A 1,153,433-nucleotide genomic window follows, 5' to 3' on the forward strand; every position below is an offset into this window, starting at 1 on the left:
AGTGACAGTGCCTGAATGAAGAGAATCACTTAGTATCACCTCCCCTCACCACTTACCACGCTTGCCAGATCGTTCTAGCAAGTGCCCAACATGGAAGAATCCTGTTTCTGAGAACGTTATAGCCAGAGTTTAGGTGAAGGGCACAGGGAGGGAGACAGAGAGAAAAAAAATAAACGGAAGCCCATTGGAAAACCACAAAAATGACAAGTCTGGACTTCTGATTGGGGTCTGAGGGTTGAGCATCTGTCTCTTCACTGGGCTACTTCCAGAGTCTTTGGTCTGGTAGAGAGAAGTGTGGGTTTCAGCGTTCTGTTCCTGGACCAGATTGCCAACATTATGGATTTTAATTTAATTTTTCAGAGGTATCCTAAAGGAGAAGCTAATTTACTTCCTGAGGGTCCTCAGATGGGCTTCTGCAAAAGCCCACTGGAGAAAAGGCCTGATTTCCTGCAGTAGGGTAGAGGTCTGGTGAGTTTGGTTCAGAGCCCTCAGGACTCAATTTTTAATCCTCTAGGGGGCAGCACTCAATAAATAATGGTAATAACTACCTGTGGTAGCACTTCTGGTGGTGCTTTTACTTCTAGGCGCTCGAAGTCCTTTATCAGACCAGTGGAGATTCAGAGTGAGACCAGTTCTCCCCCAGCCCGCTCTGAACAAGACCCCGCAGGCCCAGGAAGGACTTAGAATTGCTTTAATCCAGGACTTCCAAGGACTCTTGGGAACTAGACACAAATCCCACGTGTGCCCAATGGAAAATGAACCTTTAGGGAAATTCTCCAGACTGGGGCTGGCTCAGACCTGCCAAACCCCAGCTTTTGTCTCGACTGGAATCTCAGGGCTTTGGCTGCAGTTGGTTTGGTTACCACCAGAGGCGCAGGGCCGAGGAGCCAGGGACCTTACTTTTCATTATTTTGTGAGTTTACATCGTTTAGTAGGCATGGAGAAGCCTGCCTACTGAAAGGCCAGTAGCACCAACAGAAACAACGGGCTTGTGAACAGAAATACAGAACTAGAAAACAGCTAACCAGTGAAGCTGAGATTCCTGGCAGCATCACTGACTCACCTAGGACGTTTCGCCTCATTATCTTTAATTGTGAAATAATAACAGATAATCCCACCCTACATTCCATTCCTTTGACAGGAAGGGATGTGGGGAACATAAAACGGATTCATAAAAGATGCAAAGGGAAGCCGTAACCTAGCCACACCCCAGTGGAAAGATGGGCTTTCCCAGCTGGGCAGTCCCAAAGCAGAGGGCGCACAGAATCACCCAGGGCAGCGATTCTCAGCCGGTGGGCCGCAAGAATTTTTAAAACATGCAACACCTGGCTATTTAGTCAGGGGCACTGGCCTCTTTTTCCTTAGATTGTCAACTAAAAAAATGACAACAGCCAACACATTAGCCATCCAGTGTGAATGAATCAAAATTATACCTATTTTTTTTTTTTTTAATCATCAGATGAGCAAAAACTATATTATTTGGTGTGCCACAAGAACTTTAGTAATTAGTTAATGTGTGCCATGAGATGAAAAAGGTTGAAAACTGCTGATCCAGGGTGAGTGTTAAAAATTCAGGTCCCTGGGTGCCATCCTCCTGCAGGTTGGATTCCTTGAATCTGGGGTGGTCTAAAAATCTGTATTTTAACACACATTTTAGTTGATTCTGATGCAGATGCTTAACAGGCCAAGCAATTGGGAACCTCCGTCCTGAGGTTTTATATTTACACACAGCCTTCATCGATATTGGCACATTCACTGAAGGACACCTGGATAGGTATTTTTTCACATTTCTTTTCCAGGCACTTTTCAAATGCATGTCTCAAGATTCTGGGAAAAGGCACCAAAAACGTGGCCCTTAAAATGCCAGAGGAGGGTGGGGGGATCCCAGGTCTAACTCATGACCTTTATTTAGCAGTAACAGCAAAGAGCCTATTTGAATATAGGAAAAGCTCAGCTCACGGGGCAGGAGGATTGCAGGAACAAGTTCAAAGAGCCAGCTGATGGGGTTTATGGAGCTGGATCCAGGCCTTTCACCACCAACCCACTCAAGCATTGGTTGTTACTAGAGGTTTGTTTCAGGTATGGTTCTCCATCTGTGTTCATCACATTGTACTTATTAAATGCTCATGGAAGCATGACTATGCAGGAGGAATGCAAGCAAGTAAGACATTTGGGTCTTGCCTCCTGGGAACACAGGATTTAAAAGCTCCTGAAGCTTCATGCTTCCACAATAGATACCACCTGTCACAGGGTGCCTCCCCTTATCTCAGCCCTAACATCGACAAGCTCTCACCCTGAAAGGGGGAGATATGAAGCATAATTGCATCTTAATCTGTAATTTACTACACTGCTTTAGTTAATATTTAGCTGCCTCTGTCTGAGAAGCAAAGCTTCAGTTAAAATGTAATAGCTCCTCATTTTTTATTCTTTTGTTTGAAGCTAAAGTCCAGGTTTCTGGTCAATAGGGGTTTTCCCCACTCACCTCTTAAACAGTCAACATTTTTCCTATACATTTGGACACTGCTTAGTAGTTTCTATCTGATATTACCTTTGGTGGGTTCCCAGAATTATTCTTACAGTATTGAAGTCTCCTTCACTCTAAACTGTGTGTGTCTCTCATCTTTTTCTTAGACACAGACACTGGATCAGGTAGGAGGGAACCTTATGAATGAAAAAAAAGAATGAAATGTGCAAAATTCTTTCAAACATTCCTGGAATCCTTACAAAGGAAACTAAAGTCGTGTTGCTCTCCTTGCTTTGCTTGTCTTAAGCATGAAGCTCATCTCCCTCTGCTACACTAACTTTTACACATTTGCAGCATCAGTGCTTCAGAAAGGACCCAGTCGACATCTCCCTAGAGAGAAGCATTCTCCAGTGCAACTTGCCAAGTTGGAGATATCTGCTCTCTTCAAATAGCTATTGGGCATTTGAAATGTGCCTGGTGTGACTGAGTAACTGACTATCATTTTATTAAATACGATTTCCTAGCACCTTAAAAATATACAGATTCTACATGTGTTTAATGGCTACATATTGGGCAACTCAGCTTTAGATACTCATAAGACCAGAGAATGGCATTTCCCATAGAAGCCCAGAGAAATTCAGATCCTTATAAGTCTCTGAGGCTACCTCATCTGTTCACCAAAGAGTGAACCACAATATCAGCAGAGGCATCATTTGAAAATGTTTGGTGTTTATTTGGTGAGGAAGAAAAGGGCTGGCTCATATTACTGCCCATCATCCTGGGCCTCATCGTGTGCCCTTGGATGACTTTCCGGAGCACCCACCAGGAATCAGGGACTTCACAGTGCGTCCCAGGCGTTTGACCGTAGCTTTAGTCCTCAGTAGAGAGAAGCAGGTTGGGTCAGCAGAAAGCTGAGGTCGGGGCAGATGGACCTTAGGTCTCCACTGCGCTTGGGTATCCCTGAAAAGTCTGTTAACCAATTTGGGACCATCTTCCTCACCTGTGGAAGGAAGAGGTTGGTTTGAATGACTACTAGTCCTTTCCAATTTTGAATTTTGGCTGGGCTCCTTTCTCACTCCACCCTCATTCATAAATTTACAACTGGATTTAGTCCTAATTACACGGTTACCCTAAGTAATTGAAATTAATAATCATGTATGTTAATGCATAGATTGGGCTTAATACAATATTCCATTATCACAGTATTTATATTGGGCACCTTTTCTCAAAAAGTATGTCAGGCATCTTGGCAGGGCTTTCAGAGGCATTATCTTCAGACAAAGGCCTTTCCTAGTCCCTCAAAAAAAATATTACCATTCCACTTCACAATCACAAACAAAGGCCAAGAACTTATTTGTAATCTCACAGCATTTATAGATGATATGATTGGAAATTTTAGAATTACAGTCTGACATTTTTCACTATTCAGGAAAATCTTATTTTGAACTGAAAATTCCCATCCTCTTACTAAATTCATAGACGGGTTTTCTTGGAAACTCGAATCTCCCACCCATGAGTGCCCATTGCTTTTCCTTCGTTTGCATGCATACAAACCCAGCAAGCCCCACAGATTTATAAGGGACTTTTTTTTTTTGGTGGTGGTTATTGCTATTTTCAGATTTGTAACTTATGTCTTATGGTACCTTAATTAGACATCTACATGTCAAGTGATTGTTACATTATGATGGCAATAGATGCTAATTTGAACATGAAAGTCGTGATGGAAAGGCAAGAGTCAAGGAGCTGACCTTTTGCTATTGAGGATACTCCAGGGTGGGTTAATTCACACCCACCGTAGTCATTAGTCCCCACACTCTCCCTTCATATTTACTCCTACGCAGTTTACTGAGCTGCCAATCAACCCGCACGATCTGGATGAGAGCCCTGATGGGAAGGGGCTCCAAAGGATGCTTGCTTCCTGCAGCGATCAAGAAATCATCTGTAGAGGCAGTCTCCATTTGCAACTCCAGACTTGGATTATATTTGTTTTTTAAAGTTAAAAAAGAGAGAGAATGAGTGGTATATGGACATTGTTGAAAAAATTCAAAAACACAAAAAAGGTATTCAATGAAAACTTAAGCTTCCCTCCCATCCTGTCCCCCAGTTTTGCAGTTCACCTCCCCAGTTCACATCCCCATTGGTACAGGATGTGGGGTATCCTCCCAGAGGTATTGAGACTATGTTGAAGGTAGAAGCAAAAACACATTTTATGTTTATCCCCAGCTTCCTTTCTCCAGCTCTCTTTCCCTCCTTTCCCCTCTCTCCTCCGGCCCTAAGCAGTAATGATCTTGAAAACCATTAGGGGGCAGCTGGGACCAGAAATGGAAACAACAGGGGAAAATGCAGAACTAAAATCCACGAGGAAGAGATGTGACAGGAGATCAAAAGGATGCTAGGAGGAAGATCAGGAAAAAAGGAAAAACAGAAAAGAAAGCAGAAGAAAACAGATGCAAAGCATTACAAAACAAAAGGAAACGGAGAATGAAGTGACAATATTAAAAAGCTAAAGGAAGTGTATGTGTTAAGAAAGGGGGGGATTTACCAAGGAAGGCCGGAGATTGCTTTTGTTTTTTTGCTTTGTTTCAGGCAAACCTGTAGAACCCCAACTGGCTCAATGTCAGCAGACAGTGGGAGGTTATCTTTTTCTGAACTGGAAGGCATTTGTCATGCTGGACTTTACTCTTTGGACCTGCCCCAAGTGAAGAGTCCAGAGTGCCCTCTGTCTGTGGGGTTCGACGTGGGGGTGGGGGCCGGGGTGGAGGGGAGCCGCTCCCACTCCCTGCATCTTCAGGCTGCTGAAGAACGCTTTCGGCCCTCAGCAAGGCAGGGAAATCAGCCTGGATATAAAGGTGCAGCTCTGGTTCTCAATGCAGCAGAGCTCAGAAACGAGGGGACGGGTTTCTTTTGAAGCTGAGGCCCTAATCAGAGCGCTTTCAGGTGTAGTTCAGGCGAACGCCCCCTGGTTTCAGCAGGTTAACTTCATTAAAGCTCCCGGCTACTGCTTTAATGTTTCCTAGCCTCCCTCCCCGGTACATCAGGCAGAAACGAGCCCTCATGGGAGTCCCGTACCTGATGTTTGGCACTGTGAACGCAACACAAGGGCAATATTTATGCCGGGGTCATAGGAAACGGAAAATTGCTTCTAGAGCACGATAAATACGATCGCTTTTCATTTAGTCTTCTTTTCTCTGTCTCATTCAAATGTCCCCTCCCCAACTTTAAAAAAGACCACAAAAGCTTGGGGAACCCGTGGTCTAGGGTAACCAGGTAAAGCATGGAATGCCTAGGCGCCCTGTATTTATTAGTCGCAAATCTGATTCAGAAGACAGAATATTCCCAGGCTGTCCCAAACTCTGGACCCAAGGTCATTCACCAAAACCCAGCAAAAACTTTCATTTTAGGGTCAAAGGCACTTTGTCTTAACCACCCATCATGGTTGCTACACTCATGTTACTCATCGAAGACCCAGGATGGACAGGGGACACTTTGGGCACCTGGGGTTATTAAACAAAGGTTGAGGTGCACTTGCTGTAGGGTGCCCCTAAACCCGGCGTCAGATGCAGCTGGGCTTTCTCAAACGGGCAGCTGAGTTTAGAGGAATTGGGGTAAGTTGCAACATGAGCTATTTCAAACAAGGGTCATTTTGCAGAATTTGGGGTCTCCCTTGTAGCTCGAAGTCAAAAGTTCTCTTCAGTCCCCCCTCTCATTCTTTCTGTTTGACATGGAGTCCCGGAATTCAGTTTCTAAGAAGTTTTGAAAGTCATACTGGAAACTTGACTAAACAAAAACCTCTCTGACCAGAAGCAATTTGCTTCCCTAGAGGTAAACGACAAAGCATGTTTTTAGGATTTGTCTAGGATCTACGATGTAAAAACACTTCCCATTTGATTAGGTCATAATTTAGATGAAGCAAGTGTAATTTTTGACCTTTCAACACATCTGGAAGTGTCCTTCCCTGTTGCCACTGAGTGCTCATCACACGGACTGTGGCTGCCTCAGCCCTGAGGTCCTCTAGCACTTAGAAGACGGACAAGTGCACTGTAGGGGTGAGGAGCGGTCTGGGGTAAGTCAGCCTAATAACATTAATCATTAGGTTAACAATGGAAGACGACAGACATGTCAGAGGGAACTCGAGGCCCTGGACCGGGGTCGGGAGACCCAGTTTCTGGTTCCAGCTTTCTCACCGATGCTGTGTGCCTTGTGTCAAGTCTTTTCATCTCTCTGTGATTCTGTTTCCTCGCTCATAAAAGGCATGTTGTGATTCCAAAGCAATGGCTCTATCAAACTAGTCAGGTACCTCTACACTTGATATAAAGTAAGGTCCACTTAGAGCCCTTATTGATTCAAAAAATATTTATTGAGCACCTAGTAGATGCCGAGCTCTGCATGGTGGAATAACAGTTCCCACATCAGTGAAAATGGCTGTTCTCAGAGCTTTACTTCCTAGGGGGAGGGGTAGATAACACCCAAGGCAACAATGAACAGGATCTAAGAAGAAAACATAATGTGATAGAGATCAGTCAACTAGGAGGTAGGGAATCTGGGTTAGCCTTCCCATTAGCTAAGGCTCTGCTGAGCAAGTAAACTAGCTCAGGCTCAGTCTCTCATCTTTAAGATAAGGGGTTGTGCTGCACTGGTGTTTTTCAAAGTTCAGCTTGAGACCCATTAGTAGGTTATTAGATCAATTTGGAAGTTTGTGACCAATATTTTAAAAAATGCAATAGATCAGAATAAAATGAGTGCACATTGTTTCATGAAATTTGTTTTCACTTAAGTATATGTATTTTATATACACAGAAACACACAAAAATATTCTGGATCATATATAAAATATAGTTCTGTGGGTTGCAGTGGATCAGATGATCTTCAAAATATTTTTAAGCTCTCAAATTCTATGATTCTATTAAATTTTTATAGCAGGGGCCCAACAGAGTATAGTTCTTGCTTGATTTTACTTATTATTGAATAAATGGTAGCATTGCTTTTCAGAAAATCCCAGCATTTAACTCAGTGTCAGGCACACAACTGATGCTTGATAAATGTTTTTTGAATTAATGGAAACATGAGACTGATGCACTAAGTCTTAAAATAAATAAAGCCACCTAATATAAATTGCCAAGTAACTTACCAAAGTATCAAAATAATTTATTATATTTTCCCAAATGCCAGCCTTACGCACCAAATTCAAAATTATATTGCCCTTGTGATGCTAGGAACTGACTTTTTTAGAATTCTCAGAAAATCTGTATAGCCCTGACCAGTTTGGCTCAGTGGTTAGAGCGTCGGTCTGTAGACTGAAGGGTTGCAGGTTTGATTCCTGGTCAAGGGCACATCCCTCCATTGCAGGTTCCCCTGGTCTGGGCAAGTGCAGGAAGCAACCAATTGATCTCTCTCTCTCTCTCTCTCCCTTCCCTTCCACTCTCTCTAGAAGTCAATGGAAAAAAATATCCTTCGGTGAGCATTAAAAATAAAGATATTTATAAAGAGAGAGCGAGCTTAACATGTTCTTTTCCCAAGTACGGCAAACTGCCTTCTTTCCACTTATAACTATAATTCAGTAAACCAACAAGATGTTTTTAAAAAGAAAAAAATTAGTGGGGTAATTCTTCTATTTCTTGTCCTTGGGGATCCAGATAATTCTGCCTTCTTAAAGCTGGCCTTGTGAGCTTTCACTGTTAAGTCATCTTCTTCAAAGCAGCAGTAATCTTACTTTAACAAAGATGATTTTTCCTCAGTTATGGCTTCAGAAAGTAGGCTTTTCAGTCTCAGAATCATTTTTTTAAATTATGCATTTGATTAGAAATAGATGACCCAAGTCTTCCAACCTTTCTTGCCTGGAACCCTTGTTGACTTCCACTGGGATGGGGGTACCAGACCGAGGCCATCTCATTGAGGAATCAATGATACATCGTCCTTAAGAAAGGCAAGAGTCAATGGACCCTGCTCAGGGCCCAACGCACATGCCCATGAGTTAATTTTCAAGTCCATTTCCTTAATTGCCAGAAAACCCATGGCCAGGCAAATTGACTCAGAGTTTAGGATGGCTACACCCAACCTTCTGTATGCATCCCCTCCCACCTTCCCCAAAGCAGAGCAGACACACATATAGGCACCAAGAAGAAACATCAGCATCCTGGCGCGCCAGTCACATTGCCACTGCTTACCCAGTGCGGGCCGACGCAATGGCCACAGGCATGTTTTTGTTATGGGGCACCTTGGTTCATTCAAAAATGTGCTCTTGAACTATAACATAGGAATCACAGTCTTGTGAATCAAAGTATATTATAAATAATCTAAAAGGGTGCACTGTTTTAAGGAAGCCCATATTTTTAAAGCAAAGAAGGATCTCAGAATTGATCAGCCCGATAACTTTAGGTTGACTTGGAACTACCTAAAGCATATTTGCTTGGAATTAGTTCTGAAACTCCTGCTTAGACCAAAATGTGTAAAAATCATGAAAAGCTTTTGCATCACTTTATGGTCTTTATTTGTATTGCTATTGTTGTTATTATTACTGCCTTTATTACTGATGAATTTGCCCAGGTCAGGGAAATTCAATATATTCACTTTTCTCTCTTTTCTTTTTGATATAAGGCATATCAAATGCAAACCCATCCCATGTATTTCTCTAAGTAATTCCAGTCTTTGTGGATTTTCTCCTCGCAAGATCTCGCATAGACTCATTCTGACATTGACACTGGTGAAAATATGCTAAGACTCCTAATTTTTTTCTGGTAGAGGAAGTTAACTGTGCTCATCATTTTGAGACGTGACACCCAACCGTCACCAAAATGGCAGCTTTCAGTTAAACAAATGCAAAGCTGTATTTAGGCTCTTTTGCAACATTGTGACTGGAAGAAATAAAAGCCTTTTTTGTTGCTATTTTTAAAATGCTCACCAGGGCAATTCCATCAGAAATATTGTTACGATAGCTTTTGTATTTGGATTTTTTTTCTGTTCAAGAGTAACGTATCAGAGAAACCCCAGATCCAGTGAAAACTATGTAAAAAAGTCAATTTGAACAAGCACGGCTGCAATATTTATGAGTTAATAAAAAAAATTTCTCAGACTCTGTGGTGGTGAAGGGCTGTTTAAATAGGAGGGAAGCGCATGTAGTTAGTGGAAGGAGTGTCAGGTCTGGGATGCTCACTAAATGTTTCAGGGGACACCCTTTAGTTTTTGCTAATGGCAAAATAAGCAGATCTCCCTGCTCTAGAGTCCTGGGCATAGGACGTGAGTTTATTTCTCACATGAGAGTTGTTGGCTGAGCAGGAAATTAAACTCTAAACTTCTGACACCAAGTTCTGAAATTTCACCACAGGGCCATGTTCGGACTCCAAACTCAGGCCCTCCCCATCTCTCTCCACATGGCCTGTTTACTCACACGCCTTCAAAAGAACTTGGTAAGAGATTCCAAAAGAAATCTTGCAACATACCGAAAATCAGCATCAGCTGGCCAAACTGGGCTCTGTCACCAAGATGTTGATTGTTAAAAAAAACAATTATCACCATCTTAGTAAAAACATGTCACCCTACAATAGCATTTACCAAGCACCTAATTGCTCCCAGGGAGTGGTTGGGGCCACACAGAGAGAGAGTTCCTCCTTCAGCAGATCCCAGAGTTAGACGGTCTGTGAGCAAGAGGGAGAAAGACTCAGGCATGCCATGCATGGATAGCAAGATACACACTCCCGAGTGATGACCTGTCTAGTGTTGGTGTGTTAGACAGCTCCAGGGACACACAAATAGGGTGGGGAGAACCACTGAATATTATTTCTACTAGTTCCAATGGGAACTAAGTGAAATAAACCAACTCCTATCTACGTGGGGACAAGTTGCCATTACTTATTATGTAACAGTCTCAGAAACAGAAATATCTCAGATATCTTCTTGTTGGTTTGTTGTTGCTGAAAAAATTACTGTGCTTAGCCCAAGGAGGGGGGAATGGTGAAGCAGAAAGGGTGTTGCTTTAAGAGACAAGAAGTCTACTTTCTGTCATTTCCAGCCTTGCAAGCAAGTGATCCTCAACAGTCTAGGTTTCTGTTTCTTCCTCTGTAAAATGAGGGGGTTGGAATAGGTTGGTATCCCTACAAGATGAGTTTTCGTTTTACCCCATGGGTCTATGAAGCGGGAGCTCACTGGGTGTTTTTATTAACAGCCCTCTCTCAATGTGTGTTCTTTCATGAGGTGTTCAGCTTTACATGATTTCAAATGGTCATCATACTTGAAAAGAAAGAGCCTGGCAATTTCTAGGTTAGCACCCTTTGTCCCAAAGCAGTGGGATTAGGTTCAGGGGTGGAATGCAAACACCATGAGGGTCAAAGGTCATGACCTTTCTGGGTGGAAACCAAGGCAACCACATACCTGAGTGATCTGGGCCAGTCTCAAGGTCCCTGTCCCCTGGAGTAGCCTGTGAGCCACAGGACCCGGTAGAGGGGCCCTTCATCAGAGCAGATCAGAGGGTGCAAGCAGAGTTCAGGCTGCAATTGTTCAGGTGATAAGAGAAAAACAAACCGGAAAGTGAAAGTCCCGGTGCACATAAGTGTTGTTTTGGAGATGATTTAGAAGTGTCAGTGTGCGGATGCAAAGTCAGGTTATTTCCCTGACATATGTGGGAGCTTAAGCACTGGTAGGAGATCATGGGCCCATGATGGGGACAGTGGAACACACGTGGAACACACATGGTGGTGGAGGGTGATGTAGTTCCACGGATCAGTGGGCTCCCACCTGATCGAGTGGCAGAACTGATTTCACTCACCACTGAAGACAAATGAACAAAACAACAACAGAAAAAATGGAACATGTGCACGCGTGCACACACTGAGAAGCATTAAAAGTGTGAGCACTGGGTACGTCTCTCAAGGACAGGTTGACAGAAACATCATTTGTACTGTGAGTCACTGAGACCTTGAGGGTACAACATATAATCTCGTGAACGTGGAATATGCACTGTACGTTGTGTGGGTGCTCCCTGTGATCCTGGAACAGCGTGACAGGTGGGATGAAACTTACTACAGTTCTGAGGGAGGGTGTGTCCTTGCCGGAAAGAGGTGTGCTTGGCCCCCCCAGGATGGGAAGGGAGGTCAGGAGAAGTCTCTGGTAACCAGCTGACCAGCTAAACTGTCAGATCAGTGTTACTGCCCACATTTCCCAGCTCCAAAGGAGAGCGACAGTCCCCCAGTGAGGGGCCAAGAGAAAGACCTAGTGCCTTATTCATAAATACAAAGCAGAAATGAATGGAGGAACTGATCCAGAAAAGGGGAAGTTTAGGGCAGGGAGATTCTGTGGACAGAGCCCAGGAAAGTCCACTGAATCAGAGAACGAGTGACGGTGAGATAAGCAGTTTTCATCTGGAAGTGGGGGCAGGAGATGGTAGAACTGGGGTTCAGAGCGCAAAGACTCTTGCTGTCCCAGGGACCTTAATGACAGAAACTGAAAGAAGCTAGAAATGCCCAGGTCCTGCTGATTGAGAGAAAACATTCTGTCAGCCGATAGTGGCAGCAGGAAACGACCTGGGTTACGGTGACACAGTCTTCCCGGAGAGACTCAGACTTCCCTCACTCCCTGGGACACTCACCAAACTTCATATCATGAATACGGGCTTCTCAGGGACCGCGTCGGAGAAGGGTTTTGTGCAGTTCTTAGGAATCTGTTACAGAGCCGAGGGAGAAATATCTCTAACGTCACCGGACAGGAGATGGTAGAAGCTCTACTGGGTGGGAGGTGGGACGAGATGACCTGTCAAACTCTTTCAACTCAAGTAGATTAATATTTATATTTTAAGGCTATCATTTATGACATTAAAATGTCAAAATGGACTTAATTAGGGAGGGCAAGGAGAAGTAAATCTGCAATGCAAACTCACCGTTTTATCACGTTCCCTGTAAGCCACATCAAGTTATTTACAGGAACAAAGCGGGGTGTAAATAAGTGGATGGGTGACGAAAATGCGATGTTGCAGTTTAATGCCATGCTCAGGCCACCGGAGTGAGCTGCGGCGAGTTTGAGAGGTGCAGGAACACGGAGAGGGAGCCTCGGGCCGCGGGGAATTCTAACAAGCTGGGCGGGAGGGAACGGGGCTGCGCGGGAGGCTCGGGAGCCGCAAGCGGTCTGCAAAACGCTGGAAATGACCCAGAGGGAAAGTGAACCACGAGGTGGTTCCCAGCAGGCCCTGGCACAGGCCAACGGGCCACGGGCCATTGCCATGGCTTTACGTTAATTTCTTTTTCATCCCAAATGTTCATTTGAGTCTCCTGAGAGGATTTTCCTCCCATGGTGTGACAAATTTTCCAATTTTGTACTGGAAGCCAAGAGAAAATGGAATTCTCTTTATAGAAATCCATTTTGTAGCCAACTTTCTGGAGATGCATATATCCCTGAAAGCAATTTCCCTCAGCCAGTGGAGGCAGCTGAGGTGTTTAGGGCCGGCTAAGTGGATGGCTGACAATTTGCTCCCAGAGCTTGCGGGAGATTGAAGGGCAAGGCGTTGGGGGGCAGTGGGGAGGGGGCCTCTCCGGGCCTGCGCTAGCTGCACTGAGGTCTGCTTTCAGAGCAGCGGTTTGGCCAGGGAGCAGGCAGGATGCGGGGCAGCGGAGCCGGGAGTCGCTTTAGCACCCGAAAGGACCAGCTCCCTTGTACTCTGTATGTCTCCAGCGTGCTCTAGAATCTGGCTGGGCAGCCCACACCCTCGGCAGCGAGACAAATCACAGATAACGGTGGCGTGAAGGTAAGTCCCTGTCCCAGATCGGAATGGCCACCGAGGACCCGCAGGAGAGTGGCAGGAGTTTTCCAACAAGCACGAGAACTCGCGTCTGGCTGGCTCCTTGCCCTGGCTTACATTCCGACGCGGCCTCTTCGGGGGCACATTCGCGATTATGTAATGGCAAAACAAAGCGTTTGGTAGTAAATTAAATCAGTTTTATACTATGTGGGTGACTCGCAGGCAGCGCGTACCGCCAGGCTTTGATGCGTCCCGGTGTGGGAAATGTACTTGAAGCATGACAACTGGCTCTTCTCCATCTGTTCATGTTCCCCATTTGACTCATCCCGCTCTGCAAGCACTCTCCGACTTGTTAGCAAGTTGAACAAATTTCAAAGCTCTGTGAGCGGAGTGCATGTAGGTCAGAAGTTACCTTGTGGGAGGCCTCGGAGGACTCATGAGCTCGCCTTCGCATGGGGATCGTTTCATCTGCCTGACACTCGTGGACGTCTGCGCTTCTCACGCAAGCCCGGAGATGCAGATGCGGATCAGATGGGGCGGGCGGGCGGGGAGGGAGATGGGGGGAAAGTAAAAGTTTATGCCGCAAAACAGACAGTGGAGACCTACCACTGGGATGTGAGAAAGAAAAATAAATGTTTGCGAGGGTAACAAGTCGGAAAAAACAGTGACGAGCACAGAAAGGAGATTCTTAATTGAATTAAATGATTTTTAACTAAAGCTTGATGGGAACCCTCAGCCCCCCTCACTGGCTTCTCAGGACACCGTCTGTGCCTTGCCATGGTGGTGACACGCCATCGAAGGATTTCACGCACACGCCACCTGCTGCCCAGTGATTCTGTGTGGAGGAACAAGCACCCAATTTCACAGGCAAAACAATCAGAGGAACTAGAAAGTGCCCTGTGTAGTAGAGAGAAGCTGGCGATTCCCAGGTGAATGAGTGCGACAGGCCGGGTTTCACTCTTCATAATACTAGCTTACATTTATTATTAGCTATGATCCGGGCAATGTTCTAACTGATCTACTGGTGCAAATCAACTTAATTTTCACAGTAATAAGATAGGTTTATTTTTTGCCCCCTTTACAGAGAAGGAGAATGAGACACAGAGATGTAATAATTAACCCAAAGTCACCCATGTGTCCGGATTTAACTAAGGCTACCTGGAACCAGAGATGGAACTTGTAACCATAAACCCTAGGATAAATATACAATCCAGTCAAAAAGCCTATGAGTGAGTTGAAACACACACACACATTCACACACACAGGCTTAAATGTTTGATTGGCCTAACCAATGAAACTGATCTCAGAATAAGAAACTCGTTCTTTTGTGCCTTAGCTTTCCCTTAAATCTAGTGAGCAGTATGCCACAGTCAATATCACTTTAGAAAATGCAAGTTCCCACTCCGTACCAGGCAGGATGCTCAACTTTCAGGGGCTCCAAACTTTGTCCCCAAGGAGCTTTCAATTTACTCACAGGAAAGCATCTAACCTATTGAGAATAATATGATAAAAATGGCAGAGCAGTGGGATGAAAATGAAGACTTCTGATGGAGTAGGAGCAGAAGAGAGAGGGAAGCCTTGATAGAGGGATGAATATCAGGAGAATATTTGCGATTGACCATATGGATTAAATTATAAGGAATTGGCAGAGAGAACGGACTCCAAACTTCTAATGATACCCAACCGACTTGTGGGGAGGCTGACTATATTCTTTTAAAAATCAGGGTTATTTCAAATCATCTTTGCTATCTACCTTATAGGTACTGTGAAAAGATTCACAATGCAACTGCTTCATCCAGTCGTGGACATTGGACTTATGTGGCTCACTTTCCCCCAAGGGTGAACTACTCGGTCTTGTCAATTCTCCATTGGTAAGTTCATGCCTGAATTAATCAAACCTTTTACCATAACAAGGAACAGATATTCAACCCAAATTAGCTCAAGCAAAATGGGATTCACTGGCTCACATACGCGGGAAATCAGGGATCTAGACACAGCCAGATCCAGGAACCCAAATAATGTCAAATATTCAGGTCATTGTCCCATAGTGCACATGTGCCCCAAGTAATGGATCTCTCTCTTGCTCAGCTTGTCTCTGATTGGTGACATTCACAAGCAGGCTTTGTTCAAGGGGCAGGGAGCTCTCATCCTCCCAGTTTTAGCAACTTCAATGGAAATTGGACTTCTCTCTCCCAACATCTGAACATCAATCATTGAGAAGACTCCAACCGACCACGGTTAAGTTGATGCCCATCTCTGAGGCCAGAGGATGGTGTCAACCTGGGTCATGTGACCACTCTCACAGGGGGCTGTGGATGACACTCCATACATGAAAGCCCCACGGCAACCGCAGTGTTGAGGAGGAATCCTAGGAGACTAGGAGGGGGGTGTTGGGTGTTGGGTGGGGGAGTGGGAAAGAAGCTAGAGAACAGAACCATAACTGCTACAATCCATCTGATTAGGCCTAAGAATTTCAAAGCCTTAGAGCTCTTTAATTTCCCTTATCAGTGCTACTTAGCATGGATAATACCTATAGATGGCTACCTCAGCGTGATTTCTGACTTTGAACAAGTTTGTCTTCCTATAGCTGCAGGGTTCTTGCCTCCTGCCATAAGCAGCCACTTCCACTTGTGTAGGTCTCATGGTTTACCAAGCACTCCCACACAGAAGCGATCTTATCCCAGCTACACAGCAACATGAAAAGTACGTCGGGCAGCCATCGTTATATCACTGTTCCCACTTTACAGATGAGGAAGTGGGCTCAGGGAGATTAGTGCCTTATCTGGGGTAATGTGACTGGTAAGTGGTCAGCCCAACCAGGAACCCGGCCCTTCTGTCTCCAAGATGAGCACAAGAGAAATTGGAAGCTTTATGTGAGCTTAGGGAATATTTCTGAGGTCACACAGTGACTTAACCCCTGAGATAGGATTAAAGCTGGAAATCATGATTTTCCTTCCAGATTTTCATGACTAGAATGCTGGCCTCCTAAGGAAATTCCTGTCTTAAAACCTGTTCAGAACTGATGCCAAAAAGTTCTGTTTCAAAATGCATTTGGTGAGGACTCCGCGGGGCCAATCTGTCTCCAGCTCACACTGGAATGCTACACATGCTCACTTGATCTCCAGGTTCCTTTTAAATGGAGCCAAGACAAGAGATTTGTGCTTATGAATTACTGAACTTGTAATGAAGAAAGAATTACAATCCACGCTTGAGATGCTCAGATGTTAGACGGACGTGTGGTGTCTAGATCGCTAACACGGCATCTAACTGCTCAGCCTGTTAATAACCCCATTAAAATGTTTACGAATGACAGGTAAGTCAGCTTCTTCTGCGGTGTGCGCGCCGGCAGAGGGATGCGGCCTGTTTCTGGAATTACGGGAGCAGAGGCATTGGATTAGAAGGCGGAGCCAGGACACTAACTCCTTACAGTGGCTAATTGGACTGTTATCTGACAAGCGCATTATTACTTTACCGGGGAGAGAGCAAAATAAAACAAGCAGCCCAGGCAATCAGGGACCAAGCAAAATTAAACAAGTCCTTATGGCCATAGGTATCGGGCACAGTGCTTTGCCTGCATTGTTAGCAACTCATGCATTAGGAAGCACTTAGGGATGCTCGCTAATGGGGTCTCTCTGCCTCCTGGAGGGTGACTGGAACATTAGGCTGTGACTCAGGTGTGGAAACTCTGCTGTGTTAGCGAGGGCGGAAGGATGCTTTCCTTCCTCACAGGGGTGCAGTGAGGCTTAATTAATTGTTGGGGAAGCACTCGGAGAGTCCGGGATGAAAGGCACTATATAGAATGATAATAATTTGCATCGACAAGGTACATTTCTTCAGTGGAATTCCAAGCCCTTCACAAACATTAATTAATCCTCATAACACCCTGGCGAGGCAGGTAAGTTCTCCCAGGATGCATTACACAAACCCACCGCGTTATGAGTAGGAGGGAGGCTACTGCTATGAGCTCACTTTATTATTTATTCTCGGTGGGAACTTCCAGACCCTGCTTCCCATTAGTCCCAACCATTTGCCATTCGCTTTTGATTACCCACGAATATCATATTCTGCCGGAGCACTAATCATTCTGCTGGGGGGACACGTGTCCTGAGCAAAGCGAGTCATAAACAGCTGTCATTCCAAAGGATATTAATGCCTATTGTCTCTCATTCTGGAGCTCCGAGCCTCCCTGGTGCAAAGAGGATGGCGGAGGAACGGTGACATCTGTTTTAAAGACAGTCTGCCCCCATACTGGAGAGCACGCACCTGGCTTCCACTCCCAGTCCCATGTAACCAGTGGCTTCCTGGCCTTCTCTGTCACTAGCACATTTTATGTGGCACATTATGGTTTTTCATCTCCGAGCAGCATGGGGAAACTGAACTGCCAGGCTGGGTGGGGGAGGGAGTTGAGTTGCACGTAAACAGGGCAACCAGTGTTTCCAGAATCAAGGGTCTGGTATAAATCAGCAGCGCAGAAGCAGCTCAAGTGTTGGGACCCAAACAGCTCCCCCAAACCCCAACCATTCTGCAACTGAAATAAACCGAAAGGGGGAAATGATCCTCCAGCCAGGCAAATGACTTCAACATGCTGAGTGGTTGACTTAGTCTTGAGTGGCTCCCTGATTATGCCTCTGTTCCCCTGCTCCTGGCTTCAAGTCTGCACATAGTCACTGACTGTCGGGTTTCCCGCTGAGCAGGAGAGGAACAGAAGCGAGGAGACTTGCTCGCTGGCATCCTGCACAGGCACTGGCCCTTGAAGACAGTTGTCTCTTAGCCAGCCTCTGGGCTGCCAGAAGAGGGTGGGGCTGATGAGTCAGGATGTCAGCCGGGGATAGAGCGAGATGCCCAGACAAGAGGCATCTGATCAAAGGGGAGTAAGCTCCTCTGGACGGGTATCTGATTTTGTCCAAAGGCAACCCTCGTACCGACCTGGCACACTGAGTGAGTCACCCCACCTCTACAGAGTCAGTTTTCTCCTCTGTGAAATGAAGGAATTAGAACAGACCATTTTTCTAAGATTCCCTCTTTACCTCTAATAACCTATGGTGCGGTGACTTGGTAACCCCCCCCCCCCCCGCACTCTTCCCATAAGGCCCCCCAGCAAGTGTGCCTTGGAAAGGACACAGTGTGTGTAGGTGCTGATCCCCTCAGCCCCTGGGATGGTCGAAGCAGAAATCACCTCCTCTTATTTGTTTACTCTGGGATGCTTGACAAATATTTTCATTTTTTCTGTGTTCCATGACATTAAAAAATTGGGGAGGGCTGCTCTATCTGTTGGTCCACAGATGAATAAATGGAGTCAAGGAATTCCCAAGTGACTCGCCCATCTTACACAATTAGTGAGGAATAAGGAGGGCCCGTCTGATTCCAAAGACTGAGCTCTTAACCCCTACACCAAGAGTTCCTGGTTCTGGCGGCCCATTAATACCGGAGGAGGGGCTTTTAAAAATACCTATGCCTGGCCCTGGAGATTCTGACTTCACTAGTCAGGGTGGGATCAAGGCTTGTTATTTACCTTGGCCCCCCCAAGTGATTCTCAGGTGCAGCCTGCCCTGAGAAACACTGGGCCAGACATATCATTTCTGCCGTGGCAGTGATAACCCAGGGCGTGTAGTCTGCCCTTGAAAAGTCAGTGAGGAGCTGAGAATCACTGACGTGATGTAGGAGAGGCAATCTTCTATTCTCATTCCCATAAAATGAGAACTGAAAATTTGTCTAAAAGTAAACTGTCCAAAAAAGCCATAGACTTTCAGATTATAATGTCCAGAGAGCTAAACCAGCTGAAGTCCTGAATTATGTTCTAAATAATTTGGTAATTGGCTGAGCAGCTTTCTTGCATCCTGGAGTGGGGGCTGAAGGTTGCTCTGGGAGGCCCCCTTCTCCTTTCTTTGAGTTGGGGAAGTAGCAGAACCCGGTGGTACACCCATTTCCCAGGCACTGGGCCGCTCTCTCTATCACATCAAACGAGAAGGTGCCCTAGGCCTTTGGTCTTCAGATTTCCTTCAGTTCTGGGTAGGTGTGTGGAACCATGGTGAAGGAAAGGGCCAGGCACAGTCTTGGTACCTGCCCCCATTCCCGCATGGCAGTGAAGCTGGTCGCTCTAGGCTGCTAATGCCTTGGCAAGGAGACGCTGGCTGGGCGGCGGAGGGAAGGGAAACAGTGCTGAGGGGAGCTGGGGCAAGTGACTCAATGCTGCTCCCAGCGAGGAAGTAAACTCCCACCCCTCCAATGGGTAGTGGCTCTTCTTGGAAAAGTCAAGGAGGGAGGACCAGAGCTGTGCTTGGAGAGAAGGTAGAGTGTCCTCCAGAGCTCTGCTCCCACAGTCAGCCTTGGGCACCTGCTGCTGTTTTGGGGGAAGCCAGTGGTCTTCCAGCCATGGTGCTCCACCAATCCCAGCCAGCAGGAGTAGGTTTATGGCCTCCATTTTATTTATTTTATTTATTTTATTTATTTTATTCTTTTCTTCTTTTCTTCTTTTCTTCTTTTCTTCTTTTCTTCTTTTCTTCTTTCTTTCTTTCTTTCTTTCTTTCTTTCTTTCTTTCTTTCTTTCTTTCTTTCTTTCTTTCTTTCTTTTTTTCTTCCCTCCCTCCCTCCCTCCCTCCCTCCCTCCCTCCCTCCCTCCTTTCTTTCCTCACCCGAGGATATTTTTTCAGAGAGAGTGGAAGAGGGAGAGAGAGACACACACATTGATTGGTTGCCTCCCGCTCCTGGGTCTACTGGGGCCAGGGAATGAGCCTACAACCAAGGTACGTGCCCTTGGCGGGAATTGAACCTGGGACCCTCAGTACACAGGCCAACACCCTAACCACCGAGCAAACCAGTTATCACCTCCATTTTAGAGGTGAAGTAACAGAGGCCCAAATGGTGAAGAGATTGGTGCAAGTTGCACAGCTGGTAATAAGTGGAGCTAAGGCTTTCATAGGGCCTTTTGGCTCCAACTCCAGTGCTCCAGTAATTCAGCACTGTGGTTTGGAAAGGGTGTGGGGTTTGGATTCCTCCACTTTAAATTTGAATGACCTTGGACAAGACACTTGAGGCTACAGTAGAGATTGCATGAAGTAATATATATGGAAGTAGCTACCATAGCCCTACAATAACAGGTACTCAATGAATGTTCTAGGCACAGTGGGGTAGGAGTGGGGAGAAATAAAAACACGAATAAACTGAATTTTGGCCCTTAGCAAGTTCATTGTTATGAGGGACAAGATAGCATAGCAATTAGGCTCACGGATTTGGGAGCCACACCTCCTGAGTTTGAAGGCTGGCTTGTCTTCTTCCTAGCTGTGTCACATTGGGAAAATGACTTATCCTCTCAGTGCCTCAGTTTCTCATCTATAAAATGGGAATCATGGTAGTATATACTTCAGAAGTTTATTGTGAAGTTTAGATGAACGAATTGTGTAAATGCTTTGGATAGCGCCTGTTAGTTGTCAGTGCTCTTACATATGTAAAAATGCAAATAAAAGATTTGGGTAACAGTTAACAAAAACAATGCAAGAAATGGCACAAAGGCAAAAATGAAAACTTTTCAAATATGTTCTAAGGAATAAATTTCCTGCTTTGTCTGGAAACATCTGCAGGTACAATTCGTGACCAGACAGCAAGTGATCTCATTCTTAGTTGCTCATGAAACACAGTCCAGAGGATGATGCAAATCTTTTTTATTTATTTTTTAAAATAGTCTTCTTGTGCTTTTTCTCGGCTCGTGCTATGATTCTCTCTGGGCACCTTGCTGCAAGGTCAAGACCTCTGAACTTCCATGTTCCATAAGGAGAAAGTCTTTGTTGTCGAGCATTGTATCTGTATCACTTTCCAGTTGCTATGAAAACAAAGCAGCATACAGTTGCTGGCTTAAAGCAACACAAATATATTATCCTACAGTTCTGGAGGTCAGAAGTCTAAAATGAAGGTGTAGCATTCCTTTTGGAGGTTTTAGGGGAGACTCTGTTCCCAGCCTCCTTCCTTGGTTTGTGGTTCCTTCCTCCATTGTCAAAGCCAGCAATGCAGCATCTTCCCCTCTTTCTGATCCCCTGCCTCCCGCTTATAAAGATCCCTATGATCACTCTGGCCCACCAGGATAATCCAGGATAATCTCTCCATCTCAAATTCCTTACTGTAATCCCATCTGCCATATTAGGTAACATATGCAAGGTTCTGGGGATTGGAATGTGGACATTTTTAGGAGGCCACTATTCAGCTGATCTCAGGTATCTAGAAGTCAAACATCTTTCTCTTGCTAATATGGGCAGCCTTGCTTAGAATAACTAACATGAGCTATTATGCAAATTTGCCACCCAACCATGGATAGGAAGGGGGAAAATGCCCATGGTAACGAGGAGTGAGGACCCCGTCCTACCACTGATCCATATAATAATTGCTATGAAAATTCTGGTGGGGCCAACAAGGAAGGGAAGGTTTTTGCTGGAACTAATAAATTTAAAATATCTTGAGAAAGGAGCAGGTCCAAAATGTAATTTATTTACTCATCAAGAAACACTTTTCTATAACTTGGTGTATGCCAGGCACTGCTCTAAACACTTCATAAGTAGTCATTCAATCCTTCTAACAACCCCACGAGGTACATTCTAAGGAAACGGAGACACATCCAAGGTTAAGTTAGTGCCCAAGGTCACATAACTAGAAGTGGTGGCTCCTTGTGAGGTGGTATCTGATGATCTTGAACAGCAGAACCCCTGGTTCCTGCCCCCCATGAGCATTCTCCACCCAGGGCTTCATGTGTCCTCAAATTCACAATTCTCACAGTGTCCCCTCAGGGTGGCTTTTTGTTTAGATGGTCCAACATGAACATGGGGAGAAGTAGTTTTTACCTCTGGTATGAATGAGGACCCCAGGAAAGCAAGGAGGAGGTACTTTTGAATCCAAGAGTTCTAACAGACCTTCATGATCATTCTGATTGGCAAGGTTTCCCAAACTTCTATCCCTGTGAGCAAAGCAAAGTGGCTGAGCTGGCCTGGGGATCCGAGTACTTTGCCTGAATCTCTTGCCTAAAGCAAGAAAATGCCTTTTCAATCTCCAGTTCTAGCTTAAAATTTCTCAAAGCATTTTGCATTCTAAACTTGTAATGTCTGTTAATGAACTGTTTCTCCATAAGATAAATCTTTGAATAAAATGAACAGAACATTGTGCAATGTGTATCTGGTGATTTTGAGTTTCCCCAGACCCATCTCTGAGCTGAACGCTCAATTCCCACACCTATTTAGGAAATTAGACTCTAGCCCCACCCATTCATAAGTCTAGGCACCAAACTTATCCAATGATGGTTTAGACTGGCTTGGGCGCATTCCACTGAGAAGCAGACAGGGACCTAAAGCCAGCTCATGAAATGCACAAGGTGATGTTGTCAATCTAAGTCTCGGAGCTAAGGGTGAGTTCTTACTCTTGCTTCCCGAGTCCCCTCATGTCAGATCATCGAAGCTGGTGTAAGGGAAGAGGCAATTGCAGTAGAAGGGGACATGGAGACCCTCCCTTTACCTTAGGCCTGGCTGGGCTCCTGGGGACAGAATGGCTGCCTTTAATGGGGAAGCAGCAATGGTTGATGAAACGGGCAGAGAGCCGTAGTGCTGAGACCCCACAGGACTTGAGGCATTTATTTATTATTATTATTTTTTAGTTTGTGTTAGAAGCAAATAGCCACTGTTGTAAGGCAAGGGAAAGCCACATCATTCAGTTCAAGTTCAGTGGGTTTTCCCAAGCAGATACTGAAAAGGCTAGATTGGGGGGGGGGGGGGATACTCCAAATAAGGCAAGAGTCTAGCTTCCCATCTTTGGTTGGCCCATGAGGCAAATGGTAAGTCTCAGTTTACCAAACAGGTCAGAAATCCGTTGCTTGAGGTTCCAGCAGGCCTAAGGTCATTCAGTGGACAGCTTGTGTGCACCATTCTCAAAGCTTCACAGGACTTCTCATTCACGCTCGGTCTAGGCGGAGGGCAGGCAACGAACGTGTTCCTGCCTAGTGACAGCATCTCACTCAGGAAAACAAGACGGTGAGGGGAGGAAGGGAGAAACCCTGGCTCATATGCGGTTCTTATGTGGTTCTGATAGGTCTACACCACAAATGTTCAAAGATCCATAACTATGAAAGTTTATCCCAATCTCAACTTAAAACCAGATTTTTTTTATAAAAAAGCACCAGGTGGCTTTAGTCTGATTCTCAAGATCAGGGTGGGGGAAACGGCTACTTTGCCATTCCTCTTGCTGCTCAGAGGCTCATTTTAAATCTTTTAGAAATATGGTTCTGATCAGGAATGAAATCATAGGAGGAAGAGGGTTGGAGGGAGAAATCCAGGAGCCGTGCCAGGGGCCTCTCGGTTTGCAGCGGAGCCCAGGGGAGCTCTGAGGCAGAGCATTCCAGCCTGGCTGCGATCGGGGTCCTCCCCGAGCAGGGGCGGCTCCGAGCTGCGGGCGCCCTGCCTTTGAAGCCTTTGTTTCCCGAGTAGACACAATAATGGAAGGATCCAAAAAGGGCAGGCTCTCCGCAGGCTGGGCGTTCCTCGCACAGATGAGGACTGGGCCGCAGAGGTAGGACCTGAGCGCAGGGAGCTCCCTTTCCTTCCTGCCTCCCTTGCCGAGCTGCCGGGGACTGGAAATCAGACTCGGCTGTGGCACTTTGAAGTCCCTTCCCGACTGAGGTTTTGGTGGAGGGCTAATGAGTGGATGAAAGGCCTCTTTAGCTGGGGCTGTGAACAGCCAGCTCCAGATGAATGGGCACCAGCAACACAGGGCGGCCTGTGGGGCCTGTTTGAGAGGGAGACGGGAACAGAGCAGGCCTTTGGCTGGTGCCTGCCCCCAGCGCTAGCCCTGGAAATAATCAGTAAGGGGGGGAGAGCAGAAGGGAAGCAAGGACGGAAGGGCAGCCGGTGCAGACTGGGTGACTCACTCAGCTTCTGGCCTTGCCTCTCTTCAGGCATTTGAATGGACTGAGGACAGTAGAGGGTGTGAGTTTGTAGAACAAGGCAGATTCTGGCAGAAACGTCTTCTTTTCTACATGGGAGCCTTTTCATCTCCTATATTTATGGATCAAGGGCTACAATATCCCCATTTGGGGCCACAAAGCAATCTCCCAGATGCTCTGGCCTTGGAGCCCCTGGAAGACCCTGTCTCCTGGTTCCGGGGCCCTGGGTTCCTCTTCTTATTGTTGAGGAAATCTCCCTCTCTTTCCTCTGCCCTTACCTGAGGGAACCAATGCCTTTGGGCTTGGTTTTCCATTATCTCTGAAATTCATCCCTCCCAGGCCATTACATGGTTTCTGTAAAATAGGCCACAAGCCCAGCAGCCCGCAGATGAGCTGTGTGAGGCTGAATTCTGTGTCATCAGCTAACAATCAGGACATTTCCCTGCTCAAAAACAATCCTAATTCAGAAGCTCGGCCAGCACATGGCCCTACAATGGCCTGGAGCTGAATGGGGGCTGCTGTCTTTGGAAGGGGGTGGGTGTTCCTGCTCCCTAGGCACAACCTCAGCCCCCACCCCATCTTCTCCCAGACCCTGCACCTGCCTGCTGCTGTTCTTGACCTTCCTACATGCTTGTGTGCTTCACATACCCACACTGTCATAAACATTTGAGTTTGTGATCCCAGATGAGGTTGGTGGGGGAGAATCTCATCTTTCCCCTTTTGTGTTTCTATGTAGAGAAAGTTTTGAGTAACACTCCTGGTCCCTCTCCTTCCCCTGACTTGGTAAGTTTGGAAGAAGGAACCAGGCATTCCCAGCTCAGACTTGCCTGCCTACAGGAACATATTTAACAGCTCTGTTCTCCCCCAGAGATGGGGGCTCTCTCTGTACAAGACCACCGAGGTTGTCCAGCACTGCCTGCTTGCCCCCAGCAGGTCGCATTGGACTAATTTGGGGGTTAAATGTTAGCAAGCCAACTTAGCTGCAGTTTTAAGCCACATTCTTCAGTTGGCTCTGTCAGTGATTGGTTGACCTTTCTATCAGGTATCCTGAGATTTTGTTCAGAACAGGTGAGACCTGTGGTTCAGATGGGGAAGGCTACAGTTAGTACCAGCTTATGTGCTGCTGTGCATTTAGCTTGGGATCAGCAGACTTCTTATCCTGAAGTACTACCTGAGATTCCCCAGGTCTCATGGAAGTGAATATACCCTTGTGTTCTGAATATATCCTGGGTGACAGGATTTAGTCACCCAGTTTTACTGACCCAGGCTCCCTTACCTGCATGGTGAGGACTTTAGCCCTGTGCAAAATTCCTCTGAAAGTCAGAGACCCCAAGGGGCATCTCTCTAGCTCTCACCCGTGGGCCATGTATGCACAGCTTCTGCCCACCTGATGATGTCCCTGCTGGCATAGTTTCTCAGTGCCACCCATGGGGTTGGAAGTCCTCCCTGGGACAGCTGATATATGTCCTGGTGGTACTCTCTCAGGGTGCCCCTCAAGTTCCCATCCTTGTGATGTCCAACCTTGGTTGGGCTCTCTTCAGGCCTCACTGCACAAGAGCAATTTTGTGTTCTGTACTGAACTGTCAGGAAGACTCTTCTCATTCTGGGTCATGCTTTGTCTAGCCCCAAAGTAGCTGTGTGTGTCTTCACAGTCCACACCGCTGGTGCATCCTCTCTTCCCACGGGCTTCCTTGGAGTTGACCAAGGGGCTGTAATATGGACACTTGGCTGTCCTCCTGGTTCCCAGGTCCTCTTCCCATCCACCCCAGGCTCCCTCAAACCTCCTCTCTCCACCAAAATTTCTCATGAACTCTCTACTCATGCAAATTGGCTTCTCAATGACCAATCCAACAGTCCTGTCCAGACGAAAGACAACATATATCGAGCCAGACGCTGTTCTAACCACTTTATGTAAACTAAGCCACGGAAGCCTCCCAACAGCTCTGTGAGTGAATGTTGCTGCTATCATTCCGTTTTCCAGACATGGACACTGCTTCAAAGGGCCTCCCACACCTGGTCAGGCAGAGAGCCACTCCTCACATACGGGTGGCCTAGATTCAAAGCCAACTCTCCTAGCCCTCGTGGGACCGAATCTGCGACATAGGTCAGGGAGGAGGCAAAAAGGAGAGAAAAATTTAAGAAAAATTGGAGATGGGCAGAGAAGTAAAATAGAGAGAAAAAAGAAAAATCAGCAGGTGCCCCAGCTCCCAATGTCTGCATGAGAAACTACTCCACCAAACTATTATAGAGCATGGAGGGACCTCAGAGAACCCGCCCCTCATTTCATCAGAGACCGCCAAGCCCAGAGCAGCGGGAGGCTTGCCCAAGATGAAAATTCGTGCATTTTGAGAGGCTGGGGAAAAGCAAAAGAAAAACTTAAAGGGCTTCTAAATGGAGATGGTGCAAATCTTTGTTTTGCTTTATAAACAGAAAACGAAGGCCCAGAGGGATGAAATGGCTTGCCCAATATTAAAATACGTGCATTTCAAAGAGGGTAAGGAAAAGTGAACCAATAAGGAAAGAAATAAATACAAGGTGAAGAACTAGCCTGGATAAACTTCTAAAATGGAGATTATTCCATTTTTGTGTGTTATAAATGGAAAGAAAAATTACTTCCTATTAAATAAGAGGAGTATATTAAACACACTCTTTATATTGCTATTGAGCGGTGGTGGAAATGAAAGGTATGCCTATTGATCCCTTCGTGCATCATGTAAAATCAAGTCATTTGCTAGCTGGAATATACTAGAATTTGGGGCCAGACGCTCTCACAACTCATTGATTAAAAAGGCTTTTTTTTGGGGTATCTCGCATGTGGTCGAGGGGAGGCACATAAATTCAGGGCGGTTTGAGAGGCATGAAGACAAAGGTGTGCATGGCGTTGGGCTTGTGAAAGGCTCATCTCTGTTTAGGCATCAGGATAGATCAATGACGAGGAAGCACTAAGCATTGCAAACATTAGGCGCATGTTTAAACATGAATCACTGCAGAAAGGCTGAGGTTAATGTGAGCGCCTTTCCATTCCCTAATAGAAAATCGAGCCAACCCACGCCTCTACCCACAGACTCAGCAATGCCTGTGCGGTTTCCGTGTGGTCAGAAGCATTAGTCAGGGTCTTGTCCATATCTATTAGGAGGGAGGAAGCCCATTTAGCAAATTAAAATTGTTTTTATTTCCCTAGCTAATTGTTTTCTAATTGTTTAAGTAAAAGGTTTTGGTCTTGATTAGAGGCTTTTAGTAAATTAAATGTGTTCAGATTTTACAAGTCTAATATTTAGATCATAGGGTGGCAGTAATGGCTAGCGAGGTTTGCTATGGCAGAGGTTTCAAAATATAAATGTTGATGCTGAGTAGGCCTCAGAGATTATTTGCTTCAACACTCATCCTACTAGTGAAGGGAGGCCCAGAGAGGCTAATGGATTTGTCAAAGGTCACACAGCTTGAGAGTGGGAGAATCTAGGCCAGGGTTGCTACGGGCTGTATCCCAGGCCAAGCAAACATTTTGAAAATGAACACCTCTGATTAGTACAGAGGTTTTAATTAAATATTAACCTCGAAAATAACCTATAAATAGAATAAATAGGGCATGAAGAAACACCAGTTCATGTGTTTTATACCTGAATGTAAGTTTTGTGTTTCACATTGTAATGTAAACTGGTCAGTTGATATTTAATTGAGCAGTTGCTATAGAAAAATTTAACACACTGTTGCAAGAATTTGAGCTAAGTAACCTAAAGGTAGACACATAAGCGTGTGCATGCTTTTAAAAATAAAATCGATATATTTCCTTATAATTTTTAGAACAAATGTGAAAAAAAATCTTAATATGATACAGGATTTTCCCAAAGTGTGTTCCTTGGAACCCCACACGATTCCATGCAATGATAACAGATCTTATGGATGTGGAGGGACATGATTCTGTGGTCTAATCAAGTTGGAAAACACCAGGTCATACAAGGTTAAACAGATTTTTTCTCTGGATTTTCCTCCTCTGTTTCTCTTTCTTTCTCTTTCCTTCCCTCTTTTCCTTGTTTCTTTCGTTTGTCCTCTGTTCTTTCTTGCCCTCTGTTTAACTGACATCAGGCCATTGGGAGACTAGAGCATTGGGGATCACTGGGGTCGGGGGGTGTGACTCAGCCTGGGGCAGGCCCTCTTGGTTTCCAGACGGGATCTGGGGAAGGCTGGCTTGAGTCACACCAGACATTCCTCTCTGTCCAGAGGTCTGGCCTGGCTCACCTGGGCTCACTCACCACTCAAGCCAAGGAGCCTCAGCCTTTCCCTCAGATTCGAACATCTCCACTCCCTGCTTGTCTCCCGTTCAGTGCTCTAGCCTGGTTGTCCTCTCCTCTCTCCTTTCTCTAGCTTCCACCCTAAGCTCCCTTGGTTGTCAGACTGCCAGGATTCCCAGGGTGGCTTTAAAACAGGAGGGCCATCCAGCCTCTGCTAGAAAACAGAGAGGCACCTCCTGCTTGCCTTCTGACAGTTCACAAGAACCTATTTCCACGGACATGCTGATGGAGCACAGCCCCACACCAGCTGTGAATCCCATGAAAACAAGCCCTCTCCTGTCTTCAGGACGGATCTGCGAGGGGCCAACGGTAGACAACTTTCCTCTTACTTATCCAGTCACTTTGGTTATTAACAGCCTTGTAGAAATAAGCTTCTCTGTCTTGAAATATGGAATGACTGGGAATACAGCTCCAGGATTTATTGCTCCACACGGCATGTAGATATAATTTTTACTTTGCTGCTGTGATGACAAGATTCAGTAAGGCATTAGGCAAGCAAGTCCGAATTACTTGGCTAAAATATGGGCCATCCCTGGACACTCGGCCCCTCCGAGAAGATACCTGCTTAGCCTTGGGCCCTCTGGGGGAGGGGGGAGGGGGGAGGGAAATGCTTGGAATCTAAATTCCATTTGGCTGACTTGGAAAGGTGGGGACCATTTTGGCTAAGCCTTTCTCTTGGGATTTTTGGAGGAAGGTGTAAAAAACAAGATGGGCCACAGAGCTGCCACTCAGTGTCAGTCACTCAGATTTTAGATAAGCTCTTTTTTATTGTCCCCCTCACTTAACCTCTGCCTCTTTTCTTTTCTGTCCCCTCTGGGGCTAGAGGAAGGAAGGGGAGAGGGGGAAGAAGGGAAAGAGTCCTTTCTTTTGAAGCCCGTAACCATTTTGGTTCAAGTCTGTAAATAAAGGTTAAACGGAGAGGGAGCCCGAGTTAGCACAATAAATGCCCACTTGAGCCCTTCAGGAACTCTCTCCCCCACTGGCCAGTCTCCTGGAGCCTCCCTTGAAGACGCAGCTGCAAAGATCAAACCCTTTGGCTATTTGGTCTTCTGAATCCAATTTGATTTGGCCCCACTATCACCCACTGACATTTGAAATGTGTCTATTTAAAAAGGAAAAGAGAAAAGAGCACAAATAGGAGGGGAAAAACATGCCAGAGATGTCATATCCTGCTAGGCAAGAAAAAGAAATATCCGGCTTTGCAGCGACCTAAGTCTGTGTGTGTGTGGCATTGGGTTTTGTTTTTTTCTTTTTGTCTTGATCTTTTCCTGTGTTTCTGCCCTCACACTGTCACATTTATTAAGATGAAGATAACGATGACTTAGTTTTTCTAGGAGGAGGGGGCTTAGGAAATAAATGGTCTGAACCTCCCTCCTGATTAGTCACAGGGCCATGCTTTGAAGGGTGTCCTTATATTCTGGGTCCCTGGCTGGCTGGGTGAGGGAGGCCACTGGAGGAAGCTGGCTGGCCTGAGACAAAGACAACACACGCAGGAAGGGTGTCTTAGACCTATCCTCCAAATCCAAGACCAAGGGACAGGGGCCAGCAGGCTTGCCCTTTGGTGCTCAAGCAGCATTAGATGTGCCCTCTGAGAATCTGTCCACAGGAGATTCTGAGAAGGGGGCTGCCTGTCTGGGGAGTTTCTAACTGGGGGTCGGGTCACTCAGTTTTGGCACCTGTAGGTGTTCTGGTCCAGTGCTTCCGAATCCTGTTAAGATGTAGGTCCTGAGCCAGTCGGTCTGGGTGGGATTGAGATGCCTTTCTAACAAGCTTCCAGGTAGCAATGGTGCTGCTGGTCGTGGACCACACTTGGGAGAGCACATGTGCTTGGCACAAAGGCAGAGGTGAGGAAGCGAGGGGAGGTTGGGGCCTAGGGCTCTGGCAGTGAGGACAGGTTTTGTTCAGAAGTGTTAAAAATGCTTTTAGTTATTTGAAGGCAGACCAAGGCGCTTGGTTTTCCCACATTTACCCATATTTAACACCTTAGGCATTTTGTAACCTTCGAAGAGATTTCTTCTCAACAAGGAATAATGCAGAGCAGAGTGTTGTCCCTGGATTTGTTGTCATAGAGTCACCTTGAGAGCCTGAGAGAACTGGAGGTTCTGAGGCTTTCCCAAGATCTCTTCAATCAGAAGCCCAGGGGGAGGGGGGGGAGGGAGTCTGGGAATTGGCATTTATCAAGCTCACCGGCTGCTTCTTGGGCACACTGAAGTAATAGGTCCCCATGTCCAACTGTTCTTTATTTGACTCTCAGTAGAGTAATAAGCATCACAAGAAAATAGAACATTTGTTCAACAAATCTTTAAGAAATACAAGTAACACATATTCAGTAGAGAAACTGAGAAACAATAGAGAAGCAAAACCAAAGTGAAATCCACCTATAATTTATTCTTAAGAATTTGGTGTATGCTCTTTCAGATGTGTTTCCTTACGCATTTTAGAAATAAAAATGGAAGCATATTTGCAATAAGATGTTAACTTTTTTTAAAAAAACCTCTACAACATATTGGAAACTTCTCTTCAGGCTAATGCATTTCTCCAGTGTGCATTTTAATGATATCCTATCAGACTTCTCTCTTTAAAATCCATTGTCTACAAGTGGTCTTTTTTCCAACATTGCTTCCCTGAACAATTTCCCAGATTCTGCTGGGTCTCACCTGATGACTTGCTGAGTCACCCAGAGAAAGGCTGTCCGTTCTCTGTGCTCTAGTTTCTTTGTCCCTAAGCTGAGACTAATAATGCCTGTCTTTAACCCACGCATGGAGATATTTCCAGAGTTACATTAGGATAAAATATGTAAATCTTTTTGGAATACTGAGCAAGAGAGTGATAAAAAAAAAATCTAAGGCACTGCTGTTATTTCTTTACTACTTATCACAGAATTCTTAGCTGCTGTCCTATAAAACCATTTAAAAAATAAACAATTTTAAAGGTAAAGACAGAGTATCCTTTGGTCTTTACTTCTGCAAAAGACACAGTTCTCATTTTTCCTGTTAGTCATTAGCATGACACTAGCTGCAAAGGGGCAGGAGACAGAGGGGGCCTATTTATAAGTCATTTAATTTAATTCTACTTTGCATTCAGTTTCTATAACATGGGCCAGGTAAAGAATTGTATCAGTCAGGTATAACCAGATAAGCAGAGCCAGTAGGGATGACAGGTAGGTAGTAGTTTGATTTGTGTGTGTGTGTGTGTGTGTGTAGATAGATAGATAGATAGAGAGGTAGAGAGGTAGATATGGATTGATTTGGATATATGGAATATATATGTATGTATATTTATGTGTGCATGTATAAATACACATATACGTATGCATATAGATGTATGTATTGTAGCTATTGGCTTATAGAACAGGGGGTGACTAAGCAAGTGCAAAGTCTACAGGGCAGACTGTCAGGAAGGGAAGATCACAGGTAAGCCAGAGCTCCAGAGGCACTGGCTGAAGCTGTTATCCATAGGCAGGAGTCTCTTCTTTTTGTAAAGAAGTCCTCAGCCCGCTTTTAAGGCCTTCCCACTGATTAGTTCAGGCCCACCAGGGCAAACTCTTTAATTTAAGATCAACTGATTAGGGACTTTATATTTGCCGAATCCCTTCACAGAGACACTTAGATCTGTTTGACTAAATAAGTGGGGGTTGTAGCCTAGCCAGGCTGACACATTAAAAAGCAACCATAGTCCTCTTGTCAACTTGACATCCATACACATCTCCTTAAACCACATTTAATCTCCAAATGAAGACAATAACTAAGTCATACTCTTACTTAACACAATACAACTGTCCAGCATATAACTGGAAACAGCTGTGAAATCTGTGCACGCCCACTTGCACCACCTCTTTTCCATTCTACCACCTTTTCACATTCTCTTACTATCTTTCCTCCACAACTTGTTTACCTTCGCTTCCTCAAATCCCTACCACTGGTCCTTCCAAGGCCAATATTTCTCTTGCTTTATTTCCATTGCTTTTGTGATAAAAAACAACAATAATAAAACAGCAGTCAACTCTTTTTTAAAAATCCTCACCCAAGAATATGTTTTTATTGATTTTTTTAGAGAGAGAGAGAGAGAAACATTGATTGGTTGCCTCCTGTATGTGCCCAGCTTGGGGACTGACCCCACAACTCAGGTATGTGCCCTGGCAGGGAACTGAACCTGCAAACTTTTGGTGCATGGGATGACAATCTAACCAGCTGAGACACCTGGCCAGGGCAGCAGCTAACTCTTTGATGGCTCTGCTTTAAACTTTTTCCTTAGGAACAGCTGTCTCTCTATGAAATGTCTATAATTAGCAGGCCCAGTGCTTGACATTGTTTATACAGTATTTCACTTAATCCCCACAATAACCCTATGACATAGATATCTTTATTCTCTAGGTGAGGACACTGAGCCTTACAGTGGATAAATTGCCCAAGATCCTATGGTTAGTAAATGGCAAACCGGGATTTGTACCTAGTGTGCTTTTATTCCAAAGACAATGCTCTTAAACACAACTGAGTATTTTGAAGATCCCAGTAAGGGCAATGTTTCTTCAGTGGTGGTCTGTAGACCATCTATATCAAAGTTATCTTTTGTACATGTTAAAAATGCAGATCCTTGGGCCCAACCCCAAACCTAGTGAAACTGCTTCTTTAGAGACAGGTCTAGGATCCATCAGTTTAAACAAGTTTCTTAGCTATTTTTTAAAAAAATTAATATTCTTTAGTTGGAGCAACCCTAAAGTAAAAAGTAAAGGAAAGTATTTTCAAAGATGGACCTTCCTGGCTGGTGGTAGGTTTCATGATTCATATTGTTGACAAGAAGCATTGTCAAATACTGAGAATAGCCTCCTAGATGGGTTGGGCTTAGCGAGTTGAGAGGCTTTCCACTGCTTGGAGAATAAGTTATGCCAAGTGGGGAAATTTGTTCTTCATGCAGGAGAATTCCCCACTTTCCCTAGAGGTTTGAGGTATGGGTCCCTGCCAATGCCACATATCACACGCTAGGAGGACCAATCTCATCACATATATCAGTTGTCCCAACAGATTCACACACAATCATGAAATGCTGTTATTACCATTCCCAGTGCAATAGAGTCGGCACTGGATGGATGGACAACTCATATTACAATGCAATTTTTGGTAACAAATACATACACCAGAGATTTATAAGACCTTTTCATTACCCTAGTTTTGCAGATAAAGGCAAGGGTGGGAAGGAAAGGAGGCCAGGGGGATCTGAAAGGCATATGATTAAAAAAGAGAAGGGGAGGGGAAGCTTATTCTCATTCCCAAGCCAGATCAATCATTATTCCAAAGTGATCTCTAATCAAAATCCAGCATATGGTTTTTATTAATTTGGGGGCAATTCCCCTACCATCTAGTGCAATAAAAAAGGATGTTGATCTCATAAAAGATTATAGCATCCCTTATCAAGCTAGCAAACAAGAAGTGTAAAATCCAAGATAATGAAATAAGTTGAATTGCTTCACCCTTCCCTCCCTGGTTTTATTATTATTATTTTTTTATTGCTGAAAGTTCTGAGGGGAAGAGATTTAGCGCTGGGTTATGAATAGATTATAAATCAGGTTCATTTCCAGTGTGAAGTTGGTGCCAAGGGCCCAAACTTCTCCTCAACAGCCTCAGTGGGGAGAAAGCTAAGTTCTATCTTTAAGCTCTGATTTGCAGGAATGATTCACCCGTATTTGACCTTCTGTTTTCTGAAGATAGGTAAAAGACCTGAGCTTCTGAGATTTTTCTTGCTTTTGTTGGTGGTGGTGGTTGGTTTGAGCAACTCTTGTTCCCTGTGGTATAGTATAGGTTCATGCCACTTTCTCCCCAGGTCAATAGGGGCTATTAGTTTCCTATGAAAGCCCCACTACGCACATCAGGTTCTTCCTCAGGGGATGCTCTCTACCATGAACTTCTGAAAAGTAGCCTCCAGCTCTGACTCAGGCAGATACAGCCTGGGAAAGAGTCAGGGTTTGAGACAGGAGATGACATTCCCCTCTGAGAGCTGCTAACCCATTTTGAGAGAGGCCAGGAGGGAGGGGCAGTGGGCTGGGCGCTGTTTACAGGTCTCTCATTCATCTTCAACATCCCATGAGGCTGCAATTATGACCACCGCCTCAAAAACAAAGACACTGTGTCTCCCAGAGGTTAGACAACTCACTCAAGGTCACACAGTTCATTGGTGGTGGAACAGGGATTCCAGCCCAGGCCTCTGTTAGTGGGAAAAGCACAGCCTTTTCCCACCCACTGGTGTCCACTAGGGTGATTCCCTCCAGCCATCAGGTGAGGGGAGAAGCCAGGGGACCAGGGGGAGGAGATGAAAGGAGTTGAAAGGGGGAGGAGATGAAAAGAGTTATTCTGCTCCATTTCTGTGCACCTGGCTCTTGGTGCAGCCAGGTTTGGGGAACACTGGAGGTGCTCCGGTCACCTGTCTCTCTTGGGGCAGCTTAAAAATGGCTTTTCCAGGTTAGTGTAGAGCTGGCCAAGCTGGATGATGCCTCTTTGAGAGCCAGCTCTGTGCTTGGGAGACAAGTTCTAACCTACGGAATTGTTTTCTTACCAAACTGCACTGCGGATCTGACAATCACTATACAAGTATTCAAAGAAGTTACCAGAGGTAGTTATCAAAGGAGAAATGATTATGCCACTTTGAGGATGAGGGGTGTCCTGGTCAGCTCGGGCTGCTATAACAAAGTGCCATAGACTGAGTGGCTTAAACAACAGAGACTTATTTCTCACAGTTCTGGAGCCTGGAAGTCCACAGTCAAGGTGCTGGCAGATTAGGTTCCCAATGAGGTCCCTCCTCTGGGCTTGCAAGTGTCCTCACATGGCAGAGAGAGCAAGTGAGAGCAAGCAAGCTCTGGTCTGTCTTCCCTTTCTTATAAGGACATTAATGCCATCAAGAGGGTCATCTAAACCTAATTACCTCCCACAGGCCTGACCTCCAAATACCACCACATTGGGTGTTTGGGTTCCAACACATGAATTTGGGGGGTGGGCACAAGCATTCAGTCTGCACCAGGGGGCCACTGCATCAATGAGATGGGGTCTGGCCACTTTCTGTTCTCTGGTGTGGTCCGTGGAGGCATGGCAGGTGGGGAGGGGTCTGACTGCGAGGGAGAAGCGCTGGGGAGCAGGCAGGCAGGTAGGGGCGAAGCTCCCCCCCTGCTGCTCTGAATTGCTCTGAAGCCAGTGAGGCCTGGCAGACGGCTCTTCAGTGGGCTCTTAGGGAGGCTCACAGGGATATTTTTCAGCTGAATGAATTGCTGTTTCGGGCTTTAGTAACTGGGCACATAAAATCTTTTCCTGTCATCCTAAAGTAATTTTTCCAACCTTGATGCCTGGAATAGAAGACTTTCCTTTCCTTGCAACCTCAGCACTCTGTTTCTAAAAGCTGAGAAGCATCTCAGGATAGTGTATGGAATGCCCTGTGTGATGTGTGGGGCATGAAAGAAATTTAACACTGAAGGAGAATTCCTCAGATTAAACTGCAAGAGAACTGCTTAGAGAGATGCTGAGACCATAGATGGAGTTTGGCAGACAAGAGGTTTCTCACTATTAGGGCCAACGATTTAGAGGAGAATGTCATCAATTGCAATATAAGTTTACTTTTCATCTAATGAATTTTAATGGCAGCTTTCAGCATTACCTCCAGGAATCCATAAGAAACAGAAAAACCTGCCTGGCAACGTATTTGACAGTTGCTAAAGCAAAGTCTCTGGCATTATCTCGGCTCCTTTTCTAAAACACATTATTTTCTCACAAAACATTTTAAATATAGCACAAGAAATATTCATCGCATTGCACGTACTCACGGTAACCTGCATGCAGACTTGCTTTGAGCAGTCTTATTTTTCTTGCATATCTTATTTTGTTATTCAAATGATGAAGCACATTTTGCATGAAGTTACACCTTTTCAGAGGCAGATTTTGTTCTGGAAAATTGGTGCAGCATTTCCATTTCTCACATCTTTACATAGCTGGCTTCTTGTCAGCAGATGTAACTGTGTTTGACAAGAGAGCCCTGTAATCTGTGCCCTGCAGGGAGTGGGCTTCCCTGCCTTTCTAAATCTCTAATTAGGAGGCTATACCTTCCCCAGGAAGCAGGTGAAAACGGACAGGTGTTTCTCGTGCTCTTAAGTAGCTCATTCACCAAATTTTTATTCAAAATACAGACCCTTGTAACCTGAGAGTCAACTTTGTCCTCAGCTTAACCCTCAGGTTTCAACCTGGCTGGCTTCCTCACAAGGTGTGCTCCTCATTAGCAGTGACAGGGAGCCACTGGGCCACACAAGCCCGCTCTGACCCAGCTCACTGGCTGTGGAGGCTGAGCAGAGGGGAGGGAATCCCGAAGCGTTCCTTTTTGCTCTTTTTAAATGGAGTTTTTGACATTACAAGGTGGCATTTTGCACTCATTATCAAATACCAAAATCGCTGGACTGCAAGCAGGTGCTTTTCAGACTGGCTGGCTATACAATATCTCGGACAGACATCGCCCGGTCTATCCCTGGCTCACTAAGCTCAGCCCCTATTCTCACTGCGATCCCACGTGGCACCTCGCACTAGCAGGTCACTGCACTGCACAGCTCAGGAGGCGCTGTTTACATTATACGCCGTATGAAAGGCACCCCCAGAGCTATCGGAGTGGTACCCCCTGAGTTGTATATCAGGGTAACCCCATGCTGCATTAAAACAAAGTCAGTCACACCACCGGCCAGAAGACTTCATACCCCGAGTCTTTGTGATTCCATACCATGGCAGGATTCTCCCTGGCCTGGGCAAGCAGCTCATCAGCTTCTTTTTTAAAGCCTTTAAGCTAACCCTCTGGATGTTGCCCGAAATTCCATTATATTTTGTATTAGTTTTCTATTGCTGCTATAACAAATTATCACAAATTTAATGGCTTAATGCAAATTTATCCTACAGTCTTGTAGGTCAGAAATCCACTAGGAGACTTACCGGGGCAAAAATCTAGATGCTGGCAGGCTTTGCTCCTTTCCGTTGGCTCCAGGGGAGAATCCATTTCCTTGCTCACTCAGGTGTTGGCAGAATTCAATTCCATGGTGTTACAGGACTGAGACCTCGGATTCCTCGCTGGCTGTCCACTCCTAGAGGCCTCTCTCTGTCCTTGGATGTAGACTCTCACACTTCCGAGCAGCAGCATAGGATCGAATCCTCACGCTGCCAACTCTCTGGCCTTCCAGCAGAACCTTCCTCACCTCAGTCGGGAAAGGGTCTCTGCTTTAAGGACTCATGTGATTGGGTTGAACCCACCTGGATAATCCAAAATAGCCTCCCCATCTGAAGGTACTTCACTTTAATCACATCTGCAAAGTCCCCTTTGCCAAGCACCATAACACATTCACCGGTTCCTGGATTGGGATGAGGGTGTCTTCGGGAGGCCATTCTTCTGCCTATGACATTATTGTTCAATTATTGTACCTCTTTGAATGGTTAAACGTCAAAATGAATTACTTATTGAGAACCTTTATTGAGAATTGTGTTTCAGGGAACATTAATTCATCGGCATTGTTTTCTCCATCCACAGATATATATTTTCTCATTTAATCCCTCCGCCGACACTATGAGGTGGTATCAGTGGCAGCCAAGAATGCAATCAGCTAGCTGCAAGTAACATAAACTGCAACCAACTCTGGTTTGTTATTTTAAAATAAAAGGGAACTATATAGCAGCTCATTGATGCCACCAGGACCTCCAGACTCTATCATTTCTGAGAGGGAGGCTACCATAGTAGTTAATAGCATGGACCCTGTAGCCCATTGTGTGGGTTGTACAAGTTCCATCCTTGTAATATAGATACTCAGCCAACGGGGTTGATGGAGTGAGTCAATATATTTAATGCACCCAGGACCATGCCTGGTGCATAGTAAATGCTCAATAACTGTTGGCTATTTTAAATGTTATTCCTGCATCACCATCCTTAGCATGTTGGGTTTTTACTTTATATCTTCATGCTTATCACCTCGTGGTTACAAGATGGCTGTTGGGTTTCTAGCTATCACATCTAGGTCCCAGGCAGGAAAGAGAAGGGACAAGTAAGGGAGAGGGAGACAGGTTTGCTGTTTGTATCAGGAAATCAAACACTTCCCAGAAATTCCCAGCCACTTCCACTCACTTTTTGTTGGCAGAACAGTGACCTTCTCTATGTTGAAGGAGAGTGAGAAAGTAAGTTTTTTGATTGTTTTTCATATAATGAGGAATCTGGATGGGTGGACACACATCATCCCTATCTCTTACTGACTTTTCTCCAGTCCTAAGAAAATGGTGACCTTTCAGTAGAGAAAGGGAGAACATGAAACATTGGGAGGCACTAACAGGACATGCACAGTCAGTCACTGGTACTTGAGTGTGTATGAGTTTTAGCCACGCACTGGGCAAAGATTTTGATGGGAGAATGTTGGGAGGTGCAGAGCTGGGGGAGAGTCTCTGGACATTGGGTAGTGTTTCGGGTTGAATTGTGCCTTACCCCAAAATATGTTCAAGTCATAAATTCCTCTATCTGTTAATGGTACCTTATTTGGAAATAGGGTCTTTGCAGATATAATCAAGTTAAAATGAGATCATTCTGGATTGGGGTGAGCCCTAATCCAATGCTTGGCATCTTCATAAGAGAGAAATTTGGATATAAAGACACACAGGTCGGATGCCACATGACAGAAGCCGAGATTGAGGCCTGCTGTAATAAAGATGCAGTTCCAAAGTTTGAGGAAAAGAAGAGCTTCTATTCCATGCTTTTAATACTTGGGTGCAGTCTGGTTTCTCTCTGGCTCTAGCAAGAGAATCAGCCAAATGCTCCTGTAGTCATCACTGCTGGAGGGGCAGGGTGAGAGCGAGAAAAAGGCCCATGGGCAGGAGGCAGAACTCCCATGGGCAGGAGCCAGGAGCCAGGAGAGGCTGGAGGTTAGTTGAGGTCGCCCTTGGCGGAAACCAACCTGGTCAGCACAATCTCTGACTCAGAATGTTCTGACCTCATTTCATTCCTCTATAGCTTACCCTGGAGCCTAGAACACAGCCAGTTTGCATCCTCCAGAAGTTACCCTACTTTCTGGAAGGCTCAGCGGCCCCTGGAGCACCTCTCCAACTGCCTTCGTACAGTGTTTCTACCCTTCAACTTTTTACCATGCTGTGATTGTTACTGAATCTATTTGTACCATTACTTACTTGATATTTGCATAAATGTTTTTATCTTTAATGATAACTTACTTCACGACCATTATGGAAAACCCAGGATCATTCTGTATTAAACGGAAGACAATTACACAAGAATGCAACGGAAACGAAGCAGAGTCCTCACATTTAAGCCAGAGCTGCTGACCTCTGAGGCCTGCCCTCTGCTAGTAAAATATGAGCAAGTTGTAGGGGGTGCTGAGGACACACTAGCCCCTGACCGATGCTTTCTCCTTGCAGGAAGCAGAGAATTGGAAAGGAAATGCTTCCTTATGCTGATTGCGTGCTATCCAAGTGCCACCTAAAGTCAGATACTTTGTGAACATCAGGCCTAATAATAGCCAATAACATTGAGCTTCCATCGGCTGATATAACAAATGCTTCAGGTACATTGTTTTATGTAACCTTCCCACCACTTTATGAGATCAGCATGATCATTACCACTTTAGAGGCAGGTAGCTGAGGCTAAGAGGTGGTCACTAACCAGATGAGTCACCCAGCTTGTCGGTGCAACAGCCACTTGTAACCCATCCACCCAGCTCTTGACTCTAGGATGGCCTGTCCTCTCCGGAGGCCTGGGGGAGGGAGCGGGGTGCATCTGCCAGTCGTCACACCTCAGCCTTGGCCCAACATGACTCTATTTATCAAAGCTGCTCCAATGAGTTTGCTTGAGCAGGGTGATGGTGTAGGGTCCTGGTGGCAGAGAGCGGCAATTCAGAGCGAAAGTCCCAGAGGAAGCTGGGGACACCCCCAGGGAAGAATGGAGGTGTCCTAATGTCAGGTCCCTGGGAGCGACCTCACTGCTTCTCAACAGCATGCTGGCGCTTACAGACGAGAGTCCTCCAGTTTGCCCACCCCCAGCCTTACATGGCACAGGCCTGGTTTGTGTGTTGGGGGAGCAGGCGATCCATCAGTAGAGGCAAAGTTCCATGTTCTGGGACAAAGCTGGGTTTCACACGCCCGACACCTGTAAGACGGCTCACCTGCAGATCCTCAAATGCCCATCACTCTGCTGCATTCTCTGCCGGGGGCCTGCATCCTGTCGCTTGATTTTGCAGGACACAGCCCAGAGAGCAGGGGCCTTTGAAAACGGGTCCCAGAGCAGTGTGGCCTCACCTCTCTGAGGCATTCCCTTTAAAGCCATAGTGGAAAAAGTCACTGTGAAGAGGCACAGCCCCAGGCCAAACATGTCACACTGCAAAGGTCAAGAGAGGGTCAGGAGACAAACGGATATTGAAAGGCCACCTGGAGAGCAGGGCTCTGCCTGGGTCTCCACCATCCCCTTCCCCACCCTGCATCTCATCTGGGGGGTCTGGAGGCAGGATGGTGGGTGGGAGGGTACAAGGCAAAGGCCCCACTTTCTAATCACCCTGAATGCTGCTTATCAATGGGATTTTGACTCCTAGGTGGTGGAGCTATTGGGAGCTGGGAACTGAGAAAGTATAATATGACTAAAAGCTGCTTTAATAAAGCACTGGGCTGGGCTTAAGCTGCACTCTCCGTAAATCAAAGGGCAACACCAGCATTCTCTCTGAAGATCAGCAAGACAGCGTTGTGGGGCTGGGGCAGCTCTTAAATCTAATCGACAGCTCTTTGAGCGCAAATACAGCCGTGACTGGAGGACAGAGGCGGCTGCAGGCTGCAAAATATCCCGGGAGCACGCACATTTCCCCGGTGATAAGGATGCCGAATGGTCTGAGTGGAGAAACCTTGGAAAACAATTAGCCAGAGAAGCAAGATAACCTGTTGAAATTATGGCCCTGCACTTCAGCGCTCTTAATAAATTTTCCAGCAGCCTCTCTCCAACTCAGGGGCCTGGTCTGCTTCTACCTTTAAGAGTTGAGGGAATTAAGTCATCAAAGTTTCATCTACCTGTCTGACTTCAGCCAGAAGGACAACTTATTTGCCTGGATACCTTTCAAAACTGCTGTCTACATAGATTATAATTTAATATATGGTGGAACTAACACAAGGCTGCCTGTTTCTTGCGTCTAAAATGTCAAAATCTGCATTTACACGTTCTAAATTTTCTTCAACATTGCCCTCACTCTAAATAGTAATCACATTGTAAGCTATGAAGAATTAAAAGAAATTGCACTGAGATTTCCTTTCAGTCTCCCGTATGCATTGCTATAGCAAAGAGCACTGTGGACTCAGAGCGGGACCTGAGATCAGAGCTGCCCCGTACTAGCTATAGCTGGTTCTTATTCTCTTAGAGCCTCAGTTTTCTCACCTGAAAAATGGGGATAATGTCCACTTTAACATGAAGAAAAAAATGAGATGAATGCAGGGGAAGCAACTAGTATTGCTCCTGTACACTCAATGAGTATTAGCCCTCCCCTCTTTAGTGAAGGCTCACGATTTGATGGATTTTTTTAGTACAACTCGCACAGTGCTTTCATCTGGGCCAGCTTGATTTACTTAAACACCCATCTGTGTGAGTGATTCTCCCGAGTACCTAAGTCCCTGGAGTTCCTAAATAACTTTTGTTCTTGTTGGGTCTGAAATTCCAAGGGCAAGTTACTTCATATAAGGCTCTGTTTCCTCATAATTAGAAGATTCAATGGGATAAATTATGAAGAATATTTAGGCCAGTATCTGGCACCTACTAAGCACTTAATAATGTTAGCTATTATTATTAAGCTACAATTCTCCCTCCCCACCATATATCCTGTCCCCCCTCCCCCATCATACGTATTTGGAGGTTTTCTGTGCAGATGTTTGTGCTCTGCTCTTTCTCTGGAAAGAGCCCTTCTCTGCGTGGCCTGTTTCCATTCTCCCCGTTCTCCAGGGGTATTTCGGATGCCACATCTTCCATAAGACCTACCCTGATCCTGTCTGTACCCAAAGTCAAAAGTCAGGCTTCTGGCAATTCCCACCTTCCTTAGGTGTTCACTATGGTCAGCACTGAGTTCTGGTTCTTTGTACACTTGTTTTTCATTCCTACTTGACTCTTGAGTGTTTGAGGACAGAATCCAAGGCTCTTCCATGTTTGGGATCCTTTGTAGCACTTAACAGTGTCTGACAGGGAGTATCTGTTGGGCTATAACTGAATCTCACTTTATTTTTGTACTTATTAGCTGGACTAGGCAGAAGAAGTACAAAGTGAAGGGTTGTTAGGGCCCAGATACACTATTTTTTATGCAGCAAACTTAGGATTCTGTGGGGAGAGACAGGAACAACCAGCCAAATGAAGGTTCAAGTCAGAGGAATGATGGTGGAGTGTTAAATGTTGACAGCTGAAGCATCTCCCCTCCTCGTCCAGGGGACATGGCCATCTCTAACCTGACAGATGACCTCTGAGAGTCCGGTGACTAGGCAGGCACAGGGACGATGCCCATTGGCCACACGCCGAGGGTCGCACTTCTAGTGTGAGCTGGCGAGGTGCCCACCCACACCACCGAGAACCCTCTCAGCAGCTAGCACAGTGTGCCAGGAATGTAGTAGATTCTCAAAACATATATAATGAATAAAGGAAGTTCAGCCTTTTCTTCCCCAATGTGGCCCAGGGTCACCAGGTTGGCTTCTTCGTGCCTCAGTTTCTTCGGCTGTTAAAGAAGTATGACCCTGATATTCTTTGACTATATGAGAATCAAACATTACTGTGATCTTGAAATAGTCAGCATGTATTGTAAACAATAATTAGTGAGGATAAACAGGGCCGCAGAAAAAGAAATCTTGGTTGTCAAGACACTTACGAAGTAATCTCTAGTTCCTCTAGATTTGCCTAAAGAGCGTTCATTAAATCTTTATCCCAGTACCATCGTGTGCAGGACTCAGTTTCCTTACAGAAAGTCAGGGAGCCATCCATCCACCTCACCACCTACAGCTGTTGAAAGGAACAAGTAATGCAAGTGATTGCAAAGCACTAGCCCCAAATCCAGGGAATTATACAATAATAATAGTAATCATCTGTCACTAGAAGTATTTCCATCTTAGTAGATTGTAAGTAATACATTTTCTCTCTGCTTAAGTCTCTCTTTACTCTCTAAATAATGCATTACCCATTGCATTTACGAGCTCCCAGCCTGCTTCGTGTTTTAAATTGAAATTTGGCCTGCCCACATGAGCTAGCTAACACCATTCACCTCGAGAATAATACCTGGCGATCTTTAACAACAGGGCTTTGAGATTTATGGTTTGAGCCGTGAGATGGAACGTCAGCAGTGCAGCAATTCAGAAAAAGAATCCTCACACCTCATTTCTTCATTCAAATGAATTCAACAAATATGTCTTGAGCAGAGAGTCAGAGCCAGGCAATGTGTTGCAAATCCGATACTCCTTCGAAGGCCACACAGACGTGGAAACTAATCACTGTAATCGAGGTAATAAAAGTTTTATTGAGGACCTGCAGAAAGTATCTTGGTAACATATAGGATGGAATTACCAAGTCGGCCTCAGGAGGAGGGCTGTGCAAGGTGTCTTGGTGGGTTTAGTTGCAGATAACCGAGCCCCTTCCAGCTAGTTTAAACCGAAAGGGATTTAACGTGGGGAATTAGGTGTTTTGCAAAATTGTTGGAAGGGTTGGAGGAGCAGGCTTTGGCAGGGCTTCCAGCAATAAATCTCAGAACATTACAGAGCTGGCTCACTGAGGGAGTTGGTATCCTTCGAAGATCGGAAAGTCAGGGCCTCAAAAAGCCAACGGCCCAACTATCGGCAACAGAATCACTTTTCCTCAGCTGTGAACCATGCTGACACTCAGCCTCTGGATCCCCAGGAGGCTAGAGTGGACACTCCTGCAGTAAAACCAAAAGCCTCTGCTACCAAGTTTGCCAGCAGAAGACGGCCTAGGTTCTGTCTTCCAGGGTGTTTCATCTGATTGGTAGAAGCTGGGCCTGGTGGAACTCAAACTGCAAGGAACTGTGGTCTCCAGCTTTAGTTCTCTGGTCTGTAGGAAATTTTGCTGTAAGAAGGTGGGATGGATACGAGGGAGCCAGTCTCCAATTTCTGCCTTTAAGTCTTCATGGGGAAAGAGCCCGCTTTATCCGGGTCCTGCAGGATGACTGAGGAGCCACAGGACACAGGGCATTGGAACAGGGATGGCTGTGCTTACTGCACGCTGTCATGGTATGGAGCTGTGAAATACATTGCCTCACCCAAAGCAAAGAACACTGCCTCGGCCTGGGTCTCACCTCCTCCCAGGGGTAGCCCATATCCACTGACCAACACAGGGGGATAAAGGCCTAGATCCCTAGATCAACTTGGGACAACTCTGCAGGGCCACAGCTCCTCCCTCTCTCGCTTCCTGCTCCCTTCCCCTGCCTTCTGTAGGTGCTGAACCCAAGTGCACTTCCAAATAGACATCCTGCTGGTTCAGCATCTGTTTCTTGGGGAGTCCAGCACGTGACAGATACTTACTCCTCTGTCCTCTACCCTGTGACACTCTGTTCAAGGGTAAGCAGGACCAGACCAACCCATTCATTCATCAATTCCTAAAACAAACTGATGGTGGGTGAAAACCAAGACTCTGACGCCCTACTGACTGAATAAAGCTTTATTTTAATGCAAAATAAAACAAGAAAAATTTGTATATTCATATATAACAACATCCAAAACATTTTCTGTGGTACAAATGGAATCATCTTAAAAAGTCTGTGAAGAACTTATTCTCCACCCCCATATGCCAAAATATGATTCATATATTCTTATATTCAGAACAGACTTGGTATCACATAAGCACAGGGAAACACTAGAAAAAGTGACTGTCTCCACAGCAGGTTTTGTTTCTATGTTCCAGTAGTAAACAGCACTCTCTCGAAGGGCTGCGCCAGGGCAGTGGGTTAGTTCGCTCTCCACTCGCTAGGTAGTTAAGCCCATCTTTGCAAGTCAGGCGGTGTGTGATTCTATGACTATTTAAGGACAGGAGGGAGAAAGAGTTTCACTTAGAAGTCGTAGCTGCATGTGAGAGTCTAGGCTTATTTTAGCTATCTAACTTTTATTCTTTTTATCAGAGAGGTGACTTTGTAGGGGTATCTTATGGAGAATCCTCTTTGTGGTCTCATTGTGGCATCATTTCCACCTAAGTCAGTGCGAACTGGGAGTGCAGAGAAATACTCCTGTAGCATGTTCGGGAAGATGACTCCCTCCTGCCTAATTGTACTAAATCTGGACTTTCTGTTGCTCATGGACTCAGAAAGCAGTAGGGTGTCTATGCGATTTAGCACCAGTTTGAAGGCCGTTCATTGTGGATTTCAGAGTTTAATGCTGACGGGGATCTGACAGACACACCTTCCTCTCCACACCAAACTCTCCAGATCTCTCTCTCCCTGTGAAATGCTAGGATGTTCCTCCAATGAAAAGAAATGTGGTGGTTACAGGCTAGGAGGAGAAGCACTCTTAAAGGCTTGATCTCTGTGCATACCAGCTTCAGGCCTGACAACTCCAAAAGTTGCCAGGTAGATTTCCTTCAGAAAATAAGAAGTTCACAAATCTTTGGAAGAAATAATGGACCATGTTTTAATTTTATTGAGTTGGTGGCAAAAATAAAGCTACAGTGAAGTCTCGAATCTCCTCTACCAGGCGTTGCAAATTTCCTCCATGGAGTGACCGTGGGACGGTGGATCTCACCACGCTCTTGATTATACAATCTTTGCTCGGTGTTGCCTATGGGGGTCAATGCACACAGACCTAAACACCTAAGAATAATGAGCTGCACAGGAATTTTCTTCTAATTTTTGTTCGTTACTCAACTGTGATTTAAGTCAATGCTCTTGTCTCTGAGCTTGCCTTTATTCACAGATTTATAGTGGGGGAGCAATTATTGCACCAAGAGTGCTACAGCCACAGCCCAGGGACACAACAGGCTAATGAGATGTTGTGTGCCCTGGCAGACTAAATTTTCCTTCATCTGAAAGTTTGCTGTGGTTTTCTCCCTTTCATCTCTCTACTCCTGTAAAAAGGGACAAAAACAGCCCTCTAAAATTTTCAGTGACTTGAGGCCAAAACATCACTTCAAGGCTTAAATGACCCAGTGGTCAGATCACGAGCCAGGTGGGTATGGGTCGATGGGTTTGCGCTCCCTGTGCCATCTACTCCTGGGGGCGGTGGATGGTAAGGGTGATGGTGGTATTAGCCTCCTGAGCTACAAGGAGACACCTGATGGAGTTCTTCCAAAGCCCTAAATAAACTGGGAACTATTTCTTGCTACTCTGGGTACCTACTGATTAGAGCCTGGTCTTCTAAATACTCTAAACAACCTGTTCTCTTAAATGGTGGAAAGACTCCTGTAACCTCTGGTGACAATTGGAGGGTTGGGACAAAGGTATTTATAAGGCTTACATTCAAGCTGCTCTTAATTGTTGCTTGGCTTGAGGGGACCCCTGTCATACACATAATGCTGGGTTCTTCCAGGCAGGGTCGATGGGGCATGTGTTATGCTTCAAGCAAGAAAGGAAAACTGCTATAATCATTTTGTGGTCCACCTTAATAGTGCCTTCCCATCATAGGCTGCCCCTCAGGATTAGCACCTGTTTTACTGTGTATACAACACAAAACCATGCTTGGAGCAACCTACCCTGAGCCTGCCTGCAGGAGGTGTGCTCACAAGGTGGAAACGTGGTGAAAATATGGGCATTCTTCCTACAAAGGTCATTTCTCCAATGCACATAGAATTTCTCACTTTATACTACTCCCCCAGGCCACCTCTTGTGAGCCTTGGCCTTAGTCCAGAAGCAGCCTTCTGGTTGGGTTATGTCCAGTCGTCCACAGACATTTGGTTAAACTATGGAACATACTGAAGAGCTGATTTTCAATGCTTTAAACTGAGTTGCAGTACTCTCACAGTCTCACTTTCTTCTTCAAGGTTTATTTAGATTGAAGGAAAGGCAGTGTTCGGCATGTTGGCAGGGAAACCCTACAGCTCACCTGCACCCCACCTCTGGGTGAGCAGGGCCCGAGATCCTCTACCTCTCTGCACAAACTGCAAACGATCTAAAGGTGCCTGGCTTGAGAGAGATGAGAGGGCCAAAAAGAACTTGACAGCCCATTCTCAAGACCATAGTAATTGTAGTTGAGAAAATGATACCTCTTAAAGTCCAGTAAATGACATGATTTAAATCTAAAACCAGCAGTTGTATCATTCTTGGTAACAGAATTCTATTTTAAATTAAAAACAGTAAGACTAAACTGGGCTGGATGGGTACTCTCTATATTCAGTAATACTATAATTTATTAAATCCTATTAGTCAGAGGTATTTTAATGTTGACCAAAATACCTCTAAATTGAACTCAAGACATTTTTATTTTTGGGAGGGAATAAAGAAAGAATGTGAAAGGGCCGAAAGTATGGCGAGAGTCACTGGACAATTGGATCTGCTGCTCCCATGTTTTACTGTGTCTCAGTCTTTTGTTTGTACTCTCATTTGGGCCAGGTTGTAAGTTTTAGAAGTTCTGTTGAAATAAACAGAAAAATAGCTGCAAAGCTCAAAAGAGATTGAGATGGGTTTTGGAGGGTGAGGTTCAGCTTCCTGAAACCATAGACCTTCATTTCCCAATTGGACACCCTGGCCTTGGTCTTGCCCCGACTTTCGTTAATGAAATATAGCAGATACAGAATGATCTCGTTTGTGTGCCTCCTCCCTTCCTATCCCTTCTTTCTTTTTTTCCTTTATTATTCCCTTACTCATCACACTTTCCAGAAAGCATTTTTATCTTTCATTATTCATACTGGTCACACACACACACACACACACACACACACACACACACACACACAAGGTCAGCCACCACCATCTACTACCTGCTGGTTATCAGTCTCTAAAGGCCACAATCAGCCCCTCCCTGTCCCTGGGGTACAGATGGTGATGTTTGGCACTGAGTCTGGAATTGGCACCTCCAGGGCATTGTTTCCTGTGTGGTCTAGTCAGTGGGCCCTGTTTTTCTCAAGTACATTTAGCCCTCAGGTGGGAAGCTTAAAGCAGAGGCCCCAGTAATAATAATTATGAGCAGGAGATCTGGGGGGGCCTCTAGGACTCCTCCCCATGCTATTGTGCCTGGCACATGGGGGGAAGGAAGGTGAGGGCCATGGGAGTTTCAATCCTCTCAACCTGGCCACCGTGGTCCCTGGAATAATGTTCCTTCTAGAAGTTCTGCCTAGCTTCGCACACTCTCCCAGAACTCTAATACTGCATTCGCATCTTACTTTTATATAAAAGTGAGGGAACGTGAAACACTTATACCAAACGAATGGTACCAGGAACCTGAGAAATTAATTCTACAGATAAAGAAATGCAGTCTTCCTCTGGGTGTAAAACGTTTCAAGGAGCTCACAAGTCATGCTTGCTGGTTGTTTCTCATGGAAAAAATTACTCACTTAAGATACCCAAGTTTGCAGCCGCTCTTCAGACTTAATACGGGGTGGAAGCTTAGCTTCTGAAGGGAGACGATCCAGGGCCCTGTGCCTGCAGGGTGTCAGACCAGGGAGGCGCCCGGGCGCCCCTCCTCTGTCATGTGCTCCTTCAAAGGCCCTCTCATTGCCTTCAACCGCCCTAAACGTGTCAGATGTCAAGCAGTATTGTTTCCGTGGCCCCATCCTTCCTCTTGCTCCTGATTTACCCTCCAAACGCCTGTCCCTTCCTCTTCCCTCTAATCAGCAGTCGGGTGTCACGATCTCGGCTAAACCAACCCCTAATGCGTCCCAAGGACAGTCTTCACGGGAAGGGGGCCTGAAGGCAGGGTGGCTTCGCTGGCTTCCTCCCCGGGCCTCGCTGGCTGGCGGTGCTCAGCTACACGGCCGCAGTCATGGGGTTCTTCTGCCGGGGGTCCTGGCTTCGGTAGGGGTACTGGTCTGGGCTGCCCGCGCGGGGCCCAGGCCTGCCCACTTCCTGATAGGCTGGCGCCCTGTGGTGCCGAGGGGGCGAGGGCGGCACGTCTTGGCGAAAGGGTCCCTTGTGCTGTGGCGCCGGCGGGGGAGGGTAGTACTGGGGGTAGCGGAGATCTGCCACCCTCAGGTCCGGGGCGCGCGGGTAGCCCCCTTTGGGCGGGTGCGCGGGATGAGCCGCCGGGTAGTAGGGCAGCTCCCTCTCCTTGTAGAGCCCTCGGGGTGCTGCCGTGAGATAGTCTGCGGGATCCGGTCCGCCCCTGGGGAGAGAAGAGACTTGTGTCAGCAGCTGCCGGGCCGGCTGCCCCGCTGCAGACCGCACTCCCCAGTCTCCCTTAGTGTACCACAGGGGTCCCCGCGGGCCAAGCAGCACCTAAGAACTGCTTGAAGGTAAGCTTAATAAATGCGTGTGCCGACCCTCCCACTGTGCCCACCCGGAGGCTACAGGGCTTTGCCCCATGTTTAGGAGGACAGGTGGGCATGGCCCCTGGGTTGTGAGCAGAAGTGACCTGTGCCCCTGAAAAGAAGACAGGGAACCTTCTTTGCTCACCCTCTCTTCGTGCTGGCCACTGGAATGGCCATTTCAGACCAGAGGGGAAAGCCGCACGCTGAGGAAGGCAGAGCCACACACGGCAAGAGCCTGGGTCCTTGCCACCGTGGAGCCACCATGTCAGCCAGGGCTGCTTACGCTCGGATTAGTGCCTGAGAGAATGTGCTTCTCTCTGGTTTATACCCTCTTCTGCTGGCCTTTATCATAGTGGCCCAACGAGTTTCCTAAACAAGGCGGAGTTGAGCTCCCTTAGGGCTGTGATATCCCACCCCTTCCCTCTGCCTCCCTGAAGGGGGCCTGTATGGGATGGGAGAAGCTACAGGCTACTCAGAGCCATCCGGTGCCCCTGGATGACACTCGCTTCTCTCCGAGGTCCGTGGGTGCTCTTTACATGGGCCATAGTCTTGGTGTACCTTTTTGTCTTCTGTCACATCCCTGTGTGGACTAGTGTGCCCACCCTTCTCTACAGTTCCTAGAAAAAGTCCTAACCCGGAGCTGGGAACTAGTCCCCTAGAGCTTCTAAAAGCAATTCCCCTGCAGTCAAGAAGCACGGCCAGGCCAGTGGCAGATGGGAAAAGCCAAGCCAGCTGCACGTCACACAGCGTCACCGGTGGGCACGCAGTGCCCAGAAAGGTCCAGGGCAAGAATAAACACTCACAGAAAGTGACCCTGCTAGATCTTTCTGCTAAGACAACAAGCATCTTCTGATCCACTTGCCATAACAGAAGCAATACGTCTCTAAACAGATGACTGCCTCTTATCTAGCCTGGGGTTAAACAGATGAGTTCTGTTTGTGGCTCTTAAAATCCCATAAACCTCCTGTGCGCATATACACCACCATCTCCCCCAGATCCTTCCCACTTTTTTACCCCTCCTCCCTTTTATTATATTTTAAAAGGAAAACAGCAACAATCATAATTAATGAAAAGCTCTCCAATGTCAGAGTACAGCCTGGTTGAACACTTGAAAGAAATGACAGGGCTGTGAGAGCAGACTGTCTGTGGTTAATCAGACACCATCAACGAGGGTCAAAATCAGCCTGTAATCTGCAGTGTGATGTTAAAACAGCTCTGTAAGTTCTTCAAATCAGTGGAGGTTTGACAGGCTCCAAGCTCTGAGCATGTGGAAAGCAGCATGCGAGCACATTTACCAAGATGAACAGCAGAACTCCCTCTCTACTTCTTTATATCTTAATTTAGCTATGTATAATAATGAAAGATAGATCCTTGCGCTTGGGGTAATTTAGTTAGCGAGAGTTTTCAGATAAAAAAATTAAATTGTTTACGTACAAGTTATTATAGCGTCAACTGCTATGATTCAGTGCAGTGTGCTTCGCTCTATTTTAAATCGCCCGTGACAAATCGGGCACAAATGTGTATCTGTCACTCCAGCCAGGAGAAATTAAGGATCAGGATTTCATCTTCTCTCTCCCTGAGAATTTTATTTTTGATTTAGGAAACTTCCAGCGTTCATTATATCTTTTATCATAAAATATTTGGAGCCCCCCCCATGCTCATTTCTATTTCCTTTGGTTCATGTTAGAGATTTCTGAAACGCTTAAAAAAAATCCTTAACCTGTGCTTTCTCTCAAAATCTACTGAAGATATTTCCCTGCATGAAGTGAAACATGTGGTTTTTCTGCACTCATTTTAAGCCCTGGGGATAAATCACTGACATTTGCAACACACAAACATTATCTGCTTTAAAATGAACACACAGCCGGTGCTCCCTGCGGACCCTCTTAGCCTGGATGTTTCCTGTTTAAAATGGAAAGAGAGAAAGGAGGAATTCCAGGCCTTGGACTTTTAGGGTCCTGTTCTCTCCCTGGAGGTTTCTCTCTTTTAAAACAGAACATTATAAAAGACAGGCACACCTTGTTTTTATTTTTTATTTTTGGAGAGAAAACCCAGATCAAGTGGTGACGGGGCAGAAGCCACCCTGAGAGCCACCAGGCCAGTGCACATGGGGACAGTTGCTATCTCTTCCCCCACACCTCGCCCCAGCCACTCCTCCACCTCTCAGGGCAGGTGGAGCAGATAGTTTGGGGCCCCATGTTGCTTCCTCTGAGGGGAGGTTCCATGCCTGAGAGTTTGCTTACATGTGGCAGAGACCAAGTAAGGTAGCTGTTCTTTGTCAAGAAATGAAATCATGGAAATCGTCTTTACTCTGTAGAACTCATCAGAAACAGTTATCATTTTTAATTTTTCAGAGAGAAGGAAAACAATGAGCTGGCCTATAAAAACACTGTTAAAGGTTCAAAGAGTGCTAGAAGAATTTTCCTTTTCTTGATGATGGTGGTGGTGGTGGGGGGAGTTGCTGTTGTTTGTAATAACTTTTTGCTCAAAATTAAGAATTTTCTACAGACTTTTCCCAGAACAACATCTAAGTGCTTTTCAATATTGTATTATCTCTCTCTCTCTTAAAGCAATGATTTTTAAACAGAAAAAAAAAAAGCCCTTCTCATTAACTAACAAACTTGATAGGCAAAAGGAAGAAGAGGGAGTGAGCTGAAATTTTAGCTTTGTTAATCTTGAGTTTCTCTTTATATAGTTTCTTTATTTGGATGAAATTTCGTATTTGTAGCACAGAAACCAGTCCATTCTGGGGTCTAAGAAATGCTTAATCACAGTGACCGATGCTGCCTGAGTCGATCCTGAGCAACACAGTGGCAGCTTCCTCTGGAGATTCTGATGCAAACAGGGATCCAAATAGAAACTGTATCACAACTTCCAGACCCCTCATTTTCCATGTGACCTCGTGAGCTTCATTTGTATGTGTTATTGTTTTTCTTAAAATCAGTTTCCCATTGAAAATCTCACCCAGGAACCATATTTACTTAAGGAAAGAGAAACAAGCTTATATTTGCTTTCTTTATAATATAATTCTTTAAGGAAGCTGTCATGAAAATATCTCTATTTTTAAAATTTCACTTAAATTTTTTCACTATTTACTTTTTTATTTTAGTTTTGATTAGGTTCATATTTGAGGACAAAAGGAGTCAGATTTTGCTTGGAAAACGTACAGGAACTATCTCAGATATGCAGTTTCCAATCACACAGACACATGCAATAACAAATGTTGACCTTTAAGTCTAAACATGAGAAAGACATATGATATTGACATGTGAAGAAACAATAAGGATCACTTTCTTTATATGAGGTTTTATTCCTTTTGCCATTTTGGTATGCCACTATTTTTCATTAAACAAAAAAAGGGCTGAAAATCAGAGGCTAAGCAGGTCAGAGAGCCAGCCCCTGGGTACCAACAGTCTTCATTTTATGGAAAGATGGAAGGCATGCTCCTATGCTCGCTAAGCCCATCCTATATGGGGAAAGGGCTCAGTGTTGGGTGAACTGAGTCCTTGTGATTCGTTTATCTATTGCACTGGAGCACAAGCATCCTGAAGGAAGAAACTGAGCCTCATATATCTAGTGATCTCCCTCCCTCAGATCTTAGCACTGGGCTTTGCACACCATAGGTGCTCCATAAATGCATGCTGAATTTGTTCATGGGAGTTTAAAGAGAAAACCTAATAACACACCCAGTAACCACAGAGGGTCAGATGTGTGTAGGGGCTGGACGTAGGTAGGTGGGTGGAGGAATAAAAAGAGAAAGTGGACTCCCATTGAGATTCAGAGGCTACAATGGTTGAAGTAAGACTACTCTCTAATTTTTCAAAAAGGAGGGATGGAAGGGGGTGGCAGTGGGCTGAAGAAAAGTGTTGGGTTGAGTCCAACACAAAATGACTGTAAACTTTATCGGGGCACAGATTATTATATTTGTCTTGTTTTCCAAGAACGAAAGTATACTCTCTTATCTCGGTTGTCTTGCATAGTACTTGAACCACAGTAGGTGCTTAATAAATCTTGGAATCAAATTTAATGGCCTTGACTTACTAGTGAGGTTAACATGACTAACTGGTGCAGGTTGAATGTATTTATTCAAGAATCATTTAAGGACTGTTTTTCTTATAGTCCAGCAAAGAAATTTTCTTTATTTCTGTTAGAACACAACAATCGAGGAAGATCCTTACATATGTGCCTAAGAATATAGTACATATGATCTCAAATGAAAGGTCTTAGGGAGGCGACGTCAGAGGTGAAACCAGCAGCAGCCACCACAGTTTCAAGTACCTGAGCTTAAGGGCTGATAAACACCAATCGGAGGTAGAGGCCATGTCCAGCTCCCCTCTGTCACAGGGCCTCCCAACCTTTTCTCCACCAGAACACACATGGCGGGGAACTCATATAAACCACACGTGTGCAAGAGAAGCAGAGGCTACGATTATGCAAACTTCTCTACCTCCTGCTGGAATTGAATGCCCTCCCCTCCCACTCAGCAAAACAAAACAAAACACAAGGAGATTCAAGTGAGTGGGGGTGACATTATCGAGGGAGAAACTTCAGTCTGCTCTAATTTATCAAAAGAAATTATTTGTAACCTTTTGTTCTTCAAGGGTCAGTGACAAATCTTTGCAATAAATAGCTGATCACGAGTTGCCTATGTGTCTGAAGCCCGAGTACAGAACCACTGCTTCACCCATCCAATGGCCCCCTTCAGGAGGAAGGACAGGTGAGGTGGAAGAGTGACAGGGGGAAACAGCTAGGGTTGAGCCACAGTTTAGCAGGTGTAAAAATAAGACACACAGTAAAAAGTGTGAAAGGCACAAGGAAAAGCTTCCACAGGGCAGAATCTTGTTCCTCTTAATTTCTGTAAAATACTAGGCATGCGAATAGCTGCCAAAACAGAGACAATTTCTTAACTTCCAAGGTAGTCTTTATGGGTTTCCTTTTTGGGTACTAATTGACTGTGACCAAATTTGGGGTTCAAATAAAAGGAAGTAACATGATGTAAAACTGCTGGTGTTAAGAGAGGGCCCCATATCCCTTGGCAGAAAGTCAACATCTGGCGAAGCTATATTACTCTCAAGTGTGCCACATGTAGATCCCTTAGTAGGGAGCTGATGTTGGTGCCTTCTTCTCTGATTCTTCAACAAACACACAAAGCTAAAAAAAAGATCGGCGCAGACGAATAGACTTGTAGGCGCTGGAGTCCCCGTGCTATGTGGCCAGAGATGCTTTCAGTCTGTGTTTGGAAATTCCTTCAGGGTCAGATTTCCAGTCACCAGGCCTTCTGCCTCCATCCAGGCCTGGATGTGGCTGGCCAGGAGTAGCAGAGCCCTACGCACTGTATACTACACAGCTATGACTTCTGCATATTTTACAGAATTGTAAACTATAATAATCATTTGATGGCCTATGTTACAGAGACAGTTTTCAGAAAGAAATGTCACTCTCATCACTTGCATTTCCCACAGCGTTATGAGGACTGGACTCTCGCTCTTTGCTAAGAACTGGAGTGGAAAGAGATTTATCAGCAGATGCCTTTTGTCCTTGTGAACACCAAGGAAATATTTACAAAGAAAATGAAAGAGGAATGAGAACAGCTGAGTCCTCAGAAGACATTTCTGAACAGTTTAAGATAGTTTTAGAATTTTGATTGCCCACATTTAATTTCTTTTGTCATGTTTTACAGTAATTGACCACAAACAAGAATTCAGTTATTCACAGACTTCATGTGCAATTACTATGGGGTCCTAGATAACCTGTTAGCAGATGTTATCTGGAAAATGGCCCTTAAGAATGTTTCATCCTATTAGGTGGTAGGAGGTATTCCCTAAAAATGGTCTTGCTAAAATAATTTTCTTTATGAGGGGAAGCGAGATATTAAAGTGGGTGCTGAGGACAACGAAAAAGGGTAACATGTATAGGGAAGGAATCTTGGAAGCCAAAACTGCTGTGAGTGGCTGCAAAGGAGTGAAATCTACCGAGTGACACCTGCATATGCTTACTCCATGGTATTTTTAACCCCAGAAGAGACTTTATTTAAAGAGAATGGCAACCAAAGGAACAAATCATTATAACTTGTTAGGCTACTAAAATAATTTCTCTCTCTCTCTCAACAGTAGCCCTGGAATTTCAATATCTAAACACTAAAGATTATATCAAATTGTCATGCAAGAGACAATGGTTCCGTTTCAAGGTTAGACTTGGAGGGCCAACAGGTTCAAGAGCGTAGGGTCTTGAATTCCAAAGACGGTTTTGCCTGCCCCTTAGGAGCAGCGCTGCACAGTTGTCTGCCCCAGGTCACTGCCTGCAGACAGGACATTCGAGGAGAAAAACACACCATTCATGAGGGCTGTTTTACCCTGATCCATTTAGATTATATTTATTTTCAGAGTAATACACATAATTTTTGGAGAAGATACTCAGACGTCATATAGCTGCCACATCTTTACCTGCCCCCATTTTTCTGCCATTAATTTCTATGCCTGGGCAATAGGAGGATTCGGATGTAAACTACCTATGGTATTAGATCAGCAGAATCCCTCTTCACTAAGGGCCAGGACCGCAGAGAACAAGTCTCAACTATGTCCACCTTTGTGTGTGTGTCGGGAAGGGCTTTCATACCATAATTTCATTAAGACCGCAGTGACACCTGCCACCGCAGTTCTCTTACTCTGAAATTCAGAAGCAGAAATACAAGTGTTGAGAACAGTGCTACTACTCTGCTCGATGAGCTCGGGAACAAACCTCGAAAGCCGAGTTTAGAATTACAAAGGTTCGACGGCTGCCAAGCGCAGCAGCTCTGCCCCCAGCGCCTACAGCAGGCCACGCTCCATCCGAAGCATTTTCTCCACATTAACCTGCTTGTCCAGCACAACAGCGCTGCGAGGTAGGTGCTGCCATCCCTGGTTTGCAGGTGAGGAAACGGAAAAGCGGAGAGACTCAGTTACTTGACCAAGGTCACACAGGAAGTAGGAGGCCCAGATTCAAGCCATGTAGCCTCTGATCTCCCTTGCTTGTCCCCTACTGGCCACAAGCGAGGGGAGAATTAAGGAGTGTGACTTTTATCCAGTATGACCTGGAGCAGGAGAGTGACCTGAACTACCTATGGGATGGCTCCGCGTGGAGGTTCCGCGAGCACTCAACCCTCACAGGTACGAAGGTAAACAATGACCCCTCCCCGCGTCTCCTGCTCCTCCAGGGTCCCTTTGGAGAATGGCATCCTCTACAGTCAGCCATGCGGGCAATCTAGACTCCCTCTGCCATCCCCACTCCGGCCAGACATTAGGTTCTAGAAAATGCTCTTAAATATTCTCTGCTGTCCACCCTCACTGCACGGCCTTACTTCACTCAAATCCCTTTCAACTGGACTAGCAATAGTTGATCAGGGCTAGCAGACAGGCAGGCAGAGCTGCGGGCAGCTTCCCGAGAGAGCAGTTCAACCACCTAGAGCAGGTGCACACGAATCTGAAGGACAGCTGAATTCTGTAGCCTCCAAGCCAGTTGCCACCAACTCCGAAGCAATTTCGAGCACATTGCACTTTCTCTCAAATGAAAACGTGGCAGAGTTTGTAAAGACAGAGGAACTCAGTTTTCTTTGGGGGACTGTGTGAGCATTTACATTTTTTTGGATATGATACTCTTGAATTTAAAACCTGACAATTGGTTAAGTGTTTTGCTTGGGCCTGAATACGAGATCTGCCATAAAACTTTTTTTTTTTTTAAACATCAGATAATATTTTCTCTCAAATTTATAAGACTAAGTGAGGTTTATATAATGTACTTCACAAACCTCTGGGTTTCCTTTCTGCCTTAAGAAATGAGCATGCTAGTGTTAGTATTTAACTTATAAGGTAGTTGAAAGACAAATGGACTGGGACCAATGTAAAAATAAGTGCTGGGCTCCTAGGCTTTTGGGTAGGAAGGGTTTTCACATTAGCACCTCAAATACTGACTGGATTTCATCCCCATGCAGGTATCCTGTGGAAAGAACTTTCCTCATCCTTCTCTTAGTAGTAGCATGAGCTTCTTGGTCCCACCCTCAACTGGAGGAGGAGGCCACCGAAGGAGGCACAGTCTGGCCCCAAAGCTCCATGTGGGGTTAGTTTGGATGTTAAAAATGGATTCAGCCACACTCATGCTTGGGTGTATTTTGGAGGTTTCTATTCGAACAGTCTCCCCAATATCCAGCACCACAGCAATGGGGCCGTTCTCCAGTTTCCACTACATAATACATGGAAGCACCAGGGGCCTCTCTGTACCACTTTTGATGTGGAACTGAAGCACCTCATGATAATGTTCACTGAAGTCTGGAGGGTCATTCCGGGACTTCATCTGTCCGTGCTAAACAGGCCCCAAAGCCCCAGGCCGGCCCTGGTGGCCGCACAAGGCTCAGCTGTTGGCTCCACTCAGCCCTCCTCTCCAGATCCCTCTCATTATTTGGCCGAACACTTTGGAGACAGCATCAGCATGACAGATTCTACGTAACGTCACATTCTATTCATCTTTCATTTTTGCACATGAAATGGATTTACAGCACAAAGGTTACTGAACTATATTGTCAAAATGATTTTCAACAAATAATAAAGGTTATTAAGAGCATCTTTGGTTCTGATGACGAGCCCTGAGCGCCCCAGTCCCGCCTTGGCCTCTTCATCCTGTGCTGATCATTACATGGCTGGTGAAGACCTGTTATTAGCATCATTACCAACCTGTTACTTTCAAATCTCCTTTTACTGAAACTAGAGCATTCTTCGTCCCTTCTCTTTCTGTTGGAACATAGTCTGACTGCCAGCCCAGCTTCTTCGGGTGCCATCCTCGCCTTTGATGCTGGTAAAATGGAGCAGCTAGCAAATCAAGGCTTATCATAGCTCCAGCTGATTGGGGCTGTGAAACCTCTCTCGTCATTACTTCTTTTTGTGTCCAGTGCTCTTGTACAGTTACTGTCCTGAGCCTTTCCACAACCCCCTCCTACGCTCCCACCTCTACTCCCTTCAGCAAACTAATATGTAGGTGCAGAGCCATTGATAAGTGCTTTTTAAAAAGACAGAGCAATACAAGCTTTTACTGTGAGTGAGCTCCTTCAGATATTATTTCATCCCACATCTGTTCTCTAATTCCCTGATTTATTGATTTACTCCTTGAACAATTCGAAGAAAACGGAAAATCCACCCTCGCTTCTGTTTTTTTGAGTGCTGTATTGGGGGCTGGAGTGTGTACCCATAAGGAGGCGATTTCCCCATTTTATCCATGCAGTCTATTATCAGCAGGGCGGCAATCTTGATTCTTAAAATCAGTCACAAAGCTGTAGCTTTAATAATTTAAATGAAAGCTTATCATAGGAAAGCAAATATTTATAAGTAGAAGGCATCTAATTTAAAGAAATTAATTAAAAGTAAATGCTGAAGTGACTTAAAACGAAGGGGCCATTACCAAATAAAACATATTTATCATTTGCCCCCTGCCAGCTTGTTCTTGAACTTCTGGAGAGATGCGGTTCTAGGCTTGCCCTTAGGACCTCAAGGTGCTCTCAGTTTTCAGTTCTGAGGGATCTTGGGATGCACCTCTGCATAGTGAGTGGGGAGAGTGTGGGACTCAGAGGCACTACACTGGGCTGGAACTGAGCAAGGAGCTTTGTAGACATGTGATCCAGGTGACTTAACTTTTTCTGAAACTCAATGACCTCATCTGTAAAATGGGTATATTACTCCTGCCTTTCCTCTGCTGTGGGGTTGTGACGGGAACTGACTGAGAAAGAGCAAATGAACAAACAAAAAGACCAATTACACAGAAGTCCTCAATACTTGTTGAATTTGAAGTCACAATCATTTTTAAAAGAAATAAAACTGGATCTTTAATACAGAGTTTAAGGTGATTGTCCAAAGACCTAGAATGAGCGAGTAAACGATTTGTAAACAATTCTAAAATTTATGACTGAGAGCTATGGACCCTGTGTGTCCCACTCCACATCAATGCGTGTCAGTGTAGGAAATCCTGAGAGGTTGCAACTTGTAGGCATGTGTGTGTGTGTGTGTGTGTGTGTGTACACACACACACACACACAGTTACAGTATATCTAGGCTTACATGGTATTTACATTTTTTTTCAGCTAGTTGCTGACATTTAAACATTGACGGCTTTCACATAAAAATTCAGCTTTCCTGTTTTTGTTTAAATTCAGGCCTCCAGGCCTTACATCCAAGGTCATAATCAGCTGGAGCCGCCCCCCGAGGCAGGGACATAGCCCCCCTCAGGCTGTGCTCCTGCCTGCTTCTCTCCTTGACAGTTCCCACCTGCCCCTATAGCCACTTAGGTTTGCAGCCCCTGCCCCGTGGGAATGAATGTCACCTTCTAGATTTCTGCACCGTTGTACTCAGTTTACATCCTCTGCTTATAGGTGTACGCTGGCTATCCAAACTGCCCACTGGGAAGTGGGCTAAAATTCCTATCTCCACACCTGATCACCTTTAAATCTTTAAAAATAAAGTCCCCGTCAAAGGGTCTGTGCTAGGGAGATCTGAAGAGTGGAGAAGGGACCCCTTCCCGGGGGGTTTCAGACAAGTCATTTCACTTTCTCGGGCCTTATCTTCAACTCTGTAAAATGAACAGGTTGCCCCAGTGAGTCAACAGGTGGGGGTTACGGTTTCATGACCCGTCCAGGAAACCACACAGGCTCCAGTCCACACTGACCTCAGGTCACAGTGCTGCTTTTCAGCCTGACCTCTGCCAGGGTGACCTGGCTGGACTTCTTTACTTATCTGTGCCTTGGTTTCTCCATCTGTAACGTAATACTTGCTTTTCTTCTCATAAGCGAGAAGGCAATGATATGGGTGAAAGTTCATTGCAGGAGAATTGGGGTAAAAGGAATGTAAGATCTTATATTACTCCTGGGGCTCAAAGGTTGCAATTCTGAAGGGAACCTGCCTTGCTAATGGGATTTCTGGATCAGACCTGGCACTCCCCTCTGAGAGGCATTATGCAGATATTTTCCTGACCAGAGGCCATACTGTGCCAGTTTAATCCAGCCCTGGGCAGGGTAATGCCAGACCTCGGTTCAAGGGTAGCCTGTCCCACTTCAGAGAAGCTGGATTCTAATTTGCCTCCTTGCCCCATGCATTTTATGAGGAATGTACGTAGTTAACTGTTATCAGGTGGTTAAGCAATTTGATGAGGTGTGAACTAGCCCTTTAATTGTTTTATTTACAACATACTTATCCTATCCTAACATCCCACTGGGGAATTCTCTACTTAGTTGATTAAGTGAGGTTTAGTGAACTACAATTTGGTAAAACCAGAAGCTGAAAACTATACTCCTTGAAGTTTTACAGTCTTACAGTCATTTGTGCAATGCACGGAGTTGAGGTTAAAAAAAAAAAAGTATCAACAACAACAACAAATGGATTAAATTGTTAATTACCTTTATCTCCACCATTTAGAAAAATAATAACAGAGTCAAGATGGGAAAGATAACCAAGTTCAAATGTACTTGTTCTCCTCTAGGTACTGTTTCCAGTCCAAAGAAATGGCTTCAGAGAACCTTTCATTTGTGGGACAGGTAATCAAACTGCTTTTAGAAGCCAAATGCTTACTTGAAAAACAATCCTCTTACCTTTCCTCTGTATTGTAGTTCTAAATCTGGATGGGTTAAACTCCTCATGTTAACCTAGCCTAGAGGGCCACCTTACTCCTTGGTTGGTGGCAGTGCTAAATGAACCCCCAAACCATCAAGCACCTACAAAAAGGTATGTGCCCCAATGTCTAAACTGAAGATCTTACCACTTAGCCTGGGAAACAAAAAAAGCGATGAAAGACAAGACAGGGCACATATGTTCAATGCCAAGTGCCATGAGATTCCTGCTAGAGGTAAGGGTTCTGAGGAGAGTGCCTTAGGGACCTCCTGAGGGAAGAGCTGGATACCAGCAAGCAGAGAGAAGGGAACGGCGAGGGACGATGACCCTCTAAATGAGCCAGTTGAAAACCTGCAGGATACTGGATAGAAAAGCTCAGAGGCCAAGAAAGTATTCTTAAGTGTCAAAACTTACTTGTCCTAGATGTCATTTCTTTCTGATCTCTTATTTCTGAATCAGATGCTCCTGTTATGAACTTATTGAGCAATGTCAGTAATGTTCAAAAATTAAGTCATGATTGGTTTAAATTTATATTGTAAAATTCTATAAAATAATAGGAAATCTTTAATAGAATGCAGACTTTCTACACGCATAGGGACAAGCGCCTCTACTTTCTACTCGCATAGGGACAAGTGCCTCTGTGGACTGCTAACTGCTGTTTTTACTTACCTGTTTTCTCATGTGTTTCCAATAAACTATGAGCTTCATAATGTAAGGACTATTCCTGAGTTCACTGTTGGCTTCCCAGTGCTTGGCACATGGTAGGCACTTGAAATAATACTTGTTAAATGAATGCTATCTGGAGATTCCTGCTGGAAAAAGTTCTCTTTTCTTTAAACTGAGTGGGACTTAGACTTGCGAACTGAGAAAAAAAATCTCATTCGAGTTTCAGTCACATATCTTTCTCCCCCAGCAACTGGCATCTTTCTTGTTGCCTCGTGACCAAGCTCCCATCTCGGACACCAGCTCTAGTAAATGAGTTTCTGTTGTGATGGTTGGCTTAGTCACACTATAGTAAACAAGAGCCCTAAGTTTGGGGTCAAAATTCCTGGGTTCAGGTTCTGGCTCTGCCTCCGGCTTTGAGTGAGAAATTTCCAATGTTCCTTTTCTCCACTCAAAATTAGGGATTATAATGACAAGGTTGTTGGGAGAAGATCAAATTTAGAGACGTATGGAAAAGCACTGTGGAACTGACAAAGCCCTCCTCGATTGTAAGATAGTATTAGCACTGCCCCTCCGCTTTCTCCAGGCCTCAGGTTCTGCCCTACCCATTAAAATCCTTCAAGGACATGAAGTCCTAGCCCTGAATCTTAATGTCCAAGGCTGGGTACCTTCATTTACTGCTGTACCTTCCTGATGCCTATAGAACCTCTTATCTTTAGTCTTTTCTAAGCTTCCTTCTGAGGTTGTGTTCCTCTTTGCCTGCTGGGATCTCTGGTTTTTGTTCAAACTGTATTGACTTCTTTGTCTCTCAAGGCCTCAACACCAGACCTCCTCTCTTATCTTCTGCTGGGGCCTCTCCTGCTCCCTTTTTCTATGTCCAGGTATGTGTGTGTTTAGGTCTCACCAGCTTTGAGCTGAGCAATCTTGACCATCAATATAGACCCTGCTGCAAACATTAGGAAGTGAGATGAAACAGAAGGGGAGTTAGGCACAAATAGTTCTTGGTTTCCATTTAATGGACCCATGCCTCTGGAAAGCTGCTATCCTCTATAATTAATAGTCCCAGTTTCCTCATCTGTAAAATTGGGATAGTAATGGCTACTTGCATCACTGAGTAGTTAGAAGGGTTAAATCAGAATATCTGTAAAGCGCTTAGCCCAGTGCCTGGGCATGATAAGTGACCGATAGAGATCAGCTATCATTATTATTACTACTTTTCTCCCTGCTGCAAGCTTTTAATTGCTTATTCCTGATTCCATAATGTCTTACATGCTTTTCTCAGTCTTACAAATATTCAAATATGTCCAGAGGCCCTTTTCTTCTCTAAAAATCTGCTTCCTCCAGATGAATATAAGGCAAGTTATCACCACTTTCCCCAAACTTATAGACTATGTTCATTAGAAAAAAACAACTGTACAAAATACACTAGAATGTACACTCTCTTTTTGTGTGCAGACTTAGTTACATTCTTTAGGACTAACTGCTGTTTATTTGTGTGTCCACAATGATGGTACCTCTTGGGGAATTGCTGGAGGACTTGCTGGAGGGTTGTTCATGTTCCCAGAGAAAGACAAACACAACTGTGTGTGTAGCTCTAAAGGGAGCAGTGGATGCTACATCCAAACCAAAGGAAGTTGGGCAGCAGCCAAAAGGCCATGAAGCATGATCTCCAAAGAGACACATTAGCTCCCATCTCTAGTCTTTTTCTTTTATGTCCAACTATCTGGATGAATCAAGCACTGGATTGTATTTACTTGAGGAAGCATTCCTGAAGCTTGTGGGTCAGATGACAATCAGACCCAGAAATAGAAAACAGTGTTGGAGCAATCATCTGATGGATCATTTTTTTAGGGGGTTGGCTGCATTCGTCTGACGGATCATTTTTTAGGGGTTTGGCACTCATTCTGCTTTCCATGAGTGTGTTACAAGAGCTTCACTTTCCCCCTTCATCCTTGATCCTATCTTTCCCCTTCTTGCCTTGTCATCAGAGTTGGGACAGGGGAAAGGTGCTGTTTTTCTGCCTACCATCTGTCCCATCTTACCCCGGTGGTAGTGTCCTATTCTTTGGGGAATCATTTCATGTCCACTCTCAGTTCCTGTTGTTCAGGTGGAGCGACTCTACCCGTGACTCCAGAGGTGGAATGTGATCCCGACCTGGCCATCAGAACATTCCACCCCCCTGAGCACAGTGATGGTTTACGGTTAAGTATAAAATCCAACCACAGCAACCTGAGACCATTCTAGGACTTTTGTTGGACATGTTGAAATGACAGAATCCCTCTTTTGCTCAAGTGACTGAAAAGATAGGAGAAAAGCCTGGTGCTATGGGCACCCATCTCAACCCCAGGATGGGTAAGTGTGCCAGAGAATGGAGCCAATACAGCAGTAAGCAGAGTCAAGAAGATGGGCCAAGGAAACCAACTCCTGATGACATTCTCTGAGTTCCTAGGTAGCTGAACCTGAAGAGAAGTGTACCCTTGGACTTTTTTCAGTTATATTTGTCAGGAGATTTTTGTTCTGTACTGGATATAATGAAATATCTGAATAATGTAGAGGGGGACCAATTACGCTTACCTATTGTTTGTGTGTGGAGGAGCGAACCCAATGGCATAAACACAAGTTCAATAGGATGACATTCTTAGAGAGGACAGATGGCCATTTGCTTTAGAGACCACCTGGGGAAAGAAGCTTCACTGAAGCTCACGTTGCCTCGGCTGGGCACAGTTTCCAATATCTCCAGGGTGGAGAAGGTGAAAAGCAGAAGGCCAAGAATAATTCCCTCTTTAAACTGTGATAAAGAGGGTGTTTGGGGAGAAAGAGAAGAGGCTTGGAGTATGGGAGGGTTTTGATGGGCTTTTAGTCCTTGAGAAACTTCCTTTAGGCTTAGATGCCTGCACCCATAACTTTCATAATTACATATGCAATTATGTTAGTCTATTTCCGAAAAAGTGAGTAACTCCAAACCCTTGTCCTCTAGCAATTATCCATCAGGTGACAACAATGAGAGTTTGCAAATAATTAGTAATTAGTTGCATAAGTATAAGAAATGCCAGGAAAATTCCTGCCTGCTTAGACTCAAGGGCATTAATAAAAAAGAACAGGACTTCCCATCTCTTTCAACCTGCTCCTCTCCCAGCCACAGCCACACGCAGCCTTTGTTAGCTCATCTCTGCCTGTGTCTCTGTTCACACACCCCGCTGGAGATGGGGCTGGGTCTGGAGTGGCTCTGAGAAAGGGGGTCTGGAGAGCCTGCCTTTTATGAGACTGTAACCTCATCCTACGGCACACTGATTTTATAAAAAGAGTAATGAGGCTCATGTTTATTTGAATGGCAAACAGACTATTCCATTGCCTAACCACAGAGAAACCTGTTTCTTCAGGAGCAGCACAAGGCAGCCAGACTTGCTTGGGTTCTCTCCTGTGCTTCTGAAAGTGTGTTAAGTAGGAGCCAGAGCTTCTGAGGGGGTCTCAGGAATTTGGGGTTTGCCAGGGACCAGAAGGGGCACAGTGATTGAAGATTTCTCAAAAGCTCAAGCTCTGCCATGACATGACCTGGAAGTAAAGCCCAGATAAAAATGGGCCTCTCCTTTCTTCTATTATTCAAAATTTACTAAGGTATAATTTACATTCAAGAAATGTGTCCACTTGAAGTACTTAGTTCCATGAGGTTTTACAAATGTCTACATCTGAGCCACCACCAGAATCAAGGTCGTGGGTGACTCCTTTTTGCTTTGTTCCACTCTCCTTTTTCCTTACCAGCTCTTAAACCGAGCATTCCACAGAAGACACGGAAGAAAACCCCACACTTAAAAAAATGCAGTACTTGTTTGGAAAAACTCCAATCACTCATGTTTGAAAAAAATTGCTGAATGCATTAAAAAAAAATTAAGGTCTGGATGGATAACAAAAATGAAAAATTTGAATTTTGGAAATAATTCTCTGGGAGAGATACACAAACTACTCAAAATTGAAACTTGGAAAAACATGCCAAGTCATCTCAGCGATTATGCACTGAGAAATGCTTTATGCATTTCTGTTAGCAGAAATCTTTTTTTCAAATGGCAGAAATACAACTTGAAAGACTAGAACCCAAAAAGAATTTGTTTTCAATGAAAGGATTCTCATGACTCAATTAGAAAGCCAACACAATTTAATACAAACAGAACTTCCACTCAAACTCCATCGGATTGAAAGTAGAAAACTGTCCTTCCTGACTCCTGCACAGTGAAATGTCTGCGCTTTCCGTCCCCTCCCCACCCCCAGCTGCACACTCCTTCCTGTGTTTTTGCCTTCCTTTCTTTTTCTGCCTTAAAACTTAGTTGAACACCTACTCTGTGCCAGGTACTACGTAAGGCTAGGATACAGTGGTGACAAGGCAGGGCCCTGCCCTAAAGGAGCCTGTGGCCTTTGCTTTCTATCTCACAAGTCCACTCCCATTCTCATCCCACTTCTAGTGGGTCTGCTGCTCTTTGCGAAGCACAGCTCTAAGTGGGAAACTGGGAAAAGAGAGGGGAGCAGATAAAGGGAAAAGTAGCACAGTAAATATTTTTCATTTGATGAAAACCAGAAATTCTATTTATTTTCCCACCATTTGTCCTGGCCTGGGTTCATGGTAGAAAAAGATTCTAACAATCCAAATCAATGAAAAAAAAAAAAAAAAGACTAGCCTAGTACTTGAGTGCCCACCAGAAACAGAACTCTCCCGCAACAGCTCTATCTACAGTCAGGCGCCGTACGACAGCTGGGTCAGTGACAGACCGCATGCACTACAGTGGTCCCATAAGATTATAATGGAGCTGAAAATCTCTATTGCCTAGTGACATTGCAGCCATTGCAGTGTCGCCGCGCCGTGCATTACTAACGGGTCTGCGGTGATGTGGTGCAAACAAACCTACTGTGCTGCCAGTCTTATAAAGCACAGCACATACAACTATGTCCAGTACATAATACTTGATAATGATAATAAATGACCATGCTACTGGTTTGTGCATTTACTATATACTAGTCTTTTCATTGAAATGTCAAAGTATGTTCTGTCTACTTATAAAAAGAATGTTTGCTATAAAATAGCATGCTGTGCCCCTGGCAGCAGACTCACGCATCTCCGGATTGCATGGCTTCTTCTTGGGCTTCACTGAATCTTGCGTTGTTTTGTGCAGTAACACGCTGCCCAAGCCTACAGCCTGGGAGCAACAGCTTCTACCCTGTGGCCTGGGTGTAGAGCAGGCTACACCGTCCGGGGGTGTGTAAGTGCACTCCATGATGTTCGCAGTGACAGAATTCCTACTTGCCTAGAATGTATCCCTGTCGTTGAGGGGCACTTGACAGTACATTAGAAAATGAGAACTCCTCAGAGAGAGATTAAAGTCAGTGCCAATACAAGGCGGTGCCAGGAGCTTCCAATAATTAAAGCATTTCTTACATGGCAAAAATATGGAGAACAGGATAAACTATTACTATTCAGAACATTAGGCTAAATATAGACAGCATGATAGTCAACCACCAAATAGGAATCCCATCTATTCTAGTGCTGATGGTGAATTCTTTTCAATTAAGTACCTTCTTCGTGAAAACACGAAGTAAAACAAAATCTATACTCTAATGAAGACAATTTAGAAGAATAAACATTTACTTCTTCACAGTGACTTCTATGATTTTTCATGATGCAATGGCTCATTCAAATACCACCACCGACTCTTGGAGACCTCTGATTTCTGTCTCAGCATCTTAGACTCCACAAGATACTAATGTGAATCTTCTGCTCAACTGTGGTTGTGAATGTGGGACTTTCTTTCTGAGAGCAAAGGGTGGAAGTAGATGTGTTGGTATAGGAGCTCACAGCTCTTGGCTTCTTGGAAGAAAGCTTAGGAAATTTACAATGCAGATCATTCTCAGAAATTTGAAATAGACAAAGGGCACGGCCTTACAACTGCCACCATATACTTGGTTCTTACTTAGGATTTCCATCTCTCTGCTTACACTGCCCATCTGTTCCTGTGTACTCTCTGCTTTATCCACTAAAGCCCTTAGCATATTATCATAGTTGTTTTAAATTCCTGGTCTGATAATTCCAACATCCCTGCCTGTTCTGATGTTTGCTCTTTTTTTTTTTTTTTTGGCCTTTTAGTGTGGTTTATTGTTTTTTCCTTGATAGCTGGACATAATGTACTGGGTAAAGAATTGCTATAAATAGGCTTTTAGTAATGGGGAGGGGGGAGGGGGAGGGGAAACATTGCACAGTCCTATGATTAGATCTCAATCTTGTACTGAGTCTGTCTGTCTGAACTGTGAACTGCACAAGTGTTTCTCAGTTTTATCTCCCTACTTAGGCGGGACAGGGTGGCCAGAGTGGGCAGGAGTTTGGTACTTCTCTTTTCCCATGTGGAAGGCCAGAGCCAGCTAGAGTTGAGTATTTCCCTTCTGACAGGTCATTTAGGCCCTGATAACACCCCCAGCAGGCTGGGCTCTGTTAACAGTTCCCCTGAGGGCAGGCCTTGATAAGACCTGAGTGCTCTGGCATATTTCAGAATGGGTCCCTCTTCCCCTCCCCCTGCTGCAAGCACAAGGGCATGTTTTCTAATATTTACTGCGAGAATCTGGTTGAGCTCCTGGAGGTAAATCTCACACTATTGTAGGGCCCCTCCATGACTGGGTCCCCTGGAGTTTTTAACTCTCAGAGTTGTCCCCCCTGAGTCCCCAGCAATCTGTGGGCTACAGATCCGGTTCTCCTCCCCGGCACTGGTTCCCACAGTGACTCTGCTCGAGCCTCTGCTGTGAGCCAGGACGGTCTGGCCAATCTTGGGGACAGCAATTGGCCCTGTGTCCTCTCCTCTCTTACGGGTCCAAGAAGAGTTGCTGATTTTCAGTCTGTTCAGCTTTTTTCTTGTTAGGATAAAGTGGTGATTCCAAGCTCCTTACATGGAAAACGGGAAACTGGAAATCACCATGTATTTGGTGTCAAAATTTACAACTTGTGAAACACATTAAAAAAAAAAAAAAATAGAGTACAGGAACACTTGGCCCAGACTGAGAGCTTGCAAATTCCTTAGTACAACAGAAAACTCCCACTCTAGGTTAGGCCTCTCCACTGCTACACCGTCTCCCATAACTGGGTAGCAAATAATGGAAAATGAGTCTAAGTGGAGGAAGATTTTGCCTGAAAATTTATAAAATTGTAAAATCTAAATCATTTTTTATCCTTACACCAAACTCCTTAAATTATATATTTTCACATATATCTCAGGACTATGAGTAAAGGTTAATAATAGGAAACAGAATATTTTCCACTGTGCCTTTAAAGAAAAAAAGAAAGAAAGAAAAATCAGATGTGTTGAAATATCATAGGTGAAGGAAATTCTTCAGTAATCGCTTATCAACCCTCTTTGGATATTAGGCAACAAGACAGAAACTCATAATGGAATAAGAGCCTTCTGCACAAAAGAACTACAGTAAGTTGACATTAGGTTGAGCCGCAGTCCAGTCAAAATGAAAGCAGCTCTGAGCTGAGCCTGTCATGGAGTTTATAAGAGAGGACAATCACTGTGTGTTTTTAAACTGTCTTCCTCATATTCAGCTGCAGTAACTTGAGCTGAGAATTGGCTTTTTATGGAGATTTATTACAATAGCATTGCCATTTAAGAATATGAAGCTATTGTCGTAAATAAAGAGCAGACACAAAGGGCTGGGAAGATTTGAGAGAGAGGATTTGTCAAGGTGGGTAAATCACGAGCTTACTTATATTACAAATAAATACACAGCACTAAAGCAATCACTCATTAGGAGAGAATCTTTTTTTGCCCTGGAAAAATTGAGTCAAGCTTCCGTGGTTTGAATTTCCCCACCTCGGAGGAGTCTTTTCCTAGAGCTCAGAAACCAATGCTGGGTCCCTCTGTTTTTCTCTCTGCTGAAGAAGGTGTGGATTTCCTGGAGCACGGAATCTACTGTGGACCAAGGGTTGATACTTACGATCAACTGCGCTGATTAGGCTGCTCTCTGCAGAGGCCACAAAGCTACTGAAATCTAGTACAAAGCCCTTCCTGAAGTATCAGGGGAGAACACCACAGACTTCTTATTCCCTGTACTTGCCCTAAAGGTTGCAGAGGCAGGGCCTCAGTGTCTCCCCACATTTCTTTTGGACATTGAAATCTGTGTAAGGGAACGTGTTTCCATGTCCAGCTTTGTTGTTTCAGCTGCTACCAGAGCTGGGGATATCAATTACTCCCTGCCTGGAGATGCTGACCTGCACAACAGCTCCGGGCTCCCAGGCTGGCCTCCCTCCTCCCTAACTGCCCCACATTTCAATAAATGCCTGTGGAGTCTTCCTGAGGCTGCCACTCTGGCCTTGGCATCCCCACTAAATGATTCATTAGGTTGGATTAACCCTTTAAACACTACTATTTACCAAAGAGTCCCTAGGGATTCTCACACACTCCATCATTTTTAGCCATTACAAACAGTGGGTCCCAGCAGGGCGGAATCCACTTTAAGGCTACTCAGGTTGACAATGTGGGTTTTGTTAGCCCCAATTTACTTAAAAGCTCAGGACAGCATTGACTCTGTGCACTGGGGCACACACATTTTCATCTCCCAGCCTGTGCGTTCCAACTATGCCTCTCACCATAAACACCTAAGTGGGCATTCCGCAAAAAAGACTGAGCCAGAAAGGAGTGATCACACCAAGGCGGTGGGTTACATGGGCTCTGTTTTCATGCCTCTGTTCTCCAGGCCTCCTTTTTGGTTGGTGCCATTTTCTGCCTATAATCAGCTGTGTGCACAATGAGTGGAGCCTGCCAAATGGCCATTTGTGGGTGCAATTAGACACCTGTGCCTTCAAACAAGTTGCAAGCACCTAATTGTGCCTGCATGCAGCCACTTGTGGGTGCAATTATCCAGAAATCCAGGTGTGCCTGGTATTATGCACAATTTGAGGGGCAAAAAATGAGTGTTTTCCAAAAAAGAAGGTTCAAGTTGAACAGGAGCCCTTCAGACTTTAACCAGGGTGGTTCAGTGAAGCTACCACCACTCTGTATATGTGGAGCCTCTTTGTTTTAGAAAACAATGCAAGCCACCTATATAATTAAAATCTTCCTAGGAGCCACAAAAGTAAAATGGGATAGGTGAAACTGAATTTAATAATTTATATTATTTAATCTAATCTATCTAAAATATTAGTTCAACATGTTATCAATATAAAAATAATTAATGAGATATTTTACATTTTTGGAAGTGATTGTACTAAACCTTTGAAGCCTGGTGTGTATTTTATACTTAGAATACATATTAATTCAGGCTAGTCACATTTTAAGTGATTGATGATACCATATGGTAGGAGACACCATATTGGAAAGTGCAGGTCTACAAAGAATTGTTTTCCACTGTGATTCAATTGAAATTTTTAACCTTTAAGCACTTCCCTGAATATTTGCAAAATCAGATTTCAAAGAAAGAACATATGAAAATGCCACTTAGCGTAGGGTTGTCATGGGTTAACATGATTCTTCATAATAAGAATTGCCAGTTAAATAAAGTAGAATGTTGGAAATCTGCCCCTAACTCTCTGTTATGGTTTATGAGTAGTGTGTTGGGACGAGATTTGGAAGCAACAGGCCCAAGGTGTGTAGACAGAGTTAGAAGAGGGGTAGCTAGAATTGGAAGGGAGGTGGAAATAGGGCACCCCTAAAAGGGAACAGACCCAAGACTGTGGCAGACCTCTGCACTTATTCCAATTTATCCGGATGACTATGGCTTTAGGATAATTTTAACAGAAAGTATAATTCATCTTGGCTGCATATGGGAATCACGGAGTCAAAATTTGGTAAGATATTCAAGAAGTTATTTTTATTTAACTATAAAGTAGAGAAATAATAGTACCTATGAGATACACCTATGGACAGGATTAAATGATTAGTATATGTGAAACACTTACAACAGTGCCTGGCACATAATAAAGCAGTCAGTGAATGTCAGTTGCAATTCTCCTCTTCACTCCCACCCTCAACATGATTTTTATTATGATATTGATTTTCAATTCATTCTAGAGTCATATGCATCTATCATATACATACACACGTGTGTATTTATGCATGTACATATATGCATACACATATACACATACAGTGCTTTGGAGGAGGGAGATGACTAACTTTGCATATGGTCTCCAATGTCTCCTAGTTCCTGCAGTCATCATTGCTACGCACTCAGAGAAGTTCTCATGTGCAAAAATCACATGTGACTCCCTCTGATTCTCCCATCATTCCTAGTAGACGTCAAGCTCACGACACAGGCATTACCTAAGAATTGGTTAAACAAGGCTCAAAGCCAGCTGCAGTGCCCTAACTTTCATTTCACAGAAAGCAGCCATGGGGAACATGGGGAGTGCTCTTTTTCTGAATCTAGAACAACCAATCTCACACACTTAGGTAACAAGTATATTTTCATACAATTAGGTTATATATTTACACACCTACACTCACACACCAACCCCCTGACCCCCATAAACAACGACCCATTTGGAATTCCTCTCCTGACTACCTTGAGAACAGCAGTTCAACAACCAGCTGTCCGGGGTTCTGTGCCTTCTGCACCAGCTGTCACAAGAAACTGCTGGCTGCAATATTTCTTCCTCGGGCCTCCTTTTTTGTTCTCGCCTGCGTCAGTAGGCAAGAGAACTGGGCATGCTCAGTTTTCTTCTGGGCGTCAATAATAAACACCCCGGTTAATTCCATCAGAGGCAACCCCACGGCCACTTTCCCGAATAGATCCCTACCCTTCTTCCTCCCTCCCACTCCTCCCCAGACACCTCAAGAAAAACAGACTGTGTTTCTTTTAGCTCCGTTCGCTCTTTGTTCCACTGCCAAAAATATTCGAGGAAAAGGCAATAATCTAGACTACTCTACGGAACTTTTTAGGAAAATAATATACCAAAGGAAGCAAAGCCACCAACCTGGAGAGTGGCCAGATGGCCTCTTTCAGAAGCTCAACAACAGCTCCCAGCTACTTCCTCGTCTTTCTCTGATCGAACCTGCTTTTTCTCAAGCGCAGTTATTAAAATAGATAAAACAGGGCTTCTTATTCAATTTATATGTCTCTGCTTTAATTACCAGGGCTGTAATGGTATCCTCAAAGCAATGTTTCTTCATTCGGTTCTCTCATGACTTCTCATTTTCGTGTTCTGACTCCAGTGTGCTAGCTGCCGCAGAAGCAACGTGGGGTGAGTTAGCAGAGCGTGCCCACTCTGGGGCAGGTGTGACAAATGTCCCACGGCAACAATCGTTTAAAAACGACTTTCACGTGGTGGCACTTCAGTTGGGTAATGGGCTAAGTAGGTTTCTGCGCTCGCTTAGCCTGGCAGCCTGCTCGCTGGACAGAACATCCTTTCTATGGGAAACGCACTCCCAGTTTCAGGACACTGGGTATACACTCGGGCTAGAGAGACACAGCTCATTTGAGATTGGGGACTGACTGCGTGAGGGATGGATTTGGGCCAGCTTGCCTATGTCTTCCTCTCTAGCTATTTCCAGGTGGCAACCTGAAATGACAGCAGGACTAGCTCCTATGTCTGGGGGCCGGGACACAGCCAGGCTATGTAGATGAGCTCAAAGCCCATCCACAGGACGTAACTTTTATGTGCCTGAAAACTGGAGTTATGACTTCTTCCACCATCTTTTCACTTGAAGAAAATGAAATAAGATTTTTTAGACTGTTCAGGTGTCTTTAATTGAAAGTATTAGTTAATTATCAACCCTATTCAAATGCTTGAAATGTGAGCAGTTTCTCAATTTAACATAGATATTTCCAAAAGTATCCAGGAATTTTATACTCAGTTTGCAGTCAGTTACTTATAAGTAACTTTCAGTATGAAATAGAATAATTTAGAGTTAAACTTATCATAATCCTCAAGAAGGCTACTATAATTATTGTTGCATCAAAGAGAGTAGTTTTTTTTCTAAGAGATTTTACTGCCTCTGCCTTCCAATGATTCAACAAATGAAGAATGAAACAGTTATCTGTGGGATGGTTGAAAAATAGGAAGGTTTTAAATCTTTCTTATATGACTATCATTAGTAGATCCATTTATGCTTCAAAGTTCCATTCTTTGTGATTAATTCTTTTACCAACTCCGATCATGTAGAGTGAGACAGTTAAAATCCCCTTTTTTCAGACACTGAAACATATTCCTTGAATTTATGGATAATTAAAATATAGGCATTAGCATAGCTTTTGGTACCAAATCTGAGACGGAAGTCATCGACGCGTGTTCTCGGCCCACCTCCTGGTCACGGACCTGAAGTCCTACCAGGAACAAATATCAGCATGCCCTCTGTGACAGTGTCACCACTCACGCGTCACTCCCATTATTACAGATGTCAAGAAAAAGACAGGAGCAGCCTGTTTTATTACGGCCATGAGTGATAGAGAGACACTGAACCTTCCAGGGGCACTCTGACAAAATGGGTGATTCAGAGATGCTGTGCCTCCTACTTGGAAAAAAGATCTAAATTTATTACGTTTAATGTTTAAGATAAATCATCAAACCCAGCTGTGTTATAAAAATGAGCTAAAATGCTGCTTAACAGACATTATTAAAGAGGCTTAAGTGTGGAGCCATTTCTAATTGGTAAAAGTTCACAGATGAACACTTCTTGCAAGTATTCATTTTTAAGAACTATTTCTTCCAGTAAGAAGGCCTTTATTTCAGTGTGAGATATCATCTAGGGGACAGATCTCTTTACGGACGCATCATCTTCAAGTTCACAGAAGGCATCTCAGTGGAATTTACAATTTAAATCTCATTCTTCACTTATTTTACTATGAAACAAAATCAAGGTTAAAAACAATTAAGGATACAATTGGTAAATAGTCTAAGTTTTACTCTGAGTAAAACTTCTGCTATGAGAGGCAGCAAATGTCAAGAACCAACCAGCCAAAAAACAAACAAACCACCACACCAAAAGAACAGTGCAGAAAATGATCTGTGCTGTTTTTATCATCTTGATTAAGGGATATAAACAAGGGTAATTTAAAATTAATCTGTGAAGAATATGCTGTCGCTTCAATTACAGGAGAAAGAATCATTCTTGAGTTGTTTCACCTTCGCAAAGGCACCGACCTAAACCAGGGGAGTTTGGCTTCCAAAAGGGGCTGGGCGCAGGAAACCAATTTTCAGCCATAGAATGTGATTTGCAAAATTGGTTTGAATTGGTGCTGGCTAGGTACCATCTCTGCTGGGTGGTGAAAGCCAAACTGTGATCCATTCGCACACAGTCCCCGACAGCCTGGCAGCCGCTGGTGTGTGCTGCTTCACAACCACAGCTACCTTCCCTGTTGGCACCAAGACACCCCTTAGGGGACTCTGCTCCTTCTGCTCCAACTGCTAACGGAAGGTACTCTGGGTCCCAAGGGAGGCTTCATCTCAGAGGAGGAGGGCAAGAGAGGCCAGGAAAAACCGACCGGTCACCGTGGCTTTTTTCTCCCTTGTATGGGTCACTCAGTTTTTTCAGATTCCTTGACATCAACATTTTTCTCTGCCTCCCCACCCCCCTGCCACATTCTACCCCCCACCTCCAAATGTAGGCTCTGAACAACTGGATGTAAGAATAACAACTTCCGTTTCTGTTTTGAAAAGAGAATTCAGGCCCTGGCTGGTGTGGTTCAGTGGTTGGAGCATCAGCCCTTGGACTGAAGGGTGATGGGTTCATACTCGGCCCGAGCCAACCAACCAACCAATGAGTCTCTCTTGCATTGGTGTTTCTCTCTCTCTCCCCTTTCCTCCCTCCCTTCGGCTCTAAAAATCAATGGAAAAAATATCCTCAAGTGAGGATTAACCAAAAAAAAAAAAAAAAAAAAAGAGAGAGGACTCCCCAAAATAAACAATTAGAATGCTAAGAAGAGAATATATTTTCTTATAGCTTCAAAAACCTGATTTTTTGGGGGGAAATATTTACAGTTTCACATTTTACTGATTATTTAGTTGTTCATTATGTCTGATACTCTTACAGCAGATAAACATTACTATAACACAGCTCATTTTAATCAATTTGAAAAAACAAGTATGGGGGCAAAAGTAGGTTTAGTTGTGAGTACATGAAACAGTTTATTCTTGTATTATTTATAATTACTGTATTATTTTCCATATGAACAAGTATAAACCTACTTTTTCCCACCCTGTATTTACCAAGCACCGACCATCTAGCTGGGTGCTGCAGAGGATACAGAAAAGTTTAAGACATAGTCCTTACCTTCAAAAAGCTTATGCTTCCTAGCTGGGGAGATGAGACAAAAATGAGCCCCCCCCCCAAAAAAAATTGTACAGGCTACGTCAATGCAAGAATCCATATAAGAATGACATAGATTTGGACTCACTACAAAGTTAAATCACTTAATTGTGCTATAACAATAAAATCTGGATGTTACCGCGGTTACCTTGAAAGGTGGACCCGGGCCCCTCCCTTTGCCATCACAATGTCAGCACTGCTTTTTCCTATGATTCTATTCTTGTTATCCATTCTCATGATTCTGGCTCATATTCTTCCATCTGTCTTGTAAGGGTGTATGCTTTATGTTTTAGAGCAGACATGTCTTCATCACTCACGTACTTCGCCGATAATTTCATGGCAGCTTTCTGTGCAGGTGCCAAGGTGAGTGAGGACTGTAGATGTGCTTGTACTCATTTTTTAAATGTCAAACTCATGCAAGAGAATGGCCTTGCTTTTGGGGGGATCTTGTTCTTTGAATGCACATGGTTATAGAGTCCACAGAGGGTTAAGGCTCTTGCTTTGAATGAGTGTAGTGAAACTCTAACATACTACCTGGCATTTATGTACAGTCAGTCGACATACAGAGTTTATTTTGTCTAATGCACTGGGCATACCTATCGAGGGAAGGAGAGGAAAGGGAGGGGAACTGAGTCTGCAGGAAACCCACTCCAGGGCGGCTGCTGGGGATCATCAGTGGAAGAGCAGTCGCTCCATGACCAATGGTGCAGACTCTTGTGAATATCCCTGGCGAGACACTGGTTGGAAGTCACTACTGAGCACATGGTCACTGAGGCAGAGAACAGTCCAGGGAGGTGGCCCCCGAATTTGCACCACCAAAGCTGAAAGGTTAAGGTTCTGCCTGCAGCCTGAGTTGCTTCCTATCAGCATTGTTCTAATCAATGTTCAGGAATAAATGTCAAAGAAGAGCCTACAAAATAAAGAATCTTTTTGGAAAGCAATGGGTGGCTCTGAACCAATCCACAAGGTAGGTCAGATACCCAGCAAGTTACTGAGGTATCTGCAAAAACCAACCACATTAAACCATCTGCCCCGAGCAGGGAAACCTGAGCACTCTTGGAGACATTGTTAACATGTTAAAGATCCTAGTAAAAGAAATACTAATTTCCATTATATTTCTGGTGTCAGGGGAACAAAACCACTTTACAAACATTACTTTTAAGCCATCCTTGTCAAATATTCAAATGTATGTTACCTGCTTTACTTTTATTCTTTGCCCCCCCCCCCCCAATTCGGCCCTGATGGGACTTAAATATAAAATCCATGTACATTTGCTTTCTCCTTAAAAAATTTACCTATCGTCCACCATGCATCGAATCCTTTGAATTAGTACCTATTCACAATCTTTTCCCATTTCCCTGACCCATCTCAAGCCTAAAGATCAGAAAAACATTTTCTTCAAACATTCATTTTTCTTGCCTTTGACTGACATTTGCAAACAGGATGCTCAAAAACAGATCCTGATGGAGAACGCGCCTCACTCTCGCTAGAGCCAGCAAACAGTTAAAGAGACAGCCTGCGGCTTTCCCCTCTCCCTCAATATGGGCCACTGACAAAAGACAGACGGGCCCTTCTTTGTAGGACAGATGAAGCCACAGGCTCTATTTTTGAGTCTGTAAATGCTAACTTCGGTACGCCACCTCTGTTTTTTACTCCTCAGTGGCTTCTGCCCCCTTACAGCTCCTACAGGTCCCAATGCTTTTCTAGATTCTAGCTCCCCCTCCTTATCAACACAGAAAAGAATAAGATATTACCACATACATTTTAGCCCAGGAACGCCCATTTTTAAACTCATTAATGTAACTGTGAAGGGGAAGGCTTTGTCTCCTGTTCAAGTTTCCAGCAACATGTTGAAATGATGTGAAGTGGCCCCAAGTAAGAGCATTAAGTCAATGAGTCTGTATTGATTCCGGTATATACTAGAAAATGGGGTCTTCACTGCCAGGAATGACCAGTTGGTCTCTTTGAGAAGAACAGATGACTGTTGGTATAGATGTTTTTGGAATTATTCTAGAGGAGCAGTTGTCTACTACAGATGTTTTAGACTTATTCTCGAGAAGCAACTGTCTACTATAGATGTTTTTGACTTATTTTAGAGCAGCAGCTTTCTACTACAGCTGGAGCATGTGACTGACAATAAAAAACAAGACTCACATGGAACGTTGGGATAGTTCACGGCCATCCACCTGGAAGCCTCTTCCTGGAACCGTAACACAGCTGGCACCACAATGACACCTTGACTTGCAAAATCCCTGAGTGGCGTGTTGAGTCCTGTTTGTCGTCTGCCTCTGCTAAGTTCTCTTCAGGCAATCCATGGACTCTCTCCACCCTTTTAATTTGATGCTTTTCACATTCCTGAAGAATGTGGCTCTCATCATGCTTCTGCCACAAGGGTTACTGGTTTAGTAAACTTTGATGTCAACTTTCCTTCTAAAAATGACTTTTGTGCACATAGTATAGCATTATAACTGTGGTTTCTGAAATTCTGAAGTAATAAGTGTTTTATCTTTAAGGACATTTTTGCTATTCTGTGGTGAAGTTGTCAACACCTTCTAATATATAAGAATTTCTCCTTTCCCCCCAATATATAATTTCTTCCATATTTTCAGATACTTACATCATCTAAGCCAATTTGTTGGCACATTTCACCCCACACTATAGAGAGAAACCACGGTATAGATTTTAAGTGCTGACAGAGAAAGAACTGTTAATTTGCCTAGTCTGCAACCTGGGCAATTTTCTACTTCTTACATAGAGTATAAATTTCCTGATAGTCATATTGATGTTTTATTAACTGTTGATGTGCTGGGTATAAAAAGAAGGTGGCTTTTCTAGGAATGGTTTTTTCCGATTTGTTACTTTCCCATCACCTGAATACTCAATAGCGAGCAATGAGATAGCCTCAGTTTGGAGACATCTGTATCTTTGCAATCCCCTCCTCGGGCATAGAAACTAAGCAAAACAAAATACTGTTTAGGGATTCAATTTGTACGTGCGGAATTAGGCAGCTTTGCAAATCTCAGTTTTCTTTCAGTATATGCCTATCAGCTCTCGTTAGGTGATTCACGTGGATGACAGCTAGTTCTCTACGTGCCCTCTCATCATCGTTCTCAGGCCCAGAACTGTCACAACACGACCCTTCCATCAAACCTTGGGTCCCATCCTTCATCACCCACCGAGGAGAATGGCACTTCCATCCACCCAGTTGCCCAAGCTCTGGACTCCAGAGTTCTTGTCGCCAGCCTCTCCCTCAATGATCACACATTTGATCAGCCATCAAGACATGTCAAGGCGAATCTTCTTCACAGTGCACACCTTTCTTCTCTTTCCGGAATCCCTACTGTTACAGCCTCGTGTCAGGCCCTCGGACTCTTTCACAGGAATTATATCAACAGCTTCATAGTCTTTTCCGATTCCAGTCTTGTCCTTCCACTGCATTCTCCATGAAGTTATCAAGGGTTTTTTCTTCTAAAATGCAAATCTGATCAAACCATCCCCTTGCTTTAAAAGCCTTCAGTGGTTGAGGGCTTTTGAGTAGTCAAACTTCTTAGCATGCGGTACCAGGTGCTTCACAACTACATGTCTTGCCACTTTCTCACCTCAAATTCATGTCTGCATATAAAAATTTTAGCACTTAATATACTGTATTGCAATCTCTATTGATTCGTCTCTCTTCCACTCCTTACCTATGCCCCCAGACTAGACTGTAAAGCTCTAGGGACAAAGATGGTGTTTCAGAAAGGACTATTTTCTCAGTGCCTAGCTCAGTGACAGCTACACAGTATTGTCCAACTACAAGTTTACCGAATGGGAGAATGAATGAATGAACCAATCAATGAAGTGTCAACTCTCTCTACCCTCACGATCTTATCCAGCTATAGAACACGAGATTCAATGTCCCTCACAATCCATCTTCTCAAATTTCCTATGCTCATCTCAGCTGTCGCATTAACACATGCCATAGGTTTACTTCCTTCTATCAAATGCCATCTTGTCTCTATCTTTTCTTTGCTCAGTTTCTGCAAGATTCCCCACAACTTTCCTCCTACACATAAAGTGTGCTAAACCGAAATCTCATCTTCTTAAAGAGTTAATGTGCCTCCCTGAATGACTAATTTACTACTAGAGAGTGACTTGGGCACTGGGGAGAATCTGGCTCATTATTTAATAGCCAATAAGGCCAGCTGTTTCATTTCAAGAAATTAATGGTCTTTAAAACCTTTCCATATTGTACCAACTGTGCTTTTCAATGAAGAGCCAAGTGACTTTTATTAGTAAGGTTGATAAAATCCAAACCCTGTTAGTCTACGCTCGCCTTCTTCATAATACCAAGAGAGTCTTTGGGGACATCTGGTTATTTTTGCTTTACTCTCCCTGTTGATTCTTTGAGATATTTTCTTTGCTGAATTTTCTTTGGTTGGTCCCTTGGAGACTGCAAAAGGTGGTCCGACAGCTGCACTCCATGGCCTGATGGCTTGACCCCCGGCCTTCCTGACATCTTAAGGAATGCCTTTCAGCAGTTAGCCTAATTCGGCTGAGACAGTGAGCAGCTTGCTAGTTTCAGGTTAGCTCATTCCTTTAGTCACCTGAAATTACTCTCATGGAAAAAAACCCACATTCACATTCAGAGGATGTTTTATGAAACCATCTTTCCTTATTAATATCCCGCCATTAGGCAAAAAGGTCAAGAGAAGGCTAGATTAAGCTACAAATCCATATTATGAGACAAAGATATAGCGGCCCCTAAATTTTTAGCCCTTGATCAGTATTTGGGGACATTTGGTTTTCAGAACAAGACTGAGTTAAACACATCTGCCATCTACCAGCAGCTAATATCTCTATTCTTTTTAAACATCACCTGCTTCCAGTGGCATGTGAACAACTATATTACCATACCCTACATATATTAAATGGATTATTCATCTATGTTATACGTGGCAGGCGCAGCTATAGCTTAATGTTAATATTTTACTTTCGTTGGGTTTCCTGTGGCTTCACGCTGCTATAATTTAAAGTGGGATGGACACAGCACTATTTGTTCTGAAGAAGGCTGCTATGTACTGATTCTCCTGAGAGCTTCCCCTCCCTCTTTACTTTCTGGTGAGAACAGAATGTTAGTTTCAGAGCAGGGCAGGTGGCATCGGTGAACCCACAAGCGTGGCCTCCGACTCGCAAGCAGGCCCGTGTTTCACGGTGCTGGTGGGTGTGATGAGGGGAGGGACTGAGGGCACAGCAGGAGCTCCATGCCGTGCAACCTGCTCTCTGGGATTTATATGCTGGGAAGGCTTTGTTCTCTCTAGAAGCAGATAAGAAGGCAGCGTGTGGAACCGAAGGACACACGCACACCCTGGGGCGTGGGACTGAGGGCTAGGAGGCCACAGGGAGGTTTCTCGCTAACGCTGTTGCATTCACTCTGATATTGAAGATACTCTTCAGCGCAGTAAGTTAGTGTTTGGGTATTGCCTGCTCATAAATTTTATAAATGAAATCTTCCCTGTGAAGGCATTCTCATTTTATTGAAAAAAACTCGAAAAACTGCTAGCCGCCTAGGACTCATAATATGAGGATTTTTACAAATGACCCCTTTAAGAGTTACAGAAGTCCTGCTAATTCTGTAGAGCTTACTTACTGAGTCGCAAAACTCTCTCACTCACTCCTTCCCTCAGAAATGTGTACGAAATAATATTCATAAAAGAACTTGGCATGTGATTTAGGGGATTTTGAGGATCCCCTGAAACCAGAGGACAGTTTATATATGCCAGAGTAAGACCCCAGATTAAGACCCTCTCCTCTCACAGTTCCTCTGGGAACTGGACACATGTATGAGCCAAATAGACATGCAGACTATCTCTCCCAGATAAGTCTCCTTCCAGTAAAACTGCATCTTTTGTCATTGGAATTAAAAGAGCAACTTCCAGTAATACACTGTCTTTGAGAAGCACACTTGGAGCTCTTCTCCAGCAGCTCTGAGGGGCACAGGGTACATGTTTAGGAGACTCGGGGCACACGCATCAGTTCAACGGGAGCCCAGTGCTCAGGCTGCAGAGGGTCACAGCGGCCGGCAGAGGCCCAGGGGAGGAGCACGTTTTGCAGGAGGAAGTGCAGCCTTAAGAAAAAAGCCCATTTGCGTGATCCTAGTTCCTCCCAGGACACTGCAGACCTGGAGTCAGGTTCTGAGGGTCCATGTCACATGCTTCAGGACCCTCTTGTGTCCTGACACGGCCTAGTGGCCACAAGAGCAAGATATAAATGGACTCTGGTCAATGTGCGAGGACAAACTGCACAGACACCTTCCACAGTGTACAAAGCCATCTGACACGCGGGTCTAAACCGCCACATACTTTTTATGACTCAACAGTGTCACAGAGGCTACTGCCTGGAACTGTGTGATGAAAGTACATTGCTGCTTTGGATGACATGTGTGTTCAAAGATTTCCTGCAGTAGAATAAATAAATGAAAAATAAGTAAAATAATAAACAACTGGAAGGAAATATGGGAAAATACCTGGTCTCATGATGCGAGACAACGTTTTGTATATAAAAGCAAAGAATAAACCATAAACCAAAAGGTCAAAGATTTAACTTATAAAAATGACAAATTCCTATTTACTGTAAATATAACTTAAAGTTAAGATAATGTCAACATATGACAAGATATTAATGTCCTTAATACTATATGAAGAGATCTAGTAAGTCGAGAAGAAAAAGATGAACACAAATGATATGCAAAAGATATGCTACAACAAACTGGGAAAAAAAAAAGCAAATTCCAATAAACATAAGAGAAAAGTTCAACCTTACTAAGAGTAAAGGGATTACAAATTAAAATAGTTTGTGTTCATGACTGTTATTTTTTAATCTATTAAACTGATAGTGCTGGTGAGGGTACAAGTTGGTACAGCATTTTTAGAGGTTGGTCAGGCAATATATATCAAAAATTTTAAAAATATTCACAGTTAGGAATTTATCCTGTTGTCTGTGTGGCTTATGATATATACTTTTGGTTCTCAGGAAGATGAGCTTAAGCATCTTTATTGGACTGGATGTGACTAATCCAGGCTTACAGGTTTCTTACATACAACTTTGGTATCTTAGCATAAAGTCTAATGCTAAGGTGAGATTGTGGAGACCACCAGTGCGGCATGACCAGGGCTATAAGACTGGTCCCTGCATTTGGACAAATTTCTGCTATTCTTAATTTGAGCAAAGGCAGTATGTTGAAATCCATGCAAAACTTGACCTGGTATGCGTTTTCAGGAACAATCATAAGTCATGTCATTACCATCATTCATTGCATGCATGAGTTAGGCACCTTAGTACCAAGTTTCATTTGCTGAGGCTTTCCATAATCCAAGGGGTATTCCCAGAGGTGCTGCTATATTTCAGTGATGTTCTAAGCATGGGCTCAACAGAAAATAGACTTGTCAAAGACATTGCATCATTTTGATGAATCGTATATTTGAGGGAAACAAAGAGAAACCAGAAATACATTTTTCTGGGGTGATGTTCTTGGGCATCTGTCAATGCTACAGTTGTTCGTTGAGTACCATATGGGACATAACTAATTCATAGAACACCTCCTCCAAAAGTAAATGCAGGCATCAAGACTGTCTGGGACTACTTAATAATTATTTATTTTTCTCTCATCAAAGGCAACTAGGACTGATCCACTCTGGCCCCGGGGACTTCACACACTCACACTCACTAGTGTAGCAGGGCTGCTGTGCCTCACCCATATCTTGACATCACTTCTGGTCCACTACAGGACTTACTCCAAGTATTTGTTTTTTTAATATATGTTTTATTTTATTTTAAAGAGAGGAAGGGAGTGGAAGAGACAGGTAGAAACATCAGTGATGAGAGAGAATCATCAATAGGCTGCCTCCAGCACGCCCCCTACTGGAGACTGAGCCCAAAACCCGGGCATGTGCCCTGACTGGGAATCGAACCATGACTTCCAGGTTCGTGGGTCGAGCTCAACCACTGAGCCATACCAGCCAGGCTACTACAAGTATTTGTGCTTCTTGGCTGAGGCTTCCTCTCACCAGTGCACTGGATAGGCAGAAGTGCTGGGGAGTTAGCTCCTTTAGGAGCTACTCTTAGCCAATGTGGAGCAGGACTTGAAAGATACACAGCGCAATATCCTTGCCCTCCGTGGGGAGGGTGTGAGTGCATCCACACTATTTCCAGAGGGCCTGGCAGAACTGATCCCACTGCGCGCAGCACTGACCTGCTGAGCAATGCGCTCCATGCTGGCATTCTCGCCTTCCCTTCGGCACTCCCCTTCTGCACTCCCTTCCAACGCTTCCTGCGGTCACTTCCCAAATAAAACCACTTGCTCCAAAGTCTTTATCTCAGAGTCTGATTTGGGGGCAAACCCAGCCCAAGACTCCAGAATGAGGGCATTTTTAACTTTTGAGTTTGTACTAGAAAATTATGAGAACTTCCACTGGGCCTTGTTTGCTGTTGTTGATATTGCCCATGCAGATTCACCAAATCCTTACACTTTGCCCCATTTACTTTATTATTGATTCTCTTTCAGATTTCTTCCCTTCCCCACCCCCTTTCTCTCGACATACAAGATGCACACACATACACATATTAGTATACAGCCATATTATTATTTCCTGAACTATTTGAGAATTCCTTGGGGACTGTGCCTCTTCACCTCTAACTATTTCAGGGCATATTTCTGGAGAACAAGAATATTCTGTTTTATAAGCACAGCACCGTTCCCCAGATGATTTCCTCTCACCCTCAACCTTACGCTTCATGGGGTCAGAGCTATGCTTAGTCACAGACTGCCCAGTAGCATTAAGTCACCAATTCTTCCTATATGAGAAAAATGTAATTTCCAGAATGAAATTACACAGTGACAGATATGACTGCTGTCCAGGTAAGCAGTGAGGACCTGTCACAACCACAGACTGGCAGCCAGGCCCGTGCAACTTGCACCGATCACCTGCCTCTTCTTGTACTTTCAGAGTAGGAGACCCCGTGGGCTATCACATCATCACCCCTGATGTGCCCTGGGGTCTTCTGCTCAGTGTCAACAGATGCACGCTCGTATCACATCCTGGAGCAGCCACTGCGGTTCCCATGCACCTTACGCCATCTCTATGCACATTTCAGGGGCTCCTTCCGGAAGTCTGAAAGGCACCTCCAATCTAGCACCTCCCAAACCATGCTCATGGCCCTCTCTCCAAACCCCGTCCTCTGCAGCCCTTCCGTTCCTGGGGGATGGTTCCACCGCCCACGCTGCTGTGCACTGAATTCGCTCTTGACACCTGGCCGTACTCACCCCCCACACATGCAGCCCATCACCGAGGTCCGTCAGTTCTCCCCACCATCTTTTCCATCTCCACTATCATCACGACCCCCCTCGTACACACCTGAACCACAGCAACAGTCTTTGCGCCCACTCCAGCCTCCCTCCAATCTATTCTCCACCCTGCAGCTAGAAAAAAATAACTGGAACACAAATCTGAACATGTCATTATTCTGCTTAAAAGCCATTAATGGTTTCTAATTAGCGTTTGAACATATACAAACGGCTTGACTTAGCCACCCATAGTCTGACTTTCACCCACCTCTCCTGCTCTGCCCTCGCAGTCTCTGTCCCAGCACATAGCCTTCTTTCAGTCTCTCTGCTCACCGTGCTCTCTCCACCACAGGGCCTCTGCACATGTTCTCTCTGCTTGGAATATTAAACGTTTCTTCTCTGTAACCTCCTCTAGACCATAGCTCAAGTCTCACTCCCTGCCTTGATTTGGTCCAATTTCCCATGAATGAGATAGCTCTCCTTTTTCACAATGGGCGGAGTTGCAATTTTATGTTTATTTTGTGACTGTACAACACTATCTCTTCCACTGCATTATAAGATCCACAGTACAGGGCTGTGTCTTGTGGGCTTATTATTGTGTCTTTGAAGCCTACAGAGCATATTGAACTTGGTAAGTAGTTGGTAAGGAGTTGCTGAATGAAGAAAGAAGAAAGGATAGATGACTTTTCTAGTCCATCTGTTCAGGCTAATAAAACTGCACAATTTACTCTGAACCATTCAGGACTGATCTGTAATTTTTAAAAATCAGATATGAAAGGATTAACCAGAAAAAGGAGAAACTGAGGAATTCAAGCCGTTGACAAGGTGAAAGCATAAATGACCTGTCTATAACCGACCCACAGAAGGCAGTCATCGTATTATCTTGGCCACATTACCTGCAGCACATCTGGAAATTACTCACATAAAACATTGGCTAGAAGCTCTGTCTTGTATAGGGACCTGATTTTGATGTTGAAAAAAACTGTAAAGGGTATTGCACAGTCTAGACCATTCAGTATAAACTGTCAAAGGCACCAGCAGAGTAGTAGAAAGTGACCAACCACAAATTCCAACCCTGATTTTAATGGGACTATTTCCAGCAGAAAAAGTTCACTGTGGCGAACTCCTTCTCAAAATAGCTCAACGTGCTTATTTGCCACCTTAAGGCTCTGCTGCAACAATTACAGCTCTCTCCAGTCCCCTGCACACACCAGGCTGTCAGACACTATCATTTCTGAAAATGGGTCTACATTTGCCTCAGCTACGTGCAAGCAATTTGTGGGCAGAAACCTTATCTGAGCAGTCAACACCCTGTCTTCACTCTCAAGCCATGGCCAAGTTTAAAGGCTACTAATGATGCCTGGAGTGTGCTGTTGGCGGAGAGTGGCCAGTGAGAATTGCCAGGTTCCTACCTAACATGTCATTCCATGTCCGGCCATAAGGGTCAGCCTTGCTGATTGTGGAGTGGGACAGCCCTCTGTTGGGACGAGCCCCAACCACTTCTATCTGGGCTTAATTGAAGACTTGGAATATAAGCGGGAACACATTCTGGATGCTGCTCTATTTGTACCACCCCTTCCCGCATTTGTACCACAAATGTTTGCCTTCGCTAGAAATAATGGAGCTGGACCAAGGTGTTTCCTGGCAGAATGACTGAGGTCATGGGGCCCGTGTCACATGAAATCCAGGGCACAGATGGGCTCACGTGGCACCTCCACAGTAATTGACTGCCAAAGCTCTCTTCTCTGGACTTGAAGCGACAGAGTCAATAAAAGCCATCCCTCCGCAGTTTTCTGGCATGCACATCTCAGCCATGTCCCCTGAGGATCTGCCAGGACTTACATGGTGAAAGAAGCAACAATACTTTCCTGGCTACAAAAATTGCTGAAGTGGAACCAACTGCTATATATTTTTTAAACACTAGTATAACAAAGAGGCAGTCTTTAAAAAAGAGCCCTGTTTAAAAGATATTTCAGCTGGAAGGAAGTGAGTGTTTATATGTTTAGGGGAGCTCTGTGGTTCTTAGTAATTTTGAATGCCTATCACAGGTTTTTGCATTTTAATGTTCTGCAGTTATATACTGCAGAGATTTGGGGGTGTTCTGTGGGGGGAGGTCAGCACAGCGAGAGCTCCTCAGTACAGGATGGTCACTGAATACTTCTGTTTACAGCCAACCTAGCACAAGACAACCCGATTCATGGAAGATCTAGAGGTTTCAGAAGTAGGAAGAGCTGGACTGAATTCAAAGCAGCCCCTTATCACTCTGTGTGTGATCTTGGCCATGCCACTTTGCATCATTCAGCCTCAGTTTCTTCATCCATAAAATAGGGATAATACTATTTCAGGATCGTTACTAGAAATAAATGAGGAGACATATTTTAAGTACCCACTAGAGTTCTTGAGCATAATTAGATACTCAGCACGTGTTGGTTGCTACCTGCCATGGCCCATTCCAAGTGTTTCTGTGGAAGGGTAGTGCGGAGCACAGTCTGGGGGCTGGAACCCGGGCCATGCACTTGGGGGTATATAACTATTGTGCCTGCAAAGCCCTAGGCAGAGCCATGGATGTCCTTCTGGATGCTCCCTAAAGGAACAGAGCAGTTGTCATTATGGAAAATGTGGTCATCGTGCTTTTACTTGGGGAACGCTGATCATAGTGATGTGAGAATAAAAATGGCATACTTCAAAAGTATTTTTCTTTTCCCCATAAATTCCCTACTATTTGTCTCACTGTATTTTATTACTCTTTCGCCACCTCTAGGTTTCAACATTTTCTATGTTCTTTGAGGACAGTCCTAAAGGACCATGAACGTGGATGTGTTTTAATGTGGTCCAGGCTCTCTTCCTTTCCAGGAACTCATGTTACTCAAGAACAAAGCTGATGCATTCCAGCCTCTCCCTAAATTGTCTGTGTTCATGGCACCGCACAGTGAAATAAAACTCATAAAAAAAAGAGTTTGAATCCTCATCTGATGCCACTTCGAGGATGGATTGTTTTCTTCTATGAAATGAGCAGCAATCATAAGGACTCCTACCCAGCTAGACAGTGAGGGCAAACAGGGCAATGCATGTAAAACACCCAGCCCACGGCAGGTACTCAGAACTTTTACAATACTCCTCTTAATTCCTTTGCCTTAATTGTTCTTAGTTTGATTTTCTTTTCAACTATAATTGGCCAGTTTAGGAGTAAATATGACACCTTTGAAACAATCTGCATGCAGATTTTAGTACATAAAAATGGAAACTCAATCCAGTGATTTTACTCTTAATTATTCCTGTTGAATAATCTCATGTGCTCATGCATTTGGGGTGCACTCGCTTTTCATCCAAGATGACTGTGCGTTTTAGTGATGAAATGTCATTTAAAATATGCATAAAGCACAGGCCTCATAAGCACACACAAACCAGAGAGTGTAATGAATTAATACATTCGGTTTATTCAGTGTCTCTGCCTGCGGCAGGCTGACATTAGGACGAGACCTGTGTACAGCAAACCCAGGAACTTGGGCCAAGGGACAGCTGCAAATGGCTGGAGAGATGGAGAAGACAGAGGGAGGCGGGTGCAGTGCGAGTGGTGTATCGAGCAAAACAGCTCAGCCGGGTCAAGGGACTCACCGCAACAACGCCAGCGCATGAGCTTCTGGAGGCAGATGGCAGAAGGAGAGTATAACAGGAAAACATGCAGAACCACCAAAGAATGTGAGAAATCAGGCGCAGGGCAACGCTCAAACCTGCGCAGTCGCCTGGGCACAAAGTAACCTTTCCTTCTGGCTGGCGGGGTGGGCAGTAAATGCTAAAACGACTAAAATATGTGCAGGAGGGAAAACATGGACGTCAGCCTACCAAGTTTAACGTGTTTCAAGTTCAAGGCAATGCCAGATCTGGCACTCTTAAAACAGCAGGCACACACTCTTCCTCCAAAAAGAGTCCTTACCGAGCAAACATGTAGTAGTTTAGAATTTTCTATGGAAAATGAGGGAAAAAGGAAGAATCTGCGGAATTTAACATATATGGTCCATCAGAGTTCAGTTAAAACTCTTTTGGGGGCGTCAGTACTGTAATGGGTCTTACGATGTTTTAAATCACCAATATTCTAACTAAACTCATAACGGAGGCCTTCGATTGAATAATTAATATCAAATATTCTAAGTGGCACCAAGGATATATTGCCTAAGAGGAAATGATGAAAAGTTTTATTAAAATGGACTTTTATCAGAGGAACTAAGTGACATAAAAATGATATGGCAGCATTAACCCCCGATCTCAGCTGTTCGGCATCTTAAGGCAGTGTTACAGGCGAGGGCTTTTTGCATTTTTCAGGAAGTTTGAGTTGACAATGGAGACATCTTAATCTCCCAAAGAATTAAATCGCTGCTAATTCATCATTTTGTCTTCTGCATTAGAGGGAGGCGGTGTCAGAGGGGCCAAACAGGCAGCCGGCTCTCCAGGGCAGGGACGTAGAGACTAGATTTCCAATTCAGGGAGCCTGAGGAGCAAGGAGGAGAAGCTGAATCTGGTGGGGGAAAGAGCTTCCCTGGTCTTCAAAAGGCATTAAAATGTCAAACGCGGATATGCAGAAGATACAATCTAGACAAGTTCTTCGGCTCATCTTAGCATTCCTGCAAAGTCAGAGCAGCGGCCACAGCCATGAGCTCTGAAAGCTGCTTTTTCACAGCAAGAAAGGGCAGTGTAGATAAAGCTGTGCCACCAGGAAGGTGTCAGAGAGACTGGCCATGATTCACCGTATCAGATGAAGTGTGACAGGCCCCTGTGTGGAGACTTGTGGACAAGGACTGCTTTTAGCTGAAAGGACCTCAAATCCTGCCGTGACTGCAGGGAGCAGTACATATATTCTCATAAAGCATCTTATTGGACACACTGGCCTTGTGGCAGAGAGAAGTACTCAATTAGGCAGTGTGGGGACTTTGTCAACTTCAATAGGCGCAGATGGCCAAACCCTCGGCCACACCACGCACACATATACACCCAGTGTGATGACTGCTCAGGTTCTCGTTGAACTCATTTTATCGCTGTCTAGATTAGCTTCAGTGAAGACCAGTACTGTGGCACTGGTGGAAATCTTTGCAGAATCCGAATGTCACTGCCACCTGCTTAGCAAGTGTCCTACAACAATGCAAGGCTGGCAATGGAAACTTCAGTAGCTGTGAGCAGAGCAGAGACTAAATGCAGAAAAGAATCAGAGAGATGAGAGAGGGCGAGTGTCTTTCAGCAGTGAGGTAAATGACAGTCAAGGACGCAGCCGATGCCCAGACAAAATGCTCTCAAGTAGGAGGTGCTGTGCACGTTGCACATTTCCACGGGCAAAAGCATATGTAGAAAAGAAAGCTGAAACTGGCAAAATGAACCAACTGAAATGTTAAAGCAGAAGTATGTTCTTATGGCGCGTTCCTCTGATCTGAAACCATCCAACCCAGGACCAAAACACTGGGAACGCACTTCGGAAGCAAGTGTATTTTAGGTTCTTAGGCAGCAAGCATACGCTGTTTGCTGCTTCTGAAGTTGCTCTTTCTACCAGGACTCAGTTCTAGGATGCTGCTTCTCATTAAGTTAAAGCTGCTTCAGGTTCAGAGAGACACTTTTCCCTTCTCACATAACTTACGTAACACGGGTGAGAGCGACGTGGGGACGGGAAGCCACAGGGCCTGCGCGGGCCTTTGTCTCACACCAGTCTCGGGAGAGAGGGTCTCTCGCCCTGGGAGTGTCATGAAAGTTTCCACCCGAAAATGTATCGTCATTTTGTTTCTTCTGGGTAGAGATTATTCTTAATCTTAAAGAACCAAAGCACCAATTTTCAGACACTGCTTTTCTAACTCTCAGGAGTGTTCTAACAGAACAGGATTCTCTTTTGAGTAGGTGAAGTATATTGCTTAATGCTCATCTGGCAATTACACATTAAACTGTTCATATTTCAAGGGAAGGACTCGAGGGAGTGGGAGAGAATTGATTTTATGACAGCATTACGAAGACGGTGGAAAGGCATTACCTAACCTGTGTATTAGTAATGTTCTGTGTCATATGCAAAGATGAGTAAGGCACAGTCCCTGTCCTCAAAAGCACTTACAGTTTAGTGAGACAGACAGACCGGGAGCAAATAATGCAAGGGGGTGTGATAATCGCAGAATGTGGATATGACTCTGAGCTGGATAACCTGAGTCTCAGAGGTTAAATGGACAAACCTGCAGCCAGGGTTAAAATCCCAGCTCTGCCACTTTTAGCTGTTGAACTTGGGCAATTTTATGTACTCTCTCTATGCCTGTGTCCTTGCCTATGACCTGGGGACAATAATAGGCTTGTTATTAAGTCATAGCGTTACTGTGAGCATTAAGTCAGTGAGCAGATGTAAAGCATTTAGAACAGTGCTTGGTACATAGTAAGTGCTCACCAAAACTTTGATTGATTCTAAGAAAAAGAGATGTTCTTATGAAAAATCAATATGTATATTGGAAAACAGTGCCCAGAAATAGTCAAGAAAGCTTGGGAGGAATTCTTCCCACAACTTACTTATATAAAAACCAATCTATTCTCATCTGTATATCAATGTATGAGAAACCTATTATATCCATGGTCCTATGTTAGGTCCTGGTGATGGGTGTAAAAATGATGGATGTAAAACAGAATACTCATTTCTAGGGATTTATAATCCAATGGGGGTGGAAAGGGACAACGAAGAATCTTAATCTAATTCAGGGTATTTTCGGTGGCACTGGAAAGGTGCCAAACAAGTACTGTATCATAGAAGTTAAAGAGAGAAGAGCTAAAGGAGGCTTGGCTTTTGGCCTGGGGACTTTGAAGTGTCTTGGAGGTGAAGGGATGGATGTGTCAAGCAGACAGTTGGAACTGGGTCACGAGAAGAGTGAGATGGAAGGTCAGCCAGTTCACTTTGAAATCAACATCACAGTGATGAGAACTGAATCCGCAGGCTGCTCAGACAGAATCTATACAGAGGAAAGGGCTGGAGGCAGGATCAGCTGGAAATATCAATGGCAGGGTCAGAAGCCTGGGCAAGAGGCTAGAGTGTCAGTGGGTGGGGTGGAAATAGAGCCGACAGGTATAGGCCAGTTTTTCCTAAAGTAGGAAATGCGGGAATTGAAAGGAGGAAGGAAGGTTGAGGGAAGGCCTTTGTTTTCTCTGAGGGACTAGAGTCAAGTTCATGGGGTAAGCCCTGCCACCTGAACCCTGCTCGGCTATGAGTCATTATAGCTGCATGCTCAGCACTGCCCGGTCCTGAGCCAACAGGAGGATCTTGGCAATATCTCAGGATTTCCTCCCACCGGTAAATAGAGTGCTGCGCCCACACCCTCTCTGTCCTGGGAACGAGCGCATCATGTTCAGCATTCCTGGCCACCTCACATTGGATATGGTCTCCACCACTGGAGAGATTCTAAGCCTGAGCCTAAGTCTCGTTGGATAGACCATGGCTTCCTGCTTACACCTGAGTCAGCCTCCTGCATCCCTTATATAAACTTCCATCTATATGAGTTGCTGTCTCTTAGCACGTCCATAGCATAGCTTGTTCAGATCATCTCAGCTTGCTATGTCCTCTTGCCCTTGACCATCTGGACCACTGGTCCTTTCTCAGAGTTGGCTAATCCTTCAGCCTCACTTATACCCACAGCCTCCCGCACGCAGCTATTAGCTCTCTCCTTCTCCATGCTGTGGGATTCTCAGCGAACTGTGCAGCCGAGCCTCTGCATTTTACTGTAGTAGGCAGGGGAAGCAAAGCAATTGCCAAGGGGCTTAAAGATGTAGCCTAGAGAGGGCCAGTTGTTGGCACAGGGTCTCTGAGAAGCCAGTGAGAGTGAGCTCTGCTGTACGAGTTTGACTCGTTAAAGAAAGGAACACATCTTCCCCCAGAGATAAAATTAAAGGACTTAACGATATTAAAACAAGTCTTTAAAATATGTTAGGTGGGCTCTTCACTAAGGGTTTTGCTTGTATTATTGTATTTAATACTCATACCAGTACTACACAGAGGCCCTAATGTCATCCCCAATTTGCAGATGAAAAAACTGAGCCTGGAGCAGTTAGATCCTGGGCCCAAGGTCACGCAGGTGAGAAGCAATGGCTGGGGTTGTACTTATGGCCTGACTCCAAGGCCTCGTCTCCGCCTTTCCTCAGGACGTGCGAGTTTAAGACGACAGAGGGAATCTGCAGACTAGGGAGCAGCAGCTGAGAAGCTGATGTTGACTATCTCAGGGTCATAAAGGAAAGGAAGTGAGGTCATCTCTGGAGATCGGGCTTGGGGGCTTAGTCATCTTCACAGAAGTTAACGGGAGTAGAAAAGGGTTGGAATGGCCACTGTGGGACAGTCAGGGGAGTCGACAGCGCGACTAAAAGGCTCTGGACAGCAGCGGGGGCCCAGCTGGGGCTGGGTCATGTGAATTTTGTAGTGAAACCCGTGAAAGCAGTTTTATGAGTTTCTCCAGCAACCTCTCGCCGCCCACGTACGTGGGATCACAGAAGAGATGTGGAGGGTTTCTGCTTGCTCCTTGGGACTCAACACTTGATTCGGAGCCCGGAAGAGCAGTGTCATGTGCTGATGCATGGAGCCATCTGCAGAGAAGGGACAATGGGATCCCACAGGGCCAGGGATGGGCCAGGTGGGGATGATGGAGGCTTGAGATAGGAGGGTGAGAGTTCACTGCTGAGGGACTGGCCAGGAGGAAGCCTGTGGAATCCTAACGGAGCCGGGGAGAATTGAAATGGGGCTGGGAGGCTGCGGTGAAAAAGAAGCCGTTAGCAAAAGTGCCTACACTGATGTCCCCTTGTTACAGCCCCTTCCCTACTCACCCAGGGTGAGTAACAATTTGTGTCAGGCGAGGATAAGGGAATGCTGATTTCATTCTGTTTACTACCAAACAAAATCAGGGGCTGGACAGGATGGTAAAACATGGGCCTTGGTAAAAGCCTGGTGTTTGCTAACGAGGCTGTATTACAACCGTGGCTGTATTACAACCACGCTCTGCTTTCCAAAACAACACCCCCAGGAGAAAAGAAAGAAAGCCATTTTTCTTCCGAGACTTAACATTGCTTAACAATAACACTTAACATCGCTTAGCCCTTAGCCTCAGGCAGCCTCATAACTACTAAGTGCTGGGAATTGTCTTTCCTGGACTAGCTAGGGCGCTGGCTTAATGTTGTGAAGTGCCATTTAGCCTGGAAGCGCTGCATGGGCCTGCTCTAAAGATGACAGAGCTCCGGGAGAGCACGGCAGGGTGCCCCTCGACCTGGGCTACCTACCATCTCCCTGCCCACTGGGAAGCAACTTCTCTCTGGGTCAATGGCTCCAAATCTGGCCTATAAATCCACATTACTGAGTTTATCTTGAAAACTATCCACCAACAACACAGGAACCAAACCAGTCAGTAGCATATTAAGTCCCTTATAAGGTTGGCCATCGACTTCCTAGAGATAGAACTATTCTTACTTTTATTTAAAGGAGAGAGCAGTGGAGCTGGTGTGATTCAGGTAAGTGGACAGTAAAATCTCCAGGCCTGGAAGACCAGGATACCAGGGTAACTGTCGCGGGCGCTCAGAGCGGAATCCACACACCTTCTCAGAAGCCAGCAGGGTATCCACTGCCTCCGCATTCTGCAGCTTGTTGGGTAAATAAGGAGGCCCTCCCAGCCCCTCAAGGACTGGAGCACACGGCTGAGGCTCCTTTGCACCTTCCTTTTAGATATTGAGATGGAAACTCGAGTTTGAGCCCCCCCCCCATTTAAAAACCAGTGCCAGGGACCTCTCGGGCATGTGTCAGAGCCCTCTTCTTTCTCCAGCATGGCAACCAGGCTGCCAGGTAGCTACAAAGGTCTGTTTGCATGTGCAGCTAACCACTCCTGCCCTTGTGTTTGTGTTTGAGTGGACTGTTTGTCAAATTTGTTTTCCGCCTAAGATGTTTCCGTTCAGCTACAGGGATATTCTCGGGGCTGGCAGGATTTTATCAGTTCATACATTGTGATGGTAGCTCCAGGGCCACAAACAGCATAAATGTATAGCCTTTGTCAGAAAACACCCTCCACAGTATTCAATCCTAGGTTAGACTTGTTTAGATTCAGCCATGATAGAGTATTTCAGGGCTTATTAGTAAAAATAAATAGAAGTTGGAAAGTCAGAGGACTTTATGTTAAGAATGACGGATCTAAGCGTTTGTAGGGCCGTCATAAAAGGTTGATTTGCTGCCTCCTGTTCTAGACTGCAGGGTCCTGAGGACGGACTCCCTGTGTCTCCGGTCTCCACATTCTCGGGGCCTGATACAGAATAGATGAGCAACAGACATATGGGGAATGAATGAATGATGGAAACTTATAGAATTTTCAATGTTCTGTCTGTGCTTTTGATTTGTACCAAAAAATCCATTTCCTCAGTCTGAGTTCAGGTTGGCCAGGAAGACGTTAAACTGCTTCCAGTTTTCCTTTTTTTTTCTCCCCTCTCACAAGAACATACTACTTTCCATCTGCCTTAACCACAATTTCCATACACTTTAACATTGAAAGCCAGTAATTTTATATTTAAAACAAATTTTGGAGACGACTTCCATCTTTTTAAAATGAAAACAAAGTACTAGGCCAGGGAAATGCAGAGAGAGGGCGGAAATCAAGGATGGGGAAAACTGTGAGGCAAAATATAAAAAAAATAAAAGAGGGAGTAAAAAAATATAGTGGTACAGAAGCTTTAAAAATATTGTATTTTGGGTATCCTGCCCAGTCTGTGTTAAAAATCGGTTCTCTGCTTGACTTGAGATTTTATTACATTTGACAATCAACATACTATGTATCAGAGCAGATGGTCACTTAGGCTTTTCCTATTATAATCTTCAGGATGTTACTTTTGTTATAATTTGTTATGAATTTACACACAGAACTATAACCAACACACAACAAAGAAACGGTAACTCCAGTTCTGAGTTAGCACTTTCACACCCAGCTTTGATGATGGGTTCAATTTAGGGTCCTCCTCTCCTTTTGAAAGGAGATACTTTGTAACATTTCAGTTTTCTGGCTGTCACTGACCTTTCTTTGTCCCACCCCCAAACCTCACTAATTCTCACACTCTCAACACATTGAACTCCCATAGTGGCTGCAATGAATGTACGTTTGGAAAGGTTTCCTCTTTGTCATGTGCTACTGAGAGAAGGCTGAAATTATTCTTCATCTCGCAGATAAGAGCACTGACCTTTGAGAACCGAGTCTCATTTTCAGGGGTGTCTAGTTACCGCAGTTACAGCATCGGCGGATCACGTTAGGCCAGAGTCGCCAGACGAACTTTTCCCACGCAGTTCTCCCTTTCCCGCACTGCGCCCCTGCCTCTCCTAAATATCTGCTTATTGCCTAAAGAACACGGTCAGTTTCCAAATCAAGCAAAGGACACCTTCCCAGGTTCACATTTCTCTCCTGCTTTTTACCACCCATATGGAGCTCCCAGGGTTAAGGTTGGCTTGCCCTTCCTCGTGGGTACCTCCTAGCACAGAGGATTTACTATTTTATTGTCTCCGAGCTTGGTGCAGGGTGTTCAATACCATTTTTATAGCAATGGCTCAGGATTTCCATTCAGTATCCAATATTCTTGCTGACATGTTCAATTGCAATGATATACTATTTTCTTCCCTTAAAAATAACCCACAAGTGTTTCAATTATTAGCACAGTTGTGAAGATGGCCCTGTGGCTGCAGCAGACAGCAGCGAGGCAAAATTATACCATATTCCCTATTTCAGAGCCGGATCTGCTCTCGCGTAGACTGCAGTGAGGGCTTTATGTGCAGGGGAGCGGGCGGGCCGTACCTGGGTAAGGAGGCGTATTGCCTCTCCATGCCCTCGAAGCGGACGCCGTGCGCGCTCCCATCCGGACCCTTTCCAGCCACCTGTGGAGAGAGGGGTAATTAGAGATGAAGATCCATTAGACACCCCGGTTACTGACAATGCGTCTCCAAATGATCATCAGGGCACAAATGCCGCTGTCGCCTGCCAAAAATCAAGCATGGGAAAGCGGGCGAGAACGCCATCGCTGTACCCATCGACGGCGAAGCCACAAACACGGCACTTAACAACAAAGTCACTTCTTTCAAAAACGGGTCATTGTTGAACCGACTCCTTCCTGTCACCGTGCCAGGGATAACCTGTAGGCTGCGAGACCGCTTAAAAAAAAAACAGCTTTAATTTTTATAACAGCTTTAGACTTACAGAAAAACTGAGTCGTGCAGAGAGTTCCCCTACACCCAGTCTCCCTGTTACTAACATCGCACGTTAATATACAACTGATGAGTCCATAATGATACATTGTTGTTAACTAGAGCCCACAGCTTATTCAGATTTTTACCTAATGTCTTTTTCTGCTCCAGGATCCCATCTTACAGTTAGTCATCACATCTCCGTAGGCTCTTACTGGCTGTGACAAGGACTGTATTTTGAAAAGCACCTTTTCAGTGACACCGTTCTATACGAGTCGTGTTGGTGACAGCCAGCTAGGTACTCCACAGCTTCCACGAAGCCCTTCCTCCCCCGGACCTCACTTAGTCCCCTCGCTTATGAACAACCAAAGAGAAGTGATTGCCTATTTTCTACCTAGTGCTGGTCTTTGTTGTTTTCCCCTTTCCCATGTTTGCTTCTCTTCTGGTCTATCAGCCTCTGAAATTCTGATGGGCAGTGACTGTCCCAGTAGTTTCTCAATAAAGTGTGTTAGTTCCATGAACCTAAAAGACTTTATAGTCCTTCTGTATCTATCATGCTAACTAAGAAAGGATAAATGCTTACAGGTATTTAAAAGTACTTGTTGCCCTGGCTGGTGTGGCTCAGGTGGCTGGGCATCGAAAGGTTGCGACTCTGTTCCTGGCCAGGGCACATGCCCAGGTTGTGGGCTTGATTCCCAGTGGGGGTGGGAGGTAGCTGATTGATGTTTCGCTCTCACACGGATGTTTCTCTCTCTCACTCTCCTTTCCTCTCTCTCTAAAAAAAAAAAAAAAAATCAATAAAAAAAAATCTAAAAGTACTTATTGACTGACCGATTCCTCACCTGTTCATGTCACCACGTGTGGCTCTGTGGACCACTCATGTACCTGCTCTTGCACTGGGGTAGCCCTTGCCTAATGGGCCTGAAAGGGGTAAACAGAAAACCTGGACTGTTATTTTGGGAGAAAGGGAGAGTTTACCAGGAAACACAGGAAGTAGGAAAACATTTTCTAGGTATTACTCCATGTGGAACTTATTTTCTTCCTACCCAAAGTCCTAGCTCTCTATAAAATCGCCATCCCAGCCTGGGCGGTGCTTGTAGGGAGGGTTTGTTGGGGAGGTGTTGCAAAGCACATGAACACACTTATTTAGAGTAGGAAAGACTATTCCTGGTGTTGACTGATTACAGGAGGCCCTTCAGAGTGGATCCTACAAAACCTCTTCATATTTCACCAGTACCTGGAACAGTGGCTGGAGTTATCTGAGAGGACAGCCGCCCAGTGAGCTACCTGGGTAGGCTGGAGACTGCACGTACAAATTACAAGCAGCTCAGAGACAGGGCTTAACACTGACCTTTCTAACAAAGGCCAGGGGCAAGGATGGCGTCTGACAGACAGGGGACCAATAAATGGTGCAGAAAAAGCAGGACAGAAGTAGTGTCGCCAGCCACTCCCATCTAAGGTTTCTTTTGTTTTCAACCTATTTTTCTAACGGAGGAAGAATGAACAAATACAAGAACTGTGCTCAAGATTATTAATTGTGGTTGTTGGAAAAGATGATGCTTATGTATCCCCAGTATGGCTGTAGACATTTACAACTAATCTTTTTCTTGGGGCCACAGAACTCCAAGTTGATGCTTTCAGGGTGGACATCTAGAGCTGCCTGGCCCAATAGTCAACATCCTGATGTCTCCAGGAGGCGCCACCCAGCCCGGCATCTGGTGAGCTGGCCGCATGCTAGATTCTGTGAAGTACAGGGCCATCGGTATCCATCAGGAGCTTTCAGTCTTGTTGGGAAAACAAGCATCAGAAATGAAATAATTAAAGGACGCTGCAGGACAATGTATGACCTGGGGCCGTTCACAGATGACACCTGAAGGTGTTAGGAAGAAATTCATGCCCGTAGCAGAACACAGGCCAGGCTTCAAAAGATGGATGACATTCTTTTACGCCAAAAATTATTCTTCTTTGCCGATTGCGTAGGTATTTAAATGGCTTCTCTACTAATATCACAGCATCTTGAAGGCAATCATGCGATGAGTGATCCCTGAGGACCTGGTGCACCCTAACGCCATGTAGGAACTACATTCAAAGCGAGGGGCAGGGGCCGGATTTCTCCGTTGCTTTGAATACAGAGGAGACAGGCCTGCGAACAGTTACGGTGCAATGAGATCACTGCTAGCGTGCCAGGCGGGGAAGGAGGCAGCGGGGGTCCCAAGGAACAGCCCCCCGAGTCCCCTGGGAGAGCGAGCGGAAGACAGCTTCCCACGGGTGCTGAGGCCTCCGCTAAAGCTTGAATGTGCATGAGGAGATGTTAGGGGCAGAAGGGCAGGAAAAGGCATCCTAAGTAGCGGGAGCAAAAGCGAAACAACACGGAGGCTTAAGAAAAAGCGCTGTTTTTTTCTGGGAACGCCGAGATTTTGGTTGAGGAGGAAACAGAGGCTATGAGGAAAAGGGCATCAGTGACAGTCAGCAATACGACGGGCGCTCTACCATGGCCACCACCATCACTGCCACCACGGCGAGTGCTTTCTCATGTTCAAACCGACTTTATTCTTTAGAGCAGTTTTATGTTCACAGCAATCCTAAAGAAGGCACAGCGGATTCCCATCTGCCTCCTGCCTCCAGTCACGCACAGCCGCCCCCGCCATCAGCGCCCCCAGAGCGGGACCTGCTAAGGGACGAGTCAACGCCGCACATCACCGCCGTGCAAGGCCCATGGTTTCTGTCGGGGCTCATTTTCGGTGTGGTGCACTCTGTGGATCTGCGCAAATGTGTTCCATGTTTCCACCACAGCATCACACAGGATATTTTCACTGCCCTGGAGATTCTCTGCTCTGCCGACTCATCACTCCCCCTTCCCCCGCTGCAATCCCTGGCCACGACTGATCCTTTTACATATTTTTGACTTTTACAGAATGCCATTTAGTTAGTATCAGAGAGTATGTAGCCTTTTTATATTGGCTTTTATTTTTTTTAAATATAACTTTATTGATTTCAGAGAGAGGAAGGGAGAGAGAGAGAAACATCAATGATGAGAAAGGCGTCATTGATCCGCTGCCTCCTGCATGCCCCCGACTGGGGATCGAGCCCGCAACCCGGGTACGTGCCCTGACTGGGAATCGAACTGCGATCTCCTGGATCCTACGTGATGCTCAACCGCTGAGCCATGCCCGGCCGGGCTCTATTGGCCTCTTTTACCTTGTAATATGCATTTAAGTTTCCTCCATGTCTTTTCACAGCTTGATAGCTCATTTCTTTTTAGTGCTGAATAATATACTATTGTCTGGATGAACCGCGGTTTATTTATCCGTTCACCTACCGAACGACGTCTGAGTGGCTTCCACGTTTGGGAGCTAATGAATAAAGCTGCTGTAAACATCCATGCGCAGGTTTTTGTGTGGACCTAAGTTTTCAACTCCTTTGGGTAAATACCAAGGAGCATGATGGCTGTGTCATATGGTAAAAGTATGTTCCGTTTGGCGAGACACTGACAAAACAATCTTCCAAAGCGGGTGTACCATTTTGCGTTCCTTCCAGCAATGAATGAGAGTTCTCATGGCTCCACATCCTCGCCAGCATTTGTTGTCGTCGGTGCTCCAGATTATGGCCGTTCTAATGGGTGTGTAGTGGTGTCTTATTGTTGTTTTAACTTGCATTTCCCTGATAACAAATGGAGAATAGTTTTTCATATGCTTATTTACCATCTGAATATCTTTTCTGGTGAGGTGTCCATGAAAGCCTTTGGCCCATATTTTAATTGGGTTGTTTTCTTTTTGTGGGGTTTTAAGAGTTCTTTGTATATTCTGGTTAACAGTCCTTATCAAATACGTCTTTTACAAATATTTTCTCCCAGTCTGTGGCTTTTTTTTTTTATTCTCTAGACAGTGTCTTTTGCAGAGAAGAAACTTTTTATTTTGATGAAGGCCAGCTTATCAATTCTTCCTTTAATGGATCACACCTTTGGTGTCATATCTAAAAAGTCATTGCCAAACCCAAGGTCATTTAGATTTTGTTACCAATGTTATATTGTAGAAATTGTAAGTCTGTATGTTAATTTTTTTTTTTTTTTACATGTGGATATCCAGCTGTTCCAGCAGCATTCATTGAAAAGACTGTCCTTGCTCTATTGTGTGGCCTTTGGTCCCTTGTCAAAGATCAGTTGATTATGTGGGTCTATTTCTGGCCTCTCTATTCTGTTTCATTGATCTACGTGTCTGTTCCTTCACCAATACCACACTGTCCTGATTAGTGTAGCTTAATAGTAAGTGTTGAGTTGGGTAGTGTCAGTCCTCCAACGTGGTTCTTCTCTATCAATACTGTGTTGGTTATTCTGGGTCTTTTTCCTCTTCACATGAACTTTAGAGTTAGCTTGGAGATCCACTAAACAACCTGCTGGGATTCTGACTGGGATTGCATTGACTCTGTAGAAAAAGTTGGGACTAACTGACATCTTGACAATAATGAGTCGTCTTATCCAAGAACATGGACTATTTCTCCATTTATTTAGTTCATCATCGATTATTACAATTTAACATTTATTTGGCACTTATTGAATGTCAACTATAAGACTAAATTTTCTTTTTTGCATTAGCCCATTCAATCCTCTGAATAACTGCAATGGTTGCCCCATTTTGCAGATGAGAAAACTGAGCAGTTGCCTAAGGTCATAGAGCTAGTACATAGAATACCTGAGGTAAGGATCAGGTCCTTCTGCCCCCAGGATCCATGCTCTGGAGATGCAGACCTAAACCAGATCTTAAAGGAGCTCACAAGCCATGCCAAGGGACTTGATTTTTTCTTTAGGTGATAGTAAAACCTGAGACATGATAACGGATAGGACATATTTATAGGCTGGAGAGATTATTCTCGCCATAGTGTGGAGTTCCAGTGCAGTCTGAGCCAGAGATGATAAAGGCCTAAACCAGGGCGTACTCAAAAGGGTGGAGAAAAGGGAGTGACATAAGGATGCTAAGGAGGTAGTTTTGATAGGACCGCCTGAAGATTAATGGGAAGGATGTGTGTAGAATGATGCCCAACTAGATGGGTTTGGTAACTGTCACTAAGATGGACTAAAGGAAGAACAAATCTAAGGGTATGAATAAGAGCCGGTAATACTTAGATATATTAAGCTTGAGTTGGGACATCTGATGGAGCTGTCTGATAGATAACTGAGTATAAAGTTTGTGACTCAGAAGAGAAGTCTAGAATAGAGACGTAGAATTGGAAAATAGTTAGCCCCTAGATGGTCCCTAAAACCTTGGAAAAGAATTGGAGTGCCCAGAAAGAGTCTGTAGAGACATACTAGAAGAAAATACATGCAACGAAAATAGGAAATATAATTCTCTTAGAAACACTATCGCGTAAGGGGCAGGCAAACAAAATAGAACCCAGGAGGGAGGTTGCTAAAAAGGAGGGAGTTGGTCTAGGAAAGAGTGTTAGCAGGAGAAAAGAATCCCCTGAAGGAGGGAACAGCCAGCTGCGTGAAAAGCAGTCGAGAGCTTCTTCGGTAAGACAAGGTCCGCGGTCTGCCGGGCGCGTTGGCGCGCTGTACCAAATCCCCCAGCCTCGTAGGGTGCAATCTGAACTAGGGAGCCCCGAAAGCTAAACACCGCCTTTCCCGGAATTCCCGTGCAGTCAGTGTGCTGGGTGTAACTTTAGGCCACACCCTCTGAGGAACGGAATCGAGGCAGTGGCCACGCTTCCCGTGTATTCCGCGGGAACGACTAAAGGGGTGCTTGGTCTTCCTGTAGCAGTTTTGGCAGATGTGCCGAACACGGCTCGTTTCTAGGGCGGAGGGCTAGCTTTGGGGTTGACGGCGCTAGAGGTGGCTTCCTGATTGTGGCACCTTCCTAATTACGGTGGCTCCTGATACGGGCACTGTTGTGTGGCTGCGGAGCCAAGGCGCCCTGTGTGGAGCAGCAGCGGCTCCCTCTGTAGCCTGGTTATGTAACGTGGCCGGGGAGATTATTCCTGAAAGCTTATCCAAGAATTTGTTTCTTTAGCCTTCCTTATGATTCTGTAAGCCCATTAATATGGTGCAATAAATTTGTTTCTACTTCAACTAGCTCATGTGGATTTTGTTCTCTGCAACTGAACAGTGACTAATAACGTCTGCAACCGCGTACGCTGGAATTGGCAATGAGATGGTGACCGGTGCTTTACCGAGAGTGATTTCCGTGTATTGATGGGGACGGAAGGCCAGATTCGACGGTGTTGAAAATCTTTACAGTTTTCTAATAAATAAACAACCACTGGTTGTACTGTCTTATGCTCTCACGCTTAGAAAATGAGATTAATATTTTCAAGTAAATAAACATTTGTTAGTGTCTCCTAAGTAGAGTCACATGCTAAGTACTCTAAGACACAGGGATGAGAGAAAGTCCTCTCCCTCAGGGACACAGTTAGCTAATGGAAAGGATGGGAATAAATTTGTGATCCATTATTTAAAAAAACAGATTTAACTGCTTTTTCTCCCTAAATAAGTATTGTGGAAAACCACCCAAAGATGACTTCTGTTAACTTTTATAAATATATACATATTTTAATGTTATGTAGAGTTCCCCCCCAACCATTTATTATTGGCATTTTCCTGTGCTATTAGATGTATTTCACAAACGTGAATAATCACGGCTCTCTAATATCCCATTGGTGGATAAGTCATAATGAATCTAATCCCCTCCTGTAATCTGATCACCCACCGTTTAATATCCTAATCAGAAATGGTGCCAATGAAGATTATTGTGTTGGGTACAAAGATTCTTGCAAATAGCTGGGAATTGGGGGTAAGAAAGTGCAGGTAGAGGCTGCCTAAGAGAAACTAATTACAAGTTATATTTAGGTCCCTAGGAAGCCAGGCCACTTCAGGGGTGTGTGAGAGGACAGAATAGGCCCAGGCATTCATAAGCTCATTTCTCATTTTGCTCTGTGTGCAAGAAGACTCAGAAATGCTCCTGCTCGGAGACCTCCTTATTAGGTAATTTCCCTCATCACAAAAAAATAAGGTCAGTGGCTTTGATCCAATTAACTTTTTTTTTTTTTTTTTAAAGAAGCCCTTTATCTCACTTGGTATCATATAGGGCTTTGTGGTTTTTTGTGTGTGTTTTTTTTAAGTTAATGACCTAAGTATGCATCTGATAGAAATAATCTTGACTTAAGCCATAACAGAAACCTTGTCTTTCCACAACACTGTGATGTAAGGACTTAGGCTTGGATCGGTGGCCCATTTGTCTTCCTCTACCAGTAAACCCCAGGGAGTGAAACTTCAGAGAGCTTATTCAAAACACTTGAAAAGCTCATACCTTGGTGTGCCTTGCACATGGCAGGAGATCTTCTTTGGCTGGATTAGGAAGCCTCTGACAGCCTATCAGGTGGGTTTGGTGTTGGGAGGAATGTGGAATTAAGATGCTTTTGGTCCATGGGAGTTCTCCCAATTCCATTCCCCCAATGCCTGCTGCTGGCTGGGGTGTTAAGAGCCTTATTAAAATAAAGCTATTAGCCTTTTTTCTACAAAAGCAAGGAGCTTACAGTCAGGGTTCCTTAAATTAGTATGTATATCTCACCCAGCATTGTTAGAATCAGCAGTTTCACAGAGCAATGTACTACAGAGGCCCTTTAAACCCCTACCTCCCCCATTTTCAGACTAATGGCAGAGGGGGAAATTTAATACCCTTTCAAACATTTTTTTTTTTTTTTATCAATTCACTAAAAAATAAAAGAATAAATCATACAACATTTTCTGCAAATGTGTGATGATAAAAAGTGCAAAGAATTCAAAATTAACCTGTTTCCCAGTTCCTATGGGTTAGGACACATTTTTGCCAGTGTTGTAATTTATGTCCCATAAGTCAGTTTTCCCGAGGAAACGTAAAAGGTGCTGTGATGGGAAGGCTGTGTGAAGTCGCACTGCAGCTACTCACTTCTATAAAACATCCTCATTTACAAAAATGTCTACTCAGAGCCATTACAAAGTATGAGTTTCATGCTGCCAGACACATCATAAGATTAAGATGCGAAGTATAAAAATTTAGATGCCGTTTTAGGAAATAGGCCTTTCATTTCAAGTTGGTATCCTGACAGATACTTTTGATCAGTTTCCAGAAGCTTTCTTTTAATTACTCTGCTCTTACCTCGCTATAGGTCTGGTCGGGAGAGTTTTGAAGGAATCAACATGATGGGAAAAAAGTTAGGAACATGGATTTGAGCATCTTCTAGCATTAAGACATTCTGCTAAAATGCTATGTATTTGGAGGGAAAGTATCCTCCATTTGAACAAAAAAAAATTAATCAAAATGGGTTCAATTATTTCTCTTTGTTAATGTGAAGTGCATTATTCCTGAGATGCATTTTCAGAGATGCTGTCTAGAGGGGCAAAAGTACATACACTCGTTCAAGCCATTATTTCTGAAGTGTTTATTTTCTCTAATTTAATTTCAGTAATTTTGTCAAATAACTGGGTATTCAGCTTATAGACAAGCTTAGAACATCTGCTAGTTTGGAAAAGACAGCAAATAAAAATATTTTAAAAATAACTCTTGCTTAAGCCTTTTAACCACTCTGTGCCTACATTTTGCTCCCTTGTAAAATGTTAGAGTTAAAATATTGTAATTGAAATAAATCCTTGAAGTCCCTTCTGACTTATGCACATTTATTAAAGCTATCTTGTATACAGTTTCCACATTATGTTCACCACTTACACCTCATTAATATAATAACTAGATGTAGGTACACAACAATTATTTTAAAGCTGAGTGACAAAGGTAGCAAAGTAATCTGCAACATTGTAAAATTATAAAGTATTTATTGGAATTTAAGCATTAAATATTCTGCTAGCACCAAGTACTAGCCATATGTACACCAAGCCACGTCACATCTTGATAACCTGAACTATGTTTCTTCTGATTGTCTTTGGAGAAAATAAAATCAGACATCTCCTGCCCAGCTCTGTTTATGTCTGGGCCTAAGATACAGTTACCATAGAAACTATGATTGTGGATACGATTTTACAAATTTGGCTTCATCTATCAGATGCGCTTGTGTGTGTGTGTGTGAGTGTGTGTGTGTGTATACGTGTGCATACATGTGTTGCCAATAAGCTTGAAGAGCAAACAGGCTCTACATCTTTAATTAAAGAGCCAGACACTATTCCTTATTTCCTTCCCTCAATCTGTCTACCTACAAATAGAGATATTGCAACACTGGCTGACATAACAACTCTTTCTTAATATGAGACAAAGGTCTGATGAAAAGATAAATGAAAGGTATCAGGAACAGCACTCCCCAAGAAATCCATCTGTTTTCCTCTCATGTGTTTTCCAGAAAAAGAGTAAGCAGGAATTTTGTGGATTCTGGGTTAGTCACATTAATCACTATAGATACTAGTATCCAGTACTGGATGAATTGGTTTCTAATTGTTTCTTGGCTGTAATATGTGAGTTATTCATTCCTCTGCTGTTCTTTTGTATTGGTTCTGTGACAGTGTTCCTCACTTATCCTAAAAGAAACAAAACTGACTCTCAAAATATGTCCAAATCTTAAAATGACATAAAAGTTTGCTCATATTATTTCATATGAGTTCATACTATCCTTTTTAACTAATAAGCTTCCTAAACAACACTCACTGACTAAAGCTCTCTAGTATACTTGAATATATTTGCATTTATAAAGATTAGAATGTAAATAAACACAAAATTGTAAGCTGTTCAGAATGTTTCTTTTTGTAGTTTAGTCAGTGGCAAGTTCTAGTTACTGCCATTTCTAGTGACTAGAAGGAAATGACTCTCTGGACACTCCAACGTCAGAATCGTTACAATCAGTGCTACCATTCCCATCTCTGCCTCATTTTACACACAAGGAAAACAGAGTCCAGAGAAAGTTAAAGCAACCTGCCAAACAGTCACACCGTGGCAAAGCCGAGATCTGAACTGGAATCTGTCTGACCTCAAAATAATGCTTTTCTCACTCTCAGTGCTGCCTCAGATGTTGGCAGTGATCATTAGAGTCACTGATGCTGTTTCCTAAACAAAGAACTGAGCCACAAGACCTGAAAGTTCGAATGAACCTCTGGTGGCAATGAGGTGGAATACGTGAAATTATGACTGTCTGCAAGCCTTCTGAATGTGTTTATGGTCATCATGGCCATCCCACTGAAATAAAATTGCCTAGCAAATTCATTTCACATAGCTAGAGGCATTAATATATGTCTATATGTTAATTTTTGGTATAGTAAAAGTAATTTTTAATAAAGAGCTATGTTTTATAAAAATAGCCTGTTTATGTACAATATTTTTTTTAGTATTCAGGCATGGTGTCAGTCTGTAAATTCGGTTTACACAAGACATCAGATTTTAAGCTTCATTAGGGTTGGGACAACGCCTCTTTGTGAGCCCTTGCATTTTCAGGGCCTGGCATGTCACCTCGGTGATTAATATTTATTGAGTCACTGAAATAGAAGCCTCAAATATCTATTTGGTGCCAGTTAACAGAAAGATTCAGCTTATTTTCATTCCACAGTTCACTTTCCATATGTGATATCACAACATATATCATTAAAATGTTTGTAAGGAAGTTTTATGACATCTGTCCTATGATTAAGTCTTTTTGTTAATCTTCACCCGAGGATATTTTTTCCATTGCTTTTCAGAGAGTGGAAGGGGGAGAGAGAGGAAGGAGAGAGAGAGAGAGATAGGGAAAGAGAGAGATGTGAGGGAGACACATCTACTGGTTGCCTCCCTTGGGGGCTGGGAATGGAGCCTGCAACTGAGGTACATGCCCTCGGGAGTCGAACCCGAGACCCCTATAGGCCGACGCTCTGACACTGAGCCAAACTGGCTAGGGCATGATTAAGTCTTAATGCGACTGCCACTTTCAAGCTCTTTTGTTTATGTGCTCCTAAGTTTTTCATTTTCCACAAAAATTTTTTAAAAATCTACAAACATTCTTACAACTTAGATTTAAACTTGAATATGGAATATGACTCAAAACTATTAGGAACCTTAATTATCCAATTGCTTAGAGTGAGGGAAGATCCTATAAGCTGAAAATAATAGCAGAGTAGAAGGGGAACCTTATCTGGTGGGTAAATTACTGGCCCCACCAGGCAGAACGACTGCTGACCTGCACAGTTACCTCGGCGTGTGGCACCTATTTGATTCCAATGCCAGCAGAGCCATGCTACCGTTAATGCTGGAATCAGGCACACATTAGCCCTAAATTTATTTTAACCAAGTTATTTTTCAACTCACGACTGTATCAGCAGAGCTCAAGTTCTGGAAAGATGAATGATGACATTATGAAAACCAATGCTATTGTGTCAAAACCTGGTCTGAGAAACCAAACTAAACACACTCACTCATCAATGGTTTTCTATTAACTAGTGAATCAAGGCTTTCAGTAACCTACAGCAGCCTCACTTTCCAGCCCTGTCTCACCCCCTCACATATGCCCAGTGCTTCAGGCCCATCGGGTACTTTATGGGCCCTGTTTTGTGCCTATGGCAGAGAGCCCGCTTCCTGTGGCTAGGTGAGCGCCTTGACCATGGCAAAGGCTTAAGAAATGCTTACTGTCTGAGTGAATGAAGCACTAAATGTCGCTCTGATTTGTCGTATTTACTACTGTAAAGGGACAAGAACAGGCGAAGGCGGTGGTGGGTGAGCAGAACATTCTGCAAGAGGCGGTGAGGACACTGAAACGGCGACCCACGGAGAAGGGAGCCTCGGAAAGGGCTGAGTCAGCGAAGGGGAAACAGAAAAACAGAAAGGCTGCAAACGAGACAGGGAACTATGGAACGGAAATAAGCTTGGTTATTGCAATCCTAGTCTAAGTCTTCGCATACACCTAATTCCTGCCCCAAGTTTCTCCCCATTAATCAAACTCTCGGATGAATCTGAACCCTCCATTCCTGCACCAGGCTGGGTCATATGACTCTGCTCTTCTGGGCAATAATACACTAGTTAATAAATAATAATACAAGAATAAACTGTGTTTTCCATGCTCGCAACTGTAAACCAACTTTTTCCCACCCCGTGTGTGTGCGTGTGCGTGTGTGTGTGTGTGATGGCATCTTACTTTCAACATCTTTACAATGTGATTATTTTAAGTCAACATTTAAAGTTGAATTTGATACAATCATTTAATTGGGCATTGATTCATCTACACAGAACTCATTACCGACTTCTTCAATTTCACCAACACAATTTCCTTCCAAATTATCTTTTATCTAGATGCTGGAAGTCCAAGAGCTATGAAAACTTTGCCAAAATAAAAAGCTTTTAGATTTCTAACGCTGGCCGAGCACAAACCCATGGAAGAGCGTTGAAGAATACTGCCTGCTTGCCAACTGCCAGACGATTGCTTTTCGCATAATTAATGTCATTCTTGCTGTTCGAGTACCGTTTCCATCCTTTAATAATTTCCATTAATAGAGGAAGTTTCTGCAATAATTTTTGCATCCTGAAAAACCACCGTGGCTTCTATAGACCTTTTAATCAAAATAATGACAACGAGCGAAAGGGGGATGGTTAAAGATATTACTGTAACCTCGGGATGCATTTCCTTTGTCATTGCTTTCAATCTCCAAAAACTACCTAAAGGTCTCATGTTGACTGTTACTATGTCAATCAGACCTTGGTGCTTTGAGTTCAATAGCAATGAACCATATGAATTTCTAACAAGAAGAGGGAAGTGTATACAATGAGTGTATTGGGCGATTTATCTACAAAATTATAAACGTGAAAAGAGAGTACCTTTTAAAAAGCAACAACAAAAGATGAGCAGATGCAAATATAAGCTTGGGCCCTGTAAAATATGGTAATTGTATAATACTTTAAGCTGAAGCTTCCAGTAAGAGGAAGTGATAGACCAGCTGCAAATCATACCCCCAAACCTGCCAATTCACACTGTTTTTTATTATGCTCTTGCAAAATCACAAACTCTGCTTGGGATATAAAATTATGCAAATATACAAAGAGCAACAGCAACCACAAAAATCAGCTCAAATTTCTTATGGGAGCCAATACATGGATACCGCGTGACCGCGTAGCAGCAGTCACCTTGCCGGGGAGGATGCATGGGGTTCATGGTTCACCGGGGCTCTGGGAACCCTCTCCTGACTTCCCCCAGAAGCCGTGCTGATGGAGGATGGGGAAAGTTTGGATACAAGGAGCCCAGCGCTGAGAGTGTTGCCCATCTCTTCCTGAGTTGCTTGGGAAACAGTGAAAGTCTACATCAAAGTCTCATTTTTCTTTGCCCAAGATGGCTTTGAAAAAAGCCACCTGAGTCACATCTAACCTGGCACGGCCTCCTCTGTGAAGTCCACCCAGCGCAGGTCTGATGCTACCACTTGAGCAGGAAGCAGTTGCTCCGGGCAGTGACCTGGAGGAGGGGCTGGGGTTCGGGCCTGAACACTGTGTTCAGTGACCTGATTAAAGCTTGAGAACCAGGCACCTAAGTTACTGGGGAACAGTACAGAAAGAATATCCGTGTATGGGTTTTATAGCCATTGTTAAAATAAAAAACAGCTGGTTATCCACTGTGACAACTGTGTTTGCTCTACGTGAAAAATCTGGTGGGTACTTAGGGGAAACAGAGCGATGCACAAGGGCTGGCTTCAGGGCTTGGATGCTGATGGGCACCTGACCATGGGCTTGGCGGGACTGTGCACACGTTTACTCTAGAGGCTGAGCCCTAGGGGGTCAAGACTAATATTCACAATTGGTCCTTCCCTGACCCCATGCCCTCTCACACTTCCTTACCCTGCCTCAGCCTTTTCCTTTCCCCATCTCGTCTCTTCTACCACCAGGTCCTTTGAGAAGCTCTTCAGACAAAACTATTTACTTCTTATTTTCTGAGAGTTTAGAGACTATCTTAAAATTATTCCCTAGAATGGTATAATGATCGTTGTTAACACTTATTGTTCAGCACATATTTCAAGCTCAATAAATGCTGAATGATTACAAGAATACATCATTTAAATGTAAATGTAATATTGAAGGTGAGATGTAACACAGGCAAGCAGAGAAACACATAATCCTAAACTACCCACAGAAAACAGACTTGGATTAACCCAGCTGGCTCACCTCAAGAGGCTATTAACAACTGAGTACAATGCCCCAATTCATGTGGAAACGTTAATTCCACTCCATGAAGTGAAGTCAAGAAACAGTGTTCTTTGTGATTTAGGCATTTAACAGTACAGATGTGAAGTGTGTATTTTATTACAACATTATCGAGCTGTTTGGGATGAAACATAACTGCCCAGACTGTGCATGTACTCCTACTGGTTACTGGGTTTCAAGAGGATGACAGCTGGGTCCCATCCCAGGGCAGAATGGGCTCTGTGCACAGGGAGTGAGTCCGTCCACCCCCAACTGCTGACCACAACCACTGCATCAGAGGTCCTACCACAGTCCGTTGGTGGGTTTCCTAAATGAATGTCACCCAGATTTAGTGCTGCGTTGTGGTGGGAGGCCCCATTACTGTTTTCAAAGTCTCAGAGCGTCCTTTGCTTCTGTGTCCAGGGAGAGGCCCAGTCGGGCACAGCTCCTTCCAGAGAAGCAAAGATTCGAAGTCTGAAGGGAAGTGTATGTCACGAGAGGTCAGCAGACAGGAGAGACAAAAAGAAAAAAAGAAACCAACATTCAACATGATTCTGTCTAAGCAAAGAAACAAAATCCCAACGTTGGCAGCTAAGAGCTGAAATGCTGGTTGAGTGGCATTTAGACGCTTCCCCTTATTTAAGGAGAAAAATGTTCACCTGCTTACATCAGGGGGTATCCATTGTCCCCTCGCGTGGTGGGAATGCCGAGCAGACGCCAGCACCTACTTACTATCTGCTACTGCTTTTTACTATTCCAGTAGGCTCGTTGCACAACTGTGAGGTGATTTACAAACTTTAGCCCAACACTCCTAACATCACTAAGATACAGACAAAAGATACACGGGCATCTCTACTCATCAATGTAATGAAATTCAGGAAAGTGAAATTTTGGGATGAATGTTGCAAAGAACTTCCGATGGTGCAATCCATTAGGGTGAGGGGTAATTTCCCAGGGGGAGCTGATCTGTGTGTTAGAAAATGAACAACGCCCATTCATAATGTATTTGTGACAGATGCAATGCCATGTCCATCTATAAATCAGATTTACCTTCAGTACGAAGCCCCAGGGTCCTTCCTTACAGAAGTCTATCCTCATGGGCTCTGACCTGAGAGGGTTTAAAATCCAAAGGGCCCAATTACTAAAAAATCCTCCATCATGTAACTGGGCTTCTGTATGGAAAATAACCCCAGTATCAATCCAAGTCACTTGGAAGGACAGAGAGAGAGCCGCTTCTCCTGATTCTGTCAATTGGTCCAACGCAATCCAGGGGATGGGTCGCTCTAAGGATCTTTCCCTAGGGCCATGAGAAACTCACTTTTACTTTGCAGACAGCGAAACTACATAAATTACACTAGCAATCCCCAAATGACTTGCTAACGATGTGAAACACACTGAATTGAAACTTAGAAAGTTCACAGGGGAAACATCATTTTCAATCTGCAGGCCATCCACTGGGAGCAACCCATCTAAACAAAGAATGGGTAGAATCATCTGTCCTTAGGAACAGAGACCAAACCCCATAATTCAAAGAGCAGCAAAACTCGAGTGAGTGGGAGCACGAGGACGCAATGCTTTGAAAAGAACAGGCACAGAGCCCCTTCCACTCCATTCCTGGGAACAAAGGAGCATGTGATCCAAAAGTTAATGGAGTCATTTAAAAAAAAAATCAAAATTCAATTCAGACTACAACATTTTCAATGGCACACAGATCAGTTCACAGCCACCATAGAGTTGCTCTGCCTTGGATTCTCACTCAATGAGAATTCAAATACCTGCCCGTAGTAAATACCTTTAAAGGTCCCCATTGCCTGGATATTCATGAAAACCAAACTGCAAGAACTTATGGAAAGAGAAAAAGGTTATTAAGTGTTTTCAGGTCCACTCCAACTTTCATTAGGCCCGCTGCCTGTTTGACTCGCCCCGACTGCTCCTCAGCCTACCCTTGTGAGTTGACACAGTGCAGCGCTATTGGGCTTGTTCATAATCAGGAAGCACAATGCACCAAGAAATGCAATTTGGGAATAATTCTCTACTTGTAAGGGCTTGAAAGAGAAATGACTGCAATGTGTTTCTATCTGCTAATTTCTATGAGAGTCATGGAAATTGGGGGTCCTTAAAATGGGGGAGCCAAGCAGCAGGGGTCCAGCATGACCTTGTACAAAAGAGGAAATGATAGAGGTTGTGGCGTGAACTCACCTAACGCCTGGGGTGGGAAACCTTTAACTGGAGAATGTCTTCACATGCCCTGTGGTTTCAAATACTGTGAATTAAAGAACCCCAGTAAATCAGGCCCTGTATCAGTATTTTCAGGCATTTCTGAAGCAAATATATATTTTTTGTTACAAATATCCCAATTATGGTAGTAATATTGTGTGACTAGAATGGCAGTATTCAGTTTCACCAGAATGAATCTTCACTTACAAATTACAATAAACCACACCGGCCATGCTGTTTTTGGTATCCCATCACAGAGCTGCAAACTGTTTAGTTTTGAAAGGTCCTATGACATCTTTAGAGATGGAGAAAGTCCCACAGTGAGGAGTCTTAGGACCACGACTCTGCCCCTTTCTCTACCTGTTGGTGGAGGACAACTCCAAGGGACAGTTACACGAGGACAGAGCACATGACAAACAAAGGGAACTGTCTGTGATCAGTGACTGTTGCTACTTCCTTTTTCCATTACCTGTAGAATTCATAGGTTGGTACAGTCATGGTGCTGCCAATATCAAAAGGAAGGAGAGAAGATTTGATTATGTGGGCAATATGTCTGCATGGCACACATGGGGCTAAGAGACATATTCAGGACAGAAGCCCATTCTCATCTGCACACACCCCTCTGTAGAGTGGAAAACTCACAGGTCGAAATTATGAACAAATTTGGAGTATAATGGCCAGATTTCACTCAGTCTGGAGTGAAATCATAAGGTTACCCTGAAAATTATTCACTAGAGTTGGGCTGTAAAAGAACATAGCAAGCTATACCCAATGTCTACCCGTTTTACTATTTTCTAAGCAGGAGTGTTATACATTGTATATGCATCTTGGAAAATTGAAATAACCATCAGAGAGAACAGTTAAGTAGAGTGAACTTAATAATCTTGCTGCAAACGACTCCCACAGTTTTCACTTAGCGACCTCTCTGGCTTGTTCCCCGCACTATCTTGCTTGCTCTATTGCTCCACCCAAGCTGGTCTCCTCACTGCTCCTCTGACTTGCCAAGCAAGTTGCTACCACAGGGCTTTTGCATGGAATGCCTTCTCTTCCAGATGTCCACATGCTTTCTTTCCTCACTTTGCCCATGTCTCTGCTTAAAAGTCTTTCCAGAGACGCTTTCTCTGACCACCTTGTATAAAATGGCCCAGCATCATGCTCTAGCCCCGTAGCCTGGCTTTATTTCTTCATGGAAACGATCGTGGCCCAATAGCTGATCTTCAGTTGCTTATGGTCTCTCTCCCTGAGAGCAAGGCCTTGGTTCTCTCTCCCCATCACCTAGACCAGTGCCTGGAAGATATTCAGTAAATCAACATTTAAGTGAAAATGTTATAAATCACTTTTCTAAACATCCATTTCCCTTTGTTACTTTCCTTTTCCTTTCTTTTCATTTTTTCTTTCTTCTCTTTCCAAAATCAACAACAAGCTCACGTAGTGACCCAGCATAAGATGTCTTCGTAAATGCCTTTACTAGAGCCTCCTAGAAGTAGCTGGCTGTCTAGTGATTCCTTTTTTCATCTCTTAGAGCATTCAACATTGAAATCTTAGTCTTTTTATAATTTAGTATAGTTTAGAATTTAGTATTTATTCTCTGAAATTTGAGAATGATTTTGGTCACATGGGAGTGATTTTATTATGTTTTCAGTTATTGATTTTTAAATTGGGTGATGACAGATTTTTAAAAAAATGTATATTTAAAAATTTACCTGAAAAAAGAGATGTCTCTTGGCCACAAGCTTAATGCTTATTTAGGATAAAAGGTGGCAGGGGTTAAGTAGTGAGAGAAGTAAGGAAAGTGATGAAATTGAGCTTTGATTTCCAACATTTATTATTTTGAATTTAACTACGAAAACTTTCATACACAAACATCTAGTTATGGTAAGATGGTAAAATAAGCCACTTAAAGACAGAAGGCAAATAAATGAAGTCTATACTCCATTTATTTGTCTTCTGTCATCAAGGTATAAAATGACATATCCCCACCCTGGCATGTTCCTCGCACTGTGGTCCCAATGCTGAACTGTTTTATTTATGTTCATTATTTCCCCCCCGCCTTCCTTCAGGAGAATGCAAAAGTTAAAATTTATAAATTCAGAATATCTACATCTTAAAGAGAATATATCTAATATTTTCCTTGAGTGAAAAAGGAGGGATGGACATATTTTGCTTTCCTTTCTTTGCAGTGGAAGTTGAAACAGTGATTTTGTGTTATTATAACGCTCGTCATTTCTCCTAATCTGGATGGTTTTTAATAAAGCTCCATTGATTCCACTGAAAGGAATTCCTCCTGGCGAAAGCAGAACACACACACTGATTGCTAAACACGCAGCAATTATCACATTCAGCAGCACACTTTAATATCTTATTTATAGATGTATCTATCTGTAATTTGCTTTAATTAAGTTGCGTTGATTTTAATGACGGGCGCTCTCCTCAGACAGCGGGCTGGTGTCACATGCTCCTGTGGGGCCTGGTCTCCCCCTCGCTCTTTCAGACATGCTCCTGGCCCTTGGGTCCCTGCAAGCCCTCACCGACGTAGCGAAGTGTCAGAGACACTCGGTGTTGGCGCCTCGGGCTTCATCCTACCAGCAGCAGGATGGTATGAACTGGACGGTTGCTCGGTGGAATGGAAGTGGCAACCGAATGGAAAAGCGGCATCCCCTGCCCTGAGCCAGATCATTTCGACAGCTACTCTCGCAGGTGCGGCTGGCAGCACTGTTTTGCCACCCAAGTAACTTTACAACCCCCCCCGCCCCGGCCACATTGCCAAAAACACCACCCGGGTCTCAGAAGGAGCTTGGGACCTGAGGTATGTTTTGAATTCTCGATTATTTCTCACACCGCCCTATTTGGTGAAAGTTCTAAGAAAACTAAGAGACAAGAAAATAACAGTTTTGTCTTTCACAGGCCCCGTGTTCAAAAGCGAAGGCTGGCTAAACATAACACAAAGAAACATGAGGATAGCAAGTATATTTTTAAAGGCTCTAAAATATTACTCATCATGACCAGAAACGATTTCTCTTTCTTTGCTAAAGGATGAAGAAATAAACGCTGCTTCTATAAATCTTTGCACCTCGGGGGTGCCAGCATTCGTTCTGTATAAATTACCCGCGTGCGAATGCCGAGGCATGATCACGAAGGAGAGAAAACTCAGACAGCTCTGCCGGCGCGTTCACGGATTCTGGTCACCGTTTTCCACTTACTGCTTATTGCTGCAAGTGTTGATTAATAGTGGTGCTCACGCTGCTAGAATGCATTTCCCTGGAGGTAAAGAAAACATTCAAGGGGGGAAAAAAAAGAGAAAGAAATGAAAGAAAATAATCAGCCCATCCTTCCGCCTCTCTGTAATAACCCTGCGGAGGGCGAGCAAATCATGGCTCCTGATGATCTCCGTTAGCGGCTCCCGAGCCATTACACTAAAGAGATCATCCATATGCATCAGATCACCAATTTGTCAATCAGTTTATAAGGCAATTAAGCGTTCCCTAATCTCCTCCTTCCCCCCTTCGGGAAAGTGTGAAATGATACAAGCAGCAGGGCTCCGAGCGTGGCGCTGGGACATCTCGCATCCAGGCGCTCGCCTGCGTCTTTGTGCCCGGTCTCAACGCCGGGGCAAAGCTTCCATAAAAATAACGTGCGAGACTGGAATTCACTGAGGCTGATTAGCTTAGTACTTATTTTTCTCTCATCAGTGATGCCATACCTCTTATCCATGGAGAGAAACTAATGAATTGAATTTAGAGAGCGAGAACATTTCTTAATAAATGCAATAGGACAGGAGATATGACAAGCACAGATGAGAATACAGCGGGGAGGGGACCACGGCCAGGCCATTCTGCTTGAGACCCTGCTTAGGCTCAGCTGGAAGAGGGGCTGACCCTGAAGGCTAGCTGTTTCCTTTGTCCAGCGCAGGAAGACCATTGCCTGCTTTATGTCTCCCTCTCTGGGTGGCTTTTTATCATTAATCCTATGATGTGTTTTCGTCCTTCTAACTCTTAATTGTCTCTAATGAGGAACAGACCAGGGACGGCTACATTTTGCAGTTCCCCTCTTGATTTAAGTGGAAAGACTAATTAGTATAAATTATGGCAAAAGAACTTGAGTCCCATAAGTTGGAAGAATAAAAGCAAGTAGATTTACAATATTATATTTTCTGGCGCAGAGCATGCAATTTAGTTCTTCCTCACGGAATCGGGCTTCAGTTCCCTCGGCTTTGCCACGGATTTTTCTGCACGGGTCAAAGTCCACGGCGAAACTTCTGGATCATAAGCCCTCCCCTCTGACATCTCATCCTTCACTCCCCTCCATCCCCGCACTTTGCTAGTGATCCCGCGGTACCCAGTGACTGTGACTGCGGGTGCAGGTGGTTCGTGTCCTAAATGACCACCTGCCTCCTCCCCCGCTGCCTCCTCTTGCCCCGTTTAGCTCGGGCCTCCGCGTGACCAGTCCCGCAAGACACGGCTCTTTGCTTTATCGCTCAGGGGAAGCAGGTGAAACATTTTGTAGGAGATTATGAAAGAGAGGAAATCAATTTAGCTCTCACCTCCCCAACCATCCACAGGGCAGGACATGTCGTTCCACGACCAGTTTCCCCCGCTGTCTCTGTGTCATTCTATGGGAAACGGCAAGGGTCCTTAAGTAGTTAAATATTCCCTCTCGTAAGGCGGGAACAGAAGTTCAGAGACATGCAAAAGCGAGAAGAGTTGCAGACTTGGGTCCTGCGATCTGGGTTCAAAGCTAACGATGTGATTGGCAGCAATCGAGTGACTTTTCTGAGCCTCAGTTTTTTTTTCTGTAAAGATGGGTTCCTGTCCTCACTGAGTTGCTTAGAGGTAATGAGCGTGATAATGTCTTTCAAAATACATGCCCGTCTCTAAATTACCATCTGTACACACGCAAGGTGTTATTCTAAAGACAGCCCTTCCAACGCACAGAAGTGGCCACATGAGAGTGTGCTGTTGCTTCGGTGACCGCAGCGTCACTGAATTCGCACTCTAGCGCCTCACTTCATTTGGTCACGGAGACAAAAAGCAGGGCAGGGACCAACAGCGCGGAGCAAACGGAGGAAATAAACAGGAAAGGCTGCCGGCGAGCAGCCGTCGCAAGCACGGCCTTGCTCCGGAGCCGGCGCTGGCCCTGTGGCTGCGGGGAGGGAAGGGCACCCCCTGGGGACGGCAGGCCCTGCCGCCGTGTCAGCCCACCCTCAGCCACTAGCTGCCCTACGAGCCAGCGCGCACTCCATTCCTGAAGGAAGCAAATCGGAAAAGGGCGACATAAAGCCAAGGAGAAAGTAATGAGTCGATAAATGTCTAAGTCATTTTACAGCAACCGCAAAGTCCTTACTTTTGCTAGAACTGAACTGACTCCTGCGAAGTGGTGTCGGGGGACGTCTGACCCATGCCCCTATGACGCTGGTGCCCAAGCCTCACCCCGAAGTCCTCAAGGCCTGTTAGCAGTGCGGGCCGGCTGCGGCACCAAAGGTCTCAGGCACGGTGGGGTGATACTTTTCCCCAGACTCCGCCGGCAAGCGCACGGCGCAGAGGACGGGTCCACACGGAGCGAGCCGCGCGGCGAGGGTGGGCGCCGCCTCCTTTCCACCGGCCCCTCGCACGCCGTCCTTTGCCTCCCGCGGTGAAGTGTGCGTACCCTGCGGACATGCCTTACTCTCCGCAGCGCTGCTGGGTGGCACCCTTCTCTGCCTGCTTATCCCACGTTGGCAGCTGGTGCAGTTTCTCTGCGATCCGGTGTTATCTTTCACTCGTGCTACCAGATGGACACCAGATGGGTAATTGCAGCCAGCGCCTCCGGCCCGTCTCAGCCCGCACCAGAGCCCATGGGCATGGACCTGTCAGTGCGCCGACTACAATGGCGCTTCAAAGAAATACTCCCTGAAACTATATGCATCTGTTCCCTCCTCTAATAACCTGGGGGGAATGAAAAAAAGAAAGAAAAAAACCTTAGACACAAGCTTTTTTTGTTTTTGGTTAATCCTCACCAGAGGATACTTTTTTCCATTGACTTTTAGAGAGAGTGGAAGGGGGGGGGGAGAGAAACATCGGTGTGAGAGAGACACATCGATTGGTTGCCTCCCGCACGCACCCTGACTGGGGCGGGGATTGAACCTGCAACCCAGGTATGTGCCCTTGGCCGGGAATCAAATCTGTGACCCTTTGGTACATGGGCTGGTGCTCTAACTACTGAGCCGCACTGGCCAAGGCGACACAAGCTTTTCTTTAACTAGATGCTACATCTGTAAGAAGAGGGGAAAATAACCATGTAGTGGCTTGTGGATGTCAAACTCATTTCTAGCTAATGGCACCTCCAAAAGGCCACCAACTCAAACAGGCAGGCCAGTAGAGAAAGTGAAGTATAATCAATATATTCCTTTTTGGTGATATCCTCATAATACTGGCTCTCAATTCCAGAAGCAGAGCGTCTATATAACATTTTCTGAGGTAAAAAATGAGAGAGAGAAAGAAAAAAACCAGAAATCTCAGAGCTTTGAAAGGCCTCAGTGATTCCCAGGGAAGACCGCAGTCTAGATAAAAAGGACTGAACAGAATGGGAAAGACTGTGGGGACAACGCGGCCCTGATCTGTTTCCCGTAAACCGATGTCTCTGTTGTCACATACGACAGATCACATTTAAAAAATATCCTGATGGATCATCTGCTTGTTTCAAGTGTGTGTTTCAGCAGTTCATTGTGAAAGTTTATTTTCTAAATTAACCACAAATAAAGTGAAATCTTCTAAACATTCACTCACCCAATGCTGTCAGCTATTTATTTATATTTTTCAACAGACATCAAAGCATATCCCCAACCCATGCCTGGCTCTCCTCATGGAGAAGCTATCACAAACAGGTATGTGTTCCCTCAAGTTACCATGGAAACTCCTTTCCGGTCATCCACTTACAAAGGTAACATTTGCATTAAAATATGTTGGAAGTTAATTTTTTTAATACTCAAGTGGGGTCATGCCACCATAGCCATATCTATTATTTCAAAATCCATGAACATACATTGATTTAATCTGTAAAAAGACTTGAATGAGGTGCTCACCCCATAGGTGTAATTGCCTGCATGTCAGGTAGCTATTTGGAACATTGTAAAAGACACTGACCAAATTACCTTCCCTTGCCATATCTATCTATCTATCTATCTATCTATCTATCTATCTATCTATCTATCTATCTACCTATCTATCTATCTATCTATCATCTATCATCTATCTATCATCTATCTATCACCTAAAATAATCTCAGCAGTGACCCTCTAGCTGGCATTCCTCATCATGCTAATTTGTTGAATATTTAAGTTTGTATCATCTGATATGGAGAGAAGTGGCTGAAGATGAGAACAGAGAGCAGGTGTCAAAAGTATGTACCTTGTTCTCAGAGATTACTAGATGGCTCTCACTCAGTTTACCCATGTGGGCCACCAAGAATTCAATTTGGCAAGCATCTGTCTAGGGGCAGCAAAGCAGTCAGCATGAGGCTGAACATAGTGTTGGGCTGAAACATGCACAAGATCTTGCCTAAGTTCTGTGAGGGCACCGGGTAGGATACGATGGCCAATGGGACCACTATCTCACCCATCTTCTGGATCCCTCGGGTAGACCACTGGCTGGTGACCATAGTGATTGGATGCTTGTGAGGGACTCTGACCAAGTAAGAATCACTGTGCACCACAGACCATGAGGGATTTCTCCTCCACAGCCCCCAACCCATCTGTGATTGCATCATGCAGTCATCAGCTCCTTGAAAAAGGTAGTGAGGCGAGGCCTATGCATTATAGGAGAAGGACCTTCATATGTGTTATTCCTAAAATGATTATGGAAGTGTCTCAACCCTCCTCCTTTTCATGAGAGAAACCTAGAAATAATGGTGCATGATTAAAACAAGCGCTTATCAACTGTGGACTCTCCACAAGAATAGCATCATGGGATGAAGAGTGGAGGCTCAGATAGAGTGTGATCGGGTATGTTCTGCACCTGCCTTTATACATTGAAACAGAGGCAGAAGGGGTTCTCATGGCTGACCTCCAGAAAGTTTATGGGGCAGAAGAGTCCCCAGTGGCCCCATCTTTCACTGTCCTGGTCAGTTACCGTCACAGAGGAGCCTTGGTATGCTGTGGCCAACTGAAACGGAAGCACTAATGACTCTCCCCACGCTCTCCTCTCCTTTGCTGATGTTGGTCACGTACCACAGAATCAACACCCTTACTGAAGTCAGAAATGACTTGTCTATTTCTTTTCCCCTGTCAGAGGCCACATGCTCTTCTACAGAAGGTCGTTAGGTTGTTTTGACAAGATTTGTGCTAACCAGTGTTCCTTGTTTCCCTGCCGTGTGTGCATATGAGCGTGTGTGTTTATGTTTCCAAGTAGATTGTTTAATGATCTCCTCCATTATCTTTCCAGAAGCTGCACTTCACTGTATCAAGCATATTTATGAATGAGAGATGGCCGCCATCCTGGGAACTGACTTGTTCAAGGTAACTTTCATTACAGTTCCACTCGCATGTCTGATCGTGCCTCTGTGCGTGGGCTGTTTTACTTATAGCTGCAAGGCCCTCATTTGGCTTCTTCAGCCCCCTTAAAGCCAAATGGAGTCTCAGTGGACACTTGTGCTTCTGAATAGAATTTACCTGGAAAAGGGTTGTGGACATATAAATATTAAAGTCATTTAAAATTATTTTACAATCACTATTCATTACTGATGAAGAGTGGTCTTCCCCATTCCATGCTACCCCCAGATACCACTTTTAAGCATTAGGAAATAAAAGCAGCAACGTTGCGCTTTGGCTGTTGCATACCTCAGGAATTTTAAACTCTACAAAAAGGCAATCATCATGAAAGACGAAGGACTAGGCAGAAGTTCAGTGGTAATCCTGTAAGTTAAAATATTTTCCTCGTCCATTAATTGAGCATCTTACATTATTTTCCTCACTAGAACTAAAAAAAGGTAGGGATATGGAATGTGGCATCTGTCATGTTTGTTTCCGAGTTAAAAATGGAAATATGGCTAGGCAGTAAGTGCCATAAACAGAAGATGCGCAATTTGACATCAAAGTTGAGCTTGCTATCAAGTTGGAGAATCATACTTCTGGTACTGAAGCTTGTGAGCTCCTGCAGGCTTTCTGACTAGCATATTTCTGGGTGCACACACTTAGTAACATTTTAGGAAAACAGGCCATGAAAGTCAACCACTCTACCTTGCAATATTGGAATCAGCTTTAAAGTTAAGGTTTTGTCACTACCAAATAGAAAGGCAGCAATTGCATCGGCCAGGCCAATGATAGCTGCACAAAGGTGGGTAGAAACAAACACCACGACCCCACAACCAACACAGGGTAGCTATGACTACAAGTAGGGGAGGAGAGAAAAGGAGAGATTAGACCTAACCGTGAAACAGAATCTGTTCAAGATGGTCTGTGACAGGTTGGCAAGCAGTTGAGTCAAGTTCAAATGGGAGACCAATCCAGGTTAAGGAATTCCAATAGGAACTGTAACCCTAGGGTTCTGGGGTTACCTGAGATATCAGCCTCAGTGGAAAATCTGATACTCATGAGGAGGCGGAGCCCCAAACCCTGACTGACAGGAGGAGGCCATAACAATCACAGCAGGACTGGCTTGATTCTAAGAGAACTTTTGACAAAGGATCCTGCAGATTTTGCTGTACTTTCCCAGAACGAAGCACAACTCCTGGACCCTTAGGAACCCAAGTTCCTGCAGGGGAGATGGGACTAGGGGGCAGGGAGTCAACCAGGCCCTTTTTGAAATTCTCATAGAGATAGAGCTGTCACCAGAAATGAAGGGTGAATATTAGTGCAGTGTGAGAAAGGACAAGCCTTCAATAATGCTGGGAATTATGTGCACTGTTCTAAACACACAGTGAGGATTTCCTACTGTTTTATAAACATAATTCTGTTATTAGATTAGCATCTGCACTGCAGACCTCAGCCTAGGAGTTAATCAAGTCTTGCAACCACTATCTCTAAGTGTGTGGTAGGTATTTTCTCATTTTAAACAATTATAACAATGCTGCTTGGCAGAGAAAATAAAACTTGTTTTTATTGATAAGTAATTACATATATGCAGCACATTGCATTACATTCTAATTATTTTTCACCTCTTCAATGCAAACAAGAAAACCCACAGCAACTTAACCCTCTGGATGTCTGTGGTCTTCTCAGCTTAGCCCTAATGGGGTTACACTGATGTGCAATCAGGAAACCAGCTTTGTTGCCACACTTTGCAGAGGTCCTTTTCTTGAAATGGCAAGGAAGCCAATGTGGAAGTTTTACCCATGTCTCACTTTTGCAGGACCATTTTTTTTTTTTAAAAAAGAGGAGGTAACAGTGTAGGAGGGGGAAAAAAGCCGTCACATTTTCCAGTCATACCACTAGCTGTGCATTGTCTCACTGTGTGCAGATGAGAACAAGCTGCAGCTCGGAAAATGGTCTTTGTGAAGCAATAAAACTGTCCTGGATCACGCTGATTCATCGAGAAAGCCCTTCATAAAGAAAGTTTAGAGTTACAATGGGTATCGAGTTCTGGATTCAATGGCAACGTGGGCACAGGCAATTTACTACAGAGCTCCCAGATTCTGGCCGAAACGACCGACAGCATATAAAACAGGTAAAAACGGCACCCGTGCTGGGCACCGAGGAGTATCTGCTAGAAACGGTGCCCTGGGCCAAGCTGAAAGGGCACCATGCCAGCTCACAACCAACCTTCCTGGGCGTGGGCAGAGGGTAAACCACTCCATCTGAGGGTGAGGTTACGGGCTGATGAGCTAATGCGGATTTTCTCTTTTCTCTGGACTACAGGGTTCTTGAGGTGGTTACTGCAGTGGGGAAAAAAAATCTAAGAGCTGGAAAGTGCGCTCTCCTGATTTGCTGGGCAATAGTATGAAGTTGAAGTGTGGACACAGCCACAGCTAATGCAGCATGAGAGGGCTGGGCCATCAGAATCAGGGCCCAGAAAGCTGGCCCTGCTCACAGATTTCAGGGAAACCATCTGAGAGACTAAGGGAAGCCAAGTCCCCCAGGCATGGATCAGATTTTGGTTCCTGTCTTCTGAAGCTGCACGCAGGAGGCATGCATGTCCGCCGGCCCGCCAGCCACCCCAGGCCCCACCCGAGCCTGGGCTCCTCTCTGGTCAGGTGCAAGGTGATGAGAATCCAGAGGCTTCAACCACCTTTTCTCAAGAACACAATCCGTGCGTTCAAATAAGGAAACAGAAAGAAAGGAACATAGAGCTGTTAACAGAGAGAATTCAATAAAAATCGGGCAAAAATGAATGAAAAGAGACCGACACTAACCAAGACTAACCTGGGTGAAGCTTTCGAATATCATGAATAAAGAAGGAATCTGTAAGATCTGGGTAGAGAAAACGGGTTACTTACAAAGAAGACAAATCAGATCAGCTTTAGATTTCTCCCTCACCAACATTAAAAACCAAAATACCATTGAATTTCTAAGAAAAAAACCCTTGGGAAGCAGGTATGTCATTCATTCAACACATATTTATTATAAACCTCAAAGCACCAGGCATTGTTATGAGTTGAGATTTATATATAAAGGATATTATCAGATTTCAAGGATTTAGAAATATACTATCTGTATATCCTTCCTGAAGTAAAGTTACTCAGACAGGTAAGCAGATTAACCTAGAGAGGGATCAAGATAAAGAACTCGAGATGTCATAGCAAAGGACTGGCATTCGACACGGAAGGCCATCCTCACAGGATAGGGGACATACCCCATGAAGAACATGCAAAGAGCATGCTCTCCCTCCAGGAGCACACCTGCGCCTGTCCCTTCCCACTCTCCTTTCCCCCACAGGCGTGCATCTCCCAGACCCTAAGGGACCCCACTACACTTGCAACCAGGCAGCAGCCGCTCGTCCCAGCAACCCCCCTGAACCTGTCCGCACGGCCCCCTTCTGTCTGACTTTCTCAGTGAGCAGCCCAGCCCAGGCTCATTGCCCCACCGACTCCCCTGTTGCTTCTTCTGTCCTAGGCCCTTCTTTGTTTCACTGTCCCTGGCTTTAATAAACGTCCTCTTAAAAAAAAAAAAAAAAAAAAGAATATGAAAAGAGAGACTACACATTTTTCCTTAAAACTGATGGGACCTAAACTACAACAGGTTAAAAGCGCGAGGGGAAGTCGTGACAACACACAGCCCTGTCGCTTTGTTTCTTTCACGCGGAAGGAACTCAATGGAGGTTACGTCATTTTTGAATTTGATAGAGAAAATGAGATAAAGAATGTTTTCATAAAGTCAGTATGATTAAAGTTACTAAATAAAATGATCACAGAAAATACAGCACATGGGGTAAAAATAGCAAACAGAAAAAGGTGTACAAAAGAGAAACCCTAAAGCAAAAGGACAGAAAGAATAATGCCAGTTGTGATAATAGATATAAACGAGTTAAACATTTCTTTGGGAGAAAAAGCCCCAGAATGAATCAAATGTCATAATTCAACCTTTTACAAGAGATAGAACTGGAAAAAAAAAAGATGCTGAAAGGCCTCAGGACAAAAAGAGTAGATGGGGACTTTAACCTAATGTTTATCTGTCTTTGACAGGTGGTGATAAATAAATATATACAATATTGGAAACAATATAATTTATAAGATTATTTTACCAGTTGCAGGACATACATTTATCATGCTTAAACCTGTGTGAAACGGTGATGGCTCTTAATATAAAAGCTTACATTTAATGTGGTGGTCTCTTTTTTTGTTCTTTTCCTGGGAAGTTGTTAATAAATTTATTGCGTGCATAACAACTATGCTGACTTATATTTTAAAAAATATAGGGATACAATATGTTATACACTACAATGCAACTGGCACAGGCAGAGATTTTTGTCTGTTTTGCTCTCTGCTATATCCGCAGAACCTTAACAGTGCTTGGAATACAAGAGGCACTCAATACATCTAAATTAAATAATTAACATTTATAGAAAGAAATCATTAGTTTTAATTTAACTAGTTTAAATATTTAAATGGCAAAAATTATGTATGTCAACTTTTATTAAGTGCCAAAATTGCAGAAGTCACTGTCCTTGACTACAAAGCATTAAAATTATATATCAATAATAAAATTTTAGATAGACCTAAATTCTTAAAAATAATGATCATGTAAGTCATTCGCAGTCAAAGAAGAAGTAAAATCTTTAATTTGAGAATACCAAGAAAAAATAAGAACATTAAGATAGTAACACTTCTGGAAGTACACTGAACTAAATTTAAAAGCAAACTCATTGATTAAAATTATAGTTATTAAACAGACTTAAAAAGTATTGGCAGTAAACAAGATAATGATTTAAATAAAAAATAATTTTAAAAGTTTGCTTTATCTCTTCATAAGGAAAGAAAAATAAGTTAATAAAGTAAAAATAAATGTATCAGAATAGAAAAATAGGATTATTAAATATATTAAATGGTGAAAAACAAAATATACTGAAAGGTTGACAGTCTCAATATAATAAGTAGTTTTATAGGAAAATATAGCAAATTTCCAAAATTCAGTAAAGGAGGAAATGTCTCCTTTTCCAAAATCTCTATCTATTGCAAAAGTTGAAAAGAATGTTGAAGAATTACAACAAAAGCATTAGGATAGGTGGTTTTGCGGGTGAGTTGTTTCAAATCTTGACCCTGAGGTAACTTTTAGACTGGAAACTGTTACAGAGCCTAGAAACAGGTGGCCCCTTCTAGGCACAGCTCCTAGAGTTCAAAGAGAAGCTCAGGTGCCAACTGCATTTACAAATATAGATACAAAATCACAAATCAAATGGCAGCAACCCGTGCCCAGCTCTATCTTAATTTAAAAGGAAAACAGACAGCATGTGAGTATAGATGTATCTTTTTAGGAGTGTAAGGCTTTTCAGTATTAGGAACTCTGTTAATATAAATCATCACATTAATAGGAAAATTAAAAAAACATATGATCATCTTGATAGATGTTTAAATGCTATTTGAAAAAAACCACTAATCAAAACCTCTGGTTTGTTTACAAAAAATAAAAGCTTCTTTCTCTCTATAGTATCATCAAGTTAGGAGAGTACTGACAAAGTTGGAAAAACCTGAATGATACTTACTGTGAAGGTTTACTATTTCTTTTATATCGAGAATGTTTACCACTCGGGAGAGAAAAAGGCAAGCACTGTCATACAAAAATGGAAAATTGATAGAAAGAAGGCATATCCATGGCCAATAAAAACGTAAAATGCTCAATCTCAATGGTAAGTTAATGAAAGTACAATAAGTGATATTTTCTATCAAATTGGTAAAAACTAAGAAAAATAAAAACACTCAGTTTTAATAGGGCTGCTAAGAAACCAGCATAGAACAGACCATTACTCTTTGTTGACTGTATTAATGAATATGCTGCTGGGGAAAATATAAACTTACTGACTTTTCTCGAGGCAAGTTGGGTAATTTGTATTAATTTGTTTTTTCATATTCTTATATTAAATAGTGTCTTATATTAATTTATGATAAAGAAGTAATAACATATGAGTGCCAAGATTTATTTATAATGCTAATTATTACATCATCACTTATGATAAGAAATGATGAAAATAACTTAAAAATGCAACAATGATAAAGTGATTAATCAATTATCAAGTATCATTTCTATAAAATACTGTGCAATAAACATTCAATTCACATTAAAAAATTATTTTATGGCATAAGAAATACTCACAATATAACAGAAAGTGGAAAAAGTAGCTTAAGTAACAGCATATCCAGCAGGATCCCATTTAATTATTACATGTGACATGCATGTATGTGCATGTATTTATAGGAAAGAAAATACTCCAAAACATAAAGAGTGTTTATTTCTTGTATGGTCAGATAATCATCTATTATAGACCATTTATAGACCAAATTTTTGTTTTAACACTTTTAACAATTACCTAAAATTTTTTACAGTGACCATGTGTTACATTTATGATAAAAAATTTAAATATAAAAGGAAAAAATAGTCATTTCAGGAAAACAAAAAAGGCTAGTGTATGCCAACTATATCTACCTAGTCTTTAAAATACTTCTGGTTCTATAATTGTAACCTCCTTTAATATGTTTATTTAATGGGTACATAAACCACTGACTGCTACACTAAAATTTATTAAAATATGTGCAAATTGTGTACATATCTATCTTTATATATCAATATATATGCATTGATGTATGGATATAATAAAAAAAACAAACTCTGTGCCAGTCATTACGTGTTTCAAATAGGATGTATTCAACAACATTCATTCATAAAAAATTGGAGCGCCCGGAAACAAATATCATGTGAGTTCTTGCAAATGAAATGGTACACCAATCAGATATGGAACTTAAAGTCTAGACTAGAGTTTCCAGCCTTTTAAAATCCTAACACATAAGGAGAAATATAGTTCACATATAAACTAGTCTGTGTGTGTGTGTGTGTGTGTGTGTGTGTGCATGCATTGGATATGAAACAAAAATGTCACTGACCAATACTCACATTTACTACTTGTCATGCCTCCTATTATTCTATTCTATTCTATTCTATTCTATTCTATTCTATTCTATTCTATTCTATTCTATTCTATTCTATTCTATTCTATTCTATTCTATTATTTTTCTTCTTCTAATCTTGCAAAATGTCCATTGTGACCAACTAACTGATCTTATGATCATCTAATAAGTTGTGACACACAGATTGAAAAACTAACCTCTAGGGCAAGTCTCAGTCAGTGATTGGGACAGACGGGATGCACAAATGTTCAAAACCTCAAAACAAGAGTTTGAGCCTAAAGACAAGTGTCACCGCAAAACATATGTGAAAAGCCACCTTATATTTGCTTAAAAGTTGCAAAGGGCAATGGAGTAGCAGAGTGCCCTAAATGCAGACAAAGGAAAGGCTGAACACACCAGGGGAAACTTGACAGGGATAAAAGCAAACCTAGCTCATTAATTCTTGGCTAGTTTCTCTTTCCTATGTGTTCGCTTATCATTTTTTTTCCTGAACAATTATTTCTAACTATCTCATTATATTTTAAATTATGTTTCCTGTCTGCCTTTCCCACCAGACATGAACTCTTTATTCACTTTTGGATTCTCAGAGTCGAGTAACTTTCTGGTACAAAGTTGCCAACACATAAAGGTCTAAGGAATTAATTAATAAATGAATAAAACATATGCTTTGAAATTTTGTTCTTCAATCCTGGGGCCAAAGTGACACAACATAAATGAAAATGGGTTTCTTCTTCTTAATTGATCATAAGACATGAACAGATTTTCTTCTAAAGAGATGAAAATCTTCAAGAAAGTTAGAAAAGTAGCAAGAGCTTCTAATTGGGAAGGTAATCCAATTTCTGATAAATTTATGAATCAATGAAGTAGAAATATTGAGTGCTTGAAACAAAATGTCAGCTTTTTCCTATTTGCTTGTCATTTTTCATTCCCCCTTCACCATGTATTTAAGGATTAGATTTTTTAAAGCTTACATATATGCACCTATATGTAGAGAAAGGAGAACATTATCCACTTTCAAGAATTGGAAAACTGTAAAATAGTTCTAGAACCACAAGTAAGCCACAAGGTCATAAATCCCATAGCATTTTTTCCCAATCACCAATCTGAGTACAATGTTAACAGATTTCTTCCTGCCATCACTCACATTAATTGGGAGACCATGAGCCCCTCTTCTGGAATGTGAGCCTCTGATTCCCGCATAACCACATACACACAGAGCGCATTGCTGCTGAAGGGCCGCCTGACCACTTAAACCTGGAAATTACCATAAAGGGGATTGCACAGAAAACAGGAAGCCTGGTCATACTAAATACATGAAGGAAGGAAAAGTGGCTGAGATATATGAAAATTACAATTAAAACAGACTTGCTTTTGGAAACAATCTGTGACCCTTGACAACGGTGATGGTGTAAAAATAAAACTGAGAAATGGAGGTATCTCCACATGGTTTGGGGGTATCCGTTACCATAGAGTGAGCCCAAAGGTTCATTAGACAAAAGACATCAGATCTAGACAGGGAATGTCTTTCCCATACAACATTTCTTACTGTTTCTCTAAAGGAGTAACTGCAAAACATTAATATCTTACACACACACACACCCCCCCACACACACCCCAATGAGGTTTTCCTTCTTGTTGGTAAGTGTTGGGCTTGATGAACACACACGGATAAACCGTCAAGTGTTCAGGGACTGGATAAACCAGCGAAGGAATGAAGGATTGAGGAAAATCTGTTTCCCTCGCATGTGGCCTTGGCTTTGGGACTAGGGAAGGGAGCTATGTCTGGGAACAGGCTGCATGAAAGATGACACAGAATGAGCTAAATCATCTGAAGAAAGCTTCATAAAGATAAAACCCGAGAACGCCATTACTCTATGAAAGCCTTATCTCGAAAATAGAGAAGAAACAATTTCTCAGTTGTTTATAATAACAATGCGCTACCCTTTCTTCTTAGATCATTTACTTGACTAAATGGAAAGTTTTCCTGTCAGCCGAGCTGAAATTAGTGGCATCACCTTTTGCACTTTCTCATAAACGCTCTGAAAATTAGCACTGTGATTTCAAGGTTCAGAATCAGACACAGAGAAATTAATGAGATTCAGAGGAGGCCTGTAAAGTCACAGGCTCTAGTATGTGTCATGACAATTATATTCAAAAATGGTCATTCTTCTTGTAGAGAATATTCCAGGGCCCCTGCAGTGATTATTATTATTTTAGGGTTTTTCTTTGGTTCAAGTATTCTTCCTGTTTCAGAGAGAGCTTTCTGTGTGTTTTCTGTTTCCCATCATAACACCAGACTAGTTACTAGTTAACAAAAAGCAAAAGATGTTAAATTTCAGAATGACTTTGAGTCAACAATTTCCTTAAATTGAAAGAGCGAGACGGTCACTGTGGTGCCCCGATGGGCTGGTTCCGCTCGGGAGGCCGTGGAAGGGATGCTCCGGGCCGGGGAACCTGAACACAGGTACGGCTCACGTAGAGTTTTAATCACTCTCATGGCTAAGCGGTGTGTGTGCTATAAATGCCAGTGACGTGGATTTTCATACCTTCTACTCTAAACATCTTCATTAAAAAAATTTAGTACCCGAGGTTTATTTCAGGACTTTGGGGCTCGGCTAAAATAAAACGTGTCCAACTGATTTTAAACAGCTTTGAGAATAGTTTAGGGAATCTGGAATTCATAGGAGTCTCTGCTATGGGTTTTCCTATATTACATAAAATGGTCATTTCCCCCATTGCAGCTGAAGAAAAGAATGTGATTATTGTAGAAGTTGTAATTTTGTGTTTCATGATCCAACACAAACGGTTGTGGTTTGGGGGAAGTTAACCTATTCTAAACTCGACATCCTGAGCTGGAATTAATTGCTCATTAGAAGCAGAAAGAGGTCTCTTTTTACTCGAATGTAAGTACAGTATAGGGTTTTTGGGTTTTTTTTTTTTGACATATTATGGAAAAATAATGTGGTTCTGAACTTTCTCTTTTTGCTTTTCGGTATTTTGGTTTGGGTTTGAGCCAGAGATAGGCTAACTTATTTGATTACAGCATAAAAACAATGATTTCGTTTAGACTTTTACAGAGAACTGATGAAATGATACCAAAATCTGGTTTGGGTTCAACACTATTGGGTTAAAGAAACAAATTAAGGGCGATAATTAAAGAGTAGCTCAGCAGAGGTAGAAAACAGTTTTTATAGTATTTGTAAATGAATAATCAGAGAGTCCCTTCCTTTCAAACTTCTCCTGTAAAATAAAGTATCTAACCAGCTGCCATCCTCCTTTCCTTCTATTTCCACCTGGAGTTAGCACAGATGAGAAAGTCAGCTCTGCAACGATCAGGTGACTGCTGAGCAAAGTCTTAGGACCTCAGTTTTCTTCTCTGTAAATAGGATTAAAGCTACAACTAGCTCATGGCATTGTTGTCCCGGTCAACTGAGATAAGGTATTTACACAGTATCTGGCAGAGTCAGCACTGAGTAAAGGATGCCACTGGTGCTATTCATCTGGCTGTAGTATAATTTATTGAGTAATTTGCAAATATTCTTTTTGTATTTCCTTCTCCCTCCTATTTTAAGACCTGAACTAGACCCTATTATTTCTTTGCTTTAGAGTTTTTGCAGAACTGAAAGCAGAAGCTTCCAACTTTCTTCTGGTCCTTGGTCTTTGATTTTAGCATAAGGTAATTAAAAAGATTGGGGGTGCCCCTTGGTTGAAGGAAAAGTTTGTGTGCAGGAAAAAGGGAAATAGATAATGACCTTCTGACCAAGGGACTTTGCCAGAAGTGCCTTACAACCAGGCCTGGTAGTCACTATGTGAAGGGACTGTGGCCACCTCAGTGGTAGCCAGAGTGAGCTCGACTGGAAGGCCTCCCAAATGCCTTGTGTTGTATAATGTCCCAGGACATTGTAATTAAGCTCCAATAATGGCTACGGTAGAATGGTGTTCTGACTAATGGAACATATTATTTCTAAACACCTCAGTATGAGTACTACTTAAATTCCTCCCATTTATTGAACATGTGCTACATGTCAGAAAATATTCTAAGTGCTTTACATGTAGTAATCACCTAATTGTCACAATACTATTATACCAGTTTTAAAGGAGACTGAGAGGTTATATAAGTCGACCAAATTCCCAGTTAGCACGTGGTGTAGCCTGGATGTGAATGCAGGCAGCCGAACCTCAGAGTCCATGCTCTCACACCTTACACTTCCCATACCTGCCATATTATTATATGTAAAACTCAGGTCATCTGTGGGTTAAGGAAGACCAGGGGGGAAGACAGGAGCAATTTAGAGTAGCTGCCTTCAGGGCAGGTTTTCGGACAGCGCTGACTGAGGAGTCCTGGTCCATGTCAGTTATAACAGCTGGCCACGGGCCACAGAGGACAGCTTGGAAACAAAAGCCTTCCACTGGGGGACATGAGGACCAGTCTGCAGGAGAAATCAGTACCACTCTTAAGGTCAGATCACTGGCCAGCCCATCAGCCTGGGAGCTCTGGGGACTCGGGCTCTGTATGTGAAGGAGAAATGCTGGAGGAACTTCAGGCTGTGCAGTGGCAACGAGACATCAGGAACATGACATAATGGCCATGGGCCTTTCCTCTGTTTCCTAAAGGGACAGTTCCTGGGGGTAGATTCCACTAGCTCCTCTCCTCCTCCCTTCTCATAGACTTCCCCTAAGAGCCCAATTTCGCACTTAATCGTGTTAATCAAATGTCTTCTTTAAACAGAGAAGTCTCTCTGGGAGTGGTGAGGGCCCTCGGCGGCTGATGCGCCCCGCCCAAGGTGAACTGCACCGGAGAAGGTAACTTCCACGGGGCATGGAGCAGGGAGGGGACTTTGGACTCCTGAGCACTTTGGGGAATCAGGGTGTTTGTGCGGCATGGTGCGCCGCGATGGGGGGGTGGGGTGGGTCAGGGTCGCAAAACCTGGGAGACCCTCCTAAGGCCTGGCGCGTGGGAAGAGGCTCGGGAGCACCTCAAGGGCGCCCCGCATCCTCCTGTCTCCGGCGGCCCCTGCTCGGCTCCTCGGTTAGTGTGATTAGCGGGAGGGTTTGGGCTTCAGCGGGCTTTCCGGGAGCCGCTCCGGCACCCAACCACCAATAACCTTTCTCCCGTGGGAAGCCATTCCCAGTTCCTAATCGGCAACTTCTGGTCGGGTTTCTGAAACACAGCTTATATCTATGCCGGGGATGGCCTGTAAACATGCAGCCTCCTTTCAAATGCTTCCCGCTATGTTGAAAGGCTAGAAATCCACCCCTGTGATCGCCCATGCAGCTAACATGTGAACGTGCTCCCGGGAAATCCGCATCGGAACAGAAGCGGACTAAAACGACCAACCCCCAACGTTTCAGTTCAGGTCTGTCTTCTCCTTTCTTCACATTTCCACTACTTCCTGAAGTCTAGGTGAGTCCCAATTCTTTAAGTGGCATTTAATGGTCTACCAATGCCACGTTCTGTCAAGCCTCAAAATCCGCATACTCGATGGACACAGTGTGTCTTATTTTTCCCCCCTGTCTCAGAACCTCTTCTGCTCCTTAGTTCGGTTATTTTAGGAAATGTGGGGCAATATTAATCTGTGGATGGAGGGACACACCGGGAAGGGACTGCTTAGGGAGCTCCAGAGGGCCCATCAACAGAGAAGGGGCTGGTTATTTCGTGGTGGGAGCCAAGCTACAGCAGTTTCAAGATGCATGCCTTTGATAACTCCCATTCTTTATTTCATTCTATATTTTAAAGATTTTAATAACAGATGTGTCTAATTGAGATATATCTGACATATAAGAATCCATTAGTTTTAGGTGTACAACATGATTTTGATATGTGCATATAGAATATGACCTTGTCACAAAAAATAATCCAAGAGGATACAGGTAGAGCAATTCTACCCAAAGAACGAGGGTCCCTTTTGGTCCTTTCAAAGAATTCTGTTGCCTTCTGCTGGAGCAAATTCCCAGCTCTGGAGTGAATACAAATTTCACTTGCCTATCTAAATAAGTAGCCTGAAGTAATTTCTCCTGGATAACTCAGTGAATCCACATGGGTTCCTGGGATAGCTCAAAGACACCAGACTAGTAGACAAAAATACCTTTTCTTTTTACCCAGGCAACAATGGCAGCAAGTTTACAATAACAGATCTGTTTTTTCTGGTGATAAACAGGAAAATACCTTTTTTTTAAAACTTAAGGTGATGGAGAAAGTTTGTATTGTTATTAGAACTAGACATTATGGTAGACAAGTCCTAATAGTGCCTGACATAGATTTTCCCTTCCCTGGCTGATAGCACCTTTTTCCTTTAGGAACTACCTCTTTACCTATACTCGTTCACAGAACTTATATAGGTCTGATTCTACTTTCTGGTCCCAGGGGTAGCTTTTTGATCTAGTTCTAGTCAGCAAGAGCACTACATCTTCCTGGCCATAGGAGTACAGAAGTAGACATGCGACCCATGCTGAGTCAATGAGGTACTGAGTATTGCATTGAACATCAGTTCTAGGGCTTCCTGGATGTACTGGGGGTGAGTCAACCTCTTTCTATAGAGGGGGGTTGAAGCTGCTGATGGCTGTCTTGTCACCATATGCAGGGAGCCCCTTGAGAATGGTGCCCACTGAGAGAATAACAAAGCTGAGAGATGGAGAGAGATTCCTAATTGGTCTGTTTGGAGAAGCTGGATCCAGCTTTGCCTGAAGTCACATATGCTGATGGACTTAAAGTCATATAAGCCAACGAAATTTCCTTTTTTGCTTATGCCAGTTTGCATTAAGTTTCTACTCTTTGCAGCTTAAGAGCCATCGACTAATCAAAGGTTGTTTATCAATGTCCTAAGTTTTAATCAGATGCCATTAAGAAGCAGAGAAGAAAAACGCAGTCTAGTCTCCATTCTTGTGTTGGCCCACTGACAGCAGGAGCTCATTTCTCTTCTTTCTCATTTTTAGGAAATAACATGCTGATGGTTTGTATACTTGTGGCTCTTACACATTCCATCCTAGATCCCTTTCTCAAGATGGTTAGCATGATATCAGCATATTGTTTCTCCCCTTCCTCTGATGCAGAATTCACCGGACACATCTTTCATCGTCCCTACGGCTGCCAAGAATGTTCCCTTAGGTTGGTTCCTAGACTGTCTTCATAACAGGGTGAGCAAATCTTTCAGAATGTTTTCATTTACTCACCCAACCATCACCTTCTTGAATCAATCCCCTTTCCCGGAAAGATAAATCACCATGTCTTTTATGTCAGTGGAAAGTAGCAACCTCCTTCCCATCCATGTGTCTACAAACCCCTTCTTTAGATAAACATTCTTCTAAACTAGTCAGAGTTAAAAAAAAGCTGGGAGGAGGTATATATTCCATGCAGCTTTTTAAAAAAGTCAGTATTAAAGGTACTAATATTTTTAGAAAACTCTAGAGCCATCTCATCTCTGAAATTACTTAAGGGATATTCAGGTTACTGTTAAATAAGCAGATAATCTTTATCCACTAATAAAAAAAACCCCAGTTTACTGCCAGAGGACTGTGACAGTCTTAACAAGTTTTACAGAAAATAAAATACCAGCAGATAACAGGTATTATGTTTTCTTTTGGCAAATATTAACACTTCACAGCTAGCATAACTTGCCTACTTAATTGGCCCTATAAAAACTCACCAGGCCTTTTCACTTGCAGCCATTGAAATTCTCTTTCAGTTTGTTCTTTACAGCTTTTCAGAGCCTAGATGGGAAAATAGCTACAAAACAGACTGGCTGAAAAGATTTTTAAGGTCTCATGTCCATATTTACAAATCCTGCGATCTGTGTGTATCCATTGATTTTAACACAAATAAAGGGAACAAATAAGGAGCTCCTTTGGGGAAAAAAACACACCAAATTTGAGAGAAAAAGAACACAGTGTGTCTGCCGAGGGAACGCTTGAATAGCCTCTGTAACTTTCCCAGCACCCTTACCTGCACACCCTGCCTCCGCCAGAATTCCTTGCTGTTTCTCTGAGCTCATTTAGAAGCTAACACCTCTCTATACGATAGCATTTCTCACATAATTATTGTCTGGTTTTTTTGGTTTGGGCTTAGATGTCTGTATTCATGGCTACATTGTGAGCGCTTCCAAGGTAGAGATAATATTGTATTCTTGTTACCAACGCCTGACCTACACTGAGCCTGAGTAAGTATTTGTTAAAATTGCCTAAGAGGCACAGAGAGAAGAGAGGGCAGAGACTGATGTGAGAGCAAGGGAGAGCCCAAGAGCACAGTGGGAGGCCTTGGGCTGCGGGCCCCTGGGCGGGTGATAATGGAGGGAGCAACCAGAAGGGTGGCGAGGGCAGACCCAGAAAGCCCAGCGCCGGCCAAAGAAAGATTATTAGTCACATCGACAAAAATATATTTTCTTTTAAAAAATAACCATAGATCGTAATCAAGTGATTGCTTTCATCATTTTGGCTTTGAAGACTTTCGTGAGCGTATTTATATTCTTTCTGGCCTATTTTAAAACTAGTTTAAATGTACTTATTAGGTAACTTGTCTTCCTAATTTCCTTCTCGACAGTTCAGAAGTTCCCCAGTATCATGTGACTCTGGGGAATATTTGCTAGGCCTCTCAATGAGGTGCTGGACTTGGGGAGTTCTGAGTCCATGAAAGCGTTTTTAATGACACTGGTCCATGTAATGATCTTGGTAGAGAAGCTGACCTACTTTGGTGCTTACTGAAGTGGTTGGAATTAATGCTATAATTTTAGAATGTGGATCAGAAACCTTGACGACCACCTGGAGAAGCACCTGGGGGCCTCTCTTGGGCCCACTTCTCCCCCTCATGGACTGTTGACCAGACTTTAACAAGTGATGCTGAAGACCAGCTCGATCCAGGAGCCACAGTTTCATTTATAAAAGCTGCCTTGTTGGGTCTGGCGGACTAACAGGAATGAAATGTTAACTTTCTAAACTTGCTTTCCTAGGTCTCTCCAAAAGTAGTAAGACAACAGTGTGATTTCTCAGGCCTACGCTGGACAAAAGATACTAGTGTTTTTCCTTGGCTTGGAGAGAGGACAGGAAAGGACGCTGAGATTCTAATCCCTAGTTTGGAGTATCTCAGGCCATGACAAAGAGCCCTCGTCTTTTATGACAGAGCATTTCCCAAGCATCCCTTTGGGAAGCCTAGCTCCCAATTGTCTGGGAAGCATAAAATCAGTCACTTTTGGCAAAGCTCAACACACTCGAGCATGGGAAACACAAATTAAAATAGAGATACTTCTCTACTCACTAGATGGTTGATCTAGTTACACTTTTGCTTGGCATAAAGGGAGAATCATTAAGATAGGAAGGACCCAAGTGTGCATTTATCTAGCTCAGGTTTGGTGAAGGTCAGAGAAAACTTGAAGTCTCATGAAGGTTAAGCCTTTTCATTCTTTCAGCTCGATATAAAGTGATCACATAAAATAAAGCTTAAAAAAGCAGGGCGGCTTACTCTAAAATTACTTATCTTATTTTGCCCAGAGTGGTTTTGAGATGGAAGAACTTTTCAAGCATTGGACATGGTGTCTCGTTTTGGTTATGGGGGAAACGACTTCCCTTTGTTTTACTGCTTGTTTGTTTGATGGAAGGAGCAGAGCTTCTCATCAGAGTCAATAAGTAGATCTGAACTAACTTTGAAATCAAGTGAATTGTTACCTACATTGTTATTCTGCAGAATTGTTTTCTTCTGCTACCAAGAATTTAAGTGCCCAGTTGCCTCATCACTGCTAATGTCATTCTGTTTAATTCAAACGTCTGTAATAAAACCAATAAATAGCTCTTTGCTCTGACCTATACTCATAGGATGCCTATCTCTAGAAGAGGCTGAAGCCATTTGGTTGGAGGCTGCCAATCCTTACCATGCATTTCTGATGAGTGTCTTTAGAATCTATCATACGTGGAAGAACCTACTGGGCCAGGGAGTTTCAGTTGCTCTGCACAGCAGTGGTGAATGCTGAAACCGACTTTAAACAGCAGTGTAAAAGTGCTGAGTGTCACACATGGGAAGCCACAGCACTGAAGTGAAAACTAGAGGGACTCAGTTCAGTCACTGGACTCTCCTCTCTTAATCCTGACCTTGTGAACATAAATATGAGTGTGAAAATCAGAAAAGAGAACTTTCTTTTAATAGATTTGCCCTTCAAAAGAGTTGATGTCTTTTGTGGCCACCAGGGATAAGAGAGTTCCTTACATGGGTCTCAGGAAAACACTAAAAACTGTAGTAGAGGGCAGTAATCATCAAAGGGGGGCGAGTGGGAGCTGACTCACAAAAGGACGTTACTTTTACCACACACAACTCTGCTCCAACAGTAACGTTAGCAATGAGAGCTAATGTTTATTGAACACCAAAACTCCATGTCTGGCACTATTCTAAGTATGTGACATGTACTTTTTTTAAAAAATAGGTTTTTATAGAGAGAGGAAGGGAGAGGGGAAGAGAGAGAAACATCAATGTGAGAGCAAAACATTGATCGGTTGCCTCCTGCACATCCCATACCAGGGATCAAGGCTGCAACTTGGGGCATGTGCCCTGACTGCAATTGAACCCCCAACCTTTCGGTGCACAGTGGGGCGACACCCAACCAACTGAGCCACAGTGGCCAGGGCAACATGTACTTTTAATCACACTCTAAGCACCCTCCTCTGGGGCACTTTTGTGGCTGCTCAAGAGTCAAATGTACTTTGTAAGTACAGCTTCGCATCCTTGAAAAAGACAGGAAAGTGAATCACTATCCTGAAAAACACACAAAGATTATCTCTTTAAGGTCACAATATTCTTTTTCATTCCCAAATGTTGAAGGATTGGCAAGGAGACTCCTCTAATACAAAAATTGCCCTTGTCTCCAAATAAAATGATTTTAGTGTCTGGTAAGATCAGCAAAATCTGAATTGTTCAAATGCAATATACGAACAATTGATATCTCTGAAGATAACCCTTCTGAAATGTATTTCTAATAACCAGTTTTCAAAGGCGAGATGACTTATGTTGCATGCTCTATTAATGCTTGCCCAGATGTCTGAGACCCAAGAAATGGAGGGCAAGGATTAAGGCTCAGTAGATGCTGACAAAGATTCCTTGCCCTCTTTAAAACAGCAAACTTCTGTTCCACTCCAAGTTGGTATACAAGTCCATCAAGAAGTAAATATGAGAGCAATTAAAATGAACTACTGTGCGTTAGTGTGGTTTGATTTATGGGAACAACTTCTGTGGGAGGGGACTGCTGTGGTTGGGGTAACCCAAACATAACTCGATATATGTAGAGCATCCTTGACCATGTTCTTCTGCTATGAACTATCTCAGTGAAGATAAATTCAACGATTAGAATCAGGCCTGGGCTTACCCAGTGAAGGTCATAATCAGATGGCCTTGCTCTTCCTTCGTCGTCTTCATATAATGTGAAGCCTTCCCTCCGAGCTTGATAATATTCCTTCCTCAACTTCTGGATGCGGTCAGCACTTCCACTCATGGGATAGCCACTACAGAACATAAACAAACACGGTCACACAGTGCACATCATCCTGGAAACTCACTTTTTGATCTTCTTGTTAAAGGAGCTGACATCTACATTTGGAAGATTCAATAATGTCATCTAAATATGCTAGGAAAACTGTGAAATCATTAATAACAATGAACAAAAACCAGTCCTGCTGTGCATCCCTTTAACTTCAAGGGTTAGGACATCTGACTTGAGGTTAATAAATGCCTTTAGAGTGACAAGGTAAGATAAGACCCTGACCTTTAGAACAATGAAAAGAGCCATCACATTTTTCTTATGGTCCTGCCCACAAAGTTTGGTAACATTTTCATGTGGGTATCTCATTTTCTCAACTAATTGTTGCTATTTGAGACCAGTTGCTTGACCTGAAGGTTGGATGTGACACAGAGGTGGCATGTGCCAGTGTTCAATTCAATGAGACTCAAGCATTTTTGGAGTGGGGGGTGAGGTACATATACGTGTCAATATATGGGGACAGGCTTGGGCATAGGGAAAGGAAAGAAGGTGGAAGTCATGCCAAGAAGTAAAAATAAAAATAAAAAGCTGGAGATAGTAGAACGTGCCAATTTGGTTACTGGTCCACGGTTTTCTCTCTACTTTAGCCACTTCTTCCTCTCAGGAGTTATAGCTTCTCCAGTGACCTATCCACTCAATCCCAAACTGGTCAGCCAGTGGCTCCCTTTTAGCTAGTATTTGTCCCCATCACTTGAACCAGCATCATTGATGTAATTCAGGGCTAGGAAACGAGAAAAATGATAGGCAGAACTCAATGGTTGTTCAACTTCTTTGGTTCATCTGAGGTATAACTGAGAGTCTATTGTGTCAGACCTTAAGTTAAGACCTGGGAAAGCACAAATGAACAATTCACAGTCCTTGTCTGCAAAAAGCACACAGTCTGGGAGTTAGGTGACTAATAGTGATAAAGACTACAATCCACTGTGACAGGTGCTATAACAGGTCTGCACAGGCACTGAGGAAACATAGACTGCTTTGACTTTGACAAGGTGAGAGCAGGGCCACAGAAGAAGATCATGGAAAGCTACGTAAAGGAGGTGACACCTGGGCTGAGTCTTGAAGGATATATAGGTACTCAACAGTTGGATCAATGAGATGAGGAAATTCTGGGTAGAGGAAAGGGCAATACAAAGGACAGAAATGAGAAAGCACCTTGCTTTAGGGGAATGCAAGTAAGTCATCCGGGGCAAGCAGAGGTCATCAGCTTCATTTGCCCTGCCTTACACACATATCAGGTGGTATATGCTATCTTCCCTCTCTCACTTAGGAAACAAATTAGAATAAAAGTGAGTGCTGGTGACTTCGGATATTTTGAATTTACTCTAGTGACAAACATCTATCACTTGAAAATTTTGGTAATTTAACTCAATTTGTAACAACTTATCAACCATAATGACACTCATGTTTCATGAGTATGTGAGAATCACTGCTCTAGTATACAGGGAGGAAGCAGGGAAGAGAGACAGGTGTAACTGAGAAAGGTAAGTAGGGACCCCACTGTGAAGTACTTTACATGCCCAAGAGATCCCCCAAATATTACAGTTGAGTTTTAAGTTTAAATAAGATATATTATAAAATAAGATCTATGAAAACAATAGAAAAAGGTTAACTATTTTGTTAAGACACTTAAAAATTATACTTGTAAACTATAACAAGAAAATGGTGAGTAAACATCTTTTGGAGGAAAAGCATTCTTTCCAGACTAGATTGAAAGTTAAATGAGAGCAGGACCATGTGTCAGTAACTTATAACCTCTCTACAAAGTTATTACTGGGTTCTGGGCTTCCTATATGCCTTATAGTAATCAAAGTAGCTGATTAAGAAAAGACAAACCTTTACAGATCACATGCCTTTATTTTTTTTCCAATATGTATTTTAAAACTCTCAAATAATTCTGTTTCTACACCATGCTTTTTTGTTTTTAAGTAGAAGTTTTTCTTGAGCACTTGAAAAAGATAAAAAATAAATGGAAGGCCTGATATGCTTCTCTGGACAATGGGAAGCTATCTGGAACAGCTTCCCTCGCTCTCGAGTACTATGAGCTGACAATGTTACCTGTATCCAATGTGCAGGCTTCTCCTGATTATGTGAATACATGAGCCGCACTCAAACTCACCAGATAAGTTTAATCAACACAGTGCAAACATCACATACATAATCTATTAGTTTACCCAAAGAAACTGAAGCACTGAATTCAAGCAGAATGAAGTCATCAGTAATAAAAAAAAAAAAATAAAAGAAACTGATAAGGCACTGTTTAAAAAAACACACCCACCATGTTCCTACATTTGTGGCGGAGAAAAAAAACATACTCAGACTGTAAACTACTCTTCTATATGTCTATAAATACATAAATTTCAAAATATGGGTTTGATCAGATTTCAGTTCTCAGATAGAGGGATTGGGGCAGGAATACAAAATCAGCTGTTTAGGATTCAGAAAATCTCTGATAGCTGACAGGAACATGACTATTTACCCAGAAAAGAAATCTGGCCTCAGAGGAAAAACGGGAAAAAAGTCTAGGGAGTCATGGACTATCTAAGTGCAAGACATGCTGCCCCTTCTCCCTTGTGTGACTATTTTAAAGAAGATATGGGAAACTGTGCAAACCTGTCATAACCTGGGACTACATCTCAACGTTGTCTCTTATTTTTTCTCCCCTCTCCGACCCCCATTCTACTGTTAGTGCCCGTATCTTTTTTCAAGTGGGCTTGTTATATAATAAAATTAGGAACAGCAAATTCTGATTTCATTTTTCAGCTCTTCTCTGAAGATAATGTACACAAGTTCACCATCACATCATAAAAATAAGATACACAGCTATTGCAACCAAAGCAGTTAATTGATTCCATTTTGTGTTGAGGATTCAGAAACTTGAAAATAAACGTAAAAATACCACTGTCGTAATAGCAGCAATAATCATAATAGTTTTAATTCATAGAAACTTATATAGCAAATATACTGATACAGACTTTCATCGACTCCACCTTCTGCCCACAGCAGACATCACTAATCCATTGCAGCACCCTCTCCCAGGGACCCCAGACACGGTCTTAGAATCCTTCTCAGCTGAGAACTTCGGAAAGCCACTACCAATCCGCAAGAGCTGGTGCTTGAGTTTATTTTTAATTCTTGTGTAACAGGTGCTGTAAATATCTCAAAATATCAAACAAAATTGAAAGTAGGTTTTTATTGTTTTGCTCCATAGAGATGAGAAAACATGGCTAATACAAGATGCTCAAGGTCTATCTGACTTCAAAGACTAGTCTTTCTACTCCTGTGCACTATCTTCAACTGGGCCTTTTCCTTCATCTTATTTATATCTTAGAGACTGAGTCCGCTAGCAACTTACTGGACCAGAACGAAAGTTAAGGCTAGTCTTAACAACTTACTTTCTGAGGACTCCTACTTTCCTTCTATTACATGCTACCTGTTCTATTTTTCTGGCTTGATGGAACTTAGCAGTAGTGATTCTAAGAAATCTTTTGCCCAATAGCTTCAGAATTGATGCCAGATTATGATGGACCTCAAACACTCTCGCAACCATATAAATTCAGGCAAAGCATCAGTAACCCCATCTCCAAGTGGCCAGTTAGAAAATTAGCCTTTCTGTATTAGCTGTTCACTGGATAAAGTTAGCTATTCTTATTTTTTTTAAAAAAGGTTCCTATTATAGCTGTATCTATATGTAGGTGATCAATGCCACTCCTATACTTTCAATGTGCTAAAATTTTACATTAAATGAATTTAAACAGTATAACAAAACAGATTTATTTTGTAGCGATTTCTTGTGGATTATACTAGCTATGCCTTTAAAGAAAGATATGCAGTTAAATAGGCTCTTAGAACACTTGAGAGCTGGACAGAGTTTAAGTTGTAATGGAGATCAGAAGCAGTGTCTTTTTGTTCGTAGCCACCTATTGTAATATATGCCCAGATGCAATAAATATCACAGTAAGGCATCACGTGCTCCTTCGAAATCTGATCTTATTATTGCCAGGTCACGACTAACGCCATTGAAGTGCACTTTGAAATGAGCGCCCATTTGGGCACGCCACAGTCTCCTCCCATTACGGCTGCAGGCCGCAGAAAGGAAACCAATGTTTATTACGCTCCTATACAATATTTATGCTTTACACACGTCATTCGTCTCATTTAACCCTCAGTGAAATTTATGAGGATGACACTGTTACTGACATTTCACAGAGGAGAACACCGAGGCTCCCGAGAAGTTGAGCAGCACCGTGTTGGACGGTGGACCAGGAGTTGTGCGACTCCAAAGCCAGAGTTACTGCTCCCATATCATGTTGCCCTTGGAGAAAGGCATTAAAATGCAGCAGGCATTCCGCAGCAGCAGTTCACAGGCATGTCAAAGCTGAGGGAATTTAGCAGAGCACATTTATAGCCTTACCTTCTGATACATTTTTATTTGCACAGATCTGTGCAATAAAAATAGAAATAAAAGTAGCTAAAGTGATAGAAATACACGCAATGAAGTCTGTATTCATTAAAGAATGATGTTGGAGCAATTGCAGGCTGAGATTTCTGGATAATTAATATTATATCTCTAACAGGCTTATGTGGGAAATGGGTATAAAACTGAATGGGGTGTAAAAGAGAATCATCGTAAGACAAAGATCCTGCACGAAGAGAAAAGAGATGCTGGGTCAGGACCAGGACTGACTGGCAGCCAGGGCTGCACCTGGTCAGGTTCACCCCTGACTGCGTAAGAGGGAGCTGATCACTGCCAATGAACCGCTGTTGGACCCATGAATTAATTTGGGATGACTCTGCATGTGTGCCTAAGTGGGCACGTATGTAAATACATGTAACCTGTAAAGGGCACGCGGCTAATTCCAAAGAGCTGTGTCACTTTCAGACAGCCTCAAGACATGCGGCTCTTCTGAGGGAGAGGTGTCTGCCTTGGTGAATACAGCCCTCATTTGTAGGCAACAGCCTGGGGTCCAGAGCAGGTGAGGTGGGTAAGAAACAGTCCTTATAAAACGGAACCGTAACGGGATTCATTCCTACCTGGATGCCGTAATCCTTACAGTCACTGAATAAAACTATTTAAATCAGATGAATGCATGCCAGCAATAACCAGAATAGGGAGCGTTTACAAGTCTGGGGTTGGACGGATTCTTTAATTTTTATGAAGTTACTGCAAAATGTTATTTTGATATTTATCATTAAATTTTTAATTATATAAATATGGTGCTAATCTTTCTGCACTTACAAAAGGGTGGAACTTTAAAGGTTTTCCCAAAAAGGGTTAGCCTCTTGAAAGATATGGGCCGAAGAGAAACATCTTTGTACCCTTTTAATATCAAGGTGCTGCTCTTTTCCTGTTTTCTCCTGGGCTGTTTATTTCTGTGCATTCAAGGACCTAAAAATTATCATAGTTTTATACTTCAAATTTAGTGGTACTGTAGTTCTGCCTTAGAAAACAGGGCATTTTTTTTTTTTTTCAAACTGCGAACAGAGCTGTGAAAGTACCTGAGCTTCTATGGCATTCACGCTCTTGATAAAAATGGGTAAGATAAAATAAAATCTATATGCAATCTTATTTGACTAATTTTACTTTAAATCCTAAACTAGTTTCTGGAAAATAAAAGTTAGCTGAAGGCAGACATTCATGGACACAACTGTTAGTTATTTTCTGTTGGTGGTAAAGATTCCTGTCAAATAAAAATTCTCAGAGATTCTTATAAATGCACTCAGAAACATTAATTCAAAAGCCTTTTGAAGATTTACAGAAACTGTAGCCCAACAGCACTTACATTAATACTCTACACATTTGCCATTCATAATAAAAATACATTTATATAGTGTGCCCGTATACACTAAAGGAGGTTAAATAATAAATAATGGCTTTTAATGGGGCTTCATTCTATAGTATTCTTCAAGTGATATTTTAGTCCAGAAAAACTCTCAAAATTATCCCGTGTAAATATTCAGTAAATGTTATGATTATGTAAATTATCTTCCCCTGCTCGCTCCCAATTTCTTATAAAGAATACCTATTTTTCAAAAGGTACATTGACAAGAAAGATTTTTTTTCACACTTTAGTCTAGTGAAAATTTGGGACCCACAGCTTAGTACCCATGAACAACATTTGGGAGATTTTTCCTAATTTTTCCCCCCAATTCACCATCTTTTTATGATGGCGGCCCCATTTTCAGTTATTTTTGCTAAAAGGTTTCCCCAAATACTAAGAATATGCCTTTCCTCATAGGGACATTTTACATCTATCCAATTTAAGTTACCTTGTTGATTAAATAATTCATTGAAATTAAGAACCCTTTGCTTAGTATCACTGCCTAAAGATTCCTATATTAAGAGTCTGCCTAAAGATTCCTGTTAAGGGTAATGAACTTAGAGAAAGGCTGAATAACAGACAAAACAACTTGTTCACATCTAGGATCTCCCCTTATTTCCAGGACTGCATTTGTCCGTTACCTCCGACCTTTACTTCTTGGAAGGTGAAGAAACAGTGCTTAGACATTTGAAGAGAAAATTTACTATAGAAATTTCCTACAGTAAATAGAAAACGGGTAGGAGAATATGAGAAAAAACTGTGCTCTGTGCTAATACGTAACTTTGAAAAGTATGTATTTGTATAAATTACTAAGGGTTCAACAAAATTATTTCTTATGTCAGGATCCTGTGGGGAAGCTGAAAACACCGGTGCAGAGAGGTTGATATGCAAAGTAGGGTCGCAAAGGGGAAGAAAACCCAGTAAGCACAGGATGCACCGCCTCGGCCTGCAGTCCCGACCACGGTGCTTCCCGGGCCTTCCGCCGCCCCTGGGCATTCGGACCCCAGCTACAGTCTCACAGCCGCCCTTGGCTTACCTGGGCGCCTGACTTTGCCATGGCAACCGGAGTCTGACCTTTTCGTCTTCCTCAACATGCCGCCTGCTCTTAGCATCTGCTCTCTTTGAGGTCCTTGTTTTGGCTTTCCAATCCCTAACTTGGTGAGCTGAGCTTGGACTCCTACAGCTTGAAACTTTGTCCTGGAAATCTTAACCCTGGATGGGACCTTGACCTCCAATGAATCAAACCTTAGTGGAAATAAAGGCCCCCTTCCCTGGCGCTTTTGATCGCTTAACGGCAAGCATTTCTACTCCCACTAGGACCCACGGCCACCATTTATCGCTGAGAGCAATCTCATTGATGCTTGACGGACAGCTCTCTCCCAGGTGATTGATCGTCGGGACTTCGAATCGCACCAGATCAATGTCATCTCCTCTTCTGATAAAAGGCATTGCTCTGCTTTTGCTCTTTATCACATGAGACAATGCGAGGTCCATCTCTACGCAGATCATCTCTAATCAGGACATTCTGCTTCCCTGTCTCCCTTTCTAGCAAAGGCAGACATTTCTTAGGAGCGATACTGACAGTGTTTTCACAATTCAACAACGCACACATTATTCATCGTTTCAACGCACCATTATGAGCCTGTAATGCATAATTGCATGATTCTGATACTGTGCGATGACCTCCTGGCTGTGTTCAAATTTCAGAAGCCAGTTTTGCCGTTAGTCAGAAAATGCCCACGTGAGTTCCTCATATTTTGAACAGTATTCTGACATATTCCCTCCAACCCAGTGCAGCATTCCCTTCCTGAGCCTTAAGTAATTTACACAAATACTGGACACATTCAGAGCTATGTATAAGCATATGCTACATATTGTCTTGAGACATTTTTGCCAATTTTATGAACAATACAAAGTATGTGGAGGTCACAAAAAGAATTTATCAAGTATTTCGTGTGGTAATTTTTGTTGCTTAAGATTTTAAAAGATAGCTGAAAACTTTACACTGGATGGTTGCAAATTAGCCCTTCATTTCTACTCTACATCTTTGTAAAACAAGCATACATAGATACAAAGAAAAATAGATTCGGATCAGTTTGGAACTGTGCATCCACTGTGTCATTTATTAAAGATGATAAACAAACCATGCTCTCAATTATAATTCATGTAGTTACAGCTGTTCTTACATGGCTGAAGTACACTGACATTGCATCCCAACTGCATTTAACCGATGCACCAAATATCTGAGCTTAGAGAAAAATGGGGACCTAGAGGGAAATAGCAATTTAAGTAGTGTTCCAGCTGCCATTCCAGGTAATGAGCCTGTGCTCCTGGATATGAGCTGAGTTGGTTTCTCTCGGTTGGTGTCAGTTCCTAAGCACCTCTGAGAATGTAAGCTTGACATTGTGCTGAACATAATTCCAGTGTTTCAGGACACGCGTTACTTGTACAACATGGCCCCTGATATCCAAGCCGACTCCTTTGGCTGGGAGTAGCCACCTGATGCAGGGCTAAAGGAAAGAGTGTGGGGTGCCTTTAGTGAGAGAGTCTAAGTAGGGTACAAAACCTCAAGAAATTTCCAAGGTATATTCTGACTAGACACAATTTTTGTCTCACGTAATGGCTTTAGAAACTAACCCTAAGACCTGATTTCACATGAAACATTATGAGTTTTCTCGAAGAGTTTTATGGGCCAAAATAAAATTAGCAAAATACTGATAAAAATGTAAATGGCAGAAACCTATACAACTTGTATTATTTTAACTCTTATCCACATTGTTGAGCCGAACAAAATGTAGTTTAAGGAGAAATAAACTTTGGTTGCTTATATAGTAATTGAGCAAATTAATGATTTTACAATACACATACACACACTTGTCAAAGAAACTCTCACCAACACTGCAGGACTTGCGAGATGAAATTATTATCTTCTAGGCTTAAATCAAACACAGCTTGAGTTTTAGAAATACATATCTGACATTTAGATGGGAATTAAACTTTCAGAGTCAATTCTGGGAAAGATAAGCATTTGTGGGCAGCAGGCCAGAAACCTCGGGAATTTCCTTGGCTCCATGAAACCCTCCTTTCCTCAGAGGAAAAGACATAGAAGGCCGTCTTTTCCCAGGGATCACAGAAGCCACCAAAGGCCACTGATCCCCAGCTGGACACCTAGGCTTTTTCTTTCAGACAATAAGAAAATAAGGCCTAATTGACTACAGAATTTTAAGGGCAAGTAAGCAAGTTCTAAATGATTTAGTGCATGCATGCCGTTTTTTAAAAAATTTTATTTATTTAGAGAATGATATCAGTATAGGCTATTGTAAGCTGTGGTAACCAAATGCCAGTAGATTATAACAGTAATTTCCCACTCACATGACAAGGCTTTTTCCCTCCCGTCCAATGGAGGAATTGGGAAAAATAACAAAAGTGACAAAGAAAAAAAAAAAATAAAAAGAACAAGGTTTTCAACTGAAAGAAGCTAAAAATTGTGATTAGGAGGTCAACACTAAATGTTAGGGGACAAAGCCTCCTAAATGCGTAAGATACGTAAACCAGTCCTTACCCACCCGTTAAAGGGATGTATAATAATAAATTGTCCAAACACCCAGAAATGATGCATGGGTCACACAGGTATGTGGGTGTGGGTCTGATCTCAATTATCATATATGTGTTGTTAAATCATATTATCTCCTAAGCACAGAATTCTACATGCATTATTCTGATATGATTAGCATAAAAGCAATTAAGTCCAAGAATCTAGTAAGAACATTTTTGATATTACCCAATTCCTTTCAATCCTTTTACACCTATATGCACGAACACTGAGCTCTAGACACTTTAAATAAGGTTATAATAATTAGCCAACCCAAACAGATTCTCAACTTCAAAGAACCATCTAAAAAGTATACTTAGGTCCCAAAGGATGCCAAATCCAAGAACATCCCACAGCTCTCATTTGCCTGGGTGTAAGGTGAGCTTTGGTCCCCTATAACCTCTTGCTGACCTTCTGACATCAAGGATTTACGAGATAGAGACAACTTATAGTATCATCTCTTATGGGTCGTTTCAGTTGTTTTGAAAAGATGTCCAGATTCCTACAAATCCTGTCTAGGAGCCCGGTGACGTTCTTTTCAGAACAGAATAGAAACTAATAAACTGGTATCAAACTTAGATCAACTGCTTTTATAAAAGTTTTCCAATAATCCTCTGAATGTATTCAGATATGCACATTTATTATTTATTATTAAACATTGCGTGTCACAGGTCCTAATGATGCAAAGGGTCTTAAGACCCAGGACCCAACCCTCAGAGATTTCGTAGTCGTGTGAGGACTGTGGAGACACAGATACAGAATTACAGTGCAGTGTGGCAATTAGGATGACATCTCATGGAACAATGAAGTCCTGCAGTGGCTCAGAGGGCAGGGTGATTAGCTGTGTTTGGAGGCCAGGGAAGGCCTGGAGGGGAAAAGAAGAGCAAGCAGAAGGAGTGGGGGACGGGGCAGGCCCAGGCGGGCAACACCTGGAAGGCGTGGCAGCGTGAAAGGACACGTGGTCAGGCAGAGAGAGGTGTGAGAGTGGGTGGAGGAATCCTGGGAAACGAAGCCGGTAGGACTGAACAGCTCCGTGTGCCAGTGTCTCCCAAAGGGACAATGTGTGGGATCACTGGAGGGTTCAAATAGGGTTCTTCTTTACAGCAGGCTAACCCGGGGAGGCCCTGACTTTCTTTGATCCCACATATCATAACCCATGAAATGAACCTCTATGGGATGTTCCTCGCATTGACATTCAATGATTTCTTGAGTGTGTCTAGAGTTCAAGGGACAAGGCTGACCATGTCGCTGGCAAAGGCCATCCTCTATTTCCATTTCCCCACTTGTTGGATGCTGTGCCTGGAGGGCCACTCGAGTTCAAGGCGATAGGACATTGAGATTTTCTTTCAGCTTGAAAATGGAACGCTTTCTATAACCAGCCAGAGCTCTTGTTTAACCAGTAACATCAACTGGTGATGAAGCATGACGCGTCGTTAATACAGTGATAAATTTCCCATTAGGAACAGGGCACTGGCTGCCAAATCAGAGGGCAAAAAGTTAAAAAAACAAAACAAAGCAAATGAAACCAACCCATTATGGGTTGACAAAGACTTTTATTTCCACTGGCACTTTAAGGGAAAGTAGTCACAGAACCCTAATTAATAAATAGCCATTGCTCCATTCAGGCGAGGTAATGGCAGAGCCCGAGTATCTGCCACGGAGCAATTTGTAGCTGTCTTTGTGCTCTGAAAAGTGAATGACTCGTTGACTATCAAAGAAGAGGGAAATTAGGCGCTATGCTGTCGACAATTGAACTCTATAAATAACCCGCGGTGAAAATGAATAAAAAACATGCCTCCCTCCAGCTTTCGGTAGCCTCTCGACAGTGTGACAGTTGCTAGTTTCTTCAATAAACATGATGTCAATTATGCCTTTGATCCGTCATGGCAAAGTCACGTGTGGGGAATAATTGAGAAAACGGAGCATTCTTTTCTCTGACACTTCCTATAACAATGCTTCTCTGTTTTATTTACCTCATACTGAGGCGAAACAGCTGTCTGATCTGTAATCTATAGTAGTCGGGACAACCTTCTCTTGTCTTTCTTCCCCAGTTCCAACGGCTTTATTAGCAACGGCGCTACAGTCGGCTCTCCATTACATGTAGAAACAGGAGGCTTGGAAGAGCATGGAAAACAGACGCTCCAGGTGATTCTGAAAACTCTCATTTAAACCAACAACTTTAGTTTCTTTCCCAACAACTGTTTTCCGAGAGCTGTAAACAATCCCCCAATTAACTGACTTACGTCTCACATTCCTTTCCTTGCCCAGCCCCTTGTTTGGTTAAGATACTAATGAGCAGAAAACAGGCCAAAAGGCAGGCCGGGCTTAGAAAAATCGAGGAGCTACAAAGACTCAAATGGGGGAAAAACAGAATTTGGATGGTTGAGAGTTAATGACCCAGGAAACATTGCCCCTAAAGGATTTACTGTGTTCCTAGAGAAATGTAACTTTTCAGATTAAAAAGTAACAGGTATTAGTTTTCTCGGTGGATAACCTGAAAGCCAGTGTTAGAGGGGCACAGAGAATTAATGAGTACTAGAGTAGCCAGCTTAGGGGCGACTGTGTTTGCTTCCAGGATTCGGCTTTGTCAGGAACTTAATTACTATCCTTCCCACTAACAATTATTATTTCTTCTATCTATTTGCAGATATATTAAGTACAGTCATTCGGATGTCATCGGTGCATCGTTTGTAGAGAAACTGGTTCTCGGGAAGGAAGAGGGAGGGCCGCACTGAATGGCACTGCGTTATTCGTGAATTCCACATTAAGATGAAAGGAGGAGGTATTTTGTTTCCTTCCGGATAGTTTTTATCCTACAAAATCATCTTTTAGCCAAGTGTAAACAAGCTCACTAGCTAGAAGCCTTTTCCCCTCCCAAGTTCTATGTAAAATGTAAGCCACAAAGCTTAAATTAAATCACTATATTATTTCTTTATATATTACTTTTACATTTTTTAACGGAATGTGTATTGTATATCTAAGAAAGCTTCTAAATTTATAACCTATCCCCTCAAAGGTTGGGGGGGGGGATTATTTCCTCTTCTTCAAAGAAGCTTTTTAATACTGTATCCAAAATATCTGGGGAATTGGAGGGAGAAAAAGGAGAGTGGGGAGTGAGGAGGAGCCAAAGAAAAGAGCTAATGGTCAAAATGCATCTTTATAATAAAATGAGCTTCTTAATGGATGCTCACTACAGGAATAACATTAATTCAGTATTAGGACTTTCACTAGAAAAATATGAATGTAATTTATCTTTTTAACTGTCAGCTGCATTTCTAAAGCTCTGAAGTCTGTAGCTTCCAGGGGCCTTTTGTCTTTCTGCCATGGCGGGGATATCTTGGACAGCTGTAAGAGCTTTCTAAGCGATCTTTCTCAAAATCCATTAGCTAATTCAAGGAACCTAATTAGAGCTGCCATTTTGATGGAGCATAGTGAATGCTCAGTACAAACTAGTAACACCATCAATGTTTATTAGAAATCGCAAACCCCAAAGTGCTCCGTTCCCTATGAATATTAATGGAAATACGGCAAACAAAATATTTATTAAAACATATGCGTAATAACATCAAGGTTTGCAGACAGATATTGAAAGGGAGAGAGAGAGGCGGCCACTTGAATTTGGAGGCATATGCCCACGGACACACAATAAACCAAGATTGATATTTAAGCAGCGTGTAATCATTATTTGTATGGCCCTCCCATTTGTCGCCCTTGGTTTTGCACCCTGGAATTCAGCAGCTCACAGCTGGGAAGACAGATGTAAGTCCAGAGAAGTCGGAAGAAGGGGGTGGAGGTAGACTTTTTTTTTTTTTAAACAGCTGCCGAGTGCCACGAATTCTCGTCAGTCCAGAAGTCAGTCTTGCTTCTCTGTAAAGTCAGCAGCATGGTGATGTCAGTACTTTCTACCGTCCTCTAAACGAGGGTGTCACTAAATTAATCCAAAGAGCTATTACGCCATGTACCCACCTTGGCAGAGCTTCTGCCAGGGCACGGCCCTGACTCAGGTGGTGCTGAGGCTTGATGCAGCCCTGCTGTTAGGCTGACCGGCCCCACGGCCCGTGCCAGTGCAGGTGCAGACTCACACAGGCCTGCGGACGCCCAGAAGACTGCTCCTCACTGTCTCCTCACTGTCTCCTCAGGAGCAATAAAAGGACCTCCGCGAACTGACACTGTCCAGCAGCACTTACTATTCGATTAAGGTTAAGCTGTTCCTCTTGTCTCTCTCCTTCCCCCTTTCTACCAGCTTTTTTAAAAAAGAGTCATCTGCTGTCTCCTTTCGTCACCTGCCATCCTCTCTGGAGCTGATGGCGATCTGGTTTGTGCCCTCAGCACTGCAGGGACTGCGCTCTCGAGGCCCACCCAGACCCTCGCCTCTGCAGGACTGGACACCCACAGCAACTTCCCCGCAAGTCCCTCTTCTTGGCTTCCTTCTTACGTCTTCAATTCCACTGTCTGTTTCCCTCAGCGTCCCTCCCACTGCTCTCTAAACTCAGGCCTTCTCTAACGCTCTAACTGCTTCTTGCCCTATGTTCAGTCTTGGGAACACGGTTTACTCCAAGGCTCTGTCGTCACACTCCTTCTCAAGCTCTCATTTACTCCTCCATCCACTCAGCGGCTCGTCACTGGAGTGCCTCGTATGGGGCGAGTTCTCAGCACAGCCTGTCTACATGAAGACATCCGTCTCTACCTGTGACGCCTCGAGGGAGCTTCAAGGACCATGCCCAGCCCTTGCTCCTCATTTGCATCTGAAATGTACCAACATCTTACACTCGACTTGTCTACAATCTGCTCCCCTCTCCCCCAAAATCTACCTTTCCCCCTCTTCGGGGCTTTTTTATTGCTTCTCCATGCTCATCAAGGCTTGAAACAATGATTGGCATTCAGAGCATAGACACCGGAGCCAGACTACCTGGGGTCAAATCCTGGTTCTGCCATTTCCCTTTTCCCTGCCCCAGGGAGGTTATAAACCTCTCTATCTATGAAGTGGGGGTAACATAGTAAGACCTTAGAGGGTTGTTTTGAGGATTAAATGAGATATTACATTGAAAGGAGTTAGAATAGTGCCTAGTAAGATTCAATAAACAAGCTGCAACTATTGTCAATATTACCCTATTTTATGTCACTGTTGACTTCTTTCCCCCTTGTAGTCTACATCCAGTTGGTTGTAATCAATTGCCTCTAGCAATGTCCCCTCCCATGTATTCCTTCTTGCATGAACCAAGTTCACCACTCATTGCGTGGATCATAACAGTTTGGCAACTAATCTTTCTACCCTGATTCCATTCTAATTTGTTGCCAGATTAGCCAAAACTCTGCCCACACATAATTCTCCTGCTCAGAACACCTCTCTGCTCCCTTCCCATTGCCTCCACCTCCAGCCCCACTTGTAGGATAGTCTCCAGTGACCTTTTTATTGTTCCCCAAACTTACCCTCAGTTTTCACTCACCCCCCCTTCCTCCAAGCCCTTGTCCATACTACCTCTTCTACCTATAATTCTTTCCCATCATTTTAAAACAATATAATTAAGATGATATCAATCTTTACTTTAAAAACATCTACTGCCATGTCATTACACGCAGATGAATTCTCAAACCACTGCCCATGGTCCATGTGGTCTCTGTTCACCGCCTTGGCCCCTGCCTCCCTCTCCGTCTCATCAGGGACCATTCTCTACTGTGCTTAGCAGCTTCTTTCTTGCTTTTCCCTCATTCCTTGGACAGCCCAAGCTTGTCACAGCCCCAGGAGTCTGTAATTGTTATTCCTTCCCCCTAAAACACTTTGCCTCAAGTGTTTCCAGGCATGCTCTCCCTTGTTAGGGAGCCTCCTCTAGCCTCCTCATCTGAAGAAGTCACACTCTATCCCGTCAGTCTGCTTGTTTCCTTTGTAGCACTGATCACTCAATGAACACATCTTAATTATTTTTTCACTTATTTCCATCTGCCTACTTCCACAGGAATAGATGTGTGAGAGCAGGGGCCTTTTATGTCCTGTTCACAGCTGTCTTTCCAGTGTCAGTGCCTGGCACATTACCTAAAGAAATGACTCTCTACCTGTGAAATCTTTCAAGGGTCTTATTTTCATTCAGCAAGTATTTATTGGTTGGGCAACTACTATTCACTAGAACTCTTCTAGGCCTTGAGATTTTAGGGGGAGTAGAAGACACACAACCTAGTGGCCTTATGTTATAGTGGGGGAGTGAAACAATACACAAACCAATGGAAAAAGATATTAAGCAGTGGTAAATGCCACCCGATTCTTAAAATATAATGTAGTGATAAAATAGTGACCGGGTAGCTACTTTAGATTGAGCAGTCAAGAAAGGCCTCTCTCTTTTAAGCTAAGGTCTAAATTATAAGAAGAAGCCATCCAGAGGCATCTTTATGAAGAGCATTCTAGAAAGAGAAAATATTTAAAGCCAAAACCCAGAGGAGGGAACGGGTGTGATGAGTTAAAGGAACAGAAAGAAAGCGCTGTGGCTGGAGCTAAGTGTTCATGGATAAAGTGGTAAGTGACCAGGTCAAGTCAACAGGCAAGGCTGAGATCCCACGTGCTTTGTAGGACTTGGTAAGATCTTTGGGTTTTACTCCAGGTGAAATGAGATGATGTTGGAAGATTTCAAGCCAGGAAAAAAACATGATCTAATTTAAATATTTAGAAGACAACTCCAGCTTTTCTGGGGAAGACAGAATAGCGTATACCCCTAATGGTTTATACAAGCTACTTTGCCATTCCTAGGTGTTGCACAGATACCTCACTATTTAAAGACATTTCTACAAGTTTTTGACATTCTCTCCATTGCATCATGGCCTTCTGTTTTCAGCCAGCAATTGCTATAACACCTTGGTGCCATCCACTCCTATAAGGATTGTCTAGCCAAGCAGCAATGCACTTGGCTTATTAATGTTCACGGAGTAGATGGGTGCTGAAATGGTGTTATTACGAACCTTTTCTATGCTATTTCATACTAAATATAGCAAGCACACTTCCAGGTGAAACTGTCCGGAAACTGAGCTAACACTTTAGAGAAGGTAGGCTGGCATCATTTGCTGACCTTTAGCTTTGAATTAAATTTAGTTCCCCATCCTCATTAGAATCTAACTGCCAAATAGCACTCTACTCTGATTAATAAAGTTTTCTAATACGCATATCACTTTCCAGCGCTCTGCCGAAGTAGAAATCTTGAGCAGGGCTAAAAGGAAGGCTGCAGATGGAAACAGTACATTCCAGGTCTGGTGAAATCAAAAGCATTGTCCTTGTAAGTCGAGACCAGCTCTGGTTGAAAGAGAGGGGACTGAGGTTAGAAAGGGGGTGCAGCCACTGCTTCTGACGCCAGTCCAGCAGAGGACTTAGAAAACCATGGGGACCCACTCAACCCAGTGCTCTAGGGCCGCGATTTTCAACCAGTGTACCATGAGCATTTTAAAACATGCCATAACTGACTATTTAGTCAGGGGCACTGACCTCTCCTTTCCCTTGGATTGGCAAACAAAAAAATGACTACAGCCAACACAATAGCCATCTGGTCTGAATGAGTCAAAATTATACCTATTTTTTTGGTCAGGTTGGCAAAAATTAATACATTTTTTGGTGTGCTGCAGAATTTTTAGTAATTAGTTTTTGTGGGCCATGAGATGCAAAAGGTTGAAAATCGCTGCTCTAGGTTAATGTGAAATGCTCCAATTCATATTTTCAGGAGGAACTGGTTGGACCTAGTAAAGGGACTTAGGGATCAGGAAAAAGGACATGAAGAGAGACTGGGTTATTTTTATTGTTTTGGGGGGTAATTGGGAAGCCCTTAGCATCTACCCATTGCCTCCAGGCTTATGCTAGAAACTCAACCTTAGTTTTACTCCAAGGCTTTGATCTCCATTAAAATACAGGTGGTATTGGACGTTGGTCTCTGTAAGACGTCATTCACCTGTGTGTGACTTAATGCTTTGTGGACAAGTTTTGACACCAGGAAGGAAGGGTGCAGAACCTGAGGGCCTCGGGGACCTGGTGAGTGTCGGGAGGTGGAGTGGGGCTTCCCAAAGGAGACCTCTCTTTGCGCTACATTCCTCTCCAAGCTCGTCCCGGGCCGGGATATTTATGGTGCGGAAGACCAGGCGGGGATGGACAACAGGAATTTACTGAGTGCCTCCTGCACCGAGAGTGCTGCCCTTTGTGTGGGGATTCAAGAAGAAAATCATGAAATTTCCTTCGAGGAAACCAAAAGAGCTTTTCTCATGTGTATAATTTCCCTTTTCAGCTGTTGCACGAACTCTCCCCTCCTTGCAAATGCTCTCATAGGTCAACAACGGCAACTCGGGGTGATAGGTGGATATTGTTTCCCATACTATAGTGCTCTATACTGAAATCTTAGGGACCATAAAAACTGAGTTCCTTCCTCTGACCTCCCTAGACACAGGAGCAAGAAAGAGAGTCTCAAATCTTGTGCTTTAAAGAGTGTTTTTACTGAGTGAGAGTCGGACAAGGGCAGAAGTCTGTCTACCTCTAGCCTGCCTTTCAGCTCTAGCCGTCTGATTGCTTTTGTTAAAACCAGTGCCTCCGGTCTCTTCCAAGAGACAGTGAGACGTGTCCCACCGCTGCACCCTTCGGGGCACGTGGGCTTTAGGAGAGGATTCATACAGCTGAGGTATGACTCAAATTTTGTGGGCGACAGCAGCTCCGTGGCAAAGGGAGTGAACCAATAAAAAATTCAGGACTAGTGTTTCCATATACATCCTCTCCTCTGTACCAAAGAGAATATTCACAGAGTTGCTGTAAAAATATACAAGCCAGACCCAGAGTCGGGGTGCTTATCCGCTCATAAAATATCTCAGACAACTAATTACGTAATAACCTGAAGCATATTTCTTACTGTATAAAGGGGGAAATGTAGTTCAAGAGCAAAAGCAAATGTCTGCAGAGCTCAGGACGAAGTCTTACATCAGGCTGGAAACCCTGCAATTTGACAAACAAAAGGCCAGACATGGAGTTACTGAATTTTGTTTGATGTGCGTCTTTATATAACCAACTTGGAGTCTGCCCACAAGTAAAAAGAAATGTGAAAGCACTATTGCCACGAACAAGCCACAGATGTTTTCATGAAGCCACTGGAAAACAGAGGCAAAGGTTAATGTTTTTGAGGGGGAAGAAACTGTTAATGCTCTAACCACAAAATAAGCATGAACTAAAGGGCATGATTTAGAGATGAACTCTTCAGCTAATAAGTTTGATAAATGACGCCTAAGTCTTATAAAAATGGTTCACGTGGGACCCAAAATCAAAACTTCACTTTCAAAGTCTTTTGCACACTCTAACTCTAATAAGAGGATAATGCCAAATTCATTCTTAATAAAAAAAAAAAAGACCACAGGCAGACAATCTAGCCCAGGAACAACCACGCTGTGCAGATAAAACATTTTCCAACCCAACAGACGTCCAGTAGATGTGGCATCAGAACTTTCCATTGCACACGCACTGCTGTAGTTCGGTGCTTGGAAGAGTTACAGGCTACTCAGAAATTCATGTATTAAGGGTAGTGATTGAAAACAAATGGAGCGAGAAGCCTACTTAACAGGGTTTTTCACTGGTGATTCTTTTAAGGAAAAAAATTAAAAAGGAAACTTCACCATTCTACCTAATGCATTTGTTAGAAAAATGTTAAATTAAGTCATTTGTAGTCAAAATGGACAAATTGGAGGTCGGCCTCGGTGCACCGGAGGCTCACCCTACACACATTCCAACAACGTGTAGTCTGGCTGAAGAGATAGCTAATTGACGATTGTTCCTCCTGCCGCTTGTCCATTAGGATAAATCCAGCTTGTGGATGCCGAACCTTTCAAAGACAAAGAGCTGCATTAATTTTGTACTTCTAGAGCGCTTAATAAATCTGACACTGTCTGGTGGTTTTCTTCCTCTTAGCCCACTCGACAGCCACTGTGATCACAAGTTTCAGAGAATCTATTTTCCTGTGTAAAATTAACAGCAATAAAACAAGCTAAATGGAATATGACCAAGTCACAGAGCTCGTCAGATCGTGGAACTGCAAAACAAATCCTGAAAGCATATTAGAGAGGCTTCGTATTATACACATAAATTCACAACACGGCTCTGAATCAGAGGCTTTCATTTAACATCAAAACAACTATGATGCCAGTTCATTTGCAGAGGCAAACAGTATGCCTCTCACCAAGGAGCAGCCTTGTGTGGTCGGGGCTTCTCACAGCAAATGCTCAGGACTTGTTCTTTCTTAGGCTGACATTTGTATCAAATGAAGTAAGTTCTTCATAATTTTTCTTTTCTAATGGGTTCCCCTCACCCCCGCCCCATATATGTTTGCAAGGGGGACGAAAAGCAAAGGGCAGCAAAACCAGCCTTAAGTGCTTGGCAAATGATCTTCCTGAATCTGGACCTCATAAATCCTACAAAATGTGATATTTCAACAATAGGCTGGAAAAGCTTTTCTCTCTGCAATGATGAAGCCCAGCTTCAGAATTTATAGTTTCATCTCAGAAATGGACTATAAAAAGAGACTGACTTAGCTGTCTATCAACTAAGCCTGACAATAGCAAATAAGGTGGGAGCTTTCAATGTCAAATATATATTTAATATTAAAATTCTCAGATTAAACATTGCAGAGGGGCTTCCTCTGCAACACATGCTGACGGGAGTGGTGATAGATGGAGCCTGGGTTGTCATAGCAATGTCCAGACCCTGATGTGACATGTCTTTCATTAGCTACTATGAGGGTCTTGGTTTTCTAATACTGCCTATTAAAAAGGAGGCTGTTCTGTTAGGGGTAAGGGTGAGTCGATTATAATAAGATCCAAATAGACGTGGCTTAGTTCAGTGAGTAAAACAGCCAGGTCATCATTCATTTTTGTCAAGACGGGTATGAAAACCTGCATCCAAATACATCTTGATAAATACAAGTAGAATTTTTGTGAGGGAGGAAACAGAGGTTGATTCAAATAACTATTCCTCCTGGTAATGGAACGAGGCTGAGGCAAAATGAAAACTTTTGATGGTAATTTGGAACAAGCATGAGCTTCCATAAAAATGGAACCTTACTCGTAAGCTAAGAAGTTTAAAGTAAAATGACAAGGTACTATTTTTCACCAACAAAATTAGTAAAGATTAAAGGGAGAAAAAGAGATAATAGTCAATGCTGTCAGGTATGGAGTGAAATGAGTTCTCTCCTACATTGTGGGGGGAAAATTGTTTCAGTTTTTCTGGGAAATTGTTGTCAGTATGTTTCAGTCCCAATCTCTTAATGCAGCATTCACCTTCTAGAAATTTTAAGAAAATAATTTATGCTGTATAGCACGAATAATAAACAAAGGTACTTGTCAGAGAGTAATTTACAACAGTGAAAACTTTGAAATACCCTAAATGTCTACCATTAAGGAAAGGTTACATAAATTAATGCATAGTTATACAATCATGTTTTATGTAACCATTAAATGTGAGGGTTTTAAAATGATTAATCGGTACAGAAAAAGATCACAATATAAAGGTAAAAATGAAAGATGCCAAAATTTATATATGCATATAAATATTATATATGTATATAAATGAGTGAGCACTATTTACACACAAATTTTCTATACAGTGATAGGCACAAATAAAACTGGAAGAAATACTCTAAAATGTTAAGGATGGTCAACTCTGGATTGTGGGAAATCGGTGATTTTATTTATTTTGCTTTAGCTTTTTGGTTACTAAATTTAACATAAAGCAGTTATCATAGAAAATTTAGAAAAGCAACATATCCTCACCACCAAGTCTAGCTGCCACCTGCTGGGTGCTCACACACCCTTCCATCTATGTCAACAAACAAGTGCTGGCGAGGCTGCGGAGAAAAGGGGACCCTCGCACACTGGTGGGAGTGCAGACTGGTGCAGACACTGTGGAAAGCAGTAGGGAGTTACCCTGAAAAATTAAAAACGGAACTGCCTATGACCCAATGATTCCACTTCAGGGAATATATCCAAAGAAACCTGAAACACTAGTTTGAAAGAATATATGCACCTCTATGTTCACTGCGACATTATTTGCAACAGCCAAGATTTGGAAACAGCCCAAGTGCCCATCACTAGATGAGTGGATAAAAAAGCTGTGGGACACTTACACCATGGAATACTACTCAGCCATAAAAAAGAAGGAAGCCTTACCCTTTGTGACAACTTGGATGGACCTGGAGATTATTATGCCAAGTGAAATAAGCCAATCAGAGCAAGACAAGTACCATAGGATTTCACTCTAATGAACAAAATAAACTAACAAACAAAATAGAAACAGACTCACAGAGAGAGAACAGACTGACAGCTGTCAGACGGGATGGGGGTTGGGTGGCTGGGTGAAAAAGGTGAAAGGATTAAGCAAAATAACCAAAACCAACTCATAAACAGACAACAGTAAGGTGATTACCAGAGGGAAACGGCCGTGGGGGGAGGTAGAAGAGGGTATGGGGGGGGTAAATGGTGATGGAAGGAGACTTGACTTGGGGTGCTGTGCACACAGTACAATATACAGTTAATGTATTATAGAATTATACACTTGAAACCTATATAACTTTATTAACCAATGTCACCCCAATAAATCCAATAAAAAAGGAAACATACATCTTTAAATAACAAAAATATAAAAAGAAGATATATAACACTGGAGCCAGAACTAACCAGACTAGCGTAGAAATTTGGTGTTAATTTGGTAGTCTGGGATTTCTCTTTTATCAGATTTAGCATCTTTATCTTCCTTATGAGGAAGAAAGGCTGTGGTGAAGAAGAAAGGAGACTCTGCACCCAATAAGGAAAGCTACGAATATCAGTTACTTCAAATTTCACACAGAGAGAGGAAGAGAGCATTTCATGGGGGACATACGAGGTTGAAGATTAAGTTTATAAAACTGTAAGTTGGTAGTGAAGGGGTCATTTGAATTTAAAATAGAAAAGGACATTTCGCCACTCATACGATGGCAGACTGAATTGCAAATTTACAAATATAGACACAAAACGGTGTATTGGGAAGCGCGGAGGAAAGCAGCTTTGCAGTTAGCGCGCCTTCCCGCCAGGCTCGCCCGCGCCTCGGGACAGTGCGGGGCTCCCCGGGAATGAGTGAAGCGCGCCCCACCGGCAGGCCGCAGAGGGTTGTGAAATACTCTAATGGGGCCTAATAAGAGAGCCAGCATCAGACACTACAGGGCTGAGACAAGATGTGACAGCTACCATAACACAGAATCTCATTACTTCGTCGGTCGTCTGAATCACAAACAGAATTTTAAGTTTGTTTGTATTTCTCCTAACTGAGCCATGAAAAATTAACTGGTGATTTGAAAGGTGGACTACTGCAATGCGTGATATGCTAAATTTATGGAAGCAGTCTTCTTTGTATGAATGGGAAAAGGTGTTTAGAGGTCTGACAGTTGAGAATTATCATGGGAGAAGATTACAGTGGGAGACTCTAGGGGATGGTTTGGGAGAAAACAACCCCGGGACACTTCCTAACCCAGAGCTCTCTTTTATGAGCTTCTTAAGGAGGTGCTAGAATTTGCAAAAAAGTTCTGGCTCTAATGGGCCACTTCAGGTTTCATTTTGGGTCATTCTCTTTCTTTTTTTATCTTATGTTTTGGTCACCAGCTGCTATGCCCTCTAATCCAGGTGACTACCCGTTTCTGTCCTGGCTTTTTCCTGCCTGCAACTTCCCATATTCTCATTTGCCTCCCTTCTGCCTTCTGAGCAGCACAGAATCCTAGGACTGGAAGGGACGTCTGGAACTCTCAACACTGATGACCATTCAAGGTTTCAAATGGCGTTTGACAGAACCTGAGAGCAGTGAGGACCATTTTGCAGCATCTTGTTTTGCCCTACCTGGCTTCTGCTTCTGGGAATTAAGCATCAAGTTAAGTTTTAAGAATAGAGAATTATTATTCCTTAGGAATCTAACAGGTGAAGTCTTGACATAAATTATTAAGTGATAACATAAATTATTATATCATCACATATTATATGTGGTCCAAAACATTTATTTTATAAACTCAAAATAATGGCCCCTATGTACTCTAAAACCAAAACTTCATTGTTTTAACAATGGACAAAATTTAACCTATATTACTTTACTGATTCTTGAAAACATGTACATCTTGGCTCTAATCTTACTAAAACCAGGACAATTTTAAAAGGCACTAAAGAGGAAATGTGTGTGTGTAAATACAGAGAAGGTTTAGTTATTTTTGTTAACTTTTCATGGCTTCATGACTTGAGTAGACAACTGAAATCACACAGTTTACATATCCTGCGTTACCTTCAGAGAATAATAATATGCTTTAATCTATTTACACCTTTCAAAACAACAGCACAGGAAAAAAATCAGATTTGAAGATGATAAAAGCTTTGGTGGCTGAAGGGAAGCCAGCTAAACAAAAGAGCCTCAGACACACTGAGCACAGGCGGAGACCAACGTTGCTCTTTTTGTTCCAACTGGGCCGAGTGACGATCCACTCTTCTCTACGAATGTGTATCACTGGGTTAGTGATGCTTCTGTAAAGAAGGTTTGACAACAATGGAGAGTCTCCTGCCGGCTAAACAAAAAGTGACAACTCCATTTGAAAGCCATCCCCAGATATATTTTATGTGCAGAAATTACCTGTGACAGTTCCCATCAAAATAGAGTTTCATTTCACTTGGAACATAAATGGACAATACAATAGGTTACCCTGAATGTTGTCGTTTTGTTCAATTAATGGTTAAGGTATTTTCTAGTGAGTTTCTCATAGGTTACTATTTTTAAATGAAAGTAGGCTTTTACTGATAATTTTTTTTTTTTTTTTTAAGCCAATGCCTTTAAGAAAACCATGTATGTAGAAAAAGAGATACGGATATATCAATTTGAAAACCTAGCTCTGGTTACATAAAACTGAATGTACAATGATAAATCATGTTTCTATTGATGGGTCCACAGATGTATCTGGGCAACTTTAACCCAAGACTTTTCAGGTCACTCTTAATATTCGGAACCCACCTGTATGACAAACATCAACATGGATGCACCTACAAAGACAAAACTGTGAACAACACTCGCAGCCTCTAAATTAAAGGGTATGAGCAAGGACACAAACTTGTAATTTGTCAAATGTCAGACTGCAAGGATCAATTCTCCCTTCTGATGTCTGACACGCATCATTTCTGGGCTTGAAAAATCACAATGGACTTTGCTTAAAGAATACGTTTTATGCCTGTCTATCATAGGCCAGGGGGCTAAGAAATCTATTGAAGAGATTCCCAGGGTTCTGTTTTAAATTCCATACAATTTTTCATGGTATTTAATATTGACCTAAACATTACTTTCTCTGCCTTGCCCCACAAAAGATACTATAGACTCCTAGAAGGGAGGGGCTACACCTGCCTGAAACTTCATCAGCTTTATAGGTAGGTCTTTAGCAGATTCTGGGCCAGAGAACCTATGTGAGAAAGGGGATTGTCCTGAAAACATTGAGTGACTCGCCTGGATTTCTTTACTCCATAGTCCTTGCCCCTCCTTTAAAGATTTTGATATTATTATTGAATGATAGAGATTCTCTTTTATCTTTTAAAAGAATATTTCTGCAAAAACAAAGTTTTTAATAGCATAATTATAAATTTTGATATTAAATTGGAATAAAAAAAATTACAAAGTATGTATGTATTTGTGTGTATGTGTGTGTGTAAAATTCTACTGCCAAAAGCTACTTACAAAGCTCATAACCCAAGTTCTCATTATTCAAGGACAGGACCACCTGGACGATGGACAAAAGATTTCCAATGTAAGAGTTTAAGGAAATTCAGACTAATGTTCCCATTCCTGAAATCTGGGGTCAGGGCGAAGCATTCCTGCAGGGGTGAGCAGAGGGAATTCGCAAGTGGCTCATGGGCACTCTGGTTAACAAAGAAGGTAGCAAAGAGGTATGAAACGGGAGAAGGAAAGCTCAAAGTGGAACAGATGATGACATTAAAGATTTATTTTTTTTACTTAATTGTTTAAAGCCACTTTAAACAGGAATAAGAAAGGATAGTCCAGTGCTGGGAGGAGATGCTCTGACATGATAACAGCACCGGACAAAAGGCAGAGCAACCTGAACTCCTATTTTCCTTTCATTAAAGCATCGCAGAACATATAATTTTGGAGCTGGAAAGAAATGCTGAGACCACTTAGTCCCACCCTCCTGTCTTTATAGATGAAGAAAGATGCACAGAGACATTAAGTGACTCATCTGACATTCCTGTCAAGGGAAGGCAGAAGAGAGGTGGAAAAGAAAGGACCATGGGAGGGAGAGAGAACATGCAGGATCCAGGGTGCTTTCAAGGCATTCTGGTTCCTGGTACTTACGAATTACACCTGGGGTCCTGAGAGAGCTGAGAGGTGTGCCCCTGGAAGCAGAGCTAGATCCTGAATGATACATAGGGCTGAACCTAGACAATAACAGGCAAGGGGGGGAATGGTGCTGTGGTCAGCTGGAGCAATGGTCTCGGGTCATGCAGCTAAGGTTGGGGTGCTTAGAACACTGGGAGGACGGGGTGGGCTTGAGCAAGAAGAAAGCTGACTAGAGTTGTATTTTGAGAGGGATTTGTGAAAGGCCATGCGTGTAGGGAACACAGGGCAATGTTCTCTAACACGGCCCCGCCCCACTGTCCCTCATCCAGATTAATGCAGCGTGCCAAGGGGAACGCGCCATGGACCAAAGGAAGTCGCTGAGGGACATTGGACCCAACAACATTTCCTCGCTGGGGAAGTGCAGGGCCCATACACGAGAACCAAAGCTGCCCATTCCTCTGGATCTTCCTGGCAGAGTGTCAGTGTGAGACTAAGGCAGGTGGAGGCCTCCTGAAGGACTCCCAGGTTTCTGGCTTGAGCAACTAAGTGAATAATGGGGCTCTACACTGGGGTGTCATAGGCACAAAATAGCAGCAATAGTAGGCAGGAAAGGCTTGTAACCAAGAATGGATATTAACAAAGTGAGGACCAAGTCTGCTGGTATGCAAACTTCTAGAGACATGACATCTGGAGAGAACAAGGGAAAGAGAGGTTCTGGTCTAAGGCCCTGCCTTTCACTCTTCCTGGCTAGAATGAACACCTACTGGTAAGGAAGGAAGGATTTGTAGTTAAGTGAGAATCACACTGATGTCGTAGTTTTGTAATTAGTCACACACATGCCTGAGTTAGTTGTTGACGAAACGCTGCATGGGAGGACTGCGCACGCTCCCCAGCTGAGGGCCAGGCTTCGGCCTCCTGCCTAAGGTGGAAGCTTACGAAGGCAAGCTGGGCGCAGCAAGGACGGATCCGGGATGCCATCAGGACGGATCCGGGATGCCATCAGGACGGACCCGGGATGCCATCAGGCCTGCCGGGGTTACCTCGGCACTGCTCTGGTTACCTGGTCTAGCTCAGCCCGTGCTGAGGCTGCCTCACCATGCAGAAGCTGGCACCATGCTGGGGCGCATCTCGCTAGAGATGGGAAAGGGGGGCTGCCGGATCTGTCTGCACCCCAGGAAAAGGAATGGGTTGCTTACGGGTCTTTTTCTCACCCTGGCCTGTAAATTCTGGGAGAGAAGAGCATTGGTGCTTGTCTAGCAGCAGTTTGGGGGTTAAAATAAAGACAAGTTTCCTGCCATCGGAGCTACCTTAAAACAAGAGGGTTCTCCCATTACCCTAAACTCTAGTATCTAGAAAACTTCACAACGAAGCATGAGCCACCATTGAGAGTATGTTGAAAGGCTTCCAGTGCTGTCCCATGTGGTGGCCAATAGCCACATGAGGCTATTGAACACTAGATACGCTGCTGGTCCAAACTGCGATGTGCTGGAAAGCGTGAATACACACCGGATCTGGAAGAAAAGCTCTACAATAACTCTTTGAATGCATGTTGAAATTATATGTTGCATATATTAAGTTAGATAAAAATATTATACAATGAATTTTACCTTTTAAAATGAGACTCATAAAAAATTAAAAATTACATATGTGGTTCACGTATTTCTTTCGGACGGAGCTGCTCTACACTGAAGTCAAACAGCCCCACTGTCCTGACACCAAGCTGGGCCTGATGGCTCTGTTCTTGATTTTGATGATTTCGCACATAGAGAAGAAAGTCTTGTCAATTGAGAACATCTTCCCATTTATTGTTATTCGTGGCATCCCGCATAATTCATAAATACACTGATATGCAGCTCAGCCCCCACAGAAACATTCTTTTCTCTCTTTTCATTAAGTTACACATGGTTCTAGTGTTGTCAACTTTTTGTTGTGCAAAAAGAGAAACAAATAATTTAACCTAAAATATTGACATTCCAACAAAAATATATAAAAAAAGACATACTCTAGAACCCTTTGTGTTTGTTTAGTATGCAGATCAATGAGGATAGTATCCTTTATCAGAGAAGCTAGTATTTAGTTAAGACGGGTCTTATTCAGTTAAAATAATACCAAGCCACAAATATTAGGTAAGTTTAATACAATTGGCTTTGAATGAAATGATGGAATAAACAGAACCATTGATCTCTTAATTGAATGGGATGTGGTGGAAAAATGGATCCCTTATTTGTAATGCTAAAACGTCTCTTGGCAAGTTTGTAATAGTGCTTGAGAAAAGAAATTTAAATTTATGCCTATTCGACTGTGGAGACAGAGCATGTTGCTAAGGTGCAAGAGATTTCTGCGAGTGCAGCAAGAGGTCAAAGCAGGGACACTGAAGCAGACGCAGCATCTACAATACAAATAAGACAAAAAGAAAGCCAAGCTCTCTCCCTTCCAGAAAACACAACCAGAGCAGCACCGAGAGTATCCCGGCCTGTATGGGCATGAGCTTTCTCGCCCTCTCACTGATGGGAGTGAATGGCAGCTGAAACTTCAGAAGGTTATGAAAAAGACTTGCTACATATTTATTTAAAATGATTTTTATAATCAGTAACCATCAAGCGCTGCCTTACTCTAGTCTACACCCTTCTAATCACAGTGTGGTCCCTGGACCAGCTGTGGGAGTGTCACCAGGGAGCTCATTAGAAATGCAGAGTCTCAGGCCCCACCTTGGCCCTCTCCAATCAAAATCTGCATTTTAACGAGATCCCCAGGTGATCTGAATGCAGGGGTTTGAAAAGCTAAGCTGTTCCTTTGTAGAAATACTCTGTCACAGCGGCTTACTCTCTGTATGTAGAACCCCATGGAAGGTGACCTCCTGCCTCTTGCTTTGCTTATGAAAAGAGCACCTGAATGTTAGGGATCCTGGTTGGAGGCAGCTTTCAACCCATCACTGGTCAATTAATGCAGCTTTTAGCTGCAATTATTGGACATCACTGCTCCCCACGTGCTTCTGGCATCTGCACACAGGTTTTTACCCCATTCCTTCAATGCGGCAGGTGGCAGGTTTTCTCCCAGAAATACCTCTTTTCTTTCCTTTTGCATCATTCGATTTTCACCAGAATGGAAAAGCTTTGAATGATCAGTTTTTCTAAAGTAAGCTGAGCTGCGACTGCCTTTCTTAAAGTAGAATGCACTTGCCACTCAACCGCCCCTAATCGCAGGAGAGCGGCTGCTGACCTGGGGACCGCTGCTACTTTCCACAAGGAAAGTTTATAGATTGAGACTTTATACACACGAGGGAGAAAAAGAGTCCAGATAATGAAATGGAATTTTAGAGAAAGAGAAATAATTTTTAGAAAAGAATACAATAGACAACATAGTAGAGTGCTTAAGTGTCTGGGCTCTGGATCCAGGCTCACTAGGTAGAAACCCTGGCCCACCCCTGATGACATTGGCCAGTCTTTACAACTCAGGTTCCTCATTTGTACCTTGGGAATAGTAATAGTGCTACCTGGCCAGGTGGCTAGGAGCATTAAGTGATACATGCAAAGCAGTTAGCACAGTGCCCAGCTATGGTAAATTCTCAACAATGGTTAGTGTTGGCTATCATTATTATCAATCCTGAATTTTATTTCTCATCAAAACACTGCCATTTGGTTTCTTAGTTGTATGACATTAGGGCAAACTTCAGTCATATTTAACTAAATATGTATATAAAAATGTAATAAAACAACTTCTACAAAACATGCTAAAATATCAAATTTCTTTCCTTCTCTTTAGACTGGGGAGAAAACAATTTTGACCTCGTAGAGATGTAACAAAATCCTACTATTACCACAGTGCAGGCACAGAGCCTGACCATGACCAGGCACGGTGTGGAACCCAGAGCAGCCCGGTGTTGACTAATTAACTTCTCAAGGCTTCCAAGGGGTCCCATGGGTATTTTACAGGTTCCACCAACCCATAGGAGGCCCAAGGAGAGGAAATAGGATTAACTTCTTGATGAGAAGGGTGATTAAACACTGGAACAGGATACCAAGGGAGGCTGCAGGATTTCCATCTCTAGGGAACTTTTAAACAAGAGACACAATGGGTCTTCTGCCTGGAAGAAGGAGATTGAACTGAATGAACTCATATATATATATATAATTATATATATATATATGAGTTCATATATATATATATATATATGAATGAACTCATATATATATAATTATATATATATATAATTTTTTAATTGGCAGAATTAATTTTCTTGCAATTTATAGGAGACTACACTCCTGACTGGCCTCAGCCTCGCCTTAAGATTCCTAGCTCCCCTCCTTGGCCACTCTAACTGTACTCAGCATGCCTGTGATTTACCTGTTGACATATCTGTGTCTCTTCCACTAGACTATGTGGTCCCCAAGGCTGAGACACGGTTATTTCATTGCCACACATTAATACCTGGTGCAGGAGAGGAACAGGATGGCCATTTAGTTGGATAGGTTGAAAGGCATTTAAAAGAGCCACTGATATTCTATTACCCAACTTTTAGGTAGGTCATTCATTTATTTATTTACTCAATATGTATTGAGTTGAGCTATGACATATGGCTTTAAAAATATTTTTACAGCACCTCCTTTGTACAAGGCAAACCCTTCCCCAAGGAACCAATGGTAGAGGCAGGTGCACAAAATCCATGTTTCTATCACCAAGAGGGCTTAGCAATTTCGGCCTGAAGGGAGTGTCCACTACTGGTTGAAACAACACAACGTAATTCCTTGTGTCTCTTACAGAATTACCTAGTAGCTTCTTAAGCACCCCATGGGCTCTGCTCACTCTAACTCAGAACTGTGCAGCATGCAGGAAGGAAATAAAATATGCCCGGTTGCCTAGGATGAAGGCGTTAGTGACGATCCCTTCAATAAAAAGCTTTTCTAGCCCATTTTCCTACTTGCCAGCTTTTACTCCAAGGAAAGGTCCCTGAGGCTACTTTCACGCACGGCTGCAGGGCGTGCGAGAGGGCGGGCTTCCTCCTGGAGGAGGCTTGCTTCCTTCAAATGCTCTCAGTGAGCTGAAAGGCCACCGTCTATCAGGATTCACTTTCAGCATTCAAGTGACTGGCCTGTGCACATAATTTTTAACAGCTTTTCTTCAGCAACTCTGACTGTTTAATTAATCTTCAGCCATTAACCATTCATTTAAAATGCCACTTATGAAATCTTAATTTTGTACATTATCAGCTGGTTCACAAATAGCTAACCATGAGCAGAAGCGTAATGATCGCTCTCTCCCTGTTCTTAGAGCTCACCAAGCTTAGAGCCAATTTTGGCTTCTTAATTAACCATATGCATATTAGCATTTAAAATTAAATGACTTTTTTTTTTTTTTTTAAAGAATTAATGCGCAGCGAAATGTCAACACTAACATCATTCTGCTGCCTTTGGAAGGGCCTGAAGGCAGCGGCTGGCCGGCCACTGCTACTCTGGATGCCAAAAGGTGATGCACGTGTGGGAACGTGCCTCACCTCAGCCGAGTTCCCATAACTGAGTGCACATTTGCAATGGTAGTTTGGGTCCACTGTTCAAATTCTCCAACTTTTATGTTTAAAGGACAATAAAAAATGTCATCCCCAAGATATTCCACCCTTTTTTGGTGGTTGACCCTAATAGGTGAGTTAGTTCAAACCAAATAATTGGTCAGGGAAGGATATTTAGGGCTAAAAAAAAAATAAAAAAATTGTCAACTGATCCTGAAATGATTTTTTCTCTAACTAGGACTCTGGTTATTAGAGACTTCATGGAAGTCACTTGAATTTTACAGGTGTCAGCTAGGGTCAAGGTCCAAGCTCAAAACTGGGCACAGAATTGTTCAGGTTGGTTTATAAGAGTGCATGGAAGGCTTCGACCCATGAGCCAGAGCCTGGGTCACATCTGAGATTGGACAGATGGCTCACATGAAAACCAGCTGCAAAGTTCCGGGACCAGACTATAAGTCCCTACTCAACATGATTGGTGGCAGTAATATACTTCTAGATTACACACATTATATTTTGGAGAATTATGGTAATCCTGGGTACTTTTTCTTTTATTCAAATACAGAGATTCGAAAGACAACCATAAATGAAGAATCATGAGTGAAAATGATGTTGCATCATCTACTAAAACTCCATACTCTTGGAATGAGAAAAATTGTTAAGACTGTTCATTAAAAATGTTTTACAACACTGTGGGAATGAACATGGGAAAAATAGCAGACCGCTTCCTGAATCACAAAGTGAATTGAGGGAAAGCACCTCAGAATTCATCAGACATGCGGCGTAGGTGACACAGTGGTGGGTATGCGCCTTGTTTCGGTTATTCAGTACCTGTGCAAATTACTCCAGCTGCTTCTGACTGAGAATCCCTGTGCAGGTGTCAAACACACACACACAACAACGACTGAAACACTGAGACTGTAATTAAAACAGATATGTACTGATTGAAGAAAGAACTTACAACCAAACATGCGCATAAACAATTTGAGTCTCAGTAAACTTGGCATTTTGTAATCCTGTTAGTGATTTGGTTTTTAATCCAAGTAAGTACTTAAAATACAAGCATATCTTGAGTCTGCAATTTCTGAGACTGTGTTCCAAGAGAATGACAGTAATTTGTTCCCTTAGAAGGCCTTTCAGATTGAAAGGGATCATGAGAACTTTCCAAAAAATAATGTATGAAATCCACTGAGCTAGATCTATTCTGTTCCCTTCACTGATTCAATTCATTTAAGAAACATGCATTGGGTACCTACTATGTGCTAAACACTGGGATGCAGATATTTAAGGTACAGAAGTATACAGTTCCATTAGGCAAATGTGACAGTTACTTTCGAAGTTTAGTTTTGATTTTAGTAGTTTACCTTTGGAGAATGCTCCTTGAGCATTTTTTCTTTGAGTTAAGGAATGAATGGTAATTGTTAAGCTGCTAAAAGAAGAAAGACACCTTAAAGTCCTGATGCACCTAGTCCCTGCCAGCAATGTAAGTATCACCAGGCAGTTTCTTAGAAATGCAAATTTTGGGGTCCCATACTAGACCTACAAAGTCAGAAACTGTGGGTGGAGCCCAGATCTGTAATTTAAAAAGCCCTCCCGGTGATTCTGACTCAAGTTCAAGTTTGAGAACCATTTCCTTAGACAATTAAAGGATGACCTTTTCCTGCAGAAGCATACATTCGTTATATTCATAAGGAATCGCATAGCCCTGAGAGTGAGTGAAGGGGTGGGAAATGGATTAGATCTCTGGAAGCCAGAAGGTACATGTCCCTGGGTGGGCTGAGAATGTGGGTATCTTGAGATGTGATGATGAAGAAAACAGCGGACCTTTCATATATCTGTATCTTTGTGGTAGGGCATATCTTTTGGTTCAAGGGAAGAAATGGACATAAGGTGCCACGCAGACTGATAAACTCACCCAATTACTAAACTATGGCCTGGTGTAAAGCAGGTTCATGAAACATCATCTGTGGTTCCTGTAATCCCCTCTTTTTATACTTTGAGATATTTCTATTTGCTCCATTCTTCACCTGACTGGTCCACTGAAGGGCCTCTTGACCAATAGTGGTAGGAAAGTGAAAAACAGAAACCGTCAAGGTTGCTGAACACTTTGTCTGAGCCAGGCACTGTGCTACTGGTTTAACACATCAACTCTTCAAGTCTCCTAGAATCTTACGGGTCATGGGATCATCTTCCCCCTGGAAGTGAAGAAAGAGGCTCGAAGATATTATATACTATGTCCAAAGACTGCAGAGTGACAGAGTTAGGATTTATACCTGGGATTCACACCCAACTTCAAATTCCATCTGCTAAGAGAAAGACAATAATCTAAAGCAAGTAATAAATAGATAGTTAAATACTGCTCAAGAGGTGATGCAATTTATTTATTTTTTAATTAATTAATTAAGTTTTAAATATAGCTTTATTGATTTCAGAGAGAGGAAGGGAGAGAAAGATAGAAACATCAATGATGAGTCATCACTGATCAGCTGTCTCCTGCACGCTCCCTGCTGGGGATCGAGCCTGCAACCCGGGCATGTGCCCTGACCCGGAATTGAACCTTGATCTCCTGGATCCTAGCTTGATGTTCAATCTCTGAGCCATGCCTGGCTAGGCGAGGTGATGCAATTTAAAATGTCTCAATTCTGGGCAAATGTTAGTTGTCCAATGAATACTATTATTAGCTATCACATTTTGATATTCTCCACCCAACTTCAATTCACTCCCAAGGGATTAGTAGTAATCTTAACAGCAGAATGGTGCAAATGCCCAGATATTAGCAAATACTATAATATTAAAGTTAAATGGTGCTTATTAACTGCCAAATGCTGTTTGTTTGTTTGTTTACACATATAAACTCAGTTAAATTCTCTTAATAGTCTTTTGTAGATACTATGATTATGGTCATTTTATACATGAGGAAACTAAGCCAGAGAAAAGATAATCAGTAGAGGGAGTGATATAAAGATATCCAGTCAGGCTTTGCTCTAAGTATGGCTTGGGCCCAGGCCACCTACTGACCTTGACATACAAAATCCACTTTTTCTGCATTGAAGAGAATATCCATCCTAGTCTTTTGATCAGAAATCTTGGCAATTTGGAAAGTCAGAGGCAAGGTAATGGCCAAGTCTGAGGGGATTCAGAGTGTTTTCTCAGGATTGACTGGCAGTCTGTGTAAAAACAGTGGCTACTGAATTCTATTTCTATAAGGGTTCATAAAATCCTCAGTCAGCTCTCCAGAGGGGAGGGGAGTCCATAGCACATAAATATTAAAACATTGCTTTAAGATGTTGTAGATTTATGAGTACTAACATCAAAACTATCTTTTATTGCCTTTTCTCGTCCCATTGATTATTTATTGTTTGAAAAGATAAATACAGGAAAGCAAATGACCTAACAACGGCCTATTCTTGATCACACATTGCATTAAATACAGAAATTATAAAGAGGTAACTTTGGCATCTTTAGCATCGGCAAAAACTGTGTAATGAAAAGGTATGTGGCTTTGCCTAATATATTAATGCAAACCACAGGTCACGAGAGGCCTGGAGTAAGTGTGGTAGATCAACACAAACCCAGCACTACTACAGAGAAGTAGATCAAAGCCCAAGGCTTCTGATAGGTCTTTGTGTCTCCATATCCTTGAATAGGGTGCTTTGCACTTAATAGGCATCTAATGTTTTTTAATGGAATGAATGAATGAATGAATGAATGAATATGGGAGAGAGAAAGGGAAAGATGTCTATGTGAGGAGCAATATGCATGCTCTTTGTACATGCTTACTGACTTCTAACTTTTCTACTGCAATCTGCAGTGAGAAATACATTTTGCATCATGTCCCAGTACTCAGCTACATACATGCCCTGTATACATATGCACATATATACATTTTACATACATATATAACTTAAGGAAATTATGAAATAATTCTTACACTCATTACAACCTATGCAATGATATTTTCTATTCTTTTCTATCCTATATTCTTAAAAAAAAGTTGGTTGATTCCACTAAATTAATTTCAAGGTGTACTTGTACACTGCCACCTACAATTTGAGAAAGCCTAGCATAGCTGGGACCTCATACATGGGTTTGGAAGTTTGACCTGGGTTGAAATCTTGGTTCTGCCAATTTGTTACCTGTTCACCATAGGTAAATTTCTTAATTTCTCTAAGCCTCCAGTTTCTTATTTGTGAAATATAAACCTACTGTTATCTTTCTGAAGCATGAATCTCAACATGCCATCTCCATTTCAAGGTTTCCCTGTTGCTCCTTGGCTAAAGTCTAAATGCTTTATCTTCCATAATATAGCCTTTAACAATTTGATCTGTATTGACCTTCATCTTTATATTCAAACTAACCCTAATTACATAACAAACTCCACCTTCTCTGATAAATATAGTTCCCGAAATGTTTTCTTTTTGGGACTATGTGCATGCTCTTCTACCCACTAGATTAGTTTCTACTTGTTCTTTAGGTCATAATATGGATTCCCTCAAAAAGCCTTCTTTGACCCCCCAGATCTGCATTCAGTGCCCCCCTCTTATGCTCCTATAGCATCTTTGGCTTACTCTTATCATGTCACCGTTATTATTCCAAACTATCAGCTGCATCCTCTAGAAGGCAGAAAACTCTGTATTCTATTCTATTCTATTCTCTTTGTGTTATTTATATGTCTAAAAAAGGTTCTGTATACTCCCTCCTATCTCTTAGTAAACAGTATAAGTTAGATGAATATATCATAAGGAATCAGGTCATTTGTTTGGAAAACAGTCAAGTCAATGCTTAAACGGCAGCTTTAAGATATCAGGGCAACCCTTTGGCAAGCATTCCTCAAACATGCTCACTTACCACCAGTGACTGAGGATGGCAGGGGGGTGGAGGCCTTGAAAATGGATGGTCACTAAGTACCAAACCTCCTTGCCTAGCTCATGTATAATAGAGGAGAAGGTTGTCTACATTTGTCACCCCTGGAAGCTGACAACTAAGGCAGACATAAGTCTAGCAGAGTCCCAAGTGTAGGGCTTTCAGAAGATGGAAAAAAGAAATTAATGAGAACATCAAGTTTTAAAGAGGGGGAATGGAGGAAAAGTAGAGTTAATGGTATATCAGTTATTATTAGCACTTATCTGGTCATAGAGATTCTTTCATTAAGAGATTTCTCATTATTGTTTAAATGTCACTTAAAAATTGATGGTAATATGTTCTAAGAAAAAAAATGTGATTGCTTTGTTCAACTGATGAATTTTAACTCTCTATGGAATGGCATTTATCACTAGGATTTCCAAATTGAAATGAGATAACTTTGGCTGTTTGTAGAAACTAAAAAACACATCTCCAAGTGATCTACTGTATTCACTCTTCAAGACCCTACACACAGTCTCACTAAACTCTGAGTCAGAAGTGAGAGCAAAAAAAGCCTCACTTCTAAAAACTTAAAGTAAAATTAACAGGAAAAATCACTGGAGATAGAGACTGGGGACAAACACCAACAGAAGTATGAGTTGTGTGTAACAAAGCTGTGGCTCAATGATTTCATTGCAACCTCTGAAATCAAGAAATGAGATATCAATTTCCTGCACTGTGCCAATAGCACAAGATATGTTCACATCCAGCTGTTCACACCTGGCTGTGAAGCTTTCTTGTTAACACTTTTCGATCCTTCATCACTCTTAAATTTGAATTTCCCCAAACATACTTTTTCAGTCATCATAAAAACTAAGAATGTATGTCCCCCACTTGCTTTACTTAAGTGATATTGGAAGTTATTCAGACAGAAATATTTTTTTCTTAGCTATCAAGGAGGGTCTACATAATCAGGATAGCCTCTCATAGGGAGTCAATAAGAATATATTGGAACAGAGTGCTGTACGGCGTTAATCTACAACTTTTACATTATTAAACGGAAGTGAAAAAAAGGAGAGCAGTCATCTAGAGGTAATCTGTTTGTGGTGGATTCCATGGAATGGCTCCCTGAAAGCCAGGTGCAACTCCTTTCTCCCTTGCCTTTGAAATACTATTCCTCAGTACCCTTTCACAACTGGCAGAGACTGGGAAAAAGACTTTTTTGCCAATGAGGAGCTGTCCTGCAGGAAATATTTTCAAAGAGATAAACGTGACTGACATCCCACTGGCGATTTTCACCGTTCTCCTTGGAAAGTGGACATGAGCCTAGAGCTGCAGTAGCCATCTCAAAATTAGGCTGCAGCATGGGAGGAGGCCTCAGCACCGGGACAGCGAAGGAGGACAATGCAGAGAGGTCACTTTATGAGGCCAGGGTGGCCTAGTTCCTTAAAGGATGAGACAATATATCAGTTGAATTTTCTGTTGCTTATAGTCAAACAGATCTGACTCGACACCTTGTTGTTATTTGATAGCTCTTCTGGGGCTCACGGAAATTCGGCTAGTCCATTCTATGGACAACTGCTGAGCCTAACTCTGAACCAAATGAACATTCAAGTGACATGGCAGGAAGTGTTCATTAGGGACATCTAATGAGTTGTGTTTTTAACAAGCAATTGACAAAGTAGGTAAGTGAGTGATAACTGTGTTCTTCACATATGATATGATTGATCTAAAAGAATCTGAGCTAGTTTCTTGCCTCTATCCCCTCACTTTCTTTTTGTTTTTAATGACTGAAATACACCAATAGTAGTTTGGGCTAGAATTAGGTAACCATTAACCATGTATCCATGGAACAGATAGAATTTAACATGTTCCTAAACCCATAAGTTTAAGGGTCAAGAGCTAGATAAAATTAATAAATCTTCTAAATAGTTATATTTAGCTCAATAACCTTATTAATATATAGCCCAGTAATACAGAATATAGTCCAATAGTATACAGTGTAATAGTATACTAGTTATAGTCGACACTTATTGAACCAAGTATTGGGATAATTTTATTTAATCCACAAACAATTAATAGAAAATAAGATATACTCTTGTCCCTATTTTGCAGTAAGAATACTGAAGCTTTGAAAAATTAATACATTTGAACCAAGATTCTAGAAAGACCAAGTCATAGCCTCAGGCTTTCCCCAAATTGAATGCATATGCAATTTCATGATTTTTTACAATATATTCTGTATATATCTCTATTCTAATAGAATGTATTATACTGTCATTATTTGTGTATGAGACAGTTTTAGCTCTTAAACTGAGTTCCTTGAAGGTAAAGATAGTTTCTAACTTCTCTGTATGACCCAAGAAATGCAACATGATGCTCGATAAAAGCTTCCTACAAACACTGGTGAATATCTGCTGGGAACTCAAGGCTCCTTAAATCTAGTACTGAGGAGCTATGTGCTATTTGACACTTTAATTTCATAGCTGTTGTGTATCAGTCAATAAGTATTTAGTAAGCATATACTAAATATCTAAAATTACACTGACCACAGGAAGTTTTATATTGCATAATTAAGTCTGAATGGAGACATTATTTATAAATATCTAGAAGAGAAAAAAGTTACTTCTAGGATTCACCAAGAGCAAGTACTGTAATACCCTTTCTTGTTCAGGTTACTGGATTGGTAAGTCAGGGGATATTTGCAAACATGTGTACCTTAATAGCAGTAAGAGATTTGACAGTCTCTGATGTTCATGGATGAACTGCAGAATGCACACTGGATAACAGTAGACTGGATTAATAGCTAACTGAACATCCCAAAGAGCGTTGATTAATGGAGGTCTGAGTGATGAGTCCTGGCGATTAGACTTGACTTTGATCAATGATCTTATCAATGACATGGATGAGTCCACAATGATTAAATATAAGGATGGCATAAAGCTAGGAAGGATAGCTAATATATTGGACGACAAAAATAAATACTTTAAAGTATCTTTGCCTAGCTGGCTTGGCTCAGTGGTTGAGCATCGACCTAGGATCCAGGAGATCGTGGTTCGATACCTGATCAATAACGATGCTCTCATCATTGATGTTTCTATTTCTCTCTCCCTCTCCCTTCCTCTCTCTGAAATCAATAAAGATATATTAAAAAAAAACTTTATTGGCTACAACAATGGGCTAAACCTAATAAGAAAATATTCAACTTGGATAAAGAGAATATCCTACATTAAAAAAAATCATTGTACAAATGATTGGATTTTGCACAATATATTGAGAAATCTGGCTTGATAGCAACTCAAGTGAAAACAAAGTACAAGTTCTAGTTAAAAAGTGCAATCTAAGCCAATGATGGCTATTGATACAAAAGTCAAGTAAGGATTAAGACCAAAAGATGCAAGAGTCCTGTTGATTGCTGTGCTTTTTTGTTGTTGATCATTTCTGAAATATGGTTTCCATATCTTTGTGCCACGCTCAACAGACGACAAGCATAAATCCTATAAACTTAGTAGACGTGGGTGTATTCTGAATATGACCAGCAAGCAGGCTACAGGGCGGATTATCATATGTGACTAAGACAGCTAAAGGAGTTTTTACTGAAGAGATGGTGATATTTCCCAAAGCTATGGGCATGTTTTCTTCCCCCTTGTCAGGCCAGCTCTGAGCACAGAGTCTGGCACATATTTGGAGTCTAATAAATGTTTGTTAATCAAGATGGTCACAGCAGTCAATTCAAATATCTGAAGGGCTATGAATGAGGCTCAAAGTCTGTGTCCAGATAGATCAATCTAGGACCAATGGTAAATGTCACATAGAGACAGACTTTGTGTGGATACAATGGGCATTTCTATATCAATTAGAGCAATTTGAAAGAGAAAAAAGATGCCTCATGAATTCTTGTCACTGGAAAGCATGGGTCAAGTGATATCCTGTGAGGGGTTTTGTGGAGAAGATGCCTCTGCTGGATGGGACATGAGACTTGATTACCCAAGGTCCCATTCAACTCTGTCAAATCATTAATTAATTAAATGTTTTTTGAGTATAGACTGCTCTCTGCGGAGATAATGGTGAGCAAACGCAGGCAAAGTTCCTGTTCCCACGGGCCTGGAGTTGAGACCCGTGGTCTCCAAAATGGGCTGTGCATTTCAGATGAAGGGAGGAAGAAAATATTAAAACTATTACTTAGGAATTAAAAAAATTTTCATTCTTTTCTTAATTTCTACATTTGGTATATGTTTTATAATGCATATAATATCTTACTAAAGTAAGTAAGTGTATATCACTAAGAATCAAAAACATCTATTTTGGGGGGTTAACACCAAAACAATTTTACTGCTACACTGTGTGATCAACCAAGATGTCAAATAATCATGTGAACTAATGCAAAACTGCAACCACATCAAGTGCCACATCCTCTATTCCCCTTCATGGGACTATTTGAAACTCATTCAAACACAAATCTTTACTGTTCATCCATTGTGGGAGCGCTTAAACTGCTGGTGTTGCTGTGGAGACTAACACATAATAAATCCTAAGCAGTGGTCAGGCTTTTGGGGACAGGACTTAACCTGTGCTATGTTCATATCCTGGAAGAATCAGCACTGTGAGAATCCAGTCCTATGATTCTGTTATAATGAGGATTTTTTTTTTTTTTAACTACCATTACTTAACAGATGAATTCTTTTCTAAGTCAAGCTTTTATTAGAAGAACTGAAAGTTCAGGGCCAAGCCTTGAGAAGCAAAGAGATAAGAGATGGATGTTATTTCTATTCGGAAGCCGCTGTGGGCCACGCACATATGATACATTCCTGTGACATAGATATATACGGACAATAAGGTTTGTTTTATATAGTGATACAAAAAAAAATGCAAAAAACTAGAATATGACATATCTTAGTCATTTGTGTCTCTTCCCTAGAGCTTACTACAGTAGCTAGAATACAGTAGGTGCCAACAAATACTTATTGAAAGAGTGGAAGAGTGAACAGATGACAAATGAATGATATGTCCCTAATTGTAGGTATAGTTTGTTTAGAACTAGTAGTTCCCACTTATGGACGCTGTTGGGACACTCCCCAGCAGCATGCTTCTTAGATTCACCTGGTCCTAGGCATATCAGGAAAGTTCATAATTTCATTGAAGAAAGACAGTAATAATAACAATGGTAATGATAATAGCTAATATTATTGAATGCTTATTACGTGCCAACACAAGAACTGCTTGCTTTAAAACTTAAAAAAAAAGAGAAGAACAATCTTTAAATATAATTAAAGATACGGGCAGAATATTCTGAGTATAAATAATCACACTTTGATCTCTTACCCAAAAATATGACACCTGCCTAAAACTCCACTGAAAGAACTTTAGATCATTTATTAATACAAAGAGGTCAGAGTCAACAGAAAGATGACTGCTTATCCACATGTCTGTGCTGGGCAGTAAATTACATATTTTTTTTCTGATATCATCCTATAGTGGCTCCAGTTATGATTATCCTAAGAAATTTCTTTACTGGTCAAGTCTATGTGGGTGAAAATTAGCTTCAGGATAGTGTCCCCTAGTGTTCCAAAGAATAACCTTAAGATCTGGGGGGGGGGGGGGGGAATAAACATTAGGTGATAAAAATCTGGCGAGTGATAAGTGCTGATTGTTGTGTGCTCCTCTTAGAAACTTACAATGCACGGGAGTATATTAGAGATAAAAAGACTACAGTAAGGAAACTTGTTCAGTGTTGCTTAATCCAGAATTCTCCATAGCATTTGACTAGTGAACATTTTTTCAACAGAATGCTTCATTATTTATTTTCTTGGAATTAGAATTGAGAAATATTGGCTTTGGAAGTTCCTAGAAATAGCTCTGTGCTGGGATTCTAGCAGTGGGCACATGCAATGGGGCTGGCGATGAAGACCTATCTGATTTAGGGAAAGTAAGATTTACTATGGCCTGGGCCAGAAGAGACTCAGGCTTGGTATTATCACTTATATGACAAAAATTCAACCCTATAGAAAAGCTTGGGAGAAAAAGAGCACCTTCTAATCAGTTGTTTGAATTAACAGTTTAGTTATTATGGCTGTCTCACACAGTCATAGAAATTTATATTTTCATTTTATCCCAAAGAAAAACTTGACCATCTTTCTTTAATACTATCAACCTGGAAGCTTGACAGTAAGGATTAAAAATTGCTCCTTCCTTCCCACTTGGTTATTGGAAAGGCTCTGAAAGGTAATCAGTCTTGTGAAGCTACACTTTACAGTCTGCATAAAAATGCCATGATTTCCCTGCCTCTCCCCAACCTAATTGAAAGTGCATAATATCACCCAGCTGGGGAAATGTAAACGGTAAACATATGCAATATTTCATGCTACCACACAAAAGCTGGTTACTAATAGGGACTGGGTGGTTGTCAGGACCAAAAAGAATCTGGAAAACAAGTGTATTTTTCCATCTAGAATGAGAGCTCTTTGTTCCTGCCACCCTTCCCCCTTCACCTCCTCCCTCCAGGCTTCAAGCTACAGCCAGATTAAACCAAGGTCAGTCAACTCATTCCTTGCCTGTGTAATTCTAAGGGTCACCTAACAATGTATATTGACTAACACTCTCTTATATCAACCTTTCTAAAGATGAGGCATTTTACTTTTGGCAGGAGGTGGGGTTGGAATCATCCGGTTTCCTACCTACTTCAATTGTTATGACAGATGGTCCTATTATCTCTTACCTTAGCCGCTACACCTAAAGATCCTTGGCCTTGTCACCTCTTATCTTCCTCTACTTCATCAAACTCCTATTGCCAAGATTATCTCCTTTTCTACCTCTGATCATCCATGAATGTGTGTACAGGATCACATTTTCCATGAGTACAAAATCTCAATCTTACTTTTCAAAGTCCTCTGCACCTCTGCAGCCATCTGTGCTTCCACTTCAATTACTTACAAATCAACACTCTCTCCTAAGGCTCCTCACCTCTTCTAAATAAGACTTTCACCATAGGGGTTGTAGGAGAAAGTCTTCACTGTATTCCTTCAAAAGTCACTTCCTCTTGTACCATGAACTCAACTTCTATTGCCCATTCACGTTACCTTATGACTGGCTATTGTTTTAGTTCTGATGGCTGAAACCTTACAGGCGGGTCAAAGCATAGCACTTGTCAAGGGTACAGCGTCATTTCAGTTTTAATAGAGTGAAGGATATATTTTTATCTGCTTCAGAAATCGAGGTGATTTGAAACTTACTAAATTAAAACTATATTCATCCTTCAATAGTTATATTACCTGTCAACTGGCACGGGTGGATGGTATGGCTTGTTGACCTTGGCGTAGAGACCCTCCAAGTGGTCTCTCTCTGGAGACAGTGGACGGCCATCACGAGGATAAACCAGCGGTCCGGCCCGGGGGGGCGAGGGGGATCTATAGATGTTTGCTGAGGCACATGGCTCCCGGAAGTGGTTCACCCTGGCATAATTGGGGTCCATCTCATCATCGTCCATATCATGCAGTGATCCAATCGTACCAGCAGCATAATCAACAAGACATCTCGCCTGCTTTTCCCTTAGCTCCTGATGTTTTGCTCCAATCCTGAAAAATGTAGAACAGGTAACAGGGACATGTGTGAGTTTATATGCTAATACAATGATACACTCTCCTGACTCTATGTTAATTCTTCCTAGTTGGTCACTTAGTTGTCACTTTCCTGTATATTCAAGACCACACCACGCACAAATGTGAGTAGCATATTTCATGGGATTAATTTTATATCTACAGCCTTTATTTGTTACAGAATCTTTACTTTTATAACAATGCTGTAGTATTCTGACATCTTGCCCACTGATGATGGCTGATTGCAGAGTCAGGCCGATTTTCATTAACATTCCTTCCCTATATGTGGGATGCACTCATGGGAACAGTACACCTTTGGTGAGATATTACACAAGCTTGCCTTGGACAGGGATGCATGTTAAAGAGCCCATCAGAATCTTATACTTTGTCTAGGATTTCACTATTTGGCACCTTAGAGTCCCAGTGTATTCTTCTAAAGAAGAGAGCTTGCAAAAACTGATTTGATATGAAAAAGAAATACAGAGGCTTTATGGTCACTAAAAGCAGTGGGGCCAGATGTAATATATAAGAAACTCTAAGTTTTTTGGTTATCTAAATGGGGATCATTGTGTCTCATTATATAGGGACTAGGGATAAAGAAAATAGTGAAGAAATTAATAGACTCCTGACAGAGATGAACTGGCACATATAAGTGAATTAAACACCATTACTGGCAGAACTCCACGGTGCTAAAGCCTTAAGTGATATTACAAAATGCCACTGCTAATCAGCGTACTGTGTAGACTACTGGGATTGGGAGCAGAAAAGTATACTTAGGTGGACTCCAAATCCATCTGAATTTTGAAAATTGGACACTTAATCTGGAAAGTGTTAGATCAGCTCTCCTAAATTCCCAGTTAGGTGTTAGAATGGAAAGGTCGCTGTGTATCTCAATGGACAATGGTGATCTGATGGTGTCAGGAGGTTTTCAGCGCTAATGAGGGAAGAATGTAACTTTTACCCATCCCTGGGCAAGCAAGGTGTATTGTGTACGGGACGAGAGAAGTAAGATGATGAAAGAAAGACTCTCAAGAAAGGATGATGACAAATCCGGAGTCCTGGGCTCAGAGAATATGAGAGGGCTGTGGGCTAGAAGCGAAAGATCTATATATGCCTGGAGATATATATTGAAGGCTTAGATGAGTGAAAACAAAAACTGAACTCTCTCAATATCTTCTCTTCAAACAAAAACAGCTGTTTTTGCACAGGGCAGATAGTTTTATTTTACAGAACATCAAACTCTTTGTAAAAATCTTTAAAAGCCATGATCTTTCACGGTATTTTCTCTTTAGGTAGAATGGCTTTTTTTTTTTTTTTTTTTAGTAGAGAGGAGGGAAGGAAAAAAATATGAAGGATAGGACAAAAAACCAGCATCTATCCTCAAGTCACAACACATAAAAATGAATGTCAGGATGCTTTGCTGCATATCTCTTTGGACGAGGTCAAATCATGTGCCCTACAGTGCATATAAATAATTAGAAGAATTCATATTTTTGCAAAGGGGAGTTTGAACCTCCAAGGGATTTTGAATGAAGATGAAAGGAAGATTACACAGTAGGGTACCCGTTAAGGGGCCCCGTTCATCCTCTTACAATGCATGTTAGCCCTAGATTCATGGATGTTTGTTTTGAATAATTGTTTGATAAAGGAGATAACCTGCTCCATTCTGCAACAAAACAATCTTTCCAGGGACAGTGCAGACTGACTTATCAGAGAATGGTTGCTGCACTAGGATGACAGGGACGGATTTCCATTGCAAATAGAGTGCAGGACATCAATAAAGTTAGGGGGTGGGGTTCTGTGTGGTTACTATCCCCCCTAAGTGGGATGCCTTCAAGAGGAATCATGCCACAAAAAGATGAACATCTCAGTGCTGCTGCATGGGGCTACGTTTGTGCATTAATGAAAGAGGAAAACACCAAGCTTGGCTTTAACACATCACAGGAACAGAACACTAGTATCTGTGTTCCTTATTTTTATCACTTCTCTTTCTTTGAGGTTTTCTCATTAATTAAGTTTGCTGAGTATGCAGAGATTCTCGAATGAAAAGTACTCTGTGAACGCAAAGCAATATTTTATCTTGTATCTTCCTTTCTAAAAACCAAATTTTTCCTTGATCCTCTCGGTATCACTAAGTGTTGCAGTAAGTAATTTCATATTAATCACTCAGCAGGTGAAATAGTAATTCCTCTGAACCACCATTATCATGCCATAGATCAGGGCTGTTCCATGAGGGGGAAGAGAAACTAATGTCTGCAAAGGGGAGTATGAAGGCAGAAGAGACTCTCGCAAGAGAGAAATTAGATATATATGCACAAACAAATATATGTTTGTTTTCTGCTTTGACCTCCTGCCCCAATTCAGTGTAAGAATTCTAATTGTTTATAGTCATTTCCACTTGGAGGTTTCCTTATCACTGGGAACTCAACCTGTTAAAATACTTATTTTTCAAAATAGCCCTGGATGATATAGCCTTTTTATTGGATGGTACCACCAGTTTCCCCATTCTCCCCAGCATCTACCTTTAAATTAATTAAATCTCCTTTTTCCTCTTTCCCCTATGAAAACATTGTTTCCTTTTTCCATTACACCTCGTGGATAGCCTCTTCTAATTCCATTTCTTTAGTCACAGTCCAGTGTTTAGGCTTTATATTGCCTACATCTGCAGTGTCCAATATGGTGATCATTAACCATCTGATGCTATATAATTTAAATTGGAACTAATTACAATTAAGTAAAATTTAAAACTGTTTATCAGTTTCACAAACCACATTTCAAGTGCTCAATAGTCACATGACTACTATATTGAATAGTGTAGTTAGAGACTAATTCCATCATTGCAGAAAATTCTATTAGACGCTGCTGGTTATATTTTTCTAAGATTTTTGTTTTGTTTTGTTATATCAACACATCCCACTTTTTAATTAATTAACTAAATAATTAATTTTTATTTAAAGTATAGCTTACATACAATATTATATTAGTTTCAAGGGTATAACAGTGATTTTCATACCACTGTAAATAGCTGGTTTTTAATAACAGAAAAGGAGCAATGGGAAAGCCAGACATTTGGGCAGCTTCACCAGGAAGCTGCTACTTTGCACTCCCCAGGGAACCACCAGCCTATTCTCTGCAAAACATTGGGGAAAGGAATCCAACAAAGGGAAAATAGACGCATGCCCAGTAAAGTTGGGTGACATAGGGAAAGTACTTGTATATCAATCACACTGGGGAACAGAGATTATTGCCTGAATGGGCATGGTACTGAAAATCTGGGAATACATAATCCCCTAAATAAAGGAATTCTCTCTCTTATTGCGCTTGACTCTTGGCTCTTGGCTCGTGGGCCTCTTATTTTGCTGCTGCCAGTGTTTCCTTCATAGCCATGTGGCCCTGTGGATCTCACATGCAGTGGACTGATGGACTGCAGCTAGAAACACAAACTAAGCTAGCCTGATGATGGACTGGATCCAGCTCCAAAATGGAAAGGACACTGGATACTGGCTCTGATTTTAGCTCTCCTGAAGTCCCAGTTACTCTTCTTCTATGCCTGGGCCCAGGGGTGTAATTCCACAGAAATGAATTTTTCTACCATATTGCATCCTCCCATGAGGGCCTCTGGAAGTGCCAAGAACCCTACTTCCATGAGCAACCAGGGGAGACGAGGCCCTCTCCTATCCTATAACAATTTAACACTTATATACCTTATGATGTGACATCCCACTTTAATCTGTGCCTTAAAAGGCTGCTAGAATAATCTTCCTCGAAGAGCATTTCCATCACTATCTCTGTCACTGTTTTGATTCATAGCAGCTCACCTTTTTTCCTTGCGTATTTTAAATATATGACTCTATTTTCTTATGACAAAGTGTTGCTGTTGAAAAGTCGGATAATAATCTAATTTTATTTCCCATATAAATTACTTATAAGAAACTTGCTCGTTTTGCTTGTCTGGTCAAATTCTTTTCTCTTCTTTAAAGTCCAATAATCTTACTAGAAAAGTCATTCTGGGCTGATAACTCTTTCAGTATGTACTTTTAAGTATATTTTTTCTATCAGGGAAGCTTTTTTGAATTATAGATTTTATTATTAATGTTGAAGGATACAAGTTAAATATAAAAAAGCCAATTGTATTTCACTACATACTAAAGTGAGCAATTAGACAGTAACATAAAGAAAACTCTACCATTTAAAATAGGATTAAAGAACACTGCAAACTTAAGGATAAATTTAACAAAAGATGTATAAGTACTCTACACTGAAAACAAAAAGGTAGAAAGATGCTCAATGTCACTTTCATCAGAGAAATGCAAATTGAAACCACAATGAGATATCACCTCACACCTGTCAGAATGGCTGCCATCAACAAATCAGCAAACTACAAGTGCTGGTAAGGGTGAATTCACCTAATGCAGTGGTCGTGGGAATGCAGACTGGTACAGTCACTGTGAAAACAGTATGCAGGTTCCTCAAAAATTAAAAATAGAATCGCCTTGTGACCCAGGATTCCACTTCTGGGAATATATCCGAAGAAACATGAAACACTAGTTGGAAAGCATATATGCACCCCTATGATCATTGCAGTGTTATTTACAATAGCCAAGATATGGAAAAAGCCTGTGTCCATTAGTAAATGAGTGGATAAAAAAGCTGTAGGACATTTACACAATGGAATACTATGCAGCTGTAAAAAAGAAGGAAATCTTACCCTTTGAGACAATATGGAGGGAACTAGAGAGTACTATGCTAAGTGAAATAAGCCAGTCAGAGAAAGACAAGTATCACATGATCTCACTCATATGTGAAATCTAGTGAACAAAATAGTCAAAATAGAAACAGACTCATAGATACAGAGAACAGACTGACAGCTGTCAGAGGGGATAGGGGTTGGGTGGGCTGGGTAAAAAAGGTGAAGGGATTAGCAATAAAAACCAAAAAAACATCACAGGCACAAATAATAGTATGGTGATTACCAGAGGGAAAGGGGGTGGGGTGGCGGGAGGAAAAAGAGGGTAAAAGTGGAATAAATGGTGATAGAAAGAGACTTGACTTTGGATGGTGAACAAACAATATACAGACAATGTATTATAGAATTGTACACCTAAAACCTATATAATTTATTAACCAATGTCACCCCAATAAATTCAATAAAATTTCTTAAAAAAGAGAATAGAAAAAAAAAGAAAAAAAAAGGCAAGCAAATGAGAGAAAATATTTGCAAAATAACCCAGTTAGAACTGGGCAAAAGACTTGAACAGATACTATACCAAAGATCTAGAAATGTGCAAAAAGCAAAGGAAAGAGTGTTAAACATTGTAAGGCACAGGGGGAATGTATATTAAACCCACGGCAAGAGACCCTTACCAAAATGCAACAGGATAGCATCAAGTGTTGGAGAGGATGTGGACCACCCCGAACTTTTGTACACTGTGATGGTGTCATGCCTTTGTGGAAAGGTCTGGTATAATCCCTACTTTATTATTCCTAATAAACTAGGCAGGCACGGAGGCCGTGACAGGACAATTCACCTCTCGGGCACTGATATAAGACAAACAACTACACATGTCTACAAAAAGTGTTGAAGAATGTATGGAAATAACTGAGATGTCCAGCAGTAGGAGAATGGATAACCAAACAATGGTATATTCATATAACAGCATGTAAATTTGTTAGTAGTAACAAAAAATAAACTACTGAAATACTCAACAATAGTGATGGATCTCAAAACTATGATGCTTAGCGAAAGAGGTTGGACATAAAAAAGAACTTACTACATGCTTCCAATTATAAGAAACTCTAGTTCAGACAAAAGAATCTCATGGTGATCGAAATCAGATCAGTTGCTTCTTGGATCAAGGCTCTAATGAATGAGAAAGGGCATGAAGGAATATCCTCAGGTGACAGAAATATTCTCTATCTTGATATACATTCATCAAAATGGAACAGAAAATATTCTTCTGCTTAGTTAAGACCTGAATATTTCACTGTATGTAAATTTTACTTCAATTAAAAAACTTAAAATGAAAAATAAAAATGAAATTTAAAAATGCCAATTATGCTACATACAGGGTGGGGCAAAGTAGGTTTATAGTTGTGAGTACGTGAAACAGAGTTTATCCTCGTATTACTATTAATTATTGTATTATTTTCCTTAAGAACAACCTTAACCTACTTTTGCCCCAATCTGTATATACCTTTAAATCCATGTGAAAAAATGTAAAAAAGTTGGAGTCATTAATTCTAAATGTACATATATAATTCTTCTCTTTTTAAATGCATTACCTAAAATAATTATCATAACAAATTAACAGCATGAGTGTGATTGCTGGGAAAATATTTAAATTGCTTAAGGAAACACAGCCCTTTTCAGGCAATTTAAACACTTGCAAAGTACAAATTTACAAGCCAGATATTGATTTTGATAAATATATATCATTCTTATTAATCCAGAAACACATCCTGTAAAGACTGGATAACCTGTTTTAAGTCATTACAAATTTCTGCATTTATCATTGGACAAGTATTTATTGAGCATCTACACGCTTTAGTTTTGTTCTTGATGATGGAGACTCAACAGTGCACACAAACCCTTGCCTTTGTAGAATTTAATTTCTAGAGAGGGATGTAGAAACAAATAACAAAATAACTAAGTAATGTTAGATGGTAGTAAGTGCTACAGAGGAAAATAAAACAGGGAAAGGTGTTGGATGGTTGTGGGGTGGAGTGGCAGCGTTATACTTTTAAATATGTGGTAAGAAAAGGCACCACTGAGAATATTGAGTTAAAGGCTTGAAGAAAAGGAGAGTGAAGTTGTACAGATTACTGGGGAAGTCTTTCAGGCAAAGGGGATAGCAAGTGTAAAGGCCCTGAGGCAGGCAAGTGCCAAGAACAGCAAAGAGGCCAGTGTGAGAGTGAGGAGTTGGAGGGCCAGAGAGGGAATGGGGGCCTAGATCCTGCAGGGTCTTGAGGTCCCTGGCAAAGATTTTGGCTTTTACTCTCAGAGAGGTATATAAAAAAACTCCACATTTTATTATATAACAACAATGCCATTATCTCACTTAAAAATTAACAATGTTCCTTAATGTCATCTAGTACCTAGTTTATAAACAAATTTCCCCTACATTTTTAGGTACCTAAAAAATGTCTCTTTCCCAGTGGATTCATTTGGATCTGGCTCCAAAAGCTATTTACACATTAAATTTGGTTATGTTTTTAAGTCCCATTTCATATATACAATCATACTCTTTTTCCTGTTTAGTTTTTTAATTTTTCCATGCCACTGAATTGTAGAAACCAGACCGACTGTCCTGTAGGTGGTCCCATATGCTCCTTCATCCCCATACTTCTAGTTTATGGAAGGTAGTTCTAGAGCAGCCTGCCCAACAGGTCTTCCTGCAATGATAGACATGCTGTGTATATGGGCTGTTGAATACGGTAGCCCATGTGCCTACTGAGCGCTTGAAATATGGCTCGTATGACTAAGGTACAAATGTTAAAATTTAATTAATTTAAATGTAAATAGTTACATGTGACCAGTGGCTTCTGTATTAGGCAGCTAGAGGTTCCACTTTTTTTGGGAAAGAGTACTACAATGGGGTGGCGGATGTGGCTCAGTGGGTTGAATACTGGTCCCCCAAAAGATAAGTCCACCTGGATCCTGTTGATGTGACCTTATTTGGATAAAGGCTCTATGTAGATGTAATTAAGTTAAAGATCTCAAGATGAGACCATCCTGGATTATCCAAACGAAAGTGTCCTTAAAAAGAGAAAAAGACATAAAGAGTCAGAAAAGAAGGCAATGTGAAGAGGTGGGCAGAGATTGAAGTCATGTGTCTAAAGGTCCAGAAATGTCAAGGATTGTTGGCAAACACCAGAGCTAGGAGACAGGTATGGTACAGTAACTCTAGGACTCTAATATAAATACCTTGAAGTTAGTATATGTGCTTTAAATTATGTCACATTAAGAGGCATACACTCTCAGGTTGTCTTACTTTAGTGACGTTAAGGTGACAAACTGATGTCTCCATTGCTCATTGGATCATTTCTTCCATCAATGATTTTTTTTCCCCAGCAATGATTTTTGCCTGAATTATTTCACTAGAGGTTGCAAAAAGTAATTTTAAAAGTCATTATCCCTTGTACATTTATTAGTTGGAATTCTTCTATAATGAAAAACTTTCCCTCAAAATGTTGGGTGTTTTGTTTACCCTGAATTACACAGAGCACAGGAAAGGCAGAATAAGTGCTTAATTATTTTTAATTACTGATTTTCAGACTAAGGACTTAGTACCCTAGATACTTCCAATGTTGATCAATGATTTGTTAGATACCTTTTGGGGAAAATGGTGAGTTGTGAATATCATTATGAAGTTTATGTTTTTTAAAAATACATATTTAGGGTTTTCAATCAAGTTCATTCCTTACTCTTTTCGTTACATAAACTGTCTAAGACTTAGTCAAGGTGGACTATGTGTCAGCTCCTTTGTTTTTCTGACTTGACCCGGTTGTCACTGAGAGTGTCTTTGCTGCCTGACAAACAAGCCATCCCAGGTTCCTGTTGGGTACCTTGTGTCGTTATCTTGAAAGCAGCCATTTTTCCAAAGAATTCTTTCTTTTCAGTGGAAAATTATATTTAGAGAACAAACTCTGGGCCTTAGGACAGCTCACTGCCATCGGGCTGTCACTGCTTCTATGCTTTTTCTGTGCACAGAGCTAGGATATATAATTTTGGGGGGGAAAAATCACAAGTTTATACTGATAATTTTGATTCAAATATAATATTACAGAATTTTGACTTTACTTTTAAGAAGTTTATGTTTGTTTCTGCTTCCTTTAAATGAAAAACCTTGTTCTTAATAACACTGACATAATTATTTGTATTATCATACATGATTTTAAATACATATAGTTTTAAAATAATAGTACCAATATTACTAACAGATTATTGAATGAATTTAAGATGTGTATAGTTGTTCTATTTTTTGTAAGAATATATCCCACTAGATATGTAGAGTCAAAATGCTGTGTTCTAATATCACTTGAAGTAATTAGATTTCCTGACTCGCTATGAAACCAATTTATTTTACAGTGAGGTTATTTGTTTTGGTTTATTTTCAATATTTAGGGAATTGTTTTTTTTCTTTTGATTTAATTTCACTTGTTAAGTTTGTAAAACATTTCTATTTCCAAATTCAACTATATACAACGTACAGGTATATAGCTTTCATCAGTCTTTGTTATCCTAAGCAATATAACTACACTTGTTTATTTTTTCAAATGAAAGCAAATGTAGTTACATATTTATCTTTATTTATCACACAAAAGGTAGAATGCTATACATTTTCCCCCTATACTTTGCTTTTTAACATAGCAATATCCAGAAAAAGACTGCATATTAGTGAAAAGAGATCTTCCTCAATTTTTAAAAAAGTTTCAGAGTAGTCTACAGTGTGAGCATGCTTTTGTTTACCCAAAGAGGTCTCTATTATTGGACATTTGGGTATTTCCAATCTTTTACTATTAGAAATAATGGTGCAATGATAAACTTTATGCAAAAATCAGGCTATATTTTTGCCACTGTGGCTTTCAGATGAATTCATAGAAGCAGGATTGCTGGGTCAAAGAGAAAGTCACATATAATATTCCTAGATTATGACAAATTTCCTTCCATAATTGAACTATTTTGCATTACTACCTGCTATGTAGAAGGATGACTATTTCTCTGCAGTCTCATCAACAGAATATATTGTAAAACTTTGAGATGTTTGATAAACATAAGTAAGAAGTAATATTTCAGTGAAGTTTTAATTAGCCTGTCTCTTATTATGTGATGCTGAATATCTTTTCATATGTTTAAGGGCCATTTTCATTTCCTTTTCTGCAAGGTGTCTGTATCTTTTGCTGATTTTTCTATCAGATTGTCATTTTCCCCTCTCGATTTTTCAAAGACCTCTGTGTAGCAGCATTATTAGCACTTTATCTGTGACAGAAGTTGCATATATTTTTTTCTGTTTGGCATCTGCCTTTTATGATTCCACTTAAAATTATTGATTAGCATTTCATACTTTATACTTTACCCTCAAAAACTTTATAAAATGCTGTTACGTTTGCATACTGTTTCTTGATGGATTTGTCTCACACAGAATGTGTCAACAGTATAGTTCTGATCGACTTGACCAGCGCTAAGAAAATATAGCGACTGGAATTCTCTTTGTTGCTACTGTGTGAGCCCAAACAACAGAGACACAGAGGAATAGATAGAAGAGAAGATCTCCTACCCGTAGTGGTGATAGTAGTTGAGGTCAGAAGAGGTGTTTCAGGGGAGATCTCTGGGGTAAAAGAAGTAGTATCATTAAAAGAGATTACAAACTACCTGCTATAGAGCTTTCTTTTTTGACAGTGGAGATAATTTGTCCTGCTATCATTTCTGCTTTCATAATAGAAACTGCGATTAGGTTACTGCAATTATCCTTTGCCAGTGAACAGGCCCAGTTCCTTCAGCTTTTTCTTATGAATGCCATTTTAAGCTGCAATATAGATTGCCAAGAAAAATTACAGCTCCTTTATTATTATGTTGTTGTTATTGTTATTATTATAGTGACCAGCCAATACAGAGTCACATGCATGCAATGTTTGTGATCAATATTTCATCTTGTCAACAAAACTATTTTAACTGAATTAATATTGTTCACTGATTTCTCATTCCTGCCTGGGTATCTATAACATTTTCTAAATGATCTCCTTTGTCCTGTGCATTTTTCTTGTCAGCCTAAACCAGACCTGATGTGGTTAAGGCAACTGGGTTGATGGGATAATTTATCACTTATCTTGTAATAAATAAATTTTCTGGAAAGTTAAAATTTACATTCTACAATATTGACATGCAAATTCTTTAATGCTGCTAATTGAATCTTTTAAGTAGACCTTTTTCTTCATGTTTTTCTTTTAGCACACAGATACACATCTAGCGCTTTATGATTTGCAGAATCAAATAGTGCTGTCCCTTGTGGATATTGTTCCTGAACAGGAATATTGTGGGTGAATTTGTACCCATGGTTTGCCAAGTGTCATGAGGGCAAGGGCAATGCCGATGCTCATCAAAGCAGGGCAAGGCAATAAAGTTTGGGAAGGCTGTGAGAGTCAGGTGTGCTCTCAGAATATTCTAATTCTGCAGATCCCTGAGAGGCTCACCAGTTCGTCGTGTAGGTAGGCTGACCATAGGAAGCATTTCCATATCCCACATGGTCCAGCTCCTACCAAATTTCCCGCATCAAATGGTTTTTACCGATTTGACACCGAGTGCATTTCATTTCTAATATCATGGCAGTCATTTTCAATTCCTACCTATTTGCTGTATTTCTTACAATGTCAAATGCCAAGACTCTCTAGTATTTTCCCATTGCTACTAACTACTACCGTTTCAAGAGAATTGCCATTCAGTGCAGGCTCTCTTATTGCAATTTACATTTTCCCTAAATTTATACCTTTCCCAGACCCATTAAACTTCCTCCATTGCTAATGTACTGAGTTCCTGTAATTTGTTTTCTCATAATGTGGACAAATTTCTCAGAAGTGCTTAGTAAACATCCTTTGGCTTTCATTGGGAAATTAGCCCCAAAGAGGGGGTGAGGGGAACAAATGACAGAGTGCTCGCTATCTTCTCTGATAATGAGTGGTTCCCTTACAGCAACCCCAGACAGTGCCCCACAGAGGGTGTCATTAGGCAGTGACGACATTAAAAGAGGTCCAGGTTGCTGGCCAAACTAATGCCGAAGAAAGAGCTATAAGAATCTGCCCTTGCGATAGCTCTGTGGGTTGAGCAAAGTTCATAAGCCATTGATGTGCTTTAGTCTGATTCTTATGTTTATTGTTAAGACCTATGTATATAGCAGGAAATAGTCTTATTCATGTTTTATAATTCCCCCAGGTTACACGTGTCCACTGTGGAAAGTAGAGGGGAAAGTAAGTTTTCTGAGTTAAAATGATCTGGAATACAGCATTTTTTAATCCTAGGAGCTGCCCAGGGTGACAGCGACAGAAAGAAATGACTGGCCGTTGACATGTAGTGGTTGCCATCACATGGAACAGAGTGAGCCGACATCCCGAGCGCTGACTCTTTGAGGCTCTGTGCATCTACGTCAACTTCCTGGGAGGAAACAGGAAGAATCCAGAGAATTAAAGGAAACTGGCTACATTTCCTTTCCTTTCCCTTCAATCTCTTCTTTCCCTTCCACTTGTCACCTGGAATTTCACACCTAGCCAGTGATCCCCTGGACCTGTCTTTGATCTTTGCCTCCAAAAGCTTTTCACATGAAATTGTGCTGATGCATGGGGGACATGGACACCCACACAGCCCAGGCGGCTCCATTTCCTTTGTTTTCTTAGCTATAAACACCAGATGTCTCAAGGTCGTGGTCACACAGAATCTTCTTTGAAATAACTCTGGGCTTATGAAGAGTTCTACAAGGACCATCAGCTTCCACGGGGCCTGGAAAAATTATGTATGGAACCTGGACAAACCAGGTATGGAACAAAACTGTATCTGAAACAGGAAAAACACACACTCTATACTTAATGTCTCCACCCAGCCAACATGTGAGGGGCCCTCTTATTCTGAAAAGTCATGTGCCCTGCACGACGAGGCCTTTTAAAAGAAGCAGAAAGTGCAGTCTTTTCCCTCCTACCCTATTTACTCAAGAGACTTGAAACAGGTCAGCAAAAATAGTGTATTAAACCACTGTATTGCCGGCAGTGCTTGTTAGGATTGCTATTTTTGCCTTTTCCAAGATGTGACTTTTTCCTAGAGAAACCAGATCGATTATTCTCAAGTCCAGACACATGCCAGAAGATGGAGTCTGTCAGTCAATTTGGTTTCTTTAGCTCCAACATTTACTGAGTGTTTATTATGTACTCAAAACTGTTCCAAGGGACATTGGAGTGACAGGTAGAAGAACCACAGGCTTGTCCCTCATGTCTGCAAACTACGGTCCCCTCCTAATTCCAAAAGGGTAGTGACAGGGTCTCCTTAATAGGGGTCCAATTCTAAGATGAACTGGCACCAGGAGTACCCCTGTCCTCCGGCCCTCCTCCCTGTACGTGCTAAGAATGGGACATGAGAAAAAGCCAACCACCGCCTTAGATGCTCGCCAACCACCATGCAGCCAGCAGAAGGTCCAAGAAGCTAATCCAGATGGCACCCATTGTGTCTACAGTGACTCATTGAGTTATTGGGCAATGAGTTACTGGGCAATTGGGTAAGAGGACAAGTATGAAGAACCATCCCATGCATCCCATTGCTGCTCCAGCGGATGGTGAGGAGACATGTGCAGCCACAATCACTGGTGTCCACCTAGGTGAAATTTGAGGGAGGCTCCTTAAGGGAGCATATACTACACACACGGTCTTGAGAATGACAGTGAGGATTTTTTATTTGATACGAGAGCCCATGGGTTTTCACACAAGGGAGTCTAATGTCTGATCTATCCTCATTTGTCCCTCCACAAAATCCACCAAACATTACATCAGAAGTGCTCTTTTGAGAGGCCATTCTCAGTTCTGACCACGGCATTCCATTACTCGCCTGGCTCCCCATTCCTTGGTCCACCTAGTGACCCCCTGCTCCAAGTTTTGTTTATAATTAATATAGAAAATCTCCTAACGATTGAAAAGAACTTTGGTTTACCTCTTTCCAGTTAATTGCCAAGGTGAATGAAAAGTGTCGGGGATAAGGGAGAGATTGGCATTTTTTATTGTGGTGAGCAGGGTACAGCAGTCGTCTGAGTTTTAAGATGTGGGGAAAACATCCTTAATTCCCTTCATTACTACCTGAGATTTAGGTATTCAGGCTCCATTTAATAGCAATAATGAAGCACACATTTAAAGGGGAGGCGGAATGTGGCTAGATATCTCCCTGCAGGGAGAGTCCATTCTTCAGACAGCAGCCTGGATGATCTCATAAAGAATAATAGTTTCACAGCTTCTCAGTTCTAAAACACTTCCATGACTTCCTTTTACACTTAGACAACATGAAATTGCATTACTCTGACCTATGAGGCGATATCATCAGATGCAAGTCCTCCGGGACTTTGGCACATGCCACTCAGTCTTAGTTATCAAACTCCAGTCACAGGGCTTCATTTGCCTCAGGCTCCATTAGCACTTGCACTTCTTTCTGTCTGAAACCCTCTGCCTCCCGGGCTTCCCGTGGCTGGCACATCACTGCGACATGAGTCTCTGCATCTCAGACACCCTTCCCGGTCCAGCTCTCTACTGTGTTCTTCTTTTTTCTTTTCTTTATTGTTCTATCACTGCACGATTTGATCTCTTTCATTTATCTGTTTACAAGAATGTAAGCTTCACAAGACCAGGGACCTATTTGCCTGTCTATTGAAATGACCCCGATATTAGCACAGTGCTTGGCACATGGTAGGCACTCAAAAGTGTGACGGAGGCAGAGGGAAGCGCAGTCTGAGAGAAAAGGCCATGTGACGCTGGAAACAAAGATTGGAGAGATGTGCTTTGAAGACAGAGGAAGGAGCTATGAGTCAGGAATGCAGGCAGCCACATAAAGGCAAGGAAAAGGATCCTCCCTAGAGTTTGCAGGAGGAATCAGCCAGCCTACAGTTTGTCTTTAGCCCAGTGAAATTGATTTCTGAACAGTGGCCTCCACAACTTTAAGAGAAACAACCTGTGTTGTTTTAAGCCACAGAGTTTGTGATTTGTTACAGCAGCCATAGAAAACTAATACAGATTATAAATAAATGGAATTGATAAATACAAGTATTTAGGCATGAGCTATTTTCCTTCAGAGCCTAGGATGGTGTGTCAATGTGAATCTTTCCTGCAATGTAGAAATATAAGCAATGAAATCAACCTCACACCCTGTAGCATATAAAGAGACAAAGGAAGCCAAATTCTGGAAGCTTTCATACTGTGTGCCATTAGCAGATTACAAATAAAAATGTGTGTTTACTGTGGAACACAGAAAAAGAAACCTAAATGAATGGCTCTAAATGTCAAACAACAATTATATTGGAGACATTACTGTGGGTACAACACCTACCCTGGTCCTGACAGCTGACATCTGTAACACAAGAAGACACTCCAGAAGGAGAATTGTGGATTTAAAAGAGCTGATGTCAGGCCTTTCCTAAAGGTACCTTCTTATCATCGCCCCAAAATACATTATACAGTACACATTTTCTTTTGCAGTTTTAATAAAGCAAAACTTAAAAACAAGCAGTAATATTTTTATTTCCCCTCTTAGAAAATCTACAGTGACCTGCTTGCAAATATACAGTAGAAGTATCCCAGAAGAGCCCCTTGGTTCATTAAAATAATCAGCATATTCCAACATGCATTCGTCCCCGAAATAATAATTCACTTTCAATAAATTAATTATGGTTTTAATGAGTGAAATTTACATTTAGACTTCTGCCTTAAGATCTGCACAGGAGACAGCCTCCTTGCCCTCACAGTTCCACTGGAGCAAGGCCTTTTCCAAGTAGCCCAGCCGCTGTTGATGGGCTTGCCGGCACTATTCAGATATGGAGAGGCAGGGTGGCATAAGAGCCAGAGAGCCTGGTTTGGAACAGAGCTCTGTCACATTTTAATTTTGTGACCATGGGCAAATTACATAACCTCTCTGTCACCTATAAAATGAGAAATATAATAGTACCTATCTCAAAGGGACAAGGCTAAATGACTTAATACTACAACAAAAGCTGTTAGAAGAGTGTGGCTGGCACATAAGTGACAGCGATTGTTAGCAAGAATAATAAAAATCCTGCCCTGGCTAGTGTGGCTCAGTTGGTTGAGCACTGTCCCACGCACCCAGAGGTCGCGAGTCTGATTCCGGTCAGGGCACATGCCTGAGTTGCGGGCTTGATCCCCAGTATGGGGCATACAGGAAGCAGCGGCTAGATGTTTCTCTCTCCCCCTCTCCTGTCCTCTCTCTCTCTCTCTCTCAAGTAAATAAAAACATATTTTTAAAAAAAGAGTACTAACAATCCTCCATTTCTGACACAGGTGAGGGGAAGTAGCAATCCTCACATGCACACACCACTAGTGGTGTCTGAAAAGCATTTACACAGTTCCTCCAGCTTCTTCACAGCTCCACCTGGAACCCTAGATCCAATAGCTACTTTTAATAATTGCCATATAACCTGCACTGGCGAAATGCTCGGGGGAAGGGGATGTTATGGCTAATTAAATTTTCAGCTTGATTGAGAGCAAAGCAGCAAATGCGTCTGGTTTGAATCTGTTGGCTGCAAATCTTTCTAAAACATACTAATCCTTTAACTTGTCCTGACTGAACTCATTGAACAGAATTTTTTCAAGATTGAGTAAAGGCATCACTTGAGGACCCGCCATCTCAGCTCCGTTGTTCATCCTGCAACACTTGAGATACTGAAGGGTCACAACGGAGTAACTAGCTAGTCGCTGTAATTGACTTGGTACATTTCATCTCCATTTGCTGAGGGCCCAGCCTGCGCCTGGCCCTGGGGAGTGTGGCTCGTTTTCTCCTGATGCCCCCCTTTGTGAGTCAAGTGTTTAAAAGAATTATAAAAGAATCTAGTTAGCTGAGTCCAGATTAATGAGGTTTTGGTATAATTACTAACTTGAAAAAGTTTAAAGGCAAGTGAAACATTGCTTTTTCAGGTAGCTTGAGTTTGTCATACCTGTGTCAGCATATGGGACAAAAGGGGGGAAAATGGCCTTCTGTTACCCTACTTAGTTTTTCCAGTTTTTCAAAACTGTAACAAAAGTTCAATTTGCTCTACTTTTTTTTGAACATGGTGTTATGTTATCACATATATACATACAGCATATAGACCTATACACAACAGTATGCAACCCACTTATCAACAGAAATCTTTTGGCAAAACTTTCACAGACTACTGGAAACTCAATTATCTGCCTGACTCAACTAACTGCTATTTTCCCAGAAAATTTTGCCTTAAACTTTTCAACTGTCTCCTCTGTCAGTTTTGGAGAAAGGAACTATAATGAAAAGCACTCCGATTGCTTGGAAATTCCCTTAGATTTCAAATAAAATATCTTCCTGAGTCTTAAATTCCTCTCTAGTTAGCAGCAAAAATATCATATATTATTGATGGGATTAAGAATTTAAAATTTTAAAAGTCTCTTTCAATATGTTGCAGTTAAGTTGTACTTTGTAATTGATTTTAATGATTTCATTGCAAGTGTCTAGATATCCTGGATGATAAAGAAGGTCCGTTCTATTGTCCCACTATTTATTCATGGCTGCCTTCTCTGTGATCATACAGCATTTATATACCCTATTACAGTATTTATCCCAGCTCAACTTCATTGTAATTAGTTGTGTATTGTTTTCTCTCTTCATCATGAACTTGTTGAGGGTAGAGACGAGGTTGTATTTTACTCATCTTGCTATTTCCCCTAAGTGCCCAGCTTCTCAATTAATGCTTGGTGAATTATTGAAGATTTCAGGCCAAAAAATAATTAAAAAGTCAAAAGTGAATCATAGCAGAGAGTATCTACCCAAATCCTCTAAGTGGAAAAATTTCATATAACTATAATTTAACTTCAGATTCAAAGGCATGACGGTGTATCCCGAGGAAAAAGATTCAGGGATGTAAAATAAATCGTTAGTTTCTCAGATGATCAAAAATATTAAAAGTCATCAGAATACAAATCTTTCTTATGTGCTTTTAGAACTGAAATTGGAAACTATTCAACTGAAGTGACCAACTAAAGGCGATCTCTCACATGAGAAGTGTGGAAAATAAAAAAAAGAGAAAAGAGGGGCAAAAAAAGCGAATCCAAGATGGTAAAGATAAGCAATAGTTTATCCAGACAAGGAGCGCCTGTCAGAAAGAAGCATGCTTGTTCGGTCTTAAAATGCACAGGTGGCGAGTGGGACTCAGCCAAGACCTCACTCGCGGGCCCCTGCAGCAGGCCAGCCTCTAGCGCACATCCCTCTGGACGCACCCGGGATGCTAACCGCGGAGCAGTCAGGCGCTCCCGCACGTCAGTGAAAGGGCCAGGCGGCCAGCTGATCCTCCAAGGGAGGGTCCAGCACGTGGGATCGGGCTGGAGAGGTTCAGGGAAGAGGTGAAAAGAGATGGACTCAATAAACTACATATGGGATGGAACGTGCCACCTTTTGTTTTACAGATGACACACTCCAGTGTCCTCTCAGGTGTCCTCCCTGAAAATAGGGGATCGTTTGTTCCCTCAGCTTGAAGGCCTTTGTTCAAGAGAACACATTTTAGATGTTCCCCTGGGCTTGGAGGGACAGTTTTGGGCTACTTGTAAGAATTGCAAATTGCTTGATGACAAAGCCCTCCTTTCTGTGCTTTAAAAAAATACTAATCTGAGTCCTTAGCATCTGTTACAGTACTTGGACCACAGTGGGTATGAACTGATTTTTGAATGTATCAGTTGTCAATAAAGGGGTATAGTTGATAGAGTATCAGCCTTATTAGCATGTTACCTTAATGATCTGAGCCAACCAGCTGCATTCATTGAACAACATGAACAAATCTACTTTGGCTCACCCGCAGGTGCAGGCCTCAGGGGCATTTCGGGATGAAGTGTGGAAGTGGGAGTGCGGGCTTCCCCACAGGGTGTGCACGCCCCCATCCTGCCATTGCTTTCCTTATCTTTCCAATACTCCCCCTTCCTCCAAGTACCTGACTCTCTTCATGGACATCCTTTTATACAGTATATAAATGATGCTGTACGATAATCTATTTAAAACTGAAAACTTCTACTTTTCCAATCAGTCAAGGACTGGTTATTAAATGCTCGAGAGGGGGCTAAGAAATATAGAACCATGTACTATTAAAACTATATGCATGTTATCTATCTATGTAACGACCAATCTCACAAAGACAGACAGACAGACACACACACACACACACACACACACACACACACACGCACAGGGCCACTTGCAGGGGTTACAACATTACAGATATTCCCACAAACAGTAAAACTTTCCAACAGCTGAGCTCTCTTAATATCAGAAAGATGTCCTCAGAAGCCACAAAGTAATAAAATAAAACTTCAGCATTCCTCAGCTAGTCTATGTCTGAAACTGCTTCTCCTATTTGTTAGATGAAAAACTCCCTTTCCTATGCCATCTGATTATGAGGCAATGTAAAAATGAATGTATAAATAGAAGAATAAGCATGTCTATATAGCTTCGTATGTTTTCAAATGCTCCAGAAAAGTTGTAAAAACATATTACACATTTTACTTTTAATTTGTGGTATTTGGAGCTCTTCCTCAATTTTCCCTTCTTAATTGGCATGATTTTGGCAAAATGTGCTCCTCCTCTCCCGTTTAGAAGCAAAATCTCCCAGGATATTTTTGATAAGCTGAATTTCCATTTTGGTTCACACCCCATATTGATTTATTTTGCCACTTTAAAAAAAGTATTTGAATTTAGGCAGAGCCAAGCTTATGTAAACCACAGTAGTATGAACCATGGTAATTGATATCTACAGGAGGTTATATCAGATCGATCAATAGGACTTGCATGATTAGCTCCAGTAGAGTATATTTATTTCCTCTGAATATTTCTCATTTGGTGATATGAATTGGTCAATTATATTAGGCATCCATTTTTATGTAAGTCATATACATATCTGAGGCAGGGAATATTTTAGCATAATGTCAGTTTCCTTGGCATTGAATTTTTGTTTGCTGGGGAAAAGAAGAATCGTGCTTTCTCAAGAGCTGACTAGCCATTTCTTAACATTTTGTAAAATGTTCTGGTTTCATTTAAAGCATTTCTCTGTTAGGCCTAACCTGCCCATCCTTTGCAATTGACAGGGTAAATCTATAATTATTGAGGATAGAACTGATTGTTAAAAACTAGAAACACGACTACACCAAGCTTTTAATCTTCTGTGTAAAAAAACATAGCAACATATTTAATTTAATGCCAAAAGCAGCTAACTATAAGACAAAAGCATTCTGTTAAAGCTATGATCTTGTTTTTCCAAAGTGGGATATATAATGCTCATTACATAATTTTTTTCACTATGCATTCACTTATGTGACCATTACAAAAGGCAGCTCTGAGATTTAAAAATTCAACTGGTAATTATCCTCTCTTGACTTTCTTATTACCTATACTCTAACCAGATTACAAACACATGAATTATACTATGTACTTTCTTGACTCCCATTTTTTTCTTAAAGTCAACCCATTAAAGTGGGTTGATGCTCATTCAGCTAAAACACTTTTTTGCAAAAACACATTATTTGATCTGAAAATATCTCTAAGTGACTGGAATATATATATTTTTAGCACTTGAAACTTTCTCTGGCTATCACAGCTTCTATTAGGGACTGTGAAACACTTTAGGATTATTGAACAAATATCAATTATCTCTATGTCCTCAATGTCAATCTGAATTGGAAATGTGCCATCTTTTACATCTTCACTAACAGAATTTTTAATTAGCTGTTGATACTGTCAATAATAGAGTTCTCTATTTTTTTTTAAAAAAGGTTATCTAAGCAACTCCTTAACTAGTCTTTTGTTTTTTATTTTTTTCTTTTAAACTGTTATAATCAGTGTAATTTTTAAGCAGAACACCATACTTTCAAAAATGGACAAGAATTTTAGGCAATCTATTTTAGTTTATTTTTATTTATTGAATTTATTGGGGTGACATTGGTTAATAAAATTATATAGGTTCCAGGTGAAAAATTCTGTAATACATCATCTATGTATTGTATTGTGTGTTCATCACCCCAAGTCAAGTCTCTTTCCATCACTATTTATCTCCCCTTTACCTTCTTCTACCTCTTTTTTCTTAATTCCTTTACCTTTTTCACCCAGCCCCCAAATCCCCTCCCCTCTAACAGTTGTCAGTTTAGGCAGTCTGTTTTAATACACAGTTATTAATTATTTCCCGACTGATTATTAGGAGTTCCTTAATTTTTTAAATTACATAATTAACTTATTTTAAATCTGATGTTATTGTATATGTTTAGGTCAACCAGGACTTTACTAAATACTTCTCTCTACTGAGATGTAAGGAAATGAAACAAGTAGTAGTTGCAGCTTATGGGTCAAGAGAATTAGGATCTGGACGAGAAGACATGAAATTGCAGGAGAATATATTATAAGAAATTATCAGATAAAAACTGTAATTTAATGTGATGTGGACTCCTAATTATGGAGTAGGATTTTAGTTATATTTCCTCCCCGAGAGAGCAGCTCTGCGGCGTCTGGTATGCTAGCAAGGGCTGCTGCTATTCTGCAGGATCCTCTTTCCTCGAGTTTTTACGCTCGCCCTGAAGTATGATCTGCACGCCGATGCCGAACCAACAGGCTCAACAGGCTGCACGGATCAGGTCCCCCTGTGATGGGGCGTGAGCCGGGGACAGCGCCCCTCCCGACGTGACCAAACCCAGTTCTCCCCGGGGAGGACAATCTTCCCTTTCAGAGGCCGAAACGAATGGTTCTTCAAAATAATTCCAACTGGTTAAATTCAAGCCAGGGCCAAAGGATGAGAGCAAAAGCCCAATTAAAAAAAATCACCGCCACTCTCGGGAGCAGAGCACTTCCACTTGTGAACGGATGCATTTCACTCAGGCAAGGCCCTGCCTCTCGGGGTCCAGGTCAGGGGCCGGGGAACTGCGCTGCGGGCCCGACGGGCGGCCCACGGTGCTCCCGCGGCCCGTCACAAATGGCCTCGTGCTTCCTGACACCATTTCATAGCCCAAGGGACAGTCTTATTCTTCTAAACTCTATAGCTTTGCCAACCATCGATTTTTATCTATTCTTCCTCTTGGTTCCATTCTAGCAATCATTCACTTGAAATATAAAATTAAAATGAGTGCCGTTTGTATTTGTTCATTCATTCATTCCTTCACCCATCACTCAGCAACTGCTTACTGAGGGCCTACTCTGGGAAACGTAATGTATTAGATGCTAAAAGAAATAGAAAAATGGTTATAATGTAGTCCTTGACTCAAGGAAATGACAAGATCGAGAGAACAGGCATGTCTGAAATCACAAACATCTACAATTCAATGAAGCAAAATAACAGCAATAACAACAACGTGTATCTACCATATGCCAAGGCCTGCTCTAGATGCTTCAATTATTTCCTCTTACAGAAATTTCACAAGGACTCTGAAGGCTAGATATTATTTCTCCTTTTTGAAAAAAAATTCCCAAACGAACAAGCTGAGGCTCTAAATATTTCAGCAAAACGCACACAAACGCCCAGCCAGTGCAGAGAGGAGTGGGGCTGGGGATGCAACGTGACTTGATTTCAATACCCAGTCTCTGTGGGATGAACACGTCTCCAAGGAGGACGGCAAGCTCACCGTTTATTGCACGTCTCTACGCCTGGCATTACTCTGAATGCCTCACTGCGGTATCTCATTTAACCCTCCCGGCAATATTATGGTGTTACAAGGGCTATATACACATTTCGCGGTTAAACAAATGGGAGATGGGAAAATTAAGGAACTTGACCCAGGTTATTTATGGAAGAATTTTCTTCCAGTGTAGGTGGTGTGAGAAGCTACAATGGAAGAAGTGAGGTTTACTGAATTTTCATTGATTTGGACCAACTGAGGGAGAAGGAGGGTTTCCAGGCAAGGGGAATGGTATTAGGAGTAGCACAGGGATTGCACAGGTCTGTGGTGATCTCAAAAGAGTGAACATTCCAGAATGGCTGGAGTATACAGGTCATCTTGGCCAGAAGTAAAAATTATAATTGGAAAGCTAGGCTATTGTCAGGTATTAGGGGGAAGAGTTTAAACCATATACAGTAGCCAACAGAAAGTCATTAATAGTTTTGGAGAGAGGAATGGCTGGTCAAAGCTATTATTTACTGAACCGCAATTCACCAACCTGTTGTATTCAGCAATCTTTACTTCAAGAAATCACGATTTCACAAATTATTATTTATTTAAGATCCTCCAAGAACGTGAATACGTACAGCTTCCATCTAAACAGCCAATTGTTCTTACTGTTGTTTAAAAAAATGGGGGGTTCTTTTAAGTGACCTCTTCGAAAAGCAGACTCTGATGTCTCAGCCCAAACCACTTCAACCTCTCTGACTCTCTATACTAAAGTCAAGCAAAGGGCACAAAGCAGAGGGAGGTGGGAGTCTGAGCCTGGGAAGGGGTCATGTTCCTTTGGATGTCAATCTGAAGTCAATTCACATGCACTATAAAGTCTTTCAATAATTAAACTCTAGAGCAAGAGCAGGCAGGTGGGAGAGAATGAAAGGGGAGAAAATGGACACGTTTGTTCTGTTTCCACTAAAGACTGGATTTGACACATTAGCAGGCCAGAATTACACCCCCTCCAATGTAATACATACAACAAAAATGCAAAGTGAGGATTTTGTGAGTTTAATGACTGTGGTTTTAAGTGTTTTCCGCAGTCACATACCCCGTGGACTTGGAGAGGCTGGCAGTCGCCTGTGCCATTTGTGCCTGTCCTCCCTGAATTTGTTTCAGGGCTGCCCAGCACTGGTTGCCGCCAGCTCCCCCTCGCTTCTGTGCTGCCATCTCATGCCAAGATCACTGTGTGGTGCAACTTCCAACAGGTGATCAATAAGAAACGAGGAGAAGCTTCTTGAATGGAATGATCTGGCATGACTCCCAGCTGGGCACAGTCTGCATTCAAGTTGGCTTCTTCATCATGACAACTTCCAGTTCAGCAATTTTCACAGGTGGTGTGTCTCAGAGCATTCTGGGCTCCCAAAGGCTAGTGAGTGGAGTATATGGGGTCTTTAATCCCCAGAGCTGGTCAGAAAATAGCACTGAGCCCCTAGAGTGAGCCAGGTGCTTGCTTCATAAATTAGTTTTCACAACAGTCTAAAAGACAGACTTCTCATTTAACAGATTAGAACACAGCGGCTTGAAGCAGTTACGTAGCCTGACAGTGTGTTCATGCGGAGTCAGGTCTTTAACCCAAGTCTGACCCTCTCCTGGGCCTTGTAATCTTTCCACTTGGCCACATGTCTCCCAGGCCACCACCTAGGTAGTTGATCCCAATCATAGTTATAAACAATCATTTGGGTAAAGTTTTTAAAATGCACATCCTTAGGCCCCACCACAGAGGTACTGAATATTTGTAGCATATTTCTATCTATATTTATACATTTATATCTATATTATATAATTTTCTATTTACCTAAAACAGGGTTTCTTAACCTTGGCACAACTGACATTTAGGGCTGGATAATTCTTTCTTGCAGGGGGGCTGTCCTATGCATTGTAAAATGGTGAGAAACACCCTAAACATCTACCTATTAAGTTCCAGTAGCACCTCCCTTCTGGTGTGACAACTAAAGAATGTCCAGACCTTGTTAAATGTCCCCTGGTGGTGGGAGGGAGGCAGGGGATCACTCCCAGTTGAAAAGTGCCCAGGAAATTTGGAAAAAAGCCTATTCAAAGTGTGGTGTTTGCAAATCACTGGCCTAGGTTAGGATGTCTACATAAAGAATGTGAAGGGAAAACAGCAGACAATAGGTAGAGTAGCCTTTGAACCTGCAGAACTTGCCAACCTATGTGAAAATAACTACTCTTGGCCCCCAGAGTGGACATGTTGTCATGGAAGCTTTCTAAAGCAGGATGCAACATATGTCTAAATAAGAAATGAAGGTGAAATACTTTACAAATACTAGAAAATGCCATTTGATTTGTAAAAGTTGGATTTGTCCACGATTCTCAGAGCACTTTAACAAGTTAGGTTTACTTGTTTACTGCCCAGCCCCAAATTAGTTCACAGTAAATATTCTGTATTCACTTAACTTTTAATGAATTCGTTTTTTTTCCTTCGAAGGAACACAGCAGTTTAAAAGCATTTTTTCCAAACAAAATGTATAAAACTGAGGCCTTAAATTATCATTATCACCATTTCATTTCAAGGTAATAAAAAGAGGGACTTTAAGAATACATCCTCAAAAGTGCTTTATCCAAAAGCATGAAAATCATAAATAAAATGAGTAAATTCTAGCCACCAGATGGCCTTCTACCTAGTTACCCAGTGCTTTCATGGAAATGCTCTTTTCGCCGGGCCTGCGTGGCTCAGCGGTTGAGCATCGACCTAGGATCCAAGAGATCGTGGCTCGATTCTGATCAGGGCACATCCCCAGTGGGGGGCGTGCAGGAGGCAGATGAATGACTCTCTCATCATTGATGTTTCTCTCTCTCTCTTTCCCTTTCCCTTCCTCTCTCTGAAATCAATAAAGACATATTAAAAAAGAAAGAAAGAAAATGCTCTTTTCAAATTCTGCCACTTCTTTAGGTAACCTCCATCGAACCAAACATATCTATGTCTCTGATTGGCATAAAGTACAGCACATGACCAAAGTTTATCGATTATGTTGAATATATTTTTATGTGTATATTAAAAGTAAAATCCAGATACACAGAATTTAGAACTTCTTTCCTACTTTTTTTTTTTTTTTTTTAAATCAGATCAGGTATTCCATACATTTCTGTGGAATCACTCTAGGTGGATTAGTATAATTTCTTTTTAGAATGTATTTCAACTGCGCTATAATTGAATACAACAATATAATATGTCACTCCAGGGTATATGAATATAAGAGTGTCCTCTTAAAACACTTTTTAAAGAGCTGTTGTACTTTAATCTTAGAAGTTCGTCTGAATGACTATTGGAAAGCTTGCCAGTCAAGTGATTCATTTTATGTATTAATCCAGCTCGGCTGACAAGTAGTTGCTAATACAGCACTTCTAACATTGATTCAAGTTCCATAAAAGGATTTTGGCTCATAAAAAATGCTGGCATGGCATTAGGATGTAGGTGTTCCCAGCTCTTGTCTATGAGAATACAGTAATGTGCCAAATTTTTTGGTGACCACAAGCATTTCTGAGAAGATAGGTGTTGCAACAGTCAAATAAATGTACAGATATTAAAGCCACCAGCATCCTCTTCTGTCTAATCACCTCGTCCTTCTAAATTACAAGTAAATCTTGAAAGATGGCTTCTAAATGAGGGGTGGTGGGGTGCAGCGACTATACTGTGTGTGTGCATTCTCTCCCCCTCTCTCTGTTTCTCCCTCCCTCTCTCTCTCTCTCTCTCTCTCTCTCTCTCTCCCCTTCTCTCTCTTTAATTCGTATTCTAGGAAAGGAGGCTATCCTTACTGTAACACAAGCATCAATAGCAATTACTGGGATATGGCAAATCTCTTTTCATTCACTGAGATGGTTAGTACTATGAAGAACAGAAATCTGATAGCTCCTTTCTGTCAGCATGAAATGAGACCATGACCTTGTCCTGAGACGTGTCATCTAGTAATATTTTTCATAACTTCCGTGCAGTGATGATCTAATAAGAATCTAAAAGTAATTAACTGGATCTCATTTAGCCACCCAAAGCCTTATTCAAATACACATTTTTATCAGGATTCTAAGGGAGCCATAAATTGGGGCATTTTGAAAAACTGGGATCTAATCCAGTCCATGATCTGATCAGGGTTCAGTGGTAATAATAAATTGGGACTATTAAAACTGGGAAGCATTCCAACATTTTATTTTGCCCACACCACAGGACCTAGCAAATTCTGCTGCAGAAGACAGGGATATTCAGTGAGGAGCAAAACCATTGCTGAATTAATCATTTGAATGTAATCATGCCAAAACATGGGTGTTTTCAACAGTTTAAATAATGCCAAAGTTTAAGTTCAGTAAATAATTAATTATAGAGAGTCTCTTGGCATATTAAAGAAATCTGCCTTCTGGCTTCTTTAATAAAATATGCACTCTTTTTAGGATATAATAATGAAAAAAATCCTGTCAATTCATTTGTTGCTCTATGTATTTGGGAGGGTGATACTTATGTAGGTTACAACTAAAATGCTAATTCAGAATATAATACTTTCATTTCCTTTCTTAGAACACAATAAGCATCTTTAGTTTTCAGCAAGAATAAATGTTGGATAAACTCTATGCTTATTCTGGTTTTCATTTCAATTTCCAGTAACATAAAAATCTCCCAAAATTAAATAAAATGCTGAGAGGCTGGGAATAGATTTTCACCCACTTGTATTCTCAAGCTATAAATGGTTTCTGAATGTTTTTATTTCTCTAAGATGCATTTCGTTTATGTGGGGAACTTGCAGCTGCATAATTAAATCTTGGGTTGCCAAATATCAAAAACACATGTATTGATTTAAACTAAGGGAACAGGCCACAAGCAGCGCGGCTGATAAGGCGAGGGAGAAGCCTGTGCGGTTCTTGGAAGGCTTCCTAAAAGGAAAGAAAACTTAGAACCTTGAATGCAGACACCGAAACAGATGAACTTTCCTAAGCCTTAGCTTCACTCTTGCTTAGGCATTCCGTTCAGGCCACTTGTTGAAAACAAGAGCCATATGTTTTCATACTTCTCAATCCTGGAAAGGGAGAGGTCGCCCCGTCCCCCCTCACCTCCTCATTTATCCTGCTAAGATTCTAATAAGATCTACAAAAACAACATTTCATTAACACACTGAATGAGCTCCCTTGCAAAATAAACTCTGACAATGGTATATAAGAGTAACAGAAAACCCTGGAGTGCAAACTCATGTTATTAACCTCCCCTCCCCTAATGTAAGACATTTCATTTAGTGAAATTTTATTTTGGTGATATGGGACTTTAATGGAAGACAGTCTTTGATGTCAATGGAGATTTCCCCCCTCAGTACAATAATCCAAAATAAATGAGGGAACATATTTTTCTTTACCTAATCGTCACCTGACATCTGAGAAGGTATTAACAATACAAGTACAACATGCATGTAGTTAGGTACTTTACAGGCCCAAGAATCTGGTTCATTTCACACTTTGCAGAAGGTTACAAATTTAAGTTCAAGTCTTAGAATTAAACAAAAAAATATGTTCAATGACAGGCTAAGACAATCTCCTGCTTTCTGCTCACTGTACCAATTTACATATTCTGAATGTTTGGAGAATGCTAATTTAAATTAGCCTGATAAGAAATTCTAGAAGAAATAATCTTTGAATATAATACTGAGTTCATTCTCCTAACAATAGACATAGGCATTTGGAACTAATGTTTTCTTATGGCCAATCTCACTAGAAAGGAGTTTATTTAAAACAGGGCTTCACAGCAATGAACTGTTTGATTTGTTGCAGGAGGGGACACATGACCAGCTCAGGAAATCAAATATGAGACAAAGAAAATCCTAATGCACATGTTGAGCAAGAAACTTGGGCTTATCCACTCAGATAAGAACGGTGCATGTACTGCCATGAACCAAATGCCACGCTGAGTTCAAGGAAGGCCGCTCTAGGAAATTCAAGGTAAATGCTTCTACACCTATATTTTACATGTTTCTCAAACCCTGAGATCTGGGAAAGACCACAGAGATAATCTAAGGACAAAGGCAGTATTAATGATACACAAGATGATTTTTGATGTATGTGGCTTAATGTATTTAATGACATTCACTTACATGATTTTGCATTTATATATTTAATTGATTTGTATATATAAAAATATAAATAAGACAATGAAGGCAATATACCCATGACTGAAGCTTATGAAACTCTGATCTAGTCCAATACTTTTCTGATGCACTAATCCTTTCTCAGTCGGCTCCTTAGGAGACATTTTCAGCATCAACAAACTCACTGCCTCGCGAGCACTGCCATTGTCAGCATGTTTTCCCTTCTACTAAACTGAAGGCTACCTCTCTTAAAATAATTCCTCATTAGTATCTTCAAGAAAATAAATGAGCCCTAGCTGGTTTGGCTCAGTGGTTAGAGCATCGGCCCGCGGACTGAAGGGTCCTGGGTTCGATTCTGGCCAAGGGCATGTACTTCAGCTGCAGGCTTGATCCCTGGCCCTGGTTGGGGCGTGTGCGGGAAGCAACCATTCGATGTGTCTCTCTCACATTGATGTCTCTCTGTCTTTCTCTCTCTCCCTTCCACTCTCTCCGAAAAGCAATGGAAAAAATACCCTCGGTGAGGATTAAAAAGAAAAAAAGAAAGAAAATGAGTGGACGAATAAGAACAGAGAGAGCCTGGCCGGGCGTGGCTCAGCGGCTGAGCATCGACCAGGGATCCAGGTGATCAGGGATCAACTCCCGGTCAGGGCACATGCCCGGGTTGCGGGCTCGATCAATGACTCTCTCATCATTGATGTTTCTCTCTCTCTCCCTCTCCTTTCTCTTTCTCTGAAATCAATAAAGATATATTTAAAACAAAAACAAAAACAAAACAACAGAGAGAGAAACAGACAGACACCCAGAGAACAGACTGGATGGTATAAAATACGTCTCACTCCTCCCTCTTCCATGGGAAAGTTCTTCAATCATGTGAGATCAGCTAAGTCCTACCTCTGCAGACTGTGCTTTCTCAGGTCCTTCAACATTTTTAAGACTTGGATTTGGTGCTGCCATTCTTTGTGTGTGAGAGAGGCACAGGAGATTCCAGGTATTAGCTAAGCTGTATAAAATTGAAATTATTGTTTCTTTTTTCGTTTTGTACATGAACTTCCAGTCATGTAGCCTAGGACTGGATTAACTTTTTTTTGGCAGGAACATCCTCCTATTGACTCATGCTAAACGTTCCCTCAACTAAAACCATCAGGCAAAATTGTTATATATTTGGTATTAAGTCAAACCTTCCACATCCTGTGTGTGTACTGCTCATTTTTGGACCTAAAAGCAAGACTTTACATTTATTCCTATTAAGTTTCTTTGTGTTTGAGTCAACCCACTGTTCCAGATGATTCTGTCATCGGACACATTATCAAGCCCCGCAGCTTCTTGGCATTCAAATATGATGAGCAGGCACCATCATTTGATGCCAATGCTCAGCAGGCCAGCGTTAAAAATAAATTTTGAGAAAGACTTTTTTCTTGCAAGCTTACATTGATGGAATTTTCATTAGCAATCTTGGGGTGCAGTTTCTCAAATAACTAATAATCCCTCTAGGGTTATGTCATCTGGTGTATCTTTTTTTTTTTTTTAAATATATCTTTATTGACTTCAGAGAGAGGAAAGGAGAGGGAGAGAGAGAGAAACATCAATGATGAGAGAGTCATTGATCGAGCCCGCAACCTGGGCATGTGCCCCGGCTGGGAATCGAACCCCGATCGCCTGGGTCCTAGGTCGACGCTCAACCGCTGAGCCAAGCCCGGCCGGGCTGGTATATATTTCTCTGTTATCCATGGGATATTATGAGACAATCAATTCTAATGTCCAGGGAGGTGCCCTCACCCTTTGTCAAGTCCAGAGATGAGAACAAGGGTTTTCAATCTCCACACCGACAGTTTGATTGTTGGGGTGGGGATGTTCTTGTGCATTGTAGGATGCTTTGCTGAATTCCTGACTCCTACCCAGTACATGGCAGTAGCAACTCCCTCCCCATCCCCATCCCCATCCCCATCCCCATCCCCATCCCCATCCCCATCCCCTACCCCCTCAAAATTGTGACAATCAAAAATATCTACAGATACAGCCAAATATGCCTTGGGGGGCAAAATTGCGTCCCCCTCTGAGAAACATTGTTCTGGACTCTGCATTCCTTCAATCTAATCTAGAAACTCAATCTACCTGTTACGGCTTTTTTGACCTTTTCATAGCTATGGTTATGAATAAGCTATTCATATGTAATACCAAGTAGTTCCATATCATATTAGACATGTAGATAAATAAAAATGAGAATGGTAATCATAATAAAAATAATGGGAGAAATGAAGAAGTATGATATAATCCTAAAATTTAGAAATGTAGTGAGATTAATCCTTAAGTGAAACAGATACAAGGAAATTAAGACTTCAAACAGGAATTATATGATTGGAAAGGGAATCTATAAGGATTTTTGTACCTGGGTGCTCTTCAAGGTATTACTGTTTGGAACAGTGAAGATGGAAACAGACTATATGTTAGACAAAGAAGAAAAATAAGTTATGGTATATTGATCTCACAGAATATTAGGCATAAAAATTACATATTTTCAAAACATCAGTGACATGGGGAAATGCTCATAATATAATGCTGTGAAAAAAGGTAAGACATTATGTATGCTGCATGGATACCAAGTTTTCAAAGAAAATATATGCGTGGTAAAAAGACTGTAAAAAGATTCATAGTGGTTATGAAATTACGATGGAATTATGCATGATTTTAATAGTCTTCTTTATACTTTTTCTATGTTTCCAAAATTTTCTTAATGAACTTACTGTTTTTCTAAGTTTTTTGTGCATGGGAGGTGCTGGGGGGAAGTGACCCGCATTCCCTTAGGCGTGAGCACTGACAAGGGTTCCTCTTGGGTGTGCAAAACAGTGTGTTAGTAAGGGGGGATGCTCAGAGAGGGCATATGAGAAAGATGACGATAGTTTTAGACGGGTTAGTTAATCCTCTTGAGGAAAAAAATCTGTGCATTGTTTCTCATAGAATGGGAACAGTTTACTGTTCCAGCCAAATGCTGTCCCTCCAAGTCAGTGGTCCTCAGATTTTAGAATGCTGAAGAATCACATTGAGCTTACCTATTAAACACAGACTCCTTGGCCTTCAGCTCCCAAGAGTTTCATCCTGCACGTCTGATGCAGGATTTAGGAATCTTTATTTTTATTTTTTTTATTATTATTTTTTAATTTTAAAAAAAAATATATTTTTATTGATTTCAGAGAGAGGAAAGGAGAGAGAGAGACAGACAGAAACCTCAATGATGAAAGAGTCATTGGGGATTGAGCCCGCAACCCGGGCCGGGAATCGAACCCCGATCGCCTGAATCCTAGGTTGACGCTCAACTGCTGAGCACTGCCCGGTAGGGCTGGAATCTTTATTTTTAATAAGCATCCCAAGAGATTCATTCTGATGCAGGTGGTCCTTGAACCACACTTTGAGAAACACAGCTAGAGGAAGTCATGTGATTTGATTTGCATGAGTATTTTTTTGCCTCTATTTTTGATAATTTCTTCCAGTTATGCACTAAATACAGTTGGTACAGACCCGCGGTGGTGTGTGGCAAACTGGCTCCTTGAAAAAGCAAACCCAATTTACTGTGCTTGCCAATTTCTGTGGTGTGGTAAATACTCTCATCATAACCAATTTCAAGCTACCAATGCTTTATCAACTAGCTCACCGAATTCTTGAAAGCTTAATAATTGTCTCTCACAAACTGGCACAAGCTGGCTTCTGCACTGTATGGTATATACCTTATGTAAGTCCTTTAAATCCTTTGTAAAAGGGTTATATTAATAAGAAATTATTAACCCTATGATGGCTATGACAAAACAAGTAAGCAACAGGATGGCTTGAATCATCTTAAGGTAATAAATTCCAAGTGTATTAGGAAAAAAGACGACTTTATGAACTTTTACACACTATTTCTTATTTTATGTTTTTCCATGGCCATGCCATGAAGAGTGATAGACTCGCTGAGTTCTTTAAGAGTTGTGAATTGGTTTCCTATGGATGATGGAGAGCCAAGAAATGGGACTCCAGGGTTGGGAGCAATGCCAAATGTTCAGCCCCCACCTCCACCCTCTGCGGCCCTCGGCCCCTGAGCTGTTGAAATGCCCTTGGTCATTAATTCTATAGCACCCAACCATAAATTCAACTCCTCCAACTTCTTCCCTGACACATGATGGGGACAATGTTGTCTCTAGGAAACCCATATCACATGTGTTTTATGTGTTCATGTGTGGGACGTGGCCTAAGTGAAGGCTAATAGCATAGTTCTTTCAATATTTTGACCAGACATATTTTTGAAAAATTGGACCTGAAGCCTATATAGCCAGCTGAGGTGAATTTACAGCCTTGCTTTAAGAACAAAACTCCCTCTGGCACCTGCTTCCTAAAGGCAAAACCAGAAAGGAAATGAACTCTTGCTTAAAGACAACCCACCTTATTTTATGGGTTATCAATTTTCTAGCTGGCACACAGTTCCCTAGCTACTACGAGTAACCCCCACCCTAACTCCCGCCCCAACCCCAAGCAAGTATTGAGCAGCAAAAAACACGAAGTCTGCACTCGAGCAAACAGCTCAGTTTCCTGAAGATGAGGCACAGGATCTGCTGCCTCAGTAAGGAAAGCCCAGGGAGCAGCAAAGACCCATGACGTGGGCTCGCCACACTGATGTCTTTGCCAATATGAGCATTAAAACCTTAGCCTGGATTCCGTTTTACAACACAGGGTTACCGCATCTTGGGCTATGATGGAGAATTCATCTTCCCTGTCTTGGGGCGGCTCTGCCAGGTGAATAGTCCACAATGGAAAGCACTGATTTCCTTTTCACTGCCCCACTGACCCTGGGATGGAGCTTATCAACTCCTCAAAAATGAGAAAGAACTAAATAGGTTTTGTTTTTTCCCCCTCACTATTGATAAAGTCAGCCTTCTCAATGGGAACAGACTACAAGATAGGGGCCAATGGTTAACAGTAGGTAACCATTGTTATCTAGCCTGCTCTGTGCTAGAAAACAATGAACAGGTATGATTTTCTTAGTACACATACCAGAGTATTAAAATAAGTATGAGAAACTCTTTTAAAAAGAAAAGAACTGTGGTTACTAAAAAGCGAGTGAAAAGCTGGACAAATCTGACTTGATACATGATGAAATCAGAATCAAATACTTAAAATTATATACTAGTTTTGTCAAATCTCAGTCTTTCTCCAAGCTTCATTTAGTTGTAAACATGAAGAATTTTCAGAAGAAATATGAATATTCAACTACATGTTTCAAAATCAGATATTTACACATCTACTTGGGGTAAACACCAGAGTTAGCATCACAGACACCTGAAGCACCTCTGGTCCAAATGGGAACATTAAGCTCCTCACACCGAAGAATGCAGTCCTTGCAAACTGTCATGATTTCAGTAAATGGAACCAGCCCTTTAGCAGATGGGCGACATACTTTGCAACTTGCTGATAGCCTAATAAAAGACACTGGCTTTTAAAAAATGAAGGACATGTACTTCTCAAATTTCAGTGCCCAAATGGATTTAGCAGAATAAAATTAAGAAGGCATACAACAGTTTGACAAAAACTAGGAACAGACTATGGAAATATGATAGTTCTAAACATTAACATCAAAATGATCATTTTACTTAAAAAAACTGGTTGTTTAAACCACAGGGAAAATATGCATTAATATAGTCAAAACCAGGGGTAGCATATTATGGAATTATAAATACTGATATAATAAAAACATGAAGTTCATTTCTTTTCAAAATATAATAAAAATCCCCTAAGACGGGCAGTCTCCTTTTATATCAGGTACCTTTCCTTTTGTATCAGTCAACCTCTGTGCTGCTTAAAATAAAATTTCTCCAGTTGATTGATGCAATAACCAAATTAAATACAGACCCATGGCTCAGATACAATAGGGGCTCAGCATTTCTGCTCACCTTTCCCGTTCTTCTGTCATTTTCTCCAGCTCCTCTTCTCTCAGGCCACCATGCTTCACAGGACCTTTCTGCTCAGCCTTCCCACCCTTATCATCTTTCTTCTTTCCAAATCTAGTTAAACATGAAAGAGAAGATGGTTGTTAACAATAATCATGTTCTTGCTGTGGTAAATTTAAGATAATTATAAGATAAACTCATTAAACCATAATTCTTTATTCTAAGTAATGCAAGATCATTTTGCATAAAATGGAAGTAAAATAAAATATTGAAAACAGAAAAATAATATAGTTACTGAATTCTTTTCCTTCCACCCTCCTTGTTTCCACTCAGACACTGATTGTGCAGCAAGCACAGAATCATGTAATTAAAGTCTAAAAATTTCAAACCATTTAATTCAGTAGAGATTAAAGAACTGAAAGGTTATCATTAATATATAAGTAAATACTGATCGACCTCCTAAACAGGCCTCCAGAGCTCCAAGTAGCATTGACATTTAAGGTTAAACTCATGGGATGATATAATGATGGTGCTGCAAAGGGCCTTACCAAACACCTACTTTAATATTCTCATTTTACAGATGAAGAACTGAAAGCTCTGAGAGACCCTGGGGCTTCACCAAGACCACCCAAGAAGTTCCGGATAGGGCTGGGATTAGAACTTGGGTCGCCTCCTCCACTGCACTCTTTCCTTTGCAGCACAGCCTCCTACAAAGCCGCAGGTTTCCTCAGCCCAGGCTAGTGTGCTCTGAGCACTCCTTGGTGCCCAGCACATTTGTTAACTGAGCACAGTGGCAATTATACCTTATGTTTTTCGCCACCATTAGTGAGATATGACACATGCTGGATCATATGTTAGTTCCAATTTTACTTTTTGGAGGAACTTCCATACTGTTTTCAATAGTGACTATACCAATTTACATTCCCATGAACAGCCAACGGTGCACTAGGGTTCCCTTTAAAAGAACACTGTTTCCTCAGCATTTTGAGGAAAATAAAATTGCACATTTGAAATAAAAAAAGCTATTAAATTATTAGCACAACACATTCTTAAATGACAGACATTTTCCCCAACAGCTATTTTCTTCGGAAGCCATCTCCCATGGTCCTGATATCAACACACATTAAAACACAAAAAGAAAGAAAGAAAAGACTTGGTGCTCTGCTGATAACCAGGGAAAAAAGTCACTCCAACTAAGGACATTTTTCAAATTACACATTCTCAGCCTGATTGCCACCACCCTCCCCGCCCAAATCCCCATCCCTGTCCCCCAACCTCCTTACATGAGGACCAGAATTATAAACTTGTAAGAAACTCTTTTCTTCTGAATTTCATGAAAACGGGTTATATTTGTTTTTTCTAGATTGTATTTGAATCCAAACCAGAGGTTGTTAGTCAAGTGGCAGCTCTAAGTATTGCATATGGAAGACATCACTGCTAATATCCATATTCTGGTTGTTATCAGAATATAGAGTGCATCCTGCTTTCCTCAGAGTGTCTCCCAGTCTGGACTCTTCTGCATATTTTTCAATTTATAATTCCAATGAACAAATCCTCTTTAATGAACTTTCTCTCTTCCCAATGCTATCTCTCTATAGGCTTCTATTTCTACTGCATTTTTGGGAGGATGTTGGTTGATCAAGTATCGGCTTCAACTCCATTCCCCCAGGCTTTTTTACCTTCTCTTTTTCCTGCCTCTCTTTCTGAATCTAATCTCTTTTCTCCATGAAGAAATAACCTGATATCATTTACAGACATAAATAGGGAAGAGAGAAAAAAAATACAGACAAAATATAAGAACATTAACTTTAAACTGATATAGTCAAGAACTCTCTTTAACCTACAAAGCAGGAAATATCTAAATAATGTGTGTTTTCATGAATACAATTCTTTAGTTTTCAGACCCATGCAGAAGAGTCTTAGAGATCAATATTATTACTCAAAATTTCTTTGTGTCAGAAATTAATACTTTAGTATCCTCAAAATGTCATCAAATATAGTGATATTTGGGCAAAATAATTTATAAGAAATGAGGGTAGAATAATGCTTCAGGAAGTTGATAAGGGCAAAAATGTTGCTAAAAACTCTATAGATGAGGTTTGTTTTTTCTACATGTTCTAAATATCTTTTCTGAATTTGGAAGTTTTTGATTTTCTGAGACAAAAGTAGTCTTGTTTTTGAAGGGCAAAACTAACCTATGCCCTAGTGTACCTTGATCTTTTTTACCACAACCAATAAAGTGTTTTTCCTTTCTAGAGCTAAAATATTTCACTTGTAGTTCAAGAATAGTTTACTATACTCCCATCAGAGTGGAACATGCTTGGTAAAGAAAAGGTTAGTTGTAAGTAAATTCTGCAAAGCATTTTCTTCTTAGCAAGAATCATCAGTAATATTCAAATCAACCTATTCCACAAATATTACAAATGTTTTGAATTAAAGTTCATGATCATTTACTAAAGTTTCCAATAAGAAGGACAGAAATAACTGAGAAATTTATTTCATTAAACAGAGGGAACAGTCACAAATTATCTTATTTTATAAAGTTTGGGTAGGTTCAAGAACAGAATTATAAAACAATAATCTTTAAAAGGACTCCCAGATTGTTAAGATGAGGAAATTAAGTCCCAGAGAAGTTAACTGCATTTTATTTATTAACACATGGAATTCTTTAGTCTGGTTTTGCAGTCAGACAACTTAATTATCAGTAGTGGTTGTGGCGGTGGTGGAGGGAGTTGGAAGAAAATCATCAATTTGATGAATTTTACAAGACTTTTTTCTGCTTTTCAAAGCAGCCTTTTTGGGGGTCATTTCACAGCCATTCTCACCTTCACCGACACACAGAAAGAAGAGTTGGGGAGGTTTGAAATCACTGATTCATCTCCCCATTAGCTATTTTTGTAAGAAAAGTCATGAGGGCCCTAAATGGCTGAAATTACTGCTTTGCATTCTATGGTTTCAAATATCCACTGCATTCCAGGCCTCCCATTATCTATTACCTAAGAAATTTGAGACTTGGCCATTCTGGGCTAGGTGCCTTAAGGAAATTGCTTATAGGTCAACCTTGCTATATATAAAAGATACTTTCCTGAAGAATTCTGTGCCAACATATGGTTTTAATCAATAAAACCTTATGTTCCGTGTACCTGGGAAGCCTGTTTAAAGAATTTTATGATGGATCTTTTTGTAAAGTGGAAAAATCACCTTTCAACATAGCCTTTATGTAAATTTAGATTTTCATGAATTATACGTTTGCTTAAAACACCTGTCTCTGTTCGTTTCTATAGAGAGGTTATATGAAACAGCTTCATGGAAAACTAGCTTGCTTGCTTTCTTCTTTCCTTCACTCATTTGTTTCAAGAGTATTTATTAGGCATCTCTTCCTGTCATAGCACTTGGTGTAGGTTGGTACTTCATTGGGTAACAAAACCAAACACTACCCTCATGGAATTTACATTCTAATACAGGAAAAGTCTACCAAACAAGTATATATATCTATGAAATTGTAAGTTGTGAAAAGTGCTATGAAGGGTGTTAAAAGAGACAACTAGGATATTGGTTTGCTAGGGAAGTGGCATTAAGTACATTCACATTGCTGTGCAACCATCAATCACCATCCATCTCCAGAATATTTTAATCACCCCTGACTGCAATTTCATTTCCACTAAACAGTAACTCCCCACTTCCCCTTCTCCCAGCCCCTGGTAATCATTGTTTTACTTTGTCTGAATTTGACTATTCCAGGAACTTCATGTAAATAGAATCATATAATATTTGTCCTTTGGTGTTTGACTGACTTCACTTAGCTTAATGTCTTCGAGGTTCATCTATGTTGTAGCATGAATCAGAATTTCCTTCTTTTCAAAGCTGAGTGACATTCCACTGAATGGACATACCATATTTGTTTATCCATTCGTCTGTGGATGGACATTTGGGTTGTGCCCACCTTTTGTCTACTGTGGATAATGCTGCTATGAACACTGGTTCAGAGGAACAAAATTCTTGATAAGGGAAGAGGAAAGATATACAGAACCTCTGGAGAGATTGGCTGTAAGATAGGAGGAGATTCGGAAAAAGAAGCAGCTAAGAGAGGAAACTAGTTTGTTTATAGAGTTGACAAAGGGGAAGTGAAGGTGTTCCCAGGTAACTAATTTATCAGATAACATGATACAACATGTGTAGATAAGTGGTTTCTATCAATAAAATGAGATTTCTTGGTATAAAATAAGAAATTAAAGGAAGTAGAATACACAAGGTGGAAAAGAACCTCAGAAGGGGTTACAGGAAAATACCCCAAACAGACCTTACTTATGTTGTGATTTTGCCTTGCTAGGGAGTCCCTGAGCAGCCACCTGAGGAAATAGAATTCAGCAATGGTTGATTCATTCACTCAGTCATTCACCGAACAGCCATTACACATCACATGGTTTATGTACAGAGAATTTAACCATTAACATCGACTGTGGGGTACGTATCTAACTTAACAAAACAAGCCCCTAGCACTCTATCATTTTCTATACCATAAAGATTTTACAATTCTTGGTAGTTAGTCCCTAATTTCTCAGCAAATATGTTCTTCTCTTTCTGTTTCTTTCCTTGAGTTTTCTAGATAATGATTATGTTCAAATCCTTTGCAGATTCCCACACACACTGACAAATTATCTGAATTCACAATATATATATAGCTCTAGCTCTGGCTTTTTCCATGGCTAGTCTCTCATTTAATTCACTTCTTACTTCTGCTAAGTACTGTCTACAACCTTCCTCCTAGATCCCACTGGGCTGTTTACGCAGCTATTAGCATCCACTCTTCTTCCATTTAGAATACACACTGTATAAAAGCAATCATGAGCAATGGCTTAAGAGGACTCAAAAGTCCAGCAAGGCCTGGCTGTCATGGCTCAGTGGTTGAGTGTCATCCCATGAACCAGGAGGTCATGGTTTGATTCTGGTCAGGGCACATGTCCGGGTTTCGGGCTGGATCCCCAGTAGGGGGTGTGCAGGAGGCAGCCAATCAATGACTTTCTCATCATTTATGTTTCTATCTCTCTCTCCCTCTCCCTCTTTCTGAAATCAGTAAAAACATTAAAAAAAAAAGTTGAGCAAGAGAAAAATTCAGACACTCTCACTCCAAATTAATGGTGACCTATGAATCCAAGGAGCGTTGAAAGTTTGACACAGAATGCATTTTTCCTTCTCCAATCAGGAATACCTTTAGGTATGAATGATTCATTTGGAAAAGGCTACAGGACCCAGTCACCACTAATATTAAACTTGGAAGTTTATGGAATGATGTCAGATGTGAAAATGCACAAGCCTCACAGTCATGCTTTCTGGACTTGGATAATGGTTCCATTCTCCCTGTAACTAGCTGACTTACAAACCACACATGATATTGTCTTATCACTTCATGAATTATACAGTTTGAAGTAGCTCAAGTGAAATACGGGGTAAAGAAGTTCACAGGCCTTTGACTATATTTCCATAGTTTATTCTGAAATTCACCCATAAAAGGTTTCTGTTGTCTGATGTATTCTAAATTGGGTTGTGAATTAGCATATGCATATGCCGACGAAATTAGCTTCCATGTAGTGCAATCTCATATGGTTCTGCGCACTGCAGCTATTGCTTCTCTCTAAAACGTATGTCACAGAGGTCTTTCCTTGTTTACCTCGGATGATTCCCGCTGTACTTGAGAGTTAATGCATCTGATAAAAATTCAGTGAAAATGGACCAATTAGAGAGTTTTCCCTCCTTTTGGTGGATTCCTAAGGGCACTTCCTACTTTTATGTTAATATTATTGATAGAATAATGAACAAATCTGTGTTTGTTGTGAATCAATCTTGATTAGGCGAGAGAAATATTCCCTTTTAGTTTTAGCCCCGCACAGTATGTATGATTGCGCGGCCAATGCCCGCGGCTTTGCGGGAGGGAGGTGGACCGCTCCGCAGGCAGGAGCGCTGCGTGTTCCACTCCGAGTCCCCTCCGCAGCAGCAAACGAGGCAGGGCTTCGCTTTACAGGATGTGTTCACAAGCAGCACCCGAGCTGATGCTTTTTAGTAGCTGAACAACTCTGTCTTTAAAATCTGACTTGCTAACTCTAACCGGGTCAAGCAGCTGAAGCCCTAAAAATAAGACTTCTAATTAACATTTTAATTTTTGGTTTATTGTTTAAACATTTACTTGGGGAACGTCTGTATATTCCCAAGATGAAGACAAATTATATGAAAACAACAAACATGTTCAATCCCACTGTTATCTTTATCCACTACCCCCTTTGAGGCCAACCTTCCCACCACCCTAAAACTCCTACCTTCCTCTGGGCTGCTCCCAATTCCAGGATGTGGCTCCTAAATTGGTGGCCAGGGCAACTCTTCATTCCGAAGCAAGGATCTCCAGATCTCAACTGTGCCAATATTTGTTTTTAGGATTAAAAAGCAGGGAGGTCCTCTAACATTCTAAGGTTTCTGCCTAAGACGATAAAAGACCTGCTGGGGAGAGTCTCAGGCAGCGCTCTCTGCTCGGTTCAGCTGTGGGGAAGCCTTAAGCCAACTTGCCTTCCCTGACCGAGGAGCTAGGAAACACGTGAATTTGGAGACACCGAACACACTAAAAATAATTCTAGAGGGTCCAGAAAATACAGTTAAGCAAAATGCACATCACCAATAACCCGTCTTCCTGAGCCACTGGACAGTTACTTTTGCTGAGTCTTTTTGTGATTTTTTTGTTTGTTTGTGTTTTGGGGCAAATGAAAATTCTGCTCTCAGATTACTAAAACATCACCCTGTTAGGAAAAAGAGGGGGAAATATGAAAAAGAGGCCAGGAATGAAAATCAAATGAAAATGAGCTGAGTGAGTAAGCACGGAAGATAAAGACACTAACAAGGTCTGATTTTCAGAGCCGCACGGGGCCCATAAAAAGCTTATTAACTGTCACTACCACACTGGCTGTAAGTTATCCTATTGCTCCGCTCTGCAGAAGGAGAAACTCTTCAGGAGCACAGTGAACCCGGATTAATTGCTTTCACACGCGCTGGCTCGGAGGCAATGGCAGGCCAGAGCCTCAGTGATGCAGACTGAGTGCTCGTGATTTCTGGGAAGGATATTTCACCGGGGCACTGAAGAAATCGATCTTTTTGCATTTTTATGTTTTCTTAATAGTTAGGAAAGCTTTTCTTTTATTAAATATTTCCTTATTTCAAAGAGGAAGACAAGTGGCTTCTTTTTTCTTTTTATTACTTTTAAGCAGGTCTTGGGGCACCTCTGAAGGCTGCTGGAGCGCCCTGGCACGGCTGAAGGGCTGTCCGTAAGCCCCCAGTGCTGGCCAAGCAGGTCACATGGCTGCAGTTCCGACTGTGGCCAAGTGCCAGATACCCCCTTCTCATCTGCAAGTCCAGGGCATGCCGTTCTTCCTCTTTCCTTCCATTTCTCTCTCCCTCCTATGCCCCAGAAACCCAAAAACAAGGAAAGGAAAGAGTGTTCTGGGGCCAAATCACACCTCACGTCTAAACTTTTTCTACCAACTGTGGGAGGTCCCCCCCATGCTAGGGCTTTCCTATCATCAACTTGTTGGGCTCTCCCCATACCGACCAGAGATTCATCCTGCAGAAGGAAATCACCCCCCACCCCGCAGGAAACAGCTCTGAGGTTCTTTCACTGGCAGGTGGGGTCATTTCAGCAAATGGCCTGGGAAGGGAAAACCTGACTCATGTCAACGAAATTAAACCCAGGGAGGGAGGGCTAACCAAAAGTTCCCTAGAAACTGGAGGCCTCATCTCTAGTCTCTGAATGAAATGGCAAATACAACTTGTATTCCAATATCACCAATTAACATATGTGTAATTTGTATAAAATCCATTACCAGAAAAACAAATGAAGGTGCCCTAACTTGTTATGTGTGAAGAACAAATTGACAATATTCAGAAATGACTCATTTTTCGGGGTTTGGGGAGTATACAATGACTATTCAAAGGACCATTTTAAAGGAAATCCTGGATGTTACTGATCCATCTTCAGAAGTTCAGAGAAACAGGGCACATTTTCTCTGGAACTCATCTGCACTAAATAAGAATAAAATGATTGAGCTCCAGATCCAGCCTAATGGGAGTAAAACTTATCTTTATAACTCTGATTAAACAACAAAAAAATGATCACTTCTTTGATGCCCAAATTAGCATCTTTTCTCTAGCACACTGAATTAATTAGTTGAGTGACAAAAGAATTAGTCCATGTAGGATCAAAGCTGAAATCATATTTAGCAGAAATTTAAAATTAAGAACACAGCATTAACCCTTTAGAGCTCATGTAATGTTCTTTCATGTTCTGAATATTCTAAACCTTCTGCATGTCACATAAAGTCTAACCTGGGATTTTAAAAATATTCTTTTCGTCTTTTCAATATATAAAATCTTTCTTATAAAGACAATGAGAACATCACAGAATTTTTTTTTCCTGGGGGCCTGGGGGTGGGAAACTTTTCCATTGTGCCATAAAAGTCTTAAATTATGTGGCTTTTTTATTTTTTGTCAAGCATTTATTGTACAAGTACAAAAGACGCAAAATGATTAATGCATGTTAGGGCTGGTAAGAGAACCTTAAACAATAGAGAAGAGTTATCATATTGATTCTCAATAAGTGATACTAAGTTTGAAACTGTTCTTAAAAGGTGGAAGCTCTCTAAAATGGGCTTTTTTCTGTAGAAGAAAAAGCAATTTTGAGTAAGAAAGAACTGTTGGGGGTTAATGCCTGGGATGTCTCAATTTACTAGAACTCACACTTAATGGTTTTTACATTATTTTAATGTGCATAACATTTTTCCTAAACAAAACAAACTTGGGTGGGCCTATCTATCTTTAGTCAGGATGGGATGGAGAGTGGATTTGGGGAAGTACAGAGAGGAGGAGGGCTTATATCGATCTTACTGGCTGTAATTGGGGTAGGGCACTATTTTAACCATTGCTTTAGTGTGAGCTCCTCAAGGGCTGAGGCTGGGCCTCTATACGTTTCTGTTGGTTATGCATACCTGCATTCATGCATTCATTCAACAAATATCTGCTGAGCACCTACTTTGTGCCAGACTCTCTAGTAGATGCTAAGGATATAAGTAAACGAGTCAAACATTCTACTCTCATTCTTAGTGCCTAGTACACAGTAAAAATTCAACAACTATTGCTGAGCTGAATTACAGAGGAAGTTTGGATTTCAGGGAATATATTCCCTGTCTCCTTTCTTCATAGCTTCTATTCTAGGAGGACCCAATGGTCTGTCATAATTCAGCATGTTATCACCCCTAAAGCTCCCAAGCTAGAGGATACTTTCCCTACAAACACACGAATCACCATACGAGCTCAATTTAGATATGAGAGCTACTCGCTAGTCACAGCCTGGATGTCTACAGCTAAAGCAAGATCAAACAGGGGCTGACTGTTACTCACTGAGTAAAGGCAATGAACTGGCTACGAGTGTCATGGGGGCCCCGAGTCAATTTAGGTGTCTGTCTCATGATGACCAGTTCTTTCATGTTGGACAAACACCCTGTTTAAAAACACCAGGCCAAGTTTTAGAAAGAGATGTAAGCCCAAAGCCATCATTAAAGATGATTAATCTGCAAGATGTCATCTATAAACAAAACCGTGATGTCTATCACGTACTTAGACCTTTAATTTCAGTTTCAGAAATTATGGCCTCTTTCATCTTAGGTTTCAAATAAAGATATGTGTGAGGTAGCTGCGGGGTTCTCTAGAGTTTTCACACTACTTATCTTTGTAATTAGGTCATCCTGTCCTTAACAAAATTCTAAATACTAATAACCTCCATCTGTGTTCCTTAATAGAAGACTTCTTTTAGGAAAAAGAGGTAATTTTAAAAATTTGAGGCCTAACTTAGTTTATAAGGCAAAGGATCAGATTTCAATATTTTAATGTTAGGTTTAAAGTTAACTATATCGCTTTTATTCTATAAGTCCCTTAAGAGTAGGTCATACAACTGAATTGATTTTCAATTATGAATGGGCTGATAGGAAAGCATGTATCTATCCTGAATGTCTCAAGTGACATTATACACAACACCTTGACTCATCTAGGGTGTGAAAGTCACAAGTCTCATGAAGTTTTTCAAATCTGTGTTGCTTGCAAGAATCTCTACTCAGTTTTTAAAAGTCTAGAAACTCCTTCCTCTTCCTTAGCTTCACTTGAGTTTGAAAATTTGGGACCCATGGGTTACCAAATTCAAAATGAGGTGTAATCTATTATTTTAAATAGAATTTCTGTTTATTCATTAAATCACACAGTAAACATTATAGGCCTCCTCCAGGTTACAGAACACACTATCCTGAGGAGCTCTGCCTAAGTGACAGTCACTCAAGGGCAATTGGCAATCAACATTTTCTTTTGTCCAGGGGTGGGGGGTGGAGACAAAATACTAATGTTTTTCATAGGCATAGGTTTCCCGTGGGATTGTAATATCATTTTATAAAAAATGGATATAATCTCATTCTCAGCAATATAACATCACTAAAGAAAGTATATCTGGGATTAAACAACATCAACAATTTCATTTCTGACAAGGTTTTCTAATCACCTATGATCAGAAAGAGCGATTACTAGTAACACACAATCATAAAAGTATGCTTTCACCTAGAAATGTATAGTAGCTCAGCACAGTGATGATTTACAATTTGACCAAAGAAATCAGAAATTGATTTATAGTCTGTCCAAAGCATCAGGCTCTTATTTGCTTGTCCACTAGACTGTGAAACTACTATTCTGCTATGTAAGTATATTTTCTTGTTCCTCTCTTTCCAGTACCAATGGCTAATTTTTCTTTTCTTCAATATCACAGATGAATAATTCCCTCCGATTCCTGATACTATTCTACAGTTCAAAATGGTGCCGTTTTCACTGAACCACAAAAGAAACCAATGCTAGGAATTTTGTGTATTACAATTAAATGCACAATCCTGTAAAGTACATCATTAAATAAATCAGAGGTCTAAGTCTCTGAGTAGAACATTCCAAATGGGATTTTTGGTGAGCATATCTTAAAAAAAAATGTAGGTGATTCACCCAAGTAAATTAGCTTTAGAGGGTTTCCTTACCTCTGAGGCTATTTTAAAATATCAAATCCATTTTGGATCAGCTCACACGAAAGGAATGGTGTTGGAAATGTTGCTTTTGCCCAGCTATGTGTTTACCCAGATGACAGAGTGTCTCAGGGCCTGCCACGATGCCCCGGCGGCGCGCGTTTCGGGAGGCTGCGGACGCTGCCGCAGGGTCCGCCACAGCACCGCTCGGCCGGCGGCCTGGCGGTCACCGCCGGCACGCCTGCGACCTGTACTTGGCTTTGCACTTAATGCTTCTGGTCTCCCCAAGTTTACGGTTTCTAAACTTCACCACCTAATATCAATTGGACTTTCAGTAACTCACCCTTTTCACAAACGTTACAGTCATATTTGATTCTGTAGACACCCACGGAATTTGTGGTTTCCATTTCGGAAGGTTATTTGGAAACCCAGGCCCATATATCACTTCAAGTGTGACTAAGCCGTTGTCATTCGTTTTACACCAAGCCTAACACTTTCTAGTCCCATCTTCCTGAGCTCTGTGGGCTCGCTAATCCAGCCAATCCACTGATTTGAGAATCCGTTTGGATAAAAGAACATTAAATCCAACCATTATCTCGGTTTTATAAAAGTAATATTTGAGTGCATTAGTAACAAAGAAAAGAAAGAAGATCTGGAATAATGTACAATTTGGTAAGGGAAGCCTGAGCTTAGCATGAGTTTAGCAAGTTAGGGGGAGGAGAGGTAGTTCTAAAAGGGTCACATTAATGAACCCAAAATAAGAAGATTCATGAATAATAATCCTAAAGCAATTCATTAGTATGCTGCATCTAAAATAATGATTATTTGATAAAGCATATTTTCCAAGGTGATTCTTAGGTGTTTTGAAATATAAAATGCCATTAACAACCTATCATGTAATATCTAAAATCATGGCTTGATTTATTTTTTATTGGATTTACATTGGATTTCTGTGTAAAATATGAATATTACATACTGATTTTTGCAAACACCAATATATTTCAAAAAATAAGTTTGTTCAATAAATATTTCTGAAATATTGCTTATTTAAGTATCTATCCATGGAGAATACCCCATTTGCATTTTTAGTTATAAAGAGATTAGTATGCAAAGTGTTCTTTTTTTCCTTCAAAGTGTTCTTCTTATTGGTTCCAAAACTGTGGAGTTATAGAAAGTTGTTCAAGGCTGGAGGGATCTTTGCCATCAGAGCTTGGAAAGTCAAGTGAATGCCCTAAAGCCACACTGGTGGTTGGGACCAAACAAGGACATTAATCCTTCAATTCATTACAAAGTCTTTCCATCTCGTGATGTTCCCCAACTGTTTGTACATATGTTATGAATTATTCACCAAAAATTCCGAATCCTGAAAAAAGAACCCTATTGAATACAAGTTAGGTGTTTTTTTTTGTGTGTGTTTTTTTTTGTAAGTTTGAATTGCTTAGAAATGCAATTAGTTGTAATGACAAAGTCCAATTTAGTAACTAGTTGGCCAAATACAACATGCCAACCAATGTGAGGGCTTGATAACTTTCCCATTATCTTAAGCTCCCTTGTTCACTGCCATCCTCACCCTTGTCCACTGACAGACCTTTAATATATGCCAGCTGATTTGATCAGATTGCTAAGAAACAATTACTTATTATTTAGCTCAATTGGCTAGAACACTGTGGTAATGGGGTTGAGGTCATGGGTTGGCTCCCCTGTGTGGGCCAGTTAACTTGGACCAATTCCATAACCACAGGCTCTACCACCAACGCAGATGGTCTTACAAATATGTGCCAGTGGTCAAAAGGGCACTCGCCAAGAATGTGCGGACGGAGCAGCATAAATCCATCAATTCTCTCAGAAAAACAGCTCAGTGCCAGTTATGTTGAACACATGTGGGTTAATAGTAACATTTTCACAGGTGAAAGACAGAATATGGTTCCAGATTTCATAATACCACATAATTTTAAAAGTAGTGTTCAAAAGAAATTTTTAGAAACTAGGAAAGCCTATGGTAAAATTTAAGTTCAATAAGCATTGAGATTTACAGGAAAGTTTTAAACATGAGCCAAAGATTTCTACCAGCTTAAAAAAAAGTTAGCAAATTTGGTCCATCTTTATGAAATATCTTGATTTTTAAATACTGACTCATTTTTAACTAAAAAATAATAGTCTATGGCCCAAACATAAGGTATCTGTGAGCCAGATTCAGGCTGTGGTATCTCAGTTTGCAAACGCTGGTATATCTGAGTACCGGTGCATTTATACATATGTATGTGTATATGCATTTTAACAACTGTAGCCACCTTAAATAAATATAATTCATTGAGCTTTCCATTGACTGATGCCTACGGCTCAGCTCTTGGCTAATACTGAAGTGGGGAGTCAGAACTGACATACCCCAAACAAGGATGTGCTTTTCAATGGTACCATTATGTGACTGAAAAGAAAGACCATTGCGGACTGAAATCGTTGGTGGCCACCTTGTAGATGAGGGAGGATCACCCAGGCTTCTAGAACTCAGCCTAAGTATATATTTTTTGAACACCAAGACACATGAATTATCAGTGTTTTCTTCAGAAAGCCCTCTATGGGAATTTACAAATCAACAGGGCTAGAACAGTCAATTCTGCATAACAACACAGCTATGCAGTTTAGACCTTGTATCCAAAGTTTAAAAAACTGAAATAAAACTTTTTTCCCAAGATTTCACACCACAGAGTGATCTTTTCAAAATCAGTCAAACCTGCCCTCCCTTAGGTAGAAAAATAAGAGAGGAGGAAATACATTCCCATTTCTCACCAATACAGGCCAAAGGGATTTAGGCGAGGAAGGCACATGATGTAAATACAAAAGTACTAGAAAAAAGTGCTAGAAAAAAACTCACTGGCACTGGTGATTTACTAGGTGATTAACTGATATAGGACAAAGCCTTATGGATTCCTGCAAACTAATTAAACTATATACCTCACAAAACATAGGCTAATCAGATTTCTTTTTAAATTTAAATTAATTTATGTTTATGTTTTAAAAAACATACCTTTATTGATTTCAGAGAGGGAAAGGGAGAGGGAGAGAGACAGAAACATCAATGATGAGAGAGTCATTGATCGGCTGCCTCCTGCACACCCCCAACTGGGGATCGAGCCCAAAACTGGGGCATGTGCCCTGACCGGGAATAGAACAGGGATCTCCTGGATCACAGGTTGATGCTCAACCGCTGAGCCACGCCAGCTGGGCTAATCAGATTTTTTACATCAATAGACTAAAAAGTCCTACCACTAGCCTAAAACTATGGAATTTATTCAGCAAGTACCAAACACCTATTACACAGCAGGCTCTGTCCTAGGTGCTGGAGATAAAGACAGAAAAAGGTTCATTACTTTCTCTTGAGTTTATAGTGTAGTGAGTGCTCCTTGAGCCTGAATGAATATTCCTGAGACTAAAGAGACATGATATGAGGACTCTCAGGGTTACCATGTCAATATTAGAGGAGTTGGGTAGGTGATCTTTCTGGTTAATTATCTTCATTTTATTTTGCAGTTTTGAAAATCTGATTCAAACTAGGGTACTTCCTCCCAGGAAATGTGCATACACTACTATATATAATTTCTAGATTCCTAAAAGAAATCTATTCCTAAAAGATAGGCTATCCATGTATGCCTATCCATGGATGTAAGTGACAAATATCTGCTTTAGTGCAATTACGATTCTCCCAGTGCCATCCATAGGTAGCTGCAAGAAACAATAACCTAGGAGGTTGGTATTTTCTGAGTAGGAACATATTCCTTTAGGTGGACTTTTAGGAAAGACCATAAGTCTATCACTGACTCAACAAATGCCAAGCATTAAATGGAAGTCTAAAATAAGTCAAATATACATAATCCCTACTCAAGCCTATTTTACTATAATGCAATCAATTATCATCAACACAGAGGCTTTTTATCTACTATGTAGATTACCCACAGCCTGTGCGTCCCCTTTTTCTCTTTCCATTTTTATGGTCACCTGAGGACTCATTAGTGCTTCTACCAGAGGGTGAGTAGAGGAAGGGAAAGATATAAAACTTAAAATGAGTCAATTCTGCTACCTTTAAGTAGTTGGAGGAAGAAGGAGCTATTACAAGGCTTGAATTTTATGTGAAGATTTCAATTATCCATACTCTCCCTGTCAGTCTTACCAAAAAACAATTAAGGGTTTGCTCTAACCCTCCTTGGAATATTAAAGTGATGGATGGTTGTAGAAAATAACCACAATAAATAAGATGAAATGATGTAAACTTTGTGCTAAGGAAAGATTAAAAACATACTTTCAAAGTCACAGTATTACAGACCCAAGGAGCAATTTTGTGAATATAAATATTAGATGCACGGACAAGGGTCACAAATTATGTCATGAGGAGGGAATATAGCACCCGCCCAGTGGAACACTACTCACACAGCAACACAGGTGAACCTCATGTGCATTTTGCTAAGTGAAAGAAACCAGATTCGAAAGTCTACATGCTGTCTGATTCTAGTTATGACATACTGGAAAAGGTGAAACGATAGAGATGGAAAACAGATCGGTGATTCGCCGCAGTGGAGGGGAGAGGCTGTGGTTATGGAACTGTTCTGTATCATAACCGTGGAGACATGACTCACTGTGCTTATCAAAACCCCCAGGGCTGTATACAACAAAGAGTGAATTTTACTGTGTACTGTCTTAACCAACATGTGGGGCAAGGGGACCCCAAACAGGAATACAGCTGTAACAAATGAACCCAATTATATTACAAATAACTAACATAACCACATTAAAGGGCTTGGGAAAGAAGAATAACCTAAGTAACATTGAAAAACAGTATTTTTACTGGCTACAATAAGAGTAAAGACAAAAAGAATTGTACACAAATACTATACTCTAGTTAGCACAAGGATATGAGTTAGTAATTCTGAAACAGCTTTAGGTGTATACTAAAGGGGTGAACAAGGAAGTAAATGTATTGTAGGTAATTTTTTCACAGTATGAAAAAGAAATTACCAATAAGAAAAGGGGGAGGCTACAATGAACATCGTGGTGTTGGATGGAAGTGGTGGTATGAGCATACGCTCAGTTTTGAAACGTATACACTGATTCAGAGATGTAGATGTGCGTGTGTATGTACAGGTTAGTATAAATACATATATATATTTCTAAGTCCTGTTTGCTGAGAGGGTCTAGAAGCAACGATTCCAGCAATGAGCGCTCCTAGAGCCCAGATCTTGGTTTCTAAATAGAAGTCTGTAATAAAAGGAATCAGGCCTCCTAGGAAAAAAGTGGTTGATTCCTGAGCAGTGGAAAGGAAAATATGAGATGATCCTGGAGTACCACACAGAGCCAAAAATAAGAAAGTTCTCAAAAAAGCCTTAGCAAAGCAACAGGAGCGATTCTAAAAGAGGTCCCAATAGCCAAAAGCTGGAATAATTTGACCAACAAAATAGTGATAGGACTGGATTATAACCCACAGAACAAAGTAAATATCCATGAGTCTATAATTATATAAATAAATGAATAAATAAATTAATGGTGGAGGGAGAAAGGATAGCTCTTTGTTAGAGAAGAACACCAAATAGTGAATGTAGAAGAAATAAATAAAATAAAAACGATTATTGGAATACCACAATAATAACAGCTGCTGACAAGGACCACCGATGGATGCTAAAATTAGTGGGTGACAGTCTTGAGGAGAACTAGGATATTTGTATAGTCTAAAAATATCTCCCCCAAGGTATGTGTTAATTACAAAGGGAAAAATAGTAACTTTGCAGTGAAGAAACCCAATAGCCACCACTTTAATGATACAATGAAGATTAATATCACCAGTTCTAAGACATATCAACATCATGTGCCCCCTGAGAAGGACCCATCACTTCTGTAGTACTCTGGACAAAAATACACAACCTCAATCTAATCATGATAAATCATCAGATAAAACTCAAATTGAGGGATGTTCTACAAATTAATCAACCCAAACTCTTCAAGGTGTCAAGGTCATGAAAAACAAGGAAAGACGACAACACTGTCCCAGAGTACAGGAAACCAAGGAGACATAATCATGTGGAATCCTGGGTTGGATCTTGAAACAGAAAAAGAACATTAGTGGAAAAACTGGTGAAATATAAATAGGTTTGTAATTTAGTTAATAGTTTTGTACCAATATTAATTTGTTAATTTTTTGCTAATATATTTATGCACTCTCTTAACATTAGAGAAAGTTGAGTGAAAGGAATATGGGAATTGAACTATTTTTTCCAACTTTTCTGTAAGCCTAAAATTATTTCAAAATAAAAAAGTTGTAAAATGAAAAGAAAGAAAACCATACGATGATTAGGCAAGGTGGAAGAAGGAAACATGTAGCTACTTTTATTCTGCTTTGTTCATCCCTACTATGTATTGTTGGATCTCTTACTGATCCCCTTTTCCTCCCATTAAGACTTTCCCAAACAGGAATAGATACAGTGTCTACCTGTTTCTGAGACTTCTAGAAACACCCATTTATTTAACTGCCTTCCCAATACATACCACTCCCATTGGCTTTTTTATTTTTTATTTTTTTTTTGCTAGTTGTTCACTAGATTCAAAGGAAAAGGAAGTGGCACAATAAAGATGGGGACACTGGCATTATTGTTACATGAGAAATTGACCAAAAACTCTACAAAGATTTGGTGAATTTTATGTGTACAATATGTCACAGAAAAATAAATGTCCACCCATATTTTTTTAAAGTAAAAGGATTCAAATGAGTCATCAGTCTAATACCCGCTAAATTAAATCATGTAAGAGCCTACCATTTTTTTCTTTGCCAATTACTAGGATTTGGCACAGGAAACACCCAGGGTATGGAACAATGCAGAAGGCATTTGTGAAATTATATTTTTAAATAGCAATATAAGATAATGGAAGCTTCTCTTTGCCAGTATACCTGTTAAAAAATCAGACTCTGTGTTTGCTTAAAAAATAAAAAATCCAAAGATAACATTAGGCTTCACCATAATCTTAGACTTTGGGTAAGTTCTAGAATCATCCCTACAGAGTCAGCATGTACACGTGGATTTCACCTAATAACGTTTTTCAAAGGCTTAGGTTTACCAGGGGCCAATATCATGAAGCTCTGGGAGGAGGGATACGTCTGCCTGTCAATATAGCAGCTATAAATTATAGCTTGTTTGATTGCCTCCAACAGTTTTGGTGGTGGCAGGGATTTGAAGCAAAACCAGAGGCAGTTCAATGAATTTGAAGTAAACTAGCTGAATTATAGAGCCTTTGAGAATGACCATTGCTCATATACTTCAAATTCTCTACAATTTTTCAATCAAAGTCTACGAGAATCAGCACACAGCCTGGCAAACTCCCCTCCATATTTTTTCTGAGATGTTTTTTCATGGCCTTCTGCTTCAAGACTTTGAAGGGGCCTGTTTAACTACAGCCAATCAGCAGCTGCCTTAGAAGTACCCAGAGATGGTTCTCTTATTTATTTATTTTTTAAATCATGTCTCTTTTCTGTTAATTTCAGTCCTCCAGGCCCTTACAAGCTGTACCCCTGAGAAGCTGCACCTGGCTGAAATCTGGAGACATAAAAACAGCCCAGCATGGAGCTCCCACTTGGCTTTTCCATTCTGAATGTGAACAGGCCAGCCTTGGGACTTCTTAGGTAAAACAAAGAAAAATTAAACTTAGGTCTGAACCTTTCCTCTTTTTGCCCTTCCATCTCTCTTCCCTACGAAAGGTAGCTCTCTCCAGGTACCCAGGAGCTGGACCTCCGATAGGCTCCTATCTCTTTGTTCGAGCTGCCTGTTCCCAAGTCTTAACCCCATGGTAATGTTTCCCAGACTTCTATAATCACAAAGAGCTTATTTTAAAAATGCTACAGGGAGCATCCAAACTTTGAATCTGAATTTCCAGCCTCAGAATCTGTATTTCCAGGAACCCCAGGTGATATCTAGTTCCAGCAAGTATGGGAAACACTGACTTATGAACTCCGCATTCTAATTTTTTTCCTACAGTAACTCTAAAATTGCAATTTCTTATTTCTCCACTGAAACCTTTCCTGCAACTCTTTTCTTTTAAGTGAAGCCTGGCTTTGTTCGTGGCCCTCATAAATGGGAGCGGTGTATTCTCCCAGTTATCTCTTACATAGTTCTTATTTTATAGGCGGGTTGTAGAGTGCGTAGAAAAGCTCCAGTACACCCAAGAGCTCAATTAATATTAGCTCTCGCTTTCATCTCTGGGCCTGGAAGGTGTTCCCAGCATTTCCCTGCCTCTATTTACCACTTAAAGAGCTTGTTCTTCCAGACTTACTATAAAAATGAAACAAAGGAGCAAGCAGACCTTTCTATTCTCACGGGGACATCTCCTTTCCTCCAGGACTCCCGTGAACTCAGGCCTGTTCCCCCAGGCCCTCCCACACCCACAGTGCTACAGACACCTACCTGTAGCCTCCAGCTCGCCTCTCCCGCCTCGGGCTGCTCAGTAGCGGTTTTACTTACTTCTCTCCAGCTCCCATTTACATCCCCCGTGGCGGTGATTCCAGATTTTATGCTTCCATCAAACTGCATGCACACCACCTCCCTGTGGGCTGCATGCGCTTCCTGAACACATCAGCCATTCCCCTTAAAGTCCCTGCCATCACCCTGAGATTTACCTACAGCAACCAGCGGACCACCAAAGCTAAACGTGCACGCCTCTCTGCGCTGTCCCAGCACCTCAGGTCAGACTTCTCTCTGTTCTTGGTTTGCTTGGACTTCCCCAGTTCTCAGAAATCAACACCACCCAAGGGTCTTCTATGTTTCCTAGGGGTGGTAACTGACCGACCGCTCCCCAGCCTGTCGCTCGGCCCCACCAAGTCTTGCTTTCTCCGCTTCCTCAGTTCCCACGTGTTCCCTGACTCACTGATCCGCGCGGGAAGGACGTGCATGTTTTGATCCCCAGCCCTCTCTCCCTGGTGGCCTCCCATGGTACTCAGCCCTCCAAACCTGGTTTCTCACCCGGTGGAATAAGATGAGAAAGTGGAGATAATTACAGAAAATATAGCATAGAATTGCGGAGAGAGTTAAATGAGATACTATATGGTAAAGTGCTTGGAACAGTGTCCAGCACATTAAAAACATTCAGTAAACATTGACTACGAATGGCTGAGCTTTATCTCAATGAACTTTATTAAACGCCTCTTGCCGAGGTCGCTGATGACTTCTGCGGTACATTTGCAGAATTTATTCTCTAAATCGGCTGTGGGCGAGCACTGTCAAGCCCTCTGTACTTTGTGAAACGTTCACGCTGACAGGGCAAGCTTTCTTGGCACGCCTACATTTCTGCCTTTTCCTTCTTAATGTCTAGAAGGGCTCTTTCTCCCAGTCTCACTTTCAGTCTACTTCTTAAAAACAAGACCTCTCCACCAGTGTGTCCAGGCGCTACTCAAGTTCAAGTAGAAGCAGAACTGACTATATTTTCCTCCAAGGCTCTTCCTTTTCCTACTCCTCTGTAGCTTACCTCAGCACGCAGCCATCCTCATAAATTATCAGCTTAGGAGTTCCCTCTTTCTTTCTTAGCTCCTTCCCTCCTCTAGTGCCTCTGTCAGGCCCTTATCTTTATTTTCCAGGCTTTTCCATCAGTCTCCTGCTATCTGGATGTCTTGCCCAAATATCTCCTGTTTCAGTCCATTGGCTTCAGAGTCCTCAGCATGTTCATTCTAAATACATGTACAAATGTGTAGAAATATTTAAGCCGTGCTCAGAGATCTCTGTTGCCTCCCTATTGCCTCTGAAATCAATTTCAAACTCTATAGCCTGGTCTGCGAGGCTTGTCCCAGCCTTTTCCCCAACTTACTCTTTAGTATTATTTTATATTCCTTTCTTAATAAATACATGAATGAATGAGACACTCCTCTTTAAGGTCGCTTGAAATCAGGAACTAATCTAAATTATCTGTGTCCTTAATATTGTATTTCACAGTATTTTACCTACTATTAGCGTTAAATAATAATTTCTAATAAGGAAACACAAGAATTTTTATTTTGGGGAAACTATAATCCAGTACAATTTTATAAAACAAGTATCAAGGTAATACTTGACATTGAAACTAATTATAAGTATGAGAAAACTAAGAGAGGAGGAAAATTGAAAATTCTGTTTGGCCATGTAAAGGCATCCCTAATTATATTATGAGATTACCTATGTCAACATCTATCTCTGGACCTGGAGAGTAATTTATCCTTAATTACCATAAAGGGCCATTATAATTTTGCATATAACTAAATGTATCATATTAATTTAAATTATATTAGATTATAAATAACTTATTTATCATATACTTTTCAGTCTTCACTGTGCTCTGTGCTTATGCATGGTGATCTGCCCAAACTTTGAAGAATTAAAAAGAATTCTGTTCTAAAACTTTTAATTTTCTTGGTTTGGCTCTTCTTTTTAGTTACACTTTTAATCTACCCTTTTTCTTTGCACACAGTAAACAGTCAGAGTAACGGACACTAATTAAATTCTGTTGCCTCCACTTGATAGACTCTCATATAACCATTAATTATCTCTTTAAAGAGCGTATCTCCAAATACAGTCACATTCTGAAGTTCTGGGAGTTAGGACTTCAACAAATTTTGAGTGAATACAACTCAGCCCATAGCATATGTCAAAATGACATTTTGGACATATTTGGTTAAATGGAACGTTATTAAAATAATAAAATACTTTCATGAAGATCACTATTGATGGTTATTGTGTCCTCTCCTTTACACATGCTGCTCAGTAAATATTAATTATGAGAAAAGTATATAGAAAATGGAATAAGAAAGCAGGGCTCTGAAAATAGACCTAAAAATAGAACTTACCACTGGAAGATTTTGCAGTGATTAAACATTACCTCTTTTAACATGCAGAAATGATAATCTCATTATATAAATCTATATGAATGGAACAAAGAGGAAAGCATCTCAATTGTCACACTGATACAGATGGGCACCTTTTACTGGATAGTCATCGGGTTTAAACAAGATCACAATCATCAATGTAGAATAATCATCAATGTACTCAAGTATTAAATATTAACTCTTCTTTTTTAAAACTTTTACTCATTTATTTTTAGAGAGAGAGAGGGATAGGGAAGTGGGGTAGAGAGAGAGACCTTAAAACTCAATATTCATTTCTCTTTAAACAATGATACTTAGGTAACAGAGTGATGGGACAGATTCCCACATTACTGAGATGATTTCCAATTATGAGAATAAAAGTCACCAGTGCATCGATCTATGACTAAGGATGTCAAGCACTTGATCTTGGTAGGATGAGGTGCCAATAGAAAAGCTAAGTAACACCACAACATTTGGTTGGGGGGAACTTCAGCAATATCAAGGTGCCCACAGCTGCTCCGCTAGGGATACTTATGATCAAAATGACATGTATAGGAAATATGGACTGCAGACCAACCACAAGCCAAAGGCAACGCAAGACAAACCACCTATGGATATAATTATTTTTAAGTTGACGGTTGCCAGCCAATGCAACTATTACCTTACCACCCACTTCACCATCAACAGATTTCAATAAGTAACCAAGATGACAGTGCAGTTAAAGATCTTTTTCCTCGAAGTTAAAGTGCTACCGTCATCCACTGGTACTTTCAGAAATCCTTAGGTAATGGTTTGAATTCAGCTGACAAGATATAGGTTCCCCCTACTCAACCCTAGAGCAATTCTCAGCAGTGGAAGCACCAGGAGGAAGGAATGAATTGTCTCCCTCCTGGAAACTGGTGGCTCACAAGGTGCGTTATGAGCAGCGGGAAGAGCCCTCCTTGCTGCCCCTCCTGCCCCGGCTGCCCTGCTGTTTTCAGGCCATCCCTTCCTTCTTCAGAAACAGTGCACCTCGCTCGCGGCCCGCCGGCCCAGCGGCACAGGGGGAGCCGAGTTCACCTCGCTCCCTGGAAGGCCCGCTACATTCGTTCACCTTAACGAATTTTCCACATCCCGTAATTACACACTCCCTCTTCTATTACTGTTTAAATGCGCTTTTCTTCAGGGAGCCATGGTTATAGCAGTTACGGAGTTTTATCTGCTTATGCTTTAATTGATGAAATAAAAACTTAGTTGCCCTATGGTGACCTCCCATTTTTTAAAAAAGCTGATTAGCCCGTGAAAAGTCTGGGAGCCGCTCTTCTCGGAAACAACATAAAACTCTAATTTTGCTACATCGTTAAGACAACTAGTGAGCAAGGTGAAGAATGACGAAGTGTGCTCCGCCCTTTTCTCCCTAAGGCCCCTCCGCTGTCTGCAGGGTCCTCATGTCACTCTGAAGGCACCTCCTTGGGGTGCTGAGGAGAAGGTGTTCTCGGGAGTGGTCCAGCAGGCAGGGCTCAGGGGACAAAGTCTCTGGCAGTTCCCATGAGCAAAGCAGGAGAAATTAAGTGTGTGGTGTGACTTGCTGCCAAGTAATGACTAGAGCTCACATATTGCCTGTTCATTTCAAAAGCATCTGATTTCTATTTTATTTCAGGCCATTTGTTACCGTATTTAGTGAACAAAAAAATTTACTTCTCAGCTAGCAGGTTCCCGGCTCTGTCCAAGACGCTAAGGGTGTAGCCGTTAAGGCCTTAAACAGCTCCGTGTCCCACAAGGACAAAGTGATGCAAACGAATCATCACATTGTGATTTCAATGGGGGAGGTGGGAGCATTTAGGTCTCATTGAGTAAGTCCAAGAAGCCTTCGGAGGGTGGAGTGGGGGACTTGATGTGGATCTTAAAAAATGAGAAGAAATGTTCTTCCACCCCATTTTCCAGACTGAAGAACTAGAACGTATGACTGCAGGATAAGTTGAAGACGTGGTGGGACAAGTAGACAGAATCAGAACATGGAAAGGCTCAGAGTCTGTCTGAAGGATTTACATCTCCCCGCTGAAGTGAAGGCAAGTGACTGAGGAGGGTGGCATGGCTCCTGGGATGTGAGAAGCTCATTCTCGCGGTCAGGTGGAAGATGGAGCACAGGGGGAAGATGCTGGGAGTCGGTAGGCCAGTTAGGAGCCTATGACACCAGTCCAGGTGAGAGATAACAAATGTTTGGATTAGGAAAATGATGGCGGTGCATAGAGGCTGGACATCAGGTACATGTAATGGTAAGAACTGGATATTGAGTAGAATCCGAACTCACAATTAGTCCATGATAAATTTTATCAAAGGCTGTGCACATGAATACTAATGTATTTCACACAATCCTGTCTGTAGACAGCCCCACACTCTAATGATACCTTTAAACTGCCCAATTTTCTTGCAGCCACAGAAGAGAGGGCAAGTGTTTGAGTAGATAAAGCTATATTTACACCTGAAATATGCAACGGAGTCCCATCAAACTTAACAACACAGGAACTTACATTTTAGAGTGTTTTGCCAGGAGAAAGGACTGAAGGATGGGCTATGAAGCACACTAACTTCTGATTCATTCCCTGAGTGCAGAGGAAGACAAGCTATAAAGGAGAGTTACGAGAGCCCTTCAACCTTATGGTTTTGTGTTGTTTTTTCCTCCCAAGCTCCTGAATTGAGAATAGGTACATAATTTGCATTACAAAGTAGACACAGTGCCTCTCTGAGAGCAATGACAAGCCTAACAATCTAATGTTCTCTATATATATTTTAGAAATATTAGAGAGATAAAGGTAAGACCACAAAGATGATGTTAGTTTTGTGTCTGATGTCAGTTTATTTTTTAGATGTGAATTTACTGTTTTTTTTTTTATTGAGGTATGATTAACATACAGCATTATATTAGCTTCAGATGTTTTGTACCCAGGTTTTTGTTTACTCATATAAAGACTTTTGGAGTCATGCCATGGATACAGTTTTGTATGCTATTTTTTCCTATATAAAGCATTTCTTCAGGTAATTAAGTGTTCTTGAAATTTTAAAATTTTAATGACTGCTCTATTTTATCATACAGACATACCACTATTACTGTGGCGAATCCCCTCATGTTGAATATTTCAGTTGTTTCTAACTTTTTGCTAATATAAACACCATAGTGACCATCCTATTTAAAATATATCATTTTATAAAAGAAAAATAATTTAATTGTTAAAGTTTTAGCATTAAAGCAACAGAAGGAATAAGAAAGAAAAGAATGAACTGATTCAGCTATATAAACTCAAACACTCTGCACATAACAACAAACAACCTGTTGGAATATGCAGGTTGTTTGGAGCTAAAGGCAGCTTTAGCCAGTGGCTCAAGAGAAATTTCTGCCTAGAAGTTTCTATCTAGAAGAACTTGTGTCAGGGGCCTTGCGCATAAGAGATTATCAGAGATAACCTCTGTTGACCTAGCTATAGGGCAGACAAACTTCTATTTACTAAATACCTGTTCTTATCATCCCACAATGACCCTTCGAAGTCCCCGAGGTGCATTACCCCACCCGTAGTTCAAATGTGTTACATACCTCAATCCCCCTTCCATCTCTGAACCTGTCTTGCACGTGGGGTCTCTGACTCTCTCAAGTATGCAGGGCTCCCATACATATGTATTAAATTTATTTTCTCTTGCAAACAAACAAACAAAAAAACCACCCCATTAAAAAAAAATAGCAGAACCACAAAGTGGGAGAAAAGCTGGGCTTCTTAAGAAACATTTGGGCAGGTCTCAGGACAAGCTCACTTAAACGGGTAATTGTGAGGTTGGTTATCTGGAGGGGCAAGATGGCCTTCGCCACTGCACTGTTTACTGATTGGCCAGTGACTAATACTCCCAACTTCCCTTGTTTATCATAGGACTAGAAAGGGCCTTAGGAGATAATCTAATCCACTGAGAGGCTTTTAGGGTTGTCTGCTCTAAACCACCTCAGACACGTGGGAATCTACATTGTTTTTAAAGGTCTCTAGATAAGAAGATTTCAGAACCTCTCTTGATAACCCATTCCAGGGCTTAAGAATCTTATTGTCAGGAAATTCTTTCCTTTATCTAACTTAAATCCCCCATGCTTTAGATTAAATCTGTTTCCTCCCACTCGCCTCCTGTAGAGGAGAGAGACCATTTGAGCACCGCCCTTTACAGAGTAACTCATCACACAAACCCCAGTAGTATGGGATTCTTACATATCTTCTCAGCTGTGTATTCTCTCGACTCTTTAACCCTGGCGCCTTCACCTTTGGGGACTGCTGGTCCTAGATGATTCATTTACAAATCATTTAATCATCCTGACTGCACCCTGAAAGGTCTCCATGTTTTACAAGTTTGACACAGGTCTGATCGTTGAAGAAGACGTGGTTCACTAAACATAGCTGTCAGGGAAGGCTTTATAGGTCGAGGCCATTTTTCTAGAAGCCACAGCTTTCACCAAGCAGGAGCCTTAGGAGAGCTCAGGATTCTTGGTAGACAAAGCTATTGGATGTTTCCAGTAGAGAAGATGCTGGGCTGTGTGGAACCATGGATTTTGCCTTTGTAGCTTCCCAGACCTAAATGATAGTTCAGCCCCCCTACCCTTAGGGGATCTGTGGCAGCAGCTATAAGCTAGACCCAGTTATTACCTTTGCTAGTATAGCATCAACCAGTTATTAGTGGGGAAGCACATGGACTTAGGGCCACGTCAAATGCCTCAGGTGCACAGGCAAAACTTCAAAGGATGCAGAATCAGACGGTAGGTGACTAAGTGCTAGATATCCAGGTTGTCTCTGTCCATTATGGTTCAGTCACAGTTAAAAAAAACAAACACAAAACTGTGAATTTAGCATTGAGAGGAGACAGATTTGAGTGTCATCTGTATGCTGACAGGGAGCGCGATAAGATAAAGCGAACCCTGGAAGTTAAGAGAGCTGTGTTCTGGCAGTAACGCTGTCCCTCAGTGACGACGTGACATTCCTATTCCTCTGGGTCCCCACACGTAAAATGTGGCAAATTACAGAATCTTTTAGACTCTTCAGAAAAAGACACCTCATAAATATAAGCTGCTGGAGTCACGAGTGAAAGAACAAAACATTAAGTTGTCATCATGTAGAAGCAGAGAATTCTTCACTCCTCCCATTTAAGTGCTGAACAGCACATTTAAAAAGTTGAACCAACATTTGATTAGCCTTTGGGGATTATGCAGGAAACATTTAAATTTCTAATTCCACCAAACAAAAAAGTATGGGCCATCTCTCCTCTCCATCAGCATTTGAGTGCTTATGGAATATACAACTAATTCTAATGTTTCCTAAGTTGAATACAATGAGGAAAAACAAACAAACAATAAACAACAGTTTCAAGGAACTCCTCAAAGTTCCAGTCAAATAAATATAGATGGATGGGTGGATGGATGGGTGGATAGAAAAGGAAAGGCAAACAGATAATTTCTTGTGTTGGCTGATTTTGTCACTGATGTCCTTCCCCCACTACAAGAGCAGATCACTCTACGTGCTTATTTTCCCTCCATCTTTTTCCAAACCAACTAGAAAAGGGTTATTTGAAACGCTACTGAATTAGCACCCTGTGCTTCACACATGCACAATATAGACAAGTACCATTTTTCATCAGAGTTTATTAATTTATTCATCCAAAGACTATTTTAAATACATCAGTATAAATAATCAAAGGAAAATAATACAGGGCATGAGTACCACCCCCCTGTGCTCACAATGCCTAGCTTTCTATAAAGATAAATGCCAGTTGTTGCCTCTAACACACCTGGGCTCAAAGATTAAGTCCCCAAAGAGGATAATTTAATGAAGGCAAACTATCATAAAGATAAGTTTTTCTTTCCTAAATGATATTAGCTTTTTCCTTTCCTGTAGATTAAAAAAAAAAAAAAGTGTTCAGGGCAGATAGGCCCTGATGTGATACTTGGAGGGCAGGGAGAAGGGAAAGTTAAGCAGGGCCTGCATCTGCCAACGGGTTGGCTGCTATGCGGCCGAAGACAATGTTGCCACCTGCTAGGCCACAGCAGACTTCCAAAGAGAGGTCTCGGGGTGAAAAAGACTTAAAAACTGCCAGCGGAGTGAGCAAGCTTCCACGCTCCTTGAGAAATGATTACATGTGAGTAGGTATTATAATTAAAGTAATTGTAGGCCTCCGTCGGTGTGGCCGCAGCCACTTGACATTCTTACCTAGCCGGCAAGCGTCTTCATTACCAGGGCCCACGTTAAGTGTGGCAGGAACGTGTGGCCCCTCTTGAGGCATCCACACACTTCATTTAAGCATACTCCAGTTGACAATAAAAATCACACTCCGCCTCGTAATACGATAGTCAAGAGTTGCAAACAAAGCGAGTCTTTGCAATTTTGAGAGGGCTAATGCCTCGAGCTTCCTCCACACAAATGAAAGATGTGAGGATTAAAGTCTGGGGGATTACCAGCCCAGTGCAAGCTTGTATGACAGGCTGGAACCTGAGACCCTGGCTGCATCAAAATGCAAAACAAACGCTGCTTGTCGCCTGTAACAAGGAGGGCTCAGATGTAATTTCTAGGCTTGAATGGTAGGGGACAAAGAAAACAGTACGCTGGGGAATGCCAGGTCTCTTACTTACGTCACGGCTAACAAAAAAGAGATGTGAGAGCAGGAGGTCCTGAAAATGAATGATCTCTAGGAAGTTCATGCAGGAAATCACTAACCTATGGGACTGGAGCCTTGAAGCTAGCTCTGAAGTTTGGTTCATTAAGCTTTGAATGCCTATGAGTGGCTTCACTCCTGGAATAAAGTCAACAGACAACTGCAGAATCTCCTTCCCTGTTCTGTTCCTCTGATGTGGTTGGTTTACCTGGAGTTCTCAACTAATTCCACATTTCGACTCCGTTTTGGAAGTGACAGGTGCATTTGACTCTCAGAAAGGGTATCTAGCCTGTGTTCACAACGTGGGCTGGGAAATAGGAAGTGAAGAGGCTCCAGAAAAGAGGAACATTTGGCTTTTCAGCCTTTCCACATGTTTTTTTCCAAGGAGAAACTCTACTTTCTGTGCAACGATGCCTTTCTGCTTTGCTGTCTTATTTGCAGAGAGATACTGAGGATTTACTGTGTGCTAGGTCCTGTAGTGAACGCTTTATATGTCTTACCTCATTTAACTTCACCCTGATCCTACTTTTTTTACTTTGATAGATCCTAGTATATAAAACCAGTCTTGGGAAAGCCATGAAATTGGTTGTAAGGCCCCGCTCCTCTACAGTGCTCACCCTCTGACTGCCCGAGCCTCCCATCAAGGCATCCCACACTGGCGGCCCTGCTGGGAACAGCTCTGTGTCTGGAAGGAGTGGGATGCCTTGACTTCTGGTAAATCTCCCCTGGTTCCTAGTCCCTGAGGTCTCAGCTGGACTTGAGCTAACTTCACAGCACTGTCAGCCGTTGCCGATGGCTCCCTGCATTCGAACTGGCAGTGAACACAGCACCTCATAGCGTCCTTCAGCGCTCTGGGAAAAGGGACAGGAACCCGTGAGAATATGAAGTAGCACAGCTTTGGAAAGAATTCGAGAGCCTTTCTGACTCCCCCAGTGTCCGTACTTGGTGGAAGCCTGCTTCACCCACAGGTATGTACAAGGAAAGTTGTTCTAGATCTTTCTAATGCTGGCATGAACGTGCCCCTGCGGTGCCCAGGGATCATAGCCTTTCCTGGGAGAAGAGCTCCATCGTCAGGAATACAGTGCAGAGGCGCAGTGGAAGGGCAGACGGCAGGAGAGCTGGCTTCTGATTTCAGCCGTCTGTAGCCTTGGGCGGGCCCTTCACCCCCCTCTCCCTCCACTTTCCCACTGTCAAAATACAGCAGTAATTCATTCTTGAATTTATGTCACAGGAACTAGCTACTGTGAGCTAACGAAGGTGACACTTTAACAAGTTAAAAGTACGTAAGAGTAAGATACTGCTGCGATTAAAATTACAGGTCCTGGTTATGTTTAATAGACTAAAAAATTATAAATTTCAGAATTCAGACGGCATAGAAGAATAGCAAAAGGAGGGTAGGGCACTTTAATTTATAACCCAGGCCTCTCAAGATATTCTCTGAAGGACAGAACACACATCGTGTGCCCTGCCTACTTCTGTTTACCTGAATCACAGCACTGTGACTGATTGAGACGAGACATATAATGTTATTTAACTGTAAATTCGTTGCAGAACCTATTGAACACGAAGTCAAAATAAGTTATGATTGAACAATAGAAATAAATAGCTATAAGTACAATGGCAATGTGAAAATCAAAATAAAGTAGGCTATTATTTTGTTCTGACATTAATTGTATAATAATACCTATATTTAATGCTGTGACTCAATTTTGTGTGTCAAGTCAGAAAAACAATTGATATAAAGCATCCGGATCAGCAGTGACTGCTTTTCACTGTCACTAGCTTCTTCTAGCAAGAATCTCTGGAAATAAATTTCGATACTGCAAATATGCCCAGGGCCATAGGTTACACAATGGTTGCCCAGAGAAAATGGGTTTAAATGGATTCAGAAAAAGGTCTAGCTGTTTGACCTTCCTCTCCCCAAAAAAGTTATTCTAAAGATTGCGATTCTTTGTCCCTCCCACTCAGACACTGTGGTGCCAACAGATGGGCACTAATTTAAGATAGAGGAAGACAGGCCTGAGGCCTGGGGAGGAAACAGAGGTGGGACAGGTGTGGAGAAGATGAGTACAGTGGAGGTCACTGATGGGGACTAGGGAAAAATGTGTTTGGGAGATTTGTTGGCCAGAGAAGAGTTTAAAGAGGACAGTGCAAAAACAGCCAGATAAAGCAAAACCCAATTCTACGTGGCCATGGTTTATGACGTGAGAGGAGCAAATGGGGCAACGCGCTATCTCGTGGCCGTGCAAGGAGAGCTGTCCTCCAAGCTGCGCTGGCAAACCTGGAGCCCTGCACCTGTCGGGAAGGTACGGAGCTCACTGCGAATGAACACGCTGCGCTGGCAAGCTGCTTGGCTCACTAACTTCTTCCAAGGCTTTTTCTCTATCCAGAGCAGATGCCCAACCTATACCTAGCCGAGGAAACATGGATAAAACCAACTTTCTCAGTCTGCAAAACTGAGAGGGAATCCTGGGGTGGGGGAGGAGAAAAGTGAAGAGAAAGAAGGAAGGAGTGAGGAAGGCAAACACGAAGTCGGGGAAAGGCGTGGTCACAGCACGCATCGGACCAAAAAAACCAAACTAATAAAACTGAGCAAAGGGCAGGGAACTGCAATAGGCCCATGTACCGCCACGTGCTGCTTAGAGACGAACGCCTTCTGGGAAATGCGTCACTCAGTGATGTCACTGTGCGAACATCAGCGTGCACTGACACAAACCTAGATGGTTTGCCTACGACCCACCGAGGCTACGTGGTGTCACCTGATGCTCTTGAGCTGCAAGCCTGCACAGCATGTTGCTGTACTGGGTACTGTAGGCTACTGCGACACAATGGTAAGTAGTTGCCTATCTAAACAGAGAAAAGGCACAGTAAAAACACATGATAAAATATGAAAAACGGTACACCTGTATGGGGCACTTACCATGAACGGAGCTTGCAGGACTGGAAGTTGCTCTGGGTGAGTCAGTAAGTGGTGAGGGAGTGCGAAGGCCTAGGACTACTGTCCACTACTGCAGACTTTATGAACACTGTACACTTAAGCTGCTCTACATTTATCAAGCAATGCAAGATTAAATCAAGCACAAGAGAAAATGATGCAATCAAGAGGCAAGGTAGACAAGAAATATATGAGGCTTTTGCCAGTATAACATGGCATACTATTTTACAGTAAACTTTTTTTTTTCATAAGTAGAAAGAGTGCAGTCTAAAATAACAATAAAAAGCATAATATGGTAGCACATAAACCAGCAACATAGTCATTTATTATCATTATCGAGTATTATGTCCTGTACATAACTGCATGTGCTATACTTTTTATTTTTCTTAAATTAATTTATTTTTTAAAAAATATATCTTTATTGATTTCAGAGAGAAGAAAGGAGAGGGAGAGAGAGAGATAGAAACATCAATGATAAGAGAATCATTGATCAGCTGCAGTCCGCAACCCGGGCATGTGCCCTGACTGGGAATCGAACCCCGATCTCCTGGATCCTAGGTTGATGCTCAACCGCTGAGCCACACCCGGCTGTGCTGTGCTATACTTTTTAAAAAATATATATATATTTATTGATTTCCGAGAGAGGAAGGGAGAGGGAGAGAGAAAGATAGAAACATCAGTGATGAGAGAGTCATTGACTGGCTGCCTCCTGCACGCCTCCTGCTGGGGACTGAGCCTGCAACCTGGGCATGTGCCCTGACCGGGAATCAAACCGTGATCTCCTGGATCATAGGTCAATACTTAACTGCTGGCCATGCTGGCCGGCCTGCTATACTTTTATATGAGTGGCAGCACAGTAGGTGTGTTTATACCAGTGTCACATCAAACATGTGAGTAACATGTTGCCCTAGCAAGTTAAGGCTACGACATCACTAGGTGATATGGAATTTTCCAGCCATTTTATAATCTCGTGCAACCACCATCATATACGCTGTCTGTCGTTGACTGAAGCATCGTTATTCAACGCATGGCTATATATACAAGAACCTGATAAAAAAAAAACACCAACAAAAACTGAGTGCTTTCAATGTGTTTGGAACATCTCATTTCTTCCTCATTGAGGCTCAGGACACTGTTAGGTAGTTGTCTGTGTCACAAAGCTGATATGTGACAGACCTGGGGTCAGACCTGGGATTAGGCCCTGGAGCCCATGCTCCTGACCACTGTACTGCATGCCCTTCCAGGGCACCAAAATCCTCAGGGAAATGAACATATTGTTTAGTGGCTGGCACTGGGAAAATTTCCTCACTATATTAAGAAAAAATAAAGTTGGATTTCTAAATCCCTACTTATACTATAAACCGAAGTGGAATGCAAACAAATTAAAGACTTAAATATGAAAGGTCAAACAAACATGAAAGAAAATGCAGGGAGATATCTCTGTGACCTAGGAGTGGAAAAGATTTCTTAAGCCTTTAAATGCCCCAAATGCAACAAAATTCAAGGAAACTAATATGGTGGATGGGACCAGTACACTACTAAGAAATTCTGCTTCATGAGGTACCCCACTGACAAATTCAATAAAAGACTACAACTGAGAAGGATATAGAACACCCAAAAAAATAAACAAAAAATCCAACAAAAAATGGACAAAGGATATAAATAAAAAATTATAGAATGAAAAGCTGTGAGAGTTAACAATTATAATTACAGTTATAAAAAGGTGTCCATCCTGGCCGGGCGTGGCTCATCGGTTGAGCATCGACCTAGGATCCAGGCAATTGGGGTTCTATTCCCGGTCAGGGCACATGCTTGGGTTGTGGGCTCGGTCAATGACTCTCTCATCATTGATGTTTATATCTCTCTCTCTCCCTCTCCTTTCCTCTCTCTGAAATCAATAAAGATATATTAAAAAAAAAAAAAAAAAAGGTGTCCAAACTCAATGTGATAAAGTCATACTAAAACACAGCAAAATACAACTGCATGGTCATTACGAGAATGATGAAAATTAGTAAGGTGAATAATATCAACTACAGGCGAAGGCCTTGGGAGGTGGAAATATGGTAATGCTTAACGAAGAAAGGATGTGAGATTCCACGACTCTCAGGATTCTAAGCCAGAGAGATTTCCTCAGGTCCATTACAGGGTATGTATGATGATATTTCTTAACGTCTTTGTGTCATAAAAGGGGTTGGAGGCTACTTAGATGTCCATCATTATGGGACATTAAAGTAAAATGTAGTATTTATAATTATAAAATATGGTAAAGGAACCAATCAGGTTGATACAGAATTATGTGAAATAGACATTAAAAATGCTGAGTGGAAATAAAGAAATGGACTATTTAGAGCAAACATACCATTTCTGTGAATTAAAAATATCTACATAAAACAAAATTACTTATGGGTCTATACCAAACACTTTACATGTAGTACCTATGGAAAAGAAAGGAACAGGGATGGTGGATTAGGAGTAAAAAGGAGGGAAGGGAAACTCAAATAAGGAAGAGGTTCTGTGTAGACCAGCGATTTTCAACCAGTGTGCTGCAAGAATGTTTAAAACATGCATTACCTATTTACAGGGGCACTGACCTCTTTTCCCTTAGATTGTCAAATTGAAAAATGACAACAGCCAACACAACAATAGTCATCGACGAGAATGAATCAAAATCATACCTATTTTTTTTGTCCGATTGGCAAAAGAATAAAATATGTTTTTTGGTGTGTCACAGAATTTTAGTAATTAGTTTGTGTGCCATGAGATGAAAAAGTTTAAAAATCGCTGGTGTAGACAAATGATGATAGAACTATGCACTGAGAGCTATTCACTCAACTCTTTGCACTCAGTCCTCCAAAAGAAGAAACAAAATCAAACCCATATGGCATAATTCTAAAGGAAATATATTATAGCCAACCTAGCCAGCCAGAGGATGTAACAGTGGGAATTGTAACCCACCCCACCACTCTTTTGACAGTGTTCCTGTAAATGCTGACTCTGACTAATATGTGGCTTGTAGATAAATAGCATGCTTGTATAAGAATCCGAAGAACTAACTTTAGAAGAGACAAACCCTGACCTTCCGTCATCCCAGTTCTGGGGGATTTGCTGACCTTCACCCATAGAACTAGGATGACACAGAACCAGGGTGAGGACGACCAGGGTGACACACACCAGGCCATCACTTGACCAGTTTTAAGGTCCTTATTGGACTGGACTGGACTAGGCTGCACATGGAGAACTTTTTACCCTCTTCCCCTTGATTTCTTTGTTCTGCTTTCCCTCTTCCTCCTTATAAAAACCTCTACCTGCACTGAGATGTTGTGACAAGAGTCCTCCACCTCTTCAGGTGATCAGCACTTGAATAAAACCTCTTTCCTTTTTCACCAGCACCTGTCTCATGAGTTTGGTTTCTGTGGCAGCAGGCAGCTGAACTTGGGTTCCGGTTATAAGGACAAGCATAGTATGTCCCTTATATTTTTCATATCATTATCATGGAGGCAAGATATAGGAGTGCTTAGAGAAATTCAAGTTATTTTCAAAACTTGTACTCTCTTAAAAGCAGAACAGATGAATTATTAATTTGCTGACAATTTAATTTTTCAAAATTTGGAGAGGTTAAGGAGAGTGGTTATTGCTCTGGATCAGTAAAGCAGTTAAAGTGATAGTAAACTTGAAAAAAGTTCTACCTGGTGTTCATAAGAGTAAGGGACAGGAATGCTAGGCAGTCATTCCCAAACATCTCAAATGTGCTCATCACCCAATTCCCAGGAACCACCCCAGAGCTGCTGATGCCAGAGGCCTAGAGAGGACCCAGAAATTGACAAGTTTAAAGCTAGGTGTGCCACACACCACACTTGCCAAGATTCGGGGTACAGACATTTCTAAAAGTTCAGAGCAAAGAATGATACAGTTTTGTGACCAGAGTCTAAGAAAAAAATATGGCTGAAGGAGGAAGCAAGGCATTCAAGAATAAAATGCTGACAACGGGACGGAAAATTGTATAGATGAGTCAAAATGCCAAGGAGGGAGTGGGAATGCAGAGAGTGGCATGTGGCTGATGAAATAGGAATGAAACAAAAGAGAAGGGAAAAAGCACATAATCAAAACCCAATACAAAGAGGCTGGCTTAGAACAATATCAGGAGGGGTTAAATCTGAGATGCGCTCAAGCTTGAGAAAAATGCAGAGGACAATAAAAGGAATTATTAACGTATGTTTAGAGTGAATGCAAGGAATGATTCACATCCCCCTTGGGGCAGATGTTATTGTATTAGCAGATGATAGTACGAGAGAACAGAAACAGTTAGCATTCTGTTTGCTCCCACCTTCCCTATCAATGAGAATGATCTTTAAACTGAGCCACAAAACAACAGATTCACAAGGAACTGAAGCCTGAGAGAGGTGATAAAACTAAAAGGCAGCATCTAGTGCCTTTATATGAGTTCATATCTCTAGGCCCAAATGAATCTTATCCAAGTTCATGGAAGAAACTTGCAGATATGACTGCAGAACTTCTGTGCTGATCTCTGAGCAAGCCTGGAAAATGAGAGGAGTGGAGAGTGCGCCTTGGGAAATAGCCTGATTCGTAAAAGGGGTGGTAGAATATGAGGAGGGGACATATTTTGAAAACAGAAAAATAGTGAATTTCAAGTTGCTGGATAAATAATTAAATAGATTGTTTATAGAAACTCAAGAGAAAAGGAATGAAAATGGGATAATTGCTCTATAAGGGCTCTAATAACAGTGCATGGCAAACTTACCTCCTTTCCTTCTCTGAAAGATTCACAATACGAGGTGACTGATGTTTGAATCTCTAATATTTCAAAAGCTCACCAGGTGATTCTGAGGGTCAGCTAAGTGTGGGAATGTTGCTAAATAGTCATTAACACCCCTCCAAAGCCATAGACCCAGTTATAGTGATTTTCCCCCAATAGACTTTGTTGCGTCAATGGCTTCTAGTTTTATCAGTATTTCTTATGCTTTAACATTTCGTAGACCTTTCTGACGTCTTTGACAGAGGGAATTAAGCCCTGGAGTCTTTAACTTTACTCTTCAACTCCTGGAGATGACACCAGCTTCCCTCTCCTGTTTGATTTTCGAGCAGTCTGCGAAATTACAACCTATAATTAATTTTTCAAAAACTATGAAGTGTTCTTTCATTTCCCCAGCTGAAACTCTCCCTTGGAATTTCAGAATCTTTCACTTCACATACTTAATATTTTCTACTCTCTACTGGTACTTTTCTTTCTTTTTCTCGGGCATCCTGGGCCCTGCTAAAAGAGTCCTCTAGTTTCACTCACCCCAGCAAGTTCTTCCCCTCTTACTGAACTTACCCTCATACCCACCTCAGCCCTTTTCTTCCCTAACCCATATCCTTGGAGTTCTTAACGTTTATACACCAGAAAGTAATTCTGCTCTTCTTCCAAACTGAATTTAACCCATGAAGTTTTTGTGGAGTGTATTCTGTTCTCAACCCTCAGTTCAAAGTGTGTAAGACACATCTGTCTTCAAGTGTTTCAGCATCACCAAAGAAGCCCAAACACATGCACCCAAAACACCTACGGATCTATCAAGACTCATTATGATTAAGTAGTAAAATATGTCCTTCCCTCTTCCTCCCCCAGCACCATGCCTAACATCTAGCAGGTACTCAGTACTTCTCTTTGTTTTATTAATGAATGAGTGAACAGATAAACATATGTTGGTCCAAATACAGTGTCAGAGGAGTCTGGGAGAAAAAAGATCACAGTGGAGCAAAGGTGGAAAGCAGTCATACGATTATTACTCAAATAAGAAATAATAATATTTATAGTTTGGGTCTAGGGCAAGAGAAACTTTCCTCCAGAATTTCTTGTGTTTATTGTGAATGGACTGCTATTCTTTTGCGTCTACACTCAGCAGGGCTTCCCAATGAAGGATGATATCTAAATCAATTTTAGAAATAATCCCAGTGAACACTTTCCTTATTATTGTTTTCATATATATGATGAATAAAATACAAAGATATAAAAAGGGTATTCCAATTTCTCCTTCAAATTTAATGTCAAACCATCCTGAGATAAAATTGAGAAGTAATATAAAGTTTAATAAAGAATCCACTATGCCGAGGACCTGGAGGGGAAGGGGCTCTCAGGCGTCGGGCATCAGGGGCAGCTGTGCAAGCTCAAGGGCTCTTACTGATTGTATACTGGCTCTCTGACATTTCTGGGTATGCAAGCAAGTTATTTAGAAGAAACATATGAACTTCACTTACATCAAACTCTCAGGATTGTTCAGTCACAATCATTTTCTCAACCTAAAGAGAGCGATCACTTACCCTACATAGAAGCAGCAGCATGGAAAGATACAGGATAAAGAATTAAACTGATCATCTCAAAAATTCTAATGCTTTACATGAAATCATTTGTTGATCATTAAGAAATTCATCGTAAAGAAGAGATTTAACAGAACCACTTTAGGTTTATCATTTGTGCTTAGTTTTCATTTCTGTACTACCTTTGCAATTGTCTCTATTTTTTCTTTTTATAGAAAGTCTGCATCGTGGTTGAAAGATTTCTCTATCATAAAGAATGAGTCACTTGCAAAGGAGGAAAAATATCCCATATAATTAGAAAAAAATGACAGAGTCCCAGTCTCTTAACCAGAACTGGCTGCATCATTTTGGGGGCTTAGTCTAACATGAAAACATGGAGCCTACTGTTCAAAAGTTATGAAGACTCTCAGGAGGGGAACAGCAGAGCACTAACGCCGGCGCGGGGCCTGGTCTGTGCGGGCCCTGTGCAGCTAGCTGCACATCCACGCAGTCAACCCTGCTCCTAAAAAATAATGGGCATCAAGCTCTTGGCAAGTGGTAAGGATGAGACACACTGAGCTGAGAACTATCTTCCCAAGGATGTTAAACAAAGACCTATGTTATTTTATATCAAAAATGTCTCCTTTCTTTTGTACCCTGATTACACAAATCTATCATTTCTTAATGTGCTTATTTTCTCGGTATTTTGCCCGCTCCCTCATTTTAAAAGTTCTCACCTTACTTACTTCCCTTTATCCCAGGGGACTAACATCCTGTAACAAACAATCTGTACTTACCTTCCTTCCCATTCCAAATTCATAGCCTATCCAATCCAGAATAAGCTTCATTTCTAGAGTGCTCTGGAATGTCCTCTGCCCAATATTCTAGTATTTTTTTGGGTGGTGAAATCTTTGTAATCTCTGGGATAAACTCTCCTTGGCAATATTGTTCATTCTCTCAGCACCAGAAGATGGCCATGTAAAAGAAAGAATCCTCATCAGAAAATAAGGATTTGAGTCCTAAACTCTGGGCAGCAGGTCATTAGCTTTACTGAGCCTCAGCTTCCTCATTTAGTAAATGGAATACTATTTTTCTTATTGACCTCACTGAGAAAACACGAGAAGCAAGTGAGAGAGTGTTCATTAAAATGCTTTGTAAGCTCCTAAGTGCTTTGCACACATAAGATATTATTTTGGCGATTTTCATTATGTGTTTGTTTCTGTAATGGCAGAAAACTATAGGCAGCTACCAATTTGGAGTGAAAAGGACACTGAGCTATAAATCAGGACATTTGGCCTTAATTTCTGCTGCTAGTGACATGCTGTGGGATAGTGGGCAAGTGGCTCCCTCTCTCTAGGCCCCCGTCTTCGCATTCAAGAAACAAAAGGTTTCAATCATATCACCAAGGTTCTTAACAATTCTTAATTTTACTTTAGTCAATTTACTTTGACAAAATATTTGTTGGGTTCCTTCTATGCACCAATGAATAACCTAGAGTCCTTGCGATACAAAGACAAGTTTTGTTTCTCTGTTTGTGGTTTGTTTTTTTTTTCCAGTTTTCTAAATACTTAGCATGGTCCAGAAATTGTGCTTCATGTTAGTGAAATACAGATGAGTAAGATCTGGTCTATACACTCAAGGAGCTCAACAGGGGGGTAAGGAATTAAGTAGAAAAATGACACTATCCTGTGATAATCTGTTCTATAGAGGCTCACTCATATGCTCCACTCGCAGAAAAGGGGGGCACCTGGCCCAGTGCAGGGCTGGGGTGTGGGATGTTTTCAGGAAGGCTTCTGGGTAAAGTAACCAGCATTGCTCTTGTCCAGGAGCACATTTATTTCCTCCGCATATGTTCCTGCGGTCCTCCTATGCTTCCCTCGCTTACAGTTCATCTGCGGAACACATTAATCCCGAGGGGCGGCACAGGCCGGACGCAGTAACAGTTCAAAAGGATCTGCAGGATCAGAAGATGCTGGTCTCCACAAAGCCTTAGGAGATCCTATATGGAGAACATATTGCTTTGCAAGTTAGCAGGTTCTGTTCTGGTTTGTGCCTCAACACATTTTGAGGAGACTTAAAAAATAGATGAGAAATGGATTTTTTTTCTGTATGACACAGACACTGGTGGGGACTGCTTTTCCTTACCTCCACAGGCACTGCTGAGTTACACGGTGAAACGTGGACGGTGTTCACGAGCACAAGGGGAGTCGATGAATCAGCAGGCACGAGCAACAGGTCAGGGCACCACAAAGGGATGGCTCGGGCTGCAAAGTTATGAGCACCCTTCGGGTGATCTGGAGTGAGGGGCAAGTGAAACCCGAGGCCGTGGGAGTCGGGTACTGTGTGTATATCTCTAAGGTCTCATTTCAAAGAACTTAAAATGCTTCTTGGTGCCACAACAGGGACCAAATGCTGCCTGTGGATCTGAGCTGGAATGCTTTCTCTTGAGTCCTTTCCGTTGTTACTGCGAAATATTTAAGTGAAGGAGATATAGAGGTAAATCAAAGCAAACATCCAGCATTTTTAGAGATACTATCCAACCTAATGACATCCCATGTAATGAAATAAACATGACTTCATCCTGTGAGTGGCAGAGATCTGACTTAAAACTGTGAAGTTAATTATCTTCAAAATAGAGTCCTTCAGGGTCACCAGCTACCATATGAAACCCATTTACAAGACTCCCTATAATCCAGGACATGAGAAACCACAAAAATCTGAAACAAATATCCAGCCGGCAAAGATAATCCATAACTGTACAGCGCAGAGAAAAGCTCCACTATGCTTCTTTCCTTCCTCCTTCACACATGGTTTAAATATTCACCCCTCCATGTTCACTTGCTGTAAGACTGTTATCGTCACGAGGGAAGCCTATACTACGCCAGCTCTACAAAGAGTCCTAGGCTCAGTTACAAACACCGTCTTTACAGATACACACAATCCAGGCTCTTAGGGATGTCTGCGTCACCAGAGCAAACTGGGGAGAATGGAGCAGCTGCAGGTAAGACTACCCATCTCCAAGTTCTCCACATCTATTTCAGTCGTATAAAAGAGCTTACTACTCCATAAAAGATGGTTTTCTTTGAAACCGTTGGCTTTGATTGTGTTTCCTCAGGAATATGCATACACCCGGGAGGCAGGAAGTTAGACAGAAAGACAGTGGGCGCTACACATACAAATAGATCCCACGGAAGCCGTCACCTCTGCAAGGGAAGTGTCTGGTCTGGAAATCTCTGTTTCCTCTCTTTTCTGCTCTCCTTTTCACCTACTTTAAGAATCTTGAGATAGATTAGCAACTAAACTTACTCCTAGAGCTACATGGAGCTATTCTAGAATGAAAACCATATAAAGAATTGGAAGATATCACCAGAAACGGAGTAATTGCCTCATTTCCAAGGCATCTGCTCCTGTTGTGGAGCTTCTGGTAGGCACAGAGCTGCAGAAAGCTCTGGCCATGGCACCTTCTAATCTGGCTGGCTGGATTCTCATTTTTTAAAACTTATTAAGTTTCAGCTGTAGCTCCCTCCCTCCAGCTGAGATTGCAAACCCTACCTCTCCCTCAGCACTAGGCACAGTTGGCAAGCTGCCCCCTCCAAGCCTGAGGGTATCCTGTCACAGTTTTCTGAACACCCTCAACACCTTGTCCAAAGGAGATGATCTGGCTTAACTCGATCAAGATTAACAGGGAAGGAAAAAAAGACTGTGAACAACTAGGATGAAGAGATTAGTCACCGATACAACTTCTCCAAGGAAAGATCACATCAAACACGGGCTTCAGAACTTTTCACACTCTAAATGGGGGTGGGGGGGGGGGTGAGTAGGTGGGAGGGAACAAAGAGAGAATATGGCTTATAACCACTAACCAAGCACCAACAGGCCTGTTTCCTATTCAACTCTATATTTTATCCCAGGAAAAGATACTAACCTTTGAAAAATAACAAATAGAAAAATCTGACTTAGTTCGAAAAGAAAACCGGGAAGGTGAACCAAGAATATATTTAAAAAAGCTGTTCTTAGCATGAATTTGATACACAACTAGTAAAATTGAATCAATGCTAATTGCCAAAAGGTGTTAAATAGTTTTTTAAAAAACATTAACGTCATTAACTGTATAAATAATTTTTAAAACAGAGAGAAAGCCAAGAATATACTTTTGCAATGACTAGAGACAAGTCATTACAGAAATCATGAAAAGTGGAGAGTATACACACTTTTACACAAAGTCAGAGATTTTGATTTGTAGAAATATTAACATATTGTGGGAAAATATAAACAGGCATTTTGGGGACAATCCAGAGACTATTTTTCTTTCAATACCATTAGGGTTACAGAAAAAAAAAAATTAGAGAAGAGAAAGGGCCACTTGTGAGTTTGCCTCAGGCTATTAAGATACCATAAAAAACATGATTAAAAGTTATAAAAATACAATAAAGGAAAAGAAACAAAAAAGTAGTATTTTAGGAAGTGCTTATAAAAGTGGTGATGGAAGGGAAGCTGACACAAAAATAGCAGCACTTTGGAGGGGAGGGGAGTCATATTTGGAACACGATTATACTCTCTCGTAAAGTCAATATTATTTTCAGTGCAATCAAGTGTATCACTAATGTGCAAAATCTGACTTTATGAGATGCAGCAAAGCAGAGGAGAAAGTTGCCTTTGAATGATTACTCTGAAAGTCTAATCAAAGACATTCTCCCATGTTATCAAACACAGATGTGCAAACCAAGGAGGCTAGAAATGGTTTCGTATTGAAAGGTTGGCAGTGAGACTGAGTGCCTCGAACTGAACTCATCCCATCGTACGGAACCCTGCGTATACCTGGGAGGCGCTTCAAAGGCTACACGCACAGAATAATCTTCAACACATGTTTGCCCCTGACGTGCTTTGAACCTCAACCCAAATCTTCATAAGCCAATCCAGCGGCGCACGAAGACTACTGACCTAACCGGAGAGGCATTCGGGTGCTGGGAGAGGGCCGCAGGGAAGCCGGCTGAGCACCGCAGACGGGCTGCTCGCTGCCAGCGCGGGCTCAGCTCTGCACGCTTGCTGTGCGTTTCCACGCCGGGGAGAGCTCCAACACGTCTGCACTCCGTCGAGTGACCCAGCAAAGAAAGCGCCATGGGCCCTAATATTGCATTCCCCTCTTTTCTGCCCCTTTTAAAGGAGAGAAAAGGAAAGGGATAGGTTTCCCTCCCTTTTGGCTAAAATATTTCTCTCATAACATTGTATTTCGTGATTGGAAAGATGTCGGGTATCTGAGTGCTACCTACTTGCTAATTAAACCTTGGTTTTCATTTCAAAGTTTAATTATATCTTCAATTCTGTGTCTGCAAAATGCTAATGGAAGAAATTCTTAAATACAAATGAGTAATTAACACCCACATATTTCTTTTCTTAAATTGTTTAATTTAGTTTAACAAGCCCCGTGTTGGAGTGATGGTTGGGTCACGCAGGGAAGCGATTTCTCCTCACTGTTCATCTACTTTTTAAAAAACACGCTAATTCAACAAGAAACAACAACTTGGTTGGTATTTACTGTTTGACTGGCAGACCTCTCACCTGCCAGCAGAATCTGGAGAGGGGGCTAGGTGAGGGCCAAGGGAGGCCGACTACCTGTGAAATAATGGTTTGGGTGTTTCCTTCTCACTCTTCCTAAATTCCACCTTGAGGATTTAATTGTATCACCTATCGACACATTTCAGATGCTCTAGACAAACAGCCGATGCAACAGTATAAAAGAGCAGAACTAAAGAGATTACCAATTCCTCTCTTATTTCCTGCAGATCCTTTCCAGATAGCTTTTTCTATTTTTCTGCCCCAAAGTGCAGGCATCATTATTAACAGAGGACAGAATCCAAGGACATGCAGGAAAGGCCAGTCATTCAGGAAATAGCTATCATTTGGTAAATGGCATAATAAACACATTATGATCTTTGATGCAGTGGGTAATGAGCCAGTATATATACAATATCAATGCTAAGATTATTCTCTATCTCTGTATGTAGTTTTCCTTATTTTACCTGAACTTCCCTTTTCTATTTGTTTGTGTTTCCCAGAATTCACAAGTCACTTTGTAACATCATCTAAGAGTTTTTGATGATTGTTACTATCCTTTGCTTCTCACTATTTTGTATCTATTCTACTCTAAAATGAAAACCTCCCTTATCTAACTGCTTTGGTCTATCAGTTAAATGACAACGTCAAAGGCGAGACTCAGTGTTATGAGAACTGGACATGCACATCTCTCAAAACTAGGGTTGATTCTGGAAGACCAAAATTCCCAGTCTAACTCTCTCCATGATTTTCAGAGTACTATGACTAACCATTTTCAAAGAGGAAATGCCATCATTTTGTGGGACGAATGGGATAACCCCGGCTTGTAGCCAATTCCTTGGCCACCTATCTGCCATGTCCTTTGCAGCTTCAGGTCGATCAGCGCTCGGTGAGTCTCTCCTATCCAACTCTGTGCTGTTCCTTGCCCGTCCCAATCTTGCACATTTTGGTCTCTATCCCTTCACCCAGCGCTTGGGAACCACTTCAGGTGTTGGTAACCTCATGTCTCCTGTCACTACATCAATTTGATGCAGAAGAGTGAAATTTTCAGGTGTTGGCGAAACATCGGAAACAAGAGGACTAGAATGGCAAAGCCGTCTCCCGTGGTTGCTCAGCCATAAGGGGCATGTCCTGTGCACAGCGATGGGGTGCACTGCTTTCGTCTCCTTCAAGAAATGACGTGTCCTTCAGCAGCACGGATGTAGCTGACAGCTTCTAGCAGTTCCTCGATTAGGATCCTCCCCAGCATTTGATGAAAGGCCAAACTCTTTCGAGGGAGCCACCAGTCAATGACCGGGCATAGCAGGGGTCTGGAGTCTGGCGTGTTCTGCCCAGTGTGTAATTCCTCTACCAGCCAATCTTTGCTCTGGAGCTCACATTGGGTTGGCCAAGGATTTGTTGGGTTTGTACTGTGGTTAAGGCACTCCCTACCCAACCCTGCTTCAGGTGTTACCCTCTCAATTAACCTCTCGTGCTCCTACTTTGTCTCATCCACTGCTCCCTGGGAGATGCAACTGGTAAACTCCCATTACCATTACCCGCCTCTGGAAAGCTTCCTTTGTTTAGACAAAACTCCCAAACTCTCCCTAAATCCCCTAGCAACAGGCTTGGTTACAAATATGTATATGAGACGATAGAGACAAGTCAGTCAAATAGCAGGAATGTTTGCCAGGACATCAAGTGAAATGGAAACCTGCAGTGTGTTTCTCAGATTATCCTGAATTTGACAAGCATACTTCTCATTGATCTTGCTACTTTCATGACCCTTGGACATACCCTTAGGATGCTTCCTGATCCACGTGCCCTCTTCTATTATGGATTTTCATTTCAGATTATTTGGCATTTGTATATATGAGACTAACAAAATAGTGTAAATTTTTACATCCTGAATGTTCTTATACAGGTTGTTTTAACCATGTCTACTTCATAATAAAATATAGATTTTACTTAATTCGGGCTCCTTAACTACTTTAAGTAATTGGTTAATTCACCTAAAGTTTTTTTTTTAAACATCATTTTCAATGACTCACTAGTAGTCTTAAGTTGGACATTTCCTATATTCTGTAGAGGTTGGCCACACAGTCTATATTATTTCATACTTTAATGACAATGACTTGAATGACAAAATAGCATCATTATAAAGTGTGATAATTACAACAATTCAAAGAGAGGTAACCAGCACCTTTGACAGCAGTAGAAAAATTAAAACCTACTTTGACCAATTTGGAAAAGTGTTTTGAATAAGAAATGTGAAATTTAATGGGAATAAGTGGAGGGCCATGCACTTAAGGAAGAAAACCCCAGTGCATAAATACAAGGTGGAAATGTATTCCCTGTGTTCAACCAAGGTAGAAAAATACACAGGAGTCACAGAAGGCCACCCCCTGAGCATTAGCCATCAGGATAATGGTGCTATTGAAAAAGAAAGCAGGGTACCAGGACGCGTGAGCTGAAGTAAAGTGGGTGAGAGCTGTGAAGTAATCAGCAGATAGTCATTCTTCATTGATCAGGCCCTCACTGTGTGCAGAGAGAAAATGGGAGAAGATCAAGAATGTGTGGGTATGAGCAGAAAAATGAAAAATAAGAGCTTTGGAGACAGTAATCTGGAGAAGAAATAGCTGCAGGTGACAAAGTTTATAAAACTTATAAAAAGGTGACTATATGAAAGATGGTGTCCGTGCTCATAAAGGAGCTACAGAGCTTGTAGTGTATCATTTGAGATTTTAGGCAGAAAACTTAAATGCCTTGGAAGCCAGGCAGATAACCTGGTTCACTAAGCCAGGGGAAACCCACAGTCCTCTTGGAATCTCTCTCACTGTCCCGCTTTAAATAGAGGCATGAGCACACACTTAATTTCTTTCTTGTTAACTCTGCAGCAAGTAAAATGACTGCAGAATCACAATGCACATTGACACCTGGCACTTAGCCTCAGCTGCAGAGAGACAACGGGGCAAGGTGGAGACTGTGGCAAGCTGGATAGCATGTGCTTTTGCTAAATGGGGTGAGCCATACTGTTGGATGGAATATGGCTCCAGGGGACCAGGTGGTTTAATTTCCTAGGGGAAGCCATGAATCTGCATTTATGTAAGTTTTTTAACGTATACTATTTTTAATTTTTAAAAATTTCATGAAAATAATAGATGTGCATAATTCACAATTTTAAAAGTTTAAAACGTTCGACAAGCAATATCTCCCTTGCCCACTCTGAGGCCAGCTTCCCTGAGGCAACCCTGTTGAAATCTTTTAGTTGATACCCGCACTTCTAGAAAATGAACTCATCAAGTTATTTCTTAATTAATAAACTTTAGTCACTATTTGGTGTCCTTCGGTGATGACAAATAAAGATTTAATTATCTATGTCCCTCACCTTCCTAAATACTCCCATACTCCTAATACAGTTATGCCACAATTTGGCTTAAAAAAGACTCAGTTTAATGCTTCTATTATTATAACCCTGCAAACACTGCTCAGTGCTGAGCCGAGAAGTATACTGACGATCATTTCTTTCTTTCTTGTTCATTTTTCCCTGAAATGAATCATTGCCTCTTTTAAAAATTTGCAGTTTTATATATTGTTACTAATGCTTCCCGGTCACTCCAACACTGCCATCGAATCCCAGCATTTGTCAGCTGCATATCGTCCGTGGAGCTATCACTCCGGGGCCTCCGCCTCACTGTCCCACCGTGTCCCTCATCTTGCGTCTCCCCTGGCATGGTCGCTGCTGCCAGGCCGGCTGCCCTTCCCTGCAGTTCTAAGCTTTCCCTCTGGTCTCTGGACTGCACCCTTGCTTCCTGGGCCTGACGCCTTCCTCCTCCTGGATCTGTGCTCCTTTACCTGGTGAAGCGCCTCCGCCAGTAAATCCTGAGCATGGATGCATGAGAGAGAAACTGCTTGATTCCCCGTGCCCGACGACGGTTCTCGCCTACCCTTACAGTTGATTGACAGTTGGCCAAATAAAGCGTTCTAAGCTGAAAATCACTTACACAGAATTTTTTTTCTGTGTAGATGTTTCATTTTATTAATTTTAATTTACATACTACACTTTCAGAGATCTGCCCACTGTGGAATACAAGGTATGTTAACGGTGGTTTCGTAGTCAGGGTCTCTGACGGCAATCCCAAACCTGCCTCCCAAGCACCCAGCAGTCGTGAAGCAGCAGCTGCTACTCCGTTGGTATCCCTTTTTCAAATATATTGTGTTCATGGCTATGCTCACATTGCTGCTAATTTGGAAGAAGGGGTAGGGGCAGACTTTCTGTCAATTAGCTTCCTTGGGTAATGCACTTACACAGAATTTTGTTTCCAGTACTGCTGTTGAGAAGTCCAATCCCATTTTTATTTTTATTTCATTTATTTATTATTATTATTTTTAAATCCTCACCTGAAAATATTTTTTCCACTGCTTTTCAGAGAGAGTGGAAGGGGAGGGGGGGGGGGAGAGAGAGAGAGAGAGAGAGAGAGAGAGAGAGAGAGAAACATTGATGTGGGAGAGACACATCGATTGGTTGCCTCCCGCACGCTCCCTGACCAGGGCCAGGGAATAGAGCCTGTAACCGAGGTACATGCCCTTGGTCGCAACCAAACCCAGGACCTTTCAGTCCTCGGGCTCACGCTCTAACCACTGCGCCAAACTTGCTGGGGCTCCAATCCCATTTTTAGTCTTAGGATCCTTCTTAGGAAACCCTTTTTGTTTGTTTGTTTTCTTCTCTAGAAATTTCAGGAATCTTTTCTTTACTCAAAGTGTTCTGAAATTGTATGAGAATACGCCTTAATTGTGCTGGACACCCTCTTTTTCACTCCCTTTTTACTATTCTCTCCTTTTGAAATTTTGAATCCATTGGAGGTAGGACATCTTGGCATGATCTTCTAGGAGCCTTCACCAGCCTGAAGTCAACATACAAAATCAAGGACCAGCTGAAACAGGTGGGATTTGTGAGTTCTCTGTCCATAGTCTCATCAAGAAGGAGGTGTGCTGAGTTGATAGTCTGTGAATTGCCCACAACCTGCGCAGAACTAGGGGGCAGCATGGAACTCGTTTCACTGATCCATTGTCACTCTCCCTCCAGTGTCATGCCTGCTTGCCCCTCTCTTTAGAGTGTCACTGGTAGGTCCTCTTTTAATATGTTTCTGTGAGTTTCATTTACTCCATATCAACATGCCCCTATTTCTTTTGATAGATCCACAGCTATGGGTCTCTGTGGTCTCGCCTGTGTTACTACACAAAACAAAACCAACTAACACATTTCTCACTTCGAAAGCTCTGATTTCTCACCATCTCCCATGTTGAAAAATGTATCAGGCCCCATGACAACACCACCATGAAAACATCAAACACTGTACATCCGCTGGAAGCTCTGATTTCTTAAGTGTTCTTTCCTTAACCCCCTACCACTTTCCGTTGCCACAAAGAAAATCCCCTCTCCCTGTTGGGGCTGTTCTTCCCCATTTAAAAGAGAAGAAAAGGAAAGAAAGTTCATGGCTGGCAAGTTCAATTTCCTTTCTCTTCCATGTACACAGAATATTAAAACATCCTGTATTATATGGGGCCAGAGCAGGTGTGAGGAGTAGGGTCAGGCCTGTGGGTTAGTGTGGAGGGGGACTGTTTCAGGAAAGACAGAGAAGACATCGGGGTGGTCAAGGAGGCAGGGGGCCGAGGCCCAGAAAAGAAAACACGACTCAGGAGGCTCCCACACAAGCATGCTGTTCTCCACAGCTGTGGGCCAGGCCAGGGTGGCTGGGCTGCGCTTTTATTAGGAATGTGTCAGATGCTTTGTAGTTACTTCTTAATTTTACAGATGGTCAGAGAAAGTGATTATGTTACTTGCCTAAAGTTACCACCGAAGGCTGATTAATACAAGATGTCCTGACACAGCACCTATGCGTGAGGCAGGAGAAACAGATGAAGGGGTGCAAGTGTCCTTGTAGGATCCAAAGTTAAATGTGTGAAGCAATGAGAGCAAACCATGGCTGAAGGCAAATGGGTTAAGATCAATCATGTCAGAACCATGAAAGTAAAGAATCCAAAGAGCTCTCCAACTTCACCCTGCGGCTGGCTCTCTGCGCATGGCCACTCCATTGTTATCCCCATCACGCTTGGAGCACGTGTTATTGGCCATCAACAGAAAGCCGGGAAGGTGCCAGAGATAAGAGTGAGCATGGAGCTGATTCACTGAGGGCAATTAGCAGACATCTGACAGGAAAGCTTTCTTATGGGGGTGGGGGGCAGCCGGGGGAGCTTCATCCATTTCATCATTTGACACTGCTTTCATTAGAAACTGAAGCAATATGGAGAACTGAAGTGACCTTCGTCATAACAGGGATATTTATAATAAACAGACTTGAGACTTGAGACACTGAGGAAAAGGCTGATAGAAATAAATTTGGGGAGTTTCCTTACAAAGGAAAAGCCAGATGAAAGAGAGGAGATTTAGTCATTCTGTGTCACCAAATTGGTAAAAGCTTTTGAGGACAAAGTAATAATATAGATATCGCCTGGGTAACAGACAAAAGAGATTCCAGAAGAGATTGTGAAAAGCAATTTTCTGTTAAATGAATCCTGTTTTCCTAGTGACTTGCATCATAAAATCAAAGATGAGAGAAAAAGTGTTGGCACCTGGGTGGAATAGGCTCGAAGGGTATAGTGACTCACACGAAATAATGTATTTCAGGTAGAATTTATAGGTCAAAGTAGTTCTAATACTAAGTATTAATGTATTACTTCTAATACCATGCTGTAATCAAACAAATCACTTAAGGAAACAGTGACAGTGACCTTAGAGCTCATTCCCGACAATTCTCTGGAAATAGATGTATGTGTTGCCCTGCCTCATATTGTTCCCATTTGGAGTCTTATGACAGCCACAGTTTTAGTAATTTGTCCAGGCTTTTCACCAGCCTTATAGCACCTACAGGTTTTAACTTCGTGCCCAAGGGAACTTTAAAATAAGGAAGTGAGGTCTCTATTTCATCTCAACTTCTAAACCCTTCATGTTGGTCTGGTTGATCTTTAAGATACTCTGAAGGTGTTAACGTCTTCAAAGACGTAGCACTCTACTCCGCAAAGATGTCTGATTCATGGTCTTCATTCTCTTTCTGCAAGAGCTACTGGTAAATTCCTAGGGCTGTGTAATCCTATGGGAACGTGAGCTTTTAGAGCTGGAATATTAATCTGTTTTGTTCACTTATGTCTCCCTAATGCCTACACGAGTGCCCGGCATATCAAAGGCAATCAGTAAATATTAATTAAATATACTGATGAATACATTTTTCACCCTCCCTCTCATCTAGTCCTTTCTTCCTTTAGTCACACAAGAAACACTGTCTGTGAGACACTGTGTAGGGGCTGCAGACAGAACACTCAGCGACTTAAGCAGACAGCCCCTGGCCCAGGTGGAACAAAAAGAACACTTTCTAAGATTACTTTAAAGTCACGGGAATAATGTGACAAGCGTCACAGGTAAAGTCCAAAGTGCTTGGAGAGCATTCAGCAGGAGGACTTTCTCTGTCCGTGGTTTTCCCGTCCCCCCTTGAAAACCTCCAACAGCGTAACCCTCTGCTTATAGAAAAAGGGGGATCCAATTCGGGACACGCATAGTTGTTCCAAAGTTGATCTTCATATTTGGCAAAGATGCATCTTCCCAACTGGCTGTCTCTGTCAACTGCTTTCCTTCTGGGTGCTGCTCACCCCTCTTCCAAGGGGCTGCCCTGTGAACGCCGGAACACAGCTTCCAGCTCGCCTGTGCCCCTCTCCAGGTCAAATGTTTCCAATTTTTCCAATTATTCCTTGTATGAAATTGGTCTGAGCTGCTTCACCATCCTGGTCAGTGTCTTTGACATGTATTCTTAAAGCTCAGTGCCCACGGCCAAAGTGACCAGAAGAGTAAGGTGGACTAACCTCTTTTTATTGATACCACATGCTCATCAACATGGGCTATGCTCTCTTAGCTTTTCTTGGAAGACATACCACACCATCAACTAAAATTACCCTTATATTTTACCACCTAGCATCTCCCATACTCTCAGCTGTACGCATATCACTTGGAGAACTGGTTATAACGCATGTTCTTATTCAATAAGCCTGAGGTAGGGTCTGAGGTCATTTCTAACAAGCTCCCAGGTAATCCTGTAAGCTGCTGGGCCGCAGACCACACCGACGGTAGCAAAGAACTAAACTGAGGCCAAACCACTAAAATTCTCCTTTTAATAATGAATTCTTACTTTCATATTTTTGAATCTGGATTCAATCATACCGCATATGATCTAATCCTCTTACTTCTAAGGCTGGTGACTTTACTCCCATAAAAACCCTTATTTTCCTCACTGTTAAAATGGATTACTATTTGCCTTAAGGTACCTATTGGATGATGAAATGACATTCAAAATGAAGCAAGTCCTAGATAAATACAAATTATTAATAGTGTGTCAAGAAATGCTTCAAGTTTATTTCAGTGCATCAACTTAAAACAAAACGGTGTTCAATAAATGTTGAGTTAACTTTGTAAATTTACATATTGGTAGAAGCTACCAGAGATATACTGCTGTTTAGGGTAGTGGACATTCACGGACCACTGGTTAAAATTTATCCTTCCACCCTCAAATCTCTGGATTCCTTCCAGGCTTATTTTCCCAGGAACACCTGCTTAATTTGTCACGGTCTTCCTCCTTGTGCAATATATAAAATAAAGAAGTGAGAGGTCCAAGGCTGGCTCAGCTGTGGAGCTTCACTCCATGTCCTCCGGGGCATAAAGCTATTTGGAAACTCACTACAATTTCACAAAGATGAGTTACTTACAGGTTGGGTCTGTAGAATTCTATTCTCACTTGAATAAGTGTGCTCATGGCTTTTTCCTTAGGAGACACAAATTCCATGGCGAAACATCCTATTATACCTCCTTTCAGAATCCTTGTAAATTAAGCAGGAGTAATTACCATGAGCTGATTTGCTACATGATCATACTGAGACACAGAATGGTGAGATGGATCATCCAGAGTAGTTGCCTGACCTCAGTACAAGCCAAAGTTAGTTAAATCAGCACACTAGATGCACTGAGCAGTTACATCACGTGTCACAGTGGTTGCCAGAATTAGATATGATATAAATAAACTTATGTTTTCCCGTGGTAATAGTCTCCATGTAATTGGAGTTCAACAATTTAACTGGAAATGAAAATAATAGAAAAGAACAAGGGCAGATGACAAAGTGGAAACATTAAGAGAATGAGTGAAAACATCTTTAAGTATATACTGGGAGGAAAGTTCTGCTGTGAGACCATGATGACTCTAAATCTTTAAATCTCTGGGTAGATGCTGCAAAGGGGAAATCAACAATGGCTCTCCATCATAAATAACATGCCAAAAACGCCTTCACAAAGCCTTTTGTTATTTTAAAATGAGCAGAACACTAACTTCATAATTATATCCAACATAAATGAACTAGACTATCATAAGCCAGCTATTCTTGACATAGGCACTCATTAACTTCATCTACAAAAAGAGCCATTAATGCATATCACTTAAACACCAATGCAGAAAAGAACTACATTTAACTTGACAATAATCGTAGGGCATTTCCAAGTGGCCAGAATATAAAAACTAGAAGAGAGTAAATGAAATATCTATTATGTAAACCAAATAATCGTTAAGTAGTATTAGTACTCCCATCAGAGTAAACCTCTACCTCCAATAACCAGAGTCAAAGAAGAAAGGGTAGATCCACATGAGCATTTCAACTTTAACAGAAGTCTACCTGATAAATGATTTACCGTCCATGAAAACATTAACTGATACCAAGTGTACATGCTTTATGACAGATATAAGTATCATATTGGAATTGTGAATATATCTAAATAACGTGTTCTTAATACTATGAACATTCATTCAGGAACTTAAAGTAGATAGAAGCATACAAAGGATGCAAGTACGCCAACACCGAAAATCATGTCAGAGGCAGCAAATTATTATTGCTCATTAGCCAAAATAAACCTCAGGTCACAGACACTCTGAAACAGATATGTCTTCACCAGGTTATGCTGTTGGATGGATTTGGTTGGATTTCTTTTAAACTTGGAATTATCTGTAAAAGTACCCAATTAGGATACCATTGCCTTGGCAAAGACGGAAACAGTCATAAAAAAAGCTAACAATGACATTTAAAAAACGATACAGGTTAGGTTAAATTATAAAAGGTTAGTTGGCATTAAATTTTTTTTTTCTTTTTTTTTTTTTTACAGAAGACAGTTTAATAAAAATGTTCCACTAAAGAAAGAGCCAACCCTAAAATATTCCTTAAGATAATGACAAAGTGGCTGAAGAGCAAGCTGACCTGGGCCCTAACGCAGCATTTCGGCCTAAATCTGCATCTTGTTCCTCGTAAGTGGTCATTGCTCTTCACCCAACCGAGGGATCTGCCCCGGCCCCTCTCCTCTTCTTAAGGGTTCCTGGGCACTGCAGCCTAATTACCAGCTTGTCATCTACCTTTCCCACCGTAAAGTAAGTTCCTTCAGAGCAAGGACTGCGGACTATTCATTCGCATTTCCCAGGTAATGTTATTTCTAGGCAATAATAGGCACTTAGCACGTTTGGTGAATGAATGAATGGGTGAATGCTTCCCAAGTTCACCAGGCTGTGGAAATCAGCAACTAGATCAGGCTGTCTCTTGAGTGGCAGCTAATTGGGCAACAAGTTATCGGTTTAATCGGATGAGAGCAGGATGGTAACCCTTGAGGATAAACCAGAGCCAGCGGACACAGGAGACACTGCTGTGGGTTCCTGCAACTGCTCACCGTGTCCCAAGGGTGGGGCGGGCCTCACTCTTTGGAAATGACCTATTTAGTGGCGTGGCTGCCGCCGCTTATAGTCAGATGGACCTGAAACTACACAGGATGCAAATTCCGTAAGATGTCTTGGTTATATCTGTAGTCCCCACAGCTTTTAGCACTGTTGGTGCTTTGCAAAGGGGAGAAAGAGGAAAGGGAAGGGGAGAGAGGGAGGAAAGGACTGAGGGACGAGGGGAAGAGACAGGAGGGAAGGAAGAAGATGGGAAGGGAGGGAAACAGCTTGTCCCTTGTCTGAAATTTCAGACACTCTTGCTTTTGAAAGGATGGAAAAATAAATTCTTTCTCTGTAAGTTCAGGATGGAACGCTCCCCTTTCTGGTCGGGGGGACACGTATAAAGCCCACGTTTGAGGGAGGCGCGTCAGTTACGCCGAGTCACCGAGCGCGCACATCTGCCTGAGCTGAAACACACACGGGCAGAAAGCTACTCGGTCGGGTATGTTCTCACTCGCTGCATCCTTCGCCAGGGCGCGATCTCTGGATTAGCATTTTGCAGAAAAGCGAATTCAGCTAACGACAGGCAAGCGTTCCCACATCAGGATGCCTCCCTTCCACGAAACGTAAAGCCGTCGGAGCGCAGCGAGCGGCTTTTGGGAGGGCCAGGGGGAGAGGTCACAGAGGAAGGCAAACGACAAGGCCTCCGAAGGCAGAGGTGAGGCTCTGACCAGGGGGCGTCCCTGCTTTACCGCGGGCCCCTCTTTCTCCCCCCCCCCCGACAGCAATCACGTGCCAATTGCCTCCGAGGCTCCACCGCTGTTTCTGGTTACCGTGAGCGTCAGAGAAATCAATGGCTTTTTCGTAACACACCACTTGCTCTTGCCTTTCCTTGCCTTACTTCTGTCCCTCTCAAATCTAATCCACAGTGTATACTCAGGTATGTGCCCATGTGTTAGTTTTATTTTGGGGAAGGTGATGAAAATGGTCAGGATCATTTATTCTTCAGACAAGAACATTTACAAAGTAGCTAAGAAGCTCTTCTCTCAGCAGCTGGATTCATGGCGAGAACAGTAAGTGTGCACGCACAGGCACAGGCACACAGGCACACGCACATGCACACGCACACATTCACCCAAACACGCACACAAAGCCCCGAGCTGCAGGGACGTCAACACCCCTTGAGCTGCAGGGACGTCAACACCCCTTGGAGGTTACAGGTTAGTTCGCTGCTTAAAGAAGAATGTGCTGAGTTGAAACTGATCTTTACGTAGGTAAACACGTATTTCCACGAGAGACCACTCAATCATCCTCCCACCGCGGCAGCTCGGGGGGCGGGGGAAGAGGTCTCCACTTTCCAGAAGAAAAGGAATTCCTAATAAAGACCATCTGCCACGCGGCCCGCCATGCTATCGATTAGGAAGACTTAGAAGGCATTCCCATTCCGAGGCAAATACGTTTCTACCACTTACAGAAAAGGGGGACGATTTCCCTAACAAAGAAACCTTTGATGAACTCCCCAAAGAGAAGGGGGACCAGAGGCCTGCCACTGCCTTCCTGGGGTCCTGGAAAGACCTGCTGCCCCTCCGGTTAAGGCGCAGTGGGGTGACAGGGATGAGGAAGGTGCTCCAGTTTGCTCTTTTCCTGCTATTCCTTTAGAGGGGGCGTAGACTGTTCCAAGAGGGGTCAAACAGGCCGGCTGCCGATTCTTTCCTTCAAAGAAGCTCTTAGTCAGAAACCTGATTTGATAAACAAATAAGGAGCTTCTTCTCTGAGGGAACTGACCCTGGCCCTCCTCCTTGGTCTCTGGCTGCCACACTGGGGAGAAGTTCAGGGTCTTTGGGAACCCAGTTTGAAAACCTGTGGCCTAGGACAGTGCTGTCCAATGGAACTATAATGTGAGTTACATATGTAACTTAATTTTCCATTAGCCACATTAAAAAGAGAAAACAGGTGAAATTAATTTAATAATAATATGTTACTTAACAGAGCTGAAATATAATTTCAGCATGTAATCAATCTAAAAACTGTTGAGACATTTTACGTTGCTTCTCCCTCCTAACTTTCTGAGCTCGGGCACGCATTTCATCCCCACAGCGCGCAGGGGAGCCGACCTCCCCGTGGCTTTTCCCCCTTTCCTCTCAGCGCACCGAGTCCCCCTTCTTCTTTCTCTGTGTGGGCAGCGTGAAACACGTTTGCTTGGTTTCACAGACTTAGACCATATTTATGAGTTAATTACTATTCATTTCTATTAACCTTCTTACTACTCGATAAATCGCACCCTTTAAAATAAAATAATAAAATAGAAAACCTTCTCTGCTACCTACCAATTAGGAGTAAATCACTTGCCCTCTGCAAGCCACCGTTTCCTCATATACAAATGTGAATAATCACCTCTTTCTTGAACAGGGTGATGGGGCGGATTAGGGAAGAATCCTACCGATTACCTACCCAGGTATCTTCTGCCCTGTTTTCAGTGCGGTGGCTGCAGCCGTTTAGCGCAGGTGGGTAAGGGATGGCCCCCTGGATCCGCAGCGTTACCCTGGTGGCCTCTGGCCCAGGCGGGGAGGAGGTGGCAAGCAGTCCCGAGGCTCCCAGCTTCCTAACCTCCCCTCCCAACCCCCTGAGAGTTCTGCTCACAGCCTTGGCCTCAGTAAGTGGGGGGGAAGGGACAAGAATGGTAGAGGGGGGAACTAGAAGCATTTTCCTTTTTTTCCCCATTTTTCCCTTTATTTTCCCTCACCTCTCCTTTGGTTTCTATTTCCTCTTTCCCTGGAGCTCCTCTCCCTCCTCTCTCTCCTCTCCCCCTTCCCCCCTCCCATCCATCCTCTGTCCCTCCCCCCCTTCCCTCTCTCTTCTCTGTTCTTCCCATGCAATGGGTTGGGGGCAAATCCTCAACGAGCTGGAGCTGCCCATCTCTAGCACCTCTTGTTAAGACTCCAACACCACTTTAGAAATTGTGTAGAAATGCAGCTTCTTATAATCGCAAATTGTAAGTGAGGAAGTTCGTCACAACACACACAGCATAAGCTCACCTCCATCAAGCAGCCAAGGGAATACAGAAAAGGGTGCTAGCTAAAAAGGCAAGCGAAAGTGGGAGGCTGCGAGTACACCCGCAGAAAGGTATCTTTGATATTATGATAATATCCACACAGGGTTTTCAGAGAGTAGAAAAGAGGGTGGGTGGGGCCTGTGAGGACATGGCGTGCTGTGCCCGAGCCCAGACGAGGCTGCTTCGTGGGGAGCTTCCCGCCGGGCTTCCAGGGAGACCACTGTCTGCTCACGGCGCAAGGTCCAGGACACTGAGGCCCGACCTGTCAGCTAAGGGCTGGTGTGTTTGTAAAATATGTATACATGGGTTTCCTATGAACACGTGTGCACATATATCCGCATGTGTGTGTGCGCATGCCTGTATGTGTATGGCCATATTCTTGCTTGCATGTGTGTATACATGTGTGCACACGTCTGAGTATGCGTGTATATGTAGAAGGGGGGTGCAGGGGGCTGCATTCTTTGCCAACAATGAAGCAGTATTGGGGGGGATTGTATGCTATCCCTTCCTCTCTCTCTCTTCCCCTCCCTCACCCCCTCTCCCTCTTTCTCTCTCTCTCTCCTCCATAGAGGAGGAGAGACAAAGAAATAATAAAGTACCATTGGGAGAGGTCACTGACTGTGGACTAGGTTTGTCCATCAGTAGCCGTGGATAAAACTAAGTCTGTTTGGGGAAAAAAGACTAAGGAACCTATTATAGTTTAGAAATTAGCATCCAACTCTTCGTGGTGTGTAATGCAGTGATATATTTCATCGGATATCAAGGTTTTCCGCTGTCTGAGCTGAGAAACTAGCCTGGTGATATATGATGAAAGTCGTACCCAGGCCCTGTATGTGCTCATTCTGGATTAGGGGTGGGTAACACAGCCCAAACATCGCTTTTCCCTGGACGGTGAGTCACCTCACTCATTCAACTCAGTGCGCCTTGAGCACTTGCTGGGAGAAAGGCACAGAAAACAAAATAACTTAAAATTGTCGTCTTTGCCCCTTGTAAGACACAGACACCTGAAAAATAACTAATGACATAAGGTAGTCAGTGACAAGTTACTACATTCTAAGTTCTCTGAGGGCAGGGCTGCCCCTCATTCATCACTCGGTGCTTAACGAATACTTATCACGTGAGTGAGGGGCATGCCAGAGACGGGGCGTGGGAATGAGATGTGGAGGGGCTTTGCACCAGGGCCATTTCGGGAAGATGAAATGTCCTGGAGGAGGCGGGACTGCAGGACTGATTGGTGCAAGTGCCCTGAGGAGAAGGGGTGAGAAAAGATACACCGCTTCATGGTCTGTTGGGCTACTTTATATTCCTCATAGCTGACGAATCTCTAGGGCCCACTTAACCAAAGCAAACAAAACTGTAGTATGCTGACCTTTCAGGAGACTTGCGATGGACTCCCTTCAAGAACCTGATTTTGTATAACTTCCAATTACCGGGAAAGGGATGGTTCGTCTTGAGTATAGGTAAGCATTCTGAAAACCTAGCTCTGCAGATCCCAGGTATGTTATTTTTAATTAAAAAAAGGTGGGGGGGGGGCTACAATATTAAAAAGTATAGTGAAATTTAAAAAGTATAAAATGGGCAAGTTTTACATTATAAAATTTCTAACACTAGTTTCAAATTAATGAATTCATTTGATGTTTGAATATTTACAATTACTTTAGTATTGCTCTATTTTTGTTGTTGTGCATATTAAAAATTTTCTAATATTGATTTTCCTGCTCTGATAATCTCACGCCAGTATTAATTTATAAAAACCATTAAGTTGCTGATTATCTGCAAGACAATCAGTGATGGTTATACAAGATAGTTAAAAAAATTAATCAAGGTCTAATACAACTGGAAACTGCAGATTGTAGCAGTTATTACCACAACATTAGCTGCGTCTAAAGCTCACAAGGCTAAGGTGACAATGCGAAATAATGATACGTCAACCTCATAATGCAGTCAGGAGAAAAGCAGGGCATGATCACTGAAAAGATGATAAAATAGGCTTCAGATTTTTCTTCCACTCTTCTTATAGTATATGCTTTGGAAAAATCGGTGGTTTTGACAGTCTATAACACTCCATGGACTATCCTGTATATTTTTAAATTTCTAAGTTAGTGGTATAATTGCTATAATAAAAATTTAGTCTTTTCTGGTTATAATAGCTTTTTCTCCAACCTGACGAAGACGGCATAAGGGTGTTTGAGCCCGACCCACAATGCTTTCAGCAAAGAGCCCGAGCTCTAGACTATTGAATCCATTCTTTCTAAATGAGTTTCTCAACAGAAACAGTGGAACGGGGAAAGATCAACTTAGTGATTCTGAGTTACGCCTTTATTACTCAGTTCCTTCACCTGACATTTATCTGTCACATACGAGTAATAATAATAGTAACATGAATACTTACTATGTATCAGTGACTGAGCTAAGCACTTTATAAACGTCTCATTTAATTCTAACCAGAATCCTATAAGGTAGAACTTATTCTTACCCTCTTAAAAGTTTTTCTTTTGGACAAGGAAAATGAATGACTGAATAACCTTAAGGCGCCCGATAATGCCCAGGTAGCCAGGAGTCAGGCAGTAAAAGGAGAAGGAGTACGGAGCCAGACTGCTGGGGTCACGTCAGCCGTTCTGCCCATTCAGGGTTTATTTGTCCATAGGTAGGCAAGTCATCCTTCCCACATCTCAGTTCCTCAATCTATAAAATGGGTATAATAATAGTGTCTACTTCATAGCACCTTTGTGAAGAGTAAATTAATTAATGAAAGCAAAGAACTCAGGACAGTATCAGTACATACATAGCAAACAGCACTATACTATAAAGGTTGGATATCATTACTGCCTCTGTAATGAACCAGACATTGGTACTAACTTAGTATCAGGAGTAGGTAAAAGTGTCCCCGTTCGCTACAAAAGATGTAAGTCATATCTTTATAAAAGCGGGGAAATGGGATGTACAAATATGGACAGAAGATTCAAGGTTTCAGGGAGAGATGGGAGTGGTCAGAGCAGTACTTAACCCTTCCATCAGCTTAATCTTGGGATACCCAGGAAAGAAAACAGCACTCACATCTGTTGAAAATCTTGAAAGAGAAGTTTCAACCTCTTCCTAAGAAGACACACAGAGACAGAGTTGGATGTTCTGATGATCAGGCTAAGATATCAAAAGTTAAAGATCTTATATTAGAGAAAAATTTTGTGCCAGCAGCAGAGAATGCTGCAACAGCAACAAAAATATTGGAGAGAACAGCTAGTGCTTGAGGGTTTTCCGCTGTTACTAGAAGCATTTGTCTGCTCTGATTAATATTGATTTTTTTCTGACTAGCTACATGATAGTTATCTTATAAGTATTTATTATTGTACAAGAATGTACCAATTATTTCACCTAATGAAGAGCCCATTTCCAAACCAGGTGGATGCTGCAGTCAATATCCTCAGTTTTGGGGTATGCAACATTGCTCTGCATAGATCTGGCCTGAGACCTTAAGAAATTATTAAAATACAAAGGTAAAATATTTCATCATTTAATTACACCAAGTTTCAGCATACTGAGATTGTTTGTAATCCTCCCTCTTCCCCGATTTTCCTCAGTAAAATAATATCTCTTTTATTTCTTTACAATTGAATAGCGTGTGGTCATAAAAATGATAACTGGCGAATAGCCCCCTCATCCTAGCTCTTAGAGATAATGCTTTTACTACTATTCCCTGACTTGGTCACCTCTTTCTTCCACTTTCCAGGCAATGATGCCCTAAAAAGATTAACCTCCTCTCTGGGGTTGGAGCCAATTCTTTCAATGGATGCCAAAAGTTCACCAAAAAATTCAATTGTCAAATTGTGTCTCTAATGGAATATGACTTTTGTTTACTTTAGATTATGCACTTGGGGAAGTTATGGCTAAGTACATTGGCAGAATATAAAGTGTCATTTAGATGTGGCGTCACTGTTTCCTGCTTTGATGCATAAAATGTATCCATATTTGATACATTAAATGCACTCCATAGGTATCTTCAGCACACAGTTTTTAATAGCAATTTTCAAATAGAAGCCGTAATGAAGGCCAAATCCATTTTGTTACAGCAGCAGGAACTAACACCAGTTATCCGCTCAGAGCTAGTAAGTTACTTGCCAAATCAGTTTCCACCACCTACTGGGAACAGCATACTTCATTTACTTGCCAATCAACAAATTAGGCGTTACAGATCCTGTTCCCTCTGATTTAAGGCTTCATATAATACCACATGATTTTCACATTGAGATACACAGGCAATGAAGTCTAAGATGATATTATGTATTTGTGTTTATTTGCCCTCATAATTATAGATAAATTATAATAATGGACTATGAAATTCAAAAACCTTCTCTGTAACCAAATTCCTCCAAAGGGGAATCAGTAAAATTTCTGGTCTCAATGCAGGAAGTCTAAGTATTCAAAAATAGTGGGATGAAATGAGTAACCTATCTGGCCAGCACTGAGTTAGTAGAGAGTGGTTTTCAGCAAGGACTCCCCAGGAGGTGAGGCTGGAACTGAGCATTTAAGCATGACTGAGAGGTGGCCAGGAGAATAGTATAGGCCTGAGGAAGGAGAAATGGCATTTTATTCACAGGAAATAGAAAGGGCCCATGACTGGCTTAATGCTCTCGTGGTACATTCTGATAACTGCATGTACTTATCTATGGCTGCAGAAAAGAATAAAAGAATAAAAGAGGGGCATCGTATGACAGCTCAGAAATCTAAGCACATCAAGGCACTGGAAAGCAACTGCAATGATTTAAGCAGGAGATCAGATCTATATTTGGGAGGGTCATATGGGCAGCACTGTAGCGGGTAGGTTGGAAGAGAAAGTCAGGACTGCTCAGAAGGCCACTGCTTTAGTGTGGGAGGAAATGAGAAGACTCTGAACCAAAAAAAGTTCAGTAAAAATGAAGAAGAATTTAGATACCTAGAGCCCTAGCTGGTTTTGCTCAGTGGTTAGAGCGTCGGCCCGTGGACTGAAGGGGCTCAGGTTCGATTCTAGCCAAGGGCACGGACTTCGGTTGCAGGCTCCATCCCTGGTCCAGTCGGGGTGGGTGTGGGAGGCAACCAATTGAGGTGTCTCTCTCGCATCGATGTTTCTCTCTCTTCTCCCCCTTTCTCTCCCGCTCTCTCTTGGCCTCCCGGATAGCCTTAGTAAAGGCAGACAAGCAAAGTTAATTCTACAGGGTCCAAGCTGACTTGGTGAGGACGAGAGGGAGGGAGAGAGAAGAGGGTGAGAAGAGAGGACTGAATGTAGAAGCCCAGGAATGTCCACTTTTAGTAAGAGGCTAGGAGCAGGAGCTAGAAGCAGCAGCCAGAAGGCTAAAAGGAATAGGCTGAGGGAGCAGGATCACAGAATGGAGCAGCAGGAATTGTGTTCAGGAAGGAATGATCTAGGTGGAAACAAAGTAATTCATTTTTAAACATTACCAATTTTAAAGAGAAGGTGGAAACATTAAACTGCAACTCTCCTTGTATCTCTAATTGTCTGCCCTTTCAAGAAAGGAAATTACTGTTTCTTTCTTGAATGGTAATTTGTGTCAAATAGGATACCCTTGTTTTTTGAAGATGTATCATTTTTTTTAAAAATTTTAATAAAAACTAGCATTGTTCTACAGGCTAAGCATAAATTATTTGACCATGACATTAAAGTTTATGGGTAAATTTTATACATTTTATTATAGCTACTTCTTTTAAGCATATTCATGTTAAAGGTTTTAAATGTACAGAATTGATAAATTAACAAAATAATTTATTTTATAGATTCGCAAGTCCCAAACTGATAACTTTTCAGATTGGAGTTTAGTGTGCAATGTAGCAACACCTCATGGCCAAGAACGACATTACAGACTAGTTTTATTAGACACTGTAAAAACCCTGACAAAAGGCAGAGGCACTATGCTCCTCATGGTACGAAACACAAAGAACTCATAAACATACTTGAAATTTTCTTGGTCTGAGTTGTGACAGCAGATTGGAAATATCAGAATTTTCTGAAAAGCACAGATAAACATAAACATAGAATCTCCACGGAAAAGAGTCATAATCCTTAGGTTGAGAAAAGCTGTATTTGGTTTGCACTGGATTAGACCTAGCTAGAGAATACTAGAAAGAAGACAGTCTTTAATAAACACCCTCCGACAGTGGGCAGTGTTGCTTCCCAGGTACTTGGTGGTTATCGCCAAACCAGGGTCTACCCTGAGGAGGTCTCTGAGTCACAAAAATGTTGAGATGGACACTCAATACTTCCTTCCACAGAAGAAGACATTCCTACTCCAATGACAGAGACTGTACCTATCAGAGTTACATGTTGAAATTATAAAATTAACTAGTGAAAGGAGTCAGAAGAAATAAGAATATCATCCACTTGTCAGGCAGAGAGCACGGATGGCCATGCAGAGGCTGGATTCCATTATAAAACGGTTCTTAACTTCTTTTTTGTAATAAACCACTTTGAGAATTAGAAGGAAATTATGGACTCTTTCTCCGTAAAAATATACATACTCATTTATGGTCAAAATTTTACATAGAATGTTTAGATAGTCCCAGGACTGTGTCTTAGAAGTTTAGCTCCATATGTGCTCCATAAACACTGTCATTATATGTGGATGCTTCACAAGAAAAAATAAGATTTATTTTCTAGAAATTCTTTACCATAAACCTTGACAGAGTATAGTTACCCTACAGGGTAAGGAATAATGACATACTAGCATTCACAAAATACTTACAATAATGCTTTCTACCAATTTAATTTTAACTAAGTTAGAAAGAGCTGCTAATGATAATATAACCACACACACACTACCTTTTGGCTAAAAAGGTTCAAGGTGCTTCACACAGTTGCAGTATCTTTTATATGGAAGATATTTGGTCATAAACATTCAAAGGCCTATTCAACTTACAAGAAGAACAGAGGAGATTTCAGCCACTGTGACTAACTAAACCCTGACAGACAGAAAGATGACGAGGATCTGGCAGAGTGTTTACACCATTTTGCACATTTGTGTCTTACCCAGAACCAGACTATCTCCAGCGAGCAATAGGGACGATTCGGCAACGGGCGGACATTAATGTGAAAACAGATCAAAGAATTTATAGACATGGTACATAAGTATGTAATTTAGGAACAGACTTGTGCGGGGGGACACTCTTGGATGCGGCCGTGGCATTTTCTGTGTAAGCCGGAGTGACTGTTCAGGGAATCAGGTATTTTCTTACTTAAGCACTGATCCTTCACACGTGCATCCCCACACCCTCCACCAGCCACGCCGACCCACTATCATCGACACGCCACGCTCGGACGACGGCGCCTCTCCTCTCTCACGGCACAGGAGCCTGGCTAAAGTCAGACCCGGCTCCAGTGTGAAGCACCCGGAACATCGAACAAACGTGAGCAAGAAGGAAGGCAGAATACACCAGCTCTTTTCTCCAGATCCCCCCTCTGATGAGGCAAATTATCAATTCTGTGAATAAATTAACTCCACTGTTACTATATTACATTCCTCTTCATACCTTTTTGTTTTCAAAATGTGTTTTCAAATGCAGAGATATTGATAAGAAAAGCCCTAAGGTGATCAAAAGCCGGCAGTGCTTCCCTAGCTCCCCCGCCCCCCGTCTTATCAATAAATCATTTGCAGCAAAATAAAAAAGATAGTAAGTCTGAGAAAAAGAGAGTATTGGCTTTCTAAGAATCTTTCTGCAGCAGTTTTAATAATAACTGGACATCTTCCTATTTACCATCTCCTTCAAGCACACTGTGCGGTTAATGAGGCCTCGTCACAAGGACGAGATATTTGCACCCTTTTACAGAGGCCTTAGTTTTGAAGTTTCATTAACTGTCAAAGAAATACACCTCACTCTTGGAAATGTGAACTTATTTGTCAGAAGTCAATGCAGACTTAATTTAGGCTTTTAGATTACATGGTGATAATACAACCCGCAAAGATAAAACATGACATATACTGGTCTTCTTGACGTGTAATCACACTTGACATCACTACCCTCCTTGCTTTATAATTTCTAATTTCACTGATTTGAGGGTGATTTGAAGCCAGCTCTTTACTTTTCCCAAATACAAGATCAGAATGATGCAATGAAGCAGTCCTAGCTTCAAAGGCAGTTGAGGGGTAAAAGATCATTAGGTTTGCAAATACTCTCAAGAATTTGGACAAAAAATGCAAGTATGCACATATCTGTACACACATCCATATGGAGGGAAAGAAAAAGAGAGAGAAAATGCTAGAGCTAACGGGGGTAAAATGTTAACATCTGAGCAATCTGGACGAAAGGTATACAAGAATTCTTTGTACTATTATTTTTTTTTAACTTTTCTGCAAGTCTAAAGTTATTTCATAATAAAAAGATTTTAAAAATCTAAGTAAGTTCTGAGTTAAAAAGACATTAATGTGAAAACAGATCAAAGAATTTATAGACATGGTACATAAGTATGCTCTCAGACACAATTAGTATTGGCCTCAATCTTGTAAACCAACAATCAATACTCAAACACTTATGTTGTTTAAAGTCACTGGTCTATTGGCAAGATGCAGTAATATACATTACAAAAACCATCATCCCTAAACGATATTAATGTTTCAACTACAGCTGTCATCAATTATTTAGGACTTACTTCCTAAGCAGGTTCATAGGCTAGATAGAAGGTAAGATTTGCAGAGAAGGTAAGGAGAATTATGAAAAGAGAAGCAAAAAAAATAATTTTATCCTACTATGATAATGGCTTTCTGAGCAATCTAGAGTCCTGTGTATATACACATAGGGGATTATTTTCATCTGGTGGCCTACCCACCAGATAGAGCAAAATTATAAGCCTGCCTAACAGAGGAGGCAATGTTCCCCCAGGCTATGTATGCTAGTAAAATAAAGGATCAACTTATTGAAATATTGGCCCAGCTAGACTTTCTTCCATTAACAATCAGTTGAGACACATTTTTAAAGCAACAGCTTAAATGAATGGCTGCATGTCTGTAATAATTTTGACTTAAAATGTCAACTGTGTTTGAGATGCCATGTGCATTTAATCAATGTCTCTACACTGTAAAATAAATATGCTTCAGTGTGACTGCTGTGCCAGTCATAAATCATAATTCACAAAGACAAGAACATTTCATCTTCTCTATTGACAGTTGTTAATGACAATACTGATTAAAATGGTATCTGCCTGCCATATTATTGTTAAACAGCCTATTAGAATTTCTATTACATCCTATCACCCACCACTATTTCCACTATTTCTCTTTATGCTGACACATCTCTTGTGGAACAGAACATGATGGTTAGATTTAAAGTTTAACACTGAAAATGCAAAACTAAAGAGCAGAGCTTATCAGTAAGTGTTAACCTATATTTCCCAAATTCAGAGCATTCCTTCTGTCAGAGATCCCACTGCTCAAAGGACTTGCTTGTCTCCTGGAATTAACTCTGAATTTTTCCAAATGAATGATTTGGATAAAAAAACTACACCAGAGGAAAAAAAAATATCAGTTGTCATTTAAAAGCCACATTAACCAATGAAAGCAATTTCAAGTGTAAACTGATTGTTAGTTACTATTTCTAAAATGGATTGCTTGGAATCAAGAATTGGCTCAGCAATTCATTGCAGAATGCATACTGTGGCCCAGGCAGTAAGCAATAGTGAATTGGAGTCAGGTATTCCCAACACCATAGGATCACTGGGGATGGAGCCCCACTAACTAGGATGGGTGATGGCTGGAGAATTCACATACAGGAATAAAGTCTGTCTTACAGAGGTCAGTCAACTAGTCTAGAAGTGGTCCATTCAGGCATATTTCATCAGCAAGTCAGGCCATGGTAGTGAGAAGAGCAAATGACAGATGAATACTTTAAAGTCAGATAAGACACATGAGGTTTAAGAAAAAATGTCCTGTAACTAGACATATAGGTCCGGAGATGGAGCCAGGAGCCAGTGTACTGGGTGTGATCTGTCAGAAATAAGTTCTCCTGTAACAGTGCTCTCGTCCAGGACAGTGGGGCTTAAAGTGGGGCCTACATGGGGCTGTGGGTTCTAGGCAATTTTACCGAGCAGGCCCCAGAGTAGAAGCCAACATGGTAGGGAGGTAGTATTTGGGTAAGAGTCACGATTGCTCAGAGCTCCACAGGTTTATTGAGTTCTGCAGTTGGGGTACCAGTGTCAAATGTGGATAGAATGTATACAAAGCTAACCAGGGTCAGGGGAGAGACTGCTGATAATCAATCTAGCTCTGCCTTTAGTTAAAAAAACTGGGACCAAGAGGAACTAGAAAATTGGGTTACAATTATGAGAAGATAGGAGGAGGAGGCAGAGGAAGGAGAAATGAAGTAGAGGCAGAGGTCCTGGGGTGAACACCAATATTCCTAAAACATGGTTCTTGTACTTCAGGTGGGTACAAAACCAGTGGAAAATACCAAGATGATCCAGAGCCCCTCGGCAAGTCTAGAGTTATCAGACCTTGCCAATGACTTTCCCATGAATCGTGGCCTGAGCATGTTGAGGCCAAGGAGATGCTGGGTGACATGGAGTTAGAAGGCTGATTAAAGGATTCGGACCGTCAGGGGAAGGAATTTAATCTGTGTGAGGGAATGAGAATGACCTACCAGGCCCCACATCTGCGTCTGTTACAACAATTCCTCAGCACCTTTGCTTATTTTTAACAATGGAAGAACTATCATCTGTATAAATGTCTAGGTTTTTGGATTACTTGTGTGTGTGTGTGTGTGTGTGTGTGTGTGTGTGTGTGTGTGTCTTCCTTGACTTCCTTCTCAAGTCACAATATGGGGATATACATTGTGACTGAAAACAGAAAAAATTCAGGGGCAAGGTAGAATAGGAAAACTATTCTGATAGCAAATGCCAATTAACTTGCAAAAGAGTCTTTACAAAAGTGTGTCAGTAATCAAATCGCTCTAGACATCAAATACGCCAGCAGAATGGGGATAATGAAGGCGTGACAGAGACTGGAGGCGGCTTCGGCAGTCTGGTGGAGCGTCTGGGTCAAAGTTCTAGGAAACTGGTCAAAGCCTCCCCTTTCATTTTACAGTCCATCTTCATCATAAAAGCTGCTCCTCCACATACTTTGAAAATTCCAGGAGGCAGAAGGAAAGCAGAACAAATCTATGATATTGATTTTCTACTATACATTGACTAGAGTTCAAATTTAAAGTGAAAAATTATAGTCCCTGGGGGGGAAAGAAACCCATCAATGGGAGGAACTAATACCAAAAGCCCAGGAATTAGGGTTTTTACTGCTCACTGGTGATTTTGTCTGCAATCAGAGTTACAACCGTCATTTCTGGTTGATGTGCCGCCAGCTCTCTCTTTTTTGAGTTTTAAATTATATAATATTTTAAAGGATTCTTTTGTTGGCAAGTGGGGTGCTGCTTTTAGTCATTCTTTGCTGAGACATTTCTACTTTCATTTTTGGAGCTATGTGGCTTTTTCAGATACGAAAATGCATTAGGAGACTAGATGACATCGCAGGTTAAAGCAAGCACAAAACTAAGGTAACAAAAGGGCTCACTTACTAAGTTTTCTTTTATGCCTTCCACGCTCTTATATTTTTAAAGTCTGTAGCACAGATTTTTAAAATTTGTCGTATTCAAAATAATAATTACTTTTTCTACTTTTTTTATTTTCCCCAAAATTTTAGGGCTATATAGTAGCACATAAACAAAGGGTGAGAAAGGAGGGAAAAATCAGAATGATCCTTCAGGACAGTTGATCACCCTGGGAGTGCAGACTGGGGTGATTAACTGTCTGGACTTGCTTACAACTGAGGAGTTTCTTTGGAATTTTCAGTGCTCAACCTGGAATAAGATGGTTACACTAATGCAGACCAAAGGACATGCTGAGTATGAATACAGGGCTGGGCAAAAGTAGGTTAGTAGTGATGGTAATAAATAATACAATAATTAATTAATAATACTACAAGAATAAATCGTTTTGTGTACTCACATGAATGTATGTTTAAAAGCCAAATTTTTCATTTTGCCTCGAGCTAAATTTTCTATTTTGGCAAGTTAAATGTTAATGGACCGGCAATTTCCCTCAATTCAGTGTCATTTCGCCTTGTGAAACTGACTTTTCAGATAACCAACCCTTATCTATTTTACTCTATGGACACATCTACCCTAGAATCATTTCCAGCTGGTGGCCAAGCAGTTGATGACCATAACGACAATTTATACACATATTGCAAGTGTATAAAAAGCATGCATTTCCCTGGCAAAGAAAAACTTCCATTGAAGAAGGCAGTTACACAGCTGAGTTTAGATGTCAGGCCATCTCAGTATTCAGTATTCTTATCAACTATGCTACAAGGGTTCAACCATAGTTTTATGGGATTCAGGGATGCTCTGGTTATTTAAAAGGAGCTTAGTAAATTTTAGGTCACTTTAATATTAAAACATCTATGCCCCACCAGGTTTTGAGAAAAGGTTACAGGTAACATGAGAACACTTCTGACTTGTTGTTCATTGTGGGTATCTCCAAACTGATCATTGGGACGGTCACTTATTAGGCAATCAGTCAATATTTGTTGAGTGAATGAAAGAAGATGTCAAAAAATAAAAATAAAAGATTGGTTGTATACTTATCACAAATGCTTTTTGTGTAATTAGCAGTTGTTTGCCCAATAATATTGAATCAATTCTTTCAGAAAAGATTGGGGATACTCCACTCAACCTAGAAAAGTAGTTTAGAAAGAGATGTTGAAAATTCATTTATTTAAAAAAGGCCTGGGGTAGATATTTTTTGGGATGCAGAGGTAGAGGGTAATTACAGGGGATACATCTGAATTCCAACCACAATTATGGTCACAACCTCACAATTTAGCTTTTAACTATAAATCCTACTTTCATTGCTAATAATTTCATATTTATGGGTCATCTTAATTAGATAGTGAGCTTAAGTGAAGGGTTCATATTGTATACTCTTTTTTGGTTTCCCTAGAGTAGCATTTAATAGGTACTCAAGTAATGAACTGATTGGCACAGTTTTTCATATCATTTTAGATGATATTTATCCTTTCTACTTTTAAAGTACTTTAGGGAGGTCAATTCCACAACCTGTTCAGAAACCTCATTCCAGTGCTTAACAACCATCTTCTTTTTTATATCTAACCTCATTTTTTTCCCTGATAGTGATTTTGGCCCATTTTCTGTAGCACTGTCCTCAGTGGAGATGGATAACAGCTGGTTACTACTCCCTGTTAACTCACCCGTCAACCTTTTCTTCAAGCAGAAATTAAAAAAAAAAATTAACTCCCAATGCAGTTCACCCTCTTTCTTATTTTCGAACCACTTCCACTGTTTTCATTATTTTTAATACTGTTATCTCGAATGACTAAAGGGCACAACACTTTAACATCCAAATAAGTCTACTCCAATTAGCGCACTGTGTAAGCCAGTCAGTCAATCAGCAAAAGCTTATTAAGGGCCAACACTGTAAAAAGCACTGTGAGGAGGTCCCTTTGCTTAAAGGAATTTACAGCCTCACTAAGGATATGAGACAGGCATGTAAAACCCATACTAAAAACCAAGCCGCCTATGGGAAGCACTAAATGAGACGACAAGGGCTATAAGGGTTTTGGTGAGAAAGACAGTAATGGGGGTCAAAGGATTCATAAAGGAGATGGGGCTTAAGGCGGGTTTCAGAAGCCAGATAAGACTCAGAGAGAGAGAGGGAAGGCGGGAGGGGAAGAGAGAGGGGGAGGGCATCCTAAAAAAGGGTTCAATCTTAGGCTTCACAGAGTGTGTTTTGGGTAATAGTCAGCCATCTGGTTAGACTGGTTGAGTATGCAGAAAGGAACAGTAAAAAAAAAATGATAGATGCCGGCCAGCGTGGCTCAGCAGTTGAGCATCGACCTAAGATCCAGGAGATTGCAGTTCGATTCCTGGTCAGGGCACAGGCCCGGGTTGTGGGCTTGATCCCCAGCAGGGGGCGCGCAGGAGGCAGCTGATCAATGACTCTCATCATTGATGTTTCTCTCTTCCCCTCTCCCTCTCCCTTCCTCTCTCTGAAATCAGTAAAGATATATATATATATATATATGTATTTTTTTTAAAAGACAGACACATGAATTGGGATAAAAATATAGAGGGTATTAAATACCAAACTACATAGTTTGAATTTTATAAGTTAGTATTTCCTAAATAGAGGTTCCTGGGACTGGCTGCCTCAGAATTACCAGAGATTCCAGGCCCCACACTAAACCTAATGAATTAGACTCTCAGATGATAAGGCCTAGTGATCTTTAATTTTAACAAGCTCTATAGATGACCCTAAAGTACAGTTGGATTTTTGAGCGCTACTACGTAATTGGGGATCATAGCTCCTGGAGCAGAATACTACAAATAGGTTATATTTTAAGAACATTCTATGTGCCAGGCGGTTTCCACATATAATCTCATTTACTCTCAAAGCAGCTTCCTTAGGTAGATGTTGTTATTATTTCAATTTCACAGGAGAGGAAAATGAAGCACAGAATAGTTAAGTAGTTGATAAAGAATGGACAGCTAGAAAGAAATAGATCTGGGAGCTGAACCTAAGGAGAATGACTCCAGAGGCTCTGCTCTTTGTCCTTGTACTGTACTGCATTTTAGTGCAGAAGGTGCACATTAAATGTCTGATAACAATGAATGAATGATTGGTAGCTTTGCTTAGGATGAACTGAAATGAAGAAAGGGAAAAAGGAGGAAAGTCAGTTAGGAGTCTACTGAAACAATCTACTTATAAATAACAAAGACTACGATTAGAGTATGACACTGGCAATGGAAAAAAGGCCCAGATGTAAGAGAGAACATTTTGCGAGTATCAGTAGGGTTACTAGCTGATAGAATGTGGGAATGGGAAAAAGGAGGCTCCCAGATGTCACGGGACTCCTGGCAGTGCCTCAAACAGAATTAGGAAAGTCAGGATGAGCTGGTGACTTAGATGGGTGAATGATGAATTAGATTTCAGACATGTTGAAGCTGAGGGTGAAGCAGGGCCACCATGCAGAAATGATCAGCAGCTAGCTGGAGAAGCAAAGTTGGATTGTCTCCAAAATCCTGGTGGATATTATTTAGCCTTGGTGAGATAATAGTCCTAGATGTGCAATCCCATAATATCTGTATATCTCTTATCCATTTTTCAATTTGTGTAGCTTCTATATCTGTCTATAATTGTTCTGGGAAGTCTCTTTCTTATTGAATGAGGAAAACAGTTATGGCAAAGATTCAAGTCTTTTCCCTTAACTATGAACCATCTCATGTTATTAAATTGCTGTTTTCTATGTTGGCTTAGGCCAAGAAAATCCAATGAATGGCAAAAATAGATAAGTATGGGTTCTACAGGGTGTGTGAACGTATCCGCAGAATTAGGCCTGGTGTGAGTGCATTATTAGATGCTAGTACAATGGTAGCAATGATCGAGGCGGGTCTTGGTATTATATCAGTTCAAAGATGAGCTCTAGACAGGCTGGTTCTTCTAAATGCCTCAGTCTTTATTATCTACAAAGTAAAACTATTATTTGCCACATCCATCTCCCATGCATCTTAAAGATGGATGTGAGTAAATTACATTGAAGTTCTCAGATAAAAGGTGCTAAACAAAGAATTAATTCCATTTCCCCCCTCAAGCAAATTATTAAATCTATACTTGTCATTATCTAATAGTATTAAGTAAACATCCGGCAAGGACATGACATTGTGCTGGATATGGTAAAAAGCAAATTAGGCAAATACACTCCCAACTAGGAACTTATGAGTATTTATATATATGAATAAAACTGTTATTAATATGTTTTATTAGTTACTTAATATCAGTATGCAAATAGGTCCATTAGGAAACCTTTTGCATTTTATTAATCCAGCATCTTAAATGATTATATTTCACCTCCAATGCTAATGAAGTTTATTTATTAATCTGTAGCTTCCATTTTAGCACCTGTGAAAGTTCTTTTTAGCATAACAATTTTTCTAAAAGTTAAGCCAATTTTTTTCCACTGGACTTTTTGTTCTGATCTGTTAACAAATCTAAACCTCATTATCTAAGGGAAGTAATGAGATAAAGGGATCTATTCTTCTCAGTGCTCTTTCATAATTCACATTAACGTTAATGGGAGCTGTGCACGCATATTAAGAGGAGAAGAGAACCTTAATTAAACAAATAAGCCTTTCAGCTGATACTTTACATGATCACTTTCACTGTGATATGTACGAGAAAATCATCCTGCTTTGGACAGAGCTACAGAGTAATCAAGATTACATAGGGTAGGGAGGGAAGGCGATAGAGAGCAATCAGATTTTAAAATGATTTTGAAAACAAGCTACCCATCCATTTTTATACTAATTAATTTCATCTATGCCCCTCATCCCTCCATGAACACATTAAAAAAACAGAATAAGTAAACATTTGCAGACCTGCTTGACGGCTAAAAATATTATTAAGTACAAATTGCCAGTTATAAAAATAGTCATGGGGAAGCAAAACACAGCATAGGGAATATAGTCAACAATATTGTAATAACTATGTATGGTGTCAGATGGGTACTAGACTTACTGGGGTGAGCACTTTGTAGGTATATAAACGTCCAATCACTATGCTGTACACCTGAAACTAATATAATATTTTATGTCAATTATAATTGAAAACATTTTAAAAAATGTTACGCACAGAAATTTCCCAAGACATATGTCCTATTGTCCCAAGATATATGTCCAAGAGAAATAAAAATATATATATACCCAAAAGCTTGTAAAAGAATGTTCATGGCAGCATTATTCATAGTCAAAAACTGGAAATATGGCTAAATGTCCATCAACTGATGAACGGAAAAACAAAATGTGGTATATGCATACAATGGGGTATTATTCACCAATAAAAAGAAGTGAGTGACTGAAATATACTACAAAGTGGGCGGACCTTGAAAACATTTTGCCAGTCACAAAGGACCACATTGCATGATTTATTTTCTATAAAATGTCCAGAATAGGCAAATCCACAGAGACAGGCTGCAGATTGGTGGTTGCCTCAGACAGGGCCATGGGGGTGGAGGGTAAGTGGAAATAGGGAGTGAATGCTAACGGGTAGGAATGCTGCTTTTGGGGGGGCAATAAAAATGTTCTAAATTAATTGTGGTGATGGTTGTACAACTCTGTGAATACACTAAAATCCACTGAGTTGTATTATGGGATGGCATGTAAACTATATCTGAATAAAACTGTTATTTTCTTTTATTTCCATTTCCATTTATTGTTGAAAATATTACAGATGTCCCCCTTCCACGCCCCTGTCCCTGCCCAGGGGGTAGGCGGGGCTGGGTGGGTGGGAAGATTAACCAAGAAACTTGTATGCATACACGAATAACCCATGGACACAGACATGGCGAAAACTGTTACTTTAAAAAGTAGATATGAGAATCTAGTTGTTTTCTATTGAGACAATCATTAAAGAGATTTGCAAAATATGAAAAGGAAATGAATGAAGTCAGGCACCACACAAACTCCGTGCGGGCACTGCGGCCGCTCACAGGTCTGCGCACTCGGCCCATCCGAGGGGCAGCCCATCTGTCTCTGGGGCTTCTCCTAGCGAAGAAATAAATGCCAAGCAAACAAGCCTACATTTGTTTGATCCAAATGTAGTCTATACTTTTTAGTTACCATCCTGGCATCTATCTCCATTGTCTTATACCACCTGCCCTCTTCGCAGAGGCACTCTCACGCCTTTATGTTCTCTCGTTCACAATTTATTCATATTAGGGTGCTAATTGTCCTCTCTGGTGCTTAGTTGCAAGTGAACAAAAGCTAGGATGTACCACACATAAATATATAAATGTTATCAGCTATCACACCACTGGGTTTAATGGAAGTCAATATCGGTATATTACACTCTACTTTGCAATTCTATTATGGGCTCAACACTGCTGGTCATAAAATGTAGCTTTCTAAGCCCAGGCTCGTGATAGCAATAACGAAAAAAAAAGGGTCACGGCTCTTCCCAACTCGAATGAAAAATTAAAACTGCTGGGGCACTTAGCTCAAAGGAAAATTGGCAAATTAACAAAATGAAGAAACAAAATATTCATGGCTCATATTGTGAAAGTGAAAGTAAATAATTTAAGATGAACTGTGAGGTGAGAAAATTCAGTTACCAAAGAGGCAAAAAATGAACCTAACAAAATTCTCATTTTTTTTTTCAGTTTCTATTTATTTTCCTCTGCAATCATAGAAAGCCATGGAGAAGAATGGATGGCTGCACTCGCCTCTGACATGCAAATTATTATTATTATTATTTTTTTGCCAAAGTCACATATTTCTCTCAGGCTCAATACATGCAGCCATTTCACCCTGACTTGTAAGGCTCTCTGTACTCAGTGTATTTCTATATCCACCTTGAACCTGAATGAAGAACTCTGACCTACTTTGGCTTTCATTTCTCACGTTTCAAACCGGCCTCTACTTCACGAAGCAAAGTATCTCAACTCTAGCCTGTTGCTGGCCTTTTGCCTTTGGGGAAACGACGGTTAACATCTCTTTGCCCTGGCTACATTAGCTAGGTTACCCTGCATGCCCATAAAGTTGAAGGGATACCCAGACATTTTACAAGCACTATCTGGAAAGAGGCAATGACAGGCATGACCACATTATATTTATTGTACGTGAGACCTGTAACAGCCGTTATGGGATCAAGGTACAGAGGAGAAATGTACGACAGATGTCATGCTCCCTGGAGATTTAAGTATTCAGTCTCTATCTAACCTAATTTAAAAATCAAGTCAAAGTGTATCTTTATGGGTAATGGATTATAAGACAACTTCCAAGGCAACCCAACTGAAATAACTATGAACCATGCATTAAAACTATCAAGTCCAAAATCCATACACTCTGATCTGAAATACATAAAGAAAAGGAAAAAAAACCCAAAAACCTGTTTCTCTATTTGAGTCCATTTTCTATCTGTATTCAGCACCATCAAGTGATTAGATAACCTTTGAAAAGAGTCCACAGTTACATTTAGAAAGGGGTGAGGCAAAGTTATAAAACATAAATGACTGAATGGTTTTCCCTATGTCATTACTTATTGTAGTTTCTCATGCAAAATTGTCCAGGCTAAAGAAAAAACAGCATGCCCACCTGAAACTCAAAATAGCAATTAGAGGGGGCGAAATATTGAAACAGAAATTTCGGGGGCTTCGAGTCAAAGGTAATATCTGATGATCGGCTCTCTGGGGTAAGGCACGGGGGAAGACCAGCAGGAAAGCCTACCAAGTCAGGCTGACAGCTTTGTTCACATAAATTGTTGAACTTAAACTTCACAATAGCTTGGAGAGAATGTGTTATTATCCCCAATATACTGATGAGTAGACTGAGACTCAAAGGGATTAATGTGGGTCTGGAGATTTAAGTGTTCAGAGCTTGTACCGGACAGATATTTAACCAGGTTAAGTATTAGTTTGGCAGTGGCGATGTCTGCGTTATTTGTGGTGGCGGTGGTGGTGGAGGAGGGTGAGGGTGTGTTTGTATAGGAGTGTTCTTTTTAAAAACTCATAGCAGGGTGCCATTATATAGAGCTGCCCTAATTTCAATAAGATATATAGTACCTTGTAGTATAAATCAAATGAACATAGATGCTTTAGATTTGCAAAGCTTAGAAATAACAAACTGATGTCTCTAGAATTTCAAAAATTCCTTTGTCATTAGGGTTCATGATTTAGGTTTTTCTGTGTAGACACTGAACCAGTATATACCTACATTAGCTGAATTAAGAAGTAACAATAAAGAATATTCAATTGACGGGCTAGGAGGAACAGAGTTGATAAACACAGCTATATACTAAGTTCACTATTTCGATTAAAGACCACATTTCTTCAGAATGTTTACTTTAGGTATAATAGGGCATTGTACACTTACGCTCAGACAATTTGGCTTAGTTTTTTGTTATAGCTTTATGTGAAGCTGGTTTAAAAATAACTTCCCATATTAATATGCTGCAAAAATTAAAAAAAAACAAAAAACAAGCATAAGGTGATTTGGCATCAGTACCGTAGTGTGTGAAGTTCTGATAACATATCTGCTAAAAATTCAGTGTGGCCTGGGCAGATGCACCCTCTGTTACCTGCTAAGACAGATACCAAGGGTGAGATGACACCATCCCGTCTGACTTCTTGCCTTCTTATAGCACCCACGACAATCTGAAATCATCTCAATTATTTTCAATTAGTTGTTTATTCTGTCCCTGCCCCTGGAATGTAAGTTCCACAAGAGCCATTGCTTGGGTGTCTTGTTTGGCACAGAATAAAATGACTGCCAATTCCCTTGAGCTGACAAAGAGTTGCTTTGTCCAGGAGGTATCCTAGGCAAATGGCTCACCACTTCCAGGAAATTCATTGTTATAAGGAGTTTACATGGTTATGCAATATTTTGCTTGTTTTTGTTTTAAATTCAAGAAATTCAAAAGTCTAATTTTTCCTTCCTTCACTAAGAAAAATAAGTATCATAAAAGTAGGGACTTCATTGCTATATGCCCAGTGTCTAGAACAGTGCCTGATGCAAAGCAGGCCTTGAATAGAGCTGAACAGACGAAGAATAATTATTAATGTGCTTGGCAAAGAGTAGGCATTGAATAGATGCTGTTAATCAAATAAATAAGGGCAAACAAAGGTTCAAAACAGAGATGACGTTTCTATTGGCAGGTTTTACACTTTGTTCTTCGTTAATCCATTAAAAGGGAGTTTATTAGGCACAATTCCTTTGTGTACAAAATCACACAAAAATATACAGAAAAAGGTGCTTGATCAACAACAACAAGGTTTTACATTCAGGGTCCAAACCCAGCAGACAATTCAGTGAGTGACCTATAATTTAAAGAGGAGAATACAGCAGCTATGACAGAATTCAGTTTAAAGAATATAAGGTCAAGAGATTATTAAATCATTAAGAAATCGGGGACTGATTTCTGGGTTTTTTACTCTAGACATGGCAAGATTTTGTTGGCCAAGGGATATTTCTCTTCGGTGCTTAGGGAGTATCTGCTAGACACCAGGAAGGTGGCCAAGACTCAGAGCAATGGGTTTGCCTATTGAGGGGTTTGAGCTCCATTTGCCTACAAGGAGCCACAGGTGGTCTTTCTGCAGGGTCGTGCCATAAACAGTACAGCGCCTATGAGAATCCAAACACATAAGAGATACATTTAAGCGACTTGATCCCCTAAAGTCTCTTTCAACAGCAGGCAAACAGGATGCAGGGAAACTACCAAAGGTGGTGGGTTCTAGAGCTGCATATTTTTCCACAATAATTTATGGCCGGCGTAAGAGCCATAGTTCAATCTGCAAGGAGGTTATTCTGAAATCCGCAAAGACTAAGCATCCTGGAACCAGATAATACATGTGACGATATGAATTAATGAAATCTTCCACAATTTTTCAAAAGGACCAAGAGCAGGTTAAGTTAACTAATGAGCTATACTGTACTACTTACTACACACCATCAACATGAACGGATCAGCTAATATCAGAAAAGCACACAAGGCTTAGCTTTTACAAGCACAGCCATGGCCAACACACTCCCACTTCCACGATGCAAGGCTGGGTGAAGAGAAGGAAGCAGAATTTCAGTCCTCACTTGGGCCCTTGGGCAGGTGCCACCGTACATGGTGCAAGTACACAACCTACATTAAAGCCCTGGGTTCGGGAAAGTGTCTGTGAAATGCAGCTAATGGAAAAAATAATACATATTTAAACCACACATCTAACTCCTAGAGAACCTTAGAGCAATCAATCTTTTTTAAATAAGAAAGAAACTAAGTCAATAGCATCTGAGCAACAGATGAAAATTAAAGCAAAATCTCTTGGCTGATGGTAACAGCTTTTGTGTTCTTTGTTGTTGAAAATGTGCATGTAGCAGGAGCTCCAATATGCTCCCAAAGTCAGATGCAAAAGGCTATGGAAAACAGTTGCTATTTTTACACCGGAGATAAAATCAAACACCACCTTTCAGATCTTCATTTTGCTGAAATAGTAGAAAGGAACAAACCTCCGAGTGGCTAGATGTCTAAAGGATCTAGGAGGCCCTGTGATTTCTAACAGAGGAAAGTAAAGTGAGTATAAAACAGCAACAAGAAAAGCCAGCTCTGTGTTATGGGCAATGGAGCACAAACCTGCAGAACCCAAACGTCTGAAATAAAATATAAAGTTAAGGCTTAATTTAGTAATAGTCTAGAAAATGGGAAGCTCTGACAGTTTTTTATATTTATAGACTGCTCTAGGTAAACCTTTATAGTTTAACACCTTAAAGAGGAAATTTTTTTCCTTATAAATTACTACGACATTATAGAAGTAGTAATAATTATGATAATAATTATATTAGTTTTCTATTGATGCTGTTAAAAATACGACAAACTTAGTGGCTTAAACAATAAAACAAAAATGGGCTGAAGTTAAGAGGATGGCAGGCCTTTCTGGAGGCTCTCTAGAGAATCCATTTCCTTGATCTTTCCAGCTTCCAGAGGCTGCCCACATTCTTTGGCTTGTGGCCTCCTCCCTCAATCTCAAAGCCAGCAAATATGTATATTGCATTTCTCTATACCTTTCTTCCATAGTCACATCTTCCTTTTCTAATTTTAAGGCTCCTTGTGATTACATTGGGCCCACTGGGGAAAATCCAGGACCATCACCTTATCTGGAAGTCAGCTGATCAGCAACCTTACTTCTCTTGTGCCAGGCAACACAACATACTCACCAGGTACCAGGGACTGAAACATGTACGTCTTTAGGTGACCATTATTCTGCTCACCACAATAATTAATGTGTATGGAATATTTATTATTTGCCAGTCTTATTCTAAGCACATTATATGTAATTAAACAAATATAGTACTCATAATAATGGTAGATCCTATTATGATTCCTATTTTTCAGATGAGAAGACTGAGGCACAAAGAGATTAAATCACTTCCTCAATGCTACTTAGACAGAAAGAAGAGCCAGGCCTGAACTCAGAAGTCCACATGCAGAGCCTATACTTTTAACCTCTGAAATCCATAGCCTGCAACTTCAGGTGATCATAATCATTACTGGGAAAAGGGCAACTTTAAAATTCAAAATGTCAAAAGGAAAGAGAGTCTAACGAGATCACAAAGAAAAATAGACCAATGTCTATCAAGAGATTTGTCTACTGGTATCAGTATTATTTGTGTTCCCTAGATGTCACTATATATAATATATACAGGACAAAAGTAGGTGGGGCAAAAGTAGGTTTACAGTTGTATGTGAAACACAGAGTTTATTCTACTTATTATTTAGTAATTATTATATTATTTTCCATATGAACAACTGTAAACCTACTTTTGCCCCACCCTGTATATGTGTGTGTATATATGTGTGTGTATGTATGTGTGTGTGTGTATATACATATATATATATATATATAGAACAGAGTGTACATCTATACATATATATATATAAATAAAATAACAGATATCAAATGGAACTTTCTGTTTCTGTCTGAAATTTCAGTCCAAGATCCAAATACTGAGAACAACTGATGACAAATACCACTCAGCATCTTTAAAAGAGATACCTCCTAAGCGTTTAATATGAGGGCCAAACTGATTCATCAGCTCTCACCTCCTATCATTCACCTTCAGTCCATGGGAAAGAGGGTAGAGAATGAGAGAGATGTTTGTTGTGATGAGAAATTATAAGAGTAAAGCAAGTAATGGACAGAGGTGTTTCCATCTCTCACCCCAACAAAATAAATGAGGAGGCTACAGGAAATCCCTTCAGAGAATTTGAAGGCAATTGCACGAAAGGGGACTGTCATCCCACTTCCCACCTGTTTGCTTGGTGACTTGCAAGCATTTACTGACCTTCCCCAGCATGAGAGCATTCTTGGCACGTGGCCTTCAAGTTGGGGAGGCAAAGAGTCTTCGTTGACTCTGCCTGGAAGAATTCTGAAGGTGCCAGGCTGGTTGGGGCATCCCCGTGACAGGGTGAGGAGGGAAGGGAGCAGGGGCACCAGGCTGTATTTCTGTCATTCAGAGGCACAAGAGATCATAACTCCAGTGAGCAGAGTAGATGCTGTAGAAGGAAGTTAGACTAAAGCCATCTCCAACTGCAGTGTACTAGCTGGGGTAAGGTCACTCCAGGGCTGTGTTGTCTGCAACCAGAGGGTCTCAGGAAGTCAGTGAGAAAATGAAACTCCTACATCAATGATCAGTGCATCAGGGAGCACCTTGGAAACTCCACAGAAGTGGCCTACAAAAGGGCACCCAACAGCCTGATTGCACCAGATACAACCAGCTAAGTAAAATCTTTTTCTTGTTTTAATAGTGCGCATCTTGATCTCGTACCCTTCGGGACAGCATGGATGGACTTGGAGAATATTATGCTAAGCGAAATAAGCCAGGCAGAGAAAGACAAACATCACATGATCTCGCTTATATGTGGAATCTAAAGAACATAATAAAATGATGAACAAAATAGATTCAGTGACATAGAAGCATGGATCAGACTGACAAATCTCAAATCTCGGAGGGAAGGTGGGGGTGGGTGGGTAGAGATTAACCGAAGAATTTATATGCATATGTGCATAACCCAAGGACACAGACAATAGTGTGGTGAAGGCCTGGGGTAGGGAGTGGATGTGGGATGGAAGGGGTCAGTGGGGAAAAAAGGGGACATCTGTAATACTTTCAACAATAAAGATAAATTTAAAAAGATGCTCTTCTTTCCCCCTGGCGGCAGAGCCTGAGAAGCAGGCATGGTCCTGACACCAAACCGCAGGCTGTTTTCTGACTGGACTGGCTGAGCGATGCCTAGTCAACCGAGTGACTGTGTATGAAATCTCGCCTCACACCCCCAGGGCGTCAGGAGAGCAGGGGTGCTGGCCTCTGAAAGTGGGGAATCAAGGTGGGCTCAGGGGAGTTACATAATGTGTGTGACGCCCAGTAGCCGCTGTGTGGAGGGCCACAAATTCAGAGCAGGGCCACCTGGCTCCAGACCCAATGACACCTCCGCTGGCCCGCAGATCCTCTGTAGGTGACAGCTAATGTGCCCACAGGCCTGGCTGCACACACACCTAGAATCATGGGGGTGGGGAGGGGTGTGGTGCATTTATTCCGTCTTCTCTAATTCAGAGGGACTGTCTTAGAGGTCACAGTTAGGGCTCGCTTTTAATTTATCCGCATAACTTTGGTACCAAGGGCTGCTGGAATTGCCCAGGTCTTGGGCAACAGATTTAGAACAGATCCCTGTCATCACCGGGAGCTTCGGAGCCACCCAAGCAGTCTCCTTCTGCAGAAACGGAGCAAGCGTGCTCTCATTTTACGTTTTTTTAAATCTTCACCTGAGGATATTTTTTCCATTGCTTTTCAGACAACAGTGGAAGGGAGAGAGACATAGAGAGAGAGATAGATAGATAGATATAGAGAGAGACCGTCTCATCCATGTGAGACTGGCGGCCTCTGCAGCACCCTGCCCAGGGCCCGGGTTCGATTCCGGCCGTCCCGGGCCCTGATTACATTTTTATGCATCCAGCCGAGGAGGAGGGAGAGCTTGCATTTTGTTTTTCCGAGTGCACACAATTGAGTGATTTCGCCGCAGAAAGAAAGAAGCGAACGAGGAGACGCGCAGCCCTACCTCAGCATGGCGCCCAGCCCCTTCCTCTTCATCTTCCTGTCGGGGTCCTCGCTCTCCTCCTTCTGCTTCTTCTCCTTGGCCTTCGCTTTGCCCTTGTCCTTCTTCCTGTCCTTCCCCGTGGCCTTCTTGGCTTTCCTGGCCTTGTCCTCGGCGCCCTCCAGCTCGGGGGTGCCGGGCGCGGGGTCGGGGGTCAGCGCTCGCGGGCCCGAGTGCGCGCTCCTGTCCGACGGCGCGTCTGCGGAGAGAGAGCCGGGGGGGTCAGGGCTGCCGCGGGGCCACGCTGTGCACTCGGGGGACCAGCAGGAGCCCTCGGGCTCCGCACCACCCGGGGCCACTCGGGCTGCCTACACCCGCGGGCCCCAGACGCCGCGTGGTGTTGGGAGCGGGGCCCAGGGCAAGGGTTGCTCGGCGGGAAAGCACGAATCTCTCCGCAAGCAGCTTGTTAACCCCGATCGGCTCGGGCAGCGCTCACGCTGGGGACCAACAGGGTGAGTGATTTCCAGGAGGCGCGTCTGAGGACAGAAATAACCCCACCGCTTCCCCCCAATTAATGCCGCGGCCGGCTGATGCCGCCTCTAATGACCGCAATCAGGCTGCGGAGAACGCGCGGCGCGCCCCCTCGGGGTAAGCGACAGTGGGTCCTCGTGGGAAAGCGGGAGGCTGGGTACAATCAATTGCGTCCTGCCTCACCCGGTGCCATGTTCGTTAGGCCAGAGGGCAGAACATATCAGGAGAATGAATTACTTTTAATATCACAAGCATAACTGGGGCCCTTCGGTCATTTTTCTCCGTAGTTAGCGCGCGTCCCCGCCCGCGGCCCGCGGGTAGGAGAAGCCACGCAAGGACGCGGGCGCGCCTACCCGCTTCCAGCTCGTCGGGCCCGTCGTAGGACTTGTCGATGGCCGCTCGGAAGCTCTCGTTGCAGCCGCGCCCGCGCACCATGTGCGGCCGGGGCCGGTGGAAGGGAAGCTCGTTCTTCCTGACCTCGGCCACCGCGGTCTGCAAGCTCTCCAAGGAGCTGGACTTTTTCAAGCCCAGCGTTGGCCCGAAATCTTTGCTTGGAGAGTCTGGAAAAGAAAGGGCAAAAGGTCACCTTGTTTTCTACCAAGGCAGTGTGGAGACCTGGAAAGGTCTGTTGTTCCAAAACTATTTCGGTTTGGGCATCTTACAAAAAGGGGTGTTAGGTGGGTGGCAGTTGGGGATAAACCCCAGCTGGGCCACGCGCGCACACACACTCACACTCACACACATGCATACACAGAGCTCCTAACACAATGAATGCTTTTCTCTCAGTACCCATCTCAAGCACTCCCATACATTGTAGCGTTTATTTCTGTCACTGTTTTTATAATTATTAAGCACCGTACCATGCACAGAAATCAAAGGACATTGAAGTGATTGCAATTTTTGTGATTAAATACTTTACCTTATTCTGGTGGCTATTAGTGCACGGTGAATGCAATTTATTTAGTCTATAGGTAAATAAGGCAAAGCAAGAAAGAAAACAACTTTTCTGTGTGAATGCTTATTGTTACAAATTATCTCTATTTGGGTATTTACAAAGAGGCAGCTTTTAAAAAAAATAATATAATATTCCAAAAAGAAAAGGGGGAAACCTATTTAAATAAGGTTTAATAATTTGTGTTCTGAGATACAATATTTTTCATTTGTATGATTTTTCTTGCCCTGCATCTGCCTGCTTTCACCCATGCCTTGACCTCCATTCCCACCCACAGCCAGGCACCCAGTTGTCCATAACAGGATTAGGCTACATAAATACCAGCGGCACAGGTTTATTTTAAAGATGGAAGGAATTCTATCAGGGCTGTTTTTCACCAGGGCCAAGACTCACAATCCTCCCCAGTTATGAAGGAGATTATTATTATGATGAGGCTACACTTGCATTACTGGAAATAAACTTCTTTGCAGTTTTTTAGTAGATATACATGGAGTGCATATTAAGGGGTATGTACATAAGGTACCTAGCACAGCAAGGCTCATAAACAGCACTGTCTTTTCTTACTATGATCACTCTTGCTGCTCTACTCCTGCTAATTGCTTAACACAGTACTAGGTAATACAAAGAATACAAAAGAAGTACCACAGAGATGAAACGCCTATATAAACACACATAACGTTAAACAGCAATACACACCCTTCCATATGTCCTGAACAAATTAAAAAGTCAAAATAATGACAATAATGCTGACAGCTAACAATGCTTAGTCCTGTTCTAAGTGTTTTACTTTTATCATCCTTATAGTTGTGCTACTGCACTGTTGTTAGCCCCCCTACAGATGAGGAAACTGAGGCACAGAGCAGTGAAATACCTGGCCCAAAGTTATACACTTAGTCAGTGTCAGAACTGGGAACTGTCCCGAGGCAGCCCAACTCCACCTTTTCTGCTCCTTGCTGCCTAAAGTAGCACTTGGCCTCTGTTCTCTACTTGATATAGTCAAGTTACTTAAACTGGCCTACAGATTCCTCAGATCTAAAAGAAGAGCGTTCATTTAGATTAGCCCCGAGCCTAGCCAAGCAGGCAAACTGCGAAAATTGGATATTTTTTTTACAGTTTCATCATTAACTTACAGGAGGCAATTTTGTGCTTTAAACAATACACACGAGGGCAATAAACACTGCATTTTATAGAGTGACAGTGTACCTCCAATAAATGCAACAGAGATGAGACTAAGCAAAAAACAAAATTACAATAGATTTCAGGGACATATTTCAGGTCCTCCTTGCAAGTCATCAATACTGAGAATATGTTCCTACTAAATCCAGAAAGGGAGATGTTTCTTATAGTCCCAGGAAGGAAGGTAAGCTGAAGAAACAGAAGTGTAGTAAGATCATTTCCGACAAGAAAACAAAAAAGTAACACCGAGGCTTGGCTTGGGGTATTGAAGCAACAGTAAAAGCTTTGGAGTTTACAGAAAATATTTTACACCCATCAAGCCCTAGGGATGTCTGATAGGAAGTCTGGTGAAAACTCGAAGATGAAAGTGTCTGAGAGGCTCATTCTTCTGTCAACAATAGTAACCATCTTTTATTTATTAATTGCCATCCAGGAGATTATATTAGAACCCAAACTGTAAGTATTCGCATCAACCTTTAGCAATAAATTCCAGCGAACATGAAAGTGAATAAATCATCCAAGATATAAGGCATGTTATCTAAAAGGAGCTCATCGGAGGCTTAGCAAGAAGTTGTATTTGAGGGCGCATGCGGGAGGCAACGGATCGATGTTCCCCTCCCCCCCCCCTCCTTCTTCCCTCCTATTCTCTCTGAAAAGCAATGGAAAAAATATCCTGGGGTGAGGATTTAAAAAAAAAAAAAAGCCGTATGTGAAGAGGAACAAATACATTGTTATCATTCTAAGGACACTGAACTTTAAGGATTCATGTACTTTGCAGGATTAATAGAGCCAGCAGTGAATTCACTTTGTATAAACAGAAGTCACAAATTAGGAGCATCAACTGATGTTGGCCAAAATTACAACCCAGCTTTCCTGGATGTAGGCCATAGGAGACCTAAACGCAAAAAGGGTGGTTGAGTCCTAGGTTGTAATGTGGGCTCAGGGGGTTTCAACCTTGAAACAAATGTTTCTATTTATTCCCAGGGAATAAATAGGATGTAGCCGTGGGAGAGACTGATGGTGGAGAGGGGAATCCAAATTCAGGAAAGTCTTCAAGGACATACAGGTCCATTGACCTGATGGAACCCATCTCCAGCTGAAACGGGACTCTGACATGGACCTTGACCGGGGCTCACATTTCCTTTATGTGTCAGAAGGCTTCTGACAAAAGGTCAAGGTTACTGGTTGAGGGAGGTATTATTATGTCAATTCATGGGCGTCGGTACTAAATTCCAACAAAACCCTTGGAATAAAGTACCCTACCACGTAAAGATTTTATGATGTACCATAAATTGTTACGTTCAGTCCCTCTTCTCTATTCCTACCCTCATCCCTTAGATTCACATTGCTTTTAGAATTGGTAGATTCAGTCTATTTTTAGTCTAATTATTTACCTAAATAGTATTTTTTTCTGGGCTCCCACTAAAAGTAAAGTTCTCTTTGAAGGGATAATATAAAATAAGTAATTAATCAAAATCAAAATCTCAGTCATTCTATCCCATTGAAGTCATCCTAAAATATGATCACTCCTCACGTTTTCATCTGTAGCTGATATGATATTGGCTGTGGCCGAGTTTAAGCAATTGTCTGAGAGCGTGATCCATGAATACCACGTGTTATCAGTCATGGGGTGGACTTGGTCCAAATTTGAGCGTTTACTTGTCCGGCTTTGAGCATCCACAGACCTAATCTGAGTATGACTGTTCAATGATTTCCAGGCCAGCTTAGGCAAGTTGCACATGCCAAAGAAGAAATCTTCCAAAGTTTAGTAAGAAGGCTTTATTTTTAATTTATGACTTTTATGTCCAGTGACTATGTTGTCTAAGGTCCTGATAAACTTATCTTGCCCTCAGAAATATGAACCTGACATACACAAACTTCTCAAAATAAATGATACAACGGTTTTCAAGGGCGCTAAACGAGGGATCTAACATGTTAAATACAGGTGGTATAATAACAATATTCTTAAAGTTCTCTGTGCCAAATAGTCCCTTAAAATGAAGGCCTCATAAAGAAAAACCACTGTAATCATTTTTTAAATGATGGTATTGCACTTTAGAAGAATCTTCTATTCTCGAATGAAGCGGATTGTCTTGACTTGGTCCCAGGAGCCTTCCTTATATTGAGTAAAGGGAATTTCAGGGTCACGTCGTCTGGCCCCGCCAATTCTCAGACACATCAGGACTCCCTGTCATCTAGGAAAATAGTGCTATGAAGAGAATGCACACACACGCCAAGATTAAAGATGGAAAGGACTAGTGCCACCGATTCTCCCGCAGGCATTAAAAATGTCAGTAGAGGGGAGTACAGAGCTCCTGTGTAGGTGGACGGGTCACTACAGAACAGATGCTCGAAACACTGAGAAACCACTGCTCCAGCCTTCTAGCCAGAAAGGCCACTTCAACACACCCTGAAGCAGAAAGGCCTGCCCGGGCGACCGCGTGGATGTGAACCTCAGTTTCTCTGACTCAGTCTTGGGTTCCTGCCCCTGCCTGGGGCCGAGGGCTGCTGTTGGTTCCCCACGAGGCAGGCGATGAGGACAATAGAGAGTCAAATAGTCTGGACCGTGGTGGCTAATAGCGAGTTGCTTCGAGGAGAGGCCGTGGAAAATCCCACACGCCCCACTCTGCTACTCTCTGAGCCTGTTTCCTAATCTGTAAAACGAGGGTAAGACAAGGATGCAAGAGTGCCTGGCACGTAGCAGGCGCTCATAAGACGGGGCGATGACTCGTGTGACGGCGACCTCTAAACATCTGAAGGAGGCCAGCACGAGTCACCTGGTTCAGTCGGCCACTGCAGCCTTTGGTTTTTATCCTTACCTGAGGATATTTCTTCCCACTGCTGTTCAGAGAGAGAATGGGGGGGGGAGAGAGAGGAGCACTGATGTGAGAGAGACACATCGATTGCTTGCCTCCTGCGCGTGCCTCGCCAGATCGGTGATGGAGCCTGCAACCGAGGCACATGGCCTTGACCAGAACTGAACTCAAGACCCTTCAGCTCTCGCACGGGGCGACCACTGAACACCACTGGCTGGAGTACAGCACTGCATTCTTAAATGCAACCATTCCTTCTGCAGCAAGCTGAAAAGGGCTTACAGAAATACCACCCTTCTTTTTTTAAATTTAAATGTTGACCTTATTTTCCCCCCCAAATAACTCCTTACACTTTTCTTTTGAAATAAGGTACATATATCCATCTGTTCATCACATATAGAGGCTATTCGTGGGAAGATTAATAATGGGGCCTTGGTTGCCCTTTCCCTTAGGCTATAATCATTTAATTAGTCAGAGGTTTCATTGGCAATATTTGAACTTCCCATTCTGGCATTAAAGTCTCACATTAAAAGAATGCCTTAATCCAGGAGACCAGTAATTGGATCTTCCATTATTGATGAAATTGCTTCCAATACATTCTGATTAAAACATAGGAAATTATTTTGGGGAAGGTATTCACTTTCAAATACATGGCAAGTTTTTCTCCCAGCTAGAGCTTAAAAATTAACAAATACTTATGATAAATGAACAATAAATAATGTATTAATCTGCGCATTTCAATAACATCAATGCTCCTCAGGGTACTTAGTGAAAATTAATTAAGTTAGAGCTCCTCCTTCAAAAATAAAGGAATTGTGCCCAGTCATAAACTGGGGATCAAAATGATTGCAATGCTATCCAGGAGTTATAGCATGAGACTTGAAAAGGCCAGGAATTCATCGAGATAGCTTGCTTTCATTATCAATTTGGCCTTTTTGTGTTACGAGCAATGGACTTGGGCAAATACAATAGAAATGCTTTGCTTGCTTCATGGGGAGTTGTGATGTGAAATTAATAGCCTTAAAAATCTTTGAATGAAAAATTATTATAGATTCCAAGTAGGAAGTCACAGCAGTACTTTATTCATTAACATATCCCACTTTGTCTTTTTACTTTAGATTACACTTACTGAAAATTTTGTATATTTGATTTTTTCAGTCGTTTCCCTAGAGGCAAAATGTCTTATGTGCTTTAATAGATATCATTGCAAATCCATTAGCTTAGAAAAAAATTCCCCATAATATTCAAATGTATAATTTCCCAAATTGTGTTATCTGTGCTAACTGTGTCCATAATGGGGCTAATTACTTTCTTGCCTATCTCAGTATTCCAAATATTGGTCATCATTCCAAGCTTATCACAGCGCCCCATTTCCTAGTCATTACCATAGGGCATAGTGTAATCTGGCTTATACATTATCTGCTGTCATTTGGGTCTCAGTTCTTTTACTGGCAATTACTAAGGTCTCTAGGAGCAGAGTTTTTTCTCTTAAGTCTCAATAAGTGCCAGGGTCTTTTATCATTTCCTGAAATTCATGTCAAAATGTTCAATAATGAACTTCTTATTAAGATTCATATATTTGCATAATCCCTCCTACTCTGTCTTCAAACATTATCTATTTTAAAGTGAAAATATCTAGAGAAAATATGGGAAGATTAGGTGAACAAATACAACTAATGCTTCGATTATGTGTATGGTCATGGCCCTCCAGAGGTCTTTAAATCTTTGCCAAGCGTTGTTATACACTTGAATTTTCTTTACTAAAGATTCCTTCTTTTATAACCTGAAAGTCAAAATCTAATGCCATATTTTGATTTCTTTCCTGGACTCAAATAGGTTAAACAAAAATAATATATAGTGAATTTATTACACTGAAAATATTCTTGTGACACTTTTCTGTCTTTTTCTTTTATTCTTTATTTTGTGGATAAGAAAATGGTTCAATTTCATGGGTAAATTATTTTTAAAAAACATATAACCATATCTCTGGGTAGATTCTGTTAAAGCAGCTAAAAATTCAGACAAATTCATTCCAATAGACTTTGGAATGAATTTGTTTCAATCTTGTTTGTTTCAATCTTGTTTTTCCTTTATCTGCCTTATCAGGAAAACTCTACTAGATTAAAACCAAGTAACCAGCAAATTAAAAAAGCACCCAAAATTGGCATTCAACACAATAATGAATTAAAACACTAGATAAATAGCACTGGTCTCTGAAGGAAAATGTGGCTGGCTACTTAAAGAAAACAAAACAAAACTAAAAACCCCACTACTTTTATTAATTAACTGGGGGAAAAAAGACCCATTTTGAGAGGCAAACCAACTGACCTACGTGGCAAGCTTTTCTACCTGCGAAACAGGATCCAGTGGATGGATAAATGCCACCTGCCATGTTCTCAGTCTCCCTGATCTTTGTATCCTCAGCACAGAGAAGTGCTAAATAAGCATCTGTTGAAGGAATAAATGAGGGTGAAAGTAAAGGGTCGTTGTAGCCCTCGGATGCCCCTTTTCTCCAGCGCCGTGAGGGTGAACCAAGTTTTACCTGGAGAAACACACAGCTTCCTGTTCTTTGTTAATACAACCCTTAGGTTCTTGGGAGCCACTTTCAAAGATTTAATAATTTCTACCCTACCTATAACTATTCATCTTCTCTATGCCTTGGTCTTTCTTTTTAGCATAGTAATTCCTTTCTCTCAGCTTCTCTTTGTAGTATCAACCTTTCCTGCCATTTCCACCTCCTTATGTGCACTTTAAGTCATCTTATCTTTACCCACCGCCAAGAACACCTTACTTATCTTCCAGCTCCTCCTCCTGCATCTCGGCAACGGGCTTTCGCTCTGAACACAAACTGTGTCTGTGATCCCCACCCCCTCCCTTTTTACCATTTACTTTGTGTGACTTGCTTCAACAACCCATTTTTCTTCTGCTTTGGACTGTTGAATGGTTTATGTGTTATGTGGGTCATTTGTTACAGTACTCTCAAAATAAAGTATAATATAAAGAATTCTAATAAGTTTCTTAAAAAACCATTAGCATAACTAAAAGGTCAAACTGATTTCTTGGACGGCATCCACATGAAGATATTTTTACATAATGTGTAAACTGAGAACCTGTATTTTTTTAGGATCAAACGTTATTTTTACACATTTCACTTTATTATTTTGTCCACTTTTTATAGCCAACTGTACTAAAAACAACTTCAGATTCTCAATTACTGAGTTATTTACAGAACAGAGAGAAAGGGAGGTTTTTCAGTTTCATGCTAATATAAATAACAATCTCTTTGTAGAAACACTTTAAGCAAGATTTCAGTCTAACGAATGTCAAGCCAAAATCAAGTCAGCTATCACTGAGTGTTTCCTGACTATTTTTTTGTTGCTCAGAACTGTGCTTGGTCCTAAGAGGAACAGAAGACAAATGTAATTAGTAACTAACATTCCCTTGCTGCTTTATAATTTACAAAGTTCTTTCCTGTACAAAATAAGACCACACCATACACCACTGATCTTTCCCAAATTCACTTGTACATTCATGTCCAGGGAGAGCCACAGAGGAGGAGGGGCAGGATAAAATAAGCTAAGTAACGAGAGCGGTTTCACCCACCCGCTCGCCCAGTGCGGCTGTGTTCTCCAGTGAGTGTGTGCGTGGGAGAGAGCAGGAGTTTGGAGAAACGAACTGGTTTCTGTGAGTCTCCGCTTTTGTTGTTTTGTTTTTTTTTTTTTAAATCCCTGAGTTACATTTTATTATTTATCATTGAGATATAATTGACTCACAATACTGTGTAAGTTTAAGGTGTACAATGTGATGATTTGATACATGTCTATGTTGTGAAATCATTACCACAATAAGGTTAGTTATCCCTCCATTACCTCACATAATCACGTGGTTGTGTGTGTGTGTGTGTGTGTGTGTGTGTGTGGTAAGAAATATAAGATTTACTCTCTTAGCAACTTTCAAGTATATAATACAGTATTGTTAACTATAGTCTACCGTGCTAACCATTAGAACTTATTCACCTTATAACTTGGACCTATATCTCTCCATTTCCCACCTCTTTCAGCTTCCTGCAAACACCATTTTATTCTCTGTTTCTATGAGTTCTACAGTATTTGTCTTTCTCTGTCTGACATATCTCACTTAGCATAATGTTCTCAAGCTCCATCCATGTTGTCACAAATGGTGGGATTTTCATCTTTTTTAGTGTACTGTAGTAATATTCCAGTATGTGAGTGTGTGTGTGTGTGTTTGTGTGTGTGTGTGTGTATCACATCTTCTTTACCCATTCATCTGCCACTGGACACTTAGGCTGTTTCCATGTCTTGGCTATGTGATTAATGCTGCAGTAAATACGGGAGTACAGATGTCTTTTCAAAATAGTGATTTCATTTCCTTTGGATATATACCCATAAGTAGAATTGTGGGATCACATGATAGTTCTAGTTTTAATTTTTTGAGGAATCTCCATACTCTTTTCCATAGTGTCTGTACCAATTTACATTCGCACCAATAGTACGTAAGAGTTCCCTTTTCTCCACATCCTAGTTAGCGCTAATTAACTCTTGTCTTTTTTATAATAGCCATTCTAATAGGTGTGCGTAATGCTCTCTGCTTGATGTTCATGCCATTAGCATCTTACCACAGGGAGTGTGACTCTTATGTTTCAAAATTTAAATCTTTCATGTGTCCCCACCCTTAATCCCCAGTCAATCAGTTGATCTGATACTTGGCTGAAGATGCAGCTATCTGCTCGGAATAATTTTGTATTCTCTACCTCAAGGTGCATTTAGTGATTTCCCTTTCCCTGATGACTTTAAAACCATTCCTGAGAGGCGGTGCTTTAGTACTATATCATATGTAAATCTCGGCACAGACACTGGACTCTATCCTCTTCCAATTCCTCTTTAAAAGCCTTGAATTTATGAACAAAAAAACATTGGCCTATTGACTTGGCAAAGCTACTCAGAAGCTGTGTGAGGCTTTCCTGGTCTGGACAATCCTTGAGCTAAAGTTCCTCCCACTCTCCTTGATGCCTCAGAAATATAAGATGAGGCATCTATTTCCCTCTGGAATGTTATAATCCATGTGTGAAGCGAAGATGAGCACACGTGAAGTGATAACACCACAGAATGTGGAGCAGTCCCTAACATTGGCGAAGCATCGTCTGAGGGCAGTTAGAGCCCCACATTTTACAAAACAGAAATGTATGACTCCCAACTTTCTCTGGAGTTATATTTCCAATGGGAGCCATGCTATCTCTTTATTCCGCTAATTAACTGCCTCTTAAGCATCCACTAATAATTTATCTTTAAAGTAATACCTATTATAAGCATAGGTCCTGGCATCAGGCTGTTTGGGTCCATGTCCCAGGCCCATCCCTGTACCAACTGTGCTAACTTGGGTGAGGCTCCTACCTCTTTGTGTCTCAGTTTCCTCATCTGTAAAACAGATAATAATAGCACCTCCCTCACAGGGTAGTTAAAAGATTATCTGATAGAGAACTTAAATGTGGTATCTGGCACACAGCAAATAGTCATTAAATACTGGTTTGCACCATGTGTCTTCTTTTGCTAGCAATGTTTATACTCATTACAGGGATTCTCTACAGCTAAGAGAACGCCCGGGGGGTTTGTTTCCATATCCATACACTGGGCCCGAGTCATCACTAGCTTTGAATGTTCACTCTTTATTCAAAACTTCCACTTTTTTTTGGTTTTGTTTAACACTCTTCACCACTTTTCAAATTATCTTTTATACCCTTCACTTCTTTCAATAGCCCCCAAAGCTAATTTGTTACAGAGACATTTTCCATAAAGAAAGCAAGTGTTAAAAATGACTCGATAAAAAGAACCATGTCTGGGACAGCAAGTAAAGAGCTGCTCAGTTTCTTTCACGGCCACGGGACTCTTCTCCCTCAGACTAACCCATGACACCATCAACAAAATGACACACCAGACAAGGACTTTTAGGGTCACTGGCCAATAGGCATGCCTGTGTATAAACAGCGCTAAGACGCTGACATGTAGCGCAGTTCAGGGCTGGAGTAGGTTTGACTTGTGGAACCAGAGAAAAGAAAGCACAGTGCGATCCGAGTCTCGGCATGAGGCTTTGGGAATGGAGCCGGACTCGGCCTTGAAGATGGACTGAACACAGGTAGGAGAAGAAGGAGGCGGACAGTCACTCACAAACGGGAAAAGCACGACGCATGTGCTGGGTGGTGGAGACAGGATGGATGGAGTCCAGGCCACGGGGAAGATCACAGTACTGGAGATTGGGGGGAACAAGTGCGGGCCTACAGGATGCAGGCAGATCTGAAGGGCCTCCAAAGCTAGCTAAGGAGAGACTCAGAATGGGGCAACTGGAAGCCTTTAAAGGTTTTCATCAGAGGAATGGCTTGATGGTATCAGCATTTTGAGAAAAGATAACACAGAAGAAATATATAGAATAAATTTGAGAGAAAAAAGACCGCTATGGTATACAGCAATGGAACTCACTGCTAAAAAAAAAAAAATACATTCTTTCCTTTCTTCCTCTTTACCATTTTGACTTCAGGCTTTTGTGGAGCAATTTCTTCAAAAAATGTTTAGCGTGCTCAGTCAGCTGTCCTCCCAGCGAACAGACCTTCCTCAGACCCTTCTCTGACAGGCGGGAAGGCTGCAGGCGTGTGCTCGCACCCACCCATGAGGCGAGGGGTGCTGAGGGGTGTGCCCGTGAGCGGGGAGGACAGGGCCCTGCCTGCCATGCCTAAGCTCCTTCCTGGCACCGCGAAGCTGGGGCTGTCATGGCCAGACCCTGCACTATCTCCTCTTCAGCACACTTGCCTACACTTTGTTATATGTGATGATTAATGGGCAGTAAAACTAATAACGTGGGGACACACAAAATAAATGAGGTTGCAAATATGAAAAGGAAGTCCCACTTAATGTTGTTGTGAAATCTGACAACACGCTGGAGTTTCCCTATAACTCAGCCAGTGGAGCCCTTGCCAGCGGGGAACAAGGTTACAGAAGGTGGTCTTTCCATTAATAATTCCCCCTCGGGAAAGTCCATGATCAATCTTTCTTGCACTGAAATTCTTGCTGGACTGTAATGAAACATCAGGGTACATGGAAACACTGCTTTACTCCATCCCAGGGAAGCCCACAGAGAAACAAGAAGACAATCACTTCTCTTCAGTTATCCTGATCTGCCCCTTTGCTCTGCCCCTGGTATTGACATCTGTTCTTTTTATTGCATCTGGAGTGAGCACCCTATTTTTGCTTGCATTACTGTGTCTCCCCCACTCTTACCCAGAAGGGTGCCTATGACCAGTCAGTGTATTGCATTCTCCTGGTTGGTTCAGGGATAGGCTATTGACTCACACAGGACTAACTAGAACTCATCCTGGGGGAATGACCAGGAAAAAGTCATCTTCTTTGGTACTGGGGTTACTGGGAGGATAAGCCAGGAGCTTCTGGTAGCTATCGAAAAAGAGGAACTAGGGGAGAGAGATTGGAAATAGGGAGAGAGAGAGAGAGAGAGAGAGAGAGAAAACTGTGGACACTGGGACCCTAGATCCAGCCAGGTCTTTATGTAGATGCTCCTCTGAACTTTTAGTTGCATGAGTCAACAAATTACCTTCTTTGCAAAAGCCACTTCAAAGTTGGTTTCTTTGGATTGTAACCTAGAGTCTTAACTTAATACCCTATTCTTCAATCTCTCATCCATGTAACAATTCACCGGTGGTTGCAAGTCAGATAGACACTTGAGCAGGGAAGGCTGTCCCTTGGCTATAATGTCTAGTTGGCAAAAAAGATCATAAGTACAGAGCTGACCAGCAGTGAGATGTGTGTCTGATGCCAGCCTATAGGTGGGCAGGTTCCAGTCTATTACTGGGTTGAGAGACAAATTCCCCAGTGTTGAGAAGAGTTGCATTAAATTGATCTGCTCAGTTTGGCCCCTGACTCCTCTGTGAAGAGAGGGCCATTCCCCAGATCATTACTAATAACTATAGACATACTACTAATTGCTATATACTTTAGAAAAATAGAATGGCTTTCAAAAGAGGAATAAAATCAATTCTTGCTATGGTTGACGACGGGTTCAAACAACCTATCTACAATCGCACTAATTAAATATGTTGTGCTGGATTTTAAAAATAGAAGAGCAAAGCTCACATTACTATTAAGGGCCTGATCTTCCCATTGTGCTCTCAAGGATGCTCACATTTGCGAGGTGACAGAGCTGCCACACGGAGGGGGCGCCTGTTTCCGGAGGAGGGTTTGTGTTGTGTAGATATTTTCATTTCAAGCTTCTGTTTCATAGAATTTCTAAACAAACTGTGACTTAGGAACTTAGCTATTAATGAACTAAGGAAATGATGGAGTAACAGCAATCTAAGGTGGTTAACAGTAAAATCTGATGTTGGAGGCATCTCTGGTGAGGATTTGGCGTTTGAAGACTTGGGATCTGGGGAAGCTGTTTGACCTCTCTGGGATTCAGTTTCTCCTTCAGTAAGAGTGGATAATGAAAAATATAATACTGATGATGATGGTGGTGAAAATAGCAGCAACTCCCTGTATGAGGCGCATTCTGAGTAATTTTATGCATGTTAACTCATTTAATTATATGAGGTATATACTATTGTTATTCCCATTTTTTATTTGAGGAAACTGAGGCACGGATAGGTTAAGTAACTTGTCTAAGTTAACAGAATGCCAATCTTAGGGGTTTTGCTGTAATGGGATGAAATTTCACATCTACAAGACAGTTGTAGAGCTGCAACATCCTACATACACATGTCATACGTTGCTACTAATAAGAAAAAAGGTATTTTCCTCCACATCTATCACAGATGCTGGACTCAACTGATCAAAGGAAGGCACAGAGGTTATCGCCGGCTAGGAAGGAACAAGCAATCTACATGGAAAGTCAACCTGTGGAATTGGAAAGCACCCCAAAACAAGGTGGGATACAGCTCTTCTGAAAAGTGTTTACATAAAATAAATTAAAAAAAAAAAAAAAAAGTCTACTTTTCTTGTTTTAAAATCTACTCTTGAGCAAAATGTCACATTTTATTTTCGCAGCCTTGTTCTGGGTAAGAATTTAGGAAGGAGCTTGTGATGCATCATTAAATAGCTTTCCCATCATCTTGTGACTGAGTTATTGGCACTAGATCTAGCCATGGGGGGAAAAATAAATGTTTATGATGATTTAAAAGACCAATTATAAGCCTTTGCCATGTTCCTTACTCAGCATTCTGCATGGGATATAAAAATGGCAATGAAAAAAAAATACTCCATTTGGAATTTTAGCTGAGCAGAATGTCAGTTTTTAGTTACACTTAAAGAATAAAAAACATTAGGACACCATTAACAGTTTCAGAGTAATGGAGGGAAAGTGGGATTGTTTTCTATTATTATTATTACTTCCATTAATGGGTCAGAGCCTTCCAAGGGAGAAAGGCTGGGGACAATCCAGACACTTTCAATACAGCATTAACTCTTTTGGGTCAAAGGGGCCCATTTAGTGGACTGCAGCGGTCATTTAATAAATGATACTCTCGTGGCCTTGAAGAATTTATCTCCTGTCTAAAGAGTCTCACTTACACATTTCTCTTTCCCCCATTCTATCCCAACAACTATTCCAGTAAGAGAAAAGGTTAATTTGCAGGTAATTATTTAGGGAGGGAGGGAATATTTTTTACAGCAGAAAAACAAAAACAGCCCGTCACAATGCATCAGTCACTGTGTGCAAATATGGAAAAGGGGAATGAGCCTCATGAAGTAACAGAATTAAGATGAAAAACCAGAGGTGCGAGACAGAACAATTTTCTTCCAAGGGGAGTGCTTGGTGAAGGAATTTTTTTCCAGTGTTTGCTTCATGCAGTTTTTATGTGACTAAGTACAGCTAATCCTGTCTCTTTTCAAAAGTTAATGTCAGCTACTAGAATAATCTGCTTTCTTGATTTAATTGCATAGTTTAACCTCTGACATAACCTTTTAATTCACACCATGACAGCCAGCCCGACTGAAAGTTTTTCTAGAAATCTGAGTAACTTCCCCAAGGTAAAAACTGCTTTCCCCTTTGTGGGTATAGATGGGAACACTCCTCCCTAGCTCATCAAATCCCAGGCCGCCCTGGCTGCAGACGCGGCCTGCTTACTGCGGGGAAGAGGGACATTTAGAAGGATACCTGAAATATTAAGAGTCAGATGCACAATAATGTAAATGTACTTAACCCTGGTAACTGCACACTTAGAGCTGGTTAAAGCGGTAAACTGTTATGTGTCTTATACAATTAATTTTTTTGAAAAGTTGGATGCACGGTTATTAAAAAAGTATATGATAAAGAACAGTGATCAGATATTTTGACTCATCTTGACTCAAATAAGGTTGTAGAAAAAGAAAACACTATACAGTATACTTTTTGCTGCTGTCTAGTGGATTGAATTGAATTCAGGGAACTGAATTAATTAGAATACCTGGTTCCTTAAAAATGCTAAGGCAGAGCTGTTGGCCATAGTAGCGTAAAGATTCACAGCCTCTGAAGGCTTTGGTTTCATATGCAGACCTAACAGTGATTCTGGCAGTGTGGCATCTATATCCAATGAGTTTAGGCAATCAAAAAAAATTTTAAATTTACTGGTTAAAAAACACTAATAGGTTTCAAATGTACAATTCTATAATACGTCATCTGTATATTACATTGTGTATTTACCACCAAAGTTAATTTTTTAAACTGAAAGTTAGCAAAATTCTGATGTTTAAATCTTAATGTTTTTTCGAATTATTAAGAAAGTTTCTCCTATTGTTGCAATTTAAAAGCATGATCTGGAGAAGCAACTTAACTTTTTTTAAATCCTCACCCGAGGATGTGTTTTAATTGATTTTTAGAGAGAGAGAGAGAAAGAGAGAGAGGGAGAGAAACATCTATGTGAGAGAGAAACATCGATCCGTTGCCTCCCACATGCACCCAACTGGGTGAACCCGTAACCTTTTGGTGTACCGGCCGACGCTCCAACTAATTGAGCAATCTGGCCAGGGTGCAACTTAATTTTAAAAGGCAAGAAATTAAATTTTTTTTTTCTTATTGAAGTTACTGAAATATCCAAAGAGGAGACAAATATTAAAGGTTATCTTGTAAGAATCACTTGAATTATTAAAAATACCTGGCTCCTTAAAATTCTAGGACAGAAGTCTTTGGCCATAGGTTGTGCAAAGATTCTTAAGTAGACTATCATCAGGAAAAAAAAAAAAAGACATCAGTATGGTGAAATAACAAACCAAGTCTAAACACTTATCATTTGGGATTAAATTCCTCTGCAAAGAAATACGAAGCGAAGATGGGGGCTGGGTGGAAAACTCCTCATTCAATATTTTGTAGTAGGAGTTTTTATTTAAATTATTTCAATATGAGTTTTCCTCTTTGTAGCTTGGGTTTTTTTTTCACTATGGTGAAATGATAATTCTTTGCTTATATAACCTCACTAATGCTGCATTAGAGTTTTGCCGCATGATCAAATAAAAAGAGGTCTAGGGGTTGAGAAAAGAAAATTTGTTTAAACAAACATCTTTGATAATTAGAAAACTGATGGGAAATGTTCTACAAAGCAGACCAAAGCTAATGATGTGCGTAAGTTAAAACCAGGAAGCCACACAAGGAGCATTGGTTTCTTTTTGTCTTTAACCCCAAATACAAGGCATTCTCACCTACTGATGCACTTGAGGAGTAAACATGTATCTCTTTCTTTTCTTTTTATGGAAAATTAGGTCCTTTAAAGTGTATGCAACCTGGCCAAGAGGTTATTTATTGGGCTATCTCCAGATGAAATGTTTTTCTTTTGCTGATACAAAACAGTTCCTTGTTCTCAGAGGAAAAGTTAAGCAATGACATTCAAGAGTCTCTCCTAGATCTTGTTCAAACCAATCTCTAGAGAGCATATATTTTCATAGCTTAGGAAAAAAAGTAGATTTCTTGATTAGTAGTAATTCCAGAGATCAATGTTGTGCCTGGGACCTTGGGACATAAAGACCAGGGAAGCTCTGGCCAAGTAGCTCAGTTGGTTAGAGTGTCAGCTTTGTATGCCAAGGTTGCGGGTTTGATCCCTGGTCAGGGCACATACAAGAGTCAACCAATGAGTGTATAAGTAAGTAGAACAACAAATCGATGTTTCTCTCCAATCAATAAAAAATAAAAGACCAGGGGAGTGGTAGAGGATGGGTCTCCCTAGTTGGTCTCTGGCTCCACCCCACTCTTCAGTTACCTGGTCTTCTGTTCCTTGTTTCCAAATAGTGTTCAGTATCTGAGATGCTAAAGTAAATGTTTATTTGAGATGATCAACCCAAATCCTTGTTTCCTCAGGCCTGCTCCTGCTTTCCTGCACCTGTCTGCCATCGCATCACGGAATCCTGCACCCTCGAAATGTTTATGACTTCATTTTATAGTTGCCTCTGCCCCTCCCCAGCAGCCACTCTAATTTAAGAAGCCCTAAATATTGTTGCCATGGGTGACACGAGAGCATTGAGGATGGTGGAGCTCAACTAATAAAAAGGCTTTCACAGCATTTCAGCCTTTGCTCATAAGTAAAGTTAAAATTTATGGCTTTTAAAATGCTGGATCTGGAAGAGGTTAGGTTAAACGGCTGCTAGTAATAAAAGGAATCAATACACCGCAGCATCTTGACACAGCCGGCAAACTAAATAAACACTTCATCCAAATCCACTTGGCCCTGAATTAAAAGAATGTAAAATACTGTATTTATTTGGTTTGTCCCCCATCCATCAAGAACTTGCCCCTCTAGGTCTGGACAAATTCCACCCAAGACAAGTATCAAATGTTTGTTTGCCAAACGGCAATTATGGGACATGTCAAGGCTCTGGGTTATTCACTAAGTGTGAACTTTATCAGGGAAGCACTTGTAGATTAGTTTACTACAAACACACAAATAAGACAAACAACCTGGCCCGAGAAGACAACAGGCTTGCTTCATACTTATTTACAAAACCGACACTGGAATTTGATTCCCTCTGAGAACCGAAGCCTTCCCTTGGGGGGGAAAAAAAAAGGAAAGAAAAAAGTGTTTTTCAATCATTCCTTTCTCTCCCGCTGAATTCTGAAACTTAACCTAGGTTTGAGAATGAAAATTAAACCTTCTGCAATAATGAAGGACATCCCAGGACTGTAAACCAAGGGCGATTATGAATTACACTGGAAAAAGAAAAATTAGTGGATTTTGAAAGCAGGGCAGGTAAAGGCGATCCCTTTGATGATTTTTTTTTCTGCTTGAAATTATCCCAGGCACAAAAATACTTTCTACTTTTCTTTGGTGACAAATAGTTTAATAATCTGTTAATGTTATTTTCCTCTTCAAAAGTTCATGCATAGGGGAAAGTACTAGGGACTGTATTTTGTCCTAAAGCCATTTTTTCCCCCTCTGGAAGGTATTATGTGAAAGCAATTTATGGCAGAGAAAGGCAACTGCTATTCATTCCTTCAGACAGAAGAAATCCTGACACAAAGCAACTCTTTACCCTCTTATAATAGCTTACGGTTTAATATTTAAATGTATTTTTGCTTTACATGGTTCAGCACAGAGACTGGCTCTGGAATGGAAATAAGTGATCTCAATTTATAGACATCTCAGGTAAAATAGGGCTCCTTTTTTGTAGGTTCAGGCTGTACTTAGGCTCCCTGCTGGGAGTAACCTTGAATTTCAGAAACCCGGCTTCAAGGTCGGAGTCCCGGGAGAACCTCCCAGAGCCGCCGCTTTCCGTGTGGTTGACTCTCCTGGAAAGTGAGAAATGTTCTCTAAGTGGCGGCTCATCTCGGGGAAGCGACGTCCTTTGGCTGAAGGGGGACCGGCTGAGCCACTGAAAACAGCTTCCCTCTCTGGGGTCCTGCACACCGTGAAGCGACTGTGAACTTCTCAGAGTTTCAGGCAAAGACTCTCAAACTAGACTGAGGTAATTCTGAGGCCTAAACTTCAAAGCCACATGAAAGCACTGATTTAGGGAGAAATTCTCTTCCAAGTGGAGAGACATCCATTTAGCTCGCCCTTTGAACAATATGACAATTTAATAATGCCATTGAGAACTTATGGCAAATGTACCTAATTAACAAAGCAAAAAAATGAAAATATGAACGACTATAACGAGGAAAGCTGGTAAGAGATGAAATATATGAATAGGACCGAGTCCTCCCATGGGGTTAGTTCACTTCAGAGGCAGCGAGAACGGCAGAGACAAGAGTCAGGCGCACTTGGGGCAACCTGAAGGAAACATTTTAAGGAGTGGAGAGTTCTGGAATGTAACCAATGCTGAATAAAGTGGACGGAGAGGGCACTGGCAACACCACCACTTATTATTAAAAAGCAATGCTGAATTGGGGGGGGAAGTTAGTATAACTAAGGGAATTGGAGAACAGTTTTCTAAAATTCAGTAGCTTCTAGAAATTCTGACTTAAAACTAGATTCACATTTCTGAAGGAATTAAGTGGACACACTTTTTCAGCCTCACAATGATAAGAGGCTCACAGAGAAATCAGATTCTCTGAGAGGCGGCACTTAGCCTCACGGGGGTCCAGCAATGTTTCACTCATTTCTCTTGAGGTCCCTAAAGCCTCTCCCAGCAGCTGACTCAGACCCTTCTGTAAATGCCACGCTGGGGCCACCCTGAGGCCTCACGCAAGGAGTCTACTTTCTCTTTGGTCCCTGCATGCCCTGCCATGTGGCTTCCAGCTTGGGTGCTCCAAGGTCACCAATTACCCCCTAATTGCCAGAACCAATAAACTTCTCTCGCTCATCTTGTTTGATCTCTCCGCAGCCCTCCACACTCTGCTTACCCCTTTCTGCTTGAAATCCTACCCTCCCCCGCGTCCAGGCTGGCGCTACCTGGTTCTCACACCATGCCCGTTCCTCCTCAGTCTCCGTTACTGTGCCCTTTCTTTCCCTTCCCCCAACGTGGGCCGCCTCTGAGACTGGCCCTCAGCTCAGTGCTGTCTCTAGTTCTTCACATTCTCCTTCGGGGCATCTGTTTCCAGGGTTTTTGATCATTTGATCAAATTACTCCTCCAGGCTCCCCACTGCTTTTGGGAGAAAGTCCAAACTCCTTAGGATGGTTTACAAAGCCCTTCATGGCCTATCTCACCTCACCTCCTTTCTCCTTCCTTTGCTCTCAACCACATATTCCAAATTCTAGCCCCCTTGAACTAACTGGTGTACTTCCAAGATGCTAGCTCCCTCCTTTGTGTCTTTGCACATGCCATCTCTCTCTCCAGGGTTCTCTTCTCTCCTCTTGGGACAGCTTTTCCTCAACTTTATTTTCTGAGTTGCCATTTCCACCAGGAAGCCTTCCTTAACCACCTCTATGGTCGAAAACGAAAGGAGAGAGAGGCAGTCAGGTTCCTCATTTCTGTTACTACAATGTAAAAGCAACTAGCATTTCTTGAGTGCCAAGCATTGTTTTAAGCCCTATACAGTATTCACAAGAGTAATCCTCACCAGATCCTGTGGATGCAAGTGCTACTATTATGGTCACTTATGTAGGGAAAAACTTGGGCACAGACAGGTTAAGTACCCTGTCCAAAGTTGCACAGCAACACAGCTGGGATTTGAACTCAAACTCTCTGTCTCTAGGTTCAGTGACGTAAACAACACGATACAGCTGTTCTGATCAATTATGTATCATTCTGTACGCTGTGTAGGCATCTGTCTTCCTTACTAAACTCAAAGCTTTTGAAGGCAGGAATGAAGTCATGGTCACCCTTGTATCAGTGCCCAGCAGAGTGGACACTCAATAATTATTTGTTGTTTGACTAATGCACTGAAACCTTCTTGACTGTAGTCGCAAAGATTGCCCACCCTTGATTGCTTACAGCATGGGTTCTTATTTAATTGCATCCTGGTGTTGCAGACATGCGGATCACTCAATTATGACAACAATGAACATGTTTGGAAGTTGTCCTAAGTGCAGAAACTGTGCTAGTTGTTCTTTATAAATTGTCTAAATCCACTTCATCTATGAGGCTGACATTGTTATTATTTGTGTTTTAACGCTAAAGAAGCTGCATCTCAGAACAATTAAGGGTCACACACTGAGCCAGCAGTGGCACCAAGACTGAAGGCCAGGGCTGTGTGACAGTGAAGCTAATCACCAACCTCCAGGTCTCCCTCTTGGGATGGCCAATTCTCTACCATGCAGAGTCCTTTTGGGCTTCTCCTCTCAGGGATTTCATATAAGGCTCAGAGGCCTAAGTTTCTGCGTGGATGTTGCCTGATAACTGCTACAGCCACACTTTGAAATCCCTCTCTTTTCCCCAGGAAACATGCTCCAGTGTTTCCACAAGGAGCCATTGGTGTGCTCTTGGGTTCTGCCTCCCTCTCCCACTAACTGTGGCCCCATCCAAATGCCTTCCTAGTAACCTTCTTCTTCCCTCGACTCTTCCATAGTAATGCTTTGTTCTGACTTCTTTGTTTTCTTTTAAAATCTCTCAAAAAGACTTTTCTTGCTGAAGCTTTTGTCCTTTCTTCTAACCAGGATGAATAAGAAATGAAATAGAAAATATCACAATTACTGTATAAATACTAGGAACTGGAGGCCTTTGAAATTTAGCTACCTTTCAGCAGGTGCATTTTCTCTCTAGGTTGTTTTGCCAAGCTCTTCTAGCACCAGACATCCTGCTGGCTCGCCACAAAAGGAAGGCATGGCAAGCAGGATGGGCTGCTGAGTGCTCTCCCATTCAGATTTCCACTGTCGCTCTATTTCTGCCAAATGTGACTTCCTTATGTCAGCAATTAATGACTGCTATGCACAATATATTGTGTGAATTATAATTTTTCAGGAAGTGAACACCTCAGTGAGGGCACCAGCTTCAGTTATTTGCATAAATACTATTGTTAATAGATTTCTCAGACTAAATACTGACAATATCACTAACACATTTGAGGTTACAGGTTCTGCTTTCCCTAGTTAAAAAGAAACGACAGGTCCAAAATGGAGTCACCTGTGCTAAGTTCCATGTCAGCAAACCAAGACTTAAAACTTAACCCAACTGCAGTTTCAAACTTCCCCAGTAATGTTGTCTTAAAAGGTCAGTCTGGAATTTTCTGCTGAGCACCAATGAAGTAATCTGACACATATGCCCTTTCAACCCCTTAAGGGAAGGTGAGGTAATTGGCTCTCTCCTATCCCTTCCCCCTTCTGTCTATATAAGACTTTCATTTTGTACAGCTCTTCAGAGCTCTTTTCTATTTGCTACAGGGGATGCTACCTGATTCAGGAATCATTCAATAAAGCCAATTAGGTCTTCAAATTTACTCAGTTAAATTTTGTTTTTAAACACTATTAATATAAACACTGCTCTGATAACCACTAAGAGCAATCTGCATTAGTATTTGAACAATCATATTGATATGAAACAAAAAAATCCCTGTTAAACTTCTTATCCCTCATAAGAATATCTAATTGAACTCTTTGTCTACAGCTTCTCTTTCCAACAAAATACAGGATTCAGAATTAATAGCAAGAATGACAACCCCAGATTTTTTTATACCATTATGAAGCCACAATTACCTCTTTTGGGTAATCGAAAGAGGCAGGAGGCTCCAGATTTTTATTGCTGGATCTCTTAAATAAATATTTTGAGATAAGACACATGAACTTATATTTCATAGCCTCATTAGAACGTGCTTCTCAGAAACAAATTTCTCTTTTCATTTTCTTTCTTCTCCCCATACACATTGTTAATTGTGTTTTCAGGGCACGGTAAACACGAGGAAGTTTTTGCTGATCTGTGAAACTCAAGAGATTTTCCCTTTCCAATAGGCACTGACGGAAGGCTAACACTGGGCCTTGGGTTGATTTGTGATTATAGATCATCTCTTATTTCACTTCCTGCTCAGTCTGAAGCATCCCACGAAGCTGTGGGATGCTAACGAAAGCGTGACTCACATATTTTTTCTTCTTATGTTGAAACAAGTATTCAAAGGCACACACATGAACAGAAATCTAGAAGAGGCTAGAACTAAAAGCCCCTCAAAACAACACGCAACTCTATAATGAAGAATTATAATAATTAAGGAAAGGATCGTGATGAAAATTGATTTAAAAATATTAAAAGAATACTTAGTAAAATTATATTTCTAAATTTCACTACTGATTTTTTAGTAGTTTAAATTATGAAAGTCATATTAAGACACACATATTACAGACTTGTTGAAAAGCCAAGGAGAGAAAAATGCTATGGATCATGTGTGAAGTAATATAATAATTTCCAAAGAGGACTCAGAAGTTGTCAGGACAAATTTTGCATCTGATGCCATTGAAGACAAATAATGTAATTGATAAAAGATATAATGAAAAAAGTCACAGATCTACTGACATAGAAACTTAAACAATTTCAAGCAGAAATTAAGTAGAAATGATGATTTTTAAAAAATCACCAATGTAAAAGTAAATTATATAAACTAAGGAATATAAAAAAGGTGTTCATAAAAGAATGTGACATACCATATATTTGTTTAATAATAAATACTGCAAAAATTTCTCACTGATGTGAACAAGACGACTAGTTTTTTTCTCGGTAGTATTAAGAGTAACGGCAGTGTCAGTGTTTGAAAGGGCTTGCGGAAGGGACTATTTTCCTCCACGCTTCAGGGAATGAAATCAGTTGGCCAATCCTCCTGCAAATTTTCTAAGTTTGAAGTTTATCGTATATCCTAACCCCCAAAGCATGTGGACATGTTGTCTACTCGCAAAAGACTAAAGAAAAGAAAGAACACAGGTACTAAATTCTCTTAAGAGAGTTTAATAGTTATGGAAATTAAAGGCAATAGTAATTTATCTAAGATCCAGACATATATGAGGAAAAACGGACTAAAAAAACCCCACCCCCAAACCTCTGTGTTTGTCCAAATCTAGGTGATCTTAGTTAATAGCATGGATAATGCAAACCAGGAACCAATCCTCGAATGTGCAATAAAGTAACCTGAGTAACTACACCCACTCATACAGGTTGTGTGCTGTGCAACCCCTGGGGCACCGTTCACAAGACTCACATGAAGTCCACAGGATTAACTCCCTCCCACCCTCGCCATAGAGCTGGACAACCTGGTGGACTTGCTTGTAACAAAAATAAAACAACCGGGTATCTTATGAGAGTAACAGCTTTTTCAAACTGCATTTACAAATAGTATCCAATTTGGCTGCAGCATATAGTGAGACTATATACATCGTGAGCTCAGCAGGATATACAACACCTAGCACATAGAAGGAATTTAACAGGCGTTTGTCGAGTGAATACAGGACCGATTGAACTAACTGAGTGCTTACACTGGAAAATCACAACATTTCCAACAAGCAAATGAATACAGGATTTAGGAGCTGTTGGTAACTTCTTAGGCAAATGCATCTTATATTCTTTGTATTTCCCACCTTGATTCATAGTCAAGAACGAGAAGACTGGCTCCGAAGTAGCTGCTTCTTTAGAGAACTGCCTGTGTGCTCATGCCTTTGCTGAAAGAGGAGGAGGTGTGGGAGGGCAAGACCCTTTAAGGAAGATGCCCGAGAGTGCACAGGGCACCAACATAGGCTTCTACTGAGGCCTGGCACCGCTATAGCCAGCAGCGGAGTTCACCCGAGGATGAGCAAAGAGGCAAAGCTTCCCCAGGTGACTATGCCAGATTTTCCAGCAGCAATGGGAATTCAGAGAATTCGCCCTTCGGTAATTAAGAGCTGATTGGATATACGAATACTTAGTTGCAACAGTTACAGTAAAAATTTAGGTTAAGGAAAATCATTGAAGCAATCAACACAATTTAATTTAATATTCATTAAATTCCTGCACTGTATGTGCTAGCTGCTGTTCAGAGAACACTGAACTTGTTCACAGATGATTTTCAGTGGCTACATTGCAAAACTGCTTTATTTTCAATTACTTTCAGGCTTTTAAGTTAAATTTAGAAAAAAAACTAATATATAATAAGTGGGACTTTTTTTATTTGTTTAACTCATCTGTCTCATGCGGAACTATTTGTTGTCAATCTGAAATCCTTTTCACCTCCTTCCTTCTAACAAAAGTCCTGATTTTGTTTGGAGAAGCAATGTTACTCATTAAAAATACGCACTTCCTCACACATTCATGAAATCCTGGGTTACTGTGCCCTTGTTTTGGGTAATTAAATGTAAACAACGTGTCTGAGGTGAAGTTCCTGGAAAGCTATTGTTTTCTAGGTGAAGGGGCAGAACCGGCTGGCCTGTTTCGTCTGTCCTCCCGTCCCTGCTGACACAGGAAGGGGCAGCAGCCGCCTTGTACTCTGAGTTGAAAGCCTCGAGGTACTGAAGGTGCCGTAGGAAGCCACAAGCTGGCTGGTACGTACTCTGATGACTTGTCTGTGGAGTTTTCCCAGTCCCGGCCTGTCTGCTTCTGCCCCTTTTCATGACTGAGAAAAAGAAACTCTCTTTGGCGAAACCACTATCATCAATTATCTGTTACTTGCAGCCAAACACACACTAATTCATAAAACAACTAATCATAAATAGGTAATGGTCTTTATATACCGAAGTCCACATATTTTAACACCAGCTATTGGGATTATTTATTTATGGCAAGTATGGTCTGTTAAATAAAAATGTAATTATGGGGGAAATAATTTTGGAAATGAGGGGAGAGAGCATCTGAAATAAGAAAATGTATGACAAAGTGGTAAGCTATATATTACAGTACTGAATTCTGATAAATTATGCACAATTTTACAGGAATCAGACTTTTTCCCTTTCATTCAGAGAATAAGGCAAAATATAGTATATTTTCCTAAGTTTACTACAGGAGGGCTAATATACTTTTAAAATATGCCTAATTTAAGATACAAAACTTTTATATATCATAAAATGTTTTCTTTTTTAATTGGTATATAAATTATATTAGCTCCATGTGTACAACATAAAGATTTGATATTTGTCTTTACTGCAAAACGATCACCACAGTAAGTCTTGTTAACATCCATGCAATGTTTTCTTTCAAATGCAATGTGGGCGCATCAGTGGAAAGGTGAGAATAGTGGTTTGAACTTGAAGTTCCTGGTAACAGTAATGAGGATCTATGAGTTACTTCCAAATGATGACTAGACACTGTACATTTTAATAACTCAAATATCTCTGTTTTGGGGTAAAATTATACCAATTTAGGGTAACACTAGTTACAGGTGGAAATTCTGATACACATATGTCCATATATGCATGTGTGTGTGTGTATTTTTAAATATATACATATATATATATACACATACACAGCTATATATTTAAAAGTTGAACAATCGATCACTATTATCAGTGCCATTTTTTTCATAAATTATATCCTTCAAACACGGGGACTCTGAGGGCTCCCTATCATTACCCTCTGCAACAAATGCTTGACACTGGAATTTCATGTTCACAAGTAACTCTGATGGTCCCTGTCTGGGGGGAACCTGCTATTTTGCTGAGGCATGACTTTGAATCACTTGTCAGGAAATGCGCCTACCACGAAGTCCAACTCCTGAAATCTTTGGGAGGATAATTTTTCTCTGCTTATCTTTGGATATATAGGAATTCTCCTTAAGTGATTATTTTCTAGATCCAGGCAAGCTCATGGTGAATGCTACAAATGTAACAGGGCAATGTGATATATGGTAAAGTTTAGTTTATTGGCAGAATTCTTTCACCGCCTCCAGAGTAGAGGCTGGGAAATCAGATACATTCTAGACTTTGCCGCCAGGGTCAGCAGCGAGCCAGTGCAGGGCAATGAGATGTGTGTGGAAGGGGGTGGAGTCTTCTGGAGGAAGGCCTTAGCTTGTACGGGGTAGACAGAGAAGGCCGGGACAATCCTGTCCCTCCCCCTACCTCTTCCAGTTGTCACCATGAGTTTTATGCCCGGAGCTGCCATCAGATGGTCAAGAGGAAGAAGCCAAGAGCATCAGAGACATAACCAACCCAGTATCCACTGACTCTCCGTCCTCTTCCCTGCACGCAGGGGCCTATATTCAGACTACTTATTATGTCAGAAATATAAACCCTACGTCGGAATGTTACCAATAGTTGAGCTTTTTGTTATTTGTAGCTTAGAGCATTCCTAACTGACACAAATAGTGTTATGAATTAATTTAGTCCTGTACTCAAAACATCATTGTCTGAAGGATCTGAAGATGCCCCTTAAAGCCCTCAATTATTATTTGCTCTATTTCAGGGAGAAAATTACAAATTATACTGATATTTGTGAATTAGGGGATTGGCGAAAATGCCAGGAGGAATCCCTAGACATTTAGTCTGTGGTCCATTCCTATGGTGGAGAAGCGCATAGCTTCCTTTCAGGAATTCAATTCTCCCTGCTTGCTCATCTCGGTAAGTGTCCTTCAGATCTTAATTTGTTTCTGCAAGTAAATTTTCTTACTAAGAAACAGATATTTCTGACAGCTGAAATGACTATTCCAGTTCAGAGGGAAATTACTAATTATACCTTGTCACAGAGTAATGCATTTTTGTTTGTCAGGTATGAGTTTGGTTATTGAGACTCAGCAGCCTAGGAGCTCAACTGCCCCTGGGGGGGCTTAAAAAAAAATCAGTGAAATTCCTGAATATAAATTCCTGAACATAAAAGTTCTTGGAAATTCTAACAAGGCGTCAACACTGCTTTCTCTCTCCTTCCTCGTGAGGCATTGCCTGAAAAGGCCTCCTTGCTTCCTCTACCATGTCTGAACCATACTACTAATGAAAAAAAGAAGTTGAAAAACAATTTGAAAGAGTCTATTGGCTATAAGAGTGTGCCATTCTTCCCATAGGATTAAGTATCAAAAAGTTTCCAGTACAAAAATCTAAATGAGTGTATTTAAAAACACTTAAGAGACCTCTAATTATTGAGAACTTGACTTTGATGAATGGGAAAATTATAACAAAAATTTTCCTATTTGGGTTGGAATTTATCCTGTTTATCTGAAGACAAATGCAAAATTCTAAGAGTTTTGAGTGATTTAGGTATTTAAAAAGAAGTTTAAAGTGATGTAGGTTCCAATCTAGACTCTGTCCCTTGCTGTTTGCATCAACATCTCAGTTTCCTCACCTATAAAATAATGTCCACTCTTCCAACCTCACAGGTCTTCTGAAGTTGGATGATTTATACTAATTTTACTCATAGGGTGAACCACTTACTTGGAAAATAATACTTGGGTATCTTTATTATAAAAGAACATTGCATTTTCTTACATTTTCTTCTTTTCAGAAGCTCCAGTCCGCAAATGAAGTAATTTCTAGATGTCTTTTTAGCTCATGAACGAGATTATTAAAATGACGTCATTTCGTGTTCTTCCGATCCTGTTCTGGTCAAGGTCACGTGAAAGCCTTCACTCATTTCAAAACTCTTCCTAGAGTGTTAAGAGGTCTTCTCTTTTCCCAAACCGCTGCTATTTCCCTCAAAATTATACTTTGTTTTATATTTTTTAACTTATTTTGGACTGGTCTCATATCTCAGAAGTAAATTTTTATTTTAATTTTCCTTCTTTTATTTCCTTTTTATCATTTTCATTTTTATTGAACTTATTGGGGTGACACTGGTTAATAAAGCTATATAGGTTTCAGGTGTACAATTCTATAATACGTCATAGGTATACTGTATTGTGTGTTCACCATCCCAAGTCAACTTTCCTCAGAAGTAAAATTTTAAAATACTACTTGCAGACCTGTATTTCTACTTTTTATCCACAAATGACTGCCTCATAACACTAGTGACATTAGAGGACGAGGCTCTTTCTACTTCATCTCAAATCAAATGTTTCTATGTACTTGAAACTCAGTTTTCTTTCTCTTACTTTCCCCGTGGATTTTTAACACTCAGAGAAGTGCAGCATCTTCAGAGTGCTGACCAGTAATTTGAATCAATCCCAGCTCCTGCCAGGATCTTTTACTACAAAACCCGAACAATTCTCGTGTTCAGTGATACAACAGAGTCACTTTGATTTGCAAGTTGATGCTCATTTTTCTCCTAATATATTGGAATAAAGTGTTTTCAAGAACCAATTATATAAGCAGGACTTAATCGGTCTGTCTTCATGCTTATTTACTTTTACTAATGCATGTTTGTCACAGACATGGTGATGCACAACCTCTAATTTACTTTGTGATCACATCCCTGATGATCAGCAGTTCCTGCTTTGGCACAGTATTAATGAGTTTCTTGCAGTTGCCTCTAAAACATTTCGGTGTCAGCATTCTTTCTCACTGGAGAAGGCAAGGAGCTGAGTGATGGTTATGTTCACCAGGGCGCGCTCACTAAAGGCCCGGGGATGCGAGCAAGTCTGAAGTTTAGCCTTAAAAGAGTTTGATTAATAACCAGTAGAATTGGAGCCATATAAAATATGGTGGCAGCCTTTTTTATTAGAGTATTAAGAAAAACATCCTTCCTCTACTTTACAGATTAGATTCTTTTTCTTGAATGTTTGAGTTCCTTTATGATGCCCTAAGAATTCTGTCTTCTTAAAAATAAGCCCTGGCCTAAAGAATAGATGCTTAGATTAGTTAGAAACTAAAATACCAGCTTTTTCATATTTCTATTTACTGCTATTATTTCTTAAATGTATGTATTCAGTATTTACTCTTCAATCTTCCTTCTCTCTAAATGAAACCAGCTATTAAACTGCAATCTTTTGCTGCTGATATAAATTACAATGAGCTCAAAGTCACCTCGTAGGACAGCAGAATCATTAAAATTAGGGCATCCTATGACATTTGCATGACATTTCTGCTTCTAAGCTTGCTTTTGCTTTCCCTGCTGCCCGAAATGCCTTCCCCTCTCTTCTCCAGTGATCCAAATCCAACCAGTCCTTCAAAGCTCAGGCCAAATCCTTTCTTGATGAATATAGCCCATGCTGGCCTTGCCCATCTCTAAGCCCCTGTTGCCCTATTGTCTGTGTCACACAATCTGGCACTTTCTACTTCAGAGTTTAGTGTTTACAAGTCACTTGCTCTTCTTTTGTTTCATATGTTTGCCTTCTCTAAAAGCATATCTGCTCCCACGCCTTTTACTTTGCTCAGGTCCTCACAGTATCTCATGCAATATCCTGACACACGAGAAATCAAGTATTACCACTGGATGCCATCATTCGCGTGAGTGCATAAATGTTAAAGGAGTTCTTTTATCAGTGCTGGCTAAATGGAAAAATATTATTTGGACTACAAAAGAAAACCAAGAAAAAGGACAACTTGGAATAAATAATCACCTTTGAAAATTAAAGGTATGCATTAAAAAAATTTCAAAATGAGTTGAATTACCTTAGACTTTTGTTAAAAAACACCACCACCCCAAATTTAGATTTTTCTAAATCTTGTAGGGAAATGTCCCTTTTTCTTCTCCTTTCATGTCATTAAGATGGAGGATGGGATTCTTTCTGTTGAAAATGCTTTTAATAGCTCTGACTGTGAGGGCGATTCAAGCACAAGCCCGCAGAGCGGCAGGTCTCCGGAAATCGCTTATATTCCTTCAGCCTGACCCTGAGAACCACACGTGCAAGGTAAGTGTGCCAGGAGACCAGCACCATCGCCCAGCTCCCCCTCTTTCCTCAATAACGAAACTGGGCAAGGTATTGAAAAGAATTCTTTGATTCCTAAAAGAGTAGAATTGGGAGTTCAAAATCTGGGTGAACCAAAATCATGCTTCTTGAAATTAGAGGGAGAAAGGTGGAGAGAGACACAGAATGGGATAGAACAAAAAACATGGTAATTGCTGTGATGTGTTAGAAACTTACTGTATTCTAGGTACCATGCTAAGTACTTGCCATGCATAACCCTCAGTGCTGGATGTTAGCAAGCGTGCCTGCAGGGAAATGACTAAGCAGCAAGTCGCTTGTGAAGCCAATAAAGACCCCAATAATTGTATTTTTGATCTACAATGTTGCATGGGGTTATGAACTGTGAAACTGAATGCATTTTCATTTATTTATTATATTGGGTTGCTATCTTATTATTACCCCTCCTTAAAATACCACTGCATCTGAATGAGATAAAATAGTGTCCACTCTACTTGTTCTAAATTTAGTGAACTTTCTCCGTCCAGTGAAACAGTTGCCAAATTCCATTTCAGCTGCCAAAATTTATTCTAGAGGTAACTGCATTTTAGTCTCGGATGAACTCTATTTGGTGGGCCTGGGAGACAGTAAATCAATAGATATTTAATCAAAAATTACTTTTCCTTCCTTGAAATGAAAGTCTAAACGACAAAGCATATTCAGATAAGAAGCTCTGCATTTTCCAGGATAGAGTGATATAATCTTAGCATAAGAAACATTTTAATTTTTTAGTATGATGTCCTAATGCGTCTTGTGATTGATGTCTTACAGGATGTGCAAGTTACTTTTAGCAAAAATCAAAAGCCCTTCTCTCAAGATTTACATTTTCTATCACTGGCAACGTCCCAAGATGATAAAAATCTATATGAACAGAGGATTTCTAAGCTCTAGCTGATAGCTTGTTTAATTTAATAAATACGTACCTGGTAAATTTCACTTCTGGAAAATCCAAAGATCTGAATATCTCTTAATTTGCCATATTAGCATGTGATTTGCACCTAATGTAATTAATACATTATCAAGTGTTAAAAAGACCACTCAATGCTAGTTTTAAAAATAAAAATATCTCCCTTGTTACCAATGTTTCCCTAGAAGAGATTTCTTTTCTCCTTTTTGAGAACAAAGCAATGAAAAGTGACATCGACACAACTATTCTGCATTGAATATCCCTTGGTGGATACTCAATATCAGGAGCAACACTGAAAGTGGCATAGCAAAAAGCACCCGAGACTCCACCCTAGTCCACCACGTCAGGAATGATGCCACTTGTCGTAGATAAACAGTCATAATTACAGCAGCAGGGCAAAAACCAATGAAGAAAAAGAGGCAGCAGAGCCCTTCACATTAATTTCAAAAGTAAATATTCCAGGTTGCTACTAACATTTAGGCACTGACGATCAAACGCTCACTCTTGAAAATGCACCTGTTCTGTTCACCACTCCAGTCCTCCCCAAAGGCCGCGTGTAAATAGGCATTTTATACTTATTCTTGGAAATCCTTTCTTTCTCTAACCCTAAAAAAATATTAAATTTTCATGGTGCTGCCTCCGTCTAGTTTCAGTGTTATGTTTTTCCTACTTATTCTGAGGATAGCAAAGTATAGAGCAATTTTGGTGAAAACTTCACTGATACCAGCAAACATGGCATAAAAAGTATGCAAACTAAAACAAAGGGTGTTCCAAAAAAATGTTTCTACACTTTAACAGCTGAGAGCTCAGTTTTGAAAATAAAATGTACTTTAATAAACACTGCATTTAAAATTATTCAAAGTGTGTGTATACATTTTTGGGACACCCTGTATATTATTGTATATGTGTATAATGTGAACTGCTAATTTACAGTAGATATGAAAAAGTCACTTTTGCAAACCTGTACCTTTTGTGCATGTAAAAAAAGTATTTTAAAATAAAAAGAAAATTTATCTAGTAATCTCTGAAGATGAAAACTGGAAAAAAAAGAAAACAGTATGTTTATAACACTAAATACTTTAGGAATAGTATATCACCATTTATTCAACATTTATTTTTACTAAGTGGAAATATGTGTATAAGCTGACTTTTGTCAGTTGATCAAAACAGACAACTAATGTAATAAACAAGCATATAATTGCATCTTAAAAGAAAACACAAGACTACATTGGCAAAAGCAGTGCCAATTTCATTGCATAATGACTGCTATGCATTCATGTCCCACTAATATTTAAAAACAAAGATCACATTTGGATGTTTAAGATACCTTATGAATATAAATATACAGATTGATTTAACTTGGTATCAAATTTGTAACTGCTAGAACTTTTGCCTTTCCATACAGCTAATTTTCAAAGAAAAAATCCTAGTCATTTCAAGCCACTGAACATGATAATAGCAAAAATGAGACTGATCATTAACTCTAGTAACTGCCTTTGCCTTCATCTTAGGCTCCTAGTTAACCAAATCAATTAATGGCTGCTAACTCTTTTAAAGAATTATTACTTAATTTAATCTGTGCAATCATGTGGACAAAACCAAGATCCAACTATCAGCTCTCTGCGGATGACTTCAAAATCTATATTGCTAATCTTGACCTGTCTCTTGATTTCCAGAACCATATTTTCAAATGCTTTTTCCTCATAACTTGGCTTTTCTTCATGGTTTATTTTTTTCTATTAAATGTATCATCTTTCTGCTGATCTTCCAGCCTAAAAGTCTCAGGACAGCTTTGGGGCCCTCATCTCTTGTCCCCAAATATAAGAAATTGTCAAGTCCTATACACTCTCTTTATACACCCTTTTATAACAATTCTATCCAATTCTAACAATCGTCTTCAGCCTCTTCTTACTTATCTAAAGTAACTTAGTAGTCTTAGGTGGTCCTTTAACAGCAGTGTTTCTTGGGGTTCAGAAATTGTGTACATTCTGCATTTAGATCCTTTTCTGGATATATGTTTTTCAAACATTTTCCCAGTGTGGCTTGTCTTTTCATTTCTCAACAGTATCTTTTGAAGAAAAAACATTTCTCATTTTGGTAAAGTCTAATTTGTTGAATTTTTTCTTTTCTACTTCATAGATTTTTGTGTTCTAAAAAGTTGTTCTGCTTAATCCACTATTACTAAAATTTCACCTACTCTTTCCAGCAGTTTTCTAGTTTTAGCTCTTACATTTAGATCTATGAACCATTCTGAATTAATTTCTCATACAGTAAAAGGTAGAGGTTCTTTTTTCTTTTTCTTTTTGCCAATGAAAGGATATGACAGGGGCTGATTTTTATTTAAAATGGTCACTCTGTTATTTCAGTGATAAAGTGAGACTTCTTAACAAAGAAAACAAAGCTGCCAGGACTTAGTACTGTCTGCACTTACTACTATCCACTGCTTTTGTTTATCCACTTCCTTCTGTTACTCCCCACTTCCAGATATTTCCATCTCACCATTTTTTTCACCTTGATTATTCTTCCTTAGATTAAAGGAAGGAGCCAATGATGAAGAAGAGTATAAAGATGAAAGAGAAAAGGCTATTAATTGGTTGAAGAAGGTCTTGGAAGAAACAGTTGGGAATGGATTCAGAATGCAAGTGACAGATTAGTTTAGGATTAGGAATGATACATCTTTTCTAATATCCATCTCTTTTCATTCATCTGTTCTTACTCTTGATATTTCTCCAGGACCATAAAGCATCAGCCTCTCAGCCACTAGACAGTAACCTTGGGCCTCAACCTAGCCCTATGTTGCCATTTGGTAGTATTTTATACATAGTTTCTAGAATCTTAAATTTCTGCAATTTTAAAAGAATCCCTAATGGCTGATAGTCTCTAAAATAAGTTAATTACTCTAATGAGTATTTGCATATAGAAATAAAATTTTAAGGAAAATTATGCCAGCATTTGAGAAATCAATATAATTTAAAGCAATAAATGGACTATTCCAATTTTCCCTCTTTGCAGGTGTTGCTATAGTTACTTCAAATGACACATAAGTTCCTTAACAACAGAGGTCAGAGGTCAGGATTTTTCATGTTGTGTATTCCTATTAGGCATACTAACCTTGGCTTCTGTGACTGCAATGCATTGCATACATTTTAATTTACTGAAGACAATGCACAGGCAAACAGTTTTACCCACACCCTATGAATACTCAAGTAGCAACTTCATGACCAGATGATAGGAGATTCCTCTTTCTTGCACTTCGAAAGCACTGCAGAGACAATTTCTCATCTGCCCCCTCTGCCACAGCCATATGCTCTGAAATGCAAGCTAGAGGGGCAGATGTATAATCTGGGATATGATCCAAATTCACGACCTCTCTGGAGCCCAGGGTATTGTGTGTGCAAGGCCAGTCCTGGCTGCCATGCCTAGACATTCGAATTCATAGAAACAAAGGATGAACAGGCACAGAAAAAGAAGAAGAAAAATAAGTTTACTAATTTCTTCAGCCACAATAGCAACTAGCACATCATCTGTTTGACTAAAGCTGACCAAGCTAGTATTTTCATTCCAGAGAACTAATGGGGTTTCCTTAATCCCCATACACTCCAACAGCAAAGACAGCTCTTCAGAAATATGACTATGAACTGAAACTTCAACCAAAGTCTCATGTCATTCCCTTGGCCAATCTCATCTCCTACTCTGCGGTAGCATGAGTCTTACAAAATTGATAAGTTACATAAAATCCTATAAAGTATCAGATTTCTGGTCTTCAGAATGATGGAAATCTAAAGAGTATTCAGTGCAAAAAGAACATATGGGAGGATAGCTTTGGTTAGAATGAACAGGACTGGTTTTGATTTGGTTTGGTACCTAAAGGACCTATCAAACAGCCTCTCATACACTACTCTGTGGGTGTGGTCATGACTAGGAATTCAGTCTGAAGGGCATTTCAGGGGTTCAGAAAGAATTCTAGTTAGTATCTGATCCAAGGCCCATATAAGCAGTGACAATAGCCAGATATGCCTCTCCCGTCCCACTTCACAACAGGGCACATTATAATCTGATAAAAGCTCCTTTGTGAACCCTATTTTATTTCTTCCTGTAACAATGAATCAGTATAAGAATCTCTAGAAAGAGTAATAAACCATAGCTTGTAACTACAAATATAACCCGAGCTTTTTATTATGTGGTTTCTTATTAAAGGGAATTTTCCATTTCAAACTTTCTCAGCATATTATAGACATCATCCCCCACTTTGTTCCCATGTCATGTGGCTTTCCATATATTTCAAAGGAATATTTTAAATTGGTTTGTCTTGTCAAAAGTAATCCAGACCCAGAGAGATAAAACCTTGTGCTTTAACCTGCACTGGACCCAATGGTTTATTTAAATTCAGTCACTTACAAGGGATAACCATTCATTCAGCAAATAATTACTGGACTCTAGATTTCTGCTTCCAGTAACATATCAATTCTCAAAATCTTGATGATAAATATAGAAATAGTTCTTGGATAAATTAAAACAAGTACACATTTATTAGACACAGTTGGACATCATGAACCTCTACAAAAGAACATTTTTATACATAGCATGATGTGGGTGCCTTACCAAATAAATTACAAAGACTAAGTTCCTGACTTCTAGCATACCAAAAATTGACAGAGGTTTTAAAAATTCCCTAAATATGTTTTTCATTGGCACTTTTTCCAACAATCCATAAATGAAGCTGTTCATGGTTAATCCCCTCTCCATTCCTTCTCCCTGAAATACTTTTGGGCCCCAAGTATGTTTCCAGTATGACTCAGGGATTCGGCCTCTCACCTCTCACCTCTCTTCTGTACATATTCTGTGCTAGTTCCCATGCTAGATTCTCCCATCTGACACCACTTCTATTATTAGATTCAGCATGTGAAGTTTTACAATGTTTAAAATGTTTTCATTTATAAAAATCCTTACATTTTTCATTACCCAATAGGTACATAAATATAATCTCAATGTAAAAATTCAAATACTATAGATAAAGCAGAAGTCCCCCTTGAATCCTAAACTCCACGTTCTCTCAGTAAAGGTAACCACTGTGACTTTTTCTATGTATTTGCATTTATGTATCAGCACATAGTGTTTTCACTGCATTCCTATTGGTGCTACTAAGCTGTGAGCACCTTAGGGGCAGAATCCATATTCTATACAACTTTATATGTGTAGTACCTGGCAGAGTGTCTGACACTATGTAAGAGCTCATGTTCAGATTTCCCAGGTTGGATTTTAAACCTACCCTTCCATGTGTTGGCTAATTTTTAGCTGAGAAAACATCAGAATTATAGCCATTGCTGGGATGGCTAACTTACAATTCAACACTGGCAACTATATTTTCCATAGAAGTTTGAAATAAAAGGTCTTGCAGGCAGATAGCTTATAACCTCCCTGGGTCACTGGAATCAGAGTGGCTCCATTTTTGATTCCACAACAAATTTACACATAAAATATCTACCTTAGAAGAGTGATTTTTAATTCTAGGTCTCAATGTAAACCTTTCTAAAATAACGAGGTAGGAACTAAAAAACTTTCTAGCTCTTCCGAAGTCTACTCTCGATAAGGGCTGCCATTATTTACAGCTGGGAGGTTAGAGTCCAGCGATTTTATTGAAGTGTTCTCACTGCAAAAAGTTTACTGAAGGCTCCTAAAGCTAAATATAAAGGAAAGAGAGCAGAAGTGATGCTCAGACTGTAGGTTAACATTTACAGTTACTATGTTTTTGAGAATGTGATTTGCTTTTACCCATGGCATATCTAAGTTCCTGCAATAGTATTCTGACTGCTGATGGCATTTTAGAGTCATTTGTAAGTCACTCCCTACTGTTGTTCCTCTCCAGTTTCAGAGCTAATTCAAAGTTGGGTACAGAAAGCTCAGCCTACAGTCAAGTCTTGATGCCAAACATTCACTTTGTATCATCAGCCATCATGTCATTGTTTAATAACATTTTTCACTGCAGATGTTCACTCTGGCATTTAGAAACACTATTAGAATTGTCAGTTCCAAACCACTGTTTTCCAAATGTACAAGACACATATTCCCCATGGATGGCAAAGTTTGAGAGTCAGCCCCATTTGAAGAATTTGACATATATAGAAAGATGCTCTCCTCCTTATAAAATTATTTTCACTTGTTCAAATAATTCAAAAAAATTTAGAAACTATAAATTTTCTAAATCAGTGCACACTCAAGCATAGTAAATTTTATCTTCAAAGATAAACTGTGAAATGCTGAATAATGAGAGAGATAGGATAATAAATAATTTTGTTAATGAGAATTTTTTAAGGTAAATATTAATTTATAAGGGCATAGGGAAAACCTAGGTACCAAAATATACCACATCAACAAATGGCCACTGGAGCTCAAAATAAAATAGTTTGTCCTGTGCATTTATATTTAGGAAAAAAAGAAATAAGTAAAAGTAAAAAGTAAAATTAATAATAGCTATAAATAAATACAGACTATTAAAGTCTATAGTATGAAATTTGAACAAAATATGGACTTTGTTTAAAGGAGCTTATTCAGTTCTGGAGAATGTTAATGGGAGAAGCTTACAAGGAAAAACGAGGAGTGCTGTGCCAAGTTCCTCTATCTTCCTGGTATACATGCTGGGCTTGGGGAAATTCTGAGGTTCTGATGATAGTTTAGGCTATTCAATCAGGCAAAAGCTGTAGAATTCACAAAGCAAAGAGATTGTTGAAATAGAAGTCAAGAGATATGAGCCTCAGTTCTCTCAATGACCAGCTGGGCCTTTGGTAGGGGGATGGCTTCCACTCTCTAGGCCTCAATCTCTAAAATAAGGTGATGTACTAGGGATCTAGAATGCTCCATTTAGCCCCAACATTTTATAATTCCAACACAAACAGAGCATTGGAAATATAACTATAAGAGATAACACAGTTTTAGTTCAGGGAAAAACTATAGCTTATCTGTCACCCAACCCTTGAACGTAGTGTGTGTGTGTGTGCACACGTGCAGGTATGCAAGTATTTTTTTAGTTTCCTATCCAATTTCTTCAATCATTTAAACCCAACCCAACAGGAGTTACCTACCATCTATAGTGTTTATTATTTTCTTGGCTAGCTCTATAATCCCACTAAGTACAGACTTCAGCATTCTCAGGGAATCTGAGACCATTAATGTCATTAATGTCTCACCCCCTCTATGTACAAATTTATCTACACTCACCACCACTCTGCAGCCCCACCACTTTCCCTACAGTTTGACCCACCTTCTGGAAGGCCAACTGATGTAAAACTACCCTCTTAATCTTATCCCTCTAACAGTTTCCTCTTTCTTATTTCTTACTTCTCTCACAAATGCCTCTTTCCTCCCAGTCTACAGTCATGATTCAGTGTTTCTCTTCTCTCTCTTAATATTAAGCTCTGGAAAGTTCATCTGTGCTTGTTTCCACCTCCCATTCCTCCTCCGGTCACTTCTTTAGTTCCTGTTCTGTCAACTGAGATTTACTCCAGGTGAGGTGATTACTAATTAGGCGTCTTCTCAAACCTTCTGAAACCCTGGGACCATTTCCCCCCAAACGCTTCATCTCCCCATCCTTCAGAGACAGGAGCTCTTTATAAGAAATGATCCATCCAGGTTGCCATTGAGTCTACACTGGCCCAAGCCTTTTCTTCATTCACCGGAGGGGTGATTAATTCTCTTGGCAGCTGCAGAGCAGTCTGAACCAAGCAGGCCAGTCGCTCCCGCCATCCTCAGTCTTTCCCAAGGTGTGAGGCCCCGGTCATTCCTTCCTTCCTGTGCCCTCAGCTTCCTCCTCTCGGTTCATCTTCCCGTGTGACTCACTGTCCCCCTTCCCCTGCACCCCAGACTCTTCCACCTTGCCCTCTGGAGCACCCCGTCCTTCCACGGTGACAGAATGCTGTTCACTTTCAACCCGTCCTCTGAAAACCCCCGACTTTCAGCCTTACCTGGAATCTAACTCTCCGGGGAGACTTCTGCTTCCCCCGCAGCCTTCTCATTTGCGGCTGCTCCGCTCACCCGCATCATGCAGGCCCGGGTCTGGAGGGGCTCAGCTTCCCCTTATCCATCCTTTCCGCTCGCAAGTGCTTCCCTCCGCTACCCCCTGCAGAGTCCCTGCGGCTTCCCCGCTCAGGCCACCTGCCGTACTTCCCTCTACGCCTCATCGTTGCCCTCTCTGCCTTTGCCTTCATGTCACCGCACACACGAAGGCTCCGCCAGGCAGCTTACGCATCTCCTCCCTACCGACCCCTTTCCGTCTCATCACCCTTGCTATCAAAAGCACCTGCCTCAGCAAACCGTGGGGCCCAGGAGGATAAGAGACACATGCAGAAAACCTGGACCTGAACTGCAGGTTGGGACTAAGCTCAAGCAAACACTTTTGAGATCAGCAAATCCCAACCTACAGGAAGACACACGACCAAGAAATAAATGTTCATGTTTTATTATGCAGCATAGTCGTAGCAATAGCTGACTGATACACTGAGAATAAAATTGGACTCTCTTACTCGCTCATCCACTGAGTTTAATTACAAAGAACCTCAAGGCTTTATTTCCTAGGTATTTCTTATATTTCTTTCCATCTCATTGCTAACCCATTACATTCATGCCTACTAATCTCTTACCTGGGTTACGGCAGTGGCCTTGGAACTTTTTTCCTTGAGTCTGGGTTTGCTCTCTGCCCATTTGGTAGGAGTTCCCTGTGCTCTGCTTGCTCCCTGCTCACTCCTTTTCATTCTTTGCTTTCCTGACAAAGTGAATTACTCGCAGGTCTTTGAACATAGCAGGATGTTTCATGTTTTTAAAGCTTTCCATATGCCTAAAGTCTGCTAGCTCACTGACCTTTTCTGTTCCTCAAACCTTTATCTGTCTTTTAGTTCCTGCTATGGTAGCCCTTCCTTTCTGAAACATGAGCGCCAGTCCTCAAGCCCAAGTAGAGTCCAGCCATATTTCCTCTGTGAGATTTCTGCACTGCACTCTTCAACGTGAAGGTATCAAATATTTAATTAGATATGTCTTTTCTTCTACCACTTTATAAGCATCTTTTCTAAAGCAGGTGCCATGTTTTATGTCACTTTGTATCTCCAACATTTAATACAGTACTTGTCGTAGCATACGGATTCAAGAAACGTGAGTGGGGCTGAAATAATTAATTTTGTAATTTGATTTGTACAAAACTTGTAGTCTCTATTTACTCATGAAATTTAGAGGTGCACACACCTGCGCCATATTTAAGTAGTGGGGAATCTCATCTCATTTCTAAAAAGACTGATATATATATATATTTTTTCTAATTCAATTTGATTCATTAAATTTTAGAGACTAGAGTATCCAGTAACCTTTGCAACATAGAAAATACTAGGTTTGCTTCATAATCAAGTTTGTACAGGAAGACATGTTGCTATTTTTTCTATGATAACTTCCTGGATACCATGGAAATGTAAAGCAAAGCAGGAAGATATGAAAAATATATATATTTCTTATTCCTGTATTTATCTGACATAACTAATGACAAAAGCTTTCAAAGTACTCAATGGAGATGTTTGTCCAAATAGATAACCATGCAGTATTACCTTAACCAATTGATAAGGAAAGAAACAGTTCAATTCCATTGACTTCAACTAACTCCACTAATCCACTAACTCTAAGGTTTTACTTCCTCATGAACAACAATAATAAAAAGTCATGAAAAACAATAATCCAGTTAGAAGATGCAAATATGAAAAATGACCATGGTTGTGTTCCAAAATTTAAATGCCCTCTTTAATTTAGATCTTCTAGAAAAATATGGACTCCTGAGACTCAACAAAATTTATGAAATGTCATTTAGTAACTCATTGATCTTGTATTAAATTGACTACCCAATCACCTTATTTTTTTAAGAGCTCTATTCTTTTCCAATGATTCAGAGATTTCTTTGGCCACATTTGAACATTCTAGATTTCAAATTTATACACAATGCATTTAGAACAGAATGTAAGGTCTGCCAGGTTAGCAACTTCCACATTACACTCTCAGCTTTTGCCATAGGATACACATCACATGCACATTTGCTATAATGTACACATAAGACATGCACATCACATGCGTATTTTCTCTCTCAGACATCTCTTAACTTGGCCCACACATTCATAGACATATACACATGTAAACATGCATGCAAGGAAACAAAGGTAAGAGTGATCAGGAGTCCCTTTCCTGCTCACTCAATGACAGTAGTTTGCTAGAGAAATTATACCTATTGTGTTCCTTGTTCAGCTGGCTGAGGTTACAAAAGGCAAATGAGGATTTATGGGATATCTTGATGTGTGCAAAATGTCTTCCAACTAGAACTTTGTCTTACTCTTATATTCCTCTCAATTCCTGGGACTGTGAGGTATTAGGCACACCATGGTGGTGGAAAAGGAAATGCCCAAAAGCGTATAGTATCTGGGTTCATAACCTAAACACATTAGTTAACAGCTGAGAGACCAAGTCCTTAAACACCTCGAGCTTCAGCTTCTTCATCAGTAAAACGTGTTAAGATATCAACATACTTAGTGGCTGCAAGGTGTCTCACATAGAGACATCCCCCGGACTGTTAATGAGGACTTGCTCATTAATTGATAAACTTGTCTCAGAGAAGGTCTAGACTTACTGCCAACCATTCCTTTTACAGACTTGCCTGCTTTACAGCTTCACAGACAGGTGTTTGAGAATATAAGAAATTAAAATAGAAATAGGAAAGCTTTTTAGTCCATTTTGCTAATTAATGTGTCAGAGCTCATAAAGAAGAACTGTCGGCTTTCTTCAGCACTGCATCGTCTTAAAGAGCTGGGTCAGCAAAGACCTCTGCAGACAGTCAATACATATTAAAACAGCTCCGAGCAGTAAATCAAAACAACAAAAATGAAGACACAGTAGAAAAGTAAAATTTATAAGTCCTTTCTGTCTGGGTGCTGAGCAGCATGAAACTATTGGTCTAGGTGTCAATTCAGCACATAGGAAAGAAATGATTCTTTCTCAGTCATAGTCTAGGAGCCTGTATAGTCAAAATTACGTTTTTTTAAAAAAAGTTATGCCAAATTTGATGCCATTTTCTCTGCATTCTAATGTTCTGTTATAATATTTAATATAAATCAGTATTTACTAGTTTTCTTGTCTGAAATATATATTTTGCTTAAGTTTTTCTTTTCCCCCTGCAGTGCTAGGATTTGAATTTTGTCAGAATTCAATCAGTGGGATAGCTGGGGAAAGAGGTCAAAGACACCTTATTGGTTTTGCAAGGCTCTCTGAAACTTGTGGTTTTTCTTAAAAGAGCCAAATGAAAGGCAACATTTTGCTCCTAACTACTCTGGGTGGGTCTCTCCATTCTGTGGACATTAATACTTCTCGCCCATGGAGGAGGGCCCTGTGCAGTTACACAGAGGAGGGTCACCCTGCCATCTTTCTTGCCGAGGTCTGGGATGTACCCTGCTGCCAGGGGAACCCCTGAGGCGGGGCTTTAGGGGAGTCTCGAGAACACTGGACTGACTCCAGAAGGGGTGAGGGAATGCTACCTTCTAGGCCAAAAATGTTGGAAGGATTATCTTACCTGAGCTTCTGATTTGATCTGAGCTCTGAGGAATCAACCACTTAAAGATTAAGCCAAGGAAAGGGTGCCAAAAATATTGTTACAAGTTTGGGAGGTATCCAAGACAGACCAACAGATGGAAACTGGCACAAAATGGCTCTCTACACACTAAGTAGCTGACGCAGAAGAAATTTTAACTCAGACGAATTTATTAAAATGTTATATATCATCCTGAGTAAGAGGATGGGTGATAGATTTAGGTCAGCATATACTATTGAATTTAACTTCCATGGTCTTGGAGAGCATGAAAACTGTCCACATTTCTGTAATTAAAAATAGACAGAGGGAGATACTTTTTCTTCTTAGCAAAAGAGAAATCACTTTTTTTAAAACCTAAATATTTGGAGAAAGGGTTTAGGGCAGGGACAGGTGAATCAAAAAGAAGTTGAGTGTTTCAACACTGGTGAGAAAGTGTGATAATGGAACATGATGTATTACAATTCAAACTGGTGCCAGCTTAGGCGTCACAGACCGTGTCAGATTGAGACTATCGTTATATATTAGGTGGCTTTTAAAAATGATTTTGTAACTAAAAGAGGTCGCCAGAATAAAAGACTCTTAATCCTCTTAGCACCTCCACCAAAGCCTAATGAGAAATTGCTCAACAAAAATGCAGAGCACAGAGGGGTTGCCTTTTATGTGAGGGATGAGTTCTTGAGGAGCATTGTAATTCAAGACTAATTTTCCGAAAGAAATAAATACAGGGCACAGGGGAGGGTACAGTCTGGAAATATCTAACTTACAATGTGAGTAGCATATTTTTCTTTAGTGCTTCTTTGCATTTTGTCAAAACTGTCAATAATGTTTTATAGAGTCTTTCAATTTACCTCTCGAGAGTATAATTTTAGGGGACTGTTTAGCTCTCTTCGCTGTGTTTTATCATATGCCACTTTTGCTTCCAAGTTATCCAGTTTGTTTTTCAGCATTTACACTGGTTCCATAGACAGCAGATTAAAAACTCAATGAAGCTGTGATAGGATATAAAAGTACTTAAAATATAAGGAGAGTGAATACTGTAATGACAGTTCATTATAACCCAAGATCCACTTTAAAACATCTGATGTACATGAACAGTAAGGCTCATGTCAGTAACACAGAGACTGCTGGTACTGTTTCTATTAGTCAGCTGAAGTAAGGCCACCATGTGGAGCTTACAATTAACCTACCCAACAACTTTAAAATCATGCTATTTTTGACAGTTTTTTATTTGGAAGACTATTGTAAGTATTGTACTTAGAGTAATTCTTTATTAATATTTTTATAACACACTGTATTAAAATATATCACAAATTTACCTGAACTATTACAGCAATATACTAAGGTTACAATGTTCTCATTTAAAAATACAGACAAAAATAGTAATTTGTTTGGAAATTAAGAATATTAGAGTAAGATTTGATTTCTTGGAAAAAGCCAGAAAGTTCTTAAAAATTGCTTCCACTTTTTACCTTGAAGCCTATCCCAAGACATAAAAGGCTTTAATCTTCAAGTACGTAGAGAACTAACTACAAGCAGTATGACACACTGAAGATGGAAATAATATAGGAGATCCTTGGGGTTGCTTGGTCATGAGAACTTCCTTCTCAGCCTCCTAAACATATTTCCAATAGCAGAGAATTTAATGGGCGAGGACAGTGGGAGCAAGCCCCGTGTGGCGACTGATCGCTCCCTCAGACATCTTCTCTTTTACAGTGATCTAGCCTCTTAGGCTCCTTATTAGGAGGAACAAAAAAGAAAAAAAATCTAACAGTTTTGAACCAGCCCTTCCCTGCTGTTATCACTAGAGAATCTGGAGAAATAATAAAAGAAAAAAAATCATAATTTTCCCCCAACATGATGGAGGTAATGAGGCACCAAGGCCACTTATGGCTGAAAACATAATTGGCACATAAACACAGGAGACGCTTGGTGGTGGGAATGACTTCTGTGTTTTAGAAACAGAAGATGTCAACAAATTATTACCGTGCTGGTGTTTGGAGTGGCGATTCTAGGAGTAAAATGGGTATTTCCCCACCTAAATAAAGCACCCTGGAGAACAGGGATCACTGCAGTGTTTACTAGCCTAGTAGCTTTAAGAGTTTTCAACTCATGTGAATAAATGATGAAGGAAGGGCAAAGGAATAGAAAGCAGGCCACTTGGCAATGGAGGAAAGGTTGGAGTTTAGACCTGAAGGTTTCTCACACATGATAGAGACCTGGCAGAAACCTGGAGATCCTTGTGGACTTACTAGAGAACTTCTAGAGGCTCATTCATGAGTCTAAAGAGAGATAATACAGGTATGTTGGGTACAATCCTCCTTGATGACAGACAAAAACATTGATATGAGAGAGAAACATTGATCAGTTGCCTCCTATAAGTGCCCTGACCAGGATAGAATCCGCATACTAGGTTATGTGCCCTGACTGGGATTGGAACTCACCACTTTTTGGTGCATGGGACGAAGCTTGAACCAACTGACCCACCCAGCCAGGGCAAGGCTACTTTTTTTTTGAGGAGAATAAAATGAGCAAAATTTTCTTATTCTGGAACTTTCTATCCAATCACTTTAATGTGAAAGTCATCATGGGAAAACATTTTAAACTTTCTTGGGGCTTCTTTATCATTCTTGTTTTTCTAAGTGTTCAGTTGGCAAACAGGTTTAAGATTTTGGGTTTTATAATCATTTTTTTTTTTTAAACCTTTACTCTTTCTTCTCAAAAATTTTGAGTCAGCATACATTATGCCACTACATACAGCCAAGAAATAATTCATCTTTGTGGAAGTCAGACACATCTCATGTATTAATTAGCAAGCCTTTCAGTGACTGGTGGATGGAAATAGGTTCCAACTGCTACTCAAACACAGCCAGTGATTTCCAGGAAGAAGCACAGAAAGTCAGTTATAAGAAATTTCTTACCCAATTTGTGTCCAGCCAATGAATGGACTTTGCTTTCATCTGGCACTGAGAAGAAATAAAAGAGAAAAGGATCAGCCTGCTGATAAATCAGCCATTTTTTGAACAATAATTAATATAGATTCATAATAAGTTAAATCTTTTACTGGCAAGGATTTGAGAAAAATTTTCCCTAGTCTACCTGGGGTACCTTATTTCTATTGGTAGATATTTTAAGAATAGCCATGAAAAAATATATATTTATTAGACTTCTATAAATATAATTTAATTTTCTTTTAATTTTTAATACTTTCATTTTTTTTTAAACTGGGTTATTGTTTCCATGTTTGCAAAAGGAGAAACTAAACTCATGGGCCTAGAAATGTATAATATACAGTAAAATTATTTAAACATAATAGCAATAATATATATTCAGTATTGAGCTTCTGTATATAATAAACCTAGAGTAAAAGTGAAAAGATTTATAATCCCCCTGAAAAAATTTAAAATACAGAAAAGATTAAACAATAGCATTCAAAAGGTTAGACATCAGGTAACAGAGACTCCTGAGTGATGGAAAACAAGTGAGGTGAATCCTACAATTGCTCTAGTTTACTGTATGGAGAGTTTCCAGGCTGTGGTGCAGGGAGGGGAACACAAGCAGAGCCCAGAGATATCCTAGCTTGAGGACATGGAACTGGGTATCCAGGGAAGCCAAGGCAGATGGAGTGTGCATGGTAGAGAATTGCAGAGGAGAGAGCTATACATAATTCTTTCTGAGATCTGTAGAGGAATCCCTCATGTATTTAGTTGAATACTGATGATCATGTGCATGTGAGGAAACTTCTCAAGACCTGGTAAAGAATTGCCTCACAGAAGAAAGGGAACTGTGTCCAAAGTTCACACAGGGCTGGAAATAAGCACTATTCCCAACAGCCAGAGTGAAAAACTTTCTAATTCAGGAACATCAGTTAAAACATAAAGAGGAACCTTGCTTCAGTAGTGGGGGAAAAATAACTCCAGATTTTCTAATGAAATAGATAAATTTACATCAATTTTTCAAAGACATAAATTGCCAAAGCTTACACAGGAAGAAATAGATAAGTTGAAAAGTCCTATAGTTTGCTTCTTTAATGAATTTTTAGTTAAAACTTTCCCACAAAGAAAACTCTAGACAGATGGACTCACAGGTGAATTTTTTTAAGGAAGAAATAATACAAATTTTGCAGAAATTCTTTCAGAAAATTCAGAGGAAGAAATATTTCCCAACGTATTCTGAGAGTTTGGTATTACCCTGATATCAGGCAAAAATATTATATGAAAGCTATTAACCAATATTTCTTATGAATACAGATGCAGTTCTTAACCCTTAGCATCTCTGCATGGATAATCACTTCAATATTCAACAACAGCTGTTCGTTTTTCACCATGTGCCATTGTCCAGGTTAGTCTATAAAATGCTGGTGCACAAGATTGAAGCGAAGCGAGGGGAACTTTGCTAACAAGGATACTTTCTCCATCTTCCCTGACACTAGACTAGTCTCAGAGTAACATACCCCTGCTTCCTTTGCCTACTATCGTCAGGCATATTTCATTAACCCAGTCACTAAACATTGATCTTCCGCTCCCACCTAGCTCTCCTTTCCTAAGGCGATTTATTTTCTAGATAAAAGCACTACATGCCTGTAATTTTTCTGGAATTAACTGCTTAAAAATCTTGTTCGAGTTTTATTTGTATTTCTGGCTGGACATGTCAATTTGTACTTATTAGGCTCCCGCTTTGGGGTCAATTTCTGTCTTAACCAAGTCTAAAAAAACTTACAGTGGAGTCTACTGTATAAATAGAAAAATACTGGAAAACAATCATAATGATTAAAAAATACTAGTTGTTAATATTTATTGAGTACTTATAATTGCAGGTTCTGTCCTACGCACTTTATATTGCATAATTCATGTAATCCTCACAATGACCTGTCAAGATAGGTGGTATTATTATTCTTATTTACAGACAAAGAAACTGAGGCACACCCCCTAAGTGGAGGATAAGTTCCAAAACTTAAACATGGCGCTCTTAATCACTTACTATAAGAGTCACAGGAGACTTGTTATATTTTTTGAATCATCAGTAACATAAATTGAACACTTAACAAACATCTATATGTGAGAAAGATACTATCCTCTTTATTTGAATATATGTTATTAACAGAAATCTCTCTGTGATGGCTACAGTACTAAAAAGCGTTAGCTACAACTTTGTTTAGCATGTTTGGAAATCTACAATTCTAATGGGATCAAGCTAAAATATGCATTCCCATTTCACAGATGAAAAATCACTGGTCTGAGTTAAAATCCTGACTTGGAAATTTTCTAGTTGTATGAAATTTAATTTAACTTTCTGTGCCTCAATTTCATCATATATAAGATGAGGAGAATATGGCTTGCTCCATAGGTTTGAGGTAAAAATTACATGTGTAGTTTTATGCAAAGTACTTAGAAGATCATATAATAAGTGCTTATGAAATGTTAGCTTTTGTCATCATTATTAATGAGAAACTAAATAGAAATGCAGAGCAACGTGATAGCTACTAATGAGATAGGTGTGGGTGGAATCCCAACTTTACCAGGTAAGTTACAAAGTTCTTTGTAACCTTAGTTTCCCCACATGAGAAAATGAAATAAGAACACTACACAGGGAGTTGTGGGAATAAAAGGAAAAACATGCGCAAAAGCATTTAGCACAGTGCCAGCTACGTATTTCTCAACAATTGAAATCTTTGATAAACGGAAACTGTGAGAGTGGCAAAGGGTATGAATTTGGTAATGGCAGTGGTCTCCATGATTTAGCATCCCTGGAGTTATGAAGGAATATAGGGATTGAGAGCTGCTATGCTTCAGGTACTTAGGTACTTTTAATTGTTACCTCATGGATAATCCAACACCCTCAGCAGGTTTTACCTTCCAGTTTACCTGGTTCCTAGTTCATCTTGTAAAGGAAGAAAGGCAAAGGAAATATAAGACTCAGGCTACATGGTCTTATTATGTACAGTTATTCTGAAAAAGGGATTCATGGAAAGGTAGGATTTTGTTGTTTTGTTTTGTCTGTGTGTTGTTGTTTTTTTAAACAGACATAAGTTATCTCATTAAATCTAAGCAAATTTTGGTATTGCAAATTTCCCAGTCATATTAGGTTAAACATGGTACTTTCTCAATTTTTTGGCTGCACACTGTCTATTATTCTTTGTAGGAATGCTTATCATTATTTTAATTGACAATTTTAAATTCTTTAGAACATTAACATAAGCTACTTTAAAAAACAGTGTAGAAAATCCAAATGAGTGATAGGCATAACACTTACGGGTCTCCAAAATATTCAAGGACACAGATATCTATCTTTAGGACAGAAAATAAATGAATAAACATAATAGAAAAGAGAGGGAACTATAATGACTTAATTAATAGAATGCATTTTATTTAAAAGGTTAAGTTGGGAACAATCTTCTTTTATGCACATGCTTAGTGCTGGGAAGCGATTTAAATAACAGCAGCAAATGAGAAAATGAGGTAAAATTATACACACCATCCCCACTTTTAAAAAAAATGACAAGTGTTATAATTAATACTCAACTTCCTTTATAACTCACATTACCTTAGAGCTACTATGAAGTTATCTCTTGGGGATGGAACTTAAGTCTAGTCATTTCACTGCATAATATTTGGATAACACAGCGATCGGAATAGTATGATTATGACAGATGTGTCATTTCAAACAAAGACCTTATTTACAAGAGGTTGAAAAATGAGTGGGCTGGTGTGGGAAGGTCTTTCATTCCAAAATGCTAAGGTACCAAAGGCAGTGCTGATGGAGCAAGAGCCAAGGTGTTTTGTTCTAGTTCTGATGACAGATGGCTCTCCCTTTCTTTCTTTGTTTTTTAAGTTTCCAGAGCTTATTATATTCCTGTTCCTGTCCTTCAGTTTTACCCAAGGGATGGTACTACTTGCTCTTGATTACATTAAAGGGATATTATAATAACTGAAGAGATACCAGTGAAACATTGAGTCCTTCTGAAGATGAAATTCAGGCATTTTTATTGCAACTGTTATTAAATACTTGGAGGGTACCATAGACTTGTTCCTCCTGAGATATCTTTGGATTTATTTAGATAATGGGATGTCTACACTAAGCTCATGCTTCCTGGTGTCCAACTCAAGACTGATGGACACCACTTGATTTAACTACTGTAAGGTGCTTCATAAGGAGGACGCCCTTTGGTTCGGATGTTTCTTAACTTCAAGGTCCATCGTCTGTTCAGGAAGACTTGCTTGGAACACACAGCAGCCTACCTGCCTGTGATTCTAGTTATCTTGGTTGTAGACCTTTGAGCTAACTAGAACTGCTCAAAACCAACGGCACCTTTTTAAAGAGTGGATAAACACGCATTGTCTTTTAATTTCAACCACGTTCACTGTATGGAAGAGAAGCTGTAAATAAAGAAATTATGGGGAGAAAATCTGTGAAAAAGATGGCACTCTGAGAGCTTATTAGTGGCAAATGTCAAAGTGCATATAATACTTAAACATATCGGCTTCCCAGTAGGATACATTTATATTAATATGGTGATCACTTAAAGTGTTTTATTCTTTTGTCAAGTCTTCTTATACACTTTGAATGTATTCTCACTGGGGGAAAAATAATCCCCTTGCTTACTGATAGCATTTGGTATGCATTCTATAACATTAAGTGACTATTAGAAACTGCACTTGCTTAATAAAAATTTGCAGAACAGTGGCAGGTCTGGTGAGTTAATGGGCCCCATATGCTCTTCTTATGCTGGCAGAAGATGGTATATTGCTAATGTGCACAGATCTCTTCAGATAAAGTCTGCCATCAGCTACAGTTACTCTTGTTGAGAATGCCAACCCTTTGTCACGAATGGGGGATATGCGAATGTGTTCAGATCCCCACTGCTTCATAGTGAGACACTCTGATGTAAAGCAGCACTCTAAAATATGATGCAATGCTCGCCTTTTACACAGACAGCTCTATTTCATTTAGTTTTTTATTTCCATATCTCTGACATAATACAGATTGCAGCTTTGAAGGTGAAGTTTGGCACAACAAAAACCCATCTTCTAATGAGACCATAAATACTTCTCTTTGAATAGTTTGTTAGGAAACTAAATATCAAGTAATTCCTTAATGGTTAATAAAGTTGTTTCCAAGAGTTCTTCCTTCAGAACTTAAAAAAAAATTGACATAGTTGCCAATATTAAGAATCCATTTTATTTGCTTTTAGCAGATCAGTTGCTGTGCCCCTGATTGATTTCCAGAAATTTTCAAGGAAGGCAAACCTGTTTCAAGTCGTAAATTAAGTTCCCTCCTTTACTGCATTGATTTATAGTGTTTTCTTATATCGATGACTGTTTGGCACGCTGTTTCTCTTTAGGGAGACTTTTTGAGTATCAGCACTATGCATTTTTATGTGTTGAAAAATTCTTCCATTTCTTGAAAACAAAAAATTGCAAAAAACATAAACAAGGCCTTTGCTGAAAAAGGGGTTCAGGAATCAGTACAAGGTAATGATGCAAATGTTTATCTCGCCATCTCTCAGCAAGCTCCCCAATGCACCATGCTCCTCCCTGGCGGTGCTGCTACTCTGACAATAAGCCGGTTAGAAGCCAGGAGCTGAAGTTTTCTCCTAACATTACAGTGCGCCTCCCAGCCGGGGTGCCACAGGACAAAACTGAAAACCTGCTCCCTCATCACTATCCAGCTATTCCTATGTTCACAACTTTTCAGTCACAGCTGCAGATGACAGAGATCCCCTAAGACCAGCTGTATAGAGTCTCTGCCATTTTCTGTATGACAAGGAAAAGACTACTTGTGAGATCTCTCCCAGGAATCTTCTTTCGGTGGATTCTTGGGATGTACCACGTTTGAACTATTTCTACCAAGCAGACTATGAAAACTCCCATGTTTCCTGGACCCCCGATAAATATTTATGTTAGCAGCAAGACACTGATACTGATTAAGCCGCAGGAGATAAGGGCTCAGACTAGCCTGGAAGTCACACAACAAACAGCAATTCCTCCCTATTAGCAGTGGAACAACCCGCCGCCAACCCCACTGTTTATAACGTACACTTGCACATAGTGATTCTACCTTTAACAGGAAAGAGAATGGAAACGAAAACTTGTTACCAACGTACGTGTCAGAAATCACGCCATGCATGTTAACATGTGTTATCTATCTCACTTAATCCTTACAAAGCTCTGTGAGTTGGGCATTACCATCTTCAGTTTCCAGAGCAGGTAACTGAGGCTCAGCGGGGTTATGTCCTAAAATTAGCAAGTGGAAAAGCTGGGATCATAAGGGTTCCTGACTTCGAAGCACAAATTCCCTCTACTGTGTGAGGCTGAGAGGTAGGATTCTGCTAACAGCATTACGGTCGGGAACTATATATGTCACTAGTTACCACTACCTACTAAAAGTAGACTTTCCTAACAGACTATGTGAAAGGGCACATGAAGTTTCTTAAAAATGGTTGTTGAGACTCTCAGAAGAATGAAATAGAGTTGTCATAAGTTGTTTTGAGCCTCATACACCTGGAAATTGTTACCCAGGAGAAGCATGGACTATTGTTCAGGTGTCAGAGTGGTGGGAAAGGGAAAAAGACAGCAATAGCTTTTTTGGCAGCCACACTGCACTATTGTTGGCTCATCGAGTGTACAGCCAACTGAAATCCTAAAGTCCTTTTTACATTAACTCCTGTTAAGCCAGGACTCTGTCTAACAAGTATCTGTGGAGAGCCAATGGTGTGCCAGGCAGCATGCTGGGCACTGGGGCTGCAGAGGAGAAAAAGACAGCCTTGAGCTCTGCACCAGCAGGGTTTTCATCACACAAATAATCACAAACAGTGCGAGAAGTATTGGCCAACCTTCCCAAACAGCTACCTGCAGCTCTCCCCTTGACAGATGTGACATCCCTTGGATTGAACTTTGGGATTCTGCACTTATTCCCTACAGATTATTTTCCACACAGAAGCCAGTGAAATCCTTTAAAAAAAAAAAAAATCTTAATCATGACAGTCCCTTGCTCAAAACCTCCTAATAGCTCCCAATCACATTTAGAGGAAAATCTAAAAACATACAGCTTCCAAGCCCAGCCTGAGCTGGTCCCCAGGGGCCTCTTCCAGCTCATTCTGCACAGCTCCCCCTTGCTCAGCACCCTTCCATCGCCCATTCTGGCCTCACTGCAGTTCCCCAGACACAGAGAGCACGCTCCTCTTCGGGCTTTGGGACATGCTCTTCCACACTGACTGTGGTGCTGCTCTCCCAGACAGCCACATGGCTCCCTGCCACCCTTCCTTCACACGGCCACAGCCATCGCATCCTCAGCGAGGTCCTCCCTGGCCGCCTGGCCTACGGTGGGGCCTTCTGACCCCGAGGCTCCGTCACTGTCTCCTGCTCCCTTCATTTTTCTGCGGAGCACTCATGGCTGCCTGCCGTCCTCCCCACTGGAACATCAGCTCCACGCAGACCTGGGCTTTGTTCATCAACTTGTCCCCAGGGTCGAACAGTGCCTGGCACACAGTAGACACTCAGAAAATGTTTGTTGAATGAAAGAAGGATTACCAGGGAACCTTGAAAATAGGTAACGAAGAGACTAAACCCAGGTTGTAGGTCGGCCTTCCTGATGACTTTCAGTTGAGACCTGGAGATATGTAGGGAAGTGTGAAGATAGTGTTGGGGCAGAGGAAACGCGAAACAAAACAGGTCCCACCCACAGAACCCAAAGATCTTTCACGCAGCTGCAGCTCGGCCTGAGGGGGAGACTATGGGAGGCCAGGCGGGGGAAAGGAAGGGGCCAGTCATTGAGGATCAAAATCCCACAGTGAGTTTTGGATTTATCCCGAGGGCAAGGGGACGCTGCTAAGGGATTTTCAGCAAGAAAGCGACAAGATGGGATTTGTGTTTTAAAAAGATCACCCAGGCTGCAGCGTGAAACGTGAATTGGATGGGAGTAAGAAGAGGCAGTTGCTTCTTTTTTTGCACCAGAGACCAGAAATTTACATTTATCCTGATTAAGTTTAATCTTCTGCATTATAGCTCATCAGTTCTCCCCGCTCAGATCTTTTGGAATCCCGATTCTGTCACCCCACGCATTAGATGACCCACCTACCTGTGTGTCGCCTACACATCCGACAGCAAGCCTGCTAAATCCAAGTCATGGGCAGGACTTAGGTTACTGACACCCTCCTGCTCTCTCCATGGCACTTCTGCACGTGCTTGTGAGCTGGCGGGCTGGGTAAGACCATCTCTCCAATCGCTCAGTGTTTCTTCTCATAGAGTTAACTGGCCAGCCCGGAACTGAACGATAACCCTCAAGACCTAGTAACCTGAGCTACCCAGATTTTCACGTGCATTACCCTAGAGCTCATGGACTTCACATTCAGACGACAACCCAGTTTATTCCTGCACGAATTAATTTTGGCACGTGGTTCCTGGCTTGGGATTGTATAGCTGCTGCTGTTCTTGGCTATAATAGTGCTATCAAAAGATTTCTCTTCTGGCATGAGCTGAAGTATTTAATACTGTCTACATTTCTGCCCAGAATCCACTATCATCTGTTTAATATGCAAACGGTGCAAAACCAGGGCCACTACTGTGTAATAGATTTTGAAAAGTTGTCAGTCGGACTCATTGTTTATTAGAGGATATTAACTTCGGGGTTTATGGGCCGCCTCTCCAATTCAGAGCACACCCATTCACTTCAGTGGATGTACAAGGTTCTGCACACACTCTGCTGAGCTGAGCTGGTGTTTCATACTGACCTATTAAATGAGCTACATCAGGCTCCTTTCTGCAGAACAGGTATTACACACACGGATTAAATATCCACTACTTTAGAAGGTACTGAAGTATATTAGCAATCTTGAACAAGGTTGAGCTAATAGAAAACATTAATAGGAAAAATAGAAAGTTGTTAGACTCAGAGTCCAAAGTGATGTCACAGGCAGCAATTTTTAAATCTCCTTCCCTTTGACCAGGGATTTCTTTGGCGGCCTGCCAGGCTGCTGATGAAAGAAGGGAAAAAAGAATAGCAATGGGCTGTACCTATGGTGCATAATCCCTCCTAGAGCTCTCCCTTACTCTTCCATCCCCCAAGTCTTACATTAATGTTTCTTGCTATAAAAAGTTTAAAGAGATTTGGGGAAATTGATTCAAAATTATTTGGGTATGAATTACTCATTTACTAGATATTGACTAATTTTTTTTTTTTGTTTTTGTTTTTTTTACCAATCTTTGTGCATGTCTAGAAATTCTTGTGAACTGAAAAATAATCCCAAAATACAAACTGTTTTCAAATGTAATAGTATTTTTCAATGAATTCTAAATGCAACGATAAATAAAATTGGCATAGGGCTACATTTCAGGGTTAATCAAACATTTATTAATTTAAAATACCTCGCTTTATTTTCATAGTTTAGAGCCAATAGTTGTCTTTTTCATTTCTCAGATACATTGGTAGGTCCTTGTAAAGCTCATAAATTCTAAGCTATGTGCCCATAGTGACTATCAGAAAAACATCCTTGCCTGCTAATAAAACTAAAGGAATTATTTCAACAATTTGGGACATGAAAATACAAATTAAAACCATTGCTTTAGGGTTATTAAAAAGAAAAAAATAATAATTTGTTGTTGTTCCATCTGGGTGTCTCCTTCCTTCAGGTTGTGCCTTCACTAGAGTCTGTGGTTTGAAAATGGCACCATCATTGTCCCAAGCAACTCTGACTCCTGTCCACTGCTCCAGTCTAAATGTGATTGGTCAAGGTTGACTTTGACCATGGCTAGGGAATCACGTAATTCCTCTTTTACCATTCTTCTACTGAGCCTACAATTCTATCAAAATAGGACTGGAACAATAGTCGCTAAAGACTAAGACCTAATAGAATTCAGAAATTCTGCCTGAATCACACGAGACTCTCTTTGCACTCTGTGCATAAGCAGAGGCTCACAACTTTACAGGGCAGCTATGGCAGACACTGTAGGCTGGCTGGCCCAATGTCACCAACAACCTCCTTCTCCCTACCTACTTTCTAGCCAGAAAGTATGTGATGTGTCACAGTCCTGGCTAATGAGGTCTCCTCAGCCGTCCATAAATACTCTTAGCCTCTCTCTCAGGGGACAGCCCTCAGTGATTGGAAGTCAGCCGAGACACCCTGCACTCTTTCACCCTTTCTGTAGTTAACTATCCCCATTTCCTTCTACTGCGGACGGGATTACCTGCTTTTTAATTCTTTTCAAAAATGATTTTAATGTGGTCAATTGATTTTATTATAATTGTAAATATAAAAGATTAAATAAATCTTTTAATATTTGTATTAAAAGATTTGAAATATACAATGAATAAATAATAATATAAAAACTGTCCCTGCAACGTCCACTAAAAGAAATCTATGTAAACATGTGCTGAATTTCTTTTCATACATATACACACACATCTATACATATGTACATATACTTACATAATTGTATATTCTGTGTTTTCAAGTGATGTTTTATCATTAACATTTTTATGTCATGAAATAATCTGAAGGTTTTTATTTGTTGCATCATAGTCTATTATACCTATTAGAGTAACAGTCTATAATTTCTCCAAACTTCTAATTGCGGGAAAATTAAGTTCACTATAGTGAAAAACCCTTACACTTAAATCTTCATCAAATCTTTGATGTTTTTGTAGGATAATTCCTTGAAATGGAATTACTGGATAAAAGATAAAAAGAGTGCTAAGTGGTATTAACTTCAATACCTAATAAACATGTATTGTGACACAAGTACATGCATATTTTAACATTTCTCAATGTTTCCCCATAAAATATCTTCATTTCCTTAATTTCTTTTAAGATTGAAGATATTTCATATATATTGAATTTTTTTTCTTTTGTAAATTGTCTGATCATATATTTTTCCAATTTTGAATTGAAATATTTATTTTCTAATAATTAATAAGAGCTCTTCATATATTAAAGATGCAACTTCTTTGTCATGTATTTTGTAATTATTCCTTTATTCTCTTGAACAACAAAGAAACACGTGGAAAATACGGACTGTCTCTTAAGCAGGATCTCTTAATCCTACTTTAAGAATGTTGTTGTTTCAAAATCAATTAACTTTTTAGGATGTTGTTAGATTAAAAAATAAACAATGCAATCCAAAGTAAACTCTTAGGATCATTTCTTAGTTTTACATGTTATCCATACCAAATCTCTTCTCCAACTGAAGAAAAAAAGATTTTTCTCTTTTCACTCAAATAAACTTCTCTAAGTGTTTATCTTATATCCTAGCATTTTATTTTCAAACTCAACCAAACATGCTTAGAAAAGCACGTGGTAATGATATATTAAACACCTGTGTAAGACTATTGCCTTCTTTCACAAATATAATATTCTTAATCCATTAACGATCAAGCACATCATCAGTTTTTTCCAGTGGGGTGGACAATCAGACTGAGATGTCTTTAGAAATTCTTGCCCTTAACGACTTTGTGACCACATTTTCAATATAATAACATCTCTAAATTATGGCTTGGTCATGGATGAGCCCTTTAAGTACTGTGTTTTACAGGGCAACCAATTTAGGTCTAAGGGGTTAGTTAGTTTAGTTGATTTAAGAGTCAACTTATACATCTATCAGTATCGAGTAGCTACATGAATATGGGATGGAGCACTTTAAAATTCCTGGTTGTCTCAGAATATGAGGCTATAGTAGATTGTACTTGTATCAATAAACTCTTTGATTAAACCTAAATACCAATATTACTTCATGGATAAAAATGTATGGAAATTATGAAGCTGTAATGGGTGAGCCTGTCCCAAGTATTTAAACCATGTAGAATATTTTCAATTTATTCTGAGTCATTCATGTTCTTTGATTCAGGGCTGTTTTGGTATTACTTTAGGATATTTGTCATGACAACTAATACTATATGACCCAAGGTGAACAAAACCTCTGAATATTCAGCCTTCACAATATTTGGGACAACTCACATGCAATCAAATTGCTCCATACTAATGTAATTCAATTTCATGTTGCTGCAGGTAAAAGCAAGCAATTGGAGCATGTTTTAACTAGAATTCCCATGGCACTAGGTTTATGCATAGCCTACACTATTCTTCTGCAAATAGATTAATAGAAAATGAAAACAGGATTCATAAATAAGAAGCACAGATATTTTTAGACAAATATTTATATCTTCAACTTATTCTAACTCTACAAATAAAATAAAAAAGTCATACTAATTAAAATTAAATAATATAAATAAAAAGATATACTTCTTGAGATGAAAGCAAAACAACAATAAAAGTGAGGTATAGATTAATACAAAGGGAAAGAGAGTGTCAGTGATAGAAGACTAGGAAACAATCTGATCTAATTAACCCTCTGGCAGTGCCAGTGAATTCACATGATCTAAATCAATTATGTCAAGTGATTGCCTAATTTATTCATAGATTCCTCCACTTAGGAAATAAAGCACACAGCCTCTTTCTTCAAGCTTTAAACAACTGCGTTCACTCTTTTCTGTATAATGATATTAACGCCCTTAGCCTTCTATATATCCTGCGTTTGGCTCTTTCCTTAAGTCTGTTCATCATTATGAACCTTCTCCAAACGCTTTGAAATGAACACTAGCGTGGGTACGTGAATGTGAGTGTGGAGTGCGATATTCTACATCCTCCTAAATACCTTTATTCCTAGTTTATTTTGCTACTCAAACCAAACATTTATTTGCACTTCTATTCACTTATCCTTTAAGTATTTGTTTGCACTTTTATTAATCTCTTCCTTCGATCTTTTGATGTAGGAAAGGGGAACTTGTCTACTTAGTAAGATCAGCCAGATCGACGCGGAGATCAATAGGTTTCCGAGGCCGCGCCCAGACTGCTGTCCCCCTATCCATACCTACCACCCGCCTTGGATTTACGCAGCAGCTACATGTTTTAAGCGCTGAGGAAGGTGCCCAGGAAATGCGAGGCATGCCCCGGTAGGAGCTTCTCATCTGACTGCAGTGAGAAACATTTCTCACATAGTAGGTATCCCAAAAGGCAGGCAATTCTGTGCTAAAAGCAGCGATGCCAGCGGTAACTGCTTTAGGAATTCAGAGAAAGAGCTGGAAAAAAAGTGACAGCTCCCTGAGGCAGGCAAGACTTGAGTGGGTCCTGAATGAAAGATAAAACTTAAACAGGAGAGAGGATGGGTCTTCGGTGTTTAGAGGTAAGACTCCCTTGAAACAGAAAGGCCTAATGGCCGGGAGCCCAGGATCAGAGTCAAATGCTCCCGAGTTCAAAGCCTGGCTGCGCTGCTTACCAGCTCCGACACCTTACGCAAGTCAGGCTCCTGAAGCCCTATCACACCGCCTGTAAAATGGCAACAGAGCTGCTGCGCAGGACCCCAGGCCTGGCACGCGGCAAGCGCCCCAAAAACGTTGGCTGCTGCTGCCGCCGTTCCAGTCGCTGCTGCTTCCCTCTTTTCCTCTCCTGATTCCGGGCTAACAGGCATCGGCACTGCCACGAACACCGAGCTGAGGAGTGTGATCCTTTGACCACGTGGAAAGGAAGGGCCGCGGCTCCTGGCCACGGACTGCAGTGAGTGCTAGGGGCTATTTTGCCATACACGCGCTCCCCTTTCTGAGGCGTGCTGCACGCAGTCAGCCCCGCTCGGCCACAGCCCTGCTCTTCCATGCCGCCCCGCAGTTCATTCCTACCTTTTCAGGGGTGTGGACGCTTCTCCCTGGAGATTCCGAGGTAGCGTCCCATTTCACAGCATTGCTCGGGGTACCCCAGCTTGGTGGCAGTCCTTTCCTCACCCTGCCTTGCTCCTGCATCACCTTTAAGCCTCACACACATCTCTTTGGCAAGAACATGCCTCAGAGCACTGGTCCTATGAGGTAGCCTGTACCACGGGGTTCTACGGGCAAATGAGTTCGGGAAATGCTGTGTATATTATATCTTTTATTGTTATTATTATTAAATGTACTGGGGTGATATCGGTTAATAAGATTACATGTTTGAAGTGTACAATTCTATAACACATTATCTGTATATTGCATTGTGTGCTCATCACCCAAACTAAAGTCTCCTCCCATCACCGTGTGTTTGACCCTCTTTGCCCTCTTCAAGCTCCCCCAAGCCCTCTGCACCTCTGCTAACCACCACATTGTTGTCCGTGTCAATGAGTTTTTGTTTCCTTTGTTCATTTGTTGCTTCTTGTTTTATATCCCACATATGAGTGTCCTTTGCTGACTTATTTTGCTTAGCATGATACTCTCAAAATTCATCCATGTTGTTCCAAATAGCAGTATTTCATTCTTTCTTATGGCTGAGTAGTATTCCATTGTTCATATGTACCCCATCTTCTTTACCCAGTCATCCACTGAAGGACACTTGGGTTGTTTCCATGTCTTAGCTACTGTGAATAATGCTGCATTGAACATGGGGATATGTGTCTTTACAAATAAATGCTTTCAAATTTTTTGGTTAGCTACCCGGAAGAGCAATTGCTGAGTCATACAGTAGCTTTATTTTTAATTTTTTTCGGAACCTCCATACTGTGTTCCATAGTGGCTGTATCAATTTACATTCCCACCAGCAATGTATGAAGGTTCCTTTTGCCCCACATCCTCTCCAGCACTTGTTATTGCTCAACTTGTTGATAAAAGCCGTGTGAGGTGATATCTCATTGTGGTTTTGATTTGCATTTCCCTTACAGTTAGTGAAGTTGAGCATCTTTTCATACATCTGTTGGCCATTTGTATGTCTTCTTGGGACAAGTGTCTGTTCTGGTCCTCTCCCCATTTTTTAAAAAATTGGATTGTTTGTTTTTCTGTTGTTGAGTTGTGTAAGTTCTTTATATATTTTGGATATTAGGCTCTTATTGGAGGTATTTGCAAGTATCTCTTCCCATTCTGTTGGTTTCTTTGTTGTTGTTGTTGCTGATAGTTTCCTTTGCTGTGCAGAAGCTTTTTAGTTTGAAATAGTCTCATTCACTTATTGTTGCTTTTACTTCCCTTGACTTTGGGGCTAAATTTATAAAGTCTCCTTTGAGACCAACATGCATAAGTTTAGTACTATAGTTTTCTTCTATGTATTTAATTGGGTTCAGATCTAGGTTTTCTTCCATGTATTTAATTATTTCAGGTCTTATATTTGGTCTCTGATCCATTTTAAGTTAATTTTTGCATATGGTGTCAAATAGCAGTCTTGTTTCATTCTTTTGAATGTGGCTTTCCAATTTTCCCAGCACCATTTATTAAAGAGGCTTTCCTTTTTCCATTGTATGTTTTTGGCTCCTCTGTTGAAAATTAGCTGACCATAGACATATAAGTTTACTTCTAAACTCTCAATTCTGTTCCTGGTCTATGGCATATATTATATCTCGAAGACTCTTAAAAGCCCAGCAATGTACATAAACACATTGAAGGTTATGAACAATCTTGCATTTAAGAAGGCTGTTTAACTTTAACTCAGAATTTTCCCATTTTACTGGCTTCATTATCAGCCTATGGCTAGAGGACGTGGCCACTTGGATTGTCCTCTAGCCTTTCTGAGTTCAGAGAAAGCGCAGAGATGATTAACTTACCTGGCATCTACTGATTTATTAAGGCTGGAAATAGGAAATCTCTGATGTAACTAATTTTTCATTCATTTTGGGTGCTACAGTAACTTTTACTAAACTTAGAAAACAAGCTTAATGCTTTCCAATTTTTTGGTATAATCTTGTTTTACTTTTAAGGATTTTAGCTAAACCCTTTGCAGACTCTTACAATTCTTTCAAGACAGTCCTGAAGTACTTGGGGATTATGCCAGTTAGTTCCTGGATCAGTGGAGAGTAGATTGGCTTTTCCCAGCTCACTTGGAACTATCACTTTTGATTAGTCAATTTCCAATTTGATCTCTATTTTAATTTTAATACCGTCACTGGCTAGAGTTCCTAGTACCATTTCTTATGAACTCTAGCCAAGTGGGTATTGAATCATTAGCCTTTCCAGTCATGTCTCCTCTCTCCACAATTTGTAGTTTATGTTTGTTATACTGAATATCTTTCTGGTGTCTTTGTTCACTTAGTCTATTATTACCGTTTACATCCCTAATCTCTCAAACTTTGTTCATGAGACTATTCCCACTCTAGGTAGCCTAAGAGAAATAAGATTATGCTGTCTGTTGTCACTGATAAGTCTCAATTACTTAGAACAGTACCTGGCACAGAAGAAGCACTTGACAAATATTTGTTTAATAAAAGAAGAAAGAAAGAAGATAGATGGATGGATGAATTTTACATGAGACTGAAATTTTATTTTCAAGTGTTAAACACCTTTTCAGTCTTGTAAGAGCAGGGAAGGTATTTCTGGTGACACTAGCCTTTGTACTAATGGGTTCTAAAGGAGCCTGCTGTCCACAGTGGGGCAAAAGTAGGTTTACAGTTGTGAGTATGCAAAACAGTTAATAAAGCTATTGTAATAATCATGACCTGCATGTCTTTTTCCATAAGCACAACTGTAAACCTAGTTTTGCTTCACCCTATATAAAGTATAGTAATTTTAGTGCTTCAATAAAGAACTAAAAAGAAATTATTTTAAATTATTAATTGACTTATCCTAGATTAAGCAGATTTTATCATAAATAAGTCTGAGCTCTGACTCTGCTTCTCATTCAAAGTTAGCTAGACATTTTCTAACCATTTAATGAAACATAAATTTATTAATTCATATGTACTTTGGAGCAGCTATCATACTTAGCTTTAGGAAACTAAAAGCAAAATATATATATTTCCCCCATGAGCAAGAGTTAAGATTTGACCTTTAATGTAGAAGAACATTTTATTTCCAATAAGATGATATTTAATTTAGAAATTTTCAGCCTTACAGAGGCAATGCTGAGATGATTCATAATAGAAAACATAAAGTCAATAAATGTATGAAAAATGTTGAACCACAAAAGTAATTTTAAAAGTAAAATAAAAATACCCTTTTAACCATATGGAATTGGGAGGAAAAAAGTGACACCCAGTTTCTTCCATATACTACTGATAAGAGCAACATTTCCTTCCTGGAAGGGAAGTGGTCAAAAGCCTTAAATCTTTATACGACTTTTGGCCAAGGGATTATACTTACAGAAATTTATAATGATAAAATAATCATGATTGTTTACAAAGGTTTATGTCCTAGCAAGCTCAATGAATTGCTATTTCCAAGACCAAAAAATTGGAAACAACTCTTATGGCCAAATGTAATATTAGACAAATAAATCAGGCCAAATTTATTCAAGAGCAAACTTTACAATTAAATAATAATGTAGAAAATACAGAAGCAAAGATACAGAGAACAATATTTAAGCTAGATTGTTCTTAAAGGACCACATTAAAAGTATATGTTCAGTGCAATCACTTTGGAAAAAACTAGAACATAAAATTATGAATACGTATATTTGAAAATAAAACTATAGAAAGCTAAAGATGTTTTGTTTTTTAAAGGGCAAATTGTAACTGTTGCACCTAAAAATGAAGTAGTTGTACCTCCTACAGTAGTATTAATTTCTTCCTAAAGTATTTCCAATAAAAAATCATTCCAAATACCATTCAGAAGAGACAACTATGATTTCATTTAACATACATTTGCTATGTTATATATTTATATAATATTTTATTATTATATTATACCTAATTATATATCTATATACAATATTTTCAGCTAATGAAACTTTCACTTCAAAACAACGAAAATGAATTTGGTTCATACTGGAAGGGAGAATTTAAGTATTTAGTTCTATTCTTTAAATAGCTCCCTTAGCTTCACATTTTTATGAAGATGTTCATGCATTAGTACAAAAGTTCTTTAAGAAGAAACACAGAATTTCACGTAAACATGAATAATGGTTCACAAAACAAAGGCAAGTGAGAAGGAAAGGTTCATATTTGGCTTTATTTAAAATGCTTAGTATCTGAGGGGTAGAACCTCCTTTGAGGTACACAATAAAAGAAGAAAGCATTCCGTGTACTAATCCAAGTTTCAAGAGGAAACCAGAATATTTCAGTTCTAAAGGATAAGGCAGTTTCTCTATTGATTAAGACTTCCCATCAGAGCATAAATAATGCTCTAAATATACAGAGGCCAATTTAATAAAGATCTGCATGGAAATGTTAATGGCATATATCACTGGTTAAGGTTCAGTTACAAACATTTCCAAACACAGTTTTCTTTATGTCTCCTATGGGAAAAGAGAACCTTGGGCTTCTCTTCCAGACACTGAGTTTTTAAATTATCTATGTATTCCACAGACCAATGCCCCAGCTGAGGAAAATGTGATCCTAGTGAAAAGCTGCATGGCAACATTTGAGGCCATTGGTGACCCCATGATTGATTAAGAATCTACATACAAAATCCATAGTAACCTTTCCCCCAGTACTTCACAACACTTAGTTGAAGAGAATTTTCTCACATTGACAATTCAAGTCAAACACCAATTACAAGAAAAATGTAGGAGAGGTAGAGGCTCATCTCTAATCATACTACTAACATTTTCCTCTCCATGGCTGCAACTGTTACTGATAATGACACTGAATCTAGGCATCAGGTTACATGTTTTTATATAAGAGAGATGGTCCTTGCTTCAAAGACTAATTTTTTTCCGGATGGAAGCATATGAGAGAGTTGTTCCTCTTAACCATCCATTTAACAAATGAGAAAATGGTGATGGAAGGAAACTTGACTTGGGGTGGTGAACACACAATACAGGGTACAGATGATGTGTTGTAGAATTGTGCACCTGAAACCTGTATAATTTTGTTAACCAGTGTCACCCCAATACATTCAATAAAAAAGGAAAAAAAGATAAATGAAAGCAACTGTGGTTAAGGTATTTGTCACATTTACTCAAGGTATGAGAATGGTGGGCAAGTCTGAAACATAGAAAATAGTATAAAAGTACAATTTCCTATTAATAGTAATAATGAACACAAAGTGAAGGTACTCTTGAAAGTACAGTTCTTGAAAACATATTTCTTAGGGAATGCAAAAAAAAGAGGAAAATATACTTTTGGACTCATAGGGAATCATGTCTTTTATATAAAGAGGCATTTTTATGCCTTTACTTCCAACCCAAATAGTTATTCTAATTGATTTTAAACAAAATCTGTATTATTTTGCTAGATCTAAGACTCTAGTTATATTAGAGATATAGAGAAGTGATCTATAGCTCTATAATTCAGTTAATATTATTACTAGTTTATAATTTATTTTCACTTTTAAATATATGATTGTATAAAATTTAATTATATGTTAAGTTTTGTTAATGTTGGATTTTTTAATGTTTTCAGAGAGGCCTGCTTTGGATGGCAGTGCTGTAAACTATTTGTGAAGTCAGTTCCTCCAGGTCTTCCTCACTGGTTTCCCTTTTCTCACCAGAAATGTCTTTCTAAGAATTCAGCCTAAGTCTTAATGTGTAATTTCTCTAAACTCACTTGTTTTCACTAAGTCACCCCACTTGAGTTATAACCTGTGTAGTTATATTAACTATATAAACATTAAGATATACTAACAAAAAACAGAAAGAACATTTACCCTTTATCTAATAATGAAAAGTACACAATGGTTCCTTTTCCATAATTCTGATGAATTTTGCTTCTCAGTCATCACGGGTTGTTTTAATTTATATGTCTACTTTTCCTTGTCTACCAAACACGTCCCAAACCAGACTTCAGTTGTCCATCACTATTAACTTCCTACACTGCAAAGCTTGTAAGCTTGATGTAGCACCTGAAGAAGCTACCACCACTTGATATATTTGGGGTGCATATTCAATTTTAAACATCCAAGTTTTTCAATATTAGCCGTGAAAATATCTAAGGAGAGCTCTCATATGCCTCCACTCATATTTCTTCCAAGCAAGACATCTTTATTTCTTTCAACTGTTTTTCATTGGATATGGCTTCTAGGCCTCTCTCCAATATGTGGATGCATTCTACACTGTTTTTGTCTCTATTAAAATATTGTACTCATAATTAAACACAGTACTATAGACCAGGCCAGGATATAATGGAACTGTTGTCTTCTTTGATCTGGTAACATAAACTAGCTTTGGGGGTGGCCATGTCAACAAGCAGCTAAAAACCAGAGACATCTTTAATAATTGTAATTATACCATGTCTCTCAAACTGTATACCTGTATAATTCAATTCTTTTAAACTGACTTCAGGACATTGCCTTTATCTCTCACTACCCTATCTCAAAGAGGTTCACCTTTCCCTAGTCTTCATCTCTATCTGAATTCTGCTTTAGAAAAATCATCTCTATCTGAAATTTTATTATTTATTTACTTGTATACAACTTTATCATCTATTTACCCAAAGGGAATGAAAACACAGTAAGAGTAAAGCCTTTGTCTTAGTCACCAAGGATATTGCCTGGAAATAGTATCTAAGAAGTGCCTCTTAGATGAGCGCATCTACGATTATTTGTTAAATTATATCTTCTTCAATTTCAGAGGAAATTACTTGAATGCTAATTCTGTCAGTCTAACATATTACCCAATTCTCTGAGACAACATCTACTAAAAATTTGGAACAATGCCTTCCATGCCTGCATCCAAATTATACATATCTATTCTTCATCAAATTCTGTTGTTTTATTAGAATATAATGAGAAGACCCAAACTTAGAGTCTTATAGTATATATTATTTAATTCCTTTCAGAGTGACAATGAGCCTTAATCAGCACATTTTGGGAAAGGGCATTCTAATGCTATTACGTATCTTAGTGTATAATTTGGCTCATGTCTCAATCAAAAATGAATTAAGTACCTTTATAAAGACCAGTGTAAACTGTACTCATAACATTTCCCTGATTTATCAGTCTAAAAAGTCTATCAAAAAAGAAAGAAGATGTCAATTGCTTCAGAGGTCCCATGCAGGGTGCTTGTGCTGATGATAACTCCCCCCCTCCTTTTTTTTCTTTTCATTGTACAAACATGGAAATCCTCTAAGGATCAGCACTGAGATCACTAGTTTTACCAGTTGCTTCTGGAATTCATCATCTTTGTGAAAATTGGTAATGTGCTTCCTGCCCTCCAGTGTGAGGCCTGCTCTTCTTGATCTCTAGTGATCAGGGATAGTCGTATAACCACAATCCTTTCTGTGTACACGGAGATAAACTGTCTAGTCTCCCACTTGCTGAGAGAAGTGCTTTTCCAATTTGAACTTTCTCTTGTGTGGGTGAAGATGAATTTAACAGAGGAACCGGTGACTCTGCTCTCCACCGGGCACCTGTTAGGTGGTCTAAACAGTGGGCCACCACACTTTCTTTTTCGTGCTCTAAAAAGAGCCTGTCTAACTCTTACAAGTTTCGCAAGCCTCTTCTTTCTGCACTATATATTCATTTATTTCCATTTGCTTCTCTCTTCCTCTTTTCTACACAGCCAAGGTTATCAGTCTGTTCTCAAAGCAGCCACATTCCTGTCTTCAGATGCCTCTCCCTTTTCTTCCTCTCTGAGATAAGTTATCATCATAATGTCAGTATTTCCTTTTAGAAATCTTAACAGTTGAGTTTTCCTGTTCTGTTAAAGATTTCATCTAGGTACATGCAGCAAACATCAGTTCTCTCACTTACTACTGAATTCTGTGTTTAATCTACTTCCTGGCACACAGTAGACACTCAATAAACATTTGTTTAATGAAAAAGTAACATTCTGTGCAATTCCTTAATTTCCACTGCCTAAAGTTTAGGGCACACACCTGACTATATCCTATATACTCTTCCTCATTTATTAAAGATTGTAGACACTTTCGTGGTTACCATTAATTCTTCTTTACCAACCAGGTCTTTTTTTTTTTTAATAGGTCGAAGTTATATCTTAAATATCAGTATTTGATTCAGATTTAACCATCTTCAGAGGTATTACTTATTGATGAACAATAAAGAAGATCCATGGATATAAATATTTATATTTATTAATATATATATTAATATAATATATAAATATAATATATGATATTAATTTATATGCCAGCATTAGTTATTAGAATATATACTTTTATAAAAATTCTTCTATGCATTCAGTGTTCAGGATTTTTGTCTTATTACTAACAATGTATATGAAACTACTTCACTATCCAAAAATTAATTTTAGAAAGAAAGTATAAAAGTAGAGTGGGGTTAATTAACTTTTTTCATGTTCATCTTCGATCTGACACTAGATGCCTAACTATTCTCTGATGGAAAGGTCCGACAATTATGAAGGGGTTATATTCAAAATGTGACCCAAACATTTACCTTTATTGATATGAGAAATCAGTTGATATATAATTTACTTCAACACTGAATGTCTACAAATATCTTCTGTCTTAAGACAAATTTTGAACAAGCAACTAACAAAATAAAATTGCTGAATCATAGATCTTACAGGAAAATCAGCCCATTTATTTATTGCCTTGATTTTAGGAACTCCTAACACGTGCACTTTTTTAAGACCGTGAGACATGGAATGTTAACAACCTTCACTGTCGGGAAACTCCCTACAATGTTGCCGGAATGCCTCATGCATCACTTAGAGCTCATTTCCTCTCATTGAGCTGGGGCAGGACAGCTGGCCAGCATCTTCCATCTGCACCGCCCTCGGTCCCCTCCTAACTGTGCAGCAGAGTGCCCTTCTGAAATCGGAGTAAGAGGCCAATTGGAAACAGGAGAGAAAACACTAAAAAAAAAAATCTTGTGTGAAATAACGTTTTAAACTTAACTTTGAATGGGGCTACAGATTAGGTCAATGAATGGGCCGAAATACTGAAGCACTGTCCCTTCAATAATTCAGACGAATACTTAAAAAGTATTACTGGGTCACAAAACACCAGGCCTGGAAATTAAAGATGTTTATTCCTCATCAAAGAGTCTTTGACTGTAACGCTCTGGCATACTGCCAACAAGGGCAGCTCTTTGGGGGAAAACCCTATGCCAAAGGCCAAAGAGGCAGCTGTGTTATTCAGCTCCTGAGAGCTTCCAACTCAACACCCACACGAGCTCAATTATGAACAAATTAAAGGGATCCAGACTGAACACAGTAATTCTGGTAATTTAAATAAATAGGGGAAAGTCTACAATTAGTAGGAAAAGACTGATTTTCTGGAAAACCCAGAAAATGACACCCTAACCCCTTTGAATAAGCATAGTTATATCTAATTATTTAAAAATAAATTTCCTTTTATTCATTTTAATTCCTGATCTGACTTAAATGCGGCCACATGCGTGCCAGCAAAAGCACCCCAAAAATATTGAGGCAGAATAGCCTCAAAAAATCTATAACGGATTACAGGAATGAACGGCACTGAGTAAAACTATAACTGGAGTTTCATACCTGTGTTTCAGAGCACATAGAAAATGTTACTCATTTCTACCTTTTTCAAGAGCAGAGAAACATTTTAAGTCATTCAGAAGGAATCAAAGATTTCATATTGAGGGAATCTATTAATATAATTCACTATATTAATAGAATAAAGAATAAAATGCACATAATCATTCTACATAGATCCTTAAAGCCACTTAATAAAATGCAACATCCATTCCTCACTAAACAAAATGAGCAAATAAAAATCTTTTTAAGAAGTTAGGAATATAAAGAAACTTATTTAACTTGATGAAAACATGTCCATCAGGGACCATCAGCCATCATGATGGACACACACGCAGTAGAAATATTCCTGTTTAATATTTAAGTTTATTTTGATGAGCTGATCTAAAGTTTATGTAAGAAAATAAATGCATGTGAAGGGTCAAAGTAATTTTATAAAAGAAAAATCAGGAGAAGACTGTCCTCAAGTTATCAAAATACAGCATGAGAGCATGGTAATTTTAAAAGGCCGGTTCTGACATGGGGCAGACTAATATATCAGCAGAACAGCGTGTCTGGAAGCCAACCCGCGCTCTAAGGGATCTGGTGCTCAACAGGACTGCATTCTGAACTAACGGGGAAAGGATGCAAAAGTCAATGACTGTTATTAATAATTTGTCTATTTACATGGAGAAAGTTTCCCACCTTACAAGCCACAGATAATATTATATTACAGATTGCTATGCATTAAAAAACAAAACAAGCCTTTAGGAAAAAATAAATGAGGTAAGTATAAAACCCAAAAGTCATGAAGTAAAAGATGGGAATATTTGACTATAAGACAAAAACCTTTTTACAGTAAAGAATATGACACTCAGACTAAAAAGACAAATTGCAAGACATTATTTGCAACATATATAATATTCTCAAGAAGAAAGGGGAAAGGAACTACCAAATGGAAACATTGGAAAAAGACATGAATATGCAAATTATAGAATAAGAAATACAAATGGACCCTCAAAACCCCCAAGACCAAAAAAGCCCCTAAAACTCTCAGTGAAGCCCAAATTCAATCAAAAGGGGAAAAGTAAATTGTAAATCGAGATTCAGTCACATAACATAACACCATTCATCTCTTATAAAGAAACACAACATATAATACAGACACATCTTCATAGATTGGGCAGCAAATAGGTAGAATGCTTTCTAGAAGGACACACGCAGCAAACTGTTAAAATTATCTTTGTGTCTGGAGAATAGGGGAGGAGATGGGGAGGCGAAGGCTTGGCTTTATTTTTTATAACAAGAAGCGTCTGTCTGTGGAAACCTAAGTGAAAGTAAGTAAGTGGAACCCATTTACCTTAAAATAATTTGAACATATGAGCAATAACTCATCAGTATGCAAGTTAAGATACTAGCTTAGGCCCAGCAGCAAAAATGAAACAAACAAAAAACACACAAAGTACTGAATGGGCCTGTTAGCCTTTGAAGATTCCTACAAACTTTATAAAGGAGGAATATCCAATATAAATTAATTACCCAATAAACAGGAGGTTTTGTTTTAATTTTTTTTTTTTATGTTTTGAAAAATGGTTCTTGGCCTTGCTGGAATTATTCCTATAAGCATAGTAACGAACCTTTAAGGAAATTCCTAACACTGGCCTAGTGTTTAGAAAACTGAACACTAGTGTTGGGCTAGTGTTTAATAGTTTAGAAAACTGAACTACTTACAATATTCTTTTCACCTAATCAAACAGGAAAGGCACTTCCAATGCTTACCATTCTGGTGTCATCTGAATTTATTCACTGACAAAAATCAAGATATTTACTGAGCTCACTCAATTGTTCTGGGGACAGGGGTTCAGAAAGGTCCTAGAATAGTGACCCCCAGAGCCCTCTGCAAGACGGCTAGCTTTAAATTGGCACTTTCTGGAAGGGACCAAACTTTGATGGTTACTTTAAAAATGTTTTTACAGCATATTTTACCACTTCTGCTGTATGGTGCATTTTAGCCAATGCTTTTAGTTTGGTGCTTGTGTCCTCAAGAAAACAGCTCATGACCTCTGCCCAGTTCTGTAAGCTGAACAAACATTACTGTTATTGTTGTCATTTATTATATAAGTATGATAAAATGCAATGGGTGACTGCTAATCATACATATTTTGCAAGTACTATTTCTACTTAAAAGAGAAAAGCTCTCAAAAACAAACTTTTCAGTAACAAAAAATATCAAAAGAAATACTGTTTCTGGACCTGCCTTAGGTTTTTTTATAGATTTGATAAAATTTTTTCTTCTTTAAATTAAAATGCATGCTGTTTTTACTTTTGCAGATTCTTTTAGAAACATACTGTTGGTCACTTGTTTTTCTTAATTAAATGAAAAAACCAGTAATACATTTCTCCTCCAAAATTAAGAGCAGTTTTTATCCATTCATCTTCCTCATAGAGGAATCGGGAAGACAGAACAGGAAATGTTTATCAAGCACTCTATGAAAACAAATTGCCCCTTAAATTATTAGTAATAACCTATGTCACTGTCACACATTATTTCTTTGTTTTTTCAAAGGTTCACATGAGAGAAAATATCCCTCGTTGATCAGTGCTCGAGACAGCATCCTTGTTAAGGTTTTCCACCCATCTTTTACTACAGCTGATTAGAGCAAATGTGTCCCAGGGATCTGTTTAATTTATAGAAAACAGAATCAATTTCTCTTGCTTCATCATGATTGAACATTTTCCTGAACTCCTGTAAATGAGTTACAGATAAGCACTATTTATCAGATTGTTTTGTGGAACATGCAGTTCTGATTATTCTATTTTCTACTATTTGCTACTAATGAAATATGTAATATGCCTCAAGAAAAATCATTTGCAAAGCTTGGCCTCTGAGCATTCGGGAAGCAATGAATAGTTCGCTGAGCATTTATTTTGCACCTACCCTCTTCTCTAATAGTTTTTTCTCTCCAAGAGCCCACAGGAGGGTGGCAATGTCCTTGGGTATCTGAAAAGTTTTGAGGGTCCCAAGTTCCAGAGCCTGGAGAACAGAGTATACAAAGGCCCTGGCTCTTCGCTGACAGCCAACAGTCACCCAGGTTCCCTGTGGGGCTCAGAACCTCAATGAAGTTGTTCAGGCACAGACCCAGGGAACCTTGACACCCTCAGTCTGGCTAACCTGGGACCCTTCTTCCCCGCAGTGTCACACGATGAGGAGACGGGCATTTAAAGACATGAATCCTTTGTGCCATTCCTGCCCATGGCACACAGAGAGGGGAAGCCCCGTGGAAGAGGGTGCATTGACCCAGCCCTGCAACAGGTATCGCGTAAGAAAGGGAAAGGCCCCAGCAGCAGCGAGCGCCCAGGTCCAAAGGCAGGCGACTTAATGCTCACGGCGCTCACATCCTCCGGAAGGAATCACCATATTTTTCTGACCTATACGGACCCCTTTATAAAAATAAGTCATCTATCTCTCTTTTAGAGAGGGGTAATTATAATTAAGTATGTGAGAGGAGGCAGGAAGACAGGATGACCATTATCCCCCCTCCAGGCTTCAGTAGCTTTGCCCCGTAAGGTTGGAGTTGAAGAAACAAAGGCAGGACATTCGGGAAGACAGATGGGCTGAGGCTGGAGAGCTGACCTGGATGTCACCTCACCCGCACTTACCGAGGTCCATGCTCTTTGAGGCTTTCAGATTCATTGATTCGGGCTGCCTGGCTGGTGTCACTGATCTGAAGTTGATGTGCTGATCTGGAAAGTACACTGCCGAATCCACCCCAGAGCTGTGGGGAGAAGCCAGATGCCAGATGTTTAGGTTTAGAATAAAATCCAGTCCCCCTTCTTCTTTTCTTTTCAGCCTCACCTGAGGATATTTTTTCCATTGCTTTTCGGGGGGGGAGGAGAGATGGATGTGAGAGAGACACATCGATTGGTTGCCTCCTGTACTTGCCCAGACCAGGGCCGGGATCGAGTCTGCAACCGAGGTACGTGCCCTTGTCTGGAATCGAACCTGGGACCCTGCAGTCCGTGGGCCGGTGCTCTAACCACTGAGCCAAACCGGCCAGGGTTCTCTCTCTTTTTTAAGGAAGCAGACCTCATTATGAACAGAGGCCCTCATCACTCTCTCTGCAGCTCAAAACCATGCATTTTAAGCTAATTCTTGAATCTCGGGTTTCTTTTCTGAGATGGAGCAATTCTATTTTCATGTATTTTATCACACTCTACAATTGAAATAAAAGATTCTCTGGCTAATATCGTGTTTTCCTCGTCACTGGTTTCTGCTAATTGGGATCCCGCTGTACAATCTATAACTTTAAGTGTGTAAGGCGAGCCTGGAATGCACTTGCACTTCAAAGGATGTCGCCAGATATTAGCGGAGCCTAGAAACCGGTATAGAGATTTCTGTGGGCTAAGCATGCCTTTCCCTTGAAAACAAGTGAAAAGGTGTATCCTTTAGAGAACACCGTCCTGTTGAATGACTGATGGCTGCAGCAGTTTGGTTTCCTACTTTTTTTAGGCCTGGTATCTAAAACTAATGTTAATGCTGAGCAAATAGTCTACTCATCAATAATACCAAAAGGAAATAACAGGGAAAGCACAGTTGACAATTTAGACACAAAATATATCAAATGTCCATTATAGGCTTCCTAGTACTTGTAGTCAATCTCAAAGAATTCTATTTCTGCTGAATATTGTATTTATTTTGCTTGAGGATGGAGGGGATTCTATAAGGGAATTACAGACGATAGCTTATTTCTTGGTCTGGAAATAACATATATATTTATTTTGATTGTTGAGAGTATTACAGATGTCCCCCATTTTCCTCTCATTGATTACAGCTACCTTTTCCCTTGGTATTCCTGTATGTTTAGAAAGTAAATACGGTGGCTCATTTTAACATAACTTTACCCTAATCTTAAATACAGTGAAAATAATTCCAGTATCCTTGGTAAGTCTGACAGTACTGAGGTTGAGGGTTTCAAACAGTTGGGATTTGACACTATAAACAATAAAACAAACAAACAAAAATAAACTATTATGAATGAGAACCCTTCTAAAATGTACAGGAGATCTCAGTTTCTTAACCAAATATACCAAAATAAGTTTAATCTTTTATTGAAACTCATTAGTCATGCATATTTAATATTGCCTTACAGTGATATTAAAATTAATGTGCAGCTATAATAATATTGCTGAAGGAATGAATGAACCTCTTTTATTGTAATATAGCGGGGAGATGAAAGAAGTACCTGGGACAGGTGGCAGAGCACAGCGCGCAAGGGCTCAGATGCCACAGCGGGTCTGCCCAGCTCTAAATCCTGGCTCTGCTGCTGACTAGCTGTGCGACCTGGGAAAGTTATTGAACCTCTCTGTGCTTTAGTTTCCTTATGTAGAAAATGGATATCATTACGCTCCCTGTCTTATAAGATTGTTAAGAGATAAAGTGAGTCAAGATTTGAAAGTCAGGAGAATGGTGTCTGGCACAGGGTAAGTTCTATAGAAGCTTTTAGGAAACAAATAAGCAGATAAATAAATATGCTTCAGTTCCCAAATGAATGCAAGTTTCTGCTTTTTGAGTTGTCCAGGCTTTTTACAGATTCTTTGCCTTCTCTGTTTTTTCAGCCCCTCAGTAGCTCTGTGTCTAAGACCCCTTGTCTCCTCCCATTTAGAAGGGCAGTGCGGTGTAATGGTTAGGGCCCTGGGCTTGGGAGGGAGGTGCGGGGGTCCATGGCCTCAGTTTGCTAGAGCATAAAACGAACAGTAACAGCACTTACTTTATAAGGTTGTTGTAGGGATTAATAAATTAAATTTGTTAATACTGACAATAGTGCCTAACATACAGTAAGAGCTCAGTAAGTGAGCTATTCATACTCTTCTGTATTTCGGTAGGTTAGAGTGGTCTTTGAATGAGGGCCTGACACACTCTGCAGTGAAGAAATTATACGTTTTCACAAAAATTTCTCAAGACGTTTAAATCTACTCTTTAGAATTTGAAGCTCTTTTTTTGGCTTCTTTCTTGATGTCTGTCTACATTCTCAACAGATAAAGCCACTGACATAGAAAGTGTATTAGATGTAGTGGTGTCTAGTGGTGGCAAAATATGCCAACTGTGAACAAAAACCCTTGGCCCACTAGTGCTGTTGCCACTGGCCTCGCTTAATGGCAGTGCTTCCACTGTTTCAGCTCATCCTGAAGAATTCGGAGACGCTGCTGTGAACACGAGCCTCCCCCGAGCCATGGTGCTTGGAAGCACTTGCCTTTAACTATGTTATCTGACCTTTACGTGCACTTAGATTTTCATCCTTTGATCTCTTGTGATGATGTGGTTTTAGTGTCAGAAAGACTCATGGGCTTCAGAGAGTCAGAGACTGTAAGGGCCAGAAGGCGTGAAAGGTCACCTCATCTAACTCTACATCTTGTGGATAAGACACTGAGGCCCAAAGAGGAGGCGGATGTGCCAAGGCCACACAGCTGGCAGTGGCCACGCCACGACAAGAACTGTGGTTTCTTGAACTTTTCCCAGAGCCACAAAAACTCTGGCTCAAATGGTGGCCAACCTGAGGCACCGGTTGTTGCTGATCCTGAATCCAAAGAAATCGAAACTTTCCCTATTAGTATAGATTTGCTCACGCTCTGGTGCTTCTTGCATTTCAAGGTAGCTTTTTGTTTCAGTAGAGGGGTGCATATTATGCAATAAAGGAAAACCAAAGAGTTAATCCAAACAGATGCCGCATGTTATAAGGAAAGCCTTTAGGGAGGAGGTTCAGGACCAGCATGAATAGTCCTCATTAAAACGTAGGGCACATGCATGTAAAGGCCTCTGCTCAAGGCAGGCTACGGGAATCTACCCAAATGGGAAACATGCTAGTCAACGCGCATCATTGTCTTAGATTACCGAACTACGCATTGATCAACAGATTAAGAATAAAAACCTAAATTTCTCCAGACTCTTGGGAGAGTTTCAAAATCTCCATTAAAAACAAAAAACCAAAAAACCAGGTGGCAATGCCACTTGATGCAATAACATCAAGTAAGGCTCTGTCTAAATGATGTGAATTTTTTTGTAGATACGCTGAGATATAATTAAGGAAGATCAAAGAAATAAAAAGCTGCTTTGTACATATACATGTAACAAATACTCACAGATATTATGTGTATACCTATACATATATATGTCCATTAAGTTAATCACAGTGATATATACATCAGCTACCATTGTTTTGAATGTGACCCAGTGTACACTTTGAAAACCTTTAATAGAAGTATCCCTCTTGCAAAGGTACAAATGGAAATAGGGCAAAAGAAGGCTGGTATCAGACTGGCAGATATTTAAGGAGGGAAGTGAGTGTAATGGGAGGCACGGTGGGATTAAAGCCAACGCGAGCATACACTGCACGTAAGCACTGAGTGTAGTACTGAATTAGTTAATGTGAAAATATTTTAGACACGTCAGTGAGACTAGCAAAAACACTTTGCAGTTTTACGCTACATATTAAAAGTTCTTTGGTGGGAGAGTGACATGATGATTAACGATAAAATATGACACGTTTTACTTTTGAAGGGAGTCAGCACGTGCTCACGGCTGAGCGGACTGCAGTGGGTGCTGTGGGAAGCTGGAAGCTGGCAGCAGGCCGAAGGCACGTCTCAGGGAAGGGCTGTGTCTTCAGCATGAACCACCAGGGGCTCTGGCGGATAGAAATGACACTCGGTGTCAAATCATGCTGCATTAACGAACAAATGAGGGTGGCGTGAAGCACATGCCAGTGTCTGAAACGAAAGCGGGGGAAGGAGGTTTTGAGGGGCACGCCGAAAAAATCACGTCGGACGTCTGAGGCGTCCATGAACAGGCTCCAACAACTGGCTGCTATGAGCGACGTAGATGCAGGTCGTGTGTGTGTGTGTGTGGGGGGGGGGGATACAGACAGAGAAATGAGACAGAACCAAGAGGGAGCGTAACATGAGCACGCAGGCAATAACCAAATATTGTCTAAACGGTTAATATATTCTGTCTGCTGTCAAGTTGTCTGAAACTGTCCCTGAGATATCACAGTGGAAAATGTATTTCCTTTTTAGTTATTTACTTTTTACTTGGACATACATATTCTAAACTTTTGTCTGATAATCGCTGACATAATAGTACAAATAAGTTCAGTAAATTCCTGATTTCGGTTTGGTTCAAAGTACAGGCATCGAGTTTGCTCAAATTTGTTTTTCACTTATGCAATGGCAGTTTTCAGCTTCCCACGCCTGGCTCCACCCCGAAAGCGCCTCTCGCCCCTTTAGACGGCTCTCAACGCTTATTTATTTACTTATTTTGAAAGACAGGACGGCCTCCCAGCCCCGTCTGCTCAGCCATCCCGGACCCCTTCCCACTCCTCCTCCACCCCAAGCTTCGCGCGTCCAGCCCACGGCCCCCGGTCACCTAGGCGCCCAGCAGCCTGCAGGACGGCGCAGGCCACCGGCTCCCAGGAGGGGGCGAGTCACAAAGCCTGAGATTGTTCCTTCCATCTCGAAAATGTCTTTGGCTCTGTTTCTCCCTCTCCCCCTCGCTGCTCCTCCCTTCATTCGAGCCCTTCTGTCCTCTTGCCAGTCCCCAGGCTGGTGACCTCGCCTGTGGCTTCTTCCGTCCACTCCCCCCACAACCGAGCTCACCCCACTTGATACCGTCGCCCAGGCATGAAAGCCTTCGATGCGTCTCCGCTGCCCTCTGGAGAAGCGTGGTGCCCACGGAGCGCGACAGCCGCGGCCTTCCCGTGGATTCCCCCCCGACACCGCGCGCTTCGGCCCTCCCGAACACGCTCTGCGCTTGGCGTCCCTCACCTAAGTGCCCTGCCCACCCCCTCTCTGCCTCGAAAGCCCCTTTCTGTTCTCCAAGGGACCATTTCAACCCTCCTCCTGGCAAACTTGCCTGGAGGCCTGCAGGCAGAGCTGGTGGCCCATTCCCTGGGGCCCCAACAGCACACTGTATCTAACGCTCGGCCAGCAGGCTGCTCCCTAACTCCCCGCGTGTCTGTCTCCCCAAGAGGAGGCCGCGCTCCTCACGGGCAGGACGCCTTCCGACCTGAGCACCTGCTGCAGCGCCTAGCTCAGAGCTCCAGAAATGCTTCCGAAGGGACGAGTGAGCAGATGAATGACTTGGGCTTTGGGGAACGTAAAAGAACCAGGCCCGAGGCAATGGCGTGCTTCTCACTGAAAGGAGGCTACCGTGGATGGTTAAGAGAGCGATTCTAGCCAAGTGGTGGGAGCAGAAGCGGAAACACAGGGGTTAGGGGGGAAGAGGGGGGAAGAGAAATGGAAGTTAGGATTTCAAATCATGTAATGAAGATTCACAGCAGGAAAGGCCAATAAAAGCTATTTTTCAAGATCGTGGAGGAAAGAGCTTTCCTGAAAAGGGTGAGGGGAAAAAAAAATCTGTGGAGACACTGAAGCATCCCAAAAGGCAGTTGCTAATTCTCCATAATTCTATGTCTGTGACATCTCTGAACTCTCTCTCCTGAAGGGTTTTCATCTTGTTAGCACAGGCAGCTAGTTAGGCATTAACAAAAGAGAAGGGAGAGGACTGGCTGAGCCTGATTAAGTCGGGGAAGTACAGTTTCACAGTCACTCCAGGGAGCGGCCACCACCACTTGGCCAAACGAATTAATATCCGAGTGGGCAGGAAAGATGAGCTTTCCAATCACCCCAGGCAGCAGCCTCCCCCAGGTTAACGGGACGGGGAGTCCTTTTGATGGGTCATGGGCAGTAGGAGCCAAAATGGGGACCATAAAGCGATAAAGGGGAGGAGACAAGCCTGGGAAAAGACCAGCTAGGAAAAAGCGCAGGAAACGGAAGATCTAGGAAAGGGATTGGATAGGGCCAGGGGCATCAGCATAGGCCCAGGAAGATCCAGGAAAAAGACTGGATAGTTTCAAAGAAAGCTTACCTCTTCCCAAACCCAAGGAAATAGAGGGAAACAGTGAAAGCCCCAGTCTCTGGAGCAGCTCTGATCTCAGGCTGGACCTGAAGGGAACAGAGACTAAGACCACTGAGCCTCCGATGTCAGGGTGATGGCACGGCAACCATGGGCCCGGCCCTCCTGCTGGCCTGGTGGGGACCAGTGCAGACCTGCACCCTGGAAGCTAGACTTCCGCAGTGAGACCGAGCTAACCCCCTTGGTCATGGGTGAGATATGGGTGGAGGGGGTGTACCTAGGGCCAGAGAACAGGACCCACCAGCTGAGGGCAGAGCATGTGCCCCAGAGTGCGGCAGCCTTTTCAAGGCCGCGCTGATAACTCCTGCCACTATTGCTTAAATTTCTCCTTCGCGACTGTCCTTGAAATTCCTTTCTTGGGACACCACAAGAACCTATTTCCAGATGGAGCTGGGGCAGACCCACCTTGGTCCAGGTCTTTCTCTGGTAACAATCTGAAAGCTTCTCCCATTCTCCCCAGGGCAGGCCCTACAAAGAGCCTGTGTTTCTAGTGAACATTACCCCTCCCCATTTACCTAATTTGTGTCACAAACAACTAAAACCTGGGTCATATCAGGCTACTGTCTGCTGAAACCCTATAATAAGATTTTACTATCTAATGAATGAAATCTGTATCCCTTATCCTTGCACTCTGGGCTTTATCGTCTGGCCAATCAGCCACTGTAGAAGTTGCACAAATCAAAATCAAGGTGGGAAGAGAGGAACCAAAGAACTTATAAGCATATATGCATAGCCCATGGACACAGACAACAGGCGGGTGAAGGCCTGGGGTGGGGTGGAAGATGGGTGGAGGGGGGCAAAGGGGGGGAATGTGGGACATCGGTAATACTCTCAACAATAAAATAAATTTTAAAAAATCAGCTAACTTTCCCACCTGCATGCTGTTCCTTCTACTTTCCCTTCTTTCTGAACTTCCCTTTCTTCCTGGGCTCACCTCATGTCCATCTCCTCATCCGCTAAGATTCATCTCAAATGCCGCATTATTCCGTAATGTTTTCTCTGCTGCTCTATCTGGAAGCATTCTCCTCTGCCTTAGATGTCCAGAGCTTTTTATCTATGTACCTTCTGGTAAATATTACTTTGTACCTTGTGTCCTACTTGTCCTATTGGCCTACCATCTTCTCAAGGGCAGGGTTTACATCTGACTCTTCTTTGTATTATCCCAAGAGTTTTGCATATACACACAGGATAAACACTGAAGTAGAATAAATAAAGTTATTTTTGCGTGAAATTTTTTATACCGCCAGTCTGTCATTTTTAATTCAGGATCGAAGCAGGCAATGGAAATGAATGAGCAAAACTAAATATGTCCAGATATTCTTTCAAGAAACCCCCAGAGATACTGATCTAGAACATGATTGCCATTATCATTCCAGTTTGTGAAACTGTCCTTGAGTAAGACAGCTGACTTCAAAAATGTTGGCATCAGAGACGGCTAAATATAGGTAAGCATCTAGCTAATAGAGTTAGCTATACCCTTGTTATGTTGCTTTATTTTTAGGAGATTGTAATAAAAAGTATAATAGGAATAACACCAGTATTGCTGCAAGAAAAATGAAAAAATTCCACAGGATTATCATGGGACATAGAATGGAATAAAATGCACAGTTTTAAACAGCCATAATAAATATAGAAAGCAGCAAAGGGGCAATTTAATGAGTTTTAAAATTCATCAGAAGAACAAAATGTATGAATTCCACTAGTCAAATGGTACGTTCGCTTAGTAAATCTCTCTCTCTCATGCTTGTGTGATGCTAAAAAATATTGATTTTTTTGGTTTCTATTACAAAATGGATATAATATTGGGCATTCTTTTCAATATTTTAGGTTATATATGGTATTGCTTTAATTCTTAGATTCCATTAACTTTCTTGGAACAGCTATTTTAAAAATACCTTTAGGGTTTGCCAATTACAAAAGAAGAGAAAATAAAAAACCTAAGCTTTATGTCTTTGCAGTTTTGTTTTACAGCTTCCCATATAACTTTTCTTTGTGTTCCACTGTTCTAGTTTTTAACTTGGCAAAAGAAAATTTAACAATTTTCTTAAATATTTTATAATATATGATGTAGCTTAACAAATTCCAAGAGGCAAACTACAAACAATCAAAGCTATCAGCTCTGAGAAACTTGCACAGGGAAGGAATTACAGACATCATGAGATTTCCATTCTGGAAAGAAATAGAGTTAAAATAAGGTTGCTGGGTTTTCCCCAAAAAACCATAACAAGGAACATTTATGGCATATCATTTTATTGATACCTGTGGCTGTAATCTTCAAGGCCCAATTCCAGGGCGGGATGTGGAGGTGGAGAAGGTCGCAGTTCGCTCTCGGCCCATCCGTCATTGGGAAGCAATGGCTCTATAAACAAAGAACAAATGAAGCTGTAGTAAACCGGAGGCAGAATCGTTCAGTGCCCGGTGTTGCTTCAGTCCAACTCTCAGACACGATTTTCACCAACACATAAACCAACCTTGAAATGAGCAAGTCCTCAGATGGAACGGAAGGAGTTGTAAGAGAGCTAATGCGGCCTGTACAAGGAACTCAGGGCCTGCTAATATGTTTTTACACCAGTGACCTGCTGGCAGCTCCTGGCAAGTCCACACATCTTGACTACCTTTTCCATCTTAGGAAAAGCTGACGCCCATTCATTACCTGTGATTTGTGGGAGATTAACAAAGCTATTTCTTTCATGACAACAGTTTTGTAAACAACACTATAATGAATGCTCTGGATTATATGGTGATTTAAGCATTTGCCTTAGTGACAAAAAGTACTTAAAAAAAATCATGAGATACAGTATATCTACTCACCATGTAGGCACAGTAGAGGGGGGAAAAATACTATTTTTGCATATGTTTCATAATCAAAACCCCTGGGTTTGGGGCCTTGGGAGCAAAAGACTGGGGTCTGAATGTTGGTTTTCCTACCCACCAAAAATGTATACTTTTCAGACTATTCTATATATATAAAAGGAACATATTCTGAATATTATTGCAACTAGTAACAAGTAAGGGCGGTTGAGATCTTTTTTGTGTACCAGTGCCTTAAGCATTCTGTACATTATGTCATTTAAGTATCATCTTTAATGACAATAATGCATAAAAAAAAAGCCTTAGAGGGCATCTTGGTTAAGAGTATAGTTGTGGAGCAAGACTGCATGTTTTCAATCATGGCTCCTAATGCTCTTTAAACTCGGACAAATTGTCCAACTTCTATAAGTCTCATTTTTAAAATCTATCAAGTGAGGATAAGAATACCTTTATTGGAAGAGTATAAATATTATACACGATGGTGCATATTCAAGCAGTGATTTACAAAGGCAAAGTGCTAATAAGTAAATAAAGGATTATTATTCTATACATCATGAACTCTACCTTGTAGCTATACAGTCAGATAGTTGGTATAAAGTATACCCTATTTTTCCCTGATTTCTGGAACAAGAAAAAGTCTCTCTGTCCTTGAAAAATGCTGCTGGTAACAGAACCTGCTTTGACTTGCCCACATGCCAAGTTTCATGGTTGATTTTCTGTGACAACTTGCCTGGGCCATACGGTACCTAGATATTTGGTCACACATTATTCTAGGTGTTTCTGGGAGATTGTTTTTGGATAAGATTAACATTTAGATCAGTATACAAAGTAAAGCAGATTGCCCTTCCTGATGTAGGTGGGCCTCATCCAATCAGCTGAAGGCTTGAACAGAATGAAAATACTAACACTTTTCAGAGTAGAAGAGAATTCTTCTTCCCTGACTGCCCTCAAACTGGGACATCAGCTTTTTCCTGCCCTGGGACTCAAACTGAAACATCAGCTCTTTCTGGGTCTTGAGACTTCTGGTCTTCAGGCTGGAACTACATCATTGGCTCTCCTAGGTCTCCAGCTTGCTACCTCACCCTGAAGATCTTCAGATTTGCCTGCCTCCATAAATGAGTCAGCCAATCCCTTATAATCTCTCTCTTTCTCTCTCTCTCTCTGGCACACTAAGCAAGTACTTGCTCCAAGCTCTGCCCCAGGGAACTGATGGAAGTGGCTCTCTAGCAGTGCTGACAGGTCCCTGGGAGTGAGGCTTGAAGCAGGGACCTGACAAGTAAGATGACCAGGATTTAGAAGCATGATGAGGAAAAACAGCCAGCACTGTCCCCCTGCACCCCCCCCCCCCCCCCAGTGATCCGGTGTTTGCTTCTATGGCAACTATCAGGCAGCCAGAGACTTGCTGAGAAAAACAGAGAGCAGAAAGACTACAATGCAAATTGGGGACCAGGGCATATTGGGACAATATCCTTCCTACTGGCTCTAATCTCTTTACCCTCCAATTCTCAGTCCATTTTCATGCTGGGGGTAATGATACCTGTGACTATGCAACCTGCATGCTCAGAAACATTTCACTTGTACAACTATCTACAGAATAAAGGTCTGTGTCCCTGGGAGTCACTTTATCTCCATTACTCATTAGCCACCTACGAGTACTTACTCTTCCCCAACCACAAGCCTGGACTTTCCTGCTTCAGTGTCCTTGCTTGTGTAACTGCAAAACTGAATCCATCCATCAAAGTCCCACGCTTCTCCCAACGTCCACCTCAAACAGCACCTTCTCTATGAAACTTTTACTGTTGCTCTCAGATCTATCATTACTTTTTTAACGGTGGCAGAGAACACTGGTGCTTACTACATCTGTGTTCTTCCTTTCTTCCTGGGCACACACCTAGACCTGAGACCCCATTTCCCTGCCCTCTTTGTACCTACACTAGATCTTACCAATAGAATGTGAGTTACTATGGAGAATGTCATTCCCAGTCTCAGTGGATAGGGGAGGGTCCACCTTCTCCCCTTTCTCCCCCTTTCCCATCTGTCAGCTACAAGCACAGTAGCTGGGCCCTCTTCTAGGTGGAGGAGGCCTGAGAAGATGGCCCAGCTACCAATGGAAAGGGCCCAGGTCCCTCAATCTTGGCATGGAGCACATCTCCCTTCCTCCTGCTGATTAGCCTCACTGGGCTGGGATATGAGTAAACAAGAGAAACAGATTCACAGATATAGAGAGCAGACTAACGGTAGCTGGGGGGGGGGGGGGGAGGTTTGGGAGGCTGGGTGAAAAAGGTGAAGGGATTGGGAAGTACAGGTTGGTTGTTACAAAAAGTCAGGGGGATGTAAAGTACATCCTAGGGAATATAGACAATAACATTGTAATAACTATGGATGGTGTCAGGTGGGTACTAGAAATATAGGGGGGGAATACTTAAGTATATGATTGTCTAACCACTAAATTAAAAAAAAAAGAAATATACTTTTGCTGTCTCAACCCACTGACATTTGGATTTATTAATATTATGGAAAACAACTCCTGTATAACATTTATCACATGCTGCTTTTGCAGTGAGCAATCTACTGGTCTCTCACCTATTTATATTTTTCTTTCTCCTATTCTTCAGCATCTTCTCTGGCTACTTCAAGCTTTATTACAATCATTATCTTTAATTTTTAGTTCACTCACATAAACAACCCATTTGTTTTTAAAGTAGTGATAGGAACAGAAGGGAAATAATCTTCTTTGCTGATTCTGCATTCTTGGTACATTTTTAAACAACATAATCAGAGGCTGTAAGAAATAATATTTTTTTCTTTGGGTCCAAATACCTTTGGTAAGCCTTATTATCAGCGTGACAATCTGGAATTGTTATCTCTTATATGTAATATTTCTCAATTTTATTGAGTGTAAGTCTGGATGGTCATTCTGTATCTACGCTTGTGAATGTGGACAATGCACCCTGAAGTCACTACTACAATTGCTGACCAAATGACCCTCATTTTTATCAACATCTTTAGTTGTTACTTGTTTTACAGAATCCATCCTGCCAGGGAACGATCAGGAAAAAAACAAAACTGGGCAAAAGGGATTGTGGCTTTAGACAAAGACTCAGCAAGCTATTGCCCTGGTTGAAAACTGGCCCACCGTCTGGATTTGTACCTAGAGCTGCACTGAACACAGTGACGTCCATTCATTTATGGAGTGTCTGTGCTGATTTTGCACTAGACTGGCAGAGTTAAGGGGCAACAGCAGAGACTCTATGGCCCTCAAAGCCTAAAATACTTACTGTCTGGCCCTTCACAGGCAACAACTGCTGACCCCGGCTTTAGACCGTTCTTGAGGACACTGAAAGCCTTGTATTCATCTTTGCCCCCCAATAGTGTATTCTGCACAGAGGAGGTATCCAATAAACATCAGTCAAACTGAAAAGCGTAATTCAATTTCTGGTCACCACTGTAGAGGTTGTGCCCTACATTCTACGGAGGGGTGGATACATGCTGGTTCCCACAAGAAGGCACATCAGGAATAATTATACTATTATGTGTTTCCTCAGGGGACCCCAGGGAACACTGATTCATTGGGACAGGACACAGAACCAAACGTTTGGTTTGGGGGTAGGGATGAAAGGCCTAAAGGAGACCTCAGTGGGTGAACCTGGGCAGACTTGGGGCAATGGGTGACTGAGGCAGGGGCTGGGGTGCACCTGAACTGAAATGGAGGGGAAGCAGGAGTAGGGCACTAAGGGAGAGGTAATAACAACCCAGAGGCAAACAGCGCTTAGGCTATGACTTGGCCTTCGGCGAGATCTGCCAGCAAGGTTCTTCTGAAAATACAGCGTGGGTGGACTTCATTACCATTCACATGCGTAACAGGATTTCACAGTAACCCCCTGGGACACAACCTCCATCCCTATTTCCATCCTGGAACACCACATTTTTTCCACTGCGGGCATTGCTAGCAATTCTCCAACACAAATGTGAATTTTATGGTGTTACAATTTCTACAAATGTTAGTTCCAAAAATGCCTTTTCTGTGTAACAGCTTGACAGGAATATGTATGTACAAAAAAAATGAACTGTGGAACTGTGGGTGGTATGTACTATTATTACAAAAATGGATGGAACACAGCATATCAACATTGGGTTTTTAAATATACAAAGGAAAGGAAAAAGGGAAGAAAAAAAAGCCAATGTTTTGGCTGTAACAGTTCCTCTTCTCACTAGACATTACATTTTGTCAAATCAATCTTGTTTTTCTCAAAGAGCTCCTTAAAAGAGTTGGTTTTGGTGAATCAACACTCACTCGGGTTTTACGAGTCTTGGTGACCCACTGCCACCTCCCATGCGTCTGAAACTCAGGAACTGTCAGTGGTTCTCAAAATTTAAAATGTTATTAATATTACAAAGAGGTGATGATCATGATAATCTTCCTCAGCATTGTGTTTATAAATTCTGTTATATATATTTTTGTCTCTAAGTCAATATGCTTATATTAAAAAGATAATTTTATCTACTGGCTTCTTACAATTAAAAAAAAACATACAATGAGTCTATGCTTGTTAGGCCTAATTCTTGAAAGAACTAGGTTTTTTATGTTTACCTGAGAAAACTGAATTTGGAGGGGGAGGGAGAGTAGTAGGAACGGTGAAGGTAGCTGATCTGCATGGGCTTTTCATTGGTGTAAATGTTGTTCTACCTGGATCTGTGTGTCAGGGGGAAGGGAACAGACAGAACCTCCCAGTGGTTGTCTGTGGCCACTCGTGCCTACAGAAGTCCAAGTGTTCAGAGAAAATACGAACTCTGGACATTCTACTGACGTTCCAAAATGTTACAACATTTTGTTTTTAGCGTGTGCTTTGAGTGCACTTTATGTGTAAACACTTTTTTCCTAGGTGTAGTCTTACACTTTATGTAGTTGCACGGTTTCATTAATTTAGCCTTTGTTAGCCTTCCTAGATATTACCAATTTCCTTGACTATTTCAATGCCCTCTAAAAATATACTGTGTAATTATCACTTCAGCATCAATATTTTATAGGTACTGAAAATGAAACCAGATAGGAGGTAACGTGCCCACTGTTCCAGCGGATGTCACAGGTATAATTAGGAACAGAATCCTGAACTTGGATTGTCACTGAACATGTTGCTTGAGAATTAAATGACAGTCAAGTCACACTAAGGCTAGATATTTTCCTATGGGCATGGTAGGGAGAAGGCTGCCCTAACTTGCTGGTCCTTCCCCAGATTTTCGTGCTGTTGGAATTGAAGGTCTCAGGAGGAGATCTTACTTTGTCAAGAAAAATTTTAATTTTTAAGAAGCTAAGAAGAGACATACTGAGTATTTCTTCATCTGACACAAAGTAAAATTGGCTTCTAAAGGACATTTTTATATTAGGTAAAAGGAATTCAGTACTTTTAAGGCACCAGTGTAAGACAGGGCCCATGCTGTGGTTCAGAGGATACACTTGGGTTCGAGAGATGGGCTGTATCCGGACTCTGCCTGGATCAAGTGTGTGGTCCTGGGTTAATTATTTACTCTCCTGACTTTCTATTTCTTCATCTGTAAAATGAGGACAATAATATTATCCACTTCGAGTGTGCATGGAAATTGCTTAACACAGTATCTAACAGACAGTGAACACTTAATACGTGGTCACAGCTGTTGCTACTGCTCTCACTGAAATGGGGAAATTCAGAGGAAAAAACGGTGTCTGATTCTGATGAAACAATTTAATCCAGAGAAACCTCAGTAATCTCAGAGCTGAGAGACTCTTTCTACGTAGTTAACACCTGGTAACATCTTAAGTGTAAATAAGGAATTGATTACATAAACAGCGCTCCATTCAATAGATTACTATGAGACTACTGAATGTGGTGCTGTAGAATAGTCAATGACATAGTAAGGTGTTCACAATGGTTATTAATTTAAAAATTCCTTAAACATTGTATATAGTATATTTCACTTTATATACAAGTATTTGCATGAAGACTTGAAATATATACATTAAAATGTTATTAATTAGTATTTAGTATCTTTGATAGAAGTATGTGTAACATTGAATTTCCTTTTATTGCTTTTCTCCAAATTTTTTGTCATGAATATGTATTGCTTTTACAATCCAAAAATTAAAGTTATTACAGAAAGGAGATTTAGGGAAATAAAAGTATTTTCTTGTTGGCCCAAAGCATAATTTTTGAAAAACAAGGAAGAAAATCCAAGTGTTTTCCATCTGGAGCTCTGCTAGAAATGTGACCTACAGCAGATAACAAGGGACAGACAGTGCAGCGAGGCCAGACAGAGAATATTCCCACTGTCACACGATGGTCTCGGTTTATGGTATTTACAAAATCAGGCATAAATCTGTGAAGCATGTTAGGACCATTTAATGACTTAATACTAGGCCACGCATCTTTTTAAGTTTAGTAATTTATACTTCTTAGCTTCCAATATTAAAAAGATTGTTTTAAAAAAAAAAGTAACAGTTGCCATTTTGTTTCTCCAGGCCCGGTTTGTTTTACACATAACCCTCCGTGTTTGGGGCATCAAGCACAGAAACTGTCGCTTAAACTGGGGGCGATGCCAGGAATCTGCTTCACAACTTCTGAGTCAGCTCCCCCGGCCACCTCCAGCTCAGGGCTCAGAGCACTGCGCTCGCCTCATCTCGCGTTTTCTCGCACCACTCGAGGGGACGAACATGGGCAGGCCCTTACCTCTCTGTCTGTCGTGCGGACTGTCAGTGCCACACGGACGCAACGTGCCATTGTCACCTCTCCTGTAGGTGGTCACTGCGTTCTGACAGTTCTCAAAGCTCGGCTTAGAAAATGCCCCACACTCGGCAGGCTCCTGAGGGATGGAAATCAAAAATTACATTTGCTTTTAAAATATGCCCCGACTCGGTCAATGAAAGCGGAGCAAAATGATCGATTGATGAATAACCTTTCGGGGGCCTGCGGCACACAGATCCTCAGCTGTGGAAAATCAGGATGGGCCCGCCCGTGACGGGCTCTGTGACTGTGAAGTAAACAGCGTTGACAATGCGGCGCTGCGGCTTAGGCGTGCTGATAGCCGGCACAAAAGAGGATTAACTTTACTATTCTTTCCCCCCACTTACAACGGGCTCCTTTCAATTTTTCTTCCATCTGGGAGTACAGCTTGTGGCGGTGTCAACACAAGAACACAGTTCATGCCAAGGACGTTCCTCTGCCAACCAGCTGGCTCCCCTCTCTCCCCCTGGGGACCGAGCGCACATGCTCTAGGACAACCAGACCCGAGCAGGTTCGCCGCTGAAATGCCATGAGTGTGTCCCCACGAAGGACACCAGGTCCTCTGGCCAGGAGCTAAAACAAACCGCCGCGACACCGCCAGGCTGTGATTCCCCTGAGACACTTTTCTCTCCCCCTCCCCGTATTTCCCCTCCTATTTCGAGTTAAAGATTCTAGTCTGTAAACAAATCCACAGTTTCCTTGAAACTGCTGTATCCAGAACAACAGCCCCCAAGCCATGTTCCACAGGCGCAGGAGGCGTAGCGGAGGGGCCGGCCGTGGAGAGCTGTTTGTTCAGGGGGACTGCGCCGCAGACAGCTGGCTTTGTTCTTGCTCAGATGATGCGTCTTCCTCACAGATTTCAAGGAAGTCGCCTGGAAGCCATCTCATGGCTGTGCCCTTGACCGACTGTGAGGGGATCGTGCCGCAGACAGAAACAGAGACCTGAGCCCCGAAGCTCCTGCCTTCTGAGAAAGGCATTGGGCCCAAACAATGCGTTTGATTTATACTTTCCTCCTCAGTTACAAAGCCTCGGTACCCTGCTAGTTAAACAAACATTTAGAACATTCAATTTATGCATTCTTAATAATTGAAAGGTTTTCAGCTGCTGAAAGTCCGTTAGCTTTTTGTCAAGGTTTACAACACCCTTTCCCACAACCTTTGCCTCTGCACTGCTAGTCCAACCAAGGCTGGTGCTCAGCCAACGACTTTCGAGGTAAAGCCGGAGCCCCGGCAGGCAGGAGAGGTAGGACTTACCTTGCATAGCCTCCCGCGATTCTCTTTTTAATTGAATTTATTGGGGTGACATTGGTTAATAAAACTATAAAGAATTCAGGTGTACAGTTCTACGATACATCATCTGTTTATTGTTTGTGTGGTCACCGCCCCAAGTCAAGCCTCCTTCCATCACCGTTTAGCCCCCTTTCACCCTCCCCTCCCTGCCTCCCGCCCCACTTTCCCTCTGGTAATTATCACACTGTTGTCCTGCTTTGATTTAACAACAACAAGAACCAAAAAAAATTTTCCTGCTTTCCCAGCTCTTTGATAAATGACACAATCGATATCCCAACAACTGATCAGTAACCGGCCTAATTAAAGTATTCAGCTTGTAAAATAGAGCTGTCGAGGAGCCCTCCATTAGTGTCCCAGCCAATAAAAAATATAATGGATTTTTAAACATATTCTGCTTCTATCAAGATGAGCTCGCAGCAGGAAGGAAAATGTTTTGGGGAAGGGGGGGAAAAAAACCCCAAAACAGGTCATAACCCATTTTTTAACACCAAGTCTCCAGGCTCAAATAGAATTACAATTGAACCTCAAGCGCATCCTTTGAAAAACATGTTTCTGTTTAAAATGATTTTGATTCAATCAAGGGCTCATTATGTATTCCTCACAAGGTCCTCATCAAAACTGTTTACGTATCTTGTACATCTGGGTAATGTGGAAAACTACCCCAACAACTATATATTTTGACTTTCCTTAAGTAGCTTCTTCAATTTTTATATCAATATAAGGTTCAAGTAACCGTTATGGTGTTCTTGCCAGGTTGAATTGATTTGCCTGAATCTGTGAGCAGTGGGGAGACCTTTTCTAGGTTACAGATGCTTTTTCATTGTCCCTGGGGGTGACTGCTGTTCCACAGGAGAAAACAACAAAAACACGAGCACACGGCATATGCTTTGACACAGTAAAACACAGATTTGGGAGATCAAAAGCTACAGATTATTTCTTTTCAATTTAATAAAGATTAGCTGTCTCTATAAGAAAAAGTGCTCTTTAATCTTCATGGGTACCACAGAGATTCTCAATAGCTGAGAGAGTCAAATGCCTGCTTATCCCCGATGGGAAGCATGTAAATATCAAGAAAACTAAAAACGGATCTTGTTTAAATGTCCTCATAAAAACTGCTTTCTGCCCCTTTTCTTGTTCACAATTGATTCTCGAGTGCGCTATATAAACAAGACGTTTCTGAGGATGGGCAGCCAACAGAAAGCCTAGTACTTTCTTCCGACGGTACAACGGCCACCCCATCCCAGAGTGTGAGATTTAAAATGAAAAAACCTGCAATAAAGGAGAATGAAATGATAAAATGCCCCAACCAGATGAGCCACAATACAGAACACTTATCCACAGAGCACTCATATGCTTTAGAGAAACGCATACAGTTAGGGAAGGTAGAGGCGGGGGACAACTAACTCTTAACAAGTGTATTCTTTTTTTATTTTAGGCTTTTACTTCTGCTATCTGCAGGCGTGGTGCTCTACAGCAGTGTCCTCCAGACTTTCCTATTGGTTGAGGTATTTTTCCCCCCAAGAAATCTTAAGGGAGCTCGAATGTACAGACGCCCAGACCGGTCATCCTTCCCACACATCTCCAACATCTGGGTTCCACGAAGCGCCAGGGCTCCCGAGTACGAACCAAAGTCACCCAGAGAGGAGCCGATTCTCTCGCGGATGGAAGCAATAAATACGGCTTTTACACCTATGTACATAAGTAAAATCCGTTACATATTCATGGAAGCCTCTCTGTCACTTAAGCAGACACAAATGTTGAAATCGAGTTGGCTCATTATATATAGTCTCCAGTAATTGGCCAATTTACATTTATTTAACATTTACAAGGTTATGTACAGGAGAGTGAAAAGGTACAGTTACTCCTTTCCAACTGCTGATAATATAACAGAGTAAGATGTAGTCCATGCTGACTACTTCAGCCAACCCTCTCAGATGAAGCAGGTCTCCGATGTAACCTTTCCTCATTCACTCAACGATATTTATTAAGTGTCTGCGATGTGCTGGGAAATGAGGATACATTAAGGGATAAAACAGACAAAAGTATCTGTCATCTACAAGTACCCAGCACTCAACTACGAATGTCTTCACACTGCCAGGAAATGGCCAGCCTGGGACTTTCACTCAGGTAATCCAAAACTACTTTCACCTCTTGTCAATTTGAAAACCCTTTATTTTTTTTAAGTTGAACTTATTATTAAAACTAATATTCTACATGAGTATGTCTTAATACTATTCTGTTTTAACTTTGCTTATGATACAAACATGATTTCTCTTATAGAGTACATGTGTGATTTGTTGACGCCTTTCTTTACTATAAACTTTTTTCTTCTTCTTTTCTTAAAATAAGCTTAACAGCATTTAATAACTTATTCACATATAAGAGACAATAATGTTAATATAATTGTATGATATAATATATGATTGTATAATATAATAATATAATTGTTTAATATAAATAGAGTAATATAATTGTAAGTGAAATGTTTACGCACATTAGCATTCAAGAATGTTTACGCTTATACTTCATGCGAGGTAAAAGCATCCCTTACATTAAAAAATTCCATAAAGAAAACATAATAAAAGATTTTAAGTATATTTATTTAATTAAAAACATTTAATGACATGAAGCAAGCAGCTTGCTTAGGTCAAATTTTAAATCAGTTGAGTCCCAGTTCTATACTCTCCACATGTGCATCTAAGGGGGGGGGCACAGACAGAGGATCACATTGTCACTGAGCATTGTACAGATCTAAGAAGTTTCTAAGGTATGGACACTGCTGGCACATCAATCAAAAGTATATAAAGATGTTACATACTTTAATAATTTATTATGTGTATAAAGCCTTAATCATAAAGTCCAGAACTCTAGGAATTTCTGGGGGGAAAAAACTAGAAAATATGGTCCTGTTACATTTGATAAATTACTTACTTTATATGCACATTTTGACACCTTCTAGTTATGCCTGAAATACACAACCACCTGTTCACCACATAAATCCGTCAAAGGGCTTCTGGGGCACGTTTTTCCAATTTCAGAATCCGTGCAAGTCTAGCTACCAAGGCAGCGATGGGGGGCTGTGCATTCGGGAGGCCATGTGGGCAACTGGCTGACGCAATAAGGATTTGCTCACCTCCATCGGCCTCTCTGGCCTCCTCAGAATCACCAACTGGATCATCCCTCGTATGTTTCCTTCCATGGACATCGATCGCCTAAGTGTTTCCATAGCTTCGTGGTTGGACTTTCCCAGGAGAGATTCCCCATTAACTGCAATCAGCTGGTCATTCATCCGCAGACGACCATCCTAGGGCAGAGTAAAGAAAAAGAGTATTAAACAGAGAGAAGTGTGGTGATGACATGTGGCTGTTTCAGGGAAAGTTCAAGTTTAAACAGGAAAACAGAAAATAATTCAGCTATTAGGAATGATTTATTTTCTATGACAGATAAAGGTTCTGGAGCTTATCAAATAGTCACACATACAAACAATAATGAATTGTGTGAGAGTATTTTTAGAAATCTTCGAGTCCTGAGATGCAATAATTTAGACATTTGTATAACGTCTCTTGCCGAGAATCTTTGGCAAGTGGGCTAACCTAGTCCGATTCTGCCATTTGCTCTGGCAGGGACTCCAGGGAAGGGGGCTGGAAACACAGGAAGCGGTCCCATCACTTGAAACTGGGTTTGCATTTTCAGGCACAGGGAGACATCATGCCGAAATGTCGCGTGCTTGACAGCGGCAATGTGTCTCCTGATGTTACTGCTAGCTCTGACACAGCCAAAAGTTGCTAGTCTGATAGTCTGCAAAGGATCACAGAGGTGTGTAGTGAAGGACCAATTTGCTGTGATGTCCTCTGGCAGAAAAGCTTGTGAAAGGGGATTGCCAAGGGTTTTTACAAGGAGGTTCTGACTGCTGAGTACTTTTATCCAGCATCTCTAGCAAGGGAGGAACCTCAGCATGTGGGTTAGGCAGCCCAGACTCTGGACTAATTCAATTCTAGGCACCAGTCATCTTCAGCCAGAATCCCTCGTAAACGGGAGTCTAGCAGGAGCCAGCTCTGCCGACAAAAGAACTTGAGGGGACCACGGTGAATCCCCCCAACAGGCAGCCTGCGGGGGATGCTTAAAATATTGACAGATTAGAGACATTAATTTGGTCTTATACTTGTGTCCCACTAGGGTAGAAAGTTCTTGTTATGAGGCACAGGCGCAGTGTCAGGGATGCTATGCCTTGGCTGCTGCTAATAAATTTAACAGAAATAATAGTAGGTGAGTATAACAGTTTACCTTTCCAGAGATTTTTTCCCCCTTCAATTATCTCAAGTGATTCTCACAGAACCCCAAGAAGGGAAGCAGACTGATATTTTTATTTGCACGTGACAGATAAGAAGACAGAGGCAGGGAAGTGGTGTGGTCTAGCCAGAGATAAAGCAACCCGAGGTCAGGTTTCGTGCACCTTGTCTCTGGATCGCCCTGCTGAGCTTCCCTGGTGAATTACTCCTCTCTAGACGACAGTTGCGCAACATTGAAACAGGGCCAGGAAAATATTAAAGAGTTTTTGCAGTTGCAAACATCTGGGATCCATGTTCGAATGAAGAGAACAGAATGCCAAACAAAAACACTTCCTTCAGAAAGGAGAAGAGCAGACAGACGGTGACCAGTAGGACGGTCGGAGGGAGCTCCGCGGACGGGGGCGCAGGGGGAGCGGCGAGAGCCGCTCTGGGCGGCTGAGGTCCTCCTGGAGGCGCCGCACAGGCCACCTGCGGGAGGGGGTGCTGGCTACGGGGGATCGTGGGGCCGCCCGGAGAAGCACACGCCCTCTCCATGAAGAGATCAAGATGGCAGGGCAACGGGACCCATAGAGACGGGTGACAGTCGCAGCTGAGTGGGCTGTCTCAGCAGAGCAACGTCCCCTCCCTCCCTCTGCTCTTCCCACTCCGCTTAACCTTTCCCCTAATTTGGAGCAAATCTGGAAATGAGATTTACAAGAAAGGCCTAAAGAGAAAGAAATCACTTCTGTTATCTGTGTTGAGTGAGGCACATAAAGGATAAGATTAAAGTTACTGGAAACGGAGGTAAAACAAAAACAGCCGTAATGGTTTGGGCCTCTGCAGGGAGACGCGGCTTGAGCAATGATTCTAATGGACGCAGGGCTTCTAGGCGGAATCCTGGGAAGGAGGTTTAGGAGGGTCCCTAAAAATCTTTTTAGGATGGCGGGAGACGGTGGGTGGTTTTCAAAGGGGAGGGGGAAGCAGAAGAGTTGGATCAAGATCCGAGCTATGTTAGCAGGAAATGAGGTCTAGTGCTGGGTTTGTGGAGCTCAGTCTTGGCAGGACACCTTGTCCTCCGCAACAGGAAGGAGAGAGATAAAGCCCGAAGCTTTATGAATATCTGTAGAATGAAGGAAATGAAATCTGAGTAAGATCCCACCTGGTAACCTCCTGTGAACCTTCTCTGTGAAGTACGGGACGGGGTCTGCATGAAGAGGTAACCAAGACAGAAGGAGACAGGAGATTTTTTTTTTCTTTTTTTTTGTAAAATAATCTCTTACCAATAGGTATTAAGCAGAAGTTTTTATCTTCAGCTGCATTCCAAATCTCAAGCATGCAGAACTACACCGAAGTAGAATACGTTTGCTGAATCCAAATCCCAGACAAAAGGCAGGTCAGGTCACCCCAGGGCAGCTGGGATTTTTAATTTTTTTTTATTTTTAGAAGACATTCACGTTCATCACAAGTATCACTGTAGAGCTCTGGGTGTGATCAAAATGCACACACTCTCATTTTCAGGCGTGGCTAGTCTGCTGCTATCGGTGCGTGTGCTTTTTCTTTGCAAGATAAAGGATGGGTAATTTCACTAATGGTGATGCCACTAAGCACCATGCTGTCCAAACATTTAGCATATAATCACAAAATTTAGAGCTGGAAGCATCCCTAGAGGTCATTCTGCCCAACCTCTTCTGTGTATAGATAAAAAATGTGACGGCCAAAGAGGGTGAGAAACCATTTACTGAACTCCTCTTAAGAGAAGCCACTTAGATTATGACTTGCTCAGCCAGTTACAGTCAGAGCTGGACCAGAGGGCCCAAGTCCTGACGTCTCAGCACTAACTAGTCACTAACCATTCTGTCTTCCACACAGGTGACCATGACTGTCCCTAAAGCAGTTATGCTTCAAGAAAAAAGGGCCTTTCAAAACCAGAGAGGACAATATGTTCTATGATATCTCTTGGAAGAGAACCCTATATACAAAAGCCAGTCAGATCAGAAAAGGTATGAACACAGGAGACTGAGCTGGGGGATGGAAGAGCAAGGAAGAGGGAAGAAAAACACCTCTCTACCCATCCAGCTCTACGTACATACACGTCCAGGTCTAGCCTTGATAGAAAATGAAGTTGGTTCAATGAGAAGCTCATTACTTACTCCGCAAAGATCCCTCAAAACTGTGTATGTCTATGCTGCTTTGGAGTAATTTTGTCAAGGAAAGTGGTTTCCAAGGTTTTATCTTTTCCATTAATATTATGTTCAAGTAAATGCTTAATTAAGCATGAGGATGCTAACTCTCATCAACTGATTTTATATGCGAATTCAACTATTCGAGGACATTTCCCAGTAATCTTAGGATATTTATTTCATTATAATCTGGGCCATGCTTACATTCGTTAAAAAAAATCCCTTTCTGCTATGGACTGAATGTTTGTATAACCCCCACCCCCACCCCCACCCCAACCAAATCCCTAAGCTGAAATCCTAGCTTCCAACATTAGATTATTAGGAGGTAGGGTCTTCGGGAGGTGATTAGGTCATGAGAATGGAGCCCTCATAAATGGGATTAGCACCCTTAAAAAGGGGGCTGAGAGAGAGATCCCTGCTCCTTCTGCCATGTGGGGTTTCAGCAAGAAGATGCCCATCTATCAACCCAAAGTGGGCCTCACCAGACATCAAATCTGCTTGTGCCTTGGTCTTAGGCTTCAGCCTCCAGAATGGCGAGAAATAAATCTCTGTTGTTTGTGAGCCAGCCAGGTTATGGTATTTTGTCACAGCAGCGTGAACACACTAAGACTTTCCTTCCCACCAAGACAGCAACTGGACTCTTGCCTCTGACAACCCCATAACCAGCTCTATCCATCCTCAAGCTGGGAGGGAGTACAGGAGAATTCTAAAAGTGAGGAAAAAGAGAGGGAGGAGAACAGAGGAAAGATAAGAAGTAACTTTCTCAGGGCACTTTAGGACAAATAGAAACTGGTATGAGATTCAGGTCTTCTGCACGTCCTGGGCTGGCTTCAAATCTCATCAGCCCTCGCCTGGTTCTAACGCAGGAGGAGGAGTGGACTAGGGGACAAGATGCTTGAGTTCTACATCTCCCTTTAACCGAACACTAATATAGGCCAGTCCTTGTGCAAGTATTTTGCATATGTTCTCTCATTCATTTCTTACCACAGCCTTTTGATACTACTCTCTGCTATTTAAGAGATATAAAAAGGAGGCCCAGAGAAATTAAGTGATTTGTTAAAGGGTACTGGCGTGACCAGGTCTACTTGTCTTTGAGTCAGACTTGCACCTGTCATGCTACGTTGCTTCTAAAATCAGAGTCCTAGAGATGATTAAAGGCACTGCAATTATTAATGACAAGAATTATTAATGATTTTCTACTTTGTGCAGTCCTTGTGCTAAACCCTGTACATGCACTAGGCAATTTAATCCAGGCAGCAATCCTGTACATTGGGGACTATCGCCCAATTTTATCAAAGAAGAAGCCAAGGATCAGGCCAGTTGAGTGCATTATTATAAGTCACATTTCTAAGAGAGGATTTGAACTATGTCTGGCTCACTCTGAAGTCCATGTTTTCAATCACTTTGCTAGTGATTCTTGCCCTTTTGGGGCCCTTAGCCTCTTTTGAGAATCTAATAAAAGCTACAGATTCTCATCTCTTAAAAATAAATATTTGCACCACGGTGTCTCTACTGTGTCACGCTGGACCAGGTGATTCTTTGTAGTGGGGGGCAGTCAGGAAGATGTTTCATGTGCCCACTGAAGCATATCCATGATTTCTGGGGAGAGGGGGAGTCCAGTGACCTTGGAGTTCAGCTCCCACTATACTCACTGGTGCCTGGGTACCACCTCTGCTATGATTGCTGGTGACACTGTATGGCTCAATTCGCCTCTTTGGGACAATTTCTTACGAGGCCCCTTTACCTGTAAAGTTCTTATTACAGAGGGGAGAGTAAGAAAGCCATGGTAAAGAATTAGCCTCCACAAAACCTGAGACAAGCATGAGAGAGTGGGTTGGCGTTCCCAGGAGTAGCTGGCTGAGGCCCAAAGCCAGTCTGCATTAGGCCATGGTGTTGAGAGGATTAATCATGACCAGATGTCGGCTCCTGCCTCTGTGTGTTTTTAAAGGGGCCCCCAGTAAAGCCTTCTGGGATAGCATCAACACCCAGAGCCCAAACCCCAAAGCCTGACTTCACACTGCAGAGCAGGATTTCCCTGGAGCAGGTGGGCCTCCAGGCAAGATAGCACCTGGCTCAGGGGAGATGACTGTCCTAAGGAAGGCCTTCTCAACGCCCTAAAATCATTCCACGACAACCTCTGCCTATCATACTTTTGAACAACCAAAAATCCCAATGTAGAAAGGAACCTTGCATTCCAGATTGAAATCATTTAACTTCATTTAAAATCAGTAGCCATAAATCAAGATTTTAAAGTACAGTTTTAACACAAAGAAGTGGAGTAAAAAAAGTTGGTGAGACTGGAAGCATGTGAATTCTTGTCTTGGGGAGCACCTACCTACATTAGCCAATGCTTTACATTATCTGTCCTGAGACAGCTTCAACCAAAATGAATGGGAAATTCTTCCCCAATCAGAGCTCTATTTTCTAGGCCCAATCAACTGTGTTCTGCTGTACACACCATGGTGACTTGACCCACAGTCCTCCTTCTGTCAAAAATGTCCTTTGCATTCCTGCTCACCTGTTGGATATTTATCCTTTATAACAAGGATCAGCCACTGCCTTCCATTCATAGTTTTCTCCATAGACAGAATTAGTTGCTCCATTATTGCAACACCCGTGATACTTTTAAACTTGTCTACAATAACCCTAATCATATTAGAGTTGTTTATATATTTACTTTATTACACTACCACCTCCCTGGATTACGGAATGAGTCGTCTTAGGTTTTCTGTCTCCAGTCTATTATGTACTGCATAACTCACTGCAGATGTTCAAGAAATACTTGCTAAATTGAGTCACTTGAAAAAATATTTCATGCAGGTGCTTTGGGCCGGGTGTAAGTTTCAACTACAATAGACAAATTGTTTAATTTACAAACTATGACTATGAGAGATTCTTGAATGCAGGCTGGCTCGATACATCAGCATGTGTTCAGAGAACCTGATAATTCTAAAAGCGATACTTGCTTACTTTCTGTGAACTAGCCCAGTATCCAGTTGGTCAGCTATGCAAAATTGTAAATTTATTTATTTAATTCAACTAGTGTCATAAAAGCCTCAGTCCATTTCTTTGTAGCAAACCAGTGAGGTTCCATTTACTCAGCAACTGTGGCATATGAAACTTTTTAAAGAAGCTATTTGAAGAGTATTTTTTAGAGCATCATAATATACATAAAACCATTCTGATATAATGTTTTCAAAATGTGTTATAATTCTTTCCACTTTGAACACCTCCTGGAAACATGGGGCATAAATAAACACATCATAACGTAGAGCTGTTATTACAGCCATTACTGAATCTTAGTTTCCTCAGCAAGACAATTTCCGAAGCACTGACTTACAGGCATCGCAGATATCCACCGGCCTACGATGCAGTGATAGCATTCCATGCTTGTTTTACACTTTTTCTGTCTCCTGTCATTTCAGTTTCATCTCCATCCCCTTCCTATCTCCTTCCTGATTTTCTGTTTTCAGTTTACTTCGGCCTAGAAAGCCACATAATAAAAAGCTTACTAAGGCGTATGTGTTATATATGAATCAAAAAGATTCTGCATGAATGCCCGACCAGATTAGAATCTCTGAGGCTTCTCCAACTTATTAGAAATTATTTACCTCAATAAAATAAAAATAAACTGTGCCCTTGTTTGTGCTGATTGCTAAAAGTCTGGTCACTAGAAAAATGGGCCCAAAGCAGAATGTCTAGAACAAAACTCTGAGCACGTTATAAACACCTATTAATACCCACCACGAAGGGGAACATAGCTTCTTAGGTGAAAGGTACTGTTTCCAGATTCAAAGGGTCATCATCTTGGGATATCAACTTTTGTAGATTATGATTTCCTTTTTGATTAGGTCTACTAATTTTTTCCACCCCCAACCCTACTGAGACAATCATGGAGTCCAAAATATACATCAATTTGATGTAGAGTGCCAAAATTTTCTCCAGAATGCTGGTGTTGTGGGATTTTAAAAGTAATATTACATATTCATGAAATAGTTCCTACTATAGAAAATGCATATAGTCAGGCTTCTCATGGGTTAATACAGACTAACATTTTTGGCCTTTTTCAGAAAGGAAATTGGTTAAAAATAATTGGCATAACATAATTGATATTTTTCTCATTTTTAAATAAGTAGTTTCATTTTTTAAGATAAAATTCTTAATGGCTAAACAGTGAGTGTGAATTTTTCGTGGTAAAGTTCCTGCTTTTAATTGTCCATAGATGTATTTTTTGTGATTAGGATGAAATGCTAGCGTTTGGCTTCTAACATTTGAGGACTTGCAATGGGGCTATTCATACCCTAGGACTGTATGGTCCTTTTGTCAAAGGTAAAAATCTGGAAGGCAACTACTGGTACTGATCTTTACATTTCTCTACCAGTAGAAAACTATCAATTTTAAGGAAAATGAATAGTTAAAGAAGTCATTTAACATTAGTGTTCCTTAAAAAGCTGTCTTTTTTATCTTCCTTTACATTCATTAATTATAGATGTGTCACATGATTTATAGATACCAGCCGAGACGAAGGTGGAAATTACCAATGCTGGGAACTCCTGCCGGACTCCTGTGAAGAGCTTGGATGCTATTAAATGTTCCGTAATAGGAAGAGACATGGAGATTCAGCATCAAACCCCATGTTCCCAGAAATTCTGGACCTGTGCATAGTCTCTCCAAAACCTGTATTTTAGTCATTTTAAAAATAGGAGGATTGCTTGTATTAGAGAAAACTTTTTTTTGTGCCAATTACTAAATAGCGTAGATTATGAAATTCTGCATCTCTCAGAGGGGAGTATTCGAATTTCCTAAGCACACAAAAATCAAATCATTTAAATAATGTCTATTTCATATTCCGAGTGCATGCATTTGCAATTAGCTATGTCAGGCATTTTCCTTTCATTTAATTTCATCATCATCAAGTAGTATTTATTAAGCACAAACCTGGTTAATTAATTTCTAGAGAATAACAGGTATTCTTAAATTCATTCTCTCTATTTAAGAGCCCTTAAATATCTACCTGACACACAGCATTTTTTCCCTTAGCAAAAATTGCCTTTAAATTTTAATTTTTACCTTATTATTTCTAGGTTTCCATAGGACACATTTCAGTCTCAAAGTCAGTACATTTGAATAAAAAAATCAGAATCTGTGAGATTTCTGTTTTTACCACCTGTTAATATTCTACCTCAATTAAAAAAAATATCACTATTCTAGTTATATAAGTTATATATTTTTTTCTAAGAGTGATTCATTTTTAAGGTAAAAAAATAAATAATTTAAGTCAGTATAATTAATAGATGTGAAAATACATTTTCTCCGAAAATGTTCAATTAATATAGTACATTAAAAGCAAAGAAAAAAAAGCCACTGATTTCAGAGTTCAAATGTTTACCAAATAAAAATGAAAATATTTAAGGTCTTCAATCTGATAATCAAGATTTATGTGTGCTCCTATGGAGAAAAGGAAAAGCTAACTTTTATGTAGATTTGGGAAAGGAGAGTATTTTTTTCAAGGTATTTTCTTCTGACTGTAATAAAGATAATGTTTCTTTTCACTTAATAGTAACCACAACAACACATTAACTTTAAATTCCAATCACAAAAGTGAAATCTTAGAAAAGCATCCTCATGGCATACTAATTTTACTCCATTCATAGTCCTTGTGTCGTGAGAAGCTAACACAGATGCTTGTGTCTAGTATATATCGGTCTGGAAGCAATTGCCCTGCATGTCGGGGCAAATGCCCAGGAAGAATGACAGAAACTGAAGCGAAACCACAGACATACAGTAATGCATGTTATTGTTTAAGCATATTAGTATCAATACTACACATCGTGTTTGGCTGTTACAGCCAAGGTCACTCAAAGCAAGCTCAAAGGGATGCTCTGGAGGGGTCCGCAGACAACGCTAGGTGCAAAAGCAGACTGAAATGGCAAATGCTGTGTCCTAACACGAGCAGGGAAGGGTTTTGGGCTTCTTGACTGGAATGTAAATATTTAAGCATTTGGCTAGTTTCAAATAGAGTAAAAATATTATTTTGTTTGCCCTTACAGTGAGTGAGGGATTCACTTCCAAGAGGCAATCCTAGGGTAGCTGGATGCTCTTACTTTCAAATAGCACTTTCCTTCTCTATTAGAAATGACTCAAATAAGAGCTGTAATGATAGAAAGAAGTAGCCGGAAAGGCAAGGAGGGGCGGGGAGGCCTTCAGTTATAGTCACAGTCATTCAAGGGCTTTACACCTGGCAAGAAGTAGCCTATCTTTGTTTACACCGACTGAAGTCCCCAGGAGAACACAGCACACAGAATCCACAGGAAGGATCTGGTCATACTTTTCCAAGTAGTTTAGTTTTCAAAAACCCACCTTCCCTAAAGGGAAAAAACACCTTGAGAACCAATTAGCGGTATAAAGGGCCAGGGGAAAAAGACTGAGCTCCAGCAGAAAGATTATTCTGTTGATTTCAGGTAAAATCCTGGGGCCAGATGCTAAAGCCCATGTTCCCCATGCTTATCTCCCCTTTGCCCGGGGGATACGGAGTCTGTTACATTTGTATCTTTGGAACGGGGGCAGGAACAAAGTCTCAAAATAACTTTTGTAAAACATAATCCTGAAGCACAGAACAGGTGGCAGTTTTCTGAGGAGTAACAGTGGATTATTGGAACAGCAGAAGGAGAATAGAAAAATTCTTTTTTCCTACTTAATCAGATTTCTTGTGAGCGGTGCTTAGGCCTCTATCCGCTACACTGGGAAAAGTAAACAAGACAAATGGATACTGAACATTCACAATAAGGCCAAATTCATGATTGATGCCTCTTACTGTTTAAGATCAGCTATAAATATGCTGTCCAGTGGTTTTTAATGGTGTGACTGTCTGACTCAGCAGACCAACATCAGGAAAGAAATTTACATAAATGGAAAGTGAAATCTTTCTGCAAGAAACAGGACCGTTAGAAACTGCTTAGGTAAGGAGATGCTCACTTTCACAAACATGGATATACATATTAAACCAGCTCTCCAATATCTGCTTGAGCGTAAGTTATTGCCCATAAAAAAGCTAAGATGTTTGCTTTTAATTTCCAAAAATTCATTTCAGTTTCAATTTTACTTGGAATAAATTCTGCAAATAGAGCTGTCATCAGGCATAAGAAGAGTAATATTAAGCTGATGTCCACAAACATGACCAAGACTCATCCTCAAACACGGCGCGTGCTTAGATGGCTTGGCTAAGAATGACAAGCCTGATATAAGATAATTCCAGGGCAACGGGCCCTGATCTCTAAGAATATGAACTGATCGGGAAGAAAGAGCCTTCATCTCAGGGCCGCATAGCACAGGGTCTGAAGTCAGACTGCCCGGGTTCAAATCTTCGTTAGGCAGTTCCTGGCTGTGGGACAACAGGCACCCGGGCGCCATGTGGAGAGGCACCAACCACTGCAATCTGCAATTCCCATTTCATGACCTGACATGGTAACACTCCGGTGTGAATGTAGGGTAAAATTAGAGAAGCCACCTGAGGTACTGTTTATGCTGTCCAGCATGTATCTGCACTAAGGACAATGAATGCTACTTGCTGCTGTTGCTACTTTCACTCTTACTTGCCTTCTGCTCCTGGTTCTGCGTTTCTGAGCCAGATTGGGGAGTTCGATAGATTGGATGATGGGCCTGAATTCTTTACCCTTCTCTGCACCCACACGTTGCCACAACTTCATCACGGGTGGACTGTATTTTCTCATACCTTGGGTTGACTTTGGATTCAGCCATATGACTTCTTTTGGCCTGTGTGTGTGTGTGTGTGTGGGCGCGTGTGTGGTGACTGTGAGCCATTTGGATCCCAGAACTTATGAGGCTTTGCCCAGGGCTGTGGGCCTCTGACAACTCAGCATAAGGCAAACGTGCTGCAGCTAGCCCGCTGGTCCCAGACACTGGGGATGTGGGGAGCACAGTCAGACGTGTCAACCTATGGGGTGACAGGGAGACACTAGCCTGAATCTGAATCCCTCCAGCTGCCCTGCAGAGTCATGAGGGTCATGAGGGAAATAAAGGCTTACTGATGTATGTTATTAAAATTTTGTTATGTATTATACAACAAAAGCTAACCGATCCAAGGAGTGCATTAAAGAATTGTCTATCCACAGTGCACTTCTCATCACCCAAGGTAAAAGACATTAGCTCAGTGTCTGTGTCTGAGCGGAAAGTGATAGGGTGAGCTGAAGAAGAAAAATGCTGCAACAAAGCCAGGATTCTAGGGCTAGGGCTGCTCCCGTAAACCCTAATTAGGCCTTCTTGGGTTTTGTGTGGGAGATGGCACGTATTATTAATATCAAGAATACTTAAAAATGGCTAACATTTATTGCAAGTTTATCATAGGCACTGTGCTGGGCACTTTATATATATTGTCTCTTTTTGTCCTCACAAGAGCGCCAAGAGGTAGGCACTATTAATTTTACTCTTTTTACAAATGAGAAAACTGATGCATACTGAGGACAAGTAACCTGCCTACACTGACAGAGGGTGACGGTAGCTAAGGCAGGATTCAAACTCAGGACGTCTCATTGTCAAGCATGAGCTGATGACGAGATCAAACATGTTTCCCTCTGTATCACTTCACTGCTTTAATCACACTGTCTTTGTTACTTTATTTAATCCTCAGAAACCCTGTGGATTAAGTATTACTTATTTTCCCCAATCTACAGATGAGGAAATATAGTAGGTCAAGTTCCTTGCTGTCAGGTGGAGGAGTTGGACTTGAACACAGGCCATCTAGTTAACTATACATTACACTATGTTAACAGCTCTGATCACATTTCCAATCCAATGTGCAAGGGCAGAATCATGCTCTTTGCTTTTTTTGAGGGGAGGGGAGGGCAAAATTTATAAGCTTCTCCAAGTTCAAAGGGAAACATGCATTCCCAGCATCATGGTTATCTTCAAGTGTATAAAATGTGATAAATGGCCTTTAGCTTACAGTACAATCACTCACAGGCTCCACTGAGCTCTCCTTGCAAGTGCAATTTTCTTATTTGCTGCCTCTACATTGACTTATTGTTTTTAGTTCTATTTTCCTGATTGTGTCTTTCTAGGTTCAAGTCTGTCAGGTTACAAATTCAGAGTAATTCTAACAGAGTAGTAAAAAGAATGCAACAAAGAATACTAATCATGATGGGTTTGTAGAACATTCTCCAGGAAATGAAGCTGACCACTGCAAGTCTGAGGAGAGACCACCGTTGCCCAGATGTGTTCACCCACACCTTTCCTCACTGCGCAGGAGAGCCTGGGTGGTCTCACGCCTCACACACTTTCTCCATCCAGTCCTCGAGCACAAGAGCCGTGCCTCTAAGTACCTTCACACTGATGTGGAAACACCATTCCTACCCACCTTAAAAGCAGCACCTCCATGGATGACGGATTTGATAAAAATCCCCAAGTCTGTTCCAGTCTCTCGAGACTTGTTCCCTTTCAAGCTCACTCCAAGACCAGCAGAGCCAGAGTCATTCAGGGGGATCTCAAAGGTGAGCTGATCCGTTGTTTCTGGAGAGAGAGCGTGGCAATCAGGTTCTCCTTTCTGTTGGGGAAATGCACATGAAAAGAGTGGAGGGAAGAAAGCAGATTAATATTTTTACACTCACATGGCCAAACACACATGCATTTGGTAAGACAGGGTGACTGGATTTCTAACAGCTGGATTCCTGCTCCTGTTGGGCAAAGGGTGGTCTTTCATGGAGCAGAGGAAGAGTTTTGGGGAATGATATTTGGTGATGGGCAATAGAGAGGATCCTTTGGCAAGGCAGAGCCATGTCATTGGAAACACCGCATGAGTATTTGGAAATTCAGTAGAATATTCTCAATAATTAAGGAGGCTGGGCATTCAACTTTGGGAATCTTGGGTACCAGAAAAGCCCTTAGAGGTAGTGTGGTTGTAACACCTTCGTTTTACAGATGAAGAAACAGAGCTTCATGTAGAAGTATGATAAAATTTTGAAGAAATAGCTGGCTTATATATTTTAAAACATATCTTTTACCATGAAAGCAATGCTATTGAGAAAGATTGTCAATAGGAAACAGAACATTGAAAAAATACAATGTTATTTTAAAGTTAGAGAGATGTGGCTTATAAAGGACATCACTGAATTAAATTTTACTTTGTCAAAACTCAGGACTTACACATGCTTCTTTGGGTAGTATAACTGACTGGCAATCCATTTTTGAGCCTAAACAAAAATGATAATACACAACAAATATTCATGTCCTCTTTGACAACTGACACCTACCCACAAGAATAGCTGTTCTCAAAAAATACAGAGTATGGTGGAAAAGGCACACTTAGGGTTCAGGTATCCAGGGAGAAGCCCCTGGTTAACCATAGTTGGTCCCCAGTGTTTTCAAATATGCACTAGTGGTAACAGGAAAGTGCTGTGCACGTGATAAACTTTGCAGGTGCCCTTCTATATCCCTCCCAAGCTTGCAGAAAGGTGAAACTCTGCCACAGGGTTTAAAATTTGAAAATGAGATAGCCCTGGAAACCATCAACTCATTCGAGGTCGGTAGTTCCTTCCTCTCTATAATTATGTCTACAGACTCTCTTCTTAAGGTCACTCTGAGGGACTCTTATGTAAAATTATGTATTTTGAAAATTACTGTGAATGTCTGAATGTCAGTCACAAAATAACAACTGTAAAACCAGAGGTAGCAAGGAACCTATAATTAAAACAGGATTAGGAGGTCTGATCATAGCCAGATCCACTGGCGTGGCATTTTCAACTCCTACCAAAATAGAGAAAACCCATGTCTAACTTTAAAGAAATACTTCCTTCATTTAATTTCCTTGTAAATGAAATTAGCTGTAAAGATTTTGACAATAGGTAGTTTCAAAGAAATGAAACTTTATTGCTTAATATGATAAACCTATTTCAGGTTAACTCTTTTAACTAACTCATTTTATTATCTTAGAAAAATCCCATTATTTGATTTAAACTAGCTGTCTTTCTTTTCCATTGGAATACCAGAATTAAATACTAAATGTCTATTATTAGCCTTCATCTTTGTCTTTCCAAAATGCCCTATTTGGAATCCATAATATTTCATAATCATTTATGTTCCCAGGCCTCTCTGGGATTTGGTTAACTTAAGTCTAATAAAGTTCTACTGAATTAAAGTATAAATTAAAGAACAGCTGTTCTTGCTAGAAGTTTGTGAACGAGAAAGACTAGAAAGCTGCTCTGGATTTTTATCTACAGAGACAAAGAGACATGAGGACAAGCTTTGCTTGAGTGATACCTGCCAATCACTTAATTCTATAATCAAATCCATTTTCTCTTGGTCACTGCTTAACCCTTAATAAGATCAACAACCACCATGTGTACTAACAGCTTTCATTTAGTACATAAATGGTAAAAACAAAATGGAAATCAGGTGACAGTCTGGTTATCCTTTCATTTTAAACTTAAAATTTATCTCTTTTTTAAGTCCCTGATATCGGAGAGTCAAACACAACAAAACAAACTATGCTAACAGGGACTGAGGTTCTACTCACATACTGATATACTTACTCTTTACATCAAGCCTTTGGGGATTATCAGGCCCATTTACAGATGAGGAAACTGAGGTGCTCAGCAGTCCGTAAACACTGTGTGTGCACGTGTAAGTGCTGTGCATGCACACATGTAACTACCGTGTATGCATGTGTGTAAGTGCCATGTGCTACCTCTGATTTTATAGTTATTTTGTGACTGACATTCAGACATTCACAGTAATTTTCAAAATACATAATTTTACATAAGAGTCCCTCAGAGTGACCTTAAGAAGAGAGTGTGAATATCATGTGTGCATGTAAGTACCATGTGTGCATGTGTGTAAGTACCATGTGTGCATGTGGGTGGGTACCATGTGTGCATGTAAGCACCACGTGTGCACGTGTGTAGGTACCATGTGTGCATGTGTGTAGGTACCAGCTGTGCATGTAAGTACCATGTGTGCATGTGTGTAAGTACCATGTGTGCATGTGTGTAGGTACCAGGTGTGCATGTGTGTGGGTACCATGTGCGTCAGCATCACGCCTCCCGTCCAGAAGACTTGCCAGTGCTGCAGCTTTGTGGAGCCCAGGCAGCATGGCTCCTGGGCCGGACTCCGCTGCTATCCAAAGTCTCAGCTCCTGTGAACCACCCAAAAATTCCAAGACAGATTCCTCCAGCGACAGTTAAGATGCCCGCAATTTCACAATCTCCACTCAATTTCAGTTACGTTTTATATCTTTCTTATGCTATATCAGGCTCAAGCCATAATTAGTGGTCTCTAAAAACAGCGAACTTCCCCATGGCGGAGGAAGCCATTACAGTAGTTAACACAGCCATTTCCCCTGTTAGAAATAAACGTCCCTTTACCTAATGTACGAAAAATCAATATGCTGAATGCCTTCCTCCAATAACTTTGGCTCAACTAGTAACTCTGAAAATTAAACTCGGATCTTGCCAGACAGCATTTTGGAGCAGGGTGGAAAGAGGTATAAAGTCCTCACAAGGGCCCGCAATGTAGGACCTTAGTGACAGGATGAGCCCAAAGGCAGTGGTGCATCGAGGCCTCTGGCTCTCCCTGGCTGCCTGGTTTCCGACAAGAGCTTTGCCCACAGTGCCCAGGAGCATCCCTTGCTTTTTCCACCCAAGACATCCAGTGGAAAAAAAATCTAAGGAGGCAAGCCTGGCACAGTAAGAGAAATCCCGTAAATTTCATTTGTTTTTGTCTTTTCATTGTATCTTATACTTTGCCACTAGAAGAAGCCATGTCTCCAGATTCAAAGTCCTTGAGGTTCCTAGAGCGGGGCCCAGGATGGAGGCTCAGATGCCTGAACTGCATGTGCCTAGGTCTAATGTCCTAGCACCTGCCCTGGGCCAGCCATACAGCATCTTCAATTTAGGCTTTCTCAGCCTCAGCACCACTGATATTTAGGACCTGATAACTCTTTGTTGTCAGGGACTGTCTTACGTATTGTAGGATATTTAGCAGAATCCCTGGCTACTACCCACTAGATGCCGATAGTTGCTCCTTCCCCAGTTGTGACAACCAAAAAAACCTTTAGACATTGCCAAATGTCTCCTGGGGTTAAAATCACCTCCAGTTGAGAACCACGGCCCTGAATCAACAATTGCCAGATGTTAAGGTCCCCAGGATCCAGAGAGGCATTAGGACTGGAGAACTGCCTGTCCATATGTTCCCAAGTCCCAGGAGGGGGTGGCAGTAAAAGCCCCTTCAATTGACTAGGTCTCACGCTCATAGGTTCATGACTGACCACTTAGTTGGTTAAAATAAACTACTAGGGAATTCTGTACTTAGGTATGTCTGGTTTTACAGCTGCTAATTTTCCAGAGGCAGAAATGTGATCTTTGTGGCATGAACAGAGTAGGAAAAGCGATATTAAATTTATTGGTACATCTGCAAAATACTACCTTTTAGTTACATAAGAATTCAGAAGGAAAATGCAGCCTAGCAAGTGGTGTTTGTCAGGTCAGCCATGCTTACATGTGTGTTTATTAGGTTAGTCATGCTTACACGTATGTTGTTTTACACTCTTATTTATTAAGAATCACAGAATTATATGAAATAGTGCTGTCATGAAGACTTTTAATCATGTAAAAATATGGCATGAAATTAAGCACAAAGCCTTATGTGTACAGTATATTTCAATTATGTAACATATATACTTTTTAGACCTATTCATCTGCCTATTACCTACCTGCCCCCATCCCACCTCATCTATTTCTATAGAGAAAAGCTTGGTTATCTAATGGCACTGCAATATGGACCATTCTTATGCAGTAGTATATATAAGTAGTATATATGCTATATATATTCTTTTAAAACTACATATAATACATAATATGCATACATCGCCTATAAACATATGTAGGTGTACGTGCCTAGCATATTTAAAGCTCCTCTTAGAGTCGCCAATGAGCTCCACTGTGCTAAGTAGGACGGTCAGTCCTCGCCTTTCGCCTGTCCTGTTCTGCAGAAGCATTAGACTCAACCGCTGAAGACCCTCCCTCTCGAAATACCCCTCTTGGTGCCGCGACATGACTCGTTCATGGTTCGCCTTCTGCCTTACCGTCCGCTCCTTTTAATCCCCTTTGCAGATCCTCTCTCATCTCGCCAACCCCCAAACACTAGAATGTCCTAGGAATCAATAATCCGACCTTTGATTTTCCTCTTCCGTCCTCACTAAGGGACTTCATCTAATGTCATGGTTTTAATGATCATTTACACACTTGTGAGTCACAAACTCCTATCTCCACCCCTCTTTCCTAAACTACAAACTGTTGATCGCAGTTTCCTAGAGATCAACTCCATTAGGATTTTTACCCTGAAATGACCACAGTCAAAGAGATCGTCCCTTAAATCGGTTCCTCCTGAACAAGTTAATGGCAATTGTGTTCTTCCAGACATTCAAGCAAGGGACCTCAGTGTCACTGTTGAATTCTTCTCATCTCCCACGACATCCAACCCCTCAGCAACTCCCGCAGGCTCTGCCTTAAACACACACAGGTCCTTCCACCCTCACCGCCTCGGCCGCTGCCGCTCACCCGGTCCCCTCCGTAGCAGCCTCCTTCCTGCCCGCTGGCTTCCACTTTTCTCCTCTCCAGGCTACTCCTCAACACAGCAGCGAGTGGTCCCAGTAAACCAAATACTCAAAGCCTTCCAGTGACTTCCCACCTCGTCTGGAGCAAGACCCAGTCCTTAACAGTGTCCTGTACACCCTGCAGGAGCTGAGCGCCCTGACTGCTCTCTGCCCACATCTCCTATGACTCCCCCTGCATCTGCCCCATTGGTCTCCCTGCTTTTCTCAATACCACCTGTGTGTTCTGCCCCAAGGCCTTTGCATCCCCTCTTCCCTCTGCTCTGAATGCTCCTCCCCTACATTCCTGCAGACCTCCTTCCCTCACTTCCTCGATTCTCTGTTTCACTACCAATTCATCGGTGAGGTGTTCCCTGACCATTCGGTTTAAAATTGCTTTAAGGGCCTCCAGCACCACCCTCCCCATGTCCATTACTCTGCTTTATTTTTCTCTGAAGCATTTATCACACACTGTGTACTTACTTGCTTATTTTTAAATACTGTCTCTTGAATGCAGTAAGTTTTATATTGCTCTGATTTTTCCCCCACCAACAAATCACTAGTGTTTAAAACAGTACCAGATTCAAAAAAAGGGCACTGGATAATTATTTGTTGAAATAATTAATATATAAGTAAGTGCCTAACACTGTGTGTGTGTGTGTGTGTGTGTGTGTGTGTATAAATCTGTGAATGTGTATTTGTGGCATTGTACATATATTCATGCAAATGAATAAATTGCTGGCACCACACTTAATTCCTACTAATCCAGATTTCATTAATTTAAATCTTTATACAAACTAGTTTTTACATTAAAATAATAAAGTATCACAGTTATAAGGAACCTTAAAAGTAATCTAGTCCAATTTCCCTTTTCATACCATACTTGTTGCTCCTGGGAGAGATAATAACCCAGTTCAGCTTCAACATCAAGTCCTCAGGGAAGGCACCATGATGTGTCATAGCTACCAATCTGTGATAGACACTGGACTGTTCATGACTTTAAATTGCACCATGTACCTCAATCGTAAGTGAGCACTGCAAACAGCAACACTCATGGTATATTTCATCAAGTTTGGGAAGCACTGTGATCACGTCCCCAAAGCTACATTATCTATCTGCTTACCTGTCTCTCTGTCTGTCTTCCCAGGCATACACAGATATATGTGCACACACACATAGACAAGAGTCTCATGAGCAAATACCCCAAGTGAAGTGGATTCTAGTAGTTTCTAAGCTATTTTATTTTTTAAAAGCTTTAGTCACAACCCACTGCATTGACTAATGGATCATAGTTTTCAATCTGGAAAACACTGCACTGATGTACATATAGGCATTATCTTTATTAGATAAAAAAGAAATAAATGCAAAACCAAATGGTGAGAAAAATGTTAATTTCTTTTCTTTTTTAATTTTTATAACCCATTTTAATGCTTCACCCCATCCATCCCCAGCCTTAAGTACCCCGTTACTGTTTTCTAGGCAAATGTCCTCCAAGTTCTTATAGCTGTTATTCTGTTAGTGCCATAATTCCATATGCTTTCCTTCTCCCTCCCACTCACTTATTTCTTTCCCTATTTCTCCATTCTCTTATTTTGTTCTCTGTAATACCATTTCTACACCTAAGCATGATAATAACCTGTCATGGTTGGAATTCAGGAATGAGACTTACCCATTCTGACCTAGTGACAAGAGTTAATCTTTGCAAACCATAGTCATTCAACAAATTTTATCGAGCATCTACTATGCACTAACCACTGCAATGTGCAATGGCCCATCTATATAGAACATAACCGCCGAATAGTTTATTGAACAGCATGGGAGGACCTTTCAGTTTTAGACACAGTATAATCTGAGAGGAAAAAACAGACTTTAAGAACAGGAAAGAGGAAACAGAGGAATCTACATAGTTGGACCTTGCCAGATATTCTAACCATTTTTATCAAACAAATATCAAAAGTAATTACTTGGCGTGACAGGAGGAAAGAGAGGCAGGAAGACGGATGACTAGGGAGGCATCTATATTATTAGCTTAAGAGTGTTCCAAACGGGGCCGTTTCTGGAATCACAAATGTTCTTGTGTTGCAAAGCAGTGCTTGATTCACGCATGCAAGCGGTAGTCCCCGGCTTCCCAAACCCCGGGGGAATCCACCAGCCCGCAGGGCCAGTGTTCAGTTTCCCAGAAGCCCAGGCCAGACCTGAAAGCATCCATGCTGAACCTTTTATGGCCCTCATTTCATTAAATGCTGTGTTCTTGGCTCAGCACGAGTAAGCTCTGGATGCCTTTGCCTTGCCTCCCAAATGTGTAATTAGTCTGTGTTATGAGCAGTTTACTTTATGCAAGACTCATGTTTCACATGCAATCATTTTGTCAATTATGAAAACTCAAACAAAAGGGCTTTAAGGAAAAAAAGAGAATACTTTAAAATATATATATAAAGCAAAAGCCATACCTGGCAATTGTGCCAGGATAGTTTATAATAAGCTTATCTGCTGTTAACTTTTGTTAACTAGGTAAATTCTAAGGAATTTAAGGTGATGAAACTTTTGTTACAGCTAAATAAATTTTCACAACAGTGAAAGGATAAGACACCTGCAAGACACTTAATTTTCTGAAAATTTTTAATCTTCTAAAAAAGCATGAGTAGCTATTATAAACATGAAAGCTTTTTTGCCAATTGGATTATAGAAAATTCAAAATGTGGATATCACCCTAGAGTGGGGATCAGAAGAGGCTCATTCCAACAGCTGGGAAACATTTTATTTTAGATTATATTTTTCAGAGAGTAAAGAAAAGAAGACAATGAGAGATGAGCGGGCACATGCAAATGTAAATGGTAATCTGAGGATGATCACTGTAATAAATGGTAAAAGACTTTCCCACCACTGCTGCTAATACAGAGATGAAATCTGCAGAACTCATGGTGATTTACAAGTGGATAGATTATCTTTTAAAGTCTTTTGTCTTCTGGACAATATAGACAAATTACCAAAAAGCAGCAGAGATCATAGCAAAGATAAGTTTTTAAAAATCTACTGAATTATACTACAGGTTGTTGAGAATTAACCCAAAGCTTAATATTAAACATCAATCATATAGAAAAGAAAAATATAAGTTAGTGTTGCAATAAGTAGGAGAAAAGTTTCATAGAGCTACATGTGAGTCGCACTTGTATTTACTTTTAAATATATATATATTTTTATTGATTTCAGAAAGAAGAAGAGAGAGGGGGAGAGAGAGAGAAACATCTTTGATGAGAGAGTCATTGATCAGCTGCCTCCTGCAGGCTCCCTACTGGGGATGAAGCCCGCAACCCGGGCATGAGCCCTGACGGGAAATTGAACTGCGATCTCCTGGATCCTAGGTCGATGCTCAACCACTGAGCCACACAGGCTGGGCGGTATTTACTTTTAATGGATAAAAATTTTTAATGTAGATTTCTTATAGTTAGCTCAATAATGAATACCTTAAATATAATTCTTTATGTGATCCCCTTAAGTGCACATTTATTCATTTTAACCAAAGATCTGAATGAAGAAAATCCTATAAAATGTTTGCAGTTGAGATACTTACCTTTTTCATGGTTTTTTGAAAGGAGTAGAAGGCGGAAAGAACTGAAAGCAGGAGCTGATCTCTGGCTGAATTTATCAGAAAACAATTTTCTTTAAGTAAAGAATTAATCTAATACCAGGAAACAAATGTCAAAAAGTGGCCATTCTTTCTTGCCTGTCCAATCTAAAAGTACCTTAATTTAATACAAAGTCAGAGATGAAAACTAACAAAAGTAAAGTAAGTAAGAGTAAAGATTCCTATAGCAACCTTTCCCCCTCCTACTTACAGTGCACATACTTGAAAGATCAGCAAATTCAACAGTTTAGTGACACTGGCAACTTTTTTCCTTTTCAGATAAAGATTAAATAAATGAACATAATATTTTGTCATTAAAAGTAATATAAATGGATATTTTATATTCAGACAGCATGGAATTTCATAAAACTAGTCTGCTTTGTTAATATGGAGAAACAGCAGGTCTTTATGTTCTGTGTTTACGTCTTTCTACTAAAAGTGGATTAGAGAAATCATATTACAAATGTCTTAAATATGTTATAGGCAATAATTTAGTGGTTAAACACAAGAATACATGCCTTTATATGAATGCCAGATCCAAGGACAAACAATATGATTGTAATGATTTACTGATCTAAAAAGGAGGCACAATGGATCTGATTCTAAGAGGAATAGATCTATTTGAGAAGCTGGGTTCTTTCCAATGTCTTTGAGATCATAAGTATTTTGTCTGCCAGGCTACCTGCATGTAACACCTTTAAAAGACAATGCAAATATCAAGGAAAAAAACTAAACATAAATAAAAGTACATAGCCTCATGGAAGGAAACACACCGGTCATGGTGTCTGTTCCACCCACAGCCCAGCTCCCTGCTTAGGAGGGGTGGTGCTGAGGAAATTGGAGGTGCCCTCTGACCCCACCACAGTCAGTCCATGGGCTGCGGGGTGCTTCCTGAGGAAGTCTGGCCTGAGACTGTGCCCAATTAGAGCAGGTTTCAGAAGCCAATGAGGCCAACCAAACTGGGTCCCCATAGCACATGGGTCCATCTAAGGTCTCACACAGGCTCACAGCATTGCATGTAAGGAAAAAAATGAGGGTTTCTGTGATGAAACATTCTAGGGAAAAGGTCTCTTTATTTTGGGACTTCTCAGTGCTTTTAAAAGGTTAATACAATGAGGAGTCCGCAACCCAAAGAGGGCCCTCATCTGACCATGACGGTACCCTGACCTTGGACTTCCAGCCACCAGAACTATGAGAACTAAGCTGCTGTTGTTTATAAGCCATGAGTTATTGCAGCTCAAACAGACTAACACACCATCTTATAGTCTGAACTTCCCAGTGGCTTCTGGATCTGAAATATTTTCCCAAGGTAGAGGAAGTAGGTAACCCAATTCTGGGAAGATCTTTCCTCCCACATCTCTGCACTGCTCCTGCCAAGTTCTTGAGAAAGATTGTTCAGGAGGCCCCAGAGCCCTAAATAACTGGCTTGAACTATTGAATATTGCCTATCAGTTTACACTCTTCTTCAGTGTTCACCTTCTGAATGCTCCTCTGCCTTGCCGTAATGTACACAGGAAAGCAGGACAAGGGTAAGGGAGCAATTTCTATGGCCTTAATTCCTGTAAAATCAGTGTGTAATTACAAGAAGTTTAAAAGTTCAGCACACTTCCAATCAATATTTCCCTAGATGTATGTTGCATAGGACTTTTTTCCCCCCTGAACTAATGGATCTTAATTTTCCAACAAAGTCAAGCTTCAAAGACCAAACAAGGACTATCTCAGTTCAGTTCCTACCTAAGGAATTAAATTAAAAAAAATAACCCAACACAGCTCCAGTTTTACTTGCTGATACATGAAAAAGGAAAGACTCGTCTAAGCACAATGAGCGAACAAATCTTTCTACTTAAGCATTTTCCTGATGGTACAGACCTACAATTTTCATGATTCTTAATGAAATCATACATAAGGAAAAATCTATTTCCTATGTATGTGTGTATATCAAATATAGAAATTGTTTTCGTCTCAAAAGGAATTTTACAGTGAAGGTTTAATGGAATGAAATACTTTCTACTTAGTTTTTCCAAACACCCTGACTTTGCCTCTCAGCATGTAAGACACCTCTTCCTTCCCCGATGTTATCAGTGGGAAAACACTTTGCATTCCTCTGAGCTCCCATTTCAGTTTATTTTCCCCATTCTTGTGATTCTCATCACTTTCTATTTTTACAGCTATTTGCTGGCCTGTCTATCTAACTCCACTGCACCATTGTGATCCCATCACAGGCAGGAATTATGTTTAATTCAACTTTGAATCCAGTTTGGCTTCCAGTAGGATGCATATGTGTAATAAATATTTGTTCTAGTGTGACTTCATAAATTATTTTGTTGACACTTCTCTGCCACAGTGCCCTTCTTGAAATAATAGCCTAAAAAGACCAAAAAAGTAACAGTTGTATATCTTACATCTGATCTAGAAAATTGTAATTTTAACATTTCTACTTTATATGTTCTAGCATATTTGATTACATGGCAATACAATTAATTACTTAAATGTTAGAAAAAGCTTCTCTTACTTTTTAGATGGGATTCTCTCTACCTAAAAATCATTCTCTCCCTCCTCCCACTTTGATACCCACTGGCAAACTCTTACTTAGCTATCAAAGTCCATCTTAATTGTCACCTGCTCTCTGTGGCTGGGTCGTCATCTGTGTCTCCTTAGCCTCTCTCTATAATTATATTATAGCACTAATCGCATTGCATTTTGGTTATTTGTTATTACGTAAATCTTTAAGAACTTCATGGCAACAATGACCATTCTACTTACATTTATGCCACTAGCAGCTATTCTAATGCACACCTGAGGACCAGTGTATACTAAACATTTGTTAAAGAGCATTCCTGACAAGTGCTGCATCAATTAATTCTTCCTTTGTAGCTCAATGTGTGCCATGTTTTCATTAATATTAAAAAATAGTTTAAAAACTGCTAATTAAGTTTCAATGCTTCGTAATATAGATCACCGTCACCATCATCCAATGGAAGTTTAGAGTACCAGGCTGTGCATTTGGGGTATCTACAGCAACAGAATGGTTCCCTTTTCTCATTTTTATAACAGTGCTAAGCTTAATCATGACCTGTTTGCACTTTGATGCCTATGAAGGGCTGAGCTAGGCAAGAAAATAGCTTGCAAATGTTTCTACGAATTCACATTTATTTTGGCTCATCTGATCACCATATCCGCTCTTGAGTTTTGATACGGGGTGGAGTAAATCTGTCATTCACTTCTGCTATATTATGACAGCTGGTACTATTTGGCAACTACCCTGTTCAAATTAACCCTATAAAAACATTTTTTTACATTTAAAATGAAGACTGTGTCTATATCAAAAACAATTGGTTGAAAAGTTTAAAATCACTTATTGAAACAATTAATTTGTTCTAAATAAAATTGAAAAGCAAGTAAACTAAAAATAGCTTTGATGCCCCCCCCCCCAAAAAAACTAAACTGGGCACTACTTGGTCACAAACACCAATTAAAACTCTCTTAATATATTTGGTATCTCTTCACTTTTGTCTTTTCAAAATCACTGCACATTAGGCTCAGGTAACCCAGATTGTTTTTTATACTGTGTTTGACATGATAGAAGCTCAAAGTCATAATGAAATATGTTAATGCCTGGCCGGGAGACACCTGACCAGTTACGTTTTGGTTCGGGCCGTCCTTAACGCCAGCCTTGTCTCGGGGGACACAGAGTCCATCCCATTATTTCAGCCACATCAAAAGGAGGGCATGGGCTAAGCAAATCTGTGTGATTTACCAAGGCAGCCGTATTTCAGTGATACAAAGCAAGCCGTCTAGTGCTTAATGGGGACCGTATGTTCGGTTATTTCTTTTCCCGTCACACTGAACGAAAATCCAACGTACTTAAGAACAAGCTGAGAGACATAATAAAAAAGTCAAAAAATTACAGGATTATGAATAAGTGCAAATGATTTTCTAATATGTTGTAACTCAACACAATAGGTAAGTATCAGTTTTAACTATTAGTCAGCGTATCAGTACACTTTGTACTCTGTCTAGATCTCTAACTTCTAACAAAACTATCTGTACTAGTAAAAAATTCAGCTGTACCTTCCTAAGAAATATTAATAGTATTCTAAGAACATTGTGTATAATCAAAACCCCACTTTCCCCCTAGTATTCTATTAGGATAATTTCCCACATTCTCTTAAAGAAAAACAGATTTGGGAAATAAAAAAAGAAAAAAAAGAATGGTTTTCCTTTTGCTTTCCTCACTCTCTGGTCTGTGGTCATTAATGTCTACTCAATACCACGCTCAGTCATCTGTCTCCCCTGGGACAGTACTTTTCAATTAAACCTTTTATTTCACCCACGAATGCCTGTTCTCATTGACCGCTGCACTTTTTATCTGTGGATTTATGATAATCTAATGCACACCTCCTCACCGGCAGAATGGCCTTCTGAATCCTTATTGTTCTTATACCAGACAGAAGTGAAAAACAAAATTAGCTCCTGCGGAAGACAGGAAGGAAACGGCATTTGTTCAACACAGCAAGAGGCCTTTCACTACCTGCCCGACGGCCTTGACCACTGCGCGGCCCTGGCCTCTCCATGTGCCGGCTGCCCTCGCCGGGCTGCTCAGGCCTGATAAGACCTGCCAACCCCCTTGAGAGTCACTGAGAGCCGAGGGTGAGGGGCAAAGCAATCTGTGGGTTACATTTTCAAAGGTTTGTGAAGGAAGTAAGACATTTACATGCTATCCTATTCTGTTCTGCAAGAAACCCTCAGGTTAAAGAGGAACCTCTGAACGGTTATCTGGCAGCAAAGTCTGGGCTTTTTAAAAAAAGTAAGCGGCTTATGACCCAGCGATTCCACTCCTGGAAATATATCAAAAGAAATCCGAAACACCGATTCGAAAGAATATATGCACCCCCATGTCCATTGCAGTGTTATTTAAATTGCTAAGATTTGGAAGCAGCCCAAGTGCCCATCAGTAGATGAGTGGATAAAAAGCAGTGGGACATTTACACTGTGGAATACTATGCAGCCATAAAAAAAGAAGGAAACCTAACCTTTTGCAACAGCATGGATGGACATGGAGAGTATTATGCTAAGTGAAATAAACCAGTCAGAGAAAGACAAGTATCACATGATTTCATTTACATGTGGGAGCTAATGAACAAAATAAATTAACAAACACAGAAATAGACTCAAAGATACAGACAACAGACTGACAGCTGTCAGAGGGAAGGGGGGTTGGGGGGCTGGGTAGAAAAGGTGAAGGGAGTAAGCAAAAAAAAAAAAAGAAAACAAATCCCACAGACAGACAACAGATTAACAGAGGGAAAGGGGGGGGCAGGGAAGGTAGAAGAGGGTTTAGGGGTTTAAATGGTGATGGGAGGAGACTTGACTTGGGGTGGGGAACACACAATACAGGGTACAGTGATGTACTATAGAACTGTACACCTGAAACCTATATAATTTTATTAACCAATGTCACCCCAATAAATTTGACAAGTAATCCATATACTTTAAAAACAAATAAATAAAATAAAAAAGTAAGCGACTAGCTTGTTTGTATCTATTTTGTCTTTACTTCCTTTCCAAGTAGGATGCACATGATTTGGTTTCTATTTCAGAAGCACACAAATTATAGTGACATGTTATTAACTTAACCACCATGAAAAATTACATATGAATATTTTTTACAACCATACTCAGTTGCGCAGCTGAAAACTAGTGTATTTCTATCTCTTTATGATACAGGGAATAAGTCACTCTTAGGTATATCCTCAAACATGAACAAGTTCAGCAGCCTTCATCTTTGTTTAATTTCCTTGCATGCCTACATAGCACATAAAATTACCAAGTTAATAATTGCATTAATATTTATTTATATGACTTATTTACAACCTGTCTAGTACCAAAGAGGAATTAAAGGGGCTTGTATTAATGATTACATTGAAAATACCTGCCAAGTTTTTAACAAGTTGCTAGTGTTGACACACTCATATTTTCCCAATAAAAGAATCCAGAACCCAGGGCTTTTTTTTTTTTTTTTTTCATCAAGGATAGCCAAAACCTTAATGAACAGTGTTTATAATTTATTCACATTTCTTTGTCTGCAACGCAAATTAGCTCTAAATAAACTGACTGTGAAGAAAGACAATTCTTAGTTAGGAAACAGGTTATATGCTGTATGTTTGCCTGTAAACCTGGTTCTTGCAACTTGTACTTTTTTTTTTTTCCTCTCAAAAGAAATATGGGTGCATTGAGCCTAGGTTTCAATTAGATAACAGGTTTGCTTACTTCGCAGTATCTCTAAGACATGAGAGTAGGTAATGATTTGCATTCTATGGGATGGGCTATATTTAAGAATGTTCTATGGGAAAATACACCTACCCTTCCAATTTAGGAAAGGACGAACACATTTCCTTTTCAGCTGGCTATGGAAGTGAGGTCTCTTATGGTACCCACAGCTGTGGTGGCGTCAGGAGTGGAAGGGCTCCATCTGTGCCTACTAACTACTATGGCAACAAGCACCACAATGCTGGAGATAAAAAAGGTGGGCATGAGAGAGAGATCTGCCGGCAACCTGTTAGCTCTACATTCACTTAGGAGAAGGCATTCTACATCAAATGCTCCCAAGGCATTCTGAAATGTGAAGCAAAGAAGCACTCAGAGGCAGACTCCTGCTGCCCATTTGTATAGTACACAGATCAATCATAATTCAGGCACTCTCTGTATTGAGTGTCATGCCAAGATCTGATGCGCAGAAATTCAGAGAAGAGTATTTTGCATTAGAAAACGATTTAAGAGACCATTTAATTCGATCCCTTCATTTTATAGATAAGTAAACTCTTCTCCTTATTTACTGCCAATTACTTTTTCCTTTAATAATTTAATTTTAGTATTTGTTAGTTTATCACTAACTACACAATCCAACTTCCACTCCCAGTCCCCAATCCAGATTGTAGGTATTGTTGACATAAGAAACGTCCAAACCTATAGAGAATTTTTATGAGTTTATTTGAGCCAAACTGATGACAGTGCCAGGGAGGAAAATCTCCATGGATGGAGAAAATGCTCCAGAAAATGGCAGTTTTGCAGCTTATTTTATATGTTAGAGAAAAAGTGAGACATAAGGAGGGTTACATGAAATCCATTGGTGGTAGATTAAGGGGGCAGGAGAAAACAAAGCAGGGAAATTTCTAGGATTGGGTAAAAAGTAAAATGAAGAGCTACATACTTCTTTTACATTGGTGGGTGTAGCTCGGTTAATAATTAACATTTACAGCACACAGAGATGGTATTCAGGGAGCAAGATAACAGGAAATTACTCTGAAATTTCAAAGGCATGTTACCTTAGATGCAAAAAGGCAATAGACAAAATCACTTAAGGTAGATATTTGTCAAGGAAGCTTCAGGCCTAGGGAGTGACTACCCGCCAAGACTCACAACCTAAGTGAGCCTAGATAGACAAGTGGCTAAAGAAGTGATACACACACACACACACACACACACACACACAATGAAATATTACTCAGTCAGAAGAATGAAATCTTGCCATCAGCAACAACACGGATGGATCTAAAGGGTATTATGCTAAGTGAAATAAGTCAGACAGAGAAAGGCAAATATAATATGATTTCAATTATATGCAGAATCTAAAAAACAAAATAAACAAAAACAGAAACAAACTCATAGATACAGAGAACATGTGACATTTTGATGGTTGCCAGATGGAAGGGGGTTGGGGGATAGGTGAAAAAGGGGAAAGGATTATGATGTACAAATTGCCAGTCAGAAACACAGTCATGGGGATACAGAGTACAGTCATTAATACTGTGATAACCATGGATGGCGTCAGATGGGCACTAGGGTGATCGGCGTGATTACTTAGTAAGTTATATAAAGTCTAATCACTATGTTGTGCATCTGAAACTAATATAATATTGTATGTCAACTGTAATTGAAAAATAAAAATATATTAAAAACAAGAGAATGAGCCAGAAATGACACAGTGCAACTCGCAAGGTTGGTCCTCAAGAGCCTTTGCATCCCATGCGTTCGCTGTCCTAAGAATGTCATGTGAGGAAGCCAGACCAGCCTCCTGGAGGGTAAGAAATCACATGAAGGAGAACCAAGTGGCCCATGCAAGAGCCAGCCCCAAGTGACAGCCACGTAAGGGAGGCAAGCTGCGTGAATGAGCCCAAACATAGAACTTGTGAACAGATAACTTATGAACACAGACCTTATAAAAGGGGGCATCAACAGATCTTAAATTCTCATTCAATGGCGTTTTACATCATCCCTAGGCATGGTCCTATTACGGACCTGCAAATTTTGCTCTCATGAGAGTGTAAAATGTCAACAGTATTAGTACTATAACTAGAATGTCCCTTCCCTCTACTCTCCCTTTTCCTCAGTTTTCCTTCCGCTCTTGCCTCATGCTTCTCTGTTTCCCTAGAAGTGTTTTCTCCCTTTGCTTCTTTGAATCCATCCACAGTCCAGAATCCCACCTCATAAATGAAATTTTTCATGATTTTAAGGCACTTATGGATTTCTTCTTTTTAAAAAATTATTTTTATTGATTTGAGAGAGAAAGATTGATTTGTTGTTCCACTTATTTACACATTCACTGGTTGATTCCTACATGTGCCCTGACTGGGGATCGAACCTGCAACCTTGGTGTATCGAACCTGCTTGCTTGTTTCTATGAGCTACCCGGCCAGGACCTGGATTTCTTTTTTTTATAGTGAACTTCCAGTTCACTATTAACCTCTCTCAACTTCTTCCTTAAATTGTGCAACTATTTCCCCTCCTATCAGCTTTCGCCGCAGATGATAGGCACTATGCCATATTCTTATCTTGTTTCTCTAATGGCACTTAGCAATGTCTGTAAGTCCTGACTTAGTACATCTTAAAATACCCAGTGCATGGTACAGCATCTAGCACAAATAAATGTTCAATCAACATTTGATCAGCTAAACTGGAAATAGTAGTAGGTGTTTGATAAATATTTGTTGAACAATCAGGTCCTGTTATCATCAATGTGGACCCAGAAATAGACACGGAGGCCCAAGAAGACAGATCTGCTGAGTATTAACCTCTCTCTGAGTATCATGGAAGAGGAGCATTTGGTCTCCAGGCCATGGAGAGCAAGCAAGTCACAGCTATGATGTATTGGTTGGGTGTTTTTCCATTTTTGAGTTTTTTTGCTTTTTTGTTTCTGTGAGTTTTTCCCCTTAAGTGGGAAGTCAAGGGTCTAGAGATGAAAAATGTAGCTGCTGGGAAGGAGAGAAGGGGGAGTGTGAGCCCTTTTGTGTCAGGCTGAAAGTTGTAACTCACCTGCAGGGTTTAGTTAAGGCCCACAGTACCATAAATCCAAAGGCATGGGCTCCCACACAGGGTGGCAACAGTAGGTTTACAGTTGTTTGTATAGAAAATAGTACTACAATTAATAAATAATAATACAAGAACGAACTGTTTTGCGTACTCATAACTGTAAACCTACTTATGTCCTGCCCTGTGTCTGGGTGACAATAGCAGAGGCTTTGTTGTTCTAGGGAGTATTTTTCCCATTCTACTACTATCTCCATCTACCATGTGGCATTATTATGTAATTTAATATAATGTACCATTACCTTCCTCTTCATCACCACCCGGCATCTTAGTGTAATGCAGAGATAAATATATTCTGCTAGTGACCAATACCGTGTTGAGTGTTACCCGCTTCCAGCAGGGCAAGATGACAGGTCAGAAGCAAGAAAGGAAAGGAGAGAGGAAGGAAAAGGAGAGAAAGAGGAAACATAAGAAAATTGAAACAACATTTCGAGCTGTTAAACAACGCTTCCTTAGATCCTAAGCCTCCAAGAAATGCAAAGAATTAATTACGGAAAGACTAGTGATAAAAGTCCTACATATAACTCAATAAGTGGTCAGGAAACATAATTGAACTCGTTTGTAATTGAATATCCTGCCATTGGGCGGATTTAAAGAAGGGTAAACTTAAAGAGACATAACAATATTAAGTGTTCTTTTGTCTTTTTAACATTTGTGATAAAACGGTCTTTATTGAAAAGAGAACCAGGGCTTTGGTGGGGCTTTGTTGAGGCAGCCACAGGGATTGAATAGTATGTGATTTGTACTAGGGTATCTTAATTTAAATAATTACAATATCTTAAAGAAAAATGAATCTTAACTCCTTCACTGTTTTATTGTATCTGACAGGTTCAGTAAAAGGGCACCTATTTACTGGTGCATTATGCGTCATACTTTCTGGGCACTCATTAAAAATAATGAGAACATATTTAAAAGTTGTTGCCGGAGAATCTTTGGGGACGGAGCATGGGAAGAGGTAAGTGGCAACAGATTGTTATTTAAGCGTCTATCTCTGTTTTATCAGCCCTCAGGAAAAAAAAAAAAAAGTAGCAATATTAGGCTGATAGTCTTTAATGATAAAGATCACACATTTTCCCGAAAAACAGGCCGATGAAACACGTTCAGACCTCTAAGCGTTACTTTCAAAATCAAGTGGACTGTCGTGGCGGTTTCACATGTGTGGTATTTACTTTGATAACAGCTGGAAAAGTCAACCACAATCAATTAAGGCAGTACCTTTCCCCCTTAATCTTTAAACATCCTTTACAGAATGCATGCATTTCCTTATCTTACACCAGATGTACCTTAGCAAACGCACAGATCACAGGCATAGACGTAATTAAGCAAATCAAGGTCTTCCCCCGAGTTTTGTAACCACCGTCTTACCCAGCTGCTCCGCAGCAACAGCTGGCAGGAGTTACTGGTGACATTTGGCTAACGGGATAAGAAGAAGGGCAGTTTGTGGTTGGTCACGATATTACTTTTTCTGAGCTGTTTAAACATGCATATTCAAAAACTGCTTGGTTGTTTTTTTAGCCTAATCGTAGCCACAGTGGCCACTAATAAGACATATTTCTCATGCCATGAGAATACAGATGAATCTCACGGCTCTTCATCCTTAACTTCGCAGGAGAATGTAATTAGGCCCCAATCCCCTGAAATGTCAGGAGAGAAGCTCTTCAGCTTAGGACGCTCCTCCTTGCACCGCTTCCACCCTCCAACAGAACCAGGCTTGTGATAAAGGCCGTTAAGTGTTTCGTTCTGACACCTGGAAGCCATACAACCAGGCAAAATGGCCCGCACTTCCTCCATCTGTTTTAATAATGCTGAACCAGAGCATTTATCATCATCTATTTTACCAAGACTAGATTTTGCTGACAAGGGTTCAGTAAAATTCTTTCAGGTATAAGTACTTCCCAGGGAGTAGCAAATGACTATTAATCCCTCAGCCTTGCGGGTTATTGAACGCATTCAAGAAACTGGCAGAGATTGAGGACCCAGAATCTCTCCTCAGCACAAGCGAGAGAAGGTTATGATGCTTGCTCAGCGCGGTGGAAGTCTTACTGAAAAAATGTTTCTGGTTTTGACAAACAATGTACATTTTGTAAATTTCCAATATCTCTGTGCCCCATTTTTCCTATTCAAAAAACAAACAAACAAATGAGAGAAATGGGAGTATCTAAGCACAGTTGATCTGTGATAGTAAATGAGGATCACCTTCTTAGCTTTAAAATCTCTGCCATGAGTTCAACCACAGTATATTTTAATGTAATTTAATATAATGTACTATTACCTTCCTCTTCATCACCACCCGGCATCTTAGTGTAATGAAGAAGTAAATATATTCTGTTACTGACCAATACTGTGTTGAGTGTTATCTGCTTCCAGAAGGGCAGGATGACAGGTCAGAAACAAGGAAGGAAAGGAGAGGAAGGAAAAGGAGAGAAAGAGGAAACATAAGAAAATTGAAACAGTATTTTGAGCTGTTAAACAATGCTTCCTTAGATCCTAAGCCTCCAAGAAAGGCAAAGAATTAATTACGGAAAGACCAGTGATAAAAGTCCTTCATATAACTCAATAAGTGGTCAGGAAACAAAGTTGGGTATGGTCCTGTAGGCCAGTGGAGTGTGTCTTACCTCATAGCACCCCATGTTGGAGATAAAGGGGAAGGGAGAAGGAAAGCTGGGTAACTGCAAACAAATACCAATAACCCAATCTTTTAAGCTTCCCTATAAATACCTCCCTTTGGTAAGTGTCTAAATCTACAAGTTACAAGGTGGCATGTAACAAATTTGGAGCACAATCAAATTGAGTGTGAAAATTTTAAAGCACAATCGAGTGGGCCTGAAAAAGTCAAGTACAATTGAGTTCGCCTAAATGAATCAGGTGTAATTGAGTTGAGTAACTGGATTGTGCTCGGCACTGGCCCTTGGCCAAAATGAGGGCACGTGGCCAAAGAGACACGGGGCTTAACTTTTTCACAGAATATTTTTCACAGAGCAAGAAATTGTTTGCAGAATAGAAAGATACAGTTGAAAATGTGATTACTGAAGGTAGTCAACTCTAGTCACTAAGTTACCCTATAGTCCTTATGCTATTTATAATGGAACCACTATTCCAATGGTCCTCAGCCTTGAGTGAGCCTCAGAACTATCTGGAGGGCTTGTTCAAACATCTCTTTGAGCCCCACTCCTAGAGTGTTCCCATTTCTTTGGTCCGGAGGGGGCCTGAGAATTTGCACGTGTAAGAAGGCCCCAGGTGATACTATACTGCTGGTCTAAGACCACACTTTGAGAACTACTGTTTTAACAAGTTATTGTGGCCAAGACTGAAGCATTAAAAAATACTCTTAATACTTTAAAAATACCTCTAATATTTTTAAATGTGAGGTAATAATACTTTCCTATATCTTTACAAGTAGAATGCACTAGATTCTGCAAATATTCTGATAATTTAAACTACCTAAATTGTCATTTACATTCAGTACTAACTACCCCTATCCTCTCTGTCTTATGTAGCTGTAATTAAAGATTGCTAATGCCCCAAACTCTGAATATTTTTAAATTTGGTTTAAATGGATAATGCATTAGATAAAGTTTAGGTATGGATTAGGGGTGAAAGTCCCTTTAGCAATACCTTTTTTAGCGTTTTGTGTCATCTGCTTTAACAATGCAGAGCTTCCATTTATTCAGTCAACAAATACTGAGCATACAGTGTGTACCAGGCACAGGAAATTACAGGAGTTAACATTATCTGAGATTTAGCATGTGCTAGCATCTATGCTGGGCCAATTCTCAAAATTACGTGCTGTTATTATCACTTGACAGATAAGGAAATTGAGGCACTGAGAGGCTGAATTGGATAGGAAAGTAGGGATTCACATTCAGGTTATGAGACTCCCAAACCCGGGCTCTTAATTGCTATTTCTCTATAGTTTTGAAGGTCTATTGGAGAAATTTTAACAATGTGTGGTTTAGGGGCATGACAAGGGGAGACCTGAATATGAATGGAAAACAGTGGTGCTCTATAACCAATACCTGGGCCTTCGAGGAAGTTTTGCCCAAGGAAGGGACCTCTATGTAGATATCTTAAGAAGCTGTGAGGTGAAAGTGAAGGGAGGGGTGTCCTAGACAGGCGGGAAGGCTCACAGCAAATGTTTGGCAAGGAGAGGGCCCTGGCAACATTTTAAACTGGTGAGAAGAGTTTGGAACAGCTGGAGAGCAGGGAGAAGGAAATCGTGCCGATATCACAGGACCATAGGCCAGCTTGGGATCTATGAAAGGAATACAATTCTAGGACAAAATAATTGTTTTCCCCTCCAAACCAGCCTATACATCTTTTAACACTACCCCTAGACATCTAAAGTCAAAACTTTGAATTGATATTTCTTACTCCATCACCCAGACATCTATCAAATGCCCAAACTAAACTTGTTTACCTTCATCTCTCTCTCAGTCAGCAATGGGTGGGAAACCCTAACTGCACACTAGCATCCCTCATTCAGATGAGCAACGATGAGAACAGTAACATTTGTTGAATCCAGTTCTGTGGCCTATCCTAAGTGCTTTACGTATATCTCACTTAATGCGAATAGTCTCTTAGGTAGATGATGATCTGATCCCCATGTTAGGGATGAGAAATGGGGGCTCAAGGAGGTAACTTAAACCATTCAGCCAATCAGTGGTAGAGCCAGGATTCAATTCATGTCTGACTGATCCCAGATCCCAACCACTACATTCTAGTGAATTACAATAAGCTCTTAGCAGGTATCTTAAAATCCTTTCACTCCTTCCAATTCATTCCAAATAACACTACTTCTCATGTCAGCCCCTTGCTCAGTAATCTATCAAGTTGGGCTGCCCACTATCTTCTTGATGTATTTTATGTTTTCCAATCTCTGAGTATTTGAGGACACTACTCCGCACCCCTGCCCCACCCCTGCAACTTTTCATTTTAAAATTCTACTCAATCATCAAAAATCTTCTCCAAGTCTGTTTGTTTTTTTTAAATTAATTTTTAGAGACAGAGATGAAGGGAGAGGGAGAGAGAGAAACATTGATGTGAGAGAGAAACATTAATGTAAGAGTGAAACATCAACCAACTGCTTCCTGCATGCCCCTACTGGGGCTCAAGCCAGCAACTTAGGTATGTGCTTTGATGGCAAATTGAATCAGCAAACTTTCAGTGCATGGGATGACCCTCAACTGAGCCACACAGGCCAGGGCAAAGTCTGTTGTGTTTTTGAAGGTTTTCTTGGTTTCTAACTTTGAGTCACTGCAACACTTTTTTTTGCACAATTTCATCAGCTCATCACTTTTCTTTTTGTTATGGGCTAGAAGCTCCCTTAGGACAGAAACACATCTTATTGACCTCTGGAGTTCATGTTGCAGAGCCCTGACTAGGGTTAAATATAAATTGGTTGAATAGAAATACAGTAAGAGGGAAACGAAAATTACTGTAGGGAGAAGCAGAAATGAACACCGTATCTCAGTGTGGAGTGAATTTTAAGTCACTAGAGCCATGTTACGTGAAGGATCCGTAAAATATAGCAATGCATTTTGATTTCTGCATAATACTTTAAATTTCAAAACATAACTCGGGCACTTTGGTTTGCATAGAAAAATCACTCTGAAATCATTCTTCAATTTCTGCTACTTATCTACAATAACTGCTATAATATTCACTCTTCCTTAAGTACCTTGGTTAATTAAGCATAGAATCATTTGAATCAAATAGCCAAAGGGAATAAAATAACATATCAGTTAAATGAGGTTCATCTAAAATTTCAAACAAAAATTCTTGCATGATTTATGATGTTAAATAATTTGACATTTGAAGATGAGAATTTTTCATTTAAGGAGACAGAGAAAACCATGAAGGAGTTGGAGCCACATGTCATTGGGGGAAGTGGTCACAGGGGCTGGTAAATATGGTAGTGTTGAAATACACTAAGCACGGTAGCTATTAAGGGAATCTCCACGTATGTGCATTCACTGTTTTTTTCTCAGCAAGAGCAATATTAGTAAGTGAAGGTCAAACCAGCATGACAAACATGGCCAACTTCTGGATCTCAATCATGCCAGGCAGCAGCAACTTGCTTCTTTGAAATACAGTCAATCCCACTTGCAGAGGCTGTCATTTAATAGGAGGCAAACTTGGCAGGTAGAAATTATAAATACATTTGAAATTTTCTCAGCTAGTTTTACCCACCAGGGGTTGCTGTGATTTTCAGGATAATTTAAAGATAAGGCAGTAGGTCAGAATATGAAACACTAAAGAGGTTAACAAAGAAATGGCAGAATATTTCTTTCTCCTCAATAAATGAAAGAAGACATACATACGTGCACACACACATGCACACACATGACAAATAACAGTGTCGCTCTCTCTCTCTGAAGCTCTTATAAAAATAAAGGCATGAAATAAATAGAAAACCTTCAGTGTTTCAGCATCTTTCCTAAATGGGGAGGTAGCTTTATCTGACACTTTGCATTAAAAAAAAAAAATTCAGGTATCAGGGATGGAAAAGAACTTGTAGACCAGCCTCTCACAGAACAGACCAAACAAACCACCGATTAAGTTTTCATTTCAAGTGCAGACGCAGACACAGCAGTTTCACCCTCCGATTCTATTACCAACGCTAATCTCAAAGTTCCTTCTGCAAAAATGTTTCTTATGTGAACACCTCTTCAATAACCATTACCCCAGTCAGGGGGTGAGATCAGAGAATCTTTCATACCGGGATTCTGGAAGGATTACCTTGGACGCACAGTTCTTTTGGTAAAGATACCAGGAAGAGGTAAATAGTTGTAACGTTATTACATTAATTCCTCTCATTTGATTTTCAACCCAGCTTGCCACACATGGGAAGAAGGTTGGCTCCACGTGCTGCTGAATTTGTGATACTAACCAACTGCTCAGGAAGGAGGACATGGCCCAGCGAATGTAAGAACCCAGCAGCTTCTCTTATGTGGCAGGCAAGAGAAATGAGCAGGAAATGGGTGCAGAGGCCTTTGGAGTGACAGAGGGTCACATCTGAGAGGCCATCCTATATTGGGGCTTCCTGTATCACTGCTGACCACACGGTCCCTTGGCTGTGAGTGTTACGACTTCACAATGAGCTAGTGATAACAAGGAGGCGAGGAAGATTTAACTGTCAGAAAATAGGCAGAGCCGGGCCCTTAAGAGGGTAGAGAGTGTCTGAAATAGCAAGGCTTCACAAAAGGGGGAGGACAGCTTCTCGGAACAGAAAACAATAAACACAGCTTGTTTTCTTCAAAGGAGATAGAGCAAGACAAAAGCAGGAAGTGCTGTCCTTCCTTCATCCTGCCACATTTTCAATGGAAAGTCAAGTGTGCGCATCAATCACAATAAGGGAGAAGAGAAAGGAGCAATACCATCTTCAATTTTTTTTTGGAAGAAGAATACAAAGATGTATCACATAGAACACTGTTCTTCATTTTGCTCTTTCAAATAGTCCAGGGCATGCCACGCTATGAAGTAATTCCCACTGAAACACTCCCGTGCATGCGAAGCATGACCTCTCTTTAAACTTGCTGTATGGTTCATGCTACTTAGCACTTAAGGCAGGCATTTGGGCTGGAGAGAGAATACTATCCCATAATTCTCCAAAACAAAGATCTGGGTCCACATTACCTAGGTGCTTGTAAACCTCAAAGGCCCTTGCTTTGCTGTGGTTACAAAGAATGTTCTACATACTTGGGTAGTTAGAAGTCTATTTTTTGAAGAGTTGAGACAATTTGCCAGGGAATTCTCAGAGAATGGATACTAACCATATGCCCTCCAAATTTTGTATAAAACTAAAAACAATGAGAACAAATAATTTATTTGCACTCAATCTCATCGTTACACAATTAATTTAATATGTTCTCTGGTGGGCTCAGCCTATGATGTCACTTTCTGGGATAGAAATCAAATTTTGCTAAATTCTATTAAGTGAAAATGAAATAATATATACAGGCTGTCCTGAATTATGGACTTGGTCATAAAAATTGTTTGCAATTCATATTTTGGATACCAAAATACATTTTAAAATAATAAAAAAGAAACCAATCAATGTTTGAAATAGTGGTTAACCCCAGGCAAACTTGCATAAATTTATTTACCCCATAATGAATCTAAAGAACAGTATTATGTTTACAATACTACAGGAATGGTAATGTATGCAAAGAAATAATTATAGCTAACATATATTGACAACTTACAATTGGCAAGAAACTATGCCAGAAGCTTTGCATGCATTACCTCTTTCAGTCCTCGAGCCTCAGAATGATACTGTCACCTGCTCTAGATCACACAGTAAGTGGTGACTTCAGAAGCTGAGGATAGGAAGTTGAACTCCAGAGATGCTACTAAGTGTTAAGAAACTTAGGCCTCTAGTTCCTGTTCCCTGTAGGACCCTGGACAGGTTACTCAACCACAGTGAACCTCTGTTTTCTCAACTGCAAAATGAGAGTTGGATTTACAGATTCTTCTCGCTCCCTTTAGTCTGACAATTCTATTATCCATTTGCTACATTCCACATGTATTCAGAGTTTCAATTTGGGATAAGATCAATATCCCTTTTCCCCTTACCTGGGGGAGGGGGAGAGCTTTTAGGAAGAAACTTGGCAGTCAAGGTAGGAATTCTAGAGGACACATGGAGAAGGGTATACAGACTATAAGATGGGGAACCAGGGGCATCTGGTGAGGGTTTGAGTTTCCCGTTGGAGCTCTGACATTAGTTTCTTTTGCATGCATAGGGGCCAATTGGAATGTTTCTCTTCTTACGTAGGGTTTTACTCCTTCCAGGAGCCTATTTCAACAGAATACACAGTTAAAACTTCTTCCTTGTTCTCCTACCCCTGAAATAAGTACTACCTAATCCCACTGAGGTTTTCTAAGAGTATTTATCTCCAGTAACCAAAGAAGTGGACAAGAAGTGAATGGGCTTCCTGCCATATACACATGCTGCTTCAGTTTGACGTTTGTAGCAAAAGACTAAGGCGTTTGTAGATGACTAAAGGAAAAATCCATCTGAATTTTAGAGAGAAAAAATCTGGGCTCCAAGTTTCTGCAACATTTCTCTTTAGGAAAAGTAAGGAGCTTCAGGGAGGAGAGTAGATAGAAATTCAAGATTCTGCGTTCCAAAATGCTTGGATATAGGAGAGTCAAGTAGAGGAAAGGGGGTGGGAGTGCAGTCTTTACGGTTTATACCACTAATTCTTCTTCCTTTCTCTCTTTTACTGAAAATCTTCCCAAAGCATACACCAGAGCAAAAGGAAAAATGTATAAGATGATGAAAAAGAGAAGGAAAAATGGAAAGGAAACTCAAATGCCACAAAAACATGGAGGATGGGGGTCCTTTGGTGGGAAATAATGAGCATTAGTATATGAGAGGTGGTTCAGCAAGGCTGTACATTCAAGCATGAATGTAAACACATGTAACAGAATATTAGGCTAGAGTAGATATCTTAAAGGTTATCTAGTCTTATCACCTTATCAATGTGAGAATTTTTTCTTAGAGTATCTTAGAGAAATGGTGAGGCAGGCTGTGCTTCAGTATTCTAAATAGCCCATTTCCTTCCTGGACAGTTCCAATAGTTAGAAAGTTCTTGGAACATTATCACTCCCAACTATTTGTTTTGGCACAGACTCAATAAGGGCAGAAAATATGTATTATTTTTGCATCCCCAGAACCTTCGATTTAGTGCACAGCAGATACTCAATAATTTGTTAGATTAATACACAAGTAAATTAATGGATATAAACTATCTGAAGAAATGGATTAAGACTACTTTCTAATCTGTACATTAACTCTTTACATATCTGAAAATAATTATCATGTGGCCTAAACTTTCTTTCTCAAGCTAACTATCCTCAATTTTCTCAACTGACCCTCTTTGTTCTGACAATCTAACTCTTGGAAACTATTATATTACCCATATGTGCCTTTGTCATGTCTTATATAGATTCAAAGGAAATAAAATAAAAACCAAGGGGTAATAAAAATCCTCTTATCACATATATTCCTCTTTGTTCTTAACCATAAAAATCCTTTGAAGATTCTATAGCCTTCTCAAATAGTTCAATAATAAAATAAATAGTATGTGTTCATTGTAAAAAAATGAGACAATAAAATTCTCTCATAATCCAAACTATTTAGGTACATCTTCTTTCAATTCTTTTTAAAAAAGATTTTTAAAAGTAATTTGATCACACTACATATATAATTTTATACCCTGCTCTTTTACTTAACAATATACTATGAACATTTTCTCATGTTATTAACAATTACAGAAACTAAAGTACATATATTTCATTAGACAGCTATCCAGTTATTTATCCAACCAATACCTTAAGGTTGCACAGCGCCCAGTATATCACCACAGTAAATAATAGAACTTAGGGGAAAAAAATGAATGTACATGCATTTTCCCCATATATTTGCTGATCACTTTAGGACAGATTACTAAAGTTGTAGTTACTAGGTCACAGGGTATACATTTTTAATAAGATTTTTCAAATACTCTCCCTCTAGATACCTTTCCCAGCCCTCAAGACTAGGTTAAATTCCTTTGTTACATGTTACTATAGCACTGAGCAGTCTTCTTCTGTCATCTTCATCACCATTTTGAATCCTTGGTTATATTTTTATTTCCTTTTAGACTGCAAATTAAGACTGCAGTAAGGCAAAGCCATGAACATTTTTGCTGATTGCATAGGGCCCACCACATAGTACATACTCAATGTATATTTTATTCAGTTGGATATTGTTAAATTGCTTCCTTAAAAGGGACTTTGAATTTGTATACCAGAAACACTGTTTTCATATATCCAGCTCATTGTATTAACATCCTAAAACTGAGATACCCAAAAGGAGTAAAATGCTCTTGATGTGACGCAGTTGGTACACAATGAGGCCTGTGATGCAGAACTCTTCTTTCAGCTATTAGGAAAGTACTGAGTGTATTAAGCTCTATCTGAACATTACCAACTCTCGGGGCAAAAAAGCTCCTTCTTGGCGGGCGATGACCAGAGATGCAGTCTCTCCCTGCTTGGTGCTCCTCAGCATGGCCACGAGCTCTTCCTGAGTGCGTCCAGTGACATCTCTGCCATTTACCTAATGAATACAATCATATGAACAACCACGATTACAACACTTGCCATCTTCTTCTACCCTAATTGGTTTTTGAAAGTAAGCAGCAAATGGGCTCCCCATGGTCAATGAAGATCTGAAATAAATAGTAAAGACATGGACCCAAACCAGCCATCTTGGAAATAACAGTAACATACCACCATCATTAATTTTGGCGCTGGACAGTCTCAGGCAGTCAGCAATTAATATGAGCAATTTCTCCTAAGACTTCACATTCTTATGAGGGGACAGAAGGAAGGCTTTTCAAATGCTTAATGGGCACCATTTTCTGCCTCATACAAGAACCAGAAATGAACTATTCCCACCGGGCAAACTGCTCTGGGAACAGGAGTCTTTTGTTACCATTCTACAGCATGCTCCATGTTTAGAAAAATACAGTCATCAGGTCATCTTAGATTATTGGGAATTCTCATTTGCAGCTACGTTAAGTCATTCGGTACATCTCCTTTCATGATGAGATGCCATGAGAAAGTTAAACGGAACCAGACAGTTTCAATGGAGATGATTTCTTGAAAGGTGAGTTGACAATATATATTTAGCCAAGAAGATGATGCTATCAAACAAAAGTAAATGAGAGGAGGGGAAAAAAGCCTCTTGCACTGGGTAATTCCAAATACTTCTCTACAGGCATAGATCAACCTGAGACAGGCGGACCCATTCTTGAGAGAAGTTTAAAGAAATTGTTACCAGGGCTTGGGTGTAACTTTGAAATTCTTACCCCTAATTAAAGGAACTCTTAGATTTGATCCAAATTCCCCAAGGACCCTAAGAGGTGAAAGTAAGAAAAGACAGAAAAAATTTTCAGTGTTACTTGTCCCTGTATCACTGACCTTATTGGGGGCTTATGAAGTTAGGCTGCTTATTAACTAGTTTTATAATTAAAGTCTTTATCTTGTATTTAATAATTTTTAACATATTATATTCAAAATATAAATATTAATATATGTTTATATACTTATTTATATAAAACCAAGAAATATTTTATTCAAGATATTAATTCCAATTCTTACCTCCAAAATTCTGTCCCCTGATTGCAGGCGGCCGTCTTTTATTGCTGCTCCCTTTGGTAAAATGTTTTTGACAAAAATGGGACCAGGGCCATGTATGGAAGAGTCTCTGGTAACCACAGTGAAACCAAGTCCTTCAGGGCCTAGTGTATAAGACCAGGAAGATTCATGATCACCGTAAGCAGGAATAATATTATATTCAATCTTACAGTAAAATCTACCTAATTTGGACCCATGTAGAATGAGTGAAATAGTTACATTCCGATAAATACTTTAAATATGTTTCATTTGTCTGGTTTCAAATAGAGATTGTTCCCGACAGGTTATGATGCTATCAAAGTGAATTTAGGGCCAAATGCAGACGTGTGACACTTTTGTTTTAAGGTCCTAGAAGAAATGCCACATGTTATCCATACACCTGGGAGGCTGATTTCTCAGTAAACCATAAGAAGCAAAAGACCATGTGACATGAGTTTTGTCAGCGCTCAATCAGCTGGCTACCTGTGGCTCGCCCCTGCTGTGTCTCTCCCTTGTGTGCCGCATCCCACTGTCCTTCACTCACTCTTGTTGCTCCTGTCCTGGTCCCATGCATCTCCAAGCTCTCTCCGTAAGGACATGTTTTTTTCACTCTGTCTAAAGGTATGCTTAGATTTCTCTCTAAAGGATCCTATTCCAGTCTTGCTGCTTCTTCAGTCTTCCATCACCAGTGACCCACCTGTGTGCATACCCAGTAATCCTTCCTGTTCTTGATGTTTTCCCCTTCCCTAGTTTGGGCACGTCTCACCAATCATTTTCTTGACATTAGCCACCCCCTTGGTCCCCAGATCTTCATTTTCTGATTATTTTCCTCCCTCTCTGATCACATCATATCTGTCATTATCTCTCTTACCCACTGTTCTCCCACAGCAACATAGATGTGCCCCAAGGATCTGTCCTGGAACAATTTTTCCTCTAGACTCTCGGCCTTGTCCAGCTCCTGGCTCAGATCTCCCTATAAATGACACCTAAACATCGTTGTTTGGCCCTAATGTCTCTGGTGTCAGCTTCCTAGAAATCACCATGCACATACTTTCAGCAGCTTTTCAGACTTTACTAGGAACCTGTTCCCTGATCCAGATCCTGACCTTTTCAAATATACTCATCTATATAAAATTCTACTTTCTAGCAACAGCATCTCCCTCCTGCAAGTTACTCTGGCTGAAACCCTCAGCAATAACTGCAATCCCTCCCTCTCGTCCCTCCTACATCCAGGCGGCTACAAAGGCACACATATCATATCTAGACACATGCAGTGCGCCCTTACTGATCCTCTGCTGCTTGGTGTCTTCCTCAGTATATCTTTTTGCTGTCAGGTTAATTTTCCCAAAGTACAGCTCTGATGTCATATTCTTTATTTTCCTATCCAAGGCTTCCTGATAGATTTTTAAGGTCATAGTCTGCTTTTGATTCATCTATCTTCAAAGCACTCAACCCTATATCTATACATAATTGGATAATTTGTAAAAAACACACACAAATTATGCATTTATATAAAAAGCCCAATTGCTATGCACACTGGAATATCTGTACCTCCTACTCAATGCATTTCCTTCCCAGTACAGAATTATTATCGAACATTTTGACCAGAGGATCTTTCAGAATTATCTTTATTAAAAGTATATGTTATTTGCTTTTAATATATGTTAATAAGTATTCTAAAACTACCTTATAATCATTAAAATATCTACTAATTTAGACAAGAATCTATGAGATCTTAGTGTCTTTTGAACTGAGTCTTGAAAATCACATAGGATTGCAGAAGGTTGAAGTGGGGGAAGGAAGTCACGAAATAAACAAAGGCACAGAAATGCATGAATGCTTATGTTTATGATAATGTTGCATAAATATGTATGCACACACGTGATCTAGTCTCATTGATCTGCATTCGAAATGGATAGGAAGATTGAAAAAGACGAAGAAGAAAAGGTTATACATGCCTTTGAAATTAAGTATGTTTTAAAAAATTGTTTGCAATGTTGAATTAGTGAAATGACTAATTATCGCATGTTTGTTTTCTGATGAGTACATTTTTTTCTGGTCCAAAACTATCGCAGAGAGCCAGAAACAATACGCTTTTTGAGCTTGGCTTAAGGATGTTTCAAAAATCACTCATCTTGCTCAAAACAGGGACAACTGAATTTTAGTGTCTATTTCGTATTAGGTTGTGATACAGTATTGTTCTGTTTCTATCAAATTTGCAATGATTCTTTCCATTCCCCAACATGTCTTCATTATTTTCTTATTTCAAATAATCCACACTCTCCAGGAGAAGAGATTAAGAAGAAAGTACTACAATTTCAAGAAATCTGTTACCTAAGTATACACTTAAATCTATTCTTTGATACAATTAAATGAAGGGAAAATTAGCAAAATTAGCCTTAATGCATTTGTCTTAACCAATTTTACATGTTACAATAATAGAATGCTATTAAGCATAATTTAATAATTACCTTTCTTAAGGTCAATCTTGATTTTCTTTGCATTCTTCTTGCTGCCAAAGCCCATGAGAGGGGAGAGTGAGGGAGAGGGTGGCTTTCTACCTATTCTTGGGACTCGGGGGCTCTTGCTTTGCTGCGGGGAAGCCGACGCGTCTTCGTCGGGACCGCTCGCTCCTGTGAGGTTCGCTGTCTTTATTCCCGACCTTCCGTGGACAGGAGGCGGTGGCTTTGCTCTCGAGACGCCATCGTTGTTACCAAAAATGTTCAGAGGTCCAATGACTGATTTTTCGTACTGTTCTCGGTTTTGAGGGGGAAGCACGTGGAGCAGCACGCAGGGGGCTTTCATGGCCTGACGGAAGACGTCCTGGGCCCTGGGGAGGGGTGGGAGCCGGTCAGACGCCGCGTGCCAGCTGCCACCTTCTAAGCGCGGCGTCGCGGCGGCGGGAGCAGCTCGGTGGCCTAAGCATGGGAGCTCCTGGCCCCACGACCACCAGCTGGGCGTTGCAGTAGTCCCTCAACCTTAACCACCGCGCGAGATGAGCAAAATCAGCTCTCATTTTGCAAAATCAGAAAAGTGAGGCCCAGAGAGATTAAGTAACTTGTCCAACAAACCACAGCTTTTAAGTTTTTCTAAACCTATCCAGAAGCAAAGATTGCTGAAGTAAGTAGAAAAGCAAGCTTTAATTTTAGATGGAAAAAAAACCCTATTTTGTATAATTCAGATTATCAGTTAATTTCCGTTGAGGACTTTATTCTAAAGTACGGGTTTTCTGTTACCTGAATTGTGTTCCCCAACTTCAGTCCTCACACAGAGGTTTCCTTACAGGGACAGCCGGGAGGAGCGTGGGCTGTGCCGAGTGGCGTGGTGGGCTGTCAATCCCGTACGCACCTTCTGTAACTCTGGTTGCTCCATTAAAGGCTACCTGCAGTTTTGACTTTTACGTCTTAGCACTTTGTGTTTTCCCTCAAATTTCCTACTTTTTTTTTTTTTTAAATTTTATTTTTGTTTAAAATATTACAGATGTCCCTTTTCCTCCCCTCCTTCTTTGCGCCTGATGGCGAGGTAAAATAACTCCCTCTCCCAGCTTTTCTTGCCAATGAGGCACAGTGAAGGGGGAGAGAAAAGCTGGATTATCTGGGAAGCAGAAACTTTTTGTTTTTTCTTCCAGTTTCTCTTTCCTCTTTCTTGAAACTCAGAAGTGATGGATGGAGCTCCAGCAGCCACCCTGTGACCGTGAGTCAGCTTAAAGGTGGCGGCCACACAGTAAGGGGGAAAGAGGTGCCTACCATGCCGACGATGGTGGGCCCACCACAGCAACGCCGGACAGCCACCTCCATACCTTCTGTCCTTAGAAAAATTAGATTTTAATTTTTTTTGAGCTACTTTAATTTTAGGTCTGTTGTGAGCAGCCATGCCAAATAGTAATGAACCCTAATTCCCACTGCCACCTGCGGCCCTCACCTTACTCAAGCGCTGAGTTGCCTGCGTGGTTAGAAGAGGAGGGAGAAGACTGCATTTGACAGCCCAGCTCCCCTGGTCCGTTCCTTAGCCAGGAGTCAGTTTCTGCTCTCTGCTAACTCCATAATGAATTTATTTTTATGAGCCCCAATTTCTGCCTCTATAAAATAGATATGATAATGTCTGCCTTATATGCCAATCAAGTCCTTGTAAAAAGCACAGTGGTATAGAAAAATAATATCATTATCAACAATGACTATAACTTTATCTATTATTCATTATTTTCAGAAATAGACTATTAGGCTTCAGTTTCTTCCAACCTTAAGCAGCCAGTGTCTGCTGCCCCCCAAGCCCACAACCACTGACCTCACACACTGTACTGACAACTAATGGCCACTGAGAAGAGATATATATATATATATATGAGTTGTTTTGATCAGGAACAAGAGGATGGTGATTTACTAAGAAGTCTTCATCACATTCATTTTCCTGCTCCAGAATCCCACTGCAGTGCCAACATACATTTTAAAAACATATGCAGGCTGCTACATCTTCTAATTCTTAGGTCAACAAACCTATTCCCATAACATTTTCATGCGCAGAGAAATGATTTCTTGAGGGAGAGTATTTTAATTTTTCCCCTTTGTTTCTGTTTTTCAGTGAGTCCTTACAGACATCTCTCACAGATATTTAGTTGAAGGAAGACTGCTGACACCAAGTAAGTTAATTAATAAGCTGAACTAACAGTTTGTGAAAAGAGTCATTAAATACCAGTATTGGTGACCCGTATCCCAAGAAAAACAAACCCATCTATCGCTGCCCTAGAAAGACAACCAGGCAGGAAGGCTTGCTCTGTTCTGCAGTTTATCATCCTTTCCTGGGGCTGCGAGGGACATATGCAGGCCACCTTTGAGTATGCAAAAACATAAGATGCAATTAAAAATGGGTGTTCTGGGGTCAATCAAAGGGAACTGACAGAAATTCTATCTAGAATTTTGATCATAATGAGCTCAGTAATGATTATGAACATTCTAGGGATTGATACAGTAAATAAAATAATGAAGAGAATGCTTACTGAACAAAGGTTTTGTCTGCGAGGTCCACATGGTTGATTTTAACAATACATTCATTTTCATGGAATAGTCCTTCCCGCTTGGACCTGCTGTTTTCTTCGATGCCGCGGATGAAGAGTCCTAGAATCCTAAATGCAAAATTTAGGTTGAAATAGAATGACTGGATAATAATACGCTAATTATTCCTCCACTTGCAACTATTCAGAAATAAGTATTGTTTCTATTTATGAAAAAAATGACGCTTTATATTCAGGCAACTGCTGGTTATTTAAATCCTTAGTTAAAAGAAAGACAAAAACCACAACTCACTCAAAGAGAAAATCCCCCTTCAAGACAAATATACATAGACACCTACCCAGGGTCTAAGAATCCACAATCCCATTTCTAATGCTTGTAGCACATTTAGAAAAGGCCTGTGTAGCTCAGTGCAGGTGGGGACACAAAGGACTGGTGGCCTGTGAGAGGGCATCACAGCTGACTGCAACAGGCAGACTTAGTGCCAAGGGTGCAACTTGATGGTTAGTAATAGGAGAGGGTTATTCAATGTGATTTTTACTACCTGTTCCAATAATTTGCATTTTAAGAAGTAAACATTTAAGCACAGATCTTATTGCTCAGTTTAGAAGGAAGATTGGTCCCATTTGTTAGTGTCACCGAATCAAGTATGTGCTGAGTGTTTTCTATGAGTTCAGGATGGAGGGGCATGAGACAAGGCTGCAGGACCAGGACAGTTGGTCAGTACAGGCTTAGAGCAAAGCAGAAATTAAAGTTCTGGAGGCAGTAATAAGCCTAGATCCTTCCTAGAAGGATATGGGGAGAAAGTGGGATGTAAACTGGATCAGAGAACGAGTAGGATTTGGACAGGAGGAGAGAGAGACTCTACAAGGAGGCAGGATGGACCCTGTGTGTCTGTGTGAGCTAGGCTAGTGTGAGGAGCAGCGGGGGGGGGGGGCTAAGGCTGTATGGGGAGGTCAGTGCCACACAGAGGGGCCTTGAACACCTGCTGATGGGCTTAATCTGATGAGGCTGGAGTGGTATGCCCACCACCCTCTGCTCTGAGCAAGGCAGTGACCTGATGAAGGCAGGGCTTTCGGAGGAGTGTCTGAAAGTGCAAGCAGGAAGGGTCAGGATTCAGAGAGGACGCCTGGGGGGGCTCCTGGTGCTTTGTGGTTGTGGCTTAAAGCCTAGAGGGGAGGGGATTGGAAAAAAAAGGAAAGGGGAAAGAAACCTACAGCAATAGACATAAGGAATTAATTTTTATATGTATATATATGTGTGTGCGTGTGTGTAAATCTGTTACATATCACAAGTATCCAAAGAGAAAACTGGAAGACATTAAACTTGTGTCTATTTCAGCTATTTCTCACTTGAGGATTTCCCTCTCCTTGCGGCGAGGCTGGGTCCTAGCTGCGCCCCAGAGAAAGACAGAAAGATCTTCTGCAAGAGGACTTGCCGGATGTGGAGAAGCCGCCAGCTCATGCTTTTCTCCCTCATCCTCTGCACGGGGACTTGTGTGCTGTCACATGGACCTTCTGCATGACATTCAAACCTGAGTAAAATATGAGCGCCCTTTACAGGAAAAGGGCCGCCGCTAATAAAAGCGGAGCAGAAAAGCCATCTTCCCGTCTGGAGAGCCACAAAGTGGAGCTTCTGCCTCTGGGCTTCATGAGCTCACGTCACCTCAAGATGGCAAAAGGAGAGGCACACGCAGGCGGTGCTCAGATCCCTCCCTGGGCGATGGGAAGTGAAAGCCGCGTGGGTTCGCCCGAGAGGGCAGCAAACAGCCAGGCCGCCCACTGCGGGGAAGGCGCAGGCCCCGGGCCCGGAGCTTGGCGAGGCGCTGCGCCCCGTCTCCCAGCTCTAGCGGTTAGTAAGTTCATCTCATTCTGTGTGGGAGAGAAAAGGGGCCAGAGCTGCTATTTGATAAAGGATCCGAGATTCAAATGAATATTTCTAAGATACTAACCCTACCTTGATCTAACATAATATTAAAAATTGAACTATTTGGCAGGCAAAAAATATAAAAGAAAAGAAATAGAATGAAGTAGTGTACCCTTCCTAAATTCAACAACTCTCTAATAAGTTCACATTTTGGATTTTTGTCATGGTGGACTCACAATAACATGATCCATTAGGAGACTCACATGTGGTTATAAACTGGTTTATGTAAGCGATATTTTTTTAACAAGCATTCAAGTCTTCCTTTAATTTAATTCAGTACATCATCAGTCATGTAATGTTACTCCGTAGGATTTAATTTCACATTTTGGGAGATGAATTAATTCTTTCAGGCCACTGGGTTGCAATTTAGCTGGCATATTACAGCTGGAGTTTGCTATGTGAACCTCACTGATCTAAATAACCCAACTTTCCATGAAAAATTTATTGACAGTATAAGCCTGACTCTAAAAGTCATGTGTCAGAAGTAATTTTGGTAAAATGTAAAACTGGCTGATTTTATTAGTTTGGTCCCTGGCAAACCACTCCTGCCTTCTCTGTTCCGTGGAAGGAATGGATTCCCTCCAGTTGATTTCATCCAGACCAGTATGAGAAGGCTCAGAAAAGAATCTCTCATGATCCACTTTGCCCCAAACTGGTGGGCTGCAGTAAGTAGCTGTCTCGTTTGAGACTAAGACTCTCAGGATATAAAGATGAATGCTGTCGAGGAGCTATAAGCTGAGATAAACCAGTTAGTTTGCATGAATGAGCAGTGATAAAGGAGGCAGAAATCTACCGTCCCGCAGAATCAGAGGGGTAACATTGCTTCTTGGTCTTCTGAGGATCATTTAGGCACTAACCCCCTCTCCCTTGAGCCGTACAGTCTTCCCACAGTATCACATGACTTCAACCACTCTCCTAGCTTAGCATTTTTATCTAAACGTCTGCTCTTCTCACACTGTGTCACTCTTTACCTCTTCCTCCCTTCTTCTCTCTCTTATTTAGCTGTCCTTACTCTGAAACTGAGCTGTACTAATTTTGCTGATTGAAAAATAATTAGATTCAATGGTTGAATTGTAAAACAAAACCACGTTGATTTTTGAAAAATGAAATTAAGTTTTTTACCTGTTGGAACTCAGTTTTTTGTATGTTCGTTTTATTTCTGCTGTGCAAGCCAATAGCCCTCCATACAAACGGCATTTAGCACCCTGTGATAGCTAATGAACCCATTGAGGCTTTATCTAATACAATAGCCACTATATTGCACTCAGGGTGTTCTAACTTAGATTGGGTTTCTAATTCAACAACAGGTGTGGTGGTATTTTTCTAAAACAAACAAAAAAAAATTGGAGGCAAAGCCAATTACAGTAGTCTTAGTAAACAGTTAAATGTAAATTCTAATTTAAAATAATGACACAAACCAATAAATGGAAGGAAATTAAGAACTAAGTATACCACTCTGACCTTAACTCACCCCCACCCCTCCTCACAGTGAAACCATATGGCTTTATGAAGTCAGACACTTGTCTGACACGCTCTATACGCAGTTGCATCTAGACACATGGGTTGAGTTAAGTGTGCTGTTTCAGCCTGTACTCATTACGTCTTAACTTTTATTGGCTCATGTCTCCACTTCCATATTATTTTTTATGTTTTTAAATTAAATTTCCTTTCTATAATACTAGTGGGTAGCAAAAAAATTACACAACTATTTCAGCAAGTTACTGAATAGTTGACTATGAACTTATAAAAGTTCATTGTTGAACTAAGCTTTTCTCTTTTAGCCAAAATAATAATAATACTGATAATTTACACATTCATATGGTGTGTGTTTTACAAGGAGCTTTCACATTTTTAATGTCATTTAATCCTCACAACCTTGATGTGAAGCAGGTATTCACAAGAGGCAAATTTGGGGGACTTACTAAAAGCAATAAAAAAAGAGAACAGTGAGATTCAAATCCAATTGTTCTGACTCCAAGTCCAACACTCTTTCTACTATTCCACAAGGCTTATGCTAGAAATCGGAAGCAGGAGGGAGAAGGAAGGAAGCCCATAAATTCTAGTTTCTTTTCCTCATTTGAAGTGAGAGAAGGTGGTTTCTGATCTATAGGGTCAACTTGTATTGAAAATGAAGTATGGTGATTGTCACATTGTATATTTCTTCATGTTTTGGAAATTGGGATGATCTTGTGTTCTATTCCAGCTTCATTAAGCTAAAGGGCCTGGTAATATAATCGTTCTGGTATTTCACAAAGCTCTATCACTATACTTCTGCCAAAAGCCATTAGAATTTCTCAGACAACTGGGTAAATACTCCCTGTCTATCAAAAACAACCTCAGCTTGTCCTGTGCCATCACCCGTAACATTTATAAACACTCTTATTAACACATACAGGAAATGAGACAATGAGAGCTACTAGTTTTTCAGTTCATTTCTTTTTCGGGAACATTCATTCCTGCAACAGCTTGGCATCAGATGTTATTTGCAGAAAAAAGGTGATGACTTTGCAATTACAGGTAGCAGATGGCTACCTGCTGAAAATGATGCCAACCAAAATATCATGACTAAATCTGCTCTTCCCGCTATATGGCAGGCTGAATTGAATAAATATTCAGAACCAGTAAATTAATACTATATAACCTTTGGGAAATTTTCTTTTTAGATAGTGCTGTGGAGTGAGAGCAAGTCAGGAGATCTGGATTTTGTGTGACCTTGAGCAAAACTGACTTCTGGTCTTTGGCCTCCTAAACTAAAATAAGCTGTTCTGCCTTTTCAATGATACATTTATGTAAGAAAACAAATTTAGCAAACTACTTAAAATCATGTCATATGAGATGCTGATTTTCTTTTAAGTTTTTCATAGTCCTTGTCAATATAAATCTAGTGCTAAAGGCAGTCATCTTGTTGAAAAGTGACATAATATCTAATATTAGTTTTGTATGGTTGCTATAGCAGTATTAATATTAGGTCCCAGGTACACATTTAATTTCCATCAGTATCCAGTTAGCTAGCCATTAATTTCAAGAAATGCTGACACAATCTAAATTACCCTTGGCCAGTGTAAAGTTAGCAATATAAAAATTTAAAAGGATGTGGTAAATTATTTTTAATTGATCATATTTTATGTTTTAAAAAGTAAATGGCATGATGGCATTTTGTTACTAGAGCTAACATCATCAAAACATGTAAAGCTTCAGATACAGTTACTTATAATGTTACACTATTTATTATTCTAAAGGCTATTTCCTGAGGAATGGCAGGGACTATCAGTTGGAACTACTTTATTCACTTGTTGAAGCGTATCTTAGAACATTAAAAAATTCAGTTGGGCAAGATTCATCTAAAATATGGTAAATTCTAAGAATTCTGTTTCCTAAGTGTTACTGATAAGAATACTTTAAGAAAGTGCTTCATAATTAATTGTGAATGCAGAAACTTCAATTGATTTTTTGGTTTTGTTTTCCATAGCATCTTAGAAATAAACGATCTTCTTTTCTTTCCAACACCTAAGTGGCCAACAGAAGCACTATGTCGAGGTGTCCGTCTGAATGACAATGACACGCGCTTCAACCTCCTCTGAAAAACGTGTGGGCAAGCGAGCCCTGGCCGAGGCCTGCGTTAGCACGAGCTTCCGAGGGAGGACACGCAGCTCACCTTCCACTGAGCGAGGAAAAGAAGGGGACGACGTGTATCCCCAAGGGGCCGCCTTCGGCAGAGATCTCCACGCTTCTTGTCATCTCGCTGGGCAGGGGAGAGAAGAGCACAGATGAGTCTCTGCTAAAACACCAGATGAGGCACATTAACAAAATGATCTTAGGCTTATACCAACTACCATAAATTTAACAGCAGAGATAAAATCAAAGGAGTACATGATTTACTGACAGTGTTGCGAAGATTCGGGAAATAAAATGCATCAAAGAGTATCTGATTTCTTATTTTTTTCCTAGAAGAGGAACAAATGGAAATGACTACCTACAAAAATAACTTCCTACTTAATCTACATAAATCAACATATTTAAAAGGATGCACACGAAAATAAAATTTCTCCCCATTGAGACACGCTTGAAAATTACTGTACAGATGATAATATACATAGAGCGAAGCACATCTATGTGTAATCATAATGTATGTTTTTTTTTCCCCAAAACAGAGGAAATATGAAATAAAATATGTATTTATTAGAAAAGGCATAGAATTAAATTTTATAACAAATGTGAAGCCACAGTTGGTAATGTATATGGGCATGTTCAAAGCGTCATAAATCAAAATTTAAAGTTGCCTTTTAATAAGGCATCAGTTGTATTCGATGGAATAATTCCAAATTTTCACCTCTGTACTTTTTTAAGGGGTAGAATAAAAAGTTGCAAAGCCTGGAGAAAATGTATTACAGAAAGAAATAGAAAGCCTGACCCGCCTAACCTACTCCAGATTCAGGGAAGGAGGAGCTAGAAACATTAATGGAGAGTGTGTATGACTGAAATATAGAAGACACTGGGAGCTTTTGAGTAATAAAAAGTGGAACTAACACGTTTTTATAAAGATGGAAAACAATAACCGTGAACAATTATTGGCTCCTTTAATCCCAGAGAGAGAAAATAAAATTGCCAGAGGAAAAATGATAAAGTTGAAGCAAACATCCCAGTTATGGAAATTGTAAGCAGGTTTCTATTGTTTTCTATTTACATGAAAATGACCTGAAACTAGATGTCAAATTAAGAGCTACAGCTGCTACAAATGCATTTCTGCTCCAAATTGAAAATGGTGAAATTTGGCTGCTTGCAGGAAAGTTGAGAACAGCATTAAGACAGCAAAATGCCTGATGAACTCTCTGCATGAAGTATTCTCTAAATTATCAGCAATCTAAAATAAATACATTAAATATATTCTCATCAGTGGATTAGGCTTATTTTTAATGTGTTTTCTTTGCAAACCTATTATCATTAAGAACTGCAAAAAAAGAGCATGTCAGTTTCCAACATTTGTGGAATATGATGGAATTTCAACTCTGATAATAAATTTCAAATGAGTTTTGCTCAGATATTGCTGATATATTTAAAACTTGTTCAGTCAAGCAGGTTATAGCAGATGCCTGGAATAAAAGTTAGAAACAAAGCAAATCTTAGAGCGATAATATCATGGGATAAAATAGATTCTTCTCTGTACTTTCTGTGTGAGAATGTAGACATTATATGAATATATGTATATAAAATACTATATAAAGGTATGCATTATAAGTCATGAATATAAATTGTTTGGTGGGCAGAGTATGTTATATAGCTTTTAATGGACCACAAGGCAATCATTTTTACGTAATAACAGATATACAGTGTATTTGAAGGTATTTAAGGAAGACTAAACTAAAAACATTCACATTCTAGGGTTACGGTACTGTTTTAAAGACTTTTTAAAAAAGAGACTAAAATCTTGTTTAACCGTTGAAACGTTATTATCTCTACCTTTATGATGTGTTTTTTTAGTTTTGTACTTAGAGTGTAACACTCATCTTTCCTAATAAATGTATTAAGTATCCGCATGCTGATAGATAGCACTCATATGTATTATATAAAGGCTTTTGGAATGTAAGTGTTTAGTCTAGCATAGATTTCAAGGCTTCAGCTTAAGAAGTTTTAGAATGGCTTTATGTATTCTCATTTTTTCTCTATTTTGCCAATATTTCTCTACCTCACTCAAAACCCCTTGTGTAAATGTAAGTTTTATGTATAATACCGATATCTGCTCCTTAGGAATTATCAATCCTGTATTTCCACATTCACTTCATAAAGTAAATCTTATAATCTCTTAAAGTAATCAATCTTATTTCAAATACTAAACTTTTTGGGGGGATGCATTTTTAAGGTTTGTTTCTACTTCAAAAGATTTTCTTTTTCAGTATTTCAGAATAAACTTTTGTATTACTTTTATTTATACATGATAGCACAGTTTTTGGCTTGAAGGATATTTAATAACTGTTAAACTACTACCATGAAAATATTATTATACCAGAAAAAAACAAGACTTTCAATCTTGTTGACTGTAATATGCAGGCACTTAGAGAGAATTAGATGTATTTAATACAGACAGACATTAAAAATTTTATATAGACTGTGCTTCACCATGCGCTTTATAAATTGTTATCCATTATTTGTTTCAAGGTAGAAAGAAATGCATTTTAAAAGAGCAGGCCTTGGAGACCAGTCCATAGATTTTTATTTATTTTTAAAAGAAAAAAACCCCTCAGTGTTATATATACTTGATAGAGTTCAATAGGAATCTCTCTCTATACGCTATTCATGGAAGACAAACACATCAAGTAGGGCTGGACATGCTATCTCATAGAGTGAAAATATGCTATTAATGCTATTTGTTTAGGTAAATTACAGAATAGAGTTCAGGGGCCAGAAAGCAGGATCTGAACACATTTAATTCTTTATAGGGGTGGGCTGAGAATGGACAATGTAGAAAATGAGGTGAAAAGGATATTCTAGCAGCAGAAAGAAAACAGGATTGGCTCCTACTTGTGAAAAACAGACAAAATATGAACTGTGGGGTAAAGGAAAATGCTACGGTCAAAATTGCTAACTTGACACAACTTTGTATGACACCCAAGAACAAAAGCAGAGAGTCACAGAGCATGAAGTCCAATAGTATTAAGCAAGCGAAACATTCTAAGATCCAAGCCAACTGACAAACTGATTCAATAATCACTGTCACCGGCTGCTACCCAAGTAAGAGTTTGGGGCAAAGCGATGGGGGGAGGTACAGAACCAGGGCTTAGAAATGAGCCAATCCGAGTGGCTGCCCTGCCAGGACCGGAGGGAGGTGTGACATTTGGTTCCACCCAGGCCAGAGACCTGAGGCTTGAGGGGGAGGATACAACAGGAGCTGCAGGTGCCCGCGGGTCTTATTTCTTCACAGGAGGCAAATGGACAGCGTTTTTTACATTACGATTCTTTAACTCGGTGACAGGCTGCTCGTTTAGTTGGGAGGAGACTGGACTGAGGGTAGGGGATGGGGAGACATTTTGTTTCAGAAGGAAATCATGCTTCACTTATGAAATTAGGAAGTATATCCTCGTGGTGACGTTCAGTGTCTGAGTAAATCATTTATACTAAGACCAAAAGCACCTGTTTCCTTCTGTGCACAATGAGGAAATTAAGGTAAGTCTCTAATGGAGTTATTGGTGTTAAAGAAAAAAATAGAGAAACTAACATATATATATTGTATGTCAGTGTCTGGTATATACAAGGGGTTCAATAACTACCAGTTATTTGTATGATTATCAGAACTGTCTGAGGGAACAAATAGCTTATGGATTATAAGGCAATAACCTATTTCAAGCTTTTTCAACCTATTTCAACTGGTTTCCTCAGTAAGACTTCTTAAAAAATTCTTTAAAAACTGTAGGGCTGAGGAACATATCTTTAGGATTAGACTGCTGACAGAGAGAAGAGAGAGGGTTGTAATAAGGGGGGAGAAGGCGGCAGTTGGTGGTCTTTAGGGGCTGATGCAGTTTGTCATATACAAGGGTGTGAGCGATGGGCTCCAGAGATGGACATCCAAGAAGAGTCTGCATGACACTGAAGTCTACCTGATGCTCACGGACATACTGAGTAAACATCTAATGAAGAATTTGCTGTTGATGGTGGTGGGGTTCACTTAATTTGCTTGAACTCAACAAATATTAATTGAGTAGTTCCAATGGGGAAGTTCTGCAAGGGAAAAACAAAGGGCCTAAAGAGTTCATAATCCAGGAGGCAGGTTGAGACAGGTAATAAAAAATAATACAAAGCAATAAACCAGAAGTAGTAGTAATAGTAGTATATTCTCAGTGGGAGTGAGCTATTACTACTTGGGATGCCATGGGCTAATTGCATTCTCATATCAAATGTATAAGTTGAATAATTTGTCCAGCATCACACTGTTCATATAAGGTAGAGTCAGGACTCAAGCTGGAATTCATTGCAGTCCAGGGCAGTGGTTTTAGGCCACTATGACATGTGTTTCAAAGCAGAGGCACTTTCTGATGTGGTTCAGAGGAAGAGGTAACAGCATCAGAAAGGGGAGCTGAAATCAAGAAAATCTTCTGGGAGGAGGTTGCATTTGAGATGGAACTGAGAAGGGCAAATGGATCTTCAACCAAAAGAGGTAGGCGAGCGGGCAGACAGGGCATGCACAATGAACAGTCTGCAGTGCGATTGTGAACCGGGATGGTTCGGGCACACAGAGCGGGGCTCAGAGGGGAGGAGGCCAGGGGAAGACGGAGAGAGTGAGGGGAAGAGAAGAGAAGGAGAAGAGAAAGAGAGATTGATTGACTGACTGCGGTGGGTAGGAGACAAGGGTGAACCATTGGTTTGAGATCAAATCTCAGAGTGATATGTCAAATTCTACACTGAAAATCCACACTTAATGTTGTAGAAAATGGAGTCACTAAAGGTTTTGGAACTAAGAAGCCGTGTGATAAATGCTGTGGTTTAGATATATATACCTGGCAGTGATATGTGTGATCAATTAGGAAATGGAAAGACAAGAGAGAGATTGGTACTGGAGACAGGAATTAGTAAATTATTGCAATAATCTATCCGACAGGCAATAAGACTTGAGCAATGATTATAGGAATCCAGCATGAAAACAAGGGGAAAGGCTTGAGATAGTCTCAGATGGACTCTGCCAATAATTTGCCAAATGAACATATATTAGAGACAAGTGACAAGATGGGATAAAACGTGAAGGCAGTTTTAAGAATGGAAGGAGAGGCAAGTCTGGAGGAGGCGAATGTGGGGAAGCGTCAAGAAACAAGGTAAGGTCAGGAATGAGGCAGAAATTGGGGATGAGGTGATGGTCTCTGGAACCCATCACTTGCTCTTTAAAGAGAAGCTAACATTGAATTTTAAATATAAGAAAAACCACCCACTAGACATCTCATGCTTCACTGTCTTCTTAAGATCAAAATAAATCAAATGGTGCTTCATCGGAGGTCAATATTGTAAGACTATTTGGAGACTACCCTCTAAGTGTTATTTTTCTTTAAGTAAAGGTGTTTGTGTTAATAATGGATATGCAGTTAATACTTATGTTTATGATTTATGGAGCAATGCAGTCTGTTCGTTCAGTCACCCAGTCAACAAATATGCTGCTTTTTGTTCCAAGACCTGTGTTAGGTGTTAGGAACCTGTTGGTGGTCCATAGTCCTATTTGAATGAATGGCATACAGTTACAATAAACTGCAGTATGTGTGATAATGATAACTGCAATAGCAGTTAATGCACATCCAGCCTTTCATTTAGCATTATGCTAAGAGCAACTGCCTGTAATGTATGTCATTTAATCTTCACAGTAAGCTATCTGATCATAATACTCATTTTCCATATTGAAAATATTTTTCAAAAGGTTAAATAATTAGCCTATGGTAACATGGGTAGTGTTCAAACTCAGGACTTAACGAAACCCAAAGGTTTTCGTCCTGAGGAATGGTTTGATAAGTTCTGTGGTTTAGAAAATGCATCCATTTATTTATCTGTAAAATGGAAGTAATGTGTTTATAGATTTGATATGAGTACATGTTATAGTGCCCAGAATACAATTAGCACTGCTTCAAATAATAGCTTACATTTTGTCCAACAGTGAATTGTGGGATCAATTAAAATGAGGAGAGACTGATACTGAAGAGAAGAGTTAGTAGGTTAATATAATAATCTAGCTGAGAGGTAACAAAGGCTTGAGCAATGACTATGGGAATTAAAACATAAGAAAGTTCAAGACATTTAGAAGTGAACTCTGCAAAGAATTAACCTAGCTTCTATGCCACCTGCAGGGAAGCGAGCCCAAAGTCCTATGCTTGGGCCAGCTTCTGTGGAAGTTCAGACCCTCCCTGCCCTAGGAGAAGGCTGACCAAGTAACTCCGCTCTAAGTGGCTTCATAATTCCTCCTCAGCTGTTTCTTCATCGCCCCCTATCTATAGCTCCAATGTCCTCTCCTGGAACTGTAATCTCCAAGTTTTCCCCTGCTAGGTTACATTCCATATTGTTAAGATTCTTTTCACCAGAGACAGTACACAAAACAGGTAACACTGGAGTCAAAAGATTTGGAGGCAAGAGCAACGGGTGTAGATTGGGTCACTAGAAGTTACTTCATTGCTCTGAACTTTTCAATTCCTCAACCTACTAAAGGTGATTATAAAACTCATGTGAAAGGCTGTTTGATACTCAAATTATACATGTATTTTAATTAAAGAATATTATTTTTTAAAATTCTTAAACTCCATTTCTCTCAATTCCTTGTACCCAGCGAAAGCTTAGCTAATTTGTTCATGCAGCTGCAAACCAAACAATTGTTCACTCTGTGACAGCTATCCACATAACATTTAGCCAAGATGTTAGCAAACTTCAAAAAGCTAACACTAAAAAAAATAAAATTAAAGTCAAACAGAATAAGAGTACTATATTCATCATGCCTACCTCCAAAAAAAATCTTATCAAGCTTCTAAAAAGACAAGGCCCTGGAGATTTTCTGTATCAAATTTTTATTATTGTGCAGCTCATTAGTCAAAGAAACAACTTATATAAAGAGTAATCATGTCATTTGGCTATGAATTAGAAGCTTGAAAATCCGCACAGTAAAGCAGTGTAATAAAGGATGGTTGCATGTGTTTGTTTAAAGCTGATGCCATGTAAAATGCTTGGCACCTATTAGTAACTGGGCTGAACTAAAGGACTATGTTGGCTAAATGAATGAGTGAGTGACCATCAACTTCAGAAGCATCACCTTTGGTGCCAAAGTCAACAATCTATGAAATACGGAATTCCTTTCCTTACGCAAAATTTAAAGCAACTTACAAAATGATACTAACCATGATGATGACAATGATAATTCCAATATAGGGGTAGCAACAGTAGCAAATCCTCACAGGGCTTACTCTGACCCAGGCACTGTTCAAAGTGCTTTACGTATATTAACTCATCCAGTCTTCATACCAATCCTCTGAAGGATTTAATATTATTTCTGTTTCACAGGTCAGAATGAAAGCAAAGAGAGATGAGTCACTTGCCTAAGTGATTAGAACCCGTTAGCAGTGGGGCTGGGAATTGAACTCAGGTAGCAGCTAGAGCAGAGCTGCAAATTAGTACAGAGAAGAGAAAAGTACCGGTAAACATGAGAGCGACTGGCTTCGTATAATGAGATACTTACATTAAAAACATGAAAAATCTTGGTTGATAGGCTGGATTCATTTTATATGTATCAAACAAAATATTGCAAAATTGTTAAAACTCAATGCAAAGCAATATTCAAAGAGCCGACGTCTGAGTAAAATACTCAACCAAAATGAACTCTCAAATGTGCACTTTGAACTGTTGCTCAAAGAGAAGAGAAGAGCAATTAAGGAATCCAGGTTGCCAAAGAATTGGAAGGATTGAGGCTCATTTGTATATATGTTTGTTCTGAAGTTCTCGTATCATATAGAGAAAATGAAAGAAAAGACTAATTAACTAATTAATTTCAGAATCGGGACAGGTTTTGCTCCGTTATTCTAATTATCTTGATCTTTTCTATAAAATAAAAACCACCATAAACTATTAAAGAAACAAACATTGAACTGAAGGAAAATATTCCATTCACATGGAGAGAATACCTCAGTGCATCCTTAGTTTTTGGAGATTTCAGTAGTTCTGTCTGTACACCATTCATAACTTCTCCATCTTCTAAGTTTTGTGTGGAATCCTGTAGAGAAACAAACACATAAGCATGTGGATGCTATGCATATAGAATTGGAAATTTGAATAAAACGTCTCCACATGAGAGAGTAAATGGTTATATACAGTATGCTCTAGTTTCTCTGAAGACTCGAAACAGGTGTTAATCTTTTCAGTGCTCCGAAATGTTCTTTTCTCTCCCGTTTGGTTTCTGAAATACTCGAATGGGCCATTTACACAAGGCAATATGTTAAGAGCTTTGGAATACATCATTTAGCTTCCTGCTACTCAACCATAAGCTTTTGGGACCAAATGTTTTCAATCAGCAAGGTAAAGGGGTACCAAGGGGAAGGTGCCATTGACAGGTGGTGATGTATTAGCTTTAATGTACTGTACTTGCTTGAACCCCCTGCCCCCAGTGACACCGAAATATAAAGAAAGCAAAATCCATGGGAAAAAATGCTGCCTGGCAAGGTCGGGTCTGCCAAAAGTGTAAAGGAATATTGCAGAAAAAGACATCTGGAGTTCTTCGTTTCTTAGGAGAATTTGATTCTGAGGACCATCTCCATCACAGAGAAACCCAAATGAACCATTTAATCTCCAAAATGGAAAACACTCTTCCACTGCAGGTAAGCGCGTGAGAGAGGCCCTTTACTCCAGGGTGGTGGCAAGTTGAGCGGGATGTCACACGGAGGAGAGGGCAGATGCTAGAGATCATGCCGCGTGCAGACTCTGATCTATGTAAGTCATTAGTCCTCTGTTAGGCTTTGAACTGTATTTTAATAAAGTACTTCTGCAGATACTCTACTCTTCAGAAGCAGGGTCACAAATAAATAGCTTTAGTCCTGGACTCAGGTTTCAATGAAACAACCAACCACGTGGAGAATGACCCATTATCAGCAATCACTCCTGTAAATGGAGCACTCCTGGATCTGAAAGTACCATTTCAACAACAGCAAAAGACAACAGATGAGTTAAGAGTTGGCCGTAACAGAATTAGGTTAATATCTTAAAGAAAACAAGACACAGAGTGACAACTGAAGCAGTCTGTCATAGTGAACTGAGTAAAAAAAACAAATGTATTTCACTTTTAGACTGAGTAGCGACATTTCAAAAAGGGACTGGTAGTTTTGTCAAGGACTTGGTCTACATAGATTTAAAAAAAAAAATTGTTATCTCTCCCCACAGAGATAAAGAAAGGGAAGGAAAATCCATAAGATTAAAGAATACTTTTCAGGTTAAGGCACATCTTAAAAGATGAATGTCTTTGTAAGCTTTTGAACATTCATATAATTATGAAGGGCTAGATATATGCTTACATAGGAAAGAGGATTGGGCAGGTTACAGAAATACTTAGGAAGAAAATTTAACAAAATATTTGCATTTGTGACTATCACACATGTCAGAACATCTGGTGACTGCATCTATGTCAAAATCATTAACTTTCTGATCTGCCTCTTTTACCCAGAGGGAGCTCCATGAAGGGTGAGTGCTCGTCTAGTCCTCTACATATTAAGCACATAACACAGTCTTCATTTAAGGGATGTTAATGGATAAATGAGCCGAGTGCTAGTGTGTTAGCTTTCTAATGCTGTTTAATAAATTATTCCCAAATTTAATGGGTTAAAAAAATAAAGATTATCTCTCATGTTCGGAGAGTGAGAGGTGTAGCAGCAGTTTGTCTGGGCAGCTTTGGGGTGGAATCGCTCAGGAGGTAGCCCTCAAGGTGTCAGCAGGGCCTCATTGCAACCCTGCAAAGGCTCGACTGGGCTTTGAGATCTACTCTTTTTTTTCTTCTAACAACTTTATTAAGATATAATCCACATAACATGAAATTATTCCTTTTAAAAAGTACAATACAGTTGTTTTTAGCTTTTTCAGAGTTTTGCAATCAGCACTAATTTTAGAACAATTTCAAAGCCCCCCAAAGAAACCCTATACCTCTTAGCCCTCCCTCACCATGTTCCCTGGCCCCCCACGGCCCTTCGCAATCAATCTGCATTTTGTCTCTAAGGATTTGCCTATAACGAACATTTCACATGAACAGAATCATAAGATATGTGGCTTCTATTATGTACTATAATGTTCTCAAAATATTCCATGTTGCTGCACGCATCAGTATTTCCTTCAGTTTTATGGCTAAATGACATTTCATTGTATAGATATACCACATTTTGTTTAACCATTCAACTTGATGGGCATTTGTTTGCACTTTTGCTAATTATGAATAATGTTGCTATGGACATTTGAAATAATAGTCCGTTATGAAATAATGTTAAGAAAAAGAAGTTCTTGTGTAGACACACGTTTTCAGTTCTCTTGGGAATATACCTCGGGGTAAAACTGTTGGGTCATATGGTAACTCTGTGTTTAACCTTTTGAGAAACTGCTATTCTATTTCCGAAGTGTCTGCACAATTTATATTCCCATAAGTAATGCATGAAGATTCCAATTCTCTGTATCCTTGCCAACACATCCCCCCTTTTTCCAAAAAATTTTTAGCCATCCTTTTGGGTGCGAAGTACTTTTTGATTTGCATTTTTCTAATGTCTAATGATGCTGAGCATACTTTCATGTGATTATTGAACATTTGTATATCTTCTTTAGAGAAATGTTTAATTACATGAATTTTTATTAAGTTGAAAGAGTTCTTTAAGTACTCTTACACAAATTCCTTATCATATATATATATATATATATATATATATATATATATATTGCAGATATTTCTACCATTCTGTGGGCTGTCTTTTCACTTTCTTGATGTACTCTTTGAAGCACAAAAGTTTTTAATTTTAATGAAGTTCAACTTACTATTTTTTTGTTTTGTTAATTTTGTTTTTGTTGTTCTATCTAAGAAACACTGCCTAATATAAAGTCACAAAGATTTACTCCTATATTTTCTTCTAAGAGTTTTATAGTCTTAGCTGTTAGTTTTAGGTTACTTGCTATTTTGAGTTAATTGTAATATATGGTATGAGGTAGGGGTCCAAGTTTATAACCAGCATATGAATATCTAGTTGTTCCAGCCCACCTTGTTGAAAAGACTATTTTCCCCCCTCAATTGAATTGTCTTGACACCCTTATCAAGACTCCATTGACCAAAAGTGTAAGAGTTTATTTCAGTTCTATATGGGAGCCTCATGCCAGTACTACACAGTCTTGGTTATTGTAGCTGTGTACTAAGTTTTGAAACCAGGAAGTCTGAGTTCTCCAAATTTTGTTCCTTTTCAAGTTTGTTTTCGCTATTCTGGGTCCCTTGCATTTCAAAACGTATTTTAGAATCAGGACATCAATTTCTGCAAGAAAGCCAGCTGGGTTTTTGATAAGGATAGCACTGAATCTGTAGATTGATTTAAAGAGTTTTACTATCTTAACAACATAAAGTCTTCTCATCTGTGAACATTCAATAGCGGCAGTTAGTTGAAATAAATGTTCTTTTCGGCTTTGTAATTACGTGTAGATAAACACCCCAGGATGACAAAGAAAACAACTGGGATATTTGCTATAAAGTTTTAACTGTCCAGTTTTGCCTCTGTGGCCCCCACTCCACATGGAACTTTCATGGTGATCCTTGCCAATTTAAGAAAATACCATCCTTTCTGGTTCAAATCAACATTCTGCAAGGTTAAAAATACTTTTCTCCAGTTCTAGTTAGATGGTACGTAAAGATTCTATTTATGTCAACAACATACTTAGTGCTCCAATTATATGGAAATGTCAATTAGAATTTGAAAGCAACACTGGGCCAATTATAACGTAATACTCTGCTCAAAGGTAATTCTGAACTGACTATAGTTGTAGAGCAATCATGTCAATAACTACATACTTAAAATGAATCACACACAGACTTATATGCCTAAGATGACAGTTGAGCAATCTTATTTATTTATTTACTTCTCATGAGAGACTAAGTTTTTATTCATTTTTAGAGAGAAAGAGAGAGAGGAAAAGAAGGAAGGAGGGTGAGAGAGAGAGAGAAACATTAGTGTGAGAGAAACATAGATCCGTTGCCTCCCATGTGCTCCCGACCAGGGAAAGAGCCCGAAACTGGGAATCGAACACGCAATCTTTTGGTGCATGGGAGGACACTCAACCAACTGAGCCTCCTGCCAGGGTAAGAGTTAAGCTATTTTAAAAGTAACATCAAAAACTCTTTGCTTTGCCACATCTATCAAAAAGGGCAATAACTATAGGTTATCATCTCAACTAATGGGGAGTGTTTGTCACTTGCCAAAATCATTTTTATATATTGCAGCAACAGAATTCTTTGATATTCTCTAGAGATGAGGCAGGCAGACAAATGCTTAGGGCACCCTGGAAGGGCACAGAGCCAGTTCCAAATTTACTTCAACAACTCCGTAACAATGCAGTACTTCAAGAGCTATAGGCCAAGGCAGTTTATTTTTAAACAGAATTCATTAAAATCATCTTTTCTAAATACTGCAAAATAATTGACAAACAACAATTTTAGAGTGCTTAGGATTTTCCCTCAATAAATTAATTACATGGTAAAATAGAAAATCACAAAAAAACAAATATCTAAAAGTAAAAATTATTTTTTCACACAGCTTATTTAAATGACTTTGGGAAAAATCTGTAAAACCATGATTTTTAAATTTGGAAATAAATGGGAAAATATCTGATTATGAAGAATTAGAGGTATAAACAACTGGTGCTTAACAGCCACTGTTGTTCTTCCATTTTAGACTTGAGAAATATTAACTATGTGATTTCAAATCCTCAAACTCCCCTCTAGAAAACAATGGTTTGGGAAGCTCTATACTTAATTTTATTAATAAAATTATTGAAATTTTTATTTTTAACGTTAACTTAAAATGGAGGGACGTAATCAGCAGCATAGTATATTAGGGCACAAAGTTATTTCAAAATGTATTTTGTCTTTGGCCACATTACAATCCTTTGCTCTCTGCTAAAGTTCAGCAGAAGGTCGTGTCTTGCCAACCAGGCAGAGACCTTTAAGAACCTTGTCCTTTACCTCCTTCATCAAAACAGGGAACATATCATATATGGTTCTCACAAGAGACAAGTTTAATTACTACAATTTTTAAAAAGTGAACATTTTTAGCAACACTTTCAGAATCACGGGAGCATTTCTGACAGCCAGAATGAGTCGGATTCAAACATCCCTGCACTATTTTTAGCTTTAAAATCAACACTTACATAAATATTCCCAAACCAATTAGCAGCAGCTGGAAAGTAAAGGTGTTTACATTTAGTTAGCAGCAGTGCTAACAACTGCCAGCGCTCGCAGGCAGCGTGAAGGGGGCCACGCACCCGCGGGCGGCCCTCTCTCCAGGGTGATCATGGTGTTGGCACCGGACTATCATTTCCTATTTCACAGTTGGTATAAGTCACTGATCTCATACAGGAAAGTGTGTTCGTATGTATCATCATTAAGTTCTACATCTCCAAATAAACTTAGCACTTTTGATAAAACTTTTTGGAAGAAAACACTACCCAAATTCTCACTGCTTTTCCCTAGTTGACCAGAGCTATAAAACAATATTATAAACAGTTTTACAGCTTTGTTTTTTGTCTCTCAGATGAGAATTAAAATAGATGCCCCCTTGACTTATACTAGGTGAAAATATACAGCCTTGATTTTTCACCCAGCAATGCATTTCAGCCGTATTTGAAATTACATGCCCACAAAATTTTAACTGCAATGGAGTTATGTTTCAAAAGTTCAGGTGCATTTGAAAACAAGATTTGCATTCTGAAAAGGAAACTGAAAGGTTTTTGTTTTGTTTTTTTGAAATTGCACATGAATTTCAGATTGAAAGTAATAGAAAAATTAAACAGAGAAGATCTGAATGTCATACTTACATGCCTGGTGCTCATACATAAACATAATGTAAATTTTAAAATTAAAATTCGAGGCATAATTTCAGAATATTTGTTTTACTTTTTAGAACACGAATATCTGTGCTGAAGTAAAAACAAGTTGTATTTAATAAGCACACATATGAAATGAACATGCATATTGGGAGTCAACACTGTTACTCAAGCATGATCTAATACATATTCTCACGCCTTAGTCAATGCACTTCATGGGAAAATCTCTCAGTTGGCTTCATAGATACTTCCCCAAAATGCTTCAGTCCAGCAATTTAACATGCCTATAATGCATTTTATATATATCACAATAAATAATTATATATAATAATATAATAGAATGTAAATTATATTATATAATTAAATAATTTATATAACATAATGTGATTATATATAATGCATATTAGACTTTATATTCATAAATATAGAAATTGGCAAAACATCTAGACATTTGAGAAGGGCTAAATTACAAGTTTCTCAAGAATAAGAAAGGCATTTTATTTCTTTTACTTTTAACAGAGTTCCTCAAACTTTAGCATGAGTTGGAATCGTAACCTGGGCCTTGTGAAAAACACAGATTGTTGGTTCCCATCTGATGTTCTGGTGAAGGAGGTGTAGAGTAAAGCCTGTGAGTTTGTATTTCTAATCAGTTCCCCATGCTGCTGGTCAAGGACAACGCTTTGAAAATGCCTTATAGTACCTAGTGCAGATCCTCCAAAATCCTGAACAACATGAATAAAGCGCAGGGAAGACTGTGCTGATGGGCTGGTCTGGTTAACTCATTTTGTAGCTAAGGAAACTGAGACCCAGAAAGGAGAGGTGACTGCTCCCTTTTCACTTATTGTGAAAGTGACAAAGCTAGCATCCAGGATTCTGATTCTCAATTCAGTGCTCTTTCTCTGTTGATAGTCATTGAGTTAATGAATGTTATATTTATTCATTTTAGGGATCATTTTAACTTTCAATAACATTAATAAAAACTTTAACAATGTCTTGGATATACTTTATCTTTCTTCCAAATATTTCAAAACATTTCACATGTAACTAGATGCATATGCATAACAATCCTAAATAATTTCTTGGCATTCTTATTCCAATTTTGTACATGGACATATTCAAGAACAAAAGGATTAATATCTTGTCCCAGGTGAAACCAAAGGTCAAAGAAATAACCAAGATTACTTAGGATTCACATCGGCTAAGATTTAGGTTTGTACGTAAGCATGTTAAATATATTTACCTTGTAATTTCTTTTTTTTTCTTTTTCTTTTTTAAATATATCTTTATTGATTTCAGGGAGAGGAAGGGAGAGAGAGGGAGAGAGAGAGATGGAAACATCAATGATGAGAGTCATTGATCGGCTGCCTCCTGCACGCCCCCTGCTGGGGATCGAGCCCGCAACCCGGGCATGTGCCCTGACTGGGAATCGAACCTCCATCTCCTGGATCCTAGGCTGATGCTCAACCACTGAACCATACCAGCCGGACTACCTTGTAATTTCTCCTAGCTACCAATTTTAGGCAAATAGGACAAGGAAACGATATATCATAAAATATTAAAAGAAATGATTTACATGACAAAACTATCAAGTGTTTCATTATTCTAGAGGTTGAGCTCTAATAATTGCATTTTTAAAGTAAAAAGCTATTTTTTGGGAACACAATTAATTAAATTATAAATAATCTGCTAACTAGTCCCTTGCTAATCTTAGAAGCAGGTAAAACCTGTAACATTAAACGGCAAGCTCAAAACCCTGGCTTGTGGGGTGTGTGAGCACACATTCACACACTCGCTGCTAAGCTGTGGGGTAAGTTACCAGAATGCACGTGGGGTAAAACTGCACTGAGTTGAAACAATTCTGAACTTTGTAAAATGCGCTGAAAGTCACCATCCTTCAGGTGACTGTCTCACAGAGCTCATGCAGTTGTGGATGCTGAGCTGCGCACGTTAAATACCACTGACTCTCAACACACTCACACAGAAAGTTGGCCGCACTTTCTGTTCATCTGGTTTATGTCCAAAAGATGCTGAGTGGTTAAACAGATTTAATAAAAATAAATTTGAAAGGAGAAAGACCACGGTATAGTAGTAAAATTAAGCTCTTTTCTAAGACAAAAGAGACAGAGGTTCCAACAGTTCTCTCTTTGCTTTGCCTGGTGACCATACACTTAATTTCCTGGCCTCACTTTTACTATCTGTAAAATGGGTACAAGAATATTTCTATTTCCTATTTAGGTATAAAATGTCCCAGAACTTAGTGAAAGGACACTGAATAGTCAGGCAGGTAAGCCCTTCTAAAGAAATAATAAAATTTTTTAAAAAAGAAAACCACTACTGACATCACAATCAACCTTTCACCTGCTCTGTTGCTCTTTTCAACAGAAGACCAACACCAGTGGGTATGCTGCTTCCAACTCAGATACATTCAGTGAAAAGCTGCTTTAAAATCCTTACCACTGTGGAACTTCAGAAGTTCAACAAGGAAATTCTGCAGCCCCTCTGTTAATGCCCATTGTTTCTAATTCACACTCAAATAACACATTTTAAAAATGCTAAAAATAAGAGTGGAAAACACATGTATCTTTTTCAAATACAAAACTGATACAAACATGTCAACAATGACCACTATGATTTTAATTGGACTATTTTCTCCACCCTGTTACAGCTAATTTTCCCGGTTTCTTTTTATTATTAAACTCTACAAAAGCACTTGAGCGCAACACTTAGGTACGTCAAAAAAAAAATGCTGTTTATTTCTGAAAGGGTGAGGAGACTGGACAACAAAGCATGTTCTCCCATAAGCGTCTGCTTCAGACCACACGCCCATCACAAAACACATGATCAAAGGTATTGTAAACATCTGCTTCTCTCCCATTTAATCTCCATTTAAACCACATCATCTTCTCAAATATTTAGAATACAGAGCTGTCAAAATGGGTGATTTGCTGGCACGAGGGCCTCATGTAACTACAAACCATCACTTAACGCTGGTAAATCTATGAGGACGCGAGGAAGTGGGGATAAAGCCACAATCACCAAACGTTTGTAGCTGGACCACTTTCCTTGTGCTGGCTGAAATATTTTCAGTCAGGTTTGACTCTAGAAAATGTACCATGTGCTTTCAAGTAAAGCTGCACAACTTCCAGCTTTGGGCAGGAGGCGGTCAACATGAAAACCCGCATTATTAAGGGAATACTTTCACGGGCACGTGCGACTCGCTCGTGCCGCACACACGCCCCTGCCGGTCTTCACTGTGAGAATCTTCACGAGGCAAATGGGCTGCAGAAAATTCTGAGCCAACAGATCAAGTCATAGCTGTTCCAGGAAGGACAAAGGCATTTATGTGTATACTTAGTTTATTTGTATGTTTCAAAAAAAATTCTCAAAATTAGGAAGCCGAAATTCTATGTTGAAAAATTCTGTATAGTCATCACCAGGAGACCAGCTTCACCACCCATCTTCATTCATGAGGCATGTTCAAGGGCTTTTTCTCACCTGGCTGGTGTGGCTCAGTAGTTGAGCATCAACCTAGGATCCAGGAGATGGAGGTTCGATTCCCAGTCAGGGCACATGTCCGGGTTGCGGGCTCGATCCCCAGTCGGGGGCGTGCAGGAGGCAGCCGATCAATGATGACTCTCTCAACATTGATGTTTCTAGCTCTCTCTCTGTCTCTCCCTTCCTCTCTCTGACATCAATAAAGATTTAAAAAAAGCCTTTCTCATTGCTTAGGCAGAGAGGTGTTTTACTCTCTTCTTACCCAGCCCCAAATTTCCCTTATCTGACTATGTGCACTTGTTTCTCTTCTATGACCTTCATATATCTTCCCACACAATCGCTCTGCCATTAGTTTTGTCTTTCTTGCATTTCACTTTGTGACACCTTTATTGGAAGCCTCTGGTTTTAAAAACTATCTCACTTGCTTCTGTTATAAGGTCTTCTGAAAAGAAACAATTTGGGCACAAATTTTTTTCAGACATCCTAGGATGCCCTTGAAGCAATCCTATCCATGACTTCTATGAAGAATGGAGCAGCAGGAGAGGAAAATGCTGTATGGACAAAAGAAGTGGGTGATCCAGAGCTGGCTGTGTCCCTGGTTTCAGCAGCATGTGGAAACAGCTTTAAATGAGGTATGGAAGTCTGAACTGCTGAGAGTACCCGTAGTCATGGGGAGCAGTCAGCAAAAGGTTTGTGATTTTTATTTTATTTTTGTTTGTTTGTTTGTGTTTTAGATATAAACGCACAACAGAGTTGAAAGAGATTATACAGAAGTAGCTATGGTCAGACCAGAACATATTCTAATCACTCTAGGAAACTACCATGCATTTCTGTTCAAGTCCCAATGCCTCTTACTTAAAAGTGTTTACAGTGCTTCAGGGGACTGGGAAAGCACTGCCCCATTAAGAAGATCTCCTTGGTTAAGCTATCAATAGCTAAAATATAAGCTCCATGTGGGTGGGGTTTTGTTCACTGATATAACCCTAAGACCTAGACTAATGCTTGACACAGAGTAGATGCTCAACAAATATCTAGACACACTAGCTATCTGGAGCACCTGTGCTTGTCCAGCATCCATCTGCCCATCCTTTAACAGCATGGGCACTTTCTTCTGAGCACTCTGTACAGACTCAAGGCCCCCAGGACCACCTCTGTGCCATGGAAAAGCTCTATAATGGCATTCATCTCCAGGTAGGCGATGCTTCCTTCACACGTCAGTCTCCCTTGCTTGGCTTGATGTTCTTACAGTGGAGAATGTGTCTTCTCCATTTTTGTATACCTATCACCTAGCACAGGCCTGAAAAATGGTCAATATTCCACTTCAGAGGTCTTTACTTCTAAAGAAATCCTTTCCTTAGAAATCCTTCCCCTTAAAAGCTCTTAGGTAATTTTCAATAGAAGAAAAATACATCCCAACATTTATGAATCCTCTACAACGTGCAGATTATTAGGCCGGACTCTATGGGAGGAATTCAAAGATGCATGTGACACTATCTTTGCATGCAAAGCTGCAAGCTAGCTGGAGCCATTGCCAGAGGCATCTCAGGCAGAAGACTTTAAAGTGGAATTGAAAGCTAATCTTTATTTATGGATTGAAATAATTGAAGTAAAAGAGGCTGCACCTATTTGTACCTGGCTGGTTATGTTTCTTCATATATGCTTTTATATTTTATTTATAATAATGTAATTTAAAATGGCTTTCATTATTTATAAACTGTATCTAAACCAATATTTAAAACCATCTAAGTTCCACAGTTGCTGGGAGCGTGAGTTTGTCAGGCTCTTGCCAGCTGGGAAAGGGACCCTGCCCTGCTGAGGCCTCCAGATCGTGAACCTTCAGACTGGAGATTACTGAGCAAAGTGGGGCCCGTCCACCTGAGGCAGGGCCGTGAGCAAGGCCCCACCACCGCAGCCAGGCCATTTACAAACTTTTGTTTAAAATTCTTCTCCTCCTCCAGCTATCCCATCTCTTTCGATCCAAACATGGTCAAGGTGAAAAAACCTCTCGGGTCAACTGTCTTCTCCCATTTTCCCTTCTTTGTGCATCTCTTCAGCCTTCAATGGGACATGGTTTCCCAAATGCCTCCCCACCCCTACCCCCACTGCTGTCAAGAAGGCCCTGAAATGTGCAAGCTCAAGGATGTCTTCAGGCATCGCCTCTGCTACGCTGACTTAAATGGAAGCTGACTTTGCCCAGGAGCCACTTCAGCAGCAGCCCTCTGAAGCGGGACAGGGTCCTTCCCCCCCCCCCCCCCCGGAGCTGCGTCCAGACTGAGATCCCTGTTTCCTCCTCTAGAACCTGCAGCCTCCTTCTCACTGCCTTCACCGGTCAGTCTCCAGGTTGGTCCCCAGCATTTCCCCCTGTCCCACGATTTTAATTTATGTATCTTTCTTCCTCCGTGCCTGCCCCCTCCTAGCATCCTGTGACTTGAACTTCTGCGGTGCTCTAGCACCTGGGCTTCGCTCAGCGCTTCCTTCTTTTTCCTGTTTCAGAAACTGGAATCAAAAGGAAAATCAGAGGTAAGAAGCCAAGGGAGAGGGTCCAGGCTCAGTCCTCAAGATGTTCGTCCACAAGATGTTCTCAGGTATCAAAACAGAGCAAATGGCATGCTAGCTCAGGGCTAGAAGCCCACAAGCAAAATGGGGTTCGTTCAGTGCACATTTACTGGGGATCTCTTTTTGTGTGCCAGGCAATGTGCTAAGAGTTGGAGATATACAGAAAAATAACACACACGTACACACACACACACACACACACACACACACACACACACTGCACCGTAATGAGCTCATTCTGGGGAGGGAGGAGCAATGAGGCTGAAGAGAAGACAGAAGTGACTCGACTTTCCACTGTTCCCCTTTGTATGCTCCATAATTCGATTTATTTGAGCACCAGTCAGATCCCATCTACACTGCTATCCTTTCTTCAACCTCAATACCTTTCCATGTGTGACAACAAGTATGTTAAATAGACTAACAGGAATTAACCATTCTCCATCTAAAGCGGTGTTTCTAACTTTTTCTTGGATCACAGTCTCATCTGCAAAACTAAGGACAATAATGCTTCCTCTCCCAATAAAGATACACGTATGCACACACACAGAATTCTGTACAATATTTCAGGGCTTTTCAAACTCCCCAATCTTAACTATGATCTCAAGGTTAAGGCCTGATGTCTAGCTGCTAACCCAAGCCCATGTCTTTGACAGAATCATAAGAGATTTGTAATACAGAAATGATAATGAATGTTTTCACAGACAGATCCTTAAACAGTGATTGCTACATGGAAAAATATCTGAATAGGGCCGGTGGTAGCTGCTACAGATAAAAAGCCTAAGTGGGCCCAGCCGGCGTGGCTCAGCGGTTGAGCGATGACCTATGATCCAGGAGATATCGGTTCGATTCCCAGGCTCGATCCCCAGCAGGGGAGCGCAGGAGGCAGCTGATCAATGACTCTCATCATTGATGTTTCTCTCTCTCTCTGTCCCTCTCCTTTCCTCTCTCTGAAATCAATAAAGAGATATTAAAAAACACACACCTAAGTGGATGTGGGGAGGGTATCTCACTGACCACACTTCCCCTCCACTTTCCTGAGACCCCCCACGAAGGTGAGAGGTGCAGTACGGACAAAGATCCCTTCAAAAGAGGTCCCAACTGCTGTGATAATTTCCGAAGCCTCCTTGACAAGCTGAGTCACTCCTGCACACAGGCTCCCGGCGTGAGTGTTTCACATCATGCTGGGGCAAAATTACAAATTACTATAAGCTCTCGACCTCTGGCCTGCATGCAGCATATATGACACTTTAACTGTTAAATCTGTGAGTACTAAAGGGTGATGTTCTTGTCCACTAGTCCATTTGTTTGCCCTTCTGGGATTGACAAATTTCAGCCTCCAAGGTTCAAATCTCTTTCTCCAACCCCTTCCCCAGGCAATTCTTAGAAGTATGTGGCAAAATATACTCTAATAAGATTTCCAAATTCACAGTTTTAGAGCTGATTCTATTAGACAATGATTTAATCCAAATGCCATCTTTGGATTAATCTTTGAATCCCATCCAGATCCACTAAACAGGCATAGTTAGTGGCGCAATTCTGTAGACAAGAAATTCAAGCAAGGAAAACTGGTCGTGGATACAATTCACAGGTTGTTTATAAGTTCTGATTCCTCTTACACAAGAGCTACAAACCAGCTTTATAAAGGACTTCCCCAAATCACTGGGCCAATCTTTTCCCCACAGCATGTACATCACTGCATTTCTTTCCCACTTTCCCTTTCACTGGGCCTGAAAAACACAGGACCTACACTCAGTTAACATTGTCTGATAAATGTCATCTGAAATCCTCGTGAAGTCTGACTTGGCTCCCAGCTTACAAAGTTGTAAAAAAGCAAGGCATGTCCAGCCACCTCGTGGTCTCTGTCTGAGTTTTATCAGCTTATTTTATAGTGGATACTCATATTTATTGAATGAGTGAATCAGTGTACAAGTGAACCCATCTACCTGATGTGTGATTGAGAACCAGACTACGCCCCATAGTGCCTCCCAAAGAAATGTGCGCCAGTCTGTTTTTTCCATAATTGCACACAGAAATAACAAACCAAAGAGAAACTGTATCTTTCTAATCACTCAGCAAAGTGTCAATTTATTAAAACTTGTAAATATTTGAATGTTCCCTGAACTATATTTTTAATAAGTGATGAACATAACAGAAAGAAATGGTTAAAAAATGAATCAGGTATTTTTCAGATCTATAATGGGTCACTTATTCAAGGCTATATGAACAACAAAACAGTCTCAAATGAAAAAAATAAATAAATCTATCTAGTCAAAGCTTCCCTTGGTCTGGACTACACAGAGGTTTTCTTGCTATTGAATTTCTGTTAAGGTGTCTGCCACAGCCCCATCAGCCAGCCTTCAGCTATGTCTAACCAGGGATGCAACCTCACACTTTTAATGAACTCCCAGGGTTGCGTAGGGAAGTGCATGCTTCCTGACAGATGGGGCTTTTTAACCTGAGTGGTGACATAAACCCCTCTCTTCTCTTACTACAAGGGAAACACTCCTGCTGTCGCTGAGGGCACTCACTCAGGTGATGTGTCTCTACAAAATACAGCAGATGACCTCTTCCCTTGTGAGGCAATCATAGCAGATTTAAATGACAGATTCTTCAAAAAGAATGGCAACAGGAAGCAAAAATAATAGTTCCATATAATCAAATACAGAGGTTGAGAGACAGAAAGGGAAAAATGAGGCGTGGCTCAGTTGGTTGGAGAGCTGTCCAGTGCACTGGAAGGTGGTGGGTCCGTTTCCAGGTGGGGCACGTGCCCAGGTTGCTGATCAATTCCTGGTTGGGGCACGTGTGGGAGGCAGCTCATTGATGTTTCTCTCATATCAATGTTTCTCTCTCTTTTCCCCTCTCTCTCCCTTCCTTTCTCTCTCTCCTTCTCTCTCTCTAAAAATCAATAAATTAAAAAAAAAAGATGGCACATTTTTTTATCTGGGCACAAATACTTGGAGCTTGTAGAAAAGAGGGGAAATAAGTTTTGCACCATTCTATATACTTTGCATTCTGAAATCAGCAGTCACTCATATAAATCTATATTATTGACATGGAAGGGTAACAGGATATGTCACTCCAAGACATGCCTCTTTGACATCAGTATGACTTTGAGCTAAATGCAATTGAGAACCAGAAGACACAAGAACTACTCTTTTCTCTTCCTAACTTCCTAAAAATAAAGTAAAAATTTCCCCTTTTGTGAGGGAAATTTTCATTTGGAAAGATGTCTTCCTACCACCTGACACAACAAGACAACCCTTACTTACCAAACATGTCCTTCCCTTCCCTTCCCTTCCCTTCCCTTCCCTTCCCTTCCCTTCCCTTCCCTTCCCTTCCCTTCCCTTCCCTTCCCTTCCCTTCCCTTCCCTTCCCTTCCCTCCCCTCCCCTCCCCTCCCCTCCCCTCCCCTCCCCTCCCCTCCCCTCCCAACTTGCTTCCTAAGCCCAAGGTGCCCAAGGCCCTTCTCCGTGGTTTCCTTTAAGATGGTATATGAGCACCAATCATGCGGATACCTCCTTGAGCCACATTTTTCTCTGTAAGTTCCCAGTACGCCTGTGTATGTAAATAATTAAAACAGGTTTTACCTGTACTAATATGTATTTTATCAACTTGATTCTTGAGTCCCAGACATTGAGTCTAGAAGGATAGAAGGAATTAGATTTTTTCTTCCCTAAACTATAAAGAAATTGAGACCAGGAGGCAGAAAGTCATTGAAAGAATTAGAAAAGGGAGAGTAAAAGTCAGTAATCTAAATGTGTCCCACTCTACACCCAGACTTTTGGCCTAAAAAAAGTGAAAATTGCAGGTCAATTTTTAATTAACATAGCTCTCTTTCTCTGCATTCTTATGGTTATGATCCAATTGAGTTCAAACAGAGCAAAATTGGTTGTTTTTTCCCCCATTATTTTTCAAAGCTATTCATTCCCCAAATCCAGCTTTTCACATTCTACCCTATTATCTTACAAAGCAATATACCAATCGACTTATTTTATTTCTGTCTACCTGAATAATTCAATCCTCAATGTGTCCATGCATTTAGACTTCTTGTCTTAAAATAATTGATTTCTTAAGTATATACTCTGTCAAATTTTAATCTTTCCCTCTAAAGGAATTGACTCTGTACAGCTGTCAAATATATCACTGAGTATGTTTCTATCATGTCTCTCAGGTTCCATTAGGTGCTAATGATAACTTCTCAGTTTGTGGGTCTGTTACTGGCGTGGGGGAGAATACAACTTTCCTATACCCTTCTAGGTTCTTCCAGCCGGTCTCACAATCAAATTGATATAAGACAGATTAACAAGAGAAAATAAGCAAATTTAATTACATACATACGGGAACCCCAAATACATGAGAGAGTAGAAACCATACATACATAAGAGACTAAGAGACAGAAGGGGGAAAATGAAATATATACAACATTCTGCAGTAAGGATGAGGTGAGGCATCTTGGGGCTTCAGAGTGGAGGGAGGTCATTCTCAGGATGATAAGAAGAGCAGATGTTCGGTAATTAGAAGTTTGCCCTGTCCTATAAATAGGTCACGAAAAATATTTCTGGTGATAAATCTTATTAAGGGCAAGGCTCCTAATTTAAATTCTTTAAGGGAGAGGTAAATGTTTCTTTTGAGTGCACAGGGTCTCAACTGCCTTCAGTCAAAATAGTTCACACGCCAAAGTGGCACATCTTGGGGAGGCCTATTTTTTCACTGGAAAGACTGGTGAATATCTGGATTAGTCATGATGCAAAAACTTTGGTTTGCAGTTGCAAACCTGTCAAAACCTGATGCCATTTTATTTGACTGTTTTTTAGGATTAACATTCATTTGGGTACCTTTACATAAAAATAACTCTCAGTAGTTAATTGCTTTAGACTAGAGCAGTTGGCCTAACCTTACTGTCCCCTAATAAATCCACTGTCATATTTGAAACCAAGCTTTAAGAATTTCCTAGGTATGGGTTCTAGTCACACACGACATCCATGTGGAATACTATATCCATTCTGCCTGGACCCACACTGAATAGCTATTGTGATCAGCAGCACTTTAAACCTGGGAGAGGTGTTGTTTTTTTTAATGATGCTATCATTGGTGATATTATTTTGCCATCTGAAACATCTAATATTAACACAGATGAAATGGTGACATTCTTTCCAGGTTGATGCCCCATTCAATCCACTACCTTCCATAGACTTTTACTTTTCCTCTACTTACTTTTGAATAAAGTGATATCATTTCAACACATTCTTAACTTTAGCTCCTTTATTACTCAAATAATGTCATTGCAAAAAGATGTTTTATGAAGTGTAGAGAACCTGCTAAAATATGACCATTTTTTTTTTCATAATACTGAAGACAGCAATAAAAAGAGTAGAAAGTTTACTGATCAAATGGCATGGTTGATGACTTTTTTTTTTAAAGCTAGCTAAGGGGCTGCCAGGAATATAAAATGCCAAGTCCTGTGCCCCACTTCAGCTTAAAGACCGCTGTAAATTGATTAGTATAAAAAAATGAAGCAACTGATTTATGGGAAGAAATTATATAATGGACAAAGAAGAACGACAGTTTTAATTAATAGAGGAACAAGTACATGTTGCTGTTGATTTTTAAGTTGAAACTTCAAAGAACACAAACCTGTTTCCCAATCTATAGAATATTTTTCATCTTCAGTTTAGATGCACTTTTAAGTTCAGACGCTTTTCCTTTGTTTTTATTATTTATAGTCTCATCAAAGAAGAGTTTAAAAAAAACATGAGAAAAAGAACGAAAAAAAGGCTTAATTAATTTTGACAGGCATTGCATTAATATGAACTGTTAAATATACTTCTAAGACTAAGCAATGAAAGCTAGAGGAGGGCTGCTAACAATGCCCATAACTAAAATCTAAATTTCAATTATCTGCTATATTTACAACTTCATGCTTTACAAGGCGTCAGAGGGATGGCTTAGTGGTCTCAGCATCTGGTTTTGAAATGCTATATTCCACAAATCGCACAATTTAACTCGTCCCTTAGTGTTTGGAGGGCTGATACACAGGCAATTCACTCCAACACTCGTGGGCCTATCTACCAGGGCCTTGTACATTGGTGGTGGAGTGATGGGCTGCTCCAGATCCTTCCCTTCCCTTTTATGATGGCAGCAGACCATATTTTGTTTGAATGGAGACTAGTTTCTCTCTCCTTACATTAGGAGTGCTCCCAACGATCCCCTCCAATGTAGTGAAATATACAAGGTAGCAAGGTATTCATTACTTTTAACACATGACAAAAATATTTAGTAATAAAATATGGTCCTAGTAACTGAAGTTTTCAAAACTGGAACAAAACCGATGCATGGCAACTCAAACCATGCAGAACTAGGTGCAAATGGATGTCTGGGTCTCTGAGGAAATAAGAGGGAGGCCTCTGCGACTGCTCCCACATAAACCATGTGCTCAGTCCCTGTCTCTCATATACTGTGTGCATTTTCCTGGAAAACAAAGAGGCCACAAGAGAGCCCACTTAAGATGCCCCTGTCATGTAAATATGTCTGCACTATATGGCCTTCCAAAGAGCTGAAATGCGGTACTTGTTTGGGGTAATGTGTTATTTCTGTAATATTTACTGTCACCTAGGGGAACAAAAACCAGTAGGTCTAATTGCAGTCTTCACTAAAATAGCAAATTAATTAAGGTTGGAAATGCCATAATTAATTAGATCAGCTGTCCTTCACTCGAGGGGCCAGAATCTATACTGAGTGATCATAATCTGCACTTTCTAATAAAGCTATACGGCCAGTAAAGCAACATGTTCTGTGTTAACAGCAGCATCGCCACAAGTTGTAGACGGCATTGAACTTGATCCTTCATTGTTTCTCAGCGTGCCACATCTTTTCTGCAGTGAACAAGTCCAACCATATTTAAAGCTTACTTTAGAATATATCATCTTACATAACATACAAGAATGTCTGATAATAATTTCCATCAATTCAACCCAGTTGTTTATAAATAAGAGAAAATAATGGAAAGATATATTGCCATATTTTATTCCTAGGATGAATATAAAAAATGAAGCACCTTCAAATATAATTAAAATGTAAAATGTAAATATATACTAACTATCAAAGTAGCACTAAAGGCGTTAGGGTTGACAATTAGATAGAAAATGCCTAAAATATTTAAGTAATGCTTAACTTGAAGTTTAAAATAAAAAGTCCAAAGAAAGTGAAAACACCAATGATTATTGTTTACAATATGTAAGTTACAAGGGGAAGAAATGCATGATAAATGTAGACACTTGTTATTTAAGGCAAACTTAATCATATCAGGTCTTTAGTAATATATTGTCCATTTAAGCAAAGGTTTCAAATTATTGGTCAGAAGTTGTTTATAATCATCTCTTCTAAAGTAAATTATCTAAGATTCCACTATAAAGAGCTAAAGAAGGGCAAAGTAAGAAGAAAAAAGGAAAGAGTATAAATAAGAATGGAAACTAATAAAGTGGAAAATACACATATAGTAGAGAGATATCAATTAAAACAAAAGCTGATCCTTTGAAAAGATAAATAAAATGAACAAACCACTAGCCAGAATAACCTTGAAAATCAGTGAGAAGACATGAATTACCAATGTCAGGAACGAAAGCAGGAACACCACTACAGATTCCATAGACAGTTAAAGAAAAAAAATTAAAAATATTACTTATGGCAATATATCTATCTATGTCAATGAAACTGATAAACTGCTTGAATGACATAAATGACCAATACCGACTCAGTAAGAAAGATGGAACTTAAAGGGCTCTATATCATATAAAGCATTTCAATCAATAATTATAAACCTTCCCACAAAGACAACTAAAGGCCCAGATGACTACATCACAAACATTTCAGAAAGAAATAATACCAATCTTACTATAACCCTTTTAGAAATAGAGAAGCAGGGAACACTTCCTAACTAACTCATTTTTATTAGACCATCATTATTCTGAAACCAAGATCATATAAAGACATTACCCCATAAAGAAAACCAGAGACCAATATCCCTCATAAACAGAGATGTAACAATCTTTAATAAAATATTAGAAAATTAAACCCAGCAATATACACAAAGGATAATGTATCTTGATCAAATGAGGTTATCTGGAATGCAAGCTTGATTTCACATTAAAAAATCCATCAATGCAATCCACCATGCTAATAGAACAAAAAAGAGAGATATAAGAAAAGAGTTTCACGATTAAAAACTCATGGAACATAAGAGTAATCTATGAAAAACTTCGCTGTAACATCATATTTAATGGTAAAAGACTGAATGCTTTCCACCTAAGATTGGGAAGGCGGCAGGAACGTCTGTTCTTGCCACTTACATTGGAACCAGTGCAGTTAGGTAAGAAAAGGGGATAAAAACATAACCGCTGGGAAGGAGTAAGTGAAATGATCTTTTTTTCTTTTTAAAAAAACGATGCTGGGTCAAATGTGCATACACAGATGAAAAAAATCGACTTCCAGTTTACACCACAGAAGAAAATAAATTTCAGGTAGATTATAGCTTTAAAAATGAATGGCAACAGTAATAAAGCTTTTTCAGAGACAACAAAGAAGAATATATTCAGTATTCTGGGATAGGAAAAGACATATTAAACAGGACACAAAAGCACTATTTATAAAATAAAGATTGATAAGTTGAACTACATTAAAAATAACTGCTCATCGAAAGACACCACACAGAGAGTGGTGAAAACAGCAAGCCACAAACAGATTATCTGCCACACAAGTTTTCAATAAAAGGGTTCTCATAGAGGCTATATAAAGAACACCTACAAATCAATGAAAGAGAGGAGGGAAACAGGAAATACAATAGAAATAGGCAAGAGATCTAGATGAGCACTTCATAGAAAAAGATAAAAATATGGCACATGAAAAGGTGTTCAATCTCATTAATCATCAAGGAAGCATAAATTAAGCCCTAATTTGACACCACTACATACCTATCAGAAAGGCTAAAATGGGAAAGCCGAACAATCTCAACTATTGGTAAGGCCATGGACCTCCTGCTCCATTTCAGCGCAGGTGCCAGCGTAATTTAGAACAGCCATTTGAAAAACTGGTCACATGCACACAGCCTTTAACTCCTAATTGTATAGACTCAACAAAATGTGTACATCTGTGCGCCAAAAGACAAGTACGAGAATGTTTATGGCCGCATTATTAACAATAGCCTTGAAGTAGAAGTAACCCAAATATTTATCAACAGTTGAAGAAAGAGTTTGAGGTAAAAATAATAATGCCCACAAATAAAGCAATGGATCAAGGAAAACTTAAATAAGGAAAAGGGATTCTAATGCCTTTTTTTTCATAGAAACGCTTAAGAAATATTGCCCATGGCAGATGAATCAAGAAATAGATGTTTAAGTATATTATTAAAAGCTATAAAGGCAACCATTAGTCAAAAGATAGCCATTAACCTGAAAATTATATGGAGCCATCAGGAAGTAGAGGAGGTGAGTGGGAGGTGGGAGGTAATGCTCAGTGTATGACATTCTTCATCTATGATGGTGGGCAGTCAAGAGCAGACATTAGATTAATCTGACATATCAAGAGAGGGAAATAATATAATAATTAATTTAAAGTTATATGATAGCTACCAAAAAATGTAATAACAACTGTGAGCAAGCAGCATTTGCCTTTGGGGCTGGGATTGAATAGGAGCCCTGGAGGCCAACCTTCATTCTATTCTATTTTTTTTTGGTATCAACTGTTTAGATGTGCTTATATTACTTCTATAATATAAGTACTAGAAAAGGGCCCTAGCCAGTTTGGCTCAGTGGTTAGAGAGTCGGCCCACGGACTGAAGGGTCCCGGGTTTGATTTTGGCCAATGGAACAGGTTGCTGCCTTGATCCCCGGCCCCGGTCAGGGCACGTGCGGGAGGTAACCCATCGACGTGTCTCTCTCACATCTATGTTTTTCTCTCTCTCTCTCTAAAAAGCAATGGAAAAAATATCCTCCGATGAGAATTTAAAAAAATATATATTAGAAAAGGTACATAAAATAGGTAAAAGGCTCCAGGTGAAGGCCTGAAGGGTTTTAGTCTCTCCCACAGCTCAGCAAGTTGTGCTTATTGACAGATGGTTGTAGTAAGATATGAGCATACAAAATCTCTTAGACTCCTAGAATATAAGCCAAAGCAATTTCTTGTGATTTTATAATTCAATGAAAATTAAACTCTATAGCCTGTTAACTTTCACTTTAGCATAATTCCATTAAGTGCTTTTGTTTTGAAATATGATTTACATTTTCAACACATACTAATCTATGTATAATTAGAAGAATATATTGTTAATATCTAAAGATTGACTTACAAGGGAATAATATAATGGGATGAGTTCTTTGAGGCAAAATAATTTTTAAAGTTCATGATTATCTTTTATAATATATCATGTAAGAACACGTTTATTAATTTAATGAACCTACTTGTCCTGTTACTACTATTGCATAACAAATCATCTCCAAACTGAATGGTATAAAACTATATGCACATTTGTTTACATATTTATATTCCTCAGATTCGTGGGTCATGATTTCTGTACGTCTAACCTGGGCAGCTCTCACTTGGGGTCTTTTATAAGGTCGCCGTCAGATGTAGGCTAGGGCTGCAGTCAAGATCACACAGGTCTGGGCATCCCAGATGGCCACTCACTTGGCTGGCCATTTATGCAACCTGGGCTCTAGAAGCCCTGGCACGGTTGTCAATCAAAGTGCCTAGCCATGGCCTTCCCAGCCAGATGGACTCAAGAGTAATAGAACTACTCACTGGCAGCTGGCTTACTCTAGAATGTTTCCCCAGGGAATCAGGTGGAAGCTGCGTGGCCTTTTATGATCTAGTCTCAGAAGTCACACAATGTCTGCTGTATGCTGTTAGTCACAAGGGAGTAACTAATATTAACTAATAGTAAACTACAGATTCATGGAGAGGGGACACAAAAGACCCCTGCTCTTGAAGGAAGGGGTGTCAAAGACTTTGCAAACACATTTTACAATCATCCCACTCACTACTCTAGGAATTTAAAAAAAGATGTGAATTTAAATAAAATACTGCAATTTTAAATTAATGAAGTCACATTTACTTTGAATTTCTACCTTAACAGAATACTTTTGTGAACCGTAACAGATTAAATAACATTCATTGGGTGGAGGAGAAAGGGGAATTACTAAGGAAAAAAAGCAAAGACTTGGCTTATCTTTAGAAACGAATATTCTCACCTGAAAACATAATAGGGAAAGTGTACAAATAATAAAAATTATGGACAGTGATGCAGCAATAGCCACCGAATTAACTTAAAATACAAAATGGTTTTGTCACATCAAATAAAAGGAGCAAAGCTAAATTATAAACACCCAGTCAGAGTTTTCAATGCCTAACTTATTAACTAAAATCTTCATGGCTCCTAATTAGTTCAGGCTAAACATTAACCATAGAAAAGTACCTTTTCCTAAATAAACTACACTTCACTCTTAATCACATAAAGTGCCGTTTTGGAAATCCATGTACGTTATACATATATTAACTAATTCTCCGGGGTTGAAATCACAGTGAAGTAATTCCTAATTGTTAAGTCAAGTAGAAGAATGTATCGTTTTAATCATTAGGTGAGTATAATTTATGACAAATGCAAATAGCTCCTTTCCATTAGGACACTGGGGCAAGTTGTCTAGTGTCTATTCCTTTAAGGACTTCTTCCCCACCCTCACCACTAACCTCTGGTCATCAACTGACTTTGATTGTTTAAATAAGAAAATAAGGAGCTGTGACGGTGGTTAGTAGCAATTTGCGGGGGTCAACAGAACGATCTTTTAAAATAAGTGCTACTCCTTAATTCTTCTGTTTTCTATAGCCAATCCCCAAGTTCATATTCACTTCAAGCTTCTCCTCTGCTATTATTTCTCAGCCACCTCTCTCAGTCATTCCCTATGACATCTTTGAATTGGTTTCAATTTATTGGGAAATCATTTAAAATTTCATTAAGAACAAGATTTAGGGGGCAGAGGGAATGACTCCTGGTTCGTGGCTTCTTCAAGTCAGAGAGATCGCTCCAGAGCTCGAGAGCAGCCGACGGGGGCCTCGCTGGCCGCCTCCCCGTCGAGCCTGCGCGGGGAAAACCGAGCAGCCAGGAAAGCATGCAAGGGGCGTTGACAAAATTGTGAGGCATTTTTTATTTCTAGGCCGTGGTTCTTAAAACAGGAAAACAAAGCAAAAAGAAACAGAAACTCAGTCTTGAGACATGGAATTTCGGAACTCAGAGGAGGCTGTCTGACATTTTTAACTGATACACAAGAAAAACAAGACCAAAGAAAGTACTTCAATTTGCTCACAGCCCCGAAGGAAGTCAACCCCCAGGCTCTTGGTCCCCTTCAAGCGCAGTGGTTTTAGACATTTCTCATAAATAACAAAACTCCTTCCCGTTCTGCCATCTCATCTGTCAACTACATCTAGGTATTTAAAAAAAACCCAAAACTCGGTAATTAATTAAACCATGTGCAACTGGCAGGCTAGATTTAGGGTTCATTTTTGTTGCTATTAATAAGATGTAATAAGATTGGTATTTCTAGCATTTCTCAGACTGTTTTCTATAGACTAAGAGTAAATTGCACTTGCAAAGGGTCTTGTGGTCAAATAAATTTGGGAAACAATAGTCTAAACTATATAACATTTTTTATATAATGCTTTTCAGAATTTTTCCCTTGCTACACTGTGAGGCCCCCATGGAGGGGATATAGAATGCGGCATTTCCCTGTCTTATTTGAACTGGGGTTATCTACAGGACCAGAAATCTATGGAACACACTTTGAGAAGTCCTAAATTACGTATATTGAATTTGAAGTATGTTAATAATTATTGAAGTGAAAATGATATGGAAGCCATTCTGCAGTTCTCGTAGCACATTGTCCTAAATATGTAAGGGGTGCTTAATACAATTTATTAGCCAATAGTTTTCAATAATTTTGAGGTCCCAACAGCCGACTAATTGGGGTTGTTTAATGCACTGGTGACCGATACTTTTGACTGGCTTTCTTCATTTTGCTAGTTGCACGAATCTAGTTATATACTACAAGACTTGGCCAACTAAGACGTTAACCGGACGGCTTTCCATCTACACTGCACATCAAGGTATTCAAAATCTCAGGCAGTTTAAGCTATTAATCTAATTTGAAGGCCACATTTTTAGCTTTTAGCTTCCTCACTGCCCTTTTTAAAACTTTAAGAGGCAATTACAGAACCATTCAGTGTCATGAAATTAAGTAAAACTGAAGGTTTAAAAAATTCTCTCACATAACACAGGACACTTTAAAAATTAATTATTGTGATGTTCCTTGTTAATTATATACATTGACATTTTTTATTTTATAAAATACTCACATAACTTCATAGCTTTAAAATAATTACAAGCAGCTGTTCATAGTTGGCATGGGGTATTTTACAGTTACTGTAGATGAATATTAGTTTTTTTAAGTATGAGGATTGTGATCATGGTTAAAATTTGATTCAAAATTTGAATGACAACAAAGCAAAAGTGTGTGTATATAAAAAAAATTTAACTGTAGAGGTCAAGTAAAATGTTTCTTTTGGTTAGTGTCTTGGGTATTACATCATTATATCAGAAAAAAATGGTCTATTCAGAAATCTCATATAGGTAAGACAGCAGGGGCAAACATCTATTAATATATTTCTTATAAGGAAATGGTAAATATAGAAATTTTGCCATCTAAAAGAGGTGAAGTTTCTCATTTTCTTGGAGATAGGTTGAACTTTAAACTCCCATAGGAAAATAAATGTTTCTTAATGTATGTTTTGGGATTTTCCCCCCCTTTTATTTTTAGAGTGAATCAAAATGTTATCTTAGCCTTTCTGTAAATACATTCTAAACATTTTTTTAATCTAGGAAGGTTTGGTAATTTTATTCAAAAAATTCATCTTTCCATCATAATGACTGGGAAAAAAACCTTTTCAAATATGTAACCAAAGTTGACTAGTACAGAACTTCTAAATTTAATGAAAAAACCCCCACAAAACACCATAACATAAAATTCATTATCTGACTTCTTTGAAGCTCCTAAACATTTTTTCATTGTGAAATTTGGTGTAAACTATCTATAGGGTTAGAAGACATTGTCTCATTACAATATATTATGTACAATACCCTATTTAAAGCCACATCAAATTATAAGTTGTAATGATTTTAAAATCCTTACTACCTATATAGTCCTTTTTATTCTAGAGTCATAATGAAAAATTATTTATTAATGAGTTTGATTTATAAAATTAAACCCATTGCAATTTTTGCCTTTGGGCACCAGATCAAAGTTAAAAACGTTCAGTGAGCTACAGAACACTTAACAATTATAAAAGCAGTCAGCAGCACCATAAATCACAATTATTCCAAAACAATACACCAAAAATCCAATTTAAACTGATAATGTATCATTTAATTATATTTTGATGTAAAGCAACATTTGTCTAAATGACCTAGGAAAATATGGAGTCTTGGAAGGTTGTTTTTATTAAAAAATAAATTGGAGAGCTGACTGATAAATTTTTTTTGAGGGTATATGAAACAAAAGGGAAGTCTGAGTCTTTGGGTGCCTCCATTTACAGCTTAAAGGGAAGCTAGGCTCTGCAACATTTGCTGATTTTGTGATGTAAAGAACCCTACTATTTTTAACAGCTGCTGCCAATTCTTTTGACACACCAGACAGCCATATGACTAAGAGTTCACCTGATCACAGTATTGTCAGCAGAAATGACAGAACAACTAAATCAGCACCATTTTCTATGAAGATAAGTTGCTATTTATCCTGGATGGAATAGTCAATAAATAGACTACATATAATAGCTTTTCTTAAATAGTTGCATAAACCAATATTAAGCTCTGCTTTCAAATTCCTCAAGGTAGAATTAGATAATTCCCTCAAGTATTAGCAACTTTTAAGAGTTCTAATAAGTAGGAAACCCTTGATACATTCAAATGTGTTACACAATATATTTAATTCTTACCATAAAAGTTGATTAAATCAATTTCAAAATATTTGTAATTAATGTCTTTGATTTTATTCAAATAGACAATTTGCATATTAGTAAAATTATTTCAGAAAGCATTATATAAGTCAAAGACTTTTGATTCAAATATTCTAAATAAAATCTAATCTTACAAATCAGAAGCCCCATGGATTAATGTATCCACTGAGGAATAAAATCTCACATTTACATAAAAGAAACAATGGGTATTTAAAGCAAACAAGCTTATAAAATGCCCACTAAGATTAGCTGTGGAACAGCCTTTCTATTTGTCTGATGGGACTGAAATGCATTTTCTACAGATGTTGTTAATAAAATAAACAGGAATATCTGCAGGTTAGGTTGTTGGCATGTATGGCTATCATGAGAACCATACCCATCACTTCAATATGTTGTTTATAACCAATGAAAAAGAAATGCAACAGGGGTAATCATTCATATTCCTCACTTGGAATTGTTTCATGTTTTGTATTCAACATATCTTTCCAGTAGTAGCTATAAACGTCATACATGTGCCTAGGGCTTTTTAATGGTTTCCTGTTCTAATAGTTGGTGTGAATCTAACAGAGTATGGACTATCCTTGCTCTTTCAGGGAAGGAGGGAAAAAACAACAAAGAAACCTAATCATGTCTAAAAATGAGTTTATCCTATTTTGTACAAAGAAAACAGAAAGAGTCTGGGGAAGATAAACTAATTTCCACCAGTTTCTGCCTACCACATATACACTAACTCAATTTAGATTGATCTGATAATGTCTACAGACTTACTACCAAGACACAAGGTTACTATATACATCTGGACTTTTCTCTCTCAAAAACAGCATGAGATGAAATGTTGTCTAAGCTCCTTTTAATTTTATTTTAGTTTTATTTTGGTCTTTTATTTCAAAGCAAATATGACAAGTTTTGTTTTTGTTTGTTTTTTTTACATCTTTTCAAAATATACCACAGCAGGACAATGCCAGAATCAATTTTATATACAACACAAATTTAAGTCATATGATGATGATTTTTAAGAGAAAACAGCCTGATTTACTTGAAAAATTCTGTGTATTCAGGGTGGAATAAAATAGTAGCTTTATTTTACACTTTAAAATTGTTTTAAAGAGCAGTCAGTTTTCATGTACAAAAATATCCATTTATTCAATGCTGAGGCAATGGAAACATGTTAGTAACCAAGAGAACTAAATCTTAATTTTTAAATTTTACATTAATAGCTTTTTGCAAATAATATTTGTGTTAAATTTCAAGGGCAGAGTTTTAAAATTTCAGAAGATATATTTTAATTTATAAAACTAGTCAGGACTTAGTAAAATAATTTAATCCCTTGGAAACAGTATGTACAATTCAATATTTACTAAGCAGGTACCATATGCCATATACTAGGCAAATCAAAAAGGACAACATTTCTATTTTCAATGAACTGAGTTTGATTCTCATACATAACATTTTAATTTTAATAATATGATGATATTGTTTTTCAAAAATTGTATTATCACTGTTACCAAAGAGAATTACTATAATGAAAATAAATGTGGTCATAGCAAGTAATATAATTTTTTTAAACAGTAAATAAAAGCAGTTACAGAGAAGGATTTTTTTTCTTCCTTATTACGTTCAATTTTCCCAATTAAAATAACTTTTACAAAAATGAGAAAATTTTATTTACATTGTAAAATATCTGAATTGTAAACTCTATTATAGTTTTGAGCCAGTGATATTAGATAGAATTTGGATATCCCTTCTTAATGGATATCTCTTCTTACCCTTTAACAGGTAGCCTTACTCATTTTATGTATATTAAGTTCAAGTACAAGTTTACAAAACTGTAGTCAGTCCTTAATGTAGAATTCTTGAACATATTATTTAATACCCATGATTTTCTATGACAGAAATACAGACTTCAAACTATATATTATTCTTTATAAGAAAAATATAAGTACAAGGTTTATTTTTATGTATGAGATTACATAGGTTCATAAGAAGAAATACATATAAGAACTCATTTAATTTATATCTTAAATTTTAATATAGATGCACTAAACAATGAAAAAGACTTTGCTTTACAGTATAATATCCTATTAATAATGCATAGTATTCATTCCTTAATAAAGGAGAAACTAAAAATTTTTCCACTTCTTTCATTAAAAAAATATCATTAGTGATTTTCAGCAAAGAGGAAGAAATATAGTGAACTGATATCATATCTACTTAAAGCATACAGAAAAAAAGATAAAATAGAAAAAGAAGAAACCCCCAAAAGACAAACTTGACTCAAAAACAAGATAAACATCATAGTATATCTGAAACATAAAGTGGTAAGTGGATCCCAAGCCATACACTTGCTAGACTCTATAAGAATAGGTTGAGAGATCCCAGTGAATGTCTAAAATGAATGCCAGAGGAAGAAAGTATAAAAGATGGTGAAGTTTGAGATTATCTAATAAATTTTCAAGAGAAGAAAGACATAGTCCTCTGGTTGAAACTGTTTCTCAAATACCACAAAACCAACAAAAAAATATGGAAAATGAAAAATATCAAGAATAAAGCAAAAATGCATACCTATAACCAAAGAATGACAATTAAACTTTCACTAACAATACTAGATTACAGGCAGACAATGAATAATTTCTTTAAAGCTTTAAAGAAAAAAAGCTGTCAACCTAGACTTTCATACCCAACTAAGCTATCATCGAAAAGTTAGGGCAAATAAAGATCTCTTTGGAAATTCACATATCCCCTCACATAGAAATGGTCAAGAAAGTACAACAGAATTTTTTTAAAGCCAACTCATGGAAAAGCATGAGTCACAGGTATAATAATTATTCCAACAGGTTGCTAAATGTAATTAACTAATGGCTTTAAATGCCAATTACCAGTTTGTTGAGCTTAAAGATAAAACTTAAAATCCATAAATAATAGTAAAAGGAGCATAAGAATACTAATCAATAAATAGGGAACGTAAAAGTGACAGTCATGCTTAGAGAGACAAAAATTCTTAACAAAAATTTATTGTAAAGATTACTACGTGCACATAAGTGTGGATCTGTCTACATACACATACAAAATAAAGTACAAAGTGAAAAGATTATTTCAGATGACTTTAGATCAAAACACCTTGATGGTACATCTTTTGTTGTTTGTAGTAATATCAATGCTATTATTTTGAAACTTTTAAAATTGTAGCACAAATCAAATAAGTATGTTAAAGTTAACAGCAATCAAGACTTTTAGGGTGAACAGAAGCAATTAAAAATCAAAGAAATTACACTCTGAATGCTAAAGCTGAATTATTGATTTAAACTCAAGATTTTAAATACATATATTCATATATTTTCTAACTCGGGCCTGAAACTGATGCAGAAGTAACGTACTCTCAGGAAAAAGGTGCATACCTAGGACCTACATTTTGGTCCAGGTCCATACCATTCTTCGATAGATCTTTGGAGAGAAGATTGATGCCAAGTCTGAGGCAAGGAAGGAATAAGATAATTTTGGGAAATCTGTTCCAGAAAGCAAGGAAGCTTATAAATATTAAGTCATGTCAAGAACACAGAAATTAGCCTAAAGGGGCTTCCCACTCACCAAAGCTGAGGCATCAGAAAGAATTATAATTGATTGAAACACACTACATCTCTGAAAGTCTGAATCCAAAATGTTACTCAAGGAAGAAAAAGCCAGAGAAAACTCATTTATCATGATTTGGTAAGTCTATAAAACAAATTAATTACTTTGAAAATCACTTAATCATTTAAAGCAAAAATAATAAGCATTTTTTCCTATATCGCTAGTACAAATTATATTTCAGAGGAATCAAATAGCTACAGTTGCAAGCTGGGAAGAGCATTATATTACTAAAGAACGTCAGCAAGTGCAGAAAAATGAATTTTAAAAGTCTCATAATACTGGTGTCATATTATAATACTGAAAGAAATTATTGTATCAGGATAACATTATCAAATGTTATAAAAACTATTGACAGTAACTGGATGTAGTACCAAAGTAATTATTTCTGGTTGCAAGTAGAACAAATTCAGGTTTGCAATGGAGAGATGACGCTATCACTTTAATCCAATAATCAAATTTAGGTCACTAATGGTGAAAGACGAAACAGATATTATGTTCTTGATCTGACGCATAAGAAATATATATCATCTATGATGTAATCTTGCTAAAAACTTACATTTCATCAAGTCTTTAGATATAACTTCCAGTCAACAGAACCAACAGGAACTAGGGGAAAAAGTCAAATTATAAGAAGAAAGGAAACAAATCCATAAAAAGATGACATACTGGTTGGTTTTTCTGCAAGTCAGTGTAATAAATAGATGAAAAGCCTATTCTACATTATAAATATGTAAAAGACATAGCAACTGGATGTGTGGTCTCAGATTAAATCCTAATTTAAAACAGTATTCAGAGGACGATTGCATAAATTTTAATATAGACTAGGTATTAGATAATGTTAAAAACTGTTAATTTTATGAGGTTTGCTAAACATTATATTTACAACATAGAAAAATATTTTTATTTTCTGAGATAAATGTGAAAGTTTCGGGGGTCGTATGTCATGGTTTCTGCCTTGCAACACAGATCCTTTAGTGGTCACCACCTATTGGGCAGCAAGGCTCAAGATGATTTACAACCTCCCATAGAATGTGTCAAGGAACAGGATTGGGGACTTTTAAGCCACAGGGGCAGGAAGAAAAGAGAGAGCACAGGTTCCTTGATCATTCCATTGACCCCAAGGGAAGTTGAGCAGAGGCCAGGGTGTTCTGCTGAACACGCTGCAGGAAGTCATCACAGGACAAGGCCCATACCCAATATTACTCCTACATTTTATAGGACAAGTATGAGATGAACCTTGTCAGTGGCAGGAATAAAGAAGAGCCTGGCACCTGAGAGAGCACAGTGTGGATAGCCTGCTCTTCATCATAGTGCTATGTGAAGGCCAGCTGCCTTGACCCTGGAGATCTTGGAGCCTCTGGAAATTTGCTGTGCCTGTGGCCAATGCCTGGGAGCCACTGGTCCCACTGAAAATGAGCTTAAGTTCAGCCCATGGTGAGGGCTATGATTCTGGGCCTAGCTAGCTTACTTTTCAGGCAACCCAGGGTGAGCCCCCATGGTCATTTCAGCCAATTCTGCCTTTTGTACCACAGTGCTTAAAGTCTACTTCAAAACTCTTTAGCATTAAATAATATAACTTACATGCTAAAATTAATGAGTAACAAGTAAAAGATACACATAAAATTTATAGATTTGAAACAAAGAAAAAAACAAGCGGGAGCTATCAGTCCAATGGTAATAAGAAATAAGACCAAACAGAACAGTAATCACAATAATTTTTAACAGGTTGGACTAATCTATTTAAATACATATTTAATCACAGTGGATTTTAAAATATACATGATCTGTATGACCCTTATGCTCCTATCTAAACGCCTAAGATAAAACCATCCTGAGAGGTTGAAAATAAAGCAATAGAAAAACTAACCAAAACAAACTGGTGGTTGTAAATATATCAGATGAAATAGGAGTTAATAAAAAATCACTAATATGGATAAAGAGAGAAACTTTAAAGGGAAGGAAGCGTCAAGATGATAGCAACCATGAAGTGTAAACAGCTAATGACAAAGCTTCAGGGTACATAAGACAAAATCTCCCAAAGCTAGCGGCAGAATGTGACAAATCTATAAGCATAAGTGGAGATTTCAGTACACTTTTATCAGAAATAGGAAGGTAGGTAAAATGTAAAAAGAGAAGGTGTACAGAGTATTGGAACACAAAATGAACAATCAATATTGAGGTAATAGAGAAACAAATAGGAGATATGCATTTATTCTAATACCTATCTTAACTGCTTTACCAGAAATCAGTTTCATCTCGATCTCTTTATGGATGCTGTGATTAAATTAGCAATGGGTCTAGAGTGATATGTTCATAAACTTTAAAATGTATTTCTAAATATTTCATAGGGTAAAGAGAAAATCACAATGGAACTAAAAGCACTGTGAAATGAATTACAAATGAAGGTATTGTGTATCAAAAATTAAAGAATGAAGCTCCCGTAGCTGTATTTTGATGAGAAGAAAACCTAGTTTAAGTGCATTTATTTAAAGGAAGAAAGTGAAAAATAGCCATATAAGAAGCTAGAAAAGAACAGAATGTAAACATTTCTTTTTCTACTCTTACTTTATTTAAAACTAATGTGAAATAAAAGAAGAGAGCATGAGTTAATAAAATAAAAGAGAAAGAATAAAGGAGATAAAAATAAAATCAAAACTGTTTCTTTGAAAACAATTCTAAAACACTAATCACACAGACAAATCTCCATTAAGACAGATCAAGGAAAAACAAACAAAATGGACAAATTTACATTATTAGAAATGGGGGAGAGCATAACTACATATGTAGTGGAGATTATTTTTAAATTTTAAGATTATGCCAATACATTTGAAAATTACAACAATAAAGATAAATTTCTTTAAATTTTTTAAATTGGCAACATAATAAAATTTATGTAGACAAAAGAGAAAATTTGAATAAGCCATCTCCTCCTATGCCCCACTCTATAGACAAACACCACACACACACACACACACACACACACACACACACATACACACACACACAAACAGTCCCCGAATGAACAGGTGAGTTTACCAAAAAAACACAGTCCTAATACTAAATACAAATTGGTTCTGAGAATGGGAGAAGCTGCCCAACTCATTTAGTGGAGCTGATATAGGGTATGTGAGGCATAATGCCAAAACTAAAGACAATGCAAGAAATAAAATACAGAACTATTTCAGTTATACAAATGATAACAGCTAAATAAAATAGAAAGTTGAATTGAGCAATAAAACAGAATACATCACAGCCAAGGAAGCTTGATCATGGGGATGCAAGGAAGGCTGGACATCAGAAAATGTAGTGATAGGACACAATAATTTCAACTGCTAAAAGAGAAAAATTAATCATCTACATAAACACAGAAGTAGCATTTGATAAACATTTATTATTTTAAATGACACCACAATGTCAGAAAATAAAATAAAAACTGATCCATACACATGCCCCTTAACATATTTACAGATGAATTAAAAGCTTAAGTACAAAAAATAACACAAAAATTTTAGAAAAACTAATATTGGGAAATATCATGTGACTCAGAGGAGGAAATTATTTCTTTAAACACACACACAGCACAATAATAAAACTAATAAATATAAATATGTTAACATTGAAAACCTGCCTGAAATTTAATAAAAACGAATTTAAAAAGACAAGTCATAGTTTGGAAAGACCTCTCCCATGCTTACAACCACAAACACCTGGTACTTAAAATAAGAATAAGAAAACACAATAGCAAAAAAATAAATAAATGGTGACAAGAGACAACAGGGCTGGTTTTCTATTAAGATCATTTCATCTCATTTCCCTTCCAGTAAGATCGGCCAGTTCTGCTCAGGTAACAACTTGCCACCCCTAATGCACCGCATGGAATTTAGAGGAAGCCAACCCAGGACAGTTTCAACTCTTTCTGCCCACTTGAGAAAGACAAGGAGAAACTGGAAATAAAAGTTAGGCATGCGCCTCGAAATCGGATGGTTCGGAGCTCAAGAACCACTGTAAAAAAGGGAAAATACGGGGAAGAAAAACATGTTTCCTCATTACAAGTTCTTAAAGTGAGAAATAAGACCGTTGATAATTACCAAAGGCATTACATCAACTTATGTTCCTACCAGTACTGTACGAGAGCTCCCATTTCAGTCGCTCCACCTTTCCCATTTTACAGATGAAGAAACTGCGCCTGGGAAGTTGTTACTTCTCCAAGGTGACACAGTTCAGCCTCTAACCTTACACCAGCTGGTGGTCCCAATTCCTAGCCCACAGTACGTTTGCTGTGATTGTTTAACTTGAACACGCTGTATTCTTAACTCAGGCAGACACAGCTCAGGTTATCATTTGTTTAGTGTTTTCTGCGTGGCTGACTCCTCCCTCGGTGCCCTTCCAGGAGAGTCACCAGGGCCCGATTTCTCTTCATGCCTGATGTTAGCCATGCAGCCAAGTGCCAGGACTCCTGCCAGGCAAGGCCACGCTAAAAGGGCAGGTTGTCCTGTTCAACACAGTCAGATCAAGGTTAGTGCCTCGGCTGAACAGAGAGCAGAGTAATGTACACAGAATCTTGGGGGGAAACTTTATCTGCTCTTACATTCGGTGAATGTCAGTTAGTTACTCGAGACATTTACTTTTCCAGACCCAAGAGAGTCTGTGTCCTAAATCATCGCTTCTGTGGCCTGAGACAAAACTCCGTCTTCTAGGGAGATAGGTGCTGGTTGTTTTCGCTTATCTACTTATTCAATGAGGCTGATGATACTAAATATGATGCATTAAACAGGAATGAATAAAAATACGTTTGTGCCTTAAAAAACACCACGCCAACGTGCCTTTATGGTCATGCCAAATTCCCCTGCTTTGGGTTTCACCGCTCCTTTCCTCTTTGACAGGGTATCTGCCCCACTTTCTTCTGCTTCTTTTTGGTTTGTTTTTACAACTTCATCACTTTGTGCAAAATGTTACAGCTAATTTATTTTTCACGACTCCAGTGTGTTTATTAATTTGCCAAATACCTTGTGATCTGTTCACTCTACCTGCTACATCGCTGAATAAATTCATGGAGACGATGCTGCTAAGGGTTGGGTTTCTTCCATCTCCACCGAGGTGCTGAAATGGCTGCTCAAGCAGCTTTTCCTCCACATGCCGGGTCCAGTCTCTGCTTATTGAACTTCACACCACCATCCCATTGCATCGAGATTGCAATGTGCACTCGCTTACAATGCAGATTCCCTGGACCCTGCTCTCAGATTCTGATTCAAGAGACTAGGCTGTAGCCCAGAAACTGGCATTTGTGCACAGTCCTCCCGTGTTCCTGAGGCAAGTGGTCTTTCAATTACTCTTTGAGAAACTCATTGAGAATTCCTCTCTGTCCAGGAAGGTCTGCCTGTGTCTAAACACTACTTGTGCATCCTTGTTGCTATGAATTTGATCACTGACTTCTGCATGCCTCTCTGCTGCTCATTCTTCGAGGCATCTTTCTCCTTGAAGCCTCCCCGACCACTCTGGCACAAAGCTCTCCTGGAACTGACTGCACCCACTGCGGTTATCGATGGTGACATCTATGGGAATGTCTGCTTGGTCCTCCCCACGCTGGAGACTGCTCTGTCCACAATGAAACCAGGTACCAGATGTCATCTGGCTATAGACTACTCCCCCAAACCCTGCTTGCCATGGCTTGTTTAAAGCAGCCCTCACTTAGTGAAAGTCACCCATCAGACTCCTTTCCTAGAGCCTAGAAAAAGAATTAGTGCCTCCCTGGAGATGGGGAAATGGGAATTGTTAGCAGGCATATTTCCCTGTGTTGAGGAAGCTGGTCTGCAGATAAATATGACAATCTATGAAAGAACAAAGCAGAGGCAATTACTGGAGTCTGATTCTGGAGTTTCCTGAGGCCCAGCTGCGTCTCCTACTTTCCAAGATGTGGACATGCAACATGCTCAGAGATTATATGCAATGCAACGATCTCATTGCCCCTCATTTTTTGACTGAGACATTTTAAAATTGTACTTTTATCACTTTCAATTAAAAGAGTTCTTAAATTGTTGCTGGCATAAAAAATATAACTCTGTGTGCTTTCTAATGTGATTATAAGTTCCTTAAGAGCTCTTTCCACTGCTTTGCCTCCAATTTGCTTCTCAACCAACAGCACAACAGTTTACACCCCAATTTCCTCTACTGAAACTGCACTTCATAAGCTTATTCACAACTTCAAGGTTTGAACCCCTATATCTTTGATTTCCAAGCACCTCTACTTGCGCCTTTGTCTACAAGCTGATTCTGAGTTCTGTTTGCTGGTTGGCAGAACACTCATCAGCCTCACTATACTAAAGTGAAACCTGGGAATTATTCCTGATGTCTCATGTATGTTCTGCTGCCTTACCCAAGATCTGTGGATTGTATTTCCTAAATATTTCTGGCACTTATTAGCTTTATGACTAAGCAATTTGACCTTTACTTAATCTCTATGTGTCTCATTTCCTTATCAATAAAATGGGAATATAAATGGTACCTATATCACAGGATTGTTGTGAGGATTAGATAGAACAATACATTTGAAGCACTTAGAATAATGACTGGCAAAAAGTGAGTGTGGTTGTAGATGTGTTGCAATTATTACTCATTCAACCACTGAGTTTCTATCCATAAAGGGATCATGAGATAATTCAGATCTTTGCACTTCTGCCCTGACTCATATTATAACAAATTTCTAAGTATTTTCTTATTTCTATCCTTTGATTTTTATCCTTCAGCAAAGCTGAACCTGTAAACCCTCTACTTAAAACTTTTCAATGGTCTTGCATAACATAAACATCAAGCTCTTACATGTAACTTATAAGGTCCTTCTTGATTTGGCCACTCATCTCCCAGTACTTCCTCAGCAAGACCAAAGTGCCCGTGTCTCTTTGGGAAAACCTCATGAAAACCATTTCTCACATCTGTCTTTCTTTTTGTAATTCTCTCGCTGAAATGCATTTTCCCATGAGTTGGCCTGGTTGGTGGTCTCCTTTTCATTCTTTAAGACTCAGCATTTCCATACAACTTCCTCCCTTCAAGAATTATTTCCAAATTCCCTTGTTAGTTTTCCATATATTTTCTTTGTACATACAAAAATCATTGCACCTGCCGTATTACATCATAATTTCCATTTATATGTCTGTTCTCCTCAATGGATGAGGAAGAGAGACACATAAATGAGAATTCTCTAGGGGGAGGCCCATGTTTTATTCATCTTTTAATCGCTAGCAAAAACCATGGTACTTGGCACAATGTTTGTTAAATGAAGGACGACATTATGAGCCATTTTGCAGAGTCAGCCCAACATTATGGATAAAGATCTCAGAAAACTCACATAGTCGAAAGTGGGAAAATATTATGAGAGCTTAACAAAGCCTTAATTGTCCATAATGGTCTCTAGGTATAATATCAGTTGGGAATCATGCAATGAGCTAAAACTATAAAATTTTTTCTCCAAATTAGGGAGAAGAAATTTATCCTAAAATCAATGCATAGATTCATGGCTTTATAATATTTGATTGTACATTTTATTTTTGGGCCATCAGTTTGAAAAATAGCAAGGATTTTAAAACAAAAACTCAGCTTGGGAATTTCTAAGGCAAACTGCTTTATGTTACATGATGCACTAAGTCAGTTTAACTATGTGTGGTAGAAGCAAACCAAAACAAATATTTCATCCACAGTGTTTCTGGGGTATAGTCATACAAGAAATGGCTATAGTGTACTTTCACAATTTACCTATGTGAGTACTAAAGGAACCTAAAGAAAAAAATAGAAGCAGGAACATTAGGAAGAACATTTATTCTACTTGTTATTTCAGGGAAAGTAGTTTATGGATATTCATTAAATGTCTGTCTGGTCCCAGATCAACATTTTCCTGATATCCACATGTTTACTAGAATGTACTTCCACAAAGCCTCTCATTTATAACTTATCTACTTATCAATCAAGGCTTAGAAATCCAGAAAAACTCATATTCTGACATTAAATGGTCATTTCTGTAGGTTCTATAATTACTCTCCCAAATATACACAAATAATTAAATTAAATCATATTTTCAGACTGTGCAGAATGCACTTATCAGAGGTTAAACTTGAATGACTATAATCATTTCCAAACAAATTCTCTCCCCTACCACTGCTGTCATATTTAAAATGAAAGAAGCTGGAAAGTGACTAGGAGGGATTGAGTTTGAACTATATTAAAAATGCAGAAATGGCATAACACTCTCAGAGGTCTACATCTGCTCTTTTATTTTTGTGATTTGAGTATAAAATATAAATAAATATATTTCATGCTGAAGTCCATTCGCTCATCATTTAACAGTGAATGAAGAAAACACAAAAACATATATTACCTTTAAAAACACTATCTTTACTTACATATTGCCTTTAAAATCTTTTCTCTGGAAAAAAAAATTAACCTGTTAGAATCTGAGAATCTATTTGTTTTTCTTTCCATGTGTTCTTTCTTTCTTTCTTTCTTTCTTTCTTTCTTTCTTTCTTTCTTTCTTTCTTTCTTTCTTTCTTTCTTTCTTTCTTTCCTTTCTTCCTTCCTTCTTTCTTTCTTTCTTTCTTTCTTTCTTTCTTTCTTTCTTTCTTTCTTTCTTTCTTTCTTTCTTTCTTTCTTTCTTTCTTTCTTTCCTTCTTTCTCTCTCTCTCTCTCTCTCTCTCTCTCTCTCTCTCTCTTCCTTCCTTCCTTCCTTCCTTCCTTCCTTCCTTCCTTCCTTCCTCCCTCCCTCCCTCCCTCCCTCCCTCCCTCCCTCTCTTTCTTTCTTTCATTCCGTCAGCCAATCAGTTATTACCTACCATATGCTAGGTGCTTGCCCACAAGGAGAAAAAGCACCTTCTCTGCCCTCAGTGTACTCCCACTCTCGAGGAAAGAGGGAGACATACAAATACAAATGGTCAATGTTCACGGCATAACTGTGAACCTCGGTCAGTGAGGGAATGGGGGACAGCAGGGACCAGGGGGGACAGTTGGCTCAATCTTTGAGCACAGCAGAGCTTGCCTGAGTCAGGGAACCAGTGTGTGAAAAGAGAGGCACCTATACTGTGCTCTCTAGGTCACTTATGTCCAAACTTTGATATTTTGGACCTATATTAATACTGCTTCCCACCAATAATATTTTCATTGTGATCTCAACAAATGCCACATCATACATTACTTTAAAATCTATTGCTGAAGTGGCACCAAACTTACAGCAGGGACCAGGGTTTCCAGAATGGATTTAAAAAGGAGGTGGTGTTTTAGCCTGGTCTTAACAAATGAGAAGGCATCTGCCCTGCACACAAGTGAGAAAGGAGATTCAAGATCCAGGGGGTGGGGAGAGCAGGAAGGGAAGTGCCAAAAGGCAGGGGCTTCAGAAAACTGGAGGAGATGGATGACAGGTTTGAGCCATCTGAAATTGCCCTGTTCCTTAATAACCCCTCCTTTCCTGTTTCCTTCTCGGTTTTCAATTTAAACGGAATGTTTACAAGGAAGAGACCATTTCACATGGAGAGAGGAAAGCCAGGGCTGAATCTGTTGATGCAATTCCAATATTGCCTTAAGAACTGGTCTTCAGAGGGTTCTTTTTGTTGTTTTGGTTTGGTTTGGTTTCGGTTTTCTTTTGTTTTCAAATGAAAATAACTTGCCAGGGTCTCTATAAGCAAAAGGTGCTCAACATACATTTAATGTTCAACTTTGGAATCAGTATTTTTTCTAGCTGTGTGTAAGTGCCTTTCTTAAATTAAAACTAAACTTTATCAAATTCAGCTTTATAAAGAAAGAGTATTCTCAGAACTACTTCTACAGTCTAACTTAATCTACCACCCATTCCTCCTTCATGTATGGGACAAATCAAATATTTTTTAACAAACATACTGTAAGAATTTTTACAAATAATCACTCATTTATTTCTCAATCCAACCCCATGAGGTAAGCTATCACGATTTTATAGATTAGAAAAGTGAGAAGAGAAATGCTTGACAAAAATCACTATCACTCAGCTAGTCAGTTGGCAGGACTAGATTTGAACCAGGCAGTCAAGCTTAAGAGTTCATATTCTTTTTTTTTCTTCTTTTTTTAAAAAATATATCTTTATTGATTTCAGAGAGAAGAAAGGAGAGGGAGAGAGAGAGACAGAAACATCAATGATGAGAGAGTCATTGATCGAGCCCACAACCAGGGCATATACCCTGACTGGGAATCGAACCCCGATCACCTAGATCCCAGGTCGAAGCTCAACCGCTGAGCCACGTCCGGCCGGGCAAGGGTTCATATTCTTAACCACTCTAGCCCGCTGCCTCTCAGGGTTCACAGCTCCTTCCTACCATTCCAGTGCCTTATGAAGTCAGAATAATTCGAGTTCAAAGGATGAATCTCCAAGCTGAATTTCATGGGAAATTACTTTATTACTGTTTACTCTTCTTTTTTTAAAAAAAAAATCCTCAGCTGTGGACATTCAGAGAGAGAGACAGGGAGAGAGAAGGAGAGAGTGGTCGCTTTCCTTGTGTGCCTCTGCCAGGGATCGAAACCGCAGCCAGGTATGTGCCCTGACTGGGAACCAAGCTGGCCACCTTTTGGTGCACAGGGCAGTGCTCAACTTACTGAGCCACTCCAGCCGGACAACTGTTTTTCATTTCCACCGAAGTCTTTTAGAGATCTTCCAGGCAGATCTGTTACCCATTCCTGGGATGGTGCCCAGCTTCTAGAAAAAGTACCTTTTTCTCATAGAACTCAGAGAGATTATTATGGGGATAAACTATAATTATAATGTCCCTTGCACAATTTCATGTGGTCATACTCCAATCACAAGAGTCCCTTGAGGTTTTCCATACATAACCATTTTTTTCAACTCAAATAATATACTAGTTTCTAGAACCTGCATGGGTTCTCCATATATGGCCCTAGTGAAACTAGCATCATAACCAGATTTCTAAATGTTGGATTCACATGCACGATGTTAGTTAGACAGCTAAAACTAAAAGCTGTGGCTAACTCTACTTTTTGTGTGCATGCATACTAATTTAAGTCATTTCCCTTTTATTATATTTAACACACATTAGAAATCTGGTAATTAGAAAAGACCTTTAATTATCAACATTCATTATTATCACTATTATTAACATAGATTATGCACCCTCAGTCTGCTAAATGCTATACTCAAGATAAAAGGCATTAACCTTGCGATTCCACTGTGAGCAAGATGGAAGACAATCTCCTTCTTCCAGACAGAGAACAGAATTATACTTGTCTAAACTTGACAAAGAGCCAATGGATGAGTCAGGGATAAAACCTAGTTGTCTTAACCACTAGACAATTGAATAAACAAAGGGTAGCTATAAAAATCTGCTGTTTTAAGCACATCTGAATTTATTCTTCCATATGTATTTTTAATGTCTGAATTAGATTTTTTTGTGTGGTGGCAAATATGTCTGCTTCATAGGGATATCTAACTTTTATAAAGTCAAGCCATTTGAGACCAACTTTGCAATATAAGCTTTGGCATCACATAGAACAATACCATTTTGGGTAAAAAAATAAAACGTGATTACAAAATAATGAAATGGACTTTTTAGGAAGAGGCTCATAAACTGGCTTTGAAGGTAGTTTCACATGAAGAGTACCCAAAGCATTTCAGCAGTGTCAGCACTCAAGAGACAAAGGTGTAGATGCCAGGTGGTATTTCCAAGGCTAACATTTGATTGAGTATAGAATGAAAAGAGGCTATACTTTGGACTAAGGCTCATCTGAAGTAAAATTCTAGCACTTCTACTTAGTAGCTATATGTTCTGGGGCAAATGAGTTAACTTGTTTGAGTCTTAGCTTCTTCATCCATAAAACAGAGTCAATAAAGCTGAACTTGCAAATTTTTATGGAATAAAATAATTATTTGAATATATATAATAAAGTGTCCACATCTGATATGAAGTAGAAACTAAGCATAGAAAGTCCCTCCCTCCATGATACCCTGGGTAGCATTACCTGGTCATTTGTTGGCCCACCTAGCACACAGATTAATGTTATTAAATCTGCAATTAAATTGCTTCATGGTTTAAATAGGGTATTATGTGATCAGAAAATGTATTCCATTCCTTATATAAACCTTTTATAAGTGCCCCTTGTTCTTTAAGCATAATGCTATGTTGTGGGTATATGGAAGGAAATTCAATCCACACACAAGGAGCTCAGAGCCTAGTGAGGAAGATATAAAATGTGGGAACTGAGAAAGAGGTATAAAGAAGTAGAATAAAGATATGCCAGTGTGCAGAAAGTGGTTAATTCTGCTCATAACAGAGAGGGGGCAGGGAAGGAGTAGTAAAGAAAAAGACCATAGAGACCATTGCACTGAATTTTGAAAGAAAATTGGACATTCTCTAGGAAAAAGATGGAAAATTACATTTGCCATTTGCCTGGCAGATTAAACAGTTGGGCAAAGACACATAGAAATAAGCATTCTCTGCACAGGCGAGAAACTGCATGCATGGGGTGTCTAGTGTGATGTGGCCAGAGATGAAGCTAAACATATAGGCTGGGGTTAGGTTGTGAAGTCATGACAAGAACCCAAAAATAAACCCTTGCATATATGGCCAAATGATTTTTGACATGGGTGCCAAGACCATTCAACGAAGAAAGGACAGTCTTTTCAACAAATGGTTCTGGATATTCAGTAGCAAAAGTATGAAGCTGGACCCTTACCTCATATCATATGCAAATATTAACTCAACGTGAATCAAAGACCTAAACATAAGAGTTAAAACTATAAAACTCTTAGAAGAAAACAGGGCAAAAGCTTCACAACATTGAAGTTGGCAGTAATTTCTTGGATACGACACCAAAGACACAAACAACAACAAGGCAGACAAACCGGACTTCATGAAAATGAAAAACTTGTGTGCTTCAAGGGACACTATCAAGAAAACAAAAAGAAAACCTACAGAATGAGAGAAAATATTTGCAAATCACCTATCCGATAAGGGGTTAATATCCAGAATACATAAAGAACATCTAAAAGTCAATAAAAACAAAACCAACAACCCAAATAAAAAATGGGCAAAAACTTGAAGAGACATTTTTTTTTCAGAGAAGATATATAAATGGCTAATAAGCACATGAAAGATACTCAACCTTGCTAATCATTAGGGAAATGCAAATCAAGATCACAAGATGCCACCTCCTAAGCATGAGGATGGCTACATCTGAAAAACAAAATAACAACTGCTGGTGAGAACATGGAGAGGCTGAAACCCTTGCGCACCGTCCATGAGGATTTAAAATAGTACAGCCACTATGGAAAACAGTGCAGTGGTTCCTCAAAATATTCAAAATATATTAACCATATGATCCAGCAATTCCACTTCTGGGTGTATACCCAACATAATTAGAAGACGGTCTGAAAGAGATGCTTGCACACGTCCGTGCATAGCAGCAGTGTTCACAACCGCTGAGGGGTGAAAGCAACGCCAGGGCCGCAGCAGATGAATGCGTAAGGGAAATGTGGCGTATGCATAGGATGGAACATTGGTCAGCCATAGAAAGGAAGGGAGTTCTGGCACGTGCTATGACATGGATGACTCTTGAGGACATTATGCTAAGTGAAATAAGACGGTAGCCAAAAGACACATGCCGCCCGGCCGGCGTGGCTCAGCGGTTGAGCGTCGGCCTAGGATCCAGGCGATCGGGGTTCGATTCCCGGTCGGGGCACATGCCTGGGTTGTGGGCTCGATCAGTGACTCTCTCATCATTGATGTTTCTGTCTCTCTTCCTCCCTCTCCTTTCCTCTCTCTGAAATCAATAAAGATATATTTAAAAAAACAAACAAACAAAAAACCAAAAAAACAAAAGACACATACTGTATGATTCCTAAAGTAGCCAAAGTCATAGAGACAGAAAGTAGAAGGGTGGTTGCCAGGAGCTGGGAGAGGGCTTTGGGAGTTAATTGTTTAATAGGCATGGACTTCGAGTTTTGAAAGATAAAAAGAGTTCTGGAGATGGGTGATGTGATGGTTGCAGACTAATGTAAATGTGTTTAGTGCCACTTAACAGTACACTTAAAATTACTGAGATGGTAAATATTAGATTATAATTATTAGCCACAATAACAAAAGATCTAAGAAAAGCCATACCAAGAAATTGAGAATACATCCTGGATGCAGGAGAAATGGCCAGACATTTCAAGATAGATATTCATAGTTACATAATCCTCTTATTCATGAAACAATGAGGAATTTTCACATATTACTAAAACCTCTATTTTTATGCCTATTTGTTTATCTTTGGATGTTCACAGAATATAGCCAAGTGTCAAAAATATTTATTTAAAAATGACAACTAAAAAAGGATGGGTGATTGACCCAGTGATTGAAATTAGAGGCAGAGAAAAAGGAAACGATACCATTTCTTCAAGCAACTCCATCAATTCTGACTTTCGATGCTTAAGAATCTTTGCTTCTTCCGTTTAAAGGAGGGCGATGCTTTATGGTTTTTGCAGCAAATGCCACTTACCCGTTCTGGCGGGGAGAGCTGTAGGGAGAGCAGCCTGGAAAACATCAGGGCTCTGTCAGTCTGAAAATCGCCTGCCAGTTGCAAGTTGAAAAGATTTTGCTAAAAGTAGCAATGTTTTTCCTGGTTCAGGTCTGTCAGAAGGCTTTGGTTTCTCCAGCGCTTCACACCAGCAACTTCAAAACTAACTCACTCCAGATGTCCCTGTGATCATCTAATCAGACATCAAAAGCTGTGCAGTGTGACAAGCTCACACGCTGCTTACCAGAACGCTGTGTGTTTCCACGAGCCTAAAACACACACAGTAGCTGCCTTAGAAACGTGATTCATCTAAATCGGAATTCCATCTCCAAGTACAGAGCTATTAGGGAAGCGGCCACCCCTCTGGAGAAAGAGAAAAGTCCTTTAAATGTCTGTACCATGTCATCCTGTGACTAGATTTTGAAAGGGAAAACCAGAATGAAACTTGCACTTCAGAAGAATTTATATCGTGAGAAAAAAAATCCCCCATCAGAAGAGATTTCTAAGAATCTCGCCATGCTCAAGCCGAAAACAAAGTTTCTGTTTTGCTCTCAGCGGGGACTGTCCTGCTTCTTCTCAAGGTGGACTCTCATGAACCCTTCCCGTCCAGGCCATCAGTATTCAGTAAATGCCCACAACACAGAAGGAGGGAACATACAGAAAATCAGGACACACAGCGGACACAGCCCACATCCTGGAGCGTTCGCGTTCCAGTGACAGGACCTACTGCACTTCTGTCCTCAGATCTGAGTAGTGCTCTCCTCCTAAGGATTTACGTGTACATATTATTGAGTATGTATGTTTTTATGCTACTGTGTTTGTGTACATTTGGCTTTTAAAAAAATATATATTTCTTGGCACAATTATCTTCAGCCGTAGAAATACATTTGGTGTTTTGGATAGAATTACAACTTCATTCCATAAACACATAAAAATTGGGACATTAAAAGGAAATTGAAAGTTGAATTTATACCAATGGAGTTAGTAATTCACATCTGGAGCTCTGAAGTCACTAGTTTGGATGTTTGAGACCCTAAGAACAACAGGAGTTCATACAGAATTTCCATTTATTATTTCCTTGTAGTTACACAGGATTTCTGAGGAAATCATCCACAATTTAGATAATTTTCTGAGGGTCACAGAGTTATGGATACAATCAGGACATGGGATCTTGACCTTCAGAATAAAGCTACTTTAAACATCATTGTTACCAAATTTCAAACAACACTGTCATACTACGTTTGTCCCAACCACTACTGTGAGATGTTTATTAGTGTTTTGCTAAGAAAGGCCTTGTAAATGTTCGCATGATCTTGAATTAACTCACAATACCAGGATTTTTATTTTCTTCCACATCACTTGAAGCCAGATTAATTTTTTTAATAGAAATGAAATATGAGAAAGATTTGGAAGGAGAAAAATCTATTTTTATGGTATAAGAAATGTATCGCATCCAGAAATTTCTAGTCTACTAAAGAATATTCTGATTTATTTATTTTAATTTTTAAAAATATGTTTTTATTGATTTTAGAGAGAGAAAAGGAGAGGGAGAGAGAGATAGAAACATCAGTGATGAGAGAGTCATTGATCGGCTGCCTCCTGCATGCCCCCGACTGGGAATCGAGCCTGCGACCCAGGCATGTGCCGACAGGAATTGAACTGAGACCTCCTGGATCATATGTTGAAGCTGAACCACAGAGCCTCATGCTGGCCAGGCAAGAGTTTCTAAATTTTTTAAACACAGTTATTAGAAAATTACAAAGCTGTAACTACCAAGATTACTAGCTCTTTAAGTACAGAACTCATATTGTTGTTGACAAAGTAGTAGAACTCAGATAATTGACTCTATTGCATGCATATTAATTTTCATTCTTTGTTCATATATCACGGGTACTAACAAAGTCAGCTTTTATAATGGTTAATCTCTAGAATTATCAAGGTTTTTTTCTTCCTATAATGTTTATTCTTTCTCGGAACCAGCTTCTATGGTCATTTCTAGAGCTATAAGAAGATGAAATGGATCTCACAATTGAAACTGAGCTCAGCCACCAACCAGCATTTTATTTTTAAGTGGAGAGTTTGTGTTTAAACACTCTTCTCCCCTTGACAACACAGGTAACACTGTCCTAAAGCAGAAAATTCTAAACTAAAAAGCTACTCAATGAGCAAAACAGTGTGCTAAACAGATTATTTCACAATTTTCACATTCTAATTCATATACACACACACATATGTAATATAAATACACACAAATACACACACCTTTACAAAATGAGTTAAAAGTTGCTGACTTGAATTCATCTTGCCCATCTCAGAAGTGAAAGTTGTAATCCCTAATCCTACATTTGTATGTCAGGCACTGTGCCTGGGGGCTTGAATGCAAAAATAAACACGCTGGCCTGTAGCTCTGAGGAGCTCAGTCTCCTACCAGAGAAGCAAACAGGCAGCGATATTGAGTAAGATGAGACACCACACAGGGCCGTCCCCTTGAGGGGCTCGGGAGGCTGGGCAGGGTGCCCACTAACGGCAGAGGACACTAACTTTGATTGTTAAAAGTGTATGATGTGATCATTTGATGCTTGCAGATTGCTAGGGTTGCTTAACTGCTTCAGATCAGGTCTTCATAACTAGGTTGTAAGTGTCCTGAGGACAGGGACCATGTCCTATGCTTTCCAGATGGCACACAGCAGAAGTCTTAAACATCTAAGGGATTAGTCAATTAATGCTGACATGAAAGCAAAACCCACTCAATTTACATTACATGCAGACCAATCGAAACAGCAAAAGGCATGTCACGGTTACCTTTTTAATTTTTGAAACTGACCTCTGCGGAGTGAACCTCCTTTAGACTTTCAGTTCTGGACTAGACCCAAGAAGAGTGGCGGGGAGGACACACCTACAGAGGGGTCACCTTCCCAGGTTCTTTGGTTAGTCACGGTACAGACCTTCAGACAAGCCAAATTTGATTCCTCGACTTCAACAGGATTTGGTGAAAATCTCTGCTGCAGAATAAATCAGGCTTCTGGATTTTCCCTGCCTAAACTGAGTCTTACAAATATAAATGCTTCAGAAATTGAGCTGCCTAAACTTGCCAAACTAAGTAAACACTTGGCCCGGTGAAATATTGGATGGCAGTTTTATCTCTTAAAAACAAAGCCATATGAAAACCATCGTCGCAATGTGTCTCTGGTCTTATCAGTACACGGAACGAACAGCTGGAGTTACAAACACCAGGACTATTATTAAATCACTGTCAGGAGAGGGGAAAAAGAGAAAAACCTTTGTTGGCTTCAGTATCTCTAAATAATGCAATTATATATTACATGCTACTTCTCCCTCCCTTTTGCTCCTCAGGATCCATTTCTTCTCATTGGAAGACAATAGATAGAGCCTTCCCTCCAATTTACAGTGGTACCTACAATTATTTTGTTCCAGTGTTTTTACAGCTACTTAATTGTATATCTAATGTATAGAAACACATGCATTAGTTATTCAGAATTTTCTTGAAGTTTCTGTGTTGGATTTCGACAGTCAGTGACCCACAACCAAAAGCACTCTGACATCTCTGGCAATTTGAAGATTTGAATCCTAAAGGCCAAGCTATTTCCATTTCTCTGTAATATCTCGATGATTTCTTTCACAGACCTGAAAACACTTAAACCAGGTGCAACATTGACTATAATTTCAATATACGTGACATACAAGGGAAACTTTCTTAAATCAATTATATATCAGACATAAAGATAATGCTTCTATTCACTGGAAACATTTTCTCCCATTAGAAGATACCTGCCACTCACTTTGCTGATAAAATACCAAAATCTCCAAAGAACCAACAGTCTATTTCCCCTTCTCAGTCCCACCAAACAAGCAGGACCGCTGGGAACATGTCTCGCACTGGCTGGTCTGCGCCCTTTCTCCCCAATCTCTCTGTTGCTAGGAATTAGGTTGCCACTGACTGAAGAGTTATTTTTGGCCTCTCAATGCAGCAATTTACAAACATCTATTTACCTTAACATCTTGAATTTACATACTATGTGTTGGATAGAAAAGGTGATAATGTGATGAAATAATCTTAACTATTTAATACATATTTGAGGGAAGTGGCAATTTCTACCTTATTTCTTAATTTCTGTCATTCGTCAGACTTTGAGAAATGGTGTCCTCCCCATATGATTTCATCCAAAACCCCAAAACAAGTTCTTGATCTTTTGTTGTCCTTTTAAAGTTTGCTAACAGTGATAGAGTTTCCTTCATGAAACACACACACACCTTCCTTTTTCTGTCTCTCTCCCTCCCTCCCTCCATCTCTCTCTCTTTCTCTCTCTGCCACAGCTTAAAACTTCAGACAGTTGACAGGCCCTGTGAAACCCACTCACGACCTTCCAGTTTAGCAGCCTCAAAGGCTACCATGTTATTTTTTAAAAATAAAATGTATATATTATAGATATGAGCTTTAAAAAGGCAGAGCAGCATTTCCTTAACTGATTTCGGTGATGCAAGACAAGTAACAGTTTTAGAACAAACAAAGTCGTTTACTATCTGAGAACAGGCACAGCCTTAGAGTGTTCAGGAATCCACTTTTTAATTTACTCACCCTGCAGGATCTTTTTGCTTTAGGGGTTAAATGTGAACCTATAAACAGTCATTAAAACACAAAACAACCATAGTAGTTAACCGGATATTAAGAAGAAAAAATCACATCTGTTTTAGAGTCCTCTTCCATCCGCAAATTCAGGAACATCAATTTCAAGAACCTGGTTTATGGCCTGCCCCGAAGCCAAGAACACCAGGTTACAATCAAGGCAAGGAAGGGGCCCATAAGCTCATTCACACTACAATATCTTGCCCCCAGGATTCTCTCTCTTTAATTCAAAAGCAGTCAGTAGAATTAGCTTTTCTATTGCCTTGAAAGAAAAACGGTCATTGCTAGTTGCACATTAATAATTATACTATTCTGATGAGCTGGATAGGTTTGTGAAAAGAGGAAGAAAGGACACACATTTTCATGCTGTTTATTGGGTGGTACTCTAAGTAACCATGAGGTTTGGTGGCTTTTCATTATTCAAAGAATTTGAGGCTTGCAGAGAACCTGATTTTTCTAATTTAAATCCTTTTTAAAACTCCAACTTGTCCAAGGGTACACATCTTAAATAAGCAATTTGTAAGAGCTCAACCAGCCAGAAAACAAGTGCAACTTTTCCAGCTTTTCAAAAACACATATCTGGGCATCAAAGAAAAAGTTCCCTCTATAGAAAGACTAATAAAGCGCAACTAAAAATAACAGTCATCAACCGTGGTTTTAAAGGCAATATTTCAACATAATCAAATGTGTCAACTATTCATCCTTACAGCTTCTTATGCTCTGGGTTATACGTAAGTTTCATTTCTTGGGAATGATTGAACATAACCCACTTGGGGCTCTGCCATCTGTGAATTATTTACATGTGAACACTCTGTTTAAGAGATGGAAATTTTGATTGTAATTTTTTTCCTTTGGATATTGAAATGCAATGCAACTGAAGAGAGCTTTTTAAGCAATTATTTTTCGTATTAGTTGCTGCATGGGTACATTATCACACACTCCTCACATTCATCATCACTTATCAAATCAAAGGAATTAAGTATGGTGTTGCTGAAGTTGTGGAGGGCACATCAAGTAGAATTATGGAATCTGAGAGGTGCAAAAGAATCTGCAGTCTTGTATCTGCACTCCCTGGGCTCAGGCCCTTGTTACAAAGAACTTTCTCCGCAGTGTGTTCTGATGTGAGAGTTGTGGTTATGTTCCCATGGCTTCCACGAAAGACCACTCCTCTTATCACTGAGCAAACAATAAAAGTGACTATAGGGCTACAATGTAGGGTGCCACATAATTTATCATCCACACATGAACACCTCTGAGAGTTAGTGGGGACACTATTAATAATTATGCCAGAACAACAGGCATGGGCTAGGACTGCTCCAGGCAAACCTAATCATACTGTTACCCCAGAGATGGTGTGCAACTCAAAGAACTTCTCCCCAGGGCCTCTAACCATTTCATTAATGCTATATCCAATTCTACTTTAGTTTAGAGCTACTCTGTCTAGCAAAAACAGACTGTGGTCCACAGATATAGTTTTAAATTTTCTAGTAGAAATGTGTTTTAAAAACACAAAAATAATTTCAGTAATATATTGTATTCAACCCAATATAGTATCATTTCAACATGTAGTCAATATGAAAATTATTGAGATATTTTACCTTAGTTTTCATATTGCAATCTTTGAAATCCAGTGTGCCTATTACACTTAAAATATATTTTCATGCTCAATAGCCACATGTACCAGTGGCTCTGATATTGAACAACACAGTTCTAAATAGTCCATAAGTCTGGATATGCAGGGATAAATAAATAGAGTTATAATACATGCACACAAATGTTTTTTTCTTCTAGGTAAAAATAGGTACACCTAAATGTCTTCACTTATTAACTTTGCCAACCCTTCTCAATAGGGCAGTTAAACTATCCATCTGTGAACTGGGCCCTGCAGCAGATAAACTTTTACCTGGTACGCTCTTTTGGGGAGCAGAAAGAATCATCGAATTAGAAAAGCTGGGTCATTGCTAAGAACTTCTAGGACTTTTCCCAGATTAATATGTGTCTTGCATTTCTAAATCCAACACATACACACTGAGCACCCTCCACATACTTGGCACTAGCAATAAAGAGGTAAAAAAGGTGCCATGCCTGTACATTGGACTGTTAATGCTTAAAGTCTGCATGGAGAGTATTTCACAACTGAAGTAAGAAAGGCATAGGATGGGCCACTGCCCTGTGGCAAGGCAAGGACCAGATTCTATTCTTTGGGTCTCAAGTCTACACTTTGTCATCCACAGAGAGCACTGTGAGAAAAGGAGGAGGCATGTGTTTTCCTTTTACTGCTGCTATATGTGGACTTGGCCCACGCTTGATAACTAGCATATTGTTAGGTAAGAGCACTGGGGGTGTCAGCATTTCTTCTTGAACCAGGACGCATTTCTCTGTTGGTAACAATGTATCTCTTACCCCAAATACCCCAACTGAGAACTCAGTGATATCATATTTTGGTAAGGATACAGAATCTATCAGAAATAGAGTAGCTCTCATTTCCTCTAGGAAAAGGAGTATTGATGAATTTTTAATTCGTGGAAACACAGAGCATAAGCGATAGAAACATGGAACTAATTGGTGGGTATTTTGCATGTAAACGATGGTAACAATCAGACACACTCTCATTTTAGGGGACACTGATGTAAAAATAAGTGGTGAACTGTAGTCTTTCTCTTTTATGCAATTAGTCTCTTATTTATATAGTTCCTTCCCCCCCAATCCAATATACTTAGGCTTAACACAGTCTCAATTAGTGTGTGTTAAATACACACACGCAAACACACATCATACCACATACTGGCTCTGTTTATACTAATCATTACAGCAGAACACATACACCTAATTTTTATTAAAAGTAATTTTTCATTCATTATATTTCCTTAAAAGGATGAAGAAGAATGAGAAACATTACATCTGAAATACTTTCGGGACCCTCGCTTCCTTGCTCACAGAAAACAATATGCCGAAATATTGCCACTAACCTATTAGTGACTGCCCAATGATTGATATAGTGACTCCTACCTCAAACACATTGACACAGGTTCCTGATAAGAATATTTTATATAAAACTGGAAGAGTCCATTTAGCTCATCTGGCATCCTCATATGCCTATGAAATATTGTTTTTTTCTTAAGGTGCTGTAGACAGTGAGACTAAAATAGGGAAGACTTCTAGGAGACTTTTTAATATGGTGACATTCTGAAGATCGCTTATTGCTATGATATGTAGCCATTAACCAGAATCTAACTCAGGACATTTCAAAGGATGAACCACAACCACAACTCTTCAAACAACTCAGGATTTAGCAGTAAGATCCCACAGTACCAAGGGGAAGGAAGATTTTTACCTCTCTAGGAAACTATTTTCCATTTAATCTATTAGTTTATAAGTATAGCATATAAATATATCTGGTTATAAGCACTTTGGGTATGTAATTTTATTTTTCTTTAATTTCAATGTTGAGTTCTAGAAACCCAATACTGGCACCACATATCCATGATATTGGTTATGCTGAAACTGTGCCACCATCACCATGTTATAATTTCAAAAGCATTTCACTGACACACTGAATGTGCCAGTGACATCCTTGGGCATTATGAAGCAGGAGGGTACTGCGATTCAACAGCATAGTGCACTGGTGAGGAGCGTGGACTTTGGGGCCAAACCACCTGGGTTAAATTCTTGGCTCTGCCACTTGCTAGCTGTGACCTTAGACAAATCACTAAACCTTCCTCTTCCTCAATTTTATCATCAATGAAATGAAGACAAAAACATGTTCTTCCTTTGATGTGCTAGTTTATACGACTTAATGTAAAGCACTTAAAACACTACTGGACACATAATCAGTGCTATCTAAACAAAAGCTATCATTATAACTACATACTAGTAATACCTCATACTAGTTATTATAACTAATACTAGATGTCCCAACAAAAGATCTCTAATAGTCAACTTAAGACTGCAAATCTATCTTTGGGTAAGGCACTTGGATCTTTCATTAGAAATTCAAAGGGCAGGATACCTACTGGAATAGCAGGTTTCAGACTCTGGCTACTGGGGTGTGAAGCAGTGGGCTGGGCATCAGCAGGTGGGCCTGGCGCAGGGTCACTGCTTCTCCTCACCAGCAGTGGAGTGCCTGTAGGGCAAAAGAAGAGGTGAGAGGTCAAGAGAACCCTGCAGGGAAGAGAGTGCATGGTACAGTGCAATTTAATTAAAAAGGTTTACAGCGTGCTTTTATGTGAAAACATTCTATTTCTCAAGAATGCTTGTAAATTAATCCATGTAATGATCTTTTGTCATCTGTTCATAGAAGGACACATGGAAACAAGATCTTTCAACTCTCATCTTTCCCCACTTGCATTTCAAAAGAAGTCATTGTACTTAAGCAAAAACTGTTTGGCAATGTCAATGTTAACAGTGTGCAATGTAAAACTGATCTAGAAAATATATTTGAGTATAAAAAAGAATGATTATCTAGCAGGTAAGTGGAGAGGTTCACACAGTCAGTGCAGTTTGCTATTCAGTAGAGCCAGAAGTATAGTTACTGCTGTCATTTGGGGCTTCCCAAATCTTCTGAATGATTATATATACAGAAGTAAACTATCTGCTGGGGTTACAGCATTCATATCTATTTAAGTACACAAAGAGATCGGTTCCATTCTCTCCCTTTTCTCCCAAAGTAGATAAAGCTGATAAGGAAAATAAGTTACTTCTAAAAATATATATTCTGATTTCTTTTTAATTTAATGAAAGCTTCCACTATTAAATATTTGAGTCAGTTATTAAATTCTGAAAAAAGAGATCATACTATTTGAAAGTTCAAATGAAATTCTACCTTAGCAGAGCTAGCGGCCTAACTATTCTGCTTCCAATTAGGCCTAAAATAATTTGTTTCATACTAAATTGACCACTATAGAGGAAACTCTCAAAAAAAAAAAATCCATTTGTGGTTTAAAATTGCTCTCATATAAAAATTAACTTTTTATTTGTGTGCTTTTGGGGGGAAAAAAGTGGAAAACAGTAGAAATGCAATTCCCCATTAATCAATATTCTAAAACTAATTCCCCAACTCTCTCAAGCTATTGCAGTCTAAAATAACATTTTTCATACTTCACTTTATATGGTACAGTTATAAAAAAGTAAATCTATTTGAAATTATTTATAAATTTGATTTTTCTAAGTGTTCCAACATTCTTATTCTGTGTACGAAACATAAAATTGCCAATACTTTCATCCTTGTTCCTATAGAAGCTGCTTTTTAATAAAATGACTTATTTTATAATAAGAAATTATCATGCTACTTAGGATAAAACACTATGTCACCAGGTATTATAAATTCCAAGTTCACATTTGATTATTTGTCTTATCAATAGACACTTCACCACATTACTCCCCACCTTCTCCACCTCCATCTGAAAAATTTCTCAAGCAAGTGGCATACCAATAGTTGAATGGTTGGCACCTGTTCTTGAATGAAAGAGTTTTTTTTAAAAAGTATAAGTAATACAGAGTCCCATGAAATCCGAAGACAACAGCCCCGTCCTGCACAACTACACCTTCCCCTTCGTCGGGCAAGCCGAAGGCTCACTGCTCAGGTGCAGCCCCTGAACTACCATGAACATGAAGCCAGAGTAAATGTGACACCCTCAGAAATAACCCATCACCTTTAATACGAAGAGGGGAACGGGAGAACTCCACGAAACTCTGCTTTTTTTTCAAGCATTTAAAACAGACCCGTACACCGCAAGTCAAATTGGAGAAAAATAAAAAAATAAAATATAACAAACAAATAAAAAGCAAGTAAAACCACCATGATACACCAAGGTCAGAAAATAAATTGTTTTAGAGGCACAGAAACTGAAATTTGAGTGGATGACAATTTTATTACATTGTTTTTTCAGCTGAGTCATATACATATATATGAATATATATAGACTATGTGAGTGTGAGTGTGTGTGAGTGTGAGTGTGTGTAAGTGAAAAAAGACTTGTTCTTTTTCTTGGGTGATAAATACGTTTTTCTTAGAGAAGCCATGCCAGGTAGTTTTCCTTCAAACTTTAAGGACACGGCTATGATTCCTCAGTTATTGTCAGTATCTGCTGTTTTAATAACAAAGCGCTGTTATTGAAGAGAATTTTATAACAACATGTATTTGGGGCTCTGTATGCAGTCACAGGCCGTGGCTCGACAGTGCGTCTCCCAGAGAGACAGCTGAGCTCCGCGGCAGTGGGCCCGCCACTCGGGACACAGGCAAAAAGCAAACTGTTCAGTGGCCGGGTCCTTCTAAACACGCTCAGAGCGCTGAGGAATGTTTGCTCTTCTCTACTCTGCCTGGATTCCACACCTTAATGTCTCCGGGGGGTCGCCTTCTCTTTTTCCTTTGGCTGACTTCACGGTTAATAACACGTACAAATCATCTCACATGAGAATAAATACTGAGCATCTTTAAATATGAACTGCTATCTCGGAGAGCGGTAAACAACCTTTCCTTTGGCAATTTAAAGCTTATTTTTTAAATGGCCAAAGTCGCATTTGAAGGTGGCTGTCAAGAACAGACTGAGCTCCTGACGTAAAGACAAACTGAAAGACCAAGAAAGGTGTGTCCTCGTACACAACAGAAGGCAAGTCATTAGGAGTAGTGACGACGATTTGGGCCCGTCCTTGGATACATGTAATAGAGTAAAAGGCACAGCTCACAAGCAAGCCTAGCTAAAATGAGAAGGAAACAACTAATCTGGTTTTATGGGGCCTCCTGGGGGGGAAGGGGAAAGTAAATAAAACATAACTGCTGCACCAAAGGAGCTTATAACCTAACAGTAAGATTAGAAAACTAACACTAAGAACTATCATGTGTTGGTAGAGTGGAGAGGACCACGGGTTTTGTGGTCATCTTTCCTGGCTCTTTGTCGTTGAGCTGCTCAGTGACAGTCCCATCGTTTAAAGCCTAGTGATTACAACACACTGCAGAACTGATGGGAGGCTGAAATAAAGTAAGCATGCACGACACCGTCTAGTATGTAATTTTCATGCAGCAAATCCCCTCCCCCCAATAACAAGGCGGTAATGGTACTTGCTACTGCTGTGAACAGTGTTATCTGCTCAAAAAGCTGAACTCCTGAAAGTCAAGGCAATTTTCATGGAATCATACACAAATTAAAACAGTAGAACATAATTCTTGGCTTAACCAGGTATAGACTTATTATAGAAATCAAAGCTTTTAAGAAAAAAAAATGATGGTGTGGGAAGATAGTCCAAAAATTGAAAAAGAAAGCAGGCTGTTCATTGGTATTTTTTAGCTAATTGAGAAAAGACTTTTAAACTTTAGAGCAAAAGTTCTCAGTTCAGCTCAAGAGAATAGCAGTATTTCTCAGAATCACAGTTAAAAAGCCAGTGGCTCTAAAGCTCAAATAAAACAAGAAATGTTATGCATTTTAAAGCACAAGGTCTTACACAAACAACTGCATTATATTTTCCCACACAGTTAAATATTTGAGGCCTCAGGATGCATCAAGAGCTCCACCAGGAGAGGGTGATATGAAGAGCAGTCATTATGCTTACTCTAGGTTAGCTTTCGAAGAAAAAGATGCCAGCTACAAAGAATGTTTAGCACATTTAGCAGGTGCAGTGTTCTGGAAGGTTGATGTATGGATTATTGAACCCACACCAATGAACACACACACTGTAGACTGGATCCAGTCCCATTTTATCTATCTGGATGCACAGAAACTTAATGGGCGCCAAAGAGTTAGCCAAGGAGAAGCTGTGTCCTTCCAAGCACAGGAGTTCCTGACTAGGTGTGCGGCTGCTGGTGACTCTGGCCTTGCAAGACAGGGCCTTCCTTCATCAGGAAACTTCAATTCTTTCTGGAGAGCTACCCATGTATATTCAGGACTTACATTACACTCAGAAAACATTTACTTACACTCTCACTGTTCCTCCCTTAAGGAGATGGCCACATTCAGCAGGTCCTCCCATGCTTTGAGCCAGCTAGCACTGGACTCAGGTCCCAGGGGTCTATGAATGATGGCACATTTCCTAATTCTCAAGCAGTCATCATTTTAATGAGAATAAAACTAGAATTAAAAGGGGTACAGTTACTTCCCCTACAAATGGAACTAAGGGAGCCGATCGGAAGCTCACCTAACCCATTCTGAGGAAAATAATTTTGAAAGGGGCAGCAACTAGCTAACAGGCTCAAATTGGTACATCGTTGAACTGCATAAGATAGAAAGGCCAACAGAAATTTAAGTTATCTATGTAAGTATAAGCTTCTGTCTCTTTGTTATAAAATCACACACACACACACACACACACACCCCTTAATGATTATTTCCACATTTAGAGGATATGTTTGGGATGGAGTTGGCTTAAATGACAGATGATGTGTTGGGTGTTTTAAAAGATGTCTCAGAAAGACAGGCAGTTACACAGACTGAAACCAAGGTCCACAAGAATCATCCATGTGATGCTGTAGAGAAAACAAGCAATGACTCTAAACATGAGTCTCCCATCCAACATCACAAAGGTACATGTTCTAAGTTATATGGTGAGAGCAGGGATTTATTTAAAGATGGCTAATTATTATCCTGAGCAAAATCAGAGAGTCAGCTGGACATCAACAGTGGTGCTATTTCATTCTAGGATGACTGAGACCTGGAGAGCTCTAGGAGGGTCCCAGTTAACAGCCTGACAAGGCATCCAGAAGAAGTAAGAGGCCCCGAGCACAGAGAGGCTGGGAAAGCACTGGGGAGGAAAGGAATGGTGACCCAGCAGTCACAGGCAGACATGCAATAATAAACTAGAAGAGAAGAGAACGTGGGAGAAATTAGCAGTGACTACACATACAAAGGAAATGAGAAGGGACATAAAGCAGAAACCTAAAACCATTCTTATATCTTGCTTGAGGAAGAGAGAGCATTAGGAAAGTTTTGGCAAGTGTTACGCTTTCAGAAGAAACCAAGAATCTTGACTTTGTCCACTGAAGGTTAGGACAGTTTGCTTTTAATCTAAGATATCTTTTTTTTAAAGAATAGTTTATTGATTTTCAGAGAGAGAGGAAGGGAAAAAGGGAGAGAACCATTGATGTGAAAGCACAACATTGATCGGCTGCCTCCTGCACTCCCCCCACCGGGGATCGAGCCCACAAGGCAACCCAGGCACGCTCCCTTGTCCGCGAATGAAACTGGCCTCCTGGGACACAGGACTATGCCCAACCAACTGAGCCACGCTGGCCAGGGCATATGTTATTTTGATATATATGAGAAATCAGACTCTAGATTCAACTGGGCGTTCATAAAGGTGAGCATGAAGCTCATACTGGAAATCATATTGGATCCAGTATCAGTGAGTAGAGACAAACATGAGGCAAGCCAAGAAAAGAAAACAGTAAAGATCAGTACAGGTCTATCGACAGCATCACGTGCAAAGCAAAGAGAGAACCAGGATTCTATACTCTCACAGAATCTGCAGGGAAAATGTATTTAGGATGACAAGTTAACAAAGCCATGGCCGAGAGCTTAGGGGAAAGGTGGGGCGGGAGGACAGGGAGAGAAACGAGTCAACCAACGTGATAAACTGTTTATGTACAAAGACAGGCAAATCCTGGTCTTTTTAGAGTTTCAATTTTCTTTTGCTCTGAGGGATTACTTCTCTGCTACTGAATTATCAAATCGCCAAAACACTTATTTGAAGAAAGAAAACACACTCTCCTTCCAATTCTCCTGACACTGCTGCTTAGGGTAACGAGATAAATATCAACAGGGGGAACAGGGGGAAATGCTATTGAAATACACCTAAATTGGTAAATATTTAACTTTAACGATGAAAATAAATTGCAGATGGTTAAAAGTTTTATAAACTTGAAAAAAGAGATATATAGGAAAACTTATATTTACCAGATAATCAATATTTATAGCATATTAATAATAATAGTACACATAAGCTGTATCTCGGTTTCATATAGTACATTTCCTTAATAGACTGTAACTGGGCAGCACCTGGATGAATGCCTTTGTCTTGCACTTCAACACTTGTGGAATGAATTTGATTTTCATTGAATGAATAGGACATTAAAATGTAGATACGTCTGGCAGAGATATGGTGCCTCCTGCAGGCGGCTCTGGCAGGGTGTGACCTCCAGGAAGCTGCTCTACCTGGGCCGGGCCTCTCCTCACCAGCTAAGTAAGCAGGTGGGATAAGCTACATCAAAGTCCCATTCCAGATCCACAAGGAGAGGGTTCTGTGATTTATCTGGCCAATCAGGACATTGAGGTGCAGAGAAGTTCAGTTTCTAAGTCTTTGGACTTGATTTCTACTTCAGTTTTATTCACCTGACACTTTTATAGCGGGGTAGCCTTCTCGGAGTGGGTAGGTGCGTGGAAGGAAGGGGAATGATCTCTCTTTAAAGGAGCAGCGATTCTCATCAGAAGAGGGGCAGAGAGAAAGATTTGAATGGAAGGATACAGAGACAAGGAAAGGGTGGTGGAAATAGAGCGGCAAAAGGCAAACATGAATCCACAGCCACATGGGCATGTCTGGCAGGATGCTGGGCCCACCCACCAGTCAAGGCTCAACAGCACCTCTCCTGGAGTGCGTGATCTCTCCTACAGGTGAGTTAGACGAGGTGACGGCATTCCCTTCCCATTAGTCCTGCCAATATCTCAGTTTAAAAAAATGAGTGTAAGAGCACCTCATTTGTTTTTGGAGAAAACTAGGTTTTGTTGTGTGTGTGTATTTTATGGGTATCAGAGAGGGCTTTTCAAATGATGCCTAACAAACTCCACTGCACGAAAATCTGAAGACCCGTTTAAAAAAAAAAAATTGGTAATGATATCAGTAGCGGCACAATTTATGGCAAAGTACCGAGAGGAGATGGCTTTCACTGCAGGAGTGCCTGGCCGGGCCTGGGCCGGGCCTGTGATGAATGCAGAGCTGCGGCAGGCTTGCAGACACCGTGGTGAAGAAACCACAGGAGAGAAACCAAGTCAGGTTTTAGCAGAGTTGTAGCTGTCCAAATACTTTAGTCTTAAATATCACTCCATTAGGAAAATGACTCCCAGTACTGCCATAAAAGGAGCAAAGAAGTTCAAGTTGATGAACGGTATCATTTTTCTTTCATTTGGGATTGTGGAAGCCATGCCTGTTCAAAACAGGCAAATGCAGGGGATTCACAGACTCATCACCAGCTACACACTAGATGGGGATGAGCCCATCCGAGGTAAAATATCTTTCAGTATTTGTAAGGCTGTCTAAATCGGAGTGCTCCTGCTATAGAAACAAGGGATGGGGTTTGGAACTGCACTTTTCTCTGAAGATGGTTATGCCTTCAGCTTGAGGCATATTGTTGCCACATTCCCGAGGATACACGCTTTCTCTTCTACTGACATTTTCACATTTTACCCAGTTGATACGTACAAACGGAGGATTTTTCATGTTGTTTAAAAATACGTCACTATATCAGTTTACTCATGCTATTTAAAGTCAGCTTATGTCCGAAGGGTTATGTTAAGAACAATGACAAGCAATAAAGGGACAGAAGTCACTGGATGTGTCCCAGCGATGCTGATGGAAGAAATTCAGAAGTGGCCATTTTAGGTTGGAGTAAAATTCGAAAGATTTAAAAAAAAGTTAAAAATCAACCAAAAACAACAAACAACAGAGGAGGTGCAGCGTGAACAAAGGCCCTGGTCTTTAAAAGGCACCTACTCTGGCAAAGGAACAAAACATTAACAAACAAATAAAGACACCTGAATTAATCAAGCCAAGTCAAGGCCCCTGAATCACAGAGGCGAAGGGAAGGAATGTACCATGTGCACAGCAACCTCCATCTTCCTGTTGTGCTATTCAGGGAACACACTGGATACCCCAGCCTACCTCTCTGACTGCAGCTGGTACTGCACTGATGGCCACGTGGTCCATGTCAACAGGACCACCTGCCATTGCCTGCAAGTGCCCTGCGGACTCTGACCTCAGAGTGCATACTAGTTCTACTCTCAGTGATGCTCTAACGCTATAATCAGCCGTAATCCATCTATTCTTTATGTCATAAACTATCTCTGCCTCTTTGGGATACCCAGGTATAGATTTGCTGTGGAGCGAATGAAGCAGAACTTCGGGGCCCCTTGTTTGCATGGGCCCCTTGCAAGATCCCAGGAGGAACTTGGTGACACGATCACATGATCATATGATTCTGTAAACTTTACATAAATAAAATAGCTTAATTGCAATAGATTAATACTATCTCTTTCAACTCTCATTTCTCCTCCATTTCATTCCCCCTCCTGTTGAGTGAACCTAGAATGGCCAAAAGCATTTTCAGGATCCAGTTCAGGGGGAATTGAGTTGGGGATATATTTCATTTGAATACAGTGGACTATATTTGTGCAGTTCGCAGACACTGCTATGTATAGTTAAGTGAGTGCCAGTCATCCTGGTGAAGAATAGAGATATATCTCTATCATCCACTGTGCTGGTTCACCCAGCTTCATGATACAAAGAAACAGGGCCAGGTGACATAAAAAAAGTGACGACTGTGCTCTTTTGCACCCAGCAGAGGAGTGTGGGTGCTTGAAGATAAACAAGATTTGAAAAGTATAAAGCCAGAAGCTAGTCTATAGAAAATTATTTTACTCACCCGATGTATAAAACTGTATATATTTCAGTTTTCAGATAATTCAGTTCTGACTAGTACCTTGACAAATGGAAAGTTCTCTGCTATACAGAATGTACTTGAAAATGTGGCATAGAATTAAAATGAAGGGAAAAAAGTGTAAAAGAGTTACTTTCAAGCATTAATATATAATCAATTAATATATCATGACATCTATAGAATATTAGCTTTATTAAATTTATAAATTGTGATTTTTTCTCATTCTAAATAAGTATTGATTTAAAAATATATATATATTATTGATTTCAGAGAGAGGAAGGGAGAGGGAGAGAGAGAGAGACAGAAACATCAATGATGAGAGTCACTGATTGGCTGCCTCCTGCACGCTCCCTACTGGGTATCGAGCCCGCAACCCGGGCATGTGCCCTGACAGGGAATCAAACCGAGATCTCCTGGATCATAAGTCGATGCTCAACCACTGAGCCATGAGAACTGGGCAGTATTGATTTTTATGTTTTTTGTTCCTTTTCTTAACTAGAAACCCCCCACATTTCATACATTGAGAGGCCCACAAACTGTGGACCTGCTTCTATACCTTTTAAGCCTATGTCATATCTTCCTTTGTCTCATGTGTATAGTTGTATTTTTCTTGTATCCCCTTAATTTACTCCTTTAACAATGTTTACTGGATGCCTAAATCATACCAGACAGTCTTCTAGGCACTCTGGGTACATCGGCACACAATACACAGAGGTCCTAATCTTGCAGAGCTTATAGATAGCTGGAGGAAGACAGATAGTAAACAAGTACACACTAAATGTGAGCATTGAAAATAGGGATAAGGCAAATTCTTAGACAGGAACATGAGAGAGAGTGATGGGGAGGGAGAAAAGTGGGGCAACATTACATTGTAAGCTCTTTGATAACAAGCAACTCATCTTAGTGAATCACTTAGGGTCCCTAGCAGATTGGGCATTTAATAGATGCATGCTGAATAGAACTGGAGAGAGCTATAGGAACAAAGATTAACCTCTAAATTTAGAAATCTTTGGAATCTGAAGTGTCCCAGTCAAGGACTCCCCCCCATTAAAGGTGTCTATGCCCCCAATTTGTAAATGCATTGCTACTGTCAGGTTTGTTTTTGCTTCAAACCTAACACTTTTTTCTTCAGCACCAACATTTATTTTAAAACAAACACTACTCACACTAATGCAGCATATGTTATCACCCTTTCGACTTAATGATAAATGAGCATAAAAGTGACATCAACATCAGTGTTAAACAATTCCAGTAGAGGCTCTGAAATATTGACTACAGTCTTGTCAATTACTGTGGTTTATGAAGAACTCCATTGCCCGGTCAGCTGATCTTTCAGTTTTCTAGTTTACAGTCTTACAACCTAGATATTTATGAGGTTAATCTACATTCATAAGATTTATGGCAATCCATGGAACAATTAGAAGAATAGTTGAGTTTACTTGAAAAGATCCTGCAGAAGAACTGACTTTTAAACAGAATTTTGAAATTCAGAAGATATGTCAATTGGTAAATAAGTATAAAATGATGGCTTAGGTATTTACAGTAGGCAGATGGGCACATGGTTCTAGAAGCTCGAGATGGACATCTATTCGTGGATACCGAGAAGGTTTGCTCAGCCCGAAAGCAGGAAGTAGGCATAAACCACATGTTAAGAGGAGAGCGACTGAGGAGAGGAAGGAAATCTGGTTAGAGGAACATTACTAGAAGATCTCAGAATGTGTTTTAATATAACCTAATTCAGGTATCAGCGAGGTTTACAAAAGGGGGACAGTGTATAGCATTTTTTCCGAGTATTAGGGAACTGATTAAAACACATTTTAGAAAGACATTTGTACCTAAGAATATGTGAAAATGTTGACTAAAAGAATCAGTGAAGATATCCCAATGGTCTCCTCAATGATTCCCTCCTAAAACCCATAAGATGAATCCTAATATATGTCCAGTGAAGGTGGTTTGAACTTGGGAGGACTGTTTGCTTGGGAATGGAGTGCACATGGGATGGCTCATTAGGGCGGCGATTTGGGTTTGTAACAAGGATTTATGGAACCTTTGTTTTGTCCTAAATTTTGGCCACTGCGACCATCCAGTTGAGAACAGCCTCGGAAAGAGCATACTTCACTAGCTCTTTGCAAGATGAGAAGGGGAGAAACCAGCAATGCCTTCGGGCCATTCAGCTACAGTTGCAAACAATTACTGACAACATCAAAGTACTAAATTCAAATCACCGAGTCCTTCATGATAGATGAGAAACATCCACAAGTCGATTTAAGGCATCCTGGGCACCAATCTATATGATTTATCAGCTACATTTGAAACCTTTGATCATTACATTTTATTGGACTGTTTGTTCCAAGTCCCTGGCAGGGCTGGAAGAAGCGGTGCATGATGCAGGCACTGTTATCTCCGAGGAGCACTCCAAACATGGTTTTGTGCCAATGCCTGTGTGCCTCAAATATTGTCTTCTGTGTGGTAGCAAAGGAACCTAATGCCTCTCAGACCCTCACTTCTGATGTGAAAAGCAGTGTTTAACTACTGTTAGCAGTTGTTAACTACTTAACAGTAGTTAAAATTCTAAACAAGAGTCAATCAAGTGAAGCTCAATCCAGAAAATTCAGACACTGGGCTTCATAGGCAGGGAACATGCCTAATAAAACTACCAGGGGAAAACATGACTGTCCTGCCCTGCCCTGCATGGAGACTTTTCCAATATTTGTAACTGCGTCTTGAGACCTCATTTGTTGACCCATAGCTACCCCCGGAGCCCAGGGATCAGCACTGACCTCAGGCACCTTTTACCTTATGCATCTGGTAGGCAGGGGTCATATTTAATCCATGATGTGGGACCGGCCCCAGATGTCCAAGCCTTTGTGACCTCACATTAGATAACTGAAATCTAATCCACCTGAAAGTGTCCTGGAAGACCACCCAGGTGTTTCAGATGGCTGCTCTCTGGCTACTAAGTATGTCCATTACCCAAGCTGGGGCACATTACAGCTGCAGACTAATTCCCGGTGGCAGAGCGAGGCCAAGATCCACGGATCATTATTGACTTTTCTGTGTAACTTCTGGCAGCGGATTCAATGTGCATCAACATCCAAAGGCCACAGGTACAATACTGGATTGTGTTTCTATGATTCTTTAAGAGAAGCGGAAACTGCTCTTGATAAGGGCATTAAAGCTCTAACTTTCAAAGGAAAAGACATTTGGATATAGAGGGCCTGCTCATGCTAAGTATGGGGAACACAGAGTTCAGTTTAAATTTAAAATAATTTCTGCACATGGATTTTTGAGAGTCACAGGAATGACTGGGTTTTAATAAATTTGAATAAAATAAGCCAAAAATTGGAAATCCATGACTATTTTATGGGACAGAATAAGTTTACATCACAATTTTCCCCAAAAGTACTAGGAATAAACCGAATTATACCAGAATAAGAGATGTGTGTTGACTTGGAAGTGATACCTGTTTTATCTCGCTACGGCACAAGCCCATTATACTCACAAGTGCAGCATTATACTAGGTTGGAATTTGTTATAACTGAAAAGCATGAGTAGACAATATTGATAAGAGGTAAGAGTAGCAAATTAAAGCACAATCTACCAAGATTAGAGGAAAACTGATAATACAACTTAACAACATGGACCTACCACCTATGAAAAGCATTATATTGCAGGTGCTGATAAGAGGCCAGTATCTAAATCAGCCAGTATTTGAACTTGTCAAATGGTTCCTGAGACAAGCCTCCTTTAATTTGAGATGAAGGATCATAATCTCATCTCCAGGTCTTCTCAGGGCAAGCAAACCAATACACAGTCCTGTTTCTTTTTAAAAAAAGACTGACACAGAAAAAGGAGGAATTGCCCTTATAAGGTGTAAATGGAAGTTCCGATGCTATCACAACTGCCTCTGTACCGAGCTTGTCTAGGTCATCTCCTACTACGTTATCTGTCTAGATTGGAAAACACACACAGGGGCACACACACAGAGCTGCTTCTACAGATGACATATTTGGGGCTCGGGATGAAACAGGTTGAAAGCTCAAGTGTGCAGGGGACATTGCTCAATCATTTTGTTTGTTCCTTTCATGTCCACACAGATACCTGGGATGTGTGATGGATCTCTTTCTAGCTTGTGTCACTCTTTGGTTGTGTTCTTATAGTCTAGCCAATATTTTCTTAAAAGAGTTTTGATATTCCTTGCCCATGGCCCCAGGTCATTTTCAAATGTAGCTCTTAAATGGTCCCTGAAGAGAAAAACCATTTCAGACTAGACTTATATGCCATAATAATAAGACTTACACCCAGCAAATGTTGGATTTTCAGCAAAGCATATGAGAATATTTTGTAGCAAAGGGTGAGAGAGTACACCCTCCCTTTGGGTGGGGGGAGCAGCAGCCTCACACTAGGAAGGGCCAAAGGAAGATGGGAAAAATCCATGGCCACAAAGCATCTACCATGGCTTCCACTCCCAGATACTAATTTCATAAGCCCTTGTGTTTAAAATACAGATTCACAACCCTTATGTTTAGAATGGATTTTGTTTCCCATCTAAAACAAACATATGGTATCAAACAGTCTTTTTAATGCTCAGATTTAAATTAGTCTTAAAGAGATAAAAGGACTGAAATAGTTCTGCTATTTGAGCATGCTTAACGATGGCAATATTTATATAAACATATTGGCAGAGGAAATGTTAAGTTCCCTGTATCGATGTGGGTTTCATGTAGAAGCAACACATTTACATAAAACATTTGCAATGTTGGATGTAAGCATGGTGGACTGAATGACTACAAGGAGACCTATTACCAACAATTTTTCAGCATTCAAACAATTGAATCCTAACTTACAAAGGTGCTCCCAGTGCACAGCCTAAGTGTTTGTCAATGATAGATTGTGGTTTTGGTTGCCACATGGTCACTGCTAGTTTTGTGCAAATATTCAACGAACAGCCAGAGTGTGCTCGGGCAAAGCGTGGCCGGTAGAGTCACACTGCTTTCTCTGAAGGTCACCTCAGGAGAATCTCTGGATCCTTGAAAACAGGATTTTCTCATTCTGTGGGTTGCAATGCATTCATGAGTATTGAAATCAACTGAAGAGGTCATGATCAGCATTCTATACCAGGGATGGTATAGGAAATATCAAACTGTGTTACACATGGTAAAGATATGCTTTGTTTCACAGAATAGTTAGATACATATGTGTGTTCTGGGTTGCAATATAAAGTACATTTTCTTGCTTTGAGTCATGGTCAAAAGAGTTTGGGGAAAAAAATAGCTCTAAATCTGCTTTACTGCAGGATGCTAAATAGCAGGTTTGCAACCCCAACTGGCTTGGGAAGTCTCTGGGGTATGACAAGTTCTTTAAGGGAACACATGCAGGCCAGGAGTGAGTCTGATTATCTATTTCCAGAAACCTTCTGTTTTTGGAGTTTTATGTCCTGTTTAACATTATTTTGCTCGGGCATTTACTGGAAACTTGCTAAGTGCTAGAAATTGTGCTAAATCCTGGGGTAGCAAAGATCCATATGACATTGTCCTTGACCCCCCGCCCCCAAAGAGCTCTCAAGAGACTCACGCAAGAATGCATAAGACAATGTCACTGAAGATATCCGAGGGGAAGAACTATCATTGTAACTGTTGGAGAGCAATTCACGGGAGATTTGAATATTTGTGGGGATTCACAGAGTCATTCATCCATCCATTCATCCACCCACCGGCCACCTCCTATTTTGTTCAAGGCACCAAGGTAGAAGTTAGGGGAAAATTGGATGAATAAGTTAAGGGGACTACCTTAGGACAGCTTCCAACCCACAGGAGAAAAAAGACATAAGAATGAGAAAGGAAGAGCAACAGAAGTGGCAGGGACCAGGCATGGGGACCCCACAGCAGGAGGGCTCACCTCTGTTGGAGCTACTCCCTGCAGGAGGCCGGCTGTGAGTGGTGGTGCTGGATGACGGTGGATAGTGGAGGGAGGCTCTCATACAACAAAAAAGCTGGTCCATATGTTAGACAGAGCAAAATAATGAGGTCCAAGTGTGCACATATTTGTAAACATTTTTAAAACTAAATGCCAAAAACATAAGGCAGGAGCTTAAATAGGGGCTAGCACTCCGGCACTAGAGATCAAGCTTAAATCAAAGGGGTGGAACAGAGACGATGTAATCAAATTTTAGTACTTTCCTGTTTCAAATCCTCATTTCTGATCATTTCCATTAGAATAAAATCAATTCTTTACCAAGACCTACAAGACTAAGTGATCGGGCCTTGCCTCTCCCTCTCACCTGACTCCCCTCCCCCTTGCTCACTACACTCCAGCCACCTGGCCTCCTCTATGGCTCTGGATCTTCCCAAAAGCATCCAGACTGCCCTGCCACATGTCTTTGTACCGCTGATCCCTCTGTTCTGAATCGTCTTCTGCCCTTCCCTGTCCTCTCATCGTTAGTGTCTGTTCCTTTAACCTGTTTAATGTTCTACATTGAAGTGTTACTATCAGGAATACTCTGTGCACCTGTTTACATGTACAATTTCTGACTCAGCCAGAATGAAAGCTTCTAGAGAGCAGAGATCTCATTTATCTCTTCCTGCTGGATGCCCAGACTCTGCATACAGCAGGCACTGCATAAATGTCTGTTAAATTAAGAAAAGAATTGGGACAGGTGTAGGTTGAGCAATCATGCAGGGATATAGGTGGGTCTGAACTAGATATATAGAATTAAATGACAAATTGGCAGTGCAGGTTCCTGATTCCATTTCTAAGATCAGATGCAAACTGTAGGTATGTCATGGGGTTGAAGAATCAGGGTGGGTGGTGAGGGGTAAAGGGCGTGGAGTAGGGGTCACCCTTGGGCCTCAGAGCCAGGTTGGTGGTAAATCCAAAGAGACTCTTGACTTCTTACATGTCTGCTCAGCAGGAACCCAGACCACTGACCCATCTCCACAGATACAGAAAAACCGAAAACATGACATTTTGTTGATGATTCTCATGTGTGTGCATAGTTGAACCAACGCAGGCAATCTGGAAACCAGACCACCCGAGAAAACATCGTGGCACAAATTCAGTCAACAGCCACAAAGTGTCAATTAAGAAAAAAACAATGAAACATTTATTTATTCCAATCTATTCTTCAAGGGAGTGGTGGGAGACAACTCCAAGATAATAAAAGTTATCCATGATGTTAGTGGTTAGCTATTTAGCACAATTAAAGGACACTGTACATGTGTCATATGGACAGGTCTGTGGGAGAAATGCTGACATTTTTGGCAATGAGAGCAATGCAAAAGGAACACACGAGCCCATCTATCGGGTGCTGTGAGTCCCCCTGATTATGAGCCACAAGCATGCAATCACTGGCATGCAGGAACTCCTGACTAACAGCCATGAGCAGTTTGCTTTGCTATCTAAGTGTCACAGACCGAACAGTCTTGCCCGACCCAGACTCGGCATTAATACCTGAATCACAGCCTGGGGAAGCTCAATATTCCACTGCTGGGAAGAAGATAAACAGCAACAATACAAAGCAAGATGCAGCCCTTTTTAGTGCCGCTAGTTAAACCAAATGCATTTAATCTTTCTCTTGCATCTAAAATGTCTGTCATCTTCTCTGGCTGGAATGAATGATATTTAAACACTGCTGCAGAAAGCCAGTTTCTTGAAGGCTTTTCTACAAACCAAACGGAAAACAGAATAAAAAACCCTGGTTACATTCAGCATCATAGGGCACAAATCATTAGGTTGCCAGAGGACATGCTGTTCATGGTTCTGCAACTGGAGAAATCCACATGATCATTAGCAATAACACCTACCTATGGCATTGATTTTCCGTAGTATGAGATATGGATAATCTGCTCTGGAAACAAATGATATGCTTCATTAACTGTCACGGTATATGAATGCGTCACACACTCATTGGAAAATTTCCCATGTTAAATGGTTTCTTTTCATCTCGGTCCACCATGACAAGGGATTAAATCAGAGTGTCTTATAAGAAAGAGTTGACCAACATATCTGGACAAATGCCCGCCTAGCCACCCCTCCATTACCACAGCTAGTATGTCCTATCACTTGGGGGGGATTAAATAGATACTATGTACATCCTCAAGGAAGCACGTACCCCTGCAAAAAATGATGAGGATGCATACGTCATCACAGCTAACCTCATCAAGAGCTCACCAAGCATCGGGCGCACTTCTTAGTGTTTTGTGCGCTTCTGAACCTTCACGGCAATCCTAAAGCTTGAGGATGACTATTACTCTACCGCAGAGCTAAGGAAACTGACACCCAGGAGAGTTAAGTGATTTGCTCCTGGCCAGACACCCAGTATTTGGTCAAAGTGGAATTCAAACCCCAGCGCTGAGCTGCCTACAGCCCTGTCCCCACGCACAGCGCGGCCTTCCAAGGAGGCTCCTGGGAACAAATCCAAACAGGTGCTGCTAGACCAAGTCCTGGGTATGCTGGTGTCAATCCGCATCGGTCTTCTTAAGGAAGGACGCTGCAGGCTTACTAAACGCCTGAATGGTTGCATCCTTTCATGCACTCTTTCAAGGAGGAAAGCCTAAAACCTTCAATTATACTTAATTCAAGTTGCGGAAGAAATATCACCGCATAGAATGCCCTGTAGCAAAAATTTCCTGGCCGCAGTACAGCACAGCGCATCCAGGGGTAGAGCTGGAGCACCAAAATTAGGGGCCTCGAGAAATGGAACAGGGTGAGGCTCACCGTAACCCCACCCCACCCCCAAAACACCAAACCAAAAAAACCAACACTGCTGCTACAAATTAATAAATACAAGAGAATAAATATAAAGGAGATGATTTGGGGAAGGTGTCAGCACCAACAGAGATGCAAACCCAGTGACCACAGTTACCAGAGGCAACTCCTCAGCTTTCCCTTTCTTCCATTTTTCTTGGCGGGGAGGCCAAAGGTGGGACCTGTCTGAGCAGCACTGCCGCCGTGGACAATTATTATTGTAATCGACATTGTGCTGTGTTAATGAGTGCCAACCATGTGCCAGATGGCGTCGCAAACAAAGCCTTCGCTGCAGTCCCGCCCATGGGATCAGCACCTCTCCTCCCTGTGCCAGCGCTCACACACGCCGTAATGAGCTAACTCCGATGCAACCGCATCCTGCTCCCCCGGCACTTTCCCATTGGGCGCTGCACCGAGTTTTGGCATAGAAAAGGCACCTGGAGTGCTGTCGGATGATCTCTTCAGGGATAACGGACCAGGGAACTGGGCCTGTAATGATTTCATATCAGTTTGTTCAAGTTCAGTTGTTATTAATTGGGTTCAAGTTCAGCTCCAGTTCACACAATCTAAATAAATAGCTGTTGCAACCAGCTTAGTGCCTGGCACGGTACATATCTTTGTAACTAACAAGAAGCAAGCAAAAGAGAAAGCTGGAGAGGGACGCCTGGCATAGATGTCATCTGGTGTATGTAGTTGGCCTAGTGGACATGTGAAGTAAGGGGGTGGACCCAGCAGTGTGCTTGCCTTGTGACAATTATACATGCTTATATTGCTTAACAAATGATAATATTCTGATGAATTGAGCCTCAAAGCAATTTTAAATGTAGTAAAATGTGCACACAATTCTTGAAAACAGCTATAGGCAAAACACTGGCTTAAAGTTAATCTGCTCTAGACTCTAAAATTTCTCTGTATTTTGCATCTACCTTGGTGATTCCAAGGTATTATTCTATTGTAATCTAAGTGAAATCTGAAAAAAGAAATGCTTTAGACAAATGCATTGTTAAGCAAAGAAAAGGAGTAATATTGCAGAGAGAAAAAAATCTATCTAAAAATAGGGCTTTGCATATTTTATGGAAAAAATCAATCCCGAATCTATTTTGTTCTAGCCCATTAAGATTTACTCTAAGTTGGTTTCACTAGAATAAAATTTAAAATACATTTCTAAAGACCATTTGTAGAAAATTTTGAATGGAGGCATTTTCTAATTTAGTGTTGGCTGGCAAATTCTGATTTCCGTTAGAATTCAGTCAGAAATATTGTGTGTAAAAGGGGACAGGTGTGAGAAGATACTGGCATGGTTATTTAATAAAGTAATAGAATTACATATTGAAGGCTATTTGTGCAGGTAATCTTAGACAGGATATATACTACGCATCCACTTTTTGTGACAGTAATATACCATTTAAAATATAATTAATGTAACTAAATATAATCATTAGATTTATTTTTATTATCTATTTATATTGTTAAATCTAAACAATGAAAGAAGCAGGTAATTACTAAAAGCTGCAAATTATGAATTGAATTGATTTAAAACAGGTAACTTCTACTGTTTTGGATTTTCTTTTTAATTTTATTTCTTGTAGTAAATGCAAGAAGTATTTGATTGGTATGAATAATTTAGCATCCTAGCAACACACCTCAACTATAGTAAAGTGTAGGAAAAAAACACATTCAAAGTGCTATGGAAGCAATAGGACCCAGATTCCCTGTGTTCATACCATTTACTTGACATATGAATAGGTCAGGTTCCTTATCTTCCTTGAGTATTGGCTTCCTCATATTTAAAGTAAGAATTAAAAGGGGAAAAAAAGGTACAGAGTCATTGAAAAGACAGGGCAAATAAATGTACAATGTGTCTGGCAAAATGCTTACAACATATCAGGAATTCAATAGATGTTGTCCCCACTGCCTGCCACATAGCAATCCCAGGTACACTAGTTCCACTTTGTGACCAGTCCTTCCGGAGTTACCACTTCTAGAGGCAGTCGAAGAAGCAGCTGAAAAGTTGACACAAAAATGTGAGCCACAATAATCTGTGGCCCCAACATAGTCCAGAATCGGGAAAATCCCCAACAAATAAGTTGCTTACCATTTACAACAAATTTTATTATTTTATAACAAAGCCCAAATAAGTATTTTATCCTACATTCCGGCTCCTTATAATCTGTTCCCCAATCCTCAGGAGTGTTTTAAAACTGGGATTCAGCCCACGTGGATGCATTTCTGTGGAACTATTGACATAGCCTTTTTCAGGACACCTATCTAGGTTAGACCTATCTACACGGGTTCATGAAATCGTTCACATTTGCTACATTAGAAATGTGCAGTTTCGAGGTAATCCATCGGGAATTGTGATTTCTCGGCCCTTTTCTCACCCATCACCTTTCTCTGAACTCTGTCACCCTTTCAGCTGAGGGGTTCTGAGGCAAGGTCGCACAGGGAGTCCCATCCTGGTCAAATTTCCAGTTCAAGCGGTCTTGGTCTCTGAAGGGCAGGCCTCTGGCGGGACCTCCCTTCAGGCTGACAACTCCCATCTGTTTCCTATTAGCCTGCCCAAATTAACCTTTGCCTTGTTTGCTTGACTTTGCCCATCTCTAATTTCGAATTGAGAGCTCAAGGACAGAAGTGGAGAACAGTGTTCCAAAAGACTAACCTTGAGTACAACTCAACCACAGAATCCCTAAATGAAGCACCCCACCCCCATGGCCCTAGGGTTTTAACATTTGGAGGAAAATGCCACCTTAAGTCAACATTACCCACCTGACTTTGACAACATACAGACAGAAGTTGGAAAAATAATTTCATATACAAAACAAATCCCCTGAATATAATGAGGGTAAATGGATTCCTCCAGATGCTTCATAAATTATCAGTTCCCTAAAATGTTATCACTGTAAATGGAATCTTATCTGAAAATAAACTTATTTTTATCTGAAAATATAAACTCTTCTTGTTTTGTATTAATGAATTTATACGAAGGGCATTGTTTCCTAAGGCCAGTGAGAACCTGTCTGCATTATGAAATTCTAAGAGTTTAGATGGAAAAAGAAGACTAACACTTTGACTTAATTCAACGAATGTGCACTAAGCACCTATTATGTTTCTGGTTTTATAGGTAATATTAAGTAGTATAAACCCACTCCTTCCCCGTAAGGAACAGACTGGGATACCCGAAACCATGCACACAATAATACAAACAGTGCAAGACAATGTTATCACTAAGTATGAAGCTGAGTGGTGCAAATCTCCCACGTGCTGGCAATGCTGTCCAAGAGGTCAGCAGAGCTCACCATTAAAGATGGGATCAGGACAGAGAGAAAACAGGGGAAGTCATTCTAAGTGAAGGGACATGCAAAATCAATGACAGAGCGGCAGGAATGACCAGAGCATGTAGAGCTGGAAACGGGGTGGGAGGAGAAAGCAGACCCACCACTGTGATGAAACTGAAGCAGCAGCTTCATGCTGGTGATACTGGGTGTGTCAGAACGAGCGCACATTCCAGCTTTCCCTGGAGGACTGGAACTTTGCCACCACCAACGCTTGTGCCATGGTCACAATCCAGAAATACGGGCTCCATGAGCACTGTCCTGCCTACCAGGCCCTATCTCTCGGCCAGTTCTCTAAGCAACTGACTTCTTCATTTCCACCCCTGTTACCCTTTTCCCTCTCTGTACTTCCTCCCATTTCTGCCTTTGTCACTCTGACAGTTCTTTCAAGAGCCATCCATCTCATTGTAATTTCAGAGAAATGCATATCAAAACCATAATGAGGTACCACTTCACACCCACTGGGTGACTAGCATAAAAAAGACAGATAACAAGCGTTTGTGATGATGCGGAGAAGCTGGAACCCTATAAACACTGAGAGTGGAAACGCACTGTGGTGTGGCAGCTACGAAAACAGCCTAGTAGGTCCTTAGATGATTAACTATGGAGTGACCACGTGACCCAGCAATTCTCCTCCTAAGTATATATCCAAAAGAAATAAAAGTATGTCCACACAAAACCTTATACATAAATGTTTATAGCAGCACTATGCACACTAGCCAAAGAACAGAAACAACCCAAATGTCCAAAACCTAATGAACGGATAAACACAATGTAGAATGTCTGGAAAATGGAATATTATTTGGCAATAAAAATAAATGAAGTACTGATAACTTGTTACAACATAGATGAACCTTAAACTATTATGCTCAGTGAAAGAAACAAGTAACAAAGGATCACTTATTGTTATAATTCCATTTACATGAAGTGTCTAAAATAGGCAAATCTCTAAAAATAGGAAGTAGATAAGTAGTTGCTAAGACTGAGGCGGGGCTAGGGAGTGGGGGGGTTAGGAGGTGCTGCTAAGGGGTAGGGTTGCATTATGATGTGGTGAAAGTACTCTAAAATTGATTGTGATGATAGTTGCACAATTCTGTAAAAACACTAACATCGCTGAATTATACTCTATAAATGGGTGAAACTGTATAAGTTACATCTCAACAAGCTGATATATAAAAATGAACCATCCATTCTGATGGATTTAGGTAAAAATCACTTTTATTATGTGATGCATAAAAGTCCTAGCTTCTTAGAACTGAGGTGGGTATTGCAGGTGCAGGCTAGTGATGGAAACTTCTTTAATAGCAGAACTTATTGGCCAGTAAGATGTTGCATGAGAAACGCAATAAGTAAAACAGAAAAAGCAATATTTATTAATCTGCAGGTGTGTTTTTTAGTTCTTCAGCTAAGTCAAATTGGTAACCTGTTCGCCAATTTGGCAGTATTTAATTACAAGCTCTGGTCAGAGACAGTGAGGCTCTCCTGATGAGGCAAATTCTAGGTATGTAATCCATTTACTTAAGTACATACATTTTTACCACACCTTTCAAAAGCATTTGAAGTCAAATATTTTGGAATCTTTGCAGAATAATCTGATTCTATAAGAGATCAGTTGAAAACGTTTCACCTTTTCCCACTTCTAGATTGCAAATGAGAAAACTGTTACTCAGGATAGTGCCTTAGTTATAGGGCTAATATATTTCAGAATGTCGGTCCTCCTAACTTTCATCCATCTTTCCAGATCTAATGATCACGTTTCACATTCTGGATATTAAGCTGAAGCAATTATGCTATGGATAAATAAGTAGATACATGTACACAGATATATCACTCCATTTTATTACTACAGAGAATGCCTTAAAGGATCCCAAATCCCTCACTTCCATGCTCCCAGTGCTTAGCATGGTACCTGTCAAAAGCATATGCTCACTAAACATTTAAGGAATTAACTCCTGAAGAATAAACTTTATCTTCCAGTATTACTAAAAAAGCATAGATTTTCAAACTAGAGTTCCAGTCCCTTCTCCTTAACCAACTAAATATCACTTAGGCTTAAACTAAATGTGTTACTAATTTCAAGTATCTTTTTTCATCCAGTCAGCTCCTCTCTTGACCTCAACTGTTTCTGTCCATGGTTCCATTCCTCTGCTAGGCACCTGGTGACAAGGCCAGGATTTAGAGAGAGCAATTGACACAGGACAGTTCAGTAGAGTCTAAACCACTTTATTTAGGGAGTCAAAGCTGAGAAGAAACCAGGTCATTAACCAATCATTGACATGGGTGTGACAGAGAGGAGGGGTTAGGAAAGCATGAGAGTGCCTTGGTGAGACCAGTAAGCAAAGCCAGGCGAAAGAATGAGAGATTATTCAAGGCGGAGATCTAGGCCAGGGCAGATGTTGACATAAGTAGAAAACGAGTGTGCACATGAGGCACTGGTAAGATGATGTTGGAATTTGAAGTCAGGGAATGGTTACTTTGTAAACTGTAAAAAACACTTCATATTAGATGAGTTTAGCCTTCTGCCAAAATGTCCTTGGGCAAGAAAGTCATGGTAGGACAACCAAGATGTATCTTCAGAAGCAAGAACTGTAATATGACTAAAATTAAAAAAGAAAATTTGACTCTGTTCAATAATATTTTTTTCCCTAGCAGGCCATGGTATTTATGGCAACAATAACTACTCTGTTTCATTTGTTAGTGTGTAATGTTCTGTCTGTCTACTGCACTGACCCAGCTGCCTTAAGCATTTATAATCTTACACTACATACCCATAGGCCAGGCACTTCATTACACACTTTACATCACACTGATGAACCCTGCAAAGCTAGGTATGATTACCTTGTTTGACACAGAAAGAGCCCAAGACAAGATGATACACCAGCTGGCAAACATCTCAAAGGTCCTACGTGGCAGAGTTAGGTCCCAGGTCTGTCAAGCTCCCAAGCCTGTGCTCCTTCCCTAACACCATGATGGCTTCCAGACACAACTGCCCTCTAAATAGGGAAATGGGGACGAGGGGCTGGCGGGGACTGGAGAGGAAGGATTCGCAGAGTATTTGTACAGATAATCCTGGATATTTAGATAGAAAAATCTTCTAGTAGAAAAGGGTAATTAATTCATCAGACTGTGCAAGATCAATGGAAATATCCTTGATGAATAAGCAATTCCCTTTGTTTTTAATTCTGAGTAACCTTCTACCCTATCATTTGGTCTCCTGAGTACTTCCCCGAGCAGGCTAACAACCCCAGTTCTTGAGACAGGTATTTCCCCTGCAGTAAAGTGATCAAGTAAAGTTCACAAATCCACCTCTCATGAGTTTTGGCCCTTGGGGCCTGTTCACCTTTGAAGAAATTAATAAAATTGCACATATGGACCCTAAAAGCAGGGAGGTCCATTTATATAGAACTTTATAGTGATCAAAGGACTTTCACATTTACTCCATGCCACGACGAGATTAATGTCTCTTGAATCTATCCCTTTTCCATTTCCACTCACACCACTCTACGTTTAATTATTTTTAGAGCAAAGAATCCCAGATAGTGTATTGTTTCTGATTAGCCCAAAGTAATAAATCCATGTTTAGAGCCTCCTCACTTCTTGACATTAATTATGTAAAAAATGCTCGGCTGGTTTTTCTGGTCTGCTTTCTTTTATCACGAACATTAACAGACACAGAATCAAATCCTGCCCGCCACACTCACAAAATGTGTATGGCTCTGAACAAGACGCTTAACATCTTTACTCCTTAGTTTCCTCATCTGTACATGGAAATAACTGTGGCATCAGTTTATAAGAATTGCGAAGATAAGTAATTCCTACAAAGTGCTTAGGATACTCCTCGGAACACAGTGTTTATTCAATATATTTAGCTACATAAAGTTATTACTATTCCTTCAACTCCCTTGTATACTTCTATGGCCCCCATTCATTTACGGCTTTGGACCTATCTCCATAGTGTCGCACCCAATGCTTTAACAATGTGATGTTAAATCTAGGAGCAAATACTTACGCTCCTAGACTTACAATGGGGTTATGTCCTGATAAACCTGTAGTAAGTTGTAAAGACTGTAAGTAAAAATTACATTTACCATGCCTAACCTACTGAACGTCCTAGCTCCGCAGAGCCTAGTTTACATGTGCTGAGAACACCAGACCCAAAAACCGCTGGGGACAGTGTAGAGCGTCAGTCGTTTACCACTCGTGTTCGCGTGCATGGGGGGGAGCTGAGGACCCGTTCTTTCATCCATTAACCTCTTGCTTAGTAAATGGGTAAGCGCTCAGTTCTGGGCATCCATGTCAAATAGGGCCAATTGTCCAAGACTAGGTAAGAAGCCCACTGCGTAAGAAGAGGTTCCCAACAGCTGGTGTGAGAAAAACTAATGCAAAGGACAAAGCAGACGACAGCACCCTTCCCTGCATCCTTGGGCGCCTGCTCTTGAATTTGCTCATTTCAGTCACCCACTCTTTCGCTGCCCCAGTCCTGTTCAGTTCAACGTTACTGAGCTGTAAAACTTAAGATGGGGCCATACCAACGTCAGTAAGGCACGACCTGTACCTTCTGGGAACTCAGTTTGCGTCCTGCTGAGGAGAAAGACATGTAAACATATTGGTGTCATGTGAGGCACTAAAATAAAAATATACACAACGAACTACGCATGGGACGTAGGGACTGTTACCTCAGCAGCCTACAGCACAGCCCGACACACAGAAAGGCCCTGAGACAGAACATTCCTTCTGCCTAAAACGTACTCAACTTAAATTCCACTTCTTTACAGGGGTCTTCTCTGGCTCGCTAATTAACCTGCATCCCCTGAATGCTCTCGCCTTGCAGCACTTCTCAGAGCGTTCAGTCATATGCTTGTTACACGTCTGCCTCTTCCACCAGGCTCTGTGCAGTGGGAAAGCAGGGCCCGTGTCTGCCCCCCTCCACTCTATTCTCCACGGCTAGCACAGCACTTGGCACAGAGGAGATGCTCAATGAATATTAGCTGAATAAGTGATGTTCTTAAATGCAAGATAATTGTGGGCACATCTGGCTAGAGCACGCTAAGTATCCCAACAGGAAAGAGGAGATGCCAAAGCCTACAAGTGGATGCTGATGAATAACATCACTTGGGCACCTTCTCTTTCAGCCTGCACACCGGGCCATGCCAGGTGTGAATTAGATAGCACTCCCTCTGTTGCAACTATCCTTCATGCTCTGGGCCTGAGAACTATAGATAAGAAGGCAGTTTTACCCTGCGGACTTCAGGACTGCGCATGCCACAGTCAGGCATCAGAATCACAAAAGCAGAATGACAGACATCAACTTGTGCCTGCAGACAGGTTAAAAAGCCATGGTTGAAGTCCAGCTGTCAGGAAATTTGGAGTTTTTAAAGACTTATTTGAAAAGGACATAAGGAGACTAGTCGATATTAGTGACAGCATGCAAATGAAGCAATTTTTGTTTTTATTTAGTGTATGGTTCAACTCATACTTTCATTTAATTTAAAGTAGCAGCATGCAAATATGACCGTATGAAGGCTTTCCCAAGAATTCTCCAAATTCCAGGAGTGAGGGTGGTTAGCGGGACAATGCAGATAGCAGCTGGGCTGTTGACAAGGTGAGAACCACTACATAAACGAGGGTGCCTCCCCTACCCACTATAGGGGGTATTCAGGAATGGGGGTGCCACTGCATGTCCAGCGGGTAGAGGTCAAGGATACTATTTAAACAACCTATAATGCACAATGTACAGGATGGCCTCCCCACAACAAAGAATTACCCAGTCCAAAATGCCAATAGTCCCAAGGTTGAGAAATCTTGCACTACATCACAGGACACACAAAGGAGCAGGAAAATATATTCTCTACTCCTCAAAATTAAACAATCTCATTGGGGATAATGACATTTATACACAAGACAGTCCAGGCAAAAGAAAAAAAAGTTTCAAACACATAAAAATAACTATTTTGAATAATTAAACTACAGTTATAAATTATGAATACTAGAGGAAGACATATGAACAAAAGAGGCCCTAGAAAATAAATAAGAATTGGCATTTGAAGTACAGACAATACACACCACCCTAGGACACGGCTTTGCCTGCATGGGGAGGTCTCGGATAGGAAGCTGTCACCTCACTCACAGAAAGCACATTTGCTTCCAAACTTATGCTGGAATCAAGAAGGGACAGGAAGGTTCCTAGTCTCCCTGGGGAGGGACAGTATGTGGGTAAAAGTCAAAGATACAGAAAATATTACCTAGATTTTAGGTCCGTCAGCAAAAAATTTTAAAACCTTAAATATATCTTCTTCTTCTGCTTATGCTAGACAAGTAGAAGTTACTAATTTTAAAAGTGCCATATTTTAGAGGTACTTTTGTCTGGGAGTTCACGACAGTTTCTCATGTGTCTGCTTTCCAGCAGTGTAATAAATTAGCCATGGGGGGACTTCAGTGGCTTCACCTTGAGCTACTGTAATAAATATTTCCAACTTGTTTACAGCTTTCTTTCCATGATCCTAACCCTGAGAGGAACAGGCAGGTTTAAACACTGGAAACTGAAGATAAATACAGATATTCTTAAGTTACATGTGCAGTTAAACCATTATCTTTAATGAAGTTGCACATGTTAAGCTATCAAGTGTGTGTTGTGGTTCGCACTTTCAAGAACAGTCCAAGATAAATGAAAATCCTTGGATTTCTAAGCTGATTCTTTATAGTCATTTTACTACTGACCATTTTCACCTGCTCTTAATTCCTTGTAAACCTACATTCTAAAGCAGCCAGAAATCAAGGGTTTCATAGAAAACAAAATCCATTCTATTCTCATCTCAAAAGCTTTGGGCTGGATAAGCTGAGTAGCCTGTCAGCATCCTGAATACTTCCTCTATAAGTAAACTTTGTAGGAAACACTATTATCAAGGTATACATTGAAATTACACAAGCAGAAAAAATAAAGTACTTACTAATGGTAGACAATATATAGAAATTCATCCATCCTAAAACCTTATCGCAAAGACAGTGAAGTATTAAAACAGATATAAGGCCACAAAGGCCAAGAAAACTGGAGAGAAAATGAGAGCAGGTGAGTGATACCAACAAAATATGAGAAGATGGGAAGTGGAGATACCAGTAATTATCCTACCAGATGGGTGACAGCTGAAGCCTAAGATACAGCAGGGGCGGGGAAGCCGAGGGAAGCTGCAGAAACCTAGCAGCACTCAAGAATTGGGGAGTCAGGTGCCTCTCAAGGCCGGGGGGGGGGGGGGCTGACTGACAGGGGACTGACAGAAAACCTATAACATGTCCAGTTAAGTTCTGCCCCATTTTCTTTCATCAGCCTGGGTGCTCCAGAGACTGCTCCTCCCTCTCTCATCCTTGCACACATCAGAGGCACACCGGCTGGACGGCCTGACCAAAGGCCATCTGCACGGTGAGATGCAGAGCACTGGAGAGCTGGCCAGGAGCCTGACTACTGAAGAGTGAGGCCGCCTTCTCTCTGCCCAAGCCAGGCTCCCAACACGCCGGCCTGCAGGTAAATGCTCTGGGCAAGGAGCCTGGAGGAATCGCCTCTGGGACACTGAGAAACGAGATTCACAGTGGCCTGCCTCCTTGATGGCCCCACGGATCCCCGCTTCCCGGATTCAAGCTCGGCAGTCCCTTCCCCCGCTTTATAAAATGAGCTTATGTGATGAATACAAAACGGCAGAGGTACTGATATGTCATTTCAGAGATTAGCTTATAAAACCGCGCGTCTCTCTCGGAGGCAGGCTCCCTTGCTTTCTCTCCTGAATCACTTCTTCTGAGGCAAGCCAGCTGCCAGGCCCTAAGCACGGACACGCCCGAGTGGTGAAAGACCAACAACAATCAGGTAAGTACAATCACGTAAGTGCACTTAAGAATGAATTCCCTGACCCAGTCAAGCCTTGAGGTGACTGCTACCCCAGCTGACAGCTTGGCTACGACCTCCTGGGACACCCTGGGCCAGAGTCACTCAGCTAAGCTGCTGCTGCATTCTTGATGCTGAAAATAGGTACAAGATAATAAATGTTTGTTATTTTAAGCTGCTAAGTTTGGGTAATTTGTAGATAATTAACACAATACCTGTGAATGAAGACATTCAGGAACCCCAGTGAAAAGTCAGGATGTCTGTCCAATCAACTTAAGGTTGCTACCAGCCTAGGAGATGCCCCACCTCCTCCACCGGGCCCCATACACAGAGAGCCTGCAACCAGCTTTCTTAGGGGATCCTTCTTAAATATGAACAGACAGCGGAGGATAACAGAAAACTGAGAAAATCCTCTAAAATCAATGGCCAAAGCAATCAGATGGGAGAAACTCAGAAGTAACACAGACTGCTTGAGAACTGAAGGCTTAATATTGAATATTGAAGACAAAAGGAAGACACTGTACTCAGGACATAATAATAGTATGATTTAAAAAGAAGCATTCAGAAAATAAAAAGCTATTAAAATTGATGGTACAATGGTGGAAATGAAATATAAATAAATACAAAAATGTTGGAAGATAATTTTGAGGAAATCTGTCGAAAAGTAGTGCAGAGGCACAGAAATGGAAAATAAAAGAGAAAAGCATAAAAAGCTAGAAAATCTACCCAAGATTTTTAGCCTCCAACTAATATAGAATTCCAGAAAAAAATATAGAGAAAATAGAAAAGGGTACCAGCTGTCAAAGAGATAACAAAAGACAGGTTCTCAGAACTGAGATTCACATGAGTTTCTAGATTATAAAGTCCTACTGAGGACCTAGCTCACTGAACACGTAGACTTGATAGTGCATATCACTGAACTGTTGGAACACCGGACGTGAAAAGAGGATCCTAAAAGTTTCCAAAGAGAAAAGCCGTTCCAGCACAGAACCTAGAGTGAGAAGGGCATCGTGCTCCTCTCAAACAACACTGAGGGCTGGAACATAAAAAAGCAATGGCTTTCAAATTGGGAAGTGAAGATATTTCTGGCTCTGAGTTAAATATGCAGCCAAACTATAAGTCAGGGATGAAAGAAGGTCAAATGAAGGCATTTTAAAAAAAATTTTTTTTTTAATTCGAGGTCTTGAAAAACATTTGCTCTCGTGCAATGTTTCTTAGAAAGCTACTGAATGGTGTGCTTTACAAAAATGAGGGAACAAACCAAAAATGAGAAAACATGAAACCCCAACGAAGAGGGGATTCAGCCCAGGACAAAGGTAAAGAGAACACTCCTTATCACAGCTGTGCAAAGAAGTGGACAGAAACCAGCACAGGTTGACGGATGAGGGTCCAAGGGGTATGCCCGAAGGAAAAACTGAGCCCGGCGTGGCTCAGTGGTTGAGCATCAACCTAGGATCCAGGCGATCGGGGTTCGATTCCTGGGCAGGGCACATGCCCGGGTTGCGGGCTCGATCCCCAGTCGGGGGCATGCAGGAGGCAGCCGATCAATGACTCTCTCATCACTGATGTTTCTATCTCTCCCTCCCTCCCTCCCTCTCCCTCTCCCTCTCCTTTCCTCTCTCTGAAATCAATAAAGATATATTTAAAAAAAAATAAAAAATAAAAAACTGAAACTGGTACACTGACCTGCCTGACCTTATTGTGGGAAATTTTACACTTCTGTTGGAAAATTTTAAATATATATTTTTATTAATATGTATTACTTCAGAAAAATAGCATAACGGAGGAACTGTGACCATAATATGCTACATGCTCTGTAGTATACACACACAGCACACGGAGGAAATGATAACATAAGTAAAAGTAAAGACTAAACCGAAATTTTATTATAACTATTTTGGGAGAAGGGGGAGAAGAAAGCTGAGGGTGGTTCGTATAAGAGAGTGTAAATCCTTATCTTCCACAATTAGAAAGAAAAAAGCAAATGTCCCAAATTGAAAAATTAGTAACACAAAGGGCATAAGTCTTCTATTCAGAAATAGATCAGCACTAGAAGAAACCACCAAAATAATTGTCAAGTGATGTCTAGAGAGTAGGAATTAGGGCTGGGCTCCTCTTTCCATTAAACCTTTGATACAGTATTAAACTTTATAAGCTTTGTACATTTTATTGATAACATTTTAAAAAATAAGATAAAAAAGACTGAGTTAAGATATACAAAGCAAACGAAATAAAGCAGAAATGATGATACTCACATGAGAAAAGGTGAATATAAGCTTAAAAGTACTAAATACGATAAAGTCGATATTAGGAAATAATGAAAGGTATATCCCCCACCAAGACATATCGATCTTGGACTTACATGTACCAACAAATATAGCACATTTTTATCATATGAGAAGAGTTTAAACAACAAAAAATATGAATTTAAAAAGGAGTAGAAGATGCAATACTACATTCTCATGCTACTAATGGTCCTAGATTTTTTAAGGAATGAGATTTGGATTCAAACTGTGGTCATATCATAGTGTCAAGTAAAATCTTTCATTTCCAACTTTTCCGTGTGGTCTGTATGTTGAGTATTAAATAATGCATCATCTCGGTAAACCAAAGTGACTGTTTTATAGGCACAAGTCTTTTCTATTTTTCGCTGAAGTATACAGACCACGTGAAAACCAGTTCTTCTAATGAGAATATTTCTAGGCTTCCTTTAATATGAATATTTGATAAAAGTGATGAACTCCCCCTCCTACCTTCAGAACAAATTTGTTTTATTTTTAAACTAAGGAAATGTGCCTTTCTCTGCCATCAACTCCCCTGAACTTTGACATTACTATGAATATTTTTAGAGATGTATTTTTGAAAAGCCCATTTCCTCCCTTTTGCCTTCCACTGGATCACTCCGCTATTGTACTTTCCAATGCTGAACAATAAATGGAAATCAGCTTTATACATCCCTCGACTAAATAAACTGAGAGATAAAAAAGAGATATAAAAGCTAACAATCCCTTAAGTATAGAAAGGGCAAAAAGAGTCTTTCTCAAATCAATTTAAGACTTGCTAGAAATATATTAGTCAGAAGATAAGTTAGAATTTCTTGTTGCAATAATATGTCACATACGTTATTTCTGTGAGGCATGTAAAAGTCCCTGATTTAAAGGTGACAAGTCTTTGTACCAGAGAGGTGATGTGATTTTTCCAAGATGACACAGCTTCTAAGTATGTAGCTCACAGAGCTATTGTTACAATCAAGAATCAGGTACATGAAAAAAGACTCAGAAATGAATATCACCTTCCAAGTCACATTATGACTAATATGATAAAATAGAAAATCTGAAGAGAAAATATAAACTTTAAAAACATTAGGTGAAATAAGACAGTACCTGAGAGACAGTAAGAATACAAATATTTGCTGAGTGAATTAATTTATATAAAGCAAACTGAACAGATTTATGGGACACCTCATTTTTATATTGTATGATTAGTTCTACTTTGATGTAACTTTTCCTTCTAAGGATATGGAGGCATTTGGAATAGGTATTGTAATTAAAATAACATAAAACTGGTACCATCTAAATATTTAATACTGTGATATGGCTAAGACTGAAGTGCTCGGTGCCAGCTATTCCCAAAAATATTTTAAAAGATATAAATTGATACTGAGAGTCTTAGAATATATTTATTGGGGTAGTGGATGAGTATATTACCAAGAAAGTACATACATTACGCTCCCATTTTTATTTAAATGGAGTTTAGATGTCAGACACTGAAATAGGAGTATGTTGTGCTTATGCCTAATCCTGGGTGGTGGCATTACAGTAACTCCTATTTTCTTCCGTTGGGTACCAATATTGTTTAATTCTCCTACAATGAACACATATTACCTCAACATCACCAATTAATTTTTTAACAAGTGACTTAAAGGTGTGGAATCTGAACTTGGGTCCTCAGGTTCCAGTTAAATACTATTTGTCATTAACTGGCTCCAGGTGCTGTGCCAGGCTCTTGACATGCAGAATCTCAATTGTTCTTCGTGGCAACCGGGGAGGTCTCATTGGTCCCCATTTCACAGGGAAACTGAGAAAAGGGAGGTGCTCTCTCTCTCTCTCTGCCTGAAAACATAATGTTAGTGTGTCAATATAGTAACATTTTTCTAAGCAGACAATTTCAACCAATAATACAGATGAAAAGAAACAGCCCCTTGAAAAAGAAAGCAAGTGAGGAAGGGAGAGAGGAAAGGGGGGAGAGAGGGAGGAAAGGGGGGGGCAATAAGACCAGCTTGACTGTGAAAAGAACAGAACTTAAACCAGAGGGCTGGTGGTGTGGTGTGAAAATGAGGCCAATAGAATTGTACTGACTCTCCCACTAATTCTCATCAGCGATCCTGCTGCAGGAGGCAGAGTGGAGCAGAGAGGCCGCTCCAGTACACGGACGGGAGAGCCGGAGAGCCTGAAACAGGCGCGACAGGAATCTTGAGAGTGTCTCGGGTTGAACGATAAATGGCACATTTCTCATTTCAGCTGAGATGCTTTATGTCTAATGTCTGGATTTAACCCTAAATAGCGATCCTCGCGTATTTAAAGTGATAATAAAGAGAAATGCAATATGTATTTGCCATATGTATCTTAATTTAATTTATGAAAATATTATCAATATGACATTGCCTTGGCAACTTAACATTCTCCACAATGGACATGCGTTGCCATCATTTCCTTTCATTTCCTTCTGCCTTCGTAATATTGCCTGAGCTGTGTCAGGAAGTTCTCAGGATGGTGCTGCAAGTCGGAGCTTCATTACAAAGCCCCCTGAAACAGCGTCATTGTGAGGGTGTTTCATGAAAGGTAACGACTGTGCATGCTTAGGGCCCGAATTGAAATGATAAAATATAGAGTTCATTTATTTATTTTTATGACAAAAACTTATTTTCTTAAAAAAAAATAACACCTTGGCTTCCAAATGCTCACTCCTCGATTCATTTACGCAGAGGGAGAAATCTTTCCGGAGCAGGAGCACAGGCTAGGATGCGGGCTACTTCTCACTCTCCGAGCTGCCAGTGCGCCAAGTGATTAAATATTGCTTCCCACAGCTCCCTCCCTGAGACAAGAACAAAAGAGCCCTCGGGGCTGAAGACCTAGAGGGGGTAATTTCAAGAAGCAATATAGTCATACCCCAAGTTTTAATAAGAATCCAGGCACTCTTCCACTACCTCGCTAACCTAGCCTATCTCCTGAATTACACTGACTATGAAATTGCCTGAAACTCCTTAATTCGGTTTCTGAAATCCAGTCTAGACCAATAAAATGAAAAGGGCTTCATGCCTCCCCCATCCCCAGGATCATGTTTTGTAATTCACTTTGACATATACCAGGTGTCTACAACAAGCCAGTTCCCAAGGTAGATACCATGGAGACCCTAAGACGTACCATGACCCTTTCATGGAGGCTACTGGGAAGATCTGATGCATGCAAATACCTGCATTTATTTATTTATTTAAAAAATAATTATTTATTATTTTCAGAGAGAGGAAGGGAGAAGGAGAGAGAGAGATAGAAACATCAGTGATGAGAGAGTCCTCATTGATCGGCCGCCTCCTGCATGCCCCCCATCTGGGGATCGAGCGCACAACCTGGGCATGTGCCCTGACCAGAATCGAACCGCAATCTCCTGGATCCTAAGTTGATGCTCAACCGATAAGCCATGCCTGGATGGGCTGTATTTATTTTTTAAAAACATGAAAACAGTCTGACTCATAGAAGCAGAGAATAGAATGGTGGTTGCCAGGGGATGGGGTGGAGAAATGGAAAGTTTTTCTTCAAAATGGGTATAAGGTTATGGTTGTAAAGATGAATAAATTCCACAAAATTGCTGTACAACATAGCGCCTACATTTAATACTATCTTGTGTACTTAAAAACTTGTTAAGAGGGTAGATCTCTTGTTAAGTGTTCTTACCTCACCCAAAAAGGCAGGCATAAACTAAGTCTTATGGAGGTGCTGAGTATATCCATCACCTTGACTGTGGTGATGGTACCACAGGTGTAGGCATATGTCCAAACTCAGAAAATGTACACATTATACATGTACTATTTTTGTATACCAAGTATACCTAAATAAAGCTAAAAAATCATACAAACAACAACAACAAAAGAATTCATCCATTCCACAGATATTTTATCACTTGCCAACGACATGCCAGGCACTGTTCTTGGTGCTGGGGACGTAACAAAAGGAAACAGAGATGTGAGTTCTTGAAGAGCTTACATCATAGACCATAAGCATAAAAGTAAGTTGGTGACTGCATTATATGTGGATAAGTCCTATGGAATACAAAACATAGTGCAGGCTGGAGCAAGCTGCACTTTTGGAGAGGGTGGTCAGGATAGACCTCTCTGAGAAGGCGATTTTGGAAGAAACGTCTGAAGGAAGTGAGAAAGTTAGCTATGTGGATCGTTGAGGGAGTGTCGCCGTCAGGGCAAAGCCTGAAGGTGGATGCATATCAGGCATTTGTAGTAACAGCAAGGAGCCCAGTGAGCCCAGCATGTGGGAGTATATGGGAAAACTGTAGGGCATAAGGCCAGCAAAGTAACAGGGGCTAGACCATGAAGGCCTTGTAATCCTCCACCGTGGTAGGCAGAATCATGATACACCCCCAGCCCCAAGAGCTCCATTCCTAATCCCTGGAACCTATGAATATGTCACCTTAGATGGCAAGGGGAAATTAAGGTTGCAGATGGAACTGTTAATCAGCTGACCTTCAGAGAAGAAGGTCCTGGATTCCCTGGGTGTGTCTAGTGTAATCGCTAGTTCCTTTGAATGTGGAAGAGGGAGGGAGAAGAGTCACTGTCAGGGTGATACAGCATGAGAGAGACCTGATGGGCCATATTGGCTTTGAAGATGGGAGGGGACAGGAGCCAAGGAATGCAGGTGGCTTCTGTAAGCTGAAAACACAAGAAAGCAGATTCTCCCCCGAACCTCCAGAAAGGAACTCAGTCCTGCCGACCCCTTGATGTTAGCCCAGTAAAATTCTAGAACTATAAGACAATATATTTGTATTGTTTTAAGCCACCAAGTTTGTGGTAATTTCCTACAGCAACAATAGAAAAATAATCTACCTACTGTAAGGAGTTTGACTTTTACTCTGAATGAAATGAGGAACCACTGGGTGATTTAAGGCAGAGGAAAGACATGATTTGAAGTATATTTTAAATCTACTCATTGCAATTTAAGAATAGACTATGAAGCAGCAGGGGTGGAGGCAGGACTGCAGGGAGAAGGGTTTCTGAAGGACAAAGGATGGAGGCCTGGCCAGTGATTTAGGTAGAGGCAACTGGAGATAAGAAGTGGTTGAATGTCAGATGAGGAGAGGACACTGCTATGGGATAGCAGAGAGGACTCAAAGACAACTCTCTGAAAAAGAAAGTATATTATTTGGACCTGGAAAGACTAAATGCTTTCCTCCAGGTAAAAATGTCAGTGTCCAGCCAGGCGTGGCTCAGTGGTTGAGCATCGACCTAGGATCCAGGAGATCGCAGTTCGATTCCCGGTCAGGGCACAGGCCAGGAGTTGTGGGCTCCATCCCCAGCAGGGGGCACGCAGGAGGCAGCCAACTGGTGACTCATCATTGATGTTTCTATCTCTCTCCCTCTCCCTTCCTCTCTCTGAAATCAATAGAGATATACATATTTTTAAAAATGTCAGTGGGGGAAGTAGCTGGGTGGGCAGTGAGCATAAGAAATATTTCATACTGAAGAAAAAATATTAAGGGCAGAGAACTGGAAAGTTCAGCATGGGGACCATTCAATGATGTGGTCTGTCTAAAATGTCAGAGTTAGACTATGATTTGTTTAAGGGTTTAGTTTTTATTCTTTAAATATAGTTTACGGTCTGCAAGAAGGTAGGAACAGGGCTGCTTGAGAGAAAGCCATTTATTTATGACTTGTTTGGCTGGTAGGCTAGGAGCATACACTTTCACCTTATAAATGCTGTCTACCACATGACTATTGACAAGCTTTAAGGGAATTGATGGGCGGTTGGGGTTTTAAACTACTCATATGAGTAATATGAATGTTACTAGTAGCATTATACTAGGGAATGTAGTAAATATATTTTTGTTTGGGGAGACTTTTCTGATATTTCTTGTGTAATTTAATCCACAAAGGAGCCCAATTAAACTTTAACACACAGGATATTTCCGCTTTGCTCTTTCTTAATCAATACTGTACATGAGATACACATGAGAGCATGTTTCACAATTTAGTCCTTAAGACTAAAGTCTTCTCACGTCTCGGGGTCACTCTAAGTTACTTTTATTTAACAAGGTCTACATCAGCCTGAAACAAGTTTCAAGCATTGCAAGTCTGGAGTTTTTGTTTATGTTTTTGTTAAAATATGTTTTTATGGATTCCTTAGAGAGAGAGGAAGGAAAGGGATAGAGACATAGAAACACTGATGAGAGAGCAACAGCACTGAAATATCATCGATCAGTTGCCTCCTGCACGCTCCTTACGGGGGATCGAACCTGAAACCCGGGCATGTGCCCTGACCTGGAACTGAATAGTGACCGCTTGGTTCCTGGGTGGATACTGAGATACTGAAGCACTGAGCCGCACCGGCCAGGCAAGTCTGGAGTTTTGTTGTATAGCCTGTAGTGCTTGCCCCACAGTCAGTTCTCTCCTCTCTCCTTCCAAACGCACCAGAGGAACACACTGTACTGCCCCACCAACATCCTCATTGATGAGATCTGGTCAATGGGTGCAGAGCAGAAGCAGCAGCTGCGACTTCTGAGCCAGTTTTTAAACGCCTGTGAGACCATCCAGCGCTATCAGCCCTGATGTGCTGATCAGGAAGGTCAGGGATTCCAGGCAGTGCAGCTTCAGATCACAATGCTTGTCTCCCTGGATCACTGGGTCACCACATGGACACAGTTGCTCTGGAGAGTCACCCAGACCTGCAGTGGACTTTGTATGAAAAGAAAATGATTCTGTTGCATTCAGCTACCAAGGTTTAACCCAGTCAAATACAAATGACTATAAATCAGTAACAAAAGAAAAATTAGCACAGAGTCAGTACTCCTGGGATTTGATCTCAGTATCAATATAAAAAGCAATAAAGTGGAAGTTATACACTTATACACATAGGACCAAAAAACAAAACAAACAAATAAACAAAAACCTAATGTCCCTGATGTGCAACAGACGACTTAGGGTGAAATTTCTGGTGTTGTATTTTCACTGTAGCATCTCTGCCGCAAGCATTTTAGCTGTAGGATCTTTGCCATATAACTAACTGGCCATAAGGCAATTCTGCCATAAAAAAAAAAAGGTAAAATAACTGGTTGACAGTTCAGCTTTTGTTTGCTGTTTGGTTGGTTTCATTTCTCTGTTGACAAATCAATCAACTGCCATTAAAAAAAAGATAAAATAACTGGTTAACCGTTTTTTGTGTTTGTTAGTTTGGTTTCATTTCTCCATTGAACCCATCAACCACCTTCAGCAGACTTAATGTGTTCAAACTAGTTGTCAGTTTGGTTTCATTTCTCCACTACTGCAGCTCTTGAAGTTATCCCCATTTTTATATTATATTATAATTCTTAGACCTCATACTTGTCAATATAGTGATAAGTAGACATGTGGTCGTGATGGTCTTAAAAGAGTTGGCATTTCTTCCAGATGATGGTGAGCTGCCCTAAGAGTTAGTTTTTTATTCTGAAACACAGCACATTGGAGGAGACAGGCCCAGGGCCTCTTTGAGGTGCAGAGTTGGTTGAACTCGCCTTTCCCGTAGATCAAAGACAAATGCGTATGTACAATCGACAAAATAAAATCAGTTATTTGCGCAGTATTGTCATGAATCCGCACACATTTTACAAACGGCCTTTTTAATTTTTCCATTCATTTTTGAGGTGTTATTATGCCCTTTTTAATGTCTCTCTTTAGTTTCTTGTGATTTTACCCTTTTTACAGCAAAAGTGCCACACGGTCAACTAGTTCAGGGTGAAAATGTTTGCGGCAAAGATGCTTAAGGTGAAAGTACCTAGAACCAAAATTCCTAGTGTCAGTGTCATGAATATATGAAAGCAGTTCAGTATCTCAGACAATTTGGATGGAAGTAAGGCTGATAGGTTCAGGAAACCAGACTCAAAAAAATCAGCTTCTATGATAGCAAGGTGTTATCGCTAATAAATGTGATAAGCTGGAATAACACGATTCTGTAAAATGTGAGAGTGGGAAAAAAATCAACATTTCTCAACTAAATTTTACACGTGTAATTATAAAAATGCATTTTAAACTAAGTTAGCAAATTAAACTTAAGTTGACATTTGGCTATTTTACCCATTCCCTTAAAAGTTTTCACATCCTCATTGGGGAAATCAGGGTGTCCCCTTATATTTAACTGTGCCATATACTCAGGGCATATATGGTATGCATAATATAACAAACATGGATTTTTTTTAGGGAAATCTAATAAAAAAACAGAACAAAGAAGAAAAGTGACTTCTCTAACATGAGCTATGCCCAGAAACATTATCTAGTCCCACAACCACCACAGGCACTCAATAAATATCAGCAACAGTTTTTATATGTGACACCTGAGCAGGCCCGCTCGGCATAAAACAGGAGGCCGTGGCCTCACTGAAAACATAATTTAACAAGCCTAACGCAGCAAATCAAGCTGTGCAGCGCCGGTCCCATCGGGGTAGGAGAGGGCCGCCTGTCAGCGACGCACCGTCCGGAACTTCTCCAGGATGGGCCTCTGCTCCAGCCAGTCGGTGATTTATATGGTAAGGTTTCAGCGAAGTTTCAGTGCCTTCCCGATTTACCCCCACAGATGAACAGTATTTCTTCAAAGGCAAAAGGAGCGAGAGAAAAGTATACCTCAACTTTAGTAGTACTTATATTTCTCATTGATAACAATTCTGCAAACTCCCAGGCTGAAAGAACTTGAAATGTATATTGCCCTTGTATCCCATAAGTAAATAGACTATTTTTCTGAACACTATGTCATTGAGATAAAGCTTTAAAGTTTCTGGGGTCTTGAATGCATGCCAAACATTTTCCTTATCACTCTAAAAGTTCAGGTAAATGCATCATGCACCGCTCGCCTCCTAAGAAAGATTGAATTCACTGTAGCAAATTGGGTAGTTCTCAATACCACTTTATCTTTATCACCTACGGTACTATTCTTCAACTGAGAGCCCTCCAGTTCCAATGGCCTCCTTGTGAATATTGCAGCAATTAAGGAGAGCACTTTAATATATAGGGAAAATAAGAATGATTATCGGTGGGATCGGGACTCTGGAATTAAGTTTAAGCATCACAGGAAAAATGTTCTCATCTCTAGCATTATTATCAGGTGAGATTGAAAAGGAACATGTTCAAAGTTCAAAACTCAATTTTAAACAGTTTCCTGGTACATTCTATAGCAAGTTACTGAGACTAGTAGAACATGTTTCATGAATTAATTTCAGAAAGTATGGGACCATGGAAATTCTAAGTAAATGCATTAAAAAACCATTCTTATGGCTGCCATATTTTGAAATATACTTCCACTTAGCAGGGCAATATTAGACTTTCTTTTCATTTCCTGTCCTTCCTTTGTACTTTTCTAGTAATGTAGTAAATGATGATGGCAAAGACAATGAATTAAAAAACCACCATATTTTAGTGTTGGGAAGAATCTCGTAGACCATTTTGTGACCAAGAACACTGCCGCACCTCCAACCTATGAATGAGATACACATCTATATGTGGAAGATGACGGTACTGTTCACACACCCACTTATGCTCCATGCTAGAGCTGATCTTTACACCTAATCAGAGGTTTTCAACAAAACCAGCCACAGTTCAAGAATGGAAATTATAGGAAATCTCACTCAAGAACACAGACACAAAAATCCTAAAGAAAATATTAGCAAACTGAGCTCAGTAATGTTATAAAAAACCAACACATTTTATTTCCAATTTGGAATTATCCCAAGAATGCAAGGTTGACTTAAATTTGAAGAATCAATTAATACAGTTCACCATATTTATAAAGGAGAAACATACATAATCACCTCAGTGGATACAGACAAAGAGTTTAGTAATATTTAACATTCATTCATGCCAAAAACTTGAGTGAACTAGAAACTGCAAGACATTTCCTTAACCTAAGAAAACATGTTTTTATCATTTATTCTCTAATCCTTATACTTTTTCCTTTTGCATTACTATGTCAAGACCTACAATGTTGAACAGAAGTGGAGATAGCGGCTGATCTTACTCATAATTTTTATAAGAAAATATTAAATAATATATAAATGAGCATGTAATTTTATTATGTGTTATAATTATGTAGATATGATTATGTACACAAATAATATAAATTATATGGAATAATATATAATGCTCAATATCATTAGGATATCATTTCTCCCCAAACCGACCTATGGATTCAATTAAATTTCAAACAAAATGCAAATCAAAATATGCTTATGTTCAACCACAACAAAATATTTCAAACCATAAAATCAGCAAAATTAAAAATTTGGCAATATTAAGTTTTGTTGACCTTGTGGACAGCTAGAGTTCTTTCACACTTAATGGCAGAGAAACAAGTTAGTAAAATTACTGTGAGAAATAATTTGTCACCTAATATATTTGCAAAGTAGTCTACCCTATGAATGAACAATTCTATGTTTAGGTAGGTATATTTCCTAGATGAAACTTTTACACATGGCAATCAGAATATGTGGAGAAAAAGTTTTATAGGCATGCTGCACACAAAAACCTGGAAAACAGCACAAACGTCCATTAAAAGAAAACTGGAAACTATACAGCAGTGAAAATAAGTGGATAACAAGAGTATTTAACATAATGGATGCTCCTTAGGAATGAAATATTGAGAAAAAAGAGCAAGGTGCAGATGAATTTTCACAGTAAAATTCCATTTGTAAAGTTCAAAACTCTTATAAAACTCAGCATAATCCTTAGGGATATAACAATAAGTGGTCAAATTATAAAGAAAAGCAAAAGAATGATTATCTTAAAGAAAAGTAAAATAGATAGAATTGGCAAGGGATAAACAGGACACTAAAAATGGTGGTAATGTCCTTTTTTTCAAACCAGACATTGGGTATATGGGTGCCCTTTGCATTGCTACTCTTCATACTCAACACATAGTTTTAGAAAAGCCTCTTTTATCTACTTGAGATTTAATTTTTTAAAAAACAACAACACACCTTTTGATGGCTTCTGGAAAACGATCTGGGCTCCTTATTGGCTACCTAGGCCCTGGACATTTTCATTTCCTTGAACATATAATGCTATTCACTTTGTCTCAAATATTCTTTCTCCTGTCGCCCGCCTAGTCAAAAGCTCACTTCCTCTGAGAAACTCTCTCTCTCTGCCAGCTCCTCTCCTAACCACCTCTTTCCCTGGATCCTGTTTTTCCTTCTGCACTTCAATAATCCCTATTCTTTCCAGCCCTTATATGTCACCTTTTGGATCCTGCTTGCCAGGTGGATTAACAGAAAAATCCATGAACTCCCCAGAAAGCAGCTAATAGAATGAAACCACCTCCCTGTATGCAGATCATAGGAAATGTTTCTACCTTTTCCTGGCTTATGTTTAACATTCTTCTTGAATGGAAAGTAGCAAAATAGGATTAAGATTCCCAATTTGAAAGGACCATGAAGAGTCTTGAGACACTGAAAAAATACTGAAAACGATGGAAATATATTTAGAGTTCAGTTTGTTTATTTAATCTGTTCATGCATTCATTGGGTGAATATTTGTTGGCTGACTGCTACACGCAAAGCACTGTTCCAGGGGTTCAAGATTCAACAGTGAACAAAATATGTAATAGCCCAGAGTTTGTGCGTCACACCTTCTAGAAAAAGGGGTAGAAAAATGCATGAACAAGAGTGTCACCTCTGTAATTTGTGCCCCAAAAACTGTGGGAAAACTTTTCTTAGATAAAGGTAATACTATAAGAAATACTCCTGATGAAAGTATATATTTTATCAACCAACAAGCATTCCGTTCTGGTGATACCCTCAGAATTCCAGAGACAATATCTTCATTCCTGGAGGAAACAGTCTTTTGAATGTACATGTCACCCCAGAGCGACATTTTAAAAACACATTTATTTGCAAATTAATTGCCTTCCTTTTCCTAGTAAGTGCTTTTATTTTTTCTACTGGATATTTCACCTGGTTGCTTCATAGTCCATATTTCCTCAAAGTCAAAGCCATTCTCTTGCTGTAGGGAAAGGCACCTTTGGCAGTCATGTTAACTCTTTTAATAGGACACAAGAGTGCTATTTAATACACCAAGCCGGTACCATTTAGCAACCTGACAACAGAGTCCCGTACACACCTGGGAAATTTGATTCGGCACCTGTACTATTGTTTTAGAATTCCTCCCCAAAGGACACATTTTCCTCCAGGTAATGAGAAATACCTTGAAAGAGAGAAAGCTTTCAAATTTTGAGGAACTGCACTGAGGGAGATAGGCACCAAATGACTGTTGAGAATCTTATCAGTTGAGTTAAAATTTTGCTCCTGCATTTTATGGCAGGAAGTGAAAGGCTGGCAGAGACATAGGAGAATGCTGTTCATCAATTGCTTGTCCAATTACCCCCTGAAAAGGTCATTCCAATGACAATTATCCTTCTAGTTGATATCATAGTAGGATTTTTTGCCCAAGAGAATTTTTCAACTCCACAGACCAGACTGAGAGAAACTTTGAACAATCCTTGCCCATGAAATCTAAAAATCACTTCAGAATGTCAGTAAGAATACACAATAATATTAATTACAAATACTTTAGAAATATAACCTTGCTAAAGATAATAACTAATTGCCGGGTGATTTCCTCTATCTCAGAAATAGCTCTGAGACCCATAACAAGAGGAACGTCACCATTTGAGGGGTTGCCATACTAGTCTTTACATTTAGTTTGATGCATTACAAAACTAGATTTAAGAGCTCAAAGAAAGGTTATCGTGATTTACACGAGAAAAGTGATGAAAATCACAGATGAGCAATGGCCATGCTGCCGTAAGCCCCAGCACAGGGCTGGTTTGCGCCGCCCGAACACTTCCCGGTGCTCGACGCGTTTTCAAGAACAAGGGCCCAGAAGCTTATTCGAACCCCTCCTTCCCTGTGCACTTGCTGCTCCTGTACCTGCAGACTCTGAGGCTTCCTTTTCGTCGGCACTGGCACCTGACAGGGCTTAGTGAAATAAAGGAATCCAGTAACATTTGATTTGCCAACAGAGGTCACTATCCAAGTCTGCAAAAGATGGAACAAACCTGTCGCATCCGTGAAGGTTTCTGGCACAGGGACCCACTTGTGCCCTTTTCCGATACAACCCAGCTGCTTCCCTTCCTCACGTCCTTCGTTACACGTCACCTCCCGGGCCTTTCGAGGCCCTCCCTCCAAATGAAGCCAGTGGTGCACAGGGCCGTATCGCTGGCCTCCAGTCCCTTCAAGCAGCTCCTGACATGGAACTACGCTGGCAGGAGAAAGACCCTCTGTTGCTGGCAAGGTAGGGTGGAGGCACTGGGTTCAGTCTCAGTAAGACCCTCTGTCCAGTTAGCCAAACTCCACCAATGTTCACGTCTGTGGTGCGGGGCAACAGTGCAAACATTGTGGAAATCCTTCCTCTTTTTTTTTTCTTTCTGTAAAATCTTAGCAATTGTGCGTGTTCCCTGAGCTCAACGACTTCACACATTCTATTCCAGTTAATCGAGTGTGAAGCCTTTCCTTCCAAACAAGAAGTTCTCTCTTTGGATAGCAATAATGTCCACTCAACCACTTAAGCATTTAGTCTTGGTATCCAAGTTCATATAAATTACCATTCCTCAGGGAGATGAACATCAGGAGTTAACCGATTTTGCTACATAGGCTTTAATATACATAACTGTCCAAGAAAGGAGAGTTGAGAGAGATTGGAAAAGGGAGAAAAGAAAGAGGGGGAAATAAAAAAGAGGGGTGGGGAGAAAAAGAGGGGGAAAGGGAAGGAAGGCGTGAAATGAAGAGAGAAAGGAGAAGGGGAGAGGGAAGGGGGGCACTAAGCAGTGCTCAGTATTACTGCTGATTTGGGGGTAAAGTCTGCAACCATGGTGAGATGTGCCAGATGTGGCCGTGAAGGTTTTGTTGGTGTTGGAGCTGTGCAGGATGGCTCGCTGGGACACTTGGTGAATTAAGATGCCATGAAGTCCCCTGTGTTGGGGATGGAGCAAAGGGGGAAGTAATCCCCTCCCTCCCAGTGATCAGTCCATGCCTCCTTTACATTGCTTCTGCAAGATTTAAGCTCAGTCTTTATACATCTCTCAGTTTATGCATCTACAACCCTAAACCCATATCTAAGTGTGTAAGTGGGTGGCAAGAGGGATTACGGCCTCAAATTTGCAATGCAGAAATGACCCTTATCTTTCTATCCACATCTGAGTCCTCAAAGAGGAGAAATCTCCTCTTCCAAAGTCCAGACCTACTAGTTTTCTGGCTACTGAATTAACCACTGCCCAGAAAAACTGATAACTCTCACATCCAATAACATTACTTTTGGCTTATCTGTTACACACACTTATCTTTAATATTAATGTTATTCATATTAAATACAGAAAGGGAACTTCTACTTCTCTTAGGGGTTCCAGCTATGACTGATCTAAATTTGAAACTCCTTGAAATCACTTTGCCAAACCTCCCTTGAGTGTTACCCGATTTCAATTCCATTCTCTCTCTCAACATAAAACTCCAACAATTTCAGTGATAAAGTAGCAGCACTTACACATTGAAACATATGTGAACACTGTTTTAATTATTCTTAACTTCCTAATGAGAAGATTAAAAAATCTTGACTAGCATTAATACATTTTAACAAAGATCTATTCATATTTGTCAAATCATGAAAGTCAAGATCTTTTAAAAATAAATGTATTTTTAATTTATTCTTTTGCTAATTCAGCCATTAAATTATAAATGCAATGAATATTTTCTCAGATCTCAAAAATGTTTAAAACAATTTTGATTTAGATAGCTTTATAGGTAATAAAACCCCTGAATATTTTCTCCACACCTGCCTCTGTTGGCAAATCTTCCTTTCCCCCTCTATTCGTACAACACATATGCACACAGGCACTTTTTGGATGTGTTCTCCACCAAAGCCTCAGTCTGAAACTTCGTAACTTCCAATCCATAATACACACAAGGTTAGAACTATGGTGCAGAGATAGCAAACATATTTGCTCAAGATTTAATAACACCAATATATTTCAGAATAAAACTACAAAATAAAGACATTCTTATATAATGCCTAAAAGTCATCAGATTCAATAGCCAACTGGACAATCCATATCACATTGTCCCAATGGCATTTCTCAGTATCAAGCATTTCAGCTTCAAGTCATTGTGCTATAAAACTCAAGCAACAACCTCTTGGAAAATATTCAAGCTGTATCTACTCACACAAAATCAGGTGGAAAGTGAAAGCAAATATCCAGGTAATCCAAGCAAAACAAGACAAAAAGTACCCCAATTACTTGTATACTTTAGGTGAAGTATTTTTAGTTATTCTAGATTTAGATAATTATGTCTAATATCATTTTAGACATACACAACTTGAAATTCTCCCAAGTAAAATCAAATAAACAAGCAAAAAGATGAGCCTGATAGAGTATATTACAACTTATAAGACATGAATTTTCATTAAAGTCAATGACTACTTCCTTTTAGGTTTATACTGATTTAGCCCTTAAGTAAATACATATAGTCAATTAAATAGCAAATTGTTACGGATCATCTATAGTCCATGACACAGTTCTTCATCCATTTCCAAAGGCTGAATTAGAAAACATTTTTTTTTTCTTTTTGGTTTTTGGCATCCACCTAATTAAAATCTTCAGGCTTGATCTTAAAGATGGTGAGGGATGACGTGAGTTGGTTTGGGTGTGAAACATGACCCAGTACTCTCATGATACAGGGACAGAGTTTAGGTGGCAGCTGAAGCATGTTGCTGAGCCCCTGCACAGGGGAGCTTCACTTGGGCGGGTTTGGGAGGACTCTGCAGCTGTGCTCAGAGCTGGCCAGGGTCACACCCACTCCTGGGCCTCCCAGCTTGGTCGGTGAGTTGGAGAAGAGAATGAGCGGCTCCTCCAAGCAGCTGACAGGTGTTCCTTGTCAACAATAAGTTCTAAGTTTTGCAAACAATTTATCTTTTAAATAATATCCCTCATATTCCTTGCCACCCCATCAAAATGTTATTTTAAATACAATTCATACCGTCATAATAATTCAAACCATGAAGAAAGAAGACAAAAAATAAAATTCTCCTTTCTCCTTTGCATTGTCAGGCTCAAATGCCCAGAAGTTACCTTCTTATAACATTTGTAGTTTTTACCCTTTTGGTGGCTAATTGCTAATAATATAATAATTTATTGATTTTTCCAACTTTAAGTAGCATCAGTTGATTCTCTGCTAGGAAGAATAAAGGATTTTCCTCACAATTCCCTCCCTCCTCTTATCAATCTGTACCACTTTTATTCCCTTACTTCCTTCGAGTTTTTGTTTAAATGCCACTTTAACACTCTACTTCCATTCTCATCTTTTGGGTTATAAACCAATACTACATTATTTTGTTACCAAATTTGTAATGTGATTTTACTGTGCCTTTCCATGAAGATCAATGAGGTTCACCACCTTTTTATGTATTTACTGCTGACTTAAATATCTATTTTATGAAGTGCCTGTTAAGAGTTCTATTTTCCTATTTAGTTGTCTCCTTTTCTTTGGTCATTTCTGCGACATCTGTACATACACTGGGCATGGTCCTTTATCAGATATATGTATCATAAATATATTCTCAGAGTCTACAGCTTTTCTTTTTCCCTCTTTTAAGGTTATCTTTTAATGGAAAGAAGTTCTTTATTTAACAGAATCCAATATACTAAAAACTTTTACTACAGCTAGCACTTTTAATGTCCTGTTTAAAAAATAAGCTTAACTCCAAATCTATAATCTATATAGCATCGATTTTTACATAAAGTGTGAGGTAGTGATTGGGATTATTTTTCTAGATGAATATTCAATTGACTCAACATAATCCTCATAATCCTTTCCCCACTAGACAGCAGTGTCAAATCCAACATAAAACTGTGAGGTCAGTTACTGGAAAACTTCTGTCCTATGCCATCCATCTGTCCTTGTCCCCAATCACACAAAATCAATGACTATCACTTTCTAAATCTTGGTATTTGGTAAGATAGCTCCTCCAGCTTTTTTTCCTTCTCCAAGGCTCCCTTGTCAATTCTATCCCATCATATCTTTTGAGTCATGGTCCCCCTAAATGTCTGGTGAGTGGTGGCTGACCATTCGTACTTCTGAATGAAAAACTCAGTTGCTTTGGTTTTTGTTGCCAATACATTGGTCTTTCCTGAACAAAACCTCTCCTCTGAATTAGACAGGTGAAATGACAAAGCATGTTCAGGGATAGATCTCACTTTAAAAAACACACGTGAAGCAGGCAGGCAGGCTGTTCACCCTGGGCCAGCCCTCAACGCCTGCAGGAAAAAGGCGTCACTCTAGGGTAGCCTCAAGTCTGAGTTATCTGTTAGTCTGATTCTATACACTTACCATTTTCCTCTCCTTCCATTTCCAGTGCTTCTATTAATCCAACCCCCCATTTTGTTCTTACTGAAAACTGCCATTTCTAGGAAAGTTTGGGAAGGAGGAGACACAAAAGAAATACATTCAGTGCACTTTTTGTGGATTGAAAGCTGATGTGCTTTACTAAGTTGTAAAGGTGGTGGAATTATAGTCAGCAAAATAGTAAGGTTACATAAAGGAAGAGCACTACGTTTCATTGTATTATATGTGTAAATATCACCTACGCTATGTCTCAATAAAAAAAGAAAGAAAAAGGCTGAGAACTATTGCAGTGGATTGTGAATACCTTGAGGAAAAAAATGTATTTTAATGATTTCTATATTCCAATAGGTAAGTTCTATGCCAAACATATAACCCACTGTTTGCTACTTGAAAGCATTATTGATTTCTATCAGCACCCTATGAAAAAAAACACCAGAAAAAAACTCCAAAAAAAACAAACCAGTCACCTCAGAGAAACAGACTAGGTATCTGGTGGCTGATCTCAGTGTTGCTATCTAGAGCCACTCCCCAGTCTTCCAAGCCCAGCTCTGGTCCCCAGGAGGCTGACTTCCACTCAGCAACTCAGTGCATCATATAGGCCAGGTGCCTCCTGGCCGCTGAAGGCTTTGGCCAAGAGGAAGAAGCAGCAGGAGATCAGTGGGGAGGAAGAGAGGGATATAGGGAGTTTATCCCCTGAAGTGCTCCCTCTCTGCCAGCTCCACCTTTGAAAGCGGCGGCACTGGGCAACACTAGGTCACAGGTTCTGATCCTCCAAGGACCTTTCTCCCACATCTGCAGCTCTCATCAGATTGGTAAGAATTTTCTTCCTATGCCCTTTCCAGGCCTGGGCTGGTAAGAAGAGCTTCCCAGTCTTTTTGGAACGTGAGTGCCTCACTTTCATAAATAATCCCATTTTTAAATTCTCTTCAGTTACACCTTTGAGCATGCCATCTGTTCCTGTCTGCACCCTGGTCGATACAGAATCTAGGTCAGTTGGGTGAGTGGAACAACATTAAAAATAAATTGTCATTCCCTTGTGTGAAGTATTGTCAAACATGAACAGCATGCACTTATCAATTGTAAAAGAAAATCCTATGAACACTATGCTGAATCAGGGTGAGGACATGAAAGTAAATACTTGAGTTAAGTAAAGATAAAAAGAATCAAAGCACTTACCCTCCTACAAATCTCTACATATGAGCACAAAGGTATTATTTGAAAATCTTGCAGCAATTATACTATTTTGATTAATGTCCCTGGGAATTGTTTGGGCTTCAATAAACCACTTTGCCATTTATCTTGTAAGCCTGAAGAGAGAAGAAACAAATTTGGTTTTCTTTTGGTTTAAGAAAAGGTGTAATATGACCAGAATCTCCATAATGAAAAAGAGAATATGGTATCTTGGGTTGAGAGTTGAAGATGGGGAAAAAGGGGGGACAAAAGAACACATAAAAATATCCACTAAAAACACACACACTGAGCCCTGGCCAGTTTGCCCAGTGGTCAGAGCATCGAGTCCACAGACTGAAGGGCCCCGGGTTCCATTCGGGTCAAGAGCATGGACCGCAGTTGGGGGCTCCACGCCCAGCCCAGGTCGGAGCGCGTGTGGGAGGCGACCAATGGATGTGTCCCTCTCACATCGATGTCTCTCTCCAGCCCCCAGGTGAGGATTTAAAATAACACAAGAAGATTTTATAATTTTCTTTCAATAATCAATAATAAATATAATAGTGAAAATAATAATAGTAACTAGAAGTTATTTACCATGTATTAGATGACAGGCACTATTTTAAGTGCTTTATATCTACTTACATATGAAAGCTTTGATGCTCACATCTCCATTAGCCCATGACTAATATTAGCCATTTTACAGATGTGCAAACTAAGACATAGTGAGTTAAATAACTTGCCTAAGACCACCCAGCTTGTAAAGGGCAGAGCCAAATTTGACTATGCAGTCTTACTCCATGATGGTTTATACTCATAATTTTAATACTATACTGCTGTAAAATAATCATATTATATAGAATCTAGAGCCTTCTCTATCCCTTGTTTCTTTCAGAAATAATGCATTGCCTATTTGCTCAACTAAGATATTAGAGTAGAAATGAAGTCAAATGTATTCAGGTTATATTTTAGGCACTGAGAAAAGTGCCAATTTTGAAGAAAATATGAATTACAGACAAGAATTTTGCCTAACCTCTTACACTCTTTCACCTTGTACAGACAGAGCACAATCACATCAAATACATGACAATTACGAAACAGATTATAAACATTATTTTTAAAAGTAGGGAAATAAGGTAATCCAGGAAGTTCTTTTTTTTTACATTTAATTTTTGAGTAAGTTTTTGAAGAAGGTGGATATTGGTCTGAAAAGGAGGAAAAAACCCACAAAACTCATTTTCTCGACTTTTCTAAGGAAATCTCCAAGATGGTCAAGAGGCTCCCTGTTCTTACAGCCCACATGTAGAGGAATTCACTTATAGGATAAGCATGTTTAGACACGTTAGACACTCAAATGAAGAATTGTATTTTGAATCAGAAAAACAGAGGGACTGAAAATAGAACTCTCTTGAACTTTAGGTATCATGTAATTAGGCTGAGGCCTGGCCTATAGAGTTGGAGAAGAAAAGATCACCCTTGGAGGTCTAATCAGTAATGCATGTGGTACTCAGTGGAACAGCAGCAAGGAGTGGGTCACTAACATCTACCTCCTGCCTAGAGCACAGCTACTTCTTCTGAACAGTGTGTTTGCTGAGCTCACCAGGGTAGTTCAGTCTCCAACTTCACTATCTATAATTAAAGGAGTACATCTGACTGGAGAGTCTTTGAGGAACAGAATGAAAAGATGAATGGACAGATAAATAACTAGTCACCCATCAACCCATTAGGTCCTTGGAGACCCATCTTGGACAGCAAAAGACATTGCTATGGTAGTGGAAAGTCTTGGAGTTTAATTATTTCTTGCCACCTAGTAGGACACAACACTCACACTGCTCAAAACAGAGAGTCAATGAAAACTGTAGAATCACAGATAGTCTACAAACTTGAAGTTTTATTATTTCCATGAACCTCTTCGTCAACCAAAGACTCAAATAAAAGACAATTAACCAAGCTATGGAGAGACACTGCACATGACTGATAGAACACACGCGGAGCTTTTATATACATCTAAATTTACTTACAAGATAGCTTCTCTTTCAACCACAAGGTTTTGTAATTGTATGCTCTGTATTATTGTAACAACAGTTGTAAATTATAAAAATGGAAACTTTACCAAGTTAAGACGCTCAGTCAGCAATTAATTTTAAGTCAACCAGATTGCAGGCTTCTTGGAAATGAGTTCATGACTCGTGGTATTTTATATTCCTCTGGTAGCCTAGCATAATATTTTTCATCTATTGGGCCCACAATAAATAATTATTGATTAACTGAAGTCCGTGACAGGCTCGCCACCATCTTCTGCAGCACTGACATCAGACATCCTGATTTCATAGCTATGTTCTTAAGCTCAGTCTTCCAAAAAGAGCACATGTTAGTCGTGAAAACGCTGAACTGTGCCACAGGGGCAGTTAAGTGCAACACCAAACAAAAGTCCTGGGGTCAAAGGACATTATTCCTGAACTGTGACTGAAATAAGAAGTTTGCCTCATGATTGCAGATCTCTGGGGTAGAAAGTCTATTTGTTTTAAAAACACAAGAAGAGTAATTGATCATCACAATGACGTAGAACCAGATGACACAAAGCCATTCAGCTTGCTGTTATCCATGCCATTTTCCAGAACAAACCGTGCAAAAGGATATGGAGACACCATTCTCACTAACCACTTCAAGAAATATGGACACTGAAGTAACGGCTTCTTTTAGTCAATGTTATCGTAAAACACCAAATACAAGTGTTGTGATTTTAAATAGGCTGTGGTGCGGGAGAAAGCCTGCTCACTTATTTTCCTTGATCATGTCACATTCTACATACATGCATTAAGTAATCACAGTCAGCGTTTCCACATAAACAAAAAGAAAATAGGCAAGATATACCACATAATTTCCTTTACTCTAATTTTACACACAGGAAAAAAACCCATAAAGCCCCAAATTTCTTCCATATGTAAAGGAGCTTGAGGAGTTTAACAGAGTCTCATATTTATACAGAAGAATAATCAGATTTTTTGTTTGTATTTTACCTATATTTTCCGATAGCTATCAAGATTTTACCCATTAAGTCCTCAAACAAGCAGAGTGAGAACCATTTTCTGTGTAGCCTATGATGGATGCATTGTTTCAATGATAAACTGACAGGGTGGGGTGGTGATATCTGGGAGGTTGTCTTCTTTTATCTGGTAAACATTAAAAAAGGGCAAACACATGAGAGATAGCTTTTCTTATGGCAACTGCTAGCAAGGCTGTCACCTTCCCTTATCACCTTGGAACGTGAGAATGAGCAGATCAAGCTGCTTCAGTAATTCTTACTTCCATTGGGCCGGATCAAGATCTTAGTAAAATTTCAAATTGGGTATAGAGCAAGGAAATAACCAAATGTGCATATATTGGAACATAATTCATCATATGGCTTTATCAGATAAAGCAAATGAGAAAATCCTGAGCCAGTCATAAAAGCGTGTCCAACTCTGAGTGACTTGTCCTTAAGATGGATCTTCTGTAAATAATTAAATTAGTGGGTTCTTCCCCTGCCCATCTGGGCAGAAAAAAAGTCATGTGTGCACACGCGCACACACACACACACAGGCAGAAAAATAAATCCCAAAGGCTAAACCTTCTATTTAAGTTGTTAGTGCAAAAAGAGGCTTTGCCATGTACTGAATAATTAGCAAGATTCTTGAACTTCAAACTGGAAAAGAAAATCAGCACGGTTATTATAAATAATTTGTTTAGGTGCGATTAGAAATTTATGAGAAATGTAATCTATTTTATGGCCACAAAGATTTATGTGTATAAAAATCTGAGTCATCGTTAAAAAGGTTTTAATACAGATAAGTAATTTGAAAGCATTTTCTAATAGACATGTGGAGCCCTAGCAGGCCCTGAAAAGCAGCAGTTATATTTAGAGCATGAAGAGCATTTATGCTGTGAATGAAGGGCCCTGCTGCTTGGTCCCGCTTGGCTGTCTCAGACTACCTGGACGGAAGAACAGAAAAGTTGGGACTGGTTACAGGAAGGGACAATGGCGTTGTAATGGAAGGTGGGGAAGGGAGGAAGAAGCGACTATGGGGGGGTATTGGGAGGGGGTCTTTCTACTTTTACTAAAGGGACAAAGATCATGTTATCATTTTATCAGTGGTCCAGGTAACTACAAGGGCTGAATATGACAGCATGGCTAAAAATATTTTCACTGCTCTGGAACGAGGCCTCTGCAAACAGGGCTTCACTGGACTTACTATTAAAAGCAATCTGCAAAAGAGGCTCGAAAACCCAGGGGTCTAATATCAAGCGAGCAGGAGGAAGGTGACCTTTCATGCTGCTTGTTTATGAGAGGATCTGCAGACTCCGGCTCAGTGTGGCTCCAGCATCGGCAAGAGGCCAAAGGGGAGATGGCGAACTCGCTGGGATTTTTTTTTTTTCCTTGAAGTCATATAATCAACTTACAAAATACAGCTAGAAAGGAACAAAAATGAAAGCTTGGTTTTTATATACTATCTTATATTTTTGGGTAAATAGCTAAATGCAAATTCCTTACAATATTATTTTATTAGAGTGTAAACAGCTTGGTAACAATTTACTTACCATATTCTGCCATTAGATACAAGTACTCAAAATGAAAGAAAGAGATACAAGGAGACCTGAAGGAGGTAGTGGAAAAGAAAACTGAATTAAGACTAAAATACAAAGATAAATCTGCTAGAAAAAAGACAAATGAAAATCTAGTTCTGTTACGATGATTTTTTTGTTTTGTTCTTAACATTCTATAATTTAATAAATAATATCTCATTTAAAAGATATTCACAAGAATACAGAATATTTTCAAGCAAAACTCATCTTAATTTTACAAAATGCTGCGAAGTGACTGCCTGTCTATGAAGTACACGTGTATCGCCATCAGTCTGTGTTACTCAGAGAAGGCAGTGCCAGGCGTTTGGAAAACCCCGTATTTGTGCGCCCATTCACATTTGTACTTGGCTGATACAAACAAGAACTACTCCCCTGCGGTAATTACCTTTCAGTATTGGTTAGGAGTTGCTTGTCTGTAGGTATTGATTCTATTCTTTCATTTAACCAAGCACCTCAGGCCCTTTTCCAGAGTACTAAATTTTTTTTTTTAAATATATCTTTATTGATTTCAGAGAGAGGAAGGGAGAGGGAGAGAGAGAGGTAGAAACATCAATGATGAGAGAGTCATTGATCTGCTGCAGCCCGCAACCCGGACATGTGCCCTGACCGGGAATCGAACCCTGATCGCCTGGATCCTAAGCCGATGCTCAACCGCTGAGCCACGCCCGGCCGGGCAAGAGTATTAAAATTTTTTAAAAGTATTCAATGTATAACCTGACCCCCGCACCAAGCAACATTTCACCTACTCTGAAAACAAACCGAAGTAAAACCTGATCCCACACCAGCCAAAGAAGAACGGTGCCAGGATGGGTTAGTGGTGCTGTGACCTCCCTGGTCCCGCGTCAGTTACCGCCTTACCAGAAAACACGCACACGCGTTGTTGACTGTATGGCTGTGGCTGATTGATGACAGCCTGGTAGGGTTACCATAGCTAATTACAGCATCGGTCATCTAAGCCTGCATGGAAAAAAATACCAGGCTCCCAGGGAAGAAAACGGAAAGCAAGAAAAGCTGCGCTATAGCTGGCTGGTAACTTTCAAATACTCAGCCGCCACAGGAAACAAATAGGATGGAACTCGATGACCAAAGGATGACTTATGGATTCATCCAAGCAAATGACCTCAGTTCCCTGGTCATTTCAACTCTGGGCTTCACGGGGAGAGCTTCCAGCAACAAGGAGCCCTCACATGCTTGCGGGCTTTGTAGTCAGAATTCAAAGACTCGGGCAGCAGCCCAGCCCAGCCCCGCCCCGCCCAGCCCGAGCTTTAGTTCTGCTATGTGTGTGGTGTGAGTGTGTTTGTCTAGGATCAGATGCCAATACTTAAACTCACATTATGGGCACAGCAGCTACTTACACACTGCCGCCTAATTAAAGGAATAAACTTCCCCCTTCTTTATTTTTTCCTGAAGATCAGCGCCATAAAGGGATTCGGTTTCGTTAAGAATCCAGACAAATGTTCCCATATGCTTCCCTTATGCAGTAAATTATCAAATTCAGATGAAAACAGTCACGATTTCCAACAGTAATCTATGGCCATACAATATTTTCTGAGAACTACTGAAAATAAAGAGCAAAGAACTCAGTGTTTTGAAAATAATTATAACAAACACGCGAGCATCGTCTCCATCTCGGTTCTGAAGCAGCACACGTGGAAACAATCAAGCATCTGAGGCACCTTCCAGCTTTCAAGTCTCAACAACAAGAACCACTTTCAAATATAAAGTAGCTCATCTTCAAAGTTTAACACACGAGAGGAGAGTAAAGCGAATGCCATTTCAACTCCAAACTTTAATCAGATTGCTTTATATCTGGGTAATAGAGATCACAAGAGTGGCAACAGCCAAGTTGAAAGGACTTTGTATCCTGACACACTGTTTGAATTAAATTGCTAAAATAATTATAACTAAAGAAATATTTTCTCATGGAAGCTTGAACTCCAAAATAACAAATTTCAGTCAAGAAGTACTGAGAAAAATGATCAACATGTCTAAAATAAAACTACTAATGAATTGGGGCCAGAGGAGGAAAACTGAGAGGGACATGGAGTCAGACTGAAATTCAGCTTGGTATGAATGAAATTCTCCTGGGACAGTAATAGCCCATAGAGTAGGAAAGGCTTACATTATAGAGGAGAAAACTGTGGCCCACTGAAACATGGCAGTGACACATCAGGAATGACCTGGATGGTCTCAGATAAAAATATTGAGGTCTATGAAATGCCAAATATGTCCAGTTTTGTGGAGGGGGAGTGGAAGGGATTGGCAAAAGGTGGTCATGATAGATATAGGAATGACTTGGGTGGGAAAACAACTAGATGAAATTCTGTAGGGTCTGGAACCAGCTCCCTATCACTGGTTCTCAAGGGACAAGGACTGGACCAACCCTGGGCCTCATAAGATCTTTTGGAGAACAGTACAAGGTCATGAAGGCAGCATAGGATCTACAGCGGGGAAGGCTAAAGAACCTATTCTTCCAAACTTCAAAATAATTGTCCTCCCTCATCTGTCTTATTTACAGAAGGCCCTGCATGCAGACGCTTGAAATGTCAAAGCGAGTACAACAATCTCCACAATATAGAAAAGAAAATCACCTAGGAATCCCATTAGCATAATGCTTTTGGTGCAGTTTCCCCCCAAACACACACACACACACACACACACACACACACACACACACGTGTGCACAGACACATGGGATGAGACAGGAGCAAATTCATTTCTGAACTTCGAGATTTTTAAAAAATGTTCTCCATCTTAATTTTCTAGTCTTACAACTATTCACAGTATCTATTTATTAATTTACACTCTATCTCAATTCCAAAAGAGACGAGGTGCTACTTTACCACATATAGTATTAAAAGACATGGAAAATTGAAATCCATAATTAATCCAAAAAATGTCCGGTAGTTGAAAGAGCACTGTACTAGAAGCTAAGAGATGACGGTCCCAATTCTAGTTCTTTAACCAAATGGTAATTTGATATTAGAGCACACACTCTAAGCTTTTACTTGCTCCTCTGTTAAGTAATGCCAATGGTCTAGACAGTGGCTAATTAGGAAAATCTGTGGAACTGGCTATCTCTAGACCAGCATTCCATAAAGGTTGTTCTAAGGGGTGCTAAGGCTTCTTTTGTTGGAGGTGGGCCTCTCTGCTGTAGGAATTCTAAAAAGCATTAGAATTCCCTGCTGCCTATTCAAGAGCCGCCTTATGCAGTTGTTCCCTGCAAGCCTAGTCTATTTTGTTCGGACAAGTGAGCAAGAAGGAATTAGAATAGCTTTTAGAACTTAAATGCCCAATAAATGTTAATTAACTAGAATCAACTATATGTTGAAATCCCAAAACATATGGGTCCACAAAGAAGACTTGGGCAATTCCTGAACTAGGTAATTTTAAAGCACAAATGGACTCTGTGAACATGAATCTTTGCTATTTCACCTGTTGTTTGTTCCGCCACGTCTCTTCTTTTAAATAGGCTACTTAGCAGTCTCTGGGCTACATAGTAAAAAGCATCAACCAATTTTAGAAACTTAGAATCTTAAAGTGTTAGAGTGATTTGCTAGATAGGGCTGAGTCTGGCCTTAGTCATTTAACATTACATTAGAAAATCCATTAGAAAATAAATGGTAGGAAATAATTTAGATGAATGAAGTTGGAATTATGTGGTTGCCCACTTGATTTAAAACTCCCTTTACTAATTAAAAATATATACCCCATTAGCTTACAGGGTACAAGATTCTACACCCTTTTAGGGGAGTAGAAGATTTCTTCAATGCATTTTATAACACTTCATTGCTGAATAAAGGATTAAGACATATATTTATTGTACATCTACTGTAATATCTTAAAGATTTGGACAGGCATCAAAAACAAGGTTATATGTGATCTTGAGCTTAAAAGGTGCTTAAGTTCACCAAGTACACAAGGAGCAAAAAGGGTGAGCCAGCTAAAGGGGAACAGTGCCTACAAAGGCACAGAGGTTTGAAAACAAGTGGCAGTTTGGGGGAATGAAAGTGGGCAGAAAGGAAGTAGTCAGATCATGAAGAGCCTATGAATGTGAACCTTCTGCATATTCTGTGCATAAATATTTCATCTTGGAAGATTAAAAAAAGAACAGGAGGGTCCAGTAGGGAAGGTTGTTGGTTTTTAACAGAATACTGTTGATGATTATCTTGTGTTAGAAAAAAAGGCATAAAAATTATAATAAACTTTGAGTGTATTTCAACACCAGGTATCAGTAAAAAAATATTGGTGATTAATATGACCCAATCATAAAAATGTCTTGATTCCTAATATTTGTTAAATTGTGTGCCCTTAAGTGAGGCAAGCATGGGGGCTGGTAAAGATGAAATTCCCCAGCTTCCTGCAAGGGTCTCAAGAAAAAAAAAGCCAGTGAGAATAAGCCCTTGTTTCTGCTGCACCAGACTGGGTGTATGAGCCCCACGAGAAGCAGGACCAGTTCCAGTGGCCTCGGGACACTGAGTGGGGAGCAGAGATTAGGGGCTGGGGCTCTGTGTTTGGCATTTTATGGGCACAGTGTTATGATGAATTGCTGGAACACAAACGCTGCTCCCTCTCCAAACACCCCTCAACTCTTCATGTAAACAGGACGTCAGGGTGGGCCAGACAGCACAGCTCTGGGAGGAGACAAGAATATGGCTTGCTGCCATGCACACCCCGCCATCCCGAGATGACACGTGCCCAGCCTGCCACCACGCCCTGTCCCGAAGGCAACAGAAACAAACAAAACGGGTAGAGACCAAAGCTGGTTGTGTTGCTTCCTTCTTTAATTTCTCTGGGAAACTCCACAAATGTGGTTTTCCTTTGCTTTTAAAGTTCCAGATCTTATGAAGAGTAATCACTGTGATGGAACCGTGAGGGCAGATAAGGGATGACTCTGTCATCATTCATCCCTGCCCAAATTCCTCCAGCTAATTCTGAGGAACCATCTGCATCAGCTTGCTAATGAGTTTGGACATGGTTCTCTGCGCAATGGGAAGCCATTGGAAGTTGTTAAGCGGGGGCCATATAATCAGATTTGTGATTTAGAAAGGCAGCTCTGGCAGAAGCAGGGGCTGGAGAGAGCAGCGCTGTACAGAAAGAGGTCAGTCGGAGGCCTCTGCCAGAGTGTGATTAATGGTAAAGCTCCGGCTCGCGGCAACGGTCATGGACGCGGGAAGAAAAAAGAGGAACTGGAGATGATGCCATGATTTCAGGCCCAGTCACTGGGAGGCAACACCCATTACCTAACGGCAAAGGTTAGCTCGTCTCATCCCTTTAATCTACAGCGCTAGGGGAAACGGGACGTAATGCCAAAGAGTTGAGCATTCGCGGGGTCTTGATATATATCCACAAAGTAAATCCGAGGAAAATGTTATCAATTATTTTATCTTATTTTTCAAAAATAGCATATGAGAGGCACACAGCAAAACTGTTCCTTACACTGGGAGCCAGCAAGGGTTTAAATCCTGGCCCTGCTATCTAATAGTTTTGTGATTTTGGATGAGTTACTTTTACTTAACTGCTTTGTGCCTGTCTCCTCAGCTCTTAAATGAAGGCCGTAAAAGAACCCAACTAAGTATTCTCAGGTTTAACTGAGTTGTTATAAGTAAAGGATTATGCTCCGTGCACAGCCTTAAGCTCAGTGCCTGCTGTGTAGTCACCATTTAATAAATATTATTTTCTATCTCTGTCTTGCCAAAAATCAGTATTGAAGAAGCAGAAAGTCCACTTGCAAGGAAAAGAAACCTCAGCTCACTTCTCTTCCTGCGTTCAGTGTTATGTTGTTCAGATGGTTCAACAAAATAAACTCTGAAAAAGTTGAAGAAAAACAAAGTTTGTTTCTCTGAGAATGCTCACAACGAATTCCCAGACACAGCGGCACTCGAAGGCTCGGCCTTTTGAAGACCAAAGTGCCTGCTTATAAATAGAATATTAAAACAAGCAAGGGCAATTTTCTCCTTTCGTCTTCCCTTATTGCCTAATTTTCCTCCCATACCATTTGCATAATGGATAAAAAGGCATCCATTATGCAAATGAACGACAGGGCTGTGAAGTTGCTGAAGCCACAAACCTCGCTTCCGAAGAGAAGCTGCCGGGGAGCCGAAGCCCGGGTCTGGTGCCCGCAGCCGGCTCCCCGGCCGGCCTTCCCCAGGCGGAGCTCTTCATTCCACTGGGCTCTTCCAGGCGCGCTGCACACGCTTTCCAGAAAACCAGTGCAAAGCGCGGACACTCGGCATTGTGATGTGTAAAATAAAGTGGACAGTATGCGGTTTCTTTCAAATGCGCAAAACTAGTGCCACGTACAATTTTTACAACTTTAAGCATATGTTTTGCTTTAGAAAGCAAAGTGGAAAAAGCCTCTGTTCTAGCTTGAGAACTAACCTATAACAGGTGCTTAGAGCTGTCTCAAAATGTACGCATACGTTCAACAGGAATAAAAACTGTTTTAAGTACCTAAATATTGAAGTTTTCAGAAACTTCATGCTGTTAAACTCGCCTAAATTTATCTCTCAGAGGTATCACCGAAAACTGACATATTATTTCTCTTACCGTTGTAAATTCACTGAAATTCGAGAGGAATGCTTATTTCTCCTTCTACCCACGCCTTCAAAAATAAATATAACAAAAAAAGAATTGTGAGCAAACTCACTGGGTGGGTTGCTCTTGTTTCAATAAACCATTAGGACAGACTTAAGAAACTAAGTTCAAAATGTTTTCCCCAAACTCTTAGATCATGCAATATGGGGAGGAAAAGAAGGTAGCTAAAACCGAAGTGACCTTTATTCCTAGTCCAGATTCCTTGATCACGCTTAGCTTATTCCAAATGACACTTTCAGGGACTTTTTTTAAAAATGATTCTCATAGGCTACAGATGAACCTAATCACCTACATTCCAGTCCCTCCCCTATGATATTTCAAGGGCACACAATTCAGGTTCAGATTCCCCTGCAATTCAAGAAAAAACTGCATCCACTTGCCTGAGTTTCAACAGCCGCAAAGAACTATGTAAAATAATAATAATAATGTAGAGAAAACCCCCCAGATATTTTGAAAAAGAAAGATACTAACAAAACAAGTCATAAAATGGAAGCAACTCATAGTCATCAAGGTGATGCGCCAGATGAAAAACATACCACAAAAAAGAACATACCTATTTTCAGAGCAGAAGGGGTTACTTCAATTTCCCCACCGATTGGTTTAAACGCGGCCAGCTGGGCAGCCACTTCTGTTTCAAATGCATCCGGGCTCTGCCGACCCGCAGGGTTTCCACCGGGGCTCTCGATCTTGTGCAGCGGTTCTTGTTCGTCAAACACAGCGATCAGCTGCAAACAAACCCAAAACACTATTACTTCACAGGACATAGGACACGCATGTCACCCGGCCACTGCATCCAGCTGACCGTGATCTCTGGTTTTAAAGAAAATGGCCTGGGAAACTTTCATGTGACTGTACCCACAACTCTAATTCAGTATTGTGTCTGACAGCACATGGCCAGGAAATAGTGACCGGTTCAGGTTCACTTGTGTTTCTGAAACAGAGAACCGACTTCGGTCATCTCTCCTGCATGAGTGGCTGCCTCCTCCCCTCCCCTTTCTAATGAGCCTGAAAGGACTTCAGTATCTCCGTTAAGAGTTGTTCCAAAAACTAGAAGCTGAATATGAAGAAATGGAACAAGAGCCATGATGAAACCCATAATTATATCTTTCCGTTTAGACACACAGATAATACAGTGTGTATATTTACACAGAATTTGTATTTACATTGTACACACAGATAACCCATTTTCACACAGGCCTTTCGTTTCGCTCTTTCCCCTCGTGACATGCCTGACTCTATGTTGACTGGTTTAAGTCCAATGAATGCCAGTTTCAAAGCGAATAAACATAGGCACTTTCACTTAATTATTTCCATCTTCATCTCAATTTTATACCACATGAGACCTATGCCTCTTGTCCTTAATATGAAATTTCCAAGTCATTTTTCATAAAATAAGAGCAAAATATCCTAAGATATTCCATTAATTGTGCAAACACTACTGTGTAAATAGCGAGGGCAACCCGATTGAAACTGCATTTTTGGCAAGTGGACAGCACCACCATCAAGGAACCTCAGATGCCTCTTATCACTGATGCAGCAAAGTCCAAATGTGGTGCAGTGGGCAGCTCAGGGATGCTCCTGTCAGCTCAGCCAAGTGCAGTGTGTGCTATTAAATGTGAAAACTGCTACTAAATCTCTCTATATTTGTCATTCATTAAATAAAACAAACCTATATATGATTCCCCATTCATAGGGCAACCTTGTTGGCAATAGTATTAATGACACAACAGCAGAGGTAACCAATCCAAACCTCATAAATTCCAAGTTCAATCTTTCAAAAGAAATGAATACAATTAGGGATATGTAAATTGGCTATTCAAAAATAATTTTCATAATTGACTACTCATTTCCAGTATGGAGACCTGTTTAATTGGAAAATCCAACAATCCTCTCACACAGGAAACAAACGCTACTCCCAAGGTATTATTTTTAATTCTTAAATTGAGCACATACATTTTCTATTTTTAATTGGTAGCACTGATGAACTGATATCAGAGAAGACTTAAATGGATTAATAGTGAAAGATTATTCTAGTATAAAAATAATCCCTAGAAGTATATCTTTCTAATCATCTGGCCAAAATGAAGTTTAACACTTTAAATCCTGAAAAGAAAGATACAATCAATTTTTTAAATGTGGTGGAAATGTTATTTTCATCACTATTTCTGTGACAATTATAATTTCAACTTTACTTATTGGTGAATTCTAAGACATATTAGTAACATTTATTTTAATGCACCAATCAACTAAGAAAAGTAGCTCATTATACTGGTACTGTAAATAGTTTCACATAAGTTAAGAGTAATAGCTCACTTTTCCATCTTGTTACATCCTTAACTCAATATATCCTATATATCTTTTTTTTTAAAGCATATCTTTTTTAAAAAAAATATATCTTTATTGATGTCAGAGAGAGGAAGGAAGGGGGAGAGAAAGAGAGAGAGAAACATCAACGATGAGAGTTACTGATCGGCTGCCTCCTGCACGGCCCCAACTGGGAATCAAACCCACAGCCTGGGCATGTGCCCTGACTGGGAATCGAACTTCGACTTCCTGGATCCTAGGCCAACGCTCAACCGCTGAGCCACGCCTGGCTGGGCTATCCTATATATCTTAAAAATTGGGGCAAAGAGAAAGAAAATCAAATACCAATCCACAGTATAGTACAAAAGCTGAAAATTGGTAACTCATAAGATAAATCATTATCCATAGCTGCTATATAACACTTTTTCTTAAGATACTTTACTATTTACTATCCTATTATAGCCACACAAGTGCATAAAGTATGCGGTAGCAGTGTCATACAGATCTATATATGAAATGGGAGAGCAAAGTAGTTTGGAGATTGTGCTGTCCAAGGTGAATCTAGTCTTTTTAATTTCCAACCCAGTGTTTTCAGACCACACTGTAACCATTTTCCAAAAAGGAAGCTGTAAAAAGAGAGGCTGCATTGTGCAATATTTTAGTTGTCCAGGAAGATGTTATGCCCTAAAGACCATGAACTCTACTCTTTGGAGATACAGGCAATACATGGTGACTCTTTGCGAAGACGATGTTGGTGAGATCTGGAGGCTCCCCAAATCTCATAATCTCTTACTTAACTAGTAGCTTAGTCTGACTCCCAACCCCATGACTGACAGGAATGACCTCTGCAGAGCCTACTCTGACTGTGTGAATCAACAACTGAATGAATGGAATGAAGTCTCTACTGGAAGGAAGGGGATCGGTTCCTGAATCTGTGATGCCCAAAGGACTGGCACCATAGGTGCTGGCTGATGAGATTCTCCATCCAGTCTTCACCTCCACACCTAGGATGCACACAGACTTCACTTGTTTCAACATTGATAATTAATTTAAACTATGTGTTGTAGGTGCTTGTTAGCTAGATTACTTGATTCATCAGAACACTTCCATTACTGGGTCACAGAGTTCCTAGCAGACAGTGTTACAGACACATACGTTAATTAACATAAGCCACTGTTCTAGTTCCTCAACAGAAAGCATGCTGATTTCCAAAGTGTCCAGGGTATGCAAATGGCCTCCCTCCCTGCCTTTAAATCCATTCAAAATGACCGCTCCCACAGAGATGAGTCTGACATGAAAGAAGAAATGCTATTAAAATTTTGTGTTAAGGTTTGTTTCATCTAGCTTAAACTTCTATGGCACGTGGGATTTTTCACTGAGCCCTCAGAGACTGCAGTAACCTAAACTCTATTCAAAATGCAAATACACAGTCTTTGAAATAGACCCTTCATCTTCTGCTTCCCTATCCATCTTCTGGTGCCCCTGGTTCTCTCTTCTCTCATGTCACCCAGTTCAGCACTGACATTTCCCAAAGAGCCCATGATCCCAAATGATCTGCTCACATGGCCTTGACTTCCAATCAAAACTCCTGTCCCCGAAGACCTCTATCAGTAATTAGGTATCTAATCCCCAGATATGCACAGGAAGATCAGGCTACAAATATGCCATTCATTCTCCCACTTAAAACAAAAACATAAAACAGCCTTCTCAGGACTCACTTACCCCTACAGGTGCCACCCCATTTCTTACCTCTCCCGCTAAAGTAAAATTTGAAAGAACTGTGCACAGAGCAGTTTCCAATCTCTCTTCTCCATTTCTTTACTGAGGTGACTCTAATCAGGCTCTCACCCCTTTAATCCACTGAAACTGGTCTTATCAAGGTCAGAAACAACCTGCAGATTGCAAAATCTAAAGCCCTGCTCTGGCTTAATTTTAGGACAAAGTTCACTACTGTCTCCTCTTTAAATTACTTTCTTCACTTGCCTTCCAGGAAATACATTCTCTCTCTTTCATTTTTTTTATTACAGTTGACATTCAATATTATATTAGTTTCAAGTACACAATATAGTGATTAGATATTTATATAACTTACAAAATGATCACCCAGAGAAGACTAGTACCCATTTGACACTATACATAGTTGTTATAATATTATTGACTATATTCCCTATGCTGTACTCTACATCCTCATGACTGTTTTTATAACTGGAAATTTGTACTTCTTAATCCCTACCCCCTTTACACCCATCCCACAAAACCCCTCCAATCTGGCAAGCATCAAAATGTTCCCTGTATCTATGGGTCTGTTTGTTTTGTGTGTTCATTTATATGACCTTTAGATTACACATATAAGTGAAATCGTATGTTATTTGTCTTTGTTTGACTAATTTCACTCGGCATGATACCTTCTAGGTCCATCCATGCTGTTAGCAAGCTTTCACTCCTTTATGGCTGGGTAATATTCCATTGTTACATCTTCAACTCTGAGCCTTCATTAAGCTTCCTTCCGCTTATTCTTCTTCATCTCCGCAAATGTCAGGGAGATATGTCTAAATCTGTTTGGCGATCCCATTTGCCTGGTGCTCAGGTATAAGTGTGTGCTCACAAGTCCCATCCACAGCTTCTTCCTGAGCTCCAGGCGCATGGCCCACGGCCTACCGAACGTCAAAAACGGGACAGCTGCTCTTTGAAAGCTTTTTCTGTTAATGGCAACCCATCCTGCCAGTGGCTTTGGACCAGATCTTTGTATTAATCCTTGAACTCTCTTCCCTCCACCTTTCGGCGGCTTTATCGCTCTCTCACACACCCGCCACACGCCCATCTGTCAACAAATCTCAAAACGTAACCACAGTCCGAGCGCTTCTCGCTACCTCCACTGTCACCTGCTCCCGTGGAGCGTGAGGACGGCCTCCTGACTGGTGTCCTGTTCCTACCCAGGCTCACTGCAGCCACGTCAGCGTGGCAGCCACTGCGAAGTGGCTCAGGCCTAAGGCAAATGGTGCTTCTCCTCCGGTCAGAAGCCGCATAACCTCCCCATCTCAGAGTGCAGGCCTAGACCCCGCAGTCGCCTGTAGGGTAACGGGCTCCCAGGGACATTGCTCACCTCATGTTCTGACTGCTTCCTCCCTCGTTCTCGGGATTCTGCCCAGCTACGTGGGCTTCGTCTTTGCTCAGTGTCTTTGCATTTGCTATTCTCTCTGACCCTTCCACCAGACACTCCTCTCTCTCTCCCTTTCCTCTCTCTAAACATGTCCTGGAGTGAAGAGTAAAAAAAAAAGTGAGTAGACCTCCAGGGGGGTGGAGCCATGACCTGAATTGGCATGCCACGAGCTCAAAATCAAAGTGCTCAGCTTTATTTTACAAATTCATGTACATTTTACACTCAGATTTCTGTGCTTGTTTTAATACGAAAATATTTTCTCTTTAATTGCCACTAAATTTAAGGCAAAAGGACAATGTACAATGTTTATCTTATGTGTTTTGTACCTCTGTTTGAGAGGTCATGGTGGAGTATATTTTTTAGGAGCACACCTACCATCGACTTAGAAAAACACATGAAAAAAATATTAATGAGATATATATGAATTATTTTCAATAATCATATCTCAATTACCTATGCTGATGGTGTTCCCAAAGCAAAGATTAGACACTAGATTTGGGGACTACAAGTATCCCCTGACTATAGCCTCCCTGAGGGGCATCTAGAAGAAACGTCTGAAACTAGGATTGGCTTAGACAAAATATCATCCATAAAGTTTATTTGAGAGAATATTTTAATATTTTTTTCATATTTACGTTGTAAAGGTTAAAATAATGTAAAAGTCAACAATAACAAGAAAAAACTCAAAGATCAAAAAGAAATAAAAGAGGCCCTCGTGGGTTAGACTGTCATCCTGATACACCAAGGTTCTGGGTGCGATCCCTGGTCAGGGCACATTCAAGAAGCAACCCATGAATGCACAAATAAGTGGAACAACAAATCGATGTTTCTCTCTTGCTCGCTCCCTTCCTCTCTGTCTCTAAAATCAATAAAAAAAATAATAATTTAAAAAAAGAAATAAAAGAGCTTTGGATAATCTACAACCTGCATGACCCTGAATATCAGACTTGATCACAAGTTTTCTTTGCAATTTCACAACATCAATATCTCTTCAAAGGATTCAGAGCTGGCTTTACACTCCAACAATAAGGCTCTTAGGATAAATATCACTGCTAAAGGCGTGTGCGTGTGCATGTGGGCGTGTTGGGGGCTGAGCGGGGTGGGGTAGAATGTTAATTTTCTGGATCCCATCCCCCCAAACATGGCTAGATGCTCAGCACAGAGAGAGCCTGGTACACACGGGAGGTGAGATGTTCATCCCCTTCGTTGCCACAGTTAACATTCCCTGGCTCCCAGGTGGAGTCCTGCTTGGCTTATCCCTGCCCTCCTTTCCCTTTGCTGCTCCCCTTTAATCTCTTCATCACAGGGCCGGCGGAGGAGCACAGAAAGCGCCAAGATCAAGCACATTGGACGGGTCACTCCTGTTTTCCTTTTCTCCTTCCTCCGCATCACACAGAACACACAACCCTCAGGTGCGGTGCTGCTTTCCTCCGAGCCACGCACGGCTTGGGCTCTGTTCTTTCAAGTTATTGAAGCAATATACCAATGCCCTTAGTTTTTATACTGACAAGTAAATATTTTAATAATAACGCCACGAAGTGCCTTAGTGCAGGGTCCTTCAATATTCATGATGTGGTTTGCTCTCTTGTCAGCCCATAGCATTCTGTCACTTTTATAGCCTGAGTTTTTATAATCTGAGGCTATTATCGTTGGCCTGCATAGAAAATAAAAAAGAAGGATCCGAACGCCCACAGAACATAATCCACTGTATTTTAAAAAATATTTTTATTAGTAATTACACTGAGAAATATGTGGCTCGATTTTAATTACACGTCAAGTGAACTAATGCACTACTAAGAAATGCTTATTTGCCGTATTGAGTTCTCTGGGTTAAACCGTTGAATTTAACAACATAGTGCTATTTTTTACTGTTTCCTACATATTCCACATTACCAATAACTATCAAGTAAAATTAAAAGACAAAGAAAAAAAACCCAGTATCTACAAAATAAAATTGGAATGATTTTCTCAAATCTTAATAAACACAATTAAATCTAAGTAAGACTGTGAAATTACAACCATTTCACAAGTGGAGGAAAACACATGATCACCTTTGGGAAGAGAGTGAAACACTGCAGAATTGCATTTAAATGTATGCATCTGCTTGAAACTAAGTAACAACTGGCTGTGTGAGCTAATTTTATGCCACTTTAAACAAAGATTGGAAAATAGGTTCTTTCCCTTCATAGGATTTTGACAGCTAGCTAAAAGCACTTAATCCAAATTTTTAAAATTAGTAGGCTCATACTCTTAGTATCTTCATCAGATGCTAGCCATCGCTCTAGTAGCAACCTCAGAGCAAGCATGCAACAGCTGGGATTCCCAGAAAGTTCAATCGACATTTCAGTAAATGAGATAAAACCAATTTTCATTTCCTCTCTAAACTCAAAATCTGTAATAGGGACCTTCACAAACTTTACAGCTTTAAGCTTCATTCTAAAGAAAATAACATGATTTATTTAACTTTATTAAGAATACTTTTTATACTTACCACTTTTTAAAGAGGCAGCTGCCTAAATTGCTCCATAGTAACAAAAGATATGCCTATTAAAAACCACCCATATTTCAGCTAAAAACACATTTACCTCCTTTAATTATGCAGTAAGTTACTTAGAAGCCAGATAGACATTAAACACATTTATATTGGATCATATTTTTTCTCTGATTGACTTGAATTAAAATTTCAAATACGATTGTGTTATCATTTGACTAGTTTGAGAGAATCTTGAGCTTCTTTTCGCCGCATTTTTTCCTTTCCTTAGAAAGAAGAGCTCACCATTTGTGAAACAACACTCACGACTCATATCTAATGTACACAGGGAACCCTGCGGAGCCCTCTCCTCTGTGCCCTTCATCTCACACGGCAGGGGTCAGACAAAGGGTCCACGGAGGTCCGGTGCCAGCCACCAACCCTAACCCTAGGGCACCCTAGGGCTCAGCTATAGGAAAAGTAGACAGACACAGAAGCCTGGAGAGGTTTCAAGCATAGTAACACAAATGTCCGAAATTTTAAAAACTCAAGATACCTGCCTTATCAGTAATAATATTTCCACTCTCCCTGAATTACACACACTAAAACTAACAGATACACAAGAAAGTGGAAGATACTTGGGTTAATTGCCTGGGAAATGCTCAAAGATGACCCCAATCCGCTGTGTGTTTGCCTGCCAGTTACCCAGCCAACCACTAGATGGTTGATAGAAGAGACAGTTAGACATGAGCAGAGCAGGAACGACAGGCCAGGTACAGAAGGTCACCAGGGAGGAAAATCCCAGGTGCCTAGCAACTGACAATTGTAAGGTGGGACCTCACCCCCCAGAACGACCTTTCTTTCTCTAGCATATCACTGGTCATGCAGTTTAGACCCCCTGACTTTTCATATCGCTGGTCATGTGGTTCAGACCCTCCCCTGACCTTCGTTCCCCTGGCATGTCCCTAGTCGAGAGGTAGATCCCCTTAGAGGAGGAACAAGGGGGTCAGAGAATAGCCTCATAGGACTCCCATACAAGCCCTTGCGTGGCCACCCCCTTAAGCATTAAACCCTCAGGACAGCGGAGGTTCTGACCCACATCAAATAATCGGAAGAACAAAGCCTCAGGTCGGTTGACCACAGAGGGAGTTTTGATCAAACTAGAGGTAACATTTAGATCTCAGTTGTGTTTTAGCTTCAGGCTCAGCACAGCAGCAAGGCCAGGCAGGGCAATGCCACTGCTGACGTCGGGACCAGCTGTGATGACTAATGACCCCCTGTCCTGGCATCAACCAATCCCTGGAAACCAGGATCCTGAAGGAACACACTGGGAAAGCCGATGAACATTCTACTGAGATCCTCCCCTTGGACCTCCCTTAGGGTACCCCCCCACTTTGAAAATTGGATGTAAGCCCTCAAGACCAAAGACCCAGAACACGGCTCTCTCTCTCTTTCTCACTCTCTCTTTCTCTGGAGCAAGCTCTGCTTTCGACTTCCCCCACTCCCTTCTCTCCTCAGGGGCATTCTCTCTTGAGCTTGCCCACACCTTTCCTCCCTCTTCCTTCCCTCCAAGAGTGAACCTTTGCTTTCTCTCTCCTAAGCTCCAAGGGCCCTTCCTGTGCCTCTGTAACTTGTTCCCTGAGTCCACTCAGCCCAGCTGGCTCATTTCTTCCACGGCTCACTTCTTCTACCCCTGTGACTTTCTAAATAAACTTTCACTTGTATTTGAGTTCCTTGGCTCTGAATTATTTTCTTAGCCAAACTCAAGGACAGAGGTCTACCATCTGGTGCCATTTGCCATTAATAGTTCCTCAATTTTCTTCAATCCCAAAGGCTTTGAAGGTCTCAGGAGAGTATACATTATTGGAGATGAAGATACAATACAAGTTGAGATATTTTAAAATATCTTCAAGTTATTCTCATCTAAATCACATACATCTAACCAGCATTTTTGAAAGAATATTTATTTGAAACAAGTATCTCTGACACTAGAAAACAAAATAGAATGTGGAAAAAATGCTTTGTAAATTATAAAGCATACATACATACAGTTACAATTTTGTAACATACAGGTTGAATATTATTTCACTCGCTCAATTTTATTTTCCCTACTTCCTCACAAGTTCTATTCTCTAACCAAATCAAAGTGGTGACTGTCTCAGAAACATACCATTTGATAATCTCTTTACCAAGGCTCAGTGCTACTACAACCATCCAGAGGTATGTCCACAGATTAAGGCAATAATTTACTAGAATCTGATGATGAATTCTCTCTTCAGGGGTTATCCCATTCCAATGAAACGGCACAGTGCCCCTGGCCAGGTCCTCACATATCCACTCTGAGGGCCTCAATTCTCTTCTGAGTTCCAGTCCAACCCCCTGAAATTGACCCACGACACTATTGCCAAAGGGGTCTTTCTATCACAGAAGTCTGACATGGTCTTGCTCCAGCTTCAAATTCTTCACTATATATTCTTCAGGCTTTCAAAACGTAGTTCGGTCTCCCATAGGAGGCCACTGACCATGTTCTGTGGTGTTTCTACATACTGTGTCCATATCTATAATCCCCAGTCACAAGGTGCAAAGATCCTTGGTTTCCTTGCCTCTATCTATAAGTAAACCATAAGCTACATGGAACCATGGGCTCCGTCATTAAAATTTTATATTTTATGAAACTTACATAGTTCTCACCATGTGCTAGGTAGTGTTCAAAGTGTTTACACATTTTATTTCATACTCATATGACACCCTATGAGAAAACACTATTATTCTATTTTACAGATATGAGAACTGAAATACAACTGACTATGTTCCAAGCTCCTATATGGTAGCTGGCAGATGGGGGGGGAGGGGGCAGGTAAATAAGCAATATGTGAACAGAGAAGCTTCTTTCATATGAATACCTACAGTTTTATGTGGACACCATCTCCCTGTGTCCTGATTTTCCATCCAACTAGAAATAAAGGTAACCTCCATTACCATGTATGCTCCTATACAGGGCAAAATAGCTCCTGCCCAGCCTGAAGGTTCAATGTAGATTTGCATTTTATAATTTCTCCCTCTAAAATCCACTTTACTATATCATGATCCCAATCCCATTTCCTGATGGACTATATTAATGCATCTGATTCTCTTCCAGAGGCAGCCTTTTGAAACTGGGAAACTAATTTGCCCGTTAACACACCTAGTTTTGAAACAAACGCCCCTGTGCAGTGTTCTTTCTCCATTACTTCCGACTGTCAGGAGAAGCCGGCTTATTTGTGCTAATGACTGCAATCCAGGGCGGATTGCTTAATTTTGTGGATTAATGAGTAAGCAATTGAATGTGATTTTAAATCATGACTATAACAAACATACTATTCATTTATTTTGACAAGTATTTTAATTTATGAGACTTGGCTACAAATAGAGCAGTCTATTTTGTGAAAGAAAAAAAGAAACCTCTCTGCTTTTAAGACAGCACCTCTCAGATAAAACTCTGCAAAGAATAATGACAAAGCCACTACCTTTTAAAGACAGATAAAGAATTGATAGGTTGATAGAAAAAACAATGAGATCTTACTGTATCATTAAAAATTTCAAAGAGAGTGACTTTTGCATGCACTTGAGCTGTATGCAAGATCTTTGTAGGTTGCTAAACCCATAGAACATTCTAACCAAAATAGGTGAGTGCTGGCCTGAGGCAGGTGTCCCCTAGCCTGTCACCCTGATAGCCTAAAACACAAATTTTGGCAGCTTCTCATGTCCCTGAGGTGGCCTTATCTGGCAGGCCCGAGGTCCCCCAAGGCCATGTAAAGCGGTGTATGGACTACAAATATGAGGAAGGTCACAATTCCTTGAAAAGAAGCTGTTGATTAATTGGTACTACATTTCATCAGACTGGTTAGGGAGCAGGCTCTTTAGCATGGACACATTTAGCAAATTGGCCCGAGCACCGGCTGATTGACCTCATGACAGCTCCAATGATGTTCTACCTTCCTCTGAATTTCATGACAGCTGAGCAACTGGTGGAGACCACAGAAAGGTCAGTGGGCAGCCTGATTGAGGCACAAGGAGGCACTTCCCTTAAACAGCCCACTTAGACTCGGATCTTCCTTGTCATGAGTGACAAGGCTTTGAAGCCGATATTTTAAAAAAATTAACACTGCCATTGCAGGTGGGGTTAGCTGCTGAACTGCTTCCATCCGAGGGGTCAAGCTAACCTTTTCCTTTGGCTTCTAATTGCTCTACATCTCCTTAACTAGTGATAATGTGGCTAACCCTGCTGGGATGGGTGCTGACTTTGGGAGCATCTAAATGTCAAGATTTGTAATTATGATTGTGGGTTTTTTAAACTCACAAAGAATAATGTCTTGCTAATTGGGGCCTGAAGATAAGAAGCCCGGGGTCCTTGTCCTTGCTCACAGTCACAGGTGGTGTGTTACCTCTTCTAGGAGTAGCTGCATTTTAGGTCTTGTCTCTCATTGTAGAGAGAAAGTTTTTGCAAGTCAGTTATAAAAGTGTAACTTGAGTGCAGAGGTCTTCTTAAAGCATCTAAACTATATTCTGTAGGCATAAAACGATTATTTCCAAATCAAGAATGGCAACACATTGAGTATACTTATGGCAAAAAAAAAAAAAGGAACACAAGTTTTAAAATTAGGACTGGACCCCAAATCCAGGTTGCTATGACCACAGCCTCGCTGGGTCCGTAAAGGCAGTCTCCGCGCTAACGCTCCCAAACCCAAGGGCTGACTACACTTTGTTCCTGGGGCCTTTCTGTTTTCTAGGCAAAAAGAAAAGTGGGGGGGCAAGATGTGCAGATCGCACCCGCCCCCAGTTCCCTACAGCAACTGTGTATGTGGTGTGTGTCTGCTGGAGAGTGGAGGCAGGTGGGGAGGGGGAAGGAAACAAAACTACAAAAGGATGTCATCGTGGAGACTTCTGAAAACACATAGTAATAAATAAGACGTACAAAATCGTCGAAAATCCCAGAAAATTTCTATTCCAATGTTAGTGCTTCTCCTTCAGGGTTCTTTTATATGTATTTACATATCTATACTATTATATATTATTATTTATATGCAATATATATATGAATTACTTGATCCATACTGCATAACACACATTTTGGTTTCTGATCATTTCACTTGGGATTTTCTTATAAGCAATTTTCTTCATTTTAATCTGCAAAATAATGAAGAAAATTCACGACTGAATATTTCATAAGATAATCAGCCATATCATAAATAATTCTGCCATTCTGGACACATGAAAGTTGAGGTTATCTTTGTACAGTGGTATCAGTTTTTCAATCATTGCTAATTTTGCGGACAAAATTATATCTCCCTGTTTAAAGGTCAATTATTTGATTACTACCATTCCTGGAATCAGTGTTAGAAGCCACTTTTTTCTTCGGTGGACTGTGTGTTCATGGCCTTTGCCCTTCTTTCCATTTTGCGTTTAGTGTTTCTTATTAATGCATATAAGCTCTTGTTAAGTATGTTAAGTTTGTCTTTTTATCTTTGCAAATTTATTTTTTGCCAGTTTACCTTTCGATTTTGTTTATGATGTAAAATTTTCATTACATGGTATTCCATTCACTTAAATCTTCAAAGGTCCTTTGTAAACACTTAGTCACCTGGAACCAGTAATAGTTTATGACGGGCAAGTAGTAAAACAATGTTGGTTTCATTAAATTTACTATGTTGATAGTCCCTTAAGAAAGAGCAGGTAGAAAATGTTTTGATTGATGGGCTTTTGGTTTTTAAATCATACCTTTATAACCTAAACAAGTACAGATGGATAAAAACTATTACAGTAAAGAAATCACAAATAAAATTCTAATATTTCAATAGGATTTTATAACCCAAATGTCTCTTATTATTTTCTGTAAATTCTTTGTTTGAACTCCACATATTCAATTTATTATTAAAATGGGATAAATATATTCACAAAACTCATTAAGAAGAAAACCTCTCATGTGCTTAAAGATTCTAAAATTTTCCTTTATTTTTTGTCTTCCAGACAAGAGAAACTTTTTATGTTACTTCTTTTAAAGTCTCTTCTGTATCCCTTACTATCCAGACATCACTCATGTTTGCTGCTCTCCTATAAACTGTCTCCTTGTCCCTCATATTGCCAAGGATTAAATACTCTAGAAAGGACCTGGCTATTGACAGTGATGGGTAAAAAATGCATATGTGTCCTTAACTCTCACCCCACTGGCCTTTTCATTGTTTATTTAACAGCATAGCTGTCATGGGTCAGCCGACCTAGTGCCCTGACTACTGGCTTTCTAGCCACATTTCTCTGTCTTATCTAAATCTTTTGGTTATATTCCATCAACAAATCTGCTCTGCCAGTTAATCCCACTTTCAATAAATTTTAAATGTACAGACATTAAGTTCATCTACAACATGTAACATATGGGGAACTTAAAGAATCAGGAAACATGAATTCTCTCAGAGTTAATCTTTTAAATAAATACACAATGGCCTGTTTATAAATATACAAAGTCAACTTTAAAGATATACACCCAGGACAATATTTAACTGACCATATAAACAAGCTAATGAAGAGCTTGTCAGAGAGATAAGAGATAGTAATAAAAGTCAGGAAAATGGTACAGAGGCGAACATGCTGGCGGTGTCATTTTAAGCATTATCCACCGAAGGGATCCACTGGATTAAGGAACAAACCTGCAGTCCCACTAATTGGAATTTCCTTACCATAAAATGGGTGTGACATGGATTATAGTGTGGTACCATTAAATTCATATATCTAGGACCAAGTACATCACTCTGGTCCCAGTGAAAAATAAAATATAGAGCCCTTGTTCAAAAAAGTTTAAGAATTTCAAGATGGTAACAGCTGCGCATTTACCCACACACAGGGCCCTGATGAGCATGGGCGCCTGAGCAATTGCACAGGTTACGTGACCACGAAGTTGATCGTGCTTGAATCATGTGACTCTCTAACCCTATGCTGTGTTCATGTTCCCCATGTAAAAATCCCTGATTGCAATTTAACTTCATCAATCTCTCCACAGGGAGAGGACATGCAATAGAATAGATAGTGGCTATGCAATATCTAGTCCCCTTGGCAGGAGTTATACATATGCTTAGAGTCCTGGTGAACTTTGCTAGTTGGAGTAAGAATCCTTGAGTCAAATCAGTGCAGAGCAGTGAGAAGGTAGAGTCTATGGAAGTACAACACTTGAATGCTGGGTTGTGATTTAAAAAAATAAAATGGTCCAGCCGGCATGGCTCAGCAGTTGAGCATTTACCTAGGATCCAGGAGATCAGGGCTCGATTCTGGTCAGGGCACATGCTGGGGTTGGGGGCTTGATCCTCAGCAGGTTGTGTGCAGGAGGCAGCTCATCAATGACTCTCTCTCATCACTGATGCTTCTAACTCTCTCTCCCTCTCCCTTCCTCTCTCTGAAATCAATAAAAATATATTAAATAAAAAAAAAGATTCAAGCATATTGCCTAGTGATACCTCTTCTGTAAACTCCCTAGTCTTCAAGGAGTCTCCATTCAAACTCCTAGTTCCTATTTATTCACTGAAAATGTATTACTGGCTTAGAAGATAGCTGAAATCAAAGGAAAATGCCAGGATGTATGTGCGTGCACACTAGCGTGTGTGTTTCATTTACATGCAAAAGAACTGCAGAATAGATTATTTTCCATTGATTCCAGGTTGCCTCCAAGATAAAATCTGTTTCTTTCCAAGGCATTCCAACCAAATTCAGCCCTAGGTCCCTGTATTAACTCATCTACACTCTTCACTGCCACATACATTCACATTTGAAGTCTCTGCATCTGCCGTTACTCTTTCCTTTCCCAGAACACTTAGTAGTTGTAAACTAGACTCTGCAGCCAGGTGGTCTGAGTTCAAATCCTGACTCAAGCTACTTTTTAAATATAGAGACATTACTTAGCTTCTCTGAGAATCAATCATTTTCTTCAACTATACAATCAAAAGGAGAGTAGCTAACATTTGTTGAGTAATTACCAGGTTCAAGAGACATAGTATCAGACTGTATATTCATTTATTCCTCATACCACCTCTAGGAGATAGTTACCATTAACATCTCTAAAGCTGGGGTCACTGAGAGGTTAGATGGATTACATGGCCAGTAAAGTGATAAAGCCACAATTAGAAGCCTGTCAGTCAAGCTTTAGGACCTCTCAAGTTGTTGTATTACACAAGATGTGACTTACCAGAGTGCCTAACCATAAAGAGTGCTCCTTTAATGCTGGCTCCTAGCTTTCATTAAAATAATTAGCTTTATCATTATTTTTATTATTGATCAAAAGTCCTATTTATCCTTGAAGACCCAACTCAATTAGTATCCTGGATACATCTGGCATCTAGAGAGTACTTTAAGTGTGTATTTAATGTAAGAACTTACTCTACTATTATCGAATTAGAAATACACAGTCAATTTAAAGAGACCAAGTAACTCCCAGTCCAGAGCAATATGTGACTAAATATTTGATTAATAAGATAGGCTTGATTTATAAAGCATAAATAGACTGACTGATGCCCAAAAGATATAGACATTTTCTTCACCAGATTGTGTATATATTTATAAAATAAAAGCTATATAGTGTTATTATTAGGCATGTCACCATTCCAAGTGATAGGTATCAACTGAAAATTTTTGAGAAAAACACAGATGCTGATGAGGAGGGAGAAAGGCTCTAGAGCATAATATTCATTACCCATTTTGTACCTAGTTTCTATACGTGGGACACTGATATTAGAACTAGGAGAAATAATTCACATTTCCATAGAAATGCAACATAGTCTATTAATAAAATATAGCTCCAAAGATAACCTATTTTCAAAGGCTGCATTTCAGGACAGCATCTTTGGAGAAAATGGGAGTGAGGCCATTCGGTGGCAAGCATCCCTTCACGCAAGCTTCATTGCTAGAAATGCTGTGCAGCACTTTCTCAGAAAGCGCTCTAGAAAGCTCGTCCAGTTCATCAACTGTAGTCTCCATCCTCATAATTTATTTTGTTTTTATAGAAAAAAAAAAAAAAGACTTGGAAAGGTTCCTGTGAAACATGGAAAAATACCAAGATCTGTCAAGGATAAACATGTTTCATCCCCAAGCCCTTGAAGTCAGGGAAAATGGCTTCCAGTAATGAATCACCAAAGGAAAAAGCACTATTTTTATTGGACTAACATTAATAATTTCTCTGAAACAAGAGGACAAATGGAGAGTGGATGCAGGCAACCGATGGGGAGCGCCGGATGCTCACTTAGAAAGGCCGTAACATAAATACTGCAGCGCTGGAGAAGCGCCTGGCGAGACGAGAGCCGTCTCTCTTCTCTTTCCTGCTCATAGTCAGTCTCTGTGTGCTGGGAAAGATTGTTTTAAATGTGTCCATAACTGGAAGCTTTTGACAAAGGTGAGCCCATTTATCTAGTCAAGTCCAAAGGAAAGTCTGAAGTAAGCGCACGAGGTAACATGCAAATTATTCAACTAATGTAGCTAAACTTGACAAATGAGAGTCAAATACCACACATCTCTAAGGGTCTTGCTTCTAACTGAAGGGGGAAAAACATCATTTATTTGTAGCTGGCAAATACTATATTCTCACTAATTTAATAAGCAGGCACCATTTTCCCTACCTCTGAAAATTTATGTGGGTCTTTGGATGAGTTCGGCTGCCTTTTTAAATCTAGTGGTCTGTGACCATAGAGGGCTTTAGCCAAAGGGAAAATGGCTCCATAAATCTGCAGAGGCTGTCTCGCTTTAAATTATAGTTTGAAGGCTTCAGGTCTATATGAAAAGACTTTGAACAAGAAAAATCAGCAGACACCGCCAGATGTGTATTGAAAATCATCCTATTTTACAACAGGAAGCATTCATTGCCCAAGCCTGAGAAAGCATGCGCGCATATAGTAAGGTAGAGACTTGGCAATACCCGCAGAGACTTACTACGTAATTATCAAGAGGTTTGGTCAAATTACATTAGGAGGCACATTAGTGTTCACTGTGGTTTTTGGATACCAAAATATGATTAGGATGTTTCTGCTCTTTGATATTTTCCAAAGCATAGACCTATTGTTTCAAAACAATTCACTCTAATGTCACTGGAAGGTCATGTTGCTTCAGAGGGTGACATGTCACTTTCCTTTAGAATTCGTGTTCGACATCTTTAAATCAGCAAAGGTGTTATTCCATAACCTCTCAAACTTAACTGGCAGGTAAAATGCATGGAGAGATTCTTGAGAATACAGATTAGCCATCTAGTCTAATAAAATAACTGAGTTCTAGAAAAATTAAATGCATTTCTAAAGGCCTGAAGCTAGTTAATAGCTACATCAGGGAAAGAATTTTGCCAGGGGCTAATTTCAAGTAACAGCTTAAAATTAAAAATGTGTATACCTTCAGTTAGGTCTTAAGTTATCCTATGTACCACAGTTCCCACCATTCTGGGCTGGTATATACTTGACGAACTATTATTTATTAATTTGCCTAGCTCCTACAATCATTTAATTTGAGACCCTTGCCCTATGTCTGATTAGAATATGTAGGGTTCTTTCTACTCTACACTTCTTCCATGATTAAATGCAATTATCAAATGAGACTAGACTTCAAACTTCTTGCAAAGACTTTAATTTCATTAATATATACAAAATAAGTGAAGCTTTTTATATACAGTAGTCCTTCCTTAAGTGAACTACCTGGCACCACTGGCAAAATACTCATGCAGAACACTGCCTCTACCATGGTTAATCTTATGTGTCAACTTGACCAGGCCATGGGATACCCAGATATTTGGTTAAACATTTCAGGAAGTGTCTGTGAGAGTGTTTTGGAACGAGATTAGCATTGGAATCAGGAGACTAGAAAGTAGATTGCCCTCCCCAATGTGGGTGGGCCTCATTCAACCCATGAAAGGTCTGAAGAGAATAAAAAGTTTGAATAACATAGAATCTTCTCTCTCCTGGATTGCTGCCTAACTGAGCGAGGACATCGGCGTCTCCCAGCCTTCAGACCTGCACTGAAGCATTGGCTCTCTCTGGGCCTCAAGCCTGCCAGCTTCAGATTGGAATTTATACCATTGGTTCCTGGTCCTCAGGTCTTTGAACTCACACTAGAACTACACAGTGGCTCTCCTAGGTCTCCAGCTTGCTGACTACAGCTCTTGGGACTTAGTCCCCAAAATCATGTGAACCACTTCCTTATAATAAACACACACACGCACAGCACATGCACATACACATACACATCCTACATCCCATTACCTACATTTGACCAGTTCTGTTTCTCTGGAAAACACTAATAAAGCTCCTTACCCAGAGGTCAAGCAACTGGCAAAATAAGTGCTTAAAACAAAGTCTCAGACCCAAAAGTAAAAATGTCTTCTCAGTGTTCCTTAAAATTTTGTACAGTTTTTAAGATGGTCAGTTAGGGAATCTCCAGGCTAGAGTTGCTTAATAGAAAAAATGGGAAGAAATAAGAGACTTCCTGGATTCAAAACAGGAAAGCTGAGCTCCAAGGAAACAGAGCAACACTCAAATGCAGACGTAGAGCTCAAGTGCTCACCCACCTTCAACTGCACTCAGTGAGTGAGGAAAGGGAGAGTCAGGTTCAGTGGCCCTGAATAAGACCTAGGAGAAGTGCTTCAGCTCCTGCAACCGAGGAACATCTTTTGAATACTTATAATACACCAAGCACTGCATTAAAAAGACGGAAGGTAGCCCCCCACTTCAAGAATCTATCAATTTAGGAACAGGGAGGGCAGAAGAAAATCAAAGCCAATATCAACATTGTGACGTGTGATGAAATAGCTGAATGAGCAAAATGCCATGACAGGAAGAGGGGGAAGATTCATTCTGTGTGCGTCTGCAGGGAAGCAGTTATGAAAGTAGGGAGGGGAAGGTAACATTTAAGCTGGGCCTCATTAATATGATTTCACAGGACAGCAGGATGGGAAAGGCCTGCAAGGCTGAAGGAACCACAAAAGCAGGGGAGCTGGAAATTGCAAATTCCCTGTTTGTGAAATGCCAACCAACTAGTTTGATGTGTTTGGAGTGTAGGTCCCTGGAGGTTAAGAAGAAAAGAAATAGAAGATCTAAGCCTGGGCTGAAAGGTTCGAGACAGAAAATAAACGACCTTGAGTGTCTTGCTCAGGAATGTTTCCTAAAATTTGTACAAGGTTTTATGACTTAAAATGTGTGCTTGTTAATTAAGCTTTCTGTCCTGACAACAACCCTATGCAGAAGGCTACCTTAAACCTTTTGGGGAATAATATGGCACACTGTGTAAAAAAGTAAAAAAGCGTACTGTGCGCATCTCTCATTGCCCCTATCTTAGTGTACCCCTATGGAAGGATTAAAACACACAGTTTGGGCACTTGAAATTTTAGTTATCTGACAAATGCAACTGAAGAGTTATTCCACAGGGGCTGGTGCATGAGTTGGAGAAACAACAGGCAGAGAGTTTTTATTAAAAATTTTTATTGATTGGTTTTTGGAGATGGGAGGGGGGAGAGGGCGATAGAGAGAGAGAGAGAGATTTGTTGTTCCTCTTATTTATGCATTCATTGGTTGGTTGTTGTGTTATGTGCCCTGACTAGGGATCCAACATGCAACCTCGGTGTATCCAGAGGATGCTCCAACCAACTGACCTACCCGACCAAGGCCGGCAGAAAGCCTTAATTCAGTGATATCAGCTACAGTCACAACAAATCATTCTATCAGCAACTGAAAAAGGAGACCTTTTCAAAATAAAGCTTTTCTAAATTTAAAAAGCTCACTATTATTTTTACTTGAAAAGTAAGTGATTATGAAGTATCAAAACAGTAGGATCACAAATACATAAAATCACAGAGCAGCTGGCCCCGTGACGGAGGGTCACGCGGGCCCACTGCGCCCTGGCCGCCTGCCGGAGAAACACTGACCTAAATGTGAGCGCTTCCTTCCCAGCGTGGGCCTCGCTAAGGGACGGGGCGGCTGTCGCCGCTCGATGGATGGCTGTCTACCGGAGGGCGCATCTCCTGCCCTCTCAGGTGTCCTGGAGGCAGCTGGGCGACAGGCGCCGCTGACAGGAGGCCCCCAAGACTCGCGTCTTCCCCTCCACAGTGCAGCGCTCTCCGCCCTTATTGGCGTCCACGGCGCCCCCAGCCACGGAGCCGCCTCATTCCAGGGGATCACTTCGAGAGGCAACCTGCTTTCCCTTTCCTCCATCTACATTTCCTTGCAGGGCTTTCGTTTTTCTTAAACATTTTTTAATGCTGACATTATTGCGGGAGCCCCCCCTTGCCCACCTTCATCCCCCTGTCTCCCCCTTCCTTGGCCTTTACAAGCCCCACACGATCTCACTCATCCGTGGGACCTGATGAACAAAATCAACTGACGAACAAAGTGGAGCCCGAAGGATGGACGCAGGGACAGACTGGCCGGTGCCCAAGGCGGGGTGGCTGGATAGAGAAGGTTGGGAACAGCTGAAGAACATATATGCATAGCCACGGCTAACTTTTTAAAGTCAGTTGGCTTTGCTGTTGTGGCTTATTTCAGTGTGTGCACTTCATTTTTAATGTGTAACCTTTCTTTCCCTTCCTTCCTTCCTTCCTTCCTTCCTTCCTTCCTTCCTTCCTTCCTTCCTTCCTTCCTTCCTTCCTTCCTTCCTTCCTCCCTTCCTCCCTTCCTCCCTTCCTCCCTTCCTCCCTTCCTCCCTTCCTCCCTCCCTCCCTCTCCCTCTCCCTCTCCCTCTCCCTCTCCCTCTCCCTCTCCCTCTCCCTCTCCCTCTCCCTCTCCCTCTCCCTCTCCCTCTCCCTCTCCCTCTCCCTCTCCCTCTCCCTCTCCCTCTCCCTCTCCCTCTCCCTCTCCCTCTCCCTCTCTCTCATGTTTCCAGGCTATCTTCTATTGTCTCACATCTATGTCTAGTTTTAGCTCCTGGTTTATAGAGCGTCCGCGTTGCTCCTGGCTTGGTTTCCTTCAGGCGATGGTAAGTTGAATGTCTACCCTCCCACTCCACTTTTACTACTCATTGCTAGCATTCTTTCCAAACTTCCCTTTACTATTTTTCTTCTCAGCTTCAACTTTTTAACGTTTTCCCTCTGAAAACACAATTTCTGGTGCGATGGTTACCGCTGTCACTCGGTGTCCTTGGTTTTGCCAGTGGCAGGGCGGGGGGGGGGGGGCGATGCAGAAACAGCAACAGAGGGGAACCCCGTCTCTCCAACAGGACAGGAGGGGTGTCTCCCCGCCTGGCCCAGTCTCTTTTACTCCCCTTACTTGGTCCCTCAAACACTTTTATGAATACGGAGTCCAATAAAATAAAATAAATTCCAAACTGGGTAACTTAAGACACCGCCCTCTTGCTTTCTCCTGGCACAAACCACGCACCTCCATTGTGAGCAGTGTGTAGGGACTAAAATCGGGCACATGCAGCCACTGGGCGGGCAGCCTCCGAGCAGAGGGTCCCCTCGGGAAGAGGCTAATCAGCCGCCCGGCTTGGCTTCGGGACCCCGGCCTGCTGCACGGGAGAAGCTCGGCTAAGGGCTCGTGGTGGGATCTCAGATTCTCTCCCGTGGCCTCCAGCCTGCCTCTGACCTGTCCGTTTCCCATCACAAGTCACAGGAAGATGGATTTAGCACATGGGTGTCTTTCAAATTACATTCCTTTAAGGAGGGAAGATGTTTCCGTTTGAGAAAAGCAGAGAAGCAGAGAGAAGCTGTTTGGATCTGTGATCATTTCCAAACAAATGTGTTTATTTAAAAAAAGAAAAAAGAAAAGAAAAGAGAAAGTCAAGGATAATTTTTAAAATAGGCATATTTTACACAAAATATTTCCTAATCCTTTCTTAAAGAAAGAGATATCAACTTAGCTTGCAAAGAAGTAAAAACCACTTTAGGAAAACTTTAGAGATTTTCTACATATTTCAAATATTGGTGCCAGTAGAATCTCATTATCACAGATCATAGGAAACTGGCCATACAGAAGATTGTTCTTATTAACAGTTACTGGTGACCAGCAAATGTTTGTATTACCACAGCTCCTTTTTTTTTAAATTTTTTTTTTATTGACCTTTTGTAAAAAAAAGTTAAAGCTTTGTTAAGATGTCCGAGTCTGTGGAAAGAGTATAGGGTTTTTTCTCCCACTCTGCTTCTCTCTTGGGAACAACTTCAATGAAATTCAGAATTCAGAAATGTTTCAAATGTTCTCAAAAAGGCTTGTGATCCCTCAGAGTCCTATCAATAAATCAGTTCACAGAATCTGGCAAGGTTTATTTATCTGACTGCAACTAAGGAATTTGTACTAAATCATGACGTTTTTTGAAATATTGGTTCTCAAATGAAATATCAAAACAGAGAGAGAAAGAAAAAATATTTTGACCTGACATCTTAATGTGGCATTACTATAAAAACAGCGAGAGTAGAAGCTACATTTCCAGAGATAGTCAATTTTAACTGCGACCAACAACCAAAAAGCCCTTTAGTCTCAGTTACTCATTTTAGCAATTGGTTTGTGACACTTCTCCTGCTTTGCTTACAATAGCCTAAGGAAGATTGATTTACGTGTTTAAAAATCCAGCTTAGTTCCATTGTACAAAGTAGTAATTACTGAATAACTACAACTCAGATTTTTTTCACATATTTGAATCTAGATACATGAAATAAACATAAAAAAATCTAAATAGTTAAACATTCCTTGAATCAAAATGATAAAAGACCAACTTAAAGATATGTACTTAGGAAGGGCTAAGTTCAAGTTCTCTACTTCTCTTTAGACCAAATATTCCAGCAGTTATATTTGACATTTAGAACATATACAAGGATATAATTTTAAAAAATATATATCCCGAGGATGCTGTAATAATGTGAGGTCTAATGAAAGCAAATAAAATTCAGTTTTTAAAGAAACAAATTATTTCCCTCACACTCTACACAGTCTCAGCTCATCATGTACAGCATCTAAAAATGCCATCGAAGGGAGAATAAATCAGGAAAATTTCCTTTAAATGGAACCAGAGGTTAAAAGACCCACACTGGCAACCCTGAAGCACAAAGGATTCCAATATTACTCTGAGCAATTTACAATGAGCTTTAATTTACCCATTTAGAAAACCCGATTTCCATAGGAAAGGTGCAGTAGTAATAAATCTTGTCCTGCTAAGAAGTCTAAGAGGCTAAAACAAAACAAAATTTCACCACCTATTCGTGCATTAACTTATTCAACGTCACTGATAACCATGCCACCCTAATAGATTCACGTGTTAGAACTTTCCAAAACAGGGCAATTTAATCTATGTTTAGCAATGGAACAGAGTTCAAAAAATATTTTGCCTTCTTTGAAGTGTATGATATTGGAGTCTTTTTCATTCATGAATCTTGAATTTTAATGTAAACATCTATAAAATAGAATATTGTAGATAGCTCTCAAGGTTATGGTATAAAGCTACAATGTCATGGCTAAAGCTAAACATATGGAAATAAATACATAACAAACCCCAAGGTTCATCACTAAGATGTTTGTTTTTAACTCCCCCATGTTAATTGAACAGAACATATGACATTGAACATCTGCTACTCAATCAACTAACTCTGAGATGATTAATTTGTTTGCAACACATCTTTTATAGCTCCTCTACTCTTCCTTGCTCTGTAGTTATTTTTCTTTTTGCTCCTGATAAATTATAATCAACACGAGAGCAAGGATACTCTCCTGCTGATATGCTTGGCCCTGCAACAGTGAGCTCGTGCCTGGAGAGTGGCAGGTACCTCCAGGGCGTACACGCTGTGTTCTCAGCAACCAAGACCCAGTGTCCAGTTCTGAGCTGCGCCCCAAACCACTGTGACAGCAGACCCAGCCTTGGAATTGCCCCACCCATTTATGTCCAACCCCGTGCATTGTCCCCAAAGCTCCCACATAGAGGCTTCTTGTAATAGCACTAGTTCCTTTTTCTGCATCTCTTAGAATTGCCTGAACATTATTTTATTTTTAATGATATTCATGTATATGAGCGACGGAATCAATTCTAGACATAAAATGTGCGGGTGAAATGAATGAATTAAAAACAAATCCTTAAGGTACTTAATGGACATAATTAAACAACCTGTACTTCTGCAGTCACTTCACTGTCACTCCGCCAGCTGGGGCACCCAGGCTGTCCCAGAGATCTTTCCCAACCTTATGCCCCGATCACAATCCTGCCATTAGGATATTATCACATTTCTTAAGGAGGAAAGAAACATGAAACATGTCTGAGAGAGGAGCCAGTGTTCTTTGTCCTGCAGCGAGCCCGGCTATTAAAGTGGACAAGTCGTTAAATACTTTCGAATCCTTCTCCAAAAGCATAAATCTCCCTCGATTACATTCAGAAGTACCCGCGATGCCTAGTAAGGTCTCCACAGAGCCTGGTAAGTCCCTGGAAATGTCCTATGAATATTTCCCTGAAAGGATCAGTGTACAAAAGCAATGCTGTCTTTCTTCTTTGGGAAAAGGGAAGTTTAATACTTCAGCTTACAAATTTGTTCCCAAGGTCATATAGCAGGTATGCTATTATCACGAGATACTGGAGAACCACGGGGATAATGGCAATTTATGTACATTTGGAGACAATGAACTGAAAAAAAGCATGCCGATTGAGAAATAATGACATGATAACAAACTGGAAACAGCTTTTGACTATTATAAGTTTTTGATAAGTGGTGTACTTTCCCTGAAGAAATAAACAGTTCACCAATGATTTGTCATAAGCTACAAGGCCCTGTTTATAAAACTCACTGAACTGTAGATATACTGAATTCTGGTTTTATAATACCTCTCTTCATTTCCTAAAGATATTGCCCATGGACCACATTACACAGTGTATACACAAGGTCCTTTAAATGAGAATGTATTATTAAAATGCAATATACTTTGCCTCAGATTTCAGTAGTTGAGTGACAAAAATGATGAAATCTTATTAAAATATTCTTTTAGCCCAGTCGGGCATGGTGGCTCAACGGTTGAGCATCGATCGACCTAGGATCCAGGAGATCACGGTTCGATTCCCGGTCAGGGCACATGCCCCAGTGGGGGGCGTGCAGGAGGCAGTCGATCAATGACTCTCATCATTGATGTTTCTATCTCTCTCTCTCCCTCTCCCTTCCTCTCTCTGAAATCAATGAAAATATATTATTAAAAAATTCTTTTAATTTCTGAAATGATATATGTATCACAAAGGTTAACTTTTAAATATTAGAATAGAGCATGACATTTATTTACAGAATCATCTCTTGATTACTTTGTTATTTTGTTGTTTTATTTAAGAATATGGAATAATACAAAACACTGCACAAGAGATGTCTGTAACATATCTTGTCCTAAATTTCACCACCTGCCTGCTAGCGAGCTGGTCTACAGCTCAACAGCCCCTCTAAAGAACAATGCCACCTCCCTCGGGAAACTTCTTTAATCTCCTCCCACCCCACTCCCCTTCCCTCTTCCCTCTGAGATAGGGCAGTCTGTTTTTAATTACTCTTTCTGTGAATTTTTAAAACCTCAAATAGTCTACAATCACCTATCAGTTTATAACCTGTGATCATGGAATTATCAAACTATAGCAATGCTGTTACTTAAAACAATGCTGTTTTAAACCAGAAAAACTGGAAATTTCGTTCAAATTAAGTCTCAAACTATTACAGACACTATGGTTTAAATAACATGGCCTGTGATTTGGACAGCAGCTAATTTCTAAAGAATGTATATCAGTTACACATGATATATTTGACAAAAACAGAGCACTTCTTAAAAGAAGAGAAAGATAAGACTTGGTCTGTATGTATTTTTTTAAACACATTTTTAGAAAACTCATACAAGAGACATGGTGATCTTGTGTGAACAGGACAAAGGAAGGTAAAAATTAAAACACAAGAAAAACAAGAATAAAAAATAGTGAATGCAGACAGAAGAAAAGAAAAACAGTGGGTGGGATAAACATGACTCCCTGAAGTCTGGTTATCAAGTTATAATCAAGCATCATATAAGGAATGCGGCTTTCTATACAACGGCAAGACAGCTAAAATAATAAGATCTACTAGTCACCAAATAACACTTCATTGTCAATAAATCTGTGGTCCGAGCAATTAAATCAGTTCTTTCTATTATTAAATCAATGAGTCATATGTATTAGACCCAAGCATCATGGGAAAACTTTGATGGATATACCCTTCAAGACTCTTGCCCTTCCATAAGGAACCCCTGAATAAACTAACAAACTAATAAATTAATTTGCTTCCAAACCTTGTCCTTCATTCAGAGGAACAGGGTTGTAGAATGTCCAGACAAGAGCTAAAGTTTTACACCTCAATGTATAAAGGAAAACTGAACATTTCATGAGAGAAGGAAAAAAAAAAAAAAAAAGGCATGGCTAATGGGCTGCAATTTTAATAAACAAGTTTTAAATGTATATTAACTGATCCTCAAAACACTATACATCTGATCATTGAGCATAAAAATCCGTATCTGCTAATTCAGTGGACACTTTACTGAGTATAATTCACTAATCAACTAATTGATCACGTTTGGCTTTAGCTGATGCACATAGGAACACTAGACTAGTAACTTCTAGACAGTTCATCATTCAAAAAGCACCATTTAGGTAAAACATGAACCCCCAGTACCATCCCAACTAGCCATGCTCCTCCAACAACCAAAATCCAACAAAACTAACCTACCTGTCCTCCCCTTAGAGTGTCGCTGTTTCTCTCATGCTGCATTAAACATTTTTAAACAGAGTGTATCTGTTCCCTTTAGCTAATCTTGCAGTAAAATGATATTAAGTAATTAACAGCATGACAATGATGGAAACAGATGTCACAAGTAAAAAAACATTGGAGACAAAGTGATGTCGAAGGTAGAAAACTGGTCTAGAATCAGGAGGCTGGGCTTCCTTCCCCCCAATGTCACTGATTATAGCTTTACCCCAAGCAACTCATTTAATCTGGTTACACTTCAGCCTCTCTGTGACCATCTGCTTTGCTCATGGGAACACCGTGACGACTAACAAGGGTGCCCGCAAAAGTGCGGTGAGCTCACAAGAGGAAGATGGCATGAATGTAAGGTATCACTGCTCTGATTACAAGGAGGGACCGAGCAGGCCTTCGTGTAGGCTGTAATTATAAGGGAGCGTTATCCTCAACAGCAAAGGTAAAATGCCAAATTACAATCTAGGTCAGTTTTCAAACTCTTATTCTAGGCAATGATATCAGAAAAAGAACAAAAGAGAGAAATAACTCCAACTGAGATGCTGAGCAGAGGCAAGAGATGGGACTAGCTGAACTGGAAACCTCACACTGAGAGCCATTTATTATATGTAGGTTTAGACAAAAAGTCACTAAAAAATGAACTCTCACAGGTTATAATAATGCACAGTGGTCTAGTAGTCCGTGCACAACATTCAAAGCAATTTGGGGCTTTAGGGTCACAACCATTATTTCTAACACAGCACATATTTTTAAATAAAATTCTAACTGCTCCAAATATCAGTATTTCTTTTCAGTTAAAGATAATTGTTAATAAGTTCTACACAGCGTTTTCTATAAAATGAACAACCCATTTAATAAGGCCACACTTCATTACCTAAACCTCCTTTATTTCCAATTACCAATATTTCAATCTGCTTGTGTTTTTAGTTCTTAATTAAAGAACCTCCGACATATCAGGGTATCATCAATTAAAATCAAATGTAAATTAATTGTGGCTCTGGATCCCTAAACCCATACACAATTTCCACTCTTTCTTGAGAGTTTCTGGGTAGGTTTCATTTATCTACAGCTTGGGAAGTAATTTTACTCCAGGCAGATACGCACACAGCCATACAAATGCCATTAATTCTAATGATGAAAACAGTTACTCATTTAAACTGTTTTAAGCATTGTCCCTACAGATACCTTAGAGCAATCAGTTCTGAACACTAAAAGTACCCTAAGTGGTTTGAGGCTCAGGTGACTCACACAGCCTGGAGAGTCTTGAACTTGGCCATATAGGATTTAAGACTTTGGGGAATCTAATAACCCATAGCCCTCTACAAAGAGTTCTTCACAAACCAAACAAGCTGGGCACAGGCATAGCTGCACTACCTGGTACCAACAGGCTGACAGACAAATGTAAGCTCTTCAGTGAGATATCACTGCCGAAACACAAAAATGAGAACCGCAGGTTCAAACACAGTTTGTTAAGGGATAAGACAAGATGGTTTCTATTCGTGTGTGCATTTAATCTACCTTCCCTTTAATAAACATACTTCATTTTAATTAAAACCAAAATTTTTAGAGCAATGAAGGTTCACAGCAAAATTGAAGGGAAGGTACAAAAATTCCCCTCTACCTCCCCGCCCCACACAGGCGTTATTCACGTTTCTCACCAGAGTGTTACATTTGTTACAACTGATGAACCTACGTTGACAGTCACAATTACTCAGCATCTATAGTTTACATTATGGTTCACGATTAGGGTTGTGCATTCTATGGGCTTGGACACATGCATAATAACATGTATCTAATATTATTATGGCATCACACAGAGTATTTTCACTGCATTAAGAAGCATCTGTGCTCTGCCTCTTCATCCATCTACGCCCATCCCGCTGGGCAGCTCCTGGCAACTGCTGATCTTTTTACTGTCTTCATAGTTTTGCCTTTTCCAAAATGTCATAGAGTTGGAATCACACAGTGTGTAGTCTTTTCAGATTGGCTTCTTTCACTTAGTAAAATGCATTTAAGTTCCCTCCATGTCTTTTCATGGCTTGATAACTCTTTTTAGTGTTGAATAATTTCCCATTGTCCAGATTTAGCACAATTTATTTATCAATTTACCTACTGAAAGACATCCCGTGCTTCCAAGTTTTGGCAATTATAAATAATGCTACTGTAAACATCCGCATGTGGGTATTTTGTGTAGATATAAGTTTCAGTTCCTTTGGATAAATACCAAAGAGTGTGAGAGTTGGACTGTACGGTAAGAGTATGTTTGGTTTCATAAACTGCCCAACTGTCTTCCAAGGTGGCCATACCTTTTTGCATTCTCACCAGCAAGGAATGAAAGTTCCTGCTGTTCCACATCCTTGTCAGCATTTGGTGTTGGCAGTGTCCTGGATTTTGGTCAATCTAATAAGTATGTAGTAGTATCTCACTTTTGTTTTAATAAGAACTTACAACTCAAGAAGGATTTAAGTAAAGTAGCCAAAGCCATTGAGTTAGTAAGTAACAGGCCTGGGAGCTGGATCAGGTCTAAGCATCTAAAAGGTCTCCAAAAGGTATCAAGAGCTGGAAAGCTTGCCGATACTGTTTTTCCTTAGGAAAAAAAGAAAGAAAAAAATCCACAATTTTTTTAAGTTTATTTTTTCATCAGGAGAAATAATATCGGCAAGCTTTCCAGCTTTTGATACCTTTGTCAGTTTGAAAAATCCTAAGGTTGCTCAAACAACCTATAGAAAAATCTCACAGTTATATGTTATTTTAAAATAAATTACAATTCAATGGGCCTTCTCCAAACCCCAAAATGAATACTCTTAAATTGATAAGAAGACTGAAATACTGAACAACTATCACTTATTAAGCACTTCTCATCTCAGGCACTTGCTAAGAGCTTTGAATGAACGAATGATCTCAACCAACAGTACACGCTACGATGACCTCTATTTTACAAACAAGGTAACTGAACCTTCCAACACGGAAGGAGTGTGACCAATGTCATGCAGCTAATGTGTTGGAGGTAGGATCTGAAGTAAAGCAGCTCGATTCCAGAGTGCTAACTCTTCACACAGTTCTTAATTTGATATCATAAATGTCCTTGACGATCTACCATCCCCCCCTCCTTTGGTTCTATATTAAAGCTTAGCCATTTCTTCCATCAGCATCCGGCCAATACATGGAACTGCTCCCAGGCAAAGACCATGACATCGACCTGGAGAACTTTGCTTGCTTTCTTGTTTGGCAAAACAAGAAGACAGTAACAAAGCAGATATCAGACATGTAAAAGACCTTTACAATTTAGTTGAGGAGATAAAATGTATACACGTGTTAACTTGGTTTTCAGACACGTTTTATAGTAACAAGAAAAGCAGGAGAAGTGAGAGGAGCTATCGACCTGGGAGAGGAAAAGGGGGAACCGGGGGCAGCTGATAAGCCTCTGAGAGAACCAGAGAGTTCCTGAACTCAGAAGCAATGGGATGAGGAAGCTTCAGAAAGAACACGCTCAGTGGGTTAAGGGTTAACATGGCCTGAAGACAAGTCACGGGATTGAACCCTGTCTGGTGCCTGCCTATGTGAGAGAGAAGTTCCCCTAACGTGGGGAGGGAGCGGTGCAGCTAGAAAATCTAAAGGCTGGATTGCTGGGTTAAGGAGAGAGTGGGAGGTAACGAAGCGAAGCTGGTGAGTACATGGTACTCCAAAACTTTAGACAGGAAATCAAAGAATAAAAGTAGGTATTAAAAGAATATAGGTTGTTTCAGGGAAATAAAATGAGCATGTTTTTTAAGTATGGGGAGTACAGACTATATACAGAGAGGAATTAAATATGTAAAATAGAGATTTTCAAACTCTCTAGGAAAATGTCATTGTTTGCATTTCTTTAGGAAACTTTAGAAAAATGAAATTGTTTGAGAAAAGTCCCAGAGATTCAAGAAGATGGGGGATTATGGTTAAAAACATATTAAAAGGGTTGGGCTTGGCAAAGAGGAGGACTTTTTTTCTTAGACTATTCTCAGTAAATAGAAGCAAATGAAAACATACCAAGAATTTCGCGTTGAGGGAAGGGGGAATTAAGGGAGCTAAAGTTGGGTAGCCTTAATATTCTCAGCAAATTAAAAGTTAATGTCATAGGGATTGAGTTGGATTTGGGAAGAATTAAATTGTCTGGAGTAGTCAAAAGAGTGAATAAGAAAAATAATTATGTCCTATGAGTTGAGGCACAACATTTGTTTTCATTTTCTGTTCTGCCAGCCTTCGAGGGGAAACAGCTTCTCCCACGTGTCCCCAGTGCCCATGTCCGGGGGAAGAACCAGCACTTGCTTATGTAAGCTTCTCATGTAGCTGATCTGCTGATACTCTATAAAACCAAAAGGAAATAATTTTCTATTCCACTCGTGTTTATTTATTCTTCAAAGATTGCTGCCCAGCCTCCTCCTTGCTGGAAAGTATAATTCCGTATAAAAACTTAGGTACAGAAGAATATGTTTCATTTTATGACAAAAAGTTTCCCATCATCCATTTCTAACTCATTTCATTATCAATTTATAAATTTTATTTCGCATCCTATAAGATCTTAAATATTAAGATGTTTTCTTAATATAAAATAACAACAAATGGCCAGTCTTGATTCATTGGTCAAGTCACTAACATTGGCAAATTTGAAATTTAAATTACTGGGGATCTTTAGCATGCAGTGTCAATTCAGTGCTATTGTGCCCATTATCTGACTGGCCCACGAGCTCCCACACTAAGGGCCGGCGAAGTTCTTTCTCTTTTCCTGTTTGGGTTGGAATGTGCGGCCAACTATGGCTCTTTTTGCTGTTAGTGTAGATACCTCAAAAAAAAAAAAAGTATCTACTTATGAGACACAGTAATATTTTTTAACAGCAAATTCTTTTCAAAATGTATTGAAAAGAAGTCCCTGTAATTTTATGGAAACTATTTCTGGTTAAGTTCAGGATTGCTACAAAGTAAAGTGTTCTGATGAAGAAGACCAGATCTGTGGGACACCCACTGATCAGGAGGGTGCGGGCTTAGGGAGCCAGAGTGAGCTGCAGATGTTAGATCAATAACCCACTGTCTCCATTATAGAGAAGGTGGCCGGACAGAAACCGGCAGGTCAAGTCCCGGCTTCAAGGAGGAACGTTTTCACCTGGAATCATTGTGCTGGTGGAAGACTAGACCACCCCCGCCTGCTCCAGCTTGTCAGCTACACTCTCAGCCATTCCACTCTAACCACTGTTCATCTTGAGGAGCGAGAGAATTCAAAAGCTAAAGGCAAGCTCTCAGGCAGAGGTAAGAAAGAAACTGAGAGGAACAGTAAATTGATATGCCCAGCGCTCACCGGCTGTAGGGGTGGGCCAAGTTCTTTCTCTTTTCCTGTTTGGGTTGGAATGCGCAGCCAACTATGACGCTTAAATGAGGAGTTTGACCAAAATGTCTTTGATGAATCTCCTTTCTGGAAGAAATGCTTTCTTTATTGCCTTGCAAATGATTTAGGACCCTATTTTTTTAAAAAACAAGAACAACAAACAGAGCAATTTGTGTTGTGAATCACTTTCAGAGTTTTAGGTACAGTTTTTTAATATATGTTCTGTGATAAACTGATTCTTTAAAAAATGACCCCAGCTATTCCCCTCCTCGGATCCTTTCCCTTTGCAGTGTAACTGAAGCTCCTACCATCAAAGGTGGGATCTATTTCCCCACTTCCCGGGTCCAGGTAGACTGGTGACTTGCTTTGCCCAGTAGAAGCTGGCAGGATTGACACTGTGCTATTACGAGTCTGGGCTTTTCGACGCCTTGCCCGTTTCTGCTTGCCCCTTAGAACCCTGCCACCACTAAAAGAACAAGGGCGAGCCTGCTGGAGGGTAAAAGGCCCACGAGAAAAGCCCATCTGTCCAAGCTGAGGTCACCTTAGGCCACCCAGTAGCCAAGCAGCTCTCAAACATGTGCAAGGGCACAGATCTACCTGCCTGACTCACAACTGCCCAAAGACACCTGACTGCGCCCAGTGAAACCAGCTAACGTGTGAACTCAAGGGCGGTGAAAAATCGCTTGTAACTTTAAAGTTACTGAAATTTGTGATAATGTATTACATAGTAGTTTTGTAGCCACAGATAATTGATACATGCTTTTACCCTTAGATATATGCTTTTTTAAAAGAAATATGTAAGTATACACACACACACACATAAATATTTCTATTAATGCTTTAGCTACACAGTTTCCAATGGGTTATTAGGTCTTGTTAAGGAGCAGAAGTACTGGGCTACAGAAAAGACTCAGGACTTGTTACCAAGACTCCGTATTAGAAGATCTTGCCCTGTTTATAGCTCCTCTCTAATAGAATGTATTCCTGTATCAACCCAAACCATTCATATGCCTTTTAAGATTATAATTACAATCCAAAATAGCTACAGTAGTAACTCTCCAAATATACATAAAATTACATTGTTGGTCTTGATGTATCCTGTGCAATTACTCATATTTTCAGTATCGCCAACAATTTCTTCAGTCCTAAAGACGGCTCTGGATTCTCTGCTAAAATATCTGTGAAAACAAAACTTTTTTCCTCTCATTTTTGGACTTTCTTTGAATCACTAATAATAATTCCGGCTGCATTATATTATTGTCCTTCAAAGAAACATCCCAACATACTACTGGAATTAATTACTCCCCTCTCAGTGACAGAAACCATTTCCGTGTTGTCTTGGCTTTCAGGTGACAGATGCAGTTCTTCTGTCACTTAGGTTTAGATGTCACAGTTTAGAAACTTGGACATAGAGAACAGTAATATTCGGTATAAAAAGAATAGCAAATGCATTTGCATTTGCCATCCTTTAGGTCATGGGAAAGCTACCCCGAATGATCCGCTTTATAGCTGAACGTGAAGAAACTGTTGTTAGTTCCACCCTTGGATTCTGGGGTGCTGCACTGGAAGTCAGGGGTGCAATGGTCCAAAGGAGACGTTATTGACTGAAGAAACTTGAAAACTGCTCTGGAGACCTGGTTTGCTTCAGAGAGAAATACACGCTTTCACATAGAGCTCACATGCTGCTGAGAGGTTCTGCTGGAGCACCGCATAGGACAGCACTGTTTTGGGACTTGGAGCTGTTTGGTCCCCTAGCAGTTTCATTAGCTTAATTGGAACTGGGATTAATTAGTAACACTCAGGTTCTATTGTTAGTGGTGAAGGGTGAACTATTTCCCTTGGAGAACTATTTCACTGAGGAACTTCTTTAGAAAAGAAGTTGCTTGATAAAGATAGTTTATATTGAATAAGCTGATAAATAGCTGCTTTACATGTGAAAGACAGGAAGATATCAACATTGTGTTGAAATGTTCTATTACTAATTGCATGGGGAGGTTCATGCTCAACACTTCTAATACCTTAAAAAAGAAAACACCCTCCCCCAAAGGCAGCCGGGGTGTTTTTGTTTCAGGTTGTCCAGCTTAGGCCTTTCCCCCTTGGAGAATTCCCTAAAGACTCAGGTCCAGTGGGACTGCGTTTTGGTTGCAAAGTCAAATCACACATTTTCTATCCTTCAACTGTTTTGAGACAAGACTTATGGGCTCTGATTGTTCTAGGTTTGCCTTCACTAACAATGACTTGAGTCCTTTGTGCTATGGCTTTCACAGAGTCCCTTTTGAGTTTAATAGCTTTTCTAGTAATATCATTCCATCAAGTACTGCATCACCAAGGCAAACAACACACTGATAACATACTCTTACTTCCCTAAAAATTCTAGGTTATATAAAATTCAATTCAGATCATTAAAATTTGACTTGCAGTTTTAGATATTTCAACCTCTGAAATTGTGGCTAACATTTTCTGTAAGACCAAATTATCTGTGGGGGTAGAAATTCTCATTAAGTGTATATCCTCTGTAGGTATTGTGTCTCAAAAGGAGTAGGTGTATTTAGTAAAGTCAGTATGACTGGTATCACATTGTTCAGCAAATCTCACAGGTAAGTCACTGTTCAACTGAAGTAAGAACAAAACTTAAGAAATATTAAGATTCCTCTATCCTAGTATTTCTCAACCTTTCCCCCCACACGATTGTCTCCCTAAGGAGCCTTTTAAGATATTGTTTTTCTAATTGCTATCCCACATCAAATTTTAATATACTGCATATCCATTTATGTACTGTATGCATATCTATGTTTTATAGATAAAAAGAGTAACAGGCTTATAATTTTTATTCAAGGCTGAGTTAAGAATGACTAAGTACTTTTTTAAAAAGCTATTAATGTTTAATTTAGCTTCATAACTCTATTTGCTGAGCAACTTTTAATGAAACTTACTCGGTTCCATAAATTGCAATTATCAAATTTCATATGAAACTAATTTACATAAATCCATATTAGTGATGTAATCAAATTTCTAAAAAATAATTCAAAATTATTAGATTTCCAGTAAAAGCAATTTTACTGGAAATTTTTAATTAATTGTTAAAATATATATTTTAGTGAACTGAACTTTTGAGTTTTACTTGATATAAAAAAGAATTTTTAACTTAACTGTTGCTAGATAATCATTCAGATACTGTCAACATTTTTTTCTTTTCAGCACTTGAGATAACTTGTATAAAATTGATAAAATATATTTGAAAAATATATTTCAAATATGTTCAACATATATTTGAAAAATATATTTGAAAAATATATTTCAAATATATTCAACATATATTTGAAAAATATATTGATAAAACTATTTTTATTTATTTTCAAAGCCCAAGTGACACACAAAAGCACTGAGGAAGCACTATCCACAGGGCAGCCAACGGCAGCTAACAAGCAGACGCAGGCCGCCTCTCAGGTGACAACTCTGATCTAGCAAAGACTGCGAGTCCTCCAATCACAGCTGCGCATTTCCCACGGTTTGATAGCCCTGTTCTTGGAGGCAGTTTGTGTACCTTCCATGAACTCAGTCGATGCTGCTCATGTGATACCCAAGAAAACCCAGTAAGAGAAATTAAATGCTAAGGAGTAAGATTTTGTCAAGTAGAATGAAATTTGCTGGGACATACTTTTGTTCCCCGCCCCCGAACGATGTTCATTCCCTTGGGGGTGACATCGGACAATGTATAACCTATTTTTTAAAGAAATCATTTTATGTATTCATGTGCCCTTCAAGCTACAAGCCCAATTTTCTCTCCCCCTTTACCACCAATTTCTTTTAAAGAGCTGTCCACATGTTCAATACCATACCATTCATTCACTCCTCAACCAAATACAATGTGATTTCTAGATCTACCATTCCACCAAAACTGCCTTGGCTCTTGCTAAACTCTTAGTAAATATTCTCCAAGTAGAAAAAGACCTCTTATATTTATTAATTCAACAGTACCTCTTCAGTCTTCCTCCTGCTTAAGTACTCTACTGTATTTGATAGTGTTGACCAGGTCCTACCACACACACACCAGTTTCATAATACTTCTCTTTTCTGGATAGTCGCTAATTTCAGTCTTTTCTCAATTTATTTTGGTACAATTTTTCCTTTAAATATAGCCTTAACCTCAAGATTTCATTGTTTAGCTGCTTCTCTAGTCAAGGTAATCAGAACCATCCCCATGACTTCAATTACTTATTGTATACATAGAAATGACCACCGTATATCTCCACCTTCTGACCACTGCTCATGGCCATTTGGATGTCCTATAGGAAAATCAAATTCAGCATAACCCAAACTGAATTCATCATCTCTCCCTACCCACACTTAGGTTGATCTCACTTAAATGGCATCAAAATCCATAGCACTCATTTCACTGAGAGACCTGGGAGACATTAGAGTTCTGTCTTCCCTCAATCCCCACACCACCCAATCCCATCAAATTCAACCCAAGTGTATACACATTGTAGTCAGCAATGTTTTTAAGGTGTGTCATAAATTTTCTACTTCTGAGTTTGGGCCCTTCTCTCTCGCCTGGCCTATTGCAAGAGCCCCCTGTGTAATGTCCCTCTTTGTTTCTTCTCTAACCCTCCTTTCATACAACCATCCAATTTCTTTCTAAAGATGCAAATTTTAATCATGATACAGACCTGTTCTAAAAAAAGAAAAAGATGACTCCCTCTTGTTTACAGAATCAAGACCTTTCCCATATGCTCCTAAATTGCTTTTCTAGTCCTATTTACCACCACACTGGATGACGGCTTCACTGAATAATGTCCTCCCATGTCTCTGATTTTGCTCATGTTGTTCTTTCTCGAGTGCTTCCTCTCCCCCTTTTCTGATTTTCCAAACATCTTAGTAAACTTCAAAAAATAGACAACAATTGCCTCCTTCTCAAATCTACCCAAATCCTCCCATCCTACTCTGTATTTGCCTAAGATGATCTAATGGCAGGTCTACTGTTTCAGACTTCCTCTAGGCTAGCAATGGGCACATTATTCTGCAAATAGATGTTGCTAGATTGTTAGCTACTTTTACACATTTGGCAAAGTGCATGATCTTACACAGGAATATGCTTCAACATTAAAAATAACCACCCATAACTTGCTTTTTAATGGGAAAAATAACCCTCATTCCCTCATACACGGACAATGAATAAATTCTATTAAAAATGCTGAAGGTCTAATGAACCAGCACTGATTACTTAGTCTCAGGTCTGTAAAGAGATATTCGGAAATGAAATAAAAGTCATCAAACCTTAGGAAAGATCTCCAGTTTAGCCCCACTTATCTATCGCACATCTGCCTGACCACATTATCTTCGTGCTTAAGCATCATTTTTGCATTTCAATGTGGCATTCTCTCAGATTAATGCCCAAGATATTCCAGCTGCACTGCAAGTGAGTGAGTGGACATATAGGAATATTATGCATGGCTTGTATCATTGACATTGAGCAAAGGAAATGTGATTAGCACCAAATTGCATCTGACAGGGGAATCAGAAACCTGTCAAACACGATGACATGGATCCAATGTTTAGAAGGCAAAAGGGGTAGAAAGGAGCAGGGCAGTCTGGCAGGGAGACAGCAATAAAGCACACCAGCGATGATAAATTAATTCATTTACTTATGAAAAATTAGCGGCTTCCACACACAGCTCTCATTTATAATCTTGTCAATCTGGTTGAGTAAATAAAAAGGCTCTACGTTATTAGCTGAAAACACCAGCATGTGAGAGGAAATGCAAAAATTGGATTCTTGGCCTCACTTTTAATCAAACGCAATAATTCTTTGGTGTGAGCCCTGCTGGTCTTTGAAAGGAATTCTTCATCGGAGGAAACCTTCCATCACCTTCTGTGTAGGTCTTTTTTCCTGGGCTCAGACTTAGAGCTGTAAAATCCCAAGGCATTAGAGAGTCACGGGGCACTAGTTTAATCAGAAAGGATATTTAGACAAAAGGATACACCAAAATGGCCTCTGTGCTTTGCTCTTAAGGATTCTGAGAAAAGAAAATACAAAAATCAAACTAGAGTCTTCTGATACCAAGTGGTTATAGACGGGTAAGGCAGCCTCACTCCAGGAAAAGTGATGGCCCGAAGTAATATCAAGCTCGTCTTCAAAACTGCTTTTATTTGTCAGCCTAATAGGGATCAGCAGATCCTGAAGATTCACAGTTTCAGGATACATCGTATGTAAATTTTGCTTTAAAAAGATCCGTAAACAGTACTAACTCTAGTTAATTATATGAATGCTAAGTTTTAGGGGTGAAGTGTACTGATTTCTGCATCAAAAATTAGATGGATTAAAGGATGGTTAGAGGAACAGATATGTGATAAAGCAACTACAGTAAATGTTAATTGTAAAATCTAGGTGTTGAGTATATGGGATCTCAGTATGTAATTATTTCAACTTTTCTGTATATTTGACATTTTTTCATAACAAAAGGTCAGAATAGAGGTGTGGGGGGGATTGGAGAGGTAATGAATACTCGTTTTCAATGAAGATGGAGTTTAGTGGGACCAAACATGGTGGGTCTCAAGCATCATAGAGCAAGAAGGACGTCACCAGAGCCATGGAGCTACCATGACATAACGCATGCTGAGCAGAACATGGGCAAGGCCCAGATGCCCTGCAGAGTGGGACATGTGACGAAGCCAGGCAAAAGAGAAGAATCACAGACTCTGTCAGAAAGGACAAATGACACATCAGATCTTTATAAGCTATAGTACTTTCCCATAGCTTTTGTAAGTTTTACACCTCAGCAAAAAGCAAGAAAAATAGTATTTTCTATGAGAAGTATCAGAGCAGGTCTAGCAAAGGAATTTCCCCCTTAGGAGAAAACACTCAAGCACTGTGATGTTTAAAAAATCAGTTGTCTGTTTGTGATGTTTAAAATCCACCAGCTTTAATCTTACTTTAAGAATGCTCTCAAAAGAGAAGCTTGAAGGTGCACATTTTACATTTTCTTTTACCCATTTAAGTAACCATTTATCCCTCTCTGGTTTAACTCAACTCCACAAAAATTCTCTCCTGATATCAGAATGCCTATCAAATCTTAATAAAATGTATCAGGCTACACGTGTGATAGATCAGGCTTTTCTTAATTTTGAAAGCTTTTTTTACCTTGCTTCAACCAATAACTTAAGTTCTCGTAAGCTAATCTAAGAAAAAAGCTTTCATTTTTCCAAACTGCAAATTCTAATATTTAATTGGGTCAAAATAATGAAATGATAATCACTTTTAGAATTACTACTGCCAGAGTTCACCATTAAAGAAAAAAATACCACCTCATATTGGCCAGTATCCACAGATCACAAAACCACCCACAATAGCCTTTCAGAACCTAAAACAATTAGCTTCCATTCCAACAAAGGACATGCCCTGAATTAAAAAAAAAATGCCTCACACTGTCAGTTAATACCTCCCGGATTCAAATCAGAAACAAAAATGTAGAATGTTAGTACTCCAGCCCAAGATGACCAATAAACGAAACTCCCACCCCAGATCTCTGCGCTCTCCGGCTCCTGGAGCGCCCATCGAATCGGCAGGCCCGTCCGCCCCACCGAGCAATCATGTTCTCCCGGCCACTCAGGGCAAAATCTTGGTGGCATCCTTCGCTTCTCTGTCTCTTACTCTCCACATCCAGTGAGTCAATCGGTCCTGACTACCCGGGATGGGAGCCCCACTGCGTCTTCCCTGAGTCCCCGCTAAGGCTTGGGGACCGGCTCCTACCTTCCCCCCAGTGCAACCTCCACTCCCCAAGACGCCGTCAGGTCCTGTCTCCGCGCAGCTGGAAGCCCCTCTCTGGCTGGCTTCTGAGACCGCAGGACACACGTGGAAGTTCTCAGAATAACCCACGAGGCCCTATTTGATCGGCCCACTCCTCAAGCTCTCATTCCCTCCCAGGCTTCAAATATCACTCCCTTAGCAAGACCATCCCTAAGGGCTCTATTTCAAATTACCCTGCTCTGACCCTCTCTGTACCCTCCCTCCCTACTGTGTATTTCTCCAAAATATGTATCGCCCTCTGACAGGCTATATATTTACTTACTTCCTTGCTAAAATCAAAAACACAAGAAATTTTTTCCATTTTGTTCACTGTTGTACTTATCCCCTATACCTAGAAAAATATCAAGAACCTTTTGGACATCCAGTAAGTATTTGTCAAATAAAGGAATGAAATAAAATTTATTTCACATGCTAGCAATTCACAGAAGAAAACTGACTTAGTATCACGGATCCTACCCATATTTGAAAAGGATTATGTATGCAAATGGTAAAGTAAAAACTACAAATAGTTAAGAATATGGACTATATGAGCTCATTAAGAGAACTCCATGGACAAATGGATAAATTAGTTCTAATTACAGTTTCCTCACAGAGAATCTTTTTTATTATAAAAAATATCTACATCTATAGACACTGAAAATATTTTCTAATTTAGCTTTTCTTACAAATGAACTCTTCTGGATTATTTATCACTTAAAATGCAATTGCACTGATAGAAAAATAATGTGAATTTTAATGAATCCCCACAGCATTTTAAATTTAATATGCTACCATATAAATTAGACTATTCACACATTACTTTATCCATTCTTTGGTTTAACCAAGAAAATTTTAAAATATTAAATGTCTTCAGAGAATCTCTAACTATTCTGTGAATGCAACGGAAAATGCAGCATATGATTAGGAATTAATATGGAATTGAATTTAAGATGTACAAAGTTCAAAATTATATTTTTAAGAAAAGTGCTCTAATCAGTGAAATAATGTTTTCTGTTTCACAAATGCAGAAATATTCTTACATCTGAATGAAAGTGTTTTGTTTAAATAGTGAAAAGTGAGTAGCTATGTGCCATCTGACCCTAATTTTTTATCTTGGGAAATAACTGTCTTTACCTTCAACAGTTATTTTAACAGTTACTTCCAACAGCTATTTGTGCCTTTAAAGCACAGTGATCCCCAAAGCATCCTGCTCCCCCTTCACTGAAGCCGTCTGTAAAACATGACCAGGGCTGCTACTGAACTTGGACTCTGCCACGCAAACCCATGGAGAACACTTACGGGCCCACCACTCAGCAACCTTCCAGCACTCAAAGTCTCAGTCATAAACCGCAAATGAATTTTTAATTAGTCCATATTTGATTTTTTTCAATGTGTTGAGATAAGCAATTAACAAAGGAACTTTGTTTGCCTGATGTCATTAATAAGCATCAGTGACAATGAAACCACAGAAAAACCTAGTGAACGAGGTATCTCGAGTATTAATTAGTTAAAATATTGCCAAAATCTCTAAAGGTTTCGTGGGAGCCCCCAGTATGGTTATTACTAATTTCAGACTCTGAAGGCACTTGAGTTCCGAGAGAGTTAAACTCTCTAAAATATCTTAGGTTCACCTGCAGGTTTTCCATGCTGAAAGAGTTTTGACTTGTTTAAACTTTAGAGGCATTTTCTACATATACCCCTCAAAGTGTTATCTACTTTATCATATATTTACATTTTACAAATGAATAACTAAAGCTAAATGGCAAAATTATGACTATTAAAGTATCCTAATTCAAAATTGTCCTTAAACAATGCATAACAACCTTCAGCATTACAATGATTACCAAAGGAACAACGGGAATTCCCCATAAACTTAAAATGAAACAGCTTCATTTGGGGGGAAGGCTTCTCCAGAGAGGGGACTTTCCTAAAATTAAAATTAAACATTATTAATTACATACTTTATTAAGTGTAGAATGAGCCCTTTGATGAAATGAAGAGAAAGTAATATAACTTAACTTGGAGAAAAAGTGGCTGAGCGAAGGGAACTAAAAGAATATATGCTCATATAGGGATAGTTAAAAGGAATTAGCTAACTGTGTTCTCTGTTTCCACTGAGGAAATGTTTTCCAGATGTGACAAGTGTTTCCCCAGGCCATTCACAGAGAGGACAGTAGGGTGCAGATTAATAGCTGAATAATTTCTCAGTAACTCCACCCCTCCAACCCACCCAGGGGCCCTAAACAGGTGAAGAAAGCGAGGGTGTGAGGGCGGGGAGAGGTTCTCACTGCCGCCTCTCCAGCCTCCCCTCTGTTTTCATGGCTTTGGGTCTCTCCCCGGCTGAGGGCCTGGTGCAGCTTCTGAGAATCGTACCTCAGCCCAGTGACTCCCAGCAAAGGCCTCTGAGCTGGGGCTGGAGCCTCGAGGAGCTGGGCAGCCTTGGGCAGGGGCTCTGGAGCCTCTCCCCAGGAGCCCACGGGGTCCCTCCACCACTGGGCACCACACACCAGCCCCTCAGTCCTGCTGGAGGCTCCTTCCCCGTCCCACCATCTGCCCCTCAGACCTCCCTTGGTTGCTGTCTTACTGTCTGCATCCCTGCTCCTGACCTGTCACATTTCTGGTTTTTAAGCTAGATAGGGGGTGACTCTAGATGGTTTTCTTCTGGCTCTGGGATAATTCCTGCCTGATGACCGACCCCCTCTTCTTCTGTAGGAGGCAGCTTCCTACCCACGACTCCTCCCTGGAGGGGGCTTTCACTTTCGCACTGTAGTGAGATGTCCCAATTTACATCAGTGGATTTACTTATTTCATTTCCGTCCCTCCTCCTGTTCTCTTCTCTTCCTCTCTTTTCCCTGTAGCTGTCATTACGCAAGAAGAAAAGAGTTAGCATGAGGATTGGAGAAATTTCGTTTAAATGTAAAGAAATGGCTTCTCACTCTCCAGTTGTCACCACTCCCAAAAATAACAAGCAACCCTTACTGAGACTTGCTTCACGCACAAGGTAATGTTGAGCCAGAAGGTTTCCAAACTTTCTTGGCTCACGGAGCCTTTAGCACTTCAGTAATGTTTTCATGGTGCTATTAGGCCAGATGAAATCCTGAACACTTCTATTCATAAGCAGTTAGGTCCAAAGAATTTAATTATTTATGCCCTAAAAAACCTCCGTACCATTTCAGAAAATAACACTCATCAAGTGAACAAAAGCATTTTCATTTAATACTTAAACACAGTCACTAACAGGATGCGAGTGCCTCTCGGGCACCACACAACTTCCAAACCAGACACCCACACCCTCATTTTCTATTCCACATTATGTTCACACGTACTTGTTTATTTATTGTAGCAACTGCTGAAAACCCAGCTTCACAGATATGACATCACCAAAAGAAGTAAGTATGATCTGATACAGAAACAGAACTTCCCCAGGCTAGTAGTCCGTGTAGTGTTTCACAGAAGTTCAAAACACTGTGCATCGCTGGCAAATATGTTCTCCCAGACCGTGGGGTTCCTTTGTATTTTGAGGCTGATTTCTTTTGTTGTGCAGAACTTTTTAGTTTGATGTAGTCCCATTTGTTTATTTTTTTCTTTTGTTTCTCTTGCCCTAGGAGATGTATCGGTAAAAATTCCACTATGTGAGATGTCTGTGACTTTACTGCCTATGTTTTCTTCCAGGATTTTTATGGTTTCTCCAGTTACATTTAGGTCTTTTATCCATTTTGAATTTATTCTTGTGTTTGGAGTACAAATCTCAGAGGGAAGGTGGGGGTGGGTCGGTGGGGAGAGATTAACCAAATAATTGATATGCATATATGCATAGCCCATGGACACAGACAATAGTGTGGTGAAGGCCTGGGGAGGAGAGTGGGGGCAGGGTGGAAGGGGTCAATGGGGAAAAAAGGGGACATTTGTAATATTTTGAACAATAAAAAATAATAATAAAATCAAAAAACACAAACAAACAAACAAAAAACACTATGCAGTCCCCCTGTGAGTCAACTGTGAAGTACCCCCTGGGGTGCCTCAGCTCACAGTTTGGGTACACGAGAACTGTGATTCGAAGCACTTCTGCATTATCTCATAATCCCATCAGTTATGTAAGGTCAGTATTGTCACTGGAAGAGGAAACTAGGGCAATAACACACAAGTCTTAGATGGTGGGTCTGGATTCAGGTCCAGAGTCTGATTCTGGAGCCAGGGCTCATCACCAATCCAGAATGCAGAGAACATTCACAACAGAAGGATACAACAGAGAAGTCCATAAAAGGTTATGAGATTTTGTCCATTGAATATTTTTAGGAACCAATCTCTTAATTACCGTCTTTCTGTGATGGTTATAAACATAGAATTTGGGGATTTAGGAGATAAAGTAGCTTCTGTGAATATATGAAATGCAATATTGCATCCTTAGGAAAGATTATTTTGAGAAATTTAAACATTTGAAAAATCCATTTTATAAACATATGATGCTCATTTTACCTGTAATCTAAATTACCATCAGTGGGCTGAATCCATTTCCATGATAAATGATAATAGCCCCTTTGAAAGTCATCACTTTAATGCTTCCAAACATCTATTTGTTATGGTTAGTATTCAGATTAGCCAGGTGAACATGGAAGAATTCTGATAAATGTAGGGAGATGAGCACAAACAAGAGCTAAAATAAAATAGGGTCTATAATAAGGTTGGAGATATACAAAGGAGGAACTCAACATTCCTCATATATCGCTCTTGGTTTTCATATAGTTTTATATTTAGGTATTTCCAAATTAAACTTTTAAGCTTTTTCTCTCACTGCTCAATAATTTGACACACTTGCCAATATTCAATATCAAAAGGTAAACTTACTTTGGGTATGCTACAAGAATAATTATTAACTGTTCTTAATGATTACATCTCTTTAAAAAAAAACCCTACTTCTTAAAATGCATTTAAAATCTGTATACTTTATACTTAAAATTTGATAAAACTGTTACTAAAGCACATATTTATGTTAAATGACATAGCTTCTTTTTTTTTAATATATCTTTATTGATTTCAGAGAGAGAAAAGGAGAGGGAGAGAGAGAGATAGAAACATCAATGAAAGTCATTGATTGAGCCCGCAACCCGGGCATGTGCCCTGACCGGGAATCGAACCCCGATCGCCTGGATCCTAGGTCGACGCTCAACTGCTGAGCCGCGCCCGGCCGGGCGACATAGCTTCTTTAAATACATAAAGTCACTTTGAAAATCAAGACATAAATACAAATGATCCATAAAATATTTAATATGACATGATAGTAAATGCATTTTAAGGTGAACTGTATACTTTATTTATTTGGAGTATTTCTTTAAAGCAATTTAGGGAAGATCCATAGGTTTAAAAAAATGTGATTAAAAGGCTACAATAATTTTATGCCAAAGTATAAAATCCAAGAATAAGCATCACTTCCATAAAATTTTTATGTTGTATGTTAATCTACTGAATTTGCTTTAAAATTATCATATACTGTTTCTAAAACATTGAAGTCAAAATACCCCATATGCTCCCTCCAGAGAGAAAGCTAAGCAAATAGCTGAAATGAATACCGGTCTGGAATACTGAGAGCATTTCTAAAACGGCCTTTTATATCCCGAACCTTCTTGGGATTGTGGTATTTTAACCAACAAATTCATACAAATATTTCATTGTATCCAATAATAGATTAGCGTGTTTAAATATGTTTTATCTCTCTAAACCTCCAAGTACATGGTTGCTATGGGCAGATGATCTGCGCTTAATTTTAACTTTCTGTTGACGCTGACAAACGGCCACATACACCCTGAGGTACAGATATCAAAGGCTGAAATTCACATTTGGTGCATCGCGGAAAAGCACTTTTGCAGACTGAATGTTTCTGAGCCCAGAAGCAAATTTCTGACAACATTCTGCCTTTGTGAAAGGGAGGAATCTTTGGAAATTGAAAAGAGAAAACTTTTCTGAATTATTGAGGATGTATTGATGAGCCCTTGGCTCTGAAAATGATGGAGAAACCAGGAGCTAGACGCAGAGCCAGGCCTGCGGCTCCTGGTGGTCTCCAGCCTTCCCTGCAGGCGGGTGAGCACCTCTGACGGTACCGATGTTAACAGCAGCTGCCAAGCACCCAGCCCACAGCGCCTGGCACCGCGCTGGGCCGCGACCAGGCCGGAGCACACGGAGCGATTTCCCTTCCTTCCTAACCTGGGTGGCCGGGGTGTCTGCGCCATGTCCCTGCGCCAGGACACCCGGAACGGGGATCCCCCGCACACTGCTTGCTGGTCTGTGCACTTGTTCACTTGCCCCCTCATTTACTCAGGCATTGCTGAGCGCAGCTGTGTGCTTGGTGCTTGAAATGCTCACAGGCACACAAAGAAAACACAAAGGGCAACGCGATGCTATAAGATGCTGTGACAATTTACGAACAATGCATTAAAATCGTGATCTTCACTTCCTCTCAAATGATTCGTTTTTATGGACCAGCCCATCTGAATAAAGATCCTGCTCTTAGACTGATCTCACTCATGGGTGAAGCACGCCGATTCCCCCGCAGGTCTGAGGATTTGTCAGATTCCACAGCCGCAGGAAAGAATTCCTGATAGTGAATGCCTTTGTACGCACAGGCGCACACATGCACACCCAGCCTGTCGGTTCTGTTTCTCTAGAGAACTCTAACACAGCAGGTGGGGACACTGAGGAACATACATGTAAGTGGCATGCCCTTAGCTGCACAGAGCTAGGAAGTGGAAAAGCTCTCCTCCAAGCCACGTACTCTGACTCTGTAATCTGCGACTGTGAGCACTGCACTCTGTATTTATGATAGGAATGTTCCAAGAGTAGTGCACAGAGATTTCTCTTCTTTTGGGGCATATACTTCCATATACTCATTTTAATATGAGTGAAATGAATGGGCATTTATGTTGCTTTTAAAAAAAAAAATTACTAACAATGCTGCAATAAATATCCTGCTGTACCCATTTTTATAATTTTTTCTTTTATTTATGTAGAATGGATTCCTAGCCAAATAATTTCTCAGTGAAAGAGTATGTGCATTTTCAATTCTAATAGATGTAGACAAATTACTCTCCCAAATGCTGTACCAATTTACACTCTTAATGAAAGCACATCACAGTGTCCTTCCTTGTTTTAAGGTGTGATGTCCGCATGGTTGCAGACTGTGTGACACCTGAACCCTCCTGTAGAGCCTGAGGTATGTAAAATCCTGGCAATAACTTCCCTTTGGCTTAAATTAGTTATAAGCAACAGAAACAAGATCTGCTGAAGAACATAGCTAATAGTATGAATCCACTCATCTGTTTTTTCACTTAGATTCATGCCCTTATATAGGCCATAGGGCTCAGGAGAGTTGTTTTTCTTAACACATCTTACCCAAGACAAACATACTATTCTTTATGGAAACTCCTCGATCAAATACTCTTGTAGACCTACATAAGTAAGGAAACAGCTCTTCCGGCTGGACAATCTGTTTGGATCTTTGATAGCATCAATTATTCTTTTAGATGCTACTGGTTCATATGGTTCACAGAAAATTTGAGAATTACACAAGGATGGCATCAAGCCCAACAGAATCTAGGCTCTAGGATGACATTTTCCTCTCTTGATTCTCTGTTACTTAGGCTACTTTCTTGTATTCTTTCGTATCTCCTAAACTTTGATTCTTTATAGAATATTACACAAATTGTAATTATTTTTGTAGGGGAAAAAAAAGTGATTTTCCCCAATGCATAACTCCCAATATCAGTTTTTCTTGGTAGAATACTTTAAAGACGCTTCAAACAGTTTATTACGCGAGAAGTCTGACACACGAGAACAGGGGGCAAGGAAGAGAGCTGATATTTTAGTTCAATTTTTTCCACTTGCTTTTTGTATGAACTTGGGCAACTGATTTATATAGGATTCAGTTTCATTTTCAATAAATGATAATTATACTGAAGTATATTTAAGTTTCCTTTTAGCTCAAAATGTTTACAATACACTGGTTAAGAAGCCTTAGCATGCGTTCACATTTCTGAATGCCCTTACTATTTCCTTTGCTCTCATTACTGCGCAGCATTAAAAGCTCAAAGAAGGAAAAAGTGTATCTGTTTAACTCATTTGGTATAAAATAGCACCAAGGGGCTTAGAAAATACTGTAAAGGTTTATTATGATGGACAGGCTAGTAACAATGTAATTTGTAGTGAATCCAATGGGTGTCAAAAAGAGAGAGAACTTTTAAAAAACTTTATAGAAGCAAGTCTGGGAAACAATGTAAGTCAAGACAGTATTATAATATCAATGAAAAAACACAGTTTTAAGACAATACATCTATTGAACCCTGAATCCCATGAAAATAAGGCCTTGGCTGAGCCTAAAATATCCCTTGCATTAATACCAAGAGCTTCCGAGAAAAATCTTCTGAAAAAAATAAATTTTTCTGCATTATCAGCAGGATGCTCTAGAGAAATTAGCTGCTTTTGGGAATTTTCCTCCAGATGATTTTATTACATAATATAATTTATGTTCAAATGAAAAAATAGAAGGTATACTATAATTTAAGCTTTTAAAGACAAGACCAAGATGCATGGCCCTGTAGATTCAGATCATCTATCATAGATGTAGTCTTAGTCTTCCACAGATATTTTCCTAGTTGCTGAAAAAGCTTAAATGCTGTTCACTTTTCCAAAGGAAACATCTTCGCTTCATTTTTTTTCAATATACCTAGTTCTCTAGAGATATATTGAAATTTCCAATATTACCTGCATCATATTCCAGGATATTGCCCTGAGTACCCCAACTCAAACAGTTTAGAAAACCATGAAGATTAAAATATCCCATGTAAAATGTTTAACATAAAAGTAAGTCTGGGAAAAACACAACTCGGTGACCACATATAAAAAAAAGCCTCCCCATGGCTGTAAGTCGGGCTGAAATATGATGACACGTTTGGGGCACACTCCTTTTACAAATATTAGTTAGGCAGCTGATCTATCTTTCAAGCTGTGGTTATTAAACAGAACAGTAGTTAAATTACCAGCATAAGAGAAGGGACTGAAAGTATAGCCTGAATGCCACATTGAGCAAAAGAAATAATTAGCAATAAGAGTCAACCACCGTGTGTTCATTCTCTAGTTAATGATAAGCTCCACTGCCCATATACACAACTGGCACGGGAGGACAATTCTTTGTCCCTGATACATACTTATTTACACACATATACACACGTATGCCAATAAAAAGAGAAAACAAAGGAGAAAACAGGGCTGTGGCATTCTAAATGCAATTTTCATTTTTCTCTGAGATGACAGAGTTATGATGGCACATCAAAGCATAAAAAGTCTGAATCTGAGCAAGTTGCATTCCAACGGGAATCCTTTGGAATTATCAGAGAACACAGGAGTGGTTCATTTTACCACTTTGAACAAATGGTTACTGTGGTTTCCAAATAATACATTGTCTCCTCTCTGTTTGGTCATAGAAGAAGTATGTAACCAGTTATCCAGTCTAGACAAGAAAAAAAAGGTGGCGCTATGTGCACCACAACCTGCAATGAGGAATTCCTTCCCAACACCAGACGCCAGCAAAATCACTTGAACCAAAAGTGGAGCGATGGCCACACCTGCCCCTAGAGTCTCCTGCCTTTTGCCTCCCACCTCTTTCAGAAAGACGTGAATTTTTATTTTCTTAGATTAACCCCTAAAATGTGTTTCGGCTCCCACTGAGCTAGCAGCTTTTCATTTCCAGGAACGTTTTGAGGTGTAAAAACTACTGTCTGGCCGCCGCTGGTCCTGAAGGGTCATTATATGTTTTTTCCTACCATCCCACTTAAATAGTGTGCCGAGTTCATTCATCTTGAACACTCTGAGTGTGGAGCAGCTGCCCAATAAAATCTAATTCAACGCCTCCGCTGCACCTCCGCTCACTGGGCCTCCTCGGATTCCCGGGGTCCCCCGCACGCCCGGCCCGCACCTCTAGCAGAGGCTGGGGACCTTCTGCCTCCCAGAGGCTGCGGGGCTCTCTGTGCAAAGCCAAGCCAGAGGGAAAACACCGCCCTCTTTTAAAAATGTTAATGTAGCCTGGACAAAGCTTTAAAAACAGTCCCATTTAGTGATCCGGAGCATATTTCTTTCTATTTGGGTACTTGAAGGTCTTAGTCTTAAATGGTGAAGACATTATTATCATTTTTTCAGTACAAATCTTAGACTGAACTGCAATTTATTAAACAAATTTAAAGAAAAGCAAGTGGGGACCAGAGAGAAGGGTCGGAAACCCTGCTCTGCGGCTCCCCCTCCTCCTGTCCCACCACGCCAGGCACCAAGGGCCACCAAACACCTGCGCCCTGCACCGCGCTGGGCGCTCCCGGCTGCTTCGACACCTGCCCCTCCCTCGGCAGCCCCCAGGGAGGCAGCGGGACACTGCAGCACTGCGGGCGCTGGGGCTCTCCCCGCCGCCTCTGTCATTCTCCCAACTTCCTAGAAACGCAGAGGTCAAGGGGTTTCCCCTGGCACGGAGAAGCCAAGGCTCTTATTCCAAAGCCCGCGCCCCTTGAACTTCACTGCGCTGCCCCTCCAAGTCCTAATTTTAATGTCAGCAGACGGCCTAATTCAGTATAACAGTGATTCGGAAACGTGCCCACGCTCTATGTGTAACACATTTTTAAAGTCTTAAAATAAGATTATTAACACTATCAAATGTGTGGACCCCAAATCAATTCTAAATAAGATAAAGTACAAGAAAAACGCAGTGAAACATATAAAAGCTCATCAGATGGATTAATGTCCATTTTAAAGGTGAAAACAGATAAAAATAAAAATAGATAATATCCCAATTAACGTCTCAATCTTTAAATTTTTTTTTCAATTACAGATTATATTCAATATTATTTTGTATTAGTTTCAATGTGGACAAAAGGGAATGCTTGTACTCTGTCGGTGGGAATGCAGACTGGTGCAGCCACTGTGGAAAACAGTACGGAGGTTCCTCAAAAAATTAAAAATTAAACTGCCTTATGATCCAGCAATTCCACTTCTGGGTATATATAGGAAGTTACCCAAAACACTAATTCAAAAGACTATAACCAGCCCGGTGTTCATCGCAGCACTATTTACAATCGTCAAGCTAAGGAAGCAGCCCATGTGCCCATCAGTAGGTGAGTGGATAAAAAAGTGGTGCTACGTTTACGCGATGGAATACTACTTGGCCATAAAAAAGAATGAAATCTTATTTGTGACAGCGTGGATGGTATTATGCTAAGTAAAATAAGTTAGTCAGAGAAAGACAAATACCGTATGATTTCACTTATATGTATAATCTGAAGATCATATAAATGAACAAACAAAACAGAAACAGACTCACAGCTAACATTCCAATCTTAATTACATTTTTTAATAAAAACCTTTTGGAGGCATTTCAGTATTTCTGAAAAATGAGTAGAAATTAAAGAAATTACTATAATTATAATTTGTAGATGAGTACACCCTGATGATAGAAAATTTGCCTGTCAACTAAGAAATGATTAAAATTAATATAAATAAAACAGAAGGGTTATGCACAGGATTTGAATTATACAAATTTCCAAAGGTACTTGATAAAGTTCCTTCAGAGAGACTACAAATGAAAATAACCTCTAGGTTAGCAATGGATACCTGAGGTGTATTATTAACAGGTCAAGCAAAATAAAATAAATAGCCAAATTAAGGCCCATGGCCAGGCCTCCATCATAACAGTTAATAGTGATAAGGGTCAATATTTGAATTAACATGTTTAATAATGATTATAGGTATTTTAATACCCATTGGTTGAGTCACGCATGGTAAAGCTAAATTATTTTAATTGATAAAATTATCCTAGACGATGAACACTGCAGGAATAGTTTAACAAAAGAAAGCAGTAAAGACTTTTTAAAAGTTTAACAATGGGTAGTACTGAATTGAACTTAAAGAACTATAAAGCAATTGTTTGCAAAAAAAAAAAAAAGAGAGAGAGATTGAGAGCCTCTTTTATTGTAAGGGTGCAATATCTTCTGATGGGAGGATTTCAAAACCCTTATGTGTGGTATGGATCAATGATGTTCTTTCAGAGGCATTCAACAGCAAATGGGATACTTTAGCACAGAGAAATTACAAACAGTAGCCTGATAATTATACATTGACAGCACCATGAGTAATCTCAGCATTGAGCCGAGGGCAGTCACCTAATTTTCAAGAAGGTTCTATAGAGACTGTAAATATAGCTCCGAAAATCTCCTCTATTTGCCACAGGTTTTTAAAGTTTTAGCTTCTTTTAAAGCTCAATAACGGTTAGAGGCAAGATAAGATTTACATATAAAAGGCCACTGCAATGACTGCCTTTTTTAATGAAAAGGTAGAGAGGAAGAGATGAAGATAATCAGAATTATATTTATTCTTCATTTTATTTCAGATCAATAACAAGAAAATGAGGAGATTTTTCAGGAAATTAAAGAACAGAAAATGTGTGAACCAATTAAGAAGGCTTCTCCTTGCAAATGTTACAGTATCCTTGGTTGGTGGGACTCACAGCATCAAGAAATTATCCATACAGACAAAGTTGTTAGGTTTCCAAGAAGTAGACATGTTTTAGCACATTATAATGGCTTCAGACAGTTTCTGACTATGTAAAACAAAATACACCCACCCACATAGGGTAGAAAGTCATGTACTTTATACTATGTGTCTAAAAGCTTGCTGCTCAAATGACAAATTTTAGCCACTGGTCTCATTATAAATAGGAAAGCAATACATACACTTACATCACACTTGAGTAATAAGGAGGCACATTTTGTTCAAGTTGTTGCTAATTGGTTTCAAACTCAAACTTCTATTTATCTCTTATTACCCAAGTGTCTTTTCATCTCTATAAGGTAAGCTGTAAGAACCACCACTTTTCTCATTTTAAGTACAGGTACTCGCTTAAAACTAGAAGTAGCACAAAAGCCTACAAGAAAATAGCTTATCTGGTTTACACAACTGCTGTAGACTGAATGTTTGCGTCCCTCCAAAGTTATGTTTTATCCTCATGCCCAAAGTGATGGTATTTGGAGACGGAACCTTTGAGAGGTGCTGTCATAGGGTGGAGCCTCAGGAACAGGACTAACACCCCTATAAAAGAGGTCCCAAAGAGCCCCTAGCCTTTCATGTGAAGTTAGATGTCTACGAGCCAGGCAGCAGGCTCTCACCAGACACGGAATTGATTTTGGACTTCCCAGACTTCAGAACCGTGACAAATAAATGTCCTTCTTTATAAGCCACCAGTCTATGGTATCTATGTGACGCCAGCTCGAACAGACCAAGACAGTGATAGATGTGCCCATACTATCCTCTCATTCAACGACCTCAACTATTCCCCATGGTTCCCCCAGCTCTATTCCCCATGAGTTGCCCATCTCAAACCCTTGCTCCACCCCAGCAATGCCTTGGCGCATTCCCGGTGTCATCACCACTTAGCATCTCTAGGATTTTAAACAGTGAGCAGCATGCCAGTGACGAGGGGCCCGCCGTGGAATTAGAACACTGGGAAAGCGCACATGGAATTCAGGAGTCCCCGCTGGGCCAGTAACTTCATTTTGTCCAAATGCAGTAAAAAGAGATGAATTAAACCTACTAAAGTTCCTACGAAAGCAGGACATTCATTTAAGGAGATATTTAGGAGATAACCAGGAACAAAGAGCAAACTATCTGGCTACTCAGAAAATATCTCTGGGTCCTTATAACTCGTATCTAGAGTCCAAGCCCAGAATTGAATCCCTAAGATCCTGGGTGAAGAACACTGATCAATCAATGTATAGAACCACTCGAAGCATACCTTAAATCTCCAATAGCTCTTTAATGAAAATAACCCTTTCTGCCTTAAAAAACATGATGTTTTTAAAAAGAAAATTATTCTCTAAAAAAATACTTCTGAATTGTAATTCAAAGACAAACTGTAAATGTCATTTTTGTTGTTGTTTGCTTGCTTAGTGGTTTTTATTATGATACAATATCCATAACATAAAATTTACTATTTTAACCTTTTTTAAGTGTATAATTCTGTGGCATTAAGTACATTCACAATGTTGTGTACTCATTTTAATACCTATTTCCAAAACCCTTTATCATTCCATACTGGTCAATGGTTTTAAGTTACGGTTTTCCTTTAGTTCTTTTATTATCTATAGAAACCTTTTAATTGTTTGTTGATTCAATCAAGGTCTATCACATATATTAGGTTTTCTATTACTTTAAGGGGGTATTAGAAATAGTCTTTGTTCTCTGCTGGTGGTTGGGCTTGATTGACTGCCACAACATTCCAATTAAGAGGCAGAAACTAATGATCAATGCTCTCTGGGTAAATTTCGGACTTGTTTCTTTGAACTAAGCTCGGTATTAGATTGATCCCTTTGAGGTCATTTAGCCATCAAAAATCAGAGTTTTGTTTTAAAAAATTCTTGTGGTGATGGCACTGTTCTGTACCTTGACTGTATCAATGTCAACATCCTGGTTTTGATACTGTACTAGAGCTTTGCAAGATACCATTGTTGGAGGAAACTCAGTAAAGTGTACATTTCCTTATAACCACATGTGAAGTCATAATTATCTCAGAAAAAAAGTTTAATTATAAAAACAAATCAATGGACCCTTTCTCTCTTTCAGCTCTTTGTCCATTTCTCCCGTGGTCACTAAAGGTCTAATAGTACTAAGCTTATCATAGCCTCCAGCCTAAAATACATGAACTTTATTTATGTAACTATTTACCAACCCTTTGCTCTCCAAAATTCTGATCAAAGGCAATTTCACTAAAGTCCAAATGACAAACTTCTAATAAAGAAAGACACAAATACAGCAGTCCCTCCGAAATCCACAAACTTTCCTGATATGCCTAAGCCCTATAGCAAAAACAAGGCTGGGAGAACTAAAAGTATAAAAGTAAACTTGTAAAAAAATCTTATAAATTTACTTCGGAAAAACATTTATGAAAATGAAACTATAAAGAAAACACTGAAAAGGAATGTGTAGGACACTACAATGCTGAACATGTTATACTGAGTAACAGACATTAGCTTCCTTTTACATTCTTCACTTGTTAAAATCTTTTCAACCTCTCTGTTCCCCACAGATGCAATTAACTACCAATGCACTCATTTTGATGTGTTGGAGACTATATTCCTACCAGGCAGCAATTTTTGCTTTTAGACAAAAGTTCAAAGCCTGTCTTATGTTATGACCTCCAAACAATTAGGCCCAGCCCGAGTCTCAGAGACTCCGAGTAGCAAGGATATTAACCATGGTTAAAGCTTTAGATAACCTTTATTTAATGTACTAGACCTGGCTGAATAGATATTTCTCAGCTCCCTTCCTAATTAATAAGACTGTGGAATTGTATATGTGTCTGCATAACTGCCTCTCAAATTGCATTATTGGTCCCTCTTACACATAGTGTAAGTAATAACAACAACACAATATTGATGATGATTTTAGTTGTTAACTTTTATTAAGCTCTTACATTGTGCTAGGACCTGTATTAATGTGATTTACATATATGATTTTAATTAGTCTTTTCAAATCTTTATGGTATAGCAAGTTTTAAAAGTTATCTATTTCACATATATGCATTTTAGATGGACTGGATAAAGGTATCCAAGTTGTCTCCATCGAGAGAGGTGCCCAGGTAGCCTAACTCCAGAGCCATCAGGGTGCAGTAAACCACCCTCAGTTAACATCCAGAGGCACAGATGGGTCACAATGTGCAGGCCAAAGCCAACTTTCACTTACCTTCATTTACTTTCTCTATCGCTTCAATCCAAAAAGCCCAAACTTCGCTGACATCTAATCCACCCTCCTTTTCAAAACCTAACCTCTAACTGTCTCATGTACTAATTAACCCAAGGTAGAGTCACAAATAATAAGAGCAGCAGCTAGCACTTGCAGAATCCCATTTCATGGAATAAATAAGCACACAGAGCAGCGTCAAAGGTCACACAGAAAGGAAGCTCGGCTCAAGCACAATCTGAGTAGAGAGCCTGTATGTTTCCTAAACCCAAACTGAAGAAAAGTCTTAAGGAAATTATTTATGCTCAAATTTCAGATAAGAGGTCTATGTACCATTAAGCTAAATCAATAGTCCTGTTCTTTCTTTGTGTCCTGTCTACCTTTTCAGATACTATTTACAGAAATAAAAAATAAGATAGGTGGTATTCCTTTCATGGGACCCCCTACAAAGCTCAAGAAGCGCGATTCCCTTTAAGGATTTCTAACACCTTTCCTACCGCTCGCTCTCAAGTTCATATTTTCGGTTCCTACAATCAAAAATCTGTCAGAAGTGAGTTTAAACAGAGATACAGAGATAATGGATTGTATCTACATGGAATCTGATTAAAGAGAATGAAATACCCTGGGGGTAAAGCACAGTGGATCAGCGAATATCAGTTCTTTTCTTTCGGAATTCACTGAGTTCTAATATGTTTACTTCAGTTAAACAGTACATTTTTAGTAAATAATTTAATGCAAGAATAATATATTTTCTTAGCTTTCATTGCCAAAATACCACATGGTATTATGAATGTCTGTAGAACAAACAGATGTAAATCTAAGTCATCCCATCCATAGGCAGCACTGAAATACTTTGGCTGGGCTAGAACATCATGATTTAACAGAAACGCACATCTGCAGGTCATTCCCCTCTTTTAAAAAGCCTTTCTCCTAATCCTCTACTTTTCAAAAAATATATTCTGTCCAAACCTTTTTAAGTCAGTTTGTCTCTACCTTGAAAAAAATAAAGACCATATTATCTTTATAACAAATTTAGTTTTAGTTTTCCAATAAAGTTTATTCTTTTTGATAATCCCTCCTTTTACGAACCAAAGGCATTCTGTTTTTTGTTGTTGTTGTTTGCAAGACACTATTTTCAATATTTTATTTTATCTATGTAGTCTATAAATATATTTAATATTTTTAAAATCTGAAAAAAATAAATCTGAGGAATTTATTTTCATGAAATTCACTTTTAATGTCCATCTATGAAAGGGCAGTAACACAACCCAGGGGTGGCCTCCACGCAGTATTTTACAATGTTTATTTCTTCATTTCATACTTTGATCATTCAGTGCAAACCATTTGTATCCAACAGTTACAATTTGCTATAAACTTGCAATTTACTATAACCAGCTCCATTTCAGAGAATCAGAATTGTGTATCCTAAGGAACATTTAGTCCATTTCATTCTTTTAATGAGGAAACTGAGGCAGAGATGCTCGACTTGTCCATGGACAAAGAGTTAAGTGAAAAAAATAAAAATGTTTTGGACTGTAACATGGATCTAACCATATTTCTTTAGTATTCCTAACAAATGAGTTTCAACTTATTCCAACCTGGGTTTGCACTCCTTTCTGTTTTTCCTCACCTCAAACTATTTGTTTAAAGAAAATGTCTATATAACATACAACCTTGCAAAAATGCAATTCCATTACTACGATTTCAACAGATTCAAGTAGAATACACACATTCTTTGCAAAGGACGCCATTAATCTCTGAGTACCAACATGTATAATTCATCAAGAAACCCCTTAATGCCCTTTAAATCACCCAAAACTTTATAAATGTTACAAATAACATTAAACCCATTTCAAATTTCACTCCAACCACACGGTTTAAATGGCAATTAACTTTCTTATTTTACTGAAATAAAAAGTGTGAGATAAAGTCTTAGTGTCTTTGTAAAGGACACAGTCGTATTTTCTATTTAAAATAGATTCTTACTTGTGTAATATAAATGTAACAAATTCAATCCTGCATTTCTATTTTTTATTCATTTTGCATTAATTGGTATAAATTATATACCTTGAATAAATACTATAATTTAATAAAATTTATTCTACTTCACTTTTAACAATAGCTCTGTCTCATTTTTGAGGGCCAGTCTCAAGAATGGTGCTGCCCAGTGTGGTGGCCTCTAGCCACACATGGCTCTTGAATGCTTGTTATGTGGTCGCCCTGAATGGAAAAGTACTACATACAGGGTGGGGCAAAAGCAGGTTTACATTTGGTCCCATGAAAAATTATACAATAGGCCGGCCAGGCGTAGCTCAGCGGTTGAGCATCGATCTCGGATCCAGGCGATCGGGGTTTGATTCCCGGTCAGGGCACATGCCCGGGTTGCGGGCTCCATCCCCAGTCGGGGGCATGCAGGAGGCAGCCGATCAATGGCTCTCTTATCATTGATGTTTCTCTCTCTCTCTCCTCTCCTCTCTCTGAAATCAATAAAGATATATTTTTTTAAAAAAAGAGAAATTATATGCTCATAAATAATAACACAAGAATAAACTCTGTGTTTCGTGTACTCACAACTGTAAAGCTACTTTGCCTCACCCTGTATGTAAAACACAGTTGAACTGGGAAGACTTAGTATAAAAAGAGAGCCTACATTTTCTCAATAATTTTTATATTACATATATCTTGCAATCATAGTTTTGTAAATAGTGAAATAAATAAAAGATTATCAAAATTAATTTAGCTTTTTTCTGTTTACTTTTTAATGTGGCTACTAGAAAATTTAAAACTGCACATATGGTTCCCATGCTATTTCTTTTGGACGGCACGGCTTTGGAATCTTTAAGTATGTTCATGTGCTAATTTATTGATCTATCGTACAGATAGATACCATTTATTCAGTCACTTATAAAATTCACTCCTTTGACCCTACATTTCTCTGCAGGTACGTTCCCGTTTCTGGACTCAAGTGTACAGCATAACCCCTTAAAAACCTGGCTCTGCTAACTGCCTCCACTTCTGTCTCCACCATGTCACTGGAACAGCTGACCTAAGGTGACCTATGACTTCCAGGCTGCCAGCTCTCAGCCTCCTCTTACTTACCTTTCATGGTTCATCACTTTCTCCTTGAAATGTGTTTTTCACTTGGCTGCCAGGGACACATACTCTCCTCTGATGTCCCTCCTGCTCCCATTCCTCCCTTTTCCCAGCCTTTCTCTGATATTCCCATATTGGAATGTCCCTGGGCCAAGGGTGGACATCCAGTCTCACCATTTAAAAACCTCTTCTATGCTGAAATACTCACTTTTATTTCTTCATATGGATTTTTTCTATAAACTTCCATCTTTTGTAACTATCTGTGGAATGATCTTTTTGACTAGATGTATACTAATCTCCAATGAAACATGTACAACATGGACTATGGATTCTCCCTCCCCTAACCCCAATCCCCTCAACCAGTCTTCCTCAGCTCCATAAGTGGAGACTCCTTTCTTATCGTTACAGAGACAATCTTAGAATTGCCTTTGTTCCTTCTACTCCTTCCCCCACATTTATCCATCACTAAACCCTATGGAGGCTGCCTTCAAAATATGCCCAGAGTCTGATCCTATCTCTTTCCCTCCGCTGATGCTGTCCGGGTTCAAGCCACTGACATCTCCCACCTTGTTTCCCACTTGCCCACTAGTCTCCCCCCATCATCGATTCTCAGTACAGCAGTCAGAGTGATCCTGTAACTGCCACGATACATCAGGCGATTTTACTTCCCTGCTCAGAGCCCTCTCCTCTAATCTAATGAGTTTCCAATGTACTCCAAGTAAAAGCCAAGGACCTTACTGCAGCTAAAATGCTCTAAAGATCCTCCCCCTCCTACCACACTTATCAGACCTCACCTGCCTACCCTCCTTCACAGTCCAGCCACAGATGTTCCCCGGCTACTGCTGCAAGGGACCAAGCATGCTCCGGTCTCGGGGCCTTTGCACTCATTGTTCTTGCCACCTGGATGCCACCTGCTCAGTGAGGCCTTCCTCTTCACCCCACATACGACAGTACTTTACGTCCTACCCGGGCTCCTCTGACTCTTATCACTTATCACCCTACGCACTTATCACCACCTCTTATATATTATTTTAACAGTATCCCTCTCTCCAGAATGTAAGCTTCAAGAGGAACTCAATACATTTGTGCTAAATAAAAAATAAGTGAAAGCATTTCACTAGTTGCCATGTACACAGACATGTAATTATTAATTTCTGCCTTCAAGGACTGCTCATTCCAAGGCAGACAGGCATGGACATATAAGTACCGCAGGGTCAGGAGTGTTGTAAGGGAAGTCACGCACAAGGCTCTGGGGTGCTCAGGGGAAGGCACTCCTAACTACTGAAGGCTGGGAGATGGGGCAAATTCAGGAAAAAATCTCCCAAAGGGGAGACTCAGAGCTCAGCAGTGGCTGGCAAATGAAAGCCCTTCAGGTATGGAAGTGACTAGAGTGGGGGAGAACAGTCCAAGGAAAATAAAACACCAACATACTGAGGGGCCCAAAAAGATGAAGGAGAGATGTCAACTTTAGAAATTGCTTTTGGCTCTGATCTAGGTGTCTATGTAGAAAGGAGATATGGAAGTAAAGGAGATGGGAAGGGAAATAGAGACAAAAAGACCATGCATGCCAGGCTAACTATAAATAAATATAACACATGCAAATGTACATATAGGTGTGCAGATATATCTGTACGTGTGCACGTATGTATGCATTGCACGCATATGTATATAATATATATGTGTGCATGTGTGAGCATATATATGCACATACATGAGAATGATGACAAAATTTGTAGAAATATGTTTAGGATCTTCTATTCATATCTCCTATTTTTCTTTTGCTACATATTATGATTTTAATAGAAAGTTTCAAAGTCCACAGATGGTATAAATATGGGATTAGAAAAATCTTGAAATTCCAAATATTTTAAGCAATCTCCGGACTTCCGCTTCTATTAGTCTACAAAAAGAGTTTATAGAATCAGGTAGGACCAGGATTAATGCCCACTGTCAATGCAAGATCTTTTTCTAGGAATGCCCTCTCTCTACTGGATCCCAGCGAAGGTTCATCAATTCACACAAAATGTTCCTTGGCAGAGACTCCCTTCCGTTCATCACACGCTGCCAAGAGCCAGCTCCCCAATGGTGGCCCTGCTGATTTTTCCTTCACCAGCAGAATCCAGATCAATAAGTGATCTTTAGCAAAAAATTTAATCAAATTGAAAAGATACGATGGCTACTTCTGAAGCTTGATTAAGGTGTGAATGGAAAGCGGCTATGTGCGCAAAACTCTGGCAGGTCTTTTTAAAAATGGCATGCATTATAATAATAAAGTAACTGAGGATACAGTGCAGGGGAGACTGTGGCTGCTTTTCAATGAGGCTGCAGTTAGCATCTCACTGCAGTGCTGCAAGGATCTCTTAATAAAGCCAGATTAGAATCTACCCAGTGAAAATATTTGTGTTATTTTGAGCACTGATTAAAACATTTTGTGCGGAAACAGCGCAGGAGTGCCATATACTATGCAAGGCCCACTGTGGCACTTGGCAGAAAATAAATCACCGAGCTCTAAAACCTGCTGTGGTTGCTGTCTTCATTACAGAGACCTTGCACTCAGCATACAAAAACATCCATAGTGTTTACGGCACCTGGATGCCTGCACTATTAAACATCAATACAATCTGTGTTCATATCATCTCCATGCTAATCAGATCGATTACTACTGATATAGTGTCTTGTCACAGTATCGTAATGCTAATCAAACAAATGGAACTATGGGGAAATGATTCAGATATATAGGTATTTAATAACACACTGTAGAAAACAAACACCCACCCACACAAAAGGAACCAACGGAAAACACACAAGGTGCCGCCGGTTCACGGACGGGCAGACTCCTTGTCGAGCAATGTGTGGTGCTCCTGTAATTTTGTCAGCAGCTATTAAAAGGGGAATATAATACAGTTTGATGCCGTAAAATGGACTTGAAAGGGAAATGAGATTACTGCTGCTGCTTAACATGGCAGAGGTAATTAGCGGCACAGGTAATTAGATACAGATTCCCAGCATAGCCTGGTGGAGGCAGTGGATGATGGCAGGAGATAATATCTCTTGCCCCTTGAAAAGGATCAGTGTCACAGTTGTTTTAGATCCAAAACAACATCCACATCAGACATTCTAATCCTCCAGACAGCAAAGAAGCTGTAGTAGCTGCAGTAAAACGTGCTATCACTTAATAAAAATGAACAAGGGAGGGTGGCAGGGGAGGTGGGGCGAGCGGGGACATCCGCGCCTGCAGTGGCTGGCAGGCCCTAGGCCATGCGCATATCTATCTCGGTTGTCACTCTGAGACACTCTCAGTTGAGAATGTCTCCTGGCCTCTCTTTGGCTAATTTCATTTATAGCAAAATCCTCAGACAAAGACAATGAGGGGGGAAAAAAATCAATGATAGTGCCCCAAACATGGAAAATCCATTAACATAGGGATCCTTTAAATAATTACCCACTGAATTTAATGTATGTCTAATGTACACACATTTTGGCCAAAAGCTTATATTTCATCAACTTATATCTATGCCTACTGTTGGGTGGGGAGGCAAGTAAACCTTCTAGACTAATGACTGAACGTTAATTTCTCCTACTACTACAGAGCAGGAGAGATCCCAGTACCACCAGGCTGCTCTAACTCCGTCCGTCACATTCTGCTGGAAATGCTGATAAATAAAACACCGAATACAGCTTCTCCATTTATGCATTTAATAAAGATCTGTGAAATGACAACAGAAGCAGGGCTGGGCCGAAGCGTACCGTCCTGGTGTGCTCGGGCCACTCAACCATCCCAGTAGCACCAGGCTGCCAGCTGGGAGCCACACGGACTGGAGGTGTGGCGAGGGGGACCCAGCAGAGCACGTGGAAAAGGCAAAGGAAACACAGTAACTCCTGCACTCGGCGGCAATAAAACCGACAGCCTCGGAGAATACATACCACACGTAAATGTAAACTTCCAGAAAAACACCCCTTCATGTCTCTATCCATAAGAATGAAGAGATCCCATAATGCAGATGGATTTAGAATCGGCAATTTGGGGTAACTCATTAGGAGAAGCATGGCTACTAAAAAAGCAGTCCCTCTGTTTACTGCAGAGACTTTCGGTTGGTTACTCTGAGAGTCCTAACACCTTCAATTTTCTCTCCACCTTCCCTGCCTGCTTTGTGGGATCAATGGTGGACTACATGGAACAAAATACGAGTATTTTGACATTGTCAATGACTATCAGAGGAATCCCGGTCAAGTCTGCTGGCTGTTGGACATCATTTGACATCATGAGTGAACTTTAATCAATAATATTCACTTTTTATTTAAATGTTCATAATACTTGGCATCATGTTTTTTTCTTTTTCTTAAGGTGATGGAATGGTTACTGCCATCTTGTGGGCCTTGACCAGGCCATATATAGGGACAGCTTCCCGGGTGTGCAGCCCACGCAGTCAGAGGCACGTACTCTGCTTGGTTCGATGCTCTATTGTTACTCCTGAATTTCTAACGTCTTAGTAGGTTCTGAATGATGCGCTTGCATTTTCATTTCACACCATGTCCTGTAAATTATGTAGTTGGCATTGCCCACTGAGGAAGGTAGCAAACATCAGCATCCCTTTTATAGGTGGTAGAAAGACAGGGACCTGTTTGATTCACTGTAAAACCCTTTTGTGTCTTTAATTCTTAAGAATATAAGAGGAACTGAAATGATAAAGAAGGGAGCAGAGAAGGTTTCTAGGGAGATCCAAGCATTAGGGTGTAAAGCAGTCACTATGTTGTGCTCACCTCTGGACTGGAATGGCCTAAAGAATTAAAGAGCCTGGAAAAAAGTCAAGAGCAGCTGGGAGGCCAAATAAAGGAGAAGTACCTATGGCTGACTCAGGGTTTCCTTAAAATGCAGGAATATCCTGATTTATGAAGCAGTGACCTCGGAGAGCCCAGTGACACCACATCCACTTATCTAGCCCTTCATTTGCACAAACTATTCCTCCTCTTCTGCCTCTGCTTATCTGGGGGATAAACAGCCTATTAAAAGCACCATTTATCATCCTTAATCCATTTATAATTCTAGACTCTACCCGTCTTAATGTTTCACAAACATTCTGCCATTCTCTCCTAAGCCAACTAAATTGTTTGTTTCTTACTGTTTTGCTGGATTCTGGAAGGTTTCCATTGTCACGATCAATGGGTTTTCTCAGACCTCATCATCTCGGCACCTCCATACCTTCTAATATATTTACGTCTCCTTTGACACCGACTTCAAGGCCTTATCCTTCCTTCTGCTGTGAGACACGATCCTTTCTCAATGCTTTGTCCACCCTTTGCCTGCTATCTTCTCTTCTCTCCTGGAAAGATATCTTGCTCCCCTGCCCCAGCAACCCCTCGGCCTGGAAGGCTTCAAGACTGGCACCCTCACCCTCAGGCTTCCTGTTGATGAATCTCATTACACATCGCCAATGTTCATGGATATGTCGACATGAATGCCTAGAAAAGCACAGATTTCCAACCCTTCTAAACTTCTCTCTTCTCTACAAAACCAGCGCTAGCTCCTGTCTAACATCCTGCTTCTGCCCTTTCGATTCAGCTCCCCCCCTGCTTCTCAGCTCTCCCTGGCGACCATGCTGAACAAGTCCCTGCCCTTCCCATACCATCCCCAGCAGGAACGCTGGGGCTTTAAGTTCCCACATATTCCTTGAGATCTGCTCACATTTCACCACCTCTCTGACAACTTTTTGGGCTGCTCAAAGCGTCAGCAAGCTCTTTGTCATATGCTCAGGACACCCACATCCTGCCAACCTTTTACGACCGAAACATGCGCTATCTTGTCTTATGCCTCTTGTAGAGTTGCCCTGTATTGCTACTGAGCTTTTCATGTGTGTTCATGTTATGTCCACAGTTACTCTGCTTCAGTTTGAGAGCAGAGATGGGATTTTAAATTTGCTGAAACTCCCAAAGGGAATGAAATGGAGCCAAGTATAGTGCTCAATCAATATTGCTAAATCAAAGAAAGCAGCATTCTCATCTATAATAGTTTGGCCTTCTCTGGATTTATAGAGCAGTTTACCACCATTCTCAAATAAATTAATTTTATGTTTAAAGTGGTATAATTTCCTGAGTGTGCTGCTTTTAAAACTTGCTATAACCAGCCAACATGCAGAAGGAGCATCCCAAACTTGGTCAGGCCTTGTCTGGATGAAAAGCTATTACCATTTTCCCCTCTAAATCCCAAACAAGTAATGGCTTCGGCTTCAGTAATATTCCACAAATGCTTTTTAAACAAAGATATATGCAGGCGGCGGGTGATTCAGCTTCCAAAATAGGCTTAAATAAAAATAATCACATTGTTTTAGAACAGAAGATTGTGTTTAATTGGTAATTTGTGGGTTCTAAGATGGAAACATACTACTGTGGATTCTATTGCTCTGTTAATAAATGAATTACAGTAATATAATCCAATTACTATTCATCTCAATTGAACAGATAACTTTCCCTAAACAAAAAACAAAGGAACTGAAGAGATCCAGTTTACCTATCTTTGAACAGATAAAACTGAAAACTGATTTTTAAAAACAATGCCCAAATGCCTCAATGTGCTGGTGGCATAAAATGCTCAGTGTAATGCTGCACACTCTGCAGGCCTCGGAAAATGCCTCAGCTGCCTGCCAGACACCAGTACTGACTGGTAGGCAGTCACAATCATTGGGCTAAAGTTGCATCTAAAAAAAACTGCCTTTGTATGACACCCTGATATTAAACAGACCAACTGTCTGACTACCCCTCAAAGGACAAGAATCCCCAGGAGTCCTCATCTCTATATTATTCTCAGTCCACAGAAGACATCTATTCTGCATTTCCAGCCAGCTCAGAATGAACCCTATAGTTGTCATGAGGCTTGCCTGGCATTGAAGAGATATCGTTGATTGTATTTGTTTATATGATGCCCTATGTTGCCTAGACACCAATTTCAAATATTTTTAATTTCTTTTTCCTGCATCCCCAAAGCAAATCCAAGCAGGCCCTGCTTAATAATATCAAGTATTTCCCTTTGTTAAAAACTAGTATTAAGCCTAAGGACCATTAATCAGAACTGTCAAGTGTGATAGAAATATACAGGCTGAAGAAAAATTCATAAAACATCAAGACCCAAAGCACTGGCAGGCTACACCCAGGAACTCACCAAGTGAAATCTCAGAGCAATTTCCAATTTTTACCGGAGACACTGGCGCTAGAGCCATGGTGACAGCTCTCCTGATGTCTCATAATGAGGGTCAAATGCTCATGTTACGATGGCATGATTTATGACAGGAACTCATAAAACCAGGTTGAGAACACAGAATTTAATTTTTTACTTTGGTCTCTGGAAAAGCCCAAGGTTAAGACTTGTCTTCCATACCTCTATGTGAGGATGTAGCCAACCCACCCAGGCAAGACTTATTAGATGACTGAGTCTTACCTTCTTTGATAGTTGGCTCAGTTTGGCAAATGCTTTGTAGGTTCTGTAAACGAAATCGAAGGCTTTTGAATAGTTTGACGGAGTATATTATAAAGCCTCAAAATTGTGGACAGAAGAAAACTACAGAAAAGTGAGTTTGCAATTCAACTCTTCTTCGAAGATGTCCAAGGGCAACTTAGTATCACTTAGACAATGAAATGTGGGAGAAGGGGGTCTGTTCTGCTGATGCTGAGAAGCTGTCTCTACAGTTCAAAGACAGTTCCAAGGAGCCATGTGTGGCTCATGCAGCATCGAGCTACATTTTTAAAAAACATTTTCATTTATTTTTAGGGAGAGAGGAAGGGAGAGGAAGAGAGAGAGAAACATCATCAATGTGAGGGTGAAACATCGACTGGCTGCCTCCTGCACGGCCCCTACAGGGATGGAGCCCACAACTTGAGCATGTGCCTGACCAGGAATTGAACCACCAACCTTTGGGTGCAGGGGATGACGCCCAACCAACTGAACCACACCAGCCAGGGTCAAACATTTCTTGCACAACTACAAAGTATGCCAGGTTCTACCTGAGATACAAAACTAGAGTCACTGAATCTTCAAGGTTTTCACAATTCAAATTTGAAATTAGACACATATGCAACCCACAATATGCCTGAAACACATTCTATTATGTTTTCCACAATTAATAATCAGGTTCAATAAGCTCTGTCTCCAATCTCAACGTTCTTTTTTTTTTTTTTCTTCAACATTCTTCTTAACAGTCCATCTCTAAGTGGAAAAAGCATCAATCTTGAATGAAGTTCCAGTTTACTACTCTCTGAGACTATTTTCTTATCTCTGAAATATGAATAACACAATTTATCTCACAGGGCTTTCATAAAGATGAAACTAAACATGCACCATGGCTAGGATAAATGGTGTTCAATAAATATTAGTTCTCTCTGAAGAAAAATTTATGCACACACTTACAAATGCAATTGCTTTATGTTTGTAAAGAACATTTTGCTATTACCAGTAGGAAATTTTCTATTCTGTTTACAGTTTCATTATTTCTTTAGGGGAAAAAAATATAGGTTTTTAAAAAAATTCACTCTACTGGTTATTAAGCCACAATTCTATTTACAGAATATTCAAATTATAGAACTCTTCCTTTATGTATCCTTAGTAAGGTAGGCCTGTTTCATTTATTTCAACAATTGCATTTCAAATTTGTAGATATAACCATATTTCCACCCCATCGGCCCTTGACTATCAGCAACCACCTCATTGCAGTGATCCTCTAGGACCAAGTGGGCTCTTTGATACCTTCTATCTCCCACTACCGGAGGTTGAGGAGCCTAATTTTTAGCCCTAGAAGAAACTGAAGGTTTATTTATTCCCACAAAGAAAACTTGGTTCATGCACTGAATACAGAATATACATTAATTATCAAAAATAAAACACTGAACAACAATTTAGGTCTCAGCAGCATTTTGGAAAGTAAAACATTAACATAGTTACCACTGGAGACTCTACGTGTTGTGTTGTTGAGGATGGTGAGGGGACTGAGGAGAGGACGGTGATGGTGACGATCTCTACCATTGCTTGGATACACGCTATGTGTAAGGAATATAGCTAATTTCAAATCCTTCCTTGGTAAAGTATTTAACCAAAGTGAGGCAAAGAGATTGGAAACAGTTGGTCTCACATCCTCATTTTACAGTTGAGAATACTGAGGTTCAGAGAGATTCAATAATTTATTCAAGGCTGCATAGTAATAACAAGGGGTAAGTCCAGAACTGAAACTGAGCTTCCAGTCGGTCCAAAGCCCACACTCTCCCCACTACTTTACAACACCAACATAAGAAATAGTTACTGAGGACAACACAGGTAATTCAACAACCATTTGGAAACTTATTTTTACTAGTATTTTCAGAGATACTGAGTAGCAGGATCCCTTGTTTGGAGCCCAAAGGATCAACCCGTAGCCTTCAATGTGGCTGTTTTGTCAGGGAGTCTAACTGCCAATACATTCAGCCATCCTTTGTGAGGAATGAAAGGAGAAAGGTAAAGAAAACATAAATCTACAAAGATTTTGTAATCAGCCATATGCCAGAAAACAAATCAATCCAGTGGTAGTCTATTGACCTTTTTAGATTACCCAATAGCATGCTAAATTGTAGAAGGCCTATACAAGGATTATCTGCTTCTTGTCCTCACGATAGATGTAATCTAGAAAAAAATATTTAGAGCAATTTAGCACCAAATTTAATGGTAACTGTACATGTAATGGGACTGAAGTATTGGCAGGTAACAAAGATTTCTCACTAGAGTCCTACTTCCAGGAAATAGGAATGGTACAGATTCTTAAACATGAGGAATTTACAAAATTGCTTTTTTGAATTTGCAAAGTTTTGAAACTAAACCAACCCTAGCCATTTTGTTCCAAAGGCAGAGAATGTTAGTTCACAGCTTCCACTTCAGTGCAGCTGTGACTCTGCTTCATCTAAAGTGGAAAGGAAGAGTGCGTACATGTCTAAGAAGGCCTTTGTGCTGCCTGATGCCAAAATGTGTCTCAGAGAGGCCTCATTCAAGGCTGTCCGCTATCCACTGCACCCTCAAAGAATGAAAACCACAGCATAACTCCAAATCTTGGGACCTGGGTCTGGCTGTGCTTCTCTCAACATGCTTAAGATTCAGGAACAGTGCAAAGCTCTGGAGTGGAAGACTATTGCTTAGACTATAGTGATGCCTGTCCACAACAGTGGTACTCTTTTTTAAAAAATCTTTATTGTTGGAAGCATTACAGATGTCTCCTTTTATGCCCCCATTGATCCCCTCCTGACTCCTGGTTACAATTTTGTTCTCTTTCTGAACAATCCTCCTTTGCTATTAGCCTGGCCTGGAATTCACCAGGAATTTGCCTTTCAGTTAGCATCAGCGTGCCACTGTTGGAGACCAGCCACCAAATCCAAGAGTTCTTATTTTTAGGTTGAGTTATACAAGTTAAAACAACTAAATTCCCCAGCCACTCAAAATGACAACAGTGAGCCATTCATGACTATAAGAAAAAAGAAAAAACTTAAATCTTCCTCGTTGTTTGCTAATTTAATTAAGCAAAATTCCAAAGATTAGGATCCATTGTCTAAGTATGACAACCAAAGTTATGCAGATAATACACAGCATCCTGCTGAAGAAACAGCTGCCCATTAAGGTTTACCAACTTGTAGATACTGAACCTGGTTAATCTGCTCTGTATTCAGCCAAAGACAGCAATTAATTAATTAATTAATTAATTATAGTTTTGAAAATGGCATGTTACACCGACACAGATGAAAAAAATTGTAAAAAGAAAAAATGAAGTAGCTAAAGATAACATGTAATACAGGCATGTTTTGCTAAAGCACGGACCTCCATAAAATTCTTGCTTCCACCTAACTCGGGTGCAAACATGAATTGCTTTCAGCAGTAAGAAATTCTTTCATCAAGATGGAAGAAGTTTCATAGGAATTTCCTAACCTTCCACAACAGGTAATTCCAATGATCCGAGGCTCCTCTGGCTTATTATTTTCTTAATGAAATATGATAAAATATTAATTCAAGATGCCAAGAGCCATACATAAACTGAAACACTGCAGCACGTTTGTTCTAATATAATCGCAGGATGTTGGCTCCACTCCTGGATAATCATTGCATTAGTTAGCTAAGGCTCCCCGTAGGATTATGCAATTTTTTTAAGTAGTTAGACCAGATATCCTGTCCATGGGAAAGTGGTTTGTGTGCAGCCCCACATCAGCTGCACGTTTCTGGGAGATAAACAGGCTTTTGCATACTCTGCTCTACTCCAAGCTGCTATATACTATATGGAAGTTGCAGGCAACCAGCCAAAGCTAGAGATGGAGAACAGCTGATAACTCCAGCAAGTTAAATGATAGTAAAGAACAAACAACCCTTCCAAGCTTTCTCAAAGAGCATCGGCAGCAAACCTTTTCTTTTCTTGGGCTTCGACAGCCCCTTTGAAAACAGTGAGAAGAACCTTTCAGGGGAGGGGGTCATTTTATAGAGCAATACTGCACATATCCGAAGTTGGCAGTCCGGAAAAGAAAGTTGTGGGTCCAATCTATCCCTTTTGAGAAACACAATCCAGATACATCAAAAAAATAAACCCTTTAGAACAGTCACATTATGTCTGATGAATATAAAAGGATGCTTAGCTATTTCACACTTAATAAAACAAAGTAAAAAGAACCCTGCCTTCCTTTCCCACTGAAGCTCTAATAATCATCAGTTAGAGTCCATTTCAATCTGACTGGAGTCTGGCACCTGGCTTTTGTTGGCCAGTCAACACAGTATTGGCAGAAAAAATAAGCCCAGTGATCTCCAGGATCTGCAAACCTAATTTCAGGACCAAGCTATGAGCTGTAAGTACAAAAATTGATTAGGTACAAGAATACACATACAAGCCAAAGCACCTCCAACCCAATACTCAATTCCCCAATCTTTTAATGCTGATAAGAGACAATCTTGAATAGATTTACAGAGGACAGCTAATGTGAGCAATCAAAAGTCATTTTAGAGTCCTGCACTGCCCTTACAACCCATCAAGGCATTTGGTTCCCAAGGTTATGCTCAAACCTAGATTTTTATAAATTCTCCATTTTTACAGTGGTTTCCTCCATGAGTGGCACCCTGCCTAAGCAAACTTAGAGCTGACCATCCTTACACGATACTCAGTGAGGGAAGCGACTTGAACATGAGTTAAGATGAGCGTAAACATGGCCTGATTAACTACTCACACATGAGCTCTGTGACCTGGCTTAGTTAATATCTTCGTCTCACTTTATGATTTCAGAATCATAAATCCAAATAGATTAAGCATGACCTGAGAGTCCTCCCACGCCAAGCATTAGAGCAACCACTCCGCTGGTTGCCCTGGAACAGCCTTTGCTCGGACTACTGTCTGAGATACAGACACAGGAAGCTTCGGAAACCGCTCCAGCTCCAATAACAAAAATGGGTTCACCTCTTTCACATTTGCAATTTTTAAAACCTGAATGGTCATCATCATAGAATGCTGCCAGAAATCATTTCTTCATGTCCCTTTCCTACAAAACAGCTATAATTGAACCATTCTGAAGTGATGACAATTACAGGAGTGAAATATTTATAGCGTTCATCTTTCCACATCACCAATAGCTAAGGGCATGTAAAGCAACCAACAATTACAGCTTTCTGCTTTAAGTACCGAACCTTCTGTACAGAAAAAAAAAATCATTGTCAATCTTGTAAACCTAAATAACTACTGTATGCTTCATTTCTTTCTTCCTGTGCAGCATTCCTATAATTTACAATTTTAAAAAAAGACATCACTAATAATCACATACATTCTGTCAAAGCTAGCAATAAAAAGCTCTGCTCTTAATCCTTATGCACAGAACAGCAGGAGGCACGCCATGTTCACCCTTGATATGGCTCTTCATAAAAATTAAATTCATATGTATATGTTTTCCATATGTACACACATAAAAAAGTGTTAAGACACCTGTGCAATTTATTACCTTTAGCTAAGAATATTGTGTTCCCAAGGAGCATATATCACACACACACACACACACACATATATATATATAAATTATATATATGTAATAGCTTATTCTTTTATTCTGGCTTTATTGGGATACAACTGACAAATGAAAATTGTATATATTTAAGGTATACAATGTAATGATTTGGTATATCTATACATCCTGAAAAAGCTAATTAACCCATCCTTCATCTCACCTCACATAGTTACCTCTTTGGGGGGCAGTGATGGTGGGAATTTTTAAGTTCAACTCTCTTAGAAAATTTCCAGTATATAATACAGTATAATTAACTATAATAACCATGCCGTACATTAGATTCCCAGAACTTATGCACCTTATAACTGAAACTTTATATCCTTAGACCAACATCTTCCCATTTTCCTCACCCACCAGCCCCTGGTGACCACCATTCTACTCCCTGCTTCTATGAGTTCAACTCTTTTAGATGCCACACCTGAGATCACACAGTATCTGTCTTTCTGTGTGTGGCTTATTTTACCTAAGACGATGTTCTCCAGGTTCATCCATGTTGTTGCAAATGGCAAAATTTTCATCTTTTTTTACGGATGAGTAATATTGCTTTGTGTATAATACACACATATACACACATATATGTAAAGATAAATAAATATGTATACATATACATATGATGTACCTATATACATATACACACACCATGCTTCCTCTGTCCATTCATCCGTCAGCGGATACTTAGGCTGGTTTCATGTCTTGGCTACTATGAGTGATGCTGCAAAGAACATAGGAGCACAGACATCTCTTCAAGATACTGGTTTCATTTCCTTTGCATATATGCATAGAAGTGAAATTGCTGGATCATACGATAGTCTTATTATTAATTCTTTGAGGAATCTCCATACAGTTCCCCATAATGGCTGTATCAATTTACATTCCCTCCAACAGTACACAAAGGTTCCCTTTTCAATACTTGTGATCTCTCGTATTTTTTATTACAGCCATTTTAACAGGTGGGAGGTGATATCTCGTTGTGATTTTGATTTTGATTTTCCTAATTAGTAAAGTTGAGCTTCTTTACATTTACCTGTTGGCCATTTGTATGTCTTCTTTGGAAAAATGTCTACTCAGGGCGTTTGCCAATTTTTAATCAGCTTGTTTTCGTTGTTTTTTAATTATTATTATTATTGAGTTGTATGAGTCCTTTATATATTTTGCTATCAAGTCCTTATCAGGTACATGGTTTGCATTTCGAGGTTATCTTTTTATTTTGTTCACTAACAGCTTATTCTTATAAAAATCTTTTATACTCTTATTTCAACATAAAACTTGCATGGCTATAAAAGAGTGTCAGGAAAAAATTGAGACTGTTCTTAGAAAAACAGAGACAGACTCAATTTTAGATCAGACTGATCTCTACAGTCTAAAACCATTGTTCTGCTTTTCATGTTCGACCATTTTTTCCCTACATTATTGGACAGTAACATGTCAATTAGCTAAGTCTAATAAGAATTTAAAGAATTTATATAATTATACACCTAGTTTTATTGCTTTGCCTAAGATCATTGTCACCTTCTATAAAATACTTTTCATTAAAAAAGGCAATTTCTTCAGTCCTTTGATGGGACATAATTAGCTTTCCTGACATATCAAAGTCACCTTGCAACACTAACTCTATTCTACAACACTAAAGCCAGGTGTGCTGTTACATGATTTTTTTCTTTACAGTGCCAACAGAACTGTTGATGGATGCCTCTGTAGTTTAATATCTGACAGTAGGTGCAAGTAAATAACATTTTTATTTAAAAAAACTAGAATACATAGTGATAATGAAGAGCAGAGGCAGCTTTTTCATTTACAACCTGTCTATAAATTTTGGCAGGAAATTGAAACTAATTTAATGTGCTCAGTCTGAGGAAGTTAGTTCTAAGAACACACAATCATAGTTAAAATGCTGTAGCTGGAATTATTTTCTCTAGAATGAACAAAACAACAATGTAGGGCACCTCACTGATGTTTTAAATGAACACATGGTATTTGGCTAGACTTGAATAGAAACACGGAATTCTTCTGTCTACAAATCCACTGCAATTATTTTCATTACTAAATAAATCTTAATTGGCTACCCCTCACTATTGGAAGAAATTAGTGGTGCTTTTTAGAAAGTCATTGAATATTGAGCCCTCATAAAATACTGGCATCTTTGGTGATGTTCTTTGGTAGAATGGCAAAATTAAATACTTTACTTTAAATAAACTTCCTATACAAAGTGTCTATAGAGGAGCGCTTTCATTTACATCACCTTTATCTTCAAGTTAAGGGCTTTCTGTCAAGACTTCAGACAACGCATGGCAGTGGCCCCTACTGGTAATATTTAACACCTTAATGTGATTTAATATTTAATAAGAATTGGGCATGATGGAAACCACCTCAAGGAAGCAAGATTCTCAGTGGAGATCAGCAGGCCTGGAGAGAGGGGTCCTTGTGAATGTGACGGAAGGACTCACAGTGGAGGCAGAGCTGCAGCTTGCTGAAGGAACTAAAAACAAAAAATCAAGATCTAGAGGCTTCCTTGCATTTCATTTGTTAACTCTACATGTCTGCCAAGGCTAAAAGCAGCATGAGGAACTTGTCATTTCTATGTTTTTCGTAGAAAATTAAAATCCTTTAACTCAGTCCAACAGTCATTTGCCTATATAAACATCTCTCCAATTGTCTGATGAAAAATGATAGAAAAATTCTGTTTGCTCTACAAAAGTGTGCATTACAGCCAACTTTAAGGCCTGGGCAGGGGGTGGATGTGGAGTGCAGGGAATCAATGGGGGAAATACTTTCAACAATAAAGATAATTTAAAAATGTAAACATAAAATAATAAAACACATTTTAAAATATATAGATTGTGGATCAGGAATGACTGCTCACGGGCGCAAGGTTTCCTACTGAGGTGACGAAAATATTCTAAAATTAGATTTTGGTGATAACTACACATCTCTGTAAATATACTAAAAACCACTGAATTACACACTTTAAATGGGTGAACTTTATGGGTTATAACAGTAAGACTGTTAAAAACTTAGATTAAATAAACTTTTAAAATCATAAAAAGATCCAATGCCATTGGTCATAAGGGAAATGTAAATTAAAAACACCTCCAGATATCACTTCATGATGACTAGAACTGCTAAGGAGAATGGGTGAACTGTAGTCTAGTCACACCGTGGAATATTATTCTGCAATAAAAAAGGAACTGCTCAAGCACACAACTATGTGGATGAATTTCACAATCACAGCGCGGAAAGATGGAAGCCCAGCCCCAAGGATTAGGAACTCCTCCTTCACTGGCGTGGAGCTCCAACCGACGGAGACAGAATCAGGGCAGCGGCTGCCCTGGGGGGTGGGGGGACACATTGACTGGAAAGAGGCACAAAGTTACTGGAGTGACAAGAAAGTTCTCTGTTCTTCATGAGTGGCGGCTGTGCAAGTGACTGCATGGGGTAAAACCCGTTGAACACTCTATTTAAAATCTGTGCCTTTGATCCTATGTCAATTATACTTCAGTTTGATAACAGTCACCACCACATGCCTCACTCTGCCCCATACACCACACGTCGGGCATGGCCTTTAAGGGCAGGGAGGTGTGTTGCAGGTGGGTCTCCCTCCTCTGTCGTCGCCGGGTGTGGTGGGGTCTCCGGAGGTGAACTTCCTAACGGTGCTTTATTCTCTTTAAGCACCAAAACGCACTTACTCGGCGTTTATCCCTGTTCGGTGAGGTTCTTCCCAAGCGCTTGCTCTCTGCAGCCGAGGTGGGATCTCAGGCCTGGTGTGGCCGTTTCATTCCTCATGGGCACCCTGAGAGTCCCCTCCCGAGTGTGGGCACCCCGGCCAGCGGCCTCTCCCCTCGCTGCCCGCTGCCTGCGACCCCTTCTCTCTGCTGGATTCGCACCCAGAACCCAACGTGGGCTCGGGGGCCGCTTCTGCAGGCCCGTCCTGCGATCAGCTGGCCCGGTGCGCTTCTAGCCACCCTCTCCCACAACGTCCTGCTCTTGTCTTTGTCGTTGCACAGCACTGCCTGGGTCCCCTCTGTCCCCCTGGGCAAGCAGACCTCACCTACTGTGCAGTTCTTGGCGACCTGCAGCGTGTCTGGCACAAAATACATACTTAAGAAGCGCCGTGGGCGGTGGCGGGTGTCCGGCGGGAGAAATGGGTAAGGAGCGGCTGGAAAGAGCGCTGGCCTGAGTCAGACAACAGGCCAAGCCCCAGGGCGCCAGCCTGAGTGCCCGGGGCGGGCCGGGGCCCGAGCCGCAGCTGGCAGCACGCGGAGGCCGGGGAGAGGCCGCCAGGGAGCTCGGCCGCCTGCAAGGGCCCGCAGGCGCCTGGAGCAGGGCCCGCCCGCAGCGGACACAGCTTCAGTGTGACCTTCGCACTGCAGCTCAGCCGCTTGGGCCCTTTAGAGGGAAGACCTGACCAACCTATTCATCAACTTGCATTATTTATTATTTTATAATGATTTATCGCTGTTACAACATCTATTTATTTATAATTTATCTAATAGCTAGGTAGATAATATACCCTTAGAGCGAAGTGCTTATTACAGCCAAACCAAGAGCCATCTGCTACCCCTGACGGCCTTTGGAGACTGTTTGAAATACAGTTTACTCCTCCAAATTTGTAAAGCAAATAAGGACAGGATACAGAGGGGGAATGAAGTTTTTAAGAGATGTGATTCCCAGTAAAAGGAACCAGGTTAAAGTCTACAGGCGACTTGAGTAAAACGAAGGAAGTGCAGAGTGCGGATAAGTGTTTGATTTCAGAAGTACTTGCCAGATCAGGTAAATGAAAACCATCCGCACCGTTACTGAAATATCTGAATAGCATAGAGCGAAAGCCCATCCAATTAAAGATGCACACAGAAGAATTTCTTACAATCAGTTTCTCAAGGAAGCCGATGACCTCTAACAGCGTCTGTCCTAACAGATACTCAGCAGCAAGACAGCAGCCGGGCGCGCTTCTCAGGCCGTAAACACGCTGACTGACGGCGAGACGCCCGCACAGCTGGCCCAACAGAGAGCAGAGAGGAAAACAAGCGGCCACACAGAAAATAAAAGCCTTCTTCCAGAGTGTTCTGTAGGCACGGGCAAGGTCTCCTGGCGAGACTTTCTGCACCCCCCCACGTACAGGGCAACTCTCAGTCACCCACCTCTGAATTCTAGCCAAACCCTTGGGGGGAAACTTTTAATCTTCCTTTGTGAAACATTGTCCACATTCTTCAATATTGATGTATATGTAACTATGTATGGGTATACATTAAAGTCACATATATTATGTATATAATTACATCTATCAAACCTGTGTATGTATAAAATTTAGCAGATGAGTTCTAAAACAACTGCCGTATGTTCCTTTCCCACTTTCTGCACTTTGCAGATTTTTCAGACAATTATATTCTTTTGGAAAAGAAAACAAATATATGTATTTTTAATGACCAAACATTTAATCTGGTGTGAGGGTTAAGGGCAGTTATACCTGTGCTTGTATGTGTGTTTTTCTTTTAGCTTTGTTTTTGGGAGTTTTTATATTTGTTTCACTGCTGTGTACAAAATGATGATTAGAGAACTTTGAGATTGTCTGTTCCTTTTAATGCCGATGTTTTCAAAGTCTAGACTTTCTTCTTAAGAATAAAGGCGTAAGGAGGTTTTAAAAGTGGGCGTTAAGCGCTGACTGTGACACAGACCTGAGAGCCACGGCCTGGTGTTCGTTTACAACAGAAGATCTCACAGCTCCACCTAGCTCCAGACTAGGGAATTCAGGGAATGATACAGAACTACACCCAACAGGACAACCAAAACCACCGCGACATCAGGAACAGTCCGAATGAGCCACCATGCAAGCACTGGGTTTGTAAGTGCAGGAAAGGTGTCCAATGACACGGATTAAAAGGACTATTCATTAATTAACTGACAGGTGATTTTTTTCAATAAAGAAATCAATCATATCATTATATTTACCTTTTTTTGTACTTCATCTTTTAAAAATAGAACAGATATGTGAGAAGATTAGAACTGAACTGTTGTTTTTCCCCATTGAAATGTCCTTCTGTCCCACACATTGTTCTCAGTGTTCTGAATTCTGCCCTGAGATCAGGAAACAAAGAGGAATCTACTTCTAAAATTAAAATTAAAGGATAAAACAGGATATGATGCAGATATATGACCTGATTCGTACTTAAAAAAAACAAAACAAACCACAAACAAACAATAGAATCTGTTCTGAATTGTTTATAGTCTACAATAAATCAAAAGGAAATTTACACAAAGCCTCCAAAAGGGGTTTCACGAACAATTCACGCACTATCTACAAATATCTCTTTAATATTAAAACACTAAAATGCTAAACAATTAATGAAAATCCATTTTGGAAACAAACTTTGGTCTAAAAGTAAAGAAATATCAGGAAGAACATGCACTGGAAACAGAGAATTTATCCAAGTAAATGCGAATCAAATCATACTATGTGAACACATGAAATTGGAGTTTGCATTTGATAGGAAAAAATTAAACAACAGCACAATTCTGTAACTATAAAGTTTTTTAAAAATGTTTTCAAACATTTTGAAATGTTTTAATAATGGAGAGGCAACTTCACATTTCTCTAGATATCATGCATAACTAAGGAGCTCAAAACATAAAAATCCCTGAAATCAAAATAAATTTGACTAGTTAGATTTCAAATAAAAATATTCAAAATACAGAAATGAAACATTCTGTATACTTCTTTCTTCAGTTAAAAACTAACTCATTGCTGTGTATTGTTATTCAGTTGAAGTGCAAATTTTTCTAATTTTATAGAGCTTTGTATAAAAGGGTATATTTCATTATCTGTTATCCCTGCAAACTCCTCAACCTGAGCGTACATCTTCCCACTTTATTTAGCAGAGTGATCAGATGACCCCAGTCAGCTAGGACCTCTTAGGCCTCTAATGCTCATGCCAAGTGGGTCAGGGCTTCCAGGTGAGTTCCTACTGGAGCTCCTAACGGGACCGGGTGAACCTCTATAGATACATCAAGGTGGGCATAACTATGATTTCAAGCCAAACCTTTTCCACTCTTCTCTACGCTGCAATTCCATTGAAATGTCTCTTACACTTGGCAAATAAAGAAGATAGGCATTTTGATAAAAACTAACTCTTTTGCACGTATTTAATTTCACTTCTGTGTGGTAGCATCTTTGTTTTACTTGACCAGTCTTTCTGGTTTTGCTCAGGCACTAACTGTCATTTACCTTTCAGTTCTATCTTTTTTGTCTATTCTCTATGTTCTAACTGCAACCGTCTCCAAATTGGCCTCACCAAACCTCCAGCATTCCCACTTCAGTTCCAATTAGCATAGGTCCTCTTGGTTAATCGTGATATGCCTCATGACTGACACATTCAAGAACATAAAAATGTTCCATTTCCACCATGTAACGTCCCAACGCGGCTCAACTTGAATTGCCAAGACATGCACAGTTCTCCCAGCGTCTCCTATGCTCTCCCAGTCATATACCCTGTCCTTCAGACTCACTTCAATTCTTACTTCTCCAGTGACATTTTTCAAGATGGCCCAGCCCAGTGGATCATCTGCTTCCTCAAAATCCCCACCGCATTTATCTATATTGCTCACTTGCCCCTTAATAAAAATGTACAAGCCCAGTGATTTGTGTGTGACTTTTCTCTCTTGCTGGAATACAAACCCTTCAACAAAGAAATCACAGCTCTATTATTAGTTATATCATCACCCTGGCTCACTCAGAGGTACTGTTCATTAAGCACTGAGAAAGCCATAGGTTTGGGATATAAACAGACTGCTGGTGTGACCTTCATTTTCCTCACCTCTGATGTGGAGACGTGACTGACTGCACCGCCTTGCTTGTTGTGAGGATTACATCCCAGCACAAGCCAGAGGGCCACGGCTTATCCGCCCCTCCCCTTGCTTGCAAACAGCGCGGACATTTGGTGAGTACCCTTAGAAACAGTCGAATTAATTAATACAATTTTTAACTTCAGCTAGGGATATTCTGAATTAGTTACAGTAAGAGGTGTTTTGGTAGTTATCCAATTAATTGTCATGCTTAGCACTTTATTTGGCTTGGAGCCTGATAGAATACTTAAGTTTACTTGCTTCTCAATCTAAGGGGACTTTCCCTGCATACCTCCCCCACTCCCCTGTTAAAGTGCTCATTTAGAGGGCCTTGGAAAAGAGAACCAGAGGAAGAGAGAGAAATGGGCTGGAAAACAAATACCTTGTTTTACCTGTGTACCTAGGTAGGTGTGGAAACTGCTGGAAAGAGGGAAGCCCTGGATTCTGCATCCCGCTCTCATCTAATTGCAGCCCTAACAGCAGACACCACACTAACCAATGGCTAAAATATCAGAAAACAAGAAATCAACTGGATATTATTTATCTATAGCCATTATATAATTATGTAGAAAGGGGCATTTTGAAATTTAAGTATGAACTAAACATTCAACATTCCATGCATGTATCTTTAAAACATAATTCCAAACACTTGAGGAGCAAGGGAAGGGAGTGCAACAAAGGTAGAAATAAGACAAGATACCCACATAGTTTTGTTTTATCCTAACATTCTCAGGAGTCTTTGATTCTGGCAAAGAAAAATGTTAATCGCCTCCATGTCTCAGCCCAACGTTACAAGACTGAAGAATCACAGCCAGCAAAACTGCCCACATTAAAGAGAAAACCTCCTACTGCAACTAAGAAGGGGTCAGAATATTTCGTTTCTCAGGTTTCTAGGTATTGCTAAAAGAGCCTCTGTAAAGACAAAGAGCCCTGGCCAGTGTGGCTCAGTTGGCCGGGTGTCATCCTGTGCACTGAGAGCCACTGGTTCAATCCCTGGTCAGGGCACATGCCCAGTTGCTGGCTTGGTCCCCAGCAGGGGGCATGCAGGAGGCAGCTTTACATGTTCTGTTCTCACATCTATGTTTCTCTCTCTCGCTCTCTCTTTATTTAGCAAAAAAAAAAAAAAATTACCTGTGGCCCAGTAAACAAAATATTTCTATGTACATGAAGGGAGTTTAGAGGAATCTTCGATCAAAAGCAAAATCCTCCCTGTTATTCAGCATTTGTCACAGTTCGGTGATGAACCACTCATATCAAAGGTTTCCTATGGTGGGCTAGGGGAGCAAAGGAAATCTCCTGGGTCCCAAACCAGAATTTTAAAATGAGAATCTTTTTAACACGTTCCCCAAGTGAATTTCCACTCACAAGTTTGAAAAACAATGAAATGGACAGAAAAGACCAAATGATTCATCTCTAACAGTGGCATAGAGTTCCACACGTATCAATCATTTACAGGGGTGGGCAAAAGTCGGTGTACAGTTGTTCGTAAGGAAAAAGTATACAATACAAGAATAAATAATAATAAAAGAATAAACTGCATTTCGTGTACTCACAACTGTAAACCGACTTTTGCTCACCCTGCATAATGGCTCCTTACGTTCACCAATAACGCTTAATTAGTATAAAATGCAGACAACTGGTAGCAACAAAAGTCTTTAAGATAAAACAAATTACACCAACAGCCTAAAAGGTATGCATCACAGTGGTCAGATACAGATAATATCTCATTTTACCTTTTCAGTGGTGACTTTCATATTTCATAGATATGTGGGTAGATATATTCTGATTCTCTACTGTCGGCTTTTAAATAATAACTGGAAACCAGCAGTGACATCCTTTCTGTCTAACCGCCACTGCATGGGACCTGCACCATCAGTTCAGTGTCTGGACAGATCATCCCAACTTGACCGGCCCAACTCAACACCGGCCCCCTGCAACCCCTCCCAATTCAACAGACTCAAAGCTCTAAATTATCAGTTAGTACAATCCACCCAAAACCTGTCCAAATCCAAAGTACTCATAATAAAGTAATACTAATATAAAATTCAATAAAAGCAAAAGCCTTCCTAAGGATTTGTTAAAGTAACAGAGCTTCATCGGGATATTTTTGAAGGAAACCTCAGAAACTCTCAGAGTTCAGGTCCTCCTCATCTGAAATATTGGTGGGGGGGGGAGGGTAGATTGAATGATTTCTAAGGTTTCTCTAGATTTAAAGCTCTATGACTGCAGCATGACCACAGATAATCGGAAGCCTTGCACATTGCACCCCGCATCCTTTCACAGGCATCGGGCCCATGTGTGAGTTACTCAGTCACTGCGAGCCTCAGTCCTCCCACTGATAACAGTAAGAATGGCACTAAATACCATCCCAGTGGAATTATTGTGACGCTTAAATGAAATACAGCTCTTAAAGCACTGAACACTATCTTTGGCTCACTGTAAACTCTCAATAAATAATATTATTTATATATAGTCTCATTTAAACTTTTCTCAACAAAATTATGTCACATTCACTGGCAGTTAAGCACAGTTCCTTTATATTTATAAAGCCCAATTGTGCCAAGGACATGGAAAAAGCTAATAACTCACCTGGGTAGAGACCCACGTGAAGTCGTTCACATAAGCCCATCAGCACCCCAGAAGTGAGTGATGTGTGGGGTGTTTTCCACAATGTCCATGCTCTAACCAGAGGGCACCTAAAATGATTCCCTCCGGGAGCACTCGCCCCCCTCAGGCCAACTCCATCTCTCTAATATCTATTCCATAGGCCGCCCTGCCGCCCACAATGCCCCTTCCTGTCATGTGCTTTTGATGGTGGAGTGTCTAGGTTAGTCTATTTCAAAATCTCAAGCTCCCAGTTTGCCTAACAGCACCAGTTAAAGACCAATAAAGCAGTGGTGGGATTTTACTTTCTTTCCCTTCCTTCCTTCCTTCCTTCCTTCCTTCCTTCCTTCCTTCCTTCCTTCCTTCCTTCCTTCCTTCCTTCCTTCCTTCCTTCCTTCCCTCTCTCTGTCTCTCTCTGTCTCTCTCTCTTTCTTTCTCTTTCTGATTTTTAAACAACCAAGTAAAACCCATTTAAAACAGACAAATGTGTGCTAGTTATGTTCCTGGAAACTGAAAGGAGCTCTGTGAAAGGAAGCAGCAAAACGTATAAAATGGTCAGGGACTTCCCTTTCATTACGGTTATCAAATTTCAAAATTAAAAAGTCAATAGGGGTATAATATTTATTCAGGGGACACTGAGCACATGGAACAATGCTCAAAGGTGCATTTTAAAGAGCTTCAAGCACGTTACAGGAGTCAAAAGTTATAAGACAATAAAAATACTATTACAGCCCATTAAGCATGTTGTAATGGAGCTGAGGGATGATGCAGTCATGTTTTGCAAAAAGTTATTTTCACCCATCTCCCTAAGAGGAAATTCAGTACAATGCAAATATTCTCAGACAGGAAGATACACAAGAATTTCCAAATAATACAAAAACATGCTTCGCCACCAAAGCACAAGTCAAACAGGAATCTGAGTTTTAAGGGCATTCAGGAGTAACATAAACCAGAAGACAGGACCAAACTGAAAAGGCATATTTTGTTTTGTTTTGTTTTTCTTAATGCTTAAATCACTCGGATTTGTCAGGGTCAATAGCTTAAAATTAATTAGGTCAAAGGTTCAGGCTTTCAATACTTTGCATTCATTGTTTCTGAAAAAGAAATATGTCCTTCCCCACACAGTGGGGGACAACTCTGTATTTTTATGATCCCATAGTTTACATGGTCATACTCCTGAGTTGACAGTTCATAGAATAATTTTCCAATTTTTTCCCTCTCTACACAACTCAGTGGAGAACATATCTAAGGTCTTCATCACGTTAATGATTGCCGTTGACTGTACCATTTTTTCATTGCTCCATTTCCAGCATCTGGAATAGTACCAGCTCCCGATAAATAGGTGTCCAATAAATGTTTTTGAATGAATATATTAATTATTCAATGATCACCCATATATATTTATGGATGGATGGAGGTAGAACTACATGAATATGTATACGCCCATACACACAGAAATGGCTCGGGAAATTTAAGAAAGGTGAGGGAAGAGAGCTCTCATGTTTTAAGCACCAACCGCGTGCCCAGCTCTGATTTAGTATTTCACTGATACAGTTGCAGTTGACCCCCACAACAACTCACAACCAAAGCTCACCGAGAAGAGGCAATAAGAACATACAGCAACCAGAGTCTTACAGTTAATGTGTTGCGGAAATAAACTTTGAACTCCCTGCATTTACTTGACTGTTAGCTCTCCAGCATGCTACATCATGGGATTCACTCCTCTCCCCACCCGTGGCTCTAAGTAATAGTCATTTAAGAGCAAAATATGGGGCATCTGGAAGAACCTCTGAGCTACACAGGACATCATGATGATCTGGTACAAGCCCTCAACAAAGACACACGATGAGGATGAGTGGGGAGACCTGGCAGGATCTGTCTTGAAAGTAAGGATTTCATGCTGGTCAAGATATCTGGAGCCATTAATTCTTACAATAACCAAGATTCAAAGGTTAAGCAGCAAGAACACAGGGTTATAGGGTTCACAGTGGTGGAAGTGAATTCCATGTATCTTTTTGACTCTCACCATGCTAACGTACTAATATTGAGATTCATTCTTCTTCCAGCTAGATCAGTGGTTCTCCATCGGGGGCAATGTCTGGTAACATTTTTAACTGTCACATTGGAAGAGTGTTGCTGGCATCTCGTGGGTAGAGGCCAGGGATCCGCCAAGCATCGTGCAGTGCACAGGGCAGCTCCCCCCACCAGGAAGAACTACCTGGACCAAAGCGTAAACAGTGCCAAGACCGAGACATCTTGACCTATAATCAATATCCAAAGCACTCATTTGATTCACCGACTTAGGAACTTGAGTGTCTTCACTGTCCTATGCCTCAGCGACATGGTGGTAAGCAAACGGGACGATGTCCCCTGTCTGAGAGTTTGCATTCAGAAGTGGAAGGTGGACCTCGAGGATGCGCAATAATGGAAACACAGCAGTGACATGGAGTATGTGAGAGTAGTACAGGGAAAAGATGATGGTGACTTCAGGGTACAGAAGAGCAGGGGGACAAAACTGGAACAGGAAACGGCCGATTTGCTATCAGAAGATTTCCCCAATGAGACATTACCAGGATGGAAGGAGCACCCATGGAAAATCAAATCACAGATGACAGCGCACAAGCAAATAATCCACTTAAAATCTCTTTTGAATTGTAAACAGTGGGGATTGGCAAAGTTTGTAATAATGAAGACTTTATTCAAATTGGGCTTTTACAATTTTCAACATTACTTCACGCTTGTAGATGTGTTCTGGAAAGGTTTCACTTAATATAGCAATCTGTACTTGTGGAAAAAGCCAGGGACTGATTTGGAAATGCTCTCTTCTTTTGTCACTATCTGAAAAGTTTTCTTCAAGGCACTACAAATGTCACGTGCATCAATGTGCTTATGCCAATGTACCTTTCTATATCCGAGCCCTAAGGCCATCCTCAATTCACAAATGGGTTACCTTACAAAAGTTTATTTGCAAATCAGTTACTTGGAAGTCAGAATATATATTCCCAGAGAAACAATATTGTGTTAGATTCCTTAGCCAGGAAACAAAAATCTGTCTAACTCACACTGTATCTATGTTAAACTACCAAAGCTAACAGTTTTCAACATTCGCTTCTATGGAAGACATTGGGAATTCGCAGGCCTAATACCTTCCTGACAATGAGAATGAGGGAAACGAGGTCCTCCCACGCCCTGGTGTCTGTCTTGTGATAAAAGCAGGGCTAAGGTGGTCTCCAGCGTGGTGCTAGGGGGGGAGTAAGAATCTTTACCAGGGGGAGGAAGAGAAAGGATGGCAACTTGAGTGTTAAGTGAAGCACTGGGAGTCAAGCTATGGCTAAAAATGTTTAGAGTAACTCATTCAACACGTATCTGGCTAGAAGCTGGAGAAGCAGTGATGAATACGGCTGGCCCCGTCTCTCTTCCCAGATGTAAAGACTAAGAATCTGTCACGTGGGAGAGGAGGCAAGTGGCAGAGGGGCAAACAGGATGATGGGGTGGGGCTGTGGCCCCAGGCAGGGTGAGTGGCCCAGCGGAGGTTCATGGTGAGATTCCTAATGAGTTTCCTTTTGTAGAAGGAAAGGGAAAGAGATCATGAATTCAACTAAAAATCATTCAGTAAGGACCTTCCAGATTTCAGCCCACTGAATCAACTCCCTCATTTCACAGAAGAAAACGCACATCGAAAGGAATTGAGCTGTAAATCTGGAACAACATCTACAATTCCTGATAATCGAGCTTCTATGAATGTGTGCTTTCCGGATATTAAGTTGCTCTTTCATGGCTACAGAATAACCAAGACCAAGCCTTCCTCTTGTTTATAAGTTGTACCCTGGAGTGGCAGGAAGAGCCTCAGTGATTAATAAAGAAAGGACATTAAAAGCCAACTCTTTTATTTTATAGGTGAGAAAACAGAGGCCCAGGGAGATAAAGTCATGTGGCCTGTCCAAGACGAAGGCAGAAGGAGGGCTGCTGGCTTGCGTGACCGAGCAGTTTCCATTATCCCACTACCAGCCTGCCACTGTCCAAACTGCACATGAGAGGGGAAAACACCACCTCTGGGGGTAGATATATATGTAGACTAAACAGGCACACTCCTCTAAGCAAAGATTTTAAATATGCTCCCCAACTTATGAAAACTAGAGTTTAAAAAATCATATATGATTTTAATCACTTTGTCTAAGTCAAGTATGAAATGAGTGTTTCTAAAACAGCAAATTTTCTAGAAAATTAATGTCTGCCCTTTAGATGCCCCAAATAATTGACCATATATTAGAGAAATTTATTATAAGTATCAGAATTACAGCCTATTGAAATACGTTTTCTTCCCCTGAATTCTTTAAGCCATCATTACACTCCTTAGTAATTGAGGAGTTTGTATGGATGTTAAGCTACTGCTGCGGCTTCATATCCCACGCTTCCTTCTCATAGCCCTTTAATTCCAATCAGATGCTCCCAGTCTTCTACAGACTAAGAAATCAGATCACAGAGACAGACAGAAAACTGTGTAAGGTAAGAGTCCAAAAGCTCTAAGAGAGGGCTTATCAAAGTAAAATAATCATTATGATGTCAATTTTGGTGGCTCAGAGCATCTCTCATGACATCATTCTGAATATATCTTACCTATCTCTTTTGATTTAAATTCAGTAACACTTTAAATTAAGTCCAGAAGCAGTTTTCTGAATAACTGAGATACTAAAAGTTTAAAACTTCAGTAAGCAAGGTTGAAATAATTATTAGGAATATATATATATATATATTTTTTTTTTCTTTTTCTAGCAATGTGTTTCCATTTTACATCTAATTTTAAACACTCCTAAATATTCTTCTTAGTATTGTTCTTGACATATGAAAATAATGATTTTTAGAAAAATCAAGTTACATATTTCAGTTGAAAGTGCTCCTTGTGGATAAAAATGAATAGGTAAAAGTCATCTAAAGCAATTAACTTTAGAAACATAATCTCTAACAAGAGGCATATGAGGGAGTGATATTAAGCAGCAATAGGTGCAAATGAAAAATTGTAGCAGCCTCAATGAAGTCATTAGGAACTAAATGTCTATCTGTTAAGGTGACCTCAAGGCCTCCAGAAAACAAATGTGATGCATGTGGTAATGACCGTAACCCCCAAAGTAATTCAGTGACACAACTGCATACACCCTTTGCTAAGCAAACTCTAAGTCCGTAAGTCGCGGTAGCCGAACCCCACCTCCCCGCGCGTTACTCCAGCGCGCCGAGCATGCTGAAGGGCACTTCACGTTGACAAACGAGAACCACACTCCTAATCCCGACAATGTAAAGCTACAACTTTATTATACCATATGAAGTCAGGGACACGGAGTCATCAATAAAGACTTTTTAAAGCCTTATAAAAAGGAAACGTGGGTGACGCTTTTTATAAATGCAGTTTGGAAGAGGGACCTTCTCAGTAATAAAAACAGAATGAGTGCATCCGAACACTCAGCCGGCGTAGCAGGTTTAGATGATCTCGAAAGGGCTCCTCCAGGAGAAACTCGGTTCCCATCACGGCAGAGGAAGCACAACTTTGGGAAACTTACTAACAGTGGTGCTTCCCTTTCCCTGCAGCTCACAATCAAGTATCTTTGATCAGTCCCCCTTCTGCCAATGTGCTTTCTGTATACAAGCTGGTAACGCTGGAGAAGTTGTCTTCTTCTTTCTTTCCAACTCTTAGCCTTGGTGGCCAGAAGTGTCTTTGCTGCTCAAACAGTCCATGCCATCTGCCAGCGGTCTCCCGCCCTGCGGGACCGTCTGCCAGCCTCCTTGTCCGAGTCCAGCCATGCAGCCCGGGTGCTATTTCGATGGCTGTCGCCAGCAGAGGGGGAGAAAAGAGCAAACCAGCACCTTTCCGCTGCCACGGCCCTTCCCGAGCACCCCGAACGCCGTTCCCTAACCCACTGGCTCTCCAGAGGACAAGAGGCTCAACAATCTGAATGGTAACAATTTCCTTTAAATGTTGTCTTCCCTGTTGGAATGAAGAAGTAGACGAATATAGTACATTAATACAATCAGTCACGGACATACGTTTTTATGGCTATGTTCCCATTTTGTTTTTATAAGGCATTCTTAATTACAATAAATTATTTTTTTTTTTGGATAAAGAAGCAAACAGGAGGAAACAATCCTTATTCTTACAGTTAATCCTGATTATTTTAAAAGCAACTTCTGGTAGAAATTAATAATTCAGTTGAATGTTATTAACAGAATAATGGTAACTTGATGCTGCACTGCACTGTTCTTCATTCTAATCTACTTAAAATTCCTGACTTTAAAGGAGAAACAGGAGCTGCATAACAGTCTCTTAACGAGGTTAAGCCTGGAGAGTTCCATTAATACCCTCCCTAAGGCCAGCAGGAAATTCCTTAAAGCAAAAGGGTTTCGGGCTTTGCTGTGGATTATGCTCAAGAGGTTTTCTTTCTAGATTTGTTACTGCTGGGAATTTATCTAATGTCTCCATCACTGCCCGGGCTTCAGAGGGAGGCCCTTTTCATTTCCAATCACTCATCGGAATCCCAGAATAACTCGACTACCATGAAATTTGGAAGCCCCGGCTATCCCAGTACCGAAATTAAATTAGCATTTAAGTGAATGTCAGGAATCAAGCTCACTTATAAGAAATGGTATCATTCTACCCAAATGTCAGAAAATATTCATATTTGAAACCGCAACATCTGAGGCTCCCCAGTCTCTAAAAACAGATGGGAGTGTCCTCTGCAGGCTCGTCTGACCTTTAGAAAAGGCGGCGGGTGCTCTTATTGTATTAACCTTCGCATTTCTTTCAGCTGCGCAAACCACAGAGCTTGAGGTCGGGATATGGCTATTCTCATCAATTTCTAAAAACACGCCATGTTTTCTCTCCCAAAAATGTGGATAGTAAACAGTCTCCAGTGTTAATTTACCAAGCTTCTATCTGCCATAGAAGAGCACATACTCCTTATAGTTGAGTACTTACGAATATCACTAAGTAAAGTTTCACAAGAACTATCGTAATTCATATTCTGCTCATTTCAAGTAAAAAAAATTAGCTTTTAAGTTTTGCTCTTAAGTGTCACAAATACTTTGTTCCTTGAAAAATATCATTTTTAACAAAAATTACATAAAAATCATATTTAATTCACATTTAAGATTTTACATTCCCATTTCACTAAAATTGGGAAATGGAAAAGTTCTTAAAAACTTTCCGTTTTCCTTGAATACATAGACAAAGCCGTGTAGAATATCAGAAACATGGAAATAATTTGGTGAAGGTTGAAAGCCATAAATATTCTGAAATATAAGATCATTTTTAAAAAATCCTCATTCAGATCATAAACAAAGGTGTTTTAAGTAAAGGTCCTTGAAATTGAAAGAGATTTTACCAAATGATAAAAACTAAGAAGTTAACACAATGGTCTTAATAAATTATCTAAAAAAATGATTAAGAAGTTTCCATAAGTTTAAAGTTATTAATATGCTACTGGATCAATGTATAAGTTAACATGAAGTCAGCAGTTATAAATACACATTAATCCCACTGAGAACTGGGTTGAATGGCAAACCCAGGATAGCAAGTGTTCAGAGCCAACCATCTCAAACGATTAAGATCTGCGGGGAGATGTGTTCGCCTCACCCCTTCTCTCGTGGGGTGAACTCTCTTCCAAATAGGGCCCCTCCCAGGGCCCCAGCAGAGTGAGACACTGGTCCAAACGGCTTTCCCTCTCGGGAGTGAGAGCTACTTTCTAGTGAGGAGGCTCGCCTCTAAAATCCTGGTGCAACGTCACGAACTGATGAAGAAAGCTGAGCCTTCGTGAAGCTTTAACCGAAGGAAGCTGAAAAAAAGATGCTGAAAGTTCGCCAGGGGACTGGTAAGCAGCACTGGAGCAGTGCTGACTGCTCAGCAACCACTGATGAGTGGGGGATTCTTCCTAAATTTAAAAAGTGGGGGGAAGAGAATCATCTAATTACACCACCACGGCATCACGCAGCTGTATATACGTCTGACCTGAAACCTTAGCGGTCCACAACCTTTATGACAGAGACTAATATTTCTTTTTCTACTGTTCACCCTTTTGAACAGAATATCCTCTGTTGAGGGTGCATTCGGCCCTGTGTCCCGAGGACGCCGCCCATTCTGAAAGCTCCTTGATGTCCGCCGTGTGTACAGCAGAATGCTCACTACGGCTCCTCCCCGAGGGGCACGTCCCGTCTGCTCTTGGTAGAAAACGGCAGCACCATCGCCAGCATGCACCAGAACCTTCTGCAAAGCCGCGCTTCCCGCCCACACTGCCTCGCCTACCCCGCCCCTCCTCATTCCCGGCTAGATTCCCTCCACTTCCCCAGCCAAGGATTGGGAAGGCTCTTCCTCTAACCTGCACTCCTACTATAGGGCACTCCCCTCGCTCCTTCACCCATCCTCCGTCCTTGTCACATCACAGAAACTCCTCTGTGATCGAGTAATAGAAGAAAGGACCCCCAACCACCACACCGAGCTCTGACTGAACTGCGCCACCTACAAACAGACCTGGAAAGAGGTGGCGCCTTACTTTTTTTGTTCCAACTTGCTCTTTTTTTAAAATTATCTTTATTGTTGAAAGTATTACAGATGTCCTCCTTTTTTCCCCATTGGCCCCCTTCACCCTGCCCCTGCCCTGTCCCCAGGCCTTCACCACACTATTGTCTAATTAATCTTCAGTTTCTTCATTCCTCTGAGCTCTTTCCTACTAATCCCTCCCCAGGCTCATCTTACATCACTGTTTCCCCTCCCCCACCTAGAATGGGGGGCCTTGCTCTTCCATCCCTTCCTTCAGGTCTCATCATAACATCTCTTCCTACAAAATGCTTGTTTGACTCCCTACCTACATTTAGATAAGACTTCTCTATGCCCTGTCCCTCAAATCCTTTACTTTTCCTAACTACCATTTACCACAACTTGTAATTACACATTTACTTGTGCAATGATTTATTAAAATGTGTCTCTCCTGCAAGACGGAGGCCTACGTGGATAAAGATCATATTGACTATGTGTTCACTGAGGTCTCCTCAGCTTCTAGAACCATGTTTTGTAGATTAAAAGTGCTCAGTTAATATTTGGGGGGGGGAGGGTGACTGAGTATCTTCAAGCCATATTTATTTGTTTTTCTCCGCAGGTCATTCATCGCTCATTTAGTTATTTGTTATGGATGCCTGCATGTCCTTTAGTTGGCTGAGCTTGTGTATACGAGAAGTTCCAATACTGACTCTCATTTCCAGCATTCTTAACTCTGATTTATTCTTTGTAACATGAGCACAGCTCTGAATGAAGACCGAATGATGACTACTGTTGGCTGAACCCTTGGCCCCAAACTCCCTGAGCCTGCCTACGGTTCTGTGCTAGTCCTTTCACACGCTCAGGCTTCATGGAGCCAACACTAGACTGTTACTCCCAACTCAGCCCAAACATGACATCCATCAAGGCTTCCCTGACTCCCCACACTGACTGAAATATTTTCCTTGTGATTCCAAATCTCCTTTCTATTTCGTTGTTATAGAGATTTCAAATAGTATTATAGTTCACAACTTACCCAACTGTCCCTCTCAAAGGCTTTTAATTATTCAACACATATTGTCCAAATTGAACACAGGACACAGTAATATGTAATGAAATTTGATAAATGATCAGATGCCATGATGATAATGGTAAGAAAAAGAAATGTGGCTATAAAGAAAATAGAACACCAAAAATAATGTCAAAGAGCAGAAAGTAGTGAACCCTTCTTAACAAATTCTTGTTTATTTTGATAATCAAGCAGTCCACAGAACTCCAAGACATTAATGTTTGATAACAATGAAGACAAACAATTGAGAAATACCATAGACTCACTTTGGGATTGAAATAACTTCAACATGTTAAGTTTTATTACTAAGACATCAAATCAGATCGTGGTGAGTTCCTTTTTATTATGTATTTTATTAGTGACAGAGAAATATTCAACAGTCCTCATTCCATCTCAGTTAAAGAAATGCTAGCTGAGTTACTGAGCCTTTAAAACTTAAGTTAGCACTTAAAATGGAATAATTAGAGAAGCATTTATAATTAAGAAATGAGACGCTCTGGAGCATTGCCTTCCTGCAGAATTACGCGCATCTCAAGTGCATTAAGCCTGCGACCGCAGGCACCATGCCTCGGCCTCTTGGGAAACACTTACCCCTAGAAATCCACAGCTTAAAGCAGCTTTCTGTGTACGTGGATTTTTTTCCCCAGTATTTAAATATAAACTCTGATAAAATTTGTACTTAATGTTTATCACATTATTCCAATTTGTGACTATTCTTTTCCCACAGGACATTTAAAACATGGGGGGGGAGAGGCAAGACACAATCACCATACACTTTATTATAAAATCACATTGATGTGTTTTTGTGAGAAGCTGTAAGAAGCCTTACCTAGCCTTACCTATAAACATACATTACATATAATATTCTGCAGGATCGCAATTATGAGACTTAAAGAGCACTGCACTCCACTGGAATTTAAAAGCAGAGTATGCACCTAAAACACTATGGAAGAAAACAACTCCCAAAAGAGCAAACAGTTTTTACCAACAAAACTTGTTTAAGAATCTAAAAAAGAAAGTATCTCCTGAATGTGTTAAAGGGCAACCACTTGTAAAACACTATTGTCATTTCGCTTTCTAATCTCTCCTTACATCAGGCTGTGGGTGTCGAAACAGTTTCATACTCAAATTGTTTCATCAGTGAAAACCACCTATTAAATCAGAGCTCAGGCGTGGTCCACGTGATTTTGTTCTTTTTGTTGAGATCATTACGTTGGCCAGTTGAGAATGAGCATTTCATTGCGATGTGCCCATTTGTCAATACTGACACAGAGCTAAGCTTGCTAATCTATTTTAATTGTGTAAAATACTTAAGGGCAGAATCAAATATAGTTTGACAGAGAAAATGATAATTACCAAGGAATCTTGTTCTAAAGTTAGTTTTAGAATAAAAACCTATAAAACAATTTTAAAATTCTGGATCTAGCGTGGTACAATGCTTATTTACCAGGCGTGTTGACAAGAAGATATATTCTATTCTGTTCTTATAATGTTCTAATATTCTCTGGATATTCTGTTATTCCCAAGGCCTCGGGGAAAGTCACTGGGATTAGCATGTGTTACAAACAGCAAAGTCACATCGCACGTCGACCGGCAAACACAGTATTTCCTGTTCTTGCCTACTAATCTTTATGGGTGACTGATGAGGAAAAGCAGAAAGGGAACCATGTGTGTCACCCACAGAGTGCACGGGAAACCAAGAACACTGGCACAGGCCAGGGAAGTCACCCTGCTACCTTTCCTAATGACCTGAATCAGCGACATTCCCCTTAGGACCTCTGCAGTACTCAAGGCTTTCTGACCTGTAGGAGCATTTTCCCAGCTCTAAGGAAAACTCCTATTAGAAAAATAAGCGCATTCTAGTAACCAGATTCAAGTCTAATTAAACTCTTTCGTGTAGAGGTGAGGAGACCGACAGTGCTTCCGTCCTAGTTTCTGTCCTTCCCCAGACGGTAACGATAGGATCGTCTGACCAGCACTCGCTGCAACTTGCCAGGCAGCCGTGATGGTGAGGTTCCCAGTGCCAAGCAGCACCAGCACGGGGGAGCTGTCAGACAGTCTACAGGGCCACCAAAGCACACTGCGCGGCGCCCACAGCAGGGTCCTGATCTCAGCACTTGGTCAGCGGCTGCTTCGATGACCGGGCTGAAGAGCAGCGCCCCAAAGTGGGAACCCCTGACTCTGGGAAAACCCCCCAGCACTGCCACCTAGAATTATGCAGGTGCAATGAGCTTGTGACACAGCTTATATCAGCCACTTCCTGCTGAGCCAGGATCACCAGATGTAACAACTTCATCAGTCTTTTCCCTGCTCATCACATCCACCCCATGCATCACGCAAGCATGCACACACCTCCACTGATTAAGGCCGTTCCCCCAGGTTCACTTCTCAGAGCTTAGGAGTCTCAGACACAATAAATAGATTTACCTTCCACAAAATATCAAGGGGACAGAGTGTCCTCAATTATTTCTTTCTACTGGAAGGGTCAATTCAATAATGGGATGGTACCTTTCCCAGTTACATTTATTTAGTAGGAAAACCAGATGGGAAAAAGTAACAAAACAGGAATAACATAGCACCAATTATCACATCAACTAGTGTTTTCAGTGAAGCAATACAGAGATAAAAATGTAAACTGAGCTTCAAGTAGCAAATATGCAAGCACCAGATCCCGGGGCCTTGCCAAAGCAAACCAGCCAAGCCATTCCACATGCCTGGCGACCCTCTGGGACCTGACTAACACACGCACGCTCTAAGGGAGTTGTATATGTGTGGGTACATCCATAGGTACGTGTGCACATGTAATACATGCCAACCGTTCAGTTATTAGAAAGATAAATACCAATTTTTCTCATTCTCGGTGCACTAATTCTCAATCTCTCCATTAGCAGGAACCACCACTATTTCCAGACACTCAATGACAATTTGCTTACCTTTCTGTGAAATGACAGACTCACTGAATTCCACTTTTTGAGGATTACTTAGGCTGGCTGAAAAAAACTTTAAAGCTAATTTAAGTATAGGTCCTAGCCTTAAGTAAGTATATACTACCAGGAATAGAAAAGAATGGTGTTTTGAAAAACCAGTTTTTTTCTTTTGAGGTTTGTTCCATTCTCACAAATGCTAAGTGAGGTGTCACAAGTCAGTCATTAATCAGTTGCTCATGAAGCCCTAATGTGTAAAACTATAGTCTTTTAAAGATTATTTAAATTGGTGTTTGGGGATGATCCCATTGTACTAACATTTAAATGTAATCAAAAGGTTCAGAAGTTAGATTACAGAGATGTCAGCACTTCACTACTCCCTAAATGCCAACATGCTTCTCATATTAGTGAGCATCCAGCACCTCAAAGGCCCCTCGTTTACAAGGTTGCCACAAGGTCAGTACGCAGCCTGGTCATGTGCCGAAACAGCGAAGACGAGTGGCTGAGCTCAGAAAGTCTTAATTACAAATACATGAACCAAAAGAGTTTCTATTTTTAAAGACCATATATACAGTAATTTATGAATTAGGAATAATAATAATTCTCAGGAGATGAGTGTCTTGTACATCTTACAAAGTATTCATTTTTCTATCTGCTTGAGAAATGACAGCATTCTAATTATTCTGTCAAGGTTAATATACCCCAAATTAGACTCTTAAATCTCAGTGGACGTCTCTTTCCAATAGCCACTACTTCTCATTTGTGACATTTTTCCTCCCTAAAATTATGTGTTGCAAGAATTTTCATAAAGTCAATTTATATACCCAAGCAACCTCTAAATCAAAGACATGGCATGCTACAATCATGAGATAAATTAGAAAACAACCCTAAAAAATCTTCACAAGTGCTCTAAAAAGAATCTTAAACATGGATTTTTAAAAATCGTTAATAAGCTTGAAGTTTCAACTTCTAGTAAGATAAATAAAACTCTAAATGAGGAACATAACAAAGCGAGATAATGTATTTCAATGTAAAAAATGAAAGTTTTGAATCAAAGACAATAAAAAATCCATACTGGCAAAATCAAAGTGAAAGATGGACCCAGGAAATGAGTAAGCATTAAAGCCTATTTTATTCTGAGAGTAGATGACAAAACTTAGTAATCTTGACATTATTCATGCACACAGGCTATAGGAGAAAGGAAACAACCACTAGAGAATGTTGACAATAAAGAGTTTACAGTAGGCCTTCATAATAGATATGCACAAAAAGCTAGGACATAAGAAATCTATAGCAGAAGTGCAATAATGTTGAAAAATAAATTCACTACATGGAGGAGATCGACAAGTAACTTGCCTATCTTGACACTGGCAATAGGTGCAAGAGAACTGAGGGAATCACATCTGAATTCATCCTTCCTGGATTCCAAAACCAGAAGCTGGAACTTAATTTAAAGTGATGCTGGTAGTAGTGCTCCCAATTGGTGGGCAGGAAAAGAAAGGTACACGCGTATCCTAAAATAATCCCCTCAGCATTCTAAAGAACATAGATTAAAATAAACAAACAAACAAACAAACAAAAAACACCTTACAAGGCACAACAAAAGAGACTGTGATACGGCAGAAACAACAGGATCAAGTCTGGGAAGATATGACAAATCAATTAGAAGGTTAAAACTGAAAATGTAAAATAACTGTTTCATGTATCAAAGGAATGAAAGAAGCTTTAAAAACAAAGAGTAAGAGGCCATAAACATGATGCAGCTGGTCTTACATAGATGAATATATAAAATAGCATGTTAGACATCATCAAAGAAAAACTTGATGAAACAGAAATAAGTTTGAAGAAATAATCCAGATGCAGCCCATACAAGTTAAGAGGAGCAAGATATAAAAATACATGTTTCAAGTGTAGTGAAGATAGAGCTAAATGCTCTAACATGTATCTAGTCAAAGTTTCAGAAAGGAAATAGTGAAGACGAAATCTTCAAAGTGCTAACTGCTATAGGTTTTCCAGAATTATCAAAAGTTATCAAATAATATCCAACAAATGTCAAACAGGATAAATTTGAAAAACCAAAACAAAAGCCCACAACTACATACATCATAGTGAAACTTCAGAAGAAGAAAAAAAAGAGAATTGAAAAACAGTGGGAGGAAAACAGATCAACTACAAAGGAATTGTAAGTACACTAACAGCTCACATCTTGGCAGCAACCACAAAAGCCAATAAGAGTGGACTTATTTTTTTCTATGTGCTGTAAGTCATTGTCAATTTACAACCCTATACCACCTGAAACTAATTTCCGAAACCAGAAAGAAAAGAAACAGCAAAAATGAGTGCATTTACTATTTAAGAAATGGTTAATTATGAGTGTTAAATTATCTAGTTTTTTTTTAATGAATCTGAACAAGCTAATTCTGAAATTTTTATGGAGAATCATATAGCTGAAAAATAAACAATATACCCTAAAGGAAAACAAGATGAGGGGACCTGCTCTACCAGTGAGTCTATCCCATTAAATATTGTGATCCTTCTTCCAGCCTTGTTCTTCTAAATCCTTTAACTTTCCTTTAATTCTAAGAAGTGAGAATAGGATTTATCTTTATATATTTATATATATAAAAATATAAATAAATATATATATATTTCAGAGAGAGAGGAAGGGAGAGGGAGAGAGAGATAGAAACACCAATGATGAGAGTCATTGATCTGCTGCCTCCTGCATGACCCCTGCTGGGGATCGAGCCTGCAACCCAGGCAGGTGCCCTGACCAAGAAACAAACCATGATCTCTTGGATCATAAGTCAATACTCAACCACTGAGCCATGCTAGCTGGGCAGGATTTATCATCTTTTAATATTTAATATTTTTTGTTTATAGATCCAACCTCCCATAATAAGAAATAAATGCTCAACACTGCAAGGATTTTTGTTTTGTTAACTGAGTTATCTCAAACATCTAGAACAGTGCCTGCTACATCATAAGTACTCAATAAATGTGTTGAATAATGAATGAAATGAGAATTTAAGAGCTATAGACAAAATGGCCAATGGACCAGAGACCTCAGAAAAAGACCCATGCCATTTATGACATATTTGATTACTGGAGAAAGGGTGAATTTTCAGTAAATGGTCCTGGGTTCAATAGTTATACAAACGAGGAAAAAAAATGAAAGTAGACCATGCAGGAATTCACATAACATCCAATCAACTACAGGTGGATTATAGATTTTATGTAATACCTTTAAGACAACAACCAAACCATATTTTTAAGAACACAATAAAAATGCCCATAAAAAATAAAACAGATGAAGAAATCAATTTGGATGTATTCTTCCAATTAAACATTATGTAACAGCTAAGACAAAATCAATTTACTGGGCTACAATCAAAGTTATGAAAGTAAGCTGAACTAAAAAATACAAGAGTCCTTGATTCATAGTAAATCTAAATATTGTAAGAAATTTCACTTTCAGTTCTCTGTGTGTGTGTGTGTCCTAATTTGTCATCAAGACATACTTCTTGTGAGGGCTGCCAGTCAAAACTAATTAAAAAGAACTGCTCTATATTAGTGACAACAAATCAGCAGCAGCTACTCATCATCAACATGGATGAATAAAAACATAATGTAAGGAGGAAAGGAAAGTTACAGAAAAATGGGTAGCATAAAATTCCATCAAGACACAAACATGTCTATGTAAACAATGTGTTGCTTAGAGATACAGAAATACATAGTAATCGTCTATTCCTTAATTTGTGTGTAACTACACGGGATTGTTTGTTTTACTATTGAAACTGTGTATACATTTTTACATGTAGCCTTTGGTATATGTGCTTTGCAATAACACTAACAAACTTAAAATATGAGTATTTTAAAATATGCAACACACTTTATAAGCCGAGCATGATCCGACTGTGCAGGGCTCCGTAATCCCCCTGGGTCTCCAGGCAGAGAAGGTGGGCAGGAGGAGAAGCACTGACATTGCCTGTGGCTCAGGAATTCGCACACATCTCAGGCAGGCAGAATGCCCTGACGTGAGAATTCTTTCTCCTCAACAAGGAGGTAACACATTCATCCAAAGACACACAGAAGGCAATGAGACAAGAAATATTCTCAGATATCTGAAGCCTGAATAGTATTTTTAACTTCGGCCTAATACTCTACAATGTGACCATTGTAACAGGCTTAAACGTTTCTCACCGGTGACCATGAAGGGTCATGATCACTTGCGTTAGCCATCACAGATCACAGTGTACATGCCGGCGTATTTCTCTAGGATAATGGCCTGCACTGGAAGGCCGGATCGAAAGTTAAGCGTATTTCTGGTTTTGGAAGCTACTCCCTGACTGCCTTGCCAAAAAGGCCTTACCATTTTTCATCCCCACCGCTGCCACGTGAAGCAACCGCTTCCCCGCATCGGCGTGCGAAAGTCAACACTGGGCATCATCCTTAGATATTTTGCCAATCTTCAAAGTGCTTTGCTTTCATTTCCAATTCCCAGATAAATAGTGAAAATGGGCATTTCTGTATTCTTATCATTCCTTTCTTCTGTAAATTTACTGTTCAAAACCTTCCTATTTCTTTCCTATTCTTTTTTTCATTATTTCCCATTTTGATTCATAGGGACTTCTTTCCTATTCTAGATATTAATCCTTTGACTGTTAAATAGGCTGCAAATATTCTTTCTATTTGTCTCTGGCCTTTTAATTATGTATATCATTTTATCATATACATGTTTTCCACTTTTCTGTAGTGTTATATGTAAAATGTTTCTAAGGCGAGCAAAGGTGAGGAGATTACATATCTCAAAAATACTTTTCAGATAAATTACTATCTATACAAATACACTGCAGAAAAAAATATGTGGTTGTTGTTTTTAAACAGTAAACCTCTCTAATGGGTTTGAGATTGAGGTGCACTTGTGAAGGTTACAGTTTTATATGAAATAAAATGAGCTGAAATCAGAATCTATTCACTCCTTTACCTATAGAAAGGCAAGAGTGTCTATGCAAGGTTCTCAGAAATGAAAGAAATCAGCCATACTCTTATATTCTACACAAGAGTAAATCAGACTAATGCGTGTGCACAATCCTTAGAACCTGTTTTTCATATAAAACACAAATAAGTACCATCAAGATTGCAAAAATATATTTTAATCCTATCCCTCACATACCTAACAATGTAATTTTTAGTCTTTGAGCAAAATCTGGACAATATTCAAATAGATTCCCAGTTGGCATTTTATGGTTTCTATAATAAAGCTTATAGAAAATTTTTGTAAGCGTTATGAAAAATAACAAATTATGCCCATCTAAGGTTAAGATTTTCCACATAAAAAAGTTGTTCAAGACAGAAAGTTAAATGTAGTTCTTTTCCTCGCCATACTTCCCTTTAAGTCAGCAGGAAGATCGCAGAACATAATGAGCGGCGGCTACGTCTACTTTTTATGGCTTCTAGTTTATTCCCTTTGAAGGTCATATTAACACCTGTCAGATTATACTCCATTACATTCTCCCAAATTGACTTCAATTCAACACATGCTTCTATTTGCAACTCTCATTTAGCTATAGTTCATCTTTAGCATGCACGATACATTTTCCTACTTTAAGATGTATACTCTGAGACTCTGTATCTCAAAAACAACCTTGCATCTTTCTTCCCCCCTCAAGAAAGTGACCTAGAAATGTGGTTCAGGGTGGAGAAGATGGATTAAGAGGGCCTGGAGTCAGAGGTCAAATGGCAATAAACTCACATATAAAAATATAACCTTGTCATATTTAAAAGTATATGTAGATGGGTAAGTCAGTGATGCAGGTTATTAATAAAGTTTGGAATAAAATGGAACTTACAACATACTTGTTCAAGTTCTTACGTGAAATCGATATCTTATATATTTTTTATCGCACAGAACTTTAATAAGTTGATTTGAGATAAAACAAAATTTGTAACTCAGGAGAAGAAATGCTTTAGCATTAGCTTAACAAACACTTCCTGACTGCTCTCCAATCCGTGACACCACGTGGGGCTATGTGTCTGATGTGAAATTACGACCTCCAGCCCCACCATCAAGGTGCTCACTAGGTAGTGCCGAAGTTTTAACTTGAACTTCGTATTTTTAATAACACATGGCTAAAATAACATCTCAGTAAGAACATTTTTCATCTCTCAAAGGTGAACTTTGACATAAACTACTTTTACAGATTAAAGTATTAAACTAAAATTTTTTATTTTTTTAAAAATATCTTTATTGATTTCAGAGAGAGGAAAGGAGAGGAAGAGAGAGAGAGAGAGAGAGAGAAACATCAATGGGAGAGTCATTGATCGGCTGCAGCCTGCAACCCGGGCATGTGCCCTGACCGGGAATCAAACCCCAATCGCCTGGATCCTAGGTCGATGCTCAACCGCTGAGCCACGCCCGGCTGGGCTAAACTAAAATTTTAAATTTAGCACTTCCAAACTAATATTGCTAATCAAGCAACTTTAATTTTTAAAATTTATCATTGCCTGGCCGGGCGTGGCTCAGCGGTTGAGAGTTGACCTAGGATCCAGGCGATCAGGGTTCGGTTCCCTGTCAGGGCACATGCCCGGGTTCCGGGCTCGATCAATGACTCTCATCATTGATGTTTCTGTCTCTCTCTCTCCCTCTCCTTTCCTCTCTCTGAAATCAATAAAGATATATTTTTTTAAAAAAAAATGTTTAAAACGTGTTGCTTTTAAAAAAAAATAAAATTTATCGTTATTGTTGAAAGTATTACAGATGTCACCTTTCCCTCCCCCCATTGACCTGCTCCACCCCGAATCCGCCGCACCCCCAGGCCCTCCTTACACTCCTGTCTGTGTCCACGGGTTATGCTTTATGCATTTAAGTTTTTTGATTACTCTCTCCCCACCCACTCCGATGGCTGTAATTCATGACTCAGAATGAATCTCATGTTGTTGTTTTTTTCCTATTTGTGACTTTTTGACATTACTGTGGTGTTACTAAAATTACTTCTGCCTTACACGTGGATGGATGAGTACAGTAACTTAGGAAGGATCAAGTGACTTTTGTATGGAAATATTACACAATTCCCTGACATCAGTTTAGATGAAAACAAACATAGTGAGTCCCCACACTCCAAAGTAACACTGTGTTCTGGGACTGGCTCATTTGAGATTCGGTGAGATAATGTCGGATCCTTCTTAGCCTAAGTCATGGCCAACTAGTTGTTTCTCACTAAATAGTTCCTATACCCTCTCCACTAATTTGTTAGAATCATTTGACAGGGTTTCAGCTCTTCCATTTGTGCCTTACCACTACTCACACACAAAACTGCTACTAAATAAACTGGTGTTGCCTGACAGTGGGCACTGTGGTTAGACTATAATTGCAGAAATCAATGGTATAAAAATATAAGCAACCTTGGGAGCTTCTGAATAGCAAATGAGAACAAAGAAGAAAAGGAACTAATGATTCTTAGGGAACAAGCATGAAAGAGGTGACATTTCAGAGCCAAACGAAACAGAGCCTCAGGCGCAACTGCAACCCTGGCTTTAAACTTCGGCTGGGTGGCTAGAGAGTCAGCCCAGCGGCGGAAGGGCCTCAGGTGTGATTCTGGTCAGGGGCACGTACCCAGGTCGGAGGCTCGACCCCATGTGCGGGAGGTAACCCACTGATGTGTCTCTCTCCCATCGATGTTTCTCTCTCTCCCTCCCTTCCACTCCCTCTGAAAAGCGATGGAAACAATATCCGCAGGTGAGGATTTAAAAAATAAACTTTGGGTAAGTTAATTCAGGAAGCTGAACTGAGCTCTGTCCAGGAGATTTGTAACATGGATAGCGCACTGCTTACCTCACGGGGCTGGGTGGAGGAGCCAATGTGAAGGCCTAGCCCAGTATTTAGCAATTCATAGATGGGAGTTCCCTCATCCGTCCAACCCCACTGACTGCCAGACTTTTGGCCACAGCTTGCCTCCATTTTTTCTTTTTTCCTCCAAGCTTTCACTAATGCAGCGATTCCCAAAATGTGGGCCCAAGCCTAGCAGCTCCGAACTTGCTAGGAAAGCAAATTCTCAGGCCCCAGTTCAGACCCACTGAGTCAGAAACTGCAGATGGAACCCAGAAGCCTGCGTCACTAAAGAAGGCTCCCAGAGGGCTCTGGTGTGCCCAGTTGGAGAGCCGCTGTTCCTGCGGATCTGGAGCGCATGAAAGTGCTGCCAAGCCCAGGGAAAGGACCCCCTCCCCTAGTCTTGTCCAAGGTTTCCTGACTCACCCCCCAGGGATTCCAGTTTGGCACAGAAACGCCGGAGAGGGCACCGTGAACTCGGTCCTGCAGAGCAACTGTCTTCCTCAGGGGCCAGGTTTAAACGAGGCTTTACATGTTTTAAAGTTTAAAAATACATTGTTGCGAAATCATTTTTTCCAGCACATTTGCTCGGAAATCCTAGCTGGCTGTAACAAAAACCATTCTCCTACTCTAGGGAGTTTGTAAAAGACAAATTTAAGTGGGAACATCCCTCTAATTTTTCAGGCACATTTTACAAAATTTAATTAGATTCTCACCCTCCATTCTTTAGGAACATATTTTATTCTTTTCTGACACTGATCCCTCATCATTTATAGTAACTCTTCATACCAAATATTGTCAGTGTATCGCTTCTCCTTTTGTCAAGGCTCTTATTTAATACTCTTCATCTGAGAAAACATTATTTAAAGCGAATGAAAGCGTCCAAGGCCACCTAATCCTGCAGCATATAAATTCTGTATAATCACTTTTCTCCCTCACACTATCACCCATACACCCATGCTGGTGTCAACACATCTAATATTCAGGAGCCACCAGGGAGTTTTATATCGCCTCATGTCAGAAGTTAGAGGGCCCAGAGATGGGCTTGAAGGATTATTGCTTTGAAAAACAACTACTATTAAGTATACACATACACGGTATCCTGTCCTAAGGTCAATCCTTAAATAAGAAATAAATATAAATGTAAAATGTTTAAATTTTTCAATTAATTTTTAGTCTGACTAAAATTACTCAGTTATTCAATGTCTGTGAGGCAGCTGAACCTTCTGGAACATTACCAATCTGAATTGTGTTACTCACTTGAACTCATCTAAATTCAGTTTGCTATTTTTTTCTAACTTGCTACACTGTAAACATTTTTTCTCATTGTTTTAGCTTTAATTTATTAAGTTGTATTGACACAAAATAACTTTTTTCTTTTTTTTGCAAAAGTTCAGCTGATGACCACTGTGCTACAGTGATGACAAATTGCATTGTATACAATGGGCTACAGAAAGGGCCCACACATCCTAAGGATAACAGAGGAAAGTGCCCTATTTCCAATAGGAGAGGGGGAGAGAGCAGTGTCTTCACTTCAAGTAGGGAAAATAAACCACAAGAAAATCTGTCCATATTTGAAGATTTGCAACTTCTGAGACAAAATCATTTAAACAGGCACATATTCGAGTCATGGCATTACCTGAGCGCACGCTGACACTAACTAAGACACCGTTCTAGAATGCTACTTGTGGCATTTGTAACTCAATAAGACACAAGGATGGACTTTTTCAGCTTTACAAATAAAATTTAAAAATCAGGTGCACGGTTAGAATGCCTGGAGTTTTTCGCTTTGCCCCCATGTACACTCTGTATTTCCTAACAGCAGTAATTCTGCGTTAGCATCAGTTTCTCAGAGCGGGCGGGCGCTGTCCCGGGGCTCCCCTTTCAGGGCTCCCCTGGAGGCTCTCATTCCCATTCGGCTGTTTGGGAGCTGCCCAGCACTAATTTCCTTCCCACCAGAGTCAACCTACCAGCTAACAGAAGAAAGCCCAACAGGTGCAGATCAACTTTATCCAAGGACATGGAGCCGCCGAGCTTCTTCGATTTTGCAGAAAGAGAGTGAAAGTTAGGTGTAGAGACATTTCCCACCCCACCCCACACTTTTTTTATTTTTTACAGAAAAAATGCCCTTTTATTAATTTACTTCCAATCACTGTAAGTCCTTGAGGGGTACAGGACTACACGGATTCTGTGTCCCACACATTAGCAAGAAGGCTGCTCCAGAATTTGGCAGGAACCACCATGAGCAGCTAGCTGTCACCTCTCCCCAGGTCACTCGGCTGCGGTTCTGTTTGCCACCAGAGTCGCCGTGTGCTCTTTGCCCGAGCCCGTGAGCACCTCTCTTCCCTAGACGGAATTCCGTTCCATGTCGAGCACGAACCCCTTCCATTTTAGGCAGAGCTGCGTGCTCCCTCTTGAGAGCCAGCAAAGTGGCCCTGGACGGCAGCCTCCGGACACTGTGGCTTTAGAAGCCCCATGGGTCGCAGCAGCGCCCGGGCGCCAGGCCACGGAGGGAAGGGGCGGCCTGCGCCGCCCACGGCCACGGCCAGGTGCCCTGCTTTCCAGCGTTCCGTTCACGCCGCTTCTCATTTGTGAAAGACCTGCATTAGTGTCTTCGCTAACTGAAAACACTGAAAGAGGATTTTCACTTTGACAGAGACACACACGAAAAAGACAAAAAGCAAAAACAGCATTGAGCTTTTCTCCCGCAGGCGGCCGGCACGGAGCAGCCTCGCCGGGAGCCAGGCCACCAAGCACACGCGCCACTTCTGCCACACGGGCTGGTGTCCGCTACGGCGTTCCTGCTTCCACCACGGCTTAGTGTTAGTTAGGCTCTATGGCTCACTCGGCAGGATCCGGCAGGCTCTTTGGGGGGTCGGGGAACACTCAAAAGTTTCCCATATAAATGAATGGCAATTGTTTCGCTTTATGCCATGTTGGCTAACAAAAGTGTTCATAGGAACACTCTATGCTTGGATAGCAGGAGAAGTCTGTATTTTATAAAAAACACACATGGCTTTAGAGTGGAATTTTTCATTATGAAGAAGTTTTCCTATAAAACTGTGGAGGTCACTAAATGACTTCTCCGGAGCTATCACAGGTAACTTGAAATTGAAAATGCTTCTGCATCTTTAAAACTTTCTCAACCCTTTAATTTGTGACCCCTAAATTTTGTTCAACTATATTTTATGTGATTTAATGTACTACTACTAAGTTGAATATAAGCTGTTATTTTTATTATGTTCACAATACTAACCTGTAACAATTGTATAAATTGTGCTGTTCTGATAAACAAAGTGCAGCACATCTCTTATCCTTTCACTCGCTGAATGTGTGTGTTTGAGAGCAGAGGGGAGAGAACTAGTCACGGTGGAAAGGAATGCCTCTCTTAAGTAAAATATAGTAATATAATTCGTAAGTGGCACTGAAGTATTTATTGTTAAATGAGACAGGTCTCTTCACACATTGAAACCACCAGAAACTCAGCACTGCAGACAAGGAAAGCTTTTCATTCAAGCTTTCAATTTTTCCCAATCTCTTTTCAAAGTATCATCCTGAACAAAAGACTTGTTCCCTGTGAGGAATTCAGTTACCAGTTCTTAGGATGATCTCTCTTTCTGTTGATTATACTAACTTTATTTGCCTCCCTTTCTCTTTAATAAAAACATTAAAAAATAAAGAGGCACTAGAGAAATGGAGAGAGTGAAAGATATGAGGAATTGCCGGGGTGTGGGGGAAAGATGAAAACAAATTATCATCCTCTACAGAGAGAATTAAGGGTTTGGCTGGCCACTCCTACCAGATTAAAGCAGGGAGCATGTGCACGAAGTCATCACAAAGCTGTGAAGAGGCTTAAGATAAGATGTTTCTAAAAGCAAATGGAAAATATGCGAGTTAATCAAAGGGCAGTTTGACTTTATTGAGTTATAGCTCTAAAACCTAGGGGGTTCCTAGAACTAGCTTACTGAAAATAAGAGAACAATTTTACTACTTCAACAAAGTATCTACTTTCATAGGAAAATGTAATTGACACAATAATAGGTCATGTGCCTTGTCATCACCGGTGGCCTTGACCATGGAAAGTTACGCTGCTGTAAGAGGACAGACGTGGTGCTCTGCAGAGCAGGAATGAGATTAATGTCAGGCATCGTTATTATTATAATACCCCACGGGGCCAAACTCACCGAAGTATAGTAACTCAAAACAGGGCTGAACTTACAAAGTTTTTATTTTGACTTTATGATGGAAAAATTCTTTCCTCAAATTACTATTGATACAAAGCTAACAGAGAAGGACACTGGAGAATCCTCTCACACAGATTTGCTCCGTAGGTCAGTCAGGTCATTTCATGTCTTGAAACTTAAGTCTTGGCAGTAATGTTGTCTCTACACAGAGTGCCCCTCACTCTACTTCTTGGGGACAAAGTCCCATTCGCCTCAGTATCTGATTTATCTATGACCTTCTATGAAAAGTCTCCTCTTGCTTGGCACTAAGTTAGTTCTTACGATCATATTGTTTTTATATCCCTTTGTTGACCACTTTTTTTTATTTAACAGTATACATAACTATCTCTCCCCTATTATATTATGAGCTCCTGGGCGATGTTATCACTGTCATCTTTGTAGCCCCAGTGCCTCAAATACCATGCTCAAGATAGTTTTGTTGAATGAACCAAATTGGAAGGGGGGTGTTGGGAGTAAGCCTTAGAAAAAAGTGAGATAGGACAAATGACGTTTTTCTGATAGGTGATAATAGCTGATAAAAACAAAAAAAAAAAACAGTCATAATAACTAGAATTCTAGAGTAAAACATTAAAGGGAAGCAGAGACCAGGTGAAAATTTCTAAATGAGTATAGCAGCCTAATTCGGGGATGGCCTTTTTTTTTCTTTTTTTAAAAAAATATATCTTTATTGATTTCAGAGAGAGGAAGGGAGAGGGAGAGAGAGGGAGAGAAACATCAATAATGAGAGTCATTGATTGGCTGCCTCCTGCACGCCCCCAACTGGGAATTGAGCCCACAACTGGGGATTGAGCCCACCACCCGGGCATGTGCCCTGACTGGGAACTGAACCACAATCTCTTGGATCCTAGGTCAATGCTCAACCGCAGAGCCACACCCAGCTGGGTGGGGATGGCCTTTTCTACAGAGCAGTGAGCTTGTCACTGGAGGGGAGCCAGCAGGGCCTGTTAACAAACTTATTGAGAAACGAATTCACCAACGTACAAGGCTGCATGTTATATGAGCAGGTGAAGCTCCCTTTTGGACAGAGCACAATTTTAGTATTTTTATCAGAAGACAATCCAAACATTTAAAATTCCTAGACCCTTTAAGTCAATGAAACCAAATGCAGTTATTAAAAATGTTAAACCAAATGTATTAACCTCAAACATGTTTCTAGATTTTAAAAAGATAAGACATCTTGTAAAAGTATATATTGAACTATGTATTTACTATCTGGTGAATAATATAAAAGGAAAAGCTTTGATTCTTATATAGTCTTACTTAATCATGAAAATGTACTGGATGACCTCATTGTTATTACTAGGAGGTATGTTATCTTATAATAATTCATGGGGAAGTTTGCCACATCAGGGGTCCAATCACACACCAGTGGGTATTAATTAAACGCCCCATGTCATTGAGGGTGAAACATCTAACTGGGCACTGAGAGTGTGATTTAAAGCAGGAGAGGAATGCTGTTGCTTCAGGGCCTTTAATTTCAAAGGGAATTTTTTTCTTCAAGCCCTTTAATTTTATATAGCATATAAAGTCCACATTTATAACATTTTTATGACCAACAAAGTATATGATCATTATAGAAATAAGTCATCTAAAAACCATAGAAAAAAATCATCCATAATCCCATCTCCCAGAAATAACCAGTGTTGATACTGTATTTTCTTCATAGATGTCTTCATGCAAACACACATGCACTTACTCACACGTATGTAACATACATACCATATTTTTGCTCTCTGGTAATTCAAAGGTGTTTTAGAAGTACATATGGCCACTATTTTATTTATCATATGTATACAATACAGTTCTTAAGTTATGTATAAAGTAAAATTTATATTCTCAATATTTATGATGAACTTGCTTCACAATTTCAGAGATACAGAATTCTAATTTTGAGATGCAAAATATTCTGCTCTCAAACATAGTAAAATAATACCACTCACTGCATCTCCCTGGATAAGCACAATGTATCTATATATTTAATTATCCCACACAAGCCTAAAGAGTACCTTAATAATTCAATGGGGTGAAAAAACATAAAAATTTAAATGAAGCTAAAAGCTTCATTTGTTTAAATGCTAATTTCAAAATACATTAGAAAATGAATGTGTTTATTTTTCCTCTTCTCAGACATGTTTTGATAATTATTAAAATATTTTTTAAACTAGTGGGTGGGTACGTTGAGCGCCTTATTCCAAAACTGAACTCGTTCATTCCTTAGGTCAACAAATCTCCCCTCCCAACTATCACTGCTTTTATAACACAGGAATGTGGGCACGGAAGGAGAAGGCAGGGGCGAAAATATGCTGTCCCACACCTACATTCTGCTACTTTCTGCACCAAAGTACTTTCTGCACCAAAGTGCCTGCCATCTACCAAGCGGGGTGTGGCTCCCTCATCGCACAAAGTGCATTACTTAGGGACAAACACATACCTACTCCAAAGAGCTCATTTTAGTTTTGCATACAGTTCTCCCTGGGCTTTCCGGTAATTATCTTATTTGATATATGCAAGGATCCTGCAGGGTTCCATTTCATAAATAAAATCACCCTGGGTGAGGTTAAGTGACTTGTCCCAGGTTTAATGTATAAGGTAAGTGGTGACACCAGGACTTAAATGCAGGTGTTCTAGCTCAAACCTAGTGTTTTTTTCAGCCACATCAACTACTGCAATCAACAGGGTACTCAGAATCAGAACTAAAACAATTACTCATCACTTCATGAAATGCAGGTGTCTTTTTTAGCCCACACCGACACAGGAAAAGTGATTTGATCACTTCTGGTTTAATATACACTCCACTGCTGGGCCGTGGGAGGAGAATCAGGGTAGGAGAAATTCCCTCTCCCCTTGTGTTTTAAGCTTTTGTTCTATTTTCTCTGTTTCCAGCTCCAGTCTATTCATTGTCAAAATCCCTCTCCAGCATGGCCAGGCGAGGCTCAGCGGTTGAGCGTCGACCTAGGATCCCGGAGATCGCAGTTCAATCCCAGTCAGGGCACATGCCCGGGTTGCGGGCTCGATCCCCAGTCGGGGGCGTGCAGGAGGCAGCCGACCAATGGCTCTCTCATCACTGATGTTTCTCTCTCTCTCTCCTCCTCTCCCTTCCTCTCTCTGAAATCAATAAAGATATATTTTTTAAAAAAAAGCCTCTCCATGGTGGAAATGTATTCCTGTTAATGAAATGTGCTGTTCTCCTAATGAGGATAATAATAAATATATACATGCTACTCAAAAAACTTTTAAGATTTTAAAAAATATCTCTATTAATGCTTTAGCAATGGCCAGATATATCTAATTTTACCTTCACTTAAAGATAGTCTGTCCAGTGCCATTGTAATGTAGCTCCTTTACAGGATTCAAACTTGTCTCAGCAGACATTTGCTTGGTTATTTAATGTTAAAGAATTATTTCAATTTCCAATTATTATTTGAATCTTAGCCCTTTCCACCTCCTCTGTCTGCCCAAACACCAGTAAAATGTATGTATTGAGCATCTAATCTGTGCTGGGCTCTGAGTGTAAGACACAAAATTGGAAATATTTCCTCATGAAGACAACAGACCAGAGGAGGAAACATGTAAAGTGAATACAAATAAACATATAAACAGTAAGAGCAACTACGAAAGAACAAGTTGATAATTTCTGAGTACTTGATGTAGTTTGAAAGATCCAGAAAAGCCTTCCTTGGAAGATGACACTTCCTGTGAGAGCAGAGTGCCATCGCCAGGTGACAGGTGGGCCGGGCTGAAGCAGGTGGCACCGCTGATGTGGGCCTGCTGGCTGGAAGACGGGGAAGGCAGAGTCTGCGGCCGGGGCAGGGGAGTGGAGCAAAGCCGTGGTGATGAACTTGGAGAGGGGGAGTCGCCAGGACACTCAGGGCGGAGGGCCATGCTAAACCCCCTGGATTTTATTCCAGGTGAAACGAAGGCATTAAAAGGGTTTAAGCTCAGAGAGGATATGAACTGATATACGTCTTTGGTAAAATTAAACCACTACCAATATTGGTGTGGAAAACAGGGTCTTTCTTTAGTGCTGTAGCTCTGTTAAAGCAGCCAAGTAACATGGGGCTACTCGAATGTCTTTCAGCCTTTCCCCCAACTGAGAAAAGGGAAATCTCAAACCTTCCTGAGCTGCATCATTCAAAAACACCAGTTAGTATCAAGTGCTTTTAATGCTGAATACTTGGACTCTTCAAGATTTATCTGTAACATGGTATCCATTTATGTGACTATGAAGTTCCTGATGATCAAACCATAATAGGGCATGCACTATACATTCACCGTTTTTCATGATAAATGAAAGCATTGTTAGATAACAAGCTGGAGTTGGAGGGTATTTCCAGTGCAATAAATCTTCTTCTGTAACTTTAATTGCCTGCTTAGAACAATGCTTTTTCTTTTACTACAGCAATAATGCTAAGTTACATCTGTATAGGGCTTCCGTTTCAAAGCCTATTAGTTCTCTAATGATAGGGACCAGGCGTTCAGTTTCCATTTTCTTTTTTTAAAATATATTTGTTATTGATTTCAGAGAGAGGAAGGGAGAGGGAGAGACAGAAACATCAATGATGAGAGAGAGTCATTGATGGGCTGCCTTCTACACGACCCCTGCTGGAGATCGAGCCCGCGGCCTGTGCATGTGCCCTGACCGGGAATCAAACTGAGATCTCCTGGATGGTAAGTCGATGCTCAACCGCTGAGCCACACCAGCTGGGCTCCATTTTCTCATAGCGCCCTGCATACTTTGCTATAGAAGTAAGAGTTGTTTCTGTTTTAAAGACCACTAGTAACTGTCCATTGGAAATGTCACTGACAAGGAAATGCACTGCATTGGTGGGGGGAGACCCTTCTACAGTATGGCTGTGCTGTGTCATAGCCCCAGGGCACCCTCACAACCTAGAACCCCTTCCTCTGGCAGGTTACTCTCCCCTCAGCTCCCTCACCGGTCCTCTCTGATCCCCACTGCACCTCCACACACACTCCTAATGCTTTTGTTCTAGTTGGTCTTTTAACGTGACGTGCCCGTTCTCGCCTCCTATGAAATTCAACTCCTTCCGACACGAATACAGTATATCCACGGACAAGGTGTACGCTATGAGATGATTCAATATTCCCTCACCTTCTATATTCAAATGGTGGTTTAATTCTTGTCTATACAAGAAAAATCGGCTACCACTGAGCAGATTCTAAACATGAAAACACGCACGGACACGGAAATCTTGTGGAAGCACAATTTTTAAAAATCCTTCAGAGAGTGCAGAATGTAATTTTTAAGACCATTAAAATGATAATGGGACACTCCACTCATGACTCTCCAAATTACAGTCTACACACACTCAGGAGTCCCTGGAACCAGTGTGACAAATCCTACTCAATACAATGTATTTATACTGTGGCACACAAAGATTCTGAAAGCTTCTTTCACAAAATCCATATACCCCTGTTGATTGCAATAGTCCCCTATCAGTTAGGAAGGTCCCATTACTATAGAGCAGGGACTATGAAATGAACCACTACAGTGAGAAGGCTTTTGTCTGAAAGACAATCCGTTCTTTCACTGCCAAGTATGTACAAAAATAAGCCAAGTCAATTCAGTATATTTGTGTCCCTCTGATTGTAATCAAACTCTGTTCTTATGTACCTTTGGCATAGCACCACGTTCCACTTTTCCTCTATTTTAGAGTTGATTTTCATATTTCTGCTATGTGATGCTTAAATAAGAGCAGTTTTATTTCTGAGCCTGTTATAAAAACAATGAAATGTCTTTATAGTAGCTTCCAATTAAGCATGTAAATTGAGTTTGCGCACGTTTTTATATAAACGTGATATTTAAAGAATGTTGTCCTCATTTTTAGATGCAGTGATAAGAAATTGTACTACTTTTCCAATTACCTGTAATGGCCACCCAGGTCACCTCGAAGATGCTTTTGATCTTAGCTCTGTGGCTTGAAGAGTAAAATTACATCTCTCTTTGAAGTACATTTCCTACTCCTAATTTTTCTATTCATAGCAAAGTTCAGGTAAAAATTTTAAATTACATAGCATCTAAGGAAACAAAGCTATTGGGCTAAATTTAGGAAATGAAGGAGAGTTCAGACAGCAGAATTTGGTTACCTTGATAGCGAAAGCCTTAATCTATTCCATTAATAATTTAAATGGTAAGCGTAAGAACTCAATTTGCTCAGTTACTTAGATAATAAAAGTAGTTAGTCATTTTTAAAGTATAATAGGTATACTCCAGCTACGATAGCTTGAATTCTTTATCCTAAACTCCATTTGCTCACCAAATCCTGATTAGGAAATACGTTTCCTACATATAATACAGACCTAATGGGACAGCAGATGTCCCAGGGAAGTGCCCTCCTCCCCTCTCTCCAGCTGCAGAGAATGGGAGGCACCCGCGGTCTCCTGTGCCCTGGCAATGGGGACAGCAAGCCACTGTCAGCTGGGCCGCAGCTATCATGGGAACACTGGCCTCATTTCTCATTTCAGAGACAGCGCTGGGAATAAACTTTTGAAGGAAATCAACTTTGTCACATGGATTTTAAGTGTTCCTTAATCTAAATCCTCAAAAAAAAGTCAGAGTTTGAATCCACGCTCATTAGTTTCTTAGAAAATTCATGTGCTGGATAGTTTTAGAGCATGTTCAGCATCCTCCCTATCAACAAGGCATTACTTAAACAACTTTAACAATCCAGTGTGCCAGCTGCTGCTCTGCCAGTGGCAGCCCTTCTGCCTGGGACTGCATTTAGAAGGGCTTTTGGAAGGTGATCTGGAAAATCCAGCTTATCCTATGATACTTCTCATATTTCATTTATTTAATAACTGCCCATCATATTATTCACTGAGTTTCAGGGAAGAAAAATGTTAATAAAATAAAAATATGTAATCCCTGCCCCCACCAAAGAACTTACTAACTGGATTAGGGAGACAAAGCACCGGACTGGTGGTGCTCTGAAGACCCAAATTGGAATCCAAGTCAAGTCTGTAATATGAAGAAAGTGAATTACTACTGTTGGGCCTGTTTCTCATCTTGAGATAATGCTACTTTATTTTACATAAGAATGAAATAAGACACCAGGAATAAATAAGTTCTTAGCACATAATAGCCATCCAGTAAACAATGGTGGACTATGAATCTGCAGAAAATATTTTATGATAGGCTTTTTCTGTTTCTAACATTTCCATTCCTTGCACGTTGCCCCTATAATACATAACTCATGTCTGATCGCCTTTTCTGATTCTTTAAGAAAGGTCTCTGATAAACAAAAGGAAGTACATATTCACCGTTAGGTTTTGGGACAAGATCAGTTAGGATTTTGTCTTCTAGGTGGTAGCCAAACTTAATAACAGGAGTTACGTGATTCAGTGCATTACACTATAAGACGACTTGGGAAGGAAAGGCAGCATTGTGTGGATAAGTCAAGGAAGGCTTAGTTCAGAAGGTGGGAATGCACAGGCCCTCTTACAAAGGCTAAAATAGATGTTCTATGAGGAATACAACCCATGGGTCTGGGTGTAGATTGTTAAAGCTTTATATTCCATGGTAAGTATTTTTTAATTTGACCCTCCAGTCATCAGAGAGTCAATGGCATTTGGGTAAATGAGTAGCTATTACTAGCCTAATCCATTCTTTTAATCGTGGTGTACTAAAGATGATAAATAGAAGAAGGAAGGGAAGTCAAAGATTAATATTTTTGAACTGGAATTTAAAATAAAGAGAAATCAGGAGGTAAAGATATTCTGGAGATAAGGCAGAGAAATGACATTTCTAAATGGAAATATCTTCTTGGCACAGAACAAGCACTTAAGTGAAAGCAGATACTGTACTGGTATGACACTAATCAGGAGAGACAAAAGTATAGTCTTGCTATACAAACAATTCCCTGGATTACAGGATAAAAAATAGATCTCAGCTCTAACCGTGCATCAGAATCACTTATAGAGCTTTTAAAATGTGTCCACGCCTGGGGCCTCACCCCAGAGGTTGTGATCATAGGACAGTGCTAGGAATCACCAGAGCAGAGAAAGAACAGAGGGCAAAGACTGAGCCTGAGGGAACTCCCAAGGCAAGGTTGGAAACGGAAATTAAAAATGAAGCAAATTTTACAGAAGTAGAAGGAAAGCCAGGAAAATAAAGCATGGCAGAATCCAAGGACAGAGGAAATTTCCAGAAAGAATGGGTGGCAAAAACAATCACAAATGCCGTTTAGAGATCAATGGCAATGCATCTAATTTGGGAGACAAGAGGAGAGGAGCCCATCTAACACAATGCCTGGCCCCTAGTGGGTGCTCCATAGATATGCACTGAACTGATGACTACGAAGGACATGGCCTCCTCCCTCTGGGGCTCAGATGTCCTACAGCTTAGGACTTCTATGCTGCACCAGCATCACTGTGGGGAGGTCTTCACAGGGTTGAACGGGATTCATTAGCCTAAGCTTGGCATTGCAACTTCCCACTTCCTAGACTCTCCTTTGAATATGACCAAAAAATGACCATCTGGGAAAGAAGAAAATTTACTAGCTTTCAAAGTGGAAAAAGATTCATTCATTCTTTCATTCGGCCCACCAGCCAGCCAGCCAGCCAGCCAGCTAGTCAGTCAGATATTTATACATCCATTCTTCAACAGCCGTTTAGTCCAGAGAATGAAGCTAGCACTTCAAAACTTAATCTTCAAGCCACATGATTTGCATTAATTTGCATATAATTTTAATCTGTTTCAAAACTGTAGTAAATCACAGTTAACATGCATTTTTAAAAAATACTTGGAATTCCTTTTGACAGATTTTTAAGCAAAAGCATATTTTTATTGTGATCAGATTATTTTTTGCCTAATACCTACCAGTGTTCTTCCACACGTCTCAACTTCACTAGGATGTAGTTTTGTTATCCTAAAAATGTCAGGCTAATGGGTACTTCTAAAATTATCGCATTAATGTTCTTAATGCAAATTTCGGCTTTGAAGTTATTCATTAACAAAAGAGAAGGCCAGATCTCTTTAACTAAGCATGAACTATCTTCCTACTTCTATTAACTATCACTGCCATTTTTACAAAAGTCTTAAAAGAAACCAATTAAATTAATATTTTCATGCAATACATGACTAGATCCTCACCTCTGTCACCAGCTTTTTTCTCTATATAAAAAGCTCCCTATGTATTCTAATTTCATACATTTCTACCACTACACTGATTTGCAGAAACCTGTAAATATATAAGGCATGATGCTGACAATGTGGAATTGCTAGCATTAGTTCAATACACAATATTTCAACAACTATGAATATGGGTCATTGCTTAAGTCAAATTTTATATAAATAACGATTCATATATTTGGGTTTTTTTTATTTCTCCATGAAATCAATCACTAGAAAACTCAATGAGTTTCACATTATAGGACAAGAGTCAAAAGGTATGGGAATAGAACTTTCAAGGAAACAAAGGCAAAATGAAATACATTGTCTTAATTTTCATAAACATATATTGTTCTCACATATTATATGTGGACACAGGTTGAGAAATAAAAAATATATATTTCCAAGGGAATGATTATACTATCAATATTTTCAACAGTTTTTACATCACAGCTATAAAAGGTAACCCTTTAAAATAAATATCAGAATATATTCCATTGGTAAATTGCTGGGGTAATACTCCCTAGGTCTGCAAAGATAACACTCAATTTTTGCTCTTGGGAGCTCAGAGGTCAATGAATGGAATCCATTGAGGGAATGGAATGGAATGGAATGGAATGGAATGGAATGGAATGGAATGGAATGGAATGGAATGGAATGGAATGGAATGGAATGGAATGGAATGGAATGGAATGGAATGGAAACCCAGCTTACTCCAATTTGACTGCTTAGAATCGCTGCCTCTACCAACTGCGGAGTAGAACAGTGGCTGCAGTTGGACCTACACTAAATCAATAGTTCACATGGAGTACTAAGTGCCAAATAAGACCCACACTTCTGCTTCACTGCCAGGGCAAGTAACGCTAGTTATGGAGGCAGAGCAATTTCAGCCAGAGGGCCTAATAAGTGTCAGGAGAGCACAGATCCTTTGGCTCCCCACCTGTAATATCCTTCAAAGCTACAGTCAGATTATGAAATGTAACTTCACAGGCTCCTCTCCTCCTCTTCGTCCCATAATTAAATTTCTCATTTGACTTGAAATGTCTGGACTTTTCTTAAAAGTAGCAAATAAACCGGACATGGAGTCACTTGGTGAACGACGGTGCAGTGGGAGTCAGTCTGTGAAGGAAATTCACACCATTGCTTGACTGTGCAGCCAATCGCATGCTAAGGTACACAAGATGTGAAAGAAGGGAATGGTTCAACATCAAAACCAGCTAGAAAACTGGGTAGAGACGAGTCAAGATGCATGAAAATGGTAGCCACCGACAACCGCACCCCTACGAGCTGCATCCTGTACCCTCCTCTGGACCGGGATGAGATGGAGCCAGCGCTTTTTCAAGCCTACGGCTGAAGTTCATACCAACTTCAGAACGTAATCGTCAGGAAATGATATGAGAGTATGGAGTTTATGATTTTGTCTACACTTGGTTCTTGATTCACACATGGTTGCCACTCCCCGACTCCAGGTTGTCAGAGGAGAATAAACTTTTCTCTGCTTGGCTCTCATGAGAAATGTTGCTGCCACCCACACAACAAAAGAGCCGGAAGAGTTGCGTCCTGGTCACATCAATGGTTGATAAAGTTCCCATGCAAAAAAATCAGCTATTCCAAAACCACATCCCTAAGGCATCAATATGTGTGACCCCAAATACTGCAAGTGCTGTTCCTATTTGCCTCAGTCTAGCAGACTGTCCACAGAGCCGCTCCGAGGTATACCGCATGTCTCTCTCTCTTCCACCACCCCCGGAAGGCCACAGATTCTCCAACTAGATTTGCTGACCTGTCCATGGAGCAATCTATAGTTAACTTCCTACTGTAGTTCATCGGCTACTCAGTGGCCCCAGTTCCTTCAGATAATAAATACAAAAGCCTAAGAGCAAATCCAATGCATTCATGCTCAAGAGGTTGGTTATACAAATAGATGATGTCTGGATCATATACGAAAATACAACCCTGACCCACAAACTCTGCAACTATTACACAGAATAGTCAGGAATTGGACAGTGAAGACCAGTTTCCCTATATTCTGGCCCCTGCTTCCGACTCAGGAACAACCAAAGAAACCCAAATATTTTTCCAAATCAATCAAATCAAATGTCTCACCCCTGCTGAGCCTGCCTCCAGCTTCACCTTGCCAACAACCTCCAATGAGAGCTTATATAGAACTACTTTTCCACCAGAAAGCTTTCCCACTTCCCTGCCTGCCTCGGGGTCTCTGCCGGACAGAAGTCATGGTGGGGACTCACTCACCACAGCAAGCTCTGAATTAGGCAGCCTCTGTCTGTTCCCATTTGGGTGGTCTTCCTTTACTCCCACATGCTCAGAAGCTGGATGCTGGAATGTTCATTGCCTCAGCTTCCAGAAGCCTCGGATTTGTCAATAAAAAAGAGCAATATATTTCCACAATTTCAGAGCAGATGGAAAACGAGAATTAGGAAGAGAGGCAACTGGCATGTCCAGATCCTAGACTGGTCATTACCGTTAACTTAAATACTAACGAAAAGCTGACCTTTCTCTGGCCTCATTTCTGTCACTTATGAAAGGAAATGCGAAGAAGGCTAAATGATGATGAGGGCCTTACAGTCTGATCTTCTGAATGTGCTGGTCAGGACGCCTACGATTCACTCCGACGAGGACAACTCAAGAAGGGCTCACGAGAAGGGCTCTGCACAAAGGGATGGAGGTGCAGGGAGACCTCAAGGTAACCGGCCGCGCTCCAGGCCTGGACACTCCCGGGCTGTTAGCGCCTGAGCCTAAGGAAGCAAGAGGAAGGCGTTTCTAGAATTCGGAATGACAGTGCTGGGGAAAGAGCTACCTTAGCGAGCATAACCTGTGACGGAGCAACCCAGCGAGCCCAAGAAATCCCCCGAAGTCTCGTTCTTCATCAGCGGGACACGGACACGAGTGGAAGCAGGAAAGAAGGGGTGTAGGCAAGCGGGCCTCCCGGTGCTAAGGGGGGCACGCCCCGGAGGAAAAGCACAACTGCTGAGCTTTGAAACTGGAAGGGTTTGGCTCGCAGAGCTTCCGTTCGGAGCGCAGACTCGTATAGTCATCTTTTTAGCATCGGAATCCCCACCCCTAACTTCTTCCCTCCTCTTTACCTTTTCCATTTTCGTTATTTCTCCTTTTTAACTCCTGCTATCCACACTGCAGTTTTATATTGTTTTCTGATAATAATAAGGAAGTAACTGTCAGTGACGAGATGAATACAAGGGCGCAGTAAGCACCCAGAGCATCTCAACAGGCAGAATGTCCTGGCTCGTACTCCTGTTTCCCTGTATTAACTACAGCGACGTAGTATCTACCAGACCGAGAGGCCTGGCCCGTGGAGGCGGGACTGCTCTCTCTGATCTCTGCATCTACCGTGTCCCACATTCCAGTCATTCCTGAGCACCTCACCCGAACCGGCGTCCTTTCTTTGTTCTTACTGTTCACAGATGCCAGTAATCTTTATGCTGATAATTGATCAGGTAATAGAAGCGCATAAGGTAACTGAGAGTCCCATAACAAACCTGCGAAGGGCATATCATTCTGTAGCACAAGAACAGAGGTAAGGGTAACACTGCAGGAAAAGCTTGCTGTGGGAAGACAGAAACAACCTGCAGTGTGTCCGAAACTTTAAAATCCGGTACCTTCCATTCCTTCAGGAGGTGGGATCCCAAGGCAATGCTGAGGAGAGTGGGCGAACTGGAGGGAGGTTTATCAATATGTGGCTAAGGAAGTCTTTTACCTTAAAGATGACGAATGCTGCTATTTGCAAAGGCTATTTCAAATGGCAGTTCCATTGTGGCAGAATCTTCTCTAAAAGGCAACCCAAGGGCTTAAATATTTTGTTCCCAATCAAGGAAGTTAGTAGGGAAAATATGTTCCACATGACACAGCATGAAACAACATTTAATGAGCTGAATCTGTCTTCCTCATTTCTTTTCTCTCAGTATTTACTCAGTACCATCAATAAAGAAAGGTGGGGGTGTTGCGTTCAACCCAAAATAACTGGGAACAAGTTGTGCAATGAATTAAAAAGATCTTTATTATATAGATAGATATAAAAATCCACTTGAAATAAATTTATTTGACTTGAATATTCAAGTCTATTTTAGACCTAGACCACTTATATTTTGTTTCATTATAAACCCATTAACTGCTAAAATAAGGCTAAAAATAAGCTAAAAATTTTAAAATAGACTTAGATTTACAAAAACATTGTGAAGACAGAGAGTCCCCATATGCCCTACACACCTTTTTTCCTGTTAGTGACATCTTGCATTAGTATGGTACATTTGTCACCATTAATGGACCAATATTGATACATTATTATTAATAAAAGTGTACACTGTATTCCTGTCTCCTTAGTTTTTACCTCCCAATGTCTTATTTCTATTCCCAGGGTGGCCGTGATTACAGTTAGCATACATGTTTCCCTAAGCTCTTCTTGGCTATGACAAGTGCTCGGACTTTGTTTTTGATGCTCTAGAGAGCTTTGAGGAGTGAGCACTGGTCAGGTGTTTTACAGAATGACCCTTATTTTGGATCCATCTGAAGTCTCACTTATGATAAGACTAGGTTTATGGGCTTTTGGAATGAAGATCACAGAGGTAAAGTGATATTCTCGTGACATCATATCAAGGGCATGTACTATCAACATGACTTAGCATTGCCAATCCTGGCCACCTAGCTAACGCAGTATTTATCAGCTTTCTCCACTATAAGCATACTCTTTTCCCCCCATTTCTATACTGTGCTCTTAGAAGGAAGTCACTACATGCAGAGCCCACGTTAAGGAGTAAGGGCTTGCTCTTCACCCTCTCAAGGACAGAGTAGCGACATAAACTATTTGGAATTCTGCACAGGAGATTGTACTTCCTCCTATTATTTATTTATTTACTAATTCATTTATATCAGTGTAGACTCTGGATATTTATTTTTTCACTGTGAGCTATATTCCACGACATATTTTTATACTGTGGTTCAAACTGTTCCACCCTTGGCCCTTGGCAGTCTCATTTGGCCCATGTGTCCATCTGACATGTTCCTGTCATGGATTTTTTGAGCACTAAAAAAACTTTATTTTTCTTTCTAGAACTACAAGATGATTCCATTATTTTCTAAGAACCCTTGCTTACTTTTATTTAAATATGTTATTAAAAACCAAAATTTGGATGTTAGGATCGCTTGCTTGCTACTGGTGGCCTCTAGGTACTCTCAGCCTCCAAAGCAAGGAAACATATGTGTGCATTAATATATATATATGTATATATATGTAAATATTTATATATTCATGTGTATCTATGTGTGTGTATGTATATACTTGTGTGTATAAATACTGTCTCCATCTGTATTAAGCTAAGCATGCATTCATACTGATGTCTCCAACTCTAATTCGTTACCACATGGATCACTCTAGGCTTTCTCTTTGCTTATTTATAACCTCTCACTCTAGCTTATTCAATTTTAACAAGTCTAAAATGTACTTCCACTTATTTTCTTGCTATGAAAATAGCAAGATTTTTAAATAAAAGAGTGATCTCTCAACTGACAGTTCAATCCACATATATAAGACATAGATTCTAAGTTATATCAAGGTGCTAATAACAAGAGATGCCGCCAAAGGTTTCCTTTGTCATCATGAATCCTACTGAGTCTAAGCTAGCACAAGCAAGGGTCTTTGCTGAGGCTGAAGTGTTCAACCTTCACTCGCTATATCTCTTGGGGCAAGTTATAATTGGATGTCACACCTATTAACTCAACTTCAGTCTGATAACTATTTAATAATTTTCCTCATATTTCTTCTTACAACTGCATTTAGAATATCATTAATATATGCAATGATAACATTTTGAGACATATGAACGACTTAAAATTGTAATTACTGTATGATCATCCCACAGGAATCATTGAAACTACATGAGCACATTCAGATAAATATAAAAACAGTACTTAACTGTATTAAAATACCTAAAAAGCTCAATGTTTTTATAAACCTTCTTTTTAAAGGAAACAAATAGTTTGCATTAACAAACATATCTTCAAAATGAGAAATCCATGTGAATAATTAATATCTACTTTCATTTGTACTCATAAGCTGATTAAACTAACATTTCCTCTTATTCCTGAGAGAGCTGATGATTATAGGTAAAAGATACATAATAGTTCCAAGGTCATGCATTTCTTGAATGTAAATAAGACCATATATACAATTCTTTTTACCCTGTGCTCTCTCACTGAGGGAAGAACTACTAGTTTATTCTTGTTACTCTACTTCTTGGATTCATAATCTCATGAAAGCCTTTCCAGAATAAGTCATGGCTGGTGAATGTTAAAGCACATGTTTATGTGTCTGGTGAAATCATTCTCAGCAGTAAGCAGCTTATGCCATTGGCATATACCTGCATTGACCAATAAAGAGAGATACTTTTGGAGTACACCTTCATAAGTCAATTTCACCCTTAAAAAAATATTCCAAAAAGACTTGCTCCAGCCAAGATTAAGTAAAAGGAACTAGATATTTAATCTGCTTGCCTGAAACAATGAAAAAGACAAAGTATGTAAAACAACAATTTGCAATTTAATGATCAGGCAACACAGGAAACCTGATACACAAGAAACAGTCATGGCGAACCCAACAATGGCTTCAGCTTACTGTCCTTAAGGACAGATCAGGGAGATGCATCTATGCAAAACCCAGTAGACTTCCTGTTCTGGAGATGGAGCTGAGAAACTGAGGAGTCCCAGGCAGGCAGAGTGCATAGGAAAGAGGAGGGAGCTGTGCAAAGAAATGACTCCAGAGATCTGCAGAGTCTCCCTCGAATACTCAGCTGAGTATTGATCAGCACGCATCTGTTAGGAAACAATCTGAAAGGATTAGAAATAACAGTGCCAGCCCCCACGCAAGGCCAAGGATGGTGCTTTTTCCCAGCAGGCAGACAGAACGGGCAGAGTGCACAGAAGGTTCAAGGTTCAGTGGTGGGAACAGTTAGGCCTAGACTGAGCACTGATCTGTTTCTACCTAAAATGTTATGTTACCTGTAAGAAACCTATTTTATTTTTTTTCAGTATTATTGAGAAATAATTGGCATACATCACTGTGTAAGTTTAAGGTGTGCAGTGTAATGATTTGATTTACATATGTTGTGAAATAAAATTATTAACACAATAGGTTTAGTTAATATCCATCTTTTCATATAAATACAAAAAAGAAAATTCTCCTTGTGATGAGAACTCCTAGCATCTACTCCCTAAACAACTTCCTGTATATCATACAGCTGTGTGACTGTGGTCACCACGTGTACACTACATTCCTCGTACTTACTTAACTCACAGCTGAAAGTCTGTGCCTTTTTACCATCTTTCTTCAATACTCCCTTCCCCCTGCCTCTGGCCACCACAAATCTGAACTCTTTTTCTATAAATTTGGTGTTTTGCATTGTTTTCTTATTAGATTCCACACAGAAGTGAGGTTATACAGTATATGTCTTTCTTTAACTTATTTCACTTAGCATAATGCCTTCAAGGTCCATTTTTGGTATCCTAAATAGTAGGATTTCCTCATGTTTGGGCTAAATAATATTCGTGTGTGTGTGTGTGTGTGTGTGTGTGTGTGTGTTCAGCCATCACTGAGTACTTAGGCTGTTCCCACACACTGGTTATTATAAATAATGCTGCTGTGAACATGGGGATGCAGATATCTTTTTGAGTCAGTGTTTTTGTTACCTTTGAAGTAGACTTGTTCCCAGAAGTAGGGTTGCTGGATCAAATGGTAGTTCTATTTTTTTTTTTAATTTGTTGAGAAACCTCCACACTGTTTTTCACAGTGGCTGCATCAATCTGCAATCCCAATGGCGCACAGCAGTTCCCTTTTCCCACTCCCCCACTGGCATTTGTTCACTCCTGTCTTTCTGATGATGGCCACTGTCACAGGTGTGAGGTGGCATCTCACTGTGATTTTAATGTGCATTTCCCTAGTAACTAGTGATGCTGAGCACCTGTCTGTGTACTTGTTGGTCATTTGTATATTTTCTTTGGGAAAATGTCTATTCAGATCCTTCGCCCATTTTTAATTGGGTTGTTTGTGAGTTTTGCTATTGAGTTGTATGTGTTCTTTATATAAATGTTTAGAAATATATGTATATTGATATATAATTATATATGATTAGAAAGTACTTTGAATTGAGTAAAAATAAAGCATATTAAAATACGCAGAACACTGCTAAAGCAGTTCAGAGGGGGAAACTAAGAGCACTAAATAAATGCATATATTATAAAAAGAAAAGGTCTCAAAATCAGTGATCTCAGTGTCAAACTAAAAAAAAAAGGAAGAGGAAATTAATTTCAAACTAAGCAGCAAAAAAATAAAAAAATAAATGAGAGCAGAGAAAACTAAATGAAAAGCTGGTTCTTTGATATTTTTAAGAAGGACAAATGTCTTGGCAAAGTAATCATGATAAAAAAGAAAAACAAACTAAAACAGAAATTACAGAGAACAGGAATGACATAGGTAATATCATAATAACATCTACAGATAATACAAGAACAGCAAGAGAATATTATGAACACTTAATTCCAACAAATTCAACAACTTAAATGCAAAAATTTATTGAAAGATACAAACTATCAACTCTCACTAAAGAATATATGGATAATCTGAATAATTTGGTATCTAGTAAAATATTTGAATCTTTATTTTAAAATGTTCCCACAAAGAAAACTCCAGGCCCAAATAATTAAGGCAGAAATAATATTAATTCTACATGAAGTCATCAAAGAAACGGAATGAAGAGATTACTTCACAACTCATTTTATGAGGCCCATATTACTCTGACAACCATACAGGGACATTATAGAAACGGAAAACTATGGAAATAAATGCCAAAATTCTGAGCAAAATTTTAGCAAATCAAATTCGATAATATATTAAAAAATATAATATAGCATGACCAAGTGAAGCTTATTACATATCTACTTGTATTCAAGGATAGTTTAACATTTGAAAATTAATCAATATAATTCAACATATTAACAAAATTAAAAAGTAAAGAAACATGCAAGCATCTTAATAGGATCAAGAAAAGCATTTGACACATCTGACACCCATTCCTGCTCTTGAAAATAACAAAACCAAACAAAACCACTACTCAGGAAACTAGAAAGAGAAAAAAAAAAAAAAAAAAAAAAAGCCCTCAACCACAAAAGAGCATCTACGGAGAAAGCCTACAGCTAATATTTTACTTGATGAAAGATTGAACACTTTCCCTCAAAGATCAGAAAAGAGACAAGGCCATTCGCTCTCCCCCAAGTCTATTCAACACTGAACTGGAGGTTCTGGCCAGTGACAGCAAAAGGGATAGAAGTCACTCAAGTACAGAAAGGAAGAGATAAAATTCTTTATTCAGAGGACAAGGCAACCTATATAGAAAATCCAAAAGAAAATACATAAGTAATGAATGAGTTTAGCAAGGTTGCAGGATACAAGATCAGTACAAAAATCAATTGTATGTTTATGTTCTAACAACAAAAAATTAAAAATTGGAATTAAAAAGCATTATGATTTACAATAGAATTAAAAATTATAAAAAGTCTTTGATATAAATCAGTTAAGTGATATGAAATACCTATACACTAAAATGAAAAGAGATTTCTGAGAAAATTAAAGAAAAATTAAATAAATGGAGAGATAAACCTTTTATAAAAATTCAAGGGATCTAGAACAGGCAAAACAAATTTGAAAAGGGAACAAAGGTGGAGTATTAACACTAATTTCAAGACTAACAGCATTACAAAGTTACAGTAATCGAGACAGTTATGAGTCCAGAAACAACCTACACATGTATGGACATCAGATTAAAAACAAAAAACAAAAGTATGAAGGCAATACAGTAGAAACCATAGTCTTTAGAAAGTGGTACTGAAAAAAACGATATTCATGAGCAAAAAAGTGAAGTTGGACCCATGTCTCACCCATTACACAAAAACTAACTCAGAATGGATCACAGACCTGAATGTAAAACATAAAAACTATAAAACATCTAGAAAAAGAAGTTTTGCCACCTGGCATTAGGCAAGGATTCTTCACTGTGACACCAAAAGCATGACCCATAGAATAAATTGATCAACTGAATGTCATGAAAATCAAAACTTCTGTTCTTCCTGTATTTTTAAGAGAATGAAAACACAGCCACAGACTGAAGAAAGTATAATCAAGTCATATATCAAATAAAGGCCTGTACCCAGAATATATACAGAGCAAGCAAAACTCAATAAGACAAGCAACCCAGTGAAATAAATGGGTAAAAGTTTTAAACAGACTTTTCATCAAATATGATACATAAATGACAAATACGCACATGAAAAAAAGCTTAACATTATTAGTTATAAAAGAAATACAAATTATAAAGTCTACGTATTAAAATAGCTAAAATTAAAAAGCTTAACCATACTAACTGTTGATGAAGATGTAGATCAACTGGAATTCTAATACAATACTGGTAGAAATAAAAAGTTGTACAACTACTTCTGGAAACAGTTTGTTAGTTTAAATATACACTTATCATATGATCCAGCCATTCTACCCATAGATATTTATCCAAGAGAAATAAAAGCATATGTTCATAAAAAGACTCATATATAACCATTTATAGCAGCCTTATCTGTAATAGTCAAAAACTGAAAAAAATGCCCCTCAACAGGTAAATAAACAAATTGTGGTACACCCATGTAAGGAAATAAACTACTTATACAGACTGCAATGTCAATACATCTCAAAATAATTATGTTGAGTGAAAGAAGCCAAACACAAAAGAATACCTGCTGCATGCTTCCATTTATATAAAAATCTACCCATTTATATAAAAATCTAGAACATGCAAAGAAATACAATAGAATGCAGTTCATGGGTGAGATAAAGGGTGCATGCGGGAGGGATTCTTTAACAGCTCATGGAAACGTTTCGGAAACTAGATAGGCCCACTACCTTGATTGCAGGATAGTTTCACGAATGTATACACATGTTAAAAAAATACTTCAACAAAGCATACATTGCCAGGCACAGTGTCCCCAAAAGAGCCAATAGGGACCATAATAGAAGTAGCACAAAGCGGCTTACAGAAGTTAGTGTGTAGCGTAGGTGAAGGGAGTTGAGGCTGGAGAAACCCCCGCCCCCTCTAAGGGCTGGCGCTCTGCAAACCAAGGGGCGAGGCCGCGGGGGCCAGCAGGCCTGGGGGGCCGCGCTCCACCGGGGTGTCCCGCCGCAGGCTCGCTGCGTGCTGTGTGGGCCTGCGAAGCCGCGCACATGGCCGCTGTGTTGTCAGAAAGATACCACACTCCTCGGTGTTCTGGGGAAAGACACGCCCACAGCGTCCTCCACTTTAACCAACCTTTGGTGTGAAGCTCTGTTGCATGAACTTCACACACACAGTCAGGCACGTGCCAAAGATTAAGGGCAGGGCAGGGCAGGGCAGGGCAGGGCAGGGCAGGGCAGGGCAGGGCAGGGAAGGGAAGGGAAGGGAAGGGAAGGGAAGGGAAGGGAAGGGAAGGGAAGGGAAGGGAAGGGAAGGGAAGGGAAGGCAACGGCTCTAAGCAGTCACAGAACCACTATGTTCCACGTCCATGCCCACCTAGAACAAAGGGGAAGGCAACAGAAAAGAGGTAAAGGCAAAAATAAAAGGAATACACATATTTAAATCATCAACTTGGACAGGACAGAGTATAAAGAACCAGAGCTAAGATGTATATTCAAATAATTAAGACAATCATTTTACTTATCGATATGAATTCCATCAACTGCTTGAGAGGGGAACGTATAAAGACTCAGCAGTAACAGAATACAAGGATCACCGACAGTAACCCGAGGTCTGTGGACAAAACTGACCTTTATTTGCTCAGATTCTAGGCAGACAATTGCCCGGAGACCAGGCTCTTACCCGCCTCCCCTGCACCCCACCCGGCGGGCGCTGCCAGCTTCACTCCAGCCAACAGGAAAGCAGGAAGGCCCGAGCCCCGCCGCCCCGCCCGTCCCGCCGCGCCCACGGGTCCAGCTGCCGGGAGCCCCGGAGCCGACCCCCGCCCCCCTCCCGCTCTGCCTCCCGGCCCCCGCGCTGAGCCCTGAGACCTGCAGGCGTCACACACCCGCGGGCCTCACCAGCCAGCAGGTGACGGTCACGTGAAGAAAGGAAAGGACGCGCGAGCTGTGGGGAGCACTTCAGAACATTCCCTTACAACGGGCAGAAATCTTAATCCTGCGCCCAACCTCAGGAGAAAGAGGGGTCCGGGCGGCACCGGTGACTGCAGGGCACCCACAGGTTCAGGCCAGGGACAGCGGCTCCGCGAAGGGGCGCACCCCGCGGGTCCACGCACCGCGCTGGAGACGAACCGCAAACCGCTCTCAGCGTGAACAAAACTGGGCAGCAGAGACACAGGCAAACAGGGCTGCGGCCCCGAGCCTTGAGGAGTCAGAGCTCAATACATTTCTCGTAGAACGTGTCCGAGAGCCTTTCAGGGTCCAGGGATGCGATGCTGTCTCCCAAGAGCGTCACATTCATTGTAAAATGCCCCCCTTGGCCTTTTAAGTCACCTAAAGAAATGTGTTTTTAAATTATACCAAGCATTTCTCCTATCTCATTGGGCCAATGGCATTCTTCCAAAAAAACTCTTCTGTTGTAGAAACCCAATAAATTTCATTTCAAAAAGTTCAGAAATTTAAGATGTCTCATATGCTAATAGGACATATTTATTTCACAAATAAGGGAAGGGAAATAAACTACCAAGAGCAGTGAAATAGCAATGCTTGTTTATAAGTGAACATATTTTAATGCATTTGTCCAAGCTCTCTTCTTTGTATCCACATTTAATGTACTTTTCCAGTAAGTCAGTATTATTTACAGGTGTACTTTCCTGGTACAGTGTTTTAATAACTTTCCTTTATGAGAGTAACATAATACAATAACACAACAACCATGCAAAATGAGATATATTTAGCTCCTCGTGTTGCAAAATGTTTTTTGAACTGATCAGATTTTATTTCAGGTAATAAAATTATTCATCAATAAAATGTGAGAATTTATTTCAGTAGTCTGTTTAAACAAAAAAATAGAATGTTATACCTTGACTCTTATAGACTAACCATATTTTAATTGAAAAACATTCTCATGCTATAACTCCTTATAAGTTGTTAAATTGTTAATGATATACAAACCAGCTTATTTTCCTGTGAAATATTGTAATTTTTAAAATCTAATGAATAGTTTAAAATGAGTATGGTCGAAAAACAACGCAAACTTATCTAAATACAGTCTAGCCAGAGGCACCTGTTTATCCAAAACATATATGGCCTGGATTTGAATACATAAGACCAGAAAGTAGAAATCACCACCCCCAACTACAGTAGCATGCTGACTCCAACCGTCATCCAGGAATGGGATGGAAGTTACCACACCTGGCAGGCCTCGCAAGGATTTGTATGACATGTGATGCGATGAATATTAATTATGTTGGGCTACTGCTTCCCTGCTTAGGCTCACTCTACATTTCTGGAATCTGGCAATGAGAATAAAGGATCATAACACTTGGCTAGGTGCCAGGCACCCCAGTTTCAGATGAATGGTCTAGGTTGAGAAATTCAGAGGAAGAAGTGGCCGTTAAGCTTAATCTTTGATCATAATATAAGAATATAAAATATAAAGTTAGAAAAATATTATTTAACTGCTGCTTATAAGTGTTCTAAGAGCACAAATATTAAAATAGCATTCTGGAAATGCATTTCTCGGCAGACTTAGCTGATAAGTTCTCTAATGAGCTAACCGTATAAAAGGTTAGACTTTTCTGTAGAATGCCTCTCTTGGGAGAGAGCTTGGGTTGCAACCAAGTACTCTTTGATGGTAACAGAAGAGAAATTCATATGCTGTGGCATCAAGTGGCAAGACTGGCATCTCACTGTCAACTCTGAGCAGCCAGCTGAGCACTGTTCTCTAGTAAAAGGAAACCCCTGCTCCCTTTGCTATTTGCTAACATGCCACAAACATTCCTCATGTCTGCCCAGGGGTCTCAGAAGTGCATCCTGGGCAGACCGTGGGAGCTGCCCTTGCTCTTTGAAGCTAATCTGGAGCACAGGAGCATGCTGACTAACACTGATTTCCTGTTTGGAATGCAAAGGACGCCTCCAAAATACTACCTACCCGTTTGTACAAAAACTGAAGGAGAAAGGGGGTGGGGCTAAAAATATATTATTTTAATCCACCAAAGGCATTACTGGATGAAACAGAATGGAACATCTTTTCCTTACCAAAGCTTGGGAAAATAGGGAAAAAATTTTTTTAAAATATATCTTTATTGATTTCAGAGAGAGGAAAGGAGAGGGAGAGCGAGAGATAGAAACATCAATGATGAGAGTCATTGATCCAGCCCGCAACCCGGGCATGTGCCCCAGCCAGGAATTGAACCCGGATCACCTGGATCCCAGGTCGATGCTCAAACACTGAGCCATGCTCGGCTGGGCGGAAAATTTTTAAACAGTATATATCTCTATTGATTTCCGAGACAGGAAGGGAGAGGGAGAGAGAGAGATAGAAACATGGGTGATGGGAGAGTCATTGATCGGCTGCCTTCTGCACACCCCAGACTGGGGATCGAGCCCGAAACCTGGGCATGTGCTCTGAGTGGGAATAGAACCGCAATCTCCTGGATCACAGGTCAATGCTCAACCGCTGAGCCACACCAGCCAGTTATGAAAATTTAACAGTTACTGTTCAATGTTTGCATCTTGAATATTTCTATTCTTTCCATGACTACTACTATCTATCTTTGGTTTTAAGTTTCTGAGGGACAGTGACCATCTATATTTAACTTACTTTATGTGGAAACAAGCAGTTTATTATAATAGTTTATGTTAATGATGATAATAAAATGATATACATTATCTACAGAGAAGAAGTAGTGGCCTTTTCAAAGGCAAGGATGATAATTAAAGAAACAAACCTCACGTGTAACAGGGCTCATGCCACAGCATCTGACACCTGTGCCCTGAACTGGCTCCGACCAGCGCAGGAGCGGGCCGGGGGTTGCAGGCATTCTCCACGCCGGCTGTTAAACCATACCCAGTACTGACTATCTAATTCCATAAAATTACAGTTGCAAACAAATGGAATAAAATCTCAAAACTCATCACTTCCTAAATATCTGACACTTTTCTGTGAGCTGTGCTTCAAGGCTCTGCACACTGACTACTGTCAGTGGTGGGGAGGCTGCACCACGGGGCGCTACTCTGCGTTTCCTTCCGATCTTCGCTTAGTAACCGCATGTTAGCAGGCCGGATTGTTCATATGGCAGTGTTTTTATCGTGGTAATTGGAAAATCAGTCCCGCCCACTCTGATCTGGCCTGGAGCACCGGTTGATGAATGCACACCAACACACCCTGCAGGCGCGGAACAAAAACGGACGGAGGGCCGAGTCAGCGCACCGTGGGATGAAGGGTGCCAGTGCCGCTGCGAGTACTGCTCCCGCCAAATTTAAGGAGACAACTTTGCAAGGCTGCCATGCATTTTTTCCTTGAAGTAACAATACATCTCCTTGGTTACATGGAATTTACAGAGATTTGATTCTTAATATCAAAGACTAAAACTCTTGTACAAGAGAATTCTGACCTTCAGAAAAGAAGAACAGTGCTGCTTTGAACATTGCCAGTAACATTTATGAAACCCCAAAGTGCGTTCATTCCTTTATCCAAGCCTACTAACCACCTGTGACTGTAGTAGTTTTAGTTTCTTCGGATCACCTCTAGTTCTAAAACAAAACTCCATCACCTTTAAACAATCCATACTGAGATTATACAAATCCACGGTGGTCTCTCGAGTCATAAGCACCAGAAAAATAGTTATAAATCATAACACTGCATGCAAACATGCCCTCATGAGTGTATTCAGTGACAGTAAAAAATTCAGTCTCAGAAAACTGTTTTGACATGTATGTAACAATAAAAGGAAAGAGGGAGAGATTTACACTGTGAGAGGTCAATGATATGTGAGAAAATAAAAAGACAACAGAACTGCTCTGGCCCGTGTTGCTCAGTGGTTAGAGCATAGCCCCAAGCACCAAAGTGTCATGGGTTTGATTCTTGGTCAAAGGAGTGTACCTGGGTTGCAGGTTCTGTCCCCAGCCCTGGTTGGGGTGAGTGCAGGAAGCAACCAATTGATGTCTGTCTGTCTATCTGTCTGTCTGTCTCTCTCTCTCTCCCCCTCCCTTCGCTTCCTCCCTCTTCCATTCTCTCTAAAAAATCAATGGAAGAAATATCCTCAGGTGAGAGTTAACCAAAAAAATAATAAAATAGCCCAGCCGGCTTGGATCAGTGGTTGAGCATCGACCTGCAATCCAGGAGATCACGGTTGGATTCCCGGTCAGGGCACATGCCCGGGTTGTGGGCTCGATCCCCATCAGGGGGCGTGCAGGAGGCAGCCGATCAACGACTCTCTCATCACTGATGTTTCTATCTCTCTCTACCTCTCTGAAATCAATAAAAATACATAAAAAATAAATAAATAAAATAAAATAAAATACAACAGAACTTATTGGAAATGCTTGAACTATACTCTCACTTAAAGGATGACATTACAGATTTAAAATTAGATATATTTTTAGTAGCACTGATACAAAAGCAAAATACAGTTTAAGTAAGGAGTCTGCTCACTTTCAGGAAAAGTTACGAATCTTTTACAAGTGAAATGAGGTAGTGGAGAATTGATAGGCAGTCCCCATGATGGTGAAGGCAAAGGAACTAGAAAACAGTCCTCTAAAATATGAATGAAATATTCTGGCTAAAACTAAAACTGTTTTTTCCATCAAAGAGAAGAGGAAAGAAAAAGAAACAGAAAAACTGGGAGTAGGGTAAGTCTCATATATTTTGCAAATACAAGTCACTGTCCACATGTCAGTACTATTATTGGTGACTTCTTTTGATTACCAGGGATTAAACAAAAGCTGGTCTTCTTCCATTTTCCTTCCATATTCAGGCTCATGACAATCAAGTGTGATTAAAAAAAAAAAAAAGGAGCCAAAAGAACTCTAAAAGGATGTCAGTGATTCTGCTTGCCACCAGCTGTTTGTGAAGTGCTAAAAGATCCCTGTGATGAATCGGTCTATAAAAAAAAGCACACCTTATTATTATGTTCAGTAACCCAGATTAAGAGAGATGTAGGAGGTAATCAAGTAATTTGTGTACAAGGCATCTAAAAGAATTAAAATTAGCTGAAACACACCAGGTTGTAAACTCTCAGCATTAGAAACCATAGGCCTTCCTAATTGACTACTTAAGAATATCTAGCACTTCATCGCAGGACTGAGTTTGCATTTTACATTATGTTATTTGAAGTACAAGGGGTGCTGGGTATAAGTGGCAACGTTGGGGGTAGAGGGATAGACAGTGGTGGGCAGAGAGTATGTGATTTTGGAAAATCCTAAATTCCAAGTTGCTTTTTTTGAAAATTCATCTTCTCTAGGTGTTTGAAAAGCAATCAGCCTTATTTCAGAAGGAAATTCAGGACTTGCCTGGTTTCCTTTACAATAAAGCTCTGTGAAAATAAAGGGTTCATATTATTGTTCTTTGGTCAATATAAAACTTGGTAAAAAACACAAAAGCTCTGGTCCCAATGATTTGTTTTAAGATTTCAAGTCTAAAGCCATTATTACAGCATTCTTTAATAAGCAAAAACAGTGAAGCAGGTTCACAGGGGTAATATTTTAAGTACTTTTGGAAAAATGTAAAATAGAAGAAATACAATATGTTCTGATATTTGTGCTTTTACCCATAAAGTTCAGCACATATCCATAACCAATCAAAAGTCTAATAAATGTATATTTGCTGCCAGATTCACTATTCAGAATTTTTCTATTTACCAAATTGGTGAAGTCTTTTAAAATTAGATTTTTAACACACTTCTGACTTTCATTATCAGGTGCCCCAAGGGCATCGGCTCCAAAGAACTTTTTGTTGAATGTAAAACTTACGGTCTAGTGTTCTTTCGGAAACCATATCCTTTACACATTTTAGTAAATGTGATAAAAATAGGTTTCAGGCACTATAAGGCAAAGGATTATTTTTTATTTATTTTATTTTTTAATTTGAAAAAACTTTTGTTTTCCTCAGCCAAGGATATTCTTTCCATCACTCTTCAGAGAGAGTGGGAGGGAAAGAGAAAGGGAGGGAGGGAGGGAGGGAGAGAGGGAGGGAGGGAGGGAGGGAGGGAGGGAGGGAGGGAGGGAGGGAGGGAGGGAGGGAGGGAGGGAGGGAGAGAAACATCCCCGTGAGAGACACATGGGCTGGTCTGGTCGCCCCCGCCCACCCCGGGGCAGGGATGGAGCCCGCAACCGAGGTCCGTGCCCTTGGCCAGAATGGAACCTGGGCCCCTTCAGTCTGAGGGCCGACGCTCTAACCACTGAGCCAAGCCGGCCAGGGCCAGGGAAAGGATTATGAGCATGAAAGAACTTCTAAAAGCAACCAGTGCACAGCTCCTGGTTCTCAGACCTGAGGGCAGACGTCGTGCGGGTTGTTAATGCGGCACAGGCACAGGCACAGTGAAGAGCAGTCAGAATGAGGCCTTTCCACTCTCTATACTCTAAGAATCTGGGCGTAACAATAACAAGTGGATAGACGAGGGCGATGATACAAGGGCCCTGACTCTTGCAAAATCTGATCACCGGTACAATCCTTGGTTTAAAAGAGTGAAGCAATCGGATATACGTGAAAAGAGGGATGCAATGAGAAGGATCCAGAAAACTGTGAGCTACAGTTATCACTGCCATGAACTTACTATCCTCAAGTGAGTCGCTGAAACCCAGTCTCACTCTCTGCAGCCGCAAATTGAGCTTCATTATCCAAATGGCTCCCGAGATAAATTCCACTCCTACAATCCTCTGAGTCTTCAAAATTCTTTTCAGAAAGCAAAATGGAAAGTGCGAATGATTTTAGGAATTCATTCGATAAACAGCCAATGTTTCCTTACTGCTATGATAGGATTATTAGGAATGATTATTATGAAATACTATGAATGAATTTTAAGATTATATGAATGGCAATTTTCTCATATGTATAAATAGGAAGGGATGATCTAATATGGGTAAGGCACTGTCAATGGGAAACAATGCTATAGGAAATATTATGAAATAATACTATAGAGAATGAGTCCTAAATTTAAATCTGGAGTGAATTGCTATCATTTTCATTCTGATGGGGAGCAAGTTAGAAGTTCGACTATTGTGCTCGAGTGTTCACAATTCCACACAGCTGTCAGATGACTAAAGAAAAGCCTTTGAGCTTGCTCCAATTCTAAGATGGAGAAGGTTTTACTTTCTATTTTCTTTTGGATGAGTACTTTCTCTTATACTATAAACTTAAGTCATAAAAGTTCAGGACAATCTTCCAATTTCTAGACCCTTTAGGACACTGACAAACACTAAATAAAAAGTAAGAAATAAAAACAACAGCCGAGAGGCCATCACTTGAGGAAACCTCATTCTCTCTTGTATCGACTGGTTATCTCAGAGATTGCTTCATCTACAGAGACTCTAAGTGGCAGATTCAGATGGTGCTTAGGTGATGTCGACTCCACAACTGAAAATTCATTCAAACAGTCACTGGTACTAGAATGTAAACATCAGGACCCAGAGGACTTCCTAGTACCTATCAGGTCCCTATGTCTTCTCTGAACCTTAACTGCAAATGAAATAATTCCCAAAGCTTGGATATACTTAACTCAAAGGCGTGGTTGGTTTGTCAAAAACAGGAGAGTGACTTAAGTAACTTCCACTGAAGAGTCACTAAAATAAACCTTTGTGATGAAAGATATATAAGTAGAATTCGGGGCTCCCAAGACTACATGAGAAATTCTTGGAACAGTGCCACCCCACCTTGCTAACTGCAAAGCAACCAACTTGAGACACAGAGCTAGTAGCAAGATGCAACTCAAGGGGTCTAAATTGTTCCATGAACTCTCTAGTTTTCAAAACTATTACAAGCTCAAAATGAACCCTCACCATGTTAGAGAATTTACCTATAGGATTGAAGAGGCCACAGGGTTCTTGGAAATGGAAAACTAAAACTACTATTGACAATAATGCGATCAACTCCAATTTCTGAGGATAAATAGTTTAGCTTCAGGAATTATCTAAAGTTTAAACACTTAACTTTCATTAACTGACGGGGAATACTGTTTGATAGCTCTTCTGGTAGTTCCTGTTTCATTATAGAATGAAAATCATGCCTTCATGATACCACTTTCATCAGGTATATAGTTGTTTTACGTGTGTGACTCATAATCTTACTTCTTCTAAGGGATTTAAAATAAATATCAAATATCTTCCAATTTTTACAGCATTGTGTTTGTCATAATTGTTATATTATAAAATTACAAAGAGTAATATTTTGTCACAAAATAAAAACCATTTCTCCTAATTATAAAATATACTCCATTTAATAACAGAACATGGCAACTGTTTAACAAAGGTAGGCAATGAAAATGTAAGTGGATGGGTGACAAATTTATCTAAAGTTCTAAAAATTGACATCTTAATTCATGAGGCATAAAAGGAAATGTTCTACATCATATACAATACAAAGTATATAATACCATCTAAACAAAACTATACAAAATGCTCTCAAATATACTATGATCTCTGTGTTTGGAAAATGTATCCACTAGCATCTTGCTATTACTTTACCTGCATCATAATTTATGTATCTTGTCCTCTCCTATCTATTTTTACGTGCATCTCATCTCAGTAGTTTTAGATGAGGAAGCCATTGCCCAGAGATTTTAAGTGTTTGTCCAGGATCTGAGATAATTAAGGGAAGAACTGGAACTAGAATACAGGATTCCCTCCTGGGAGTTCACATGTTTTGTTTTGTTTTTTTCTCTAAAACAAAACTTACTGTTAGAAATGATGGGGCCTCCAAAGGCTGTTCAATTTATTGGGCCTAAAATATTTTATATAATATGAGAGAAGGTCATCTGCACCTAGATGGCTTACTTTTCGAAAGAGTGAGTCAGATTAATAATTCCACCGTGTGCATCACAACGACCACAGAGGAGCGGTAGCTCACCATCATCTTCATACACTCTGGGCTCTGTTCCTCTGTCGATAGCAGGGGACTGACTTCCACAGTCCCTATGTTGTAATGAAGCAGGATGGTTTAGGAAGAATAGGTCCTATAGATCCTGCTCAAGTAGAATGTCAGATAAGGGGGTGGCTGATTTCTTAAGACATCGTCTCTGATTAGAGTGTTTGGCTTTCCTATGTAACAGGCTCTAGTAATGTATGTGCATTTTACTGCCTCATACACCTAGTAAAATGAAAGTGGATATTCAGATGGATACTTTAGATTCTAAGCATAACCATTAGGAAAGAAGATTGATCCCTGACTTGATACATAAATCATTCAGGAGTCATTATAAAAGCAAATTTATTCATAAAACATGTATTAAACATCTACTACAGACAAGAAACTGTATGGATGTACAGAAGGATAGTTACAATGCCACAAAGAGCTCAGTCCAGCTGGATCAAAGGACAGATCCAGTTCAATTGCCACACTCTGCTGACAGAGGACTTGAGAAGGAGAAACCCACCCACAGTCAGCAGAAGAGAGAGAAAAGAGAACGCGGAATATCAAAGTCAGTGTTAAGGGTCTTCCCCACAGTTCTTTTCTTTCAAAGGCAATTGGCAATTTAAAAATACATTTTCTCCTTGAAAGTGATAGAAGAAAATTAATTCACACCAATTAAGAACACATTGAGGGTCCAAAATCCTGATATCTAAACATGAAATATCTACACTAACCTGAGAAAACAGCACAACTCCCTAACCCATGTGGTCAAGTGAAAACAAGGCCACTCTTGATAATATCGTATCTCCTCTCCAAAAACTCTTTACTAAGAGGGGGTCAAGTTTAACCAGATAAAACTCAGTACTGAGCGACAAGTGGCTTCCAGAATTGCCACCTTCAATGGCCATGGTGCTGAGACTATGTATTTCACATACAGAATTTCACAAGAGGGCTGGAGCTACACTTTCTGTGAATGTTCCTGCCTCAACACCTGAAGATACTTAGGGAGATTTTCCCTCTCACACAGGAGAGATCGACAAAAGTAAAGATGTTTCTAAGAGGAGAGAGGGTAAGATAAAAACTGAAATATAACATCAGATGCTTTCACGGGTGCATCCCGGGGCAGCAGGTTAAACACGCCCAGAAGGGTCCCTTACCCTAGGCTGAGGAACAGCAGCACTCTGAATTGAGCTGTGTTCCTCCACAGTAGGGATTCAAACACAGATGCTCAGTAACTCCTAGGCTGCCACGAAAAGAATGTATCCTTTCAAGTTTGAGAAATGATGCTAAAAGCTGTGCAAATAAACAAGAAACAAGTCTGTTTACTTGATCTGGACTTAAGAAAAAAACCACACAAACAATTGATGGCCTATGTGCCCAGAGAACTAAGCAGCCCTCTAAGTCATAATCATTCCAGAGACCGTGGCTGGAAAATAGTCTTTAGTCTTATTGATATTTTTGTCTTTATTACATTGAGAATGGGAGCAAAATGCTTGCAATTTTCACAGAATTTGATGCTCAGAGTATCTATATTATGATGAATATAGTTCTTCATTGCACTGGCGGGACTGTCATGTACCACCTCTAAAATAACTTGTTTTAGATGTGATGTTTTGTTATTTGCTCCTTAAAGAAAAATCAATGTAGATTTTTTTTTTTTAAGTTAAAAAAGTGAGCCATACTCTTTATAAATTCCTAAGGAGCTCAGAGCAACACTGACAAGGGAAAATAAATAGGACAGAAAAACTTATTAACCAGACTAAGTTCCAGTGACCTCCTTTGGTACCCGGAGATGCAGTAATTTTTCAAATGTTTAGCTTATTGCCATCCAAGGAAATGGCAGTAAATTCAGGCCACTGTGTGGAGTCTGAAGTGCAAGCAGGTCACTGGAGCTCTGAGCTCCAGTAATTCGCAGAAAGGAGCAAAATCACATAAGCAAACAAAGGGCAAACAGGAAGCACCTTGGCACAAGAGAAGCATTCTTTGTTTGACTGAGACTCATTTTTTAGAATCCAAAGCCAAGGAATTCAAGTAGTAAATTAAGTCTATGTAAAAATTCACCTTGAATTTCCTGTGATATCCTACAGGACCAGGCTATGCCTATCATCATAGACTAGTTTCTAACGTCACCTGAATAACCCATTCCACATACGATTTATGTGATGCTCAAAATTAAGTAGCAATTTTTTGGTTCTACACATCTATACATTTTGATGCATTAACGGTGCTCAAATGAAGACTCTGACTATCAGTTAAGTGAAAGAGTTTATAGAAAGACAAGGTAAAAATAAAAACCTACTAATTTATTCAACATACACGTATTTACTGAGTGCCTCCTACATGTCAGTCACTGGGCTAAAGTATTTGATTTGAAATAAAGGAAAAAATACCGTCTCATGGTCTAGATAAGGTGACTAACATGTACAGCTCTTGTGAAAAGGGCACAGTCAGGATTTCTGGTGTTTTGGTAGGGGATGGCAGGAACATCTAAGTAGCCTTTTTTTTTTTTTTTTTTAATATATCTTTATTGATTTCAGAGAGAGGAAAGGAGAGGGAGAGAGAGAGAGAGAAACATCAATGATGAGAGAGTCATTGATCGGCTGCCTCCTGCACGTCCCCGACTGGGGATCGAGCCTGCAACCCGGGCATGTGCCCTGACCGGGAATCGAACCCCGATCACCTGGATCCTAGGTCGACGCTCAACCGCTGAGCCACGCCCGGCCGGGCTAAGTAGCCTTGAAGTGTCGTATCAAGGAAGGCTGGCCAAGGAGACCTGACTTCTAAGCCGGGTCCCAGAAGGGGAGGAGCTGCCAAGTGGGGCATGGGGATGGGGAGACAGGAGAGCGCAGAGAGCAGAGCCTGGCTCACCTCAGCAACTGCTGGCACTTAAATAGGATGGAAACCTGGGATTTATGGGAGAGGCTGGAGAAGGGATGTTGCAGGGATAAAGAGGGGCCAGATCACAGGACAGAGACAACTTACGCAATTCCTAGGAAGAGGGGTAGATTACACAGTTCAAATGATGAGGAAAAGTGTTACAAGACTTAAGGGAACTATCATAGATTAATGAAAATTTGTTAATAAAAACTGACTAGGACTTTAGAAATACAATTTTCCTATGGTATGATCAGTAGGTAAAATACGATCATACTTTCAGGGCTTGGGTACTTATTTTTTCAGTATTTGTATTATGATTTATGTTCATATACTACCGACCACTACTGATTCTTACAGTTTGATGGTCACTGTATTTAACTACTTGTTTAATTTGTTACAGCAAGTTGACAGGTTTGATGTTCACGTGGGCTCCACCTCAGATATTTTCCCTGGCCACAGGCTGAATGCTTAACCCAAGTCCTACAAATTCTTATCACCAGTCCAAGTGGACCGTAAGAATGCTAAAGGAGCAGTATAACTCCATGACCAATGCTGAAAAACCTCAATGTAAACTTGACCGGAAATTTCACCTCTGTCAATGAAGTATTAGTAATATATGAGTAGTTATAAAAATAAACAATCATACTACATCAACTTATAAGTGGGTTGTATACTGAAGTTACATTTGTAAATCAAATGCTTAAAACAGAAATAATTTGCCCCAGAAGCAATGTTATCCTTGGTAGTTTGGTTCCATAACCCTCCCAGGAATGGCCATTTGCCACATAAGACAACTAAGGATGAGTTCAGTTGTACAAATCAACCACTGAACTCGGCAGTCAACCTTCAGGACCAAAACAAATGATCTCTCTTCTTATTGATGGTTCCAACACCCCAAAGCAGAATAAGTTCCTTCATCCCTGGCATTCAGGACACTATGTATGAATGTTGGCATGTTCCACCCGCGGGGCTGTGAACCCACTAAGGCTGACTCCTGGCACTTAAATCATGAAGGCTTGTGGATTTACATTTCCACTGGGAGGGTGGCAGGGGACGCTAAGAAACATTCAGGAAGTGTCTCCTGTTTTCTTGCCGCCCTCCAACCCAGGAGAACAGAGGTGGAAGGCAGGAGGGTCTGCCTTGGCTTTCCCCTCTCCCTTCATAGTTTCCCTTCCCCTACCTTGTCTCCACCCCATGGCTTCAGGCCCTGCCCTCAGAAGCTAAACAGCAGCAGGGTAAAGTCGAAACAGAACTGGGAGTGAGCTGGGAAGGGACACAGTTGAAGGGCAGTGAAGGTTCTGGTGGCGCAGAAGTAGAATCTGTGGAAGTGAAAGGAAACAGAAGTGTCTGGGCATAGAAGGAGCACCCCGGATGGATAACCATGTCAGAGGCAAATGAAAGTTGAGAACATCTATATTTTAGATCTTTTGGGTACTATTCTTATACCAGAAGGGCATAGGATGTCCTTTAAGCATACAACTTATAAAGATCTTCCGGCTTAATAGGAATTCAATATCCTACAGCTCAAAGCAAACAAACCAAAGTACTCCCTAGATATCTTCAAAGTCATTTCAAGGAAAAAAAAAAGTGAAAGCCATATTCAGGTTGTAAAGACTTGCCTAACTAGCAAGTTGGCCAGAGCAGATACATGCTGTGAAGAAAGCTGGTGCTGCCGTAAGTCAGCAGGCATGGGGGATTCCTACCAAGGCACTTTCCATAGGGAAGTCTTCCCTAACAGGGACGAAAAACAGCCCTTTGGTCTGAGATCACCCTTTACTTGCCACTGCCCTGTCTGAATGCTCACTCACACTCGAGTGCCTCCTGTGTGCCAGGCTGGCTTCCAAGCCCTTTACGTGTTGTCTCATTTAATTATCATAACATCCCAACCAGGTCCTTGATTCGTACTCCCTATTTTCCAGAAGAAAACACCTTTGAACCCTGAAACTTCAGCTCTAGAGTCTGCCCTGTTAACTGTTACAACAGGTAAAACTTGAATTGAAAGAGAGAGAGCGAGCAGAAAACCAACTTTATAATCTATACAAAAAAAGCCAAAAGAAACCTCATCTAATATTAGATCTTAAGTAAATTTAACTAGGAAGAGTTATAAATATACTACTAGTATTTTAATGATAGACTAAGAAACAGGTAAGGACACAGGGGGTGCTGAAGCCAGACAGATCGGGTTTCAATCCTAACTCTTCCCCTTATTATCTGTGAATTTTGGTGAGATTCTTGATCTCTAGGGAACCTCAGTTCCCGCCTCTGTAAAATAGGTTGTCTGTAAATGAATGTCTGGCACATAGTCAGTGTTCCTTACGTATTATCAATGCATTATGAACTGACCTGTGCCCCCTTCCCCAAATTCATATGTTGAAACCCTACCCCCCAGTGTGATTTTATTTGGAGATGGGGCCTTTAGGGTGGTAATTAAAAAAGATTAAAAGGGTGGGGCTCCAATCCAAGAGGACTAGTGTCTTTTAAGAAGGAGAAACACCAGAGATCTCTCTCCCTGTGTGTACAGAGGCCATGTGAAAACACAAGGTAGCTCTCTATAAGCCAGGAAGAGAGGCCTCACCCCCAACCAGCCCTGACTAATACCCATTGATTATGACTATACCAGGTTTTCCCACTCAGGTCAGAGTTGATCATTCCATAATGTCACAAGCATGTTCCAAACTTAACCGTCTCCCTTGCTTGAGGAGCTGGTACATGAAGCCACTGTGAGACAAATCAGGTTGCCAACTCAGTCAAAATTCTTTCCCTGCCAGCCCAGCTGAGCAAGAAAACTAGCGCTTGTGGGATAGACATTTTATCATTGAATCCAAATAAAAGGAAAATGCCACAACAGGTACATGGAACAGAAATTTTCAAAGCACAACCACTCTTTTGAAAGTAAAAATGAATCACAAATCTGGAATACCACCCTTCCTCTTGTCAGATGTAATTTGAACTAAGCAGTATTTAATGTGGGTCCAATTATTATTAGTAACTGATAGTATAAAAATAAACAAATTAATACATGGTATTAAAATATTCATACTTTACCCAGGAGGACAAGAAAATTGTAAAAAAAAAAAGGGGGATAAATAATGCATTGCCTAATTTAAAAGACATGGTGGAGAACTTTTTTTTGGTAGAATTATTAAAAATAGCTTTAGTTGCACTGAATTTCCTTTTTATATGGCTGATTTAAAATGGCACAAATGGATGACTGGTGTGGCTTTATTTAAGCAGATAAACAACCAGGAGTGTCTTAATATATATTTAGCAAACAGCATCATTTCAACAAGAAATGAAACTCCTAAGTGAATCGCTAATATGAAAAAACACTCGCTCATGCATATGCAGAGCGGCAGACAGTTACTTGGGAGACAAAGGGGAGTCACAGCTGTAGCGCGCCCCCCGAGAAGCAGACACTCAGATAATTAGGTTGATCAACACCCGGCACAGCGAAGCCGGTGACGTTACACTCTCCCCAGCAGTCTAACAGGCGCTCAGTTCACAAAGTTTGTGACTTCAGTTGTTTTAAATAAGAGATTTAATTTTTATTGTTTCTCATCAAGCAAACTTTTAACAGCATGATTAGCCTAGAAACTTGTAGACTAAGAAAACGGATACATATTAAGAGCCGAGTCTGATAAAGCTGAAAAAGCTATTAGCACATAGTAAGGGACTTGAAATGGTGCGATTCATGAAACCACAGTAACAACAAAAACAGGCTATGGAGCGATTCGGTTCACAGAAGCCGAATCATTCTAAAAAAAGATACATCAACGAAAAGAGCCAATACTAGGTTCAGGTTAGCTGTATCCGTTATACGTTCCTATTGAACGTGCCACAAGGTTAGAAACCTTTCAAAAAGCATCTATTTTTCAAATTGATAAATCACTAATATCTGTAGTAACTCGCATTTCTGACAAAAATATATTTAATTTTTTTAATAATAACTCAAGAATGGAAAGGAATTGTAATTGTTGCCATTGTTGTAAATCTACTATGTTGGCAATTAAATCCTATTGCCAAAATCTTTGTTTTGATATGAAAAGTAAACAATCAATTTTAAACCTAGCTTTGTTCTATAATACAAACAACCATGGAAATAAACTAGCTTTAAGAATTAGACTGTGCAGTACAAATGAGTAGACAAATGATCCAAGTCTCAAGCACAGATGTTTATGTGTACACTTATTTTAAAAATTCTTAATAGAATTAAATTGGGACTTAACTTTTTATTTACCAGTATTGTGATATTTTCTTTATATTACTTGCAATTGTACCTAAAATGCAATAATCTGCTCTAATAAATTCCTAAGAATCTATAATTGAGCTAAAAAGGCAGAAAGTAAGCTTGTTTGCGTTTTATAACATGATAACAAATCACTATTGTTACATTTCCCTAAAATCCACTCTACCAATGAGAGAGGAGCACACTTTAAACACCGCCTCCTCCAAAGGGGAAGCTACCTGTTCTCTGAACAAGATGATCTCCTGAGGACAGTACAAATACGGCAGCTTTCCACTTTCCACGTTAATGTTGACCCCCGTTCAGATGGAAATCCTTGTTAAGCTTCATATTAAGTAGTACAATGACATATTTTCTTCTTTGTGAATTAGATGAAATTTCTCAGAATAGGGAAGAACAAAATCTTTTTGGCAGCTCTCATCTTTGAAGAGCTATGACTTCAAGAATGTAGCAATAACATTTTGCAATGTAAAGATGGTCTTTTGATGTACACAGCTATATATACACACACATATAAAAAGCCCCCAAATTCAGCTGTTTTCCACCCAGATTTTCAGCTTCTATGCACTGTGAATTCACTGTACTAAACGAAAGTCGGGAATGACCACAGACTTGGCTTAGGATGGTTCTAAACATTCTTCAGGGGCAGGGACAGGGGCAGGGGGAGGATAGCTTGTGAAAAAGCTCTGTAAAAATATATAGAACTGGTATGAAAAAGCCTTTTAGTTACAGTCAGAAATATCCTATAGAACACACTTCTATCATTTATAAATTATTTCAAACACATTTCTATTATGTATAAATTATTTTAAAATTGTGGTGTCGTGCAAGCTTATCTTTCTTTCTAGAGTATAACCAATTATTTAATTATTTGCCCCTAACTATCAAAGGCTAAAATGCTTTAAAACCAAATTCTATAATTTTAGATAATAACTAGTACTGCTAAGGTTTCTATAGTTACCCTGGAAAGGGTCATGGCTGCCTGAAACGCATACATTCTCTCTGATAATTAACCACATCATGATAGACTGACAACACTTAATGATTAATTAGGCTAAGAACTCAAACCCTTAGCAGGAGGTAAAAGCACAGAATTTCATAATGCACTGAATACCTCCCAGAGAGACACAGAATACAAACAGAGCTAAATTTTAAAATTCAGGTTTGCAAATTCGGCATTACTAATATAAATGCCTCCGTGGAAGTCTCACAGCAGAAGGAATTAGGAACTCCCTGCTTAGCAAGTACAGCCATACAGCCCCAAGGAGGCCTTTGCGAAATCGCTCAGCTTGACGCACTCGGTGCTGCCTTACACACCAAACTCGCCGTTCTCCTCGCTACTGCTCAATGAAACACACGGTCTACAGTTACTCCAAAGAGCAAGCTGGATATATCACCTGCATGCTAGGCCTTACTTTGTTCAGAGTTTTACAGCTTACAAAACATTTTTGCATCCGTTATGATACCTGACTTCAATAAGTGAGAGGCTGAGCCCAGGCTTGGGAGTTAGATGGAATACCAGCCACTCTGCCGCTTAGTAGCCACGGGACCCTGGGCTTGCTTAACAGGGTATTTCTATGGTAATATGGTTAATCAATACATTGGTAGGTAGAAAATAAGAAGGAGCAGAGTACCAGACAAATCAAGGCTTCAGTTCTCTAAGTTTCTGACCTATACTTTCCCATCAGATCACCAGGATATTCCATGTTTGACTAGTCTGATCTTCAAAAAACTGTCAACCCGAACATGACCTACACTATTATATCCTCTGTTTAATTGAGAGATATAAGAAATGGGTAATTACTAGGCAGTTTATTAAGTATTCCTAATGGCTCATATAACTAATTCATATCAGTTCTGTTACTTAGAATATATTTATTAAACAGCTGCTATGGACCAAGCAATGCACTGGGGATTTAGTAATTTAAAACTGGAAATAGTCCCTGCTACCATGGAGCCTAATTCTCTAAACAAATTACAATATAAAGACAGTGAAGTTTGAAAGGAAACGGACAAGGGTATCAGGGTCTCAGGAATTTGGAGAGGAGGAAACTCAGAGACTACAGGGGAGAAGGAGTTGGCCCGTGAAAGGACAGGCTAAGGCACCTCAGGACGGGCAATGCAGGCACAGAAGCAGCAAGTCTGAAGGGAGCTTGATAGAGAGAAGAGCTGGAGCTGCGTAAACACAGTAAGATGGTTGGAGCTGAGGCTGACAATGCAGGCAGGGCCCACAGTACAGAGCTTTGTGGGCCACGCTACAGAACGTTAGGTAGGAAAATCACATGATTAGAGGAGCATGTTAATAGGATCACTGTTGCTTAACAGGAAAGTGGAAGCACAAGAGGAACTAGCAGATACTATGACGCCAACTGAGAGGATACTGCAGTGGTCCAGGTAGAAGATGGCAGCTTGGGTTACAGTGATGGAAATGAGGTCAGTAGGAAGGATTCGCTATATATTTTGGAACATTAACCAACAGGACTTGGCAAAGAGTGTCCTGTGGGTGATGAGAGAGGAGATGCTATGGCTAGTCCCAGTTCTGCAGTCACGATATTCTCAACCACACTAGAAGTTTCAGACTCCAATACTACCCTTCATTACTATCACCCAAGTTCAACACATTCTCCCCAAAATTATGTCTCAGGTTGCCCAGCCCTCTCCATTTTCACTGTCACTGCCTTAGTTCAATAAATTTGTCGTAAATGTTCTACATCTCTACACTCTCAATTCTAATACCATTTCTACCTTTCAGCCAAAGCTACATTTTCCTAAAATGCAGAGTTGACTGTAAATTTCACTGCTTCAAAATAGTCAATGGGTCTCAATTATCAATAGAGAAAAATGACACACAATAACATCCAATACAGCAGAAAATATTCTGCAAAACTGTGTTTTAATAAAAACCACAAAAAGCAGACTATATAGGATGATAATTTCATGGGTATAGATTAAGACATCGTTTTAGCCAGCTTCTTTTATTTTTATTTATTTATTTTAAAAATATATATCTTTATTGATTTCAGAGAGAGGAAGAGAGAAGGAGAGAGAGAGATAGAAACATCAATGATGAGAGTCATTGATCGGCTGCCTCCTGCACTCCCAATGCTGGGGATCGAGCCCGAAACCTGGGCATCGGCCCAACTGGGAATCGAACCGCGATCTCCTAGATCATAGGTCGATGGTCAACCACTGAGCCACGCCACTGTCTTTTAAATTCATATAAACCTTCATGTTCCTTCCATTATTCTCCTTCCTTCCCTCCCCCCTACCCCCCAACATAACAAAGTAGTGTACTAGAAAGGGTATTGGTCTGAAATCAGGAGGCCTGGGCATTAACCAAATGGTACAATGCCTTTAAATGTTCCTATGAGTTTTGGCTCCAAAGAAGAAGCAATGAGTTGTTTATTTTCACTTCAAATGCTTTCCAACCACCAGAGTTATTTGATCACTACCGGAGAAACTGATAATCTTCTGTGCAACTTTACAGTTGTCTTTCTGAACTCTGATTCTTATTAATCTTCATCAATTTGAAAGCAGACTTTCTCTGCAACAGGAATGGAGAGAATATATCACGGAGTTTATTTATCATCTCCACTTGGCAAAGCTGCTGTCAGAGTACCTCGTGCAATGTTCAGATCTAAACCTTTGGCTTCCTCTTGTTCTCACGGGGCCAAGATCATCTACTTGCTTCCCTTTTCCTCATCACGTGCAAACTCCTACTTTACTCACCCCCATGTCAGTCATCTCCTTGAGATCTCTGGATCCCAGCCCAGCCATAACTAACGATTAGCATAATCCTCCTCACCTGGCCTTAGGGGAAGGAGAGGGAAGAGGCATCCCGTTTTTGGAAAGCACACCCCAAATTTGTCAAACCCTCTCTCTAGTGCCTTTGGTTCAACTTAGATTCCCACCATGGTGGCTCTGTGGTTTGTCTACTCGGGCCCAAGACAATGATTAGCAAACTCCCTACTTCCCTATGTCTTGCTATAGAATGGTTTTATTATACAAAAAGCCAAGTTTCACAAGTATGTTCTGTCTATGGAAAAAAAAAAAAAAAAAAAGGAATAAGCTTAGAAAAGGGAGTCATAAATATTACATACTATTCTGCTTTTGAGAAATGGCCACTTACCTACTTAAGACCTAACTAAAGCGATTAAATACTACCACTGAAAACCAGATACCACAAAGTGATAAAGATATTCCATCACTAATAACCTATTCTGTACTCAAACAGGTAACCTGAGGAGAAAACTATTCTATTACCTTACCTCTGAGGCTAAGGAGTTCATTGGGAATCTATTTTCAATAAATCACCTTCATATTAAAGGTCTTATCCAATTAATGCCTGCCATCCTATCAAACCGTTCGTGCAAGCTCTCAAAGCTTTAACTCCCCTCTGCTCACTTATGTCAGTCCCAAAGCTAGAAAATATATCAACAACTGTAATTGCTATCTGAAGAGTATTTTTCATCATTTCAGCAAAATTCCTCAAGAGATTGTGTCATTCAATAATATTCACACAGAAAAGGTCAAATAATAACAAAATTTTCTGTTAGAATACCAGACCGCATATTTGGTCACTGGCAGCTTTCTCTTGCTAGCAAAGCCACAGAAATTCCAGAGTTTCTGCGGACAGAACAAGGGAAAGGAAAGTAAATTTCTACTATAAGAGTTAAATATGCCAATGCTCCTTCTTACCCCAGCATTCAGGCTTATGGGAAAGTTGCTATTACAAAATCTCCCCGAGAGAAGTGGAGGTACTTGGGGGCCAAAAGGATTTTTAATAGCACAAGTGAGTCTTGCTTGCTTAACCATGTTATTTATTTGATTTATCTCCTCAGATGGCAGGGAGCTAACAAAGTCTACACACTGAGGGCACTTGCTAGAAACCAAAGCCCTAAGAAACAACCGAAAGAGACACCTCAGTCAGCAGAATTACTCATATCTGGGGCTTTAAAATGGGGAGGTGAACAAAGAGGCCTACACACTCTGAGGAGGTCACTCTATTATGATGGAAAAAATAGGGGCTTAGTCATGAACCTCATCCAAGTCATGAGGTTTCCTTGGGTTGAGATCCTGGGTTTGAGAGTCAGTAGTTTCTGGATTCAAATCCTGACTCACCATCTCCCTCTGCATAACCAAGGACAAGTTAACTAACTCTTCCCTTCCTCAACTCAAGATCAAAATAATAACAGGCACTTTCTACATGTTTTGGGGATGAACAGAGACGACATATATGAAATTCTAGGACAGTTTCTGCCACATAAGCATTCCATTACTATTACTATCATTATTAGCTGTATCTGTGATCAATATTTAATGTAACAGACTTCATTAGAAGGAAAATTTTATAAAACAGCCCAAGTTTAGAGCTTAATGTTCTCTTAGCCAAAAAAATGCTTCATGCAGTACATCTCATTTCTGATAGCTCATATATGAGGCTTCTCCTATGAGTGCTTACCAACTAAATTACTTTAACCACTGGCTTTTTCACTTATCTAACAATATCATCTTCATTAAGCATAATTGAAGCAGAATGGAAAACCTCAAGGTTATTGTAATCCAGAAATTCAGATAATAAGTATTTCTGTTGACAATAAGAAGGAAAATTACACATCCTGAGGATATGCACTGGTATTTTTAGTTCTTTAGAGAGCACTCAGTAAAATATTTCTTCCTCAAATATTATTGTAAATGAAGAGTTACTACTGTCTGCAAATATAGGGAAGTGCCATCATTTCTTATTGGAAGGATTAGGCTCACTTTTTTCCCTTCCTCCCAAGTATAAATTATTGAAGAGTAATACTGAAGGAGACATAGATGATGAAAGAGGTATTGGGCAAATTCTGACTGTGGGTGAATTTTAGAAATATACAAAATGATAAAATGGTAAAATTTTCATAGTAGGGCTTATGCAAAGGTAAGATAACTGTTTTTCAGGCAATAAATCAAAAAGCATTATTCTAAAAACTGATTCTAAGAAATAAGCATTCAGAAAGTAAAAAGAACAAAGTTTAAGCACAAATGGGAGAGAAAACACGAGGGACAGGGGTTTGAGCTAGTGATGAATCTAAAGAGCTCTAAATGACCAGCATTTACTAAGCCCTAACTGCAACCCTACTTGTATTTCAAATATGCTGTTTATCATCTATTTGAAAATGTGATTTCCATACCTACTCAAGCTTAGTTTTTTTGAATATTCATTTTTTTAAAACTGTATCAGCTATTTCGATTGAATTTATTGGGGTGACATTGGTTAATAAAAGTATATAGGTTTCAGGTGTACAATTCTATAATGCATCATCTGTATATTGTGTTGTGTGTTCCCCACCCCAAGTCAAGTCTCCTCCCATCACCATTTACGGCCCCGGTGCCCTCTTCTACCTCCCCCAGACCCCTTCTCTCTGGCAGTCACCATACTGTCGTCTGTGTCCGCAAGTCTTTCTTTTCTTTACTTATCAGCTATTATATACCATGAGCAGGTGTTGATCATTCAGAGGGGGACAAATAAAAACTCCCATCCTCACAGATCTTACATCCTAATGGAGGGAAGACAACAGAAATACAGTCAGGGAGTAGTAGATACGGTGAAGGAAAACAAAGCAAGGTAAAGAGGGACAGCGGGACTATTTGGGACATGGTAGTGAAGGAAGGCTTCTCGGAGGACATGGCATATGCTACACACTGAATGTCTGTGTGCTCCCCAGATTTCATGTGTTGGAACCTAATGCTCAGGATGGCATTAGGAGCCAGGGTCTTGGGGAACTGAATGGGACAGTGCCCTTATAAATGCTCCCTTATGAAAATGAAAACTATAAAATGTATAGGCTTCCTTGTCCTTTCCACCATGTGAGGCACAGAGCTAACCAGAAAGCAGGCTCTTACCACACACCAAATCTGACAACACCTTGATCTTGGTCTCCCAGCCTCCGACACTCTGAGAAATAAATTTCTCAGAGTTTATAAGCCACCCAGTCTATGGTATTTTTGCTATATATGCCCAAATAGACCAAGCATCTAAGCAGAAATCAGGAGCATGCGACCAGGCAGCTGTTAAAGATCTGAAAGAAGAGCCTTCCCGACCTAGGAAACAGAAGGTGGGAAGCTACGAGTTCAAAAACACAGCACTGAAGCTACTGTGGCTGGAGTTTAGTGCTGCAAAGGAGTGACACTGAGCCCAGGGTGACAGGCAGGATCCACACCACGATAAACACTTCAGGCTTCTCTAAGTGACGTGGAAACCATTAAATGTTTCTGAGCAAGATGGAGCATAATCAGATTTTATAATTTTAAAAGGTCATTCTGGCAGCCATGTGGGGGCATGGAGGGAAACCGGGAGAGGGGTTAGGAGGCTACGCAGAGAGACAGGATGACAGCTTGTATTACCGTCCAAGGCAAGGGTGGAGGTTACCAGAAATATGTGGCTTCTGGATAGATTTCAAAGGTGAAGCCAACTTCATATTTCAGAGGTATAGCCAAATACTCAATATGACCTTTTAAAAAAGGTCATCTTTTACCAATTTGTTAAAGTTAAGACCTTCAGCATTATTTAAAAATATATCAGTAATGCATCTATCCATATCACTTATACCCAATCCTCCCAGAGATAACAGGAAAATTATCTTAACATTGATGTAAAATACATATCAAAATAATAAAATCCCCCTTTCCATAAAGCATCCAAGGTGAGAAAGAAAGTTGAGAAGAAACAGGAGTTGGCTTTGAACATATTAAATTTGAAGGCGTATTTCTTTCCCGTAGCCTAACCTACCTTAGCTAACATATGTCCATTTATTTTCACAACAACCTTTAGAGATAACTACAAGGTATGCTGTTTTATGCAAATGACACAGAATACAACAATTTCCCATTTGTTGCATTTCCATGGGAATACTAGAAATTTACCATTCACATCTTTTAGAAAACTCAGTATTACTGTAATTTTATGGAGAAATTGAAGTTGCCATAATTTACATTTAATTTTTTTATTATTTACTGTCAATCCCACCTCTGTCTCTGCATTCTTAAAAATGTGCTTGTCAACTGCTCCCTTATGAAAATGAAAACTATAAAATGTATAGGCTTCCTTTATATTAAACTCGAGTGGCTGCTGGGGAATCAACCCCCCTGAAAAAGAAATGCAGTGTAGTCCTATTAAAACAACAGTTCTTAAAACCACAAATAGTTAATTATGCCTCTGAATCTTCCCCCACTGGGATCAACCACCGTTGTACTTATCTATGAATTAGACTTTTTCCACCACTGACTTTCCATCTAGGCTAGAAGTAAGCAAATAACAGTAAATTGGTTACTGTGGTTACAATGCTTGATCTACAAACTAGAAAAACCTTAACCCTTTCCATTTTGACTCTAATTGAGAAGATAAATAACATATGCTGTGTCTTCTTACATGTGAAATGTCATTATAAGGGTAAACATCTCATTTAGTGAAATTCAAAAAGTTATATATAAACAATACTAACCACTATGGTAAACAATAACGATGCCAAGGCTCACTGAGACACACTCTAATCTCCATGTTCAGTATAAACTTGTTAAAAAGAAAGTCGCTCTCACCAATGTGCTTTGTTCAGGCAAAGACAAAGTAAAATAAGCACAAATTGTTATAAGGAATTCTTAGGATTTAAAACGATTAAAGCTACTTCATAAAATAAGTTACAGAAAAAGGCTGCCACATGAGGTTCTTATCTATTGTCCTGAAATGACAAGCCGTGCGCAATGGGCAGGTGCCACATTATGCGGTCAATAGATCGTAAAGCCTCCCTCTAGAAGTCATATGCAGAGCAGCGCTGCCATTCTCATACAGGGGACATAAAAATGCAGCAAAGTGTAATCAGAAAATCCATAGCTGTGAATGGATGTATTTTTAGACATTCAGGAAATATGTCTCTTTAAATCAAACAGCACTTTTCAATGGTTCCGTGGAAACTATAATTAACCACTAAGACAAGAATTGTACAGTAGGGCTCCCTTCTTGCTCTTAAAGGGCCAGCGCTGCCCGACTGCAGAGCAGGAAAGCCCCCTCGGGGTCTGTGAGCACCACCCGTGAGCATCAGCCGGGCGCAGATTAGTTCAGGGACCGCAGGCGCCACCCCACACGCGCTTACCCACGCGGCCACTCCAACTGAGGACTCAAGACAAAAGATTACAAAATGGAACCCATTTTGAAAGGGAAGGGGGGAAATTCTATAAATGGCTGTAATTACTTTAATAGCCATTTCAGAAAGGATACTAACAAAGGCCTGGTTTCTTCATGCACACGCACGCCCGCTCCGGTCCTTAAGAGGGCCGCGCTATTCGCATCGGCAATTCTTACCTAACGCCAGCGATTTGCTCAACAATGAGCCTCATTTATATCGTTTCAATTCTGTTCTGATTAGATGGTTTTCCTTCTCCAGACAGAAACATGACAATCTGCAAGTTATTTGTTAGGAGAAGCAGGGCTCGGACTTCTGTTTGCCAAAATCGCACAAGAGATTAAAATTTTTCTAGACGTGTTGGTCCATAACAAACAGCTACAGACCCCCTAAGTAAGTGCCTGTGGGAGGGGTGAGTAGAGGGTGGGCTGGGAGCTGGTTCTAGGTGGTGCCTCGGAGTGTGAGTAGGTGTGAATGACAGATCTGTTCCTTCAGGGGGTCGTGGAAACACAAATCTTGCCTAAACCTCTCAAAACATTTCATGCCCAGTGCATAGCAGATCTGAAAACATATTTACTGACTGACTTAATGAACGGTGATCAGTTCTGAAATTTAACCTGGTATGTTCTCAAAGGACATTGCCACATTAGTTTGGAAATACAAGCAAAAACAGAGCAAATTATTATAGCCCAGACTTTCCTGCAGGAATATTACCATAACGTTAATTTCTAAACCAGCTCTGCAAAATCATTTACTTCAATCAATCTCTTATTATAATCTCATAATACACCATTTTACATAAGGGCACCTTTCTACCTCATAAGTTTTAGAGGTACATTAGTTTGCTGGTTATTTCCTTTTTTTTTTTTTTTTTTTTTAATTTTAGTTCCTCTTGGCTTTTATTTTCTATGGCATCCATATTGGCATTTTAGCAGGGTAGATATAAAGCTTTCACCAATATACTAGAATTCTGCCCTAAATTTGTCAAAGGAATTGAAACTTGGACTGTGCATATAACGTGAAATGAAGTGTAACAACAATAATGCATTAAGAGTGTAGTGCACTAATATTTTTAATAGTGCAATTTAGAAAAAAATCTGAAGGAATGTATAACAATGGTTACTTTGGATAGTGGCCAAATATAGGGGAAGTAGATTCCAAGGGACTTTTATTTTTTATACTACATACTTCTATAATATTTAATTGTTCTATAAAGAGTATTTATGCTTTTATAATTAGAATATTAAGTATTTTTGAAACATATGTACTATTTAAAACACATAAAGCAGTCAATGAGATTCAGAAGACAGTTTCTAAGAACTGTCAGGTACTGATTAGATAACGCAGAAGAACTTTTACATCTGTTTCACAGTTCTAATAAACCATTATTCGATAGGTTTTTCTGTTCATCATATAAAATGAACTACAGAAATATGTTAGAAGTTAGAGCACAATACAAATATCAAGTTTGTGAGGAAAGGAAACCACAACAAACTAGCATTGAGAGTAGAATTTTATTATTTATTTGTCTTTAAAACATGCCAAATAGTACAGGAAACCATCAATATTAACTGCTTCCTTCATAACCATTTGTTGGCTCTACCAATTGCACTAGCTAGACAAGTTCAATGGGCTCTGAATTGCTTAAATTACACTTGGTTTTATACTACAGCACATCAAGTACCACTAAATATTTCAACTGTCCTTGTCAAGTGTCTTCTAAAGCAAGGCCTACAGGTGTTTGGGAGACTCAGGGCCATTTCTTCCATTATTAGTTTGTAGCCTAAGGGCACCTGACAAATGCTCTCCTTCCATTTCCCACAGCATCTTTAACTCAGGAAGATTAAATGATGCTTCCTTTCAGGCTTTGTATTTTTAATTGCATAGCAATGGCAGAAGAAATAATACAGTTGAAAGACGTTCGAAATTATTAATGCCTTGGACTACTTGGAAGAAAGTCAGAGAACACGAACCCCTCATTCTATAATCCAGGAAAGGGATACAGAGAAGCCAGGGTCACACAACTGGCAAGAGGCTAAGACCAGAGCTCAGGTTTCTTCAGGTCAAGGAGCAACATCCCATTCCACTACCGCTACTGCAGCAGTAAGGCTGAACGGCCAGCTGGCCTCCCACTTGAGCGAGCAGCGCAACGCGCTGCAAGGCCTGTGAACGTTCAGATCGCAGTTTCCACCCGCGGAGCTCCTGGTTCAGTGGTTCTTGGATGGGACTGATTCCACGCCCCGCCCCAATTTTCAGTTGATGCTGATGCTGCTCTAGTGACTACACTTTGAGAACCCCCTGCACAAGCCCCATCAACCCGGGGGGACAGATTCACTCACCTCTGTTCTATCCCAGTGTCAAACCCGTTAAATTCTATGGAGTTGGTATGTGGATCAAAAAATAATAATAAGAAGCTGGTTGGTGGTAAATCTCCACTTCCCTCTCTCTCTATAACCCAGGAAAAGGTCCAGGAGACCTTTAAATTCATTCCTCTTCCCTTCCAAATTCCACTGGAATATTAACTGGAATTTCATAAAATGCATCAGTTCTTCCTAAATTGACTAAAACAAAAAACAAAAATTTGACAAAAATGCAAATGATTCTAGAAGCTAGGCAGGTAAAATAAATGAGTGAAGCAAGCCAGTGTTATGGGAGAGAGGGCTGAGTTAACTACGCAGCTGCAGATGCCTGCCTTATCCAAGCATATTTCAAATTTAAATAAAAATGAAACACACATCTGCATGCCAAAGTCAGCCTGCAGGCCAGGCAGCCACCTGTCCAGCCTGAAGTTGTTATATTAACATCCAGGTATGTAGTATGTTCCTCCATTCTTTCAAGGTTTAAAAAAATTCCCAGGGAAACCTATCAAAATTGTGAAGAAATATTCCAACAGAAAAGAAACCTGGTTTCTAGAAAATATAGACCAAAATATTCACTTCCTACATATTATGTAGATTGAGAAAATCATTCTATTCTATAACCATGGAAGAAAATTTGGTCTAATCAATGACCAATACACATTACCTTTTACATTGAAAGTATATATACTGAAGAATGAATGGCCTGGTATAACTTACTATGTAGTCTCTCCAAGTTCATGAGACCTAACATTCAAGCAGGGGTATTATTCTTGACAGTGCTTCAAATATTCTTCAGAGCTCATTGTCTGGCATTACGTGCACATAAAACAGCTTAAAAAAAAACCTCAGGTTATGCACTGGTAATTTCTACTATTGACAGTAAAAACGTATTATTTATCTTCTTAAAAACAAACTCATGAATTCTTATAATCCTTTTAAAGTCACTTTTACTTTCCGTAAGGTCCGTCCTCTTCAGTTCCATGGAAAGTACTCTAGCATCTGTCTGGGGGAAAAAATAACTCCTATAGATGGAAGAAATTTGAGTCTTTTGCTAATCTAACCAAGAAATCAATTAACCCATGCAAAGTTGCCAATGTGTCACACCTGAAAAATGCAGTTACACAAAATAGTCAAATAGAGTTAAAACTTTAATCTGTAACACTAAATTAAAAGCACAAACACAAAGCAAGCTTAATCAGTATATGGTAACTTCACAGAAGGGGTACTTTGGCTTTGTGTTAGCCAGATCAGATTTAACTGGATAGAATAGCAGAGGTGTTGCCAACAGTGAAAGATAGTTTACAATGCATTATACTCCTGGTAGGCAGAGCCAAGAGAGGCATATCTTGGGAGAAATCATACAGTTATGCTATAGGGCTGCACAATATGAGAGCAAGGGGCAGTGCAGGGTCCCAATCATCAACTAAAGCAAGAGAAGCAGCTGGCAGCAAAGTTCCCTAGTCAGCAGCAGGCCTCCCTCCTTATATTCCAAGTCATTTCATTTTAACTTTGATGAGATGGCATGAGAACTCTTTTTTATTCAACTAGCCTATGGTAAAGTGGTTTTGTTGTGTCATTTAGCTTAAAGTCACAAAACCTATAGACAACGTTAAATGAGGACTTACTGTACTAAAGGAAGTATATAACATTAAAATAAGTAACAAATCGGAAAAGGTCATGGCCTGATCCAAGACACCAGCAATACAACTCCAATGTCCATATTGCTGTAACTGACATCTTCAAAAAATCAATGTACAGCTTATTCCTTATTCAAGGCAAATCATATTTATCTACAGACGTATCAAGGCTCAACTCTAAGTTTACTATCTTAATATAAAGCCTGCCTCTTGAGTTTCTAGAAGTTTATTTGATTTAGCTTTAGAAAGTATTAATTATTAGACACTGTTTATTTATTAAAAGAAAAAAAGAAGATTGTGGTCTTAGTGACAGGATAAGACATTTTCCTAAAACGTAAAGGCAAAGACAACATCCATCCCAGAAGCGTGAGAGAGTATACAAGAGATTTTTCAGATTGAAAACCTGAGTCATGTAGCCATCATGTCTCTAAGGCAACACGTGTAATAGATATTATAACTACACCATATGCTTTATTTATGTTCCAAAGCATCACAAAATTTAAAACAAGGCTTATAACTATTTATAAGTCAGATACATATTTGATATAGCAGTTCATTAAAACTGAAATAAGAAAAAATGCTTTGCCTTAAATATAAAAACTAGATAAGCACTTAGTCTTTGGCCTGATAAACTAAGTTTTAAAAATATTTTAATACATATAAACTGTGATAAAATAACCAAAGGCATCACGGTGTGAAATTACACTTTAAAGAAACTATATAAATCTTTTTTTTTATAGTTCTCACATAGAAATACATGCTCCCTTATCAATGAAAACCTATAGGAGAACTTAATAAATGGAACAAAAACTAGCCAGCTCAGAACTGACCACAGAATAGAATTCTTGCTCTTGAATCTAATCCCTTAAAAGTAAGACAACCCAAAGGGCTGATTCAGTGGCTTCACATAAATAGCTACTTCTGCTCTCAACTTAGTTGGCTTTAACTTAGTGGCTACTCTTTCAGCAAAAAGAATGGTGTGCCTTTGAGCAAGTCTGCATTAAAATACGAACCATAAAATGTGGTCATTCCAATGTTTAGCTTCTGGAATATCATGAATCTCAAGTGGCACACAAAGGTTACAGAACACAATGCAAAACTAAAATGAACTCTTTGGAATCTTGACTTGTTGGCTGAAACTTATTCTTGGATATACAGTGACTGTGGATTTGAGGTCAGGTTTGCACCAAGCTCTGCCCCCGACAAATTCTATCATCAATAGCCAAATTACTTAACCTACTGGAGGTTTACTCTTGTCAGTCATAAAATGCAATAACAACACTTCAAGGGGCCTTGTAAAGATTAAATAAAATAAAATCTGCAAAACATCTAGTACAAATACTGGAATGTAGAAGGTAGTCAATTATTTCTATAGATATTTAAAAGCTCTCCTATGACAGGCAGAAAGAAATTCCCCTAAAGAGAATCAACTACTTCTAAGTAAAAAGGTCATTCGGCCCTAGCTGGTGGGAATTGGTTGGAGTGCCATCCCTTATAGCAAAAGGTTGCATGTTCCATCCCATCAGGGCACATGCAGGAGGTGACCGATCGATGTTTCTCACTCACATCTCCCCCCCTTCCTCTCTCTAAAAACATAATGAGGATTTAAAAATTAAAAAAAGAAAGTGATTCAGACACCTTCAATTTCATGAATCCATATTAAACACGTAACTCCACTCACATCAATGATGGATAACGCCGATTTTGAAAAGGAAAGACATTTTATAGCATGCTACTCTTTTTCTAATTAAAAGGAAATAACACCCTATAATATATCCAAACACAGGAAGTATTTCTAAAATCCTAAGAAACATACAGCTTTCCACATTTTCTATCACTCTAAAAAAAAAAAAAAAAGGCAAGATATTTAAGACATAAGTTTAATTATGAACCAGAAAAATTATATTTGCCTAAAAGTAAAAGGTTAAAAAATTTTAAATTTCCTTATTAATAAAACAGTTTCAATATATTAAAAGAAAAACTACAGAGGCGAGATATGAAATGTAATTCATAAAGTCATGATTTTTTAATCACAATATAATAAAATACTGCTCAATGCCAGTTTTTCATTGTATAAGGTATACTTTTTTATGACTTTCCTAAATATTCTACTACCTGTGTCAGATTGTATTTTCACTAGTCATTTGCTCTATTGTTTGTATACATGAAGAAATCCCCATAAAATCCGGAGAAGTAAAGATACTTTCCTCTAATAGTTCAGAAAGGAGACTTTAATTCATTCTTCACATTCAATAATGTTACAACCCACCAGGTGTGAAAGTATCATATCAGCATCATACCTGTCGGTAGGTTTTTAGTACTTTGTTCAGCTTTGTAAATATATATACCTGGTACAAACTACTTGGCTACTTTTATTTAGGTATAGGGTATGGTTTCAAATAGTGCCACGGAGTGTCTATATTACATCGGAGTTTTGAAACTGGTAGAAATTTCCTAATTTTCTCTTCAATCCAGTAAAGTCTATCACTCATATTTTTAGGGACTTTTCCATGTGTACCAGACTCTGTTCATGTTTTTGTAGAGGGTAAGAAGAGAAAACAGATTATTGCAGTAGTTCAGCTGAGATAATAAGGGTCTAAATTAAAGCAAAACATTAAAAAATTGGTTAAAATCCAATGTAGTTGAGGATGTGGGAAAGCAGGTATTCTTATAAATTTTTAAGGGAATATAAAATTAGTGGCATCTTTTTGGAAGGCACTTTGATAATACCTATCAAAATTTAAGTTTGCAAACTATTTGATCCAGCAATTCCCTGTCATTTAGATATATATCTTTATATAGATATATATTGGAAAGAACAGTTAATCAGAAAGAATGCAAATGTTACCAAGAGAAGATAATTTAAATGTATGCTATAGCCAGAAAATGAAATACAATGAAATAAAAAAGCCAAAAAGTGGCAAAATCTCTGATATGTTAAATGTTTTAAAGTTCATAAAAACATATTATGCTAATTTCATTACTATATATTTTATTTTTCCATCACCATTTATCCCTCCTATACCGTCTTCTACCTCCCCTGTCCCTCCCCCCGTCCCCCACTCATTACTATATATTTTAAAATATATACTTTTTGGTATATGCCTAACACTTTTCTGGAAATACAATAAAGCACTAATAACTTCCTCTATAAACTTAAACTGTAGATTGGCATGTACAGAGATTTCCTTTTCATTTTATACTTTATCTGAAAAGTTTTGGTTGATCAGGTACGTATATTACAGTTTTAAATATATTAACATCATACAAAAATAAAGGTATATCCAACCACAGATATACAAACGTAGGCATTCAAATTTTAAGGCCATGTAGAAAGAAAACCAAAAAAATGTGCTGGCTTACAGGCATCATTTAAGTAATTCCAGCCATGAAGAACCATCTGGGAAAATGGGAGAAAGGCGAAAGGAAAGGCTGCCGCTCAGCTCACCCTTAGAAGGCGTCTGCTCGGGGAAGGGGAAGGGTGACGAGTCCGAGGACCTGGAGGGACACAGGCAGACACGGAGGGGGAGGAGTCTACACGAGACATAAGCAGGGAATGAGAACAGCAGAGAAGGGAAACTGAGAAACTCCAATCGGACAGATCCACACGGAGAACACTGAGCCACTTTAGCATTCTGAGGACGCGCACAATCGAGATGGCATCCCAGGAAAAAGGTGTGTGTGGACGAAGCCACTGACTGGAAGCCCAACAAGTCATAAAGAACGCCACGCTTTATCTTTTATTTATTGCACATTTGGCAAACACGTTACCTATCAGTGATGCCAAGAAGAGATGGTGATCCTCCAAGCGGATCTCAACAGAAACACATCCCTAAGGCAGTGATTCTCAGCCTCAAAAGCACGTTGGAATCCTGCCAGAGAGCTTGAAAATAAATATACTTGTCCTTGAGTCAACTCCTAGAAATTTTTATTTAATCGGCCTGGATGCAATCTAAGCATCTGAGAATTTCAAAGTTTCCCAAGTAATTCTAGTGTTCAGCCCACGCTGAGAACCACGGCCCTAAAACATCCTGCCCCTCACATTTATAGAGTAATTTAAACTTTCATGGGTTAAGCCCGTCCCATCTCTCAGGATACCAAATTCTTTAGGTTTGATCAGAAATGGGAAAATTTCAATCAGAAGCTTCTTTCTTTCCACACGTGTGGGCCTGCTTCATTGATGATCCCAGTGAAACGCACCTGAAGGATTCACTCCTCTGTGTAGCCCTCTCTTACGCTGATCCTGAGCTTGGCCATGTGACCGTTTCAGCCGAGGGACAGACAAGCACTTAGGCGCTGGGGCTTAATCTCTTGGAAGCGCCATCTTAGTACCTATCGGCCAGGCTTGAAATAAATCCAGCCGGAGGGACTGCATGCAGGGGAACCAACAGGGCCCAGGTAAGCCCAACTGGATACAGATGGAGTGAGCAACCCCGACTGAAACCCATGTGGAACAAAAAACAGCCAATCAACTCATAGATCTGTGAGCTAATACAAGTCACTGCTTTAAGCCACTAAGTTTTAAAGTGGTTTGTTACCCAATAGATGATTGGCTATCTGCAATCCTTCACTAAGATGTCTTTATCTGAACATGAGCTGAAAGTCAGATTCCTCATCCATTCAGTTTATTTTCTCACTCATTATTTCAGTGTTTCATGACTCATGTAGTTCGGGATATTCGGAGGAAATATAAATCTAGGAATTATGGAGAGATTTCTCACTTATATGTGCCTTCAGATAGTCAGCTGAAACACCTATCACATGCAAAGTGAGGCGGACCATTTCTTTCAACATAAAGAAATAAATCTTTATCTTCTGCCTCAACATTTCTATTAATCTTTATACTACTCAACTTCATCTAAATGATGAAAATCATCAGGTTATGGAGAAGATAAAATTCTTGGCGGGAACTATTTGGAGGCAGACTTCTTCAGAACCCCCAACAGCCTACCCTCCATGTTTAAGGCTGTGATAATGCAGCCATGCAAAGGTAGAGCCAGGCTATTCAAGAATCTGAATTACCATAGAGAAATACCAGCCAAGGAACCACTTAAAATAATATAAATAAATGAATCCACTGCCAAGAAGAGATGCTTTTATTCCATTTTTCAGGTAAACTTGTTTGAGCCCCTTTGCCACTGGGCAGCCAGCCAGGATGCTTCAGTCTTTGCCCAGCTTGCCAGGATATCATCTCAGTGACTGCAGTCCATACCTCTCACAATTTTCACTATTCCCCTCACCCCTGAATCATAAGCAGGAGGCAGATTGTTGACCAGCAACTTCTTTTTTGGGGGGTGGACAGGTATCCAGGGAAAACCCTTTAATGTACAAAGCAAATGCCACCCGTGGACCACAAAAAGTGTTTTACTCTCTCAGTAGATCTCAGTAGATCCTAATCCACCTTGTTCAATCTACATCAGCTCTCTCAAAACAGTCACTCCCTTTCCCTGTGGCACAGGGTCTAAGGTGATAAAAACGCTAGAAGTCATCAAACAATTCTCCCTCGTTAGAATACAAGTCCTATGAGGGCAAGGGCCTTGTCTCTTGTGTTCAATGCCACATTTCCGGTGTCTGAAATAATTCCCAACACACAGAAGGCTTTCTGTAAAAAACTTTGTTGAGTGAGTGAATATATGTATTTCATCCATTCCAAACTATGAGTCAGTCTCTCAACCTCAGTTCCTTTGCCTCACTGTGAGGAAAATGTTAACACACAAAATACTGAATGTTCCTATACACACTGCTACGTCATTTAACAAAGGGGTGTCACCAATAATTAAACTGCTTTACCCTACACACAGCTGTCATTAGTGTTTGAGCTAGTTGACAAGCTTCTAGGTAGTCATGTGACATGTCACACAAAGGATTGGCATTCCAAATGATGTCTCTAGGATTTTAATCTCTATCTTGGATTTTAATCTCTATCTTGGCGCGGGGGGGGGGGGGGGGGGGGGAGATCATCAATTTTACATCAAAAGACTTATTTTGGCAGTTTTATAACAGGTGACATGGGGTCAATGAATCATCAGCTCAATAAAATCCGAACACTAGATATCTGTTGATATTCAGACGTGTCCTCATTCAGAAGCCTCTCGTACATTATGATACCAGGCGAGTTCCTTCTACCAACTTACATAGGTGTAAATCCAGTATTTGAACTAGAGTTCTGGTACAAACATTTTACTTCTTTTTTTGTTTAATTATATTACTTTTGAAACATCAACGCATTTTTGTATACATGAGAATTAAAATAGCACAATAGTAACAGAAATTAAATAACAGAAATTAAATATTTAAACATACAAATCACATGCAAATACTATAAAATATTTTAGCAAAGAACCTTTACCTTTACTTAGAAAACTGAGGAACCTAGTCTTCAAAATGTTGTAAGACTGGTGGAGAGATGCCAGTTTCCCAATACACTGTTTCATTCTCAATAAAACCATCACTTTGGACTCATCACTTAGCCCCCCAGAGATTAAAAAGCACATTTTATATTCTCCTTTGAAGCTAAATTACAAGGCCAAACTAAGTTCTGGTCAACAAGATGTAAACCAAAAGGTCGCGTGTGACCTTTAAAACTTGTGCTTAAAGGGAAGGCACACCCCCTTCAATCCTTTTATGTCCTGGCTGGAATTTTAACAAGAGGGCCTGAGAAGTCATCTTGGACCATGAGTTGAAAACAACCCATGGAGACTGATCAAAACAAAATAAAACAAAGGAGCCTGGCCCTAGCCGGTTTGGCTCAGTGGTTACAGCGTTGGCCCGAGGACTGGAGGGTCTCAGGTTCTATTCCAGCCAAGGGCACGTACCTCGGTTGCAGGCTCAATCCCTGGCCGCAATAGGGGCTCATGCAGGAGGCAGCCAATCGATGTGTCTCTCTCACATCAATGTTTCTCTCTCTCTCTCCCTCTCTCTCCCTTCCACTCTCTCTGAAAAGCAATGGAAAAAATATCCTTGGGTGAAGATTTAAAACAACAACAAAAAACACACACAAAGGAACCTGGTCCCTAACACCAAAGAACATTGGCTACCTATGGATTTTTTTCTTATATTTGAGAGAAATAAGCAGATAGCTTACATCACTGCTATTTTAGGATTTGCAGCTATTTGTGCCCAAATCTATTCATACCTAATACTATAAATTTTCTGTGAAAATAATATAATAATAATAATGTCAATAATATATTATGCATATGTAATATTTACTACGTATCAGACCTTATTCTAAATGTCTTACATTTAATAACACATTAACCCCTACAACAACCTTGTTAGGTAGGTACTACGATTATACTCATTTTATATTGAGGGGACAGAGGCACGAAAACATTTAGCAACTTGCTCAAAATCACACAGTGACTGAAAGGCAGCACTCACATTTGGAACCAGGAAGGCTGGCTCCTGGGTTCTCTCTCTGAACCATTTGTGGGCTCTATTGCATCTAACATTTATTCATAATTAAATATGCTACACTGCTTATCATAGTTAATTATTAACATTTAAAATCAGTGGAACATCTGTGAACAAAGCTGTCCCATTGTTTTTTCCTCCTTAATGCCAACCCACCTATGAAGTGCTTGCTGGGCCCCTAGTGGACCACAAAAGTCCATGGACCTCACTTGGAGGTTCTCAGATCATTTTTTACTCAATAGAACTGAAATTGTCTCACAGGGGCATTGTTTCCCAGAGGCTGTCATCACTGCTGGGATCCTATCAGGCAAGCAGAAAGCCACAGCCATTGTACAGATGCCCCATCATCGTGGCCCCAAGGGCATGCAGGCTGAGGCTTGCTTTTAACACATATGTAGATCCAACTTGACCATCAATTACCTCTCATAGGGTTCAACGATAACGTGAATATTGGTCATTGCCTTCAAATGTCCAATAAATAATTCAGACCATATAGAACTGTGAACTTCATTCCTGACCACTGGATACATTCCAGGAACCAACGCTTAATACTGCTGCACCATCTGATTCTGAATAAAGCATTTTATATGCTGCTTTGTGACAATAGAATCAAAGGCTGTTAGAGCTGAAAGGGGAATTAGAGATCCATTTAACCCAACCTTCCTCATTTTATAAATGAGAAAACCAAGGCATACAGAGATTAACTCATTTTCTCAAAATCACTTATCAGTTGAGTGACACAGCTGGGACTGGGCCATGGGTATTCAAGTCAAGTATCAATAGACATTTGGGGGTTTTTGTTTGTTTGTTTAAGTACATTACCCTTTCACAATTCTAAGTAAGTTATATTCAACATTTTTTTGAATAATAGGCAAACTAAAAATTTCCAAAATTAGTTGAAAATTTAAAAAAATAACTATAGTTATTTTATGCTCAGCTGTAAATTCACAGAATTTTATGATTCCAAATTATTATTTCTACCTATGGTGGCTTGTTTCTGGCAGACAAATTTCCTTAATAATGTATCATACATAATGCCATTCAGTAGTAGAAATTTTTCAACACATTTGGGCACCAAGCTATAAATGTGAAAGACAAGCTGAAATAGAAAATGCAGTATATCCAGCTTACAAAACTCTTAGGGAAATAAAAAATGACTAATTACATCTTTTTTTTTTTTTTAACCCTCACTCAAGGATATGTTTTTACTGATTTTTAGAGAGGGAGGATGGGAGAGAGACAGAAAGAGAAACATCAATGTGAGAAACATCGATTTTTGTCTCCCTTATGTGCCCCGATTGGGGATCAAACCGGCAACCTGGGTATGTGCCCTGACCGGAATCAAGCCCTGAAACCTTTGGTGCGTGGAACGATGCTCCAACCAACTGAGCCACCCCGCCAGGGCGACCGATTACATCTTGCAATGGAAATTTCTCACTTTCAGAAGGACACAATCTCATTTAGTGGTGATCCATTCTTGAAGATAAACTAAGTAAACAAGCCAAAGGTCAAGTGTCCCGACAAAACTTTATTTTACACCTCCTATATAGGTTTTGGCTCTAAAATACTGAATAGAACTTTTTGTTTTGCCTAAAAGTTTCCCAAAAATTTAATGGAGTTTTAAAAACACATTGTTTTCAGTTCTATACATTTAGCAACCAGATGATCACTTCCATTTTGCTCTTCAAACCTGTGTCAGAAAATATGATATTCATATAAAATTAGCCTGTTTGGTGCACTATTGAAGGACCTAGATGGTGATCAGGATTGGCCAGTGTCCCAGCTAAGTCCAGTAACAATCTATGGAACAACTAAAACCTCACAGATGAGAATCTGCAGGCAACTGAACATGGTAAAGACACTGATGGGGAATGGGGGACAGACCACTTCATACAAATCACTCCTCTTCCAGAATGCTTGGCAGTGGCTTATGGATTAAGATGGTATAAAATTAGAAATTAAAGGATCAAAGAGAATGGGAATCAACTGAAGAAAGCAAAGTAGTTGTTCTCAGACTGGAACTAATTATGCCATTGGAATAAGGAATTTAGCTCTAAGCTCACTGATATCTAAGGCAAAAATGAAAATAGGTTGGGCTACACAGTTCTAACTTTCTGAAAATGGAAAACAGTCACATTCATAAAGACACCAATTTTCATTAACTTACTAAAAGTAGGAATGTATCAGCTGTGTATCTGTGATGCTGAATCAATGGCAAACAGCAGCTACAGCCTTAGGTAAATACTTAGAAGTGCTCTCTGTCTTCCAGACACTTCCCCAAACACCCCACACTTACCATACCATTTCATCATTACCAGAACCTAAGAAGGTGTCCACTTAAAGATGAGAAAATGGGAGGAGCACAAGGACATAAAGACTGCCCAATGGCACAGAGTTAGTAAGTGATACACGCACGACATTGGGCCTAGCCCCCAAATCCACACTTCTAAAGGTAATCCTTCTTTCTGAACATATTTTAGCATTTAGAAATTAGCATATTTTCTAAATGTTTTGCAATGGATATAAGAAAGTGCCCCTGAGGTATGGTGATTATACTTAAATATTTTAAGTTCTAAAGCCTGTATTTTTTAACACATTTCTCTGTCTCGCTGAGCAAATATCTTGTAAGACACACTAGCCACTGGGATCAGCAAGATGGATACATAATCCCCGACATCTGACAGACAGTATGTATTGTGTAATAATGTATGATTCAGAAATACAGTTCCAACAGATGGTTCTCCTCATGAGCTGCTATAACACATAACATTAAATTGTAAGTCTGATTACATTCTCTAGGGATAATGTGATTCAGATACTTTGCTTGCTGGTGTGCTAACCTAATACATTAAAACATGCAAAATAAAAAGTTGCCAACCACATCCATGAGAGTTTCTATCAATTTTCAACAACTTTGGCCAAGTGCTCTAAATCTTGGTCAACTCCTAATCCACCGATTAAAAAGCATCTAGTTAGCAAGTTTCATCGAACAATATCAGCTAATAGGTAGATGCTTTGTGAACTCAAGCAGATGAAATGGAAATTCTCTGGCATAAGAAAACCTTTTCAGTTGGGAGTGGGGGTTTGAAAAATATGGCCAGATCTGGAAGGAACTTTGGAGGACACCCCATGCCCACAGGCAGATCCGACAGTCCTCCTTTTTCCCCTAAAGGTAGTATTTACCTTGAAGCTTTGAAGCTTAAACTTAAGGGCCATGGGAGGAAATCCAATGCTTTTACTTAGAGGCTTTTGGAAAATTTCAAAGGAAAATATTTTTCTGGGCTTTTTTTTTCCTTAAAGAAAACCCCCATTTTGCCCTGGCCGGTGTGGCTCAGTTGGTTGGAGCGTCGTCCCGTACACCAAAGGGTTGCAGGTTCGATGCCCGGTCAGGGCCCGTGCTTAGGCGGTGGTTTTGAACCCCAGGAGGGGCGAGTATGGGAGGCAACAGATCTTTTCTCCTCCCCCTTTCCCTCCCACCCTCTCCTTTTCTCTCTCCTCCCCTCTCTCTAAAATATCAATAAAAAACACCCTCACGTGAGGATAGAAAAAGAAAAGACAAGAAAATTCCCAAATTATACTACATGCTTCAGAGCCCACCACGCCTGGTTATGGCCCTTGCTGACTCCCTTAAGGCTCTGGCTCCTCAGCTTTGCGGTACTGATTGGCCCAGACCCCAGTGGCACATATCACAGTTCTGGAAAAGCAGCCCCTTCTGTTTTCCTTCAGACGGTTACTCAGTATCGCTCCTTTCATTGTGATTCTCTTCTGCCTCTTGCTGACAGGTGGTAGCAGTTTTCATAAAACTCACAGAATGACAGGGAAAAAATGAGTGTTAGCTTTTCCGCAGGCATACAATATAACCTTGTTTTTATGTAAAATTCAACCTTCATAGAATGCTAAGAACTGTCTTAATATACTGGCTATTTGCCTATGGTGAAACTATAGCATAATTATGGTCTATAAGATGTTTTTAATGTAAAGCCTCTGTAAAAGTTATTCAAATTACATTAATCTGCTTCATATATTATATTAAAAATTTTCTCAATTATTTTTAACAATTATAAAGAAAGTCAAGCAAAACAATCCAGCTGTAGAGTACTTGAAATACGAAAATAATAGTATTTATCTGCATTTAGAAAAGCAAATTACTAAATATAGGTCCCCCCTCTTGATTAAAAGTTAGATGATATTGTGAATATTGTAAAGAAATAGGATAAACTATTTCTTCAGAATCAGATCTCAGAGCACCATCTTTCAACTCCAAGCTCTAAAGAGATAATGCTTAGATTTCCAAATGATACATGAAAAACTTCAGTTATTGAGATACAGCAAATTCTTATTTAATTCTTTTGCCACCTAAGTAAAAATGCTGACATGAGAGGCTTTCTCAAAGCCACATCTATTTGCTCCTCTGTGTGTATCACAGTGGAGTCATCCTTGGAAAAACAGTTCCACATCAAAGCTCTTTTTCCTTCACACATTTCAACCCAATTAGAGACAAGAGAGATGAGTGTTAACAAGACGGTTAATTTTAGAAAATACATGCAAAAAAGCCGAATGTTTTTAATTACTTTAATATTTTCCACATGTAGAACTGTATCTTATTAGGCATTAAAACAATATCTAAACAGGAAAAATCAAAGTCATCTGTACTCTGTATGAGGTTATCAGCTGGACGCAATTTATTTATGTTCGGAAACTTTCCCTATCAACGATCAGGTATGTGTGTACAGAGTATTAAAACCTTCTCAAGCATAGTTAACCCACACGCTCTTATCAGGTAAGTACATGAACTTCTTATACATATTCTGGTTATCTTCTAAACCTTAGCAAGAACCAAGGAAAAATATAAGTCAGATCCTGTTGCTCTTTTTTTATTTATTTATGATTTCCAAGGTGGCTTTATTTTTGGAATAAAAAAGAGATAAAGTCTCTCAGTAGATCAAACTTGAATTGGTAAAATCCCAAAATGAAGGAAACTAGGAAATCACAACTCTGAGCCCCCGATTTTACCATTCATATTCTCTATGAACTCAGAATATTTCCCTAACTGCAATTTACTCCAAATAATTAATAGATATGTCTTTTATTAATATTGAGATATTCTAAAAATGAAAAAGATCTGTAGAGCTCAATGCTATCTAAGAGTGTTGTTATACCAAAATTAACCTCCTAAACCAAAAATTGATATGGAAGGCCCATGGATATTTGGGAGAAAAAGTCATTAAAATGAGCTCTCTGTTTCAATACCCATAGAAACCATGCCTTTTAAACACTGAACAAATTGAGAAATTATTCATTTTATATCCAAATGACTCTTAGTGGTATTACCATTCTAAATACAGAGGGTAGAATGGTTGAACTTTTGTACTTTAACAGATAAGTTTGGGGGAAAATACAAATTTCCTGTGAAATCACAGAATTTCAATTAATTGTGAATTTGACACAGGCTATAAAAACTTATCAGTGATATTATCAGTGAAAAGGGGTTGGCTCAAGTGCCCAAAAGCATGCAAATGGTCAAGCCTGCAAGGACCAAATGATCCTTCCCAACAAATTACAAGAAATCCTATCAAAATAACCTTCGAACCCACTCTCACTCACTAGTTTGCTCATATGAACATGAGTGCATGAAAAACAAGAACATTTCTGATAAAACAATCTAAGACATTCCCCTAACTTAGACTGTTGGTATTAATACTTTTAATTACCATCCAATATCATTTTATTTCCTCTGTAGAGCAGTGATTCTCAAAGTGTGGGCTCTGCCCAGTGGCATCAGCATTACTTCCAACCTTGTTAGGAATGCAGTTCTCAGGCCTTCCTGAAGACCTGCTAATCTCACACTCGGAGGTGGGGCCCAGCAATCCGTGTTTTAACAAGCCTGCAAGTGAGCACCCACTTTGGAGAACCACTGCCCTAAAGATTGTAAGATGAAACAATATCCTGATGCCTCATTTTAAAAGTGCTCATAGAGAAAGAAAACAAGACAAACAAACAAAAAACCCCAAATCCATTCTCATCCTCACATGGTTCATATCCTACTTCCTTATGCACTGGGTGTCCTAGTATATACTGGATATACTCAGCCCTAATCCAGGCTCAGGGAAGAGCTGAACTCTTAGTTCAAGAAACAGCAGCAGTTGATTTTAAAGCTTAGATCTTTCCACCTGAAGCCACCTTACTGCTATTTCCAGGCTGAAGTTTTTGCTATTCTGCTGAGACATTTTCTACTTATATTCAGCTGTCTTCCAGTCCTCTAACAATCTTTAAAAAGTCTGACATCTGGCTAGGTGTATCTATACTTCTGACCCTTCTGTAATCAAAGACTGTAGTCAAGCACATTCTTTTAAGCTGCATAGAACTTTACTTTGCTTATATCGACAGGTATTATCACAACGAACTCAATAAAATGCAGTGATATTTTTTTCTAAAGAGTATTTTTGAGGATGTTGTTTATGACATTACACAGGGTCTGTCATTCTCACATCTCAGTACTGGAAGTAATCTTTTGAGGGACTAGGTTATTTTTATCTTATCAATATTGAGTGTTGGATAATTTGTGTTTTTTCCTTCATGTTTGATCTTAAAACGATAAGAGCAATTTTATAGCCTAAGCCTAGTAAATGTGCTAAAATTAATGCCACGAGTTTGTATACTAACCTGCGTTTGATTACATGTTTTTTTTTTTACTTATCAAATATATTTTTATTTTTTATTGAATTTATTGGGGTGACATTTTTAATAAAATCATTTGGATTTCAGGTGTACAATTCCATAATACATCACCCGTATATATTGTATTGTGTGTTCAACACCCCAGGTCAAGTTTCCTTCCATCATAATTTCTCCCCACTTTACCATCTTCTATCTTCCCCAACCCTGCTTCCCCCTCTGGTGTCTATGAGTTTTGCTTTGTTGTGCATTTCTTTTTTTTCTCCTTATTTCTTTTTTCTAATTTTTTTTTTTACCTTTTACTCTTATTTCTCACTTATTTTTTTCTTCCTTATAAATCATGTTATGGAATAAAGAAAAGCATAAATAAAGGAATGAAGTTGGAAACCAGGAATGGGGGGTAGCAGTCTACTGGGCAGATTCAGCGAGCAAACAGTACATGGCTTAACAGGCAGACATATCTGAGTTTAAAATCCATCTTCAGGATTTACCAACTGTACAGTCTTGGACATATTACTTATATTGGCTCAACTTTTTTCATGGGTAAAATAAAAACGACAGCATCTATCATGCAGGATTATTACAATCATTAGAAATAACGTGTGAAACTGGTAATAGTGCCCAGCACAGAGAAGGCTGTCATGAAATGTTATCTATCGTTATTAATTTCCAGGTGAACAGCCCATTTAAGAGCCCAACATCCAAGTTCCTTGACCCTTCCCAAGGGTGTGGCCATCAGTACATACCTCCCTAGCTACAGCCTGGACCCTGGCACTCCCCAGGACGGGTTCCCTCCAGCATCGTCAATCTGGAATCCCACCCTCTACTTCCATCCCTCTATCCCTAAGTGGGAGGTTGGGCCACTGAGAACCTCAACTTCTTTAATGCTGTCCTGTTCCTCAAAGTTTCTGTCCCGTCCCGTTTTTACTCCCTTCCCTGCCCAGACTAAGAACTTCTACTTCTCACTTTCCAACTTGTCTCTCCTGCAACCTCTCCCAGTCCCCTTGCATCAGACTGAGCAGTCCCACCCTGGATCCCCACGCACCCGCCACACGGCCCCCCACCTCCGAAGGGAGAGCGCTGGGCTCTGGGGAGGGTGCGGAACGGGGTGCCTGCGGTCCAGATGCTGGATTCCGGCCTCCACCGCACCCTCGGAAGCCCTCCCATCGCCTCGTGCTTCTGGTCCACGCCTGAGGCACCGCAAGCTCAGTGTTTCCTCCCAGGCCCTCCCCATCCTATCGCCCTGTCCTGGCGTCCCTGCCTCCGCCCAGGAATTATGTTTAACTCCCAGACTGACAGACACACAGTCACGCTGATACTCCCTGGTGTCGGGACAGTGCATCTCCTCTGCCCGAGGCCAGCGACCCCTGCGCTGGCCCGGCTGGGCTGACCGTCCCCCTGACTCCGCGCACCCGGCCTTGGCCGCTAAGCCCTGGGTCGTTCACGTTCTTTCAGCCTCTCCCCTCCCAGCTTGTCATTCCCGCTGATTCAAAACATGCCCTCCTCTCTCCCATCTGAAAAACATGAATCACAGTGTGAAACTGGCAATTAACAATTAGGAAAACGTACTCGAATGTTCAAAAGGTTCGCATCAATTAAAAACACAAACCTCAGGTTCCCTTCTGTGCTTTCTGTCCCCTGTCCTGGCGCAGCTGGAGTGAAGCCAGGCCGAACCCCTCCCGGAGCCTTCCCACGCGCCTCGCCTGCCCACTGCCCGGACGTGAGGGAAGCTACGGCCCGAGTGGGGCCATCTCAGTGACTGTTCTGGTACAAAGACCTTACAGTTGCATCAGGCCTGGTTTTATGAGAGAAGGGAACAGTACATTCAGTGGCTCTGGCTTAACCACCTTTACTGAATCAGCCGCAGCTTGGAGGAAAGAATGGAGCAGGTGTACGGATGGAGGCAGGAAACAAATCTGGCTTCGGGACAGCTCTGCATGTCCCTTCGTGAGGTTCATGTTTTTAATTCCTTGCCCTTGGGTTTTGTTAGACATTCTTAAACCAGGTTTTGCTTAAGATAGCCCTGGGTAATTGTTATTACTGCCAACCAAAGAGTCAAAACCCTTCTCAGTGAAAGAAACTAGGACTTTCTCCCTCTATTGGCCTGTCGCACTGTCCCTTCTGGACTGTCACAGTGACCACAGACAGAGCAGAGTTAAAGGGAGGGAAGAACCTGGAAATGCCCCGAGATTACCTTACAGGTGATAACGGAGTAGTGACAGGCCCCGGAGAATAATTTAGGAGTGAGAGTCCTGTTGAAAGTGAAAAGCTCCTCACCTTTTAAGGGGGGAAACAACTTGAAAGGCCACTTAGAAGCTATATGGGGAGATAGATACAATAAGAAGTCAGAAACCCAAATGAGTTTGCTAGTAAAAACGTCTGGTGACATTCTTGCCATTTCTTACACCATTAAAGCAACATAACAGGTGGTATTTTTTTCATTTTCACATGATGAGAAACCTTACCAGTAAATGCCATAGCATACAGCTTTGTAACAGCACATTTTCAAGACATGTCCATAAAATCTATCCTGGTTTGGAGCTTGTTTTAAATTCTTCCCATTTGAAATTAAGTGGAACATTTAAAACAAAGAACCATAAAATTAAGATCAACTTTAGAAATCCATAAGCAATTAAGAATTTCAAAAAGAGGTCAATATTTAACTACAGAAATATGATACAAATATCAACTCAGAGAAGTAGCAAAAATAATCTTTCCAAGCCCCTTTCTAACATAGAAGAAGCTTTCTCAAAAAATTGTAAACTATATTCACAAAGCCAACATTCATTCATTCAACCAGTATTTATTTAGTGGGAACCTACTATGGGTACATATACCAAAACTAAAGTTTACATTTTTAGGCTATATTGAAATTAAGACTAATAACTATCATTCCAAAAAAATCAATAAACAAGTAAATAAAAAAACAGGGTTAACTTATTCAAAGCCATACTTCCCAAGCTACTGCAAAATGGGAAGTGTGGACTTCCAACAAGATAAAATCTGAGAAAAAGCCTTGTGAGAGGAAACGAGAAGTGAAATCTTTTATTTGTTGAAGCGATGATATTATGTTCTTGAAGAAATCGATTGATACCTCTTTTCAGAGAGACACCACCTCTGTACTTAATCTAACAGCAGTAACACAACCATAATCTAGATATTACAGCACTACAACCTATTCTATATGCTAACACTATAATACATTTCAGGGCTATGATATGCAGAATACAGCTTTACAATCAAGTTAGTGACAACTGTGCAATCATTAAAGTCTTATTTTACTGTTGGAAGACTTCATACAGGGCGAAAGGCAAAGGTAGTTCCTGACTATCAGGAAACAAACGACCCAGGAAAGGAAGTTGGTTCAAACCTCCCCCTTATGGCTAGAAGGGAAGAGTCCTGACTAGAACCAAGACAGAGCATCAGTTTCCCTTGTATCCCCATGTGGCTTCCCTGGTGATGTCTCAGCTGAGCTCCCAACAGGTCATACCCAGTCATGCCCTCTTCTTCCCCGTTCTCAGCACCTTGTTCCCACCCTTTATCTGTCAATCTCCAGCTCCACAGAATCCCACCCGGGTCTGGTTCTGTGTACATTATGTGATCTTTGTTTCAATCTCAAAACCTTCAGAGGACAATGGCAGAGAGAGAACTCTTTTGTGTGTGTGTTTTTAATTAATATACAAAATCAAGAAAAAATATATATGCATATACCTATCATACATAATAATGGATAACTAAAATACACCTAAAATGTCTTACACAGATAATACTTATGCAAAAAGACAAGAAGGTAAGTTTTATGTAAAATACTAACACCAATAGCAAAAGTCTTAGACAGTGGTTCTTAAACTTAGCAAGCATCTCCGTGCAATGGCTTGTTAAAACCCAAACAGCTAGAGCCCAAGCCCAGAGTTTTTGAGCAAATAGGTCTAGGGTGAGTCCTAAGAACATGCATGTGCCACAACTTCCCAGGTAATATTGATGCTTTGGAGCCCAGGGACCACACTGAGAACCTCTGGGCTCTGAGTGTCAGCATCACTTAATCCTAATGTTCTAACTCAGGGGTTTGCTGAATCCTTTAATAAAAATGATTTTCAGAGAAGCCCAACATGTATAGAAAAACAATAACGGTTGGAAAGAGTCCTTTGGAGCCACTGGGACGACCACTAAATTGACTTTGCGTTATATCTGCTAAATGTCAGAAAGCTGCATGTAAAACTGATGGTGTTCAACATGAGCAGAATCGAAACCAAAAGACAAAACACAATATTTTTTATAAGGCAACAGAAATGGAAGGTCACCAGGAGATTCTTCAAGGCTTTTCCTCTCAAGTTAGTAAGAATAAACAGGGTCTTGATAACCTAAAGCCTGATGAGAGAAGAAATAGGAGGCTCTAAGTTTAAACGGAACACTAGAAATGCTAAAAATACTGAGTAATGAATTAAAGGTGTGTCCCCAGGAGTTTTGGAGGCAAGCTGGTATTTCAGGTGGCTGCTACAACACATTTCTGTTCAAGACCCAGGATGATTTGGGTGGGTGCAGTCCTAATGTCCTGGGGTCACAGGAGCCTGTTATAGATCTCAGCCTCGTCAGGTCTCACTGTAGGTAACTCAAGCAAAATTTCCACTCTCTTTTGTGTGAGAAACCCAAGAACAAGACAAATATAATTTGATTTTACAAAAACTGTTTGAGAATTTCTCCTTCCTTTTCTAGCACTATCTTATAATGTTTTCCACCCTCTTATTTCCCAAAGTTGATAGCTAGCTTCTCTACAAAATTCTAACGGTCCATTAGTGATGCCACAGAAACACAGCAAAACCCGCCATATTTAATTCTGCTGCAATCTCCTTAAAGTAAAAAGTCTATGCCTTATGCAAATTGATGCCAATTATTTTGAAATGAAATGCTACTTAGCTATGAATAACATATATGGGTAATATATACTTTACCATCCATCCAAGAGTCTGAATTTTATGATTTAGAAGTCATAGTTACTTTTTCTCCGGAGACAAAAACCATTACTTAGAATATCTAAAAACACTTTAAGAAAGTTATACAAAATACCAACTCTCAAACATGGCAAATAATGTTGGGATGTGTCTCATTTAAAATGTGAAATAAGATTTTTAGATGAACACTCAGTTGTGCTGCGAGCCTTGTATGAAGCTTGACTACCCTGAGGTCTCCCTGCTATGAGGAAGCTCAGGACACATGGGCCAGGGTGTCAGGCAGCTGGTGGACAGGCCCCGCTGAGCCAGCTTCAGCGGCATCCCAGGCCTAATGCAGGCATGAGAGTGACCTCCAGGTGATTTTAGGACTCAGGGTTCTGAGCCACCCCTGGCAGAAGCCTTCCCAGCTGAGGCCCCAGACAAGCAGCAGCAGAGACGAGGCCTCCCTGCTGGGCCCTGCCTGGATTCCTGGGCCGCCCAATCCATGAGCATTACAATATGGCTCTTGTTTTACACTATTATGGTTGGGCTGGCTTATTAGCTAGAACAGATATCTGGAGCATGCTAGCAGTAAAGTTATGGCTGGATTTCATTTGATATAGAGCAATTTAAAAAGAAATGTGGGAAGAATATAAAGAGAATTCAGGGAATAAGGGAATAGGTTTGAAATTACAATACAAACAACTACAGAAAGTGCATTACATATTTCCTTCAAAAACATTCATATTTTGTTATGATTACAAAATAAAGCTGAGTTTTTTTCATACAAAGCAAATGCCTGACTTTTTACAAGGTATTAAAACCAAAAGTTTTTTCCTAATTAAAGTATGTCTCTACTTTAAAAAATAGATTAAATACATTAATCCATTCATCATCATGAAAAATATTTTGTCTCCTCGAAATCAAAGCAGAAATCCTTAAACCAAATTTTAATAATAATCCCAATGGCTCTCACTCTTGCATAACGCTCTTTGAGTACAGACAGAACTTGTTCATGTGATGACATATCATTGCCATAGTTATTTTATGTTATATAGCAGTTGACCTTCATACAGAGATGTTCTGATGGACTTAATGCAATCACGCTGGCCCTTTAAGAAGCAGAGAGTTGCCCGGCCGGGCATGGCTCAATGGTTGAGCATCTACCTAGGATCCAGAAGATTGTGGTTCGATTCCAGATCAGGGCACATGCCCGGGTTGCGGGCTCGATCCCCAGTCGGGGGCCTGCAGGAGGCAGCCCATCAATGACTCTCTCATCACTGATGTTTCAATCTCTCTCTCCCTCTCCCTTCCTCTCCCTGAAGTCAATAAAAACATATTTAAAAAAAAAAAAAAAGAGTTTTTCCCTGATGGTTGAAGATGGAGAGATAATGGAACAAAAAGGATGTTGGTCTGCAGATGGAGGGAATATGTGAGAGAAAATGCAGGTGGCCTCCAGAAACAGAAAGTTACCCTGGTGGACAGCCGGCAAGGACATGAGGCTCAGAACCACAACTCCAGCGAACTGAATTCTGCCAAGAGCCTCCCAGAGCCCCTGGGTAAGAGCTCAGCCTGCCTGACACCAGGACTGTGGCTTTGTGAGCCCCTAACCGGAGAAGCCAGCTGAGTCTGCCCCAACTGCTAAGTTACAGAACTGTGAGCTAATAAACTAGTCCGGTTTTAAGCAGGGCCGTTTGTGGTAATTTGTTGTATGGAAATATACCCTTAAACTCAAATCTCACCAGCTCCATATACAAAAGTAAAGTTTTAAGTCTTTAACTAGTTGCATTTTCTTTTTTAATTAACCTAACTTAAAAATCAGTTAATCTTTAGTTTTTCCAACAGACAAATTTTTTTTTTAGTTATAATACTCAAAGGTTTCCCTCCTCTATGTAGAAACATATATTTGTAGTAAAACTATAGATTTAGTAAAACTGTGATGTTCAGAACAGTGAGGAAAAGAGGGATGTACCTTCTTAAGTGGCCAGATCTTTTAAGAACTAAAAGTTCCCTGAAAATATACTATATTTCAGAAGTATCTTTCCAAAATGGAGAGTATAGATTTTTTCACCATTTTATCATAGAAAATTTTAAGCACATAGAAAAATGACAATGAATAAAATGAATGCTCATATATCATCCCCCTGGATTTAACAGTCAATGTTCTGCCATGGTGGCTTTATTTATGTGTTGCATGTATCATTCCTTTTATTTTGAACCAAAGTAATCTGTAAACAGCATGATACTACACCATGCTCCTCCTAAGATTAAGAACACTCTCATCATAGCCATGATAAAACTGTCATGTCAAAAAAAATCAACAAAATTCCATGTTGTTCAATGGCTCATCTATATTTTCAAATTTTCCCACTTGCCCTAAAATGTCTTTTGTAATTTTTTTTTTCTAGTCAGAATTCAATCAAGTTTCACACATTGCATTTGGTTGTCTTTTTGACTATTTAGAATAGTTCCCCTACCTCTCCTGGGCTTTTTTGTTTTTGGTTTGTTTTTGTTTTTCATATAACTTTTGCATAGTCTAGTCTAATTGTCTTGTAGAATAATCTACATTTAGAATTTTGCCAATTATTTATCTATGGTGTCATTAAGCTTGTTCCTCTATAGTCAATACTTCTTAATTAAAAATGAGATATAAGTTTGTTTCAGATTCCTGTTAAGCAATTTGGGCAAGACCTTTTTTATTGGCGTGCGCATCAGGAAGCTCATGGTGTCAGGCTGTGCACTGCTGGTGATGCAAATTTTGATGACAAGCATGGGTAACCAGAGAAAAGGGACATTTTACCCTTTAAAAGTAGTCAACAGTGTGTAGGGTAATCTGTAAATGTATTGTTTCCCAACAGCCTCCCCAAATGGGTTCAGCCGTCACAGATGAGTCTTGATTGAATCAATTGCTACTTTAGGATTTTCAAACTGGTGACCTTATAAATCCTATAATTCTTCCTAAATTTATTAATGGGCGGGCTGCTTAAAGGGAATTTTTTTCAAACACTACTATGGCCTTACTTTTAAACAACTTTATTGAGAAATAATTTACATACAGTAAAATTCAGCCACTTCAATGGTAAACCTTGAGTTTTGACTAATGTATATCACTGTGCAACCATCTAGAGTCAAGATACAGAACATTTCTACCACTCAAATCCCCTCCTGTTTCTTCGCAGTTAATTCACTCACTTCACCCCCAAGAAACCACTGATCTAATTTACATGATTATAGTCTTGCCCTTTTAGAATTTCATTTAATGGAATCATATTATAGTGTGCAGTCTTTGGTGTCTGGCTTCTTTCACTTTGCAAAATGCTTCCGAGATACATCTATGCCTCTGCATGTAAAAATAGTTGTTCCATTTTTGTTGAATAGGATTTCATTGTGTAGACATTAACAACACAATGTGTTCATCTCTTCACCAGTTGATGGACATTTGGGTTGTTTCCAGTCTGGGGCTATTACAAGTAAAGTTGCTCTGAACATTCACGTACAAGTATTTGTGTGAACATGTGCTTCACTTCTTTCGGGCAGTACTTAAAGATGCAATGGCTAAGTAAGCATAGGTTTAGCTTAAGAAAATGTCAGAATGTTTTCTAAAATGATTGGAGCCTTCTGAATTACCACCGGCTATGTCTGAGTTTCAGTTGTTCTGTGCTCTTGCCAATACTTGCTCGTTTCATTTTTTTCATTTTAGCTATTTCTTTGGGTATAGTGGTACCATTGTAATTTTAATTTGCACTTTTCTGATGGCTAGAGATACTGTGTGCCTTTTCATATGCTTATTGGGTATCTCTATATCTTCTTTGGTGATGTTTGTTCAAAATCGTTGCCCATTTTTTAATCAGGATGGTTTCTTGTATTAAATTGTAAGAGTTATTTGTAAATGCCAGATACTAGTCCTTTATCTAATATATGTTTTGCAGATAGTTTCTACCAGTTTGTGCTTGTCTTTCCATTTAATGTCTTTTAAAGAACAAAAGTTTTCAATTTTAATAAAGTCAATTTATAAATTTTTTCTTTTATGGTTCAGATATACTTGCCAGACCTAAAATTGAACATTTTTTTTATAATGATTTCTTCTAGAAATTTTATAAATATACAAATATGTGATATATTTAAAATAATTTTTGTATATGGATGAAGAACTTTTTGCATATAAATATCCAATTTTACTAGCCCCATTCGATGAACAGATGTATTGCAGTGTTAGAATAAAGAGCAAAGTAATAAATGTAATTACTTGCATGGATATCTCTTCCAAAAATTAATAGAGATATAAATATGATCTATTTCTGAATGTTATTCAGGTCATTGATCTATTTTTCTATCCTAATGTGGATACCATGCTGTTTTTACTTAGGTACCTTTATGGATCTTAAAATCAGGTACTGTAAGTTCTCTTGATTTTTTTTCCCCAAAACTGTTTTTGCTATTTTAGGTTCTTTATATTTACATATAAATTTTAGAAACAGCTTACCAATTCATATGAAAAAAAAAAAAAAAAAAGCATGCTGTGTTTTGTTGGAATAACATTGAATCTATATATAATCAATTTGAGAAAGATTAGCATTTTAATAACAGAATTATCTGATCCTTAAAAACTTTCTCTTCATTTATTTAGGTCAGTCTCTCTTCGTTTCTCTCAGCAATACTGTGCAGATTGAAATGTACAGATCTTGCACATACTGTGTTACATTTATCCCTAAGTATTTTATGTTTTATGATGCTATTATAAATGGCATTTTTGTATATCACTATGTACATTGTTACTTTCTCAATTTTTTAAAATATGTCACAATCTAAAGTCTTGATTCCTTTTTTTTTTAATGTCTTTATTGATTTCAGAGACAGAAAGGGAGAGGGAGAGAGAGAGATAGAAACACCAATAATGAGAGTCACTGACTGGCTGCCTCCTGCACGCCCTCCACGGGGGATCAAGCCCGCAACCCAGGCATGTGCCCTGACTGGGAATCGAACCTCGATCTCCTGGATCCTAGGTCGATGCTCAACCGCTGAGCCACACCGGCCAGGCAAGTCTTGATTCCTTTTGAGATGATCTCATTGACTGTCTTCTAGGTTAGGGAAACAACTTTCCCCAAGCTTGTCTTCTACCTCCCCTGTGTTAATCCCTTTAACACCTTAAACAAATGTTTAACACTCGTTTAAAAAAATCACTGTGAAAGTCACCATAATGGCAGTGCCCACTGGGAGAGGGATGGAAACTTGAGTGGGGCACACAGATAGGATGCCATTTGTTTCTCACTGTAAAGTTGAGCCAGAAAGGCAGAAATTGGGCTTTTCTCTACAGCAAAATCTTTGTATTAAATCAGGTACTTTTTTCCAATATTCTGCCCTTACAATAAACCTCACTAAGGTTTGTAGAGAGGAGCATACAAATACTAGTAATTAACTATTCCAAATATCCATAATTAAGGTAGATATGTCAGTAGAATTAAACAAAAAAATACATATATAAGGTTTTACCTAGACCAAATGTGTTCTCAAGATTCTACCAATTGCTTAAATTTGGAAGTCTCCAAAAAGGGAGAGAAGGGACAAGAAATCTGTATTTCTTCCTTTGTAAACAGATGTATTACAACGTTAGACTAAAGTACAAAGTGAATAAATCTATGATCTCCTATCAATGGTTTCCTACCCAGCACCAGAGTACCAGGGCACTGGCAATATCCATGGAAAACCAGGACCAGAGTAAAACTGCCGTTTCCCTTCCCCCCAGCCCCCCACATCCAATCCTCTGCAGGCTCTTAACCAAGTAGATCCTAGAAGTTACCGTGCCTAAGAATCACGTCAGGTTGCAGAACCCCAGCCCTTCTCCATTGCGCAGCTTCCTGAGGGTGGCAGTGGCTGATGTGCACGCAATAATAAAGGCGGTGTCGCCCAGCTTTTTACCAAGTTATACACTGGTAAACAACTTCACTTTTTATTCTGAAAACCATACAAAAAACCCATAATATACAATTATTTTTTGTGTCAAAAGAGGATAGTGAGTTCAGAGTAAATTAGTAGGCTTATAGGAAATAACCAACCTCACTGCAAGTGAAGCCAGGCAGAGAAAGCCAAACATCACATGATCTCACTTATACGTGGAATCTAAAGAACTCAATAAACTGATGAGCAGAATAGATTCAATGACATGGAAGCATAGATGAAACTGATGAATGTCAGAGGGATGGAGGAGGGCGGGTGGGTGGAGGGGGAGAGAGTAACCAAAGAATTTATATGCACAACCCAAGGACAGGGACAATGGTGGGGAGAGGGACTGGGGAGGGGGGTGGGACGGGGTGGAACGGGTCATTGGGGAGAAAAAGGGACATCTGTAATATTTTGAACAAAAATAAAAACAAAACAAAGCAAAAAGACTGGAAGGGAGAGCGTGCTGGCTCAACCCCTTTCTCACCTATGAGAAGGGGAAGGTAAGTGCCCGGGAACTGAGAGGGTGTCAGAGAGGTCAGGTAACCCCCTGTGTGCTCAGAGCCCAGACAGCGGTGGAGCAGAACTGCAGCTCATCCTGTCAGAAGAGGCTCCAACCAGACTGTGCACTAAGAATTCAGAGACACACGTAACTGTCAACAGACCACACCTAACTGTATATTGAACTTAAACGTAAATCATGTAATTTTATTCAACTGTAACTCAAAGCGCTCCAATTTGTATTTGGTGCAACTTTTTTGTTCACGTTTCTCATGACTATGTCCCAGGCAGCTGATTCAAAGGTGACTGTATTAATGAGCCCCACAGAGCTCGGCCTCGCACAGTTCTCTAGAACCAATCCAGAGACACGTCATCTCTTGCGCTGGTATTTTGTGAAAACAGATAAACTCCTAAGTGGGTCTAGATTGCTTTTACGTAACCTAAGCCCAATTCTGGGGAAAATATTAAAACTTAATCATTTATAAACCTTCTGTTACTAATTCATAATTCATACAAGAAATGTTCTTTTGTTAGTAAAATGTAATTTAACTTTTGATTTTAATCACAGACAATGGTAGACAATAAAGGAATACAAGTTACTGCAAGACTCAACAACCAATAAATCTTTTGATTGGTTTTAAAATAGATAAATTGACTAAGTGGTGATAAAGCATTGCAAACCAATTTTTATTTTTATTTTTAAATATATCTTTATTGATTTCAGAGAGAGGCAGGGAGAGGGAGAAAAACAGAAACATCAATGATGAGAGAGTCATAGATCGGCTGCCTCCTACATGCTCCCACTGGGGATCGAGCCCGCAATCGGGGCACATGCACTGACCAGGAATCGAGCTGCGATCTCCTGCATCACAGACTGATGCTTAACCGCTGAGCCACACCGGCTGGGCTGTAAACCAATTTTTAGAATCCACAATAAAGTAACAGCCCTAAGGCAGAATGACCACCATTCACTGCTGCCGTGGGTGACAACCAGAGCCCCTGTTGTGCATTATTATTATACTACAAGCAATAGTGGAAAAATAAAAATGGCAAGAACAAAACCAGGAACAGCTTTATCCCACTAGGGACAGAAATACGGTCTGGGCTCACAAAGCACCCCATTTGCAAATAACCACTACCCTCCAAAATATCCCAAAGCGTGTCAACTAACTTCTCTGCCTCCTCCATCTCCAATCTCTTAGAATTCCTTTTCTTTTTTAAAGCTGTCACCACTGAAACCTGGCCAGTGAAAGACGGATTTTGGTCAAACGCATTCTATGCTAAAGAAGTCTACAAATCCCAAAGAAAGACAATTCCCGGCAGAGAGAGTTTGCCATCCTCTGTGGCACCAGATGGCACAGATAGAGGGATGCTGTGCACTCCAGCTCGGCAAAAAGGTAGTTTTATTACTGTCATTTATACATGCCCCAAAGATGCGCAATCCAGACTGACGTGGAGACTCTTCAGTGACAGCTGAGACTGAAACAGCCCATCTGTGTTTAACACGGAGACGGCGACCCTTATCCCTCAGCGAGAGCCTTTCGGAACATCACTGTGCGACTTTTTCTTCTGAAAGGCTCAGCCTTCGGGCTGCCTTTCCCCGCACCTATCTGCAAGATTGCTTTAAGGAGAATGGCTTAAGTTTAAGAAAGAATTCTAAGCACTCTTCCGTCTTTACTTTAAATATCAATTTGAGGCCTTGCAAAGCTACATGTTAGTTTTGCTATATATGACAAAATGCTACGGTACAGGAAACCTGCTTACAAAGCAGAATGACTATGCTATAGAAATTAACCATCTAAAACCAAAGGCATAGTGCCACTTAGATAGACAGATACAGATATTTATATACACATATCTTAGTACATACGCATAAGTATCTATATATATCTTAGTATATATAAATAGGTAAGTATCTATATATAGATATAGATATCCTAAACTGTAACTGGAGAGGGAAATGAAAAGAATAATGATTTCTATAAAAAGGAAAAAACAAAAGATAGGCTCAATCAATGATCCCAGTAGTCAGAGCTATATAAATACTAACTTGGTTTTTCAATTTATTTACCCTTTCAGGGGGGAAGTAATAGAACACGCACACACAAACAATCAATACTTAACCAAAGAAAATGTATAATGAAGAATGTAGGTCATTGCTAGATTATAAAAATAGTAAATAATTTAACAGAGTATTCTAGTGACTTTTAAAAATAAAACCAAAGCATTTACCAAATACTTAAATGGTGCTCTGCTACATGATACAATGACGCACCTTTCATCCTCTGAGGGTTCGTCAGGTAATAGAACCTGAACAGGATAATTTAAGAAACAAAGTTGTAATATAGATATTATTGATATGTTAATATCTTAAAAATGTTTTTGTTGACTTTTATATATTTTAATATATATATTTAAAGAAGTCTATTAACTTTTAGAGAGAGAGGAAGGGAGGGAAGAAGGGGAGAGGGAGAGAGAGACCCATGTGAGAGCCCATAGATGGGCTGCCTCCTGCAGACACCGGGGATGGGGATGGGGAGGAGCCCACAACCAGGGCATGTGCCCTGACCAGGAGGTAAACCAGCAACTTCTTGGTGCACAGGATGATGCCCAACCACTGAGCCACACTGGCCAGGGCTATATTAATATTTTTGACATAGGAAATGTCTACTTGGTGTCACATTTCAAGTTTGTATCACAGAAATCAAACCTTAAGCATCTGTGAGATGGACAATCATTGGTAGGTTTATCAGCATGAGAGTTTTAGCATTATGAAAACAAAAGCCTGGGGAATGAGCCAGTGAATGCCTCCAGAAACACAATTGGCCTCTTCTCATTGAGGCCGTAGGCAAGAATCCAAGACACATGGGGAGATTTTTACAAATCTCTAAGTTCTTTATCCTGCAAGAGCTGGTTCTCAAAGAAACACTGGGATCAATGTAGGGAGAAACCTGGCAACCACAGGAACCAAGTGCTTGGTTTTTATATTTTAATTATCTAGGAAGTTTGGCAGACAGTAGCCACAAATACACAGTGCATGACTATACAAGACCCAATTAAAACTTTCATCCAAATATTATTTTGTATCATCAACAGAGAATGCTCACCAAAGGCTTCACGTCAGGCTTTACCCAGGGAATGTATGAAATGGGGCCTCACCCCACACCCACCAAAGCTCTTTACTTAACATATCCCAAACTCCAGACTCTATATTCAACCTATCAACCTGTCCTGAAACAACAGAGAACAAATATCTTTCTTCCTCTTTAACGGTAATGGCAGCTCCCACTCACTTGTCTAAGAAAGGCAAAGGGGAGGTTAGGGACTTGCAGAGAAATGAAAGAAAGGAGGAAATGCTTATTTGTTTTCCCGGCTTGGTTTTAAGAAGACAGAGCTGAGATGAGTCAGTACAGTACAGAGGCTCAAGACAGGGGAGAGAAGAGGCAAAGTTTAAAGGTCTGGGGTTAGAAAAAAGGAAATGAGATTGAAAGGGCAAGTGGGAGAATTAATTGTGGGTAGAAGTAATTTCAAGTCTCAAGGGCAGAAATTAAATATTATTTGAGACAATAAGGTGAGGAAATGAGAAAGCTTATTCAAGCCTCAAGGTCTTTGTTTTCTTCTGTGAGGCAGGAAGATCCCCAACTAAGAGTTAAGAGGCCAGGGCCAGAGATGGGCTGGGGCTGGGGCTGGGGTCAGGGCTTAATGAGGACAGTGAGGTGTTAGAATCACCACTGAAGGAATAGAGAGAGGGATTGAGCTAAGTAAAGACATGCAGCTTGTGGGATATAAAACTGAAAGCAACAAATAACAAACAAACAAAGACTCACAGGCCCAGACAACAGCATGGTGGTTACAAGGGGAAACGAGGTGGGGTTAGTGAAGGGTAGAGGGGGCCCATACATGGTGATGGAAGCTTTGATTTTGGGTGGCGGGCCCACAATGCAATATACAGACGATGTGTCATAGAATTGTATGCTTGAAACCTATATACTTGTATTAACCAATATCACCCCAATAAATTTAATTTGTAAAATCCCAGTTTGATGATCTTCTCCAGGAGTGCTGGCAGCCAAGGTGTAGATGATGAAATACCAAAATCATATGATATCTCCATGATTTTAATCTCAGAGTCCATAGGCCTTTGACTCCAAAGCCCAAAAACGCACTCCAGCTCCTGGGCTACCATCTTGAAAAAGTGTGAGATCAGATGTGAATATGGATGAGTGGGGATGAGTGGAGATGAACGAACAGGTGAATTGGGAATCAATTTTAAGTGATGCTATGAGTGATGGCTCAGCAATTCACCTTCAAGGTCAAGTTCACATTAAAATTGCATTACCCTTCATAACAGAAGGTGCATTTCTTACCTGTCGCTGTCCAGCGTGGGAATAAACATGAACATCTCTTTCCTTTGCTGAGAGAAGCTCCTGCTGACAGTAAAGAACTTCCTATGTGTACAAGAATGGCAGAGCCACTGATGGGTGGCCTGCAGCCCTCACTGTACTCAATCTGTCCCTTAGTTAATGTTAATAGCCACTGCTTGCACAGGCTGTCACTGCTGTGTTCTGCTTCTTAGCCCCCTAGTCAGCATGACATTTTTCATCCAACTGAGCTAGTCCATTTCTGATTTCTGCTGTGCCAACATGGTCTGTCAGCTACTGTCACTTCCCAGATGCCATTGGCTATGTGACACTGGTGGGGATCATGTCAGAATTGTCCTTGAAACACTTACTGTCACCTCCCACAAGTTTACAGAGTTGGCCACAGGAGCATTTTTTTGGTTTTCTGTCATTTCCTTTGATATTCTCACTGAGACACCCCTAATAAAGGAAAGCAAGAGTTTACTAAATACTGGAGGAATACATTCCAGAGCCTCAAACTCATTAATGCTTCAGACCTAATTGCTTGAATATATAAAATATGCAAAGTAGATTTCACAGACCCTAAACTTACATACTGAAAATGTCCAGTGGATGTGAAACCAAATGGCACCATTAAGGAAAAGAGGCTCTTCTGACTTGATCAGAGTTCCAAAGTATTTTTTAAATTTTAAGATGTTGCAAAATATGAACTCAAGTGATTAGAAAGGAAATAAAATGCAGCAAATTAAACAGATTATAGCACATGAAATAGGTAAAATTACTATGTTCACTTTAGTTCTTACTTTATATTTACCGTATTTTCTATCATGTTTATTAAATTGAAAACATTAAAATATACTTCCATGTTCATGTACTTTCTCTCTTGTTTTTCCCAGATTAGAAAAGATCACACCTTTTCCACGATTCCTTCTTCTTTAAGTAATATCCTTAATTGTGTCTGCCAAACTACTATCCTGCAAAGAGTTCCTTCTCCTGTTTGGTTAAATGGCATTTTGAAATGGATTATTCAAATAGCCATTGTTTAAACAAAAGAGGGAATCCTCCAGGAAGAAAACCTCAATTTGTTTGTCTTTCTTCATGTTCAGTTTCCTCACAGTGAATCTCCTGTGTTTTTAAATGTGTTCACCACTGTACCTCAGTGTAGAGATTTCTATCACACTCTACGATTCATGACAAGATGCCCCTTTCCCAATCCTCACCCACCTTGCCCACCAGCTGGACCAAATTCTAACAATTCTAAGTAGAATGGATGAGTCTTAGCTCTCTGTGGCTTCTCTCCTGCTTGCCCACAACCTTCCTATAGCGTATATAACCTATATTGCTTCTTTAGGCACATAACCAGACTTCCAAGTACACTTTGTCTCCCCAATAAGATCATGAGCTCCTTGAAAGCAAGGACAGTATTTTCTACGAATTTGTATCTTCTATTACTCCCCTTTCCACATAGCCACTCCATAAATAATTAATAAACTGAATAGCAAAGGGCCCCCTCTCCACGTTATGCAGCACGCCTATTATCCAAACCACAATGTTGTAAATAATCAGAGGGAATTCCTGGAAGGGAATTTTTAACTATCCACTGATGACAGAGGTCACACCTAACACAATGAAAAGCAAATTTATGCTGAATAAGAAAGCAATAATTTAATAGTAAGGGAATACCTGGATGAATGACACGAATAATTAAGCCTAAAGTGCATCCTTGCTGTGAATTCATTACTGAGTATTGTTCCATGCGGGGCATGAAATCCATAAAAGATTTCACTCTATACCAACCATAAGATTGGGGGACACTATACTTTTTACACTTTATATTAGTTATTTACCAGTACCTTCGAAGGAAAAGAAAAGCTGAAATGCAAAAGAGAAAAGAAGCTAAAAATTGAGACTTTGATTAGCAATGACACATGAGAAAAATAAATGATTGTCTGCCAAACTTTCCTTAATGAAAGTAGCTCTGTCTACTGCTCTTTTATAAGGTGCATGGAGACAGAAGGGAATGAACAGTGCTTTGGAATGTCTAAGGCTCCCAGTCCAGTAGAACATGAGGGGGTTCCTACCAAGAGACAGTATCAGACAAGGGGGTGGTGAAGGCCAGGGGCAGGGTGGGAACTGGGTGGTGGGGGGTGAGGGGGAAAAAAGGGAGGACATACATGTGTAATACTCTCAACAATCAAGATAAAAAAAGAATAGAATAGAATGTGACTAGTATAAGGAAGCAAAGGCATTGGCCATAAGGTCAGTAATTGTAGGAATAATAATTTTCATGTTGTTTTGTGCCTGGAAGGCATCTATAAGAACTCAAAATCAGTAAATCTAATACTAGCATAGGGGGAAAAAATATTTCTTCCCAGAAGAAATTTGGAATTTACTCTCAGGTCATAAAATAGGTTAGGGGCCAATATGCCAATCCTAATATGCTGGCCTCCCTCGAAACTCTTACCTGGTCAGCCTTCATGCCCACTTTCTCCCACAAATTATCATTACCCTTCTAGCTCCAAGCATCCTGCCCTCACCTTGGATTCTCAGCTCCCTTCTAGTAAATGACTTCTCCCTCTGCCCTCCTTGTTCCTGAGTTCCTGATTTCCAGCCCATTTGCAATTATAAGTGACAAGACTACTTGTGATTTCCCTTAAAAGAGGAAGGTGGCTTTAGGCCCGAGGTTTTGTAAGCTGAGTAAGGAACAGAGGAGCTCCCTTCAGGACACGTAGTAAAATGTTAAAAAATGGTTCTTTTCTGACTGGGGTTGTGGAGAACAGTGAAAAATCCAATAAACCAAAAGACAAAACCTTTTTGTTCTCTCACAAATCTGAAAGAATACAGATGAATGTCTTTGGTTTCCTGAGAAACATAAGCTAAACTTTTTTCACAAATTACAAAACATATGTATTCTGCCTAAAAGAAATGTCAGCTAATTCAAAGCAATTTATGAATTCTCCATAAATGTACTGTTCTTATTTTTAATGTTTCTTAAATGAACATGAAAGAAACTGAATCATTGTCAAGTGGCTAAGTTATCACCTTAAAACCAGTGTACTTTACTTAATTAAAAATTTATGCAACAACATCTATAAGTTTGTGTTGGGGTGAAAAGATGAATTTCTAATAACTTTAGCTAATTTTTTCTTTAAAAATAAAGATAGCCAATTCAGGAAATACTTCATTCCATATTCAGAAGTGCCAAATGATTATATGTAGGATATCAACTGCTCATTTCCCAGAAATAGGTGAAGTGTCAGAATGGTGACATTTCTAAAGATTATTCAATTACTCAATGTTGATGAAACAATCACCCTTTGTATGCTAATTCTCAGCCACCATCCTTGACATACCATTTTCAGCCAAGCAAAACAGCAGGAGGCAGAGGGTGAGACTGGGCTGCAGATGCCACAGCTTCTGTCCCTTAAATGACCCAAGGCAGCAGGACAGCATCTCACCCATATTCAGAGGATGCCTCTACAGAGCTCCACACAGTGAATGCATTACAGACCAGGTAAGGTGAGAAATGTAAGCACTCATGAAAGTCTTGTATTTCCACATCCATATTAACAAGGACAACACTAGAATCAATAAAAGTAAAAATTTACAATACCTGTCCAAACTCTGAGAACATGTATCAGCCTCCAAGCTTCATCTCTTGTCTCACTAATCAAGCATTTTAGTGACAAAAGCTGTCTTAGACAAAAGAAACACACTGCATACTGTGCAATGGGCACAGTAACCAAGCAAGTAAGCTCAGCAAGTAAGCCCATCTAATCCGATAGCACTGTCCTCCAGGAAGCTGCCACCGCCAAGGCATTGACAACCAGACATTGCCAGATAAACAAATGGGTCTCAAGATACAAGTCAGACATATATATGTCAGAAATATATATGTAACTATAAAGTCATAACAAATTCACTGAATTACATCTTAACCAACTAAGCAAAAGAGTTAACTTTCTACCAAGTAATTAACTCAATCTGTGAGATTCAATATTTGTCAATGGATAAAAAGCTTATTTAAATATACCTGGTTTGTAAAAATGGAGAAAAGAATATGTCAGAAATATTTCCTGTTAGTTTCATTAAAATCAGTAAAGGTTTATATTAGGGATGCAAACACTAATGATTATTTAACAAAGGTATCATTTATTCAGCATTTATTCATTGAGTGCTTTTGTGCAAATACAGTGCAAAGCACTAAAAATATCAGAAGTGTCATACAGTTTACATAGTGCCTATGCAGACAAAGTGGACAGTCACAAATATCACAAAATCACTGCCAAAATAAAAGCAGTAAAAATCCATTAGCTTATTCACTAGAAGTTTACCCACAATTAAAGTCCTAGAAGCATCAATGAAAACTGTAAAATTAGTTTAAGTATAACAACTTAGGAATACCAAGGCATCACATAAAGTTTTACTAAAATAGCCAAAAGGCTGCTGTCCATTACTATAACTTTTATTGTCACCATTTTTAGCAAAATTCTTTTTATAATTTTAAATATAAGAATGAATTTTGAGGAACATAATTTTGTGGAACATAATTTTGTCAATGAGAAAAATACTCTTTTTCTTCTAAATACTGTACTATAAAAATGAGGTCAGAGTGTGTAAGTAAGTGGCTGATAAACCATATCCAACTTAAAGACATGTTAAATTTGGCTGCTATTTCAAAAAAATCTAGTTTTTCTATCTGGATCTGTAAAGAACCAGTCCACTTTTCTAAATGGCAACATCTGGAAAAGCTGCCCCTTTAAAGGAGACCTTCCAATTTCAGGAAGACCTATCCCTTTTCTCGTGCCTGAGTCTACCAGGCTGGAGTCTGTGCCTTCTGTAGGTACTCAGCAAAGCACCATCCCAATTTTACTTATTCCAACTAGCCTCACACTTCATCAGTGTCCTTTCTTCTTTACCAATTGACCTTAAATCATTATCTTTGTTGAGTGTCTCAACCTCTAACTGGCAACTAATCATCCCCTAGTATCTACCTTCTTTTTCATCCCCTAGTATCATCCCCTAGTATCTACCTTCTTTTTCAATCATAAAACCAACCAAGTTTTGCCTGCATACTTGCTTGCAGCTAGAGACTATCTTCCTAGCCTCCCTTGCAGCTAGGTGGAGGTCTAATGACTACATTCTGACCACGGACTGTGATTCAGTAGGTCTAGGGTGGCATCAATTCTCAGAGATTAAATTATAATCTGATATAAAGCCCAGGAGTCTTTTTCATTGTTAGCTCCCAGACAGGTTTAAGAACCACTGCTAAAGCATGAAGAGTGATAAGACAGACCTCTGAAAGCAGAGATGCTTGGCTTCCACACCCAAAATCACCTTCAGCTCTGGCTTCTCCATGACAGAGAAATAAATTTATTTAAGCCATTGTCATCTGATCTCTGTTAAGGTATTGGAACTCATAAGCTAATACAACCAGCATCACTGATGTCCCTCCTGGTCAGCTCTGCGTCATCGGGATGCTGGCTAAAGTTCCTGCACCTACTGCTTGCTGACAGAACCAGACCTGCATTGTCTGATCAAGATCCTTGGACAAATGATTTCTTTTTCAGTTTAATGTTTCCTTTTTGCCTCAAGAACTCACTAAAAATACAAAAGAAATCAATTAATTCTTTTTCTTTTTCTAATCATGAACCACCTGATTCCTTTCCCATATTATATAGCGAGTTGTTCAGTGGTATCTTTTTTCCAACTGGTTGAAATTCTAAATGTTGTTTGAATGTTAAGCAATATGCACTTTTTACCTTGATTCCAATATTTTAGTTTGAGTTATTTTATCACATTTAATTTTTAAAAAGCTCACTATCACCCTCCCATTCAAATTTGGGCAGACCGAAGACAAAAGCACAGTGACGGCCGCAACTGACACCTGCGCCGTGGACAGCAAGAGTAGCAGGAATCCCAATGCAGCGACAAACCTAACGCGGCTTCTGTTTCTTACATACGACTACAAATAAGAGATGCTATCTCATATGTGGATGATTTTGTTGGATCACAGTAATTTAAAATTTTGAGAATGAAATTTCCATTATCACTTTAGCACAATTAATCCAAAAACCAATTAATGTACTGCTGACAGTTTACTGTACTTTCATTTGACCTTTATAAAAGTCCTGTAAGGCAGCATTGTTATAGGCCGCTTGCAGATACTCACAAAGAAACCTTAAAAAAGGAAGTAACTCCAAGAGACAAATACTTAAAATTTTTACTTTATCGGAAAAAAGAGAAGTAAGGATATGAATGGACACCTTTTTTCCTGGGATTTACTCACAACTACAGAATAGGATTTAAATCGTTTGGGTTCCATGTTGTTCTTATATTGTCACAACAAAGTTTCAGGTGGTTACTAACTTCCTATCAATTAACTTCTATGAAGAGGTGAAATACTAACATGATTGAGAAGTACATTAAAAATGACTGTACAGATCATTCTGAAATTCATGGTTATAGTAAAGCCAACTATGTGAGTAATAATGCTTCTTAGTTTATCTTTTATCATTTTAATGTAATTTAAAACAATGAATTAAAATGCTATAATTTTTTTAAAAGTTTGGATTATGAAAGAACTGTGTGAAAAGGCAAAATGAAATAACCAGAAGGATACATGTGGTTAAAAATTTGCATATTTTAATCAAAATTACAAGTTTTTAAGTAAAAACACATCAATTCACATAGCATTACAGTGAATTGAATTAGCAGTTAATTTACACTTTAAAGATATCTATTACTAAGATGATCAAAGATGTTCACTCAGATTTTCTATCTATTCAAATACCAGCTTTAATTTCAAAACTAAAGAGACAAGCATTTGAAGGCACTTGGCCCTAATTCCTCAACTCTTTGCTAATCCACTAGGCTTTGAAAACATACCTCAGTCTACAAACATTCCACATTAGCCTTGTTTGGCATGAAGTAATTACTTCATTATAGCTATTATATGAAAATGCTTTCAATAGAAGTAATCCACACGATGTGCTTTTGAAAAGTTTCATTAGATGCATGTCTTTACCAAATGAGGTCAGATAATACATAGGAAGTTCCACCGTACCCTAAAATAAAACTGTAAATACACTATTTTCAAAGCTGCTAGAGAATAAACTTTTCAGAATATTCAGCTGTTGTCTCTCCACCAGGTAATAAATTTTCTCAAGGTGTATTTTATTCATGCTTGTAAATTCTACCAAATTGTCTTGAAAAGAGTTAAAGCTGTACAACTGTTGGGTAACTAAACATGTTGTGGGCAATCATGATTAAAATGCAATGATACACATGTATTTCATTACCGATGCCTCTGCCGCCTCTGAGGGAAGCAGGTTTACATGTCATATGGCCTACCCCAAACTCAACCAAGCTCACTGACTAGGGATGCACATCTCTCAGAAGCAGCCTAGCACTTGTTTGGTTTGGCTTATAGAGATAAAATGAAGAAATCTGGCACTCTCACTCTTTTGAATTTGATCCAAGACTCAAGAGACTAGTGCCAGTCAACAGTGGATATTGAACCTAACAAGTCATGACAATGCTGGGGATGGAGGCCATGTGCAAGGTCAGTGAGCAGTAAGAACTAATCAAGGGGAAAAGGGAAGAGAAACAGGAGGCAGACACTGGATTCCCAAGAGAAATCTACAGATGAGTAAAACCATGTAAGTCCTGAGGGAGTAACTGCTTCGGGTCCTGAAAACACACCCATTCCTACTTTCATTTCTCATGAGGCCTGCCTCCCTGCCCTAGGGTTCCCTGAAACATCCATGTTTCATTACAATCACACGCTTTAAACTAGTCCGAGATAGATTCTGCCCCCTGAAACCAAAAGTACCATAATTAGAACATTCACACAACATTGAAAAACACGCAATACATGCAAATTTGGTCTGAAGTGGTTCAGCAGAGCTGACATCACAAGTGTCAATCACCGTGGCCATGGAGCGCAGAAACAGAGTTTACGAAGGTGAAGCTGTGCCTTCCTGGTTGCCAGTGGCGGGCAGACACATAGCAGCCACTCTTTGGCTTCTGCTGCTCCACCTACCTGCAGGAAACCTGCCATCCCTGGCCCGTCACCACCACAGCCATCTCGCCCCATACTTCTGCTACCCTCAGGTTCTTTGTTTCTTAGTCTCTCTGGCTACCTGCCCACCTCCGGCTGACATACTGCAGCTCTTACTGCTCACTATATAATAGCATATTTATTTAAATTCTGCAGCATTACTCTGGGTGTCTGTTGGGCTGCTCATTCCCTAACCTCTTTGCCATTCCTCCCTTCAATCCACACCACCACTGAACTCACCAGACCTCCAAACTGGCTGAAATGAATCAAAGAGAGGAAAGAGACTTTCACCTGTTTGCGAAGATGGGGAAAAAATGGGAGGAGCACTTTAAAGAGGAGAGAAGCCCGGCCGGGCGTGGCTCAGCGGTTAAGCATCGACCTGGGATCCAGGCGATCAGGGTTCAATTCCCGGTCAGGGCACATGCCCGGGCTGTGGGCTGCAGTCGATCAATGACTCTCTCATCATTGATGTTTCTATCTCTCTCTCTCCCTTTCCTTTCCTCTCTCTGAAATCAATAAAGATATATTTAAATAAATAAATAAAGAGGAGAGAAAATGGAAAGACTTAAGTAACAGTTTCTTATTTAGCATTTACGAGCATGTAAATTCAATTAAGAGGAAAACCCTATGGAAGTAATTAACAAATTTTAATTATTTACTCACGTAGGCATATTGATTGGACTTAAAGAAGTTAGAAATATTTTAATATTAAACCAAAATGTCTTAGACCTATGCACCCAACTCTCAAGTTTCCACTGAATCTATTCCTTATAGTTAAAAAATGTTTGGGTTTCCCACAAAGGTACTTACTTTATGCTTCTAAATCTTAGATAACCTTATTAAACCTGCAATCACTATTAACTACACGCTCTGCAATTATTAAGGGAATCAGGTGTGCACTCCATTGCGGAAAATCCTGGTGGAAAAAATGGAAAAATGAAATTGCTACCTAGTGCCCCAACCCAACCTATATCGATATAAAAAAAATCCATACATGGCCCTTCCACAGCATGTCATAATTTATATAATAGTCCATTCCCACTACCTTTTCCTTGAAGCATCCAATCTTCCCATACACATCTTTTAATGATTCAAGTTCCACGGTCTCATTAAATAGTCACTCCTTGTCTAATGGGTTAAAGTTCTTCCCACTCTATTCCAACAATGTACTGTAACTGGCCCTTTAAGATAGTGCTTCTCAAACTTCCACGTACATACAAATCACTCTGGGCTTTTGCTTTAGTGCAAGTTTTGACTTAGTAAGGGTGGGGCCCAAGACTCTGCATTTCTGGGTGATGCATATGTTGCTGGTCAGTGGACCACACTCTGAGTAGCAAAGCACTATATCCTAAACTCAATATCATATATAAGTGTGCCAAGAGCAAGCAGACTGGAGATAATGATTACCTCTTAGGGATAGTAGCCGCATCTTAGTATTTATCTGCCAAGCATTTATGGATCATCTAATGAATGTGCAGCACTGATCCAAATACAAGTAAGAACCGGTCCCTACCTTTAAAGTATGCACTTTGATGCAGTAATGTTCCAATGTTAGTATACATAAGAATTCTCTGTAGTGCTTGTTAAAAATATAAAGTCATGGTTCACTCCCTGAGACAGAGCTTCCGTATGTCAGGGTCAAGTCCCATGAGTGTGCTGGTCAGGGAAAGCTGATGGTCCACACTGAGAAATACTGCATAGTGGGGCAGGCAGATACTACAAAATTCCATGGCAGGTTGAATTAGATTCAATGCAATGTGGAAATGGAGCTCAGAGAATGGGAGATGCATGAAGGTGCCTGGCAGTGAAGGGACAGAGGCGCATAAGTAAAGGTCAAAGGTGAGGATCATGGCTCGCTCTCAAGTCCAAGAAAAAGTGAAAGCCACATCTGGAGAGAGTTGTGGGGTAGGGGAGCGGGGCGTGTGTGTGGAAAATAAGTTGGAAAGACTTTTTCAGGCCATTTCACAAAAGAGCCATGACTCTGGACTTGATCCTTTAAATCTTGGGACACTAATTCAAAGGGACAAAGGGAGTTGTTTAAAATGCCTTAATTCAGTTACAAAGAACTGAGCATTCCAAAGTCTTTTCTCTTTCATAGAAGACCATCATCTTCTCTAACATGTCTTGCAAATTTCAAACTGGGTCTTCCCATATGCTCTGCACAGAAATCTGGTTACAAAACAAAGTAGTCTGGGTTACAATTTATGTTTTAATTGATTAAATGCCAGGAATAATCAGTTTCATAGTCAACAGCAGTAGGAATGGAAAGAAAAACAGCATCTGCTTTTAAAAATGTTGAATAAACTGAAATAGCTTAAAAAGCATATTTTTAAAATGACAACCAAAATTCTTGTCTAGCAAAATCTACAGGAAAAAGAATCCACCCACTAGAAAACTGACTGGTTTTCAAAAAGCACATTTAAAAATATTGTTCTTAAAATGTGTCAGTGTCACAGGGAATTAAAGTTTACTAGGATTAAATACAAAGTCATCAGTAAAGACAGGAATCCCATGTTGAATTAATATTTTAAAAATTACTGGTTCATAACTACTAATCTATTTTAATTATTTTATTATCTCTAATAGTTCTACACACTTGATTTCTGAAAACTAAGACTTCTATGGAGCATCCCTTTCCAAAGCAACTATAACCTCAATTGAATCAGTTTAGTAGAGATTAGGAAGGCATCCTCCACATTTTTTAAATGCTTTGTTGGTAAGCCTTTTAAAAGCTAGTTCTTTGTGTGTTCTGTGATTTTGTTTCTAAAGGATGATTTGCCACCTCTCATTGCTTAGGATACCTCTAATTGTAACACGTAAGCTATTCAGCCATTAAATGTAATATCATTTCTGTTGTATAGCTTAAAATGAAAATTACAGCACATCCCTATAACATATTGTCAAATTAGAAAGTGAATGGTAAATCCACAAGCAAAGTGATTAGGTATTAGATACTGATGACTTGCCATGATTTTTGTTTTGTTGGCTGGGATTTTTTCTTCTTCTAAATTACAGTGAAGAAGTTACCAGAACTTTTACTTCATATAATTTGGTATCATAGAAATAACTAGACAGTAGATGGGGTGTTCTCATATAATTTGGAGTGCTTATGTGCATATTCTCACGTCTGATTTCTTCTCTTGAAATAATGTCCCTAAGTCAGAGGAGTTTTCTCCTCTTGCTCTTTGTGGGATGACAGAGCTGACTGACCAATCACCCTGCTTTTGTCTGGGCAGTTTGGTGACATGTGACAGACACCCAAACTAATGCAGGCAAAGTGACGCATTGGCTCATAGAACTTAATCACAGAAAGGTCACAAACCTTACTCAGATTTTGACATAAACTGAAAAATTGTAAGAAAAATTTTATGAGACAAACGAAATTATGAACACTTACTGTATATTGCTTTTTAGAGGGCTCTTTTTTTTCTGGTCAAATAAATGTATTATGGTGAAGCTTGAAAAGAATATATAAGTATACAAATACTCTAGCCAGTAAATTTCCTTTATGCAGGGGTATGTAATAGCAAATCTGAAACTATGCTGTGTATATAAAAAGATGAGTAAATATGTGTATATTATAAATAAGGATAGCCAGATTTCTCATTCTCAGGGAAAGGAGCTATAAGTAAGGAGAGAGGGAAGGTTAGAATTAAGCCTGCAGTCGTGGGTTGGAATCAGAGAAGTGTCTGTTCAGGTCCTCTGCCCGTTTTTTTAAATTAGATTGTTTGCATTTTGTTGTTGTTGTTGTTGAGTTGTATGAGTTCTTTATATATTTTGGATATTAACCCCTTATCCGAGGTATTATTTGCAAATAATTTCTCCCACTCAGTTGGTTTCCCTTCTGTCTTGTTGACAATTTCTTTTTCTGGGCAGAGCTTTTTAGTTCCATTGGTCTGTGTGGCTGCTTTTCTGCCAAATTCCATGATGTTTTGATTATTTTTGCTTTGTAGGACCATAATTTCACTCATATGTGGGATATAAAACTGAAAGCAACAAATGAACAAACAAGACAGACAAAAACTCATAGACACAGATAGAGGTATGATGGGTACCAGAGGGAAGGGCGAGGGGGGAGGTAGCAAAGGGTAAGGGGGTCAACTATACGGTGATGGAAAAAGATCTGACTTTGGGTGGTGAAGGGATGAAGTATTATAAAAGTGTACACTTGAAACTCAGTCTAGACTTTTGACCAGGCAAATAAGTTTCCAAAGAGATCTCTCAGACTGTGCCCTAACCCCCTCCTGGACTCCCACTCAGGGTCTCTCCAGTGATCCCCTTCAGCGTGGAGCTTCACAGTCACCAAAATGGAATACTTTCAGAGTGAAACGAAAAGCCCAAAATATTACACCCATAAAACTTTTTTTCCTATTAACATTTTTAAAGCTTTTAATAATTAGGGTTCATTTCTTAGTATTTAGATTATGATCACTTGAGATTATAAAATCAACTAGCACAAATCTCCATTGATATGGAAATTATGTGATAAACTACATCAATATTGACACATGGGTTATGATCCTGTTTGGAAAATATACAGTCCAGCCCAGCCGGGCGTGGCTCAGCAGTTGAGCATCAACCTAGGATCCAGGCAATAGGGGTTCGATTCCTGGTCAGGGCACATGCCCAGGTTGCGGGCTTGATCAATGACTCTCTCATCATTGATATTTCTATCTCTCTCTCCTTTCCTCTCTCTGAAATCAATAAAGATATATTAAAAAGAGAAAAAAGAAAATATACAGTCCAAAAGTTTGTGCTCAAGCACACACACGTTAAAACACAAAAAAGTAATTTATTTAGTCATAATTCATTATAATGAATTATAATACATAATTTTACTAATTATAGTAATTCACTTCTTTAGTAACCAGCAACCTACTAAGTATATCCAGGCACAAAGGTCTACATAGGTTTCCTCAAAAAGCCTCCTAAAAACCTCAATAATTTCATTATTTCCTTAACAATGAGACTGTAAACCGTGTGCTAGTCTCACAATTTAAGCTGCTCAATGCCAAAGGAACACGTGCCATTCTGTAATGACAAAAAGCAAACTTGCAGTCCTACTCTGGTTTACTTCGCTCTGCACCGCCCTCCAGGCGGGGGAGCACGGCCCCGGGCCTGCGTCGGGCAGGTGCAGAGAAAGGCTGAGGGAGGTGGTGCCGAGGCTCGGTAAGCACCCACTCTGCCATCCCAGACATCGCGGCAGCCCCCCTAAATGCTCCCTCCCCTGAAGTGCCTGCTGCTTTTCCAATCTCAACTACCTGGATCCTCTCAGTCATCCCGCGAACGCACGCAGACAACGCTAGCTGCACAGCTCCAAATGCCTGACCCATTACTCCAGCCCTCAAGTGCTCTGAAAACGCAGTTGGACTTTTCTTTGTTGTTTTTAACAATCTGGTACAAACTACGCCAACTGGAGGCCACTTATCACTTTATCCCACTAAGTGTAAATATTAATATGTTTTGCTAGAGATATATTAATGTGCATCATTATGGGGGAGAGGTGGTACTAAGTATGTGGCACATGCACCTATTACCTTCTCAGAATCTGAAAAATTTTGAATTCTAAAACCCATCTGTCTTTCTGAGCTTCTAATCCTATTTCAGATGGTGTCCCTTTCTCTTTCACTAAACCCGACCCTAGCCCACTTCCTCTGCACCTCAAAGCTGTTCCCCACCTACCAACCTGTCTTATTTCTCTCCCGTCTTTGAAGGAAAAATGTCACTCCAAACTTTTCAAGGTCAGTCCCTCCCTGGGCTACTTGCTATATAATTGCTGCCGATTTGCTTGTTGTCTCGTGGTGACCACACTCCATCCAGTTTCCTCTCACTCCTCTCCCGTTCCTCATTTCCTTCTCAAACTTTGATAATTTTTTTTCCCTACTCTTCAATAAACTCCACCCTTACAAATACACAAAAGGCATGTTCTCTCTCACTCTTCTTCAAAACCTTATTTTTAAAGGGTTTATGCCTTCTATCTTTATTCACTCAAACCGTTCATCTAACCAAATAGTCTTTACTGAGCACCTATTACATACCAGTACTGAGCACTTGCAATGAATATATGATCATCACCAAAGGACCTGAGGCTGTTGGCTGGGGACGGGAGAGTGGCAGAGAGGAAGAGACAAAATGTGAGCAGTTACCATATAATACACTTTGTTAGTGGGGCTGGACAGGAAACACGCTGTATGCCACGTGCTTTGCTGTGGAAGGCTTGCCCCGCTTCTCTTAGGAAACAGCAGTGACTAACACTGAACTGTAACTTTCCTGAATGTAGAGACACACCCTTCCTCCTTCCTCCTCCCCAGACTAGTGTCTAGTCAGTGCCTTGTACATGCTAGAAATTTAATAAACATCTATTAACTACAATATTACCATATATGCTTACTTAAGAACTTAGTTATTTTTATTTGGTTTATTATATTTTATAGTAACTTTATTCTTACTATGTATAGTGTAGGAAAGGTGTCTGTGCTATTAAAATTTTATATGACTAATATTTCAAAATGACCTTCATTCACGACCATTCTCAAATGCCATGTGCTCAGAAGAGCCTCCTTTAACTGTCTGTTTAAGGTGCCCTTTCCTCCACCCCCCCACTCACCCTCTATTCCTTTCCTTCCTCCGCTACATTGGTCTTTATAGAGCTTGCTGTGCATTACTTGCTATGTAACTGCTGCTGATGTGCTTGTAAAGAATAGAGGCTCCATGAAGAATAGGGGCTCCATGAAGGGAGACACTCGTCCTTTACATGTCCCTCATATCACCTGTGCCTAGCACATGGCAGGTGCCCAACACTAAACAAAATGGAAATAAGTCAAGAATAAGATCTACCCTGCTCAGAGCATCCCAGGAAATAAGCTGCTGAGTCTCAGAGCAAGCCAGTGACTAATTTTCAGTGAATTCCACCCTTCTTGCATTATATATGATGGTGTTGCATGCATGATGCAGTTATTCTTTCCACTTCTGTGCCAAAACAGCTTAACCTTTTATTTAAGTGTCTCTGGTCCAAAAACACATTAAAATTGGGCAGCTCTAATAAATACTACTACATAATGACTCGCTCCAGTTCTCTGCCATAATTAGTACTCTGGTGATGAAATGTGCCTCTAGGTTCAAAATTTTATAATGTTTTGACAGTTGGAATCTTACCAAGCATGAAATGAAGCAATAAAAAATTCTTTTTTGTTATCTTCTCCAAGCATTAAAAATATATATATTCTTAACATATAACAGTTATACTCTAAGAATAAAAAAATAGTGACCCCCTCAGATCCAAAGGGAAGGGTTTACGTAACATTCAAATGAAGGGACAATAAATGTAAAATCCCTGATAACTATAAGCCAAAAGCAACTTCCATTTAACAGGCAAGTGCATTTCAATCACCTTGATTAGCAAAGCAAGATAATATGCATTAAAATCTTCATGCCAGTCAAAAATCTCATAAATACCATATTTTACTTTCTATCTTTAACTGCTTGATGATCACAGTATCTTTAATCACCTCAGAGAGTTCTATGTAAGATTGTTTTTACTTGAATGTAGTTTCCCCTCAATATCCTTGCATCCCAAAGAAAGCGAGCATGACCCTGACGGTATTTCCAAAGTGGAACAGATTTCATTTGTATCATTCGTTATCATGTTTCTTACCTGAAGGAACAAAAACTACAACTTCAAGGTTAATTTTTACATGAATTGAAAAGTCAAAAGCTTTAAATTGCCTAAGCACCTCCACGAATCCAGATATCTTTTCAGTGATGTCTGCATTACTTTATTCAAAACAAAAAATACTCGTAAGATGAAAAGTTTCGAAGATGAACAGTCAGTGTACTTAATGCCAGTGAACTGTGCAAGTAGAAATCGTTAACGTAGGAAATTTTGTTACATATATTTTACCACAATAAAAAAATACTCCTTATAAACTTCCTCTTTTACTTGAACATTAATTTCCTTATATTTTATTCTGAAACACATATGCTTTTCTGAAGGAATTTTACATTCATTTCCTAAGTGTATGCTCTGACACGTAACAGGTTCCAATGAACCTTTCTGATATCTGGCACTCATTCATTAACTTCCTTGAATTTTTAAGGAGCCAACAAAAGTGTGAAAGAAATCACTAGAAATGTGCCTTACTTTGTAGCATCAAATTCACCACCATAAAATATGAATTTCCTTTATAAATTATGTAGTAATAAAGGATGAGCTATGTGGTAGGTGGCTATGGACACTCCAGTAGGTGGTGGGACACAAGGCAGAATACAGGAGTCCTCAGTAAGTGACACTGTAACCGTATCACTCCAAAATGAAATGCCAGGCTTAGAAATTGGTTATTTTTTAATGATTAAGCTAACGAGTTCTGAACTTTTAACCTATATGGGTTTCATAATTACACAGCTTGAAATCCTCATCAGAAAATCTGTCTGCTCCTGAAATTCAAATCATCTTATAATCTTGAATAATGCATGGCAACTCTAAAGAAATTAAAACATTTCATAAAAGAAATTCACAACCTAGCTTTTTTATATTTTTACAAGAACATAAAGCAACAGAAGTAAATTAGTTATCACTTCCTCTGACTCTCTAGCCCAGCCCTTCTCTCTCCACACACTGTCTCTGTATCAAGGGATATCTTACTGCTTTTTTCATAAACATCATCATGGGTATGGATTCATAGCACAGAGACTTTATACGTGAGCCAGTGCAGAGACAATTCAATGGAGTTCCAAATACCACAAACGTGAAAAAGCAAACTCTGTGTTTTTCAAAATTTACTGGGGTGACACTGATTCACAAAACCAATAGTTTTCAAGTGTACAGCTCAATAAAACATCATCTGCACACTATATCAGGTGCCCATCACCCCAAGCAAAGTCTCTTTCCATCCCCATTTCCCCCCCTTTACCTACCTCCACCTATCCCGGACCCCCATTTCCCTCTGGCTCTCACCACACTGTTGTCTATGTGTATGCGTTTAGATAGATAGATGATTGATAGATAGATGATGATAGATGATAGATAGATAGATAGATAGATAGATAGATAGATAGATAGATAGATAGATAGATAGATAGATGATAGATAGATGATTGATAGATAGATGATAGATAGATGATAGATAGATGACAGATAGATGACAGATAGATAGATAGATGACTGATAGATAGATAGATAGATAGATAGATAGATAGATAGATGATAGATAGATAGATAGATAGATAGATAGATAGATAGATAGATAGATGATAGATAGATGATAGATAGATGACAGATAGATGACAGATAGATAGATAGATGATTGATAGATAGATAGATAGATAGATAGATAGATAGATAGATAGATAGATAGATAGATAGATGATAGATAGATAGATAGATAGATGATAGATAGATAGATAGATAGATAGATAGATAGATAGATAGATAGATAGATGATAGATAGATAGATAGATGATAGATAGATGATAGATAGATGACAGATAGATGACAGATAGATAGATAGATGATTGATAGATAGATAGATAGATAGATAGATAGATAGATAGATAGATAGATAGATAATGTTTTTTGGTTAATCCCTTCACCTTCTTTCATCCAGTCCTCCAATCCCCCTCTGCTCTGACAGCTGTCAGTCTGTTCCACGCATCCATGCCTCTGGTTCTTTTGTTCATCAGTTTATTTTGTTCATTAGATTCCACATATAAGTGAGGCCATGTGATACTTTCTTTCTCTGCCTGGCTTATTTCGCTTAGCATAATACTCTCCAGGTCCCTTCATGCTGTTGCAAAAGGTTATGATCTCCTTTTTTATGGCTGCCTAGTATTAGTAAATGAAAAGCAAACTCTGTGCCTAAGCATGGTGGTTAAGAACTCTGTCTTTAGAGATCTGAGTTTCATTCTGACTCAGCCATAGACTGGCTCTATGACAGTGTGTAAACCACTTAATTCTGCTCTCTGAGCTGCAGATTCTTCATCTGTAGAATGGGGATAACAGGTCTACCTCACTGGGTAATCCTAAAGATTCAATGAGATAATGTAAGGATTTTAGCAGTGTGGCTCATCCTTGGTAAACTCCCAATAAAGTAAATTCTAATTAGAATCATAGACAGTAATCTAATTATAATCTTGCTACTCTATAACAAATATTTTCTTGTTTAGAATACCTTCCTCAGTATAAGGCATCTACAAGACTGTTTCCTTTTAGTTGGTGAAAAAAGGTATTCTATGGATTATTACAATGCTAAACAATGGTTATGTCCATAACAAAATAACACTCAACAGAAAATAGATGTTTTAAACATAAAACAGATTTAATATTTTTTTAAATTTAGACTTACTTTAAACTTTTCATATATGTATTTCAAGCGAAAAATGTTTTTAAAGCTAATTGCAGCTAATAATTTACCACTACTTTCTTGTAGGACAAACAGGAATTTTCTTCCAAACACCATAACAGGGATCAGAACCAATACACAGCTGCCCAGGTAAGCAACCAGCTCAGTAAGCCCATTAACATGCCCATTTACTTACAGTTTTCTAAACAGGAATTCTATGCTGTACTTAAAGTGCTTGAAGTTTTCCTAAAATTTCCCAAGATTTTTATACTGAAAATACACCTTGCTTTCAAAATTTACCTACAGTAACTAGAGTTATTATTTACCAGAATTACAGCAAAAACTTCAAACAGAAAGCAAGATGCTAAAAATCCCCATTCAAACAAAGATGCAACACTACACTGACATTACAAATTATCTTTCAAAGAATAAATACATAGCAAAATGATGTGTTAAGTTAAAGAAAAGCATGTAACTGTATCAATCTTGTATATAAAGCATACATGTAATACTGATGTCTGAATGTTTCTGTGAAAGAAAGTTACATGCCCAATTTTTAGTAAAGATCACTTCTGTTTGATGTGATTACAGATGATTTGGGCATTCTTTTTACTGTATTTTAAATGTTAAGATTTAACATGTATTCACATTTTTAGTAGTGAAATAGTTTATATAATTTCAAACCAAAGGAAAAATCCTACTAAGGTGCCTTTTGCTCAAAACTCCCATCCTACCACCTTTTATTCGTAAAATTTTGTTTACTATCTGTGTGTCACTCAAAGGCAACAAGAAAGTCACGTAGAAAAACTGCCTGGCTTTACATGAATTCTTATAACAAAGCATCCAGACTAGACTTTAAACACTATACCCAGGGCACTGGCATTGTCTCAAAGCGGGTGATGAAGAATACAAAGTGGATGCCAGGTTTGACGTATGCTTGCAGCTCCAGATCTAATGGACAGTGAAAGGAGATACTTTAAGGTAATGATTTGAAGTATTAATCAACTAGATGTCATAATAAAAGATTGTCAAAAACTTAATCCAGAGCTGCATTCCTCTCCTAACATGGAGACACTATCAATGTTTTAAATCTACATTATTTTATATAAAGTGTATTACTGTCAAAATAGTGCTCTGAATATTCCAGCCATAATTATTTTCACTGTCTAAAAATTAAATTTTCAAATAAAGTTATAACTGAAATAAAAAAATTCTAAATTCCAAATTACCATGTTTACTTTTGGTGACATTAAACCATCAGATACTATAGTTGAATAAAAGAAAATATTTTCCATTTAAGAGGACAATATTTAATTTTGGAAAAATCTAAGTAGTATGCTAAATTAAATTACCAGGAAACAGACTTCCATAGCATTCAGTTCAATAAACCTGATATTTATTTTCAGCCTCTGACTTCCTCCAGTGAACAGTAAAGATCTAAAGAACAGTACCTCAGGATGTTTAATATTCTACTTTGATTTGAGAACTCATTTCAAATATCAATGTAGCAAGAAGTATACATGTTCTCAATCTAAGTTTTCTTGGAACAGGGTGACTTGATAAATTTTCTGTTTGTGTTTATATACACAAAAGAGACTAAAATTTAAATTAAAACTTGGCCAACCAGAAGTTGCATTCCATATTTTAATGCATTATATATGAGCACAAGCTTCAGTTCAGACTGAAGTCTCTGTCAAGTACAAAATATTTCATCCATTATGTTCAATCACTGCAGTTAAATACTTCCTTCCTTAAATAGAAGTTTCCATTTGGAAGAGAGACATTGGAATAGCTCGAGTGTTTATGCCTTTGACATTAGGTCTCCCTAAGGAAATGTCAACATTATTTTATCATTTTTCTCTCACTTTCTTCTTATTATTCTTTGTTGCTTGGTTTTATTTTTATGTTTATCACAGCACTTCTTTTTTCCAAGCCATCAGCACACTGAATCTGCGAATTATTTTCCAACCAGTCACATTCATGCCCCCAACCCCAACACTTCTCACTTACCCTCCAATTTTCCTAAATACACCAAAATATCCCCTGTAGTTTGAGGAGAGGGGCAAGTTCTGCAGCTAGCTCATAGAACTCTGATTTTAACTACCATGGAGCTATTTCCGAAAAAGAATGATCGTGATTTAAATGTCACAATGTAAAGAAGCATTGTCTTTATGTTGCTTGGATATAAAATGCATTGACTATCACACAAATATTCCCAATGTCCACACTCTGAGCACTCCCACTGCCATGGTGACAGGAGAAATCTCCATTCTGCCCCATCTAGGGGCCCAGGGTTTGCTGGGCTGCCCTTGCTACATCAGGGACACTAGACACCTCTTCATAACTTAGGTAAGATTAGCAGGAAAAGAACTACATGTCAGGTCAAGGGCTCCATTTCTTTCTCAGTGATTTCAGAAAACTCTGACAATTACAAAACTCCTTTCACTGCTTAGAGGAATCTGGAGTATTAACCACATTATCTCAGGCCACTGCAGAATTATTTAAAGGATTACTATGCTTCATTCCAAGTTCAGCCAAACATCCTAAACTGCCTCAGTGTTGTTGTTGTTTTATAATTTGTTTGCTTTAAACATAGTTTCCAGTTTCTTGACTTCAATAAGATTAAATCTAGTTAAGGAGAAATCCCAACATTTCAAGATTAGCTGCAAATGTTTCTTCATGATGTTAACACAAAAAATTAGGAAGACTGGTCGAGAAAATATCCCTGGGAAAAATGGCCTCTGTGTTCCGCTGTAAGACACACAGGACTTAGCTATTTATGTTTTAACTACCTAAAAATGATAAAAACAGTGCTTTTTGATTCTCATCCTTAGAATATTGGCTGTCAAGATATAATTTTTAAAAGAATGAGTGAAATAATGCGAGTTTCTGACAAATATTATAGTTTAATATCACGAACTGTTTCCTTCTACAAAATCAACAATCACAGATAATAAAGAACTTAAAAAGATATAATTCATCAAATGGAAAAATTCCAAATGGACTGACTTCAGAGTTGACTCAGTCCACTGGCTCAGAGGCCCAGTCCCTGAGATCCCTGGGTTGTGGGTCTCCTCGCTTGACAGTTTCCACCTCATGCTGGAAGCTAGATGGCTGCCACAGCTCTAGGCCTCTAACCCTGTTATCAGGAACTATGAGATTCTTCAACTTTTTTGTTCATGTATATAACAACTGCACTTTTCAGATTGTTGGGCTATTGGAATCATCTCAAATCATATTAGTTTGCAGACTTTCTGGTCTGTTACTGGTTAAGTATTGTGTAAATATTTATGTTTCCCTTGAAACATATTTTGAATTAAGATTAATAAAGATATTATATAGGAACAATCTTGTATGCTCTTTTACTCCTGTGATTAAAGTCTGCACTAGGAGGCTTTCTTCTTTATTGCTAAGGAAATGTCACTTGATCCTTCAAAATTGATTCATAACATGAAAAGAAGGGAAGCTAAAACGAAAACTTAAGTTAAAGCAGTAAATATAAAGTTTGGTAATCCTGCCAAAAGTCTCTAAATGAAGTTCTATATTCATGGTGGGGAAATCCTCTTTATTTTTAAATGGAAAATTGTGTACTCTTAGGACTTTTAAAAGCTACAGTTTAAGCCCAGTCAGCATGGCTCAGCAGTTGAGCATCAATCTATGGTCCGGGAGTTTGAGGTTCGATTCCCGTTCAGGGCACATGCCTGGGATGTGGGCTTGATCCCCAGTAGGGGGCGTGCAGGAGGCAGCCAATCAATGACTCTCTCACCATTGATGTTTCTCTCTCTCCCTCTCCCTTCCTCTCTCTGAAATCAATAAAGACATATAAAAAAAATTTTAAGCTACAATTTAAGAAGTCAAATTTATGGGAATTAAATATTCTTATTTACTAAAAATGTATTAAATGCACAGCCTGTGTTCATGTCAATAGAATTTAGAATGAGTACCTCAATAAAAGTGTTTTCAATTTGATTCCAAGAGCAGCCCCCCAAATTCCAATTGATTCACAGCGTAGATAATTAATAATATAAAGTGAGTTTGAGCTCATAGAAATAGAAGAACTAGCAAAGTAAAAGATCAAGTAGAAGTCTGGTACATGGCTAGTCTCATGAAATGGTTGAATAGCTCATATCTCTTGGTGAAAATATCAAGGATCTAAATAGTCGCTTGTTTAAGTTTCACAGGTCACTTGTCAGTACTGAGCAATATCCCTGCTGTTGGCTTTTTTTTCCTTCCCTTAAATCATGGGATCTTAGGTATTTGGGTGTTTTTCTTTCCATAATATTTTATCTTATTTCTTGAGATCTCTCTTATCCTAAGATAGGCACACACACACACACACACACACACACCTTATTTCAAAAAAGTACCTAGTTGCTTTCCATTTTAAGAAACCTACTGTGATTCATTAAGGAGAATAGCCAGGTAGGGAAAAGGAATACACAAGGCGTTTCGTGTTGCAGGGCCTTGGGGAGCTCTGGGAAAGGCCTCGCACTGTAGTTCATTCCCTCCTTGCAGTCTGTGCGTGGAAGCTCTGATATCTTTTCCTCCTGCCTATTCAATTCCTAAGGGTGATTTCAATCTTCTGCTCAGTACCCTGCACCTTCTTACAATCCCACCGCTGCCCCCCTCCTGGTTAGAAGAGGTCCCTTCTTTCCTGACCACCTCGTTGGATGAGGAGAGACTGTTCTTTTTGCATAACCACCTCCTTCCCTCCAAACCTCTCTCAGATCCTCTCCGCTGGCTCAGCTCTTACACCAAAGCAAGTCCCTCCTGGACACCAAGTAAATGTTTGCTTAAAGCCCTCAGGACCCCCGCTGCACGGCTAAGAACAAAGAGCTCTGCTTGTCTGGTACATCATAGTTCAAAGTGTCACCGTACCCTTAACTTCACTCCATCCCCTCCACACCAGTGTGGCCAGTGGGACAGGGGTAGCTGACTGTGTAAACGAGAAAACTGAGGTTGAGAGAGGTGAGAAAAATAATCACAAAAAACTAGATCCAAACTGCCAAAGCCCAGTGCACTGCCATACAGCACTCTGCCACGTTCCTTTAGTGAAGGTGACTTTAGCTAGATACTAGGGGGGTGCGGCTTGATTTAAGTGATATACACCTATGTATTGATGATGCAATGCCCAGCTAGCACCCAGAGGCTGTTGCCTTTTCCAAAGAGGATGTTTTATAATTTATATAACTTTCTATTTGGTGTAATTTGAGGTATTTTAATGAAATTGCCATTTGTAAGTTATATAAATCAAAAATAGATATATTTTAAAAATAATGGTCCCATACCTCTTGGGCACAGATATGCCGACACAAACAGCTTCAAAAGAAGTTAATGTGAGTGAGAACATGGAAATAAAGGGGTCCAATAATACAACATATGGCTATAGGCATGCTGTAATGGTGAAAACATTCACTGATATTTCTTTTAGCATTACATTTTTAGCTCTAAGTAAAGTATTATTGTAATCTCAAGTTTTATTGTCTTTTCCCCTCCAACCAAAAGTTGAAGTTTTACACATATATCAAACACTTTCTTATATTTTCACCTTCACTGTACTCAATGCCTAGCTAAATTACCAGCACCATCAAGCTTGATATTTCCTTCCAACCTCTGGTGAAAACTCCACATGGCAGATGAGCATAACAAGTGTATACACACTTCCTACACACATACATCTGTGCACAGATTCTCTCTCTCATTCTCACACTCTCACACACACACACACACACACACACACACACACACAATAGTTGCCAACCTCCTAAATTGCAGAAGGCACCAGGGAGAACATACTTGACATGGCCATCGTCTGGGTTACTGTGGTGTTACTATCTCCTAGCACCATTTGTCTTTGCCATTGTAAGGCCACAGAGGCATTGATTCCAAAGTGCCCCCCTGGGGTGAAAACGTGCCACAAACTACCTCCTACTGAAATATTTAAGAGACAACACAGTTTGGTAAAAGAAAAAGAAGAACCAGTAGAAATCTTTAATTCTAGTTGTAACTCTGTCACTATCTAAAATCAAACATGTCTATTAAACACTAAAGCACAGGTAAGTTTTCCAGATATTAAAAAGATTTCAACAGACCATTTCAGCTGGAGAGACACATATAATTCATTTGGGGATACAAAACTAAGTCTTAAGTTAAACCATAATAAACTTCTTAAGATTTTCAAGGTGGCAATTGATAAATGTTACTAGGCAATAGTATTTATTTTATAAAGACTACTTAATGATTTCTATAAAATTATAGAGCACAGAGAATTCACTTAGAATTGGGATGCTAGGCAAACACTGACTGGAAAAAAATACAATGTGACCTGGATCTTGAAAGATCAATAAAAATTGAGCAGCAGGAATAAATACATTTTACATGTACATAGTACTTTATAATTCCATTATATTTTCACATACGAATTCTCAACCTTCCCAATGACACTGTGGAAAAAAAATCACTTACCACTCTCATTTATCAAAAAGAAAAACTGGAGTTTAGCATGGTTAAATGGCTTACCCAAGACCTGAAAACATACACATATATTCATTCATTCATTCATTCATTCATTCAACTCCACTCTACAACCATCTGGACAGCTATAAAGTGCCAGGCACCGCCGCAGACACTAAGAATACAGCAGGGAAGAAATCAAAGGCTCTCTCCTCACAAAGCTTACATTCCATAATAAATAGAATGGATCTTGGATAGGCAGGGAGTAGGGATAGGACACGCTAGACAAGTGCAACATGAAGAAAGCTATGGAGCAAAGTACATAAGAGAAGAGTCGGTACAGTAGCTTTATTACTGCAAAGTTAGCACAGGTTGAGTTTGAGAAAGGTAGTCTGGGGACATTCTGAGGCCTCTGAATATAATGTATAGATATGGGGTTTAGGCCTGATTCAGGATACAATGGAAAAAAATGGTCTGACTTAAGCATTAGGAATAAAGTGATCTACATTAACAGCAGTAGTATGTTCATTATAATCACACCTAACACTTCCTGCTGACTTACCTCAGGCCAGGTACCCTCCTAAACCCTTTTCATGTATTAACTTATAAAATTGGTACTGTTTTTAGCTCCAATTGCCCAAGAAAAAACTAAGGACAAAGAGGTTGAGTAACCTGCCCTAAGCCACCCCCACAGCAGGGCCAAGAAGTGAACTGCCTTTGCTGTGGAGAATCCAAGCTCTTGGCCACTCCATTTGCACTCATGCCATAGAACAGGTGAGGGAGAGAAGTCAGCTAAAGGCAGGACTACCAGTTCCTCACCAATTAAGTCCCCCTGCCTGAGATTTTATGGATTTAAACTCAGCAGCTGTGGAAATACAAAGAGGGAAAGAGACACATGAAACAGGTTAAAGGAAAGAATGAACTCGATGTATTAAATAACTAAATTTTACAAACAACTGCATGTTGAACCCTGGAAGACTGGGAGAAGGCGTTCTTATCTACAGAAATGAGCAAGTTGAATGGAGGAAGCCAACTTGAAGGAAGGAAACTGAGTAGTTTTGCTCTGCACCAGATGTTAGCAGGATTCCACGGAGGAAATGCAGAAACGGGCTCAGGAAAGACATCAGCTGGAAATCTGGGGCCTTTGCAGCTCTTCCTGGTCCAGATATTTCTCTTGCAAGATGATGGGTTAGGCCACATGACTGCTGAGGTCTCTTCTGGTCTTATAATTCTATAACTTTGTAACTGTAAAGGCAGAGACTATTTTTTTTAAGTTTGAGATAAAATTTATTGGCCAAGGTAATACTTTTGTTCTTTACTGGCTTCTGCATTTATTTCTGAAACATTCTTTGTTTCAAATACAGTTTCAAAACTTCAACACCCATGAACCAAAGAAAAACTGTATAAGAAAAAAACCCAAAAACCCACATTCTGATTTGTTAAAATCAAGGATTCAAAATAGGTGTTTCCCCTTGAAATGGGAGTCTTACTGATAAAATGAGGACTCAGAAATGATGTAATTAACTCAGAGCCCTTTTTAAAAAGAATTAGATTTAATTTAGATTCCCCTCTCCTCAGGAAAACACAGTATATCCCATAAATTTTTTAACTACACACTGAAAAAGTTACATACTTTATCATAGCCAGCCATTAGCTTTTCAACTAGGGAATAAGAAATGAGAAGTCTAAACCAAAACAAGGGGTTTTATAAATGCATCGATTTTGCTTTAGCCCTTCTAAGAAAATTCACAAAAGCACAGGTAAGTATCAGTGTGGCTGTGACCCTGAAGAAATGACAACTACTGGTGGAAATATAAAGTCTGGTTTTATTATCCACAACTGAGTCTGTGGGTTGTACTAAAAATATGGTAAAAATTAATTTAGAAAGAAATAGAACCAAATACATCATCACAATCAGGGAGTATCTTCTGTAAACCGGCTCCTACATCGCTGTGGGCTCCACTAGAGGGCAACAGAGCGTGCTCAGAAAGCAACTGGGGCTTACGGACAGTGTCTGGTTTTAGGTCACAGTTCATTTGATGTGCAAACCAGTTTCCATTTCGAATTTCCATTTCGAAACCACATTCGATCCTTGAATGCTTCTTATATTACCAAACACTATATTCTGATAAAAGTAGTCCTATTCTCATGTTAAATTTAGTCATATTGGCATTTTGACTTCTCAATAATGTATAAATCCAAATGCTTTATCCTAATAATCATCTTCCCATAAAAATATTCATTTAAACAATTTAATAACTTTTAAAGAAATTCAATAAGCAGACTATTTTAAAAAGCAGACTATTGTAAAATAGTTTGATGTTTTAATATTTAAATTTAAAATATTTTATGGTTAAATCAAAACATGGTTTACACTAGTAACACTAGTAACTACCATAATGATACTATTAATAAACAGCTAACATTTGAGCACTTACTATATATCATACTGTATTTAAAACTTCACATAGTTTTCCTACACTAACCATAGAAGATTAAAAACTAGCATTCTATCCATTTTACAAATATAAAAATCAAGACTAATAGGAATAAAGAAACTTGACCAAGGACACATCACTAATAAAGAATGGGGCTGAACTAAAACTGTAATATTTGAGTATCACATGTCACATGTGATCCAGGAAGCCAACTCACCCTCGCTGGACGTTGGGAGGTGCTGGCACCTTTCCAAAACAAACTCTGATGACAGTCAAAGTTTTGTCAAAAATAGTGACATTCTCCCATTGTACTTTACCACATAATATAGTTTTACTCTGGTGTATTTAGTAAAACTATGGCAGTAATGCAATTTACATAATATAAGCTTTATATTGCTGTATTTCATTCAGTATTATATTGCAGTAGTCTTCTACAACCAAGTGAAGATATAATAATGACAATTAACAAGGAAAATAAATCATTAAAAGTTCAATACTCAAGTTCTCACACTCAAAAAATAGCAATTAGAGAGCAAAATGCTTTGCAGTGGCTTATTACCCAGCAATCTTTAGACTTCTTAGGGCCTTTACATATTACAGTGAGAAGCTGATAAAGGAATATTACACAGCTCTTGAGTGTGGGACTGAAATGACTTCTACACATCACAAGACAATAGCATAACACTCAAGTCCCAAAGAGTGAAGGCTCACCCAATGAACTGAGAATCAATTTGTGAAAGACTTTGGAAGGAGTGTGCATAGCAATCAACTCATCTGAAGTATAAGATACTTTCCCTGTCCTACAAGATCTAAAAACCCCAGTTAGTATGAAACCTGAGGAAGACATCATCACTTTAAAAGTTTAAAATAGGATAAGAGAGTGTATGAGTGTCCTATTGATGCTATAACAAATTACCACAAATAGAGTGCCTTCAAGCAACACAAATTTAACTTACAATGCTAGAGGTGAGAAGTCTGAAACCAGTCTCACTGGGCTAAAATCAAGGGGTCAGCAGCGCCGTGCTCCTTCTAGAGGCTCAATGGGAGAATTCATTCCTTTGCCTTTTCCAGCTTCTAGAAGCTGACTACATTCTTTGTCTCCATTTTCAAGGCCAGCACTGGACAGTCAACTTTTTCTTATATTGTATCTCTCTAATACTGACGCTCCTGACTTCCTCTTTCATTTATAAGGACTCTTGTGACTATACTGGGACAATCCAAACAATCTAGAATAACTTCCCCATTGCAAGGTCCATAATCACTTTTGCAAAGACTTTTGCCATGTAACACACATAATCGCAAGTTCTGGAGATTAGGATGTAGATGTCTTTGGGGGTCATTATTCTGTCTCCTGCAGTACATAATTTGTGCCCATTTGACAAGCCATCTGAAAAGTAGTTACTGGAATAAAGCATTTATTTCTCTACGAAACTGCATTTAGTGTAGTTTCTGCAACAAATGTAGTCTATAAAATCCACTTGGAATTAAACTGTACCTGAAGTGAGTAATCTGGGACCTAGAAAGGGGATGCAAGAGCAAGCAAGAGCGATAAAACTGGCAGGCATTCACAGGAAATTAGATGCAGGCAGCAGGCAGAGACAGTTGAAACTAACTATATATGCATGACATACTAATTTTGAATTAATTTTGTCACACTCCATAGTTCTATTATCTTTTCTTAATAATGACGTAACTGTGTAAAAACAAATTTTTTAGTATTTATGATGAATTATCATAATTAGAAATTATAGATACATCACTCAACACACTGCTTGGCACACTGAAGAAGAGCAAAATAGTGTCGAAATTTAATTTCTAGGTTCCAGAGTCTGATTCTGCCATTTACTATACCTGTGTGGTCTTCAGCAAGTCACTTATAATTTCGGTAGCTGTTCTCAGAAATTAAAAATAGGGATACTCTAAAACAGGGTTGCTCTAAAACAGAGTATGTAAGTGCAAAGACATGCTGGGCCACTGTTAGTGCTCAATAAAATATTAAGTGTTGTTATTAGGTGAACTCAGTCAGTAGTCTTGGGCAACCAGAGAAGAGACTTTAGTGTAAAGCTGTAAATTCTTATATATTTATCCCAAAGAACTGGAATCATCAGACCGATACATAAAACTGAAGAATTTTGAAGATGACTGTCACAACTGGCTAATTATTACGTTTCAGCACAAATCTTATACAATTATTATTTATCATAAGATGCAAAATTCCAAAGCTGCTCCAATAATATTTTGACAAAATATAAGATGAAATAGTGCTTCATCATAAAAACTTGATTCCCCTGTGAAATAGTGTCGAAATTTAAATTCTACGTTCCAGAGTCTGATTCTGCCACTTACTATACCTGTGTGGTCTTTGGCAAGTCACTTATAATTTCGTAGTGCTGGTGAGGTGTAATGGGAAAGCAAAAAAACAACAACAGAAAACTTCCCAAAGGGACACCATGTATGGTGTGCGCCATGCACTGTGTGGGCCAAAGGAGTAAGAGAGGTGAGAGGTAAGACCAAAGACAAACCACTTCTGGTGCCGGAAGTTTAGAAAGTAATTTCTTTTCTTTAGAAAACTGACTAAACTACTTTAGTCCCTTGTCGGATTTTAAGTAGAATGCCATTTCACTCCTAATTTGTCTTTGTAGAAGCATACTGTATGGCTTTTGCATATACTAACTAAATGGCCTCATCCTAATCTGCTCTCTAATTCTAAGTTTCTGTTTTCCCTGTTTCATCCTTTCCAGCTAAGCTATCCAAGTTTCCTAATTAAAACTTCTCACCTGTAGTGAGTCTTTCCTAGGAGCTGAGGTGTGTGGGCTCTGGCACGAGGATTATGCACATCCATCCATGGCTCTTCGGGCTTGCTTTCTACCTATATTCTCAGTGCAAGAGATTATCAGGCAGCCACTCTGAAAACAGGTGAGCTGCAATTTTATCTAAGCTCAGCCTGTCTCAAAGGATCTTGAGTGAATTGTACATTTCACTAAACATCCAGAAGCATCATTTATAATTACTTCTTAATCTAAAATGACAAAAATGTAAAGTAAGGTGAAGTCTGGCAGAAACTTGTTTCCACGCTAGATACATAGGCTATGAGAAAACCTTAAGACTGTAGAGAAGATGTCAGGAAAAAAAATCAGTGAGACTCTCTTTTTCACCTACATCGTAAAATAAAAAGAAAGAAATAGGAGTACAGTATTTTCTGGCAATATCAAAAGTATAAATTCCCATCAATTCTGCAGAACAATCCAAGTTAGGCTTCCTGTAGAAAAGTATATCTATCACCGGATTTGCTAAATCTGAACCCAAAGAGCACTAATCCTTTGCTAGGATTTTAAATGATTATCTCATTTTTCACCTTATTTAGTAGTGCTGGTGAAGTTCCTTAAAACAGAGATTAATATAATAATCCTGTTTCTGGGTCTAGTGAATGGGCTAAGGTTGAAAAGAACACTGCCAAGATAGTTAAAAAGAATTCTCTAAAAGGCAGAGCTCTCTAGGGCAAATTATTTCCCTGAGCACTGTTCAGGGACACATCCTCCTGTAATGAGGTCCTGGATGAGGCCGGGGTGAGACGTCTTCTTCCAGCTCCTCTTAAACTTGTCACTTCTCAGCTTTTCCTTTTAATCCACTAGCCATCAGTGCAATTTGAGACAGGAAGCCCTTCCTCATTAGCAACCCAAAAGCCTAGAACATTTCAGAGGAAGGAGATGGCCATAGAGAAGCAGCAGAAAGTGGAACAGTGAGACACAGAAGCGGAGGTCCTTTAACGTCGTGAGCATAAATATCACAGCATTACTCACTGTGAGACCCAACAACACTCTAGAACTATGCACAAAACCATGTACAGCAGGGTCAACTGCAGAGAACAAAGCTTTCTTTTTCATTCATTAAGTCAGTAAGTGTTCTGTGAGAATCAAGTTTGAGGAAGATTTTGTACCAGACATTATTAATACAAGGAACACGGAAGAAATAAAAGCCTCCCGGTTCGTGTCCTCTAGGAGCTGACAATCCATTTAGGGAGATAGGTCCCTTATGAAGTGGCTACTTACAATGCAAGGCGAACCAGGATTGAGTCCCAACAGAAAATGGGAAAAATACGTGGGCAGAATGTCTGCAAAAACTAATTAAATTTGAAAAGCCCAAAAAGATCTTTTCGGGGGGAAAGTAAATTTTACCTAAGTTCAATAAATCATTTATTTACATTCCAGGCCAGTTGGTTAACACACACACACACACACACACACACACACACACACACACAGTACCTGAGACTGCAATAAACAATGCAGAGAAACATGTTCACAGACACAAATTGGCCTCGTACACACAAGATGCACAGCAGAAGAAACTGAGGCAAGGATCTCACAGGGAGAACTACAGTTCAATTCTGAAGGACACATTACCCGTTGATAAGAGGAGTCCAGCAAGGAAGTTGTAATAAATAATGACTCATCAATAATCCAGTTTATTGCAACTGAATAGTCTAATTTATACCTTTTTCTATTTGGTGTCAGAAGAAAAATCCCATTAAAACAGGACACTCGCAAAGGGATTATCCCCAAGTAGCTGGCAGGGCAGGTTCAAACATTTTTGTACTACTCAATTTAGTGTTTTACTTCAGCAATAAAAACAAAGCTACTATCACAAAAGATAGCTGTGTGCAACTACTTTACGAAAACTCTTAACCATAGTTCTTTATAAGACTTTCCTCCCCATTGTGTTCTGTACTTTGAAACATGTTCAGATCTCAGGCATTAAGTTGAATATTTAGCAAAGGCCAAGAATAAGCTCTGGAGACAATGACAGTGAGAACTCCAACAGCCTCAGAGCCTGACGCTAATTTATTGAGACGAACCAGGATCTCTTGGGAATGTAGTGCCTGCTGATGAGGCTACCATGAACAGATTCCCAAACCTCGACAAAGTTTTCCCAAACATCTGATGGAGAACTTTGATTTATGGGCTGTCCAGGTGAAATGTGAACAGATGGTATCTTTTAATAATAACTGGCACACGAGTTTGTTAAGGAACTCAGTCTCCAGAAAGCACACAGCTCTCTAGAAGAAAGCACAGAGGAGTGTTTTTAGAGTCACGTACCTTGTCTTTGTCTTCCACGACATCTGCCAGGATATCATCTGGATCCAGGATTCCCCCATCTGTGTATTCTAAGTGATGAATCTTCACCCAGTAGCCAGGATCCTGCAGTAGAACCAGGAACAAGCTTCATGACTCAGAATTTTCCAAAACATAAACTACATTTTAATTTTAAAAGAAATAAACTGGCTCATTACAAATATGCTCTAGTAATAATAAAATTTTTAAACACCAAAATCAAAAGTTATCTATTTACTTGGATAAATATTTGGCATTTTTATCCTGTTTAACATAAATCAGTAAATCAAAGTATACATATTTCATCAATTATTCTGGAAAGCAAATTGCAATGCAAAAAAAATTGCTCAGCTATTTGTAAAGCATATTTAAGAAATTTTTTATAACCTACAATTTAGGTAATCCCAAGAATATTCTGGAAAGGAAAGATCTTCTTGAGGGTACTTTCTGAAATTGAGGATTGGAAGTTCACACTGAGATCCCAAAGCTGCAGGGGGCAGGGGTCAAAAGGCAAAAGCTATGACTTTGGAATAAATGAATGAAGTGAGGTGACCACAGATCTCTTAGCCCATTTGGATCACCATGCTCTCTGCGTGTCCTCAGTGCTAAAACTGGCACTGATTTTGGGAACAAGAGCTCTAGCATTAGTTTCCATGACAGCAACTCAAACAGTGTCAGAGTTGAATGGGGGTTCACTCAATTGGGGTACTGACTTAGGAGCTTTTTAAGTATTGTTTTTTTAAAACTGCTTAGGAGCATAAAGCTTAAGGAAAAGAACTGTTTTATCAGTTTGATGAATGACTAGATACACTGATACTACAGCTTAGAATTAAATAATGTAGCTCATTTGTTTACTTCTGTACTGCCCATTTCCAGAAAAGATATGTAAGCGAAACATTATAGTGATGAGACAAGAACATAAACCAATGAATGAAAAAAAAACCAAAAAACACAAAAAACAGTAGTAAGGTTTTTTACCAGAATTGCCAAGCTATAATCAATTTGGTTCTGTGATTCTTAGAAAGCCCCTCAAACTGGGAAACTTTTGAGCTATAAAGCACTCAGTTTCCAATAAAGGGACACCAGTTTGTGAGAAGTGGAAATTCTTTTAGGATAAAGGTCTAAACCTTTACTACATGATCTTTATAAACTATTAAGAACTAACATAACCCACAGAATTCAAGTACAATTCTACAACGCCTAATTGAAACAGCTGTCATACAGCCTCCTCTTAAATGTCCCACACTATTAAATAAGTCAAGGGCATACCATTAAATAATAATTCCTTTAAAGCATCTATTCAATAGGTTTCTGAAATGTGGCCCAAGTACACAGCTTTTCCATATCTGACTTGACAAAGTAATAGGCTTTAAAAATCCAAAGGAATTCTCCTTAGCTAGGCTTTCGACATTTCAAAATTAAGTTTTCTACAGAGTATCTAAAGAGCTATTCCAAGCAAAATGAATGGAATTCCTTTATAAGTGGAAACACTAATGATTTATTAGAAAACCTTGCCTGATTTTATTGCCCAGATAGAGATCACAAAGACATGAGCAGTGATTATACAACCATGTAAGAAAAGGATGACACTCATCAATCGGAGTCTTTAATCAGAGATCTTTGCCAACTCAAGGTGATTGTGCTCTAAAAGGCAGCTAAAAACAACAAACTAGATTCTAATTAGGTAGAATGCTGGGGAGACGGAACACTATGCAGTGGACACTAGAAAAGACAGCACGAAAGAACGTCCCCAGTAATCTTTGGGAATTAAATCTTTTTGCTACAGCCATGCCACAAGCAACATACTTCTCCAAACCTACCCAAAACTTCTGGCTGAAATCTATGGAGTATTACATTTTCCTTGTAAAAATAGCCTTCTTACAAAAGAAGTTCAATTTAATTAATTTCTATTAACTTCCACTGAGTTAGTTTTTGATATATTACACAGTGCTGTAGATAAAATCTGTTGATCTTAACCATGTTTATAAAAGATGATGTATCCTAAAGAGCTTGCTTTTTTATATTCAATTACTTAAAAGCTGACATCTATTAAGTTGTCTACTTTTTTCTCATATTGAGTTTGTAGAAGCAGATTTTATCAACTAAGATGGAAGTAAACAACTACCCCCAACAACTGCAGTTCAAGTTAAAGTCTACCTCTCTTCCTGCCTTGTAGGAACAGAGAGAAGAAAACCAAAGACTCAGATTCAAAATAGGGAAACCCAAGAAATAGCAAGGGATTGGATCTGATCAGTGGCAAAGGGAGCAGCAGACAAGTGGCAGCAAGATGGGGTTGTTAAGTCACATACCGCTCCTCCCTCAGACATACTTGTGGGATCGAAGAGGTTCAGAAAATGAGGCGCAGGAGTTGAGACTAAGACATGTTTTCTCTAATTTTGATTCAAAAGAGTAGAGAAAAAAGTTTTACAGAACTAAATCAAAGGAAAAACGTAATTTGATATATTTTGGATTCATATATTCAGTTCCCCCCCTCCCACAATTTTTTAAATGAAATATATGGTGTCAGAATATAAACAGGCTATTTGCAATTTTAACTCTCCCCATTGCACATTGATACTGCATTTAATATACTCGAAAGAAGGGAAGACTAGGTTAACAGTGAGCACACACGTAATCCTAAACAAAAACAGATAAGCTATATAAAAGTAATCTCAGTTAATGGATTACACATCCAAGAGGTAAATCAACAAACACAGCACACACCAGCTGTGATTTTTGTCCCCATGGTATTTGGGCCATGGTGCTATAGATCACTATAAGAATATACATACAGTATTAGCAACTGACAGCCATCAAAGACCATAATCACCCTGACTCATTTATGCATGTAAAAATTTCAACCATTACCCTGCAGTCAACATTTTGAATTTCATTCACTTGCTTTTATTACCATCAGGAACAAAACTGATCAAACATGAAAAGATGTTCATGTGCCTGTCATGATTCACACAATCACTTAGAAAAATTTACTGTATTTTTCATGATCGTGACATTTAATCTTCCTTTACATTGCAAAAATATCTCTAATACATATAACTTTAAAATTATTTTCAAAACGTCTCTAGTATATGTGCTATGCAATAAATCTTATTACTTACACTCTTAGGATCATTAAAGTATTTAAAAAATCACATAATATACATTATGTTTCCTCCACTTCTAATAGTAACTTATCTGTTTTTAAAATAATGCACAGTTAACTTAAACCCAACTGGAATTTTAAAACAGTTTACAAGGGTGAACTGGAATAGGAAACACACGTATTACAGGAATAAGACAATTATAGGGTACTTTTAAGAATCAATGTAAAAATTGTTCCAAACAGGCATTGATATTAGTAGCAACAAATATTCTGCACTGTGGATAGATGACATGAAATCTGTCCCTATACCTTAGAAAATTTATAATAGCAAAGTTTTGAAGAACAACAATTTTCCATCTGCAATACCTAGAGGAGGAGACTGGCAAGGCAGATACTACAATGCTGTGACTACCCAGCACTGAGATTATGTCAATAATCAAGAGGGGAAACATGGAGGTTTCTAAACAAAATGCCTCCAGTCCAAGAAGAGACAAAAGTACCCTGCAGTGGTAGTAAGGTCCAAAAGGGAGCGAATCTCTGCATAGAAAATGCCAATTCTAGAGAAGGGCTGTGTTTATCAGTAGTGGCAATAACAGAGCTCAATAATGCAACTGGTCTTTGTAGCTTCATGTTTTTACAAGAATAATCTTACCCAGTAGAAAACAAGAACAATTGTAAAATGGAAGTTAATAGAAAATTAGAATTTTCCTTATAGAATTTAACTCCGTGAATTTGGTACAATATATCCATAAATAATTTTTCTCCATTTTCATCATTATTTTCATCATCATAATAGCAGATAATTTTTTCCAGTACTTACTATAAGCCAGAGACTGTAACAGGTACTCCATGTTTTATGTTATTAACTCATTTATCCTCAAACAGGCTCATGAAGTAGTTATCACTCCATCGAACAGATGAGGAAAGCGAGGCATAGGTAGGTAAATTAACTTACCCAAGGTCAGACGCTTAACAAACAGTAAAGACTAGGTGCATTTTTTTTAACATAGAAAAAAAAATTAGATTAAAGAACTTAACAAAAAGGACAATTATCTAAGAATAAAGCAGGGGATCATATCCATTTCTATCGCTACTTAAGTATATGGATCCAGGCAAATCATCATTACTCTGGGCCTGAGCTGCTTCATCGTTTGTGAACCTAAAGGCTCTATGGCCTTCTGCACAATGTACCGCACAGAGGTCCAACTGTAGAGGACACAAGAGGACAATAAGGAAAAACTGTGAAGTCTTTGCATAAGTGTGTCCAGTGTTTCACAAGTGAGGGAAAGTCCCCAAACATAATTCCTTGTAATCATAAAATTGAAGATTTGGTAAGCAATGCAAATAGATTTTCCTGCTAAGGGCAGAGAGGGAGCTTGGGGCACTAGAAGTTGGGTAGAGAATGATGACGGTTTATATGCATGCACATCTTAGCTAGGGACTGCTATCATAATCCTCTGAAGTTCTCCCCTCCCTCCAAGACCGGAGGAAAATCAGATGCCCCAGAATGTGCCAGGAAAGACACAGTGGCCACAGCGGGTCTGGAGGCTGTCTGAGGCAGGCGGAGAGCAGGAATAACCAAGAACAGAGAGCAGAAGAAAACAGGAGTTCCAAAAAACGATGCCTGAGCAAACACAGCAGAGCAGCGCTGACACATGAAAGGAAAGAATTAGGCCAAAAAAGGCACCAGTGAATGTAGAGCTTATTATGAGCTGGCCCTAACTGACTTCAGAATATGCCTCTGACTTCCTGAATCAGATCAACCAAGTCAAAGCTGAGAAAAGGCTAGGGGAGGAAGATGAGCTGATGCCACTTTAAATAAGTATGTTTCCAAGGAATGCCAGGCAACTAGAAGAGACCAAAGGTTTCTATACTAGGTTGAAAGTAATACCTGGGGAGTTCAAAACAGAATTATAAATCTCAATTTATGCATAATATGAAGGTGAATCAGTACATCTGTAAATTCACTTCCAGCTTTAAAAATCTATAATCTGACTAAAAGAAACCCAATATAGCCCTACTAATATCAGGTAAAGGACACTTTAAGAAATATTACTAAAAGGGGGACATTCCATGATGATAAAAGGATCTAATGAAAAAAATTAATTCTAATTATATATGTACCTGATAGTATAATTTCAATACATATACACTGCTAAAATGAATAGTTTTTAAAAATCCACAATCACAGTGTGAGACTTTTGATAGAAAAAAACTGAAAACAAAAATGTAAGATATAAGTTGTCTGAACAACACAATTACCAGTGATCTAAGTTACCTGTATTACATACATACACCCAAAACACTGCACCCTCTTAAATTAGAAAATGCACTTTACAAGTGCATATGGAATATATTCCAAATTTCAGAAGTCTGAATTCATTCAGAATATGTTCTCTGATCACAGTGGAATCAACTGCAGAAAGGTATCTAGAAAATGTTCACTGTTCGAAAGTTAAGAAATATAGTTCTGAATAATCCATAGATAAAAAAAGGAAATCAGAAAGTAGCTTTTAACTTAAAAAGAATTACAATAATAAAAATTGTGGGATACAGCTAAAGCAGGGCTTAATGGGCATGTATGGCCTTCAGTGCAGGTATTAGCAAAACAGAAGAGCTAAAATCAAGAAGCTAAAAGAAGACTAGCTAGTCAAATGCAGACAGAAGGAAGAAAATATAGAGCAAAAGTCAATAAAATAAACAAATAAATAAATAAAAGTTGGTTCTATGAAATGCTTGATAAAATTGATAAATACTAGTAGGACCTGTAAAGAAAAAAATAAATAAATTTCCAGCATCAAGAAGGAAAACAAGAAATATCACAGATCTTACAAATATTGAAACAAGAATATTGTAAAACTTCAGAATTATGAAATTGAAAATTTATATAAAATGAACAAACTCTTTTGAAGAATAAAACTTATCAAAACTGATAGTAAAAATAGAAACTATAAAAGTACAAAAACAACAATTAAAGGAATTGAATTTTTATTTAAAAACTTTCCCAATGGAATACTACTCGGCCATAAAAAAGAAGGAAATTTAACCTTTTGCAACAGCATGGATGGACCCGGAGAGCATTATGCTAAGTGAAATCAGTCGGTAAGAGGAAGACAAATACCATATGTTTTCGCTCACATGTGGAATCTAATGAACAAAGTAAACTAACAAACAAAATAGAAACAGACTCATAGATAAAGAACAGACTGACAGCCGTTGGCCGGGCTGGTGAAAAAGGTGAAGGGATTAAGCAAAAAAGATCATAGACACAGACAACAGTCTGGGTAATTATCAGAGGAAAGGAAGGTCGGGGGAGGTAGAAGAGGGTACAGGGGATAAATTTGATGGAAGGAGACTTGACTTGCAGTGGTGAACACAAAATACAATATAAAAATGATGTATTATAGAACTGTACACCTGAAACCTATGTAATTTTACTAACCATTGTTACCCAATAAATTCGATAAAAAAGTAAAAATATAATAATAAAAAAGAAAATACTAGCTCAGATTACTTCATAGATAATACCGTCCTAATGTTTAAGGAAGAAATAGTGTTGATCTTATATAAATGCTTCCAGAAACTAAAAAAAGAGAAAAATTTTCCCATCCCTTCTTATGAAAACAGCATAACATTGATATCAAACACTTTGTAAGGACATTACAAGAAAAATTATAAAAATTATAAAAATTTGCATATGATACATAATATGCAAAATCTTAAAACATTTGTACATCTAATTCAATGATATATATATATAAAGGATGCTACATCATGACCAAGTGGAATTTATTCCAGTAATGCAGGAGTGGTTTAAAATTCAAAAGTCAACCAAGGTTATTCAACAAATTAATGGGAAAAACAAGCACAAAAATGATCATGTAATAGATGAAATGCAAACACTTGAGAATCGTCACCACCATTTCGCAATAGAGAGTACCTTAGTAAACAAGGCAAGCCAGTAACAAATATAAAAATAATTTTTAAATGATGTTTATGAAAGCATCAAAAAATCAAATATTTAGGAATAAGTCTAACAAAATGTATACAACCTCTATATTAAAACTTACAAAACACTGGAAAAAATTCAAGGAGAGTTTCATATAGTGAAATTTGTATGGTGAAAAAAGGTGAAGCTCAATATTGTGAAAATGTTGATCTTGCCCAAATTAAGGTTAGGGTTAGGATTGTGAAGATGTGGAGCAACCAGAATTCTCAGACACTGATGGTGAGAGTGTGAATTTGTACAATAATTTTGGAAACCTGGCAGTATCTGAATGGATATATCCCACATAGTTCAGCAGTTCCACTCCCAGGTATATATTCAACAGAAACAAGTATATACAATTACAAAAGACATATACTAAAATATTCATAGCAGTATTATTCCTTATACCTAAATATCTGCAAGTAGCCCAAATATTACCAGCAGTAGAATGGATCAATACCATGTCGCTGCAGTGGACTAATAAACATCAACAAGGATGAACAAACTACAGCTTTATGCAATGACATGGGTGAGTATCACAGCATAATATTAATCAAAAAGAGCCACATTTTTTAAAAGTACATAGTGTGTGTGATTCCATGCAAATAATCTCAAAAACAAGCAGAAATAACTCTCAGTGTTATAAGCCAGGAGACTGGTTATCCTTTGGGAGGGAAGGGCTGTAAATCAAAAAGGGCACAAAAGCTTCTGGAGTCCCGGCTCTATTCTTGATGTGTGTGCTGGCTCCATTCCTTTGAGTACTTGGGTGTGTATGTGTTATACTTTTTAAGTGTATACATAAAAATGAGAACTTTTGCTTCAAAAAATGTGATTTCCTTTTTCAATCTGTAATATCTAATAATTCCCTTTACACATGACATCTCTACAGATAAAGAACAGTATAAAGCTGTTTAGAACAAATTTCTTTAAAAGTATAAGAACGAATCTTAATGCAAATAAAAGAAAGGGAATGTAGAAGTCTCAAAACTGAGGAGGACAGATTATGTTCCTACTAACAGAACATGTAGCTCACTGACCACCAGCGACTGAAAACCTCTAAAACCCAGGGTGGAGATTTAGTGGACCACAGGCTTAAATGAGTCAACAGTGTGACAAGTCTGCTAAAAATGTTACCACCACCTTAGGCTATGAGAATAGAAGTACTGTGTCCAGAACAGAGCAAGTAATAATCTTGTTCTATGCTACAGTGGTCACACTACATTTAGAGTATTTTTTCAAAATTTAAGAGATGATTATTAATAAACTGGAGAGCACCCATTATGAGAAATAGAAATAGGTCAGCTCACTCATCAAAAGACATTCTTTGGGTCTGTTTAAATTGGAGAACGCAAAGGGAAAAAATGTTGCTATTTCAAACATAGAAGAACCACAGTTTATAGAGCAATGAGCTCTTCATGTTATCTGGAAAGACTAAAATTTCTCATTGTTAAAATTATCCCTGGAAATCTTTCAGGGAGACACCATACTGGAAACATATCCCCTTTCAATAAGTCCAACACTCTTTGTTTTTTGTCCAGGAAATAAGTATATTATTGTCTTTTCATTTAAGTACCAGATACAGCATCTGGATGATGTTGGAGGCTATGTTCTGTAAAAATTGATTATCTTAGACCCTTGGAACCACACTCTGGCGATGGAAAGACTCACACTGCCATCAGCATGTGGGAACTGAGACAACAAAGGCATAGCAGAGTCTCCCATTCGGTGCTTTGGGTGGGATACACACTCATTGCTCATACAAGTTAAATTAGCTAAAAATTAGCTACAATATTAAAATTCTCATCCTCTGAGGCTCTTTTTCTTTGGTTGAGCATTTAGAGATGAATTTGTAAAAGTTTTAAATGACCACATGTGATCAGTTGAGACCCTCCCACTCATCCTGCTTCTGAGAAGCAGCAACTCTAAACCCTTTAGCTGTTGTGTTTTATTTTTTTCTTTTTGGTATTTATCTCCAAAATTCTAAATAATTTATGAGCCAAGGGATAGCAGTGTGCTTTTATTTCCAAATATGAATTTACTGAACTCTTGATTCATCAATCTGAGACGTTGTCTGTTTATACCCTATTAGGGTAGCTGAAAAATACAACTTTCTCACAGCTTCTTCTCCTTTTCACCCCCGTCTGCCCAAAATTGTTATTAGAAAATTTGGTTAAATCTACATTCAGTGTTTTCATTACTGTGACAATGCAGATATTGCTCACTCTTGGTCAGAAACTGTTTGCTTCCTGTCTTGGGCAAATTTTTGGTTTTCTTACAGTTAATCTATTTTATTTGCTTAGTTTTCTTTGAATCTCATGCTCTCTCTTTTCTTGTAACAGTTGTATGAAATGACTCTCTACCGTTTTCCATAGAGTTAAAACTGTCATAGACTCTATCAAATGTACTTGGAGTCAAGGAAATCATAAAATACCTGGACAGTTAGAGAAAAATTGTATAGAGTATATCAAAAGCAGTGCTAAGAGGGAAGCTTATAGTATTCAATGCATATATCAGAAAAGAAGAAAGATCTAAAATCAATAATCTAAGTTTTCACTTTAGGAAACTAGAAGAGAACAAATTCAATCCAAAGCAAGCAGAAAAAATAAAAATAAAAATTAGAGCAGAAATCAATGAAATTGACAATGAGAAATCAATAGAGAAAAATCAATGAAACCAAGCTGGATCTTTTAAAGGATCAATAAAATTGATAAGTCTTTAGAACATGCTAACTAAGAAAAAAGAGAAAACTCAAATTACTAATATCAGAAATGAAAGAAGGGACATCACTACAGCTCCAATGGACATTAAAAATATAATAAAGGAATATAAACAACTCTATGCCCACAAATATGTAACCTAGATGAAATAGACCAGTTCCTTAAAAGACAATCTGTCAAAACACACAAGAAGAAACAGATCATCTGACGACGACGTGTCTATTAAATAAGTTGATTTAATAATTAATAACCTTCCAAAACAGAAAGCACCTATGTCAGATGGTTTCATTAATGAATAGACAAACACTTAAGGAAAAAATTATACAAATTCTCTATAATTTCTGTCAGAGAAAGTAGAAGGAATGCTTCATAACTCATTCTATGAGGCCAGGAGAACACTAATACTAAACAGAAGAAAACATTAAAACTACAGACCAATCTCTCTCATGAACATATATATATAAAAACCCACAGCAAAATATTAGCAAATTGAATCCAAAAATACATAAAAAGAATTGTACACCACGAACCCCTCCCCCCAAGTAAGATTTATCCTAGGTATGCAAGGCTTAGTTAACATCAATAATCGATTAATGTAATCCATCCTATCATTAGACTAAAAACAAATAAAACACCACATGATCATATCAATAAATGCAGAAAAAACTTCCACAAAATGCAATACTCAGTCATAAAAACAAACAAACAAAACCTCTTAGTATATTAGGATGAGAGGGAAACTTTCTCAACTTCATAAAGAATATCTACAAAAAATCTACAGCTAACATCATACTTAATGGTAAGAAACTCAAAGCTTTTTCATTAAAATCAAGTATAAGGCTAGGATGTCCCCTTTTATCACTGCTTTCAACACTGTACTGGTAGTTTTAGCTAATACAATAAAGAATAAAAGTAAAATGCATACAGATGGGAAGGAATGAAAAAAACTAACCATGTTCGCAGATGATGTAATTATTGATTCAGATTTTCTACATAGACCAAAAACACTTGAAACTAATAAGAGATTACAGCAGAATACAAAGTTAATATGCAAAAGTCAGTCACTTTCCTGTATACCAGCAATGAGTGGAATTTGAAGGAAAAGCACTACACTATTTACATTAGCATCCCCGAAATTGAAATATTTAGGCAGAAATCAAACCAAGTATGTGTAAGATCTATATGAGGGGGTAGAGGTGGGCCAAATAAAGCACAGAGGATTTTCCAGAGCAGTGAAAATATTCTGTATGAGACCATAATTATGGATACTTGTCATACTTTTGTCCAAATTTACAGAATGTACAACACAAAGAATGAATCATAATGTAAACTATGGACTATGGGAGATTATAATGCGTCAATGTAGGTTCATCAGTTTTAACAAATGTACCACTCTGGTGGGGGATATTAACAATGGCGGAGGTTATACATGTGTGGGGGCAGGGGTACATGGGAAATCTCTTTACCTTCTCTCAATTTTGCTGTGAACCTTAAACTGCTGTAAAATAAATAAAGTCTTAAAATAATTTTTAAAAAGTAGATGGCTCCCAAACACACCTCTAACAAGATTCATTACTGGGCTCCAGCCCTACAGATGCCCAAAACTGAGTGTGCGACTTTCAAAACCCTAGGTTATTTCTTTTCTCAGTGAATAGCAGTATTTTTCCAGTTTTGTGAGCCAAAAATCTAGGATTCACATATACCCATCTCCCTCACCTGTACATGAAATCCATCCACAAATTCTGTAGATTCTAGCTTCTAAATCAACTTCAAATCTGTCTACTTTTCTTCACTTCCACAACTACATCTCTAGTAAAGTTAACCATCGCCTCTTGCCTACACTACAGAAATATTCACCAAATGGTCATCTATCCCCTTTCCTTCGAATAATCCATGCCCTTCCTAGAGTCATGTGCTTGGAGTCCTAATACTGCTTTAATCCCCAAAGCCCTTCTTCCTTGCCTGAAATGACCTTTATGTTTCCCTGTTTTAATCTTTGCTCTCATCTCTCTAGGCTCAACTCGGATACCTCCACATCTCACACATGACTCCTCCAAATCTCCAATTAGAATGAGTCCCCTCTTCTACCATGCTCCCACATTACCCTGTTCACACTGCGCTTTTATATCTATTTCATTTTGCCTCTATGATGAGTTGTTTGTATGTTTCATTCTCAAGTGTATGTGCAATGTCTTCATCTTCTTAATATGCTCCCTTTACTTCCGCTCCCAAGAGCCCAGCCCAGAATTATAAAAGAGGCATGAGTTCAACGAGCAGCAAAGTCAATTACTGGTGATTGCCATACAGATAATATCCTATTTAGACATAAGAAGAATGGTTAGGACCAGAGTAAGAAAGTGCACTGCCCTATTAGGCAACAGGAAACAGCCAATCATCATTCACTAAATAGTTACTGAACAGCTTTTGGCTCTATGAAGGACCAAGTCACAGTCACAGGGTTCTTGAAGAGTTTGCCACCTCTCACATACTGCCCAAATGTCCCCACATGCCCTCGAAGCGCTCTAAAACTCAGTAAGGGATACACCAATCACTGTCATAGCTAAAGTTCCTTCCCCAGTAATTCTACTTCTTTGCAATACAGTTTTATTATGAAAAATATAGGAAAATTAAATTAGATGTCACAGACTGATTCGTCAAAATTGGACTTTAATCAAATAACTTCATTTTGCAGATGAAGAAACTGAGGCCCAGATTAGTTGAACATATTCCCTGAGGTCACAAAATTGGCCTCTGGCACAGCCAAGACCATAGCACAATTTTCCTGAGGCTTGGCCTAGTGAGTTGGCACTTGCTCTGTATAAATTAGAAGAGGTCATAGCCATGGATGGTTGGAATGGTTGGAATTTTATACCCACTGATTGAGGAATGTGTCATGAGGAATTTTATACCCACTTCCTCCAAAATAAGGAAATTTGCCACTGGGTGTGGGGCCACAGCCCTGAACCAGATGGCACAGGAAAGCCATGCCAGAAAGAATATACTTGCTCTGTAGGGAGAGCCCTTGCAGTCCTTTTAACAGAAGCCAAACAGCTGTAGGGCAGGGCATTCTTGGGCAGATCCAACTTTCACATGGTCAATAGCCATAGTCTATTCTTCAAGACTACACCAACACCATTCACAAATTATATATATATACATATATATATATATATTTGAATCATCTTTTCAAATCCTAAAGTGGGGACATTTTGTACTTTTTAAAGAATTATAAAAGTCTGGATTAAAGAACACAGTCAAAACTATCAAGAAAATCACAGCCATAAACACAATTAATACACGATAGGGTTTTAAGAAGCCATTCTCCCCAAATTCTTAACATTTGTAAATCAGTACAAACATTGTCACTTGGGTCTTCTTCATGAGAGCAATGCTAAAACTTGCTAAAATTGAACCCAGCAAATATTTACATCAAATATTTACATATGCCAAAGTCCCTATTAGATACAGGCTTTAAAACTAATGCCCAATAAACATGATAAAGAGTGACGTAAAGAAAGGAAGGGAGCTAGAAGATACTGACTTGTCCTTGGACTGCCTCATTCTACCCATCTTGTATGTATTCACTAATGAGCACAGGAGAAAAAGTCTTACTGCTGCTGCTATCTGAAATTCACATATCTAAAAGAAAATTATTATCAGGAAATATAGCCAGGCAATATAGCCAAAGGAATAAGCCCTGCTAATAAGTTCATATTCTCAGAAGCTATTTGCCTTAGGTTCTTCAGAATGGATTTTACCGGAGCCCATATAGGCTTATAAGGAAAGTTCCTTAAAAACCAGAATCAGTTTTTTAAATGTGAAAATAAAAATATCCTTTCATAAGTGCTTTTATACAATGCATTACCATTCATTACCATGTCAAACAGGAAAATCAGCATTCTTCAATACGTTAGACCAATGTTCAAAAGTTTGTTTTTAATGACTAACTTACAGGGAGAGTGGTGAACATTTAGCTACGCCCCAGCTGGCAAGAATTTTATTTGCTTTATGTATTTGCAGGCCACAATTTCCACAGTTCATTTAGTATACACAAACATAATAGATACTCCCAGATGAAAATAAAGGTATTTCTCCATTATTTGGAAAAAGTCTAGTGTCTGAGAACAAGCAATTGATGCTTTAATTCCATATTCAGTTTTATCACCCCAGACATCTTCTGCCTTGTCATCCACTTTTGAGATTTGAAAAAGGAATGGAGATTTAGGGTTGTCATGTATAGCATAGTGACTATAGGTAATAATACTGTATTGCACACTTGAAAGTTGCTAAGAAACGAGATCTTAACATCTTATCACAAGAAAAAAACCTGTAACTATGATGATGAATTTTAACCAGACTTATTGTGGTGGTTATTTCACAATATACACAAATATTGAATCGTTATGTTGTACACCTAAAACATTTATTAATTATAACTCAAAAATTAACACTTGGAGATTTTCAGAATAAAACCTACCCATTGGTATGACTAACCAGTGAGCAAGTAAGTAATGAAGTTAGAATATATCAAGTTAACAATATTAGCTTCAGACTGTGTATGAATCACATAAAAATCCCATCCAACTAAGGGTCCTATTCTTTGAAAAACATGAGTTTATTTGCTGTCATGTTTGAATATTGAAAAAAATATTTATTGCATTTTGTTTTTCATCTGTTGTTCATTACATGAACATGTAAAAATCTGTTTTACAACTTTAGCTAATGCAAACATGCCAAACCACCACTGTTCTAAGGGCACCGTTTCATTCTAGAATGATACAACTACATGTGACTGCAAAAACTAGGCCTGACAAATGTCTAAGACCAAAATTAATAAATTATTATAATTTTAAAAGTAGTTGCTATCTACTGTTGGTGGCGCATTGTGGTTGCTACTTTATTATACACAATGAGATTAATCTCGACTACAATCTTTACAGGTAAACATCACTAACACATTTATACAGACAAAGAGAAGAAGTCTCCAAGAGGCAGCACACCTCACGGAAGGTCCAGGAGCTGATAAGTGGAAAAACCATACCTGTAGTTTGCAAGCCCAGGTCCAACACCACTTTTTAAGTACTTCCCAGTCTACCCATCTGCCTTCAATCTCATGTGCATATTTTAAAATCAAAACAAACTAGTGAAATAATTTTCTTCACTTGCTAAGATCAATAGGCCTATTAGAAAAATACAGATGACATTATCTTCCAGAAGTATGCCTTACCTTGACACTTACATTTCATAGTATGGGTATACGTTCAACAAATACCTTTAGGCACTGACACTATAACCAAGGACAGGGTGATATTTCACCAAAACAGTATTAAAATTTGGTAGAAGGATGTCTGGATGCAGAGCTCAGGATAAGCTATGGGGAACCTCAAGAAGTTGAGTGAAACTCTCAGCAGGATGGCAGGACAGACAAAAGTGGGCAAGAGGGGACATGTGAGCCAACAAGTAAGACCTGACTGGGGATAAAGGGTCTGAGGTTACAGCTCAGAAAAACTCATACCACCTATTTATAATGGCAAAAAGAGAGGAAGAATAATTAAACCGTGGCAGATGTAAAGGGAATTATTTGCTTATCCTTGGTCCTTGGATAAAAGGGGAAAAGTAGCACATTCCACTTCTTCATGATATATAATGGAGTTACAGTTTGGTAACTGACATTTTCTTGAAAATAATAAAGTCAGCCTGTCACTTGAAGGAAAACTGATAGCATTTATTGTCAATAATAAAATTCCAGCTTTTAAATGAAAATTAGAATTTTGGATAACTTGTATCCACCACCGTGAGCATCACAACTTCCCAAAACTTAAAGACCTTTATGATAAGATTGGTGGTGATATTAATTAACATAATTATAATATCATACAAGAAAGTGTGTTAATATTTGGAAGATCCGCATAACCTATACCAATATTTTCCAAGGGACAATTGTATGATATTACAAAATCATGTCTAAGTAAAAGCATCCATTCAAAATTCAGGATTGACCAATGGATTTTAAGTTAACAGAAGACTAAAAGTTCATTGATATGGTCTCAGTTTGTTCCTTGCAAAAAAAAAAAAAATCCTTAAACTACCACTTGTCGAGTTTTGGTGTAATTATCAAAAAGAATATACACAATTCTCCAACTATATATCTGTGTGAGGTCCAATTGTCTTCATAAACAAACCTTAATTAAAGGAGCATATCAAAACAGACTGAATGCAAAAAGAAATCTGAGAGTCTAGCTATCTCCCATTAAGTAAGACATTAAAAAGATATGTGAAAGCCTGACCAGGAGTGGCTCAGCAGCTGAGCATCGACCTAGGATCCAGGAGATCGCAGTTTGGTTCCCAGTCAGGGCACATACCCGGGTTGCGGGCTCGATCCCCAGTTGGATGCGTGCAGGAGGCAGCCAATCAAAGACTCTCTCATCATTGATATTTCTATCTCTCTCTCTCCCTCTCCCTTCCTCTGTCTGAAATCGATGAAGATATATTTTTTAAAAAATATATAAAAATACTTTTCTTAATAATTTTTCTTGTTTTGAAAAGGTTATTTCTCAAAAAAATATTTTTGTTACCACGTAATGGGCTTTTTTATGAACAAAATTTTAAAATAATTTAGATGTCTCAGTTCCAATGTCTAATCTAAAATATTGATAAGTATAAGCCATATAAAGTTAAGCTCACCGAGGTCCTCAAAGATTTAAGAGAGCAAAGAGGTCCTGAGACCAAATGTTTGAATACCCCTGTAGCAGAATATATTCCAAACTGACATGAAGAAAGGGTGTCTGATTATCATGGCTTATTCTGCCTCTAGTCATGCAGTACTTGGTTTCATTATTAAATGTCTTGTTTAGAGATTTTTTTTTCCCCAAGGAAAAGCAAATTGCAGCTAGGTTTACTCCTATGGACGACAGAGACTCTAAGGCTTTCTATAGCAACATCTTTTTCCTTCCAATATTATTTTGTATTAGATTCAGGTGTACAGCTCAGGGGTTAGATAATCATATACTTCACAAAGTGATCCCCCTGATATTTCCAGTACCCACCTGGCACCATACATAGTTACTACAATATGACTGACTACATCCCCTATGCTGTACTTTGCATCCCCATGACTATTTTGTAACTACCAATTTGTACTTCTTGACACTCCTTCCAGGTATTCTTGTTTAGCGGGAGGGAAACACAGCAAGTAGGAATGGAAAAGTCCTCAGCCCAAGGGTAAGGGCTGGTGGAAAGCTAAGCACTCCCATCTAGGATGAATTACATCACTGGATAATCTTTCCCAACAGATTTTCTTGGGGATGAGATGGGGAAAAGGAAGGGACACTACCTGTTCCTAAGAAACAACCACAAGGTATGACTGAGAAGGAACTGATTACCTAGCAAGCTCCTAGGAACTACCAGTTCTTATTAGGAAGAGTAATAATGGTCAGCTACTAGCCTGACCTGTGGAAACTATAGAGGAATTAATGGCGGAACTCTGTGGGCAAAGCATCAACACTCAACTACTCAGTCAGAGGAAGTATTCAGACTCTGGCAAGGAAGGAACTTAGGGTTTAAACTCCCACTGCACTGCTCCCAAAGTTCTATGACAATTTGAGAATTAAAGGCTTCATTTTTGACATATCTCACAAAGCAACATTGCACGTTCTGTAAATTCACTCATTAATACTTTAAAATTAAAGTTATATTACGATCAAGCTAGATTTTGGTAGCACTTTTCTCTAGGGATTATGAAACATCACACACTTGCTATTATGAACAGAAATTAATGAGTTATGTTCCTAAAAGAAAATAAAGGGCAAAAAAAATTTCATAGGTGCAGAACAGGGGTGGGTTACTGAACAGGAAATGTAGTAACTTGTTTAAGGGAACATAACTTAGTACAGGAACAGTCACTTTATGGAGCCCAGATCAGCACTTAACTAGATGTTGGCTTGATCCACTAATGATTTATTATACACCATCTGAACTCCTGCCAGCAACAGTATTGACATAACAGTACATTAGCATCTTTTTTAGAGGCATACATTTCTATGTCTTATTTATTTTCATACTCTCCTCCAACTTTGCATATTACCTGGCAAACTATAGGTATTCAATAAAATAACTTTCTTTGTTTTAAATGTTTAATGGCTGGGGATGGGAGGGGAAGATATTTCTTTTTAGGAGACTTGGAAATAACTGGTTGTTGCTTTAAAAAAAAAAAATTGCAAAGACCAACTGGAAGGAGATGGTTAACTGCAATGATAAACATGGTTGAAATGGAAACTATTGATTGAAGGAGAAAACCTTGAGACCAGGGGATGGGAATTTATAATTTAGAAGGTCCAATACTCAATAAGCATTTGTTGAATGGCACCTTCCCTAAGGGGAACAGATGAAAAGCAAGTACATTATGTAGCAACTTCACTGAGAGCAATCAACTAGCACATCACACCTCTTTCTCGTGCAGAGACCTTTAAGGTTGGAGGTGAGTTATCCGTAGGGGCTTTTTCAAGCAGAACCACATTGCTCTGAGGCTCCCACACAGACAGAAAATAGGTTTAGCTCAGACTCTTCCAATCTGAGAAAAAGAATGACATTATTGTTAGAATATATTAAACAATAACAGTACACAGTTTATGCTTAGTGTGACAAGAAACTTTGGCTTGGACCTAGGTGTCGTGTTGTAATCTTTTTCCTAAATAGTTCCTACTGTTTATAAAGAGAGACTCATGCGGCTATTAAATAATGTATGAAAGTACGGAAGATGATGATAAAATGGTCTCGATGCTACCATCCACACATAGGGAAGTCTAGATCACAGTGCAAACCACAGCCTGACCCGTAAAAGTGTCCTGTTTGATTTGCACAGTATTTTAAGAATAGGAAATTTTACATAGAAATCTGGTTTTCCAGCAGCTCTTGAAAAAAACAATCATGCAATCGATGAAAAGTGGGCCTGCATTCCATTGTGAAGTAGCAGATGGATCTGACGCAATGCGCTACACACGCACGCTCATTCGTGTACCCTCCACTTGGCCACTCTCCACCACGCCTTAGTGCCTCCACATAGCCCACCTCGTTCACCTGACTGCCCTGTCCAGCTCCACCTGGGATGAGTTCAAAACCCCTGGCCTGGCCAGCTATTTCATACAGAATATGAGAGGATCCCTCTTCCCAGTGCCAGTCACCGAAAAAGTGCAGGGTGAGAATACAGGGGGAAAAAAGAAAAAAGACTTCTTTGAGGCTACCTTTGTGAGCCAAATATTAGTGTAATGGAATGCAACACTACTGTCCCATTTTGTCAAAATGACTAGGATTCTTCCAACTAAGTAACAGAAAGCTAAAATCTCTGCTACTGGTTACTCTTTAGGTCAAGAGCATTTCATAACATTCAAAGCAGTAACATATCTAAGAATGCAAATTGAGGACTTAGCATTGTCTGACATCAGCACATCTACACAGCTCTGACAGCCAGAGAACGCTAAAACACCTCACCACGATGCGCAAGCTGGCCTGGCTACTTAAACTTTCAAGGACTAAGCCATTTGCTATACATACCTTCAAAGAAATGGAGCCTAGGTGGTGCATTTTAATATCTATAAGCTTTTAAATGTCTGCAAAGATCATGAGGATTGACTGGGCAATTGACTATTTCTTTGCATAAGTTATTAGGTAGGAATAAAATACTCATAGACACTTTGATAACAGCAGACTGTACCATGGAAATAAAAAATGTGATGGCTTTTGTTGGAACCTGGAGCCAATGTATTTTTAGAAGTAGAAACTCACATAATGGAAATGAATAATAATTTCAAAACTAATGTGAGCATTACCCATAATTTGTAGAAATCTATCTGATGATTAAAATGGTACCTATCTGTTAAATAACTTGTACTATATTCTCCAAGGTTTGAAAGGGAAAGAAAAATAATTGTGAGATGGAACCTCTCAAGGTTCTGCAACATCTATCCTTTTACCAGTCTTCAATCTTGAGTAACTGACAAAAATAACAGTCTCTAATATTCCAAGAGGCTATGGCTTACATAGTGGCTACAAACGATGAAGAAATTCCTTCCTAGAATTTTTAATTCAGACTGTTTATTTACTAAAACCAAGAGATGTTTTAAAAACTTAGGGGCAATAGTTAATAATCCTTTTTATGTTCCTTAAGCTACAGAATTCAGTGAAGGAGGAAATTTGTGTCTACGGGAATGTGGAAGAAAATGTATAAACCAACTCCATCCCTAGCACTCAATCCTATACTTATTATTTAAAGCAACTCTAGCTTCCCTGTTGTCTTCTGCAATACTGCAATATTTTGACATGAAGAGTTTTAATAGGGTAGTCAGTTTTAACTTTCTGTCTTCAAAGCGTCTTTGAATAAAGGTCAAAATATAAAATTCCAGCATGTCCCAAAGGGAAAATGGAAAATTAATGTCATCTAGCAATCAGAAAAATGATCTGCCATAGTAGAATATTTTATAATAGTTACACATTTGTCTTTTTTCCCCAATAGGTGTGGATCATGTCTAAGTCATCACTGAGTCATTCACAGCTTCTAACACAGGGCTTTGCACCTAGAGGTGTCAATTAAATACTTACACACCCCAAGAGTATAGAAAATAGGAAAATCGAATATGTACATATTTTGTCAAAAAGCTCTCATATTTTGCCCAGCCAAGCATGGCTCAGTGGTTGAGCATCGACCTAGGATCCAGGAGATCGGGGTTCGATTCCCGGTCAGGGAACATGCCCGGGTTGTGGGCTGCAGCAGATCAATGACTCTCTTATCATTGATATTTCTAGTTCTCTCTCTCTCTCCCTTCCTCTCTCTGAAATCAATAAAGATATATTTAAAAAAAAACAATTCTCATATTTTAACTTTTTAAATAAGTATTTTGTAAAGCTCCTTGAGTTTTAATAGCATGCACCATACCTTAGCAAAATACATCATCGAAATACAGTAATGGATACAAATTATGACCTTACCCACTACTTAAAATTAAGTACAGTGAAGAGTTTCAATTAATTTGCTATGTGTTCCAAGTATAATCTTCAGACAAATATTCACATGGAAGTGAGTGATCATGCCTTCATTTGTTTGTTTCATGTAATTAGTTGGGAAAATATGGCCTGTAAAAACCAGGGTTTAGAAAGATTTAAGCACACAGCCTTCATTAAGCTCTCACCCCAGTTCCAATTCTCTTCCATGTCTCTTGGTTTCTCCAGCAGGAATTAAGTTATGAATCATCATTCTTAATAAGTGAGAAACAAAGACTAAGTACAAACAAGTGTGAAATGAAAGGAACACATCAGGAGTAGTTCCCTCTCTTTCTCCTCCAGATCTCTATACTCGGCAAGAAAAGCAAATGGCAGAGCAGTGAAATGTAATATGTGTGTCACAGTACAGTCTAGAACTCACAAAAAGTCTATGATGATCACTTGACCCTGATCCCCAAGAAGGCCTGAGGCTCTCCCAATGTTTATGTAATATAGTTAAGCAGATACCTGCAGGGCCAATGACGTAACAGTTTGCTTCTAAAGCCTCAGTGACTGAGTATGGATGGTTGGCAAATATACACAAAGTGACTTTTCTTCATCTACATTCTCATGGATTCAACATCAAGTTAAAATTCTCCATAATCCTGTAAAGAATCTAAAGGCTCTGGCACCTCTGGGTAACTCCTGCCTAAACCACCCAAGATTCAAAAATGTGGTCAAACACTTTCACTGATTATATCTCAGGGAAGTGGAAACAAAGAGCAGAAACATAATTTTACTGGTTCCCAATCTTTAATAGGGAGCTCACATCTGCCATTTTATGTTTATACCAATATTCCTTGGGGAGGAATATTTTGTCTTATGAGTATCATAAGAATATATGGCAAATACATGCAGATTCAACTCTTAACCTGAGTTATGATTTCATATACACTAAACCTCACTGAGGGTTCAATGTATTCTAATATTTTTGAATTGTGTATTCTTAAAGAAAAAGACTTTATCCTAGGAATAATCCTATGAAAAACCCTCTGCTTTTTCTTTTATCAATAAGTTTGTGTCCAATGTAAAAACACTTTTAAATTTAATATTGTTCAAACCACCTTGCTAGGGAGATATTTCTAATTTTGAACAGTAAAACAATAAATACTTGCATTTATTTTTAAAAGAGTCACTGGAATTATTTTTCACTTTGAGTTAACATAGCAGTAATAAACATTAATAAGTCTATTTTGGTATGTAAAGGTTTTCAAGACCGCACATGAAGGCAAAGTGATCAGCAGGGCTGAACTGTCTCCCCTCCCCCCCAAAAAAAAAGAAAGAAAAGGTCAACTGAAAGTATTCAGTAGATATGTGTATGGGGCCATCTGGATAGTTAAATGAAGAAATGTCTGTCCCTGTCTTCAAGGAACTTTCAGTCCCTAAGTAGAGAGATGTGTCCCCATGAAAACATAACACTAACACAACATTTGAAAAATGGGCACCCTAGACAGAATTCAAGGGAGGAATGACTCAGCTGGTTTTTGAAGGGCAGACAAAGGTCACTGGGCAAAGAGAACTCTCAAAGCAACCTAAATGGAATGGGCTGTGTAAAGAAAGGAGTAGAGAAAGGGACAAACCCTCCTCGGAGGACAAACAAGTAAATTGGTGTTACTCAAGAGTCCATATAAGGGGCATGCAATGAGGAAGGCTCCTGAAGGGTAGTATTCTACCAGCACCAACACATGGAACACCAGACAATGGGCCTTGGACTCCACCCTCCCTGTAAAGAGTGCTCTAGTCTTGTTCTGGACATTAGCTCTCATCTCAAACATGTACTGGACATCATTGCTTGACTGTCTCAATTGCTGGACTCCACCCTCTCAATCTGGGCCCTTTTTGTTTTTAATACTGTATCCTTGAGTTAGCTCCAGAAGCGACTAGACATCAACCTTGAATTTCTTGCAAAGCATTGTATAAATGAACTTCTCTTGGGAAAGATGTCCATAAGAATTTGCAGTTCCTAATCCGAACCAGTAGGCGATGGGTATTTTCTTTACAACTTCTCTTAAGTGATAAAAGGAGTCGAATTTGCGGGAAGATACTCAGTTCTATTTTAGACATTCAGATATCTGAAGTGGCAGTGAGACAGTCAAGCAATGATGTCTAGTACGTGTTTGAGATGAGAGCTAATGTCCAGAACAAGACTACAGCATTCTTTACAGGGAGGGAAAGAGCTGAATCTCCTGCAAGAGGATAAGCAGATAAGATGAAATCACGTCTTTCTCTAGAAGAATACTGGAGGGTCTTGGTTGGGATTATACTTCTCAATCTCCTGATAAAAAGATGTGTGTATTGCCTCCGATAGATGTCCTTATGCAACTATCACCATTGACAGCAACCAGTCATTTCCCTAGTGTCACGACATAACCAACTCTAAAGAGTTTTCCGTGCAATTTTGGTGAGAATTGGCAAGCTTCCCTGTGACGACATCCATTTAACCACTAGGAAAAACATACACCATTAAATTTCTATGGATAGTTAGTTCGTAAGAAGCAACACTATAACGATGTTTCGGCTCGTACACTGGCACAGTAACCGGCCACCCCAGCACTGCGCTGTCTCACTGCTTACTCCGTCCCAGCATCCCTCCTCCTACGGTCCCACAGCTCAGTCAGAGCAGTCAGCCGGCGCCTAAGTGGAGCAGAGACCAGCGCCCCAACCGACACTTCCAGGGAGACAGGCTGGGGCAGGATTCCAGGCAGGCCCCCAAGGAGTGCCAGACATAAGAGGAACCAACGGGTGAGGCGGCCCGCCGGCTGCATGCATCCAAGTTCTCAGGCGGCACCCCACCCTCAGCCTTAGGTCTGAGCCAACCTCACTTCTCCGTAAGGTGAAGCCTTGTTTAGTACGTCAAGGTCATTTAAGCCTCCAGATGGTTTTCCCTGAGATAGTTTGATGATTTCTTCTTCCCTCTCACCGTTTCTAAATAGAAGAACAGAAGTCATATTGTGAATATTCTTTTCGATTTAAAGTCTTCCTTTTCAGGTTCTACGAAGAGCTGCCATCTCTAAAAGGGGAATTTTATTGGACATCAGTTTTGTTTTTAAGTACCATGAAAGCTGATTTCTTAGAAATTCAAGCGTTGGAAAAATCATTGTGACAACTGGTACTAAGCATACTATTTTCAGTGTTCTAAATACTGGAATAGTTCCCACAGAATGGATTTTATTGCTGTAATTACAAAGTAATGATAATTATATATGAAAGTGTTGTTAAACCGAGAGTATGAATTACAACCGTCGTGTGTCCAAACACAACGGCAGGCCTGACACACAGTCAATAGGTACTCAAAGGAACTCGGTTTCCTCTCCAAAAATGGGAGGGGCCAATCTAGGCATCATTGCTTATATCAAACCAGGTTTAATTTACCACAGAAATGAACAACCATATGTATAACACTAATTTGGGTACAAATAGTTCTTTCAAAAGATCAAGATTAAAAACAAAAAACAAACTAACTAAAAGAGCTTTCCAGAATATAAGTGCACACCTCACCTATCCCCCACTACTACTTCTCAGGAGCCCCTAGCTCCACCTGGACTTATCTCCTCATTATCCAAAAACACATTTTTCAAATTCCTTCTTTCCTTTTGACTAAACGTGACCAGTCCTTCAAAGCTCCAACTTAGGACCTGCTCATCCCTTCCACCTCCAGCTAAGGAGCTATGTCTAAATTCACGGTGCATTTAGCCCATGCTGTCTGTATTACATTTAAATACACCGTCTTCCTAGATAACCTTTTGTTTTTTAAAAGGGCAGAGCCCATTCCTCCTGCTTTTGAGTCACCCAGCTACACCTAGCACAGAGCCTCAAGCTTTGTAGATACTTAATGAATGTTTGCTGACTGGCTACAGTGCAAACATTCATCTCAGTGTGGTTCACTTGCTTGAAATGGGGAGCTGGTGTATCCTTCAGGGTTCTGGCAAGTAGAGATAGCACGCTCCAAAGTGAGTAATCAAAGAGAATTTAATGAGGGCCTATTTACAGGGCGTATGGGCAGGGTTTATGGTAACTGAAAAGGGGCAGTGCAGTATGTCAGGTCAAGTGACAAGAACTGACCACACCCTGGAAGGAAATGGAGAGAGAACAATTACCAGGATCCTGGAGAGGGTTCCCTGACAAGAGATGGAGCTGTGGGTACACAGATACACAGCTGACATGGCAGGGAGGGAACCGGGACATGGATTACTCTAGCCATTCCCTCCTTTAGCCTTATGTTCTCCCTTCAGTACACCTCCCACTGGCTGAACAGTTTGGAAGCCAGGCACAAGGGTACCTGTTAATGCCTTCTAGAATCACCACCTTTCTAGACATAGGTGGTGAAGAGAAGGGTATGTTTGGAAAGACAGGTACAGGATACACAGCTCCGACAGTGTGGAACAGCAGTGAAACTGCAGGTATTGGATCAGGACAGCTTGCAGTCCATCTCAGATCCCCACCACCTGGACAGTACATGACTGAAGCTTTCTGGTATTGGTTTCCTCATCTGATAAAGAAAATAAAAATGTCTATCTTTAAAAAGCACCCTTGAAATAATTAATTTGATTATATATATAAAAGTACTTATCACAGTGCCTAGTACACAGTAAGCACTAAACAAAAGTTATTAATAACAGTAATAGTTATTGGCATCCTTATTAAAATCACACTTTGCTAGAAATTCTTTTCTGGAAATCCTGGTCTTCAACCAATCAGAACACCTAGAATGTCTGATTTTTATGCTCTTCCCCACCTTCCACTAGAAATGCTTATCTGAATCAGACTTGAATTTTAAGACTATATTTGGAATGTTTTCCTCCAAACTCTACCCCAAGTAAAAAAGATTTTTACTGTTCAGTTTCCCCCATCTCTGGACCCTGAGGCTTGCCCTTTGACTGGACTCTTCCCACTCTAGCTGGAGCTCCCAGAGTACTGGTGGTATCAGTTTGTCAGAGACAGCAAGCTGGGATTTAGTGGGATTTATGATTTATGGATCATAAAGCCAGCCTCAGAGGAGTTAAAAAAACACTTGCCCAAGGACACATGGTTGATAAGCACCCAAGTCAGTTGTCCATGGAGGGACCTAAAGGCCTAATAAATAAAGAGGGGCAGCCTGGGTCCTAGAATTAAAAAATGACACTGTCAGCTTCAAGGGAGTATAAAATTCTGTAGAACGGCCTGCTATGAATTATATTCTATCATAGCCATCAGGCTACAGTCTGAGTATTGTATAATAAAGCACGTACATAGAACACATACTATGCACAAGGTACAATTAATGCATAGTCATTTGAAGGCAAAAAAAAAAATCTTAGCATAGCTTCTGATGGCATAACCAATAGAACCATGGAATGGCTTAATGTTACATTCAATGTGTCTATTTTCACTAGTACTGTGTAACATCTTGTTACTACAGTCTTGAAAGGGTCACAAAAATACCAAGTCAAAAGTCCAGTTTGCTCTAGATAACAAAATTACATGTAGCTAAAGCCAGTATATATAAAAAACAGTAATACTCAGTATGTGAAAATCAATTCACTACATCGCGGTGCTAGATCACAGCTCTCCGGTTCTTCATCTGCACAAAACCAAGTTCGTTCACACACACTTGGCATGCCTAATCACCATCACATAAAGCAGTAGGTGACATCTATGACATCATTTTAATAAACTGACAGGGTTGCTAAGCAATCTTTCATGATTTGCTGGGGAAGGCAAACTTCTACCTCTGTACGTGTCTGACATGCAATAGGTTCCTAAATCTGAAACCTGGCTACCATATCTTCAGTAGAGTATGGATGTCACAATCTGTTTTTTATAAACTGAGAGATCACTGCCTGTAGCTTTCCAATTTTTTCTATAAGCAAATGCATGCTTGATTGCTAAGGATCTAATGTTGTCATTTTAAAAATCCAGTCACAGGTTTATTCTTTAACATAGGATACTGACACTTCTACAGCTTAGAGATAGGTTCTTTTTCAGGAATAATGCCAGAAAAGCAGTTTTACTTGGCCATTCTGACACCCACCACCTCTACTGCCAGGGTCTTCCATGACCTCACATATCTTCTGCATCTCTCTCCTGTGCCCCACTGCAGTAAAATGTTCATTCCCTGTTCCAAAAACTAAGGGGCCTTCCAAAGCAGACACCTGACCTGTGTTGAAGCTCAAAGGAAATATTAAAACTCCAACAAATGAGCAATGCACGTGGTGGTGGGGGCTGGTGGCAGAGGAGAAACTGAGACCAATTTGCTAAAACTTTCATAAACTGTTACACCCTCATACAAGGCTATTCAGGAATGTAAATTAAAAGTAATAAAATATTAATACTTTAACCTAGTTGTTATACTTCTGGGATTTTAATCTTAAAAAAAAAAATCCAAAATAAGAAAATATGTGCACAAAAATGTTCACCCTAAGTGTTTACAATAGTAATATATAAGAAATTAGCAAACGTCTAATAATAGGGGAACAGTTAAATAGGTTGTACATATATCTCAGATCTTATACATTTTTTAAACTGATGGTTATATCACATCTAGAGGTATATTCAATTTGGAAGGAAATATAATGAACTGTTAACAGTGGGACAGGAGGACAATACTTGGAGACTTTGTAAAAATTCAAATACTGTATCTACCTTTAAAATTTATTACATTTTTACCATAAGAACTTATAAAAGTTGTCTTTCAGTGTTCATTATAAATCCTATAAAAGGACATACAAATCTTTTTGTTTATATCTTGAGTTTATTGGGCATGTGGATTAAAAAAAGCAAAACTAAAATGTACTCTATAACAACTATATACAAGAATAAATAGTGATGGGACCACAAGGAAAAAAACACATTAATAGCAGTGAGTATGGAAGAGTAATACAATTATCTATTTCCTTTATTTTCCAAAGTTTTATAATATGGTTCTTTTATTTCACACGAGAAATATTTAAGAACAGAAACAATTTTTAACTCGTTATAGAGATATTTAACTTTTGGTAAATTCAAATGAACGTTACAATGGAAATATTGTAATGGTGATTTAGAAGCCCAGGCTATAAGGAAAAGGCCACTGCCAATTGCATAGGTTGGCTAAAAATGCTGGCAGGGCTAGAATGTAGCTGTAAAACAATAAAGTGTAAGTTTTAGAAAATTATCATGGACTCATGGTAAGAAAAGTTGGAAGGAAAGCTAAGCACAAAGAATCTAGGCTAGAATGAAGTAAGGCTATAAAACCAGGGGAAAGGACAAATCCAGGGCCTTAAGAGCACAGGATGGCAGCAAGGGAACAGAACAGGCTCCTGAAGGCAGGGCCTGGGAAGCACCTGTGCAGTTAGGAAGGCATGCTGGCCACTCTTCATCAGATCTCAAGTGGATAAACAGCACCAAGATAGAAAGGAAAAAAAAATGGTTTGAGAATATTAAAAGAATTAAAAAACAACAACAACAACTGGATCTTTAGAGTCTTGGCTGAGAAAGCCTACGAGCCAAATAATGATAGCGCACCTACCAATGTCAAACACATGATAGTGTGTCCAGTTGATTTACTTAACCTGTACTTGCCACTTGTTTCCATGTTATGAAGTCAGAACTGTGAAGTATTAGTTAGATATACCCTCAGAGATACATCTCTGGTGTCTACAGTATCCATGACGCTGAATGAAAGAAATGTGGCATTACCAAAAACAAGGAACAGGCTGTGATGGAAAAGTCCCTTCTATTTTGACCCTCCTTTCTACACTCCTTTGAATTTATAAGTTAATTAAAACAAAACCATGTAATATTTAAGCCAAACAAATATTTAAGCCATTGAGTATTCACGTCAAGAGAAGCCTGTGAACATAAATTGAGCCATAAAGAAGTTCAGTTAAAGAAGATAATTATGAAGGCTGTCCCAGCTACCTAACAAACAAGCAAAACACACCCTGCAAGAGTAAACAAAACTTGAAAAAAAGCTAATCAAAAGTCCAGCGGTTCGAAGGCTCGTTATTTTTTAATAAGATGGGGAAATGATTTCTATTATGATACATTAATAATTTACAAGGCATTTTCACATGTATTATCTTCATAAAAGACTTGGGGTGTAGATTACTACTACCCTAATTTTATAAGAATGTAAACAAGAGACCGGTAAATTGGCAGAGCCAGACCTCAACCCAAGTACCCCTCTATCACTCTCTTAAGTAACCTCTTTCACATCTCCCTGCAGGGATGTGGCACATGGAACATGGCCCAGGGTTCTGCCCCTCGCTGAGACTGAACTTGAAATTCCTTCTCAACCTATGTAGCCTCATGACCTGTGAGTTAGTGCTCTATCTCTTTTAAGGACAGACAGATAGCATTTCTAAACAAATCATGTTCATTCTTTGGGAAGCGAGATATGTTAGAGAAAAGAGATACAAAAATAAAATCAGGTTAAGAAAAATCATATAATTCTACATTTTGGTTGAAAATATCAGCACAAACTCAAGAGGTACTTGAGTTTTGAAAAAGTTCTGCCCAATGAGAAAAACCTAGGCACAGTGGCCAACCCTGTAACAATGATTGCTCCTAGCACCTACATCATGGTTCTCAAAGCACCATCTCACATGGAAAGAAACCAGGGCTCCATGGAGAACAGCTGACCCTGGCCTGGGGTAGGAAAAGTACAACATGAGCCTGGAAGATATTGTCATAGCAGAAAGCAAGGAAGCCTTCGAAGACTATCAACCTGCAGAGGCTCCCATTGGCAAAAAGATGCGGAAACTTAAGCAAAGGGAATAGTGATAAGTTTATTACCCATATGTTCATAATAATATATATATATATTTTTTTATTTTTTATATAATTCTTTTTTATTGATTTTTTTTTTAGAGAAAGGGAGAGACAGATAGAGAGAGAAAGAGAGAGAGAGAGAAACATCAATGTGAGAGAGAAACATCAATTGGTTGCCTCCTGCACGTGCCCCAAGCAGGGGTCGAACCCTCACCCTAGGTATGTGCCCTGACCGGGAATCGAACTTGCCACCTTTTGGTGTATGGGATGATGCTCCACCCAAGTGAGCTGCACTGACCAGGGCATAATATGTAAGTCACCTAGCCACCTTGAGGATTCTAGGGAACCAACCCATTTTCTGAAACCGAGCAGAAAAGCAAAAGTATGAGTCTTCTTTCTGTTCCTCAGAGTAGGCAAATAGTTGATGAAAATATCTCGCTATAGTATTATTCCAACTAATAAATGAAGAAAGAATAATGAAATATTACCTTTTTGCAAACAAGTAATGAAACAATGGCTCTAGGCAATGATTATCCATAGCCACTAACATCAAAGAGAGAAATAACTATATTATGTGGTACCTTATGTACCTGAAACAGCTATGAAATATTCCTACCCCCCCAAAAAAATATTTGATTGAGCTTCCAGGACAAATCAATTTAAAGAAATAGAGACAGCAGAAAAATATGATAAACAGCGACGGAATGCAATCAGCAAAAGACAGACTACAGAGGACAGATGATTCTGTTTCCTCAACAAATAAATTGCAATAACGAATAGGAGGGGAAAGGAGGACCCATATATAAAAGAGACTTAAGAGATATGAATCAAATGCAGTGGGTCGGCCTTGTGTGAATCCTGATTCGAGAAAACTAACTATACAAACATACGAGGCAGTGAAATTTAAACCTTGATCTATCAACTGATGAGACCAAATTGTTGATTGTTTTTAAGTTCGAAATGATATGGTGATACTTTAAAAGAATCCTCATCTTTTAGAGAGACATACAGAAACATTTATGAATGAAATACGATGTCTGAGATTTGCTTCAAATTGGGCCAAGGATGTTGGGGCAGAGGTTTTAGATTCAAACAAGCAAAGTCAGGAAGTGGCTAAGGCTGTAGTAAGACAGTGTAGCAGGTATATGTTCTTCACTTTTCTACTTATTTGTAAGTTTAAAATGTACCATAATTTTAAAATATACTTTATTAAAAATGGCTCCAACTACTATGAATACCCATTTAGCCTTTGTTTTAAATTCAGTGGGAATAAATAAACCCTTTTGTACTGAGCGCTTTTATTTTTAATGTGGTCATCAATTTTTATCTCCAAAATGAAAAACTGAATACATTTTCCTGAACAAAAACTAACATTAAAATATTAATGTAAGCATGAACAATAAATTTAAAAATATCCTATCATATAACTCTTTTTATTATGCTCAAAAAATTAATATGATGAAATATAACTCCATGGTGAAAATATAGATGTGCAATTACATAAAATTTTTTATGAAATATACAGAATATCAGGAACAAATCATTATAAAGCAATGTATTTAATTTCTTACCAAAACCAAGATATCTATATGTAAGATAGGATTGATAAGATGTTAGAAAACACGAATCACAAGTATTTGTCTATTCCCTTCTTTTCTATGAAAATTTGCCATCCCAAATCATTTATGTTTCCAAAATTTTTCAAAGTTCCCTAAGCATATAGTTAACACATTTTTTTTTTATTGATCTTAGAGGGAGGAAGGAGAAGGAGAAAAAGAGGGAGGGAGGGAGGGAGGGAGGGAGGGAGGGAGGGAGGGAGGGAGGGAGGGAGGGAGGGAGGGAGGGTGGGAGGGAGGGAGGGAGGGTTAACATCAATGTAAAAGAGAAACATTAATTGGTTGCCTCCCTCATGCACCCTGACTAGGGATCGAACCCCACAAAATGGGTATGTGCGCTGACCAGGAACTGAACCCGCTACCTTCTGTTGTACAGGATGACGCTCCAGCCAACTGAGCCACACTGGCTAGGGCTTGTAAACACATTTTTAAACATCAATCCTTCACATCTCCTACAACCTTCTTATACTCTGGTTACCCCACACACCAACCCCAATACCCTTGCCCTGTTATTGCTTTTCTTCACAAGCACAGCTGCTAATATTGCCTAATAAAAACCATTCGGGATCAGACTGACTACAACACTATGAACATAAAGGCCAGAGAATACTAGATGGAGTCTAGTTTGTATCACCTTTACTAATCATGAGCTCAAGAATTCGAGCTCTCATTTCTAAGCACTAAAAGGTCAACAGAGTGGCAGAATTCCTATTGCAGGTACTCAGAGACCAGGAACATATGTACTCTAGACCTAACTTCATTCTCAACTTTGGAGACACCTTACTATATGTAATGCTATATAAACATCAAGAATTTGGGCGGGGAGGGAGTATATTTGTTAAATATTTCTAGACCTGACCAGGAAAAGGTCTATAGCATTTGGTATATAATTTTATAAAAAATATTGGACAAATCAATACGTTCTTTTTTAAAGAGAAATTTTAACAAGATATTAGCTTTACCTAAAATGGGATATAATTCAAAGTACAACTGTTTAAGCAATGAAACATTATTAGACATTATGGTAGTATTTACATTATAGAGATGTAGTAAGACTTAATGAAATAGTTACTGCAAAATGCTCAGAACCACGCCTGTCCCTAAGTGACACTGTACAGGTGTCAGTGCTGCTGCTGCTGCTAGTTACTATAGCTGCAATAAACTCCAGGACAGCAGCAATTAACAAGAATAAGCATATGAAAAGGATACTAAAATAATACAGAAGAAGTAGAAAAATTAATACATCGTTAGTTCTGATGGAATGAAAGGAAAAATTGTGGGGCTTGATTGTAGGTAGGATGCCGGCACGAGGTCTGGAAAGATGACGGAATTCATCATGGGGCTTCCAATCAGAGAAAAGTGCACAAGTGAAATGCGGAGGGAGTAAAACAGTTCACACAAGCAGGACAGCAAGGCCCTTGGCAGGAACATGAGATGCAAACATGCAAATCGGGGCGTAGGCGGGGGCAAGTTTCTAATTCTTAGAAGCTAATTCTGCTGTTGCCTTACTCATAGGTTTTCAGGGACATCATCTCTCCACTTGAAGTTCTCCATAAGATTTCAAAGTCACTATTCTTTTCTTCCTGCTTCTCTCTGAGCAGCTACAAGTCTGATCATCTCTTTCGTTGTTCGGGAAAAGCTCTGGAAGGTGTCCAGCTTCATGAGGTCTTTTTGAAGCAAGTTTAGGCAATGAGATACACATCCTTTTGGAAGCGCATATGGATATTTACCCATTATTATCTCCCCCAAGTTCTTCCAAGTAAATGTAGTGCTGGCGAGGCAAAGGCCTACGCAGCCTTACCATATATATTTTTCAACCGCTGTACTCTACAGGATGTCTACTTCCCCCTGCCCTGTTATATCAAAGAAACATGGTTTTAAAGCAATCACAAAATTTCCTTTCTCCACAGAAATTTCACCAATCAGGATGGCGAGATAGTGAGCTTCATTCATTTCTTACCCACAGATAGCATTACCGATGCACATTCAAACTTCTAAAGATCAGTGTTGAAAGGCAATCTCTGAGTAAGCAGGTAATCCTAGATGCAAACTAGAACGAAGGTTCTACTTATATAAAAATGTGTTAAAAATATGCTGCTGGCGGGTCTGTGCCTCCGTGAGCTGTGTCTTCCACAGGAAAGTCAACGAAGAGCTTTAAGCCGTGGGTGCCAGCTCTGCCACAGGTGACCAGCTGCCGCCCCTCCTGCCTCATTGCTCCTGCAAATAGTGCAGGCTGGCCCGTGTCCCTCGGGCTGCGGCAGCCACCTGCAGAGGACCCAGCGGGCGTGGCCAGCCTGGGGCTGGGTCCTAAAGCAGCCTGAGTAGGTTAGAGGTCACGTCCAGTTTTCTTTGCCCTTCTTGTCCAGGGAACATACAACCTCCATACCCTTTTCTGACTAAGCTGAGTCGCAGTGAAAAACAGTGCCACTAACAACTGGATTTTGGTTGCTTGGAACAATAATGCTTTCCGCCAGACCTCTCCTTGCCTCAAAAAAAAGCAATTTTGTGAGCTTGAAAAAAACAAAATGATGACATTATGAGTAAGTTCACCTTTCCCTAACTCTAAGTGTCATGATCAAAAATGAAGTCATTGATCAGTTCTGAATATATACTCAGACTCCGCTTAATAATGAGGATGGGTGGGGGTGTTCTAAGAGATGCATCATTAGGCAATTTTGTCACTGTGCGAACATCAGAGTGCACTTACACAAGCCTAGGTGGAACTGCCAGCTACACACCTGGCTATATGGTTAGCCTACAGCTCCTAGGCTACAGGCCTATAGAGCATGTTACTATCCAAACAACATCAGATCAATCAAGGAGAAGATAAAATGATGCAATCAAGTGACAAGGTAAACAGGAGACGCATGATGCTGGTACAAGTAACATGGCATATCATTTTACAGCAAAATTTTTTATAAGCAGAAAGAGTATACTCTAAAATAATAATAAAAAGTATAATAAATACATAGACCAGTAACAGCCATTTATTGTTATCAAATATTATGCATTTTACATAATTGAACTGCTATACATTTATACAATTGGCAGCACAGTAGGTTTGTTTCCACCACATCATCACCATGAACAAGTGGGTATTGCGTTTTGCTACAACGTTATGATAGCTACAAGGTCACCAGGTGATAGGAATTTGTCAGCTCTGTTATAGTCTTACAGAACCATGGTAGTATGTGGGGTCCATGTTGACTGAAACATCACTATGCAATGCATAACTAGTTGCTTATGTGCTTATGTGCAGTTATCTGACTCTTCATGATGTTGCAGGACAAGAATCAGTAGAAAAACTTCAAAACCATTTTTTAAAAAGCTAGTTTCCTGTTCTATTTTTAAGTTTATGCATTTATACGTCATCCTTATGGCATATATAAAATTTTTTGCAAAAATATTTGCTAATTCTATTTGTTCACCAGCATTAGCACCAACAATCCCAACAGAACCTGTTCCACAGACTGAATACTAACTTTGCACTTTTTCTGTAAAGAAAAAGAATGACCAGAACCTAAGTTCAAGTCTATGGACACTATACACACACTTTGCTGTGGCATTTCCTAAGAAGAGTCTAACAAGGTGGGGAAAAGGGAAGCAGGTAGCAACGTCCTTTGGTCTTCAGAGGGGGAGTTAATAATTAAAGTCCAAAAATTTTGCTGAAGTCGGCAAGTTAGGCAGAGATGCAAACATCTAGATTATAAAATTTATGTGTAAATATTAAAGAGTTTTCAAAATTGCAGCTGTTAAGAGATAACAGTATAAGAGACAGTATAGTTTTAAATGAAATGCTACTGTACAATCTTCATAATTCATTTCCTGGAATCAAAAGCCTGGAATCTCAGGGACCCACCAATAAAAGGTATATTAAACCTGTAATATTAAACAACCTATAATATATTCAAACAAGAAAAAATAATATAAAGGAACAAACTACTGGCACATGTGACATAATAGATGAATTTCAAAAACATTATGTTGAGTAAACGACAGACACAGAAGGGTATATATTGTATGATTCCTTTTATATCAAAATTTAGAACTGGCAAACTAATTCAGGGAGATGGGCACCAATTGTCAAGGGGTGTGAGGGAACTTTCAGGAGTGACAGTGATGTTCTATATCTTCATAGCAGTTTGAGTTACAAAAATAAACACAATTGTCAAATCTCACCCAATGTACACTTACGATGTGTGAATTCTATTATGTAAATTTTAAATAAAAATGTAAATAAATGTTGAAGTCAATGATTTCCATACTAAATACAATTTACTTTGAAATACATCATTATATGGTGGATTAACAGACACAATGTAGATGTTAAGTATATAGGTGTCCCTGTAAACTCCTTTTATCGTTGCTCTACCTTTGAGAAATTTCAATCAGAAAATATTATGGGGGGCGGGGGGCGGGTTCTGATTTTCTTAAAATGGGAGTGGGGGAAAGCTAGGTAGCAAAATGTGGACAAAAACTTTTACTACATTATTACAGAAAAGTTCAGTTGTATTTATCAAAAGTTTGAGAACATAATTTTTTAAATAAGAATCCAAAATTACAAGGAAGGAAAAAAAGAAATTTACTCTAAATTTTTACATTTTCTTTTGGCGCTTCATATTTCTAATAGGTTTGTTTTACAACTGGGTTTGTTTTTCTAATATGTAAAAAGGTATTTGTAAATTGTATTTTCTACATTTATCCAAATAACATAATTATGTCCACTTCATGAATATTTCTAATAACAGTACCAAACGTGTTTCTTGTTTTTGTTTGTTTTTTTCTGGCAATACTTGTCACAGTAGTAGCACTTGAATATGATATGAAAGCCAACTATCTTAACATTGCTTCTCAATAAATAGACTCATGAGAAAAATAAGAGTAAAGAGAATGGCAAGGAATTCATGCCTAAATATACTTAGCTGATTTGCCAAACACGTAACATGGTGTCAGACTGCCCTCTGGTTATATGGGGGCATTTGTCCATTTATCAAAACTCACCCATATCTGCCCTCGCCGGGTAGCTCAGTTGGTTAGAGCATCGTCCTGTGCACCAAAAGGTTATGGGTTCAATTCCCGGTCAGGGCACATACCTAGGTTGTGGGTTCGATCCCTGATCAGGACATGTACAGGAGGCAACCAATTGATGTTTTTCTCCCACACTGATATTCTTCTCTATCCCCCTCTCTCTCTAAAATCAATAAACATATCCTCAGGTGAAGATTTTAAAAAATGAAAAAAAAATCCTCACCCAAAATAAAAAGTTCTGTAAAACAAAAACCAAAATTTTTTCAAACTTTAATTTTTCCAGAAATCAAATCTCAACTCTTTATTCCAGAAATATTAAAGCTGCTATTTATCTGACATACAGAAAACTGGAATTTTCCATTCCACGATAATTCAAAATATCTAACTCAATACATTTCAACCTAAATTTTATCATTTTAGGCATACTTATGGTCTCTGTGAAATTTAAAATGTATGGAGAGTAAGATACTACACCTGTAAATGATGTGTCAGTAAATCCTACATCCTTGCTCTATAAAAGGAATCATCTTTATATTACAGCATATGCAGAAAAACACCTATATTAAATGAGTGCTCAAATTTTATAAAGGCTAACTCTATAAATAACCTATTCCAAAACAAAGGTTAGATCAGTCTTCATTGCAAATTTCATTTCAATGCATGTGTTATAAATACATCTAGAGCTAATAAGGATGCATTGCTTTAATTAGACAGAGGGATTCAATTACTGGGAATGAACAAAGCTGAGGCAGGGGAGAGATGTCTAAAATCAGCTGGCACCAATTGTTATCTCATTTATTACTGAGATATTTGTTGCTGGTTCTTTGTTAAGAGACTTAATATACTAAGTCAACAAGAATCTCCATCCTGTCAAGGATCAGTGGCAGTTTTCCACTAAACAACAACAGCAATGTTCTCTATATGAACTATGAATAGCCGACGGCCCTCTCCAGCCACAGCCTAAAGGAGCATGTTCTTGTGCCTCCTGGTTTTAGTTAATGTGCTGGAGAAGTGATGCCCCTGCTTCAGCAGATGGCACTCTTTCCTCTGATCCAGCTGTCCATGAATTTCTGACAGAGCAGAGGGCATGCATATCTGGCATCGTTTCATATTTTTATTTTTGTGAAACCACGACTATAGTCCTGGCAAAGTATTCATCTTAATCTTCAATAAACAAAAGTGAAGACAGAAAAGACAAGTTACAGTCAAGGAGAAAATATTATCTAGAATATATAAAGAACATTCAAACCTCAGTGGTAAAAAACAAACAGTCCAATTAGAAAATGGAAGAAAGACATGAAGGGACATTTCACTGAAGGCAAATGAGCACAGGAAAAGATAGTCAACATCACTAGTCATCTAGGAAATGTAAATTAAGACCACAATGAGACATCACTACACACTTACCAGAATTGCTAAGAGAAAAAACAACAGTGACAACACCAAATGCTGGATGTAGATAAACAGGATCTCTTACACATTTCCAGTAGAGAGTAAAATTGTACAGCTGTTCAAGAAAACAGTTTGATGGTCTGAAAACTAAATATACACTTAACACCTAGCCCAGCGACGACACTCCTGGACAGTGTGCCATAGAAATAAAAACTTTGTCATCTGTCCACACAAAATCTGTACATGATTGTTCATATGGGCTTTGTTTGTAAAAACTAACAACTGGAAACAACCAAAATATCCTATAATAGGTGAATGGTTACATAAACTGTCATGTATCCATTTCATGGAATACTACACAGCAATAAAAAGAAATGAACTACTGATACATGCAGCAACTTGAATAGACGTCAAAGGCATCGTGCTAGGTGAGGAGAGCCAATTTCAGAGGTCACCTATGAATCCATTTACACAACACTCTTGAAATGACTAAATTGCAGAAATGGAGAAAAGATTACTGGCTGCAAAGGGAAAAGGGGAGGTGACATAGGGTATGGGTAATAAAAGGGGTAGCATGAGAGATTTTTGTGGTGATGGAATAGGTCTGTATCTTAATTGTAGTGGTGACTGCATGAATATGCATGTGATAAATGGCATAGACGTAAATACATACTTCATTCCAATGGGAACTTTCTGGTTTGGACATTGTACTGTAGATACCTATTTAAGATTCAACCAATGGGAGAAACTAGTTAAGTGGTATTCAGGACCTTATGATTATATAAATAGACACACTCAAACACCAAAGTGTTTGATAGCTGCCTAAGCAACGTAAGACACGCCTTACCAACACGAGATCTCACTGATCGTTGTTTGTAAATAAAAGCTGTATCCAGCCCAGCCACTGTGGCTCAGCTGGCTGAGCAGCCTCCCATGCACCAGGAGGTAGCAGTTTGATTCTGGTCAGGGCACATGCCCAGGTTTCAGGCTGGACTCTCAGCAGGGGGCACGCAGGAGGCAGGTGAATGATGTTTCTCTCTCTCTCCCCCTCTCCTCTTCCTTCTAAAAAAAAAAATCAATAAAAACATATTTTTTAAAAAAGTAAAGTCAACTACTGAATTTGGCTTTAAAAAAAAGCTGTCTCTACCCAAATATATTAATAATAGCTAGTTTAGAACGAATGCTGAATGGTAGTCTACCTTCCTTCCCTGACTCAAAGGAAGCCTTCAAGAGAGAGAGATCAGACCACATAAAGCTATTTAAGAAAAACTAGATAAAAAGTTTCTAGGACTGTTTTACCATGTTTCAGAATAAAACTAGGAAGTAAAATAGATGGCTCTGTTTATAAAAAATTTCCAAAAGTCAGTATTATAGATTAAAAATGGAGAAAAGTCAGGTTGATAACTTGGAGATAATATTTTATTCTACTTCTTCATTCCCAAGATAGGTTAAACAGAGTCAAAGTTAATTCAGGGATATTATAAGTTGGGTATTTGGGGTGAGACTGCATTATTTAGTAAAAAATATCATTAAGCAAGAGATCAGTTTCTAGAATTTATTAAAGTATAGTGCTTGAGAGGTTTTAAAGGACGAGTGGGAACAAATACATATATGAAACTGAGTAAATTATTCAGTGCCCAGCTTAGTGCAAAGAAAAAATATATATATACACATACAGTATATACACACACACACATATTTGTGTGTATCTGCAGATATCCTTCATTATTTTAGTACAAATTTTGTTCTCCTAATTCAAACCTTCTTATATTAGTTCCCTTTCTAGCTTTGAGTATTTTTAGCTACTTTTTGAGTTATCCGTGACATGCCAAATTGTTTTATGTGAGAGCATTTAATAGCCTTCTGTAATCCACTCACTAAGTACTTACTGAATATGTACCTTGGGCTATTGGAGATGGAATTCTTTTGAAATCCTCAAAGAAGAGGCATATGTAAGCTTGGCACTCCTCTTATTCTGAGGTACAGATACAACAGATCAAAGGTTGGGGATGGCACTTAAACTCTGATCAGTCTCCTTGGGGCTGAAACACCAGAAGTTACTTCATCCAGATGGGGCTCTAAAGAGTTGGTTGGCTGGTTGGTTGGGGCTAAACATCCTGGTTTGTTGAAAGAAAAGTATGACTTTTCTGGAAGAAATCTCCAAGGACAGGCACCAAAGCTAAAAGCATTCTCTCTCTTTCTCTCTCTGAACCTCCCACCCTGCCCTTCCTCAGCTCTCTCTCAAATACTAATGGCCACTACAAAGTGCCCCTTGATTTTCAGTGTTAGATGTATCCAAAGGCCCTCGGACATACGCAAAATCTGAATGGGGATGGAGAGCAGTTGGCAGGTGGGAGGGATAAAGAAAGTACACTTGTTGAAGGGCTCACAGAGATTCAAGACACTAACGGGGTTTTGCACAGTAAATAAGCATTCTTCCACGGTAAGATAATAAATATTAGAGGCCTTTAATAGTGAAAATAAAGTTTAATCAGCCATGAAGACAGACTCCAGCAGGTGTGCCCAGGGGCTTAAAGCAAATACAGCATTCAGCTCAAATAAAATCAAGGGATCACTGATTTTTCCCCCTCATAATCTCTTTTCACTCATGGGAGTCTATTTTTGTAAGGAATTACCAAATGTGTCTGCTTCCAGAAATGTTTAGTCTTTTAGCTAATGGGGGGGGGGGGGAGGAGGGAGCAGGGAAATGGAAACTAAATGGAGATGGGCATAAAAGGGCAGAGATAATACTGACAAGGGTGGGGCTTGTAAAGAATTCATTGGTCGTATTAAACATGGAGACTCTACTTAGAATTCAGAATTAAACAAGCAAGCAAAAAAGCCATCTTTACCAAGAATGAGGTCTGAAAAGTTGGAAAATGTTCTATTATGTGCTAAATGAAAAGATCTGGAGTATGACATGTAGACTCTTTAAAAAAATATCATTTCTTGGGAATAGAGTATGAACAAATTGACAAAATTTTAAACATGACGAATGACTGAAATAAAAAAATTAGAGGGCAAACAGCCTCCAGAGGCTTCAGTCCCAAAGATGTTGTTATATTCCACGTGCCCTTCCCAGCACCCAGGGGTGCAAAACAGCAGATGCTTGATAAATGCTTAATTAATCTAACAATTTAAGAATTTTGCTTCAGAAACATTGCGACCTAATCAAATGCCTTAGATTACTCCTTGATTTTCAGATTTAGATTTTCCCCAAGGCCCTCTGACATATGTAAAATCTCTGTTAAGCCTGAGAGAATAAATTACTACTATACCATGATACAACTTTTGGGTTGGTGGCTTCAGTGAGGTAAAGCTTAGGTTTGTTTTTCAAGCCTCACTTTCTCCACCGACACAGTGTCAAAAAATATCTTCTCTAAGGAAAGACAAAAGTGGGTCTAAAATATAAATTCACCCCTAAATTCTCCTAATATATCTCAGGAATAATCATCAATTGATAAATACAATAGTACACTAAGCAAATTCTCACATAAAGCACCCGTATTGAATTAATCTAATGGCAAAATCATGCCTTTAAGGATGTTTTCCCCTGCTGGGTGGTAGTTAAGGTCTCAGGCTTAGTGACCTACACATAGTTTTGCTCATCTTAAGGCCACAAAATTGTCCATTTCTATAAGATAGTGCATCATATGTGATTGGTTGGTTTTTATTAGTGTTATAATCAATGTAGGGTCTTCAAAAGGTATATAAATTTTTGGAGGAAACCAGATGGCTTTTGTAGGGCGCTTGCCATAATAAGATTGGTTCACGTGGCTTTAGATCTGCACGCCCACAAGTCATTCTGACGGTAGCTGACATTTAACTTTGAAATAAAGCAGCACTACTACAATCAGGAATTTGGGCTTATTCCTCCCTACCATTGTGTCAACTTAGAGTGCACTGGTTCCCTCATAAAATAACCTTTGGCTCTTACTTTTGTCATGTCACTCACCCTGTGGCAAAGGACACTGTAAACATAACTTTGATAACAGTGACAACTGCCACACTTGATATAGGCTCAAGGCATTTGGTACTTTTGTAGAAGAAATGAGTGAACCAGAAAAGGGCAGCTCTGTATTCAGGGACCAAGAGCAATGATGAAATGCCTGTCAATTAATTCTGCGACCATCCCTCCGCTTACACTGAGAACTGAAGACATGAGCTCAGCAGTGGTCATGAGGTGAGGCTACTGGACGGCACACATTTAGAATGCAGAGTGACATCCAAAGGGTGACCTTCTTCAGTCTCGGCACTGCAACCTGCTAGACAGACACAAACCAACACTCGGCCCTTGGCTGAAAGGGAATAGGAGGAGGTAAGAGAGCCAGCTTCTCTAAGAACAAAGAAGGCACAGCCCAATGTGAAATCCAGATGATTTAAGGCAGGAAACATCTGAGCAAGAAAGTACTGAGCAAGAAAAACCAACAAGCTAATGTAGAGGCAATGAGGAAAAGGGAAGACACACAGAATCATTTGTTCCGGAAAATATTTATTGCATAACTACCGAATGAACATAAAATGGAAGAAATAAAATCAGAAGTACAATAAAGAAGGAAAAATATATTCCCAAGAGTATTAAGCAGTATGTGTAGGTGTTAAACACATACAAATCTAAAGACTGCAACACAGGATATGCCTGGATAAAACTAAAGGGTTCAGTCTCACCTTCTCTTGCCTTTCTGTTGTTACGCATTTCATAAGACCTCTTTCACGTCTCAAGAGTCTAGAAACTCTGGCTGCCTTAAATGTATGAGATGCTCTAAGAAGTCACACTAGGAAATTAGTAGTTTGATCTCTTACTCCTAAGCATCAGTATTGTAAAGGATGTTAATTAGAAAGGACTCCTTAACCCAAAGGAATTTCCGCAGCAGATGGGTTCCCTGACCCAGACGTTCAGGTGGCATCATCATTTTCCCAGTTGTAGTCATGTCCACTGAACATACGATCGCAGTGTTCCAAGCACTCTAAATAGCATTTGATTCATATTAATTTATTTACTTTAATCTTCCCTACAACCCAACAAAATATTATTTTACAGATGTGGAAACCGAGGCGAACAAATCACTTGTCAGGGTTCCCTCCAGTGGTAAGTGGCAGATCAGGGTTTCCCCTCCAAGATGCTGTGATCCCCAAGTCCACTCCACACATTTCATGCCTCAGCATTCATCAAGACACACCAATTCCTCGAAATGCTGGTGTGTGGTCCCAGGTGAAATGTTAGAGACAAGAATATAGCCCAGTAAGAAGCACTGTAGTTCAGACAAGAAATACTTTAACAAAAAGAGATAATGACCACTGGAAGACATAACTGGGAAAAGTGAGGTTATATGGTTTAAATGTTGGAGCACATCCCCAAAGTATATTCATTTATGCTTGCTACCTTCTTGGTTCACATCGGTATGCAGACTGGGTCTTGTCCATCTCCCCCAAAGAACCCAGTCTATGCCCTCCAGGGGAGTGAAGGAATTTTGCCTGGGAAGTTGACATCAGAAAATAGAAGGCATTTGAACTGTGCCTTGAAAGAAGGAGTGCTGGCAGAGAGAGGATCACTGTAGCTTCTGTGACTTGAGTCTATCTACAATTACAGGCTGAAGAAGACTTGAGAGAATCAGGCTGAGGTCCAAGTATTAGCAAGAGAGGACAGCTGGTTTCTACAGGAGGCTCCAAGTGGCACCATTTATCTATATGAATTTACCCCAACCTTATAGGAACCTCTAACCTTGTAAGCTTTCCAGAAGGAAGTTAAGACAGCACTGCAACTTTCCAAATGAGGAATCTTGGAAAAGAGGAGGGAACGTTTCAGAAATCTGAACAATTACAGAGAGGAAACTATGTCATATTTTTTAAAGGGAGAAATATAAACTATAAAAGGTTTAGAAACAAAGATGTGAGATAAAACAAAAATACTTTGCAAATGACAAAGTTTCAGGCAAGAAAGAACTTAGCACATATTACACGTACATATTGGCTGAATCTAATGCGGAAATGGTATGTTCCAGTCGGTTTTAGTGGAGGCCCTACAACTCCAGATGACACAATCCAAAGACCACAGCATGCAGGGCTCACCACATGAGTTGATGGAAAACCAAGTTTTATGGCCCTTAAGTACTCCTTTAGCCACACCAAGAAAAAAGGGGGGAGGGGGTGGAATCTAGTGGTTGGAGATCTTTGCAGAACAGTCTTAGTACACTGAGAAGGAAGCCCTGGAAGGAGTGAGAATGAGCTGCTGGATTCTCAGCAGCTGAGGAAGGAGCTATGTTTGATGAACAACAGAGCTGCAGTGAGATTCTCAGCAGTGGCAGCTGGAGGTGGGTGCTCCACAGAGAACTCAAGAAGCCTACAAGAGTCAGATTAAACATCAGCGAGTCCGAGAAAGCCCATATGCACGAGTATTCAATATTATTAGTCAACAATTTTTCGCCTGTGGTAACAGACTAATGACCTGCCCTCCCTCAGCCAAAATTTTCTAACCATCGAACCTGTAAATGTTGTATGTCAAAGGTAAATTTAGGTTGCAGGTAGAATTAAGATCACTTAATCAGCTGCTTTTAAAACAAGAGATTATCCTGTTTTACCCTGGTGGACCCAACTTAACCACAAAAATTCTTAAAAGTAAAACGGAATATCGGATGACAGAGAGATGGGGACACACCATGAGAAGGACTTTGAAAGTGGAGGATGGGGCCTCGAGCCAGGGAACGCAGGTCATCTAAAAGCTGGAAAAGACAGGAAAACTGATTCTACTCTAGGACCTCCAGAAAGGAAAGCAGCCCTGGTGACACCTTGATTTTAGCCAGTGAGACTGTTTGTCTGCTGAGCTCAGCCCTGTCAAGTAACAAGTCTGTGTTAATTTGTTAGAGCAGCAGTAGGAAACAATTCACCGCCCTACCCACTAGCCCTCCCCCTCTGTACTCCAGCAATGAGTGTGTGTGACCCTGAGGTTAAGAAGCTGGGGAACGTGTAACAGAATGTGAGGGAAGAGGCCACCTATACCCCTGTTCCTCTTGCTAGTGACATCCTCAGAGCAGGCCTGAGCTAGGTTAAGCATGTAACCATTAACTCTGAATGAAGTTTGAAGTTTTGCCTATTACACTAGACTATATTAATTACCAACAGGAGGGCATTTTATTACTTCAAGTTGACCAGAAGACTCTTGGGATTTGCTCTACATTTCATCCAAGGACAAGGGAAGAACTATCCACATGGAATAAATTTAAAGAGACAGTGGGAAACAAAAGTAAAGGTTGTTGTCTGATTATCCCCCTTGAATCTTGCTTATTTAACATGACAGCTACATGCAATTGAAAAAGAATGGGAAACCATGGGCTCAGGGAAGGGTACAGCATGACAAATCAGAAACTTGACCTCCTACTGTACTACTGAGAGATTTTTACATTTGAGAAACATGGAACATTATGAATACACTGTAAAGCTACATTAAATAGCCTGGCCGACGTGGTGAGTTGACGTGGTTCAGTGGATGAGCAATGACCTAGGATCCAGGAGGTCCCAGTTCAATTCCCAGTCACGGCACATGCCCGGCTTGTGGGCTTGATCCCCGGTAGGGGCCATGCAGGAGGCAGCTGATCAATGACTCGCTCATCATTGGTGTTTCTATTTCTCTCTCCCTCTCCCTTCCTCTCTCTAAAATCAATAAGGATATATATTTTTTAATTGAAAAATATAAAGGAAATGTTGAAAATAACAAAATGGAGTACTACAGGTTGTATTAGAAATATACCTGCAAAGAAGAGTAGGGATTTCAAATTGTATAAAATCAAAGATGAGTCAACAAAATTTTCTTCAGTTGAATTCTACTATTGACTGAATGTTTGTGTGTGCTCTCTCCAAAAATGTTTATGTTGAAACCTAATGCCCAATGTGATGGTATTAGAAAGTCAAGCCTTTGGAAGTGCTTGGGTCATGAGGGTAGAGGCCTCATGAATGGATGAGTGCTCTGATAAGAGACCCACAGAGCTCCCTCACCCCTCCCACCATGTAAGGACATAGCAAGAAGAAGGCCATAAGTGAGAAGGGAGACACTGAATCCACCAGCGCCATGACCTTGGATTTCCCAGCCTACCAAACTGTGAAAAATGTTTTTTGTTTATAAGTCATCCAGTTTATGGTATCATTATAACAGCCTGAACAGACTAAGACATCTCCAAAGGAGGTGATTCCTAGATAATCCTGGTGAGTTGAACAAAGGCATTTCTCTTGGCAACTTCCCTCTGCACCCCTCCTCCAAATCTCATGAAGATAAAGAAATTTAAAATATTTCAAATTATGCAAAGAGAACAGAAGTGGTGATCACCACAGATGTGAGATGGCAATACAATTTGGAAGGCTAAAAGCAGGTACATGGGTACTTTGTGAGTTAATGCAGAGGAGTCAGATAGCTGAGCCAATATAGAAAGAAGCCAATAAGGAGCCAATCAAAGATTTAAGACCTAGAGGCACCAGATGTCCTGAAGGTGGAGACAACAACTGAAAACAGAGAACTCAGCACAGGCACTCATCTCTCCCAATCTAAATGAAAAATACAGAAATAAAAAGAGAATATTAACTTAGGATATAAACTTTGCAGACACTGAGCACAGTTCAGCAAGAGTTACCACTAAGAAATTAAGTGAAAGTCTGCATTAAAAATGTACAAAAGTATGGTCCACAGATTGGGAGGCACAGAAAGGATTATGAAACTAAAACTATGTTTATAATAATGCTCTGACATTATTTGCCTTTTTCCTGTTGAAATCTGTATTTAAATGGTACAGATGCAACGGTGGGAAAAGCTGCCAGTTTCTTAGCAAGAATCAAGACAATGGTGCAAAACCACATTCCCTATATTCTTCAGTACATACTTGCAGACTTTTAAAAATCTAAGTTCGCTTCAAGATCTTGAAGACGCAGTAAAAATTATTTTATTAATCTCAACCTTTGATTACACATCTGTTCAATGTTCTATGTGATAAAATGAGAGGCACAGAGCCCTGGCTGGGTAGCTCAGTTGGTTAGAGTGTCGTATTGATACGCCAAGGTCAAGGGTTTGATCCCTGGTCAGGGCACATACAAGAGTCAACCAATGAGTGCATAAATAAGTGGGACAACAAATCGATGCTTTTTTTCTTTCTCTCTCCCCCTCCCCCTCTCTGTCTAAAATCTATTTAAAAAATTTAAAAGTGAGCCCGGCCGGGCATGGCTCAGCGGTTGAGTGTCGACCTAGGATCCAGGCCATCGGGGTTCGATTCCCGGTCAGGGCACATGCCCCGGTTGCGGGCTTGATCAATGACTCTCTCATCATTGATGTTTCTATCTCTCTCTCCCTCTCCTTTCCTCTCTCTGAAATCAATAAAGATATATTTAAAAAAAAAATTTAAAGTGAGAGGCATATATAAAGCACTTTTCCTGTATGCTGAAGGATTAGCATCATCTCCAGGAAGAGGTTGGATGCTAATGTCTGACTTGCAAGCTGAACCAGTGGCTTATTTTCATGAAATACCATTTTTACTTCGGAAAATGACTGACAGACAGGGAAACCACAGTTATTCAGACTCGGGTATCTGGCAGACATTTCCTAAAGAAATGAACACCATGAGCCTGCCACTTCAGGATAAAGACTGACAGTGCTTATTGCCAATGATGAAATTTGAACTTTCAAGCAAAAATTAGGGTTTTGGATAGGTTACATCCACCATCATGACCTTGACAGTTTCCCATTCTTAAAGATTATTCTGATGAGACAGATGGTGATATGAGCAAATGTGATATTTTGATATTGTATAATGAGATGTGTCAATATTTGGAAGACTGGCACAACTCAACCAGTATTTTCCAAATGACCAATGCATGTTACAAAAGAACTCAACTACTTGTTGAGTTTTGCTGTAGTATCAAAGAAGAATATCCACAATTATCTAAAAAGGCTACTTAAATGTCCCACCCTTTTCCAATTACATATCTGTGTGGGGCAGAGAATTCCTTCCTATACTTAAAACAACACATTGTAACAGCCTGAAAGGAAAGGCAGATATGAGGATCCTGTTGTCTTTTATTAAGCCATACATTACAAAGATATACAAACATGCAAAACAACTTCACTCTTCTTAATATATTTTGTCTTGAAAACAGTTATTTTACATAAAAGTAAGTTATTTGTGTTAACATGTAAAGGGTTTACTGTTGTTATTTTTAAATGAATGAAATGACTATTTTTCATAATTTTTGGGTTTTCAGTGAAACCCACATAAGCAAAAGCTCTACAGCTGTACTGTCCAATATGGTAACAAGAGGCATGTTGGCTACTGATCAAGTTTTTGAAATATGACCAGACTGAATTGAGATATGTTGTAAGTGTAAAATATACACTTTCAAAGACTTCACTTTAAAAAGAATATAAAATCTCTCAAATTTTTACGTTGATTACATGTTGAAGTAGTATTTTGGATGTATTGGTTAAATAAAAGATATTAATTTCAATGGTTTACTCTTAATGTGGACATGTAAAAATTTATTTATTTATTTTTAAATATATCTTTACTGATATCAGAGAGAGGAAAGGAGAGGGGGAGATAGAAACATCAATGATGTGAGAGTCATTGATCAGCTGCCTCGAGCCAACAACCCGGGCATGTGCCCTGACCGGGAATCAAACCCCGATCACCTGGATCCTAGGTCGATGCTCAACCGCTGAACCACGCGTGGCCGGGCGACATGTAAAAATTTAAAGTTACATACAGAGCTTGTATTTTTGATTTGCAATATAGTTCTATTGCATAGCACTGGTCTATAAGGTCCTTAATTTTTAAGCATGTAAAAGCGTTAGCAGAGGTAGCTAGTTAATATTAATAAAGAAAGGGAGTAAAGGGAATCAGACATTAAGCATAATGAACTAGGGAGCTGAATTAGACAATAAACCTGCTTCACTAGGAGGTTGCAGCATTCAGAGGCTCCCCAGGGGACCACTGCATCCTCAGACCTTGGGACCTAATCCCCGAAGTGGGCAGGAATGATCGTTATTGGTCATTAGCTGGGATTACCAAGAGAGTAATAAAGACAGCAGGAGAAATATCTCTGCTGAGCACATGCCCTGTAGGAGCCAAGAAGGTAAAAATAGAGGAGTCTAATCTGGGAAAAAGACTGGATTGGTTAGGGCGAGGACCCAGCACAAGTCTGTGAAAGAATGGGAAATGGATTGGTTAGTTTGAAAGAGCCAAGATAATATAATCAGGGCCTCGCAAAGGCCTCTGGCTCCCTATCACACAGTTCATTCACATTCATGTGCTCGCGTATTATCTCTCCATAGCAGCCATGTGGGTCTAGCAGCCGGCAGGCCCACACGTGGGCTCCAAGTGCAGGCCCCCAGCTGCGCCAGCTCCAAGCAAGCTCCCAGCATCAGCCTGGGTACTGGATATGGCAACAGAGCACCAGCCAGAGCATAGCTAGGAACAGAGGCTAAGCCAGCCAGATGGGGACAGGGACTGGACCAATGGCACAGAATCTCTGGACCCTGGCCTTTCTTCTGGGCTTAACGAAGACAAGGATGGACAAAAATGAGACACCAGGAACCTGGGGGCAGCCTTCTATTTCTATTCCAATACATCTTCCTGCTACACCTCAACCTCCCAAGCATGAGTTCTCAGAAATGCTTTCCTTGGGACTCTGTGAAAGGACCCCCTTTCCACAGGCAACAAAAGGATGGTGAGATCTAAGTTTTGAGAACAGCTTCTCTACAGGGAAATGGACTAGCTGAAATAAAAAACAAATCTCTAGGCTCTGACATGTAGGGGGCCCATCGGGACACGGACTGACCCTACAGGGGAAACCTCCACCAGTCAATAGGCCAAAATACAGCTTCACTCAAATACAAACCAGTGGTAATGCTAGCTAGACATCTGTGGAATCCTCTAACATGAAAGTCAGAGACCAACACAAATAAAAATGAAAAAGAAATAACCCTGAGCAAAGACAGTGTAAATAACAAAAGAAAACTTCAAAGGAGACTTTAATAAATATCCTCAGAAAAATGGGAAAATACTGCATCCGTGAAACAATATCTATGCTTAAAAGTGGACAAACATTCATAAACAAGCAAGAAATTTTTTAAAAAATCTAATGGCATAAATTTTAAAATCAATAGAAAGATAAACCTCAGAAAATCTCCAAAGCAGAACAAAAGGACAAAGAGGACAAATAGGTGAAAAATAGATAGGAAACTTAGAAGAGCACTTCAGAAACTCCAAAATGCAAAATAAGAAGAGTCAGAGAAAACTGAAAAATTGGGGGGTTAAAAAAATAACGTTTCCCCAAAATAGAAGATAAGCCTACAAACTTAAAAGTTGTATTTAGCAAATGTCCAAAACTTCAGAGAATTGGAGGGGAAATAAATGGAAAGGTTGTGGAGATGCAAAGCAGTAAGAAAAGGCATTCTCGAAAATAACATGGGAAACTAAAAACAACAAAACACTATCTTCAAAATTCTGAAGGAAAATGACTTCAACCTAAAATTTCTGACCTTGCTAATCAAGTAAGAGTAAAAATTAAAGATATTTACAGACATAGATGTTCCGAAAAAATGAAAGGAAACACCTCCCAAGAATCCTTTTCCACAAATTTACCGTATGAGTTTGAAATGTATTTACAGGAGTATCACTAAACCATATGAAACCATTATTAAAAGCAAAATATAAGTAAATATATTTTGTATATGAAAACAAATTTTATTTATAGTATACTATGTGGCTCAGCTTTGGCCTATGCTTTACAGTCATGCTCATGTAAAATCTGAATATTGATGTGTAAAAAAGTTGAATAAAGTAAAAACTGAACCCTGATCTTAACTAATGAGGCAGGGAGAGCCCGAAACAGGAGACTGGAATGAAAGAGAGATAAACCAAAATCTCCATGGGATCAACTGAAAACACCTCACCTTTTAAAATCAAGTGATATTAACTTAAGAATATTGCTAAGAAATGAGAAGCAGCACTTCAGGAAGCTGCAAGTGGTTTCCACGAACTGGCAGGAGGGGCTGGGGCATGAAATTGCTGATATATGTTTAAATCCTTGTAAGACATATATAGTTTTAAATGCCTTACTTCAATTAGTTTAAAATATAAAATATTTAAATTGATATCAAATAATATAAAGATAATATGCATTTAACTTTATAAACACATTTACCAAGAAAATAGGCATTTGCAAAGAAATTTGGAATTTATTAACTTTTGTTGACAAGGCAATGTAACCTATGGAAAGCTAACAAGATCAAAAAAATATATTTGTAAATTCTGTAAATAAGTTTTCTGTCCAATTTCTGTTTTAAATGAGACATAATTAGAAATAAAAGACAATTACCTGTCTAATGATTCACCAGGGGTCATAAGGTGGGGACCCCTCAGCTGACAATCTGCAGATCTGTGTGATTTGGGCTACAGTTTGTTGTTCTTGTTGAAAAGCAGGGGAGAGCGCAAAGGAACCCAGATTGCTATCTTTTCTTGTAAAAGCAAGAATCTGGCCATGGTTAGCCTGCATTCCACCTAGGCACCAACCAATCAAAGCTGGACAAAGGGTAGCAGGTGTCCCCCCAACATTCAGCATCACACATTCCACTACCAAGTAGTGTATATTTCTCTGTACACACCTCTACAAGGAAGAAAACAGAAGATAGAACAAAAAGAACCTATCATCCAAGAATAATCAGAAATATCACATATATCTATAGAAATGAAGAAAATTCTCATTGTCTAAGATGAAACAGATGTTTATTTCCCAGTGACTTGTCCAAACCCTGCAGTAATCTGACTCAGACTCCTGATTTAAAAGTTTATAGGCTTGAAAGAAACAAACTCATTCAATTTAATTTTGCTATGTCCTGCAAGCTTGCATTTATATATTTATTTTCCTATGTATTGCAAAGCTTTATATATATATGACACATGCAGATGAAATTAAAATAAGCAGATCAGCATAATTTTAAATAACTGCAGACTTCTTCCAATTTAACCTATGACTCTATATATTAAAGCATTGAAAATGAGACTGTTTCATTGTTTTCTGATTTATATTATACATATTATAGTCCTATTCTTGCAAAAAAATCTGCAAGATCTCAACCTTAGAATTGGAGTGAGGAAGAAAGGGAGAGGCAGTGTGACTTTAAAACAAAGACTTAATATTAGTTTTATTTACTTCCCACAACACAATCTCCAAATGACCTCTGCCTTCCCAAGTAACATTTTAACTAAAGTGACAAAGAATGGAATGAATGCCACATTAGAACTGAAAGCAAGATAAAAGGTAGAAGTCCTATTCCAGAGGGAAGGGAGGTAGGTGGAGGGAGAAGAGAGTATAGGGGAGATAAATGATGATGGAAGGAGATGTGACTTGGGGTGGTAAACACGCAATGCAATATACAGATGATGTATTATAGAACTGTACACCTGAAACCTATGTAGTTTTATTAACCAATGCCATCCCAATAAATTTAGTAAAAATAGAGGTAGAAGTCCTAATCTTCTGCTCTAGATAGCATTATTCATGGCAAGGTTTCCCACTTTCTCAGACAGGGTTCAAAAAGTCAGCTTTAACTATGTGGCAAATCTTAATAGGATGTATCTAATGGGTGCCCTAAGAGGGCTACAAGGATTTCTTCTGTAGCACTTTCAAAATGACACTAGCTACTCCTCACCTAGCCTCCAAGCCATTTCCTTTCATCTCTGATGCATTTGGGCTCCTGCTGAGCTAACCACTCCCCTAGCAGGACAGAAGCCAGAATAAGAATTTTGTTTTGTGTTTACAAAACATCAAAGTATGGACAAGAAAGCCCTTACTGAAGGCTTCCCTGCCCTGTTTACAGAATTACTCTGCCAGGAAGGTGCTCTCTACCCCTCAGACTGGCTGGAGGGAAGGCATCAGGACATGGTTTGGAAAAGAAGGAAATGCAATGTTGGAACAACCATTTTCAGTGAAAACTGTGAAATATCATTGAGGTCTTCAAAAATCTTACAGCAATTTTTCAGGTATGCATCAACTGATTTATATATGATAGAAATACTGCTATGCAAATAGCATACTGAGAATTGTTTGAAAGCAGTAACAGTGACTGGACCAACTGGCCATGTATTATTCGCAGGATGATCAGAATTAGAGGAGGAGTGTTTCCTCAATACAGCAAGGTATTAGTCAACAACCATAACTTCATCATAATGGAAATTATTTACAATGCAGGAAGACAAAGTCAGATTATTGAAGTATACCATTATCTCTTCCCTTATTTTAAATCAGAGTTTCAAACTTCTCTCACCCACAGACATTATAAGCATTCTCCTATTAATCTGAGAAATGTACATTAAAGATTGAAATATTTTCACCTTCCCCAATATCATCACCACGACATAAACATACATGTTGTATATGGGGGGGGGGGGCACAATGAGTATTGAGCAGATGAGGTAAAACTCAGGATATCATAATCTGCTCTCTGAGTATTTCCCAAATAACTGATGATTGGCATGCCTATGCAATGATTTAGGAATGTTAACGGCAGTCCCCAAATCTACTGGGCCAACCAATTGATTTGTTTGTGCTAATAAAGAGTTTATGCTTTCAGAACACATTACACCCTAATCCCATCTCCTTCCAGGCAAGACCCTGAGAAAATGAGACCCAGCCAATTCAGAACAATTCCACTTGGCTTGAGATTCTGGGAGCGGAGGAGCATTCTTCACAGCTTTACTCCCAGTGCCCTCCCCTGGAGATGCACAGCCGCCCACACACACTAAGGGTAGAGGAATGGGAAAGGGCAGATATTTCTTTCCTGGGAAATAAGCCAGAGTGAAAGTTTGGGAGGGTATAAACATAGAACGGCTAGTGGGGAGCCATGGAAACCTTCTCCCCAAGCAAATGTGCTTTCTGTAAACTGTCCTTGCCCCTTACAGTATTTAGTGTTGTGTTAAAGCAAATATTTTTAAAATCCACAAGCATGTGCTATTTAAAATGCCTAAAATTAAAAACAAACAAATTCCCCCTCATTGCCTGCCTAAAATCAACAACACATCAGTCTTTATCACCATAGATATTTATGAAGTAGCTGACTGCTGGGGATATAAACTATTTTACAAACTTCCCTCGCATGTTCTGCCAGGATTCTAAACGGAAGGTCCCATTAAACCCTGAAACTGAACACAATATGGGACACACAGTGCATCCTTCTGGACAGAAGTTTACTACATGCCCCAACTGTCAAAGGGATCCAAGTCTTTAAAAAATATCATGGCTTTAAGGGGATTACAATTTACATTAATAGGTCACAATGTACATTAGAAGATTCTTCCAGTCTTTCTAGTTCAGCCGCCCTAAAACCCCTACGCAATAGCACTCTGAGCAACCTTGCAGAGTAATCCCCTTCTCAGGAAGCCCTTCAATGCAGCTCTCCTATGGGAATGTAAGACTACACCCTTTGCTTCTCTGGGAATTAAGACCAGCCAGCAGCCTCACCGGTGCAACCATTCCCACACCCTCCATTCCCCTGGTTTTTGAATCCTTTACTTCCACTGTACTATGTACTTTATAATTTTATGCCTTTTCTCAACCTCTATATATTTTTAATACCATTCACAAAATGACAGGTACATACACAAGCACTACTTTCTGGTCCTTCCAAGACCCAATTAAGCATAATGTTGCCAACTTAACATGTTCGACGGAAGCCCTGCTCTGCTGACATATATTCAACCAGTCAATTATGACCCTCGTTCCTTTATTTCCCATTCTTACCTCAAACAAGTTATTCCCTAAGACATGTAGGCTTCCCTAGAGTCTGCATTCCTTAGAACTCCTGAGAGCAAAGTTCGAGGGAGAGCCTTCATAAGGATCACGCTATAAAACCAAAAACTTTCAAATTATTGTTATTTCATACATTTGATCTTTCCTATGTATGGTAATCTATCATTTCCTTTTGGTTACTATCTAAAACTCTGTCCTACTGAATATTCTCCTGTGTTTATGGACTATCTTTCCAATTGGCTAAGATCATTATCACTTTACATTATTAAACATGCTCAACTTGGTAATTCTCAGAAACCTAGTGACTATGCCCAGGATTCTGTTTTGCAGTCACCTCATGGTAGTTCTATGATGCTGGAGTATTATGTCTTGTGTCTTGCTATTTATTTTACTTTAAAGTAAGAATCAAAGTGAAGGGTAGGAGGAAGAAATGTATTTCTTTAAAGAGAAATATATGAAAAAATTAGAGAATTTTTGAGGCTTTAATATTACTAAGATAAACCACACACCCAATATAACTGCTACTGCATGATTTTATTTGGTTTTCCTTAGGTAGAAGAGCATCCAAATAAGTCTAAAGAGGTGTCTCTATAGACTCACCTGAATTGAACGCTCTAACCTAATGAGGTGCACACAGGTTAAGTTTTTATAGCAGGTTGGTCCTATTAATTTAGCAGCATCTCATGGGAATAGGTAATGAGACCAGAGAGTCATCTGTGGTAGCCACTGGAGCTTGTTCATAAATTGTTGATTCTCATGGTCTGAGACCATGATAAAAATCACACTGTATCCCCAACTTGAGTTTGGGTTTCACCATGTACTGCCCAAAGAAATGGGAGCCTAAGTAACATGGGCCTGTCTGTGCAGAAATTTAAGAGCCATGGATCTGCTCTTAACCCTTATTTTCTGTAATCACTGAAGCATGTTTTAAGATGGAGCCTCCATCATCTGAGGCCTCAATGATATAATGAACAGATCTCCTTATGACCCCCCAGGGGCTCACAGCATGACCAAACAATAAACTAGTTACTTGAAGCCACTGCAATTTTCAGATGTTGTTGCTGAGGCATAACCTAGCCTTTCCTGATACTAATTTTCAACACCAGTATGTAAGGCACAGTACTTTGCTACACTGTGGGAAACTCACAGACAAAAGGCAAGCAAGTAGGTAGTACTGTTCTCAAGAAGCATATACTAAAAACAGAGGGACCAAACATAAACAATGTTTTGGTCATGAAATTAGGTTTCAGTTTCCATCTATTGAAAGCCATCTAAAGCCTTGTGGTACAATCACTTTCTAAAGGAGAGGGGGAAGAGAGTCAGCTGTCCATTGACAGGCAATAGTAAGGGTAAAGATGAAGAGAGAAAGCATGGAAAAACACGACAATATGGGAGATAGCTGAGTGAGAATGAAACCTGGATTGCAAGGATAGTCACAGGAAATAAAATTGGAACTATAAGGTGCAGAGAGCATGACAAGCATTGCATGTCTCACCATAAAAATGTTAAGAGCAGCAATAATAAAAACCACTATGTCCCAACACATTCTAGGGCATTACAGAAATCACGTATTGAACTGTCACAACAACCCACTAAAGTAGACATTTTCTTTATCTGTGAAACAGAAATTATAATAGTAAGGTGCAGGTAGAGTACACTGCCCAAGATCACAAAGGGCGTAAGTGCAGGCACAACTCGTTTCATTCAGCTTCGCTTATTGCACTTCACAGATGCTGCCTTTTACACCAGCAAAAAAATATGACTCACTTTATTGGGGTGGTTTAGAACTGAACCCAAAATATCTACAAGGGCCCTGGCCAGTGCGGCTCAGTTGGCTGAGCATCATTCCAAGAACCAAAAGGTCCCCGGTTCAATTCCCAGTCAGGGCACATGCCTGGATTGCAGGCTTTATCCCCAGTAGGGGGCATGCAGGAGGCAGACAGTTGATGTTTCTCACATCGATGTTTCTCTCTTCCTCTCCCTTCTCTCTCTAAAAATCAATAAAAACATATTAAAAAATATATCTACAAGGTATGCCTGTAGCAGAACCAGGACTTGAACCCAGATAGTCTCATCCCAGGTTCTGCGATAATAACCACGGTACACTATACTTTCACCCACAGAATTTAGACTATCTTCTACGTAGGCAATGAGACTCATTTATGCTTTCGGGAAAAAGAGCTCCATGATTAGTATCATGCTTCAAAAGCATTATTTCTGTCATGTATAATAAGAAATAAAGAAAGAAAAGTGGTGTGTAGACAGAGATACCTTTTAGAAATCAACTGAAACCAACCAGGTTAAAGGTAACAAGCCCCTATATTAAGAAAGTCACTAGTAACTATAAATCAATAATTCGGAAACTTGTGATCGGGTCATAGTGACATGCCCTCTGCCTATTACTGTGTGGGTGTTTAAAGCTGGCTACAATTCTTTGCTACTCCTCTCATTGAGAGGGAGAGTCTAATTCCCCTCTCCTTAAATCTAGGCTTCCTCACAGACTTGTTTCACCAATAGACTGCAGCAGAAATGATACGCTGGGACCTCTGACACTAGGTCATAAGAAGCCATGCAGCTTCTGCTTGGCAAATACTAGGAACTCTGAGTAACCTTGTAAGAAACACAAATACTTTGCTAAAAGGCTTTGTCAAATGCCCCAAGAGTACAAGGAGAGGGCCCAGCTGTGCCCCGCTGCCCAGATATCCATGCCTAGGTGCCAGACACATGAATTAAGCTGTCTTGGACCTTCCAGACCAGCCACCAGCTGAATATCACCAAGTGATGCCAACTGACTGTGTGAAACAAAGGCATCCCCCAGCCAAACTGAACCAAATTCCCAACCCACAAGCCCGTGAGCTATAATAAAGTATGTTAAGACAATATGTTTGGGATGGCTTGTTATGTTGGAATGGGTAAGTGGAACACAGCATTTTTTAAAGGAACCCTGAAGTTCGACCAAGTCACTCAGAGTGCTCTGCCCCTCACGTCACTCTGAGTGAGTGAGAATGTGTACACATGGCTCCCAGGAAAGCATTTGTCGAATCTCACGAGTACTTACCTTAAAGTTTGAGACGATTAGAATCAAAACCACCCACACAATAAAAATAGAACCAAAAGGACTGGTTCACCACAAAATGAGTGACAGAGGAAAACTTACATTTGTTACTCACCTCCTGCTCCCTCCACAAACATTCTCCACCCTGGTTTCCCTAAGAACCACCAGGGAGCCCTACCGGGTGGTTCAGTTGTTTGGGGTGTCAGGAGTACACCAAAAGGTTGTGGGTTCGGTTCCAGGTCAGGGCACATACGTAGGTTTCGGGTATGATCCCCAGTCAGGGTGCTTAGGGGAGACAACCAATGGGTGTTTCTCACATCAATGTTTCTCTCTCTCTCTCTCTCTCTCTAAACATAGCTTCAGGTGAGGACTGGGGAAGGAAAGAAAAAAGAAGAATCACTTGGGGAACTTTTGAATGTTGCCAAAGTTTTAAGCCCTACCCTAAACCAATCACTGGGAAGAATATCTAGGTAATGAAACTTACAGCCAGGATTGAAAGCCGTTAGTTCAGTTAACCATTAATATTTTATTGCTTTATGAGCAACAAAGGTATTAAAAAGCCTTCCTACAAAAAGAATTACTCAGAAGAGAAAGTAAGGTTTGGCTCAATTTCTCCAACTGCAGGGGTGATCTCCAGGCACCACATAAGTGAAAGAGATCAGAAAGAATTACAATGTCTCCCCTCCCCCCAAATCTGAAATTACTTGCATATGCACATTGTGTTGGTCAAATATTATTTTAAATACATATTATTTTAAATAAATATTTTTTTAAGTCTCTGAGCATGTTTCAGGAAGCAGTTTAAAGCACATGACTTTCAGGAATAGATTTATATTTCTGCTTTAAAAACATCTATTGGAAAGACTAGATGTTAGGCAACTTTTAGAGGGAAAATTTAATTTTAAAACAGCTTAGCTTATATGCACCAAATCACTCCCCACCATATAGATTGTATTCTCTTAGTGAGCTAATACACGCAAACTTTATTTCAATATAAAGAATTCCAGAATGAAACCTAAAGAATATTAATACTCAGTGTTCATACCAAAAAAAAAATCAAAATAACCTCCATCATTTTTGTAACAAAGCATTGCCCTTGTCTAATCCTTGGGAGTGAGGAAAAGCATTCAGGATGTCAAAGGCACAAGACAGTAGGCCATTTCCTCTAAAACAAATATTCTCTCTGAATGCTTAATACTCAGGGATTAGAAAATGAGGTCATTAATGATAAATGCAATCATTTCAGCAGCTGTCTTCTCAGCCTCATCATCAAGTGCTATTTGAATATGAATGGAAATGACCAAATCCTCTTTGGTAAATATTTATTACTAACCCAGCAAATTCTACCTACTATGTGCCAGGTAGTAGAGAGTCAGGTGAAAGGAAATCCCCCAAGGATTTCCCAAGAGCAGGTTGAATGAACTAGATGAACACTACAGTTTGTGTCCAGGTGGGATTATCCTAGAAAGGCAAGAAGTGGTCTCCTAAAGTGGAAACCAAGCCAGTAAGAGCACGAAGACCTTCCACAGCGACGGGAAGTGCTCCTGGAACTCTGGGGTGCTTTTGCAGTGCTTCTGTTGGGCCTGCTCCACGAGCTTCTCACTCTCTCTGGGCACAGTCCCTTCTGGAAACAGCCACACGCACCTGTGGCTGGGGTGAGTCAAGTCTAGCTAGTCTACAAGGATGTAGTTAACAGTTAACAGGCATTAAGGTTCTACATTTTTGTAACATATGGTTATTAGGGCAGTGAAAACATACTATGGTCTGATCTAAAGAAAAATAATAATGAAGTTGGGGGTGGGGGTAAATGTTCAACGTTTTCATTGTCTGTCCCTGATGGTATTCAGGCATCCAAAACAGTTCATGTGGACTTCGTGGGTTACTTTATTTCTCAACACTTTATTTGCCCCAGTGGAGAAATTAACAAACAATAACCACTGAAACTGTTTTTGTGAGGATTCCTGAAGTAATACTAGTGAATTAATCAAGACCTACAAATTATTTCAACCACAGCTAAAATACTCTCTTTCTGGTACAAAATGTGCTATTAGAAAGTGAGATCCAGGCAAATAAAGAACATTCTCAAAGAGGCTGACAGACAGCAGATTTAATAAAATAAGAGTTATAGAGGCATAAAAGAAAATTAACTTAGATGCCTCAGGTAATGTGATAAGGAGTCAGTATTTTCAGCTTTTCTGACTTGAAAGACTATTCCATCTATACTTCCTCATGCCTCAGGTAATGTGATAAGGAGTCAGTATTTTCAGTTGTTCTGATTTAGAAACTATTCCGTCTACGCTTCCCCATTCCTGTACTGAGCTAGAAGGCTCTTCTATTGACCACTTTCAAAGACAAGCAAGCACACGGCTGTGTAATTTAGAGAAGTAAACCTGCTCTCCTTAGTTTCAGAGGGTGCTATTAACCTAGCTTCAGTAATACCTGTCCTGTGCAACGTTTTTCTGAAAGTAAAGGGATTTATAATTATGCTGGTTCTATAGCTTGTTTCAAAATATTTACTGAGCATCTGCTAAGAAGAAACAACTGTGTTAGTTAATACGGCAGTACAGAGAGGTATAAAGATAGCTCCTTGTCCATCCCCTGGGAAATAGTATATATTTTATAAAACCCAAATGACCAAATGGGCGATTGAGATATTTTGTATCAACCTCTGACTAGTATATAATACATCATCTTCTAACCTAAGAAGTTTAAGGGTTTCTGTGCGTTTTATCTTTTTATCTCATTCACCCATTCCCACAACCAGCACAGAGCTGTTCACACAATAAGACTTGGTTTCCCTTTTAAATAGGGACTCTTACTAAAGAGATGTTTGGTGAGAGGTGGCCATACAGTCTGTGGCAATGGAAAACATAAACAAGCCAAAATGCAGGTTAAAAACCAACATTCTGTCTTAATATGCCAAGTTTGCAGGTTCAATCCCCAGTCAGGACACACACAAAAAATCAGCCAATATATGTATAAATAAATGGAAACAACAAATCGATCTCTCTCTCTCTCTCATTCTCTCTCAAATCAATAAATTTAAAAAAAAAATTTTAAACACACACAAAAACATTCTGACCTAAAAGGACATCTTACTAATCACAGATTAGGAATAGTTGTATAGATCTAATTAGAACATTCTACCTTCTCTTGAACTCAATACCAGTCAGATGTTCACTGTTTCTTTGTGTTATTATTTAAGAAAATTCTTAGGCAGAGTTTGTAGAAAGAGAGAATAAAAAACTAAGACAGTTGAATGAAAGAAGAATATTTAGCTTGGAGGAGATATACCTAAGAGTGACAGGTAAAGTTTCACCTAGAATGCAAACAATGATACATCTGATATTTGTATTACTTAGCACATTTGCAAAGTATTTTCACAGGCAAGTTCTCATTTATTCTGTGCGTGTGATGAAGTTTGTGTACCCATTGTACAACACATAATACTGAGGCCAAAGGACTGAATGGGAAGTACAGAGCTGAGGTACTAACCAGACGTTCTCTCCTTCTCCAAGATATGGCTATCTACCCTCAACTGGAAATACCTCTCCTCAACAAGGGGATCACAGCCAGTAAACTCTGGTGTTAGTTTCTTTTCGGTCAAAGATTACCGTGATTATAAGAGGATAGCACACCACTTCCAGTAGGGACAGAAAAGCAAATTGCTTATATCAACGTCATTGTAATTAGCTAAACAAAAAAGATATTTCTATCAATTTCTAGAATTCCTCAGGAAGAAGATGGATGTCATCTGTTTGAATGACTTAGAAGATGAAGTTTGCCTCTGAACCACTTAGGATTACTTCCAGAGCCTGTCTTTTAATCAGACAGTGACCATGGGAATAGATAAATTTTCACGTAAATCTGAACAATAGCATTCATAGGATAATAGTGACAATGACTTTCACCAAGTATCTTAGACCCTTAAATTAAGCAGTTCATGAACTACTTAAGTTTTACATTATGATTTTTTTCTCATAACAGGAAATTTAAAGCACTGGTTCCTGATTCATGAAGAAATACATTTGGAGGAGTTCGTTTATTTAAAAAAATATTATCATTTACATATAAGAATTCAAAATTCATATCACATATCATACTCATCTTCAATTAATCAAATTTGATGAGGAATTCTAATAAGGTTTCACAATTAAGTTTTTTTAAATATTAAAAAACAATATAGCAATCACCACATCTAATGTGTAAGATCTAACCACAGCACAGATGATGTTCTAAATTTGAACTTGAAAGCAAAACCCATCAGTGAGCCTGCTTGATTTCTTTAATCTATTCATGTAGGTTAATTACCTGACACTCATTAAGATGACTCTGGGCTTCTTTAAATTTCTGACCATATTAACCTTTCCAACTAATCCTTATTAGAAAAATATTAAAGAGTGTTCATTGCTATTACAAATTGAATTTGAAATGATGAAACAATTATCAAATAAATGGAGTAGAAAACGAGGTTATATGCATGAGGAGATTCAATGCATCAAATATTTTACTTCCATTATCATAGAATAAAGGTCTTAAGGTCTAAACCCAAAAACTGTGCTTAAAGATCTGTCCTTGAAGGAAATATCTTCACTCTATTCTTATTCAATGAGGTGACAAACAAAAACCTCAAGTTCATCATTAACAGACTGATTCAGGAAAAAAATATATCATTTTAAACTAAGCTACTGGACAAAAAGATTTAACTGACTCGGGAAGTCTACATAAAACATTTAATATGAATCGCACAGCCCATATAATGCACTTTGCAAGTAAAAGGTAGAGAGATGCTTATACAGTACTGGTCAGCATCGCAAAAAGCACAAAACAGGAATGAGGCCTTACTTTTAAAAGCTAAAACCTTACCACTTCAGTTCTAGAACAAAAATAAAAGTCAAAGATATTTCTTCTCTAGACAAATTTCATTTACAATCTGTCCTGTGTCCTTCAACAACAGATATAGATCATGTCTGCAGACTCTTTTTCTAAAGATATTATAAATAGCGTGTTAGTGATGGTGTTTTATAAATGTTCGCTTAAGTTGTACTAGAGGCTAGACTGAAAAAACACCAAAAAAGGTAGAAAAGTTTAGGTTGAGGTAATGAAGGGAAGCAACTGGGAGAACTGGGAGAAAGAATAAGAGAAAGGGGAGAAAGGGTGCAAAGGAATTTGCAACAAATGACCAGGGATTAAAATTCTTAATATAGAAAAGAAAAAGAAAAAATATTGGTCCTTCAGCCATTTTCTCTTTGAAATTGTAAACACAGTGGCCCTCAATCCATACAACAGAGAGTAACTTCATTAGTAATTCTTTTTTAATGGGAAAATGTTTCCACCCACACCCACCCACCCATATTGATAAAATTTTTCAAGAGTCTCAAACAGCACTGATCAGATTGCTTACCAAGTTCTGCAGACAACTGTACCAAAGTTTTAAAAACATGCACATCCATTGATCCAGTAGCTCTAATTTAAGAAATTAACCTAAGAAAATAATTAAGGGTACTCAAAAAACTTGAGGAACAGTTGGCCATGACAGAACTTTTCATCATTTTGAAAAATCTGTAACAACCTAAATATCTAACAATGGTGTACTGCTTAAATAACTGTGGTGTATGCATACAATGTAATGCTGCACACACACATATGTACATTTTTGTGTACACGCTCATACTTCTTTAATTTAGTTGTTATATATAGTCTATGTGCCAGGTACTATTCTAAGCACACTTTCCAAATACTAATTCCTTTATTCCTCATAACACCACCATTATACAGGCACTACCATTATCCCCATATTAGAGATGAGGGACTGAGGCAGAAGGCTAAGTAACTTGCCTAAAGCCACATAGCCGCAAGTGGAAGAGCTAGGATTTAAACCCAGGCGATCTAGCTCCACAGTCGGAGCTCTAAAGGATATACACAACGACATATAAACAAATAACTGTCTCTAATAGTGGAATTAACAATAGGGTTAAATAATGTTTACCTACCTATGTTTTCTAATATTCCAACTTGAACATGCATTATTTTTATAAGAGAAAGTTTGTTTTAATGCACAAATTAAAGAATAACCCAAAAAACAGGTAGGGATCTGAAATGTAAAATCCAAATGATCAAGACAGAGACGATAGCTTAGGCTTCAAAATGGGAACTAAAGAATGCATGAAAGACAAAAGCAGAAGATCAAGATCTGAGCTTAATTTTTAGTGTGATGGTCCTAACTGCTAAATGTCAAATACTCTAGCAAGCCATTCATTTGGAGCTGTGTGCAAAGCTTGTTATACATAACAGTAATTCCGTGGGATGCTAAAAGATGTGCTATGATAGGAAGGGAACACAATCATATGGTTTTACACACTGGATTAAACAGAAGTAAAATGGTTTCTTTGTTGCAAGACTCTATCAGAGGCTCCTGTTTCCCAGCTTATTTGTCCATGAACTCTTCCAAAGATTTCCTCGTAATACCAAGGCTCTATAAAGCACATTCTGAAAAAACCTGATTTGTAACGTTCCCACTCATTCATTCTTTCAATTACCAAGTGCCTATGATACGCCAGGCTCTCCTTGGGACAGCAATGCATGCCAACAGTGCAGAAAAGACTTGAGTTCTGGTCCCAGCTCACCACTCGCTGGCCCACCTAAGACTGTTAACTCAAGACTAGAAAAGGCTCAATGCTACCTGTTCCCCTGCTTCTCTAACCGACATGTTTAAGAACTGAAATGAGTCTGCAAAGCACATTCCCACATGTCTGCAGATAATCCTATGCAAACAACTGCCTTCTCCACACTCGAGGGCTAAGCTGACATTACTTGTACTGGATTCTCACAGTTCCCACACTTCCTATTACTTGGCCTGGAGAGTTGAGCTTTAAAAAAGGAGTGTTTTCAGGGGGGCTCTCCGGAGCAAATACAAAGCATCCGCATCTGAAGACTTTTAAGGGACAGTATTTATTAGTGAGAATTTACTCATGGGAACCCCTTACGCACCCCATAGGCATCAATGGTTCAGATCTTTACCAGAGAAAAGCCTGCCTCAGCCCCCGCCTCGTGAGAAGTGAGCCCATTCTCAGAAGTGAGCTATGGAAGCAACACGCAGCACTGCGAAAGGGCGTCCTCGCCAGAGCATGAGCACCACGGAATCCAGCCAGTGAATCAGTCAGGATAATTTCCCACACCCAGTTCCCCAGCCAGCTTCATTCCTTAAAAGCCTGAGATTTCTGCCTCTATACAATATAAGTATAGATCACAAATACCAATGTTCTCTGCAATTATTTTCCTTGCCAAGCTTAGCTCACTTGAAAGATTATTTGGAGGGCGTTCTATGTTTTTTCTACCTGGTAGGGGTTTTTTGCAACCAACACTCCATGTACTTTACCACAAGGCAAACAAACCTCTAAACCTCTAAAGGCAAAAGGCAGCCAGCCTCTCTTATGAGCAGCAGGACTGACTCATCCTTGAACCTGGAAGTCATCTGACCATTTTATTATCTTTTTACTAAACAACTAAAAAAAAAAAAAAAATAGCCACGTGGCTGGCCTGCATTCTTTGTTTCCAGCCTGGCAAAATTAGAATACAAGAAGTTGCTTGGAAAATAATGTTCCACAAGGCTCCGTTATCACACAGAAAGTCCTGCTCCATGAGTCAGCATCTCTAAAAAGTGAAAGCAAGTAGGAACAAGATAGATAGAAAAGGAACAGAAGATGGGGCCTGATGGGCCAGTGGGTGAGGATCTGGGGAGTGAAGTGATAGATACATGGGGGTGAGAGGCTCACAATATGTTCTATGGATAAGTTCAAAATTTTTCACAATAAAGTTTTTAAAATGAAAAAAGGAGAAAAAAATGATTATTAGACAATAATCAAGGACTTTATATTCCTTTATCTCATGATTTTATAATTCTAAATGTAATTATTTATGAAATTCATTCTCTATCCAAAAAAAATCACAAGACTCATTACAGTGCTGCATTGTTTTTAACTTAATTGCCTTTATACCAAGCAGAGAGTTCCATGAGAGCGGAGCACATGTCTTGCTCACAGCATTTAGCATAGCACCTGCAAATGATCAGTTACTCAAAAGAAAAGAAAGTTTGCTGAATGAATAAATAAAATCCTATTTCTTTGTTTCCCTGGAGAATTCAAATAGAGCCCAATAGCATAGCATTCTCTCATTTCCTTTAAAAATAAAATTCTATATCTCAATTCTAACCAGGGCTCTAATTACTACAAAACATTAGACAAAGCAAGAACAAACAAAAGGTTTGAAATATACCCTTATTGTATTTGTGTGGCTTAACACAAAGATACTTGACTCTCTGAAACAGTCTGCTCGGTCTCAAAATGATGAAAAGATCTTACAAAATGACTGTTTCAAATGTATAAAATATATGTGTCCTACCTCTTAATAAACACCAATAACGCTTGACATTCCTCTGTAAACTGTTTCCTCCCACCTAACTTCTTCCTTCCACATCCCGCTCATTCTCCAGTGCCAACACTGTACCAACGCAGGCAGGAATCTCACCAGCATTGGGAGGGGCGTGACAAGAGTCAAACCACTGTCTTGCACATACTATCCCGAGGGGTACCCATCCTTGCCAAAACCCTCAGACTTCATCTGTTCCATACTTAGCCTCATCATGGGATCCACCGTCAGTGATTTAGAAAGAGGAGAATTCCCACTGTGCATAGGGGAGGGGAGCCGGGAAGGCGGAAGACGAGACTTTGCTATCCTTTGGAGAACCTTCCATGACACTAAGGCATAATGCAGGTACCCCAAAAGTCAAACAGGACTTTCTGACGTGATGCAACATATGAGCATTCTCTAAAACAAAGGGCAAACTTACACACAACTCCAGGAATTCTTAGAGCAAGCCCTTTCTATGCAGTAGACTCATGACCCTAAGTAACAGGCATTTCTCTAGGCAGCTCACTGCAGGCAGCACTCGGATTCCTGAGAATCCTTAAAGACAGTGATCGTGGAAAAATTTCACGAAAGGACCTGATCAAACTACCTTACAGACACCATCACAACTGAGGCCTCCATCTGTCTTTAATTCTGTGTCATTTACATTGCAGTATTTCAAGTATTTCTTATTTTGTTCTTTGCACTGTATTTTCTGACATTTTCCTCCAGTAAGTATGCATTACTTTTATAGATCAGGAAATAAAAGAAACACCGATAGAGCTATCTAAAAAAAAGGAAGGAAAATATTACTTTTACTTTGAAAGCACATGCACAGAACTCAGTGGTGACGGGAAAGGGTGAACAGAAATTCAAGTGCTGCGTGTCACAGTTCAGCTCTGGAATCCAAAGCATGTGCACTGGCGTGGCATGGCCTGGACACAGCCGGGCCCCACCACTGCCCAGATGTCTGATGTTGGGTAAAATAACTTACCCCTTGCTTGTACATCTGCAAGATGGAGATAAGAGTTCCTACTCAGAGGATGGTTCTAAGGATTAAATCTGTGTAAGGCCTTTGCACATTCCTGAACACAGCCACTTTTGACCTCATGGTCGTATTGTTACCTCTGAATTCCTTTCACATCCGCCTCAATGCTTTGCTATTATTTTGAGAATTTATGTTGGTAAACTCTATAGAAAAGGACTATGTATTGTCTATTTCTCATCATGCTAGACTGATGCTGCTATAATTAAATGTTATGTTTACCTAAATGCACAAGAAGACTTGGTAATGAGTGACAGAGCCAAATCATGACTTGGTGAGTAAGGTGTGCAGATCTAAACAGAGTCCTGAATCTTCTGAAACCAGCATTAACCTCATCCTGTAATAATGAGGATAACCTCACAAAGCCCTTTTTACCAATATCTGCTTTAGTTCAATTAATTAATCTTAGGCTCCTTTTCATTTATTCAGTTCTGGACGTTTGTTTGGGGGGCAAGTGTGACGGGACCACTTTGTGACATCTCAGAGTGCCACAATCACTATTAATATCAGTACTTATGACAGTTTTGAATTCAAAGAGCAGTCAGGACACTATTGTTAGATTCCTTAGTGAGAGTTTTCAGTGAAGTCATTTTCACACTAAAACATGTGGATGCCACTACTACAGTTTTAGAGTGTGCTGGGCATGGTTAGGAAAAGGGAGGTAAGGGAGATAAAGGCAGAAGGTGGAGAGGTGTTTACCCAGAAGGATATCTGAGAACAAGCACAGGTTCTGCATTTTTTAAGACCTGGAATCAAGTTTGACCCTGCTGGCTAGAAGTGAGTCCAAGTCATTTTTGATCCCTGAGCTTCTGGAAAATAAGATGACTCCCTGCTCTACTCAGTATTTACCTAGAAAAACTAAATGAAACCAAATAATGTCCCTCAGTAGATGAATGGATAAACAAAGTGTAGAATATCTAAACAACACAATATTATTCAGCCACAAAAGGAATGAGTACTGAAAACATGCCAACTGAAATAAGCCAATCACAAAGAACCACATATTGGTTCTATGATTCCATTCATGTGTAATGTCCAGAGAATCGGCAACTCTAGAGAAACATAAATGAACTATGGGTTGCCAATGGCTGAAGGAATTAGGGGATGCCAGCTAAGAAGAATGGAGTTTCTTGGGGGGGGGGGGGGGGGAGGGGAAGAAAATATTCTAAAATTGATTATGGCAACAGATGCACAACTCTGAGAATATATTAAAAAATCATTGAATTGATCATTTTAAATGGGTGAGTTGTATGATATGTGAACTGTGTATATATCAATATAGCTATTATAAAAATAAACTGGGTGCCTGGCCGGTGTAGCTCAGCAGTTAAGCATTGACCTATGATCCAGGAGATCGAGGTTCGATTTCCCAGTCAGGGCACATGCCCAGTTGTGGGCTCAATCCCCAGTGGGGGGTGTGCAGGAGGTAGCCTATCAATGACTTTCTCATCATTGGTGTTTCTATCTCTCTCTCTCCCTCTCCCTTCCTCTCTCTGAAATCAACAGACACATTTATAAATTAATTAATTAACAAATAAACAAACAAACTGGGCATATATCATTAGAAGTATACATAAAACAAAATTTTAAAATATTTTATAAAGAAAAGTTAACGAAAGTGGAATAGCTGATTATTTTACTTAAGCTTACTTTCATCTTTGGGTTTTTTTAGCAAACACAATTGTTATTAAAACAACATATTTTCATGGCAGACTTTCATGTGAGCTTTTCCATCAACCCAAATACACACACACGCACACACACACACACCTTTTATTACAAAAGTAATCATTTTAAATAAGAGTGAAATAAATGGATCTGACATGCTCTTTTTCTTCCACTGGGTCATAAAAACATTGTACTTAACTCATTTTATGGATTTCCAGGGAAAAATGAGAGCCACCATTCTACTCACTGCTGAGAATGTGAGTCAGCTCGGCATTTTAGCTTCCTACAATAGTTGTGGTTAGTCCCCTTGAGCCCTTGGCCTCCAGCCATCTCCACATTGCCTCAAAGGCAGAGGTCACTAAGAGGTCACCATTTCTCCCTTGCCCTCCAGGCAGTTCTGTATTTCAACCATACCTGGATGGTAACTGTCCATCTTTAATTGCTTTCAGATCACAAAACTGCCAGTAACAATAGGAAAAACCTGATATACACATTATCCATTATGGGTATCTTATCAAATACATATATATATATTTTAAAAGACAACATCAGCACACTAAAAGGTAGGAAATCATTATATAGTAACTTTGCATTAAGCCTTCATGAAGAAACACATGCTATTACATATGAACACAGCATTTTTAATTCATCTTGCACAGTAGTACTCCAAAAAAATAATAATGGGCCAAATAAAAAGGCTGTAAAAATTTGGGAAATTTTATACAAATCCTGCATGCTTCTAAAAGATACTACTACTCTTATCCAAATACAGTTATAAAATTAAAATACAGAATTATTTTTATTACTCACTCATCTTTCCCAAGCCTGATACTTGGCACACCATTTGCTTATGAACCTTAGCCCCCAAGCCCCAAGGGACATTCTTTTACTGTACCATTGAGTTGGCAGCTATTGTTCTAATTTCCCTACTGATGAGCCAAACAGTTAATCTGTTTTAGCACACAATGCATAAAAGGTTTCATTTCACTCCAGAAGAGAGAAAGAGACACTTATAATCACTGGGCATTCATATTTGAATGACAGCTAAACATAAAGGAACATCAGGCATGCAGCCATCTGGAAAAAAGCTGGTATTCTTTCACATTATCTGTTCTCAAACCTTTAAGACAAAAGGGTCAGAGGTTGGCCCAAGACTTCCATTTAGTAAGATGCTCATTTCAAATCCATGGCCATTAATAAACATTCTGTCAGCTCCACAATAAAAGACAATCAGCTTCCCTCTCTTCCCATTTGATGCTTCTGAAAGATGGCTTCATAATAAACATATACATGCACACTTAGAATTATTTTATTTACCAGAATAAATTGTGTGTGCCTGCTTAGAAGTAACACATTTTTAGCTCCAAATGAAAAAAGGAACATAGTTTACTGGGCTTTAATGCATAGTAATTGAAACATCCATTTTAATACAAAAGACAAAGTAGGCAGTCAACCTGTGCTTATTATTAAAATTACAATTTTTCCCCATTTAAGTTATATGAACCCCAACTGGAGATATTAAATTTCTTACAAAATGCTGGGGAAATCCCATAATATAGAACAAAATCTAACTGCCTAGCTTTAAAACAAAACCCTATTTTATGTTGTATATATAATTTGAAAATGCCTTTTAATCCTTCTATTGTCACTCAATAGTCAGTTTTAGGGGAAAAAGAATGGCGATTCAGTCATCCCTAAAAACTAAATTCTACCTTAAGAGAGCTATTTCAACACACAGAGACAATCATAGACTTGGACAGTTTATAAAAATGGCTGAGTCGCAGCCCTTCTATAAAGAAGTTCTAGTAACTATAAGCTACATTTCCCTGGAAACAGTCTGTAGTTGCCTCTGGCCAAGAACGTATCCTCTCTTGCTACTGGAACAGCCAGGAGAGAGAGGTCCCTCATGGCGTGTTCCCAGCTCCTTTCTCCCTACCCCAGGCATGGAAGTCTGAATCTCACCGTCTGTACACCCAGGAGAAAAGGGCTCTTAATGAAACTACTGATCATTGGCATCAGCACCTGCGTCAACAAGGATCCACTAAAGCATCCACTCTCACCATTTCCTCATGCATTCTTCATAGTCACAATGAGACAGGGAAGAGACCACTCAGGATAGCAGTGGATCAGTGGCAGGCTAGAAACCAGAGCTCAGATTCTCAAGAAGCAAGTCCCCACTTCCCACTCCCCAATCAGCCCACAGGACCCAATCTTTCCTGCTGAACCTAGGGACCCCGGTGGGTTTGTTGCCCATCAGGTCTCCCATATTAGCATCCCCCCCACCCCCCGCCAGAATGTTGCTGCCATTCCTGGTGGGAGTTAGGGAGAGGGTATTTAGCTCCACACACCTCCCATTCTTCTCACTAAGGAAGCTGTTCTGCAGAGCTGGGTCCAGGCCCATCCCAAAGGGCAGCCCTACGGGGAAAGGGTGCAGAGAGAGCTCACAGACAACTTAGAGTGTTGCTATAATGGTGTGTTCACAGTAGAAGGAATTTCTCTGCCTAGGGCAACCAAGGATTCTAATATACCTAGGACACTCCCAGTGTGCACCTGTGGTCCATACATAATCATTAACAGCACTCCCATTTACTCCCCAAAGCACCTCAGTCTGAATGAAGACTTCAGTGCAAAAGTTTTTATGCTCTGGTTTCCAGAGGCCACAGAAAGGGCTGGGCCATCTCTACTTCACTCTCAAAATCCACTGCTTCTTCAACACCAAATGTGGTTTTCAGATGGCTCTGGCCTTGGTTTCTCGTTCTCTCTCTCTCTCTCTCTCTCAAGCTCTTTTGGATGCCACATTAAAAACAAAGACAACTTATAAGATGTGATTAAAATTTTAGTGTAAGACCAGGTAGTATCTATGAAGCCTCACTACAGGGCTCAGGGAAGATGGATGCAAGTGAGACCAGCAGAGGCTTTGAACAGGACTCTGTCTTCAAGGAGTTGCATGTAGTTGGGATGACAGACAGCACATGTTCATGTGGTATAATTAGGGGAGAATATAAGAAATTCTGTCATTATGTAGCAAAACATATGTTAAAATGTAAGTGCTAAAAGCAGAGTGGTTGGGAAATGCTCATAGGAAAGGAGGGGACAGAGCTGAACCTGGACAGATAGATGGGGAGCAGAGGCATCGATGTGCGAACAGATATTAGAGAAGATTTACACAGAGACTGACCTGCTTAAACAGTATTCATGTTGGAGGGTAGCAGTAATAAGATGGGGTAAATAAAATAGGACCAAGTACCAGGAGGCCTCAAATGCCACTGTGCTGATTTCGAACTTGACACTGATGTTCCTGAGAGCCAGGCTTTCTAGCATTTTCAATACTGGGAAATGAAAGCTTCTGCAGAAACCAATAAAAAATTCCAGCAATAAATAATGGTGAGGGCCTTCCCCAAGATGAATTCCTATGATTCAGTCCTTGAATTAAATACACAGGTTACCTGCTTACACCAAAAGTTTCAGAACCCTCAATATTAAAAAACCGTGTTGTTATAGGCCAGCTTTATCTCATGTGTATGATAAATGGGTTCCTATAACTCCCTCATATTGTTTAGCTTGTTCTGCATGAAAGAATTCTAAATCTGACATGACCAAGAAAACCCACCTAAGTCCAATTCACTGAACTCTACACAGCAATGTGAGAAAATTGGTTTGGGTTCTACGTCAGATACCGTGTCTTGTTACAGTGTGTTTTTTTCTACTTCAATCAATATCACAATAATTCTAATATGAAAGGTGTGTGAGCAAATAAAAAAACCAATTGAGATGACCCAGGACCTGCTAGTCTCCCTCAGAGCAAAACAGAAAACGATTATGTTGGAGCTGAATGAACTTATTTTAGTAATTCAGGTCTTTAAAAAATGAATTTAGAATCGGTGAAGTGTTGGGTTTTTTTGTTTTTTGCGCTTTGAATCCAATACATAAAAAACTACTTCTTGTATTTAAATGTCCTCATAAAGTAGTCCAAATATCTTCCCATTTCAATTACAGGAGAACTCCAAAGAGAAAGTGTCTATCAACAATTCCATTTATCTGTGGACAATTCATTGCCTACGATGGATAACAGCCCCCTAAAAGTAATTAAGGTAGATGGAAAATAGAAAATTCCATTTTTTTAAAGATTCACTCAGTTTTAAATAATGCAGTAATCTGAGCAGAATTAACCATCATAAAATAGCTTTTTATCTTCTTTATGTCCTGTAAAAGATAAGATTTATCCTATAAGCATCTATCTTAATGAGCTTTCTGGCTTTTCCATGTAAGTTATGTCTACTCTGTCCTACTGGCATATCCTCTACTGCACCATTGGCATACCTCCCAGTGCTGAAAAAAAATTACAAACACACACACAATTTTACAGGACATAAAGAATCAGTAGCTTCCTAAATTTGTTTCCATTCCTTCCATGTTTATAATTGCAGGTATATAATATGGTCTAGTTCTGTGCCATTATCCAGCACCCCTGTATACCTCAGGAAGAAATTGCTGCATACTCTAGACCCGATTTCTCTGTGAGTAGACAATAGAAGTAAAAAAATTGTAAGAACATGTCATATTTACTAGTGTTAGTCACATGTATTTTTAAAATTAGGTAATGGTACACAATGTTTAAATTTTAATATTTTTTATATTTAATATTTACTATTAATCCATGTGCTATGTCAAAATATAAAATTTCCCAAACACTAAAAACAGTCCAATTAACTAAAAGATAACAGACACGCCAAGAGCTGACTCCCTGGCAAACCTTCCTGGTGAATTTATTGGAAAGTAAATTTATGGAAGTCATAAATTCCAGTCCTGCGTGCTCTTTCTGATTGTGAAATCTATCATTAACCACAGATTCATTCTGAGGAAAAATAAGGTCAGAACACATTACTGGGATCTGTAGTTGGCAATTCAAGCAAAAGGCTGGAAATTGAGGACCAGTCTTAACCCTCCTCTGCTAGTAGCCTTGGGGAAGCATTCAGTCTCTTATTATTTAAGCAGCTTCATCCCCCAAACAAGGGCAAGCCTTTATTACTTAATTACTCTCAGAGCAGTTCAGTGGGATGGGTTCTAGTAGATGCAGGTCTTCAGGTTATGACCTGCAGAAATACAAGTGCTGATACTGATGTCACAGTAAGGATATACTGTTGAAAAAAAACACTCTTGACAGCTCTGGCATCACTAATTGAACCCCTTTGCCATCTCTATTGATTAAAAGAGTGTCAGGTATGCACTTACGATGGAATTAACCAGAATGTCATTAGAAAAGGAATATGGTATTGTATTTATTTTAATAAAGCTCCCTTTATGACATCAGACTAATTATGCAAGTCTCAAGAACGCTGAGCTCTACAGGGGAGCTACGGGGAACAGCAGGAAGGCAGGGCTTAGCTCTGCTGGGTGCAGAGCACTCGGCCCATCAGGCAGAATAAATAGAATGCAGTGTATTAGAATTCCATTTTTCTTTAAAAATGCCTTTAAGTGATACAGTAAAGCAAAGTGTGTCACCTAATCCACATACATGGAAATCATCAGGCTTTAGCAATACATCTAGAAAGTATGTAACTAGTCCTCAGGAACATGTGCTTAAGATTCAGCACAGATAAGATTGCCAATGGGTCTTTTCAAACATATATATTTTATATTCTTTAGATATAAAGGCTGTAAAAATGTAAATATGTTGAATGGAAAAGAGATATGAACCTGAACTGAAATAGAATGTGGATATTAATGAAAAGGTGCACATCTATATTAAGCCTTTTGATCATATAAAAATGAACCTAATTATCTGCTTTAATGTGGTTATTCTCAAAAAAAAAAAAAAAAAGGCAGTTCCCTCCTCCACCTACAATTTATGGAGAAACTCCCATAAGACCCTGCTTTATGAGCCCAGCATCCAAACACAGATCTGCTCAAATACAGGACCTCAGCACATCGGAAAGACCACGATGCTGGCCACCTGCTGGTTTTCTCTTGGGCCCATTACTTCCCTCTTTTCCTCTGGAAGGAACCACACTTTCCAAGTGGAAGTGCCAGTGCAAGGCTAGAGTGCTCTGGTAAAGAGGAGAGAGGGAAGCTCTCTCTCCTCCTCCCCCTCTGCATCAGGTGGCATCTCCAGCTCCCACTAAGTCTCTGATCCTGACAGGCAGCCCCAACCTCCACCACAGTTCTAGCTCCCTCCAAGATTGCTCTGGTATCTGGGATCCAGAAACACCATCTGCTCCCATCATCTCTTCAGTCCCAGGGGTGATGGAGCTGCTTCCTGCTGGTGCTGGTCTCAGAGTTGCCTTACTATCCCCAGTTTGCCTCACCTCTTGCATTATCTATGTCGACAGTGCCCTGTTTTCAATTCCCTTTGTACGGCCAGGAGTGGTTTCTGGACCCTGAGCTAAGAGTCAGGAGACTTTTATTTACTGAATCCTGCCTTTGCTCTTAAAACCATGTGACCTTGGAAAAAAATCATCATCTTTCTAGAACTGAATCTCCTCATCTGAAAATGAGAGACTGAACTGATGGTTGCCAGATGGGAGGGCAGCTGGGGGAGGGAAAAGGTGAAGGGATTAAGTACAAATTGGCAGTTACAAAATAGGCAAGGAGATGTGAAGCACAGCATAGGGAATAGAGTCAATAGTACTGTGTTAACTATGTATGGAGCCATGTGGGTACTAGACTTATGGGGGGGGGGTGATGTCATAAGTTTTATAAATGTCCAATCATTATGCTGTACACCTGAAACTAATATGGTATTGAATGTCAACTGTAATTGAATTTTTTTATTTTAAGTTAAAAGATAAGTATTTTTAAGGCAAAAATAAATAATAAAAATGAAGGACTGGAGAGCTTTTAAAATCACAGTGTCTAGGTCATACCTCCTGCTAATTCAATCAGAATGTCTAGGGGTAGGAATCAGGCCCCAGTAGTTTTTAAAACATTCCCCAGGTGGTTTCAATGTATAGCAAAGTTTAGTTAACAACTGCATTAGAAAGCTGGAATGTGTCTCGGGCTTTCTAGGATATTCTAAGATTTACATAAGAATAGCACATTTTCAGAAAATGACTTTTCTTGTTCTTAGTGCTTCTACTGTGCTCCTAACCAACCATCTTCAATTTTACCCTTTACTTGTAAACAATATGTATATTTAATCCATGTAATGCACTATATTCAATATCTAAATATTCAATTATCAAACAAATTCCCAACAGCTAGACTGGCAAGTCGTATCATAACACCTTAAGGAAAAGGCCAGAGATAAATTTAATTCCAAAGTCCCTTGGTCAAAGTCAGCCCTATATCCCCACCTCCACCTTGTTCTCATTGGAGCCTCCTGCTGCTTCTGCCTTCTAAGTATCTGAGTCTCATTTTCCTCCTCTGCACCCTCAGGTAGCCGAATTCAACTCCCATGAGTACAGAGCCCCTCTGCCTTGAATCTAATCCCATGAACTACATATTCCTGGATCGAGCCGAGCCTCGCTCCACAGGCCTCCCTTCCCCTAACTTCTGGTCTCCCTGGCACCTTCACCAACCACTCCCAGCACTGCTCACCAGTGAGCTCGCATGGAACGTTAACAAGCAGCCATCACTGGCACTGACAAGTGACAGTGAGAGAAAATTAGTCCTGAAAATGTTTGTGTCAAGATCTGAGCAAGGTTGAATGATGTGATAAGTCCGCACTGCTACTTTTCATCAAAGAGAAACCTGATCAACCCATGAAAAGAATACTTTTAAACCACAAATAATGACACTGTAATTCTGATTCAGTGCATCTGGGGTGGGCCAGGAATCTCTTTATTTAATAAATACCCAAGGGATTCTCACATGGGTGGTCCTTGGACCACACATTAGGAATCATATTATAGGTATACAATCTATCGCCTTTAATGAAGCAAATGGCAGCTATATGGATACGAAGAGACTCCTGTTAAATGCTTCTTTCCAGCTGTGTTAAAACCTTCCTTCTACAACTAAGTGCTGGCGGGGACACGGCCAGCCAAGGGATCAGGGAAAGCAGAGAGGGAAGGATGGGGTGGGGAGGAGCTTCCCCGGAATCCAAGCCTGGTTCAAGCTCTCCAGTCCATAAACCAATCTGCGTATCCTACCCATCCCGCAGAAGAGATACCCTGAGGTCAAGTGTCACCTCTTATTTTTAGCACCCTCGGGGGATACAATAATAAGAAGTAAAAAAATCAAAAAGGTGCTACATACTCTTCTCGCTCAGGCTTGTGAGGCGTTCTGAGCATGTCACTCCTAAACAGGCCATGGGCATATTATTTTGAGTTGAAGACCCTGGAGAAACAGCAGGTGCAAGAAGGGAACTCGGACCCTCATTTTCATTCCTGACAGCAAGAGAGGCTACTCCCATGTGAAGGAGGCCTGCCTAAACCAGGAAAGAGGAACCAGGGCGCAGGAAACCCGTACAGGCAACCCCTATTAGACTAACCTTCATCACCATCCTCACTCCACCACAGTTCACTGCCCCAGCCCAAACCCCTCTGCCTGATCAGGTCTTCACAAATGTATTGTTTACTTGTCTAAAAGATATAAAAAACTTTCTGCTCTGGTCACTCCTTTGGGTGTCTCTTCTCTAGTAAAGGCTCCCATGTGCATGTGACAATTTAATAAAAAGCTGCATGCTTTTCTCCTGCTGACTTGTCTTATGTCAGTTTAATCCAATCAAAGACCCTAAGAGGGTAGAGGAGAATTTTCCCTCCCCTACACTTGTTTCCCCGCCTTCTTAATAGTTAAGAACAAACTAATGCAAAGAAAGAAGCCACGGATGAAAAGAAGTAAACGCTGACCTTCCCTTACGAAAAAGGAGTCAAGGGTGCTAGGAAAAACGCCCACCCTCTCCTGGGACAGACCCCTGCAAGGTCGGCCCTACGCTCAGCAAAACGTAGTAATAAAACTTCTCTTTGGAATCACCAAAGAGTAGAACAAGAGGAAACCTCACAAAGGGTCTAGTCGTGCAGGGCAGGTGTTTGCACAACCTGTGCAGAGCTCCAAGGGTGCTCGGAGGTGCCTCATACCTCTAGGACATGTGGGGTGAGCGGGGACTGCAAGCTGCCACCACCACTTCCCCAGGACAGAAAACCAAAAGGAGGGAAAGCAGCATTTACCCAGCAACTTCAACACGCCAAACCACTTACATGCATCGCCTTATGTAAAACTCTCAACAGCTCTAAATTGCAATTATTATTACACCCACTTGCATATGGGGAAACAGACTCAGACGGGTTGAGTAGCTTCACCCACAATCACAGAGTTGGGAAGTAGCATGTAGGATCAGAACTTGGGTGGATGCAATTCCAAGTTAGTTCTCCCATCAAGACCTTTGTAGGCTGCAACCAGACTGCCTACATTAAAATTCAATATCCAACTTGCTAGCTGGGTAACCTCGGGCAGCAAGGTAACTAATCTGTTTGTGCCTCAGTTTTTGCATCCTTAAAGTGGGAACAGTAATAGCTCCAATCTCATCGAGTTCTTGAGGTGACTGAGTGGGTGAATCCATATAAAGCCCTTACACAGTACCTGCCAGAAAGTAAACACTCAAGACATGGGCTGTTGGACTTGAATCCCTCCTCCCCCACATACCTAATCCCTGTTTTCTATACTTATCTGCCAAAGTTCATTTTCCCCCACCACTTCGCCTTTCTCCAATGAGAATGTGTGTGTTTTTTTCTAATAAAAATCCATATAACCATTCAAGTTCAACATTTTCTTTGTAAAGTAATTACAAAGCATCTATGAACACATAACAAGGACACAGCAATGTTTTAATTACTGTGGAATAAAAAGCTAAGAAGGTAGAAGATAGGACATAATTTACTTATAAATACAACTTGATACCTAAAACCCCTTTTAGGGATTAGGTGACCTCAGAAAGAACAGTCAGGCATTAGCACAGAGTACACAATCCCACAACCGCCGAGCTCAGAGCACTAACAGGAGGCAATTTTCAGTTCCCCCAAACCTGTCCCCTAATTAAACTAATGGGTTTAAAATAAGTTAGACTTCCTATGTATAAAGTCTTTAATGGTCCACGGTTTGACAAAATGTAGGAGGATACATCCATGGGCTTGCATTTTATTAGAATTAGGGAGTCATAATTATAACACACAATCTGATATTTAGCAAAGGAAATAAGGCTTTTCAAAGCAGAACCACCAGTCTGCCTAACAACTTTGAAATTCATCTGGTAGACGTGTCATCTGTCTTCCACAAGAGCACTGTGGTTTAAAAACATACTTTAACAAAACGCATTACTCCTTCCAAATTTATGACCGCTCTTCCCCCAGTTCCTTCCCATGGAAGGGGTTCATTCTGTGTCACACACATTGTTATTACAGGGTTTGACAAGATCACAGCCTCTCCTACAGAGCCCCACTCACACCCCCAGAGGCGCGATCCTGCCATATTCTGTGAGTTAATAAGGTCAGGTGTGAACAATACTTAGAGTATACTTTTAAGAAAACAGGTACTTCCAAATGACACCTAGGAAGCAGAGACGTACACAGGAACCTGCACGTCAACACAGGTGACGTCCAGCATGATCATGCCCCCTCACCTGAGTGGGGTCATTTGTATGTTTGCTTTGTTTTGTCCAATACAGTACTTTCAATATCCCATATGCACCTGGCCGCCTCTGTGATGAGTGACAGGACTGGCCAGGGTCAGATGACAGAAAACAGGATGCAAGGCGGCAGAAGCTCGTAAGTACTGGACAAAGACCGTGGCAGAGCCCCGGGTATGGCTGCAGGTGTGAGTCATGAGGAAGAGCAGAGAGCACCTCTCGAGAAAGCAAAGGGGTGGCAGCCATCCTGCTGGGGGACCAGGAGACTCACTCTGGATGAGAGCAAAACATGGGATCTGAAGGCGGGTGTTGGTCCAGGACAGCAGATGATACTAAATAGAGAAAACACTCCCCAGAATTAAGGGCTGCCTCCTACCCGGTCCTCTCTCCCTCTAGCAGGACCCTTCCTTATAGGGGCTTATAAACACGTTGCTCTGCCTCTGTCCCTTCACTTTTCACACCCACCACCATACTTATCAGTTCCCACGTCTGCCTTTTCCTCCAGAGTCTAGACTATGAGCCTCTCCAGGTCAAGAACCAGCTTTCTGTAAACGTGTGATGAATGAGTGAAAAGGCAGGACTGGAAGGGAAGTCTCTTTGAACCTGTAGGTCAAATTAGATCAATCTCATAACAAAGACATTCAAGGAAACACAAATATCAAAAATGTATTGATACACTATTAACTTGTTACTTTTATAACCAAAGCCTAGCCTTCAATTCATTGTCATGAGGGCAGAGATGGGGGAGAAAGTATAAAATCTAAGAGCGAAATGAGAAATGAGTGTACAGCAATCTTAGCTATTACAGTCAAGCAAGGAAAGATACCTCTTCCCCCTCCACATCCTCGCCCCCCACCCAGGGGCCTACTGTGGGCAGAGGGGAAGAATGAGCTATTGTTACATTCTCGCAGCTAATCTAAGAGCCACACATTCCAGATTGACTTGACCCTGACTCTCTGTTGGAAGAAAGCTTTGTGGTAATAATTTCCATTTGTTTAGTCTGTAGTTATACTTGCATACTTAATTGCCCAAATTAATCACTTAGACCAGTTCAACTCAAAATCATACTTCTCCAATTTTTCAGGTCATAACATTTCCAAGAATCCTCTGACACCAAGTATAACAGCGCCAATTTCCTCAAATGAAGTCCAAACTTAGTCTTCCTTAACACAGAGCTGTGTCAAGGGCACTTCCTCCAGAACCATGCTCACCTCGCTGCAGCACAGCTCTGCTCACGTCACTCCCTGGTCACACTGGGAACTGCCAGATCTGAACATGATGGGCTGCTGCCCAGGGCCACCTACGGCCCACGAGAGCCCTGTGACTGTGGACACGGCCCTGGGCCTGGCTAGAGACCCGGGGTTTTTTCTGTGAATATTATAATAATATCAACCCCATTAGATTGCTCTGAGGATTAACTGAGCTCATTGTGAAACCCCTAGATTAGTGCCTTTATAGAATTGGTACTCAATATATGGTAGGTAGCCATGATTCTTATTGACGATTATGATTTCCTTTTATCTCCCCTTACCCAGCCTGCCCTAAAAAGGCCACTTTTTTTGCCTCAGATGGTATTGGACCTAGACTTCTTTTACGTTTCTCTTAAAACAAGATCCAGTGCAAAGGCACCTCCTCCCTCAGGAGCCTTCGCACCTGGGTCCCCCCTCCTCCGCACACAGATGAATGAGCATCGTCTCGATGCTGCCCCAGTGCCTAGTCTGCAGCGTTACTGTGACGCTTTTCTGCCTCTTTATCACCAGTGATGCCCTCTCTCATGGAACACATGTCTTCCCCCTCATGGGTGCATATGGTGAGCTCTTAACTATGATCTGTGGAAAAATCCACGAACAGCAAACTATCAGGACAAACGTGACACTTTCACTGCCTAGGGGAAAACGCCAGACTTCAGACACACACTTTGAATTTTTATAACCTGTTTAGTCCTTAAGGTTTTGCATCATTGGAAATGGGGGTGATAAATCAAGCACCCAAATATTACATCATTATAATAAACTAGTTTACATCTTTCTCATGAGACAAGAATTACTCATGCTCTTACCTCTTTGGTAAGTACATTACCTGCTGTGTTCTGAATCTGGCACATGCCATCTTATATGAAGTCACTTTTATGCACCACATACACACACACACACACACACACACACACAATGTACAAAGAAGTGTTCCCCCCACACAGAGATGCCCAGAGACACACACTCCGGACCATACTTCAAACCCAGCTATATGGATGGACTTAAAAATACCATCCTCCTACATTCCAGAAGGTGAAAGGTCCTTTAACCTGGAATATGTAATGCCAGGAGTCCATTCAAGCACACTGTTTAAATGAGAATGAATTCAGCCCATGGAAAAGGGCTCTCTAAGCCAGGGCCCTCCCTACTACAAGTTTATTATCAGTTCCACCCCCCCCTTCTCTTTTTACTCTCCAGCCTACAAACACCTTTTGTGTAATTTTAAACTAAGGGCACTGATTCCTATGAGAGAAAAGGCACGACTCAAAACACCCTACACTAGGATTTCACAATTAGCATGCCGGACCTTTTGGTCGGTAATTCTTTGTTGCGGGGAAGACGGCTGGCATTATCCCTGGCCTCGACTAGATGCCAACAGTACACTCTCACTACCTGTCACATCCCAAAATGTACCCGGACACTGCACAACGACCCGAGGGAGCAAAAGCATCCACAACTGAGAGTCAGTGATCTAAACAAGCTGTCACTCTTTGCTAACCATCATTTCAATTCCCTTTAAGAATGGCAGGTAATGTAGTTCTGAGACAGAAGACCAAGGTTCTTACCTCCACTCTACTCCAGGGCCGCTGTGCAGCCACGACTCAGGCATCCTGGGCGTGGAACCTGGTTCTGCCGCTTTGCCACCAGGGTGACAATGGAGTGGACACTTAACCTCTAGGCCTCAGTTTCCTCAACTATAAAGTATGGATGATAATAATCAGTGTTCCCTAAAGTTGTTGTGAAGGTTAAGTAGGTTAACAATGGAGTGAGTGTTCAGCCCTTGTCTGGCAGGTGGAAAGAACTCATTAAACGCTAGCGGATGCTATCGGCATATCCCTAAACCCTCTATGCCTCAGTTTCCTCATCTGTAAATTGGAGAGGTGAAGTTAGAAGTACTTTGCTTTTGCAAGAATTAAATGAAACGACAGAATGGAAACATCTGGCATGGTGTCCTGCACATCTTAAGTATTAATGAATACTCGTTAGCCCTGGCCTGTATTTTAAGAATATATAAATGAATTACTTTGATTTCTATAGTAGAACTAAATTTACAAAGCCTGCTTACCCCACCATGCCCCAAGAAAAAAGATAATTCATGACCTGGATAAATAAATATATATGAACATATATGTAGTCAAGTTTTATTTCAAATTCTAGTATTATCATGTTACATTGTCAAGCAAGTGCCTTAACCCAGCACAAGAGAAAACTACCAATTTTAAAAAGTTCCTGGCACAGAATAAACGCTCAATATATATTAGTTATACTTTTTATGGTTATAATGATCCATGACCAATCACTATGGCTCACCCATGAGTACTGCCCAAATACAATACAGAGAAAGTAGATAAGAGCTTGTAGGTGACTCCTAAATGTCTACCACAACCCCTGGGAAACTGGGCAGGTGAGCGGGGGAAGAAACAGGACAGGTACATGTGGAGAAGCATCATAGGTGATTCCATTATATAATATAGCCATTTCACTTACATGCACGCACGTGTACACACACACCTGATGCTGTAATGCTGAGAACCACTGACCTACAGAATCAGCTTCAGGTATACAGAATTAACACTTTATTTTTAATTTGCAAAGCAGTGGGATGCAACAATATACAGGTATCCTTGCTTTACAAAACAGAGATTGCTGCATGAAAAGTAAGTTCAGACACTGATTCCCTCTCCCCTCAGCTCCCACTTCCCTGAGATCACAGGGAGACACGTTCAAATGTACGTCATGCCCCAGGGAACCCGTGTGGAGCTTTTAGTGTAAGGTGGATTAAGGTAGTCCTGCCTTCAAAGCTAGCAGCACCCCAGCTGCTGGTAGGAGGCAAGTCCCTACCAATCATAGTCTTTTGGGTGCCTCAAGATACTGTGTAACTTTAAAAAAAATAAAATCTTCAAGTCAAATATTCAAAAATCAGACCAGAGCCTAGATGGTGTCAGGACAGAGCTTTTAATTGCTTGATTCTAGCTGGTACTTCAGGAAACTAAAATAAGAGGCAGGGGGTAAAGGAGTGCCCAGAAAGAAAGACAAGAGGTTATAACCCAGAAACCTTATAAAATGAGGGATAAAATATTTGAATAACACAGGAGCTAAAAAGCCATGTAGCAAGGCTCCCTATAAAAAGGGCGGGACTGCTTGAGAAATCACAGGATAGAAATAACAACCTTGGGTCTCCGAGGTTATCTAAGGGGCCACCAAAGAACAATTCTACTAAAGAAAAAATATAAATTAGCCAAGACCACAAGCTGAATTAACCAGGTGAACAGGGAGTTAAATAAATACCTATTCTCAGTCTCTAACATTTCACTGAAGTGCTCTCAAAAGCAATGATGAATGTCATAGTTAAAGAGAATTGGGAGGACAGCGGGTAGGGCCCTGCGTCTCCAATGAAGAGGACACCACATTCAAGTCCACATCATTCAAGAGCATTTCCAGCTTAGGTTCATCCTACACAAAAGGGAGGGGAACTGCCTGTTCATGTATATCAAGTGTCAAGTGGAAGATTAAAATTTTAAATGCTTTCATAGCATCAGTACATTTCAGAGAGTCAATAATCTACATTTCCCCTTGAACTAAGAAAGAAGCCTATACATCACATAGTCCAAGCTATTTGAATACTTTTAAGCCCTTCACTATATGACTTAGGCTTTAGGGTTTTAAATGTACAGAATTTTAAAAGAAAATGCAATAAATATGTTAAGGGCTGACCACAACTGTTAACTGTTAACCAAGAACAAAGTCACTGGAAATAAAGCATTAGGAGACACACAGTGATGCATGACTATTTTCATAATTTCAGAAACTATACATGTTTAACAGTATACAGGTTATAATGAAGCCACATACCGTACTGTCCTAAATAAGTTACATTTGGTGGACAACACAGAACCGAAAACCAATTCTTAAGAAAATGTTAAGTTAGTCTTGTTGTAGCTAATAACTGCTTCTAGGAAAGCCAGAAAGAACATCAACAAATCATAATTAAATCAATGAACATCTAGTAACTAAATCAGAGTCACCCAAAGAGTACAGAACTTAAGCTCAGAACCATTTAATCAATGAAAAAATACTTTAAAGGGCTAATGAGATTTAGTAAAGGGTTTGCCATTTATTCATTTTATTTATTTTAGAAAATTTTGCTCCACCTCTGTCCCTTCATTTTTCATACTCGCACTGTACTTATCAGTTCCGACGTCTGTTTTTTCCTCCAGAGTCTAGACTATGAGCCTCTCCAGGTCAAGGACTGGCTTTCTATAAATGAGTGATGAATGAATGAACAAGGCAGGACTGGAAGTAAATTCTCTTTGAGCCTGTAGGTCAAATTAGATCAATCTCTTCATCCAAAGATTTTGGAGTCAATAATTTAAGGCAGCAGAGAAATCTCAAGTTCCATCCCTTCTGGGAGGGCATCTAAAATTCCAGCTCCCCAAGCAGAGTGGTCCTTTCTGAGACACGATGCTGCATGGGTGAGGTGCACTGTTAGACAGAACTACAGTTACCTACCAAAGGGCAGGAACCATACAGCATTTATCTCCATTGGCTGGCAAAGTATTTGGCACATGTTTACCAGCTGGTGAATACTGGCTACATGAATGACTGACTGACTTTATGATTTTTATGTATAAATTTAAACAGATGTGCAGAGCATCTACCTAGTTAGCTCAGTTCCTCAGAGGGTCAAGCAACTAAGGTACTGTCAGAAGGGAAAAAACAACAGACTTACTGCATTTACGGAAACAATTCTGATAAAGAAATTAAATAAATATCTGCTTTAACTGGCTTCTGATGCAGTGTCTTAAAACATTAAGTCAAACATGCCCCTTCACTTTAACCACAGGTGAGATTTACCGTGGACATCAGTGAGCATCGGTGAGCGCTCCTGGTTAAACATACGGAGCGTGTGGGAGCCACTGATGCGAAGAAAGGTCAGCTCCCCCCAGGATAAGGGGCCCTCTCGCCGGGTCTTCCCTCCCCACCTTTTCCCTGACGACGTCCACTGCTCCCCCTTATCCCCTCCGCAGGCTCCCGTCTCCCAGACCTCCTTCGAGCTCTTTTTATCTTCTCTTATCTCCGGCTCCTCAAGAAACAAAACACAGAAGCCAGGTACCCCGTATTTTGGAAAGCTTTCATTTCAAAATTCACCTCTGCTCAAGAAAAGTGCTGCCCTCCTCCTGGTCAGAAAACTGACCCAGGGCTCTGTTCTCTAGGTAGCCAACCACTGTTGCTTCTGAACCTCACTTGATTTTTTGTCTCCCGCCTCCCTAACCGTAGGGTACTGTCCTGGATCCAGGAGGTTTACTCAAAGACTGATCGCAGGAGACTGACCTTCCCGGTCACAGTAAAGAATAAAAGTTACACAATTATGAACCACCTCCAACCAATTTTCTGCGTAGCAGTGCACTGTGAAGGCCTAGCCTCTTCCATCAGACCTCCGTGTAGCCACAGTAACAATGACAAACACATCATTTAATTCCGGACAGTAAGAATGTATCATAGGCCTACACCTTTATTCATTCATGTTTAAGTGGTTCAGAGTTCCTAATAATTGGATGTGAACTGAAGTTTGTGCTCCAGCTACTCATTCACTGATGTGCTTCATTAAGTGTTTTATGTATGCATAGTGCTATTTAAGGCATTATGACGGATTAAAACAAACAAGCAAACAAAACAAAACAAAGCATTCTGCTTTCAAGGAGGTTACAATCTAATTAGGGAGATGAGTTATGTATATCTCAAACAAATTCATTTCCCACATAAATTAAAGATGCAAACAAAATTTCAAGGGCTTAACCCTACTTAAGGGGTTGGAGGGTGGACTATTATGGGAGACGTATTGCTCAGAAATTGTTTGTATGGAAATATACACTGTTAATTGTAAATGACTCATCTATTCATCATACTTCATCATAAAAGGCCCCTAAAAGACCACTCCTTGGCAGCATGTAGAAGTCAGTCCTTAGAAATGTGTATTTGAAAGTAATAAATCATAGCTGGGAAAGAGCCTTAGAAATAAGCTGCTTCTGAGGTCTGAGAGTTCAAGGCCTTGCCCATGGTTTCAGAGCTAGTTCATCCTAGTCACAGAATTGCTGTGCAATACCGCAGGCCCCAGACGCCAAGTCCAGTGCTTTTCCCCAAACCCCACATGGATCTACTTGTCTTTTTTTGCCAGCCAGTATGTTAGTAGATATTCTACTCTAAATACTGCCTGAAGTACTAGAAATAAAGTATATAGAAATCAGAGCTAATACCAACAGGATTCATGCATCTCAGTTATAACAGCTACCTGTTTGATCTTGGGGTTTTCCCACTTCCACTCCATCCTGAACATTGGGCCCTGGACAATTTACCTACAAGACAGCTTTGAACATGTCTTATTACTGTTTTCCCTTGCCTTTGCAGTAGAACTCCTAGCCAGGCATTCAAGACTTGATATCCCTGAGAGAGGTTCCAAAACCACAACATTCTCAACTACAGTCCTCAGTAATTAAGCCCCTATTCCAGCCAGATGGATGTAATCCTGACCAGGACAACAAAGCTTGTCAGGCTCCATTCTACCCACTGTTCTTTGCCAGCCTAATCATAGAAGGAGGCACAAAGCAGTGTATTGTCTCCCCAGCATCAACTGCAGCGGTGAGGTCTGGTCTGGCCATAACTCATAAATACAGCCAAATTCTTCACCCTTCCCTCCTATACCACCCTTGGGGGTAGTGCATTCACTTCAAGTACCAGACACTCTGTGGAGGCAAGGCAGACATACTCAGAGTACAAAACGCTTTCTTTCCCACTGGGATTTGAGTTCTCTGGTTTATGACACACACTTTATGCCTCTATAGTCTTCACCTATAAAAATCTCATCAAACTTGGTTTTCTCAGAAAAGGCCCAATAGTTTGACTCCATCAGGCAAGCCTCCAGCTCAGTGATCATCAGAACCACTACTTGTAAACTTTCCCACACAGTTTAAAATTCCAGGCCCAAACATGGAAAGGCACAGCAAACATGTGGAAAAAGGTTTTGTTTTTTATGCCATCTTGACAATGCTTAGTATCCTGACCTCTAAGGCAGCAGGAGCCAGGGGCCCAGGGTGGACACAAGCATTTCCACTTAAGCATCATCTCCCCAGTTTTGCCTGCGTACTTTTTTTATAGTGTTCTCACCTCTCCTCCCAAATAGTTCTCATCGTCACTGCATGGGACAATTTAGTGTTCAAACTGTATACCTCATAATGTTAAAGCCAAAGGGGAAAAAACTAAAATTTCTCTAAAACAATTTTTATTTACAAAAGCATATACTAAATATCTTATTATGTAAATATCTACCTAAACAACATGGCCATGACCACAAACACCAAGACACATGCCCTGAGACTATCTGCTAAATGATGGGGGAGGTCTGACTTGTCAACGGTGCATGGTCCACATTCTCCAAGTAACAGTCCCATGAATATCTGTCATTTGAAGACTACGGCTACTACACATTTTGTCTTTTTAATTTCAACCTATATGTTGATAATTTATATATAATATTATCTAAACACTTATAACCTATAACCTATTCTCCATGAATCAGAGTTTAAAGAAAGGCACTATGATTTTAAATACACCTAAGTCAGAGCAAAAAGATGTCTTATAAGGATGAGCGATCATCATTTTGGTTCTTGAAAAAATAAAAGATAAAACTGTAAAAGTGAAGACAATTCATGGTATTTAGGGAAATCCTTTTCAAGAGAGTCTAAATATGAAACTGTGAAGTGAAAGCAAAAAAGCACAAATGGGGAGGCTGCCCTGACCTTAGGGGTAAGGAACCAATTCAGCACCACCATTCCCAATGCTCAGTGTATGGCTGATAAAAAAGAAAAATACTTTCATTTAAATGTTGATATTTCTGGCATGTCACTTAAAATAGTGATATATTTGGGTTATGAAATACAAAACGAGGTCCCTAATTTTTGTTGTAAATTTTTTATGTTAATCAAATTTCCATAGTTTTGACTCCAATGGAGGTTATTTGGCTGTTTTCCTACTCTAAGCATGCTAAGAGTAAGCTGCCCCGGACCCCAATTAGTGTTCTAATAGTATATTTTAAGTGTTTTACATAAATTTTGTCGCTGCTGCTTCAGAGAAATCTTTTAACTTCAAGATTAAGATAAGTATAATCTTTTGTACTTATACATGCATCCTCCTTAGATTACCTTTAAAAATAATAATAAAACTAGGAACAGACTTAAAATATTTCTGTTGTCAGGAAAGTACAATTTATTCCTACCTTCTGTTGCCAGATCCCAAGTAGGTTCCCAGTCAATGACAAAACAGTCTTCCTTCCCAAACTTAATTCCATGGCAACTGATCTGTTTGTTACTGCTTCTTAATAAAATAAAATCTTGGGCAGAGATTATGAAAAAAATGTTTGTGAAGTTCATCGTAAGATTTGCAGACCATGAGAAATAGCTTTAACCTACCTAAGGAAACAGTGTCTGCACTCACTGTGAACATGTTTCCAACACTATACTTCAGCAAACAGTTCTCAAAGTGAGGTCTGTGAGCCCCTGTGGGTCTCAAGGCTTTTTGAGGAGGTCCACAGACCAAAACCTTTCCCCAAGTAATTCTAAAAGGCTACTTAACATTTTTTATGTCCCTTCACAAATTTACAATTATATTTTTAGTCTTTTCAAAAATACTTCTAAATGTTCAAATATATCAAATTATAAGTTAGAATTTAATACTTCATTCCCAAATAAAAGAAAATTTATAACTATTTTATATTTAAAGATAAGCATTAGTTTAAAAGGGGAGATTAGATACTTCACACCCATTAGGGTAGCTAACATTTTTTTAAGAGAAAGAAATGTTGGCAGGGAAGTGGAGAAACTGGAACCCTATGCATTGCTAGTGGAAATGTAAAATGGTACAGCCAGTGTGGAAGCACCTCAAAAAATTAAACACAGAATTACCATATAATCCAGCAATTCCGCTTCCGGGTATACACTCAAAAGAACTGAAAGCAGGGACCCAAACAGATTTTTGCAGAGGTATCTATGTTTGTAGAGCATTATTCACAATAGCCAAAGGGAAGAAGCAACACAAGTGTCCGCCAGAGGATACATGGATAAACAAAATGTGGTGCATAGAGGCAGCGGAACATTATTCAAACTTGAAAGGGGAGGCAACTCTGATACATGGATCAACCTTGGAGACATTATGCTAAAGGAAATAAGCCAGTCACAAAGGACAAGTACTGTCTGATTTCACTTTCATGAGGTACCTAGAATAGTCAAATTAAAGAAACAAATAATAGAATAGTGATTACCAGGGGGTGGGAAGGGGAAATGGGAAGTAGTTTAATGGGTATAAAGCCTCAGTTCAGGAAGATGAATAAGTTCTGGAGATGGTGGTGGTGATGGTTGTACAACAGTGTGAATGTGCCTAATGCCACTGAGCTGCATACTTAAGAACAGCAAAAGTGGTAAATTTCATGATACATATATTTTACAACAAAAAGTCTAACATGAAAAAGAGGGATTAGAAGAGCTGCTTTCTCAATAGCACAGCTACAACTAAAGATACTAAAAAAAGACGAAACTGACACACCAGGGGTCTCTGATCCATGGAAGGGAAGAATCTACTAAAAAAAAAAAAAAAACCTGAGTAAAACCAGAAGTAGACAAAGACATGAAGGTTATTTTTTCCTTCCCCTTAACTGTTATTGGTAATTTACATATTGTATCTTGTGTAACAGAATATTTTCAAATAGTTAAGTTGTAGCATCATTTTGAAATTAATCACTAAGAATCTAAAGGAAAAGGAAGTGAATATTTTTAAATGCAGACATGATAAGCAGTTTTAAAATCCAAAACTGATGACAGCTTTCCCAACCCAGACATGGAAAAGCCACTGGAGCTCCTCACAGGGTAAGCTACTGCACTGCGTCAGCTGCAGAAGGGCACGCAGTAACCGAGACGCTGAGAAAGCCTGCTACAACGGACACTGCTGAACAACGGCTAGATGATGTTAATGTGACAAAGTTATGACAGTTCTGCTTCCCAGTTACACAGTAACTCCTCAAATGAAAGATCTGGCAGAAAACGTGAAGGCTGAGTTAATATCCCATCTGCAGAATTATACCTTTGCCTTACAAATGGATCAATGTACAGATATGACTGAACTTGCAGTTTCTTTGGTATGAAATGACTCCTTGGTGCTGATTCTGATGGAAGATTATTTTATATGTGAATGCCTGAGAATAAACACTGGTGCTGGGATAGTCCACATGGTGAATACCTTGTTGCACTGCTGGTGTGGAAGCAACGGTGGTGAAACCGCAAGCGCCTTCGCTTGAGGCGAGGCAGTGACTGTCCTAGCAGTCACTGTGTTCTTCACTGCCACTCACTTAACTTAAAAAGGGGGAGGGGAAACTAAAGAATGCCCTTGATGAAGCAACAATAATATTATCAATTTTAAGCCCTTGATTTCGCATCTTTTTTTACCCTTTATGTGAAGAAATAGAAAGTACACAAAAAGTACTCCTGCATAATGAAATACAGTGGTCACCACAGAGAAAAGCACAGGTATGATTGACTGAGTTGAGCTGAACTAACTGGTATTTTCATGGAGCAACATTTCCACCTGAGAGACTGACTGACACACAAACTATGGTTATTTACACTCAAGCTTTAGGCAGATATTTCTCGAAAATGAGTGATGTGAACCTGGGCACTTCATGGAAAACAAATGACAGCATTTGTTGCCAATGATAAATCGAAAACTAAGATTTTTAGAAAACTTGTATCCACCCATGTGGGCTTCCCAATACTTACACCTTTCTGATGAAATTGATAATATCAATGTATGTGGTTTCTGAAATTGTATAATAAAATGTGTCAGCATTGGGAAGATCGGCATAACGGCAGTGAACCAATGTTTTCCACATGACCAATGTATGATGTTAAGAGATCATTCATGGGCCCAGCCAGGCATGGCTCAGCGGTTGAGCATCGGCCTAGGATCCAGGCGATCAGGGTTCAATTCCCGGTCAGGGCACATGCCCCGGTTGGGGCTGCAGTAGATCAATGACTTTCTCATCATTGATGTTTCTATCTCTCTCTCTCCCTCTCCCTTCCTCTCTCTGAAATCAATAAAAAGATATATTAAAAAAAAAAGTTTTAAAAAAAGAGATCATTCATGGATATATAGGTCTATTCAAAGTACAACACAAACCAATGAATTGGAATGCAACAGAGTTTGAAAATTTCACTGGTATGATTTCAGATTCCACACTGCAACCAACTAACCTTTAAGAAACCATCACTTACTGAGAATCATTCCCATGATTATATAAGATTCTATCTTGCTTTAGAGGTCCTCCTTGCTTGATGGTTCGATCAATCAACTGGGAAATTCCACATGATGTTGAACTGCAAGTGACCTCTAGGAGCTGAGAGTGGTTTCCAGTTAAAAGCGAGGGCCCTCAGTCCTACAGCGGCAAGGACTGAATTCTGCTAATAACCTGGGTGAGCGCAGAAGCAGGTGCGTTCTAATCAAGACTCCTGAGAATTCAGCCTAGCTGAGGTCCTGAATGTAGCTGGTGAGGTTCCAAGGAGTCAGCTAAGCTGGGCCCAGGATCCTGACCCACAGAAACTGTGATATAATAAATGCATGAGAAAGACAGAACCAAACCATCACTTGTTGGATTTGCACGTAGTATAGAGAAAGCATATTTACAATGATCTGAAAAAGCTATTACAATGTCCCTCCCTCTTCCTACAACATATCTATGGGAGGCAGGACTTTCTTCATATATTTCAACCAAAACAGCATATTACAACAGATTGAATGAGAAAGCAGATTTGAGCCATCTAGTAAGCAAACATCAAAGAAATTTACAAAAAATGTTACACTGTGCCACTCTTCTCACTAAATTTTTCTTTTGTTTTGAAAAATATAGTTATTTTTCATGACAATAAGTGATCTTAACTTGTTATGGGCTCATTATTAAATCAATTAAACATATTTTTAATTTCTCAGTTTTAATGTCTAATTTGCTAAACAGAAATAGGTGTAGTCCACATAAAAAGCACTCTTAAGGCCCCTAAAATGTAAGAGTTTCAAAAGGAGTGGTAGGGCCAGTAAGTTTGAGAACTATTGCAACTTTTCTGTTTCCTTTGTCTCTGCCACCTGAAACACTCCTTTCCTCCATTTATCCCATTTATCTACAGTCTATCCTTTTTGACATTGGGCCATGCCAGCCTACTGTGAGCACTCTTCCTTCTAAATGCCCAGAGAACTCACCTGGCACCTGGTTGTTGCTCTCTTCATTTTCAACAGGTACATATGTCTCTCCAACTGGATTGTAAGGCCCTCAAAAAAAGGAACTGTGCTGTGGGGCAAATGACAGGTGCTCAAAAACACCCTCCTGCCTTCTCCAGGCTACTTAATTATAGTCTGAACAGGAATGCAATTCAGACAAGTGCAGGGCTTCAATCAATGCCTGATACAGCCACACCACAAAGGATGTGGGCAGAGATGGAATTCAGGACACACATGAGTCTCTAAAGGGTCACCTGATGAGGCAGATAAGATGTTTAAGTGGAAAAGGAAATAGTAAATAATATCAGGCCTAAGACCTTTATTTCTCAATAAAACAGAAAGCAAGCTATCTTTGGAACCACTTTGGAGGACAGAGAGAGACAGAGAGAGAGAGAGAGAGATTGATTGATTGTGAGGAATTGACGGAATTCCTCCAATGACTCTTAGTGTGAAAGCAGGGGAAATTGCATTAAATTGAATAGCAACTGTTTATCGGTTGAATTGTGTCTCCACAAAAGAGAGATGTTGATGTCCTGACCCTGGTACCTGTGAATATGACCTTATTTAGAAGTAGAGTTATGCCAGCTCAAGCTAAGGAATATCTGGGGCCACCAGAAGCTGGAAAAGGCAAGGAAGGCTCCTCACTCCCAGGCTTTGAAAGGAGCAAGACCCTGTCAACACCTGGATGTTGGACCTCTAACTTTCAGTACTGTGAGGAAACAAATTTCTGTTGTTTTAAGCCACCCAGTTTGTGGTGCCTTGTCATGGCAACTCTAGAAAACTAATAAGCAATAGAGTGAAGGACCCCTCACTATCCACAGTCACATCTCCAACTAGCCCTTCCCTACCCACAGACAAAAGTGGAATAAAAATTTTTTAAAGGAAGATCTGAAATGCAAATCTAGCTGCAGCAACCAAAAAAAAAAAATATTTTAACTAGAAATTCCTGAAGTGCAGTTAGACTGTAACAAGGTTCTGGGAAAATGTCTCTGATCAAACACTGCTGTCAAAACTCAAGCCTACTGAACCTTTATAAATGTGCCTTTAAATACAGAGACAGGGATTATTTATCCAAGTTGCATTTCCTCAACTCTGTGCTACAAAAGGAAGGAATCCAGAACCTAGTATTTAAAGTTACCAATACTATTACTATGTCATGACAAAAGAAATACAGCATGACAAGTAAAACTCTTTCCATTTCTCCAAAGTTTTAGGAAGCCATCCAGACTTCTAGGCCAGCAAGACTCTTAGCTCACGTGCTGGGCATACGCAAGTCTCGAACCCAAGTATTATTATAGATACATAAGGCACTTGGCATTATAATCCATAAATCCATTTATACTCTTATAATGCATACTTGACTTTAGGAATTTACCTTCTGCCTTCAGCCTTCTACTTTTTCTCAATCCATAAAACAATGGGATCTTGGTGCTATGGGGATTTTTGATGACCCACCCAATGTCCTCTAAACGGGTAGCCCCACTGGTTTTCTCAATATGGGCCCTAACCCTTTAGTTGACATTGAAATTAATTCAGTGTGTCCCAACAACTTTTTTTCAATAAAAAAATTAGACTAAAAATATCAGAGGGAGTTATTCACAGTGAGGGTAAGTACACTCATGAAACTTTAATTTCAGTTGCATATATGTGTTGTGGGTACTGGGTGATGAAGGAAAATCTATTATTACTGCATTTATCAGTGAAAACCCTGGCAGGAAACAGATGGTTCACTCAAATTAGCCACTTAGGAGTTTAACAAAGAAACTATTTATAAAGGTTTGCATAGGGTTAAGGGAAAACATCAAGGAATGGTGCTCTTAACAGTGGTGAACCTTTGCCATCGTCTAGGACCCAAGGCGCCGGAGAAAGGAGCAGATGCCAACCCAGTGAACAGAGGACTACGGGGAGGGTTGCCTGATAGGAGCTACGGCCTTCAGTAAAGAGAGGCAGCCAACCAGAGTGACCTGGCAGGAAGGGAGCTGCCCACACTCCCTTATTCCGCTGCCCCCCCCCACGCACAATGGCTGACCCCACCTAGAAGCCAGAGAGCTAGAGATTCCACACTTCTCAGTCTTTCAGGTCACAGGGGGCTGGAGGAAGGCCAAGAGCTCACCTGGAGGAGCAAACAGAGGACTTCCAGCCACTTTGAATATCACAAAATTCTGAAAAGATGCACCAGGATAGTCCATGCATCCATCAACTTAGTCTGAACACTTGTATTTCTGGATGCCACATTTTTTCCGCATCTGCCCTCAAATCCCAATCTTGCACCGAGGCTCTAATCCAATGCCAAACAACTGATGCAAAAGATTAGCATCTTGATGAACTCATGACTTAGGATCGCAGCCAGGCCCCAATACCACCCAGCAACCCCTTCATCCATCCTCTCTCTCCCACCTCTCCTATCCCTATCTAGAGGTCTCCGAGAGAGAACAGACCATGTCTTACTTGTCTCTGTATCCCGAGGCCTTGGAGCTGAGAACATGGGTGTAGCCATTGAAATGTCTGTTGAACTGTGACTATAGAAACCTCACACTGCTCCTTCTCCCCATTTCCATCCATAGAGAGTCAACACCCAAAAGTCTGATTACTCTGTTCCTAAATTTCAAAGGCCATTTCCTCTTCTGCTTCAATAAGTGTAACCTCTCCTCCCACAGCAGGGACATGGGCCAGTTTCTCCAGCTCCAGTCTCGGCTCCCTCTGTCTCCATCCTACAAAGTAAGCCTTACAAAAAGGCAGATCACACATTATCAGCTCCCTCAAGCTCTTTAGCCAGTCATAACAAAGGCCTCCTGGCTCTGACCTGCCTTCACCTTAAGGGCCTCATCCCCTCTCACCCCCTCCCACAGTCACCCTCGGGAAATATTCCATAATAGTCTCCTCTTCTTCTACTCAAAATAACCACGAGTTTATCTTCAGTCAGACGCACGCTGCTCCCTGCTCTCTCTGTCCCCTCCCCACCGTTACTGAACTGGCAAATGTCCATTCATCCTTCAAAGCCCTGCCTCAGTATAACTCTCTCAGGGAAATTTGCACGACTTCCCCCCCCCCCCTACTCCAAGCAAAAGCAAAGCCAGAGAGTCATTCACTCCCTCTGCCCAGAGCTCCAGGGCTCCCCTTCCACACGGTGTTCTTTATTCACATTGGTCTCTCTGCCCTTTTAGTCTAGAAGCCTGACAGAGGCAGGATCTAGGCCTTACTCTATATCCCCAGCACAGAACACAAGGCTTGACCTAAAGTTGCTCTCTAAATCTTCTGACTGACTGATGGGACATTTAGATCATTAGACTGCTACAGACAACCACAGCACAGCATCCACTACTTGGAGGTCCGACTAAAGACTCACTGAGAGCACAACGTACTTTTTTATGTGACACAGATGGAGTGAAGGGACTGCAGTTATTTCCCATCCTTCTTAAAAGACAGGTGCCCCATTGTCTCTGTGTCCCTTCCCCAAAATAGGCCACCTACCTGTAAAGAGGAAGGAGTACAAATTATATCTATACATCCCTTGTCAAAAACCTGTTCTGCTTAGAGGTCACTCTTTCTAGGGTTCGTGTTTCTACAAAAGCATGGTGACAAAACTTACCCTAAATCCCCTAAAGCAGGGGTGGGGAACATCCAGCCCGTGGGCCACATATCACTTGGTCTGGCCCTGCCAAAGGCAGCTGCAGGCAAGACTCAAAATTCAATAAATCTAGGAGCTTTTTTCATAACTAATTTTTAAGTTGATAATTTTGTATGGCCCTTGAACGATGTTATAAATATCCAAATGGCCCTTTGCAGAAAAAAGGTTCCTCACTCCTGCCCTAAAGAGATATCAGAAGTCTATTATTGGAGGTCTCCATAAACCCTTAATTCCTTAATTTCTGCCTCACATAAAGCAATAAAATGGGTCTGATCATTTCCCCTGTCAATGTGCTCCTCTGGTCTTGCTGGTAGTGGCTTAGCTAAGAGTCACAGACATTTCTGTTATCTGCCTCGATCACCAAGTGGATCCCACCGGCTCCTCCTCCAAGGCCCAGGACCACCTGGTGAGTTTAAGCACCTCACCTGGAGGCAGAGGACAGGGGCAGTATAAGGTGAATTTGTCTGGATGACACTTGGCACTGCATCTGATAGGAACTCAACTGAGTGAAACCTTCTTAACCAGCTGTCTCTTGGTATCCACAATTCCAGCTCACTGCAATCCAAAAAGTGAGAGCTAGCTATCTGAAGAAGGGTTGGGCCCCGAGAGGGGAGGCAGACCTAATTTGACAGCCCCTCAGACGCAGAAAGGGTGCCTTTAAAAAATAAGGAATCCATCCAAATTGAGATAATCCAGAAGTGTTTTTAAAATCAACAGGAAATTAATGAATGGGATTCTGAAATTGAAACACTGTTTAAATATGAGACAGCACTTCACGAGTCTTCAGGAAGCAGAAACACGATGTTCCTCCTTTGAAAGTCCGGAACTACTGAGCACTCATCTCAGAAACCTGAGGAGTGAGCCAACCTGTCAGAACGCACAGCTGTGATTTATGACAGTCAGCGAGGCAGATATAACCCACACTAGACCACTGCCTGCCACAAATGCGATGTGATGAGGTGCTGGACTGTAATCAAGAGAAAGGTTGCATTGAGTCTTTTTTTTTTTTAAAAAAAAAAAAAAGAAAGAAAACTCATTCCAACTATAATGATTCCAAACTTACAAAACACTGTGTTGAATACAGGTCAGTCTCATATTTACGAAAGAAAGTGACGTGAAATTTAACATAATTTAACAAGCATTTATGGTATTCATACTCTGTTATCAGGTACTGCACTCAAAACAGGAGAGGGAAATTTAAAAAACCCACTCTTGGTTCCTGAGTCCTCACAGTAGAGTAGGGATTGCGGAGCGACCGCAGTATGCGGCAGAGCCCGGCCAGCTGCTCACCTACATCCACGCGGACTACTTTCCCCAGCCCACTGTGTCCAGACGGGGCTCACGGCGAGCCTCACCAGTGGAATGCTAGCAGAAGTGATGTCTGCCACTGCCGGGCCAGGCCCCAGATCTCCTGTGGGACCCTCATCAACACAGTGCAGGAGAGCTGCAGAAAACACCGAGGCCAAAGGGCAAGTAGGAACGGGCTTGTGTGGGTCTGAGCCCTACCTCCCACCCAAAAAGACAACCCTTTGCTGTGATAAGCTAGTGTCATTTGCGATTGTCTGGCTCATTCTCGAGTGTGCCTCATCCCCCAGAAGCTGTGAAAACTCATCAAAACCAGAGATGGTGTAATTAATCATCACATTTCCATCACTGAGGCTGGCTTTGTGACCAGATACATTGGTGGCCCTTCAAAGAACTATACTTACTATTATTCAGCTCCTTGTATAATCCTCTCCCTTGAATCTGGGCTGAAGCTCTTACTTGCTCTAATAGAACATAGCAGAGCACATCACACCAGCCACAGGTCTAAGTCTGCAGGGCACCTGGCAGCTTCCATTTCTGTACTCTTTGGAGCCCTGAGCTACCATGAAAGAAGTCTTGATACCTTGCTGTAGAGACCATGGGAAGGGGCTACGTGAAGATGATCAGATGCTGAGCCTATAAGAAGAGAACCCGGGAACCCAGCTGTCAGCCAGAACCAAGGCTGCAGGCATATGCCCCAGGCAAGTCTTTACAGCCAACCCCCAGCTACTGAAATTTTCCTAGCTAAGGCACTGGTTTCAGGTGATCTTGCTTAGATCTGCTCCATGTGAATGAAGATGCCTATCTTGAACATCCCAGTCCCAGACCTAGAAATCGTCACACTGGGCCTTCTCCATGTATTGTTGGTTGTTATTTTAAGCAACTACATCTTGGAGTAGCTTGAAATGAAGCAAGAGATAACTGCAATGGATGGTGATGGACACGTACTACAAGAACTATTTATTCAACAAGAAATTTATCAACAGCCTACTATGTACCAGACACTCTTACAGGTGCTAGGGATTCAACAATGAACGAAACAGACAAAGATCTTTACCTGAACTAACATTCTAGTGGAGAGAGACAGACAATAAATGCAGTTAAAATAAGCAGTGTGGTAGAAAAATAAAGCAGGAAAGCAATGTAGAGGGTGGCTGGCAGGGTTATAGTTATAAATAGTGTGGTCAGGATGGTTTTGTGGAGAAGGAAGCAATCTTTTAAGATGAAAAGATAAGGGAGCCAGATAGGTAGATAACTGCAGGCAAATATTTCAGGGGGAGAAAACAGCACATAAGGTAGAGCCTGTCTGGCATGTTTGAGTAACAGCCAAGACATCACTGTGGCTGGGGAAGAGAGAGGGGGTGGCAGTGAGGTCTGAATGGTAAGAAATAGTGTCTCTGGGTTCAATGATTCATTCCCTAGGAGGACACAAGGGACAAAGCATATGGCCATTCTCCCAGCCATGATTGATTACAACAAAAGGACAGAAAGCCGAAGTAGGAAAGGGTCCTCTCAAGGTGGACTGCCAACCCCAGCAATGAGTTTTGACTACACATATGAAATGCTGTTTACCAGGGAGGCTCATGAGGGACTCGGCATCCAAGGTTTTCATGGGGGGCTGATGACATGCACCACTCCTCTATCTAGTGCCTACAAAAGTTCTAGGCCTCCAGAAAAGAGCAGGTATTCAGCATAAACCACACAGTTTGCATAAACAATTTTGGCACAGTGAGTCATTCTCTTCAGGCAATGGTGGAAAACCTCCCCAAATCTATGCTCGCTGGTGAAGGGTCAGCCTTGCAAGCAGGTCTAAGGCCAGCAGTCTCAGGGCAGTGGTGCTAACTTTCTCCTGCAGAGAGTCAGGTCAGGTAGCACTTTCTAGGCCATCTAAAAGAGATGGAAGCCAGAGGACCTTGAGTAGAGAATGAATGACATGACACCTGGCTAGAACTTTAAATGATCACTCAAGCTTTTGTCTTGAGAAAAGACTGTAGCAGGGGCACCCCAACATGCTAACAGAAAAGTGAGAGAGAAGTGGTCGGATTCTAGACAAACTGTGAGAGCACAGTCTATCTGATTTGCATATTAACTGCATATGGATCATACGAGGAAAAGGGCAGTCACGGGTTATTATAAGGATTTCTGGCCGGAGCAACTAGAAGGATGGTATTGTCATTTAGTGAGATGGGAAGACTGTGGGAGGGGTGGATTTGGAGTAGGGAATCCAGAGTTCACTCTGGGGTAAGTCAAGTGTAAGGCACTTCCTCAACGTGCAAGCAAAGGTGTCAAGGAGTCTCCTCTACTGGAGCTTGGAGCCACAGGAAAGATGTAGGGTGTCACTAAACGGATGAGATTTGGAGCCATAATGCTAGGTGAGCTCAGCCAGAAGCATCTAAGTCTCACTGGAAATGTCTAGACTTTCGCTCACCCTTCGGTTGGCCCACCATCCACCAATGCCAGGGATGGAAGATGTGTGTCTCAGGCCAGTCAGGAAAGGTGCAGACCTCGGCTTGTTCTGTAAGTCAGCTGGGTTTTGCACGTGTCTGCATGGAGGATTTAAGACTTGAAAGGCTCTTTCTACTGCCCGTGGATACCAAAGTGTAGTAAACAAAGATGGCAAAGTCCTCAATAGAGCAGACAGCCATGTTTAGAAGAACATCAGGTAGGGACTGCCGGGGATCTGAGCCTTAGACCAGCGGCTTGCAAAGGCAGCTGAGAGAAATCATCAGAGGAGCTTCGGACCTGAACTGTCCAGTAAGGTAAGCCACTTGTGAATACTTAAATTTAAATTAAAATTTAAAATTCAGTTCCTCAGTTGCACTAGCTGCATTCCAAGTATTTAAGAGCTGTACTGGGTAGAGGCCGCCCTACTGGAAAACACAGACATAGAACATTTCCATCACAGAAAATTCTATTGGGCTGCACTGCTTTAGACTTTCCAAGAGAGGCCCAAAGCACTGCATTTTTTATACACTTCAGATGATTTCAATAATCAATCACTTCAGCAAACACAGTCTCATGAAAATCTGGCATTATCACTAACCCAGCTTCCTCGAAGAGGATCTATGGCACAAATACCCTGGTAATGAATACTGGTTAACTACGCCACCTGAGCACAGTGCTCCAAACTACAAATCGGGGCTGCGATAATCCCATATGGGACAATTAATTTTGCTCAGGTGAACTAAACTGCAGCTGAAACCCTGGTCTGCAAACCCTATGCGTAGGCTACTGGAATATGCACAGGGGCAGGGGTGGGGAGAGAAGGCCCAGGGGCCCCAAACTCAAAAGCCCACCAGCAGGCCAGTCAAGTAGCAACAGTGCATTAAGTGGGCCATTAGTAAGCAAATCAGAACGAGATAAAAAATTAAGCATAAGGGTAACTTAGACTTGCTTTTGGGAGGCAATAATGCAGACCAGAGCATTCCTTCTAAAGAGAAAAGAGGTATCTCAGCTCCAACTAACAATCGCTATGTAGGAAAGTCCAGAACTGTCAGAGTTTCTGTATTGTTTTTCCCAAGTAAAAGATAGAAATCTAGATGGTTGCATGAAATCTCAAAATATTTAAACATGGCAACTACGTCAAAATATAACACTGAGCTGAACTAAAACAGCACATCTGTGGGCCACAGCACGCCCCACGTGCCCTGTGTCTGCAAACTCAGAGGCTGTCCAATGCAAGTCAAGTAGCAGAACAAAAACCAGGTTAGGAGCAAGGGCCATGCTTATGGTGAGTCAGTCCCATCCATATGCTGGGAAGGAGATCCACACATCACGAGAGAAGAGAACTGAACAGAAAATAAAGCACTCAGGTAAGTCACTGCCCCAGAAAAGCATTTTCAATATTCTGCTCCTAGTTTATGCATAAGGAAACCTTAAAAGATGGAAACAAGGCATCAAAAGCTGAAAAGCTCAGGAATTCAAGGGTGCTGGCTTATTCCTCCACACTAGTCCCACAGAACAACACACCAGATTCCGGTTATCCTACAAGTCCTCTTAGGTTAGGATCCCAAAATTAATCAAGAAATAAGGTTATTGCTCTTAACTTGTTCAGATCTGGGAAGTCGGCCTCGACTGGTAAAACAAACAAATTATTCAAAATGTATGAACGCAGAAGAGATTCCTTTTGAAAATTTTATCAAATGTTTCAGTAATTAAAAAGAGAGAGAAAGAAAAGAAAAAAAGGTTTCTCAGACAGTCAGATCCACAAATCAGCTTCTGGAAAATTCCAGCACACCCGTTTTCCCATGAACTCAATGTTCATATTATCTCATCCATTTCAACTCCTAAGTACAGGTTATTCACTCTGACCTCACCGTGTGTGTGTGTATGTGTAACCAATGTTCAATTTAAAAAATTATTTGAGCACCTGCTGAAAGAATTCATTTAGGGTAGAAATGGACAGCTGCTAATGACAGACTGATCTAGAGATGCCTAAGATACAGTATCTGCCATGAAAACAGTTTAAAATCAAATGAGTTCATTGCTACCAAGATTAGTGGTTGTGGATTGGTGGTTCTCAACCCTGGCTGGGTATTAGAATCACCTAGAGTGCTTTTGAAAATACCTACATCCAGGCTCCACTCCAAAGCCAGCGAATGAGAATATTGGAGAAAGGAACTTGGGCATCTGTATTGTTTAAAATGTTAAATGTTAAAATTAGAGGTGACTAATAATCAGCCAGGGTTGAGCCCCTGCAGGATATAGCTCGATCACCCCTTCACCTGTGACACATAATTTTGATGATAAATTAAACTAATTACTCAATGATCCCCACCTTGACTATTTAAGAAGACAATCTTCTCTCCACTAACTACTTAACTAAACTGTATGTAGAGCCCCGGACATTGATAAACTACCAGAATCAAAGACAAGTGATCCCATAATGCTCCCCAATTCACCTCCCCAACAGAGTTCCTTAAACAGGAGGGTGTGGGGAGGCTACAGAAACCTCAACGTCCCAGATTTCAGAACATAATTAAAGCCTTCCTCAGTTTCCTCAGCATCCTACCTACTTCTGGCCTCATCTGCTGCTGATTCAGCAGGTTTTCCACATTCCACAAATACCAGCCTTCTTTGTTTCCTCTCAACAAGAAGGAGAGACTTCTCTGGTGCTGCCTACAAAATCCAGAATGGCCTCCTTGGCCTTCACTTACCCTCCAAACTTTAGAAGACCTTGAATCTATCCTCAATCTTGAAATCTGACTTTCTCCCATCTAAATTATTCAGGGCTCCAGAAGAAACCTACTTAACTTACATTCAGTTCCCGCCAAATTTGTTTTCTGGCCAGCACTCTCTACCTGGATGCCTGAGAGATCCAGCCCATTTTTCCATCTGTAATTAGACTGAGGAACATTTTTCATACTTGATTTTTCATACAAATATCGCAAATTCTGCAATTAGACTTCTCCTTTAAAACATATAGATCTATATACTGTAAAAGATAGCCAAGAGGAAATTGTGGATGTCCCACCTCTCCGCAAGAAACAAAATTGCTATAGTTATGTTATTGTAGCAGTTTGTAGATGGAATTGCCTTTTTAAAACAAACTTTAAAAACTAACAAGCTGGGAAAATTCCAATACATAATAACCTACTGGGCTGTGTAGTTAATGACAGTGTAAGGACCTGGAGACACAGTTCCTGGGTTCAAATTACAATTCTACCATGTACCAGGCCCGTCTCTGTCTCTTTTTCCTCCATCTGTAAAATGGGAATAACAGTACCTACCCTCAGGGGGCAAGTCATTTAATACATGTCAAGTTCCTAGAATAGTGCCTGCAGAGTGTAAGCACGATTCATGTTAGTTATGTTTATTATTATTATATGCAAGGTGTGAAACCTTGCCATCCAGGGAAACAAGCCTTTTAAAACGTTTTCACTGATTTAAAGAAAGAAACTTAGGACAAATTATTTTTCAAATTGAATTTTGACATTTCTGTTCTTTCCCATTATTTTCGAAGTTCAATGGATAAAAGCATGGAATTTGTCAGAGTATTTCTTGACATTTTAGCTCCATTAGGAATCCCATTTAATATTAGTTAAGCTTTATTATGATTGCAATATTATTTAAAATGAAATGGTGAGAGAGGAATATTTGGGGAGGGGGAAAATATCACTTGCCACTTATTAAATTGAGATTTTAAAAGCCAAAAAAAAGGGAGGGAGGGCTTATAAGCTGCAAGTGACCTTTAAATGCCACATTCACTAATATATAAATGTAAACAGAAAAATTTAATGTCTGGTAATAACAGTAAACTGGATCAATACAATTACATTATGGGTTCTGTGATATTATAAATTATGCTTTCAGTACAGAATATCAATAGCTTTTTAACACCTTTTAAGATCAAATTATAATGCATTAAATATCATCTAGTTAGTTCCCTGTATGTTATTTTCAAGCCTATAGTTTACTTCTATTACTTAGAGAGCTCCATGTACTAAACTTCTAAATGTCTACAACTTAAAGGCATAAATTACTTTTAATAATGAGTTAAAAATAAAAATAATTCATCATCTCAGTAAGACAATCCTTCAATAAGATCTACTTTAATAATTAGTTTAGAATAATTTTGTTACTATTAACCTTAGCTTACTTTCAGGTAGTTAGTGAAATATGATTTCAAAGACAATTGGTTATATGTGCAAATTCAGTTTAACTGAATTACAACGTAAACGGCGTAAACTATTGTAACAACGGAAAAAAGCACTAGGGTGGATACTCATATAGTTTTATAGGCCACTTTATTTTCCCTGCTCTACCTCAATTCTATTAGTAAGGAGTTCAGCTTTGGGTGTTATATTTATTATATTTAATCTATTTAAAGGCCTCTCACTATACAATTCTCAATCCCTTTGCTGTTAAAGGCAACATAAACATGTGTTTATCCAGAGTAGATTTTTTTTTTCTGTATAATAGTTTTTAGTGGAGGCACAGAAGGTGCAGAGATTTTTCTTAAATGCCCAAAATATATATTTGGAAGAAACAAAATTATTTTTATGTCTTAGATAACCCGTAAGACATTAAAAGAAATTATGTCTTCCTATCACTAAACTGGCCGGCACATTACTTCTACACTTCTCATAGCATGAGAACAAATATTAAAAGAACTCTCTAAGGCAAGAGTTTATGCCTTATTCTGTTTCAGGAGGGTTTGGGACACACAAATCGTCCCATTTGAATGCCTTCAATGCCTTCTCCATTGATGAAGACACAGAAGCACAGTTTGTTACCCAAAGTTCTCCTGTCCAGCTAAGTCTTCCGAACATGCATTCCACACTTAAGAACACTCTTCCTGAGCCTCGCTTAATTTTCACTTGGTTCTGAGTTCAGGGCCAGAGTTAGGGTAGTCTTGGTGCTCATTTCAATAGCCACCCATGACATGACACGCAGGTAGTCAATGTTCATGAAATGTGTGGCATTAAACTACAAACGACTGAACCGTAGACTGGTGGGTGCAAGCAAACAGCATCCTCCCACCCAAGCTCCTGCCAGGCACTGAGGGACGGCCGCTCAGGAGGCCGACCCGCCCAGGCCCCATCACTTACAACTGCCCAGGTGTCACTTGCACCCATCAACTCTGAACTCCACGAAGCCACGTGTGCTGGGCCTTGGTGGGTCAAAAACTACACCTGAGGCCAGCAGCACCTTCACGGGTCCCTTTACAAGCGTTCCCTCAACTTCTAGAGCAGTGCTTCCCAAACTCCCACGGCCATTCCAGTCACCTGCACACTCGTTCAAAAGAGGCTCTGAGGCAGGGAGCTTGGATCGGGTGCCAGACTGTGCACTGCCAACCCCCAGGGACTGCCGTGCGGTTCCTCCCACCCCCCTTCGAGAAGCAAGGCCCGTTCCCTCCCAAAGACACCCGGCCACTTCTATCCGCAACATTCTACAGTTGTGGCCGCAGGTAGCGCCGCACCGAGCTGCCCGGGGCTCTGCGTCCCCGAGGCGTCGCCACGCGGTCCCGCGGGCACCTGGCAGGCGGCCCGGCCTCGGTGCGCCCGCGGGGAGCGCGCCCGCCGGCAGCCGCGCCCCCTCGTCCGCCCGCGCCCCCCGCGCCGCGCTCACCGTCTCGCGGGTCTTCAGGTACCTCTGCAGCGCCTGCTGCGTGAGCTCCCGCACGCGCAGCTGGCCCTCCTTGCAGGGCACCACGATGCCGGTGCGGCCGAAGCAGACGGTCACTTTCATCCTGGCCCGGGCGGCCGACCGGCCTGGCCGAACAGGTGTCTGGCCCCGTGGGTGCAGCCCCCAGCCCGGGGGACGCGCGGCACGGGCGGGCCCGGAGACCCGGGGCCCTCTCGGCGGCGCCCCTCAGGGCCCGGGGCTCGCTGCAGCGCCCCCTCGCCCCAGGAAGGCGGCCTCCGGGGGGCGGGAGTCCGGAGGGGAGGCGGCGGGAAGGGCTCCCTCCCAGGCGGCGGGGGCGCCGGGACGCGGCGCGGGCGCCGGGCTCCTCCTCCCGCTCCCGCTCCGGCTCCGGCTCGGCCCGGCCGCGGCGGCTGCTCCGCGCGCGCCAAAGCGAAACTGCCGGCCCGGCCCGGCCCGGCCCTGGCTCCGGCCCTGGCTCCGGCCCTGGCCCTGGCGGCGGCGGGGTCGGCCCAGGCCCGGGGCTGGAGTGGGCGGCGGCGGCGCGGGGCCGGAGTTGGGAGGAAACTTTTGCGCTGGTCCCAACTCCGGCGGCGCGCGGCGCTCGGCGCTCCCGCGGCCCGGCCGCCTGGGCCCGGCTCTTAAAGGGGCCGCGCTGCCGGCCGCCGCGCGCTCGGCGGCGCGGGCGGGGAGCGCGCCGGCCGGTAACCGGAGCCCGCGAGCCCGGTCCCCTCGCTCGCTCTCGCCTTGGCCGTGTCCCTCCGGCAGGCGCGGAGCTCTGGGGAATTGTAACGGGACCTGAGGCTCCCCGCGCGGGGATTGAAACCGGATCTCCTAAAGCACACTCGAGGGAACAGCTCGGAGGCTGCAGGGCTGACACCCTTAAAACGAGGGGATTGGAGCGGGATCCACCGGGAGCCCGAGCAGGTGCTTCTCGCCACGCCCACCCGAACACCCTAAAGACGGGCTGCCCAGGGGTGCTGAGGGGCAGGGATGGCCCCGGGGACGGCCAGGACCTTGTCTTAAGCACCGCGTGGCACCTGCCCTCTGGAGCCCTGAGATGGCAAAACGGAAGGGATTCGGGTCTAACTTGGCAGTGAAACCATTGCTTTTAGGGAGGAAGACAAGTATTCCCACAAAAGCCACATCCCAGACCCAAATGCGATGGCTTGTGCTTACGTATATTCTTCTGAAATGTGCCTCCGGTTGTGCATTTGACGGGAAACACCATTTTTAAAGTGCTTAGGCTCATGATTTGGTAGGTGTGTATCCATCACCAATTGAAACAGGAGTACAGTGGTGCCTCGGTTCTCCAATGTGATACATTCCAGGAGACCCAGTTCTGAAACGTTGGAAAACCGAGGGATCAAAAGCTGACAGGATCTTGCCCTCAGCGGGAGCCGCGTGGCCAGTTCGATTTAGGAGGCGTGTTGGAAAACCAAAGCATTTAATCCGGGTTTTCAGCGCTCATAACCCAAAACGTTCGTCAAGGGAAATGTTCGTCAAAGGAGACATTGGAAAACCGAGGTACCACTGTGTCTGGGTCGGGGTAGGTGTGGAGAAGAGTCAGCAAACACCACCTGCATCATTCTTAGCTCACACGTCAAATGAGCTCCTTTGAGCCTAACATCAACCCTGTAAAGTAAATACTATTTTCCCATTCTGTGCATAAAGAATGGAGCTCGAAGAGGTTAAGGGACTGAGCTGACCCTGGAGTTAGTTATGCTGAGAGGAAATCATTTCTTCCCACACTGAATCTCTGGTCTCCCCAAGCAGCTTTCTCAGCAATCCAGTTCATCCCACATGATCCTCGGGGCTACATCACGTGTTTCTCTGCAAAACAGGTTTGTTCCTATGTCAAGATGCACTTAGATTGAACTTTTATTGCCCAGACAGTGCAATAATGCACGGGAGATTAAAGTAACGGGCTCATGGACTCTAAGAGTTTTAAAATTTTTTTAACTCATTCATATGTGCAATAAATATATATTGATTGTCTTCTATACACAGGACCTATAGACCATCAGTGGCATCAAAGAGGATCATGCAGATCAAGTGGACTTGATGAAAATATATTAGTATAATTTGGTAGCAAATCCAATGCAAACTAGTTTAAATAAACTAAAGACAGAATCTATTTCCTCCTAAAATCAGAAGATCCAAAGAGCTTTCTTTCGAGGCAACACTGAACCCTGAAACCAGTCCTCAGAGGCCCCCCTCTCTCCAATCTATTGGCTCTGTGCTTCTCAGTGTTGTCTTCTTCTCAGGCAGGGTCTCCCCAAAGGAGACAAAGCTAGCCACTCCCGGTGTTACAGGTGTACCCAGCCTTAAAGCCAGCCATCTCAGCCATCATGAAGCCTTCTTCCAATGAGGACTTGCATATCCAAGTTTGACTCTCATTCCCTCCCTCTGGTGAGATGAATGCAGCAGTGGTCACCTGCCACTAAATCATATGGACCCAGAATAGGGGAGGGGTGAACCCTCAGCAAATGGGACGAGAGAAAGCACGTAGCCTCCTCAAAGCATAAGATTGCTTCCCAGCTCTCAAGGAACGTATAGATAGGAGGGAAGACAGGGCCTACAGATGGGAGAAGTTAAATAGAAACTATAAAACAACAGTGAATTTGATCATTCTATTGAACATTATTGACTTAGATATTTTTCCTCTGCAATAATCTTACGAGAGAGGTAAGTTTGCTAACTTCCTTTTCGACATAAGGCACTGAGGCCATGGGAGAGTAAGATCACACTCTTAGAAAGTAGCAGAGGCTGGATTAGAACCCAGGCAGTCTGACTCCAGAGCCTGCAGTGACTGCTATGCTGATTTTACATGGGAGTATCAAGTGAGTAGAGCAAACAAGTAAATGAATACTAATGCTGTGCATTAATGTGTGACCCTTACTTTTAATAGCAGATATTACAAGGGTATGTAGAATGGTACAGAGCATATTTTTTGCTGCTGAAATAACTTCACATGTTGCCATTTTTTATGCTTCAGGACTTTTCTTTTCCCTTCACAGTTGCTCCAGAACCCTTCTCTTCTGTTCACATAATGAATAGCTCCTGCTCTCCTTCACACCACAAACTTCCTCTAGGCCCAGCTTCAGCCCCTCACCAATACCTAGAGCCCTGACTTTGAGAATGCCCTGGCTTTGAGAAGCCCTAGGTGAGCCATGAAAAATGCCCAGACTGTGAAAAAGTTCATTCCCAGAAAGACTGGAATAAGGTCTTGTGAGAGGCAGCAGAGGTTGTGCAGTTATGAGATGAAGGAAGAGATGAAGCCAGGCATGGATATAAACAATGTATTGTGCAATCCTGCACACCAGGCAGAGAACTTTAATGACCACAAGTTAGTAATTATAAAAAGAGGTTAGTGTTTACATTTCATGTTTATTAAATAGCCAGATTTAACTTATTCAGCCTTATCACAGACTACATAGAAACATTTTATCATATATTAAGAAGTTATATAAAAGAACATAGTTGCAACACCAAGATGTTCATGCCCAGCAAATTCCTAAATCAATATTTCATGTCCCGTGGGACCTCCTGGGCAGAAAACAATAAATAATTTGCCTTGATTGAGTAACACTAGAGGATTCTGGGCCTGGGTTCCATATTCTTGTTTTGCCTGTTGGATGGGTAAATATTGCCTGTGGTGTGATATTTTCCCATTTGTTATTCAACAGCTTAGCAAGCTTTGGAGTAGCCAGTGAAAATGTGTTATGCAGAGACCAATAATACTGACCAATATTACTAGACAGCTCTGCCTTATAATAATTCTAACTAAAATGTCAGGTGCCATTAGGAATATATTGAATAAAGTATGATAATATTTAATATATAGTTGACCGGTCATTCAGTCTAATGTTTTGCACTATTAAAACAAAAAAATATTTTCACCCTTCAATAAATTATTTATAACAAGCATTATTTATTACAAAAAGTTAATTGAATTGGAGATAATCTTCTTTCTAAGCCCCTTGGAGCAATTAGTACAATAGATTATGTTCTTAGCGTCCTTATGAAAATAGGTGCCAGAGTGATATCAGAAGAGAAGAAAGAAAAAAATGAGGGCTTTTTTTTTATTCTTTCCTTCCTTAGCAAAGAATTTGACAAGAGTGGGTTTTTTCTTGCCATGTTTGTCTCTAAATTCCTGATGGCATTCATTTATTGACTGTTTCTTTGTTTACTGCTTCTGCAGCTTGCCTAAGGCACAAATAACAATGCTTTATGTCCTGAAGACAGTACTGTGGATTAGCAGCCTTTGGAAAGGTCCTTATTTATGCCTTTTTAATAGGTAAGACCCACAACTCTCCACAATGATTCAGCTAGACCTCCCCTCCTTATATAGAATTCCACATTATGAATTCTAGTGTCTTGCCTTGATTTATGTTTTCTTGAATAGGGCTTGAATCATAAAATGAGTGTCTCTTTTTAAAAAAATAATAAAAACCAACCAACCCAAAGCAAGGAAACAGTGATGTTGCATTAAGAGTTGATCGATGGCTGGATGCTTTTTCCTCATTGTGTGATCTCCTCTGAAGCAGATTAGGGCCCATGAACACTGGACACTAGTAATAGGTCCTACTCAGAGTAGCAGTGGGTCCTCTCACACTAGGTTTCAATGACAGACTTAAGAAGGAAGCCAATGGCATTGATCAGGGATGCTCTCAAACCAGCACACTTGCCAGAGGATAGCTCCTGAACCGAGCTGAGGTTGCAATCAAGGGTTCTCTTTTTAATCCTACTCACTTTTCCTAAGGCCTTCTTCTACAGCTCATATCCCTTTACTTGGAGAAGTGACTTGGTGCTCATGTAATTGGCAGAAGGTATATAGACAGAACTAATATTTGGCACCAGATGCTCCAGTGTATAAAAGAGAGAAGACACAGCTAGTAGATGAGAGCTGGATAGACCTATGTTCCACTTACCGGCCACTCAGGCAACTATGGAGCCTTACTTAGGCAAGCGTCACTGCGTTCCCTTATGAAATGGGATGACAAGCCTATTTTAAGGTATAACATATGGAAGGTAACCAGTACATAGTAGGCAAAATAGATGGTCCTCTTTCACCTTTTATTCCATTTACTACCATTTCTAAATGCCAGTTATTTTCACTGGGTTTGAAACTACTTGCAAAAAGAAACAAACCAAACGATGCTTGGAAGCTACATACCATCATTGTCATCAACAATTTCTAACGCCCAAGTATAGCTTGCTCTATAGTGAAGGTGCCATACTCATAGCCAAAATAGTACAATCTGTGTTATATTTTACAGTCCACATATAATTTAATTTGATGCTCAAAAAAAATCCTGAGACATAGTAGTCTAGTACCTGAGAATAATTACAGAGCTGAAAGCGGCCTTGGAGATTATTTATACAATCTCCTCATTTTATATCTGAGGACACTAAGCACTGGAAAGGTCAGGTGACCAGCAAAAATCAGGGCCCAGATCCTCCAGTTTACAGTCCAGTGCGTTCCTTACTTCCCTGTCTGCCTGGCAACAGAATTTAAGACAACAGCTATTTGACCAATACTCGCTCAAGCCTTTGAACTTTCTTTGGGCCAAGAGGTGACGGTAAGGAGCTCATTCTTCTATCTATTCCTGAACTTTCCCTTTCAACTTAAGATTCTGATCCCTTGCTCTTGCCACAATTGTAAATCTCAAAAAGATGTGCTACGTGTTGGAATGACTATTACAGAAAATAGGAAACCATCAAAGGATTTTAAGCAGGACAGAGACATGATCAGATTTGTGCACCATGGAATACAGAGGACCTGGGAGACAGACAAAAGCCCCTGCTTAGTTTGTTCACTCCATCAGTCATATCTCTACTCAACAGTATTTACTCAACACCTATAATCTACTCAGTGTGAAGTGGTCACAAAGTTTAGACTCTAGTGAGAAAGACAGGTGATAAAAAACTAACCAAATGAATAAAATAGTCTATTTGCAGATTGTGATAAGGGGTAATGAAGGGTATTAGCAGTCTGTGTGATAGGGTATATTGGGGAAAGAGAGAACCTGCTTAGACTGAATGAACAAGAGGGGAAAAAATAACTTTGTGAAGAACTTAGAAGAAAAGGAACAGCAATTGCAAATATTCCTGAGACTGGTATGTTTTAGGAATTAAGAGAAAGCCAGTTTGATTTGTATACTATTAGTGAGCCAGGAAAGGGGCTGGGAATAAGTTGAAGAGATTGTCTACAAGAATGGCTTCCTAAAAGACTTAGGCAGTATTGATGATGAGGAAGGGCAAATTCGAGAGATCTTTCAGAATCTGTGACATATTAAAGATGGCAAGCTTTTAGGGGGTATCAAGAAAGACTCCAGTTTCTAGTTAAGAGGTGACATTAATTAAAGCTAGAGAATCTGGAAAGTGGGGGCTGGAATGGTGGGAAAAGAAGAGTAAGTTCAGTTTGGGACATTTTGTGTTCTTTGTGCCTGCAAGGTAACCACATAGAAATGTTTAGTTAGATGGAAACACAAGGTTTGAGCACAGAAGAGAATCTGGAGACGAGGTATTTAAATTTAGGAGTCATAGATTTGGAGTTAAACTCATCAGAATAGAGGATATCATTTTAAAAAAGAAATTTAAGATAAAAAGGCAAAGCGACTTAGACTAGAACCCTGGAAAATGCCAATATTTAAGAAGAGAGACGCCCAGAGAAGTTACACATGCATATGATGATGCCTTATTAATTACAAGTCATTATTCTCATTCTGGATACGGTATTGTCAGTGCTGAAGATGTGAGAAGAAAGGGGGCTGCTGCCCTGGTGGAGCCGCAGCGGCGGCGAACAGGAAATTGAATGTTAGGAATGGAAAGCACGATAGTTTGGCTGGAACAGATAGGCTTCACTGGAGCGTCACATGGGATATAAGGTTATAAAGATATGGGAAGAAGGAAATGACGGAGACAGTGATTGAGAGAGAGCTGTTATAACTGGACCAAGGAATATGGACCTGTTTCACCAAAGAGATACCTCTAGATGCTTGAGCAAAGGAGTAATATGCATAAGACAGCATTTCATAGTCATTTTTCTGACATCTTCATGTATAAAGAATTAGAGCAGAAAGCCACAAAGTTGGGGAGGATCCCAAAGAAGAATGTTGGAGTAAATAACGTAAAACTAAATTTAAGTGAAATGGCCTGAGTGTATATAGTCGTAGAATATCCCCACCTGTGCGCGTGTTTGTCTGAGCAGTGGACTATCCGGTTGCTGATTGCCCCGTCCTGCGATTCTGCGATCCCGTGCTCGGGAAGCTGGGGAGCGCAGACGACTCAGGGTCCAGTCAAGCAAACTGAAAACACACCCTCTCTCAAACAGAAGGAATTAAATACAAGGAATTAATCACACCGTGATGGAGAAGCTAAAACGCCACGCAGGACGTGGCAGAGCAGCTCAGAGATCAGCCCCGGCAGGAAGCTGCTTTTTCTCTAGGGTTGACTGATGCAGGGGGGAGGCAGGGTTGGCAGAACCCGGAGGCTGGGCAGCCTGGCAGGAGCTAAAGCCAGGGCACGTACTGCCCGGCAGAAGCTGGGAGCACAGAGAGAGGGGGCGTCCAGAGGAGACCTGGAACTATAAGGAGTTGTAGTCATGAAAACACAGCCAGGGCAGTGAGAGAGAAAGAGAGCGCCATACCCCCCGGGCTCTCTCCCTGCCCTCCAGGCTTCCTCAGGGTTTCACACCCGCTGGACCGCTGCAGGGCAGGTAGCAATGCGAAGGGCGGGAAAGCATGGGGCCCAAACATAATGACTGGCCCAGGTCTTTCCTGATGGGCGACTGTGGTAGTTCAGAAGTAGATATTTTAATTCTCACTAACATTTTAGCTTTAGGAAAAGCACTAAAAATATTTTCGATTCAGTTTGGTACTTTATGAAAATAATTTTTCCCCAGCCTCGACTAAATTAATGCTCTTCTCAAGAGAAAGTACTTCTACATTTTAACAGTGAAATATAAACTTCTCCCTGATAGCCAAAATAACTATGAATTTCTATCACTTAAAAAATAAAAAAAATCCCTATACTTGCTCAGCCATCAAACTCAAATTAATAGTTTTGTTTAGCTCTGATTACATAAGACCACAAGCAGCAAATCCAAAAATTCCATTAATAGTGAATGCTGAAGATGTCTAACTACAATGCTATCTGATAATGTTTCATTTATTTTATATGCTATCATTTTAAACACTAATCCATGGATTTAGAATGGAAGCTTTGAAGACTATGCAAGATTAAAGTTGTGATTCCTCGGTATAAAATTATTTGAGAAAGCCATTAATACTTTACCATGTGTGTACATGAATAATAATAAGCACAATTTTTATTTCAATACTATTAGGAAAACTTGATCTACTTAGTATTTTTCCTTCAAGAGTATTTATTTCATGCATCACAAAAGTCCTCCCTTTAGGACTGTGCACTCATGCTCCCAGTCCTGGGGCTGCTGGCAGCTGAGTCTCTCAGCGAACTGTTGTTCGGGAATTCCAACACAGAGTTTTCCAAAGAAAATTTAATCAAGTTTATTATAGATGTGGTATTAATAGTTACTTATTTAAAATAGTAATGAAATCAAGTCCACAGTAATCTAAAAGCTTCCATCTCAGTGGAATCATACTGTGCTCATGAAGCAGCCCCGGTGCTCACATCCACCGAGTGGTCTATGGTATGTGTTTGGGACGCAAGAGGATGTAAAAGTCCAGATCCCTCGCCTTGGGACTGGTGGGCTCTGAATGGTCACCCCAGTCACAGCAGACCTTTGTTGGAAAGGCATCCCCCGCAGTTCCTTTCTCTGCACAATCTCGCTTCCTCTGCTTCCATGCAAGAATTGATTTTGAGCACAATCATGCCCCAATATATTTTTACATATGAATCTCCATCTCATGGTCTGTTCTCAGATAACCCGACCTAAGACATAAAGTAATAAAAATAACTCTATTGAGAATTCACAGACACAATGCTTTGCATGTAAATGAGGGCTGGGGTAATGACTGGCCCACCATCTTAAAGATAAAAATGAATGGACAAATAAATAAAAGAATGTATTGTATGTGCCTCCAGATGCATTTTTTTAAAATACCCCAGAGGACAGACTAGCAGAAAATGGAGCCAAAGAAGCTTAGTGAATAGTGTAGTGGTGCTGGCTCACATTGGTCTAGAATCAATGGCCGAATCTTATTACCTGAGTGCCTTAGAGCAGGACTGCTAAAGGCACAGAAGAGTCAACCTGAACTGCCAGCATCTTGGGAAGGCAGTGATTGCAAGAAAAATACACTTCTGATTTCTCACATTCTAACTAAAAATATCATTTGAATTTTGCCTTAGACCCCATACTGTTTCCATATTGTTTTAATTTTAAAAATGTTTTACATTACTTTCTATCAGGAAAAAACTTGTCTCCCATGTCTTTGGCTAAAAAGTAAGATGCTAATCCAATTAGTCTTTCAGCTTCATCCAGGGAATTTCTCATCTCTGCCTCAGTTTTATAATATTTTGTGAAGTCAATAATTTAAATATGTGTATAGAAATTACAATAGATTCTAAGTTCATAGGTTAGACCTAAGTAACCACTGAAGAAACATCCCTGCCCAGTAAGTATTTGTCAGTTGACTAGGCCTGATATTGTTTTAAGAGATACAGCGTGCTACAGACTGAATGTTTATGTCCCCAATTCATATGATGAAATCTTAATCCCCAGTGTGATGGTATTTGGAGTTGGGGCCTTCGGGGGTAACTCGTTCATGAGACTGCAGCCCTCATGAATGGGATTAGTGCCCTTATAAAAAGAAATCCCAGAGAGCATCCTCACACCTTCATCATGTAAGGACACAGTGAGATGGCCATCTATGAGCCAGGAAGCTGGCTTTCAGCAGACATCGAGTCTTGGACTTCCCAGCCTCCAGAACTGTGAGAAGTAAATCTCCGTTGTTTATAAGCCACCCAGTCAATGGTCTTCTATTGTAACAGCCCAAACAGACTGAGACACGGTGATAAACAAGAGATATAGTAACTCTGCTCTCCTGGAGGTTACATTTTATTGAGAGGAGACTGAGATCAGCAGAATGTGGCCAAGAGGAGAATTAAGAAAACTTTTCATACTACTGTTGCTGAAAATCTTACTACATCTTTCTCCTGTGAGGTCTTATCACTTCTGACATGTTGTGGCTGATGAGGGTTTTTGATCCAGTTTCACCCGTGCCTTAGAGAAATACTCAAGGGACATTTTAAGTGATGAAAGATGACTGAAGAGAGTTGTTTATTTTATTTCTAAATTTATAATTTTTGTTACATTCAAGAACTAATAATGGTGATCCATAGAATCAGCTTTCTTCACCCAAGTCTCAAACTTTGTTTTCATTACAACCATTTTCTCAAATGAAGCAAGAGCTTCCAATGAATGGTTTTGCCTTGAAGGTTCTGATTGTAAGAATCCTCAACAACAAAATCTGCTCACTAAACCAAAATGTTTAGCCACTTTTTAATTTACAGTTAAGGTGAACAATGAATTCATTCTCCTCTTCTAAGACTGTACCCCTAACACCAATGTTATCCTCACTATCTCCACTCTTTTTCTGAGGTAAAATAAAAATTCAGCCTTGAGGAAATTTGCCCTAGCTAATCGGTGTGCACCTGGGTAGTTGGCAAAGTTCTCAAAATTATTTCTCATTTTATTACAAATGACCTCATTTAAAACCACTGGATTTGGATACTTTTAGTTTTAATGTCTGTATCAGTCCGGGTTCCAGAAAGAATCAGCCCATTTGAACTGGGCTAAGTGATGAGACTTTCATGAAGGAACCACTCACAGGTATGGGCAGCTTTAGGCAGACCAACAGTAGGAAGTATGAAACTGATCATCTTTGTGACTTTGATTAAATTTATCTTTAAGTACTAACTCTAGAAATTATCTCTCTCCTCTCTTTCTCTCTCCCTCTCTCTCTCTCCACTTCAGAGACCTAGCCTTTCCCCCAATAATCAGCAACCCCTGATGCATCTGGAGACAGTAACCTAGACCTGACTAATGGTCACAAAATCCAGACCTCTGGCAGGCTAAAGATAGCATCTTGACCTAAGTTATGTTTCAGTTCCTGAGCCCTATGGTGGACTGACTACTTTCCCATGGGACTAGACAGAGGGATGCCAGGAAAAGACCCCAGAGCTGTCCTCAAGACCTGAACAAATGATTCATCACCCTTACCTCTCACCTCTGACCAATCAGCTCCCGGCATGACCCAGAATCCCAAACACGGTGTCTTGTGATTTTGCCCTATGTAATCTATAACCTACACAGGATTGGGAGTTCAGGCTTTAGAGCATTAGCCTCCTATTCTCCTGGATGGCACAATTCAATTAAAAAAAAAAAAGCCAATATTCTTCCTGGCAATTCTTGGTGTCTAGTGTTTGGCTCTGCTAGTGCCAGGTGGTTGAACCCTTTCTGTTTACCACGCCAGGCAGATGGATATGGAAAGGGCCACCTTATATGAACATTAGCCTATGTAGAGATATAGCAGGAAAAGGGCTGGGGGAATAAGTACACAAACCACGTATTTGCCCATAGCTTATCTCCTACAGGTGCATTTCATAGGTCAAATCCCCTGGAAGGCAGAGGGCCAGGGAGTCTGATGAAATTCTTGGAGCTGAGTAGGGGAGAAAAGAGTGGAGAGTGGTGACCATGAGTAATTCACCTTCAAGATGTGTGACGGTGTGGACTAAGGACTTCTCTTTTTGACATTTTACCCATTCTAGTTTTTGCCCCATTAAGCAAGTTTGCTTGAAGCACAAAGGCATCCAAAAGTCTCCATGTTGTAACTTGATCTCTCAAAATACATGACTTTCTCTAGATAAGAAAGCTCTTTGTTACTGTTGAAGCAGATAGGCTTTTACTAGACTATTAAGAATTGCTAGGGATGCTTGAGGTGTTTTACCTATTGTCTTGATGTCAGTTTCTGTTGTGCAGAGTAACCATGGTCTCACGTAAAACATTTCCTGGTATCATCATTAGAATAAGAACACTAACTTGAAAGGACTATTTTTATACCCCACTTGGCATTTGCTTTGTCATTTTCCCTAAGCCTTGCTACCATATATATTTTATATACATTATATTATTACATATTAAATATATTTAAAACATTAAACTAAAATCAGGTGCCAGATTCACATCATAGAATATACAGTATTGGACTTATGAGCAACTTATGAATGGCATAAGTTTATGAGATAGCTGTAAAACCTGTAAACTTATTAACATATATTAAGTTTATGAGATAAGTAATTGGAGAGTTGGCTTCCCAAGTTTGTGTTCTCAGGTCCAAACTGATAATCGGTAACGGTGAAGAAAATATGTGGAAAACCACCTTACTTTTAGATTTTTTTCTTAAGATCTTTTCAATAGTTTGAACAGTCACATCAACATACTTCCCATTTTAAAAAGTGCCACTTTTCAAGATTACTCGGGGGTATAAGTCATGCTTCCTCTTCCTAAGTTGTTGTCCAGGACAGAAGTGCCCAATGTTTCTAATATCATCCCATCCTTCCCCTAGCATCTCCAAGAAAATTTCTTTCATCTCCGTACAGTTGACATCTGGGAGCTTTGAACAAAGCAATCAGTATAAAATAATGCATCAAAGGTCTAGATGCTTTTTCCATTTCCAATTGGGGGACATTTGTGACTATTTGTTAATGGTGAATGGCACCAGATATCCTTGAGTTTTGGCTAAGAAAGAATTCAAAGTCAAGACTCAAATACATGCACAAGTTCATTTAGAAAGTCACAGAAGTAGAAGTTATCAGTGGAAGAAGTGAGCCAGCTGGGCTGCGTGGGCTCAGGAACCAAGTTAGAGAGGTAAAAGAAGGGCCCTTAGAGCTTGGGAGAAAGAAAGCAAAGGTAAGCACCTTGAGGGAAGAAAGAAGGAAGAAAGTACAAGAGAGAGAGAGAGCCACTCTGAGTCCTTTGTCTTAAGGGTTTTTATCTGGAGGTCTCAGGGGAAGGTTTCAAGAAAATATTCATCAGCTTTCCAGGAGTGTCCTTTCAGGGTAATGGTCTCTACTGATTGGTCGGCACCAGGAGAGGGTGTCATTAGTCATCACAGCTGGACATGATGTCAGCCATGGCATTGCCCTGCCTGACCTTGCTGCTTTTCTGGGCCTGAAGCTGAAACACAACTGAGGCCTAGATGTTATCTCTAGAGCTTAATGCTTAAAGGATTGGTGTTTAAGGGCTTGTATGGGAGTCGTATGACTCCTCTAAGGGGGAATCTACCACATAACTAGCAACACGCCGGGGGAAGAAATGTCAGGGGAGGGTCCAAACTGCATGACCAGTTGTAAGAAAGGTCAGGGTCTAAACCTCGATAGGCTAAGGGAGGAAAGGCCACTCTGGGGATGAGGTCCCACCTTACAATTGTCAGTTGCTAGGCACTGGGGGCTTTTACTCTAATGTCCTTTAGTACCTGGCCTATCGTTCCTACTCTGCTCATGTCTGTCTAACTGCCTACTGTATCATATTGACTTGGAAAATGTCCCCCAACATTAGAGAAAAGTAAAAAAATAAAATTCAGGTGTAGAAAAGGAGGAAATTTTGAAGATACTTAATGACAGTAAAGTACCTCACAGGTTAGCTAAGCAAATCAACACAAAAGGATGAGGCCAGAGTCAGTAAAAGCAAACCCAGAATCATAACTTGTGAAGGGCTGGTTAGTGAGCTTACAGATCAAGTTCCAACCAAGAGATTAGAGAATAGCTGCTGTCAGAATCTGACAATCAACATGTTTAAAGCTGTGGGACAATGATTAACATCTAAGAGAAGGGTGTGTTAAAGAAGAGCTCTCGGTGGCAGAACGAGGGAAGAGAAGGGACCAAGAATGGGGCCTGCTCTTCCCCAGCACTGGTGGAGAAACAGATGCCTTCACCAGAAGACTCTGGTCATCTCCTTGGTTGGTGCTTTCCTCAGTGGAGGAAGAACATATTTCAAGCACTCTTAGCTGAAGAACCCTTCATTAAGAAAACCTAATTCCCATTTGTTTATACTTAATATTCACCAAGCAATGCTGACTGTAGGTTACATTTACATCTGTTTTCCTCAGGGAGCAAATGTGAGATCCAAACACCACTTTATGAATGTCCAGTACAAGTGCCACCTTGAAGCCCAGTGTGTCTGTTAAGGACACTGGGTGCCCGGGTCCCAACCTGGGTTCTGTCGCTACGTGAAGTATCTGGGCAAGTTACTCAACTTTTCTGTGTTTTAGTTTCCTTGTCTTAAAGGCATGCAATAGTAGAACCTGTGGGCCTTGTGTGGTTGTTATGATAACTGATATGAGATAAAAGACTTTAGAGCAGTACTCTTTGGTCGATACTTCAGCTTTTGTGAATTCAGTTGTCTTGAGTCAGTTCCCGAAGACTTCATTATGTGGGGGCACTGAAAGTCCTTATATCTAGACAACAGGCTAAGAATCAGACTCTGTGACTAGATGATAGATGCCTTGAAAATCACCTCTGGGCAATACTACCTTTCTGTTGCCTGTGGGGGAAGAAAGGACAAGGTGGGGTAAGAGTTGTTTAACTAAGGTGTATTCTTACAACTTTATAAGGGTGAATTTGGGGGCAATAAGGGAATTGAATTTGGCTGTGGGGCAGCTTCTCAGCCTCTTTACTTGCCTTTTTCCCCTGACCTTCATCCTGGTAGAAAAAATCCAGACTACTCAACTAAGATGGGAATGAAAGTCCTTGGAAAAAGTACACTGTGCACAGGTAAGGTTTTATTGCTCAAATCACTTTGCCTAAGGGCTCAGGTTCTAAGGCTAAAGTTCAGGTTTTGAGGTATAGAGGTGTGTCTGTCCTCTGCCCTAACCTGCCTAGAGGCAGATAGGAGTCTGTAAGGGTTGCCAATTCAAGATGGGAACAGGACAGCCCAGAACTTGGACAAAATGTCAAAGTCTGGCTCAAAAAGTAAAAGTGATACTGGCTAAGAACAAGGGTTCACTTTCTGGTCAATACAGCAGGAGGCACCCAGTTTGAGCAGGGGTAAGGAGCAGAGGCTGAAGGCTCTTCCTAAAGGAAAGTCACCAGGCACTAGAAAGGTCACAGATACTCTTAGCAGTGTTGTAACTTTGACTCCAAACAAATCATGGAACAACTTTTAAAAAGTAATGTCACTGCACCCGTGAATGCACCTCCCCATTCATAGTCTTATAAACGAAGTCCTGTGAACCAAAGTCGTCAGCCTATTCTCTCTGAATTTCCCACTAGAAGCTGCAAAACTACCAACAAAGTTTATATTTCGGATGCTGTAAGCTCATCTTCTTCCACAACACTCTGTTTACCCCATCTGAACCCTGACTTTTGGGTAACATCATCACTTTTCTTGAAAAAGTCTCCAACCGAATCACTCTTTGCCCAGACTCAGCTCTGTTGCTTTTCCCAGACACTGACCGTGCCGTGGCGCATCTACCTCTGCTTTTCCAACACCAGCCATCTGTTATTCCACCCTCTCTGCATTCCTGCAGCTGTTCTATACTCACCTTAGACATTGCACCAGTCAGGGGCCAGGCAGGAGACAGATGGTGCACACACAGGGTTAATTGAAAAGATTTTGATGTGGGAAAGTTTCCAGATGTGGGCAGGGTAATGAGAACCAACAAGGGTTAGTGTTGAGAGATTAGCAAGCAAGAAGCCTACTGGCCCGAGACCTGAAGATGCAGGAAAACAGGGTGGCCACCAGATCCTAGAGAGAGACATAGCTGTGGGACAGAGTTGTCCCACAGGATCTGTCACCACAGGTAAGGTGGCAGAGCTACTGTCCAATGAGCCTGGTAGCCAGGAGGCCGGTTAGCCCAACTTCTCTTTTCTCCTAGTCTCCATTTTTTAGTGGCTGCATAGATTTCCATGCTTGGGATTCACCAAGATTTGTGTACTCATTTCATTAATGTTAACATTTAAAATATTTCTAATTTTTTTACTATTACACATAATACCGAAATGACAACTCTCATATGTCAGTCTGATTATTTTCATAGAAGAACGTCTTAGAAATGGAATTACTGAGTACAAATTCATACACGTTTCAGAGCTCTTTAAGCATATTGCCAAATTATGCTCTGCCAACCGTATATAGGAGCGTCCCTCTCCCCAAGCCCTTGGCTCCTGAAGAGAGTGAGTCTACCATTAAACTTTGTTTGCTATAGTCATGTAGAGTGATGGTAATAAACTGTACAATAGTAGAGACATAAATAACATGGCAGCCAGCCGGAGGAAGAAATAGAAAGAACTGTTGATTTAGGAGGAGGGAGGAGAGAGGAGGCAAGAGCACACACAATTTCATTTCCTTTTCTCTAGGACCTGGCACATTGCTGAGCACAAAGAAAGTGCTCATGGAGATTTTTGAAAAAGGAATCCGGTTTCTAGCTTGCATACTGACTGGTGGGATGCTCTAAGTTGGGAGACAGACAAACATTCACCTGGCCCTGTCCTGCAGCAAAGCCAGTCCTCCCTAGCTCTGTAAGCATTGAGCACACATGTAAGTCTGAGCAACAGTGCTGGTTACAGAGACTCGCCCAGGGCCACTCTTAAAACACTGTACCCTGCTTTTATTCCCCTTGCTTCTGATCGTTGCCCTTGGTGTCTGCATTTGGATCTGCACCATGTTTGGGGGGCTACTCATGGAGCGAATGCTTAAAAGGAGCTGGGTGAAGGTTACATTAAGCAAACAATGGACAGGTAAAGATAGATGAAGTGATGGAAAAGTCTGAATATCAAAGGGGAGGGTTTTTAAGGAAGTTCCTACCCAATTGCTTCCTTTTTTTTTCCTGTGAGGTTGGAGGTAAGGTTGTCTATTCGGAATGCATGACTAGCAATAGGGCCCAGTCACTTCACTTCCAACGTCACTGGCCACACATACCATTCCTGAATCTTTTCATTGTCAGTAGCCTTCAATTTTTGACCTCAGACACCTACCCACTCATCCTGAAGCTAGACCTTCACGTCATTTTCAGCTGCTCCCTCTCGAAGCCCTTAGTTTCTGAGATGCTTCTCTAATCGTGACTCATACACTTTTCACCCCCCTTACTCCTTCTTTCCATTAAATTTTCTTTTTGCTGTCTCCTTGACCCTCAGTCTCTCATACTCTCTTCTTTTCTTTAAATTAATACATTTTTCTAGCCAGCTTATACTCTATATTTAGCTTTTTCATACTTCCACTCTCATATTTATGTGAGTACTAAGGAGAAATTGGTGTCTTTCTTCTTCCCCACATCCTTCATACAGAAAACACACAATTTCAGAATAAATGCCTGGGTTGCAGCTGTTTGGGGAGGTTCATACTATGTGAGATAATTCTGGCCCTGGAGGACTGGCTAAACTCTGAGGCAATTCCTAGAGTTTGAATCCGTTCCTGAGCGGGCCCAGCTTGGGCCCTGTGGTAAGCAGGTAGAAATCGAATCCTGGTTCTGGTTAAGAGCACCCCTCCCCCAATACCAGCCTTAGACTTTCTGAAGGTTGACTTCTCTGTTTGTCTAATTTTTATTCATTGCTCTTCTCCACTGGAAGAGCCAAATCACCTTGTAGCTGCTGAAATGCATGGCATTATTTCACTGGGAGTCAGTACCAGGTCAACTCTGGGGAGTGCGATTTATTTCACAGTCTGGGGCTCTACAGGGCAGGAGATCCCAGTTAGTGCTACTCTGGAAAAAAGAGAATTTGGTAAATTATTGACATGTATTTGCAAAACACATTCAACTTAACCCATCATTCTCATATACTTTATTTTGTATGGTAAAAAATGTTAGTTCCTATGTTGATGGTAATTAGGAGAATTCTTATAATAAAAAGAGCATGATCTTGCATAATTTATATAGGGAAAGGGGATGTTATGGAAAACTAGACAAGTATGGGTATATGAATCTTGTTTCTTTATATGACCATGTGCAAAGAAACTACATCTCTCTGACTTCCTGTTTACTTATCCGGGAAATGGGAATACATATATCATTCTTGTTAGGATTTAATAAAACAGTGTTCTAAGGTACCTAGGATAGTGCCTGGTGGTGCCCCTGGTGGATGTCTGCTGTTGACTTATCACCACTCCCTTTGAAATCTGAAAACTACATTTCCCAGGACCCCTTCCCCAATGTGGTTCTGGTGAAAATCAGGCATGGCAGTTCCTTCTCTGTGGCTTTTTGCAGACCTCTTTGAGATCTTGCACTGCAGTTCACGGTTCTACTTTGCCTAGATTCTCATGACTTCTAGACTCTTCTGGGAGTTCTGATTATGACACCCCTGTTAGTGCTTCAGGGGCGTGGATTGTGACTGTCTCCCGAGTCCTTCAGTTGAAGGCATCCAGCCCTTCTTTCCTCCAGCTTGAGATAGCTCTGTTTTATTGACCAAGCCTAGCTTGGTACAGTACCAAAATGTCTCTATGAAAGTCATCCCTAAAATTATGCAATTTATGTTTGGAAATAATCTCACTTTTACTGTGTGCTTTAAAAAAAAGAAAAAGTGTTATTTTTGTTCTATGTCTCTACAGTGTTCCAAACTTCTTTACTAATTTTTAAGGCAGATTTTACACCCTGTCAAAATGAGAGTTTTATATTAGTTTATTCATTCTGAAAAACCTCAAACATCTAATAACTATTTCTGAAACTGGACTTTATTGGTATTTTATGAGTCCCTTCAATTAATCTGACAAACTGAAATTTATGGCTATTACCACTACTAGTCTGTGTTATTACCCCAGCCTGTTCCTCCCTTTATGATTTACTGAGGATGGATCTCCTGTTAAGAGGTTTACAATTAGTTTTTCATCTATTTCTCCACAAATTACTCTGTTGCATGCATATGCTAAAGCTATAATTCATGCATGAGAGTTAATGATGTGGTCACTCATGTATTTTCTAATTCTATGGGTAATTTTTTGATCGATTTTATTTAACAGGGTGAATACGCTATTTTTAGAAATGTTTGACATTGTCAATCTCCCTACTGGACAATCTGGAAAACAGGGGTCTCAAACCATGAGTCGGGGGGGGGGGTTGGGATAGAGGGGACCTAAAGGTTGATTTCTTTTTTTTTTTTTAATCTCCATCCGAGGATATTTTTCCCTTTGCTTTTCAGAGAGAGTGGAAGGGGGAGAGAGACACATCGATTGGCTGCCTCCCGCACGTACCCCAGCCAGGCACAGGGATCAAGCCTGCAGCCTAGGTACGTGCCCTTGGCCGGAATCAAACCCAGGACCCTTCAGTCCGCAGGTCGATGCTCCAACCACTGAGCCAAAATGACCAGGGACTGAAGGTTGATTTCCGGGTTGAGGTGGAAGCAAGTCAGAAAACTAAGACTTCAGAGATGGGTGGGGAGCAAGGTGATAATAGCTGATGTTTCCTGAGCTCTTAGGTCTCAGGCCCTGTTTTAATCTTCATCTATAGTATTTCCTTAGTCTTCAGTCCACAAACACAGGAAGCACCCATTTGTATTAAGCCCCTCGATCAGTCACTGTCCCAGCAGGATGCAGAAAGCATTCGAAGCTCTGATCACAAAGACAATTTAGTGAAGAGGCCATTTACCTGGGTGTGGGCAGGGCTACGGAAACCCATAGGGATGGCGAGGTACCGGGGACCAGTGAAAGGGGGAGTTTCCCTAGGGCTGAGGGAGAAGGGAGGGGAACAGTGTCGCTAGAGCCCAGTGACTGCCAGCACCACAAAGGAGGAGCCACCACTAAAGCTGGTCTTGGAGGCGTATGGCCACTGTCAGCTCTGCAGTGCTGAGAGGCGAGAGGGGATTAAGGACTAGCCCAGCCTCTCCTCTGCATGCGGATCTCCCACTGGCTGTACCCAAGCAAGTCTCAGGGATGCTATCTGTAGGGGGCTGGGCTCCCAGGGCAGAGAAGGAAGAATTACAGGATTACGGGCTTTGTTTGGGGGTGAGGGCCAAACAGAGAATAACCAACACTGTTCTCCATTTTACAGATGGGAAAATTAAGGCTCAGAGAGGTTAAGTACTTTCCCAAGGTCATACAGCTATAAAGTGGCAGGCCAGGATTCCTACAGTCATACCCAGTTAGTCTGACACCACCGCCTCTGGAAGAATCTGCAGGGAAGCAGGCCGAGAGTCTAGGCACACGCCCCAATCCTCTGGGTAAATAGTAGAAAAGGGCATGATTCAGAGAGGGGAAGCCTGTGGCTGAAGGTGCAGCTGAATTCATAAAGAAGAGCAGTTATGTTCAGACAAACCTGCTGAGAACTAATCCTTTTATATCCGAGGTGGGCAAAAGTAGGTTTACAGTTGTGAGTACGGGAAACAAGGAGTCTATTCTTGTACTATTATTTATTCTTTATTACATATTTTTCTATACAAACAAATGTAAACCACTTTTTCCCACCCCTGTATAAAATCCACTTCATTTGCAGGGAAATATTAGAAAAGCATCTGTGGTTGTGCGTGCGTGATGACAAACATCCAGGTGAAAAATAAAATTCAGCTCATCTTTCTCAATATCCAAATTTTTGACAGCAAACTTCTTGAATATATCCATGAATTCACCAGTCAATTTGTATAATAATAACTAAGATTTGGGTAAGTCTGCAGTTTTAACAACAACTTTCATATACATTGTTTCCTGTAATCTATGTAACAATCTTGGTCTTTTAACATTACAATTTCAGTTTTATAATGAAAAAAAATTGAGGCTCAGAAAAGAGCAAATGACTTGTTTGATATCCAAGAGCTAGTCCATGTGGCACATCCAGGCCTCCTAAGTCTGTCTGCTGTAAGCACCATGTTCTTTCCCCGGCTTTTCCCCGGCTGAGGGGAACAGGTGACCAGGCACGTGCTTCAGCCTCCTGCCCCCAAATTAGGGAAAAGTTGCAAGAGAGAGTATCACTGTGTATCACCACCAAGGAAATAGACATCACAAGAAAGGGATGAATGAAGAGAGAGAAAGATGTGAGAAAAACAGAGCCAAGGGGTGAAAAAAAGGGAGGAAAAAAATTAGTAAAAGGAGAAATAAGTGGAGAAGGTAGCAAGGCCATCCACTGGCATTGAAATACAAGCCATTAAAAAACAAAGGAAATCTGAAATGAAAAGATCTATGGTTACAGAAAGCACTTGACATACAAGTCTGCTGGAGGTTCAGGTGCAGACAGCGTTGAACTGACAAGTAAAGGAAGCCAAAAAAGGGAATATCTGGTTGAACTGGGCCATTACACAAGCATGGGGTCAAGCAAGAAAACGCACTGCATTCACTCAAGGCAGACACCACATGTGCGATTCCTAATAGGTGGTTAGACTCACTACTCAGCTTAATTTATATGAATTTTCCGCTTTCCCAACAGATATTAACATCATGTAGGCATACGTGATAGCCAGGTATTTTTGCAAAATGAGCTTAAAATTATTGAAATAGAAGAAATAGCTGGGGTCTCTGCCTCCCAAATGCCGCATCCTATTGTAGCTCTTCTGATGGAAGCTAGGAAAAAAAGGTAGATTTGCCCAAGAGACTCCTAGGAGATCTATGTTCAAAAGCACCTTCGGCCCGGCCGGGCGTGGCTCAGCGGTTGAGCATCAACCTAGGATCCAGGCGATCGGGGTTCGATTCCCGGTCAGGGCACATGCCCGGGTTGCGGGCTCAATCAATGACTCTCTCATCATTGATGTTTCTGTCTCTCTCTCTCCCTCTCCTTTCCTCTCTCTAAAGTCAATAAAGATATATTTAAAAAAATAAAAAATAAAAGCGCCTTCGTGTGGAGCTGCGCAGGTGGGAGTACACTTCAGAGGCTGATGGCATTATTTAATTATGCTGCTGTGTCCCTGCACTCCTTGTGCTCCCTGGCTGGCCTGCTAATACCCTGCCAGGTGGGTGTGTAGGGGGGATGGTGACCATACAGAAGGGAGTGGTTTCTTACAAACATTCTTATTATATTAGGCCAGATCATGCAGAAGAGACGATTGATGAGAAATGATCAAACACACTAAGAATTATATTATGATGATTAAAGATTATAAACTTAAAAAGGGGAACATTTAGGGTTCTGCTGTATCTCTGGAGACTATTGCTCCCAGAGTTTCAGTCTTGTGTTTAGGTTTTTATGTCCATGTTAGCAAATGAAAAGTTTCAGATAACATTGAACATAGCTTGAGAGAAGGGAATCTGGATATGTATATTCCATATTTTGCCATTTTTAAACATTTAGCTTTAGAGCAATGTATTTTTACTGTTTATTTCTCAGTTTTCTAATGTCTAGTTTATTATGATGCATGTGTCTTATGGGCTCATATGATGCCAATTAAAAAAATCTACACTGAAGGATGGATTCTTATTTTTAATATAACTCTTCTGATATTACATACTCTTCTTGATCATTTTCTCCCTTTTAGAGTCAAAAGGTAGCATCAACATTTTAAGAGCATTTAACTCCAATACATATATTCTTTATTTGAAATTGGAATTGATTTCCATTTTGTGCTATTATAATAAATGTACTGTTCCCAGAAAGTTAAGGGCCTTATGGTTGCTTGATTTCTCTTCTATATTATCTTTAGTTCATCAACCAAACCATAGTTTCATAATCATTTTATGACACAATCCATTTTTTTGCACATTGTTGTGAATATGAAATCAGATGCCAGAGTGACATTTTTGTCTCTATCCTTAAACTCCTCAGTGTCTGGGGTGAAAGTAAAACTCTAAAGGAAATCAGTTTTTATAAAAAATCTCCTGGATAGTTCTCTTTAATCCCTTTAATTTGAGTCCCTGGAGCCATTTAACTCTTATATGTAGAATCCTTGGAACATTAAAAACAAACATAAGCAAACTATTACAATACAGTGCATACAATACTACAGTAATGATGCAAATACCAGTTAACGCTTACTGAGGATTGGGATGGAGACGACTGATTTTTCTCAAGATCTATTTCTCTTTTCTTTCCATAGTAATAAATTTCCTGGTTTTCAACTGATCACTGCCTAAAATAAAGATCACATTTCCCAGCATCCATCCTAGCCCGTTTGGTGACCTCAGGAAAGGTGGCCACTCAGCACAGAGCAACAAGATGTAAAGTCCCCGAGTCCCCAACACAGTGGAATGCCGTACAACCCGTGGCCTGACAGCTGTGGACTTCTTGAACACTGGAGAGAAATAAACTTCTATCTTTTAAAGTCACCGCTATTTGAAAGTATTGCTGTTATTTGCAGCTGGATCTAATCACTATTATAAGTGGTCCCCTGTGGTAGGCACTTTGCTGGTGCTTTACCTCTTTTAATTTTGATAGCATCCCTGTATATAAAGTTGAGTATTTTCCCCATGTAACAGGTGAGGAAATCAAGGCTTAGAGGGGTTGAGTGATTTGCCCATGAGGAGTGAAGGCAGCTCTGTCTGATTCTAGAGTCTGCGCTCTAGAGGGTTAGAAGGGACTTGGGAATCGATGCCTCATTTTTATAGGTAAGGAAACCAAGGCTTAGCAATTGTCATCAGCCAAAGGTCTCTCATTGCTAAGAGCAGAGCTAGGCCTGAGAGCTGGGTCTCCTGACTTGGGTGCTTCTCCACCACACTGCCTCTGGACTACGGGGTACCGGCTTTCGGGACAAGGCCCTTCCCCAGGCAGGGGGAATGGGAGCCTTAGAAACTTCAAACACACCGTGATAGCCACTCTCCTGGCCTGCTCTGGCTTCCCACCAGCCACAGCAGCTGTGTGACTCTCCTCTGACCAATTCCTACCTCTGGAAACACATCCACGAACCAACTGCTTTCCTCCTCTGCCATATGCCTGGAGCCAGCCCCGTGGTCCAGCGTTTCCTTGGTCCTTCCGGGACCTGCTGTCCCACGGCTGGGTCCTCTATCCTCTGACTCTGGGACATCCACCCTACTTGCTGTGCCTGGTGCTGAACCCCACTGTGCTCTCGTCCCCCCAGTGGCTCCCAGCCTGCTACTTAGTGCCACCCTGGCTTGCTCCTGACCCAGACAGAAGGAGGGTTTGGGGGAAGAGAACTGACGGTACCAGCTATGAAATTGTTCCTGCTCTTGCATCATTTATTTAATAGCCCTCCAGCATTCCAAAGAGATAATGATGGAAAGATTGCATCTATTTCCCAAGTTGGGGCCCTACAGAGAGAACAATACAAAACTAGGGTGTATGGCCTCTCCTGGCGATGATGATGATGATGATGATGATGATGACGATATATAACATTGTTACATATTTACCATAAGCCAGGCACTGTTCTCAATGCTGTGTATGCAGTATCCCATGTGATCCTCACAACAACCTCATCAAGAAGGTATTATTATTAATCTCGGGTAGCAAGTGAGGCATCTGAGACACCCCAAGTAAGTCCCTTGCCTAAGATCACCCAGCTAGCTATGGGGAGAGTCAGAGTTTGAGCTCAGGCAGCCTGGACCAAGTCTGCTCTCAGCCACACTACTCATTGCTCCACCAGGAGCTCTCAATCCTCACAGCAGCTCTAGGAAACACATTCTACTGTATACAATTTTTCCTACTCTATTTTGAAAAAAAAAGTGAAGAGAGCATAAAATTCATTAAAGAACAGCACAGCAAACACTTGTACAACCTAACCCAGATTCCCCAATTTTAAAATTTTGCCACATTTGCTTTCTCTCTCTCTTTTCATGTGTATGTGTGTGTTTAATTTTTTTCAGAAACAATTGAAAGTTGCAGACATCATTTCACTTTATCCATAAATACTTGAGCATGTATCTCCTAAGAACAGGGATCATCTTCTGAATAGCCAAAATATCACTATCATACTGAAGAAATTTAATATTGATGCAATAGTGTTACTTATTACACTGACCATATTTAAGTTCTTTAATTTCAACCATTCTAATAATGTTCTTTATAGTTGCATTTTAAAAGTTTTGGATCTAATCAAAGATCATGCTCTGCATTTAGTTGTCATTTGTAAATTCTCCTTTATACATTCTATTTTTGTTTGTAATACACGGACACAAAAAAAAAAAGGCTTAGAGCATGCAGCAGACACTGCTGATTCCCTGCCTCACATCCCCAGGGCTCACCTGGATCTGCAATATCACCTGCAGCTGCTGTGGGCATTTTCTGCACAAAGACACTCCTTGCCTCGGTGCCCATGGTCTCAGGCTCTGTGCCATGCAACTTCCTCCAGAACCAGCGGAGCTTGCTCAGCCTGCGAGCAGGGCAACCTGGAAGAGCTGAGAATTTCATCACCTTCAGGGACAACTTTCAATCAATGAAGTTCACCATGTGATCCAGCAATTCCACTTCTGGGGGAATATCCAAAAGAAATGAAAACAGCCTGTAAAAGAGATACATGCACTCGCATGTCTATTGCAGCATTATTCACAATAGGGATTAAAGATAGGGCAACGACCTAAGTGTCTGTCAGTGGGTGAATGGGTGAGGAAATGTAATTATACACACGCACGTGTGTGTGTGTGTGTGTGTGTGTGTGTGTAACAAACTATTATTTGGCCATGAGAGTGAAGGAAATCCTGATATTTGCGACATGGATGGATCTCGAAGACATTATGCTAAATGAAATAAGTCGTAGACAGACAAATACTGTACAGTATCACTTTAGTGTGGAATCTAAAGAAGCCAAGCCCATAAAAACAGAGTAAAATGGTGGTAACCAGGGGCTGGGAAGTGGGGGATAGAAGAGATACTGTTTAACAGTACAACCAGTAGACAAATACGTACTGGGGACCTGATGCACAGCATAGTGAATATAGACAATGACATTGGATCATCAAACTTGCTGAGAGGCTGGATCTTGATTTCCACCACCACAAAAAAGATGATAATTATTTGATAGAGGTGCTACCACCACAATGAGAATCATATTACAATATGTAAATTATCAAGTCAACCTGTTGTAACCTTACATTTACACATTGTTACATCGCAAATATATTTCAATTAAAAAAAAAGAAATTATAAAAATAAGTGCACAAGTTGGTGCATGAATAGCCAACCTCCCCCTGGCAGAACAACTCTGAGGCCTGTTCTTCATTCTACCTTATGGAAGCTGAGTTCCCCCAGCAGTAACCTGCCGATGGCACACTTGGGGTGGGGGGTGCTTTTTCCCCCTTCCTGTGCTTCTCCTTCCACTCGCTCACTTGTGATTCTTGAGATTACCTCCCAAATATATGACTTGCACCCAAGTCCTTGTTTATGGGTTTGCTTTGTGGGGAACTCAAACTAAGTTGTTCAGCATTAGGCAACTAGGGTTACAAGGCCAAGAGGTGGACCCAGGAAGCCCAGCTGCAGGGCTAATGCTCTTAACCCCTAAACCAAACATCATTTTACACACAAAGAAACTTCCCTAGAAGGGTCAAGTCACTTACCTCAGATCTCACAGTCAGTAAATTAGGGCCAAAATGGAAATGCAAACTCATATTTGACTCATTGCAAAACTCCTAACAATACCATGTAAGCTCAAAGGAGCCTCAGAAACTTAGAACCTGACCACAAGGAGAGACTAGATCACCTCTCTTCAAACACTGAATTATTATTTTTAATTTTTTACTAAAGTAGAGACTTTCTTTATTGTAATTTATAAATCAACGACTATTCATCAAACTGATTGAGCTCCAAGAGCTGTGTTGGGTAGGGGAGTAGTCTAATTCCTATTCTCAAAGAAATTACAGTATAGTGATTGCAATTTATTGTAGTATTAACTCAACAACATTCTTAATAATCTCTCCTTCTCCCTCTACCTCTCCCCAAGATTTCTCATAAATGTTCTTATTATAGTATGTCTCATACTTTCTTGTTGTAGCCTATTTATGGATCTGTGTCTCCCATAGACTGAGATTCTCAAGGGCAGGGATCCTGTTTTATCCTCGGTACCCAGCACTGAACTTAGCAAATAGCTAATAATTTATCAGTTTCTTCCATATGACCAGGGACAGGGCTAAGCAGTGAGTTGCCTCATTTAATCTGCAAAATAATTCTATGATGCAGCATCTATTCTTATGTTCATTTTACATATTCTTTAATAGAGCCGGGGGGGGGGGGGCGCTAAACAATTCCCCTAAAGACACATAGCTAGTAAATAAAAGAGAGGGATTCAATCCTAAAATTCAGCATAGCCCCTTGTTCCTTTCTATGCTACATAGCCCTATAGCTTTGTTCTTCTAAACCCAAAGATCACTGAAAATGGTTCTGATCACTTTAAAACTGTGCAAAATATCTTGGCTGCCAAGCCTCTCGATATGAGCGGCACCCCCGGCAGATGAGACAGCTGCCTTGTCTCAATTAACCTTTACTGAGATCGAGTTGGGTTGACATTAGCTCCCTAAGCACCTCTTCAATCACTCATTCATTCATTCATGCATTCATAGGTTTTCATTTCAAACCGCTCCTTTGTGAACCAAGTTAGGAAATTCTCATTTTCACACATCACCTATTTTGATGGATTCTGCTCAGTTATTTTCTATTTTCATGATTGACCAGCAGCCGTTTATACATTTTTCCAGCCATCATCTCTTTTGCAGCAGTGGGCCTTGGACCTGTGATTGCTTTCAAGGAGGTATATTACCAGTAGTTGTGTGTTTTTTTGACTGTGATTCCCTGGTAGCTTCAGTTTTCAAATGAAATTGAAATGAAATTGAACAAGATGAATCTCTGTCACTTCTGAATCTGTGAAATATTGAGCTATATATGCATAGATATAGATATAAATATAGATATAGGATTTAGATATATACTAGGATTTAGGCACATGTATATCTGTATGTATCTATGTCTATATGTCTACAGATACAGATGTAGACATAGGTAAAGAGATACATTTTAGATAAATAGTCTGCTTGCTTTGAAAGCCAAAGTGCTAAACTTTCAGCACCTTCATTAGCACTGATGAGGGAAGTTGTGGCCATTGACTTGAGAGGTGCAAGTGCCAGCCATAGACATTCCCTGTGGCATGGCCAAGATGGTTTTTGTAAATAAAATTTTATTGGAATACAACCACACCTATTCCTTTATATACTGTCTGCGACTGCTTTTGTGAGACAATGGTAGAGCTGAGTAGTTGCAACAAGAGACTGTGTGGTCTGCAAAACCTAAAATAATGTAGCATCTGGTTCTTCACAGAAAAGTTTGAAATAGAGAAAAGGGCATGGTCATAAGATCTCTGTTTGAACTATGACTCTGGCACTTAATAACTGGGAGCACTTAGGTAAATCATAAGCTTTCTGAACTCTAGTTTTCTGATCAAAGATGAATAAGGACATATAATGAAAATACTTTGTGATCTGTAAACTTTTATCTCAATTTTAGCTGTTTGTGGAGAGAGTGGCATTGGCAACTATATCAGTTAGCTATTGCTGCATAACAAGCTACCCCAAAACTCAGTGGCTAAATATAACAATAATTTATACTTTTCACAAGTCTTTAGGTCAGCTGGGTGTTGACGAATCTCGACTGGCTCAATTGAGTGGAATTTTCTGGTATCTGCTGGACTCAGTCATACACTCTGTGGCTGAATGGAGGGTGGTTTTGCTGAGCTTGCTTCTTATCTTCTGGAGACCAGTGGACTAGCTTAGGTAACATCATCTCATGGTGATGGCAAAGGTGCAAGAGAGGAATCCCAATCACGTAAGCACTTTTGAAGACTCTCCATGCATCTTTACTGCAAATGTCCCATTGAGAAAGTTCACATAGTCAAGGTCAGAAGCGGGAAATTATGCCCCAGAAGGCCACTGCCAAGTCACATAGCAAAGGGTGTAGATATAGGGAGTAATGAAGACTTGCGGTCACTAAGGCAATGTACTAAAACTATTGTTTGAAAAAATGAGCATTCTCAAATTGGACATCAATTTGGCAGCATATAAGCAAAATATTAGACATGTATATGGCTTTGATTGAGCTATCACATTTCTAAGACTTATCCTAGGTGATACCAATAAAAATGCTTACTACAGCCCAGCCAGACCGAAGATCGTGGTTCGATTCCCAGTCAGGGCACATGCCCGGGTTTCGGGCTCAATCCCCAGCAGGGGGCATGCAGGAGGCAGCTGATCAATGACTCTCTCATCATTGACGTTTCTCTCTCTCCCTCTCCCTCTCCTTTCCTCTCTCTGAAATCAATAAAAATATATTTAAAAAAAATGCTGACGACAACATTGCTGATAAGGGTAAAACACTAGAAACAAATGTTCAAAAATGGGGGCATGGTAACTAATTATGGCCCATCCACATGACGGAATAGTATAGAGCTGCTAAAAATGAGGGTAAAGGAGAATAATATGAAAAAATATACATGCCATATCACTTAGTTAAAAGGTCCTAAGGTAGTTTCTATAACATATTCATGTTTTATTAAAAATGTATATATATATGCATAGATAAGAGAATGCAGATACGTTAAAACATTAACAGTCATCATATCTGAAAAATAAGAATAATATTGAGTTTTATCTTCTTACTTGCAATTTTTTTGGACAGTTTAAATTTTCCAAAATGATCATGCCTTACTTTTGTAATAGAAAATTGTTTTAAACAAAACAGAATAAATTATCTTTTATAAAAAACTGTGAGAAAGCAGGGCTGTGGCAACAAGCACATATGCTTTGGGCCGCTGATTCTTGCTTTCAGTTTTTCTCTTTGCCCTCCCGGAGGCACTGTAAGATAACTTGCACTTCATCTATTGATTGAAAATGCATTTTATTTCAAATGGGTAACTTGTTGGACAGGAATCATTTATGGCTATGTAGCTATGCATCAATTTACCACTCTTGTTTAAGTTATTTATTGTGAGTTAGAATTATGATTATTTGCTGTCTCTGCCTAAACATTTTTTACACACACTATTCCCTTGCTATTTGAAAAAAAAACCCCTGTGTTTCAACTTCGAAACACCTAAGAGAAGGCAGATTGCTGCAGCACTGTGAGGTTTTATAATATACAAAAGTATTTTAAAAATAATATAATTGCTCATGTCTGAAATATTAGGGAAAAAACTAGGTTCAGGCTACATATGGGACTCACCTACATTCTTCTCCTCTCCATCTTCGACCTACTCGTCTACTTCATGCTCTTGTACTTGTTCAGGTTGGTCCTGTGGAGAGGAAGCTTCGCTCTCCACAGCTATCTTTGACCAGTAGAAATGTGTCCACAAAGCATTAATTCTATTCTCAAATGAAGACTGCTTGTGAATATTTGTGAGTATAATAAGGCACTAAATTAGGTGTTAAGAATACTTAGAAGAATAAGCCAGTGCCACTGGCCTTAGACATATAGGCTGCCTATTTCAGGAAAAATATAACAGTAACAGCAATAATAATAAAATAATAAAGCCAATTGCAGGTATTATATGATAGGCCCAGGAGAATGGTGTAGCCACAAACTTTCAGAGACAGGCAGTGCATGTGTTTCAGGGTCTGCCTCCAGGGACCACATCCCACAATATTCATGTACAGCTTTCTTCAATAACATTAGTGTGCATTGAATGTTACAACGATATGCTTGTAGCTTATATAATAATCACAAGCTGTTTAACAGAAAACATCTTTAGGGGAGCGGATAAATAAATGGTGGTATCAGCATATAAAGCGATATAGTGATGAAAATGAGGGAACTCAATCCCCAGGTATCAACATGGATGCACCTTACAAAAATAATGTTGAACAAAAAAACAGGTTGCAAAAGCATACCTATAGTACATTTAAGTGACTCTATTTCTTGAAATCTTAATAATATGCAAAATAACAGTAAACGTTGCTTACAGATACACATGTAGTATATAAAGTGAGTCTGCAAACTAGCTGTTCACTAGCTGTACGTTAACTGGGCATTAGGAATGATAAATCCCAAATTCAGCCAAAGGGTTATTGCTGAGAGCAAAGGGTAGAGTGCATTTGAGGAAGCGTTTATAGAGGGCTTCAAATGTACTGACAATATAATTCTTTAGTTGGATGATAAGTGAGATGGAATTTATTATATTGTTTTTATATCATTCTGTATGTCTCAAATAGGTTGTAATAAAATAAAAAATAAATGCTTTGGAAGAGGCAGTAGATGCCCCTAGATCCAAGTGTGATCTATATGCATGAAATATTTTCATCAATAGTACATAAAACAGTGACAAATAGATTGAAAACGATTTACAGCCATGCATTAAGGTAAAATGCACCAACGTAAGAACGTAGGCAGTTTTTAAGAATACGAACTCCGTGTGACTATGCATAGCCAAGGCGGTTAGCCCCTCTAGGTAGGAGCCCATTTTGCTGACGAGAAGATTTGTACTGAAGGCCCTGAATTTCTAGAAACTGCTTACCAAATGTTGGGGAAAGTTTCCACGCCTGAGAATTTAGTGCTGTTCATCTTCTGCCACATTTGTGCTGGGTCCATTAGACCATTTCAGGTCTTGTCTGTTTTTATTACTTGTTATATTTCTAGTAAAGTTAAAGCTTTTAACACTGCTTGGGTGCCTCTGAAGTTGATGAATTCTTGCACTACTGATGGTGTCTCATGCTGATCCTCTAATGGGTGCATTGAAATATAATCTGCTGGGTTATTTTCTTTCCTTGGCCCATGCACAATTTTATAATCATAGCCATGTAGATATTGTAAACCCCATCACTCAGAGCACATTGCCTCTGTGAACTGCGGACTGCCAAATATTGTCATGAGTGCCTGATGATCTGTTACCACATAAATGCAGAACCGTAAATGAGTAAGAGACAGTGTATGAAAACCAGGAGGGCTGGCAGGCCTCTGTCAAACCCCTAAGGTAGATGTGACCCTCTTAAAATTGGTCTTAAATAGAAGACAGTCAGTGCACTTTCACTTGGGTTGGAATGCAAACTATATTTCCAAAGTTTTGAGAAAACCTTCATAAATCCAATGGTAGCATCTTTTTTTTTTTTTTTTTAACTGTTAGGTTATGGCCTGTAAGTTTGGATATTACAAAGCTTGCAAAAGCTATTACTTTAATTTTCATTTGTCGAGTGGCTGGAAATACACAAAAATATTTTACAGTGCTTGATATTATAACAGCCTCCCCATCAACAGAGCAGTACAAAAGCCACATTTCTGACTGGTCCCAAAATCTAACTTCTTTGAGGAACTGAGATGTTTATGGTCTTGGTGTGTGCATCTGTAAAATAGAGCTTCTCCAACTGTAAAATGGAGAGATAGTTTCTGTGTCCTGGGGTGTTGTAAAGGTTAGTTGATGTTCAAAAGGAACTCTGAAAAGCCAGATTACTGTGTTTTCAGTAGAGTGAGGAAGACAAGTAATAGGGTACTTAAATTTTGATTTTTCTTTCTGATACTGTAAAACCCAATAAAAACTATAGTATTTTCTTTCTATACCCCAATAAATCCTCTTGTGCACCACCTGGCGGTATATGTACACTTGTTTAATTTCGAGAGGAATGAATATTCCACAATTAGCATCACTTCGATCTCAGCCCTTGCAAGATAATAACACTCCTGACAAGATCTAAGTCCTGATGGAGGACCACGTGGGCCTCCATCTGGGTCATGTAGGATGAGCAGCGCCATTCTGAAATAATTTCCCTTGGATCACCAGTTTTGAAATGTTTTCTTCTAATCCACATATTTCTCCCCGATTAAAGTGAAAGGAATTAGAGAGGGAGCCAGGAGAGGGACTGTTTAAGGTCATCTGCCTCACATTCAATACAGCAAGATAGCAATAAGTCAAAAAATTTCATAGATGAGTCAGAAAGCAAGATTAGGCAGGAGTAAGATTTAACCTATAAACTTGCTGGAAATGGGCCACAAATCTGGTGCTGGGCTTTCTTGCAGCCAAATGAAAATGGAAATGCAATTGCCTATAAACTTCACAGTGATCACAAGTTAAATATTAATCTGTTGCTCAGGAAATAGCTCAAGTATTCCTATAATTTCACCAGAATAATTCTTTTCCATGGGGCTTTCATGTCACAAGGGGCTTATATTTGTGCCTCATTTTTTCTTATCTAAGAAGAGGGGGCTGACCTGGATCATTTCCTTGGTTCCTTCTAGCTCTTTTGTGCTCTGATCCTTTGCTTTATTATTATGAAAACCTCTCTGTTTGTTTTATATTATCTGACAAGATAAGAACAGTGGATATATTCTTCTAATCCTATTATTTAGTTATGTAGAATTTGGCAGAAATAAGTGTAGGGTACCAAATGAGAAGACCTCTCCTTAAAGATTAATGTAGGTCTTTGTAAAGACTCTTTGTATTCTATATCCAGGGTTTGGAGCCAGTAAAGAACTTTTCATGTCAAAATACTACATCTTCAATCCTCATTATCTTTTGGCATAATCACCATTCATGATATAAATGAACCATTTTGCCCATTGTTGATACAGTAATTTGCTGAGTGGATGGCTTTAGGTGGAAAGGCTCAGTAGTTTTTTTTAAATTAATAGGTTTTCTTTTTAGAGCAGTTTTAGGTATACAGATAATTGAGTAAATAATACAGAAAAAGTTCCTACCTACTCTCTCTATCCTTCACTCAGTTTCCATCCTTATTAACATATTATGTCAGTGTAGTAATTTGTTACAATTGATGAGCCAATATTGATTATCATGAGCTAAAGTCCATAGTTTGCATTAGGGTTCACACTTTGTGTTTACTGTTAGATGGGCCAGGTACAGAAACCCAGGAGCAGAAACTAGGGTACAGAAGGCCACCAGGGCAAGAATCCCCAGATGCCTAGAAAGAGGCAAAACTGGGAAAACAAGAACCTTGTCCTCAGGATAACCTTTCCTCCCCCAGCATACCACTGGTTACACAGTTTAAACCCCCTAAGCGTTTCCTCCCTTAAAGGCAACATCTAGGCCTCAGGAGTACTTCAGCTCCAGGCCCAGAAAAGCAACAAAACCAGACAAGACCCTGGCTGCCTCAGGACCAGCTACATTGACTAATGACCCCCTGCCCTGGCACAGCCCAATCAGTGGAGACCATGACCCTGAAAGACTGCACCTGGAAAGCTGATGAATATTCTGTTGCGGCCCTCCCCTGAGACCTCCCCTAAGATTTCCACCTACAAGAAAGAGATAAATACACTCAGGACAAAGGACCCACTGCAAGCTCCCCACCAGCGGAGCATGCCAGGGCCATCTCTATCCCTCTGAGGGGACCCCACGAGACTTGCAACCAGGGGAGCAATGGGCAACGGCAGCTCATCCTGGGCTTATCCCCTGAACCTGTTTATAGGTCCCGTTCTCTTTCTGACCTCTCAGGGAGCCAAAGCAGCCCAGCCTGGGCTCTCCTATTGCTTCTTCTATGACCTTTCTTGTTTCACTGTCCTAAGTATATATTTGCTGCCATCATAAACCTAATACCCTTTGTCTCAGTGCTGTATATCCCTTCCCTTTGGATATCCCCATCTCTCATCCCCTTTCTTTTAATAAATTTAATTTTTCTTTATTCACCTTCTGAGATGGCTATTTAGCCTGTGCACCACCAGCCTTAACCTTTCATTTATATTAGGGTTCGATCTATAGGTTTAGCCAAATGCAAAATGTCATGTATCTACCATGACAGTATCATACAGAATAGTTTCACTGCCTTAGATGGAGGTGGGATAACTCCAACAGTATTTTTATCACCTTGTAATACCTTATGTGAAGCTACCTCATTCACTTTCAAAGACAAAAATGATTACAGTGTACTAGTGCCCTCAAAATATGGCCAAATATTTTGATTTATCATATGGCCAGCATTTCTTTCCTAGTTTAGGATATATATTTTTGTGGGGCTTCATTTTCATTTTTTATAAATATTTATAAAACTTGAAAATTGGTCTGAGGTTCTCAATCCTATCATCAGTGTATCATTCCAAAAGAGCACATGGTGGCCTAACATAGCACATTGATGTTACAAGATTTCAAATTATATATTCAAGACATAGGACCTCAACAGTCCTTTCCTAGGGAGCATTGTTCTATTCCAAATATTTGATGAATTCAATGGAGTGATTAGGTCTTCAAGTTTTTAAGATTTGTGGATTTACACTCAGTAGGAAGGATTTCTGCCCCAGAAATATAGAAGCATGCAATTCTTATGTTATTTCAACATTTGTTCCTTAAATTTGTCGCCCGTGTAAGGAAAAGATGGAATACCTAGATACCCAGACACTCAGTCATGCCTTTTATTTCATATTGTCCTGCTGTTTCCCGAGGCCTCAGTCATGCTGGGCATCTGTGACAATCAGTTAGACAAGTTATCACCTTTAGCCAGTGAACATATATTCTCAGTGACCACATGCATATTGGGGGAGTAAGCGAGAAAGAGAAAGAGAGACTTATATTTACTTATATAAGATTATTCATTCACTCAACAAATATTTATTGAGTTACTACTATGAGCTGGCTAAATGTGAGAACAAAAGAGTCTAACGATGAGACAATTAGCAATTATAAGACAAAGTGAATGTACAGGAACATGGTATTTTAGAGCTCAAGGGTAGTTAAACACTCGATTTGCAACTAAGTTGAAGCTAAGAAAGTTCAAAGGTCAATGATAAAAATAAATAGTAGATCGTGGAATAGAACTGACTCTTAGTTAAGAGCTCCCCAGCCCCCCTTTTGCCCTCGCTTAAATAGCATTGCATTGTTCTGATAAATCTGAGTCATCTTTAATACTTTAATTTGTGCCAACTATATTCCTTGGAATGGTTAGGGGAGAAGGAAGACGCCTACAGAATTCTAGTGAAGTTTAATTTAATTTGCCTTGGATGAAATTTAAGCTAAAATTGTTGGCTGAAAGACATACATAAGGAGGTATGAAAACACAAAAGTACTGTTGCTGCTTTTTTCTAAGTTTGTTACAGATTAGAATTTCATCACTGGAGTTAAAAGCATTGGGGACATGTTGAATTACTTTTCTGATTGTATCTTTAAAATTTTTCAACAGCTGTGTTTATTTTAGACATTAATCTTTGAGGCTGCCTCAAGAAAATACAAAAATAAAATGTTTTTCAAATAACAAGATCCTGTAACGAGTTCTGAGGGTCACCTTTGTTCAAATATGGCTCAGGAAAGACAGATGAACCACTGAGCAATTGAACTGTATCTGGTAAAATTGACGAGATAATATATGTATCTCCATCTTCCTATCTCTTGATCTGAGCGATTCACACCAATGCAAATTCTGACCCACCTCTTTCATTCAGTTTAAGAAGAAAAAGTGTATAAGATATATTAGTGCATGGTGCTGGATCAGTCACTGTCCTGATATTATCTTTACCTTTTCCATTCTTTTAAATTAGATTCTTCATTTTTCTCAAGGTTTCATGTTTCTTCCTTTGATCATACAGAGTAATAATTCCTCTACATTTGCAGCTAAGTCAGGCTGTAGAATACATCAATTATATTTTTAATGGTACACATGAAATTGCACTATAATATCCCAAAGGCAGAAGACTGATTCTGCTAAATTACAAATAAATGTCGAACATTCAGGGATGCTGAAATTACAACAAATGGTATGTTGTCTAACATATGGAATGGAATGTTTTCTCAATAGCTAAAATTTGCTTTTATTGTCTGAATATCATACAGGAGTTTTAAGTTGTGTTTAAAGTAAGGTAATAGAGTGAAACACACATTTGAAAGGAAATATTATGTTATATATACACTAACCATGTTCTAGGAAAATTTTCCTCTGTGCAGGTGACCTGCTTCTGAGAATTTGCCTTGACCCATGATCCCTCTGAACCAGCTTTACAATGAGTTGCAAAGATCTCAAGTTAACATCTACTTGCCCTTTATCGCTTAGAGCAGCGCTTCCATACAATTACACCACTTTGATTCTGTTTATGACCACATGTGGAATATGACTCTCAGTACCTTACTTATTATGCATATGGCCCTTTATCCCCAGGGGGCTGAAAGGGAGAAAACTAACACTATTAAGCACCTCCTATAAGACTCGTTGCTGAGAGCCCCTCTTCAAAGTCTTTTTACATCTTTTTTGTAACCAGAAGATGTAAATGTTCTGAACATGAAGCACTTCCCATTTTAACCAATAACCACCAATCAAACTGGGAAGCCATGAGGAAAGTAGCAGGAAGAAAATGAAATAAACCTCCAGATTCGATGGAAAAGGTAAAAGCAAAGTAGTTCTAATTGTGGGGAATATTTACTTTTCCTAAGAAATGCCTAAAGCTCTCCTCTTCTCCTGGCCATACTTACAGAGCATAGCAATCTATCTGCATACTCGTGCAGATAACCACACCAATGCTCCTAGCAAACATTGTCACCCTGAATGCTTTGAGCATACTTTCACCCAGGGCTCACTAACTGACAGTGCCCTCCGGGCAGGTTTTCTGCATCTCCTGGCCTGCAGAGGTGGGGGGTGGGGGTAGGGGGTGAGGTGGGTGTCTGCTGATCCCCCGAGATGGAGCCACTGCATGGAGCTCACTGAAAACGCTGGACCACAGTGAGACCCTCCACCAAGGGGTGGTGTGGGGATGTGTTTAGTTGGGTTATCAGAGAAGCAGATGCTAAGAGGGGATTACAAAGGGGAAATGCCCTGTGAAAGGAAATAGGGAGGGACCAGGAAAACTGGGAGAACTGGGAGACCAGGATGCAAGTCTGACCTGAGGAAGTCTGTGACCAGGAATTTGGGTGGATGCCTCCTTCATGGCCATTGATATGTTGGAGAAGTGTTTATTCAGGTCTTTTGTCCATTCTTTTTTTTTCCTATTGAGTTGTACGAGTTTCTTATATATTTTAAATAACAACCCCTTATCAGGTATATGGTTTGCAGATATTTTCTCCCATTCCCTAAGACACAGCTTTTCAATGACATATAGTCACTGAGCTCTGTCTACTGTGGACAAAGCAGGTCCTTTAACCATGGCTGCTTTGGGTAGCCAGTTATCTATTCAAAATGGGATCACTGAGTCATCAAAACAGGTGGTTATTTCTTATCAGTGGGCCCCAAAGATACCACTAACTCTTACTCTTCTGAATTCTACCATCTCCCTGAATCCAGTTCCTGGCCTTTACCTGAAGAGCTTTGAGTATTACTTAACAAAATGTTTATTTAAAATCTTTACTTAGAATTGTTCTTTCTAATCTAATGGCGTGAGAATGTGGTTAATTAGGGCCGAAACAATTAAGCCAAACTATGTACTGCATTTTACCTGTGAGAGCTTCACACAGCTTAAGTGTATCTTGCCTGGTGATTGAACATGGACCAGGATAGCAAAGCAGAAACATTAGACTTTTACACCAGGCCTACCCCCTACACCCAGGGGATCGCCTATATTCCCACTCTGGCAGGACAGAATGAATTTTGAATTTTAGTTCTGCCTTACTGAACCCTTTATTAGAAAAGTCATAAATCAGGTGGTCAGAGCAGGGCTCTAGGCCCTGACTCCTCAGGTTAAGTCCCCAGGTGGATTTGCCCCGAAGTTGCTATGGCAACACGCATGGTGCGCTGCGCTGTACACCCGCCTAGGAGGGGAAGCCAGTGAGGCCGCCCAGGCACATCTAAGCTCCTTGTTCTGTTGCATGGACTGAGTCAGACAGAGCCAGCGTTGTATTTTGGGCACCGCAGTCTTGCTCACTGCCCTCCCTCCTCCTTCCCATAGCTGCCCTCACCACAGATGAGCATCATTCCTATAGGAGCTCCCATCCCCTTCCTGAGATTCGTGGCCTCCTAGTATCACAATCTGGGTGACATGATCATGGTCCTCTTGGGAAGCCCCCAATCCTAATTCGCCTCTATTTATTTTTTATTTCATTCCCAAATTATAATGGGGGAGGGTGACAGTTATGGTATTGCCAAGGTTTTATTATTCAAATAACTAAATGCCAATTCTTATTAACATTATTTTCATAGATGTAAGTATATTTCAACACTGAAAAGTAGGGAGAATGTCATTTTAGGGTAAAAGAAAACTGTTCCCAAGAAAAGACATTTTGTAACTTTATGCTATCATATATATATTCACATACCATTGCTGGTCTGAGAGCTGGTATTTGGGAACTAATGTGAAATAGTATCGATAATGAACACTTATTGCCTGCTTGCTGTATGCCAGGCACTGTGCTATTGCTTGCAAACATTATCTCACTGAATCCCCACAGTAACACTTGAGGTGAGCAGTGCTACTGTTTTCATTTTACAGGTGAATAAATCGAGGCAATGAGGATAAGTAGCTTATTCAAGACTAGGGAGTCAGGATGCAAACTCTGCACTTGAACTCCAGACCTACATCCTTAATCACTCTGTTTTACTGCAGCGGTTCCCAGAGCATGGTTGGGAACCAGCAGCATCAGCAAAACTTGGAAACTCATTGGAAATGCAAATTTTGGGGACCCAATGCAGACCTACTGAATCAGAAATGGGAGGTGGGGGCCCAGCAATCTGTGTTTTAACAGTGTGGGATTATGAGGCATGCTAAAAATCTGAGAAATTTTACTGTATGCCATTCTAAGATATTCACAATGCAAATACACTATTATTTATTTTCTATTTATTTTATACTTCTTTGCTAAAATATTGTATATACCTTAAGAATGGGATGGAGTCAAGTTCTTCAAATTTTATTTTCCATAATATAGGTTGCATTATGCACTTCCATAAAATACTTACCAAGTTGAAAAGGAAATGCTACTATTTATCTTGAATGACTTAATTTCAATTGTCTATGAAGATGAGATGCTAGATTAGAGAACTTTTTGAGATTCTTTGTATCTCTGGCAATCCCTAATATTGTTTCTGTCTTTCATTGTGTGTATTTGTGATAATCAGGAATTACATGAATATAAAACTAATACAGCATTTTGCTTGCATGTGCGATAATCATTAAAAACACAGCATGAATTGTAGCAACATACGGCATTTAAAAATAAGCTTTTCGTTTATGCCAGGAGACACAGAGCTCATTTTGTTTTGCCACAGTGTGTGTAATATTGGTAAGTAAAGGTTTGAAGAAAGTGTCTTTCTTTAGAAAGATTTATTTTTTCTTATGCACATTGGTGCTGCATTTATCTCACAGGTGGAGATCAACAAGACAATTCTCTAAACTACTGTTAAAGTTCTTCAGAAATACACAGTATCACCATTGTTAGTGGTATTATAGAACAGGAAACTTGCAGTCCCACAACTGAGTCACATCTCATGTGATAGACTCTAGATATTACATGAGATTGAGCACTAACAATATGCTTTGAAAAATATCAAGATTATAATTATAAAAAAGAATTGGAAGTGGCATAGATATTCTGCGGTTTGTTGTCAAGTGGTTAATTGAAGACTTTTTTCATTTCACTACCTCCAGGGTGACATGATATGCCCACTACTAAAAGGAGAGAGAGGCATGTTAAAATTTGCTGCTCGTTTTTAATCTCTTTGCCTGTAACAACATCCTCACCATCAGGCTGAGTTCTTATACAGAATTTGTTAGATTACTAAGATTTTATAATATCTGTTTACAGAGATCCAAAGGGCACTTTACTATTAATACTGTGCTCCCAGATGTCTTTATTATTACCCACTAAATGTAATTGGCAGTGGGCATGCAAAACGTTCTCCCGTTATGATTTTTCCAATATTATTTTTGCAGAGGCTGTGTCTGCATGGAATAATGTGCTAAGAAGACTACAGTTCTCCAAAACTTTTTTACCACCTTCAACAGAAACTCTGTAACCAGTAAGCCCTAACTCCCCCTGTCCCCCACCCCCAGCCCCTGATAACCTTTATTCTACCTTCTGCCTCCATGAGTTTGCCCATTCTAGATATCTCATATATGTGGAACCATGCAATATTTTCCTCTTGTATCTGACTTATTTTACTCTGCATAATGCTTCCAAGGATTATCCGTCTCGTAGCATGTATTGGAATTCCCTTCCTTTTCGTGGCTGAGTAGTATTTGATTGTATGTATACACCACTTTTTTTTATCCATTCACTTGTTGATCTACACTTGGGTTGTTTTCTGCATTTGGCTATTGTGAATAACTTTGCTCTAACCATTCAACCCTAGTTATATATTAGAACAACATATGGAGCTTGAAAAAGATACCGCTCCCTGGGCCTCACCTCAGGCCAACCATATTAGACAATCTGGGGATGAGGTGCAGTCACGGTTGTGTGTCTTTAAATCCCCCAAGAGATTCTCTTGCATAGCCAGGTCTGGGAACCACTGATTTACAGGCACACCTCATTTTATTGCACTTCACTTTGTTGTGCTTCATTGATGTTGTGTGTTTTTTACAAATTGAAGGCAAGACCCTCCTTCACCAGCAAAATGATCATGACTCACTTTATTGTGATACTTGCTGTATTGCAGTGGCCTGAAAACAAACCTGCACTGTCTCCGAGGTACGTCTGTACATAAGGCTAATTAAGTCCAAGTCTGGGTGCACTTTCTTTAAGGGTTGTTCCTTAAGATTTAGTGTGTAGGATTTAGTCTATAGAAGCATCACCAGGAAGTCTTGTTGGAAACACCTGTTTCTAGTCCACAGACTGGGAGAGTCTGATTCATTGGGTCTTGGATAGGACTTAAGAATCCTATTTATAAACAAGATACCCTTCGGGGGATTCTAATGTAGGTGGTCTGGAACCCCACTTTGAGGAACGCTGCCTTCAAGACTGTTGAGCCTGACAGAAAAACTGCACATTCTTGTTACATTCTGATTACTATGCCATCTTTACATCTTCCATTTGTCATAGGAGAAACTGAGGGAAGCACAGAGATGGCTCAGAAACCACTGGTGGCAATCAGAACGTCAGCTATACCATCCCTAATAAAGGGTAATGTACCCAACAGTAGAGGAGAGCTGAGTTCAGGACTCTGGTGCTCCTCTTCCACTTGGCTCATTTGTGAGTTAGATTGCATCTACTAGCGACTTTTAAAAAAAGCATTTTTAAAATGCTTACAAAACCAATAAAAATTTAAAAATGCTTAAGCATCAGTGTCATGTTTTTCTGACTCCCACTTTGTTACAAAGCATGCAATATAGTGACTTTCATCAAGTTGTACCTGGATTCATTGAGCTGATGTTTATTTTGTAAGATAATATTTTAGATCATGGTCCTTTAATTCTGAAATACATATAATACACACATACATATATGTGTATTCAACTTCTTTAGAACTAAAACATTTCTTTTTATATGCTTTGTTATCTACAGTCACACTTTCAGGGGGTGTTGATCAATTATTTCACACCTAGATGCCAACATAATGGAGTGACAATGCATTTTTCACATCCTCGTGTTCACTACAATAAAAAAGCTTTCAAACTCATCCAACTTTCTACTCTGGTGGCTGTGTTGCAAGGTGATTGGTATTTGATATGTCAAGCATGAGAAAAATTCTCTGTCTTCACAAGCATGGGCAGAAATGCACTTCACTTAAGTGTAAAATTATGAAGGATGTAATTTTGCACTCAAACTTCGATTATAATAATTCTTTCAATTAACAGGCCCTGTTTCTTGTTTGCTTGGGCCCTTAAATCTGACAGTCTTCTCTTCCCGTAAGACAAGAAGTAGAATTTTGCCAAAATACTGCTTGGAGGGGAATGAGGAGTTGGCGGAGTTGGCAGTCTTATTACTCCTTTCTTATTTGTATTATCTCCTAAGTTTAACTCCTGTATTTTGACAGCTTTCCAAAAAATGCCCTTAAGACTCTGCTCTGTCCCAAGAATGACAAGTTCATGACAAATGTTGACTGTTTTGTCCAAGCTGGTCACATAGCACGTGGTTTCCTTTCTGAAGACCTCCTGGAAGTGACAGAGAGGTATAACCTGACAGCTTTGATGGGAAAGTGTCTGATACAGCCTCTTCCTTGGATCCTGAGGTCAAGATCCCATATATTCTGGGTCTGGGGCTCTAGTTTTGGTCTGAGAATCCATAGCAGCTCTTATATGCTCCTGGCTAGGCCCAAGAGAGCTTAAACACTGAGGTGTATAGGTACATTATGCAGTCTTATTTTAAGATGAAAACCTACAGAGGATCCGGCCTTCTTAAAGGGTCTTCTGGGTGAATCTTATCAAGATGATGATGGAATCCAAAGCCTCTCTTAAGAGGAATGCAGAGCGAACTAAGAATGTTTATTTAACTAGAGAGAAGAAAGGCTCAGTAGCGGACCTATTATTTGTCTTCAAGGAGTAGGAAGAATTCCAGGCCTTCCTGTATGTGCGATGAGAACAGCACGACAGCTCTCTGGATCATGATGGCATCCTCAGCACTTTGAGCCAGTTTAATTACTCGCAAATGGGCCTGGTTTCTGGGATTGCGGAGCAAGGTTGCCATTCAGCCATTTCCCTGGAGCCCAGCCAGCAGTTTTCACTCAGCTCCAGCATCATTCTCTTGCATTTGGTTGCAAACAATACCATTCTGTAAAAGTACTATAGTTTAAAGCAAAAGGCCAAGTTTTTACTTTTTTAATGGGAACTTGTCCAAACAATGCATGCTGAAAAATTATTAAATTTTAAACTAATAAGACCATAGAAAACATATCTGCCCAGTGGGGGGTTTCCAGCAAAATTCCAGTAAAGGCCTGCCTCTCAGTTCCAGCAGGTCTCCAGCAGATTCAGTGACCTTTCGTAGGACTCCTTGCAGCCCATGGGGTGTTTGGTAGGTATTTATACTGCCAGGCTTGTCAAATTATTGCCACTAAGTGGATTTAACAAATGATACAACAAAATAAATTATTTAAATACTATTAATAGAAAAAAAAGCACTATACATTTTTGTGAATGCCACATCTTTGCTGGAATAAGCAATTCCTTGAGTATCAACTTATGCTAATAGGAAAGCACTTTAGCTGCAATCATCTTGTATGTTTACCTGATTCTCAGGTTCAAAGTTAGTGTGCAGCCTGAGGCTTTCATAATATGTAAGTGCTGGCCTGCCGGGTGCATGTGCTCACAAGTTAAATAACCTTCTTGTGTCTCAGTTAGAACTTCCTTATGCAAGCTCTACAGGTTTTATTACAAGTACTTTCCTGGGAGATATGACTGTGACTTGCTGTAGTCTCCTTGTCACTCAGGCAGAAGCCTGCAAAGGGATAGTGTCTTAATGGATTCGCCTCTATCTAACTGGCTTTCCTTGTTGCAGGTCCAAAAAGCAGGTCTTGTTATTTCCTCAGAAAGAGTAATACTAATCAAAATCATAGCAAAATGATGCATGCATCAGAAGATGAATTTCCATGAAAGCTCAAATCACCTCATCAGATGGGACAGTAATTTCCTTAGATCAGCACATCCTGGCCCACCAAGCAAATCTGTATGGGAAGGCACTTGATAATCAGAGGGTCACTTTTGTGACTATGCCATCAAAGCACAATGATAATTTGTGATGAATGGCATCAAACAATGATAGCTTAACATTACTGAATACTTACTAAGGCACATTCTAAAGGCTTTACTCACGACCAGTTTCTCCAGTCCTTATGTGTTAGGCAGGGTTCTAAGTGCTTTCATATATTATTTCACTGCCTGTGAGGTAAATACTCTTATCATCATCTCCATTTTACAGGTGAGGAAATAAACCCAGGCGGGTTAAATAACTTGCCTGAAGTCACTGGTAAGCGGTGGAACTGGGATTTGAACACAGGCTTAGGCCCTGTTTTACCCCAATATGCTCTTCTGCTCTTTGGGGACTCATCTAATACACCTGCACCATCTGCTCAGTGGGCATCTCCTCCCAGGTAATAACACGAGCCCTGCAGTGTTACCCTCACACTCATTTTCTGGATTTTGAGTTGCTGATCCCACAATGTCCACACATACTTCCTTAGAATGAGTTAACCTCATTGATTAGCCAGCCATTTTTCTGCTTTGAGCCTGGGCCATACATTTTAAGGTGACTTTTGCCTTTGTCTGACCTCATCCACCATGTGCTGACTTTATTTGTCGGCCTTTCAGAATGCTGAGGATGTCCCTCCAAAAGTGTGGCCCACTTGGTATTGCCTGAAGATATGTTCAAAGGTTTTAGGAAATGTGCAAGCAATGAAACACATCAACTAAAATTCAAAAGGAAGAGACAGAGTGGGGAAGATGTGATGAACAGAGTCATTATGTGCCTCATAACATGTAGTCCTGGAACCTTTGCTGATATGATTGGTAAGTGTGGCTCTCTTTTCATTTAACTTTTTCAGAGCACCATGCCCAGCAGCACACAGCTAGTAAGAAGCAGTTATTGAAATTTGAGAACTACACAAGAGGTGGAGAAACAAATGGGGGTACAAACCATATATAAGCCAAACAGATAGCTTGCACTTATTTCTTCACTGCTCAGAGTAAAATATTATCCAATATCAATGGAGTAGGCACTTGCAATGGCAGAATGCTGTCAATACCAATTGGTGGAGTGGATTCTATTTGCCTGTCAATGCACTTTTTGAGAACCAGAGGCTATGGCTGTTCCTATACAATGGCGAATGAAAAGCTCATTTCAAACAGCCAAGGGCTTCCAAACATCTCAATATTTTTCATAATGTGTGAAAAATAAGATTTTTTAGTGTCTTTCTCACATTTTATCAGAAAGTTTTAGCATGTGACAGCAATCCCTGAGTCTATATCATGTGGCTTAAATGGCTTGTATACATTAAATATTCCATTTGAAGTCTCCATTACAGGCTGACCTTCACTTACTTCTGGCATTATTTTGCAATTAGTATGGTACTAATGAGAGTAGCTATAGCTAAATGTTTTAAGTAACTAGAAGTAAAAAGGTAAAAGACAGGTGTTTTGAACAAAATTCAACCACTTAAATATCTCCATTAAAAGGAGAAATGACCATATTGCAAGTTAGAAGTAATAATATCCTTTGAAAAAAATTTGCTATTAAATACATGTTAATAGAACAAATTGGTTAACAGTACAGAAAAGAGTCAACTGAAGTGTGGGGATGATATTTAGTGAGCATACTCTTATTGGTTGATGCTAACTTCTAATTTATTGGGCTGTGTTCTAATTGGTGGGTGCCTGGTTCTGGTTGATTGATCCCTATCAATTGTTAAATATTTTGAATATTGTCTCTACTTGAAGCCATAGTCTAATATCTTATAGCCAACAAAATCCAAATAGTCAGAGAGTTGTTATAAAATAACACATTCCATAGCAATAGAAGTGCATCCTTAGATGTACTTATTCATTCAGTTAAGTATCTTAGAATAAATACCCAAAAGAAAACAACAAAATGGAAAAATAAGTTGCAAACTTAAAATCAACGGCTTATTTATAATTGTAAACAAACATTTATATAGACTTACTATGTGCCAGCCCCTGTTTTAAGCACTTTACATATAACTAATTTAATTTTCACAGCTCTGTAAGGTGAGTACTGTTATTATCACCATTCTACAAAAAAGAAAATTGAGGCACAGAGTGAACGAATAACTTGTTAAAGCTTGCTACCTAATAAGCTGCAGAGATTGAATTCAAATCAGGAATTTGGCTCCAGAGTCATGTTCTCAACTCCTCTCTTCTCTACTGTCTCTATTACAAAAATATGTATGATTTCATATAAACATGTAAGTTCATAAATGTTTTAAAAAATTTTTTATTGAATTTTTTGGGGTGACATTGGTTAATAAAATTATATAGGCTTTAGGTGTACAATTACTTAATTCATCATCTGTATATTGTATTTTGTGTTCACCAACAAAAGTCAAGTCTCCTTCTATCACCATTTATCCTCTAATTGCCCATCAGTAGATGAGTGGGTAAAAAAACCTGCTGTACATTTACACAGTGGAATATTACTTGGCCGTAAAAAAGAAAGAACTCTTATATTTTGCAACAGCCTGGATTGACATGGAGAATATTATGCTAAGTGAAATAAGTCAGTCAGAGAAAGACAAATACCATATGATTGCACTTCCATGTGGAATCTCATGAACAAAATAAACTAACAAACACAATAGAAAGACTCATAGATACAGGGAACAGACTGAAAGCTGTTAGAGGGGAGGGGTGTTGGGGCTGGATGAGAAGGGTGAAGGGATTAAGCAAAAAACCTCAACTCCTAGTTAATAAATGTTTAATAGAGATAAACAGAGAGTACATGGAGAAATAAATTCTATAATAATTACATTAAAAATCACAGCCTTTTTTGAAATTAGAGAAATACAAATGAAAAGTCATCCAATAAATTTCTCAAGTTATCAAAATGAGTAAATGCGAGTAAGCTGCATTTTCTAAGGGGTATGAGATGGCTGACATACCTCCAATGGCTGTTGGCACCACAGATTGACTGATGCATTCTACAGACACTTTGAAAGTAGTTTATAGGAGTTTATGAACCACAGGTTGTTTGCTTTTCTTTGGGGAATTCCAGTTTTGGGAAAATGCCTTAAAAATGGCCAAAAAAAAATAAATAAATAAGTGATATCTTACACAGATGTTTGCATCACTGATGTACATAATAGTAAAAATTTGATAATAATTCAGATGCATTATAAAAGGGAAACAGCTAAGTAAGCTATGGTATGTTAAGAAGATAGAACATCAATAGGTATTAAAAATAAAAAATGCTTAAGCTTTATAATATGTGAGTGAAAAAATGACTCTGAAAATAAAATAGAACTAAAGATCTGATTCACTTATTAAACTATGAAAAAAACCTTGTAAGTATAATTTGTTTAAAGTCTTAAAAAAAAAGTATGGATATAGTAGTTGAATTTTTATTAGTGTATGTTTGCTTCTTTATTGACCTTATGGTACTTAAATTCTCATTGGCTTGCTCTCTTGTGTATGTAAAAACAAATAAAGAAAATAAGGCAACACATTTCAGAAATGGGTCAATTTTATATCTAAATGGAATTACTCTGTACATCTCAGATGTGGTCCCATACGGAGCTGCCTGGGAACCTCATCTGATAGGAAACAGTAGGAGAAGGCACACGAGGAAGGAAAAACGAGAAGGAAATGCATGTAAGGTCAGGAAAAGAGGCTGAGCATTCATCACTCTTGGTGAAACATGCACACGAGAACAACCCCACCCGTAGCTAGTCACAAATAGTCTGTGAAAATAAAAAAGTAAAATAGCAGCATATGCTGGGAAATTTGCTGTTTTTATGATACGCAGAAAGGCATTTTCTCTCATATAGTCCCTTCCTTCACACTGCTGAGAATCCAGCCCTCCATTTGCTATGATTTCAGACTTTTTCTGGGTAAATTTTCGACTTTTTTCTCACCCTGCGTAGTGATCTTCAGCATCCAGGCTGAATGTGTCTGTTTGATATTTCAAAAATAACTTTGTTCACCAGAGCCTCTATTTCCATTTGACTCCCCCTCCTCTAGCCACTACCACAATTACTGGATGTTCTACATATAGTCAGGTTGGCTTTCATTGGTGTCGTGAACATTAAAAATAGAGTTTCAGTTGAGAACACGTATACCCCTCTGTGCTGTACATTTTTCCAAGAAGCACAACACTGCATAATTTTTCAAATGCAACCTCACTTTCATCTTGCCAGCAATTTGGCAGTTCTCGGTTTTCAAAAGGTTACTGCTCTGAATTTGTTTTCTTGGTAATCTCGCAGTCCATTTGTTCTGCCTAATGCTGAAAATCTATGTAAGATCTTGACCTCCATATGCCATACACCAGTAGATTTGCCCTTTCCTTTGAAATTTTCTTCTACACTAAAAAGGGAAAAAAAAGAAAGCATTTCATGACTTATTAAAATGGCATATGGATTAAATGTTTAAGGTTAAAGTCAAAGGGGTCTCAAACCTTAGGTAGGGCTTAGCTACCTGCCCTACCTCTAAGGGCTGATTTTTGAGAGTAAGAACATCTTTCCAAATTTCTAGGACACACACACAAAAGAATTTTTATCCTTGAAAGATAAGGTTCAGTTAATCTTCCAGGCCTATCACGGATCTTGCCCAGAAGGCAATCACACCTCTATTTTAATGACCACATGAAAAGGAATGATTATAGGGTTATAAACCAAAACCAAAATAAATAAATCAACAAATAAGTGAAAGCCATCCCTAAATACAAAACAGTGGGGAGATAAGCATTTAAATGAAAAGTAAACTTTGTCTATTGTCTGGCCATTTTCTATGCATTTATTCAGTACTCAATTTTCCCAAGCCTCCAGCTGTGATGTCAGGTTCTAGGGAGCCCCCAGAATTAAGGCAAGTTTCCTAACCTCAAGAGATACCTTTTTATTGAGGGCGATAGAATTAACATGCCTGAAACAATTAGAAAACAATAAATGCTAAGCCATGTGACTCGCTATGCATTTCAGGAAGGAGAGAGCTTCTGGGCTGGAGAAGCCGGTATGTTTGAGAGAGGAAGCAGAGTGTGACACGGGGGTTGAAGGGTAGAGGGAAGGGAAGACCGAGGTCTCCTCTGCCGGGGGGACAGCGTGCCAGGCAGAGGAACAGCGTGGGCAGAGACCCAAGGGAGGGATGAATTAGGTGAACTGGGCCCCGGGTGCGCTTAGAGGAGGAGGTCTGAGGACTGGGACAGAGGCCTGGACTCCCTGTGATGGGCCCAGGGCTCTCCCAACAGGACATGCTCTAGGAAGAACTGCCTAGCACTGGCTGGGGGCGGGTGAGCGCCGAGATGGAAGCTAGAAAGCTGCTCCCCCCGCTCATGCTGCCATGAGTTCAAAATATGATCATTTCTTGGAGAAAGAGAACAAAGGGGAAGTTTGAGAGAAAAGTCAAAGGTAAGAGGGAACTTGATGGGGGCTTTTAATGGTGGCTACGTCTAGGGAACAGGGTTGGGGAGTGGCTGGCAAATGGGGGACTTTACGTTTGATGTTATACTCTTTAAACACTTCAACACAACTTTGTGTGTGTGTGTGTGTGTGTGTGTGATCCTTTTTTGAAAAGGCTATGTGTTAAAATTAAAAAAATTAATCCTAAGATTTATGGTGGACTTTGAAAATAATGACACCACTGGCAAACGGGGTAACTGTAGAAGGATGCTGGCCTCATTTCTGGTAGGTGCATCTGTACACACACGCACAGACGCATCTAGGTCTGATATGCACAACATATATGTTCTCTTTTTTTAAAAATATATCTTTATTGATGTCAGAGAGAGGAAGGGAGAGGGAGAGAAAGAGATAGAAACATCAGTGATGAGAGAGAGTCATTGATCAGCTGCCTCCTGCATGCCCCCAACTGGGGATCAAGCCCACAATCCCAGCATGGGCCCTGACTAGGAATCGAACCTCAATCTCCAGGATTTTAGGTGGATGCTCAAGCCCTGAGCCACACCCGGCCAGGCACAACAAGTCCTTAATCAACTAATTTCTGTCTCCCAGAGCCTTAGGTTTTGTGGGCCTGGAGGCATTTTGCCTCCGGCTCCTCCCCCCTTTCATGATGTCCCTTCCTTTGCCGCCGCCTCTCAGTTGTCATTGTCTACTTGGAGATGTTCTACTGTCCTTCTTGAGTTTCCTGAGTCTAAAGCCCCCGTGTCCTTTGCATCCTCCCAGGGCTGTGTGGGCAGCTCTGCGATCCGTCTTCCACACTTGTCCAACTTGGTGAACCAGACTTGCAGTCAGAAGTGCTCCAGTGCTGGTGGGTTGGCCTGATGCCAGGGCTTTGCTGACTGCAGCCCTGCGTGTAGATTAATGTTCGCAGAGCACACATTCACTAACGGGCAACCCGGCTTTCCAACTGATTGCAAGATTTATAGAAGAGATGGCCCTGCCCCTATAATATACAGCAGTGGCATCATATGTATGAACTAAGAGACTGCAAAATAAATCAAGCCCCAGAACCCTTCGAGGCTACATGTGTGCCAGCTGGTCAGCGGGGACTTTGTGATACAAACAGTGAATGGGCAAGGATTTAATATTTGAACTCTAACATGTATGCGTGACTTTGCATTAAGAACACTCTAGGGAGAAGGCACCACATTTTATAGTAAACAGACAAAGGGTGAAGAAAAATGTGTTAGAAGTGGTGATTTGGCCAATAATAATCATGGAGGAGCAATAGTTTTCTTAAAATAAAATTAAAGGTTTTAAATCATGACCACAATAGTTGCACATCTGAGGACAAAATGCAGCCTCCTGTGTGTCACATCCAATAATCTTGCTTTTGACACTGTCAACTGTACAACTCCCCCTATCCAAAGGGATTTTATCCTGTAAGTTATGAGCTCTTCCAGAGAAATAATGTACCTATGATAAAACAGAATTTTAATGCTTTCTTTCATCAAAGCAAGTAAAATTATTTAAACTAGAAAAAATGTCAAGAACTTTAAAAATTAAAATTTCTTTATGAAATTGTAGGATGAGTGAAATTGAAGATTTTCCAATAAAGAAGCCTTTACATAAAGCAAAATCCATAGATTTGGAACAACTGCCAAATGTATTTTTGTCCTAAACTTAAATACTTTGGTAGATTTAAAAAAAAATTAAGTGGATTGGAAATTTATAACATTTATAAGATTTTTTGCAAAATCAGAACACTTGACAAATTCTTATAGTAATTTTACAGTTTAGGGGGGAAAAAATTTGTCTTCAAAGAATTATTGAAATTCCAGGAAATTCCAGGCACTATGCCAGGGAATAGGCATTAAGGAACAATAGGTCCTGCCTTCCTTGGGCTTATATCCTAGTGAGGGAGACAGAAATAAAAAATAAACAAATCCATGACATAGTGATCAAGTACACTGCACATGGAGGCAACAAACAGGGTGTTGCCAGAGAGCTCAGGGATGGGGAGAGAAAGTGGTCAGGGAGGCCCTCTCTGGGGAAGTGACACTGGGACTGTGATTTAAAAGATGCAAATAAGCCAGTATTGTCCAGAACATTCCAGGCAGAGGGAGCAATGAGCCTAGGTAGTGAAAAGAGGCCATTGTGCTTGGGGCTGGAATTAGAGGAACAGGCGCGGTTAGGGAGACCCTGGCCTGCTCTTATGGGATCTTTTTGGCCATCACAAGGAATTCGGATTTTTTTCTTGGTGCAAAAAAAAAAAAAAAGCCGTTGAAAAGTTTTGAGCAGGAAAGGGATCTGATCTGATCTACATGAACCTATTTACACTTTTAAGAGATGACTTTGGCTCCTTGGATCAGAGGTAGCAAGAGCTGGAACAGAGAAGTTCTGGAGTTGCTGGGGCAGGCCGAGGGAGAGGGTGGTAGCTTGAAGTGGCGGGCAACAGGGAGGCGGAGAGAAGCAGGCATGCTTGGGCATGTCTGTAGGTCAGACTAACAGGACTTGCTTATGGACTGAAAACTAGAAAAACAGCAGCGAGGATGACTCCTGGGTTTTCCGAACTTGGTAATGGTGGATAAGGGTGCTATGCCCCAGGGTGAGTGGTCTGATGGGGAAGCAGGGCTGGAGAGGAGGCAGAGATGTAGCTGAGACAGACTAGAGAATGATGGGGTCAAGGCGGCCTAACACAGAGATGCAGCTGTCGAGTTAAGCTGCTGTGAAGCAACGGCTGCGTGGAGTTGGAGAAAGACAGAGCGCAGCGCTGAAGTCCTTAATGAAGGTCGGGGGAGGGGGTGGTGACCGGTGAACAGCTGAAGGTGGGCAGTGGAGGTCCAGTTTTACCTGAGCTGAGGTTTTTAAAGGAAGAGAAATGGTCTGGAAGTCAGGACAGTGGAGGAGGGGAGAGAGAGGAAACACCAGCTGAGTGGCATGGGAGCCTCCCCGAGGAGACCGCGGGCTGGCCGTCCCAGGAGCACTGAGAGGAGAGGGAGGGTGCCGAGGCGGCTCCCGAGCAGGCAGGGGTTCCAGAGGGCACAGTGATGTGTAACTGATATATATCTCTTATCTCCTTTGACCCCGTTTCTTTCGCACCCAGCCAAACACCCACACCTTTGCACCTGGAGCTAAGGCTCTTATCTTTTGACCTGGATCCTCTGGCTCACTACAAATTCAGAGAGGTGCCAGATGGAGGCCAGCCACGGCTCCCTCTTGGTTTCTGTGGGTTAGAGGACATTACCTAGCAACTCAGAGTTTTCTGGGTGGTTACAGAGCGTAGCCCAAGGGAAAAGAGATTCCATACTAGACACGTAAGACAAGGATTATACTGACAAATTGTAGCCCAAAGTTGAACATATCATTGTTGCCACATGCAGACAGGTACAGAAACCTCCCCTGACCCCAAGGCTTCGCACAGCACAGCAGAAACCTCTGCCTCTGCCCTTGCTCAGAAATAATTGGCGCACCTTAGGGTGGTGTAGACTGCAGGTGGGATGGAAGTAGAATTAGAAATAATCAAAGGGAAGAAGAAGTTAGATCAAGCAATTGTTTTCCAATTCCAAAAGCAGAAAGGGGAAACAAGGAAGGCTCCATCACTTATTTCCTGCAGAGGTGGACCCATAGGTTGCAAGGCTCCAGGGCCTGAGGGGGTTCTGATGGGATGCCTGGGTCTTTGTATGCATATCCTAAGAACCAGAGGCACTGAAGAGTGTTATATGAGGCGCTTCAAGCAACAGGGTTCCTTTCATTGGAAATCTGTATTTTATACTGAGGGCTCCATTACTCACAAGCCAGGCAGTCCTGAGAGTTTATACTTTCTGCCCAGGACAATGAGAAATAGGGAGCCATTTAAGAACTTACCACCTCTCCCTCTTTTTCCTGTACCCCAAAACTCTACAACTCTAATCAAACCCAGAGAGACCTTATTGCCAAACCATTGCTTCATCACTCACTTCATTGGCCTATATGTATCTTCAACTTGAGTAAATCAAGCAACTTTGCTCATTCCCCCAGAATTTCTAGCTATGGTACAGGCTATAACCTCTAGTATACAAGTTCTTAGTTTAGTCTCTTTCTAGACTACCTGGCTTTCTTCTTATTCAAGGTTATTCTAATCTTTAACTGTGGCCAACTCGAAACAGCTTAAGCCCAAGTAGGTTCAGGTCAGGGAGTCTTGTTCCTAGTTGGTGTTCAACAAGGGCTATTTCCCTTCTTCCATTATCGTATCCTTACCAGTCTGGGGCATTCTTATGAGCACATAGTCTTGGCATTTTCTGTTCTTTTTGACCCTCTTAATATTGCTAACAAGATATACAGAAGTGGTAGAAGCTTTTTTTCCCTTTGTCTCTTAGCAATTAAACAGCTGAAGCTGGATGGAGCTGAGAATTGGATTTACCCTAAAGATTAAATAGAAAATGTAAGAGCAAATCAGGGGTGAGGTACTAACTTGTAGCTACAAGTTAGAACTGAAAATATGTAAGCAATTATTGAGGGAGGCTTTGGTTGGGTAAGATGGCAGGATAGATTTGCCACCTAATGGTATGACACTAGCTCTTAATGGTTTTGGAAGAAGTCAGCTCTCTATCTGTCAGAACACACTGAGGATGAGAGAGAAGAAACAGTGCAAATCTGGATTTCTGCCACAGGCTCAAAAACATGTGGGAACACCCTTGGCCTTGGATACCCATGCAAGAGGGCACTTTGTGTTGTTTTGGTTTCCATGGGCACCTCTCTAGTCCCACAATAATAGGACTTGGTACAACTGCTTAAACAAAGGATTGGATGGCAGAATCCCAGGTCATTGCTAGGGATTGGTCATATCAGTTTTCCCACCCATGGCACAGAAGAAAGTATGAGTCTAGGCAAAAAAATGATGTGAGTGGCCTAAGGTATTGGTCATCTTCCAGGGTACATGAGGTCTTTTTCCTTAGTTCCAGCACTTCCTTCAGGAAGAATGTTTTTTTAAAAATAAAATACAGCAACATTTAATAGAAGGAAATTTAACCTGCATCACTGCAAGTACTCAGCCAGCTACTGTAAGGCTTGTCTGGACAGGCTCATGGAGATGCTGGACTGGAGATGCTGGACAGGCTCATGCAGCTTTAGCGACAACTCTTGCCGATTACAGCTACCAGACTAGCCCTGGCCCAGTGGAAGACTGCTCTGAATAGGTGCTGCTTGAAAAAAAATTTCTCCCTGAGGCTTTTCTCAGTGCATAAAAATCCTAATTACTCACTGTTCATGTCCTTTTCTGTAGGTTCATTCTCTCTGATTTGGTGAACCTGAAATGTCATTGAGTGACCATGATTTTCACTGGGAGGATATGTGGGTAGAAGGTATGTGTGTTGATTTAGGTTTAGAATATGCAATAAACAGAGCTTCTAACACAAGGACTCTAAATTAGGTCTTTGAATCTAAAAATCGTGTGATTGCCATTACAATCAACCAGAGTCCTACTTGTGCATCTATAACCAGATAATGGTTGCATGGATTTTAGAATTAGCTCATTAGACAGCTACTTCAGTCTTCTCCCTGGAAATGTTGAAATTATATAGCTGATAATATCATGGGTCTCAGGTAGCAAAGAAAAACATGACATTTAGTTTACTCAATCTATAAGCAGTTTTACTTTCTTCATAAGAAAAGTCAGAAAAATCCAAAGAAACTCTGATGTAGCATTTTGGTATTTGACAGCCATGGAACATATTTTTCTATTTCAAGAGTTAAATGCGTCAAGTACAAAAGCAAGGGAAATACCTGGGTATTAAGGATTACCATAACCAAACCAATATATTCCCCAAGATTGAAAAAAAGGTACCATTTAATAATACATGACACAACTCCCACACTTGGCAAAGCAATATTTTAAAACTAAAATTATATTGTAATTAGCCTTTCAAAAATGTGAACACTTCAATATAGGAGTCCATTAATAATCTAACCGCTGCTGCAAAGCATGTTCCTCCCACATGTGTAACTTAATTAAACTCAGAGTTCTTGTTCCAACCGTCAGACAGTCATGAGGAACAGGTGGCTTCCAACTTAGAGATAACGGAAGGATGGATCTCGCTATGACTTCACACACCCAGATGAAATTATCTAAATGTCTTCCTTGTTCTTTTTTCTGACAATTTCTATTTCAAACACAGATTTGCTTCTACTTTATAGGATTTAAAGTTCAAGCATGACCTGGGACAATTCTAATGAAAATTAAATGTAGATTTATACAACAGTCTGTGTCATTCATCATACAGAGATCTCAAAACACCTTTACTTTCTCATAGAGCCAGGAAGTTAGGTAAGTGCTAAGAATAATTACAGACTAAATAGTGTGACTTCAAGGACAGTGACAGAGGATAACAAGTAAAAGCCACAAACTCTAAGTACCATATCTTGCTCCTCTAATGGGCTATAAGTCAGGTGTCATAAATTCAAAAGCCTGGAGAGCAGGCAGGAGGCTGGAATGGGTGAAGATGAGTGTAGGAGAGGCAGTAATTGTGTTAACTGGAGAACTCACGCTCTGTCTAGACCGGCAGCCCCCGCCCCACTTGAGCAGATCTTCATTTTCCCTTCACAAAGGCCAGGGTTGCCAGATCATCTGATGCCTCAGAAGAAGAAAATTCAAATTTTAGGTGGAATCTTTTAATTTTTTAAAAAATGTGGTAGCTAATTAAACACTTAAAAGCCATTGGTGAGTCAAACCAAACCACATACAGGCTTGGAGCCACCTTTGGGGACCACCGTTGATTAGGATGTTAATCTGCTTTGCCTCCTAAGAAGAGAGATGTTCTAAGTTATCAGTCAGACATGCCTCAGAGTAAATAAATAATCTGAAAAGAAACTTTGAAGAGGGGAGAATGTGTCCCACCAGTAAGTGGGAAAGGCATGTGTCTAAAGGTACTAAGCCTCAGAGGTCAGAGGAGAGGGTCTATTACAATTAAAAAGTACAAGTCACAGGGATGTTTGGGACACAACTGCACAGAAAAGAGAACTTGTAAGGTCCACCTCTACATTCTCATTGAATGGGTTTGGCCCTGTTGTAGCACAGATGACATTGGTGGTTTTGCACACAGGAGCACTTCCCTGAGTACTCAGGCTCCCATTGGCTTGTCTTGGTGTTTTACACAAGCACCTGCTACGCTGGGGGTTTTCTCTCAGCCTCGACAGAGTGCTAGAGAGTGAATCCCATGTGCCTTCCAACGAACGGCCTTCAGGCAGTAACGGATGGGAGTTGGAGCATCACTACTCCAGTTTCCCCGCCCTCAGGGAGGATCACTCCACACTATTTACAGAGTTCCCCAGCAGGATTGAGCCCCAGCGTCCACCGCGGTACCATCCCCATAAAGCACCCTTTACTGTCTGCCTGCCTCGTTCTCCCACTCCCTCCCTTGTACTGCCTCGGATCATCACCCAAACCATTTGAACCCAAATCTGCGTCTTAGGTTCTGCCTCTGGGGGAACTCTAGCTAAGGCCCTACACTACCATGAGAACATCTCGTACAGGTCTTGCTTGTCTTAGGCCACCTTACCTTGGGAGAGATTTTTATGTGACTGAATAGGTAGTGCCGTGTTCTCTTGACTCAAAATTGGGATCATCTCATAAGAGCTGACACTCCAAGCTTGAAGTATTATTATGAGGATCAAATAATGTTCATAAATGTGCTTCACGCGTTGGAAAGTGTGACATAAATGCTGTTCTTGTAACTCTCCTTGTCGTTAAGGTCCAATACTGGTGTGTCGCCAGGAACAGCAGTGGGAGTGACGGTGGGGAAGGAACAAGCATAGTGAGGCTCTTAGCTGATCTGCCTGGTAAGACTCAGGGCAAACATGTCTGGCTGCATGTGGCAGCTTTTGTCAGAGGCCTTCAAATTTATGACACTGCAACAAGGTCGATCAGTCCATGGAGGTGGCGCTGTGGAAGCCGGTACTATTTACAACATATTTGATGTGTTTAGAAACTGAGTTATTGTTCGTAGGACTGGGGCAGGAGGAAAGTGGCCGACGGGAGGCATAAAACCACAGCTTCACAGAGAACTTCATCTCTGTAAACTACAGTGACCAATTCAAACAATAAAGTGTTTCCTGTCTGTGAGACAATTTAGAGTAGGAAATTAATGGGTCTTTTATACCTGATTTAATGGCCTTTTAAAGAGTAAAAGTTTAATCGCATCACAATCGATGAAATGACTGATATTTATGGGTTGAAAAATAATTAACTATAGGACATGTGTGTGACTTATGCTCCCTCTAGCAGCACACTCCTTATGTTCATCAGGGACCATCGCAGTGAGAGTCCCTCACAATGGCCAACACCGAGCCTGGTCATTGTATATACTGAAAATGAAAGATTCCTAAATGAGTGGATGAATAGAGGGTGTCATTGGATTGAATAATTTCTACCTATAACCACTCATCTCTATTTTACAGGTGAAGCAACTGGGGTGGGGAGAAGTCACTAGAGAAGACTCTTTGGACTTTCCCCTTACCCAGGAATAGCCTAGAGATACAGATGCCACAAGCACCTACCTAGTGCAGAAATTAGCTGAGCATATCTGCTTGCATAAAACAGTGACTAGATTCTGTTCCATGAGCAATTGGTGACAAAAGGATTCTGAGAGTTGTGATATGCAAATGCATCTCTCTCCTCAAACCAGGATTCTTTTCTTACCTTTTGGGTTGTTGTCTAGGTCATTGCTGTTGAGCATCGCCTTGCTCTGATTGATGATTTGCCGTAGATGTTGAAAAATATCTCATTGATCAGGTTTTACCAACTGTACAGGCAAGAGATCATGAAAGGAGAGAGCGACTGACATGGGCCTGATTACTTTGCTTACAAAAGCTTTTTGTAGCTGTCATTATCTGGGCTTTGCTCCTGTACACTACAGTGTCAATTTCTCAGAGAGATTGAGCAGGGCTGCCAAAGGCATTCTTCTTTGTCAAATGTTGCACTTATTATTGAGTTTGTACCCGGGGAAACATTTATCTCTTGTGGCAGCCTTGCTGCCATGCAAGAGATACCAGATTCAGGCCCAGCGAAGTTTAAGGAGGTCTTGTTAGAGCAGAAGGGATGGGTGTTGAGTGAATGAGAGTCATTAGCTTGAAGGTGTGTGACCAGGGGTATCAGCATAGTAAGTTGCCACAAGGACTGAGAGTCAGAGGCCTATCACAGCTGGAGATGCTCAGAGTAAGCTCACTTGAGATCACTATGTGTTTCTTAGACACACCCTTGGTTGACCTTTATTCCAGACTATTTTTAAAACAGGCAATTCCACAAGGATTTTTTACTAATGAGAAGCAACAGCTGTATTTGACTTATTAGTGATACTCAGAATTTCACTTTTTAAATCACAAATACATTAATATCATCACGACACACAATGCAATCAGAATGAGCTGGTTAAAATGGCATTGTCTCATGGATTGTTTCTTCCCTTTTCTACCTACTTTAAAATAACCATGGGACCAGTGCATCTCTAAAAGAAGGCGCAAAGTCTACCAACTGCATTGTCAATTGTTAACCAAGGGCTACGTGCGACCGTAGCTTATGATGCAAGGGGAAGAAAGAATGTAATTTCTGCTTCTGATGCAAGAGGCAGAAATAACCCAACTTTGATGAATGACCCATCTTTGAGCATGGAATTAGAAAAACCCTTCCCCCTTGTAAAATGAACAAGTGAGGTACAGATGTGACTAAAAGAAAACGAATACCTAGACCTTTAAGTATTCTGACCTAAGGAACTCTGCTTGTTTTTCTCCTCCCAGGCACAGCAGTGCTAGAAACAAACAAACAACAAACACCTCGAAACTTGACAAGTTTTTTTGAAGGTTTATTTATTGCAAGAAACCTGCATTCCTTCTATCTCTGACTTTTCACACCATATGAATTCAGAACACAGCCCCTGTTTAAAAATAATATCTTTTCAGAATAGAAAAATAAACTTGCCTGTATGTGGCACATTTCCAAAGAGGGAACATGAACAAACAGGTTTTTAATTTCAGGTGGGAAGCAGACCTTTTGGTCCAAACTTAATTGCAGATGAGAAACTCTCATGCCTAGGACTTAACTAGCTACCGCCTGATGATGGCTTACTTTAAACAAACAAATTAAAAACAAGTTATTTCTTTATAGAGGAAAGAGATAATTAACCATACACAACACACAGCTACAGTTAGGGATCTCAGTTTCCCAGAAATCAAGCAGCTGAGGAAGTTTTACCCCTCAGGATCATGTTCTCCCTCAAACAAGGAGCATTAAACTGCTTTTTATGTAAAAATTGACAACCTGAAGAGCCATACCTTACAGTGCTGAGTAGCAAACTGGCTGTGTGACGGCTTCCAACCTCTGTGAGGGTTTAATCCTTCCGAACTGTATCTTTACCCATAAGGCTTTTTATTTCAAGAGCAAGAGTCTGGCTTCCGTTTTATACTCCGCTGGGTTTTGAAAATTGGAGGCACATTGTTCAATTAAGAACCAATTAATGTGACATTCCAGCGTGAGAGAAGTGTTAGGGAAGAGGGATCCAATCAGTGTCAAGTTTCGCTGACTCACAATTTGCTGTTTCTTAAAGGCACTAGAGTGTTTTGCACTTATACCACCTCCCACTCTTGGAACTTGAGTTCTCAGTCTGTGTAGGGTCCAGTTACGTCAGGATCATATGCAACCTTCCCAGAGGAAGGTCCAATTTCTCCAAGAACCTGCACACCTTGGGTGCTCTCTTTCTCCCACATCGGTGCTAAGTCATTGCTTTGCAGCTGGTGTTCCTGTCTGTCACGTGACTCAAAAGATAACTAGCAACCAGAGACTCAAAGGGCTTGCTTTCTACCCGGTGCTCTCAAGCAGTCTGCTGTGAGCTTCAGTTTCCTCATCTCTTAAATGGAAGCAGCAGGATCTGTTAAATGGAACGGAGTGGCTGTGCCACTCACTACCAGGGAAGAATAAGCCCTGGTGTTTTGAGTAAATGCCAGCCTCAGCAATTAGTCCATCAACTGAAATTCTCCTTGCAGTTTCAATTAGATTGAGAAGCCTTCCCTGGTTTCCAGTCAGGCTGTTGCGCAACATTTCTGCAAGGCTAACAGCTGTCTTATTCCACCCTAGAGAGAGCTCTATTTCAGCTACTCCTGCATTCCTAGCTCATAAAGCACGCCAGGATCCAGTGGGCAAAAGGCACTCTTTAGCATGGCAAGATGATATTTGTTAGCAGCAAATAAGCTATGGTAAAAAGGCAGGCAATGATTATACTCTTGTTAACAAGTCACTCAACGCTCTAGTTGCACTCACTGTACCAAGAACTAGTTGAACATCAAAGAACTTGGAGTAGCAGATTTCTTAGGGGATTTTTTTTTTTTAATATCTTTATTGATTTCAGAGAGAGGAAGGAAGAGGGAGAGAGAGAGACAGAAACATCAATGATGAGAGTCATTGATCGGCTGCCTCCTGCACGCCCCCGACTGGGGATTGAGCTCGAAACCCGGGCATGTGCCCTGACTGGTAATCAAAGCCCGATCTCCTGGATCCTAGGTCGATGCTCAACTGCTGAGCCTCACCTGGCCAGGCAGGGGATTTTTTTTTTAATGTCCAAAGACCTCCCAAGTGAGAAAAAAAAAAAATCAACGATGAAAGTTCACAATCTCTCAGCATCATCTCCCATTTCAAAAGGAATATGCTGGGAGATATTCTACACAGTTGTTTGGTAGACTTACTTATTTTTAACTTCATTTAAAGTAGCTGTCAAACAATATTCTAAAAGAAACAGCTTCACCAACATTCTCTTCAGAACCTAGAGAACTAGATTCTATTCCTTTTTCCTTCATTCACTCCATTTCCATCTCCCTTTTCTCCTCCAGTCATTCTCACCTCCTTCTATAGTGCTCCTTTTCATGGTGTAAGAGACCTTAACTACTGCCATTAACCTAAAATTAAAAAGGCCTTTCGAAGTAAGAGGCAACGAGCATTTATTTGAAGTTAAAGAATAGCTATTTAGGATGCACTGATTCAGGCATGCTGATATAATGGAGTAACCATTGAAATGGTGAGAAAATCATAGTCACATTCAAATACTTTCATGCAAGTGAGAGTGAAATATTAACCAAAATAAAAATTCTGCTCACTTACTTTTTTATAACGAATGTCTTTTTTATATTTATTTATTATAACCTAGTGATACCATTAGCTCTTTTGGAATGTAACTCTAATTTCCATTTAGTCCCACAGAAGTCTTATTAATTTAAAAGACAGTAGGTATTTAGTGAGAGGACTCAACTTTAGGAAGTACAAAGTTACTCTCTTTACATTAAAAAGGCTATAAGATACTTTTAAAGTGGTAACCAAATATTTGTAGCTTATATACCTCCTTTCTCATTACAGTATTTGTCACGAAGGTGAATTAATGTTGTGCCATTTTCTGTTCCAATTACAATCTTGGTGCTGAGATGAAATATCGGATGCTTAATGTTTTTATGAATTATAGCAGAAACTGTACAATATTGACCTTTTTAATATTCTGGTTTCTGACTGGCTGGCATTTCCACTCCTCCTCTTCCTATAACAACTCCTACTAACACGGAAGAAAAGTTCGGGATAGGTAGCCAATGAGAAAGCAGAATATTGAAAAGGTCAGCAGAGCACAGTCTTTTCTGTAAGTTCAAAAAAAGTTTATTAGGACATTGAAATCCAGATACTATAACTCATGCTTATGAACAAAATATATAATTCATATATGTGAAAAATAGCCCTGTTTTAAAGCCTTCTCATTACTGTGAATAAAGTACAGCATAATTATTCAAGGCTAAAAAACAATCTCCTAAATATTTTATATTACAACAGACTGAGAATTGCAAAAAGTAGTTGTTGCTTTTGGTTGGCAGATGCAGGGAGGCCACAGTGACCAACAGGGAGGGAGCCAGGGGAGGAGACCCTGAACCCCTCTTCCCTCCCACCTCTCATCTCCCACGGACGCCGCCCACTGGCTGAGCCCACCTGGAAGCCAGGGGACCACGAAGGTTGGCTGATCCCTTAAAGTTCAGCCTCCAGAGGTAGAAGGCAGGGTAGAGAAGGGCAGGGCCAACAGTGTTATTTAGCAAAATGTGTAACGCTGGCGAGGGGGCCTTGACACAGGAGTAGGAGAGAGCAGGGGAAGAGAGGCATCCGCCGCAGGAAAGCAAAGGACATGCTGGGCAGAGGAAACAGCCTGAGCCAAATCAGAGGACACCTCCCATGCTCAGCACTGACACCGACAGATAGCTGTGGCCAGGGAAGTGTATTTTGAGTGGTTGGAATGTTAATCCCTTCAACCAAAGCCACAGCTACTTTCTCTGAGCTCCGGCGGTGCCCCTTCCCCGTGCCCCTTTTAGGTCGAAGAGTGGTGACAGGTCCCCACAGTTGGTAGCTTCACCACCCATTGTTGGTTTTGCCCTTACCCTGCCACACCTTTGTAAGTCATCCCATCATTACCCCTGGGACTGATGTGCCCCCTTGTGAATCCTGTCCTGCTGTCCTTCGCTGACCTCCGGTGAAGCAGCCGCAGCTTTTTTGTTTCCCCCATGAATCGCCGCACCGGCCATACTTCACAGCCCGCATTTGTTCCTCTCCTCTGTGGTCTGGAAGGTCCTGGAGAGTGGACTGTGCCTATTTCCCGATCTGAGGGCCCAAAGCAGGTGCTAAAAGGCCGACAGAATGAGTGCACAGCTGAGAACGCTGCCCTGTGTTAAAGTCAGAATGAGAGAGATTTGTGAGGGTAGCTGGAGTGTCACAGCGTTCTGGAGGGACCTCATGCTCCTTCATCATGGCAAACGGTTTGAGCTCTGGTAAACAGTCTAGTCGCTCAAGCTTAACAGGTTTAGGAACTCAGTTTTTATCTCATGTAGAGTCTAGTTAATTGATATTATTTAATCATCTATGTTTATATGTGTATACACATATGCTCATCTATAACATTTTTTGCTGAATCATTTGAAAATAAATTGCAAACATCATTAACACTTTACCTGTACCTAATTCTGCAGGAGGTTCCTAAAACTATGTCTAATCACCTTCTAACCTTCCTACCAATATCATACTGAAGATCACTAGCAATCATTCCTTGATAGCATCTAACTACACGTCAATGCAGTGTGTTTGCCAGCCAGACTTGAGGAGCAGGGGCACCTTTGCCCCCAGAGCTGCTCTGGTTTAATCTCAATTTTATCTGGCCTACAGCACTTTTTCTAGATGTCGATATCTGTCAGCTTCTGCTGCAGCCATTGAGATCAGCAAATTTAACTGTGTGTCATTTGTCTATCTGAGAGTTGAGCAGTCAGGGGAGTTCTTTCTGGGCTTCTCTGGAAGCTTATTCTAAAGAGGAGGCCAGGGCTGCCTGAGACAGCAGGGGGTAGGTGACCAGCAAGGAGGGGTTTTAGATCTCTCCTTTATTTCTCTATCTTTTCCCTAGTCCTAGGCTGGGATAGCTAACTTTCTTTCTCCGAGCTGAATTTATTTCCGTCTTTTTCTAAGAGAAAGGGGAGAGAAACATCCAGATATAAAAGAGGACCCTGAAGTGGAACTTATAAAATAACCCAGCGTCTCCAGGACCCTTGCTGGGAGGGGTCCTGGCCCGCCCTCTCACTGACACCTACATCTTACAGGGTCATGCTCAAATATATGCTTTATTGGTTGTAGCTGTCAAAAAATTTTAGGCCTCTCATTCTTAATTTACGAAAAAGCAAGTGAAGCCCCTGGACTAACAAAATTTAGTTGTTTTGATTGATTTTTTTCCCGCCTCTTGTGGATCAATTGACTATTTTTTAAAATAAAAAGTTCTTCACCTTTGGGTTGAAATAACAGCATTCCAAACAGAACTGGGCTTGAGGTTTGAGGGCTCCTTGGTGAATGCTGAATTAGCATGAGGGAAGCGGGTGGGCTTAAAGGACCTCCACGATGCTGGGGGCAAATGATGAGCCACGCACCCTGTCGGAATGGGCGAGTCTCCCAGAGGTCATCACCTCTTCCCTTTTCTTTACTGACAGGAGTGTAGTGGCCCAAGGGGAAGAGCCAGAGTATTTCTCCTCCTATATCTGCTTCTTGTGGGGCTTCCAGCTTTGGGCCCTTTCCACAAAGACCCCAGCTCCTGCCGGACAACCATTCCGGCCATGGTACCAGTTCCCATTCAACACCTCTGATAACACCAACTTCTCCCAATTTCTCTCCAGCTTTTTGCCATTAATAATCTCTGATAATAACCTCACCATCCCCTGTGTATCTTCACAGCTCTTCCAGGCTGTGTGGCTAATTTCCTATATTATATACTCACTGTAAAGATGTAGGAGAGTTTCTGTTTCCTTGGCTGGACCCTAACTAATACATCTTTCCACTATAACCACTTCATACCTTGATATAAGAGTGGTCAGAACAAATTCAAAATAAATATGATTTTTCTTCCTAAGTTATTAGGTGCTCACTATGTGGAAGGCATACGGTCTAGGCACAGGGAAAGGGAAAAAAAGTCCCTATCTTAAGAAGTTCACACATTCGTGGAGGAAATAGGGCAACAGATAATTTTAATAAATGATGATAACTGCTATAAGGGCACAAAAATTTTATTTAAAATGCCTTCAGAGTTTTGTTTTATTGTTTACTGGCTAACTTTGGTGATGTGGCACAGAGAGTGAGCACTAGCTAGGAGTTGTGAGAACCAGCTCTAGGCTAATTCATGGTATGGCATTGGGCAAGTCATTGACCCTCTCTTGGCCTCCATTTCCTGGTGAAGAAGAGACACGGTCTGCGTTTGCTCTCAGATTGCAAACATTCTTACTATGGCCTCTTCACCCCTCATTTAATAATTCTGAGAGCCCTCTGGCACTTATTTTAAAGTCCTTTCCAAAGTGCATGACTGAGGCATGACTCACCCCCATTTAACTCAGGAGCCCTGCTTCTCCAACCCACTGCACAACACAGCATAACACAGGAAAACATGGACACACACGCACACACACACTTTTTTACTGTTATCCACCATCTCTAGGTTCCAGACACTCTAGGGACCTACTGGGGGGATGCATGGTTAGCAACCTCTACAACCCAACACAGCAAACAGCACCAACTGAGCTTAGCTCAGAAACTGAAGAAAAATGAGGGAATGGACCCCCCAGTTTGAGGCTCTACACACACCTATTGGGATGCATCCCGCTTGGACAAGAGCAGGTCTCTCTGGCTGAGTTCTTCACAGATACCTCCATGAAGCATCTCACAGACCTTGAGTGATAGCTCCATTGCAGTTGGGAAAAAGCAGCTGCTTTATGGGGGAGCTCTGGAGGAAATCAATCACTTAAGAAAATTTTTATTTACTTAAATATGTTTTTATTGATTTGAGAGAGAGAGGAAGGAAGAGGGAGAGACAGAAACATTGATGAGAGAGAAACATTGATCGGCTGCCTCCTGCACAACCCCCACTGGAGATCGAGCCCACAACCTGGGCACATGCCCTGACCGGGAATTGAACCAGTGAACCCTTAGTGCATGGGACAATGCTCAGCCAACTGAGCCACACTGGCTGGGCACTTAGATATATTTTTAAAAGTACATCCTCAATGGCATGCTTTTTTAGTTACTACATCATCTGAAAACACAATCTCTTAATCAGTTAAACTTATTACACTGAATATTTAATTCCTGCCAATGTAAAGTTAAATAATCTCTTCCAAACAATTTGCTTCTGGCCATCAGACTTACCGAGGACCTCGCAGAATGTCTTTTGCAGAAGCACGATGACTCCTTTTGCTGAGGGCAAATCAGCCACAGAGGGCATTTCTAGAACTGTCTCAACACAGTGTTATTATAGGTGCTGGAGGCACAGTGGTGAACAACAGGCAGGGGTTCCCAGCAACGTAGAGAAAGAGAAGAAAATCTAGATTGGAGAAAAGTGCAGTGAGTTTAAGTGTTTTTAAAGACAGGCCTTCAAAGACAGCAAATTCGCAACATTGTTCTCAGGAGAGTTGTAATTTAACAGTGATTGCTTAAAACCGGCTCATGGGTGTATGGGAAGAATTGTACTTCACCTCTACTGAAGGTTCAACAAAAGCCAGGTTTAAATTCCAGCAGCAAATTGAATTTTAGGAATGATGGGTCTCAGCCCTGCGAATCGCAGGCTGCGCAGCCCGTTTGCTGTCTTCTGCTCTCACGGGGCGCTGTATGCACTTTGTGAGGTAGACCAGACTCTCTTCCCTTTGATGCCAAGAGTGGGTTTCACATCGCAGGAAGATTGTGCCGTTCCTTTCCCCCAGTTCTCCTCAGGCATGTGCTCAGAACGGGAGGGCCTCCCCTGCCTCCCGTCCTCCTTTCCCACGGCCCTGGAATCTGTGTCGTTTAATTCCTGGCAGTGACCAGCTGCTGGGTTTCCTGCGTGTCTTTTGTGAAGGCAGGAAACACAGAGGAGGTGCCTTGGAGACTGAGAGCAGCTTTCCCAGTGGCAGGGCCTCTGCTCCACCCCACCAGGCCCTCTGCCAAGGGCACTGGGGCAGCCGTGTGACCGAACCTGGTCCTCAGACACACAAGGATCTCCCTGCCCCTGTCCTGCTACACCAGTGCCAGGCTACTGGAGCCAGTTCCATTCCCTTGAAATGAGGTGTGGAGTCAGAATGCAGAGTTTCTGCAAAATCTGCAATGAGACATTCATGACATTCCAGGTATAATAAGGGCCAGGATTGCATGCTTTACCCTGTCTTGGGAGTTTCACAAACCATCTTCAGCTTTTTATTGCTTTGTCTTGTTCTTAGCCACACTCTCAGATGAAATAACAGAAGGTATGAATGTGTCCGTTAAAAATTAGTTTGGCAGCATACAGCAGGAATACCTCCAATGACAGTGGCTCATTCATAACAGAAGTTTAAGTTTTGCTCAAGTAAAAAGAAGCTGACATTAACTCAGGCTCTTTGTAGCTCATTTGTCTGGTATGCCTAGAGGTAGGATTAGACCAGTTTTCAAGCATTTTGGTTTCAGGACTCCTTTACAAAGCCCTTAAAAATTATTAAAGTCCCCAAAGAATTTTCTTTACGTTGGTTACCATATTAGTAATTAAAACTGGACAATTTTTTGCATTTATTTATTTTAAAATAACAACAAACTTATTGCATGCAAACATTAATAGCAGAATTTTGAAAAAAAAGTATATTTTCTAAAACAAAAAAATTTAGTGCAAACAGAACATTCTTTTAAATATTTATATTTTTAAATGCTTATTGGGCTTCATAGAAGACAACTTGAATCAAATATCTGCTACTGCCTGCAATCTGTCTCAATATATTGTTTTGGTTGAAGCCTATGAAGAAAAATTTAGGCTTCATGCAGATATGTGATTGGAAAAGGGAAATGAAACCTGTGGACCTCCTGAACAAGGGTTTTGGGGGACCCTGTGTGTCCTCAGTCCTCTCTGAGAATTGCTGTCTTAAACCTCATAGCCTAAAATAGCTGCTGGAGCTCCAGCCATTATATCCACTTTCAAGGTATCATGACAGAGAAAAGTTTGAAGGAAGGACTGGTACTCTCCCTTTAAGAATTCCTGGAAGGCTCGCAGCATTCTTGCTTACATCTCTTTTGCCAAAACTTTCACATGGCAACGTCAGGCTGCAGGAGAAATGTTTTAGTGGGTCAGCAATATTCTCAGCTAAAATTTTATTTAAAAGAAGGAGAAAAGGGCTACTGAGAAGCAATTAGTAGTCTCTGCCACAGGAAGCATCAGTTAAAAGCATTCCAATGACCCACACACTTCATTTGCTGTTTCCATGGCTGCAGATCATCAAAACACCACGGATCCCTTAGCAGTCCCCCTGTGAAGAAATTATTGTTTGCCTTGCTAAATGATTGGTCTACGGTGTTCGAGAGCATTTTAAAGTGTCTTCAGAGAAGCAGGGTGTGGGATGGGAGTCTCCAGCTGAGAAAAGGGAGCAAGTTTTGGGCTCTCTCAGAAGAACTGACAAGAACCATGTTGTGAATTGGCAATGAGAGCCCCAACTGAAGAAAGACTATCATGATGAGATTTTACTGTAGCTGTGCAGATATTTCTCTATTTTGAAAGACTTTGAATAACACTCAAAGAACAGCTGTCAAGAACAGAGTTTGTTGGGGGAAAAATTAGTGTTTTCCCTCTAGCGAAGAAGAATAACACAGGAGTTGCTCAGAGTTAACAAGAAAATGTGAAGAAACTATGTTAAAATACTTTTACTGAAGGATTACTTTGTGCCAGTCAGCAACCTAAGCAATTTACATGTATTACTGACTCATTGATCCTCATAGCAACCCTAGGAGGAAAGTACTATTCCCCCCCCCCCCCCATTTTTTGATAAGGAGATTGAGGCACAGAGAAGTTAAGCCACTTACCTAATATAGCACAGCTCCTGAAAGCAGATTTAGCTCCATACTCTATGTTCTGAAACCACTAAGCAGTACTACACATATATTCTGAAGAAGAGCTTGGAGCTGAAGCTAACACTTGAGGCAAGTCATTGGATGAGATAAAAATCCATCACAACAGACTTGAGTAATACTGACATTTGGTGATAAGCCACATATTACCTGTAATGGATGCTGTCATTTCAATACTCCCCGTATTTCAAAGGAAATATTAGCTATTACTAAAAAATGTCCTTTAAATGTGTGAGAGTGATATTTCTATAGTAGGATCGCCAGATGATTCATTAAAGTAAGCCTTATGCCTCTCAGCCTTTACTTTTAGCAACACAAACCTAGCACTGTGTACTCACAGCCTGTGACTTCAGATGTCCCCTCCATCATTAACCCAGGGGCAGGTATCTAAAGCCTGAGCCCACAAGCCTAATAGGAAGAGGCACCTAATAGGAAATAATCAGCCTCATGGGAAGTACATTAATAACCCAAGCCTTTGCAGCAGAAGGTGCACACTGGTACGTCTGAGGCTGAAATCTTGCTTATGATATGCTTTATTTGGTTCATAGAGTGTAAATATATATATATATATATATATATATATATATATATATATATATATATATATAATCAGCTAAAATCCAAAATAAAGATTTTACAGAGGAACCCAGATGTGAACCTCTGCTTCTTTTAAATAGTCCCTGTTCTTTCCAGTTCAGCTTAGCCCCCACCACTCCTCTCCTCCTACTTCCCTCATGCATTTATGTCCCCTGTCTGTCCTCTGTTGGCGTTTGGCTTTGGAACCCTGTCTTTATAGATATTAAGCTCCAAATCATGTTAAGCCCCATATTCCATTGTAGCAGAACTTGCTCTGAAATTACTTCACCTGCAATTTTCAGTTGAACTGATTAGTTAGGCACAGCTTATCATATGATGGGTTCTGCAATCAGTGGAGACATAGGAGTTATTATTCTAAATTGCCTGCTGGTCAGTAAATGATGGGCTGGAAATGACAGGACAGAGCAGGACACAAAATGATGGGATACATGTCTGGAGAACAGTAATGCAGAGTCTGGCACATAGTAGGAGCTTAAACATTTATTGATAAAGGTTTGATGATACATAGGCAGAGGTTTACTAAAGCTGCTAGAATTTCTGGGCTGCCTTGATTATTACTGCTATCACTGTGAAGGTCATTGATGCTCTTTACCAGATGTTTCTGGCTGCCTGACTTCAAGCACATGGTAGAATTGCACTTCCTGCCCCCCTGAGGTTGGTTGGGGCCATGTGACTAGTTCTGCAGAATGAGTAGTCAGTGGAGGAGATGTGTCATCTTGGGCTAGACCATGTAATTGCCATAACAAGATCCTCCAGAGCAGTCTTTCCTCTGACATAGTGATCACTCTTTGAAACGATGGCAGCTCCATTAGCCTGGAACTGTGAATAACTACAATGGGCAGAGACTTCTGCCAACCTGTGATAGAGATGTTGCATGCACAAGAAATAAAACTTCGCTATTATAACCCAGTAAGACATTTGGGGCTGTTTTTCACTGTAGCATCATCTATCATATCCTGACTGAAACAGTCACTAAATGTTCATTAACAAGTTCTAAGTTAAGATTTTTGAGAGTCTGAATTCTTTAACTTGGGCCATTCACAGTTTAAAAGTAATGAAAATGCTTCTTTAGGCCCTACGTCTCCATGACTCACTGATTCTAGGTTCCTTTTCTGATGCCTCCTGCCACCCAGGAACTCTTCTCTGGCTTTTCCAGCCTTTATCCTTTGTGTCTGAGCTTGTTAGTAACAGAGCTTTTCTTCTTGTTCAGGGAAAGAGATGCGTCAAACATCTCTGTCTTTTGACAGAGTGACCTCTGACAGCTAATGTACAGATTCTTCCCAGCGCTATATTTCCAGTAGCCTGACACTCGGAGCCCATAGAGAACAATAACCATTGTTTCACAGCTCCACAGAGCCTTGGCACAATCCTTTCTACCAGCACATGTACATGCTCTTACGTATCATGTGTTCACTAGAATTTTTGGCTCATGTGAAGTCATGAATGCTATATGCAAATGAGGCAACGAGACCATTGAGCATGCATATTGCATATACCTCCTGGGTTCATGCACATTCTCTATTGCCTCACTGCACTTCATTTACAAAGCACAAGTTCAAAGATAAAACTATTATGAAGTTCAAGATGGCTGTAACAGAGCATTGAACCAAGCATGGGGCCCTGTGCGACTGAGACTGGCCCTGTGTGGCTGAGACTGGCCCTGTGTGGCAGACACCTCTAAATGCCTACACAGCCAGCCTCCATTCCTTCTTTATGGACAAAGAAAACAGATTTTTTGGTACAGATTGTCAATGCAGTCAGCTAAGTATCTATACGTCTTAGCCTTCCTTGAAGCTAAGAGTGATGGTGACAGAATTCTGAACAATGAAATAGAATTTGAAAGCCTATGGGGACCTCTGGAAAAGTCCTGATTTCAAAACACATTCATCCTTCCTTGTTTCTTTTTTTTATTCCTGCTTAAAACGGGGATATGGGGCTGGAGGATGGGCAGCCAATTGCCCTTGGGGCAATGAGCATGAAGATAGGAACATCTGGTTAGGGGGCTGGGATAGAAAGCTGAAGAGAACGTGGATCTCCCAAGGCTCTACTTCTTATGTGAGGTAAATAAATCCCTGTTTGATTAAGCCACTGTTTTTCAGGTGTCTGTTACTTGCTGCAGAATGCAATCATAACTTATACCCATTAATTTTAAATACCACCTTTATCATGTACCAAATTCCCATAGATACATAATTCTCTTTCTATACCCTTAAACAGTCCCACTGAATTTTAAAATACATATCTATGCTAAAATCACACTCTTTTAACAGCTATAGATTTATAGCATCTTTTGAAAGCTGTTAGAGCAATGCCTCTTTGTTCTTTTTTATAAAAGGTCTCAGTTAATTCTCTCCATTTTCACTTTCATATGAATTTTAAAACAAGCTTGTCAAGTTCTGCGAAAAATCAGTAGAATTTTGATTGGGATTATCTTGAATTTATGGATTCATTCAGGAAGAATTGAAATCTTTAAAACTCAGTATTTCCATTAGAAACACGGAGTTTTTCAGATCCTACTTATGTCCTTCAGTCAACTTTTAGTTTTACTTACATATGGGTCTTGGACATTCTTGTTAGATTTATTGCTAGGTATTACATCTTTGGTTCCTATTATGAATGGGATTTTTTTCCCCATTGTATTTTCAAATTGGTTTTGCTAATATATAGTAAAACTATATATTTTTAATTAATCTTGATTTTGCATTTATACAGTTGACTACATTATTTCCCTTAGATGCTTTCTAGGACCCCATTTTATCTCTAAAAGTGCTAGAATGTTATAGATCTTTGTAACTGGAAGAAGTTATATCTGGTACAGGCCAAAGGAAAAGCTTTGTGGAATGTATGAGATTTCATCGTCACCATTATTTAAGGCTGTCTAATTCTTCTGCTGGGAATGTCTTCAAGCCTGTTTGTTTATTTTTAGTGACAGGCTACTTAAGTTTCCTTCAGGCACCTCTGCATTTCTTTACTGTTTAATGCCTACCTTCACAATTATTTCCAAAGGTGACATAATATGATAGGCTGAATAAGAATTGCAACAGAAAATCCCAAAACATCTCCAGCAGTATTCTTAACAATAACCAATATATCTTTCTGTACCCAAATTCAAAGACCTAAAATCTAAATTCAAATTCCCTTTACTAGGAAAAATATTGAAAGGCCCAGCCAAGTTTTTAATTAAAGATTTTAGAATCTTGGCTTACTAAATTACAATTGAATTTAGAATGGTTCTGAAAGAAAGGCTGTTAGCTAAGAAATGATCTTCTCTCACTCCACAACCCTTGCTCATATCTCCAAGTCTCTAAGGAATGTTTCTTCCATTGATAGTGTCAAAAATTATTTAGCACTCATTGTCTTGCTCTCAGTCAAGGAACTACACATGCTTTAATGGACCAGTGTTCAAACTTAGACTTACCATGGCAGCTGTGCTGCATGTCATGCATGTATCCTCACATCTGGAACATTTTAGGCTCTTTCAACCTAAATAAGCAGTGGGGGAGAATTAGGAAGAGACGGGAAGCATCATTTTTCAAATAGATAAGTCTCTGAAAATTTTTCTGAAAATATTTGAAGATATCTCTGAAGGGTAGTGATCCCAGGATCAAGAGGCCTGGTTTAAAACCTGGCTCTCCTACTTACTATCTATGGCACTTCCATAATTCATTCTCAACCTCCTTAGGTCCAGTTTTCCTCTAACACAAATGTTACAAGGATAAAGTGAGACAGGGTTGAGAAAAGGAACATGTAAGCTGTAAAGTGCTCTGTATATGTGAGTTGTTGGTAAACACTTCTCTTTGCCTGCTCTTAAATGCTTTGGAATGTCTAACCCAAAGGGGAAAAGAACCCAAAGACATCCCCAACACATGAGAAAATAATACATAAGGATGTTGAAAACCTTTACAAAATATGTAATTAAAGTAAAACTCTTGACTTTATAATAAAATATTGATGAAAATGCTCAAAAACTAGTCATAAAATATAAATGCAAAGTAGGTAGCATTGTTTTGATGTTTGAACTAGTGGCTTAGAAATCTAAAAAGGAAAAAACAACTGTGACAGCTTGGTTGACTCAAATGCACAGAATTATTTCATTTTTTATCAAGCCCCTGCCCCCCCACTACCTGATGTCTTTCCCTAGGGTTGGAGAGCATACACTTCTCTGGTTGGTTAGATTCTGTTCCTTGATTGTGTGTAGGAGGCACTGCCTTTAAGATTATGATCCTCCTCACAGCAATAGTTTTCTATTGCTGCTGTAACAAATTATCAAAATCTTAGTAGGTGAAAACAACACAGATTTATTATTTTACAACTCTGAAGGTCAGAAATCAAAAATGGGTCAGCAGGGATATGTTTCTTGAGGAGGCTCGAAGGGAGAATCTGTACCTTGACTTTTCCAGCTTCTGTATGCTACCAGCCTACCTTGGTCCATGATCCTGCATGTCTGACCTCTGCTTCCATCATCGTCTTCTCTGGCTCTCACTCTCCTTCCCCCTTCTTCTAAGGATCTCTGTGATTACATTGATCCACCTGGATAATCCAGGTATTTCTTCTCCATCGAAGGTCCTTAATCACCTCTGCAAAGTCCCTTTTGCAATGTAAGGTAACATTTGCACAGGCTCCTGTGGAGGTGGATATCTTTGGGGGAGGGATAACTGTCATTGATGATTATTCAGCCCATCATAATCATCAATGACAGTTAACATTTATGGAGCATTTTTTTATGTGTCAAGCACTGTTCTAAGTACCTCAAATAAAGAACCTTATGAGAAGGATATTACCATGCTTTCCACTTTATGATCATGCCATTGAGGCACAGAGAGATTAGCTAACTTGCTCAAGGTCACACAGCTAGGATTTCAACCCAGGTGGACTGAATCCAGAGCCCAAACTCTTCACAGCATGCACTTGAGACAATGAACAGTTTGGCTCACTAGACTTAGAGGAAGCAGAGCTCCTAATAGTAGTTTAAGAGGCAATGATTGTATAACAGCAGTCATAATATCTCATATTTCTTTTTTGTGGTTTTCAATTTTTAAAGCACTTTTCCATAAAATTTTCCCATAATTCTAGAGCTCAGAATAATTTCTCTCTTCTTTTTTATTTATTTAAATAGCAAGGGTTCATCGTATATCTTCCACTGAAAGTTGTGTACCTGTGTGTCTGTTCAACTGTTCAACTGTGGGACCATTATATAAAAGTATAAACAAGCACCCCCCCCCCCAAAAAAAAGAAAAACAAGACTTAATATAAGTGACTTGAATTCGTAAGTTGAATCGTACACATGAGGCAGGGTATTGTTTTGGAAGTAATCAAGAACCTACCAAATAGATGTGGTAGGGTTCCTTTGATGACCCTTAATGAACCATGCCTTCCAGTATTCATGCTTTGTGTAGTTTCCTCTTGTCTGCTCTGGGCTGAGTCTATAGCTACTTTAACCAAGTGATTATGATGGGAATGATGTTGTGTCTGTTCTGGAACCATCTTTGGTTGGTGTGGAAATTTCAACTTTCTCCCTCTTGGACTGTTCCTTTTGGAACCCAACCACCATGCTGAAAGGCAGCTCAAGCAGCCATGTGGAGAGATGCAAACGGAAGGAGACTAAGTTCCCTACCAACAGTCCTTGCTGAGTTCCAGTAGCTGAGTTCCAGATGACGGCAACGGTCCCTGTGCCCCAGGCTACGTCACAGAAAATTGCCCAGACAACCTGCAGAACTATACAAGAACAAATTGCTGTTTGGAGCCTCTGGGTTTTGAGGTGGTTGTTATGCTGCTGTATATCATGGAAATAGCAGGGTAGCCTCATTTCTACAGCGGAGGGACACCATGCTCTCTATGCTTCCTGTTCAAGAACTTTCAGTGGGATCATAGATTCCATGTCAAGGAGGCAAAGACTCTGAGACTCTACCAACAGGCTGTTAAATGAGGCTCCTGCAGCTTGGAGCAGTCTCCTTGCAGCCCAGAGACTGAGAAGTAAAGTTTGAATGTGGCCTTCAAGTTTGGGGTCATGAATAGTCAGAAGAGGGATGGCTGGAGCCTCGTGCTGGTTTGAACTCCTCAGAACCTGTGTCTGGATGCCCCCCCTGTTTTTCCCTCTGAGAACTTAGTGACTGATACATGCTTTTCTTTCCTCTTTTCCAGTGATTTCACCTTCTCCTTCCGGCCCAGTGGTTTTATTTCTGGTTTTCTAGTCTTTTGGTTTCTTTATTGACTTCTCATCCTTGATCCAGGCCTTTTATCAAGTTCTAGTTCTTCACTATGAACAAAAACACCAAATCCAGAGTAAAGTGGATTCCAACCCTGAATCCAAATGACCTCAGTTGCCTAAAGAAACTTTTTTTAAAGGCTCTGGTCTGAGCTTGGAGGTTTTGCAGAAGATCCGCGGCCTAGATTCACAGCAGGCTAGTGTGCGAGTCATGAGAAGAGTACATGTAATCATGGGGCTGGAAGAAATGTGGCTCAGGAGGGTCTTCAGAATGCATAAGGCACCCTCCCTATTTCAAAGTCCTTCCTTTATCCCTCCTTCTCCCTGCCCCCTTTCTAAGACCTTGTACACAAAGAAAAGGCATTGAGTCTATGGGCATTTGGTCCGGCATGAGCTTCTTGGGTTTGTGTGTTTGTTTGGGGAGGGGGGGGAGGTGGGAAAGGATGGGGTAAGACATGAGATTTATGAGAGAGACAAGTGTGAAGCGCAGCAGTGGTGACAAGGGAGAGAGGGGAGGCAGCTGGGGTCTACTTCTCTCCTCTGGTCCCTTCATCTACCACCTGCCAGTATAAACTCCATTTCACACTGATGTTGGGACACTTGGAGGAACAGGAATGGGGGTGGAGTAAGGAATTGGCTAAATCAACTGTGGGGGCTACTATGGGAAAGGAAAAAGGAGTCTTGGAAGATAATTGATATCACTGTGCCTGGGAGACAATATAGCCTCTATTCTCTAACCTTGCTCAGGGATCGTGAAGATTGTGTTTTTGTAGAACGAGGTATAGTTGTGTATGTAAAACATGTATAGACAGCTTGAAAAAAGGTTGGTTGGATTGTTTATTTACTTAGCAATTATTTATTAGTGCTTGTTTCTGCCAAGTCTGGTTCTAAGCACCTTACAACTATTAACTCATTGAATACTCATAACTACTCTGTGAGATAGATACTGATAGGACAATACTGTTTTATCTCCATTTTACAGACTAGGAAACAGGCTCAGGAGGGTTTAGGGCCTTGTCAAAGATAGAGTTGCCAGATTTAGCAAATAAACATACAAGATGCCCACATCAATTTGAATTTTAGAATAACAAATGATACTCTTTTAGGGTATGTGTGTCTCATATATCACATGCTCACAAATTTTGCTAACAAACCAAATATTGCATGTGACATATGGGACATACTTCCAGTAAAAAATTACCTATTATTTAGTGACCAGGCATCCTGAATTTTACCTGGCAGCCTGGCTCCAAGAACAGACTTCCAGTAAGCGATGGACTAGGATTTGAACCCAGAATGTATGGCAGTCTAGACCAGGCTCATCACTGCCTTGCAATGGTGGCTCTCCCATGATGCCTCGATGGCTAATGTGGCCAGACAACACTAATAAAGTCATGTTTTCTCTGTTGCAGGTCATTCTGAGAAAGAATAAGAGGCATTTTCTCTTTCTCCCTCTTGGGAGGGTGGCCCAGGATTTGTACCCAGTGGCTGACCCTTCCCCGGATAGGGAGAGGGCTGAGAACCTTTCATTGTCCAAAATCCAGGCCCTTGAGGCCGAAGAGCTGGATTGTCTCAAGTTGTTTCTCAGGGTTGAGGGGGCCCAATCCAACGGCCCAATCCAAGGGCATTCAAAGGTGGGAGGCTGGGTCCTGAGAGGGTCAGGGACCTGCACCAGGGTAGGGGGGACTCAAATAGGGTTGGCTGCATGTTCCCATACTGGATGTCCTACTTGGAATCTCAGCCAAGAGCCGGATAGCCCAGTGCTGGCACAGAGAAGGCAGAACTGGTGCCTCCCAATGGTTGGCAAGGGCTGCGGTGAAGAGCCCAGAAAGGGCTGCTGGGACCCAAATTAAGTTTTCTGAACTTTTAAAACCATACATTACATGCATAACTTCAAAAAGAGAAAAGGGACGGCCCTCCCTTCCACATTGTGTGGTGGGATAAACATGCGCCACCATTGTTAATGTATTTGATAAGCAGTTACTGTGTGCCTGGGGCTTACATATATTCTCATCTGATGCTCACAACATCCCTATTGTCACATAGACCAGGTCAAAGAGCCAGAACGTGTTTGCCCTTCAAAATACAGATCCCTCTCAACCTAAAGCTCAGGCTCTTAGTCGCTCTGTTACACCACCTCTCCCAGTTCTGAACCCAATTTTAAACTTGAGTCAAATTTAACAGCTTAATCCCCTGATGCTGGGGGATGAAGCTCAAGAACCGGGGTTTGGAAGGTTTTTCTTGTCAGGGTCTGCGGAGGAGAATCACTTGCAAACATCAAGTGCTGCTGGATTAAAGAGATCATATTTCAAGTAGAGTTGTTATTTTTTCAGGATTAAATGCTCTTCTTTTTAAAATCCTGGGTTTAAAATTTTAAATATAGACATCCAGTTTGGTGGAGCATGAGCTGAGAATGGGTCTCTCTCCCCAGTACAAACTCTGGTTTGACATGACCCTCGTCTTAGCCACGCATCTGGTGCCTAGATCATTCCCGGTGCAGTCATGCCTGAGTCACCATTTCTTGACATTCTAGAGCTCTGTGGACCCCATGAAAGGCCCTGTGGAGGCCAGAAATGCAATTCACTCAAAGGAGTTGAAGATGTTTGCAAAATGAATCAGCAATTAATAGCAACTTTTTTTCCCACCTAAAAAATCACATCTTTCCTACAAGCAATACTAATTACGCTGTTTAGTTTTGCTTTTCCAAGGCGAATGACAAGAAAAATGTATAACCAAGGGACTGGTTGACAGAAGTGAAGAAATATGAGACAACTAAAACAGAAAACGAAAAATAATGAGAAAAATGATTAAAAGAACTGAATTGTGTGACTTGCTCTACTGGTAATGAGCCTGAACTAAATGACGAAGTTGCATGTATTTATGAAACCTGCAGGAGAGATGGGGGTATAGTTTTCTCCCAATTTCTAGCTGGATTTTATTTTCAGACTGGGTGGATAATAGAAAACCAGCATGAGAAAGCTGTCCTGGGGGCACCCTAGCTGTGGCCCTAGAAGAGGAGCTGGCCACATAGGCAATGTCTGCTTTCTCCCCCTCAACCTTAGATTCCACTCTGCCTGGACTTACCTAAAATGTCACACCCATTCATGCCTATTTTCATTTTCCATACTCATTTATTCATTGTCTCCCTCCACCCTACCCTCAGGCTGCTTAACAAGGATCTCCCTCCCACCCTATATTAATTTCCTGTGGCTGTGTAACAAATTACCCCAAATTGGGAGGCTTAAAAAAACAATGCAACAACAACCCTGAAATTTATTCTTTCACTGCTATGGATGCCAGAAGTCTGAAATCAAGGTGTTAGTAGGAACGGATTCCTCTGAAGAGTCTAAGGGAGACTCCTTTGCCTCTTCTAGCTTCTGGTGGCTCCAGGTGTTCCTGGACCTGTGGCTGTAGAACCCCAGTCTCAGCCTGTCTTTACAAGGCCTCTCCTCCCCTCCCTCTGCCTTTCTCTTGTAAGGACACTTGTTATTGGACCTAAGGCCCACCCAGATAATCCAGGATGATCCCATCCTGAGATCCTTGACTTAATTACATCTCCAAAGACTCCTTTTCAAAATAAAGTCACAACCAGAGGTTTGGTGGAGACATAACCTTTGGGGAGGAGCCACCATTAAACCCCTTCTCCTAAATCCAAGGATTTATTACTCTCTAGATAAGAGATTAATCAATCAAAAAAGAATCCGTTTATACTCTACAAAGGCATTTGTAAACATGCTTTCCTTGCCTCTCCAGTTTTCTTACAAGACCAAGATGTTTGAGATCATAATTTTCTTGTCGACTTCTCAAATCTCTCTTGAAACTCATATTCTGCTTAGTCTTAGAGTTCTATATATTCAGTTCTTGTTCTGTTAGATACACCATCTATAGATAGCCCTTTCTTCATTGCTCTAACCATGTAGATCAGTTTAGCTTTCCAAACCAGAGACTCTACATCCTGGTTTGCCTGAGACATTCCTGGGTTAAGCCTGTTCATGCCAGTTTCCTTTCCGGTTGGCACCCTCTTAACTCTCAAACCTGGTTTGAATGAAACCCCTAGCTAGAACCCTTTCTCTTTTGGAGGAAGAACTTGAGGGACAATTGACAGAAAGGATTTTGCTTAGTGAGTGATGAGTGATGAGTGATGAGTGATGAGTGATGAGAAGGGGGAGGTTTTTATCTGAACTTGCAAATGTGGCAGCTAACATGGGTGTGGGGGAGATCTAAAGGACAGAGTTGGGATAATAAATGGTCATAGTGCAGATTAAGACCAAACTTGAGTCCCACTGAGAAAGGGGAGAGTGAGCATCTCCTAACAGCGTGGGGCCTCAGTTTCCCTATCTAAAGTTGTTCAAGAGCAATTAGCTTTTGAAGTTTGAGTCTTTAATTAAATTTTAACATTTAGTTTGGTGAAATATGGGCTCTAGAACTTTGCAAGCAAAACACTCCCCAGAATTATTTGGTGACAATTTAAGCAACTTTTTTTTGCCTCTTCTGCCCAAGGAACTCAGGGACTCGGTCCCTTAGGGAATGTGCTCACAGGACTATAGCCTTATCTTCATCTCTTTGTCTCTCTCAACACTCAAAACACAGGGAGCTATTTAAAGAACTCAGGGTTTTGTTCTTTAATTAGAGGGAACATGCTTCACTTTTTCACTCCACCCGCACATTCCAATAAATCACCAAAGGGGGTATGCAATGGTGCGATCACATTCAAGAAAAGTGTGGCAGTTTCTTAAAAAATTAAATATGCCCCTCCTCTATGACCTAGCAGTTTCACTTGTTGGCATTTACCCAAGAGAAATAAAATTGTATGTTTCTAACAAGAATTGTACGGGAATATTGATAGCAATGTTATTCAGAATAGTCCCCAAACTGGACAAATCCCAAATATTCATCAACAGGATTGATAAACATATGATTATATAATTATGCAATGGAATAGTAAGTAGCAATTTAAAAAGTATTGATTAAATCAATCATTCACCAAGTCCTGTAGACTCTACTTCCAAAATATATCTGCTTCCCTCCCCTCATTATCACCATGCTGATCCGAGCTCCCATTGTTATTCACCCTCTGTCAAATACAACAGTCTTCACCTGGCATCTCCCCTTCTGCTCTTCCTTCCTCACCCATTCCCCACACAGCAGCCAAAGTGAACTCCTAAAAACATGAATCTTATCTTGGCACCACTTATGATGACCCTTCAGGGGCTGCCCCTTTCTTCTGGACAAAGTCTAAAATCACTGTGCTCCACCCACTCTTGACAGAATCTGCTCCCTCCCCAGTGCTCCTGCTACTGCTGTCCTCTTGCTCACTGTGCTGCCGTCCCCACTTTTCTCTCCCTGTCTCTAGTGGGTCAGGTACTGGGGCCTTGACAAGTCATTCTGCTTGGTACACATCCCGCCCTGTCTCCTCCAGAAGAGAAGTTGATGGAGTTTGGCTCTGTCCTTGTTTTACACTAGGGCTCTGTTATGCTTTCTAGTGGCATTCTGTGCTTTCCCTTCATGGCACCCTCACAATGACTGTGAAACAGGGTGTGGAGTGATTGTTTGCTCATATTTTGGTATTATTTTCCTATTGCTGTTGTAACAAATCACCACAAGCTTAGTGACTTAAAGCAACACAAATGTATTTTTTTACAGTTCTGGAGGTCAGAAATCTGAAATGGATTTTGCTGGGCTGAAATCTCGGTGCCAGCAGGATTACACTCCCCATGGAGGCTTTAGGGGAAAACTTGTTTTCTTGCCTTTTCCTGCTGAAGGTCACTTGTATTCCTTGGCTCATGGCCCCTTCCCCCATTTTCATGGCTAGCAGCATAGCATCCTCTCTCCCCGCTAACCTCTGCGTTGTTCTCGCATCTCCCTTTGACTCTGAGGCCTCCCTCTTATAAGGAGCCTTATAATTTATTGGGCCCACATGGATAATCCAGGATAATCTCTGCAGCTCAAGAACCTTAATTTAACCACATTTGCAAAATTGCTTTTACTGTGCAAGGTAACATTTTTATAAGTTCCAGCAATCAGGACATGGAGTTTCTGACACTTGGAAAATAACTTTTCCTGTCTGGAGGGAGGGGCATTTTTCAGCCTACCATAGTTTCTTCCAAAGATTTAAGCTCCATGAAAGATAAGAAGCATGTCTGTCTTGTTCATTGCTGAACTCTGTCTAGCACATAATAGATGATAAATAATTCATTTGCTGAATAAAGTAATAGCAGTGAGGCCACTTGCATGCAAATGGCTTAAATTTTATAATTTCATATTTCAATTTTGTTTCTAAGTTTAAGACCAGAACATCTTTTTAGCTCTGTAGCCATTAAGGAAAGATGGCCTGTTCTCCCTGGACCTCCTAGTCTCAGGTCATAATTATTCTTAAAAACCACCTGAACCATGACTCAATTATTCACTAATTCTGTTCCCAGAGTTTTCCAGCATTAAATTGTCTTTGTCTAATCATCTAACACTTAGGACCAAACACCCTCCAACTCCTCCTACTTTAAAAGTCTTCTCACCTGCCCCATTAACTCCACAGTTCACATGCACCAGCATGTATCTTCCAGCCCATCAAGCTTCTAAGAGACTTTTGACCCCACACTGTTTCTGCAAGCCGGGTCTCTTTAAACTCTATCCCCAACCTCTACACACCATTTCATTGACAAGTCCACAAATGGAGAATGTGATACTAATATTCCAAGAGCCAGACGATAGTATAAAAAATTAGAATCACAACTCAGTTATACTAGCACTGTTTTAGCCTATGCCATATTGAGACTATTCCAGGTCATACGATGGAAAAGAGAGGAAAAAGGGGAGTGTGTGTGCATGTGTGTGTATGTGTGTGTGTGTGTTTGTAAAGCCTGACACTCTGCAACCTCACATTGAACCCATTTTAAAATGGAAACTCTCTAGTAGAATGGTGGTTGCCAGGAGCTGAGGGGATAGGGAGAACAGGAAATTATTGTTTAATAGATATAGAGTTTCTGTTTTGCAAGATGAAGACTTCTGGAGATGGATGGTTGTGATGGTTGCACAACAATGTGAATGTACTTATGCCACTGAACTGTGTATTTAAAGAAATGATTAATATGTTAAATTTTATGGGATGTATATTTTAAGACCATAAACATTTTTTAAAAAGTTAAAAATGGAAACTTTCTTAGATAAGTGAAATAAATGAATTCTCTTAATCAACTGAATAAAAATAGAGAAAATTAAGTCAGTCAGTCCAATTCCTTCATATCATGTGGTCAAGAAAGAAAAAATTGGTTACTTTTTTTTTTTTAATTTTTCTAGTGTTTTTGACCCTTTGTAGACACACAGTCTGAATGTAAAAGCATTACCTAATTGGTAAATAAAATAATTAACCGAACAGATTTAGGATACTATCAATCTAATCCTGCTCATGAACATTTTATTTCACCTGATTTGTTTTGAAATTTTGTCTTGACTTGCTTCACAAGGACCTCATAAAGCCCCTTCCTCCGAACCCCCCCCAAAAAACAAAGCAAAATAGTGAGCAATCTGATTGTTAAGCCTTGCTGGACTTTCAGCACAATGCCTGGCCTTATGAGGCTGTGAAGCATTATTCATTCCTCATGGAGAAGCCAAGTGAGTTGGGATTAGCCTCAACAATGTGTTCTGCTATTTGCTATTAGCCAGGAGCAAGGTTCTCATGCAACACAATGCTTGTGCACGTTCAGCTCATTGCTTGTCTGTGCACATCCCCACATGCGGAGAGGACTTTCATAACCCCAAGTGCCAACCATGCGTCCTGTAGCTATTCCCACCATGGACAGGAATGAGACTGCTTAGCTCTCTGCATTTTATCCCCTTGGCTGCTAACTCTCTAATGCAATTATCTGGGCAAAGGACTTGAGTTTGCTTGGAGTCTTTACACAGACAACGTATGCTGGTTATTAAATAATTTTCATTAATAAATAAGCATTATGATTTAACCTCAGGTGGACACAAAGGTATTTAGGCATCATAACAATAACATTGCTGGATAAATATGAGAAAATTTCTTTAAGAAAAGGGAAATTAAGTTGAAGAAAATATGGTCAGGAGAGTTATATATACCCATCCTCTATGTTGGATATTCAAGCCCATGTTTCTGATCATAGACAGAAAATTAATTTGTATAAAGGGGAGGAGAGTGTTCCATTTAGAGTGCTAGAAATATTATAGAAATTTGAATTTCATGTCTAGTAAAACTATCACCTATCTTTTGCCTTTGTGCAATGTGGGTCCCTTTGGGATTGGGGGGTAAAGGATCGGGAACTCCTGATTCACAAGAAGGCAGTGTTGCTACAAGCACCTGCCTAAGAATTACCCATCACTTTTGGTCCAAATACTTATTCCAGCAAAAGAGGTTGACAGAAAGAATCAGGCACTTTGAATTTAGTTCTTTATGCATCAGCAGGTAAATGATGACCACCATTGAAAGAGGAGGCCTCCGTATGGAAAGTTTATTCTCTAACAACCTCACTGTTGGGACTGGAGCAAAAAGCAGCCTTTCTATTCAATACCTGTATTATTTTCTATTGGCCTTGTGACAAATTACCACAAACTTAATGGCTTAAAACAACACAGATCTGTCATCTCATAATTCTGAAATTCAAAAGTCCAAATGGGTTTCACAAGACTAAAATTAAAGTTTTGGTGGAGTTACATTCCCTCTGAAGACTCTAGGGAAAATTTTGTTCCCTCATCTTTTCCAGCTTCTAGAGGTTGCCCTCAGTCCTTGACTTATGGCCCCTTCCAGTGATCTCATAGCTCAGACACCTGCTTCCATTGTCACATCTCCTTTTCTGGCTCTCCTGCCTCCCTCTTCCTATTATAAGGACTGTGATTACACTGGACTCACCCAGATAACCCAGGATTATCTCTCTATCACAGGATTCTTAATTTAATTGCATTTTCAAAATCTCTTTTGCTATGTAAGGAAATATATTTACAGTGTTAATGGTTAAGACTTGGACATCCCTGTAGGCTATTTTTCTGCTTAGCACAGTACCCTTTTCCACTCTTAAATCACAAGCTATTGTCCATTCCTATACTTAACTATTCATTGTCTACTCATTTCAACTGACTAGCTGAGCCTTCCTTTACTCCAAAGTATTATTTGTAATTTTCTACTCCTTCACAAGATTGAGAGCTCCTTGGAAAAGCAGATGCTGTATATTGCTTATTACTGTATTCGTCAAAGTCCTAAGCACAATAAAAGAAAAAAAGTTGATAAACTGGATTTACTGAAAATTAACAACTCCTGCTCATCAAAAATATCACTAAGCAGTGGGGAAAATTAGTCTTAGATGAGATTTTTTTTGCTTCCAGCCATATCTAAGTAACAAGAAACGGAACTGTCTTTCTTCCTGAAACAACTAAAAAACTGGATGAAATATGTGGCACTATGATTATTAAGATTTGAACAGCAAACAGTGAAAGATAGTGAGTCCTGAAAGGTGGGAAACAAATTCAGAGAACCCTACACTTGCCCTGGTTTGCTGCCAGGAAAGAGTTTTTGGCCATGACACAGAATGTGGAAACCCAGGCAGAGCACAGTGGTCTCCTGGTGTTGGAGAGAAATAGAGGTCGATATGGCTAGATTTTGCAGGGTAGAAATCAGAGGAGAGAACAGAGATCTGTAGAGAGTTCTGCTAGAATCCTCATCAGTGCCAGTTTGTGAGGAAACTATCCAGGTCTAGAGAAAGAACTCTTTGAAAAGAGAGGAGAGACAGTAATAGGAACTGACACAAAGCCAGAAATAGTTTCATTCTCATCAGGCAGAGGGGAAAATCTTGTATTCTATGGGTAGAGTTCTCAGAAGGTGTAGCTTAAATATTGAGACAAATGTACCTTTAGAATAAAGGTTGCTCTAGTACCACATAAAAGCTCTAAAGTAAGTTCTGAAGGCATTGAACTGTAAGTAACTCAACTGCATCCAGAAACAAAGGTCAAAAATATATACAGGAATACAAAAATATCCAGCATCCAAAAAGGTAAAATTCACAATGTCTGACATCCATTCAGAATTGAATAGAATTAACATTCCCAGTTAACAATGGAAGCAGAAAAGTATGAACCATAATGATGATAAACATCAATTAATTGAAACTGATATAAGAATTATACTGATAATAGAATTAGTAGTCAAGACATTGAAATAGTTATTATAACAGTATTCCATAAGTTTAAGAGGCTAGAGAAAAGATTGCAGATGGAGACTAGAGAAATAGAAGACATAAAATGATCCAAATTGACCTTCTAAAGATGAAAAATACAGCAGATTAAACAATGGAGAAAAAAGATTAGTGAACTTGAAGACAAAGTAATAGGAGCTATCCAAAACCCAAAGAGAATTTTTTAAGATTGAAAATTAAAATGAGCAAAATATCAATGAACTGGTGGACAACTTTAAACACCAAATATACATGTAATTGGAATCTCCTCAAAGCAGGGAAGAAATTATTTTCAGCTCTGATCTATTTTGAAAAAACCTGCTATGAGTACTCATATGTTATATAGATGTATGCTTTTAATTCTTTTGGGAATACACACAGGAAAGAAATTGCTGTATCATAAGGATCATACATGTTTAACTTTTTAAAGAGACTGTCAAACAATTTCCCAAAATAGTTTTATAAGTTTATATTCCAATAATGTATTAAAATTCTAGCTCCTTCACATCATAGCCAATGTTTTGAGCTATTACTCCTTTTTTTTTTTTTTACTTTATAAAATAGGTTTAATCTTTATTGTAGAAAGTATTACATATGTCCCCCTTTTTTCCCATTGGCCCCCTCCACCCTGTTCCCACCCCCTCCCCAAGCTTTCCCCACACTATCTTTTGTCCATGGGCTATGCATATATGCATATAAGTTTTTTTATTAATCCCTTAATTTTAGTCATTCTCATAGCAGTATAGTGGTATCTCATTGTGTTTTCAAATTGTAGTGCCCTGATAACAAATATTATTGAACATATTTTCATAGGCTTATTGGCTATTCCTATATATATTTCTTTTTAAAATAAATGTTTGTTGAAATCTTTCCTCTTCTGTGGCCTTTATTATTTTCATAATAGTGTTTTCTCAATCCTCACCTGAGAATATGTTTTTATTGATTTGAGAGAGAGAGAGAAAAGGAGGGAGAAACATCGATATGAGAGATAAACATCGATCGATTATCTCCCATAATGCCCTGACCCAGGATATAACCCGAAACCTAGGTATGTGTCCTGACTGGGAACTGAACCTGTAATATTTTGGTATATGGGACAACGCTCCAACCAACTGAGCCACCCAGTCAGGCCATAATGGTGTCTTTTTAAAGAGCTTTGTTGAAATCCAATAGACATGCATTCAATAAACTACACATATTTGAAATATGGCAGGTTCTCAACTTCATTTCGTTCAACGTCTCTTTGTTAAAATCTTGATGAGATCTTGTAGAAACTTAACTCTTATAAAATTTTGTGTTTTTGGTGTTTGAAAATTTATTACTACTGTGTTTTCACCATTCTTATTAGTACATTTCACCCTCTATGCTTGCATAAAGGCCATAATGCTCTAATAAATAAAGCTCTAACAAACAAAAAAACTTCTTAACTTGATCACTTTTAATCTCCTTTTTAATATACCATTATTTTGCATACTATAAAGTGTTTATTTCTAATTATCTAAAATCCCTTAAAAGCTCAACTACATTTGAGATATTTTATATCCCTGGCCAGGCTCAGTTTTCCCATTAGGGTCTCTAGTTCATATTTTCCAGTGGAAAAAGAAATTTTAATTAAATACATTTTCATTTTGGAGTGGTTAAGACAAATTTTCAGCAACGAAGAACCTGGCTGATATTTCAAACCTAAAACCAAATTTAATGCTTCTTTCTTTTGTGTAGCCTTGTCTCTGGACACCGGCAGCAGCTGGGTTTACAGATCAGCCCGTGTGATAGGAGAAAAACATTGGGTCAAGCCTCTATCATGAGATCAGGAAAAATCCGTTTTCTTTCCAGTAAAAACTGAGCAACATGTTTTCAAATCTCACAGCTTCCAGCCAGCCCTGATGTGTTCATTTGGTTTGTGAAGCAGTCCAGGCTTACACTCCCTTGTTGTGTGACCGTCTTTGTTTCTACCTAGGCAACACAAAGACACTCCCCCCAAAAAAGGGTACTGGTAACTGCTTTTCTCCCATTGGGGAGATATACCTGATTTCACAGTAAGAAAAGATATCTGATCTTTTTAGCTCCCTTTGTTCCCTCTCTGCAAGTTTTGCAGTCCTTTTTATCTGTAAATTAAAAAAAATTGTACATACATTTTCCAAATGTGCTGCATAATACAACTTCATACATCTAGAAAGCTGACAGCTGCCCTCTGAGGTATAGCCTGACAGCCTAAAATCCAGAAATCAATCATTTAGATATAGTGATACTATGCTATTGCTCCCGGTATGTATTGCGGCACCCAGGAACCACTTATTTGAGATATGCCATCGTAACTCTGATAGATTAAAGCACCACATCCAGGAAACAATTGCGTTGGGGGGGAAAATGCTATCATAGATCTGCCGTGTTACAGCCCAGAATCCAGCAGCCAACCGGCAAGTCTGTGCTGAATTGAGCTTCCAGAAACCTGTGAAGCAGCAGGATGACAGTTCTGTTCTTCAACAGCCCATTATGAACTAATTAGCATACATGAATTGCAGATTTGAAGCATTAAAGTGATGTACAAATCATTAATTTTTTGTCAAATCCATGTCATCCTTGTGTATGCCTTTCTATTTTAATGTTGCATGACAGTGAAAAGAGGTACAATCCTCTGTATATAAAGAGGAGAGATTTGGTGTAGCTGATATAATGAGATCTATTTAAACATATGTATTTTTCAGCTTTGAATATATCTACTTGGAAAAAAATGCTACATTTGTCCCATTAGGGTTAATTGTGAAAGGATGTTAATATATTCAAAACCCCAGGGGTAGGTCTACATGTTGTCTGAATGAAACAAGGGATGTAAGACCAACTTCACATCTGAGCTTTCTTTTTAAAAAGTCCTCTTTTTGATGAATAAAAAGAGCCGTGAATTCTTTCTCACTGACTATGGAAGGTGGGACTGGTTAGAATGAGAGTTGAGCTTTTAGGTGTGTGAGGGCTCTGATGTAACAGATCTATTCTTGTTAACCTAACGCCAAATTTAATTTATAAAGATGTATAATGCAATGCAATGGAAAAGGGAAAACAACGTTAAAGCTGATTTTTTTTTCATACTGGAAAAGGCTTCTAAATATTAATTTGTGGTTTTCTGCATTGTTTCTGTATATTTAATTACTAACGCTATTTGTGCTTAAACAAATGCTTGGTGTTTCATTTGAATATCTTTTTCCTTATTACAGTGGTGTCACAATGCTTAATTTGTTAGCCTGTAATAGTTTCCATGGTAACAGAGTCTAATGTTATATATAAATATGTATGTGGTATGTATATGTGTGTGTATTGTAAATATGTACCATAGGTGGTTATGACTTCATTTCAAAAGCACATCTCAGAAGATTTAGCTCTCAAAGAAACCCTAACTGAAAATACAGAAATACTTTGTGATGCGAGCCTGAGGATATGGTCACAGACTTGGCTCCCTGTTTCACGTGGGGCAAAACGGAATTTCTGAGGAAGGGGAGGATGTTTGCCTGCTCTCTTCTCATAAGTTCTCTTCTGCCTGAGAGCAGAGCCATCCAGGCCCAGGTCATACTCTCTGTATCTTTTTCTTCTCTCTACTTCCTTCCCGACCAACTTTTTAATCACACAATCTAGGTAAAATGAAAGCCATGGACAAACTCCAGGGGGAGATGTCTTTCCAAAGGAAATTATAACAAGAAGACTGAGGGATTGCACTGAGAAAGGAATGGGAAAGGGTGAGATAATTTGTTCCATTTGTGTTGGCGAGAGAGAGGAATTTATAATAAAGAAAAACATATACATATGTACCACCACCACTTCAGTGAGGCATTTCACATGCCTCTCAGTAAAGATTTAAGTAGATATTATCATCTTCATTTTAGAGATAAGGAGGCTGAGGCTCAGAGGGGGTTAGTTAAAACTGTCGTGAATGTTAGATTTGCCAAAGCCTATGTTCTTTGTACAATGTCATCGTATTGCCTCAAGGCCTTCTTTAGTGCAAGGTACCAGAGCCATAAGCCCACTCCTTCCAGATTAATTAACTTCATACCTAGTCACCCATACTGTGGAAACTGGGGCAACGATAATGATATGGAGATAACTTTGGCAGTAAACCAAAAATACTCCTGATGGAAGGTGCCATTATTATCAGTGGCTGTTATTTTAAGCTTCACATAACAACAACAACAAAACAACTACAGGGGGCTTAACTAAATAGGATTTATTCTTTTAAATCATCACAAGTCCAGAGATAGGCAAATTTAGGTTGGTATGGAGGCTCTACACGGCTATCAGGGACTCAGCAGTTAAGCAGGTGCCTATCTTTCCACTGTGCCACCCTTAGTATGAGGCTATAATTTTCATGCTCATAACATGGCTGCTGCCCCACTGGACATCACAACTGCAATCCAGGCTGAAAGAAGATAAATTAATAAAAGGTAAGTGAATGAACTATTTGGGCTCTCTCTCTGCAGGGGAAAATCACAATTTCAATATCGGATGCCACATGCTGTGCTTTGACTCATATGGTTTCCTTGGTATTAACCAGCAAAGTGTCAAATGACCTCTGGAAACTGTGCAAAATACAAAATGCTTCACAAATATGTGTGCCATCCTTGTGTAAGTGCTGTGCTCATCTTCTCTGTATGATTCCAATTTTAGTACAGATGCTGCCAAAGTGAGCATGAACTTGTCGCTTTCCAGCAATAAACAATAACTTTAGGAAGCCCTCACCAAAAGACTGGGCTTACTTATATGTCATTGGGCAGTCTTGTGTCAAAAGCTACCCCACAGAGGCAAGGAAGTCTGTGGAACTGAGTCATTTTAACTGAGCCTAATGTTGCCCTTAGTAAAATGGGGGCTCTATTAGAAAAGAATGGAAAACGGTCATTGAGTAGGCAATAAGCAACTGTAATATTTTGTGATAGGTATTTCCTTGTGACTTCAGCAAGAATATATACCAATGTAGAGAAAGAGGCGCTTTGCATCAAGGAAACACATTAAGAGCATATTCTGGCACATGGTTAAACAGCAATTGGGACATTACTCATTTTTTTGCTGTTTCTTGGATCTTCAGTGTTCATTCTAAGGCTCTTCCTCTATTTAATCCCTCTAAGTTGGAGCAAGGATGATGAATAGCTATCTCCCCACAACCTGTGCACCAGTTTATATTGAAAGTAAATCTCTGGCGAACTTTGGCCACACACAGAGATGTATACTAAACGTTTATCAGGAAGCAGACACAAAACAGCTCATATAACCTATTTTAGTAAGGTTGATACAATTCTAGCTCCTAGCCTTTAGGTATTCTAACCAAACCAGTGTGTGCAATGTTCACTTGAGGCAGATACGGCTCTTTTCTAGAGGTGGGGTTCAGTTAACCTTATAGTAGGTATCGGGCCATCAGAGGGCTACGTAAATGGCCAGACAGTGGACAATCTAGGAAACAATACCCCTAATTGTATAGGCCATAGGGTTTTTTAGATTGTTATTCTGTTTATGTGAACAGGGTGAGAGTCTCTAGAATATTTCATACAATCCACATATCTTTATCATCACTATTTTCATTATTTCATACCCATTTCTAATATTCTTAAATGCTGACAAGTCACTAATTTTTACCAATGAAAACCCATTTTTAATATGCAGTATGCTAAGAGTACTCTGGGGTTGGAAGGTTAAGATAACTAAAACCTTGTTAGGAACCACCTCTGGAGGGTGAGATATCTGATTTGAAGTCTAGCTGATGACAGGTAGGGTGTAAATTTTTGGTTAGGGAAAATGATCACCCTAATGGTGTAGCTTAAGATAACTGACATATACACAACTTAAAGGGCAAAATCAGAACTAGACCTCCTGTCCTCTGACTCCCAAATTTGAAAGTTTTACCACTTATAGCATGCCAACTTGGTATTAATCTTACAAACAGTCCAGACTCATTGCCTTAAGAGACCACCTTTTCTAAGTTAGCCTATTAATATCCCCAAAACTTTTCCTACTTAGAATGCAAACAGCAAACTTAGTCGCTGATCTTTATCTTGGCGCAGCATGAAAATAGGGTAAGGCAGGATTAAAAAACAGACATCAAATAATGAAAGTTTGGGCTTATAAGAGATATTTTATAAGAAATGTAAAATAACAAATGGTTATTAGAAAATTAAGAGAAAATATGATGTTGCCTGAGAACTTCAAAGCAAACCTTGTCTTATCATCTCTCCTCTATTTTAACCCTGCAATGTCTGTATTTTGCAGGTCAGCTCTGATTTCACAACCACTCATATTTATCTCTTTGATAATTTCATTTTTTATTAATAAGCACCCACTCTATGACTTCTAATTTATTTTTACAAGGGAAACTATGGGAAAACAATGAAAGAGTTATCAAATAGGATCACCCGTTTGTGGTGGTGGTCTCTGTACTTTCTAAGAAGCTCAGACAGATTCTGCTGTGGGGATTCAGTGGCCATCTGAAGAAATAAAGAGGGTCTACACTACCATTCCTGTGATTCTCAAGAAGGCTGGGCTTGCCACCTGCTCACACAGAGGGGGGCCTGCGGATTTACCCGCCTGCTTTATAGCTTTACTTAGACTGGTTAGTGCTCTTTGGCTATTCTTCTGAAGGAAAATTCATGCTCTTTTGTTTGTTCAATTGCTGTAGAGGTGAAGGCTGCAACTGCCAATAAGTGTATCGAGAAGATCTTTTATTGGAAAGTGTGGTTCAGTAAGAATGGGCACACTGATTGAAGCCCAAATTGTGATGAAATTGTTGGCTTTATTCAGGGAATGATGAGGGATGGGCAGAATTAATTTCTACCTAGAGGAACTGGTACTTTCCCCCCAAAAAAACAATGGTATATTGATATCTCTCCCTTTCTCCACTTGTGAAACAAAGATAATTTTTTAGCCTCCTTCATAAAAATGACTAAATAAAAGCTCCTATAAAAGGCTTAGTTAGACACTAAATGCTAAGTCAGTTCTTAATGATAATCTACTGAAGTCTTTATTGCTTGATCTTCTGGGAATGAAAAATCACTGGGTCTTCCTTCAAACTCTCCATTGGGAATAGCATATGGCTCCTACATTCTGTGTAATTAAACTTCCTGGAAAGGAGGAAGCTGGAAAATCATAGACTACTGAATGGATAGATTAAAACATAAACAACTAATAGGTAAACGGGTTAAGTAGTTAAGTGGTGATCCACCTGAGGATTGGCCCTTTCTCTATTAAACCTGATATCAAAGGATGAACGCCAGGACCAGGAGTTCAAAAGCACTCTAAGCTTGAAACAGCTTTGGAAAAAGCAGGCCGGTTTAACTGATATAATTATTGTGGATTCATTGAAGTCTGAACAGCAAAGTATTTAAAGCACTGTCAGGAAATATTAAATCTCCCTCTGATGCTAGGATTGAAAAAAGGTAAGACAGCTCATTTTTTACATTAAAGCAGGATTGGGCCTGATTAGTACTTGAAATATTTTCCCCCAATTTTCGGCAGCATTAGATTTTGGCTAGTGAGATATAAATGAACATCAATTGCATATGACAACTGCTGATCCAAACCACTTAAAATTCCCTGAATGTCCTTTTCTCTCTTAGACTGGCCGCCAGAGTCTCATCATCAAAGGCAGCTCAGTGGAGGAGGCCCGGCCTAAGCTGTGAAGGGTTAGAGAGATGGCCCTTTGTTTTGTGAGAACATGAATCACTATCAGGGCCAGTACAACATTTCAAGCTAGGTCACAGTACTCCAAGTCATTCTGCCTTTTGCTCAGAGTCCAGGGAGCTCAGGCTTGTTGCTGCCTTTTTGTTTCAGTGGAAATCAATCAAATCTACTCCAGCCACCGCTTCCTCCTGCTTCAGCGTGAAACTGAAGAGTTTAAGAAAATAATACAAGCATCAAACCTTAAAGCCACAATAATAAAGATGATCTGTTTACCTAAAACCTTTTTGCTCATGATTTAGAAAACTAATATAGACTAAAAACGATGAGCTATTCTGCAGTTTGCTCTTGGAGGGAAATTTAATCATGGTTAGTCGTTGGCCATTATACTGGGTTCTTGGAAGCGACTTCAGAGGCCAAAGTAAACAGTTCATTATATACAAACTGATTTAAGAGATGAAGTTGATTTTGCATTTTGGAATCAAGGTCCTCATCTTTCCATTAGTGTAGTTTAAAAATATGGTAACCGGATTCACCTAATATTCCAAGCTCTCTCCAACTCCCTCCCCCACTCCAGAGTTGATTTCAAGATCTTATCTAAAAGATCTATTAGAACAAAGACCTGACTAATTAAGCAGCTAACCCCAAGACTATGCTGTTAGCCTGGGGGGACTTGTTTTACTCCATTAATTTGAGAGCTTAAGTCACTTTATCTCCAGTGCTAATTGGTGTGTGAAATATATCTCTACCCACTTATATAGGAGGAGATACCACCGTTTACTCTAATTTGAACTCAGTTTTATACCATGGTTTAGGCTGGCTCATCCTACAGCTTTCTATGTTAGTGATCTTGGAAGATACATCCCTTAAAGTATTTTGGAAGACTGCTCCATCTTTATCTATTACCCATGCAGATGTTTTGTCTTTAGTTAAGGCTGTAGCTGATAGAACCAAAATGCTTAGCAGATTTTGGATTGATTCTGCCCTCCTCAGTCCAGTCTGCTCTTTGCTATTTGAATTGAGCACGAAAGGTCACAGTGAATCAATCTGGGCCTAGGTTTGCAAAAATGTGAATAGAAGGTAGTCAGTCATGGTAGCTCCCTTTTGTGAGAAGGTTATTAAAGTTCACTGGCAAACAATTTCCCCAATCTCACATTTATAATTGAATACTGCTGTTGTGAGGCTTCAATGAGATGAAGTATGTGAAAGTTCTTCGTAAACTCTGTAAAATAAAAAGTATGAAAGGACTTGTACAGCTATTAACTGTGCTTTATGCTAAAGAATGAGATTATGGGGGACGCGTCACATCTTATTTATATCCCTCTCTAATGTTTGAATTTTTAAAGCTACAAATATGAATGACATAAAATCAGCAATATATAAAAGAATCCTTTTTAAAGTGTTTTCCACAGGAAAGGGTGTTAAAAACAGGCTATGTTTGGCCATTAAACTCATTGTGCTCTGGATTTCAAATGACTACAACAGGGGAAAAAATTGAATATCACATATGTGGTCAAGAATAAGAAAAATGAAGCTAGATTTTTCCAGGATCATAACACATTCTGTAGGTAGGATTTGAAGAGTCTTTTAAAAAAAACTGAAATGAGGTCTTATTTTGCTTTTAGTTGTGTAAAATCAACACAATTATGAATATTCTGGAGACCCTGTATGAAAATTGAACATTAGGCCATCTCAGGTCACCAAAAGGATTGTCCCATGTGAAATTCTGTGTAAATAAGATAGGGACAAATATAGAAACAGAAATCCCAGACATTGGGGGGAGTGGGGAGGGAGTGCCTAATCCCTTATGAAGGGGACAAGTACCCACCTCTTAGCCCATCTTTAAGAAATCCTTACCCCTCTGCCCCCTTCTTCAATGGTCTCATTCTGGCCTCCAGACACCCAGGCCTTCTTTGGACTTCTGAGCCAGAAGGCTGGCGTTCTAATTCTAGCTATGCCATTTATGAACTGTTCGAGGCTGGGTCCATGCTTTAAAGCTTATTGAGCCTCTTCTCTTAAATAGAGTCCTCTGAGGATTAAATGAGATTGATAACAAAAGCACCCCAGAAAGTGCACACCTACAAACAGAGATAAGATGGAACCTTATTTACTTCCCATACTAGCTTGTCAGTGTCAACATTTATGCAACTGACATCTCATTGCCTCAGGACCTTGTTTTCTGTAGTTAATCTGATAAAGTAAACTCTGCTCATGTGTTAGGAGGTGCTAATGAGTTAACTTAGAACCCTTCTCAGGTAATATATTTACATTTGGAAGGAACCAAAAGGAGCTTTGCCTCCTTAGGTTCAGGAAGGGGAGGAGATGGTAGAAAATCGTCTATACTTAGTGCCTTCCCCAGGTGCCAGACGCTCTGTGGGAGCTCCCTATTCATTGTGTTTAAAATCTGCACAACAAACCTATGAGGGGTGTCCACATGCAAAATTTCATAACGAGTCTTGGCTACCTGTAAGTGGATCAATTTATCAGGGACTTACTAAGGTTATAATATGATCAAAACAGAAACAAGCCTCATTGTTTGGAACTTGCATCTTAGGAAAAAAGCTGTAGCTTGCAGTTCAACTGCATTATTTAGTGCTTTGTTTATTTTAATAATGGGTTATCAGGATTATAAGAATGGGTATGCAACCCAAGGCTAATGATAGTGCTGGAGCAGACAAGAAAAGAAAAGGACTTGTTTTCTCTTTCTTTAAATTAAAAAATAAAAAAGAATAGAATATATATAGTGAACCTCCACATGGCAGATTCAATAGAGTCAACATTTATCAAGATTTCCCTTTACTTGTTTCCTCTATCACCCCTTTTTATTCTGAAATATATTAAAACAAATTAATGACTGTTATTTCAGCCCTACAAAACAATGATGAAAAATGATAATTTTTCCTTAAAGACTTATTCTTTATTGACCAGGGCTGATTGCTCTGAAATATAGTTTATACAGGGAAGTTAGGTCCCAGGCTTAATTTTCCCCTTTAATTGCCGATTGTCAGAGAGAAATATTGCATACTTACTGGTTACCTCCAATAGTGACCAAGGAGGTTGCGTGTGTGTGTGTTTGTTTTGATTTTGCTTGTATTGCTTTGACAAGATGTCTTTGTGTGAAGACTCGGGCTTCTTTAATGTATTCATTGTTGCAGCAGATGTTGTTGGTGCCCTGCACATACCATCCCAGCACTCACCATTCCTGAGCATGAAGATGCCAGAACCTGCAACTCTCTCTCCACTTGAGAGTTTTATCTCATCTTAGGAACAGGGCCAGCAGGAGCACCAGAAAATTGACATGCTGGGGGTATTAACCGGTCAATGATGGAAGAGGGCAAGTCCAAGGTGTGCTTCACACTGTTTCCTGGGGGTCCCAGCAGGATTGAGCCCTGGGTGTCCTCCATAGTAACCTGCTTACTAACATACCTTACGTTAGCTTTGTACTCTTTCTTGTCTTGCTTCCCCACTCCCTGGCCCCTCTCCCCTGGATCATTCCCCATAAACCACATGCACATAAATCCTTGTCTCATGGTCTGCTTCTGGCATTGCATAGCATCACAGTTTCTTAGATTTCACCTAGGGTGGATTGAGAGGGAAACCTGTGGAAGGGTCTGCACTGGCTTATGCAACAGGTCCAATGCTTAAAAGATATGGGGCACAGGCAGTTACAAGGATTGGAGAATTAGTTGGCTGTTGTTAGCATCCACAGGAATGAAGACAAAAGACTCAGGTCAAGCCCAGCTAGTGTGATTCAGTGGTTGAGCATTGGCTTATGATCCAGGAGATAACTGCTGGATTCCTGGTCAGGGCACATGCCTGGTTGTGGGCTCAATCCCTGGCAGGGCGGGTGCAGGAGTTAGCTGACCAATGACTCTCTCATCATTGATGTTTCTATCTCTCTCTCCCTCTCTCTGAAATCAATAAAAACATTAAATAAATAAGTAAAAATAAAAACACATATTTTAAAAAGACTCAGGTAAAAAAATCTATCAACTTGGGGCATGGTAGGAAAACCAGAATGACTCAGTGGTTTAAAGAGACCCTCAGCTCCTGCATTCAGAAGGCTATTTAAATATGAGAGTGGTAGAATTTCAAAGAGGCTGAATTCACAGCTCCAGTGTCTCCTACAATAAAGTCAGGACCCTGAGACCTAGAACGAGGATTGTCAATAACCCCCACCCCCACTCCCAATTCCCCTGATCCCTGGACCAGGTGGAGTGAGCCTCTTTCCTAGAGGAAGCAATCTTCCATTTCCTAAAGATGATGAAAAATCCTTACTGAAATGAATGACTTCAAGATGCATTTGTCTTCCTAAAACCTCTACTCCTTCCCAAATCCCTTCATTGTTTCTACACCTGCACTGTCCAACCCAATAGCCACTAGCCACCCATAACTATAAACCAATTAAAATGAAATTAACTCAGGAATTCTCTTCCTCAGTCACACTAGCCACATTTCATGTTGGACCATGCAGAGTATGTGTTTCCATCATTGCATAAGGGTCTTTGGGGCAAGGCTGACTTAGACCAGAGATTGGCAAACTTTCTTTTAAACGGTCAGATAGTAATTATTTTCGGCTTTGTAGGCAACCTGAAATCTGTTTTTATTACTCAGCTCTGCCACTGTAGCAAGAAAGCAGCCATAGATAATACATAAACGAATGGGTGTTTCTTAATTTTACAAGTTTTCAGTATCTAGCCCATGGGTCCTAGTTTGCTAACCCCTGGTCTATAACAAAAACTAGAATCAGGTCTTAGAGTGGTGCAAACAGGAAGCACTGAAAGAAACCCATGCTATGAAGAGAAAGAGAATTATCATTTACCGAAGGGCTTATGAATACTAACATGTTTCAGAACAACATGCCTGGGATTGTAACTTGGAGCTACTTAGGGAAGATGAATATATGGTTTGACGGGGAAGAGTGTATTGCTGTGAGTGCTGGAATGACTTAACATACTGGCAAGAGTTTCTGTTGCCAGTGTTTTGGATTTCGGCCATTCTAATAGGTGTGTAGTGGTATCTCACTGCTGTTTTAATTTGCATTTTCCTGATGACATACGAGGTTGGGCATCTTTTCATATGCTTGTTTTCCATCTGCATATCTTCTTTGGTGAGGTATCTGTTAAGGTCTTTGGCCCATTTTTAAAATCAGGTTTTTGTTTTCTTATTGAGTTTTAAGAGTTCTTTGTATATTTCGGATAACAGTCCTTTTTCAGATGTGTCTTTTACAAATATTTTCTTCCAGTCTGTGGCCTGTCTTCTCATTCTCTTGACAGTGTCTTTTGCAGAGCAGAAGTTTTTAATTTTAATGCAGTCCAGCTTATCAATTATTTCTTGGATCATGCCTTTGGTGTTGTATCAAAAAAATCATCGCCAGACCCACAGTTTCCTAGATTTTCTCCTATGCTATCTTCTAGGTGTTTTATAGTTTTGAGTTTTACATTTAGGTCTACAATTTATTTTGAGTTAATTTTTGTGAAGGGTGCAAGGTCGGTGTCCAGATTAATTTTTTTGTATGTGGATGTCCCGTTGCTTTAGCATTATTTGTTGAAAAGACTATCTTTCCTTCAAGGTCATATATTTTTAAAACATATTGGAGCACCATGAATGCAAATAAGTCTGAGGAAAGTAAATTCCAGAGAGAGACAGAGACAAGCCTTTCCTAGGTGGGCAGAAATTTCATTTACTTTTTACAACAACTCTGTGAGTAGGGATTATTACTAAACTACTTGCTCAAGGTCACACAGCTCAATTTCTACTAGTCCAGAGGAAATGCAAAAATCACCAGGGACCTCCTGTTTGCCAAAACAAATGGAAACATTTTAGACCTTATCTAATTGGCAGTATTTTGATAATGTTAACTATCATCTTGAAATCCTCCTCACTGACTCCTGTGACACCAAATTTTTCCTTCCTTCATGCTGGCCCTTTCTTCTCAGTTCTCTTCTTCCATCTCCTTAGTTGTCAGCATTTCCCAGAGATCCAACCACAACATTCATCTCACTAGCGTCTTTCCTGGATGATGGCGTTTTTCCACCTCAGTGGCCCAAACCAATGGTAATGATTCCCCAATAATTACTACCAATTCAGATACTTCTCCTAATTTCCTAGCAGGATCTCCACCTGAATTATCCCACAGCCGCTCAAACCCAGCCTGTTCAAAACTGACCGCCCGTCTTTTGTCTTTTGTGTTATCTATTTTAGAAAATGGAACTACCTGAAAAGTTCTCAGGACTGAAAGTTGGACATAACCCTAACTCTCTCCCACTGCTGCTTTCAAATAGTCACTAATAATCTTAAATAGTCTCTTATATCCATGTTCTTAAGTAATCTCTTATATCCACCCCTTCTATCCATCCTCACTGTTAATATCTCCTTCCAGATTCATCTCACTTTCTACTTACTTATTGAGACGATCCCTGAACTTCTTTCCTGCCGCTAGCCTGACTCCTCTCCAATCCATCATTTGTCACACTGTCATCATGATTTTGCTAATGCCACATCTGCTCATGTGCCTCCCTTACCTAAAACCCTTCAACGGCATCCCACTGACTTTGGAGAGAAGTGATTTAACACGATTTTTAAACCTATTCAGTTAGGCAGGCCCCAATTCTTCTCTCAAGATCTTTTCCCATGACTCACATTTACATTTCCCTTAGCAAGCCACACTGTCCCTACCTAAGAAATTTCTAGCATGCTATTGCTGCTTCCTGGGAATTGGTATGCTTCTCCTTTATGCTATGTTATTATTTATTGTACATTACTTTTATTATGTGTTTACTTCTGTCCTTTCCAAGCACAGGTCGGCTTTAGGACCCTTAGCCTTGAAGAGTTTGGTTGGCACTTACTTAATGGGTGAGCTAATGCAGTTTCCTCTCCACTGCTGAACTCTGTGCGCTGATTGTGACTGCCTGCCTATTCTGGTTTTGTCTGGGGATTTTCATGTTTCCGGGTGATGATTCAGCTCCTTCTCAGTTCTCAGTGGCCTGGTTTAGTCATATAAATGGTCTCGATATAGATCCTAAATGATACTGTACTACTACTCCACTCCCTGACACCATATCCTCTGTCTTTAAAGACCTAGACATTGGCCTGTAGGTTGTGCCTCTTTATACACAGTGTTCCATCCCGTGTAATCTCCAGACTCAGATTTTTGTTTTGTTTTGTGTTTTCACTTTGGAGGTCCCTTAACCAAAAGCTGAAAATGTTAGGCAGCTTCTGCCCAAAGAGATATCCTCTGTCACCTACTGGTCTTCACTTGGCACCTTAACAGCAATGAACCCTTTGAATCCCAGCTGCCTAGAAATAAAACAGCACCAAGATCATTATAGCAAGGGTTCAGTATTATGATTTTCCTTCTTGTGCCAATATTACAAGCACTGAGTTGGCTCAAGAAAAAAAGGATGGGGATTTGGATGTATCTACTTTAGATCATAGGGTGAGTTGGCTTAGTCCATCCAGTTACTAATTCTTACCTCTCATGCCAGTCAACACTGGCCTTTGTGCTCTCAGACCCTTCTGTATTGCAGGGAGCCTAAAGCCTGAGCCTGATGTTCCAGGCTCCCATGTCTGCTGCCTTCTGTCTCATTTAGTGGGAGGCACTGGACTAAGATTAAGGGTGGGAGCAAGGGAAGGCAGGGTACTTCCCTGTTCCCTATCAGCCTTAGAAGTATCTCTGGCACTTGCTGAGTTTCTTTTTTGGCTCCAGGTCCCGTCGCACAAGCCCACCATAGCTGCAGCTTCCACTGAACTCAGGTAACTTTGTCTTCCCCATTGCCCTCCACCCTAAGGTGCCAATGGCTTCTTATTCTGGCTAAGCTCTGGGTTGGTTGCCTTACTATCTCCTGTTTGATTTTTAGTTCTTCCATTTCCCGTGCAACCAATTACTTTAATTCTCTCTTTTAAAAAATAGAGTGGTTTTTGTTTTCTGGTTTGAATTCTGATCATATCCACCACATTCCTGCCTCAGTCATCCTAGATAAGGCACACTGGAGCTCCTGCAGCTTTAAGAAGTGGATGCTGGCTGACTCCACTTCCCTCCCACCTCTAAAAATTCTCAGACTCAGGGATGGGAAGTCCCTCAGCTATGCCCAAAGGCGGTTAGGCAACAGCATTCCCTAGTCTGAGCTGTGTGGGATGATCCCCCAACAGTCCCAAACATTGTTGCTATCTATGTGACAGCAAAGAAATGTTTTGGCAGAAGTCAGTCTGGGCATCAAAATGCTGAGGCCCATATGTTTCTGTTAACTTCCTGCCAAAATGTTATTTAAGATATGAAGAGTATAACTTTTTAATCCAGAATAAAAAGAGAACTCTAATCCAGGGATACATTTTAAGCTAAAAGACAAGAGAATAAAAATGAGTTTAAAATATAATAACAATGACAACAGGTCGTGATTGAAATTGGGGGATTAAGGAGGTAAAGTCCAGTGGTGGGAATTTTTGAGACAGAGTGCTCCATCCCCAAGTCCATATGTTCCACAATGTTTCCTAACTTACCCAGGTTGGGGCTCTTTAGTGGGATTCTGGCCAGTGAAGGATGAGTTGAAATAATGAAAACTACTTATAGACTGTCCCTTCAATTTTTCCAATGTGGTTATTCAGCCCTTTTATCCCTGAAATTCAGCAGCCTTGGAGGCCAGGTATTCAAGATGGTATAGCTGTAACATGGGGGAGGGCCTCTTGTCATGTATTAGATATTGTGTATGCTGGAAATAACATTTCTTTTGTTCAGTCACTGAAAGTTGGGTCTTGTTTGTTTTTGTTTTTTATTATTGCCCTGGAACTCAAGGTACTATATGCAACACTGGATTAGTGGATGGCCACCAGGGGTGAAGAAATTAATATTGGAGGCTGAAAAAAAATATCGATTCATGTTAGGCAGAAGCAAAACATTTGGAAAACTTACCACCTACAATAATTTGAAAGGCAGACTATGAGCTGACATTTCTAGGGGAAAAGGTTGGAAAACAGTGTGTTGATATTGCGTCTTGGCTACTATTGGCTGTGTTTGAAAAGGTATTATAAAGAAGAGATGAGCTCAGAAGAGAAGTCATCAGTTTACAAACAGATATCAAGCCCAGAAATTTTAGGCATTGTAGGACTAGCATAGCCTACTTCTTCTAGAGTTCAAAAGGTGGAGTTCAGAAAAACAGCAAGCCCCCAATAAAATGTAAAGTGACTGGCTACAGATCAGAAAAAAGAAGTGCCTTTCCAAATTTAAAAGGTAGGCCCCGTTAAGTTGAAAAAGATAGGAATAGAGGTAAGAATAAAGAAACAGAGTAGACTTGAGACCTATATCTAAAAGATTACTTTGGATGTATTTATTACCACATGGAGCTGATTAGAAACAAGTAGATAAAAAAATCTACTGACTTTCTGAAGGAATGGTATCCCCCCAAAAACCCACAGTCCTGGAATACAAAAGGCTTTTGATGGTTTGAGCTGTACAACAGCCGTTGTTCCCCAACCTTCCATGAGCGGAAGCAAATGTTGGCAGCTCCAGCCTGGAGGAGGAGGTGATTCCTCACACCCATTTCAGGTGTGGTCAGAGAAGGTGATAAACAAGCGAAGTCCCTCCCAGAGGACAGAATCAGGGCTAACCAAGAAACCTCCCTTACCCTGGGCAGGGGCCTCCAAAATGTGGATTTTAGAATGGCACATATGTGCTTGCTCTGTGTCTCTCTCCCCATTTCTGAATAAGAGCATTTATTGTGGTGATTCGGTCTTCATTTCACTGTTGTACGTAGGACAGGACAAAATATTAATCTTTTTAAAGTTCGCTGGTCTCTGGCCCAGGAGCAGCCACACCAGGACTTGGTAGAGATGATTGCGTGTCACCCAGAGATCCTGGACTTTAAAGCTAAATCCAGGGGACTTGGGTCCACTCTGCCTCTTCGGGGTGTGGGCAGGACTGCTTTCTGTGTGTGGGAGGAAGGAGCAAAGGGGCATTTGGGAGCATAAAGTGGACTGACACAGGGCTCTGGGTGCTCCCTGTGCCGTGCAAAAGACCCTGTGCATCTCCGCCCCAGCTCTCCTAGTGGGCTGGGATCATGTGACTGGGTCCTGGACATTGGACATAGTAGAATCACACCATATGATTTCCAGCCCTCTCTTCCTCTGCATGGTGATTGTGGGAGCCTCATGTTCCTGATGGTGCATTGACAAGATGAAGGAGGACTGCCTCACACCCCCTGGACTTTGTGTGAACTAAAAAAAAAACATTTATGAGATTTTAGGGTTTATTTGTAAATGTATCATAACTTAGTCTATGCTGACTAATACCCTCTCCAATTCTTTCAGTGAATATTAGTAATATGAGGATTTTGAGATACTTCTTAAGTCTAGGGAAAAGAATAGCTATGAAGCATTGCTCTAAGCAAATTTGGGATGAAGGCAGGCAGAGTTCTTTTTTTATTTCATAGTAGAAATTATATATAAGATGAAATACGACTTTAGAATTTCATGAGGTGACATTTTATATAACCTGAAAATTAAATCCAAAGATCTAAGTATTTCTAAACAATTTTTGGAGAAAATCAATTTTGCAAAAGGTTGTACTCTGCCATTGCTGAAGGTATTGGTTCAGCCACTCTATTAGATCTCTCTTGCCTCCTCAACATAAGGGTTTTTTTTCCCTCCCACACTTCAAGTCTTTCTTATAAATCTTAGCCATATTGAAAGACTGCCTAAGTGCCAATTCCAAATTCCTAGGAGAGAGGATTTGATTGGCCTGCTTTGAGTCAGGTATTATTGCTAGTCCAGTGAGCCATCTGCAAAGGCAGGAGTCACCCTCTCAACATGGTTTACAGGTTCCCACATCTGTGGTTCAAGAATTAGAGGTAAAGTAGAGGACAGCCCCAAAGTAAGGGAATTAGGCAAGAGCTGGGCAGATACTCCAAAAGTATGTCCTACAAATACAAACACAACCACACTGACCACATACACACACACACACACACACATACACACACACACACACACACACACACCATGGAAATGTTTGCAGTAAATAAGAACTAGTTAAACAAAATTGTAATTACTTAAACTTCCTCAGTCAAGAAAAAAATATTGTTTCAAGTAAAATTTTATCATTAGGACCTTTTTATTTCCCTCAAATAAGGCCTTGAGTTGTGTAACCTCTAAGTTTTCTTCTACTGCTCCAATTCCCTGATTAAAGGCATGGGGGACTGCCAAGCATGGTGACTATGAATTTCCACATATCTTACATTGTCTAGCAGGCACTTAACTAAGCTCAGAAGACATTTTGCATTGGCCCAGCTACACTTTTACAGAAGATCTTAAATAATATCGCTCATTCACTCCTTACCCTGGATCCAAATAATATTCGACTACTTGCAAAAATCAAACGCACCACCAAATGGCATAAAGTTTTCTCCATTGGCAACATTCAATAGAAAATGCTGTAGTCTTTAGTAGTAATCCCCACTGTGGTGTTAAAACAAAACAAAAACCACTGTTAAAAACTAAAAGCTAAAATAATGGACCTCAGTCTCCTAAGGTGACTGCTTTTAAGGCATTCATATGTGAAAGCCTGGGCTATATGTAACTTCCAGCATATTTATTTGTTAAAGAAGTCAATAGCATTACCTTATTATTATTATTACACTTCAAATATATAAATATTAACTAGATAGATAAAGAGCGGCCCCAGGGTTCAATCACTGGGCCATGCACCCTTCTTACACTTAGGCATTCTCATAGTTAGTCACCCTCTGCTTTCCCAGGCTAAAAGAAGACAAGGGGTTAAAAGCATGTGCACCAAGGCCAGAAGGTATATATGAGCTCCCATGAAGAGGGACAGGAAAGGGAATTGGCAATAGCATTAATACCCTTTCAACCTCGTGCATAATTTAGGGCTCCCTGCAGATTGATTTGGTTTAGATGGGCAGCCCTTTACTCGACTACATTCACATAGCCTTATATTATAAATCTACTTATTAATTTTTGTCAGAAAATATTCTGGAGGCAATTTCTAGTCAGAGGTCTTCACATAGATGTCATGGTAGACATGGCATCTACAACCCTTCTGATTTGCTTTAGCCTAGCAATCCATCTCTTCCCATGGCCTATTCAGAAGCCCCCAGGCGAGGGGCAGAGCAGTATTTTCAAATGGACAAAACAAAATCTTCATCCTATATTTATTTCCATTAGTAAGAAAAAATATGCAAATCTCTGGGAGTGCAGCCGAGGGATACGTAGGCAGTTGATGAAAAGACATTCATCTGAAATACAATTTCCCCGGTTGCTGGACCCCCGCCCGCCCCCTCGCCGGCTGTCTGGACTCCGCGGGAGAGGTTACTGAGCTATGGATGCCTTCCCCACGTCGGGCTGGAGCGGGAGTGGAGCTAATGGACTGTGTATTCAAATGAGACTCTGCAGAGCGAGCGGAATTGAACTCGGATGCAAATCGCGGTGGCAGGAGCACTTTCTGCTGCCCTTTGTCCTCGTGGTCCGTGTCCTTACGCACACAGTCAAGGACTCCCAGCCTCTGAGAAAGTAAACAGTCTTGTCCTCCCCCTTTGTGCAGAGGCCCGCCTGATGCCCCCGCCTGCTGCAACTGTGCGAGCCAGGTTCCCACCTGAGCCGGCTGTGCTTGGGGACGGTTCCTGAAGGACTGATCCCGCAGACACAGGAAGAGACAAACTCTGCTGGGGACAGAGGACGCTGGGACCCGGAAGGATCCAAACTTCCTTAGTGTTGAAGGAAAAGGGAAACAAGAGTAAGGAAAGAAGGCTCCTTCATGTATGAAGGGACATCGCAGGACATTTAGAACCGCCCAGAGCTAGTTTCTCAGCGCCCTGCCACGAACGAACGCAAGGCTGCAAAGCGAGGCCAGCGCCTCAGGAAGGGGTCCTTTCCTGCTTGGGATGCGCTGAGAAAAAACCCATATGAGATCAAGAAAATGGCCCTGTTTTCCTCCTCCCTGCAAAAGGTGGTGTATTTTTATTTAAGTGATACATTGGGCTTAAAACTGGTCCTTAAAGGGGAAATGCTGTGTCCCCTGAGCCCCTTCCCCACTAATGCCTCTGTTCCAGAAAGAACTCCTGCCCGACAGGGCTTCCCCACCACACGTGATATTCCCATGTGACAAGAAACAAGCCCATGCACACTCACCAGTCACCCACAGTCACCCACAGGTGAAACCAAATGAAAGTTTCTGATTCCAAATGCTCCCTGGTCCTTCGTCTTTCAGCCCTCTCCTCCTCTCATCTTCTGTTCCTTCCCATGCATAGGTTAAAGATTGAATGGCAAAGTCACACATGGCATTGAGGGAAAACTATCCAGATCATTTGGCTGGAAATGGAGCTCTAAGCAGCCATTTAGTAGGGGGCATGGGCTGTCCCTTAAAAATGGCTAAATAAAATTCAGCAGCCTAGTTTAAATACATGAGCTAATTATGTGTTGGGAGTGAATTAAAAATATGGAAAGTTTCACAAAACATATTGATTTTTTTGAAAATAATTTTTCTTCTGCTAACTAAATGGCAGTGCCAGTGGTAGGAGCCCATCATATTCTTTTTTCGGTTTCATGACTCTATTTATTATTCATAAGAAAGAAAAAGTCCTATTTCATAACTCTGTAATGAGAAAGATCCTGCTCTGGGTAAACAAGAAAAGCAAAATTTTGGAAGGCTAAACCCCTATGGCTTCAATTATGTGCTCCGTTTGTTGTGACACTGAATATTGTGTTGTGTGCAAGGTAATTTGGGCAAATTGAGCATGTATGTAGAGTTCGTATACATTGTATGTGCAAGAGACACAGTCATGATAGAATTTAGTCCACCGCAAGCAAGAGCCCAGTTTCTTACTCGCGTGCTGAGTTCTGATCATGCTCTTAGGCCCATCACAGAAGGGGAAACTGTTATTGTGACAGTATGGAGCCTTGAAAAGCACACATAAAGCTGGCCCTAGCTTCCTTATTTTGGCATTGCTGGTGGTAGGTGAAAATTATTCCCCACTGTGGGTAGAACTGCACTTCACCAAAAAAGACATCACCTCCTATGACTTGTGGTGAGTGTACTCTTTACCCCGAAAAGAAATTGTGTACCTCCCCCCATGCCTCGTAGCATCTACATCACTTGAATTGTTTTATCAAATGAAAAACCAGGAGAGCAAAATATTCGACAACACACTGCATCAGAGAGACTCTCAGACATCTGAAGAATGTGTTTCTGGGACAGATGAAGGATGAGAAGGAAGCAGTATGTTTTGGAAGACAAGTCTCTGGTCGCCCAAGGAAGGCAGCAGGTGCACAACAGCACCTTCAGAATGCCGGCTGTAGATAATCCACAGCGTCAGCAATGGGCACAATGACCGCCGACCTGCTGACCAAAGATAAGTGATGCCTGTCGGGTAGGACCAAGCCTTTGTTTGGGGAACCCAAGAATAAAAGTGATGACAGAGAGGTAGATTTTAACGTGCGGCATGGCACGTAGAGGTGAAACAGTCTTTGCTTGCTGTCTTTACCCAAATGAGGCTTCCTGCTGGCCAGATGTGCCAAGTTCCCATGGGGCTTCCATTCGTGGAAGGGAAACAGCAGTGGGTTCAACAGCTTGGGTCTGAATGGTTTTGATATGCGCTGTGTGTCTCAAGACAGTGTAGTTTTCCCCATTTTTCAATTAATCACCTCTCCTCAGAATCTTTCTTGGGTGAATGAAGAATGCAACAAGATATTTTGCAGGACTGCCAGGAGATCAGAGGTCAGGGATAGAAATGATGTTGAGAAATAATTAATTAGCTGACATGCCTCAGAAAACTCTCTTTGGGCAAAGTCTCCTGAAACTCTACAGATGGATAAGCTAAAGGGAAGAACAGATGATGAGGAAATAGGGTGAAGATTTACAAAAGGAAGAAAAATCAGATGCTTTTATCTGCCTTTTCAAGAGCATTTCAAAGAGGATTTGCCATCAACCTGGCCCACAATATTCCTGTTCTGTCAGTGTTACCAGCTGGGTTTCCTCCTCCCAGCAAATAAACAGCAAACTGTTTCTTCAGGAGCAAATTGTATTTATGGCACACACAGTTAACCACGTGCTTACACGTCCTTAGGATTGTTTCCGTTCAGTCTGCCTGTGTGGAGGAACTTGAGTATACACAACTGATCAAAACTCAGCAAGAAAATTTCTCTATCATCTACTCAAGGAATCCAATCTGCTCCCAAGATGTCCTTCCCCCTCTAGGAACAATGCAAGTCAAAGGCCAAAGACCTGATTATTTATCTGACTTACTAAGACATTTCCTTTTATGTTGGACTTAATATATCTTGCTGTGATCTTCCAGGATGAAGGCTAGCTACATTGATGCTTGACCTCTCCATGGTTCGGTTCTTCCTGCTTGTTTATATTCCTTGAAGGTGGCTGTGTGCTGAAGAAATGCGCCGAGGTTTAGGGGAGTGAGGTGTTGTAGACTCCCACTTTCTTTTAATTCTTCAACAATGAAATGGAAGTTATGGAAGGACCCTGTGGCACCTCTGCTGTGTGACCTCTGGTCCATGCGGAAGATGGTAAGCTTAGCAAAACCATTCCTGACAAAACCTGAGAAGTGGGAAAATGGTTACTCGTTCATGGGAATGGGTTTTACACCTGGCTGCATATTTTGACAGATAGAATGAATAATTGAGGGTGGTAGAGGGGTCGAGACATCTTCACATCTGGAAGAAGCAGAGAGCCAGGGTTGAGTTTAAGGAACAATCTGAATCTGAGTGATTCCCAGATAATAATAAATAAAATAATTAGAGAGGCCATAATAATTTAGTGGCAGCATGGGACCCCAGATTTAGGTTCAACTACCAGTAATAATAGCAGCACTAGCATTGCATTTAGTGTGCTATTTGAAGTGCTTTAAGTGTATTTAATTCCCTAATCCTCACAATGATCCTATGAAGGAATAACAGAGTTATTTCCATTTTATAGACCAGGCAACTGACTTCTATAGCTGGTGAGCCATGGAGATAGCCGTGGGAATCCCATGATCTTGGCCAACACACGAAACAACTCTGACATAGGGAAGTGCATTTTTTTAATCAAGGGGTTTTTCCCCATATCTACAATTACCATTAGCAAGCTTATCACTTGCTGAGTAGAGAGCTGGTTGTGACACATTCACTGCCAAATTTTAAATACTCAATGACAGGAACATATTATGAAATAAAACGTTAAAAGTTGATCTTTAAAAATCCTCAACGGAATTTCTATTTCTCTGGATACCAACTCCCAAGTCTCTTGTTATTCAAAGTAGGCTTCTGGTGATTGCAATCAGCTTTATATTTCAGCCTCAGAGAGAAAGTGCAGTCTCTAATTGACATTCATAGTACCCAGTCCTTCCTCTTTAAAGCAGTTGTCGTAATTGCAGGGAATTTTGTTGTTATTATTATTAGCTTGTTTGCTGTTTGCTCAATGTTTACCTCCCTCTCTGAGCTCATCACTGTAGTTCTGATTCATAGCCTGGTACCTGGCACACCTGCTCCAGAAATATGTGTTAGATAAATGAACAAATGATTACAGCCCAGCAGCATCTCCCTATCTTCACCAAAGTCCATTTTGTTTCTCTCTAGTAGTTATTACCCCATGGAAATGGGGGCAACATATGGAATTTTCGCCCTGTGCTCTTACTTGGCAATCCATCAAGGAATTTCCCTGCTCACTAGCACATTCGCACGCTTGCTTTGTTTACGAGGGAATTCGGCGTGTAACACAGGGGATTTTTCCCTCAAGGATGTGATTACTCCTGGCTTGATCCTGCTGCTGTAACATGGCCACGTTTGGTGCAGAGCTCGCGAGGCATGAGATTAGGCTGTCCGCATTGTGTGAAGTGACTGGGACACGTCGCTGCGTTTGTTAGAGGGGGGCATTGTGGATCGCTTTACAAAGGCAACAGCTGCCGCCGTTACTCCCACAGTTGTGTCATGATTTGGTGTGTGTGACACCTCTGCACAACACACGCAACAAAAACATTTATTCTTCTCATCTGTCAATATATTTGTGCCTCTCATCTCTTTCTCTCTCTCTTTTTTTGCTTCTTTTTATAAGTGGCAGAATGCATCCCAATTCTCAAACAATTGGCTTTTCCCCAGAAATATTCTTAAGGCAGCTGCTTTCTTATAGCACGTCTTAAAACACTTATATATATATTTATATAATATATATGTTTCTCAATAACAAGCAGGCTTTTTGAAATGCAGGGCCAGTTTCAAAGCATATAATGATATTCAATTAACCAAATGCAGGCTACACCTCAGTGATGTGGGTTAGTACAAACACTGTTTGACTCTTGAGGAAACCAAGACTTTCATAGGATTAGCCAGTCTAAAGGACACTGAATCCTTCTAACAGGCCAGAGGAGGGCACTTTTCAGAATGCATTTATTCTACCGCCACCCCAAATGATACAGGATCTGAGATGGTGTGAGATAATCCCCCAATTAGGTTCCGGAGGAAACTGAGCTGAAATGGCTTATCTGGAGTCACACAGTTAATCAACAGTAGAGCAGGATTAAGCTCGGGGCTGCTGGATCACAGCCATGTGCATACGACACTTCTTTCAAGCCATTAGTCTACGAGCGAATCTGACAATCATTGGTGTGACCAGCGTTGAAATGTTAGGCTTAGGTGCCCCGCATCAGGCATGACAAGAGTACACTGCATACGGCGAAGGCACCACTGGCATAAGGCAGCAAGGTGGCCTGGCTACTCCGTTTCTTCCCCTAGAAGTGTAGCACTCTGGCCCTGCGGCCTGCATGCCTGCCTCCCTCTATTTCCAGAGCCAGAAAGTATTCATGGCTTACCTTGAGCCTGGACAGCAGGATTTTCCTAATGTGAGCTGCCAGAGCGTGGGCAACTGCAGGTAAGATCAGTCTTCCAGCCAAGCTGCAGGATCTGATGAACACCTCAGAGGTCAGAAAGGTCGGCTAAAGCAATGGGCAGGTGGAGGAGAAGACAAAGAAAAAGTGTTTATTGAGTTTCTACCATGTGCCCTGTATGATGATAGATGTTTCTAGTCTCGTTTTATCAATGGTGAGGCTTTGAGAGGTTGCATGACTTGGCCATTTTCTGGTGAAAACAATAAGGCTTGGAACCTCAGTTTGTCTAATTCCAATGGTCTTGGCCAGGGCATCGCTCCGGGATGTGCCAGTTGTGATCTGGTGCAGAGGTGCCAGGCAGAGGAACTGAATGGGAGATGAAGTCCAGCCAGGACCCTCCTGGCCACAGTATGCATCTGGAGACTCTAGAGACAAGGTCACCTTTGCCTCTGACTCTTCCATTTCATCCCACTAGCCCTGTGGACTGAGTATCCAAAGAGTGGGAAACAATGATCCAGAGGCTTACACTTGACAAAGACAGTCCCAGATAAATAACAGAATACTCTGACACTGTGGGGAGAGTGTTAACTTGCTGCCTCTATTATTGCTTGTCTCCTGCTGAGTGTGGGTGGCCCAGGACAGCTAGGGGTTGTTGCTCATAGTTGGAGAAAGCCCAACTCTTTCAGGTAAATCCTGGTCCTGATGGGAGCAAGATCACACATGCCTGAATTTCCTGGAGAAAGTTTTTGCTGAGTTCTGTTTGTCCTTTGCTTTTCAACTAAAAAGGGTTAGGTGAAGTTTGGAGCTGAGAGAAGTAGGCAGTGAGGACTCGGCTGAAATTGATAGAAGTAGCAAAGACCATCTGGGCTTCCAGTTCTTAGTCCAATAGCAGCAGCATAGTACATTTGAAAAGAACATGGAGTCTTCACCCCGGGATGACCAGGTTAAATCCTCTTTAAGAAGTGATAATACTTTGTATCCAAGGTCTAACCCAGACCCTAAAGCCACTTCAAGGATATGATCATTCCACCCAGACTGGCTTAAACAGTAGGAAAATATACTATCTCATGCGAAAGGTAGTTTAGAAGTAGGGAAGGCTTCAAGGTTTGAGCCCACAGCTCAAAGACATTTTCAGACCTTGGTCCTTTTTAGTTTTTCTCTTTGCTATCAATGGTATCAGCTTTATCCTAAAGCTGGTTCCCTACATTGTTTAATGATGGCTGCCAGAAGCAACTGGTACAGAACACTTTGGTCTTTATTTTTAGTTGGATGAGACAGACTGACTTTTCATTTCCAGAAATCCCAAGTGAGCTTCTCCTTGCACCTCGCTGGTTTAAACTGACTTGGTTCTGCCCAACTCTGAACCAATCCCTGGCAAAAGAGATGGGAGGGACCGCCTGGTTTGGCTTAGACTAATTATCTGGGGTAGGATGAATGTTGGGAAGTCTTCCAGTTCTTCTGCAAAGTGTCACTACAACCTGAAATCCCCACTTATAAGCGTATCAGTCAGACTTCAACCAGAGAAGGAAACTGCTATGAGTGGCACAGAAAAATGGATTTATTATAGAGATTAGATCTTACTCAGCTGTGGGAGCTAGTGAAGCAGTCTGTGCAGGATGCTGCCCCTGTGTCTAGTGTTGAGCCTGAAGTCATCACAGGTCTGCTAGACTAGCAATTGGGAAGAAAAGCTGGTGCCCTTTGATACAGGACTTAGGGAAGCTAAAGGAGGAGATCTGGAAGGCACTGGGGGAGCGGCGGGTCTGGGCACCACTCGTGCCAACAAGGTGAGCCAGCAGACCAGTGACAATGTGCATGGACTGCAGCAGTGCCTGGCACTCTGCACCACACTTCAGAGCATTACCAAACAGCTGACGCTCCTCTCTACCTTCCAAATCTCATGCAAATGTCTCACAGTCAGTGCTAACCTGGAACCACATGAGGGAGGGAGTTCTGGAGGGAGTTAGCTCCAGCCGAATAGCACAAAGCAAACACAATAAGAATAATCGGCTGCAATGATTCTCAATCAGGGGTTATTTTGCCTCCCAGGGGTAATTTTGCCTCCCATTTGGCACTGTCTGGAGATATATTTTGGTCACCACAACCGGAAAGAAGCTACTGGCATCCAGTGGGTAGAAGCCAGAGATACTGCTAAATATCCTACAAAGGCAGGGCAGCCCCATCTCAACAAAGAATTATCTTTATCCAAAATGTCAGTAGTGCCAAGGTTGAAAAACCCTGATCTGGGTTGAATCAGTCAAGTTCAAACTCTGTCTCCATTTCAAGCTCAAAGCAGGGAGAAGCCAATGCTTAAGTTTATTTAGTGGTGGGAACAGGTGGCATACGCCTGCCTTTGAGAATAAAGCACATGCCCAGGACATTTGGCATTGGTCACACATAGCTATTATTAAAAGGCTCTTACTTAAAAACCAACACAAAACAGTAACAGCCCTGGCCAGCGTGGCTCAATTGGTTGGAGTGCCGTCCCGCACACCAAGAGGCTGTGGGTTCTATTCCCAGTCAGGGCACATGCCCAGGTTTTGGGTTTGATTCCCAGTTGAGATGCGTGTGGAGGCAACTGATCTATGTTTCTCACTCATAAATGTTTCTCTCTCTCTCTCTCAAATCAATGAAAAAACAAACAAACAAAAAACAATAATAAAGTTTTTATCTCCAACTTGGTTGCAAATTCCATAAAGAGTACAGGTCATCCCTTATATTTCTTTGACCTCTCCCTCACCCCTATAGTGACTTGTGTCTGGGTTGATATCTGTTGTTTCTTGACTGATTTTGCTAGGGTATAGGGCTCAACCAGCCCTTTACATGCAACCAGACTTTGTATACACAGGTCTATCATAGAAATTATGCATTGCATCAGCAATGGGCTCACTTTCCTCTTGGGACATGGTTTAGGAGGATTTTTATCATATTGAAAAGAGAGTTGGAATGGCAGTATTGATATTTCCAATTAAATTCTCAGGAAAGCTTTTCTTGATGACTTAATGGTACCATTTCTGGCAAGTGTCACTTGACTGATGAGATAAAAGTTGCTGGAGAGAAACCTAAGCCAAGGAGGGTAGTGTGTCCCTTCAAAGCTTTTATTTTTCTATTGAATTGCTGAAACTTTCAGGGAATTCCACGGTATGGATTCTATCAGCCCAGGAAGCAGTAGGAAATAGAAAAAAATGGGAAAAGACACTGATTGATAGCAAGTTGCTTATGGATCTGATGCTCTAACTCAGTGATTTTCAACCAGTGTGCCCCAAGAATTTTTAAAACATGCAATACCTGACTGTTTGGTCAGGGGCACTGACTTCTTTTCCCTTAGACTGTCAAATAGAAAAATGACAACAGCCAACACAACAACAGCCATCAGGTGTGAATGAATCAAAATTATACCTATTTCTTTGTCAGATCGGCAAAAATATATTTATTTTTGGTGTGCCACAGAATTTTAGTAATTAGTTTATGTGCCATGAGATGAAAAAGGTTGAAAATTGCTGCTGTAACTCACTGGCACTTTCACAATATAGCAGGAAAGTTTCAGCTAAGTGGTCACCAGTCCTCGCTGGACTGCCACTGTTGCTGGTTTTATCCTAAAGATGTAGGGTTCTGACCAGTCTTGGGGTGGGGGGTGTAGGAAGAGAATAAGTGAGAAAAATTTGATATACCCTCTGCCTTTGCAATCTCCAGGTGAAATGTGGGTATCTATTCTAGAATATTCTAAAACTAAGAAAATGTAAATATGTATGCACAAAATAAAGAATGCATGTGGAGTTGCACAAGTGAGTGAGGCATTGATTATTGTGTCTACATGAGCTATATTTTTATTGTGGTACAACTGATATAACATTATATTCATTTTAGGCTTACAACATGATTTGATATTTGATTATATTGCAAAATGATCACCACAATAAGTCTAGTTAACATCTGACATCATATATACAAAATTGTTTCCTATGATGAAAAGTATTTTGAGTACTTTTAAGATCTTAGCAACTTTCAAATACGCAATATAGTATTATTAACTGTAGTCACTGCTGTACATTACATCTCCATGATTTATTTATTTTATAACTGGGTGTTTATATTTCTTGACCCCTTCACCCATTTGTCCCCTCCCCAGCCCTGTTTCTGCAATCATCAATCTGTTCTCTGCATCTAAGAGCTTAGTTTTTGTTTTCTAGTCTTTTAAAATTCCACATATAAGTGTGATCATACAGTATTTGTCTTTCTTTGTCTGACTTACTTCACATAGCACAATGCCCTCAAGGCCCACCCATGCTGTCACAAATGGCAAGATTTCATTCTTTTTAATGGCTGAATAATATTCCATTGTATATATGTACCACATCTTCTTTATTCATTCATCCATCAATGAACATTTAGGTTGTTTCCATATCTCAGCTGTTATAAATAATGCTGCAATGAACATGGGAGTGCATGTATCTTTATGTTAATGTTTTCATTTTCTTTAGATAAGCACCCAGAAGTGGAATTGTTGGATCACTGACCTGTGCTTTTTAAGGCATTGGATTAGCCTCCTTTTTATTTCTCTTAGTTATCTCTTTGAAGCCCTTTTTGAGTCATCTTTATCAGAAGACTATGGTGGAAAGTAAGAGAAAAGCAAGACCAAACTGAAAGGAGATATATTGGCTATAGGTAAGCAGACTGCAGGTACAACGTGATCAAGGCTCCAGCTCTACTTCTTGGTGATTTTTTCCCTAAAGCTGCCTTCCTTCCTCATGGTCGCAAGATGGCTGCTCTTAGCAACCGGTGCTACATATTTTTTTTTTCACATGCAGGAACTGCAAACACAACACTTATTGCAGTCATTCAACACGTGTCCTAATTTCTGATCCATTTGGATTAACTGTACCTCTCACTGTGGTTGGATGAGGCTGGGCTTACTCATCCCTAATCCACTACGGTTAGAGGGATGAAAGCATGTCGACTGACTTTGCCCCCCCACCCAGCCCAGTTTACACAGGTGTTACACAGTGGGGAGGATCGACTTTACAAAGGAAAATCTGGCTGCTCTTAGGAATAGGGAAAAGGGAGAATGCATGCTGGGTAGGGAAACAAAAACTGTGTCCTCTATCCCTCCAAAAATTGGTAGACAAGAGGCAGGAAAGGTTCTTGTCTGGGACATTATTTCTCAGATGAACTGTGTATCTCAGGGCACTAAATGGTCTGAGAATAGTATAAAGAGGTGAAATGGGGGAGTGGATAATGGTTTATGATCAAATTGAGTTTAGGTAATTATTTGTTGCTAATACTAATTTTCATTGTGAATCTGAGAGAGAGAACAAAAAAATGTGTTTTCTAATTATTTCTCAATGGGAGTCTTGCTTCAAAGAATTCCTACTACATATTTCAAAACATGGTTTTGGGAAATGCTGTACCCTGTTGCTTCCTTTGATTTAAAATAATTCCCTTTAAGGTTTCTAGGCTAATAATGCTTTAATAATCTCTTCTGATTAGGAAGATAAAGCACACTCACTTAAAAGGTAAAGGAAAAGCATAAAGAGCAATATAAAATCAGCAACAATACTTCTACCCAGAAATAACCACTGTTAATATTTTGGTGTATGTCCTTTCTCACCTCTTCCCTCTCACATATGCTCTCTCTCCCTACACACCTAAACATTTAACCCAAAACCGAAATGATTATTTTACATACTGTTCTGTAACTTGTTTCTTTTAATTATATATATATAGTAAAAAGGTTTTCCATGTCAATAGATAGAAATCTATTTTTTCATTATTAATGGTTAAATAATATGTAATTAATAAGATAAACTATATTTTATTGGACCAGTTTCCCATCACTAAAATTTAAGATTTCTTAAAAAGAAAGTATTATAAATAATCTCCAATGAATACTCTTGATATACAAATCTTTCTATCATTGGACTCTTGACTATTTTTTTCCTTAAGATAGATGTTGATAAGTAGACTTACTGGGCCAAAGGGCATCCATGTTTTAAGGCTTCACTATTTATTTTGGAGCTAATATTTCATTAATGATACTATATGCTTAATCCTGGGGAAGGACCACAATCCTGGGCTTTACTGGATGCAAATAGTGCAGCTCTGAGCTTTCGCAGAGCGAATGTGCCCGCTAGCCGCAGATATTACACAAAACCTCAGCTCTGCAGTCTGGCACTCAATTGTTCATTTCTTCAGCCTAGCAGGGGGAGAAAGTGGTTTTGATAGTGTAGCAAACACATTGATCTATTGAAGTACTACCACAGACATATTTAATTTCTGCGAAAATAATTGGGTCTGCAGGAATAATTATAGCTATCAAATTGTTTCTTCCAAAAAGGAAAGGAAAGGGGGTTTAACCATTAACTATCAGAGTCATAGCTCTTTTGATCCTCAGGGAAAGAAGCAAGAAGCTTGTCCTCCAGGGGGAGGGTTGGCAGGCAGGAAGAAAGGAAAGGGGCAACCCTTAAGGTTCCATCTTCCCCCAGCACACAAAGGTTTGGCAGGATCTCAAGCTCCATTCATCTGTCAGCTGCCATAGCTTTTGGCCTCAGACTGGAGGCTAACGGGGCACAGGCGGGGCCGGCTGCTGAGAGCAGAAGCAGTACACAATTGTGTGCCTTCTACATTGCAAAGCCATGTGGCTCTTGGTTATGACGCCGGTTCATAGGCTTTCACACATTCTCTTATTTAATCATCACAACCACCCTATAAAGTTTGTACCATTACATCCATTTTACAGATGAGGAAATGAGGACCAAAGACATTAGGGACTGAAGAGATCTGCAGCTGCCACATAAGTTGTAACAGAGCAGGAAACAGAGTTTGAACGCTGACCCTGCGGCTCCAAGTGCGTGCCTCCCTATTTTGTATTATTTTTCCTATTATTCATTAGTGACTCCCAGGGGCCAAGTACTTTCACATAAATGGTCATATATATTTGAAAGGTTAGGGGTCAGTGGTGCGCAGGCAGGCTAAATAGCCATCTCAGTCTGGTGAATAAAGAAAAATTAAATTTATTAAAAAGGGGGTGGGGATATCCAAAGAGAAGGGCTACACAGCACTGAGCCAAATGGTATTGGGTCTATGATGGCAGCAGATATATATTTGGGACAGTGAAACAAGGAAGGACATAGAAGAAGCAATAGGAGAGCCTAGGCTGGGCTGCTTTGGTTCACTGAGAGGTGAAAGAGAGGAGGGGGCTTGGAGACTGGTTCAGGGGGTAAGCTGGAAGGAGCTGCACTGCCCATTGCTCCCCTGGTTGCAAGTCTCGTGGGATCCCCTCAGAGGGAGGGAGATGGCCCTGGCATGCTCCACTGGTAGGGAGTGTGAGCTGGGTCATCTGTCCTGAGTGTATTTATCTCTTTCTTGCAGGGAGAATCTTAGTGGAGATCTCAGGGGAGGGTCTCAATAGAATATTTGTTAGCTTTCCAGGTGCTCTCTTTCAGGGTCATGGTCTCACTGATTGGCCTGTGCCAGAGCAGGAGGTCATTAGTCAATGTAGCTGGTCCTGAAGCAGTCACGGTGCCACTAGTCTGGTTTCACTGCTTTTCTGAGCCTGGAGCTGAAATACAACTGAGGCCTACATATTATCTTTAAGGAGCAAATGCTCGGGGGTTTAAACAGCAGGACCAGCAATAAGCTAGGGGAGGATAGGTTACCCTGGGGACAAGGCTCTTGTTTTCCCAGTTTTGCCCCTTGCTAGGCATCCAGGGCTTCCTACCCTGGTGAGTCTCCATACCCGGGTTTCTGTACTTGGGTTTCTGTATCTGTCCCATATAACAATATTTAATCCTCAGAAAAATCCTCTGAAATAGACTTACCACCTGTATTATTTTGCTAAAGCTGCCATAACAAAGTACCATAAACTGAGTCACTTAAACAACAGAAATGTATTGTATAGAGTTCTGGAGGCTAGAAATCCTAGATCAAGGTGTCGGCAGGACCATGATTCCTCCGAAGACTCTGAGGAAGGATCTGTTCCAGGTCTCTCACCTATTACCTACTTGGTACGGCCTTCTGGTAGTTTCTAGACTTGGTGGCAGCATAGCCCTCAGTCTTATATGGCATTCTCCCTTTGTGTTTGTCTCCAAATTTTGTCTTTTTATAATGACACCAGCCATGTTCAATTAGGGGTCCACTCTGCTCCAGAATGACCTAGTCCTAACTCATTACATCTGCAATTACCCTATTTCCAAAGGTCATATCTTGAGATCCTGGGGTTAGGTCTTCAACATATGAATTTGGGGGAAGGAAGCAGGGCATGATTCAACCCATAAAGCCATAAACATTTTTCACATGACAAAACTGATTGATTTGAAGTTGCTGAACATATATATGTCAAGGCCAGGATTTAGAGTCAGCTTTTCTGAGCAGGAGCCCATAGTATTTTGCTATTATAGTTCTCCTTCTCCCAAATAAATATGGATTAGTTCAGAGCCAATGTGACTGAGGCATAAGCAATTGTCATGCAAATTGTACATTAGAAATGCAAATAAAATGTAATTACAGAGATGATTTAATCCCAAGCCAGCCTACTTGGTGCATTTAAAAGGGCATGCAAACGTCAGAGGAGAAACTTGATTTGGAGAATATAGGGCTTTCAGACATGTGAGAGTCCTGGTCAGAAGAAATGGACGTTTAGAGGCTAGGAAGGGAATAAACTGGCTTTTGGCCAAGTGATAGGTGTTAAAGAAGAGAAAATCAAAGGCAGGATGCTAAGTGGGGTCCAGAGAATGCACATGTGAGGCTGAGTATTTCCAGATGATGACACCCTGAGATTCATGATGCTCCTGGGCTGGCAAGAAAACAAGGCTGAGTAATCCCTAGAAGCACTAAGTGTGAGCCCATTACTAGGCTACTAGAGGTAGAGTGCCAGTGCACTAACTTACTTGGGACTGAAGGGTTGCCCACAATGGGATTTTTAGTGTTAAAACCTAGACTGTCTCAGGCAGAAAGTGATGGTTGTCACCTACCAGGGAATGAAACCTGGAGATCCTCTATGAACTTGATTCATTAGGAAGTGGGGCCTCCTGGTTTAAGGACCACACTAATCACTCAATAATTTGCCAAGGAATCCTTCAACTTCTGGGGGGAATAAGAATGTTGTCAGATACCAGACCTAATCAGAACATAGATTTCACCCCCAGAAACACACAGGGTAGCCTGGCCGGGCATGGCTCAGTGGTTGAGTGTCAACCTAGGATCCAGTCTATCAGGGTTCGATTCCTGGTCAGGGCACGTGTCCGGGTTGTGGGCTCGATCCCCAGTCAGGGGCTGCAGGAGGCAGCTAATCAATGACTCTCTCATCATTGATGTTTCTATTTCTCTCTCTCCCTCTCCTTTCCTCTCTCTGAAGTCAATAAAGACATATTTAAAAAAAACAACAACACACACAGGATAGTTATGTATAGTACTTCTTTCTCATTAGCTGAGTTAGAGATGTTAGGAGATGGAGATCCCACTAAAAGTGAAAATCAGACAAGCTTTGATCCTTTGTTGGTAACTCTGAAACATGTCAAAGGCTAAAGCTCCCCCAGGTCCTCCCCCTGAATAAACCTTCTGTTTTATCACCTTCTCTCCAGTCCTTGCTCAGGCCCCTCATGTGAACAGGCAACGAGAAGAGAGAATTTCTCAAGTTTTCCTGGCCATTAAAATCAACTAAGACCCTTATTAAAAGTACAGATTCAGAGACAAATTTATCCGGAATCTCTAGGAGGAGAAAAAATTATATATAGGAAATATAAAAACCAAGTTCCCCGGGTAATTATTAAAAATGAACAAGCCTTGGGAACTCCATCCCGGCAGACTGTGAGCCCATAATCCTCGCAGAAGAAACTGGGATAGCTCCCCCGCACCCCTGCCCCATTTCCGTGTCAGGACACACAGTGGGAATAGAAGCTGAGGCGTACTAGCGGCTACTCAACTCTCCATTTCCAGAGGCTTTATTTTTGTTCCCCAACAGACACATTGTGGGAGAGGAAAGTAAGTAATTTTCATTCTACCTTTTTAAGTATTTCTAGCTGGACTAATAATCAAATTAAGATGGGACAGATTAATAGGAGAAAATATCGTTGTGGATGTCTATACGGAGGTTCCCTAAGGATTTGTAGCGCAAGAAGCTAAGGAGAAGGGGGGTGTTGCACCTTGGGACTTCAAAGAAGAGGAAGACAAGTCACAGGGAGATGAAAAACAAACATTTGGTAACAAATGTTTTCAGGGCCATCTTAACAATGGGACCCAGAGAGGACTTTGAACCAATGGGCCTTGCTAGGTTCCTCCCTATGACACAGAGCGCATATTAAACCCTAGTTATCTATGACAATAGCTCCCTTCCTGGAGCAGGTCTTCTATCTAAATTTTTTTAGGCAGTCAGGGGGAAGGTCAAAGGTTTTTCCTGAGTCTTTTGTTTCTTAAAAAGAACTAGCTTAAAATAATCAATATCCCAAAAAGGGCACATTTTGGGGTAGCAAACCGCTTCCTCTCAACACCTAAAAGAGGGTGTGGTGGATTTTTTCTTCTATAGTTTGGCCTCAGTAGATCTACCCCACAGCAATGTTTTTGACAACTGAAGAGAGCTCAGGAAGAAATGGGGATGGTTTGGCGTGGGGTGCTAACAGAACCCCAGCACAGGGCAGGTTAGAGGCCTCGTCTCTGTTGTGCTCTTGTCCGGGCGGAGAACGGGGAGGGTTCCAGATTGTTAACCAGCGGCAGTTGGCAGCTTTATTGTTTTTTAATTAAATAACCCCCAGCCACAGGAGCACACACCAATCTCCCCGTCCCCCCTCCTCCTCATGCAACCTCATTTAGCAGGAAGGCTATAATTAAACACGGAATCCGCCGTTGACACTCCTACCATCCGTCTATGGCTCGCGCGCTGGCTGTGGGCAAAAAGGGCAGCTCTCCCTTCTGCGTTTTATTGGCACAGGGTGAATAGCAGGGAGAGCCCATCTTTCTCTGTCACTTAATGGGCAACTCGGCCCTTCCTTCAGGGCAACCAGATGTGCCTTTTGTTCTTAACCACCTCCACTGTGGATGGGTGCCCATCAAATAAAGCGAGACGTCTGCCTGCAAGGGCCAATTTACCTCACACAGGTGAGGACTTTGATTCCGAGAGCAAGGGAATTTTCCTGGCGTTTCTTCGCTGTGTATTTGGGCCCAATATGTCAGGGATATTTCCACGTAATTGGAAGTGGATAGCCATCAGCATTTTTAACTTATGCCTATTTATGTCTTACCAGGGGCACATGGCTACAGATGAGGCTGTGTCTCCTGGCCTGTCCCTCATTCTTTTCTGCCCTCCTCAGTCTGTCTCATCCTACACCTTAACCCTTCCCCGACTCTCTCCTCCATCTCCTGTTTCTTAACTCTCTTGCTCCCAATTTTTAATTTCAGATCCTATTAGTACGTGGTGGTTCATCTCATTAATATTGAAAAACCAGTTTTTAAGACAGGAGCAGACTCCTTTAAATGTTCTCCTACATGGGGAGGGGAGGGAGAGGAAATGAACACAGTCAGGCAGGGCTCTTTTCAGATATAATCTATTGTGTAAAGCCAAATTCCTCTCCCCACCCGCAGCTTGGGCAAAGCTCTGGTAATATTGTTTCCTGCTAAGCCCCCAAACTCGGTGAAAACAAATTTATCATTTACATCATTTCTCTTTGTAGCTCTGACAATTCATATTACTGCAGAACCTGACATCTCCACTTTCTTCCAATTGATAAATAATCTCTTTTTGATTTCTGTAACTGAGAACATCATAAGCCCAACATACAAAGGAAGATTCATTGGTCATTTATTTCACATGGGAGCTCCTTGAAAAATTGAGTCTGTGTCACCATTTGGGCATTAAATCCTGACACGCCACTTATCATATTTTGATTGTTTCCAAGAGAACACCGTATTTTAACTCTTTGGGAATAATTTAACTGATCAAATGCACCGCATCTGGTTGTTATGGCAACCAAAGTTCTAAAAATAATATAAAGGAAAGACCACCTTTAATTGAAATCACAAGAAGTTGTTATGGTAACTGGAATTTTAAAAGTAACTAGGTTAAACTACATTTCATTTTATCTAGCACTTTACACAAACAAATTCTGATTAAAATATCAGGTTTAATTTAATCAGTTAATTAATGTCACTAAATGTCATTTATCTTATAACTCTCATTTACATTCACTGCTGAATTATCCAACTTGCTAATTTATAACCATTCTGCCTTCAATTTATCATTCTAGAACCTGGGGCAAAATACGTAGTAAGTATGAAGCTAGGATTGGATATCTACCTAAGATCTGACTCTGCCCCTGGTTAGGCTCCCAAAAAGCCTTTGTTACTTTATCTGTAAAATGGGAATGATATTCCTAGCTCTGCTTTTGCCACATTACTTACATGGATCCAATAAAGTTATGTACATGACCATGTTTTGATATTCAAGAACCTATTATAATGAAACACATTGTTATATCATATTCTTTTGTCCACACATTTTTTTGGATATTGAATTAAAAAAAAGAAACCATATAAAAAAAAACTAGAAATGTTTACACTTATAACACGGAGTACAGTATTTTGAGTCCAGGGACAAATTAAGGAATGACATTTATCATTTTTATCTCCTAGGTCAAAACTCTAAAAGAAAAATAGGAGTTGTCTGGAAGATAAGGGTGGTATTAAATGCACATAGGACGTGCATTGTGTTAATACACAATGTTTTAGTAGTGGATTCCACATGCACGAGGACCTGTGCTGAAATAAACTCTTACAATATCGACAGTATCCCTGTCTCTAAAAGTGAAGCAGACATGGAAACAAATTCTTTCAATCACGCTTTAGTTTCCAAGAGAGAAGAGGGATAGGTCAGCTCTCCAGGAAGGTGGATGGTGTGAGTGAACATAAGAAAGACCTGATGAGAAGGTAAACCTTGAAGACTGTGTACCAGGCCTGGGGGGTTGGAGGGTAGTGGAGCTCACTGCAATGCTTTGGGAGCAGAGTGTGTATGAAAGCCTCACACCTATTCCAATAGCTATGCTTGGTGATGTTGAGAGAGGCAGCAGGAGCTAAGATTGGAATATACAGGACCCTGGGCCATTTTTTTCTATTTAGCACTAGAGAGGCACAGAACTTAGTGTTTGAGACGGGGGGGGGGGGGCATGTATTAGCTCAAAAAGAAAACTGCAAAATTGAATTGAATAAATGTTTAAACATCTACAAAATGTAACAATGGGCCAACTTAGTTAATTGCCATGTTTACGCCTCCTAAATATTTCATTACATTTAAAACTTTATGTTTAAATTTTACTCACTTTGCAAGAATTTCAAACTATACAAAGTGATTGCCAAGAAATCATAGCCAATCTCAAATTAAATTAGCTATCTGTAGCCAAATTGCTTCATAAGCAAAATTACATTTTTTACCCCCAAAGTAGGTGTATGTTAGTGTATTTGATACAGTACTGAGTGAAAGCTCCAGAAGGAAGCAGTCCAAGGGCCCACAAAGGTTTTTAATAGAATAGGCAGCTCTTTTTTTGTTGTTCAAAAGCATGCCTAGGACTTAAAAATAAGAGGAAACAACTAGCAAAATAATGATAAAGACATGGGCGTGTACCTCTGAACACTGACGCTAAGTTTAAGAAGAAACAAGGTGGTGGTGTCGAAAGATCGGGGAGCCCACAGGAAGACCTGGCTCCATTACCTGGGCTCAGTGTCGCACGCGTCAGGGCCGTAGGCAGCTCTGAGCAGTGCCAGCCATTGTCAAGAGTTCTCGCAGCTTCTTCCCTGTGAAAGCTAGTAGCAAAGCTGAGAGCAGGTGGTGGCTTTCCCTGGCCTTCTTTCCTTCAGCATTTGCAACAGTTTTATAAAATGACCCAGTCTCCTGCTTTAAATTCCTTCCTACTTGAAATATCTGGAGCTTATTCTGTTTTTCTGACTGAGGCCCGATTGATACACTGTTGTTATTATTACTGGTATCATTATTGCTGGAATTATTCCCCAGTCTTGAGAACAGGATCTTGTCTTATACATGACAACATCCCTTGAGCCAAGTATGGTGACACGCATACAGCTCGCAGCGCACCTTTGTTCAGGGACAAATCAACTGCAAAAGCAATCTGGCCTAACCAGAAATGCAGCTTTCTTCTCCATACAGAGCTCCCAACGGCTACCACCAGTCAACAGAAGATGGCATTAAATATGAAATCTATTTGTCATTCCTGATCTAGCTGGGGAAAAAAGTTGGTTAAAAGAATGAATGAATGTACAAATGTAAAATAACCTCTAGTTAAACTCTTTGCTCTTTTAAGGATAAACACACATCCCTTAGCTTAGCCTTCTGCTCATGGCTGTGGTTGCTTTTGACAAGCAAGGAAAAATAAAGAATTAAAGGCACAGAGAAAGTTACTTTCTTGTTTTTCTTCAAATACAGGGAAGCAGAGATTAAATTAATGAGATGGGACATAAGTAAAGTGGTATTTATAATAATAATGTGATTCGTATAATACCTTACAAAAAATATTCCAGTCCAATCTGCATTTATATTCCTTGATTTATACATATCCCACTATATGAATGTGCCTTAATATGAAAGAAAGACTTTTCCTTTTCCTGAAAACTAGAAACAGGATGTCTATAGGTGATACTTTAGTTGATGGTTTATAAATGAGGTCTACTAATGTAATGGCTTTTAAAGTTTTTGTTTTTAATCATAGAATTCTTAAACCAAAGAAGTTCCCAAGAGGTCTGAGGCTCTACCCTTTTTTTGTACCTAAAGATCCTTAGAATAATGATCATTTCTTCTCTCAGTGACTTGCTTCAAAGTCCTCGATTTTTGTTTTACTTTTATCTTTTAAAAAAAACCACCCACTTTGTGACTGCTTCTCTATAATTAGTATATATGATTTTAATGGGCTTACTCATATTTCCTCTCTCAATTGGATTTCTCTTTTCACTAATTTTTAAAGGATGGCTACCCAATCTTGAGTTGAATTTTTCTCATCAAGCCATCATTTCACCTATACAATTTTTTTTAAAAATATTTTTTATTGACTTTTAGAGAGAGGGGAAGGGAGAGGGAGAGAGAGAAAAAAATACCATCAATATGAGAGTGAAACATGGATCAGCTGCCTCCTGCACGCCCCCTACTGGGGATCAAGCCAGCAACCCAAGCATGTGCCCTGACCTGGAATCAAACATGCAACCTTTTGGTGCTTCGGTTGACACCCAACCAACTGAGCCACACTGGCCAGGGCTTTCCTATATTATTTTAATAGCTAGGCCTCAAATATCTGGGCAAAGGTAATTGATTTTATGCTGTTTTAATTACCTTTGTTATAAAAGAGTCTGAATTATTGATGTTGTATAGTTCTTCCTGACGTAGCAACATTCCCTGCTGATGTATTAAGATTGCTACTCTTGTATTAACACCTGTAGAATGGCTATGTTTTTAAAAGTAACTATCTTGTGATTTTTATTTTTGGCAAAATTGTAGTTGCTGGTATCAGACTTGTTCTCCTACTGTAAACAACTAGAAAGCAAGACATATTTTTCAGCTACTTTCAGACATTGGATAAAACAGGCAGCACAGGACAATAATCCATGATGGAAGGAAGGCAACGAACAAGGTAAGCCCCAGAATCACACTGGCCTTCTATCTTAAGCACTCTCTGGACTGTGGCTCAGGGAAGGGAAACCCAAGCCGAGCACAGCGGCCTTGCTAAGTTAAAAAGACAGAGATTAGAGTTTGAACAGGCTGAGGCAGCTGGGATTTACAAGACAGAGTACAAGAGAAGAGAAATATATGAAGAGAAACAGCCCACAAAAGCAGTTGCATCTCCACTATTGTCCTATTCTTTAAGCTTCTTTTGTTCGTTTACTTTTTATTTCTAGTCATTACTCTAAGATTCATAATATGCACCCTTGACTTATTCTTGATAGAGGGTAAAAGTAATACATACAAATTACAACAGATCAGGATCAAGTAGGGATCATCCCAGTATGCAAGTTTGGTTTAGCATTGGAAACTCTATTCATGCAATTCACCATTAACAGAAGAAAAGAGAGGGAGGGTAAACTCATAGGATCCTCCCAATAGAAGAAGAAAAAATATGTTTTGACAAAACTCAGTATCACTTGATGACAAAATCTCTCAGCAAATTGGGAATAGAGGAGAACTTGTTAAATCTAACAAAAGGCATTTACAAAAAAATGGAGCAAATATCATTCTTAGCAATGATATTACTGATACAAATGTCCCTTTTATCAATATTAAGGAGAGGTTATCTGCCATCACCACTTCTATTTAAGGTTGTACTGGAAGACCTAGCCAATGCAATAAGACAATCAAAAGAAATAAAAAGGCACACAGATTGAAAAAAGAGGGGAAAAAAACACTCTTCTATTTTCAGATTATGTATATAGAAAATCCTAAATTAGCTGGGGAAAAAGCGACTAGAGTTAGCAGTTCAATTTATCAAGGTCACAATATAAAGATCAATATTAAAAATCAATCATATTTCTATATACTAGCAACAAATAACTGAAAAAAAGAAAATATACCATTAAAACATCAAAGAACATTTATTTCTCTTTTCCTCCTTTGTAAAAAAAATCTTTTATATCTATGAATTTTCTTCTGAATACTGCTTTGGCACATCTCATAAATTTTGTTATGTAATATTCTTACTATTGTTAATTTCAAATTTTCTGCAGCATTTGCTCCTTCACTGAATGATGGCTTCTTCCTTTCTAACCAGAGTGTAAACTGTATACTTTTGGTTCTTTGCAATTTTATTGACACATGATCATTTTATTTATTTTTTATTTATTTTGGTAGATGTCTTATTCATTTTGGAAATAAAAGTATATCCTATGCTTGTGTGGTATAAAGTTAGATTTATATTTTTATCAGACATCAAAAAGAGAAAGTTATTGCTACAGCTTCCTATTAATGTTGTGTCCATCTCTCCTAATTTATAGCCGATTTCACTCTTTGCATTTTCATGTTATCCGATACATAAACTTTTGTGACAGTTTTATCTACATTGTGAAATATACTTTCTGACAGAACATCTTCATCCCATTTAATATTTCTGTTTTGGTATCTATCGTATGTGTTATCGGTATTATGATTCTTTTTTACTGTACTTGCCTGATATATTTGCCCATTTTCTAATTTAATATATATATAATTTTAGTAATTTTGTATCAAGTGGGCCTTTAGAAAAATGCTATATAGATGGATTTCTCTTTTCTTCTTATGCAATCTAAAGATACACTTTTAAATTTAGGACATTTATCCAATTGCCTTTATAGCTTTAATAAACATATTTAATCATATTTTACCACCTTATTTTTTTACTTCTCCTGTTTTCTTTCCTACCTTTCCTCCTCTGCCTTGTTCCCCTGCCCCTCCTCCTACGTTTTGCTCACTGCCTTTTACTATATGACTATATTTTCTTTACTTTCATTGTCTCTAATATTTTGAAAGTGATCCATACTGTTTTTTAAGCTACTAATAGTTGCTTTAGTTTCAAAATCTACTTCAGTCCAGGGATGGCAAGTGAGTGATGTCATCTTCGTCGGGTGGAGGCGGTGTGAGTGCCTCAGAGCAGTTTCCCATTGGGCCTGGACAGGACTCCAGGAAGCCCTCAGGAAGTCATTGCCAACTGTAATTCGGAACATAAGCTGACATCTTTTTGCCATCCTTGCTTTTTCCCATTTAATCAGTTAAACCAGTGGTTCCCAGTTTTAGTTATACTTCAAACCAATTAAATAGTAATGTCTGGAGAGACAACAGGATGGCGGTGCAGGTAACCGTGGTCCCCGTCACCTTCCACGACCACATCAAAATGACAACTAAAATACAGAACAACCATCACTCAGAACCTCCTGAAATCTGGCTGCACAGAAGCCCCACAGCCAGGGACCTGAAGGAGCCTCGAGACTGGTAGGAGGGGCGGAATCATGGAGACCGGCTGCGGGCCCACACCCAGTGCCGCAGGTTAAACCCTGGAGGGAATCTCGGTGGTGGGGGTTTCCCAAAGGAGAGAGGGGTCCCAGCCCCACAGCAGGCCCCCAGCCCAGGGCTCCAGGGCTGGGAAGAGACATCCCCACACCTTTAGGCTGTGAAAACCAGCAGGGACTGTCCCTGAGGGTCGCGGAGGCTGCAGGAGCCCCAGCAGCTCCTCCTAAAGGGCCCGGCGCGGACTCACTCGGACGCTCCCTCTGAGCCCAGCGCCGGGCAGCAGCCGGAAAGGACCCGGGACACTCGGGGAGGAACTAACCTGCCTGAGATCCGGGCGAGAGCTGGAGGGGCGGCTTCCTCCCGGGCAGAAGGGCTGGCGGAGGCCATGGCTCCTTTGGCGAGTCCTCCCCGCACACAGCCGCCAGGCAGGCGCCATATTTGAATCCCCAGCACCTGACTCTCACCTTTGGCCCCGCCCCGTGATTCCCGGAGGCCCCGCCCCTCCCCGCCTGCAGCTCATCCAGGCCATTTCCAGGGGCTTTTCTGTGCAAGTGGCCTCTCGAGCCTCATGCTTAGGACTTTCCTAAAATCTCTCAAACAAGCAGCAGCTGCCCCATAGGGCTTGATAAGTGGCCCCAGGCCTGGCACTAGCGGCAGCTGCACTGGCTCATAGCTTGGCCTCTCCTGGACAACACCAAGCCCAGCACAAGTAGCAGCCACCTGCGGTTTGCTGTGTAGCTCATGCTGGGTGGCCCTGGGCAAGGCACTGGCACAGGCTGACTCTGCACCTCCTGGGAGGCCTCAGAGACAGTGCACCTGGTGGTCAGACTCGGCCACGCTGGATTACAACCCTGCCACATCCATGAGTGACACACTCAAGGGGCACACTTGGTGAACACCAAAGCTCCACTGAAGTAAATCCTGATCCATAGGGGTGTCTCCAGCACAGCAGCTCTTCAGCTACACTTGCAGTTGGTCCTCACAGCCGACTGGCCTGGGGGTCAGTTCCTCCCAGTGACGCCAACAGCAACAAGGCTCAACTACAACAGGACAGTGCACACAGCCCACACAGGGGAGCACCTAGAAGGCCCAGCTCAGGTGACTGGGGAGGCTGAGCCACTGGACCCTACAGGACACCTACTACACAAAGCCACTCTACAAATTCCAGGAGACATAGCAGCTCTACCTAATACATAGAAACAAGCACCTGGAAGCAGGTGGAGGCAAAGAAACATGTCACAAAGGAAAGAACAGAAGAAATCTCCAGAAAAATATCTAAATGAAATGGAACCAAGCAAGCTACTAGATTCAGAGTTCAAAATAATGGTTATAAGGATGCTCAAGAAACTTAATGAGAATTTCAAGGATCTTAGCAAGAATTTTAAGGAAACTAGTGAGATCATCAACGACATAAAAAAGAACCAGTTAGAAGTGATGGCTACACGAAATGAAATGAAGAATAATTTACAGAAAATCAACAGTAGAGTAGAGGATGCTGAGAATCAAATCAGCAATTTGGAACATGAGGAAACAAAATCACCCAACCAGAAGAGCAAAAAGAAAAAATAATCCAGAAATATGAAGATAGTATAAGGAGCCTCTGGGACAATTTCAAGAGGCCCAACATTTGTATTATTGGGGTGCCAGAAGGGGAAGAAAGAAAGCAAGAAATTGAAAACTATTTGAAAAAATAATTACAGAAAACTTCCCCTACCTGGGGAAAGAAATAGACTTACAAGTCCAGGAAGCACAGAGGGTCCCAAACAAGAGGAACCCAAAGAGGCTCACAGCAAGACACATCATAATTAAAATGCCAAAAGTTAAAGACAAAGACAGAACTTAAAAGCAGCAAGGGAAAAGCAGTTAGTTACCTACAAGGGAGCATCCATATGACTGTCAGCTGATTTCTCAACAGAAACTCTGCGGGCCAGAAGGGAGTGGCAAGAAATATTCAAAGTGATGAAAAACATGGAACTACAACCAAGATTGCTCTACCCAGCAAAGCTATCATTTAGAATTGAAGGTCAGATAAAGAGCTTCTCAGACAAGGAAAAGCTAAAGGAGTCCATCACTGCCAGACCAGCACTACAGGAAATGTTGAAGGGTCTTCTTTAAGAAGAAGCTAATGAACAAAAAGCACTGACAAACAAAGTAGACCCAGAGACACTGAAGCGTGCAACAGGCTGTCGTATCTCAGAGGGAAGAGGGAAGGGGGGTGGAGGGTGGGAAGAGATTATATGCATTTCATATAACCAGAGAACTTATATGCATATATGCATAATTTATGGACACAGACAGTAATGGCCTGGGGAGGGTGCGGGAACGGGGTCCCAGGGGTCAATGGGGGGAAAAAATGGGATACCTGTAATACTTTCAACAATAAAGATAAATTTTTTGAAAAGGATATTGAATAAAATAATACTACTAATAATAATGATGTCTGAGGGTGGGAGTCAGGCACCAGTGCTTCATAAAGATCCCCAGTGGATCCCCATGCATAGCGAAACATGACAAATACTGAGTTCCAGAACAATTTTACTTTCCACCCTCTTCTCTCCCCATTTTTCTGCTATTATTGATGTAATAAAAACTCTTTTTACCTTTCCCTCTCTTCTTTCCTCCCCTCTTCCCCTTCCTTTTTTCCTTCCAACCATTGTATATCTTATACTTTGAAAATATTTTGAAATTGACATCCACTTTCATAACCACACTTATGTCTCTCAGTTCTAAATGGTTCAGTATTTATGACCAGTCCTTTTGTACAATTACCTTCACATATTGAAATACTTATTAATTTTGTTTCCTCCATAAGACAGTACATCTTCAAATAATCTGTTTCAAGACCCATACATGAATGATACATTGCATATTTCAGAGTACTTTCTTCTGTTGCCTTCACCTACAAAATGTGGCTAGGTACAAAAGTCTTGGATGATGTTTCTCTTTAAAATAGTCTGTAGACATTAGTCTATTGTCTTCTAGTATTTCAAGTTATAAAAAGATGTCCAAGGCCAGATCTTATTTTTATTCCTTTGTAGTTAACCTTTCTTTTTTTGTCCAAGGCCTTGCAAATTTTTTCCTTCACTTTTTCAATCCCAAAGTTGGCCAGAATATGCCTGGATTGGGTCTTTTAAAATTCATTTTACTTGGATGCAGTGGGTGCCTTCAACCAGCAAGTACAGATATTTTTTCAGCTCCGGAAAACGTTTTTCTTCTAAGCTTTGTCTACTTTTTTTTCCTTTGGACTTAAACTAATCTTCCCTTTAAGAACACCGATGATCTGTGTTTGCTTTCCATGAGATATCTTCCATATCTATCTTATACCTGTCATTTTAATCTCTCTTATTTTCCTTCTGGAATCCAGAAAAAGTTTTCAACTTCATCTTCTAAAAAACTGATTGAAAGTTTTACAACATGAATCATATTTTTACAAGTAGTCATGTGAATTCTATTTTTCCATTGCATTAATCCAAAGGCTCTTTCATGTTCTTTTTCTGAGTTCCAACATCCAGCGTTTTCAGGCCCTGGTGTGTGTATGTGAGATAATGGAGGGGGTGTTTGCAGCAAGAAGGAATGGCTGGGACATAGCAAACAACAGTCCTTGCTCCCAGTCAGTAAAAATCATGACTGTACTTCTCTATAAGTAAGTCATGGATACTGACTAGCACAAATCAATGTCCTCTTTATGTGAGAAAAATCTGTATAGTTTCCATGCCTAGTATACTCTTCTTTCCTGAACAAGATCTATAGACATTGCCAATCATACTACAAACCAATTTTGTTTCTAGTTTTGTGCTGGCTTCCAGAAAACTCCAAGATGAATTCATGGCCCACCATGGTAAGCATTATTTCTCATGGTACATATTCTCTGAACTTAATTCACTTCCAGCTTCCTATGAACTTCCCCAAGCCTTCATTTCCCCAACTCCTTCTCAAGTAATCCCATTTTATTTCATTTGGACCTATTATATGTATTTTCACAAGTATTCTTTCATCTTAGATTCTTTTGGATCAAGGCCAAATCTAAATAACAATTAATTAACTACTGATGTTTTTATAGCCTGGTATTAAATTATACTTGAGAATTGGGACTATATCTTGCTGATCTTTATATCTCCTATGTTTTCTTGTATATAGTAGCACCCAATAAATGTTTGTGGGATTTAATTAATGTATCCCTAAGGCCATGTGAGTCCACCACTCTTTCAAACGTGGTCCGCCTTTTATTTTCCGAGGGATCTTAGGATTACAGGTATCAACCAATTGATCTTGTGTTCATAGAGAGATAACTAGAAACAAGTCATCCCATCCATGTGGGTCAATGTGTGAATTGCTGGACTAGTCTGAGATTATTATATCAAACAAATATTTAAAAGTATTGATCTAATTTGACTAAATAGCAGCTCAGCCAAGCCAGCACACAGCTGCCAGAGACACACTGGGCCGCAACAGCTGGAGACAGGCATAGGAAACTAGAAATTATTCAGTTGCAGCCCCTCCAAACCATGTTTGACATGCTATTTATCTTCTCCCACCAAAACTCTCTCTTTCCAAATAAATGGGGGTGGGTGATAGCTAGGAGGTTGTTTACCTTCTACTGAACAAACAAGTCTGAATTAGGAATTAGAACCAGTGAGTCTAAAATGATGAACGTGCTTACCCTGGCATTACTTAGAAAATGGGAAAAATAAATTAGATTACGACTTGGAAGGACTCATTGGTTTGGAGAGCAGCAGGGACTTAATTGCGGGTCTAAGGCAGTGCAGCCTCTGGTTTTCTTTAAGACGAGCTAGGACCTTCCTCAGGGCAACAGGTAGGAAGTGGATCCCTGGGAGGGTGCTGTGATTTGTGGCGAGCCGGCAGAGACACAGAGCAGGATAGGACCCCAACTTGCCCTCGACTGGCATGGCAACGCCACGTTTTCATGGGCCCCATGGTTACTACCTGGCATCTTATTTAACATGTTTCATGTCTTGAAGAGCCTCGGGCATTGTTTTTTTTTGTTTTTTTTTCATGGGATGTATTAGGAACCATGTGGTGAGAGAGCTTGTAAAGTGAATGAAAAGATTTTTATTTCTTAGGCAGGATAAACAGGATGCTTTACGCCATCAACAGCTGTCCTTGATGAGCTATATCCTTTTGGAATGACACACCGCAACATAATGCAGTTCACTTGAAATTCTAATTAAAATGAGCTACTTGTCTCCTGCCTCAGCCAAATGAAATTATGGAACAAAACTTGCAAGCAGCAAGGACTCATTTCAGCAGTGCGGCTAGCCTGAGAGACGGGAGTTCCTGAGCAGTAAAGTCAGCTTTCAGAACCACGGGACTCAGGGTGACCAGTGGTTCCGGCTAGAAGCATACGTGTGTGAGTGTGTGCGAAAGTGTGTGATTGTCTACACAGAACAGAAAGCTAAGGCCTCACAGAGCAGTAATAGAACATGTGTTAATATTGACATGCGATATAATACACTGGAAGCTTTCTGTAATGCCAGCCTCCAGTTACACAGCATAGCCTGACCTTTTAGGTAAAACCACCTTATAATTAGGTCCATTTGTTACTTCAGAAATGACTGCTCTGGCTGAAGTCCAAAGCCCACCAGTTGCCTGTTGCCTCATCAATAAAATCCCAACCTATTAATAAGGAGGGCAGTTCATGTCTCCAGGTAGTTTTCTGTGGACCTAGGAATATTTTAAAATCAGACTCTGTAAGAAACCAGAATAAATTTGTTATGGATACAGTACAAATATCTTGTAATATAATTTACCAAAAATGATATGAACTGATGTTATGAGCACTTTCTAAATGCCAAGCACTGTATATTATCCATTGTTTCTAAAGAATCCCTGGACATACCTTTATCATTCCCACTTAACAAATGAGGAAGCACCTCAGAAAGTGAAGGTAACCTGCCCAAGGTCACCGAGATAATAAGTAGCAGATTTGGGACCTGAATTCAGGCAGCCTATTTCAGACCCAGGGCTCTTAAATATAAATAGCGAGAGCCAACATTTATATAACACTGTGTCGGGGGGCAATAAGTGCTTTACATGTTTGAAACATTTAATCTTCACATTGACTTTACCAAATAGATACTGAAATTAACCTCATTTTTATTGATGAGATGAATGAAGTCAGAGGCCATTTGACATGCCCAAGGTCATCCACGTGGCGCCTGGCAGGACGGAGTGAACCCAGAGACTATTTTAACTGCAATGCTCTCCTCTCCCTACCATGCCGTTCCTAGCATCTAGCAAGGCTTCAAAACACCTCTGCCAAGGGTCTGCTACAGCTGCATTTAGTTAGTTTTGAATTATATATTTTAAAATAAAACCAGGAAAACCCATTTTTTAAAAATAAAGGGTCTTCTCATAAATATCCCTTTATATTGGCCTTTGCTTTTCTTTCGTGGATGGCAGCTGGCAGCTGAGAGAAAGAATTAAGGAGGTGAGATAAGGTTTAGGGTGATGGGAATATTACTGAACATGGAGATTTGGAAATGTTGCCTGTTTGTAAGCCCCAAATGATTTCTTGGCAATAAATGAGTGGTCCTGTCTTAGCTATTACTTAGGTGAATACGGCAGATATTTCCATCTAAATCTGGGTGAACAAGTGCACGAATAGGTTTGCTGCAGCAGCTGAAAGCTAGGAATAAAATGAGGCACGCTGATTTAAAAACAAGTGTTCTCTCATAAGCCACCCCCCTCCAAAAACAACAGCATTAAGAAGAGCTGGTGACAGTGGCCACACCCTAATCCAAAGCCCAGAGGCGGAAGAAGGGACAACTGTGTTCATGGCCATGGCCACGAGGCAGTGGATAGTAACACCTGGAAGGACAACTTTCTTAGGTAAGCCAGAGTGACAAATTAGCTTGGGCATGCACATCAGTGTGTGTTCAGGGAACACCAGCTAATCGTAATATTAACTTGGGAGCATACGACAATTAACAAAGCATAACTCTTTGCATAAACCATGTCATATAAAATATGCAGAAGTAGACTAGGAATGTGGTGTGTCCTGAGCTCATTTCTCGAGACTGAATTGCAGATGTAGATCTAGGTGGGAGAGCAAATACAGCTAGTAGCTTTTCATGGTTTTTACTAAGAAGGCAATAGAAACACTGATAAAATTCAAGACCAACAAAATGTGGCCTCTCGATTTTTCTGTTGTCAGGATGTCACTTCTGTTTCTGGAAACCACAGGTCACTGTGCTTCTCTCAAGTGAAATTTAGGTCATGTCTGGACTCATTAATAATAACTATGGCTTATCAGGCACCTACTATGTGCCAAGTGCTTTTTAGATGCTATCACATTTCCCTCCCAATAGCCCTCAAGCATAGGTAATATTATCCTCATTTTATGTGTAAGGAAACCGAAGCTTAGTGAGTTTAAGTAACTTGCCCAGGGAGCTAAGTGTCAGAACCAGCTGAGATGTAAACTCCTGTTTATTTCCCAAGAACTGAGCCTACTGTCCCTAAGAGAACCTATTTAGAGAGTACCGTATGAATCTACAAAAATCCTAATGTAATTGGGGATTTCTTTTGGAAGGCAAATGGCCATAGTTATTAAAATTGTAAAGCCAATTCCACTCTAGAATTACACATGGGCTCTAGAATGTTCAAACAGGGTTTGAAATCAGAAAAATAAAAAAAAAATAAAATCATAAATAATATTCAATAGGATAATATGTAAATAAACGGATTCATCCTTAATAGGAATATTAGGCTGGTGTTAAAAAGAATATACTGATATAGAAAATATCTTCAAGTCATATTTAATGGTCAGAGAAAGTTGCAGAACAGTATGTATTGGAATGACTCCATTTATTTTTTAAGAGAGGTGTACATAAGAACAAGTAACGATACACAATCATAGAAAAGGAACTAGAAGGAAGCATGTGCTGTCCTGGAAGGGATGTGAGAGCTTATAAGGGATAAGAAAGGAGGGAAATGAAGGGCAACTTTCAACTTTTGCTCTATAAATTTATATAAACGTTTGAAAGTTTTATAGTGAGAAAGGACTCATTAGTTACTTATGTAACACAAAAGGAAAAAGAGTTAGCAACTAAAGTCACCTGGGGGAAATGTGTTTGTGTTTTTATAAACTTTTAAGATATGTTAGAGTACAAAATATTTTATTTTTTTTTTAGGATTTTGACGGAGGGGTGAACTGTACTTTAAGCAAACTCCAGCAATGGATATTTAATAATTATTTCAGTAAGAGTCTTTGTTTTGCTCTGTGATGTGTTACAATGTAGGAATAATAATATCCAAAATCAGCAAGTTTAGGTCCTCTGCTCAATCATTCCACAAACTAAATATGCCTCTGGGAACGTCATACTGATGACCCTGGAGGCCCCCAGCCCAGGCAGAGCGAGCGAGCGAGCGGGGACTCGCTGACCTGTGTCTTGAGAGGTCAGTGGAAATTCACTGGAGGCCCTAAATATATCCATCTGATCTTCTTTGAAGAACCTCAAGCTGAAAGACAAAGAGGAAGACAGAATACCTTTCCTGAAGGAATGCTCTGGCCTGGAATACACTGCTCTGGGTACTCACAGGATCCATATTTATGGGCATCTGGAAAGCTGGGAAATGTTTACCTGACCATTTGGCCTTCAAGCTGGGGTAAGTGCACCACCTGGTCTGCTCCCAGCGCCCGCACTGAGGGCTGGCGGTGGAGGTGTGCTCCGTATTAGGTTAGAAGGTCATGGGACACAAAGAAGCTTGTACCGTTTTGCATTCATTGAAGAGAGGAAATTATGATGTTTTCAAGCTATAGAAACAGCTGATTCCAGATCTGTCTACAGTGATGCTCAAGTGACAATCCAAACTGACTAAAAGACAGCTGGAATCATCAGGCAGCCCGGGCCACCGACTCATTATTTCAGTAGAGCAAACATGGCCTTTATCAGCACGTGCCATTGTCATGTTTGTCTCAGGAACATCAGATGATGATGGTTATTAGTTCGCATTTTTAAAAATATGTCTGGCTATCTGACAAGATTTATATACAAATTAAAATAATAACCAGAATGCAGGCTATCGGCTTGTCCTGCAGTTGTCCAGGGCAATATCATAACCTAGGATGACAGTTTCCCTCTTGTTAGTTCTGAAAGCCCTGGGAGGAAAATATCTGTAATAATAGTTCCTTTTGCTTTTCAAATGTAAAATCTTTAAACAAATAGAACATGCCATTTCAGATAGACGTCTGGGACATAGAAAGAGGCTGCTCAGGCCTTACCTCGGGTAAAGACGTGTTTATGAAAAGATCTCATTCTTCATAATTCTAACACATCATGCTTATTACCCCCTAAATTTGGCTTTTGTTTGGTTTGCTAATTACATTTCCTCCTAATCTGCAATTATCAATTTTCCCATCCTGTTTTACTTGATCCTATTATCCATGTAAGTATCATCTATTTAAGATTATTATCTCATGGAGAGCCACCATCAGCAATATTTTTACATTGCATGCCAGAGGGAGAGCGTCGAGGAAGAAACAGAATGGCAGTGGTCACAGTGGTCGAAAGAGAAGGCTACCTAGACACGACCCCCCTTTGTTCCCACCAGTGCAGTGGAGGTGGCCCCAGATAGTGCAGGGAAGCGGAAACCTATGAAGATGCGGCAGATGGAGGACCATGTGGGGACCAAGCAGTGCCATCGATCAGTGCGATGCAGGAAGTCCTCACTACCCCCTGAATGTGGTGGCTGCCCTGTGTCCCTTATCTGTTGTCTGCAGTGTTCAATGGCGTGCCATGCACCAGAGGTTTGTTAAAATATACATGGTGATCGTAAATACAGATTGAAATGAAGTGCTGAGAAGCTGAGCCTATTAACTCACCTTGAGGTCCTTGCCCTGACGGAGAAACCAGGCAGAACAAATGGGCCTGCAACGGTCCAAGCCAAAAGCCCCCAGTGGGGAGACGTGGCAATCAGCAGGTGTGGAGGAATTAGCTGCACACTCCCTTTAATGTTCATCAGGACTGAACGCTGCTAATTTACAGCACTTCAGCATTTCAGGGCCCCATAGAGTCTTTCCAATTACTCTGGCAGGGAGGTGACTGGCCCATCCACGGTGCCCGTGGTGAGACCGAGGAAGCAGAACTTAGCAACAGAGTCCCGGGGTCCCCGTGTGCCTGTCCTAATGAAGCCATGTTGTTCCCTCGATTCTCAGTTCACGACCCTGCCCTGGCTTAGCATCTCCTCTGCCCTGGTTTCCCGTACCCAGCCTGGAACGGAGAAGCCGCGTGGTCACACAGCCAACTCTGAGAGCAGAGTATGTGTAGCCTTATATTTCTAGTTAAAAAGCAATAAATCTTAAGTCAGGTAATGAATTCCATTTTGAGTAATCTCATTATGGACATCTATTCAAAGAGTCTATGTGGCACAAGCAGAATGACTGGAAGACCCAGTATAATGTGCTGGCTTTTTTCCCTGTGCCAAATTAACAGCGAAGGCCTTTTAAAGGATGCTTCATTTGGGCTCTTATTATCAGAAATATTATACAAGCTCGAGTTGGGCCTGAGTGCAGTGGTACTGCTGAGATAACTCTCACTGTTGGATCAATGGCTGGCAGGGTTCCACCATTAAAGGGGCTCGGAGCAGAGAGGCAGCCTCGTACCCAAGGCCCCAGCGCACGGTTCTTTGCTGGAGCCTAGAAGAAGGAATGAAGAAGAGGAAGAAAGTCTGGGGATGTGTAAGTGGCAAGCGAATGTTCTGTGATTATTTTGCAGAATCAAATAAGGTGCATTGTGGAGGATCTGTTTTATTTAATCTGTCTTACAATTATCAAATTATTTTTCCTACCACCCTAATGAGTCATGTCACCACTCTAACTTTCAGCTGGCCGCTTCCTATTACTGTCTAAAAAATTTGAGGTTTCTCACCCTGAAATGTACAGTGCTTCCCAAACTTTGCATACCTATCGCCTAAGGATCTTGTTAACCCACAGTCCTGGTTCATTCATTAGCCGTAGGATGAGGGCTGAGGTTCAGCATTCGTAATAAGCTTCCAGGTGATATCCATGCAGGTAGTCTGTGGACCACTCTTGGAGGAGGAAGTCTCTCGAATATTGGTTCTTAAACTCTGACTTGAATTAGAATCTCCAGAAGGGTTTGTTAAAACAAAGATCCTGGGCCCTAGGACTAGAGTTGCTGATTGAGGACATCTGGGGGGAGGGGCCGAGAATTTGCATCTCTCACAGGTTCCCAGGTGGTGCTGATGTTGCCAGACCCGGGGCCACAGTTTGAGAACCACTGCTCTACGGTAATGGTCTCAAACCTGGCTGCACATACATATCATCTAGTTAAAATACAAAGACTTTAAAACATACCGATTCCCAGCTCTTCCCTCAGACAAATGAAATCAGGATCTCTGAGAATGAGGCCTCAGCATCCAAGTATTTTCAACTCCTTAAGTGATTTTTAATATGAATTGAGAATCACTGCTCTAAACCATGGCTCCCAGCATGACTTCCCATCTGTCCAGAAAGGAAAACTTAGACTGTGCTTAGCCCAAATTAGCTTTGTACTATTACTATATTTCAGAACTTTGGCTTGAATTGCTTTTTCCCCCTGAAGTAACCTTCTGTCTCCATTGTCAAAGCTCCATCTGTCTTCCATGGTTTATCTGGAACGCCGTCTCCTTCATGAAGCCCTCCTCTAGGCCCCTGGCCACCTGAGAGCATCATTTCTTGAGTGTTTCACATACATTACTCTCCAGTTCCAGTCTCGGCTGAGATTCTCACCAATCTCACCTCCTCCCTCCTTCCTGTTCCCACAGCCCTCCTGGGAGCCTCTGGTAAAACCTGTGCCTGTAGTAGGGTTATCTGTGTGCCCCTTGGCTTCCCCCCACTCCAGCTTGCAAGTTCCTTGTGGGTAAAAGCTCTGTGTTATCATTCACCCTCCTTATCCCTCCCAAAGCTTTGGGGTGCACCATCCTACCTAGAAGTCCCTCTTTAGCACCTACTGGGTTGTTCTGTGTTTGTACCTTTGTGGTCCTCGACATACATGTCCCCTCACAATATTGTTATTTGTCTTAACCTTACCTACTAGGTATCACCTTCTTGAGGGCAGGGACTGTGCCATGCACATCAGTACATACCACCCCCATTCACACACACACACACATACACACATACTTCGCTAAGTTCTTGCTACTCAAAATGTGGTCCATGGACCAGCCTTGGCGTCACCTGGTGCTCTTTAAAGATGCAGAACCTCAGGCCTCACCCACTATTAAGGTCCAATCTGCTTTTTCACATGACCCCCAGGTCATATGTGTACACATTAAAGTTCGAGAGGCACTGCTTTAGAAGGTAAAATAGCAAAATAATTAAGAGAATGGGTTCTGGACTCAACTTTTAGGTTCAAGCTCTTGAGTGAGTTATGTGAACTCTCTACATAAGCAAGTTTCAACTGGTGTGCTGCAAGACAATTTTTAAAAAACATACAATACCTGACTTTCCCCCCATATATTGTCAAATAAAAAATGACAGCAGCAACACAACAGGAGGTGTGAATGAATTAAAATTATACCTATTTTTTGTCAGATCAGCAAAAATATATTTTTTGGTGTGCAGCAGAATTTTAGAAATTAGCTTATGTGTGCCACGAGTTGAAAATTGCTGCTCTACACCATAGTTTCCCCATCTATAAAATGAGGATAGTCTTCATCTCATAGGGATGCGGGAACATTAAATAATATAATGTAAATAAGTAAGTCATGTAAGTGAAACACTCAGCACATTACAAGCCCTCAATAATACAGTATGAACTATTATTATTCAATAAAATTGGTTAATTTTTCATTGAACTTGAACTACCACCCAGAATAGATAAGAAAATGAAACACAGTTCTGCATGGATTTCAGAAACATGAAATATAAAAGGTAATAAATAAAAATATTAAAAACCCTTTCGCAAATGTTAAGAAGCATGTCAAATCATTCCTGTGTTGAACCTTAAGCAAGTCGGTGGTTGGAGCCTTTAAAATTACCATCCCCCAATTTTCTGCTGTGTCACCAGGTTTTGCTTCACTGCGCAATTCTTTCAGGCTGCCTTTATTCGGCTCCACCTAAAGAACAACTTCATGCCCTGTATTTTGTTTCTCAGACCCCCAAATCTGTTGCTGTGGCGATTACCTCAGCAACCACAAAATGTGCTCCTTGCTTGGGTGAAACATGTGCACACACTGCCCCCTAGGGGATCTACTCTGTTATGACCCTCAAACCAAGAAACCGAATAGCTTGGTCGTGGGTGTAGTTATCTCAGAGGGAAGAGGCAGAATCCTTGACCCAGACAGTTTGCATAGCTTTGAAATTACTACTGGGCCACTCTGAATGTTAAGCAAGAATACTCTGCACCAGTGTGGGGCCTCACTAGAATTTGTGAAGCAGAATTTTATATATATGACTTGGATTTGACTCCCTCTAATGTTAGGAATAAAGTCAAGCTGTTGACTACAATGAGAGTCTGGAATGACGACCTACATTTGAAATGAAACTTTAACTACACTGTATTTGCTGATATGAAAATAATACATTTATATACCCCATACAATGTACCCAAACATAAGATGTTGGGACGATATGGTAAAGTTAGCACGTTATGAAATGCATTTGACAAATAATTATTGAGAGGTATCATGTTCCAGGCACTCGTGGTCCTCATTGAACAAGAAACAAAGATCTCTGCTCCGTGAAGCTGAAATTCTAATGAATTTCAGTGAGCCCCGCCCCCTGCTGTTTCCTTCAGCCTTGGGGAGCATTCCCCGGTTCTGGGGAGGCACTGACTTGCCTCAGAATGGCAAACAAGGGCAGTGTGGCATGGTCAGTCCTGAGGTGGCTCACAAATAATGCTGTCTCTTTCCTATGACCTAATGTTTTTTCTTTCCTTTTTTTTTCTTGTTCATTTCAGGGCTTTATTGTTTGTTTATTTTGAGAGCGAGAGAGAAAGATTTTTTGAGAAAGAGGCTACAACACATCCTGATATCTGATCTTTGTCTTGAACCTGGAGTAGGGGAGAGAGAACTGGGAGATTCCGTGGAGCAAGGAAGCTTTACCACCATGGCTCCTGAGGCAGTCAGGAGAATCAAACTGACTTCTGGTTACATGAGCAATGACTTCAGTTCAAAGGCGTCACTTGAACCCACAAACTTAGTGAGTTATATCTCTCTTAAATTATTGTCATGTTCTCATTTTGTTTTCACCTCCTGGTCTTGGAAGCTGCCTCCTGATAGTTCATCATTTCCTCCCATCATCCCATCATCACTTTGGAGACACACGTGCCAAGCCCCCTTTGCTGTTGCTGCGCAGTGGAGGTGGCTATTGTCCCTTTCCTTGCTTGCAAAGTTACTGGGGGGCAGGATTACCATGGCCACTGAACCCTTCCTGGGAGCCCTTCCTGAGGTCAAGCTGAAACAGGCAGTGAGGCTGTGGGGACATCATCCAGCCCAGCAGGGCCTCACATGTGCGCACCTCCCCAGATGCTCCTGCACATCCCAGTTTCCTTCTCCTTCCTTCAGGCTCTCTGGCAGTGGGACCAAGAACTTGCAATGAAGTAGGATGTCCCACCTCACCATTCTGTTTGCTTTCAGATACCAAATTTACACACCCTTCCTACCAACTGAGAGCTCCTGATCCATTACTCGCACATTGTGTCCTGCTCTGTTGGCTTGGCTTGTTCTAGTCTCTATGGAATCTTCAGAACTAGATGAGTACCCATCACATCATAACACATTCAATAAAGAAAACTGATAGATACACGGATGGCACATTATCTATGTGTGGAGCACTGTTCATTTCTTATTTTAATTCATCTTCATAACAATCCCTGTTTTACAGATGAGAAAGACGAATCTTACAGAACCTAAGTAACTTGCTCAACACCACACAGCTGTGCTTAGTGACAACAGAATTTAAACCAAGGAGTCTAACTTCAAAGCCTATATTCACCCTGCTCTGCTACTTCCCCTCAGAGTGAGAGTCCTTGTTTGAGACCTTCCTGCTTCCTTGTTTGGAAAGTAAAACTAATAATTCAGTTCAGTTTTTAGGGAGTCTTCCAGTAATGTAGGAGTTAAGGGCTGAATCAAGAATTACTTCCCATTTCTCCAATCCTTTCCCCTTGGACTGGGGTCAGGCATTTCTTTCCAACTCTGCCCCTAGATCAGTACAGCCCATCAGGAACCTCCCCTCTCCTCCCCCAAAAGCAAATGCCAGCTTTCAGCAGTGGCTTCTTAGCACGAGACAGAACATAAACTCTGCAGCAAACCTAGTGCCCCAGGAACCAGCAGCGGGAACAGGGCCATTACCAAGTACTCCAAGTGCCTGCCAGTGGTTTCCTAACAAATGGCTTCATTGCCTCTCTCCCCTCCGGGTCAGCCGCTGCATGTCCACTCGAGACTGCTGCAGGCCACACTCTCTTTCCTGTTCTGGAAAATGACACTGAAACCTTAATGAGCCCGGAGGAAGTCAACTAGACAGGAAATAAACGCACTTGGGTGCGTGTGCTTTCGGAAGTTTTGGAAGACCATTTGCCCCTTGGGAAGATGTTTGTTTGTTTTTTATATAGTCATGGCCAGCAATTCCTCAGTCTCTCATTGGTGTAGAAGGCAGGTGGAGATTGATTCTGAAATGAACTTAAGCTAAGAGGACAGATAGGGCGGGGCTCCGAGAGGCCACTTTGACAAGGCCTAATGGTGATGTAAGAGGAGCTTTGGTCAGGATTTCCTGGGGCAAAGGCAGAGCTGATGAAGCTTATTTTTAGATGGTATTGATATTTTTAGTGAAAGTCCAACAGCATCTCCATTTTGGGGGGGTTGGGAGGTGGAGCCAGAAGGGATGATTTCCTGAAGTTAGTCATTTCCTCTGCTGGTTTAGAGATTTGACCGCACTCCTGTGTCGCAGGAAGTGCCTGGTGATGGTAAACACTGCTGACATAATGGGAACTTACCCTGCGGGTGTGTCTGAGCACACATATTCCTTCCTGGCCCCTTGGCCAGGTGAGCGGGGGAGGCTTCCTGTTTTCAGCTCCAGGAGGACCTTTCAACTTCCAAGAGCTGCTCTGGAGAATAAATCACAAGGCCAGAGCCACAGACACCGGAAAGTGATTTGGTGGCAAGAATTGTTGGATGTGCCCTGGCAGCTGCTGGGACTGCTGAGTCATCAGGCCCTCGCTGAGGTGCGCATGGAAGCCAAGTGGGTTTGGTTCCAGCACTGTAAGGCAATCTTCATCTGAAACTTGCTTGTGAGCCAGAGATGCCCTTAGTGCCTGGATCTCATCCATTCCTAAATTCCTTCAGCAGGCCCTACGAGCTCCACCGTTGACCTCTCTTCTGAGTCTGGTTCCTGCACTCTGCCTCTGTTATGTCAGTGGCATCGTGAGCTCCTGTACGAGTTGGTAAATCTGCTCTCCCTGACCACCGTCTCCTCCCGGTAGCTCCTCCTCCACAGTTCTGGCAGGTGCTGCATTGGAAAACACATAGCAACTTTGTCACTATGCTCCGCCCTTGTCCACAGTAGACATCACTAATTGGCCATGGCGCTTTAGCTGCTAAGCCTAGACGTGGGTGACCACAGTCTTTCTGAACATTGTCCTTCAAACTCTCATGACCAATTAATTGGAACTGGCATTTGACATAAAGTCAATGGGCCACCTTAGTGCTCATGTTGTCTTCCTAAAAACTAAATTCGATTTTATCTCTTCCCTGATGTGAGTCTTCTTCTGTCTCCTTTGTGCCTTCAAAGTGAATTCAAACTCCTTGGCACGGTGCACGGAACCTTTCCTAGCCTCACCTCTCCTTAATTGTGTGGCTTTATCTTCTCGCCTCACCTTCCCCACCTTCCCCTGGCCCCTATATACCGGTCCCTGCGAACTTCTTACTCTTTCCCAAATACACTTTGCTTTTGAGTGACTCTTGGCCTTGCACGTGGTGTTCTTGCTCTCTAGATTTCCCTTTTTCCATTCTGAAAACTCAGTGGTTTGTTCAAACCTTCAATATTCCTCTTCTGTTATGTTTCCATGATTCTACTGGGCAAAGTTAGTGCCCCCTCTTCTGTGTTCTCATATGCTTCTGTTTTGATCTCCATTAAAATATTTGTTATTGTAACATATTGTACATATGTTATAATATGTTGTGGTTATTATAATAATTATAGGTATCATAAATATGATCAGACATTTTCTTATTCATTCAACACATTTATAGATTGCCTTCTATGTGTTGTTAGTAGTAGGTAAATTAATATTAATACACAGAATGGACATTTATTTAATGAATGAATAAATGATATTTCTTTGCTCATTGAAGTTGCCTTTAGCCCTTATATCTCTAGCAAAGATTCCTCTAAATCCTAGGAGTCTGTGAGCAGGACTTAACTCTCCTCAAGTCTTATAGAAATTTGTGAAAATAAGTATTTTAAAAACTTACTTTTACAATATCAACCTAGATAAATAATTTTACATGAATGTGTATGTGATTACATAATGTTAGTCATATTTCTCCCCTTTTTTTGCTTGACTTTTCCTCTCCACTCCATTCTCTACATCGGTACCCTTAGGGTGACCAACCTTCCCAATGTGCTTCAGACTCTCCCAATTTTAGCAGTAAAACTCCCACATTCTAGAAAATCCCTTAGCCTCAGGCAAACCAGAATGGTTAGTTATCCACCCTTGCCATAGCCCTATGTTTCTTTCCTAAGTAATCAATTTTAAAAATCTAGTGTGTGTCTTCCATATTTTTCTCTGTATAAATATAATACAGGATTTATAATTGTCATTGCTGTTTTATAAAAAGAGGTTATATTCTGTATTTTGTTATATTTTATATTGTTATGCTGCGTTACATTATATACTTTTAATCATCCTGATTCCCCCTCTAACAAAACCTTGCAAAGAAAATCAAGTCAAGTGGTGTAGCTCCAGTTCATTGTCCTGCATTTTCTAGGTTGTGAATATTCCATACTATTTTGGCTGTTAACTTATTGACAGGCATTTATTTTGTTTCTAGTATCTTTTTGCTGCTTTGAACAATGATGATACACAAACACACACACATACATATACACACACACAAATATCTTCACGCATCGATGCTTTTATTTCTATGAGATACATTTTTAAGAGTGGAATTGCTGAGTTGAATAGTAAATGTAATTTCAATTTTTGTAATTATTGCTAAATTGCTTTCCTAAACTGCTATAAAACATCGCATTTCTGCCATCATATAGAAGAACACCCTTTTCATTGCGTCCACATCAGCCCACCATCACTTGGTGTGATAATTCTTACTAATTTGTCCATTTGATGGTTATAAAATGGCATCTCATTGCTACTTTAATTTGCATTTTCCTGACTCCTAGTGAATTTGACCATTTAAAAAAAATGCATTTAGCCATTTAGATGTGTTCCTCAGTGATTTACATATTTGTATCTTTTACTTATTGGATTGTTTGACTTATCCTTGACAATTTTAAGAAGATTTTGTATGTTACAGGTACCAACATTTTAAATTTGATACTTTTTTTTTTTCTAGCTCTGATATTTGCCTGTGATTTTATTTATTGGATTTCTGCCATTCAAATGCTCTTGATATTTTTTTTGTATTTAAATATGCCTCTCCTTTCTTACCTAGCTTCTGAACTCCTAGTCTTGGTGAAGAAATTCTTCTCAACCCATTGATTGTATATGTAGTATCCTACATTTTCTTGAAATATTTTTGTTTTATTTTTTACATTAAAGTCTACCATTTTATGTTGTATAGTTTGACTGGCCTATGGCTGATTCTTCTATGCTCTCTGATCTGATTGATCTGATTGATTCTAGTAGCTTTAGACCTACTCATTCACTGGGATGTCCTCCCAGGTATCCAGAGCCCCAGGTGAGTCCCTCTGCTCCAGCCATCCCTCTCCTCCTGCTCACTCCCACACACTTTCCGTGAAGTATAAAACCCAATACTAATATCCATCAAGATCTCTCAACAGCGCAAATAACTCTACTCCAGGTTGTTAAATCACCTTTGTGCCGACACAACCACAATATTTTAGGAATACAAATTGTGGTATAATATTGAATTTTTAATTTAAACCACTTAGTTTCTATCTCTCCCTGCACTGTTGTTTTTTAAAAACAGCATTTTTATTTTCCTCTGGGAAATAACTCTCAGTTATGTGAGAGTAGGGTTGACTCCATCCCCAGATAAAGGGTTGGAACAAGGGCACTTCCCTAAGCCACTCAGTATTATGTTTCTCTAGCCATCGTGATGGCTCAAGAAAGTACCTTCCACACAGCCAGTGAGACAGAAAATGATATTTTGCCAGGGCTACTGAGAAAGAGTTTTTACCTTCTTTTTTCCCCTGCTGGTAGTACACAGCGAATGATATAGTGCTGGGATATGCTGTTAGCTCCCCTGGTACCAGCCAGGCTGATCACAGAGCCCGGGATGGGGAGTCAAGAAACGAAGGTGAGAAACTGGGTCTTGATCCCATTGTCTGAGTGCTGGGTCAAGCTGTGTAGACACGGATTCTTTCAACTGTTTAATTACATGTACCAGGAAATTTCCCTTTTTCTTTTCCGTCCTCACCAGAGGATATTTTTTCCATTGTTTTTTCAGAGAGAGTAGAAGGGGAGCGGGTGGAGAGAGAGAGAGAGAGAAACATTGATGTGAGAGAGACCCATCAATTGGTTGCACACGACCCGACCATGACCAGGGAGAGAGCCTGCAACTGAAGTACGTGCCCTTGGCTGCGATCAAGCCTGGGACCCTTCAGTCCTCGGGTCGCTGAGCCAAACTGGTTAGGGCAGGAAATTTCCCTTTTCAAAAAAGCCATTTTAGATTAGTTTTTCCACCTCTCATAACTAAGAGTTATAATACATGAGACCTTTCTTTTCAGCTATAGTGACTTAATGGGGCTTCTTAAGGTATTTTCCATATCATGTCCCCAATTATCGTAATCATAGTTGGGGGCAGGGTGTCTCAGGTTGAACATAGCCACATCCATCACAGGGACTAAGACAACCCAGGCACACCAGTGAACTGCCAATTCCATATGAGTGTGTGTGTGTGTGTGTGTGTGTCTAAAATTCTCTAGGTCTGTTTTTGAGGTAGAAAATACTTAGTACCAGAGTCTGATGGAACTCCTACCCAGTTTTATTTGTAATGTTTTCATGGATCGAGTATTGAACTATTCTTGCTTCTACTATACTGGAAAATCACAGTTTCTCTTGTTATTATTATTATTATTTTTTTGCCGACAAGAGGGGATGTGGCTAGAAATTGAGGGCATCTGACTAGGTGTTTTCATAGGGTGACCTTAATCTCCAGTGCCAGAATTAATCTTTCTTTTGTGAGGACCATTTAGCTGAGAAAGAGTTAATACTTAACACTCCTTCAGGAACAAATTGCCTCATTCAGGAAAGAGAGAAAAAAATGCTCCCAGAAAATTGGATGCTGGTGGATTATTGCCCCTCAGATCCATGGATTAGTATGTGTGGGGAGAGCATCCAAGTGGAAAAAATGTGCTATCAATGTATTTGTGGGCAGTGCCTGCTCTCGTACCACCTCAATTACAGGCCTCTTTATCACAAGCATCGCATGATGCAAGTCTTGCTGCCTTCTTTCTTAAGCCTATTATGGAATTTTTTGTTGAACTATTTGAGAGCTCTTTCAAAATAAGATACACTTGCTTCAGTGTTGACTGTATCAGCTCTCTCATTTTTCCCTTTCACCCGAACACTGGCAACTTCTTTCAGATGAGGAGAACCTTTCTTTTACAGCCTTATCATAAAAAATAAAAGTATGCAGTGAAAATAATATATGTTTATAAAGGTAAACTTTATAAAGGTAAACTTTATAAACATGTATTTTTCTTAAAAAGAGATTCAAAACTTATGATGCTCATTGAGAAAGGCAAATATTGGCCATAGGAAGCCAAGAGTGAAGTCACTAAATATTAAAAATAAAGAAAACAGGGAACCTTTGAGGTGCGAGTGCTCATTCCCCTTGATCATTTAAATGGCCCCGATGCCTCGTAGAGAACTTTCAAATGCATGCTTCATTACTAATGACATTTTTATGGAAGTGGATATTTTTTATTTAACAGTCCATCTATCTCTCCTGCATGCTTTTCATCTCCCATCACAAAAGGCTGAGGACAAGTTTTCACAAGGTGACTAATAAAATAATAGGCCTGATGGATATTTCAGGACCTTGGTATGTTTTTTTCTCTCTTAAAAAATAAAAGTCCTGTTGATCTAAAAGTCCTAAGAACATTGGCCAGAGGACATGTCTACTGGTAAGGAAATAGATAGGGGGCAGGGGTAGTTATTAAAACTTGCAGGAGGAGATACAGCTATGGATCTTTGGGCTCCTGGATATTTTGATCAGAGAAACAGCTTGGTGTCATCTTGGGTGTTTGAAAGCCACAGTCAGGGTGGCTGGTATGACCCTGAAATGCCAGGTAACTTGAGAATAAAGATGACACAGAAAGAGGACGGGCTTTTCTCAAGGGGTGGCAAAGGGGAGGGTCCAGATGAACAAAGAGCAGGGCTTTGGCTAACATTGATACTTCCTAGGTCTGGGCAGGAAATGTGTAACCTATTCTCTAAATAAAATTACTTTTTCAAAAGATGCGTATAATATGCTACCTATATGTGCCACATGAGTGGTGTCTCAGATGCAGTGTTCTCTGAATCAAGGAGGTTCTCTGGAAAAATGCCTCAGTGGCCATTGGATATTGGCACCAGGATCGCCTGCCAGCTGTGCACTAGTGGCTACCCCAGTGTCTCGCAAAGCATGCTGTCCTGTGGAGGAATGGCACGTTCCCAGCTCCCTGGCATCTGCGCGGGATCAGGCATAAATCTCGCCAGCAAGCAGAGATGAAAGTGAAAATAAAGTGTGAGGAATCAAAAGGAAGTTGCAGAATGCATGGCAGATGTTGTTAGGTTTGTCTAGCAAAGCCTATGTGCCAAGCACATGATTGATGACATTAGCAAGAGGTTAATAGTTCTGGACGGTGCTTTGTAAAAGAAAGCACAGGACAAATGCTAAGGCCGCAGCGGGAACGGCCAAATGAAACAAGTGAGATTTTCAAAACAAATAGCATGTCATCTGCTCACATAACATCAATGTGAGGCCAGTGGACGGCAAAAGTAGTCAGTGGTCTCTGTGATGGTTGGGGAGAGAAGGCTTCTTTGCTTGCTGACTCCCTTGAATGTGGCAGGTTCTGAGTGACAAGCAGGTTACTGTGAATTCTGCAGGAAGAAATAATATGCCTAGTTTTCATAGTGAATATTTTGGCCTTAATTTATGCCATGAGCAATGGCTGAGCCCAGGTCCATTACGTGCCCATCGAAGATGATTTATGTGGGTTTTTCATGTACTTGGACTTTAATTATTCATATGATTATCAACAGAAAATAAGGCCAGAGCAGAGTTGAATGTGAACAGGCTGACGGGCAAACAGGCCACCGTAGAGGCTAAATTTAGATAAAGACGGGAGAGCGCTGCCTTTTTTTCCACATCAGGGATGGGAACAAATTCATAAGCAGATTTTACACTTTTCCTCCCCTTTTCGCAAACAAATTGCCAACCTGTTAATCACCTCCCTGATGGCAGACAAATGTCTCTGGGAAACATGCGCCAGATATCAATTGTTATTGGCTGGAACTCAATAGGATGAAATGAATTGATGCTGCCATTCCCCTCTCTGCAAGGCAATCGCTGATCAATAGTGAGTAATTGGGCATGGCTCTGGGAAGGGGAGAATGCTGAAACAGGAATATTGCAATGAGCTATGGCGCGTATTAATCACTGTCCAACCGTTTCATCAATGTAATTTCCTTCCAACAATCACTACGGTATCTAACGATATGGGGGGCATCCCACTTTCCCCTGCAGGTATTAATTTGCAAGTTAAAACTGCAGGACTCAAGAAATCATAGTCCTGTGCCCCTCACACTTAATTTGGTGTGAGTGTCACCGTGTCAAGCTAGAACTGCACAGAGTGGGTTAAAACACCTTCTGCACCCGAGAGAGAAGGAAGGAGTGGGAATGAGCTGAACAACAGAAATCCATCTGGAATGTGGCTTTTCCCCCAAAGTAGCATTTGTTTCAGCTCTTGTTTCCCTTCTCTCACCTAAGAAATTGCCAAGGGACCAGCAGGAAGAGAAAAAAGAGGGGGTTTTTCAAGAGTCAGGCCCTAGAAAAAGTTAAATGATCCTGATGATAAAAATGAAAATACTCTGTAGCGTTCCCTTTTGAGATTCGGTTTGCTGCAGAAACGTGTTCTGACTGTGGGGGCTGGTGGGGGACTTGGGGTCGATTGCTTGTTGAATTCAGTGGGTTATGTAACACAATTGCTACCATATAAATACTGTGCCGTTACTTTCTTATTCCACCTTTTAGGGAGCCGAGCTTTCCTGAGCTTGAAGATTTAACGACAATTCTCATTACGGTTCCCTAGCTATTGGCCAACTTCTTCCTTCAAAAAACTTTTTTTTTCTCTATTCTTTGCCTGGTGTGTTTGAGATAAAATTAATTTTCCACTAACAAGGGGAAAGCCTGGAAATAACTGAGATTGGATTTTTCCTGAGTAGAATCCCAATGAAGCTCTTTTGGTAAAACAACACTGATTGATACCTTGGAAGCAGCCAAGTCCAGGACTCTAGGAAGCTGGCTCACCAGGGAGACAGTTTTGAAAAAAGAAAATGACAAGGGAACCGCAAAGGCGGCAGAACACACACAGCGAGGAAGAGAGGCCTTCCTTCTGTGTTAAACCCAGGCCCACAGGGACCAGGCCCTGAAGTAGCGATGTGGTTTCTTCATCAGCACTCTCCCAATTAGTTGACACTCACCAAATTAAGGAAACAGCACAAGAGGGGAGAGGAGAAGTTGAGCCTCCAAGGGCTCATCTGCAGTGCCTTCTAACAGCTTCTTAGCCAAGCAGATGGCACCGGGCGTGTTGTAACTTGAGACATTCTCCAGAACCTGTTTTGGGGTCTTTCTGGCAATTTTCCCTGGCTGCTCTTTAAGCCATTTGACCCACCCCAATGCCTTCCTTGTGAAAATCACTTGGGAATGGTTGGGACATGATGATAGCCTGCTCACCTGGATCCAACCGAGCCAAGAGGTTGATTGGGAGCTCAGATGTTTGCCCAGATTTGAAATTCTAGTTGGAAGCCCTTGGGTTTGTCAGACTATCAGGATATAGTCCAAGGCCAGAGACTTCAAAGTGAAATTCTCTAAACTATTTTCTTGACAGTGGGCCAGAGGTGTGGCGAGAACAGCCAGCTGTACCTTGAGAGTTTAGGATTTCCTCTGTCAGAACTCTTTGTTCTCAAAGTAATGAAAAGAGAGAGGGCAATATTGAGATGCTTAAAAAATACCTTTCCATAATGATGTTTCACATGCATGTAACATAATTATTTTCACTGTTAAAAGCATTTTCATTTCTCATCTGATACTCATAGTAACCTTGTGATGTACACATTCCAGGTATTTTGGGCTCCAATTTACAGGTAAGGAAACTTAGATTGAGGTGATTATCTTTTCAAGCACAAATAGATTAAAAAGATGAAGCTATAAATGAGATTTTTTTTTTGGTCTTAAGTCCTGGTATTTTCTTTTTTTAATGCTACTTCAACATAAATTTTATACCAAATCGACAGGAAGGGTCAATGGAGAATAAGCCTACATTTAAGGGCCTTTTTTAGAAACAATTTTTAAAATGCCTTTTGAGTTTTCCAACCCAAAAGATGCTCTGAGAGAGATTATCTGGTCATCTCCTCTATCCCCCAAGTGTTAGCCAGGACCTTTTAATCATTCAAGACAGCTAAGAAAATCTCCTATTTTTAAATACCCCAAGAGAAAGAGATTCCTCAACCCTTGTGGGTAATTTTTCCTGATGTTTAACATTTCTCAAAATCAGGAAATTCTTTCTTGTTTCCTAAATCCCTAATGCTGGAGCTTGAACATGATTCCTCGGGGTCAGTCTTCAGTGGAGAGGCTGAACAGCTGGCTGTGTTCCTCAGCCTGAGAGACTGCTCTGAAGAGAAGGCAAGGGCTGCACAGTAACTCCCTCCACCTCGTCCGACACAGGTTCAACAATCCGCACTCCTTTCACTATTTCTCGTAGGTCTCATTTTCCAGTCCTTTAGTCGCCTCCCTGCCTTCTCCCACACAACTCAAAGTTTTCTGTTGAGATACTGGGTGGGGAAAGTGGGGAGCCTTTGTTTTGGGGATGGGAGTTCGGGGGGTGGGGTGGAAACCACCAAGCCTCATTAGGATTGGCCAGCACCCACTCCCCACACTGAATACTGATGATGTCCCTGGGCCTGGCACTCAGAAGTCCAACATTCTCAAGGAACTAAATGGGTAATGAGTGAATTAAATGCCAAATTCCTTATGAAGAACCACAGGATATTTGGCAAAAGCCTTCTCAATTATCTCTGTTTACCCAATAGACCCACTTCTTTGGGCTGCGAAAGTCTCTAAAACTATCTCAAAAGCTGCCTGAAAATGACTCTCAGAAATCTTTCGAGGTAGAAGTTTCCAGAACACCATTAGTTATTTGACATTTCACATGCTTCTTCCATCCTTGCTTTAATACAAAATGGGCCCACTAAAGCACAGACTTTATATAGCTCCTTGATTTAGCTCCTGCATTTTATATGCAGCCATTGACTTCGTAATTATTATAAAATTCATGTGAATAGCATCGAGACGTCAAGCAGCTTTATATAAAGGAACAAAAACTATGGGATAACTTTGAACTTAAGGCTGTTTCATGCTCTTGCTGAATTCCTTGAGAAATAGCTACAGGTGTTCCTTGAATGAGGTCGGAGTGTCATATGAACGATGTGGTGATGGAAATGAATCCTTTAGGGGTAGTTTCTAAGCATCCCATGCATCTGCTGTACATCTAAGGTTGGCTGGGTAGGTAGCAGGTCTATGGGTCTTTAACTGGATGATGGTGAACAGTCACTTAATAACTATCAATGGGGATCAAATTGGCACCTGGCAACAAGCTAAATCCTGAAGACCATTAGCATCATATTTGGGGTAAGAAAATTGAAGAAAAATAAACAGGCTGCAGAAGGTTTAAGATTCCAGCTCATAATGGTCCCAGCCTTATAAGTTGGTGGTAATACTCACCAAAATACTCCTACCCCAAGCACAACCACACACTTTGATTGATTTAGCCAAATATGATTAGAGAAAGTTTTTTGAAAAAGGGAAATACATGTGCTATATAGAATTTTTTATTTTTATAGTGAAAGGTGCTTGATAAGTGAGATAAAATGGAGGTTGGAAAACATTTATTCACAATGTCACCCAAGTAACCTTTCTCTAGGCAGGAAACAATTACCTATTTTTGTTTATCTTCATCATTAGAACCAAATGACCCTCTTCAAATAGTGTCATCTCATTTCCACTGGCTCTTTTCTTCCTCCCAAGGGGTTCAACAGAAGTAAAACCCTGGAATTTCTCTTAAGAACCTGAAATTGTATTCCCCACTCCTGTCCAAGACTAACTGTGGGGAACAAGACTGTGAGAACCAGGCCTTCGCAATTCTTCCAGACTTTAATTTTTTTATAATTGATGCTAGGGCCCTAGCTACACCATGTGATGAACAGAGAGCAAGGCAGTTTTGAACCCAGAGTTCAGAATGGTCCTGTCTATGGACATGGCCTACCTGCCACAGAGAATAAAACCAAGGGCAGAAAGGCTGCAGAGATGTAGAAGCATAGTCTAGAGAGGGGATTTTCTGCTCCCCCATGGACAATTGCAAAGGTTCCCACCTCTGGCCAAACATTGGATAATCTTGGAATTGATAAAAATTACTCATGCTTTGACCACACACCCCAGAAATGGTGATTGAGAGTTTTCTGCAGCCAAGCTTGGGAACCACTAATGCGACAGTCACTCTCAAGGGGGTTGCAGGGCAGCTCCAGAATTTGGGGGTTGGAGGCTTGAAAAGCCTTTGAGCACTGGGAAATCTCAAGAAATTACTAGATTTTATAAATCTTTAAGTAGAAAAAATATATCCATAAGCCAGAGTGAAATGTCTCGATCACCTCGATAGTTCCAATACCCCAGACACTATCTAGCATACAGTAGACATTATGACTTTTAGTGAGCATTAAGGTGCTAAGTCTGGGGTCTGGCTGCTCACTAACTACCATAGTGACTTGGCCAAGTTACTTAAGTTTTCCAAGCCTCAGTCTACTCATCTTTTAAAGATCTAGTAAGAATCCCATAGAGTCTACCCCACAGAGTTTTGAAAACACAACAAGGGCTCCAAATGAAGTTCTTAACACACTGCCTGACACAAGGTAAGAGCTCAGTAACTATGTGCTATTATTAAAATGTCTGAACAAATGAACATATATCAGCCTGGGCTATGTCTTCATTCCTCTGTGACCCCTACCCCCACCTCTCTTGGGCAGTAAGGATGGGAATGGCCTTGTCTTCTAAACTCAACAACCTCCCTATCCTCAAGTTGTTCCTTGTTTTGGGGGAGGTGCCCTTACCACAAAAGGCTTCCTTCGCCCTGAGTTACTTCTGCTTACAGACATTACTCATGGTTTCATCATTTCAGTCTGTATTTGGCTTTTACCTGAATAAAAGTCTACAGTGTGGAGAAGGGGCAAATAGATCAACTTGCCTTGGAACTCACACTTCAGCATGCATGATGGTGGTGGTCAGACTGGCTTTGAAATCCTGACATATGATAATACATCTTCAGTTATTCCTCACTTCCTGTAGCATCGAATGCATTCCTACTGAACTACGGTAATTTAGATAAATATCTACTGGATGTTCCCAGACAACTGGTAGGCAGTTTAGTTGAGGAAGGGTAGTACTAAGCTATCTGACGGGGACAAAGTGGTAGTAAGTCAGCTGATTGGGGGAAAGTAGAGACTAAGCCATATATCCCTACAGTAATTACCTTTAAATAATGCATATCTTTCCTGACCTCTTGGGAGAAACTCAATATGGCCTTTTCCTTCTAAAGGCAAGACACAGCTAAGAACACTCTGGGTCTTTATTTCTTATTTTCTTTCATATATCTGTGATCAAAGCAAGAACAATAGCCATGCAGTTCAGGGTTCATGGATGCTGAAGTTTAGGATCACATCTCTCCTTAGAATTTCTCTAGGCACTTCCAGGAGAAAATCATTTATTCTTGGTATAACTGAAGAACTTGTTTGTGTTTGACTTGCTTAATTCTCCTTCAGTTAGAATGCATGTGAATAAAGAAGTTTTAAAGCAGATCCAGGCTATATCAGGAAACCACAGCTCATTAAAGACAAAGAAGTCCTTGACAGGACTCCCTCCCACCACGCTTCTTTTAAAAACCCCATTTTAAAGGTAATAAGAAAATGACTTTTCAGAATAACTTCACTCCCACTTGGGTGTAAAGGGCACAGAAGATTAATCCCTTTGAATAGCAAAAAAATTTTAAATCCAGTATCTTGGACACAAATGCTTTCTTTTCCTTTCTAGTGTAGTTTTAATGGGGTGAGGAAAGGAGCAGGGAAGAAGAGAAAAATCTTGGCTGTTATTGCTGGACCACAATTAGGAGTTCACTTGCTACCCTCAAATTTACATATAACTTCCACTTAGTGACACCCCTTCTTCTTCTCTTTATGGTAGCTTTCATTCAATCTCATGACCTTGTACAGATATATATATTTACACATACACAAGGCTATGACCAGATAGTCCCAATCTTATTGTAGAAGCATTTTCTGAGCCTTCTGTGGTCACTGTCCTCCCCCTTTATGCCTATTAATTACCTTCCCTAATCCAGGAACTTATCCCCACCTAAAAACAAGGGTATATTTTCTGTACATTCTACTAAAGTTAAGAATAAGTGCACACATACTGTTGAGCCTTAAACAGTGCAGAGGTTAGGGGGCTGAACCTCATGCAGTTGAAAATCTGCATATAACTTTTGACTACCCAAAAACTTAAGTTGTTCCTTGGTTCCAGAACACCAGGGAGTACCCAAATCCACAGGCTCTCAAGTCCCCTATATGAAATGGCATAGATCAGTGCATACAGCCAGTCCTCTGCATCAGGGGACACACAACCACAGATTGAAAACACTATAGCCATATGTTGAAAAAAAAATTGGATATAAGTGGACCTAAGCAGTTCAAATATGTGTTGTTCTGGGGTCTACTGTATATTCTTTAAAGTCTCTCACCTTAAGACTATACTCTAAACAGGACTTATAGAAAGAGCATGGAATCTGGACTTGGAGAGATAGAGGTTTGACCTCTGCTGTGACCTTGTAAAAATAGGGTCATCTTTCTAAGCCTCAGTTCTCCCATCTATAAAATGGACATAATAATACTGATATATTAAGATTCTGGTCTCCTCCTAGCTTCCTGATCTACCGTTCTCTCACAGTTGCTTATGAGATGGTTGCTGCTGCTCCAGGCATCTTACCCTCCTTCTATGCAGAAAGAAGAAACAAGGGTAGATAACAGGAAAAAGGCATTTGCCAGCTGAATCTGCTATTTTTCCCAGGGAAAAAACAATAGCTCTCCTGAGAGCCTTCCCCAGCAGACTTACACTTACTGCTCTTTGGCCAGCACCGTGTCCTGTGGTCTCCCCTGGCTGCAAGGAGGCCTGGAAATCAAGTTTGTTTAGTTGGCACATCCTCAACATGAATGAAAGCAGGCTGCTGTTAGTTTGGGTAGAAAAAAATGGAGAACTGGTACGTGAGGCCCTAGCAGTGTTTATATCAATCTACTTCACAGTGTCAGTGTGAAAATTAAAGGAGACATTTATGTAGAATGCCTAACACACCCAAGGTGCTTGGTAATAGGTCCCTTAGCAACACGACTTTCATGGGGCTGGATCCCTCCTGAGGATGAGGGGGGGATGCATTTACACCAAAAATCCAGCACTCACTGATGAGTTCCACAGGAGCTCTAATGCCTTTCATCAACACTGACACCCTTTCCCAGACCCCAAGAGTCGCCTCTTCAGGGTGGTCAAGCCCGTCTTTCCAATGGCACACCCATGGGTGCAGTAATGGTGGGTCTGCCAAGATTGCTGCTGGTTTTGGAGCCCTACGTCATCCTCTGGGCTCACCTATGTCAGAATATCATAATATGTTGATAAAATACCTTGCCGACCTCCACAGTGGTTCTCGGCCACACAGTCTCATTACACTCCCGCTTCATAATTGAAGTTGAAAGAACACAAGCCTTTTGGACCTGTCATTAGTGCGTGGTGTGGCAGCCACGCAGGGAGCATCATGTTTGATTTCTGGGCCTGGCCCCATAGGCTGGCATGGCCCTGGACTTTGTTCAATGTGGCGAGCCAACCTTCTCCCGTTTCTTATGGAGCAAATGTATGTGTGTGAGGTACTGTATTTCTGTTCTCATGGATGAGTTGTGGGATAGAAGATCCTTGTGATGGGATGGGGGGCATTAAAGAGACTCATGTGAAAAGGATAACCCAAAAGAGACTAAACTAGCATCCTCTGCACTGGTAAGAAAAATGCACTACCCACTTAAAACATCCCCACACTATTCACTCATGGGCAAGGTTATTTGGAATATCTTACAGCTGCACTTCTGAAGTACCCAGAGAGCTGGGAAAGAGCAGAAAAATATACATGTGTACAGATTTAGGGAGCTCGTCCTTTCAGGCATAAATTCTATACCACTGGTACATAAATAACATTCTAGGATTAGACCATAAATCAAGCATGACGCTGCCAATCCCATGCACTAAATTTGGCCGACTGCTGCCTGCTGCCTGCCCCTAGAAAGAAAGAGAAACCTGAAATCTCCTGCATTCAACTATGGCATTCTGTCCTGCCAGACCCCATGACAGTCAGAATCTAGCCAGTCTTCTCAAATGACAACACACCCACCCCAGCTGATGAACTCCACACCGTGTCCTCTGCAGGTCAAGGCCTGCAGCACCTTGTACAGGAGAAGGGGGGACAGGTGTGCCAATTTATGTTTTTGAGGAAACTTCAACTGCAGAATCTTTTATACCCTCTGAAAAAGTGTCTGGATAAAAGCCACTTTCAGGTGCCAGAAAGGCAACGTGGACAGCAGTGAATAGTGAAGTCGAGAGCAGGGAACATAATCAGACATGGTTTGCATGACACATGTACTAGCCTAGGCTATTCTTTTAAGTGACAGAAACTGTATTCAAACTATCTTAGACCAAAAAAGGAATTTGTTGCCTCGTCACTGGAAACTCCAAAGGTAGATCCAAATGCTTTTGGCAGCAGCCAGATCCAGGGACTCAGGTGGATTTGTTTTCTCTCCGTCTCTTGACCAAGCTAACCCCAGCCTGGCCTCCTTCTCAGCTGAGCTGCCTCCTCAAGTCAGCCACTAGTAACCTGAATTTATGCTTTCCTGGTTAGCAACTCCATGGAGAGAAGGCATATTAACTAGTCATTGCTTGATTTAAAAAATGCTGAACAACCACAAATCTCAATAGCATACGGTAAGAAGCCTAGATTTCTTATCAATCTGAAGGTTGACTGAGAACTTTGCTTCGGCCTGAGGCAGCCAGAACAGTTCTATTCTACGTGTGCTCCTTCTCGAGCCTTGGATGAAGGGGTAGAAGCTGCCTGAGGAAACTTCTCAAGTCACAAACAGAGTTACAATGCATAAGCCCAAAGCACAAGTATATCTCAAGCCCCTGTTTGCATCGTGTCTATTGACATCTCACTGACCAAAAGCCACATGGCCAAGTTGGAAATCAGAGGCAAGAAAATATATTCTACTTTTTTATTGGAAGAACTGTAAATTTACACAGCAAAGGGTGTGGACCTAAGGAGACGTGAAGAATTGGGACTAATAATCAACCAACCATGGAAGACCTCTCTTTTCCAGGGTCCAGCTACCAGTCTCAGGGTACATGGAAGTGGGCCTTGTTTGAGCGGCATGCCCATCCATGAACCAGTCTCTGGGATGGAACAATAACCTCTGAATGGCGAGCCTGAGTGACCCAGTGATCCAGTGCATCTTATGGAGATGGCATCAATGTTGGGGCAACAGGGCATCATGACTGATAGCTCCTGAGGACCACCTGAAGTGCAGGGGGAATTCTCCAGAGGAATGAGAAGGAATAGGACAAAGCATGATAGCAGGTATGGGACATAGCTGCCACTGTCCACCAAAGGAATCACATGTAGGAGAGTCTTCACTCAACTCCCCTGGAAATCTCTGGGATGGGTGTGGGGATAGAGCAGGCAGGAGAGGCATATGCTTATGCTTCCTTGTCATGAATTCCACCAGGGCTATGTTCAGGGTTTCCGCATTTGTGTATTCACATTTATGCACACATGCCTATGCATATGTACATATGGAGATGATCTTGCCCATTATGCTAAAATCATGATTCTAAGTATGGCATTGATATATTTTCTGTGATTGTCACTATTATATGGATACATAACAAATCATCCCAACACACATTGGCTTAAAACAAGGGTAGCATTTATTTTGCTCACAAATCTGTAATTTGAGCCTGGCAGGTATAGCCCATCTCTGCCCCATGTGGTGTCAGCTGGAGCAGCTCAAGGGCTGTGCGCAGAATCCTCTGAAGCCTCACTCAGAGGGAGATAGCAGAAAGCAGATTGCCTGTAAGACCTCTCCTGGCAATCCCTGGGCATCACTTCTGCTGCAACTATTCATCAAGCAGGTCACAGAGTCCCATGCACCCTCAAGGGGAAGGGGAGACAGACTCTACCTCTTGATAAAAACGGGCAAGGTTGCAAAAGCACATGTGGGATGGAAAACATCACTGTGGCCATTTTTTGAAAATCTGCCATCGTCACTTTCCCCTTCCAGCTCAGATGAGTATGAATAGAATATGAGTTTTGAAGCCATTCATACAACGGTTAAAATTCTTGTTCTGTCATTAACTGGCTATGTGGTTTTAGCCAAATTTTTCAGCCTCTCTGAGCTTAGTTTCTTTATCTACACAATGGGAATGCAAATAAACCTATGACGGGCACTAGTGAAAAATAAATGATTTTGGTAAAGAGCATAACCCAGTATAGTTTAGCACTCTTTTTTATGCTCCCTGACTTGTCTGCAAGGCTGTTCTTGAGTCATGTATGGCTGTTGGAGTTATGACTACAATTTCTCCCTGGACGTTGGGGCACACACAGTGTAACACCTAACATGAGTGAGTCAAGAATTCAAATCTGACCATTAACAGACAGGATTGGGTACCCTTCAGATCTATATATCTCTTCATAGAAGCCAGTAAACTGTAACTTAATAAATACGTGAGGTGCTGAAAGCTAAGTTTAGTTTAATACTAAGCTTGGTACAAAAGTTGGTTCAAAAGTGACAATGGCTATGTCTTTTACAGCCCTGTAAAATAATATAAACACATAAATACCCGAAAGAAGCAATTTATCCAAATAATGCCATGTTCTCAGAGTTTTCCAGCTTTCTAATACATATGTTTACTATGCATGTTAGTTTGAAAATGCCATCTATTGGACCAAACATCATTGGTTTGGAGGCTCTGCTATATCTCCCCTATAAAGAGCCATTTTTTGGAAACTTCTCAAAATATTTTTTCCTCAAAAGATACAAATTTCTTTTATGGAAAATAAAATCTTATTGCCAATTCCTTCCCAATTCACTCTCCAGTTTTAATGAAGAATTATGTTTTTTCCAGCAAAGGGTAACCAAATAAAAATGTGCATTCCTCATTGATGCGGTTAACTAAGATTTTGAAAAATGCACAATCCAGATATCATCAACTCTTTTCTTGGACCTCCATTCTTATAAACCAAAGCTCCCCAGTGACAATCCCTGCTTGATGCATTCAGGCTTAATGGCCTTTAAGGGAAAATGGGATTTTTTTCCTGGGGTCATCTTAAGATTTTGGTTCAGGACCCCCAGATAGATATACCAGGCAACTGTGGAAAATGAAATACAAGTACCGACCCAGTCTCTTCAAGGTTCTTTAGTTTAGGATCCACCTAGAATAGGCTCAGACCCCAAGGGCCAGTGAACACTCAAGTTGAGGATAAGAGAAGTAAATGAAAAGGAATGTGCCTCGTTAAATGCTTCCCTAGACGGACCCCCCCTGTTCTTTACCCAACAGGAAGGCGAAGCCCCCTTGGGGAGGCAGGCTAGTTGTGAACTGACACACATGTCAAAAAATTGTTTTCCAGATATTCCTCAACAACTAATTTGCTTCCTGAAGCATGAAATTTAGTTACCCATATTGGACATAGTTGCATAGTCACACATTTTTATTGCACAAAACTGTTCACTCTTTTAAAGTATAGAAACAGATCTTGGTTACGGAGATGTCTTTGACATTAGAGATTTTTACATTTCATGCAAGTAACTGTTTCCTAGTATCGATTTTCATTTGGTGTCCTTTGATATTGTTGAACATTCACTTGCACTCATATTTTGCTGTTATGTTGACGAAGAGAGACCAATGAGTTTTTATTAAACCCTCATAATGCTGAGTCCTGCTACCAAATTCATCCTAATCTTTAGCTAACCCTACTCCATGCTGCTTCTCATAGTCCATAGATCTTCCTCAACCTCCGAATGAGACCATGCCCTTCTCCAGCATTTCCCAGTCTCAGTTCCACTTCTCTTGAAACAAGGTGACCAGAAGTAAATGTGAGGCTCCTTGCAAGGACAGAGACACACCACCTCTTCAAGGGGAAGCCAATTAACTGTGAAATAGCCAGCAATATTTTTAGCACTTTCTTCACTTTTATAAAAGAGATTGTGATATCACATTTACTTGGCTAATGGCTATTGCTTTTAGTAAAGGCTGAAAGTAATTCAAGTGGCTAATCATGATTATCAGGACAAAGGGACAGGAGACTTACCTCCCTAGAAAGCCATGGTATCCACGGAAAGTTTGCTGTCTAGGGCACTTTGAGGAATTTTATCAGGATATTGGAAGAGAGACATCTGCAGGGGGCCAAGAGTGGTGTTGGGGGATGGGCACACAGTCCAGGGACTGGGATGCAAAGGTGGATATTAGCATCCAATATTTACATCAAGCGTAATTTGTGCCAGGGGCTATTTGTAGGTGCTGTTTTTAGACTGGCTCATTAATCCTCCTAGCAGCCTTAAAAAGTGGGAACTATTATCATAATCATTTTACAGAGGAGGATCTGGAACCGCAGAGAGGTTTTCTGAATCTCTCTAAGCCCACGATCTTAATTTTAAAGTCTTTCACATCATTAGGCCCTTCATTTTAAATCCATTTTCTCACATAATCCCCACAACAATACAGTGAAGGTACTCCTGCTTGTACAGATGGAAACCAAGTCCCAGAGAGGTTAGATAACTTCATGTTCATACAGCTATCCAGCGGCAGAGATGAGGTCCAAACCCAGTTCCTTCTGATGCACCAAAAAGCCTTTCTCAGCACCAACCTTCAAGGGTGCTGTGTGGTGGTCACCGGTCTAACTTCCTCCGTCAGAAAGCCATTTGCAGTTTACGTTGCAGAATATCAGAACAACATGGGATTTTAGCAGCCTGGGGACCTGGGGAGCAGGAAGTGACTTGCCCAGGGAAATATATATGTGAAGTCCTGAGGTTATATATGTGAAACTTGAAGTCTCTAGGTTTTCCATCTTTCTTAGTTTCTTGCTATTCTGTGTTTAGATTTCTTTTAGTCTTGACTGGCTCATGCCTTTGGCATTTTAATCACCACCCTGCATTGTTGGGAAGCTCAAATTAGCTTGTTAGTTCTTGGGGGGGAGCTGAGTTTATAAGTAATCACTGAGTCCAGCAACAAACAGCATGCTACCAAAGATCAATAAAAACAGGAAAGCCGAGAGGCACTAGAATGTAATTGTCTGTGGGTGGTGTAGGGGCACCCCTCCCCACCCTCGCCCATTCTTGAGATTTCTAACTGGTTACCCTGTCACAGCGAAGTCACTGCATCCCACCAGCACAGCAAACATCTGACTCTCAGATGTTAGGGAGTAGGGAGAGAAGTCTCCTATGGTAAGTGTTTAACCATGTGAAGACACTGACATTTCAGTTTTACATAAGTTAATTATGATGCCTTTATTTTATGGATGAGAAAACTGCGCATCTGGGAAATTCAGTAACTTGCCCAAAGCCAATAATGAATGGTCAATATGTCACTGTCCACATGGCATGTATCATTGAGCCAGCATTTGAACTCAGACCTGAGTCCTAAATCCGTTTTCTGTTACCATGTTACCAAATAAAGCGAATGCCATGGTCTATTTGGCTACTTTGTCCTTTGGGGACAGGTCTCTGTGTCTTCTATCTGCTATTTCTATGCTACCTTGAGGATTTGCCCATAATGGAAAACGAGACAAGAACAAAAGCCCTGTCAGTTACCAACGCTTCCCTTAGGTCTCTGTTGTCATGGAAGATACAGTTATCAGCCTTTGTTTGCTGTGGCTGCAGCTAAATTTCCCCAAACTGCTAACTGAAGTCTGTGTATGACTGGCCCAGTGACCAGCAGAACAAAAAGCTACAAATTATCTCTACAGAACATTAATCGAAGGTCTCCGCGCTGTAGAATCCTTCTCTCAATTAGAGAGCTGTCTCGGGAGTAATGTTCTCTCTAAAATCATGATATACACAGCTCTATAAATCGATGGAGGACTTGTGACCATTAAACTTAATTGATACTGAATTTAGAGGAATGCATTTCAATCATGTTACCATTTTATTTGAAAATTAGTTTCTGGCATTATCTCTTTTCCTCTCTCAGCCCACAGGGTCACAGAGCACCCTGAAGTGAGAGAGCTTGGAACCAGGCAGGAGCTCTGAGTGGAAGAACTGGGTGAACAAACAGGAGATGTTTCAGGAGGCTATAAACAAGTAGACATAACACAGGAAATAAAACCTGATTTTAAGTAAAATCAGCGACAGCTTGGTTTTATATAGTTCCCCATATGTCCCATATGCTCCACAGGAATAATACCCCATGGCACTTTATAGTGAAAGAAGGTAAGAAAAAAAGGTGCTCTGAGGACCAGGGTAGGAATATAATTAACTTCTTGAATGTGTTCTCAGGCTTGAGTAGGTGCAATTCTTTCCTTGAGATTATTATCAGCAATGGTGCTAGGGAGCTGTTGTTTTCTGTAATTGGCTCTGGACAGAAGCCATGCTGAAAGGAAAGAGCAAAGACAGCTTGTACTTATAGTGCTGAGAGAGAGAGAGACAGAGAGAGAATGTGCACGTGTGTGCGTGTGTGTGTGTGAGTTATGAATTGCAGGAATTGGTTTCACTGTATAGAAATCCTCCCAACATGTAATCAGATGATCTAATCTAAAACTATCATTGGTACATTGTGACGAAATAATAGAAGAGATCCTCCAGAATCAAATATGTCTAGAGTGTCCCAAAGCATTTATCCTTTTACTATTTTCTAAATGTGTGTGTGTGTGTGTGTGTGTGTGTGTATAGAGAGAGAGAGAGAGAGAAGAGAGAGAGAGAGAGAGAGAGAGTAGGGAAACACATTTTCTTAAAACAAATGAACAAACAAAACACCCACAAAATGTGAATTTTGCTCACAAAAAACTTTCTAGAAAGGCATTCATTAAATGTATGGTAATTTTTTCCAAATAGGCCACGGTTATCCATCTCAGCAAAGACTTTTTTAGATAAATGGATTCTTTTCCTAGCGTTTCTTTGCTATCTAACAACTCTATTTTATCCATATCAGTTAATGGCATAAAACTATGGTTTCTTCATACCTATTTCCTCTGAGAAATAAAATACATGAATATGGATAATTGACTTTCTCCCTAAATTTGTCAAATGTTCCTTAATTCCTTTCTCTGAAACTCTTTATACATCAAAGAATATGTGAACATTACTGGCTAGGAACAACCTTTTAATGACAAATATTTGCCATGAGAACAATGCATATTCATTTATATAGACTGTCTGCCCCCAAAACTCTACCTATGGATGTCTGCTACTTGCAAAATACCTGAAACATTCAGTTAAATAAGTAAAAATAAAATAGTTAATGTACTTATTCAACTCCTAAACACCTGTTAATTTTTTTACTTTTTGATATATATATTATTTCCTTTTATAGGTAGAGATCATAAAATATAATTTCAAAAATCATAATTTAAAAATTTTTTTAAGTTGGTCAATGGGTGAGTGAAATTTTAGAGATATAGTTAGTTAGTTATTTGAAGAATTGTATTAATTTTTACTTGAGTAAGAAAGAAGTGTGCAAATGCATTTCATTTTTCAGCTGACATTTATGAATCATAAGATCTCTGCTAGAAAATATACAGATACAAAAACCAATAAAATATATCTTCTAGTATGTTAGTTAGAGCTCACAATCTAGGTGATATTGAACACAAAAACAAATGACCATTTTTTCCAACATGGAATGTGATATTTGACATAAGAAAGATGTAAAATGCTGTGAGAAGTCAAGTAAGATCAAGGTCACATCTGTTTTCCATGGGTTGGGGGCAATCAGGGAAGTCTTGATGCGGGAGTGAGAATCTGGAGGAATCTGAAACCTCTGGTACCTATAACTACAGCAGATATTAAACATGGCCCAACTCCTAGCCAGACTGACATGGATCTGACCAGTAGGTGGGCTTTTTATAACCAAGGAACTTGATACAAATTGAGGCACCTGATTGGAAAAATTGTGGTCAGGGAATGTTGACTGGAGAGTAGGAAATGTGAAGAATCTCCAGTCTGGCTGAAGAGTGGAAAATGTAAAGACGGTGATGGAAGTTAAATTGAGAAAGACATTCAAGCTTCTTATATTGCCAGGATGAGTGGGTATTTACTTTAGCACATGATTTGGAACATAACTTTGTGCAGAACAGTGACATAATTAACACTGCAATTTACTGTTTGCAAACAAACAAAATGGTCAACTTAAGTACAAAAAAGCATTATTGAAGGCATACTTGGTAGCTCAGAAATCAACAAGAAAGCTCAGAAGAAGGCTTGGGAACCAGGCAGTCGAAGAGGCTGATACTGCACAGGAACAGTCAGGTTAGAAACCCCCAACCCCAGAAACTCCCCAGTGGGCACTGCTCAACTTTGGACTCTACTGCCACCACTGCTCTGGACACTGGTTGTAGACTGACCGACTGCTACCAACACAGTGGATGTTAAGTTGTCTTTGCTTCTTTGCACCCATCATTCCAGGCTCAGAGTTCTAGATGGGCTGTCTGATTGGCTAAGCTTAGGTCATGTGCCCTTACCCTAGTTGCCAGGGTCCTAGAGAACAAATATGTGGCCTCCACTATGTCTGCAGTTGGTGTCTCTAAACAAGAAAGGGAATTCAGATATTAGGTAGTCAGAAAATAACCCAACAAATGCCTACCATAGAGTCATAAATGAATCCATGTTTGTGCAAGGTCACTAAGGATGGACAGAATTTCCAATAGAAGAGTGCCAACTGTTTCTGTAACATAAAGGAAATGGGAAAATACAAAAGAAAAGAGCCACGGGGTATTATAGTTGAGAGGTCATCCATGCCCTGGAATTTTTTAATGAATTTCATTTGCATATACAATGAGAGCATATAAATGCATATTCAAACTATGCAACATATGCAAATATGCAGCTTTAATTATTTGCCATACAAATTTACATCTTGGGAATTTGGTATATCATTTGAGAAAGACTATTAACTCTTTCAAGCCAACACGGAACCAAGCATCTACTACTTTTAATGTGATTATGTCTGTACTTTGAATGAGAATACTAAGTTGAATAATAAATCCAGAAAGGGCTGTAAGAGTATATGTAACACCTTACTCTGTCTTCAGGCTATGCTACACAGAAGCACCCAAGAAGGAAACTCTTGTTTTAAAATATCCCCAAAAGCAGATCCCGCAATCTCCCTTAGCAATCATACAACCATTCTAGTGTAGTTAAACACACTTTCTGGCTATAAATTTGAACCTTAAAAGAGACAAGCAAAACTTTGTTAATATTTCATAATTTGAATAGAAAGTGAAGCTGATAGCTAGAGAAAACGAATATGTTCAAAAAATTTACAACATGAAACATCTCAGCAATTGCCAATATTTAAAGGTTAAGTCTGTCACGTCGGAAAGTGGCATAAAGTCTTCACCCTTTTCAAATAATTGGGCATCATACTGATGGATAAAATTGTGCATGTCAGTGATTCCCATGCTGATGTAGGGAAATTAACAGACACTATTTAAAGGAAGCTAGAGTTTTTGTGCATCAACATGTCATGCTGGGAATAATTATACAACTGTTTTGTTACCCTTAGCACTGTGCCATATATTATAATATTCACTGATTCTTCCAGAGTTTTGTTTGTTTTGCATAGTGTAGCAGTTCTGGGAAATATATATTTGTAAAACGGTTGATGCTGGTATACTTTATAAATGAAGACCAAAGCTCAGTAATACTGATAAACATTGTTCTTACTGCCAAGTGTGCATTTAGATATGGCCCTCACTCTATATTCATTAGCTTTAGCATCATCAACATGAAATTATAGGCTAATAGGTCTAGAAAGGACCTCAACAGGTCAACCAGTGTTTGCTACAGTCATGAGGTAAGCCGGCACTCAAGTCATCGATCCTCACGAGAATCATCATCAATAAATCCTTTAGTGCCCACTGTGTGTGTGTGTGTGTGTGTGTGTGTGTGTGTGTGTGTGGTTGTTCCAAGTGGTGAGCAAAGTCAGGAAGGGCCAGCTGGCTCAAGATCTTTTCAGTAATATTTGCTCAAGTAGCTTGTTATTATGTACATAGCATTTCATATTTGCAGAGAGATTTCCCAGCACTTGTTTATAATCCTCAGAACATTGGTGTAAGAAAGGGCAATCTCAGTTCTTCCACACACAAATGCACAACAATTAAGAGGCTTGAAGAGGCCTGTAAACTAGTAACTGAGTAGGGATTAGAATCTACAATCCTTGACCCTGAATTCTTTTTAAATCCACTACTTTTTTTAAAAATTGACCTTTTATTTTGGGTATTATCTTCATCTATTAGGTCCTGACAAATCTAGCATGACCAGGGGACTGGATTGGAGAAGACTAAAGTGAGACTTCTCAATCTAAGGAATGTGTTTACCAAGCGACTTGATTACCAGAACATTCATATGGTTGGAGGGGCATGCACCACTTTGCACCATTGCTGGGCTAGTTCTCTCATGGCCTTGGGGTCTGGTGATCTGGCAATGGGAGTATGGAGGACACTGAGTTTCCTCCCCTTGAGATGAGAGCAGTATATATGTGAGTATATTTTGACAGGCTGGAGCTAGGAAAATATGATATGTCCACAATTTAAAAGAGAGAACATAGAGTAATAAATAAAGACCTTTCTGACTTCTGTCAGCACCGTTCATTAATACTGCAGGTTGGTTATGGTTACTGAGCCTGCACAGGTGCACTGTGGGGCTGAGGATGTCCGTGCATATTGCAATAATTATGACCAGGCAAACTGGCTGGAATGAGAACCGGATACTTCTTATTCTTAAAACTTGCTTTAGATGTCCCTGTGGACCTGACAAATGGTTCAGGTGAAAGTCATCCCCTGCTAGGTTTCTGCAATTTTCCCAGCTTCGTGCAACTTTTCATCTTCTTGTTTCTTGTCATGAACATAGAAAAAGAGCCACCTAATACCTTTGGGATGGCATTTACAGTTTGGCGGCAAAGTGAAAGAGCCGAACAAGTCAGAGGAGGGCTGTCTTTCACAACAGGATCTCAGGATTTGTCAGCTGCATTGCCACCAGCTGACAAATAACTGCATGGGGTGATGGCTACCACAAAGGGAAGAGCTTTCGCTCTGAGGGAGATCCCTGGGCAGCACTGATTTAGCGCTGTGTCCACCGTGTGCACCAGGAGGTAACCAACACATGGGCAAAATCCTCAGGGCATCCTACCACTGGGGCAAGAGGTAAAAACTATAGTCACCAATTAGAAGCTTTAGGCTGGGAAAGTAAATTGAGTAATACCAATACGGGTAAGCAAATGATCTCAGGGATTTGACAGGGATTCATTGCTGTGCTTTGAGGCAACCGTTTTCGGCCATTGTAAATGAACTCAATATATTTGTAAATATGTGTAGCTGTGAAAAGAAAGATATAATGTGGATTTCATTGTCCCATCTATCATGTGGTACCTCGTGGGGGTCATGATCGAGCATTTCGATCTGGACATTGCAATCTCACAGCGTAAATGCTCAGCCTGTCACTCATTTCTGGGGTCATCAAACCAAGGAGAAATTGGCCCATGTGGCCCAATGTCCATAATATTTATTTGTATAATAAAGCAAATATTAAAGCATCTTTCTGACAAGACTATTAGAGACTCTCATTGGGTACCAGTGCACCCTTTTTGGAAGGGGCTGTATTATTTAAAAATGTGTTTGGCACAAGTAATAGAAAACCTAATTAAGAGTGACTTACCCAAGTAGGTGTTTGCTTTTCTTATGTAATGTGAAGTCCTGTGGGGGCAGAGGACTGAGGCAGTGACTTGGGGACATCACGGAAACACAATCTGTTGCCTTCTCTCATCCTCAGCACACTGTATTTTGTCTTCCCGCTCATTGCTTTGTGATCGCAAGGTATTGACTGCACCTTCGACCTCCCCTTGTGCCCATCTCCCCTCCACTCTTTCTTCCTCACACTTCTCTCTGCCTTCCTCTGCTGCTTTTAAGGGTTCATGTGATTACACTGAGCCCCTCTTGATAATTCCAGGAGAGTTGCCTTATCTTAAGGTCAGCTGATTAATAACCTTAATTCCATCTGCAAAGTCCCTTGATAGTTTCTAAATTAGAATTTGACTGAATCACCAGGGGATGGGAATATTGGGAGATCTCTTTAGAATTCTGCCTACCATGTTGAGCTCAGGGTCTGTACCATCCAAGACACAATGCGTAACCAAATGATTGTAAAAAGCTGCACCACAATGTACTCAGATTATACAAAACCAAACAGAACAAAATGCTTACAGAGAAGCCCATTGTCACTAAGTGTGTATAAAACATACAAAAGCAAAATATACCAAGGAGCCCTGGATTCCATTAGTTATTTCTGATCTCACAGGACTTTTTAACTCACTGGTATAACACTGATTTTATTTTAACTATTGCCATGGAAAGAGAGAGTAGTGTCTGAGCAAAATTATCCCGACGTCTTTTGTTATTTTGTGTTTCCTAAAATGGAATACAAATACCAGGTGGTATGTGAATTCATTTTAGGTATTGTGCTAAATATTTTTACTTTTGATAATTATGCATTTATTTTTATGTGTCATTTTATAAATAATATGGTTTAGAAAGATGCTAAGTTTGAGTTTCCCTGAAAACAGCAAAGAAAGTTCACTTGGAAAGGTATCACACACAGGAAGCACAAATGAGGGTTTGAGAGAGTAAAACAGAAGTCTAGGGAGCCCAATAGAAGCATGCATGATTGACACTAACTTTTGACCCACAGCACCTTCTGAGGCACCTTATCACATGAGTATTAGGGGGTAAAAGGGGAGAGTATCTACCCACTGACATCTATACTCCACTGATCAACGATGGGCCCATGAGATGGGTTCCACAAACATGAGTGGTAGTCTGGCAGATGGTCTGAGGTGATATACCATCTCTAACTGTGCAAATCTGGTTGAGACCTACCTGAAACTACTTGCTACAGCAGTGGCTGTAGCAGGTCCTCCAAGAAGCAGACACAAAGATGGAATTGAATCTGCAATACAGTTATTAGGAGAAATGCCCATAAGAGAAAATGGAGAGGGAGCCAAGAGAGACCGAGAACCATTAAGGTCACATCAGGTCTGGTCCTGAGTGAAGGAGAGGGGAGGGAAGGGAAGGGAAGGGAAGGGAAGGGAAGGGAAGGGAAGGGAAGGGAAGGGAAGGGAAGGGAAGGGAAGGGAAGGGAAGGGAAGGGAAGGGAAGGGAAGGGAAGGGAAGGGAAGGGAAGGGAAGGGAAGGGAAGGGAAGGGAAGGGAAGGGAAGGGAAGGGAAGGGAAGGGAAGGGAGATGTGGCCAATTCTCTGACTGAGGTACAATACTAGGGAGAATTTAGCAAGGTTGTCTCTGGAATCCTCAAGCCCAGTCCCCACAAAGGTCAACTCAATCATGAATCCATGTATTGATCTCCCTCCTTTCTTGTTTCACCTTCCCAGACCCCCATTTCTGATTCCTGGGTTAACTTTCCAAGTGAACTCTCTGCCAAGCCTTTGCCTTGCCCTTTAGGGGGACCCATGCTTAGCCTCTTCCTGAACTAGATCATCTGTGAAATCGCACATAAAAAGAAATGCACAAGTATCAAAACTAAACATGTTCAACATAGTACCTGAAATTGACTCACTTACCACCTGATATGTGTGCCCTTCTTAGGAACGTCTCCCAGGAATGGGTCTGCCTTAATGTCAGCCATTGGCTGGGAGCAGCTTGTGGGAAGCTTGGCTCATTGCAAATGTGGCTGAGGATTTCAGAAGACAGCAGCTGGAATCCTCCATGAATGCACTCCCTGAAATCATGGCCACCACTGTATACGTGTAATCAAAATTATGAAGGCAGTAAATCCATGACTGAACTTTTGGAAGCCTGGCCCTGTCATAATTGCTGAGAAACACATTTACCACTTACTTTGTTTTAAGATGCTTGCCCTTAAATTTCTTTTTCTTTTGTGTTTTTATTTATTTATTAAATTTATTGGGATGACTACAAACAAGGTAACCCTCTTGTTCCACTGAGCGGAACAAGTAAGGTTGGAAAGAGCTCCTTACAAAGCTGCTCTAGACTTAGTGCAGTGTTTCTTTCCTTTTATTGCTCTCTTTCCCTTCTCACCTTCTACTGTTTCCCCCTCAAGGCTTTAGTGTTTCTACTCTTTGGCTTGCTAATTTAGCTTTCCATTCAGCAGAGAAGCTCTTTTGGGGTAAGCATGAATGAAGAAAAAAAATAAGTGCTTTATCTGAATAATAAGAGCTTCCTAAAGAGATAAGCATTCTGAACACTCTTCCTGTGAGGGTCTAATAACAGGTTTATTGAATATCTGTTTACTTAGTAACTTCTCCTTTGAGGCAGGTATGTTGCTATTCATTTAACACTAGAAAAACCCACTTTATTCATTCTCTTTCTCTTCTTTTGCAGTTAGTGAAGTGGCATCCCAGATCTGTCATTATAGCCTTTAATCCCAGTTAAAATAAAAACCAGAAGCGCAAAATAAGTCATAAAAATGGTTCTAAAACAAAGACATGGATGCTTTGTGTTTTCCTTACAGGAGATGCTGAATTAGAAAAAATATCGAATGATCTAGAAAGTCCCTGAATGTATGAGCATATTGTGAAAAACGTGTGTCTATTAATGCACCAGCCGGACAAATACTGAGAAGAATGGAAAATGGGTTTCAGCAGCCTCACCGCTTGGATGACGGGTAAAGGAGGCTTCATTTCCCCGTGTTTTGGACGCCATCCCAGAGCTATCACGTTATTGCTGCTTCTGGTTCCTTATGTGGACATGCAGAAGAGGTGGATATGATTTTTGTAACACGGTGCATTTTTAATCCCTTTCCTGTCACACCAAATAAATAACTCACCGTGAAATACTTTCAGGGGAAGACTCTAAAGTGCAGTAGGAAATGGAGCAATGTAAAAATTGTCAGATGTGAAAATTAGTAAACCAAGCCAGGGAGCACGGCTTAGTGGCTGCCATAGTACCAGAAGCACAGGCGCTGTTTCATGGAAGGTGTATCCCCATGCTTGGTTGTCTCTTAAACTGTGAACCCATGAATCCTCTGAGCGCAAGTGGCCAGAAGCAAACGTTATAACAAACTCACCTTTCCCGGCCCCAAAGGACTGTCTGCTCTCAGCAAAGCCCAGGGTTATAGATGTGCTCCTGCTCTAGCTCACATCTCCTCCCTGATAACGGGACTCTGTTTGCCGTTTTGGAATAGCAAGACATGAATCCTAGATAGTTAAAGACGTTTGTCCAAGGTTACCCTGCGGGGCTCATCAAAAATAATAGGCCAGGAGTAGGACTCAAGCCTCCGGCCTTTTGTTTCAAGATTTCAGTGTTTCAATCTCCTTCTCTGGCATTGCTTATGCATGGAATTCACACACACACCAAGATTTCTCGAATCCCTATATTTAAGGGCGCTTATTTGTAGCCCAGCTATTGACGTGCCCCCACTAAAGCTACTTCAGCAAAGAATGGAAACAAGGGGAGAATTTAAGGCCTATTGAAAGCTGACTAGAAGCGCGTAAAGGTGAAAGTGTGCGGTTGGAAGGCTTAGCTGCCTGTTCAGTTCTTTTATTCAACAACTCGAGCAGCCCGTTGTGAGCTGCTTTAGCACTATTAACACATCTGGAGCCAGTGGTCATACATTTGGGACTTTTAAGAATGTAAAGTAGCTTTGTAGGCAAACTTGTGTTAGAAAGAAATGCTTCTGAAGAACAAAGGCTAACTTTATAGAGTAAACCCCCTCTCCCTGCCCCAATTCCATTGGGCTTTTGATTGAGCGTGTGTTACACCTATATATGTATTTCGAGTAATAAATAAAAAATTGTTCTGGATTGTGTTTGCTTTCAAAGTAGCCTTTTGGATCTCTGATCAGATCCAAAAATCAAGCAAACTAACAAAATAGCTGACAGTGCATGTGGACTCTATTGATAGTCTCCAAATGCTCCTCCAGCCCCACACCCCTCCCTGCTCCACACCCCAAGAGGCTGACCCATGGGGCCTGCATTAGTGGGCTCCCAGGCCTTTTGTTACTGGTTGGCTTCAGCCAGTGGAAGGCACTGGTAGGAGATCAGTGAGTAAGAGCAGGAGGTCAGGTATTTATTATATATGTCTGGTTTCATCTTCATCATCATCATCATCAGCAGCAGCAGCAGCTCCTTTAATCCTTTGCTGCTCCAGATTTCTAGAAGCAAATTCCAGAATAAGAGTCCATCCTGCTTATCAGGCCACAGTTTTGGGGAAGGCTGGGTTCCTATATTACAGGCCTGGCTTCTGACAGAGAGCCCTCTCTCTAAATAAATTCCCTCCTAGTTCTGGTAATGACACCCAAAGGGCCAAGGCTAAATCAAGAGAGAAGCCTAAGGCCAGAAGGAAGGCAGGATCAAAATGGAAAAAGAGCAATAAAGCGAAAGAGTGAAGCGGAAAGCGTCTTCTGTTTGCTTTATTGCTCCTCTGTGCATGGTGCATTGGTGGACTTTTGTGAATAAAAGTCGGGGGTGCAGCATCTTTCATGCAAACCCACCCTTCCTTCCCTTTACCTGGCCTCTCCACCCTCCTCACTTCTCTTGCAAGGGTAATAAAGGTCAAGGGCAAGGATATTTATTGGACCAAAATGGCCATGGTTGCAGTTTTTCCTGAATGGAGCAGAGGGATTTAAAGTCCATCTATGAGGATAGACTCTTACTCTGGAATTTACTTTCAAAAATCTGGAGCTAAAAAAGATTAAAGGAGATAAGGAAGCCCAATGTACAGATGCTGTCCCTCACTCCTTCTCAATGATGGCCTTGTTTTTCTGATTGCCTTCACAGCACCGCCCAGTGTGAAGACACGGAGAGTGAGACATAGGCATTGTTTGTTTCTAAATCTGCCCTAGCCAAGCAGAAGCGGCCCTTCAGTCATTGAGGTTCCTGCTGAGGTTCAGGGCCAAAGCCAGGGCTGATTGCGGTAGAAGACTCCTTGTCTAAAGAGGAGGTGTCTCTGGTGAGCAAAATATCATCGTGGTTGCATAACAATTCAGTGGAATTTGCAATATCCACAGTCAGTCTCAGCAGGTTTCTGACTAAAATACGGTATAGAAGCCCTAAGAGTTCAACCATTTCCTCAGCCAGGATTAGAGATTTGTTTGCCAGAGACAACACTCTAAACACTAGATCTCGATGGCTGTTCCCACCCTCCTAACATCTGAGAAGGCTGGAGTTTCTTTCAGTTGAGCACAGGTTCTGTCTGATTGGGTGAAAGAAGCTCTGTCTCCAGGCATCCCTTCCTTAAGGTATCAGGATATTGACACTGAAATACACCACCTTCATTTATGTCATGCCAACCTTCCAGCAAGCCCAAGGCACATCAGGATTGTTGCCTCATTTATGTTCTTTTCTGCAAAGCCCACAAAGCAGCACACACCTGGCCAGGGGTGTAAGGCTTCAACTTACACCTTATAATAGTACATGCCACGGATACAGAGTAATTGCCGACCTCCAGCCTGACCCCGCTTAGCTGCTGATATCTGATGGGATCGGAGCAGAAGGTGACATGGGGATGGGCTTAATTAAAGGAATGGTTTTATTCAATCTGTGCTCATCCTTTCCCCCTTCTCCCAGTAATGCTCACACATGCCAAGAAAATCACATTGAGGATGAGATTATGACCTAGTGATCTCATTCGGGATGTGACATTATCTCATTTCAACAGCCTGGGAGGGGCAATGTCATTTTCAGCTCTGGGAGAAATTTAACCAGTGACAGAGCAAAATTTAGCCTAGACTTTTCACTTTCCTGTTGATCTCCAAAGCAAGGGGTCCCCAGCCAGCTGTGTCAGGGAATACAAACACTTTCCTAATCTCTAATAAACAGCTTGCTGGCAACCAAGACTTCCCCCAGCTCCTTCTTTCCACAGGTTAGTGAAATATACATGTGTCCTAGAAGTGAGACATATACATTCAGGGAAGGAGAAAATTATATAGTGTTCTCATACCAGTATCTTTGCTTCCCTTCCCTACCAAACAAGGAAAGGATTTCTGCCTTCTTCACAAAACTGTAGAGATTTCAACCTCTTAAACCTATTACTCAATATTAAAAGGATTTGCTTACCGAAAAGCCTTCTTAAAAACACCTTCTCAGCTTTCTGTTAGGATCTATGTTTGGTCACTTTCATTCATCTGCTCAAGGCTGGCTGCCTGGATTAATTTTCTGGGCTGAATACATTTCCTTGCATTACCAACATATGTGACAAATAACTAATCGGACTCATCAAAATGCATTAGAATGCAATGTTCCAGTTACTAAGGACATTTGAAATTCAGCAGGTTGTCTTCCTACTCTTACTGCCAGAGATAGTAAAGAATTATGAAACAGTAGAGATGGTGATAGAGCCCACTTTGTGTCCAGAATTCGTATCAGCCTCTTTGCTATCCCTGCTCCAGCCATCCAAGAAAACTTGGACTTGCATCTGTTTGTTTTGAACTTCTTAAAACATTTTTCAAATTAAAATTTGAAATATAACCAGAATAATTTCTAAGAAGCATAGCAGAGCCCAGACTATAAATCACCCAAAACAGTGTTAAGAGGATATACTAAATATACTTAACACTGTTCAAAGTATCCTAAATATATCATTCCTTTTCCAGGACCATTTCCATATTCCATTTTTCAACATAGACCTTCTAAATCAAATGATAGTTGGGCCATGTGAGTGATAACTCTAAATGAGACACAAAAGATATGTTGCAAAGAATGTGGTATCAGTACCATTGTTTAATTGGGTGTAATGGACATCTTTTAAAAGAACCTCCCAAAATTTCCAAGAAGGAACTGGAAAATAGATTTATAAGTGTCTCTTTGAAAGGAAAAAAAGTGATTTGTACAACTTTATTTTAAATTATGTATTAGAAAGTGTATTAAATACAAAGAAATTGTGGAGTCAGAATTCCAAGAATATTAAACATGATATTTCTGCTAGGATCTGCTTTTGGTCACTTTCATTCATCTGGTCATGGCTGGTGGCCTGGGTTCATTTTCTGGGCTAAATATATTTCTTTGCATTAGCAACATATGTGACAACTAACTAATTGGACTCATCGAAAAGCATGAGAATGCCATGTTCTATGTGCAATGTTGCTATACAGAGAAAACGACATTAAAACATTTTTACCAACGTACTAGTGAAAGACTTGTAATTTCTTCTTCATCATAGTTTTATCTTCTTCTTTTTTCTCTCATGTTTTCATCTTGTTTCCTTTTGGGGGTTTCATACCCATATGTTTTCACCATTACATACCTGGGGGTCTTTTCTAAGGGAAATCAAGAGATTGCTGAGAATTTAAGGGCCGCAGAGGCCCTTAAACATTGGCTGACGTTCTTCTTAAACTTGGGCTCACTGCTTTTCTTTCTGTGCCTTTTATTTATCCATAAAAGGAAAATTGAGAGTGATTTGCCTCCTTGGATGATTGTGGAAGAACGCATATCTCATAAAAATACTATTGAGCACTTCCAATAGAATATGTAAGACTAATGTGGCTAGACATTCATCTGGTTGCACAGAGAGGCTGCAGATGCAGATGTTCATTATCACACCATGCAAGCTCGTTATGATGCTTCTCCAGTGCTCTTGGGGAGACGTGTTCTCCTTTCATGAGCAATCGTCATGTGCCTGAGGCATTTTGGTCAGCTTAGCCAGAGAGCATTGCAGGAGACTGTGCAGCCTGGAGTTTCCACATGTAAGTTTTGCTTTCCCACTGCCTAGGTTCAAGCCCTTGATCTACTACTGTTTAGCTTTATGCCTTGGTGAAATTAATTGGTCTTCTAAAGTCTCAGTTTCCATATCTTCAAGGATAATTATAAGGGATAAATGCAGTGGTGCCTGTAAACCACTCAACACAGTGCCTGGCAAATAGTACATACTCATATGTGTTATGATTACTAAGAAAGGCAGCCAGAGAGTTTGGGGGATTTAGGAAGAGGAGAGCTCACAAAGGAGTAAAGAGATGTCACACACATCCCATCTCAGCTACCTGCAAGCTTATTGGGGAAAAGCATAGATAGTCAATGTATGGAAATCACTCTAGGGTTTGTGTGGGCAGAGAGTAGTTTCCAGTTCTGTTTGTTTGTTTTTAAATCTTCACCTTAGGATATGTTTTTATTGATTTTTTAGAGAGAGAAGAAGGGAAAGGGAGGGAGAGAAACTATTTGTCTCCAATAAGCACCCCGACTGGGGATTGACCAAGGATCGAACCACAACCTCAGTATGTTCCCTAACCAGGATTGGAACACTTGACTCTTTGATGTATGGGACTAAGCTCCAACAAACTGAGCCACAACGGTCTGGAATTTTAGTTCTTGATTAAACTCCTGGCCTGGGCAGCATGGCTCAGTGGTTGAGCACTGACCTAAGATCCAGGAGATTGAGGTTTGATTCCTGGTCAGGGCACATGCCCGGGATGCAGGCTCGATCTCCAGCACAGGGTGTGCAGGAGGCAGCAGATCAATGACTCTCTCATTATTAATGTTTTTTCTCTCTCTCCCTCTCCCTTCCTCTCTCTGAAATCAATAAAAATATATTTTAAAAAACAACTTCTGCATTGTCTTATTCAGGGATTTAGTAGGTTAAGAACATTGGCCACATCTTGCATACACCTAAATTGAATTTGGATTAGCCAAGGCTAATGTTGGGTTAGGTCAAATTTCTTATTGTGTGGGGTCAGGTTTTAGAAGTTCTTAAAAGGAGAAATTCCCTTTAGCAAAAATTCATTAAAGATTGCTTCAACTTGTATGCTTTCCATGAGAAAACTAACTTTATATACGTTGTTAGAATTTTTTAAAACTTTTCTTTATGATATAACTTATGCTTTTTAGAAGAGACAGAAAAATCTCCCACTGGAAATGGCTTTCAGTCCACTTGCAAACTACTTGAGGGCTGACACATGTCTTACTTTCTCTGTATGTCTGTGCCTAAGTTTGAGTTGAAACTCAACAAATTTTGACACAATTGAACCAAATTGGATATCATAACTTGAAGATTTTTGCTGTTGTTATTACTGTTTTGAGGTTCCCTTGATGGGGCAAAATAGGCTTGTGATATGGCTGTGATCCCCCTGTCTCTTTGTCACCTTTATGCAGGGGATAGAGTCTCCTAACCAAAGAATGCGACTGATAAGATTTTAAAACACCCTCTGATAATCCAGAGCTGCACAAGCAAAACTTAGCTTCCCACAGATTTAACCATAGTCCACACTTTTTCTTAATCTATAAAGGGTTTTAAATTTATCAGAATTGAGGTACATCAGAATTTTTGGTGGCCACATAGAATTTGCAAAAGTCCCCCAAGTTATTGCCTATTATCTCTTCCACCCACAACCCCCCAAACACACACCAGTTGGAAACAACTGCTCCAAATTAACATCTTTATCTTAAGTATGAAAGCTGACTTCTTTGTCAAAAACCCTGCCCCTGCATGTAGGAAGTGCGAGACCATCTTTAGTTTTGTTGAGGAAACATCAGTATCCAAAGTCTCTATTGTCCCAAAAACACTTGATGAAAAAAAAAAAAGTAAATTGAATTCTGAGGATAGGATGAAAGACATGCCAACAGAGGATAGAATAGACAACGATATATAAATAGAATTAATATGTCATTTTGCCTGTTAAACTGAGACATGTTCCAGAAATGGTTTAAGACTGTAGGATAGAGAATTCTGCATGTGTATAGAATATAGGGAAGACCAAGTGTTGGATTTAAAAAGTAAGACCCAGTTACTGCTCATGGCTACCACTTCCTCCTCTCACCATTCTACTCCCAGGAAGGGACACTATCCTTCATCAAGAACATAGTTGAAGCCCAAGAATTACCACTGGGGCAGTGTCCTGGAGAAAGGAGCTCCAAAGGGATGAATGAAACGGCTCATACTTGCCTTCCCTCCTCTTCTGGCAGACTTTTCACCTCCAGGACTTAGGCTGACTTAGGTAAAACTCAGGCTGGATATGCTTTCTTCTTAGAAGGCTCTCAGGCTTGGAGGGCAAAGCAAACCAGAGCAGTGACAGGGGAAAGAAAAGATGACAGTTGCTCACTGAGGATGTAACTTTAAGGAAGAAGGTCAATAGGGGACCATGGTGGTTTCCACGACAAGTCAGAAAGCAGACAGGAAATTGGGCAGAAATCAAAACAGGACCAAACAAGGAACCCAAGGCTGGTGTCCATGTGCCCTGTAGAGCCCCTGCTCATGGCTAAGCAATGTCCAGTCTTCACTACTACCCACAAGGAGTGCCCCTGACACGTGCTTAAGAAGGTAAAGCCAAAGCAGTAGGAGGCTGAGTAGGGACATGGCTCCAGCAGAGGTGAGGAAAACCCACGCCCTGCTTGATAAAGACGGGCATACTCTATTGGAGCCAGAGGATTCAGGTTGAGAAAGCAGTTTTGATCTGAAGAGAAACCTATAGCAAGAAGAATGTTTAACTAGTTCTTATGAGAGTGAGTTGGGGGGACAGGGGAAAAAACAAAACAAAACATCAACTTGTAGTAAGGAATGAAATTAGGGAAACAAAAGACAAAGTTTCAAGATGGAAGACTGCCTGACAACAATATTAGCCTCTAATATTTATTGAGCACAGTTATATGCCAGGCACTGTTCAGTCCTTAGAACAAGGGTCAGCAAACTTTTTCTGGAAAGGGCCACGCAGCCTTGCAGGTCACTCAGTCTATGTCACAGCCGCACAGCTCTGCCTTTGTCTTAGGAAAGCAGCCCTAGACAATGTGTAAACAACCTGGCATGGCTGGATTTGGCCCAGGGTGGGCCGGGTTTGATCCACAGATGTAGTTTGCCAACTCCTGCAATGAGCTAGGTGGTTACTATCTATATACACCACAGACATGAAGACTGAGGCTTGGATGGACTGAGAGAGATGGAGGGGTCCAGTTCCCCCTTGCCAGGAACACCACACAAAAAGGTAAGCGGGAGCTCACCTGGAAGAGACCTGGGGCATGTCGGGCAAACTGAGCAACATGGCATGGTGCACAGGTCAGCAGCGTGCACCTGGCACCCTCCAGACATGCCTCGCATTATGACTAAAAAAAGAAAAACAAAAACTGTCTCATTAAATAGACTTCATGAGTGCTATATTTGAGGAATGTGTTGGGGCTAAAAATATTGGGGGAGAAAGAGCAGAGCCTGTTGAATATCTTGGTTACTTTCTCTGGGGGAGCATTCTTTCAATTCTTTGCCCCTCCCAATGCTGGCAAGACAGACCCACCCAGGGGGAGACATGGCCGGCTGGTGCTGGGAACGCACTGTCTTCAGAGCCAGAGAGCCCTGCCGTCAGCTCCTGCTGGCCTGCTAACGAGTGTACCATCTTGGGCAGTGGACAGATGGGTCCCTGCCTCTTAAGAGCTTAAAATCTAGAACAGAAGGCATGCAACAGATTTCACAGTATCATGGATCTTCCTGAAGTGGTTTTGCTATTGTATTTTCCAGACTAACATATTGGCTCATATGTGCACTGTCGAAGTCTTGTGTTTGACACTCCGGGAAGGTTCCAGTCTTCTGCTGCACCACTTAGGGTATTTACAGCTCTGGTGCTGATAAAATAAATATCAACGTGACAGACAGAGGGCCTGTATTTAAATTGCCAAAACACTGCAAACCTTCACAAACAGAAAAAGAAAATGTGGGAGAAAGCTATTTTTTACAGCTGAGGGAACTCACAGACATGGTCTGGGATCCAGACGGACTCCCGCTCACCACCACCGTTAGCCCCCGCACCATATTTGCCTTCAGAACAAAACAGGAAGTAAGTTGCAAACCAAGACAGGGCAGGAGACCTGCTGATTCTCCTGAGACGTCTGCTCTGTGAGGGGGGAGGCAAGCACCGAAGACCAGCAGCGGGTGAGCAGGGGCAAGGCCTCATCCTGCACCAGAGCTAAGTAAGGGCTTTTCTCCACGACAAAAAGGAGCCACCACTGAAGCTTATTCAAGTGTCTTTTAATTAAACTTTTCTGACCTGAGCCTTCAGTGATGCTTCTGTTATCCCTGAGGGGTATGGTTGACATGCATTTGTCTTTAAGCCGTGGCTTCTACTCATGTGATTTGTTGTGTAGACCCTACGGTCCCACAGAGTAGCCACTAGTCACATGTGGATATTTAAATTTAAGTTAATCAAAATTAAATAAAATTAAAACTTTATTTCTTCAGCGGCACAAGCCACATTTCATTCAAAAAAAAAATGTTTTCATTGATTTTTTTTTAGAGAGAAAGAAGAAGGGGAAGGGAGAAGGAGAAATATCAGTGAGAGAGAACCATGGATTGTCTGCCTCCCCCACACCCACTATTGGGGATCGAGTCCAAAACCGAGGAATTCCTGGTGCCCTGACCAGGAATCAAGCTGGCGACCTTTCGGTGCATGGGACGACACTCAACCAACTGAGCCACACTGGCCTGGGTTATACTGGCCACATTTCAAATATTCAAAGGCCACATGTGGTTAATGGCTAGTGTATTGGACAGTGCAGATATAGAGCATCCCTATCACTGCAGAAAGTCCTTAGATGGTACTGTCACCGAAGAGTGGCAGCTGTAGAGAATCTGAGCAGGCATGCACCCAAGGCCTCCTGAGCACCTACCTGCCAGGACTGTGAGTGATGTGTCAGTACACTCGTTTTGATGAAGCTGATGAAAATGCATTCACGTCTGCATTGCTCTTTCTAGGATGTAATAGCTGGCTCAGTTTAAATTTTACATATGAATCGGGTAAAATGTGCATGAAAAAGAGACAGGAAGAAAATATAGCAAAATATGAAGCATGATTGTTTAGAGTGATGAGAGTGTGGACTATCATTTTGTTTCTGGCTATTGGTAGTGGACTGCGCAGCCAGAGTGTTTTTGTCTGCACCCCCACAAAAGATGACACAGGAGACATTGCTTGAATTTCTGGAACCGATCAGGCCTGCAGCTATCCACTCCAGCTGGATTTTCTCCTTACGTTAGCCGGTTCAGCTGATCTGAGCTGGGTTTTTGTTGCTACCAAACAAATAATGACTAACCTTGCTGTTCCTATGAATTTCTATATCTTCTACAATGTGCATGTGTTTCTCCTAAAAGTGGGAAAAAAGTAACTTTTGAAAAGTGTATGTGATAAACAGTGTCCTATTTGTATATCCTTCATGTGTTGATGCTCATGAGCCCTTACAAAGCAGTTTATCCAAATAAACTAGAAGTGATTTCCAAAAATTCACAAGGAACACATAAATATGCCAAAATAGCTCTGTTTATTAAAAGAAAATTTGAGACAACTGTTATTGCCGAACTGTTTGGAGTCCTGGCAGAAACACTCCCCAAAATGATGATTGGACCATCTTCAGTAACTCCGATTGTCAGACTTGGTTGTGAAATACAGAGTAACATCTCAATCGACCAATGAAACCTAAATTAGCACAATTGATTATTAGAAAGCTTTCTCATTCGCTACTCTGGCTAGTTCCAAGGATACTAAATCACAATTTTCCATTTTAACAAATGAGCCTATTTGCAAGTCCTCTAATACACAAAGGTATGGCTGCTCAGGCGCTGCTAGCAGACTTGGCTCTAAGCACAGGCTAGAGCAAACTACCCCAGCGTGACATTTTAGTAGGTGATATTACTGGAAAGACCGAATTACCCCTTTCAGATCCTTTTCCCTCTGAATTGACTGGCTGGCCCTGGAGTCACATACTTATTTACATGTCTCACCTCTCTGCAGCTCCATTGAGCATCAAATGATAGTGTCTCCTTGACGGTCATTGTTGAGAGACACCTAGTAAAAAGCTGAAAGAAAATGGCTCATTGCTGAGGCTACACAGAGTGGATTCTGTTTGGGCCATTCCTTGGTGTTTCTTTGACTCTTTTAAAAGTCCTCTTGACTGGGCCTTTAAACACAATAATCCTTCCTTGAAGTCCCACATTCCACAGTTTGCTTAGAGGTGACTCCAGTGCCGGATAATATTGGTTGAAACATGTGGCCTCCTGGACTCCCTTCCTCCAAAGGGATTTGTCACTGACTTGCTGTAGCAACTGCTCCTGTGGCATTGCTCTTCCCTGGGGGAAGGCTGACCTGCCAGACAGGGCCATCTCAGGGCAGCCCATCTGCAGCTGTGCCGAAGGAAGCGCATGACATTAACGCAAGGGTGCTCTCGGTTCGCAGCAGCCTCTCTTCCTACTATTGTTATTCTGCGGATTTTCCCTTTTGGTTTCCAGAACTACAGCTTCTCTTCTTGCCTCCCCCAAACTGTTCCCTTTTCCTGGCAGCTTTTCATTTTGTGTCTGAGGCTCCCCACGTGGCTTGCCATGCTCCAGGGTCTGTGACTGGTATAAGCCTGGGATTCCTCAGCGTCCTCTCATATTAACGATACTGCTGTGATTAGGGCGCACCTTTTCCGAAGGGTCTTCATATTTGCTCTCTCGTTGGAGCCTCCTATCCTCTCTGAACTAGTTAGGGTGGGATTTTCATCTGTATTTTAGAGGGTGGTTTGGGTTTTTTTTACCTGTTTTTCCTACTTGATATCTCATAGGACTTCCTCATAGTTCTTCACTTGGCTTTTGGCTCCGAGGCTTACTGTGAATGAGCGTTCCAGGGAGAAACGGTTGCAATGCTCCACAGCCATAGGAAGGATGGCAAATAGTAGTTTATCAACATCCCTCCTCACCCAAAAAAGCTTCTTAATGGTCTATAGCTGAGCACTCTTGCACAATTGCTTTGAGGAAGGTAAAAACGTGTCCCTCTCATTCTGATTTCTACTAGGAAAAAGTCATGCAGCCTGAATATTATTACAACTAATTATAATATAAACAACGTAATTATAATATTTACCATGGTACTACTGTGAGCCAGGCACTGTGCTAAATTCTTCACATAGAGTGCATCATGCCATTCCACTGATAACCCTCTGAAGATTTATTAAGGAAAATAAAGACTAAAGTAACAATATTAAAGACTGTGTGAGAAGCAAGTTTGCCCCCTGACTGAGAGCATAGAATTTGGAACTAGAGTCTAGGTTCAAATCCCAGCCCTCCCACTTATTATCTCTGTTACTTTGGGCATGTGACAACTTCTCTGTACCTCAATTTTATCATCTGTAAAATGAGCTAATAATACTACCTACCTCCAGGATTGTTGTGAAAATGAATTAGTTAACATATTTATATATGTTAAGTGCTTTATATCACTTAGAACAGTGCTTGGCCCAAAGTAAATGCTATGTGAATGTTGCTATGATAACCATACAGCTGTGTGACACTTAATAAGTTAATTAACCTCTCTGTGCCCTTATTTCTTAGTGTCTTCATTTTTCAAATAGTGGTAATAATATTGCCTACCTAATAGGGTTGTTCTGAATGTGAAGGGGTACTCTTAAGCTATTGATGTCTGACACATTGTAAATGCTCAATAAACGTTAGCTGTTGTTGTCTTAGGTCCCAACTTGATGCATTTGGTCACAAAGAACCCATACTCCATGAGCAAAGCTCTGGGTGCCAGGCTGCTGGTAACTGTATTTTAATTGCTGGCTTCATTGGATTTTAGATACAGTTGCACCCAAACTCAAAATTAGAAAAAGTGGACAAGACCATTTATCAAAATGACTTGTGACTGAAAGAGATGAAAACCCAGAAGATGATTACTGTCCATTTAAATCAAATTCTATTGCTTCCTCTTCATGAGGCAGCTTAATGAACATAGCTTGTCATCCAGGTTAAAAGCTCATCCTTGTGAGGAAGGCAGTCCCCAAGGTTGCTGCCACCTGTCTGAGGCAGGTGGACAGGCAACATGGGGGCATGTCGGGGACTTTGAGAACTTAGGTACGAAATGAAAGCCCAGATGCCCACCTCAGCCTCCGCTCAGACGACCAAGCTGTGGGAGAGAAATATGGGTGCTGAGAATGGAGGGGAATATGCACATACGCAGGACTCTAAGCTGCTCCCGGGCGCAGAGCACCAGCATGGGCTGAGAGAGGCCACTGCGTGTGGGCCACTGACCCACAGCGGCAAGTCTCGGAGCCCAGAGAGCAGGTGTCTGGCGCCTGCCAGGTCTGGAACCGCTTTCTACCTCAGCTGGCATTTAGAGGCAGAGCGGCAGTGTGCACCCCTGCCAAGGATGGCGAGCCTGGGATTTATACAGCCTGTCCCCACCTATTCGTGCCATGTGAAAATTTGCTCTCCCGCCCACCCAATTAAGAAAACAGGATACAGAAAAACCGGGGGAAGGATTATTATTCTACGGTGGTTGGTTTTGGTCACAACGTTTATTTCACAGCAGAATTCTGGATCACCACCTTCCTGGTAAACAAAACAAAACCAAAACGCAGCTCAGCACAAATCCCTTTGCCTCCAAAGCTCCGTGAGTCAGGAATCCTCACTGACGACCACCTGCGAAGTCTCCGGAGTGACCTCTGGCTGGTCAGAAATCCAACCCTGTGACAGCAGCAACGGAGGAAATTAGTCTGTCCTCCTTCCTGAGGCCTGAGTGAAGGACACGAGTCAGATGCAGCGACTTGCTCTTCTCTGGGTAAAGCCGCGTCAGAACACTCCTGGAAATGCCCGGCTTGACGCTTGGCGGAGTTTGCTGTGAGCTCAGACTCCAGAATGGAGAGGTACTCGCGGGCCTTTCAAGACTCCTGCGTGGAATTTCATTACTGGAATTCTCCAGGTCATTTCCCGTGAAAGCCATCACCCTAACGACTGCGCACCATTCGCACTCCGCAAGCTGCCCTCCCACCCGGGGCTGTGAGCAGCACCTCTCACACTCTCAGACTCGCCGTGGTGACAAATCTGTTGGAGGAGAAGAGGTGTTATTTTTCTTGAAATAGAATTTGTCCCCCTGGAGATACGCGTGCCAGTAGCCTGCGTGGATCCCACTACTGGAACAAAATTCCCATTAACAAAGACTCCATGGGACACACTGGGGAGACCCAAATGTGTCCCCTAAGCCAAGGTTTAGATGAGCCCTCGGTTTTGTTTTGTTTTTACCCTGCTTTGCAAGTTCCATGGGCCTTTTTACTGCTACCAGGAAAACACATAGAAAACACGCTGGCAGAGGCACTTTCTAAAAAGATTGTGGAATCACAGTGCAGCACAATATCTAAACACACGGCAAAGCTCTTTCATAATTTAGACTTAACACGAGCACAGAAGTCACCTCTGTCCAAAAGCTGTGCACATGTGAGCACCGTGGCGCCGCATGGCTTCCTGGTGGATGTAGCCCAGGCTGCGGTGCTTGGCATTCACCTGTCAGACACGTAATTTGCTTAACACCAGTTTTTATTGATACAGTGAAATATATAGCTTATGCATTAACAGAAACATTAATAAGTTGGGCTCTGAAGGGCTGAGCAAATGAAGCCAAGGCTTCTGCCCCAGACATGCTGAGTGAGCTGGGTTCCCAAAGCTCCCACCTGGCAGGCCCTCGCCCATTTGTTTTCTCAATCACGTAGGAAAGAGTGACTGGGGATTTGGTGCTGGTGGTTGAGCTTCTCCAACCCATTTAACATTCAGGAGTAACTGTGGCTTATTAGAGGCAGAAGCAAGTGCTGCCAGAGCTGGTATCTTGAGCTGTGGTTTCCAAGTTGCTTGGATCCAAACCCTCACCAGTATCCACTGTCCCCAATTGGTGTGCTGAGTGACCAGTGGTGGTGTTTGTCCACAGATGAGACCGTGTGATAGAAGCACTGGGACAAGTCCTCACTGTGGTTGAAAATATCCCATGCTTTAAAATTCTGTGTCAGTTAATGTGGTTGCAAGGAGGAAATCACTTTGTGATTTTTGCAAGTCTTAATGGAGAAAAAATTAAAAGAAGCAAAGAGAGCTTCAAATGGGTCTACAATGAAAGCATGTTTTAAAGCCTCCAGTAAGTAATTTTTATCCCACTTCTTATAAAATTATTCAGGAGACTGAGCTCCTTGAGAGCAAGAGGGGTAGCCACCCTCCCCGAGGTTTTTACCACATGAGGATGCCAGCTGCCTGGTCTGCGTTCATGATCTGTTTGCTGTGAGAGGAATCTGTGCTTTAAAACTATAATGTTGGAAAGTCCTAAGCACTGAGATCTTTTATAACCAATATTTAAGGCCTCTCAATGCCTCGTCTCGTTGGCAACCTGTTTGAGTTACTGAATAAACCTGGACTTGCTAAAACACTTTGTTGAAATAGATCCCTGACCCTTTTTTTCTGAGCTCCTTGAGGCCATATGTGTTGAAATTCAGGATTTTTTAGTTTTTAGGAAGAGAATAAATGTGGCGAATATGCCATCTATTATCTAACACTCCAGGGACATCTGGAGCTCCCTACAATCAAACATTCATATTTCTCAGAATGCATGGGAATCGCCCCACTTGGAAGGGTTAGTATAAACAAGGGCTTTCACTCGCCTCGTGCCAGTTCAAGTCAGGTCTCCTGCCAAATAAGTTATGCAAAACTTTTGTTGATCACAGCTCTTTGGATTCTGGAACTATGAACAAAGAATCGTGGACCTGTATTCTATATGGAATCTGTCTTCACCTCCAAAAGCAAGACTGTCAAAATTAGGAATGTTTTACTGTGCTAGTTTTTGCTTATTTCCCACTATTGAAATAGTTTAAAGTACAAAGTAAATCAAAGTCTCTTTCATATATAACCTCCTTGAAGGAGTTAGTTGGCACTTTAGAAAGTTATATTTTAAGCTGCTTTCTTGCATCTGCAAATAGGTTAAACCAAATTGCTATTTTCCAATGCAGAACAACCCTTTCATTCACTCACTCATTCATTCATTCATTCAAGCAAACATTTATTTAACACTTAATATGTGCAAAACACCATGCTGGGGTCTGAATAATCTCTGAATGGTGTGGAAGTTGTAGGGACTAAAAACACTAGAAGGCATGGATTTCAGCTATTGAGCATAATATTCATGAAGAAGCAATCCTTATGATGGTGCTACTTTGAACCGGGGCAGCTCACATAATTGACACACAAACTGAGGACCTGGCCGTTTGAGCTCCCCATACGTCACGAGCTGGAAGATGCTTCGACTTCCAGCCGCAGTCAGGAAGCAGTGATATTACCGAGGGATAACATTTGCTATTCTAAAGAAGGCAAGAGGGAAAGGGACACTTAGACAAATGTCACCTTCACATAGAGGCTCAGCGCTGGAGGAGTTCATGCCAGAATACACCCGAAGCTGCTATTTGGGGACAGAAAGGGATGACAAACAGTGAAAAAACAATGCTTCTCTCTAATGCCTGGGACCCCTTAAAAGGGCTGCTCAGTAGCCAGAGACTTTGGGTGATTGTCTTTGAGAGGATATGTCCTTTCAGCCCTTCATTCTTACCTAATCTTTGCCTACAGTATATTGTAGCTAATATTTGTCTTCTTGAAAATTCACTGAGAGAGAGATTATTTCCCCTGAGGTTAAAAAAAAAAGGCAGTGAAATAAAGATTTTAGAGGTATTAGGTAGGCCAAAGAAGGCTCTAGAAAGTACGGAAGTACAGTGGGAAGACATAAGAAAAGGTTACTGGACAAGAAGAAATAAGACATTGACCTTCTGTGGACATGTGCACCAACATATAAATGAAACACACCCATCTCTGGCCATGCTGCAGAAACCTGCCCGGTTCTTTCAGGGACGCTTGGGTCGCAGACGGTACTACAGGATGGGTGATTACAAAGTGCTTATTCCCAGGTCATGGATGCTTCATGAAAGAGAGCAGATGAGGCTACAGCAGCCTCCCACGGCTGCCATGTGGTGGGCTGGCTCGATGAAGAACTCTTTGTTCTTCCTTTCAGTGGCCACTACAGTTGCTCTGTGTTTTATTTTCAATTAAATTTCCACTAATCCTAAACTACAGAAAAACATAGCTGTTGGCGCTCCCCTGTCCCTTCCAAAAGCAATAGAGTCTGCAGAGAAACCTTTTATGGTACAAGGCCCGCCTTGTACACGCTATAAAAGATGCATATGCCACCCGTAGGCCCACAAGTGCTTTCAGAAAGGTGCTTCATGGGCCCCTGGCCCCTGAGCTTCCAAGGAGGCCTGTGAATAGTGCCTCTTGTTAGGGCGGTTGCTATAGTGAGCTCTTGTTTTTAATTCAATTGCACAGTAAATAATACTTTATACACGGTGGGGGGGAAATGGTCACTTTAAATTGCCTATTCTTCATGTGGCATTTTTAGCCTTTGAGTAATGAAACAGAGCACCTGCCTCCTCAGCTTACTTGGATTTCAACCCTTCCCCTCCTTGCAAGGTATTGAGGTTTAGCGCATTCTGAATACTTCTATCAATGTGCAAATCAGCGATTAGCACTTTTTAGAATATCATTTGAAACTAACACTTCCCTTGTTTGTTTGGAATGAGATCTAGATGGGAAGATGGATTTAAACTCGCCAACACAAGCTCTGAGCTCTGCATTCCCTGACACTGAAGAGATGTGTAGTCACATTTAAGGGACTTTGGGGAGAAAATTGTAACACCAAGAAACAGAAAATGTGGTCTAGGTAAGCGTCTATATCTCATGATAAATAGTTGACAGCTCTGGGAATATCTGATTGTTCTGGAAAACATAGAAAATTGGGAATGGACTGAAAGAAATCAAAGGGGGCTAGAAAAGAGGCACCCCTCCTGCTAATACACAGCTGAGGGTCAGGAATGATACACTTCTGGGAAATAAAAATAAAAGGAGCATAGAGGTTAATAAAATGGGGACATATTCCTCTCCCCAGACACAGTGAGGTGAAAATTACTTATCACCTGCTGGAGCGGATGTGAGAACGGGCCAGTGACCAAGTGTGTGGCAGGGAGTGTTTCGCAAGGAATAAGCTCCGCTCCGAGAAGCCCTGCAACAGGCTTCCTCCAGCTTCCCAGCCAGGCAGTGTCTGCGGCTCTGTCTCCTCATTAGAGGACAACATCTGTTTCTTACTATAATTAGCTCACAGTTCAATAGTTAGCTCCAGTCTCTTACACCTGTACCACACACAACGTGGAAATTACAGAAGCACATGTTGTTTTTTTCTTAAATCACCTCCACTTACACACGTTGTTAAGCATCTAATAGAAAACAACGATACAGTCCCTAGCCCCCTTCCTCCTCTGAACGCTTTTTAAAAGCAAGTGGGCAAGGTCTTTGTTTTTATGGGCCCCAGTTCCCATTTCCAATCTCACCTCTATGCTCCACAGCCTCCCTGAATTAAAGACGGTCCCCAGCGCTGTCAACCAACCCACCATGCATCAGGCCATAAAACCTTATTTTCAGCCACCTGCAGGATGATGGAGGGAAGAGGAAACTGAACTGAGAGAGGGGTGGGGGGAGAGCTCCAGCTGGCTGTTGAAGATGGTTTCAACAGAATTCTTTGGAGGGTGAAAGGGTGCAGAGTCTCGGGTCATTTCCTGCCAGGTCTGTGCTGCATGGGGGGAGAATCCATAATCACACTGTCTCACAGTTCCATTAGTGTCAAAGCTCATTAGGAGCCCAATCCACTCAGCAGCAGTGGGCACACAAAAGAACCAGCCAAAGTCTGCCGAGTGCAGTGTCGTCCATTCCAATTTGGGGGCGGGTGGGAAGGAAGGATTGTAAAATTCCCGGCTGGGTAATTAGAGTCAGCAGGGAAGTAGAGAGGCCCAAGCAGGCCTCTCATTTCTCTCCTGGCTGTTTTAGAATATTGGCAGGGGCTGCTTTCTTCCAGGGGTGAGTCCATGTGCCTGTGTCATAATTCGCAAAGACAAATGATCATCAATATGCACCCTGCTCCTGGAGCAAGCCGAGGAGGCAGACTGTGGTTACCACTGTTATTAGTGTCCAGGTAGGGCAAGGAGAGAAAGATGGCAGAGCTGGTTGCCTTGGGTGCAATTAACAGAAGAAGCTTAGGTAATTGACTAGCTGACTTCTAGTAAGTTAATATGAACAGGTTCACTTTCCCTATGCATTGGGTAAAGAAACTTAGGGCCCTGGCTGGTGTGGCTCAGATGGTTGGGCATTGTCCTGTGCACTAAGAGGTTGTCGGTTCAATTCCCGGTCAGGGCACATGCCAGGGTTGCAGACTCCATCCCTAGTAGGGGGTGTGCAGGGGGCAGCTGATCCACATATCGTTCTCACATTGATGTTTCTCTCTCTCCCTCTCCCTTCCTCTCTCTCTAAAAATCTGGAAAGGAAAGGAAAGGAAAGGAAAGGAAAGGAAAGGAAAGGAAAGGAAAGGAAAGGAAAGGAAAGGAAAGGAAAGGAAAGGAAAGGAAAGGAAAGGAAAGGAAAGGAAAGGAAAGGAAAGGAAAGGAAAGGAAAGGAAAGGAAAGGAAAGGAAAGGAAAGGAAAGGCTTTTATGGCAGTTTTATAAAACTTAAGAACGTATTCATCTAAAAAAGGATTTTTTTAAATTTTTGTAATTGAGGTGTGATCTATGTGTGAAAAAATTGACCCATCCTAAAAGTACAGTTTTATGAGTTTTGATAGATGTATCCCTTTCTGTCATTAGCACTACAATGATGTTCAGAATATTTCCATCCACCCAAACAAGTTCCCCCTTTGCCGCTCTGCAGTCAGCCCCATTCTCTACTCTCCTTCCCAAACCCCAAAAACTGCTGATCTGGATGTCAGTTATTATGATTTTGCTGTTTCTCAACTTTTATATAAATGAATTCATACATAGCTTTTCGAGGTCTTCCTCTTTCAGATTCTTCTCTGAGTATAAAACTAAACACATCATGGTATCAAACAGAAGTGCACAAAGCGGGGAGAGAGAGTTAAATCTGCAGCACTTTATCAGGGCTTCATTGAGAAAAGTTTCTGAAGACCCTGGGGAACAGATGACTGTACACTGATTAGAGAGCACAGAGGTGAAGACCAATACAAAAGTCAGAGCACAGAATGGTCCAGGCCTGTACTCCGAGGGGCTACCATTTCCATACCAAATTGTCTGGGCTTATGTATCTAAACACAACGTCACACTGCCCTGCTTTGCTGAGTTTGACTCTTCAAGAGTCAAACTGTGGTCTTTGGGCTTCATAGAGCAACAAGGTAAAAGACTAAACCTGTCGCCGTGAGGGCTCCTGAGTTGCTGTGTTTGGGAGAATGAAGCCAGCCAGCTATCCTATTGCTCTGTTGGTAAAAACTGCCTTTTGCCAACAGAAATCATTTCTTTCATTCTCAGAGAGACTAGAAAATTACAGAAATAAGGAAGCAGTTTAAACCATTTTTTAAGCCAGGGCTTTATTTTCAAGAACACCTAAACCATAATGATTCTGATTGCATTCTATTTTCCTAGCTCCTTTGTTAAGGGCCTGACCCGAACGTTGCTATTATGCATTTTGGGATTTCTGGAGCCCAGCTTTACCCTGAGGGAAAATAAGGAAACAAATAAGCTTTAAAAGAAATTTTTTTTGACCTAACCCTACATCCTAAGGTCGCCACTGAAATACATCATATTTAAAATCTGTAAGGTCTCGAGGTCAACCTCACAGGAAAGTCAGGAAAGCTAGAAGCTGTGAAGGACATAGATCTGCTGAATATATTAAGCTCGCATGTGTGTGCGCGTGTGTTTTCTCATCCTCTACGGGAAATTTATACCAACCCATACAGATGTACTCTTTTCTGTTTATTATTCCCAATTGTGTAATGGAGGTTAATGTCGTGCAAAGGAAAAAAATCTCTGGAGTTTGACAGCGCTCCACCTATTTCATTTTCAGGCAAAGCGAAGAGAAGGAAAACCTGTTCTTCAGCCAGCGTCTCTCACTCTCTAATTCTACCCAGACTGGATCGTCTTAAATCTGATTTGGGATTCGAACAGTATTTGGATTAGCTCATTAGTGGGGCACCGTCCTGACAAGCCACTAATCTGGGGCACTGGTGCACAGAGCCACAACAGTATTACACTGAAAATGAGAGATCCAATGAGATTAGACAGATCCCGGTGCACATGGTCTACAGGTACTTTGTGCGGCCCGCCGTGAGCTCGGGGATGCAGGAGGCGGGCAGCCAGAAGCGCTGGACTCGGTTGAGCTAGGCCACAGCCGCCCTCAGAAGGCAGCAAGCAAATGCCGGTTCTAAGCAGGTTCCCTGGAATGTCAACCAATTGCCCACATTAAAGTGGAATAATAAGAAAAGGTAATCCTTTGGGGGTGGGTGTCAGTGGAAGGGGTGTGAGCAGAGATGAAGTTTTAAGGTAAAACTCTGATGGCGTGTCATGTCTCGGTATGAGAAGCAGAACAAGGGACAGGGAAGACCAGTTGGCACTTGGAGCCAGCAACCTGGTAAATTCTAAAGTTACTTGCCCAGTCCTGGCTGTCCACTGATGTTTTCCTTCGGTTTAAATGATTTTGTTTATTCCCCTTACTGGTGACTTTGGTTGTTTTCAAGCTAAACGGAACATGCTGGTCCCTTTTGCTTAGAATGGGGCTGTCGCTAAGATCAGAAAACGTTGGATTGATTGCGGCAATACATGACTTATAACGCCCAGATGTGGCCATGGGGCAGCGCACAGCACATAGTGTAAGGGGGTTTTGTGCCTCTTCCATCCGTTTCCCTCCTCCCTCACTCGCAGAGGAAAACAAAAGTTTCCGTGGCATTTTCTGGCTTCTAAGTAGAAAATCAAGCCATTAACAGAGACTGGGAGTTGGCCCCCTGGGACGCAATTCCTTTTTCATATTGTGCTGCTGTGCCACCTTGTGGTGACTTTTAGGACTCCCTGAAAGACCTGCTTGTTAATAAAGCTGCCCCCAATTTAGTATATGTGCTACAGCCTGGAGGGGGGGGGGGGGGGGATCAGTGTTAATCTGCTCTGTGCATCATCTTTAAAATGACTGTGTGCAAGACAGAGGCAAATGTATTTTCAGCACGTCATAATAACCTACGAAGTGAAGCACATGCCTTCTTTTGTATTCTCCCTTGCCAGGGCAGTGAAAAACCCATTTGGGCTTGCAAGTCATGAATGATCATTTAAGTACTTAGACCTGGATACATGACAGAATTGATTCCACTTTCTTAGTTTACCTCTTCAAAAGTATTTAGGAGGAAAGTGTATTTAGAGATTTAAAGAAGAGAGTCAGCCAGCTACGAATAGGTGACCCATTTTAATGGCACACCGCTGTTTTAAGCATCTTAATCAAAGGGGGAGGAGAACCTTAGGCACATTAGAACAAATCAAGAATTCTGGTCCCAACCCAGAAGGACAAAGAGGAGACACAGACAAATTCCTGGTGTTATAGAAATGTAAGAACTTTCTAAGGCTGAGGAAAAGATTCCCAGGGAGAGAGAGAGAGAGAGAAAAAAAAAAAATCCCTGAGAAATGTATCTTCAAAAACACATTTTAACTTTTCCTGCCAGAAAACAAAAGGCACAGCCCAAAATAGTTGTCGGAATCTCAAAACGCAGAGTTCTCAGAATCCCTGGGGGATGACATCGACCACCGTGATAAGTGTTACTCTTGTGAGACAAGCATGGCTGGATCTGTGGGGTTTCAAGCATTCAATGCAGAAAGAAAAAAGCTGAAACAACTGGACTACCCCCCAAGTCTTGGCGACATGGGGGTAATTGTTCATGATTTAAGAGATTATGTGTTCTAAACATCACTGTTTACTAGGATGCAGGAGACAAAAGAAAGAGAGGTTTTTAGGTTTTTCCTTTTCAACAAAATCCATCGTAGATTTTTTTTCCCTTTTCTTCCTGAAATTCATCAAAACCCTCCCCTGTCATTCAACTTTAGTTAAGCAGTAATCTGTTATTTCGCTTAAACACACACTAAAAAAGGTGATGTTGATTAATCAAAGGAGAAGAAGCAGACATGCTTTGGAAACTAAAGCCCTGTTAGAGCTTCAAAAGGAACGTCAACTGGCCATCAGGAACTCTGTTGCCAGGGAGATGGTTACCAGGCACAGGGCTTGCGTGGCAGCCCCGGATAGCTTGTCTGATACCCTTTGGAGTGAGTGATGTCATGAATGAAGGGTTTTCAAATATTTAATTTTTTCTCTGTGTCTTGGAAAGAAGGGGCGGTGTTGGTATGACTGCTTTTCAAAGGCAAAATTAGGAAAGGATGCGAGGAAGGGTGGGAGATGGGAGAACATGATCAGGTATTCATGCTGAAAACGGGGAGTGTCGGGAGGCATGGACCATGAAGTGAGCCCCGAGACAACACAACCCGGGAATCGCTGAAGTGGGTCTGGAGTCAGTAGCAAGACTGACCCACAAGGACGATGAAGCCAACGTGACGTGACTTCTACTCACCGTACCTTATTGAGAGCAACCATGTGCCAGCCATTCTGCCCCCTCCTTACATACTCCATTCTATTAATTCCCACACTCACCCAGTGCAAGGCCTTATTATCACCATTTAACATGCAAGAATACCAAGCATCAGAATGATTAGGGAACTTGCCAAATGCTAATGCCCTCTTTTTTTTTTTTTTTTGGTCTGATTTCAAACTCTTGTTTTTCTCCAAATGTCTTTCTCCAGGGTTCTCTCATAGGACTTAAAATTGCTAAGATTTAATAGCAAAAATTTACACAGCACTGGCTCTGTGCAATAAAACATTTTTGGATGGAGTGTGTGTGTGTGTTTCAATGTAATTGCAGACACTAGTCTTGCCTTTAGTGACCTTGCTTAGAACCTGGCAGAAAAAAAATAAGCAGATGCAAAAATAATTTTTAAAAATTATCTGAAAAACTGAGGAGTGAAGAAATATTGAGGGTAGGTGCCGAACGGGAAACTTACTCAAACTAGACTATTCGAGGCACAGTCTTGATGGATTTCAGGTAGTTGGAAACAGAAAAAGGGAATCTTTCCTGGTTGGGGACATGGGGTGGAAAGCAGATATAACCAAAGGGATGATTGAATTCACTTGGGTGGGTGAAAGGAATCAAGCAAAGGCTGGCTACCTAAGCTGTCCTAGGAGGGAGGGCAGACCGCAGGGAGTAATTAAAGGGACCGTTTTATGAAAGCGGGGATGAGTGATTTGAACTGGTGAAATAAATTGGGCATTTGCCAGTGTGAGTTTGTGTGTGTGTATATGTGTGCAATGGTGAGCCTGGGTTGGAGGTAAGGAGGTGGCAGAATGAATGGTGAGAAAGACAGGGGGAAAATCAACTGATAATGAGTTTAGCCTTCTGCGTTATTTCTTTCAGAAGCAGTTCAGATTAATATGTGATCCACGTATTCTGTTGCAGAAGCTTCTGTCCTTTAACTAAGAAAGGAAAACAAAAACTGTAGCATATTTGCATTTTATTATTAATACATGAGAAAAAAATTTCTCCCTGTGTTTGGGGGTGTCACAAATAGGAAATATATATATTTATGTATTTATAATTTATATATTTATACATATAATTGTATATATTTTTTTAAAAAATTCTTTTTACAATCCAGTAGGAAGCACATGTCATTCAGAGCCATGCAAGCCCTTTGCCTGCAGAGCACAGGCACCAATGGGGCTGCTGGGACTTTGCAGAGGCTGTGGGGCTGCAGCTGCAGGGGACAGACGTGAAAGCACCAGGTCAAGAGGCCCCTTTAGGAAAAGGTGAGGCAGTGAATTATTTTTATAGCCTGGAAATGACATATCTCATTCATTCAGTGAGTTATGTACCGTCTGGATTGAGTTCATGGACCTATGAGTCATGCAACATGGCCCTTTCTTTATCTTTGGGGACAGCAGGAGGGTAGAAGGTTAAGCCATGATAAGAGAGAGGGGGGAGGGGAGGGATGGGCTGATCAATGCTTCAGGGCCTCACTGAGCAGGTCTGGGTCTTGGTGGAGTATATCCCATGTGATGGTTGAGGAGCCAGGCCCGCTTCCTCTCTGGTACAAAAGCATGCAGCCAATGGCTAAAACCCTGAATGAGGCTCATTCCAAAAGGGAAACTATTTCCTCCTCTGCAATTTGACTATTCTTTCATCTGAGGAAGGTGTATGTATGTGTGTGTGTGTGTGTGTGTGCCCGCACATTGAAATTACTTTTCTACTTTTATTCAAACTGCTTCAAATTAGAGAAGTAATTTACCAGCCACCATGTGATGCCTGCCTCACAGATAACTATCTGTTGCCCATCTTGCCGTATAAACCTACCATCTAGGAGGAAAAGGCAATAGCTTATATGCAAATATTCCCCTGCTCTGCTTTGGTATCTTTGTCAAAAATCAAACCACCCTGCCTTCAGTCCCATTTAAATAATAACATCACTTGCCTCCAACCAGTAGAATACACGGTCCCAGCTGATTGATGCTTTTCCATTATTTTATAATGTGTTTTTTTTTTCTCAGCCAGGGATTGTTCTCCTGAATGTCAAGGAGGAAATATTTCCCAAATTGTGTGCTCTGATTGGCTGGCTTGGGCCTGATCAGATAGCGAGGTGGGGAGCAGGAGAGAGCCATGATTTGTCACACTGGTGCTCCAGTTCTGAGTAAAGAGGTGCTTTGTAATGTCAGCCTGCCTAATCTCTAGGCCACAATCAAATTAACCTCCCTCTTCTCCCCAATCTTCTCCCTTCGTCTCTCCCCCCCTCATCCCCTCCCTCTGTCTCTCTGTCTCTCTTTCTTTCTGTCTCTCTTTCATGCACACACCCTACCTCTTCAGATCTATCACTGACAGAACAGTTATTAAACAAAATCTCAGCCTAGGGAATTAATAATGTCAAGGATTTATTTCTTTATCGAATGTTGTGGCCTGAAGGAAGAGTGCTTTGTGCTTGCAGAAAGAAGGAAGTACATTAATCACCCGAGGGAAAACATGAGTTTGTGATTTTAATACTTGTCAAATGAGTAACACAGAGAATGAGATAGAGATCTCCGGAAGTGTTTGCAAACACCAAGAGGTTAAAACCTGGTTTTTGAAGGATTCAGGGTCCTATGGGGGCTAAAGAGGTCTCCAGGGGGAGGTCGGGAGGTGAGATGGAGTGTGAGGGTGTTGATTGCACTGACGGGTGGCGACCAGCTCAGCCACAGATTGGAAAGGAAGGGCCTGGAAGTGTCATCAGTCGATCTTTAAATCTGAGAGCCTAGTGGTTCGGCTCCCTTTGCAGTCAGTCAGTGGAGCGGGCAGTGAGGTGTGGGGAGGTGAAGGGAGGCAGGGGAGAGAGCAGAGCTGCAGATGGGAGTTACAGGATGTTCAGCCACATCACGAGCTGTGTAATTCTTAGAGCTCACTGTGTGCTTGCACTCGCTACAGCGAGGGGTATGAAGCTGGGCAGGAAATAGCCTCTCTTTCTTCCTCTTGACCCTATTTACTGGGATGCTTGGGACTTGTCACTCCCTTTGATATGGGAGGAAAAGGAAGTCAAGAGGCTCATGGGAGAACAAAAGTCAATGCATCTTGGTAAGAAGTACGGGGCAGCCTGCTCTGTAGTTATCAGCATTGCCAACTTAAATTGTCAATTTGAGCAAAGCCATGATCATCATCACAGACAAAGAGGGTCTTCATCTAGTGCCTGCATTTCCTATTCCGAATTTCTGATTATTTTATGAAATGTGCTGTCCTAGAAGTTGTCTTCCTGGTGGTTAGGTTACAATTACAAATCAGAGCCACTTGTTCACTGCTGCTCCCATTACCATCACATTGAATGTCTGTGGGTGCCACTCAGGTTGATGCCTGAGAAGCTGTGCAGCCTGGAAGTGCAGAGGAGTTAACGTCTGCGGGGTTACTCTTAACCAAGGGGGATGGGAGCCTGCAGGTAAATGCCCTAGTCTCCATCCTTTGATAGATAATCCTAGGAGGCATTCTTTATACTTCCCAGAAGTCCCAGCCAAATGGACGCCCCCCCCCCCCCCGCATTACCTATAGTGGCAAACTTGCTAATGTATTTTAAAAAAAATTTTAATTCTCACCTGAGGATTGATTGATTTTAGTGAGAAGGGAAGGGAGGGAGAAAGAGAGAGAGAGAGAGAGAGAGAGAGAGAAACATCAATCAGTTGCTTCCTGTACACATCCCAACTTGGGATTGAACATACAACCTAGGTATGTGTCCTGACTGGGAATCGAACTTACAACGTTTTGGTGTATGAGACAATACTCCAACCAACTGAACCACACGGCAGCGCCCTAGTGCCTCTTTATATTGGCTTTTCCTTGGTCCCTGTTTCACTCTCTCTGCTTCTTTGCTCCTACTTCTGCGATTATCTCCCAAATAAACTACCTTTATCTAAGTCCTTGTCTTGGGCTCTGCTTTTAAGGGAAAACAAACTCAGACAGCACCTAATGAGCTAAGTCTTTCTTTCTTCCTTTCTTCCTTTCTTCCTTTCTTCCTTCCTTCCTTCCTTCCTTCCTTCCTTCCTTCCTTCCTTCCTTCCTTCCTTCCTTCCTTCCTTCCTTCCTTCCTTCCTTCCTTTCTTCCTTTCTCTCCCTTTCTCTCCCTTTCTCTCCCTTTCTCTCCCTTTCTCTCCCTTTCCTTCCTTTCTTCCTTTCTTCCTTTCTTCCTTTCTTCCTTTCTTCCTTTCTTTCCCTTCCTTCCTTCCTTCCTTCCTTCCTTCCTTCCTTCCTTCCTTCCTTCCTTCCTTCCTTCCTTCCTTCCTTCCTTCTTTCTTTCTTTCTTTCTTTCTTTCTTCCCTCACCTGAGGATATGTTTTTATTGATTTTTAGAGAAAGAGAAACACCTCGTATGTGCCCCAACCAGGGGTTGAATCAGGCAACCTAGGTATGTGCCCTGACTGGGAATCGAACCCTCAACCCTGTGGTATAAGGAACAACACTCCAACCAACTGAGCCACCTGGCCAGGCCAAAGCATATATCTTTAGAGCACTCATAAGTTGGTAAATTCTTCACCAAAGCTTCTTTCTCAAATTGAAGATGCTAGCTGCCAAAGATGGTGATTGTTTCGCCACCTCAATCCAAGGCATGGGGAGTAGGAGGAAGCCAGCGGTGGAGGTGGCGCAGTAGCCATCCAACATCCAGGGCATGTGAGAGTCTGCAAATTCCTCAAGTATCATGGGAGGAGAGCTAATTTAGGAATGTTTTGTTAACCCTCCCATGTCCGGGCTGGCATCACAAAGTGAGAATGAATTTATTCAACCACTCATTCATCAAGGATTTGGTGAAAATCTATCATATGCTCAAGCACTATGCTAGAGTATAAGGATACAATGGTGAGTAAAATAGATGGCTTTTGTCTGGTGGAGCTTAGTGTCTATGGGAAAGACACATTTATCAATTAATCATACACATAGATGTATACCTATAACCTGTGATAAATGAAGGGAGCTGTAACAGGGGTCAGACCTCTATTGGTGAGCTTAGGAAGGCTTTCTCAGAGAAGTGATGTCTCTGAGGGATGAGGAAGAGCTTTGGGGGAAGTGTGGGTGCTGGGGAGAAGAAAAAGCTTCCAGAAGGAAGAGCATACATGAAGTCTTCACACTGAGAGGGGGTGCCCTGGGTGGTATGGCTCAGTTGGTTGAGGGCCCTCCCATGAACTGAGAGGTCTCCAGTTGGATTCCTGGTCAGGGCACATGCCCAGGTTGTGGGCTTGATCCCCAGTAGGGGGTGTGCAGGGGGCAGCTGATTGATGTTTCTCCTCTCTCCCTTTCCCTTCCTCCCTCTCTCTAAAATCAGTAAAAACATATTTTGGGGAAAAATAAAAACCAATTAGGAGGGGGTGGAGGAATCAATTGTTGAAGGAAGAGGAAGCCACTGTGGATGAAAAACAGAGCTAGAGGGGTTGAAAGTGTTGGTCGAGACTAGAGAGGCAACCAAAGGCCAGATCATGCAAACATGTTTGTGTTTATCTAAAGAGCAGCAGGAATCAACTGAAAGTTGGGTTTAAATTTTTTTCTTTAATTATATCAGTAATAAATGAATACACTCTTATTTTTAAAACATTCAAATGATATATGTAAGTCAAAAGTTTGCCTTTATCTGTTTCCACAGCCAACTATGTTCACAGATGTTACCTTCTGTGTCAAAAGAAACTAGACTTGATGATAGAGCAAATCACAGTGGTCTGACACTGTGTCAACGCTATAGGTTAAAAATCAGAAGACATATTTAGTAACCTTACTTGTGCTAATTCACAGAGGGCTAAAGAGCCAATTTTGCTAAAATAAAATTTATTTGAAAATATTTAGTTTATCTTTCTATCTTTCTTTAAACATTTCTATCTTTTATTTGTTTTATAATGTGCATACAATTTAAAGATAAAACTAGACCTATATTGGGGGTGCTTGCTCTATCTTTTTTACTCATGAGATCTATAAATAAAAATCTTGGAGACCACTGTAACAGTGGTTAAGGGCATGATTTCTGATACTGGTTTGCTTGGGTTCAAATCTTGGTCTCATCATGTACAAGCCAGGTGTTCTTGGCAGTTTACTCAATCTCATTGTCTCTCACTTCTTAAGTAGGGAGGATAATAGTACTTACTTCAAAGGGTTACTGTGAGAATTGGATTAAGTAAAACCTGCAAAGCACTTAGAATAGTGCCCAACACATTGCAAGCACTCAATAAAGGTGATGAATTACCATTAACGTTGTTAGTATTGCTTGTAGCCAATCACTTCACTGAACTTCATTTTTGGGTCTAACAGTTTGTAACTTAATTCTTTGGATTTTGTTAGTCAAAAAATCATTTCCTGGCAAATCATGATAATCCTAATATTTATTCCTTATTTGTCTTATTTTATTGCCTTGGTATTAACTTTCACACTGAAACAGTAACAATGAGAGCCTTTAATAGAGATGCCACCACCATTTCACCATTAAGTATGATACTTGCTATAGATCTAGAACATTTCTTTTATCAAGCTAAAGAGGGTTCCTTCTATTCTTAGGTTGCTAAAAGGTGTAATTTTGTATTGTGGAGAGAAGGTATTATTACTCAGTAAGTGAAACAAAAAGCTGAATTTATTACTTAAGTAAGAGTATACTGGTTAGCCACAATCTCCCTGAGCAAAGCAGACTGCTGCTCTGAGATGGGGTTGGGATCAGGGATTGTTTGGGGATTATGTTGGTGACAGAGACAGTAGTGGCTGACATCAAACTTAAATGCTTGTTTTGGGGAAGCAAAACTTGTTGATTGGTTAGGTTTCAGAACTGTAACTGGAGTGACTCAACTACTAATTGGTTGATCCTCAAAAGCATGAGACTGTCACTGATTGGTTGATGCTCAGATGTGGGATCAGTGAAGTGGGTGGCTATTCATTAATAAGATTGTGGTGAGTTGTCATCAATTGATCAAATATCAGGTAGGATATGGTATCTGGAAAATATGGAAGAAAAAAAAAGATGGTTGTCCTGGCAGGTGGTTGTCTTTAGAGACGTGTAGATAAACATTAGCAGGATGGCACAGATTGGGGAGACTCCTTGTCCTAGGAGGTGGACCTGGGATTGGAGGTCCAGTGAAGCAGAGAGTCCACACAGTCTGTACAGTATGGAAAAAAAAACCCACAGTGGGTGGTTTTCCAGGTTGACCTGGCAAGCCATTGTCTTTATGGATATGCAATCAATAGTAATAAAGCACAGCAGAAGGGAAACAAAAGGCAAGTACTATTTAGATATCTAACTAGGTCAGCATACTGAGAAGAAAAGTTTTCAGCGGGAATTCAGGTGTCAAGATTCGGAGCAGGGGAAGTTATCAAGACAAAAGTAGAATTCAAGCTCTAGAAAGTCTAGGGTACCAGACAGGGTATCCAGGCCAGGGACCAGGCCTTTGAGCACAAGAAGCACATCTAGTTAGCAAAATGGGGTCACAACATGATCTCAAAAGAATGCAGAAATGTTTTATTAGGGCAAACACCCAAGGACAAACCAAACCAGTAGCAAGAGTAAAGATGCAAAGATCTCTGAGTGTTAAAACCAGAGTTTCAGGGTCAGGGATGAGCCTTTCAGCCAGACAGGTGGTTCTACCTGCATCAGGGGGAAACAGAATTTACACAGAGGTTCAAATGAAGAGCCCTTAATGGAGGGACCATTTTGCATAGGTGTGGGAAGAATTAAGGGGCAATTAAAGGAGGGTGAGGCACCCACAGACTAGGGGTGAGGCACACCTAGGACTGAAGGGCCAAGGAGAGGAAATAGTGATGTAAGACCTAAGAGCTGGGGCCCAGGAGAAAGGTTTCCCTGGTGTGTATTTTTAGTTCTGGGGGGACACAGCTACTCCAAGAGACTGAGCATTAAAGCTGAGAGGGAGTGAGAGAAGAGCTACCCTGACCTGGCTCTTCCCCCATCTCTGACCTCCTGTCAGGGCTTCCCCTAAGCAGAAACCAATAGGCTAGGAGCCTGGGTGGTCCCATCCACCACCAGGAGCACAAGGGTGGACAGAGAATAGTGGAGAATGAATGGACGATGGTAATGAACAGAAAATAATGACCACCATACTCTCCAAGTGGCAAGGAGGGGTCCAGTCAGTGGTGTTTCTGAAATGTTTTTTGGGATTTAGGCACATTGCATAGGCTCCCAGTGAAGAATACATGGGCCTCTGGTTCCCATATACACTTGTGCTGGGTTGTCAGGGTAGCCTTCTTGAAGCTTCTATGACATGGAGAAATGATGGGGTGTCAAAATCACAATGGCATCTCCATGTTTTTGTCACTGTGTCAAATGATGATACCAGGAGGAGGCAAGAAAGTGAGTGAACTGGTATGTTTTGTGATAGATTCTAAGGCAGAGAAGCCCAGCAAGCCTGAAACGAGTGGAGCCTCATTAAGAGACATTGCAAGCGCAGGAGTCTGCCCTTTTATGCATAGCCAGCCTGCGCCTGCGCCTCTGCCTCAGACCATAGCCAGTGTTTTGTGAGTTAATGGTGTGTGACGCAGAGAAGGAGCTGTGAAGGGAGCAAATCTCTCTTTAAAGCGAACATTTTATAGAAATCCCATTTTCTCTGGGGCTCAAAGCCAGACCAAGTTAGTGGATTAAGCTCTGAGGTTTCACTATGAGGATGGATTTCAGGTCAACACCAGCCTACAAATTGACGTGGGGGATGGGGAGAGAACCCAAGTGAAACTAACTGGTGGTATCTAGAATATTCCCCCAGAACATATTCTAGCCTCAGAGGCTGCATCACAGAACCACACTGAATTAACATGGGAGGCAGTGAGGGAGAGAGAAGAGAAAGGTACTATCAAGATGATGCTAACATTCGCCACAAAATCTGTTGAATTTTTAACCTGGGGCGATTGCCTGGTGCCAGTGTGGAAGAGGGCAGCCTTAATTGCTTTGTGCCAGTCAAATGCATTTTCTGTCAGTTCTAGAGAAACTTCCATAATTGTTTCTGTCACATGGGGATGATCTTTCCCTCCAAGTCACTTCAAATGAGGCAAGTAGCAGGTGTTCCTTGCTCTCGCTGCACCGGTTTCAAGCACCCTCAGCCTCCAACACAACCAGCTGCCGCAGTCCATATGCACCCACATTTGCACTTTCTGATGAGCATGTATTGTGGATAATGCCTGGAGTGTCTTGAAATTGGTGGGATTCGAGTTAAAACTGTAGAACAGGCCTGGCATCACTGAAATGGCATCCTGACATGGGGATTACATATTTCCTTTGTTCCATTCTCGCCCTTAGCAGAGATGCTGTTTCTGAGGCTGACAATGGGGAAATGGTATCAGGAACTACAATTTTCTTATTACTAGTTCAAAGGTGTAATGAACGGTTTTGAGCTGTCTTTTTAGTTAACTGTGCTCCCATTTTCTGTCTGGGACCTACAACCCCCCAGCCTTATAGGTATAGATGTTAGAGGAAAGTCTCCAGATTGTTTTTTTCTGATATGGTCAGGGTCAGGGTTGGGACTGTGGAGGTCTTTTCAAGTTATTATTTCTCTTGTGGGTGTTCATAGTTGAGATAGTGGGCATTTGTGGGGTTTTTTCATATGCCTCCTACTTTGGAGCCTGGAAGCCACATGTATATGACTAGAAGAGTAACTCACAGATAGGAAATTCGAATGCTCTCTGTTTTCTATGCTGCTGTTCAGCTGAGCCGTGCCTGAGCTTGAATAAAATGCCTCATATTATTCACCCAGTAGCAAAAGCTGGTGAGAATCGTTTGATGTTCTTTCAGGGCCTGGGAAAAACTAAGTGATTTTCCTGCAGGGTCTGGATTTCCATCTCTTTTAGATATTATTATTCCCACGACAATATGCTTACTTATTCCATCGCAAATATTTATTGAGTGCTGGGCTAGAGCTGAAGCAGGAAGGTCAATTGGGAGGTTATTGCATTAGTCCAAGGAAAAGATAATGGTAGTTTGGACTAGGATGGTGACAGTGGAGATAGGGAAGACTGAATGTGCATTTAAGATGCATTTCAGAGGTGCAATTGACAGGATGAGCTATATGCCAGGCATTGGGCTTGGCCCTGAGGCTGCGGTGAAAAATAATACAAATAAGATTCCTGCTCTCGTGGAGGTTATACTGCAATGAAGAAAGACAATAAATACATACATTTAAAATGTATATAGATTGTGATGATCTCTAGGAAAGAAATAAACACAGTCATGTAGTAAAGAATAATTGGGGTGGGGGAGGGAGTAGGTAGCTACTTGAATTGAATCGTCATGAAGTAGCCCTCCATGAGGGCGAGATTTGAAGGTTGAGTGGGAGCCAGATAGGCAAGGAGCTGGGGAAGCACAATCCAGGCAGATGGAAGAAACTGCATGATGGTTGTGAGGCAGGGTGAATTTGGCACATCCTAGGAATTGTCAGAAGGCTGCTGTGCCTGGAGTTGTCATTGATGGGGAGAGTGAGTGATCTTGGCATAGCTGCCAAGATCATGCAGAGCCTGAGTACCGTGTTTAGATTTCACTCTAAATGAAACTAGAAGCCAGTGAAGAATTTGACAGAGGGGGAAAAAACAAGATATGATTTTTGTTTAAAAATATTACGCTGGCCAGTCAGTTAGTATGGCCTGTAGGTAGGCTAGCACTGAAGCAGGGAGACCAACTGGGGAGCTTTTACAGTAGTCTAAGTGAGAGAGAATGGTGGTGTGGACTCAGGTGCTGATAGTGAAGACCGGGAAGGGGTATGTTTTCCAGATATATTTTGGAGGTAAGCTGACAGAACTTAGTGATTTATTGGATATTGTTGGTGGATGGATGGAGAAAAAAGAAAATGTCCCAGCTTAAATAATTGGGTGGAGAGTGGTAACATTTAATAAAATTAAGAAGATGGGGTAGATCAGAAGTTAAATATTTCTTTCCTTCCATTCTTCTTGCTCCATCTTCTAATATCACATTATTTATTCAATGATTTTCTCCTACTTTCAACATTACATCTAAGACACCAAATCCAGAGAAAGGACCATGGATCCTTATGACCTAATATCAATTTCTGTAGTAACAATGGAACTTTGGAGAGGAGAATTTTTTGGCCTCCAAATTGATAATTGCTGTAACTCACCCGCAGAATTGCTAGAACAGTCATTGAAGGTAGAGCACTAAGGAAGATGATAGATTTTGTTGTTTTGTTAAGCACCTAAAACTGTGACAATTTGTTATGGGGCATTGTTTAGACATAGTCATCATATACTTTTCTATTCATTAATTTGCATTTGTAGAATATGTTTATACATACTGTTCTGTCTCTGGAACCCCTTTAGAAAAACATTTTACAGAGGCATTTGAAAAGTTTAAAGTGCTATCCACATGCAAGGTGTTATTAATATTGCCTGATGAACTAATTGGATACTGATGGAAAGAAAACTTTTCTTCCCTGGTAGGCACTATTTAAAATTTCAGGAACCATTTAGACTTTTAATCCTTACGTTTTGACACAGAGTGTTATATTGTGGACATAATACACCAGACATGTCACCATTGATGCTGACTTCACCCAAGCTCCTGCCGAGGGGCCAGCCTTACACCAGTGATGGATGCCATTCCCTAGTTACAGACAACTGGGCCAGAAGAGGCACCTGACCCAAGAGCGCTAATCCATGGGATGACCAACAACTTGTAATGCCTACACATCACCAAGATGAACTTCTAGAACTAGTGAATTCTTTCTTTGAGAAATTAGAATTGGAAAATTCTGAGGAAATAAGGAAGCAATTAGCAGAGGGAAGTGAAAAGTTGCATAGAGAGAAGACAGGAGATCAAGCTAAAGCTATTGCAAACTCAAGTTATGAGGTGGCAGACATTAGGGATAAACACGATCAGTGAGGTGAGGAAAGCCGAGGACCCCTTAAAACAGCTCTCACTGAGGCCCCTGCGGCCTGCTCATTACCGATTCTAGTAACATCTCAGTCTTCCTCCCCCTCCATTTTGTAGCTTCGTGTGTTTTTATGAAACTCTCTTCCCCCAGTGCTTTGTTTCCTCTCCCTTTGTCTCTACCCTGGTTTTACTGTTGTTGTGTTGTTTTGTCTTTTGTTTTTTGAGGATTTCCATTTTCTTTTTTGTGAGTCACTGTATGAGATGATTTGGGTGAACTCAAGACTCCACTTTTCTGATTTTTTGAAGATCAGTATCTGCACCTATATTGAGCTCTTAAGCATCTGAGATTTTCCCACCCAAAGCAAAACTTACCATGTTATAGCTATCCTTGCCTCCCTTTCTGATGACACTCTCACTAACAGCGACTTCAAACCACAACATTGTCTTTGATTTATCTTTCTCCCTTACTGCCTCTAGCCAGTTACATACATATATGTAGTTTGCCTCTACAGCAAGTTTTGAATATTGTCTCCTTTTTCCATTCTCACTAATAGCCACCCTTCACATCCAGATGAACTGCTCCTCACTATTCAAAACCTATCTTAAATAACTTCCTTGGGTTGCATTACAGTTCGTTGACTAATCCTTCCAGTAACATGGTCGTTTCCTTGTAAAAAGAAATTATCTTAATTATCTTTGTATCTCTCCCCCCCCCCAATAACTGAGCCTGGCACAATTTCTTTCACATAGGAGGTACTGGATGAATATTTGTTGATCTGTATTAAGGGACTGTACTGAATGCCTTTCTCAAATAATGGCATTTGGATCTAACTTCATTGGTTGTTTAACTTGCAATTTCAAGTTAGTAAACTATTTTTCTTCTGCCAAATACCTTTGTACTTGGCTCATTTTGGAGGCCTGCCCTATTAACACCAACTTGCAATCCTCACTCCTCTATTAAAACTTTTAATGTGTGCAAGTTGATTCAAGCAGGGAGAATCGCCAATTGTAGTGCAATAAAAACAGATCTTGCAAGGGTTGTGCTATCTTGGGCATGTCAGATGGCTAAGAAATTAATAGGCTTAAAGTAAAAAAAAAAGAAAATCTTGAAGAGATGAGTGAGAAGGAGACAGGAAGCTCTTCAGAAAGTAGCTTCATGGAGATGAGGCCATTAATATAGAATGGAGCCTGGCCTGACACTTACCCTTTCTTCAGAGGCCTTAACTGGACCAGTAAGCAGTCTCAAAAATGGCAAGGTGTCAACACTAATGAAAACAGAGCCATTCATCCTAAAAACTTCTATATCAGATATTTTTTAATGGAGTTCTTGCAAAGTTCACAGAGAGAAGAAAGAAAGAAGTTATATGTTCTATTGGGAAGAGCAATTGAACTTGGGTTAGTTATTGCTGAATATTCCCAGAACTGGCCTGAAAGGACAGAATTGGCCTAGATATTATCTAAAGTCTCTTTGATGTAAATATCTGGCAATTCCACTATTTAAGTAATAGTTAATTTATGGAGGCTCAGTTTGAGTCAGAAGCTCCAAGGACAAGACATTGAACTTTTGTGGGCCAGAAGACTGCTTCTCTTCTCTGCACCCTTAAGCCTACTCCACACTTGTCTAGTGCAGCTGCTCAGAAATTGTTCCTTAGAAGTGCTCAGGGGACATCAGAGGAGGGGCCTGTGGGGAAAGACACTAGGACTGGGGAAGCAGGCTGAGGCAGTTCTGAGTTTCCCTCACCCACACAACCATGGTAGCTCTACTTTTATCTGTTTGGTATAAATTTTTGTTTGAGGAGAGAGCTCTGCTGCTTTTTTAAAAGATGGCAGAAAAAGATAAAAAGGAAATATGAACTTAAAAAATCACAGATCTAGCAGCTTGTGAAGTAACCTGTGCTTTTTCACTTCCCAGCAAGCCTTCCAGGATGAGGTGGGACTATTGAGCCTTGCCCTGGAAATACAACCTATAGGCTTGGTTTCTGAGATATTTCTGGTCCCACCAATGAATGAAAATTCTATAACACTTTTTTTAGAACCTTGTGATACAGACAGATACTCTTCCACCAGGATGTTAGAGAGCCAGGAGAGGCTGGGAGTATTTACCAGAGACTAGTGTGCTTAGTCCCGTGGTCATTGCAGGCATCATTCATGAAAATGAAATGTTTGGGTATAATGAAGTAGAGATTTTATTTAAAGTTTTATTTATGTGAGATTTGGGAGAGCATAGAAAGGAAAGTAGAGTTCAATAGTAAGAATATATCTGGTATATAAGAATAAGGTATAGGAATGAGTAAGGGGAATACATAGAAATTATATCTCTTTATTTTGTTGAATGATTTACAGTTTACAAGACAATTTAATGGGCATTATTTCATTCAAATAAAAGACATGTTATATTCTGCAGCCGGAAATGGGAAAGGGCAGATCTTTGATCTCCTTACCCTCTGTTAAGCCCACCTATAAACACCCTATTCAAGTTACCTCCACTGTGTGCTTGCTCTGCTTCTGCTTCCAGGCTGCCAAAAGCTACTGGAAAATCAGGCAGTCCTGGCCTATGAAAAAGTCATGTGTACAACTCTGACCTGGACTTCACCTCTTTTTAGTAATCATATTTATTCTCTATTCCACGCTCTAGGGCTGCCTTTTTATATCAGCTAATCCAAACCTTTTCCTCTCCCCTTATCATGGATTGAATTGGGATCCTCAAAAAATATGCACAGCCCAAATCCCAGAATTTGTGAATGTTACCTTCTTTAGGAGGAAAGGGTAATTAGATTAAAGATCTTGAGATGAGATCATCCTGGATTATCCAGATGGGCCTTGAATCCAATGACAAGTGAGACAGAGGGTGATTAAACACACACCCAGAAGGCCATGTGAGGACAGAGGCTGAGATTGGAATAATGCAGCACCAAGTAAGGAATGCCAACAGCCACCGAAAGCTGGAAGAGGTGAGGATGGGTATCCCCTAGAACCTTCAGAGGAAATGCAGCCCTAACCACACTTGATTTCAGACTTCTGGCCTCCAGAACTGTGAGAGAATAAATTTGTTGTTTTAAGCTACCTAGTTTGTAGTACGTAATTTGTTGCAGCAGCCTTGGGAAACTAATACCCTCCTTATGTGTACACTTTCTATCCTTCCTAGCAGTAGGTTTCTACTTTTCTGAAGAGATTGAGGTCATGCCCCCCCCCCCCGAAAATTCCTCATTGACCCTTTCCTTTACTCAAACCTACCTCTTTATTTCCCCAAATCCACCTTTGCAGAAATGGATTCATTTATTTCTTCCTTCTAGGTTGCCTAAAAGAAAGATGCCCATTCTCTCTTATTTGCAAAAGCTGAATTCTCCATCTGTGTTCTTGACCCCATCCTTTCTTGGGTCTTGAGAGACACGGCTGTCTGTTGCCCAGCCTTCTCAGTCCCACAATGGGGAGGAGGCAGAATCCAAGACTCTGGACATTTCTCAGATGTGCAGAGCCAAGGGAGCCACTATAGAAGGGGAAGTCTGAATTAAGGGCAAGAACAGAAGGGGAGAAGATAAACTCTGGATCAAGGAGTGAAGCAGAAGGAATAGTCAGTGGGATCACCAAAGTAGAAGAGGGAATGAGAGAAATTGAGAAAGGACTGAAACCAAGTAGAAAAGGACTACTCTAAGCTACTTGTGCATACAAGGCCCCATTCTCTTAATTCCTCACTTGGTGGACATCAGCTCAGGTGTTTTCATCATATTCGTCCATCTTTCCTTAGTTTTTTATCTTTTCTCCTTCTTAACTTCATCTTTCCCTCTTGACCTTTAGACATATTCTTTTTCATCTTTTTCAACCTTAAAACCATTTACATTTCCTAACTGCTTGCAGTGCACGTATCATTTTGTCTGTCACACACCTCTTCCATGTTCTGGGACTCAAGAATCTTCTTTCTTTTGTCAAACATTGTGTCCTCTTGTGCCTTCCTACATGTTCTGATCTCATTGACAAGAATGACTGACCATCCTGTCCTGGGATTTTTAACATTGGAATTAATGAGACTTCTTCGGTGGAAAAGCTGGGGTGTAAGAGCTCCCAGCCACAATTTTTTTCTGCCCAAATATAAGAAGCTAATCTGCAGTAGGGGAAAATGAAGCCAAACTCAAAGAGAAGCAGAGATGGACTAAGGAAATAGTCCCAGTGGAATTCCGGTCCCTGGTTATTGTCAATCCTGAAGTTACCACACCTATGTCCCACCTGTGGTTTGAACAGGTGAGCCACTAAAATCACCGTCTTGCCTGTGCGTGTTTCAGTTCAGTTACTATACCGGAAACTAAAAAGCTCTAACCAGCAGGCCTCCCCTTCCTCTTATTCTCAGTGATCACCTTCTCCCATGACACCAAAACCAATGCTTCCATTTCAAAGTTGGCCTTCTAGTCAAACCCAAGAGCCATCTTTCTGTTCTTGATGTTATCTCCCAATAGCATTTGATTGTCTGCTTTCAATGTGCTCAGATCCCAGGTCCTCTCACATTGCACCATTCTGTTCTCTTATTTGCAACTTGTTTGCCTCTTTTTCCAGTGTTCTGTCATCTTCTTAGCCTCTAAATATTGGTAGCCCTAAAGGTTGGCTCATCATATCCTGTTACTCACTGTTTCTGCTTTCACTCTCAGGATACACACTTTTCCTTTATTGGCTCTCTTCAGTTGATTTTAGTCTAGATGAGAAACTCGAATTCTTTTGTTGACTGTGTCAAAGACCCAGAGGGACTGAGTGACTGTCCTAAGTCTGGCCAGCTGACTAGTGGCTGCCTTCTTTCTGAGGAAACTCCCTTGAGAATGCATAATATATATATTTTTATTTTTAGCACATTATAAATTGGTCTATTTCATGGTTGTTTATGATTCACAATTTAGAGGTTTATTATTTCTTTTTCTCTAAAGCCATACACACACACACACACACACACACACACATCCAGATTGTAGGAAGTTATCTCACCATTTTGACCATAAGAGTATACTGATTCCATATTTATGAACACAATCATTTAAATCAGAATTATATCACCATTGCCAAGAAAGTTTTTTTTTGAATCAAACTATATTGAGCCAATTTCATTATTTGATCAATTTTTTTTTATATATGCCATTTAAACAGCTTCTATTTTTTCCATTTTCATTTAACTAAAATTACTTTTCTCAGAATCAATTCTTTCTCATGAATTTTATGATGAAGATTTGATTTATCCTTCAGGGTCTTTTCCCCCCATACATATCAAATGTTACCTATTATATCTTCTGCTATTATGAGTTTTCTTTTATGACCCCTACTTCAACCAAGTATAATTGTCCAGGGTCAAATTTTACAGATACAAATTTTGTTTAGAAGATTTGATTCTTCAGTCACTTTTTAGTCTAGTCAAGGGTAAATTTTTCCATATGCAGTTTTAGCCACTGTTTGTTTTATTTGTGTTGGTTATTTCAACCAAGTGTATTTTTTTCTCAGATTAATTTTTAAATTTTTAATGTTATACAATAAGATTGATTCTTTAGTCAATTTTTCATTTATAATATATTTCACTGTGTGCAATTTTTAGTCATTGTCAATTTTGTGTGTGTTTCCTAAGTAATATTTATTATGAATTAGACAAAAGACTGATAGTTTGTATTTTGTTAATTCAGTCCCAGGTATAAAAGGAGATCTCACTATAGGCTAGGTCCTGTTCTAGGCACTTGGGTGTCGCTGTAAAAGCAGATAAGCTTCCTGCTCTTGTTATTTTCTAATGCAAACTAGAAGAGAAGACACAAGCAAACAAATAAATGGGGAAAAAGAATTTCATATTAAAATAAGGACTGTGAAGAAAATTAAACAGTATAATGTGACCGTGACAGGTTAGAGTGCTGCATTAGATTGGGTTGTCAAGAAAGGTCTCTGAAGAGGAAACATTTGAGCTGAGACCTGAGTGACAAGGTGACAAGCATAGAAAGACATGAGAATGAGTTTCTTAACTGCTACATGGCTGAAATTATAAAAATGTGTTCATAAACATCCAAATATATTGGTACCACTTTCCCACACAAAATCAGGAGTGAACAAACTGTGGGATCAGCTCGGATGGTGGCTTTGGACCATACTGTTTCTGCATATTGCTTTCCTGTTCATGACCACATATGGCAAGAAAAAAATATTCAAATAAAAATGGTTGTGCCAGGGTAAAAGAATAGTAAAAGAATAGATATATTTTTGTTCCCATTTTAAAATACTTAATATTTTTGGCATATCTTTTCAATAAAAATATGTGATGCATGTGCCTTGTGCACTAGTATTTCACTGGTGTGGGTGATATCCCCTCGGTGAGACTGAAAGCTTAGTTGAGGAAACATACTAAATTTTATTCTTTTTTGTCTCACCTTTGAGGAGTAGGCAGTCAAAAAAAACCCCAAAAAACTTAAGGATCGATGATTCCTAAAGATTTCCTAGATGCAAATGTAAATCATGTTTTAAATATGTATTTTCAGATGAAAAGCAGAATTTGAACTTCTAACATAGTAAGTTGTTGTACAGTCATGGCAGGATCTAACCACTTGCATTACTATGCAATGGACATTTGTAGACCTTTCTCTCCCAGTGAAACTTGCTTTAAAATAGTGGAACTCCTCTCCTTTTCAAGCAGGAATACATTTTGGATGAAGGAATTTGCCAACAAGAGAACAAATTCTCCTAGAAGAGTGAGAGGACCCTGACATCTGCAGTTTAAATGGCAGTCACATTTGTGTTTTCTTCCAAGGACTTGTGCTGAAAAATGTGTTCCCGGTCCTGTCACAGCCTGCATGGAATCATAACGAGGAGCCATGGGAACTCAGCTGCACCTTTACTCTGGAAGGGATAGGGGTGGGTGGTCTTTTCTGTCTCCCTTCCCCCATCTAGTCCTCTTTGTTCTGTGTTATGTAAATACACACATTCACACTCACTGACACCAGTAACTTTCAGCAAAGTGTAGCTTTTGTTTAAGGCACCCATTTTAAACAAACAGATGAAGTGCACATAATATTTTTACTTCTCAAAATCTGGACTACTTAGCATTAAATTGCAATCATTGAAAGAACTCCAAGTAAAACTGTATAATATACTGTGCTCTGCCAATGCTTGAATGTTTGTTTGTTTTTTCCCTATGGAATCACAAGAATTATCCTTAAAATAAATAAATAAAAGCCAGTCTCTACAGGAATCTAGATTTGTGTAGTGTGGTATCATATGAAGTGATAGGGACAACGGTACTTAAATCTTCTTAGTGTTGCACTTTCAGGGAAAATATTAGCCACAAAAAAATACCACATCCCAGAGAGAGCACAGTATTTGGGCAGCATTCCAATTACTGTAGAGCCTTGGGCATGTCATTTATCCCCTAAATTCTTACATTATCTTTACAAAACAAGACTTATTCATCTACTCATTCATTCAGTCATCCATTCATTCATACAATAAATATTTTTTGACTATGTACTATGAGCCACGGACTATTCTAAGAACTGAAAATATACCGATAAAAATATATGGTCCTTGATCTCAAGAAGTTCATTGGCTAGCAAGAGTCAGTCAAAGAAGCAGTTATAACATAGTACACTATATCTTATATCATAGTCTCTGTTTTGGTTTCCAATTGCTGCTGTAACAAGTTACTGCAAACTTAATGGCTTAAATCAGTACCAATTTAGTCTCCTACAGTTCTGGAGATCATAAGTCTAAAATTAAGGAGTTGACAGAGCTGTGTTCCTTCTGGAGGCTTCAGAGGAGAATCTGGTTTTTTGTTTTGATTTGTTTGTTTTTACCTTTTCCAGTTTCTAGAGACCTGCATCCCATGGATCATGGCCCCTTCTCCCATCTTCAAATTGCATCATTCTAAAGTCAGATCTCCTTTTTCTAATGTTGGCCTTCTTACCTCCCTCTTATAAAAACCCCTGTGATTACATTGGTTCCACTGAATAACCCAGAACAATTTCCCTTCCCCAAGTTAATGTCATTAACTTGCTCATATTTGCAAATTTCCTTTTGCCACATAAGGTAATATATTCACAAGTCCTGGGGATTAAGGCATGGACATCTTTGGAGGGCTGTTATTCTGTGTAATATAAAATTTATTATAGTATAAAGAGTGGCCTCTTTATAAAGTAAATGTAAAATTAGGAGAAGGCATCTTAAGTCTAATGAGGATCAAAGAAAAGTCAATATTTGAACTGGGATTTGAAGGCTGAATAGGAGTTTGCCTGCTAGAGACATCAGAAGAAAGCTGTGCAGGGAAAACAATGATATCCTACCTGATTGAAGAAAGGGAATCAGCCTTAGCCCGTGTGGCTCAGTGGTTAGAGGGTCAGCTCAGGGATCATGGGTTTCAAATTCAATTCCCAGTCAAGAGCATGTATCAGGGTTGCAGGTTCGATCCCCAGCCCCAGTTGGGGAGTGTGCAAGAGGCAACCAATTGATGTGTCTCTGTCACATGTCTCTCTCTCTCCCCCCCTCCCTTCCACTCTCTCTAAAAATCAATGGAAAATACATCCTCTGGGGAGTATTAACAAAAAAGAAAAAGAAAGAAAGGAACTCATTCCAGAGGACCGGAATATTATAAAATAGAACAGTATCTTAGAGAAACTCTGGTTCTAACCACAATGTTTAACAGTTGAGGAAATCAGAAACCCAAAGAAGTATGATGACTTGACCAAAGGCAGATGGTTAGAGAGTGGCAGGCCACAAAAGACTTACAAACTTGGTCCCTTTCTCTCACCCAGTTTGAAACTTTCCAAATGCTAAGATACCTGCTTAGGTAGGTTCTGCCTATTTTCCAATTTCAATAAAATAAATAAGACCTTCATGCAGAAGGGAAGCCATTGTTAGCTGGCAAAGTACAGTGTTTGCTTTTGATTAAAAAATAATTTTTCCCCAAAAAGCTTCAGAGGTCTTCTAGATTGCTACTTTAGAGCAATCAGAAAGATATAAATAAAGATAATGAGCCATATTCATTTTCAAAGTGACAACTCTATAAGCTCAGTGATTTTTTTCTTAGGCTATAAATTGGCAGGTGTCAGTGGCAAAAGTTGTATGACTACAAAATGGATGTTTGTTGAATAAAACCCATTAATGCTTACAGAAGTCACTGTCTTGAGGATGAGTTCCTGACAACACGATAGTCACAGAGATGTACTAAATGGGCTCTTATGCATTATTTTAGTCACTGGTGGGAAAAGGCCAGATTTGGCTCATCATTTACAGCCTGAGACTTCATAAATACTGATCTAAGTGATGGGCCATAAGGAGCCCTAATTGTGCTACAGCACAATGACATTACTTAAGTGTGACTGCATGAATACCCTGACAGCTCATGATCACTAGTATCCTTTTATGGAGCTTCAGAAAATTAATCCCAGTCTCTTCCCTAGATTTTCTTTTGGAGAAGTTATGTCATCATCTATAAGGTTTTGGTTTTTTGTTTTTAACCTATGGCAATGAAGCGGTGGATAGTTTCTCTTGGTTTTGTATTATTGGAGGCCCGCTGACTTCCCTTTAAGCTTCCAGATATTTTCCTGTGTTTGATGTCGAGCTTGGGGGAATCCTGCAGTGACCAGTGTATCTTTAATTTCATATTTTACATTTGAATAGCAATGTATGTTTGGCATAAATGCATGGGATTTAGAGTAAGAGACACTTTTTGAGCCAAAGATAAGTTAGAAGTTTGAGGAGAAAGAATCTCCTTTACCAAATTATAGTGGATTAAAATTTAAATCTTATTTACTAGGAACCCAGAAGATGATTGCTTATAAATATTTTTTGAGAACCCTAATGTTGCAAAGAGATAAGAATAAAGGAGCAGTCTTTCATAAGCACAGAAAATTAAATAATTGGATCTAGATTAGGGAACTTGTAGGTTAGTCTGAAGGGAGGACATTGGGTGACAAATTAGTTACAAATGGTGACCAACAACTCAGGAAACTGTCAAAGCAAAAAGAAAGCCTAGAATTCTCTGCAAACAAGGAACTGCAAACAAGGGATTTTGGAACTTGAATTGGCTGTGTGCCCAAGACCAAAATTGATTAAGCTTAGAAGGACAACGTCCCAGATTGGGTGTTGAAGAAAAGAGACTGACACAAGGGAATCTAGGGACAGGGGAATTGGGTGTCAGGGCCCTGGGAGGCATGCATATTGCTCCTACAACCCTAGTGTGGGAACCCAAGGACTCAGACCAGACAAAACTAGATCTTGCTTTCTCTCTGTTAAAGGGTGGGTGAGAGAGACTGTATTTTGAATGCATCTGTAAAGAATTATCTGTAAGTAATATTTATAATATTATTAATAGTAATACCAGAACAATTTGGGCTAGAATGTGCAGCTGGACAGATAGGGTTCAAAGCTGCCCCTTTCTAGCCAGGAATCTGTGGCTCTACTTAATCTCTCTGGAATTCAGTTTCATTGTCAATAAGATGAAAATCATATTATCTCATGATTTCTTGGTAAGGATGGAATGAAATAATGTAGGTAAAGTGCTTGACCCATAGAGGTCGGGGTCTCTACCACTCTCTCGGCACAATACTAAAGAGGCCTCCTATGCTCATTGTCTCCTTGTTCTTGGCTCTTTTATGTCTTCTTGACATCTCCTCCCTCTACTTCTTATGCTAGAAAGAAGCACTACAAAATGCTAATTGATGAACATGGATCATAGCCTCAAATTCAGGGGAACAAAGAAAAACATTAATTTTTCCAACGCTGAACTTAATTTCTATCACAAGCCCCTGTGTGCCTGTAACAAATTATTGCTGAAATCTTAGTGGCTTAACACAGCAAAAGCTGGCAGGGGGCTCCGTACTACACAATCCGAGGGAGCCTGGCTGATGCAGACTCTGTCATCTTCCAGCCACATGATCTTGTAGAAATGGCATTTCAGTCTCCACAAAAGTGAAAGAGAGAGCTGGAAGAGGCACACCATCTCTTCCGTGCCTCAGCTTTTGATGCTTCTGCTCACAGTCTATTGTCAAGAACTAGTTACATGATCAGAACCTAGGCTATAAGAAAGGCTGGTAAATATAGACATTATATATTGTCTCCTTATAAACTGCAAGTATATTGGGGCTTTTAGGGGGAGTGACAATAGAAGAAACTCAATTAAAACTGCATGCAGCGAAAAAGGAGGTTCACTAGCTCACAAAAATTAAACAGGGTTTATTGCTGGAATCAAGCATGGCTGGGTCCAGAGACTCAAATTGGGTAATGAGTTTGGTTTCTCTCCATCTCTGAGCTCAGCTCTGCTTGGCTTTAGTTTTTAGATTTTTTTTTTCCATGTGCTCATTAAAAATGTCTGCCAGCAGCCCTCAGTCCATATCCCCCCAACTTAGTAACACTATTGGAATGAACCAGTCTACCCTCAAAGTGCTCATGGAAAAGTCTTTAGGAGGACTCTGATTGGCCCAGCTTGGGTCACATGACTTGTGGTTGGGGTTGGAGGGAGAACAGATTCATCTCCACTCAAACCACATGGCACATGTTTCCAACTGGAATGCCATGTTCTGTTAGGACAAGGGGGAAGAGCTGCTGGACAGTCAACACCACCAGCTGCCCATCACAGCAAGGAGTACTCTTTAAGACTCCCCCTTTCCCATGCAGCATTTGTGGCCTGAAAGTGGCTTCTATAATGCATGCCCAAGAGAGCTACACTGGCAGTGAGAGGAGCTGATGGGCAAATGGCCACTCAATCTTCCAATATTTTGTGGAAATAATGGTTATGTTTTTTGTAAGTTTGACACAGAACACAGCTGGGAGATACTTGAAATAGAAGAGACTATGATCAATGATCTAAGCCAAGTTGTAAAATAGTTCTTCTTTTAAAAGTAAAAAAATAAGGATGCCTCATATAGGCAGGAGAAATTTCTCAAACTGGCTTTATCGCAGGCTTTATGGCCAGCCTGGATCACTGTGTTGCTGTATCTCAATCTTTCCCAGGAAGCCATCACTCCTTCCCCCATGCTCATCAGCCAGAATTCAATCCTATATCTGCCAGGTCTCCATCTGAGTGGCCATCTAGCAAAATAACCAATGACATTAGTGGCTATGGACTTCCTCAGTTCTGTCTCTAGAGTCTATTTAATATACATTTCTTGTTTTACTACACATTCAAATGTTATTCTTCTGGTTATGTAACTATAAATGTCTGCATTTCATAGACTCAAATGAAGGGTATATCAGCATGTATAAATCACACTGCAAAAGTTGCATTTTCTTTATTGTACTTGATATTTGGCTGAATAAAATTTATATCATGTGGAGACTTCTCACATTCTTCCATATTTAAATATGCAAAAGAGGCCCACACACATTGCAATTTTTTCACAATTAGGCTACTATACACCATATTTTAAGGTGAAATAAAATTTCTTCCTGAAAGCTAACAATGCTCTGGTGGGTATGCATGTTTTTTATGCCCATATGATTGGAGTTGGGTTTCATCATATAAAAATTTAGGAAGTTCAGTTGTTGGGAATTGAAAATTGATCCACTGTGCAAAATGTGCAAACTGGGAGTAATAATATTGACCCTGCCTCGGGAAGGTGACTTATGAAACAAGGACACAGCCTCTGATGACATAGTTGGTGGGGGTGGGGGGATCTTCAAATTGGTATTTGATAGCTCTATGCAGGGGGAGGGCCTCCCTCTGGAGCTTTATGAAAATAGGAAGGGGTGCCTTTCCCCACTGTCTGGAAGTAGAAAGCCTGTTTCATGGTTCCCTTAAACAAATAATAAACAAATAATGACCAGGTGCTGGGGCTGTATCAGGGAATAGAGTGACACGAGCTGTGCAGGGCTCCATCCGCTACAGCTGTGCATACTACATCGCAGAAATGCCCTAACGATCTGTCTATTCTGCAACAAAGAAAACAAGTCTCATTCTGAATTTTTTTGAGGCGTAGACTTAGGATCCCTGAACTTAGCCTTATGCTCACCCACCCACTCGCGAGGTCCTCAAATCACTCTCATACTCATAATTTCCCAAAACTATCAGTCAATGCACCAAGGTTTCTGCACAAACCAGCAGTATCATCTCCAATAAAGATGTGCAAGAACCCACAGTGAATGCTTGAAAGGATAAGAAATCATTCTGAAAATTCTCTTTTCTCCCTTAACCTTTTTCATGCACTTTAACTTCTAGAAAAGACAGAACTTCTCAACCTGCAGCTGTGCAGTTTCTGGCAGGAACCGAAGGCCAGATCTGAATTCTATAGCCCCTGTTTCCTGAATAAGCAACATCTTTAAGGATCCCATTTGTATGTGTTTTGTTTAATACAATTGCTACCTTTGAGCACTGAACATGGGAAGAAACAAATTAAGGTATGACTGGAATCTCTTTCTTTGTCTTGCAGTTTCTAATACTTGCCCCTTTTTCTTAAATGCTGGCAAGCCAGATGATAGATTTTCAGCAAATTAGAGAGTTTTAATTGTTTTGGAGCATTTTATGTTTCCAGGGAAAGTCATATGTGGTCACTGCCAACTCTGCTGACATTAAGCACTTCCGACGTCGACATGTCAAACAGTTCCGTAAACAATGTAGAGATATAGAATGTGTAGGCATAGAATATGCTCTTGGCAATTCAACACCACTGGTACTTGAGAGTGGGTAAGAAGATACCTTTGGAAAAGCATTTAACCTCACACTCCTAAAGTAATATTGGCTTTTGTACATTTGATAATACCAATCTCCACCAGCCCGCTGCCTCCTTGCCCCTGCTCTGTCCATTTTCTTTTTCTCAGTACCAGCTATTTGCTGACTGACTGTGCTGTGGACCTTCAGCCTTCCCATCCATTGGCTGCTCTAAGATGTGGTCTGTCTGTTTCTTGTGCATCTGCTCATTTTCTCTTCAATTAGGAAAGTCTTAACTTTAAGGTCCCACCCTAGTCCCATCTTAAGTAAACATTTACCTGGCTACTCCAGTCTCCCACACGTACTGCTTTTCATAGCTGTCATAACACATATTGTTGGCACCAGTATTTTACACTGATTGCCTGTTCAATCTATGCTGTTTCTTTATTTTCGGTATGGATTCCTTCTTCCCAACTTGAGGGTGAACTTGAGGGTAGGCAAGTGTCAAGTGTAAAGATTACCTTTTAGTATTCCCAGCACCTAGAATTCACACCTTTAGACTATATCACAGACACTAAATGCCCCTTCCTCCTTTCCAAAGCAGAAGGCCACCTGTGGATGCCCTTCCACCTTCCTTCCCCAGGACATAAAGCCCCAGAACACAATCAGAGATGGACTGTCAGTTGTGCTGAGTACCAAGTAGAGGACAGCTCGGTAACACCCCCGTTATTGGCTATCCCTCCTTTCTTGCCTCTTTCCTCCTCCCATTTCTGCTTCCCTAGGATTGAGCTTCTTAATAAAATCATGCACATAAGCTTCTGGCTTGGGTTCTGCTTTCCGAAGGACTCAAGCTAAGATGTGGGCCCAGTGAGCTGCCCAAAGAAGGACTTGCCACCCAGCTACAGGGAGTGAGGTCAGCAGACATCTTAGGGTTATCAAGTCCTTCAGGGCCTGCCTCAGCCACCGAGAGCTGCCTCACTCAAAGCCACACCTTTCCTGTCGTGCTAAGAAGGCCTGGCCACCTTGGCCCAACACAGGACATATCAGGCAAGCAAGATTCAGTCCAGAGCTCACTGCCAGTTTGGCTGAGGCTTTGCTGGGCCTGCAAGAGGCGGAAGGTTAACCTCTTCCTTGGCCCGGTCCTGCTTCTTCCCTTTCCCTTCACAGGTGTTGACCGCTAGTAAACATCCTGCACTCATAGCCCTGTCTCAGAATCTGCTCTGGAGAAGCCAGTCTGCAATAGGACTAGTCAGAACTCTTTGTGTTGCATGAACACTCAGCCCACACTGATTTAGGCAAAAAAACAAAAGGGGAATTGATTAGATCCAGGGACTTCAATGATATAACCATGACACTCTTCCTCTCAGCTCTGCTTTCCTCTGGCTTCCTCTTCAGGCAGATTCTGCCCACAGATTGGCCCCCTAAAGCTCCAGGCTTAGCATTAGCCCTCCAGTAGGAAGAGCTCCACCTTCTCAAAAAGTCCAGCAAAGTCCTGGAATTGAGTCTCATGGGTGTGAATTGTCATTTTATGTGTTCAGAGCTAGACCAATCACCAGGACCAGACACACAATTGTGGGGCTCAATGAAAAATTAAAAATAAAAATGCAAGACACTTTGTTCAAAAATTAACAAGAATTTCAAGATGGTGACCACTGAGCATAAAATCAAGGGTGGGACCTTTCTAAGGGTGGGGCCCTGTGCACAGGTCACAGGCCCATGAAGCCAGCCCTGCCAATTGTTGTGGCCAGGGGACAGAATACTCTACCTGATAAGATTTGGTCATGTGCCCATCCCTAAGGTTGAAGTTAGAGTTCCCCAATGAGATATCAGAGGAATTGATGCTGGGAATGAAAAACTGATACACACACAGAGAGAACAAGTTGAAAGGTACACTAAATTCAGTGATAAATCTTCAAGGAAATCTCTAAATTCAGTGATAAAACTAGCATCTCAAAAGTCTTTTTGCTATTACTGAAACTGGGAGAAGGCAAAGATATATTTGAGTCTGCCTGGAATAAATCACAATATTTATTGAAATCTAAAAATAAATAAATAAGTAAATACATCTTTAAAAATAAGCAAATTAAAGTAAAGCACCAGTGAAGACATCTCAAACTAGAATTTTGTTTGGACTAGAGCTCATAATTGAGATCCTGAGTGCATTGCAAAATCATGATTATTTACCCTTGATTTCAAGTAATCAGGAGCACTGTAGGCTTGATTCACTGTCCCTCTCCAACCCCCATACCCTTCTTTGAAAAAACCCAGCTCCCCCTCCAGGGAGAATTCCCCAATCTGTGTATCATTGGCAGCTCTCTAATCCCATGTAATTGTATTAGTCTCAATAGCAGATTAGCTCTAAGTGCCCCACAGAAAGGGAGCTGACAGCCCTGCTATTGTTTTCTACTTAATGTGATTCCAGGCAGCAAAGAAGAAAGGCAGCCAAAGCCCTCCTTCTCACATTACAGACCACAGTTTCTAAACCAATTAAGGAAAAAGGGATTTACAGTCCTCTGGATTAGAAACTCTGTTTATATTATCCTATATTTCTTCTCATAATACCCTACATTTTCTGCTCCTAACAGCTTTCTCTCCATCTCTGGAATGCTCCCTTTTATTTACCCATACATACATCTCCCTATTTACTTTGCCTTTGCTATTAGAGTGCAGTCACCGAGCTGGCTAATTCTTGCTGATTGTTTTAATTATGTTGCAGAATCCTCATGCTTTTGCAGTCAGGAGAATTTAGGAACAAAATTGCCGCTCGGCCCAAGCCAGATAGTCAAGCAGACCTTGATAAAGTGGTACATTTCTGTGCAAGCAATCATTCCAATTAATTGAATAAAAACATCCTGCAGGATGTTTATCAGAGAAATAAAGCTTGGCTCTCAGGAGGCAAATTGGTCAGTCTCCTGATATTATAGCACAAGGTGCCTTTTTTTTTTTTTTTTCAGAATTACATCTGATGCGGAAGGTGAAATGAGGTTTCACTGAATCAATGGAACAAATGAGAAGATGCTATTTAAGAAAAAGCTCCAGACCATTTAAACAAACTGTGGCCTGATCTGAGTGTTGGTCTGAGGCTTCTCTTACTTTTCTAAGGGAGGCTCATGCCACAAGGAGTCCAACTGATTCTCTTCGACCCAAATGGATGCATAATTTTTCCCTTGGCTGGTGCTGCAACAATGAAAACCTCACTCGATGGGTTTCTATTAGAACCAAATGGGTTTTGAGAAGCATTTTTACTCTTAATGGAGCTTTTCTATTGAATTCCATTTTTCAGAATTTTATTTTAGTTTCAATTGAATATTTAAACAGGTTTAAAATTTAAATATCTGTGCTGAACAAGCCCCGATATATGTTCTTTAAATTGCTGTAATACTTCACTGGGTTTCCTTTCTAACTCGATGCAATATGCATAATCCATTATGTTAGCATAGGTGGGTATATGCTGAGACACCAGGGTAAAGCACCCTTTTTACACAGTAAGTCACACCATCCGAAAGGACTGTCTCATCAAATTATTTTTATAACAGCTTTGTTACTAACAAAGCATAAAGAAGTTTCTAAAATTCCACCCAGGGTTCATTATTGTAGGAATACCCATTCTGATTAATGAAACTTTTATTTAAGGTTGTCCTTAAGCTAAATTATCATATTGTAGTCTTTTACCATCATCAGGAGGAAAGGCTGAGTCTCTTTGGGGAGAATTGTAATTCTATGACCTACTGGGCTTTCTAGGTTCTGGTTGTTATCTTGGCTTTTCTGAGGATTGCTTTGTCCCTTTGAGACTGACAAATATTTGAGTGTCCTAGGCACAAAGAGTGGGGCGTGGTTAACAAAGACAGAACTAACACCCGAGTCTCAGGCAGCTACAGCCAATCAGAAAGTTCCGACCTGAATGCATTCAGGCTGTTTGAGTCTGGATCTCAGCTCCAGCACTTAAAAGTTTGACTTCGGGCAACTTATTTCACTTCAACTTTAGTTTCCTCATCTATAAAATGGGGATAATAATTGTACCTATCTCAAAAATGTATAAGTACTAAACAAGATAGTCCTGGTAAGTGCTTAACACAGTGCCTAGCACCTGGAAAGAGCTCCCTCCCAATTATGGTCGATGGGGGAAATCTCACAGAAACAAAAAATATTTCCAAGTATAGGGCACAACTCACAGATCAATACGCAGCCAATAATAGACTGAGTAGTAGACTCAAAGATGGAGATGGAGTTTCAATAAGCAGAGAGATGAGGGGAGAGCCCTGGTGTTTGGGGACAAGCTCTGGCCACCCCTCCCATCTATATGAAGCTGAATTCAGGTGAGAGCTTGCAAGACAGCTCCTGTCCCAGAAGATTGAAACTGGCACCTGTCAGGAGGGCAGCGAGCTAAATAGCTGTGACTTTCTTACTCCTTCACAATATTGAACTGAAGACTCAGTGTACATTAGCAGAGCTTTATAGAAACAGCCCCTGCTCCACTCATCCCGTACAAAGCCCACACCCGCAATTCATTCGCTAGGCTTATAAGGTTCTCGGGCTATAGCAAATTGGAGAAATTGATGTTTACCCTGAAAGCTTGTACCGTATGCTTTTTGTAGCTGCGGTTGCCTTGGTACACGTCTGCCGGCGTGCCTGGACTTAAATCCCTGTCTGATAACCTTTGAATCTTTGCTAGGAGGCAAAATCAATCCAAGGTAGAACTAAGTGGGAGGACTGAGGGTAGGAAAGGTGCTGCAGAGGCTCAGGGGACGCGCACTGCATCTATCTACAGACCTGAACATATTCTGGGCACAGGTGGGAGAAACCAGTCCTGTGAAATAGCAAATTCTCTAAAGTCCTTCCTGTGCTGATGCCTCTAATGAGTTTCTAGTCAGTGTAAGAGAAAAGACATTTCTGGGAAATAAGGCTGATCACCTTGGGAAGGGATAAAAAATAAACTGAAGTAAGTGCATTTCTGACAAATGTCCAATACACAATTCCTATGTGAACTCTGAAGGCACGTTAACTGTGGTGACAGGAGGCCACCATCACTGTCGCATCCGCTCTCTCTCTCTCTCTCCCCCTTAGAGAAGCTCCATTGATTAATGCCTCCGAGGGCTTAGGAGCTCTCTGCTTCCTCGTATTTGCTGCAGGTGTTTCACTGGCTGTGAGGATGGTGTGAGACATGTTGATGTATGTAAATTATGTTCATACTTTGAGCCTAATCACTATTATAAAATTTATAGAGAATAAAACACAGGAAGCCATAAAAATAGAATTTTTACTTTGATCATGCAAAGTTATAGGCTCCCTTGGTAATTAATCTTTGATGGGTCTTAAAAACCACTGCCAATGCGAAGACTTAACAGCTTTTCTCATTCTCTCCCAGCCCCCTCAAAGAGCAGAGGAGTAAGCGCGGGCACCCAGGACAGCAGCGAAGGTGCAAACTCACCTCCAGAGCTGAGGCCCAACATTAAGGCAGGAGCACAACACATGTACCTTTCATAAGGCAATGACAGAATTAAAAACTGGAGGAGATTTGGGTAGTGGAGACGGAGTGGAGAGCATTTCCTATAGCTCCGTCTGCCACAAGCTCACTGGTGGGCTTCAGGCATGTAGTTGAGCCTCCTGTGCCTCAGTTTCTTCAACCACAAAATGGAGAGGTTGGTTTTAAAATATCTCCAGGGCCCATTTTGTTTCCATCATTCTATAAAGTAATGTAATATATTTCCTACTATTTTAGATGTGTATGTGAAGAAAAGAAATCAATGGTGCTGGACAGTTGAGAATTACACAGAATCTTGAAGTAGGTACCGGTCAGGAAGGACAGACCCTGAGCTGAGAGACAGCTGAAAATAAACATCCCAAATGGATGACTAGCCATGTGATTCACCTGACGCCTTGGGATTGCAGCCTCACCTGTTATATGGGGCTAATAACTAACATCTACTGCATCTACCCCATCAGGCAGCCAGTAAGAAGCACTCTGGGAAAAACAGAGCACTCGACAGTAAGGCTGTGCTGTCATTGTCATTGTTTTGTTACTTCTCTCAGTAGTAATATTGTCTGAAGAACAGGAACCTTTTAATGATTTGTGGTATTGCACAACAGCTAGCACAATATTAAGCTGATAATATGTCTTTAATAAATAATCGATTCAAATAAGTATTGGTTGAAAAAAACAGCTATGTTCTCCTCATTGATGTTTCTATCTCTCTCCCTCTCTGTTCCTCTCTCTGAAATCAATAAAGACATATTTTAAAAAACAAAAAACAGCTATAAAGAGTATTTGGGTGAAAATTAGAGAAACTTAAATATAACCTGGGCCCTACCTAGATGATATCAGGGAGCTATTGCTAATTTTGTTAAGTGTGATAATGTTTCAATAATGTATTTAGGACAGCTTTATTTTGGGAGATGCATGTAGTAGCATCTAGCAGTGAAGTGTCAACTTTCAAATAATTGAGAAAACATATACATCCATATAGATAAATATGTTAACAAAATGTTAACTATTTTGTAATCTATGTTGTAGGTACATGAAAGTGTTCATTGTAGTACTCTTTCTACTTCTCTGTAAGTTTGAGCATTTTCATAGTAAGGCTTTTAAGTTGTATTTTAAATTACTTTCCCATTAAGCTTTCAGTTTTCACTTTCTCTTTCAGTTTTATTAGCTTAATTTTGTGCTCCTTTTAAGCTTTATTTTCCCTATGGGCGTGGATTATTGAGCTGGCATTTCTGTTTACATGTTTGTTTTAATTTTTGCTGTTTAATATTCAAATTCCCCTCCTGTTTCAGCCTGCCATGGTCCTGGTGTTTTCTGTGACTGCACTTTTCATTTAAGTTGCTGAGGTTTATACTAGTAAATGGGATGCTTATCAATGTAAGTCTTGTTGTGGACATCGGGTAGGTCAATAGGTATTCTTCCCAGCTTGTCCTCTGTTACATTACTTTCCAAGGGGACAACTTTGTGTATTGGGGGAGGAGGGAGGTGATGGTCCAGGGATAGCGGGGAGTAACCAGGTTTCAGTGATATCTAAGAGCCTGTATTTCTGGCAATAAACTGAAAATAAAATATGTCTTATATGGCTAGTGGACATGTAAATTGGTATAACCTTTCTGAAGGGAAATTTGGCAATTTGTCTCAAAAGCTTTAATATCCTACACACTCTTTCATATTTCAATTTATATGAATTTACACTAAGAAAATAATGTATAATATTTATTGAGACATGAACATATTTGTGGCAGGAACCAGAAATCAACCTAAATATCTAACAATAACTAAATTAGCAAACATCTCCTGGTATAGGTTGAATTGTGTCCCCCTGAAATTCATAGCTTGAAGCCCTAACCCCAAATGTGACTATATTCAGAAATAGGGCCTTTAAAGACGTAATTAAGATTAAGTGAGGTCATAGGGATGGCCCTATACCAATAGGACTGATGTCTTTATAAGAGGAAGAAATGCCAGGAGTGTGTACACACAGAGAAAAGGCCATATGAATACACTGCAAGAAGGCTACCGTCTGCAAGCCAAAGGAGTGAGGTCTTCCCAGATACCAACCCTACTAGCACCTTTATCTTCCATCCCTACTAGCACCATCCCTACTAGATACCAACCCTACTAGCACCTTGGACTTCCATCTTCATAATTGTGAGAAAGTAAATTGCAGTTGTTTAAACCACCCAGTGTGTGGTATTCTGTTACAGCAGCCCTGCTAGACTAACACATTCCCAAGTGGAATAATAATGTTGCTGCTGCTGATGCAAATAGATGCCTATATACTGCCTACTATGTGTCAGGAAGCGTTCTAAGTGCTATGCAAGTATTAATTTATTTAATCTACACAGAAAACTTTAGGGGAAGGTGCTTTATTACTTCCATGCTATAAATGAGGAAATTGAGTTACATAGAGGTTATGTAATTAACCCATGACAATGAAGCTAGTAAGTAGTGGAAGTAGGACTTGAATCTAGGCAGTCAGGCTTCAGAGGTCATGCTACCTCTCTGAGAAGACATTAAAAATTATAGTATAGATGTTATTTAAATCCATATAAAAGTGGTATTAGGTATTATTTTTGAAAGTAGGTTAAAATATACATGATGATATGTAATTTCTTTTCATCAATACTTACATATATAATTAGTATTTCATATATTTCCTATATCATATGTATATCATTAGTATTTCATATATATATACCTATATATCAAATATATGCCTATTTCATATTATATAAATGAAATACTTCAAAAAATTACCTGTGGCCATCTCTGAGTGGTAGAAATAATACTTTTTTCTTTTGGGCTATTGTATATTTTATATAATAAATATGTATTTTTATTTTAAATCTGTTATAACATGTTTGCTTAGAGTGGGATATTTGAGTAACTAATAAAGAAGCAGGGTGAAGGATAATATGAAAGAAATTAATCCCTCTACAAAAGGGAGTAAATATTGAAAACAATGTTTTGAGGAGTGGGGTGGAATTTGAGTAATGGCCAAGAATCCTCAACAGATTTTGTTGTGTTGAGGTAGGAACTGAAGCGGCAACTTGCAGATCTTGGAATTCAACCTATCTGTCAATCCATTAATTTGTCACTATTTCTATTGACCAGCTTAGAATTTATGGTTTGGCTAATACCTTTAATAAAGTCACAAATGCTGTGTGAATTGGTGAAAAAGAAGACAAATAAGAATACTGTAGCTGTTGCAGTTGTTTCTACATGCTCGTGATCCCTTATATGAAAAGTAGAGTGACATTTGTATGTGAACTAGGTAGGACACTAAGGTAGAAACGTGTGTGTTTTTTTTCCACAGCCCAGGAGCTGGCTAACAAATAGAGGGCACAGGGAGCCTTGGGACCCTCATGCAGGGGTGGGTGGGAAGTGTTAGTGGGAGGGGAGGTTGGCTTGCCTGGGGCATTTGAGTATTAGAAAATGGAAGTAATTTCGACTGTCAAGGATTAGATAATCAGAGAAAACTGGTCCTGCTGTGCAAGTCACATATCCCCTTGCTGCTCAATTATAGCTCTCTGTAAAAACAGTATGAGTCAAATTCCATCATGAAAAACTCTAAGAAAGGTACAAGATCTTTTACTGGGCTGGAATTCACTGCAGTCAGCATTGTTCAAAATCTCATTGCCAGTAAGCTTCTAGGTCATTTTCCTAAGGTCAAGGACTGGACATAAAACAAAGCTGGAGCCAATGTCCTTCATGGGTACATTGAAGTTGCCCAAGCATGCAGACCAGGACAGACATGCACTCTCGCAGAGACCAGTTCTCTTTTCCCTCTGACATTTCCCCTTTTGGGTTTTCTTATTCCCCAGAGAATTGGACCAATTATAATTCCTTATCTTTTTTCTTTTTTTTTTTAAGGAAAATTATATTTTACTTCCTCCCTTCCCACTACCACTTGTGCTGTACTAGCTAGAGCTACTGTGTTATATTCTTTTCCAGTTTGTATTGTGCCATAGTCAGGTGGTAGATGTTTTCATTATGACAAGCCACTAAGACTGGTGAAAGAACATTGATTGTACTGAGATTATATATCTATCACACATACATAATATATGAGAAAATTTTAGTATAACAAGACCAACACCGTATTATTATCATGGGGCCATTGGTCAGAGCATAGAGATATTTTCATTGGACTAAATTTTGGGTTTCAGTGGTATTCATAATAATGGTATTTGTCTTGTAATAATAATGTACAAAGCCCCTATGGTGTAATAAAAAGCAACATTTCCCCATGTAGGAACTGAATTGAAAATACAAATGTGAGGCTCTGAAACTTCTATGAGACCAAAAGCTGCATTTATGTGAGGCAACAGAAAGTTAGTTCTCAGTAGTGAATGTTTAATAGAATTCCAGCAAATATCAAGGGAATTTAATTTATTTATTCATTCAATCCATTTATTTATCACCTACAATGTGCATAGTATCATTCACAGTGTCTAGGGATACACTACTGAACAAAAGAGACACTTTTCTGCATTTGTCAGGCTTACATTCTAATAAATAACTAATAAATAAATCTAGAAACTAAACAAGAAACATAAGAAACTATATACTGTGTTAGAGAGGTATACTCTGAGGGAAGTAAGACTAAAAGGTTTTTTGGGGGGGTATGATTTTAGATAGAGTGGAAGTGGAAAGCTGCTTTAAGAATATAACTTTGAATTATGAACAAGTGAACTGAGTAATAGTAGAGTGTGTTTGTCAAACTAATTCTCTCGCAGAAGAGTTAAAAAATCTGGAAAATAATGTTTAAGCGTGTGCGAGTGTGCACACACACACACACCTGTTTGAAGGCTCAGACGAGTGACCAAAAGTAAGCAGAAAGTGGATGGGAATGTACCCTTGAAAGTAGAACTGTGGAGGGTGAGATTTGTAAGCGTGTGGTGTTTTGTCTAAAAGTACTGCCTAATCTACAAGAGACTTGGTGACAGAAAGCCACAGCCCAGCAGGTTTGTGGATGACAGAATAACCAAATAGTCAGGAGGAAGTCAGGGGGATCATGCAAGGGAGGGTCCTACCCGCAGGCTGAGACAAAAAAGCTACTTAAAAAAAACCTAACCAGATCCTAGGCTGTAGACTAACGCAGTAACTTTTAGGGGAAACCCTAGGGGAGTCCAAAAAGAACCACCAGCATCTAAACACTGAAAAATTGAGCAGAGATTTCAGCTGCTGTTCTACACAGAGAAGGTGGGATTTGGAGTTTGAGGCTAGCCAAGTTAACTGCAAATTTCACTTTTTGGAGGAACAAAACAGAATCCAGGGCTCTACAACATACATTTACAATATCCAGTATCACTAAATATATGAAGTCACTAAATGCGTGAATGTGCAGGAAAATGTGACTCTCAGGTTCTTTCTGACACCAAATGAAGATTTTTTTCCCTCAACACCTAAAAAATGGCGTCTCTTCCAACAGCAATTCTGCAGTTCTCAGTCATTAACTTTCTGGAGTTAGTGCAGACTCCACAAGTTAAGGGACTTAGTCCCACAAGCCTCTGACCACAACCTTTTCATCAACCAATTGGTATATAACTGTTTTATGTGTGTTTCTGTTTAAAGACAAGTTATTTAATATATAATGTTGGTCCATTAACATTGAACTCAGCCAACAGCATTATAATTCATGCCTGAATGAAGTTTATCTAACACATTCTTTTCTCACAGCCTTCTTGCACCTAAGGACACTAGACAGAACTTCAGTCCTACACCTGAGGGTCATTTTAAACAGCAAAATCACCAACAAAAAGTAAAAAAGTGCAAACAATGAGACCTGATACAAGAAAGCAGAACATCACCTTGTTTGGTTTCAGCTGGGAATGTAGACATCAGGAGATTTAAATTTGTCTCCTCTCTACACATGTCTGCAAATGACCATGAGCAAGTCATGAGTACCAATTTTGGGGTTACAAATAAATTTTAGTTAGTAGGTCAGTTTAAAAATACAGAAAACATGAATAATCAGAATTGACTATACATAGATATTCTTTCTCTCTTAATTAAAAATTACGTATGACATGTTATCATTTATGAAATTATATAACTGTGGGGTTTATAACCCATGAACAATTAATATAAATGATAAAATAATGAGGGGGTAAATAAATCTATACTATTTCAAGGAAACTATTTTATGTTAAGTAATATACCATTAACTCTAAGTAGATTATGAAAGTAACAATGCATATTGTAATCCTAAGAGCAATCATACACAAAAAAAGTCAAAAAATATAGTTAAAAACTCAATAGAGGAAACAAAATAGAACATAAAAACGTTCTATTACCTACAAAAACTACAAGAAATAAGAAATAAAAAACATGAAATAGAGAATAAGTAGCAAAATCACAGAACTAAGTCTAACCATATCAATAATTACACTAAATTTAAATGACTAAGCACAGATTGACAAAATGGACTTAGAAAAATATATCTATACTGTCTATAAAAGATGCACATTAATACAGAAATACAAGTTGAATGTAAAATGATGGAAAAAGTTATGTCATGAAAATACTACTTATATGACAGATGGAGTAGCTATATTAATATGAGACAAATTAAACTTCAAGATAAGGAGTATTATTTAGAGATAAAGTATAATATTTCATATATTAAAAAAGAGTTAATTCATTGGAAAACATAACAATTTAAAAATGTCTATGGACTTAATTTGATTTTAAAGTACATGAAGCCAAAAGTTAAAGAACTAGAGGGAGAAATAGACAAATGCACACAACTGTGGATTTGTAACACTCTTTTTTCAGTCATTGATAGAACAACTAGACAAAAACAAATTGGTAAGGATAAAGAAGACTGGATCACTGTTAACCATCTTGAATTTATTACATTTGATAGAACACTAACCCCTCCAACTGCAGAATGCACATTTATTTTCAGAAACATGAGGCATTCACTAGAATAGACCATAGGCTGGACTTATAAAAGGTATTGGTATGCTTCAAATGACGGAAATATTATAGAGTATATTCTCTGATCATAAAGAATTTAAATTAGATCAATAACTATAGCAATCTAGAAAAGCCACAAGTATTTGGAAATAAAACAATAAATTTCTATACAACCCATGGATTAAAGAAGAAATCACAAGAGAGTCATGGTCAATTTTTATTTGAATCATAATAGAAATACAACAAACCAAAAAGTTGTGTGATGTAGCTAAAGCACTGCTTAGAGTGATATGTAAGATTTTAACTGCTTCTGTTGAAAGAAAGATCTGATTTCAATGATCTTTAACATGCTAGGAAAAGATGCATAAAATAAATCCTTAATAAGTAGAACCAAAAAAATAATAATAAAGGACAAATCAATGAAATAGAAGAAAATTAGAGAAAATAATGAAAAGCCAAAGACAACTCTTTCGAAATATTAGTAAAATCAATACTCCCATAACAAAACTGATTAAAGGGGAAAAAGAAAAAAGACAAATTATCACTGTGAGGAATAAGTGAGATCTCATGATACAAGGTCAATATATAATAATCAATTCTATTTCTATATACCAGGAACAAAAAATTGACATTTAAAATTAATTCCACTTAAAATAGCATCAGAAAACATAAAATGCTGAGAAATAAATATAACACAAGGTGAGCCAAAACTCTACTGAAAAGTATTAAATCTCTGAGAGAAATTAAAGACCTAAATAAATGGATAGGTGTGCTAATTCATAGACTAGAAAACTCAATATTGTTAAGATACCATGTTTTGTCAAATAAATCTATAGATTTGATGCAATCAAAATCATATCACCAAGTTTTTGGAGAAATTGAAAAGCTGCTCCCAAAGTTTGTATGAAATGCAAATGATTTAGAAAAAACAGCTAAGCAATTTTGACAAAAAGAATCAAGTTCAAGGAAATATACATATTATCTTGCCTTCAAAAGTTACTACAAAGCTACAGTAATCAATGCAATAAGGTATTGGCATAAGGATAGACAAATATATTATAATGGAGAATCCAGAAACAGACCAACACTTATCAATGAATTGATTAGTGGACATTTGGTCATGTCCAAAACATCCACAGAAACATTTGGTCGATGCCAAAAGATCCTTGATATCCGGCCTTGTCCAAAAGTCCATGGAGACTTTTGGTCCGTAGATAATATAAATACTGCTCTTCTGCATAATTCAAACCCTGACTTACCTACTTAGCCCCATGTGCCATTACCAGCCAGGATACAGAGGCAAAAAGGATTATTATTGGCAATAGAGCCACAACACAACTATTGAACAATAATACATGGTAGTATTTTTATGTATTAATCCTGTAAATAAAAAGTAGAATTCAACCTCACGGGCTATTTGAACCCAGGACTTTCTCTAAGCATGGACATTTAGGACAAGACAAAGTATCAAGGACTGTTTGGCATGGACCAAATGTCACCATGAACATTTTGGACAGGACCAAATGTCTTTCAATGAATTAATTTTTAACAGAAATGTCAAAGCAATATTCTAGTGGGGGAATGGAAAGTATTTTTAACCAGCGGTGCTGGAACAAATGGACATCCTCATGGAAAGGAAAAAGGAATCTCAATTTCTTCCTCATACCATAGCAAGTAATTAATTTTAGATGATGTTAGACCCAAGCATGAAAGGTAAAATTATAGCTTTCAGAAGAAAAGCGTTTAGAAAAAAATAGGACAATAATTTCATAACTGAGGGATAAGTGAATTATTTCTTTTTAAAAATAGAGAGAGAAAGCAATAACCAAAACAGAAAACTTCATTTGATAAGTTACCCATTATCAAAATTAAAAACTTTTACTCATGACAAGACAACGACAACAACACTGTTAAGACAATAACTCGACAACCCACAGGCTGGAGAGAAAATGTTCACAAATCATATATCTAACAAAGGCCTTATCTGCAGAATAGTTAAAGAATCAATTTTTAAAATATGCCGACGGTCACTGCACCAAAGAAAATATACAAGCGATCTATAATCACACACACAAAGTATTCATCATCATTAGTCAAAGAGAAAAAGTTAATAAAACCACAATAGACACTATTACACACCCACCACAATGGCTGCAATTTAAAAAGATGGGCAAATACCAAATGTGAACAAGGCTGCTGAGCAATCAGAACTCTCAGACATTGCTGATGTAAAACTGTATAACCACTCTGGAAAACTTATTGGTAGTTTCTTATAAAGTTACATGTACACCTATCTTTTAACTCCACAATCCCATTCCTAGTTATTTGTCCATCTGAAATTAAAACAAATGTCTACCAAAAGATGTGAACAGAAATGTTTATTGCAGCTTTCTCCCTCCCACAATTGCTGACAACTGGAAACAGCCCAAGCGTCCATCAAGAATGTATAAACAAACTGTGCTACAGTCTTGCAATGAAATAGTACTCAGCAAGAAAAAAAGGTAATGAACTACACATACATGCAAGAATTATGAATTATGCAAAGTGAAGGAAAAAAAGACAAAAAATACACACTGTATGATTCCATTTATGTTTTAAAACAGGCAGAAATATCTGAGATAACAGAAGTGTTTTGAAGGAACTTTCTAGAAATATAAAAATGGTGTACTTCTAATAGGTATGAATTGCATATGTATATCTATTCATTAGAACTGTACAGCTAAGATTTGCACATTTCAGTGCACATAAATTTTAGCAAAAAGTGGTAAATAATACTGGTAATAACCAAGTGAGGGGTAGGGAGTAAGTAGAGGTATAGATGATACAAAATACTGCTCTTTTGGCGATCATTAAAGCTAAATGATGGACATACAGAGGTTCAATATTTGATCCTATTTATTTTTTTTATGGTTGAAATTTTCTGTGTAATTGTTTTTAACATGTTTAAAAGCCAATAAATTCGTAATTAGGGCAGAGACACTAAAATCAGGCCATTGTCCTCAATTTGAGGACAATTTGAGGACTTTTGACTATGAATATTTAAATTTTTCATTTTTAAGGAAAACATTCTCCCAGTTGAAATTTGTTTTATGGTCTGACCATCAACAAATATGAGTACCCACCATGTCTAGGTTCTTTGCCAAACACCTCTCAGGAAAGCTCTCAAAGACGTGGGTGTCCCTGGAGCAAGTTTTCTTGGGAAAGGCATTAAATGTGTTGGGATAAAGTCACTTAGGAACTTCAGAGTGTCTGTTTTCTGAGGAGTTTCATCTGCAGTAAGGGCACTCGTGGCATGCATTACCCTGAGGCATGACTTAGCCCAGCTGTTGCCCTCCTCGAGTTTCCTCTGTGGCAGCCTCATTCACAGTCTACTCACTTGAAGGGCAGGGTGTGGGGCTGGGTTTTTGTTCTTGGGCCTGTACAGACTCCTTCATCCTTAATCAAAATCCTGAGGATAGAAAGGGATTTTTGTCTTGTCAAAGCAACTTTTTAATATTCTTAGGACTTCCCCTAAGATTTTTCTGGAAGAAGCGAGGAATGGAGCCTCTTCTGTTGACATGATGTGAGTGTAGTTAGCAACTGGCTCTGAGCTCATGGTTCTTTCCTGTCCACTGCCCCCTACCCCAGGCCTGGTCCTCCTGGAAATGGGAGGCAATCTGCAGGCCTCTCCCTTCAGCTTCCCATGTCAGCATAATAATGTGAATGGAAGTAGATAAGGGGACGTAGATGGCTAATGACACAAAGTGTGATGAACAATTTGGGGACAAAATTGACTATTACCAAAGCCACTTCCCTGGAGATCACAAAAGGGAGAGGGAGAGGGAGAGAAAGAGAGGAGAGGAGAGAGAGATTGAAGGAAAAACGGAAAAAGGACTTGATGCAGCAGCCTGGCAAAGTGAGCCTCAGCTACATCCATTAACGGTACAAAAGGCTTGTACACACACTCCTGTTTTAGTAGAGCAGAGACATGCCCTTCCATGCCAGTAGTAAGGACATTGAGCTCTGCTGGGCCTTTGCCGCTCCCTGTCACAGTGTGGTAAACGCAGTCCGCAGTGAAGGGGAGGGAAACGGAAAAGTAATTCTTCCACTGACACATTCCCAGCATGCCCTGCAGTCTCTCAAAGCCAGGAAACCTCATCAGTTACCAGAGCAGAGATTTGCCTTTATCTTAACACACTTAATCTATCTTTGCACACTGTATCCTCAAGGAGGAGTTTCGTTTGGTTTGAAACCATAATTCACATCTTAAAGCAAGATGTCTTTGAGTCTATCCCCTTTCCATCTGCTCCTCCCCCACCCCCAGGAAAACCCCAAATATTTGAGTTAAAATTAAGTTTTCTTTTCTAAGAAGGGTGAGGGAATCAGAGAAGGAAAGGATCTAGGAGGAGGGTATAAACACCAGAAAGAGCAAAGGAAATTGTTTCAAACCAGATCCAAAACTGTCTCTCTGGCTTCCTCTTCATCTTTTCTTCCCTCTGCCAAGTAAACCCTCTCCTGATTACAGTAAACACCTTCTTAACAGATCAGAAGGAATGATTTTAAAGTGAGTTGCTTACTCACAAAATTCATTATGGTAATGCCTCATCATATTTAGCTGAGCCCGCTCCCTCAGCCGCCTCCCTTTGATCTGCCACTGTGGCCTTGTGTCTGTTCCTGCAGTTCATCTACATTTTGTTGGCGTCAGACTTTTTCAGTACTTACGCCTTCAGGTTTGTGAACAGCCCGGTGGAATTAGAAGAGCCAGCCTAGAAACAGATTTTTATCCCCAAACTTAAAAAATATATATATTTTGAAATGTTACTAACAACACGTTAGCTATTTAACTCTTCCTTCCCACCCCTGCTCCCATGAATTCATCCTTTTACCAGCTCCTAGGAAATTCACCCCCTGTTAGATCTCTTTCTCACCCTAGCTCTCGTGTCTGCAATGCAGGTTTCTTGCAGAGTGTTATTTATTATTAATGATATAGCAATTTACAGTGTGCCAGCCTCCTAAACCTCAAAGTACCTTATAGATGCATAGCCCAGAGAGTCAGGCCACCCGCCTCTGCACCAAACAAAGACACCAGGTATGTAAGAAGCCACTTCCAAAAAGAGAGTCATTTTGCCTGTTTGGTCCCTGAGGACTGCTCGGGCTGGCATAGGTACCAGTGGCGGAGATTGCAGACAAGTGACTGGGACTCTAATTTACCATGATATAACTTGACCTTTGGGAAGGCAGAGTGTTTCGATTTGATTTCTGCAAATGACTTACCTGGGGGTACCTCTCTATGGTTCAGTGTCCTACTCAATAAAATTGATGGAAAATAACCTGTTTTGTTTTACCATCTGCCTGCATCCCCCAAGTCACCAATTGCCCAACTCAGCCTTTTTAGTGCCCTTTCTCGACTCTCATCCTCATTGATCCCTCTGCCACATTTAAAACTACTTACCAGCCTCTCCTCAAAATCTTTAAAATTCTATCCCCTCCTGGCTTCTATAATGCTAGGCTCTCTTCCCCTCTTGACCATTTATTTATTCTGCCAACATTTTCTGGTTAGGCTGTCCATTTTCAGATTCCTCTTAGGGAAGGTACTTGCCTATCAGTCAAACCGGGGGACAAAAATGGTTGTCCAGAATGGGCGGGCCACTGCAAGCCCACGAAAATCTGGCGACACATAATCCCCTACACAAAGGAGTTCTCTCTCTGGTTGCACTTGACTCTTGGCTGGTGGGGCTCCCTCGTCCCAGTTTCCTTGCATTCACCTGTGCTTCCTCCATAGCCATGAAGCAATGCAGACCCTACATGTAATGGACTGGTGGACTGCAGCGGGGAACACAAACTGTGCTAGCTTGATGCTGGATGGGACTCTACTCCAATATGAAGGAAACTCTGGAAACTGGCTCTGATTTTAACCCTGCTAAAGGCAAAATGGGACTTCTTTCTTGAGGGGACTGAGGGAAATGGGACCTTGGAAACTCCGGGATTTAATTCCACACAAATAAAAATCACTCGTTCTCCCATGCAAGTCTCAGAAAATATTTTTCTCGGCGTATCGCAAGAATTCCACTCCCAAGAGCAACAGGAGGGGACAAGGATCCCTCACTTCCACCAGTAACAATAAGGCATAGGCATGGCAAATATTGTCCAAGTCTCTTATCCAAATCCACTTATCTTTTTACTACACTAAGTCGCAAAATACAACAAAGCCTGTATTTCCCTCTGTCACACTACATAAATAACAGCCAGTTTTTATAAAATTATGGGAGGAAATTTGCAGAATTATCTACTGCTATTTCCCAGATTTACATGATCATAAGTTTCTCTTGAAGTATTTGAGAACAACACAGGTTTCTATACCCCACCCTAGTGCTTCTACATACCAATGTCGAGAGGAAGGGCCTAGGAAAGTGGATATAGAAACAGATTCTTCTTCTTGGTCATTCTATCCACTTTTGGGCTGCAGGACCTGGCTTCAACTCCAAACGGGGAGATGAAAGCTGTGGACCCAAGGGAACTCCACTTTGCTGCAGAGATAAAGGGAAACAGATCCAACCCAACATTCGTAGGTGATTCTCATCAACAGGGAAATTTAGGAAACAGAATTTTAAACCTGTGGCTCTTAAACTGTGATCTCAACATCATCAGCATCACCTGAGAACTTGTTAGAACTGCTCAGGCCCAACCCCATACCTGTTAAATCCAAAATTGAATCCAAATTGAATCTGAAGACGAGGGGGTATGCTTCAACAAGCATCTTGGGCGATTGTGATGCACACTGAAGTCTGTGAAAGCGGCTTCTGAGCCCATCCCAAACAGGTGAGACTATTCTAATTTACAGAAGGAACTTATACCACCTGCTCAGTAACTCCAGTGTTTAATAGTCATTACCACAAGGAACCTAAATCTCTCTTGCTCTTCTTGAAGCCCATTTTTTCTTGTTCTAAACCAGCTTTTCATGGATATGTCTCTTGGTGAATCATCAGGTAGTTCATGTTAATATTTCTTTAAAGGCATTTTTAATACTTGATTATATTGGTGCTTTTGTGAGAATCTTCTCCACAACATTGTAACTTCCAATCAAGCAATTATGCAAGCATCTTGTCTGTTTGGTCACCATTTTATGCAAACATTGCTCAGTACTATGCCTGGCATGGACAAAAAGCTCAAAAAATAATTGTTATATCTGTGAAAAGTAACTCTTTGGTCGTGGCTATGGTATTCTGATCAGAAGTGACCAGTGGAGGAAGATGGGACTCTCAGGATCACGCTTTTTGCTCTGCAGCTCAGTATCTCTGACTTGGTTCTCCATGGTGCCTACTTCATACACTTTGGTCTAGCCTGTGTTTTGTTTTGGTTTTTTTGCCTTCCTCGCCTGCTGCCCAGACTCTGAGACACTGCCCTCCGTGCCTTTCATTTCATCTGGGTCTCATCCCTTCTTCAACTCACTCAGATTTGCAACTCTGGTTCCCAAAGTAATAATGACCCCGTGCTCTCCGGTTCACTGTCACCTACAGGTGCAAAGAGTTTGGTATCTCATCCTTTAATTGTTCCAAAGTAGAATCCTTTGGTTTATCATTTTCCATCTCCCCTTTTGGAGCCAAAGTCAGGTTCAGCAGACCCAGAGAATGCATGTGGATAAAATGACAGGGAAGGAGAAAGGGGGTACATGCCAAATGGAATCACATATGTGGGGTAGTCTGTTATTAACATGCATTAAGCACTTGGGCATGCTAAGTGCTTAATACATGTCAATAGCAGTAATAGTAAAGCTCATCTTGAGGAAATGGCATTGTGTTTACACCTTCTCTGCCTGGGTAGCTATTTAACATGGTCAGTTGCACAGCTGGACTCGGACCAGTTGGTACCCGGTCTGATCTTTGCTAAGAGATGACTGCAGCTGCTACAGCCTTTGAATACTTTGTAATGCTGCCCAGTGCCCAGCAGGGAGATGCAATTGTCCAGCAAATAGATTTAAGAAAAGGAGTAGGAATAGAGTTTCCCAGGCAGCATTTGAAAAGCTAATCCATCCATTTCTAACAATAACTACAAAAGAAAATGAAGACAAATGCACTGCTCTGTGAGAATCAATTGAGATGGGAAATATTCAATAATTTATAACACTTCTGCAGCATGTTTTCCTATAAAATTTAACCAAATTGAATCTTCATTTTTATGTCAGAGAATCTTCCTACCTCATAACTGCATGTCTATTAGGTATGCGCTTAGTTAGCTGGAAGACCAGAAGAGGAAATGATTATTGATGGGTTAGAGCCTTCACATAGAGAGGAACATTATTGAGGCAGTATGTAAAATGGTAAGAGCACTACTCTTGGCATCAGGACATCTGGGTTTGACCATAGCCTCCCAAAATTACTAGTTTCATGATTTTAGATGAGTCATAAAACCTTTCTAAGCATCAGTAGCTTTTTCTATAAAATAGGAATAATGATTTATTCCCCAACCCATTTACATAGTTGTCTTAAGAAAAATTACAGATAATACAGACATACAGACATGTATACTCAGGTTTTGCTAAAATAATGTTACAAAACAAAGAATCCTACAATTTTAGTAACTTATAACATTATTTATTTCTCCCTTGTGGATTTTTGGATCAGCTGTGGCTCAGCTGAGCTTGGATGGATTTGGATTCAAGTTTTCTTGGGTGTCTCTCATTCCATGACCCAGGCTGAAGGTGTGATGAATATTTAGGTTATGCTCTTCTCATGAATGTTGGCTGTGATGCAAGAGATCTGGTAAGAAACTTACTATGGATATTAAAGCCTGAGCTTGACAGTGAAGCACTTACTACAAACTACATGCCACTGGTCAATGCAAATCCCATAGCCAGGCCCAATGTCAAAGAGGTAGCAAGGTGTACTCAGCCCAGAGGAAAGCTGTGGCCTGGGTGGGAGGGAAAGAAGAATTTTGAACAAATACAGGGGTGGGCAAAAGTAGGTTTATAATTGTGAGTACATGAAACACAGAATTTATTCTTGTATTATTATTTATTAATTATTGTATTATTTATTTGTATTACAACTGTAAACCTACTTTTGCCCACCCCTGTATTATAATCTATTACAGTACGTAGAATTGTTCTGGAAATCACAAGGTAACTTTCAGGTATTGGGGTGCTAATGGTGATTATTTTAGCCTTGGTTAACAGGGGATCAAACCGGCAACCTAGGAGTTGAACCTGCAACCTTTATTGGTGTATAGGGTGATGCTCCAACCAATTGAGCCACACCACCAGGGCTAAATTTTATAGTCTTTATCATAATCTCAATGGGTGCATGCCCAGCTAACTGAGCATGCATTTAATAGCCAAATAGATATAAGTTGGAAGATACTATGATGTTTGACAGAGTCTGAACTGTGAGACCAGCTTCTTGAGTCTTCTCAAACCCTCTTGGGAGATGTGTTGGAGTTGGTAGATTCTGCCTGTTCAGGGGAAAGAATTGTCAGCTCACAGGAAGCTCAGAGTGAGGACTACCAAGCCACTTATACTGGAAGTCAAGTCACATGAAAAGTAGCATGGGTTCCTTATATAATTTCATAAGCCATGTTACCTGGATCTCACATTTCTACAAGCAGCATAATGATTAGTCATTTTACCTATGTGTTGTACTCACTGCTGATGCATGGCACTGACCAGAGTGAGTGCACATGTGATCAGCCATCAGGAAGGGTGGAGCACAGAGGACCTGGCCAAGGCTTACTACCCACTCCACATATGCTCCTTAAACTCACAAGTATGTACTTGAAAACTGGCAGAAATGGGGGCATCTATGATCAAAACTATGAATTGACTTGGCAAATCAGGAGAGTGGTTAGAAATAAACAGGATCATTTTCATGGTGACATAGTATAGTAACCACACAGGGATGTAAAACACAAATGAAAATTTCATAGGCAAGGGTGAGCCAACTATATACAAATGTGACTGAAAAAGATAGGGTGTCTCCACAGCAAGGCAAATGTTTATTGTGACTTTCTCAAATGATTATGATCTCAGCTCCCCAGAGCAGCTTTCAGGTCCCAGCCCAGCCCCAGAATAATAAGCACAGAGTAAATCCACTCTTTTTTATTTTTATTTTTATTTTTCTAATTCCTTTATTTTGAAGTATAATTAATTGATATGTAACATTATATTAGTTCCAGGTGTACAGCATAAGGGTTAGATATTTGTGTATACAGGATGGGGCAAAAGTGGATTTATAGTTGTTCTCATGGAAAGTAATACAATAATCAATAAATAATAATAGAAAAATAAACTATGTTTTGCATACTCACAACTGTAAAACTACTTTTGCCCCACTCTTTATTGTGAAATGATCACCGTGATAAGACTAGCTAACATCCATCACCATAGATATTTACAATTTTTTTCTTATAGTAAGAACTTTTAAAGTCTACTTTCTTAGCAGCTTTCAAGCATGCAACACAGTGTTGCTAACTCTCATCACCAAGCTGTACAGAACACCCCCGTGACATTTATTTTCTAACTGGAAGTTTGTACCTTTTGATTCTCTTTACCCATTTCTCCCAACCTTCCCTCCCACCCCTCTACCCCCGCCTCTGGCAACCACTTATTTGTGCTCTGTATCTATGAGCTTGCCTTTTTTGTTTTTTAGACTCCACGTAAAAGTAGATCATACAGTATTTGCCTTTCTCTCCCTGACTTGTATCATTTAGCACAATGCTCTCAAGGTCCAAGGCGTTGAAGTGGTAACCATGTTACTTTCAACTCAACCCTCTTCTCATTTCTGTTTGTCACTTTGGAGGAGGAAAGAAGAAGAGAAAAAGCAGGTCAGGGCAAAGGAGAAGTAGTCTGTCAGGATTTGACTGCTCAAGGGTAGTAAACAGAAGCTGTGTCATGGGGAAAACATGAAATTTGGAATCCAACAGAACTGGGTTGGAATCCTGACTCGATAACTTAATAACCAAGTCATCTCTGCCAAGATAGTTAATCTCTCTGAACCTCCATTTTATTATCTGTAAATGGTGATAGCAGTAGTAGAATTGTTATGAGAATTTAATGAGATAATATATATGGTTGTATTTAGCCCTGGTGGGTTAAAAGACCAACTAATGTCAGACTCTTCTGCTTCCACCATAACAGGAGTGTCTTCCAAGGGCTGAATAAACAAATAGAGAAATAAAGCTAATCAAATATAACATTTCATAAGAAACCTTGCTCTCAGAAAAATCTGATATTAGTTACCATGGATCATTTCTGTTCCAAACCTATAAATCCACATGGCAAAAATATCAGCTGGAAAAGCATGTGTGTGTGTCTACAGACAATTATGAAGATTACATGAGTTAATGCATGGAAGTGGTTCGAATGCTGCCTGGCACAGGGTAAAGGCTCAATGTTGTTATTGTTGTTATGATTATTATTAGTAGCAGTAGTATCACCATCACTTACCGTAGTAGTATCCTTACAGTTGGCTGAATTGCCCACACATATTTCTTGAAAATACCTGACGAGTCTCATTACAAATGGATCCCGAGCTTTATGATTCAAAGTGTCAGATGGAATGAGGAGTCCAGGAGCGAGAAACAGAGAAATGAATGATCTGGCTCTGAACACCACTGTTTCTGGTACTAAGGCACTGATCCTCTTTATGGCTACCGGGAAAATTGAACTAATGTGACAGTCATTTATGGACCATTTCCAGGGTGACTGTACTTGCCTTGGAAGGAGGTGCTCTGGCCAGTTTCCAGGAGCATTGACAGAAGATCCCAATTAGTGGTTTGGTTTTGGGATTTAATCCTCCAACCTCTTGGGAAGGAGGCTTTTCTTTTCTGAATATAGGGGCAGGAGAGCTATAGAAATAATGCACAGAAGAACATTGGAAATTATAAAGCATTATCACTGGCAATGCTTTACAACACTATTATTGCTATTCTGCTTCTCTGGCTATAGCTTTCTTACTGTCCCCATCTCTCTGGAACCACTGTTGGAACTACGCCTCTGGGTAATACTACGTAGGTCCAGTAGATTTTCTCCATATATTTTTGGTAATAATGGCTCATGAACTCAGACATGATTTTGGAGAAATTTTAGCTGTAAGGAAAGGAAGTAGGCTGGCTGATTATATTTGTGACCAGCTCTTCACAACTGCAGCAAAAATAAACAGAATCCAGATACAATAGCTCAGATTCCCTGACAACCTGGGAAAACAGTACAGAATGGAGAAGATAGATCTTGCCCATCTACCCTCCCCATCTTATTTGTCTCTGCCCTTTCCCAGAACAGGTGTGTCTGCAGCTAAATCTCTTTACCTGGCTTCTTAAGTCTCCTTGAGGTAGGAACTTGAAACCAGAGCCTCCTCTCTGGGGTTCATGTGGGAGCAAAAGACTCCCAGACACAAACCCAAAAGCCATTTAAAAAATATATCATCACATAAGAAAACTCAAGTTGGACATCAAGAGGTTGACCTTTGAGTCAATAGAAGGGAGTTCTCAAAGCTTTAAACAACTTGCCACATTTTTGGAAAGCCTAGTTCTGAGCCCCAACATAGTCCACGGACAGCAGCTGCCTCAGCCCTCGGGGGCAACATGCTTTTTGTTGTGGCATTAGCAGTGTCTGGGCCAAGGCCATATGGCCAGGCAGGAGCCATGTCCCTGGGGAAGTGGGGCCTGGTGGGATTGTTGGACGTGATTCCATTCTCACTGAAACAAATTTTCCTATCTGCTTCTTCAGCTATTTGTTCTCTGTCAGCGACTTCACAGGTGGCCTTGGCTCCTAAAAGCAGGTCATCAAAAGATCATGATCAAAGAGAATGCTGAGCCCAGAGTTCAGACCACCTGCTTAGAAAAATGCCTCAGTCTGCATGCTCCCCCTTCCATTTCCAATGTCCAGCGTTTTACATAATTTTCTCTTCTTTTCTCTGCTGCAAACCCCAGGCATCAGTCTGTGTTATTAGCTTTATGTATCCAGGTCAACAGCATACTTCGCCAGCCCACCTCACAGCTGGGAAGGCTGCTGCCGAGCCTTTTCTATACTTAATGTTTTCATTTCAGCTCATGTCTTCCTCCTTCCAATAGTAATGACATTAAGGATCATTAGGGTAAGGCAGCTGAGAACATGAAGGGAGGTTTATCCTGAAACCAAAGTCTAAATCTCCACGCCCACTAGACCTGGCACGGACTTGTCTACCTCTGGGCTTCCGTGTGCCTGGAAAGGACGACTCTTTGTTTAAAGTAGTTATTTATTCTCCAGTGTCAAGGGACTGGGGCTGCTAAGATCAGATGTGCTGTGGCGTTAATGCTTTGAATTTACAAAGGGCTGTTTGTGAAAAGCCCTGCAGCTTTATTTCTCTCTCCTTGATGCATGAAATCCTGGAAGGTCCAAGGATGGGGCTGCTATTAATAGACCGAGACCTCAACTGATTGCAGAGCATGCACTGCAATACCCTCTATGATACCAGAAACTATGTTAGCAGAAGCAGAAGTAATATAGAGACACATGGAGGCATTTAGGATGTCAGAAAGAGGGAGTTATAAAAATAAATTAGTTAAGCTAGCAACAAATGAGCTGGAAATGTAAAACATGCATCTGAATCTCTTGGGTCAAAGGTAGGGAAAGGAAGGGTATTGATTCAAGTTGGGAGAAGGGGGAGCCCAGCATGGAAAGGAAAGGAACAAGAAATGGCTGCAGGGTTTGGAAAGCAGAGACCTCTTCCAAAAAGGAGGGAACACTTGAGAAAAGAGAGAAGGGCCAGAGTCAGCTTGTGTCAGTGGGCATCAAACAGACATATGTCTAAGCCCCCAACATCTGGAAAGAGGCTGCCAGCAGCCACAACTCACAGAGACCACTGGCTCATCTTACCCACCACTGGCTCATCTTACCCACAGAAGTGGGAAGAGCTGGGAAAATTCATTCTGAGCTACTTGCAAAGGACAGAATTAGCCTGACCTTCAGAGCTGGCCCTGCTGACAGGGGCTCCCTCTTCCTCTGCTACTCTAATTTCTAATTTCAAAGGTACAAATGGCAAACATGCATGCATACACACACGTGTTACACACATACACACACAAACAATACGAATTTCTGCCCCTCAAAAAAAAAAAACAACAGTTTGGGGGAGGGGAAAATACCATTGACTGGGATGCATAATAGAAGTAGGTCTTTGTTAAGATGTGATTTTCATGGATTTTCTTAGTTTAAATTTTCTCTCTTGAAAAAAAGTACGTGATTTATGTATTTATTTATTTGTTTATTTATTTATGTTTTACTGTAGTAAAATGAGTAGAATTGTAGCTGAATTTAATTACTTTCATAGAAGAATGTCAGTAGCTATAGATCCCATTATTTGAAAGTTTAATACTGCTCTGAGAAATTTGGCGGGGAGGGTTAGATCTGATTCACCCCGATGTCCTTTCTAAGCTTTTGCCTCATTCTCCTGCTTGCTGAGCTCTTAGTTTACTTTCTGGAGCATTTGTGCCACAGTCATAGACAAAGGCTTTAAATGTACAGGCCTGGTTAAGTGACACAATGACTGAAAGTCATTCACCTGATCCATCAGCAAGGTTAAGTGACTGAGAGAAAATTATTTTCAGTTGGGGAAGGGTTATTTGGAGCATAAGGGTTTAGAATTGAATTCCTAAAGAAAGGATGGGAGGGGACATCAAGTGTGAAAATAAGGTGAAAAAAGAATTATCAAGGATAGTAAGATTTTGTTATTTTTGCCCCTTGTCCAGGAAGCAGACAGATAGAAACTGTGGCTAGTAACCTTTAATTAACATACTCCAATACTGCATTATTCATAAAGCTTTGGGTTGTGTTTTTCTTTGCTCTCTACTACAAGCTAAGTTCATTCAGTCAACAAATATTTGTTGAGTGTCTATGTATGAGCCATGGTAACAAGGTAGGTCTTGTATTATGCACTTTTTGACAAATAAATGTCTTTTTTTCAGTGATTTTCTTGGTAAGTGATTTGTTGTGATTGAATTTAGGTGTTTATATGAATACAGACAGGATAATTCTCCAGGACTACATACATAAACTCACAGAATCCTCAACTTGTCAAGGACATTGACAGTCCTTTGTCCTGTTTTCCTATCTGATGGGTGATCTCTCACTAGTATCACCATTAAATGTGCTCCCTGGATGCTCAGTGGCAAAGAGCCTACTATCTCTCAAGACCACCAAGTTTCCCTTATGGTGGCTCTGATTGTTACATAAATCTTTCTTATATTGAGCTACAGGTTCTCTCTCTGGTTCCCTTCACTGGGTCCCATTTTTGCCCACCAGAGCTACCCAGAATGCCTAATGCTTTTCCCTAGTAGTAAGAATCCTTATGTACTTCTCACCATCGAAACTCTTCTCTAGAATCAGCATGCTACATGAATTCACACATTTCTTGTATATCATGATTTTTAATTCCCTTTGCCAACCTCGGTGATCTATAGTTTACTGATGGTCTTCTGCATGTATGGCAAAAATATTCCAAGCATGGTTTCTGACCGGCTTGGACTACAGTGGGGTTCAATCTCCTTTTTGAAACAGTCTTTATTAATGCAGACTAAGTATGTATTAGTTATTTTGGATGTTTCCTTACATAAGCTTATAGAAAATTATCATTCCCAGGTTGGACATGTCTACACCTGCTGCCCTTCAGCCACATCTCTGACATCTGTACACATTCACTTACTTTCTGGACTCAAACACAGGCTCTTTCCACTATTAAGTTTCATCCTAGTAGAACAAACACATTGTTATAGTTGGTTGAAGTTGTCTGCTATGACGAGCTTGCCATTTATATCCTTGGCCAACTTATTATCACTGTTGAATAGGACAAGGTTTCAGGAGTTGCTTCCTTATGAGGAAACCAAACTATCATTGAAAACAACCTACAGACCTCTCTGCATTCTGGACCTTGCCCATTTCCAGACTGAGCACTGAGCACATGAACCAATGTTCATATGGAAGATGAGCATAGTTATATAATGAAAATGGTCTATATACTTGATGACAAAGTAATCTGACAATTAAAGGCTAGTGCAACAATTTTATCTTGGCAACCCAATTTGTGGCAAATTGTACCTTAACCTAATCATCATAGTTCGTATGATTTTTTAAAATGGATTAGGGCTTCTTAAAAATATTGATGAATTAGCCCCAAATTTCCAATAAAGTGGTTGGTTCCAATGATTCCAAAGTTATTTCTAGATATAACCTCTTCCAAATTTTAGCCTAACATTCCTATCTGATTTCTGGACATTATAAAGTTTTTCTTTTTGTATTATATTTATTTATGAATATAAACCTCCCTTTGACAATATAAGCTTCTTAAAGGCAGACATTGTATGTGATTCATCTTTGCGTTGTATGTAGCATTTAACATAACACTTTTTAAAAAGTAGATGCTCAATAAATGGATTTTGAATGACTGAATCACTGAGCTGATATATAGAGAGAATTATACAATTGGCTTCAAAAAATGATTTTAGGACTGTAGTGCTTTGAGGTTCTGAGAAAAACACATCCTCAGGAGTATATAGTTTTCTTCCAGATATAAAGCAAACGTATGTCCCTCGGCTTCAGGATCTCTGAATAAGAAGTATTTGCCTTTAAAATAGCCTGAGGCTTCTCATTCAACACAACAAACTTTTTTCTTAGTATATTCTCTCCGGAATCAGTAAGTTTTCCATCTAACCTGCCAGAGAAAGTCAGTGTCGCCCAATCTGCAGTAATTATCTTGACAAGGTCAATTAGTATTTTTAAAAATGATACAGTCACTTGGCTGCTGGTTTCCCTTTTCCTCCTATTTCTCAGAAGAATGCTCCCACATCATTTGACGTGGAAGCTGCATTGCACCAGAGGAAACAATTGACTATGTCGATGCCAAAAGGAGGTGTCCTTCAGTCAGAGAAAGAGAATGGTCTACAGGCGCTCTGGGAGGCACAGAGGCTCCAGGCAGACACTCTGACTAAACAATGTTCTGGGATGCCTGAGACTTTCTCCTTTGCAATTTAAGTGCCCGAGGAGGTTGCTCAGGTGCCAAGCTGGAAGTTTAGAGTCAAGAGAAATCCCTGCAAGTGGGGGAAACACATCCTCTGAAAAAATACCTTTCCTGCTGACCAGTGTGGAAGATAGAAATTAGATCAAGCTTCTTTCAAACACTAAATCCTTGTCTGGTTTGGTTTGGTTTTTCCCATACCACAAGATTTCTAAGGGCTGGCGAACTTAATCTGTGAAATTTTCTGTTTCTTCTACTTCCTTTTATGGGGCGAATGCTATTTAGACAGTTTTTTTTAGTAATATTTTGTCTTTCAGGTTGTTCTTCTTAACACCACCTAGAATTAAGTTTTGCGATTTTTTAAATAGGCCTCGGGTCTGGTTAGTGGCATGTTGTTATTCCTGTGGGATGTGCAAGATTTCCCTTCGCATCTCCATTTAATGACATGAATCAAAGATACAGAGGATTCCTTGAGGCTATCTAATTGGCCACTGTGAGATGGGGGCTGATGCTTATGGGAGCGAATGGAAGGGTTTGCAAATAGAACTAGATTCAGACAACATTCTCTTCTGTCTCCTGGAACACTTCTGTTCCTTGTGGTTATTCTCATTGTGTGCATCTTCTCTCCTTTAAGTCAGAGCCGGTCCAGAGTAGAGTTTGGGAAAGGGATTATCAGAGAATCCCATCTTTGACGTGAGAGTCCCGCCATGGGTGGCATTTTAGCCAGCTCCGCTCCGAGCACTGCAGGAGCACCAGCTTCCTCCTTTCTGAGTGTGAGGATCCCGATAGCCAAGGAACAGGACACAGGGGCCGTCAGCATCTCCTGTCTCTGGTGCAGGCCTCAAGTAAAAGGGCAATAGGGCATTTATTTCATAGGACTCAGTTGAGGCGGGGGTGGCCATCTGAAACAGCTTTCACAGTATTTGGGCCTGGGACACCATCCACATAGCATGCATGTATAACACATATCATAGACCTATCAGAAGGGAGATTAAACTCCCCTCAGCTCTGGGAAACAGCACACGGAAAGAATTAGGTCCTCAAGTTTGTTTTCGATATTGATCGGAAGGTTGACCTGAGAAAGAACCTCCTAAAATCGTGTTTGCTGTTGCTTCTCTCCAGGGTCCTAGGATAATTTGTAATTCAAACTTGGAAAGAATCCTAAGCTATTTCCTTCAGATTTATTCTTTCCACATGTGAAACGAAATAATTAAAACACCTCATCAGCTTTTAGAGTTTGAGTAAAAAAAGAAAAAAAAAAGAAATGGCAAGGAATGGCTGATTGATTCCACATTTCTCCCAATCTTTCACTAATTCAATTTAATGTAAAAAAATTATTTACTGTAATGAACACTGATTTTTACATACAAATGGATATTTGTAAGTGAATTTTAAATTTATTTGTTACTAAAGCATAATAAACCTATCATCTGCATCCTTATTATTCAAGATCAATTCCACAATACTGGAGGAGGGTAAGAGGTCTTCTGCATGTTTTAGTTCACTTGAGGGATAATAGTTCTGTGAGGCCACAGGGTGCAGGAGATAGCTGGTTTCCTATCCAAGTGCTTCCATGTAGATACTTGCAATGGTCACTATGGCAAATTAACAAACACCTTATAATTATGGCTATTTGAGAATTCCAGTTAACTCAAGTTTCTTAAGCCACATTCATTAGAATAAAATAGTCTAAATATAAGACATTTCATGTTAGGATGTTTCTAACAATCCTTTGAGCCAAGAATCCTGTGTTTCCTATGGGCAACAAGTGATGTCTTCTGGGAGACTGTAATTGACCTCCATGATACCAATTACAAAAAGTCTCTAACTTCTCTCTAACAATCCAAGAGCATCTTCATATTACATGGATCCAAAGCCCTCTTGAATATATGTATGTTTTTTAACTTGCTTCACTTCTTGAAGTTGTGTCTTTAAAGATGTTTTTGAAAAATCCACCACCTATACTGAGCCCTAGATTGTAAGCAACAGGACTCAGTCTTACTCACCTCTGTCTCCCAGTACCTTAGTCAAGGTCTTTAGGTTCTCAAAAAATCATTTTCTGTTTTAATAGAGTGTAGTTCCTGGCCAGTAGTCCAAAGAAACAAATAAAGATGTGTGAATTGTTTTCTTTTATCTTCTTGGATAAAATCTCACCAGAAAGTTGCAAGAACCTATTCACAGGCTTCTATCTCCAGGCCTATTTACTAGAGGGACCTTCTTTCGGGGTCCTCCCTCCTCTCCCTCAAACACACACACACATACTACACACACTGCAACTGAGAACTATGTGAAACTGTTGATGTATACTTGTCACCTCTAGAATAGACTTATCGCCTCAGTCGGACATGCTGTCTTTCTTGTCTGACCCCTCCCTACACCCTCCCCTTCACCTGCCAATTCACCTTTTCAGCCTCATCTCCCATTCAGCTCTGACCCACTGAGCTTTCCAGCTTCTCCATGAAAGTCACCTTTCGAGTTGCGTGTTGGAGTCTTGTCCATGCTCTTCATTCTCCCACAATGCCCG

The 1,153,433-nt window shown here is 40.4% G+C and overlaps 1 protein-coding gene across 2 annotated transcripts; it reads right to left on the minus strand.

The window, feature by feature from the left end:
- Positions 1–45,036: 45,036 nt before the first annotated feature.
- PARD3B (par-3 family cell polarity regulator beta) lies at positions 45,037–898,069 on the minus strand. Of its 2 annotated transcripts, none has more exons than XM_081143277.1 (23): positions 897,846–898,069; positions 792,147–792,248; positions 572,341–572,512; positions 511,204–511,313; positions 457,384–457,472; positions 449,412–449,534; positions 443,818–443,943; positions 441,296–441,654; positions 438,810–438,949; positions 437,635–437,763; positions 408,446–408,631; positions 395,758–395,928; positions 391,281–391,413; positions 384,028–384,127; positions 375,465–375,580; positions 348,460–348,504; positions 302,887–303,093; positions 302,027–302,261; positions 219,216–219,326; positions 184,529–184,831; positions 141,004–141,139; positions 97,453–97,532; positions 45,037–49,633 (listed from the first exon to the last, which is right to left on the minus strand). In XM_081143277.1, exons 1-23 carry the CDS (start codon positions 897,963–897,965, stop codon positions 49,279–49,281), a joined length of 3,648 nt encoding a protein of 1,215 aa, XP_080999403.1. In that variant the 5' UTR covers positions 897,966–898,069; the 3' UTR covers positions 45,037–49,278. The 2 variants fall into 2 exon arrangements, with proteins under 2 accessions (XP_080999403.1, XP_080999402.1); XM_081143276.1 differs by having other exon boundaries at positions 449,412–449,498; positions 897,846–898,056.
- Positions 898,070–1,153,433: the final 255,364 nt, after the last annotated feature.

The sequence above is a fragment of the Miniopterus schreibersii genome (assembly GCF_964146895.1).
Source record: "Miniopterus schreibersii genome assembly, chromosome: 7".
NCBI lineage: Eukaryota > Metazoa > Chordata > Mammalia > Chiroptera > Miniopteridae > Miniopterus > Miniopterus schreibersii.

Excerpts from the sequence above, each read along its gene's own strand:
- PARD3B (XM_081143277.1), bottom strand. The coding sequence starts at position 897,965 with ATGAAAGTGACCGTCTGCTTCGGCCGCACCGGCATCGTGGTGCCCTGC. Across the intron at positions 511,314-572,340 it reads CCCTTCTGCTCTGAAAATAG|GCACTCCACTGCTGGTGAGG; the intron begins GTATGTTCTTTT and ends TTTGCCCTACAG. Across the intron at positions 437,764-438,809 it reads CAGGGGACAGAATTTTGGAG|GTAAATGGCAGAGATGTCAC; the intron begins GTAAGAATTGGA and ends TGTATTCATTAG.